Genomic DNA, 1153433 nt, shown 5'->3' with positions numbered 1-1153433 from the left:
CCTACACTACTTGGTTTTAAACCTAAACGAGCTTAAACTCTGGACCTTTACAGAAGTCTGCCAGGCAGCCAGGGCACTCAGCCGGGCAGACGGTGCAGCTCTGAGGTGCTGGGTACACACCCGCTGGAGTTATTGCCGTTGTTCACTTGCTCAATCGTGTCTGACTCTTTGCAACCCCATGGACTGCAGCATGCCAGGCCTCCCTGTCCATCACCATCTCCTGGAGTTTGCTCAGACTCATGTCCATTGAGTCGGTGATGCCATCCAACCATCTCATCCTGTCTCCCTGCCTTCAACCTTTCCCAGCATCAGACATCCCCTAGTGTGGGCACAGACACCCACACACTCTTCCTGGGCACATTTCAGCCCACCCACCAGTGACCTCAGCCCAGATCTTCAGCAGGATTTTCCCTCACCTGATTCCCCCAAGGTGACCCCTCTCTCACGAGGCCACAGGAATAGCAAAGCTGTCTGGTCCGTTCCTCCTTCTCTCCCTGCATCCTTCCTGGACTCTGAGTGGTTCTCTGACCAGGAAGACATGCCTTTCTTTCTGATCAACTTGGTTCATCAAATTCTCTTTCAGTTAAGTGCATTTCCTCCTACAAAGGGGAAAAGAAAAACCCCACACACACCACCAAACATGCCTGACCACACACAGAGCTCTTATGAGATATATTTCCCATGAATATTGCTTAATCTAATAATTTTCCCCATCTTAATACCATCAATTTCCCTCCTGATCAGTGCTACCCATCAGGAAGTATCTTCAGGTAATTAACATTTTTACATTTTTAATTATGAAATCTTTGCTGAGCTGGCAGGGTGTCAGAGATTAGACGCATCAGGCATCGGGGGTGCTGGGATCCAAGGGTTCCTTCAGCCCTGGAAAATCAACACAGACCTGAACGGGGGCGGTGGGCTGTGGCCGACACCTCCTTCTAAAACGGGGCTGGGCGTCAGCTCTGAAGGTGGAGCTCAGTGTGGGCCAGTGGTCAAGAAAGCAGTGCTAGGTGGCCAGCTTTGCTCTAAAGCGGGTTCCCAAAGCGAATGTGGCTTCTGTCGGGGGGCGCTGGCCCTGGGACTTTAAGGGGACTGAGCGAGCCAGCATCCTGCACGTCCCCTCCAGCAGGGCTGCACACGGGCAGACGCCCCTCTGGCCGTCTGACCACGGTGACCACCCAGACCCCGATCTCGCCATTAAAGCTGCACTTCTAGCATGTTCCTCTCTTAGCTCTGCTTTTTCTTCCCATCACAGCCCTCTTTGTCCTGCATTTTATCTAAAACTTCTATTTAATACCCTTGCATGAATCAAGAAGTTCTGGTTGTTCCCAAGGTCATATACTCTTGTAGAAGAAGCGGGCCCGCATTGAAGTGTCACAGAGGCGGGGGAGTTAGGAGCCCCAGAAAAGCAGGGTCACCTCCTCAGGCACAGCCCTGCCTCCTGGAATCCCGTGTTTCCAGAGCAACCTGTCCAGACTTGCCTTCATCTCATCCCTCCTTGACTCAGGTCATCAAGGTTTTCCAACAGCTTTCCTCCACATCCTTGGGCTGGATATAGCCCCCTGTGGAGGAGGGAAGAAGGTGGGGGATGCTCTGAGGCCAGACTGGTTCATCCAAGACCAGATCCTGTGGATGGGGACCAGGTTCACCCCACACACTGCTGCCTTCTCCCCCCCACACCCCCAGCAAGGACAGACTCCACCCCCCACATACAGGAAGGCCTCGGTCCAGCCTCTTCTCCACCCCTCTTTTCTTCTACCAGCCAAATCACTCTGGTCCAAGACATACAAGTGCCTTCTGGTTTTCTCCTTTTTTGACTCCTACTTTTCTGCTGGTCTCTCCAGGAGTGGTGGAGATGTCCACTTTCTCTGACCCCACTCTCCAGGGATGAAGATGCTGCTAAGGGCAGCCATGGGACCAGTGCCTAAAATTGCCTGCTTAAGAGCAGCGGACAATGAAATGAGAACCACAGGCCAGTCGAAGGGAAATGGGCTTTATTTAAGCTCTCATGAAACGGGATATTTCGCCCTAGCTTCAAAGATATACAGATTGATCTCCTGGTGAGATCTGGTTACATAGGCTAACAAGTTGGTAAACTGACTTGATAATCTGATGAGAAAAAAATTTAAGTTGACTTTAGCCAGCCCTAAATACTCTCATCTGTTGAAAGGTAGAATTGCCACCCCAGGCTGCATACGAATACCAGACAAGAACTGCGTTGTGTAGCCACTTACTGAGTCCATAGCACAGAGAGTTTGAGGATCTCTGTAGGAAAAAAAAAAGCAGAACATGGAGTGTCCAGTAGGTTCTACATAATACACTGACTGAATGAAATATAAGGCACTCCATTTTTATAAATGTTTTATAAATATGTTCTCCTAAGCGAAGTATGGACACCAAGGGGAGACAGGGGGTGGGATGACTTGGGAGATTGGGGTTGATATATGTATACTGCTGACATTATACATAAAATAGATAACTAATGAGAGCTTACTGGACAGCATAGGGAACTCTCCTCAGTGACCTGTGGTGACCTAAACGGGGAGGAAATTAAAAAAAGAGGGGATATATGTACACGGACAGCTGATACACTTTGCTGTCCAGTAGAAACGAACACAACATTATAAAGTAACTACACTCCAATAAAACTCAACTTTAAAAACTGTTCTCCTAATGTCCTCATTTTTATGTCAGTGATTGAGTTTCCCCGGTTGGGTATCAAGAAATACAACTGGTCCTCAAAAAAGGAAGAATCTCCAGAAACCAGTTCATCAGTGAGAGCTGAACGTCTGTGGGAAAAGAGTGGTTTTGGCCCATAACTCCCCAGAGTCGGAATTATTGAGCCACATCTCAGGCAGTGACTGGGGGCGACCTGAGACCAAGAAAGCGGGGAGATGCTGCTCCCAGATGCACCTTTCGACCGATGCACCTTTCTGGATACGGCTTTTCAAGTAAGCAGCAAGCTCCACACCCAGAAAGTCCATAGGATCGTCAACTGCACTTTTTCAAGAAGTCTGAAAATCACCTACAACTAATTAAAGTCATGTAACTACCTTCTACATTCTGCGCTATCAAAAAGTAAGTACCAACTGACCTTTGAAGCCCTCAGGTTGAAAGGGGAGAAAAGAACTGTGTCCTCTCTCGCTCTGAACAGAGGCTGTGAGCTTGGTTTTAACTCGGATTAAAGCGTTAGGCGGGCAGATGTCACAGGAAAAAACACCAAGCTGAAAACCACAGTCACCCTGTTTCATCTCCAGGATCTACCCAGCGGGCTTGGCCTCCCTGCCTCTCCTCCTCACCAGGGTACCACCTTTTCTAAGGAGAAACAGTGCTGGAAGGTGACAGTACTTTCACAGAGATGCTCAAACGTCCCAGTGTGTGTAGGCAGATCACTCTGTGAGCACGAGCAGGCCTCAGCGGCTCCTTCACACAATGCCCGCCGACAGGTTCAGGGAAAAACCAAGAAACGAGCCCGAACCTGATTCCACCCCTTACCAAGCTCGTCTACTCAGGACCCAAATGTCAAGCGGAGAAAAATAGATGCAGTTAAGGTAAACAAGGCTTTTTGAACAATACCTTCCTTCCCAAGAAGTAACGTTTAATCTGGTGTTTTAAAAGATGATACTTGCAAATATGGCTAAGCCGTGTATTCAATTCTGTTCAACTACTGGTGTGAAATTTTAATCAAAAAACTAGAGAGCTCATTCAAAAAAGAAATTAGTGAAAAAACTTTGGCCGTCTCTCATCAGTGAAAACTGATTTAGTTATGCAAATTACTGCTATGAATATTAAACCACTGATGAAAGGTTTTTAATGAAGGGATCTTTTGTTTTGGAAATACAAGGGTATATGCTTTAATTTCTTGCTAATTTACTGTTCTTTGATAATGTTCACATTTTCCCCAAAGTGGCTTTGCTGATGGGTTTAATACTGTGAATAGAACTACAGACCAACAATACTGGTTTTGACAAGGCTTCCCTTGTGTATCTATACATCGTGATTTGCAGCCCCTTATGCACAATTCTATTAGGGTGAATTTTGTCTACAGGGCTTTCCCTGAAATGAATTCTCATTTTAATGTTAGCCTCCTGCAGTTTTTAATTTTTAATCTGTAATATGAAATTGCAAATTTTACAAACATCATTTGAAAAAGGCACCAGGACAGAACCGAATGCCAAAGTTTACATATTGCCTAATTAGACCGTTATGAGAGGCAGCTTATCAATGTCACGCCAAAGATCATCAAAAAATCCAATTACTAATTTGAAAACACATATATTTATAGGTTCATTTTGTTTAATTTGCATCCAGTTAGCTCAATAATTGTTTTAAAGTTGTATTAAGGCTAATCATTTGGGTTTAGCTGGTAACGCACCTGATCGGCAAAGGTGGTACCCTGCTGCCCACCATGAGTGGCACGTGGCAGGCATGGAGAAACCCTGGGGAGGAGATTTCCCGGCGCGGGAAGTTTTGGTCCTCGAGTACTCAAGTGGAAAACCTTTTCAGAATGGAGAGACTCGAAGCACCTTGCCGAGGTTCCAGCAAGTCCACCCCCAGAGTTCTCCAGATAACCACAAAGTGGGAAAGAGGAGGAAATGGCCAAGGAGGGCACTGGAGGGTCCTCCAGGGAAAAGGTGGGCAGAGACCTCAAGTCCGGCGAGCGGGTCCGGGTCACTCCAGAAAACAAGGGCAGCCTCTGCAGACTCCGTCATCACGGGAGATGTCGACAGGCACGCAAGTAAAGAGGGCAGTGATTGGAACGCCGGGTCCCACCCAGGTTCAATATTCAAAACTCACAGGCGGATGCTGTTTCCTGGGTCCCCACCCACCCATCTGCCTCCTTCCCTTATTACTGGGAAGCAGGTCCTGCTCAGCCTGGACAGCCAACTGGAGATATTTAGGGTCTATCTTAAAGAGTCGATCTTTTCGAACATATAAAAATCGTTATCTTAAGAGACATGGGTTCGATCCCTGGGTCAGGAAGATCCCCAGCAGGAGGAAATGGCAACCCACTCCAGTATTCCTGCCTGGAAAATCCCATGGACAAAGGAGCCTGGCCGGCTACAGTCCATGGGGTCACAGAGTTGGACATGACTGAGCACCCGAGCACATCCAAAGACCTCACACGTCACAACTAAAGATTCTGCAGGCCGCAACAAGAACAAGGTCCCAAGGGCTGCAACTGAGACCCAGAGAAGTCATAAAGAAATGAAATAAATATTTTTTCTAATTAATAAAAATCATTATCATACCTAGAAGAACATTAACAAGAATTCCTTAATAGCATGACATAGACCAAGTTTCACTTTCCAATTGTCCCGTAAATGTGCTAGATGATATTTTTTTACAGTTTGAGTTAAGATCCAAATAAGTTTCACATGCTATAATGGCTGTTGCCCTTTTTAAGCCTCCTAGAATTTCTAAATTCTCTCCTTCTCTCTCTCTCTCCCCCTCTCCTCCTAGCTTCATCTTGATCTCTGGCCAATTTCTTTATCTATTAAAGAAACCAGTCACTCACCCCTTAGCATTCTCCTCCGTTTGCATTGGGCTGATCACTCACCTGTGGGTCTCCTTGACACTCTCTTCCATCCCCTGTATTTCTTGGGAGTTGGTCATTGAAACTGCAACATCTACGGAGACTCAGGTTTGATTATTTTGGCAAGACTGACTCATAGGTGGAGCTTGTATTCCTGTCAAGAGTTACATAAAAGTAAGACTTTTTAAGTATGATTGCTTCTTATTATTGAATAAACATTCAATGTAAGCACTAAATATAATTCAAAAGATGGAAAAATTCAATAGGCTATATACTTGCAGATAGTTTACTGTCTATATATGTTGTATTTTTCTTTCTTGGATCTTTTCCATAAAATGGTATCACACTATACTTTCCTGTTTTAGAAAGTGTGTTTTCTTCATGTAACAAAATACATCTGCATTGCTTGTAAAACCACTAAACCCTCCTTAAGCTGTTATGGGTGATCTTTCTAATTCTTCATTTTATTAAATCAGTTTTTCAAGAGAATCTGGAGTTTAGGGTAGAATTTCTGTGTCAGATTCAAAATGTACACATTTTAAAGAAAAATCCCCTAATTTCCTTATTCCACATTCCAGCTTTTAAATGAATTAAGTGATTATTCCATCTAAATGTGAATAATGTTATCTTATAAGTTGGGAAAAATAGTGATCTATTTTCTCACATAAAAATTCAGAGGACTTGCAGTGGTCCAGTGGCTAAGACTGCATGCTCCCAAAGCAGGGTGCCCCAGTTCAAAACTGGTCAAGGAACTAGATCCTATATGCCACAACTAAAAGACCCCACTTTCTGCAACTAAGACCCGGCTCAGCCAACTAAATAAGTAAATAAACAAAAAATTCAGGTGCTGCCTTAATTGCTGGCAGTCAGAAGTTCCCTGGACCTTAGAACCCCGGCTGGTGACCAGGCCCTCACGTGGGATTCCCCACAGCCCAGCCACACAGGAGACTCATTCGTTTTCCTTTTTAAAAGTCTTAGTTGAATTTGTTACAACACTGCTTCGGTCTTATGCTTTTGGCTTTTGGGCCTCCAGGCATGTGGGGTCTCAGCTCCCCGACCTGGGACTGAATCTGCGCGTCTTGCACTAGAAGGCAAGGTCTGAACCGCTGGAGCCCCAGGGAAGTCCCAGCCGCATTAGCCTAAAGTCCTTCTTTCCCTTGGACTTTCTCCCTCCACCTTCTCTGTCCCCGAGGCCAGTCGCCCCTGTCCAGGCTCAGAGCCTAGGAATTTGTGGATCCCAAAGAAGAGTGCCGGGGGGGATTCTGGGCAGAGAACCAGAGGGAGATTTGGCTTAAAGGAGGCAGAAAGTGAAACTCTTGTGGATTATGAGGTTCACTTGTGTCAACCAGTTTAAGGCTTTCCCCTTTTGCAAGTGAGAAAATTGAGGTTCAGAGAGGTTCAGCAACTCACAGGAGGCCACACAGCCCTCTCTTGCACCATTCACTGTGGCTTCCCTAAGGGTCCAGATGGCACTTTGGGAACCAAAGATGGACAGTAAATACTTGCTGAAATGCGTGATCCTTCATGAGGCGACACCCCTGGCTAATATCAGCTATGTCCACTTACCACACACGTGGTGTTCCAGCATGCTGTGGGTCGGGTGGGGTAGGGGGGTGGCAGGTGTATTTAACCACATCCGTTCATTCCATCATGGTCTAGCTTCTATAGGACAGACCAAGACACACTGATATACACTTTGAGATTGTTAATAAATTATTAGTAAATCCCCATCAAGTTTCCATGGTGGCTCAGATGGTAAAGAATCTGCCTGCAATGCAGGAGACCTGAGTTCGATCTCTGGGTCAGGAAGATCCCCTGGAGAAGGGAATGGCAACCCACTGCAGTATTCTTGCCTGGAGAATTCCATGAACAGAGGAGCCTGGTGGGCTACAATCCATGGGGTCGCAAAGAGCTGGACATGACTGAGCAACTAACGCAAATCCTGATTAGCTCATTTGATCACCACAATTCTGCCATTATCCTAAGGGATTTTCTTTCTTTCTTTTTTTTTTTTTTTTTGAACCAAATCCTGAGTTCCAGAAACTCTACCACTGGTGGAAGAAATGAGTGGGGGATGGGAGCTCTCTGTCCTCCAGCAGGGAGAGTGGGTCCTGGGAGAGAGGGCCAGAGTCAAGGCAGCAGAGATTCCAACTCCTGTCCCTCCTGTTTTTACCCATGTGTCTTTCTTTCTTCCTCTGTTTCCTTCCTCCTCACAATTTGGAAGGAAGCCAGCAAGCCAGCCCAGTGCAGGTGATAGTGGTGGCTGAGCACCCTTAAGGGGCAGAACTGGGAAGATGGGTGGTAACTAGAACATTGATCAGTAGCCAAGCCGTATCCGCCTCTTCTCAATCCCATGGGACTGCAGCACGCCAGGTTTCCCTGTCCCTCACCATCTCCTGGATTTTGCCCAAGCTCATGTCCGTTGAATCAGTGATGTCATCCAACCATCTCATCCTCTCTCACCCTCTTCTCCTTCTGCCCTCAACCTTTCCCAGCATCAGGATCTTTTCCAACTGGAATGTGCTTAGCTCTAAATGCCATGCCAAGAACTGAGGCTTCATTTTATGGTTACTGGGGCATGTGGGGAAGGGGTTAAACTTTCTAAGGAGGAATGTGATGGGTGGGCAAACGTTGTTTTGCAAAGGCTCCGTCTGGCAGCTGTGTTCATGACTCGTGCAATGGAAGAGAGACAAGGGGTCAGAAGGAAAGAAAAGAGCTTGTGAGGTGTCTGGACCTGCAGCTCCGAGGGTGGGTGACCACTGGCAGGATGACAGCGAGATGAGGGGCGACCCGAGGGATGCAGAGAGGCCAGGGCGGGGCACCCTCGGCAGGATGATTGCCAACCCCTCCCCGGCCCCCCCGCAGAATCACTCACAGAATCATAGACGGCTGGCCTGGAAGAGCGGCAGCCAGGTGAGTATCGGCCCCTCAAATGAGCACAACGAGCCGGAGGAAGCAAATGGCCTGAGACAGAACTGATGGAGCAGCTGGTGGACGTAAGCCTCCAGGCCAGTGAGTGCAGAACCGCCGAGGATCTTCAGAACAACCTGGACCCCGTGGGCCTCCAAGGTGGATCAGAGCTACAGGGCTGAGGTCGTCTTCCTGACCCCTCTATCCCCTCACCCCACTCAAAACACATTCCTGCTTTTATTAGTTTGAATAAAGGACTTTACAGACAATGAAGAAAAATAATTTTAACCACATCAAGGGGAACATCCCTGTGAGTACAGTGGTTAAGACTTTGCCTTCCAATAGAGGAGGTACGGATTTGATCCCTAGTGAGGAGGCCAAGATCCCACATACCTGGAGAGCAAAAAACCCAAAACATAAAACAGAAGCACACTGGAACAAACTCAGTAAGACTTTAAAAGTGGCCACATCAAAAAAAAAATCTTTAAAATAAAAAAATTAAAAATTAAAACACACACACACACGCACACACATCAAGGTTTGAAGACAGAAAACTGAGGTCCAGAGAGAACAAAACCTGCCGTCTGCTCTGAAGCAGCTGGTTCGGAGCAGTTCTAGAATGCCAGGCGGGAGTGTCCCAAAGTCATCCAGAGATTCAGACGCCAATGTTCTTGCTCATCTAACAGTCGCAGTTATGTACCTACCAGGCACCCATCTCTGCTCAGGCTAAGAGGAAGCACGTACACTGTGTGAAACCTGAAATAGCAGCAATTAATCCAAACCTGGGGCTGCAGAAAGGAAGGAACATCACAAAGGAGAGAAGGAACATGAGAGATGGGAGGAGGCTCTGCAAGAGGAGAAAGGAGAAAGCGGGAGTGTAGACGTGAATTTCTCTCACTCATTTCAGCTGCATTTCATTTTTCTGTTCCTTCCATTTTCTATTTCTCTGCCTGTGAACTTGCAGGACCTGAAGGGGGAATAGCCTTCATAAGCTTAATGGCGTCAATCAAGGAAGCCTACTCAATGGTCCACCTTTACCTGGAGATGCGACAATTTCAGGTGATGCTAGTGGTAAAGAACCTGCCTGCCAATGCAAGAGACATGGGAGACAGGGGTTCAATCCCAGGTCAGGAATATCCCCCAGAGGAGGGCAAGGCAACCCGCTCCCGTGTTCTTGCTTGGAGAATCCCATGGACAGAGGATCCTGGCAGGCTAAAGTCCACAGGGTCGGAAAGAGTTGGACACAGCTGAAGCGACTCAGCACACACACAGGCAACCACTTCAAACCCCAGCCGGAGGGTGCCCATTCACAGGCACACCCCAGTGGTCCCCACTGGAGGGTCCGCTTACGGGTCAGCCCTGGGTCAGGGCTTCTCCTGGACCCAGGAAGCAGAGATCTCCCTTCTCGGAGCCATCCAAGTCTTCACATTGATTTACTGTCTGGCGTCGAAGCTAATGACTTTTGTTTTTAATAATGAGGGTTTGTTGAGCTCTGAAAAGCCCTGGTTGTGATTTAGCTGGTGTGAAAAGGCAGGAGGAAAACAGCCCCCCTATCAGTTGCCTGAGAGCAGATGATAAACTCAGGGTCTGTGTTTACCGAGGAGATCGCCTCGGTGGATGTGTCCTCCTGATGGAGAGACAGCCGCAGAGCAGTCACTGAGCTTCAGCTGCACTCGCCTGAGAGCTCCGGGTCTAAAACTGATGCTGCCTTCAGGTCATGAGGGGTTTCCTGTTGCAGAACAAAGGGGTTTCGACTCCAGGAGGGGAGACTCGCCTCCTTCCACGCTGGCACACAGACTGCCTTTCAGCTAATGGCCTCCTCCATCATTATCTCCTGCTTTGCTATTACACCCATCGCCCGAGCAATTAGGAGCAAGTTGAAGCCGAACACAGAGCTCGAAAAATGTAAACTTTTATGAGGGCCTTTTCTATAACAAATGCTCATTCTGCAGGCCCCTGGCCTCGGGGCTTCTAGCTTATTTTAAATTAGAGTACAGTCCGGGGTATCCCTGGTGGCTCAGTGGTAAAGAGTCTATTTCCCATTGCAAGAGACGTGGGTTCGACCCCTGGGTTGGGAAGATCACCTGGAGAAGGAAATAGCCCGCTGCAGTATTCTTGCCTGGGAAATCCCATGGTCAGAGGAGACTGGTGAGCTACAGTCCATGGGGTCGAAACCGTGGGACAGGACTTAGCAACCAAACAACAATGGCAACAGCTGATTTACAATGTTGTGTTAGTTCCAGGTGGACAGCAAAGTGATTCAGTTCTATAATCATTATTTTTCAGATTCTCAATATGCTGTAATAACCTATATGGGTAAAGAATCTGATTTCCTTCTATCTTTTTTTTTACTTCCTTCTGTTTTTAAGGCTGAATAATAATCCACTGTTTGCATATAGCAAATTTTCTTTATGCATTCATCCTTTGACGAGCCTTATACCTGTTGGGATGGTGATTTTGCATGTGTGTGTGTGTGTGTGTGTGTGTGTGTGTGTAGAGAGAGAGAGAGAGAGAATAAGTGTTGAGGAGTTTGTGAATATGGAAAATAATAAGTAGTTTCTCAAAAACCTTACACCCAGAACTCAGGTAAGATCCTTCAGTCCCGCTTCTTAGCTGGAAGAGCTGGGACCAGGATCGGCTTCCGACACACGAAATCCAGAGTCAGGCCAAGGCAGGGGTCGGCCACAAGCTGGGATGAGGACGGGGGGCAGGCCGGGCAGGAGACGGTAAACACCTACACCCGGGCTTACTTGCTCTCGTCTGGTTTCGAAGAAAAGGGAAAGGCAACGATGGGGAGGAAGCCAGGTGACTAGTGCAGAATAAAGAGGATACCCAGAGTCTGGCGGAGAGTCAAGCTTATCCCCTCCCCACCCCAGTCCCTGGAGCCCTGTCTTCAGAGCGGCGTGGTCTGCTGGCTGGGCCCCGCACGAGGGTCCCCTCACGAGTCATCCTGCTGCCCCCACCAAGCTCAAGAAGCGCCTGGACCGTCCCGACACGGCAGGCTTCTCTCCGGCAGTCTGCAGGCTGGACCCCGCAAACCCTCCACCCCGAGCAGAGCCACCCAGTCCCCCCACTGCCACCACCCCAGGGGCCCCTCAGCTGTCTCAGGTCAGTTACGGGCAGAATTGGGTCCTGTTAACGCAGCACTGAAGCCCTAACCCCAGTTCCTCGGAATGTGACTGCACTTGGAGGGAATCAGACACAGGAGGTCATTAGAGTGGTCTGCTACCCAAGAGTCCCAGTTTGCCAGTACGTCCCAGACGAAGTGTTGAGGTGAGGAAGACGACCTTATTTGGAAAGCTGGCTAACCAAGAGGGCAGGCTAGCGCCTCAAAATAGCCATCTTGTGGGGCCTGGAAGGCAGGTTCTTTTAGGGATCAGAGATGGGGGTAGGTGAGGAAACAAAATAAAAAGAACCGTTTAATTCTTGCAAATATCTCCTAAAATGGCAAGCCTCAGAGAGGGGGATGTGTTAGTTTCACTTCCTTACAAGCCTTCGCAGGTGGGCAGGGTCAGGCTATCTCCCTCCGAGCCACACCAGGGCGCCCCAGCCCAAGGGTGGGTCGAAGGGGGCGGGCGGGGCTCCCTGAGGCAGGCTGCTCTGTGTGCCTGTAATAGCAAAGGCGGGGAAATCACAGAAACGGATCTGGACTCACAATTAACCCTCACGGCTACAGGTCCTGATCCCACAGGACTGGTGTCCCTATAAGAAGAGGAAAAGAGCCAGGAACTCATGCCCAGAGGAAAGATCGTGTGAGGACACAGCGAGAAGGTGTCCGCAAGGCCAGGGGAGAGGCCCAGGGGGAGCCAGCCCCGCGGACAACTGGGCCTTGGGTTTGCAGCCTCCAGATCTGCAGGGGGCAGAGGCGCCGGGGTCTCGGGGTCTCGGGGTCTCAGGGTCTCGGGGTCTCGGGTAGGCGGTGGGGTGCCCACAAGGGACAGCTTTGCGACGAAGTCACGAAAGGCAGGAGGTAAAGGCACCTGATGTGGAAAAGAGGCGGAGCTGGGGTGGGGGACGGACGTTCTAGGACAAGAGCATCTCAGGGAGAAAGGCCTCCAGTGTTGCTCCAGGGTCAGGAATGAAGAAAACAGAGAGGACCTCAGGATGCCGTGAAGTCACTGGTGCTCCCGAATGAAGACTTTGCCAAAAAGTCACTCGGCTCACAAATCTAAGAGCAGATCCTAGAATCTGCCAGCCTGAGACAGTAAGAAATGACTGCCCACTCCAGTATTCGTGCCTGGAGATTCATGGACAGAGGAAGCGGCAGGCTGCAGTCCACGGGGTCGCAAGGAGTCTGACAGGACCAAGTAACTTGAGCAAACAAGACAGAGAAAGGTGCATATGTTTAGGCTCAAAACCAGCACAAGAGGTCTTGGTATAAAAATGAGATTCTTGAGGGGCTTCCCTGGCGGTCCAGTGGTTGCGACTCCGTCTTGCCACGCAGGAGACACCACTTCGATCCCTGGTCTGGGAAGTTCCCGCCTCCCTCGGAGCAGCTCAGCCCGGGTGCCACGGCCACGGAGCCAGCATCTGGAGCCCGCGGGCCAGAGCTGCGCAGGCCCACGTCCCGAGAGCCCGTGCTGCACGACAGGAGCCTCCGCAGTGAGAAGCCTGCACACGCCACGAAGAGGAGCCAGGATACAGCAACGAAGGCCCAGCCCAGCCGAAATAACAATCAGTTCAGTTCAGTTCAGGCGCTCAGTCGTGTCTGACTCTTTGCGACCCCATGAACCACAGCACGCCAGGCCTCCCTGTCCATCACCAACTCCTGGAGTTTACTCAAACTCATGTTCATTGAGTCGGTGATGCCATCCAACCATCTCATCCTCTGTCATCCTCTTCTCCTCCTGCCCTCAATCTTTCCCAGCATCAGGGGCTTTTCTAATGAGTCAGCTCATCGCATCAGGTGGCCATAGTAATTAACAAGTAAGTAAGATTCTTTAAAGAAAAAAAATCGCTAAGTTGGACTTGGTTAAAATTAAAAAGAATTGCAATGGTATTTCAATTACCCCTGAGATGAAGGGGCTGTTAGTGCCATTAACTCACCTGGAAACTGATCTCAGGCTTTTTGTGAAGCTGAGACGATAAAATCCACCTTGGTGACTCTCAGACTGAGAGTCTTTTGTCATGAAATCAAAGGCTCTACATTAAGCTGGTTGGGGATAGAGTTCAGACTTTCCCCTTTAAAGCTTTCCAGGGGATTCTAATGGGATCCCAGAGTTGAGAAACACTTATCTCTACGGTACTCAGCTCACATAGGAAGGGCCTCCTAAATGCTATGTCATTAACATTATTATTGTTGTCCTTATATTATCGTCCCATCCATTCACCTACTCATTCATGTGGCCCGAGGCAGAAGTCAGCAACACGCCGGGGTAAATTCTCTTCTTTCCACATCCACCCCGGAACATCTCAAGCATCAGGCACCACTGTGGGGAACAACAAATAATTGATTAAGGGGAAAAAATGTGTAGAACTTCTTAGAAGTAGCACCTGCTGTGTCTGTTTAATTCCAGCTCGAACAAGCCCTTCCTCTGAGATCCCAGTAAATGGAACAAAACCTCCAACTACCAGAGAAGCAGGCATGGGGTCTCCATCCTAAGACAGGAGCCCATCGAGAAGAGGGAGGGGTTGTTCTAATTATGGCCACAGCTCTTCCAAGCAAGCTTCCCGTGAGCTCAGCTCCAGCAGATTGAGTTAACAATGGAGATGTGGACTTTCCTGGAGTCAAGGGCTGCGTCTGGGTCCTCCTGATTCCTAGGACATTATCTGTGGACTCTTGTTCCCTGCAGAAGCCAAGAACACGCTGTAACCCTGAAATCATGAGGATATATGCATGTTAACAAGGACATGTGTACCGGGCCTCAGTGACTGTATTCTTCATTTGTTATTGCTGTTGTTTAGCCTCTCAGTCATGTATGAGTCTTTGCAACTCCATGGACTGCAGCACACCAAGCTGCCCTGTCCTTCAGTATCTCCTGGAGCTTGCTCAAACTCATGTCCATTGAGTTAGTGATGCCATCCAACCATCTCACCTTCTGTCGCACCCTTCTCCTCCAGCCCTCAATCTTTCCCAGCATCAGGGTCTTTTCAAATGAGTTGGCTCTTTGCATCAGGTAGCCAAAGTATTGGACCTTCAGCTTCAGCATCAGTCCTTCCAATGAATATCCAGGGTTTATTTCCTTTCAGATGGACTGGTTGGATCTCCTTGAAGTCCAAGGGACTCTCAAGAGTCTTCTCCAACACCGCAGCTTAAAAGCATCAATTGTCATAAAAAGTCTTCTTTATGATCCAACTCTCACATCCATACATGACTACCAGAAAGACCATAGCTTTGACTATGTAGTCGTTTGTAGGCAAAGTGATGTCTCTGCTTTTTAATATGCTGTCTATGTTTGTCATAGCTTTCTTCCAAAAAGCAAGTGTATTTTAATTTCATGGCTACAGTCACGTCTGCAGTGATTTTGGAGCCTGCAGGCTCCAAGAAAATAAAGTCTGTCACTGTTTCCAATTTTCCCCATCTATTTGCCATGAAGTGATGGGACCAGATGCTGTGATCTTCACTTAAGAATGTTGAGTTTTAAGCCAGCTTTTGCACTCTCCTCTTTCACCTTCATCAAGAGACTCTTTAGTTCCCCTTTGCTTTCTGCCATAAGGGTGGTGTCCTCTGCATATCTGAGGTTATTGATATTTCTCCCGGCAATCTTGATTCCAGCTTGTGATTCATGCAGCCCAGCATTTTGCACGATATACTCTACATATAAGTTAAATAAACAGGGTAACGATATACAGCCTTGATGTACTTCTTTCTCAATTTTGAACCAGCCCATTGTTTAATGTCCAGTTCTCACTGTTGCTTCTTGACCTGCATACAGGTTTCTCAAGAAGCCTGTAAGGTGGTCTGGTATTCCCACCTCTTTAAGAATTTTCCAGTTTGTGTGATCCACACAGTCAACAGGTTTTAACATGCTTACTGAAGCAGAAGTAGATGTTTCCTGGAATTTTCTTGCTTTTTCTGTGAACCAGTGGATGTTGGCAATTTGATCTCTGGTTCCTCTGCCTTTTCTAAATCCAGTTTGTACATCTGGAAATTCTCAGTTGACCTACTGTTGAAGTCTTGCTTGCAGGATTTTGAACATTACCTTGCTAGCATGTGAAATGAGTGCAAATATATGGTAATTTGAACATTCTTTGTCATTGCCCTTCTTTGGGATTGAAATGAAAACTGACCTTCTCCATTCCTGTGGCCACTGCTGAGTTTTCCAAATTTACTGGCATATTGAGTGCAGCACTTTAACAGAATCATCTTTTAAGGACTTGAAATAGCTCAACTGGAATTCTATCATCTCTACTAGCTTTGTTCATAGTGATGCTTCTTAAGGCCCACTTGACTTGGCATTCCAGGATGTCTGGCTTTAGGTGAGTGATCACACCGTTGCAATTATCTGGGTCATTAAGGCCTTTTTTGTATAGTTCTTCTGTGTATTCTTGCCACCTCTTCTTAATATCTTCTACTTTAGGTTCACACAATTTCTACCCTTTATTGTGCTCATTTTTGCATGAAATATTACCTTGTTGTCTCTGATTTTCTTGAAGAGATCTCTAGTCTTTCCCATTCTGTTGTTTTCCTCTATTTCTTTGCGTTGCTCACTGAAGAAGTCTTTCTTATTTCTCCTTGCTATTCTTTGGAACTCGGCATTCAGATGACTATAACTTTCCTTTTCTCCTTTGCCTTACTCTTCTCTTATTTTCTCAGCTATTTGTAAGGCCTCCTCAGACAACTATTTTGCCTTTTTTGCATTTCTTTTTCTTGGGGATGGTTTTGATCAACACCTCCTATACAATTGGAGAAGGAAATGGCACCCCATTCCAGTATTCTTGCCTGGAGAATCCTAGGGACAGAGGAGCCTGGCGGGCTACAGACCATGTTGTTGCAAGAGTCGGATACAACTTGGTGACTAAACCACCATCCTGTAAAATGTCATGAACCTCTGCCCGTAGTTCTTCAGGCACTCTGTCTACCAGAGCTAATCCCTTGAATCTACTTGTCACTTTCATTGTATAAGCACAAAGGATTTCATTTAGGTCACACCTGAATGGCTTAGTGGTTTTCCCTACGTTCTTCAATTTAAGTTTGAATTTTGCAAGAAGTAGTTCATGATCTGAGCCACAGTCCGCTCCCAGTTTTGTTTTTGCTGACTGTATAGAGCTTCTCCATCTTCAGCTACAAAGAATATAATCAATCTGATTTTGGTATTGATCATCTGGTAATGTCCATGTGTAGGGTCATCTCTTGTGTTGTTGGAAGAGAGTACTTGCTATGACCAGTGCACTCTTTTGGCAAAATTCTCTTAGCCTTTGCCCTGCTTCATTTTGTACTCAAAGAACAAACGTGCCTGTTACTCCAGGTATCTCTTAACTTCCTACTTCTGCATTCCAGTACCCTATGATGAAAAAAAAAATCTTCTTTTGGTGTTAGTTCTAGAAGTTCTTGTAAGTCTTCATAGAACTCTTCAACTTCAGCTTCTTCAGCATTAGTGGTTGGGAAATAGACTTGGATTACTGTGACATTGAATGGTTTGCCTTAGAAATGAACCGAGATCTTTCTGTCATTTTTGAGATTGCACCCAAGTACTGCATTTTGGGCTCTTTTGTTAACTATGAGGGCTATTTCATTTCTTCTAAGGGATTCTTGACCGCAGCAGTAGATAAAATGGCCATCTGAATTAAAGTCACCCATTCCTATCCACTTCTAATTTACCTTGATTCACAGACCTAACATTCTAGGTTCCTATATAATATTGTTCTTTACGGCCTCAGACTCTACTTTCACCACCAGACACACCCACAACTGGGCATCATTTGGCTCAGCCTCTTCCTCAGTGGATTAAGGCCCACCCTGATAATCTCATTTTAGCATACATGATCTCTTTAGCCTTTATCTTCAAATATAGCCACATTCTAAGGTACTGGGAGTTAAAACTTCAGCCTGTGACTCTGGGTTGGAGTGGGACACAGTTCAGTCCATAACACCCACTTAACATGTTTTATCTCATGTAAGTCTCAAAATAAACCCACAATGTCAGTATTATCATCAGTGTCTTGTGAAAATTATTAGCACTGTGTTAAGAGGAGAGGAAGGGTGGTAAGCCCTGGTCCACAGCTTCCAAAGCCCAGTTCGTCAGCCGCTAAAGCTGCTGCTAATCCACAGAGATGCATTATCATTCTAAAAGGAGATCTGCAGATATTATGCAGAATTCAATAAAAGAAAAACTGAATGTTTATCATTTTTATAACATTTATTTAGAAATGAACTTGGTCATTATTTCTCATTTGAATCAACATCCAATTATAAGCAAACTTTAATAATGAAAAAATAGTATTTCCAAAATTTTCAGAATGTGGTTAAGTCTCAAACAAGTAGAGGGGTAAAAGGTGGAAGCAATAACAGAATTCCTTTTCTTGGGCTCTAAAATCACTGTGGATGTTGATGGCAGCCATGAAATTAAAAGATACTTGCTACTTGGAAGAAAAGCTATGACAACGTTAGACAGTGTATTACAAAGCAAAGGCATCACTTTGCAGACAAAGGTCTGTATAGTCAAAGCTATGGCTTTTCCAGTAGTCATGCACAAATGTGAGAATTGGACCATAAAGAAGGCAGAGTGCCAAAGAACTGATGGCTTCAAACTGTGGTGCTAGAGAAGACTCTTGAGAGTCCCTCGGACAGCAAGATCAAACCAGTCCATCCGAAAGGAAATCAACCCTGAATACTCATTGGAAGGACTGATGCTAAAGATGAAGCTCCAATACTTTGGCCACCTGATGTGAACACCCAAGTCATGGGGAAAAAAAAAAACCCTGATGCTGGGAAAGATTGAAGGCAAAAGGAAAAGAGGGTTACAGAGGATGAGAAGGTGGATGCCATCACTGATTCAAAGGACATGAGCTTGGGCAAACTCCGGGAGATGGTGAGGGGTGGCGTGATGCAGTCCATGGGGTCGCAAAGAATCGTACACGACTTGGCGACTGAACACCACCACCAAGTGGGATGTTCTGAGCTTCTGGGTGCCTGCGTCACATCCACGAAACAGCGGGCTTCCCTGCTCCAATCGCATTTCCCTGAGTCTCCGAAGCAGGTGGACCCCAGGACGAAGAGCACAGCCCTGACTCCAGAGGCTCTGCTTCTCCTGGGTCCTCGTCTCACTCACCGGGAGCAGGGTAATCTCAGCACTTGCTGTGGGTCTCTCCACACCCTTGACTGCTTCATCACACCCTTTGACAGGCCTTAAGAGCAGCAGCATCTCCACAAAAAGCAAACGAGGCGGTGGCCGTCTCCTTCACTCGGCAACATGTGAAGACAGAGTCCTGCACACAGTGGCTGCAGAGAGGGTGTCCGGAGAGATGGAACCACAGAAAGACCCGAGCGTCTCCTGCTTTGAGGCAGATGGCCTGTGTGCCCCAAGACCAAGTCACCTCATCCTCTGAGCCTCAGATCTCCAGCTATCTAAGGGGGAGAATTTTTTAAAAATTCTTTTCCATTGTGGTTTATCATAGGACACTGAACAGAGTTCTGCGCGCTGTACGGTAGGGCCTTGATGTTCATCCATCCTGTTTACAATACTTTGCGTCTGCGGACCCCAAGCTCCTGCTCCATCTCTCCGCCAACCCCCCTCTCCCTGAGAAACCACCAGTCTGTTCCCTATGACTGTGATTCTGTTTCACAGATAAGTTCATTTGTGTCATATTTTAGATTCCACGTACTTGATTTTTGTCATGGTTGTTTAGTCGCTGAGTCATCTTCGACTTTTTTGCGACCCCATAGTCTGTAGCCCTCCAGGCTCCTCCGTCCATGGAATTTCTCAGGCAACAATACTGGGGTGGGTTGCCATTTTCTTCTCCAGGAGAGCTTCCTGACCCAGGGACCGAACACAGGCCTCCTGCAGCTCCTGCATTGCAAGTGGATTCTTTATGGCTAAGCCACCAGGGAAGACCATGTAAATGATATCACATGATATTTGCCTTTCTGTTTCTGACTTACTTCACTTGGTATGACAGTCTCCAAGTCCATCCATGTTGCTGAAAATGGCATTACTCCATTCTTTTGTTCTGGCAGAGTAATATTCCGTTGTATACATGTTCCACATCTTTCTCCCAAACAGAGATGATTCTTCTCCCACCAGATTGTCACAAAGGATATTGAGATAGCACAGGAAACCAGGGACTGTCCTGGCTGGCTTACGACAGATAGGAGACCCTGCCCTGACTTCCAACATGATCGGCATCAGTATTTGTATCAAACAATATGTGAATCAGAGCTTCAATCTGTGACAAGTGCCAAGAGGCAGTGTGGTCTCGGTGGAGGGGTGAGCAAAGGGTGAGGGCCAGTTCCCCACTGGGCAGGGCTGCTGGTCATGAGCAAGCCAGTCCCTGTCCACTGCAGAAGCCTCTGTAATGGAGCCGCATCCTAGGAGGCCTGCCCAGAATAGATGTCCACCCATGCCCTCTGCCTGCCTTTTCGTTTGTAAAAAAATCTTTAGTCAAAGAATAAATGTAATCAGAGAAGTGAGAAAATGCTGAAAGAGAGGAAAAGAGCCAAGCAAGGCAAAAGAATGACACTTTAGCCATTAAACAAAGTCAAGGTGTGCGAGCTGGACCATAAAGAAAGCTAAGCGCTGAAGAATTGATGCTTTTGAACTGTGGTGTTGGAGAAGACTCTTGAGAGTCTTGGACTTCAAGGAGATCCAACCAGTCCATCCTAAAGGAAATCAGTCCTGAATATTCACTGGAAGGACTGATGCTGAAGCTGACACTCCAATACTTTGACCACCTGATGAGAAGAACTGACTCACTGGAAAAGACCCTCATGATGGGAAAGATTGAAGGTGGGAAGAGAAGGGGACGACAGAGGATGAGATGGCTGGATGGCATCACCAACTCGATGGACATGAGTTTGAGCAAACTCTGGGAGTTGGTGATGAACAGGGAAGCCTGGCGTGCTGCAGTCCATGGGGTCGCAAAGAGTCGGACACGACTGAGCGACTGAACTGAACTGGACTGAAGGAGCTTAGCTCCTCCTCAAGGGCTATAGGTAACGTTCTGAGCCATTCATTGTCTTTGGAGCTGTTCAGCAGTACGGAAATCCCCACCATGTGGGAGAAGTTAACTGTGTGTTGCCCACAAACGTGTAGGCCCCACACTGGGTGGAACCAGAAGGTTGCTGATGCTGACTCACAGCTACCTCACCACCAGCCAATCAGAAGACTGTCCGCGAAGTGGCCACACCCTGCCCTCACCACCAGCCAATCAGAAGACTGTCCGCAAAGTGGCCACACCCTACCCTCACCACCAGCCAATCAGAAGACTGTCCGCGAAGCGGCCACACCCTGCCCTTTGAACACTCTAAGACTCCGCAGTACTTGCTCCAGGGGTGGTCATACAGTTTTTGGTCCTCTCTGCCTGGCAAAGCAATAAAGCTCTTTCTTTCTGCTGTTGTGGTTGTTGTGGAGTCCTGGGTCCAACTCTTCTGCGACCCTATGGATTGGGATTTCCCAGGCAGCAATACTGGAGTGGTTGCCATTTCCTGTCTCCAGGGAATCTTCCCAACTCAAGGATTGAACCTGCATCTTCTGTGTCTCCTACATTGCAGGCAGATTCTTTACCACTGAGCCACTGGGGAAGCCCAACTTTAACCAAAACTGTCTCCGAGATTTAATCAATCAGCAGTGTACAGAGGCTGAATTTTGGAAACATTTTCACCTGCCAGGTTGTACATTCAGGACAGGGCTTTGGGACATGAGCCGCCTGTCTCCTCGCCTAGCCCTGCAGTAAACCTTTCTCTGCTCCAAGCTCTGAGGGTTTGTTTGGCCTCACTGTACAGTGCGCACAAGAACTCGTATCGGGTAACACAAGCGCTTCCTTACATTTTGCACCCCAGGATCTCACACGGTCCTGACCCTGGCGGGAATAACCAGTTTCCAGGACACTGAGAAACCTGCAATGATGAGCAGAGGCCTGATACAGAACAGGCCCTTGATAAAAACGGCCATCATGTTAACTGACTCAGAACTCCAGGCAGTAAGCGAGGAAGACAGTCTAACATCCTGCACACTTCTCTCAATTCAGCCTCTCTGCAAAGTTACCTGGAGAACACTCTCAGCTGCACGGAAATGGAAGTTAACCAGAACTGGGTTTGTTCTTGTGCACATACCCTCGTGTTATCTTTGGGGTGGTTGCTGCTGTCTGACTGGGCCTCCTCGGTAGCTCAGCTGATGAAGAATCTGCCTGCAATGCAGGAGACCCTAATTTGATTCCTGGCTCAGGAAGATTCTCTGGAGAAGGGATAGGCTACCCACTGCAGTATTCTTGGGTTTCCTTGGTGGCTCAGTTGGTAGACCTGGGTTTGGTCCCTGGGTTGGGAAGATCCCCTGGAGGAGGGTATGATAACTCACTCCACTGTTCTTGCCTGGAGAATCCCCATGGCCAGAGAAGCCTGGCTGACTGCAATCCATGGGATAGCGAAGAGTCGGACAGGACTGAGCGACAGCACAGCGCTGCTGTCTGACTATCTAGATGGCGCACTAGTCCAGCCCTCTGAATAACACACAGGCTCCGCCATAGCGCGTTCTAGTCCATCGCACCCCATTCATGGCCTCTCGGGTAACTCCCCTGCAGGCCGGGTGCCTGTTTGCAACACAGACCGTCATATTTGCCCTTTTAACACACTGCCTGGCATTCAGTAGACACTTCATATATGCCTACAACACAGAATCGGGCAGATATGTCTCAAGTTTACAAACTGTTTTTTAAGAAATGGTTAAAATTTTCAGACAATAATGTATCATTACAGCAGTGGCAAATTATTCAAAAGAATCACTGCAATAATGATGCAAAGTCTTCGTGAGACAGCCAAAGGCATTTCTCCCTAGTATTTTGGAGCAGACTGGCACCTAACAGCGTTCAGAGTTTTTCGGTGGATAACGGTTTTTATCCGCATCAGTCCTACTCCGGCAGCACTAGGTTTGGGTTTGTTTGGGAGGAGAACCCGTGATTCCTGGAAATCCAAGGGACAGGACCCGCCGGGTCTCCCCACCTCTCCCTGCCGGGAGAGATACAGGGCAAGCCCGCACGCTGGCACAAGGCAGCCGCGTCTACAGCGCCCCCCGCCCCCGGACCAGCACAGCTCCGAGACGTGCAATGAGCTCAGGCACAAACGCCGAGACGTGGAGCTGTCCTCCCCCAGAGGGGGGAGTGAGTCCCCGTGAGTCCCCGTCCCAGGCCGCGGGGCTGCGGCTGCGCTCGCGCCCGGACCGGCGTCTCTACCCGAAGACGCAGTGGCCCCTCTTGGTCGCCAGGTGGCGCTGCAGCCCCGGCCATCGCGCTCGGGGCGCCGCGCGGGCTGGTCCTCCCCGCTTCGGGCTCCACCAGCGAAGGGGCGGCCAGGGTGCTGGGGGCCAGGGTCGCTCAGGCCACTGGCTCCAGGAGACGTCGGGAGCCGGCCGGACCTGATGCGGGTGGCCTGATTCGATTTTTCTTTTCTTCTTTTTTGCTTTCAAGAAAAACCCCAAGGCTAGATTTTTGCTTGAAATGCTAGCAGTTACTGTACTTTAAAATTTTTCATAGTATTTTTTAAGTGCAGTAACTGCTTAAGTACAGTAGTCTTTTTTACAAGTCGTGCTTTTTTTAAGTAAATAAAACTTTTTTAAGTACAGTAATTACTTAAGTACAGCAAGTAACGTATTTTAAGTAAAAAAAAAATCTTTTTTAAGTACAGTAATTGTTAACTCAAGTACAGTAGTTTTTTTTCAAGTAAAGTACTTTTTTTAAGTAAAAAAAAAAATTTTTTTAAGTACAATAGTTGCTTACTTAAGAACAGTAGTCCTGTATAGATGTGAGAGTTGGACCATAAAGAAAGCTGAGCACCGAATAAGTGCTGCTTTTAATCCCTGGTGATGGAGAAGACTCTTGACTTGGACTGCAAGGAGATCCAACCAGTCCCTCCTAAAAGAAATCAGTCTTGACTACTAATTGGAAGGACTGATGTTGAGGCTGAAATTCCAATCCTTTGGCCACCTAATGCAAAGAACTGACTCATTGGAAAAGACCCTGATGCTGGGAAAGATTAAAGGCAGGAGGAGAAGGGGACGACAGAGGATGAGATGGTTGGCATCACTGACTCGATGGACATGATTTTGGATAAACTCCAGGAGTTGATGATGGAAGGGAGGCCTGGTGTGCTACAGTTCATAGCGTCACAAAGAGTTGGACACAACTGAGCAACTGAACTGAGCTTAACTGTACTTTAAAAATTTCAGTAGAAGCTTATTTAAGGCATAGGTGGAGCAAGGCTTGTCATGTGGCCCATCTGGCTGCAGGAGGCAGCTCCAGAACCCCGCCCAGAGCCCAGTAATTACCTGGTGAGGAAGCCCTGGGTCTTAACTGGTCCCTTAAGACTTAACACACAGGGGTCCCTCTGTCTCTTTGGCATCTCCGCCTAGCCTGCTCCACCCCCATCCCCACCCCTGCCAAAGAACCCCATGCCCGCCCATGAAATGCCTCCTGATATTCTTACACTTAATTTTTAAAACTTGTTGTCCTGGAAAAGTTTAAACTTACAGAGGCAATAAGTGTAACATGATGAACCCCCATGTACCTGTCATCCTGCTTCAACAATTGATGTACACGGGCATCTGCATTCATCCATGTCCCCAGGACACTTCCACCTCTGACCTCCACTGGTTTATTTTTAAAAAATAAATAAGCTGGGTTTTTTTTTAAAAATAATTTTATTTATCTATGGTTGTGCTGGGTCTTCGTTGCTCTTCTCTAGCTGTGGCGAGTGGGGACTACTTTCTAGTTGCGATGTGCTGACTTCTCATTGCAGTGGCTTCTCTCGTTTCAGAGCACTGGTGATAAGGCACTCGAGCTTCAGTAGGTGTGGCTCCCAGACTCTAGAACACAGGCTGAATAGTTGTGGCATACAGGCTTAACTGCTCCTCGGCTTGTGGGATCTTCCCACAATAGGGATTGAACCCGTCTCCTGCATTGGAGGATTTAACACTGAGCCACCAGGGAAGCCCTCCAGTGGTTTATTTTTAAATAAATCCCACACATCCTATCTCTTCCTCCATTAACATGCAGTGTGTGTCTCTAGCAGTTAGAAGTCTTTTAACATAACAATACTATTGTCACAATAATAATACTATTATCACATCAAAAGCATTTCCTTAATACCATCACACATTCATTCAGCGACCCAGTTTCTCCAGCTGCCTTATGGATGTGTCCTTAACTGTTGATTTTTCTAAATCAACTCTAAAAAAGCCCAAGAATTGCATCCATTAAAAAAAATTTTTTTTTAATTCAGGTAAAATTTTTCACATACCAAGACATACAGATACTTGTTTTGTCTAATACAACCATTTGTGTGATGAACACATTAATCAAACTATAAAAGGTTTCCATCACCCCTGAAAGTTCTTCAGTCTGTCCTTGTGCAACCCCATTGACTGAAGCCCGCCAGGCTCCTCTGTCCAAGGGGTTTTCTCAGGCGAGAATACTGGAGTGGGTTGCCATTTGCTTCTCCAGGGGATCTTTGGGACCCAGGATCAAACCTGCATCTCCTGCATTGGCAGGCAGGTTCTTTAGCCACCAGGGAATCCCCTCTACTGTAACACTGCCTCTCAGGAAACACCCTGTTGATGGATGTTTGGATTGCTCCCAGGTTTGGATGTAGCCACTCACACCAAGCTTTTTGTGGCAGTGTTTTCATTTCTCTTTGGCAAATGCCTAGGAGTGGATTTGGCTGTTCCCGGGCTCTTTAATTTTAACCATTCTTGTGGGTGTGTAACAACAGTATCTCGTTGTGGTTTTAAAGTTGCACTTCCTGGTGTTTTGGGAATGCATGCTAGTTCTCTGGGCTTGTATTTATCTCAAAATGTCTTTATTTACACACACATACACCACTTTAAAAACAGGGTATTTTCCTTGGATATAGAAATCTCTGTGGACAAACTTCTTTCCAAGAGCTATCAGGTTTTGCAAAGTCTTGCCCTGAACGTGTGCAGTCCAGCCCCTGGCTGAGGCCCCTTAGCCAAGGAGTCTGCATGCCCACCCTTCTGCACAAGGCCCCTCCTCTTGCTCCACACCCCGCCTCCATCTTCTCAGCACCCCGATCTCTAGTCTGCTCCCTCAGGACGGTGAGACGACTCCTCTCCACTTGGTCTCACCTCCCTGCACCCCCACACAAATCGGAGTGCGGCTGGGAGGTAGCGTGACTCCAGCTCTGTCCTTCCTTTCTCAAGGATGCAACCTGAGCTGGCCATGGCCCAGTTCCTGCAGAGTGCCTCGGATATCTTGTTCCATTTTACAGCTGTTGGCAGTGGGAGTGAGCCTGAGACCCGTTTACTCTGTCATAGCTGCATCCAAGGGCTTCTCACCTGCTCCTTTAAATATACAGGTTCTTTCGGCCCCCTTGTTTTTTTTTTTTTGTTTGTTTGTTTGTTTCCTTGCGGGACATTGAAGAAACCATGTTCCTTATCTGCAGAGTTGCTCACCCCTGAATCTTACCTCTGCCTCTCACTGGTGCTGTTTAATAGGGAGCCCTCTCCCTCGAGTTTCCCGGACACTGGTAGCTCCATCCAGAGGCCAAACCTCATTCCCAGACCCCTTTGGAGATCCAGGTGTCTACTGTCCTCAGCTTGCACAGAAAGCTCAGTCTCTTTCTGAGATGTGAGTAGCCTTTCACGATCACTGCCTGGATGTAGTTTTTCATGAAGGATTTGCGGAGTTGTGAGATTCTTTTGCAATTTCCCTTCTCCGAGCATTTACTGAATGCCCAAGAGAAACGTTCCCTAATCAGCTGCGTGGTTGCCCTGAGACAAGCTCATGGAAGAAAAAACAAGTTTTCACTTGGCCTCCTCCCTTGCTTTGCCAGAATGGACTGGTTTCCTTACATCCTCTGAAGGTGTCCAGTGAGTTTCGTTCTTTTTCATTTTTTAAAGAATCATTGTAAACGTGAGGAATTTATGTTTTGTGTTTCAATTTACTGTAGCTATTTTTTTGCTAAATACAAAAGTTTCCCCACTTGGAGTAGAGGGGGCCTCTTCACCATGGCTCCCGGGTCCTTTAGACATGACCCCAGTCATCTCTGAGAAGCATCCTTGCTTATTGATGTGACAAATTAGTCTAGGGTCATCCTGCCCCATTCCTGCCCCGATATGGATTTTACTGTTATTTCCATAGGGAAACCAGGTTTCCTTCCATAGGAAACAGTACTGAGAGGAAGTAACCTAGGAGGTAATTTACCTTGAGTAAATTCAAGGTTTTTTTAAGGAGTATCTCAGGAATTATGTCTTCTCTTTTACATTTGAAAAGAAATAATACAGCCATAAATAACTCTTTAAAAGAATGAGTTCATACAGCCATTTCCAATTCAAAATTTACTTAAGAAGGAGCCTGACTCTATCATTATGATGCCTGACGCTGACGGGTTTTAAGCCTCATCCTTTGCACCCCCTGCCCTCCCGCACCGGCCCCACCTCTGAGGGAGCCGGTAATTCAGGCCAGAGGCCCCCTCCTTCAAACAGCAGGGGCCTGCCACCCCACATTCCTGCCTGCCGGCCCACCTCCCAACTCCAGTGACACCCCAAGCCAGGCTCCTTTCCTCACTCCCCCAAGCCTTTTCAGACCTGGTGAGAAGCTGCCTGCTCCCCTAGGGCCTCAGTTATCTGGGTCATGAAAGCTTCAGACTCTCCTCCTGGGAGTTGGGGGACCCAACCATCAGTCCCTACACGCAAAGCAAGTTTGAGGAGGGAGGGGTCTCTTCTTTGCAGGGAAGCACAGAACCTTCACTGTTGATTTCATATTTATATCCTTTTTCCTTAGACTGAAAAACTCTCTGGTGATGCACACGTAATTACCTATTTGCTTTTTCCCATCATAATAAAATTAGAATAATGATATCAATATTACTACCAATGCAATTATTGAAAACCGCTTGATATTATTTTTCAGTTCCTTTATATCCTTAGGGAATGGCTATCAAGGGATGTGCCATTAAGTTATTGTGTTTTAAATGACTTTAAATTATTGCTCTTTGTGTGGCTTTATTGCTGTCTCAATGTTAGTTTCACTTTCATTGCTACTTTTAGGGTTTTCTATATGTCTGATTCAGTTGGTTTTATATTTATGTAAATATTAATATGATTCAAAAGTCAAATCTATCAAAGAAGGTAGGTTCAGAGAGATCTAGCCTCTTTACCTGTGCTCCATCCTGCATTTTTGCATTATATGCATTTTACATTATAATGATATTGTACACATAGGTATATGTACATATATTTACTATATGTATATTGCTTCATTTTAATAACAGCAAATATGCATTTATATTCATAAGCCCATATTTTAGATGAACACAGCATGCTAGATGCAATGTCTCCTACTTTATCTTTTCATTTGATAATATTTGGAGGCAGTCACTTCACAGCAGTTTACAGAAATATTAAAAACCTCTTGTTTGAAAAGGCCAGTTAAAGGTATTGAATGATTGATATATTTGATATATGCTTGATACACTTGATATATATTTGTTATATTTTCAAAGGTATATGGATACAGTTATGTAGTTAGTTATTCCGTATGTTGCCTGTATTTTCTGCCTCTTCTGTATGCTTTGATGTTTGGGAGTATTTCTAGTCTTGGTCTAATGGCTACACTTATACTAACAGCTTGATATCATATCTTTGTCCCATCTTTCGGTTTCTTAATATGAGGCTTATTGAAAATTAGCTAAAACCTTCTCTGACACAGTATTTAATCTGACGTAATATTCTTTTACTCCCAGTTCGTACCTGGGAGTATGGGAATTATCACAGAAGACAATCAGCTTGTTTTGTCTTCCGTATATACTCGCCTCAACCCCACCCTAATCGCTGTTAGCTGTATTACATCTGCATGGTCAGAGCATATACCCTCTATGAAAGATACTGTTTTCCCGAAAACCATCACTTAGCCTTATTTCTGCACTTGCATTTTTATTTCATATTCAACAGTGAACCTTACTAAAGGCATCTTCAGTCTTGGATTCTCTGAAGCATGATCATTCCGAGTGAGGATGGGCAGCCCCCAACCCTGAGCTCTTCCACATTTAAGATTTTCTGCAGCCTCTATACTTGAAGGCCTCTTCAGGGTTTGCTTTTACAGTTCTCCAGGGAAATCATTTTCTCTTTTGTCATGATAAATGCCTAGGACATTCCACTGCAATTCTTGCCTTTACTTCTTAGGTGACAGAGTCTTCCTATAGTACTAAGGTAGGAGGCTAGGATTCCTAACGTTTTAGCTTTATTCTGTCTTTAGCAGCAACTGTTCCAACTTGGCCTGAGCTTTCTTCAGGGTCCTTGGTGCCCTGATCTGTGTATGGTTCCTCTCTCACCTTTGCTCCGAGGGCCCTGTCCTGCTCAACTTACAGTCTGTCACCCAGAGGAACCATCACATCCGGAAACTTGGTTGCATGTCAGTGTACTGTATTTGTGAAGCAAATAGTTAAGCCTTGCTAATTACTAACTGTCCAATTCATCACAAGCAAAACTTCTAGTAGGAGTAGACATATGTAAAGGGCATTTTTTTTTAAACCGGTGAAAGAGAGTTGATCTCAAGGAAAATTACCTTTTCTGATGTTATGATGCTTTTGAATTGTGGTGCTGGAGAAGACTCTTGGGAGTCCCTTGAACTGCAAGGAGATCAAACCATTCAGTCCTAAAAGAAATCTAGTCTAAATATTCATTGGAAGGACTGATCCCAAAGCTGAAGCTCCAAAACTTTGCCCACCTGATGTGAAAAGCCAACTCACTGAGGGCAGGAAGAGAAGGGGGGCGACAGAGGATGAGATGGTTGGATGGCGTCACCAACTCAATGAACATGAGTTTGAGTAAGCTCCGGGAAATAGTGGAGGACAGGAAAGTCTGGCGTGCTGCGGTCCACGGGGTTGCAAAGAGTCAGACACGACTTAGTGACGGGACAACAACAGCAATAAAGCTCATGGATCTTAACTTTCATTTTGCGAGAGACAGATACTAAAAATTGATTCCAGAGGAGTTTCAATAATGAGACACGCTTTACCTCTGGGAAAGAGGTTTTATGAGATTCTCTCCAGGGGCACCATCTGGCCCTGGGATTGCCAGAATTATGAAAACCATGGGATTGAATGTTTCACATTGTTTCTCAAACCTTTGACAATGCAAAGAATGATCTTTTATATTAGATTATCAATAATCTATCTAGTTCAGCTACTCATATATCATATACCTAGAGGTAATAACCTTCTCCAGTAAGATCGTTTCCTCCTCTGTCAGCTCCCCTGTGACATGGTGGTTTGTTCGGCATCTTTTGGGCATGTCGGCATGCTGGCAGGGCCCTGCACTGTCCTTTGCCTGCTGATATGCCAGCGTCCCTGTTTGAAGTGAAGCCACTCCTGGATAGAGATCAAGGAATCCAGTGTCCTTTCAAGGAATCCAGGGATCAAGGACCTGCTGTCCTTTCTGACCTTATTTTACTTTTATTTTTCCATTTTATACTCAAGAGGCATTACTTGAGTGTCTCACTGTGGGCTTTTGGGCCATCTTTGAAGACAGGTTTTTTGATCTTATCTGTCCTTGCCCCCACCATGTATGTCAGCCATGCATAGAATTTTCTCAGAGAGCTAGGGAGTTTTATTCTTTATACACATTTATCCAAGGAATCCAACAAGTGACTTTAAATATTCTTTGGCTTTATGCCTGACTTTAAAAATTCTACTAACTCTCTAGAACAAGAATTAATATATTGTTAAATAAATTGATAAAGAAAACTCAAAGACATTAATGATACTTAGGGAAATGGCACAAGAAGACTATTGTCCAAAAGTAAAAAAGATAAAAAATTTAAACAGGTAAGGAAAAGTATTCAACTTTACCAGGACTTTTTAAATTCAAAATGAAAAACAGATAACTAACAAAGACCTACTGTATAGCACAGAGAACTATACTCAATATCTTGTATTAATGTGCAATGGAAGAGAATCTGAAAAAGAATATATGTTTATGTATACAGTTGTACACCTGAAATGATGACTTTGTTGTTTACCTGAGATTAATGCAACATTGTAAATCAATTATATTTCAATAAAACATAAAAATTAAGTATAAAAAACATGAAAATTAAATATTTAAAAAAATAAAAAAATTGAAACAATATCCCATCTTTGGCTAATCAAAGTAGCAGAGAATTTAAAATGGAAATGCTCAGAACTTGTAGTAAAATATGCATTTTCAAGCATTGAGCTAAGTAGAAAAATTGTTGTAAGCCTTTTGAAAAGCATGCAATTTGATGACAAGAAGCAAATATTATTTGATCTAGAAACTAGATTTTGGGCAATATAAACTAAGAACATAATCCATTATGTCAAAACAAGGTTTTTGCTAAGATGTTCATTAGCCAATTATTTATAATAATAAATTGTTAGGGAAAACCTTAAATGTTCAAACACAGGGCATTAAGATTATCAAAGTGATATTCACCAAAAGTGAAAGAGAAAATGCTTATGTAATAATCCTAAATGAAAGTATAAGAAAAACTAATGTGTGTTTATACAGATATGCACCGCTTATCATGCAAAATAACACTATACAGATAAAAATAAGACTGGGCCATTTGCAGTGTGTGCTTGTGTGTGCATCTTGGGATAACTTTTTTTTTCTTCTACACTAGTCTGTTTTCCAAATATTCCATAACAACAACATATACTATTAGCTTTTAAATTAAAAAATGCTTCTCAAAATTCCTTTTATGTTTGTCGGTGCGATGTTCTGTCCAGTTTCTTTTTCTAAACTCAGAGGGTAGGAAGCAGCGTGCTGGTTCCGCTTGCTGTTCAGTCGCGTGTGGGCACACGGCGTAGGTGCTGGGGGCTGGAGCCACCTTTCACTGGTCAGGGGCATCCAGGGTGACTCCTCTCCAGGTGGACTCTTAAACAACCTGTCTAGTTGTGGTTCAGCCTGTCTGCAAAGCCCACCTCCCCTTCCTCCCCAGCGAAAAGTTCCCTGGGTTGGTGGCTGCAATCAACAGCCCTGCGGCTAGGAGGGATCTGGGCACCTTTGGGGAAGGAAGAAGTCAAGCGGCTGGAGCTGGAAGTGAATTGGGACCCCACAGAACAAGGAGGCAGAGGCCCGGGTCACAGTGGCCTCTAGGTCCTGGCAGGAGTTTTTATTCAATTCTGAAAGCAGTTAGCAACCTCTGAGGGGTGTGGCCCAGGAAGGCACATGATCTGGGGCCTGTTTGCAGCAGCTCCCGCAGTCTGCTGGGATCTGATCCTCTCCAGAAGGCCCTGAGCTGAGGTCCCAGGGGCAGCAGGATTGTACCACACCCCTTCAGAGCTGGGACTAAGGGAGCGGGGAGGTGATGGGGAACCTGGAGGGGGGTGTGGCCGGCCCAGATGCAGTTAGCCTCCTGGGGGGGCCAGGAGTGAAGGCCCAGGAGACCCAGTGGGGACAGAGGCTGGCAGTCAGGTAGGGGCAACCCCACAGACCCCCTGGTAACGCACCGTGGAATGCTGCCCAAGGGGAGTGGCCGAGGAGTCCAGCTTCTGACTGAGGTGAGAGGCGAATGGCATCCTGTGTAGGGAGCCCAGGAGAACCGGGATTTAGGGCCTGGGGAAGCAAGCCCAGCTTCGGGGTTGGAGGCTGGAGACAGGCAGGTGCCCGGGGCGTGGTCGGCGCCTGGGCATGGGTGCTGGAGCTGACAGCGACCAGACACCGGGGGTCCCCTGGGTCTCAGCAGGGCGGCTGACAAATGCAAAGGAAGAGCTTGCAGGAGGCGCTTCAGAAGGAACCCAGCCCCACCCTCGGCCGCCTTCCTTGTCCCAGATCCACGCTTGAGGGCTGTTTCCTCCCTTGACTGGAAGGCTGGCGGAGGAGCAGGGTGATTAAGAGGGTAGAGAGTGAAGCGGAAAGTCTAGGGCCGCTGCTGGGGGGCTCTGCAACCCCTACCTGCAGCCAGGGGTCCCGGGGCCAGGGCGCCCGGCTGGGACCCAAGGGAGCCCATGGACTGGGATGGAGCACCGGCCCCGTGTGGAGGAGACCCTGCGGGGGGACCCTGAACTTGTGTGTGAAGGTGGTGGGGGGAGGGGACGGGCCTGGAGGGCCGCCTCCCCTTCTCTGCACCCCAGCAGGACCAAGCGTCAGTATACACAGTAGACTGTTTACTGGAACAAGGATGACCAAACAACACAAACGTCTCCGAGATGGTAAATATTAAACATATTCAGTTTATTGGAAGTACACGCTCTAATCGGGCGGAGGGGCTTGGAGTTCACTGGAATTGTTGAACTGTCCCTTTATTGGGTGCGGGGTAATGCCTTTTCCAGAGTTTCTGGCAGGTGAGAGTAGGAGGGGGCAGGGCCAGGGAGACCAGCCCGCGGTAGGGACCGCCCCCCCAGCCCCCACCCCAAGACACTTTCTCAGGCTGATTGATTTCGCGCATGCGTGCCTGTAGAGTGTGAAGGTCTAGAAGTGGGTTCCCGGAAAGCTCCCCAGGTCGGCAGACTCCTGTCCATCGGGGTCTGCGGTGCTTTAACTACAGGGTCCCTATTCCGAGTCCCTTTCAAGGCTGATTGTGCAAAGGGTTACTCCTCCCAGGAGTGAGACCCGGGCTTTGATGGAACCTGGGGCTGTGGGGCAAGCCTCCCATTCATCAGAAAACACCACTGCTCCAGCTTGCCATCAACAGTTTAAAAGAGGGTGCTCCTAAGCGCCCCAACTTTGACAGCCCCTGAAGTCTTTCCTAATTCCCTGCTCTCGCTGAAGGACTGAAGGTATGGTGTGTGTGGCCGAGGGTTTGTAAGATTATTTGACAGGAAATCTGGCACCTCCTAGTTCTAACTAGGCGCTCCCACAGGGTCACAGAACAATCCTGATGACAAGCAGTGATAGAGTGACAGAGCAGTATTTTACGGGGCGGATCAGGGATGAGCTTTGATAATGTAAGGGGAAAGAAATGAAACGCATCCCCCAAGAAGGTTAATAGAATCCAGGCATTTACACTACTCAGCCCCAGCAGCTTTGTCACACAGGATCCGGAGCTGGAAATCCTATACAGGAGCGTCACGTTTCTAGGTCCTCTCCCACCTTCCTGTAGGCAATCTGAGTTGTCTTTCAGGAGCAGAAAGGCTCGGAGTCTCACGGTCCCTTTTCGCCCTTAAAAAAAAAAAAACCACTGAGGACCACTAAGCCCTTTTGTTCATATAGGCTATTAATCCCTTTTTTTTTTTTTTTTTACTTAATACTTTTTAAAAGTTTCGTTTATCAATTCATTTTAAAGCAGTGATGATCCTGTTTCATTTTCACATAGAAACACCTTTAAAAAAAAACCTCTATTATAAAAATTAGTGAAAGAGCAGCATTATTGTATGTTTTTGCAAATCTCTGTGATTTAGTAAAAAAAAAATAATAATAATAAAATAAAACAGCTGGATTCTCTCACCTGCTTCTGCAGCAGGGAAATGCCATCTTCCACGTATAAGAAATGGCAGTGAAAAGGGCAAGGACCGTCTGTTATTACAAAGGTTGGTTTCCCTTTGCAAGGACCTCTGAGATTCCCGAGGGCTCCCAGATCAAGCTGTGAGAACAGCAGTTCCCGATCGAGGAAAACCAAACTCCAAGGGTGGCCCGCGGCATCTCCTTTCGCCCTTCCGGTCACGCACATGGAGGAATCCTGTGGTTAATTATTTTACAGTTCATCCATTTTGTAGTGCATAAGGTTTACTCATTGAAAATTTTTCCTGACAGGAAAACACAGTAAACCTTAGAAAACCTAAATTAATGACAATCAATAGCAAAGATTAATTACGATTTCCAAAGCCAAATACTTTATAGCCATCAAAAAGAAAGTAAGAGGAAGACGTTCCCCACATCTTTATAAAGCAGTGAATACAAGTGCAGAAAAAAGTGTATATTACGATATTCCTCATGCCTTTTTTAAAAAAAGAATCGTGTGCATTACTGGGAAAAGACACAAGAGATGGCTTGTAACAATTGGTCATCTTTAGGAAAATAGAGGAACTTAAAAAAACTATAAACCTACCAGCAACGAGTAACATACTATGTACCATTGTTAACTGTGTTTGACCCTTAGAGAAAAGGAGGCAAGAAGGTTTTCGCGGAGGTGGGACCCTGTTCTATTTCAGCAGGGTCTGCGCTGTAAGGGTGGAGGACCCTTAACGAGCGCGCCTTCCGCGAATGCCCGCGAGCCAGCCGGGCCAAGCCTGTGCGCCCGGCCCCGCGGAGCCCGCCCCGCCCCGCGCAGCCCTAACCACGCCCCCTTGCCCCGCCCCTCCACTCCCATTGGTCTGTGTCTACGCCGGGAGCCCGCCCCGTCCCGCGCAGCCCGAACCCTCTCCCTTGCCCCGCCCCTCCACTCCCATTGGTCTGTCTCTACGCCGCTGCGCCCAATCGCAGCGCTTAGCGCCAAATTTGAATCGAAGTTATCATTTGAATCGAGAGGGCGCCGCGACGGCTTTTCGCGCCCGAGCCGCTGACGCCGGGCGCCTCCGGGACGTGGTTGGGCCGGGCCGTCCGGCCGCCGGCGAGCGCGAGGGGCGAGGGCGGGGGGTGGAGCGGGGGCCGCGGCCGCGGCGGAGGTGGGCGCGAGTCTGCGGGCCGGAGCCCGGTCGGTTCCTGCGGCGCGGGCCGGGAGGCGGACGCAGGTGGACTGGTCCCCTGCTCCTCCCGGGGCCTACGCGAGGTGCGCGCCGCGGGGCGCTGGATCGATCCCCTGGTGTCGGCGCGGGAGACTCGTCCCGGGTGAGGCGCGGCCGGGGCCCTTCGCGGGGCGGAGGCAGCTGGCGGGGCCCCGGGGGGCCGCGTGGACCACTGGGCACTCTGCGGGCACCGGCGCCCTGGGCTGGGCCCTGCTCGTTCTCAGCGCTCGCGTGGGGTCTCGGCGGGAACCCTCCCGGGAGCCGAGACCCTGGTGGGCGCCGTCCTGGCCGCAGGTCTGAGGGGGGCGCCGAGTTGCGGGGGGACAGCCCGGGGACCAGCCTGGGGCTTCCACAGTATAAAGTGTGGGTCGGGGCGGCGGAGGCATTGGTGAAGCGACCCCAGTTGGTCACTTACAAGTGCCCTCTTAGCTCTTTGCTTCAGGGTAACCTCCGGCCCGGCTCCCCGTGTGTTTTATTTTTGTTATTCCGTCCAGGGACCTGTAAGTCCGCTTCAGCAAACCTTTTGATGCCTGACCTGCCCGTCCGGGGATTATACTCAAATCATTGTTTAGAAAATGGGTCCTGCAAGACGCCTGGTTACCATCAAAAGGAGCGGGGTGGATGGCCCTCACTTTCCGCTGAGCCTCAGCACCTGCTTGTTTGGAAGGTGAGCCCTGCCCTCGCCTGGACAACTTAGACCATTGGCTTTAGAAACCCCTCGGTTATTAATCGCAGGTTAGCAGACGGGATGCACAGCTCCAGGACTAGTGGAACCCCTGGGTTTGCCCAGGACTGCCTGTGTACTGTCAATGAGACTGGTTGTTTCATATGAAACAGAATTTTGAGGATGATGTTTATATAATTGTGTGTGTGTGTTTAATCAAAGATTTAAAAGTTGGTTTGATAAAAATTTATAATTGGAGAAAAATTTAAAGGATTCTCAAATCCTGCTTGACTTCAGGCAGGCTTTCGAAGGCCACTGTGTTCATCTGAAATCTCTGAACTGAGCATTCCTTGGCTGCTGGGGATCACTAGTGATCAAACAAGGAAGGGATCTGTGTTGGTTTGTTGATCTTTTCGGGAAAAAAGTGGGGATGGGAAGAACAGTCTTTCCGGTTGTGTTTTGAGAACTTTGCTTTGGTTGCCCTTCCTGTGTTGGTGGCAGTAGCTGTGGTCCGTGTATAAACAGGAACCGTTAATCACACCCCGCTCTCATTTTCCAAAAGTGGTGGGTGAGTTACCCTCCCTGTAGAGCTCTGTGTGGTGGAACCCTGACCCCTTACTACCCACATTCCTTCCTCCTACCTTTCGTCCTGCACCCACGTTCCACCACAGGCCGAGCTCTGGCTCACCTTGCTTCCGTTAGCCAGTTGGCACTTCTGTCTTTGGAATTTTCTCTCTACCCTCCTACATGAGCGATTCCTTTCCGGTTTTCAGATATGGGATTCATGTTCCCTGAGAAGAAACCTTCACCGAGCACTGCTCTTTTCTTTCCTAACCCCCACGTGGTGATGAGGCTGCAGTTTGTGTGTTTCACTCCTAAGGTCCCGAGAACAGAAACTATCTTCTTAATAATTATGTAGCTGGTGTCTGGTGTGGGGTCTGGTGTATGAGAGGTGGTTACTGTCTAGCACGCCAACAACTGTCCCGTTGAAACATCAGCTGGAGAACTGGGTTTGGAGTCAGTATGTAGCAGTGGTTGTCAGCTGAGAGCCATATGACCCCCAGGAGATACCTGGCAAAGTTTGGAGACATTTTTTCATGTCACGATGTGGGAGCACCACATCACTGACCTCAGGGGGCAGAGGTCAGCTTTGCTGCCAATCCTACAATGTACAGGACGGCTCCGCCTACAAAGAACCGTCTGGCTGGTCACCAGTCAGTGGTGCCGAGGTGGAGAACCATTGCTCTGTAGTGATTCTCGCTGGCAGTCTCCTGCAAACAGATTCTCATTTCTAAGAAGATAGTCTTTCTTGCTGGGATGGTCTCATGCCTCAAAATCAAAATCTTTCCATTGATTTAGAGTAGCTGTCCACTTTCCATAACTTCCACTCTCTTCGAAAGGAATAAACAACAAAACATTTTGGCATCAAATCGCAGTCATTCTTTCATACTGTGGTGATTGTGTATCTTTTTATGCAAGGTTTTTTAATCTAGAAACCCATTTGTACTGTTTGATCATGTGATATGGGTAGGAAGGGCTATTCTAAGGCTCCAGAGGTTCCTGTTGAGAACGGAGGAGTCACACGGTCTGTTCAAACGTGTTAAACCCGGGATGGTACTAGGGGCACCAGAGGCCCAGGGAGCCTTGCTAAGGGCATCTTCAACCAGTTTCTCTGTGGTCTGGGGATTTCTCTCTTGTGCTGCTTGCTGCTGACGTCAGCTTCCTGTGAAAAGACAGGTTGCATCCAGACAATTGGTCGTTGTTGCTTGTGTTTAGTGTCTGTAACGAGAGGAGACTTGTGACTTTGTCAGTTAATAGTGTAGTTTTAAAACAATCAAAAGCTCACAAGTTGTGAGCGTTTAGTGTGTGCCAGGCAAGTGACGGACCTGAGTAACTCATTTAATTGTATGAAGAGCACCATGATGTGGATGCCAATGGAGTCCTCTTGGTATATGAAGAAACTGAGGCACGGACAGGTCCTAGTGTGAAATGCAGCACTTGTGGTGATGATTAAACCCTTAAACATACATAAAATTACCAACAAACATATGTAAATCTTTTTTATAACAGAAAAAAAAAACAGAGTCCAGACAATATTTATTCTCCAAACTGATGTGAAGTACTCCTTTAGCTGGGTCTCATAATTATAAGCATAAATATTTTAGCAAAAGGAAATTCAGTTTTATATTCTAATATTTTCCATTATAATTGTTTTTAAGTACCCCAACTTTTAATGATTTAAAGCAGTTGCTTCTACAATACTTGTGAAAATTGTCAGCAAAATGCAAAGATCATTTACATTGCCTAGTTTGTTTTTCCTTTATGTCATTGCATTTACAGATCAAACACAGTTAAACGCTGTTTTATTTTGAGTCAGTAATATAAAATTTTTTTTAATTGCAACAACCTAAAAATCTTTATTCTTTTGAATTAAGGAGTATTGAGTGTGACATTCGTATTCAGCTTCCTGTAGTGTCCAAACAACACTGCAAAATTGAAATCAGTGAGCAGGAGGTGAGTAGGTTTTTCTCAGTCTGTTTTTAAAAACTTTTCACTTTGTATCCACTTATTAGTTACATGTTTTCCTGTGTTTTCTATTTATAGGCAGTATTGTTTAATTTCAGTTCCACAAATCCAACACAAATAAATGGATCTACTTTTGATAAACCTGTACAGCTAAAACATGGTGATGTGATAACTATTGTTGATCGGTCTTTCAGGTAGGTAAGAACTAAGTGGGCTAAAGACAGACTTTCTGAGTCACCAAAACCCAGCCTCACAGTTCACCAGGGATCAACATGTTTGAGGTTGTCATTCCCAACACTAAGTCTTTATCTAAATTCATGAGCATCTAGAAGGAATGACAGTCGGAGTTTATTGTGCCCTGGCTCAAGGATTTGAGAGCACATATCTGTGCCAAGCGACCAGGTCCTAAAGGAAAAATCATGTTTCTGCAAGTGTTGTGAAACTGCATCTATTTTACTTCTCTGTGTTAAAGTCAAGTACACTCATAGAGAAAGACCCCAAACGAGATGCATGACCCAACTTATTGGGACAGACCAGCCTTGTGATTTCACCTGTCAGGGACTGAACTGTGCTCTCCTAAATTCACAAGTTCAAATCCTAACCCCCAGCTCCCCTGGAATGGGGCCGTTTTTGGACAGGCCTTGAAAAAGAGGGTTAAGTTAAAACGAGGCTGTTAGAGTGAGTCCTAATCCACTCCCACCCATGTCCTTATAAGAGACGAGGACCCAGAGAAGCCAGGGGAGCAGGTACTCAGAAGGACAACCCCGAGGAGGCAGCTGGAGCCTAGGAGAGAGGTCCCAGGAGGCCACCCCTGCCCACGCCCTGATCTCGGACTCCCGGCCTTGGGAACTGTGAGGAAAGACATTTCTCTTGTTTAAGGGTGTGGCGTTTGGTTAGAGAACTAATGTACCACCCAAGCCATCAGCAGCATTTCCGGAAGTTTTCCTCGTGCGCCTTCTCATCACTATCTCCCCTCACCACGTAAACCACAAGAGTGTGGCTTTTCTGATAGCCTAAGAGGCTTTAGAGTTCTCCTCTAAGCTTGCACCTCTCACCACTATGGCTTTGTCTGCCTTTATTAAACTGCATATACTTGTGAGTACGAGTTCTGATCTGGTTGTGAGATTCACAGCATGGATGGGATGCGTGGACCCATCCCAGTTGATTCCTTTTCACCACTTAAGGATTTCTTTGAATTAACCAGTTTTATACACAGATATATACTATTCATTCTGATGGACATTTGAGCAATTTTGTTTTAGAAATGAGTCAGAGCTTGCTTTTTATGATCAGATGTAGTTAACTCTACTAACCTGTCCTGTGTGTTTGAAAAGAACACGTGTTCCACAGCTGCTTGGGCAGAGTCTTCTATCTGTATAGGTCCATAAGATTCAAATTCTTATAATGCTGGTAATGTTTTCTGCCGATTCTTAGTTACTCGAACAGGTAAGTTGTAATCATGCATTTAGGATTTTTTTCTTTTCTGTTTTTAGCTCTGTAGATTTTTGCTTCCTCTATTTTCAGGCCATGCTGTGGGCTTAAATTAAGAATTATCTCCTCTGGGAGGATGAAGCTCCATCACGTATCATTCTGAAATGTCCTGTACCTTTAGTAATGCTTTTGTTGAGAGATTTCATACTATAATTCTTTCTGCTTTTTTTTTTTTTAAATCACATTGCTTTCAACTTTCATAATCCTTAAGGTTTTAGATGCTCTCTAGGAACGAGCTGCTAGATGCACTTTTGTCTGTAACTGGTTGATCTTGACAGATTGACCCTTTCATCATTGTAAAATGTGCAATGTCTCTAAATAATTTTTATCTTAAAGTTAATTTTGTCTGGTGTTGGTACAACCTCTGCACCTGTCTTCCGGTTGCTGTTTGCCTGATGTATCTTTCTCCATCATTATACTTTCATTCTATTTGTGTCTTTTTAAGAAAATATATACTTTAAAAATGTTTTTACTGAACATTAAATGATTATAAGTACTGTAAGTTAGACATTTAGCCAAAGCACACTTACTTACAGGTTAAATACAATCATAAAGATGTCTTAAATAGAAACTCATGCAGGCAAATTGAGTTCCTTGATGCTCTCTTTTGGAAAGTAGAGGATGAAGGAAAAAGGTCTTTCATCCCATATGAAAGAGAGTGAAGTCTAGAAGAATTTACATGTCTGTAAGCGATTTTCTGTGACCAAATCGATAAGGTTGCCAGACTCAGTAAAACAAAACAAAGCAAAAGAGCCCAGGATGTTCAGTTAAGCTTGAGTTTCAGATAAATGAATTTTTCTTTTTTTGCAGTACCATTTTTGTCTGATTCTCAACTGTATCTGTTGTAGGAAGCAATATATTAATAGTTGGATCTTTTTTGTCATCATTCTGCTAAATGGATCTCTGTTTTCATTATTGCCTTCATTTGTATTCAATAGATATTTCCTAATTTCAATATCCTGATCATTTCTTTTTCTGTGCTTTTTGTGCATTTGCCTTCATTTTTAAAGGGTATTTTTATTGGATAGAGACTTCTAGACAGGAAATATCTGATGTGGAATGGAGAACCAGAACTATTTCCCCCAAATGAGATGCTGCTCAGATTAAGATTGAGATGATTAAATACCTCTAGCAACAAATAGAAAGTGGGTTTGAGGAAGAAGGGCTTGATTCAGAACTCTGGTACCGTGAGAAACAATTCCAGATGCTTGACGCCTTCAGTCTTACTTGGTGGTGGTGTTCAGTCACTAAGCTGTGTCTGACTCTTTGTGCATGGACTACAGCACGCCAGGCTTTCCTGTCCTTCACTATCTCCTTAAATTTGCTCAAACTTATGTCCACTGAGTCAGTGATGCCATCCAACCATCTCATCCTATGTTATCCCCTTCTCCTCCTGCCTTCAATCTTTCCTAGCATCAGGATCTTTTCCAAGGAGTCAGTTCTTCACATCAGATGGCCACAGTATTGGGGTTTCAGCTAGAGCATAAGTCCTTCCAGTGAATATCCGGGACTGATTTCCTTTAGGATGGACTGGTTTGATCTGCTTGCTGTCCAAGGGACTCTCTCAAGAGTCTTCTCCAACACCACAGTTCAAAAGCATCAATTCTTCGATGCTCAGCCTTTACATCTTACTTAGGTGGCATCTAAATTCTTTTCATCCTCTCTTACCTGGGTACTTAAGTTCAGTATGTGTTATAAAATGTTGTTCTGTGAATTGATACCCGAAGTCTGTTAGAACAACTATGTCTCTTCCTAAACATCTTTACATCTTCCTAAGACATGCCTTTGTTCAGACACAGATGGAGTAGCTGGGAAGCTTGAAGAGCTCATAGTGATCTGAAGTTACAGTAGAGCTCTGTAATTATTGCAGTGAATGACATCACAAAGTGATAAAAGGTGATAGATACCACCCAGCTTCTTGGTTAACCTTCCGTGCCACCAAACGATTTCCATGAGCAAAAACTAGGAGACACTCAGTTTTGTTCTATTACACAGTCAGTTCCAACAGAGTAGATACTCAGCGATATTGATGAATCATAAAGGCTAGTTAGGGTTCAGAAATTAATCTGGTCCCAATCTCTGATGATGGTGTTCTGAAAGAAACAAGGCAATTTACCTAAATTTTTCATGCAAAAACACTTCTCTAACTCTAAATGTCTTTCTTTGAATAAAGTAATGTCTTGAATAAAACCGAAGTTTGTTCCTTGCCGCTTGGACATTAGTCAGATATAGAAGTTTTATTTTCAGTCACAAATCTTTAATCTGAATATGTGTCTGTGATTCTGTGCACTTCAGGTATGAAAATGAAAGTCATCAGGATGCAAGCAAGTCACCTGGATTTCCAGGACAAAGACGGGACCAGGTGATGGGGGATGTTATCCAGCTTTGGGCTCTGAGTCTTTTTTGCATGATGATATGAAAGCATTTGTCTTCACTGACACTGTGTTTTCTTACACAGGAGAACAGTTTACCAGTTATAGTAGGAAAGTGTCACTAAGATGTTAAAACAAGTTAAACTTATATTTTTTAAGCTATTATTCTTCTTTTATTCAACATGGGAGTACTGAGTATTACACTTTGGGCCCCAAAGTCTCCTCAAGTGTCTCACAATCTGATTTTGCAAACCTTTGGTTAAGACAGCCCTAACACAGAATTCAGATTCCAGAAACATAGGATCCAGTGGTTCATTTTGTGTCCCATTTATTCATCCATTTTTATTTTTCTGAGATAATCACATCAGAGTTGTGGGTGCCAGAGATGCTTTCTGGGTTTGATGGACAGATGACCCATGACACTGAAAGACAGTCACTGCCTTTTGTTTATCAGTGGAGAAAACACATTCCACATGGTCCATCTTCCTAAAATGCAGTTCTGGGAGATTTAGTAGGACTTGGAAGGTTCTACGTAAATCCTGAGACTTCCTGGCTGTCCTCCTTTTTACGAAGCTACTCAAGCTAGTCTCGTCTGACCAGGTTGGAACACCCTGGCTGAGAGTCTTATCACAGGGACTCCTGAGATTAGCCGGAGGCTCTGCCTTTGAGGTTGCTCCTCCTTCCTGAGAGAAGTAACTAACGTCAACCTGCTCATCAGCTTTGGGGGAAGGCTAGTTTCTGAGGGCTTCCCAGGTGGTAAAGAATCCGCCTGCCGGTGCAGATGTGGGTTCAGTCCCTGGGTCGGGAAGATACCCTGGAGGAGGTAATGGCAACCCACTCCAGTATTCTTTCCTGGAAAAATCCATGGACAGAGGAGCCTGGTGGGCTACAGTCCATGGGGTCACAAAGATTTGGACATGACTGAGCAACTAAACACTCACGCACAGCTTCTGAGGAATCTCGCCTACCACCCCCTGCCCCAGCTTGTTATTCGGTTGCTCAGTCATGTCCAACTCTGTGGCCCCATGGACTGCAGTATGCCAGGCTTCCCTGTCCTTCATTATCTCCCGGAATTTGTGAGCCTGTTTCCCTAACTTGTGAGTAGGTACAAAGAAACTAATCAAAAAGCTGAACTAAGGTTAGATAGGAGGTCCCAAGGGTCTGTGACCTGAGTGTTATCTGGGTTGTGATAATGGAAATATCGAAATTGAATACTTAGAACATGTTATCTGACTTTGATCTTTATGACTGTTGGATATTATCATGCAGAAAAATACAGGCTTATATTTTCTATAGATTTCAAAATTTTAATTCATTTTTATTGTTCAGAAACTGTGCCCTCACACAGGGAGTTTGAGAAGCAGTGCATTTTAGCCAATTTTTGCTAAAACTGAGTGTGAAGTTGATGACTGCCTTTGGTAGGTTCCCAGACCCTGAGGGTAGATGATGTTGACTTTCAGCTTTGATTTCTTCTTTCACAGAAGTTCAGTGGAGTTAGAAGAAGTCACTGAGGTTTAATTTAAGCACTTTTAAGTTTCTGTTCCTTATTCTACTATATTTTTAAAAAATCATCTGAGAAATGCTTGTGTTATGAGCACCAGCACCCCGAGGTCTGGGCTCATTTCCCAAAGTCTCTTCAAGTCCTAAAGAACAGTAGGGTAGAGAAGGCCATCCACCGGAAGAGTATCTTAGTAAATATGATTTACTGTCAGTATCTGAAAAGGCTTCTAAATCGATCTTCATATTTTGCCCATTCACAGGAGACTTCGCGTCGGGTCTCAAGATCCAGCTTATCTTCCAACCCAGGTTAGTAGTTTTTTGTTTTCGTTTGTTTTCCTGAGATCCTGTAAGATCGGTTCTTTATGTAGATTTGTGGTGAGGAAGGGACAGACAGGCAGGCACCCGAGTTAACCTTTTCCCCAAGTGATGTTTGGGCGCCATGCTTGTCGGAGGGTGCACGTGGAGACAGATTGTCTGGCTCAGCTGTCCCCTTAATTCTGAGCAGATTGATAGCACTGGATGCCTGATACTGGCTATCATCCATTAAAGTGATTTATTTATTTGGTTTGTAATACTAGTATCAGAATACTGTCACCATACATTTTGGACATTAAGAAAGTTTTAGGCCAAGTGAAAAACAGGTTTTTAAGACAATTTGAAATAGTTTAAAAAATGTGCATATTGCATGTGTTAAAATCATTGAGAAAATCTCGAACTTCTTATTTCATAATTCATTGTCAAGAAGGGAAAGCTCAAGATTCCAGTGCCTGTTCAGAAGTCAGGGAAGAAGCTGTCTCGGGAAGGCCTGTGGTCCACGGAGAGGACATCACGGCCGCCCGCGCCATCTCAGGGCGCGGGGAAGACCATGTTGCCAGGAGAACAGCCAGTTGCGTTCCTTCCTCAGAACTTCCTGGAGATAACTGCAGAGGTGCGACAGCTCCCACCGCTGGGGACTTGACAGAAGACCCCAGGGTGGCATCAGGGGCCTGTCGTGAAGACCCAAAGGCTCCTTCCTCCATTCAGTGTCTTAAGAGGCGTGACCAAAGTGCGTCTCCCTTTAGGAAGCTTTACGAGTCAATGAAAGTGGAGTTAGATGTGAACCCAGGAAAAGGCAGTGTTCCGCAGAATCGCCGAAAATCAGGACCGCAGCGTCACTGCACAACAGGCAGAGAAAGCGCTGATGGGTTACAGGACGAGACTCTGGTCTCCCCCAAATCCAGATGGAAGTCGGGCCTAAGCCCCCACATGAAGGCAGACCCCGGTCTGGGAGAGCAAGGAAGTAGCCAGGCTGAGGGAGAGGGGAATGGGGAGCCGGTTCAGACGCCCAAGGAGCCCAGGAGTCCTGGCATCGCCCGCGCGGAGACAGAGACAAGGAAAACCAGGACCCCTGTGCGGTGTTCACCGCAAACCACGACCCCCCTGCGGTGTTCACCACACAGTCCCTCCCGGAGGCGGCGGAGTGAAGACCCGAGTGTCATCGGTGGCCATGTATCTCAGAGTCTAGACCAAAGTGAAGGCTCCGGGGCAGATGATAAGACGCTCACTCCCCAGAAGTTCTTGCCTAGAAATCAAACACCCGTTAAAGTTGGGAGTTTTGGAAATACACCAGAAAAGTTTTTCTCCAGAAAGAGGAAGAGTATGCCTGCAAATGTTGACCATCTGACTGCAGAAACAGAGATTCCACATCCGACGATTTCAGCTCCACTGGTCCTTCAAGTTGAAAGGAAGATTCAAAGCGATTTTCTCAACAAGCCTGAGAAGCTGGGCCCGGCAGCTGGACAGGTGGGCCCTGGGTTATCCAGTCTCGGTGCAGCTGACGTCTGCAGCTTCGGTGATTCCACAAGTAAGTCTGTTTAACTGTCCATTTATTTCCCCCCTGAAGTTTACACCTGCCTTGTGTCTAGATGTGAATTAGCAGTCCCTTCCTTCATTCACTAATGATTCGCTCTGTGAGCCACTAAGGGACCATGATGAAGAGCCATTTTCGTCATTTGCTCATAGATTTATCTGAAAACCCACCAACCAGAGGAAGTGCTGGTTACTAGGAGAATTAGCAGCGGTCTAAGGAGATTAGGGTGGCCCCAAAATATATTTGATTCTTGGGAAAATAAGCTTAAGCATAGTTACTTTTCATAGGAGTTCAGTTCTGAACTGTAAGCTCTTATATCCTATAAGTTGAGCCTTTAGAATAAGCAGTGGAAACCCCTTGGAAATCTTTTACATGGCGGGGGGGTCTTGGAACACCCCTGGACCACCTCCCTGGGTTTATGTGCCAGGTGCCGCTGTGAGTGCCCTTCAGACACTCGCTTCCCATCCTCCATGCTGGCAGCAGGTGGGCCTGTGGGACAGGTGTCGTATTCTCTTCCTTTTGCAAGTGGGGAAAACAGTCACCTGATGGCACACCGCAGGCGGCCAAGATGTGACCCGTGGCGCGGGCGTGGCAGCTCGGAGGCCTCCCACACTCCCTCGGGGACCCCCGGCTGCTCTGAGGCTGTGCCCGGCTGTCAGCTCTGCATCTGCAGGGAGCCCGTGGGGTGGGGTGTTTGGTTCTGAGATCAGACTCCGTGCATGACTTCACGGTGTCCCCATGAGTGTCACAAATGGGGCATGTCGCTTAGACAAGGGTTCGTGTTGATAAGCAATTCACAAAGGTGTGTAGCTGGGCCTGTCTGTCCAGATCTCCGGGAGAAGCTTCCAGTCCCTGGTTCCACTCACATGCAGGTCTGCGTGAGGCCTGCGTGTGAGTTCCTTGGGAAAGCCTACTCAGGCCACTGCTGGAGCTCACTGCTGGCATCCCCCCAGTCCACAGTGGGAACCACTGATCAGGGAGCTCACCACTGGCATCCCCCCAGTCCACAGTGGGAACCACTGATCGGGGAGCTCACCGCTGGCATCCCCCCAGTCCACAGTGGGAACCACTGATCGGGGAGCTCACCGCTGGCATCCCCCCGGTCCACAGTGGGAACCACTGATCGGGGAGCTCACCGCTGGCATCCCCCCGGTCCACAGTGGGAACCACTGATCGGGGAGCTCACCGCTGGCATCCCCCGGTCCACAGTGGGAGCCACTGATCGGGGAGCTCACCGCTGGCATCCCCCCGGTCCACAGTGGGAGCCACTGATCGGGGAGCTCACCGCTGGCATCCCCCCGGTCCACAGTGGGAGCCACTGATCGGGGAGCTCACCGCTGGCATCCCCCCGGTCCACAGTGGGAGCCACTGATCGGGGAGCTCACCGCTGGCATCCCCCCGGTCCACAGTGGGAGCCACTGATCGGGGAGCTCACCGCTGGCATCCCCCCAGTCCACAGTGGGAACCACTGATCGGGGAGCTCACTGCTGGCATCCCCCCAGTCCACAGTGGGAACCACTGATCAGGGAGCTCACCGCTGGCATCCCCCCAGTCCACAGTGGGAACCATTGATCAGAGAGCTCACCGCTGGCATCCCCCCGGTCCACAGTGGGAACCATTGATCAGAGAGCTCACTGCTGACATCCCCCTGGTCCACAGTGGGAACCATTGATCCAGGGAGCTCACCGCTGGCATCCCCCCAGTCCACAGTGGGAACCACTGATCAGGGAGCTCATTGCTGGCATCCCCCCGGTCCACAGTGGGAGCCACTGATCAGGGAGCTCACCACTGGCATCCCCCCGGTCCACAGTGGGAGCCACTGATCGGGGAGCTCACCGCTGGCATCCCCCCGGTCCACAGTGGGAACCATTGATCAGAGAGCTCACTGCTGACATCCCCCTGGTCCACAGTGGGAACCATTGATCCAGGGAGCTCACCGCTGGCATCCCCCCGGTCCATAGGGGGATCCATTGACCAGGGAGCTCATTGCTGGCATCCCCCCGGTCCACAGTGGGAGCCACTGATCGGGGAGCTCACCGCTGGCATCCCCCCGGTCCACAGGGGGAACCATTGATCAGGGAGCTCATTGCTGGCATCCCCCTGGTCCACAGTGGGAGCCACTGATCGGGGAGCTCACCGCTGGCATCCCCCCGGTCCACAGTGGGAACCACTGATCAGCCACGCCCTTCATTAGGCTCCGTCCACACAGGACTTGTCAGCATTATAAAGAGAGGCCTTGCACTGTCGCGTTGGGCCTTGGCATTTCGTGGTTTGTCCTGGATCTTCTGTTAGCTTTGTCAGCATCAGGAGAGGATGAAGGAGGAGGAGAGGTGCCAGGAGTCTGAACTCGCGTAGGTTTGTCTCTAATGGTGAGTGGAAGCAGGTCGCACCTGCGGCGCAGTTTCCTTTGCAGTCTGACGTCTGTGCCCATTCCTCTAGATAAGATGGAGGGCGTGGCTGCGAAGAGGAGGCGCGTCTCCTTTGGGGGTCGCCTGAGACCCGAATTATTCGATGAAAACTTACCTCCCAACACACCTCTCAAAAAAGGAGAGACGCCAAAGCAAAGACGGTCGCTGGCCGCCCACACGCCCACTGCCCTGAAGAAAATCATCAAGGTGAGGTTCCCCGCGGGTCTCCCCCTGGGGTCTGATGATGGCATACATCCTTGGTCCACACTCTTTCCAAGGGGCTCCCCTGGCGACTCAGTGGTGAAGAATCCGCCTGCAGTGCAGGAGACCCGGATTCAATTCCTGGGTCAGGAAGATCCCCGGAGAAGGGAATGGTGACCCACTCCAGTACTCTTGCCTGGGAAATCCCATGGACAGAGGAGCCTGGTGGGCTACAGTCCATGAGGTTGCCAAGAGTTGGACACGACTGAAGTGACGAACACTTTTTTTTTCACTCTTTCCAAACCCCTCACACTAGCATAATGACAGTGAAGACTTTTTTACCTAATAAAATAGTAAAAAGCATCAACATCTCTGTGAGAACGCATTCCCAGGGGTGTTGGCAAATGGACCCCTGATCCGAACCACAACCCAAGGGGGGCTGAGCACAGGTGGGTCCTCGGGACTTCCCTTCTCTGCAGAGGCCTCCTGCCGACCACGCTTCTGGGCCAGGTGGTCACGCTCGGGTTATAGTTAATACCATTTGGAAAGACAGAACCATGAGATTTTCATTTTTTTCCCTTTTAGAATGACAAGGTGAAAAGACAGCTTAGATGGCAAGTACACCATGGTTTTGACCATCAGGTCTTTAGAATTTTTCATCACTGACCCTTTAGGGGCATGATCTTACATCTCAAGAGAGGTGTGTCCCCCCCACCGCCCCCATAGCTCCCTGTCCTTCACAGGGCCTGGGCAGTCTTTAATTTCTTTTCATTTCAGTTAATTTTCTTTTCCTGTTGGTATAGGAGCATGAGGTATGTCTCCTTCCCATCTCTTTTATATGAGCCCCAGAAATGTGCAGAACCCATGCTGACCCAAGGTGGTTAGACTCCCACGGAGGGTGTTTCCTTGGATATAGATCAGAGCCCCACTCATCAGAAAGTTCCTTCCACCTTTCCACTGGAAATGCCTCAGTTAAGACTTATTCAGTGCTCTCTCTTCCCCCTTCTTTTTAAATGAGAGACACAGACTCCTGTTTCCACTGTATGTTTGACAGACATACATATATGTTTGTCAAAGCAATCAGTGCTTCGAGATTTACACAACTAAAATTGTTGAGCGGGTAGGGTTTTCACATTCATTCATTACACAGATGTTATATTTGTGGTAAGGTTTCCTACATACATTCCAATCTTGCCAGGAGCAGCCTCAGCCATCAGGGAAAGAAGATTCTTCAGAAGTCCGTCTGAAAGTGACCTCACCGGACACCCTCATGAACTCTCCAGCTCCTCACGCAGTCCACGCTTCTGCAGCCGCACCCGACCGATGCCGCAGGCTGTCCAAGGTGTCTTGCGTGTCCGGGGTCGGCGGGTCCCCACGTCAGACAGATGTCCCCAAGCGAGGGGGGAGACGGAGCAGCGGCCTCCCTGCCCAGAAAGCGTCCCTGGAGCGGAGCCAGCACGGGATCCTCCAGACCATCTTCTCCAGGAGAAGGAGCGGCGCCTCGGAGGCCAACTTGATTGGTGAGTGCGTGGCATTTGCAGGTGGGGTTCCAGGTAGACTCTCCCGCGGGTGCTGGTTTGGGAATGTCTCTGCATCTCTTCCCCGTGACAGTGGCAAGATCGTGGGCAGACGTGGTGAAGCTCGGTGCCAAGCAGGCCCAGCACAAAGCTGCGAAGCGTGGCCCTCCCAGGCAGCCGGCCAGACGGCAGAGGAGAGCCAACACTCCGAAGGTGCGTGTTCTGACGTGGCGTGTGCTCTTGACGCGTCAGGGGGACTTGAAGGGAGGCTTTCAGGCTTTGATGTGTTGTCGATCTCCCGATTGTTTTCCAGAAGCCGCCCAGCACCGTTCATAGTCAGTTTAGCACTGGCCACGCAAACTCTCCCTGCACCATCGTCATAGGGAAGGCTCAGCTCGAGAAAGTGACCGGGCCGGCTCGGCCCTACAGGGTGATAAACAACTTCGTGGTCAGCAAACCAAGGGACTTCAATGAAGACCTTTCAGGTAAGAGCGCAGCCCTGGCTCTTAGAAACCAGAGCCCTGTCCTCCTCCTGCGGGTCCCACGTGGCTGGGCGTCTCGTTTGTTTATCTGCTGTGCCTGGGACGGGAAAAATAATTCAGACAACCCGGGGGCAGGGGGCGGGGTATGGCAGGGTGTTCAAAGGAGAGGGAGCGGGATTGGAGAACAAGGCCCGGTCCCCGACAGTGTGGGGTCACATGTCCTACAGGAAGTGGATGGGAAATGCACACCTGTTTTCCCTTTGGATTGGAGAGTAGTTGGTTTACAGTGTTGCGTTAGTTTTTGGTATACAGCACAGAGATTCAAATATATATGTATATAGTTATTAAAAAAAGATATTTCCTTAGCTGTTTTACTCATTTGGCTGTGTCAGGCCGTCTTTGTGGCACGCAGGCCTCTCTCTAGTCGTGACGCAGGCTCAGTAGTTGAGACACACAGGCTTAGTTGTCCCTCTGATATACGGGATCTTAGTTCCTTGACCAGGGGTCAAACCCATGTCCACTACATTGGAAGGCAAATTCTTAACCACTGGACCACCGGGTGACAGCTATATTCTTTTTAAAATTCTTTTCCATCATGGGTTACTACGAGATATGGAGGATAGCTCAGTGTCTGCTCAGTAGACCCTTGGTGGGCACCTGAGGAAACGCACACCGCTACCTGGGAGAGCGGCACAGGCACAGGAAAGCTGGCCGCGCCTTGTGGTGAGGAAACCAGGCTGGCATTTGTACCAGCAGGTTACCCCAGAGTTGGAGTATTTGGTTTAAGCGGTATTTTGCTTCTTGAAGACGCCCTCCCCTTGTTCTGTGGAACAAAGTCCTGTGGCAGGGCTTCCTTGGACCTTTCAGAGCTGGACCAGTGTTGCCGTTTTTAAAGTGTGATGTGCCCTGCTTACGCTTGGACCAGACGCAGGACCCTGGCTCTGAGATTTTATGCCCTCAGGGCATAGTCTGCCAGTGGTCTCCATTCTGAGCTCCCACTTCCGGTGGGAGGTGACTCTTGAATCCATTAGGTGGCATCCTGTTTTTATCTCCTGGCAGATTTTCAGATGGGAAAATCACTGTACCACTTACATAAGGATGCAAGATACCCTCTAATGAAAGTCACATCTGGAGCAACACATTTAGCTTTTAAAAGCAAACTACAAAAATGTAGAGCAGTGGTAACCAGCATTCTGACAGGATGCTCCCTGAGGGAGGAAAAACTCTGAGCTCAGGCTTCCCTGGTGGCTCAGCGGATAAGAATGCGCCTGCCAATGCAGGGGACACGGGTTCGAGCCCTGGTCTGGGAAGATCCCATGCGCTGCGGAGTAACTACGTGCATGCGCCGCAAGTACTGCGCCTGCGCCTCAAGTACTGCGCCTGCGCTCCAGAGCCCGCGCTCCGCAACTGGAGAAGCCGCCGTAACTCGAGAGCAGCCCCCAGTTGCCACAACCGGAGAAAAGCCCACTCAGCAGTGAAGACCCAGCAGAGCCAAACATTAAATAAAAATTTTAAAAAAAGTACTGAGCTTATCCCACCCTGTATGCCGCTCCATGGGTATCTGTGTATCCCTGTAAATTATGCACAGACAGTGTATTGATGTGTATGTCGTGAAACAATGAAGACAAAGATGAAGACAAGTTTAAATACTCAGTACTTGGGATATGGATGTTCTCAGTCTTCCTTCAAAACATTTTGTAGACATGCAACAATGGTCACCCTCAGTGTGAGTAATTTTAAGACAAAACATTAACACTTGATGAAGCCTGAATATCCTGGATATTTTGAGAGTGAGGCCTGAGCAGTAGTGGAGGGATGAGGTTTTAAGGGGCTTGGCTGGCTTGGGCACCTTCAGAACAGACTCCCAGACACACTTTGCAGATGCTGCCAGCCTGAGAGCATCTTTTGATCCACTGTTGTTAGAATGAGAACAATAAGGAAAATGGGGGATAATGAATGTTTGAGAAACTTAAATCTTCCCTTTGAGAACTGTATTTTTTTTTCCCCTTGAAGTTTTGTTAGTATTGCCTTTTGGTGTTCAAATGAAAAGAAGGTGATATTATTACTTGAGAGTACTAAAAAATGGGCGGTCCTATGTCACTTTTAAAATCTGGAGACATTTTATTTGTACATGAACTTCAGAACTGCATCCCTGAGGACTTTTTCAAGGAGCTTGAGGGCCCTAGGTTTCGGCAGGCATGGTAGGGAGATCCCACGGGGCAATCTCTGCCCTCTCAGCAGCGCTCACATCTGGAGAACACTCTAAAAGACTGCAGATGTCGACCTTCTTCATTCGATCCTTCTAAGAAGAAGGGCAGAGGAGATGTGATATATTATCTAACTCCCCAGTGCCCGCTTCTAAAAATGGGTTCACAACTAATGCATCACCCTCTCCTGAGACCCTGTCTCCCAGGAATTCTAGGGGGTGATCTGTTATTTGCCTTCTGCCATCCCCTCTTTTGTGCTCGAGGACGGGCATGCTTGTTTGCAGGTATATGCAGTCTACTAACTGCTTTTCCTCTGTTGTGATGTTACAGGGCTGCCTGAAATGTTCAAGACACCAGTGAAAGAGAAGCCGCAAAGGATGAGCATGTGTCCCCCTACTTTCCCAAATTCAGAGGATTTGCTTGGAAAAGAGCTTCCAGGACCTCATTCAGGAGAAAAACCTCTGCTGTGCACTTTGGAAAATTTTGGTTGGTTTCCTTTTTTTACCCCAGCACTTTGATCTTTTCAGTCAGAACTGTAGACAGTTTTCTTTTACTACAACAGTTATGGTATTATCTCTCTACGACAGATCCTCCTGATACTTATGCTGTCCAGCTTTGTCCCATTGTTTATAGGGAGGAGTTTCTATCGGCAGTGGAACCAGCACTGGCTTTCAGAGACTTGCATAAAAAGGCAAACCCGTTTACTAACCATAAGCTCCCTGTGTGCACATGGCCTTCTTCATCTTCATAAGTGAAGAGGTTGACAAGCAGCCACGTGTAATCATCTCTCATTGTGTGTGTGTGTGTGCTAGGTCGCTTGTTGTGTTTGACTCTTTGCGATCCCATGGACTGTATGTAGCCCACCAGACTCCTCTGTCCATGGGCTTCTCCAGGCAACAATACTGGAATGGGTTGCCATGCCCTCCAGGGGATCTTCCCGACCCAGAGATCGAACCTGTGTCTCTTACATCTCCTGCATTGACAGGCGGGTTCTTTACCACTAGCTCCACCTGGGAAGCTCTCCCTCATCATGGTGGTGGTTTAGTCACTAAGTCATATCCGACTCTTGCGACCCCATGTCTGTAGCCTGCCAGGCTCCTCTGTCCATGGGATTCTCCAGGCAAGAATACTGGAGTGGGTTGCCATTGGCTTCTCCAGGGAGTTTTTCTGACCCGTGGATCAAACCTGGGTCTCCTGCATTGCAGGCAGATTGTTTACCAACTGAGCTACAAGGGAAGCTCTCATCTTACTTGTGTGTAAATTACTCAGATGTGAAAGTGCTGTCAGCAAAGAGAAGGGCGGCAGGTGGGCGCCGCGCGGGTGCCGCTGCATCTCCTGCGTGGACGCCTGCCAGAGGATGCGTGTGAGATGGACACACGATGTCTGTCTTCTCTGCCATTCACACTGATCACCACCTGCCTGTCGTAGAGAGAATGGCGTGCTATGCTTGAGGTGCTTCCTGTCGCTAAAAAAATAGATGTTTCCTGTGGACCCTGAGTGCGCTAAGTATAATCCCCATTTTCGCATCGGTGGTGCAGCAGATTGAACAGCTGTTTCTCTGGCTTGATGAAAAAAATGTCTGTCACTGAGACCTGAGTGGCAGCCTTCAGAGGACCCTTCTTTCTTCTTTTTTAAGGTTATTTTTGTAATGTGGACTATTTTTCAGGTCTATTGAATTCATTACAATACTGCTCTGTGTCATATTTTCTTTTTCTTTTTAGTCAAGAGGCATGTGGGATCTTCGCTCCCCGACCAGGGATCGAACCCATACCTCTTGCATTGGAAGGTGACGGTTTAACCACTGGACCACCAGGGAAGTCCCAGGGAACCCCTGCTAAGGAATTTTTTTCCTTTTACCTAACTCCTGTAGCTCCTTGCTACCACCTATGATGACCCCACTCTTTGTCACCCATAACATTATTCATATGTGGGTGTGGTTCATGTCAGGCAGATTTATCTCTGTCTGATAGAGACAGCCTCATATCCTGGGGTGGATGGGAGCCAATACTAGCTTTTAAGTAATATTTTATGAGAATCAGATAGCAATTTGGTACAACATAGCGAACAGAATCTGTTGATCATGTGTGTTTTAATATCTTATAGGCGAGAATGTGTTTCCTAAGACTCAAGATACAGCAAAAGGGCCATCTGATCAGAGTTCTGCAAGCCCTGCTTTGAGACGCCCCAGTATTAAAATGAGCGAAGATACTGTGAAAACACCGAGGAGCATGAATAAAACCATAGCTGCTGAGAAGAAAACTCCAGTGTCCACGGCAGCGACTCCAAAGGCAACATCAAGTGCAAACAGGTCTAGAAGGTCTGCGGAGCTCAGCGGTGTGCAGACGCCGGGTACAGGGCCAGAGAACCAAGACGCAAAACCTGACCCCGTGGAGGACATCTTGGGAAAACGTCTGGGGAAAACACCACAACCAGAGCCGAAGCTGGAGAGAGACACAAAGGAAAGTGAAAAGTCTTTTGAAAAATGTAAGCAAAACATCGAATCAAAAGAAAATTCTGAAAAGACGATAGCTGTGAGGAGATCAAGAAGAACCTCAGAGCTGAAGTGTGAACCAGCGGCAGACCTGACCACTGGAGGTCAGGAGGTCAGGAGGTCTGGAGGCAGACCTCCTCTCCAGAGGTCGCAGGACACAGAGGCCGAGGAGAACCAGGTGGACATCCTAAGTCTCCTACAGACCCCCGGTCATGCCAAGGAAGTGATGGATGCCGAGAACAGAGCCACAAAGATGAGCTGTAAGTCTCCCAAGCCAGGAGCAGTCAGGACGCCCACCAGGGTGAGCACGCAGCTCAAGACACCTTCCCAGAAGGTGGATGTAGGAGGTTCCTCGGACCTTAGGAAGCCCTCGGAAACGCCAGGGAAAGCCACGCCCACTCAAAGAGAACCAAGAGATGCTAAAAGCATCCAACTGTTTAAGGAAACTCCAAAGCAGAAACTGGACCCTGCAGAGAATTCTGCTGGAAGTAAGAGGCGACCAAGGACACCCAAGGGAAAGGCCCCACCTCTGGAAGACCTGACTGGCTTCAGCGAGCTCTTCCAAACCCCAGATCAAGCCAAGGAACCAATGACTGATGACAAAACCACCAAAACACCCTGCAAATCACAGCCGGAGCCAGTCAACCCACCAAGTAGAAGGGGACATCTCAGGACACCTTCCCAGAAAGTGAATGTGCAGGAAGGCCTCTCAGCTCTCAGGAAACCTCAGCAAACACCAGGAAAAGCCACATGGTCACCCGGAGAACCAGAGGGTGGTGACAGTGGCATTTCAGTGTCTCAGGAAGCCCCAGAAGAGAAGCTAGACCTTGCAGGAAAGGTACCTTCAGGCAAGAGGCGACCAAGGACACCCAAGGGAAAGGCCCAGTCCCTGGAAGACCTGACTGGCTTCAAGGAGCTCTTCCAAACCCCAGATCAAGCCAAGGAACCAATGACAGATGACAAAACCACCAAAACACCCTGCAAATCTCCACAGCTGGAGCCAGTCAACACACCAAGTAGAAGGGGAGGTCTCAGGACACCTTCCCAGAAAGTGGATGTTGAGGAGGAGCTCTCATCTCTCAGGAAACCTCAGCAAACACCAAGGGGAACCAGGCACTCAGACAGAGAACCAGCAGATGGTGATGAAGACATCAACGTGTCCAGTGAAACGCTAAGGCAGGAAATGGACCCTGCAGATTATGTGACTGGAATTAAGAGGCAGTCAAGGACACCTATAGAAGATGTCCAATCTCTCGAAGACCTGACTGGGTTCAGAGAGCTCTTCCAAAGCCCAGTCCACACCAAGGTGCCAAGGGCTATTGTCAAAAATCCAAAAATGCTCGGCCAGTCTCCACAACTGAAACCAGTCAACATAACACCAACTAGAAGGGGACATCTCAGAACACCTTCCCAGAAAATGGACTTGCAAGAAGACCTCTCAGCTCTCAGGAAACCTCAACAAATACCAGGAAAAACCACATGGTCACCGAGAGAACCAGAGGGTGGTGACAGAGACATTGCAGTGGCCCAGGAAGCTCCAGAAGAGAAGCTCGACCTTGCAGAAAATGTGCCTGCAACCAAGAGGAGGTCAAGGACACCCAGGGGGAAGACCCCACTCCTGGAAGACCTGGCTGGCTTCAAGGAGCTCTTCCAAACTCCACATCAAGCCAAGGAAACAATGGCAAATGACAAACCCACCACAATACCCTGTAAATCACCAGCACAACCAGTCAACACGCCGACACATAAGAAGAGACGACTCAAGTCACCTCCCCGGAAAGTGGGCATAGAGGGGGAGCTCTCAGTGCTCAGGAGGCCCGCACAGACTCCAGGGGGAGCCAGGCACTCAGAAGGAGAAGCAGCAGGTGATGGTGAAGACATCAAAGCGTTCACAGGAACACCAAGGCAGAAATCAGACCCTGCAGAAAATGTGACTGGAATTAAGAGGCAGCTAAGAACACCTAAGGAAAAGGTCCAATCTCTTGAAGACCTGACTGGGTTCAGAGAGCTCTTCCAGACCCCAGATCACACCACAGAACCAAGGGCTATTCTCAAAACACCCCAAATGCTCTGCACATCTTCTCAACCAGAGTTGATTGTCACACCAACCAGTAGAAAGAGACAGCCTAGGACACCTCTTGGGAAGATGGATACAGAGAAAGAATTGTCAGTGCTCAGGAGACCCACACGAGCATCAGGGCAAACCATGCATACATGGTGCAGAGAACCAGGTGATGATTATAAAAGCAGTGAATTGTTTAAGGAAACTCCAAAGCAGAAACTGGACCCTGCAGAGAATTCTGCTGGAAGTAAGAGGCGGCCAAGGACACCCAAGGGAAAGGCCCCACCTCTGGAAGACCTGACTGGCTTCAAGGAACTCTTCCAAACCCCAGATCAAGCCAAGGAACCAATGACTGATGACAAAACCACCAAAACACCCTGCAAATCTCCACAACCAGAGCTAGTCAACACACCAAGTAGAAGGGGACATCTCAGGACACCTTCCCAGAAAGTAAACGTGCAGGAAGGCCTCTCAGCTCTCAGGAAACCTCAACAAACACCAGGAAAAGCCACACGGTCACCCAGAGAACCAGAGGGTGGTGACAGTGGCATTTCAGTGTCTCAGGAAGCCCCAGAAGAGAAGCTAGACCTTGCAGGAAAGGTACCTTCAGGCAAGAGGCGACCAAGGACACCCAAGGGAAAGGCCCAGCCCCTGGAAGACCTGACTGGCTTCAAGGAGCTCTTCCAAACCCCAGATCAAGCCAAGGAACCAATGACAGATGACAAAACCACCAAAACACCCTATAAATCACCAGCAGAAACAATCAACACTCCGGTCAGTAAGAAGAGACGACTCAAGTCACCTCCCCGGAAAGTGGGCATAGAGGAGGAGCTCTCAGTGCTCAGGAGGCCCGCACACACTCTGGGGGGAACCAGGCACTCAGAAGGAGAAGCAGCAGGTGATGGTGAAGACATCAAAGCGTTCACAGGAACACCAAGGCAGAAATCGGACCCTGCAGAAAATGTGACTGGAATTAAGAGGCAGCTAAGAACACCCAAGGAAAAGGTCCAATCTCTAGAAGACTTGACTGGCTTCAGAGAGCTCTTCCAGACACCAGATCACACCAAGGAGCCAAGGGCTGTTCTCAAAACCCCCAAGATGTTCTGTCAGTCTCCATCACTGGAACCAGTCAACATACCACCTGGTAGAAGGGGAAGTCTCAGGACACCTTCCCAAAAAGTGGACATGCAAGAAGACCGCTCAGCTCTCAGGAAGCCTACACAGACACCAGGGATGACCACACACTTACCCAAAGAACCAAAGGGTGGTGACAGAAGCCCTGCAGTGTCTCAGGAAACTCCAGAAGAGAAACCAGACCCTGCAGAAAATTTAATTGCAAGCAAGTGGCAGCCAAGGACACCCCAGGAAAAGGCCCAACTCTTGGAAGACCTGGATGGCTTTAAAGAGCTATTCCAAACCCCAGATCGTGCAAATGGACCAATGACTGATGACAAACCCACCACAATGCCCTGTAAATCTCCACCAGTGGGACCAGTCAACACGCCAACAAGTAAGAAGAGACGACTCAAGTCACCTCCCCAGAAAGTGGACGTAAAGGAGGAGCTCTCAGCACTCAGGGGGCCCGCACACACTCCAGGGGGAGCCAGGCACTCAGAGGGAGAAGCAGCAGGAGACAGTGAAGACAAAGCACTTGAGAAAACTCCAAAGCAGAAACTGGACTCAGCAGAAAATTTAACTGGAAGCAAGAGGCGGCCAAGAGCATCACTTAAGGAAAAGGCCCAACCCCTGGAAGATCTGACTGGCTTTAAAGAGCTCTTCCAAACCCCACATCAATCCAAGCAACCAGTGACTGATAACAGTATCCCTAAAATGCTCTGCCAGTCTCCACAACCAGAACCAGTCACCATAACACCAGGTAGAAGACATCTCGGGACACCTTCCCAGACGCTGGACAGGCAGGAAGACTGCTCGGCTCTCAGGAAGCCTCAGCAAACACTGGGGGAAGCCACGTACTCACACAGAGAACCAGAAGGTGGTGACAGAGGCACTGCACTGTCTCAGGAAGCTCTAGAAGAGAAACCGGACCCTGCAGAACACGTAACTGCACGCAAGAGGCAGCCAAGGACACCTAAGGAGAAAGCCCAGCCCCTGGAAGACCTGAGTGGCTTCAAAGAGCTCTTCCAAACCCCAGATCATGCAAAGAAACCCATAATGATCGATGACCAGCCCCCCACCATACCCTGTAAATCACCAGCAGAATCAGTCTCCAGAACAGGCAGAAAGAAACAACTCAGGTCATCGCCAGAGGAAGTGGGTGTAGAAGAGCCCTCAGCACTCAGGAGGCCCTCCCAGACTCCAGGGGAAGCCACATGCATGCAGAGAGAAGCTGTAAAGGATGAAAAAGACACCAAAGTGTGTAAGAAAACTTCAAGGCAGAAACTGGTCTCAGCAGAAAATGTAACTGGTGTCAAGAGTCGGCTAAGAAACGTTAAAGAAAAGGCCCAACCCATGGAAGACCCAGCTAGGGTCAAAGAGCCCTTCCAAAAGCCCAACCAGACTGAGGAACCAGGGAATGATGTAAAAATTGCTCCAGCGTCCCACCAGTCTCCACCAGCAAAACCAATCACTAGGAGAATGACCAGACAGAGACGGCTCAGGTCACCACCAGGAAAAGTGGCCGTAGAAGAGCCCTCAGCATCCATAGGGCCCACACAGACACCAGGGGATACACACACAGAGCCTGTAGGCAAAGGAAAAGACATCGAGGTGTTGAAGGAAACTTCAGGGCAGAAACTCAGTCCTGCAGAGAATGTAACAGGCATCAGGATTCGGCTAAGGACACTAAAGAAAAAGACCCAACCCCTGGAAGACTCAGCCAGTGTCAAAGAGCTCTTCCAAAAGCCAGATCAGGCCAAAGAAGCAGAGAGTGATGTTACAATAGCTCCAGGACCCCGCCCATCCCCACCAGCAGAACTAGTCACCAGGCCAACAAGCAGAAAGAGGCGGCCCAAGTCATCACCAGAGAAAGTGGACAAAGAAGAGCCCACACCAACACCAGGGGAAAGCACGTGGAGCCAGCCTGCACATGATGAAAAAGACAGCAGAGTATGGAAGGAAAATCCAAGGCAGAAACTCAATCCTGCAGAAAATGTAACTGGAGTCCGGAGTCGGCTAAGAACACTGAGGGAAAAGACCCAACCCCTGGAAGACCCGGCCAGTGTCAAAGAGCTCTTCCAAGACCCAGATCAGGCCAAAGACCCAGCGTGTGATGTTACAACCATTCCAATGCCCCGCCAGTCTCCACCAACAAAACCCGTCACCAGACCAACAAGCAGAAAGAGGCGAATTAAGTCGTCGCCAGAGAAAGTGGACGTAGAAAGGCCCTCAGCGCGCAGAGATCCCACACGAACACCACGGGAAGCCACACACAGTGCGCCTGTACGTGATGAAAAAGACAACAGAGTATTGAAGGAAGATTCAAAGCAGAAACTCAATCCAGCAGAAAATGTAATTGGGGTCAGGAGCCAGCTAAGAACCCTGAGGGAAAAGACCCAACCCCTGGAAGACCCGGCCGGTGTCAAAGAGCCCTTCCAAAGGCGAGATGGGGCCAAGGAACCAGTGAGTGATGTTACGATGGCTCCAGCGCCCCGCCAGTCTCCACCAGCACAGCCAGTCACCAGGAGAACAGGTAGACAGAGACAGCTCAGGTCACCACCAGGAAAAGCAGCTGTAGATGAACCCTCGGCGCTCAGCAGGCCCGCACAGACTCCAGGGGAAGCCACGCACACAGAACCTGTGGGCAATGAGAACAAGATCGAGATGGCCAAGGAAACGTCAAGGAGGAGCCCAGACTCGGCAGAAAATGTCATTGGCGTCAGGAGTCGGCGAAAAGCATTTAAGGAGACGACCGTGGAAGACCCGGCCCGTTTCCAGGAGCCCTTCCAAAAGCCCGATCAGGCCAAGGAACTGGAAAGCGATGCTGCTGCCGTCAAGAGAGCCCCAAAGCAAACAGCGGACAGAAGACCTGTGGAAACATCCCGAAGAGCCCTCAGGGCCCGTAAAGTAAGATTCCCAGAAGACCTTGTGGGCAGCAGAGAGCCGGCAAAACTCCCAGGTGAAAGTTGCGTTTCCCCGTCCCCCGAGAGGGGCCAGGGAGAAGACGGGAAGGTCACAGGCAAGAAGAGGCTGCGCCCCGTGACAGCTGCCCAGGACCCCGAGGACGAGAGGCCACTCCAAAAGAAGCAGAGGACAGCCCCCGGGGAGACACGGGAGTCCCCCTCACCCTCGGGAGTGAAGAAGAGAAGCCTGCGGACTTTGGCACAAAGGACTGAACCTGTGGGAAACCTGCCGTACGATGACCTGAAAACTAAAGCTGCGGATCCACAAGGAGAAGTCGCACAGGCTCCGAATAAGGTGATGGGAGGAGTGATGTGATTGTGCCCTGTGGGCTTCCCAGGTGCCAGTGCAGGAGATGTGAGAGATGCGGATTTGATCCCTGGGTCGGAAAGATCCCCTGGAGGAGGGAATGGCAACCCACTACAGTATTCTTGCCTGGAAAGTCCCATGGACAGAGGAACTTGGCAGGCTACAGTCCGTGGGGGTTGCAAAGAATCAGACATGATTGAATGACTTGGCACAGCATGGCAACTTGGGTGGATGCTCTCATTCTGGCGTAAATTTGTGATCAGCTGTATGTAACCCCATTGTAAGTGTGGGTCCCCTTTCCCTCGGGGTCCACAGTCAACACTGAGTAGCTGCAGACCACTGGAAAGCATCCCCTTAGGACTTAGAGAGCTGTTTAGTTGCCCAGTCATGTCCGACTCTGACCCCATAGACTGTAGCTCTCCAGGTTCCTGTATCCATGGGATTCTCCAGGCAAGAATACTGGAGTGGGTTGCTGTTTCACCCTCCAGGGGATCTTCCTATGTTCATCTTCAAAGGTATGGAGCTTCGTGCCAAGAAAAAGTGGGCGACTCAGTCCTACCTTGTTCTAGACACTGAGACCCCGAATGCTGAGTACAAGTAGTATCTACATCAGTACTTGAACAATTAGGACAATTTACCCAGGGTGTGTGTCCTGGGAAGACCATAACTGTCAGGGTTGTTAGTGAAAGTGTTTGACGCCTAGTCGTGTACCAGCTCTTCACTTCCCCATGGACTGTAGCCCGCCAGGCTCCTCTGTCCATGGAATTCTCCAGGCAGAATACTGGAGTAGGTTGCCATTTCCTTCTCCAGGGGATGTTCCCGACTCAGGGATTGAACCCAGGCCCCCTGCATGGCAAGCAGATTCTTTACCATCTAAGCCACTAGGGAAGCTATAAGTGTTAGAGAAGTTTGTACATTGGATTCCAGAAATTGAAATTTTCCTGTCCTGCTCTAGCAATGACTTGAAGGATTAGGAATTCATTTACTGTCTGAATAATGGGGTGTTTTCCTGGAATACCCTTTTAGCACTTGTTATAATCACATCGACATCTATGACAGACATTTTGGTTGGAGTTCATACTGAATCCCTTACTTAGGGCTTATTGGTGGAAATGGTGATTTCTCTGCAGGAGCAAACTGACAGGTACACCCTGACTTGCTTAGACTTACTTGCCATGTTAGGACACGAATCAGTGGAAAATGTTGCAATTGATTCTCCTTTGAGTTCACTTTCAAATGATGTTTTCCATGTTGAGATTTGTAATTGGTATTCTTCATTCTTGACATTTTGTGGATGTCTTTTGAATTTTTTTAGGGAGTGTCCCTGCGTTCCAGGCGTCCTGCTAAAACTTCTGTAGAGGAGCAAAGACCTGAGGTTCTTATATCAGCAGAAAAGGTAAAAATAAAGAGAAGTCAAAAGAAGTCTGTGCAGACCTCCCAGGAGATGAAGCTCCAAAGCCCTGAAGATGGAGCCGAGAAGTCTGCCTCTGGGGGCAAAGTTGAAGAGAGGAGGACGCGCTCGAGACCTGGGAGGCAGAACCAGACGCCTTTGCCTGAGGCTGCAGAGGAGAAAGCAAGGGAGGGAAGGGTGGACATCCCGGTGAAGAAGCAGGAAGAGAAAGAAGGGACAGGACATTCAGACTCCAAGGGTTCGAGATCCAGAAAGGTTAGCGTCCGCCCTCCAGGAAACCCTTCGGAGAGTGCATCCGAGCAGAGAGCAACCCGGAGTGCCAAGAGATGTGACCACAGTCTTCAAAAGGCTAGTAATCTCCTGTTGCCCTTTTTCTAAGCACAGAGACTGTCAGTAGAGTTTTTAGCCCATGTTGCGAGAGCAGACACTGCACGTGGAATAACGCGCTGCCAACTCCCGGTGAGACTAGCGTGCAGGACTCTAAACCATGTTCTGTGGCTCAGTGTTCAGGTGGATGTGGCTTGGGAATTCTACCCTGAATAGGAACTTCACCTGATGAAGTTCAGGGGATTTACCCAGTTAGTACTTTCTGAGTGCTCACTACACCCCCTGTACTAAGATTCCAGGCACTGCCTTGGTCTCTGGTTAGAGACTGAACGAAACTTGCAGAAAGGTGACGCTTGCTTTCAAAGGCGTCCCCTCGGAAAAGCTGGGACACAGAGCTGGTGGGGTGTCCGTAGGCAAACAGTCCCATGAGCAGCTCCCATCGGGAGCAGCTCCGTTCCCAGACAAGGCAGCCCAAGTGGTCTCCGCTCACACCCAGATAGCACTGAGTGATGTCCCCTTTGGACACGCCAGTTGTTTAGAAGGCTGCCTGACTACACATTTGAATTCACTTTTTCTGAGTGGTATTTATAAAAATTAGTAAAAAAAAAGTATGTGGAATTTTTTTTTCTTTTTTATGATGTATTTATACCTTAAAAATAGCTTACCAACCTTTCTGTCAAGACACAATATTTAGCTTTAAAAATTTAAATAGTAAAAAGAGTTTAAGGCAGCTTTTACAGCCTCTATATTAAAGCTCATTTCTAAACTCAAGATTAATTTTCTAGAACTAAAGGCCTGCATCACACCCTGTAAGGATTTGGGTTTTTGCAGAGTAGTGTTGGTTACACAAACTGTTCTTTCAAATGATGAGGTATTTTTTCTTCCCAAACAGGAAAGTGACAGTGTATGTGTCAAGAAAATAAGAACCAGAAGTCGTCGAGACCCTGAAGATATATAGCTAAGAAGTTTAACAGGGGGGAGAAATGAATTTAGTGATAAGTTGTAGTTCAATATTTGCCAGAAGTTTTAAAGTGAATTCTGTGAATAATGCTCTTGGGGATGGGGTGGGTGGGCCGGGGGTTTAGGGGAAGAAGGCTTAGAATTTTCTAACTCGAGTTTATTCAAAAGCCCCCACATGGAAACTATGAAGGAGACTGCTAGTCTCCTAAATTAGTAAAAACTTTAAAACCTGAGTTGGGGGTGGTGATGGGAGTTTGCATCTCGGCCAGTGAAGCCCTGAGGTCTGTGACTGGCGCGGTCAGTCCCGGTCGTCCGAGGGCTCCATCACTCGCCACGCCGCTGTAAATGCGTCTGTGTGTGTCTGTCCTGCGTGTACGTTTGTCCTCCATATGCAAATGTGAAAGGCAGGGGCTTCTCGCCAGCACTGGCAGGCACTCAGGACGCAGGGAGTCCTGAGGCAGAGGACTAGAAAAACGAGAGTTAGGGTGTCCGCCTTCACCGTGGGGAGACACTCCCCAGGCGCTCGGCTCCGGGTCATCTGCTTGAGGCCCTGGCCTCGAAGGGAAGAGGCGTGTGATCCGGAGGCTGGTCTGTGACGCCACCTGCAGGGTAGCGTGACGCTGTGTTTGAGGACGGCCTGACCGCTTGCCTTTTTCACCGGAGGTGTGTGTCTGAACTAGGACTGCTCTCATCTGAGAGGGCTCTCATCTCCCCACCCGGCTGAGGGTCGTTGCCCACGTGCCCCTCGACCCCGCGCTGGGACGCCCCCTGCGCGCTCGGGCCACGTTTTCCGAGTTTCCTCTGCTCTGGCCTCTGCTTTCTCTGCCCACACGTGTTGGCCTGACCGCGCGCCATCCCCTCGGCCGGGAGGCGCCACCAGCCCAGACGCTCCGCCCCCAGAAACAGCGGCTGTTTCTGACGCTCGGAGCTGGAGGCCGTTGCATCTGGTTTTACGCCTGGAGTCCGCCCTTCTTCGGTGTCGGAGCCGCCCGTCTCACTGCCGTTTCGCTCTGTCCTCCGGCTCCTCCGTGTTCCCGGGTCAGACGCGAGCGCCCCGTCCCTCCAGGCACCCATGTGGAGGCCTCCCCGTCCGCCCGCCCCGCCTGGTGGGGGCGAGGCTGGAGGAGGGGAGGGTCCCTGCCCGAGCGCGTGGGCTGTCACCCCTGCCTCTGTCGACTCTTGTGTCCCCCCCCCAGGTCTGGCGTGGAGCGAGGTCCACATCGCAATAAATGCTTTTGAACAAATGCATGAATCCAGGCACGTCTGTCTGAGTCAGGGGCTTGTTTTTGCTATTTTGGCTGCCTTATTAATACAGTTTTAGATGGCGTTGCCTGAAACCGGGAGTCGTCAAGTGGGGCCAGAACGAAAGTGGGATTCGGAGGCGCAGAAGGGATGGTATTTTAGAAAGTGTAAGCCTCTTTAGAAAAGGCCTTCTGAACGTGTGAGTCATCGGTGTATCACTTAGGCAAAGTTCTAGGAAACATAAAATGGGAATTTTCTATGATTAAGTTGTTCTGCCAACACTTCAGATTTAGCAATAATTATGAACCTCACATACAGAAAATTTTCAATTAGCTGTGTTCCTGGGGAATGGGGTAAAAAATTAAGAAGCTATTAGGGTTCATTTCTAACCCAAAATCTCACTGAAATGTATCAGCATATTTTCTCACCTTCTTAAGCAGAGTTTCAAGAGCACAAGAAGGGTGGTTTTATTTTATATGGTTGTAGATGCTGAATTAGAGAAGGTCATTCAAACGTGTTAAAAAATGCACCTCCACAGGACACATCCTTTATTTAGCATTTTTGGGGGGAGGAAGCATCAGATAGAAATATTAACCATTACTATTTAGCAGGGCTAATTGTGTGCTTGAGAACGGGGTACAAGAAATAAACATCCACTCGCTGTGTGATTTGGTAACTTCTCTGAGCCTCAGATTCCAAGGAAGTAGCATCTCTCTGATGGAAAGCTCTCCTTAAATGGAAGCTAGTTTTACTGTGATGCGATTTTTTTGCTTTAATTTTCTAACAGTCATCTCTTGCCTTCCTTAGTTAAGACTCTACCCCCCACATGTAGTATTCACGCATGCATACATGAACACATAGACACATATACCCCCGTTCATTCACACACATGCATACATATGCATGAACACGCAAGGTTTCTTACATATACTCATACACATGCATGTAGTACACATGCATATATGTACAGGCACACCCATTCATTCACATACATATGCATGGATACATAGTATCACACATGCACGTGCACACATATATTCACATGCATACGTGTACACGCACAGGCACACACCCATTCATTCACACACATACCCTGCTCTCTTCCCCACTCCTGCTTCCCTTCAGCCCTGAGCTCAGCTCCAGCGAGACTCCCTCCAAGAAGCCTCTTTCACCCCTAACCTGGTTTCCCAGGCCAGGTTGGCCCCCCGTCTCATGGCCCAGAGTCATGCTGTACCTCCTGGTGGAATAGAGCACAGTGGAAACTAGGTGCCCCCTTCTAGGATGAAGCTTTGTCCATCCAGGGTCAGACCGCCAGGGTGACAAGTCTACACCCTGATGATCAGGTGCAGGAAGTATCAGACGAAATGATACTAAAACTCAGTATTTGTATTAAAGGGAGGAAGGGGGAAAGAAAATCATACCAAACGGAGACAGTGAGTGGCAGAAAGGGGTGGGGCAGAGGGCTGGCTCCCAGCCTCCTGCCTGCATTTCCACAACTGCCATAGCCAGCCAGGAACTCCCACTTGCCCCGCCCAGCCAGGAGGCCTGCTGGGTCCTGCAGGAGCAGCCCTGGTATTTGGGGGAGCGGACTCCCCGCCACCACCCAGGCCTTGTCCTACTTGTCTGGCCTCCAGGGAGTCACGCGGGGACTCCAGGACGGGTTTGGTCCAGGCTGCAGAATCAGCAAATGACAGTGCTTGCTGCCCAGAGGCTGGCCGCCCTGATGTGACCAGATTCTGGGAGTGAACTTGCGGGCAAGTCCCAGGGCTAGAAGCCTGTGGTGGGTTGGCTATAACGTGAATAACAAAGGGTCAGTATCCATGTTTTAAACAGAATTATTATAAGTGAATTTGGAGAAGGGAATGTCAGCCCACTCCAGTATTCTTGGGTGGAGAATCCCATGGACAGAGGAGCCTGGCAGGCTACATACAGTCCATGGGGTCGCAAAGAGTTGGATGTGACTGAACGACTAACACAATAAATGAATAAGGCAAAGTCAGATGATTCAATTAGGAAAATGGATAAAAAATACAAATTGATGATTCAGAGATGGAATACATCTCTGTATGTGAAAAGATGCTCAACCCACTAGAAGTTAGGGAAACGCAAATTGACAGGCATGTGGTTTTTTTTTTTCTTTTTTTTTGCCTCTCAGCTTGGCAAGAGCTCAAAGGCTTGCCATTATCCATAGTTAGTGATGGGGAGGGAAACGGGGACCATCCACATCATAGATGGTCTTCACTTATTGAAAAAGCCACAGAGCCTGCTAAAAGTCTTGCCCCTAACCTGCACCATCCAATCCCAGCCAGGTGCTGACCTCCCCTGGCCATCAGCTCTCCTGCTGGCCCATCCCGAGATCTGTTATCACAGGGGGTGCGTCGGTGTGTTTCTGTTTGACAACAGGCCCCTCTGGGGCAGACCTGGGGTTTGTTCCCTTTCAGCCCCTCCCGCCCTCCTGAATGTGCACCCCAACAGGTGGTCAGGTCCTTTGGCCCCTGGTTGGCTGGGGCTGCTGGTTCCTGTCCTCATGGACCCTCCTCCAAGCCTCCTCCTCCTTCCCCGCTGTCGCCTGCCTCAGGCTGCGTCTGCACCTTCCATTCTCCTGCTCTGTTATACTTGTGAGGGAAAGAGCCCCTACCACACCAAGAGCAGGAGTGAGGCCCCCCTTATTTAACAGACATGCGGACAGACCCACATGTGTGTGCTCAGTCGTGTCCGACTCTGCGACCCCACGCACCGCAGCCTGCCAGGCTCGTCTGTCCATAGAATTCTCCAGGCAAGAATACTAGAGTGGGGTGCCATTTCCTTCTCCAGGGGATCTTCCCAACCCAGGGATCGAACCAGCTTCTCATGTCTCCTGCATTGGCAGGCGGGTTCATTTTATCACTAGCACCACCTGGGAAGCCCACAGACCCATAGGGCAAACCCAATAGCTAGAGGGTCCATAGGAGCAAACAGCATTCATTGCAGGTGAGTGTTATCAAGTGAAGGGGATTAAAGGTTTTCAGATGATCCATTTTAACAAATATAACACGGCTTATAAAATTTATTAAATAAATGCAACCAATAATAAAGAGCATATGCTTCAATTTCCACATTAGGCCCAGAATATCTGAAAGAGGAAGGTGGTGTGTGAGTTAGGGAAGGTGTGAAACGGAAAAAGAGTGAGCTGGGGTCCCTAGACACAGATGTAAGGAAGGCCTAACAGGAGTCGAGTTTTTAGGAGGAGAAGCAGTGTTGGAAAGACTTTCTGAGCCCACCTGGAAATGGACTGGGAGCATTCGGTCACCTTCCTTGTATATTCTGAGAAACCACTGTTCAGAGCTCAGAGCTTCTGTTTGGACTCTAGGAGGGTCGCCCTCTGTAAGGCGGTTATAATCCAGGCTTCACGCACCACTCCCACACATGGGGGCTGTGTCTGTGCCCTGTCTGAGTTAAATTTTACAAGTCCTAAAACTACATAAATCCATGCTTACCTACTAATGAATGTCTTGTCTAGAAGGATTTAAGGCATAGGAATAAGATTAGGAGACTTCAACGAAGAAAGAGACACAGGCTGGAAGTCAAAGTAAAGATTTATCCTTGCAACAGAATGTTTGGATCTTGCAATTTGCATATACAAATTCAGCAACATTCACTGGCATTGGAATCAGAGCAAGATCAAGTGATAAATGGAATAAAACAACAAAAAATGATAGTTGAAACCAGAATACATACATATAAAGATTGCACATAAATTAAACACAACAGAAATATCAGTAATCATACATTAAAAAAAAAAAAAGGCATGTCTCCAAACGCTGAAACAGAGGCATCAGGCTCATTTTAAAAAGTTTTAAAAAACACATAAAAATACCTTTTAAAACACTGGTATGCATTCTTCATTCGTAGAGCACATGGAGAGAAACAGTAAGAGTCACACAGTGACCAATAGAACAAGGAGATCAGAACGGTCGTCTTCTAATCACTATTTGGCATTTGAATGCAACCGCATGCAACAGAGAAAAACGTCAAAGGAAAAATGATTTTACTGGTGTGGCGCTGTTCAGTTATGTACAACGGACTTTCTTTGACCCAAGGGGAGGAGGTGCCAACTTTCAGGGCAAGACAGACAGGATGCAGAGTCCTGGGGCGCCCCCCGAGGCTGGAATCAGAGCTGCAGGGTGGTGGCGGGGGCCTGGAGGCTGGTGACCGAGGCTTCTGGGGAGGCAAGTGATGCCGTGATTGTGGAGGGAGCAGGGTGCTGCACCCAAAGGCCAGTGGCCTTTGCTGTGTTCTCAGAACCACCAGGGTGGAGCCTCAGCAGATGTGGGCGATGGCCCAAGGCACAGGACATACACACAAACGGGGTGCTTTCCCAAGGGCACCCCTGAAAAGGCCTCCTTAATCCAAGACACGAGATGTCAGCCAGACCACGACAGGGCCTGCAGGATGCTCAGTAAAGGCTCCTGAAGCTGGACCCCCATCCGGGCCCTTGGATGCTATGATCCCTGTGTCGCCATCACTGCAAACAGCAGCTCTGCTTCTAGGCTTTGGTGCTCAGTTTTCTCTCTTCCCCTTTAGTCAAAGAAGGACTTCGGGCTCGGGACTCTAACAGTGAAAACAAATGGGCCACCTGGTGCATCTCGCAAAGCCCCCTCCGTGTTGCTCTTTGGCCCAAAAGCAGCATCAGTGTGCCCAGAAGGGGGAGGGAGGCGGTTGGCTGTGTGAGGAGCGCAGGGCTGCTGCTGGTGGCGTGGCAGCGCTCACAAAGCTGTGCTTTTGTCCGTCCAGCTGGGCGCCTCCTCTGACCCTCGGGTGGGGCGTGGAGGAGTGGAAGAATCTTAATTACCTGTGGGCCTGTTGTTAGGACATCACCTATCCTGGGTTGTAATTGTGCAATCAGTTACCAGTGGAAATATCAAATTAGGTCTTTAGATTCATATCTCTTTTAGAAAGAAAAAAAAATGTACCCCAAAATGCACATGTTCAATGAGTTCAGAAAGGTAGACCAGATGTCTTTTTTTACATTGTGCTCATCTGTTCAGGCACCTGATGGTCATAGACAGGTCATCGCCATTAAACCTTTTCATGTTCACCTCTTTTTTCTGGCCCCACAAGCCAATCCTGTCTGGCAATGAGATCTCTATTATCCAGTGTCAGAAGTCTCAATAGGAACCATTCAAAAATAAGTTAGTCTTTACAGTAAGGATTTCTCTTTCTTTCCTTTTATTAAATATTAAGGAGTGGGACTTAAAAAAAACTGTATAAATCTAGATTTTAAGATTTTTCTTCTTACAAACAGTCTTAACTTTTATAAGAGATTTTTTTTAAAATACCAGAACACTTCTCAGAAAGTTTAAAGCATAATTGTTTGTGGTTGCCCGACTGTTTCTCCCAGGCAGGAGCTCCTGGCTTCTCTGTGCATGTCAGATGCGCTATCTGACCTTTTGGAATGGGAAGCGATTTTTTTATTGTGCCTCGAGGTATAGCTCATGACTAGCAGGGCAGAATGGTGGGGTGCGGGCTGGGGGCAGAGGAGTGAGAAGGGCAGTGGGTGTGATTCTCAGGGGGCCATCTGAGTCCACCACCCAGACAGATGGACAGCAAGCAGCGCCAGGGAAGTGAAGCTCTGAGAACGGGTTTGCTGGACCCGAGGCCACACGGCCACTGACCCCTGGCCTTCACATCTCTTTTTGTCTCAACAAGATGGCACAATGCAGTCTTGAATAAATGCATTTCTAAGTATCACCCATAGCCACCGACTACTCCAGTGTGTTTCAGACCTGGACTCAGGTTGTAAAGTCTTCTCTGAGCTTTAAAAGGTAAAGGTAAAACCACAGGGGCCGAGACTGAAGACTGCAAGACTCCTTGTTTACACCATGTCTTCACGAACAGTTTGCCTTCAAAAAACTGCCACTGCTCAGGGCTGTGAATCAACATCAGGAAATTTTCCACTGATTTCTGAGTCCTCGACTGTTTCCTAATGAAGTCGTGGTTAGTACCTTACATAAATAAACACACTCGGCATATTAAGATTTTTAGCATTTACCGGTGTTGACTGCGTGAAGTTAAATGATATGAATCTAATGAAAAATTAAAATATTTTTTACTGATATTAGCAGAAATATATATTTTATGGGATATTATTTGGCCTTAATACATTATTCCAGTTTTTAAAGGGCATATTTAAGATTCAATAACTTTACAGCAGGTGGCCTTTAAAGCATAACAAAATATATACAAAGAAATTAGGAAGGATATTAATGTCAACTATGAAATAAATTAACATGATTTTTACAAAATATACTGACCATTAAATTAAAAAATATTTTAAGGCAGGAATTTTCATTTGAAATTAGCATAATCAGAAAATATATCAATAAAATCTTGTACCACTTTGTAGCAGAATTCATACTGTTCCTGAAAAAGAAAACCAAGAACATATTAAAATAATATTAAAGATATATTTAATTAATTTAATTAGAAGAAACACTAAAGAGAAGACATAAAAAAGTCTGACCAGTTATTAAAATACTGTCTATCCTGATGCATATAAACTTTTGCTACATAATTTAGTTTTTAGGCACACAATGTTTCCAAATAAAGCTATTTTTCTACATAGAAATGTCAATGTTTCAACTCAGTGTATTTTGGACTCACTCTCTGAGTGAAAGATCTCTAGTGTTCATATTTAAACTAAAAACCACTACTTTGGAAGGAAAAAATAATAGCAAACCTAACCTCAAACTTCATAATGCAATGAAAATAATCTATAAAAGTTAAATAAGATGGAAATATAGGTTATTTTTAAGCCTAAATTTACACTACAAAAGGGCATTGCTTTATATCAATTTTACTAAAATTTAAAAGAATGATGCCTTGCATCTGTGGGTGTGTGCACGCTCAGCTGTGTCCGATTCTTAGTGAATGCACAGACTGCAGCCCGTCAGGCTCCTCTTTTCCAGGCAAGAATACTGGAGTGGGTCACCACTGCCTACTCCAGGGGGTCTTCCCGACCCAAGGCTTGAACCCCCGTCTCTTGTGTCTCCTGCACTCTCAGGCAGGTTCTTGGCCGCTGGGCCACTGGGAAGGCCCCACCGCACATCTGCGTGAGGCTCTTAACTTATCCGCACACGTGGACATCGCCTGACTTCTGACCTCCCAGCAGCTCTTTGAGGTTGCGAGACTAGAGGCCGGTGATGGGTTAACGGGGGACCAGTGGGCAGGGCGTGTGACGCCACCAGTAAGGAGCACTGAAAAGAAGAAATGAGGACTTGGCTGGTGCTCCAGTGGGTAAGCCTTGGAGCTTCCAAGGCAGGCTGTGCGTGTTCAATCCCTGGTTGGGGAACTGAGATCCCGCATGCTGGGCAGTGTGGCCAAAGTAGGGGGAAAAAAAGAAGAGATGAAAGAGAAGGGGAAAATGGAACACCTGAACTTTCTTGGCGAGCCTACCATGCAAGCAGAAAAACCATGTGAGCACAACAGTAAGCAGGCAGGAGAGTGGACCCCAGAGGTTTGAGGAACAACAGACGGCAGCTACCCTTGCAGACCCTTGTAGCTTGCTGGCCCAGTGAATATAGGAGCTTGGGAAGCAGGGGGCCCAAGGGAGGCTCCTGGCCCCCTCCTCCTCTTTCCCAGGACCCTGGGTTCAGCCTCTTACCTGAATTCACACTGAATAAGAATCTACCAGCCTTTGGGTTGGAAGAGGCCAAACATTAGCCCAACTAGCCCTTCTGGGGTCTCGGTCCAGCCAGCATGGGACAGAGCTGTGCTTTCCAGGGAAAGAAAGATGGAGCCGAAAGCTGCTGTCCTGTGGTTGCAGAGGCTTTGGGAGAGTCAAGGGTCACTACAGGGTCCTCCCTTCCAGCTACTAAGATCCCATCCGGTCACCCAGCTCTTGGAAGGCAGGAGAAAGTGCCTGCATCAGGACTGAGTGAGCGTAGAGAACCAGTGGGCTGTGCCAGGGGGCCTGGGAGGGCAAGTCCTAAAACGGGAAGCCCTGGGGAAAACTCCAATCCTTTGGCCACCTGATACGAAGAACTGACTCGTTGGAAAAGGCCCTGATGCTGGGAAAGATGGAAGGTGGGAGGAGAAGGGGACGACAGAGGATGAGATGGCTGGATGGCATCACCAACTCAATGGACATGGGTTTGAGCAAACTCTGGGAGTTGGTGATGGACAGGGAGGCCTGGTGTGCTGCAGTCCATGGGCTTGCAAAGAGTCAGACACAACTGAGCGATTGAACTGAACTGGAACTGAACTGAGGAAAATGTGTCCCTGGAGAAGGCAACCCGCCCCACTGTTCTTGCCTCGAGGATCCCATGGACAGAGGAGCCTGGTGAGCTACAGTCCATGGGGGTCTCAAAGAGTCGGACATGACAAACATTTTCACTTTTCGTGGGAAAAGCAAGGGGTTATAACAGTCTTGAAAACTGAACTTGCTGTTGCAGGACAATCACCGAATTTGGTAGGGAGGCATCTCTTCTGAAAACCAGAGAGGGTGGGTTTTCACCACGGGATGAAGGAAAACCTATGGGCAACTGCGCTCTGCATGGATTCCTTAAGCCCCCTGGGCGGCATCTGGAGGCTGAGTGAGACCCAGCCAAGGACAAGCGTCACATGCCCCGTGGAAGGCAGAAGATGACAAGAATCAGGACCGTAAATGTCACGGCTGCTTGTGAACCTCTATGTCTGTAAACGTAGACTGGAATCTGCAGGAACAGTTCCCTGACACGCAGCTGGGCCTCTGTCCAACGGGTCTTATCATCCAAAGTCAGGGCTGTGCCCGTCCTCACGTGTCTGCCCAGGGGACAGACCCCACCCCGACGCAAGGGAGGAAGGGAGTCGGTGACGCTTGACTGTATGCTGTCTGGGACTTTCAGCTCTCTGTCCTGGAAACATAACCTCCCTCCTTCCTTCCTGGTGGACTAGAGCTCCTTCAGTGCAACATACATCAAATGCAACATGAGACAATTCTCAACCCCTCTGGAAGCCGTTTCTTACCAGGGTTTGCACCATGTGTGGCCTCTGAAGTCGTAAACTCTTCACAGCTTGGAATACGTCTAAAAGCCCCTCAGCCTTGACCCGTTCCAGAATGTTGCTGAGTGCTATGAAAGTCCCCGTCCGCCCCGCTCCAGCACTGCAGAGAGAACACGGGGTGAGACATCGAAAGTCGCGCATGGGGATGAGAAACCCACAGCCTCCACCCGGCCCTGCACGCCAGCGCGGGAATGACCGGAGCTCAGATCCTTAACGACCGTTTTATATGTAGCTTGGCTTTGGACCGAGAGTCAGCCAACACAGACATCCTCAAGAACGTGCCTAAATGTAACATGAGTCAGATCAGAATCAGGGACGAGTTTCCAAGCTGGTGGACCCATTTCCCTTCCTCCTTGTGGAGGAACGGCCATCTCAGAGGATGGCCCCTGGACTGGCAGCAGCTACATCACCTGGAAACTTCTTAGGAGTGAAACCCCACCCCACTCCCGGTTCAGGCGTAGGGAGCTGCAGTCCTGGCCCAGACTCCCCGTGTGTGCAGGGACCACCTTCTGAGACGGGAGGCGTGCAGGTGGGTGGGAGGGGTGGCTGGGACAAAGGACAGCCCCTGCCAGGAAGGGTCTGATAACTGACCCTTCCCGGCAGTGAAGGTCTGCATCTCCTCTACTTAACGGGGTCATTCGGATAAACCCTGCGGGAGCAGACCCTCTTGGAAGAGAGAGAGCAGGCCTAACAGGGGCAGGCTTGGCTGGCCTCTTCCACGGAGCCCTCGGTGGACGCGGAGTTCTCATGGGGCCTCAAATCCCGACTGTGGGTTCCGCTCACCTTTGTTTGCATCCTTGGTGCCCGACACCCATAACGTTCAGTCTGGGTTTGTGGAGGCGGAAGAAGGAACTCAGCTCTCCTTTATTCTAAAGGACATCTACAAAGGCACCAGGGACTGAAAACCTAGGTGTGTGCACCCCCTGCTGGCCATGCTGGAAGGGCATCTCTCTGGGTCCAAGGTCAGGAAAGAGGCCAGACCAATCCTCCAGGTTAAGCTGGGCTTTGTTGACATGAGGGGTAAATGGGTGGGGGCCAATGGCAGTCAGAAAAATGGGAGCCACATGTAGACAGAGGCACAGAAGTGCAGTTTTAGAAGCAAATCAGACCCCACCCCAAGATCAGACAGCCCAAGCTCCCGCAGGAAGAGTTTTGCAAGGGTGGTCAAGGTCCCTGCCAGCCCAGAAGGAAGGGGGGCCTAGCCCAGAAGGAAGGAGAGCTGGCATGTCTCCATAGGATTGACCCTCTGCCTCATAAAGCTGTTTATCAAGGTTCTTGCTGGGGGGTGTCCTGCTGTGTCCAGGTGCCCCCCCGGGTGGGCCCCTCTGCCCATGGTGGGGGGTGGGGGCTGGGAGCCAGGCTGAGTGGTGTCAGGATGGGCTGGGGCTGCGGACCCTCTGTTACGGACCCCGGCCTGGACATCCCTGAGTAGTTCCAGAAAAGCTTCCTGCTGTGCTGGTTGGGCATGCCAGCCAGAGCCCTGCAGGTCTTTCAAAATGAAGATAACTCAAGTTCAGGGTTTGTCTGAGCTGTGCTTGGAAATGTGTGTGTGTGGTTTTTTGTTTTTTTTCTTGACGACTTAAAAAGCACACAGACATGTGTCTGAGTTGCTTCCTGACTCCTTTTCACCAACTGCTTATGCAAGTCCAGGAAGATATTTATGCATTTGTGTTAAGTCTGGGAGCGGGGGAAGGTGAAGAAGACAGTCCAGGGAAGCGGTGCTGCTGGGAGCAGTGGGCTGGGCGTGGGGCCCGCGCGGGGCCCACCGGGAGCGGGGCGCCGGCCCCGGGGCCCCCTTACCTGCAGTGCACGGTGATGGGATGGTTGCCGCTCTGCTGCTGCTGCTTCTGCACGGCCGCGATGAGGTCGATCATGCCCTTGCCCTCGGCTGGGATCCCGATCTCGGGCCAGCCGTGGAAGTGGAATTGTCGCACCATCCGCGTCTGCTCCTCCGGCCGGGCCAGGGGCTGCTGGGCGGGAAGAGCGTCTCAGGGCTGCGTGGTCACAGCTGCCCAACTGCCCTCCCAACCCTGTCCGGAGGGCATTCGGGCCACAGGCTCGAGCAGCCCACGGAGTTCTCATCTGGCTGGCCTCCCAGATGCTGGCTGCTCATAGGCTGTGGTCACCCTAAAGCAGAGGGCCAGCCGTGCCTCCTCCTGAGTGGGGGTCACGACCATCAGAGGATATTTCCCGGAGTCCCTAGGACCTGCCAGACCCCATTACGGAATCCTGGGCAGTTTTGCTTGAGATGACAGGGATCATCCCTTTTTTGTGAGAAGCCAGGACCCATTTCCCTGATAGCTCAGCTGGTAAAGAATCCACCTGCAATGCAGGAGACCCCGGTTAGATTCCTGGGTTGGGAAGATCCGCTGGAGAAGGGATAGGCTACCCACTCCAGTATTCAGTATTTTTTTTTCCCATTTATTTTTATTAGTTGGAGGCTAATTACTTTACAATATTGTAGTGGTTTTTGCCATACATTGACATGAATCAGTCATGGATTTACATGTGTTCCCCATCCCAATCCCCCCTCCCACCTTCCTCCCCATCCCATCCCTCTGGGTCTTCCCAGTGCACCAGCTATGACCCACCTCCCAGAATATTGGAAATAAAAGCAAAAATAAACAAATGGGACCTAATTAAACTGAAAAGCTTTTGCACAACAAAGGAAACTATAAGCAAGGTGAAAAGAAAGCCTTCAGATTGGGAGAAAATAATAGCAAATGAAGAAACAGACAAAGGATTAACCTCAAAAATATACAAGCAACTCCTGCAACTCAATTCCAGAAAAATAAATGATCCAATCAAAAAATGGGCCAAAGATCTAAACAGACATTTCTCCAAAGAAGACATACAGATGGCTAAGAAACACATGAAAAGATGCTCAACATCACTCATTATCAGAGAAATGCAAATCAAAACCCCACTCCAGTATTCTTGGGCTTCCCTGGTGGTTCAGTTGATAAAGAATCCACCTGCAACGCGGAAGACCTGGGTTTGATCCCTGGGTTGGGAAGATCCCCTGGAGAAGGGAATAGGCTACCCACTCCAGTATTCTGGCCTGGAGAATTCCATGCTGTATAGACCATGGGGTTGCAAAGAGTCGGACACAACTGAGTGACTTTCTCTTTCAGGACCCACCATGTCCCTTCAACGCTGGGGATGAGTGGTTTCGGAGCCTAGGGGCCCTGGGTCTTTCTGCGACCCACACGGAAAAGACCAAGTCTTTGGGCAAAGCTGGGTTTCACTGTACCGACCGTCTTGAGCTCAGAATCAGAACCCACAGGTGGGTCATTTTACCCATGGTTGACACACAGGAAGAGTTCCCAAGACCTGGCTGGTGAGGGGGTGGTGGGAGGCTCTGAGAAGGGGTCTGGCAGAGAACCCCAGGAGGCCTCTGTGGCTTCACCTCCTGCTTTCTGACCCACGGCTGTTCCTCCCCGGGAGTGGGCAGCAGTAGGATGCCTCTTAGGGTCGGCTGCTTGGCCCCATCATCTCCAGGCTCCAGCAAGGAGCTCGGGGAACGATCACGGAGGCGAAATCTTACGGGAGGTCAGCCACCCGGTAACACAGCTGCCTGCTGCCCACACTGACCACTGACACGAGCGCGGGGATCTGGAACAGTGTGGAGGACAGGACGTCCTGGCACAAAAAGCCCGCACAACCGCCGCAGGGCGTTCTGTCCATGAGAGACTGAGGTCTCTGGCAACAATACCTGATTGAAGGTGACCAAGAAGTCTCGTATACTGATGGCTTCAGAAAGGGTATCGCTCTTTATTTCGATCGTTATTTCTCCGTGAGTCACTGAGCCCTCTGTTGGCCAATACTGGTAGCATTTATCCTGGAGGATAAAATAAAAATGTTTTAAGTCTCGAAATAAAGAATTTGCTGCCAGCAGTTTTAACAATAGGATGCAGACGTGCTGTCAGACCATTTAATGTATTTCACCTGAACAAGAAAATGGCACGTGAACATAAATATGAATGCCGCTAGTGCCTGCTGACCAAGGGAACAAAGCATGCGTGTGTCTGCAACTTTGATACAGAACAGAAATGACATGACACAGAGGAGGGGCCAGCACTGGAGCTGAAGAATCAGCTATCTGTACGGAAAAGTGAACTGGATCCCTAACTCACCTACTGCCTGGGCTGATATGAATGCCCTCCTGCAGTTGGGCAGTGTACAACCTACACTACTGTATATGGCAGCCTTGAAGTTTAATAAAAACAAACCAAGGGTAAGACTTGAAGTCAAAAATAAAACTGTGAAAGCCTTAGAAAAAATATCTTTTCATTTTGGGGTACAGATTTACCAAACAAGAACCCCAGAGAGCTAACCAACCATGACAAAGAAGATCTCAACATCAGATTATATTAAAATTAACTCTGTGTCATCAATAAACATTATTTTGTTGTTTAGTCACTAAGTCGTATCTGACTCTTTTGTGACCCCCATGGCCTGTACCCCACCAGGCTCTTGTGTCCATAGGATTTTCCAGGCAAGAACACTGGAGTGGGTTGCCATTTCCTCCTCCAGGGCAATCTTCCCCACCCAGGGATGGAGCCAGCATCTTCTGCATTGGCAGGCAGATTCTTTACCACTGAACCAGTTGGGGAATTCCAACAAACATTGAGACAGTAAAAAGACAGGCCATCAACTGAGATGAGATACTTGCCATACATAAAAGCAACAAGGAATCAGTATGAAGAATATATAAAGAAATCCTCCAAATTCACTGATTCATGAATGAACCTTGTAAACATGCTAAGTGAAAGTGCTCAATCACAAAAGACAGGTGGTATGATTCCATTTATATGAAATGTCCAGATGAGGCAAATTCATAGTCAGAATTTAACTAATCTGTGGGTGCAGGGATTGTGGGGAGGGAGTAGGTAGTGGCCATTCATGGGCATGGGGTGTCTTTTCAGGTGATGACAATGATCTGGCACTAGTAATGTTGTACAACTCTGTGAATATACTAAAAACCACGGAACCACACACTTCAGAAAGATGAACTGCATGATGTGTAATGATCCCAACAAAACTGTTTTAAAAAAGCAAAGAAGTCAAACCCCACAAATTCGGGGTAGTGGATACCTCTTGGGAGAACACCTAGGTAAGTGTATGCTATCGGCAAAAGTTTGGTTTTTCAATTGGATGATGGGTTCACAAGTGTTTATGATGTTATTAAATAAAAACAAGAAGACTCTGTGCCTCTGGATGGATCGCTGGGAGAAAAGAAATATTTAACCCATTCACTTCTACCAGGACTATATTAATTAGGCACACATTTCAATACCTCTGTCTTTTCATCCCAAGAAAAGTGAATAAGGGTCTTTTTCTTCAACAGGTTGTGATCAAACATGTATTTGTGGCAAACACAAAATGGTAGAAATTCAAGGCAGGTTAAAGGTGGTTCGGATGGTAAAGCGTCTGCCTACAACACGGAAGACCCGGGTTCTGTCCCTGGGTCAGGAAGATCCCCTGGAAAAGGAAATGGCAACCCACTCCAGTACTCTTGCCTGGAAAATCCCATGGATGGAGGAACCTGGTGGGCTATACGTCCATGGGGTTGCAAAGAGCCAGACATGACTGAGCGACTTCACTGTAAATAAAACGCAGGCTGAGAACAACAGCCAGTGGGGAGTTACAGTGAACTGGAGTGGGGAAGGGGGAGTTGAAATAAAACTTTTTTCATTTGCAGCCTCTCTCCCTCCTCCAGTCGTGGCCTGGCCTCACAGCTGATGGCAGATGAGATCTTCCCAAGGGAGGTAGTCCAGCAGGTGGGCTGCAGCTGGTGCGTGTGAGTGGCCTGGGAGGGGGAGGGGGGCGGGGCCGGGGGCGAGCTGACCTGCTCTCTCTCCTGGACTTCGGTCAGCATCACGATCGTGTGGCACTTCCACTCCCAGACCATCCTCCAGAAGTCCTCCACCGTGTGCGCCAGGGGCCCCTGGGTAGCAATGAAGTAGTCCTTCTGCCGGTAGCCCTTCAAATGGATGGGAGCAGAGGTTCAAGCCTGGCTTCCTCCCACCGCTCACCCACGTGGGGACATGTGGGTTTAGGACAGCCCAGGGCCTCACGAGGGATAGTATTCTCCAGACTTCCAAGGCCTGAGCCGAGCCCCAGATGGCACAAGCTAGGAAAACAGGTCAAGTTGCCCCTTCACCTCTGTGCGGATGTAACGCGGCCCTTGCTTGGACTGGCTTTGATTCTGTTAAGAATGCGCCTGTACATGTCACAGCTAACTTAGCATCAAGGCAGGGCAGAGAGGGTGCAGAGCTGGAGGAGGTGAGTTAATTCCCCGGTTCCTGGCTTGGGGCCCGCATGACCCGACTCTGGCACAGCGTTCTCTCGTCTGTAAACCGGAATCCGTGCACAGACTTGACTGCAATGCTGTCTCCCGCCCATTCAGCTCTGCCGTGTGCAAGGCAGCCTGTGCCCGGGCCTGAACGAAACTGTGCTGTCCACGCAGAGGTCACAGCACAGAAAGCGCGTGCAAGCAGGGACAGAGGGCTGGAGCGTAACAGCGAAGCAAAAGAGAAGTTACGATGTATTAATGGAAAAGCAGCCAATTATTTAGTAGTGCACGTACATCCTCTATTTCAGTGTTCCTTATTCTTTTTTTTTTTTCCAGCCAATGTTTGCTAATGAACTGGTTTGGCTTTCTGGGGGCATATCCACCCTTTCTGATTGCGCAAACAAGTAGAGGAAGAGACTGTGATCACAGGTGAAGGGAGCTGCCATCCTCACCAGGCACGCAGGCTCGGCGGGGACCCAGCACTTACGTCTATAAAGGACGCGTTGATATAGTCCGTGTACTCCTGGCCCCTCTTCATGGACAGAATCACGCGGTTGAAGTCGTCTGCAAAGCAGTGTGTCCCCTGGGTCAGAAGCGACCCCATCCTGCCTGGCAAACCTGAGCTCACTGTTAGGAGCTTCCGAGACACAAAGCTTATGGATAAAATCACTAAATACAGTCAACTACTTGGAAGGTTTCCTTTCTAAACTAGGTTCTTTCAAGTGGCCGGGGGAAGCTGTGTTTTGTGAGGAAAGTTCTCAAATAACTGACTCAATGTCTTCATCGGTCATAAACCGAGGTGCTGGGCTGTGCCTAGTCGCTCAGTCGTGTCTGACTCTTTGCAACTTCATGGACTGTAGCCCACCAGGCTCCATTGTCCTTGGGGATTCTCCAGGCAAGAATACTGGAGTGGGTAGCCTATCCCATCTCCAGGGGATCTTCCTGATCCAGGAATCGAACCCGGGTCTCCTGCATGGCAGGCAGATTATTTACCAGCTGAGCTCCCAGGGAAGCCCCAAATTGAGGTCATTCATACCAAAACGTAAGCATTAAAGTAAACTTAAGGAATCAAAGGAGGGTGGCCAGGCAAGCAACGTGGGGTAGCCTGCCGGAGGCATCACGGCCATATAGACCCTGGGGTCTGAGGCTGCAGAGGGCTTGCCCAGCCCCACACACTGCCGGCCTGGGCAGGTCCACGTGAGGTCCTCCTGCTGCGGGAGCTTGGGGTCCAGCAGGGGATGCGGAGCGGAGGTCCAGGTGAGCCCTCCCGCCTCCCCTCCCCCTGGGGTTCCTCCGATGCCTCTGCTCCTACCAGGTTTACAGGCTTCTCGTCCCCCCAGACCCCAGGCTGCCCAGCGCCCAATGCCTCCCTTCCCCACGGTTTGCGGGCCCCAAGGCCTCTCCCTAGAAGGCCTCAGCTGAGAGCCCTTCGGGTCCGGCTGCCCAGTGAGGGCCAGGACCCCACTCTGTGTACAGGGGGGTGTCGTGCCTCTGCCCAGGTTTGGGGGAGGACGGGATGACGTCTCATAGAATCAGGAGGCACCACATCAGGCCCGAAGCTCAACCCTCCGCTCCCAGGAAGTCCCCCTCCCTCTCCCGCTTCCAAGCCCAGGTCACAAGCTGCCTGCCTGACACCCTACGGGACAACCTAGGTCACTCATGTCTTCACAGGTGGGCATTCTCTTCCCCACACTTGACAGAGCTCCCCGAGGGCACCCTGCCCCGGACCCCTGGTTTATAGGAGCGGGTGGTCAACGACCTTCCAGCGACTGAAGCCCCAGGGTACCCGCCCGATGGCGCCTGCCCCGAGGGCCTACCCTCCACAGATGGCCCCTTACATGGAATGATCTGGATGACCCTGGCCTTCTTCATGTTCGCGGGCAGGTTGCCTGTCCTCATGTTCTCCTTCATGATGCGGACATTTGTCAGTTTCTGCAGCCAAGAGAGACACAGCTGTGCAGTTAAAACCTTGATGTTCCCAAGAGACTGCTCAGCCTTCTAACCCCACTGCCATCAAGGACACCCACTCAGAGGAAACGCCTGTCTCCATCTCCAGACACGACCCGAGTCTTGGGAGACAAAAGGTGCATGTACGATATTCCCCCCACCCCCCGACCGACATGACTGCAGAGCTCTAAAAGTTCCCGTGGTTCTTCCCTTGAAAGTCACGGGCGGGATAGACCCCCTTGCTTTTCCGGGGGTTCCTAGGGGAGGAAGCAGCTGCAACCAGCTCTGTGTGAACGAGGCCGGTCCTCCTTGAGAGCAGGTCGGCGCTTACCCTGAACTCCTCCTCCAGCCCGATCTTGTCGAAGTGGGCGGTGGGGCCGTGCAGGGCCTGCAGGTGCTTCTCCAGAGAGGACACGTCTAGCTCAGTGTCCCCATAGAGGTAGTACTCCAGTAAGGCTTGGTAGATGAACGTGTACTGCATCTGCGGGGAGACCCAGACAAGCTCCAAGAGGGGGGCCTCGGAGTAGGGGGCCCTTCTCTTTGTGCAAAGGGGAGGGGGTCGGGGGGAACGTCAGATTAAGGGCTCTCTGTGGTGACCATCTGCGGCCTTGACGAGGGCCGGGGTGATGTGGTCCCGGCCAGGCGCTGCTCTGTGTGCATCTGACACGCGTCCCAGGGCACTGGGGTTTGCTGAGCCAAGCTCACATCAGCACAGGCGGCTGGGTCAGAGGAGGGCATGACTCACGTCCGTCTGAACCATCTGAGGCCGCTGATTGCGGATTCTGGACACGAAGTCAAAGACGTCCACCTTCTGCTCTGCGTGCATCATGTCCATCATGGCATCGATCACTATGAAGGTGCCCGTCCGGCCCACGCCCGCGCTTGGGGAGAGAGGAAGAGGCCACGCTATGAATTGCCTGTCCCCAGTGCAATGATGGGACCTTGGAACACGCCGGCAGTCCAGACCGGAGGACACGCCACCCTCAGCGAAGACGGACCTCTTCACGGCGCAGAAACTTCCCTCCGTTAATAAAGACAAATCCAGGTGAGGCCACCGGAGGGCACCAGAATCTCAGGGACAAGATCTCAAATCTCCTTCTGGGGTCATGTCTGACTCTGCAACCCCAGAGACTGTAGCCCGCCAGATTCCTCTGTCCATGGCATTCTCCAGACAGGAATCCTGGAGAGGGCTGCCATTTCCTCTTTTCTCTTCCAGGGGATCTTCCCAACCCAGGGATCAAACCCGCGTCTCCTGCAGGTCCTGCAATTGGAGGTGAATTGGAGACTACTAACAGGCTTACTTTGGGCTTTCCTGGTAACTCAGACGGTAAAGCGTCTGCCTACAATGCGGGAGACCCAGGTGCGATCCCTGGGGCGGGAAGATCCCCTGGAGAAGGAAATGGCAACCCACTCCAGTATTCTTGCCTGGAAAATCCCGTGGACTGAGGATCCTGGTAGGCTACAGTCCATGGAGTCACAAAGAGTCGGACAAGACTGAACGACTTCACTTTCACTTTCAACAGGCTTACGGAAAAGGGCCACTGTCTAAGCTTTGTGTGAACTGTACTGGTAATTTTTCTTCTATTACCGAATGTCATCTCCTCATTATCACTTGTGCAAGTGGATTTTTTTTTAAATTGTCACGCTTGATGTGCGTTTCCAGGTTCTTCATAAGAAAGAAGGCCCCCAGGCCAGGTCTGTTGGCCCTGGAGCCAAGGTCATGTAAATGTGGGCCCCAGCTGGCTCTGTCTAGGACCCCGGCCCTGAACCCTGGGCTGGCTGGGGCCAGCTGGTGCTCAGGGGCTCCACTGAGAGGTTTCCTTCCTCGGGAAGCTGCCCGATTCCACTCCTGGGCTGGGGTTCCTTTCCCCTCAATGGCCTCCCCACGGAGGTCTCTGCACATCCTGCCCACCTCCCCCCTCGCTGTCCATCTAGATCCCCTTCAAGCAATGCAGGCCATTCATGTGTGTCTCCCAACACCCAGGACTCAGCAGGTACACAAACTCAGCCAACATCCACGGGACGAAAAAACCCCTAACGGTCCAGACCAGAACTGCGCGTAGCAGCCAGGGGTCAGGGTCACCAGGTTGGACTGGGCTTGCCCCCAGCACCCCAACCCACTGCAACCTTAGCCTCTTTTTAAAAAAGAAAGTCAGCTTCTAAATGGAAGGTTCACAACTTAAGGAATGAAGCCCCCCTCCCATGTTCCTCTTTGGGGAGGGGGGGGTGAGGATGGTACCACTCTTTCCAGCTAGTCTCCAAATGTCTCCACTAGACAGGCAGTAAAGACCTGCCCTCTTGGAGACTCCCTGCTCATCACGGGGAGGGAAGAGCGGAGGAGACACAAGGGGCTCCTTCAGGAGTCTTAGTTCTTTACAAATAAAGAAGGAGACGGTCATCAGGTGCAGAGCCAGGTCAAGACAGCCCACCCAACAGGTGCGTGGAAGGGGCCAGGACATAGCTGAGTGCAGGCTGCGAGAGGCTCCTGCCCGGGGGAGCGGGGAGCGGGGGACTTCAGCAGAGGAAGGGGCCAGGCTGGTTCTACCAGGAGAAGCCCCGGGCCAGACGTTCTTCCTCTTCTGGACTCTGGATGCTGGAGTGGAGCTCAGAGCTGCAGCGAGAGACCTCTCCCTGTGGTTTCATCAGGGACCGAGTGGCAGTTCTTTTAAGGGATTGGGGGGTTGCTGAAGGTGAAGAGTGAGTGCCAGAGCACAGAAAGAAATGGCTAAGCCCCCAGCCCCAAGCAGCACACCCTCTGGAGCCCAAGGAGGCCCAAGCGAAGGGACATTTGGAGGGATGAGGCTGTCAAGTCCGCTGCATCCTGAGGACCTGGGTCTGCCAGCCCATGGGAGTCTCTTCCGGGATGCTGGAGGGCTCTGGCGGGCTTGAACTCCTGGTGGTAACCTCTGCTCCCGGGCCTCACCTGGACCACCCATCTGCCCGCATGGGACTCAGCTCAACGGGGATGCAGAGACCAGAGAGAAGGGCATCCCTTCCCCGCAGGCAAAGCAGAACACAGAGAAGTCAGGAGCTGCGGTAGCAGCACTGAATTAACACACTCCCCTGAGAAGAGAACTTCTGTGCCATGGCAGAGGCCGGGATTCTCGGCCACAGACGGCGGCAGAGGGTGGAAACCAAGGTGAAGGGTAAATGACCTGCCTCAGCACCGTGGCGAGGGGGGAGGCGGGCAGGGGAGGAGCCAGGCGCTGAGGTTCCACTAGCACCAGGGAATCTGGAGGCATCAGAACAAAACAGAGCTGAGCCGCTCCCTGCAGCCAGCCCTGACCCCACGCAGAGGCGGCTCCTTCATCCCCCACCGTCTGGAGCCCAGCCGGCTGACTGTCAGCTGATGGGAACAGGAGTGTGCCTGCCTGCCCGCCTGCCGTGGGCCTTTCAAACTCTCCACCCTGAGGACGCGCTGCTGACCGGTGTCCCCTCTAGCTGGGGCCACCGCGGGCCCGTGCCTCGGAGGGACTTCCCTGCGCAGGGACTCAGGCCGGTGGCCCTGCCCTCCCGGCTGAAGGACAGACAGTCCTGCTCAGCGGGTGTCACTCTCCACTGGACACAGGGTTTCCCAACTGTTACAGGCGGGGTCGTTCCGAGTATCACGGCCCGGCCGGGGACAAGAGGTGCCTGACCCCAGGGACACAGGGGTTCTGAATCTGCCACACAGGTGTTCAGCGGAAGCAACACACCGACTCTGGCTTTCAGGAAGCCTAAGCAAGAAGCCAGGGCGCCTGCCCCCTTGAGAGGGCCAGGCCAGGCTGGACCACGCCCCAGACTCTCCAAAGCCAGTGGTTCAGAGGCGTGTGCAGTGCTGGGTCACAGGGCACTTGTCTGCTTTCGATACTAAGGTCCCCCGACAGGTGGTACTGATGAAGGGCTCTGCCCCCCGGGTTGGAGAGCATCCCTCCAGCTCTTGCCCTGACGGATGCTCTGAGCTGCGTCCAGTATCCAGGAGGTATTTTCAGGTCACCCCAGCGGCCCCTCTGCCCACCCAGATGTCCACCCACTGGTCATTTTCCCACTGGAGGCTGGCTCCTTCCTGGAGGCCGCCCAGCTGCGCCCGGCACGCACCTGCAGTGGACCACGATGGGCCCGGCGTGTGCGGGGTTGAGCGTCCTCACTTTCTTCAGGAACTTGAGCATGCCGATGGGGGTGAAAGGCACCCCGAAGTCGGGCCAGCTGGTGAAGTGCAGCTGGCAGACCAGCCGAGGCGCTTTGCAGCCGTCGGGGAGCTGCTGTGGGGAACGCGGAGACGTGAGCGGGCGGGACGGCCCCGTCCCCCTCCCCACCCGCAGCGTCACGGCTCCAGGTCCCCCTCTGTCCAGGCGTGAGCAGCCGTGGGGACCCGTGCAGAGAGGGGCCCGTCAGTGAAAACCGCACGCCCGGGAGTGAGACCCTGATGCGTACCGGACACCATAGCAGCGGGGGCAGCAGAGCAGGGCCCACGGTCACCGGCCAGGACCAGCCAGGCAATGCCCTGCAGCCGGCCCCAGGGCTCACGGGCCCGTCGGCCAGCAGGCTGGCTGCGTCCGAGTTGGCTGCGACTTTATGTTGCCGTGTAGCTGCCAACAGCATGAGCTTTCACTCTCAAAAGTGGCTTGATTTGTGGGGAAAAAATATGGTTGGTCTACCCTTGGAAGACCCCACCCCCCCCAACCCTTCCCTCAAAACCGCTCTCCACTCTTCTTACCCAGAACCAAGGAGTTCGGTTCTCTGCCCCAAGCCATGGAAAGTTATATAGTGTATTTGGAAGCGTGTGGGCATGTGTGTGCGTGTGTGTGTACGTGTGTGTTTCTGGGAGGAAGTAGGCCAAAGTCGGGGACAGTTCATCTTTTCTCCTCTTTTGCTGTGGCTTCTAGGAAGCTCAGACTCATATTCTGCAATCTAACCACACCCATCACTCTACCTTTGATTCTTGATAACACCACCTTCTGCTTTTTTCTAATTTTTTTTAAGTCTCTGAAATCTCTTATTTCATCTGCCTCGCCTACAGTTGTCTTTATTGAAGACTGCCTTAAATCATCTCGGGTGAGGAGTGACTAGCAGGAAAACAGTTTGAAAAATAATGAAATGTTTCAGATATAATTTTGAAAGTGTTAAAAAAAAAAAAAAAGAAAAACCTCACGTCTCCATGCCAGCGTGTGAAACGGCCCTGTGTAACTGACTGGGGGACCCCTTCCCACCACCCCCAGGATGCTCCAACTGACTCAACTTCCCCCATCCAGGTGGTCTCTGGGAGCTAGGAGTATGGACCCTGACTCAAGGTCACGTGCACCTGCCCGCCAGCTGCCCCGTAGACTCAGATCTGTGGCCCGCAAGGGACCATCCCGCCTCCCTGCCCCGCACTGCCCCCAGCCTCCTCTGCCCTTGTGAGAGCCGCTGGGGCGGGGGTGTCGGGGTGAGGCAAGTGCTTCCTGTGATAAACGCGCACGTGTGCGTCTCCTCGCAAGCCTGCCTCTGCGGGAAGCCGCGTGCTTACAGACTGAATGCAGAACTTCCGGATGGTGTAATCCACCAGCACCACGCAGTCCTCCACACACACCCGGACGTTCCCGTACGTCCAGCAGCCCTGGTCCGGCCAGTACTGATAGCACTTCTCCTGCGTGGGCAAGTGGACAGAAACAGGAGGTCTGAGAGGGGGCCTTTCATCACCTCGTCGCCCCCGCCCCGGCCATGGACACAGGCCTCGCACACCGCCGGCTCCAGGGACACAGCCCTCAGAGGCCGGGACGGTGTGCCTCCGTCTCATCGATGCTGGTTAACGGCCGGACTGAGACCGGAATCGGACCCCTCTGACGCTTCGGTTACTCATCCCCTTACTAACCATATGTACTGCCTGGCCTATCGGGCTGAGCTGCTCCACAGGGCCGGGGACCCACGTGGAAGCGGCCTCACCTGCGTGGGGCTTCCTCAAGCCCCAGAGGACAAACGTGCTCCCCAAACACTGCCCATCGGATTCGGTGGGTTATTATTCGAACTTAACTTGCATCCCACCCACCCTCTGTGGAAGAGTCATGGACTTGTCGTCAGCTGAACGCTCCTGACTTTTCTCCAAGGATAAGACGGATGCATGAATTTGTAGAGCTGGATGGGTGGCTGGTCACAGAGAGGTCTTCCTTTGCTTTGCCTCCCCCAGAACTACAAATGGACCACACACCAGAGGGTGGGGACGGGTCCTCCAGTTCCTGACCCCAGGGCGTCCTCCTGCAAGGAGGGCCTGAAGGCGTGAGGTCCCCCTAATGGGGGGATCCCCGCTCCACGGCTGCAGAGGTCAGCGAGCCATTGGCCCTGGACACTACCCACTGGACATAGCTCACAGGCCGGGCCACGAGGGCTAATCATCCTATAAAGTAGGCGTCAGCTGGTATTTACGAGAGCCCAGTGCTCATGTGATGACACCCACCAGCCAACTTCCCCTCCCGCGGCCTGGCCCTGGGCAGCTCTGAAGGGACCCCGCGGAGAAGTCCACCCTGAAGGTCATGGTTTGGGGCAGTCTTGACCTCCCGGGGGCCCTCCAGAGACTCCCGCCTTGACAGACTCTCATGCGAGGACCCGAGGGCTGCTTCTTACACCCCCACAGGGCTCAGCGTGTGTTGTTTTCACGCCCTTGGCACTGCTGTCTACACAGTGGTCACCACCACCTGCCACCCCCCACCCTGCTCCGCCCCGATCAGATCATGAGATACCAGCTTTCACAACACTGAGCCAGGATGCTGAAGCCAAGGAGACCACAACAGAAGTGTAAGCAATTAAGAAAAGGGGAACACTCTATTGAGAAACGATTTCATCTGAGACACTGAAAATCGAGGCCCAAAGGCAGGCTGAGTCTGAGTCATAGAGATGGAAAAATGCAGAAGGAGGCTGCAGAGAAAGAGCCAGGGGCGCCTTCCGAGCCCCACCGTCCCTGCACTGGTCTCCTCTGTCTCTTGTTTGCAAACAAGCCCCAGAAAGCCTGGCCCAGAAATCAGCTGGTCCCAGGGGACGTCAGGCTCCAGGTCAGCCTCCTCGTCCGAGGCCTGTGTGGCCACAGCATCCGCTCAGAGCGCGGGGACACCTCCCCCACAGCGCCCCCGCTCCCCCCCCGCCGGGACGTGTGCCTGCCTGGGAACCCCCTGCTTCCGCCCATCACTCTTTCCGGTGAGAGAGCACGGGGCCTGGGCAGGACTCACACGGAGGAGGCTGGCCCTCCCCAGCCCCGTCCCAGCTCCCGTGGAAACAAAAGAAAACCCCTCTCCACTCCCCGAGTGAGCGGAAACGGGGTGGGGCTGGAGGCTTTTCCGTTGCTTTTCTGGGTGGAATAAATTAGTGGTTGGGGAGGGCAGCTGAGGGCCACCTCGTGGCTGCCCTCCCTGCCGGCCGGCCTCCCCTCTCCTGCCCGGCTAAGTTCCCCAGGGTCTGTCACTTCCATCCCGAAGGGCAGCCCTGGACCCCTTTAGCCCGAGCCCTAGCCAAGCAGCCTGGGCTTCCCTGGGGACGGGCCAGCCAGCCCCCGGCCAGTGAGTGACGATGGAGGTCACCTAGGTCCGGCTGTAGCCAGGACCACACAGACCCTGGGACAGACGTCTCCTGCCAAGCAGGGTCTCCCTCTTGACCCGCTTGCCACCACCCCTGTTCAGGCCCTCGCGCTGGAACGTGCCGCTAGCGTCCCATCTGCCTCCCTGTTCTGCTTTCAACTCTGGAGCATGAGCTCACTTCCAAAAGCGCAGGCCTCTGCTTACTGCCGGGAAAGCCCTCGAGCGCCCATCCACGTCAGCCCGATATCCAGGCTTCAAGCCCCGGTTGCTTCCTCGATGCACTTCTAGCCGTTCGGTCCCTGGCGTGGGCATCCTGGTTCTGGGTCCAGCAGATTGCGCCCCGCCTCACAAACACGCCCCAATGCGTCCCTCCTGCTTGCGTCTGGCATAGCTGCCCCCACCCCACACCCCAGTCTCTAAGACCCAGCAGCACCGTCATCCTCTACACGAGCCCTCCCGCCTGGCCCGGCCCAGGACCCGGGGTGGGGGGCTGTCCCCCTCTCCATCACACCAACAGAGCCCCAGTCATGCTGTGTACGGGTTTATTCTACAGGCGGCTCTGTCCTTTGAGTTGAAAAGTGAATGCCTCCCAGGCACAAGGATGCCTCAGCATCTCTGAGCCGGACATGGAGCCCAGCAGGGCCTCAGCCTGGCCTTGCGTCTTGGTCTGTCCCTCCTGGGCCTCCACTGTCCCTGCTGTATTTTATTTTCTGTCTCCATTATGTTTTCTGTCACCTCCTGACATGACCTACAGCCCCTCACATTGCAACAGGAATTGCATGAGGGGTCTGCTCGGTGGCTCACTGCCTGCACCCCACCCGGGGCAGTCCTGACCAGGAGGCACACTTAGGAAATGAATCGGCTTAGCTCTTAACTCTTTATAGAGGTTTCAGGTTCTTATAATGTACGTGCAATACTTTGAAGTTGAAACAGCTAATTGAACACATTTGAAATACCAAATCAACACGACTTCAATACACCTTGTGTTTTCCCAACGTTTTTCTCTGGTCTGAAAAATAAGGGGGAAATCACTTTTTTTTTTTTATGGTCTGAGGCCCAACATGTTATGTTCCAAGATGCTAAAAAATCTCTATATTAAAATTAATTGCTCCCACCATGGTGTAAGAGCTGGCAGGCCACCCAGGGATGACTCTCAAAAGAAGAAAATCCCTGCATCATTTTTATATCATAGTCTAGGATGTGAGAGTTGGACTATAAAGAAAGTTGAGCACCGTAGTATTGATGTTTTTGAACTGTGGTGTTGGAGAAGACTCCTGAGAGTCCCTTGGACTGCAAGGAGATCCAACCAGTCCATCCTAAAGGAAATCAGTCCTGAATATTCACTGGAAGGACTGATGCTGAAGCTGAAACTCCAATACTTTGGCCACCTGATGCAAAGAGCTGACTCATGTGAAAAGACCCTAATGCTGGGAAAGATTGAAGGCAGGAGGAGAAGGGGATGACAGAGGACGAGATGGTTGGATGGCATCATCAGCTCAATGGACATGAGTTTGAGTAAACTCCGGGAGTTGGTGATAGACAGGGAGGCCTGGGGTGCTGCAGTCCATGGGGTCGCAAAGAGTTGGACACGACTGAGGAACTGAACTGACTGACTGACTAGGACAGTGAGATCCTGGGAACACAGACAACGTATTTCAAAATAAAAGTGCTGTGAGCCCCGAGGTGTTTTTTTGTCTGCCGTGATAAGCAGGAGGAGAAGGGAAAAGGAAGTGGTGAGCATACCCCCAGCCAAGCAGCAGCAGTTGAGAAGAACACCCTGGGGACCCGAGGCTGGGCTTACCTCTTTTCTTTCTTTCAGATTCGTCAGCATGACGATGGTTGCACATTTCTGCTCCCAGATCATTCTCCAGAAGTCATTCACTGTCTCCTGTTTGGGGCCTGAGAGGAGAGGATGGCCCGAGTCAGACAGAACGGTCCCTGGAGCCCCAGGCTGGTCATGCTGGCTTTTGGGCCTCAGGACGGCTGCCCCCTCCCCACCTGCCCTGAGGAAGGGGGTGATGGGCCTGTTCACTCCCTGCAGAGACGCAGGACTGGAGTAGGGGGCAACCTCCCTGTCTGGCCCTGCCTCTCTCTCCCTGATACCCCCCCCCCCCCCAGGGGCTGGGAAATCCTTGGGGGCTAAGCGAGTGCACACAGTTGGGTGATGATCGTTGGCCACAAACACTATTAAAATGGGAGCTGGTTTGCAAGCTGCCTGTCAAAGTGGTTTGTGGCCACCGAGGGGCTTGTCGAAGCCTCAGAATAAGACCTCCCGTCCCAAACCGCTGAATTAGACTGCGTGTGGGGGTGGGGGAAGGGGGAGACACTGCCGGCTGCCTGGCCCACCTGCCATGTCTAACAGTCTTTCCTCTAAAAAAAAAGAAAAACATTGCATCTCCCAGCTGGCCTCACAGCTACTGAGGCTGTCTGGTGAGACGTGGGCTGAAGCCCCTGGGGAGGGGGTCTGAGCAAAAGATAAAGAGTCCCTGGAAGAAAGTCCTCTGCCTATTGCTCTCCTTCCTGCCTGACTAGGGACAACAGTGCCTGGAGGTGTGGCAGCCGTTTTGTGACCCTGAGGACGACGCTGCGGAGGGCAGACGGGGAATTAAAGAGGCCCCTCTCCCTCATGCTGCTGTCCCGGCCCGGCGCTACTTCCTCTGGACGTCTGCTTATAAGAATAAAAAGACATTTCTATTGGTGTCAGCGAGTGTTTGCCCGGTTTTCTGACGTTTCTGACGTTAAAATCTGGGCAGGTTCCTCATGGACCGTGGGCTTATGTGTATAGCTCCCTACTTTTCAGGGCAAATGAAAGTGCTAGTCGCTCGGTTGTGTCCGACTCCTTGCGATCCCAGGGACTGTAGCCCACCAGGCTCCTCCGTCCATTCTCCAGACAAGAATACTGGAGAGGGTAGCCATTCTCTTCTCCAGGGGATCGTCCTGACCCAGGGACTGAACCTGGCTCTGCAGCACTGCAGGCAGATTCTTTTATCGTCTGAGCCACCAGGGAAGCCCATTTTTTGTGTGTGCATTTAAATGTGCACTTAAGATTGTTATCTACAATGAACATTGGCACCCACTGCTCTAAAGACTCTTGCCGAGGAATGAGGACGTGCAGGAAACCTACGTTTAGCTCCGTGACCCCCAGCTTCATCAGCCCTGGCTCCCGGGGATGACAGCCCCAAGCAGATGCTGATAAGCTGTATTGAAAGCGCTTTAAAACACAGAGGGTCCTGTGTGAGGTTTAAGGGCATCCTTTCACAGGAAGGTCCGCCGGAGGAGGGCGTGGCAACCCATTCCGGTGTTCTTTTTTTTATTTTTACTTTTTTTTCCCATTCCGGTATTCTTGCCTGGAGAATGCCATGGACAGGGGAGCCTGACGGGCTACAGTTCATGGGGTCACAAAGAGTTGAACATGATTGAGCGACTAATCCACTTTCATGGCTAAAAGCATCTTCAAGGTTATGGGCTTGAACCAGAAAGCTACTTTACTCCCCTCCCTGCAGCTCTTCCAACAACTTGGAAGTCACGTAGAGTTCAGCCAGCCGAGAGAAATTCAAGATTTTCTAATGCAACTATCAACACGCTGAGACAGCAAGCACAGGACTGTTGGGCGTCTGGGCTTAAATCACAGGCACAGAACAGATCGTGTGTCTGTCTCTCTGCACACCCAACATGGCTGTGTATGACAGACGCCCCCACATGCTCCCTGTCTGTCTGCCCTGACCACCGGTGGGGGCTCTTGCACTCGTTTGAAGCCCTGTGCCCTGGAGGAATTTCATCACCTCACAGTTTAATGCTCCTCAAACTCTACTGCGCAGAATGACCTGGGAATGCTGGCTAAGATGCAAACTCAGGGACAGCAGCCGTCAGGGGTGGGGCCCGCATTCCTGCCCACCTCCCTGGGGAGGGGGCGCCCCTGGCCCATGGAGCAGACACGCAAGGCTGTGAGATTCGTGACACCTTTCACTTCTGCGCTTGGGGAGAGGCTGGACGACGCTGATCAGCTGTGTAAACGTAACACTGCACACACACAAAAAGCCTGTATAACCCCCAGGATGGCTGGCATCGGGTCAGCGAGCAGTCGCCTTCCCTGTCATTTTACCAAAGTCACGTTCAGACCATCACTTAATGAAAAGCTTACCTTGAGCTGCTATGAATTTATTCTTCTCTTTATAACCCTAGAGAAATAAAATCAGATTTATGAGTTTTCAGAATTGTCATTGTGGAAGGACTTTATTGTTAGGAAAGTAACATGTACTTGTCGCGGAGAATTTGGAAAACACAGAAAACTAAGAAGAAACCTTGCAGGAGTTTCAGAAATAACGCTATTTTTGTGTATCATTCGCCAGTATTTTTCTATGAATATCTTTCCAGATATGCAAGCAGACACACAGGCACAGATATATATATATATATATATATATATTTTTTTTTTTTTAATCAGTTAATAGATAACACATTCTCTTACACTGAACTTTTATAATAATTCATAACATATTAAATGATGTTTTAAGGCTCAACTAACAGGGATTCTTAATAATTCATTCTAAATGATTTTACTGTAAATCATTTAACTGGTCCCCTCTGTTCTGTTTGGTCAGTAATATAAATGAATATGGGCTTGCCAGGTGACTCAGTGGTAAAGAATCTGCCTGCCAAGCAGGAGACCTGGGTTCGATCCCTGGAGCAGAAAAATCCCCTGGAGCAGGAAATGGCAACCCACTCCAGTACTCTTGCCTGGAGAATCCACGGACAGAGGAGCCTGGTGGGCTACAGTCCACGGGGTCACAAAGGGTGGGGCATGACTGAGTGACCAAGCCGCAGCAGCAAAAACAAGCCTCCTTCGGGCTTCTCTGCAACTTAGGAACGAGTCCCCGGCACAGACGCTAATTCAGAAGGCCCAGCGCCTTCACGCTCTCTGTGTAGTGGCCGCTGTGGCCCCCGTGTCCAGGAAAGTGGGGACGAGTTATCTTCCTGGCTCCGGGAAGAAGGGGTCCAGGGGTCACCATCCACACTCAACCCCCAGTGGTCCAGGTGTGAGTGCCGTGCTGGGTTGGGGGGTACTTACATCTATGTAGGAAGCATTGATGTAGTCTGAACATGGGGTTCCATCCACTTGGCTTAAAATCACCCTGGAATGGTCATCTGCAGCAAAAAACAACACAAAAACCGTGACATTAGGCCTGGGAATCACACGGACAGGATTAAACACTGTGAAGGACGTAACCGTGGCGACCGCGGGACAGAAGGGAAGCTCTTCTTAACCGTTCCAGGAGACGATGAGTGTCTGGGGGGCAGGGACGCACCTGCTCCATCCAGCACGGGACCCCCGCACCCAGGCCAGGCCCGGCCCCAGAAGGGGCAGAACACACCCGGGGGATGAGGACAGGAAAGAACTTCAGCGCCCGGGAGCCGGTGTGCCGGCCTCAGGAGCGCTTCGGGGGCCTCGCTCCCAGGCTTGCAAAGGGGAGCCTGTCCGCCTCTGGACAGGCGGGCGTCAGGCCTGAGCGCTTGGGACTCCGGACCCCAGAGCTCATGCTCAGGTCTGCCGCGGAGCGGGCAGGCAGCTGGACTCACACGGATGGACTGTGCAGGACGGGCCACCGCCTGGGTCATCCCGGCCTGTGGTTCCAGTTTTCCAGCGTGCGAGGGCCGACCAGGCAGGGCTGTGTGTGTGTGAGTGTGTGTGTGTGTGTCTGTGAGTGATGTGTGTGTGTGTGTGTGTGTGTGTGTGTGAGTGTGGGGGGTGTGTGTGTGTGAGTGTGTGAGTGTGGGGGGTGTGTGTGTGAGTATATGTGTGGGGTGTGTGTGTGACTGTGAGTGTGGGGTGTGTGTGAGTGTGTGTGAGTGGTGTGAGTGGTGTGTGTGTGTGTGTGAGTGTGGTGTGTGTGTGTGAGTGTGAGTGTGTGAGTGTGAGTGTGGGGTGTGTGTGTATGAGAGTATGTGTGTGTGAGTGTGAGTGAGTGTGGGGTGTGTGTGAGTGTGGGGTGTGTGTGAGTGTGTGTGTGTGTGTGTGTGTGGTGTGTGTGTGAGTGGTATATGTGTGTGTGTGCGGTGTGTGTGTGTGTGTGTGTGAGCTGTGTGTGTGTGAGTGTGTGTGTGTCTGTGTGGTGTGTGTGTGTGAGTGTGTGTGTGTGTGAGCTGTGTGTGTGTGAGTGTGTGTGTGTTTGTGTGGTGTGTGTGTGTGAGTGTGTGTGTGTGTGAGTTGTGTGTGTGTGAGTGGTGTGTGTGTGTGAGTGAGTGGGGTGTGTGTGAGTGGTGTGTGTGTGTGTGAGTGTGTGAGTGTGGGGGGTGTGTGTGAGTGGTGTGAGTGGTGTGTGTGTGTGTGTGTGAGTGAATGTGTGTGTGTGTGAGTAGTGTGTGTGTGTGTGTGAGTGGTGTGTGTGTGAGCTGTGTGTGAGTGGTGTGTGTGTGTGAGTGGTGTGTGTGTGTGTGAGTGGTGTGTGTGTGAGCTGTGTGTGTGTGAGCTGTGTGTGTGTGTGAGTGATGTGTGTGTGTGTGTGTGTGTGAGTGTGGGGTGTGTGTGTGAGTGTGGGGTGTGTGTGTGTGTGTGAGTGTGTGAGTGTGGGGGGGTGTGTGTGTGTATGAGTGGTGTGTGTGTGAGTGTATGTGTGGGGCGTGTGTGTGAGTGTGGGGTGTGTGTGAGTGGTGTGTGTGTGAATGTGGTATGTGTGTGAGTGTGTGTGAGTGTGTGAGTGTGGTGTGTGAGTGTGGGGTGTGTGTGTGTGTATGAGAGTATGTGTGTGTGAGTGTGAGTGAGTGTGGGGTGTGTGTGAGTGTGGGGTGTGTGTGTGAGTGTGTGTGTGTGGGGTGTGCGTGTGTGAGTGAGGGTGTGTGCGTGTGAGTGAGTGTGTGTGTGAGTGAGTATGGAGGTTTGTGTGAGCAGTGTGTGTGTGTGTGTGTGGTGTGTGTGTGTGTGACTGTGTGAGTGTGGGGTGTGTGTATGTGAGTGGTGTGTGTGGTGTGTGTGTGTGTGTGAGTGGTGTGTATGTGTGTGTGTGTGAGTGAGTGGTGTGTGAGTGAGTGAATGTGTGTGTGTGAGTGGTGTGAGTGGTGTGTGTGTGTGTGTGTGAGTGGTGTGTGTGTGTGTGTGTGTGTGTGTGTGAGTGGTGTGTGTGTGTGAGTGGTGTGTGTGTGAGCTGTGTGTGTTTGTGTGGTGTCTGTGAGTGGTGTGTGTGTGTGTGTGAGTGTGTGTGTGTGTGTGTGTGTGAGTTTGTGTGGTGTGTGTGAGTGTGTGAGTGTGGGGGATGTGTGTGTGTGTGTGTGTGTGAGTGTGTGAGTGTGGGGGGTGTGTGTGAGTGTGGGGTGTATGAGTGTGGGGGCATGTGTGTGTGTGTGTGTGTGGTGTGTGTGTGTGTGAGTGTGAGTGTGGAGGTGTGTGTGTGAGTGAGTGTGTGAGTGTGGGGTGTGTGAGTGTGGGGTCATGTGTGTGAGTGTGTGTGTGTGGTGTGTGTGTGTGAGTGTGAGTGTGGAGGTGTGTGTGTGAGTGAGTGTGTGAGTGTGGGGGGTGTATGTGTGAGTATGTGTGTGTGAGTGGTGTGAGTGGGGTGTGTGTGTGTGAGTGGTGTGTATGTGTGTGTGTGTGAGTGAGTGGTGTGTGTGTGAGTGAATGTGTGTGTGTGAGTGGTGTGTGTGGTGTGTGTGTGTGTGTGTGTGTGTGAGTGGTGTGTGTGGTGTGTGTGTGTGTGAGTGGTGTGTGTGTGTGTGTGAGTGGTGTGTGTGTGGTGTGTGTGTGTGAGTGGTGTGAGTGGTGTGTGTGTGTGTGTGAGTAGTGTGTGTGGTGTGTGTGTGTGAGTGGTGTGTGTGTGTGAGTGGTGTGTGTGTGTGTGTGAGTGGTGTGTGTGGTGTGTGTGTGTGTGTGAGTGGTGTGTGTGTGTGAGTGGTGTGTGTGTTTGTGTGTGAGTGGTGTGTGTGTGTGTGTGAGTGGTGTGTGTGTTTGTGTGTGTGTGTGTGTGTGAGTGGTATATGTGTGTGTGCGGTGTGTGTGTGTATTTGTGGGGTGTGCAGTGGTGTGTGTGGTGTGTGTGTGTGTGTATGTGGTTTGTATATGTGGTGTGTGTGTGTGTGAGTGGTGTGTGTGAGCGGTGTGTGAGTGTGTGTGTGTGTGAGTGGGGTGTGTGTGAGTGGTGTGTGTGTGTGGGGGGGGGTGTTTGTGTGTGTGTGTGTGTGTGTGTGAGTGGTGTGTGTGTGTGTGTGAGTGGGGTGTTTGTGTGTGAGTGTGTGTGTGTGTGAGTGGGGTGTGTGTGAGTGGTGTGTGTGTGTGTGTGTGTGAGTGGGGTGTTTGTGTGTGTGTGTGTGTGTGAGTGGTGTGTGTGTGTGTGTGAGTGGGGTGTTTGTGTGTGAGTGTGTGTGTGTGTGAGTGGGGTGTGTGTGAGTGGTGTGTGTGTGTGTGTGTGAGTGGGGTGTTTGTGTGTGTGTGTGTGTGTGAGTGGTATATGTGTGTGTGCGGTGTGTGTGTATGTGTGGGGTGTGCAGTGGTGTGTGTGTGTGAGTGGTGTGTGTGGTGTGTGTGTGTGTGTGAGTGGTGTGTGTGTGTGTGTGTGAGTGGGGTGTTTGTGTGTGTGTGTGTGTGTGAGTGGGGTGTTTGTGTGTGTGTGTGTGTGTGAGTGGTATATGTGTGTGTGCGGTGTGTGTGTGTATTTGTGGGGTGTGCAGTGGTGTGTGTGTGTGTGAGTGGTGTGTGTGGTGTGTGTGTGTGTGTATGTGGTTTGTATATGTGGTATGTGTGTGTGTGTGAGTGGTGTGTGTGAGCGGTGTGTGAGTGTGTGTGTGTGTGAGTGGGGTGTGTGTGAGTGGTGTGTGTGTGTGTGTGAGTGGGGTGTTTGTGTGTGTGTGTGTGTGTGTGTGTGTGTGTGTGGTGTGTGTGTGTGTGTGAGTGGGGTGTTTGTGTGTGAGTGTGTGTGTGTGTGAGTGGGGTGTATGTGAGTGGTGTGTGTGTGTGAGTGGGGTGTTTGTGTGTGTGTGTGAGTGGTATATGTGTGTGTGCGGTGTGTGTGTATTTGTGGGATGTGCAGTGGTGTGTGTGTGTGAGTGGTGTGTGTGTTTGTGTGTGAGTGGTGTGTGTGTGTGAGTGGTGTGTGTGTGTGTGTGGTGTGTGTGTGTATTTGTGGGGTGTGCAGTGGTGTGTCTTGTATGCAGTGTGTGTAGTTGCGTGTTGTATGGACGTCAGTATGGTGTGTCTGTTTGTGGTATGTATGTGCACATCCATGTGGGGAGGCTTTAACCAGGCCCCATATGACTTACATGGCGCATGTCACTTCTGCCCTCACAGGCCCCTCTCTCCTTTAGAGAAAAACATCACACATTGCTCTATTTTATGACTGCATTGCGTGCACGCACGCTGAGTCACTTCAGTCATGTCGACTCTGTGACGTCAGCCTGACTCTGAGCCCGCCAGGCTCCTCTGTCCAGGGGATTCTCCAGGCAAGAATACTGGAGTGGGTTGCCATTTCCTTCTCCAGGGGATCTTCCCCACTCAGGGATCGAACCCGAGTCGCTTACATCTCCTGCATTGGTAGTTGCTATAAGGATAAGTATGAGCCAGACTGGGTTAGGTATATATTTTCTTCTGATTCTCAAAGAAGTTAGACCATTTCATGGGTCCCCCCAGGGGGAGCAGCTCCGGCTCTGGGTCTCCACACTGGTGTGGAAGTGGCTGACCACTCCCAGGAGCAGAAACGTATGAAGGATGCCCAGACCTGGCCCAGGGCTCTAGGATCAAGCTGCTTCGGGTTATTATTCTGTGCCGGGCAGTACACGGAGGGTACTCTGTACGTATTTACTGCATTAATTATTGGATAGTTCTGTGTCCTGATCCCTGCTTTATCCCCTCCGAGTGGCCAGAGGACTGAAACTAATCGAGGAAGGTGTGTGTGTGTGTGTGTGTGTGGTGTGGGTCTGGGGCAAAATCCCGGGTCACAGACCGGATGTCTCCCCCCTACACGGAGGGCTGCTGGCTTGGCCACAAGTGGATGGGCTCGGACACCTGCTGTCTGGACTCCATATCCTGCTCCTAGCGGAGGACAGGTCAGCGCAGGTCTGGGGCAGTCACGGCCCGCGGAAGGTGGTCAGGGTGTCAGACCCCAAAGTCACAGTTCGCAAAGGCTGGGCCTGAGACCCTCGGCCCTGAGGCAGAAATAGCACGAATGGAACACGTATCAAGCTAGTTAAACATGATTTGGAACAATTTACCCTTCTGAGGACAGCTATAGAAAGCAGGGGTTAAAAATAGCCTTCTAGTTAGATTTAGCTCTTGCAGTTCTAAGAGCTTCCTGTCTTTTCATTCTAAAAAGTCACACTTCTCTCTCAAAACATCATTTCCTAAAATTATCCCTGGTTGGCGTCTTTTTCCAGAAAAGAGGAAGACGTTCGCTCGCCACCGGCCGTGGGGCCCTTCCCACACGCAGCCCCTCGACACCCAGGCGCCCTGACCTCTGTCCTCAGAGCTCCCAGGGTTCACACCAGGACTGGCTCCTGCCCCATCTTGTAAATAGGATGCACTTACAGGGCTTCCCAGGCGGTGCCCGTGGTGAAGAATCCACCTGCCAGTGCAGGAGACTCGGGAGAGGGGGGCTGGATCGCTCAGTCCAGAAGACCCCCTGGAGAAGGCAATGGCAACCCACTGCAGTATTCTTGCCTGAGAAAAACCCCAGGGACGCAGGATCCTGGCGGGTGCAGTCCAGGGAGGTGGACACGCCTGAGGAACTACATTTCCCCTTTCTTTCTCTGCGTGGGGAAGGGGGCGGGAAAGGGAAGGTATGCGGGCCTGAGGGACTTGGGCCCCTGCCCGTCTCTCTGCCTGTTGACCCGACCCCACCCCGAGTACGAGTAGGGTCTCCCAGGCTTGGGGTTGGGGGAGCAGGCCTGGGAGCCCCCTGCACAGTCCTCCCGTGATCCAACTGCCCCAGGGCACCTCTGACCAACCACCCAGGTAAACCAGATTGGCTTCTGGGTCTCACTGATGCCAAAGCCAGATGCCCCCACCTGGCCTCGTCCAGGGCACACCCCAGTGCTTCTAGGACATTGTTCCGTAAACGTGTCCTTGCACCAACGCTTACATCGGACAGGGTCCCTGGGCCCGTGGTGACCGCCAGCACCTCAATTTCCTCTGGCCTGGCACTCCTGGGCCGGGAGGGGGTGGGGCAGGACCCACACTTTCACACTTGCAGAGAATGCCAGCTCCCTTCCGTAATACAAGCCGGAGCATGCGGCTTAGATGTGACGGGCACGAAGCAGGCCCTGCTGGGCCCCGCTGGCGACCCTCGGGGGCAGGGTTTGCCCCACCCCGGGCCACCAGAGGCAATTCCCACAACTGGCTGCTAATTCTGCTCCATGGAGCTCAGGCTGAAAGCGCTCTTGATCAGCCACGCAAACGTTCCCTTTAGAAAGTAAACGGTTCAGTGATTAGGAGAGAAACGTAGGCCAGGAACCTCGGAAAGGGCTTGGCAGTGAACAGGTCCTCCACACACACGTCATGCAGTCAACGCGCAAACTAAGCTAGTTAATTCAACTAAGAACAGACGCTAACTTCCAAATACCCTAATTTTCATTCAGCGCAAATTATGCCAAAGATCCCCAACATGGCATTTCTTTCCCTTGAGCTGTTCAAGCTATGGAACTCGCCTCTGATAAGCCTCACCCAATTCAACAGCAAGTCCTCCCAGCGTGGCCTTTGCCCTGAGTCTAGAACCTGACCCTGGTCTCCGCCAGCCTCTCCGCTTGGCTGCGTGACCTGCCATCTCCCTGATGCTCCTTTGGCTTCCTCCACAAATATGCGTGGGATAGAAAACGACTTGGTTAATTCCTCTGGTTTTAGTTGACCCAAGCTCATGGTGGACTCTCACACACACACACACACCCCCAAACCAAAAGCACAAATAAATCCTATGCATCCAAAATGGGAATGAATTGCTTCTATCAGGCGCTGAAAATCCAGAGACCACACAGATCCGGTGGACCTCAGCTTCTCTTACCCACAGGGCAGATGGACTCGATTCTGATCCTAAAATTTCAGCCAAGAGCCACCCCACTGAGGGCCAGCGCAGGCCGGCTTGCTCCATCCCACAGAGGCTCTGCCCGAGAAGGGAGGTCCCCCCTTTGTCGGGCCTCCAATGTGAACTCACTGGGGTCTTCAGAGGCCGCCTTTCTGCTAGCCCGATGGCGAAGCGGACAGGTGGGTCTAGGCTGGAGAAATGACGCCACAACCCCCCCCCCACCCCCACCCCGCCAGGCCAGCTTCTACAGAGGCAGCTTGGAACTCTGGGGTTCTGTCTGGGCACCGAGGCCCCCCAAGGCCCAGCCCATCCAGCAACGCCCCTGGACAGGTGTGTCCACTCTCTGGCCCCGCCAACCCCTAGAGGCCACACCCCCGACCCACGAGCCCCATCAGCTGCGGTGGTAAAGACTGGGATGCTTCCAAGCCTTCCCATAGAGCTGCCAAAGCCCAACAGCTCTCTGAGCTCTTGTCACTTCTGTCCTTGTACAGGAGCTTTGACTCTGGTGGCCCAGGGCACCATGCCCAAGATGGGGAGATGCTCCGGACCCCTGGCTGCCCGAGACCAGGGCTCAAGGCTGGGTCCACAGCAGGACCCCTGCCAGCCGGGGCAGGTGGCATCCTCCTGCCCCCATCCCCTCCCCCGCAGGCAGCCCAGGTCTCAATAGTGATCACAGGCTTGGCAGCCAGACCACGAACGACTCAGGCTCTCAGAGCCCCAGGTGGGAGACGTGCAAAGGCTGAGCAGGTGTCCTGACTCGGGCCCTGGCCTCTGAGTACCTGGGCGTCTGCTGCCTGGACAGGCAGAACCACCAGAAGCTGTAAAGCAAGGCTGAGTGTCGTCAGAATGACAACGATCATTTAAAAAAAAAAAAAAAGTAAAATCTTACTGGGAAGGATGTTGGGGTATCGGTTTTTTTCTCTGTTTTCTTCTTTATTGGCCAGTTCAAAAGTTCCTTGCACGTGTCCAGACGGCAGAGACTAGAAGAAAATGCAGAGTCAGCACTAAACATGAGGAATCCAGCCCCTCATCTACGCAGCCTCCCTACCAAGTGCAGGAATCAAGAAAACGGGTCTCTGAGCAAACTACCTCCCGCGCGTTGCCCGTCCCTCTTCTCCTGCCTAGAGCAGCCTCTGCCTCGGGCACTGGGCCGGCCTTGGGCGGGGCCGTGATGGGGACACAGGCCCACCTTCCCTGAGGACTCCCGTCCAGTGGGGCTGACGGGGATGCGGACAAAGTGATGACCTGTAGCTGGACCCTGAGCTGCATCCAGGCCGCCACTGGGCCCTGCATGGCCAACCAACCCCCGGGACCCAGAAGCCCTGGTCCAGAGCAGGCCCAGCTCAGGGAGGTAGGAGGTGGCCGTGGCAGAGCTCTGATCCAGGGCTGAGGACACAGACGCAGGGGCTGAAGGACGAGGTGGGTGATGGTGAAGGACCGTCCTCCCCTAAAGATGTGGTGTGGACCAGCGAGCGGGACAGACACCGCTGCGGGCTCCTTGAAAACGCAGACCCGGGCCCACCCCCGTCAGCATCGCAGTTACCCACATCCCAGGGGGCCTGCACGCTCTGCTCTAACCCCCCTTTTGTCTTGAGGGGAAATCGGATCAGGGGCTCAGCTAGGGCCCTACAGCTGATGGGCAGCATAGCAGGAATGAGCCTGGCATCCTGACTTCTAGTTCTTTCTACCACTCAGAGTCCCTCGGCTCTTGTTGGAGCCAAACCTCCTCCCACAGTTCCTCGCTACTGGAGAGGGTCCATGCTCGGGGTTGGGGGGCGGCGGTGCTCCTCCAAGAGCACATGGGAAAGAGCCTTCTGAACCTCTTTCATCATCCAACCTGACCGTCGGGTGAACCAGGGGCCACTGGGACTCGAGTCAGTAGTGTTAAGATCTTTCGAGTATTTTCAATAGGCTGGGCACTGGGGAAGGGCTGAGTCAGCGGCCTTTACTACTCACCCAGCGTCAGGTGATACGAGGGCCATCCCTCCCGTTCTGTAGATGAGGAAACAGAAGCCCAGGGTGGTTGCGGAACTGCCCAGAGTCACCTGGCTGGTAAGCAGCAGGCAATGGAGGGTCGGGGGGGGCTTGGAGCTGGCACCTGGACCACGAGAAGGACACTATCTTCCTTGAAGTGTGGGGACAAGCAGGGGCTACCGGGGTCCGGTGGTCCGTGCCCAGGAGACTGGGGCCCAGCCTGGGGTCAAAGGCCTGAGTCAGGACCCCCTTCTCCCAGGGCGCGGGGTTTCTCCGTCACAGACTCAGCCCTTGCCAGCCCGTGCCGTCTCCCTGCTCCACGCCCAGTGGCCGCAGGCAGAGGCTCTGCGCAGGTCGGTGTGGAGGCCAGCCCAGTGGGCGCCTGGGCAAGGCCGGTGGGCAAGATCTCCGCCAGGCCAGGACCTCCACGGCCGCGGAGAGCTCTTGGCTCCGCATCAAAGCTCTCAACACTGAGCTTCCTGACCAAACCGCAACATGAAATGTGTGACCACGTTCTAGAGCCTTCTCTTTTTCACCTCAAAGCTATTTTTGACCCCAGCCCTGAAAAGAAAAGAGGCATGAGACCATCTTGGCAGGGTTGGGGGCAGGGGGTAGCGCGTGATGTGATGGGTTAGTTAAAACCCATAGAATGTGCAGCTCTGGAACCCTGATTTGGCCTTTAACTGTGATCATGAGTCGATATTGATTCATCAGTTGTGACAAATGTAACACACTTGGGCAAGATGTCAATCATTGGGGAAGCTGTGCAAGGAAAGAATGAATGTATGGGAACTTGGTACTTGTTGCACAATTTTTCTGTAAACCTAAATCTGCTCTAAGAATGCTCTATTACAATTAATTAAAAAAAAAAAAAAGAAGAAGCAGCAGCCTCCCTTTTCCTCGGAAGGTGAGGGGAGTGCAGGGTGGGGCTGAAGGACTGGCTTGGAGACGTCCGAGTGGTGAGGATGAACTGGCTCTGACACCCCCAGCCATGACCCAAGCACAGAGCTGGGACACGGGGTGACGTTCCGACTCCATGGGCGGGCGTCACAAGGGCCACATGGGCAGCAGAGGCAAAGCGCCCTGGGCCCCGCACCCCGTTTCCAAGCACACGGAAAGAGCAGGCCAGCGTTTCTCCTGCTGTCAGCCACCCGGGAAACCATGCCTCTGAGCTCTGATGCTCAGGACAAATAACGGAGGTTCCTGGGGTGGGGGGCGGGGCTCTGCCATTCCTGGGCCACTGCCGTTGTGCCCAGAGCGAGTGCCATGCCCGTGGCCACTGACGGATAAATAACTTGTGGTCGATTGTCCTATTATGTACGTTGGCTGAAAAGGGTTGTGGGTTTGTTTGAGGTGAGGTTTCACAGTAGCTCAGTTGGTAGAAAAATCCGCCTGCAATGCAGGAGATCCAGGTTCGATCCCTGGGTCGGGAAGGTCTCCTGGAGAAGGGAATGGCAACCCACTCCAGTATTCTGGCCTGGAGAATCCCATGGACAGAGGACCTGCCGGGCTACAGTCCATGGGGTCACAAAGAGTCGGACACGACTGTACCACTAACTTTCCTTTCCTTTGTTTCATCTCAAGGAACGTGCATGTCGCACACAGAGACACACATTCCTTTCCCTCACCCTGGAGGGCACAGTGCCGGGCCCTCCCCGGGCCTTCCTGCAGCACGAAGGCTTAGGTCAATTCCAGGCACTGGGCTTGGAACAACCCGCAGGGGAGGGACAGAGGCTCCTGGGAGGAGCTGTCTGGAGAGGGACGCCTGCAGGACTCAACCATGGGCCTGGAAAAGCCTTTGCGAGCTCAGCATTCTACCACGGCGAGTGGACTGCCGACTGGACCGTCACAGAAGTCGTCCCGAGCAGGATGGCGCTCGGCCTCCGCTCCTGCAGACACGGGACACATGCCTTAGCTCTTTCTCGGGCTGAGACACTCCTGCGGGGGCTGGGAGGGCCTCGTTTCACAGACGAGGAGACCGAGGCAGAGGCGCAGCACGTTGCCCAAGCCCTCCAGGCTGGCGGGGAGCAGACCCGGGCCAGGCACGTGGGCAACCGGCCTCCTGCGTCGGCACCTCCATCACCCCACCAAACGGCTCCCAGCGCCAGGTCCTTGTTAATTTCAAATTCATGTCAGTTTCGCTTGGCCAAGATGCATGAGTCCAAACTCCTCTGGATCGACTACTCTGGGACCCATCTGTCTCCCTACATAGACTCTGGGCGGGGAGCTCAGGACAGAGGGCGAGAAAAGGAACAAAAAGAGAAGTGTGGGCCCGCAGCAAGCGTGGGCACCTCCGGAGCCACGTGTGGGCTGGGCATGGTGGTCACGATGCTCTTAGCAGGGCCTGCCCACTCACTTGAGAGGAGCGGACTGGGGTCCAGAGGGGGGCGGGCAGTCGCTCAGTCCCTGGAGCCAGGACCAGACTCCACGTCCTCGCTGGACTCCGACCTCTTGACCCTCGCTCTTGGCCCTTCCCTGAGTGGAGGCAGTGGGCAGGGGGTGGCCGGGAAGGCCACTTAGTGGCAGCGGGGGTCGGTGGGGGGTGAGCAGGGCAAGGAGCTTGCTTTGGTTGCAAAACGGAAAGGAGTATTCTAAAACACCCAGGGGTTAAGAAAAATCACATTTGATTTCAACATCTAAAAAACCCCTAAATCAACACACACACACACAAATCCATGATGACCAAAATGTCAAACTTTTCAATAAAGGCAGGATCAGTTAACAGAGGGGTCATAAGCCCCAACGGAGCCTGGGTCACAAGAGACACCAGAGGAACCCTGTCTTTATTTACAATTATTAATTGCTATTTTGTTCACCATGGATGGCTTCGATCTATTTTTAAAAGCTGCATGAAAATAGCGTTTATCCAGACGATGAGGTGTTTTGGTGTCCCCTAACACACTGCGTCTGGGGCAAGGGCCTTACCTGACCCTATTCTCGGGCCCTAACTTCTGAGATATGTGGCTCAGCCGGTGAGTTCTGACTCAGCCCTCCCTCAGCAAGGCCAGTCACCAGCCTCCACGTGGAGAAACACAAATACCAGATGAAACGGGACAAGAAAGAAGGTGGGGAAGCGGTCCTGCAGCCGCCAACTTGGATAGTCATTTTGAAAACTGGAGAATTAACTTCTGCTGTCAGGCTGAGAGGCTGCAAAACAATACTGCCTGGAGCTGTCTTTCACTGTGGCCTAATTTCCCCCCGAAGGGACACATTTGGAAACAATTAAAAGGAAGCATGATAAAGGCAAAAGAGGACTTGTGTCAAAAAATAAGTGAAAAATACGGTCTAAATGTGCCATCAGCCTGCTGTTCCTTCCAGGGCTGCTTCTGGGTGAAAAGTCACTTGTCTGCAGCCGGAGTCACCCTGCCTTCGGAGACCACAATTGTACCATCTTTGCTTTTCACAAAGTCCGAACCTCACATTTGACTTGGGAGGTCGTGAAAGCATCTTCCCACCCGGCTCGTTCAAGATGAAGGAAACTGGCTTCCAGGAGGCGAACTGACGTGTTGGGGCAGGGTGGCACAGTCAGGGTCAGGACCAGGCGGCCCTCCTGCTGGAAAGCTGCCTTCTTTCAGGCTCGACACCAGCACATGGGCATTTATGAAATGAGGAAGATGCATAAACGGAGGCTCAAAACACGATCAGGGATAAACACTGAGCAGCCAAATCCGAGACAACCTTTCCCAGTGTCTGTCTGTCTGCTTGAGCATCCAAGCATCTATCAGTCCATCTGTCCATCCATCCCTCTGTTGTTATTTATATGTCTATCTACCTATCCACCTAACTGCTTATCCACCTACCTACCTATCTATCTCTCCACCTGTCTGTCTCTCTACCTATCTACCTATCTGTCCACCTATCTATCTATCTAGCAGCTTCACAATTCATGGGACCTTAAATATTAGTAACTCAAGGGGATGTGTCATTATTGTACACTTGTATTTTTGTTGAGAGTTAGGAGGATCTGTTTGCTATCAGCAGGCTGGACCAGTTGGTTAAAATTCATCTTAGTTAGCTTTGCCATTGTCAAGTTCATCCAAAACAGCGGGAGCAGGACCAACACCCTGACTTGGGCAGAACCAAAGGGTTGTGGAGACAGAGAAATATCCCCTCACGGCCGTCCCCTAGACCGTCTAACTGAGGTTGTGCAGGGTAATCCGAGGGCTCCTTTGCTCTCAGCATCAAACTATCCCACGGTCTGCTCGCTCTGGTCATGCACATCATTGGGGTAATGGTGCTACCTTCTTACTTGATTCAGAACTCAGAGCTCAGAGTGTGTGACTTGGAAGGAGGCTCTGAAGCTCCCCCTCAACCATCTCATCTTATCAATGGGGATGAGGGTCAGCGGAGGGCATTGCAGCAGAAACCGTTTCCCCGGAACTCCGTTTTGGGGGCTGCGTCATGGCAGATGTGAGCGTTCTGCACCTTTGGGGTAATTTATCATGTAACACAACACCCCACATCCCAGTGCCCTTCCACACGATGAGACAGAGGGCTCAGACTCACGTTGAACTCCTCTCGAAACCGCTTGCAGTCGTCCGCCGAGCGGGCGCGGATCTCGTCCTCCAGGTGCGCCACGGGGATGGGGAAGAACTTCTTCGGCCCCGACGGGGACCTGCTGAGAAGCATCACCCTCTGCTGCTCTGTGGGGTCAACAGAAACACGGGGCCGTTGAGCCGTGCTCCCAGATGGGCGGGTGACCTACTGACCAGACGGACGGACAACCTCCTGGAGGAATGATGCAGCTGGAGGGGGATGTTCCTCTCAGACCATGAGCAGCGGAAGGCAAACTCTGTCTCCTACAATATACCCTCATCACTCTTCGTGACGGCTGGACAGACCCCTCTGGCTGGTGTTACTTGCTCTTGCCAACCAGAGATGCCTCATCCTCCCAGCTTACGTGCCCACCCACCCACCTGTCCTTCCGTCTGTCCCCTGCTCCTTCTATGAAGGACTTAGGCACCTTCACACTCCAGGTTTGGAACAGAGTTGAGTAACGACAGGTTTCTGGGCACAGACTGGTAACGAACTGGGACCTTGTCCAGTTAGGAGACCCCCTTAGCCTTGTCTTTGTAACAGATAGTCCTGGTTAACAAAGGTAACGACAGTAGACTTCGCAGCAGTTACTCAAATCCCATCAGCTCCAGGAGAAATAAGAGATAGCACCCTTAGGTTTTTGAGGGGGAGGGGCTAGAGGCATCGAAAAGGAGAAGGGCCAAACTGCAAGGGGGCCCCCGGACAAGCTGCTTCCACAGACTCAGAGGAGACAGACAGCGACTCCCGGGGGCATGTGCTTCCCGTCCTGGGGAACGAGCCGCTGTCCTCCACGAGGCTACATCGCTCTGCTGTCACAGGCGGCAGGGCCAGTCCCCACCTGCAGAGCTGTTCCGACGCCCCAGGGCTCACCCCTCCCGGAGACGGACACTCCAGGATGAGCCAGGCGGCCTCGCCAGCCTCACCCTCCTTGCCCCATCCGGGCTGTTGGGATGGGCGGGGCAGGAGCAGGAGGCAGGAAGGAGGGGCTGGAGGCCACGTGCTATCATCTAAGCGGGGTCGCGGGTCCCCCCCAGCCCCGCAAAACTGCCCCCCTGGGTCTGGCCGAGGTCCCTCGCTGCTGATGACTCTCTGCGGAGTCTTGGGTCAGTTGTGCAATTCAGGTGAAGTCTGACAGCACCCCTGCTCCCCCAAACCACGGAACAAGTCGGCAGCAAGCTGACTGAGGAAGTTGTAGTCACTGGTGTGAACTGGTATTTTTAAACGCTTCTGCCTCACGTACCTCTCTCGGACATCTCAACGCGTGGGAAGAAAACCAATGCGCCTTTGTAAAGCGGCATGTACAAGTTAGTAGCTGAATTTTGAACCTAAAAAAAGAATGGGAGGGAATGGCCCTGGCCCCCTCTGAGCCTCCACATTGGTCCATCCAGCACCCCGCTTTACAGGGTGCAAGTCCCTTCTTTCATCTGATCTGAAAAACAGTGTGGATTCAGGGGCGAGGGGGACCCTTCTGAGAAGGTTGGTGATGAGCCTGCCTGTCTATCGAAGGCTGATCTAAGACTCCCTGATAAATGTTAGATGTTTCAAAATCCTGTAAAAACAACAGGATGTGAAACACCATCTCCCTCCAAAGCCACAAACTGAAATGCCTCAAAGGTCTGTTTTACACTGGAGAGAAAATGACGAACGCTCTGAAACGGGCAAGCGCTGATTATAAAAGACAGCATGATGCCAGGTAACGCCAGATGGGAGTCGCAAGGCTGGAGGGGCTTCTCGTTGAAACGTTCGGCTGCGAGGAAGGCACGCCTCCGCCCAGCCCCGTCCGGGTCCCCCCTTACCTTGCTCTTCGAGGATCCCGTTGGGCATCTTCTTGTCGTTGGCGCTGACCACCGCCTTCCTCTGCTTCCGGAACCTTAGAGACACAGACCATTAGGGGGTCAGCCCAGGGAGCCTGCCCAGAGCCCAGGTCCCCGGGGTGACCCGCCAGGGGATACCCAGCAGGGGATACCCACCAGGTGAGCCGGGAGAAGCTGTTTCTGCTGCTCATGGCTGAGCCGCTGCCCGCCCGGGTCCCGGGTCCCTGCCCGCCGCCCTGCCCTCAGCCGCCCGGCCCCGCCCGCCCGCCCCCAGTCACGGCCTCCCTCTCCGCATCATTTCCTCCCCAGCAGGTCGGGGCGAGTCGGCGGCCCGGACACTCCTACCTGAAGAAGTAGGCGGCGAGCAGCAGAAAGAGCAGGAAGGCGAGCAGGGGCAGCAGCAGCCAGGCCAGCAGGGGCTGCGGCGCGCCGGGGGCTGGAGGGCCTGGGGGGCGAAGCGGGCCCCCCGTCAGGACTCCCACGCGAGGGCAGTGGGGGTCTGGGCAGGGGGCACCCCCAGCACCAGGCTCACAGTGGGCAGAGCAACCCCCAATCCGACCAGCCCCTCTTCTCTGATGCCAGACCTCGCTTCACAGGCCACCGATTGGCCTCCATCCCGTCAGCGCTTCTTCTTGGACACCAGAGCCCTGCTTCAGTTTGGAAGCAATCACTCCCTGTGGACCCTTCTTCCCTGAGACCAGAACCCTCCTTAACAGTTTGTAAACCCTCTCCTTCAACAGCCCTTCACCCTGGACCCAGCGCCCCACTTTACACAGCTTGCAAACTCACTGCTCCCGGAGCCCCTCATCTTGGACGCCGGCTCCCCACTTTACAGGTTTGCCACCGCCCTGGCCCCCGGGGCCCACCCAGGCGCCTCCACTTAGATGCACAGCGGTGTCGCCGAGAAGAACCCGATCTGGGGATCCGGTGACCTGACTGGCCCAAGGCCCCCTGCTGCAGGCAGGGAAGGCCCAGACCCCCGGGTAGCCTGCTTCCCCAGGCCCTGGGCGCCTGGCCCTCCGCATAACAGGAGATGGGAGAGAGTGGGGGTGCAGACACCACCCCTGCCCTGTCCCAGGACGGGTGGGGAGCCCCCCAGGCCTCCACACGAACTCAGAGCACAGGCCAGCAGCCCGGCCCTTGGCTGGCAGAGACCTGCCATGTGGTGAGCCGGCCCCTCAGAGCTGCGAGCTTCTGACCCGCCTCTGGTCCCGTCTCTGATCCCGCCTCTGATCCCGCCTCTGATCCCATCTCTGATCCCGTCTCTGATCCCGCCTGCCCAGACACACCCTTGCTCCCCCTTCGCGGCTTTCCTCCACCAGCAGGTCCCCCCATCCCTGGACACAACGCGGCTGCCTGCGACCTGCCCTCCAAGCCCGAATTCCAGCGGGCTCTGGTGGCCTGGCTGCCACCCTCAGACCCCACCTCCTCCCCTGACAGTCACTCAGCTCCTGCCTTCTCAGGATGCCCCCTCCTCACCAAAATGCCCTCACTCCCCAAGGAGCACACCCGCAAGGACCGGGGCTGAATGGCCCAAGCCCCCAGAGAGGGGCTGTGCACGTGGACAGAAGCGACCGATCACAGTGGCAGACGGGTTTCCCTGCTCTGGCTTTCTGTCAGATGTCGCAGCTGCCTGTCTTCTGGAAGGCGGAGGTCAGGTGGGGACCCCCGGAGACCAGTGGGCTTGGGGAGGGTCTCGGGGAGCTGGGGGTGTGCGTGTCTGTCCTGCTGGACTGGCCACATCTCAACCCCAGCCTGCTGGGACCAAGGAAAGGGGCAGCTTGAGAGCTTAATTCTCCAATTCACCAAAAGGAGCAATCTCTATTTTTATGTAAAAATGATCAGATTTTTAAATATCGGTGAGCAATTCAACCGAAATACAATTTTGAAAGCCAACCTGGGCCCCCGTGGGCTGGGTTGGGTTCCAGGGCCACCAATGGGCTCTGCATGAGAAGTCGGTGTGGTGACTAAGAGGAAATTTGAGTCACGTTCTGTTTTCATTTCACACTGAGGTAGCTCAGAGTGGATGGGGCTGAGGGTCCGAGCGGGGGTAGCAGAGGGGGGCTTTCCCAGAGGTAAGTAGGCTGGTGGTCTACTCAGAGCAGCCTTCCCCCCCAAATCTCCTCCAACTCTATGCAGCCAGTGCTCCAAGTTAGGTGTGGACAGATGTTCGTGTAAACAAACATGCCCACATACCTGAGAGGTGTTCACGTGTGTGCACTGGCGTGCATGGAACCTGGTCCTGGAAATTAAAAGTCGGGGGCGGTCCTGGGAGTTCTGGCCTTAGCAGTGCATCTGCACACTTAAACTTGTGCAGACCACCCCCTGGGATGGACGGCCCTGCGAAGCAGGGGTGGGCAGTGGTGGGTGGGGAAGCCCCTCGGTTCTGCCTCAGACCTGTGTGTGCCTGCTAAGCCACTTCAGTTGTGTCCGACTCTGTGCAACCCTATGGACTGGAGCCCGCCAGGCTCCTCTGTGCATGGGATTCTCCAGGCAGGATACTGGAGTGGGTTGCCATGCCCTCCTCCAGGGGATCTTCCCAACCCAGGGATCGAACCTGCATCTCTTACATCTCCTGAATTGGCAGGCAGGATCTTTACCACTAGCGCCACCTGGGAAGCCTCAGCCCTAAAGAGCTGAATTATCAATCATTTTATTTTTAGGTGAACCTCGGACTGGGGAACCAGTCACCCTGATGGTCCCCTGGTGCCTCCTGCAGGTACATCAACACAACTGCAACATTTCTTCTCGACTTCTGCGCAAAGTGTGCTCCGCCGGGCTGAATGTTTGGCTACATGATCTGCAGGTGCAGAGCCCAGGGTGAGCAGAGGCCAGCTCCTCTCCGCCTGGCCCAGGGAAGCACTGTCCGGAGGGTCCCAGGCTGCAGTGCTCACCAGTGACCCGGTACCCAGGGGGCCGGCTTGGAACAAGGCAGCGTGATGAATGCAGTTTCTACTTGCTGGCATTTCTGGTCTTTCTTTTCTGTGGTTTTGGATTTCTCTGGGGTTTGAATATGAAGATGGGGCTGCTAGTTGCCAAAGATGGTCAGGCACCTGGAACTGCTCTCCTGGCTGGAGACTCAGGTCAGCAGGGAACCTCAATTCTCCTGCTCTCAGGGGCCTCTGAAGGATGTTTGTTCAAAGTCAGGAAATCATGTGAAGGCTGGATGGGGCTTGAACTCTTGACCCCTGACTGAATGGTACCAACTGTAATCACCTTGGTGTACCTCTTCCTGGAGGGAAGTTGATCATTTTTGTTTTCCTGAAGGCTCGCCATGACCAAGTTGTGATGCTTAATCTCATGGGTCAACTTGACTGGCCACAAAGTGCTCAGATAATTGGTCAATATATCTGAGTAATCTGGGTGTTTCTAGAGGGATGCTGTTTGGATCAGAATCAACGTCTGAGTTATTCTGAGAAAAGCAGACTGCCCTCCTCACAGTGGGTGGGCCACATCTGATCAGTTGAAGGTCTGAACAGAACAAAAAGCCAGAGCCTCCCCATGAGTAAGAGGGAATTCTTCCTGCCTGACTGCCTTCCAACTGGGGCATCACGCCTTCTGCTTCTAGAGCAGCCTGCCAGTTTCTGGACTGAAACTAGGACACCGGTCTGCAGATTTTGGACTTACCAGCCTCCACAATCAAGCGAGCCAGTTCCTTGTGATAAGTGTAGGTATAGATACAGGCACACATCTTGTGGACTCCATTTTTCTGAAGAACCCTGACCCACATTCCAAGTGATGCCCTATCACAGAAATCTTGGAGTGTTATGTCTGGGAGTCTCGGGGGAAGGAGGGGTGGGGCTGGAGCAGCAGGGTGGGACTGACAACAGCCCCAGGGGCAGGGGGAGGGGTCCAGGCCCTGTTGGTTACAGGCTCCTGCTGACCCCGCCACGGGTAGGAGCCAGCAGACACAGACAGGCCTCCAAGTCTACCTGGGAGGCGTGGGGTGCCAGGGAAGTTCCCATCAGCTCCTCGGGGGCTCAGAACTCACCCAGTGGGACCTCCCTCTGTGTCAGGCACACGACCAAGAAGGAGGTACCAAAAGATGCTGGACAGCCAGCTCTCTGTGCAGTGAGAGTCTGGCCAGGGAACAGGCTGCCTACAACATACTCTTCTGCTACAAACAGCCAACACCGGGGAGTCCTCTATACCCAGCACGGCTGTCTCTCCTAATCCTCGCAGCACTGGCAGAAGTGGGTACTGTTGCTACATCTTGCAAATGGGGACACTGAGGCACGAGGCAGGCAGCAACTCGCTCAAGGCGCTGAGCGGCAGAGCTAGGTGTGAGCACAGGCGGGCGAGTCAGCAGTGCTCGTTCTTGTTTCTCTTCTCTCCTTCCCTCCTCTTCTTTTAACTTTGCGTGGCATTTGCTTTGTTTTACGGAGGTGAAATTTACCAGCTATAAAACACACCCATTCTGAGCACGCAATTCAACGTGTTTTAGTAAATTCACAGTCGTGCAGCCATCACCCCCATCCAGCTTTAGACCTTCACCAACCCGCTGAGATCCCCCAGCCCATCTGTGGTCAATCCCCGTCCCCCCCAGCACCCCCCCCCCCCCGAGTCAACCACTCACACACGGCTTCCCGCAGAGACCGGCCTGTGCCGGGCATTTCGCTCACGTGGAACCATACGCTGTGGGGTCTTCCCTCCCAGTCTGGGCACCCAGCATGTTTCTCTTGTCACATGTGTCCACTTCTTTTTCCTTTCCTCCTTTCTAACTTCCGACATATGAAATCAGTGAGAAACTACAGTGAGAAACCCCCGTGTATCTGCCCCCAGACTTTCTTGGATCAACCCTGTGGGTCCGCAGCCCTGCCCACCTCCTGCCCGGCCACTCACTCTTTTCCAGGTCACCCTAGATGTCCCTCTGATTTCCTCTGCATACTCAAGTATGGATCTCTAAGACGCCCAGATGCCTTGTTGCTCAATTGCTATGTCGTTTTTGACTCTTTGTGACTCTATGAACTGCAGCACCCCAGGCTTCCCTGTCCTGCACCATCTCCTGGAGTTTGCTCAGATTCACGTCTATTGAGTCGGTGAGGCCATACAACCATTTCATCCTCTGTCACCCCTGTCCTTCTCCTGCCTTCTGCCTTTCCCAGCATCAGGGTCTTTTCCAATGAGTTGGCTTTTTGTATCAGGTGGCCAAAGGATTGGAGCTTCATCATCAGTCCTTCCAATGACTCTTCAGGACTGATTTCCTCTAGGATTGACTGGTTGGATCTCCTTGCTGTCCAAGGGACTCTCAAGAGTCTTCTCCAGCACTACAGTTGGAAAGCATCAATTCTTCGGCACTCAGCCTTCTTTACGGTCCAGCTCTCACATCAGTACATGATCACTGGAAAAACTACGGCTTTGACTATTCGGAACTTTGTCTCTTATTTTCTTTTAAATAAACCTAACTACTCTATACCAATATCTCATCATCCAAAACACTATTTTCTTAGTGAATGTCATCACTGTCATGCCAGCGTTTAAATACCTGTTATGGACCCATCAGTGTTTGTTCAGGATTGGTCTGAATTGGGTCCCGCACAGTGGACTGTTTCTCCTGCCCTCACCGGAGCTGATCCGACTCTCAGCCCGGGGTTATGCCTGCTGCCTTCTGAGTGCCCAGCTTTGCTCCGGTCACATCCTGGGCACCTGTTCCTAGCCAGCCTGACTTACAGACTCGCAGCATCAGAAGCAGGCGAGGAAGCCGCTTCTCTGCCCATCACCCCGCGAGCTCATCGGGAGGACAGGCAGGGGCCGAGGGGCGGGCGGCAGCGGGGTCTTACCTGTGGTCGTGGAGGTCCAGTTGCTCTGCGCGGCGGTGGTGGTGGTGGTCTCGTTGCCCTTGAGAGCCTTGGCGAGGGGCAGGCTAACACCAGCCAGCAGGAACGGACAGAAGGGCTCCATGGTGACCCTGGAAGAGGCAGGCGGGGCTCAGAGGACTCGCTACTGCCCGTCTGGGGCTGGCCAGCCTCCACGAGGCGGGAAACTCAAGGAAGACACAGAGGGATCCAGGGAAAAAAAGAAGAACCAGGGTGGGCCGGGATCAGGGTGGCGCTGGGGGTGCTTCGGGAGAGGTCTGTCTAGCAGGAGAGGTCTGTGTACCAGCACGATTTCCACCTGCACTTGGGGATTAATTTCACTTAGAACAAGTCGGGTTAGGAACTCCATAACTACCCTCAGGTTATAGACGCTCCTGCTGTTCAGGTTAATTTCCTCTTTTGTTTGTCTGTTTTCAGGGGGAGACGGGAGGCAAACAAGAACTTGGACGTGCCTGGGGAGAATAGACTCTGAGAACAACACGCGATCTGGGATTCTGAGCGGCAGCTTCACAGCCCTTCAAAGAGGCGCTCACCCTGGCTTCTGGATTGCCGCCGCCGTAACTTGCTGAACATGTAGCAGCAGCTCGCGGCCCGCCGGGACGCAGCGGAGCGTTCCTGTGCCGCCTCTCAGCGGCATCACTGCCCCGGGAAGGATCGCGGGCTCAGCGAGGAGCGATCAGGGTTGACCAGCCTGTGGTCACGGGACCGGGGGATGGGGCGTGGGGCTCCGACCACCTGCGCAGGGTCCACGTCTGCTGTCCCCCGCGGTCACAACCACAGCCACACACACCCTGGCCCTTATTCCCTGGTGCTGGCCCGGACTGCCTCCCACCCGAGCTATAGGAAAAGGTTCCCGAATACTTCCAGCCCCTGGACATCCACCGGTCCCCACTCCAGAGCCTCACTAACTGTCATAAAGCCCAGCTCTGTCCCCTCACTGGTGAGGTGTGAACGGTGACACAGGGATGAGGTTCAGGCGTCCTGTCGCTGCTCCTCTCGGTCAAGCACTTGGCCTGTGGTATTCATGCATCATCTCATCTAAGTTTCTCGACTCTGGGCTGGTGGGCTTGCATCTGGCTCTGCTCGGGCCTGAGCTCTCAGGGGAAGCAGAGGGAAGCCCCTGCTTGGGGGAGGGGATGGTCAGCTCGTCTGGCAGAGCCACTTGGGCATCTTGGGGCAGAGGAAATTATCTGCTGGGTGGATGGATGGATGCATGGATGTGGTCCAAGCCTGGACCGCGACGTGGCTCAACAGAGAAAAAGGCTCTTTAGCCCACGAGACCTGCAGGATGTCGCCTGGGACCCCCACTTGGCGCTCCGGTTTGCCAGGACACCACAGACCCTTGGGAATCCTGACGTGACCTCTGAGTGGTGGAGAAAGCCCTCCTAAGCCCCGTCTGCTCCCTGCAGGTGAAGGCGGGCAGTGGCACATGCTGAGTGGGATCTGATGCTGCCAGGGCCGGCGTGTCCTTTCTCCTGGACAGCCCCTCCGTTTCATCCATAAACCCATCCATGGTCAGCCTGGGTGCCCAGGCCCACAGGCAGCGCTTTCCTGCAAGAAGCCTCTCTGAGAAATATGAATGGACCAAAGCCAAGAAACACTGGTTCCTCACAATTAGACGAAGCTTCTGAGTGAGCTCAAAACAGGCCCAGTCATCTCCCAGCAATCACCACTATTAGAATGAGACCATTCTGAGCGCATCTACGGCAATTATCCCCGAGCAACTGCCATCACCCCAATCAACACTTCCAGTTCCTCCTTCTCCTTTGTTTCCAAAACATATTTCAGATTTACAAGGCGAGCCATACACACAAAATAGCTGTCATTCTGTGAGCACCTAGTGTGTGCTAGACCTTTTCTATGGGCACCGCCCTCACAATAATTCCTCCAGGACTGAGAAACTGAGGCTCTATGGGGGAACCGGCCCAAAGTCTGTTCAGAGGAAATGCAAGAGCCCCGAACGGAACCCAGAACCACTGGAGACAAAAGCTCTCAACCCCCGACAGGCAGCTGTGGGTACGGAGTATTAAATAAATTGTTACTGAGTTCTGTCATGATGCTCTTAATATATGGATAAAGAAGATGTGGTACAGATATAGAATGGAATGGTGCTCATTTCTTTTACAATGAAATAAGGCCATTTACAGCACCATGGATGGGCCTAGAGGTTATTATACTAAGTGAAGTAAGTCAGAGAGAGACAGATATCATATGACATCACTTATGTGGAATCTAAAAAAATGATGCAAATGAACTTATTTACAAAACAGAAACAGACTCACAGACATAGAAAGAAAACCTACGGCGACCAAAGGGGAGCAAGGGGGGAAGGAGATGAATTAGCCGCTTGGGAGTCACATACACACACTGTTATACATAAAATAGTAAACAACAGGGGCCGACTACAGAGCACAAGGAACTATGTTCAATGTCTAGTAACAAACTGTAGTGGACAGGAATCTGAAAAAAGACCCTGATACCGGGAAAGATTGAAGGCGGGCGGAGAAGGGGATGACAGAGGATGAGATGGCTGGATGGCATCACCGACTCCATGGACATGAGTTTGAGTAAACTCCAGGAGTTGGTGATGGACAGGGAGGCCTGGCGTGCTTCAGTCCACGGGGTCGCAAAGAGTCGGACATGACTGAGCAACTGAACTGAACTGAGCTGAAACTGAGTCTTATATATATAAGAATATATATAAAACTGAAACAAGGGCTGTGCACTTGAAACTGACAATATTTTAAATCAATGATACTTCAATAAAGAAATGAAAAAAAAAGAAATGAGATCACTAAAAAATATTTGAGTCAACTAATTAATCAGAAAGTATTAATTGGTTTAATACAACACAGAGAGGCAGAACTCTGAGCGGAACATTTTTCTCACCAATAGGTCAATTAAAAAACCCTCTCTTTCAAATGTTCCACGGTCTAAGGGGAGACTGGGAAAGACCAGCTTATCAGGTATCAGACACCAGGAGGTCTGAAGTGTCTCCCAGAGCAGCAGGTGATTTGCCCAGTATGACCAGCAGAGGGCACTAAACATTCAGTTCAGTTCAGTCCAGTCGCTCAGTCGTGTCTGACTCTGCGACCCTCCCTGTCCATCACCAACTCCCGGAGTTTACTCAGACTCATGTCCATCGTGTCGGTGATGCCATCCAACCATCTCATCCTCTGTCGTCCCCTTCTCCTCCCGCCTTCAATCCTTCCCAGCATCAGGGTCTTTTCCAGTGAGTCAGTTCTTTGCATCAGGTGGCCAAAGGATTGGAGTTCCAGCTTCAACATCAGTCCTTCCAGAGTTCAAATCGACCCCACCACCCAGAGTCCGGAAACCGTAGCACTTACACTGTGTGGCCAGTGACAACTTGCCAGACCCCGGCCATTCACCTCAAACGGTTTACACAAGCTAGTCGATAAACGCGAATCAGTGCAAAAACAATGCTTCAAAGAGTAATCAAACCCACGCTGAATCTTAACAATCTGCATTTAATCTGTGCTTGTGTGCCCACCAAATGCTAAGTACTGAGGCGCGTGAGGCACACCACTCCGTGGAACTGAGATCTTCGAAACGGTTTATTTCCAACAAAGCAGACTTTATTTTTACACCCATCAAGAGTCAGCCAGCTAAACAGTGGATTAAAATTGCCCCTTTTAACTCCATCTGATGCCTTTTTAATACTCCTCTGTGGGAAACGGGGCAGGTAGATGCTGGTCCTGGAAGCGGGGAGATGAATACAGTCCCACCCCTGCCCTAGAGCTGCTCCAGGGAAGCGGGAGCAGGAAACAGGGCCCCCCTTCCAGACCCCGCCCCCAGCTCCGGACGTGTGGCCGCAGCCCCAAGGAAGGAAGGTGAGGGCGGGGCTGCACCTGGGAGGTGGCAGAGGCCGCGTGCAGAGGGGTCCGACCAGGACACAGCGGGGTGGGGCAGAGGCTTGGGGGATGCGGAGGCTGACCTGCTGTCCAGAGAGGGGACGGCTTGGTCTGCTGGAGCTCCAGGACGGGAAGGAAGCAGAAAAGAGCAAAGGTAGCAAGACGGGGCTGTGTCTAGAAGGCCCTCAAGTGCCAGGTTAAAGGGGCCGCCTGGTGTCAGAATCTTGTTTTCCATCAACAACCTGCATTATTAGGGTTCCCTGCGGTCCAGTGATTAGGACTCAGCCCTTTCACTGTCGGGGCCCAGGTTCAATCCCTGGTTGGGGAACTAACAGGTCCCCCCCACCCAAGCCGTGTGGTGTAGCCAAACAAATCAGCCCCCTCCCAAAACCTATATTAATAGAACCACTGGGGGCATTGAACAAAGATGCCAGTTCCCGGGGCCTAACTCCAGATTCCCGGTGTTTGAAATCCAAATATACGCAGAGTGATGGGCTCACACAGACTGAACTGAGAAACTTGACCCTGAGCAAGGAGCTGCCAGGAAGGTTTCCAGAGTGACTGAGCACCAGAAGCCTTCATGAGCCACCCGAGATGGGGCTGGGGCTGTGGGGGTGTGGGGGGAAGCCTCCCGGGTGGGCCTGACCTCTCGCCCTTCGGAAGATCCCGAGGTGGTTTCTACGCCAGGTGGCGCTGGCGGTAAAGAACCCGCCTGCCAATGCAGGAGACCCAAGAGACTTGGGTTTAATCCCTGGGTCGGGCAGGTCCCCTGGAGAAGGAAATGGCAACCCACTCCAGTATTCTTGCCTGGAGAATCCTCATGGACAGAGGAGCCTGGCGGGCTACAGTCCATGGGGTCGCAGAGAGTCGGACACGACTGAAGTAAGTTAGAACAGCACGAACATTACGACTAGAGATGTGCTGGTCTAGGCGATGGACTGAGTAGGTCTGGACTAAACCAGGACATGGGAAGGGAGGGGAGGCGGGATGTGAGGTGGAATCCAGGTGGGCGGCAATCAGGCGATGTGTGAGGAGTGGGCCTCAGAGGGACCAGGAGGTGGGTGGGAGGGGACTTCATCCATTAGCTGAGACAGGGAGTGGGGGTAGAGTATAGAGGTCTGAGGATACAGGTCACTTTAGCTTGGAGCATGAAACAGGAACACGGGCTACCAATTCCTGCGCTCCCGTGACGTGTGATGGGCCAGCTGAGGTTCTGAGATAAAGCACCCCACCGATGCTCACCGAAACCCCACGGAGAGTGTCCGGCTGTCCTGCGGGGAGTGACAAGTTGGTTTTCAAGGGGCTGTGGGCCATTCCAGTGGAGACTGCCAACTGGAGCAGGATCTGGGGCTTGGCTGGAAGGGAGGGGGGCTTGAGTTCTTTCTGGGGGCATAGGGGAGGGACAGAGGTGAGGTTGGGGTGCTCAACTTAGGAATGGGGAGGGGAGCTGGTGGGAGACCAGGGCATTTAGGGCTGGAGTCCTTGATGAGCTGGTGTCTTTGAGGAGAGGCTGGTTGGCTGATCCCTCCTGCCCAGAGGGGCCTGGAAGTAAGTGTCCTTCCTAGCTGGCCCTGGGTGTCCTGACGGACTGAATCAGACTGCCCCGCACAGTCCCAAGAGGGTAGTGTTTTCTTTCTTCTGCTCCAGCCCCTCACACATGGTTAAAGCACCAGGTTCTATTGTTCTCAAGTATAAAAACAGAGGGATTCCTTCAGAAAGGAGCAGAGGAGGATTTAAAGCCACTGCACTCACAGCCCTCAGGATAGATGTTCTGTAATTTCTCATCTAAACCAGGACTCTTTGGAGAGTGAAGGAGGGGCTAAAACAATGACAGCTATGTGCTTTCTATGCAAATCTGGAAAACTCAGCAGTGGCCAGAGGACTGGAAAAGGTCAGTTTTCATTTCAACCTAAAGAAGGGCAAGGCCAAGGAATGCTCACACTACCACACAATTGCACTCATCTCACATGCTAGCAAAGTAAAGCTCAAAATTCTCCAAGCCAGGTTTCAATAGTACATGAACCAAGAACTTCCAGATGTTCAAGCTGGATTTAGAAAAGGCAGAGAAACCAGAGATCCAATTGCCAACATCCATAGGATCATCGAAAAAGCAAGAAAATTAAAAAAAAGATCTACTTCTGCTTTATTGACTATGCCAAAGCCTTTGACTATGTGGATCACAACAAACTGGAAAATTCTTAAAGAGATGGGAATACCAGACCACCTGACCTGCCTCCTGAGAAACCAGTATGCAGGTAAAGAAGCAACAGTTAGAACAGGACATGGAACAATGGACTGGTTCCAAGTCGGGAAAACAGTACGTCAAGGCTGTATATTGTTACCCTGCTTATTTAACTTATATGCAGAGTACATCATGTGAAATTCCAGACTGGATGAAGCACAAGCTAGAATCAAGATTGCTGGGAGAAATATCAACAACCTCAGATATGCAGATGACATCCCTCTTACGTAGAAAGCAAAAGGGGATTAAAGAGCCCCTTGATGAAGATAAAAGAGGAGAGTGAAAAAGCCGGCTTAAAACTCAACATTCAAAAAACAAAGATCATGGCATCCAATTCCATTACTTCATGGCAAATAGATGGGAAAACAATGGAAACAGTGTCAGATTTCATTTTTTTGGGCTCCAAAATCACTGCAGATGGTGATTGCAGCCATGAAATTAAAAGATGCTTACTCCTTGGAAGGAAAGCTATGACCAGCCTAGGTAACATATTAAAAAGCAGAGACATTACTTTGCCAACAAAGGTCCGTCTAGTCAAGGCTATGGTTTTTCCAGTGGTCATGTATGGATGTGAGAGTTGGACTGTGAAGAAAGCTGAGTGCCGAAGAATTGAGGCTTTTGAACTGAGGTGTTGGAGAAGACTCTTGAGAGTCCCTTGGATTGCAAGGAGATCCAACCAGTCAATCCTAAAGGAAATCAATCCTGAATATTCATTGGAAGGACTGATGCTGAAGCTGAAACTCCAATACTTTGGCCACCTGAAGTGCAGAGCTGACTCATTAGAAAAGACCCTGACGCTGGGAAAGACTGAAGGCAGGAGGAGAAGGGGACGACAGAGGATGAGATGGTCGGATGGCATCACTGACTCAATGGACATGAGTTTGAGCAAGCTCCAGGAGATGGTGATGGACAGGGAGGCCTGGCATCCTGTGGTCCACAGGGTCACAAAGAGTTGCTCAGTCATGACTGAGCAACTGAAAACAGCAACATGGTTTCTAAAACATTTAATTACTGATGAGCATTTTGGTGGTATTAAATGGTATTAAAATAGAAATCTATTAATAGCTATGTTCGAAACTTTTTTTTTTAATTTTGAAAAATTCTAGAAAACAAAATTAACATATCTAAACACAGGTTCAGATGGTAAAGAATCTGCCTTCAGTACAGGAGACCTGGGTTCAATCCCTGGGTCAGGAAGATCCCCTGGAGAAGGGAATGGCTACCCACTCCAGTATTCTTGCCTGGAAAAATTCAAGGGACAGAGGAGCCTGGTGAGCTGAAGTCCATGGGGGCGCAAAGAGTTGGACACGACTGAGTGACTGACCCACTCACTTTCACACTTCTCACACATTACAGCCATATTTTTTGGACAAAAAACAACTTTTTATATTGACTATGTGAAAATAAAGTGAGAATATGAACGTTTATTATCAGCACATATTCACCAGCTCTAATCAGTTTCTTAGCTCTGTCTGTTCTTAATATGTTTCACTTTGAATATATTTTTTAATATCCTTAATGTGTACCCTTCTTCATAAAATTGTAATTTTTTCGAATTAGCCTCTTGTGGGCTGTCATCACTAAAGTGTTTTCTTCCTTCCTTGCTTTTGTAGGAATAGATTTTAATGTTTTCCTATTCATAACCTAGGTTTTCAATAACTGCAATTCACAAAAGCTTCAAAAGCTGAGAGCTTTTGGTTTTGCTTTGTGGTTGTGTTTTTTGGTGCTCTATTTGTTGACGACTTATATTAAATTCTAATAAACTACTTCTGTTTCCAAAGCATTTAGAAGAGAATAAAACCAAGACAGCCTTGTTTAGGGGACAAGTTTACCATCTTTGGATATGTAGGTTGATTAACAAACCATTCATTGAATGAAATCTGATGATGAGTAGAGAAGAGAAAATTCATGTTACAAGCCAAAGTATTCAAAAAAATTCAACATCAACTTCAATCACTTGCGGCTATCAGCATTTATAAAGTCTAACAACTACAGCTTCTGTTTTAACTGATGGGACAGTTGGTTTGGACACAATTATAAATTTTTGTACACTGCAATTAATTCCCTGGGCGATACATTTACCACAAACACTAAGATTCATCAACATTGATATGATCCCACAAAGATAATAACTGCATGATAGATGTTGAACTCTTTTATCCCTTTTGCAGTAACATCGCCCATTATGTCAAGGGCTTACCTTTGATGGAGTGAATTTTCAAGTTGTGGCTGGATTCCATGAAATGGAGAAACAGCAGAACCACCATTAAAATTAACTGACTTTCTGTTTGAAAATGACTCTGATCTCCAACTGGCCTCATCTGATGGTTTGTGAAGTTCGTCTTCTATGAGAGCATTAACACCTAACACCTATTCACCTATCACGGTGAAACTTGCAGCTGAAAATGAGTGAAATTAACGAAGAAGAAGAGCTATTTGATCTAAATGAAAAGTTCAGCGCTTCCTGCATCTTCTATCCATCATCCTTGGGCACAGAGTTCCTAAAAAAGCCACTAACTGAATATGCTAATACAGAAGTGCCCTGCAAAAGTACTCAGCAAAACGACAGTGACAAACGGCGGCGACCACACGGTCCTCCCAGCATCTCCCACTAAGGAGAAGGAGGCCCATTGGTCTCCGCTCAGGAGTATGGATGACAGAGAAGAAGGGAGCCAACTTCAAGGGCCGGGTGATCCCCGCTGGGTGAACCTTGGGCCACACTGCATTCACCTCCCTGGGGCGGGCCGTGGAGACACCCAAAGATGAGAGGAGGTGGACTGGAGCTCAGCGGCCAGGTTTACACATACGTTTGATTTCCCAGACCTGAGTTCACTGGCTGCCTGAGTGAGCTCCGTAGACCTGCAGCTCTGTTGGTTTGACTCTTGGTTCATTCATTCTTTCCTCTCTCAGTGATATCCACCTAGTTGACTGCTCGCCAAAGTCTGGAGAGACAACCAGAGGAATCGAGCGCCGCCCTGCCTCCTTCAGAGCCCGTGTTTCGGCGCGGGAAATGAACCAATGGAATAATTACCATGCAGAGCGGCTCCGACGTGCCTGGGGGGTGGACACATGAGCTGGCAGCACCTGGCGGGGATGCCTGCCCCCCACTCCAGGGAGGTCTGAGAGGCTGCCTGGGGAGAGGGGTGTCTTCTCAGTGAGGAGTCGAGCGGTCCAGGCTGGGAGTGGGACGAGGAGCAGAGGGCATCACGAGGGAAGGGAGGGGCCACGTGCAGAGAACGTGGTCCCTGGGAAGCCCCGGGATCTCCCTGGGATAAGGAGGACCAAGGGTCTTCCCTGGCAACGGTGTGGACGGTTCCCTTAAAGACGTCCAGAAAAAGCTTCCTAGCAGGACTATGGTAAAGTTCATTATGCCGGACAGAATGACCCCTGCCCCAGGGGCATCCTGAGGGCGGAGTGGCTCTCACGCGTGTGTCCATCTGGCTGGCACAGGGGGTGATGCTCAGTGAACAAGGTGGAAGGAAATAAAACCCTTGGGAAAATTAGAGCAGATTCCATCTTCCCCGAGGCTGGAAGCCCGGCTGTGTTGAGTGTCTCTCTTTCTCTCTGTCTCTCCCCTCCTTTTTCTTTCTCTCCAGGGGTGACGGCCTTTGCCAGAACACTTTGCCTTTCTGATCTTCCTTCCCAATTAGTAAATTAGGAGGATCCAATGAGATAACAAATGTGACTGAGTCTTGTCAACTGTAACCGTCAACCTGAGCCGGTTGTTATAACTACTGACATCACGGTTAGCCAGGGTACCACACGTGTGGCCAGGAACCTTAAACTCAGCCAAGTGACCGCTGGTGTTTTGAGAAGACCTGCTCCCCATCACCCCTCCCTGCCCCCCAGGAAGCAGCCAGAACTGTGGACACAGCCCGTGGTGGGGGAAGGGAGAAGGGAAGCTGCTACTGTTTCCACGACTGAGCCCCCGGCCTGCAGCCTGGACCCCCACTCCCTCTGTGGTCCTCGTGGAGAACGTCTATGCCTTGTCTGCTCTGTCTGCATCTGTGTGAACGCTGTGCCCTCCTGGGATGGTCCTTGTCAGGGTAGATAAACTCCCTGTTGCCCCACCAGAGAACAGTTTCTCTGCAAAGAAGCTTCAGAAGCAGCTCAGACCGATCCGGTTATTCCCACGCTGATGCCCTGGAGCCGCCGCCGAATCACGTGGGGCCAGGATGCCAGCAGCCCCCGAGCCCCAGATGTGTGCGCCCAGAGGGGCTGGGCAGGGAGCTTAGGCCCGCCCATCATCAGAGCCCCAGTCAGCCCCAACCCGGACACACGTCCTCTCCCTTGTCCCCCTCTGCTTCAATGACGGGGCACTCAGCTGTGCTGGGAGCCGGGATCCAGGAGCGGAATGGGGCTGAGCTTCCTCCAAGCCCTTGTCCTCTGACACCTGCCCCGGGAGGTGGATCCGGGGTCAAGGGCACTGTGTGCCCTGCTCCTCAATCTTTCCAGAGGAGCAGGGGTCACAGTGACCTTCAGGGGCAGCTGGAGGAAGAGAAGGTGGAAGAGCTTGGGGGTGGGCACTCAGCCTGGGCAGGCAGGGGGCTCAGGGCCCCGGGTGGCTGTGTGGAGGCCTCCCAGGGAGAGGCCTTGGCCTCCCCAGAAACTGCTGGCCCGGAGGCAGCAGAGCCATGCAGACCCCTGTTCAACTGCAGACAAAGACGGCTCCTCGATTCCTCTGAGCCTGAACACCAAGGCTAAGAGTGTCTGCCCACACCCCCCACCTCCCTTTCTGGAAGGTTCCGAGGATCACGGATGAGACAGGCTGGGGAAGCTCGGTGTTTTCTGGGATCCCAGTCCATTCTCCTGTGATCTGCAGAGCTGAGGGAAGCTCCCGAGCCCCCAGCTGAAGTCAGAACCACCCGAGGCCACCCCGGGCCTGCCCGGCTCTGCCTGCAGAGGGGGCGGGGCGGGCAGCACTGGGTGCACCCACTCCCTCCGTCTTGGGGGGCCAGGCTCCCTGCTGGCCGCCCGCAGCCAGCACCCGGCTGTGGTCCCAGCCAGGTCAGCCTGACCGGAGGGACCCCCGGGGCAGGCGAGGGGTCTCCATGCGGCTGCCTATCCGGCCCTTCAGTGCAGGGTGAGCAGAAAGAGAAAGGCCAGCCATTGCCCCCTCTCAGGGGACCCCAGACAGCTTAGGGACCCTTCAAGGCCCACCTGTGCGCAAGGCATGGTGTGCGTGCACAGATGGAGACCATCACTGCCCCTAGAACCGCGGCCCCACGCTCCTGGGACAGAGGCACAGTGAAGACCCTGAGGGGCAGACCCTCAGGACGGACCCCGAGGGCAGAAAGGCAGCTTCGCTCCCAGAAAACCAGCAAGCACTGGAGTTCACCTACAGTCGGGGACCCCCCTCCTCACCCCTGCAGATGAACCTGGGGTGTGGGCCGGCCTCCCCGCATCCCGCAGGCCACCAAGAGAGGATGCTGCTGCGGAAAGCACAGCCACCCAGGGAGCATCCTAAACCACCTGCCCGGAAAATACCCTGGGCAGCGCAGCCCCGACTTTCTGAAATCACCCCTTAGAAGACAGGTGAAGCCCGTTCTGCCTGCCGGGCACCAGACTGGGCCCCTTTCTGCCTGCCGGGCACGGGGCTGGACCCCCCAGCCTCCCCACCCACCCTCTGGGAAACCAGGACGACAGCGAGCCTCGGGTCCTCGACTATCTAGCCTGATCCCAACCATGCCTGTGTTCCAGAAAATCACCCCAGGGCCGAGATTATTATTATTTTATGCATTAAGGAAGAACAAAATGAAAAAGAAAGAAATATTTTCACAGTAAAAGAGAAACAAATCCAGACCTTTCCCAAACTTCAGGTGTGAATATGCTTACTTGGATGAGAGGTTTCAGTAACAATCATAAAAACCCCTTAAGCAGGACAATAAGCAGACTTAGCAAGTTCCTCCTGTCTCCAGAGTGATCCTGCCTTTCAGAGGAGGCTTCACTTGTTAAAAAGGAAAAGACACAAAAGGGGGTGCTTTTTATCAGAGCCGGAGAAGGTTGGGACTTAATTGCTTTCGTGCAGAAGCAATAGGACGTGTCTAAGTGCAAAACCAGGAAAACACCATTAAAAGGAGACCAGAAAGAAGTCCATGGACACGAACGTGAGCAAACTCCAGGAGATCGTGGAGGACAGGTAAGCCTGGCATGCTGCAGTCCATGGGGTTGCAAAAGTTGGACACAACTTAGCGACTGAACAACAACATCAAAGAAGTCCATGTGTCAGGAGCAGAAAAAGGAAAAGATAAGGTGAGGGAAACGGAGGAGGCAAGGCTGAGCAGGGTGACCCGTCTGAGCCCCCCCACCCAACAGTCACCCAGGGAGGCGGGCGCCGCCTCTGCCTTGTTCAGAGGACAAAGAGGCGGGGGTGAGCTGTTGGGCCCCGCCCAGGCGGTCAGTGCAGAGAGTGCCAGGAAAGTGAGGGTGCCCTGCAGCCGGAAGCCCGTCCTGAGCTCTGGAGGGTCGGACTTCACGCTGCCTGCGGCGTGCACACACCCTCCACACATGCCGAGCCCAGTCGGGGTTCCTGGGAGATGCAGAAGTCTGGGGGTTCAGGAGGTTGAATTCTGAGCACGCCCTGGGCAGGTGGAGGTACCAGGGCGTGGGGAGGCCGTGGAAGGCAGCTGGGGCAGGGGAATGGTGACGGGTGCCTCCACCTCCAGCCCCTTGCCCACTGCCCACCAGCCCCTGGACACACAGGCCAGGTGCGTGCACAGATGTCCAGGGTCCCTGGGGGAGGCACAGAATGCCTGGAGAGGGGCCGGCCTGCCCTCAGCTCTGCAAAGGGAGGCGGTCTTGGGCTCGGCTGGGCAGAGTGGAGCTCGGTGGACCCACCTGCCCGGGGGACCCTGCCGTGACTGGCATGTCAGCTTTCGCCCTGTGGTTCCTCAGGCAGCAGCCCAGCCGCGGCAAGGAAGGCATCTCGGCTCGGGTGGGAGGTGAGGGGCTCAGGAGAGTCGTCCCTGACCGGCGCGGGTGAGAAGCGGAGGGTGGCTCCTCGAGGCAGCTTCCACCTCCCGAGGCCTCAGCGGCAAGCCCGGAGAACAGCTTACGACATCTGCACAAGGCCAGTTCTAACTCACAAACAGCGCATGCGTGGAGACGCTCGGTGCATGGCCAACAGCGGGCCGGAGCTCAAAAGGGACTCCCTCCCCACTGTGAACACCAAGAGCAGGGGACCAAGCCGGCCGCCCCAGCTCCTGGCACTCCGCACGCCGGGAGCTGGACTCGGGCTCAGCTCCTCCCACGGGGCACACGCTAGGTGTATACCCGGTGTGAGCGGCTCAGCTTTCCAGCGCGCAGGCCTCCTCCCGGTTCTCTGTCTCCCGAAGGGCCTTGAGAATCTGCCCCGCGAGGTGGAGGGCAGCCGGGAAGGTGAGAGGCTTGGAGCAGGTGCGGGGAGGCGGCACCTGGGATGCTGGTGTGCAAAAGGCACATGCAGAGCTGCAGGCTCCCCCCGTGGGGTGGCAGGCGGGGTGCTCCCTGTCACTACCGGCTCCCGAAGGCAGTCTGCCAGCCTTTCCACCCCTGGGAGCTTTGCTGGGACCCCCCGATCCCCAGCCCTCTCTGTAAACACACACCCACCTACAGCCCACTCACGCACAGCCCAGGCCCCCTCTTCTGACTTTCTATCCATCCTTCTATCCACAGTCTCCATGGAGCAGATGTTAGGACGACTCCTCATTTTACAAATGGAGGGGACGCTCAGAGAACTCAGGGACATACAGCGGCTAGGAGGCGTCCCCTGCAGCCCGCACACCCCAAATTCTCTGCTTCTTTCTAAGGACAGGCCCCCATGTCCAGTTTGCCCAGGGTGCAGGGTGGGGTGACCAGCTTGTCCCAGTGAGTCCGGGAGTGTCCAGCTTTCAATCCAAAAACCCCTCCATGGGGACCTCCCGCTCAGATGTCTCCCCAGCATGGAGTCCGCTGGGGTGGGGTGGGGGGCTGGAGGAGGGCGCGAGGCTGCTGCGACTCCTGTTTCTGGAGGAGCGGGCTGCTCCACCGAGCTCAGTCGGGGCTGACACACCCTCTCCCCCGGAGAGTTCCGGGCTGATGGGGTGGGGCCCCGAAGTGCCAGGAAGAGCGCGACTGTGGCTGGGAACTAGACCCTCCCGCTGCGATCGAGACCCTCCCGCCGTGATCGAGACCGCCCCTCCCGCTGAGATTGAGACCTTCCCTCTGAGATTGAGACCTTCCCGCTGAGATTGAGTCCTTCCCGCTGAGATCGAGACCCTCCCGCCGTGATTGAGACCCTCAGAGCGAGATCGAGACCCTCCCGCAGTGATCGAGACCCTCCCGGGGAGATCGAGACCCTCCCGGCGAGATCGACACCCGCCTGCCTGATGGAGACAGTCCGTGGCAGAGGGGCAGCAGGCTGGCCGCAGCACAGCTATCTACTGGTAACATATTTTATCAGCAGGGCACTCTGGCTAAAGGCCGGGCCAGGTATGATGCCTCCTTCTGGGCCACTGGGACAGGGAGTAATACGGCCAGGTTGGGTGGCCTCCAGCTTTAAAAGCCAGACCAGGCAGCGGATGGGGTTCTGAGGTCTCTCTGGAGCTCTGTGTATCTAGGAGATCACAGCACCCAGGCAAGAAAGAGGAAGGATGGGAATGCACCTACAGACTGGAGGCATGCTTGGGAAGCAGGAATCCATACAAAACACAGCACCCAAATAGCAGCATGGCCCCAGTATTCACTGGGGTGCTTACACTAAGACTTATCCACTGTTTACCAGGAACTCAAACGTCACCCGGCTTCCTTGGCCGGGTTTCAGTTTACTATATCGAGCTGTCTATGCGCTTCCCAGGTGGCGCTAGTGGTAGAGAACTCACTCGCCAATGCAGGAGACACAAGAGACATGGGTTCGATCCCTGGGTCACGAAGATCCCCAGGAGTAGGAAATGGCAACCCACTCCAGTATTCTGGTCTGGAAAATTCCAAGGACAGAGGAGCCTGGCAGGCTACATTCCATGGGGTCACAAAGAGTCAGACTCGACTGAAGCGACTTAGAACATACACACGCTGTCCTCTTAGACGGTGCCAGGGTCATGGTCTGTAGCTCGCCGGAAGGAAGGGAGCACAGCCCAGAGAACACGGTGACCTTGGGGAGGAGCTGATTTGGGGGAGAGGTGAGACCATGCCTTCAAGGTCAAGTTTGCAGCTCTGTGAGGTGATGTCCCTCATGCACGCGTGGAGCTCCAAGGGAGTTCTGGTTGGAGGCAGAGTTTGGGGGCTGCCAGCAGGCAGGCGACCTTGGCAAAGGACGAAGGACCTGAGAGAAGCAAAGGGGAAAGAAGATACGGGGCACGGGGTCAACGCTGGGACTACGGACGCCTGGAGGCTCCTGGAGGGAAGTGGACAAGGAGGAGAGGCAGGCAGGCGGGGAGAGCCAGGGGGCAGGCAGAAGAGGTCCCCGTGGGGCCTGGGGAAAGCCAGCTGGACTCAGGCCTCCAGGCCTGCAAGTCCTTCCTCCGCGGTGGCTGTGACCTGCAGGCCGGCGACATCCTTTCTCCTGCAGTGACCACAGCTACGGTGACTGCCGCGCCCAGCCTGGAGCTAGCTTGTCGTGACACTGACGCTCCCTCCCCTTCAGAAGACTACAGCATGAGCTCAGTTCATCCACCCGACGGGACAGATTGTCCAGAATCTGGGCCTTCCTGACGCCCTGTCCGCAAAGAGCAGGCAGGACGCTCCACTACACTAGGGATGACCACGGTCACTAGTAAGTGGCCGATCCTTGGCCCCAATCTCACATGGCCCAGCCCAGGCAGACGCAGACACAGGCCATCCTGACCCTCAGCTGAGATTTCCTGGGAAACTGGGATTGCTCTTAGCAGAACTGGGAGTTTTATTCCAAACATCACAGACTTGGTTTGAGGGTTGTCTAAAGTCAAGTCTCATCGCAAAATTCTTTCTGCTTAATAAAGTCAATAGAGTTTGATATTATGATTGGACATAGAGCTTTCGCCACTCAACTTTTTCCCTAAAAGGTAGGTAATTTGTCTTCCATGATGGGGCAGAGGGTACCTGACATTTCTCTGTTGCCCTGTGTTCATGAGGCTAGGGGCTCAAAGGAGACCAGGTGTTCGGGAGCCAGGTGTAAATGGGCACGGATCGCCCAGGTACCCGGGCGCGGCTGCGTGGAGGGGCTCAGGTCTGCAGAGCGAGTGCAGAAACAGGGCTTCCACACCCAGGTCAGCTCTTATAAACTGAGCTTTACATGATTCAAGAACAAGATTCGATCTGGTGGATGAATGGCTACATTCTGGAAGAAAGAGGGCATAAGATACGAGCCCTGGAAGTTCAACCTCTGCCCACATTTGACTGGTCTCTTGGAAACTGAAGTTATTAGACTCACGGGAAAATGCAGGTGGCTGTGGATGGACGTCTCAGCTTCCTCATCTAGAGAGTGGGGCAAAGACTTCCTGTCACTCCATGCTCAGCTGGCCATGTGCTGAGCTCACCTCTTAGTGCGAGGCTTAGAATCTGGAGAAGGTGTTTCCCCAAGCAAAGCGGGGACACCATCAAAGGAGAGGACATGGAATCCCAAGCAAAGCGTCCTTGCTGGGAGCTCCTGACCCTACTACCCCTGATGCAGACAGAGCAGCAGAGATCGGCATCTGCTCTTCAAAGAACTCGGGAAATCCATTATGTCCAAGAGTGAAATGTCCTTTATGATCCATCTCAGTGCTTTGTTACAGACACTGCTGAAGACCTATGTGCATACTTGTGGATGATACAGAAACTGGTTTCATCAAAGAATTTTGAAACATCACAAGGACAGTGCCAAGCTCCCGTGTATCTGAATCTCTGATGTACCGGTCCACACAGCTCCCTGCTGGCCAGGTACTCGGGGCAGGCCGGCTCCATCGAGGGGCTGAGGACACAGAAGCTTTCTGCCCGAACCACAAGGAAGGACCTGTGAGAACGCTGGCCTGTAGCAAGTCTCTTAGGGGATACTTTTACTTTTCTATGGACTGTGCACTAATTTGCATAATTCCAATTACTCCTCTTACCCTCTTGAAGATGAAGAAAAAGGGAAGAGCTCATTCTTTAAGAATTAAGTTTTTCTCCATTGCAACAGAGATGACAGAGCCACAGATAATTAAAGATCCAAGGACCATTTTCTCCAAAGCCCATTTTCACTGACCCCCAAAGCCATAGTTTAATGTGTTTAGACACCAAAGAAGCCACTGACCTATCACCTGTTGGAGAACATGAAACATGCTATGTTTCCATGTTGTTGTTGGTTAGTCACTAAGTCATGTCTGACTCTTTTAAGGCCCCCGTGGACAACTAAACAGCAATAATATTTCCATAGCTGGGGCCAACAGGTATGAACTACCGCTAGACTTTTACTGGATAAACTTTTCCCTATTGAAGATCATCCTTTTTATTATCATAAAAGAACAAAGGGGAAAACCGCTGAAAACCTATAAGCATCATTTTTCACTCCTGAGCGGAAGTTACGAGATAACAGAGGAAGGCCCCCTCATCTCAAATATTGCAAACAATGTCTCACAATCAGTTGTTTGTAAGCTTCACAGATCATTAATAATTCATTGTTCTTACACTGGCAGTAAATGTCATTTTACAGAAGATGTAACAATCCTTGAATCCTTTACCCATTAAAAATTACCGCTTCAGCAGGGACAAGACAGTTCTGTTGGGACACTGTGTGCTCAGTCATGTCCGACTCTCGGCGACTCTATAGACTGTAGCCCGCCAGGCTCCTCTGTCCATGGGATTTCCCAGGAAAGAATACTGGAGCAGGCTGCCATTCCCCACTCCAGGGACTCTTCCTGACCCGGGGATCGAACCTGAATCTCTCACCTCTTGCCGTTGCAGGTGGATTCTTTCCCACAGTGACACCTGGGACGCCCCTGAACGGTCTTTGGATCTTACCCAAACCAAGTTATTATTGCAGAGTAACTATTTACGATCCAGGGGAAGATGCCCAGAAAGTTAATCTCTACTGATTGTTGTAAGTAAACAACAATTAACCGACACCAAGCTTCCTGTCCCAGTACTTCCTCAGCTCCTGTTGCTTTTCCAATCAGAAATCACCGTGGCCCTAGGGGAGGGCGCTGCCAATTTACATGTAGCAAATCTGAACGGTGATCCTCTCTCCCTGGGAGAGACACTCGGATTATTTTTCCTTCCCATGATATTGTACTTGAATATTCATGGGGATGTGCCGGTGCTGTGGCCCAAAGCATGACAATCCCACTGAGGGTGACGTGAGTGGTGGTGGATTCTCTGTCTGAGCCAGCATCTCAGGACTACGTGGACGGCTCACCCACCTCCAGGGCCCTGCCCCCACCCTGGCAAACCCTGCTCTCCCCACCTCAGCCCCTCCCCGGCTCTGGGGGGTCCCCGCCGGCACCTACAGCTGGTGGGCTTTGATCCGTGTGCCTTTGTGTCTGCTCCTTCTTTTGAACTTGGACGTGAGCTCCTGGGAGTCAGGCCATCTCACGGTCTTGCATTTCTGCAGTGTGGGGCGGTGGGGGGGAGTCTGCAACAGCGCCCAGGGACACTGGAGGGGTGTTTTCAGGAGAGACGGGGGGAGCCTGGGCCTCTGCCTGGGGAGGCAGCCAGGGGAAGGACAGGCCCCCTCCACTCTGCCTCACTGAAAGCCCGGGGAACACCTATCAGGGCCGTGGGGCTCCACCTGCTGCTGCGGGAAGGTTGTCAGAGGCACAGACACAATTTTCAAAAACCCTGGGAGCCCTGACCTGCCCTGCGGCCTCACTCGGGCCCCATTGGGGGTCCTGCCTGGGAAGCACAAGCAGGTGTGCTGGGTGCTCCTGGGGAGCCAGATGCTCCTGATGGAGGAGAGGCGTGTGAGCAGTTCTCCAGGGCTTCAGATGCCGTCAGGACACCTTCTGGGGGGCCAGCAGGTAGAGACCACTTCCTCCACCTTATGACTTTCATCTGACTTTTATCCCGGCTGCGTCAGTAAATCAATCTGTGACATCCTTCAAACAGCGTCCATAAATAAACCAACACTTCCCTCCCTCCCCGCCTCCAGGGACCATAAACCAACATCCTCCTTCTAATTGCCTGCATACCCCTGCTGCAGCCTTGGCTTAATTTAACTCAGCAGATATGCCAATTGCCTGGGCACAGAACTCTGCCCATGATCAATAATAAATGCATACGCTCGAATCGTTCCTGAAAATTGAGGTTGATTACACTGGAAATCAAAGACCTTGGGGGGAAAAATGTAGACTAGACAAAAAAGTCAAATAAAAATGGTGAACCTTCACCTAAAACATCCTCGGAAGAAGCAAAAGGGAAGGGACCCAGCAAGAAACCTGGAATTCCATTGTGTTTCCCTTTCTTTGTTTATCCCCACGGGCATTTTTAAAGTCTTCAGACCTTTCCCTTCCTGCTAAATAAACTGTAGCAGGCAGTTCAGGTCCTGTAATGAGTGACGGGAATACTCCCGGGCACAGTGCAACCAGAGATCTCGGCGGGGCCCTGGGTACTGACGGGAGCAGGCGATGGAGCCGTGGAACGATGGACACTTGGCTTGGAGGACGCTGCGTGCCTGCGGAGGGGGACAGCGCTAGTTGTACTTTCTTCTGAGGGCTCTGTTGCGCTAATTCGGGAAACTGTGTGCATTCCGGAGCCCCTGCTCCGGGGGAAGGGTGGAGAAGGCGCCCTGAGGCTGCACGTGACCACAGAACGAGGCACCAGCCCTGCCCCGGGAGGCCACAGTCTCTTCCACGCCCGCGCAGCACGTGGGGGTGGACGCGGGATGGACACTGTACACCCGAGCCACGGGATCCCAGCGCTGGCGTCAAAGGCACTCGTTTGCACAGATGCTCTCCTTGAGTTGAGCGGGGCTGAGATACGGTTTAATCATGCCTCTTCAGCCACAGGACTCCCAACAAAGTCCGTCCGTCCGGGGGCTCCAGGCTGGACAACGCCCACCACCACCACCCCCCACCCCATGACCCCTTGGGATGGCCCAGTAGCCTCAGCGCTGTGATCTTGTCCAGGGCTTTGCTCTTGGTTGTTCGACCCACGTGAAACCTGAGGGAAAGGCACCGCTGGGAGGTCCCAGGAAAGGACAGGTTGGGTGTGAGAGGGCAGACAGACAGGGCTTTCCAGGGCCGGGCCAACCGGTCTGCACATCCGCAGAAGCGACTGGCCATTTCGTCACTCCAAAACCAAGAGTGTCATTTTGTCTTCCCATATAAACTGAAGCGAGGATAGATCCAGATTTATCTAGTTATCCAAGCTCTAAAACCCAAATAGCAGCCCACGGTCTGACTGAGGCAGTTTCTTTTAGTCCATTTGAACTGACCTTAAGTAGGTTTCTGCTGTTGGCAACCAGATGGCAGAAATTGAGTGGAAAAAAATTGCTTATACTTGTGGCCTGATTATATATCTGAACTTGAGGTCAAGAGATGCATCAGCAAAATCAAAGTCGAGTAAAATCTGTGCTGCTTAAATCCAGACACTTCAAGGTGAAGGTCTACCATCAACTACCAACCATCCATCACTTTGACTGTGAGCATAAAATCTCCACCTCTCAACCCCACAGTGATCCCTGCAAAGCCCAGGTGTGCACATGTGTGTGTGTGAGTGTGGATGAACACACATACACAGCCTCCACTTCCCACCAAAGCCTTTGGGGAGCCAGGGAGAGAATTCTGATCTCCCTGCAGAGACTCCTGGCGCTTCATTGTAACAAAAGTGCCTGCTCAGGGACCATCACTCCTAAGTCTGGGCAAAGGCAGACAGCCCATGCTCACAGCTACATGCAGAGGGGCAGGGGTCTCGGGGGGCACAGTGGGTGCTGTTACCCCGCACCTCCTGAAGGACCCGAGCCTCACGCCCCTTCCCACATCCTCTCCATTCACCACCTGGCTTTGGTCTGAGACCCCAATCCAAGCAGGGCCTTGGGGACAACCCCAGGGCAGGATGCTCCGGGATGTTTGCCAAGCAACGACTAGATGAGTGAGTGAGTGAATGAGTGGACAGGCTTAATCAGGACACGCCATCAAAGAGCCACAGAACGGCAGACCCGTGCTGCAGGCGGACGTTCTGGCTACGGTAGAAGGCAGATCCCACAGAGGGCGCTACACGTGCGGCATTTACAGAAACAAGAGCAACCTGGAGTGGAGTCTGGCCTTGCGGCTCGCTCCCCGGAGCGGCTCGCTCCCCGGAACTCTGGGCCTAGCAAAGGCCTGGGACAAGCCTGGGGGAACAGAAGCTGGAAACACAATTACTGCACCGTCGAGGGGCTCAGCAACTCCGCCCTGCCCCACTCAGCTTCTGGGAACAGAAGAAACGTGTGCGTCGCCACGGCCACACACATGTAGACTGGGCTGTGTGAATGAGACCCGTTTTGATTGGACCACAAGATGGGAGGTTTAAGAGGCAGGACACAGGGAGCTGGAAGATGAAGATTCCATGTCCGACGTGCGGCTGGGTGGATCTCTTTGCCTGGTCCGTTTACCCGGCCTCTGAGTCCCCTCTGCACCGCAGTCTGATGAGCACACAGTAGGTGCTCAATGCACGTGCCCGAATACGTCTGCCTTCTGTTTTCTCGGCTGCGTACCCTCCCTGTCCACGCTCCCCACACCCTTGCAGTCAGAGAGGAACAGGACGGACTCCACCAGCTGTCTGGCTGCCTGGTCCGGGGTCAAGGGGGGCTTTCTGCCCTCTGTCCCTACGCCCCCAGACCCCGGCCAGCACAGGTCCCGGCGGCAGGGCCACAGGGATGGGCCACTGTCACCTGCTCTGAACAAGGTGAACACGTTTCTCTACACTGCGTTTGAAGGAAAGTCAAAGTCACAGCGATACACTCAACCCGGCTGCACTGCACGGGGCGGGCGCCCTCCTGCCCGTCCTGCCGCGCCCCACACCTGCTTGGGAGGGACATGCTTCTCCACCTGGAGGCAAATTGAGAGGCTAAAAGTCACTGAAGCACGGAAGTCATATACCCAAGCCTGTCGGTGCAAGGTGACCCACAGACAGTCCAGGTTAGATGTGTGTTGTGTTCTGAACAAAAAAATGTTTTAAGATAAAATTTTATGCGGTCAAGGGCATAGATGATGATTTGATGGGTCTCAATAAATGCATACTCCCATGCGATCAAAATGAAGAGCCTCTGCCATTTTCTAGAAACTTCCTTCTTGTCCACTCTTCCCACACCCCAAGAAGCACGCACTATTTTGGTTTCTGTTTACAGAGATGATTAGCTCCGTTCTTGAGCTTCCGATAAACGGAAAAACAATACTGTTTTGGGTCCGGCTTCTTAAACTCAACAGGTTTCTGAGGCTCGTCTGCATTGCTGTAGGCGTCGGAAGGCCGCCCCGCTCACCACTGAAGAGCTTTCCGCTGCCCGACTACCCATTCTCCTCTCGATACACATTTGGGTTGTTGCCCAGTCTTTTTGCTATTATGAGCAAAGCTACTACGGACTTCAGTACAAGTCTTTTTGCGGACAAGTGTTTTTCATTCATTTGCAGTGAATGCCTACAAGTGGAATTGCTGTGTTCAAGGACCAGGTGTACGCTGATGACTTAAAAGGATTTAAATTAGCTTGAAATACTTCAAAAGGGGGAAGAATCTACATAACGTCTGGAGATCTGGCTTCTCCTGGGAAAACCAGGTGTGGCCTGAATTCCTGTGAGGCTGTGTAGGTTGGTCCCTCCCTGGAACCTGGACGGGCCCCTACTCCGCCTCCTTCCTCACACAGCCTGTGGCTGCCACTCCACAAAGGGATACTTGGTCCCCGAGTCATGTCCGGATTTATAGTGCTTCTCTGTCGCCAGCACTTTTGCTCAGAACACCAACGACTGATGCTGCAATCGGGGGCGGGGGGGGGGGGGGAGGGGGGGAGGTGAGCCTGAATTTCCTCTGACTCAAAGCAAGAAGTTTTTAGGAATGCCAAATGAAACACTTCCTTTTCAGACCATGACTCTCCACCGCTGTGGGAGGATTTTCATTTGGTTCCATCTTCTTTAATATGCTGCAGATGCACGGTTTTCTAATCTTCTTTTATTAAAAGTAAATCCACCCTCCTTGCCCAGGTCTCCTGGGTAACTGTCTAATTAGGGCAGAAGGCTGGCCCAGCCCACCAGGGCGGGTCACTGTCCCTTAAGAGGGAAAGACTTCAAAGAAGTGCCGACATCTTCTGAAAAATGTTAATTGGGAACAATGTGCATGAATTATTTATAACCGCACCTCTGGTTATTTGGAAGAAAAATTTGCCTGCAGATTGCAACTTGGGAAAGAACTCTCCATGTCTCATAACCCCAAAAACCTCTGTTTCAGAGCCTCCCTGGACACCCCAACCACGGTGGACATGCAATGCTATTGGTGTGCGGGGGGCTGTGGGGACCAGGGTCCCTTCTGAAGGCCTGGCCCACTTCACGCCTGAGGCAAGGTCATTTGGGTCTCATCTAAGCAAGTCCACTGTCACTTCATTTATTCATTCCTTCACTCCTTCATTCATTCAACCATCTACTGGCACCTACTGTACAAGAGTGAACAAAATTAACAAGACCTCCATCAGGGGCCTCTCTTCAAACACCTCCTCTTTCTACTGTGGGACTGTTTATAGGATTACTTTTCTCAACAGGCTCTACTCCCGAAAGCTGACTTCTACCAAGATATTTGCCACCACCAGCCCCAGGGGCACTCAGGAATAAGACTCCCCCTCCATTTCTAAATTATCCCCACAGGTTTCTAGTAGATCCTACCTGGTATCTGTCTAGACCACAAAGGTTCAGATCCACAGGACAACTCTATGTTTCCTCTCCTCAGAGTTTTTTGGGGAGTCTATTTTCTCTGCCACCCTCCACTCCGCTAATTGATTCATTTCCCTCTGCTAAGGCTAAACACTTTAAGTAAAATAGTTCCAGGGTTCCATTTTTCGTTATTGATGCTCTGTCGGTAAACTACAATCAACACCATATAATTATGGAAAATTATAACAGCAACACAGCAGTAAACCAAAAAAAGGTACCCTTTGGGAATATTAATAAAGAGATACTCTTCTCTTTAATAGAAACTTCATGCCTATTTCATGAAACGGTTTGCTCCCACACTGGGAAACATTATGGCACTTATGAATTTTTAAAGGAACACCAATTTGGGTACGGCCAGGAACCAGTAATAGAGATTTGTTTATGTGTTCATTCATTCAACAAATATTTACTGAGTGTCTCCTGGACACAGAGCATAGAAGGAGGCCTTATTTAATCAACCCGATCAGACAGCGATGTTGCCTTCAGGGGATTTCTACTCTGACCAGGGACCAGCCTTACTCTGAAAAGAACTTGCGAGGGTCAGAGTGGGGTGTGGGGAGTGATGGCACCAGCCCCCTTGGAAGCCTGATCCCCTCTTGCATTCAACATCCTGGTTGAGATGGATGCCTCAGGAAGCAACAGCCCATTCCTGCCTTTGGGAAGTTGCTATGGGCAGGGAACTCTGCCTCTCCCACGCCTAACAGATAGTCTGCGCACCCTCAGGACCCCAGAATTGAGCAGAAGCCCAGGCCGTCAGAGGCATGGCTGCTGGGAGAAGCTGATGTGTGGGCTCCCTCCTGAGGCTGGGGTCGCTTGCTGTTCCCACCTTGGCCAGGAGCTTCACCAGGGTCTTCAGCAAAGCCAGGGTAGAAGGTAGCAGTGGGTATTCCAGCCGTTGGGTCCTAGGGATACTGTGTCTATTCTTATGGGCAAAGGGCAAGGAGAAGTTGGGTTTACTGGTCGGGAATCTGCTGGACTCCAGAATGACCGGACAACAGCTATCCTCAGGGTCATCTTGCTGTCTCCAAATAGCCCTCGACGTTTGCTGGGAGGCTCCATCAGGCAGCCAGCCGGGAGACAGGTGGACCCGGGTCACACCTGGGGTCGTCTCGGGTCACCCTGCCCTCCTCTCTCACCCCTGGAAACTTGCTTCTCCTCTGTGATCTGGGGCACAGTGCCTGCCTGTTAGGATCCGGGGGGTCCTGCTCTGAGCAGAGGGGCACGGCCACACCCATCGTGATCAGGGTGCCGCCTCTGCGCTAGCACGTTCCAGGCACTCACAGTTGGGTGGTATCCTACGCGGGTACAGGGCGCCCCTAAGATGCTCACAGCCTAACGGGAACACACACACAGTAATGAGTGTGCGATTGGAAAGCGGAAGCCTAGAGGGGTAGCAGTGTCCAAGAACAAGCTTTCAAGCGATTCAGGTATTATAATTTTATATTTCTATTTTACAGACTCAACTCGCACCGGAATTTGGAAGCATCAAGAACGCAGGCGGGGCGGGCCCCTGTGTCCACACAGGCGCGGTCCCTGGAATCCCGAAGGCAACGGCGCAGATGACCAGCAGATGGCGCAGGCGGGGAGGCCAAGGAAGCGTCCACCTGCACCTGCGGGGCGTCCCGGGCCTCGACTCAGAAGGTCCCCACCTCCTTAAGGTCAGCATCCTTCCAGGATCACCCCGGAAACGAGGTTTCTGGTACCTGCGCTGTCCCGCAGGGCAACCCCACCAACGCCAGTGAGATTATTTGTTCTCTAATCAGCTTTCCTGCCGTGCGGTTACACTGAGTGACTGGTAACTAGCGCTGTGAGATGCGTCTGAGTTCCCCGCAATGGGTCCCTCACACTCATTTCCCAGCCTGGAATTCTATTTTACAATCTGTGGATACTCTCTCTCTACCTCGGTGAAGAAATCTAACACGTAAACGGACTTCCCTCGCCTGGAGTGCGAGAAACTATAAATCAGAGAGCATGCCACGCTCAGGAAATTGGCTTGGTTCCCGTCATCGCGATTCTTCCATACACGTTAAAATTAATTACCCTGGGACCTACAACTCAAACTACATGCAAGCAAAGTGGCGGCCAGGGGCAGAAGCAGCAGCCAATTAAGACGGAAGGCTTCCAGGACATGCTGGCCCATCACCTTCCTCTGACTGGGACCAGTCATCAGTTATTTAATAAACCCATTGAGGACAACTGCTATGACATTTGCATTTGGGGGGAAAAGAGACTGAGAGAGAAAAAGAGGCTGGGTGGGCAGGAGGAGAGGAGAGGGGGTCTGTGCAAGGGGGGGGACTGGACAGGGTGGGGGTCCCTGTCCCCGGCGGGGTGACACACCCTGGGGGCAGCTCTTTATTCCTCAGCCAAAGGGAAAACGTCGGTTCCAGAACCAAGCTGCTCTGCTGGCTCCTGCCTCCCGGGCTGGCCTCAGGGGCCCCCGGCCCTGCCACTTTCTGGAAGAGATCACCCATCGAGGGTGCAGTCATCTCTGTGTGAGGCTCTGGCCAGGCCGTGAGTGAACAAGTGCTCCGAACCCACTGGGTCCCCGCGCTGGGACATCGGCCCGGCTCATGACCATCACAGAACCTGGGCCCCGGGGGGTGCCCAGGAGGACTGGCCAAATGAATGCCCCTCCTCACCGTGAGCAGAGGGGCCACACGCCCTGCTTGTCCTGGACAGTCTCAGTCATGCCTGTCTCCAGCCTACTAATCAAGCATCCTCTTTCTCTCCCAAAGCATCAGAGCTTGGATGATCCCTGTGTGTCCACTTGACTAGGAGGGATGGAGAGAGGTGAGGTCATCACCAGGATGGCACAAGGGAGAAATTTGAGTCTTTGTTTGAGAACTGACTCAGCAGATACGGGCTAAATAAATCCCCCTCAATCTAATTAGTGGTATTACACAATTAGGGAGATGGAGAATCCCCAGTTTTAAAATCCCCAATTATTTCATTTCTTCCAGCATCCTTTCGACCACAGCCACTCTCCCAGCAGCATGGCAGGCACTGGAGGGGGCCTGGACCACCAGTTCAGGGCAACCCGCGCTCCAGCCCATGGGCTGTGTGCCCCGAGGCCAGCTCGCGCCCTCTCTGAGTTTGTAAAATGACAAAACAATGACCTCAGGAGACCAGGGGGAGAGTCTGTAAGATGAGAGAGCCTTTCCACCCTTTCTGGAATGTGGATAAACACTTAAAATGTGCTCAGCTCAAAGGCAGCCAAACAGAAGCAACAGAATCCATTTCGTTTAGAATCCATCCATTTAGACTTAAGCTCTGAGTGGGGGAAGGAAATCTAAGAGAGGCCTCAGCTTTCAGCCCCAGAGGATAAAGCCCCAGGAGGGCCCTGCGGGTCTGGGACAGTGAGCTGCCTGGGGTTCATCCACCCGCCAGCAGGGTCTGGCAAGCATGGCTGTGCCCAGGCTCCCAAGGGTGCCCTAGACCAACCCAGACAGCTCGCGTCCTGGACGCCACGGGTCTTCACACATCCCTGTCGTGCAGTGTTCCCGGGGCAGGTGCTCACAGCACAGAGCCAGCTGTGCTGTCCCCAGGGCGGGGCTGAGGGCAGCCCCCTTTCCCCGAGGGGAGCTGTCTGCCATCCCCCAGCACCAGCCCTGCGAACAGCGAGGAGGTCCCCGAGCTCTGAGTTCCACCCCAAGTCAGCACTGGGAGCAGGAAGTTCATCCATGCAGCACGTGGGTACCTGAGACAGAACATGAGCCCGTATTTCAGAGACGGCCATTCCCAGAAGCACAGTGAGCCATGCAGGTGAGGGTCAGGTAAGGATGCTGAGGCTGACCGTGGCACTGACGTCACAGAGCACCTTCTCTGGCTCAAGACACGGGCCTAAGCACTTTACACATGAACACACATGATGCTCACAGCAGCTCTCTGAGATGGTACAGGCTCTCACATGCCTGTCCTGCAGCAGAGGACTTTGAGGACCAGAGAGGTTAAGTAACCTGCCCAAGGCCACACAGCCATAGAATGGCAGAGCCTGAATCAAGTCCAGTTACTCTCCAACAACCAGACCTTGGAGAACCACATCTCTGAGGTCAAAATGAGCTCATCAGGCCTGGGAAGTATTCCGAAACACTGTAAGATTTTATCAGGACAGGCAGAGGGAGCACAAGACTCCATCTAAACTGACAAGCATTTCCTTTCAAGATAAATGGACAACACATTCTGTAAATTCCAAAAATTCAATGAAAATATTTACTTTAACTCTCCTACCACCAATATGACCAAAAATAAAGGAAAAAACCCATGAATTGTTTTGGCACTAATGGATGTTAACATGTTGTGGGTTTGAGATCCCAAACAGGTCTACTCGGATACTTCTTATCTACTATACCTGGGAAATGATCCTGCATCATTAAATAAGTACTTAATAAATATTTGTTCATTGAGGGAATGAAACGGCCCAAAGGTTTACCCAAAAAAAGCCCGAGCTGAATTTTCTTCGATCGGTTATCTCTATAAACACCAGCTTATTGTTGGTGTTCAGTCGCTTAGTCATGCCTGACTCTTTGTGACCCCATGGACTGCAGCACGCCAGGCTTCCCAGATGCATCTCCTCAAATATTTATCAACATAGAATCGCAGGACTTTACGTCCTTTGAGAGAGACTCCTTGTTCTGTTACCCCCAGAAAGGAACAAAAGAAACCTCAAAGAAAATGAATGTCGCAATCTGCTAGGCAGTCAGGTAATAGGAAAATAGGAAATGGGCCCTGAGAGTTGAGTTTATTCAACTGTGTTTAGAAACACTGAGGTCAAGCAAAGGCTGACCGCCTCAAGCATGATGACACTGGTCGTGGCTGTCTCAGACCGAGTCTCTTTTAAGCAAGGAGCATAGAACTGATGCTTTTGAACCGTGGTGTTGGAGAAGACTCTTGAGAGTCCCTTGAACTGCAAGGAGATCCAACCAGCCCACCCTCAAGGAAATCAGTCTTGAGTGTTCATTGGAAGGACTGATGCTGAAGCTGAAACTCCAATACTTTGGCCACCTGATGCAAAGAACTGACTCATTGGAAAAGACCCTGATGCTGGGAAAGAGTGAAGACAGGAGGAGAAGGGGATGACAGAGGATGAGATGATTGGATGGCATCACCAACTCAATGGACATGAGTTTGAGTAAACTCTGGGAATTGGTGATGGACAAGGAGGCCTGGCGTGCTGCAGTCCATGGGGTCACAAAGAGTTGGACACGACTGAGTGACCTGAACTGAACTGATGAGGAGAAGGAGGGAAGGAGCAGACAGCAGAATGCTTTAAGGCAGAGCTATCACAGAAAGAAGAGTCTTTTCTGGTGAAAGAGTCATTCATGGGACTTGGCACAGTCTTGGGGGACCAGGGGGCTCCATTTTCCTAATTCTCCACCATCCTCCAATGAGGCTTCCTCCATTGTTTCATCCATGGAAAGGCCTGCTGATTGCCTTCCTGCTGTATCCCAGGTCTGGCAAAGTCACCCAAATGGAAAGTGAGGACAGGAGCCCTGATCAGGTGTCTCCCAACTCTATGCAGGGAAGCTTTCAATAAAGATGCAATTCTGTATCGACATAGCATCAGTATTGCTCCATCGCATCTGTATCTAAAAGCTACATAAAAATTCAGCAAGCTTGAAAGACTATGATCCTCCTGATTTCTACTTGGCTCAGACAGGAGGAAACAGAGTTAAATTCAGTAGTGATTTTTCAAGTCAACGTTAGTTAAGTACCTAAGGGACACCTAGAAGTTGATTGTGTGTAAAATGCTTGTGCTTGGATTTACCCTTGCCTGTGAGTGTCTGCTTTCTCCTTGTCTGTGAAATTGTACGCAGGGATTCCCAGGTGCCAACCCCAGCTGAGGTCAGAGCTCCAGGGAGAAGGGCCAGGGACTCACTTTGGTCTCGCTGTTCAGTTGCTCAGTCGTGTCCAAGTCTTTGTGACCCCATGGACTGCAGTACTCCAGGCTCCTCTTTCCTCCACTGTCTCCCAGAGTTTGCTCAGATTCATGTCCACTGAGTCGGTGATGCCATCCAACCATCTCATCCTCTGTTGCCCCTCCTCCTCCTGCCCTCAATCTTTCCCAGCATCAGAGTGTTTTCCAAGGAGTCAGTTTGCATCAGGTGGCCAAAGTATTGGAGCTTCAACTTCAGCACCAGTCCTTCTAAGGAATAATCAGGGTTGATTTCTTTTAAGATTGACTGGTGTGATCTCCTTGTTGTCCAATGGACTCTCAAGAGTCTTCTCCAGCACCACAGTTCAAAAAAATCAATTCTTTGGCGCTCAGCTTTCTTTATGGTCCAAGTCTCACATCCGTACATGACTACTGGAAAAACCATGAAGTGATTTGGTGCTAACGGATGTTAACATTAGCTTTGACTATAGGGACGTTTGTCAGCAGTGATGTCTCTGCTTCTTAATACACTGTCTAGGTTTGCCATAGCTTACTGTGGTCTTAAGAAACCCAATAATATCATTACTGCCCCCAAGCCCAGAAGTAGAAAAGGACAGACAGCCAACCTGTAACAGATGCCATAATGGATTGAACTATGATCCCCCCAAATTCTTGTCTGCCCGGAACCTCAGAATGTGGCCTCTTGGGAAATAGGGTCTTTGCAGATGAAAACAGATCTTCTCATTTGAAGATGAGGCCATAATTGACTAGGGTGGGCCCTAACCTAACGGGTGGTGGCCTTATAGGAAGAGGAGCGATGCACACAGAGAAGAATATGTATGATTGATAACATGTAATAACATGTTTGATCTTCATCCCGGCTCCTGGCATAAGTGTGTTAGTCCATCAATCAGTCATGTCTGACTCTTTTGACCCCTCAAACTGTAGCCCTCCAGGCTTCTCTGTCAATGGGATTCTCCAAGCAAGAATACTGGAGTGGGTTGCCATTCCCTTCTCCAGAGGATCTTCCCAACCTAGGGATTGAACCTGGGTCTCCCGCATTGCACACAGAGTCTTTAATGTTTGAGTTACAGGGAAGTCCTATAATTTCCCTTAAAGTCTTTGGAATGTCCTAAGTGATAAGAACAGTAGAAGCATCTTTGATTCTATTATTTGATCTCTGACCCTGGTTTCTGACACAGGGCTCTTAAAACGCTTTCAAAGGCCTGGCTGATGGGAGTGTCTTTTGCTCTAATGAGGCAACTCTGCGTGGGCTCCTGAATGGGACCAGTCCCTAGAAAGACCAGTCTGTGATTAGCAGCTTGATGTTCTTACCCTCTCTCCCCCCATTCTCTTGAGAAGGGAGAGAGTGCTGGGAACATAGCTAAAGACCTTGATGCTGGGAAAGACTGAAGGCAAAAGAAGAAGAGGGAGGCAGAGGATGAGATGGTTGGATGGCATTGCTGACTTAAGTGATCTGAGTTTGAACAAGCGCTGGGAGATAGTGGAGGACAGGGAGGACTAGTGTGCTGCAGTCCATGGGGTCGCAACGAGTCGGCCATGACTTGGCAACTGGACAACAACAATGCCTGGTGATGAAGCCTCCATAAATAAGTCCCAATAGGGTAGGGTTTGGAGAGCTCCCAGGCGGGGTGAACTCATCGGTACATGAGTTGGGGACACCCCCCAGCTCCCTGGGGACAGAAGCTCCTACACTTGGGATGCCCCCAGACCTGGTCCTGTGCCTCTCTCCATCTAGCTATTCATCTGTATCCTTTATCACATCCTCTAAATAAGCTGGGAAATGTGCTGAGTTCTGTGAGCTGAGCTGGCAAATTAATCAAGCTCAAGGAAGGGCTTGTGGGAAACTTTGCTTTCGAGCCCATCAGTCTGAAGCCCAGAAGACAACCTGGACTTGTGATTGGCATCTGGAGGGGGAGTGGTCTCCAGGGACTAAGCCCTTCGCCCGTGGAATCTGCTGCTGTTTGCGGGTGATGTCAGAATCCAGTTCCACTGCAGGAGGCCCAGCTGGTGTCACAGAGAACTGCTCGGTGGAGGGGAACCGCCACCCATTAGAGAACCTCCACACATCCTGGGGCCAGGAGCGTCAGAAGTGACTTGTCCTATGCAGACGTGAAGGAGATGTACTGGAGGAAATAAAGGCTGTTGTTTTTTTTTTTCTAAAACACCCTGTGAAGATGGAGGCAGAGACTGAGGCGATACAGCCACAAGCCAAGAACTGCCAGGGGCCAAACGAGCTGGAGGAGGCCGGGAGGGACCCTCCCCTGGCGCTTTCAAAGTAAGCTGGGCCCCACTGACAGCTGTATTTCCGAGGTCCAGCCTCCAGATCTGTGACAGAAGCATTTATGCCGTAAGCCACTGCGTCTGTGTTCACGTCCTACAGCAGGCCTGGGAAATGGATACAGACACCAAGCTAAGAAAGTTGTGACGGTGTTTCTAAAATACCTCTAGCTCCCTGTCGGTCCGTCTCTCCCTTCACTGGCTGTGGGATCCTTTCTGGTCCTTCTTCCTTCTCCCCCACGCCCATCGGTCATCAACCTTTCATGTTCTTCTTGCAGGTAACTTCCCACCTTTCACTCGCTCTGTCTGCTCACCCTGAAGGTCAAGGCCTCCTTCATCCCGTCGGACAATCATGAGAATTAGGTGAGGAGCCATGACAAGCAGTGTTGGGTACAACCCCTGGGCACACGGGAGGCAGTGGGGGCAGCCAGGCTGCTCTCCCAGCGCTGGTCAGCCTGGTGCCTGCCGTCCACCCTGCGCCCCTTCCCCAGATGGACCAGCCCACAGCCTCCACTCTCTGCCCAGGGACCTTCAGCAGCAGTTCTCACACGCCTGCATCCTCCCAGCAGCATCACAAGATCTGTCTCATCATTCACTCATTACTGTTAGTCGCTCAGTCGTGTCCAATTCTTTGCGACGCCATGGACTGCAGCCCACCAGGCTCCTATGTCCATGAAATTTTCCAGGCAATGATGCTGGAGTGGGTTGCCATTTCTTTCCCCAGGGGAGAAGGGACCCAGGGATTGAACCTTCCTGACCCAGGGATCAAACCCAGGTCTTCTGCATTGCAGACAGATTCTTTACTTACTGAGCTACAAGGGAAGCCCAAAAGAAACCAAATACATGTATCTAAAAGGAAATCCTGTCATTAGCATAAACAAGAAAACCAGTCTCACTAGCGTATATAAAGATGACCTTTGCAACCAGCTCAGTGGGGAAGGGGAAGACATTCACACTAAACACTGGCCCCGTGGAAGGCTCCTGGGCCAAAGCCTGTTCTGTTTCTGTTAAAAAGATGAGTAAAGGTGGTGAAGACACAGTGACATCAAACCAGGCCTCTCCGTCTGAGCAAGAGGAAGCCTGGAAGGGAGCAAAGAAGCAAAGGGCTTTTTCCCTTTCTGATTCAGCTGTTTGCTGCTGTGTTCTGTTGCTACCGAAAACCATCTCAGGACGAGCGTGCATCAAAGGGCCCGAGCAACAGAGTGAAAAGACACCTTGCAGAATGGGAAGAAGTATTTGCAAATCACACATCTGATAGGGAACTAGCCTCCAGAATATACGCAGGGCCCTCAACACTCAACAACAGAAAAACAAATAACCCAGTTAAAAACTAGATAAAGGATTGAACAGACATTTCTCCAAAGAAGGCCAACAAGCACATGAAGAGATGCTCAGCATCACGAACCGTGAGGGACATTTAAACCAAACGTGAAACTGAAAGTGTCGGTCGGTCAGTCGTGTCCGGCTCTTTGCAACCCCAGGGACTGTAGCCCGCCAGGCTCCTCTGTCCATGGGATTTCCCAGGCAGGAATACTAGAGCGGGTTGCCATTTCCTTCTCTAGGGCATCTTTCCTGATTCAGGATGGAACCTGGGTCTCCTGCCTTGTAGGAAGATTCTTTACTGTCTGAGCCACCAGGAAAGAGAAATGTAAACCAAAACAAAACCACAGTAACATACCACTCACAGCCACTAACATGACTGGACTTAAAAAATTAATAGAAAATAACAAGTGTTGGTGAAAATATGGAGGCACAGGAACCCTTACACTTTGCTGGTGGGAATGCAAAATGGCGCAGCTGCTGTGGAAACAGTCTGGAGGATTCCTCCAACAGTTAAACCACTCTGTCCCCAGTAATTCCACTCTTAGGTACACATCCAAGAGAACTTAAAACAGGAGCACAAGAACCTGTACACCAATATCCATAGCAACACTCTCTGCTACAGCCAAAAGGCAAAAAACAACCCAAATGTCCATCAACCGGTGAGCGGATGAGCTAAATGGAACTGCGGCAAGTCCATACAATGAGATACTAGGCAGCCACGCAAAGGAATGGAGCATGAACACCGGCTACAGCGTGCGCGACCCTCAAAAACACAAAGGTAAGTGAAACAGACCAGCTCACCTAATGTCTGATTTCATTTGTATGAAAGAGCAGAATCCATCAATCTACAGCAATCAACAGACACAGAAGTCGGATACATGATCACCAGGGGCTTGGTCGAGGGGGAAATGGGGACTGTCTGCTTAATGAGTACAGAGGGTCCTTCGGGGTGATGAAAATGTGCTGAACTAGGTAGACACAATAGCTGTACAACATTATGAAGGTAATAAATGCCACTGAACTGCACTCTTTAACATGGCTAGCTTTTGGCTATGTGAATTCTACCTCAATAAAGACAGCATCCCAGGATCACCATGTACTGTACGCACCCTTGCCAGTCTGGCTTCCAAGATCCCCATGAATAAAAACATTTGAAAAGGCCCTGATGCTGGGAACGATTGAAGGCGGGAGGAGAAGGGGACGACAGAGGATGAGATGGCATGGATGGCATCACTGACTCAATGGACATGAGTCTGAGCAAACTCTGGGAGATAGTGAAGGACAGGGGAGCCTGGCATGCTGCAGTCCATGGGGTCGCAAAGAGTCAGATACGACTGAGTGACCGAACAACGACAGAGAACATCCAGAGAAGTGAGTGTAGATGACATTGGTTGAGTGCTGTGTACCCAAGGCTTTCCACTGTTCACTCATTTGATCCTTACAACAATAAGCGATCAGGACCACTGCTGTCCCCACTTCACAGGTGAGGAAACTGAGGCACGTGACTATTGAGTAATGCAGCTCAGTAGCTGACACAACATCCCCTGGGTGGGGGCGGGAGGGGTGTTGGAAATGGGGCTGTAGACGGAACATCCCAGTGGGCACGTGGGGCTTCTATACAGGATCCCAGTCTCCACACTCCCCGCCCTTTCTGCATTAATCATTTCTCTTGATTAAATACTAGTCCTACATTCTGCGGGTCCCATTGTGCTAAATTACATGGTGAGCATGCTTTGCAAATTACAGTCATGATTAGAAGTTACATGGGAACATTATACTAATTAAGCTGGGTCTCATTCCTTTTGCTCTAATTTTCAAGCCCCAGCAGAACCCCAGTGCCTTATGTCCTCGTGTGAACGACCACAAATGGATGGAGTAAAACACACTTTCAATTCCCAGCTCTGCAAGGTGATTTCAGACTTAAAACTGCTTACAGCATTGTGCTGCCTTCTTTTTTGTTTAACCCTGTTAACAGGATGAATGTAACCGAGTACAGTTCTGAAATGGAAACCACACAGGCTGCTCTTAAAATCGACAGTGCTACTATTTGTTTTTAATGCCTTAGGAAACATTTTCAAATGTTTTCCCTGAGCATGACTGACTTTTTAGATGTGTTTTCCCAAGAAATACAAATGACTGCTACCCAGCGCACTTAGGAGAACATGAAGAAAGAAATAACAAAAATAGGGACGTTCTACGGAGCCCACTCAGGGCCAGGAGGCTTGCTGAGCACTTTGTAAGAATTTTCTCATCTTGGTCCCTCGGCCACTAAAGAGGAAACTACGCCCTTACAGGGGTCAAGTCACCCCCGAAGTCTCAAAGCAAGGAAGTGTTGGCTCAGGATTTGGGCTCCGCATCTGATTCAAAGCCTGCAGCGGTTGCCCGTGCTTCAAAAAGAAGTAACTACGCATGCGTGTTTGTAGGAAGACAAAGCACATCACACGTGAGCCGTGATTGCCCCCAAACATCGCAGAGCCAACGGATGATGCTTCGTTCACCAGCTCGTGTTCATTTATGCGGAGAGGGCTGCATGAACACCTGTCCGCACCATGGGCTCCAGCGCGGGTAAGCAAACGGGGTGCAGTCCGCTAAGGGGGGGATCATACTCTGCTATGGCTCAGCTCTCTGCTCTGCAGACCCTGGGCTCTGGATCTGGGAGGCAATGAGGGCTGGAGGGTGGCTGCCCAGGAGCACAGTCTGGAAATGAAGTCCCAAGGCAGAGGTCAGTCCCGCAGCCTGCAGACATCAGACAGGAGGGCCAAAGGGGTAAGGGAGTTTGTTTACAGGGAAACCAGGTGAGACCATAAGCTCTTTGGCCCTGACACTCCTTATTACAGGTGAGCATCAAGCCGCCGCAGGTCTGCCCTGCCCTCCGGGGGCTGACAGGTACAGGTTCCGTGGTCCCTCGTGCTGAGAACGTCTCCATTCATTATCTCCCCAGAGCCCGGGAGCCCCTGGGAGGTCCCGGGGGCAGGAAGCAGAAGGCACAGGTCTGAATTTGCTTGTGTTGTGAAGGTGGTTCCTCAGGGGCAGTGGGGGTCCCGAGCCGGCCCAGGATCTGGGGGACAGAACGGGAGCACCTCTAGGCCACCTTACGGGCCCCAAAGCCACACTGAGGCGGGTGGGATTTAAATCGCATCCGAAGGAGTAAAATCTCATAAAATCTCACCGTGTGCCTAATTGGGACAAAGTACTATGCGAAAGGGCTTCCCTGGTAGTATCCAGCGGTTAACGATCCACCTCGCAACGCAAGGGACACAGGTTCAACCCCTGGTCCAGGAAAGACCCCACGTGCTGCAGGGCAACTAAGCCCACCAGCTGCAGCGACTGAGCCTGAGCTCCGGAGCCTGGGAGCCGCGGTGACTGAGCCCGCGCCCGAGGACCTGCGCGCGCGAGGAGCGGCACCCCTGCAGGGAGAAGCCCAGGCGCTAAAGCCAGAGAGCCGCCCGCCTCGCTGCAGCCGGGGAGAAGGCCGCCCAGCAAGGAGGACCCAGCACAGCCAAAAACAAATGACTTTTTAAAAAGTGCTATGCCAAAAACAAGTCAGCTTTTCCTTATTCTGAGCCTTTTTCCAGGACATCACAGCCATTTGGTGAGAAAGAGCAGGAATTTGTAACTGGATGCTCTTTGCTGCCACCTCCCATAGACGTGGCCCCTTGCTCTTTTATGCGCGCTGTCCCATACACAACACACACCCCACACACACACAACACGCACACACACACAACACGCACACACACACAACACGCACACACACACACACACACGCTCCTCTGACACAAAGCGCAGCCTGGCAGCACCAGCGTTGCTGGGAGGGTAACAGACGCCTTTTCTTATAAGAGGTAAATACCATGAAGCTTCTCACTCTGGCCTTCCTAACGTGAATTAGCCCCATGTGCTCTCATAGTGCAAACAGCAGTGACAAGGCCAAGTTCATGGTGAGCTGTCGATCCCACACGTGATGCTGCCTGGGGGCTCCCTTCTGACAGGCGGGAAGGGGGTGCTTCCAGGCAGGAGGCCAGCCCTGGTCCAGCAGCGTCCGGCCTCTGGGCGTGACCCCCAGTGACCAGGTGGAGTCGTTACGGTAATGCTGAGAGCACCTGAGGTCCCTCGAGGAGCGTGCAGGAGCCTGGAGGGGCCCCCTGTACTTTGCGGGGAAAGACTGACATCCCGGGACAAACTGATTTAAATGAAACACTTCATAGGATGCAACCTAGTATTTTTTCCCCTCATCAGTGAGCCTGTCCTCATCATATGTATTCAAAATCATTCCAGGGTGAGTAGCTTGAGCAGTTGAAAAGTAATCTGAGTATCCATCAAAGATACAGTCTCTGTGAGAACAGATGCAATTAGAAACTGGTGCAGTCTCAATAGAAGCTGCAGGAGAAAGAAAAGGAAAGAGAGAGAAAGAAAGAAGGAAGGAAAGAAGGAAAGGAAGGAGAAAAAGAACAGTGGGAGAAGGAAAGAAGAGAAGGAAGGGAAAAAAAAACTGAAAAGAAAATCTCCCATTTTTTTAACTGGTTAGTCAGTTTTCATGTCAAATATTTCCTAAAATATCTTTACAATTTCCACATTAGCTGAAAGATACATATCCAAAATTTTAAGCACATTCTCTTTGCTTAAAGAACACTTAGATATTACATTTTAAGCAAGGAGAAAGGATTTTCAGGTTAAACAGCAATTTAACGCACGTGAAGACATAAAATCTGCACAAATCATTTGGACAAAACTGTTCACTCACCACCTACACGGATGTTACATTTTACAAACTGGTAGCATAAGCTCACAGACAAACTTGACCGAGAATAGAATTGCTATGACATTCCTAAATTAACAGTGAGAGGCAACATTAGATATTGCATTTTAAAAGCTGTTGGAAAATGCATTTTTTCTCCCAACCTAAGCCAGAGACATAAAGAAGCTTCCGGAAATCCCTTTTCCCATCTGTGTTCTGCATCCCCTGATACTTACAGAGCAAGGCTTTCTGAACAGCCCCGAGGTGATCAGCTCATTCAAACCCATGTCCACGGCACCGGAGTCTCACTGGCTGACAATCTGAATGTTTCCAGGCAGGATACTGATGCGAAAGGCAATACATAATTTACGTGGGCATTCCCTCTGTAGTTCTGCTCGTGAAGCTAGCAGCTGCCAGTGCCCAGACTATGTCATCAGAAATCAGAGCCCAAACTCCAGCAGGAGAAAAAAAGTGTCAGGAGAGATTGCTCATCTCTAGTGGAAATCGACACTCACAAATAAATCTATAATTTGCACTGGCGTCGTATCTTTTTTTTTTTTTTAAGTTTAAAATAAATCAGGAAGAAAGGTGGCAGAGAAATAGTCTGGCTGAAAGAAAGGCATCTTGATTGCTGGCTGCTGCAGTCAGCGGTCCAAGCTGGGTCATCAAAACCCGTGCACTGCGCTTGGAAAGCAGAAGCAGAGAAGACGGTGGGCGTCCAGAAGAAGCAGGGTTCACAGCCCGCAGAGAGCAAGAAAGGACATAGCAAGACCCATCTTGAGTTGCTTCAGATTTTGTTTCCAAATAAAAGTTACCACCAGTGTTATCCTTCCCCTTGAATTCCTTCAAGGTGGAACAAAATTGAAATACAACAGAAAGTGAAGAAAATGTGAAGGAAAACTCTAGCACATGTATGGTGTGTGCCTTTCCCCAAACAGGCTTCCAAGGTAGAAATCTTTTATTCTAGAGTTTCCCACTCAGCTTGGAGGAAATTCTATTTCAGGCACGATGCTGCTTTGGAGACAGGACTTCTTATAACAGAAAGATCTGTTTTCTCTCTACAGCACTTCCCAAAATAAAAGGAGAAATGGACCCCCAGTTTTTACTCGTCAGTCTGTTATCTGAAAATCTGAAGCTCCTGCAGCAGCTGCCTGTTCTGTCCAAGTTCTTCTTTTGCACTAAAGTGGAAGTTTTTTTTTTTTTTTTTAAACAAAGCTTCTTTCTTTCACATTCTGTGGGTTGAGCTGTATGTCCGGAAATGTGGCCGCTTCATAAAGGAAGTGCCTTCCCCCTGGACGGGTTTATGAGAGCCAGGAGTCACAAAGTTGTGCAGACAGGTCTAACCAGTTGCACATCTTTCAGAAGGAACCTGGACACAACCAAGGTGCCAAGCAGCACAGTGTCCAGAGGATGGATTGCTACAACGTCTTGCTCCGTCACCACTGTGATCAGTACTGTTAACTTCCTACCATCAGCCCCAAGCACTGACTTCCTTGTCCTGAGAATTTGATCTGAGGTTCTGTTCACTGAGTACTTCCTATATGTCAAGGACTGTGCTGGGTAGTTATATACTCTTTCATTGAAGTCCCAATTATTTCTGCCTCCAATAAAGCAAAAATGCAGAGGTGGAAAGGCCAGGAAAGACGGCAGCACAGGTCGACAACAGTCCTGCTCTATGTGGCGGGACCAGTGACCAGGCTTCCAGCAGCTCCTGGAAGAGCAGCGTGCACCAAATGCCCTGGGTACCTTCTCATCGGCTAGTCACATCGTCACCCTGCCTTCCTGGGCGTCCTAGATGATCACGTTACTTGTCTGTAAATCCATTCATTTTCTGAAAGTGCCGCTTCTCATTCATTTTCTGTTGATAAGGAATTTCTGAAACAATCATTGGAAACCATCTCTGCTGCAGACAACCAGTGCTACTTGCTTGCAACAGGATTTGAGATCTCTTTTATTCCCGAAGGGGGCCATTATTTCCACCGGTTGCCATGGTGATGTGATGCTGCAGTGTCGCTGCCGTGGTTTCACTGCTTTCCGATGCAGTCACACCACACACTTAAGTCGAACCATTTGTCTCACCTCTCGCAGGTTTTTTTGGAAACAAACACCAGACTGTAAAACTTAGACCAGTGCTTCGTCTCACGCAATGACAAATGGGGACAACTGAGAGGGTCCTTGCATGCCAGCACCCAGGTCGGCAACGCGATTTCAAACAAGGAGAGCGAGCATCCAGAAATACCTTAGTTTTTTCCCCTTTGATAATTTAAGGAGAGATTTCTTACTGTGTTCAATGACTTAAGAAATGCTTTTCAAAACACAAAAGTAAGGAGTTTGGGATGAACAGATACACACTAGTTCATATAAAATAAACAACAAGGCCCTACCGTATAGCACAGGGAGTTGTGCTCAATACCTTGTAATAGCTTATTATGGGAAAATCTGAAAAATATGTATATATATATTATATATATATACACATTATATATACATATACACATGGAGAAGGCAATGGCACCCCACTCCAGTACTCTTGCCTGGAAAATCCCATGGACGGGGGAGCCTGGTAGGCTGCAGACCATGGGGTTGCGTAGAGTCGGACACGACTGAGCGACTTCACTTTCACTTTTCACTTTCATGCACTGGAGAAGGAAATGGCAACCCACTCCAGTGTTCTTGCCTGGAGAATCCCAGGGACGGGGGAGCCTAGTGGGCTGCCGTCTCTGGGGTCGCACAGAGTCGGACACAACTAAAGCGACTTAGCAGCAGCAGCAGCATATATACACACATCTTAATCACCTTTCTGTATGCCTGAAACTAACACACGTTGTAAATAAACTTTACTTCAATTAAAAAATGGGGAAAAGATGCAGAGCAATAAGTTGCCTGAATCTATTTACTTTGGTACGAAACAAAAGTTTATCGAATGCCAGAAAAAAAAAAAAAACAATTCAACTAGAAATGCGAGACTATACATTTTTCATTTTGGGAAGTTCACATTAACTGAACCTCTGCCATATTCTTTTTTAAAGCAGCAACTTAACACTCCTATTTGTACCTCTGTTTTCTTGCTTTTATTTGTAACTAGTAGACACACAGGACTTCCCAGGTGGCGCTAGCGGTAAGAATCTGCCTACCAATGCAGGAGATGCATGAGACAAAGTTTCAGTTCCTGGATCAGGGAGATCCCCCGGAAAAGGAAATGGCAACCCACTCCAGCATTCTTGCCTGGAGAATCCCATGGCCAGAGGAGCCTGGTGGGCTACAGTCCATGGGGTGGCAAAGAGTCGCACACAACCGAAGTGACAGCGTGCATGCCGCAGACACACGCATTCACACACAAGTACATATTCGTGTACTTACTTATGAACTCCTGAGGTCTCTAACCTGTGAAGTTTGGCTCAAATAAGAAATGCAGAATACGAGCTTCTCTGCTGGCACAGTGGTAAAGAATCCGCCTGCCAGTGCAGGAGACACAGGTTGGATCCCTGGTCCGGGAAGATTCCACATGCCGAGAAGCAGCTAAGCCCGTGAGCCACGACTACTGAGTCTGTGGTCAGGAGTCCGGGAGTCACAGCTACTGAGCACACGTGCCGAGAGCCCATGCTCCGCAACAGGAGAAGCCCGTCCGCTGCAGCTGGAGAGGAGCCTCCACTCACTGCAACCAGAGAAAGGCCCACGCGGCAACAAAGACCCAGCACAATCAGAAATAAATAAGTAAAATATTATGTTTCTTTAAACAAAAGTGACTGTTACTGATAGGACTTGTCCATCTGTAAGCCCTGATTTCCAAAAGGCTGAACCGTTCAAGTTGGGAACTCACTTTGAACTCAAGGATGCTGGTTCTCTGCAGCCCTGGCCCTGAATCCAGGTTGGAGGATGGTGTCTCCCCACCCTCCAGGACAGCCCCCCAGCAGAGGAGGGGGGTGGGGGGTCGCCAGGGAGATGGCAGGTGGTAGCCTTCCTCTGGAGCACATGGACTCCCCAGCTTCTTTCTCAGCAAACAAGGATGGATCTGAACACAGGGTGAGCAGTCAGCTGTCTGAACTCCTACTGTGAATGGTCTTGAGTGCCAGCTTGGACTCCTGACAAGACAGCGTTAACCGAAAGGGGAGACATCAAAGCACCTGGATTAGGTTTCAGAGACCACTTCTTGGAAAAGGCAGTCATTTACTAAAGCCCAGCTTCCAGGAAAATGCCAAATCTGAGTCTGGCCCCAATTCATTAAGTTAATCTGAGTTGAACTCAGGTTATCTGTGCACTCTGGTCTTTTTTTCTTCTGTCACTAGATTTGCTTCTTTGGTATTTGCTTTCTTTTGCCGTTTTCAATTTTCTTTCTTTTTTTTTTTGCCATGACACTAATATTGGCCAGGCTTGAAGCTGAGAAGCCTTGTTGTGTTGGGAACAGAAAGAAAACTCTTCTCCACATAGGAAGGAATGCTGCGGGGGCCTCAGAAACCCAGGCTTCGACAAAGAATAGACACACTTCTCACAACGCCCACTTTACCGAGAAATGAGGGGGTGTGGGAGGTTGGGGTTAGCAGATGTAAGCTATCATCTGTTAAAAGGATAAACAACAAGGTCCTACTGTGTAGCATAGGGAACTGTGTTCAATACCCATATCCTATGGTAAACCATAATGGGGAAGAATATTATAAAAGAATGTGTGTGTGTATATATATATATGTATATGTATATACACATGCATATATACCTATGTATGTATGACTGAAACTGAATGGCAGAAATTAGTACACTGTAAATTATGCCTCAATGAAAAAATTAATAAAAAATAGCAAATAACACCATGGCAAGTTGAGACAGACCATGGAAGAAAGGAACAAGCTTTTTACTTTGGGATCTTTAGCATTTTTTCCTGCTTTGTGCGCCTTTTCATTGTGAACTAGGTCCAAAACAAAAACAGAAAGGGAAAAAAAAAGAAGAAGAAATGAGGATTGCAACATTTACAGTGACTCCCAACAGCCAGGAGGGCTACCCAGGTGGTTCAGTGGTAAAGAAGTCGCCTGCCAACGCAGGAAACACAGGAGATGTGTGTTCAGCCTCTGGCTCGGGAAGATCCCCTGGAGGAGGAAATGGCAACCCACTCCAGTATCCATGCCTGGAGAATCCCATGGACAGAGGAGCCTGGAGGGCTACAGTCTACGGGGTCGCAAAGAGTCGGACAGGGCTGAAAACAAGCACACGTGCCAACAGCCAGGATGCATCAGCTGGGGTTGTGTGAGTTCACGGCCCGAGTGTGTGTGTGGTCTGAGCCATCCCTGCCCCTCTCTGCCTCTTCTTTTCGGGGAAAGAAGAGCCTCCCTGAGCTCAGCTCGGACAGGAAATGAGGCGCAGGGCAGCCGCTGAGTGCTGGGAGGTGCGCTGGATGTGTGAGGATCCATTGACCTGGCTTCCGGACTGAGGCACCACGGTTAGAAAACCTGGGGAATGACCTGAGAAGAAAGTGCATTCTGCTGCTTTCGGACGGGATGTCCAACAAATGTCAATCAAGTCTATCTGGTCTAACGTGTCATTTAAGGCCTGTGTTTCCTTATTAATTTTGCCTGGATGAGCTGTCCATTGGTATAAGCGGGGTATTAGAGTCCCCCACTGTTACTCTGTTACTGTCGATTTCCCCTTTGTTGGGGGCATAAATAAGCAAGAGGGAAGTGATGTATGTACACAAATGGCTGATTCATCTTGTCGTATGGCAGAAACTATTACAACATTGTAAAGCAATTATACTCCAATAAAAAGGCTTCTCTGGTGGCTCAGACGGTAAAGAATCCACCTGCAACGCAGGAGACCCAGGTTCAATCCCTGGGTCAGGAAGATCCCCTGGAGAAGGGAGTGGCTATCCACTCCTGTATCCTTGCCTGTTGAATTCCATGGACAGAAGAGCCTGGTGGACTACAGCCCATGGGGTTGCAAAGACTCAGACATGACTGGGCGACTAACACTTTCACCTTTCAAAATTAAGCAAACAAAGTTCATAAATAAAATCGTAAAATTAAAAACAAAACAACAACAACAAAAAAACGTGGGGAAGCTTCCAGTGCTGGTCTCCTGGGGAAAAAAATCCTTTAAGGCAGTTTGTATGGTTAGAATCCTGAGTGGTTTGAGTAGACTTTGTCTGAAGTTAGTATCAGAAATGGGGGCGCCACTGTCTCTCTCCACACTGCCCCCTGATATGTGACATGCAGCCCCCCACCCCCAATCCTCTCCTCAGAGGTTATTTTCTACTGTGGAAGCCATGATTTTAGCAGAGCAGGCTGGAGACAGCCCCCCCTCTCTAGTGTCACATGCGTGAGTGTCTTCAGCGCAGTTAACTGCCTTTGGTGAAACAGAGGTAAAGTTGTCCATTTCAGAGCGACGGAAGCATCTGACAGCGTAGGTCCTTCTTGGAGGCGCTCTCTCCCTTCCAGACATTTAGACGTCATTTGCTCGCTGCTCCACATCCACGCTAGGAATAACACAGCCTTTTTAGGCTTCCCTCGTAGCGCAGTCGGTAAAGAATCTGCCTGCAATACAGGAGACGCAGGTTCGATCCCTGGGTCAGGAAGATCCCCTGGAGAAAGAAACAACAGCCCACTCCAGTATTCTTGCCTGGAGAATCCCATGCACGGAGGAGCCTGGCAGGCTATCGTCCATGGGGGTCTCAAGAACAGGACATGACTGAGCAACTAAACCACCACTTTCCATCATCTTGAAATGAGAGGTGAAGGGTGCCACTCCCTGGCAACATGTCCCTGATGTGAATTTCCCGAAAGAAATCCGACTCTCTGACACCAAGGTTGGCAGCTGGGACAGTGGCAGGTGGAGTAGGCAGTTTGCAGAACTGAGAAAGCTCCCTATTCACACTAACGCACGTTTTAAAAATAGAGGTCAAAACCATTTCATTCAAGGTGGCCTGGGTTTTTGTTTTTTTTTCCCCAGTGCATGTGCAAGCGTAGCCCGAGCTACGGACAGAATGCCAAATGAGCCAGGTTAAGAATGATCAGGTTCCTGACCTGACAATTTTCCTCTGACGCTCAGCAAATTTGCCGCAACGCCAAGAGGGCTTGCTCTAGCCTTTCTGTGATGCCATACAGAAGCATTAATCAGACACTGCAGCATCACTGGAAACAGCCTTTCCACATAGGTGTTTGTAACAATCTATTGCCTGGAGCTATTTCTGAAACCACAGAAGCCTTGGGTACGGTCCAGTTCCACACCCTGCCTGCGGGCTCTGGGCCATCAGCAGAGCACCTGCTGGTAATTCTGCGGTGCTACTCTGGATGCACAGGCCCCGAGAATTTAGGGGCCTCTGGGACCCAAGTCCCTGGCGTGGAGGCCCTACAAAGCTCAGGACTCACTGGCTGGTGGGCAGCCCCTTGGGGGCGGCGCTGGAGGCTGAACCTGGCCTCTTGGATGTGACAGTCACATTGTGGCAAGCCCCTGGGCTGCACCCTCTCTTCCTGCAGGAGGTGGCCACCGTGGATTAACCTCCTCTGCTTCAGAAGGGAAAACAACGGCTCCATCCAGCTGAGACGGATCTCTGAGAGCTAAGAGATATGCCCACCACGCAAAGCCACCTGTCAGCCTTAAATTTCCGTGTCTTGAAATGGGACATGTTTGCAGTCTTTTATTTTTTCTTGTTTTTCTTCCTTTCTTTCTTTTTTTTTTTTTTACTGTACCATGCAGCATTCAGGATCTTAGTTCCCCCAAGCGGGGCTCAAGTCTGTGTCCGCTGCAGTGGAAGCTTAGAGCCCTAACCACTGGACCACCAGAGAAATCCAGAAAAGGAGTGTGTCTTCAATCAAGCAACTGAGGATGCATTCTAAGAGGACTTATTTTCCGCCACAGGCTTTACACACCAGGAAGAATGAAGCTGTCCTCAGGACCAATTCCGTGCTGCCGCCTCCCATCGGAGCAGAGTGACACCGTCCCCCTCCCAGGAGTCAGCAGGCCATGGTGTTCAGCCTCCAGCCGCGCAGATCTGAAGTCTTTCTTCTCAGGGAGGAGAGCCGCAAGCACAGCTCCTGGCTGAAGGTGCTCCGAAGTTCTGAGGATAAGGAGATGGTGAGAGGCGCCAAGTCCATTCTTGACATAAACTGATGCCCCGGCTGCAGCCAGGCTCCCTGGTTTTTGTTTTCCGGGATTTGCTCCATCCATCTCCTAGCGGAGACGGCAGGCTTGGCCTTTTACTCAATGTGCCTGAAGCTCAGGCAGTGAGGCGGTTTCTGCAGCGGGAGCTCCCAGCATGTGACAGAGCCAGGTCAGACGTCCGAGCTGCAGGGCTCACCAGGGCTCTGAGTCGTGAGGTGATGCTGCTCTCGCGCTTGTAAAAATAACAGTGAAGTGGTGAGACCCAGCTTCCAAGTGGAGCGCCTTCCATGAGAATAGGCCGAAAAAATGCCAACAGCTCACCTGCTTGAAATTCAGGGGGGTTGGACCAAACTGAGGGATAACACAACACCCAGTGTTAATTCTGAGGTCCTATCCTTCCCCATGCGGCAGGGCCAGTTTGGGCTAGCATGACTTATTTTGCACATTCAGGTCTTTGTCATCCTATTTCCTTGTATTTTCTTCAGTCAGCCAATCACCCACTCCCCCAGGACTGGGAGGGTAAGGCGATGACACCAGCGCTTGGCACAGGAAGGTGGTAATCAGGGCTCCTGGGCGCTGAGAGCTCTGGGTGTCCAGGTGCCCAGCCCTGCCCGCCTCTCTCCCAGGGCCCTGGGGCTGCCCTGAGAGCTGGTCTAGCCATCTCTCCCCACCCTCCATCCTGCACGGTGCCCGAGAGGCCCAGCTCCCGTGGGGACTTGAACTTGGTCACTCTTCTCAGCGTGCAAACTCACAGTTGATAACAGGTCCTCCTCTTAGCGTGCATGCTCCAGCTGCTCAGTCATATCCAACTCTTTTGAGACCCCATGGCCTGTAGCCCACCAGGCTCCTCTGTCCATGGCAACAAAACTGGAGCGGGTTGCCATGTCCTCCTCCAGGGGATCTTCCCTGGCCCAGGAATCGAACCCTCATCTCCTGAGTCTCCTGCACTGGCAAGCAGATTCTTTACCACTTGAGCCACTGGGGAAGCCCCTTCATCTATGACTATACACCTTTAATTGATTGACCTAAAATGTACCCCTTTCAAGGCAGGGAACTTCAAGGCTTGTAGGTGGCTTTGACTGGACAGCCTACTCCTTCGTTCTTAGGAATCCACATGAAATGAACTAGGGGACTGGGAAGAGAACTGCCATTAATAACCCAAATGGGGCTGAAATGTGTAGTTCTGGCCCGGTTTGGGGACCACGGCAGACCCAAACACGGCTCTCCCCTGAGTTCAGGTAGAATGGGGCCAGAAGTACCAGCAGGCCCACCTGACATCTAGCACACAGCCACAAAGTCAAACAAAAGCAGCTCAGCCTCATTTGTGAAAGAACTTTACTGGGATGCTTGGGGGTGTTGCGTGTGTGCGCAGTTGTGTCTCATTCTTTGTGACCCCATGGACTGTAGCCCATCACGCTCCTCTATCCATGAAATTTTCCAGGCAAGAGTACTGGAGCGGGTTGCCATTTCCTCCTCCAGGGGATCTTCCTGACCCAGGGATCGAACCCACATCTCCTGTGTCTCCTGCATTGGTAGGCGGGTTCTTTACCACTGAGCCACATTAGTTGCCTTCAATCATTTATTTATATGTGTCTTGCTCCCCAAAGGAGGCAAAGCAGCATAGGGAGTATTAAATCACAATCACTCACTCACACACCAGCACTTGTGTGCAGGCCCAGAGGGACAGGGACCCTGCTAGAAGGCCTCCATGCTAGAAGGGGAGGGAGTGGGTGAATATGGCTTTTCTGAAGAGTAGTGAGTGGGAGAAAGTCCCCGAGGACCAGAAGTCTCATAGCAAGGACTGGCAGTCCTAGGGGAAATGGGGGAGACCTTCCCAGAAACTAATGATAAAAGCCGGGAGAATTGTAAAGATCTAGCTGGAAGTATATCATGTTCCCAGAAGGAAAAAAAAGAAAAAGTCCTTTATTGCAAAACACCCCGGGGGAACATTCCAGTGCCCAGACCGTCACTGCTCACACCAGAGCTGGCCTCAGAGTCTGAGAAGAGACGCTCAGAAGGGGCTCAGGGCTTGGGGCTGACCGCCGCAGGCCTTGTCCTGAAATTTGGAAGAATTCTGTCTCTGAATCTGTGTTTGGCAAAGAGAAGCCTGTCAGGACAGCTCTGCACTGTGCTGGGGCTCGGGGGCCTTGACTCACGCCTTCTGCCGCCGTCCCCAGGCGGGATCCTGCAGATCCATTCCTGCCCCCATACGCACACGCCTCCTGCTGAGTTCCAGGGCAGGCGCTGGGCGTCCCTGAGGGTGTTTGCGCCCTGAAAGAATCCCCCTGCCCCAGGGAGCGTGCGTTAAATGGGAGCTATGAAACACTCTGGCAGGTCTGCAGAGAACCCACTGAAGAAAGGAAAAAGCTCTTTTCCTGCCTTTTGAACAAGCAATCGGGCCTCTTGTGTAGCCGACCCTGGTCTTGCTAAGTGCCGCCCCAGGCACTGCGGAGAATGCAAAATGCGGTTTTCTTTCTGCTATCCGGTCTTCTCCCGAGTCTCCCTCAGACATTCATTCATTTGTTCATCCATCCACGGTACACAGAGGCCTGCCTGGTGCCAGGCCACCTCGGGAGATTCAGATTGGGACATTCTGGGTCCTCCAGAAGGTGACACGTCCCCACGTGGCCCAGGCAGCCCTGGGGCCAGATCCATTGTTTTCTGTGCCTCTGGAAGGGTCCAGCCAAGCGTTAACTTCCTGCTTTGTGTCCCGCATTACATAAATCATGGGAAAAAATGGAAAACAGTCATTTTTAAAAATACGCATTTTTCTCTAGCTGAAGAGGCTGCTCTATACCATCCGACCATTCTCTGAATTTGGCTTTTCATTCTTCAAGATTAGCATTTCATTCTCTTTAGACCCTGCTCCTGAAGAAAAAACCCTTTCCTGTGATTTTTGGAGCGCACCAGCCAGGACTGCTGAGACACCGCTAACACGGTTCTTTGTCTTTCCCAGAATCTGGTGGAGAAATTTCAGTGAATCATTGTCTCAGGCATCTTGGTCAAGCCCACTGGGTTCTGTGATTAGGTGCAATTTCAACTCTTTTTTTTTTTTCCCTCAAATTCCCCAGGGATACTGTGATATATACAACAGACACATTTTTATGAATTACAACCCAGCTGAAGTAAAAGTTATTATTTCTTTAACCTCTAAAGTGTGGCTCAGATGGTCAAGAATCTGCCCACAATGCAGGAGAATCGGGTTCGATCCCTGGGTCAGGAAGATCCCCTGGAGAAGAGCATGGCAACCCACTGCAGTATTCTTGCCTGGAGAATCCCACGGACAGAGGAGCCTGGCGGGCTACAGTCCATGGGGTCGCAAAGAGTCAGACACGACTGAGTGACTAACACGTTGACTTTCAAATTGAGTTTCAGAAAGGGCTCGAGCACAACCACAGTGTGATGAAGAATGAAGACTCCCATCTGTTTACAGATGCGCAGATGCGGTGCTTGGCATCCTGGCGAGGTTCTGGATTTCCGTGATGTCTGACAGCGGTGCATCTGCTCAGGGACAGAGGGAGGGAGGCTCCCACCCCAGGCCTGCAGTTTGGCCCTCGGGGCAGCTGGTTCTTCCTGAGCTTTACCAGGCCTGGGAGCGCCCGCCCTGATGAAGCTGTGTCTCCTGGGCAGGGAAACAGCTGGGGGAAGCCCTCAGCCTGGGCCGAGGATGCTGGTTAGAAGCAGATTGTCCCCAAAGAAAAGCAACAGTCTCGTGCACTTTGCAGCATCCTCACTAGGAACACAGAGGACTTTTTGTCTATTCACATTGTATTAGAACTTTTCTAGGATATTCCCTGGTGGCTCAGTAGTAAAGAATCCGCCTGCCAATGCAGGAGCCGTGGGTTCGATCCCTGGGTCGGGAAGATCCCCTGGAGAAGGAAATGGCAACCCACTCCAGGATTCTTGCCTGGGAAATCCCATGGACGGAGGAGCCTGGCGGGCTGCAGTCTATGGGGTCAGAAAAGGCATGACTTAGTGACTGAACAACAATAGAACTACTGCATTGCTTCCGCAGGCCCATCTTGGAGGGACAGGATCCTGAGCTTTGCAGAGGTGGGTGGTTAAGGAGGTGGGCCGCTGACTAAAGCCACCAGCCAGTTGGGAGAAACAGTGAGCCTCCTGACCCCCTAGGTGGGTCCCTCCTCTGCTTCTTTGCCAGTAGAGCTCTCTGATCGGACCCACTTCACAGGGCTGCCCAGCTGCCCCCCCATGGCACCCCATCATCTCCCTCTGTTGTTCTTCTCTGATTGGCACCATCTCCCGCTGCCTCCGGACCTTCCTGGCTCCCGCATGTGCCAGCCCGGTGCTCACCCTCCTTCTCAGGCAGCGCCGTGGAAATCAACGCGGGGTGCCCTGGGTGCGGGGCCGGCACCTGGACTGCTTCCCTGGAGGCTCCCTGCTCTCTGCTTGGCCCGAGCAGCAGTGTGTCACGGCAAAGACAGATGGTCTTCACTCGCCATTCATCTCAAGGAGCCAGGCTGAGCTGCCTCTGAGTGGAAGCAGGCTGGCAGGGAGCCCGAGATGGGAACAGAACAGCTCCGCCCCCAAGATGACCCTGGAGCTCCTGTCACTTAAGGTGATGGACACCGGGGTCACCAGACCCCAGCTGGGTGGACAGAGGCCACTTGGGGGAGGCCGTGTGAACCTGCACGGACACTGACCCTCTTACTGGGCTTTCTGTTAGGGAAACCTGAAGCGAAGTGAAAGTCGCTCGGTTGTGTCTGACTCTTCTGGACTGTAGCCCGCCAGGCTCCTCTGTCCATGGGATTCTCCAGGCAAGAAAACTGGAGTGGGCTGCCATTCCCTTCTCCAGGAGATCATCCCAACCCAGGGTTCAAATCCAGGTCTCCCGCATTGTAAGTGGATTCTTTGCCATCTGAGCCATCAGGGAAGTCCTACCATGTGACATTGCAAGTGGACTGGATTTGCTGCAACATGTTTAAACAAAAAGTTTTAAAAAATTACACAACTTACAAAAACATTGTTACAGAGAGAGATCTTATCGGCTGTTCGACAAAGCGCCGTCCCCTCCGGTGGAAAACGTCACAGGGTGACATCACTGCCATTTCGTAAGAGCCAGCGGAGGTTTAGCGCCTTGTCTTAGTGATACGAATGTGTCCCCTTGTCCCAAACCCACATTAGTCAGATTCTATCAAAAATCATTTTTAAAAGGAAACATGACTTAATTCTCAGCTGCACAGGAGGAAAACATACAGCCATGGGTAGTGAATCACTCATGAAAAATTAAATAAATCCACCCACGGCGGGAAACAGCACAACAAAATGCCGGTGTTGGCTTCACGTTGGAAGGAAGCCAAAAGCAGGTCCTGGAAATGATGATGCCTCTGAATCTGATCTCGCTCACGTTGTGTGCACTTGAGATCTCCAACTTCATCTCAGCAGCACACGCTTCAAGCCTGGTTTTATTTATTTTTCTGGAGAGCCGTCACAAGAGGGGAGCAGAGTGGCACTGACGTTTCCATGGTATCCAGACTGAGCAACTCGCCCTCCTTGTCCATCACTTCTGGTGAAAGAGACCCCCCCACAGGCCCCCAGAACCCTTTGCCAGGATGGATTATGAAACAGTGGGAAAGGGACACTTGTTTCATTAACTAATGCTTCTGCTTAAGTTTTGAAATTTTCAATGTATGTGAGCAACATCACAGAAAGAAGAAGATTGCTTTTCCAAAATTGTTTTCTGGGAGCCAAACGCTCCTTTATCGGTTCCCACTTCTTCTGGGGGACAGTGGGAGAGCTAATACAAATAAGAGGGCAGGGATGAGACAGCACCAAAATAGATGTTTTTCAAAGTGAAGATTATAAAACACTGACATCACGACGTACAAATTTCATCCTGGAAGGGGAGGCGATGGACCCTGGATATGGAGGATACACACCAGTGGTTACTTGAAGGGCATTTCTGCTATTAACGCAAAATCCAGAGAGGAACCACCCCTGAGCACAGACCTTTATGTCATGAGGGGACGTTTAAAAAAATCCTCAGGAGGCTCTCTACTTTTTAGACGAAGAAGGTGTGACTCAGACATGAAGGGACACGTCTAATTCATTCAGCTTTCTCCAGTTAAACTCTATTTCTGTTCACTCCTTGTCTGGGCTACTGCACAGAACACACAATCAGACTTGCTAAAGAAAGGACTCTAATAGAGACCTTACAGGCAGTATTTCCTGAAATCAGAATGAGGATCTACCACTGTGTTTTTTCAAGGTCTGGCACAGTCATGAACCTGCAGGAGACACCTGATAAACGCCGGGCGAGTGGATGGACAGGCTATTGGCCACAGAGAAAGGAAGCCTGGCAAGAGTGTTGGAAGAGATTAGAAAACGGGATTCAGTCAGCAGATAACATGTGGAAACATTTTGGAATCCTGGCCAAGATCAACTTAGGCGATCATAAAACTGTTCCCAAATAGAATTATCAACCAGAAAACTGCAGAATCCATGGGACACACTCTTAGTTAGTAATGAGTTCTATTACTTTCATGACAGTAAAATCACATTTTCCATAAAAATGTGATTTCCATTTTTGACAGGTCTGCCCCTCACTTTTGGAGACGATGTTGAGTGCTGACTGGTTTCCAGGTTTGAGAGGAGCCTGGCCTCCGTGCAGGGGACACGGGGACCTGTGAGCCCCCTCCCCCCTGTCCACTCACTTCTCCACAGCCCCCCAAGTCTGCTTCCTCATCTTTATGGCAAAAGGGAGAATGCACACCCAGACTGACTCCAGGTGTCGGTGAGGCTCAAGGAGCCAAAGAAAGTGAGCTTGCTTTGCGAACCGTTACCTGCCCCACATGCATGTGAGTTGTCAGTGCCACTTAGTTTTCAGGATAAGGCATTTACGACATTATCTGGCAAAACAGGAAATAGACCAAGTCCTGTTTTGGGGAATGATAATTTCCACCAACATGACGTTTAAAAAAAAATTAACTTCTCAACAGCAACACGGTAGCTTTAAAAATATTTATATATATCTAACACCTGAACATAAAATCGGTACCATTTCTGAGAGCAGGTCTATCTTGGGAGAGTCATCTGAAATCAGTTAAATACCGTCAACACGTATTTTTAAAACGTTGTTAGAATGCCATCAGCCCCCATCATGAAATAACACAAATCCAAGTTCTGGCTTTGGTTTATGCCAGGAGCCAACACACGAGACCCTACTCCTAAAAAGGCCATAAGGGAGAAAACCTGAATTTCAGCTGTTATACCCCCCTGTGAAATTTGTCTTTTCGAAAAGGCCAGCTCACGAGATCCCACCCATGACAAGGTCACGAGGAGAAAGCCTGGCAGGCAAGGCAGATCAGGTTTTCAGGGATTTTGAAAAGCTGCCCCCGGCGCTCACCTTAAAGATGATATCTGTCTTTCTGATGCCTGCCTCAGTGGACTACTCCCTAATTTCTCTGACACAGGCAGGAAGGCCTTCCCCAATCTCTTCTCAGATAAGAATCAATTTAGAAATTTAATCAATAAGTTTCCCAGGTGGTGGTATGCATCATCAAAATGCAACTGCCCTTCGAAATCAATTCCATATTCCTAGGGAATCTGCACGAAAAATTGTTAGGACGTGTCAACTTTGCCCTACTTCAGTTCCCACTTTGCCTTTTGGGGTAAATCCCCGTGGCTTACTACCTAATGTGCTTTGGCAGATGGATGTAACACATGTTCCTTCTTTTGGAAAACTATCCTTTGTGCATGTTACTGTAGATACCTTCTCCCATGTCATTGTGGCTACTGCCAGAACGGGAGAAGCCTATAAAGATGTAGTTCAACATCTTTTTGCCTGTTTTTCCTATTTAGGAATGCCAAAATCAATTAAGACAGACAATGCTCCAGCTTATACATCTAAGTCCTTTAAAAATTTCTGGGCTCAATTCGGTATATCCCACTCTACAGGAATTCCTTACAATCCCCAGGGACAAGCAATTGTAGAAAGGGCACATCAGACACTTAAAACACAAATTTCTAAATTACAGGAAGAGCAGTTCAAATAGTTCTCTACTCCACATTTTGCAGCATGCCCTCTTTGTGCTCAATAACCTTAATGCTGATCAAGCCGGTTTAACAACTATGCTCCATCCCTGGAACCCAGAACAAAAAGATATGAAACCTTTAGTAGAGTGGAAAGACCTCCTTTCCAGACTATGGAAGGGACCTGATCCCTTGCTAACCAGTGGGCGAGGGTATGCTTATATTTTCCCACAGGGTGCTGACTCGCCAATTTAGATCCCAGACAGACTGATTCGCCATGTCGCAGTCCCCCAGACCTCTGGTTCCCTCGCAGCCTCAACCATAAAGAAGGAAGAGCACTCCTCTGCCCTTACCTTGGCCTAGAAGGTCCAGCAGACTCTGAAACAACCGGCAGTGGAGATCCCAGAAGAACACTTGGAAATCACCAGGACGTCCTGCGCAGGCAACTCAACAAGCCTCCATACCCACATGGGGGCAAATTAAGTCACTCTGTCATCAAGCACAGAGAAGAGCTTCCCTGCAGGGATCTTCAGCCTCTCCCGAAAGGGTTTTTATTGCCATGCTTGCTTTACTGTCTTGTCAGGCAAGTGCTACCTCCTCTACTTCAAAAAAATACTGGACATATTTCCCTGATCCCCTGACCTTCCAAGTAGTTACTTGGAACAGCGACCCTATACGGGTCAACACAGACCAACCTCATCTCTTGGGAGGATCCTATACTTCTTATGATAAAGATCATTATCCAATCAATTTTAACTATACTTTTAGGGGATTAACGGATGATCTTCCCCTTTGCTTTAACTTCCCCCATAGTCAGAGAAGTGATCTCATCACTCCCTCTAAGGAGGGGTGTGTTGGAGCCTCCAAGAAAGCAATTCTGACAGATTCTCCAGCATCAAAATTTTCAGACAAAACAGGAGATCGGCTGGTTTGGATATTACAGGCCCATATGCCCGGGGTCCTGGACCGTTATAAATCCTTGTTCCTTAATGCTGCACCAAAATATCCAAATTGTATTGATGTTGCTCCGTCAGATGTCATATGGAAAACTATAGACAACTGCTTTGGATACCCAGTATGGAAATCTTGTACTTATAATTCAAAAATAGATTATAGAATACCGGGAGGTGGAAACTATTCTGTACAGGACTGGAGCAATCCAAATCCAAGTCAGAATCTGGGAGCTGTTTCTGACCATGTCAGTAGGTTTAGCAATTGGAAAAATGATTCCCTCCCTTGGCCACTGGTGCCCAGTAGACGGCATTATAATCAATTTGTTCCCCCCATGTTGTCCTATACTACTAAGGGCAAAACCTTTTGGCAAAACCAGAAATTTGGAGAGCCCTTGCTGCCACCTCCATTGTTACTTTAACTCGGCCAGAAAACAATTCCACCTATTCTGTGCTGGCTTGTTTACCCTCCTCTTATGTTTATTTGTTTACTAATGATTCAAAAAGACTTCACATACAAATGAATTATTCAGGTGGACCAAATATAGTCTATTGTGAACAATGCATGCTTTCATCCTGTTTAACCCCTCAATATAATATTTGTTCTTTTGTGGTGCTTCAACGTCCGCCCTACCTTATGATGCCTGTCAGAGTGAACGCCTATTGGTATGACAATTACGGTTTAGCTGTTCTGCAACAACTACAAGATTTAATGCGTTCCCAACGGTTTGTAGGACTACTTATTCTAGGGATTTCAGCTTTGATAATAGCAATTACCTCTGTCACTGTGGCAGCGATATCCTTGACTCAACAAGTACATACTGCTCAATATGTCAATGATATGTCAAAAAATGTTTCTTTAACTCTAGCTATGCAAGAGCTTATAGATAGAAAATTTGAAGTAAAAATAGATGCCCTGGAAGAAGCAGTCATGCATATTGGAACTGAGTTGCAGGCTTTAAGGGTAAAGTTAGCGTTATCCTGTCACGCCGACTATCGGTGGATCTGTGTAACGCCCCTAAAAGTAAATGATATGGATCACAATTGGGAAAAGATTAAAAATCATATTTCAGGTGTATGGAATAGCTCCAGCATTAGTTTGGATCTTGGAAAGCTTCACGGTCAGATAAAAACCTTAGAACATTCCCGCCTGGACTTTACTGCTGCAGGAGCTGCTAATGATTTTTTTCATACCTTTTCTAACTTTATTACTGGAAAAAATATCCTATCAGCTATTTTCAGTTACGCTGCTGTAGCAGCCCTTGTTTTACTTTTCATTATAATCCTTCCTTGCATTGGCAGAACTCTCCAACAGAGCACTCAGAAGCTTGCGACTGAGATCCATCTGGCTGTCTTAAAAAGTAATAAAAGGGAGAGATGCCGGGAGCCAACACAGGAGACCCTACCCCTAAAAAGGCCATAAGGGAGAAAACCTGACGGGCAAGGCGGATCAGGTTTTCAGGGGTTTCGAAAAGCTGCCCCCGGCGCTCACCTTAAAGATGATATCTGTCTTTCTGATGCCTGCCTCAATGAACTACTCCCTAATTTCTCTGACACAGGCAGGAAGGCCTTCCCCGATCTCTTCCCAAATAAGAATCAATTTAGAACTTTAATCAATAAGTTTCCCAGGTGGTGGTATATTATGAGATTATTCAGGGTGAAAGGAGTGTTTTAATTTAAACTCCTTTGCTGGTAGTATGTTAGCCAAACGCATTTATGCGCTTGATACTAATATGCATGATTGCTTATAATATCCTAATCATAAAATAGCATAAAGAACCTGATTATATAAAAGCCCTAATAGATATAGAGCCCTTTTAAGGGGTAAAGGAGTCCTATTAGAAAACATAAGAAAAATTATTCTATAGGTGGTTATTGGGTTGTGATTTGCTTGCTGTGTTTATGCTTGCTGTATTTTTGCTTTTAATGTGCTAAGGTTGTGTTATAGAAACCATTGTAAATATAGTTAAAGATCTAGAGAAATAAGAACTTAGCCCTAGTGTGGTAACAATGAGATGGTTGATAATTGTCAGCCAGGAGTGCTAGGCAGAAGCTGCCTCACTGAAGCCGCAGAGTCTGTATGGGGTAAACTTATTAGATAAAAGCAACTGACAACTTCTGCAGAAGGACTAATTCTTGTATTAACAAGGTTATACTTCCACTCTGTACTGTTGCCCTATGAGACTGCTACCTTTCAGTTAAGGTCACCATAGAAACAGAAAATAGGTTTACATTCACCTGACTTGCATAAAATGTTAATAGGTCCCCAGGCCAGAAGATAATGTACAAGACCCTCATAAACAAAGAAGTATGCAGAAAACACCCTGGTTTTGTGAAGGACAAGCTGACGTAATGTTAAACTATCTTCCCCTTAGAAATGTACTAACTTAGGGTATAAAAGCTATGGTAAAAAATAAAGCATTGCCAGACTCTGCCAGACTCTCTGCACCCCCGTCTGGTCATTCTCTCTCTCTCTCTCTCTCTCTCTCTCTTTCTCTCTCTCTCACTCGCAGACTTGGCCCTATCAAGGCTGGTCTCACGTGTCTTCTCTCTCTCTCTCCCCGACGCAGTTCATCCTGAGAGTACCCCTTGGATCCTGCCAAGGCTGGACCCCGGCAGGTTTATGTTCATTTCAGTTCAAAACAAGGAGAAAAGCTACTCAGAGAATCCATTATGAGACACATTTTGATTCAGCAATTCCACAGGAATCTTTCTTTTTCCAACATTTTAAATAGTTGATAGCAAACTCTGCATCGTAATAAGCAGCCTTTTAAAAAGTCACTTCCAATTGGCAATTTTGGGAAGAATGCACAGACGCTCACGCTGCCTGCATGTCCCAGTTCACACAGGGACGCCCCCCTCATCCCCGCCGCCCAGGATGGGGCTGCAGCTGGCAGTGAGGCCCCGTGTCCAGTGGGGACTGGTCCATGGTCCTTCCATGGGACCCCAGGACTCCTTCCCGGCTCCGCGGCTCAACGGGTCCGAGAACGTTCTCTGTAAGTCATGCCCCCAACAGTTTTATAAATGTCTTATCTTCCTTCCCCCCGCGTCAACGCCGCCTCTCGCCAGGCAGTGGGCACAGATCGGCAGCTGACTACGCCATCTGTCCCTGCAACGTCCGCCACGGACGGGACAAGCTTGTCCCCAGACGGTCAGCCCCGCCTCGTGAGCCCAGACGCCAGCTCCCGGGAGACCTGCTTGCTGCCCGAGCACCCGGCATGGCCCGCTTTCTCAGCGTGCCACCGGTAACTAAAATGCCACTTCACAAATCGAGTTGCTAAGGGAAATGAAGAGGGTGGTTTTGACTGTAAAAATAGAAAATGTCTGACTTAAAACGGATAGGATTTTGATGTGTCATCCAGGCAGCTCAGGGCCCCAGCGATGGTTGGGAATTGTTTTCCTAAAAAGTGAGCCTCACGTGACTTCCTGTCAGCCCCCAAGCAGACCGTTCTCTGGACCATCCCCATGCACCACTTGGCCCGGCTGTGGCCAAGAATCCAACAGGGCGCGTTAAAACAGTTTCCTGAAGCATCGGCTCCAGATTTCCTGCCCGGGGCGGCACAGAGTTAACCAAAGGGCTTGCTAATGTTTCATTTAATGGAGGCTTCCTGACAATATTCTTTAACCCAGTTTCTAAATACCTTAGGAATGATTGAGGTGGCCAAAAACTTCGCTTGAGTCTTTCCATCAGATGTTACAGAAAAACCCGAACAAAGGTTTTGATCAACCCAAAATATCACATAAATATAAAACACGGCATAATTCCCCGGGGATAAGAAAGGCTGCCCTTTAGCTTCTCTTTACCTCGTGTCCTACGGGGACGATGCTGGGCACCCATCCTGGCCTGAGAGAATCCATGTCTTCCTGCCAGCTGGAAAAGGATTTCTAGAAGAATTCCAGCTCTGAGCTGGGTCTGCTGGGAGCTCAGAGGTGAGAAGTGCGTTTATATAGGAGATCTGTGTTCCTATTTTCCCTAAGCGGAAACTCTGACAGCTCAACATCCCTGCCTTTGCTATATGACAAATGAATACCTAGTAGACGCTTTCAGGAGGCACTTCTTGGAAGAATGTTGAAACTTTCCGGGGGGTGGAAAATGGAAATGGAAATAAGCAAGGGATTAATGTGTTTGTCACCATCAGATCCAAAGGCATTGTTCCAACTGGCTGTCAGCTCCTACTCTCTGTCTGCGGGAAAGGAACTGCTTCATTGTCGGGAGAAACACATCTTGCTTGGACGGGACAGTCCACACGTGCTAATAAAACCCCCAGGACGTGGCAAATGAAGGAAATAGGAATCGGATCTCTTAGAAAGTTTTCAAGTCTCCTGTGCTTTGCACATGAGGCTTCTCTCGTCTTCCTGTAGACTCGGAAGCCAGCTCAGGCCGCAGAGCACCTGTTCTGCCAGCAGGACTGCAAGCTGAGACAGGCGGAAAGCACGCTTGAGGCGGTCCCCCTGCCCTGGGAGAGCAAGGCCCCTGCCCTTGATTTGAAAACCTTCAGATTCTTCATTCCTTTCCTTTCTGCCATGATGGCTCTTTAAACCAACAGCCAGGAAGAAAAAATGACTTGGCAGAGGACAGTCGCGTGTACTGAAACTGATGAGGTAGAAGCACAGAGCCTCACAGAGGACCAGGCTAGTGAATGGATATCCTAAGTGAATTTTAAAATTCAATTCACCATTACTTAATATTAACACTTCAAGTGTTCTTTTATTCCTGGGGTATTTCCATGAACCACAGTGAAATCACCAAACTGCAGTACCATTTAGTTTTACTTACTGGTGGATACCGTTTGGTATAATAATGTATTTAACAAGACCTCAAAGAGCCTGGAGAAAATATTTAAACCTTAATTGTGTATCTTTCATATATTCTTAATTCTGAGATTCCACTACGTTTTTTTTTTTTTCATTTGTTTTTATTAGTTGGAGGCTAATTACTTTACAATATTGGGTTTTGTCATACATTGACATGAATCAGCCATGGAGTTACACTACAGTTTTAAAACACTAAGCAACCGAGATCCTCAGAGTTGCAAGTATTCCCCAGTTGAGGGAACTTTGGTCATTTTTGACCAATATGAACTACAGTATTACTTCCCAAATCTATTTTTAAATATTGAAAAAAGAAGAAAATATGAGAATGGGTGGTTGTACTAAAAAGACTCCTCTTAATCCAGTTTAAAATTGACCTTTTAAAAAGAAATTCAAATATTAAGCCAGTGTCTTTTTTCAAATGAAAAAATCATGTTATTGCTAGACAAGGAAATGATTTTCAATATCCATTATAGTGCAGCAAATATATCACTACCTTGTTACATGCCTTCATTATTTTTAAAAATAATTTTATTTATGCATTGGTTTTGGCTGTGCTGGGTTTTCGTGGCTGAGCACGGGCTTTCTCTAGCTGCAGGGTACGAGCTTCTCATTGGAGTGGCTTCTCTTGTTGCAGAATACAGGCTTCAGGGCAAGCTCATAAGTGTGGTACACACGCTTGCCTGCTCCTTGACATGTGGGATCTTCCCGGACCAGGGATCAAACCCAAGTCTCCTGCACTGGCAGGTGGATTCTTTACCACTGAGCCACCAAGAACAAAAGCAATTTTATTAAGCGCTTATTCTTGGGGTCATTTCACTTAAACGTCACAAGAATCCTGGGAACTGCTAGCATAAGAGGCTGGCAAGTTCACTCCTCTGGGGCCGCTGGCCCGAGTGTGGACAGTGACGTCGGACAGGCTCCGACCTCAGGGCATGTCCTGTCCCCTGCTCTGCCCAGGGCGACCTATTTGTTTAGCTCTAAATGACTAAAAAAGCAAGTGTCCAACCTCACAAACTAGAAATAAATTCCTTCCCATTAGTTGAAACCCTGAAGCTCTAGAATAGAAGTTCTCAACAGCTGAGCAATGAATTTGCCGTAGGCTAAGAGACCTATGATTCCAAACAAAGGCAGCAACAGGGTAGCTGAGGTAGGTAGGCAAGTTCATGCTTCCAACAGACTTCCCTCACACTGACGAGGAAGATTCTGGAAACCAGAAGCACTCTTATCGAGGACTCACAGCGCCCTAAGCACAGCTCTAGCTTCCTGCTGAAAAGGAGGCAGAGGTTGGGACCAGGTGGAGGAGATGCTGCCCGAAGCTTTGGCTGCCAAGCGCCCCTGGCGGAGACCGAGGTCAGAAGTCGGGCTCCTACACAGACACCCAGCGGCTTTCGGCGTAGGGACTTCCGAATCTGCGGCTGGTTTGAGACGGTGGGGGCCAGGGGCCCCCTGGAAGCACAAGTCATGGGCTCACTCAACTGAGAGCCAGGCTGACCCAGGCACGCCTGGCAGCGGGTCGACTAGCTGAAAGGGCAGGAAACCCCTGGGCAAGCGGATGTGGCAACTGATGTGGAAGGACTGGTGCTGAGCCAAGAGCCAAGGGAGGCAAAGGCTGGCCACTTCTAACACATCATAATCCGCACAGACTTTCAGAAGGAGATGAGTCTGGGGGCCTGCCCTCCAGTATTTCATTGCAGCATGGTCAGGACCCGAAGCTTTTCCCTGGCAGCGGGTTTAACATCCTCGCCAACCCATTTGAATGAGCAGTACCTCTCGCTTGGGATCCTAAGACAAGAAGGGATGGCGGACTTCCTATAATTAAGTCTCCAACCCATTAATATTGTTCCAGTAATGACCCTTCTCTTTGATTCTCACCATGGACATTTGCCCAAGGAAAGCGTGCCACTCAGAACCATCCACATCCAATAATTACAGGATAAAGAACATGGACAACGGAATGAGTTGAGTAAGTAGGAAATGGGAGTTTTCCTCTTCTTTGTCTTCATAAATCATTGACTATATTTAGCATTTTTCGAGATAGGGAGAAACAGTCCATACGACCAGAATGTCCTTGATCATACCAGGAATAATCATAAGCATGGATGCCCAGATGAAAAGCACAGCCTTGAACAAAGGGGCCAAAGAATTGACCCACTGGCCTTAGAATAATTCTGAACAGAGTCAAGGTTTTTCAAACAAGGTGATACATTTGAGAAAGGCAACTGCCCAGCATCCCCCATCCCGATTCACTTACAAAAGGCAGGCACACAGGAGGGCAGAACAAATGTTACCTGCCCACAGGCTGCAGCTGCTTCAAAAACTCTTAGATGGCCTTCCCTCAATCTCCTTAGGAAACTTGACCACATAAGTTGATTAAGTAAACACATAAAAGGTGATGGTATTTCTTTTCCTAAGTACCAGGACCTGGAGGCTGTAGAATATTGCCTCAAAAGGCAAAAACTGATGGAATGCCAACACCGTTTGCTTTTTTTTTTTTTTTTTTTACTAAAAGTGCAATCCAGAAAAGCTCCTTTTCAGCAGTTTTCCCCACAGCAGATCAATTTAAGAAGCCATTAGCATCAGAGCAATTATGTACCCTGTGCTCCCAACAGTCCCCGAATGTGTGCCGCTGAGATAAGACGAGGCCCTTTTCTGAATGAGGACAAGTCAGTGAGGGAAAGCGTGTGGACACTGTGTTCTCAACAATGCGTTTCAGGGTTCTGAGCAGCGGAGCCAGATTCAAAACACCAAAAAAAAAAAAAAAAAAAAAAAAAAAAATATATATATATATATATATATATATAAAACCAAAAGTGTGATGTGGGCCTGCTCAAGCCAGTTAAGGCATAAAATTCAAATATAACATGCTGACCACATGGCCTCCTTTCTCTAGAAGATAATGCTTCTCTAACAATGAAAGCCAACACATTTTTTTCCCCACTAGTTAACTACACACCAGAGATAATTTTTGAAAAGTTTTGTACTCACCAAGGGAAAACGAGGGCTATAGTCTGAAAAAGAAAGAGAAAAAAAGAGAGGGTCAGTTTTCTGATTTTAAAAAGTGCTCTTTTTTGCCACTGCTTTCTCTACAGCACTAGTTGAATGTGCTCATTTTCTCCTCATGGTTTGGGACCTTCAGGAGACCCGGTTCAATTCCTGGGACAGGAAGATTCCCCTGGAGAAGGAAATGGCAAGCCACTCCAGTATTCTTGCCTGCAGAATCCCATGGGCGGAGGAGCCTGGCGGGCCACAGTGCACTGGGTCGCAGAGTCGGACACGACTGATGAACTAACACACACACACTGACACCTTTTAATCCCGATAATAATAACACTTTCCCCCACAAATATCAGCCTTCAAGAGCATCCTGCCCTGAGCGCTCCTGTGGTCTCTGGTTGCCCACTGATGGTTGACCAGGGGGCGGGGGTACCCTGGATCTGAAGTGCTGGCCTCTGGCCCCCGAGGGCTCCATCTGTCAGGGGCTCCTTCTGTGACCCGAGCCACCCCATCAGCCTGTCTCTCCACGGACAACCTCTTCAAAGCCGCAGGGGACACCTCCCTGCACCCAGTTTTCCAGCTCAGTCAGTATCCAGCTTACTCACCATCCATCTAGCTCTCATGCACTTTTGGCATTCAACAACTCTACTGAGACATCATTTACATCCCATAAAGTCTACCTGATTAAAATATACAATTCAGTGGCATTTAGCACAATCACAGGCTTCCCAGATGGCGCAGTGGTGAAGAATCCACCTGCCAATGCAGGAGATGCACAAGATGCAGGTTTGATCCCTGGGTTGGGAAGATCTCCTGGAGGAGAAAGTGGCAACCCACTCCAGTATTCTTGCCTAGAGAATCCCATGGACAGAGGAGCCTGGTGAACTACCGTCCATGGGGTCGCAAAGAGTCGGACACGGCTGGGCAACTGCGTACGCACACAACACCCGAGAAGTCCCAGTAAATCCCCGCACGCACCCACGTAGCACGGTCACAGTCTCACCACCACCCTCACCATCTACTCGGAGCCCACCTCACCATCGCAAAGGAAACCCCCTACCCATTAGCTCCTAATTCCCCCAGCCCACCCTCTCCCCACCCATTGGCCCCAGGCAACCACTCATCTATTTTCTGATATGGATTTGCCAATTCTGGAAAATTCATATAAACAGGGTCCAAGAGCAACTGGCTGCTTTCATCCATGCCATGGCCTGTCCTGTTCTGACTCCTTTCTATGGAAGGATACCATTCCATTATGTGGACGGACCACCTTCTGTTTATCCATTCTGCTCAGCCTAACAACATGACCATGTTCTAGGATCTTGTGTGAGTGGCCAGTCAGGCAGCCTCATGCCAGGGCTGGGAGCCTGAATCTCCCAATGGCTGGAGACCTCACCCTGTTCTCATCACCTTTCTGCTCTGATGGATGGTGGAATCAAGCTTTGATGTCACTACTTTTTACAGCAAATGCAGTACGCGGTGTTTTCCACCAAAATAGACTACTTTTCGTAGTCACGGCCAGGCTAGATATGTTAAACCAACTACATTGATAACAAGTAGTTGCACTAATTGAAAAGTTGACCTGGGAAGTAGGTTTGAAGCCAAAGCATTAGAAGAAATAATTCTAATATTGAGGAATCTTGCATCTGTGTATGCATATGTGTGTGTGTAATGAGTTGCTCAATTGAGTCCGACTCTTCTGCGACCCCAAGGACTATAGCCCATCAGGCCCCTCTGTCCATGGAACTTTCCTGGCAAGAATACCGGAGCGGACTGGTATTGCTATTTCCCACTCCAGGGGCTATCTGACCCAAGGATCGAACCTGCGTCTCTTGCATCTCCTGCATTGGCAGGCAGATTCTTCACCACTGTGCCACCTGGGAAGCCCGATCTTACATCTACTTATCCGTAATGATGGAAGACTGAATGCCCCCCCGCCCCAACACTGAGACAGAGGCAAGGGTGTCCACTCTCTCACTCACATTTAATATTGTCTTGGAATTCCCAATCAGTGTGATAAGGCAAGAAAAAAAAAATACATAGAAATTGGAAAGGAAAAATAGGAGTTTATGCTCAGATGACAAGATCACATACATAGAAAATTCTACAAATCTACAAAGAAGCAAAGGAGACCCAATCTGTTGTGTAGCCAACAGACTGTGTAACCCAATCTTTTTAAAGTCACAGAGTTCCCAGAGTGCAAAGGAGCCCAGGATCACACAAGTACACCGGGGGGAAGACAAGTGGGCACTGAGTGTTGGGTGAGGGGGAATCACTGGGGCTACAGAAGTCATTTTTTAATAGAAATAACTTATTACAAGAGTCCACTTCTTCCAATCCCTCAAAAGAGCTTGGGAAGATGCAGGAAAGAGTGACTTCTGGTCTCTGTCTGGGGCCAAGTTTGGGGAGAGGCCAGGGATCCCAGGTACCCTTAATATATCAGGAGGATTCGTAGAAATGCTCACAACTCTCTTCCAATACGACGCTGAATCATCTTAGCGTAAAACGAAACCCCAAGATGTGCAGAAGCAGGCCCGCAGTCTCGAATCAAACCAGACTAACAACCACAAGACCAAAAGACCAGTTGGGCGTAGAACCAGGTGGGCATGTTGTCAACGGATGTTGAAGTAAATGAGAAAGTACGATGGACTACATCCTAAACGAGCCCGATTATTAATCATTTTGAATTAAACTTTGAAGTGATTTTTTTTTTTTAACAAAGCAAGAATACACGAGACAGTGGGCTCTACAGAGAGATCACACATTACATTGGCTCAGGGCTCAAACATGCTCGCTTGAAACCACAACTACCAGCTTCTCTGAAGGACAGAATTAGAGCAAAAAACCCCAGCAACCAGAATATCCTCTGAAGTCAGCTTTCATCACACAAACACTTCCTTTAGCCCAAGACCCTTGTGCAGATGGCTACTGTCAGTGGGCCAAGACCTGAAAAGGTGAAGTAAGCTTGTTATAAAGTGAGGGAAGGGGAAGCTGGCCCCCATGGACAAACCCACTCCTCTCGGAAGGGGGCTTACAGGGCACAGGGCCGCGGCTGGCTCCTGGTCCTCCCGGAACAGCATGGTTCTCCAAAACAGGAAAGGAGAGACGCTGCCGCTTCACTGGGTCCATTGAGCGCCTTGCTGCGTCTGTGGTGTCTCACCCAGAGCCAACGGCCCATCACAAGAGGCAAGAGGAGTCCCATTTTAAGGATGGGAAGACTGAGGCTCGGCGAGCTCTCTGACCCATGTCACCCAGAACAGGGAAGCAAGGGCTGCTAACCCAGAGGCGCTGGGGCCACTCTTGGCTGGCCGCCCAGGGGAAGGCAGCCTACATCATGGCTTCCTCTGGTTTGCTTGTGTTTTCCTTTCTCATCACCCTCCCACCCTCCGGGGAAGTTGTCACTTCCCCAGGGACCACCTTTCTTTTCCTTACATTCCTAGTGTCTGGGGCGCTGCCTGCCAGGAGGAGGGCCCACAGGAGACTTTTTGTCCAGGGTGACATGGATACTGGAGAATTCCTTAAAGCCTCTTCTAACTCTAGAAGGGACTTCACTGTGGTCTAAGGGCCGGAAAGATCTAGAAACGCCCAGGCTGGCCACATACTTCCTGTGGGGAAAGGCAGTTCTATGGGAGAGGCTGGGCTCACAGAAACCTGGGCTTCTGGCCACAGATGTGTGGAAGTCTGTCCCCAGGATGGACAGGGCCAGTCGCTCAGCTTCAGAGAGCAGAGGCAGGGGGATGGGGCCAGCTAGAAGCCTGGGAAAGAGGCTGCGCTGAGCGAGGCTGTGGAACAGGGGAAGTCCACCAAGGGAGGCGGGAGGGCAGCCAAGGGCAGGCGGGAGGAACTCCTCTGGGAGGTGACCCAGCCACAGGGCTGGTCCCGATCGCTCACAAGATACGGAAAGACCCAGTGATGTCACTGTGCACCCAGACCCTGCTCAGAAGAAAGGAAAAGGGCACCATGAAGAATCAATCCATCGGGACTGCTCCATTTAAGGCAAACATTAAGATTATTTTGAGTTGTCAAGCTCTGAGCTGGGCAGCCTTTCCAAGCTCGGACAGAAGTGAGAGGTCCTTTCCCTGGGCTTGAAGCATCGTACACATTCCAGTGGTTAGACTGCATGTTGCCGAGGGTGTATTTTTTTCTTTTAAATCGGCGGTGGCATTCTAAAAAAATTTTGGATGCACATTCGCATTTTATGTTTAAGTATGTATATACGTATTTCTATATGTACAGGGCATCTAAGATGTGAACTCTTAGTGATGGGTTAAAATTTTATGAAACAAGGGCACACAAATAAAAATCTAACACAGGCGATTCGATAGCGTAAACTCTGGCCTTAGGGTCACCTTTCAGGAATGATCAGACCTTAGAGTGGCGTGCCTCCATCCTGGTGCGTTCTCTCGGGCTCTGTGTCCCCCAGAACACCACCTTGCCCTGAAGCGTTGCTCACAGCCCCTGGAAGATCACCAAGTGGCATTCACTTCCAGTCACGGGACACTCCAGCACCACCACCAGGACTGTTAACGTGGATGTGGTCCCACGGGAAGATCCCTACAGCTGGGAGAGCAACTGAGACCCCATCGCATCCATCAAGGGCTGTGGAAATGGAGGAAATCCCCCGAAATGACCCATCGCTGCTTCAGCATCGTGTCCAAGGCAGAGCTCACGCTGCTTCCTGGTGCTGATTCGAAGGACGGGAGAGTAGAGAGCCGCCTCTGAATCATCCGCCTCAGATCCTCGCTGACCTCATAACTCTGCCGAGTCTCACAGTTTCCTTGTTTACCTTCCCGGCATCAGCAAAGCTGTGAGTTTCTGTATTTTCTAATGCACGAAAGGAAGGCTGGAAGTTGCGGCTGAACAGGGGAGGTAACCTCCCTGAACGATGAGCAGTTTGGCAGACTCTTCTTCTGCCCATCCTGCAGAAGGGGGAGGGTCCCTAAACCAACGCTGCCAAGGCTGAAAAAAAATCCATCTTCTCAAGCTCCGTTCTGTCACTCTATGACGGACAAGCTGGCCTTCTAAATATTTGGCAACTTTTAACAATTATCCATGGGCAGCTGCTCAGAAGAAGATCCATGCCTGCTTTCCAAGAGTGTCTTCTGAAACACAATCCCTTGCCCCCCAAACGCACATATCTCTAATTACCACACAGTTGGGGGTCCCCTCTTTGGATGAGGAAACTATGCAAATTAGTAAGCCCAAGACTCCACTTTCGGAAGTACAAACAGCTTCCGGTTTCCACTCTTTCATGTCTGTCTAGGCCATGATCAAAGAGATGTTTCTCTTGGTCTAACGAACGTTCAACGAAGCTCAGAGAAAATGATTTCTCTCTAATATTTAAAGAGGGAATCCGCGTTTGGAGGTGTTATTTCTTGGAGAGTCAGTTTGAAACGCCCTTACTTCTCACCAGGTGGCTCGAGGCCTGTGAGCCGGCCGCTGACTGTGTGTGATCACCCTACCCTCCACGGTAAACGGCGGCAAGGTGCAGACGCCCGGGCAGAGCCGTGTTCTCCAAGGGCTGGGCCACCGCATTAAGTCACTGCTCAGGAGGATCATTATTCCTGCGGACCCAGGATGAAAGGAAACTTACCATGCACTGCTTAACTTAAAAATATCAATCGTTGCTGTTATTTAAAATGTCAGTTACCAGCAATCATATACAACTGGCAAAGGGGCAAGGAAAATGTGCCACCTGGTTCGTAGTAAGAGATGTGTCTGGGGGAGAATAGATGCATATATATGCATGGCTGAGTCCCTTCACTGCTCACCTGAAACTCACATCATTGTTAACTGGCTATATCCCAATACAAAAGTAAAAGTTTTTTTTCAAAAAAGAAAGAAATACATCAACGGAACATAATGGACTCTGAAAATAGATCCCAATACATACAGTGGTTTAGAACAAAAAAAGAGATGCGATTTTATTATTACAAAGTAATAAGTATTGTTAATGATAACGGCAACAGCGCTTCTGCCCGTCAGGTTGGCATCACTAAGAAGAGCCAAATGTGTTGGGAAATATTCACCTTGGATTGCTTCACAGAGCCTGAAGTTCCCGGGGAAGAATCTCAGGACATGGAGAGGCCACAGAAGTGGTACCCGGACACTCTCCAACTTGGGAGGTCTATGTCCTCCTCCTAAAGCCTCCTTCTTCTGACGCCAAGCTCCCCTTTTGGCATCCTCCTCCAAAAGCCACAACGTGCTTCTCTCAACATTGTCCAGGGTGGAAATTTCTAGAGGCATCTTCCCCAGACAAACTGTGTTTTACGGCCCTCCAGACATACCAAGTTCTCCCCACACCACCCCTTTCCTCACGCTGCTCCCCGACCCAGAAAGCTCCCATCTCCCCTACACTGGCCAGGGGGTGCTGAAGCCCTGGCCTCTCATCCAGGCCATCAGGCCACCTCGGTCTCCTTCCTCCTGCCCCAGGGACACGAAGCTGTTCTCTGCTTCACCCTCTGTCCGTTTTCTTCTTTCTCCAGCCCCACCTTCACAGCAATGTGATGGACGAGACGCTGGATGGAGAGACGGCCACCCTGGCTGCCGTCTCGGCTGCCCTGTGACGTGGGTGGGTACAGTCTACAGTTCACAGCTGACAAAAGCAGGATGCAGACACTCACCCCAAATCCACAGTCTGTGGCGAGTTCGCTGCTTTCTGAACAGAAAACCTTTATCTCTAACTCGAACTTCTTTGTTACAAACACAGTTCTATGCACATACCAGAAATTCAGAAAACACTGGTTGGAAGAATGAGTAAGTGCTTTAAACCAGACGTGACTGTTCATTAAGGGTTTACTTATATGCTAGGGTTATGCCAAGCATGGAGGATTTAGAGATTTAAAGAAGTACGTGGATGGAAGCTCCAGGTGTTTACTCTAAAGGAGTCCAGAGACAGGCTGATCAACAGGTCACTGAAACGCTGGGGTGAGCAGGGTCTGATCTGGGGGGTCCAAGAGTTCTGAGATGACAGTAGCAGCCATAAGCCATGTAGGCTGAAGTCAGGTATCTTTCTCGAGGATGAGATTCGCAGGCAGATGACACAAACAGAGGCTAGGAAGCTGGGCAGCTCGCGGAACATTCTAAAAGTAGCAAATCATTTGAATCCTGGCTTTGACCTCGGAACAAGTCACTTCCCCTATTTAAGCCTTAGCTTCCTCCCCTGCAAAATAAGGATACACATCCCTACTGTGCTGGGCTGATAACTGAGAGATGAACCCCATACAGGACCCAGGACTGAACTCCGCAGACACCCGAGTCACTGAGAAGGATCTGGAACATGAGGCAGACAGGGCCTGGGAAGCCGCAGGCTGAAGCCACAGGTGGACTGCAGAAGTCTGCCAGCCTGGAGTTCCTTTCTGCTCTTCTCCAAGGTCACTGTGGTGGCTGCAGGGAGGACAAAGGTGGGGGTGAGCTGAGCGTGGACGGCGGGTCCCTAATGTCCAGGTGAGGGGTGGAGAGGTCCTCCTGACAGTGGCAGTGGGGATGGAGCTGGGGGAAGGTGACTAGTTACAGACCCGGGGGCAGAGCCCGCCAGCCTTGGGGAATGTATGTGAAGAGGAAAGCAAGCGAGGAAGAAATCAAGGTGACCTTGGACTCAGGCACCCGTGTAGACGGTTCGCCACTCCTGGAGGTGGGGTGCTCGTCTCAGAGTCGCCAGGGAGTGATGTGTGTGCAAATCCTGTAGACACACAGAGAATGTCCCCGAGAGGCTGAAAACAGACATCCACATCAAAAGAAGGAGAGAACACCTCTTAGGAAAAGGCACAATCCCCTTTCAGGAACATGGTACCCAGAGCAGAGTAGTTCGTTAGGTATTTTCAAGAAAGGCTTTGAAAATCTGTAAACCAGACAACTGAAAGGTCTACGAATCAACCAGTTATTTTTCCCCAGACCCCTGAAACAGTTCCCCTCTCTTTAACTGACTGATCTGAACCATCTAAACTAGCTAAATTTGTGGACAATGCACAGAGAAGAGGCTAGCTTTAAAATAACACGGGGAAAGGGAAGATCTCCCATATTCACTGTGTTGTCTTAAAGAGGAAAATCTCAATGTCTTCATCTGACAGCGAGTTCATGATGAAAGGTGAGCTTTGAGGGAATTCATCTATCGCTGAGCTTTTCACAAAAATGTCTCCAGGCTCGATGTGCATTGTCGCTGAGGACAAGCCTCGATTTTCCCCCCGGCCCACCACAGAAGAAGTCCTGTGAACTTGTGATGAATCCCTCCTCCACACGTTAAGAACACTGTGGCATTCATCTGCAAACAAAAACGGCATTATGACACAAATATGCAGCCTCGCATCCAGCAACAATATACTGCCACAGACGTGTCATGTTTGACAGGCATTCTGTTTTGTCTACCTAGAAAGGTCAGCCCTCCTCTTCCTCGGGGAGGCAGCGCACCCATCATCCTCCAGGAAAATGGTTTTCTTTGTTTACAGCTCAGGGAATCATCTTCCAACGAATGGATCCGAGCTGCTTCCACAGGCAATCTGTATCATCCTGGGCACCGGGGTAAACGTCGTGATGTCAGAAGCAGGAAGTGGAATGCGGACCCCAAGGTCCTCCCTGCCTCCCACATGGCCGGTGGTCTGCCCTGTGGTCCGAGTCCGAGGGAGGAAGGGAGAAGCAGCGCCTTTGCGCCCCAAGTCAGGCCCTGCCCCCGTGGCCACCGGAGGTGGGGTGACCTTCCCGGCTAGGCGACCTCAGGCAGGCCTCTCATCCTCCCTGTCCTTCCACGGCAGGAGGTCACGGACGGCCTCAGGGGAAGACCTGAGGTCTACAGCATTGTGAGAAGGAGCTTGTAAACTGTGCAAGTGAGCGGGGAGGTCCAGGTAAGGGGCAGCGCAGGACAGGGGGAGGGTCCCTGCTGGCCCCCTGGGGGGTGGCGGCGGGCTGGGGCCACGTGCACGGTGGTCAGAGGGGCACTGATGTCCCTTCAGCCTCAGGGCTGGACACACTCACCGCAGGGGCCCCTCTAATCCGCACAATGACCTGGAAGCCAGCTGGGCGAGGTGACAAGGTCAGAAAGAAGTCAAGTCTGAGACCTACCCAGCCGGATTCACACTCCCCAGCCTGGGGCAGTAAGACCCCCGAATGTTCGGGAATCCTGGTGCTTCGATTCCCCGGGGCCAAGATTCACTTCCTGGGAGATGGGCCGTGTGTGAGGAGTGGCCCCCAGGGCCACGGCTGAGGAAGAGCTTCTGACCCAGCTGTCCAGAGACGCCTCCTCAGCCACAAGCCACTCGATTCCTAAAAAACCACCGTCAACCCAATGCACTGCAGCCAAGGAGCCCAATGCCCACCTACCCTCGGGTTAGGAACTCAGGTCAGTGATTTGGGAGCAAATTCAGCTCCGCAAGATCAACACAGAGCTGGTCTCTGAAAAGGCAAAGGCTCTGGGAGTGGAATTTGCAGAAGCTGTGCAGAGTTCAAGGCCAGGCCTGAGCACGGCAGGACTTAAGGGAGTCAAGCAGACCCTCTCTCCATCCCCTGGCCACCCCAGGAGGTGTCCCTGACTGGCCTCAGCAAGTGCCCACCCTCCTGCCCACATCTTTGGCCAACAGAAAGCTGTGGGTCTCACTCTAGGGCTGCCAAGTTGCTAACAAATCTCCTTGCATTTTTAAACGGGAAACCACAGGCTCCCAGGAGCCTCTGAGAACCACCTCGCGAGACAGACGCACTCAGGTCAGGACAGGACGGGACCTGCCTTCCCAGGGGGTCTTTTCCGTCCAAGAAACTGAAATCGCTGTGACGGTGAGCCAGCAAGGCTGGGGCCACCACGCATGGGCCGGTGTACATGCAGCACCGCTGTGTGTCCAGCCCCGGGCAGGCAGCTTCTCCCTGAAGCCTCCCCTTAGACTGAAGACCTCGGCCAGCCTACCGCGTGACCAAGGAGGAAATGATGCCCTGGGACTGGGTGACATCCCTCAGTGTCGGGACAAACCTCACTCTCCACCCAAGTCTGTCACCGTAAGAGCCGTGTTCCCAAAGTTGCCTCATCCCTCGCCTGGCGCCGGACCCCGCCTGTGCAGCGGACTCAGCGGGCTGTGCACGTGTGGGTGACCCTCTGTGCAAACGTGCCAGCCTCTGCGACCGCCATGTGCATCGGGGTGCGGTGCTCACGAGGAACGGAGCTCACATCACAGGTCACATTAAGACCCTCCCTAACGACAACAACAACAAAGACCCTCCCTAACTCTTCAGTTCCATGTGACACAGAGGCAGGGCCTCTGCGTGTGACAAAGGACACAGGTGACTGTGCCGCCGTGTGTTAGGATAGGACACACGATTCAGGGTAACGACCCCAGGTGACTTTGCTGTGTCACCTACTTTTATTTTATGTACATTAAAAGTTTATTTATTTGGCTGCTCTGGGTCTTAGTTGCAGCGTGTGGGATTTAGTTCCCTGACCAGCGGTTGAACCTGCCCCCCCGCATTAGAAGCATGGAATCTTAGCCACTGGACCACCAGGTAAGTCCCCGTGTTAACTAACTTTAACGACATAGAAGCCAATCTATCCAACTACTGGCCCTGGATAAATTTCACCTGGGGAATGGGTTATTTTTAAAATGACTAACCGTTCATAACTAAAATGAAATGATCTTTCTCCCATGGGGCTTCCCAGGTTAGCTCAAATGTTTAAGAATCTGCCTGCAATGCCAGAGACATGGGTTCGATCGCTGGGTCAGGAAGATCCCCTGGAGGAGGGCATGGCAACCCACTCCAGTATTCCTGCCTGGAGAATCCCATGGACAGAGGAGCCGGGAGGGCTACAGTCCATGGAGTCTCAAAGAGTCGGACACGACTGGCAAATGACTTGAGTAGGAATACTATCCACCTAAAATCTCCATTGGGGAGGGAAGTATCAAGTTATTTCATTTATGAATGCAGCTGTAATGGAAAATTTAAAATCCATTTGTGAATTTTGTATGCCGTAGCATTACTGAATAAAACTGTCAACATTTTCAAGCTTCAGAGTTTAGAATAATAATTTAAAAAAAAATAGGAGATTATAGAATATTTCCATCTGTGGCTATAACATGTAATCAGTTGACCAGTAGATTATTTCTTGAATGCCTACCATGCTGTTCTGGAGTAGGAAATGGCAACCTACTCCAGTATTCTTGCCTGGAAAATCCCTTGGACATAGGAGCCTAGCGGCCTATAGTCCACGGGGTCCCAATGAATCAGACATGACTGAGCACACACGCACGCAAGCACTCTACTATGTTGACGCATTTGATGACGTGCTTTGGGCTACACAGAAAAGTGCACAGATGAGCTGTCAATAGCGGTGAGGGAAGATCCCCCCATCCTTCCCCCACCCTCCACCCGACTCCAGGCAGCAACGAGGGAGGACGGGTCAGCTGCTCCTGAGCGGGTGGAGGGCGCCCCAGTCCCGTAGCTCTGGTTCCAGCCAATTCTGCGAATGCAGACCTTTCACCTGCAAAGCTGCAGTTACAGTGAGAGGCTCCACCCCGCCCCCTCCCGCCGCTGCCCTTCCCTGGCTTGGCGGGCTTTGAGATCTAGGGTGCGCTCTGTGCCAGGCAGCAGCTTGGCTCCGGAAGGCCCTGGGAGGACAGAGCCCCCAGGATCCTCACAGTGCAATGGCCCCGACCTGTCCCAGCCCCTCACCTCTGATTCTCCAGGTCCAGAGTCTCCCAGACCACTGTGGGCCAGGGAAACCCCTTGGTTACCCACCATCCCGTGTGTGTGTTGTGTGCGTAAGTTGCTCTAGGGAAAAGAAATAAAACAAAGAACTCAAGCGCAATGATTTGGGCAAATGAATTCTCGTGTTTGCAGGCAGGGGAGGGGAGACACGCATGCTTCCTTCTGCAAGGCTCCTGACCCTGGATCCGGTGCCCTCGAGCCTGGGCAGCAGAGCCCCCTGTAGGCACCAGCATGTCCATGAACGCTGAGGACCGTAGAAGCCACTCACCCTGGACCTGACCAACCAGATTCTACAGATCCCAGAGCAATCTCTTCAGCATCTCTACAGATGCCGAAGTCAAGAGACCACTGGGCGTGGGTATGGATGTCACTCCCTTCACCCACACAGCGACCCTGGAAGGCTCGAGAGCAGCGGGTAAACCCCGGGCTCCTCTGGTTCCTCCAGACTATATAAGCTTTCATTTATGCTATCCTTATAAGATTCCACTAGAAAGAGAAAGCGAAAGAAATGAAAAAAAACAAAAACAGAATTTACTGAATCCTATGCCAAGGTATTAGCTTTCCATCCTCAATTCCGTACGACATCCTCAGGTCAGTATTTTTGAAATTAAGGGATTAATCCATGCTGCAGAGATAGAAAAAAGATTTCTCCAGCTTCTGGAAGGGGGAAGGGCGGGCAGGGGGAATCATTGTTGCAAACACCATCAACTGAATGACTCAGGCTTTCAAAATAAAGTCCTCACAGAATCCAGCACCAGGAAAGTGTCGATGTTTCCTGAAAAACTAGGACGTTCTTTTAATCGTACTGGAACAATACCATCCATTGTGTTTTCCTTTTTGCCATGTCAGCCAGGAAGCTTGGGACTGAATTTAAGGCACAATTACAATCACATCTTATCTCCAGGGAAAGGGAGCTGGCATTTGTGGAATGCCTACTTGTACAGGGCGCTTCCAACCAAATATTTTTAATTGAACGCTCGCAATCGCCGGGTTATTATTCCAGCTCATGGAGTAGAACAGCGGAGTTAAAGAGGCAGACTCACCAGACCCAAACCTGCCCAAATCATGAACCACCTGGCACATGCAGCATCTTGTCCCTCCAGCATCCCAGAAACTTCTCGGAGGTAAAGAGCACAGGTCATCAAGACGCCCCTATGGTAACTCCATCTGAGGATGGGAATGATGGGTGCTTCCGGCCCCGGGTTGTGACTCACAGTTCCCTGGTCCTAAGAGGTGGACTCGAGGAGGCCAGCATGAGTGAGCACTTTATTGGGTAGACCCAGGGCCAGGCAGGGTCCGCCCAGACGGCCATGCCTTCGCTGGACGTCAGGCCCTGGGTGGTGACTCCGTAGGACAATGCCCCTCCGCTTCCCCGTCCATCTCTCACTAGCGGCTGCCACTCTCCGTCATCCCCACTGGCCTTCTCCAGCCCAGAGCACAGATGACTTCAGTGTCCTGGAGATTTCCCAGCAACACAGAACCCAAAGCACTCTGCTGGATTCGTAGTTATGCTGAACGGTAAAGGGTCAGTTCCCATAGCGGTGACGCCTTCCCTCAACACACAGAGCTGGTCATCCGGTGAGAACTGGCCGCTAAGACGACAACCCCGTGACCTACAAAGGGACATCAGCCTCCGTAAGGACCAACTGGGATGCAGTTGAAGCCAAGCTGCAGAGATTCACTGAAAATCTGCACAATGCCTGCGCATCATGGGTGCTCACAAAACATGGGGGGGAAAGGTGGTACATGCTCTCTGATTCCGTTTATATAAACTTCAAAAGCAGATTGAACGAAGGCGAGGAGCAGAAGTGGGGAGAGGGGTTTCCCTGGAAGGTGAGGTGTGGGGGAAGTGGGAGGGAGGCTTTCGTGGGGCAGGGCCTGTCCTGTCCCCTGGCCAGGCTGGTTACTCGGGGGCTCACTCTGAAAATGCAAGGTTCCGTGCATTCCTCCCAGCTTGTGTGTTCAGTTCTGTAGGTATGATTTAATTTGATCTGCTATTTCAGATCACCGCTAGTATTACTTTTTGCCCTGTATAAACAAACAAATTAACGAGTGTGGCTCAAAACACCAACTTGCAAATACGGTCAACTGAAAAATGTTCTCGCTCTGTCTGCTCCTCACTCAACAGGGGGACAGATGGCCCTCAGCACTGAGACACTTAAAGTGTCGAACGGACAGGACCCCTGGCCTGACTGTGCCCCAGGCGTTTGCTTGTTCGACACCAGAAGCCTGATTTCTTAGAGAACAAGCTTGTTTACCTTTAGTCATGAACTTTATTTGAAATGACTTTTGATCTTATTGTATTTGTTTTTACCTTGTTTTTATTTTCATTTCTAACTTTAACCTTTTTATTTTGCATTGGGGTTGTTGTTCAGTCCCCCAGTCGTGTCTGACTCTTTGCAACCTCATGGACTGCAGCATGCCAGGCCTCTCTGTCCCTCACCATCTCCCAGAGTTTGCCCAAGTTCATGTCCATTGCATCAGTGATGCCATCCAGCCATCTCATCCTCTGAAGCCCTCTTCTCCTTCTGACCTCAGTCTTTCCCAGCATCAGAGAGTCGCTTCTCCAGTGAGTCGCTCTAGGCAGCAGATAAGCACAGTACTGGAGTTTCAGCTTCAGCATCAGTCCCCCCAACAAATATTCAGAGTTGATTTCCCTCAGGATGGACTGGTTTCATCTCCTTGCTGTCCAAGGGACTCTCAAGAGTCTTCTCCAGCACCAGTTTGCAGGCATCAATTCTTTGGCATTCTGCCTTCTTTATGGTTCAGCTCTCACAGTCTTACATGACCACTGGCAAGACCATAGCCTTGACTATATGGACCTTTGTTGGTAGAGTAATAGCTCTGCTTTTCAACACACTCTCTAGGTTTGTCATAGCTTTCTTGCCAAGAAGCAAACGCCTTCTGATTTCAGGGCTGCAGTCACCATCTGCAGTGATTTTAGAGCCCAAGGAGAGGAAATCTGTCACTACTTCCACCTTTTCCCCTTCTATTTGCCATGAAGTGATAGGGCTAGATGCCATATCTTAGTTTTGTTTAATATTCAGTTTTAAGCCAGCTCTTTATTTGAAATAACTTTTTGATTTTTATTGCATTTGTTTTTACCTTGTTTTAATTTTTTTTCTAGCTTTAAACTTTTCGTTTTGCACTGGGGTACAGCCCATTAACAACACTGCGATACTTCAGGTGAACAGTGAAGGGACTCAGCCACACATATACATGTATCCCTTCTCCTCCAAACTCCCCTCCCACCCAGGCTGCTCCATACGATTGAGCAGAGTTCCATGTGCTCTACAGTAATTCCTTGCTGGTGATCCACTTTGAATATAGCAGCGTAGTGTGTACATGACCTTTCCAAACTCCCTGACTATGCCTTCTTCCCGGCAAACATTAAGTTTGTTTTCTAAGTCTGTGAGTCTCTTTCTGTTTGGTAAGTAAGTTTACTTGTAGGGATAGGAATCTCCAACTTGCATGCAAATCTTTATGATGTTGATCTTGACCTTGACCTAGACCCTTCAGTGATGGGAGAGATTGCCTCTTAGGGGCTGGCTGGGTGCTCTGGTCAAAGCACCTGGATTCGGATGCCTCCTCCTGCCAGGGGAGGAGCCAGGACAGCTAGCCTCCCCTTTCTGAGGGTTTCCATTTACAAAATGAGGGGAGTCCCCTTTGCTCTGGGGAGGCGGGTCGGGGGACCGACTAGCTCAGCTTTGCCTGGGAGTTTCTGGTTCTACACTGAAAGTCCCATGTGCTTAGTCGCTTGATCGTGTCCAACTTTTTGCAACCCCAAGGACTGTAGCCCATCAGGCTTCTCTGTCCATGGGATTTCCCAGACAAGACTGTTGGAGGGGGTTGCCATTTCCTCCTCTAGGGGATCTTCCTGACACAGGGATTGAACCCACGTCTCATGTCTCCTGCAATGCAGGCAGATTCTTTACCACTAGAACCACCTGGGAAGCCCACACTGAAAACCCTAGGGGCCTGTAAACCCCTCAGTTCAGTTCAGTTCAGTTCAGTCACTCAGTCGTGTCTGACTCTTGGCGTCCCTGTGGACTGCAGCACACCAGGCCTCCCTGTCCATCACCAACTCCTGGAGTTTCTTCAAACTCATGTCCATCGAGTCGGTGATGCCATCCAACCATCTCATCCTCTGTCATCCCCTTCTCCTGCCCTCAATCTTTCCCCGCATCAGGGTCTTTTCCAGTGAGTCAGTTCTTTGTACCAGGTGGCCAAAGTAGTGGAGTTCAGCTTCAGCATCAGTCTTTCCAATGAATATTCAGGATTGACTTCCTTTAGGATGGACTGGTTGGATCTCCCTGCAGTCCAAGGGACTATCAAGAGTCTTCCCCAACACCATAGTTCAAAAGCATCAATTCTTCAGTGCTCACCTTTCTTTATAGACCAATTCTCACATCCATACATGACTACTGCAAAATCCCTCACTCCCTGGGAAACTGAGTGGTCACTGGGTGGGAACGTGGAATGTGCCCGGGAACATTTGTGTTGAATCCTCTGTGTATGGGGTCTGGCATAGGCCGTGAGCTCAGTAAGTACAGACTATCATTAGCAGGACCACAACCTTCTCCCGAAAGTCGCCCTGTGTGTGTGCTTCGACTGTCATGTCTATTGATGCATTATACCCAAGACATCTCCCCTAGACCTCCCTCTCCTTCAGTTTCCTGACCCACTTTAAAACAGAAACACACACACCCCTTTGCGTGAACTAGAAGGTTCATTCGAGTGAACTCACACTAACTCAGAATGTGAGTGTCCAGAGGGGAGTGGATGCTGGCCAGAGACAGTGAACCCCGCTGACCAGGAGGCAGCGCCTGGCCTGCTGAACTCCACTCCTCGTGTTAAAATGAGGACGAAAGCCCGTCCACATGCTCAGGTGCCTGGATGCCGAGTGAAGACCCGGCGCGCCTGCTCATTGCCCTGTTCAGTGAGTGTGGGAGCTGGTACTGCACGCAGCGTGGGGGCCAGCATGGAGGCCAGCGCACGCTGCCAGCATGGAGGCCAGCGACCATCAGAGGCATCTTGGGGCTGAGGACCTCGGCGCTGAGGTCAGGAGGAGGGCAGTGCAGGCAAAGGAGCCAGTGAGACACAGAGGAGACCTCAGTGATCAGGGTCAGACACAGTCCTGACCCTGAGCTGGCCAAGGTCTGAACAGCGGGAACCAGACAGAGATAAGGTTTCTGGGCTCTCTGAGCCTCACTGTATCTGATGGAGAGTTCCGCTGCTCAGCTCAAATTATGCTTGTTTTTTCATCTAATGTCTGGCCACTAAAATACATGGATACTTGTGTTTTAATATAAACTGTAAGAGGAATACAAAAGGAAACTGGTTATATGTTTACATTTACAAAGAGCAAAAGAAAAGAAATCATAGCTTCTTCCTAATGTAAGGAAATGGAAACATTTTTGATTGGGGTCTGTCCCTTACCTTCTACTGCAAATACCTGGGGAAGAAAGGAAAGGAGATGGTTTATAACAGAAAAACTCCCAGCGGAGTGGACGAACTCAATCCATGCTTTTTTTTCACATTTCCACGGGGATGCAAATCAATTTAAGTACTTAAAATAGCCACAGAAAGGGGGAAAAAAGATCAACCTCTATTAGTTACCATGGGAATTACTAATTGAAGCACTTCTTTTGTCTTTTTGAGATCCTTGCCATTCCTATGACATTTAGAATGATAAAATTAAGCGAGCCAGCATCTATTTCCTGCCATTTGATGATTATAAAAATATCATTATGGAAGTTCAAATTGAAGAAGCTTCTTCGGAAGTAAAACTCACTTATTGTAGTGACATACTTATTAAGGAAATCCACCTTGGATGGAATTTTGCGAGTCTAGAATCTTCATAGGGTTATGAGATTTGGGAAAAGAGTCATTTAAAGCCCAATGCTTCAGGGCATTTCAGTGGGAGAATACATGAAACGCTGGCTGGCTGGTCCCTGTCACTCTCCCAGATCACAGCTTCCTGCCAGAGAACCTTTCTGAAAAATGCCAACATCTACAAGATTGCTGCTGAGCCCGGGGTTCTGAAAATCAGACATCTGACCATGAGTGCTTCTTGAAAATGAAGCTCTTGATGGCATTCATTAGGACAGGGCTTTGGGGGTGTGTTTTTTAAATCATTACTTGCACAGAGTCTGCAGTCCCCAAAATAATATTCCCGGATGTTACCAACTTGAGTCTTCACGTGATGGACAGCCATGTAACGTGAGCGCCCTTGGAATACGAGATTGGTTGCTGAGGCACTTGGGTTTAGCAATAAAGAAGTAAATCTTTCCCTTAAAATTGAGAACTGTTTACTGTTAGACTTGGGTTGAAAAAACAGAATGAAGAACTTCGCTAATCCTTATAGGTGGCTAGACTTACCATCTATGAAAATAGATTCTTAAAAGTTTAAATTTAATAAAGGGAAAGGATACCCTGGCAGCCAGGAGTAGGCAATGAACTGCAATTACACTGGGTTCAACTTCAAATGCAATTAGCTTTGCAAGGAGTGGTCTGGACAGGAAAGAGGTTGGACAACATAAGGAGGAAGGCTTAAAACCTGGGCCCGATGCTAAGCCTGGTTCTTGCTTTAAGAAAATAAGACTGATCCCCTCAACCAAAGGATGAGCAGTAAGAGAGATGGAAGGTAGGGGAACTGGTTTCTCCTCCAAGAGGGAGAAAACACCGTTCCGCCTCGGCACAGAGGGCAAGGCAGCTTGGGCACGGCGGTCAAAGACCCTCGGCTGGGAGCAGATGCCCCTTCCTTCCTCTCGCAGAGAAGCCAGGGCCCAGGACCCAGGCTTTCCCAGAAGGTGACCGCGCGCTGTGGTCTCAGGCTGCTGGAGAGCACCCCAGTCCAGCGGCTTCTGCACACACACACTCCGACATGCACACACAGAGACACACACACACACACACACACAAACACAGACGCACACAGACACACAGTTACACAGATACACAGACCCCTCCCCACACAGACACACAGACACACACACACACACACATACACAGAGCCCCACACGCACATACACACACAGACGCACACATACACACACAGAGACACACCCACATACACACAAACACACAGACATACATACACACACAGTCACACACATACACAGACCCACAGACACATACATACACACACAGATATGCGCGCGCGCACACACACACACACACAGACACACACAGCCATACTCACACATACACAGACACACACAGACACACACACAGACACACACATACACAGAGCCCCACACGCACATACACACACAGACGCACACACACACAGACACACAGTTACACACATACACAGACTCCTCCCCACACGGACACACAGACACACAGACACACACACACATACACAGACCCCTCCCCACACGGACACACAGACACACACAGACACACACACACACACATACTGATGCACACACACACACATACAGACACACACAGCCATGCACATACACACACAGACATAGACATGCATACACAGATACACACACACACAGAGTCACACACATACACAGACCCACACACAGAGACACCTGTACAGACACAGACACAGACATACATACACACACAGTCACACACATACACACACAGACACACCTGTAGACAGACACACAAACACACACACACACACAGACACACACAGACACACTTATACAGACACACAGACACACCCACACAGACACACACATATACACAGACCAACACACATACATATACACACACACATATATAGACACACAGTCACACCACACAGACACACCCACACATACAAACACAGACACATACACAGACACACACACAGACACACACAGTCACACACATGCACAGACCTCCCCACACACAGACACACACAGGCACACACACTGCTCCTCCCAGAGAGGCAGGAGGAGACCCCTCCAGGGTTGGAAACACTTCTGGACTTGTCAACTCCACTTTGTCACACAAGCGACGCCAAGAAGACTCTTCCTTAGTCATCAAAGACAAAGTGCTCTCATGGACGAAAGCTCTTCTACGTGCTGGGCTCTTTGCCAACAATGGTGCGTACAGCCACAGCTATGGTTTCTCCAGTAGTCATGTGCACATGCGAGAGCTGGACCAAAAAGAAGGCTGAGCACCGAAGAACTGATGCTTTCCAACTGCGGTGCTGGAGAAGACGCTTGAGGGTCCCAAGGACTGCAAGGAGATCCAACCAGTCAGTCCTAAAGGAGATCAGTCCTGAATATGCATTGGAAGGACTGATGGTGAAGCTGAAGCTCCAATACTTTGCCACCTGATGGGAAGAGCTGACTCATCAGAAAAGACCGTGATGCTGGGAAAGATTGAAGGCAGGAGAAGGGAGCAACAGAGGATGAGATGGTTGGACGGCATCACTGACTCGACGGACATGAGTTTGAGTAAACTCCGGGAGATGGTGAAGAACAGGGGAGCTTGGCGTGCTGCAGACCATGGAGTCACAAAGAGTTGGGCATGACTGGTCCACTGAACAACAACTGAAGATACCAACACAGCATCAGTGGGCCAACACAGAGGCACCTCTGGCTCTCAGGCAGTTCACAGGGTGGTGGGGAAGACAGACAGGAATCATGTGTTTACATCAGCAAACAGTTCTTTGAGAGGATGCAACCTGACCCAGACTAGTAGTCAGGGAAGCCTTCCTGTAGGAAGCGACTTTGGCTGAGAGCTAAAAGGAGGCATGGGAGTTAATCAGATGGGAGGGTGGTGGGAGAGAGCATTCCAGACATCTCATGCAACCATCGTGTGGAGAAAGGGCCCACACCTCCGGCCTTGGCTGCATCTGCTGGCCCCAGCCCTCCTGGGGCAGGAGGTGGACCCGGGTATCTGGGTTATCTGCACTTTGACATGCCTGGGGCCGGATGGGGCCTAACTGCCATCTCAGTGGCTGCCTGCCACGGACCCCCTTCCTCCAGTGCGTGCCTCCTCCAGCCTCAGCCAAGCTTTCTCGGCCCATGCCTGCCCAGTCGGGGTCTCTGGACCCATGTTTCTACTTCCACAGAGGAATCCACAGGTGCCCTGACTAGGCAGCACAGAGATCCCGGCCCTGGTTTCCATGGGTAGTACATCCCTTCCTGTCCACCTGGCCACTACCTCAGCCTGCAGGTTCTCCGCTTTGGCAAGATGACATATTGGACCAGACAGCGCTGCATCCTACGGTCTCTGTCTGGGTGTCACCAGATGTTTAGCAGTGTCCCTGCTCTCTACCCAGTAAATGCCAGCGAAGTCCCTTCCCCCACCTTCCCCGTCACGACAATCAAACGCGTCTCCAGCAAATGACAGGGGTGGGGGGTGCAAAATCCCCCGCAGTGAGAACCACCGCTGTGGGCCACTCTCCTGACCCCACAGGGCATCCTCGGCCTCACCCACCGCCCGTGAGGATGCCAGCCACCTCCGGTCTCAGTTCAGCTCTGGCTGCTTGTGTCCGGATTCGATCAGAGACATCACCATTTCCAATTCACTCTCCCAGCTCTCGACACAAACCCTGGTATGTCTTTCACATTTAACACACGTCTGTCTGTGTGATGAATGTACTCCTGTAACAGAGTCCCAAACACTCTCACAAGCCTCATCTCCTCTTGCCCATCTGCTATCGTCTAAAGTGCAGAGCTGACCACACCATGACCTTGCTCTAAAACAGTCTCTGGCTTCCCACAGACTGGTTAATGACTTTTCCAAACCATCTCCAATTCATCTCCATGTTTACTATGGACTGCAGCACACCAGGCTTCCCTGTCCTTCACTGTCTCCTGGAGTTTGCTCAAACTCATGTCCATGAGTTGGTGATGCCATCCAACCGTCTCATCCTCTGCCACCCCTTCTCCTTTGGCCTTCAATCTTTCCCAGCATCAGGGTCTTTTTCAGTGAGTCGGCTCCTTGCATCAGGAGGTCAACCTGGAGGAGGGTTGACCTCCAACCAGGGTTCTTGCCATGAGGACCCCATGAACACTGTGTTTTCCTTGAACTGATCTTAAACCAAATGACTGCTTTTTCACACATACCCCTTGCCTCATCTTCAATGGTAAATGCTTGAGATCGCAGAGAGCTTGGGCGTTGCCCTGGAACGCACCGATGGAGAGGACCGACGGGAGAATGGGACAGGGTGTGGACACTCTCCGGGGTAAAGCTTTGATGTCCGTTTGAGGCCAGGAAGATAAGCCTTCATCTGTGGCACTGATCGCAGTGATGAAAGCGTCACCCATCCTAACCAGCCAGGGAAGGGAAACACTTACCAACAACTCTCTCTGTCTGGACCTATTTATTAAGTGGTCTAGGATAGGCTATCCCAGAGGCTTGACCCAGAGAGCAGACTGTAGGAAAAAAAATCAACCTTCTTGATAGCAAGCATCTTCAGTCTCTCGGGGCCAGTGGCATGAGCCGTCAGAGGCTCATGGGGACCAGATTCATTCCTCCTTCCCCCGCAGAATGTGCGGGGCCCTAACCCCGAGCACATACCCTCCCGGGCACAGGGGGTGGGCCGCTCCAGGGCACCCAGTGCTGCGCTCTGAACAGGCCGTGCATCCCATGAACACTGGATGTTGTCATCTGACTGCGGCTGATTAAAGATGCAGGGGGCTCGTCCCGACAGCAAGCTGATGGGCAGGGGACGTGGTGGTGCCCGGGAGAACCCGGAGGGGCGTCTGCAGGCCCGGCCAGTCTCCAGCCCTGCATCTGCTACGCATCAGGGGACCACCCCTGCCCTCCACATCAGAGTGGCCTCTGTTCACCAGGGCAGAGCAGCTGCGGGAGGGGACCCGCTCTGTCCTGGACTCACTGTTGGGTGAGCAAAGCCAACCCACCTGACCCTTGGGACCAGGCTCCCTGGCTGGCCTCTCGGTGCCCTGAGAGTTCTGAGAAAGAACCTGGGACCAGGGGAAGTACCCGGGGCATCCCTCCCCTGGTGGGGGCAGAGCCTTGTGCCCCAAGTGGCCAGACTTCTCTCGACCCCTGGGGTGGGGCGGGGAGGATAGACAGGTCGTTTACTGCGCTTCCCTGTCATTACCCTAAACTTAAAGGAAGGAAAAATGATGCAGGTTTATTGTCCAGTGAAATTAAAACAACCCAGGGGTACATGAAGGAAAGTTCGGGTCTCTCTCCCAGCCCCCAGTGCGAGCATCTCCTGGGTGGTCATTATATGCTAGGCATCATGCAGGGCGTGTTTCCTGCTTTCTTCACTCATCCAGTCATTCATTCCTGCCAAGTACTTGCACTCAACGATCGACCTGCCCTGCCCAGGCACAGCGTGGGAGCAAGAGGGTCCTGGTCCTGCTCAGCGCGGTTCACCATCACGTGTGTCCGTGTGTGTAAGGGGACGGATGATGGCATTAACACACAAGGACATACATGACAGTGATGAAGGGTTGAAGCTGGTGGGGGCAGTCACACGGCTGTAAAGGGCGGCCTCCTGATGAAGGGGTGCCCGCCGTAGTAGAGATGCCTCCACCCCGGGCGTCCGCTCTGGTCACTCCCAGGTGCCAGGCCCCGCCCCCGCAGCCTCCTGGGAGAGCCCCCATCTCTGCCCCCATCTCTACTGGGTCAGTGTCCTGTCCCACCGTCCTCAGTCCTGGGCAGAAAAAGAGGCGTCTTCCCACAGGGAAGTGCCACGGCTGCCATTGGCCTTTACCAGGACCCCCTTCCAAACACCGCCTCCCCGCACCCTGGCCCCGAAGAGAGGGCTCTAAGGAAGCATTTTCAATTCTCCACCGCCGGGCGCCTTACGGACGGCTCCCCAACAAGCCCACACTGTTCTCGCTCCCCTCCTGCCAACCCAGCTCCCAAAAGAGGAGGCTGTCACCGCTCACGGTATGAAATAATTAGGCTGCAGCTGGGATATCTTGCTGAATGTCTAATCGTTTTCATTTGTGGAAGCTTGAAAATGAGCACTTATATGCCCCGGAGAAGGCCATATGCATGCGGGACACGTGGGGAGGAGCAAAGGCCGCCTGAGACCCAGGGCTCGGCCTGGACCGGGGAGTCGCTGGCATCAAGTGAATGAGCACTCACAGCCGACGGGGGGCGGTGGGGACCACCTGCTTCCGGGTAAGAAAAAGCCTCACATTTGGGGTTCATAAATTCCAGCAAGGCCTGGGTGATGGCAGATTCACACTGAGTGAGTTAGGGGTCCGAACGGGACTCGGGTCCCCTCCTGGCTCCAGGGACACAGCTATGTGGTGAAAAGGTGTGTGTGTGTCCCCAGGAGCTCAAGGTCAGAGGAGACCAGATGAGACGAGACCCCAGGGAGACTGGAGCTGGATGCAGATGAGCAAGAACGGATCCTGAGAGGCCCAAGTCACAGCAGAGATGTCATCCTAGGGCCCAAGGCCACCAGAAGGTGCTATCACTGACTCAATGGACATGAGTCTTTGCAAACTCCAGGAGATAGTGAAGGACAGGGAAGCCCGGCATGCTGCAATCCACGGGGTCGCAAAGAGTCAGACATGACATAGTGACCTAACACCACCACCAAGGTAGCACCAGTGGTAAAGAACCTGCCTGCCGATGCAGGAGACATGAGACTCGGGTTCAACCCCTGATTTGGGAAGATCCCCTGGAGCAGGAGATTGCAATCCACTCCAGTATTCTTGCCAGGAGAATCCCATGGACAGAGGAGCCTGGAAGGCTACAGTCTGTGGGATTGCAAACAGTCAGACACGACTGAGTGACTGAGCAGACAAGACATTAGCGAGGTGGACAGACCGTCCTAGGTCTCCCTGCTGGCAAGTGGCTGAGCCAGGGTCACTCCCAGAGGGTCTGGCTCCGGCCATGTCCAAACCCACTATGAAGAATGTGCTTAAAGCGATTTGAACAGCCTGCTGTTTCCCAACAACGGACTTACACTTCTGACTAGCCTGCTAATCCTTTCTTTGCCTTCAGGAAGATTGCCTTCTATCAAGCTAATTTCAGTGGTTATTATAAAAAGTAGACTAATTAAATCTAAATTATTGAAGATGTGCATTTACAATTTAGAAACATAAAAAGGTAAGGAATTCAAGAAAAAGAGCAGAAGAACCCAAGAAATGCATATGCTGGCATCTTGATGCAGGGGTCATCACTGTTAAACAGGTTCATTAGGTGACTGCTGAGTGAATGAATGTGAAAATGAGCGGTGAATGAGAGGAATGAGTGAACCGGGTGCGCATGTGCTGTACTTCTCCACTTCCCTCAAGTCCTAACCTGCAATTAACCTGGATTTTTCTTTTCTAAAAAAAGTTAAGAAATAAAGACAAGTTGAATAGAACTGTACCTATTTAAAGAAATTTGAAGCAATAATTAATAACCTCCGAAATAAGAAAGCACCATGAATAATATACCAGGTCACTGGTATATTCTATTAAAACCAAACATTTAAGGAAGAAATTATATTATACCATCTGTCTATAATCTCTTCTAGAAAGAAGCAAACGAAATACTTCCTAACTCATTCTATGAAGCCTGCATTACCCTAATATCAAAACCAGATATAGATATTATAAGAAAAGAAAACTATAGACAAATATCCCTCATGAACATAGACTCAAAACCTTCCATAAAATATCAGCAAACAGAATTCAACAACACATAAAAAAAATTGTATACCACAACTAAGTAGGATTTATCCTAGGTATGTAAGGCTGGTTCTACATCTGAAAATCAATGAATGTAATCCATCACATTAATAGGCTAAAAAAGAAACATCCTGTGATCATATCAATAAAAACGGAAAAACCATTTGACAAAACGTAGCACACATAAATGATAAAAACTCTCAGCAAACTTAGAAGGGAACTTCCTTAACTAGAGAACAGCTACTAAAAAAAACCTACAGCTAGTAATACTTGATGGTGAGAAACTAGAAGATTTCCCATAAAAATCAGGAACAAGGCAAGCATGTCCTCTTTCATGGCTCCTTTTCAACATCATACTGGAAGCCCTAGCTAACGCAATAGGACCAAAAAAAAAAAAAAAAAAGGAAACATAAGGTGTATTGAATGGTAAGTAAGAAATGAAACTTTTTTTGTTCACAGATGACAGTAACTCTTTCTGGAAAAAGTCTGAAAGAATTGACAGGGGGAAAAGCAACCCCTGGAACTAGCAAGCAATTACAGCAAAGTTGCAAGACACAAAGTTAGGAGCAAAAGTCGCTGCTCTTCCATATGCCGGCAATGAACAAATGAAATGTGAAATTAAAAACACAATACCATTCGTACCAGCACGCCCCCAAAATGAAATACTTAGGTATAAATCAAACAAGATAAATTTCAAAATCTATGTGAGGAGAACTATAAAACTATAATGAATGAATGAAAAGAATAACTAGATAATATATATTTCATGTTCATGGGTAGGAAAACATAATACTGTGAAGGTGTTAGTTCTTCCCAACTTGAGCTATTGATTCGGTGCAGTCCCAATCAAGATACCAGCAAATTATCTGTGGATATTAACAAACTGATACTACATTTATATGGAGAAGCAAAGGACCCACAATACTAAAAGAGAAGAAAGCTGGAAGACTGACATTACCTGGATTTTATGATTTACCATAAAATTATGGCAATCAAGACAGTGTAATATTGGCAGAAGGACAGAAATATGAAAGACATCAGAGAGCCTACAAAGAAATCCCCATCACTATAATCAACGGATCTCTGACAGAGGAACAAAGGCAATATGGAAGAGTAAAGACAGCCATTTTCAACAAATGGAGCTTGAACAACTGGACATCCACAAGCAAAGAAATGAATGCAGACCCAGAGCTTACACCCTTCACAAAAAGTCACTTCAAAGGGATCAATCTTAAACGTAAAACTTAAAGCTATAAAACTCCTAGAAGATAACATAGGAGAAAGTCTAGACAATCTTAGATATGATGGTGACTTTTCAGATGCAATACCAGAGACATGATTCATGAGAGAAAAAAATGATAATCTGGACGTCATTAAAATTAAAAACTTCTGCTTTGTGGAAGACAATGTCAAGAGAAGAGGAGGCAAGCCACACAGTGGGGAAACGTATTTGCAAACAGCATATCTGATAAAGGACTTATCAATAATATACAAAGAATTCTCAAAACTCAACAACAAGAAAACAAATGGCCTGATTTAAAAATAGGCAAAATGCCAAACACATACCTAAGGGAAGAAACATACATATGACAAGCATATTTTTAAAAAAGTCTCTACACACATGCCATCAAGGAAATACAAATGAAAGAAACAAGAGATTCTACCACACACCTACTGGAATGGCCAAAATCCAAAACACTGACAGCGCAAAAGGCTGGCAAGGACATGAAGAGCGGAAACTCGTTCACTCCTGGGAATGCAGAATGGCACAGCCACTCTGAAAGACAGTCTGGCATTTTCTACAAAATCATAAACATACTTTTATCGTGTGATCCCGCAATCATGCTTCTTGGCATTTACCCAAATGAGTGGAAAACTTATGTTCACACAAAAACCTGCATATAGACGTTTACTCACAACTGCCAAAACTTAAAAGCAACTGAGATGTCCTTCCATAGGTGAATGAATAAATAAACTGCAATCCATTCAATGAAACACTGCTTGGCATTAAAAAGAAGTGAGCTGTCAAGCCAGGAAAAATCATGGAGGAATCTTAAATGCACATCAGTAAGTGAAAGAGGCCAATATGAAATGACCACATGTAGGTATGATTCCAACCATCTGACGTTCTAGAAAAGGCAAAATGATGGACAGTGAATAAAGATTAGCGGTTGCCAGGGGTTAGGAAGGAAGGAGGGATGAAGAAACAGAGCAAAGAGGGTTGTTAGGGCAATGGAACAATTATATAGGACAATGTGGACACATGCCATATGCATTTGTCAAAACCCATAGAGTATAACATCAAGAGGGAACCCCAACGTAAACATGGACTTTGGATGACAGTATGTCAGCATAAGTTCCCTGAGTGTAACACATGTACAGCTGTGAAAGTAAAGGACGCTTGCTCCTTGGAAGGAAAGTTATGACCAACCTAGACAGCATATTACTAAAGAGTCTCTTGATGAAAGTGAAAGAGGAGAGTGAAAAAGATGGCTTAAAGCTCAACATCCAGAAGACTAAGATCATGGCATCCAGTTCCATTACTTCATGGCAAATAGATGGGGAAACAGTGGAAACAGTGGCTGACTTTGTTTTTTGGGCTCCAAAATCACTGCAGATGGTGATTGCAGCCATGAAATAAAAAGACTCTTACTTCATGGAAGGAAAGTTATGACCAACCCAGACAGCATATTAAAAAGCAGAGACAATACTTTGCCAACAAAGATCCGTCTAGTCAAGGCTATGGTTTTTCCAGTAGTCATGTATGGATGTGAGAGTTGGACTATAAAGAAAGATGAGTGCCAAAGAATTGATGCTTTTGAACTGTGGTGTTGAAGAAGAGTCTTGAGAGTTCCTTGGACTGCAAGGAGATCCAACCAGTCCATCCTAAAGGAGATCAGTCCTGAATATTCATTGGAAGGACTGATGTTGAAGCTGAAACTCCAATACTTTGGCCACCTGATGCGAAGCGCTGACTCATTAGAAAAGACCCTGATGCTGAGAAAGATTGAAGGCAGGAGGAGAAGGGGATGACAGAGGATGAGATGGTTGGATGGCATCACCGACTCAATGGACAAGAGTTTGAGTAAGCTCCGGGAGTTGGTGATGGACAGGGAGGCCTGGCGTGCTGCAGTCCATGGGGTGGCAAAGAGTCAGACACGACTGAGCAACTGAACTGAACATAGGTACTGCTCTGGTGGGGAACCACATGTGGAGGCAATGGCTAAATGAGTCATTCTTCACTTTCCGCTCAGTTTTGCTGTGAACCTGAAGTTGTTCTAAAAAATGAAGTTTATTTAAAAAAAAAAAACAAAAACAAGAGGCCACGGGGTGGGCGTGGCCCCAGCTCAGGGTCTGTGCTCATCTCTGGAGCCCAGGCCTGCCCTCCTCAACCTGCCTGCTCTTCTCTAGAGCTCTCCATGCCTTCCCAGGATAAAACCTAAACACTTAGCCTGAGAGCCCCTTGATCATGAGGTCCCCACTAACCTGAGGACTCCACCTCCCCGCCCCCTCATCATTCCCCTGAAGTCCAAGAACACGGAGCTCCAGCGATCCGCCACCAACCGTGTTCTTCCCACTCCTGGTTCCAGGGTAATGCCATTTTCGTTTGCATACTAAATTTTAAAGCACATGCGATCCAGTACAGACACATGATAACCCGCAGTGTGTGCCTGAATATCTTTGTCCTTGTCCACAAGTACAGAAGGACAAGTGCTAACGGGTGCAGACTTTGAGATGACGATGCATTTGTATATCTTGTTCTTCTCACTTATGAAGCATCACAGACCCCCCTGACCCTGCCAGCTTCTAGAGATCTGACAGATGCCTCCAAAGGGCTGCATAGTGGTCCGTGATGCAGAAGTCAAAACAGTCTTTTATCAACCTTTCTATACTGACGGACCTTCACATTTTTAATAAAATTTTTATCTTTTGCCACAGTAAACATCTTTGTGCACATGTTCCCACCTGTTGCTATTCAGTCGCTCAGTTGTGTCTGCCCTTCGTGACCCTATGAACTGCAGCACATCAGGCTCCCCTGTCCTTCACCATCTCCCAGAGTTTGCTCCAATTCATGTCCATTGAATTAGTGATGCTGTCTAACCATCTCATCGTCTGTCACCCCCTCTCCTCCTGTCCTCAATCTTTGCCAACACAAGGGTCTTTCCCAGTGAGTCAGTTCTTCGCATCAGGTAGCCAAAATATTGGAGCTTCAGCTTCTGCACCAGTCCTTCCAATGAATATTCAGGGTTAATTTCCTTTAGGATTGACTGGTTTGATCTCCTTGCTGTCCAAGGGACTTGGCCCTGAAATGAAGGCAGGGAGTCTGACTTCTCATCTCTTTCTTCCTATAGCCTTGAGCAGGACTGGCCACTGAGGAGGTGATCAATACTCTTTTGTAATGGCACAAATGGCCATCACACTCTCACCAGCCATGTATTTCAATGCGATTTTTGCTTTGTGTTTAGGCCCTGTGGCAGAATCTCCCAGCAAATACCTAAGTTATTTAATTTGTTACTGAAGCTAAATTGACACACATTTATTTTTAATCACTTGAGGCTTTCAAAACATTCTATGTGTTTATCCTTTAATATAAACATGGAAACTTTTAGAAGCATCATTTCATTCACACCACTACAATCTGTCCCAAGGACAACTTTCCCAACATTAAGCGCCAACAATGTTAGATAGCATCACTGACTCACTGAACATGAATCTGACAAACTCTGGGAGATAGTGAAGGACAGAGGAGCCTGGCGTGCTATGGTCCCAGGAGTTGCAAAGAGTCAGACATGACTTAGCAACTGAACAACAATGTTACCATGTTTTGGGGACAGTAAATAGAGAAAATTGAAATTCATTTGAAGCAAGATAAGGGAAGTTCAAGAACTAAAGTTTAATGGTGTGGGTTTTCTCAGAATGTGCTGAGCTTATGGGATCTTTCCTTTTTAGCTTTTTGCTTTGGAGTATAACTGATTTATCACATTGTGTTAGCTTCAGGTATATAGCAAAGTGATTCAGTTACACATATACATATATTGATACTTTTTCAGGTTTTTTTTCCCACATAGGTTATTATAGAATATTGAGTAATTGAGTATAGAGTTCTCTGTGCTGTACATAAATAGGTACTTGTTGCTTATTTGTCTTATGTATAGTAGTGTCTGTCTGCTGATCCCAAACTTCTAATTTATCTCTGTCCCACTCCTTTCCAGTTGGGTAACCATAAGCTTGTTTTCCGTATCTGTGAGTCTGTTTTATACATAAGTTCACTTGTACTGTTTCTTTTAGATTGCATATATGAGAGGTACCATCTGTATCTTTACCTTTCTCTGTCTGACCTACTTCACTCAGTGTGATGATTTCTCGGTCCATCCACGTTGCTGTAAATGGCAGGAGTTCACTCTTTTTCACGACTCAGTAACATTCCACTGTCTGTACGTGCCACACCTTTATCCAGTCACCCGTCCGCGACATTTAGGTTGCTTTCACACATCCTCTCCCAGCTGGCTAATCTTTCCAGCTGGGCTCTGACAAGAGGCGCCCAATGAGTGCAGCTCAACCACTTTGGAGGGTCGGCGGGGGCCTGTAAGTCAGCTCTGACGCCCTGGGAAGGCTGAGGGCAGCAGATGCTTCCGGAACAGCCGTGAGAAACAAGGAGGCCCCTCTTTCTTCTGTCACAGCAGCGGATTATCAGCTTGACCCAGGCGGGTGGAGGAGCCCCACCGCCTCCTGACGCGCCTGGCCTGTCAGCCCTCACCTTCCCACAGGACCGGAAGTCCTTCTCCTGCTCCTGGCCCATCCCCCTCCCTCTGGGGCTGCCCTCACCTCAAGCCGCGGCCTCCACACAGCAGGCCCCTCTCAGGGTCCCTCGGAGACGCCTCAGGGTCACGGAGTCACTCAGATCAAATGGCCCCCGGAGGTGACCCACCACCCTCTCCTCAGCGGTGGCACAGGACCATTAGAAAGCCCAGGGTCGGGAGGGATGGGGACGGATAAACACAGAGCGCACGCCGCGTGTCCGTCCACCTCAGAGCGGGCAGACGGGGCCGGGGGGAGAGGCGGTGACGCGCCGGGGAAGGAAGTGCATCACCACAGGAAAACGGAGTGGCTCCGGCCCCACCGTCGGGACTCCGGAGGGAGCCACGCTCAGCTCCTCGTCTTCCCGCCGGCTTGGCCGGCCCTGGGGACACCTGACCCACTTCCCCTTGGCCGCGTTGCGGCGGAGCGCCTTTGGTGAACGGCTCAGCCCGGGTCGTGCGGAGGGCGGCTCCTTCACCGTCGGAGCTGGCGACGTGTCTGGCTGGCGTCCGGTTCGGGGCCTGAGGCCCGGGGCCAGACGCAGCCACTGGGTCTGGAGGCTCCTCCACGTGGACCCGCCGGCCGGCTCCTCGCGTGAGCGCACTGCCCCCGCGTCCGGGTCACGGCGGTGGCCCGGCCCACGGGGGAAGGCTGCTGCTGGAGGGGCAGACCGGTGAGTCCATCTTCAGGCCCCCTGAGCTGAGCTCGGGGGCGCAGGGACGTGAGCGAGGGCAGGGTGGGCCCTCAGCGCCCAGAGGAGGCGCTGGCCGCCAGACGGACGCCATCACGCCCGCAGGCACTGTGACCCTGCCGACGACCCTCCGTCTCCCCAGCCTGACCCCCTCCCTCCCGCGGCCCACCCCGTGCAAGGTGGTGCGCCCCCCGAGCTGTCTAGTCGACCGGGGGCTGTCCTGGTGCTTCCCGCTGTTACCCCAGTCACCTAGCTAGTCATCTGACTAACTCAGTCATCTAGCTAATACACTGCGTCCTGAGAGCTCTGCTTCCTGAACTCGTGGGACCGGCCCGCCGACAGCATCCTCTTGTCCCTGAACCTGACTGCAGGGCGCCGAGGCTCTCCCCGCAACGACCTTCCCACTGGTCTTTGCTTCCACCAGCCTCTTGCCCACACGGAGCCAGAAGGGCTGCTCGGACACAGAGATCCCCCACTTAAACGCCGCACGTGGCTTTCCGCACTGTCCCCAAGCCCCTTCGTGATCTGATCTCGGCTACTTTTCTAGCTTCATCAACCTTCACATCCAGGGGTAATTCATGCACCTACCTATCCATGCACCTCTCCACCCTCCTGCATCCAGCCACCCATCCAATCAACGTCTGCATCCCAGAGCTGCTCACCTGGGCCTCACGGCACTGTCATTACGACGACAGTGGCTAAAATCTTCCTCTTAGTCCTAAGTCCTGCTTTATCCCAGGCTGCTCTCCTAGATCCCCAGGGCACGCTCTTCGCACTTGGATCTCAGCCCTGCCATCATCTGCAGGGCAGGAGGGGGGCCTGCCCCACTGTGGGGTCTCAGTGGGGCCCTCATCTGCGGCCTCCCTCCGCCCTGTCCACTGGTTGATGTATGTCCCTGATGGGAACCCCTTCACCTTCTCCTGAGCTCCCCCCACCCCCTGACTTGCAGGAACAGCCCCAGCACTCCTCACCAGGCTCCACAGCCCCGGTACCCCACGGGGACTCCTCCTCCTCCTTCCCCAAAGTCTGCAACCCGAGCGGCAGTCTCCCCTCCACATGCCTTCCCCACCCCGGCCCACGCTGCCCACCCCAGCGGGCAGGCCCAGCTCCGGGCAGGACCACTGCCAGTCCAGTCTGCCTGTCCAGCTGCTTGGGAGCAGGGCCTCCCCAGCTCTGACCTGGGGACGTCTGGAATTAGGAGTCAAGGAGGACAGAAAAACCCCAGGGGAAGTGCTGGCCACAGGACAGAGTAAAGTCGTGCAAGTCTCTTCCCCAGTTCCATCTGACTCGGAAATGAGGTCGGGGGCGCCTGTCCAGCTGGGGAGACCTCCAGACCTCTCCAGGCAGCAAGACTCCCGGCGGGCTGGGTGGGGGTGGGGGTCCTCAGGTGCCTGCAGCCTGGCCTGGGTGGGGAGGGGCCTGCACTGTGCTCCCTCCCAACAAGGACTCAGAGTGAGGTGCTCCCAAGCCCCGCCCCTCCTTCCCTGCCCTTCCTTCTGTGTGGGAGGACACAGGGTAGGGAATTCCAAGAATCAACAGAACCGGAACCAGAACTGGAGGGATCCCGGTGGAGTGGGAGGCAGCAGCCAGGTGGGGACCAGCTGGGCTGGGCGCTGTTCCTCCACACAGACGTTACAGACACGCCGAGATTGGCCAGGGGAAGAATGAGAGCCTCTTGAGATGGTCCTGATTTTTAGAGATGAGCATCCTTTTTTCCAAAGCTGATGCAGACAGGACCACATTTTGCTCGGAACCACAAATGCAGAGAGGGTTTCCTTAAAAGGCCTCTTATCAAGTTTAAAGACTCTTACTGCTTTCGTTAGGACAGGATGTGGTGGTACCTGGTCGAGCAACAAGAGACGGATAAAACGGATAAAAAAGATCACTGAGGTTTCTGCTAGACTGAAGAGGGAAGAAGACAATTCTCAAGAACCGGGTCTGTGTGATAGAAAAAGAGTCTGGACTCTCCCAGATGCTGTCCTCAGATTCTGGCACCGGTAGGAATTTTTAAATTGTGGTGGAGGCTGCTTCCCCTGTGGCTCAGTTGGTAAAGAACCAGCCTACTCTGTGGGAGACCGGGGTTGATCCCTGGGTTGGGAAGATCCCCTGGAGAAGGGAAAGGCTAGCCACTCCAGTATTCTGGCCTGGAGAATTTCATGGACTGTAGGGTCCGTGGGGTCACAAAGAGCCAGACAGGACTGAGCAACTTTCACTTTCAACATAGACTGAACATAAAATTTACCATTTTAAGCTCTTCACATTAAGGTGAAGGTGGCATTAAGTCCCTTCACAGGGCCACCTTCACCACCAGCATCTCCAGAACTTTTTCATCTTCCCAAATGGAAACCCCACACCCATTGAACATTTCCCATCCCCTCCTCCTCCAGCCTTGGGGACTTCTTCTCTGCTTTCTGTCTCTGTGAATGTGACCATCCTGGGACCTCCTCTGAGTGGAGTCACACAAGGTTCATCCTTTGTGTCCGGCTAATCTCACTGAGACCTCAAGGTTCATCCATTACTACAGCTGTGTCCACATTCCCTTTCCAAGGCTGAATAATACCCCATTGCGTGGACAGACCCCATTTCCTTTATCCATTCTTCTGTTGATGGACTCTTTGCACGGCTTGGCTTTCAGGTCTAAAGACAAAGGGTCAAACTGAACTTGATCCAGTTGACCTTTCAAAGACATGGGCCTGTTAGTTAATTGAATTGTCAAAATCAAGGCTATCATACAATTGAATGAAAATTTTTTATTTCATAAAATTTTGCTAGAGACAGGCAGATGCCCAGCACTCACCCCCATAACTTCCTCATTTCCTCAGTCCTCTTCCAGTCCTAATGGTTTTTACAGCCTCTGATCACAAGCAGAGGGAATGAGATTCCTGGATTCCCTTTCCTTAAAATGCCTTCCTAGAACGTGAGGGTCTCCTCTCATTGCTTCCGGCCGGGCGGTCTCCGGCTCCCTGGCAGGTCGAGCGGAGCGTCTGCACAGTTGACGGGACGGCAGGAGAACCAGGCTGCACCGGGCGATGCTGACCTACTTTCTCCCCGTGAGAAATTATAAGAAGGCGCTAGGCTTGGCAGCTAAGTGTCAACATTTTGCCTGTCTCCTTTGCCTTTTTTTTCTCCCCCTAGTGACACAGTCTATAGCCTCGCAGCAGCTCTGCACTTGACCTGGGGGAAGGCTGGGCTGCCTTGCCGCCTTCTCTGTTTCCTGCTCTTCAATCACCTGGCTGCAGGTAAGGGCACCCGGGGCCTGAGTCCATGAGTCAAAGGAGCCTGGATATAGAGACAGAGCCTTCAAGAATGCCCGTGGGGACTCAGGGAGATGGAGGAGGCAAAGGCGCACTGTGGAAAGGACAGAGGGACGGATTTCTGGAGGCGAAGAAATGAACCAGGAATGAATCAATTGTGGGAGGAGAAGGTGACGGCCCAGAGACCACATGCAGCCAGGAGACAGCCTGTTTACCTCACCTGGTGTAAAGAATATCCTACTCAGTTGTCCACATTTTAAAATTATATCATCTACATACACAAAGGAGATGGCCAGCTGATCTTGAAAAATCAGATGTTCCCTGCCCCCACCCCGCCGGGCGTACCCTGAGCAGGGCGCCCCCTGTGGTCGGGCGGTGCTGCTCCTCCCAGCCCTGGTCCCCTGGTCCCCAAACACACCTGCCTGCCAGGCCTGTGCCCGTGACCCCACCCGGGGCTAGGGGGCTGGGCACGGGACAGAATGGGCATGCAGGAAATTGTTCCCCTGAGTACTGGCTGTCCAGGGATCCCAGGGCGAGGAAGAAGGCAGTTCTAGCTGGAAAGAAAGTTTAATCTGACGTTCTCGACTTTTAACATTTGGAGACATTCAGAATCAGTGCACTTTCTGCAGCCCTGGCACAAGTCCAACCTTTTAAATGGTCTTGACCTTGACCTTGACGCCTGCGGACACTGCAGGGCCTCCTGCTTCCACCAGCCCTGCCCCTGCTTCCATCTGGTCCAGCCCTGTTCCTGGAGCTCCAGCAGACAAATGCCTGCCTCTGCCAGCTCCTTGCCTCCTCCCGGCCGATGTCCTGCCCTGCATGGGCCCCTGGGGGGGGCCCTTCATTGTTGGTTCCCAAGCTCGTGCTGGGCCCCTTCTGAGTGCCAGGGGCCGCCAACGAGGAGGGCATGAGCCAGAGAGCACTCAGAGGATGGCGGGAAGGGGGCTCAGAGGTCAGGAGGGGCCTGGCTGAGACTTGACCCTGGGGCTGAGAAGATAGGATCCTTGCATGACGATGACAAGGGGCCTCTAGGGTGTTTAATCAAGGAAGCACTCAAGTCAGAGCAGAGTTTTCAGAAAGATGTTCCGGGAATGGACGTACGGGGTGGACCAGAAGTATGGGTGGGCTGCCCCCACCTGCCTCTCCTCTTGACAGGGACAGAGTAAAGGGACAAAGTAGGTGATTAAATAGTGAATCCCACTCGGGGACTGTAGATAGAAAAATATGGGAGACCCCTGTAAATTAGTGATTACTCAAGAAAGCAGGTTGGCTTAACCACAAAACCAAGCAGGCTTGCTCAGCAACAAAACCATGCAACAGAAGTACGAGACGAGCCCCCCAAACAATAAAACCACCGTGGCAAGAGACCCACAAGCTGCCTAGTGAGCTCTGAAGGTTAGTGATCCCTAGGACACGCCCTCCCACGTGTGAAAAACAGCAATTTGTGGACCTCGCTTGGCCACGCAGAGACAAGAAAATCCCCCTGCTCAGCCTGGAGGAGGAAGTGATGGTAGAAGCATGACGTCTCCTCGAGAAAGACAAAGAAGCTCTTCGGCCTCTCCCCACTTTTCTTTGGATTATAAAACCATAGCCCACTAAGTTCTCGGGCGTGGCATTTCTTGCCTCCTCCGCTGTAAGCCTCACAAGCGTCCTATTCTAATAAATCACTTCTCACCTACCACCTCGCCTCTCCCTGAATCCTCCTCTGCCCCGAGACATACAAGACTATGGTTCCAGAGCTCTTGAGAGTCCCCGAAATGCCTCCCCTTCAGTGCCCATCTCTTTCCTCTGCTCCTCCAGGTACCGTCACCCTGCCCATGCAGAAAAGTCTCTGAGGTTGTTTTGCAATTCTCACGTATTGGAGCTGCCTGCCCACCTGGACTCGAACCCCAGTGAGGGCTGGGCCACGCTCCCCGCCCCTCAAGTCCCCTGCATGGAGACACAGTGACCTGGGCTCCACGGACCCTTCGAAGCATGTGCGCACAGTGGGGCGCAGACAGAGAACAGACACAGCAGGAGGAATTGAGAGGCTAGCATGGGAACACACACATCACCACACGTAAAACAGACAGCCAGTGGGCTTTGCCGTAGAGAGCTCAGACTGGGGCTCTGTAACAACTTGTGTGGTGGTGGAATGGGGTGGGAGGCGGCAGGCAGGTTCAGGAGGGAGGAAGCATATGTATCTCTGTGTGTGATTCATGTCGATGTATGGCAGAAACCAACGCAACGCTGTAAAGTGATTATCCTCCAATTAAAAATACATAATTTAAAAAAATGTGCACTGCATGGCTAGTGATCACAAACAACCCTCTGCGTGGGCCTCTTCTTGGTTTTGTTTTTTAAGAATAACTAGATCTAAAGTGTGAGGTTCCTTTCTGCAAAACTGCACACGGCAGCCATCTCCCACAGTTTAACATGTCCTGCCTGTTTTTGCTACAGAGACTAGAATGTTCAAAAAATAAAGAAGGGTGAAAGAATTAAAAGAAAAAAAGTCTCCCAAAGAATTCTGCAGTTGAAGGATTGATTCCCTTTCATTTATAGGAGGGAAAAGTTCTAAGCTTTTTACTAAAAAAGCTGTACTGTGAAGCGCAAACAAGGGATTGCACTTGTCGAAATACCTGGAAAAGTGTTTCACTGGAATGTTGTGCTATTTAAAGATAACGAACAGTGGGGATTAGTTCACAGCTTTTGTTCAGAAAGGCATTTAAAATTTTGTTCGGAGAAGGAAGCAACTGTCTGGGGTAGCAGGCCTTGCATGTCAGGTTCCTCGAGTTTTTCACAAAAGGTCTGACATCAGGACATCCTAACTCACACCAGCACGGAGCACCCTGGGATTTTCAGGTCCATGCGGGGTTAAGTACACAGATTTGGGGCCTGAGGGTGGAGCTATTACCTTAACAGAGGCGGTTGGCTCTGTTTCTGTTTTTCCAGTTTGAAATGCAGAAGCAAGGATGCTAATTTCATCAATTTACATACTTCCCATCCATAGCAAAAAAGAATACTAAGAGGTAATAGCATGTGAAAGGTACCATAATGCTGCTTTAAAAAAGGTAAAAACACATTGCTGAATCTCAAGCACTTAGAACATCCCCTGGCACGTTGTGCTAGGATGATAAAAATTGCATAAATTAAAAAAAAAAAAAAGGTAAAAACAAAAGTAATATCGATCCACCAATCTCAGTTCTGGGGAAATATCCAAAGGAAATGAAATCATTAACTCAAAGAGGTATCTGCAACCCCATGTTCATTGCATTTATATATAAACCAAGACAAAGATGATGGAATATTACTCAGCCTTGAAGAAAGAGAGAAATCTTGCCATTTGCAACAACATGGGTAAACCTGGAGGACATTACCTGAGTGAAATAAGTCAGACACAGAAAACAAACACTGAATTATCTCACTTACATGTGGAACCTCACTTACATGTGAAACCTCACTTACATGTGGAATCTAAAAATGTTGAACCCAGAAGCAAAGAGTCAACTGGTGGTTGCCAGGGGCTGCGGGTAGAGGAGATGGAGAGAGATCATTTGTAGACACTTTCAGTTACAAGATAAATAAGTTCTAGGGATCTAATGCACAGCATGGTGACTACAGTTAATAGCACTGTATTGTATACTTACAATTTGCTAAGAGAGTAGAGCTCAAGTGTTCTCACCACACAAACACTAAAAGGTAACCACTTAAGGTGAAGAGTAAAAGTGTTCATCGCTCAGTCGTGTCCGACACTTTGCAACCCCATGGACTGTAGTCTGCTAGGCTCCTCTGTCCATGGGATTCTCCAGGCAAGAATACTGGAGTGGGTAGTCATTCCCTTCTCCGGGGATCTTTCCGATTCAGGTGTATATTAATTAGCTGGATTGCGGCAATCCTTTCATAATGTATACATATCAAATCATGTCCTACACCTTAAACATATACAACAAAAAAGCAATGTCAATTCTAAAAATATTCTGGATCAAAGAAAACATAAGATTACTTTAAAAATGTCCATTTAACCAACAATTAGTCACGACTGAGCTGTGCTCCATGATTAGAGCTTAGAGGATCCCAGCTCCATGCACACTCCTAATTAAGGGGCTGCCAGGCTGGCTCATTCACCACTATTATTTCATTGAGAAATTTTGTCAACTCCCTTCACAACGAAGAAATTGGGTCCCAACACGAAAGCAATTTTACACACGTTACAGCAAGATTCAACAAGTACCCCAGGGCGCTTGACTTTTAACCAGCTTCAGACCTACTGGCTGCTAGTCTGAGACAAAGGGAAATGAAAGCTTTTCTTAAAAAAGTACAAGGACTTCTCTGGCGGTACACAGGATAAGAATCTGCCTGCCAACACAGAGGACACGGGTTTGATCCCTGGTCCGGGAAGATCCCGCACGCCTCCGAGCAACGAAGCCTGTGCACGGTAACTATTGAGGCCTCACTCTAGAGCCCAGGAGCCACAGCTGAGCCCACGCGCCCCAGAGCCGGGGCTCTGCAAAAGAGAAGGTGCCGAAACGAGAAGCCCCCGCACCACCGCAAAGACATCCCTCACTCACCACAGCTAGAGAAAGCCCGTGTGTGGCAGTGAAGACCCAGCGCAACCAAAGATACGTGAATAAAATAAACAAAGAAAAGTAAATGTTTAGAAATATGAGACAGTGTTATCAAACTGAATATTAGCTATACATCTTTATTAACGCCTCTAGGTAAGAGCCATGGCGTCTACACACACAGGCACACACACAAACTTATAGGCACATTATTAAAGGCGTACACCAAACTAGTATACATGGAATGGATAAACAACAAGGTCCTACTGTCAAGCACCGGGTGTAGCATCCTCAATGTTCTGGGATAAACCAAAATGGAAAAGAATATGAAAAAGAATATATACATGCATAGCTGAGACACCCTGCTGTACAGAAGAAATTAACACAACACTATAAACTGACTATACTTCAATTAAAAAAAAAAAGATATGCTCAAGAAATTCCCTTTCTTTTCCCCCAGCTGAGATATTGATTCTACTTGGGTGAGAAATGATCCTTGGGATTTCTGTCTCCTTATGAGCAAAATGTCATCCCTGGTTGGGCAATTACTAGAACCTCCATTCAGCTTAGAAAGTCTAGGTTTCTAACTACAAATTATGCTCATAATTTGATTTGGGCAGGTGCAGATTTGCAAATCACCTGATTTTCACCAATTCCAACATGAGTGAACTGTACAGGATGGTGGAAAGGCATTTTAGTCAAATGATTCATGACAAAGTGCAATGCAGATTTTTTAAAAGAGCATTGTCACCTGAAAAAAAATATAGTTTAAGGGATTTCTTTGGTGGCTCAGTGAGAAAAGAACCTGCCTGCAATGCAGGAAATATAGGAGACTCAGGTTCAATCCCTAGGTCAGGAAGATCCTCTGGAGAAGGGAATGGCAACCCACTCCAGTATTCTTGCCTACAAAATCCCGTGGACAGAGGAGCCTGGCGGGTTACAGTCCACAGGGTTGAAAAAGGGCTGGACATGAATTTCAATCACATGTTTAAGACCTCAATCCCATTCATAAAGACTCTGCAGCCAGAGCACCGGAATCAGGCTTCTCGGGTGGCACCAGTGGTGAAGAACCTGCCTGCTAATGCTGGAGATATAAGAGACACAGGCTCAATCCCTGGGTGGGAAGGTCCCCTGGAGGAGGGCATGGCAACCCACTGCAGTACGCTAGCCTGGAGAACCCCATGGACAGAGGAGCCTGGCAGGCTACAGTCCATGGGGCTGCAAAGAGCTGGACATGACTGAGGTGACTGAGCACGCACACTGGAATCAGCACCTGTACTTCTGTGCTGTGTTTGTTTTCCAAGCCTTTTCAGGCGTAAAAACATCAGAGTTCTGTCTGCAGGAGGATGGGATTGCCTGCGAAAGGAAAAGCATATAGACGTAGGGATTATGAGTCTCAGCTCTCAATAACCCTGTCAGTTCCTACACAGCCCACATCCACTGTACCGAGAATCATCACTGATGGCTTTTACAGGACAACAACAACAAACACTTGGCCATCTTTAAACTGGATTGGAATTAGAAATTCTCAGCTAACAGCCGCCAGAATATCAGAGAATGATTCTGAACAGTCACTGAGTCTGGTAAGCAGTTCTGGGAGTTACAACACCACAAGCCTCGGAGTCAGAATCAGCTCTCTCTTCAAAAGGATGGATGATCCAGATAAACTCAGGTACATGTCTGTGTGCACTGCGCATGTATATACACACACACTGGCCACTCTTAATTAAACACCATCAATGTCGAATAAACAGCTCAAATAATGTCAAGTTTCAAATTACATTTTACTTAAAAGACAAGCCCCCAATTCACAGGCATTTACAAAACAGTCTTGACGTGAACTTCATTACAGGCTCACCTCTACCGTGCTGTGATTGCTTGGAACGCTGTCTTCGAGTATCACATAGGATACGGTCCAGTCACCATTTAAAAGGTGACATCAGATCTCCTGGGATGTTGTACAAACAGAAAGTCATTTTCAAATGTATGTAAGAGATAAGAGGTGGGTGGTGTTCAGTGAAACGTGATGGGCTGGGCTGCACTCTGGGGGGCCAAGGAAAGAACACCCCAACTCCCCCCACCCACACAGTGCTCTGTGGCACCAGAAGAGTGAGCCCCAGAAGCTGCACGTCTGAGGCTCAGAGGCCGCTGTCACTGGCCCATCACGAGTCTATCTTTACTGCCTCTGTATGAAATCACGTGGTTTCAGGGCTTAGTTTAAATGACTGACACCAGAGCTCCTTCCAGGAGCTTCTGCCTTGGTGAGGACCCTAAGCGAGGTCCCTGGGACGGTCCGGCCTCTCAGAAGACCCTGTCCTGGGCACCAGCGGGAGACACGCCTGCCCTGAGGCCCACAGTGTGACCCTGTGGGTGGTTGGACCCTCTCCAAGCCAGGGGGCCCAAGGGGGCCCTGCGAAATGGGTCCGAGAAGGTGCCCCTTGGTGGAGATGAGTTGAGTCCTGAGGGAGAAGGGCGTCCCCTGGGACAGAACTGGGAGCAAAGGATGGAGCTGCAGGGTCCAGACGCCGGCTATCAGGGGGAAGGGCTGGTGTCATAATCCTTTCTGGGGGCGGGGGGCGGGGGGATGGGGAGCCCCGGCCCCCACAGCACCAGGGGGCTGCTCAGGGGGAGGACCGCATGGAGACTCATGTGTCCCCACTGCCAGCCCCTCCAAGAAAACCGGAGGAGAGAAGGGCAGACGCATGGGGGCACCCTCTAAGTAGTGGAGGCTGGGGTGGGATGGGGCGGGCAGGAAATCCCCTCTCAGGAAGGATGCTCACTGTGCGGCCCCAGCCGCCAGCCCCACGTTCAGCGCCGCGGTGAAGGACAAAGCAGGTGGAAAGAAGGAGGCCGCCCAACGGGTGCTGGGGGACAGCAGAGACGGCCTCAGAGACACCCAGCTCCCTCCCAACCTCGTGTCCCTAGGGGACAAGCATCTCGTTCCCCATGAAAGGGAACACGGGATAGAGGGAGTCATGCAAGCTGCGTGGCGTCAGCTTCTGAGCTTCCTAAACCAGAGGGCTTCCCTGAGAGCTCCGTTGGTAAAGAATCTGTCTGCAATGCAGGAGACCCCGGCTCGATTCCTGGGTTGGGAAGATCCTTTGGAGAAGGGATAGGCTACCCACTCCAGTATTCTTGGGCTTCCCTGGTGGCTCAGCTGGTAAAGAATCCACTTGCAATGTGGGAGACCTGGGTTCAATCCCTGGGTTGGGAAGATCCCCTGGAGAAGGGAAAGGCTACCCACTCCAGTATTCTGGCCTGGAAAACTCCATGGACTACAGTCCATGGGGTGGCAAAGAGTTAAAACCCTAACTTTCACTTTTCCTAAACCAGGGCTGAACTAGGGGGATGAGGAGGGCCATCCTAAAGATGCTCTTATCCCTGGGGAAGGAAGCAGAACTCAGGGAACCAGAGACACGGAGCAGATGAGGGTTCCCAGTTTGGAGAGACAGCCAAGCTCAGTCTGCAAGCAGCATCGTATTTCTTGAGGGTGGATTTCACAGATAAGTCTCAAAGGGCAAATGTGTGTGACTCTCTCACCAAAGCAAAGAAACAGGAGCATCCTCTTAATATAAGAGCTTCACCCTCAGGCTCTTGATGGGGAAGCAGTGGCACAGTCTGGGGAGCCCACACCCTGCCTCAATGAAGCTGCTCCAGGGCTGAAGAAATGGGGAGGCGAACTCCACCTTTTTTGCTTTTGCTTCCAAGATTATCCCCTGCAGAGAACCTTCATGTGAGAAATTCCATCTCCTCTATACTGGTTCCAGAATTTGTCAGAACAAGAGCGGATTCTCTCTCTGGTTGCTTAATTTGTTCAGTTGCTAAGTCAAGTCTGACTCTTTTCCACCCCATGTCTGTAGCCTGCCAGGCTCCTCTGTCCATGGGATTCTCTAGGCAAGAATACTGGAGTGAGCTGCCATTTCCTTCTCCAGGGGATCTTCGCCACCCAGTGATCGAACCCACCCCACCCTGGGGCTCCTGAATTGGCGGGCAGAGTCTTTACCACTGAGCCACCTGGAAAGCCCTTCACTAGCAGGTGTCTAACTCTTCGTGATTCACAAATTATCTTCTCAGATGCTACTTCATTAAAGCCTAGTCGGAATTAATCCCAGATAGTAAGACTGAGGCTTGAGAATACAGAACTTGCCCCACATGGCCCAGCCAGAAGGGGAGGGGGACTGGAGGGAGAAAATAGGATCCATTCCCTCTGGGGACATCCCTGGAGGTACAGAGGATAAGAACCCTTGCCAGTGCAGGGGACACAGGATTGATCCCTAGTCCAGGAAGATATACATGCTGCAGAGCAACCAAGCACGCATGCCAACTCCTAAGCCCTGCACCCTAGCTGTGCTCTGCAACAAGACAAGCCCACGCAACTCAACTGGAGAGGAGCCCCTGCTCTCCGCAACTAGAGAAGGTTCAGGTACAGCAATGAAGACCCAGTGCAGCCAAAAATAAATAAATTCTTAAAAAAAAAAAAGAACCCATGCCCTCTGACCCCAGCGCCAGACCTCCACCACATGGGGGTGATCCATCTTCCCAGGCGATAGAGGTGGTCCTGGGCAAGCCCACCGAGGAAGATAATATGTGTTTAGGATTCCTTTCTCGGTTAAATGCCAGAGAACCTCAGATACATATTAGGATACTAGATGATCTCATAATTAACTAGTTTTGCAATATTAATTCGCGGTTATACTGACAAGGAGCTTCCTAGGAAACCTAAAATATGCCATACATTTGAGCACATTTCCATCTATCCTACTTCGGAATTCTTCCAGAGTTTAATTTGGTCCATGATGTAAACAATCCCTCATTTTCATCTAGAATGTGTGGCATGTTGCTGTTTTCAGGAAAGAGACAAATCATCTTAATTTATGTAAAGAGTATTCCTAAAGATATGTATAATGGAGTCTGCAAGGCGTAAACACCAAATGTGTAAATATCACAGAATTATCTCTGCACATATTGTCTCAGAAATGGAAACAAATCCCTTTGCTGCAAACAGTCACTCAAGAGAACCTTAAATTTTGTCATTTTGATGTTAACGTGGGTGTGGAGGGAGCTGGGAGGCAGAATTTTAAAAATATCCCCCAGGAGTCTCACCCAGCGTGTGGTGATCCAGGTGCTGCTGGGAAGGGGCTTAGCAGGGGAGCTGAGATTCCTAATCTGCCGACTTTAACGTAGGGAGAGGATCCTGAATTCTTGGGGTGGGTCCAGGGTGGTCACAGGAGCCCTTTTAAAGCAGGAAAGGAGCAGAAGAGAGATGTGACGGTGGGGTGGGGCAGGGGTGGGGGGCACAGATGGTGGAAACAGGAGAGGGACTGCTGACTCTGACGATGGAGGAAGCAGGCCTGGAGCCGGGGAGTGGGGCAGCCTCTAGAACCTGGAGACCACCCTCCACCTTCAGCCACCATGGACACGGACCTCACCTGCGTGACCTGAATGCAGGCTCCTTCATCCCAGGGTCTCCAGCTGGGACCACAGCCCTGCCGACACACCAATCTCATCCTATGAGACTCCGGGCAGAGCCCTCCAGAGAGAAGCCGTGGAGTCAGGACTGGGTGTTGCTTCAAGCTGCCAGACTGGTGGGAAGTTACATGGAAACTGACTAAGAGCCGGAAACTGGCCACGGGCACACACGGGTGTGCAAATGAGCAAAAGAGCCTTTCCCTACCCTCCCTTCTCTAAGGAAGACAGACGGGGCACCAAACACGCTGCAGCCACGTGAGACCCACGAGCCGGGCCACGGTTCCGCGTGGCGCTGCCTCACAGCTGTCCCAGGCACCTCACCTATGTGGCTCTTCCCCAGAGGCACAGCTGGGAGGTACTTTCCACGTCTCTGATTTCCCAAATTATAAGCACTCAACATATATTTGCATATGCTAATGTGCCAAATGTAAAATGTAGGGCATCTATTTATCACTAAAATTCACTCTAAAGCAATAACTAACACATGGAAGAATTCTTCATCATGGCATCATTTTGGGTATGTGTGCGCCAAGCATTCATTTTCAGTACATACACTGCATTTACTTTTCCAACTTTTTTCTTTCCAATGGGGAAGAAGAGAATCCTACGTAAGTCACTTGATTGTAATATAATAAAATATTGTGGCACAAATATCTGTACCTTATATCTTCTTTATGTTCCTTAACAGAAGAACCACAAAACAAGACTAATCTGTGGATCATAAATAAGGATATGATTCCTAAAAATGTCAGCCACTCAAGATTATATTGAAACTTGACTCATAGATTCAGATATGACTGAGTCAATATTTAGCTACCCACTTAAAGAGTCTGCAGAGCCTTTAAAAAATAGCTCCAGTAGTTTAAAAAAAAAAAATGCTGGGAGATGAGCTCTGCTCGGGAGCTGGATGAAAAAGACAGATCAAGGCAGAAAAATAAGTCAGTCCTCTGTGTCGTGGAGATAATCACAAACAGCGATCAAACACACAGTCAAACTTGTCTCCTGCCTGAAGAAAGAGCTCTTAATTTTGAAGGTGGAACAGGACTATTCTCTTGGTTTCCTACAACTTAGGATTTCTTCCATTTGGGTTAAGAATCAAAGAGGGCCAAGGGATTTCATAAATAAAAATAGAAAAATGCTTTATGGTTCACCAAAGAGGAGGGAGGCACAAGGGATCCTGCTTACAGCTGAGAGTGATGCTGTGAAATCCTATTTTATGTATACAGAAGAGAAAAAAGAATGATGATATGCTCTATCATGGGCAAGCTACCTACCGCTTGGGACTCCATGGATGGACTGCAGCAAGCCAGGCTTCCCTGTCCTTCACTATCTCCCAGAGTTTGCTCAAACTCATGTCCATTGAGTTGGTGATGCCATCCAACCATCTCATTCTCTGTTGCTCCTTTCTTGAAGGGAGCTAAAAATGTAAATTTCAAAGATATTTCAAAGATTGTGTGTCTCCCAAGGGTTCTTAATCTTTTTGGTGACTTGGATCCTTTTGGTCGGTGAGTGAAGAATATCTTTGGAATAATGTTTTTAATTGCATAAAATAAACTATATAGGACTAACAACTCAATATTTGTAATGGGCAAAATATTTAAACAGACACTATCAAGGAAGATGTACAGTTAGCAAATAAACCCAGGAAAAGATGCTCTAAGACACTGGTCATTATGCAAACTAAAACTGCAACTAGATACCATGACTCACCTATAAGAATGGCAAAATTAGAAAAGTAAACAGCTCTTCAAGAAAACTGGAGACATCAAGGGCACACTTCATCGAAGGAGAGAAATGGTATGGACCTAATAGAAGCAGGAAAGAGTAAGAAGAGGTGGCAAGAATACACAGCACTATAAAAAAAGGTCTTGACCCAGATAACCACAAGGGTGCGGTCACTCACTTAGAGCCAGACACCTGCAGTGTGAAGTCAAGTGGGCCTTAGGAAGCATTACTAAAAACAAAGCTAGTAGAGGTGACAGAATGACAGCTGAGCTATTTAAAATCCTAAAAGATGATGCTGTTCAAGTGCTGAGCTCAATATGTCAGCAAATTTGGAAAACCTAGCAGTAGCCACAGGACTGGAAAAGGTAAGTTTTCATTCCAATCCCAAAGAAAGGCAACGCCAAAGAATGTTCAAACTACAGCACAGCTGTGCTCATTTCACATGCTAGCAAGGAGATGCTCAAAATCCTTCAACAGTATGTAAACCAAGAACTTCCATATTTACAAACTGGGTTTAAAAAGGCAGAGGAACCAGAGATTAAACTGTCAGCATTCACTGGATCATATAGCAAACGAGGGAATTCCAGAAAAACATCTCCTTCTGCTTCATTGGCTACTCAAAAGCCTAGACTGTGTGGAGCACAACAAACTGTGGAAAATTCTTAAAGAGATGGGAATACCAGACCACCCAGCTTCCTCCTGCGAAATCTGTATGCGGGTCAAGAAGCAACAGTTAGAACCGGACGTGGAACAACGAACTGGTTCACAATCAGGAAAGGAGTAAGACAAGACTGTACCTTGTCACCCAGTTTCTTTAACTCCTATGCAGAGTACATCATGTGAAATGTTGGGCTGGATGAATCACCAGTTGGAACCAAGATTGCCGGGAGAAATATCAACAACCTCAGATAAGGAGATAACACCACTCTAGTGGCAGAAAGTGAAAAACCTCCTGATGAGGGTGAACCAGGAGAGTGAAAAAGCTGGCTTGAAACTCAATATTCAAAAAACTAAGATCATGGCATCTGATCCCATCACTTCATGACAAATAGAAGGGGGAAAAGGGGAAACAGTGACATATTTTCTTTCTTGGGCTCCAAAATCACTGCAGACTGTGACTGCAGCCATGAAATTAAAAGACACTTGCCCCATGGAAGGAAAGCTATGACAAACCTAGGCAGTTTGTCAAAAAGCAAAGCATCAAGGTGCAGACAAAGGTCCATATAGTCAAAGCCCTAGTTTTTCCAGTAGCCATCTACAGATGTGAGAGCTGGACCACAAAGAAGGCTGAGCACTGAAAAATTGATGCTTTCAAATTATGGTGTTGGAGAAGACTCTTGAGAGTCCCTTGGACTGCAAGGAGATCAAACCAGTCAATCCTAAAGGAAATTAATCCTGAATACTCATAAGGAAGGACTGATGCTGAAGCTGAAGCTCCAATACTTTGGCCACCTGGTGCAAAGAGCTGACTCACTGGAAAAGACTGATGCTGGGAAAGACTGAAGGCAAAAGAAGTGAGTGGTGGAGAATGAGATGGTTAGATAGTATCACTGGACACAAATCTGAGCAAACTCCAGGAGACAGTGAAGGACAGGGATCCTCGGGGCAGGACTTGGCAACTGAACAACAAAACAACAGACAATAGCAAATGTTGGCAAAGATGCAGCGCAACTGAAATCCTCTCCCGCTGCCGGTAGGAAAGCAAACAGTACATCACTATGGAGAACAGCTTGCTTTTTTTTAAAAATAATGTCACACACATGTGTTCAGCAATCCCACCCTGCTTACTTATCCAAGTGAAACAAATCTAGATTCACAGAGAAACTTAGATGCACATGTTAGAGCCATATTATTAATGTGTGTGTGTTAGTCACTCAGTCATGTCTGACTCTTTGTGACCCCATGGATTGTAGCCCGCCAGGCTTCTATGTCCATAGAATTCTCCAGATAAGAATACTGGAGTGAGTTGCCATTCCTTCTCTAGGGGACTTCCGAACCCAGGGATGGAACCTGGGTCTCCTGTATTGCAGGTGGTTTCTTTATTGTCTGAGCCACCAGGGAAGCCTGATTTTATTTATAAGTGCCCCCAACTGGAGACAGCCCAAATACAGCCCCATGTGGAGAATGGGTAACCAGAAGTGAGTATATCCATACACAGAATACTACCCGGCAATACTGATATACGCAACAGCAAGAGTGACTCCTAAACCCATATGCTAGGTGAAAGAAGCCAGACTTGAAAGGCCACGTAGTGTCTGATTCTATTTATAGACCATTCTAGGAAAAGCAAACACTCTAGGAAGGGAGGACAGATCAATGGTTGCCAGGAGTCAGGGGTGGAGTTAGAGAGTCTACTGTAAACTCACAGCCCGAGAGACTGTTTAGTTGGGGGACACGCCTGGATTCGTGAAGGTGGTGGTGGTTACGTATCTCTATGCATTTGCGAAGGCTCCTGCAGCTGTACACCAACAAGGGTGACTTTTAAATTTTGGAAAAAAAAATTTTATTGTTCCTAAGTAAGCCAGGCAAAGGAAGATGAGTATCATATGATACCACTTTTATGTGGAATCTGAAAAAATGATACAAATGAACTTACATACAATACAGACATAACAAATTGATGGTTAGCCAACAGGAAGGGGGGAGGAATAAATTAGGAGTTTGGGATTAACATTAACACACTCCTATATATAAAATAGATAATCAGCAAGGACTTGCTATATAGCACAGATATATAAAATAATCAGCAAGGACCTTCTATACAGCACCAGGAACTCTTAGTATCTTGTAATAATCTCTAAGGGAAAAAAAATCTTAAAAAAAATATGTGTAACTGAATCACTTTACTATACACCTAAAATTAACACAATATTGTAAATCAACTATACTTCAATAACAAATAGAAATTAACCATAAACTAAAAAATATATATATACATATACATTCTTCCGACCATGAAAAAAAAATGTTTAAAGATGTGAGGAATGACAAAGGAAGCCAATTATATGGAAATAAAGGTGTAACTTTTTCCCCTAATCTAAATTTCCAGACCCTCTGAATTCTATCCGTGGACTCCCAGGAGACCCCAGGTTAAGAATCCCAGAGTGCGGACCAACACACTCAGGGATGTTACCACAACAGTCCCCGTGGCCAAAACTGTTTGGAAATGCATGCTGCGTCGCTTCAGTCGTGTCTGACTCTTTGCGACCCTATGGCCGTAGCCCGCCGGGTTCCTCTGTCCATGGGAATCCTACAGGCAAGAATACAGGAGCGGGTCGCCATGCCCTCCTCCAGGGGATCTTCCCAACCCAGGGATCGAATCCACATCTCTTATGCCTCTTGCATCGGCAGGCGGCGTCTTTACCGCTAGAGCCAGCTGGGAAACCTGCTGGTGTCCTCACCCCCCCTCAAGGGGTACCTGCCGCACCTACAGCTCTCAGCGCACCTGACCACACTGGGCAGAGACGCGTGGGGCGGGGACACGGTCACCAGAGAACCCTTCGGAGATGCCACGCCGGACCAGCCCTCTCGGGCGCAGTGCCCATGACTTCCTGCTCTTGCGGTCCCCAGCACCTGGCCCAGGTATAGACTTGATAAACACCTATATTTGTTAAACACGTGAAATATCCATCTTTGTTGATTTTTTACAAAAATCAATTTTACCTATTTACCATACAGCTCATATTTCCAAGTAATTTACTTAAAATACCTTATTGCTTTAACACTAAGTATTTATATAATAATTTTAATTGAATCAGGATCGGTAACTTTATTATTTGGGCTTCCCTGGTATCTCAGCTGGTAAAGAATCCATCTGCGATGCAGGAGACCCCAGTTCGACTCCTGGGTTGGGAAGATATCTTGGAGAAGGGATAGACTACTTACTCCAGTATTCTTGGACTTCCCCGGTGGCTCAGATGGTAAAGAATCTGCCTGCAATGTGGGAGACCTAGGTTTGATCCCTGGGCTGGGAAGATATCTTGGAGAAGGAAATGACAACCCATTCCAGCATTCTTGCCTGGAGAATCCCCATGGATAGAGGTGCCTGGCGGGTTACAGTCCATGGGGTTGCAAAGAATCAGATGCAATTAAGTACAGCACAGCATCTTATGACTTTAATACTAAGGATTTATATAATAACTTTAACATGAAACAAGATTGATAACTTTATTATTTACATGACATATATCATGGAAGTAATTAACCTGAAAAATTACAGTTGACAGAATCTAATTACATAAATCACCATGAATGCAAAGCATCTCCTAATTTTTATTTTACAGTGCATATTCAACTCCTTCCCCCCAAATACAATGGCTTACAGTTGTAAGTTGAAATGTATACCAATCCAAGGTTTAATTTTGCTTTTAAGATTAAGTAGCACATGTGTAATTTAAAAGTGATTTGAAACAGCAAACAATGTCATTGGGCTTACAATTAATGAGGTTTTGACAACTGCAAACAAATTGAATGCATAAATCTATTCGCAGCAATCTCTGTATTTAACAGACATGTCACTGTGCGTGACTACACAGTTAATTTTCATTCTCCAGTGTGAAAGCTGATTTATGGTGACCTTGACCTCTAATACTGCTCTCAGCATTTGGTTCAGTTATGAAAGTCAGGCTGGACAAGGAACATTATGAAATCAAATGCCACGACTTCTTTCTTTCTTTTTAACTTTTTTGGCCGCACCACATGGCATGTGGGATCTTAATTCCCTGACCAGGAACGGAATCTGGCCCCCTGCTCTGGAAGCAGGAAGTCTTAACCACTGGACCACCAGGGAAGTCCCATGATCTATTTTTTTTTTTCCTGTGACTTCAGTACAGTCCTTATCTACCAAATACTGTGCTTTCCAAAATGTTATTTCAAAGATGGATACACATTTCCAGGCCACACCTCTGAGTCTGTACTCAGGGTAGGATGTTTCCTAGTTACTCAGCCTTGTAGACAGATTCAGCATAAACACGCATGTTGAGCTAACCCAGCACACAAACCTCTCACACTCCCAGAACAATCGGTTCTAGGTACACAGAGAAAAACCAGTAAAGACATGAAATAGGGGAATGGATTGGCACTGGAACGCTTCCGAAAGAAGGCCACACAGAATCAATACGAACCAATGATAATATGCGCATTTAAAAACGGTTAAAGAACTGCTGTATCTGCACTTAGGTTTCACCTATTTCCTTCCCACTCAGAAGTTCCAAGCTCTAAGGAAACAAAATAGTCTTGTCAATAACAAACACGATTTACTGAAAGGGGAAGAAGGCCAGGAAGTCGGCACACAGATGAGAACTGGATAAACAAAACAGGAGCAACTGAGAGGCTGCTTTCTCTGTTAAATGAAAGGAATTTTAAGGTTTGCTCAGATGGTTGCGTGAGAATGGCTGGAAAATGAGTGAAGAACAGCAATAAATCTTCTTTTGAAGTTTTTCTCTAAGTATAAATCTGAAGGCTACCACTAACGTAATTTGCGAATCTTGGGCGGGGGCGGGGAGGGGAAGCAATTCAGGGTTATTGTATTAGGAGGTCAATATTCCCTCTAATAGTTTTTGCAGAGTGCATTAATTTTCTTGGCCAAAAAAATGATGGTGCTTTTTCTGTTTTATACCAAAATATAAGACAAAAATATGGGGAAATCCAGTTAAATAACAATAGCAAAATAATAATCATAATAAATAACACACTAAAGGCACCCAGATTAATGGAAATTACTATCCGCTCTTAAAAGTAATGGCTTTCCAAGTGGCACAAGAGGTAAAGAACCTGCCTGCCAATGCAGGAAACATAAGATACGCGGGTTAGATCCCTGGGTCGGGGAGATCCCCTGGAGAAGGAAATGGCAACCCACTCCAGTATTCCTGCCTGGCAGGTTACAGTCCATAGGGTCACAGAGTCGAACATGACTGAAGCAACTTAGCACGCACTTAAATGTAAAATTAAATCAGGAAAGTAATTCACTCTATGTCCCACCATGGAATCAGAATCATTTGTATTCTGACATACAGAGTAAAATAAGCCACTGAAAAATGTTATTTACTGTATGTTCTCTAGCCACATATTTTATTCAAAGCAGTGGCCGATGTCCATCCGGAATTGCAGCAGGCTCAACTCAAGCTGCCTCGGTTCCCAGGCGCGTCTCCTCCAAGCTGCTCTGCTCATCACCACCCCGCCTGCCGGGGTGACGACCGGCCCTGCTCGGACAGCCGACAGACCCGGGACGGAAGCCCATCTCTGCCACCTTCTAGGAGACAGGGCTCCGCACAACCTGTGTCCCGTGTCCAAGGCTTACTTGTGCTAACCATAAGATGGGCTGACATCTTACACACATTCAGCGTTAAGAGAATTCAGTGACACGAGGTGAGTCCACTCCATCCTGCTGTGCCTTCTTAGAGGGGCATCTTGCTACAAGGAGTATGACTCCAGGGTCTGATTTTTTTGTTGCTGTTGTTTTTTTAAAAATTATTTAAAAAAGAATCTATGTTTTAATAACACAATCTCTGAAAATAGAAGTCAGTGCCTCCTCGAGTGTCCACCTATGACACTGATGGGTTCCAACGCTGGAGGAGAAAGGGGCTGAATCAGTCTTACTGATGTAGTAACGTTCTTACCTTCCTACAGGTATGAGAGACCCGCCCTGGGGTGGAGGCCGCCCCAGCTTTCCTGTCCCCCTTACTCTGTGGGGATGGAGACTTCAGCTATGCACACACACAGCATGCGGAGGCACCTGAATGGCAGCTGTCTCCTGTGTCTCCCCCGTCTCTGCATCTCTCCTCTCTCGAGCAGATTCCGACACCAGCTGCCCGACTGCCCCCCACCCCGCTCCTCATCCGATGGTTCTGCTCGCTCCTGTTCCACCTGGATTCCTCTGCACACACAGAACCTGTCACGGCCCCCGCGGAGCTGGGCCCATGCCTCTGCCCTGCTCCCCACGCCCCTCCCGTCCAGGCCCCTGCCCCCAGTTAACCAGGAAACCTGAACACAACTCTTGGAAATGGAATCAAATTTTCCTGCTGTGATGTGGAAGCCTCCCACAGAAGGAAAAAAAAAAAACTAACATTAAAGGTGAATTTTCCAAATCTAATTTCCCAGGCAGAACAACTAAAAATGCTTGCTTCTCCCCTTGTTCACCACTAAACACGCTCATGTTAAAACAGCCTTGTGGGGAAGAACAAAATAAAAACAAGCTCTTTAAAAATTTTAATAGCCTGTGCTTCCTTCCAGAAGACAATCAATTACAGCAGAGAAGGAAAAATGAAGAAAACAAACAAACCCTCAGTGTTTTTTTTCTTCCACACAGCATGAGACACTGCAAACAGTTATACATAAAGCCGTCATGGTCCCTCACTATGAGCAAAAGAGGAAACCTGAAAGTTGGATCCTCTGCCTTGAGAAAACACAATACGCAGAGTCTTGACCTTAAAAAAAAATCATTAAGAAGTGATTATTTGTTCCCTAAAAGGATTAGCTGCTTTACAAAAGGATTATCTACAGACTTCTAGAAGGTATTAAGCTTAGCCAGTGTGTATAAACCATGATTCAAATTAACATAACTTTTCAGGAATATATTAAAATGTAATACAGAGTGTACTTGGAGACAAAAATAACCCTTGGGCTCAGTACAAATCAGGCAGCATGAATGCCGGTGTTTGGGGGATGCCCTTAGCAGCCTCAACTCTCCCTCCTACTTTTGAGCATCCCTCTTAGGTGCATCATCAGTGGTTCAAAGCGCTCCCCCTCCCAGGCAGGATCCCACCTACACCCCCGCCTCCGCATGCCTGCAGCCCAGGTTTTGACAGGGAGGTGACCGGGCTGCAACCATCAGCCTTACCAGGACTGACTCTTCGGGGTGAGTCGTGGATCCAGGGATGTCCTGAAACCGCGGGCAGCGGGTGCAGCTGCGAGGGTCCAGTAGCAGCAACATCCACAGCCCCAGCAGCCATGAACCACAGCCCACATCCTCGCTGAAAGCTTCCGGTGGCCCAGCCGTGACTGCAGCTCACTGGGAGCCTTGGCCCTGCCCCTTTCCAGACCGTTTAACCAGCCTTCCAGTTGATTCCAAGGACCACTCCATAACTTTCTGCCAGCTCCTTTTCTCAATTCTGAGCTGTTACTGCTAAAAGCCACAACTAACACACCCAGGATAGTAAAGAATAAAGGTTCCTCACCAACATCTTCCTCATTAGCAGGACTGATACTAAAGCTGAAGCTCTAATCCTCTGGCCACCTGAAGCAAAGAGCTGACTTATTGGAAAAGACCCTGATGATGGGAAAGACTGAAGGCAGGAAGAGAAGGGGACGACAAAGGATGAGATGGTTGGATGGCATCACCGACTCAATGGATACGAGTTTGAGCAAACTCAGGGAGATAGTGAAGGGCAGGGAAGCCTGGTTTGCCTTGGTCCATGGGGTCGCAAAGAGTTGGACATGACCTCACTACTGAACAACACCACCACCTACTCTTTGGAAAGGACCGGTCATTCTTCTCTGCGTAAGTGGAGCTAACCTGTACAACCAATGGAATACTGCAGGAAAGACCTTGTGACTTCTGATGCTAGGTCTTAAAAGATGTTTCAGCTTCTGCCTCACTTTCTCTGGGACCACTGTCTCTGGGGGAAATCAGCTGCTCCTCATAAGGATGCTCAAGTGGTCCTTTGTATGTCTCCACATGGGAAGGAACTGTGGCCTGCAACTCAGAGCAGACATCAGTTTGCCAGGCAAGGAAGTGGGTCTTCCAGCTCCAGCCAAGTCTCAGATATGCTAGCTTCAGACAGTTGTGTGTGTTCAGTCGCTCAGTCATGTCCAACTCTCTGTGGCCTCCCAGGCTCCTCTGTCCACGGGATTTTTCCAGCAAAAATACTGGAGTGAGTTGCCATTTCCTCCTCCAGGGGATCTTCTCAACCCAAGGATTGAACCCGTGTCTCCTGCACTGAAGGCAGAGTCTTTACTGCTGAGCCACCAGGGAAGCCCCTCAGACAGGCGACACGAGACAAAACTGCCAACTCTGTTCCGGAGCTTGGAAAACTGAGGTCTGTGTCAAAGGCTGCATTTGGCACAGACCTTATTTCACAGAACCACCTCTTCAGTGCCCGGAAGTGTGCATTGCAAAATATCCCAGGGACTCCTCTGAAGGCCTCTGCTTAAAACAGCAAGAATACTGAGGGCAGAGGTTTTCTGGCTTTGCTCATTCATTAGAGCAGCTACTTTCTAGCAAAGCTCAGCTACAGTTGTACCAATGCTCCATTACTTCTAGATGTAAAAATGATACATTGTCAATAGTTTTTCAGTTCATTTCAGTTCAGTTGCTCAATGGTGTCCAACTCTTTGAGACCCCATGGACTGCAGCACGCCAGGCCTCCCTGTCCATCACCAACTCCCGGAGTTTACTCAAACTCATGTCCATTGAGTCGGTGGTGCCATCCAGACATCTCATCCTCTGTCGTCCCCTTCTCCTCCTGCCCCCAGTCCCTCCCAGCATCAGGGTCTTTTCCAATAGTTTTTAGGGAAGATGAAAGCACCAAGATGTGTGGGTCAGAGCCAATGCTTCCATGTTCTGCAACCAGATGGGACCCTATTGAACATCTCACCCACACTGTCCTGGTTAATCTTGCAGTTTTTGTTGTGTAGGTCATGAAATAGCCCCTGAACCCACAGAGAAAGGGAAGTTGGTCAGAGGGGAACAGGCTGGCTGTAAGCTGAGGGTGAAATCCTACTGACAATAATTGTTTAGTCACTCAGTCCTGTCCAACTCTTTTCAACCCAATGGACTGTATCTGGCCAGAATCCTCTGCCCATGGGATTTCCCAGGCAAGAATGCTGGAGTGGGTTGCTAAATCCTTCTCCAGGAGGTTTTCCTGACCCAGGGATCAAACCCACATCTCCTGCATTGGCAGGCTGAGCCACCAAAAACTATCCACGTGCCAAATCACGCATCTCAGAAACACCTCGTCTGCCTTCCCTTGTCCTTCCTTATGAAGAACGAGGTCTGTGACCCTATAAAAGTGAGTTGCACAGTCACGTCTGACTCTTTGCGACCCCATGGACTGTAGCCTGCCAGGCTCCTCTGTCCACGGAATTCTGCAGGCAAGAATACTGGAGTGGGTTGCCATTTCCTTCTCCAGTGACCCTATCACTCAGCCCCATTTCCAGCCCAAACTCTTTCTTGATAAAAATGCTTAGGAGTTCGTTCCCACATGTTCCTTTGATTTGTTCAGACACGCAGTTTCCCAGAGACATGACCTGCCTCACACCATGGTTAATTGTAATTTTTATGCATCTTGACACAGTATTTAAACCTCCACCCAAAGGCTCCTTGTATTCGTCATGGATATTTTCCAGCTTAAGCCTCCTGCAGGGAAACGTTCCCCTCCAGCCAGACCAGACAGCACAGCGTTTACACGGACTTTATCCGGATCTGTGCTGCTCGATTAACGGGCTGAGCTCCTACTGACCAGAAATCAGGCAGGGTCGGGTGAGGGCAAGAGAGTGGGTGCCCCACCTGAAGGTCAGCTCCAATCCCAGGTTCATCCAGACCCTGCCAGAGGCAACAGGAAGTAAAATATGTATTGTTTGAACTTTGCATTAAAGACTGTGACTCCAATACTAGGGTATCTTGATAGAATTTTTCCCAACGTGGAAACTCTCCATGGAGCCGTTAGGACTAAATCAAAATGATTCTCCAACCAGGAGCAATTGGGCAAATTGTTCTGGTATGCGGTCCTCCTGGGCTTGTAGCGCTCAGCCCTGGATATCTGCAGTCTCGTGGGCAGGGTCTATCCCACGGCCCCTGGGGGGGTCCCATTCCCGGAAGCCTGTCCCCCTGGCCTCCTCACGTGATGAGGCAATCGGGTCTTTTTATTTTTTGGAGACTGGACAACAGCAGGCAGGAAACAATGGGCATTTCTTGGACCAGCTTGGCTGTTACTCATTTCAAAAGAATGGCATGCCGGCGGTGAAGTGCCAGCTCCCAGGGCCGGCGGCCCGGGCAGGCATGCAGCGGGCAGAAAAGCAGCCCGAGGCACGATCCACAGCTGCTGCCACCCGTGGGCCCTCATTCCACAGCGTGAGTGTCCCCGACACAGGAGGGTGAGCTCAGGAGGGCTTGGGGTTCTGGAAAAAAGAAGTCCCAGGGGTGGAAGAGAGCTGAGTGGGGAGGAAAGGACAGGCCAATGGGTGACCCTGCCACCCTCCCCATCTGGCCTTAAGAGTCCAGCTCCTTTAGATGTTAAGGTCAGGAATAGAGTCTCAGGAATCTGGGTTCACTACCAGACGGATGGGCTCTTGAAAGAGAGCCTGGCAGAACTGCAGTTCTGGGGGTGGGGTGGGGAGGGACAGCCACTCAGCCATCACCACCCAGTGGAAGTGCCCTCCCACCCCTGTGAACACACACTGCTCCGAATCAACGGGAAGGGAAGCAGGCACGGGAGGCCCTCTCGGTCCCGCAGGGGTGACTCCAGGATCTCCGAGCAGTCCCCTTGCCACACACGGTCCCCCGAGCGAGGCAGAGCTGTGCCACTGGCCTCTGAGGGGAATCCTGGGGGCAGACAGACAGACAGACAGACACGGAAGCCCAGGCCCCAGGTAAAGGCTGCAAAGGCAGGATCCGTACATTATATTCAGCACTAGAGCCCCAGCACCCAGTAGGTCTCCTGTTCATGTTTACTGAATGGATGAGTGGATGGATATATGTACATGGCTATGAGTCTCCTGGGGCTTACGGCTGCGGGAAGGAACGCTCCCCCCCCACCAGCCATCACCACCACCATCACCACCACCACCATCACCACCACAATCACCACCATCATCACCACCACCATCATCACAACCACCATCACCATCATCATCACCACCATCACCATCATCACCACCATCATCACCACCACCATCACCACCATCATCACCACAATCACCATCATCACAACCACCACCATCACCATCACCATCACCACCATCACCACCACCATCATCATCACCACCACCATCACCATCATCATCAGCACCATCATCACCACCATCACCACCATCATCACCATCATCACCACCACCATCACCACCACAATCACCACCATCATCACCACCACCATCATCACAACCACCATTACTATCATCACCACCACCATCACCACTATCACCATCACCACCACCATCACGACCATCATCACCACAATCAGCACCATCACCATCACCATCATCACCATCATCACCATCACCACCACCATCATCATCACCATCACCACCATCACCACCACCATCATCATCACCACCACCATCACCATCATCACCACCACCATCATCACCACCACCACCACCACCATCACCATCATCAACACCATCATAACCATCATCATCATCACCACGATCCTCACCATCATCACAACCACCATCACCACTATCACCACCACCATCCCCTCACACTGTCAGGAACCAACCCTCCAATGTTTACTTGGTTTAGTCCTCCTCGTTCCAAAACTGTCATCTTTTAAAAAGCAACACTTGAAACTGGCCCCCAGTGCATCCCCAACACCTCATCATGGGTCAGTCTGTCCAAGAGCTCTCATTTAGGATGGAAGTGGCTGCAGCGGGACTGAAAGGGGAGCAGAATGCAAACAAAAGAGATTCCTGAAGATTCCAGCCACCCTCAGGGCAGCCCATGATGGTTCCATTTTGGTCCTATGAGCCACGGGTACCAGGTACCACCTCAACCCCACTGTTAGCCCTGCAAGGCACTGGTGCCTCCTCCACCTGCCCAGGCAGCCGCGGTGCCACCCACTGCCCACTACCACCATGGAAAGTCCTGACCTCATTCCTGGGCCCCTGAAAAAAGCCCCTGACTTTTTCTACCCAGCCACAGGTTGGGATTTCCTGGGGAACTTTGTAAGAAATGCAGCTCCTGACCTCACGATATGCAGGGGGCTCTGGGACCTGCCCTGTGGCTCAGAGGCATGTCCTCACTGGAGAAGACCACCCAGAGACTCTCCTTCCCCCTGCCCACCCCTCATCAACCGCCCCCAGCACACATACATCATCAGCGCTTCCCTTCCTCAGAACTCTTCTTTGCCTCCTCCAGCCCAAGACGGAGCCCAAGTCCACCCATTAATTCTAAGGCCATTCCTGGGCAGGCCCAGGGGTCCTCCCATCCTCTCCTTGAGTGGTCCACCCTCTTCCCGTCCCCTGAAGGCCCCAGCCACTCTCCCCTGAAGGGTACAGTGGTTTGAGGGGAGTTGCTCCACCCCCGACCCCTGGCAGGACACAGGGCCCCAGCCTGGACAATCAGAATAGGGCGAACCCTGGCCACACTGCCAACTTTGGGCGCAGTGAGTGACCGAGGCCTGGTGCATCAGAGCCAAGGAGACGCACTCCGGAGTCCACAGCCTCACCTGCTTGGGGCGGGGGCGGGGGCGGCTCTCTCCTGCGGAGAGGATGGATAGGAGACTGCTGGAGACACCGAAGGAAGAGCCTGTCCTGAGAAGGAGGAAGGGGTGGGGTGTTGACGGCGATGGTGAACCACTGGATCCCGCTCTTTCCCAACCTTCAGTTACGTAAGTAGGTGAGGCCCCTCGTGAGATGAACTGTGTTCCCGTCTCTGACACTCCAAGATCCCTGATCATGTGGAGCCTGTCTCTCCCAGCCTGTGGGGCGACATCACACTTTCCTCTGCACTGGGGCCCCCAGAAGTCCGGGCGGAGGGTGGGGTTGGGTGGAAGAAAGGGGGAGCTCCACCCTGAGGTCCAGACTCTCTAGCAGACCCTCCCATAGATGGCCCTGGAGGCCACGGCCGCATCGGTCACGGAAGTCGTTTCCTCTGCCCCACCACCAGGACCCCACTTCTGGAGAGGGTGTTGACTGCAGGGTGGTGGCACGCCCACCAGCATCCTGGGGACAGACACCCTGGCTGGGGGCGGGGAGCGCAGTGAACCCTCAACCAGACTCGGAGTGGAGGCTGCAAGGAGTTCATTGCGGAAGGCACAGCCCGCTCAGGCTCCGGGGGCTGCCCGCTTCCAGGGGGACCCAGGGACTCGTCTCACGGGAGTCTAACCAATGTCTCGTATCAGAGGCGACAGGGGGTGAGCCTCAGGTGACCAGACACCAGTCACTCCACGGGTCTCCATGCACACTGCTGCCATCAATTACGCAACAACGACACACACACAGCCCAGCCATTCCCACTCTGTCGTTCAGGCCATCAGCTCAGGATTCACCCCGGGAAGCACGGCCACGCTCCCCGCCTGGTGGGCCTGCACACAGACACAACACAGCCCATCGAGCCTGGCTGCACCGGCCTCCAAAATATCGGTCACGAAAGAAAAGTGCCATCTCTGTACAGGACTTACAGATCAATGCCATACTGAAACAAACAAAAAAACGAAAAAGAAAGAAAATCCTCTGCACAGTAAAGTAACTAGGATTGATGTCATTGATTTCTGCCCAGCACTGCCCATTCATTCAGGATGTGCATTTTAATACAACAAATAATAAATCATTTGCTAAACAAAAGCATGCCAGGCACCAGAAGCACCCGCGTGGCTGACCGCCTTCTGAAATACCGCGTGGATGCAGCTGGCCAGGCAGAAACCACACCCAGAGGGCCGAGCCGGCGAGACTCAGGCCAGGCAGGCAGAAGAGGCAGGCCTGGGCGTGAGGCGGGAGTCCCTCTCCTCCAGGCTCTGCTGGGGGCCTGCACGTTCGCCTCCTGTGGAAACAGACAGATAGGCTGGGCTTTCAGGTGATGGAAGTAGATGAGGAGCCTCCATTTCCCGAGACCCCAAAGCGTGACCAGGGGGTCAGATACGGGAGGGAGGTGAGGGGTCAGCCTGCCCCTTCTCTCATGAGAACATCAGAAGAAGGCTCGGTCCGAGTCGGGATATGCTCCCGGGAATGGGCATCGTGACCCCAGCAAGTCTTAGGATGCTCCCCGGGGGGCAGGCATCACCCTCGGGCTCTAAACGAGGGGATCACGTGGGTCCCCAACCATCTCAGACAGATAAAGCCTAAAACAAAAAGGGCAGAACTGGCGTTGTCTTTCAGTTACTTCTTTATGGAGTTTTTCTTTTCCATTATGATTTATCACAGGCTATTGAATACGGTTCTCTGTGCTGTGCAGTAGGACTTTGCTGATTATCCATCCTATAAATAACACTTTGCATCTGAGAACCCCAAACTCCTACCCCATCTCCCCCTCAACCCCTTTCTCCCTGAGAAACCACCAGTCTGTTTTCTGTCTGATTCTGTTTCATGGATCAGTTCACTTGTGGCATAGTTTAGATTCCACATCAGACAGAGCCCAGATGCTGATAAGGGTCTGGAGAAGGCCAAGCTCTTCCATCTGTTTGGTTCCAGCCTCCTCATTCCTGGGCTCCACGTCCCCTGAGTCACCCGCCGTTCCCAGAGAGGTCATGCCACTTCTCATTGCTGGGCAACCACAGGGAAGTCTGGCTGGAATGTTCTAGGCCTGTTGGCCACCAAGAAAACATTCTTGAACATGACGCCAGCTCTTTGGCGAAGCTCTTCCAGGCCCCACTTCACAAGCCCGTGGTGGCAACTCTGCTCCACCTCTGCATCCACGTTTACATTATATATGCCCTGGAAACGACCAATTTTGCCCTCCTATGGGTGTAGGGCAGGGGACTCCAACCTCCAGGATCTAATGTCTGATGATCTGAGGTGGAGCTGATGTAATAATTAGAGAAATAAAGTGCACAGTAAATGTAATGCCCTTGAATCATGCCCAAACCATTCCCCACTTCCCACTTAGCGGAAAAACTGTCTTCCATGAAACCTGGTGCCAAAAAGTTTGGGGACCGCTGGACTGGAGGGCGCCCCCAGGACAGGGGCCGTGACGGCTTCGTAACGCCAGGGTTAAGCTCGATCTGAGTACACCACCAATACTCAGCAAACGCTTAAGTCCCCATCGTCCCTTCCACACCACCTTACAGGCTGCTTCCCCATACTACCCACATTCGATGAAAACCAAGGAAGATCCTTTGAAAGAATATTGTTGGCTGGCTAAGAATAGGCCTCGCTTGGCACAATTCTGTGCAAAATTATTAAATTTCTGGCTCTTGCCTCTTTATATTATGTTGAGCCAAAATCAGGACTTTGCTCCAAGGAATTTAAATGAGCAGACTGATACCATCTCCAATACATGACTGAGCTTTAGCTGATGCTCGCAACACGGCTGAAAAGTAATTTATTGAATTACTGATGCACTTAATAAAGTGCTGCCAAAAGCTCAGAAGGAGAGGGTGCTGAGCCAACTGCACTTGAACTTGAAGGACAGGGTGACTGTTTCAAAGCATTTTTATGTCCAGGACTTAAATGTTCAGCTGTTTATAAAACTAAGGCCACTTTCAGAGCCAGGAAAACCACCTCCTGAAGAAAAGGAATGATTTTACAAGTGAATGATTTTACTAGTGACAGGCAGTTTTGAGAAGTTTTGAAATAACATGGTTGCAAAGGAGAGTTTCTTTTGATTAGCCAACTAAGATGGGTTTATTTGTACATGGTTAAGAAGTTAAAATATTTTAATCTCCTTGGAAGAGCACTTAGGTGTCTAGTAGTCATTAAAGCAAGTACCTTAAGGCAATAGTTTCGGAGCCCAAACTGAGTTACTGCAAACCCTTGAAAGTCATATAAGGACACACATATTCTGGCTTCTGGTTAATTCACACTGATTTCCCACCCCTGTCCCCCTGGAATTGTGAGAGAGTTTCTCCTTCTGTGATTCAGTGAGTGTGGTCTAACTGGTAGCCCCATGCTTAAAAGGAGTGACAGGTCACCCTTTTGCTCTCTGAAACCATCTGAGACTACACTCTGGAATTTAATTCCTGCCTACAGGTACCTAGATCCAGGGCTCCCATTCTGGACTGAAAGGGAGTTTGGAGGCCTCCTTAGATGACAACGACTGGAAGATAAAACCTCAGTATCTGAGTCTCTCTGTCTCCGCTTTGTACCAAGCGCATTAGTGTAAAATGGCTATGAGCAGGCCAGCCCTGGGAAAATTGTAAGAAAAACTGACCCCTGGTATCCTCAGAGCCCCTCCTGAGCCATATTTCAAATGACAAAAGAAAAGCTTTATTCCATGACAAGCATCCAGACAGACTGGTGAGTGAGGTGGGGCGGGGGAGTGAGTGAGCAGGGGAGGATGGCCTGTGACATCAAGTCACGGAAGTGGGTGCCCCCCTTCGAGGCCAGCCTGTGGAACAGGAGCAGAAAGTAAGGCTGGGGCTCCCACAGTTTAATGGGGGGGCCTGCCGGCCCAGGAGCTGGCACTGACCAGACTCTGCTCCCCCCAACTCCCAGGGCCCTCATGCACATTGACCAAACAGTCAGGGCCAAGTCTGCTGCAAGCCAACTGAACTCGGCCGAGCCGACCCGTGGGAGCCCCAGGCCAGGGACGCTGCCTGACAACACCACGGCCCTTTGGGGTGAGGGACAAAATAAAAAGGCTGAGTCCAAAGGTCCCTCAGAACAACACATTGTAACCAAGCAGCTAGGCGATGGGACAGTCACAAATCCCGGCCGAGAAGAAACATGGAACTTGTTGGCTCTTGGGTGCAAATATCGGTGACTAATGTTTGGCTGGAAATGACCAAATCTCAGGACATTAATAACCAAAAATGATGCCTGCGTCTTAGACAGTGGTCGTGGTGTGACTTGCTTTGAGGACAAAGCAGATGCGTCCGAGCAGAGATCAGAGCTCAGGTCACCTTGAGTCTGGACACGAGGCTGTGCCATCACCCGCTGGCAAGCTCACTCAGGTGACGGCAACCCTTCCACACGACAGCTCTGTTGGGGACGTGCAATCATGGGGACGTCCCCACATTGGGGACGTGTAGGCCCATCGCGCCTACAGACAGGGAGGACCGCACCGGGAGGCGTGTGAAGTCACTCGCCCCTAACCTCAGCGCCCAGAGCCCAGCCTTGACTCCATCCCTCTGGTCCAGTCTGCACTCTGAGCCCTGGACTGGGCGCCTCGCAGTGATGAGCGGAGCCCGGGGCTTAGATTCACTGCTGGTTCTCAGACAGAGTGAAATGACTGCAATCAGGGGAGAGACCTCAGCATGAAGCCTCCTCCCCTGGTGCACTCTAGGGTCTGTCCACTTCCCTTGGAAGCCGGGCTATTCTGGGAGCTCCGGGCACCTGGCGAGCATCCTTCATCCCTGGGGAGGATGAGGCAGCCACGCAGCCGCCGGGGGAGGGGGGATGCTCAACACTCATTCCGCACGAGCCCCTCTCCCACGCCACACTTACTGCTGCTGGAGCCCCGCCCCAGGGTCCAGACTAGCTTTCCCATCAGTTCCTCACTCCCCACCCAATAAACGTAACAGCAAACGCTTGTCCAAAATGCTTCAGGATTTTAGCACGCGAAAAGTGAAAGTGAAAACGTTAGTTGCTCAGTCATGTCCAGCTCTTTGCATGACCCCAAGGACTGTAGCCCGCCAGGTTTCTCTGTCCATGGAATTCTCTAACCAAGGATAATTTTTTCCCCTTCTGTCCTCAAATGAAGTTTATATTTGTTTCAGGGGGAAAGAAAACATTGCCCCCTTTTGGGTTATCTCGTCCAGGTTACATTCACTGGCTACACTGACACATCAAGGACTGGGGGATTTTTGCAGAAGCTAATGCCTATGGTCAATGATGTGTTAATTGGGATTCTTGATTATACTTGAAACATATTTTAAAACACACATTGAAAAAATGTATTTATTTGGTTCTTATTTTCTGGAGATCAATATAAAAGGATATGCTGCTTCTCTGAAAGATAATGTTAAAAATTTTTTTTTTTAATTTCATAAGCTTTGACAACTCCTTTGAAGTGTCTGAGGAGTTGAAAGAAAGACATCAGGCTCGTATTTCTGCCTCTGAGCCGGGAGCTGTGTGAGTTCAAAGAGGCTGCGAACCACATCAAAACTCCTGGGTTCGAACACCTGGGTGGGGTGGCCCTTGATGGACGAGGTTTGGGGAACAGCAGCCAGACGGAGAGAAGCAAAGGAAGCCAGTGTGGTAATCCCCAAACGAGGGCTCTCCTAGCCTGAACCCCGCAGACGCTGCCCCCCCACAACTGTGCGCCCGCCATCTGTGAAATTCACCGAAACCCCTTTACCTCTGTTGCAGCTGATCTAACACCCCATCCATCCAGAAGGTCATCCAGCACTCTACTATCGGAGAAAAATGTAAGTGACGTGCAACAGTGAGAAGTTAGCTCTCCAGAGGAGCCTTCTGGTGTGTCTGGGGTCAGCATGTAAAACTAACAGCACGCTAAAAGTGCCCATGAGCCGAATCATACTCTGTGTAGGCCCGGCACCCAGAGCCAACAGACACGTGGCCCCTGTGATGACCCAGCAATGGGAGGCAGCCCAGCTGTGGACGGGGTCCGGGGATGGGGGGGTGTGGGGGAAGCTGCATCACCTGGACCAAGTGAACGGCGTGAAATCGGCCAGCACCCTGGGGTTAAGAGGGGCTCAGAGATGGCCCAGTGCCCACATGTCTCTCTCTGGAGACAAGAAGTGTGAAGTTCTGAGGGTTTGGGGGGAAGTCCGTGGCTTCACAGCCTTTATTTCCTAGAATAAAGAAGCCCTTCTCTTGACTCTGGGGCCACCCTAGCTCTAGACCATACTGCTTCTTGACCCCGGATTTGGCTGGCTTGCATCTTGCACACAGCCTGGTTTAATCCAGCCTGTGGATGCAGGCTAATGCACATAAAAGACTGCATCTCTGCCTCCCAGATCACTCTAACACTCAAGAGTCAACGATGTGTGTTAAAGAACGGGTTGGTTCAAGGCGCACAGTTCATGTTATGAGATTAGAATACTAAATCACACAGATCTTACATCCTTGTTCAAATTATCACGAAAAAAACAAAGTTAACTGGCATATCGCACTGCATTGACTTTAACGAGCACTTCAGATGGCATACAAAGGATATGTTATGTATCCGTTAGTGTGGATTCTGCAAATACTAATGACCTTAGGTAGAGGGGTTAGGAAGGCTTTGTGGAGACCCAGGCATTTGGAGTGGGCCTTGAGGTTTGGGTAGGAGTCCCAAAGATGGAGATAAGGGGAAAGGAGGTTCAGATTAGGAGGCTGAGCAGGCTCCACCTTAGAGGATCTAGGAAGCCTGGGGGTGCGTTCAGGGAGCATGGACCCGTGAGTTCACTAGAAGGCAGCATGCTTGGAATATGCAGTTTTTTCCTAGTGATCACCAAATATTAAGAAGGCCAGTCTTTATCTTAATGGATATATTTGTTCCTGTTTTAACAGCAGAACCTCTATCAGGGTAACTCAAACATTATGAATGGAAAAGAGGTGTCAAATAAAGGAATGGAAAGTTACTTTCATGGTGTCCCGACTGCTCTGCAACTTGCCTCCTGGGGAGGTCATCTGAGGTCGCTTTGTTCCAGGTCAGACAGTCATTTTAGCAAGTATGTTCAGCATCTTTAGAAGCACTGGCTGTGTGGTCCCTAGGCAGGCGTCTCTTCTCTCTCCATCAATGTTTAAAAAAAAAGGGGTGGCTGCCTATCAACCACAACAAACATCCCCTAAAGACACACAAAGGCCTCTACATTCTCAGACCAGTTCCTAAAAATGTTTCCATTTGTCCACTGATGAGTTACCAGAGCCTCCTGTCAGGTACCTGGCTGGGTGCTGAGAACACAGCATTTTCCTCAGGGAAATAACAATCCAGCCCGTCTTTTCCACAGCAGGATGGAGGCTGGTGAGATTAGAAGGATAAAGGAAACATTGGCGGTGTTGGGCTGGGTGGGAGGTCACAGGTGTGACGGGACGTGTTGAGTCGGGGGCATTTGCCATCCCAGAAGAAATGTCAAGTGGGTGCCTGAGCCTGGGACTCGCAGAGGACAGGCCTAGGACAGGCTGTGCTTCTGACCTGTTAAAAGCGAGCAGCTTGGCCTGGGGTGATGCCGCCGGAGAGAAAAGCGTAGTGTAGAGGAGACCCTTATCCACGTTCCAGCTCCACGACTAACCAGCCCTCAACTGTGGTCAACTCCTCATGCATCTGCCTTCAACACGCCCTCTCTGAAGGACCCTGGGCCCCCACCCCACGGCCACTGCAGCCCCTCTCCGGGTGGACGATTTGCACACACACACACGCACCCCCAGATGGATGGGAGGGATAAAGCATGAGGACACGGAGCTCCAGAAGGCGTCCGCTGGCTTCCGTGGGGCACCGGCCAGGGGAGGCCCCTCCACAGAGCTGAGAAGTGGCCCTGCGCAGGGCTGCGGGCCTGCCAGCAGCTTCACACCCTCTGCGCCTCCACAAGAGGCCTCCCAGCGACAGTCACGGGACTTCCTCATTCAGTGCCCACCACCTACGTGGCTGGGGGCGCTGAGTGGCTACGGTTTTACATCTAAAACCATCTGGATTCAGCCAACGACCCACCTTCTATAGAAACAAATCTAGATCTTAGCTCTTGCTGATACGCGGAAAGTTTCCAGGGTGGGTGGGGGGCAGTGGTTGGTTCACGAGCATCGCTGACACCAGTGAACAAAGGCCAGAGGTCATGGTCAGAGGCAGTGCCACATCTGAGAAGAGCCTGTCTCATGTCACCACCTGGCCTTTTGCTCCCGGAAGGCTTCGAGGCTATCCTCAGAAAGCCTGGACCTCCAACGCTCTTTGCACACAGAGCGCTGCCCCAGGCCACAAAGGCTGAGTGACCGCGGCGGTCAGGACACCCACAGCCACCCCTTTGCACCCTCCTTCGGCTGAGAGCTCTGGTTCTGCAAAGGCTCAGCCCTCCCTTCACCCCCCAGCCCACCCCACCCACAGTTGAAATAGGCATAGGTCTTTATTTTGCAGAATCAGGACTTCACGGACCTTTGAGACAAAAAGCCCTCCAAGCACCCCAGGTCAAGGGGCACCCGGGGTCAGGAGCTGGCTGGACAGGGGCAGAGGAACTTCTGAAACACGTGACCAGCCTTTGCTGGTTGTCATCCCAACCCACCACCTTCCGCTCTAGAGCACAACTGAGCCGCAATCCTCTTTCCTGGAGTTTCCTGGGTGGGAACTCTGGTAGAGTGGTCCTCATCCGAGATCAGTGGCATGATTCTGCAAGTATAACTGTTTCACCTTTCTAGAAAGGGTTGCCAAGCCAGGAAGGAATTTAGGTCAAGTCCAGCACAATCACTCCGGGCTTGGCTCTGCCTCTCCATCCGAGGGGCTGTCCAGCCCTTCCCAGATGGTCCCGGGGAGCTGGCAGGCTTGGCTTTGTGCTGCGCTCCGGAGCAGGAGCTCTGACAGGTCACCCCGGGGACACCGTGGGCCAGCCTGGGCCAGGGGGGAGTGCCCATTTGCCCCAGCGCTCCCTGCCGCATCTCTGAAGCCCCACAGCGCACCCCACTCCCCTGCCCTCCCTGGGAAGGCCAGGGGCGGCCGGACAGCAGCCCACGCAGCTCGCGGAGTTGCGGCAACTCGGAGTCACTTTCTCCGAAGGCTCGGGTCTGACCCCTGCGCGCTGCAGCCCCCAACACACGCGCCGGCACCCCCTTTGGGTCTCGCCTGCCTGCACACACGTCGCCCTGTCGCCATCGCCACCTGCAGGCACACTCGCTCTGCTGGTCCGTTTACCCAGAGGGAGCCCGAGAGAGCTGCCTACCTGGTCGCCAAGTTGGGCTGGAGGGGGACGGGGGGGCGGGTGGTACCCCACCTCGGGGGGCCCGATGGCGGGGGTCGCTCGCTCCCCCAGACGCCGGCACCGGGCGCGCTCCCGGGCCGGCAGCGACCCGGCTCGGGGACCCGGCACCCGGGTGCGGCCCCTCCTTCCCGCGGCGTCGGCCGAGGCGGGGTGTCCCCGGCCTGCTCAGGCCGCCCCGGGCGCACGGCCACCCGCAGGAGCTCGCGGGGGCCCCCGGTCCGCGAACCCTCGCGCGCGCACTCACCTCCCGGGAGCCCGGGCGCTCGCGCCGATCCCGCCGCCGCCGCCGCGGCGACTCCGCATCTCCCGGGGCGCCCGCCCGCCGCCCTCCGGGGCGCCCCGCCGTCCCCGCCGTCTCCGCCGGGCGCGCAGGAGGCTCGTGGGGACGCGCGGAGGCCGCGGGGTCCGGGCGCCGCCTGCGCCGCCGCCGCCGAGCAGGAAGTTTGTGGGGCCGGGTCCCCGCGGCCGCCGCCGCCTCCTCCGCGCCGCTGGCTCCGACTCCGCGGCGGGGGCGGGGGCCGGCGCAGCGAGGAGCGGAGGCGACGCCTGGTGCCCGGCGCGGGGAGCGCACCCGGTCCGCCCCGCAGGGACCGGCCGCCCGCCCCGGACCTTGACCCACGCGGCCGCCCCGCGCGCGGGGACCCTGGCCGCGCGGCCCCACTGCCCGGAGCCGGGCGAACTGTCGGTACCAGGGTGTGACGCTCTTACAAGCGAAAAGGGCCCTTCCTTCTCAGCCTTGGTCCTGGACACCAGGGACTGGAGTGGCTGGACGCCCGCCCTGGGTCATGCCCTTGGTTCAGGAGGGCGGAGGGCAGGCGCCCAGAACGTAGGAGAGCCCAGAAATCTTTTGAGCTGCTGTCTCCCTCCCTGTGAAGAGGGAAGGGGGTACCGCTGGGTGGATGTTGTTCTGTGCTTAATCTGCCTGCAATGCAGGAGACGCGAGTTCGATCCCTGGATGGGGACGATCTCCTGAGATGGGCATGGCCACCCACTCCAGTATTCTGGGCTGGACAAGAAGGGACAGAGGAACCTGGCTACAGTCCATGGGGCCGCACAGAGTGGAACAGGACTTAGCAGGCAGGCGTGCACTTGTCATTAAGGCAGCAACCTGCAGGCACTGGAGGAGAAGAGCCTGCCAGGAAGGGTCTGAACCGGGTCTTCTCAGGGGCTGCTTTCCGGAAGACTTCCTGAGAGCTCCCTGGAGAAGTTTCAGAGTGAAGGGAATCCCGTGGGGAAGGGCAGAAAGGACACCGGTTGTGTTAACTTGGTTCTGAGCCTTGGTGCTGTGCCCTCCAGGTTAGGCCCCGGCTCCCGCCCTCATGTGGGAGATGCATCCTCCTGGCAGGGACCTCACTCAGGAGGGCTTGTGAACGACAGGACCGATGGTGAGCAGGTGGCACTTAGCGTATGGTACCCTGCCTGCATCAGTAGCCAGCAGACACCTCCTGGGACTCCTGGCACCTGTTCTGGACACAGCTGTAGTCTCCAAAGGCCGGGGAGGGTGGCCACCTATCGGCTGGGACCATCTGCAAATCTGCAATGCTATATATCCCTTACACGTGGTGTAAAGAGAGATGAAAGAGTGCAGAATTTGAACTCGGCGCTTTGCCCACGCTGTCCCTGGGGACAGGTGTCCCTGGGCACCTGTCTGGTGCCAGGGCTTTAAATACCATCTCCACACAGGGAGCTCCAAAACAGCGTAGCCTATGTGGCCCTCTCCTCCACGCTCTGGCCTCCTGGTTGTCTGCCAGGCAGACTCAGCCCTTGCTCTGACTCTCCTTCTCCGCAGGTTTCCTGTCTCCCCTCGTCCCACATTTAACGCAGCCCGACGTCCACGTCCTGTCTAGCTCCTAGCGCCTCTTGACTGTGTCCCCTCCTTTCTGCTCCACCGCCTGCATCTGATGACTGCAGGATCCCCCAACTTCAGACTCATTCTTTTTTTAGGCAGTCCATTCTAAGCACACCATCAAGGGAGACCCCTCCAAATGAAACCAGTTCCTGCCAATTTTCTGCTTAAAAGCTTCCATTCGGAATAAAAGCCATATTGCTGGGAGGCTCTGCCTGACGTCTCAGCGGCTCCCGGGCCCTGGGCTCCAGCCCTCTGACCCTCTCTCAGGGTCAGAGTCCAGCTCTTCCCCACCTGGGACTCCCCGCCTTGGTACCTGGCCGGCACCTTCCTCCTGCCCGCCTCTGGGAAACGAGCCCGCACCGCTCCCTTCTGCTCCGCATGTGGATGCACACACAAGGTGTATCCCCTCGTTGGGAACACTGATTCCCTTGTTGGGTGTCCGTCTTTCCTCCCTCCTGCCCCTCCCCCTCTTCAGGGCAGTGAGCTCTGAGACAGTCCACGCCGCGCCTGCTCCATCACCTCCCCATTTCCAGCTCCTGACACAACACTATAGCTGGGAGGGCCCCAATAAAAGCCTGTGGACTGACAGATCAGAGGCGGAAGGGCCCTGGCTGCAGGCCAGGCAGCCCGGTCACCGAGGAGCCCAGCAGGGCGGTCGGCTGCCTCTGGAGCACGCCCTGGGGGGAACGGCCCAGGTCAGGTGGGGCCAGGTAGGCCGGTGGCTCCACCCAGCAGTCAGTTCCCGGCCTCGGTGGCCTCCGGAGCCAGACTGCCGCACAGGAGGCGATCGTTTCAAACCCTGATGAGCGCAGTTTTGCTTGTTAACACTGCAGGGCTGCAGAGGCGGAGCCTGTGATGCAAGGCGGGAGGACAAGTTGCCTTTGTCAGACATCTGCTGCTGGAAAGTCCACAGCCGGGGGACATGGCGTGGGCAGAGGGCCCCGCTCTCCCAGAAATGTCCTCTCTGCGGGACCCCAGGGATGCTTCCTGGAACTAAGCAATCTCCCTCAACCTCTGAAGTCTAAAGACATTCATCGCTGTCACACAAGAGCGTGTTGTCAGAGGCATGCCTCCAGGGTCACGTTGATTTCCCTTCGGAAGCCCTTTGACCCTCCATATCCATCGTCCTTCCGCCCCTCCTGACTTCAGAGTCAGCTCCCTTATTCCTGAGGCTCTGAGGACCACCCGCAGCCTCTTGCCATCCTGAACACCTATGCACTCTCATCTTTATGACCCCAGAACACCGCCCTTCTTACCAACCCAGCTTCCTCTTTAAGCACTTCCTGTTTAAACTGTCTTCCTCCCCACATAGGCTCTCCTCCTGCCTGTCTCTCCCCTCCTCCTCTTCCCCAAGCCCCGCATCCCCTTTCCTTTAAAACACAGCTGGATGCTAGAACAGCATCGAAATATGTATATTATCTAGGGTGAAACAGATCACCAGCCCAGGCTGGATGCATGAGACAAGTGCTCGGGCCTGGTGCACTGGGAAGACCCAGAGGGATCGGGTGGAGAGGGAGGTGGGAGGGGGGATCGGGATGGGGAACACATGTAAATCCATGGCTGATTCATGTCAATGTATGACAAAAACCACTACAATATTGTAAAGTAATTAGCCTCCAACTAATAAAAATAAATGAAAAAATAAAAAATAAAATAAAATAAAACACAGCTGGAGGCAGTCTGCCTGGGGCTGGTGAGGCGACCTGTTGTGTCTCTCCCATTTTACTGGAGGACGGGGCCTCTGGATTTCTCTGCAGCAACCCAGATAATGCTCATCACGCTTTAAGGGCTCAACAGATGCCAATTAATGTTAAGATGTTGAGGCCAGAAATGGTCTCTAGAAGAAGAAGCAAAAAAAAGGCAAACTTGGTTCTGTAGAGAGAAATGAGCTTTCATTTAAACATCATCCAGAAACATGAACAGAAATCATTCAGCAGTCGGAGATAAAAGCAGAAGGACTTGGTGACTGCTGACTGCAGAGCAGGGGCAGGACGGAGGGCTAGTTTCAGGACCTGTTTCCACACAGAAGCAGTTCAGGTTGGTTACTCCAGTCTCTACAATGTGCCAGAGTGAGTAACTCTAGGGGATCCAGAACCTTCCATTTTCACATTGCCCATCTATCCTTATCCCTCTTCTTTTCCCAAATTATGCCCAAGTGTTAACATTGACTAACCAGTGAACTCACAAGGCCAGGCCCTTTGTTGGAAATTTCCTCTATTATCACAGAAAAACCAATAATTCTCTCCTCTAGGTCCTCACAGCATTCTAACCCCCTTTTCCCACCTTGGATTACTTTTTGTTGGTGAATTATTGTGTATTATAGAGATCATTCAACATTCAAAAAACTAATATTATGGTGTCTGGTCTCATTGCTGTCATGCAGTTGCTAAGCCATATCTGACTCTGTGACCCCGTGAACTGCAGCCCGCCAGGCTTCCCTGTCCTTCACTATCTCCTGGAGCTTGCTCAAACTCAAGTCCATCGAGTCAGTGATGCCATCCAACCATCTCATCCTCTGTCTCCCCCTTCTCCTCCTGCCTTCAATCCTTCCCATCATCAAGGTCTTTTCCAATGAGCTGGCTCTTTCCATCATCGGGTGGCCAATGTGTTGGAGTTTCAATTCAAGGCAAATAGGTGGGGGAAAAGTGGAAATGGTGACAAATTTTATATTTTTGAGTTCCCAAATCACTGTGGATGGTGACTATAGCCACGAAATTAAAAGACATTTGCTCCTTGGAAGGAAAGCTATGACAGACCTTGACAGCGTATTAAAAACCAAAGACATCACTTTGCCGACAGAGGTCTGTAAGGTCACAGCTATGGTTTTTCCAGTAGTCATGTACAGATGTGAGAGGCGGACCATAAAGAAGGCCGAGTGCTGAAGAATGGAAGCCTTCAAACTGTGCTGGAGAAGACTCTTGAGAGTCCCTTGGGCAGCAAGGAGATCAAACCAGTCAGTCCTAAAGGAAATCAACCTTTGAATATTCGTTGAAAGGACTGATGCTGAAGCTGAAGCTCCAGTACTTCGGCCACCTGATGCAAGGAGCTGATTCGTTGGAAAAACCCTGATGAACAGCCAGAACAAGTGTACAATTTAATGAATGAAGACAAACGCTTCTATCAAGATACTGAACATATCACTCTAGAAAGGTCTCTTGTGTCTTTTCCTGGAAAATTCTCCACTTCTCCTAAAGGTAGCTCCTGTTTTGATGTCTGTTACCATAAATAGCTTAACCTGATCTAGATCTTCAGATAAATGGAATCATAGAGTGTATACTCTTCCATTTCTGGTTTCTTTCACCCAGCAAAATCTCTTGCAAGTTTTACGGTATATTATCCATATCAATATTTAGGCAATTTATCTAGTAATTTAGGCAATATATCTTTTTTATATATCAATTATATATCAGTTTTTTAATATATGAATTTATCTAGTAATTTGGGCAATATATCTTTTTTCTCACTGTGATTGTTTTAGAAATTTTATTAAATTACATCTTAGTGCAGTTTTCTTTGTCTCTTTCACACTTGGGATTAGTTCTGCTTCTTAGTTCATAAAGTATATCTTACAGGTTATAATTATCAGTTTGCAGTTTTCATCAAATTTGGAAACTTTTCAGCCATTATTTCTTCAAAAATGTTTTCTGCCTGTTCCCTTTGCGGGGATTTCATTTATGTGTATGTAATATCTCCTAACATTGTCCCAGAGGTCCCTGAAGCTCTTTAAATTTTAAGCCTTTTTCCTTCTGTCTGTTTCAGTTTGTCCAGTTTTTACTGCTCTGTATTTAAGCCTGACAATCATTTCTTTTACAGTGCTTAATCTTCTCCTAAGTCCTTCTGGAGAAATTTTCATTTCAGATATTGTGTCTTTAGGTCTTAGAATTTTTATTTGATTATTTTAAAACTAATTTTTATTTCTTTGCTAAGGTTCTTCATATTGTATTCAGCTTTTCCTTTAAACCCTTTAATATATTCATTATAACACTTCTAAATTCTTGGCTAATTTTGGCATCTGTGTCATCTTTGAGTGTGCATCTATTGAGTTTTTTGGTCCTTATAGATTTTCCTGCTTCTTTGTTGGTCTATTTTTTTTTAATCATTTGCTGGATGCAGTACTGGTTAAATCTTCTGTTAGCACAGGTCTGTAGAAATCCTTACTGTAAGGCTAGAATACGTGCACGCATGGGAAGTCACCTTAGTCGTGTCCGACTCTTTGCAACCCCATGGACTGCAGCACACCAGGCTCCTCCATCCTTGGACTTTTCCAGCAAGAGTACTGGAGTGGGTTGCCATTTCCTTCTCCAGGGGATCTTCCTGACCCAGGGATGGAACCTTGGTGTCCCGAATTGCAGACAGACGCTTTACTACCTGAGCCACCAGGGAAGCCCTTAAATGGCAGTTAACTTTATACTTAAAAAATCAGGAACACACATGCATGGCTCAAAATGAAAAAGGTTCAACAAGTATAGCCATGAAGAATGTAAGTCTGCTTGCTTCCTTATTCCCCAGGCAAGCAGTTCGACTTTTTTGAGACAAACTTAGTTACCGGTTCCTCGTCTGTCCTTCCAGAGTAAACATATACACATATGGATTTTCTGTTACCTAAGTTGCATGATGTGGGTATTTTTCCACACCGGTACTTCTAGACTTGCTTTGTTCATTTAGCCACCAGAGCCAAGATGTGGTGCCCCAGAATGTACTTAACTCTGCTTCTGTTGTAGACCACACAGGTTATTCCCAGTCATTTTCTAACGCAATGTGGAGTATATGTGTTTATATGCCATTTCAGGTATACGACAGTATGTATAAATATAGAATTCTCAGTCACCATATAGGTTTTTTTTTTTATTGGAGTATAATTGATTTACAATGTTGTGTTAGTTTCCGCTGTACAACGAAGTGACTCAGCCACATGTAGACATGTACCCGCTCCCTCTGGAACCTCCCTCCCACTTCCCCTCCCACCCATTGAGGTTATCACAGAGCGCTACACACAGGTTATCACTCTGTGCACTATATACAGGTTGTTTCTTAAAAGCAGATGAGCAGTATGTCTCTCTCTCTCATGATTCTCTGGAGATAAGTTTTCACATACATGAGTATGAGTGCTGTGGCCAGTCCACCTGTAATGACAAATCACTTGATTACTTCTTATATGATTAAAACAGTTGGAATCAATCCCTTAAGTAAATGGACATCTAGGCCAACCAATAAAGCAATTCAACACTTTCCATGACCTGCTTCAAGTGATGCATGGAACTCCCACCTAGCCCTCATTCAAAAAATCATAGAGCTTTCTGCTTTGGAAAAAGTGTATTTTCCCATCAACTTCTTTGAGAAACTTGAAGACCTTCAACAGGTTCCTAGCAGAAAGAAATGAGTTAACTTTTTTCCACCATGAAGTTAATATCTGTAATCCACAGAAAGTTTTCACTCATGGAATGATTTAGTATTCTCCTGGTTTTTGCCTTACTTTTAGTTTGCTTCAGGAACCAAGGAAAATGTTAGTAATGTAATATAATACAGAGTTGAGATACCAAGTAAAATTTCTTAAGAAACAGGAGATAGAGAACCATTTCTTATCAGCTATTAAAGCAGGATAAAAATTTGGTTTTTAAATATTTAGTTGTATGAAACATCACAATGCTAAAAAGACTTTTATGTATTAAAAAATGCCTCTGAAAAACAAATGCCGTATGATATCACTTACCTGTGAAATCTAAAATATGACACAAATAAACTTATCTAAGATATAGAAACAGACAGATATGAAGATTAGACCTGTGTTTGCCAAGGGAGAGGATGGAGAAGGGTAAAGTGGGAGTTTGGGGCTAGCAGATGCAAAGTATTACATATATAAACATATATGTATACATACATATATATATATAGAGAGAGAGAGACTGGATAAACAAGGTCCTACTGCATGGCAGTGGGAGCTGTATTTGATATCCTGTGATAAATCGTAATGAAAAAGAATATGAAAAAGAACATGTATGTATAACCGAATCACTTTGCTGTACAGATGAAATTAACACAACTTTATAAATCAACTATGCTTTAATTAAAAAAATAAAAATTTTAAAATTGCCTTTCCAATAGAAAATTACGATCATATCTAGGTAGTTTCTCTATTAAAACAATCACAAAATACACACACAAACTACATAAGTTTAGAACAAAAGTGAAAATGTACATGAATCAATTAAAAATAGTAAAATAAATCCTGTCACATTCTTCAGAGCTCTAGGTGCTGTAAGGTGCATATCTGTGAATTTACCAAACACCAACATTTAAAATCCCACATGACAAACAGAAGAAAAGTCAGCAGCCTCAAACTGTAGTAAAAAAAACAAGACTAACAGCTTGTCCTGGTGTTTTATCAGCTAGACCCGCACTTTTCAAAGTGAGAATCCTTTAACAGTGATGTGCATGGAGGAAGGTGGAGATGATTGTAAATGGCAGATAGTACAAAACGGCCATTTTAAAATTTCATATATGAATGTTAGAATTTCATCTAGGAACTGCATTTTTACTCCCAGGAATTTGTTTTCACACTGGTACAGTATCTGATATTTTATTCCAACTAGGCTTATGGAGATAATATCAGAGTTAATTCATAAAATCATGAATATAGAAAAAAAAATAAGGATTTCGAGATGGGAATTCACAGATGTCAAGAACTGACCCAGCGGAGCCGGGATGATGGGCTGGCGGGCCGTCTGGAGTCAGGGCCGCCTCCCAGGTCTGGCGCGACCTTCACCCCTGAGCGTGGTCTTGCTCTCCAGCCCGTGGCTGGTGTTCCAGACTGTGCTCTGCTTGCACCGGCCTCTTTGTCACCGGCTCGGACACCACCTTCCTTTTGTCCCCACACCCAACTATGTCTGCCCCAGGCTAGGTTCATGCAGCCCCGGCCCCTGGAAGAGACCCAGGCCTCCTTCCTGTCTTAGCAGAGGTGGAGGCAGTCTCCAATGTCCTGTCCTCTGAGTTTTCCCATCCTGGCTGGAAAAGGTTCTTGGCTTGTAGCAGCATCACAGATCCTACCTCCCCAAACTCAAGATGAACTAAAAACAATTCCAGTAGCAAGACTCCCTCCCCCCAACTCTGGGATGTAGGTGTGCAACAGCATTAAAGCTAATAAAATGCCAGGAGACTTCTGGAGCAGAGGCATTTATTTTACTTATGTTTTTGCAATAGCTTAAAGCTGAGAGGATAAAAGTTCTGGACAAGGATGAAAGTTCATGAAGTCAGGAGCAGAGCTTAAAGAAACACAGCCGGGAAAGAGAACAAGACAGGTGAGCTGGTTTGTGGCCCTGTACCAGATTTGCATGGGACTTCCATTACCTGAGATGTATGTGAGCTTAAGCCAACTTGATTTACGTATTTTGTCATAGCTCTGTACATTATTTCTTCCTGGATACAGTCAGGGAGAAAAAAATGTGAGAAAGTCATCCAACTGAATGTTGAAGCTTGGGAAAGATGAGACAAAGTGACCCCAGATTAAGGTAAGAAAATTATCAGGGGAATCACTTGCAACATATGAGAACACAGCAATGGTTGGACAGAACTGCCCAGGTTAAAAATAAGGAAGATTTAAAAAAAAAAAAAAAAGCCTAGGCAACTGTGTAGACATACAGCGAAAGGAAACAAAGACAGAGTAAGCTTCTGGGTTGGGAAGCATACAATCCACTGAATTGTTTTTTCTGCGTGTATTATGCTATGTAGGGCTTCCCTGGTGGCTCAGACAGTAAAGAATTCTCTCTGTCGCTCGAACAGTAAGGAATCTGCCTGCAATGCAGGAGACCCAGGTTCTATCCCTGGGTCTGGACGATCCCCTGGAGGAGGGCATGACCACTCACGCCAGTATTCTTGCCTGGAGAATCCCATGGACAGAGGAGCCCGGCGGGCTACAGTCCATGGGGTCACAAAGAGTCAGACATGACCGACTGACTAATACGACCACTACTATGCTATGTAAGGACTTATAATGAGAGTTTATTAAAATAAGGAATGAATGATGAGATGGCAAAAGAAGAAAACCCAAATGAAAGGAAAACTTTAGAGCGAGGGAGACAGACTGAAACTCCAAGCCGCACAAATTTGGATTAAATACATAAACTAGACTAAGACTTGATTGAAAGATGAGTTAGCCTCACAGAAGAAGGTAACAGTGGGGCCAGGGGAAGAAGACAAAGAGACCAAAGCTATTAGGAGAGATGGTGGACGTGGAGTTCAGAGGTAACCCAACGCATTAGTGACTGGTGTGCCTCAAGGTAGGATTTCAATGAATACAGACATAGGATACCAAAAAAAAAAACTGTATCTGCAATGAACCGAATGAGATGTTGAAAAGACAATCCCAGAATAAGAAGCAAAAAGAAATACAGAACAATCTATACAAAATATATTCAGGTCAAGTCACTGCATTTCATGAATAGAGACTTTTGCAACTATGCCATCAGAATAAGACAGTTGTAATCAGAGAGAAGAAATAGAGCTGACCCCAGACTCTTGCGTGGCAGCATTCATTGTTAAAAGACAACAGAGTAATACGTACAAAATTTTGAGGGGAAGAAAATGGGGCAACCATGCTGACATTCAAGAATCAACACTGACTGCCTCTTCTGACCCTGATGGAAGAATAGGGACCAGATTGGTCCTTGGCAATAAAGCAGAAAATTACATGTAAAAGGATGGTTTTTAGACACTGGACATCTGGCCACATATGGGCTTTCATTCCTGAGAGAAAAGAAACGAAGGAGGTCGACGGACCCCTGCATCACGGAGTTTCCAAGGAGGAATCCGCAGGACATGGTGCAGGAGAGGAAGCTGTGGAAAACCAACAGTGGCTAAAATTGGTGTGAGACCCTGGAGAGAGAAAGAAGCAAAAGCAAGCTCTCGAGATCTGTAGAGGGCATCCCTCGAATCTTCGGTTGAGGGCTGGTCATACAGGTGGGAGGAAGGTATCTGAGGTCACAGATAAGAGCGTCTGGAAAGCAGTGTGACCAACAGTGCTTGGAGTTGACACAGAGCTGGGAAGATAGACTTTGTGATGGAGAATCCAGAAAGAGACCCACACAAGTGTGGTCATCTGATGTCCAACAGAGACGCCAAGACAATCCACCAGAGAAAGGATACTCTTTTTGAGAAATCAGGCTTAAACAATTGCATACCCACAGGTATAAGAATGAACCTCAGCCCTTACTTCATACTATTTTGAAAAAATCTCAAAATAAGAAAATAATCTTACGTGTAAGAACTAAATTCATGAATATTCTAAAACAAAACAGGGGGAAAATACCTTTGCGATCTTGGGTTAGGCAAAGCCCACATTGCAGGCGGATTCTTTCCCAGCTGAGCCACAAGGGAAGCCCAAACATTTAAAGCACAATCCACAAAATGAAAACAATTGGTACTTAGTGTGTGTGTGTGTGCTCACTCACCAAGTCATGTTCAACTTTTTGCAACCCCGTGGTCTGTAACCCACCCGCTCCTCTGTCCTACTGGTACTTAGACTTCATCCAAATTAGAAAATGTTTCTCTTTGAAAGATACTGTAAAGAAAATAAAAATGCAAGCCAGAGATTGGGAGAAAATGTTTGCAAAACATAAACCTAGTAAAGGGCTTATATGCAGAATATACATATAAAAAGCTCTTAAAACTGAACAAAAAGGAGTCAAACCAATTTAAGAAAAGAGCAAAAGATTCAAATAGATACTTCTCCAAAGAAAGGATATAGGTAAAAAATAAGCTCATAAAAAGATGTCCAACACCATTAATATTTGTGAAACCATCAAAACCATAGTGAGATACTACTAAGCACTCGTTACAAGGCCATTTTTAAAAAACACTGGTAATAGCAAATGTTGGTGAGGACCTGAAGCAACTGGAAATACCACACATTGCTTGTGGGAATGCATATGGGTACAGACATTTAGGGAAACACTTCTGAAGTTTTTTCAGCAGTTAAGTACATTTACTGGATGTCTGAGTTGGGAAGATCCTCTGGAGAAGGAAATGGCAACCCACTCCAGTACTCCTGCCTGGAAAATCCCATGGATGGAGGAGCCTGGTGGGCTACAGTCCATGGGGTCACAAAGAGTCGGACATGACTGAGCAACTTCACTTTCACTGTGTGTCCCGGCAATTTTTCTCCTGTACTTTTAAGTAAAAGAAAGGAAACCGCATATTCACAGAAAGACTAGTACTTAAATGTTCAGAACAACTTTATTCAAAATAGCCAATAACTTTCAGTTCAGTTCAGTTCAGTAGTTCAGTCATGTCCGACTCTTTGCGACCCCGTGGACTGCAGCACACCAGGCCTCCCTGTCCATCACCAGCTCCCAGAGTTTACTCACACTCATGTCCATTGAGTTGGTGATGCCATCCAACCATCTCATCCTCTAACATCCCCCTTTCCTCTGCCTTCAATCTTTCCCAGCATTAGGGTCTTTTCAAATGAGTCAGTTCTTCATATCAGGTGGCCAAAGTATTGGAGTTTTCAGCCAATAATTTGAACCTACGCAAATATCCATCAACTGCTGAACAGATAAACAAATTTAGAGGTAGTCGGGTGAATCTCAAACTGGGAAAGGAAGACTACATACTGTAAGGAAACATTTCTATGAAATTCTAGAAAAGGCAAAACTGTAGGGCCAGAAAATCATAGAATTGCAACATAATGCAATATTTCCTATAAAAATTGCCACAATTTATGAACTTAATAGCCAGCATTTTCTAGTCCTGTAGGAAAGAGCACTCTCTTCCATTGCTGGCGGGCTTATCAGTGAGAGGCCAATTTGGCTTTGGTATTGAAATGTCCGTTTGAACCAGCAACTCTTAATCTGTTCTCAAGCAAATTTATATGAACAAAAAAACTAACAATACGCAAAATGGCCAGAAGAGAACATTGTTAAATGAGTGATGGCGTGGTTATTCTACTAGGAAAAATAAACTTTATCAACTTATTCTACAAACAAGTTAGGTACTTTCTAAGAAAAGCACAGGATGAAAATGTACATATACAATATGGCTTTAAATTTAGAGCCAGAGATAAAGTGTTAGTCACTCAGTTGTGTCCAACTCTTTGTGACCTTATGGACTGTAGCCCGCCAGGCTCTTCTGTCCATGGGGATTCTCCAGGCAAGAATACTGGAGTGGGTTGCCATTCCCTGCTCCAGGGGATCTTCCGACCCAGGGATTGAACCCAGGTCTCCTGTATTGCAGGCAGATTCTTTAGTCCCTGAGTCACCAGGGAAGTTCAATATAAAGAGTATAATAAAAAGAAGTGTACCTAATATGCTGTGAACATCTATTTGGTAACTCAGGAAATGATCTTCTTGACAAATGGAGGACTTCCTCTGAAGGCCAGAAATGGTCGTTTACAAACTATTCACCACCCAACAGAGAGAAGGGAGTTGCAAAGACAAGGCAGGATTGTTCAGGATCGCTTCCATCAGAGAACTAACGAGAGAGATGAGACCTCTCAAGTTACAATTTAAATAACAGACGAGTGTGATCCAGCTTGAAAGAGGAAATTTGAAAGGTGCACTTCTTTATCAAAGTCTAAAAATAAGGTGTCAGCTTTCCTCTTTCCAATCCCTAGGACCTGTAGCAAGAGCTTCCTCTCCTTAGGATTTCCTTTGGAACATTTGTTAGGGTCAAATCATTAACCCTCGGCTGTTGGGACTCTGTGTTGTTGGCTGCTAGAATCAGTAACATTTGAGGGGTACAGGGCGTATTATTTAGGAATTCTAGTTCTGTCCTGATGTGGTAGGCTGATTTTGTTTTCAAGGCACTTGAAAGAAAAGAGTTATAAGTGAATTGCCTGATTGGTGATGTCTCTGGAAGACTGTTTATCCCTTGTTCCTCCCAGTTGGCGGTAACCATAGCAACCTCTTACTCCAGATCAAAGTTCAGCACCGTAAATCTTTATGACCCTAGTCACAGTCCAATGTTCATCAGTGTTACCCTTCCTCCTGAAGAGTGAGGTTTTATATTTCACAAGAAAAGTGTGAGACTCCATTTCTAAACACTGGGCTCCAAATGAGAAGGCTCAAAAATAGTATAAAAAGATCTTTGCGTTTTTACCCTAGGACCCTTCTTGCCCTGAGAAAATGCCGACAGTAAAGAAAACACTGACGTTCTTATTCAGCTCCGTCACCAGCCTGGGGGCTTTCATCGTCCTTTGCTCTGTTCTGGCGACTCAACAATGGCTCCGCAGTACCATCGCCATCAGCGACTCTTCTTCGAATGGTAGTGTGATCATCACCTACGGACTCCTTCGTGGGAAGAGTATTCAAGAACTGAATCACGGACTTGCAGAATCGGACAAAAATTTTGAAGGTAATTACAGCTTATTTGAATGCGCACAGTGAGGCTGAATTAACTGGGTTAGAGTCACGTCGTCCTGTATTTGGGTCAAATAGCCCTTCAGAAATGATTTCCTGGTAAATTTTAGTTGGGCTGTAGATATGATCGCATATTTTTAATTTTGAAAATTCATCGAATCACTATTTCAGCTTCCTCAGGTCTGGTTAGGTCTATTAGCAGAACAGTCTAAATCTTTCTAGTAGAGTTGGGTTTAAACAGTGTGTGTGTGTGTGTGTTAGTTGCTCAGTCATCTCTGACTCTTTGCGACCCCATGGATCTTAACCCACCAGGTTCCTCTGTCTTTGGGATTTCCCAGACAAGAATACTGGAGTGGGTTGCCATTCCCTTCTCCAGAACAATCTTCATGACCCAGGGATTGAACCTGAGTCTCCTGCATTGCAGGCAAATTCTTTACCATCTGAGCCACTAGGGAAGCCTTAAACAGCACCAGAGTTTATTGACAAGATAAAATGAATTAGAAAATATGGGCAATTTCTTATCCCTGTATCTCAGGTTCATTTCTTTCACTGATTTAAATTTTCATTCTTACTTCTAAACTATCTCATTGCTGTTGGAATTGATATTAAATTTCCATCACTTATATTAATTGAATATTTTACATAAATTCCTATTTTTTTCTGATTTCGTATACACTAATGCTGTACTCTCAATGCACAGAAAACAAAAAGTCATTGAGAATAAGCAGAATTTAGCTACTTACTTGGCATTCGAAGTTTCAATACATACCATTGCTTTCTAAATTTAAAAACAAAATTTATAAACTATTTAGCACCTTAAATAGATTTTGTTCTGAATGATGTTTCATGTAGCTTACTATATAGGCTTTATCAGGTATTATGTAGTCATCACCTCTTTTCTTATAAACATACATCATTTTTTAAAAAATATACTGTTTCCAATAAGTTTACCAATACGATGGTAGGTTTATAAGACAGTAAAGCTCTCAGCTATATTACAGAAGTCTAATTCTGTTCAAGTTCTGACTTGCCTTTTTTTTAGTATTTATTTTTATTCATTTGCTTATTTTCAGCACAAGATCTTAGTTGTGGGACTAAGTTGTGAGACTCCCACTTAATTGGGAGACCTTTTATTTACAGCATGTGGCTCTTTAGTTGCTGCATGTGGGATCCAGTTTCCTGACCAGGGACCCAACTTGGGCCCCCTGCGTTGGGACCTTGGAGTCTTATCCCCTCGACCACCAGGGAAGCCCTAAACTTACATCATTTTCTATCTTACGCAAATGTAATGTTTAGTCCTCACGCCATGCGTAAAGTTGGGAGTTTGAGCCTTTGACCTTAACTCCAAGTTCTAGCTCTAATTTGTGACTTTGTTAATGAAATGATTTCCTTAATTCGAGCAGCAAAATTATATTTCCAAATTATGAATCTGCCTTTTATACCTTAGCAAAAGCAAAGTCTCTGCCAGTATTTTAGTGGCATTACACATCTTCTCTTGTACTGACCTCAGCTCCCCAGGAAAATGAGGAGAATTCACTTCGTGGCAACAAAAGACGAAGACTTTCAGAGATTCAGTCCCACTTTCAGTTCTGTGAATACCATTTGCAAAACCAAAACTTCCTCTAGCTCCTGAATTTCCAGATACATGTCCCATTTTTAAAATATGAGACAACAGTCTGGAAATTTTTAAATTTTCATACAGTGTCTGTTTTCCACCAGTTAGTTCCCATTGGAGGTAAATGGCTTCAATGAGCTCCCTGGCTCCCTGCCTCCTGGGGAGCTCAGAGGAGACCTGGGTGGGCCAGCCCGTCTCTAGAGCCCTGTGGGGGTGACGTGAGCACGGTGACTGTCGGAGGCGGGGGCAGCCGTGGGCAAGGATGACCCTGCAGGCGGCGGGGCCGGTGGGCGCTGCGGGGCAGTGTGTGCCCACAAAGGAGGCAGAGTATCTGCATTTGCCTTGCCTGGCTCTCTTCTTTTATTCTTGGTCCCCAGAGAGACATGCCAGCTTCAGGTCCCTGCCTCCAGCCACACAGATGTTTAGGCGGCACTCCACCTCCCAGACACTGAGGTGCTGCTCAATTTCAGGGGGTAACGTTCTGCTGGGGACCCCTCGGAACCCAGGGGGCCTTCAGTGCTGGTAGCTTTAGCAGTCGTTGAAGTGGGAACACTTGCCAACTTTCCTTGCAGAGAGGGTGAAAGCCACGTAGCCACAAGGTAGATGGTGCCTTGGCTGGTGTAGGTCCCCAGGGAGCAGAATGACAAGCCTGCAGTGAGATGGCTTCCTCAGGACCACACAGGCTCATTTCCAATCAGAAACCAGCCATTGGCAGCACAGCAAAGTCATTGATATGAATGCCACTTTTCTGCTCTGCAGTGATGGATTGCCTTTTCAAATAAGAAGTTAACCAGGTCAGTTTCTTAGCCAGGAAGAGGTCAGACTGAAACCGCCAAAGCGCGATAAATATTGCTAAAACCCTGTTCTGTTCCAGCCTAGGATTGATCACATGGTGCCAATCTGGGGCTGTTAATTTCTGAAATGAAACAGCAGCATGAAGCGACGGTGGCTGAGCTCAACGTGCAAAAATAATTCAGCCAACCGCGTGTCACTTAGGGAAAATAATCAGTCCAGCCTGGGGAGGAACCTCTCCATGGCGTAACTAGACTGTTTGGGCAGCTCAGGTTCTCCAGGAGCTCCACCAGCCTTGAGAGGATGCCAGCTTGTCCAACACCCAGATGAAAAGGGCTGTGTGTCACGAGGGAGCATGTTGCTTGGCTACGCCAAAAGTTCTAGCTATTTAATTTCAGTTCAAAAAAAAAATCCTCCCTGGGCAGCTGTTACATAAGAGAAGGGCTTGGATCCTGAGTGGAATTGCACGGAGTCCCTGTGTGGACTCACCACTTAGTCTTCCTAGAGAAAGGCACCCCCACCGGTTAAATCCAGCAGCCTGCCCTACCTGTTGGGCTAAGGTGTGTGCAGGGGGCTGTGAGAACACGGGGGCGTTTCACCCCAAACGTGCCTCCCTTCCTCCAAGCCTCTTTCCTTTTTGTCCCCAGGGAATGCAGAGCTGTACTACTAGCTCACATTTAAAATGATGAGAGAGGTGAATCTGCTGCAGAAAAATCAAGTAACTGCAAGAACAGAGAGAGGTTTATTTCTCCAGAATGTACAGAAAGCCCCTTCTTACCTCTCCTACCCGCCCAGTCCTACCCCACAGACATCCCGTACTTTCCCTCGGGTAGGAGTGACTTATTACTTGCCACTAGAGACGCGGCCCCGCTGGGAGGTGGCGGATAAAGGGGCAGAAGAGGCTCTCCCCTGCTCTTCTCGCTGAGATGTGTGTGCACGCGTGCTCAGCCGCTCAGTCGTGTGAGACTCTTTGTGACCCCCATGGACTGTAGCCCACCAGGATCTTCTGCCCATGGACTTTCCCAGACAAGATAACTGGAACTCTCCTCTTCAGCCCACCAGAGTGGGTTGCCATTTCCTCCTCCAAGGGATCTTCCTGACCCAGGGATCGAACCTTTGTCTCTTGCCTTGTCAGGTGGATTCTAAACCACTGCACTGAGCCTCCTTGGAAGCCACCTCCACACCTCCGCAGACTGAGATAACCCTGGTCAATTTCCCAGGGTCGAGGCCAGCAGCTGGGACATCCAGGGGGAGCTCCCAGGCCACACTCTGGTGTCTGTGGAGTCAACGAGCCCTTCCAGGGGTACACTGGGGTCCAGAGATCCAGGAGTTCCGTTGGGTCAGGCCCCCTGGTGTCCAGATGCTTGAGTGGGTCATGGAGGCTGCTCCTCCCCACATAAAAGCCAGCAGCTCTGCCTCAATTTCCCGGGACTTCTTGAAAAGCAGACTAGAAGGGCCAGGTGGCCGGTGGGGCTTGAATATAAATCTTTAGGCCCAGGAAGCCCGGATGTTCAGATGACCGTTCACGTCTGCACTGCCCACCGCCCAGTACATTTTGACCTCGTTGCTAGAGCTGCCAGAATCCGGACAATTGGTTCCAATTGTAAGATGGCTTTCTCGATTCTGACGCTCAGCCCCTCAAAACAGGAAAAAAAGAACTGAATGTATTTGCTAATTTTGTAGGCAGAGAGCAGCTGTCAGATGCTGTGGAGGCTGATTGTGATTTCATTCTTGCTCAACTTTCACCGAATTTCTAGCTTTCACTGTCTGAGTTCTGAGCGGGCTTGGGGGGAAGGTTGGGAGGCTGGAGGGTGCAGGAGATACGGCCGTCATACCTATGGGGCAGGGGTCTCAGAAGGCTGAAATACAATTTTGAAATGTGGCAGTTAAACTTAAGCCAGATTGTCACGTTAATTCATAGAAAAGTATGAGTCACATTGACTCCCCTTTGATGTCCGTGTGTGCTCAGTTGCTCGGTCATGTCTGACCCTTGTGGCCCCATGGACTGCAGCCCACCAGGCTTCCCTGTCCGTGGTATTCTCCAGGCAAGAATAGTGGAGTGGGTTGCCATTTCCTACTCCTGGGGATGTTCCCAACCCAGGGACTGAACCCAGGACTCCTGCATCTCCTGTATTGGCAAGTGGATTCTTTACCACTGAGTTTCCTGGGAAGTCCCCTAGTGAATCTTACCAACGGTCAAACAGAAAGCCACACCAGATTGTTCCTTTCTAATTTACTCTAAAATGTGGAATGTTCACCATTCACAAATGACCCTCCATTTACAGATTTAATAAGAAAGTTTTGGGACTTCAGGCACTTAGACACATGACATTTTTCCCATGCTGAAATTTTTATTTTCTAGTTGTGCTCTGTTGCTCAGTCGTATCTGACTCATTGCAACCCCATAGACTGTTGCCCACCAGGCGGCTCTGTCCATGGAATTTTCCAGGCAAGAATACTGGAGTGGGTTGCCAATTCCTCCTCTAGGGGACCCAGGGACTGAATCTGCATCTTTTGTGTCTCCTGTATTGATAGACGGGTTCTTTACCACTAGTGCCATCTGGGAAGCCCTATTTTTTAGTTAAATATCCAAATTGTGTCTCATTGGCTAAGGACAGAGTTCCCTTAGTCCCCAGGAGACTTCTGATCTGGTGCTGGAGCTTCCTCCTTGATGCTCAGGCAGAGCCAGGGGGTCGTGGAACGCAGAAGTAGTTCTTCCCGGGGGGTGGCCAAGTTTGGAAGGTTCCACAGCATTTGACCTTGCATCTTGAAGCATGTGTGTCCTGCTTCTTGGTTTTTCTACTCTGGCGTCATCTTCCACAAGTCGCTAAATAGTTGTGTGCGGCCTCACAGCCTGGCAAAGCACCTCACTCATCTCCGGGGTGAGACAGACCAAGAAGCCAGAACCCCGGGCTTGAGGGCCGGACCTTGGAACCGTCTCAGTGCAGATGGTCCCTCCCCCAGGAGGGCAGGGCTCCCCACCTGGGCAGCAGCAGGTGACGAAGAGGACCATGTTCTCAGTTAAGACAAGGCCTGTCAGAGTTCTTACCGAGCGCATCACCAAGAGGACCTAACCAGAGTGCATAAACAAATGAGCTGTGTGGAGAGCTTAGCCCTGCCCGTGGGTCATTAGCAGAAACGGTGGCAGGGGCAGACAGCACTGGGGAGGACTGGACTGGCCGTGTATGCACTGGACTTTGCCCCAGGGCCCGGCTCCCTGGACAGTGAGCTCATGGTCTGCGTGTTGCTGAGCTGGTGTTTCCCTCTCCCTTCCTCCCTGGTCTCCTGTGTGGTTGGCAGGGCTGTGGCTGCGCTCACAGGAGCCCACACCCGTGTCTCCTCCCTCCTGGCCGTTTCCTTTCCTGCCTCTGTCCTCCTCTGCTCGGCCCCCGCGCGCCTGGCATTGCGCCCCTGCTCCGTCCAGCTGGGGACGCTTCCAGCCCAGGCCGGGCCACGTGACCTGGCCATCAGGATGAACTCTCTCATGCACGAGGGTCTTTACGACCACATCCCCACTGCTGGGATGTCTGAAGGCAGACTTGCTGGCTCCCATGTCTTCCACGTCTACCCTCTGTCCGTTGATGACAAATTTACTTCCTTCACAGACTACTGCTGATTTAAAACAAAAATGTCTGAGCGACTAACACGTAGGTGTTAGAGATAGACAGAGGATGACACAGGGAGGATCACATCTTATCAGGAGAGCTGAGCCTGTCTGGTCATCACGAATGGGAGGGACAGTCAGACTAGAGTGTGTGTGGATTCAGGGCCAGGATGACAGGAGCTTTGGAATCACATCTTATGACTAACTCACTGGGTTTACATCCTCTTTTCAAATATTGGGAAAAGCTCCAGGCAGGAGAGCATGGAGTGGATTCTGCATTGGTCCCAAAGGAGCCCAGGGTTAATATCATAGAAATGCAGGATGAAGAACCTTTCAATGGCTACGATACCACAGGGATGAAAAGGGCCACCTTGCAGATGGAGGGCTCCTTGTTCCCAGGACACGGTCTGGCATGACACTCTGCAGCTCCTGCCTGCACAACATCCGGGGGTCCCCTCTGGCTTCTAGGGCCCTGGTTCCTTAAAACTCACCACCCACAGCAGAACAAGAAAGCTTCTGTGGCTGTTTTGGTTTCTGTTCTTTTAAGCTGCTCTGGGTGAAGATGTGAGAAACTCTGGCTGTCTCCTAGGGGCCCTGAGAAACAGGAATGAAAAGAAGGAAGCTCGAACTCTTTCTCTCCCGCCCCTGCCATGGTTCCTCAGTTCAGTTCAGTCACTCAGCCGTGTCTGACCCTTTGAGACCCCATGGACTGCAGGCCTCCCTGTCCATCACCAACTCCCAGAGTTTGCTCAAACTCAAGTCCATTGAGTCAGTGATGCCATCCAACCGTCTTATCCTCTGTTCTCCCCTTCTCCTCCTGCCCTCAATCTTTCCCAGAATCAGGGACTTTTCCAGTGAGTCAGTTCTTCACATCAGGTGGCCAAAGTATTGTAATTTCAGCTTCAACATCAGTCCTTCCAATGAACACTCAGGACTGATCTCCTTTAGGATGGACTGGTTGGATCTCCTTGCAGTCCAAGGGACTCGCAAGAGTCTTCTCTAACACCACACTTCAAAAGCATCAATTCTTCAGTGCTCAGCTTTCTTTATGGTCCAGCTCTTGCATCCATACATGACCACTGGAAAAACCATAGCCTTGACTAGATGGACCTTTGTTGGCAAAGTAGTATCTCTGCTTGTTAATATGCTGTCTAGGTTGCTCATAGCTTTTCTTCCAAGGAGCAAGCGTCTTTTAATTTCATGGCTGCAGTCACCACCTGCAGTGATTTTGGAGCCCCCCAAAACAAAGTCTCTCACTCTTTCCTTTGTTTCCCCCATCTATTTGCAATGAAGTGATGGGACCGGATGCCATTATCTTTGTTTTTTGAACGTTGAGCTTTAAGCCAGCTTTTTCATGCTCCTCTTTCACTTTCATCAAGAGGCTCTTTAGTTCCTCTTTGCTTTCTGCCATAAGGGTGGTGTCATTGGCATATCTGAGGTTATTGATACTTCTCCCGGCAATCCTGACTCCAGCTTGTGCTTCATCTTGCTTGACATTTCCCATGATATACTCAACATATAAGTTAAATAAGCAGGGTGACAATATGCAGCCTAGATGTACTCCTTTCCCAATTTGGAACCAGTCCGTTGTTCCATGTCCGGTTCTAACTTGCTTCTTTCCTGCATTCAGATTTATTGGGAGGCAGGTAAGGTGATCTGGTATTCCCTTTTCTTTAAGAATTTTCCACAATTTGTTGTGATCCACACAGTCAACAGCTTTAGCATAATCACTGATGCATAAGTAGATGTTTTCTGGAGTTCTCTTGCTTTTTCAATGATCCCACGGATGTTGGCAATTTGATTTCCGGTTCCTCTGCCTTTTCTAAATCCAGCTCAAACATCTGGAAGTTCTTGGTTCACTTAGTATTGAAGGATTTTGAGCATTACTTTGCTAGCATGTGAGATGATGATAGTTCTTCTGTGTATTCTTGCCACCTCTTCTTAATCTCTTCTGCTTCTGTTAGGTCCATACCATTTCTGATCTTTAATGTGCTCATCTTTGCCTGAAATATTCTGTTGGCATCTCCAATTTTCTTGAAGAGATCTCTAGTCTTTCCCATTCTGTTGTTTCCCTCTATTTCTTTGCATTCATCGCTGAGGAAGGCTTTCTTATCTCACCTTGCTATTCTTTGGAACTCTGCCTTCAGATGGGTATATCTTTCCTTTTCTCCTTTGCCTTTCGCTTCTCCTCTTTTCTCAGCTGTTTGTAAGGCCTCCTCCAACTACCATTTTGCCTTTTCCATATCTTTTTCTTGGGGATGGTTGATCACTGAGGAAGGCCTTCTTATCTCTGCTAGCATGGTTCCTACACCTTGCCATTCCAGTGATGTTGTTAGTGTATTACTGAGGACTCTGAAATCTTATTCCCAGTTTAGTTTTTCCTTCTTTCACGGAACGTCCTGGTAAACACTTTACTGACTGTAGTGGCAGTCTCCTAAGGGGCTCAATGCACAGACAGCTCTTGGAGATGTTCTATAAACGCAAGGCTGGGCGTCCAGGTAAGAGTGGGGCCAAGGTGCCTCTGGGGTCTGACCATCTTGTATTGTAAACAGCAGAGGGAGCCGGGAAAGCAGACGCCAGGGGAGGCTGGCTGGTGGTCAGAGAGAGGAGGGTGACAGAAGCAGGAACTGATGGCAGAGGACGCAGGACATCTGTGTTTCATTTTACACGTGTGCAGATCCATGTCTGGCGCTCTGCACTCCAGAAATATGGAACTGTTATGGAAAGGCTGAGGGTGTCTAGCCCCAGCGTCTAAGCAGGCGGAATGGGAAGGAGCCCCGGGTGCAGGAGGGTGGATCAGCTCCCGGGCCCAGAGCTGGTCTTTGTGTCAGGGCACCGCGTACTCACCAGGTCTTGTTTCAGTTTTAGGGACGTTGAATAATTCTTCCGCGAAGACTCTGCACTCTGTGGTCCTCGTGTTCCTGGCCCTTGGCTTGTTCAGTTCGCTGCTGAGCGCCGGCTTCACCTTCTACAACAGCGTCAGCAACCCCTACCAGACGTTCCTGGGGCCGATGGGGGTGTACACCTGGAGCGGCCTCAGCGGTCAGTACCGGCCCGCCCCGGCCTCTGTCCCCTGGCTCCCTCACACGAGGACACGCACGGTCACGGTCGGACCCTGGGCATTAAGAGTGTGCTGAGTTGAGTGTGGGGGCTGCGGTTTACTTTTGCAAGCCTACAGCATGTATTCAGCATCTTCAGATGTGTTTCGGGTGCCCTGGGGAAGGGCAGACTGTGGGTAAGGAGGGCGTGTTAGGTGTCAAAAATGTGTGATATACCCAGTCCTTGCCTTAGGGTAAGGCGTTAACCAGAAACACTCACATCAACAAAGCCTTCAATGGGCTCCTGCTGCGTACTTGACTGCAAAGTAGGCTCCATGTGACGTGGAGAAGCACACACGTGCGCACACACGCACACACGTGCACATTTATTTCGTCCCCTTCTTGCCCCCATAGAACAGCAGTCGACTTGGCCTAACATCTAAGCATGATGGTGCAGAGAGCCTCCAAGAATGTCGTTGTGGCGCATCTGGGCCGACGCCCTTGCTGTGGGCGACCTGTGAACCCCGGGCGTCGGCTGGGTGGCGCTGTGAGGTAGTGTTGTCTGTTTGGGGGGAAAGGTGTTGGGGTGGGGAGTGGGAAGTGGGGTCCAGGTGGGGTCACAGTGTTTTGGACTCTCTGAGGGTCTCGCGGGTTCTGGGGCCACTGTGTTTGCCCAGGGGCTTGGTCCAGTGGGAGCCTTGTTGCCGCTGCCTGACAGTGGGGTTGCTCCTGCTCCGTCCCTCTCTCCACCATGAGAACCTGATCTCGAGAGTGATCAGAAATGGCCCATCCTACTAATGGGCTGCTGGCCTGGACGAGGCACAAGCTGGAGTCAGGATTGCCAGGAGAAGTATCAATAACCTCAGATGTGCAGATGACACCACCCTTATGGCAGAGAGTGAAGAGGAACTAAAGAGCCTCTTGATGAAAATGAAAGAGGAGCGTGAAAAAGCTGGCTTAAAGCTCAACATTCAAAAAACAAAGATAATGGCATCCGGTCCCATCACTTCATGACAAATAGATGGGGAAACAATGGAAACAGTGAGAGACTTTATTTTGGGGGGCTCAAATTACTGCAGATGGTGACTGCAGCCATTAAATTAAAAGACACTTGCTCCTTGGAAGAAAAGCCATGAGCAACCTAGACAGCATATTAAAAAGCAGAGACATTACTTTGCCAACAAAGGTCCATCTAGTCAAGGCTATGGTTTTTCCAGTGGTCATGCATGAATGTGAGAGTTGGACCATAAAGAAAGCTGAGCACCAAAGAATTGATGCTTTTGAACTGTGGTGTTGGAAAAGACTCTTGAGAATCCCTTGGACTGCAAGGAGATCCAACCAGTCCACCCTAAAGGAAATCAGTCCTGAATATTCATTGGAAGGACTGATGTTGAAGCTGAAACTCCAATACTTTGGGCACCTGATGTGACGAACTGACTTATTGGAAAAGACCCTGATGCTGGGAAAGATTGAGGGCAGGAGGAGAAGGGAATGACAGAGGATGAGATGGTTGGATGGCACCACCGACTCAATGGACATGGGTTTGAGCAAACTCCGGGAGCTGGTGATGGACAGGGAGGCCTGGTGTGTAGCAGTCCATGGGGTCGCAAAGAGTCGGACATGACTGAGCGGCTGAACTGAACTGAACTGGACTAATGGGATGGCCCTGGCAGTGGCCGTGTGTGTGTGGCAGGTGGTGTATGTAAACACAGACCAGGGGCTTTCAGGGACAAGATAGGTGCTCTGGATAGTGGGGTATCAGGAAGCCTCAGATGACGGGCTCTGGGCGGCTTCCTGTCCTTCTGTGAGGCCATCGTGACACCGGCCAGTGTAGGCGGCTGGAGGCCGCTGTGCTGTGGATCCCAGCAGCGCTGTGCTGAGACCGTGAACCCTGGCTCTCTGGGGAGGGAAGCCCTGAGCACAGGCCGGGCTGGTGTGAGTGCATGCGCACTTCCTCTGTGGCCTTTTCCAAGCTCATGTTTGAGGAGCCAGCCCCATTCTGGCATGGATACAAGGAAGAGCCTCTCAACACTCTGACCAAACAAGCTGGGATTCCTAAACATCGTGCAGGACAACAGGTGGAAATCCGGGCTGCGTCAGGCAAGCTCGCACACCCGCCTCTCAGCTCCGAGAGTCCGGGATCAAGCTACTGTAGCCACATCCGCACATGACCAGCCCTTTCCTTTGTTTCTGCGCATTTGTGATCAAAACAAGCAGGTGCCCAAACCTAAAGGGCATCAGCTGCCGGCCAGGAAGGAGCGTTTGTGCTTCCCATCTCACGGTGGACCTGGAGGAGTTGGTTCCAAACTCAGAGACCCTCACGTGGACACCAGAGTTCTGCGTCCCAAGCTGTTTCTCTGACCATAGTTCACCTCTATCAACCAAACCAAAGGCAAGACTCGTCGGCACTCATTGTCAGGGTGGAAAAAATAGATTCTTTTAATTTTTGCTCATGCGATGAAGACGCTAAGGGAAGTGGTGTCTTCAGGTACAGCTGGATCCAGGATCTCAGCCTGAGCCATCAGATCTGTTTCCTCCGGTGTTCCCTCCATCAGTAAGTAGCTAGGCTGGTCCTCTTAAAGGCAAGACATCTGCTAGCTCTTTCTGGCCCATCACAGATGTAGCAACCCCAAGAGAAAAGATGACTTCCCCCCCCCCGCCCCGAAACCTGACTCTTGCTGAAGTTGGCCTCCTCCATTTCTGGAGCAGTCTCCATAGCTGGCAGTGTTGAATTCACTGACCGGCCCACCTTGGCTGAGGATACTGACCCCCTGGAGCTGGAGCTGAGGGAGAGGATCTCAGAGGAACACTGATCAGAGGGATGGGTCAGGTGTGGGGCCAGCTGGACAAAATCCACCCGCGTTGCTCCGTCTACACCCACAGGGTCCAGAACCCATCCCCTGGTCTTCTGCAGGAGAAAGCCCCTGGCTTCAGCGTCTTCCTCCACAGTTGAGTATGAGATGGCTTTGTCCAGGGCAGAGGCCTAATGCATGTTTGTGGAGGAAGACACGGGAAGCAAGGCCAGCAGCCTCCCCACCCCCCCAGGCCCCACCTGGTTCTGACAACAAAGAATTGCTTGGCGGGCAGCAAGCTCACGCCGCATTCCTTCGCAGGCTCGGGGCAAGTTCTGACACAGAGAGTGGCTGTGAGGTGGGCTGAAGCTCAGTTGGAGACTTTGATGTGGAAGGCAGAGGTGAGCAGCCTCCAGCTCTCAAAGGGAGGACTTGGGGCCCTTTTGGTTGAAGAACTTTCTAAAAACTCGGGTTCCCCCGAGGCTCAGCCTGCAGCAGGCTTTGTGCACAAATACACCATCTCCGGGTCCCTGCCTTGGGTCACCATGGCACCGGCGGCCAGGGTCAGGCTGCCCTCAGGCGCCCTGGAGGCTGAGGGAAGGGCTGCCCATGCTTCTCCAGGCTGGGCTTGGACACAGGCTCCTTGACTACAGGAAGAAGGGGTGCAGTTTGCTGGCTTGTCTCTGAAGCAACAGAAGGAGATGCTGCTTTGAGGGCAAAAACGTGAAGCGCAGCCTCCCCTCCCGGGCCCCTGTGCCCTCTGAGCCCAGCCTGGCCTGGTGACCCTGACCCCAGGGGTAAGAACTGTAGTCTGAGAGGTGCTGGAGATGACGGCGGAGCCAGAGAGAGCGCTGCAAACAGTCTGCTCCGACACACTTGGTCCTCAGCCTGGGAACCCGAGAGCAGAGGAATTTGCGTGCAGAACCATTTCCTGTGCTTCTTCCTCACACCTCCGTCTCGTGTCTGTCGGCTGATCTGCAGGCTGGAGCCCTAGGTCTGGAGCAAGTTCATGGCAGTACTGTTGAACTTTATGCAAAACTTTGTTTAGGTCCTTGTTCAGTTGTTCAAGTTCTAAAACCATCGTTGCATATCTCCGTTGAAATTCAATGCCAATGGGCATAGAATATGATTTCACTTGAATAAGGAATTCTACTGGAAAACCACCTAACGTTTCAGTGTCAGAGACAGGAATTTTAAGGGCTTCCCTGGTGGCTCAGATGGTAAAGCGTCTGCCTGCAGTGAGGGAGACCTGTGTTCGATCCCTGGGTCGGGAAGATCCCCTGGAGAAGGAACTGACAACCCACTCCAGTTTTCTTGCCTGGAAAGTTCCATGGACAGAGGAGCCCGGTAGGCTACAGTCCATGGGGTTGCAAAGAGTCGGACATGACTGAGCGACTTCACTTTCACTTTCAAGATGACTGCCCACATGGACAGGCCCGGGGGTGGAAGGCCAGCGCCCTGAGCCCTCAGGGGCTCCTCCGTCGGCCACAGGGCTCCCTCTAGGCCCTGTAAACCTTCTGTCCCAGAAACCACAGAAGCAGGCAGTGAGCAGCGTTCCCTTCCTCTGGGGGCTCAGCTCAGCGCCCATGTCCGTGGGTGGGCGCCCCTCGCGGTTCAAGTCAAAGTCATGAGCATCCACTTCAGAGAACAGCGTGCAGCCCACTTCTGGGTTTTGCTCCCTTCTGACTAAAGCTTTTAGAAGAAACTTCCCAAGAGCAGAAGGAGGGATAATTACGGGGTGTGAGAGGCATAGCTCAGAGGGGAGGGGCTTCGTGCACGCCCACTCCTGTTGTTATTAAGAAATAAAAGCATTAGGTTGAAGATGAAAGACCGTCATCATGGGGAATGAAAACTCCTCGCCCAGAAGCCCTCTAATTAGGGCCTCTGGAGGGCCGTTCCCTGGGTGTGGGTTATGACCGGGGCACGTTGGGTGCAAATGTCCTCCTAGTGTTGGGTAAACGTCAGCAGAGGAAGAGTCAGAGAGCGTGTGTCCATCTGGACCTCCATCCTGGGGACTCCTGGATGGCCGCCCGGCACGGTCAAGCCTGACCCACTGGACGGCTCCTGACAAATGCAGCACGGCCGCCTTCTGGCCCTCCTTCCTCTGCCCTTTGAACGATCTATTGAGACATGACTCACTTACTGTACAGCCCACCCATTTAAGAGTGCCAGTCAGCGGTTTCTGGTGTATTCACAGACCTGTGCAACCATCACCACGGTTGATTTGAGGATATTCTCCTGACCGTGAAAGGAAATCCCTCCCCCAGTGCCCCCCACAGCCCGAAGCAGCCTCGAAGCTCCTTGGGGTTTGTAGCTCACCCCCTTGGGAAGGTGAGGATCGAGGTTCAGGGCAGTTGAACGCATCTCCCAAGACCTGTGACTGGAGACCTTGAGCGTGCTGTCTCTGACTCCAGAACCACGTTCTAAGCCAAGGGGGCTTTCCAAAGCCAAGACTGAGGAGGCTTCTCTAATGGAGGACATTGTGAAGAATAAAGGATGAGTTATTATAAGGAGCGCCTTCCTGGTTGCACGCTGCCCCCCTTTGTGGGTGGAATGAGACCCCCATTGCCAGGCTGGTGTTCAGAGCTCCCCAGGTGGGCCCGACCTCTGTATCCAGGGCTCAGGACCCTCCGGACCCCTCTCCATCAGCTGGATGTGTGTCTCCCAGACCCGGACGTACTGCACTGCCTGTCCATGATGGATGGATGTTTGGGCTGCCTCTCCTCCTCGTCCTGCCTCAGCCTCCCCACCACTGTGGTCCTCTCTAGACAGTTGTCCTGTGGACCCCCGTGTTCAGTCACTTGTCCCGTTGCTCATGCAGCTCACAGGCTCAGTCATCACTCTGGGAAGCAGGCAGAGTTCAACTCATTTTGAAAGGGCTTGAGCTGAACGTTTGCACCTGGTCACAGTCGCCCTGCATTATCGTTAGCATCTGGGGTCTAGAATCTAGTGTGCATCTTTCATTTCTTTTATCTTCTCCCTAATGCCAAGAAGAGAGTAAACCCCAGGGTAGAAGTTCAGTGAGTGTCCATAAGAGTACATGGTTGATAAAGGAAAAAAAGTGACCTTAAAAATGTACATTAGCTCATATATATGGAATCTAGGAAAACGGTACAGATGAAATTATTTCCAAGGCAGAAATAGAGACGCAGACGTGCAACAGACATGTGGACGCAGCGGGGGAAGGGGAGGGTGGGAGGAATTGGGAGATCAGGATGGACGTACACACACCACCGTGTGTAAAGCAGATAGCTGGTGGAAGCATGCTCTATAGCACAGGGAGTCAGCTCAAGGCCTTGCAGTGACCTAGAGGGGTGGAGTTGGGGTAGGCGGGCGGGAGGTCCAAGAGGGACAGGACATATGTATGCGTGGGGCTGATTCACTTCATTGTACAGCGGAAAGTAACACAATGTTGTAAAGCAAGTACCCTCCAATAAAAAAAAAAAACTTAAAGATAAAAATATTCATTAAAATATACCACCACGTTATTTATGAACTCTTTCTTCCCTTCAGCATCCTTCACATTCATAACCATGGTGCTCTTTGTGGGGAACACGCAGTCCAATCATCTCTCGGAAGAGCTGGCCCAGAGGCTGTACCCGCTGTATCCAGCGTCCACTCAGCAAGGGACGTCCCACGCTTACGGATACTCCTTCTGGCTCACGCTGCTGGTCATCCTCCTAAACGCGGTCACCGCGGTCATCGTCATCTTCTACCAGAAGGCCAGATACCGGCGGAAGCAGGAGCGGAGGAAGCCCATGGAGTCTGCGCCGAAGGACGGGATTTTATTCTGAAGTCCGTGTCCTCGTTGGGGGCTAGATCTCCTCTGTCGTACGCCAGCTCTCAGAGCAGAAACTGGCGGCGCGGCTGAGTCAATCAGCAGGTAAAACTGTGGCCCTGTCCGACCGAAACTCGGGGACAGTTTTCGCATCTCATAACACTACGTTCTTCATCAATGATGCACCCTTGACAGAGGACACTCCCCGTGAGGGTGGGGAAGGTGAAGAAAAAGCTCTGCGGTCCGTGTCATGTTCAAAGCAGCGCACATGATTGCGAGCCTGTCGCCCTTCTGACCCGGCCTCACTCTCTTAAGTAATAAAGGCTTGTGTTACACGCCTCCCCTTTGAGTTGCTCAAAGCACTTTGCTACCTGTGACCTCATTCCCCACAGGAGGGACCACGCACTTTGATTTCACTCTGTGAATGGAGACCTGCAGACACAGAAGGATCCAGAAATTGTTTTTCCTAGACCGGGTGTTAGAAGGGAAAGGAGAGACTCAGGGGTGTGTGACCTGGACTTCTGGACCCTCCGCCTCTGATATAACTCAAACCCAGTGGTGGGTAGAGAGGCTGACACTCAGTTTTGAGTTTCCAAGGTGGATTTTTGGCAGGGAAAAAGATGAGGAAGGAAGAAGATCAAGGAAAGATGAAAATTATAGCCCCTCTAGCCTCATGCTAAGAAGGTTAAATATATTTTTGCTCTAAAAAGATTGCTGTTAGTTCAGTCAAAATAGAAATGTCATATACTGTGGTAAGTTCTAAAAACCCCGTCAACCGACGCTCTGCTGTGGTGTCCCCGACACGGGTGAGCGAGCATCACCCATCAGCAGACTCCTAGCGGCCGGAGGCTGAGTAAGACGTGGGGTCCCGCTCTGAGGCTTGCAGGTATATCCTGGGTCAGAGCCAGGGCAGGGGTACAGTGCATTGACGGATTGCCTTCCAAGCACAGGTGGGTGGAACTAATTCACGGCTCACGAGAGGACAGTGGGTGACCTGGAGTATTTAAAAAAAAAACACCAGATGAATTTGGCCTACTTTGCCTGTAGGATATTCTCTCGGAAAATCACTTTGAGAATCTTTTAGGCTTGAATATCCTACAAGTTAGCCGGGGTCAAATATTGTCAGGATTCTGAAGAATCACCTTTCACATTGAGAGAGAACCAGAGCCTAAGGGAACAGAATCCCCGTGCTGTAATTTACAAAGCAGCAGCTCTTTGGACAGAAGGATGCATCCTTTAGGAAAGTAGCAGAGAGGAACAGTCTGTCCTAGCAACAAAATTTTTTTCCTTTGAGAAGCACTGCGTACCTGCAATGTGGTGAACACCATGCTCAGCCAGGTTCCCACCCCCAGGGAGATCACTCTTGAACAGTCAAGACAGATATTCAAAAAGCAGCCACTAATTCCCTGTGAAATGTGGACTTAGTCACAAACTTGTGCTCACTCTTTGAAAAGTCAGTACTCCGTAACCTCCCACCCCCAAGTCCCACAAAGTCAAAATTATTCTAATAAGTTAATGTATTGTGAAACTGAATGTATTAAAAATATGATTAACCACGGTGAGAATGTTCTCAATTCTTTGAGGCTAAAAGCATCTATGTTCTTTGGAGGCTTGAACTTTATATCAGATTTTAATAATGGGGACGAGTAACAAAGAAGGAAGCTAAGGGTAATAATTGCGTCTCATTTCATGTATAACATTCGTGCAAAGGTCATGGCAAGAGGTGAAGCCTGCGTTTACTCATCTCAGCGTTTGAGCAGAGCTTGGTGTCTTTAGAGGACAAACTATCCCACTCCTGAGATCATACATGGATTTGAGGAAACGTTTAAGACATAGGAAAATCAGGTAAGTGGAACTACAGCTCACAGTTAGGGCGATGAAGCGACAGGCTCCCCTGTCACATCTGAAGGTAGAAGGTAAAGAAGCCACGTGTGTATTCAGTGAAAACCTTCTGAAAGAACAAATGGCCGGCTGACTCTTCACAGACGCAGCCACTCTTGAAAGGCCGGGTCCTGGTCTCCTGTCTGTGGGGCGGTGAGGGCTGAGTGACTTTTCTCAGGGAGAGAAGTGCCTCTGAGCAGCGCTCTGCTGCTCTTTCAGCTGTTGTTCACTGCTAACGTGTCCGACTCTCTTGCGACTCCAGGGGCTGCACCCCACCAGGCTCCTCTGCTGATGGAACTTCCCAGGCAAGAATACTGGAGCGGGTTGCCGTTTCCTTCTTCATCTTCCCGACCCAGAGATCACACCTTTGTCTCCTGCATTGCAGGTGGACTCTTTACCCCCGAGCCACCAGGAAAGCCTTGCTGTTTTAAACCTACTTAGCAAACGTGCATTCTCTGACTTCTGCTTTAATGGAACCAGCGGAAACATTACTTGGCAGGAGTCCAAACTGTTCTATGAAACTTGGATGTTTCAGGGATTGTCGTAGGACCTCCAGTCAACCCATGTGGCCCTGTTATGATGAACTAGGTTACTATGTAGAATACCATGCTCTTCAATTTTGTAAGAACATAGAAGCTATGATAATAATACTAGAGAAAGTTACTAAAGTCAAAGGGATGGGGTTTCTCTAATGAGCTGATGCTTGCAAAGCATGCTGGGAGAAAGGAGTACCCTGCAAGTAATCCAGGTTAGCTTGACCATCAGCATTACAATTTCGTTGGATCATCTCACCAAAGCCTGTGGATTGGACTGGGCGGGGGGAGTTGTCTCCTTGGGTCTGACACTTCCCTGGGTCTGAATGACCATCCTGCCGCTAGCCCCAGGTGCTGTATTGGCGCCCCTGTGTGCGGCTCGTAGCCACACAGGTAGACATCGGCAGCCTTCTGCTTCCTGGTTGGCCTCTTGGAAGCCCTGGAAACTGGCTATTCTGCAAAGTGTAGGCAGACGCTTACCAATTTCCAGAACAGGCTCTCCTTCTTCCTGCCCTCATCCACCCTGAGTCCATCTTCTTCATCCCTGAAACCAGCGCCCGAGTGCAAACCTGAAGCCAGGTTCTTAGTGGTCGAATCTGATGGCTTTCTACAGCCTGCACCAGGATGCAGGCCCGGCGTGGTGGGAGGGGATGTGTGGGAGAGGATGTCTAGAGTCAGTCCGGAATCGGAAGCTCCAGCTTGGAGAGGAGCCAGGCTCCTTGGTTCCCGAGCCCCTCCAGGCTCTCCCAACCACAGCACCTGGGTCCCCCGCCCCCAGAGGGCATTGCATGCATAGGTCCCCCAGTCGAGGGTGCGGAGGGCCGGTGCCTCCCGAGCAGCTGGGGCTGTGATCTGCTGCCTGGTTGTCAACCTCTGTCCTCACCCCAAGCCCCTTTTCCCCCAGGACACGGGGACACAGTTGGAGACTCCATTTGTAGACTGCTCTGACATCTCATCTTTCCTTTTCTCCTTTGCCTTATGCGTCTCTTCTTTTCATAGCAATTTGTAAGGCCTCCTCAGACAGCCATTTTGCCTTTTTGTGTTTCTTTTTCTTGGGGATAGTCTTGATCCCTGCCTCTTATACAGTGTCACGAACCTCCGTCCATAGTTCATCAGGCACTCTGTCTATAAGATCTAGTCCCTTAAACCTATTTCTCACTTCGAGTGTATAATCATAAGGGATTTCATTTAGGTCATGACTGAATGGTCTAGTGGTTTCCCCTACTTTCTTCAATTTAAGTCTGAATTTGGCAATAAGGAGTTCATGATTTGAGCCACAGTTAGCTCCTGGTCTTGTTTTTGCTGACTGTATAGAGCTTCTTCATCTTTGGCTGCAAAGAATATAATCAATCTGATTTCAGTGTTGACCATCTGGTGATGTCCATGTGTAGAGTCTTCTCTTGTGTTGTTGGAAGAGGGTGTTTGCTATGACCAGTGTGTTCTCTTGGCAAAACTCTATTAGATAGGGAGGCCTGGTGTGCTGCAGTCCATGGGGTCGCAAAGGGTCGGACACGACTGAGCGACTGAACTGAACTGATATCTCATAGCTAGCCATGAGAAGCCAGCAAAGCCATCCACTTCTCTGAGCTTCTGTTTTCTCATGATGGAAAAATAATAAGTAATTAATAACAGAAATGACAACCAGTGTGGGATTGAGCAGGGGAAGTCTGCAGTCAGGGTGCCTTGACGGGAGAAGTTAATCTCACCAGGCCTCATTCTACTTATCTGTGAAATGGGATTGCAGTAGGAGTAGCTTTGCTCTTAGAGATGTGAGAGTGAACTGCAATGAGGGATGTAAAGAGGTCCTGATAACTGAGAGCCAGGCTTCCCCCCACCGAACCAGGAGCTGGCAGAGAGTGGTGGCAATTGCAAAAGCTAGAGCCTGTTGCCCCTTTAGCAACCACGTTAATAATTCTTTCGTTCTGTCAACGAGCAACAAACAACTTAAACCCAGGGAGGTTAGTAAACTTGCCCAGGCATCCGAAGCTGGCAAGTGGCAAAGAGACAAGAAACAGGTCTCCAGGGCCTTGTTCTTTTTTTTTCCTTAACCAATATTTGATTCTGTTCCACAAACATGTGTCTGCATCTGAATGAGGGTAGAGGCTGAGGGTGGGGGGGTGTGGAGTGCAGGGACCAAAGAAGGGGTCCCCGCCCCTGAGCCCTGCCCAGCAGGACCCATAGCCTTCCTGGCATTGCCCGTGGGGCTCAGCCCTTCATTTCCACATCTGTGTGCCTCACAGGGGACCTGGATCTGGTTCATTCAGAACAAAAAGGAGCAGCTTGCTCAGGGGAAACAGATCCAACTTGCTTCAAGTACATCCTCTGTCTGACAGGAGAGGGTGGGGTCTCCCTGACGTGACCCTCCCAGGCACGCCCAAATGAAGCCGCAGCCGGTGACCTCAGGACTTTGTGCTTTCTTAAAATAGAAAGCGAGGCCGACTTAGTCATGCTGACCTGGGTCGCTGGATTATTAAAGCTGAACCCAAGGAGGAACCGAGACCTGGGAAGTCTGGAGCATTCAACGCCCTGAACACGATTTTGGACGGAAGGAAGGTCAGAACAGGACAGGCTGCTCCCTGCCTTTCCTGCTCTGGGGGCTCACGCCACCCACAGACTGATCATCCTTAGAGCATCACTTAGAATTCCAGACCATTTCCTAGTTACCAAAAAAGATAAATGAACTTGTCCTTGTGACAGGCTTCAGACCACAGAAGTTTCATTTTCAAAGTGCTTAAATGTTTAGCAGAAACATTACTTTGCCAATGAAGGTCTGTCTAGTCACAGCTATGTTTTTTCCAGGAGTCACGTACGGATGTGAGCGTTGGACCATAAAGAAGGCTAAGTAAGTGTCAGTGGCTCAGTCACGTCCGACTCTCTGCAATCCCATGGACTGCAGCCCGCCAGGCTCCTCCATCCATGGGATTCTCCAGGCAAGAATACTGGAGTGGCTTGCCATTCCCTTCTCCAGGAGATCTTCCCAACCCAGGGACTGAACCCAGGTCTCCCACATTGCGGGCAGATTCTTTACCATCTGAGCTACATACAGGGAGGAATCAGAAGGTTAAGCGCCAAAGAATCGATGCTTTCCAATTGTGGTGCTGGAGAAGACTCTTGAGAGTCCCTTGGATAGCAAGGAGATCAAATCATTTCATCCTAAAGGAAATCAACCCTGAATATTCATTGGAAAGACTGATGCTGAAGCTGAGGCTCCAATACTTTGGCCACCTGATGGGAAGAGCTGACTTCATTAGAAAAAGGCCCTGATGCTGGGGAAGACTGAGGGCAGGAAGAGAAGCGGGCGACAGAGGATGAGATGGTTGGATGGCATCACCGACTCAATGGACATGAGTTTGAGCAGAGATAATGAAGGACAAGGAAACCTGGCATGCTGCAGTCCATGAGGCTGCAAAGAGTCAGACACGACTGAGCAACTGAACAACAACAAAAATAAAGATGCAGCTAGAAATACGTTGTCTTTTCTGACTACTCACTTAAAGGAACTTTAAAAACAGACACCTCTCCTGCCTCCACCTCCCACTTCTCACTACTCTGCTCACCAATTTTTCACCTTGACCCTTTCCTCTGCCCCTCTGGCTGGCCTGAAGCAGGACACTTCCCCGAAATGGTCAGCTCGGGAATCTCTCTTCTGGAAGGGAGTGTTCTGCTTTTCTAATTTAGCGCACGAATGGCGGGGCTTCCAGAAAAGTGTGGCCCCACAGACATCTCTGTCTGTCGGTGTGTGCTTCCCCTAAACACCCTACAGGAGAGAGTTCAGTGAATCCTGCTGAAACCAGATACCTCAGATTGGGACTCTAACCCATGTGGCTGGGACTCGAACCCAGCAAAAAGCCATGGTCTTCTGAGATCACAGGCCTGGTTTCAGGATCGAATGAAGCTCAGGTTCTTGAGCTTTCTCATTGCAGAAGGAATTCAGTGAGAGACAGAGTGACTGGTAAGAGGTGGATTTATTCAGACAGAAACACACTCCACAGACAGAGTGCAGGCCATCGCAGAGAGTGAGTGAGGCCTCGAAATGTGGTGTGGCTAGCTTTTAAGAGCTGGGTAATTTCATAGGCTAATGAGTAGGAGGATTATTTCAACTATTTTGGAGGGGTGGAGATTTCCAGGAATTGGGGCATGGCCCATCTTTTGGAAACCCAGGAAAATTGGGTACCGGTTTAGAATTAACGCATTTCATAGATGAGGACCGAGGCTTACGTTGGTGAAACGCTGTGTCCGCCTTCCCCCAGCAAGGGGGAGATTGAGCAGAGGGAGGTTCCAGCGCAGACCGTCCGCCGTGTCTCAGGTGAGACAGGCAGCCTGGGGGCCGATCCCCTAAAGGTGGCCCCTTGTGTGCTATCAAAGCGCTGCATAGAGTCCCAAGTGCACGTCTAAGAACTGGGCCCTGGCCACCATTAGGTGGCCTCCTGGTGTGTGACCCTTGGGGTCAAATGAGTGGTCTGGATTCTTGACATGCTTAATCACCTTCCTGTAACTTAAAAAGCTGACTGTTTTCACCAGTGTTATCTCTATGATCTTTATCTTAAGACAGACAAGCTTCTTGATGGCTCCATCACCCCGCTAAGCAGGGGTTACGTGTTCTGTTGATGGCAGATGGTGACGTGCAGAAAGCACACGCTTGTGTGTTGAGACTTGGGTCTTAGTGAGGCCTCGGTTACTGAGTGCTTGGTCAATTCAGGGGCTTCCCAGGAGGCACAGTGGCAAAGAACCCACCTGCCAATGCAGAAGACAGAAGAGACGCAGGTTCGATTCCTGGGTCAGGAAGATCCCTTGAAAAGGGAAATGGTAATCCACTCCAGTGTTCTTGCCGGGGAGGATCCCATGGACAGAGAAGCCTGGTGGGCTACAGTCCATAGCGTTGTAAAGAGTCAGACACAACTGAGCATGCACACATTTAGTCTATTGAAGACAGGAGACAGGAGCTGGGAACCTAGCTGGATGGACGTGGAGTCCGACCTGATGAGGCTTTCAAGCAGAAACTCTTTGGCAGCATCTTGAAGGGGAACCTGAACTAACTGGGAATGTTCCCCTGAGAAAGACCTGGCCTTCACCCCGAATTCTGGACCTTAGAGAAGATCTAATCTAATCTGCTGGTCACATAGGAAGGCAGGGAAGCTCTGATCTAGGAACTCGAGAGATTCTCATCTCTGTTTCCTCATTTGAAAAGAAATAAAAAGGTAGAAGGAAATTTAAGATCTTTAAAGTTGGTTTTTTTCTCTTAATTTTTTTAAGTTTATTGTTTAAAGAAACATTTGCATAAACAAATAGAAAATGTCAACATGTCAAGGTTCCAAGTACAGGACACATGATAAGTGTTTCTGAGAGAACGTTTCTATCAGTAGTTTTTGTAAATTTTGCTGCTATTATATTCCATGAGGATACGATCAGCCTTTTCTGCGGGGGTCTTACTTTGCTGTACGATGTTGTTGAAACGCTCCCTTCAGCATTTGCTTAACAAAAGTCAAATAATGCCATCTGCAGCAATATGGATGGACCTAGAGATTAGCATAATAAATCAGATGGAGAAAGACAAATATCACATGATATCACTCACATCACTTACTATAATATGACACAAATTAACACATTCATTGGAGAAGGAAATGACACCCCACTCCAGTATCCTTGCCTGGAAAATCTCATGGACAGAGGAGCCTGGTGGGCTGCAGTCCATGGGGTCGCAAAGAGACGGGCACGGCTGAGCGACTCACACTGACTTACACTTAACCTATCCACGACACAGAAAGAGACCCACAGACGTAGAGAACAGACTTGTGTTTGCCAAGGGGGAGGAGAGCGGGGGAGGGATGGATGGGAGTTTGAGATTAGCTGATGCAAAGTAGTATAGACAGGATGGATATACTACAAGGTCCAACTGTAGAGCACAAGGAAATGTATTCAATATCCTGTGATAAACCATGACGGAAAAGAATATGAAAAAGAATATATAAAATACATATATATCTGAATCACTTGCAGCAACAGTGATACATAGTGTACGGCAGAAATTAACACATTATAAATCAACTACACATCAATAACACAAATTAAAAAAAGGAAAAGCACGCCCAAGAACCTCGAAAAAGGTACAATGAGTGAATGATGATGACAATCATCAATATTTAACAGAAAATGAAAAGTTATTCTTTTGAAAAAAGATGAGGATTCTTTGAAACAGATTCCTAATTTCCAGAGTCCTCCATTTTTTATTGACAAATAAGTGCCCAGGAGCTGGTGGTGCACTGTTGAGGCGACCCCAAGGTCATGTGTCTGGGAGCTCCGGTGTTTTACTGAGCGTCCCAGCCCACGTTTGTCTCATGCCCTGCTCTGAGTGCAACGCCTTTGGAAGGTTTTTTTGGCTATAATATGACCCAAGTCAGTTAACTGGTAAACCACCACTCCCAACACTGACCAACGAATGTAAACATCTAGCTTAATACCTTTATGAAAATTTGGCCATCATGGGCACCTTCAATTAAATAAAATCTTGTAGAGAATTTTGATCTATCTACCAGATAGATGATGCATCACTTTTTCAGAGGATAGTAGAGATCAGTGGCAATCAAGATGCTCATGGCTGAAGAGCAAACCTGGGCTCAGGAGGACCCCTTTGAAGGTGTCCACAGACTACTTGAGAACCCGAGAGCTTTTCTTCATGTGGGCTGATGCTATCGATAACATATTAGAAATGAAAACTGCTGAGTGTTCATCTTTTATTTATTGAAGAAGAAATCAATTACATGTTAATGTAAACAACATGTTTTAAAGAAGAATAGCTATTTCTAAAAACAAAAAATAATTTAGAGAGAAGAGTGGTATTCTTTTGCATTTTTGTGGATCTCTGCAATGTCTGACTTAACAGAAAATGGCTAGATCCTTCTGTCTGCTCTGCCTACCATCTGTCAACAGTTGTCATGGTTGAAGAAAATTTAGCCTTGCATGGAGAGTGGGGTGTTTTATGGGCCTTTATGGGTCTTTGCTTTAAGGTCAGTTGCAATGTGGAATCTAAAACCATATGAGTGAATTTTCCCTTCTTTATTACGTTAACACATTGCATTCTTTGCACTGGTCTCTTGTGTATTGTGCCTGGATCATTTAACCATGTATGCTTTTCTAACATCATATATTGGTGACTTAAAAAGTACTGGTTCACTGACTTACACAGATCTTCCAAATGTTGACACATTCATTATAAATACTGAAAACTCACATTTGTTAATTTTACCATCTATCTCATCAGAAAGACCTTTAAATATTGGGAAGCTGGTAAGCTCAGGATGGCAGATACAAGTTTTTCAGAATTCTAATCTTTGCTTGAAAGCTCAGATTTTATCATTGGCAACAAATACTGTCATTTGTTTTCCGTGAAGTGACAGACGCACTTTATTCATTTTTGAGAAAATGTTGCCAAATACCCCACACTAAATAACCATAGTTTGTCAGTCATTCTTTCGAATTGAATGGAGTTGCATGAAAAAGGCAATAAGTTTAGTTCACAATTCAACTGAGTTCACAAGTGCTTTTCCTGGAGATAATCACCGTGCTTTGATATGTAGCAAACACACTGTGTGCAGATTTCCGTTTTAATCAAAAGTGTCCCTAGCTATAACTGACCCCCCCAACCCCCCACTGTCTGGTGGTTTGATGAGTTTGTCTTGATTTGTGCCAAAGTGAAAGTGGTAGTCATTCAGTCATGTCCAACACCTTTCTACCCTGTGGACCCCGCCAGGCTCCTCTGTCCATGGAATTTTCCAGGCAGGAATACTGAAGTGGGTGGACATTCCCTTCTCCAGGGGATCTTCCTGACCCAGGGATCGAACCCTGGTCTCCCGCATTGCAGGCAGATTCTTTACCATCTGAGCCACGAGGGAAGCCCCTGATTTGTGACAAGGTGCAAGCAATTTTACCCACCAGTGCAAGTATCAACCTAGTTCAAAAGGCAGACATCTTCCTTTGTTGTTGTTCAGGCCCTCAGTCATGTCTGACTCTTTGCAACCACATGGACTGCAGCACTCCAGGCTTCCCTGTCCTTTACCATCTCCTGGAGCTTGCTCAAACCCATGTCCATTGAGTCAGTGATGCCATCCAACCATCTCATCCTTTGTCACCCCCTTCTCCTCCCACCTTCAATCTTTCCCGGCATCAGGGTCTTTCCTAATGAGTCAGTTCTTTACATCAGGTGGCCAAAGTATTGGGGCTTCAGCTTCAGTATCAGTCCTCCCAATGAATATTCCAGGTTGATTTCCTTTAGGATGGACTGGTTTGATCTCCTTGCAGTTCAAGGGACTCTCAAGAGTCTTCTCCAAAACCACAGTTCAAAAGCATTAGTTCTTCGGCGCTCAGCTTTCTTCAGAGTTCAGCTCTCACATCCATACATGACTACTGGAAAAACCGTAGCTTTGACTAGACCTTTGTCCGCAAAGTAATGTCTCTGTAACATCTTACTACTGTGATGAAAATAGTTTTGACCAAAACACAGAACTCTATGGGAACAATATTTGAAAAGGAAGGTTAGACAGTTTCCAAGATGTAAGTGAGAGTCCATGTCTTTAAAAAGCCTCAGAAATGGACAGCCATGTCTTTCTCTGTTTCTCCAGAAACTGACAATTCTGGGGGATGGAGACATGTAAAATGTAACTATATCCACATCATGGGATATAACGAAGCCACTGAAAGTGATGATTGAGAAGAAAAAATGTGCAAATAATGTTGTGTGGAAAAGGCAGGAGTTCTCCTATCGACCGGGATATCTCTCCAGATGGGGGGACGCACTGGGTTTTATTTTTTCTTACATTCTCCTGTGGTTCCTACAGCCGGCATGCATTACTTTCATATTTGGAAATGATGACCAACATGCTTTCATTCTTTTTAAAAAGGCCGAGGACTTCTCAGGTGGTCCAGTGGTTTAGACTCCACCTGCCAATGCAGGAGACACAGGTTTGACCCCTGGTCCGGGAAAATTCCGCCTGCCACAGGGCAGCTAAGTATGTGCCCCACGACTACTGAGCCCGCGTTCTAGAACCTATGAGCCACAACTACCGAAGCCCAAGGGCCCGAAGCCCACGCTCTGAAACAAGGGAAACCACTGATCAATGAGAGGCTTGCTTGCTGCAGCTAGAGAAACGTGTGGACAGCAACAAAGATCCAGTGCAGCCAAAAATAAAAAAAAATTTTAATGTTAAAAAGATGAAACAAATAAATAAAAAAGGCAGAGAAAAGGAAACGAGGAAAATCAGTCCACTGATCACAGGGTCTGTAGGTCTAAGTGTCATAACCAGAATCATAGAAAAAAGTTAAAATTTGAGTTGTTCAGCTTGTTGAGTCTGAGTCCCGTGGCAAAGCTGAAAGGACAAAAAGATGAGGTTCACCCCCACCGTGGAGGGGGTTCACCAGGATGACAGCCTGGTCATTGCCAGCTAGATGCCGGCAGTGGCCACTTTGGATGTTTACCAGTAGTGTTTGTATCTGTAAACAGTCTCCTAGGTTTATCTGCTACAATCCCCAGTGGCAAGAGGTATCTCCCAGGATGACCTTGAAAGCTTCCCACATTCTTTTGGTAAAGTTCTGTTCGGGCCTAAACCTTTACATCTCTCCAAGTTCTTATGGCGAATCCCTAAACCCAACAGGATGGTACTTGGACGTGGGCTTTGAGGCAGAGCAGACTCAGTGGATATAAATTTGAGCAAACTCCGGGAGACAGTGGAAGACAGAGGAGCCTGGAGTGCTGCGGTCCATAGGAACACAAAGAGTCGGACAGGCCTTAGCGACCAAACAACAACAGACAATAGCAAATGTTGGCAAAGATGCAGAGCAAGTGGAATGCTCCTCCACTGCTTGTGTGAAAGCAAATAGTACACCACTATGGAGAACAAAGTTGCTTTTTAAAAATACTGTCACACACATGTGATTCAGCAATCCCATCCTGCGTACTTATCCGAGGGATCTAGCTGCGGTCCTGAGGCCGGGCCCTCCTGATGGATCAGGATCCTTATGGCAAACGAGGAGGACCCAGCTCTGTCTGTCCCTCTGTGAGCATGCACTGAGGAAAGGCCAGGATGTCAGCAAGCTGCTGTCTGGAAACCAGAAAGCGAGTCCCCACCAGGAGCTGAGTCCACAGGGACCTTGACCTTGGACTTTCCAGCCTCCGGAACTGGGACAATTCCATATCTGCTGTTTGAGCCCCCAGAAGATGGTACTTTGTTAGCAGCCTAAGCTGATGAACATGGGCTCTTTGGACTCATTCATTAGTGGAATGCATGGCGAACTTGAGCAGACTGGAGACGCAGAGGTAACTGTGTTTTCTGATAAGCCCCGGGAATCGGGGCTTATTAAACAAAATGCGTAACTATGCAATGGAATAGTATTCATCCATAGACAGGTCGGAAGTACTCACATTTGTTGCAACATGAACAGGGCTTGAAGGCATGATGTTCAGTGAAGACTGCAGACACAAGAGTCCACGTGCTGTAGAATTCCATCCATATGCGATGTTCACACCACAGAGAGATCAAGAAAAACAGAAAGAAGACCAGTGTCACTTAGAGTTGGGAGTGGGGACAGGAGGATCCAGGAGTGATCCATCAAGGGAATAAGGTTTCTTTGTGAGATTGTGAAAATTTTCTAAAATTGTGGTGATAGTTTCACCTCTGTGTGAATATACTAAAAACCACTGAAGTGTACATTTTCAGTGGGTGAATTGTATGGCATGTGACTTGTATCTCCATAAAGTATCTCTTCCAACAACACAAGAGAAGACTCTACACATGGACATCACCAGATGGTCAATACCAAAATCAGATTGTTTATATTCTTTGTAGCCAAAGATGGAGAAGCTCTATATAGTCAGCAAAAATAAGACCAGGAGCTGACTGTGGCTCAGGTCATGAACTCAGATCATGAACTTACTGCCAAATTCAGACTTCAATTGAAGAAAGTAGGGAAAACCACCAGACCATTCAGGTATGACCTAAATCAAATCCCTTACAACTATACAGTGGAAGTGACAAATAGATGCAAGGGTTTAGGTCTGATAGACAGAGAGTCTGAAGAACTATAGACAGGTTCGTGACATTGTGCAGGAGTCAGGGATCAAGATCATCCCCAAGAAAAAGAAAAGCAAAAAGGCAAAATAGTTGTCTGAGGAGGTCTTACAAATAGCTAAGAAAAGAAGTGAAAGGCAAAGGAGAAAAGAAAAGATATAGCCATTTGAATGCAGAGTTCCAAAGAATAGCAAGGAGAGATAAGAAAGCCTTCCTCAGTGATCAATGCAAATAGAGGAAAACAATAGAATGGGAAAGACCAGAGATCTCTTCAAGAAAATTAGAGATACCAAGGGAATATTTCATGCAAAGATGGGCACAATAAAGGACAGAAATGGCATGGACCTAACAGAAGCAGAAGATATTAAGACAAGAGGTGGCAAGAATACACAGAAGAACTGTACAAAAAAGATCTTCATGACCCAGATAACCACGATGGTGTGATCACTCACCTAGAGCCAGACATCCTAGACTGTGAAGTCAAGTGGGCCTTAGAAAGCATCACTACAAACAAAGCTAGTGGAGGTGATGGAATTCCAGCCAAGCTATATCAAATCCTTAAAAATGATGCTGTGAAAGTGCTGCACTCAATATGCCAGCAAATTTGGAAAACTCAGCAGTGGCCACAGGACTGGAAAAGGTCAGTTTTCATTCCAATCCCAAAGAAAGGCAATGCCAAAGAAAGTTCAAACTACTGTACAATTGCACCATCTCACATGCTAGCAAAGTAATGCTCAAATTCTCCAAGCCAGGCTTCAACAGTACATGAACTGTGAACTTCCAGATGTTCAAGCTGGAATTAGAAAAGGTAAAGGAACCAGAGATCAAATTGCCAACATCTGTTGGATCATTGAAAATGCAAGAGAGTTCCAGAAAAATATCTACTTCTGCTTTATTGACTATGCCAAAACCTTTGACCATGTGGATCACAACAAACTGTGGAAAATTCTTAAAAAGATGGGAATACCAGACTACCTGACCTACCTCCTGAGAAAGCTGTGTGTGTGCAGGTTAAGAAGCAACATTTAGAACTGGACATGGAACAACATGGATCCAAATAGGGAAAGAAGTATGTCAAGGTTGTATATTGTCACCCTGCTTATTTAACTTATACACGGAGTACATCATGCGAAATGCCAGGCTGGATGAAGCACAAGCTGGTATCAAGATTGCTGGGAGAAATATCAATAACCTCAGATATGTAGATGACACCACCCTTATGGCAGAAAGTGAAGAAGAACTAAAGAGCCTCTTGATGAAAGTGAAAGAGCAGAGTGAAAAAAATTGGCTTAAAAACTCAGCATTCAGAAAACTAAGATCATGGCATCTGGTCCCATCACTTCATGGCAGATAGATGGGGAAACAGTGGAAGCAGTGGCTGACTTTATTTTCTTAGGCTCCAAAATCACAGCAGATGGTGACTGCAGCCATGAAATTAAAAGATGCTTGTTCCTTGGAAGAAAAGCTATGACTAACCTAGACAGCATATTAAAAAGCAGGGGCATTTTTTGCCAACAAAGGTCCGTCTAGTCAAAGCTATGGTTTTTCCAGTAGTCATGTATGGATGTGAGAGTTGGACTATAAAGAAAGATGAGTGCCAAAGAATTGATGCTTTTGAACTGTGGTGTTGGAGAAGACTCTCGAGAGTCCCCTAGACAGCAAGATGTTCCAACCAGTCCATCCTAAAGAAAATCGACCCTGAGCATTCATTGGAAGGACTGATGTTGAAGTTGAAACTCCAATACTTTGGCTACCTGATGCAAAGAACTGACTCATTGGAAAAGACCTTGATGCTGAGAAAGATTGAAGGCAGGAAGAGAAGGGGATGACAGAGGATGAGATGGTTGGATGGCATCACCGACTCAATGGACATGAGTTTGAGTAAGCTCTGGGAGTTGGTGATGGACAGGGAGGCCTGGCGTGCTGCAGTCCATGGGGTTGCAAAGGGTTGGACACAACTGAGCGACTGAACTCACCTGAACTGAAAGTTATTTTAAAAGTCTCTTACATTCTCTTTTAGAATTTTTGCATAAAATAAACAAATAATTGCTAAAAATGTGGGTAGAAGCCTCCTTTCTACCAAATTTCCAGATCTGTTCCCTTTCCTTCTTCACCAAGGCAACCACGGTCACGGATTCTGTCCTTCTGTCTATGGTTTTGGTCATTGTTCCGTAACTTCAAAGCATCCTTTATTTCCACCACAAGAGTTCTGGGAGATAGAATCATTATTTGCTCATCTCCATTTGACAGATGAGCAAACTGATGTCCAAAAGGTCACAATTGAGCTGCCCAAGCTCAAAACTCCAAGCCAACTCCCACAAGACACTATTGTGCCAACTGTGTTACCAACCTGTTTTTTGTTCCCTATTGTTCCAAGCCTCTTTGGCAAAATCGCACAAGTAATCCCATTAATCTGTTTCCATGAGAAGAACGTTATGCATAACATTAGCAGTGAATATGTTACACACAGAAATCTCAAAACATCTCCGGTATTTTTCAGGAAACATTTTTACAGTCTTAAGGTGATTTTACAAATCCTTCTCTAAAAGGTGAAAATTGCTATTCTGAACAGCTCGAGCAGACGATCCCGGTTTCTTAAGGAGAACTCGATTAATTCACACCTGCTGGACCTGCAAATGTCACAAATCTCCCAACAAGCCTTGAACATTTTACAGCTTTTGTCTGCAAAGGGTGAGGAACAAGAGGAGCTGAGAGGCTTTGCATTTCACATATTTCATCACGGAGGAAATGGACATGCTATGAGCCATGAAATACGTGCTCAGAGAGGGATGAATAAAACCCGTAAACTCTGCTAGAATCCCAATTTGGGCAGCCCCTGACCACTTCCACCCCAGCGCCCCTCTGTGACTCACCCTAAATCCAGCCACTGTGCCTCGGACAAGCCACTGTGGCTGCTGACTTTGGTGGAATCCCCAGGATCTGTAAGGCATTCTGGGTAGACACAGAGATAGACAAGACTTGGCCCTTGCCTTCAGCGCAGTGTTATGCGTTAATTGAGGTTGATTTGCTTCTTTTCAAACTGTGGCCCATAATAGTGAGAAAGAATGTTTTTTAAGAGGCCCTTTATATCCAGGAATGGAGACACACACATTGGCTGGGGTCTCAGTGCAGATGAGCCAGAGGCCCCGGAACCCCAGCTCCACGTGGACAATCCAGGTGCATGTGACCTTATATGACCTTATATGGAAACAGCATCCTTGCAGATGGAATTAGTGAAGTTGAGGTCTCCCTGGATTCGGGTGGGCCCTTAATCCAGCTTTCCCTGGTAGCTCAGTGGGTAAAGAGTCCGCCTGCAGTGTGGCAGAGCCGTGTTCGATCCCTGGCTTGGGAAGATCCCATGGAGAAGGAAATGGCAACCCACTCCAGTATTCTTGCCTGGAGAATCTCATGGACAGAGGAGCCTGGCGGGCTACCGTCCATGGGGTCACAAAGAGGCGGACACGACTGAGCGACTAAGACTTTCACTTTCACACTTAATCCAGCACGGTGTCCGTTTAAGACCCAGGGAATTTGGACAGGGAGGCACCCACGGGGGAGACGAGATGCGGGGAGGAGAAGCCGCGGGGGACGAGGCAGAGACTGCAGAGATGCAGCCGCGGCCGGGGGAAGCCTGGGACCAGCGGGAGCTGGAAGAGGCAGGAAGGTCGCCGGGTCTCGGAGGGAATGTGACCCTTCCGTCACCTGGATCGTGCATTCCTGGCGTCCAGGACTGTGAGCGCCGCAGCCCCGGCCAAGCAGCACTCATCCGTCTGAAGTCCCGAGGACCCTCCCCCGGGACCGTGGTCCTCACCTTGCTGAGCGTGGCGACCCGGACTGGGTTTTCTCCCTGCTCCCCGCGGTCCTAGGTGGTCAGCCCCACTCCTGAGCCCTGGACCCTAACCCGCCTCCCTGCCCTCGATGACTGGGGGTCCTAGGCTGGCCTCCTCCATCCCAGGGCCCCCGCAGGAGCCGTAGAGCCACGCTTGTGGGTTTCAGGAGCACAGACCTTGCCGTCCCTCCCCGAGAGGCTGTGACAGCGACAGGACACAGAGCCGAATCGGCCGAGCCCCCTGGCTAGCCAAGGGTCTCAATCGGGGGTCCAGACAAGTACCCCCAGGGCTGGACGCGCCGGCCTGCTCCTTCCAGGAGCCCGGGGGCCCAGGCCCTGCAGGATCGCCTCAGGTTTCCAGTCCCCCGCAGCCTTTGCCCTCCGCTTCTGGAGCCTCCGGCCTCCCTGCCCCTCCCGGAGGTGTGGCTCTCCCCCGCGGGGGGCGCGCATCTGGTAGGAGGCCCCCCATCCTGGACCTGGCTCCTTGCGCCCCCTAGTGGCGCATCTGTGGCTGTGCTGAGAGCTCCGGCCGGGCGGGGGGTCCCGCTGAGCCAGGGCCACTCCCGAGGGGACACTCGTCACCTGTGCAGCCGCCAGTGACCGCGATCGCAGGCGCAGGCGCAGCCGCGGCACTTCAACCAGAGCACCAGGCCCTGGGTCCCACGGTGCCTCCTGAGAGTGACGATCCCCAGCCCTCAGGAGCCCCCTGCCGTCCCCGGCCGACTTGGCGGACCCGAGCTAAGGCTGCAGACCGCTTTGCAGAGGAGCCAGAGGGCCCTTTCCAGACTCGGGGCCGCAGGCCTTTTGCTCTCTGCCCATCGGGAGGCAAGGCGAGGGGCTGAGGGCTCAGAAGCTCTAACAGACGGGCAGCGGAGTGAATTGACGCCCGTTTAATCTAATTATACATCCGATAGGTTTTCTTTCTTTTTACATTTTCCAGCTTTCATATTTAATGATTTTTTTTTTTCCCAGAAATATCAGTCCAAAAGGAACTGAAGAAAAGAAACCAGACCTGTCCTTAACCCCGGAGGGTTTGGGATGCACTGGTCTGCATCCCCGCCCAGAAGCAAGTAGCTCCTGGCAGGGGCGGGGGACTGGTGGTGTGGCTGGGGGAGGTTGGTGTCACCAGGCTGTATGCCCAGGTCACGATGCTGAGCACCTACCTCAGGACCAGATGCCCTGGGAGACACGGAGGCAAACAGGAAAAGCCCAGAGCTGCCCGCGTGGCTGCTGGGGGACTCTAACGCAACGGCTGTGCCCTGAGGGAGCTGGCTCGGCTGGGAAGGCAGGCTGGATGCGGGAGTGAGCAGCTTCACCAAAGGCCTGAGTGAATGAATGAATGAACGAGTGTTGGAGTGGGACAGAGGGTGACAGGAGGGACTCCCCGGGGTCAGAGCTGAGCCCACTCCTCATCACCCCTCGCCCCCTGACCCCCACCACACCCAGTTGAGTGATACACTGGGGGCTCCAGGCAAGGAGGGGTGTCAAGGAGCTTGGCTCTGCTCTCACTGGGTCGGGACCTCATTTCTCAGCCTTGCCTCTGTCTGCCTGCCCGTCCCAACCCTGCACCCAGGAGCTCCCCCCTCAAGTTTTCCTTCCTTGGAAGCTGAAGCACTAGACCAGGGGTCATGGGTCACATCCAGCCAGGCCCCTGCTTTTGCAGACATTTTCCTGGAGCACAGGGAGCCGGGTGGAGGCCCCGTAGGGAGAAGGCTCGTGGTGACAACCCACAGACCCGCCAAGCCCTTGTCTACACCTGAAAGGCGCTCAGTCGTGTCCGACTCTTTGTAACAGTCCATGGGATTCTCCAGGCAAGAATAATGGAGGGGGCAGCCTTTCCCTTCTCCAGGGGATCTTCCCAACGCAGGGATCGAACCCAGGTCTCCAGCACTGCAGGTGGATTCTGTACCAGCTGAGCCACCGGGGAAGCCCGAGAATACTGCACTGGGTAGCCTTTCCCTTCTCCAGGGGATCGTCCCGACCCAAGAATCAAACCGGGGTCTCCTGCATGGCAGGCGGATTCTTAACTGAGCTATCAGGGAAGCCCAGTTAAGGCAAAGCCCTTAACTATTTTCATTTGCATATTTACTCAGCCTCCCGCGCTAGATGCAGCTTTCCCGGTCGGAGCAGCAGCGTCTCCTAGCGGGCAATCTGGAAACTGTTTCTGGTAAGGCACGGAAATACTCTTTCTAATATATTTAACTTATTTTCCTTTCCGTTCTGTTACCTCCGCTGTCTACTAGAGTCAAGGAAATATGTTTTTCTTTTTGAAATTCGGAGCATGAGTAGGGGAGCGTCTCTATGGGTTCGCGGGGGAGGCCTTAGAGACGGCTTTTCACAACAGCGGGACCACCGCACCCGCACGGCCCCCGGCATCGGCTTCCCGCTGCCCTTCCGAGGCGCAGCCACGAGAGGGCGGTACAAGCCCGCGAGAGCGCGGCGGGAGCCTGGCCCGCGGCCCGCGGCTGAGCACGCGCTCAGGTCTGGCAGGCGGTCCTGAGTTCTCAGCGGGAGTCGCTGAAAGGTCTGCGTCCGAACCAGAGGAGGGACCGTTCTAGCATGTGAGACACGCTGGAGCAGATGCCCATCTGGATGCTCCCGCCCCTAGTGACTCGAGATGGCTTGTCCTCAGAGAGTCCGTTGGACTGCTAGGAGATCCAACCAGTCCATCCTCAAGGAAATCAGTCGTTAATGTTCATTGGAAGGACTGATGCTGAAGCTGAAACTCTGATACTTTGGCCACCTGATGTGAAGAGCAGACTCATTGGAAAAGACCCTGATGCTGGGAAAGATTGAAGGCGGGAGGAGAAGGGGATGACATGAGATGACTGAATGGCATCACCAACTCGATGGACATGAGTTTGAGTAAATTCCGGGAGTTGGTGATGAACAGGGAGGCCTGGTGTGCTGCAGTCCATGGGGTCACAAAGAGTTGGACACGGCTGAGCGACTGAACTGAACTGCCCTATCTTCAGAGATACTCCTCCTAGCAGGGTTCTGCGTGGTCCTCACCTGCAGAGTCACATTTATACTCTCACGCTCCCACAGGTCAGGCAGCAAAGGCACCACCCCTTCAGCTAAGCGGAGTCTTTCTCCGGTGTATTTGATGTAAGGGTCTTGTGTGTGTGTGTGTGTGTGTGTGTGTGTGTGTGACACCCACACCCTGAAACATACATTGGTAAATGCTCGCTGGGGCTTGTTTTGTCTTTCAAGTTGGATTTCTTATTCATTTTCCAACCATCTTTACCCAGGGCTGGGAGGTGGTGACTAATAAAAGCAGTGGATAACTAACAAGAGAAAGTTCCGCAGGGAATGAGGAAGGACCGCAAACCCCCAGCATCATGGTCCTGCTCTTCCCCTCAGTCTGAGGGTCGGTGAGCTGCTGGATCTCCTTCCTCGGACCAGGGCTCCTGGGATGGGCGATGGGAGGGCTGGGGGCTGTGTGGTCCTCCTCTCCACCTCCCCAGCCTGGGAACACGGACGGGGCCGTGGATGAGGTCACGGGGTAATGCAGCCAGGGGACACGTGGACCTCTGCACCCCAAGACTGACGGCCCCCAGGCTGGTGGCCGCCCCTGAGCAGCTGGACTAACATCCCCCGTCCCTGATGTGGAAGGTCACCTGCCAGACAGCGGCCCAGGGATGCCTCCATCACCTTTAATGGGTGTCTCCGTGTGGCTGATTTTTGCTGAAATCCTTTTGAAATTCCATGCCTGTTACACCTTGTAGATTGGGAGTCTTGGAAACCCCCCTTCTCCCCCGACCTCAAGCGCTGACCTCATCACCCCACAGGGGGCCTCCTCAGCCCCGCCTCTCATGACCGTGAGAACCTAGGCCTCTTCCTTCTTCCAGGCTGTGTTGCTCCAGGCCGTGAGAGTATGCCACTTCCTCCGAGAAGCCCTCCGGGACCTCCTTTGCGTTGTGCACCCTGTGTTTTATTTGCATCTCCCGGGAGCCCACTATGACAGACTGGGGGAAGGTATCTTTCTTGCGTGGAGTAAGCTGATTGGATTAAGCAAGCAGCAATGAAATAATTGGCTTCTCCTGAAACTGTCGCTTCTGAACAGAGACGCGTTCCCCACAGTGAGCGGGAATTTTGGTCCCTAACAAGAGAGTGTTGTTAGAGGCACCGTGAACAAGGTCTGCAGCTCTATCAGGACTTAGCAGCGATGCTGTGGGCTCTGTTTGGGGGGTTTTGTCCCCTTCCCACTGACCGGCCCGCCTTGGGGTCCCCCCCTCTGCATCCAGAGGAGCAGATCCCTGGGCACCCCACTTCCTTGGGCCGCCCAGACCTTTCCTCACGGTGGGTGCTGCCCTCTTCCACCTGGGGTCCGTCTTCTCCCAGCAGAAGAGACGGGAGTGTGACCAGGGTGTCCTTCCACTGTGGCCTGCCCTGCTGGACACCGCCTCCTCCTCTCCCGGGATGCTCTCAGACATCCCCACCGAGGCGGGGCCTCGTCACCTCCCGTTCCTCCAGGAAAGCTCTCAGCTCGGAGTGGAGACTTCGGATAGCTCTGCAGAAAGCCGGAGAAGTCTTTGCACCCCAGACAGACGCCCCCCGTCTCTCTGACCTGCCTCCCCCTTCCTGAACCCCTACCTCACCATCTGCAGCTCCACACAGCACCTGTGAGCGTCCTCCGGGCCCTGTGTTCAAGGCAGGCCTCTCAGGGAGCCTCACGCTTGCCCTCGCCTCCCCAGCCCTCTTGCAGGGCTCCTGCCGCGGCCCAGCCTTCCCCTGCCTGCCCGCTGCCCTGCCCCGGCCCGTGGGCCTAGGTGGCCTCATCACCCCACGTGGGGCTCTCCCAGCCTCACCTCCTGTGACCTCAGCCCCTGCTTCCTCCGGGGCATCTGGGCTCCCCCAGCACTGCATCCCAGCCAGGACCCCGTACCCCCATCTCTCTGCGCCCCACTCTGGCTGCAGCCCTCAGGGTGCTTCTGGGGTTGGGAGGCGATGTCTGATCCCAGCTTGCCTTTGACATGGGCTGGTGGGACCTGCCCAGAACTCTGCTCACCTCCCCCAAAGCTCAGACCTTCACCCCTACACCCAGCCCAGCCGAGGTGCATCCTCTGCCTGACCAAGTCCCCTGGCGTCTGTGGACGGAAGGACCGCCCCAGAGCAGTGGTCGGGGTTGACAGACCCCGCTGGGAATTTACCTGAAAACCGAGTGCTCTGACCACCTGATGGCATACGCATGCTCAGATTTGAGTGTTCACTTCGTCCATCTCAGAGAGTGACCTTTATGAGAACCTCTTTCTTCTCTGCCTGCAAGATGGATGCTGGCCACCGCTGGCCCCTGACCGTCTGTCCTCCCGTGAAGAGCAGTCGCCACCAGCAAAGCCCCAGGAGTCCCCGATGCAGAAAGCAAACCACCACGGCCTGCACCCCTGGGCCCCTGACCACCTCCCCGCCTCCACGCAGGCCTCCTTTCTTTCTGACAGAGGCTTCCACCAGCCAGGGCGCTGCTTGGAGAGACCAGCTCTCCAGTGTGGAAATTGAGCTGTAAAAGTTAATTGTTTTATTGGGCTTTAAAGAGCAGCAGCAGAACAACCACCCACAGAAGTGCTTGGGAGTTGTTTTCTCATTTATTTTCGTAATGAGTTTTCACTTGGTATTGATTGTCGCGGGCTCTGGGGGTGCGGGGTGGGAACCTGCGCCTTGGCCCCTCTGGAGGGCTCAAGGAGTGGAAGGGCAATGTGGTTCCTGGTTTATAATTAATTCCTATCTTTTTTAAGGAAAGTAATCAGGAGGGCCCTCATGAAGTTGAGTATTTTCCCCGAGTGAAATAGTCTCGGAGGCATCATCCTGGGCTTTCTGGAACAGAGCAGAGCAAGTCCCGGAGGCCAGCGGAGCAGAACAGCCGCTGAGGGGGACAGTGATCGGGAGCTTCGAGTTCCTGTGAGTCTTGCTAATCCTTCCTGGAGTGGAAATCTGCTTGCTTTTGGAGCAAAGGACTTCCTTCCCGGACCGTGGTGGGGTGACCACACTGGCTCCCTCCCACCCTCTCTCCCCTCTTTGATGGGATTAAGCAGCTGGGGAGATTCATTTCAGCTAATAGGCTCTGACTGACGGCCTCTGGCGGGGTCAGCTCGGAAACATCCCCCCGGCCCCAGGGAGAAACTCACATTTCCTCTTCTTGAAAAATTACTCCTAGCAGGCTCCGTTTAAATTCTTTCTCGATAGAAATTTCCCATAAATTTACAGCTCTTAGAGTGTCTCATTTTCTCCAATGGAACCCGAGGAAGGAAAATAGATTCTTCTTTTTTGGGGGAGGTGTCTTTCCTTTCAGGTGTCAAATGTCCATGTGTGATTTATTTGAATGAACACGGGTGGGTTAATTCTATAAGCACGGACCCCAGAGGGGCCCGCTTTGCTGTAAACGCAGCAGAACTGTTTTGAGACACAGGCCGTGGGACGGCGTTGACGGGCTCAGGGGACGTGTCTGCATCACCTCCGCCAGCTGTCAGCCCAGAGGCTACTGAGGGGGTCCTGGGGAGGGTGAGGACCCAGCGACCCTCAGGGGCTGCAACTGGCTCTTCTCTGTGCTGGTCAGTCTTCCACAGCCCCTCCTTCTCACCTGCCAGGCCTCTGAGCAGGGGCCACCCCCCGAACCCCTCCGCTCACCCCCTCACCCCTGACTCCCACTCTGCCCCATACCCCCTGCATCCCATCGCCAGCACTTTATCTTCCGCTTGGTCTGATTTTCCATCTCCACCTTCCAGCTCTAAAACCCGAGTTCCTGGAGGGCAGGTTCAGGGCTGGCTGTGCCAGAAACGGCCCCAGACCATAGTCGCGCCCCAGACGGTGGCTGATGGGTGAGCGGAGGACGAGGAAGACCTGGGTGGGGGGCATCTGGTTAAGGCAGCCCTGTCTGGCTCTCAGGGGAGCTCTTTGAAGTCCAGACATCAGAGCCCCACCTGCTCTCTGTAGCTGCTTGGGGAGGGCTGCAAGGGGGCTCCGGAGCTCACCTCCTGGCCCTGAGGACTGAAGGGAGAAGGGCAGACCCCTTCTCTCCAGGCCCTCATCATGGCATGGGGCAGGGAGCACCAAGGTGAGCGGAGAAGCCTGAGCACGTTCCCTGATGGGAAGCGTAAGAGGGAGGCAGCGGCCATGGCAATTGGATGGAAGAGACCATGCTTCTCGGATGCAGACGCAGTGGCCAGGCTGTGGACGGGTCTCCCGAGGAGCGTCCAGCGGGGATGGGGCGTCGTCTCCTGGGAACCGCTGCCCGTGGATTCCCAGGGCGCCAGGCACTTCTGGGCGCTTTGTTACACAACAGTGTCGTCGTTCAGGTGCCTGTAGCCCCCAGCCCCCGCCCCGACCTGCAAGCTTGTGAGACAGGGATGCGTCTTGTTGGTCTCGGCATCCCGTGTCCAGCAGAGCGGGTCCCACGCAGGAGGACCCCCTCCACCAGTGACGAGTCAGTACGGATTTGAGAGTGGGCCCCTCGGTGCCAGGGTAGGGTGCCTGTGTGTCCCCATGCGCCCGGCCTCTGCTGGGTAGGGCGACGGGTGAGGACGGAGCTGGAAAAGTGGCCCAAGGCAGGGGTCGAGCGTCCTTTCAAAACTGCTGAGCGGCCCTGGGGTCACTCGCCGAGTTCTGTCTTTTCAGGATCTGCCCTGCGGGGCTGCTGGCTGCCCCGGCCCGCCGCTGGCTCCAGGTGACAGGCAGCCCATCCTACCTGATTTGCCTGGGACAGGACACCCCGGTTTTCTTCTTCCAGATAGATTCTAAATGAAAACTATTCGAGAAAAGAAAGACAGGCAGAGTACCTCTTGTGGAGTGAAATGCAATCCTACAACTGCTGAGGGATTGCTGTCCAAACACCCGGCACTTCGGGGGTTTGAGGAGAGTACGTGGAAATGTAAGAAGATGAATCTACACATCATGTCGCTGAAAACCACGGGGAGGAGATGCTCTGCAAAGGAACATGGGTGTTAGGTTATGTGAAGCAAAGCCGGGGAGCTGTGGTTTCCCAAACCAGAGCTTCTGGAAACCCATCTTATTATGGGCATTATGTAACTTCATAGATGCAATATGAATGTGAACATAATTTCATAGATGCAAAGCTGTGTGTTCTGTATGTGTGTATATATGTAATAAAGATAGGCTATAAAATGTGTTATCTTGTATATACGTAAAGGCAGGAGGAGAAGGGGACGACAGAGGATGAGACGATTGGATGGCATCACTGACTCAGTGGACATGAGTTTGAGCAAGCTCTGGGAGTTGGTGATGGACAGGGAGGCCTGGTGTGCTGCAGTCCGCAAAGAGTCAGAGCTGATTGAGTAACTGAACTGAATGCTTATAAATATAATCAAATATATGACACACATATGTACTACACCAGTGTGCCTGCTAGGTCACTTCAGGCGTGTCTGAATCTTTATGACTCCCTGGACTGCAGCCCGCCAGGCTCCTCTGTCCATGGGATTCTCCAGGCAAGGATGCTGGAGTGGGTTGCCATGCCCTCCTCCAGGGGATCTTCCTTCTTGAGAAGGAGGCCCTTGTGGCTCCTGGGGGTGGAGGAGGGTGTAGGAGGTGGGCCTTCTCTTCGGGAAGGGTGGCTGAAGGAGGAGCAGGTCCTGGCTGGTGGGGCAGAGTTCACTGTTGGAGATGCTGAATTCAGGTGCACGGGAGATGTGGGAGGGAGGCAGGCCATCCAGGAGGCAGATAGACGGTCGTGCCAGCCGGCAGCCCGAGGATGATTGGCGGATGCTTCTGGAGTCATCATTCTGGGGACGGTGGCGGAGGAAGACACATGGGAACACGTTCCTTGGCCAGAACACGAGGCTGAGAGCTGAGCCCGGCAGATGTGAGGTCCCCGCCGCAGAGCACACTCTCTCCAAGGCCCCAGGAGGCAGTCCCCCTGACACTGCATCCCTGAGTGTGGGGCAGAGAGTGGGAGGCCCCCTGCCACCCCCCAGGACCCTCCTCCCAGCGCTGGGAGCAGCTCTCAGTCCAGCAGACTGTGTCCGAGGATAAGGTGAACCTGCAGAGGCTCTGATCAGTTTCAGAGCCGTGGGCCGCTGAAGAAGGGGCAGCTGACAGCCCACCCTAGAGATCTCTCCCTGTTTACCTGGAAGCAGAAACCTGCTAACCTCTTCCCCCCCAATTCTTTCATTAAGCAGAAGGTGACGGGGATGGAAAGGTCCCCAGAGAGGGGAGAAGTGTGGGGCTTTGTCCTTTTCTGAGGGAGATGGGGGCCTGAAACTGTCTCCCCCATCCAGGGACTCCTTTCCCTCTTCTGCCCACCATAGTTCCACGCCGAGCAGGTTTAAACAAACTGAGCACATGGACTGTCGAATAATAAAGGAAATGCTGAGTCAGGCTTCTGTAGGAAAACTTGCTTTTGAACTGTGGTGTCAGAGAAGACTCTTGAGAGCCCCTTGGACTGCAGGGAGATCCAACCAGTCCATGATCAAGGAGATCAGTCCTGGGTGTTCATTGGAAGGACTGATGCTGAAGCTGAAACTCCAATCCTTTGGCCACCTGATGCGAAGAGCTGACTCACTGGAAAAGACCTTGATGCTGGGAAAGATTGAAGACAGGAGGAGAAGGGGATGACAGTATGAGATGGTTGGATGGCATCACTGCCTCCATGGACATGACCCCATGGACTGCAGCATGCCAGGCTTCCCTGTCCATCACCAACTCCCTGAGCTTGCTCAAACTCATGTCCATCGAGTCGGTGATGCCATCCAACCATCTCATCCTCTGTTGTCTCCTTCTCTTCCTGCCTTCAATCTTTCCCAACATCAGGGTCTTTTCTAATGAGTCTGCTTTTTGCATCAGATGGCCAAAGGATTGGAGTTTCAGCTTCAGCATCAGTCCTTCCCATGGATATTCAGGGCTGATCTCCTTGAGGATGGACTGGTTGGATCTCCTTGCTGTCCAAGGGGCTCTCAAGAGTCTTCTCCAACACCACAGTTCAAAAGCATCAATTCTTTGGTGCTCAGCTTTCTTTGTGGTCCAACTCTCACATCCATACATGCCTATTGGATCAGGTCACCCAGCAGCAGGTGACCTGCTTTCGAAACAGTGGCACCTGCTGATGACCTTGGTGGAGGAGGAGGCCATGCTGGGGGGTCCAGGCCTGTGACTGGCTTGAGTCTGGCCTTGCTTTGTTGCTCATCAGCCCTGGAACCTTGACACGTCGGTCGTGTGGCTCCTGCCTGTGTCTCCCTGGATCTGAAGGGTCAGTTTCCTGCAGTTCAGAGACAAATGGCTCCAGGATGCAGAGCCTGGGGACCCGTCCTGTATCCTTACTGACCTGTGCTTTTGGATTCACCTGGCCCCTGGTGAAAGCCACTTCAAGATCCCGTAAATCACGCTGACGGGGCACCTGCCAAACCCGTCTCATCCATCTTTATTCATCTTTCACCAGCTCGGGAAGAGGACTCAGCCAGTGGGGCTTCCAGCCCACCCTGAGCTCGTAGGAGGGGATTTTAGAAGCCCTCAAAACAAACAGAATGAACCTTCTGATGGCAATTCCTCATGGAATTTCTTAGCTTGCCTTCTCTTTCTGAGCAGAAGCATATCTACCTGAACATATTTACCGGGCGTTGTTGACGGAATGAGATGAACACTCTCCCTATTGCCCTAGTAACTCCTTGCCGCTTCTTGCTTTAATCTTTAGGAAAGGAATAACCATTCCTATTGCAAATTAAGTGACTAGAGAAATTTTAAAAGCACTGTAATTTACTTTTAAGAATATCGTGGCTTATATACCCCATGAGGAAGGGATGGGAAGCACACAGTGAAATTTCCATTCTCTCCAGAGTAAAGGTTTTGCTCAGATATTGTTTTAATAAGCTTGTTTAGTAAAATGCAGGGACAACCTTCTCCAATCAGAACAATTAGGGTTTTCAGCTTCATATGAGTGCATGCGTGCTTAGTCGCTCTGTCGTGTCTGATTCTTTGTGACCCCATGGACTGTAGACCACCAGGCTCCTCTGTCCGTTGGATTTTCCAGGCAAGAATACTGGAGAAGGTGGCCGTTTCCTCCTCCAGGGGATCTTCCCCACCCAGGGATCAAACCCAGGTCTCCTGCACTGCAGGCGAGTTCTTTACCATCTGAGCCACCAGGGAAGCCCTTTCAGCATTATGGAAGGTTTAGTTTTGGCCACACTTGGTCTTTTTTGCAGCGAGCAGGCTTTCTCTAGTTTTGGCCCACTGACTTACTTGCCCTGTGGCATGTGGGATCTTAGTTCCCCTACCAGGGAGCGAACCCACGTCTCCTGCATTGGAAGGGGGATTCTTCATCGCTGGACCACCAGGGAAGTCCCAGCACTATGAAATCAATACAAATACCTGAGAGCTAAGGACCTGTGGGATGAGTGATGCTTTGAAACTGAAGCAGAAGCCAGCATCTGCTGGGAAGGAGGCAGCCTGGGAAATAGGTGTTGGGAGTGGTCCAGAGGGAGCCCCAGGAGGTGATGATCTCCTGCAGACCCCCTGTAACTGGACTGAGTGGTTCTTTTCCTACTGGACTTTCGGCAAGTCCAGTGGATTACTTGAGTCCTTGTTCAGTCGCTCAGTTGTGTCTGACTCTTTGCAAGCTCATGGACTACAGCACACCAGGCTTCCCTGTCCCTCACTATCTCCCAGAGTTTGCCCAAGTTCATGTCCACTGAATCATGTCCATTGCATCCTTGAGTTCTATATTTTCCTAAACTGAGGTCTAGGCTGCAGCTCTGGGACTGGAGTCCGTGTCTCCCCTGGAGCTGAAGTCCTTCTTCTTCCCCCCGATCCCACTTGCCCAGTCTTGGCTGCTTCACCTCTTGCCGTCACAGAAGGTACCAGAAGAAGCATTTCCACGGAGTTTGCTTTGCTGTGCCTGTTCTCCAAGAAGAGTATCTAGTGAAGGGGCCCGTTTCTTCCCTAAAGAAACTATATCAGGCAAGTGTCCAAGGATCTATCTGTTGTATATTTTTGGTAGTAAAAATTCATCAGGATTTCTTAAACTGGTGTTCTGAGAATTTGGAAAGCTTGCTAGCACATACACACACACACAAAAAAAGAAAAATGAGAATGCTTGAGGTTTCCTTTTTGTTGTGTCACTTTAAACAGAAAACCAGTTGAGACCAACGCAGTTAAGTTCAAGCGTCCCATCCTTAGTACAGTCAGTCCCCTACATACAAACACACAAGCTGGGACCTTTCAAAGATGAGAGTGAGCGTTCCGTCAGCGTCAGGTGTGAGTGAGGTGGCAGCTGGCCCCCCGCCTCCTGCTGCTGACGACACTTCAGCTGCACCGTCTCCCACCTCCTCTCCCTCCTCCAGTCCTGAGTCTTCCTGCCTGTTCCCTCGATGCCAGCCCCTGCGTGCCAGCTCTTGCACTGCATTTCTGCACTTTTCAAGGTACGCTACTGTAAGATTGAAAATGTTTTCTGTATTCTTTGTGCTTGTTTTTATGCATCATTTGTGTGAAAAGTATGATAAACCTATAACAGTATGACATTACTATATAGCCAGTTGTGTTAGTTGGGTACCTAGGCTAACTTTGTTGAACTTGCGAACAAGCTGGACTTACAAACACACTCCAGGGATGAAATGTGTTTGTATGTGGGGGACTGGCAGTGATTCACACCCCCAACCAGCAGAAATGAAGGAGAATTGAATTTCTCCTCCAAACTCTTTCAAACTGAATGAAGAGTTTCTAGGATTTCTAAAGCATGAGTGTCACCGCTGTGAGAAAGCTGGTCACTCCCTCCATCTGGCTTTTCCTCAGGCTTTCAGAGGAGGACGAGGAAGCAAAGTCCCTGAGTGAAGCAGGCAGAGAGCTTTCCCCTGCACGAAATGTGCTCGGTGGCCTTCATTTGTCCTGAAAGCGAGGTGACCCTGTTGAGAATCTCCATGGCAGTGGAGTGTAATTGCAGTGAAAAATGAATCTAAATTAGTAAAAAGACCAATGCGGCCATCTGTCAAGTGACATTTCAATTGTCCTTACACCATCATCCGTCTTTTAAAGTTTGAGCCTTTCAACGCAAAGAAGCTTTTCAACACCAGAGAGAAGATGTACTCTCGATCCGTGTTCCCGCTCTGCGTGTGAGGGGGCGAGGAATTACACCCTCACACGGAGTACACCATCCTGAGAATTTTTCTACCTTCCTTAGGGACTGGCAATTTTTTAGGGCTCTGAATGTGTCTCTGTCACCACTCTCAGCATTGCCAAAGGGACTGGACTTAGGGTTTCCACTAGGAGAGAGAAATAGACTGTGTGTTCTCAAGGAGTGTGTTTGGTGTACGTGTGTGTCTGTGTCCATGCGTATCTTTGTGCACCTACAGAAACTTACGAAGTGGTTGAGAAAGAGGGCTGACTTTATCAAAAGCAGACATCTACATGGACTGATGTGGCACACGTGTGTGGGACTGGTCGAGTCTTGGCGTGGTCCCTTCAGGGAAACTGACCAGAAATCCCAAGGTCTTTTTAGCAGCAACTTGCAGGCTGTTTCATCATTTAGAGCAGGGATTCTCACCCCCAGCACGACTGACATACTGGGCCCGGTGATTCCCTGTCTCAAGGACTGTCTGCAACATGATGGGATGTCCAGCAGCACCCCTGACCACTATTCATTGGGTGCCGGTAGCATCCTTCCCCACCCTCAGCTGTGACAAGCGAAGATGTGTCTAGACATGACTGCATGTCCCTGGGGACATAGTTGCCTGAGTGAGGTCCACCAGTGTACAGACATGTGTGTGGGGGGCAGTGTGTGTGTTTCTGGTGATGGGACGTTAAAAGGCCCCACATATCCCAGAGAGCCCCCATGGGACTGTCTGTCTACAAGCCATCTGACACGTCTCTAGGGACAGTGATCGCTTTCGTCCTGTTTACCTTACCGCCAGGTGGCTGGCCGGCGTCTTTGGAAAGATCAATCAGATGCCTCTCTGAGAAGCTGCCCTGACTTTGCCTTCGGGCTCTGCCTTCTGCCCCGCTAAGCCCCTCTCCTCCACCCCCACCTGGTCCTCAGGATTCTTTGGGACGATGGTGACAGGGAGTGTTGATTTCAGAAGATGCATGAGCTTAGGGAGCGCCTGGCGGTTCCCAGGACCCGCGTCTCTGCCCTCAGCCCTGCCCTTACCCGCCTGGCCAGTCTCCATGGCCCCTGACACCACTCTCCTGATCAGTGAGGGACAGCTTGCCCCAGGACATGGCTCCTTCTTCACATTCTTGGAGGCCTAGGGACCGTCCTACGTCCCCGGGGATGTGGCAGCCTGGCCTCTGTGCAGCCACGTTCTGCCATCCCCTGACCCTGGGAACCACCTGTGCTCTGGCTCCTGGCGGTGATGCCGTTTATTACAAAGCTGTAAAAAGTTAGCATCAAACAGACCATCCTGGAAGATGGGGGAAACTGAGTCGGGGATTCACTCAGGGCCACACGGCTAACGTGGACAGAGCTCCCACTCAGGATGCCTGTTCTGAGTCTCTCTTGGCCACACAGAGCGCTCCATCAGCTGTCCCTTCGGGACGCATCACCACTCTGAGGACCAGACCCCAGGGATTCGGAGAGGAAGGACCCACCAATCCTGCCCTTGAGGATAGAACTTCACGGTGTACAGATGGGGATGGGGTGAGGGGAGGTGATGAGGGACAAAGATCTATCTCCAAAGACTTTTCTCAGTGACCTGCCCACCAGCCAGTCACAGATCGCAGACCACCTGCTCTGCCAAGCATTGTGCATGCGTGCTAATTCTCTTCAGTTGTGTTCGACTCTTTGCTACCCCACAGACTGTAGTCCACCAGGCTCCTCTGTCCATGGGCTTCTCCAGGCAAGAATGCTGGAGTAGATTGCGTGCCCTTCTGCCAGAGATCTTCCCCACCCAGGGACTGAACCTGCATCTCTAATGTCTCCTGCATTGGTAGGCGGGTTCTTTACCCCCAGCGCCACCTGGGAAGCCTGCCAAGCATTGTGCTAGGACTCAAAATGCAAAAGAGATGGCTCCTTCTCTCCAGGGGCGCAAGGTCAAGTGGACCATCAGCGCCGCTGTGGTCAGACGTGGGGCCCCCTGCAGAAGTGGGCAGGCAGCTGGCACCTGGTGCCAGTCCCTGGAAGGTGACTCAGGGCCATGATCCCTGAGAGGTCAGCCCCCTGTCCCTGCCGGGATGGGCTTGGCAGAGCTCTGAGCCTGGTGGGCAGAGACGTGGCCCGTTCTGCACCCCCGGGGGAGCCTCCTTCAGAGGACCTTGGGTGTTGCTGAGGAATCTAAGTGGTTGTTTAGAGAAAGAATTTAACGACCACCTTTGTGTAAAGGGGGCTTCCCTTATAGCTCAGTTGGTAAGGAATCCGCCTGCAATGCAGGAGACCCCAGTTCGATCCCTGGGTAGGGAAGATCCTCTGGAGAAGGGCTTGGCTACCCACTCCTGTATTCTTGGGCTTCCCTTGTGGTTCAGCTGGTAAAGAATCCGCCTGCAATGTGGGAGACCTGGGTAAGATCCCTGGGTTGGGAAGATCCTCTAGAGAAGGGAAAGGCTACCCAGGATACTCCAGTGTACTCCAGTATTCTGGCCTGGAGAATTCCATGGATGGTACAGTCCATGGGATCACAAAGAGTCAGACACAACTAAATGACTTTCACTTTTCCTTTCTTTTGTTTAAAGACAAATATCATATGATATCACCTATATGTAGAATTTTTTTAAAATGATACAAATGAACTTATTTGCAAAGCAGAAATAGACTCACAGATGTAGAAAATAAGCATATAGTTACCAAAGGGGAAAGGGGAAGAGGGATAAATTAGAAGTTTGGGATTAACATATATACATCATTATATGCAAAACAGATAACCAATGAGGACCCGCAGTATAGCACAGGGAACTACACTCAATGTTCTGTAAGAACCTATAATGAAACAGAATCCAAAAAAGGATAGATGTATATAAATGGATAACTGAATCACTTTGCTGTATTCCTGAAACTAACATAACTTTGTAAATCAACTAAATTTCAGTGAATTTCTTTCTTTTCTTTTCTTTTTTTAGAGAAGAAAGAATTACTTGGCTGAGGACCAGAGGGAGTGGGCTTGAGGAGAGAGGCTACAAATCTTCTTAAGCAGTTGCATGAAGATGTTTTTCCTTGCCTCTGCTCCCTGGGGACCAATGTCTGGGTCTTGTCTGTGCCTCGTTCAGGGGACAGAGGATGCTGGAAAGCTGACAACACGAGAAGCTCAAATGGGGAGGCATTTGCCCCTGGAGGCCTCGGCCAGCCCAGGGCCCAGGCAGCAGAGTTGCCCCACCAAGCAAATAAAAATATAGGAAAAAAAAATCAAATTTGAATTTTGAATAAATAACAAATGGGACATATTTATACTAAAATTATTTGCTGTTTCTCAAAAATTCAAACTTAACCTGGCATCCTGCATTTACCTGGCACTCCCACCAGGCGCAGGAGAAGGAAATGGCAGCCACTCCAGTATTCCTGCCTGGAGAACCCCAGGAACAGGGGAGACTGGGGCGCTCCGTCTATGGGGCCGCGCGGAGTCGGACACGACTGAAGCGACTTAGCATGCATGCATGCATTGGAAAAGGAAATGACAACCCACTCCAGTGTTCTTGCCTAGAGACTCCCAGGGACAGGGGAGCCTGGGGCGCTCCGTCTATGGGGCCGCACAGAATCAGACACGACTGAAGCGACTTAGCAGAGGCAGCAGCCCACCAGGTGACCTGGGTCAGCTGACTCTCGGGAACTCCCCACCCCCAGGGCTCACCCCAGGGGCACCCAAGAGGTGGGCATCCATCTCAGCCCCACGCTCACTGCCATCGAGTGGCCTGGGTCAGCTGACTCTCGGGAACTCCCCACGCCCAGGGCTCATCCCTGGGGCACCCAAGAGATGGCTGTCCATCTCAACCCCAGGCTCACTGCCATCGAGTGGCCTGAAGTGATTCATTCATGTCTCAGCTTCCCCTTTTGGACAAGATAAGCTTACCCAAGCCATCTCCAAATTACCAGTTCACAATTTCATCTCCCTTTGCTTTTTAAGTGTACCATCCATTACACTGGGCGAGCCCGGTGGCTCAGTTATCTGCAATGCAGGAGATATAAGAGATGTGGGTTCAATCCCTGAGTCAGGAAGATCCCCTGGAGAAGGGAATGGCAACCACTCCAGTATTCATGCCTGGAGAATCCCATGGACAGAGGAGCCTAGCGGGGTATACAGTCCATAGGGTCAGAGAGTCAGTCACGGCTGAAGCCACCGAGCATGCATGCACCCATTGCGTTAAAGCCTATACAAGCTGGTAAAAAGAAAAACACCTTCCATGAAGCTGCCTGGTTTATAGATCCAATGCCATTATTTTCCAAACCGTATTCTTCAGGACAGCTGTAGTTTAGACAAAAATGAAATTTGTTTTCTCTACCCAAAAGTACATTAAGAATGGCCAAAAGGAAACTGAAAATATTCTACAACACTCTTTTCAAAGAAAAGCTACCTGTCAACATGAAGTAAGGCATGCAAATTGCCAAGCCCAGTATTCAATGAAGTTGAAAATACATTTTAAAATGAAATTCGAGTAGTCTCTAGCAAGTCCTTAATTTATGCAACTTACATGGGCTCAGTCAGAAGACATTCTAAGAGAGAAACAGCATGTGATTAATGTGCATCCAGGTCTTCCCAAATGCATGCTCCAGAGTGGGTGTGGGCAGTGGTACAGGGTCTTGAGGGTCTGCAGGTCTCTGCTGGAGGCGGAGGAGTAGGATTCTAGCCCCTAAGGATGTGGATGCAAAGTTGGCCCATGTGGCACCTTGAGATACAAGCTGTTTCAACCAGCACACATAATGGACCCCCCCCCCCCAGGACCTCCCTCCTGCCACCACACACACACGCCAATCTCCAGTAGGACCTTGGTAATTCCAGCCTAATGGAATGTCATGTTAGTTTCCAGGGAGGCATCCCCTTAAAGAATGTTCAAAGTAATGTTCTAGGCTAATTTTGATAAAACTCTCTCTCTCTTTCAAAGATATTTATTCATTAATTTGGCTGTGCCAGGTCTTTCTTGTGGCAGGCAGAATCTTTAGTTGCAGCACTCAAAATCTTGGTTGTCATATGTGGGATCTAGTTCCCTGACCAGGGATCTAACCTGGGTTCCCTGCAGTGAGAGTGGTGAGTCTTAGCCGCTGGATCACCAGGAAAGTCCTGATGGTCTCTTTAAACTTAGCAGTCAATTATTGACCTCCAACTCAGCAACTCAAAACTTCAAAAAATTAGTTTTTACCTCATATTCTCTATTATTATTACTATCTCATATTGTCTCATGTTGTTTCTTTGGGTCAGGAATTTGGCCATTACTTGCTGGATGATTGTATCTTGGGGTCTCTTTTGAGGTTGCAGTCAGGATTTCAGGAGGCTGTGCAAGGATTCACAGGCATTTCAGGGACTGACAGTGGGCTAAAGTCAGCTGTCTGCAGGCTGGACTTGGGCTCGAAGAACCATGTCCAAAATGATGCCTTCATGTAGCCACTGGCAGGAAGCCTCAGCTTCCGGCCGCGTGGAACTCCCCAAAAGACTGCTTGAGCATCCTTACAACAAGGCGGCTGCCCTTCCCCATCTCAAAGGAACCCAAACAGAAAACAAAGGACGTGCTAGCCCAGGGACCATGCTAACCTCCTCTGTATCGTTCCCATTCTAGTATAGGTGCTGCTCCACACCTGAAGCCATGAAGGGCTTCCCTGGTGGCTCAGATGGTGAAGAATTTGCCTGCAATGCAGGAAACCTGGGTGCTATCCCTGGGTCAGGAAGATCCCCTGGAGAAGGAAATGGTAACCCACTCCGTTTTCTTGCTTGGAGAATTCCACGGGCAGAGGAGCCTGGTGGGCTGCAGTCCATGGGGTGGCAGAGTCAGACATGACTGAGGGATTCATACTGGACTACTGAACACCTGAAATGAATACAACATTGTTCATCACCTATACTCCAACTAAAAAACATTTTTTTTAAGTTCTTGAAGCCTTTTATAACTTGGTCATACCCTCCATGGTCTATTCATTGGCATTGAATGGCAAAACCCAGCCCATGCCCACAGGGAAAGGAATTGGGCTCCACTTGTTGAAGAGAACAGTGTTGGCAAACGTGTGTAAATAGTTTAGAACCACCGCAAGGATGACAAATTCTAAAGCTACATGCCTAAACCTCAGACAGGCGGGGTTTCAGGCTTTAGCCGGAGGGAAGGCAAGGGTTGGATTTGGGCTCCTGGATCCTCAGCTCCCAGGCTCTGCCTCTGCTTGGCGACCTAGAGGTTGCCTCTCAGGGTCCCTTGGGGGCATCCCTGGAAGTCCTGGGCGGGGGGAGTCTCCCCTGTGGCCTGGGAATCTGAGTGTGAACACATCTCCCCCAGGGCACTCCCCTCGGAGCCCACAGGGCTGAAGGCGGTGGTGGGGAGGGCTGATGGGGAAGGACAGGCCGCATGGGCTCAGGGGCTCCCCTCCCTTCTAGAATCTGAACAGACCGTGCTGGGTTGGGGCTCCCAGAGCCCCTGATGAGTCTGGGAAAAGACATTTTGAGACCAGCGAGGGCGAGAGAAGGGAAAAGGAAGCGGGAAATGACAACACACAGGCTGGGCCTGAGGGACCCGTTTCTGGAGAGGCTGTCGTGGGCGGGGACAGACAGAAGCAGGCTCAGCCCCCAGGTCTCAGCGAGTCTGTCTCCGGGGACAGGAGGTCGTCCGGCCGATCTACTATTCAAGACTAGGGCTCCCTCTGGAAGCCCCAGAGCCTCTTCTGGGTCACGGAGCCTGGGCCTCAGTGGTACCTGGGGTTGTAGGCTGTACTGAGCAATTCTGGGATGGTCCGTGCGAGTATGCAGGGTCCTTGCACCCTCTGGCTGCAGAGTCCTTGTCACCCACAGCAGCTTGCTGAGAGAGGAGGGTGCCTGCTGGGCTGAGCGGCTGGTGGGGACGGGGCCCAGGTGGGCAGGGAAGCCCTGCTTTGTCCGGACAGATGCTCAGCTCTGCTGGGAGCACAGAATCAAGACCCTCGACCTCGAAAAAGCAGGGGAGGGTCAAGTGCTGGGGCCTCACAGCTTGGAGTCCCAGCGTGGCCCCCACGAGGTCCGGCCTCCTTTGGGGTCTTCTGTGGAGTCCCCTTTGGGGCCTGAGCACCGATGACCCTTTCTCCCCAGCCGACTCCCTCAGACCCACGGAAAACCCTGCATGGACGGACACACAGCCTGCACTCACCCCTTCAAGCAACGTAAAGGCCTGTGAAAGACGCATCAAGCAATGAGTCCTGGGGAGGTTAACTTTTCCACTTAAGCACACAGACTGACGCTCTCTTATTACACAACCATTTGTGGACAATGCAAGCCAGGGGCTTAGGCAACAGAGTCGAGCCTGTTAGCCTCAAGCAGTCGGAAAAACCCAGATTTACTACTCTTTTTTAATGAAATGGGGATCAGGGTGAGGAAAAGACTAATTTGAGCTAAATTGGCAAATGCTTATAATTTACAAAATTATGCAAAAGTCAAAGACTTCAATTTCCTTTCCATCAAGGCATATCCTGTGAAAAGACAAATCGCCTCATACCTCTGCATTTGTGCTGTTACGTACTGGGACTAATTTGGGGGAATTATTTTGTAGAACTCTGAGCAGTTCACCCCAGGAAGCCTATGAACACTCTCAGGGGCTGCTCTGGGGTGCTGCAAATGCAATGAACTTCTATCAGCAATGGTTCCCCTTCATTTCCTGGGGGCTGTTACCCTGGCAACCCTCCCGTGGTACCTCACTGCTCCTCCCTAGGTGTTCTAGAATGAAGAGCTTCTCTTCAGAGCTGGGACACGCTCAGGTGCTGGATCCTCTGCAGGAAATTGCTTTACTTTCCTGAGAGTAAAATCCCAGTCTTACACTGTCCTAAACTGAGAAAGACAGAACTTAGTTTTGTGGTCAGAGGACCCTAACGAAGCCAGCGATGAGCACTACGGGATTGTTGTTCCCTGTTTGTCCCCAACTCCCCGCTCCCCCAATCCATTTCCAGCCTGTCTGACCTGCTCTGTGCCCAGGACACCCACCTCCCCACTGTGGGAACAGAGGACTGTCTGCCCACCTCGAGTCCCAACGCTGCCCTGGAGGTGGCGAGTCCCTCGGCGACTCTGTTCCTTTGAAATGGGCCCTGTACACACAAGGGTGTGTCGAAGGACCCCTCATGTCACAAACATACACACACATCAGTGTACTGTGGGACAAGAGATCACCTCCGTCACTTGAGAAGGGGACTGTAACATCCACCCAAAGTGGGCCTCTCTGTCATAGCAATTATCTTGGGCTAAAGGCAACAGAGAAAAGGCAGATGCGGGAAAAAGCTCTTTACTTCCTTAACTGCCTGAAAATAGAGCTTAAATTTCTCTGCTGCAAAGAGAATTTCCATTTATAAAGATTTCTCCCACCAGGAAGAGAGCAACTCCTGGAGACAAAGTCCATCACCTGAGAAAACGTATGTCTGCTCAAGAGGACCCGTATTTAATGCACATGTCCTCCCCTCCCAAGACTCCCCTCCCAACCCAGAGGCCTGATCCTGTTTTCTATTTTTTTAAAAATACAGTTTGAACCATTAGTGCTCACGTTATTTACCTACTCCTGCATTTCTGGCTGTGTGGGCTCTTCTCTAGCTGCAGTGAGCGGGCTTCTCCTTGCGTGGCGTCTCTTATTGCAGAGCACGGGCTCTAGACGCACCGGCTTCAGTAGCTGCAGCAGGGGGCTCACGAGTTGCGGTTCTCGGACTCTAGAGCACAACCCAATAAGCCTGTTGTGACTACAGGCTTAGCTGCTTCACAGCATGCGGGATCTTCCCGGACCAGGGATTGAACCCGTGTCTCCTGCTGTGGCTCACAGGCTTAGCTGCTCCGCAGCATGCGGGATCTTCCCGGACCAGGGATCGAACCCGTGTCTCCTGCACTGGCAGCTGGATTCATTACCACTGAACCACCAGGGAAGCCTCTGACTACTTTTTCTCTGTTTAGTCTAAGATGGTATATAAGCCTCAATCTCCCGGCTACCTCCAAGAGCCACATTTTTTCATTGTAATCTCCCTTAAAACTGGGTTCTTTTTCTTGTCTGGGTTTCGGGTCTGTACCACCTCCAAGAAAAGTCAGAGGAGAGTCAGATTAATTCCTCATCGAATCCTTCCTCTCAAGGGCAGCTAGGTGGAGACTCTCGCATGTTGGAGCATCAGTTCTCGGTGGTGCCCAGGAAACACTTCCTGACTTCTCCTCTCCGATGTTCGGTTCTGGTGGGCCTCACATGGCAGCCACTGACACATTTGTCACTAGGAGACATGACCTCAGCTTAGCCAAAGCCGCGCCATTCTTTGGCACCATTCTAAGGTCATATTTGTTGTTTTCTGCATCTGGCCACAATGGGACATTTGGATAAAACACATAAAAAATTTGACTTTGCAACCACTTTATGCACACAATGGAATGTCAAAGAAATGCTGTTAAAACACTTAGGTTCGATTTAGATGAGATAAGAGACACACTGGAGGATTAGGGGATAAGAACAGAAGATTCTCAAAGAATCTGGTCTGTCGTGAAAAATCAGGTTAATTTTGAATCTGTGATGCCCACAGTTATTTATTATAAACTGTTGCTCACTGTTACTCATATTAATAAAATCAAGCCACCCCCCCAAAGTCGAGTAGATTGTAATTTGGTTATTTTCACTTTTTAAACTCTTAAAAAATGATTTAAAATGTTAAACAATTTTTAGGAAAAAAAGTAAGTAGAAACTACTTGTAAAGTATCAACTAAAGTGACATTCCACAAAGCATATCAGAAAATTAGAACAAAAATGAAAATTTTTGCATGACTATGAAGGAGAAATTTCTGTAAAATATTCCTGAAATTAGCATCTGTAAATAGAACGGTTATGTCAAATAGAGAATTGAACATGTGTACTATACCATACTACTATTTCAGTTTTCTTTCTAGAATTCCAGCACCAAAAAATTTGAAGGAGGAAGGAGAAAATTACACTGAGTACATCTCTATGTTGTTTTAAGAGAAATGAAATTACTTAATAAGTAAGAATAATTTGCATGATACTCTTAACATATTGTGAGTTTTTTTCAGTACGGGTAATTTGTCATGGGAGATCCCATTATAATGTATTAGTATGGTACATAAAATTTGTGGTTTCTTTGTGAATTTAATCATTGCTTAAAATTTTATTGCCAGTTCCAATTGCTACTGCCTCAACAAGGCAAACACCCCCCAAATTGAGCTTAAGAAAATACATAATGAAGAACTACATTAACTCTAGAAATGTTGTCTAACTTGGCATTATTGCCTATGCTGCTGCTGCTAACTCGCTTCAGTTGTGTCTGACTCTGTGTGACCCCATAGACGACAGCCCACCAGGCTCCCCCATCCCTGGGATTCTCCAGCCGAGAACACTGGAGTGGGTTGCCTTTTCCTTCTCCAATGCATGAAAGTGAAAAGTGAAAGTGAAGTCGCTCAGTCATGTCCAACTCTTCACGACCCCATGGACTGCAGCCCACCAGGTTCCTCCGTCCATGAGATTTTCCAGGCAAGAGTACTGGAGTGGGGTGCCATTGCCTTCATTGCTTATATATATATATATATATAAAGTACAACTTTTCTTTTGTAAAATTTTCTTTGTAAAACTCTTGAATATTAAACATAATTTGTGATTTTCCTAAAACAGAGCCAAGGGAAATAGATCTTGTGGGTTAAGTATATAAAAATGTATGGATTACATAGGCATTTTGCTATTCATCTGTATATTGCTAGCCTATCAGAATCCTCAGAAAGGCATAATAGTAATTAAATTTAGTTAAATTTGTTGGTATTTTGTTGGCTTTATAGCTTTATCTGTACTTTTCTATTTTGTCATCATTTGGATCCATTTATCATGGTAGGAGGATAAAACAAGCTTTACATAGCAATTTGTTAGCTGGACACATCACATGAAGATGTTTAGATCTGCGGCACTCGGGCCTGCATCTCTGTGCTTGCTGGGGTCTCAGGACTCCCTTTTCTATCCCCATGTTCTCTGTGACGCAGTTCCATCCTCTCCCAGCCTCTTCAGGCCCAGAAGATTCTGCCTGCCCCTTGTTACTAGCTGCTGGGGCTTCAGCCTCCTTGGGGGTCCCTGAAGCCAGCCCACACCTCCACAAGGGCCCTTTCCTCCAGCAGTTTTCAGATCATCTTCTTAACGCCCTGCCAGCCTCTCTCCAGAACCCTGACTGATACCCCTGGTGTGTTAGAACATTTAACAACACACCCCATCGTCACGCAGCTTGCGTCCTTCCAAAACGCTGCGTTTTCTTCACACCACTGATCTCTTCTTGACATTACAGGATGTCTTGGCGGATGCTGGTTGCTTGTCTCCACCCTGGGCTGGGAGCTCCCCAAGGGCAGGGCTCTGCCTGGTCCTCTGCCGGAGACCCAGAGCCGGAAACAGTGCCTGTCACATACGTGCTCGATAAAGATTTACTAGGCGACTTCGATGGAAGAAGAGAGCATATAAGGAAGGTCTCTAAGAACATCCAAAATTCTAAACAATGCCCAAAATTCTCCAAGAACTGGCCCAGGGTATGATTTTATATATGTCAGGGAAATGTGAGTGAAAGTGGGAAATGTCTCCAAAGGACCTAGACACCCACCAAGCATGGAGTGTCTGACCACAGCCATCTCAACAGCAGAATATGGAAATAAACATTTCCCACTTTCACTCACATTTCCCTGACTTATATATAAAATCACACCCTGGGCCAGTTCTGGCTTATGGCAGGCATTCAATCTGCACAGTTTTCCAAACGTTCTTGTCTTAGTTAAAAAACAGGAAGGAGGACTTCCCTGATGGTCAGTGGTGAAGACTCCACCTTCCAGCGTAGTGGGTACGGGTTCCATCGCCGGCTATGACCAACATGCTTGTTGGCCAAAGAAACAGAAGCAATATTGTAACAAATTTTATAAAGACTCAAAATGGTTCACACTAAAAAAAATCTTAAAAGAAAGAAATGGGAGGGATTTCTTAAGGTCGGTCCCCACCTCGATTACTTTCTTAGGTCACCTACTTTAAAAGTGGGGTACAGGATGCTAAAATCAACGAGGCTAAAATCGGCTGAGTGGAGAATTATAATCTTAAATGGAAACGAAGAGCATGTGGATCAGAAATGCTCCATGTGTCCATTTAAATAGGACTTTTATTAAAACAAGAGTTGCCTGGTGTTCGCCTCACCTAGATCTTTTTTTTCTTTCTCCTGTAACGAGCTGCCAAGGGCTGTGATGTGTAATCACACAGCAATTATTCAGAGCCTGTGACCTGATGAACAGTGTTTATGCGTTGCAGAGATTCCTGCAAAGAGTGGATGGGATTGTGCCAGGGCTGGGCGGCCTGATGAGGCCCACCCTGATCCCTGCCACTCACAGGAGAGCGGGTCAACAGCTCCAACTAGGGAAATTGCTACTTGGCAGCGCAGGGTGACGAGCAGGCGCGGCAGGACTGTCAGAGCGGCATGGGAAATAAACGGGTGTCATGGCGAGGTGTCAGGAGGTAATTAGTAGCCCCTCGACTGTCTGTAAACAAACATTTCTGATGCGTGCCATGAAGAGCTGGAGCTATTTTGGTGATCAATTTTGCACTCCCAGGAAGCAGAATTTAATTACTTGTCTGATCTCCAGAGCCCTTCGTCAAGCCTGCACTAACGGCGGGAAACAGACCCCCCACCTGCAGAGGTGGCAGCTCTTTGGGTCTTTATTGTGTCATTCCCCTCGTTTACGACAGATCATCTGTCTCCACCAGTTCTTATTTAAGAATAAATAAGATTTTTAAGTTTTCATTTCTAAAGTCAATCAAGAAGGCTCAAAGCATCATCGAAAGGCAACAGGAGATAAATATAACAGTTAAACAAAATTTCACTGAATGTCTCCTATGAACTGCATTCCTGGCTCTCTGTAGGGGCTGCAAAGACAAAGCAGAGAAGGTCCAGTGTCCAGGCTCCAGGAGCTTATAGTGAAAGGGGAGAGCTGGCCACATTAAACACGAAATGTGAGACAGTTTAGAACAGAGTTCCATTTCCCATCTCATGTGTTTTAGCCCCAACTAACTCCAATACTTTGGCCACCTGATGTGAAGAGCTGACTCATTGGAAAAGACCCTGATGCTGGGAAAAACTGAAGGCGGGAGGAGAAGGGGATGACAGAGGATGAGATGGTTGGATGGCATCACCGACTCAATAGACATGAGTTTGAGTAACCTCTGGGAGCTGGTGATGGACAGGGAGGCCTGGCGTGCTGCAGTCCATGGGGTCTCAGAGAGTCGGACACGACTGAGTGACAGAACTGAACTGAAGTTTGTTTATTCATTTTTAATTTTATTTATTTTTTGGCTGTGCTGGATCTTCGTCGCTGTGCAGAATTTTCGCTCGTGGCGTGTGGGGGCTACTCTCATGTGGAGCGTGGGCTTCTCTTGCCGGTGACTTCTCTCCTTGCGAGAGGGCGAGAGGGCTTCAGGAGTTGCATCACGAGGGCTCAGTAGTTGCAGCTTCCGGGCTCTAGAGCACGAGCTCAGTAGTTGAGGCTCACCAGCCTAGTTGCTCTGCAGCATGTAGGATCTTCCTAGATCAGGGATGGAACCCGTGTCACTTGAATTGGCACATGGATTCCTTATCACTGAGCCACCGGGGAATCCCAGCACATTTTTTTTTTCTTCTTTTTAATCTCTGCTTCTGTCTGGGCCTCTGCTGCACCATCTTGAGTCAAAGGGTGAAAAATAACTAGGCTGCACATCACCTTCCAGTTAAGAACTCTTCTCAGACTAACTTGGCCTGGGTATCTTTGAGTTTTCTAGAGTGAACGAATCAGAAAGGTTCAGACCAGCTACTGGCTTCTTTTCTGTGGGGTCAGCGGTGGCCTTTCATCCCATCATTCAGTACAAACAGAGCACCCGAGACAGTGGGACACAGATTCTCCCAGAAGACTGTGGGCCAGAGAAGGCAACGACAGGCCTCCTGAGGATGGGGATATCTGAAACAGGAAGCCTGGGAGTGCAGATCAGATGAGAACAGTCACTGGGTACAGATTTGCCAAAGTCCGGGGGACGTGGGCTTAACGGTGAACACCCTCTCATTTTCAAATCATTCTCTCCAACCTTCGAGAAGTTTTACCAGGAGAGAGATGATTTTTTCAGCCATATGGGTTCAACCTTTTTAGTTTAATACCTGTCTGAAAATTAGGGAGCCTTAAATCTCTCAGTTAATGACCCTGGTCCCTCCTTTTATCTAAGCAATTAAATATCTGCTAATAGTGTACATCTCCCAAAACTAAGAGGACTTCACCTGTAAATGTATTTTCAGTCAAGCAGCTGCCACAACTTTTTGCCAGCCGCTATTCAAATTGTGCTTTTAATGATCCACAGTGACAATTTTCCTCTTTCTTCTTTGCCCACTTTCTCTGTCGGTCAAAATGAGGCAATAAGACAACCCCAGACTTGACATGTGTTTCAGAAAGCAAAGAGGACAGCTGTGCAGACTCCAACGATCCCGAAGCCATGTGAAGTCCATGGACGGTCCACGGGTTTTTTTTTTTTTAAAGATACATGTGGGCATCTTCCCGTATCTTGGTCTCTGCAGTCGGAGGTGGAAGAGAACTGATCCTAAGATTCACGGGCTCTTGGCTGATGAATGCCTGAGATATTCTGACATCTCACTGATCAAGGGAGTGAGACGTGTGCCTAAGAATGCAGGTTTTCTGTAATGCATGTGACCTTTTAATCAATTGGCCACTCTATGAAGCTGGAACACATGGGAAGGCGTGTTTGAAAGATTATATTTCTGGGACTTCCCTGGTAGTCCAGTGGTTAAGACTCACTTCCAATGCAGGGGGCTCAGGTTCAATCCCTGGTCAGAGAACTAAGACCCCCACATGCCATGCACCCTCCAAAATGATTATATTATTTAAAGCAAAACAACCCCAACTTTCTCCCTGCCCACCACCCTCAGAGATTTGGTGACAAGGGGCTTCAAAATGTTGGCACAATTTTTAGAACAGAAGGGCTAACTGCCCGAACTGCATGCCAAGCCTCCAAAATGCAGTAATAGAGCACATTTCTTCAGAACCTTATTTGAAAACAGGTTTAACACTAGTAAGTAGAGAGTGGTTAAGATGAGCTTACAGAAGCTCTGTGCCCTAGGGGAGAGGGAAGGCTGGCTTCACCCTTGAGAGGCACACACAGCAGGGGGCAACATGAAAGAAACACAGCGGCAGTGAAACCAAAGGTCAGTGATTCAGGCTTTGTCAGCCTGGCCTCCCACAGAAGGAATGAGCTCTGGGTTGGCACCAGGGGCCTGCCTGCCTTCATCTTCTTACAAACTCAGGTTCAGTGCTCAATACTTGAAAGTCAATACTCAAAGAGTAAGTGTCAATAGGAAGGGAAAGTTTGCTTTATTCTGGAGGCCGGCAACCTGGGGGGAAGACAGACTCGTGTCCAAAAGCCAACTCCCAACAGCTGGTCAGGGAGTAGGAGCTTCTCACGGAGAATTTCAGGGGTGCACAGGTGGAAGGGGGCTGCGTACATGAACGCACAGTCAGCTCCAAAAATCATCTTGAGATTGGTCCTGGTCGGCATCATCTGGATTGTCTTAAGTACAATCAGTGTTGAGCTCCAGGGTGGGATTGTTCCTATTCTCTTAAAACCACTTCTCGGAACCGTGCCAGATGGAGTAGCTTATGCTGTAGCTACAGTCTGGTCATCAAGTAGCTAACTTCTTCCACTTGGTGGGGGTTTCAGTGTCTGCAAAACAGCTCAAAGGTTATGGCTCAGAGTATCATCCACAGCCCCCGAGGGGGAACTCAAGGTGCTCGACTTTATTTAATGACTAAACCACGGGTTCACGAAGAGTCGGATGCAACTCAGCGACTGAGCACGAGCAAGAATCTGTTGTATTTTGTCTTGCTTGACTGTTTTCATTTGCTTCTGCATTTTGTCACTTCTCTGATTAAACCTGTTCTTTGGCTAAAGTTTTTCTACAGATGAAAGGCAGGTGGAGGACCCTGGTGGCGGGTGGGGGCGGGTCTGTTCTGAGAAGGCCCCACAGGGTCCAGCTCTGCTACTTTCTCTCTCTCTCACTCTTTCCTTCCCTCCATCCATCCTTCCCTTTTTCTCCCTCTCTCCCTCATTCCTTTCCTCCTCTTCTCCAGCCGGTTCACATCGTCTTTCCCTTCCTTCCTGGTCTTGGTGAATCCCAAACATCTTCCAGCAGAGGTCACACTTTCCTTTGAAATGAAGCAAGGCATTTTCACTTTGAGAATAACTTAGCTGCTTACTCTGGGCTGGAAATTTCCACACTACTCGGAGAGATTCCACAGTGACCCAAGGTCATTGGAGAGGCAGGGGGCATAATCTCAGAAATACAAGATCAGCTGCGCATCACACATCATGATCAAGGTGATAACACCCATGCTGACCATGTCCAGATGCCCAGCACTGGCCTTTCATGAGACCTTTGTGTTTATTCCCTCTTGATGTGTTGGCTGAGATAGTGACGGGGAACCCTGGACATTAGCCTTCCCTTCAGGGGTGTAAGTATCACTGGGGCTTCCTTATCCAACCTACCTTGTCCACAGATGGGCGGGGTCCCATGAATTCCTTAAGACGACTGCTGCGGGGATGAGTCCTACGGAAGCGTCTGACCTTAGTAATAGCTGTCCAGGTGCTTCTGGTTTGGTGAGTTGTGAATTCATCATTTATGAGTTTAGAGAGGGCTTCATGGGGGGAAGTGAGAAGAGAGCACAGCTTTAGGAGATGTGTCAAAACTTAGATGGGCAGAGGGAAAGAAGTAAGACATGACTCGGGAAAAGTCTGAGCAATTTGCTTGGGAAGTCACATGGGGCATGTTTCTGGGTGACAAGCCCATTTGCCTTCTAACCCTAAAAGTTAAGAGCTAAGACTTACTGAGCACTTCCTAAATCCACTCCTCTGAGCTAAGTACCTTCCATTCATTAGCTCGATTGGGTTCTACAGTTAGGAAAACCGAGGTTAAGTAGTCTGCCTGAGATTGTGCAGCTTCTAAGCAGCAGAGTCTACAGTCAGACCCAGCAACCTAATTGAGGAGACTGAGCTTTTAACCTTCATTCTAGTCTGCCTTCTTATCACAGCTCAGCTCACAACACGATCACTCGGCATTGCTTGGACTGGGGAACTGGTGTTTAATACATTTAAAATATGACCATCTTTTGTCAGGGTCAGCTTCCCAGTACTACCCAACTCCCTTCAACTTCTTTACACTCAATTTACAAACAATTCACACACACATGCACACACCCACCTACCAACTTTAATACTTTAAAATAAGCTGTATATAAGTTTCCTAGAGTTTGGCCCTCGAGTACTTGACTGATGTAAATTTGACATCACATATCTACAAAAAGACCATGATGCTGGGAAAGATGGAAGGCAGGAGGAGAAGGGGATAACAGAGGATGAGGTGGTTGGACGGCATCACCGACTCAATGGACATGAGTTTGAGCAAACTCCGGGAGATGGTGATAGACAGGGAAGCCTGGAGTGCTATAGTCCATGGAGTTGCAAAGAGTTGGACACGACTTAGTGACTGAACAGCAACAACAAATCTACAAACTGAAGATCCTAGGGCCCCAAAGAGAGATAAGGGCTGGGGATGCCCTGATGCTTCTTCCTCTAAGCTTCCTCGTTCCTTGCAAACTATAGTAGTTCCCGCCAGGGATTTATGACCTCCTTGCACTGCTGGTACATGGATTACAAAGTAGAAATAGTCTTCAGTGGCTGATTTTGGAGACAGGAGGAGCTTAACGGTGTCACACCGGAGGTGCCATGAACTTCCTCAACAGAGGCCCTGTTTTTCACTTGGACCCCATACAAATTTCTAAGGGATTTCACCATCTCTCTCCTATCAGCACCGCCCACGGAACCCTGCCCATGGCAGCAGATCTGGGACAAGGTCTGCGCTGCTGGAGTGATCATGGAGCAGAGGCCAAGTCTGTCCCAGGACGTGGTGAATAAAGCATGGTTTCAAGGCTGCTCCCAGAAAGGTGTGAAAATGTTAGTCGTTCAGTCGGGTCCGACTCTTTACGTCCCCATGGACTGTAGCCCACCAGGCTTCTCCATTCAGGGGATTCTCCAGGCAACAATACTGGACTGGGTAGTCATTCCCTTCTACAGGGGATCTTCCCAACCCAGGGATCGAACCTGGGTCTCCAGCATGGCAGGCAGATTCTTTGCTGTTTGAGCCTCCAGGTACCCAAACGCTAAGATGCACAGATGGAACCCACAGAAGAAAACCCACCCAGAGCTGTGCATACAGGCCCTGACAAGGGTTATCACCAGTCCTCCAGAGAGAAGAAACTAAGATCCCACCTCAGGGCCTGCTACGAGTACCCTTCACACAACCTTGCATAAAGATACTCAGAAGAAAAAAAAAAGATACACAGAAGAAACGCACAGAATTGTCATTAAGAACCGCCTAGACCCCCCCAGTCGTTGGCTACTAATGTTTCTGGCTCATCTTGGAGTCTTTAAATAAGAACTCCTTGAAACAGTTTTATATTTTTACCTAAGGGGTCTCAGTGTAACCATAAAAGTATAGATTCTGGAATGCTGAGTGGGCAAACTAGAAAGAAACAAACAAAGCACCCCCAAAAAACCCTCTCTCCTACCCTGAGCTTATCCTAATTGCGGCCATGTGATCTGACTCTAGGTAGACTTCATGCACACAATTGAACAGGTATTTCCTTTTATTTTTTTTTTAAATTATTTATTTATTTCTGGTTGTGCTGGGTCTTCGTTGCTGTGGGCAGGCTTCCTCTCGCTGCGGTGGGCAGGGCCTCCTCTCTAGCTGGGACGCGAGTGCATCTCACTGCTACGGCTCCTCGTGTTGCCGAGCACAGGCTCTAGAGCCTGGCTCAGGAGCTGAGCATGGGCTAGCTGCCCCTGGGCACGTGGAACCTTCCAGACCAGGAATGGAGCCTGTGTCCCCTGCACAGGCAGTGTATTCTTATCCACTGGACCACCAGGGAAGTCCTTGAATGGGTGTTTCTAACTTAGGTCTCTTTTGCCTTGCACACATTTGATGGTCCAATTCACCGTCTAGCTTAGGGGAAGGAGCACAGATGGGGAAAGCCCTTACCCGGGGTGAGCAGGTAGGCATGCTGGAAAATCAGGATGCTGGCCCATCAAGATCAGAGATCAGATCAAGATCAGACGGCAATCATTCTCACCCACAACGAACTCTCCATGTGAATGAATAAAAATTACACGTTGCACAGATCCTATCTATATGAGTTCTATACTTTATACAGAAACCCAAAGTCTGGAATGCTGAGCAGAAGAAAAGGCTGGAACATCAAATAGTCTGAATATAGAGACTCTGAAGGAGCTTCCCAGGTGGTGCTAGTGATAAAGAACTCACATGCCAATATAGGAGACATTAGAGACGTGGGTTCGATCCCTGGGTCAGGAAGATCACTCCAGGATTCCTGCCTGGAGAATCCCATGGACATGTGAAGGCTACAGTCCATGGACGCCCCGAAGTGACTGAGCATATATGAAGAAACTCTAAAGCAACTAAAGAAACTCTAAAGCAACTCTAAAGAAACTCTCCCTGCGTGGAGAGCATCCGGTGAACTAAGTGTCAGATCCAGAGGGCTCAAACGCTTTGGAATTATTCCTTAAAATCTCTGTGACACAGAGCTTTCTTCTAGAACAGCCCAGGACCCAGGTCCACTTGGAGGAGATGGAGGAAGCTAAGTCTTCTGTGTCATCAACTTGGGGACACCCGGTCACTTTTCAGAGAGAGTTGCTTGCCCTGGAGTCCTGACCACATCTGTGAATTTTCAGTGAAAACTCACGGAAGCCTCAAACTAACTACTCTTTTGTTAGTTCGTAGGGACTGCCTTTTGACTTGACGGTTTGTCATCTCCTCCCATTTTTCCCATTTTGCGGTGATTAACACCTCCAATATTTTTTGGTTAAGTGATGATTTGTTGATTTCCTGTCCTCCCCTTCAGTCTCAGGAATGTTGACACGCGGTTAATTTCAGCTTCTGTTAAATCGCCCTTAGGGCTCAGGTCCCATGGTCCCCGGCCCCTGCTAAGACATTTGAGAGCCAAGGTCTGGGGCAGGGGAGGTGAAACTGGAGAAGCCTGGGGTTTAAACTTACATTATCTGTCACACTGCTAGCAGGAGGTCATGGCTGCACCATTCCGAGATTTTTGGTCTCCACAGCGGGGTGCTTATCACAGAAAATGTTAAAGGAATTATGCTGTGGGCTTCCAGAGTTACTACATGGATCTCAGGAGAACCAAGAACTGGACTTTTATCTCCTTCCTTGGCCTTCTCTCATCTGTGCAAACCCGAGGTTAAAGTGCAGGTGGGTGGAACTCACCCCACGAAGAGTAGAAGCCCCAGGAAGCAGAGATCCGGCTGTTCTCTGAAGGGCTTGAGTCAGTGTTATCCATCGGCTCAGAAATTGACTGCAGCAGCAAAGGATTCCCTTTTCAATTACTTATAATAGTCCAATCACACACTAGCTTACTCTACACCTTTTTATTTCTCCCTTGTACAGACTCTCCCAGATTTTTCAGGCTCTTTAGGAAATAATTGCCATTCACTCCCTAAGTTAACAACTCCTGAAGCTTTTACCCAGTACCAGGTATCATTGGGAGAAGTCAATGGCACCCCACTCCAGTACTCTTGCCTGGAGAATCCCAGGGACAGAGGAGTCTGGTGGGCTGCAGTCCATGGGGTCGCGAAGAGTCAGCCACGACTGAGCGACTTCACTTTCACTTTTCACTTTCATGCATTGGAGAGGGAAATGGCAACCCACTCCAGTGTTCTTGCCTGGAGAATCCCAGGGACAGGGGAGCCTGGTGGGCTGCCGTCTATGGGGTCGCACAGAGTTGGACACGACTGAAGCGACTTAGCAGCAGCAGCAGGAGCGGCAGGTATCATTGAAGTAAAAAGTATGCTTTTCGTCCTCATTTGCTCCTGAGATAATAGAGGTTTTTTCCAAAACAAAGGAGCATTCCTTCATTCAGCAAGTTCTTATTATGCACCGGAAGCTCAGCTTGGTGCAGACAAGCCCTTCCCGCCATCCATCCTATATGATATTAGTTAAGCAAACTGACATGATATGTGAGCAAAACACAGTGTGGTGGGAAGTGCTGTGGAGACAGCGAAGCAGAGAAGGGGGGCCGGGAGAGCCAGGGGCCTCGCTGAGAAGGCGGCATGTGAGTTTCATTGCCAGGTGCTCCATCAACAGGTCAAGGCTTCTCATGGTGGAGTCTGGGCCGCTCGAAGTCTGGATTGGACTAAACGTGCCTAAAAGCAGTAAGAGGCCATGACTGGAAGTGAACCTGCTCTGCAGCCCTGTCCACTCCACTTGCAGAGACACCAGCCCCTGAGATGCTAACTGACCAGCCGTGTCCCCACTCAGCCACGGGCCCTGCGCACAGTGCCTCTCGTATGGACCCTTAGGTCTGATTCCCTTTCCTCTCCCTGAGAATCTGCAGTCCGCTTGCCCTACTCCCCCATGGTTTTCTAGGTTGCTTATGGAGCGACCTCTAATCTTCGTCAGGAACCAAAAGGCAAGCAACACCCCGAAACCATGTCCCTTGTCTTGGACTCAGAATTGGCTGCAGTCCCCCATCGGGGTTCATCAGGTCATCTTCTTCCTGGAATTGAATTCCAGGGGCCACTAGGCAACGCACATTACCTTTTAGAACAGGTATAGTGCATGCTCCCTGGTGCGCCTATAATATAAACTCCTACCTGCACTGATCTCCAAGCAGGAAGTGAATTACACACGGAAGACTATGCACACTCTGCTATCGTTACACACCTGCACATGTATTTGGCTAACGTGTGTTATGATGCTGAAAGTGCTGGCTTTTCTCTCCGTGGTTTTATAATGTCTGTCAAACATCCATCCGTGCCTTCTTTCTACCTGCTTTGGAAAGAGCAGGTGCAGAATTTGACATGTGTAAGTAATTGGGATTCTTCTGCTGTCCTCATGGGCTACAGGGTGGCAGGTCTGCAGTGTTCTATCAGGCAAATCTATGCAGAGCAGGGGCTGTCATAGCTTTGAGCAAAGTGAGAGTGAGGCTTCTGCTCAACCACCCAGACAAGTCAGGGGACAAAAGAAGACACTCATACTTTGGATGACCTGTCTCCTGAGAACTCTGTATTCAGGTCAAGAAGCAACAGTTCGAACTGGACATGGAACAACAGATTGGTTCCAAATAGGAAAGGAATATGTCAAGGCTGTATATTGTCATCCTGCTTATTTAACTTATGTGCAGAGTTCATCATGAGAAACGCTGGACTGGATGAAGCACAAGCTGGAACCAAGATTGCCGGGAGAAATATCAATAACCTCAGATATGCAGATGACACCATACTTAGGACAGAAAGTGAAGAAGAACTAAAGAGCCTCTTGATGAAAGTGAAAGAGGAGAGTGAAAAAGTTGGCTTAAAACTCAACATTCAGAAAACTAAGATCATGGCATCTGGTCCCATCACTTCAGGGCAAAGATGGGGAAGCAATAGAAACAATGACAGACTTAATTTTTGGGGGCTCCAAAATCAGTGCAGATGGTGACTGCAGCCATGAAATTAAAAGATGCTTGCTCCTTGGAAGAAAAGTTATGACCAACCTAGACAGCATATTAAAAAGCAGAGACATTACTTTGCCAACAAAGGTCTGTCTAGTCAAAGCTATGGTTTTTCCAGTAGTCATGTATGGATTTGACAGTTGGACTATAAGGAAAGCTGAGCACTGAAGAATTGATGCTTTTGAACTGTGGTGTTGGAGAAGACTCTTGAGAGTCCCTTGGACAGCAAGGAGATCCAACTAGTCCATCCTAAAGGAAATCAGTCCTGAATGTTCATCAGAAGGACTGATGTTGAAGCTGAAACTCCAATACTTTGGCCATCTGATGCAAAGAGCTGACTCATTTGAAAATGCCCCGATGCTGGGAAAGATTGAGGGCAGGAGGAGAAGGGGATGACAGAGGATGAGATGGTTGGATGGCATCGTCGACTCAATGGAAATGAGTTTGAGTAAACTCCAGGAGCTGGTGATGGACAGGGAGGCCTGGTGTGCTGCAGTCCATGGGGTGGCAAAGAGTTGGACACGACAGAGACTGAACTGAACTGAGCTGATACCTTGGATGAAAAGCTTGTAAGATGCTAGTATTACTGGGATATTAAAGTTAACATATCATCCTGATCCAGTCATCCTTTAATTCCCCGAGTGGGAGGAAAGCAGCCCTGTGAATAAATAGTCCAGCTTGGTAAGTGTTATAAATTTGATAGGATACCAAATCCCATAGGGTTACAGAGAAGAGAAACACAAGCCCTGCTTGGGTTGGAGTCAGGGAAAGCTTTTTACAGGAGGTGAAATTCAAGCTGGGTCTTGACGGATGGGAACTCATTATTGGAGAAAAGAAAAGGCACTGGGGGAAGCGGGCACACCAAGCATGAAGGCATGGAATTCTGCAAGAATAGACGTGGGTCCAGGAACCAGGAGTCATTCCAGGTTCATTCAGTCATTCAGGAGTCTGAAGTGTGGACGGGACAGTGCAGTGAGCACCAAGCCCACAAGCCAACAGGACCCTGGGAAAAGGGTCTGTGTGTCCCCCTGTTCTTTGCTGGGTGGATCGTTACCTGTGCAAATCCCCATCTTCAAATGTGAAGACTATCTCAATCACATGCCCTCCAGAATCATGAACCTACACTTCTCACCAGGCGCCTACGGATGTCCAGAAGTGCCCACTGCTTCCGAGGGTCGTCATCTTTCATGGGTCCATGGCAGAGCAGCAGATTTTCAGCTGTTCTGGAATTGGTGATCTTTAGCTCTTTTCCAAAGACTGTCTTCACACAGTAGCTCTTCCCGGCACCACTGGGTGGTCTGAGCTCTCTCAGGGGCTGTGATCGCTATCATCCTGATAATGAGACGGGGCTCCATCATGGAGCCAGTCCCCGTTATGCAAAGTCTGCTCAGCTCAGCCCTGGGGTCTCCACGTCACTGTCGGATGCGGCACGGGCAGACAGCTCACTGGGAGCTGGCAGCTTCACCAGCCCTGAGACAGGCCTGCGCCGCTGCAGTAACTTCACACGAGAGCGAAGGGCAGCTCGGGGTGGTTTCCATCTTTCTCTGTGAAGCGATAGAGCTGTTTGAATGTATCTCGGGGTAGGAACAGAGGGTGGGTGAAGCTGCAGCAGATGTGACATACGGACCTCCACGTGGAATCCTACATGCGGAATCCTCCACGTGCTCCTGATGGCTGCCTGGACTGAAGATGGGGACGGACGGAGGCATATTTTCTTTCTCCCTCTGCCTCTGTGTTCCTCCTTCCCGACCGCATCTTTCATGTGAGGAGACAATCAATTAGACCACAGCCAAAAAGCACCCACGTGCTAATCCCTTCTTAAGAAAACCAAAGGCACATTCAGAATCCCTTAGAGTAAACCTCAGTGTAAGGAACAAACCTCATTTAAAAAAAAAAAAATGCCTATTCACATTCTTCCTAGAGTATAGGTTTCATGGCTGTAATTAAAAAACAAGGATCTTATTAAAAACTTAGGTTCCATTAAAAAGCACACACAGGATGAACAATCCCCCACACACAGGCTCAAAAATAGAGGGCCATGGATGATGGAGGTTGCATTTTAAAAGTACAGATGGAGAGAACCAAATGGTTGTTGTGGTAGAAGTGCCCCCAATCTGTCAATCAACTCTAGAAGATTTACTGAGGGCAGAATAGGGCATTATTGATTAGGATGAAAATAAACTGAGAAGACAGTATCCCTACCCAGTAGGAGAAAAGGCTTTTTTTGAGCAATATTTGCAATAAGTCCAAACAATAGATGTGGTCCAAATAATGGAGTGCACCATGGACTGATGCAGTGGACAGCACCCAGAGCGGGGCTCTGACTGTGAACTTGTGCCCCAGAAGAGTCGTTTCTGGAGACCCAGCATTCTGTGGTTGCCCGGAGACTGGCAGAGACTGGGAGGCAGAAAAGACTCAGAGGCTGAGCAGTAAGGTTCCAAGACCTCGCTTAGGAGTTTGCAGAGGGAAAGGGGAGCCTGGTCAAGGGGGAGGTGCGGCACGTGGCCGGTGCTGGGCAGAAGTCGTCACAGAGAGAGGTGGGAAGTCTTCCCAGGAGCCTCAGATGAACCCCCTCAGGCCCCCGTGGAGGCCCAGGCCTCTGACTGGGCTGCTTGCTTTGCACATCTTCCCATCTGCCGCATCCAGAGTCAATGGAATCCCACCACCCTCCTCTCTCAGCGGAGCCACAGAGCAGCCACAATTATGATCCCGTCTGTTTCTCTCCCTCCCCCACCCCAGCCCACTTCCGGGCTTATTCCCCCAAATCTTCAGGAAGGAATGCTGTGGGAGTTTCGAGAACGAAACAAAACAAAACAAAACAAAAAGCCCCCCCAAACCAAACCCTCTTTTGGGCTTTTTCACTAGCCCGGTGGTCTGAGCACCGCCTTTGGAAGCGGAGGTCCCAGTGACGCCCACTGGAGGTGACCTTGGAAGTCACCCCTGTCTTTGTCCACTGTGTTGACAGTCAACAAGGAAGGAGATGCCCAGCTGTTTAGAATGCCAGCGAAGGCAGGTGTGGTGGTGTTATTCTCACCAGCATAAAAATAATATTTACTGTAAATCCTTCGAGTTGCTTCCTATCTGCCAAAGACAATCAAAAAGGAAATTAGCTTCTCTGTTCAATCACAGGTAAGTGACTGGGTGGTCAATTCACTTTCATCCGGGAGCTCTGGGCCTTGAGGTGGAAGGAGAAAAACTACAGAGCTTCAGCATCAGCTCCAACGTCATTGAAGGAAAGCTCTGGTGTTGGACAGCCTAATATTTCAGTCCCCAGAGAGACACTCTGATGAAGAAATTAAGCCAGACTGATTTGCCTCACATCAGAGCTCTGAACACAGATTTAGGAATGCTGTTTCGTTTTTTCACTGGAAATGAGACAACACATTGGTGTTTACCAGGCTGTAGGCTGTGTCAGAAGCTCAATGCTGTTACTATGGCAACCAGATGCGCTCACACATCTCTGCAATACAGCCTTGGCTTTGCTCGGGCCATTCCCCAAAGTGTCCGGAGGGTTATTTCCAAGTGGTTATTCTGACCTGACATTGCACTTACAAAATCCACCACAGAACTCATGCAGGGTATTCATCTTAGATTCAGAAAAGCTCAGAAATTTTGCCAAAGGAAAAAAAAAAAAAGCGATGGTCACTCAGAAGTCTATGTAAAGTCTAGCTTAGCAGTTGGGCCAAGGTAAAAGGTCAGCACATTCTTTACTGAAGAGGCATGAATTTGGTCCAAGAGAAAACAAACAAACCATTTGTCATACATCGTAGATGAAATCAATCTTAAGAAAAAGCCAAGACCCAACACAAGGTCCCAAAGCCTCTGCCTGAGCTTGCAGAAACCCCGGAGGAAAAAAAGAAACAGGAGCAGCTGGAAGGAAGAAGAGAGAGGATTTAGGAAAATAGATACACAGATGTAATCTTGAGAGACTGTTCAGCTCTGCATAAGAGGCTGTGGTCTTTAGCATGACATGGGCTACACTTGCTATAGGTCCTGCTGCTGCTGCTGCTAAGTCATTTCAGTCATGTCCGACTCTGTGCGACCCCATAGACGGCAGCCCACCAGGCTCCCCCGTCCCTGGGATTCTCCAGGCAAGAACACTGGAGTGGGTTGCCATTTCCTTCTCCAACGCATGAAAGTGAAAAGGCAAGTCACTCAGTCGTGCCTGACTCTTAGTGACCCCATGGTCTGCAGTCTACCAGGCTCGTCCGTTCATGAGATTTTCCAGGCAAGAGTTCTGGAGTGGTGTGCCATTGCCTTTTCTGCTATAGGTTCTACTAAGTATTAATTCTGTGACTTTGAGAAGGTTGCTTGACCCTTCTGAGCCTCAGTTTCCTTATTGGAAAAGTGTGGTTTATAATTTCCACCTCTGCAGGCTTTGGGGAGAAGCTAGCACCGTACCACAAGCAGTGTGTCGTGGAGTCTCACATGCAGGAAGTGCTCAGTGACCCCCTGGCTTTCTCATCCACTGTCTGTCGGGAGTTGTCAGGTGAGGCAGACATGCAGATAAACATGTTTCAATTCCTACCATCAAGGAGCTGAACATTTAACTGGGGTGGGAGGAGGGGGATAGGTATTCATCGAATGGTCATGCACCGTGACCAGTCTGAGAGCGGAGGAACAGACCGAGGGGCCAATCATATCAGCGGAGTCGGGAAAGGCCCCCGAAGAAGTGGCCCCGAACCCCACCTTGCAAGAAGCTCTGGAATGTACCAATAGAGATGTAGCTGAAAGGGGATTTTTGGCCAGTATGGCCCTGGTGCAGAGAGCGGGACTTCCTGGTGCATGGAGGAGGCTCGAGTGCCCAGATGAGGTCGCACACTGGGCGGTCACCCAATGCCCTTCAGCACCAGGGTTTCTTAGACAGTTCTCTGGTCCCTGTGTGTGTTTGGGGGTGGTGGGGGTGCTGAGGGACCATGGTCCACCTTGTCAAAAAATAATCAACATACACTAACCACCAACAGGAAGAAAGACTTCTCTTCGGGCCTAACAAGGACTCAGCCAATGAAAAGTCCAGGTTCCTTGTTCACTCCTGACTTCCCTGTCCCCTCTATAAAAGTATCTCCTTTCTTTGCTGTTCAGTGACTTGCACGTGGCTCACCATGGTTGCAGATCCAGAACTGCAGTTCTCTGCTGACCCTGAATAAACCCATCTTTGCTGAAGACTATCTGGCAGTCTATTCGCTTCAGGTCAACACACCCAAGGTCACACAGTGAATTGTGAAGTAGAGTGGATTTGAACCCAGAAGGTACTGGCCCCAATACCAGTTCTTTTTCTACCTTGAGGGTATCACACCTTCATAATGCATAAAAAGTCTTGAGGATAATTTTGTTAAAACCCTATTTTACTAAGAGCACTCACAGAGTGTCAAGTGGTTTGGTGGAAACTCAGAGTAAAAGCATCAATGATATTTCCTGAAAGTGTGAGGTTATGAGGTTTTCTTTCTGTTCTTTGCAAGTTAAAACTTGACTGGATGCCATTTGATTAATGACATAAAATCTCACTTACGAGTTAAATTCCAGAAAAGAGCAGTCTCGAGCAAGAGGGGAAGTCAGCCAAGGTGATGAAGAGGGTGTGGGGAGGTTGATGCGAGAATCGCATAATATCAGAGGTGAAAACCACCCCCGTCGGATGAATGACCCTTCTGGCACCTCATTTTTCAGAAGGCCTGGTTGGAGGGGTGGTGGCTTGGTGGGAGCTCCTTGCAGGGCTCCTTTGTCCTTGGCATCAACTTGGCAATGCCACCTCAAGCAATTCATCCTGAGAAGCCATTGGATCAGAAACTGATTCTTTTGATGTGGACCATTTTTCGAGTCTTTACTGAATTTGTTACAATGTTGCTTCTTCTTTTTCTTTTTTTAATGCTTTGGGTTTTCTTGACCTGGAGGCATGTGGAATCTTAGCTCCCCATCCAGCGATTGAACCCACACTCCCTACATTGGAAGCTGAAGTCTTAACCACGGGCTCACCAGGGAAGTCCCATGAAAGTGATTATTTTGAAGCGCTGGTTAAAATGCACTTTGGCAGGAATGGAATGCTACAAGATGGTGAGTTTAAGAGCAGGACCATGAGTTTAATTGATTGCAAGAGGTGGTTTTTTCTTGAAATGACAAGCCTCCATGCGCATTCGTTTTCTGCCGGCACATGTCAGGCAGGCAAGATCTGAGAGCGGGAAGTCTTTGCTCCCTGCGAGTGGGAAGAACATTCATTAAGGTCACCCATCCCCTCTCTGGTCCCGGGGCACTTCCTGTCCTGATTGATAAGGAAGTATTTAAGGCCCCAACAGCCTCCTTGAAAAGGCTCTCAGCCAGGACTAAACCAGCATCCCTCCCCCAATGCCCTGGGCTTTGGCCGCCCTGCCCCACCACTGTGCAAGTCCAGGCTGCCTGCTCGCCCTTCCCCAAGCCAGAGCAGGCACCAGAGTTGGCCCCGGGTCTGCCAGGACAGGGGTCACCATCACCCCCCTGCTGTTTCTGTACCCGGAGGGTGGAGGTGTGCTGGGCTGGGCTCCGCCCGTGGACCCAGGTGGAGTGATGCCTGGGGTAGAAGCCCTCGGTCTGAAGTGCCTCTCCCCATGGCACCATCTACCTGGCAGGAGCGAGCTGCAGAGTTTTGCTTTTCACGTTTAGTTTCCTGTTGAGTTCATAAACGTTTCTCTGTTTCTGGGGAAACTGCCAATTCCTCTAGTGGGGGAAAAAAAAAACCCTTTCAGCAATTTCAAGTGTGATTTGGCCTTTGGACAAAATCCCTAAGAAGAAAAATTTCCCAAGGCTGCTTTTTTTTCTTCTGATGAACAGCACCAGTTTCTGGGCAAAATGAACTTTGGGGAAAACAAAAAGAAACAAAAATGACAACAGAAATTCCCTCTGTTGCTTTAGACTAAATGAATGCTTGTCCCAATCCTCCAGCTTTCCAAAGATCACATTCGAGGTATCACCGAAGAACACCAGGCGATTCCCTGGCAGGCACACAGATTTTGGCCTGGAGGGATGCTCATAGGTGGGTCTGGTCTGCTGCCAACTTGCAGGCAAGGAGACTCTGACCCTGAGCCCTCCTTCCACTGCAGGGAGGACGGCGACTGTGTAGCATCCTTGGACACAATTTCCATGGGAAGTCCTGCTCTGCTCCAGGGAGATGAGGTTCCCTGGTCCCCAAAGGGACCCCACCCCACCCCTACTGCTTCATCTCTTCCCAGTTCTCTTTTTAAAGAAGACCCATCTGGTGCCATAATTCAGAGATGTTTCTCAATCATGGATAATTTATTTTATCCACCAGGTGACATCCTTCATAGGTGAAGGGAATGTGCAAATAACATTACCCTGGCCTCTCGGTTTTATAAATAAACCCGAGAAGTCAACTTTTGATTCCAGTCATGGATGGCAGACCTAGAACTAGACCACGGTCTCCTGACCCCCATCCAGGGCTTGCTTGGCCAAGACAGTCTCCATATTATATTTTAAATGGTGGCCAGGTTGGGTTCGGGATTGAGGGAGTTGGAGAGTGGAGGAATAACATGGTTTTGACCAAATGGAATTGGGAAGTTCAGACCAACTGGTCCTCTGGTCTTCTCTCCCAGACCAAGAGGCCAGTATCTCCAGCTTCAGGCAGGGGTGAAGGGGAAGGCACAGAAGGAAGGACTTAGCTTATGTTGAAGAGTGGCTTAGCTGACTTTCTTCACATGTTTGATTCTCAAGATCACTAAAATGACCAAAGCCTAGTGCGGGGTGGGATCTGTGAATTTTAAGTCGCAAAATGAACCTGTGTCCTCGAGAAAGTGGATGCCATGTCATTGCTTCTGCCATCTTTATCCTATCTGGACACAAACTGTTCGTGTGCAATTTTCCTCATGTTCTGACCTTCTCTATCACAAGGATGGAGATTGCGAATGTTCGTCCAACCTTCTGTCACCTTTTCATACTGTTGACTTGACATGAAATTTTAAGGAAGAGCAGGTGTCTGATACTAAAGACTGAAATGTTCTTTGAAATGCTCTCACAAACAAGAATGCCCAATATCACTGACTTTCAGAGAGACTGGAGAACTGTTTTCATGAAAGAAATCTCCTTGACCCCTGGTGCCTAAAGGTGTCTGGGCCTGAGAAAAAAAGCCAATAAAGGTATTTGCAAAATGAAAGCTGGAACCCTTCAAAGACAAGTCTGCTCCAGCCTTAGCACGCATTCCTGCGGGCATTGGGTTTCAGTTGAAAAGTATCAGTAAATAATATTTGCTTTGTAGGTAAATAGTGGGTTAGGAGGCCAAGGAGCAACAACTAGTTTGCTCTGGCTGTATGCAAATTGCCAGCTAAGGCACAAGGCAAGGGCTCTAAGTGGTTAGACCCATACAGCACTGCTGGGCTGAGCCACCCCGGATGGTGTGTGAGCATGCGTGTGTGTGTATGTGTGTGTGTGTGTGTGTGTGTGTGTGTGTGTCTGTGAGTGTGTAGTTGGAGTGGGAGGATGGTGGTGGTTTAGTCCCTAAGTCGTGTCTGACTCTTGTGACCCCATAGACTGTAGCCTGCCAGGCTCCTCTGTCCATGGGATTCTCCAGGCAAAAATACTGGAGTGGGTTTGCCATTTCCTTCTCCGGGGATCTTCCCGACCCAGGAACTGCACCCAGGCCTCCTGTATTGCAGGCAGATTCTTTACTGAGTGAGCTATGAGGGAAGCCAGAATTCAGAAGTTACTGTCTCCAGGTAGATGAGTAGAACCTTCCTTCCCGGCCCACCCCTGTTTTGTGTCTCTTCTTTCTTCCTTCCCTCCTCGATGAATCCAGCCTATGAAGCATCTCTCCAACCCAGGCATAAAATGATGCTTTCAATGTCTTCTCTTTGCCAACACAAGTTGGGCTCCAAGCCCGAGTGACATGACAGGACTGGCATGCTGCTGCTTATCCCTGAATCTCTAGACTCCACGCGCAGAGCTGCATAGACTAGACACTCGACAAACACTCGAGGCAGGGTTGGGAGAATCGGCAACCCCATCGTCATTTTCTTGACGGCGCAATGCAGGTGCGAACTGGCAATTTTCCTTCGGTCCAGTCTGACAGACTGAGTGAGGCAGAGCTTGGGTATGCCTTCATCACCTGCTCCCACCCCCACATGCCACTTCCCAGGCTACAAGAACTTTTTTTCACGTCTCATACATTTATTTTGAATTTTGACTACTTTTCCTTGGAAAGTCATGTTGAGGATGAGCTGAGAGTTTGCACACTCTGGCAGACGAAATAGAACTCTTGTTTTGCTTTGATGTAAAAATCATCTGCAAGAGGCCAGTCAGGCCTGGTAAGGTAGTTTTTCCATAAAATCATCCAGGCTTCAGACATCTTCCACCTTCCTTCTTTGCCATTCTCGGGGATCCTGCTCATTCTTGTGCTCTCAAAATGGCTTCTAGGACTCCAGCCATCATGACTGTATTCCAGGCAGGGCAAAGAGGCAGTACACAACCTGAAAATGCCCCTCCACCTCCAATTTTAAGATTTTTCCAGAACTTCACCAAACGCATTATCATATTTTACTTATCAGAACTTAGTCCCAAGGCTACCGTATTTCCACAGGATAATGAGAAATGCAGATTTTTTTTTTTTAAACCAGGTATGTCTCCACCTTCCCCAATAGCAATGAGATCTTGTAGATAAAAAAGAGGAGATTAGCTATTAGGAATGATTATCTCTATTTTCAACTGAAGCACTTAATTGTTGAACTTTGAGGATGAAGTCCTATCTCCCATCTACCTAAAATATATATAACCCACTAAATTAAAACACACATGACAATAAAACTTTGGGGATTTTTGTCATGACTCAGTTATATATGCAGTTTAAAAGCAATTGGGTGACATTGCTGGGTATTTTTTTAAAAAGATATTGGCTTAGAAAACAATGTTAGAATTGCAAAAGTTTTAACAATGCATTGTGCTTCATGTCTAAAATTTATTACATTTCACATGACTCCTTTAGAAATGTTTTAAAGAATGTTATTAGTTAAAGGGTCATTAACATGTTAAATTCAGAATTTCATCCCAAAGGTGGAATGACATGATGATGAGATTTCTCGTAACTATTTGAAGAAGGCGGGCTCTTTATGTTTGTGTGTTGACAGCTCCATTTTTATTTTAAGAGCTGCACTTACTGGAATTCATCCATATACAGCATTTTAAAAGCCCTGGGATATGCTCTCCATTTAGCCATCAGCTATTATTTAGACTTAGAATGTACAAAATAGCACAAGGCTCTAGAATGCAGCGTTGTAAAGAGTTCTCACTTGCTTCTCTCTGTTGTGTATCGCTGTCCTTAGGGTAACCACTGAAAATCCTGCCAAGAGTTATCTACAGGAACTTCCTGGTGGTCCAGTGGCTAAGACCCCATGCTCCCAATGAGGGGGGCCATGGCCGGGGAACTAGATCCTGCATGCCACAGCTAAAGATCCCGAGTGCTACAGTGAAGACCCAGTGCAGTGAAATAAAAAAATAAAAGAGATAGCTACAAATCCACTAGATAAATTACAAATGAAATGCAAAAATGTCTGATGAACACATGCACATATGCATACAGGGGAATAAAGAAGAGATGAAACATAAACTGACAATAAATAGCAGAACGACAATCCTGAGTCAAATGTCAATAATTAAATTAAAGGCAAATGGACTGAACGCTTGACCAAATCACGGGATAAATTCAAGAACTAACTGTATAATGTTGCAAGATATTTACTGTGAATACAAAACAAATAGACTGAAATAGACGATAAAGACATACTATGAAAATTTGAAACAGAAGTGTCTACATTAGCATCACACAAATACACTTAAATGTATTGGCCACCTGGTGCGAAAAACGGACTCATTTGAAAAGACCCTGTAAACCCATGGTGGATTCAAGTCAATGTATGGCAAAACAAATACAATGTTGTAAAGTAAAATAAATACATTAATTAAAGAAAGAAACAAACTACAACAACACCAAAAAAATGAAAAGACCCTGATGCAGGGAAAGATTGAAGGCAGGAGGAGAAGGGGACGGCAGAGGATGAGATGGCTGGATGGCATCACCAACTCAATGGATATGTGTTTGGATAAACTCCGGGAGATGGTGATGGACAGGGAGGTCTGGTGTGCTGCAGCCCATGGGGTTGCAGAGCCGGACAGAACTGAGCGACTGAACTGAACAGAACTGAACACTTAAATGAACCTGTTTGCAGGGCAACAATGGAGACACAGACATAGAGAACAGACGTGTGGACACAGTGGGGGAAGGAGAGGGAAGGATGAATCGAAACAGTGACACTGAAACATACACATCCCCAAAGCAGATCACCAGTGGGAATTTGCTGTATGGTGCAGGGAGCTCAAACCCAGTCCTCTGTGACAACCTAGAGGGGTGGGATGGGGTGGGAGGTGGGAGGTGGGAGGTGGAGGGAAGTTCAAGGGGAAGGGGACATATGTATACCTACGACTGATTCATGTTGATGTATGGCAGGAACTAACACAATATTGTAAAGCAATTATCCTCCAATTAGAATTTTTAAAAAATTATTTTAAAAAAGACAAGAAATATTACTACAAAGGAGAACCCTTTTTATATCAAGGCAGTATAAATTTACTGTTTTTGCAATGCAGAACTCTTCTTGTGAAATCAAACTCATCCTTTTCCTTATTGACTGTGGATTTTGAGTTTTCCCCATTTAACCTGTATCAACTTAAATAGAGAAATTTATTTTGATTTTCATCCAGTATTTAAAATTTTTTATTTTTAAAATGTTTACATCTCTGACCCGTTTTTATAGGGATTTAAACTGTAGAATTGTCATTAGAAAGTCTTGCCTCAAAATAAACAAAAGTTCTTGATTCAGTGCAACTGAATTAAGTTGACATCTGTTAGTTAAGAACGATTGTATTTTTACTTGCATTTTCCTGTGCATTTAATTGATGAATAACCAGCACTTTATTGGATATGAAAGCAAAGTTCTGCAAATACAGTCCCTTTTCACGATCAAAGGGTGGGAAATTTTACAAGCTTGAACTAGCTCAGGTTTCTTACTGCTTTCTGTTAGCTTACTTTCAAGTCAGCTGGCAGTTGCTCAGGTGTGGTTTGGCAAGGATCATTTCTAGAAAAGACTGGGCTGTGACTTTGGTTTCCCAGCGTGATCACAGTCCTTGAGTCCCTCTTTGGAATAAATCACTTGCGGCATCTCCCATAACTGTCTAGCAGGTGATGCGTGGCTCCATGCTAAGCCAGCCCTAAAGCATGAAGACGGGTCAGGTTATGCAGTAGCAATGAGCCAGGCAGACACCCGTGGAGGAACGGATGAGGCTTTCTTAATTCCAAGGGGTTTCCCTGTCTGACTTTTCACAGCTATAATTTCTTAAAGGCTTTAGTGAAGTCCTGGCTCAGTTTCTCACTTTACAGAGGACTCAGAAAGTACATAATTCTGTCTTTTTAGAAAACTACTTTCAGGATTAGACTACACATATACTTGTACACAGTTTATCTTCTATCTCATCTGTCTCTTAGATCAAGATTTACTGCTCTGTTGTTTGCTTTGAAAGCCAAGTTGATTTGGATATTTATAATTATTATCAAATAACATGTGTAAATAGTATATGCAGTTTATGTATAAATTTCATATGATATTATATATATATATATATGGCTTCTCTGTTAGCTCATCTGGTAAAGAAGTCACCTGCAATGCAGAAGACCCAGGTTCAGTCCCTGGGTCAGGAAGATCCCCTGCAGAAGGAAATGACAACCCACTCCAGTATTCTTTTTTTTTCTCCCAGTATTCTTGCCCAGGAAACCCTATGGACAGAGGAGCCTGGTGGGCTACAGTCCACGAGGTTGCAAAAACTCAAATATGACTTAGCGACTAAACCACCACCAGCACCACATATATGTGTATATATATACTGAGTTAGCTAAAAAGTTTGTTCAGGTTTTTTAGTAAGATGGTACAGAACAAACCCAAACAAACCCAATAAATCATCAGTATAAATCACAGTTCCTGTGGCATGCAAATGTTGGAGCATGTGAGACCTCACAGTCAAAGGCACCAACTCAAACACTTTTCATGTCATACAGGCGCCAAGCCTGGGGTAGGAGGGAGAGAGATGCTCTTGGAATATCCCTCGGGTACTAGATGCTTTAAGAGACTCGAGAACAGATGTGTACTCCAGTGGTGAGACTGGAGCCTGCTCTCCCTTATCTCTGGAGGTAGGCTTCCCAGAGAATACGGTAGAAGGGTCCAGAAATCAGTCTTCTGGCTGAGTCCTGATGTGGGTTCCTCAAGGTTAACCGCTCAGGCAGAGACCAGCCACTCAGAGTGTCAGCCTCGACTTCTGCGTGTGGAAGGTCTGATGGGAAGAGCCCACCTTAGCGCTTGTCTGGTACGCTCCTTTATACGTAACAGTCCAACTGTGCTCATGATGGACGCGAGCCACACCTTGCGGGTTCACTTCCCAGCCCTACACTTAGTAGCTGCGTCATTGGGCCAGTCTCCCAGACCTCTCTGTGCCTCGGGCTCCTGGTCTGTAAAGATGAGCGAAAATTCCTACTGCACAGGGTGGGAGGGTTACACAAATCCATTGACAAAAACCAGCTGGAATAAAGTCTGGCACATAGTATGTTAGCTGTTATGATTACAAATAAAGACAATTTTAGAAAAGTACTGGAACCGCAGAATAAGCAATTAGCAGGTATTGTGCCCCTACCGAGTACCGGGCACATTCCAAGTACTTTATGTACATCTCTCCATTCGATTCTCCCAGAACTGCTGTGAGGTGTCTTTTACCGCGGGGGAAAGAGAGACCCAGGGGGCTTATGAATTAAATGAGTTCCTCCAAATAATCCTGATGGTAAATGGAGAGCCAGCGTGTGAAGCCAATGTCCAGGGACTATGCCCTACACCAAAGCTGCTTCTGAAAGAGACCACTGTGTCTAATCACATCTTCGTCAGGCCAGTCCTTCTAGGCACCGTCAGGACCCACCCGTTTCCCCTGGGGGGTCGAGTCCTCGAGTCCTAACTGCTCCAAGGACTCAGCCCATGTTTAGCCTTTCAGCCTTTTCTTTTATCTACCTATCTACATCTATATTATATCTCTCTATATGTATATATGTAGATGTGTGTGTGTGTATGTGTGTTATTTACTCAGTCGTGTCTGACTCTTTGCAACCCCATGCACTGTAGCCCATCAGCCTCTTGCGTTCAAAGGATTTCCCCAGCAAGAATGCTAGAGTAGGTTGCCATCTCTTTCTCCAGGGGATCTTCCCAATCCAGGGGTCAAACCTGGGTCTCCGACCTTGCAGGTGAATTTTTTACCTTGTGAGCCACCAGGGACGCCCGTGTGTGTGTGTGTGTGCATGCACGCGCGTGCACACACACTAAGTCACTTCAGTCACGTTCGACTCTTTGCAACCCCGTGGACTGTAGCCCACCAGGCTCCTCTGTCCTTGGGATTCTCCAGGCAAGAATAGTGGAGTGGGTTACCATGCCCTCCCCCAGGGGATCTTCCTGACCCAGGGATAGAAACCGAGTCTCTTATGTCTCCTGCTTTGGCAGGCAGGTTCTTTACCACTAGCGTCACCAGGGAAGTCCGCGTGTGTGTGTGTGTGTGTGTGTGTGTGTGTGTGTCTGTGTGCATATACTTGGCGGTGCAGGATGTTTAGTTGCAGCGTGTGGGATTTAGTTCCCTGGCCAGGGGTCGAAGTTGGGCCGCTTGCACTGGGAGCTCCGAGTCTTAGCCACTGGACCACCAGGGAATTCTCCAGTCTCCTCCAATAGTGCCTCTATGCCGGGCACTATACTGATCTTTCACGTCCCTGGAACATGCTGGCTACTTTCTTGCTTCCAAGTCTTCACACTGTCCTGATGTCAGGAGTTCTGTTGCATTCTTGTTCAGCATTTTATTTATACAAAAGTATAAGTCACCATGAAACACAGGCAAAAGGCTTGGAAAACAACCTCAAGGACCTAACACGCCTTCTCTTTGTGAGTGGGCTGTGCTGAAAATTGTCTTACTCTGCGAGAGAAAATAGAAAAGGACACAGAATATTTATTACTCGGTGGGCTAAACGCAGAAAGCTGTTTATCTGACTAATCAGGATGAAGCCGTGGACTTAAGGAAGAATCAACTTGACTGTCCTTTTTTCTCTGTCATTAATTAGAGATTCTCTTCTGTGTTCCTTGACATTCAATGTACGGAAGGAATGACTCCCTGAAATGTCAAACTATTTTACTACAGAGCCTGTTTTAATTTCTTAGGAATATAACCTTTCAAGGAAAGGCTTATGTGAACTCTGAAGTTGGTAAAATATGTTTTAGAAAAGTAGTATGAAATCATTAAAAGGTTGATTCCAGGGTAACAGGATATACAGCAGTACTTCATAAAAGATGTCTGTGATTATTGGATTTCATTGGACGAAAACACACTCGACTTTTAGCTTTTCTTCTTTTGTTCCTCCAAAAATGGAGCCATACCCTGGGAACTTACTGGTGAGGAAAAAAATATACCCACGTCCAGCTACTTGTTTTTATTTTTTTTATTTTTTTATCTTTTATTTTTTTTTTCAGCTACTTGTTTTTAAAAGGCCTCTGGAAGTTTCTGATGCAAAGATACCAGAAAGATGTCTTTCTTCCATCCCCTAAATCCTGTGTCAGAGACAATTTTCTGATGCTTCCAACTGTCACTCACAGAAGGTGCAGCTCTGTCTGTGCCTGCTTGCTCATGGGTCCTAAAGAGCACTTCTCCAAGACAGCACAGCCCGTGTGCACACAACTATGAGTGCTCAGACCGCAAGAAAATGTTTATAGTTGTCGTTCAGTTGCCAAGTTGTGTCTGACTCTTTGTGACCCCGTGGACTGCAGCATGCCCGGCTCCTCTCTCTTTCACTGTCTCCTGGAGTTTTTCTCAAACTCATGTCCATTGACTCGGTGATGCCTTTCAACCATCTCATTCTCTGTCGCCCTCTTCTCCTCCTGCCCTCAGTCTTTCCCAGCATCAGTGTCTTTTCCAATGTGTTGGCTCTCTGCATCAGGTGGCCAAAGTACTGGAGCTTCAGCTTCAGCATCAGTCCTTCCAGTGAACATTCAGGGTTGATATCCTTTATGATTGACTGGTTTGATCTCCTTGCTGCCCAAGGGACTTTCAAGAGTCTTCTCCAACACCACAGGTCAAAAGCATCAGTTCTTCAGCACTCAGCCTTCTTTTTAGTCCAGGTCTCACATCTGTACTTGACCGCTGGAAAAACGATAGCTTTGGCTATATGGACATTTGTCAGAAAAGTGATGTCTCTACTTTTTAATATACTGTCTAGGTTCATCGTAGCTTTTCTTCCAAGGAGCACGCATCTTTTAATTTCATGGCTGCAGTCACCATTCACAAGCATTTCAGCAAGGACAAGGAAATGTTTACTGAGCACTTACTAAGGGCCAGGCTGCATTCCTACCAGAGCTCCAGGCTTTGCAAGTCACACAGAGTCTCCATCAGATGTTCTTCTTTGTTCTTTCTTTCTTTGACTTTGTTTCCGATCCTCTAGAAACTTAAATTGTGTAGTAGTTTGAGCATTCTTTGACATTGCCTTTCTTTGGGATTGGAATGAAAACTGACCTTTTCCAGTCCTGTGGCCACTGCTGAGTTTTCCAAATTTGCTGGCATATTGAGTGCAGCACTTTCACAGCATCATCTTTCAGGATTTGAAATAGCTCAATTGGAATTCCATCACCTCCACTAGATTTGTTTGTAGTGATGCTTCCTAAGGCCCACTTGACTTCACATTCCAGGATGTCTGGCTATAGGTGAGTGATCACACCATTGTGATTATCTGGGTCATGAAGATCTTTTTTGTACAGTTCTTCTGTGTATTCTTGCCACCTCTTCTTATTATCTTCTGCTTCTGTTAGGTCCATACCATTTTTGTTCTTTATTGAACCCATCTTTGCAGGAAATGTTCCCTTGGTATCTCTAATTTTCTTGAAGAGATCTCTAGTCTTTCCCATTCTGTTGTTTTCCTCTATTTCTTTGTATTGATTGCTGAGGAAAGCTTTCATATCTCTCCTTGCTATTCTTTGGAACTCTGCATTCAAATAGGAATATCTTTCCTTTTCTCCTTTGCTTTTCACTTCTCTTCTTTTCACAGTTATTTGTAAAGCCTCCTCAGACAACCATTTTGCCTTTTTGCATTTCTTTTCCATGGGGATGGTCTTGATCCCTGTCTTCTGTACAATGTCACGAACCTCCGTCCATAAACTCCATCACAATAAACTGTGGAAAATTTTGAAAGAGATGGGAATACTAGACCACCTGACCTGCCTCTTGAGAAATCTGTATGCAGGTCAGGAAGCAACAGTTAGAACTGGACATGGAACAACAGACTGGTCCCAAATAGAAAAAGGAGTACATCAAGGCTGTATATTGTCACCCTGCTTATTTAACTTATATGCAGAGTACATCATGAGAAACGCTGGGCTGGAAGAAGCACAAGCTGGAATCAAGATTGCTGGGAGAAATATCAATAACCTTAGATATGCAGATGACACCACCCTTATGGCAGAGAGTGAAGAGGAACTAAAAAGCCTCCTGATGAAAGTGAAAGAGGAGAGTGAAAAAGTTGGTTTAAAGCTCAACATTCAGAAAACTAAGATCATGGCATCTGGTCCCATCACTTCATGGGAAATAGATGGGGAGACAGTGGAAACAGGTTCAGACTTTATTTTTGGGGGCTCCAAAATCATTGCAGATGGTGACTGCAGCCATGAAATTAAAAGACGCTTACTCCTTGGAAGGAATGTTATGACCAACTTAGATAACATATTAAAAAGCAGAGACATTACTTTGCCAACAAAGGTCCGTCTAGTCAAGGCTATGGTTTTTCCAGTAGTCATGTATGGATGTGAGAGTTGGACTGTGAGGAAGACTGAGTGCTGAAAAATTGATGCTTTTGAACTATGGTGTTGGCAAAGACTCTTGAGAGCCCCTTGGACTGCAAGGAGATCCAATCAGTCCATCCTAAAGGAGATCAGTCCTGGGTGTTCATTGGAAGGACTGATGCTGAAGCTGAAACTCTAATACTTTGGCCACCTTATGTGAGAGTTGACTCACTGGAAAAGACCCTGATGCTAGGAGGGATTGGGGGCAGGAGGAGAAGGGGACGACAGAGGATGAGATGGCTGGATGGCATCACCAACTCGATGGACATGGGTTTGAGTAAACTCCGGGAGTTGGTGATGGACAGGGAGGCCTGGTGTGCTGTGATTCATGGGGTCACAAAGAGTTGGACATGACTGAGCGACTGAACTGAACTAAACTGAAGAAACTTAAAAGCCATTCTTAGTTCTGGGCTATACAAAAACAGGAAGTGGACTGCATTTGGCTCCTGGTAACATTTCAAGCTGTTTCGGCAATGATAAATCTAAACACAGCCCCACCCTCCAAAGGTGATGGAGAGTGATGAGTCATCTATGAGAGGAAGTAAGGGGTTATGAAAACAAAGACCCAAAGGCCAAACCCATGGAGGCTTCCTGGAGGAGGGACACTGCCTGTAGCAGGTGAATCGGGAATGTGAGGATGACTGCAGTGGGCACCCTGGCGGGGGGGACTGAGGCTGAAAAAGCTGAGTGTACAAAGTCAGTGAGGCAGGAGAGAAAAAGAGTAAGGCCCTGGATGGCTGCACGCGGTAGACTGGGAGTGTCGTTGTGGCCTGAGGAAAGAGCCTTTCAATATGGATTTAAGAGGAAGAATGAGTGACTGCAAGGTGGGGAGCCAGGAGGCCAGGAGTCATCAGCCTGGGGCTGCAGCAGTGGGCAGGCAGAGGGGGCCACAGGGCCAGACGGCGTCCACGGGAGGCAGTGGGGGGAGCAGGGGTGAGACGATGGGGTGTGGACTGACTTTGAGGCCTGCCAGCCCCTCTTAGGCTAATAAGATGCCAGAGAGAATGACTGGAGTGTGAGCCTAAACCCTCTCCTTGGAGAAGGGGAGATGGGTTTTGAGATCAGCCTGGGATCTTTCCCACAGCCCTTTGGACCTTCCAGAGATGAATCAAGCCCCCACACTTCCCCAGTTGCTTAGTGATGGGAAGCGAGAGTCCGCTGACAGACCAAAACTTGCACAAACTTTTGTCCTGTGTTTACTGAGTGTGCCCCAAACCTGGGCCTTGGGGGTCTTGAAGAATAACTAGCCTACTTTTTCTACAGAGTTGACAGTCTGGTTAGGGTGACAGGTAGGCAACGTAGCCACAACACAAAGAATAAAATGAGGTTAATCATTAGCTTTGGGAAGAAGTGCTGTGGGAGGAGATGGGATGATCGTCTGATGGGAAGACAGCTTCCCAAAAGCTGGTGCCCGATGCTGGAAGAACTATTACTGCCTCTTCTAATGGAACGTGAGTCCAGAAAAAAGTCACAGCTTTCTGGACACCCCGGATATTTCCAGAGGTGAATCCAGTGACGTCTGTTTTGATCTGAATCACATGTTGGAAAGAGGAGTGACTAGTGGGACAGTTGTCTTTGTTGTTTAGTCGCTAAGCTGTATCTAACTCTTGGCGACCTCATGGGCTGTAGTCCACCAGACTCCTCTGTCCATGAGAGTTTCCAGGCAAGGATACTGGAGTGGGTTGCCATTTGCTTCTTCATTGGTGGGGCAGAGGGCCTACCTAAATGCCGCTGGTATCTTAGCCACCTTGATGAACTTGGCTACTTGTCCATCAGTTCGTGCCTAAAAAGTAAAGCAATGATGAGAATGAATCTTCCCTTTCTTGTGTTATTTCAAGCCAAGAGCAGCCCCTCTCCTGAGTTCTGGAAGGAGTTGCTAACAGTCTCAGGCCAGAAAGATGGGAGCTGCTTGATGATAACGACTCACATCCCTTATTGAGTGCCAGTGATGATTCAGGGGAGACCAATGACAAATTTTCTTTCCCTCAAAAAAGGAACTTTGTGAAAACTGGTTTTTGATGAAGCTTGAAAGATACTAAGAGGTCATTAAAGCTCTTTTCCCAGTTTTAAAACTTTTAAAGAATCAGGTAGATTTACAACAGATAAAAACCTGTAGATTTCTAGATCTGATTTTTTTTTTTTTTTGCTTATGTATTTGTTGACGAAATGTACAGAAATATGCATGTGATTTAGCCAGACTTCTGATCATGCTTCTCGCTAATATATTTTCTCCATAATTTTGGTATCTTCAGTTTGATGCTGAACTGGGGCAGAGAAGTACAAACGGGATGCCCTTTCATAGTCTACACTGACTAGAGGGCCATCTGTCACCCTCCTGGGAAAACAAAGACCCAAAATAGAGACCCATTTAATGCCCCGTGGGGACAACCAGATGAAGAGGGGCCGTCTTGTAATTTCACATAGTTCCTGTAGGTGGAGGACTTGGGTTCTTAGAGAGGAACCTCAGTTCCATCCTTAGGATGAATTACTCCTATTTATAAACTCAGAGAAAGTGAAAGCATGGGCTTACCTGGTGGCTCAGATGATAAAGAATCTGCCTGTAGTGCAGGAGACCTGGGTTTGATCCCTGGGTCAGGAAGATCCCCTGGAGAAAGATATGGCTACCCACTCCAATATTCTTGCCTGGAGAATTCCATGGACAGAGGAGCCTGGTGGGCTATAGTCCGTGGTGTTGCAAAGAATCAGACACGACTGAGCAACTAACACTTTCACTTTCTTTTCATAAACTTCGGTGAGGTTGAAACAATGAACCTGTGACCAACAGAGCCTTTAGCTAGCAAGAGAAATGAAATACAGACATTCTTTTTTAAGAACTTTTTCTTTTGTATTGGAGTAGGCCTTCCCTGGTGGCTCAGAGGTTAAAACGTCTGCCTCCAATTCAGGAGACCTGGGTTTGATCCCTCGGTTGGGAAGATCCCCTGGAGAAGGGAATGGTAACCCACTCCAGTATTCTTGCCTAGAGAATCCCATGGACGGAGGAGCCTGGTAGGCTACAGTCCATGGGGTTGCAAAGAGTCAGACACGACTGAGCGACTTCACTTTCACTTATAGTCTATTAACTGACTCATTGGAAAAGATCCTGATGCTGGGAAAGATTGAAGGCAGGAGGAGAAGGGGACGACAGAGGATGAGATGGTTGGATGGCATCACCAAGTCAATGGACGTGAGTTTGAGTAAGCTTCAGTAATTGGTGATGGACAGGGAGGCCTGGTGTGCCGCAGTCCATGGGGTTGCAAAGAGTTGGACACGACTGAGCGACTGAGCTGAACTGAACTGAGAATCTATTAACAAGGCTGTGATAATTCCAGGTGGAGAGCAGAGGGCCCCTGCCATACACATCCATGTATCCCTTCTCCCCCAAACTCCCCTCCCATCCAGGCTGCCACATGACGTTGAGCAGACTTCCCTGTGCTCCATAGTTGGTCCTTGTTGGTGACCCATTTAAATACAGCAGCATGTACACGTCCACCCCCGACTCTCTAACCATCCCTCCCACCTCATTTCTCCCCTGGTAATCCTAAGTCCGTGAAAGAGAGACATTCTGACACAAGCTTTTTGGAGGCTTGTCTGATGGAGGAAAGTAGGGTTAGAGGAAAGAGAGAAGCAAATGTCAACCTCCCGCTCCAACTCATGCCCTGTCACCAGCATGTGACACTGTCATCAGACTGGGCATCTGCGTGTCTGCACCACTGCTGAGGCGAGCAAGAAGCCTGGTTTGCAGCCAGTATCGCCAAATCGAGCTACATTAAGTATTTCATATAAAATTCATTTTAAAGAGATTTTCCTAGTTATATTTTCCTAGTTTATTTCCAATGTTTATCAACTGATCTGTAAGTCTAAGTGGAAAATATTATTCAGAGAAACAACATCAGGAGAAATAGTCTTAAAAGCTATTTTATTGTGTTTTATCCCTTTTGACTTCAAGAGAATAATACAACTTGATCATGTTTGTAATCCATGCAAATTTTTCACAGCAAACTTATAGAAGCTGTAAGTTCACTATCATGATTATTGTCAGTTAAATATCTGAAGTCAATAGGGAGGATTTAGGAAAGAATTTTGCCTGTCAGATATCACCTTCAGAAGCTGTGTTGCACCATCAGCTCTGAATTACTTCTACTGATATTCAATGCTTAAGCTTGACTAAATCTGGGTCATGGTAATAATGCCCCCTATGGCCCCTATCTCACCAAGTGGTGAGATGTCTCACTTGCAAAGAAGAGACAGAGCAAGATTTACCCCATGTCTGGCTGCTGGCTCATCATTCATAAAGAATCTGAGTGTCAGTGTCGGGACAGAGTAAGCACACCCGTGAAAATTGCCTAGACTCATTGAAATTGGAGTAAAACAAAAATATGAATAGTAGCGGTTGGAGACCCTCTTCACCTGAAACATTATTATGTTGCTGGGAACAGTCTTCCTCAGTGGAAGCACCTACTTCTGGGCCTGGAATGAACAGATGCTCAATATTGGGGAAAGTCAGAAAAAGAAGAGAAGATTCAATGATGATTAAGTGAAAACAGTTGAACTAAGTTTCTCTAAAAAGAGAAAAAAAATTCTAGCTCCATTAAGCCCTTTCTGTGGGAAGGTCTCCTGAGAAGTTAATCTGGATTCATCTGCCAGCATCTGTGCCCTTGGACTTATTTCTGGTTCTTTTTCATATCAGTTCTGTGACCAGAGCCATCTCAGGTTTTACTGCCTCAATCCCATATGCAACTGATGGAACCTCAGGAATATGGGTCACACGTTCACCCCCACATTCCTCGCACATCTAGCTGCTGTTTCAAGACTCTCAAGCCATAGCCCGCCTGCTTGAGCTCCACCGGGGTGCCTGCTCCTCAGCTCGCGTGGTGAGTCTCCACTTAATCTTCTAGAGCTCACCACGTGAAGTGAAAGTCGCTGTCATGTCCGGCTCTTTGCCACCCCATGGCCTATACAGTCCATGGAATTCTCCAGGCCAGAATACTGGGGTGGGTAGCCTTTCCCTTCTCCAGGGCATCTTCCCAACCCAGGCATTGAACCCAGGACCGAGGTTGCCCACATTGCAAGTGGATTCTTTACCAGCTTAGCCACCAGGGAAACCCAGGAATACTGGAATGGGCAGCCTATCCCTTCTCCAGCGGATCTTCCTGACCCAGGAATCAAACCAGGGTCTCCTGCATTGCAGGCAGATTCTTTACCAGCTGAGATATCAGGGGAGGGCTCACCATGAGGCTCCCTCACACTGAGGTCTTTGCTGGGCCAGACGTTTCCCTGGGGATGACAATACCCTTTCCCGGTTACACTGACCCGCCTGATTTAGTTACCCCCTTTTCTGATGCTCCTTCAGGCTGTTTGCGTAGAGTCCCAAATATATATCAAGCACTCAGTCGAGGATGTTTTAGTTTTTTAAATTTATTTATTTTTAACTGAAGGATAATTGCTTTATGGCACCGTGTTGGTTTCTACCAAACATGGGCGTGAATCAGCCTTAGGTTTACCCACATCCCCTCCCTCCTGAACTTCCCTCCCACCTTCCCCCATCCCACCTCTCTAGGTTGCTACGGAGCCCCGTATGAGCTCCCTGAGTCATCCAGCAAATTCCCATCGGCTCTCCAGTCTACATACGGTCATGTATGTTTCCATGTTACTCGCTCCATACATCCCAGCCTCTCCCTCTTCCTCCCCCACCAGCCCCGTCCGTAAGACTGTTCTCTACGTCTGAAGCACTCAGCCAAGGTTTGCCGAGAAAATGATTACATAGGTTTGTTCATCATTTTATCCAAGTCCCCAAGTAATTAATCTGCCTGGTATTTCCCCCTTCTCAACTATTTAAAATATAGCTTGACTCCAGCTTAATTAACCAGAAGCTGCTGTCGATTGTCTTATGAGGCGAGTTTGCCTAGATTTTAAAACACATTAGTGGAGAGTTTGTTTATCTCTTCTCTTCCTCAGTGAACACACATCAGTCCTTCCTGTTGGGGCTTCTACATTTATGTCCCATGATGTCCCCAAGAAATAAAAACATGCCAAATGAGACAAACAAATGTTTAAAGATGCATGGGATCCTGCTTACTTTTCCCAAGTTGTGATATTGGTTAATGCAAAGTTTCACTGTTTTCTCAGGGTCTTTCTCTGAGGCCGTGATAATAAGTGTTGAGTGGGAGAAGGCAGACCTAGAAATCAGCCAGGTGACCTTCAGGCCGGGAAGAAGATGAAGTCAGTGGGAAGTGCAGATCCTTCCATTTTATAATAGCAAGCGTGGTTTCTGTGCAATAAAATCCCATTTTCAATGAAAAATTTCAATTTTCACGTTGGGGCTTAGTGCGAGAGCTAATGTTTTTTGCTTGCGGTTTTCTGCCAGCTTCTCAGATAGCAAGAGGTAAGTGGCAGATGCATGTTCTCAAAAAAAAAAAAAAATCACTTTTTTTTTGTATAGGAAGAGAAAAAATAGGACAAGTCATGCCTTAGGGTGTTCTGCGGTCTGAATGTCTGCGTCTCCCCCGTTATTCATATGCTGAAATCCTAAAGTCCAAAGTAATGGTCGGAGAGGTGGGGCCTTTGGGAGGGGCTTAGGTCACTGAGGGTAGAATCCTCAGTGAATGGGGTCAGTGCTCTTAGAAGAGACCCCACAGGGCTCCCTTGCCCACCCCTGCGTGGGAGGTTAGAGAGAAGAGACAGCCACCTATCAAGAAAGAGGCCCTCCCCAGATACCGAATCTGCTGGCACCCTGGGCTGCAGGCTTCCAGAACGGTGAGAAAGGCACTTCTGTTGTCTATAAGTCACCTCGGGCGTGGTATTTTGTGATAGCAGCTGAAAGGGACTGAGGCAGGGTGTCAGGTGTCACAGAGAGTGTGCGTGGGGAGCGGAGACATGGACAGGGAGCTGATGCATTCCCTCTGGGGGCTGAAGGAAGATCTTTGAGGATTATTCGGGGTGCAGTGGAAGATGATGAAAGAGCAGACATCAGCAGAGGGCCTGGCCCTGGTGGGAGTGGTGGGAGGAGGATGGGAACCCAAGCAATGCAGGGTCAGATGGCAAAGGACCTCGTGGCCAGGTCCAAACGATAAGGAATTTGAACTTTATTTGGTATTTTAAGTATGGTGGTCAAAAGACTGGAGGCCACTGAAGTCAGCACACCATTGGAACACCCTAGTCAGAGACGGAAGAAACCTAAACCAACCTTGGGGCGGTCAGGATGGAGAGAAAGCCTGCGAGTTAAGAGTTCTCTAAGAATTAGGCTTGTTCCCGTGGCTGATTCACTCTGATGCTTGGTAGAAACCAATGCACTATTGTAAAGTAATTATCCTTCAGTTAAAAATAAATAAATACAATCCTGCTGGAAATAAAATAAGAAGCAGAAAGGAGTGGATACATATATGTATAACTGATTCACTTTCCTATACATCTGAAAGTAACACAATATTGCAAATCAACTATACACCAATAAAAAATGTTTAAAGTTAAAAAAAAAATAAAGAATTAGGTTTGTTGACGAAATAGAGGGACGAGGAGGAGGGAGTGGTCCAGAGTGTCGGTGGACTGTGGTGAATACAAGGCTAGCAGTCAGCTTGGTGGAGGGCGCACCCAGGTCCAGATGGCAAGGCGGAATTTGAAAGGCTGATGTGACATCTCCTAGTAGCTGGAGACGCAGGTCAGAAGGAAAAGGACAGCCTTTCCCAGGGACTGTTGTTTCTTGTGTTCACCACCTCACGGCCAGGCACATCATGGGCATCTGATAAACTCTGAAAAAGATAGGACAAGGGCTTCCAATGTCAGCTCTGTATGTAAAGAGCTTATAAATCGTCCTTCCCCTTCTCACCACAAGAAACAGTTGAACCCACTGAAGACCAATGAACTTTCTTCGAGCCCGCGGAGAGCGGAGGTCACGGAGCAAACTGCCACCCTAGGATTTAGAGAGAAAGGCAAACCTAGCGTCCCAGCCAAGGTCTGCTTACCTGGAGTAGAAGCCCCTGGAGCCATGAACTGTTAGACATCCTTAACCGGGGGATTCGACAAAGTGCTCAAGGCTGAATGCAGATGAGGATGAGTGAAAAGCCTTCAGGAGGTCACAGTCAGAGGGCTCCTCTACTTTCCAGGAACCCCTCCAAGTTATCACGACAAGGAGCCAAGACACCCCCTTGAAAGTCAAAAGGAAAAGGACAACTGCTGAGAAACACACCCAGCGTCCTCCCTGATGATTGCCTACTTTCCAGGCAGGATGAGCTTCACCGGAGCCTTGCCTCCCTTGTGTGTGTTTGTTAGTCCCTCAGTTGTGTCCGACTCATGGACCATAGCCCACCAGGCTCCTCTGTCCATGAACTTCTCCAGGCAAGAACACTGGAGGGGTGGCCTTTTCCCTTCTCCAGGGGACCTTTGTGACCCATGCATCAGACTCTGCATTGCAGGCCGATTCTTTACCTCGTGAGCCGCCAGGGGGCCCATGGTGGGAAAGCATCTCCCTGCCTCTAGCGCCCTCTGGTATTTGTACCTAAGAAAAGTGGGGTGGGTTAGTACGCCACGTCTGTGAAGTAAGTTCACAGTGCAAGGACACAGACACACTCAGAGACTAAGGCGGAAACCCAAAGTAACAGATGATGGATTAGAGCCTAAACAACTGCAAGATGCAGGTTTCTGAGGAAGAGGACTTCTAAAAACCCGAGGGCAACAGGGGAGACAAAAACAGAGAAACCTGAAGCTTCGGGCACCTCCAGCAAATATCACATGCAGCCCAGCCTCTAGCCAGATTTAACCATACAATCTCACCATGAAGGCCAGTTTATCCAATCTATCACATTTGGCTTTTGGCAAAAAACGACCAGGCCTGCTAAAAGGCAAGAAAAAAGTACAGTCTGAGGAGACAAAGCAACATCAGAACAAGTCTCCAATATGACATAGACGTTGGAATTATCAGATAGGTGGTTTAAAATAATTATAATTAATATCTTTATATGAAAGACTTTAATGAAAAATATAGACAACATGCAAAAACACATGGGTTATGGAAGCAAAGAGATGGAACCTAAGAAAAAATTCAAAGGAAGTGCTGGAAATCAAAGAAATGAAGAATGTCTTTGATTGGCTCGTCAGTAGACTGGCCAAGGAAAGACTCAGTCATCCTCTGAAAAATGTTGGCAAATTTTTTCTGCAAAAGGCAGATGGTAGACATTTTAAGCTTAGTGGACCAAGGGGCAAAATCAAGGATACTTTGTGATACACAGCAAGAGGGAAAAGAGATTTCCACTAAATTTTGTTGATGACATTCGACTTCTAGTACCTAATTACAATAGAACAAAACTGAGGATGAAAGCTAATAGTCTTAAGTAAGTTGATTTTTTTCTGAACATTTTCTGGGCACATTTCTGCAGTTGCTGCTCTCAAACCTGATTTAATGAACTCATCATGAGTACAAGCAGCTTTTCTTGCCCAGAAACTTGCTTCAGTCACAGCTTCATTTTCATTGTTTGAGTTTTTGTGAGGAAATCCTGCTGTGGTGAGATGGGATACACTTTCTAATTTTTCTGACCATAACCCTGAATGAGGAAATGCTTAGTCTGGTAATGCTGACGTAGAGGGCGTCCTTCCACACAGGTCTGGAGTCATTGTCTGATAAACTTGGTCCCTGGCCATAGCAACACAATCCACCCTCTCTTGTGTCTTAAAATTGCAACCCATGAAGTCCACTTTTTACTTCTTTTCCTTTCTTGATATGGGCTTCCCTGATGGCTCGAGGATAAGGAACCCACCTGCAGTGCAGGGGCAATAGGAGACACAGTTTTGATTCCTTGCTTGGGAAGATGCCCTGGAGTAGGAAATGGCAAGCCACTCCAGTATTCTCGCCCGGGAAATCCCATGGTCTGAGGAGCCTAGTGGGTTATAGTCCATGGAGTCCCAAGAGTCTGACCTGACTGAGCACACTTGCAGCTGTTTTGATATAATGGGTAGGCACCAGTTTGGGGGTTCCCTGAGAGCTCCATTGGTAAAGAATCTGCCTGCAATGCAGGAGACCCCAGTTCTATTCCTGGGCTTGGGAAGATCCCCTGGAGAAGGGATAGGCTACCTACTCCAGTATTCTTAGGCTTCCCTGGCTGCTCAGCTGGTAAAGAATCCGCCTGCGATGTGGGAGACCTGGGTTTGATCCCTGGGTTGGGAAGATGCCCTGGAGAGGGGAATAGCTTCCCATTCCAGTGTTCTGGCCTGGAGAATTCCATGGATTGTATAGTCCATGGGTTGCAAAGAGTCAGACATGACTGAGCCAATTTCACTTTCACTGGTAGTAAAAAAAAAAGTCTTGGAACATCAGCATACATGATCCTTAAGATGCAGGCTACAGCTATTGATTCTGTATCTGCCGCTGCGATCTGCAGGGTGTAGCCAGGAGAGCCACCGGGGTCTCAGGAGCAGTTCTGGTCTCTGAAGCATCACCAGTGCAGCCGTGGACGGCGCATAACCGAATGGGCAGGGTGTGTTCAGTAAATCTGTATTTAGTAGTGCCAAAAAAATTTAATTTCATGTAACTTTCACATGTCATGAAATATTTTTCTCTTTTGTTCTTTTTAAGTCATTAAACAGTGTAAAAGAACTCTTAGTTCATGGGTCATACAGAAACAGGTGGTAGGCCAGATACAATCATTTGGAATTCCTGGCTATAATTTTCTGCTCTTTCTTTCCCATTTGAAACTTATAGATTGTATTTCTACTCATTCCATGACATCCCTTAATTTTAAAATTATGCTACTAAATTTTATTTTATAATAAAGAACAGTCGTGTTTCTAGTTTTTTAATCATACCTAGAGAATTATGCCCTTTAATACAATGAAGTCCAAAGATAGTGATGTGTCCTTCTTGCGCCTGAGCTTTCTTGGAAATGGGACTCAATGGATCAACATCTCTGGAACTGAATTTGAGGACAGAGAAGGTGGCTTTTCTCTGCCACTCCATCCCCTGCTCTTTGTTACAAGAAAGGCAGTGTGGATGGTGGGAAAACCAGGGAGTTTGGGAGTCTGGGTAGTTTAGCTTTAAACCTTGGTCTGGAGCACTCTGCCTCCCTTGGGTGAGTCACTTGACCTCTCTAAGCCTCGCTTTCGCATCTGTAAAGCTGAGTTAGTACCATCTTCCTTGTCCATTGGCATTTAGTAGAAGTCATGTCTTTAAGGCCCTTGCTGGCTGTGGGCACTCAGTCCCAGGGCACCATCCCTCATGACCCAGGCCTGCCTGGTGCATCTTAGAGGATTTCGTTTCCATGGCAGGGTTCTGTGTTCCTACATTCAAAACCCCAGCTCTGCAGGTTTGCTTTCTCTTGACGCTGTCACCTATTTTGCAGCATGTATGAATGAAGCCTCTAAACTGAACATCTTGACTTTACAACATCCCCAGCACCCGGTCTGGATTTATCAGAACCCTTTCCAGTGGATGGTGCACAGGGCAGGCGTCACAAAAGCAGCTCTTGTCATTCTACACCCAGTTATGCTAAAAGTCTTTTCTTTTTTAAAGTGTAGATGCCCCAAAGGGAGCCATGGGGTTGCTGTATGAAAGAGCTCAGGTGAAATCTGAGCCAGAGAAGGGTCCCTCCTGAGAGGTCAGAGGAATTCAAAAACATCCATCTTACTAGATACTGGAAAATGTGTGACTTTTTCCTGTTATAAATCTCATTTTAATTTTGTGCCTGCAATGAATGCATAAATATGATATGTGTACTAACAGACCGACACATTCAAACCCTGAAAATGAAGAAGCATTCCTGCCAGGAATGACAAAAAATTCTTGCTAATGAAGAAATATTATTACTGTAGATTCTTATACGTCTTACATTTCTTATATATTGTTCACATATTGTATATCCTAGCCAGGACGCTGTAGAAAAAATTAAAGCAATCGAATGAAAAAAAAGGTTAAGGACAATGCATTTCTTAAGAATCACATTACAAATGATTCTTTAAAAGTTTTCTTCTTTCCTTCCCTTATAATTTCTTTCTTACATTGCATTGTTTAAGTAACGTGCCAAATTGTCTTTAATTTCACCCAACTAAAATGCATGATGAAAAATATACAATGTGATTTATTCTTCTTGACAAAAATTTAAAAGCAGTAAGTCAAACAAAAGAAAGTAAGTAAAACAGGAAGGCCATTCTGTTGCACTCAGGATTCCAAAAAGAGCAGAAAGAATTAAGCTCCAGCTTTTCAAGAATCCTGAAACAGAAACCATTCATTAAAGTATTAATTCTGTTGCCTTGAGAAGTCTAGCTTCCCTTAAACCAACCTGCCCTTAGGCTGCAAGGACTGACGAGTTCCCAGCTCAGCAGAGCGCGGTCCAGTCAAAGGGTGTCCTTTGGCTCAGGTGGAGAAGTTAATGTTCGCCTTAGGCAGAGGCAAACCACCCGTGCATGCAGAGGTGAGGGCTGCCTGCAGGTGATGAATTGCTGGGACAGATTGGGGCCCTGGGAGCCAGGCAGACACCTGAACACTTCTAGAAGATGCAGTTGAAATTATGAGTCATACACACACTCAGATATGGTATGGACCTAACAGAAGCAGAAGATATTAAGAAGAGATGGCAAGAATACACAGAACAAAAAAGATCTTCACGATCCAGATAATCACAGGGGTGTGATCACTCACCTAGAGCCAGACATCCTGGAATGCGAAGTCAAGTGGGCCTTAGGAAGCATTACTACAAACAAAGCTAGTGGAGGTGATGGAATTCCAGCTGAGCTATTTCAAATCTTTAAAGATGATGCTGTGAAAGTGCTGCACTCAATATGCCAGCAAATTTGGAAAACTCAGCAGTGGCCACAGGACTGAAAAGGTCAGTTTTCATTCCAATCCCAAAGAAAGGCAATGCCAAAGAATGTTCAAACTACCGCACAATTGCACTTATCTCACACGCTAGTGAAGTAATGTTTAAAATTCTCCACCTACGTGAACCATGAACTTCCAAATGTTCAAGCTGGATTTAGAAAAGGCAGAGGAACCAGAGATCAAATTGCCAACATCCGCTGGATCATCGAGAAAGCAAGAGAGTTCTAGAAAAATATCTATTTCTGCTTTATTGACTATGCCAAAGCCTTTGTCTGTGTGGATCACAACAAACTGTGGAAAATTCTGAAAGAGATGGGAATAACAGATCACCTAATCTGCCTCTTGAGAAATCTGTGTGTAGGTCAGGATGCAACAGTTAGAACTGGACATGGAACAACAGACTGGTTCCAAATAGGGAAAGGAGTACATCAAGGCTGTATACTGTCACCCTGCTACTTTAACTTATATGCAGAGTGCATCATGAGAAACACTGGGATGGATGAAGCACAAGCTGAAATCAAGGTTGCTGGGAGAAATTGATTGATATTATTGATATAATTATTGATATAACCTCAGATATGCAGATGACACCACCCTTATGGCAGAAAGTGAAGAAGAATTAAAGAGCCTCTTGATGAAAGTGAAAGAGGAGAGTGAAAAAGTTGGCTTAAAGCTCAACATTCAGAAAACTAAGATCATGGCATCTGGTCCCATCATTTCATGGCACATAGATGGGGAAATAGTGGAAACAGTGACAAACTTCATTTTTGGGGGCTTCAAAATCATTGCAGATGGTGACTGCAGCCATGAAATTAAAAGATGCTTGCTCCTTGGAAGAGAAGTTATGACCAACCTAGACAGCATATTAAAAAGCAGAGATATTACTTTGCCAACAAAGCTCTGTCTGCTCAAAGCTATGGTTTTTCCAATAGTTATGTGTGGATGTGAGAGTTGGGCTATAAAGAAAGCTTAGCACTGAAGAATTGATGCTTTTAAACTGTGGTGTTGGAGAAGACTCTTGAGAGTCCCTTGGACTGCAAGGAGATCCAACCAGTCCATCCTAAAGGAGATCAGTCCTGAATATTCATTGGAAGGACTGATACTGAATCTGAAATTCCAATACTTTGGGGACCTGATATGAAGAACTGACTCACTGGAAAAGACCCTGATGCTGGGAAAGATTGAAGGCAGGAGGAGAAGCAGATGACAGAGGATGATTTGGTTGGATGGCATCACTGACTCAGTGGATATGAGTTTGAGTAAACTCCAGGAGTTGGTGATGGACAGGGAGGCCTGGTGTGCTGCAGTCCATGAGGTCGCAAAGAGTCAGACACGACTGAACTGAACTGAACACACACTCTTTGCCTCTCTCCATCTTTAAGTCTCATTAAACCCAGGCCCTGTGTGAGGAACACAGAGCATGAACCCATTTGTGTCTTTAAATTCTTCCTGCCTTCTTGGAATCCGAGCCTTATTCTGATAATGGGATTAAGGTCTGGGGAGAGCAGAGGTAATAGGAAAAGGTAGCCTGGAAAAGGCCTTGACATCTTTGTCAAATAAGAACTTGTGTGGCCTTGGAGGTGTCAGCCTGGATTCTCTGGGACATTGTTTGTATGATTACGATTGCTCTCATGTTCAAGGGGAGAAATCAATCAGCCCTTACTGGCCTCGGCATCTCCCCTCACATCTCTGGCTCTTCCTACCTGCAGCTCCTTACCCCTTGGTACCCAGGCTCTCAGCGCACTCGGCACAGCAGTGGTCTCCAGGGCTGTGTCTCCTCCTGGGTTGTACCTGCAGAGTCCAGCTGAAGGTCTGGCTCTATGTAAGGAGCAATCAGGCCTGTTATAGGACAGTGGAGGGCCCACGAAGGGAAGGAGTGTGTACAGAAAGCTTAGGGTCCAACTCTGCTGACTCACGTACTTTTTCACTCACTCAACTCTACCCCCTAGGTGTTTGATTAAATACAGCACGTGACTCCTGCCCACATCGACCCAGGAGAGGACCTAGGCAAGAACAGGGTCTTCTGGAGGTGCGATACAGTCCATCCAGGGGCCGCAGATGAAGAGCAGAGAGACACTTAACTTCGACGCCAGGGAAGGATCCTGAAAAGTGAGATATCTCTCAGACCTGAAGGATAGAGTGGGGAGGAGGGAGTGAGGCAGGTGGTAGATAGGTTCTTGCTATCACAACTCAGTGTAGCTGTGAACCCTGGAAAACCACCACTTAACCTTCCTGAGCCTCAGTTTCTGCATCAGTGAAATGGGGATAATAATACTTGCCTCCCTGGGAAGTCATGAGGGCTTAATGAGATGATGTCCAATAAGCAGGTAACAGAGTCCTTGTCACCTTGATGTTCAGCGTTGAATGGATGTGCAGGTGATTCTTGGGAGTTCAGAAAGCCTCCAAGACTCATCAATTCAATTAGCTCCATATTAAAGAACAGATATAACTCTGATTTTTGTAATGAAAATCTAATTTAATATTCTATTCATTTACCCTCCGCAAACTGATTGAGATCATTCACATTCTTCGTGTTCAGTCCCTGATGAGCTTACCAGAGAGAGCAGTCAGCTTATGGCAGGTGCCAGGAAATTAGCCTTGAGGAACGTTTTTTAGCAAATTTTACATTAGATTAAAAGAGAGAGAGTTGTCCAAGCTTCAACGAAAGGATGTAGGGATGCACCAAAAGAATCCATACCCAGGGGCCTTGGGGAATAACCAGCTCCAGTCACATGAGCGGCCGTCCCCTGTGACCCTCAGCTGACAGATCTTCTTCTAAGAGTACAGGATTTATGTTAAAGTTCCTGAATAACCCCGTGGAGAAGGAAGCAGACCACACTGGCTCCAGCCCAGGGCAGTGCTCAACTCCTAGCCTAAGTCACAACTAAGTTATGAACCCGAGAAGGCAAGCAAGCACTTCCAAGCTTTCAGGGTATAGGAAACATAGCAATGCAGTAATTCGGTATTTACAAATGAGATGGCTTATGGGCTTGATCATAAAGTCGTTGTTTTGGAGCCAAATAGCTGCAGTCCAGCCTGTAACTGCTCCCTGATCTCTCCCTCTCCCACAGGAAGGAGGCCTTGGGAAGGGTATTCATTGCAGGGCTGAATGCAAAGCCAGACGCAGAGCGGACACTCAGAAGATTACTGAACGCATCAGATTTTACTAGGATGTGTGGCCAGGCCCCTGCTGCATTCTGTGATCGTTGCATGTGTTCCTCTCCACCTGAAATCAAACCCTGAGTGTGAATGAGATATTCTCACAGTCCCGTTTGAAAATACTGTGCCTTTGAGTATCATGGGTTGATGATGTCAAGGCTTTTATCTTGAGGATCCTGGCCAAGGCCTGGCTCTATGATGTGGTGTGGGTGTGTGTGTGTGTGTGCTCACGCGCATGTGGGTAGGCTCAGCTATGTACATATGAAAGTGAGTATGGAGGTTGTGTCTATCAAGAGACCTTTTTAGTTCTCATTAGATAAGTTTCTAGAGATCATTTAACCCTTTCCCCCCCTTTGTTCATTGTTTAATTTTTGCAATATTGTGTTGGTTTCTGCCACACAACAACATGAATCGTATCCCCTCTGTCTTGAGCCTACCTCCCTTGCCCTCATCCCACACCTCTCCATCATCACAGAGCACCAGACTGGGCTCCCTGTGTTATAGAGCAACTTCTCACCAGCTGCCCACTTTACCCATGATAGTGTATCTATGCCGATGCTGCTTCCTCCATTCATCTCATCCTCTCCTTCCCCTACGGTGCCCACAAGTCCACTCTCTGCATCTGCCTCTCTGTTCCTTTCCTGCAAATAGGTGCATCAGTACCGTTTTTCTTGATTCCATATATAGGCATTAATACACTATATGTGTTTTTCTCTTTCTGACTTCACTCAGTATAGGGCTTTCTGGGTAGCTTCAGTGGTAAGAATCTGCCTGCAGTGTGGGAGACCTGGGTTTGATCCCATGGTCAGGAAGATCCCCTGCAGAAGGGAATGGCAACCCACTACAGTTTTCTTGCCTGGAGAATCCCATGGACAGAGGAGCCTGGCAGGCTACAGTCCATGGAGTTGCAAAGAGTCAGACACGACTGAGTGACTAACATTTTAACTTTTCTTTTGCTTTGTATAACAAGCTCTAGGTTCAACCACCTCACTAGAACTGACTCAAATCCAATCTTTTTGTGGCTGAGTGATATTCCATTGCATACATGTACTGCATCTTCTTTATGCACTCATCTCTCTGTGGACATCTGGGTTGCCTCCATATTCTGGCCATTGTAAATAGTGTTGCAATGAACATTGTGGGTGCAAGTGTCTTTTTCAATTATGGTTTTCTCAGGGTATATGGGAGAAGGAAATGGCAACGCACTCCAGTGTTTTTGCCTGGGGAATCCCAGGGACGGAGGAGCCTGGTGGGCTGCCGTCTATGGGGTCACACAGGGTCGGACACGACTGAAGTGACTTAGCAGCAGCAGGGTATATGACCAGCAGTCGGGTTGCTGGGTCATATGGGAGATTTATTCCTAGTTTTTTTTAAAGGAATTTCCATATTGTTCTCCATAATGGCTATATAAGTTTACATTCTCACACCAGTCAGAATGGCCGTCATCAAAAAATCTTCACTTAATCCTTTGACTCAGCTTTTCTATTGACAGAATCACAATGAACTTCAGACTCTTGTTTCAGTGAAGAGTTACAATAATTACTATAAGGTTATTTCATTGACTAGAACAAAGGCACTTGATTACACTGGATGTACTTAGGAAATTAAAGATTAGAATTTGCAGATGAATATGGCAAGGCAGCATCACTAAAGTGCAAAATTGTTTTCATCATAGATGGACACACTCAATATTTAATCCATATGGGAACCCTTATCTTGAAATCCAGTGCCCACTTCTGAAAATTCTAGTTACTAAGTTTTAAAAAATACTTTTTAACACATATTTGAGTCTTCATCACAAATGGTTCTTTTCTGCCTGAGGACTTCTTGCCACCCCACTGACAATTTCCATTGGAGGTAATATCACAATTTACTTTATCACTATGCTGTTTGGTTTTCAACCACCTGAAGATTTCCACTACAGTTCGGCAAAATGAAAAGAATTCCTAACAACCCAGTATCTTCCCCCTCTGAAGTTGGAAACATGTCATTTCTTTATTTGAAACTATTCAGTGCCACAGAAATGCTGATTCAGACGAAGAACTGAGTGTCTCAATGACGCTTGTCGTGTGCCAATACCATCATACCAAGGCACTCTTTCTGTAAAGGTTTACAGTTAGTTTTAAAACAACTTGAAATTTTCCTCAAGAGAAAAGTCATATCTTACAGCTCCTACCCTTGATATGCAAAAGCACAGTATTTTGCTACTTGGAAGACCAAAGAGACAAACAGGTGTAGATGGGGTCTGGGTACCACCACGGGCTCCCAGGCCCAGGGAGAGGATTCTCCTGGCGCAGTCCCTCCATCTGCCCAACAGCAGCTGGTCCTGCAGCTGCCCACATGCAGCTTGCTTGGGAACTAAGGTTAAATTCACCAGACCTGGCCCAAAGAAGATATTTAGTTATAAACTGGTGACAAGCTGCTTTGCTTTTCTTACTTATTGTGATTTCAGCAATTTCTTTCCTCTGAGAAAATCTATCTTTGGGATCATGTGAAATGGTTCCCAAGTTGATTGCCCCAGGGCCCAGGAACTGCATTTTGTCTCCCGGCACCCCTCCCCCGACGCTGACCCCCTTCGTTGTGAAAATACATCCAGACAAATAAAGTGTCACAGAAATGAGATGGTTTCTGATTCCCAAATATCTTGCACTGCTAGAATTAAACTATGCACTTCTCAGGAAGAGTCATCTATTTGGTTATACCATTACCAATTAATGGTATAAAGCAGGAATGGAAGAACCATTTTTCAATATCAAAAATTGACTTTTAGTCAAACAAACTAAAAGTTGAAAGATCTTTGTGAAGCCCGTTTCCCTCCACTTTAACCAAAATGCCATTGTTGGAAGAACGAAACTGGCAGCTTCATACCCGTTTCTAACAGCCATGCAGCTTTCATGTGTGATGTTTACATATACATTTATCAGCCAATTTTCTGAAAGCTCCATTAATTGTAAACGTGTGCATTGTACTTTCCCAGTGCTGTCAAGCTTATTTTTAAAAATTCCTTTACTCCAAGTTTCCTGCAGAAATCTGGAATACAGAATCTAGACTGAAAATGCTGAAAACCCTGGTGAATCCTTCAAATGTACAGAACAGCAGGTACATTCAAGTTACAGTCTGTTGGTGTTTATTTTTAGCGTTTTTGTTAATTAAATAGGCCTGAGAGAAAGAAAATTATTTCCTTTTGTAACGTGAGGATTTTCTTTTTCTTTGCTGGTTTTCTTAAATTGTATTACCTTGGGGGGCGCACTTAGGGTTGATTGTCAGTTTGGCAACAAAGTAAGACAACAGAGCTAGGACCCAGCTCGCCCTCCCCAGCCTGGCGGCAGAGAGGAGATGCGAAGCGAGCCACTGTGCTTCCAGAGAGTCTCAAAGGAACATCGCCGGGGCCTCCAAACTCACCCCAACACCTGGCTTATTCTATTCACACCCAAGGCCTTCCCTTCCTCTCCCCCCACCCCTGCCTTACACACACACACACACACACACACACACACACACACACATCAAGATCACAGCTGGCTCAGCCTGAAGAAGTCGACAAACCGCGGGCCTCCCTTCCAGCGGCAGCGGCTGCGCTGGGCTGCGCGGTCAGTTTTGGCGTTCACCGGGGAAACTGTTGCAGCTCCCTGGAGGCAGCGGCTCCGCTCGGGCTCGCCAAATCCTCTGCCCTCCCCCAAGTTCACGGGGTCCTCCCGCTCAGCCTCCTCGGGAAGACACCTCTCCTGCGCCCCCAGGGCACAGAGGGTGGTGTGCCCCGCCAAGAGCCCTCTGCTCCAGGACAAACCAAATGCGCCACTTTCCACACCCCACCCCCCACCCCCGACCTCGAGCAAATACAAATGGGGGGAGCCGCTTACATTTGCACCGAAGGCTCAGGGGTGGGAGAGCTGTGGCCCAAACTGCGGGGTGAGGGGTGGGCGCAGAGAGGAAAACAGGAGTGACTTCTCAGGGTGTGAGCGTGGCACTGCCCCCGCCGGCACCCCCCTCTAGGTGATTACCTGGTCCTCAAACCGGGGAGGGAGGTGGGCGCTGAGTGGCAGGGAGGGAGCCGGGGTTCGCAGGACCGCCCGCTGCCCTCCTTCCCCGAGCGCAACTTCAGCCATCAGAAGTCCTTCTTACCCCCTTCAGCTCCAGACACCCCTCGCTTGCTGAGGGCACATGCCGCTAAGGGTGAGGGGACCCACCCGGTCCCCCGGGGGGTGCTCCTGAACCACTCGGGCTTCCCTGGAACACCGAGGAAAGGGCCTGGGCTCCGGGTGGGCCAGGCTGGAAGGGTGGGAAAAAATCCCACCCAGAGCGGTCCCGGGGTCCCCAGTAGCACCTATCTAAGACACCAAAGTATCTTTGGGATTGGGTCAGGCTCCCCTCGGAAAATCTGGGGTGGGCGCCAGCCTGTCGCCCCTTTCAGATGGAACCCTCTGGGAGCGTGGGTTCCAGGGCCAGGCCAACTGGAAGGACGGGGCGGGGGTCGCCCACTCGCCCCACCTGGACGGTCGCTGGGTGAGGAGTGCACGGCGGGCTGGGTTCCCTGCAGCGGGGCCCTGGGCCCTGCACCCCCAGCCCTGCCTTGACCCCTGCGGGGGGAGCTCGCGGTGCCTTGGGCTCAGCGCCTGTGGACACTCGGGACAGTCCCTGGCCTCCCATCAAACCTCGGTCCCCTCCCGGCTGTAGATGAAGTGACCGACGCGGAAGCCGGTGGCCGCCGTCTGCTGGCCAGCGGCGAAGCCGGGCGCCGGGCCGGGGACCTGGGGGCTGTGAGTGGCGGTCGTCGTGGGTCTCCCGAAGGAAAAGTCTCCCGCCAGGCCCCCGGGAAAGGGGCTGAAGCCGCCAGCCAGGGCGCCCACGGCCGAGGCCAAACTGGAGAAGCAGGCCGCGGCCTCGGGCGCGGGCGGGGACGCCGAGGCTCGCAGGTCAGGGGAGGCGGCGCCCCGGGGCTCCAGCTCCGGCGTCCTGGCTCCAGCCAGGCTCTGGGGCCCCGACGGTGCGACCCCGCTCGCCTCCGCCCTCCGCTTCCTCTTCCTTCGGAAGTTCCCGTTATCAAACATCTTCTCGCAGTTTGGATCCAGGGTCCAGTAATTGCCTTTCCCTGCGGAAGAAGAAAGGGCCCGGCTCAGAGAAAACGGGGTCTGGCCGAGGTGATGGGTGAGAAGGGGAGAAATGGAGGCCCACTTCTGAGGGAGTCCCACCGGCCCCTCCATGGACCCTCACCCCCACCCCAAACCTTGAGGGGACGCTGTGTGCCGGGCCGGGCGTCCAGGGAAGGAGACGCCGGGGAAATGCAGAGCCTCGCCGCGGGCAAGGCCAGGGAGAAGGCCTGCGAAGTGAAGAGCGGAACCCGCCCTCCTCCGGCCATCGCTTCGCCAGTGGGGCGGAGGATACTTCGCCTGGTCTCTCTGCAGCCTCCCAAAGCGGCATCACCTTTGTCTTAAGCTTCGGGGGAGGCAGGGAGCCGCCGTCTTCCCCACTTTAGGCAGAGGACACGCGCCCCAGAGAGAACCAATTCCCAAGGTCAATTCCTTCTCGAGAGCGGGCAGAGAATTAGACTCACTTGTCCTGGACATGAATTCAGGGCTGCGGGGGTCGGCCGGCTTCCTGCAGCCGGTGGGCGGCCCAATCGGGTCTCCTCCCCACCCTCTTCCCGCCTCGGCTCCCCCAGCTGGGAAGCCTGGACGGTCCGGGGCCGCCGGGTCCCTCGAGTGCCCGCAGCCCGGAGTCCTGGACTCGCGAGGGGGCGCGCCTCTGTTACCTGGGTCGTCCTCGTCGCGGGGCACCTTCTTGAAGCAGTCGTTGAGGGACAGGTTGTGGCGGATGGAGTTCTGCCAGCCCGCCTTGCTGCGCTTGTAGAAGGGGAAGTTGCCGGCCACGTACTGGTAGATCTGGCTGAGCGTCAGCTTGCGCCGCGGCGCGCTCTGGATGGCCATGGCGATGAGCGCCGAGTACGAGTAGGGCGGCCGCACCAGCCTCAGCAGCTCCTGCTGGCCCGGCAGGCTCAGCCACGCCAGGTCGGCGCCTGCCAGGCCCCCGGGGGCCGCGAGGAGCGGGCCGGAGGCCCCGTAGGGGGCCGCGGGCACGGGGCCCGGCGCGTAGGGCGCGGAGCTGAGAGCGGGCGCGTTCAGCCACAGGCGCGGGCCGGCGCCCGCTGCGCCCAGATCTCCGCGCGCGAAGCCGGAGGGGCGCGCGGCCGCCCGGGCCTGGCCGTGCGGGGCCGCAGAGGGCCCCGAGCCGTCGCCGTATTCAGCCATGTCCTACCGCTCCCGGGCCGGGGCGATGGCTCCGCGCCCAAGCTCACGGGCGCACCGGCCAGTGCGGCCCCCCGCAGAAGCTCCGGGTGTGGCGGCCGGACCTCGCCCTCCGCCCTTTAAATGCCGTCGGGGGCCCGAGCCCCAGGTGAGTGTCGGCGCGCCGAGCCTCCGCCCGCGACAGCTTTGGAGGAATGTTGTCCGCATCCCCGCCCCCGGGGTCAGCTTTCCGCCCCGCCCAGGTCCAGATGCTCTCGGGCCGAGTCGCTCTGGTGATTCCCAGACCCTGCATCTCCTGCGCCGCCGGACTCCCGCACCCCGGGCTCCGGGCGATGCCAGCCCCGTCAGGCCTTTAGGGCCCCGCGGCCCTGGTTGTCCGCACCCGCCAGCAGCCACCGCGCGTCCTCCTTCAGGCCCCAAGGGTGCAGCGTGCGATTCCCTTCCAACGCGGTGCCCCCTTGCTTGCCCGCCAGAGACTCCCTTCCGGCGTCTTGGGGACACCCGCAAGGAGCTAAGGCCCGCCGTGCGAGGCCCAGAGTCGAGTCGTCGAGGCGGCGCGGCGGCGGAGGACGTGGCTGGAAGCGGACCGTGGCGCTGGAGTCGTCTGATGTCCCCGCGCGATCTGCTCCGAGGTGGACCAGACCCCCGTAAAGGGTGGAGATGCTGGAAGCTCACTCGCTTATCCAGGGAGCCCGAGATGCGGCCCGGCTAGTCTGCGCGCTGAACTTCGGCACAGGGTGCCCCGTGGATCGCAAAATCCTCCGCTGGGTTTCCCAGGATGCAGGGAAAACAGGGACGTCCGGGTGGTGGGCCCTGATGCGCGGCGCGGGGAAGACCAGGAGGCCCTGGACCCCAAGTGCCCTCGCTCGGAGGAGCGATAATCCAGGTTCAGAGATAATTAGGGCGGGGGGCGACCTTCAGCGCCCGCGGTGTTAGTACCCGTGTTGGAGAAATCGGTCTCCCCTGGGACTCCCCCAATGTCCCCGCACTTTCCGAGATGAGGAGGAAGCAGGAGGCGGCCCGCGTGTGGGGCTAAAGATTAGACGGAGTGAAAAGACTGGAGCTCTGGGGGAAAGGGGAGCCACGTTGGAGTCTCCTGTTTCTCTCCGTGTGGTCTTAGGCCGGTCAGGTTGTAATTTAGAATTTCATGTCAAACAACCAGTTTGTGGAACTGTTTCATAAGTAGTAGAGGGGAGGGTTCCTCCATTGGCACATGGGACTCTTCTCTAAGAAGTAACAGCCCCTGGGGAAGTGGTTGGCGAACTCCACCGATTTCTGGGGGATTGTCTGCTCTTGGAGAGAGTAGAGACCAGAAATCCAGGTCTTTCGGCCAAGGACAGGAAAGCAACAGACCCAACCAGTTCATTGAAGTCAGCTTCTCATCCCTCCCTGCGCCCCCTTCTGGAAGATTTCTAATTGATGTCAAAGGCTTAGGAGATGGAAGACCCCAATGCCTTTCAGAGCACCACCCCCATCGCTGCAGGGATGGTTTAGGAGGGAGGAGGACTGTAGTACTTTGTTTGAGAAGCATGCCCCTGATTTTTGTTGTTTCTGTCAAGAAACAGTAGCCAGAACCATCTGCCTGCCAGTTAAGAGATCTTCAGAATGTCCTCACAATTTTAAACACACAGTCTCTGTAGACATGACAAGTTTTCTGGTCACTGCCTACCTAGGAGTCCTAAACAGAACTGGTTCTCTCCCTCCCATCTTTAGCCTATCCACCTTTCCTTTATTCTCAAAGGTGACCCCATCCCTCCTCTGTCAGATTTTTGGGTGCACCTGTTTTCCTTCCTCTGGTCCCCAAGGGAGAGGTGTCCCTGCTTGGTCATGTCTAACTCGCTCCTTGCTTCTCTTCAAAGGTTTGTCTCTGTCGGCTGTTGATGTCCCTTCTGTCTGGAGGACACTCTAGTGCCACCCAGACGGGCATCCACCAACAGGACTCCACTGAAACTGCTCAGACAAAATCTCCAGTGGCCTCTGTCCGCCCCCGCCCCTTCCACCCCCGAGTCCAACAGTAGCTCTTACTCATTTTGCTCAACTCTCAGCAGCTCCTGATACTTTCCACAATCAACACCCTCTTCCCACCGGCTTCTAAACTCTGTCCTCTTGTTTACCTCCTCTTCTCCAGCTCTTTCTCAGGCTCAGAGCTCTATTCCAGGCCCTTCTCTCACTCTTTTTGCTTTAATTACTGGCCCTTAACTCATGGTTTCTCAGCCTCGTCACTATTGGCATATTGGGCTGGATAATTCTGTGCCATCCTGTGCACTGTAGGATGTTTAGAAGCATCTCTGACCTCAGCCCACTAGATGTTGGCAATACGCCTCTGCTGTGACAACCGAAGATGTCTTAAAACATTGTCAACCATTGCTCGTGGGGCCAAGTCACTGCTGATTGAAAATGTCTGCATTAACTCGTGATTCTGTCATCTTTATCATCCATTTGGATGTCTTCCTCTCCAATGCCTTGTGTCCCATGCTAATTTATTATCTTCTACATGATAGCAACCTCCAGCAGATGAGAGCTCCTCTAGTCCCCACAGCCGTTGAGGAAGTAGGAACTTCGGTCCTACAGCCACAAGGAACCGAATTCTTTCAATAGCAGGAATGACCTCGGAGGAGGACTGAGATCCAAAGGCAACAACCAACACTTTATTTTAGCCTGAGCAGAGGACCTGCCATGTTTTGCTTGCTGTTTGACCTAAAGAATGTGAGATAGTGAATGGGTATTGTTTTAAGTTAAGTTTGTTAACTTTATGTAAGTGTGTTAACTTTGGGTATTGTTAAGTTTGTGGTAATTTGTCACAGAGCAAAAAATAAAATAAGAAAATTTTAAAAGCCTTTAAAAATACAACTCCAAAAGCAAAAGGGGCCATGCCATCCCAGTTCAGTTCCCGACCTTTGTGGTCAGAAGGAGGTTCTCACTTCTCATGGGGTCTATGCATCCCCTGAGAGAAGCCCTGCTCTATGCCCAGACTTCTCACCGTCTCCTGTGTAGAACTCCACACAGCCATTGATGTTCAAGGCTGATTAGTGGGGTCTATGTAACTTTTTTAAACATTCAAGATTGGAGAGAACTCAAGGGTTTTTTCTGTCATTGAATAGATCATTTGCAACATCAACAAAAGCTGTCTTTGACTTCTGCAATTCTGTCTACAAAATAATGTCCCAAGTTCTGAAATTAGCTATGGATTTCCAGTTCTTCCCTCTGGAAGAGGTCAGGTCAGGGGTCACTGTGGCCAAGAGCCTAGACCCAGGTCAACTGGACTTTGGCTTGAGCCTTGCCTCCATCAGTGGAACTTAACTTAATGATTCCACCTCTGAGTTCCACTTTTTCTACCGCCTGTGAAGTGCTTTGAGGTGTTAGGTTCCTCAATGAATATACGTATCCTATTTCCTTGCCACCCCCGGTAGTTCATAACCAGAATTTACCTCAAACTCTTATCACTTGGAGAAAAACTGAAGCAACATTCGGACTGTGCAGACTTCCAACCTTTTTTCAGCACATTCGGACTGTGCAGACTTCCAACCTTTTCTCAGCTGACAAATGAAGGTGAGAGCTTTAGTTGCAGATAGACTTGGATTCAAATCCTAGCTCTGGTCCCAAACGCCTGAAGGGGTAGGCTGCTTGACCTTTCCGAGTCTTAAGTTTTCCATCTGCAGAGTGGGGTAGTGCTGCCCAGTTAATAGGTTATCATAAAGACTAAGTGAACCACGCATGCCAACCATGTACACATAAGCATTACGTGCTTGCAGTATAGGATCTACTGGTATTTCCTCTCTGTCATTCAATCATTCACTGGTTTGGAGATCTGATCCTGAGTTCATGGTTCGTCTCCCTACACGTTAAATACACTTTCATACCTAAAGGTGTTATCCACATTCTTAACATGAAACTGAGGAAAGGTTTTATTATAATATGTTTTCTCCAATTTTCCCTGAATGACTTTTTAGCTTTTTTCTTTTCAGATCAGAATCCAGTGTGCTCGTAAAAGCGGACTTGTACTTGTCAGGTCCCTTTAGTTTCTTTTATTCTAGAACAGCCCCTTGGGCGGTAACTGCAGCCATGAAATTAAATGACACTTGCTTCTTGGAAGGAAAGCTAGGACCAAACTAGGCAGAGTGTTAAAAAGCAGAGACATTACCTTGTCAACAAAGGTCTGTTGAATCAAAACTATGGTTTTTCCAGTGGTCCTGTACAGATGCGAGATTTGGACCACAAAGAAGGCTGAGTACTGAAGAATTGGTTCTTTGAACTGTGGTGCTGGGGAAGACTCTTGAGACTCCCTTGGACTGCAGGGAGATCAAACCAGTCCATCCTAAAGGAAATTTACCCCGAGTATTCACTGGAAGGACTGATGCTTAAGCTGAAGCACCAATACTTTGGCCACTGATGTGAAGAGCCCGTCATTCTGGGAAAGACTGAGGGCATGAGGAGAAGGGGACAACAGAGGATGGGATAGTTGGATGGCATCATTGACACAACGGACATGAGTTTGAGCAAACTCCAGGAGATGGTGGAGGACAGGGAAGCCTGTTGTGCTGCAGTCCATGGGATCACAAAGAATCAGACACGACTGAGCAACTGAACAACAATAAGAACAGCCCCTACCTCGCTCTGCTCTCAAATTGTTTATTTTTAAATGCCTTCAGGTGTTGACTCTTTGAAAAGATCAGTCCCACCATCTGGATATGTCTGTTTTCTCCTGCTAATGTTTAACTTATTACCATATTCCCTCCATTTCCTTTATATAGAAGTTAGATCTCAAAATTGGTGCAGATTCAGGTTACATGGATTTTCCACATCTCATCAGGAAGCACACGATGCCAGGTAGGTCCTCTCTCACTGACTCTGAGTTTCTGTGCACATTCAGTTGCTCAGTTGTGTCCGATTCTTTGCAGCCCCATGCACTGTAGCCCACCAGGCTCTTCTGTCCATGGAATTTTCCAGGCAAGAATTCTGGAGAGTGTTTCCATTTCCTACTCCAGGGCATCTTCGGGACCCAGGGATCCAATCTGTGTCTCCCGAGTCTCCTGCATTGGCAGATGGATTCTTTACCATGGAGCGAACTCTGAGTTTGATCGCTGGGCTAAAGGAGTGACTCTGGGAAGGCAATTGGGAGCTAACCCATGGGGTGGTGCTTGGAGATGATAAACGTTCCCTGGTGGTCCAGTGGTTAGGGCTCTGCTTTCACTGCTGGAGCCTGAGTTCATTCCCTGGAGGGAGAACTAAGGTCCTACAAACCACACAGCACGCCTCCCCCATACCAAAACAACAACATCAAAAACCTAACTCTTTGTGCAAAGTTATCCTTCCCAGGTGAGAACTGCTATTGATTTTATTTTCCATTAATGGTTGCTAGCTAAATCAACTCTGTTGGAAGTTGCAAAATATAAATTTTCTCATTCTGTCATTCTTTTACATTCATTGTATCATTTTTTCTGTAAAACAGGCCTTTCTGTCATCAACTCAGTTTATCTGGTTTCCCTGAACTGTATATTAAAAAGACCAGAAAATTGCATGATTTTTTCTGTTTATTGATCTATTTTAAAACTAAGGTGTTGCTAAAACAGTCATCTTAATTGGAAACAGTATTTTCATTTTGCTTCATTGGATTTCCCCATGAGTATCATTATGGACTCATAAATGTGTATATATTTAATATTTTAATAAATTATCATTATTTTTGTGACAATTATATTGTCCAAAAGTGAGGCTTTGGAAGTCTCTTGGAGCCAGCCACTGTATCCTTTTGACATGGCCCCAGCAGGCTTTGAACTTTTTTTGCTGTTTGATATAAGCAGATCTGGGATGATTTTTTACTTTCCTGACCCAGATCTGTAATCAGCTATTTCTCCAGTGGGCCCTGGTTCCTTTTTAGAAGGAATAGTATTAAGAAACTAAAATACATGGCATAGGATATTTTGGTGGAGCAGGGATAACATTGCTCATAGAGATTTCAATGGACAAATCTAGGAAATGCATTTAAAAAAATCATGGTTGATATACTTCTTATGAAAGTTTAACCCTTACAAGATTTTTTCTCTTTTAAAAACTTTTACTCTATACCTGTATCTTCTTTCTCTTACACTGGAGATCTGATTCCTAGTAACTTTAGCTCAAGTAATTCTTGCTTGATCTCACAGCCTACCTCTGTGGTTTCTGATAACCATATCTGTATCATCATTAGTAGAGAAACTATTGAATGATTTCTTTGCAGCTCTTTTTATCCTTAAAATACATCCCACTAAGGAAGTATAGTGAAAGGAATATTTTATAAAGTCCCTTGAACATTTTCTTTTCTCTGTGATGTCTGTTGCTGTTTTGGCAGATTGTTGAATTCATTGTAATTTATTCCATGTATGTTTAGAGCCTGGAATTTGCTAAGAAGTTGGGAAGCACCTTGGTCATTGAACGACACAATGATTGTTTTCTTTCCTGTGTGTATTTAGTAAATAGACGTGGTAGAATTCATAAGGGGGTTTCTTGAATGTTAAAAGTTATGGGAACACACTGTCAGTGGGAATGTAAACTGGTGCAGCCACTATGGAGAGCAGTATGGAGGTTATGGAGGTTCCTTAAGAAACTAAACATAGAGCTTCCATGTGACTGCAGTCCCACTCCTGACCATGTATCTGGAGAAAACCATGGTCTGAAAGGATACATGCACCCCAGTTTTCACTGAAGCACTGTTTACAATAGCCAAGATATGGGAGCAACCTGAATGTCCATTGTCAGAGGAATGGACAAAGACAATGTGGTACATACTTACAATGGAATATTACTCAGTCATGAAAAAGAATGAAATAATGCCACTTGCAGTAACTTGGATGGACCTAGAGATTGTCATACTGAGTGAAGTAAGTCAGACAAAGGAGAAATAGCGTATGACATCCCTTATATGTGAAATCTAAAAAGAAATGACACAAATGAACTTATTTACAAAACAGGAAGAGATTCACAGACTTAGAAAACAAATTTACAGTTGCTGGTGGGGAAGAGATAGTTAGGGAGTTGGGGATGGTCATGTACACAATGCTATATTTAAAACTGATAACCAACAAAGACCTATTGTTTAGCACACGGAACTCTATTTGATGCTATGTACTGGATGAGGGGGGAGGTTTGGGGTAGAATGGATAAATGTATATGTACGGCTGAGTCCCTTGGCCATTCACCTGAAGCTATCAGAGCATTGTTAGTTGACTGTGTTGTTGTTTAGTCACTAAGTTATGCCCGACTCTTTGCAGCCCCATAATTGGCTATACCTCAATATCAAATTAAAAGGTCAAAAGAAAAAAAAAGTAATGGCAACCTCTGGGATCATGTAAGGATGTTCTAATTTTTCAAAGTAATATTTATTATCTTGTATCTCTGCAGAGAGGCAGATACCATCAGACTGAGTGGGACCATGCTAACAGTGGTTGATTTTGATGTCAAGGAGCTGTTAGTTGGATTCAGGTTTGTTATTTTTAGCTATTTGATTCTGGATGAGTTAACTTGGGCCTTTATTTTCTTCATCAGTAATGGAGTAATAGTAACCATCTCCCCGGTCCTTCCATCTCCACCGGGACAGAATGATATCATGCATATAAAGCACTGTGCACGTGTCCTGGCATAAAATACATGTCAGTGAATGTTACTAGGGTATCAAATAACAGTGCTTTTTCTCTCTTCACTAGTCTGTTTTTTTTAAATTTTTTAAAATAATGAATATTCTCTTCCTTAATTGTAGCAAACAAACAAAAAACTCCAATATGCTTGGTGGGACAATGATTTTGTTCTCTTTAGAATCATGTAATGACTTTGTTTATTCATCTTTCCTCTTCCCTCTGTAATTATGTGACTGTACTGCCATCTAGTGAAAAGTTCTAGAGTCTATTTCCTCAAGTAGCCCCATTTCATAGAGAAAAATCCCATATTTATGTTGCAAAATGGCTTCAGGTCCATTGCTTCCTTGTTACAAAGGTAGTGAAATGAACAAGAGAAAATAATGTTAATAAGATTCAGAATGCACTGTCATCACTAAAGATGTTTTCAAATGAAAAAAGTAAGGATATAACCTACCCTTCTCAAGGTTTTTTAAACATATTTTTTATGTTTGTATTAATTGTAATGTCAATTTTCATGATCATTCTCTTGAATATTTTTAACATAATAGATACTCAGGACTTTTTAGCAGGTGAAGACATTTTATTGACAAGGGAGACCTATTTAAGTATATTCCTTTGATTTTTTAAAAAAATGAATAATATACTTGGAATGAGTGCAACGTCACACCGACTGTGAAGCTAAGCCCATCCGGTGTGCTGGTGACAGCACGAGCGCCGGGGAGCCAGAGAAGCAGAGTTCCCCTCTGGGTTGCGCGTCTCCCATCCCGAGTGAGGTTTGATGGGCAGAGTCCCCATCTGAGCTTCATCTGTAGATGCAGGTTGGAAGAGAGGGTCTCTCATTGTCCATCTGTTGCATCCTTTAACCCTTGGCTACTGGTTTGTGAAAGTGTGGCCCGCTCTTTACGGCTACTACCAGTGGAGTGAACATCTAAGTCATGCTTTCCTGTGAAACGTGTGTGGCCACACACACAGAATAAATAGATCAGGTTGGACACTAAGATGCTCCCGACTAATGGATGGGGCGTTTCTGCTCCTTCTTTGCTTCCTGCCCAGCTGTACCTCTGAGCTGCCATCTCGTAATGACTCAAGGTCAGAAAATCATTTTCTTTTCGATGTCTCATCTAGTTTATTTCTTCAACTTAATTGATGTCCCCTGATCCCTGTCCACTCTGGCTCAGGACTGAAGTGCTAATGTTAGCCTCTCAGTTGTGTCCAACTCTTTGTGACCCCATAGCCTGCCAGGCTCCTCTGTCCGTGGGATTCTCAGGCAAGAATACTGGAGTGGGTTGCCATGCCCTTCTCCAGCGGATCTTCCTGACCTGGGGATTGAACCCTGGTCTCCCGCATTGCAGGCAGATTCTGTACTGTCCGAGCTGAATCGGGCCAGCAAATGCAGAAGGACAAAGGGGCTGGGCTCCCGTTTTCTTCTCCCTGAGATGCAGATGGAGATGATGTGAAATGTTGAAAGGAATAGTGCCGTTTGTCCATCACCAGCACTTGGTCTGTTTAGGGGCCACAAAGGGAAGGTCCAGCTGTCATTTCTGGAGATTACTGCCTCCTGAAGAAGAGAGGTCTTCCAGTCCTGGCTGATACTCAGACTGCTTTTGACTGTTCTCCCGTCCTAACCCAGAGTGTAAACCAAGGATGCTTGTACCAGGAATCAGAAGGACACAAGAGCTCACAGCTTGCCGAAGCAGCAGGAAAATCAGCATTTAAGAGCACGGGCTCTGAAGCTAGGAAGTCCTGGCTTTGACTCTGGGTCCCTGCTCTGTGCCTTTGCTTAAGATCCTAAACCTCTCTGAGTCTCATTATACTCGTGTGTAACAGGCATGTCACAATACTGCCTGCTTCGCTGGGTCACGGGAGGACAAGTCAGGTACTGCCAGCACCTGGTTAGTGCTTAACACACCGTGATTAAAGTCACTAATATACATATATATTATTAAATCAAACATGTTAATATGGATAATGCAGTAATTACATCTTTATATTTCATCACATATTTTGTTATATGTTGTACAATATATACCTATTGTATGAATACACTATTAATATATTAATTATTTTGTGCTGTATCAATTTGGACTTCTTATGTGGCTCAGTGGGAAAGAATCTGCTTGCTGAGCAGATGACACAGGTTCGATCTCTGGGTCAGGAAGATTCCCCTGGAGGAGGAAATGGCAACCCACTCCAGTATTCTTGCCTGGGAAGTACCATGGACAGAGGAGCCTGTTGGGATACAGTCTATAGGGTCGTGAATGAATCAGACGTGATGGGGCAACTGAGCACATTATATACATTATTATACACAGTGTTATTAAGTGATATATGAAATTAGATTAAAATGTTGAATTAAATCTTTATGATAATATATAGCATAATACTAAGTTGTGAAAATTTATTGATGATTTATTTATTGAGTTGGTTTCCTGGGATTCCTGGCTGAAGGAGACGATGTTCCTATTTCCACGAATGATTCTTTGTAACTTGGTCCTAAGCATCTGCCATTTCCATATGCATGTCAATCAGATCAGTCTGATTCTTCTTTCCTTTGTTGCCCTTTCCAAAACTGCAGCATTTCTCAGGGGTTACACCCCTGGAGTTTGCTTGCCAGTATTTTTAAAACCTTTGGATTTCTGCACTTTTGTCAATTTTGCCTGTAGACTCTAGAGATTCTCTCCGGAATGGACTGGTTTTCTCAGCTCATACCCTCTGACTTCTTGGACTTCATTTGAAGGTCCCCTGTGCCCACATCAGCTCAAGCAGATTATCTACGAGGATCTGGAATTGAACAAAAACGCTGAGTCCAGAGGGTTTCCAACCAGAACCCTTTCCCGTGCCACGCACTGCTTTCTCTCTAGTCATTGGCCGAGCATTGCTCTATGTTCATCAGATTCTCCCAGGGGCCGGTGGGAAAGAAGTCATTTTCTTTGGCATTTGAGGAAGTCCCCTGGGTCTATGGTTACCATTAGCTGCTTCTCACAGAATGGCAACTCTGCAGACATCTGTCCAGTGAGGTTGCACATCTGTACAGAATTGCATTTTAGAAAAAGGAAAGCGGTCTAATTACAAGACGATAATTAGCTGTGTGTCTCTCCAGGAGCAGTGTAGAGGGCGGGGCATGGTTTGAGGTTGGCCCATTTACCCTGAGGCATCACTGGATGGGAGGGACCCACCTACCCTACATTGGTTATGAGGAACCGGGCTGGTGATCCAGCCTCCTGTCACACCCAGCCTGGACTTTTCTGTTTTACTGACACTTCTCTTACTTTAAAGATGCTCCTGAGGGACAGATAGCCTGGTCAGGGAGGAGGATGGGCTGCCCCCAATGCCCGGTTAGGCCACCAACCTTCCCAGTGCCATTGGGCACATCCCTTCAACTTTCCCCAGCCTTGGTTTCTCTATCTGTGAAACATGCCCTATTTCAGAGGGGTTTTGCAAAGGACAAAAAAAGCAGTTGTAAAAGCACTTGTAATATGCTGTCCAAGACTGTGTATTTTTCCCCCACCAGAGAAAGAAATTGGTCTTCCTCGCTAAGTCGTGTCTGACTCTTTGTGACCCCATGAAATGTAACCCACCAGACTTCTGTTCATGGAATTCTCCAGGCAGGAATACTGCAGTGGATTGCCATTCCCTTCTGCAAGGGATCTTCCCAACCCAGGGATTGAACCTGGGTCTCCTGCATTGCAGGCAAATTCTTTACTCCCTGAGCCACCAGGGAAGCCCTGAAAAGTAAATATGCACACTTTTAAAAAATAAATCATATTCAATGAAACTTTTACAAAACCAGTAGCATTTTAAAGGTCTACACTTCTTACCACTTATTTATAAAAGAAGAAAATTTAAAACTAACTTCAGTGTGATGGGTCTCATTTCTCCTTAGAAATCAATGTGGTTGCAGTGATCAGGGCTGGTTACTTTTAAAAACTAACGAATATTTGCTATTTAGAATTGTTTTTAGTACTCATTTATACTTCTTCCCCTTTAGGTTTTTCTGTCTGTTCTTTCCTTCTTCCAGGAGACAAGCCTTCAGAAGCAGCTTTCCCATTGAAACAGTGTTTCAGTTGTTATTGTTCAATTACTAAGTCGTATCTGACTCTTTGCAACCCCATGGACTGCAGCATGCCAGGCTTCCGTGTCCTTCACCATCTCTCAGAGTTTGCTCAAACTCATGTCCATTGAGTCAGTGATGCCATCCGACCATCTCATGCTCTGTCGTTCCCTTCTCCTCCTGCCCTCAATCATTCCCAGCATCAAGGTCTTTCTAATGAGTCAATTGTTTACATCAGATGGCCAAAGTATTGGAGTTCAGCTTCAGTATCAGTCCTTCCAATGAATCTTCAGGGTTGATTCAGTGTTTCAGGGAGCTTCTGCAAATGGGAGGTTGAACAGGCGGAGGAAGGTAAGAGCTGCTGTATTTCAAATGGTGCCTCCAGCCAAGACAGGGGGCTGGGGCAGCTGCGAGCTCCACCAGGAGCACCTGTGGCCATGGTGGGTGGGCTTGGGCTGAGTCCTTTCCGTGGAGTTGGGGGCCAGTGGAACATGACTCTTGGAACCCTGCTCAAGAGAGCAGAGACACTGAACCGTGGGCTCAGATGAGCACTGCTCCAGCAGGAGGGCAACAGCTTTCTGCAGCTCCGGATATATTGTAGCACCACCTTTCTGCAATTAGCTTGTTATCTAATTATCTGTGTTAATCCTCTCTGTTTGTAGTACCTGGAGTAGTGTCTGTCTCCTAATTAAACACTGATACTGAAAGTTCAGTTCAGTCACTCGATCGTGTCCTACTCTTTGCGACCCCATGGACTGCAGCACGCCAGGCCTCCCTGTCCATCACCAACTCCAGGAGCTTACTCAGACTCATGTCCAGTCGGTGATGCCATCCAACCATCTCATCCTCTGTCGTCCCCTTCTCCTCCTGCCATCAATCTTTCCCAGCATCAGGGTCTTTTCCAGAGTCGGCTCTTCGCATGAGGTGGCCAAAGTATTGCAGTTTCATTTTCAAAATCGGCCCTTCCAATGAACACCCAGGACTGATCTCCTTTAGGATGGGCTGGTTGGCTCTCCTTGCAGTCCAGGGGACTCTCAGGAGTCTTCTCCAACACCACAGTTCAATTTGGGGCTGACTGCTTGTTTTGCTATTGCTGTGTTACTTTTAATGGTATGATTCTGAATCGGTGTGTGTGTGTGTGTGTGTTTGTGTGTGTGTGTGCACGCGCGTACGTGCTCACTCAGTCATGTCTGACTCTTCGTGACTGTAAGGACTGCAGTCCATGAGGCTCCTCTGTCCATGGATTCTCCAGGCAAGAATACTGGAGAGGGTTGCCATGTCCTCCTTCAGGGGATCTTCCCAACCCAGGAATCGAACCTGAGTCTCCTGTGTCTCCTGCATTAGCAGGCATATTCTGAATCAGTGCTACCAGCAAAAGTGATAATTCTTCTCATCTGTGTGTCCTTTGGAACATACCAAACAACCTTACAGATGTCTCATCATAGCCCATGAGACAGGAAAAGTGGGTGATCTTATCACATTTATACAAGTAAGGCAACAGAAACCAGGGGTGGTTCAGTCAAGCCCCTGAGCTGTCAACCTCCTGCTTCAGGTTTGGTTCACCTCTCTGCGGCTGAGGTGTGGTACCCAGAGGCTGATGTGCTCATGTGCGTTCACAGTCCTCGAGAAAGCAGTCCCAGGGGGAGAAGGTGACTTCTCCACTATAAACTTCACAGTCTTCTCCACCCTTGAGTCACAACACCCTCCGGATGGTTTCTTTTTCCTCAAGGCTTGCCCGTGGTCATCACTAACAGGGTAGCAGCGGCATGGAATGTGCAAGGCTGTGCCAGGTTCTGTGATTTTTTTTCTCCTTATCCATACATCCTCATTCTCGTCAATTACCACAAGACCATGTGTTAATTACCACAAGATCATGTGTCAATTACCACAAGACCATGTGTTAATTCTCAGTCACCAAGAATGTACTCAATACCTACTATAGGCCGAGATCTGCCAAGTTCTGGCAGGCATGATGCTGTCGAGAAGCCTGCAAGCCCGTGAGGAAGATCTGAGGCAAGCGTCTAACTGCAGTGCAGGGCTGCAAAGGACTGGAGGGTGCAAGGGTGTCATATTAACTCACTCTGGGGACACGGTGTTGGTGGGGTCAGGAGGGCAAGAGCAAGGAAGCGGGGAGAGAGAGAGAGCGCAAGTACCAAGACAGAAAACCTAGGACAGAAATTTGGGGCGGATGAGGACAGCTCAGCTTGTTGTGGTAAGATGTATACGCATTGATGTTCTACTTTTGCCTCTAACCCAGGAATTTTAGAAGGTCCTCAAGTTGAGCTGGAGGTGGACATGCCTAAGAAGATATCAAGACTTCTCTGATTCAATTTGTGAGTTTTTTTCTTTTTTTGGTAAAGATTATTGTTATCTGTACAGAAAAGTCCACAAATCAAGTGTACAGGTTGACAGACTTTCAGAGTGGATTCATGGGCACCCAGAATGTTACAGCATGATGGAGAATTCCGGAAGGAACTCCTGCCCCCAGTCAAGGCTGCCCCACTTGGGGAATAACCAAGACTTCTAATTTTGATAAGCTGTACCTGGTTGTGAACTTTACATAAATGCTAGCATCAGCATGTGCTGTTTTGTCTAGTTCCTTCACTGAACAATAATTTTTATTGGTGAAATTCAGCTATATTGTTGCAAGGACTTATAGGTCATTCATTCTTCCTTTTTTTCTGTGCTATATTCCACTGTGTGACCATACCAAAATTCATTTACCTATCCCCCCTCTTGGTAGATAGTTACATTATTTCCAGTATTTTGGCTATTAGATATAGTGCTCCTGTGAACACCTTAGACAAATCTCTGGGTGAAAATGTGTATGAATTTCTAGAGTAAAATTACAGACTCAAGAGGTATGTGTATGTTCAGATTTATTATCTATTGACAGTTTTCCAAAGTGGTTGTGAAAATTTATATACCAGCCCCATCTGAAATTTCTAATTGCCCTGGTCCTCACCAACCCTTGATATGTCCAACTTTTCATTGTATTGACTCAATACCCTTGGGTGGATGGAAGATGTAGGATGGGGGGAGATGTCTTTAAGATTCATAATGGTTAGATTCCATAAATGAAGTATCTTGCCCTGAATCCCAGTAATTTAGATTGGCATTGGACTTTCTCTGGATCACGTCACTGAATTTTCAAACCTCTGACATTTTCTTCCCTGATCGCTCATATTTCTAGAGTGAGAGCTTCTTATAGCCTGATGTAGCTAAATACCGTAACACAGACCCCCAAACCCAGGTTCTGGAGGAATACTTTTTTTTCCACATAGATGCTTTTATGTGAAGAAGAAGTTTAGCAAAAGTGAAATGTAAGACGTGAAAATCTAGTCAGAAATGTCTTCAGACCGTTTTTCATTTCTGTTGCCATTTTGACAGAGAAAGACCATGAATCCTTTTAGTATCTGTCTGCCTGTGGAGGAGTAACATGGTGGTGATAAATGGCATCACTTTCTGGTTTGGGATTCAATTCAGTTTAGTTCAGTTCAGTCACTCAGTTGTGTCCGACTCTTTGCGACCCCATGAACTTCAGCACGCCAGGCTTTCCTGTCCATCACCAATTCCCGGAGTTTACTCAAACTCATGTCCATCGAGTTGGTGATGCCATCCAACCATCTCATCCTCTGTTGTCCCCTTCTCCTCCTGCCTTCAATCTTTCCCAGCATCAAGGTCTTTTTCAATGAGTCAGCTCTTCGAATCAGGTGGCCAAAGTATAGGAGTTTCAGCTTCAGCATCAGTCCTTGAAATGAATATTCAGGGCTGATTTCCTTTAAGATGGACTGGTTGGATCTCCTTGCAGTCTAAGTGTCTCTCAAGAGTCTTCTCCAACGCCACAGTTCAAAGGCATCAATTCTTCAGCACCCAACTTTCTTTATAGTCCAACTCTCACATCCATACATGACCACTGGAAAAACCATAACTTTGACTAGACGGACCTTTGTTGGCAAGTAATGTTTCTGCTTTTTAATATGTTGTCTAGGTTGGTCATAACTTTTCTTCCAGGGAGCAAGTGTCTTTTAATTTCGTGGCTGCAGTCACCATCTGCTATGATTTTGGAGCCCAAAAAGTCTGTCACTGTTTCTATTGTTTCCCCCTCTATTTGCCATGAATGATGGGACTGGATGCCATGATCTTAGTTTTCTGAATGTTGAGTTTTAAGCCAATGTTTTCACTCTCCTCTTTCACTTTCATCAAGAGGCTCTTTAGTTCTTATTTACTTTCTTCCATAAGGGTGATATCATCTGTGTATCTGAGGTTATTGATATTTCTCCCAGCAATCTTGATTCCAGCTTGTACTTCATCCAGCCCAGCGTTTCACATGATGTACTCTGCATTTAAGTTAAATAAGCAGGGTGACAACATACAGCCTTGACGTACTCCTTTCCCAATTTGGAACCAGTCTGTTTTGAATCCTCCTCCACCATGACTCGTAACTAATTGTTACCTAACCTAAACTTTAACTTCCTTATGAGTTAAATTGGGAATAAGTCAGCAGCGAACCCATGGCATTTTATTTAAACATCAAACATGGTAACTCACATAAGAGCATTTAGCATTTAGGACCAGTTTCAGTAACTGGCCCTCAGTAAGCATTCAATATTTGTTAGTTTATGTTCAAACTCACTTTTTGGTGGATTCCTGGATATTTTGGTATCTATTTTTTAAACTACTATAATAAACTTAAATATATTAATTTTAATCCTGCAGTAATTTTGCTTTTATTTGTTATTAAAGTAATATGTGCATAATGCTAAAGATTTAAAGTGAAACTTTAAAATCTCCTCCCCCTCCAATTTTTTTTTAAAAGAAAACATTAAAAATAAAAAGATAAAAAAGAAGAATACAAACAAAATCTCCTTACCTATCACCTATCTCATTCCCCGAGGCAATCACTTTTTAAAATTAAATGTGTCTTTTATTTTTTAAAGAAGTTTTTATCTTATATTAGAGTATAATTGATTAACAATGTTGTGTTAGTTTCAGATGTACAACAGAGTGGTTCAGTTATACACACACATGTATCTATTCTTTTTCAGATTCTTTTCCTGGTTAGGTTGTTACTGGATATTGAACAGAGTTCCCTGTACTACACAGTAGGTCCTTGTTGGTTACAGCTAAACACTTTTCCTTCTTTCTGTGTTAGATATTCTGAAGTTTCCTCTCTAAACTACATGCTTGTACCAGTTTCCTTTTTAAATTTTTTTTTTATCAAAGTAATGTCATATTATAACAAAAACTTATCTCCTGTCCCACTCACATACTGCATTCTGCTTCACAGAAATAATAGCTTTTAAGCACTCTTACCTGATTTTTAAAAATTGACCTCCACATTTCAAATAATATGCAGATATTGTTACTGCCCAATTCATCAATTTTCTGCGTCGCCCATTGGCTTTAAGAGAGATGAAATTTTGGTTCACGTATAACTAATCCTCCAACTCATTGCCCCAGTGTGGTTTCTTCATTTTGATTTAAATCATTTTCAGTGCTTTAGCTAATTTAATTATATAAATATTACTCACTCTGACAAAACAGAATGGTGTGATTATATTTTATTTAATGTACATTTTTACTTTTCCAAGTTAACAATTGCCTCAGTTTTTAAAATTACATTGTTTTTCTTGAACAGCTGACTGAGTTTTCTAAACCTTCAATACTTCCTCCAAGGCTTATCGGTACAATTCTTTACATAGTCTAACTCGTGAGATAGTAAATTACCTAGCTTGTAGTCTTTCTGGAATCCTTTTAATTAATTTCTCTAAACCAGGCTGTCTGCTATTTTCATGGGAAATTTTCTGTCATTATCCTGGAAAATTTTTTCCCTTCTTTCCTTTTTGAATCTCCTGCTTTCTGTATCTCATATCTTTCTCTTTCTTGGATTATTCACTTCTTTTAATGTAGAACACTTCTTCTTGTTGCTTCTCAAAAATGGTGGTTGGAAAGTACTTGTTTTTCAGAACTTGACCCTTTGAAATTTCTACCTTCACTTTGATTAGTAGTCTATTGGAGTATAGATTTATATGTTGGAAATTATTTTTGCGTAGAATTTTGAAGATATTTTCCTGTTATAATCCAGCTTCCAAAACTGCTGAATTTCTTGATCCTTGGGCTGTGGTGTACATTTCCCCTTCAAAATATACAAGCTCTTCATTCTGTTCTCGGGATTCTGAAGATTCATGATTATGGGCTTCTACTTCTCTGACTACCTTGCTTTCCAGTGGCTCATGTCTTTTGATTATGACAATAATCATATTTACATTGTTTTTAGATCATTTTACTCCATTCTTCTCTCCTCACTCTTTCTTTAATGCCTACTGGTCAGATGTTGGACATCCTAGATTGCTCCACTATTTTCTTGTCTTTTCTGTCTTATTCTCCCTTTTCTTATTATTATTCTATTTCTTGGGAGATTTCCTTGACTTTACATTTCAATTCTTCTATTAATTTAAAACATTTTTCATGGATATCTTTAATAACATTTTTAACCAGAGAACTTTCTTATTTTCTGGCTGTTCCTTTTTGCAGTTTCTTGTTCTTGTTTCATGGATGCAAAATTCTCTTACCTCTTTTAGAATATTAGCTATAACTGTTTCGAAACTATCTTCTTCATCCTGCATTGCCTCTGCTTCCTTCAAATTCATTTAAACTTTTTAATGTTTTATTCATCTCCATCTTTATCTTTCATATTGGAACCTGTCATTAAAGCTTTAGATATCCTTGGCTGACCAATCATATTTGGGAGTAAGGTAATAAAATTTTTGGTCGATAGTTACATGTGTATATATCTGTCTGTGTGTATGTGTATTCAGAAATCAGAGCATCTTTTGATTTGAACTCTGATGTCAACTCAGAAAAAAAATATGTTATAGAGCTGGGGAGGGAAGAGGACTTACGTCTCACTGTTCATTTTGTGGACTCCTACTTAATTTTCCCCATGTGAGTACGACATTTTTCTCCCATCTTTCTGTGTGTCTGATGCCCTTGGCCTGAGATCCTCTGGTTTAGTGTTTTTTCTTTTTTCTTTTACATCCCACTTATTTAATTATCTTTAAAAGAAAATACTAGCATTATTTCTTCTATGAATAAAGGTGCTCACAAGCATTGGATGAAATACTTGGTCTCTCATATGGGTTTTTAAACAAACCATCCCTCTGTCTTTAGCTGCTTAGCCATCCCGGCATTTCTCTGTTGTAAGTAGTTTCTGTTAACATGCATTAGCTCGTTCCCAACATGTTGAATCTAAAGTTTTCCAAGGACTAATACTTGGGGACCATATTCTCAGCATTTCCTGCATCCCAATCCCTGCCTTAATCAGCCATCCTTCTATCCTTGCTTATCTAAATTTCAAAACCTGTGAAAAGCTACAGAATTCCTAAAGCAATGGTTGAAACCAGAGCTTCTGACCTCTTCCCTTTAAAACAGTTAGTCTATTTCAGATCTGGTTTCCTCAGTGTGTATGCCCAGAAGTGGCATTGCTGGGTCATATGGCAGTTCTATTTCCAGTTTTTTAAGAAATCTCCACACTGTTTTCCAGAGTGGCTGTACTAGTTTGCATTCCCACCAACAGTGTAAGAGGGTTCCCTTTTCTCCACACCCTCTCCAGCATTTATTGCTTGTAGACTTTTGGATAGCAGCCATCCTGACTGGCGTGTAATGGTACCTCATTGTGGTTTTGATTTGCATTTCTCTAGTAATGAGTGATGTTGAGCATCTTTTCATGTGTTTGTTAGCCATCTATATGTCTTCTTTGGAGAAATGTCAGTTTAGTTCTTTGGCCCATTTTTTGATTGGGTCATTTATTTTTCTGGAATTGAGCTTCAGGAGTTGCTTGTATATTTTTGAGATTAATCCTTTGTCTGTTTCTTCATTTGCTATTATTTTCTCCCAATCTGAGGGCTGTCTTTTCACCTTACTTATAGTTTCCTTTGTAGTGCAGAAGCTTTTAAGTTTCATTAGGTCCCATTTGTTTAGTTTTGCTTTTATTTCCAGATCTGAAAGAGACACGTGCACCCCAATGTTCATCGCAGCACTATTTATAATAGCCAGGACATGGAAGCAACCTAGATGCCCATCGGCAGACGAATGGATAATTAAGTTGTGGTACATATACACCATGGAATATTACTCAGCTGTTAAAAAGAATTCATTTGAATCAGTTCTAATGAGATGGATGAAACTGGAGCCCATTATACAGAGTGAAGTAAGCCAGAAAGATAAAGAGCATTACAGCATACTAACACATATATATGGAATTTAGAAAGATGGTAACGATAACCCTATATGCAAAACAGAAAAAGAGACACAGAAGTACAGAACAGACTTTTGAACTCTGTGGGAGAAGGTGAGGGTGGGATGTTTCGAAAGAACAGCATGTATATTATCTATGGTGAAACAGATCACCAGCCCAGGTAGGATGCATGAGACAAGTGCTTGGGCCTGGTGGGCTGGGAAGACCCAGAGGAGTCGGGTGGAGAGGGAGGTGGGAGGGGGGATCGGGATGGGGAATACGTATAACTCTATGGCTGATTCATGTCAATGTATGACAAAACCCACTGAAATGTTGTTAAGTAATTAGCCTCCAACTAATAAAAAATAAATAAAATAAATAAATAAAACAGCTAGTCTAGGCATTAGATCGAAACCTCTCTGAGTCAAGACTCAAAGCTTATTTTACCATATTAAGTAACAGGCAAATAATTATGTATGGGAACCAAAAGTGTATTGGCTGAGTGTCTGGGATCTTAGGTTAGGGCGAAGTGTAGTTTCCCAGACACTTGAGTGTTGCGGAGGAGGAAATGAATGGAAAGATGATCCTCCTTGTGCTTTAGGGAAAGATTCTCCATCTGATTCTCTGCAGGGCACTGCAGGGGTGCAGGTTAGAGAACACCCTCTGGTTCTAAGGAAGCGGCAGACACTGCCTCCCCAGCACTAAACAGACCCATTGGATACCTCTGGGGGTCATTACAGCATTTCCCTAATGAGCAGCCTCCCGCCTCCCCCAGCAAAGAGCCAGCCCCAGGTAACTTAATCCTCAGGACACCTTCCCTGATGACACAGAAAACCTGAGAACAGGAGGCTTGAACAAGGACACAGTTTAATCGTTCACAGTGAGCACTGCTCTTGGTTGGTGAGCCGACACCCCAGATGGCAGGACTCCACCTGTCAGCAGCTAATCACTCAGAGGGCAAAAGAACCAGGACTTCCCATCAAGTCAAAGCAGGATGGATGAACATGCTTTCAAGAAGTTAACCTCGGGCCTAGAATCTGCGTTGAAGGAATCATCGTTTTATTTTCCAAGTCCCTTCCTTTAAGTGCAGAAGTGATCAGGTTACTAATTACAAGGGATAGTTCCAGTTCGGAATGAACAGCCCAAACCACCTTTGAACCTTTGTGGTATTAACTTCCTATAGTTGTGCTGGAGTGTAATTTTGCCAGAAGCTACAGCAGATTGAATCTCCAGGAAGGCTCTCCAGCTCTGTAACAAGCACTGACGATGCTTTAGGTGATAACAGAGGTGTTTCTAAAAGAGAAGGTCATGGACTCAGTCTTTGCCTAAGCAAGGTGGATATGCATTGTTTGGCCCCTTACAAAGCTGCTGCTTTCAGGAAAAAAAAAAATCAACAGCTGCATCATATGTCCTGTATAGTAACTGATGAAACAGCTGTCAAAAACCAGACTGTATCCTTCTGGTTCTGATTTTACCGGAGGCATAACTGGAAAGCACACAGGCTGTCGGGTTTTGGGCAGCGTCCCTGAAGCCCTGGGTGGTGACCCCACCTTTCCTGTCCCTCACTGCCTTGTAGAAGACGTGGCAGAACAAAGTGACTTTTTAGAAAGCTTTTTATTTATTCACCAAGTGTTATTTCTGTACATTGCATTTCAAAGAAGGGTTCGTACATATTGTATAGCTCCTTTAAATACCGAGTTATTTTTTGTAAACAGAGAAAGAGATTTTAAAAAGTGTGTCTTATAGTAATTTTCCTGGTGAGTAAATGGATGTGAAATTACTGTGAAGGATGATGTTGTCAGAATGCATTTTATGGGTTTAAAGGCAAGTGTTAAAATATGTTTTTTCGCAGATGAGTCATATCCTTAATGTAAGAGATTGTTTCTATCTTTTTCTTAGACTGAGGTCATTGGAGGGGGATTTGTGTCGGTAGAAATTTACTCTTCTCTTAAACTATGTTTTAAAATGTGTCCTGTACACCTGTGAAGAGCAGACTCTTTGGAAAAGACCCTGATTCTGGGAAAGATTGAGGTCAGGAGGAGAAGGGGCGACAGAGGACGAGATGGTCGGATGGCATCGTCAACTCAATGGATAAGAGTTTAAGCAAGATCCAGGAGATGGTAAAAGACAGGGAAGCCTAGCTTGTTGCAGTTCATGGAGTTGCAAAGAGTCAAACAGAACTTAGTGACTGAACAATATCACCACCTTATAAAGTGAAGTGGTTTTTCATTGTTGTTTGATTAAAGTGTTGTTAACGATTCTTTCTGAAAACATATTTTTTTAAGAAATAAAATGTCCCAAATCGTTGATATACACTTTCATCTCTTCATTGAAGTTTCAGGAAAAAAAAAATAGGAAGCAGAGACATCTATTTGAGAGTGTACATTCAAAATGAATAGGCAAGCCTAATTTTAGGCCTATCCACCTTGACAGTTCCTTTTTAATCATTTGGTTTTGAACAGATATGCAAATAGAGGAGTCAGAAGTAAAGAATTCACAGTTTAGAAGTCACATCAGGGCTGAAGTCGCTTGAGAGGTGCATAGATTTGTAATTCATTCATTACGGGCTGATTCCAGAAATCTATGGTTCTATTAAAAATGGAAACCAGAAACCATGTATAATGGTCAAATCCATATGAATGACGTGCTTGTTTGTAAATGTCAAATGTGAGGAGCCACAGGCGTGCTCTCCACAGAAAAGCCTAGCCTTGCCTGTGAGTGGAGTGTCCACCCACCCCTTGGCACTGGGAAAATGAAGACTTAAATAAATGAAACCTTTAGCATCCTCCTACACAAGTCTTTAGGGGATAAGATGGCCTTTTTAAAAACACCATAACAGAGTTTTTTAAACTTGAGCTTCTCCCAGTCCTCTTATTCCTAAGTCAGAATCGGTCATGTACTTTATACCAGCTGAGTAATGCTATGGTTTGACCTTGATACAAATGGAGGATGTAAGAATCAAAAAGGTTTATCTTCTAGGGATCGAATGTACCTCGGGATTCTATAGTTGTGTATAACATGAAAGTGGAAAGCACTTAGCCAGGTGAGCTCTGTGTTTTATCTTCTAGATGGAGCAGGACGCTGCGTGGCTGGCTGTTGTCCAGAGGCACTTTCATTAAATCACGGGTTCTCTGAGCCCTCGATGCTCAAGATATGGTGCCACGCAAGCCATTCATCTTCCAGGCTAGTAAACCACCGTATGATCAATTCCTCTGCAAAGGATGGTCATAAACATTTTTCAGAGGTAACTGCAGAATTCCCATTTCATGAAACATCATGAAGTGATGCATTATGATCAATGTTTAATCAAAGACAAGGATTAAAATATACAGCCCAGGCGTGTCATGGCCGAGGAGGTGCCTCTGAAATGCGGGTGCTAAGCAGACATGAAGCAGGTCCAGCCGAGTTGCCAATGAGCCTGGCCATCTCCATCATGTGGCTTCTGTGAAATGACTTCAGGCTTCATTTGGCACGTCCTCCTCCTCACTCCTCCCACCCCACTCTGCCCAGCTGGCCCTTGTCCCGTGAAAACTTCACACTTGCACTAACTCATATCCCTGCTGGAATTCTCTGGCCATCAGGTTTGAACTCACTGGCAGGGGGACTGAGCCACCCACATAGAAACAGGACAGAAAGGATGCTGGATCCCTCAGAGACAGTGGTCTGAGAGGGTGCTCTGGGCTGGCCGCAAGCTCCAGGGCTAAGGAGTGGAATTTCTTTCTCTCTCTCTCTCTCTCAAGTCTCTCCCAACTCTTTGTGACCCCATGGACTATAGGCTGCCAGCTCCTCTGTCCATAGAGTGCCCCTGGCAAGAATATTGGGAGCAGAGAGCCATTCCCTTCTCTAGGGAAGCTTCCCAACCCAGAGATGAAACCTGGGTCTCTGGCACTGCAGCCTGATTCTTTACGATCTGAGCCACCAGGAAGAAGCCCAAATCTTTCTCTGTGACTTTTGAAAATAGGAGAGGTGGAGGAGTGGATGTTCTAGAAGCCTTTTCAAGTTCTAGGGTGTTGATGTCTCATTGCTATTCAGCTTCATCATAGAGAACCCTGGACAGAATGTGCATACTTCTTTATTCACATAGCCCTGGTCAGTGGCACTCATATCACCCTGTTGGGTGCCAGTCTTTCTTGATGCTTTATGAATAACCCTATAATATGGGGGAAGGGCATCCCAGGAGGCTCAGAGGTAAAGAAGCCACCTGCAATGCAGGAGACTCAGGTTCTATCCCTGGGTCGTGAAGATCCCCTGGAGGAGGGCACAGCAACAGACTCCAGAATTCTTGCCTGGAGAATCCCATGGACAGAGGAGCCTGGCGGGATACAGTCCACAGGGTTGCAAAGAGCAGGACACGACTGAGCAACTAAACAGTAACAACAAATGGGGAAAGAAGAAAACAGTAGTGCACAGTAAAGCCCTCTGATTGCAGAGGGAATTCGGGGAGGAGGGAGACTTGCCTTAACAGACAGGACTTGAACATACACAGGAGCTGATGAATGTTGCCAATTTCAGAATTCCGAGCTCCTATGGAGTGAACAGCCCTCTCTGCTCCCACATTCCAAAATCAGCCAGTGGAAGTGATTGTCTTTTGATGGCAGCCAGGATGCCCTTAACTCACCTCTCACTGTCAGCTAACACTCATTTTCTTTTTTTCTTTTCCTGTTCTTTCTTCTTCCCTCCAAGTGATACAAACACGGAGCTGCCCTTGAGATGGGCATTTCCTTTGTGCAGCATTCCCTTTATGACACGCAATCTAAAGGCTTCAGCTAGCGTTTCCTCCATGGGTAATTCTCAGCATCTTGAGCAGCGTACTTTATGTGGGTGAGTGGGTTGTCATTGCTGCCTGGCACCTTCAGGGGCATTGATTTCCTTTTTGTGGACTTTCACAGACACTTGTCTAAATTACCATTTACAGGTGACTTGTGACCTATTGTATAAGAAAAAGATGCAAACATTTTTCTGTATTTCAAAGTTTATGAGTCAGTAATTAGGCTTCCATTCTTGACATAAGCTTTTTTTTTTTTTAAAGTAAAGAAAATCTATACCTAGGTATCATCTTGTTGTTGTTCAGTCGCTAAATCATGCCCAACTCTGCGATCCCATGAACTTCAGCATGCCAGGCTTCCCTGTCCCTCACTGTCTGCTGGAGCTTTTAATCAAACTCATGTCCATTGAGTTGATGATGCCATCAAGTCTCTACTATTGTTAAATATTTTCTGTTTTTGAGTTGTATTCTGTTAGCATCAGCAGGCTGATAAAATTATGGTGAATGGTATTTTAAGAAGCTAGATAATATACCTTTCAGTGAAAATATAAAGTGCCAAGTACCATTTTAAAAAGCAGTAGTAGGTCAAACTAAAAGTATATGCATAAACACATGTCTTTATAAACACATATATATGTATGTAAAAACAGACATATGCATAGACACACATTTGCATATGCATAAATGTATGTGCACACACGTAGTTTAAAAAAATTATGTCTGTTGCTTGGCATTTTGATCCCTTAATTTCACAGAGTCTCAGTTGCTTATCGCCTTTGCAAGAGTGGATTGGTTTCTTAATATTTTCCTATGGGTTTATTGCGTTTTATTTGCTGCTATTGAAACCCTGCCTCACTTTCTCTTGGGGTGGGTTGGAATGTCAATGAAACATATTAAACAGCAATAGGAAAAATGACTCGTAACCTTCTCAGTTTTCAGTATGTACTTTTATTTATTTTGTTTGATCTCCAATTTCTTTTAACTTTTGTATTTTCACTCATCCTACCAAGAAGTAGATTTCATTGAAAAGTAAAATTTCTGTGGATGTTTAAAACTAATTGAGCTGTGCTTCCCACCCTCTCCGTTATCCTCTGTAGCAGGAATGCTTTTGTATCTGAATAAATAAATGTCAGCAAACAAACATCTTGTGTTGGAATGAAATAAAGTTTCCTAAATACATATACAATTCAGTATTGTTTTTAAGTTTGCAATCTTTAAAAGATATTTTTCACTCTATGATTCTAATTTTCAGCATACTGTAGTTTGGTTTATAGGCTTGTAGGTCATCTGCGTATTCATTTACTCAGTGAATGAGTTTATTATTATAATTTCAAATTATTTTCGATTGAACTTTGGTGAGGATCACTTGTTACAGCTGAATAGATCTAATTTTTTTAGTATATGAATTTACCTTCGGCACACTTTTAAAAATGGACTTGGTAAATGTGATTGATGTTATTTCTGTGCTTCGTCGCTCAGTTGGGTCCTGCTCTTTGCGACCCCGTGGACTGTAGCCCACCAGGCTCCTCAGTCCCTGGCATTTCCCAGGCAAGAACACTGGAGTGGATTGCCGTTTCCTCCTCCAGGGCATCTTCGCTGTTGCCATGTGAACACTGTCAGCAGGAAGCTGGCACGTGCTGCAGCCAGATCACCTTAGTGGCCATAATTAGTAAATAGGTGGAGAAAAATGTTCACAAAAGTGGACTATTAGAGCAGAATACATTTAAAGCAATTGCTCTTTAAGATGAGTCCTAATAGACGTTAATGTGTTAAGTGAAGTCCCGTTATTGAATCTAGTTCTGCCCTGAAAAAAGATGGACAATACAGTGGAACAGAGCAGCAGATGAACAAGAGAAACAAACTCAAAAGGTAATTTATAATATAATATAGGTAAGCACTTCAACTAAATAGGGGAAGAAAAGATGACTTATTCAAAAGTATAACCAAACTATAGACTGGCCTATAGAAAGACAGTAAGAAAGAGATTTCTATTTACTTCTTATATCATAATCAGTCCTAAATTGGTTAGAGAGTAAAGCATAAATACAATAAAATGAAATAAAGCCATAAACGACAAAACCTCTCTACACATGAATTTTTACATAATCTCACAGTGTGGGAACCCTTCTTAAGCAAGGCATGGAACTCAAAGACATAAAAGAATATTGAAAAGTTCCATCACTTTCAAAATTAAAATTTCAGTGTGACAAGATACGGCAAGTAATGTCAAAAGGTAAATGACAAGCTGGGAAGAGATATTTGTGACACATACGGCAAATTTAGGGCCAATTTCCTTAATTTACAAAAAGCTCATAAAATAAATGCAAGAAAGGTAACCCAATAGAAAATGAAACAAAGGTAGTAAACATAAAGTTCATGGCAAAGAAAGTCTCTGACTAATTAATCTAAGAAAGTCTTATGCATAATTAAATAAATGTGACATAGCATTTAAAAATCCGGGGGCTTTCTTGGTGGTCTGGTGGTTTCCAGTGGTTAAGAATCTGCCTGCCAAAGCGGAGGACACGGGTTTGATTCCACATGCCGTGTAGTAAACAAGTCTCTGCAGCGATGCCCAGGAGCCTAAAGCCCGCGTTCTGCAAGGAGAAAGCACCGCAGTGAGAAGCCCACACACAACAGCCAGAGTAGCCCCCACCCTCTGCAGCTAGAGAAAGCCTGCACACAGCGAGGAAGACCCGCCGCAGCCAAAGAGAAACACCTCATTTAGAAAACCTACCTGATGGTTAAAAATCTGACACTAGTCAGTGCTTATTTAAGTGTGAAACCTGAAACCCCAGTTACTATTGCTCAGAATATCTATTATGACAGCAATTTTTAGAGGGCTTTGCTCCAATATCTTACAATTTAAGGAACCATGAACTAAGATTTCTGCTTACACTAATGATGGAGTAGCTTACTTTAGGGGCTTGCCTGGTGGCTCAGATGGTTAGGAAACTGCCTGCAATGCAGATGTGGTTTCCATCCCTGGGTCAGGAAGATCCCCTGCAGGAGGAAATGGCTCCACTCCAGTATTCTTACCTGGGAAATCCCATGGACAGAGGAGCCTGGCAGGTTACAGCCCGTGGTGTTGCCAAGAGTCAGATACGCCTGGGCTTCTAACACTACTGCTGCTAGCTTAGTTTATAGACTAATCCACATAAAAGAATCATCAGATATTTTTAAAATAATTGTTCAAGTGTACTAGAAAGTGACCCCAAAATGTATGAGTGCTGAATGTTTACAGGAAGGGGATGCATTGGGTGATATTTGCATCTCTGGAGCCTTTCTCTTGAAGGTGCTCACCAGTCTTTACTGGGTAAGGTAACTAGGAATAAAACAGAAAGCTTTTACCGCCCTGTGAGCAAATGAGACCCGAAGCAAGGGCAGAAAGCCCTTCTTCTGCCGGCACATCAGGGCTCGGGGGGCAGAGTTTGGGAGGGGACTTAGACTTCACTGGATCCCTCGGCTGGGCAGAATCGTCCCCTGTACAAACTGCCCAACTGTACACACCCCTGGAAGAAGCCATAATACCCTGGAAGGTGGGTGTGACTCTAGCCGAGGGCTCCAGTTTTGACCTTGGACAGCTGTGATCTTTGTGTCCAACCGCGGCCCCCCTAACTCCATATCACTTGGTAGATGTGAGATTTAGAGCAAAATATTTAAAGGCTCCTTAACAAGAGAAGAGAAAGTCTAAATATGACTTTTGCTCATTTATCATTTCTGAGTTTCCCATTGTTTTTCTCTTCAAATGAAAATGTCTGGAGGCGTTTAGGCCTTAATGTTCTTTTTCAAAAAGTAGCAACATTATTGAGATATTATTCACATGGAATTCACTCATTTAAACAACTTGATTGTTTACTAAAAAGGCAGTTCTGCAACCATTGCCACAATTTTAGAACAGTTTTATCATTCCAAAAAAGAAAACCCCTAATGTTTTAAGAAAACCCAACTGCACGCCCTGACCTAGATACATATTCCGGACACAATAGAAATGAAATCATAAGATATGTGAGCTTTTGTGACTGGCTTCTTACACTTAGCATATTATTTTCAAGGTTCCCCCATCCTGTAGCATGAGTCGCTATTTTATTCCTTTTTATTGCCAGACAATATTTCATTGTTGGACTTCCCTGGGGGCTCAATGGTAAAGAATCTGCCTGCCAAGCAGAAGACGCAGGTTTGATCCCTGCATCTGGAAGATCTCCTGAAGCAAAAAAAGGCAACCCCTTCGGTATTCTTGCCAGGGAAATCCCAAGGACAGAGGAGCCTGGCAGGCCATGGTCCGCGGGGACGCGAAAGAGTTGGAGATGACTTAGTGACTAAACAACAGTAGCTTGTTGTATGAATAGACTGCATTGACATCCGTTGGTCATTTGCTGAATCTCAGGTTTGTTGCCATCTTTCAGCTCTTCTGAATATTGTTGCTCTCAACATTCATGGACAAGTTTTTGTGTGAACACATGTTTTCATTTCTATTTATACTTCAGATAAAACCACAAACCCGTGTTTTTATTGTTTAGTCCGCTAAGCCATGTCTGACTCTTTTGAGACCCCATGGACTATACCCACCAAACTCCTCTGTCCATGGGATTCTCCAGGCGAGAATACTGACGTGGGAAGCTGTTCCCTTCTCCAGGGGGTCTTCCTGACCCAGGGATGGAACCTGAGTGTCCTTCGTTGGCAGGCAGATTCTTTACCACGGAGTCACCGGCAAAGCCCAAAGTCAAAACCCATGTCCTGTTCTAAAGGCCCCACCTGGTTATCTTCAGACATTCTTGCTCCTTTCCTAAGCCCCAGACATATTGACGACTTCCATCTGCTCGAAGAAACCCCAGCAGGCTCTCTGCCTGGGAAGTTTATCTGCCTAGAATGATCCTCCTGCAGGATTTTCCTGCCCAGACCTACTCTTTCTTCAGGTTTCAAGTTCAGAGTCACTCCTCAGAGTAGCCTTCTCTGATCCCCTTCAGAATCCAGTCCCCTTGGAATCCTCATAGTACTGGTGTTTTTTCCTGGATAATCTTTATTGCAATCTGTAACTCGGTTTTCATCTATGTGATTTTTATTTGTAATGTCAGTCTTCTGAAGGGATAAGTTCTCCTATAGGACAGGGGTCAAGTATGCTCTGATTTTCATTGTTTTCCAAGGACCGAGTATAAGGCCTGACGTGTGGCTAGAGGGTTGGTAAGTACTGAGTAAAGAGGGAACAAATGAGTGAATGATGCCTGGGTGGAGGGATGAATGTATGAGACAGAGGGAGCTCTCTCAGAAAAATCCAAAGCCCAGACATCTAGGTCTTAAGAATGGACCAAGACTCAATGTCACAAAAGGGCAGTCTAAGGGTAGACAGAAGTGGGTCTCTTGGCATCACTCTCCCTGTGGATTCCAAACATTCATCCCCATGCGCTTCATCCTCTTAGCAATTTAGTGGTTTCTGGTGCTTGATGCCAACCAAGTTAATGCAAATCACATCACAGCCTTGATGTGTCCTTTCTGAGAGCACTAGCAATCAGTTTCCTTCCTGATTACCTCTACCACCATGAATAATTATTAATGTTATTATTAGACTTAAGATGTGACTAACAAACAGCCCTCTCAAAAGGCCTCTTACATTATATATTAAGATCCTCAAGATGTTATTGACATTAGGTCCGTAAGACTGGGAGCTCTCCCTGGACTTTCTTTAAAGGTCGGAGAAGAAAATGGGCTCTTTAAAGGAGGTTTCTAAGACCTTGCTCCTCCAAGGTTAGTTAGTGATAGATTCTGAAATTCTGCTCCCTGCATGCAGAGCACCAACTCAAGGACTTTGCATATGATTCCTCGCTGAAGCTGCACACTACCCCAAAAAGAGGCGGGTGATATTGTTATGGTCATCTTGTGACTGAAGGAGCAAGCCAAGTGGTGTGAGATAACTTTTCCAGGACACCCAGGGAACCAGTGGCCGAGCTGGCGGGATCAAACATAGGCCAAGACCCACTCTCTCAAGAGCAATCTTACTTGTTGGACTTGAGAGAGAATTCTACTCCTTAACACTATGAAAAATTCCAGCCATGATCTTAAAAAGGTTCAGCAAATTCATATCTACCGTCTTTCCTTAATCACCATTCATAGTGTGGGTTATTGAAGAAGAGTCTGGACTACCCTATTTCCCTCATAGGCACCCCCTGTGTTTCCCAAGAGATTCACACACAAGACCCTTTTCGCCCAAGAGGATAAACAATCATTGTATCCTTACTATTCTTTACAAGGCTTCCCTGGTGGCTCAGTGGTAAAGAATCTGCCTGCCAATGCAGGAGATGCAAGGGACATGGGTTCGATCCCTGGGTCAGGAAGATGCCCTGGAGTAGGAAATGGCAACCCTTCCAGTATTCTTGCCTGGAAAATCCCATGGACAGAGGAGCCTGTAAGGCTACAGTCATGGGGTCGCAAAAGTATTGGACATGAGTTAGCCACTAAACACAAACAAAAACAAATTCTTCACAAAGTGGTTAAAATAAAAATTTAATATCATATTAAAAATACAATTCTTCTAGATTTATGCAGTTTTATTATCTACTCCTACAAGAAACCATGAAACTTCACACAAAAATAGATCTTTGCTTAAAAGGGAAGAAATGTGAGGATTTCCCTGCTAGTCCAGTGTTATGACTTCACCTTGCAAGACAAGGAGTGCAAGGTCAATTCCTGGTTGGGGAGCTTGGATCCCACGTGTCTCATGGCCAAAAAACCAAAACATGAAACAGAAGCAGTGAGTAACAAATTCAATAAAGGCTTTAAAAGTGGTCAGCATTAAAAAAAAAAAAAAAAAAAAAAGAAAACTTCATAGAAAAATGAGAGAAATGGGAAAATTGGGTGTATTAAAGATAAGATTTCTTAATTTAGAGAAGCACAACTACTGTTGATGGGAAGATTAGTGAAATGCTCAGGAGACTAATTTCAGTAGCAGGGAAGGTGGATTAATTCTTTCCAGATTGTGAGGATGTTAGGGAAATTGCCAGAGTGAAGGAACCTCCGGGCTTGAGGTGACATTAGAGATAATCTCACTCAATATGTTCGTTTCACTGATGAAGATCCAAGTGGGATCACTCCCCGCCTGCACGCCTGACTGTCTCTCTAACACAGGGCTCGTCTGCTGAGAGCGGACTCTAATCTCCGCCACGTGACAATGGTGTTAAATTGGCAAAACAGGAGAGAATTGTCTTGTCTTGAGTTCAGTGTGAGTTGGCTCCTGCCTTGTGTTCAACTCGACTTTCTCTTAAAGTCAAAGGACCCTGGGATAGTTATTCTTTTATGATGTGACTCAAATGTCAAGCTAGATTTTTGTACTGTCTTTTTTTTTCCTCTCCAGAAGCAACCATGCATCCCTTAGCCTGACGATCCAGTGATTTGTTGAAGGAAAATATATAACAGAGAAGCTCAAGCAAGCAGATCTGAAGAGGCATAAGAGAAATAAATCATTTTTAGCCCAAATGTTACGGATAACTTTGGCAGATAAAATTTATACTGCAAGCATTTTTATTTGCAAGAGAGTCACAAAATAGTTTATACATTTTTTTTTCAAGAAAAGATAACTTGAGGAAAGAAAAAATTTGATCTAATATATTCCATGAGTTGAAGTCAATATTTAGAAGCTTTTAATTTTCTGTACTTGATAGCAATTGCCTCACTCACTCTTATTTAGAGTGATTCCTGGATACAGGAAACAAATTGCTTCCGTTTTGTTGTTTCTTTTTTACTGTATATTGTGATCATCACTCTACATTACAACACTTAGTATACAGAAATTCAAAAGCTCAATTTCCAACCTTCTCATTAGACTTTGTGTCTGTGTGTGTTGAAAGTAAGAATGTTCTCATTCCAAACCACATTTAATTGAAAGCATTTTGGCTTCATTTTGAATTCCTAGTCAGAACCATGTGTTACAGAGTCATTTAAAACAGACTTGAGCTGGGTGATGACCAAATAAATTCATTCCACAAAAAGGAGATCTGTTCTGTTGTGTGTTTGGGAATTATACCTTTTAGCTCATATTTACCACATGCAGCAAAACTGGTAGCAAGCTGCAGGCTGTGCTGTACTCTTGGGGATTTGGGGAAGGGAGAGAAGTCAAGGACATCTTGCCAGAAAAACGTTTCTACATGAGGCAAAACACATATGTGCTGTTCCATGGAAACTTCCTTCCCCCTCGCAGCCTCTCTAAAAGCACTGCAAGACAGGTGATTCAACCTTCTTTCTTTATTTCTCGTTACTCATTTATTTTACTTTTGGTTGTGCTGGGTCTTCGTCGCTTTGTGTGGGCTTGCTCAGTAGCAGCAAGCCGAGTGATGGCTACTTTTCTCATTCCAGTGGCTTCTCTTGGGGCAGAACACTGACTCTAGGGTCCTCAGGCTTCAGTAGTTGCAGCCATGGGCTCAGCAGTTGTGGTACACGAGTTTAGTTGCTCTCTGTTCTTACGAGATCTTCCCGGACCAGGGATCAAACCCAGGTCTCCTACATTGGCAGGCAGATTTTCATCTACTGGGCCACGAGGGAAGTTCCGACATTGTCTTTCTGCCTCTCCCCAGTGACTTGAATGAGAGCCAGGGCCCTGGGTTTCATGTCAGAGCTCTGGGCGGACTGACTGCCTTAGTGAAGGATGGGAGTTATTGGAATTCATATGAAAGGGCTTTCAGACTCCATTTCTCCAGGTCAAGCTGTCTCTGACCTGAGCACAGAAAATGAATTTCAAGGAAGAGAAGAAAGCTGTTTTCAGGTCCATCAGATCCCTGGCCTCTTCATAAGACCCACTGGGCCTGCAGGAGAGCTTCTTGGTAGGTTGAGGAATCTTTTCGTGCCTATGGCAGCCTCCTCTCCAGTGGGTGGTGAGGGGGTTCAAGAAGGTTCCTGGTTCAAGGTGGGTTCCTGGTTGTCTACATGAGCAGTGTGCTGCCACTGACAATTCAGGTCTCCTTTCAAGTAATTAAGATTTCAACTAATGCTGAACACAGGAGAAAGGGGAGGAAATCCAGTGTTAATGCTCTGGAATTTTAGCAGAGTAGATGGGTAAGCATGCGGGAACTATGAAGTGGGTAATCCCTAGAATGCTGGAATCAGGAAGGGTTTCAGAAAGTGATGGTGCTAGTGGTAAAGAACCTGCCTGCCAGTGCAAGAGACACAAGAGACATGGGTTCAAACTCTGGGTGGGGAAGATGCCCTGGAGGACGGCATGGCAACCCATTCCAGTATTCTTGCCTGGAGAATCCCATGGACAGAGAAGCCTGGTGGGTTACATACAGTCATAGGATTGCAAAGAGTTGGACACAACTGATGCGAAACATTCTCATTCATTCTTTGGAAAGTAAGTATCTGGAACATCTACTCCATTTCATGGATGAGAAAATTGAGACTGTACGGGAAAGAACTTCAAGGTTAGGAAGGAAGTTTGCCCTTTTGATCGTATACTTTGTTCAACACTGAATATAAAGACTGGACCTTTTCACAAGATGTGGGGACTAGATGCAGCAAGAAATTCTGGAGACATAGGAATAGAGAGGTTGCAAACTTCAAGGCTTAATGGGATCTGGCACATAAAGTAACGGAATGGCTATGAGGCCAGTGTTAATCTCAGCATTGGGGCAGGTGACAGGGAATGGTGGGGTTTCCTATCCAAAGAGCACAGCTCCTATCCAGATCCAGCTGTCATTGTCTTTTAGGAGAGAGAACTAGGGTACCACTTCTTTCTCCTTTCCACAAGAAGCCAGGAAATGAAATGTTCGTGTGGAATCCTCAATTTTAAAATGTCAATAATCAATCTGATTGTGAGCCTTGGTTTAGTTGAACAAAGCACATCTGCATGGGACTTCCCTGGTGGTCCAGTGGCTTAGATTCCGCACTCCCAATGCAGGGGACTCAGGCTTGATCCCTGGTCAGGGATCTAGATCCCACATGCTGCAATGAAAGACCCTGCATGCCATAACTGAGACCCAGTGCTGAGCGCTGCTGAGTCGCTTCAGTTGTGTCCAACTCTTTGTGACCCCATGCACTCTGTCCTCGGGATTCTCCCGACAAGAATCCTGGAGTGAGTTGCCTCGCCCTCCTCCAGGGGACCTTCCTAACTCAGGGATTGAACCCGGGTCTCTGATGTCTCCTGCGTTGGCGGGTGGGCTCTCTACTGCGAGCACTACTGGAAAGCCCAAGACCCAGTGCAGGCAAATAACTAAATATCAAAAAGAAGAAAACAAAGCAAAATACCCGCAGGAGAAGTTTAGCTAGTGACCTATAGTTTGAGACTTCTGGTTTAGAGGGTAAAGAGACCTTGCAGTCCAGAAGTCCTGTCTCCTAGCGGCCTGCCAGCCTACGGACCAAGGACCTTTACAGACACAGAGATCTTTGCGTTCTTGGTTCATGGGCAGCTGTGAGTCGAGGCTTGAGAGATGAGGTGTAGCCTCTTGGCACAAAGAACTTGGTTCAGCTGTTCCTTTTTCCAGTCCCAGCTACAGCACAGGCTTCTAAGGAAACTTGCCCATCCTTTGGCATTGCTCAGGCCAAAGAGGTTCCATTCATTCGTGCTGCTTTTAGGGGCTGGATTGGCACCCAGTGTTGGATACAGAGCATGGATGTAATAGGAGCTATTGTTTGGTTGACCAGCTGTTTCTTGTAACTCTGGGGTCCTTATAATTTTGCATTAAAATGCTTCTGCATTATGTCGAGGAAACATGTAGTGTGTTAACCTGCTTCCAAGGAGAGAAGAAATATTCTGTCCTTTCCCTTGAACTTCCAAGTAAGGAAATGCTATAGGGATTTTTAAATGATAAAATGTGATTGCTTGTACAAATTTGCAATTATTTCCCTACCCTCCAGATAAAAAGAAACAAAACAATAAATGCTAAATTAATACATGTAGCTATTATCAATGCATGAGACTCAATTTTTTTCATTCTTGCTTCTTCTCTTAAAATTTTCTCTTTCCCTTCATGTGTTTTTCCTTGTGAGCCACTTTATTTTCTAGTAATTCCACCCTGCATGACTTGAAATGTGTTCAATAGCCTTTGCCAATGGAAAGTTTTCTTTATTTCTAACCTACGAGCTCCCTGTTATGGATTAAACCTTTATTTATTTTTCCTATAAGGGTTGAGAATGTGATGAGAACTCCGAGATTTAACTCCACATGTGCCACTAACGAATTGCATGCCTTTAGGAAATTCCTTAGACTCCCTGGGATCTGCTTTCTTTGTATAAAATCTGGGTGGGAATATTTTGGACTGTGTGTTGCTATTAGAATATAGGCTGGTTAGTGCAACTGGGAAGGCAAGGAAGGAATTTGCTTTGCCCAGTACTATGCACTTGCTGGATTAGTGCATGAAACATATATTTACTCATGAATAAATTGGAAAAGCAATTCAATAGGTGCATATGCTGATTGTCGAGAAGCAGTTTTATATATGAAAGGTATAATAGTGTATCAAACATTTCATTAATATAACTCTAAAATTAAATTGCAGCCTGACTCCTCTGCCTTATTGTCCAGTTCATTTCATCACCTTTATGAGATTCTTATGGAGCCTGCCACAAATTCCCTGTATTTCTTATATTTTTTTACCAAAATAATTTCCATCATCTTTAAATGAAACATCCAGAGGTTAAAAACTTCACTTATATTTACACAATTCAAAACCAATTATTTTATTTTTCTGATTACTAATAATATTTACACATGTATCAAACTTAGTATAGGTATATAATCATGATAAATATTTTATGTTTTGATTTATTGAACCATTATTTAGCAATCAAAATACATTATGTGCTTCTTCTTCACTTTTATAAATTTTAGTGTCATTAAACTACCTCATGGGTTTCCCAGGTGGCCCAGTGGTAAAGATTCCACCTGAGAAGCAGGAGATGTGGGTTCAATCCACATCTGGGAGGATTCTCTAGAGAAGGAAATGGCAACCCACTCCAGTATTCTTGCCTGGGAAATCCCATGGACAAAGGGGCCTAGAGGGCTACAGTTCATGGGCTTGCAAAAGAATAGGACACAATTTAGGGACTGAACAACAACAGACTACCTCATAAGTTATTTCAATAGTGTTAACATACCATCACTCCTAAAACACTCCTATTGGTGTATGCTTAGGTAGGTATTTTCCATGTATTAACTTCTTATGCCTGACTACAAATTCTGAGATCCTGAAACCAAGTTTTGTTTACCATTTGTAATGGTCAATGTTCCATGCAAGAGACCAAAAGCAAGATATCTCAAGCAGATAGAGATTTAGTACAGGGAAATAGTGGTTACACAACTGTGTTGTGAAGGCTAAAGGCTAACAAATGAGGAATTAGAAACTGTCATAGGGACCACTCTTTTAAGGAAAACAGCACCTCAAGAAGCCAAGAAGACTGCCACTGCCTCACCTCTGAAGATTCATGTCTCCACACCTGGTCTCAGTACAGGACTGGCCAAGAAGCAGAATCAACAATGGCCTCCACTCACCTCCTCCTTCCTTTGACTCACGCATACATCGAACTTGTGGGCCATAATTTGCATCTGGGTTCCCAGCTGCCAGAGAGTCTATAAGATGTGAGTTCTCACCTCTCCAGCCTCTGCAGTGAAGCCTTTCCAGTTTCTTCCCACGCTGGAAAGAAATGGGTAAGGATGTTGAAAGGCCACTTTCATATCACACTCCACCCATCACATTCCCACTACCAAGAATGATGCTGGGCACGAGGAGGTGCTCAGTTATTCTGTTCTGAGTGATTGTGTTAGTAGCTAGGTCTCCTTTTTGAAGGTGTTTGTGGCCCATCTGGCAAAAGATATGATTCCACCTACAATACAAAGCCCGTCAAATGATTTCTCAAGGAAGGAAGTAACCATTCGCTGATTAGAAAGACAGAGATGGACTTTTATAAAGGATTATTATTAATTACATGTGATACTAAAAGATACTTAAAAGTGAGCTCAAACATCATTCTTTTGCACGTGGGTATTCGGTTTTTTTAATGGCTTCCATAGTGGCTCAATGATAAAGAACCTGCTTGCGATACAGAAGACTCAGCAGGAGATGCGGGTTGGATCCCTGGGTCGGGAAGATCCCCTGGAGAAGGAAATGGCAACCCCCTCCAGTATTCTTGCCTAAAAAATCCCATAGGCAGTCCCTGGGGTCACAAAAGAGTCAGACATGACTTAGCAACCAAACAACAACAATCTGGTTTTTTCAGCATCATCTGTTGAGGATAGTATCCTTTCCCCATTGTGTAGATTTGGTTCAACAAAATTTTAAAATAAACATTGCTTGAGAAGGTGTTGTTGGTTTAAGCTCTGTTAATTTCTGTTGTTTAAACTCCTCAGTTGTGGTCTTTGTTACAGCAGCCCCAATAAAATAACACAAGAGGGATGTTGTGGGGAAAGTGGTTGAAAAAGGCAATTAGGGGCCACATCAAGGAATCTGGGTATTTTGTACAGAACTTACATGAAGAGAGAAGTGAGAGTGATCGTTTGGAGTAGAAAAGGGAAGAACACGCTGTGTGCGTCAGGAGAACGTCAAGTGGAGACCTGGCTGCGGGGGTCGGCAGGGAGCTCGGGGACTCTCCCGCGGTCCTGGTAGGTGGAGGGGGACCCGGCAGAGGCAGGGCTGTGGGACTTCAAAGGTACCGCAGGGGAGGCGGCCAACCAGTGCTGAGGTTGCAACCTGGTCAGAGCAAGGGGGAAGGGCTGTCAGGGATTCCTTTTGGAAAAAACTGGTCTTGTGAAAAAAATCCATCCACATGGAAACTGCTCAGTCAGTCATCAGTTTGGGACTGGACCTGAGGGCAAAGGCAGAGTTGTCTGTTCCGGAGCTGGCAGCTTTGAGGTGAAGCTGAAGCGACCACCGTGGACAGAAGCACCAAAAGCGTCATAAGGGACGATGGGTAGAGGGAAGAGAGTGCAGTGTTTGCCTGTAAATGAGTCCCTTAGCTGAAATTCTCAGCCCATGAATATTTTTATGCCTCTTAAGATGTGTTGCTAAGTTGCTCTTGAGAAGGACTGTACCAATTTATGATGTCACAAACCAGCATTGCACAAGTAGATCATTTACTATTACATTTTACAGTCTATTTGTGGTCTGTGCCTTGAGCCATCATTGACTCCCTGTGGTAGCTATTGCTTCTTTAAGATGACCTATTCTCTGAGTTCATGACTTGATTTCCTCTGTTAGAGTTACACTGTGGTTCACTTCCTTTGTTGCTATGTTTTCCATGATCTCCATCCCCGTCGCCATCATTACCAAAGCCTGGGCTCACCCAGTGTTCTAGGGATGCTTGCCCGGGAAGTCCTAAATCCATGGATGCAGTGGTTGTTGCTATTCAGTCGCTGTGTTGTGTCCCCATGAACTCTGCGATGCCATGGACTGCAGCACTCCAGGCTTCCCTGTCCTTCACTCTCTCCCGGAGTTTGCTCAAACTCATGTCCATTGAGTTGGTGATGCCATCCAACCATCTCATCCTTTGTTGCCCCCTTCTGCTCCTGCCCTCAATCTTTCCCAGCATCAGTGGCTTTTCCAATGAGTCAATTCTTCACATTGGGTGGCTAAACTATTGGAACTTCAGCTTCAACATCAGTCCTTCCAATGAATATTCAGGGTTGATTTCCTTTAGGATTTGGAAATGCTGGTTTGATCTCCTTTCCGTCCAAAGGACTGTCAAGAGTCTTTTCCAGCACCACAATTTAAAGGCATCAGTTCTTTAGTGTTCAGCTTTCTTAAAGGCCCAGCTCTCACATCCATACATGACTACTAGAAAAACCATAGCTTTGACTATATGGACCTTTGTCAGCAAAGTGAGGTCTCTGCTTTAAATATGCTGCCATAACTTTCCCTCCAAGGAGCAAGCATCTTTTAATTTCATGACTACAGTCACTGTCTGCAGTAATTTTGGAACCCAAGAAAATAAAATCTGTCACTGTTTCCACTTTTTCTCCTTCTATTTGTCATGAAGTGATGAGACTGGATACCATGATCCTAGTTTTTTGAATGTTGAGTTTCAAGCCAGCTTTTTCACTGTCCTCTTCACTCTTGTAAAGAGGATCTTTAATTCCTCTTCTCTTTCAGCCATTAAAGTGGTATTATCTGCATATCTGAGGTTGTTGATATTTCTTTTGGCAATCTTGATTCCAACTTGTGATTCATCTAGCCCAGCATTTTATACAATGCCAATAATATTCAAACTACTGCAAAATTGTACTCATTTCACATTCTAGCAAGGTAATGCCCCAAATCCTTCAAGCTAGTGATCAGAAGTATATGCACCAAGGATTTTCAGGTGTACAAGCTGGGTTTAGAAAAGCTAGAAAAGGCAGAGGAGCCAGAGATCATATTGCCAACATTTGTGGGATCTAGACAAAGCAATGATCCAACAAAAGGGCTTGCATATGGGCTTCCCTGATGGCTCAGATGATAAAGAATCTGCCTGCAATGCAGGAGAGCTTGAGTTCAATCACTGGGTTGGGAAGATTCCCTGGAGGAGGAAATGCCAACTCATTCCAGTATTCTTGCCTGGAAAATTCCATGGACAGAAGAGCCTGGCGGGCTACAGTTCTTGGGGTTGCAAACAGTCAGACATGACTGACTGGCTAACACTTCCACTTCCACTCTGCATAGAAGTTTAATAAGCAGGGTGACAATATACAGTCTTGACGTGCTCCTTTCCCAGGTTTGAACCGTCCATTGTTCCACGTCTGGTTCTAACTGTTGCTTCTTGATCTGCACACAGGTTTCTCAGGAGTCAGGTAAGGTGATCTGGTATTCCCATCTCTTTAAGAATTTTCCACAATTCGTTGTGATACACAAAGCCAAAGGTGTTCATGTAGTCAATAAAGCAGAAGTAAATGTTTTTCTGGAATTCCCTTGCTTTCTCTATGATCCAGTGATGGTGATATGATCTCTGGCTCCTCTGCCTTTTCTAAACCCAGATTGTACATCTGGAAGTTCTTGGTTCACAAACTTCTGAAGTCTAGCTTCCAGGATTTGGGGCATTACCTTGCTAGCATGTGAATGAGCACAATTTTTTGGTAGTTTGAACATTCTTTGGCCACCTGATGCAAAAAACTGACTCATTGGAAAAGATCCTGAAGCTGGGAAAGATTGAAGGTGGGAGGAGAAGGGGATGACAGAGGATGAGATGGTTGTATGGCATCACCGACTCAATGGACATGAGTTTGAGTAAGCTCCGGGAGTTGGTGATGAACAGGGAAGCCTGGCATGCTGCAGTCATGGGGTCACAAAGAGTCGGACATGACTGAGCGACTGAACTGAACTGAACTGAACTGAACATTCTTTGGCATTGCCCTTGTTTGAGTTTGGAATGAACACTGACCCTTATAAGCAGTCTTGTGGCCGCTGCTGAGTTTTCCAACTTTGTTGACATATTGAGTGCAACACTTTGACAGCAGTGGACCTTCATGCATCTATTCCCTTCTTTTACAATCTCTGTCTTTTCAGACACTGAATATAACAAGGAATGTGGCGTGAGACCAGCCATGCCCCATACCGGAGTGAGTCCAGTTGGGAACTGAGAAGAGAAGAAATGGAAGCTGAGGCAGCCAAGGAAAAGGAGGCTGGATAGGAAGGAGTATGTTCTACTGATGATCCAGTAGCCTGATACCACCATTCTGTTCAACTAGGGTGGCCCTAGCAGACAAACTGAAGCATGGAAGGATAGATCCGCTTACCTAAGTAGACTCGTGTAGAGCATCCTTTGTGGTCACCAACATAAAGCACCATTCTGAAGGTCAGACATTCTGGCTTGTTTTCCTTAGAACCCAGCCCACAGCTTCAGGATCCGCTGGGTTCAAGTGCGGTCAAGGGAGTTTGTTTCATGTGCACTTGGAGGCAGAGACTGAGGCTTGGAGAGAGACCGTGAGGCCAACCCCACCCATGGGAGCGCTCTGAGATCTACTAGACTGCCGCATTGCTCTCCTCTACCTCCCGACCTTCGCGATGTGCTTCCTTTATGACAGTTACGTGCCTAATTCAATGCCCAATGCACACGAACACCTCCACCATTGCAAATATTGCCTAAAGAATGCATCTCCGCCACAAGACCAATTATGTCCATGGAGCACACTTTGTAGGGAGGACTTTTCCACTTAAGGTCTGTGATCCTCCTATGATTCTTTTACTAGGGGCAGTTGTTGTGATGTAAATGCTATGTTTTGATTAGCTTTTGTACATCTGTTAATCCAGTTAGCTTGCTTTCCACGCCCATGATGAGTGGAGTTTAGTTAATGCAGTGTACATGCGCACCGGGAGCGGGAAGAGATGATCGATGGCCCCACACACGTGGCAAATAAAACGTTTGACAAGCAATCTTCCGTTTTTAATAACATGAAACATTTTGAGGGAAGGGAAACCGGGAGGAAAATAAATCTATTTTTATAGAAGAAGCAACGAAATACCATAGGAGAAGGCCAAGTATGTGTTCAATAAGATTATCATTATAGGTGATTTCAATTATTCCAAACTAATTAAAAAATCTCTTAAGATATTCCACACCACAACCCCCCTGGAAGAAAGAGACATGCAGCAGGCAACTTGGGTATCTTCTGATTCAGAAACTCCCCAGAGCAAAATTCCACATTCCTCGCCCCTGACCAAGATGGTGCCTGCAAATTAGAATTAGCCAAAGACACCAAGGTCAGATCGAGCTGCAGATTTATTACAAAGATGACAGGAGATTTAATTTAAAAACAGTATTTCTCTCCGCTCCTTGGAAAGCACCTTCCATCTTGTGGTGCTTGCTGGCTGGTTGTAGATGGGATGGAAGCCTTCCAGTCGCCTTCTAGGGTACCCAGGCTCTTCTCAAAGCCTTACTTCCTGAAGTAGGGCCATCTTTTGAGTAATACATCATCGGTGTGTCCTGTGCAGATTATTGCACTAATATATCATTAGACCAACAACTTGCTTTGGTGATGGATGGTATAATAGACCCTGGGAGGTGCAATTCACTCGGTGATGGAATGCCCCCTTGTTCTAATATATACTCACAATACTGCCCTTTGGGTCCTCGGCGAAGGCGAGAGGACAGACTTCAGAGTGGGTTTTGTTTAAAGAAGCACAGATGAAGCACTTTACAGTGGAGTGTTCCTTGTAGATCATCCCAGAACATGATTTGTATTCTGATTGTCAGGCGATAAAAGGACAAAAGCATATAAATCCAGCCTTCAGCTACATTCTAAAAAATCTTTTCTTGGGTAAGCTCTGTTGAAAGTTTCAAAGGGAGTGACCTCTTTAGGACTTGTGTGCCTCAACTATTGGGGCAACACTGGTCCCTCTTTAGTGCTCAATGAATGTGTTACCCTTGGTGTCCTGTATGTAAGCTTTGAGTAGAGAGCTACCGCAGTCCTATTTTCTAATAGATTAGGTCCACTCGTAGGTAAGGGGGACATTTTTAAAAGTCAAGCTCTATCAATTATAAGAGGGTTTGATTTCTGCTTTCTTTAGCTATGGATTTTAGGTGGGACCACCTGAGCACAAGAAGCCGGACACCACAGTCATACACGGGTGTCGCTCACACCGTCTCTGCTATTCATAATCCTTTGGGTTGTCATTCAGCCAATCAACTAATGAGATTTCCCAAATGTCTGAATGATTCTTCTGTAAGAAGCTCGTAACACCAGGGCCAACCTTGGGGTATCTTTTAACCTTTAGGCTTCTTCCAGTTTAAGATTATTTCAGTGAATAGGTACAGTGAAAGATATGAGTATAATATACTGACTTATATGTTTTTGATTGTTGTGGAAATGATTAAGAACAACAGTAATCTCATATTGTGTGACTTCCCTGATGGCTCAGATGGTAAAGAATCTATCTGCAATGCCAGAGACCTGGATTTGATCCCTGGATCAGGAAGATGTCCTGGAGAAGGGAATGGCAACCCACTGCAGTGTTCCTGTCTGGAGAAATCCATAGACAGAGGGGACTGGTGAGCCACGGTCCATGAGGTTGCAAGGGGGTAGGATACAACTGAGTGACGAACACTTTCTTCTTAGAGGGGCTTTATAAATGAGGGTTTCTAAATGAAGGTTTCTTGGGTTTCTGTCACCCATGAGAACAGTGATGTGGGATACTTCCAAGAGCATGCTCTTCTTATGTATAATACAGTTTCTTCAATGGGCTACTTTTTTCTGGAGAGGTGCGCACACTTTGACTTTATTTTTATCTTATTCTGTCTTACAGAACTTTAAATTTCCTCCTCTTGCTCCATTCATTACCAGTCTCCAAAGTCTCCTCTTTGTTATTCTTTTTCCTTCAGAAGCATAACTTTTCAAACTCTCTGTATGGGTCCCAGGTTCACCTTTACGTTTATTCCTGTTAGCGCTCTTGTCTACAAGGACTCTTCGGCAATATTTTTACACTCACAGTGAAATTTCTATTTCTGAGGGTAATGTATCTCAGCTCCTTTTATTCTTTCCTGTGCAACTTTTTCAGAGTCTTTACCAGTTCTCCTGGCAAAGTTTTGTGGTAGATGTTTGAAAAGAAGTTCTGCTGGATCTTGACCTATATGGGTAAAGAATCCAGCTGCAAAACAGAAGAGACAGGAGAAGTGGGTTCGATCCCATGGTTGGGAAGATCCCCTGGAGGAGGAAAATGGAAACTCATTCGAGTATTTTTGCCTGAAAAATCTCATGGACAGGAAAGCCTGTCTGGTTAGCATCCAAAGGGTCGCAAAGAGTTGGACACAGCTGAGCAACTAAGCACCCATCCAGACAGGAGTCCTGTAGTGATCACAGCCTGCTTGGAGAGAGAGAGAACGGAGTTCAGTGTTCTCTGGTTTGTATAGTTTGCAGAAAACATAGACTTTATGTCGCTTTAGTTGTTCTTGTTGATTGGTAATGTTTGTGGCAGATGTGTGGGGATAATTTGTTAAGTGTTCAGTCTCTGTTGCTTTGGCTACCAGGAAATTCCTTTGATGCAGTTTTAATTTATTCCTTACACAAGACCATTATAGAAGGGAATAAAAGATAGCTACAGAATAAATGGAATTACTTCTCTTGAAAATTTATTTTTTGTAAAACAAATACTAAAGAGTAAGATACATTTGTTTAGTAGACCTTCATTAACATATGATATAAATTTAATTGCTAATAAAGTTGGAATATCATTTAACATTGTGTATCCTATTGAAAACCTCATGGTTTCTAGAGACAGGTATCAGCAATGGAACCAAGGAGAATTAAGTAGGATTAAGCTGAACAATCCACAGGATTTAACCTTGTTGAAAACTTTTCAGTATTACATGTTCATAAATAATTTCTTAACAGTGATTAGAAGTTCATTTATACAGTATAATTGTGTTCCATAACGAGTCTTTCTGTTACACAGATAATAAAGACAACTGGGATGTACTTTGGAGGAAATGCTGAAGTTTATTAAAGATATAAATTATGGATTCAACAAATGCAAAATAATAAGTTTGAACCATATTGTTTACATACTCAAGTAATTATTCTCCTATTTTCTTCTAATATCCTGTTGTTATTAAAAATGTTATACCCTATTAATCTTCCTCGACTTTTTCCCAGAGGTAACATTACTATTAAACACACACACATTTCTATATACTCAGATGTTCACAGACAACTAGGCACCTCGTGAGTATAATTACTAACACTGGTAATGAGGAACAACACCACTGAAATACAAAAGAGATAACAAACATATCTTCCTAGGCTGTAACAGACTGTTTTCTAGTTTTATCTTACAATGTGTGAATTAGGAGAATTTGAACTTGGAGAAAGATAGATGAATAGAAGTTGGAGGGATATTTCCTGTATGCATCTTCGAGCTTGGCAGGAATTCAGGTTAAAGTGGTTTCAAACAACATCTGGCAGCCCGAAGACTTCTGAGGTGTTTCTTTCATAGCCACGGAGAAATCTTGATTAAATGAATCTTTCTTGTGGATCTTTGTAATTCCTCGTGAGAGGCATGATCCAAATTAATTTAATGACACCTGGGGAAAAAGATTAAACCTATTGGCTGAACATCCCTATCTGTGGATAACATCTATTCTCTAAGCATGAATAATCAAGTGTTGATTACAGGATCAATTAAGCTTATTTTAAATCACACCTTTTTCTGAAATTTCTACATACTTTTCAGAGTATGTAGAAAAGGTGGGGGTGATGAAAAGGAAATGATTAATTGCAAAAATGTTCTGTGATGCTTTGTATTTTTAAAAATGCATTTGTGACCCCCTAAAACTTAACCTAACACTAACAGATGACAGAATAGGTACTGACAACCCATGTTTGATACATGGGGAACCCACAGCCACAGTAAGTTGCAAAAATCACTTGGCTACACTAATGTAACTGGGGTTGGGGCAGAAGTTTTCTGTCTCCTCCTTCAGTAGCTTCTCAGTCATATCCTTCTGCTTAAGGAAATGGCCACCCACTCCAGGATTCTTGCCTGGAAAATCCCATGGATGGAGGAGCCTGGCGGGCTACAGTCCCTGGGGTCACAATGAGTCAGTCACAGCTGAGCAACTTCACTTTCTTTCACTTCGCTTTAACTGCTTGCAAATTGATCCAGGATTCTCTAGTTAGAGTTCATTTTGGAAGCTGGCACTAAAGCTTTACTCAACAACCAAGGCATCTTTATCGACTTAGCTCTTGAGTTGTTTTTTACTTCACAGAGAAGTTTGGAGGATGGATGCAGAGAAGGACACATGGAGTGAAAGAGTGAAGACAGTTGTTGATCAGTCAATTATAGACGAGCCATTTGGTCCCCACACACTCAGAATGGCACGTTAGACTGTCCTGTTTTCTGATGACCTGGATACTCCATCAGAGAAACAGAAGTCCTGGATACACCGGGCCTCTAAAGCCATGTGTGCCTAACCATTTTTCAGTTGATAGAGGGACAGCAATTTCTGATGAAGCCTTCAGCATCTCAAGTCATTGGGTGAATTTCCTTTCAAACTATTTTCTGGGCCAAATTTCACCTCTGCTCATAAGTCTTGATCAGATCAATATGAACCCAATGCCCACACTTTCTGACACATTCATCTAAATCATTTTTTTTTCTTTTCCCACTATGGAAAAATCCATCTTTAAGACAAGGGTGAAACATAATTTTTCCATGTCAAAACAGTGCACGCAGAAAGTCATATTGTTTTTCTTCCTTTTTTGTCATATGTAATAGACACATTATTTTTACCCAAGGAAGAGTCAGATTTCAATCATGCGAAAGAAGGGTCAGTAATAAGAACCTGATGAGTTTCAAATTTCTAGTCAGACTTCTTTTTTTTTTTTTTTAATTTTATTTTATTAGTTGGAGGCCAATTACTTCACAACATTTCAGTGGGTTTTGTCTTACATTGACACGAATCAGCCATAGAGTTACACGTATTCCCCATCCCGATTCCCCCTCCCACCTCCCTCTCCACCCGACTCCTCTGGAGTCAGACTTCTTTAAGAAAGGTCAGTGCTTAAATATCTGGCCCTGTGGTCTGAAACCCAATGTGGAAAACACAGACACACATGAAAACACATATTACTAAGGACTCTCAGCACAGGAGAGTAAATTACTCATTGCATTTTTATATTGGTTTGCACTGTAATTTGGGCTGTGAAGTCAGTATTTGAGGGAAAGTATTCAGGGAGGTAAATTCCTTTTGCACTGGAAATTAAGACCCAGTTTTCAGATTCATAGCTTACCCATAGGAATATATCTCAGATAGATATTTGACACATAATATAGCACTTGATTTATTAGAAGCCACTGTGTGCATTTTGGAGGGATAGCAACTTGGTATCTGCAAAATTCACAGCCAAATATGGTAGGTCATATTATTGCTTGCTATGTTATAATGGCAACTATAATTGCTATTGTAATTGAGTCTCCTCAGGGTGTTTTTAAACAATATTTTGATCTAAGTCTGTAAGTATAAAAAATTCTGTTTTCCTCTAGTCTAAAAGTGAGGATAATTCAGGAAGACGTGCTTCTTGCTTCTGTAGGCAGCACACTCGTCACACGGAAGATAAATATACTTGAAATGCATTAAGTTTACTTTTCTGGAATAAGATAACTTTCAATTTACACATAGGTCATAAAATAGCTTTGCCAGCATTCTAAGTAGTTAGTCAGGCTAAAACTGAATCTCTAAAAGTTTGGGATTGTGACTGAAATTCTTCTAATCAAGAAAATTCATTTCCTGGGTGTTGGACCTTGGCATTCTGATGTATGTGATATACTGAAAATGGTTAGAAAAAAGTAAGTAGATAGAAATATACCTTTGTGTTTCAGCAGGTTGGAGAATTTAGACATTTTATGATGACTTTTTCTACAACTTGATAAAGTGTTGCATGTGTGTGATTAATTTGGATAAATATGCTACTTTGTTATTTTAATTCTCTTCTTAAATATAAGGTCTAGATATGACTTTCCTTCATCCTCCTTTAAGTACTATTCTAAATTCTGTTGAAATATTTCTAACTTTAAAATTTTATATTTGATATAACTCGATTTATATCACAGCTCTCTAAGTTAGGAACTTCAAACTTTCATTTTTCTGAAATCATTTTTCATCTTTCCTGAATTCATCATCCAGCTGGATTTAGAGACCTGGACTCCAGGGTAAATCCATCTTCTCAAGACTGAAAGACTTGCCTTCAGGTCTCATGGGTACATTTCACACCTCCCACTTTTATTTCCCATACTCCATCCCTATACACTCATAGTTATTCTAGCAATTTGAGTTCCACTGGCTGAAAAATGCTTGATACACGAAGGCAGTGATCACCAGTTAATTTGGTTCATTCACCCAAAGAGAAGAACTTTGAGAAACAACCTATTCCCTAAAATATTTTAATATTTATATCCAACTGCTTTCATCATATGTGTGAAGTATGTAAACAGGCATCATTTCCAGAATATTGTTATTATTTACATTTAAGAATAAAATAGCCTGTCATTCTTTTTCATGGAATCTGATATCTTAGTGATTCAATAGCCAATATCACCCATTTGAGAAATACACAAGTTATTATTTAACAGTTAGAAATTATTTATAATGTATACACACATAGGCATAAATGTATATTTTTTCTGTTTGAACTTGTATTTTCATGCCACTTCTGGAACAGAATTTTCTGAGTCTAGTATATTTTTTGATTTAATATCTTCTCTCAATCAGTCTTTGATACTTCTTTATAAAAAACAAATATGACAAATACTTAAATTTCAATCTTTAAAAAATATATTGTGATCACAAGCTGATATTATAAAATTTATTTCTGCTTTAGCTATTATTAAAAGTACTATTAATATTAACACACAATTGATCAACATAGTGCAAATTTTATAAGCAATTATTAAACATATCAAATGTGTTTGGAAATACATCTTTTGGTAAAATGAAGATTTTTATAGTTGACTTAAAATGCATAATGAATATGGCTATATATGACATTGTTGGAGAGGTAGCAGAGCCTGCCTCTATTTTAAAATAGATGTAAATGCTGAGGGGACTTGTCGACATCAATGAACAGGTAGATGCTTCATGATAGAAATTCCCTGAAATGCTCTGAGTTATATGTCAAAAATCTTAGTGACCTAAAACTTCAGGAAATTAATTATGTCAACTGCCAGCTTCTATTAATTCCTCCTCTAGTTTTGCTGAAAGCAAAGATTTGCGAAATACATGAACCGAAAAGGGGGTTGGTACCTATTCATTAGAGTGATTCCTGTTCTCAAAATGACCTGGATATTTCCAATCACCCTTTGTGCAGGGCTGGGCTTCGCACCCCAGAGCAATATACCAAGTAAGATATAGTCTTTTTTTCTTTCTACTAAAGGGAGAAGGTGATTGTGATAGGAAAGAAAAGAAAGGAGAACTTGCATTCTCCGGGACATTTTTAAGAAAAAATAAACATAGATGGGCAATCCTTTAAAATCATGGTTGGTTGCATATCCTTTGGAAAACTCAGGGACCTGTGTGCCCCACCTAAAGGCAGCTGAGCCAAGGCAACACGGTGGGGTGTTGTGGTCCATGACCTGCACTGTGTAAGCAGAAGTCCTGGATTTGGAGTAAGGAGAGACTGACGAGACAAGTCTCATCAGGTCCCCTTTGCTTCTTATTTCTCGCTCCTCATTAAAATTTAGCATGCCTGGGAGGTAGCCCAGGAATATGCATTTTAGATCAGACTCCTGAAGCTTTTGTTGCAAGAGTCACAGACCAGTCATCCTTTGAGAAATACTGAATCTCAGGAAAGTGGATGGACTATGACCTTAGCCAAGATTATTAACTCTGCTACCTACTAGCTATGCAGATCCTGGGCCAACAGGTGAGCCTCTCTAAGCCTCAGTGGCTCCGGGCAGCTTTTGGAGGGAAGTGATCCCGTGAGGCAGGAGTAAGAGCCGAGAGAGAGGGAATAAAGATGCTTCGCTGGGTTGGCCACTGTGGATGGCCAGTGTTCCATGCTGTTGGGACTTTCTGAGGAGCCCTATGAAAGCTGTTTTACGACCATCCACCTGAGGCCAAACCAAAGAATCATTCCGTCCTCCTTGACTGTTAATTGTCAACACTTTCAGGGTGCACGGTGAGAGTACCTGGCAGGTTCTCAGCCATGGGGAAGGATGGAGAAGCCCAAGAGGCAAGAAGTAAGAAGTACAATTGCTCAGTAATGGCTCTCCACCCAACATACTAGTACGTAAGTTGTCTGGGTAGGCGATTTGGCATTTTTTAGAGTACTTTTTAGTGTTCTCTTTTTAAAAACAGTCTCTATTCCCATCTTGACTTTCAGTTCCCCCTGACAGATTCTCATTCTACAATTTTCAACCAGAAGACCTGCTCCTTACAAACTAGAAGAGTAACTTGGCGCCTGAATGGTCCCCCATCACATCATTAGCGCCGATGGCTGGTCACTTCATTTCCTGCTTATCGCTTTGTCTTCTTTGTAACTCTCAAAGCTCTTAGTTCATCCTTCATTGGGATTCGTGTTTCCTTCAATTCTTGCTGCTCCTTCTGGTCTAAGAGGTCAAGCATCACCTTCTCATTTAAACAACGCTGACTGTCCATTTAAAATTATAACCCACAGCCCCCTTCACTCCCGATCCTTCTTCTCTTCTACTTCAAAAACAGCACTTACACCTGATAACGTGCTGAGATTCACTCATTATTTCTGGTTGTGTTTAAGTTCCACAGGCCAGGGGACTTCAACTTTTGGGTTCACTAGTGTATCCCCAACAGTCAGAACACTGCTCACTGGCACTTGGTACGTGCTCAATAGACATGTATCGATTGAATGAATAAATGGCAAAGATTTCTGGCACGTTGCTTAGTAGATAAAAGCAGGGTTTGACTTTCAACAAGCATGGAGGAACTTAGTATGGATTGAAGTTTAATGAATGCAGTGTGTGTGTAATCAATGCCTGGGCCTTAGTTGAATTAATAACTTGCCTTGAGAAGAAACGTTTAGAGAGATGCACAGCAAATAGTATTTTTGGCTGTTTACCACCAGGAAGAGATGGAGAGCTAGCGTGGGTGGCTGGCTCCCTTCCCGGTACAAACTTGAAAGTACTAAATAGGGAAAAGGAAACTGTCGCTTTGGAGAAGGAGAATAAGGCCCAGGAGGACCCCTGGGGACTCAGATGGGGGGGTGGTGGCCGGTTTTCAGGGGGACATAGCAGTGAAGGAGCAGTTGGAGGCTGCACTGGGGGAGGAACAGGTCGGCAGGAGAGGTCGTGGCCCTCTCGTCTTGGCTGCGCTGCTCTGGGCTGGCCGTCGCTCTCTGCGTCACCCACGTGGCACAGAACAAAGCAGCGTGGGGATGCACGCGGACCCGACCGCGGACCACGGAGAGCCCCGGGGGCAGGCGTGGGATCTCTGGCTCAGCCCTCCACCTTCTGCAGGCTGGGTGATCAGCGTGCAAGGAGAGCTCTCTCCAAAGAGTCCTCGTGGGACTTTGGTGTAGACACTGCATACGGACCACGGGCCACAGTGAGTCGGGCTGAGATGAGGGGAACCCAGCCGTCCCTGTGTGGGGTGCTCTGTGAGCTCGATGAACAGTAGCTGTCATTTTCTGAGCACTTACCCTGTACCCGCGCTGACTGCTCACCACTCAACTTAATGCCAACAGTGACTTTGCAAAATAGGGGGCGCGCTCCCATTTTTCAAAGGGGAAGCCTGAGGTTTTGAATGGTTGAAGGCATTGTGAGTGTACCCAGCGATACTTTAAAATGGCTAAGAGGGTACATTCTTGTTGTGTATCATTTTGCCACAATTTAAAAAAAAATCATGCCTCAGATTAAATTAACCATTTAATTACATTTTTGTTTAGATGGTGATATGTGTCAGAAGAAAGGACTTGGCCCCAGGCCAATGAGAAAGACCCTGCTTTTCCTCCTGTGGGTGAGTTGCATCTTTCCCTGTCTGACATAAGCTGCCTTGTACCATGTTTAAAAATATCCCCTCAAAATTCTGGGGCTTATTATCTTTTCCAAAGGATTTACCAAAATTACCTTTCTCTCTCTTTACATATATATATATAAAATATATATGTATAATACATATTCTACATTATAATATAATAATATATACTATATATCATATATCATATTATATTATATGTATCATATATAATATATATATTATATATATATGTATATGTCCTGGGTGTTCATTGGAAGGACTGATGTTGAAGCTGAAACTCCAATACTTTGGCCATCTCATGCGAACAGTTGACTCATTGGAAAAGACCCTGATGCTGGGAAGGATTGGGGGCAGGAGGAGAAGGGGACCACAGAGGATGAGATGGCTGGATGGCATCACCGACCTGATGGACATGAGTTTGGGTGAACTCCGGGAGTTGGTGATGGACAGGGAGGCCTGGCGTGTTGCGGTTCATGGGGTGGCAAAGAGTCGGACACGACTGGCAACTGAACTGAACTGAAACCCAAAATAGCTATATAAAATTTGTAACTATGTATATAAATGTTGTTTATACTATTTATTATGCCTATTTTGAGTTTATAGTTTTAGCTTCATAATTTCATAATCTAGATATTTTTTAATTCAATTGGAGAGTAGAGTTTATCAAAGTTGAAATTTGCATTTAAACATAAATTAAGTTTTATTTAGTAAAATTTCAGATATGCTTAATTCCATATATTTGTAACGGACATACAGTGTCAGTAAGAATAACTATAACAAAAGTAAGCAGTCCAGATATTCTTTAGATGCACATTTGATTAAATTGTTGGAATCAACTCCAGCATATTCACACAGTCACATACATGGACACTCACCTCATGAGGAATAAAGCACCTTCTCCAGGTCTTACAGTTTACAATAAACTGGAGATTTAGAGCATCTCACCCAGTAGCCCATGATGTTAACAATCCCAAGGAAACTGGTGGGATTTAGGTTTAATAGGAGCCTGCTGAAGGCTGCTTCTGCTTCTAGAATAAGAGTGACTAAGTGCTATTGTCATAATTTCTTAGGCACAGAGTCCCCAACCTCATATTTCAAATGTATTCAAAAAAGACATTCAAAAAGGAAAGGAAATAAACAAGGGGATTAAGCCTCTTTGAGTGATACTAAAATATAATCCCTCAAGCCTTTAGCACAGCAAGCAATTGATGTGTAATGAATAGAACATCCTGAACAAGAAACGGGACATCTTTTGACAGGGTGAGCATTCCGAGGCCCCAAAGAGAGGTTAGAAAACAATAGTTTCTAAAAGTGTGAAGTACAGGCAATTCACTGGGGCCATGCTTTCTCTTACTTGGCCTTGTCCTATAAGAGTCTTAAAAATTAGAGAAAAGGATGGATTTGGATTTGCTATTGGACAGCTTTCTCTCCTCTTTCCCTCTCTTCCTTTCTTTCCTCACTGTTTTATATATATTTGTAATAAACATATTCTGCATGCTTGTGTGCTAAGTCACTTCAGTCGTGTCTGACTCTTTGCAATCCTATGGACTGTAGCCGACCAGGCTCCTCTACCCGTGAGATTCTCCAGGCAAGAGTACTGTGACGGTTTCCATGCCCTCTTCCAACGGATCTTCCTAACCCAGGGATTGAACTTGCATCTCTTATGTCTCCTGCATTGGCAGGCAGTTTCTTTACCACTACCGCCACCTAGGAACCCCAAAACGTATTCTGATCACTCTGAATTAAGAAGTGAAAACACAGAAAACTGTACAAGTCCTATGATGCTAACAGAATTAATTTAATTCCACTTGGAATATTTGTCTCACTTGATTCTGTTGTTGCCTCAATTAAGGCACACACAGAGACAATTAACTATAAATTTTCCAGATCACATAAGAGTTTATTCAACTCTTCCTACATTGTTCAGCATTTCAATTATTTTTAGTTTTTCTAAATTATAAATAATGCTAAAGTATAATGCATCCTTATGAATATATCCCTCCACCCATATTTAGAATTGCTACCTTCAAGAAGTAGAATTATTGGATCAAAGAGTATAAACTTTTAAAAAATGCAGTATACCTATTGCAGAATTACACTCAAAGGAATTGTATCATTTTTTGCTGTCCACGTTACCTCACCCTTGCTGGCAGATTAAAATTAAGAGTTCTCCTTACTTTAGTGGAGTGAAATGAAGCCCATTCATTGAGCACACTCTAATTAATCACCTGATGGGGATAATGATGAAAGATCCACCATCTTGGTCCTTGACAGTCTCCCTGTCTAGTGGTGTGAAGGCTGCAGGTAACTCTTGTTCCCTTCATCCTTGCAAGGGCAGCCTGCCTGAGCCTCATGGACCAGGCAGAAGGCTCTGGCTTGCTGTCTCCGTCAAGACTGCCCGTTGCTGGAAATTTGGTTCGTTTGAGGGATTTTTCCACTGTTTCCAAATCTTTGGGGAAGCAGCGGGCAAGGGTCACCAAGCCCTGCAGTCCAAGGTGGACATGGATTCTCCTGGTTGGGTTCCTTTGTGATGTTTTCACCACCACAGCTGCCTAGGCACACTGGGGCCTTACCTGGAACACACCTGTGGCCATGAGCAGCCCTCTCCAAACCAGCCACTCACTGTTGAGAATAACCCAGTTTGGATTCAAACTGAGAGGAGCTGGTTTCTTTTCCATGGTCCCGTTGTTCTACAGAGGGATGGCTGTTTCTTTCCTACTTCTCCTGGATCCTGTTGTTGCTGCTGTTGCTCAGTCATTAAGTCATGTCTGACTCTTTGCGACCCCATGGACTGCAGCAAGCCAGGCTTCCCTGGATACTGCTCAAACTCATGTCCATTGTGTCAATGATGCCATCCAATCATCTCATCTTCTTCTGTCCCCTTCTCCTCCCACCTTCAATCTTTCCCAGCATCAGGATCTTTTCCAATGAGTTGGCTCTTCGCATGAGGTGGCCAAACTATTGGAGTTTCAGCTTCAGCATCAGTCCTTCCAATGAATATTCAGTGCTGATTTCCTTTAGGATGGACTGGTTGGATCTCCTTGCAGTCCAAGGGACTCTCAAAAGTCTTTTCCAGCACAATTCAAAAACATCAGTTCTTTGATTCTCAGCTTTCTTTTTGGTCCAACTCTCACATCCACACAGGACTACTGGAAAACCTGATCAGGATTCTACCTGATCAGGAAAGGTGAGGAGTGGGTCATGGGCTTCTCTGTGCCTTGGGTGTTGTATCTGTAAGTGGGCGTAGCAATCATGGATCACTCTACCTGACTAGTGCAGAGTAAGAAATAAATGAGGTAAGATATAGACAACCTGGAGTCCAGCATTGTTTCAGCTATACTTTTCAGCACTTCCTTTACATGTTATTTTGGAACAAATCCTAACCATAGCATTTTATCTACAAAAGCATCAGTATGTATCACTAAAAGCTGAAATATCTTTGTGAAGAAATCTTTGTAGTACCATCCTAAAGGAAATCAGTCCTGAATATTCATTGGAAGGACTGATGTTGAAGCTGAAACTCCAATACTTTGGCCAACTGATGTGAAGAGCTGACTCATTTGAAAAGACCCCGATGCTGGGAAAGATTGAAGACAGGAGAAGCGGATGACAGAGGATGAGATGGTTGGATGGCATCACTGACACAATGGACATGAGTTTGAGTAGTCTCCAGGATTTGGTGATGGACAGGGAGACCTGGCGTGCTGCAGTCCATGGGGTCGCAAAGAGTCAGACACAACTGAGTGACTGAACTGGCATACCATCATCAGACTTTAAAAATGAGCAATGATTTCTTCATATCAAATATTCAGAGTGTGAATTCTGTATTTTCCCATCATTGTTTTAAGGTTTTATTGTTTTAAGGTTCATATATGAAGCCAATACACAACAATTGATTTATCTCTTAAATCTTTTAAAATTCTGTCTCTGTCTCTCTTCATTGCTATTTATTTGTTGAAGAAATATATTTTGAACATAAGGCCTTTTGACATAAATATAGATGTGCATTATGTAATATATAATATATTCTTCCATTGTGTGACTTGCCTCATTGTCTTCTTAGCAGTGCTTTCTTTTAATTGGGGGTTTTTCTTTTACCTTTTTTAAGTTTATTTATTTATTTTTGGCCACATCATGCAGCATATGGGATCTTAGTTCCCCAGCCAATGATCAAACCCATGTGCTCGCAGTGGAAACCTGAAGTCTTAACCATTGGACCACCAGGGAAGTCCCAGAAGTGCTTTTCAAATATTAAAAATTTTGAATTTTGATAAAGACCAGTTTACAATATCTTTCTTCATGGTTCAGATTTTTATGTCCTAAGAAATATTTTCCTAAACCAAGGCCATGATATTTCCGCTATGTTTTCTTCTAAAAGTTTCACAGTTTTAGACTTTACATTTAAGTCTATCATTTATGATAAGTTTTCTTATCATATAATATATAATATTATATAAATAATATATAATTTAAATATATAAATATTATATATATAATATAAATATACATAAAGGGTCAATGCTTGCTGTTTTATATGTAAAGATCCAGATGTTTCAGCACCACTTGTTGAAAAGAATGTTTCCCTCCAGAACTGCCTTTGGCAAACATCTGTTGATTTTGTATATGAGGGTTTACTTCCGGATCAAATTTTGTTTATGTCTATTTATCTTTCAGTATTCAGTATTATTCTTATTACTGTAGCTTTATAGTAAGTCTTCCATCATGTAACATAGGTTTATTATTTTAAGAATTACTTTCATTACTCTAGCTTACTTGCAATTCTATATAAATTTTATAAATAGCTTTTCAATTTCTATCAAAAAAAAAAACCTACTGGAATTTTGATTGAAATTAGATTGAATCTATATTCTAGGTCTTAGAGAAGTAACATCTTAATAATATAAAATCTACCAATCCTAGCTGAGTATATCTCTCCTTTTATTTGACTCTTTTTAGATTTATTTTGGCAGTGTTCTGCAGTTTTCAGTGAAGAGGTCTTGTGTGTCTGTGTTAAATTTGTTCCTGGGTATGTTATGCTTTTGATTCTATCACAGTTGGGATGATGTCTTAGTTTTCTATCTCTGGTTCTCTTTCGCGTCCTTTTGACATGCTCTCTCCCCCAGAGTGTCTGAGTCCAATCTTGCTTTCTCAACAGTGAGATGTACTTTTCTTGCCTCAGGCTTAGAATGAAAAAGTTTCTCAGATAATTCTAGTTTCCCCTTTAGTGGAGAATGAGATGTACAATCAATGTATTGAGTCAAAAGACATTTAAAATACGTCTTATATTACTTAGTTAATATACTGTTGGGTTTATTTGATCCCATTTAATTTCAGTTTTAGGTTTGCTTTCTCCTATTGATTCAATTTCAGTTTTTGAATATGTATAATACTGACTTGGTTCAAAAAAGTCCAAACTGTATGGTATCAAAGAAATATTACATCTTCATCTCCTCCATTATTTCCCATGCGATAATCATCTATTGTATCCTGTGCATGAATTATCCTTCTGTAGGCTTTGGTTTTTGCTACTGTGGGTTCTTTTTTCTCCCTATTCTTTTACAAATTTGCCATGATATAGAAACTTAATCTTTTTCCATCATATTCCTTTAGGCAGATGTTGTTGTCAACTAGCCTTCTTCTAAGGGAAATCTGGGTTGTTCCACATCTGGAGCTATTGTAATGCCATTATTATTAACCTAGGTATGTGTTGTTCATTTGTGAAGGTGTATTTTCTAGGCAGGTTTCCAAAAAGATTGCTGGGTCAAAGGTAAATGCATATGTAATTTTGTTAGATACTGCCTAGGTTAGAGTTTCTACTATTTTGTACCCCATTAACAATAGTTAAGAATAGCTTCCCTAACAAAAATGTTGATTCTCTTGCTTATAACTAGAATACATTCTGAAACTACCACATTTTCCAAAGATTGTGTGATAAAACTCACAAATAAAACTTGTGATGGTAAGAATCTGTGATGGTAAGAATCCAATAAGGTAGTTAGTGTGTGTGTGTTAGTCATTCAGTCAGGTCTGACTCTTTAAGACCCCAGGGATCAAACCAGGTCTCCCGCATTGCAGGCCGACTCCTTACCGTCTGAGCCACCAGGGAAGTCCCTAATGTAGCTAAGTTCTATTCAAATCATACAATCAGTGTTGGTTATTTTTAAATAACTTCTCACTGCAACCCAAAATATGTCTCATATTTCTTGGCAATCAAAAGTATACTAGATTGGCCAAAAAGTTTGTTTGGGTTTTCTCAAAGATGGCATGGAAAATCCAAACAAATTTTTGGCCAACCCAGTAATAAGTTAGCTCCTGAACAGATTTAATTTTGGTGGTAGAATAATTTTCTTTTTAATTAACCATGTAGGAAAAGCTTAGTTTTGATGTATATTGAAATTAATGGCATTATTCTGATTTTATACCTATTTTATTTATTTTCAATAGCCAGACACCAGTGTTTGATACATGAACATACAAACACACTTACTGAAGATTGTCACATAACATTCATTCTTCACTTTAATTTTAGTTACACATTAGTTAACTATTATGTCTAATCATGCATAATCTCAGCTCCACATTAGTGTATGAATACTAATTAAGTGATGAGACATAACTTGTTGATTTATCTCATCTTCAAAATTAATACAGTTCCTCTGCCCATTTTTTAAATCAAGTTATTTGTGTTTTGCTACTGAACTGTGTGAGTCCCTTACATGCTTTGGATATTAACCCCTAATTGGATATATAGTCTGGAAATATTTTCTTCCATTCACAGGTTGCCTTTTCATTTTGTTGGTTGTTTTTCAGATTCATTGTTCAGGATGCTGACTTTCCTTCTCACTGTGGGGGCTCCCTGTTGTACACTGATATTGGGAATAACAGGCCGGGAGATGATTTGGGAACTGCAGGCTTCTTCTGCAGTATTAGCCAGGAGCTGGGGATGGGGATCTTGAAAGCCTAACGGACAATTGTGGTAAGTTCACTGTTTCTACTAAAAAACTTTGCATTATGTGAGCAGGAGTGAAGCAACCCTAAGACTTAGTGATGTACCTAATGAAGAAATAAAAATTCTTGGTAGACAATTATGATTAGATATAAGCATAATTAGAGAAACATTCCCTCAGTTTTAAAAAGAAGCCTGATTATATGCAGATTGAAAATGGTCACCATGTTCCAGACAGAATTAATTAGAAAATAATTACATTTCTGAACAAGATAATTAAAAGGCAGATCCTAGAAACACCTGAGATAGATGAGGTACAGTGCTCATAAGGACAGAAAACTCAGTGGATCTCAGACGTCTTTGAAAAACCAGAGTCCAGAAAACAGAGAATCGGGGCTTACATGCTCCTGGGGAAGAAGTGTTTCGAGGTCAGATTTTATATCCAGCCAAATTTTGATCATGTGCGAAAGTAATGCAATGATACCTCCAACTGTGCAAGGTTTGGGATACAGTCTTTTAAAAGCTCATGTTGACGTATACACCCCAGCTAACAGGGAAACATATTCTCATTAAATGCTCCAGGTCGGGGTACTTATTAAAGCACACTTGTGAGAGGTAAGCCAGTTAAACAGACAGCTAAATGTGAATACTCTCCACTAGAGTTCTAGAAAGAATGTACATATAAATAAATCTTTTTGAAACCAGAGAACCACACACCATAAGAAATGCATACCATGAGGAATGCATGCTACATGACTGAAATGTGAAAAAAATGAAGATAACAATAATTATAGCTTCAAACCAAGAATATGTGGAATTCTTCCTTTCACTTGGGGGCAAGATGAAACAAGAAGAAATAAATTAATTCTTGACTTTGTAATTCAAGAAATGCAGATTTACCTGTTTCTAAGAATGCTTAAATTTATACTCCATTACTATTAAAAAAAAAAAAAAACAGAAACTACCCAAATATAGTTAAGCCCATGGAGAAAAACTAAACAAAGAAAATAAGCATAAAATGAAACTAGGTGTAAGATAGGATGAGAGGAAATGAATTGAATATTATCCATTGTGGCAAGAAGTGAAATGCTTTAATGAAATTTATTAAACATGTTCTATGATTTGGATATTTCAAAAAACTGATTTTCACCGTTAAAATGCAGACTCCTGGGCTCTACAGGAGTCAGTTTTCTGAAGTAAGTTTACCAGAAGTGAAAACTTATAGTTGAATTAATTTCTCTGGAAGCTCTGTTTGAGAATCGTGACTTAAATATTTGTAAAAGTTTGGATAATACTTAAGAAAATCCAGCTGCATGTGGCTTAAAGATGTATAACCAAAAAATAAGATTATAGTTGAATGTTACAATCAAAGGATGAATAAACATTGAATAGGCAAATATAAAGCTCAACATTCAAAAAACTAAGATTATGGCACCCGATCCCATCAGTTCATGGCAAATAGATGGGGAAACAATGGAAATAGTGACAGACTTTATTCTCTTGGGCTCCAAAATCACTGCAGATGGTGACTGCAGCCATGAAATTAAAAGACACTTGCTCCTTGAAAGAAAAGTTATGACCAACCTAGACAACATATTAAAAAGCAGAGACATTACTTTGCCAACAAAGGTCCATCTAGTCAAGGCTATGATCTTTCCAGTAGTCATGTATGGATGTGAACTGGACCATAAAGAAGACTGAGGGCCAAAGAATTGATGATTTTCAGCTGTGGTGTTAGAGAAGACTCTTGAGAGTCCGATGGACTGCAAGGAGATCAAACCAGTCAATCCTAAAGGAAATCAATCCTGATTATTCATTGGAAGGACTGATGCTGAAGCTGAAGCTCCAATACTTTGGCTACCTGATGCAAAGGGCCGACTCATTAGAAAAGACCCTGATGCTGGGAAAGATTGCAGGCAGGAGGAGAAGGGGACGACAGAGGATGAGATGGTTGGATGGCATCACCAACTTGATGGAATTGAGTTTGTGCAAGCTCTGAAAGATGGTGAAGGACAGGGAAGTCTGGTGAGCTGCAGTTCACGGTGTCACAAAGAGTTGGACATGACTGAGCAATTGATTTCAAACACAGCAAAATTTAATGCCAAAACCATTAAGTAGGAAAAGAGTAATTTGATATTGATGAAAGATGTCATTCACAAGGAATATAATAAATAGTGGATGATGTTGAAATAAAGAAAAAAAAATAAAGCAAAATATAAAGAAGTTATGAGAGCACTTAACTTTTCTCTCTTTCTTTCCCTCCCCTCTTTGTATCCTAAAACAAGAAACATTCACAAAAATTAGGAGCATATAATACACAATGTGCTGTGCTATCTTTAGTCTCTCGGTTGTGGCTGACTCTTGCAATCCCAAGGACTGCAGCCCGCCAGGCTCCTCTGTCCATGGGATTCTCCAGGCAAGAACACTAGAGTGGGTTGCCATGCCCACTTCAGGGGATCTTCCCAACCCACGGATCAAACCCAGGTCTCCCGCATTGCAGGTGGATTCTTTACCATCAGAGCTACCAAGGAGGCCCGTGAATACTGGAGTGGGTAGCCTATCCCTTCTCTAGGGCGTCTTCCTGATCCAGGAATTGAACTGAGGTCTCCTGCGTTACAGGTGGATTCTTTACCAGCTGAGCTACCAGGGAAAACCTATAATACCTAGTAAAAATGACCAAATGAACAATTCAATAAATTCTGAAAAGCAAAAATTATGGTCCAGATCATCAGACTATACTGTTAAAAAATATGGTTTTAGCTAGCATCTCTTGAATTTCTACAATGTAGCCACATGTTGGGCTATCTGTATTATATTTACTATTTCCATCCTCACCCTACACCTTTCAGGAAAGAGTATTATATTTACTCAGTGCATTAAGAAACTGTGAATCAGAAATATCACAAAGTTTTCCCAAGGTCACTAAGAGTGAGAACTTAAAGCTGTGTTGGCCTGAACTTTTTGTCTTATTATTACAGCTCATTCATCTATGAATTCAACACATTTTTTTTTCTGAGCACCTGTAAGGTGCCAGGCACAGTACTAGATGCTGGAGTCCAGTGATAAATAAAACTCACATGACTTTACCTAATGCTCTTATAGGATGTAAAACAGATATAAAAGCAGATATGCATAATTAAAATTTGTGGCACAGGCTAAGGGCACAACCAACTAGAGGCAGCAATTTTAGACCTGGAGAACAAGGAGACCTCTGTGGAGGTGACTTCAAAAAGGAAACTTGAAGGATGAGAAGAAATCAGCCCTGTAAAAAGCTGGGGAGAGAGCATTCCTCTCAGGGGAACAGTATGTGAAAGGGCTCCAGGATGAGAGGAGCTTGCTATAGGAGCCAGAAGACCAGAATAGTAGGTCGCAGGGATTGAGAGGAAGGGCAGTGACAACTGAGCTTTGAGAGTGGACAGGCTGTTTGTCTTGAAAGGATTAAGTTGTTAGGATTTCACTTCAAGCAATCAGCAAGGTGGGAGGATCTTCAGAAGGGTTGAAATCATCCAGTTCCCTCTCTTGCTACTCCCTGGAGAATTGATTGCAAAGGAAGCAGGCAGAATGATTAGAAATCTACTAAAGTAGTCTCACTAAAGTGTAATGATTAATTAGATGGGGTTATAGGAGTAGAAATGGAGAATAAAAAATCAATGCATTCAAGATATGTGTTAGGGATGGAATCCACAGGAATAGGTGATGAATTGAATGTGAGGAAGGATGAAGAAGATGCTAGAATGGCTCTCAGTTTTCTGGTTTGACCAATTAGATGGATGGCAGTACCATATTTTAAGATAAGAAGATATTATTTATCATTTTCTGGTACATGCACATGTATCTGTGCAGAGAAACTAATAAATACTTGAGCTTTAAAGATAGCACAGAGCAATAAAGAGAAATGAGTTGATACACCATAAATAGGCAAGGATGAATCCTAAGTGTATCTTGCTTAGTGAAAGAAGTCAGTCTGAAACGGCTACATAGTCTATGATATCAACTATGTGATAGTCAGGAAAAGGCAGAATCACTATTTTAAAGAAATAAAATTTAGGGCTCCCTGGTGGTCCAGTGGTTAAGGTCCGTGGCCTTGATCTGGTGCAGGGAACACCAGCGAGATCCCTGGTTCGGAAAGATCCCATGTCTTGGAGCAACTAAGCTCGTGTACCACGACCACTCATACTGAGCTCCAGAGCCTGAGAGCTACGATTACAGAAGCCCACGCGCCCAGAGCTGCTGCTCCAGGAGAGAGGCTGCCACGCCCTGCAGCTGTCAGCAGCCCCGCTGGCCACAGCTCCAGAGGACCCCGCCTGCAGCGTCAAAGACCCACCACAGCCAATAAAAGTAAATAAATCTTTGAAAAAAGTAAAATTTACTTTTCTTCAAGTAAATTTATTTTATCAGGCTAGTGTGCAATAGGTGAATTTGTTAATTAGAAGCCATTTTAATTAGTCTATCAATTTTGTATGCAAATGAATTCATGAAAACACTTTGTTCTCTTGAGTAGTTTAAGCATTCCCTCTCTATCCTTATTTACATTCTTAATTTGCTTTGCAAATTCTTCATTACAAAGGTAAAATTCAAGTGGCCACAAATGAAGACTAGAAATATCTGAATTAATGAGGTTTTCTCATAACTCACTTTTAGACTGCGTTCTTCCTGGTTTCTTCAAAGAGAGGAATTTGGTTCCGATTCCAGTGTCCCCTTGGCGCCTGGCAGACCTCACTGGACTTCCTTCCAGCTCTGCGCTGATGTCTTCGCCAGATACGTGTCAATGGCGTCACCTGCAGAAAACATCGATTTGACTGTTTTTCCCTTAGAGATGAAATTGTACATTATGAAGAGTAAAGAAAAGCAGAAAGCAATATTTTGGAGAGCTTATCACGATTGTTTTTTGCAAATCAAGAGCTTGAAGATTAAATTGTGTTTAAATGTTTATCAACTTTCATCAGAATGTTGACTTCTCTTCAAAAGTATTCATTTGGTTTGTACTCCTGGATTCCTTTCCAACATCTCCAAGTCATCTGCAACCCCTGACGTGGTGGGGGTAGGGTTGTCTCATTGGTTTAAAGCACCTCAGTTTACTTTCTCTCCGCATCCCTGCCCTGGGTCTTAAGTGTGGACCACCATGCCTGTCTTCCACCAGGGTCTCCTACAATCCCCTCTCCTCCATTGCCAAGAGATTCCCTTCCCCCAATGTTAATTCTGTCTGCAATGCTTTTTAATGTGCTCACTCATCAGGGGATCCTTGAGAGCAGAGTCTGGGCTTAATAGAAGCTATGGACTGAAAAGAAATGCATGACCTAAAACTTGGGAGTTCTGTTTTATTTGCTGGACTTGCAGAGGACTTAAGCCCAGGAGGAAGCCTCCTAGCTCTGAGAGACTGTTCCAAAGAGGCAAGGTAAGGGGCCACGATATATAGAAGCTTTTGCAACAAAAACCAGGTAGTCGGAGCATCAAAATATCAGTGTTAAAGAAAACCAGGTATCTCAAGTTAAGGAATTTAGCACTTTGGGGTGTCCGGGAAGATGAGAGGGTCCAGACTTAGTGAAATCATTGCTTTGATCTGCACCTCAGCTCTCTGGGGCCAACATCCCATGCTTTCTCATCCTGAGTCTTCCCAGGAGCACCATCTGGGGTGGCTGCAGGGGGCTGACTGCCAGACGATGGGCATCCTGTTTCTATCCTGAGTTCCCTCAGGACTCTCTGTTGGGGCGTCTGTAGTGTGATGGCTTGACGGCTGAAGCATCTCTGTTTACTGATGCAACAAGCAGTTTTTCTTTTAATCGACCTGGGCAGTAGTGGTGAGGGTGCTTTCGCCTTTGCAGCAACCTCAACTCACACCTTAGGTCCAAAGTCCTCATGTAAACCTGACATATCCAGCTCTCTGCCAGCCATCCTTTATGGCTAGTTGTTCCACCCAAGTGTGGTAAGCACCTGCTTTGGCTGTAAGAGGTATTGTGGGACCTCAGAGAGACAGTGAGGACAGCATATAAATTTCCTGATTTCATGGCGCTCCTGCTCTACGAGGGGGCAAAAAAAAAAAAAAAAACAAAAAAACAAAAAACCAGGAATCAAATAATAAACAAAGTGATTTCAGAGGCAAGTGATGGAGGTCCAATTCGATCAGACTAAAGCTAAAAGAGAATTGTTTGGGTCACGTGATTGGAAAATCCAAGAGCTAAACCAGCTTTAGGCGTTAGATCAACGATGTCATGGAGGTTTTGCCTTTTTCTGTTTGCCGTGTCCTATCGTGCTGGGTTTATTCCCAGTTGTTTCTCTGCTCACAGGGCAGATGGCTTCTGGCCAGGCCTACCATCCCCTTCAGCCTTTTCCTCCAGGAGGGCTCTGACTGGCCTGGTTGAATCTCGGGCCCATCTCCCAGCCAATCACTGTGGCGAAAAGGGTTTTGGTTTGCCAGCTTGGGTCATGTGCTCACTCTTGGTACCAAGGAGGTGAGTCCAGGCTCTCTCAAATCAAAGGGATTAAATGGGATTACAATGAGGTAGGGAGCTCGGCTTCCCATGGAGGTGTGCTGGCAGATGCACATCTGTTCACCCCATGGTTCTTTCTTTCACAACACTCTGCATCTTAACAATGATAATCTACTATCACGTGTCCCCTCAAAGCCCCCCAAAGAGGAAAGCAGTCAAAAGAGGAGAAGGGACAGACAGCCTGGCTGCAGCTTGCTTGATAGATGAGTTTTTATCTTTGCTTTGGGGAAAGAGTGATATCACAGGCTTGGAATTCATTCATTGTAAATGTCCCATTCACTTGCTAGGCAGGATGGGGGCTCCAGGGTCTCTGCCCCAGGACAGTTTCACCCAATCAGAGGATGAATGCTAAGGACACATTGCAACTCAAAGACAATCCTTCTTTCAGGTTGCAGATGTTATGGACTCTCATACTAAGCCCTGTTTAAAAAGGAACAGATTGTTTATATCTTTAAAAAACAAAACTCACAGCTGCCCATGTACTGCATGGGGTCATCTCAGAGGGTTTTGCCAGGGAACGCCAGCAGGCTGGCATTCATTTCTCCGAGTTAGCCACCGAGAGGCTGTGTTTGCCTGCTCGCTGACCTCAAATTCACACGAGGCAGCTGTTCATCAAACAGCTGTCATATCACTATGCTGGGAAAAACGTCCTTGATGCATTTGCTGCCAGCCTCACCAGGTCTTAGGAGAGCAGATTAGAGCCTGCAAAGGGGGGCAGAATGCAAAGCTGTAATTTCAGCCAGGATCTTGTCACACTTACATGCAGCTGTTACATTCAGAAATACTATATATATATTTATATATATATTTTTTCGCCTTCTAAACTGGCTCTGTTCATTTCAACTCCTTCATTTACTGCCTTTTCCTACCACTTTGGCAGTTGGGTATAATAATATTAACTGTTGACCTATCTGCTGTTAACAACCTTTTTTCATGGGATTCTTTGAGTGTTTGAGGCACTTTTGTAGAGAGAAATGTTTCCCTTTCTGTTGTTTTGTCAACCTTGATTTTCTTTTTAGTGGTATTTCATTTTTCCCTGCATGGTTTAAAATCCCCAGTACAAGCAGAGTCAAGCTATCTGCTGATACAAAAAGCCCTAGTTGACTTTATAACATGGCCAGCTCGTTTTGTTATGATGGCATTTGAAAGAAATGAAGATACTTCTGTCTTGAAGTGCTACCGTCTGAGATACTGAGTCTGCTCTGGTGCTGTGGGGTTTTTTTGTATGTGTTTGCAGCTATGAATTATTTTTAAAAAATTGTTTCTTGTCATAAAAAAGGAGAAGATTTCCAGTCTCTGAACTCTGGAGTGATGGTGACGTCCCATTTACCTCCAGCAAGCTGACCCATACAATGGAATGTGTCTATTAAGCACCTACTATGGCTTAAGCCTTTGTGTCTCCTGCAAGCGGGGAGGGGATTCAGTGATGAATTGCTCACCCTCTGCCCTGGGGGAGCCTGCGTCCCAGTGAGAGGGTCAGACAGAGCCACAGCCCTCAGAAAGCAAAGCAGAACCTGGATATATTATACAATACAGAGAATATAGCCATTGTTTATGGTAAGTTTAAATAGAGTATATTCTATAAAAATATTGTATCACTGTGGTGGTGTGCACCTGAAACAAATAGAATATTATGAATCAACTATGCTTTAATATTTGTTGATTTATTTTATTTTTGACTGTGTCAGTTCTTCATTGTGGCATGTGGGGTCTTCCCTGCAGCAGACAAGCTTAGTTGCTCCCCAGGATGTGGGACCATTGTTCCTCAACCAGGTATTAAACTTGCGTCCCCCGCATTGGAAGACTTAATCATTGGATCACCAGGGAACTCCCAATCAACTATACTTAAATAAAAAATGGATAAGGAACACAGAACACTTGGAGGGTTATTGAGTAGAGAGATGCCTACTGCCTCACAGACCACGACACTGGGGGAAGCATTCACTGGGCTTTAGAGAATGAGTGGAATAGATGTCAGTGCATGAAATGGGCAGTCAGAGGCTCAGCAGCATCAAGCTGCTGGTGTTGAGTGGTCAGGAACATGCAGCTAGCAGTGGTGGTAAGATGTGACTACTGGCATCAGACTTTGGGAGAACCATGCACTAGCTCAGGAGGATGAAAAGCTTTCCAAAAGAGAGGGATTCCCTGGGCTCGCCTGAACTTCAATTTTCTTTTTGGAAGAAGGTGGTCCAGAATATCCTTCGCTTGATGTCCTCATTCTCAGGAGGTGCTTGTCAAGGAATCTGAGAGTGACTTTCATGGTGTTTGCAATTTATTCTCAAACTGTCCAGCCAAAAAGGTCACACACACCTACACACAGAGAGAAAGAAGCAAAACACTCACAAATGTCAAGCCTAGAAGAAGAATGCATGAATGTTCACTGTACTGTTCTTTTAACTTTTCTGAAAATGTGTAAGTTCTCATGACAAAGCTTGTGAATAGAAAAGAAGGCCCCTGGTCTACCAGGCAGGGTAGACCAGTTGGTTATATCTGGATCTTGGAACTCAGTGCTGCCAGCAACACTCTAATGAACAGTCCCAGCTTCGCCATCCGTGAGCTATGGGGCTATGGTGAAGACAGCGAAACCTCTTGAACATCAGCTTTGGCATCCGTCCAAAGGATGCAGTGATGAGACCTGCTGCCCTCCAGGGCTGTGGGAAGATTAAGGCAGCGAGCTTGCAGTGTGGGGCCTGACACATCCAGCAGCTCAGGAAATGGAGCTGACTACTGTTATTATTACAACTACTGTTACTAAGCTTTATGCTGAAATCGTCTAAGCCCTATTTCTGCTCAGCATCCATGATGAGTGTTATAGCTCAGAGCAGCATCCCAATGGCTCTGCCGATGCCACATCATCCAGTAAGTGCTGAGTTACAGCACTCACAGCATCTTGCAGTGAAAAACATGTTCTGTCTGTCCAGCCTGATATATGGAAAGGGCCTCCCAAATGACACTGGTGAGCAGCTTGTGAATATTCAGATCAAAAGTGTGTGTCATTTGGTTTAAATTTTAAAAATATTCAAATCAGGTGAGAAAATGGCACTACTCTTTCAACTTCATCAGCAGCCCCGCTGTCCTTTTTACAATTTACTGTTTCTAAACAAATCAAACATTTCAGCGTGACAATAAATTGTCATAAACATGACATGATGGATTTGAAGATGGCCAGAAAAATCTCAAGGCTCATCTTTTTCCTGGGGCATTCTGGCCTCTTCCTCATCCCACTTGTCCCTGTGAATGGCTTTACATTGAACCAGGAGGCATTATGCACAAAAAATGAAAGATTTAAGAGCATTTGCTCAACAAATCAAAAGTAAGCTCAAAAATTCTGCATTAAAGCCGTGTGTGTCTTTGTTTTATGTCTGCAAGTGTGCCTAAACATATGTGTGCACAGGTACCTGAAATACTAAGGAAAATAAAATGAGTGATTTAGTACATATATCAATACCTGTATAGCTGCAATTTCCCAGATGGTGCTGGTGGTAAAGAACCCCCCTGCCAATGCAGGAGACATAAGAGACATGGGTTCAACCCCTGGGTCAGGAAGATCCCCTGGAAGAGGGCATGGCAACCCACTCCAGTATTCTTTTCTGGAGAATCCCATGGACAGAGGAGCCTGGTGGGCTACAGTCCATAGGATTGCAAAGAGTCAGACACGACTGAAGAGACTTGGCGTGCTCGCATGACTGCAGAGCTCCAAGAAAACGGAACTCCAGCTCTGGAGGTAACTAAGTACTATAACTAGCTAAGCAAAACTTCTTCGGCGCAGCTCCACAGGAATTCTAGGCCACCACAACTCCTTTCCCATTATCTCTGTACTTTTAAGCAGATTTATTTTTTTAGAACATTTTTAGATTTATAGGAAAATTGGGGAGATGGGACTGACAGTTGCCAGGTACCTCATACCAATTTCCCCTTTTATTGCATCTCACATTGTTACGATTTCTTTGTTACAACTCACAAACTAATATTGATGTATTTTTAACTAGTCCATGTTTTACTCAGCTATCCTTTGTTTTGTTTTGTTTTTTAATCTAATGTCTTTTTCTGTTCCAGGGTTCCATTCAGCGTTGCACTGAGTTATCAGGTTCCCTTAGTTTCTTCTTGGCTGTGGCAGTTCCTCAGATGTCCCTTGTTTTTGGCGACCTTGACATTTTTTAGGCCTGCTCATCGTGTCCTTGGCCTCACTTCTCAGTCTTATTTCTAATCACTTTCTCTTGTAAGACAATAAGGCTTCAACATTGCTCACATGCTTTCGATGGCCTCACATCATCATGTCAGAGCAACCGTGACTGACTCGTAGTTATGCTCCAAAAATGTGCTCATGTTTAATAATAGGTTAGGGCATTTACATTCAAAACTGCTCTCTGGTAATTAGATGTTTTGAGAGGTGTCGTAGACCCCCAATTTTCATTTTATTTAAAATTACAGTTTACTGTAATTATAAACGTAATCTATTTACATCGGATCATTCTGGTAGCGATTATGCATTATGGGTGTAATTACAACTATCCTGTACTCACGCTCCCCTCATGCTGTAAAAATGTAAAAATTGCCAGAAAACTAAAGTTTGAGGAAATTGTAAGAGGGAAGAGCTGATGAGTGGCTTCCCATCCTTCTATCTCCTTGCTTCCGGGTCATAAATTCTTAAATCAGAAAAGCCTGTGTCAAGAGTCTTTTGCTCTAAACACAGCTGTCAGGCTCTTGACAGTCCATGGGCCTGCTTCTTCCACTTACTTAGAAAGATACCCAAGAGCTCTGTATTAAGCACCTGGCATGAATAGACAAATGCCTGGCCTGTGAAACCCTGGATAGTATTCATGGCAGTTTAGACATTGCAGAAGAAAAGAGTGGTTGAAGACATAGGAACCACAACAGCCCATAATAAAATACAGAGAGAAAAAGACTGAAAACAATTTGTAGAGAATTAGTGAGCTGTAAGAAAAACTCAAGTGGCCTACTGTATGTGTAACTGAAGTCTATAAAGATTAACAGAAGGGGGAAAGACAGAAAAAAATATTTTTTAAAAAATAGCCTAAATTTTCTAAGCCTTCAAACAAAGTAGATTCTAGGGCAAAGACTATTACCAGAGATGAAGTCATTTCATCATGATATATGGGTCAATTCATCTAGAATACACAACAATCCTAAACAGTTATGTATTTATTAAGAAAGTTTCCAAATAGGTGAAGCAAAAGCCTAATATAATTGAAAAGAGAAACAGACAAGTTCAAAGCTGTCAGAGATTGCACTCCACTGTTCCAGTAACTGCCAGAGCAAGTAGACAAAAACTGGAGTAAGGAGATCTGAAATTCACTTTGATATTAATATAGCCAATTCAGCTTTCTTTTGATCAGTGTAATCATGTCTTTTACTGTCTTGTTACTTTTAACCTATTTCTGTCTTTTCGTTTCAAGTGCATATCTCATATGCAGCATAGAGTTGAATAGAACCTCATCATAGTCTAATCAATCACATTGCCATAATCAACAATTTTAGGGCACTCCATCAAACATAGCAGAATATACATTTTTTTCAAGTGCACACAGATTGTTTACCCAAATTAACCAAATTCTGAGCTTTAAAATATATCTTAACACATTTAAAAGGATTTGATTTATGCAAAGTATATTATTTAGCCACAGTAGTATTAAATTAGAAATCTATCATACAGAGATAGCAGGTAATTCCCAAATATTTGGAAACTAAATAATATATTTTTAAATAATCAGTGGGTTAAAGAAGAAATCAAAAGGGAAACAGAAAGTATTTTAAAACAGTAGTTTCAAGCAAAAACACAGTATTTTTTAAATATGTTAATATATCTGAAGAACAATATGCCAGATTTGCATGATGCAATTAATGTAATACTTGAGGGAAATTTATAGCACTAAAAATCACAATTTATGAGCTCAGGCTCTCCCTTAAGAAAATTTAAAAAGTAGGGAGCCACTCAAACCCTAAGTAAGCAGAAGAAAATAGATAATAAAGATCAGAGTGGAAAACAGTGAAATGCAAAATAGGAAGTCAGATGAGAAAAATCAATGAAACCTAAAGCTGTTTATTCAAGAAAATAAAAAAGGTCAAAAAGCTTCTAGCTGGGCTGAAAGAAAAAAAGAGAGGAGGCAAAAATGATCTATATCAGGACTGAAGTACATGACAACACAACAGATTTTATAGGTATTAAAAATAAAGGAAAAAATAAAAATAAAGGAATATTATGAACAATTGTATGCCAATACATTCAATAACTTGGATAAAATGGATAAATACACTGAAAGACATAAAACTACCAAAGTTCACTTAAAAAAGAGGTTAAATTTGCAGATTACAACATCTTCCAGGGAGAAAACTCCAAATGACATCATTAATGATTTCAGGAAGAAATAATACTAATTTTACAAATCCTTCACTGAAGACCTTTTCCCTCACCTCCTTTCACCCAGTACCTCATGCCTGCCTTTCAATAAAAGGACTGAAAGATAACTAAAGAACAGACAAAGCCAAGAAGAAGTACATGGGGAAAAAATAGACACACACATCATCAGAACCGCATACCTTACCATTTCCATGGCCCTTACCCTGGTTCCTCAGAGAAGGAAATGGCAACCCACTCCAGTAATCTTGCCTGGAAAATCCCATGGATGGAGGAGCCTGACAGGCTCCTGGTAGGTCCATGGGGTTGCAAAGAGTCGGGCACGACTAAGCAACTTCACTCTCTACTCTGGTCCCTGGTCTCTGGTCCCAGCCACCATCAATTCTTTGATTTTTGGTCCTCTTCAATTCTGGCCCCAGTTCCCCTTCACAGTTTAGTGTCTCCTCTCTCACCCCCTGGTCCTGGAAGTCAGGACATCCAAATATGACTTTATTCCCTGAACACTTATCCCTAAACCTGACTTTTGTGAGGAGCAACAAAGGCTCGGCTCATACAACCTCCTGTTGGGGGGAGGCGGACCTGCTGCATCCGCTGTTGAAAATTCAGCTTCCTCTCCGACCTGTACATCCTCTTCTGTCCCCTGCCCCATTCCTAGTCTTTCTGGGGAAGGTCGTTTTGGACACTTTCCCACTCTGCACAAGTGCGATTCAGCGCGAGGCACCCTGAGGGATGGTAACCCAGCTCCTGTCTGGGATTAAGCCCTGGGCAAAAGCCACCGGTGTCTGAGTCCCACTCACTTCAGAACCAAAGGACTGCCTCTCCTGTATCACTACCTCCGGAACTGCTGGGTGAGATCTTCTGTGAAGGATTTGTGAAATAATTTGTTGTTTTAGTCACCAGGTCGTGTCCCACTCCTTTGCAACACCATGAACTCTAGTTGGCCAGGCTCCTCTGTCCATGGGATTTCCCAAGCAAGAATACTGGAGTGGGTTGCCATTCCCTTCTCCAGAGGATCTTCCTAACTCAAGGATTGAATCTGCGTCTCCTGCATTGGCAGGCGGATTCTTTACAGCTGAGCCCACCAGGGAAGCCCTTATGAACTAATAGAGTGGGGTTAGTAAGAAATACATGCACAATTATTTTATTTTTCATGCATCTGTCTTTTCTCCCTATGAATTTGCAGGCTCTTTCTGGGCAGGATCTCTGCATCCTCCTTGGTATGCACCGAGCGCTTTCTGCATGTAGCAAACCCTCAGTGAGTGCTTTTCTGAACCAGTCACAGCTTCGGTGGCTCAGAGGTGATCTTTCTGCAGCCCGAGACCACTGGCATCTTATCCCTTCCCCATCTTTAGCAGCAATATTTGTCATTGCCTGTTACAGATGGAAATCTCTGCAAACAAAACTCGCCTCTATAATTGAGTTAACATTTCATTATTGCTTTTGATGGTGTTTTATTTTACAAGCAAAGCAACATGAAGTGGCTTCTCCAAATTTTTAAAGCAAAATATGAAATGAAGAGTCTTTTTGGGCCAGTAGTTGCATCACATTTTCCTTATTTATCATTTTATAGCAGGCATATTTCTGCTAAAATGATAGTGATCCTGTGGTCACTTCTGAGAGCTTGAGTAAAGCAGATTTCACACAGCCTTCTAGCTCTCAGTTAATCAGAATTTCAAAAGGTGTGGATATCCATGGGCACCTAAAAGGCTTTTCCTAAAATTACTGTATTTGAGGAAGGTAAATAGTATGTTTCATATTAACCTATTAACAAAATATATGAAACTGCTCTGATTGTTCTTTTCAATCTTTCCCTTTATAACTTATGTATTCGTGGTCTTGCCAGCCTAAATTTTGTCTCCTGTCCCTCAGCTTGTTGGTATCAAATTACCCTTTAAGACCCCCTTTTAAAAAGGACAGATTAACTGTGGTGTATTAACTGCTATTCAGTAAAAAGCAAGAGTTTTCAAAATAATATGGGTAAATCTCAATTATATTATGCTACAGAATAAAAGAAGCAAAGAACAAAATGAAACATATGACATTTTACTAGGAATTCCAAAAATTGGCAAAACTAATCTGTGGTAGTAAAAGTCAGACTAGTGATTATCTGAAAGATGATGAATTGGAAACGTTCGATATCTTAAATGGGGTGGTGGTCACCAGGGGTGCCTACAAGTCTAAAACATTAATTAGCTGCTCACTGGAAATGTGGGGATTTTTCTGCATGTAAACTATATGTCAGTAAGTTATATTGAAAAGGAATCAAGTATGGAGTTCCTTTTACTTCTAGAAAGATGAAATAGACATAATTTCCCCTCCTTTTCCAACTAAGTACAGCTAAATACCCCTGACATTGCACATGCAAAATAAACATGAGAGAACTCTAAAATATGGGGAGAGGAAGGCAAGCTAGTTAGGGACCTCAGGACCCAAGGAAAAACAGAGTGAAGGTTCTTTGGGATTTCTTTTTGCCTCATACATCCCAAGCCTGAAGCAAAAGAAGCCGCAACCTGGATCACACATTCATCACTGGTAAGAATACAAAACGGTCCAGTCAGCATGGAAGACAGCCTGGCAGTTTCTTAAAAAAATAGACCTGCAAATACCTCTTGACTCAGCAATGCACAAAGAAATGAAACCTACTATTCACACAAAGACCGGTACACAAACGTGGATAGCAGCTCCATTTACAATAAGCCAAAACAGGAAGCCACCCAGGTGTCCTCCAATTATGAAGCGATTAAACAGACTGGTGCATCCACACCATGAAAGAGTACTCAGCAATAAAAAGAGAAACGACTGGCTTATGCAGCAACCTGCATGAATCTCCAGAGAATGGCAAAGGGTGGGGCTGGCCAGGGGCTGGTGAGGAAAGCCAATCTGGAAACTCTACATACTGCATGATACTATTTACAGACTTTTCTTGAACTGAGAAAAGTGTAAAAATGGAGAACAGGTAAATGGTGGCTGGAGGTTAAGAGGTTGTGAGCAGGGGAGAAGTGTGGTTATAGAGGGGCAACGTGAGGGATCCCTGTGGAGGTGGAGATGCTCTGTGTCTTGACTGTACCAGTGTCAGTGTCTGGTGTGAAATCATGCTTCAGCTTTAAAAGATATTTCCCTTGGGGAAAACTGCGGAAAAGGCACACAGGGTCTTTATATGTTATTTCTTACAACTGCATGTGAAGCTACAATGATCTCAAAATTAAAAGTTTAATGGAAATTTTTTGAATGTCATAGCACAGTGTGGTTTGACTGGGGAAGGGCAGAAGGGAAATTTATGGAGTTATGATAATGCTTCTTACCTTGTGTGGACTCAAAAAATGATTCACAACCTAAAAGTTGAGAGCTGTGTTTTATTAGGTGGGAATTTTAGGCCTTCAAGCCCAAGAGGTAGCATTTCAAGTAATCCTGAGAGAACTGCTCTGAGGAGGTGAGGGGGGAGCCAGGTTATACAGAAGTTTTGCAACAAGAAGCAGATAGTTAGAACATCAACAGATGCTTATTAAGTAAAGAAAACCAGATATCCTGAGTTAGGAAATTTAGTACTTTTCTATGTATGGGAAGATGCAGGAGCCTGGACTCATTGAAATAATTTCTTTGATATGCACCTCGGCTATCTGGGGCCAGCATCCTGTGTTTTCATATCCTGAGTTTCCTCAGGGCTCACCATAGGGAGTGGCTGCAGTCTGATGGCTGAGAGATGGTAGGTCTTCTTTTCCTTCCTGAGTTTCCTCAGGCTCACAGGCACACCATCCATGGTGGCTGCAATCGCTGATGACTGTTACAGCCTTGTTTACTGATACGGCAGGAAAAATCCCATTTCTCACTTGATAGGGATCAGAGTCATATAGATGTATGTGCTTGTCAAAACTCAGCAAATGTGTGAGTTTTTATTGTGCACACATGTGCATATTATTGCATAGTCATTTTACATTTTAAAAAAGAATTCAGCCAAAGTGTCTGGAGCACCCAGTCCCTGCTCTAAGAGTGCTGAGAAAGTCCCCAACCCTTCACGGATAAACTGGCCAAAGCAGATTTGGAAACAGACACCCTGACAGAAAACTCAGCTGGTGGAGAAAGAATGTGCTTGGAGCATCTCACTGGGAGGTGGGATTTGAGGAGACCACCATCCACAAGTTAAGAATTTAACTCAGGACTTTCCTGGAGGTCCAGTGGTGAAGACTCTGTGTTTCTGACGCAAGGGGCACAGGTTAGAGCCCTAGTCAGGGAACTAAGATCTTACATGCCATGTAGCATGGCCAAAAAAATAAATAAATAAAACTTTAAAAATGCATATCTCCTTTAATAAAATGAATTTATCCCATGTGCCAGAGACCCATTCAGGCCATGTGTACTGTGTGTGTGTGTGCTCAGTCATGTCCAACTCTGTGACCCCATGAACTGCAGTCTGCCAGACTCCTCTGCCCATGGGATTTTCCAGGCAACAATACTGGAGTGGGTTGTCATTTCCTTCTCCAGGGAATCTTCTTGACCCAGATCGAATCTGTGTCTACTGCACTGCAGGTGGATTCTTTAATACGAGTGCCACCTTGGAAGCCTCTCAGCCCATGGGAAGGCTATCGGAATGAATGTGTTCACAGAGTTGTGAAATTTACCAAAGTGAAATATTTTAACTCCAGTCAGCTTTGACTACTGCCTGTTTCTACTGCAATTTCCCCTCATTTCGGGTGGTGTACAATGGTCACAAGCATTTGGGGGTTGGTTCTAGGACACTGATTGAGGATGCATTTTGTTTGGGTTTCGTGGCAGACGTGATTCTCAGTTGCCTTTATGTGGAAAGTTAGTGCAGACAGTTTCAAGCCTGCAAAACAAAGAGTTGGAGTCATACTCGGACTTTCAGTTCAGTTCAGTTCAATCACTCAGTTGTGTCTGAATCTTTGATACCCCATGGACTGCAGCATGCCAGGCAACCCTGTCCATCACCAATCTCATCCTCTGTCATCCCCTTCTCCTCCTTCAATCATTCCCAGCATCAGGGTCTTTTCCAATGAGTCAGTTCTTCATGTCAGGTGGCCAAAATATATCTGGTATACCAAAAACAAAGTTTAGTACATGGAAGGGCTCATAAAGGCTTTAAAAATGAAGTGACTCTTCTTTAAGTCAGGAAAGAGATTGATTAGCAATAAGTATTGGACTTTCAGCTTCAGCTCAGTCATTCCAATGAATATTCAGGACTGATTTCCTTTAGGATGGACTGGTTGCAGCCCAAGGGACTCTCAAGAGTCTTCTCCAACACCACAGTTCAAAAGCATCAATTCTTCAGCACTCAGCTTCTTTATAGTCCAACTCTCACATCCATATATGACTACTGGAAAAACCATAGCCTTGATTAGATGGACCTTTGTTGGCAAAGTAATGTCTCTGCTTTTTAATATGCTGTCTAGCTAGGTCATAGCTTTTCTTCCAAGGAGCAAACGTCTTTTAACTTCATGGTCACAGTCACCATCTGCAGTAATTTTGAAGCCCCCCCAAATAAAGTTTCTCACTGTTTCCATTGTTTCCCCATCTATTTGCCATGAAGTGATGGGACCGGATGCCACGATATGAGTTTTCTGAATGTTGAGCTTTAAGCCAACATTTTCACTCTCCTCTTTCATTTTCATCAAGAAGCTCTTTAGTTCTTCTTCACTTTCTGCCATAAAGGTGGTGTCATCTGCATATCTGAGGTTATTTATCTTTTCCCCAGAAATCTTGATTCCATCTAGTGCTTCATCCAGCCCAGTGTCTCATGATGTACTCTGCATATAAGTTAAATAATCAGGGTGACAACATACAGCCTTGATGTACTCTTTTCCCAATTTGCAACCAGTCTGTTGCTCCTTTTCCAGTTCTAACTGTTGCTTCTTGACCTGCATGCAGATTTCTCAGGAGGCAGGCCAGGTGGTTTGGCATTCCCATTTCTTTAAGAATTTTCCAGTTTGTTGTGATCCACACAGTCAAAGGCTTTGGCATAGTCAGTAAAGCAGAAGTAGATATTTTTCTGGAACTCTCTTGCTTTTTTGATGATCCAACAGATGTTGGCAATTTGATCTGTGGTTCCTCTGCCTTTTCTAAATCCAGCTTAACCATCTGGAAGTTCATGGTTCACATACTGTTGAAGCCTGGCTTGGAGAATTTTGAGCATTACTTTGCTAGCGTGTAAGATGAGTGCAATTGTGTGGTAGTTTGAGCATTCTTTGGCATTGCTTTTCTTTGGGATTAGAATGAAAACTGACCTTTTCCAGTCCTGTGGCTACTGCTGAGTTTTCCAAATTGTCTGGCACAATGAGTGCAACTCTTTCACAGTGTCATTTTTTAGGATTTGAAACAGCTCAAGTGGAATTCCATCACCTCCACTAGCTTTGTTTGTAGTGAAGCTTCCCAAGGCCCACTTGACTTCACATTCCAGGATGTCTGACTCTAGGTGAGTGATCACACCATTGTGCTTATCTGAGTTATGAAGATCTTTTTTGTATAATCTTCTGTGTATTCTTGCCACCTCTTCTTAATATCTTTGCTTCTGTTAGGTCCATACCATTCTGTCCTTTATTGTGCCCATCTTTGCATGAATTGGTATCTCTAATTTTCTTGAAGAGATCTCTGGTCTTTCCCATTCTATATGATTTCCTCTATTTCTTTGCACTGAATACTGAGGAAGGCTTTTTCATCTCTCCTTGCTATTCTTGGGGACTCTGTATTCAAATGGGTGTATCTTCCCTTTTCTCCTTTGCCTTTCAACTCTCTTCTTTTCACAGCTGTTTGTAAGGCTTCCTCAGACAGGCATTTTGCCTTTTTGCATTTCTTTTTCTTGGGGATGGTCTCAATCACTGCCTCCAGTACAATGGCACAAACCTCCACAAATACCTCTTCAGGCATTCAGTTGATCAGATCTAATCCCTTGAATCTATTGTCACTTACGCTGTATAGTTGTAAAGGGTTTGGTATGGTCATATGAATGGTCTAGTGGTTTTCCCTACTTTCCTCTATTTAAGTCTGAAGTTGGCAGTAAGGAGTTCATGATCTGAGCCACAGCCAGCTCCGGGTCTTGCTTTTGCTGGCTGTGTAGAGCTTCTCCGTCTTTGGGTGCAGAGAATGTGAGCAGTCTGATTTCGGGGTTGGCCGTCTGGTGATGCCCACGTGCAGGCTCCTCTCCTGTGCTGCTGGACGAGGGTGTTGCTGTGACCAGTGCGTCCTCTCGGCGGAGCTCCGTCAGCCCTTTGCCCCGCTTCACTCTGTCCTCCAAGAGCAAGCTTGCCCATCACTCCGGGGGTCTCCTGACCTCCTGCTTTTGCATTGCAGTGCCCTATAACGAAAAGGAAATATTTTGGGGTGTTAGTTCAGAGCCTTGTGTGCACCAGGACCCAGGAGAACTGAGCAGTGAGCCCACAAGAGACTGACCCAGGCTTGCCCGCGAGTGTCCGGGAGCCTCCAGCGGAGGCGTGGGTCAGCAGGGGCCTGCTGCAGGGTCCGGGGCTCTGAGCGCAGCGGTGCCTGCGTGGGGCCTTCGGGAGGAGGCTGCCATTGTCTTGGCTACTTCCACCATAGCTTGGCTGCAGATCAAATAACAGGGAGGGAACACAGAACCCCCCCTTCAACAGAAAAAGGATTAAAGATTTACTGAGCACGGCCCCATCCATCAGAACAAGACCCAGTTTCCCCTTGGTCAGTCTTCCCTGTCAGGAAGCTTCCATAAGCCGCTTATCCTTCTCCATCAGAGGGCAGACAGGCTGAAAACCACAACCACAGAAAACTAACCAGTCTCTGATCACATGGACCACAGCCTTGTCTAACTCAATGAAACTATGAGCCATGCCGTGTAGGGCCACCCAAGACAGATGGGTCATGGTGGAGAGTTCTGACAAGACGTGGTCCACTGGAGAAGGGATTGGCAAACCACTTCAGTATTCTTGCCTTGAGAACCCATGAACAGTATGAAAAGGCAAAAAGATAGGACACTGAAAGATGAACTCCCCAGGTCGGTAGGTGCCCAATGTGCTACTGGAGATCAGAGGAAAAATAACTCCAGAAGAATGAAGAGATGGAGCCAAAGCAAAAACAACACCCAGTTGTGTATGTGACTGCTGATAGAAGCAAGGTGTGATGCTGTAAAGAGCAATATTGCATAGGAACCTGGAATGTTAGGTCCATGAATCAAGGCAAATTGGAAGTGGTCAAACAGGAGATGGCAAGAGTGAACATCAACATTCTAGGAATCAGCAAACTAAGATGGAAATGGGTGAATTTAACTCAGATGACCATTATATCTGCTACTGTGGGCAAGAATCCCTTAGAAGAAATGGAATAGCCATCATAGTCAACAAAAGAGTCTGAAATGCTGTACTTAGATGCAATCTCAAAAACGACAGAATGATCTCTGTTCATTTCCAAGGCAAACCATTCAATATCACAGTAATTCAAGTCTACGCCCTGACCAATAATGCTGAAGAAGCTGAATTTGAACAGTTTTGTGAAGACCTACAAGACTTTCTAGAACTAACACCCAGGCTTTAGAGGTCTTGAATTCTAATGATCTTAACCCCACAGACGTTCATATGCTCCCAGGGTGTCAGGAATTACAGAGAGCCTAAGATCCTAAGCCCCTTGCATGCCAACAAGTGAGTCTGCCACTGTTTCATGAGATGCTGGTGGAAGACACAAGAGCCCCAGGTTAGAGATGAGGAATACAGCACACAACTCAGATCTTCACTTCCATGGGAAGACTTTATTATCCTGGTCAGGAAACAAATTGGCCCTTTGCCACAAGGGACTCTCTCTGTTTTTCAAGGTCACTTGGAAACATTCTTGGAAAGCTTGCTGTTTAGCTGCTAAGTCGTGTCTGACTCTTTGTGACCCCATGGACTGCAGCACACCAGACTCCCTTGTCCTTCACTATCTGCTGGAGTTTGCTCAAACTCACATCCATTGAGTCAATGAAGCCATCCAATCATCTTGTCTTCTGTCACCCCCTTCTCCTCCTACCCTCAATCTTTCCTAGCATCAGGGTCTTTTCTAATGAGTCAGCTCTTCTCATCAGGTGGCCAAAGTATTGGAGCTTCAGCTTCAGCATCAGTCCTTCCAATAAATATTCAGGGTTGATTTCCTTTAGGATTGGCTGGTTAGATCTCCTTGCTGTCCAAGGGGCTCTCAATTGTCTTCTCTAGCACCACAGTTCGAAAATATCAATTCTTTGGTGTTCAGCCTTGGAAAGCTAGCCCTGAGAAAAAGCCATCAGTCACCCTACTGAGAAGATGTACAGAAATACTAGAGACCTTGAGGAATTGTTTCTCCAACAACATAGATGTTCACACACTGGCCTTGCACCTTGACCTTGAGGCAGAGAGTCTGCTCCCAGCCTTTCACAAGCAGTAGACAGCTTCCTATTTCCCTCCTTGAGTCTCACCCACTTTTCCCATCTTATTCCTTCATCCTCCATCTAACGGGTCCTTCCCAAGCACATTTATACAGGTTCTTTTTCAAGTTCATGATTTGACATGAAATTCTGACATAAAAGGTAAAACAATAAGCCACTACAATGTGAGTACTGACAACAAGCTGGTTAGTGAGGTGTCATCATTTCAAAGAAGAGTTAAGATTAATCCCTACAGAAGAAAACTTGAAAAGCCCTGAAACTTTGCAGCTCCTATTTCAGAAACCTGATAGAGTTTTTCTAAACATGATACCCATTCTAGTTAGTTCATCACACTACCAAAAATGAGCTTGGGAAAGTTAAAAATAAACTTTCTCAACTAGCAATAACAGAAAATAAAGATTGCTCCTTCATGACAGAATGAGGACTGGGTTACCTTCCTAGTCTTGATAAAGCCATTCAGTTCACACCACGGCCACTAGCCACAGGCCTGCAGAGCACTTGAGACATGGCTGGTGTGATTGACAAGTGATGTATGTGTAAAACACGCATCAGAGTTTGAAGACTTACTAAGGGAAAAGATGTAAAGTATATCATTAGTATTTTATTAATAATATGACTAAATAGTCATTGGAAGGACTGATGCTGAAGTTCCAATACTTTGGCCACCTGGTGTGAAAAGCAGACTCATTGGAAAAGACCCTGATGCTGGGAAAGACTGAAGGCAGGAGGAGAGGGGGGCAACAGAGGATGAGGTGGTTGGGTGACATCAGACTCAATGGACACGAGTTTGAGCGAGTTCTGGGAGGTGGTGAAGGACAGGGAGGCCTGGTATGCTGCAGCCCAGAGAGTTGCAAAGAGCCAGACGCGACTGAGTTCCCGAAGAAGAACAGTGTTGACGTCATAGTGTAACCAGAAGTGGGGTCCGGCTCCTTGGTGCTCAACAGACATCAAAGAGTCCAGGTTGGTGGAGAGGAAAGTTTGGTTTATTTTGGATGCCAGCCATCAGGGATGGGAGAAGAGCAGACACCTGTCCCAAGGCTGACTCCCTCACCACCCCCACTGACCAATCAGGCAATAAGAGCTTTTACAGATAGAGGAAAACAGCCTGTGGCAACAACACAATCAGTTCTGACAGTCATCTTCACATTGGCCATCAGTGGTCTGACCAGCATCAGAGATACAGTTAACCTTCAGTTCCAGGGTCGGTTTGTTTCCGTTTCTTTGAGGCCAGTTCTCAGAGTTGTGGCAGCTTACGTCATGGCTATAGTCCGGTCATCGTGCGGTGAACCTCTCCACCTGGTGAGCGTTTCAATATCTGTAAGACAGCTCATGGGATACGGCTCAGAACATTATCTCCAGCCTTGAGGAGGAACTAAAGCTCCTTGACTATGATTAATGACTAACCTATTATTATTTGATCTCCTTTAACTGTTTTCCTTTGTTTCTGCATTTTCTCTGATGAAACTTATTTTTTGGCTAAAGTTTTTGCACAGGCTAACAGGCAAGACGAGGACATGGTGGGGTGGGATGGGGGCAAGGCAAAGGGTGACAGAGTTCAGCTCCATTTCAACAACACTTGGGCTACATGGACATAAATGAAACCTATGATTAAAATACTCCCACCTCTTCCTTTTTCCCCATTTTCCCCTTTTAAATATGACCACTACAAAATTGACACCATACATGTGACACATTGGAGATTGGCATGATATTTCTAACGGACAACATTGTTTTACAGAAAGTGATGGCCAAATTGTTTCAGATAAAAAGATAATCAGAGTATGCAGCCAAATACACAGGTGGAAGTTTGTGTGATCTTTCTATCATACAGCATTGTTTTACAGAAAGTGATGGCCAAATTGTTTCAAGTAGAAAGATAATCAGAGTATGCGGCCAAATACACAGGAAAAAGTATTACCTTTTTTTCTGGATTTTGTAATGTTTGTGGATTTTCCTGGCTCTTAACATTTTTTAATTTGTTGTGATTTGTCATTTTACATAAACATTGAATATCTATTTATGTGCTTTTTCTGCAGTCTTCTTCTTAAAGAAGTACCCTCAAATTGCCTAAGCTTTACGTCCCACAAAACATGGATCTTCCCTGGGATTCAGGTCCCACGCTGTGCAGAGGGGCTGGAGAACACTAACCCGTCCAAAGGTGGGCGTCCTGGAAGTCGATTCAGGGATCTTTCACTGTGTTATTTTCCGTTTGTCTCCCATGTGGTTCAAAGAAGCTGTGGGGTGAGAGAATAGGTGAGAGAGGGGAGGTGGGGCAGACTGGTGGATGGATGGAGACGGGAGGGCAGGAAAGATGGGAACAGAGAGAAGCAGACCGCCACTGAGGGAAACACCGCTCTTTATTCTGCAGTCAGCCCAAGGTGCGTAAAAGTCCTTCCTTTTCATCAGCACTGATGCTAAAGAACAGGGAAGAGTGAGTTAATGGAATTCAGTTGATATAAACAGAGCAAGAGCGGAGCACCTCTGGAAGGAAAGAAAAATGTTACCATAAAAAAAGGCCGAGCAAATTTGCAGGAGTAGTGATGGGGGAGGTCACCCTCAGCTCACTGAGCAGTCTGCGTTTACACTGCGGAAGGACAGTCTTGGGAGTTTTCCAGGAAGTGAATTTAAGGACAGTGCAGAAAGGGAGGAATTAAAACAGAGCAAGGTTAACACTGAATCAGAGACTTCCTTAAACTTCAAGTTTGAGCCCCCTGGAGGCAGGGCTGTGCTTTAGCCACCTAGAATAATAGGAAGTGAGAAAAGAGCAGATGCAGAAAGGGAAGTTGGGCATCACTGGGATATTAGTCAATCCAGAGATGTAGTGTATAGCACGCTGCATACTACCCACTACTCTAGTGGTGGATAGTATGTTGCACATAGGGTATATGTGTACACAGCATAGTAGGTAGTGTATGCATACAGCACAGGGCGTATATGGTACATATATGTAGCATGAGCATCTATGGTATGGTGCATGGTATGTGTGTGCACAGTCCAGTGTGCAGTGTGGGCAAGCAGTGGAAGTGGGCTCAGCTTTGGGACGAGCAATCATCATCCCTGCTGCTTAAGCTTCTTTTTTTTTTAATATATTGAGCTCAAAATGTACAGATGAACTTATTTGCAAAGCAGAAATGGAGACACAGATATAAAGAACAAATATGTGGACCCAGAGGGCAAAGGGAGGGTGGGGTGAATTGGGAGATTGGAACTGACCTGTATATACTACTCTACTATACTAAAACATGCTCTACTAAAATAGGTGGCTGATGAGAACCGACCGTACAGCACAGGGGATCCCCCGTGATGCTCTGGGGACCTAGAGGAGAGGGAATTCGCAGAAGACGGGATGTGTGTATCTGTACGGCTGACTCACTTTGCCATACAGCAGGAAATAACACAACACTGTAAAGAAACAATACTGCAATAAAAATTAATTTAAAAAGTGTGCTCCCTGAATTTAAACACTTAACCCATTCAGTAGACTTCCGCTATGATGAAAGTGAAAGTTGCTCAGTCATGTCTGACTCTTTGCGACCCCATGGACTATGCAGTCCATGGAATCCTCCAGGCCAGAATTCTGGTGTGAGTAGCCTTTCCCTTCTCCAGGGGGTCTTCCCAACCCAGGGATGGAACCCAGGTCTCCCGCACTGCAGGCGGATTCTTTACCATCTGAGCCACCAGATGGCGTGTCATTAAATCCTCTCAGATCTTCTCCAGAGGCTGCCTAGTATCACTTAATTTAACTTTGGTTTCTTGAATTTTGATCTACAGAAATGTCTTCTTTTTTTTTCTTGTTCCTGGGGGATAACCAAAGTCCTGCTCTCGCATCCCTACCTGCCCGCTCCCGCTCTCGGGATTGCTGCTGCTTTTCCATTTCAGTAAAAGGGCTTTGCTCTGCATCTTCATTGCTTCATGGTGATGCACCTTTCTCTGAAACTGTCTCTGAACCTTGAAAGACCTCGAATCCCACAGATTCCCTTCTTTTCAGCTCCAACAGAAGCTGGTGAAGGAATAGAGCAGGTGAGCCTAGATAAAGAAGGCCCTGGGAAGACCTCTGTCCCTTCTTCCAGCTGGAGCAGTTATGGGGTAAACCCTTTCCAGGGTAAGATTCACAGAACTCTCTCCCAATCCAGCTTCACAATGATGTCTTAGCAAAGCCCTCTCCAGTTTCACCAGCTAAGCTTCTTAAAGGAATGGTGTCAGTATTTGAAAAATCTCCTTTCTTAGAGTTATTTGCAACTTAGTTTGAGCCTAAGGCTGGTTTCTCAAAGCAGTGTTTCCACAATGAATATCATCAGCCACACAACGTAACAACCTTTGCTGTTTAGTTGCTAAGATGTGTCCCACTCTTTTGCAACCTTGTAGACTGTCACTCACCAAGCTCCTCTGTCCATGGGATTTTCCAGGCAAGAATGGAAATGGGTTGCCATTTCCTTCTCCAGAGGATCTTTCCAACTCAGAGATCGAACCCAGGACTCCTGGTTTGGCAGGCAGGTTCTTTACCACTGAGCCATCAGGGAAACCCAACTTAACAGTTAACCTCCAGTCTATTTCCTGGCTCCCAATGAAAGTGGACATGATGATGTAGCTAGATTCTCACTCCTTTGTTTTTTTGCATTTTCCCTTGTATAAAAAAATGTATCTGAATCACAGAATTTTATCCTTTCGTAAAGAGGGAACTCTCTCACCAACAGGTTAGGGAATTACATGCATCCTTGGGGATCACTTAAATTCACATTTAAGTGCGTTTCAAGGTTATCCAGGGAAAGCACAACAAATTGGCATTTTCGGAATCCATTTATGGTCTTGACTTACAGGGGAGACCCAGGAAACCTGTTTACAACTTGGCTTTCTGTAATTTGAACACTCTCTGATTGCTTGAATATTTTTTATCAATAGAACTATCACTTATTGAATGCCTGTTATGGGAATGGGTCCATGCTAAACAATATTTAGCATTTAATATCACTGCAGTGTAATATATCTGGAGAAAAGCATGATCTGAAATATGCACTCTAATGTTCACTGAAGCACTGTTTACAATAGCCAAGACATGGAAGCAATCAAAATGTCCCAAAACAGAGGAATGGATAAAAAAAAAGTTGTGGTATGTATCTTCAATGGAATATTAGTCATTAAAAAGAATGAAATAATGCCATTTGCAGCAACATGAATAGTCTTAGAAATCCTCACACTGAGAGAAATGTCAGAGAAGGAGATATATGGTATAACATCCCTTATATTTGGAATCTAAAATGAAATGATACAAATAAACTTACTTACAAAGCAAAAAGAGACCCACTGACTTAAAAAATGAACTTATGGTTGGTAGAGGGGGAAGGATGGGGAGAAGGAATAGTTACGGGGTTTGGGATGAATACGTACACACTGCTATATTTAAAATGGATAGCCAACAAGGACCCAGAGCACAGGGAACTCTGCTCAACGTTCTGTGGCAGCCTGATGGGAGAGGGGTTTGGGGGAGAATGGAGACATTTATATGTGTGGCTGAGTCCCTTTGCTGTTTACCTGAAACTCTCAACATTGTTAATCTGCTGTACCTGAATACAAGATAAAAAGTTTAAAAAAATATTGCAGTCTGGGTACAAGCAGAGCCTTATTTAGAAAAGTTTTGTTTTTAATCCTCTTCAATTCATTTCAAAATGATCTTTCAGTCTCCAAAATGTCGTTCAATCTTCATTTTACTGATAAATCAGTCTCTTCAACTAGAGGCAAAAAGGGGTCCTTGAAAAAAGACCCATGTAAGCATTCTAATTCTGAACTGTAACTGGAACCAAAGCTTTGTTTTCTGATGCTATAATTCAGCGGGATCCACAGGAGTGGAAGTCAGCTTGACTACCACTGAGGACATGCAGACTTTGCACTGAGTGCGGTGAGGAAGTCCCACGGTTCCTTGGACCAAAGATTTCAGGAGCCTCCAGTCTTGCAGCTGAAAATCACACACACAGGCATATGCGCATAACAACAATAGCTCCTTTTAACTGTTTATGTATATTTATAACCAGCTGTGTGATAGATTTTCATTTAGAAAATTCACTTTCAGCAGGGCAGCAAGAGAAAGGAAAACCTTTGATACCTTAAAAATTGTTAATGAAGAGTAATAAACAGAAGCACAAATGAGGTTATTTTGCAAGTCCTGTATAAACAGGGCTTTGTTGCCTCTGAAAGAATAATAAATGGATATTGGACTCATTTGTCACCGCTGAGGAGATCTTACAGTTGAAGCAGTTTATTAATTTTGGATTGTTTCTCCTCACACAATTCGGAGTGTCACACAACGGGGGTGGGTCGTTTTCGTAAACAGCAGTCCTGAGCTGGCAGCTACCATTATTTTCAGTTCAGCTCAGTTGTATCTGACTCTTGGCAACCCCATGGACTGCAGCACGCCAGGCCTCCCTGTCCATCACCAACTCCCAGAGTTTACTCAAACTCATGTCCATTGAGTCGGTGATGCCATCCAACCATCTCATCCTCTGTCATCCCCTTCTCCTCCTGCCTTCAATCTTTCCCAGAATCAGGGTCTTTTCAAATGAGTTAGTTCTTCACATCAGGCGGCCAAAGTGTATCTGGTATAGCAAAAACAAAATTTAGGACATGGAAGGGCTCATAAAAAGCAAAGTGATTCTTCTTTAAGTCAGTAAAGAGATTGATTAGCAATATGTATTTTTTGACCTAAGAAATGAAAATATTACTCACTCAGTCGTGTCTGACTCTGTGACTCCGTGGACTGTAGCCCATCAGGCTCCTCTGTCCATGGGATTCTCCAGGCAGGAATACTGGAGTGGGTAACCATTCCCTTCTCCAGGGGATCTTCCCGACCCAGGGATCAAACTGGGGCTCCCACACTGCAGGCAGATTCTTTACCAGCTGAGCCACCAGGGAAGCCCCCTTTTGAACCTAGGTTAAAAGATAAACAATTTATTTTCCCCAAAGTTTTGTTTCCAAACAGCAGCTATTGAAAAAATGCCCTGGGTTATAAAGTACCTGATATCTTTAATCACCTGTGGCACTTCTGAGTTTAGTTGAGCAGACTGGAGGGCAGCGGTAGCGGGTGACACAGAAGAGTGGAACGGAGGCTTAGATGAGTCTGGACTGGAGAAACCCTCCACGTGACATGATACTCAGCCTGGAACAGCTGCATTCTCACCAGTTTTCACTCACTGATCTCATTCTCAAGAACATATAATCTCTTGTAAGTTGGTGCAGCCACTATGGAGAGCATGGAGGTTCCTTATGAAAAATAGAGCTACCGTATGGTCCAGAAATCCCACTCCTGAGCATCTATCTGGAGAAAATCAGAATTCAAAAGACACCTATACCCCGATGTTCATTGCAGCACTATTGGCAATAGCTAGGACATGAAAGCAACCTAAGTGTCTATTGACAGAGGAGATGGATAAAGGAGGTGTGGTACATATATGCAAGGGAATATTACTCAGCTATGAAAAGGGATGGAATTGAGTCATGTGTAGAGATGCAGATGGACCTAGATTCTGTTACACAGAGTGAAGTAAGTCAGAGAGAGAAAAAAATATATCATATATTGATGAATATGTGTGGAATCGTTAAAAAAAACGGTTCAGATGAGCCTGTTTGTAGGGCTGGAATAGAGACGTCAACATAGAGAATGGACGTGTGAACAGAGGAGAGGAAAGGGAGGGTGGGATGAACTGAGAGATTATGATTGACGTATGTACATGACCATTTGCAGAACAGACAGCTGGTGGGAGGCCGCTGGATAGCACGGGAAGTTCAGCTCAGCACTCTGCGATGACCCACGGGGTGGGTGATGGGGTGAGCGAGAAGGAGGTCCAGGCGGGAGGGGACACACATGTACACACAGCCGATTCACTTATTCACACGGCAGAAACTAATATAATGTTATAAAGCAATTATATTCCAATAAAGAGAGGGAACAAAAAGAGTATATAATCTCCTGAAACCCCTGAGGGGCTGTAATTCTGTAATGGATTTTTAGAAGTATATTACTTTAAAAATATATTTCATGTGTAGAACATTTCATTTCTGATCAGTGTACTAATAATGGTTTTATTCAAATTAATTTTACTATAATTGAGGATGTTATTTTATAAAAACACCTGGCTTTTTTTTTTTTCATTAAAATGCATGCTTTCAATTAATTTTAAAAGCCAAGGCATAATTTGACAAAGATAAAAATTTAAATGGCATCTGGTGTCACCTTTGGGTTAGAGACCAAAAATGTACATTGAAACTTGGGCTGATAGTTAAATACATGTGGCGGCTATATTCCTTGGATATGGCCAGCTGTTTTGACCTTCCCACCTGGAAGGGGGAGACTGGGAAAAGGAGTCCTCCCTTCATCTTTGGCTGCAGAAATTCTGCTTCCAGCCCCAGCCTTCAACCTCACACCCCCACCTGAAAACCTTGACAGTAGATATTTCCAAACTCATCCTACTGACATTTTAGCTTGGATGACCTTTCATTGTGTGCAGCCATCCTGTACTTTATAGGATGTACTATATTTGGGGGGCACCTCTGGTCTGTACCCACTAGATGCCAGGATCCCTTCCCACAACCATGTTGGGACAACCACAAAAGTCTGTAGGCATTGCCAGCGCCCCATGGGGAACAGGCTCTCTCAGAACTGAGGACAATGTTTTATACCATCATCTCATCTGCTCTCCAGGTGTCCCCCAAGCTATGGCCCATGTTCATCCCTAAGGTGAAGAGAGGAAATTTCATTTCCTAAAAGCATAAACATGTTATAATTTTGTTTGAAAAACACTTTGTTTAAAAGGTTTTCCCCCAAATATGCTCAAATCTAAAAAGCAAGTATTTACTTTACACCCATTTTTGCGAAGCATTGAGTTGGTCCATTTTTCTTTATAATTTGTTTCCCAAGCTCTTTTGTTGTTGTTTTTGTTGAGTCACTAAGTTGTATTCAACTCTTTGTACCCCAAGACTGCAGCATGCCAGGCTTCCCTGTCCTTCACTATTTCCTGGAATTTGCTCAAATTCATGTCCACCAAGTCAGTGATGTTATCCAACCATCCTATCTTCTGCTGTCCCCTTATCCTCCTGCCCTCAATCTTTCCCAGCATCAGTGGGTTTTCCAATGAGTCACCTCTCTGCATCAGATGGCCAAAGTATTGGAGCTTCAACTTCAGCATCAGTCTTTTCAATGAATATTCAGGGTTGATTTCCTTTAAGATTGACTGTCCAAGCTCTTTTCATGTTTCTTTATCAAACAAATAATTTCCGAATACAGAAACAGCCTACATGAAGAATATCTTATTTTACCTTTAATACTTCAAATTTTCCTTTGCAAAAACTGCTCTTTTTGTAAGAGGAGAGAAGGACCTGAGGCTGCCAGTTAATTTAAACTTGTTTCTTTGTATTCACATTAACATTGTAAAGATTTGATTTTGCAAAATTTGGTGAGATTTTGCTCCACAATTTTTCCGTTGAAAGTGCAGAGTTATTAATCTCAGAGAAGTGAGATGTATACAGAGATCTCATTTTATATGTTCCCTGCAGTGTCACCATGGACTGTGAATAAAGGATAAGTGCCTTGTGATGCAGACAGCATCTCCAAACAGCCCTTACATGGAATTTGCCACATGCAGAAAGAACACTAGACACATCACTTAACTAATAAGACCAAGAAAGAAATGTCATTTGCTTCTAAATAACCTATTCATTCTCCTTGTTTTCCTTTATAAAATCCTACGAATTAAAAGGCTTTGCTAACATTTTTCTGAAAATAAGTTACAAACCTGGGACATCAAGATGGAATCTTTTTGTTTCACACAGCTATTTAAAAATAAGAAAGTGTATCTTCATAATTAAATCTGCAGAGTCAGGAAACAGCCAGTTCATAGAAATGCTGCCAATGCAAGGAAAGGAAAAAATAGTTTTAGCTTTCTCAATAAACAAATGGCCCTGAGGGTGTCTTCTTTTAACTGGCTGCCTCTCCAGGTCTTTTCCACTAGCACGCGTCCTCTAAGACGTCTTTGTGGTCATGTTTCTCTTTGAGTTGTTTACAGCCAACTTTTTTATGTAGAGAAAACTCAGTTTTACTCTGGGTTGGTAAATTTTTGTCCATCTACCCACCCATCTTCTCCAGCTATCCATCCCTCTATTCAATTATTTAGCAGACATCAGTCCAATGGCTTCTCTTGGCCTCTGTGGGATTTCTTTAGGCCAGGGGCCATAGTAGGTAGGTGCAGAGGTTGAGAGATCGGCTAGATGCTTTCATTATCACAGACTGTACAGTCTTAGTGGGGGGCGGTGTCTACATACCCTGGGCTTTTTAAGACTACCAGAGCCGTGTCTCTGATAGAAGAATTAAGTATGTATGTAGTAAATGTGGTTTACGTAGAACTGGGTAACTCAGAATCTTTTTGTGTTTGAAAGGGGCTGTCTGTATGTTACAAGCATTAGCCATTCCCCATCCTCTTGTTCGAGTCTGCCAGCAATGCAGGAGACCTGGGATCGATGCCTGAGTTGGCAAGATCCCTGGAGAAGGGAAAAGCTACCCACTCCAGTATTCTTCCCTGGAGAATTTCATGGACAGAGGAGCCTGGCGGGCTAGAGTCCATGGGGTCGCAAAGAGTCGGACACGACTGAGCGAATTTCACTCACTCACCCTCTTGTCTTAAATTTGCAGCAGTGACAGCAACAGGAAGCAATTTCTTCCCAACTTAACCTCTAACTCTCATTTGCTTCTGCACCCACTTGCCCACTTGCCAAGCCCTTTCGAACAATTGTGCAAGGTTTGCGAATCCGTCACTTCAGGATATGGTAATAAACATTATCAACCCCAGCACCTTTCTTGCCACAGAATTTCTCTGACATACCAATGGCTTTATTCAGTGGAATCAAATTTGGCAAAGGGTTTGTTTTCAAAATTCAATTCAATTTTCTAGTCTAAACATAGCCTTCATCTTACAGAACAATCAACTGAAAGAAAATCTTTCCTTCTCAAAATGTTAGCTCACCAGAATTCAGTAAAACCTGAAAAGTCAGGTCAACAAGAAGACAATTTATCCCATGAAATGTTCTAATATTAGGCAGTTTCTAAAGCATTTTTCCTGGATATCTACCAATTAAAATTTCCTTGACTATTGCATGAAATTGCCCAATTAACCACATCATCACTAGCACTTGATGTTCTCATTTTGGACTGTCTGTTTGGGAAAGAGAAACTCAGCCCGCTCATCGTTTATGCAGATTTTCCTGATTACGAAGGTACGTTTTCATTCATTGCCCATTTACATCTCTTTATTAATTGCCTGTTAGAATTCTTTTCCTATGTTTATTTTGAGTTGTTTGGCTCTTTTAACACAGCAGGGTTTGCGTGTTGTTTTACATTTTCTAGATTTAAATGAACTGAATTTAAATTTAGATTTTAAAACCTGATCTTGCAACTGAATTCCTGGTCTTCCCCCTCCCTCCAAAGCTTTGCCCACACTGGTATTTGCTGACAACCGCATCCTTCCCCTTACTTATTGACAAGCACCCACTTTCAGCCACCTGTAGTGTTCTTAGTTGCTTTTGTAAGTTTACCCTAACGAAAACTTTATTTTGTTGTTTAGTCACTCAGTCATGTCTGACTCTTTTGTGACCCCATGGACTGTAGCCTACCAGGGTCCTCTGTCCATGGGATTTCCCGGGCAAGAATACTGGAGTGGGTTGCCATTTCCTCCTCCAGAAGATCTTCCTGACCCAGGGATCAAACCCACATCTCCTGCATAGCAGGCGAATTCTTTACCACTCAGTCCCTGGGGAAGCCCAGTGAAAATTTAATCTCATTATAAATAAAAAGCAAAAGCAGAGTTGTATTCCAGTTGCAGTGCCTCTCTGCCTCCCTCTGCACTTTAAATGCAAATTTGGAAGAGTCTTTACACCCCTTTAGAACACACATATAGACATAAAAAGGACAACCAGAGATTGGCGGTTTGAGGTCAGGAAGAAATGTGGCATTCACCAAGACTGCTCGAGAACCATCTTCTGTGCTGTGGTTTAAATTCTGTATTTGAACTCACTGTGTCTGGAGGACCACTCACTGGTCCTTCCTCTTGCTATCACAGAGCAACCACCCATCTCCTTGTCTGAGGCTAAGCTCCCACGTGTGCACTGCAGACCTTCCTCACCCAAGCGCCCAAGAGTACGCTCCAGCAAGATTATCCCCTCTCTGCTCATCACTGTCTCTCCCCAGTCCTGGGGTCACTTCATAAATACACACACATCAAACACACTGGACTTTCACTAAGAAAATTCACAAACAAAGCAACGCAAAGAACAGCAACAACACAACATTTTCTAGCGGTATCAGACTTATTCTTTGGGCACTTTAGAAGCCTGCCAGCCCTCGGAATAGTACCAAGGAGGATAAAAAGAAGGATAAGTTACAGGCCATTTTGAAACCAACCTCAGTAGGGGAGGTTAAGATGCAGGGGAATTGCCTTGGGAACTGGGCCAAGGGGGAAACAGACAACCAAGTTTTTGTGTTTGCCATAGCTTTAGAAATGGGAGTGTTATCGTCTCCTTGTGGCTCAGTGGTAAAGAACCACCTACCAATGCAGGAGACATGGGTTCGATCCCTGGGTTGGGATGATTCGCTGGAGGAGGGCATGGCAACCCTTTGCAGTATTCTTGCCTGGAAAACTCCATGGACATAAAAGCCTGGTGGACTACAGTCCAAGGGGTTGCAAAAGACTAGGGACATCGCAACAGCAGCAACACATAAAAAGACATCTTACTAAGGAAGCATAGCTTTTCTTTTAGCCTGGATTTGCCCTGGACACCTCAACCCCAAGCAGACTAGGGTTTGAGTCTCAGCAGCTGGGGAACACGCTGACTGCCCCGCTGAGCTCTGGGTGAGGAGTGTGGGACAGAACCACAGGCTGGAGTGTGAGGAATTCCAAATATGGGAAATGAAAATGGACCCTAATGGTGGAATTAACTGTAAGGTCCTGGCTCGTCATTATTTGTGTCAAGGGAGTTTTAAGTCCCTCTAAAACAGATGGGTGAGCATAGACTTCTTTTTCGAGAGTCCTTCAGTTTGCTAAAGTAAGCTCATTGCTGATTGGCATGGCCCAGTAGCCCTTGACTGCATATAAATTTGAACAGAGAGCCTCTTGGCACATTGACAGTAATTAAAAGAGTACCTGACAGATGGCCTGATTGGTTCAAGTTAGAAATAAACGGGTTCTGGAGAAGTGCTTACTGCACCCGAGCGTCTCACCCATCTGAACTCCAGGAGGGCGGAGGTGACTCCTAGTTGCTAAAACTGCTCCACCAGCTCTGCAGGGAACCCCGGGGGAGGGGGTATCTAGCTGCCCGCACAGGGTGAAGCAGGAACTGTCAGAACCAGCTTCTCTTGTCTGCTGGGGCTTGGTATGTGGTTGACACACAGTAGGTGCTCAATAAATGTTCAAAGTCAGACTTATCTTCTGCTGGTGACCCAGTCTCATTAAGGCGGAGAGTCTTTGTCTTGCACTCTGGGAGGTACTCGCATGGCTCATGGGGGACTTGGGGTCAGTGTCAGGCACAGAGCGTCCTCATCTAAGTCCCGCACATTTGTACCCCAATTCCTACTCATTCCAGTAATTTTGACCTTTGACCTAGATGCTATCCATTGGGAAATTGTGTAGCTGCTCAATGCCAGTTCCGTGGGTGAGTGTTCTAAGGTAGAAATCCCCTGGCTTGGGTCATCTAGAGCAGGAGTCTCCAACCTCTGGGATATAATGGCTGATGATCTGAAGTGGAGCTGATGTAATAAAAGAAATAAAGGGTTCAATAAGTGTAGCGCACTTGAATCATCCCCAAACCTTACCTACTCCCAACCCATCCATGAAAAAATTGTCTTCCATGAAACTTGTCCCTGCTGCCAAAAATTTTGGGGACTGCTGATCTAGAGTCTAGATTCTAGATGGGCATCGGTCTTGGACCCATTGAATATTTCCGTTGAGGGTAACCCCCTGAAGTCCTTCCCTATGAGCTTAGAGTGTTTCCCACTGGAGGGAGTATAACGTGTGACTCACGGTTCACCTTCAACTGAGGGCTGAGATTTCGGGAGCAATGTGATTATCACCAGGTGAACTGGTGTTGAATTCAAATACTGCCCTTGATTCTTGCCAATCAGTTGAAGAAATTGTGCTCCATCAAGACTTTGTTTATAAGAAATATGACTTAGCTAAGGGTCAGGCACACAACGTTCCCTGATAGCACAGACACGCTGAAGAGTAGAAGGTTTTATGAGTCCCCATCATTCTTCATTTGCCATTTTAAGGTATAATAATTTTTTTTATGAATTGATTCCCTTTTGTGCTTTTTTAAAAGCTGTCATTGGAAGTTTATTTGGAGGAAGTAAAAACTTGTCCTCGGTGCAAAATCTTGAACTGGAAGCCATTTTTCAAAGGAATATATCATTTCCTGGGCCAGTGTTTGATTACAGAAAATAAAATTGGCCCACACAAGTCAGTTTAACTTCCTGCCATTGTTGTGTTGGCTCAAATGTTCTGTTTATCAAAATGCAACTTTTGCCTGGTTCCAGCTGCAATGAATTCTCATGACAGAAAGGACTACAAATTTAGCTCTTGCTGAGTTAGTTCCATTCTTCATTTGACCTGTTAAAGCATTGTAATTTAAAAATTATATTTTAGATTGGGAACTTGAAACGTGTTGCTTTTAAAAGGGAAGTTAGAAGTCTAACCTTGAAACAAATGAAAATAAACCAGATAATGAAGACACGCGGGGCTTCCCTCATAGCTCAGTCCATAAAGAATCTGCCTGCAGTACAGCAGACCCAGGTTTGATCCCTGGCCTGGGAAGATCCCCTGGAGAAGGAAATGGCAACCCACTCCAGTATCCTTACCTGGAAAATCCCAAGGACAGAGGAGCCTGGTGGGCTGCAGTTCATGGGGTCGCAAAGAGTCGGGCATGACTATTGCTGAAGAGGAGAATTAAAATTTTACACAACCGCCTGCTACTTCTGCCTTTGTAACTGAGCTTGCCCCTTGAAAGGTCTAGATCACGTAGGTCGCGTAGTCTCAGAAAGTGGGGATTTGCAATACTAGGAACTGGAGTTTATCTCACTCACTCTTGTCCTGCTCTTTGCAATTGCCCACCCCCTGCAAACCTGCCTAATCATGCCTGCCCAGGTCAGGCATCCCGCTCTCCATCTTGACTGCTGTTCCCGTCCGCAAGTGAAACCCCTTAGTTTAAACCAGCCTATTAACAGCTAGTGCTGCCCACTACAGTCTGTCTATAAAATTCTGCAACCCTTTTGTTCGGGGCTCAGAGCTTGGAGTGTTACCTCCTCTGGGAGTTATAAACCTGAGCGTAATAAACCTGAGTTCTCCAACTCTCCGAGCATGGGGCTTGGTTTCTGCAACATTTCTGGAGGCCCCAGTGAGATTCCAACCATGCTGGCCGCTTGAGCCGCTGGAGTCGGGGCTCAGCCTAGCTGAAGTGAAGGAACCCCAAGATGAACAAGGAGGCACACCACTTGATGGTGTTCCGGGTTCTCTTTTGGACCAGTGTTCCGACTCTCTGGAAGGCCGAGCCCCAACTGGACTCACTGAGAGACGGACCAACTCACCAGGAATGGCCGCAGGTTAAGGTAAGGCCCCGGGGCCAGTCCCCAGGCAGAACCTAGCCCAATGGGTAGAAGAAGAGACAGATCACCTCATGAAGCTCCCAGGAAGGGAGCATCAGTTAAGGAAACCTGGGGACTGCAGAGAAGGGGGGCATTGAACGATTGTGAGTGTGTGATTGCTGATTGAGATGAGTGAAATTTTTCTTTTTGGAAACTGCAAAACCAATTCTTTTTACATATGCAATTAAAAACAACTAACTTGTTAAAAGGCCTGCCCAGGAAAAGCTTGAAATTAAGCCTTTCCATGTCCTTGAAAGACACAGCCAGCTTTGCCTGAGACATCAGCCCAGGGCAAGCTAGAACTTCAGGTGAAGAGAAAAAAAGGGCAGGGGGTGCTCAAAGAGATATTTTAAGTCTCAAACAGAAAGCTATAAGATCTCTGTCAGTCTGTCTGTCTGGATTTATATAGGTCTCAGTGTATGTCTTTCTTTTCTGAAAATATTGTTGAAGTTGTAAATGAGTTCTAATTTATTTGACCTAAAGAAAAGTAAGTGCTTATGAATCAAACAATTCTAAATACAAGAAAAATTAAACTAAATAAATTTCAGGTTCTTGTGAACTGGGAAATATTCAATATTAAATATCTAGCATTAATGTTTGTTTGCTAATCTAATAAGAAAATAGGATGTATGTTTTTAATAAAGAAGATATAAAAAAATAAAATTGCATTTTATAAAGGGAAAAGAAAGTAGGTCTGACTTACAGGTGGCTGTTACAGAAAGTGATAAAAAGATTTGTGGAAAGTGGACCCTGAAAAAAAGTTTTGTGCATGGTTAGGACTGACTAAGTTTAAGATAAATTTAATTAAGTTTATTTACCTAAATGAGTGTAAAGTAAGCTGGTGCAAAAACTTAAATTCGGCCTTTCTCTCTGTTAAGAGGACATACTTTCTTCAGATGTTGAACTGCTTTTAATACTAGCTTTAAGTTTCTTTACCTCTTAATTGATCTGTTTTATATTTACCTTTGAAATCTTTTATTAACTTTGGCTAAGTAAATAACTTATTTCACAGTAACTTATATGATCCTACCTGACTGAGTGTTATAAACACTCTTGATATTTATCAGCAAAACTTCCTAAATAACTTGACTTCTAGCTAACTTTGAAATGCTTCAGAGGGTCCCGAGACATCCCAAAGAGCTATTAAGCTACCTGGGTTCACTGGACATGTTAAATTACATAGGAAGTACTGTTAAGGGGGTGAAAAATCTTTCCAGGTTATAGTGTATGGTTGATGTTACTAATATAGATACCCTAAAATTATGTGAAGTTCATATAGATCTGATATGCCCTGATAAAATATGGTCAATTATAATTCTAGTTATCACATTGAAGTGTTATGACCAGGTTTCTTTGTCAATTGCAATAGAATCAGATTTTAAACACATTTTCTATGGTTTTACTCTCAGGCCTTTAGAAGAATACTGCTGGTTCTTAAAGATTTATGGAAAAGACTTTCTAAGATTAAACAGATAAACAAATTTTGTTATTAACAGTAAGCTGGTACCAGACAGGGATTTGGTCTTCTTTCTGTTTAGAGAACAAGGTTTTCTTAAAATTCAGCTTTTGATAGCAGATTATGAATTTACTTGCCTTTAAGTGGTTTATATTTGTTTTTAAAATCTTTTCGTTACTTTGGTAAAGTAAATAAATATTATGGTACATGTAGAAAAAGCTCATTCTGCTTCTACAAAAAATAACCCCTCATGGTTAGACTTTTGCTATCTTGATGCCCTTAAAACATGGCGATAGTCTGCTCCTAAATCAGGAAATTAAAAATGAATAGAATAGCTGAAAATCAAAGAGCCAGGGCTACGGGAAATCCAAGACGGCTGCTTGGCTTTTCCCAGCTCCCTGACAGACTCATTTTTATTTGATGGGTTAAAGCCTTACCTGGCTACAGTGTTAATTCCCTCACAATGAGTTCTCAAAAAAAAGAAAAGAAAGAAAGAAAAAATTATGTTTCACTAAATATTAAACTCTAGTTTTGTTAATTAAGGCCTGTGCTTACTAAGACTCACTTCTGAGATAGTTCTTTGTTATGTTATATTGCTAAAAGTTTTAATTATTAAAAAGGACACTTTAATATTGCTTCTAAAGCTTATCTCAGTAACCAGTCTTTGCATAAAGGTCAGATGCTCCATGATGTACACCAGGAGATTAACACTTGGCTATAATCATTAAACTGAGACAGATGACCTGGGGTACACTGGGCTATACCCAATGAAAGTTCTTGACTTAAATTCTTGCTTGTGACCTTACTAGTAAATGCTAGCAATATTATTTTCTATGTAGCTTGTTTCAGAAGACTATTTCTTACGTTACCAAATGGTGACTGAGCCTGTGATAAAATGCTGATATGCAGTTCCATATGAGATCGATAATTGTAATAGTGTAATTCCAGATATGGGAAGAAGCAACAAGAGGAAATATTTTCCTGGACCAAGAGGCTAGTAAGACAGGTATGGTCCAGAGACTTTTGCTACTTACAAGGCCCGGTCTAGCGACAACACATTGAGTGGCCTGTCAATGGAATCTTTGTTGGACCTGGAAATGGGCTTTCCCAGCACCACGGGCCACAATGACCGTGAAATGCCCCCCAAACATGGTCAAATATGACTATGAAGGGGCCCTGCTGACTGGAAGTTGGCCCTTGCCAGCTTCCTCTACAAAGATTAAATCATGACCACTACAAGATGCTGACTTTCAACACCCCCTTGAAAGGATCTCAGGGTGGAGACAAAAAATAAGTCACTCTGTGCTCTGGGGAAAACCCAGGAAAAACAGGCCATTGGGTAGTCAGATATTTTCAGGTAAAGATACTTATGAGTCCAAATTCTTGCATCTTCTCCTACCTAGAGAAGCACTAATGTCACGAACCAGTGTCTGGACCTGGTTCTCCTAGCGAGCGCCTCAGCAGCTTTCTTAATTCTATTAACTTTTGCACCATATATCTCCCACTTTCTGGTTAAATTCATTTCTCCAAGTAGCAGTACAAGAATATCCCCGGCCAACACCCAGACAGTGCTGGAACAAGCTGTCTTATTCTGTGAACTCTCACCTCCCTCTGTGAATGCACCCCAAGGTCCTCAGGCTACTCCCCCTTTGAGATCTCATATGGGAGACCACCCCCAGTGATAGGAAAGCTCAAGGGAGACCCCCAACAACTAGCTGACCTGGAGATGTCCCGACACCTCCAGGCCCAAGGAAAAGTCTTCAGCCATACTGCCCAAGAAACCTGAGCAAGGACACCCATTCCACTGGGAAACTGGGTTCATTCCCATCAACCAGGAGATGAGGTATGGGTTAAAGATTGCAAAAAGGAGCCACTTCAGCCAGTTTGGACAGGACCTCATGCGGTTGTCCTGGCAACCCGTACTGCTGATAAAGTTATAGATGATCCAAAGTCATCCCTTGGATCCACCATACCAGAGTCAAGAAGGCAAGGATTTCCTGTGATGAGGACACTTGGAAAGCAGTTCAGGACCCCCAAAACCTCCTCAAGGTCCGGTTCCAAAAACAACGACCTTCATCCTCGAAGGATGCTGAGCCCGGCTCTAGTCACCCCTGAAACTGACCTGTCCACGCGCGGCAAAAGCTTGAGGATTCCTCAGCCTTGCTCCAGCCACACAGCAGCTGACTGGTCCACACACGGTGGAAGCTCGAGGATCTGGCTATCAGAGCATCAGTGGAGTTTCACTGTCAGCCCTGGCCTCTATCCCTGACTGCTATTATTTCTGTGTTCTTCGCTACAGGACTAGCTTCAGTTGCATCCAGGACTGGGATTTGGGTCAGAAGCTGCGGTTAGCTGTCTGTTATCTCACTGTGGTGGGACGCCTCATTCTTATTAGATGTCTCTTACGATCGATTCTCTCTACTAACTAAACTGCTCCGCAGTATGGCTGACCCCCTTTCATGATAGGCTCAGCTGCTACGGCCATGACAAAGATCCCCAAAGATGGGGAGGAAGCCTATGGGTGGTGCTCAGTATGTGTTACGTGCAGGCTGTTTGCAGCCCTTGGGTGTCCCTTGCTGTGACAGGTGGGGCCGCCCCCATCAAGGCCTTTTCTTTGTGGGACAGATGCTTACTTATGTCCACCAGTCAATTAGATGGGTATCTGCGCCTTAGCTTTCCTCACTCCCCAGGTGAATATTGTCTCTAACAATCAGACTCTCACCGTATCTCTGGCAGCTCACATGTGGTCAGAAAGAGCCATCCAGTTTATACCCCTACTCGTTGGTCTGGGAATCGTGGCTGGGATAGGTACGGGAATACGAGGAATTGCTTCATCAACCATCTTTTACCATACACTATCCAAGGACTTCACAGACAACATTGAGAGAGTGGCCAAACCTTTAGTGGCCTCACAGGACCAACTCAACTCCCTGGCATAGGTGGTTTTACAGAATAGGAGAGGGCTAGGCCTGCTGACAGCCGAAAAGGGAAGACTCTGCTTCTTCTTGAAGAAAGAGTGCTGCTTTTATGTAAACCAGTCAGGAATAGTCAGGGACATGGCCCAACAGCCAAGGGAACAAATCACAAAAAGGAGAGAGGAACCAGCTAATTCCTGGGGTAACCGGAACAATATCTGGAGCTGGGCATCGTGACTTCCCCCTTTAACAGGTCCTCTCCACGATCTTTGCAGCATTCTGGTTTGGCCCTTGTATTCTCAATGCTGTTACCCAGTTCATAATTTCTTGGATTGTATCCATAAAGTTACAAATGGTAATAGTTCAATATAACCTCCTAAATAATGGGGAGCTCTGAATGTCCCACCAAAAACATGAGATGATGCTTTCTGCAACGAGTGATAGAAGCGTCAAGAGGGGGGAATGAAAAGGAAAAGTTAAAATTTTACATAACCTGCTCCTTCTGCCTCTGTAACTCAGCTTGCCCCTTGCAAAGTCTGGATCACGTAGGTCACGTAGTCTCAGAAAGTGGGGACTTGCAATACTAGGATCTGGAGTTGATCTCACTCACTCTTGTCCTGCTCTTTGCAATTGCCCAGCCCTTGCACACCTGCCTAATCATGCCTGTCCAGGCCAGGCATCCCTCTCCCCATCTTGACTGCTGTTCCCGTCCACAAGCGAAACCCCTTAGTTTAAACCGGCCTATTAACAGCTAGTGCTGCCCACTACAGTCTGTAAAAACTCTGTAATCCCTTTGTTCGGGGCTCAGAGCTTGGAGTTAACTCCTCTGGGCCCACCGGCCTGATAAACCTGAGTTCTCCAGCTCTCCGAGTGCAGTGTTTGGTTTCTCGAGTACTGGTTTCTGCAACACTGCTACTACTAATGAAGACATTCGGAGCCTTCCGAATGAGGACCAGAGCCATCACTGAGGACTGAGGCAGACTGCCCTTTGACTCTGAAGCTTCAGACACTGAACTTGCTGTACCAGAACATGCTTCCAGCACAGTCAAGACGCCAGAAGCCAGCAGCATCAGTCAGTAAAGAAGATATGGATGTTCTTAGAAAGTTATCTGAAAGATGAATTTTGTCTTTGTGGCAAAGCAAATATGCTGAAATCTTACTGTCTCTTGTTCAACAAAACTGAACAATAAATTATATCAAACCAAGATCATGATGGGATATGTGAAAACAAGACTGTAAGCTGTAAAGAAATCTGAGAATACATTTGTAGCTAGAAAGGGGGAGTCTTGACTAGAAACAATGAATGAAAAGTACAAGCAAATAGAACAAAATAAGAAGTTGCTTGTCTTTTCCATCAGGTTTGGTTTCAGAAATCACTTGAACAGTGGAATTTATATTTTAGGAGAAAAACTGCTGAAGCTAGGCCCTATCAGTCTGACTGATTCTAGTTTGGGACCAAATACAAGCCGCCTTGCTGCAAACATACCCTTCTCAAACCACATGAGAAGAATGCATTTTATTCTGATTAAAACTCACGTTTGCTCAAATAAACAGCTAAAAGATGGAGTTTAACTCAATACTTTCTTTTGCAGTTGGCTGATCCCTTTATATCGATCTATGTTCACAGCAGTGCTTATGATGATGATACCTATAAACATTAATTTTGCCACAAAACACCTGATGGTTAGATGTGGCGCAGAAAATTTCAATAATCGGTGACCATTTTGCTAGTAATTGCAGAACTGGAGGGAAAATGATGTGCATTTAGATGCACTGATCAGGCTATAAAAATGACAGCTGATGTTTTGGTTTGGGTTCCTGAGAAGCAACCTAGGAAATTAAAATAGTTTATGAAGAAGTTGTCCCAGGAGAACTGATACAGGAATAAGGAGGCTGGACCAGAAAGGCAAGGATGTCAAGTGAGATGAGCATTGGATGAGTCCCCAGAAGTACAACTTGGTTCAGTCCCTAGGGGAAACTGTGGAGGTAAGTATAGTCAACCCGTGAAGATGCAGAGGTTAAGGGTGCCCACCCTCGGTGTAGTTGACAATCTGAGTATAGCTTATCATTGGTCTTCCACACAAGTGGTTTCTCTATATGCCCAGTTTTGCATCCTCAGATTCAACCAACCTGCAGATCCCTTAGTCTTGTAGTATTTACTACTGAAAAAAGTCTGCATGCAAGTGACCCCCCAAAGCTCAAAATCCTGATGTTCAAGGGTCAACTGTAGTTCACATCTTGAGTCATTCCTGTGAGTGTAAAGAGAGCTGAAGCACTTATGCTGCTGTTTAAGGGCTGACCCTGGGGGATGTAAATTCCCAAGCACTTCCCTTCTTTTTCTGTGTGTAAATAAAGTAGCTGCCACCACAGCCCTCCAACAAATAAACAAAGACAATACCTAACAGGATAGAAAGGGAGGGCTTCCCACTGGCTTAGCAGGTAATCCATTGGAAGAATCCACTTGCAGTGAAGGAGACACAGGAGTTACAGGTTCGATCCTTGGTCCAGGAAGATTCCCCTGGAAAAGGAGAGGGCAACCCACTCCAGTGTTCTTGCCTGGGAAATCCCATGGACAGGAGCCTGGTGCGCTACAGCCCCTGGGGTCACAAAGAGTCAGACATGTCTGAGCGGCTAAGAGAGAGAGGTTAGGCGTGGAACAGGTGTGCATGAAAATGCTGAGGAATCAGAGGAAATGGGCATTATTGATACATCTTCTAAGGCCCATTGCACTATCTAAATCGCACATCTCCCCTCAAGTAACCTGTGCTTTGATTTCTGTGTGTTTATGGCAGGGACTCTCCTACTTGCCTGGTCAGTATCCATTCCCGTTCCTGCCTTCCCTGCCCCCTGCTTTTCCTCATTAATGGGGCCTTGATTACGTTTCAGGCACCAGGTCTCCTGCTAAAACAGTCACATTTCCAGACTCCCTTGCAGTTAAAAGTGGCTGAGGTGGTGCTTCTTCACCTCCCTTCCTTCACTGAGGTCAGCCTGCAGGGACATTTTGTAACAGGAGAAGACAAGTGTTCTGGTGAGGACCGCCACAAAGGCAGGGCAGTGTAAAGATGGAAATGTGGAATTGCCTAGAGCCTGGAGGCATCTGACCAGCCTTATTTGGTGGCCTCCTAAATTTTTATGTTGTGGGTGGAATAAATCCCAAGCTAAGCTATTGCAGATCATCATTTTCAGAGTGTTATTTGAAACTGGAAGTATTCTTAACCAAGGCAGCACTAAACACAGAGGTAAACGCAAAATATTGAATAAAATAGACAGTGCTTTGTGGCTTATTTTTGGTCCAATTTTAATAAAATGGGAAGCAGCCTTGAATTTTTCTCCTGATCCATGAATATACTAGCTGATTGTGATGGGAAAAGGCACTGGTCAGGGTTTTCCTCTTCATGGCCGAATTGTTTTTCTTCAAGGAGAAAAAAATAACACCCATCACTTGGATAAAGGGAACGAATTCATTGTTCATCCGAATGCTAAAGAGTAGCTCGTGGAGATGGTTTATTTTAGCAGATGTTTAACACTCTTAATCAACAATTTCGAGGGAAATTGGAATACATTTATTGCAGATGACAAGATTGTTGAAGATGAGCTTGGGAATTGGATGAAGACAATTGATCATGAAGGGGATTAATCATTGGAGACTGTTGGCTCATTTACATGTGATGAGGCCCTGCATTTGCAGCAAAATAAAGCTCATCATCAGCTGCCTTTCCTCACTCAGAAACAGTTGTGATGAGCGCGTGGACTGACCACAGCGCACCCCCTGTGCACAGCCCCCAAGCCCCTCATCGTGGACCTTGCAATGGGAGAAATTGCCAGCTTCTGCCACCAGGTTCTGTGCTCCAGAGAAGTTAAGATGCGTCCCTTGTTTTATTCCTTTGGCCACATGACAAACTTGCAAATATGGAATGAATAATCACAGAGCGGATCGTAGACCCCTTCAGTCGGCCATTTGTGCAAGCAAATTGGCCTCCAATCAAAATAAGGTGTTTTTTGAGATCCTCACTAGAGGCAGCTTAGACATTGCACAGTACAATACCCTGGGCAGCTTTGAGGGTGTCTTTCATCAGAATTACTCTAACACTATGGGTAGAAAACTGATTAAAAAAAAAAAAAACTGACGCCATTGATATTCAGGCATTTATGCTGGCCTGGATTCTTTTTTTTTTTTTTTTCATTTATTTTTATTAGTTAGAGGCTAATTACTTTACAATATTGTAGTGGTTTTTGTCATACATTGACATGAATCAGCCATGGATTTACATGTATTCCCCATCCCGATCCCCCCTCCCACCTCCCTCTCCACCCGAATCCTCTGGGTCTTCCCAGTGCACCAGGCTCGAGCACTTGTCTCATGCATCCAACCTGGGCTGGTGATCTGTTTCACCCTAGATAATACAATATATGGCCTGGATTCTTGAGATACTGAGCTAACAAGTCAGGAGGTAAAAGGACCTGGACATGGAACTTAATATGCAGAGACAGCTTTTTTGCAGTTCAGTCCAGTTTGGGGAAATCGGCAGAATCACTGCACTAACATTTCATCTGTTAAACAATGAAGCAAAAAGAAAATATTTTGTTCCTTTGTGATATATTTAAGCTATTATTTTTCATGGTAAAGCATGCATAAATACTGAACTGGGATACAGAATTTACTTGTAATTGAGTGGCAGCAAGAAATTCCCAATGGGAAAAAAACAACTGAAAAAAACAAAAGATGTTAAAGTTTTTTTCCACCTAATTATTCTTTACAGTAGAAGGAATCACTGGTATGCCGAGGGTTGTACAGTGAAAGGCAAATCGGCCCCATGAATATAAAATTTTCCTGAAAGTCTAATAGTTATGAAAAACTAGCATTTTATATATTAAATTTCTTTTAATCTATGAAAATCAGACTAACAGCACAAATATTTTGAAGAAATAAGAGTTATATAAAGGCTTTTAAGTTTTTGTTATGCAGCATTAAATTCTAGTACCAAAGAATTGGCAGTTACATGCCTTTCATCCTTTTGTTTATAAAAGAGAACAATTCAAGGGAAAAAGAATACTATTCAAAAATCATGCTGAAATAACTGGACGTCTATACCCAAAACAATAAACATTGACTTACATTATACTACATACCAAAATTAATTCAGGTGGATGGTTCTAAATGTAAAACCTAAAATCTTAAAACCACTAGAAGAAAACATATGAGGAAACCTTAATGATCTTGAGTCAGGCAAGATTTTGGATATAAGCAAAAACAAGAGCCATAAAAGAAAATAAAAAGATATTTGAACTGCTGTTTGAAATACATCATTTAAAAAATGAGAAAACAAGCCATGGACTGGGAAAATGTATTTTCAAAACACAAAACTGACAGACTACTTGTACCCAGACTATATGAAGAACTCACAAGACTCAAAAGTATTAAGAAAAGAAACAACACCCATGGCTGAAAGTTTGGAAAAACAGGCACTTTACAAGATAGATGGATAGAAAATAAGAATATGAAAAAATGGCCAACATCATCACTCATTAGGAAAATGCCAATTAAAACTACTATAAGATCCATGGCATACCTTGCTTAACAACTTAAAAAAAAAGAAACCAGACGACATCAGTGCTGGCAGGGATACAGAGGAAGTGAAGCACTTACATACCACAGAGGGGAATTCAACCCTTGAAAAGCAGCTTAGTAGTCTTTTATAATATTAAACAGATACTCAGTTTTAGTCCCAGGAACCCCAAACCTATCAGTCAGTTCAGTCGCTCAGTCACGTCCGACTCTTAGCGACCCCGTGAATCGCAGCACGACAGGCCGCCCAAACCTGTAGATTTACCTAAAAGAAATTAAGTGCACAAAAGTCTGCACGCGTATGTTCACAGGAGCTTTATAAATGTCCACCCACTGGTAAATGTACAAACAGACTGTATTCCTTTCATGTGACCGAATGCTGCTCAGTGATAAAAAGGAACAAACTGCTGATAAATACAAGGACATGGGTGATTCCCAAAAGCAATGCTAATTTTAAGATGTTAACCTCAACAGACTGCTTACTGGATTATTCCATATTTATATGACATTCTGGAAAAGGCAAAACCTTAGAAATACAAATTAGCTCAGTAGCTTCCAGGGGTGAAAAGGATTAAAGGACCAGTCATCCAAGGGCTATAGGGGATTTGTGGTATGATGGGAGCATCCTGTTTCTTGAAACTACCACCAAGGTAGTTTCCTTATTATATAAGCTTGTCAAATTCCTAGAGCCACACACCTAAACAGAATGACTTTTACTCAAAATAAATCCTCCCACAATAAATCCGTGGGGTGAAGGAGGAAAAAGACTTGATAACCAAGTGCAACATGTGACCTCAATTGGATCCTGAGCCAAAATGAGAAGCACATAAACAACATTAAAAAAAGGTGGGGGGGAAACAGCTATAATGACATTATTGGGGCAGTTGGGGGAAAAAAATCAATGAACTGTATGTTTGTTAATATCATTGTATAGCCTCAGCAGTGAATTTCTTGGACATGATAAAGTTAACATGATCGTGTAAGAGAGTTGTTTTTTTGTTTTTTTTTGGAGTTGCAGGCTGCAATTTTGAGGAGTGAGCAAATATCATTGTGCATGCAAGTTACTTTGCAAAGTTTTAAATTGTTCAGGAAAAAGACTGTGTGTGTGTGTGTGTGTGTGTGTGTGTGTGTGTGTGTGTGTTTGGGAGGAGGGCAAGGGAAGAAAGAATATGAGCAAGATATTCACAATTGGTCAAATTAAGTGATGTTCATTATGCTCTTCTTTCTATTTTGGGGAAAGGTTTGAAATTTTTTCAAATAAAGACTTGGCAAAAAATATCTGTTAATCCTTTCTCATCCAACCAGTACCCTTGAAAAAATTTATCCTAAGAGATTAATTAAAGTTATACACAAAGATGCATGAAAAAATATATTTACCACTACAAGATTCACAAAGCTAAAATTTAAAATATCTGAGATGTCTAACAACACATGGCCCCTGACACAAAGTGGCACTCGATACATTTTATCGAAAAAAAAATGAGTATTGCTCTAAAAAATAATGGATAAATAAATTACAGCATAATAACATAATGGAATAACATGCAAACATTAACTGTGTTTTGATAAATATTTAATGAAATGGCAAATGCTTATGGTATGTTAAATGAAAAAAGAAAATCAGAACGCAAAACCTGTATATATTAAGCTATAGTCTCAAAAACTCTTAAAAAAGGAAAAAAATACATGGAGTGAAATTAAACTAAAAATTTAAAGGTTGACTCTGGTTATAGGGTTTATCTTTCCTTTATAGTTCATTCTATGTCCAGTTTTCTACACTGAGTATATTCTTTTCTTTTCTTAACCTCTGAAAAAAGTGAATTTAGCAACAAATGTATCCAGAATAATGTCTTAAAACAAGTATTGTGGGTAATGAGACAACAAGGATGAGAGGATAGCAAGTTTGTATGAGTTCAATACATGCACGGAATTAGCAGATTCACAATAATCTACCCCATTATAGCAAAACTTCTGGACTTAAATTGAGTTGCTACCTTCACTGAGAAAATATTTTCAAAAGGCTTTAATACAATAATAGTTGGCTTAAAGCTCAACATTCAGAAAACTAAGATCATGGAATGTGGTCCCATCACTTCATGGCAAATGGATGGGGAAAGAGTGGAAACAGTGGCTGACTTTATTTTTGGGGGCTCCAAAATCACTGCAGATGTTGACTGCAGCCATGAAGTTAAAAGAGGCTTATTCCTTGGAAGGAAAGTTATGACCAACCTAGACAGCATATTAAAAAGCAGAGACATTACTTTGCCTACAAAGGTCCATCTAGTCAAGGCTATGGTTTTTCCAGTGGTCATGTATGCATGTGAGAGTTGGACTATAAAGAAAGCTGAGTGCCAAAGAATTGATGCTTTTGAACTGTGGTGTTGGAGAAGACTCTTGAGAGTCCCTTGGACTGCAAGGAGATCCAACCAGTCCATCCTAAAGGAGATCAGTCCTGGGTGTTCATTGGAAGGACTGATGTTGAAGCTGAAACTCCAATACTTTGGCCACCTGATGGGAAGAGCTGACTCATTGGAAAAGACCCTGATGCTGGGAAAGATTGAAGGCAGGAGGAGAAGGGGACGACAGAGGATGAGATGGTTGGATGGCATCACCAACTCAACGGACATGAGTTTGAGTTAACTCCGGGAGTTAGTGATGGACAGGGAGGCCTGGCGTGCTGCAGTCCACGGGGTCGCAAAGAGTCGGACATGACTGGGAGACTGAACTGAACTGAGCTGAACAATAATAGCTCTTTCTAGTTGTGTATTACTCCTATGATGTAAAAACAGCATAAATAAAACCTTCCATCAAATGAATCAGAAAGCAATCCACCTCTGTTTTCCCAGACTTTTCTTGGGGAACCCCTTGACCCTGGCCACGCTCTGCTCTAACCTGGGTGGCAGTGCAGAGGAAGATCCTCCTTCCAATTTTTTTCCACCTCCAGACTGTTCCTGTGACAGCTGAGTCACTTCAAAGAGGGGCAAAACTTTTTTTTTTTTAAAGAAATATGGCTCAAAGGAGTATGTACAAATTTTCAAAGTGGAAAATATGTAAAAGTGCAGAGTTGTTTGTCAAGATCTTCCAGCCAGAGCCAGTCCTAGCACCTGAAACCTGTCCCCTCAAATCAAGTTCGGGTCACTGAGTGGAAGCCTGAGGGTCCTGGATTTCAGAAAAAGGTCCTTTTATGCAGCCAAGGTTGTTGCATCTCCTGGAAGGGGAGGGCTGTACATGGGTCCCGGGTAGTGTGGGGGAAGGAGCTCGGCAGACCTGAAGCACAGTACGGTGTGCTCAAGGTGTGAGTCTGGAAGTCACAGTCCCTGGGTGATGAAGTGGAGGCAAGAGCATCTAATTTGGGAAAACTAGTCTTCAGGAAGGACTTCCCTGGTGGCTCAGATGGTACAGCATCTGCCTACAATGTGGGAGACCTGGGTTCCATCCCTGGGTTGGGAAGTTCCCCTGGAGAAGGAAGAGGCCATCCACTCCAGTACTCTTGACTGGAAAACCCTGGACAGAGGAGCCTGGTAGGCTATAGTCTTCAGGAAATTGTTGGGGGTGTGTTTGCTTTGGGGATTTGATCACTACAGTGGAGGAGAAGCTCCAGCTGCCCAGACTCAGGACAAGCAGAGCCACGGGAGCCAAGTGCATCCTTCTATGTCTTGGAATCTGCTGGGAGGACCAGATGCCTGTGGCAGCGAGGACCTGGGATGCCTGTGAAAGAGCTGGAACCATTTAATAATTGATCACCATCTCTTGCTAAAACTAATACCATGAATTCCTTTAGGTCTTGGTATTATTAAAGTGTCAGGCTGCTTGGGTGTTAGAGGAAAGGTTGGCAGTACCCCAGCAAAGTTTTTTAAGCAAATTATCCTTTTAAAACATTGCAAGACTTTTTTTTTGAGATAAAATTTTTTTAGTAAAAAATGTTTTTAAAATTTTTTCTGGGGGTTCATTATGAAAGCCTGAGAGACACTCAAATTGTTTGCTTTGCACCCTATTTTAGAATTAATTCTACCATGAAATTCAAGTCCCATCAGTCATTTATAATACCTTGAAATGAACACTTGCCCTTAAATAATGTAATAGTGTTGCAAAAGTACTTTTCAAACCTGTGAGCTCAATTGAGTTAAGTATTAAGTGTAGAGAGTTCTACAAATCCATGCAGTTAATAAATGATGTTACAGCTTAATGTGGGTGCTTTGGAATCTTTGAGAGTTTTTATCTTTGTATTTTAAATTCTTAATGATTCCTCTCTCCTTCTTATTAAAGCCTTGTGGAGAAATGAATCCCTTTATTCCAGGAAGTTCTGGACATTTTCCTCTTTAGTTGGAAGGAAAAGGATCCCAATGAATGGCATTTCTCTTCCTCTCTCTCTCTCTCTCTCTGACTTCTATCTGAGTTCAATTGAAACAACTGGAATTAGGTTTTAGTGTGGAAATTTGGTTGATATGATGGTGGTGTAAGAGTGGAGCATCTACACACTTCTCCTGCCCCACCTCACTCTACTGAGCGTCCGGAGGCACGCACACACACACGCACACACACACACACACACACTCGTGGTTGTGGGAAACCTTGAATCATGAGGGCAGCTAAAGTCTTCAAGTGATCATCGGAGTCCAACTCTTTAAATTTAGACATCAGAAAACAGAGGTTCAGAGAGGCCAAGTAAAGTGTTCAGGCTCCCCAGCAGGTTCTAGAAGCCCCGAGGTCAGAGCCCAGTCTCCTTGTCCTTCTGTCTGGCCATGTGGTGTGGAAGGGGCAGGAACTTATGAGTCTGAATATCAGCTGTCCTGCTTGCCCACTCAGTGGGCTTATCTGAGCCCATTTCCCACCCCTAAAGTGGGGCAGGCGTCATCAACCCCACAGGCTGGGAGGTGAGAAGGGTCCTGCATCGCAAAGCTTTCTAACGTGCCTCCTGGAAGCAGACTCCGAGAAACGCTGGCCAATCCCTGGCCCCTGTTTTCAGTCCCCCTGTGCTGATGCAGTCTTGCATGGATATGGAGGAGATGCAGCAGGCATGGCCAGTCTCCCAGTGGGCACCCTCTGGACACAAGTCCTGACCGACCCACACACACAAAAAGGGACTTTGTAAAGGGATACATTTGGGGAAGACCACGCATTGTTCAGCTTTGGTTAATTCTGCATTTTCTTGAACGATCAGATCCCATCCACCAGGACCCTATTGAACTAGTGTGGTCAGGAACACCCCAGGCTTTGTGACTCCTGCTGGAGGCAGGTGAAATCAAACCAAACCTCACAAAAACAAAGCAAAAGCCATTTCCGGGGCTGAGAGCCTCCAACATGGCCAACGCTCAGTCATCCCTCCCCACTTTATGGGGACTGAAGGGCTGTCGCCTCTTGCTCCCACCTGCCCACCCCGGCCCCATGAATGATCCATAATTTATCCCTAGCCCTCCTTCACTGCTCACATGAACTTGGCTTCACTCCCTTCCCTGGAGCCCAGCATTTCCTACCTGCTGAGGAAGAGCTTAGAATGTGCATGGTACACGGAGCATGTTCAGGGCGTCCTTCATGAAACATGAGCTCTCTCAAAGGCTCTCCACCCTCCTAATGGGGATGTCTTCCTAATAAAGGACGTTTCTGAACCAAGGGAGGAGCTCCTGCTCCTGGTGTCATGTGTGACCCAGATGGATGCATGCAAGTATTGAGATGGTGGCTCCAATTTTATAAAGCTTTGTCAGGTCTTGAGTTCTATTTCATACTTGTCAGATGTAGCTGTTTAGGATTCTCTCCTTCCCCGCTTTTCTGTTGTTCTGTGTCTTAATACCTAAAGAAATCTTAGGTCATTTAAACATGTTCTATGGCCGAAATAACTTCTTTGGGGGTACACCACGCACCAAGGCAGAGAGAAGGCTGGGTTCCATTTCAGTGGAGGAGGAAGGACCACGCCCAGGACAGGAGGCATTGGAAGCCTCCAGAGGACACTTGCTGCGTTGGTCAGGCCCCTAAACCAGCGCCCTTCCTTTCACGGGAGTGAGGATAACTGTCCCCTGAACTGGAGGACGGGCCCTGGGCGATTTACAACTGAAATCAAGAAATTCAATGATTCTGGCTATAAACCATCAGTGTCCTTGAACATGTTTATACTTTTGCCCAGGGGTGGCCAGCATAGGCCTTCTCCAGATCATTTTTTCTCTTCAAAGGACTGAATAGTAACAGGCATTATGAGATGCAAATAATTTTTATGAAAAGAAGAAAAATACCTAAAACTAGACATCGCGCTCCCTTTTTAAATGAAGGGAAAATGACTCATTCATCTCACTTAAAAAAAAAAAAAAAAGTTGTCAAAATCATTTATTAACCAGCTGGTGGCAGTGTTTTCACGAAGAAAAGATAAAGTGATATTATGCACACTTCACTTCTGATCCATTTTATCCAGTGTTTAAGAGGAGTGATTTTAGGTCCTTCTCGCTAAAATGCTCAAAATGCTAACTAAACAATGGAAATCAGAGTTCTGGGTAGTTCTTGAATAAGCTTCTACTACCAGGAAGTAACATAAGTTGTATGGGGCAAGGGTATATATACTATTTGGCATCTTTTCCATTGCTGATCCCTTTGTTAAGGTTTATATGAATGGACAGTAGTACCGATTGACTGGGATTATACTGACTGACTATACTGATTATACTGATTATATTGACTGACTAGTTTACCAGTTGAGTAAGATGCTCTTTTTAAAGTTGAAGCATAGTTAATTTACAATGCTGCATTAGTTTCAAGTGTACACTGAAGAGTTTCAGTTATACATACATATATATTTTCCTTTTCAGATTCTTTTCCATAACAGCTTATTACAAGATATTGAGTATTTACTTCCCCATGCTATGCAATGGCTGAAGATGTCTTAAATATAACTCTTTCCTATCTTCTAACAAAAAGAAGAGTTGTATCCAGCTTTCTTCTCTAAAATTATCCAATGAATCCTTTTCTCACGCATTTCCTGCAGACAGAACCACTGAGTCATACGTCACAGACAAGCAGAGCGCCCTGTTTTATTTCTGTAAGGCAATCAGGTGACCAGCAAGCTAGCATCCTTGCCAACGTTGTAAGTTCCATTATGCCAGAAAGGACTGCCAATCAGGTCTGGGAACAAGACTGTCCTCCTACTGAAAGGCACCAAAAATATCCACAGTCTTGACCTCTCCATCTGGGAATAGGATTTCACTTCTTCTCCAAGGGACTGAATCCTCCCACCCGCATGTGCTACCAGCGCCATCTGCACTGTCTCCGTGTGAGAACTGGATCCCAATCCCACACAGACACACTCAAAGCCGGTGTCTCCACCCAGCAGACTCGCTGACCCCTGGGCTCAGCAGGAAATGCTGAGGTACAGAGCAACGTGTCCTTCCGTATTATCCCTCCTCAGCTAGAATCTGTGTCTTCCTACTCTCCCTGGGATCCGAATGGAGCTATTTTGTGTTCAGAGTTTTATTTCTAAAGATATGTTGGTGCAACTGGCTTTGCATTTAGGATCATCTTTACTAACTGTTGTAAAGTTCCCTTGCCCTCCTTGGCTGCCTGTAAGATGCAAGGCCCTGCATTTGAATGGAAGATTGTGGTTAACCTACCCAGAGTTGCATAGAAAATTACAGAAGGGTGAAACTGACAGCCTTGAAGTTGCAGCTTTCAGCCCATGAGCACTAGTGTGTGTGAGTGAAGGGCACTTTGTTGATTTAAATTTGTAGGAATACAAAACCTGCTCCAGGAACAGGAGCGGCACAACCAAGAAAAAATGGGCCTTGAACACATTTCTATCGAGTGGTTACTCCAATCTTCACACTGTTTAATCTCACATAAACTTGCAAAGATGACTAAGTAAGCATAATGTTTGGAACAAAAGCTGTCACAAAGAGCTTATAGCAAGGCCATCTGAGGACCAGGAGAACCCAATATTCTGCAGAATGCATGAAATGGTCATCAGAGAGGAGAGAGCTTCTAAATGCCCTTGAAAGACACCTTGGCTGATGGTCCCGGACACTCGTATGCTCGTGAGTACTGGGGCCTGGGGGACACATGGCACTGACCCAGAAATGGTGGTAATTGAGTCTGAGCTTCAGATGGTTGCCTGGGAGCTCAGGACGGCGTGGAGAGCACAGTAGTTTCTCCTAAGGGTCATCAGATCAAGAAAGAGTTGACTTCATTAAGTGGCTGATTCCAGCTCAGTGTTTGAAAGGGCTTTCTAACAATACAAACCACCCTTTAGACTCTACACAAGTGAGACCATTTCTGCATGAGGTAGTAGAAAGATCCAAGTGGCTGGGTTCTACTCTTTACCAGCTAGATGACCCGTTGGATGTTATTTAACTCTTCTGACCCTGATGGCTCATTGGTAAAGAATCTGTCTGCAATGCAGGAGCCACAGGAGGCTCAGGTTCAATCTCTGGGTCAGGAAGATCCCCTGGAGGAGGAAATGACAACCCACTCCCATATTATTGCCAGGAGAATCGCACGGACAGAGGATCCTGGTCGGTTACAGTCCATGGGGTCACAAAGAGTCAGATATGACTGAAGTGACTTAGCAGGCATGCATGACCCTCTGTGTTACCTGCTCATCCTACTTTTTAGGATTGCTGTCTCTGGTGGCTCAGCCAGTAAAGAAACTGCCTGCAATACAGGAGACCCGGGTTCAGTCCCAGGGTCATGAAGATCCCCTGGAGAAAGGCATGGCAACCCACTCTAGTATTCTTGCCTGGAGAATTCCATGGACAGAGGCGCCTAATGGGCTACACTCATGGAGTTGCAAAGAGTCAGACACGACTGAGCGACTAACACTTTCACTGTTACTGTCATACTGGCAACATAAGAATGTGTGTCATGCATCCCAGTTTGAATTGTCAATGGCATTGCTTTGAAGTGGTCACCTTTTTTAAGGTTCTAGATGAGGCAATTCATCAGGTAATAATAGTTTCATTCGCCGAATGACAAGTATACTAGACACTGTACTGTGCTTGTTTACGTGATCTCAGAGGATCCTCTCAGGATCTTTGAAAGAATGTTGGAGTCTTTATCTCATACGCAAGGAAAGCGGGGCTTGGAGATATGACATCATTTGCCCAAATGAAGGTTGCGAGGTGCTTAGTTGCTCAGTCTTGTCTGACCCTTTGCAACCCCGCGGACTGGGGCCTGCCAGGCTCCTCTGTCCATGAAATTTTCCAGGCAGGAATACTGGACTGGGTTGCCATTCTCTTCTCCTGGGGATCCTCCTGACCCAGGTCTCCTACATTGCAGGCAGATTCTTTACGGCCTGAGCCACCCAGTAATGCTGAAATTTAAACCCAAATCCAGGGGACCACTTAGCTCCCCTCCCACTCATCTGTTCTCTGCCGCTCCCACAGCCCTTTCAGTGGAGAAAGAGGGTTGATATCCAGTGATTCTGACAGCAAAACAGAAGGAGGGTGGTACATAGATGTGTGCACCTGATTACAAATCTCCTTCCACTGAAGTCCAATAACGTGCAAGAGACCAGCGTCAATCTGAAGACGGCTTGCCTCTTACTATTCCACAGAGCCGGACTGCTCCTCTCTCCACACGGCAGCCGAACCTGCAAGTGTACAAGGCTTGAGAAGATCAAAGGGCTGGCTTCAAAAATCTGTTCTAAAGAGCTGTAAAATTTTCCTTTAATCTGAATTGTAAATTCTGCAAACACAGCCGTGGTCTCCCACGTGTACCACAAATGTGTGAACAGCTGGGCAAAGGCAGCACTGGTGTCAACTGACTCACCTCAGACAAGTCCGTCTGAGCCCAGCCTAAATGGGGAGAACTCGCCTGTGATCTCATTTGGTTTGTTAATGAATGATTATAGTCAGTTCAAGAGTGAGCTAAACCCCACAATCAGTGTCGCGAGGAAAGCAGGGGAACGGTGCCGAGGCACACACGGCACCAAGTCGTGCATCCTGAAGGTTGCAGCCTGAGCCCCGGAGCCTGGCCCGCCATCAGGACCGCGCACCAGTCAACCCAAGGTCAACCCAACCTCGGTTCTCAGCGGTGAGTGAAGTCGCTCAGTCGTGTCCGACCCTTAGCGGCCCCAGAGACTGTAGCCCACCAGGCTCCTCCATCCATGGGATTTTCTAGGCAAGATTACTGGAGTGGGGTGCCATTTCCTTCTCCAGGAGTTCTTCCCAACCCAGGGATTGAACCCAGGTCTCCCACATTGTAGGCAGACACTTTACCGTCTGAGCCACCAGGGAAGTCGTCTCAGTAGAGGACCCCTTTATTTAATCATGCCTAATTCCTCTGATCCAAAGACTCCTTTTTATTCCTGCCAAGGAATAAACTTGCCGTTTTGGACCGTGCCAGAGGGGAAAAGGTGAGAGGTGGTCACAGAGAATGGGGATGGAATCTGGAGGTCTAACTGCCTTTTCGACGGACTTCTAAAATTCTTCCTTGTTTTAGCCACCCTGCTTTAACCTACTTCCAGTGGCATCCAGTGCCACTTATTACCGGGTCATCTGAGGATTATGTATTAATAGTAGAAATTGACTTAATTCTACAAGCTTCCCATGCCAGTTTAGAATGAAGTTTTCAGGGTCCACTAGGTCATTTGTCCTTTTCTGTCTTCTCGCCAACTCCCTGTTATTTCCTGTCTCATTCTCTTTAGCCTCGTGGATTTAAAAGTTACCTTGTGGGCTTCCCTGGTGGCTCAGTGGTGAAGAACCCGCCTGCCGATGCAGGAGACGTGGGTTCAATCCCTGATCCAGGAAGGTCCCTATGGGCGGCGAAGCAGCTAAGCCTGCACCGCACAACTCCTGAGCCAGCGCTCTGAGCGAGAGCTGCAACTGCTAAGCCCGGGTAGGTGGAACTCCGAGTTTTGCAACAAGAGAAGACATCACAATGGGAAGCCCTCACATGGCATCTAGACAGCCAAAAGTAAAATAAACAAACTAAAAAGAAAACAAAGAAACTGATTTCTTTAAATTGTGATTTTAGTGCAACTGATGGAATATGTTAGCAGACACGTGTTTCTCCTTCCGCTTTTATTATAACTGGAAGGCCAGTCAACAGCTCCCTGATAAACTTATTGAAAATCAAAGTCATCGGCAATCATCTTCTTATGTCTACCTCAAATACAATGTATTAATGTTTGACTCAGTTTCTCTTGTGGTATTTTCCATAAAGATGAAAGACAGCTAATCAATGTCTTCCGTGTTCATGTTGTCAGGTATGCTATGAAATCACTATCAAATGTAAGTGGAAGTGACTCCTCTCTTTCATTAGCAATCATCTTAATTTTTAATTTGTGCTTAAGTGTAATTTATGATCTATTGTGTTTCCTTAGGTCCTTTTTTTTTTTAGCCCTACTTATTTCTAGCTAGTCAGTTCTTAAAAATAAAGCGAGGTATAAATAAATAATTTGTTCATTTAGTCAATAAGTATTTACTATGGTCCAGTCACTGTATTAAGTACAGGAGTTGCAAGAGTAAATGAGAAAAATATATTTTGTCCACAAGGACTTTAAAACCTATCTTAGTGGAGCATAGGTTCTAGTGTTTACTTTCTAAACTGCTCATTGAGATTGAACACTAGAGTGACCTGTGTTCTTCGAAATGGCTGTTTCTCAAAAGTGTCTGTGGTCCCTTTGAATTCTCTTTTGAGGTTCTCTTCTGCAGCGTGATGATACCATTGATGTTTCAAAAATTTCACTGAAGAATAATTAACATAGATGCTAGGGGAGCAGAGAAGAACGTAGATGTCAGATTCCATCAATTCGCAATAGGAACATCATTGCTCTTGGGACTTCCCTGGTGGTCCAGTGGTGAAAAAACTGTCATCCAAGGCAGGAGATGACCCCCGATCATCTCTGACCCCCGATCGGGAAGCTGAGATCCACACACGTCTCTACTGAGGCAACCACTGAGCCTGCACACCAGAGCTAGAGAAGCCTGCACACGGCAAAGAAGACCCAGCACAACCAAAAAAGAAAATTTTTAATGGGTCATCATTGCTCTTCTTGGAATATCAGCTTTTAAATGCATATTGAAGTGCCGCTGCATTAATTTTCTTTCCCAAATTCTAATGGATGTATAAAAAAGAAAGTAACATCTTATATTCTTCTGTGAGCTGTTATTGTTGTTCAGTTGGGCTCTTCTGTGACACATAATTATAATTTTTAATCTTAAAAATTTTACATAATGCATTTAGATTTGCTTGCCACTAAAAGCTGTTAAAATCTTCAAGTGTTTATAATAACCATGTTTGGGACATAGTTATTATTAAAGACATAAAATAAAAAGAGCCAGACGTCCAGGAGTGTGAAATCAAGTGGGCTTTAGGAAACCTGACTATGAATAAAGCTAGTGGAGGTGATGGAATTCCCACTGAGGTATTTAAAATCCTAAAAGACGATGCTGTTAAAGTGCTGCACTCAATATGTCAGCAAATTTGGAAAACTCAGCAGTGGCTACAGTTTGGAAAAGATCAGTTTTCATTCCATTCCCAAAGAAGGGCAATGCCAAAGAACACTCAAACTACCAAACAATTGTCCTCATTTCACATACTAGCAAGATTATGCTCAAAATCCTTCAAGCCAGGCTTCAGCAGTAAGCGAACTGAGAATTTCTAATGTACAAGTTGGGTTTTGAAGAGGCAGAGAAACCAGAGATCAAACTGCCAACATTCATTGGATCATAGAGAAAGCAAGGGAGTTCCAGAAAAACATCTACTTCCGCTTCACTGACTACTCTAAAGCCTGTTATTGTCTGGGTTACAATAAACTGTGGAAATTTCTTAAAAAGATGGGAGTACCAGACCACTTTACCTGTCTCCTGAGAAATCTGTGTGCAGGTCAAGAAACAACAGTTAGAACAAGACATGAAACGACTGACTGGTTCAAAACTGGGAAAGGAGTACGTCAAGGCTGTGTATTGTCACCCTGCTTATTTAACTTCGATGCAGAGCACATCATGCAAAATACCGGGCTGGAGGAATCACAGGCTGGAATAAAGATAGCTGAGAGAAATGTCAACAACCTCAGATGTGCAGATGATACCACTCTAATGAGAGAAACTGAAGAGGAACTAAAGAGCCTCTTGATGAAGGTGAAAGAGGAGAGTGAAAAAGCTAGCTTGAAACTCAGCATTCAAAAAATTAAGATTGTGGCATCCCATCACATCACTTCACGGCAAATGGAGAAAAAGTGGAAGCAGTGACCAATTTTATTTTCTTGGACTCCAAAATCACTGTAGACGGTGACTGTAACCATGAAATTAAAAGACCCTTGCTCCTTGGAAGGATAACTATGACACATGTAGATAGTATATTAAAAAGCAGAGACATCACTTTGCCAACAGAAGTCCATATTATCAAAGTTATGGCTTTTCCAGTAGTTATGTTCTGATGTGAGATTTGAACCATAAAGAAGGCTAAATGCTGAAGAATTGATGCTTTTGAATTGTGGTGCAATAGAAGACTCTTGAGAGTCCCTTGGACTGCAGAGAGATCAAGCCAGTCAGTCCTAAAGGAAATCAACCCTGAATATTCATTGGAAGGACTGATGCTGAAGCTGAAGCGCCAATACTCTGGCCACCTGAAACGAAGAGCCAAGTCATTGGAAAAGATTAAAGGCAAGAGAAGAAGAGGGCAGCAGAGGATGAGGTGGCTAGACAGCATCACCAACTCAATGGGCATGAATTTGAGCAAGCTCAGGGAGATTCTGGAGGACAGAGGAGCCTGGCGTGCTGCAGTCTATGAAGTTGCAAACGGTTGGACAGGACCTAGGGACTGAACAGCAACACGTACGGCATAAAGCAGACAGCTGCAACTGGTGTGCTTTTGTATCAGGCTGGAAAACTGGCATTGAACTTGTCCCCCGCAAGAAACGAACCTTGGACATCAGTGTGCTCTGCGGATATACAGAGTTGTGAAATTACCTAAGGATTTCCTAATTACCCAATGGAAGTGGCTAGTCAGGCCAAATGCGCCCGTAGCTGTACATGGCCAGGAATCCAGGGAAGGCTGTGTGCCCTGAGGCAAGCACTCCCGATGGCTTCCTCTTCCATGAGAAATTGGTTGCAGTGGTTGTGGAGGCTGGGAAGACTTACAGTTTGCTGTCTACATGTTGGAGACCCAGGAAAGCCAGTGGTATAATCCAACCCGAGTCTGAAAGCCTGAGAGTCAGGGGCTTGATGTCTGACAGCAGGAAAGATGGATATCCCAGCTCAAGAAGAGAGGGAAAGAATTTGCCTTTCCTTCACCCTGGGCCATAAACAGATTGAATGATACCCACCCACATTGGTGAGGAGAGAGTTTCACCCAGTCTACTGATTCAAATCCTTATCTTTTCCAGCATCACCCTCATAGATGCACCCAGAAATAAGGTTTTACCAGTTACCTGGGCATTGCTGAACCCAGTTCCGTTGACACACATAATTAACCAGCATTCATCTTTCTCCAATGCTCAGGCCACTGTCCCATTCCAAACACCCGGGGGGAAGTGTGTAGATACCAAGAATGAGAAGCCCTGATGACCAAGTCCAATACACGGGGCAGCAAAGCACCTCGCCGCTTAATTGCTCTTCCTGACTGGTTTGCCCTGGCATTTGGATGTTTTGTGACCCTGCGGGAGACCAGGTGAAACGAAAGACCAGCGCACAGGCCAGCATGTAATGCACCTCCATGGGGTTGTCTGCTGTGAATGGCTCCCTTCTGAGAATCACCCTCCACATCGGGTTTCACCCATAAACGAGATTTGTCCGTACATCTCTGTGGTTCATGGGGCTTCCCAGGTGGCTCAGTGGTGAAGAATCCACCAGCTCTGCAGGAACCACAGGTTCGATCCCTGGGTTGAGAAGATCCCCTGGAGAAAGAAATGGCAACCCACTCCAGTACTCTTGCCTGGGAAATTCCATGGACAGAGGAGCCTGGCAGGCTACAGTCCATGAGGTCACAAAGAGTCAGACACGACTTAGTGACTAAACACAACAACAATGTTTGCTTCCTACATGAGATCCAGCCTGTTACACACCATGTTTATTCAGAAGAGTCTTCATTCCTGGCCCCAGCCAACTGATCCAGGGGAGGGAACCTCCTTCTCAGTGGTTGAAACTGTTAGGTGAGGTCAAGATGGCCCCATACCTAGCTCCATGAGGGAAGCTCTTGTGTAGAATTTAAAAAGGATGAAGCCAACACAGAGGGGAATGGAAGCGAGCTATCCAGACAGAGAGGGTCTGGCTGAGACTACGCCCTGGTTCCAGTGGCTTCAGAGGGTCAGCCAGTCCTTACTCCATATTGTTGTAACACATTTATTCTAAAACCTGTTTGAGTTGGGTCCTTGTTACCTGCCACCAGAGGAGTCTTAACCAATGCCCTCCCTCCCTCTGCAAGCATCCTTCGGTTTTCCTCGAGAGTAGCGTTATGATTTCATGTGGTTCTTCTTCCTCCAACACATGAAGCCAAAACATCTCGCGAGGCCAGTGTGCCTCTTCCATTGGTATTGTTCTTTTCCCAGAGCTCACCTGGAGCAGTGATTCAAGTGAGAGTGAGGAAGGGGAGGGACTTCCTTGGCAGTCCAGTGGTTAAGACTCCATCGAACTTGCACTGTTGGGGACGCAGGTTCAATCCCTGGTCAGGGAACTAAGAAACCACAGGCCGTGGGGTACAGCCAGAAAAACAATAATAGTAAAATAAAGTAATAAGGGTCTTAAAAAGAAGGGGAGTAAAAAGGAAAGGAGAGTCTGCTTGCATTAAAATTGTCTTGGAATACCCAGGACATACCTCTGTGAGCCAGCAGGATGAGGGAGGCTGACCACCATGAGAGATCTTCCTTAGAAAGGAAGCTTCTTCCTCTGCTTATGAAAAAGGTCTTTTGTGAAACATGGAGCCAACCAAGGGTGATTCATCACATTGCTTTCTGCACTGGTTTACCTGCTCATCCAATGTTTCAACAAGCCTTTCTACTTGGTGGTAACTGCTTGAGGACGGGTTCATCTTCTCTTTCTCCATCTCTTCCTCTTTCTTCTTTGAATCCTATTATATAGAGTAGAAGTTCACTGCAGATTCTAGTATATTAGCAGATAATGATGTGTCTTCCTTCACCAAGGATCTGATTGTCACGCAATAAGCCAAATGTTTTTCCTGGTCCCCAATAATATGAAAATCTTGTTATACGATTATGCCTATATCCCAAGAAACCAGAATTATTATGTTTCAGTGTTTGTATTAGTGGCTTCTCTTGCTTCAAATCCCAAAACCAATTACAGAACAACCAAAAACAAAAACCACCGCCTTCCTCAGAGGGTTGTGTCTGCATTTTCACAGGAGTTAGAATTTGGACTTTATACTCACAACGAATTGCTGTAAGTGTCAGCAGGATTTTGCATTAACTATTGTGTAATATATACTTCTTTTTCCAGTTGTAAACATTTTCTGCAAACTAGAGTACCATCCTACAACTAAATGTGGAAAAAGAATACTGTGCATATAACTTAAGCATAGAAAATTTGTAGCCCAAAGTAAATAGAAATCCCACACAGCCATACCACTATAAGAATTCTAAGAGCTTATGAGTTTTCAAAATATGTAGTCTAACTTTTATAATTACTTTTCTTCTTTCGAGCAGCTTACTATGGAGAAGAGGAGGGGGAGAAGAACAAAATAGATTTTTTAAATCTGTTATTCTTGATTTTTAACCTGTTTTGTTCCATCTGTCTCAGATCATTCCACCGTGGGGGGAAGCCTTTCTTTTCTTTCACTAAGTCATGTATCTTGGAGATTGAAAACTTTTCAGTAGCACTTTGCACCAGTATTTTCTTAGTGAAAATACCCAGATGGAGGGGTTCTCCTAATCCAAAGGGATTTTCTAAGCCATAGCTGTTTTTCTTTGAAAAATACATTTGATCACGACACAGAGGCATGAGTCAGCATATCCAAGGAAAAAGGAAGACTTTGGATTTAGCTCCGAGCAAAATGCAGAGTCCTGAAGTTTCCCCTGGGCTGTGCAGTGTTAGAGCCCCGTGAGGAGCAGAATGAAAGAAAAACAGAGCCGTCACTACAGATCACCATGGAGGCCGATTTCAGGCCACTTAGAATTAGGCTATAAAATGGAAAACACCCACATGACCCACAAATGTGTAAGTCGAGTGTTTGTAGAACAATTGAGTCATTTGGCTTGCAATGACATGAGACAAAACATCAGTGTAAAAATGTATGTCTCTTATGAAGATGTATGGAGAGAGGAACATGGAGACGTACCTCACCATATGTAAAATAGCCAATAGGAATTTACTGTCTGGCTCAGGAAACTCAAACAGGGGCTCTGTATCAACCGAGAAGGGAGAGATGGGAGGTTCAAAAGGAAGGGGATATGTGTACACTGATGGCTGTCTCATGTTGAGGTTGGACAGAAAACAACAAAATTCTGTAAAGCAATTATCCTTCAATAGAAAATAAGTTTAAAAATGTATATCTCTTAGGATATTTTATTCTGACTCTTGTGTGCGAGGCTTGAGATATGTGCATCATGGGCAGACAAGCAAAGCCAAGAACGCTTTGATCTACCAAGTGTGGTAGATCACAGGAAGATAGCCAGCTAGATTTCCCAAAAGACAGACCCAACTAGCCTGATGACAAGGACTACAGCATTGATGCTGACGTCAGTGGTGCTGGGCTAAGATGATGCCAAAAGTCACAGCAACATTTGTTGAGTACTGACTGGGTCTCCGGCCTCATACTGAGCTTTTTATATGTCTTGCCTCCATGGGAGGTTGGGATTAGCAGATGTAAGGTTTTCACATAGAATGGATAAAAAGCAAAATTTTACTGCATAGCACAGAGAACTATACTCAACATCCTATGACAAACCATAACAGAAAAGCGTATTATAAAGTATGTATATAAGTATAACTGAGTCACTGTGCTGTACCGCAGAAATTAACATAATTAACAGAAATTAGCAGCAACGTAAATCAGCTGTACTTCAGTAAATGCCCAAAGTGAAAGTGAAAGCCACTCAATCGTGTTTGACTCTTTGCGATCCCACGGACTGTATAGTCCATGGAGTTCTCCAGGCCAGAAAACTGGAGTGGGTAGCCTTTCCCTTCTCCAGGGGATCTTCCCAACCCAGGGATGGAACCCAGGTCTCCCGCATCTCAGGCAGATTCTTTACCAGCCCAGTGCCCAAGAGGCACATGGAAAGATGCTCAGCATCACTAATTATTAAAGAAATCCAAATCAAAACTATAATGAGACATCACCTCAAACCAGTCAGAAAGGCCATCATAAAAAAATCTATGAACAATAAATGCTGGGGAGGGTGTGAAGAAAAGGCAACCCTCCTACATGGTTGGTGGGAATGCAAATTGGTGCACCCACTGTTAGAACAGTATGGAGGTTCCTTAAAAAACAAAAATAGAACTACTATATGATCCAGAAATCCTACTCCTGGGCATATATCTGGAGAAAAATATAATTCCAAAAGATACACATACCCAATATACATTGTAGCACTATTCCAAATAGCCACGACACAGAAGCAACAGAAATGTCCATCAACAGAGGAATGGATAAAGAATATGGGGGTACATATACACAATGGAATATTTCTCAGTCATGAAAAAACCAAAATAACGCCAATTGCAATGACATGAGGGGACAAAGAGATTGTTATACTGAGTAAAGTAAGTCAGATAGAGAAAGACACATATCACTTACATATGGAATCTAATAAAATAGTTTAAACGCACTTGTTCACAAAACAGAAATAGAGTCACAGATGTAGACAACAAATTTATGTTTACCAAAGTAGAAAATGGTGAAGGATAAATTGGGAAATTGGGATTGACTAGTACTAGTACATTACTGAGCTTCCTTGATGGGACAGTGGTATAGAATCCGCCCGCAATGCAGGAGAGGCAGGAGGTGCAGGTTCGATCCCTGGGTCAGGAAGATCCCCTGGAGGGGGGCATGGCAACCTTCTCCAGTATTCTTGCCTGGAGAATCCCATGGACAGAGGAGCCTGGTGGGCTACAGACCATAGGGTCGCAAAGAATCAGACACGACTGAAGGGACTTAGCAAGCAATATATAAAATAGATAACCAACAGAACCTATGTATAGCATAGGGAACTCTTCTCAATACTCTGTGATGACCTTTACAGAAATAGAGTCTACAAAAGAGTGGGCGGTGATTCAGTGGAAAAGAATCTGCCTGCCATTGCAGGAGACTCAGGTTCAATTGCTGGGTGGGAAAGGTCCCCTGGGGAAGGAAATGGCCACCCACTCCAGTATTCTTGCCTGGGAAATCCTATGGACGGAAGAGCCTGGTGGGCTACAATCCATGGGGTCGCCAAAGAGTTGAACACGACTTAGCCATTAAACCAGAAAATAACTGATTAACTTTACTGTATAGTAGAAACCAACACAGCATTGTAAGTTAAGTATACTCCAATGAAAATTAATTGAAAAGATTATATAGCTCAACAAAATAAATATTGAAAAAACCTGCAAAATAGTTGCTGTTGCCAAGGACATTTTGCCAAATAGGAAACTAAAGGCTAAAGAAAACAGCAGTGTGCCCGAGGCTGCCAGCGAGTTCATGGTGAGCTCTGACTGCCCCTAGGTCTACAACACGAGCCCAGGATGCTGACAGAGAAGAGATGGAATCCAGGGCGCCTCCATCCCAATCCCACGTAAGTTGCTCATTGATCTGAGGCCAGGAGCACAAGGAGATCCGCCCACCTCCACTCTCTTTGAAAAGTCATAGCTGTTTCTATTTGTCAATTAAAGTACTGTTGTACTTCACCTGTCATTTTGCAAATATCTGTCCCTCCTACCTGATATAACATGCTGCCTCTGAAATGATAGCCTTAAACAGGCATGAAATACCTTAAAGAGGTATGGATAACGATTTAAACCTTCCTAAAGTTCTCTTAAAATGTTGAATGTAGCTTTTGAAATTAGCTAATTTTAGGAGATACCAATGAAAGCATAGTAGTGACTATAATTCTGGCCCTTTATAGAAAGTCCTTCTATAACTTAGAAATTTCTGGGATCCTGAATAAGAGAGTCCGTGTTCTCGGTGGCAAGTTCGTGTGTGCTCTGCTTGAAATATAAAAAGCTAATATCATCTGCAAATTCAGAAACAGACAGTGCTTATGCTGAGAACTCGCAGAGTTGACTGCTCAAAAAATACAGATTTCTTGATACAGTTGATCTTACAAAACACACTCACAGACCTAGAGAAGGAACTTGTGGTTGCGAAGGTGGGGGAAGGGACGGTTAGGGAATTCGGGATGGACGTGTTCACACTGCTCGGTGTATTAGTAAAACCAACAAGGACCTCCTGCACAGTACAGGGAACTCTGCTAGGTGTCATGTGCCAGCCTGGATGGGAGGGGAGCTTGGAGGAGAATGGATGCAGGCACGTGCATGGCTGAGTCTCTTTGCTGTTTACCTGAAACTAACACAGCATGGTTAATCAGCTACATCCCAATACAAAATAAAAAGCTTAAAACATCAAGAGGGAGGGGACATATGCATGCCTATGGCTGATTCATGTTGACGTAAGGCAGAAACCAACATAATACTTGTAAAGCAATTATCCTCCCATTAAAAAAATAAATTAAAAAAAATTACCCAGGCTAGGAGAGCTGATGGAAAAGGGTCGTCAAGGAAAGAGTGAAAAGAGCCAAGAGAATTTTGTTGAATACTTAAAGGTCTATATCTTAATTGGGGTGGAGTTAACACAGATGTATGTTTGTCAGATAACGGTAGAGTTAATGAATCCAGTTTATTATACATAAATTATACCTCAGTAAGTTGATGACTAATGAAAAATAAATAAAATTTTTGAAAGGTTAAAACAAACAAAAAGTACAGATTTCTAATTAGCTATATGTCCTTGGCTTATCCGTAAGGATCTCAGTTTCATCAACTGCAAAATGGAAATTGCAATATCCTTTCTACCCATGTCAATTCAGATATTGTAAGTGAACTCTCCTCGAGAAACAAAACGATAATAGCCTGATCCAAATGGAAGACATTATTTTTTTATGGTTATACCCACAAAATAAAACAAAAAATGGTAAACGTCTCCTCCTCCTCCTCCTTCTCCTGCTCCTCTGTTATGTCACCGTTTTTCATGCTCTTTGGCAGGAGTTTATCACAGAAGATGCCACTGCCTTTATTATTCCTCACTGCTCCCAATTTATACTAGACAGAGGTTGAGTGCACATTGGAGATGAAGGGTAATTCAGAGCCTTCTTAGACCCAGTCTCGCCCTTGGAGTTTATTAGCCTTCACTTTGCAGCCAAGGGACGGAAGTCTCCCACCTAAGAGGAGGATTTGTTATCGTTTAGTCGCTCTGCCGTGCCCGACTCTTGTGACCCCATGCTCTGTAGCCCACCCGGCTCCTCTCTCCATGGGATTTTTCAGACAAGAACGCCGGAGTGGGTCGACATTTCCTTCTCCAGGGGATCTTCCCAACCTAGGGATCGAACCCAAGCCTCTGCGTCTCCTGCACTGCAAGCGGACTCTACCACTGAGCCACTGGAGAAGCCCAAGAAGAGAATGTATTAATTTTGGTTGTTGAAAGCTTTATGTAATATTTGTAGTCAAACAGCACCCCAAGGCAGGTTCCTTGGGCAAATGAAATACTGTGGCCAAGTTATTGGAGAACATCAAAGTTATTTAGTAGAAACCAAGACCTTGGAGGGAGGGCTGACATCTGACTTCAGCAGAAATAGAGAACAATGAAGCTCTCCCTCGGGTCCAAGCTGCAGGGGTGCCCAGGGTACGGTAGAAAATGTGCCAGCAGCAGGAAGCTAAGCTAAAGCTGTTGAAGTGAAAGGGAATTTTCCTGGCTTGCATCAAGAAGAGTGTTGGGTGGATATGACTTCAGGCATTACAAACTCAGGCTTCTCAGGTGGCGCTAGTAGTAAAGACCCTGCCTGTCAGTGCAGGAGATGTAAGGGACATGGGTTTGATTCCTGGGTCAGGAAGGTCCCCTGGAGGAGGAATGGCAACTCAGTCCAGTATTCTTGCCTGGAGAGTCCAATGGACAGAGGAGCTTGGTGGGCTATAGTGCATGGGGTCACGCAGAGTCAGACATGACTAAAGCAACTTATCATGCACCCACATGCTAACTTTGGGGCCTCCTCCTTTCCTCTGGGGTTTGTCCCCATGTCCCTGTATCACCCACTACCATTTTAAGTCCCCTCCTGGGACTTTCCTGGTGGTCCAGTGATTATGACTCCATGCTTCCAATGCAAAGGGTGTGGATGTGATCACTGTGTTGGGAAGCTAAGATTCCACATGTCTCATAGTGTGTCCAAAAAAAAAATTTTTTTTTAGTTAAAAAAATTTTTTTTAAAGTCAACTCCCAACATGGAAAACTGGCTGCCAACAGGGCCTGTTCTCACAGTCCCAGACCGTGGAAGAAAGGGGATTTTCCTTCCAGGCAAGTTTAGCTAAAGTCTGGGCTTCAGGTGCTCATCCTCACAGCCCATCCTGTGGAGGGGGACTTTGTATGCTGACTGGTCCAGGAGGAAGCGGGGCAGAGCCCCAGGGGACCACAGGTGGTAAAGAGTGTGGGTCTCCGAAGTTAAGTCTTCCCGTTCGGTTCCCAGAAGAAGAGGTGGGTGAGGAAGAGCTCAACAGTTCTCTGGGTCACTACCCAAACCCAGAGAAAGTATAAGAACATCATGACCAAGTCACTTCATAACATCCCCTTGCTTTCTGAAAACAAAGTCCAGATACTGGGCTTGGTGGTTAAAAATCAGGCATCTTGTGGTCCCTAATGGAGAACCCATTTCACCAGCTCTGTCCCTACTCACATGCCTAGCATCCTCAGATTTCATCTCTGGAAAACCCAAGGAAGCTGCCAATGAAAAGAATTTTGCATTTTTTATTTTAATCTGCAGAGCTGTAAACACATTCCCTGCCCATACCCCCACAACAGGACAGTGTTTTAGGTTATTAAGAGAGCCCGCCTCACCCTGGTCTCACCCAGGGTTTGCATTTTTGACGGAGTTTGGAGCTACGCTGAGGATACAGAGTAAGTACTTGACCTACATGTGGTGGTCAAGAGGGTTTCCTGAAGTGGCTCTTCCTAGAACAAAGAAACCATCTACCCCAAAGTGTTCCACCCTTCAATCTCAGGAAGGCAAAATTCTAGTATTTTTGTTTTCTTTCCCTGCTTCTAGTAATTGGTGGTTCATTATACTCCCCTGCCCAATTGAGAAAATGTTATGGGGACAATGCGGGCATTGGAGCCCAGTTTTCAAGAGTTCTTTTTAGCAGAAGAGGAGCTAAGAGTGCAGCCTCGCTCTTTCGATCCTGGATGAGTAGCAACCCAAATTCAAAGTCCATATTAGGGACTGCAGTGCAGAGTATGGCGAAAGAGAGGCAGGTCGCTCTGAGCTGGAGAGAACGCAACCTAAGCGGTATCACAGAGGAGGAAACTGAGCCCAAGCAGTGCAATCGCCCGACTGAGGTTCTGCAGCTAATTTGACAAATAGAACAAGGTTAAAAAGGCAATACATGGCCTGTTTGGGAGTGTGTAGCCAACATCACACGTAGAAAGCACTCAATAAAGGAAAACAGGGTTTGGAGTCAGGCACAGCGGGCTTCAGCCTCGGCTTCTCGAGGCTTTTGCTCTGTCACCTTGGGCAGCTTAATTAATCTCACTATGCCTCTTTGAGATAATATTATGGATGTTACCTTGCAGTTGTGCGGATTACAAGGTAACTTATGCTAAGTGCTCAACAAAATATTTGCCATGGTAAGCACTCAAAATGTATGATTATTTTGTTTAAAATTATTATCTTAAGTATTATTTGAATTTTTTAAATATTTAAAGTTCAAATATTTTAAAATTATTATTTTGTTCATTTATTGTAAAGTCTTCTTTTTTTTTTTAGTCTTTATTGAATTTTCTACAACTTTGTTTCCACTCCATGCCTTGGCCTTTTGGTCACAAGGTATGTGGGATCCCAGCTCTCTGACCAGGGGATGACTCAGCACCTCTTGCCTTGGAAGGTGAAGTCCCAACCACTAGACCACCAGGGAAGTCCAAAATTTTGTTTTTTTAACAAGAGAAAGGAAAGAGAACGAGAGTAAATATCCCAAAGCAATCATTTTTGGAAATCAAACAAATTAGAAAATTCTGTCTACCTTCTTAAAGAGTAAAAAAGGACAAAAGATGAAAAGTGAAAGGAGAGAAAAGAAAGAGGTTAACATAGATCTGTTGGCCTGAAGATAAATAGAGTCTCACTGCAGAAATTAAAAGTATTTTCGATGCTGCAGTTATCAGAATCGACGCTACAGAAACCAAGCTAATGACACTCAGGAGAGAAATGGAAAGTTGCAGGAAAACATGGAGGCAAAGCAACAGAAGGGCAGAGACCATGGTCGCGTTGGACCCAACAGCTGAGCTCCCCAGTGTCTGGGCTGCACATGTGGGGTCCCCTGGCGAGCCCCAGCCAGGGCCGCTGCCCTCGGCGGCTCAGACTCCCTGACGAGGGGCTGCAGGCGTGGCTCTCGGTGCAGCCGACACCCCCCACGCCCGGGTCCCAGGCCCACCCTTGGCCGTTTTTCCTCATGTCACTGGCTGTCTGCATCTGCATCCAACCCCTCCAGGATTTGGGGGGCTCCGCTCTCCCTGCTTACAGGCTTAGGTGAAGTGTCCACGCTGGGGCAGGGCGCCTGGTTTCCCTAGCAGCCGCCTTGGCAGGGTTGGGGGCAGGGGCTGGACAACACAGACCGGAAGTGCAGAAAAGGGAGCATCCCTGGGGGAAAGCTTTGATGGGAAGGAGCAAGCAGACCAGTGGGACACAGACTCGGCGGACGAGGGCCGTGCACCCCCACCCCTTCTCCAGTGACGTGTCCTAAGGCCGGGGGTGCCTGGAGCCACAGAATGCCAGCGGTGCTTTGTGATGATGGCACAATCTTGAGTTTGCTATTCCTCACTCTTTGCTTCGCTTGCATTCTTCTGTCATCCCTGCTGTCCTGGGATTCCACTCCAAACAGAAGGCAGCTGTGAGGTTTTGCCCGTGTTGGGTGTTCCAGGGAATTCAGACTAAGGTAGTGATTCAAATGTGATAGACACTGGATTTTCGATATGGATATTGGGTTCCATGAATTAGAAAATAAGCAAATAGAATTAAATGATAATGAAAATGTAAAAGAAGAAAGCATTCAAGGAAATACCATGACCTAGACAATGAATAGAGAATGATAAATACTGAAATTTCTGTATTCTGGTAAGATTACTGAACTTTAAACTTTCAAACCAAACTGTTAAAGAAACTGAAAGAATTCTACAAATATGCAATAAGAAAAAACAGGTGACTCACAAGCAAAAATAAAAAACAAATTAAAGACAGATTTCTCAATAACATAAGATTCCAATAGAAAATGAAACAATTGAATGTCTACAAAATTTTGACAGAAAAAGAAATGCTAACCTCAAAATGGTATACTCAATAAGCTATTATTTACATTAGAAGTCAGCTGAAGGACATTCTAAATATGCAAAGAGGGCTGATGTACCTTTATGTAAATACACTTGAGGATATAATCTAACTCAGCAAGAGATGATGTCCTGGATCAAAGACTTAAATAAAATCTTAAAACCTTTTATTATCTTGGAACGGAAACACTTTCTTTCCCGTGACCTAGTAGCCAGAAAAATTGAAGGAGAAAAACTAAAGATATTTGCAAGCTAATACGTACAAATAAAACAAAAATATAATTACAAAATATAACAGAAATGCTTAATAGCCTGTTACATAAGTAAAAATCAATAAGAAATGACATCGAATTGAAAAATGGGCCAAGTACATAAAAGGGCAATTCATTAAAAAAAAAATTCCAAACGTGTATATGTGTGTGTAGGTAGGTAGGCTGACAGGCAGATGAAAGATAAATGTTTATCCTTGCCCATAATGAAAACTGAAAAAGTGCAAATTTAAACAATATGATATTGCTTTTCATCTACCATCTTCCCAAAATTGAAAAGGATAAGCAATATCCAGTGTTCCAGAAGGGATGTGACTTTTTCAGAGGCCACTTCAGCAGCAGATGTTGACATTTTAAATATCTACCTGTTCATCAGTTTTACCACTTCTAGTGCTTCATCATTATAAGCAATTGGCCAAATGTACAAAAGTACATATTGCAGCATTTTTCCTATCAACACAATACTGAATGATCAAAATGCCCATTAGCAGAGGATGATTTAAGCTGTGATACACTTGTGCAGTTGTATACAAGGCAGACCTTAAACACAGTGGTATATTTCAACATTGACAGAAATAGAAAGCTATCCATGCCTGTTGTGAATTGATTAAACAGATTCCAGAATCTGAGTTGTGTAACCACATTTATGGACTTCCCAGGTGGTAGAGAATTCACCTGCCAGTGCACAGGTGACATAAGAGACAAGGGTTTGATCCCTGGGTTGGAAAGATCCCCTGGAGGACAGCATAGCAACCCTCTCCAGTTTTCTTGCCTGGAGAACCCCATGGACAGAGGCACCCTGAGGGTTACAGTTCATAGGGTCGCAAAGAGATGGACACAACTGAAGCAACTTAGCATCCTCTTATCACATTTATATAAAAATATTCATGCATGCATGTGTGTCTGTGCTCCCATCCGCATCACAGAGATGTCTGAAAATGCTGAGAGATTACTGATGGGTGGTAAGTTCAGGGTTATATATATATATATATATTTTGCTTTTTGGAGGGTTTTTTTGGCATACATTTTCTAAATGTCTGATTTTTAAATTTACAGTAAGTGAATAATAGTGTCTTTTTAAAAAAAAAAAAAAAGACATTGAAAAAATCTTAAGCCAATGGATATTTACTTTCAACCAATATTGTAGAGTTCCTGGGAAGATTTTCTATTAAGTAAAGCTTAACTATTAAGTATAGCTTTGTATTAAGTCAGCCACCTCAGTCATACCTATTTATGGAGACAAACAGATGACACAATTTGGAACGAACCTGCTGTCCCTTCACAGCTTGCCCTAGCAAGAGGGTCAGTCCCCATCAGTCGACTCTGGCAGAGGCTTAAAGACAGAAGAGCCCAAAGCTGTCGAGTTGAAAGGGGGAGGCTTCAGAAGTGCCCCGATGGGGTCTGTTGGTCTGCAAAAGCCGGAGGGAGGCTGATTAGAACAGGAGCATCTTATCTGATTGGTTTGAGAGCATATTTGACTTTTTCTGTTGGTTACGAGCTGGATGTGGAGGTAAAAAAAAAAAGAAAAAAAATAGAGATTGGCAGTCATTGACCAAGTCCTGGCCGTTCTGCACCAATTGCTGCAGAAACTGGCTTCCTGGGCTGGTTGCTGCAGAGGCACCGGTCTGCATTGTCCTATTTGGTCTGGTTCTTGCTGGTCTGTATCTTTCATCTCTCAATGGATTTCAATTAGTCTACGTTATTGACCACACTATTTCAAAAGGACATAGAAAATTTCCCTCGCAGTCAGCCCTACTAACATCTATAATAGCTTAGTGATATACTTGGGATAACATCGAATCTCTATATCTCTCATCAACAGACAATCTCTCTGTTCATTGTTCAGTTATACCTGACCCTTTGCGACCCATGGACTATAGGCTCCTCTGTCCATGGGATTCTCCAGACAAGAATATTAGAGTGGGTTGCCATGCCCTTCTCCAGGGGATCTTCCTGACCCAGGGATCAAACCCATGTCTCCTGGGTCTCCTGCATTATAGGCAGATTCTTTACCATCTGAGTCAGCAACCAAGACTCAACAAACGATAATTGCCTCCAAATCTTCCCCAACTTAATTTGTAAGTGTGAGTTATATACCCCATTTCCTATGTGACGTGAGACTGGAATGCTTGGTGCATTCTGCAGCAGCTGGCTGCCGTTTACCAAGGAGGAAGAGATGGAGCCCTGTGCTAGGTGCTGAACGTATATTATCTCACTTCCCTCTCACTACAACTTTACTGTCCTGTCACTGTGAGTTCCATTTGACAGATGAGGACACTGAGGCTGGGAGAAGCCCAGGGTCGTGCCCACAGCCATGGAGCTCATCAAGGGGAATGCTGTTTGAGTGCATATAGGTCTAAGTCAAAGGCTGTGCTTCTGAATCTCACCCAACAGGAGACCTCTCGGCATTGACTTGGCCGTGCACAACCTGAGTCACCAAAGTCCAGGGCAGCCTGGGCAGAGAACACAGTGCGCTGATTCTGAGCTGCAGATTTTGTTTCTTAAAGGCTATAAAAGCACCTTCATCCATAATTCTTTGATGTACCTGGAGGGTTTCCATCATGGTGGCAGGAAGCAGGATTCTAGCTAATGTCATCCTTTGGCAGTGACCATAATTCACTCCGGTAATCACTGACCCGCTTGCCCAAGGATGTTAGAAGGCCCATCATGGACAGGAAGACAAGAGTTACACACCTCCTGCAGGCTGTCTTCGCCAGTAAAACTTTTAGCAGTTTTACTACTGTAGAAGGAAATACTCTCTCTCTTGCTTATTTGCAGATAAGTTACTTTCCGATAGCAGGTCGGTGTTAAGTGCAAAGGCAGCTTCTTCATAATTTCTGAATTTTCTGATTGAATTGGAAACAGTCATTTTCTAACTGCTTCTTTGCGCTCTCCCATCAGAACACATTTCATCACAGGAAACCTGTCTTGGAAATTCCAAGTATATCTTCATTCCTTTCACTGTGCCCTCTTTGCCCAACTATCTACCCCATTTCTCATCTACTCCAGCTGGAGCCAGCTCTTCTTCCCCAGCCTGTGCCTTTCAAACACGGCTGCACACTCCAGGGAGAAGGAGGCTTTCTTAACCTAAAGGTTTCAGCAGCTGAGTTGAGGAGGCCCCTCCATTGCTGGAGTCAGACCACTGGGTCCCCATCTTGCCTCTAGTGCTCACGACCTATGTGACCCTCGGCAGGTTACTTAACCTCTCTGCCCCTGATGCCTTATGTGTAAAACAAGTCAGTAAGAAACCCTGCCTTAGAAGTATTTTACTGCATTTTTAAAGGAGTTATGGGAATTGGATGAGCTCATACATGTAAATTTTCAACCAGTGCCTGGCATATAGTAGGACTCCAATAACTGAATTTTCACTCTACATTTAAGCCTTAAAATCAATCTGTCTTCCTCGCAGACTGCCAGTCACCTTTGGTCTGTATCGTACTCCTTGTCAGAGCCCCAGCCTGGAGACAAATGGCTATCTCCCACCACAAAGGCAGTCATCCAGAACTTCTGTATTGACAGTGGTCCCTGTTCTTCTCACCTCCTGGTGTTCCCACCCTTGTGCAAACCTTCCTCTTGAGTGTAGACAGGACCTGTAACTTGCTTTTAATCACTATAATAAGCAAAGGTGAGGGATGTCACTTTCATGATGGTGGGACCTAAGACTATCGTGTCCATCTGCTGCAGAATTCTCCGCCTTGCTGGTTTGGATGAAGCTGGCAGTCATGAATAGCCCAGTGGTAAAGAACCTACCTGCCAGTGCAGGAGATGTACATGGACTTGGTTTCCATCCCTTGGTCAGGAAGATCCCCTGGAGGAGGGCATGACAACCCACTCGAGTATTCTTGCCTGGAGAATCCCATGGACAGAGGAACCTGGTGGACCACCGTCCTTGGGGTCACATAGAGATGGATATGACTCAAGAGATTTTGCATGCACATGCACACATGTAGCAAAGACTGATGGTAGCCTCTAGAAGCTTAGAATAATCTCTTGCCAACAGCCAGAATGAAATTGAGGCACTTGGGTCCCCAGCCACAGACAGCTGAATTCTGCCAACAAATTACATGAGTTTGGAGGTGAATCCTTCCCCTCTTGAACCTTAGATGTGACCATGGCCTTAGTGACACCTGTATTGCCATCTTCTGAGGCCCTCAGTTAGAGGAAACAGTTCTGTCTGGACACCTGACTGTCACAAGTTGGCAAGTATGTGTTGTTTCAACCACTAAGTTTCTGGTAATCTTTTCATGTGGCAACAGAAAACCAATGCACTGTTGGGTTCGTCAGGGTTCCCCAGAGAAACAGAAAGTACAGGATGTATATGGAGAGAGAGGGGAAGAAGAGGGAAGGGAGAGAAGTGAGAGGTTGCACGCAGCTGGCTCATGCAGTGGAGAAGGTGAGACGTTCAGACACAGGAAAGCTGACAGTCCAGGTCCATGCTGAGTGGTGAGTAGAGAAGACCGATGTCCCGGCTCAAAGACAGTGAGGCAGAGAGAGCCTTGCACGGTACTCAGGCCTTCGGTAGACTGGCTGACCCTCACCCACACCTGGAAGGCCACCCTGCTTTACTCAGGCTGCAGATTCAAATGCTCATCTCACCCAGAAACTTGGACACACCTAGAAAAATGTTTAACCAAATATTGAGGCTCCCCAAGGGCTGGACAAAGTGACACATAAAATTTGCTGTCACAAAAGTCAGACAGAGAAAGACAAATATCCTATGATAACACTTACTTGTAGAATCTAAGAAGAATGATACAAATGAACTTATTTACAGAACAGATCAAGAACGAACTAGTGGTTACCAAGAAGGAGGGTTGGGGAGAGGGACAGACTGGGAGTTTAGGACTGACAAGTCCACATTGCTATATTTGAAACAGTTAACCAACAAGGCCCTACTGTATAGCACAGAAGACTCTGCTCAGTATTCAGTAATAATCTAAATGGGAAAAGAATATGAAAAGAATAGATACTCTTATACATATAAGCGAATCACTTGGCTGTAAACTCGAAACTAACAGAACACTATACTTGAACCATACTCCAAGGTAAAATAAAATTTCTTTTTCAAAATTAACCATCATATACACCTTCTCTGGTTTCTGATTTCCTTTTCTTCTATTCATGCCGGACATCATTTGTTGTTCAGTCACTACATCATGTCCGACTCTTTGCAACTCCATGAAGAGCAGCAACCCAGGGTTCCCTATCCTCCACTATCTCCCAGAGTTTGCTCAAACTGATTTCCATTGAGTCAGTGTTGCCATCCAACCACCTCATCTTCTTTGCCCCTTTCTTCTGCCCTCGATCTTTCCCGGAATCAGGGTCTTTTCCAATGAGTCAGTTCTTCACATCAGGTGGCCAAAGTATCGGAGCTTCAGCTTCAGCATCAGTCCTTCTAATGAATATTCAGGGTTGATTTCCTTTAGGATTGACTGGTTTAAACTCCTTGCAGTCCAAGGGACACTCAAGAGCCTTCTCCAGCACCACAGTTTGGAAGCATCAGCTCTCCAAGGCTCAGACTCCTTTATGGTCCAACTGACCCCATAACTGCGGGCAGTTGGACATCAGAGACCACGTGGCACCTTCAAGCCAACCTGCCATTTGCAGATATCTGATCTTGATCCCACATGAGAACACCGCTTCAGTTTCCTTGTCTATCCATGGAGACAAGAGCAATCCTGTGTCCTCTTCCAGGGCCGTGGGGAGCACAGACGGGGCAGTGCAGAGAAAGCACTGGGAGCAAAGCCCCAAACCCAGTATGCGGGCATTTGAATATCATGGCAGAGAAGACTGTAACCACATGCTGAATCCCACTGACAACCACTTAGCAAAGATGGCTTTAGGTTTTTTTTTTTCTTTTTTACAAATTTTCTCCATCGTGGGCATTAATGTCGATAGGTAGAGGTTAGCCAAGAGGGCATCAGCCAAAGGCCCAGCCTAGACCTCAACACCACACCATGGAAGGGAGAGGTCAGAGGCAGAAAGCCCAGCAGCTGGACAATGCCTGCAGGGCCTGATCTGGGTCCCTCAAAGAGGTGTGCTTCCGCCCGCGTGACTGGATTCATCACAGTTTGTGCAGCAGGAAAGAGGTCCTGCCAGCCTTCTCACTTTTTGTAGGGAAGCAGGAGAATGGATTTGTTAGCTGGGGAAAAATAGTCTGAGCTGAGCTGTCAGCTGCTGCAGACAGTGTCTGTAGCTGTGGAATTAAAAGATGCTTGCTCCTTGGAAGGAAAGCTATGACAAACTTAGGTGTGGTTGCATGCTTAGCTGCTCAATCATGTTCAACCCTTCATGACCCCATGGACTGTATCCTGCCAGGCCTCTGTCCATAAGATTTTCCAAACAACAATACTAGAGTGGGTAGCTATTCCCTTCTCCAGGGGATCTTCCCAATCCAGGGATCAAATCTGCATTGCAGGTGGATTCTTTACCATCTGAGCCACTGGGAAAACCCATAACAAACTAGACAACATATTAAAAAGCAGAACCATCAGTTTGCTGACAAATGTCCATATAGTCAAAACTGTGGTTGCTCCAGTAGTCATGTCCAGATGTGAGAACTGAACCATAAGGAAGGTTGAGTGCTGAAGAATCGATGTTTTGAATTGTGATGCCAGAGAAGACTCTTGAGAGTCCCTTAGTCAGCAAAGAGATCAAACCAGGCAATCCTAAAGGAAATCAGCCCTGAAAATATTCTTTGGAAGGACTGTTGCTGAAGTTGAAGCACCAATCCTTTGGCCACCTGATGTAAAGAGCCAACTCATTGGAAAAGACCCTGATACTGGGAAAGATTGAAGGCAGGAAGAGAAGGGGACGACAGAGAATGAGATGGTTAGATAGGATGACCAACTCAAAGGAGATGAACTCGAGCAAACCCCAGGAGAGAGTAGAGGAGAGAGGCGTGTGTCATGCTACATGGGGTCACAGAGGATCAGACGTGACTGAACAGCAACAAGCAGCAACAGGAAAGTTGCATGTCCTGGCTTGGCTGTGGGGACTGTTGAGAGGATGTTCAAATCTCAAGAAATGGAAGAAACACAGGCCTCAGAGTCACGCCAGGCAGCCCATGGGGAGCTGTCCAGTACTGAGGCGATGGTCTGTCCTCCATAGAAAAGAATTAAAGCATTCGTCTTCCCTCAACAAGGGAACCTGCCTCTGCACTTAGCATGTGAGCCTCTATGAATATTAGCAGACAGAAAAGCACCTGGAGGGGGAGATGGAGAAAAACCCCCAGATATTTCCTTTTCCTGTTACTGTCTGAGGACCAGAGGAGATGAGAATATTGAGTGTAGAAATGGGACTTTGATGTCAAACTGCTATATTCTGGGTCTTACTGCATGAGGGAAATGAAATTCAATTGTTTTCAGATTTTCCTTCCCTAAATTGTTGCTTCTTCTGTGACAGTTCGAAATGAATGAGTCTGAGTGTTTGGAGTGGAAATTTTGTAGCAGACATCCTTGTTTGTTCTTTAATGCTTCTGCATTAGAAATAAATCACCACCAGAAGAAAAATGAGAAGAGCATCTCGAAAATTCAAGTGTGTGTGTGCGTCAAAAGCTTAATTCTTGTATTTTTTTTTTTTTTTACTTGAGTTTCTAACCAAAAATTTACACACTCATGCATCCTTCCCTCAAAATTTGGGATATTTCCATGGGAATCCCAATGAATGTTTCACATTCCTGCATGAGAGAAAATGCAGTGAAATAGAATCTCATCTTTAAGGCGAGTTTTAGTTAATGGGACCCTTTCCCTGATCACTTGCTTCTCAGAATTTGGGGGTTTTACTAATCATTCTGAATGATGCCTTTCCTGATGATGGTATCTGATATTGTGGCCCCCCTCCTAGTAGAGGAGGAGACAACAAAGGACAAGATGGTTGGATGGCATCACTGACTCAAAGGATGTGAGCTGGAGTGACCTCTGGGAGCTGGTGATGGACAGGGAAGCCTGGTGTGCTGTAGTCCATGGGGTCGCAAAGAGTCAGACATGACTTATGGAGTGAACAACAAAGACAGCCTATGCCTCTGCCCTCCCTCTCTCACTTCCTCGCTGTTTCTCCTTATCTCTTAACCCTCATCTTTCTGTAACATAATAATCTTTTCTCCAACTCCCTTCCCACTCCTGTGAAAGATCAGTGAGAGCAAGACTTTGGTCAGTTTTCTTAGCTATTGCATTCCCACTGCCTAAAACACTCCTTGGAATATAGCAGGTGTCCAATAAATGTTTGTCAAGTGAGTAAATTGGCAAATGAATGGACAATCCATTCATGGATTGTATGGACTAAGTAAATGGACTAAGTAAAATTAGTCCTATTTCACAGGTGTTGAAACTTGGGCTTGAAAGGATCCTAGAAGCTTGAGCAAGGTCGTGCAGCTGAGTAGTCAGGGACGCTGAATCCGGGCACAGGGTGTGTGTGGCCTGGGGGTCTTCGGGATCCTGCCTCCCCAGGCTCTGCTCTGCGGTCAGCTTCTCACCAGCGCTCCCCCCTCAGGTGCTCATGGCACTCAGTGTTGCAGTAAAGGGGACCCCTTCCAGGGCTCGAGAGAGGGCGCCTGTCTAACACCCAGAAATGAATTGTCCAAGGAGACACACATGCAGACAGAGCAAGAGACTATCGGGAAAGGGCGCTGGGTGGAGAGCAGCAGGGTGAAGGACCCGGGAAGACTGTTCTGCCACGTGGCCCGCAGCCTCAGGTTTTATGGTGATGCAATTAGTGTCTGGGTTGTCTTTGGTCAATCACTCTGACTCAGGGTCCTTCCCAGTTGCAAACACATCGTTCAGCCAAGGTTGATGCCAGCAAGAAGGATTCTGGGGAGTGGTAGGACACATGGCATCTCCTTTTGAACTTTCCCAAACTCTTCCGGTTGGTGGAGGCTTATTAGTTCCGTGTTTCTTACCAGGACCTCTTGTTGTAAAATAATTCATGCAAATGGTTACTATGGTGCCTGGCCAGCGTGGGGGGTTTCAGTCAGTGTGCTTCCCCTAACATCAGGGTTCTTTTCCCGCCCCTTCAATAAACTCTTTCTAGGTAAGAAATGACATTTAAGTGACTCGCTGTGGAGTGGATCAAGATGAAGTCACAGTTACTCCTGCCTTGGAATGTTTGCATTCGGTGGGCCTTTATCACCTTGCCTGGGGCAGCTGGCTCTAAAGGTGCAATTCAGGCTTTCATCAACACTTCAGTTCAGTTCAAGTCTGTTGCTCAGGGGTGTCTGACTTTTTGTGACCCCATGGACTGCAGCACGCCAGGCCTCCCTGTCCATCACCAACTCCCGGAGTTTACTCAAACTCATATCCGTTGAGTCGGTGATGCCATCCAACCATCTCATCCTCTGTCATCCCCTTCTCTTCCTGCCTTCAATCTTTTCCAGCATCAGGGTCTTTTCAATTGAGTCAGTGTTTTGCATCAAGTGGCCGAAGTATTGGAGTTTCAGCTTCAACATCAGTCCTTCCAATGAACACTCAGGACTGATCTCCTTTAGGATGAACTGGTTGGACCTCCTTGCAGTCCAAGGGACCCTCAAGAGTCTTCTCCTACACCACAGTTCAAAAGCACCTATTCTTCAGTGCTCAGCTTTCTTCACAGTCCAACTCTCACATCCATACTTGACTACTGGAAAAATTATAGCTTTAACTAGATGGACCTTTGCAGGCAAAGTAATGTCTCTGCTTTTTAACATGCTGTCTAGGTTGGTCATAACTGTTCCTCCAAGGAGTAAGCATCTATTAATTTCATGGCTGCAGTCACCATCTGCAGTGATTTTGGAGCCCCCCAAAATAAAGTCTGCCACTGTTTTCACTGTTTCCCCATCTATTTGTCATGAAGTGATGGGACCGGATGCCATGATCTTAGTTTTCTGAATGTTGAGCTTTAAGCCAACTTTTTCACTCTCCTCTTTCACTTTCATCAGGAGGCTCTTTAGTTCTTTGCTTTCTGTCATAAGGGTGGTGTCATCTGCATATCTAAGGTTTTGGTATTTCTCCCGGCAGTCTTGATTGCAGTTTGTGCTTCATCCAGCCCAGCGTTTCTCATGATGTACTCTGCATATAAATTAAATAAGCAGGGTGACAATATATAGCCTTGACATACTCCTTTCTCTATTTGGAATCAGTCTGTTGTTCCATGTCCAGTTCTAACTGTTGCTTCCTGACCTGCATACAGATTCTTCAGGAGGCAGGTCAGGTGGTCTGGTATACCCATCTCTTTCAGAAATTTCCAGTTTATTGTGATCCACACACAGTCAAAGGCTTTGGCATAGTTAATAAAGCAGAAATAGATGTTTTTCTGGAACTCTCTTGCTTTTTTGATGACCCAACGGATGTTGGCAATTTGATCTCTGGTTCCTCTGCCTTTTCTAAAACCAGCTTGAACATCTGGAAGTTCATGGTTCACATATTGCTGAAGCCTGGCTTGGAGAATTTTGAGTATTACTTTACTAGAGAGTGAGAAGAGTGCAACTGTGTGGTAGTTTGAACATTTACACTGTCTGGTGACAAAGGGAAAGTCAAAGAGTCAAAAATCTGGTCAATACCCCCTTTGACCCCAGGCCACTCTGCAGGCAGCCTCGCTCCAAACCCTGCATGAAGCTGGTACCGAGGACTGGATGTGACCTGGGGCCATTCAGGTGCTACCCTCTTGGGGTTCCAAAGATTTCCATGGAAAACCTTCTGTCATCTCTCTAATGACACTATCTAAACATGACTTGGAAGTCTTTTTTATCTTATACACTTTATTCCTAAAACCTTAGCACGAGGTACACTTTCTCCTCCGAAAGCAAGCTGTCTTGCCTGCCAGGTTTCCTCTGCTACAATTTTTAGAGTGCAAATACTTTCTCACAGGCCTTTTGTCCTGCACCACCCCCCTGCCCCGAGGTTAGAATGATATTTCAGATCCAGAAATGGGAAGAGAATTTTTCCAATTATGTTTTTGGTGCTTTATTATTCCAACCAATCCATATAAATGCAAATAGGGAATTAGGAAGATTCCTCTGCAATAAAACCTTCTCTCATCCCTACACGATGGACATCATGATTGCCATGAGCTTACTAATGCAGTCACTGTTTTTCAACTTTGCAGAAGGAAGTGATGTCTATTGGCCTATCTAATTAGCTTCCCCACCAACTATGCTAGGAAGATTTTTTAAAAAGCCAAAAATCAAAAAAACACTGTTTTCCCTGACAATCACCTGTCAGATTTTCCACCATTTCTTGGGAGCACTTTACATCTCCTCCAGGAAGCCTCCTGGGGCTGTGGAGCCTGTCTGCAAGCAGGCAGTGGATGGATTCCCTCCTGGCATTTCCAGATGCTCCAAGGAGAGTCTGGGCTTGCAGTGGAGGATAAGGACAGTGGAGGGGCCAGTAGGACTGCCAGGGCAGTTCTAAAGCTGCCTTCATAGGGGTATTGTGAACAGTAAACAGGATAATACACGTCAGATGTCTGGTACCTAATATGTGGGCTTCCCAGGTGGCACTGGGGGTAAAGAATCCACTTGTCAATGCAGGAGACCCGAGAGCCGGGATCGATCCCGGGTCGGGAAGATCTGCTAGAGTAGGAAATGGTAACCAGCTCCAGTATTCCTGCCTGGGAAATCTCATGGACAGAGGAGCCTGGAGACTACAATCCACAGGGTTGCAAACTGTCAGACGTGACGGAGCACACACACATACTCACTAAGGGCTAGCTATTGCTCTCATATGCACTTTAAATTAAATTTTAAATATATATACAAGTGTATATTGAATGTCCCATCAAATTTATAACTGTAAATTTTTTTCTGTTCCCCATAAATATATTTTTCTTAAATCCATGTCTCTCTTTAGAAATTAGATAGTTTCAAGAATAATAATAATAAAGCAACATCGCCCTCATAGACACAAAGGCCGGGACCTTAGGGACAGAAAGCAAAAGGACACAAAGATCTTAAGTCCTAAAATACTTTAGGACTTGTTCATCTCATCTGTGTCTGTACTGACAGAGTGAAATGGAAAATGTAACGGTTTTCTTGGTTAGAACGTCCTTAGTGTTTTTTACAGAATTAAACGTGCACATACATATTTATTAAGGTTATGCATTTGAGGTAATAACTCATCAACCGATGTTGCATTATCCTTTTTTTTTTTTTAAAGTAAAGTCAAGAGTTTCTATGGAAGGGATGCCTGGCCTTCTCTAGAGCAGGAGGGGGTGGGGCTTTAAGAAGCACAGATTAGGAGAACTGATTCACAAAGGACTCCCCCCCGTCCCCATAGCAACGATGGGTCATCAGTAGTTTTTTGGTTGTCTTGATCTTTACCAGCGATATTTCTGTGTTTTAAGATTTAAAAAGAAGATAAATTTCCGAGACAAAACCATGATCCATGTCTAAGTTTATTTGATGGGAAAGGGTGGCAAGAGTTAGATCCAGAGGGCTCTGCTCATGTTTGTTTCTGGTATCAATCGACTGAGGAAAATACACTTGTGTCATGAGCCTTAACTTTGCTTACTCTCCCAAGACTTTTTTAGAAGCTGAAATAACACATCCCCAAAGCATTGGCCTTGCTAAACCATTTCAGAAAACCATATTGAAAGGAAAAAAAAAATCAGTATTTTATTACAGGCCCAGGAAAAAAATCATACCATTGTCATCATAGTAAAAACACTCATACTTTTTGGTCAATTTAAGATCAAAGCAAATGTGTCTATCCCTACTCAGGCAAGTTGCTAATTGATCACATAAATATTTTATTCTCCCACAGTGAAGGTTTGACATGGGCTTACATTTTTTAAAACTTACTCTGTACCAATAAGGAGAGTGAAGATATTTAAGAACTGAGAGCGTACCAATACTTAACGATAAAGATATAACTGACTTTTAGCACATTAGTCACACTGTACAAAATTTGAGATTAATTCCCAGAGTCCTTTGCACATTTATTCACGTTTTTGCTCTTCGAAAGGAAGTTTTTTTCACCCCTGTGCCGACACCATTGCGAAAGGACCTTTTCATAAGTGTCTTCTCCAAAATTGGCTTTAGAAAATCTAGTGCCTCTCTCCTGTCCATCCTGGTTGAGCAGCTGTTCAGCAGAAGGACGAAGTAATCAGATTTTCCAGACACCTGGCAATTAAGATGGGGGAGAGGGAGAGAAGACAGCTTTAGGGTTCAAAGCTTATTTCAATCGTAACAATTTTCAGAATCTTATGGTGATAAATCCAATATAGCCAATATTCAAAGAGGGTTTTGCTAAAACACTTTTTAAATACAGACTTTATCAAAATACAAAATACTGTTTGAAGCTGTCTACCCTCTTCTCTAAATTTTGTACTACTTATGTGATTGCAGCTATTCAGTATTTGCATCGTACACCCTATAGTTATCTTGTTGCTATTACTTTATAAAGAACCTTTCAAGTGGCACTAATTAGTCTTGGGAATATTTTTTTTAATTCACTGAGAAAAACAACCCACGATAACCAAACTCCAGGCTTCAGTTGCAGTCACTTTCCTTCTGAGGCCTGTCCCGAGTCATTTTCCAAGTCTCTCTCTCCACAACGATGCCTTTGAACTTGAGAGCCAACATCTTTGCCTCTTGACTTTGGCTCAGTTCCACCAGGGGCTCAAAGGCCTGACTGATGTAAGATGGTATAGGGGGCACTCAGCTGTGAGAGAAGCAAGTCTGACATCTCAGAGCTCAAGTTGGCCGTCGAGAACACGCAATTCAATCCCATACTTTGTAGATGGAGAAGCTAAATAAAGACCTGAGGGGCATGATGGATAGTCTTTGTGCTATGTGCTTATTTATATCACCTGATTTTAACCCCTCAAAAAGCTTTATGAAGTTGTACTATTATTTCCTTGCTTATAATTTCCCTTAAATAAGGAAATTAATTACATGGCATATAGGTGAAGCAGGACTTGATTGAGGCATCAGACTCCAAGCCCATGTTTTTCAACTGTGTGAGAGCTACAAGAGGAAAGGGGGCTAAATGCTTTTATTACAGATAAAGAACATTCTGCAGTGCCAAAAGCACACATTTCCTCTCCCGGTACAGGAAAACAAGTTTGGTTTGGGGTGACTTTGAAAGTAAAGATGGGACCAGAGTGCGTCTCAAGATTCTCCACCCTCCACTAGGGTGGAGGTTCCCTAAGGGATCCAGCAATCAGAGCCCCTAGAAAAACCATTCCCACCGGTCTCTGTGGGAATGCATGGGCATTTAGGAGTTTTAGATCTGGGAATAATGAGAGAATTTCAGAGGTATTGGTCATATTTGTCATGGGAAAACCAATCAAAAACTCTTACACTCTATGTCTCACCCTGTATTAGTAGAGAAGATCTAAGCATGATATAATGCCATCTATTTTAAATTTCCAACAACAAGGGCCTATGAGTCATTTCAGGAAGGGGAACACTCCAGTTCTTTCCAGAAACTGTCATAATTCCACATTTATATTGCAAACATACATATATATGTGTGTGTGTGTATATATATATATGCATCAATCCTAGTTACAACAGCCCCCAAACATCAATGTGTGTGCGCTCAGTCTTTTGGTTGTGTCCAACTCTTCTTAACCCCATGTACTATATATAGCCCACCAGACTCCTGTCCATGAGACTTTCCAGGCAAGAATACTGGAGTGGGTAGCCACGCCCTACTCCAAGGGATCTTCCTGACCCAGGGATCGAAACTGTCTTCTGCACTGGCAGGTAGATTCTTTACCACTGAGCCACCTGGGAAGCCCAAAACATCAGTAAACAGCCCTAAAAAGATACTTTGCTGATCAATGAAGGGAGTCAGACAGACTCATTAACTGCATAATATTGTATATTTGCCTGCTTGATAAACTTTATGAAGTTTACAACAAATATTATAAAAGTCTCTATGTTCTTTGCATAATCACTCACCCTAAGCAGTCAAATTGGCACCATTACTATGTGATGCAGTTATAATGAGAACAAAATTGTCACATGAAAAAACAGAAATATGGAAACTTCAGTGAAGGAAGAAACATTTCATTTATGGACAAGACGGTCTCATAAGAACAATAGAAGAAAGAACAGTCTTAATTTTAAAAAAATGCACATGTGCCTTTGTTCAACAGAAATGTCATGAACAAACCTTCAGGGAAAGAATAGAAAGTAATTAGGAAGGCATTTGAGAAAATATACCAATTTGTGGATTGTTACTCATCTATTTGATCAATGTGTTGTCTTACAGAATCAATGACTAAATTAGTGTAGAATGCTCATAGGAATAAACCAGGAAAAAAGAAACTAGATTAAGTAAATAAGAAATAGAAAAATGACATGCAAAGATTGGTGAGAAGACTCATAATGTAAATAGCTAGATCATTATGTTGGGACATATAGTTATTGTTCAGAAATCATGTGGCACCTCATTATCTTAAAAGTGGCTTCATAAATTACACTGATTTCAGTAATTACTGTGTGCCATGTTAAGTTTTACTGAAGCAGAGTTAAAGTATAAAAATCTTTCAATGACAAAAGATATTTTAAATTTTTAAGCAAAGTATTGACATAACACAACTGAAATATCATGTAGAAACAACATTAAAAATTCCAAAGAAAGAAAATGCCATTTTCTGAATGTCTTGATGAGTTCAATGAATACAGTTAAGAGTTCAACCAGAATTCTTCAATAAACATATGAATTAATATTTATATTATGTTTCATTGAGAACTGACATATTATCTATATCCTGTATCTGAAAAAGTTACCATTTTTGTAAAATTAAGAAATTTGCTGCTTTTGAAAAATAATCCATTGTATCTTTAATATAGTTTTGAGTATTAAATGTTCACTTTGATTATGAGTTGATGCTTGTGAAACAAACAATTTATCATGAGCAAAGTAACTTACATTTTATGTTGAAGTTATTTTCTTATGCAAGGCCAACTCTTAAATAATTCAAAGCAAAGTTTAATATAACCTGTATTACTATTGTAAAAATCTTCCTTTTTACCTAATTTTATGGTTCCTCATATGTCTTTCATTGTAAGCTCTAATAATAAAGGAAATAACTTTTGTTACATATTTCTAGAAATTATTTTTAATTTACATACTCTACAATTTTAGTTATTTAGTCAAGCATCAAAAGTAGAGGCAAAACTCTTACCTTAGAAGATGAAATTGGATGACACCAGAATACATCCATTGTAGAAATCAACAGAAACAGAATAAGACTGAATTTTAATGAACTGCAGAGTAGGGAAAAAAATTCAGAGAAGTCTTATTCAGGCAAGCATAAATTAAAAAGCGTATACAAATTCAACATTTTTCTTTGTTGAAAAATGCAATCTCTTACCTAATCATTCTGGACTTCCTGAGACCTCTACGGATGGGTGATTTTATTCCCAGATTCCTCACTCTTACTGTCAGATCCTCCCTGGGTGATCCTTTTATACCAGAAAAGTTCAAGAGTGAAAATGTCATCATGTCCCGTCATAAGTGACTAATTGATTCTGGCTGAGGCCTTTTGTTCCTCTTGCATTGGAAAAGGACAATAACATATAGGCGTTGTCATTGACCTACCAACTGCTGACTTTATTTAAAGTTTGCCATTAAAAATGTCCTTCAAAAGCCTTGTCTTCTAGACCAGAGATCTCAAAAGGAACCAAAAGTTTGTTTAACTCAGAGTTTAAACACTTAAGAAGGATGACATTATTTCCTTAATATCCAGACGTCTATTTTCAGAGAATGCAAAAAGAATCCTTACAGGAATGAAGAGCGTCAACCCAAACAATGTGCATACATTGAGTTTTCCACAGCAGATGTCCTTTTTTAGGACTTCTGAGATTAGAGGAGAGAAACAAATGTCTCCTACTCCCTACTTGCCACTCATCCTCCAGATAAAGGGAAGGCACAATCTCTCCTCCCTTTCCATTGTTACTGTTCAGTCGCTAAGTCATGTCCAACTCTTTTTGACCCCATGGACTGCAAAACACCGGACTCCCCTGTCCTTCACTGTCTCCCAGAGTTTCTTCAAATCCAAGTCCATTTGAGTCTGTGATGCTATGTAACCATCTCATCCTCTGCCACCCCTTACTCCTTTTGTCTACAATGTTTCCCAGCATCAAAGTCTTTTCCAATGAGTCAACTCTTCATATCAGGTGGCCAAAGTACTGGAGCTTCCGCTTCAACATCAGTCCTTCCTATGAATATTCAGCATTGATATCCTTTAGAATTGACTGGCTTGATTCCCTTGCAGGCCAAGGGACTCTCAAGAGTCTTCTCCAGTACCGAAACTCCAGAGCATGAATTCTTCAAGAGCACCCAGTCTTCTTTATGGTCCAACTCTTACATCCATCCATGGCTACTGGAAAAACCATAGTTTTGCATCCCCAAAGTCCGGGGGCCAGAGTTCTGGGAGAGCCTGCCTGCCACGGCCACTTTTTTCTCTCCAGGGCATGAAATTCTCCAGAAAGCCTCTCCTGTCCTTGTGTACCACATTAATACAGGGCATCCACATTAATGATGGGTGTCCACATTAATAAATGGATCCAGAAGCACTAAGGGTGAACAGATGTTACTGAGGTTCACAGTGGAGGGAAACACCAAGCCAGGTGCTGCTTCTTGTTTGGGTAACCAGTACTTCTGAGACAGAGCCAATATTTTTGGAATACAAAGCAGTGGAGGAAAATCCTTGCCTTCTCAAGATCAGCATCTTTTGGAGGACAAAGCTGTCCTATGTCTGGGATCTTGGCTGCCCATTTGCCAGTGCTGTATCCCTTTCTTTTGGAAACTACCCTGCAATATGATTCTCATGTGATTGTCAATCACACAGTCACACTCCACCTTCCACAAGGAAAAGTAGTCCACCTGATTCTCAAGAGAATCCAGAAATTAGTGCCAAGTTGGGAGCTGGGGCATCTGATCCAAAATCTTTGATAGCCCTTTTGGAGACATTCTACAGAGACTTAAGACATCAAGCGACTCAACACCCATGTTTACTTTTGGTCTCTCCTTAAACCCAGCTAAAAATTTTAAAAAGCAATGGAGAAAATCAATGAAACCGGAAGCCTATGCTTTGTAAAGATTTGTTCAGCTAGATAGGCCAAAAAATAAAATAGAGAGAAAATACTTAAATTGTTAGCATCAGAGATTAAAGAAGCAGGATTGCTACTGACAGTTTAAAAAATTAGAACTATGAAGAAATACATGGGTACTCAGTATCTTGTAATAATTTATAATGGAAAAGAACCTGAAACTAAATAAACAGAAAGGGAGAGAAGATGACGCAGATAGCATTTTGCTGAGTAGTGAGGAGAAATCGCTGAAGCAGGCCTGAGAAAGGTGTCTATTGAAATGGAGTTCGCTAATAGACCCTCAACAGACTTGAGTGTTCATGGAATGTGTTACTGTCAGATGTGATGAAGGTGGTGCTAATGAAGGAGGATCCACTGGAATGTTAAGAATCAGGTCAATCTCACCTCCCCGCCCCAGTTCCCATGTACAGACTCCTGCTTTGGTAGAAGACCATAGATGTATCCTGAAAAGAGGGTAAATCAGAGGACCTCCTGATGGAGCGACTCAGGTCCAGTGGCATTACGGAGTCCTCTCCCACCAAAAGGAAGGTTCAACAAGGGTTTTGCTCAAAGCCGAGATGCATGAGTCAGTTCTCTGACACAGGTCCAAGCACAGGTCCATTAGCTCTTTACCCTGGAGACAAGTGAAAGGAAGACTCGTCTCTGAGGTCCACGCTATGCTGTGAGTGTCTGGCGCAAGGTTTTTCTTTCAACTAGGATTCGATGGTGGGGAGAAGACAGACATTTGAGCACTGAGTGAGTGAAATGAAAGTCGCTCAGTCGTGTCCGACTCTTTGTGACCCCATTGACTATACAGTCCTTGGAATTCTCCAGGTTAGAACACTGGAGTGGGTAGCCTTTCCCTTCTCCAGGGGATCTTCCCAAACCAGGGACTGAACCCAGGACTACGACCTTGCAGCCAGATTCTTTATCAGCTGAGCCACAAGGGAAGCCTGGATGCCTGAAAATGTGGGGTGGAATCCAGGTGTATCTTGGGGCAGGGAGACGAGACTGGAGTCAGGGGTATCTAGAAAATTCTGCCAGACACTGGTTCACAGGGCTTTGCTTGGGACCACCACCTCCTTTGGTAACTGTGCCTGTCATGTGATGTTCATCACAGGCATTTCTGGCTCAATTGGAACCTGCAGAGACCCATCGTCAACACGGAAAGGGCAGGTTAGTGCTCCACTCAGCCTTGGAATTTAATAGACTTTTCATTGAAAGTTTATCCTCTTATTTGTCACGACGCAACCATCTTTGAGTCACCCAAGCCCTTTTCACATATTTCCTTATGGCATCAGTGTGAACACCAGAGGGAGAAGGGACACGTTCTCTTTGACTTTTTCTTCTCATTGGTCAAACCTGAAGTCGAGACACGCATTCAGAACCGTGTTTCAGAAGTTCAAGCACATCATGTATTTTGGACAGAAAAGATCAACAGGAACCCTTTCTTTTCTAATTTCCAGAGCTTCCTTCCTGTTATGACCCCAAGAAATGTCCCCCAAGTGCCACCTTGATCGCTACTGCATTTGGCTCCTTGCTGAAAGCAGGACTTGGAAATGTGTTAAAATGATTTTAAGGGAATAAGTGACAAGCTGAAAAAGATCATCAGCTGAAATTAATTTAGGGTTTTGGTGTCTTAAAAATAATTCTACGATTGATTCCATTGTCCCTAATCATAACACATATTAAGCCCTGCATCTTTCAGCATATATGGAAAAATCAATTTTATCTTAACAGCTTCTTAATTCACACAACTGTTCTATCCTCTGAAAGTATAATTAAAATGCAGAAAGTGGCTGAGTGCATTTTCTGGTTTTATACCAGAGTAGGGGAAATCAAGGCTTAGGCAGAGCTTAGGTTAATTTATTGAAATAAATCATCTCTCTGGCGCCTGGTTGCTCCTAAAATGCTCTGTTAGAGTTTTCACTTGGACGTTCACAACAGGCCCAGTGTTGGAGATGGAAGTTCTATGGAAAGGCAAAGACAATCCAGAAGGTGCTGGTGGAACATAAAAGTGCAAGCAAGTCTCCTTGCTTCAGACCATCGTTTCTCAGTGTCGGCGTTGTTGATACTTGTAGCTGATGGTTTTTGGCGGTTGGTTCCTGTGTGCTGGAGGAGGTGGGAGCAGCCTCTGTTGAGTAGAGATCAGAAGCGCTCTACCCCGTACCCCGAGCCGGGACAATGGAAAATGTCTCTGGACACTATCAAATGTCCCCAGGTAGGGGCCAAACCACCTCCACGGAGAACCACTGTTTAGAGGTAAGTTCTCTGCTCGCTCTCTCCCCACGGTCGTGGAGCCTGGGGGCAGACATACACTTCACAAGCGTGGCATCACTGTTGGTTGACGGTATGTTTTTCTTTCTTGGTGATGCATAAAATAGTGGTGTATCTTCTAATGGATAAAATCTTAGGTTCAAAGGAATAGTACTTACTTTTATAAAGGAACTATCAATGGCAGTATTTGAGGCATGTTACTTAATATTACATGTTCATTTAAATAATAACAAAAGTGAAATGAAGCAAAAATGCTGGTCGCTCAGTTGTGCCTGATTGTTTGCAACCCCATAGATCAAGAACGCCAGGCTCCTCTGTTCATGGAATTTTTCAGGCAAGTATATTGGAGCAGGTAGACATTCCCTTCGCCAGGGGATCTTTCTGACCTGGGAATCAAACCCAGGTCTCCTGCACTGCAGGCAGATTCCTACTGTCTGAACCACAAGGGAAGCCCAATTAATAACGAAGTATGCTCTTAATTGTTTTCACTGACATACACTCTTAGTTACACACTTCTGCACCTTGTCCTACTCTTCTTACACTTTGGTTTTGTTTTAATAATACCCTGAAGTTGTTTTTAAGAAGGCAGATGTCCTATTAGACATAGTGTCATCATATCATAAGTGGCGTTTTGATAAATAAATTCCATTAATCACTGATGTGATGTCTACGGTATACTACTGATGCACCTGGTGAATAGCAGCCAGCAGTGGCCTTTATAAGGAAGCATCGTGAGGAGAGGAAAACCTGCTATAAAGCACCTTGTTCTGCCAGAGACTGGACGCCTCGGAAAGCATTTTCCGGAATGATCTTCGCAGCAGCCAACACTTCATTTGTGAATTCATCCAAGAATCAATGAAGGCCCACTCTCTTCCAGGAACTGCTTGAGTTTCTGGGGACGCAGCCATAAAGAAACCCCACGAAGGATAAACACAGGGCGGAAGGACAGCTCCAAGGTCAGGGTGGGGGTGGGCGCAGCACCTAATGGAACTTGGCCTTGACTGTGAGGAAGGGCAGAGCGGCACGCGCCCCCAGGGACGGGGAAGAAGCACGCGGTCATCTGAGGACCGGAAGGTGACTCAGTCTGGTGACCACAAGGATTCACTTGGGATGGCCCAGGGGTTCCCCACGGGACAGGGTGCACTTGAATCTGAGGCTCATAAATGCTGTCAAGCTGGGGAGGAGACCTAATCGGATCTGTGCTTTAGAAGCATGGTCCGGCTGCCAGGAGCAGGCGGCATGGGAAGACTGGGCATCGGGGCAAAGAGGCCCCCACCCCAAGGGCTGCGTGGTCAAGGTATAGACGGGATGGTGGGGTGTGCACCAGGGTGGCAGCCCTGGAGCTGGAGAGAAGTAGATACAGCTGAGATGTTTGGGGGACAGACATGAATGGACACCGTTAGTGACGAGATGTGTGGGGCGACGGGTTGATTCAGAGCGATCTTTTTCACCAGCTCATCATAGCCACTCAGAAGTGCAGCACCTCCAAAGGCAACAGTGCCCAAGTCCTGACCACATCCTCCCATCCTCCCCACCCCTCCTCCACCCCACTCCTTCTTCTCCAGTCTCTAACCGCACAAGCGTCCAGCCGCTGTTCTAGCCGCATCCTCACCATCCTTCACCCCCATCAGGGCCTCTCCTTCTCCGTCACCCAGCTCAGAGCCCACAGTCCATCACTACAATGAAGCCCCCCTGCCCCCAAAGCACCCCCCCTCACTACTGGCAAAACTCCAACCTTGAGTGAATCCATGTGACCCCATCTCTGAGCCTCACTCAGGTTATAACTGTAGAAAAACCTTACAACAATGGTTCCCGGTCTCACGTAAAGCTTCATGACCCTAGCTCTCCCATGAGCCCCAACCCTGCCCAACCAGCATGATGTACCTGCTAAACAGGCCCCTCCTCTCAGCATGTAAAAAGGAGGTTTCATAGCTTCTCTCCTCTTGCTCCTATGGCCCACGGTCCTCTTTTATACCACCCCCCCCTCACACACACACATGCATACAAATCTGTACGTGGGTGTGCGCTCAGTCATGTCTGACTCTTTGTGGCCCCATGGACTGTACCCATGAAGCTCCTCTGTCCATGGAATTTTCCAGGCAGGAATACTAGAGTGGGCTGCCATTTCCTACTCCAGGGGGATCTTCCCAACCCAGGGATCAAACCCAAGTCTCTTGGGTCTCCTGCATTGGCAGGTAGATTCTTTACCACTAGCACCACCTGGGAAGCCCAGACAGAATTTTGAGTTCATGGTTTTTTGCTGAGAAAGCAGAGGCAGAGTCAGGCTCTCTTTGATCTTTTCGCTACAAAAACCACCGACTCCCTCATGTCAGTACCCATGTTCTGACTCCTGCCTTGCTGTGATGGAGTAAAGTCCTTCTCCTGTTGGGGGCCAACCCCCCTAATTTCTCAGGAATTTTGTGCCCGTGGTTCTCTGTCCTCGCTCCCCTGCATTCTCTCTGGCTCATAGATTACTATCACTGAGCCCTGAGTCCCTTCATGCCCCCTACAGAGGCCATTTCCCAGGTGATCTGAGTATCGTAAAGAGGGAAGCAGATGGGAGGAAAAGGAGCAGGCTTTGCCTGACCGCTGGTGCTGCACCCACCCCCACTGTGGTGCTCTGGGCCGGGGTGGGGTGCACATCCCCAACAGAACTTCACCTGGGATCCCCAGCTTAACAGCTCAGAGTGGAAAAACCCTCAGCCCTTCAGGGCTGCTGAGCAGAAAACCAAGGACTTGATTTGCTGAGTGAAGGCTCTTGTCTGTGGACAGCCCTCCAGGACTCGTAATTCCCGTAAATCCTATCTCTCAGGATGACCCTGCTGACTATATTCTCCCTCTTAACCTCCTCTTCATCCTTTTCCCCCAAGGTTTAGACATCACATCCATAGATCCTACCATCTAGTTTTTACGAGCACCATAGTTATTTTCCAACTATGTACCCATTTAAACTTTACAGTCTTTTATTAGGGTTGTATTCATGGGCAAATAAATACAAGACTCTTGAAACTTTATCTACTGGAAGCTTCTGCCTCTGCCTACGAAACGATGCCAATCTCCCAGCTCAACGAATTTCATGTCATTATCTCTGAGAGGGAGAGTTGTCTAAACTTCAGGTCCCTAAACAGGATGAAGATAAATGTCGATCTGATCCTCTTGTGATTTTGTGGATTTTTCTTTTAGCATTTTGAAAATTATTTCATTGAGAATTCTAAAGCTATCAATGAATATTAAGTACATATAACATCCTGCAAAAAGGAGCATTAACTTGATTATAAGTATGAAATCTACACTACATACATTTTGGGTTTGGGATGGATGACTTACGATCCATATGCCACAGCAGTTGCATTGCCATATTACATATTTAGGCTAGCTACTTACAGTCACCTGTGAACATTTCAAAGGTATCTAACTAATATCTTAGCCATACAATTAGGAACAGACACTGTAATCCACTCTTGAACAAATGAGAGGTTTTGGAGCCCAATGGATGCATCTCATTTGCTTTAAATATGTGCGTCATTTTTCTTGACTGATGTTTAGTTGAGAAAGATTTGTAATACAGGTCAGATGCTGGCCAGAAGGAAAAGGTAAATACCTGAGAAGAGTGGGGAGGAAGGAAGAGAGGCAGGAAATTTCGGGCTTGGAGTTGCTTCATCCAGCTGCTAATCCAGCTCGGTAGGAAAGCCAGAGGGCACGATCTCTCCCCCCAGGACAGAAGTGCCCCCACCCCATGGGTGTGACAGGTGACTTAGCACTTTTTCCACATCCTCACCAACACTGGTTATTTGTGGTCTTTCTGCTGACAGTCACTCTGGATGGTGTGAGGTGATATTTCGTCAGGGCTTTGATTTGCACTTTTCTGGGGATCAGTGATCAGCATCTTTTTGTGTGATCATCAGCCATCCATATGTCTTCTTTGAAAAAAATATTGAAGTCTTCTGTCCACTTTTTTTTAAAAATACAGATTCTATTTTATTACATTGCCTTTTCAGTTAACTTACTATAAAATGATTTGGTCTTTTCTTGAGGTACAGTTGACACATAATATTAATTAGTTTCAGGTGTTCAATTTAGTTATTCAACATTTGTATGCGTTGTGAAATGGTCAGCCCAATATGTCTGGTAACCATATGTCACCTTTTTAAATTAACACAATATTACTCATTACATTTCCCATGCTGTACATTATATCCTCATGATGCATTTATTTTATAACTGGAAGTTTGTACTTCTTTCACTTACTCCACCCTTTTCCCCTCTGGCAACCACCAGACTATTTTCTGTATCTATGAGTCTGTTTCTGGTTTTTTTGTTTGTTTGTTTTTTGGATTCCACACATTAGTGGAGTCATGTGGCCTTTGTCTTTCTCTGACTTTTTTCAATTAGCATGATAACCTCAGGGTCCATTAATGTTGTCACAATGACAAGATTTCATTCTTCTTTTTGGCTGGTATTCCACTTTTAAATCCTATCTCTTGCCTCCTTTTTTTTCCCCTTCAAGAACGGGAATGGCTTCTTTTTTGCTTTTGCTTTCTGAATTGCAAGGGATTCACAGAATGATACCATGGTCCTTCTTAAGAAGGGCCGTCTCACTGCCCTCCCCCAGTGGAGGGTGAAAGAGAAACATGAGCGATGGCTTATACAGGCTACAGTTTTGGTTTCCCTTATTTAACATTCTCAAAATATACCCCAGCTGTATGAGGCTGGAAGACCAGGGAACGCCCCTATGAGTGGGGACCTGACGTTATTTCATGTACATGTGAAGAGACAATGATGATGGGAAAATGTACTGAAATGGGCTAAACTGGCAAAGTCCTTTACAACTGGCTTCCATTGATGAGACACCTAGTTTAGGTGGAGGAAAAAAGTATTAGGAAGTATCGGGACTCTTTGATTGGCAACAAGGAATTCTGGAATGTCCTCTTGATCAAGTGACCTCAAAGATTTAATGATTATAAGACAACTCCCGAGGGTCAGAGCTAATGGGGTTTAGGATTCTTGACTTTGTCTGTCTGCCTCCATGCTCTGTCCCAGAGCCTCGCCCTTCTGTTTCCACAGCCCCGTTTCTCCTATTGCCCAGTGGGACCCTGAGGGGATGTGTTGCAAATCAATCGTTGAGCCTCCATTTGCTCTTTTCCTGAGACAGGCTGGGACCTGGGACCCTTTGCTGCAAAGCTTGCCCCTGGATGCACCTCTCCTTGAGCAACGGAATAGAGAAACTGTACGGGGCTGAAAAATAACTGTGTGTCCGCGCAGTTGGGGGAAACTCGGGACTGAAATATGCAAAGGCCAGAAAAACCCAATGCCATGTCTGAAGAGCCAGGAGCAAAACACTGGGTGTTGGCAGCAAAAAGAAGGGTACTGTGCATGCCTCCTGCGCTGGACACCAAAAGAGTGTGCAAACCACCTAAGCCAGCCCTCCAGCCTGAGCCCTGGACACACTCCTACCCTCACCGCACATGAGAAACAATCTGGGCTCGCTTTAGGGAGCAAGCAAGAGCAGCTGTTGTCTGTTCTTGCTTGCTCTGCTGCAGCAGGGGTCCCAGTAAAGCCTTGCCTGAATTTCTTGTCTGGCCTGCGATCAACTTCTGTTTATTGCAGAAGACCAAGAATCCTAGTCAGCAGTCAGTCTTCCTCCAAAACTTCTCCTCAAGTCTCTGCTGGACTCTGCTTTGTCAGGCCACTTTATCTCCCAGTGGCTGTCCCAGCAGCCCCCTGGAGCACGCTGGGGGTGGGAGGGGGTGCCCTCTCCCTGATGGACTCCACTGCCCCCCCTAAAGCCCCACCAATCCCTCCATTTCTTCGATGGAGAGAGCTCTGCTGGTCTACCTCAAACTCTGCCTGCTCAAGAAATCGGCAATAAAACCCACTGTGGGAAACCTTGCCAGTGACAGGGGGAAGGCTCAAGCCTGCAGAAAGGAACCCGTTAGGGACCCACTGTTCTGCTTCTCCTGCTGTGCCCCGAAGCCAGGAGGCACCCCAGGAGCTGACTCGGCCTGCCTGGGTCCCACCACAGCCCTTCTTGCTGCATCCATCCTTGTAGGACCCCTCTTACAGTGTCGGAAGCTATCCTGGCTTCTTGGTGCTGCTTCCACCTTCTCTGAATGTGTATGTTTCAATCAGAAGATTTGGTAAATCAGGGAGGTTTATCAGCCCTTCCTAGGCGGCAAAGTGTAAGAACCCACCTGCCAATGCAGGAGACACAGGTTCGACCCTTGGGTTTGGACGATCCCCTGGAAGAGGAAATGGCAACCCACTCCAGTTTTCTTGCCTGGGAAATCCCATGGACAGAGGAACTTGGTGGGTGACAGTCCAAGGGGTTGCAAAGGGTCGGACACAGCTGAGCACACGCGTGCACACACACACACACACACACACACACACACACACACACACAGTCCTTTTAATAGTTGCATATCTTTTTTTCTTTTAAATTCAGGTTTATGGGTGAATCCTCAGCATGGAGCAAGGGTGGCCTATGATTGGGGAGTTTCCAAATACAGGATTGAGGTAATCCACAAGCGAGGGGCCCAGGGGAAGCACCTCCAGGCCCACTGGGCAGCGAGAGCTGCGAGGACCGTGGAGCCCCCAACTTCAACCCCAGGCTCGAATAGCACAAACCATGTGGTTTTGAAAGATCTGTGAGGACTATTGAATTCTACTCTTCTTGGGATTATTTTACTTATTTTCCATGAATGCCCATTGAAGACTTGGCCCATTCAGCCTAAAGCATCAACGCATCTACGTGGCAGGTCATTCGTCTCCTTTGCATTCATATGTGTGCTCCTGGAGGAGGGCAAGGGATACAGGCAGGAAACAGGACAGCCTCACAGTGTTCCGAACGTGACATCGGGCGCCCGGGCCTGTACCACCTCTTCTTGGCAGCAGCTAGAGTACCTGAGGGTCTGTCCCTGTTTGCCAACACAGCTGGTGATTTCACAGACTGCCCTGAGAGATTCTAAAGGAAGTCGCTGCTTGAGAAAGATGTCAGCATTACGAAAAAGACACCTGTCAAAGATGAAACCTCGTTACCCTCTGGAATGAAGAGCTCCTTTGGAATCTCAGCTGAGTGTATGATAAACATGTAATTTCCCAGTGCAGCCGCAAGAATGAATTTCCAGTAGCACTGTGAAAAAGCAAAGTTGCAGGAACGTGAAGAACATATTATCTAACTTTTAACTTAAATGGCTAACACTCCTTTTTTCTGAATCCCTGCTGTGTCAGTCCATGCCAGGCAGGATGCAAGCATCATTCTGCCCCCAGACCTCGGTGTGACAGTCCTTGTCACCTCAGGTATCACAGGGGAGCACCCAAGGCCCTGTATAGTGAGGGTGCTATGGTTGCAAGAGACACATGTGGGCCCCAGCTTCATCAAACCTGGAGAGATTGTGGGAGGCTCGGAAATTAATGGAGGATTTGAACATCTATGCCTGGGACATGACTGGGATGACCCAGCATCTCAGCAGCAGGAATACATGGGTCAGCAAGGCAGGACTCAGCAATGCTGCCCTGGGGGAAAATGGCCAAAAGAGAAAGCCAGACTGGCCTGGCTGGGTGACAAGACCATACTAGGCGGGTTCAGAGAAAGCAAGAACAGCTGCATCAGTTGCTCACTCCCTAAATCATATCTGACCCATAGCACCTGTCCTCCACTGTCTCCTGGAGTTTGCTCAAATTCACGTCCACTGAGTCATTGATGCCATCCAACCATCTCACCCTCTGTCGTCCCCTTCTCCTCCTGCCCTCAATCTTTCCCAGCATCAGGGTCTTTCCAAATGAGTCAGTTCTTCGCATCAGGTGGCCAAAGTATTGGAACTTCAGCTTCAGCATCCATCCTTCCAATGAATATTCAGAATTGATCTCCTTTAGGATGGACTGGATGGATCTCCTTGCAGTCCAAGAGACTCTCAAGAGTCTTCTCCAGCACCACAGTTCAAAAGCATCAATTCTTTGGCCCTCAGCCTTCATGGTCCAACTCTCACTTCTGTACGTGACTACTGGAAAAACCATAACTGTGACTATACGGATGTTTGTTGGCAAAATGCTGTCTCTGTTTTTCAATACACTGTCTAGATTTGTCATGGTTCTCCTTCCAAACTCAACATTGCATCAGAACCACCTAGGGAAGGGGCGGAGCCTTCCCCAGAAGCCAAGCCAAGTGCTATTCCCACAGAAAGCCTAGGGACCCGTGGTTGCCAGCAGCACAGACTCAGAGAAAGCAAGCTCCAGCCTGAGATGCAGCAGAATACAAGACCATGAGGACTGACTTTGGGGCCGGGTGGACCAGAAGGACCCCTGTCCTGCCAGGTCCTAGCTCTGTGACCCTTGACAAGTGGCCTCACCTCTCTGTGCCTCGGGGTCCTCATCTCTAAAATGCAGCTGATACAAAGTCCAGCAACTGTCGTGTAAGCTTGTGGTGGTGGGGGGAGCTTTAGTACAAGTAGAGTGCTTAGAACAGGGCCTGGGGCCCCGTGGCAGGTTGCTATTATTCTCACAGTCCTGCCCAAGATGCAGGAATCGCATCATTTGTGGAGTCCAGTGCAAAATGAAAATGTAGGGGTCCTTGTTCAAAAATAGTGGGTATTTCCAGACGGCAACAATAAATAGGGGCTTCCCAGGCGGCTCAGTGGTAGAGAATCTGCCTGCCAATGCAGGGACCGCAGGAGATGCAGGTTTGATAGCCAGGTGGGGAACATACCCCAGAGAAAAAAATGGTAATCCACTCCGGTACTTTTGCCTGGAGAATTCCGTGGACAGAGGAGCCTGGTGGACCCCAGTCCAAGAGGTAGCAAAGAGTCGAACGCAACTGTGCACACACTCACACACACACAAACATATATATGCACACAATGGACTACTACTGAGTCATAAAAAGAAAGAAGTTTTGCAATTGTACCAAATAAATGGACTGGGGTGGTACTTGCTAAGTGATAACTCAGACAGAGGACAAATCCAGTATGATATCACTTACTTGAAGAATCTAAAAATACAACTCTTGAATATAACAAAAAATGAAACAGACTCAAATATATAGAAAACAAACTGGCGGTTACCAGTTGGGTGGGGAAGGACACTATAGAGGTGGGCAGAGGAGTCCAGGGGCCTGAAAACAGGCCCAGCTGAAGTGACTGGGCATGCACACAGCAGTAGATGGCTACACCAGCCCCAGGGACCCAGGGAGCAGGGGCCCCGCGGGACTCTCGGGACCACACACACGTGAAAACAGCCCCGCCTGGGTCACACGATGGGCAAAGCTCTAATTTCAACCCTGGACCGTCTCCTACCAAACCTGTGCATCTTCTGCTTCCCTGCATCACCTCTCTGTATGGTTTATCCTTTTCTAAAGGACTACCTCTGGAAAATAACTGGGTCCTCATGGGAGCCCAGGAAACAAACATCAGAGGTAGAGCATGATGTGGACAACAGACCCTGGATCTTTGGAAGGAAGATGAGCAGCCCAACCCTGAAAACTGTGGACAGGCTAAGATGTGGGCTTAGGGCCAAAAGCAGCCAGACCACCTTGAAATCCCTTATGCTTGTGGTTCTGTGGGGAAATCTGTGGGCAGAGTCAGGTATGACGTGATGGGAAGAATGTCAGATGAAAGGTAGAAAAGCCAGCAGGAGTTTGGCCCCCAGCATCTCATGGTGACACTCTTTATGAAGAAGCGACTGGCAGGAGGAAGAAGCCACCGAGACTGTAAATGTCAGTGGGAGTCCGGAATTGACGCCTGTCTTCGTTTGCAAAAGGGTCCCTCTGAAAGAAAACGGCGATGTCACAGCCACACACTCCCAGCCAGCATGATGAGCCTTGTCTGAGTCTGAGCCCCCGGCCCGGTCTCTGCTCTCGTGTGGACCCTCGGCCAAGGCTCCCAGGCGTTCTTGGGGAGGAGGCATTCCGTTCTCACCCACTTTGTACCAAGTCCGAAACTTCTGCCTCGCAGGCATTGTTTTCTGGATGCTTGATGGTCAGGCCACAAGTAGTGATCTGAGACAACTTGTTGGAAGGCTGGGAAGAACCAGCGCTTTTCTTTCTTCTCCTAAGCCCCTAAGTTCACCGTTTTCTAAGAGAAAAAAAAGCAGGTTGTCCCCTTCTGAGTCCCAGCACTGACTGTCACTGGCTAAAGTCCCCGGTGACCATGTGGTCCCCTTCCCACGCCATCCTCCCAGCTCCCCCCCTAACTTCAGGGCTTGCTCTCCTTTCACCTGTGAACGAGGAGTCAGTCTCCTGCTGAGCAGCTCTCCTGTCTCTGTTCTCAGGTTCTGTGTCTGGGTCCCTGGGATGGACTTTCCACAGCTCCGGAAGCAGAGGGCAGAGTGTGGGGAGTGGCCTTCCCCCCGACTGTCATTAACCAGGGGTGGTCCCTGCTCATGGGGGAAGCCTGGCTGTCCTCTCCCTATTTGGGACGATGCTGAGCCATCACTTAAGAGGCTCAGCCTGAAGCAGGGCCACATGATGCTTTTCATGGTACCCTTTCTCCAAATAGAAATATAAAACTTCTTTGGAGAGAAATATTTAAAATTAGATTTTAGGATAGCATTAGTAGAAAGGCAAATAGAATCCAGGCCTGATTGTGAAAGAAATTGAAACATTTTTTTGTGAGCCCTGAAAGCAGCGTGGTCTCCGCTGTACCTTATGGAGAGGCCAGCGGGGCTGGAGGGACCCTCTGGGTGGGAAGCAAGCGCTCGCGTCCGTCCTCCCCCACCCCTCACCTGGATTCTCCCGGGAGCTGGTCCAGCCGACCCCGTCTGCCACTGGCCTCCATGTCCAGCGGTGCATTTCCCACCCTGCTTGTCCATGTGAGGGTCTGTCTCCCCAAATCTCAGAACCACAGCTTCTCTCATAATACCTCGCCCATGTTGGACCCGTAAGGGAGAGTACCCAACAAACACTAGCAAAATATTGTTGAATTCATCCATTCATTCCTCAACAGGCCTTTGTGAAAAACTGAAGTCTGTAGATACTTTTTACCCCAAAAACCATCACTTGGAAAAAAAAATACTGAATCTTAATTCCAAGTTTGAGAAAATAAGGAAGACTATTCCTTTGCATTCCCTCGCTGTTCAACCATTTAGCCTTGGACGGTGTTGACTTTCAGGAAGAGGAAAAAGTCATTCAGAAACAGGGCTGGGAATTCAGTGGGGGATCAAATAGAGCACTATTATTAGGCTAAAACATGAGGCATGGCTAGGAGTCACGAGAATGATTCTCTGGAGTTTCAAATAATGTGGCTCTGAAGAGCAGACCAGACAATTGTTTGAGCAATCCCAGACATGCTGGAAAACAAGAGTCGACTCAAAAAGTGATGATTTTGAAAGGGTGTGGCACTCTCCTGTAGGCATTGGGTCAGGGTTATATTAACAAGCACATTCTTACCCCACTGTAATCATATTTCATTCAATGTCTGAAATACGGCCTGAGGAGATGATCTGTTAGTTCTTTAAAAATGTGATGTACTTTTCAGAGTTTAAAAACCAACAAAATAGCAGCTTATTCAAGCACATTGGTAATCACCAGTAACAACCTGGGGCGTCGCTAACTCCTTATTGCTATGATAAAGTAGAAATTGGATCACACACACACTCTTCATAATGCTTCATTATCACAGCACTGATACTGCTAGGAGGCAGGAACTTCTGTTGATGTGGCATGCAAAGCATTTTTGATCCAGCAAAGACTAAATCTGTATTCAAGTTGGCAACAACCAAGAATTTTCACTCTTTTCTCTATATTGTAGGTCTTTGACACTCTCAAGTCTGATTTTCACATTGGAGCGCTAATCTGTGATTTCAGATAACTGCCTTATTATTGATATTTTCTTCTTACAGTAACACTTCGCAGCTCACAGTCAGGACCACATTTCCAGAGCATCTTCATAAGGTAGGTGTTTTGGGCTTCCCTAAGCAGTGCTGCTCTTGTGACTCTGCCCACACTGGGGACTCCGCCCACGATGGGACTCCACCTACAACGAGGACCCAGTCCAGATGGCCTGGGACACCCTGACCCACAGCTGCACTTAACTTTCTTTCGGGAACACAGCGACAGCTTGAGACAGGAAGTGGCTTTTCAAAACATGCCGAAAAGATGGAAAGAAAGAAGACAACTTCTCCTGCATTTTATTTGTCTCTTCTCCTGATGGGGATTCTCTGACAGTCATTTCATCTGACACCCGTGAACCAGGAGAAAATATTAAAGCCGGTTTGTCCTCTCAGAGGGACCCTTTGCCTGACACAGAAACCCGCTCCCTGTCTGCCTCTGAAGCTTCTTTTTTTTTTTTTTTTTCTGCCTAAGGAAGAGGTGTTCTATCCCACCCCGAGGAAAAACTTGACCAGTGGAGTTCTATTGCTCATTTGATGGGACAGCGTGTCTCACTCCTAGATTCTCTGAATTCAGTTTCTTTCCTTTCCCTGAGGCATGGTTTGCCAACCAGAGCTTTTAGGTTTTTGCATCATGTTGCAGAGGTGGAAAGAGGTGGGGTGTGTCCACCAAGCAGGTGTGGAGAGGCATCTAAGGAGAGAGAAGCCAGGAGCCAAGGAGTACGTGAGACAGGCAAATGGAAGAAGAGGGAAGCTCCTCAGGCACTGTGTAAGCTATTCACACTAGTGAACGCACAAATGAAGACCTGAGTTGGTTTGAAATGAATTTCTGGTGACTGAGTGGGTACTTGATCTTCTGAGATCAAGCTCTGAGTGTTACAGCTTCAACAGTGATCCATCTCCAACCCAGTCCCCCTTCCCTCCTTCAATCTTAATCAGCCTCGAGGTCTGTCTGAACTCGGGCTCTGTCTGCTGAATCTCAGTACCCACTTGATCTTGTGTCTTCTTGGATATTGTCCTACTGGGGCTTCCCAGGGGGCTCCGTGGTGAAGAATCCCCCTGCTAGTTCAGGAGAGGCAGGAGACAAGAGTTCAATCCCTGGGTTTGGAAGGTCCTGGAGGAGGAAGTGGCAACCCACTCCAGTATTCTTGCCTGGGAAATCCCATGGACAGAGGGGCCTGGCTACAGTTCATGGGGTCACAAAGAGTCGGACACGACTGAGCAACTGAGCATGCACACACACACACTGCAAATGACCGTCATCTTCCATCTGGATGAAGAGAGCGGCCTTCTAGTTGTTGCCCCTGCTGCCACGTCTAGGCCAGCAGGTACCACGGATCAAATGCACAGGCCTTGCCCAGGCATCATCCACAGGCTGCTCCTGGTCAGTGGGTGGCTCTCCACCCTCCCTGGAGATGAAGGGCCGACGTTCCTTCCGTGCCAGGACTCCAGCTTCATCTGTGTCCTGTCGCTGCTCCGAAGTCCTGGTCCTGAGACAGCACCCAGCATGCGTTCACTAGATCTCAATCAGATGGCTGCAAGGGGGACCAGGAAGGAGCCCAGGAGAGGAAGTGGATTTGGATGAAGAACAACCATCTCTGCCTTCGTGAAAACAGTGACATTCCCTGGTCGAGGAGAAGGGTTCACAAGCCAACTTCAGCTCAGTCACTACCCACCTGAAAGGCCCAGAGCACTTCACTTTGAGGGTTTAGTTTATCCGTCACATGGGAGTTTGATGAGGCAATGCCTAGGTTCTAAGAAATCATGGTCAATGTTCACTGTGCTTCAGAACCATCCAGAAATGTTGAGGCAGTGCTTTTTAAAGTGGGGCCTTTTGTCTCTGCTGTCATGAGATTCCTCTCTCTGGTTGTCCCTTAAAAAAAAAAAAAAAATCCATGATGGAAATTGCTAAAAAGTAGCATTAATTATAAAGTTCTTCTTTGCTCCTAAATCCTTAAGCTTTCACTTGTTGTCACTTTCCCTTATTTTTATACCCATATAACCATTCCAGGTTGGAATTTTAAACACAGGTAATTGAAAGTGTATCTTGTAGCTGGGTAATAAGTGGAGAGCTTGTCCATCTGTTGGCAGAGAAGGTAGGTACTGTTTACCTCTCCATTGAATCTGCCTTCTTCAATTTGGTTTGCAGATGGCACCATCTGTTTCCAAAATCCACTTATCTGCAGTTGAGCAAGAGGGTAATAACCTTCCTGGGCTGAATTCAACCGGCCCTCACTTCTGCCCAGCCGCCATCCTCCTGTCTCATCTGCAAGAAAGATGGACCATGGACAGCTGGGATCTCAGGTCAGCTTGGCCAGGAAAGCACGCTTTCCTCCAACAAAGGGAATGTGTCTGGCTCCCCACACAAACCTCAATCCAGGGAGGAAATAGGCTGGGAGAGCACCCTGAACTGGCGAATCCCAACACATTTCTGTTGCCTGGGAAACAACTCTCTTGGGGAGTGTGTCCTGGGATCAACACAGACACACTCTGTGTATTTTCCTCTCAATGATATTCTCGTCTTGCTGACGTGCAACATATTGAGAAAACCCTGACATTTGATAAAACTTGGATGGCAATCCACTAAATCTGATTAACCCTTTTTAGCATTAACTGTCACTTCCTGCCACCCACTGTGATGCTGAAAGCTTTAAGCAGGAGTACAACTCATTTCAAGTGATAATAAAACATCTCGGTTCAGAGCATCTCACTTTCTAGTGTGTATGGAGAGTGGGGGGAGGTGGCGGGAATAGGGTTGAAACCATCTGGTGTCTTAGCAAACCAGAAAGAACTCCGTAAGATAAGACAGCTGGTTACAAGTCAAGCCAAAGAAAGGTTTGGGGAGAATTAAACACTTATCGATTCATTTAGCTGAGTCATCTGTGAACAATGGTTAAATATGGGAAGATCATTAAGAGGAGAATTACTTCATTGAAATCTGTATTATAGTCAATTCATTCTTAAACACAATTGGTTAAGAATTTGGGATCATTAGCGCTGCTAAGCAGGAGGAGAAGGGGATGACAGAAGGCGAGATAGCTCAATGGCATCCCTAACTGAAAGGACATGAGTTTGAGCAAGCTCTGGGAGATGGTGAAGGACAGGGAAGCCTGACGTACTGCAGTCCATGAGACTGCAGAGAGTTGGACATAACTGAGTGACTAAATAACAATAGTAACAGCCAGAGTCACAATTGCCACTTTATCAACAACCTATGCTACATGCTCATTTCAAAAATATACAATAAAAAACATTATTGGGGTGCACATAAATTTTCAGTTTTATGTACATAAATTTCAGGTATTTTCCCCCAAATTGCTGACCACCAGTCTCTCTATCCCACTGGGCTTTCCAGATGGCACTAGTGGTAAAGAACTTGCCTGCCAATGCGGGAGACATAAGAGGCGTGGGTCAGGAAGATCCCCTGGAAGAGGGCATGGCGATCTACCCCAGTATTGTTGCTTGGAGAATCCCATGGACAGAGAAGCTTGGTGGGCCAAGGGTTGGACGTGACTGAAGCAACTTGACACACACACATGCATACATCCTGCCTAAAAAGTTAGCCTGTACACTTTAGTGCCAGAGTCAGATCATTGTCATTTGTACGTCTCCAACCTTAACAGGAGAGGCTTCAAAATTTTGGAGGCTAGAATAAAAAGTAGGTCCTTTCCCAGTTCACGTGGAACTGGGAAAATCCAGCAGAAGGACATAAACAATGATGAGGTTCATTTGAATGAACAGGGAACAAGGCAGGTTCACTGCTGGCCCCGGGGCTCCCTGCTGTGAAAAGAGGAGAGAAACCAGACAAGCCTGTTCTCCGAGGGGATTGACAACATGCATAAGAAATTTTGGTTCTACTTAAGTCTGTGTTTCTATTGCCATACTCTGAGAACAATAAAACAACACATCTCTAAAAGGTATACTCTGTGCCAAGCACCAGGTGCTAGGGAACCAAAGAATCTTTGTCCTGGTTTCTGTTCTCAGAAGATTTGTAATCGAGCTGGAGAGAGGTACTCAGAAGGAAGATGGGTGGTCCAAAGCCCATGAAAATGCCAAAGGGACGGGAACTTTGCGATGTCTCTTCTACCCCTTGTGCCCAATCAGACAGCACTAATTGATCATGGCACTCATTTTGTCTGAAATGAGTTGTAGTTGTTGGGCTTTTTTTTTTTTTTGGCGGGGAGTGGTGCAACTAACATTTATAAAAAAATACACGTGTCTCCTTGGGGGGAACCGCGGTAAACCAACTAGTGTCCTGCTTGCATTGCTTCTTTGCTCTTCTTCTCTGGGAAAGGTAGAGAGCTGAGCATTGTTCAAACTGCATCTCTTACTTGACATCAGAGAAACTGACACCCCCTGCTCACTCCCTCCTTACCTGTGGCCTCACCAGAGTGAACGAAAGTGAAAATCTTAGTCACTCAGTCAGGTCTGACTATTTGCAACCCCATGACTCGCCAGGCTCCTCTGTCCATGGAATTCTCCAAGCAAGAATACTGGCGTGGGTAGCCATGCTTTTCTCCAGCGGATCTTCCCTACCCAGGGATCAAACCTGGGTCTCCCGCATTGTAGGGTCACCATCTGAGCCACAGGGGAAGCCCATCTTTGCCTTCAACTCAGTGTCCTGCTCAGGTAAAACTGTTCCCCTTTCTTTACCCACATTCTGGGCCCCGGTCTTTACAGTTAGCCTCATGATGCTGGTAGGAGAACGAATCTGGCTGGCAGCGCTCATGGTGTTCTCCACACATGTTGTTTGCACTGGTCATAACACAGCAGGCTAGGACTTTTCCCAGCGTGGGCCCCCACCCAAGAAGCCATCGATCAGCTGCAGCTGTCACGTACAAGAACACCCGTGTGCCATCCCTGGCATGGACCGTCTGCTGGGAGGAGGAGCTCATGCCTCTGCGGGTTTGTGTTCACTGATATCTCAGTGGTCAGTCTGCCCACCTCTTTAGAGCTGAACCAGAGGTGACAGAAAGGTTAAAGCTCTTGGGAACAAAGCAGCTGAGAGTGGAAGAGTCACCGTAACTCCTCCGGGCGAGTTCAGATTCCCTGATGGCGGGCTGGTGAGGGCTGGGATGTCGTTGCATTTCGGGTGAGAGATGAAGCCACTTGTTCTTTTTTTTCCCCAACAAAATTCATTTCATTTTTTTAATAGAAATGTAGCTGGTTTATAGTGTCTCAGGTATACAGCAAAATGATTCAGTTACTCATACATACATAAGCTTCTTCATATTCTTTTCCCTTATAGATTATTGCAAGATATTGAATCCCTGTGCTATGGGCAGTAGGTCCTTGTTGTTTACCTATTTTAGACATCGTAATGTGCATCCTTTGAAACCAAATTCCTGGTTTAATCCTTCCACCCCCACCGCCACCTTCTCCCTTTGGGAACCGTAAGTTTGTTTTCTATGTCAATGGGTCTATTTTTGTTTTGTAAATAAATTCATTTGAACCAATTTTTGAGATTCCATATATAAGTGATATATGATATTTCTCTGTCTGTGTTTAACTTAGTATCATTATCTTCAGGTCCATCCATTTTTCTGCTAATGGCATCATTTTGCTCTGTTTAATGGCTGTATAATATTCCTCTGTGTGTGTGTGTGTGTGTGTGTGTGTGTGTGTGTGTACACCACATCTTCTTTACCCATTCATCACCTATTCTAAGTCATTTGAGAGGAGATAGGATGAGGGAGTAAGAACTGAGTCGCCATAAACAAATTTAAAGATGAGCAGAGAGTGTAGTCTTGTCTGAAAGGGGTAATGTCAATGTCTCATGAAGCATCTCAGTCCTACCCCTTGTCAGGGCTAAAGCATGATCCTTGGGACAGAAATGAGGGCTGAGATGGCTGTGTTTTGACCTTGAAAAACAGATATCATAGCAGGAAGTAAGACACTCACATTTTGCATAGACCAGAGGCCAGAAACCCCCAGACTGGAAAGATCAAGGGTCCCTGAGATTAGCAGATGCTTATCTTAGGAGCAGAAGCTATCTTTGAGAAATGTCCTGAAGAAATTCATTCATTCAACAAATATCTCCACAGGCAGGCCACAGTAGCAAGCAAAATGGGCCTGGATTCTATACTTGGTGGGGTTTATAGCCTACTGCAAGAGATGGCATTCTTCACTCACACCCACAAATTGTGACATGCCACTGGGTAATATTCTGATACATTTCTGTACTACTCTTCTATAGCTGCTGTAATAAATTACCACAAATGTGGTGTCTTAAAAAGCAATTCAAATTAATTTTCTTAGAGGTCAGAAGTCCAGAATGAGTCATATGGGACTAAAACCAAGATGTCAGCAGAATAAGAAAGAAGAAAACCCGGCCATTTGCCACAACATGGCTGGACCTAGAAAGCATTAGGCTGGGTAAGGTAAGTCAGAAAGAGAATGACAAATACCTTATTTCACTTATATATGAAATCTAAAAAAGCTGGACTCATAAAAGCAGAGTAGACTGGTCACTACCAGGGCTGGGGAAATGAGGGCACTGGGGAGATGGTATTTGAGGGAAAGAAATTTGCAACCAGCTGATAAATAAGTTTTGGAGATCTAACACACAGCACAGTGATTCAGACAACAACCCTGAAAGTGAACTACACAGCTGCTAAGAGACTGGATCTTAACTGTTCCTGCCACAAAAGAGAAATGGCAGTTATGAGATATGACGGACGTGTTCGTTAACTCTACAGCAGCGATCATACTGCAATATACAAAGTGTTGAATCAGTGCCTGGTACCCCTGAAGCTAACACAGCGCTGTGTGTCAATGGGGCGTGCCTGCGTGCTCAGTCACTTCAGTCTTGTCTGACTCTTTGCGACACTGTGGACCGTAGCCCACCGGGCTCCGCTGCCCATGGGACTCTCCAGGCAAGATTCTCCAGGCAGTTCTCCAGCAGTGGGTCGCCATGCCCTCCTCCAGGGGATCTTCCCATCCTGGGGACTGAGCCGAGTCTCATGCAGCTCCTGCATTGGCAGGCAGTTTCTTTACCAGTAGCACCACCTGGGAAGCCCCTGAATGTCAATTATATAATGCATTTGATTTTAAAAAGGTATCAGCAGGGCTGTGTTCCTTCTTGAGGATCCTGGAGAGGATTTCCTTCCTTTGCTTTTTCCAGTTTATAGAGGCTGCCCCAATTTCTTGGCCCGTGGTCCTTTCCTCCATCTTCAAAGCTTATCCCTCCAAACATTGTTTCTGTTGCCTCGTCTCTTTTTTCTGACTCTTACACTCCTATCTCACTTTGTAGGGACTTTTGTGATTACATTGGACCCACTCAGACAATCCAGGAAAACCTCCCATCTCAAAGTATACACCATAGTCACCTCTGCAAAGTCCCTTTTGCACTTAGGGTAACGTCACTGGTTACAGAGATTAGGTTGCAGAGATGGTCATCTTTGGGCAGCCATTATTTACCTATAATAATAACTATCTGTTTTCCCTTTTAATTCGTTTTACTTTTTCTGTCTTCTCCATCACTCAAGCAGCAAGAAGGGCTCTCTGTATGACAGCCCCCAACAAAAGAAAAAAAAAAATAGCAGTGAGAAGATAAGAGGAAACTGAAGCATATGATGGTCTTGAAAGCTGCAGTGTTCAATTCCAAGAGCCAAGCCCTTGAGAGAGAAAAGCTGATTTGAATTCCAAAACGCTTCGTTTGGAGAACCAAAAGCTCAGGTCTTGAGGATGAGGGTGCAATGTTAATCCATATATAATAGATGGGGAGGAGAACTCACTTGTTTCTGTCCAAAAGTGGGTAAAGTCTTGCCCAGCTGGTCACAAGAGAGAGACCAGAGATGACTGGCATGAATTTAGGGCCCTGAGAAGGTCACAGCCCTGACCCCTGCTAAGGTCAAAACCCCAGAAGATGAGATGCGCCATCAGCCACCAGGTCCCTGTGGAGTCAGTTGCCCTCAAGTCTCTCTGATGTTCGGAGCATCCAGGGGTGGGCATCTCTCCAGGCTCTTATCCTGTGCACCCCACATTTCTGTGCACCCCACGTGAGGCAGGAGGGCACCTGAGGCATTGTTTCCCTTCAAATGTGAGTGTAAGGACCTGGAAAGGAGCTGATGGGCCCCCTGGTTGAGGAAGAGGTGGGGTCAACCTTCAGAGGCAGCTGTTGACACACTAGGAAAGGATAGGAAGGATGAGCCTCAACCCAGGAGAAGTTAGCAAGGAGCAAGGCCGCCCACACCCCGGGCCATCCCTGGTTCCCGCAGACACCGGAGTGGCTCCTGCCGGATGGCATCTGGACCACCACCAGAGAGTGGGCGCAGGGGTGAAGGGAGGGGACCCCAAGTGCTTATGCTCGGACCCCGTTCTGATCATAATCAAAGCAGAAGGCAACTGCATTACCTTTAACAGGACTAAGGGGAAATGGGCAGGTGATTTAGGTTACAGAGAACTCCTAAAACTTAGACCTTAAAACCAAGGGTGACTCTGGTCTCGACGGGTTGAGAGAGGGTCACTAAAGAGGAAAGGGTGAGAGGGGTCCACTCACGGGGAACGATGCTGAGAGCCTGAGATGGGCAGGTTTGCGTCGTTTCATCATCACCAGCTCTCTGATCCCATTTAACACTTTTTGAGGCATCAACCCTGCATCTCGTCAGCACCAGGGGGAGAGCGATAGTAACTCTAAGTAACTGATGGAGACTTGGCCGTGGGACGTTCACTCGGCTCAGAGCTCTGAGTGCATCACCTCATAGGCTCATCACTTAGGTCTAGGAAGTAGACTCCATCACATGTCTGTTCTACATATAAGGACACTGAGGCTCCGAGAAATTGTCACTTGCCCACAGTTCCACAGGGAGACATTCTCTATCTGGCCAGAGTTCGTGGCTGGAGTCCACAACAAAAGAGGTCTGTGTTCACACCATTCTGAAGAGGGCAGCTGGCCAGGTCCATGCAGAAAGCCCACGGGGAGGAGGGATTAATTCCCTCAGTGCTGGTTATGCAGAACCACATTTGGATCTCAGCATCTTGCCAGCCATTTCCTGCTTATGACACTGGTGTGCCTGCCTTGGGGTGGGGGGCAGTTCTTAAAGTTTCTGAATAAACATTGTACAATTTTCTACAGTGCCAATATTCCTACAGGATTTAGGAGAGAGCAATGAAGTATTTAATTAGAAAACAATTGTAATACTTTCTTAATATGATCAAGCATACAAGAAGTTTTAGTATAATCAACATATAAACAAGCTGAAGGAAAAAGAGCATGTCCAAATAAAAGTTGTCGTTGTTCAGTCCTAAATTGTGTCTGACTCTGCAACCCCATGGACTACAGCATGCCAGGCTTCCCTGCCCTTCACTATTTCCTGGAGTTTGCCCAAACTCATGTCCACTGAGACAGTGATTATTATTTGAGTCCAAATAAATATCCATCATCTAAATGCACACTTGTCAATAATTCCTTACCTGTCCAGGTAAGTTGTTGAACCATTAAAATGTGAGTTGCAAACATCCTGACACTTTAATACTAAATATTTCAATTTGTAGCTCTTCAAAATGTGAACTTTGAAAATAGGGACCTTGATCACAGCTAAGAGTATGATTTGTAGGTTCCCAATCTTGTCTAATGTTGGCTCATGTTCATATTTCATCTGTGGTCTCCAAATGTGTTTTATAGCTCATCTGCTTTCTCACCAGGAGCCCATCAAGTTTCATGTACTGCATTTATTTAGTTACGTTTTCAAATTCTAATAAATTCTAAGTCTGCCACTTATTTTTATCAGCAGTGGCTCTTTGAAAAGACAAGCCCAGTTGCCTCGAATCAATGTCCCATGTTCTATATTTGCTCGATTGTTTCCTTGAAGTGAAGCTTAATTTGTCCTTAATTCATAGGACAAGTTTTTACAATTCACATTTTTAATGTCTATATTTTTATAATTTATATTTAATCACAACAAGAGGATGAGAATTTGCTTTGATCCAGGTAACTGTGTATCACATGCATTGTCTCATGAAATCTTAACAACTTGTGAGAAAGACATCCTGACACTTTTATTATGTCCACTTGCAATGACTTTTATTAGAGGTCAGAATTCCTTGATGCCCTTCACATCCACAAAATTTGCAATGACTTGTCTTTGAAGTGTTCAATCATTTTCACTTTACCATCTCAGTCACCTGGGAAGACATCCATATATGTGCATCAAATAGTGTGCATTTTCTGGAGGTATTACAATATTTTATGTGCTTACTTTCTCCTGAGAATACCAAAAAGGAAAGTATGCAGAAATGCTCTCATTGTTCTTTGATCACTATTTCCCTAGCAGGATGCCAAGAGGAAAAGGCCATGTCGGATTCATCAGTATTTTCACCAGCAAGAACCTGCAAGGTGTCTGCCCAGCATAGGTCTCATTGCTTGATAAAGCCAAGTTGAATACGTAAAGGTTCTTGGGAGGAATTGAGATATAAAAGAATGATTTCTCATGGACTCAAATAGCACACTCCATTTCCTCTGCCTTGTTTGGTTTTTCAAAGGAGAACTCTAGACCCCGTGTTCATTGCTTCTCCTGACAGGCGATCCCTTCAAGAGTAACTAAAGAGGCCTGCTGGCATTCAGATAACCACTTAAAGCTGGGGAGCTATAAAAGACTCTGATTTCGGGTCTTTGCTCCTAAAGCTTCTGATTCAGCAGACCTGGGATTTTGCTCAGAAATCTCCACTTTTAAATACCTATTGGGATGATTCTGAGCAGGCCTATTGTGGGAGCCACACATTTATTATTATTCAAAGCCAACTGCAGGGTCAGCACACTTGGAGGGATTCATTCATTGCAAGATAAAAGTTCGATCATCTCAGGCTGTAGCTGAGCAGCTGAGGCGACTCAGTCCTGGCTGCACATCTGAGTTACTTGGAGGAGCTTTTTAAAAACAGGATGCTCTGCTCTCTTTCCAAACCACTGGGGTCAGAATTCTCATGGCAGAGTTTGGGTGTTGTTTATGTTGTAGAGCTTCCCCAGAAGATTCTAGAGCAGCCAAGATTGAGGACAATGGAATTAAACAAATCTGTCTAAATCAGTTTGGACATCAGTTTGATTGTCTTGTGTTGACTTTCCAGGTCATTCAGATAAAAAAAGTGAAAAAAAGTGAAGAGAAAGTGAAAGTCGCTCAGTCCTGTCTGACTCACTGTGACCCCATGGACTATAGCCCACCAGGCACCTCTGGCCATGGAATTCTCCAGGCAAGAACACTAGAGTGGGTAGCCATTCCCTTCCCCAGGAGATCTTCCTGACTTAGGGATCAAACCAGAGTCTTCTGCATTGCAGGCAGATTCTTTACCATCTTGAGCCACCAGGGAAGCCCTTATCTTCATAATAGTCTTTACAAAGTACAGCCTGTAACATTTTGAACTAGGTAGGGCTAATATTACCAACTTCATTTTTTACAGACAAAGAAAGTGATGGTACAAAAAGTAAAAGAAGTGCATAAGATAGCACAGCTCCAAGTGATGGAATCAGCATGAAGTCTTTCAGCCCCCTGCCCAGAGATTTTGCTCCCGCACCGCACAGTCTGCAAGTTATTCAAGGTTTACTGCTGAGTTTGGTCTCCCTCCAGTTAGAGATTATTTGATAATTGCTTGTTAAAGGTCCCTGTGATTCTTTAAGGTTGACTTTGAGTGGTAGGTAAATGTCTGGGGCAGAGGGGAGAATCCACGTGATCATGTACTCTCATAGAAGACAGTCAGACAGTCAGCCAAGGAAGGACTGAATTTTCTGTGATGTCCATAACATACATCTGATTAAAACATGATTCAAAGAGAAAATATCTTCAAAGACAAGCAACTAAGGAAATCAAAAGTTTGCAGGGAAAGGAATAAATCACTTAGGGAAAGAGAGAGCAAAAACAAGATAACATAATGTATATATTTAGGATCAAGTTTTCTAATTTACTGCAATCTGTAGTACTCTGAATCTGACTACACTGGGTATAATTATTTCTGTCTAAATAATTTTGCAGGCTTGCAGCATAATAACTCAGGATCACAAATAGGAATCAACTCCGCTGTGCTCACAACACAGCAATAATTACGTTCTTGAGTTGGTACAGCTCCTCACAGCTCACTGCAAAGTAATTATGTTTTTTTTTTTTTCCCTTGGTGCAAAGCATATTAACCTGTGGAAATTACAAACCATGAAGTGTAAAAAGAAGTCTGTTTCTAATAGGAAAATACTGAATTTGGCCCACTAAAAATTCCCACCTAAGTGAATTAGCTGGTTCTGTAAGAGCTCGCTGAAAGAAACCAGAGGTAAGTTCATCAGCTTCCCACTGATGGAGAAGACTTTTCAGTGGACAAGATATGGAAACAGCTACCTCCATGGAAGATCCCCTGGAGAAGGAAATGGCAACCCACTCCAGTATTCTCACCTGGGAAATCCCATGGACAGAGAAGCCTGACAGGCTACAGTCTATGGCGTTGCAAAGAGTAGGATACATCTGATTGACTGAGTGTGCATACGTGCCCAATAAAGATAAAAAATGTGCATTTTCTTGTGTAGTATTTCAGATCTATCCAGGTTGATGATACCTATGGTCTTAGTGATTCACTTTCATGGCTGTATTCTCTAGTTTATGAATATACTACAAGTTGTGTATCTACTAGTGGTGGCCTCCAGGGAGTTTGCTAAGATCTGGTGCGGAATTGAGTGAAATCTGACTGAGAAGCACCCCAGTGAGTTTCTGCCGCAGCTGTGATGCTCTACTTCTTAAGCTGGATGGTGATCATGCTAGTTGTGCTAGTTTCCATATCCTTGGTTCATCTGACATAATTTATAATTTCTGTGATGGTTAATTTTATGTGTCAGTTTGGGCTAAAGGATACCCAGGCATCTGATGAAACACCGTTCCTGGGATGTTTCTGGAAGAGACCAGCATTTAATTGGTAAACTGAGTAGTGGCCAGCCCTCCCCAAGGTCATGAGCATCATCCAGTCCACTGAGCACTCAAACAGAATGAAAAGGAGGGGTGGAGTCAGCGCTCGCTGCTTGGGCTGAGACGTCCATCTCCTCCGGCCTCCTCTGAGCTCCTGGTTCTTGGCCTTTCGGCCTCAGACCACAGCTCACTCCACCAGCCCCGCTTCTCAGGCCTTGGACTCTTTGGATGTAATTGTACTACCAGCTTTCCTGGTTCTTCAGCCTGCAGACGGCAGATGGCAGGACTTATTGGCCTCTGTAAACACATGAGCCAATTCCTATAATAAATCTCCATTTTTTCTGAAGAACCCCAATAGTATTTCTTTTTACAAAATTAAAAATACAATTTAGGGAAGATGGCAGGGAGTATATTTTGGGAATTATCCAGAATCTCTGCATAAAAACAGCAGCTGCATTGCAAATAAAAACCCATGGACAAAATTTACAACAAAACTAGGCAGTGAAATACTCCTGAAGACTCCAAAATCCAAGGTGAAGGAGCTGTATGAAGTTAGGAAAGCTATATTTGAACCAAAGTGAAAGTCACTCTCTCATGTCCAACTCTTTGTGACCCCATGGACTGTGTAGCCTGCCAGTCTCCTCTGTCCGTAGAATTCTCCAGGCCAGTATTGGAATGGGTAGCTATTCCCTTCTCCAGGGGATCTTCTGGACCCAGGAATCAAACCAGGGTCTCCTGCATTACAGGCGAGTTCTTTACCAGCTGAGCTAGGCTTCTTGTAAAAGCTAAGAAAAACTGATTTTTCATTAAAAAAAAAACAAAAAAAAAAACCCTAGATTGCAATCAGGATCAAATCCAATACAGAGGTACATAAGAAAAAATAGATTATGGAACAGAATAACATCTTTACAGACAATGAAAACACTTTAAAAATTCATACTAAGAAAAAAGAAGCCTATTTTAAAATGAACTGAAGATATGAAGCAAACAGCATAAGACACAAAAGAACAATGTAAATCAGAATTAGAAAAACTCAGAATGAGACCACAGAACTCAGAAAACACTTGAAAATAATTTTTTACATGTAATTGGAAATGAGGATTAAACTAGAAGGGATGCAAACATCAATAAGCAAATAATTTCTTAGTAAAAATAGGTTAAAATTAAAAAGAAATAAAATAGTGTTTAAACATTCATGATAATATGATGAATATTAAAGACAGGCAAAGAAGATCCAAAATAAAGACAGTAGTACCTAAAGAAAAATCTAAAGGAAGGATGCAGAATAAATTATGTACACTCTAATGCAAGGAAGCATTCTTGAAATAAAGACAAAGATCTGAAACTACACACTGAAACAGCACACCATTTATCTGAGAATATTGCTACAGAACCAATAAGAAGATATTTTCTAGTAAAATTACTAGATTCACTTTAAGAAAAAAAATCCTTCCGATAACTAAGCACAAATAAAATGTGATTTATAAGGAAAATAAAATTATTTTATTATCAGATGATTTCTCCAGTGCTTGTTTGCCTGCCAGAAGAAAATGAAGTAGCATATTTAAGATATTTAAGGAAATAAAATGTAAGCCAGGATTTTATATACAGCAAAACTGATATTCAAGTAGAAAGAGCTCAGACAAATGGTTACCAAGATAAAACAGCTCAGAGATTGCTGTTTATGTGAGATCTTCCCAAGGATCTGACTAAGGAAAAAGCTTCAGACAACAAAATGATCAGAGTCATGCACAGAAGGACTGTCAGTGAGCATAAAACATATAGTCACTTAAAGAAAAGAAGAAAGATTAAATAAGAGCTAAAAGGGAAATATGTAATGGCTCTATGATCTGAAATATAGCTAGAGGATAGGAATAATGACAAAATTAAATTTTTTCAAAATACAGTCAGCAGTAGTATTGGAATTGTCATCATATAACTCTAGTGTGTATAAGTGGAATGAGGCCATTTTGGAGTATTCTACCTTTATCATCCCCGGTGTCCTTTATAATCAAGACTCGGTGTAAAAGAATAGAAACTTCCAGATGAAATTGTTGTTGTTGTTTAGTCGCTAAGTTATATTCAACTCTTTGCGACTATATCCCACAAGGCTTCTCTGTCCATGGGATTTCCCAGGCAAGAATATTGGAGTGGGTTGCCATTTTCTCCTCCAGAGGATCTTCCCAACTCAGGTATCAAACCCAAGTCTCTTGCATCTCCTGCCTTGGCAGGTGGATCCTTTATCACTGCGCCACCAAGGAAGCATGTCATATAGTCAAGGTCAAGTTAAATTCTCTTGTAGCCTTGAAGATAATTTGGAAATATCAGTATGAACTCACAGATTATTATATCTTTATTTGGGGGTGAAATGCATAGATCTTCTGATTCTGTACGCTATAGCTATGTACATCATTTAGCACTGATCATTCCAAGAACCCAAACTCTGCACCTGAAATATCATTTCCCAGGAAAGACAACTAGGACTTAGAGAATTTATTGATACCAGGTCTGGAGCAGGAGATGTGTAAGATGAATTTGCAACATCTCGTAACAAGCAGATAGCAAGGGAACTACTACAACTACCTCCGCTGATCAAATATGGGATGATTAAAGTGAGCTTCAATAAGAAAATGAGTTGCAGTGAACTGAACTCTAACAAATGCTAAATCCTGGAACAAATGACAGGAATCAATTCACCATCTTGGAAGCTGGGAAAATAGCTTCCAAAAAAAGAATCAAAATTTATCCCAATTTGACTATTAAACTATGCCAGTGGATGACCAAATAGCAGGTGGAGGAAATATTCCTTAGAAAATTATTCCATAAATCCATTGAAATGAAATGGTAGAGTCATGTTTCTATAATACAACCTCCAGTGAATTAAAGGATCAAAGTGTTGAGCACCGTGACTGCTAACATTTTAAAGAGCATAAACCAGCTCCTCTTTCCTCCTAATGAACAAACACAACTTGTGGTCTTTGCCAAAGGTGTCTAACCTGAGTCTGATTCATCTGTCAAGTTCCAGGACGTGCAGAGAACTGGGGCATATTGAAGCACACTGTGATGATGCATTCAGCAAAGTCCGATCTATGAGAAGCCATAGGTCAATGATTACACAGATCTTAAGGAAAAGAAAAGGATGCTGATTACACAAAACTTCAGAAAATGTATTGCTTCAGTATATGGGCGGGACTTTCCTGGTGGTCTCCATGGTTAAGACTCCAATGCTGCCAATGCAGGAATACAGGTTCGATTTCTGGTTGGGAAAGTAAGATCTAGCATACCTCGAGGTGCAAGCAAGATGGGGTGCGTGTGTGTGTGTGTGTGTGTGTGTGTGTGTGTGTGTGTGTGTGTATGCTGCTGCTACTGATGCTAAGTCTCTTCAGTGGTGTCCGACTTTTTTCGACCCCACAGATGACAGCCCACCAGGCTCCCCCGTCCCTGGGATTCTCCAGGCAAGAATACTGGAGTGGGTCTCCAGTTCCTTCTCCAATGCATGCATGCATTCTAAGTCGCTTCAGTCGTGTCCAACTGTGCGACCCCACAGACAGCAGCCCACCAGGCTCCTCTGCCCACAGAATTCTCTAGGCAAGAGTACCGGAGTGGGCTGCCATTTCCTTCTCCATATGTGTGTGTGTATATATATACACACACACACACACACACACATATATATATGTATATATATAGGCAAGATTAAACTATAATATCTAAAGATGACTTGAGTGACCAAAAAAAGACTCCCAAGTGGAGTAGTAACTCAAAGTCAGATAGTAGTAACTTTGGGGAAGAGAGAGGTCTATAATTGGAATGGGGCACTGGAGGAATTTATAAGGTGGTTGGAAAGCTTCTATTTCTCGATTAATGACTGCAGGATTATTTACCTTCTAACAATTTACTAAGCTACTTCATAAATAAATAAATGGCTAGATGGTAAAAAGAAGGAAAGATTACTAAATTAGAGATTAGAAGTCCAGGGATTAAAAGCACAGCCCCTCTTTTACCAGCTATTTCACTTGGGCAAGTCACTGAGCTTTGCTGAGACTTAGTTTTTCTCTTCATCAAAACGGAGTTGAACTTGCAGAGTAATGGTGAAAAAAAAAAAAAAAAAAAAAGCTCTTACCTCCATATTTTTGTCAAGATGGAATGAAATATGATAACGTCAGTAAATTTCTCTGAGCCTCGCTAGCACTGAAAAGATTTTGGGAAATGATCTTGGAACATGAATATGGATCCTAGAGGCAGCTTTGGTTTGGAAATAGGAGTTCTGGATTTGCCAGTCATGGCCTTAGTGACAAGGGAAAATCGTTGCTAAAATGAGGATAAAAGTCATACTTGCTTCCCTGGGTGACTGACAAAGCGAGAAGATGCGCAGGGACACCCGGCGAACTGCCCACTCACTGCCACAGGGACACGGCTTGCCTTTAAGCCATGTTTCCGGCCGCCCAGGGAGGGCCCCTTTGTCGTCTTTTTGCTTGTTTCTCTCCACCACGATGCTTCAACACGCCTGCCGCTGTGTTGGAGCACAGATCGACTCTGCAAATGTTCTCATTGGAACACAGACATTCTCATCCCCTACCTCCTTCTTAAAGTGGGAGATAAATAGCCCAGAGGGCAAGGGTGTAGATTTGGGGCTTCCATTAACCGAGGTTCAAATCTTACCTCTATCTCACACCAGACAGATGGCCTTGGGCCTGCTCCCTGACTTCTGCAGGTGGCTCAGTTTCCTCCTGGGCAAAAAGAGAACAATATGGACTATTCCACGGAGCTGGTGTTTGGCACAGCCACAGGCTTGGAGTAAGTGTTCAGTGACCAAAGGCAGCTCTCATTATTGCAACAAGGTCCACATTACAAGCAGTCTCTGAAGTATCGCAAGGGAAGGTGTGTCCCTTACTTCGCATTGACCCTAACAGAGAAAGCTATTTAAGTCTCACATTTTGTGTTCAAAATTCACGTGGTTTCTTAAATTATTTTTTAGAAGATTTGATTTTTTAGAGCAACTATACGTTGACAGCCAACTTGAGGGCACATCCAGAGATTTCTCATTTACCCCCAGGTCCCCCACATGTACAGCCTCCCCCACGACCAACACTCTGCACTGAAGCAGTAGATTTGTTACAACTGATGAACCTACACTGATGTGTGGTGATCACCCAGAGTCCATGGTTTACGTTAGAGATCCCTCTGGGTGTCGCTTCCTCTGTGGGTTTGAACAAACGCGTAATGACACATATACATCACTGTGGTATCATAACGAGTAGTTTCATGACCCTAAAAATCCTCTCTGCTCCACCTATTCTTCCCTCCACCCCTTCCTGCCTATTCATATGCTTTTTACATTCTCCTTCTTTGTTTTCTGGGAGAAAATACTTACATATTAAATCTAAGACAAATCGTTAACCTCCTAAGACATAAAAAGTGATTTAAAAAGGAAACATAAAAGGGTCATAAACCAGTTTTAAAAAATAAGCACAAATGCAAAAAGTTTCCAATGAAATAAAGATAAGCAGGGCTTCCCAGGTGGTGCTAGTGGTAAAGAATCCCCCATAACAAGGCAGGAGACATGAGAGAGGCCTGTTTGATCCCTGGGCTGGGAAGATCCCCTGGAGCAGGAAGTAGTAACCTGGTCCAGTATTCTTTCCTGGGAGATCCCATGGACAGAGGAGGCTGGTGGGCTACAGTGTATGGGGCCGCAGAGAGTGAGACATGACTGAGCACGTGTGCGTGCATGCAAAGACAAATGACTGTTCCGTATATGAAAACACACGCAATCTCAATCATAAAAACAGATAGGCAAATTAAAGCTAACTGAAATATTATTTATTACCTATTTTTTGAAAAAAAAACCACCAATACAGTATACTAATGCATATATATGGAATTTAGAAAGATGGTAATGATAACCCTGTATGCGAGACAGCAGAAGAGACACAGATGTATAGAACAGTCTTTTGGACTCTGTGGGAGAGGGCGAGGGCGGGATGATATGGAGAACGGCATCGAAACGTGTAAATTATCATACGTGAAACGGATCACCAGCCCAGGTTCAATGCATGATACAGGGTGCTCGGGCTGGAGCACTGGGATGACCCAGAGGGACGGGGTGGGGAGGGAGGTGGGGGGGGGTTCAGGATGGGGGACACGTGTACACCATGGCCGATTCAAGTCAATGTATGGCAAAACCAATAAATGTTATAAAGTAAAACAAATAAATTAATTAATTAAAAAAATGCAGATATGGAAGAACACACTCTGTTCATAAGACTGTGGAGAAAGACTCTCTGGATGTTGCTGGCAGAAACACACAATTATATGAACTCCAGAAGAATGTGGAATTATCTAGCAAAACTGCTGTTTTTGCCCTTGACCAAATTATTTCTTTTCTAAAAAGCTGTTTTGAAGACACACTTCCACAAATACAAGAACAGTTGTGGTCAAGTTTATTCATTGTGGCCGCTTTCTGTAATTGTAGATTATTGGAACCAATCCAAATGTCATTAAAAATAAACTAGTTGAACAAATGATGGCATGTCCATGTGATAGAATACTATGCAGTCATGGAAAAGGTAGGAAAGTCTCTATGTATTGCTTTGTGGTGTTACATGAAGAAAGGTAAAGTGCAGAACAATATACATACAATGATACTTTGGGGGTAAAAAGGACAAGGAAATACAGAGAAATGTATTATTTTCTTATTTTTGACAAACAAAAAGAAACTCTGCAAAGATAGCTAGAAATGAATGAAATGATTGTCTAGAAGAGTTAGGGGAGCAGGAACAAAATGAGAAGAAACACTGATGAAAGCGTGATTTCTCAGAGGGTCCCTTTTTTATACAATTTCGACTTTTGAATCCTGAAAGTCTTTTTATATATTCAAAAAGGAAAATTATATATAAAAGAACAAAACAAAAAGAAAATCAAAGATAAAAATCAAATGGAATCTATAAAACTAAACACATATCAAGTTGGTAAAATAATTACACAGAAATGAGTTATTCTGAGTGACATTTGAACATAATATTCTGTGAGATCTATCACCTCAACAAATTGAACAGCAAATAAATTTAAACTTCCCTTAGTTATTTCCTTGATAGAAATTATATTGGTATAGTAATTTTGATATATTTTAATGTATGTTGTAAGGTAAAGAAAATAAGTTAATATGTATCAGGAACCAAGATATTCACTGTAAGAGAAAAGAGGAGCTAGAATTATAAAATCTAAAACATTTGTATACATTAAATTTAAGTATCAAGTCATATATTTTTTAAAAATCCTGGCTTTGCTTACTGAAAGGGTCTATAGGCAATGAACCTACCTAGCACCAAGATCTTGGTCTCTACAAACCATTTTTCCCTGTAAGGAGATAAGGTTTCTCAAGGCAGGAAATAATGATTCCAGGTAAGAAAAATAGATGGTGATTCTGGGGTAGAATTTTAAGCCGGAAAACACAGAAATACTCCAAGACTAAATGGATCTTGTCAGTACATCCTAGAAATCATCATGGAACCTCACTGGCTAAATGGGAGATGGGTGGCAATCTGAACTTCAAAAAAAAAGACCAATTCATAGAATAATAAATATCCATGGCTTCCCAGGCGGCGCTAGTGGTAAAGAACCTGCCTGCCAGTGCAGGAGACACAAGAAACTTGGGTTCGATCCAAGGGTCAGGAAGATCCCCTAGAGGAGGGCATGGCAACCCCTCCTCCTGGAATACAGGAGATTCCAGTATTCTTGTCTGGAGAATCCCAGGGACAGAGGAGCCTGGTGGGCTACAGTCCGTAGGGTCGCAAGGAGTCGGACACAACTGAGTGACTTGGCAGGCACAAACGAGCCCATAGGGATACACTGCAGGTGGCAGGGTGGGGGCAATCACTTCCCAGTATTGGAGGTGGCTTTACACCAACTTCTTACTCTGAATATTGGTAAATGAAGCAGGGGGAAAAAAGGATTAACTTTGTGTTTTTTGAGAAACTATAGTTTTACTTCCTGTTTATACCGTCAAGCTCTTCTTTCATAAAATTAATGCTTCCAAATATATATTTGTATATTCTTGTAAAATCACCATTCTGCAGTTCTGAAGGAAATAACTGGTACAAGCAAGAAGAGTCAAATGATTCTAAAGCCATTCTGAAATGTTTGGAACAGAATATACTGCCTGGTGCTAGAATATCCCTTCACAGATTTCTGACTTCCCACAAGGGGAAAGCCTACCTTTACAAGGTGAGATCCCACGGACACCCCTCAACAACGTGGTCAGTCTGAGCATCACTAAGAGAGACATGGGCCAACATCACAGTCCTCCAAGTGATGGTATGGCCTGAACATCACCTAGAAAACTTTCTTTCCAAAATGTTTAACCTGAATATAATCAGGCCATTGAATGAACTGCGAGTTGACAACAAATTTAGGGAACATATAAAATGGTGTCACAGGAGAGAAGTGTGACTTGGAGACGAGCCATACAATTTAGTACTTAAATTTAGAATTTAGCAGCTTTTCTTCACTCAGTGGGCTTCCCTGGTGGCTCAGTGGTGAAAAATCTGCCTGCAATGCAGGAGACATTAGAGATGCAGGTTTGATCCCTGGGTCAGGAAGATCTCCTGGAGGAGGCCGTGGCAACCCATTCCAGTGTTCTTGGCTGGAGAATCCCGTGGGCAGAGGCTACAGTCCACCGGGTCACAAGGAGTCAGACAAGACTGAAGGGACTTAGCACATTTGTATTCACTCAGTATGCACATTTCCGTCCTGGGGCCAGGGCAGAGGTTAAATCACCAGCTCACCCCCAGAGGGCATGTGTTCTGGTGGGAGGTGCAGGCCTGGTCCTTAGAGCTTTCTCTGGCTTTGGAGACAAAAGAGGATAAAATTCTGGTGCAATCACTTACGCTGTAGGACTGAGAAAGTAACTGGATACCTTAAGGACCATCTCCTCATTGTAAAGTGGACCTGATGAAAATGTCAGGATGACTTTTTCTGAAAGAGCCTGTGAGGAACCGTGGGACAATGCATGAAAAGCACTTAGCAGGATGATTTGGCTCAAGGCAAATGTCCAATGCATTTAGCTTCCTTTTTCCGAGGTCCATTCTTCTTTTCATAAAAGCCTGAAAGCCAAAAGTGTTGGAGAGTGGCCCTTATCCCCTGGTGATCACAGCTGGGGGGACAAGTCTCATCACGGTCGCCAACTCCACTGACTGAGGGGAGAGTCCAGGAGCCCTGGGTGGGGAAATTTTTTCTTTTTTTTTTTGAGAAAAACACTGGATCTTTCAAAACAGGAATTACTTAACCTGAGCCTGGTGGACCAGAAGGATTGTTTCTCAGAGTTTCTTCAGAGACTTTCTGATTTTCATAGGAGATTTGACACAGAAACAGGTGTCAGCTTCTAGAAACTTCTGGCATCAAGGGGAAAATGCTGCTTCTTTTTTCCTCCCAATTGTAATTCTCCCTTCCTAGGTAGCTGATTTGATGACGATACGGTTGGGCAAATAGAATCAATAACAAGCTGCATGTGTTGAGGTCTCCCGTGTCTTAGCTGATGTGGGACTTTGATGCAGAGCTGGTGTAGGAACCACACGGCCCACAACTCCTGCTCCCTCTCTATCCTCCAGGGAGCCCGTCTTGATTTGGTTGTGGGTGCAAGTGATGACAGCAGTAGGGAGGTGAGTTCAGCCTTCCAAGGCCTGCCTGTGGTTCTCTCTCTGAATCACTCTGAACTGGAATCCCATGAAGGCAGGGGACCTGAGTACCAAGTACCTCCTCCTGGTACCCACCCCCCCACAGTTCAGTTCAGTTGCTCAGTCGTGTCTGACACTGGGACTCCATGGAATGTGGCACACCAGGCCTCCCTGTCCATCACCAATTCCCAGAGCTTACTTAAACTCACGTCCATCGAGTCAACGATGCCATCCAACCATTTCATCCTCTGTCGTCCCCTTCTCCTCCCGCCTTCAATCTTTCCCAGCATCAGGGTCTTTTCCAGTGAGTCAGTTCCTTGCATCAGGTGGCCAGAGTATTGGAGTTTCAGCTTCAGCATCAGTCCTTCCAATGAATATTCAGGACTGATTTCCTTTAGGATGGACTGGTTGGATCTCCTTGGAGAAGACTCTCAAGAGTCTTTTCCAACACCACAGTTCAAAAGCATCAATTCTTCAGCACTCAGCTTTCTTTATAGTCCAACTTTCACATCCATACATGATCAATGGAAAACTATACATACATGACTACTGGAAGGCTACTGGGTCTGTGTGGGACTCCTCCTCCCGCCCACAGAATTAACCAAACACAGCCTACTCTATGACCAAGGTTTACAGATTTCAGCTTATTCACTGTGTCAGTGATGTAAAAGCATTGCAAAGTCAGAGAATCCAAAGTTACACATTTTAAGGATACATTCAAAGGGTACAATGGTGCAAAAATTGCACAATAACATAGCATCTTCCTACCCCAGAGTCCAGGGTTTATCCAATGGCTCAGTGGGTAAAGAAGCTGCCTCCAACGCAGGAGAAACAGGAGACACAGGTTTGATCCCTGGGTCAAGAAGATCCCCTCGAGGAGGAAACGGCAATCTGCTCTGGTATTCCGGCCTGAACAGTCCCATGGACAGAGGAGCCTGGCAGGCTACAGTCTACAGGGTCTCAACGAGTCGGGCACGACTGAGCATCTAAGCATGCATAAATAAATACCCCAGACTCCTAGTCTTAGAAGAAGCCATTGTTCACACTCTCTTTGGTATTCTTTCGGATATTCTCTCTCTATATATATATATGTACTATATATGTAATAAATACATATTTTATATATATAAAATAAACTTACACTGAGCTTCTTTATATATTGGAAATATTTATAGTGTCTCACCCACTAGCTGTATGCTAGCTTTAAATCTTACATTGTGGAAAGACTTCTATCACTTCCTATTTCATTAAGAAAAAGGTTTTATCTTTCAAGATTGGATGTTAACTTTTTTAACATATATATTTTGCCACCTATGGAGAAAGCCATTTGATCATTGTTTTTTGTTCAATTGATGTCTTGAATTATATTGACCAAATACATATTTGCCTTATGTCAAATTAACCGTGCATTCCCAGGAAAAAAAAATATGGTAGTAGTAGATTTAGGTTTTGTGATATATTGCTAGAATCCATTGCTATTATTTTATTTTAAATTACTGCATCAATATTCATTGCCTTAGTCTTTTCTGTTGCTTCATGTTGTGTTTGTCAAGTTTTATTTTCTATGTGATTCTGGTTTCAGTAAATAATTCAGATTATGTATATTTTGATGTGTTGACAAAATTTACCTCTGAAACTGACAATTCTTTTTTCATAGAAATTATGTATGTTAATGCTCTGTGGCTTTGTATTAGTTTTCTGTTGCTGCTGTAACAAATAATCGCAAATGTAGCAGCTTAAAACAGCATTCATTTATTATCGCACAGTTCTGTAGGCCAAAATTCCATGCAGGCTCAGCTACGTCTCCTGCTTAGGGGTCTGCAAAGCAGAAATCAAGGTGTCTTCTGGCCTGGGCTCTTTTTTTTTTTTTTTTTTTAAATATTATTTTATTAGTTGGAGGCCAATCACTTCACAACATTTCAGTGGGTTTTGTCATACATTGACATGAATCAGCCATATAGTTATACGTATTCCCCATCCCGATCCCCCCTCCCACCTCCCTCTCCACCCGACTCCTCAGGGTCCTCCCAGTGCACCAGGCCCGAGCACTTGACTCATGCATCCCACCTGGGCTGGTGGTCTGTTTCACCATAGATAATATACATGCTGTTCTTTCAAAACATCCCACCCTCACGTTCTCCCCCAGAGTTCAAAAGTCTGTTCTGTACTTCTGTGTCTCTTTTTCTGTTTTGCATATAGGGTTATCGCTACCATCTATCTAAATTCCATATATATGTGTTAGTATACTGTAATGTTCTTTATCTTTCTGGCTTATTTCACTCTGTATAATGGGCTCCAGTTTCATCCATCTCATTAGAACTGATTCAAATGAATTCTTTTTAACGGCTGAGTAATATTCCATGGTGTATATGTACCACAGCTTCCTTATCCATTCATCTGCTGATGGGCATCTGGGTTGCTTCCATGTCCTGGCTATTATAAACAGTGCTGCGATGAACATTGGGGTGCACGTGTCTCTTTCAGATCTGGATTCCTCAGTGTGTATGCCCAGAAGTGGTATTGCTGGGTCATATGGCAGTTCTATTTCCAGTTTTTAAAGAAATCTCCACACTATTTTCCATAGTGGCTGTACTAGTTTGCATTCCCACCAACAGTGTAAGAGGGTTCCCTTTTCTCCACACCCTCTCCAGAATTTATTGCTTGTAGACTTTTGGATAGCAGCCATCCTGACTGGTGTGTAATGGTACCTCATTGTGGTTTTGATTTGCATTTCTCTGATGATGAGTGATGTTGAGCATCTTTTCATGTGTTTGTTAGCCATCTGTATGTCTTCTTTGGAGAAATGTCTGTTTAGTTCTTTGGCCCATTTTTTGATTGGGTCATTTATTTTTCTGGAATTGAGCTTCAGGAGTTGCTTGTATATTTTTGAGATTAATCCTTTGTCTGTTTCCTCATTTGTTATTATTTTCTCCCAATCTGAGGGCTGTCTTTTCACCTTACTTACAGTTTCCTTTGTTGTGCAAAAGCTTTTAATTTTCATTAGGTCCCATTTGTTTATTTTTGCTTTTATTTCCAATATTCTGGGAGGTGGGTCATAGAAGATCTTGCTGTGATTTATGTCGGAGAGTGTTTTGCCTACGTTCTCCTCTAGGAGTTTTATAGTTACTGGTCTTACATTTAGATCTTTAATCCATTTTGAGTTTATTTTTGTGTATGGTGTTAGGAAGTGTTCTAGTTTCATTCTTTTACAAGTGGTTGACCAGTTTTCCCAGCACCACTTGTTAAAGAGATTGTCTTTTTTCCATTGTATATCCTTGCCTCCTTTGTCAAAGATGAGGTGTCCATAGGTTCGTGGATTTATCTCTGGGCTTTCTATTCTGTTCCATTGATCTATATTTCTGTCTTTGTGCCAGTACCATACTGTCTTGATGACTGTGGCTTTGTAGTAGAGTCTGAAGTCAGGTTCATAGCATTACAGGCGCACATCAAGAAACAAGAAAAAAGCCAAATAAATAACCTAACTCTACACCTAAAGCAATTAGAGAAGGAAGAAATGAAGAACCCCAGGGTTAGCAGAAGGAAAGAAATCTTAAAAATTAGGGCAGAAATAAATGCAAAAGAAACTAAAGAGACCATAGCAAAAATCAACAAAGTTAAAAGCTGGTTTTTTTTAAAAAATAAACAAAATTGACAAACCATTAGCAAGACTCATTAAGAAACAAAGAGAGAAGAACCAAATTAACAAAATAAGAAATGAAAAGGGTGAGATCACAACAGACAACACTGAAATACAAAGGATCATAAGAGACTACTACCAGCAGCTCTATGCCAATAAAATGGACAACTTGGATGAAATGGACAAATTCTTAGAAAAGTATAACTTCCCAAAACTGAACCAGGAAGAAATAGAAGATCTTAACAGAGCCATCACAAGCAAGGAAATCGAAACTGTAATCAGAAATCTTCCAGCAAACAAAAGCCCAGGACCAGATGGCTTCACAGCTGAATTCTACCAAAAATTTAGAGAAGAGCTAACACCTATCTTACTCAAACTCTTCCAGAAAATTGCAGAAGAAGGTAAACTTCCAAACTCATTCTATGAGGCCACCATCCAGACAAAGATGCCACAAAAAAAGAAAACTACAGGCCAATATCACTGATGAACATAGATGCAAAAATCCTTAACAAAATTCTAGCAAACAGAATCCAACAACATATTAAAAAAATCATACACCATGACCAAGTGGGCTTTATCCCAGGAATGCAAGGATTCTTTAATATCCGCAAATCAATCAACATAATACACCACATTAACAAATTGAAAGATAAAAACCATATGATTATCTCAATAGATGCAGAGAAAGCCTTTGACAAAATTCAACACTCATTTATGATTAAAACTCTCCAGAAAGCAGGAATAGAAGGAACATACCTCAACATAATAAAAGCTATATATGACAAACCCACAGCAAGCATCACCCTCAATGGTGAAAAATTGAAAGCATTTCCTCTGAAATCAGGAACAAGACAAGGATGCCCACTCTCACCACTACTATTCAACATAGTGTTGGAAGTTTTGGCCACAGCAATCAGAGCAGAAAAAGACATAAAAGGAATCCAGATAGGAAAAGAAGAAGTGAAACTCTCGCTGTTTGCAGATGACATGATCCTCTACATAGAAAACCCTAAAGACTCTTCCAGAAAATTACTAGAGCTAATTAATGAATATAGTAAAGTTGCAGGATATAAAATTAACACACAGAAATCCCTGGCATTCCTATACACTAACAATGAAAAAACAGAAAGAGAAATTAAGGAAACAATACCATTCACCATTGTAACAAAAAGAACAAAATACTTAGGAGTATATCTACCTAAAGAAACAAAAGTCCTATACATAGAAAACTATAAAACACTGATGAAAGAAATCAAAGAGGACACAAACAGATGGAGAAACATACCGTGTTCATGGATTGGAAGAATCAATATTGTCAAAATGGCTATTCTACCTAAAGCAATCTATAGATTCAATGCAATCCCTATCAAGCTACCAATGGTATTTTTCACAGAACTAGAACAAATAATTTCACAATTTGTATGGAAATACAAAAAACCTCGAATAGCCAAAGTAATCTTGAGAAAGAAGAATGGAACTGGAGGAATCAACCTGCCTGACTTCAGACTCTACTACATGGCCTGGGCTCTTAAGTGGACACTCTAGAGGAGAATCTGCCTCCAGTGGCATTCAGGTTGTCAGAATAATTCAGTTCCTGTGGCTGTAGAACTGATGCTCACATTTCCTTGCTGGCTGTCAGTCCAGGTCCACTCTGTTTCTAAGGCCACTGGCATCCCTTGTCATGTGACCTTCCATCTCTGCTCCAGGAGGGGAACTAGGAGTTCTGCTTACACTTTGAATCTCTCTGACTTTCTTTTTTACTACCAGCTGGACAAACTGCTCTGCTTTAAGGGCTCATGTGACAAGAAAAAAGTGCGTCTACATAATCTCTGTACCTTAAGATCAACTGTGCCATATCACAGAACACAGTCATGGGAGTGATATCTCACCATATTCACAGATTGCAGGGATCAGAGTGGACTATCTTTGGGAGACTATTTTAGATATTCTACTTCAATATTGTAGGACCAAAGACTGATTATTAATGTTTTCCAATAAAGCATTCATTCCATCAATGGTATGGGATTCCCCATGGCTCAGATGGTAAAGAATCTCCCTGCAATGCAGGAGACCCAGGTTCAATCCCTGGGTCAGGAAGATCCCCTGGAAAAGGAAATGGCAACCCACTCCAGTATTCATGCCTGGAGAATTCCATGGACGTAAAAGCCTGGAAGGCTACAGTCCCTGGGGTTGCAAAGAGTCAGACACAACTAAGCAACTAACACTTTCACTTCCACTTTCTTGCACTTTCCATCAATGGTATTTATGCATAGCATTAATGAAATATACTCTTATTCCAGGGTTTCCCCCATGGCTCAGCAATAAAGAGCCCACCTACAATGCAGGAGATGCAAGTTCAGACCTTGAGTGGGGAAGATACCCCAGAGGAGGGCAAGGCAACCCACTTTAGTGTTTTTGCCTGGAGAATCCCATGGACACAGGAGTCTGGTGGGCTACAGTCCTTGGGGTTTCAGAGTCAGATATGACTAGAGCATCAGAGCACACGTGCACACACTTTTACTATAACAATTATTTTAATTCTATTTATATCTACTCTAAACTTTCAATTTCTTTGGTGATGTTTTCTATTTATGCTTCTCTGGAGTGGGTTTGCCATGCACTCCTCTAGGGGATATTCCCAACCCAGGGATCAAATCCAGGTTTCCCTCACTGCAGGCAGCTTCTCTTTATTATTTTAGTTAGAATTTATCTACCCCACTGCAAAGAACCATCTCTTGAAGTAATATATCCAGCCTACTGGGTTTCTATGTTTTACACATTAATTTCTACTTTTATCTATATTATTTCATTATGGGTTTGTTTGTCTTAAATATGGTTTGTTTTTATACTCATTATTTAAATGGCAATTCATTTATTTTCAACCTTTCTTGTTTCATAACATAGGTATTTAAAGCTATGGAAAAATTTTTAATCCTTTTGCTAATCAGAAGTGCTGACATATAAAATTTCTACTTTTTTTGAATTTTAATAATTTTCAATTTTTAGGGTTTTTTTTTAAACTTTTTAATTATTTTAGGAGTTATTGTCTTTACTTCACTTATCATCTTTGAAAGCACTTATTAAAAAATTAAGAATCTGGAACTTCTCTAAGGGTTCAGTGGCTAAGACTTCACACTCCTAAAGCAGGGGACCCAGGTTTGATCCCTGGTCAGGGAACGAGGTCCCACGTGCTGCAACCAAGTGTCTGCATGCTTCAACTAAAGATCCCATGTGCTGCGACTAAGATCTGGAGCAGCCAAATAAATTATTTTTTTAAGAATCTTTTAAATGAAAAATCCATGCATTTGCAATTTTTCTACCTCCTCAACACTCTCCATCTCCTGATAGTTATACTTAGCTTATTCTACATTTCAAGGGTTGCAATATATGTTCTGTTCTGTTCTGTAGACATAATTATCATATTTAAATAAATTCAGTGCTCACCAGCAATCATTGCACCCTGATTTTTCCATTTTGCTGAATTTTGTTGTCATGGACTATTTCAAAGAAGGGCTCGAATACTCTGTATGTACTTATATTACCAAAGAAGTTCTTTGAGTTTCTTTTGTCTGATACCCATACAATTTATTCTTTGTCTTTAAATTTCAGACCATCTCTCCAGTTTTTCTTCTGTACCAGCTCTTCTTGTTGTTCTTTCCAAGTTCATATTCCATTATCACAGGAGTTTTCTTCTGTCATATCTTTGAAAATGCTTTTAGTTCCATTTCGTCTTTTTTTCCCCCAAGAACACCAATTTTCTATACTGTGCATCTCTTTGGTCTGTAATCTATATATAACATTTTTCCCTATAATCTTTTAAATGTTCCCTTTTTTTCCATTTTATTTCTTCAGATTTCTTCTTCATATCCTTAACTAGAATTTTAGCAACATCAGTCTCCTTTTTTTCACTGATTTCAATTTGGCATTTATTTCTGAACTTTTTCTGGTTTTTTTCTTCCATTTATTTCTTAACCTCCCTCAGTTGACTTGTCTCTAGCTTCTGTGTCTTATCATCTGCTTTGGGGTTTTTATAGCTCATTAATGTGTGGTTATTTCAGGGTAACCATACTGTGTTCTGTTTGCTAACCTAGAGAACTGCTTGTCCATGAATATCTGCTGTCTCAGGGCATAATTCTTCAGTGGTGTAATTTGGATCTACATGTGGCTTCAGTTCAGCTGCACAAAATGAAGCAGATCAAAGGCTAATAGAATTTTGCCAAGAGAATGCACTGGTCACAGCAAACGCCCTCTTCCAACGGCACAAGAGAAGACTCTACACATGACCTGATGGTCAACACCGAAATCAGATTGATTATATTCTTTGTAGCCAAAGATGGAGAAGCTCTATACAGTCAGCAAAAACAAGACCGGGAGCTGACTGTGGTTCAGATCATGAAGTTCTTATTGCCAAATTCAGACCTAAATTGAAGAAAGTAGGGAAAACCTCTAGACCATTCAGGCATGACCTAAATCACATCCCTCACAATTATACAGTGGAAGTGGCATTTGGCTTAGTAAGTTCTTTTTATTTTGCAATATCATTTTATTTTGCAGTTTTACTTCTGAGATTCATGTAGATTCTTTTTTTTTTTTTCTTTTTTGGTTGCTACTTATCTTTAAATGAGTTCTTTTGAAGCCAGTCATTTGCTCAAGAATAGCATGGGAGATGGGCCAGGAGAGCAAACTGGAAGAGAACTGGAAAACACTGTCCTACCCAGCGGGAGTTTTCCCTGGTTTACTGAGAAGCAAGTATTTACCAGGTTCTTCTGCTGGTGACAATGTTTACATCTTTTTCTGTTGATGGAGATCCACGTCTACAGAGATGCTCACATCCAACTGGCTTTCCTACAACATAACACTCAGACGATCATCTTGCACACACACTCTGTCTGCGTAAGTCCTGCTCCTGCTCTGCCTTAACCAGAATTCTGCGATGTCACAACCTGCTCAGGGACACTCCACCAGAACCCAGGGTTCTGAGTGGTTTCGTCACTTGGTCCTGCAGATCTTGGTTTCCTGCCTAACATCTGCAGAGCTTGTTCCCTTGCTTGGCACCCACACTGCATCCTCCTGCTGCTAAATTAGCAGGCTCACAGGTGTGTATCCTCTAGAAGCAATGTTTGCATCCTGGCAAAAAAGAGAGACTCCTCACTGGAAACCCACTCATTTTACAGTAAGCCAAGACAACACTTCCAAAAATGTTTCTTTGAAGCCCAAAATTAACAGGTGGGGCTCTGAATACAGAAACATTAAATGGCATCTGAGTCTTTGCCGATGTTTATCGTTGATGATATACTGAGTAGGAGTATTAGCATTTTATGTTCTTCCTGAGGTTTTCCACTGCTTGACTTCTGTGAGTCAAGAAAATCAGGCCATACTTCGTAATAGAAAAAAAAAATCTGCCATCTACATGTCTTCCTGGGCATTTACACCCTGATCGGACAACTCAGCTGTGATGACAGTATGTCTGATTTCAACCTTCCTGGTGTTAATTGGGAAACTTTGCTGACACATAGCATAATAAAGGTGGAAGTGATGGATGCAGTAAATGATTACATGTCAGAGACATTATCAGGAGTGCTTAATGTCTAGATCCATTTCCAGCTAATGACCAAGATGGTATTAGGAAATCAGTGAGAGCTAGACACTGGGGTCAGGCCACTCTATACTGATGAAACTGATGTAGTGTGGAAATAAAAGTAATAGCTATTGGCAAAAATTAAACTGTGTGACTTCAGCAGGCAGGAAGGAAGCTGGGGGGAGCACACACAATTCAGGGGAGCTCAGATCCTGTGAACAACTTTCATCTACAGAAACTGAACAGAGAAGCGCGGGCTTCCTCGAGAGGCCGTGATTTGTTTACACAAGTAGCAATACAAACACAGTTGCATGAAAGTGAAAGGCTGATAATAGAAAAGCTTTTGCAAGAAATCACATAAATATGGTGCAACCTGAGGAAACGGTCATCTGCACTCTGGAATAGGATTGGGCTTCTGGAGTAATAGGGAATCCGCTTTTATTAGGGACCGTGGTTGCTGCAGAGTGGATTCCTGACCCTACTCCTTCACTCCTGTTAGAGGGTTATATACTGATACAAACACAGGCATGGCCGTGTTACTTTGCAGGCCCTCCCACTGCTGGAAGAACATTCTTCCCCTGCCCATTGTTTGGGTCTTGACTATACGACTGGTTTTGGTCAATGAATGTCAGTGGATGTGACCTGAGCCCAGGACTTAACCCAGGCCTTAACTGCTGGCATGGATGATAACGGTTCCATCCCCAGGCACCTCCCCTGTGGGAGTGCAGGCCTTTGCCCCTCCATCTTGCTGCTTCCAGTCAGTCCTGCTCACTGCTGCCCAGGTGGAATTTCTGGAACACCAAACCCCTGCTCTAAGTACCTACTCGCCTTGGACCCTTAAAGCGCCAACAGACTCCCGAGCTCTTTTTGACCCTGACGCATCACCCCTTCTTTGCCTCCTGAGACCCCGGCCAGTGCTGGAAAGAAACTGGAGAGAGTAAGTCCTGGTTCCAGTCTTAAATGTCACTGGGGAGAGAGCAGAGACACACCCGAGACACAGCCTCAGCTTTAAAATGTGTCGCTCTCTTCTGGTTTAAAGAGAAGTGAGATCTCAAATGTCCCATCTATGCCCAGACTGGGGTCATCATCCCTCCCCCGTTAGGTCCCGGGTAGGGTTCCTCTTGCCTCCCAAGTCTCCCTGACAAGCTGCTTCTGGCCTGGGTTTGGCACACAGTTTCCTCCCAGGAGCGATGAGATGGCAAGCCTCCCATCCTCCGATTCCTCTTTATGCTGCCGCCAAGGTTTCCACCTGCACTTGAGGTGCAGACATGGGCCGGGTCAGGGTCTTCATCTTGGACCCCTGACCGTTGAACCAGCCGCTAAACACCATTCTGCATGCTGTTCATCCCCGCCCCCACCTCAGGCATCACGGAAGGATCACAGGAAGAAACCAGTGCCTGGGGCCACCAGGATTAGTGAACAGACAGATGGTCTCCTGCCTGGAAACCCTAACAATGTGCTCGGGCTCAGCTGTGTGTGTGGGTGGAAGGGTGGAGTGGGGTGGAGTGTTCTGGACTCGGCTAAGTCCACTCTGGACCCCCACCCAACCTTCGGGGTACTACCAGCTGAGGCCTGAGAAGATGCCGGGAGCACAGCACGCCTTAAGCAGTTGTGATCACCAAGTCTGTGCAGGGAAATAGAGCAGCTCTCTGAATGCACCAATTAGGAGAGGTGCTGCCGGTGGGACTCACACGCTGCTTCAATCAGACAAGATTAATTTTCAAGACGCAAAGATCACTAGGGAAGAGAGGACACGGCCCAAGGGTGGTAGATCTCAGAAGAGTGGAGATCCATTACAGACACAGATCCTTACCGGTGCCAGGACCGCTTCCAGGAGCCCCAGTCTGGACTCCCAGGCCCAGAGCTGGAGAGGGGTGGATCTAAACTCTAACGGGCAGAGTCGGCTGGCTAAGGGGGAACCACACCCAGAGATGGTCCAGATGTGCACTGCATGAGTAAATTCAGGCCCAGCCCCTTCCTTCCTCTCATCATTAAAAAAAAAAATTAAAAATTAAATCCCCTCTGCTCTAGAGAACAGATGGTGCACATCCTTCTATTGCCCAGAAGGGCACGGTGGGCTTGGGAATGCCCCTGAATCTCTGAAGCGGGCTTAAGACACTGTCAGTGACGTGTGCATTGTATGACTGATGCATGCTACAACAGCTATCTGGGTTCTTCAGAGGAGACGCTGAGAGACTGCTCCCTGTAGAGGCTCCTGCCTAGGAAATGAGCCCGGAGGACACAGCCAGGAGGTGAATATGGAGAAAATGTCAGCTCATTACATAGAGCAGACGCTTCTAACCTATTCAGGAGCCGAAGGGAGGCTTTCCCGCAACCCGGGAGGGAAGCTCTGGCAAGGCAAGAACAAGGTATCCAGTTCAAAGGCTGTCACAGAAGTCATCTAGGGCAATTCACCCAGAGGAGGCTGGTGGGGAGTGCCGGGAGGTGAGCAGAGGGCAATGTCATCAGGGTCCTGCCGGACAGGGAAAGTGGCTCCAAGAAGAATTTGGGGGCAGTGAGCCATGGTGGGACGGGCAAGAGACCAAAGAGGGACTGGAATGAAGCCAGAGCCTTTAGGATCTTGAGAAAGCAAAGAATCTGAGATGGCTAGTCCTTAGAAGATGAGGCAGAACACATACGGACTCTTGCCGCCAGGGTCCTAAAAAGGCAGTCCACACGGGACTTTTCGGGCAGTGAAACTAACCTGTGTTCAGTTAATTCACTAGAGCAGCTCACAGAACTCAAGTAAACTATTCGCTGATAGATGACCTGTTGATTACTAAAGGATATAACTCAGGACTTGCCAGAGAAAAGAGATGCTCGGAGTAGGGGAGGGCTGTGGAGCTATGCTGCCCTCCTGAGAGGCAACTCTCCCAGGACTTCCACGTGTTCGCCAGCCTGGAGACCTGCACTCCGGGGTGTCCATGACGGCTTCATCATGGGGCCGTGACTAATCCACAAGTCAGTATCCAGGCCCTTCCTCTTCTTGGAGACAGGAAGGGGAACGAGACTTCCAAGCTGCTAACCGTGGCTTGGTCTTTCTGGTGACCAACCTGCATTCTGAAACCATCCATCAAGTCACTGCGTTAGAACTAAGTCACTCCCACCATCCAGGGAGCCCACGAGCGCCACATTGGAGTTGGAGACAAAGACCAAATATTAGAGCAAAAGATGCTCCTAGTGCCCTGATTACTAAGGAAGGGACAAAGGTTTTAGGGGCCCTTGGCAGGAGCAGGAAGTAGAGACCCACGCATGCATCTGCTATTATTTCACTGAGACAAGTGATCAGGGAAATCCTTTGTGACGGTCCTTGACCTGTTGCTGGCTTTGAAGAGTGAGGAAGGGGCCACACACCAAGGAAAGCAGGCACCTCTAGAAGCTGAGAAAGATGAAAGAAATGGATTTTCCTCTAGAGCGTCCAGGAGGAACCAGCCTTGCCCACACCTGAAGTTCATTTCAGTGAAACTTGTATCACACGTCTAACCTACTGGACCGTTAGCTAATACATTCATGTTGCTTTAAGCCAATAAGGTTGCAGTAACTTGATCCTTCCACCCGAGAAAACTAATCTGTAAAGAAATAACACTGACTCAACCAGTGTTGGTGGAGCACTGTCCATGTGTCAAGTACTGTACTTAGGTGTTTTCTTGTTCTATCCTGATAACAATTGTAGAAGGAGAGCACCTTATTTACTCTACTTTAGAGGTGAAGCAACTAAGTCATAAGATTACTGCTTCAAATATAAAAGGTGTCAGGACACGAGTTGGAAGGTGGGCGTGTAGAGTCCAGCTGCTTCCCAGCAAGGGTTTGCAGTTAGAAAAGGAAGGAGGTGGGAAGGCCCGCAGACCACCCCAGAGGCTCTGATGCCTCTAGGCAAAGCCCCTAATGCATGGGGGAAGAAGCCAGAATACGCCACATATGCCCAGGATCCCTCCAGCTGGAGGTCTCGGACCCTGGACCTTGGCTCCCAAGGCTGTCTCAGCACGTTTCTTCTCTGATTGTCTGACTCTCTGGAAGGCCGATTGGCATTCCATCTACACCTCCTGGCTCAGCGGAAGTTCACCAGCGTGCGGTGGTGACATCAGCATGCTGGGGCTCCAGTCCTCCTCTGCCTGCCTGGGTGACCATAACCAGCGTGCGTGCAGTACCTGTCCGAGCAGCCAGCAGAGGTGCATGAAGCCCAGGTCACACCCTTCCAGAAAGCTTTGCATCAGCTGATGCAGTGATGCACGTTGATGGGGCAACATTCTGTCCTTTTGATGAAGTTACTCCACTGATTAAACTGCCAAAGAGAGTGAGACAGTTTGAAGTTTGTTTGTTTGTTATGACTTCTGCTCAGTCGTGTCCAACTCTTTTGTGACCCCACGGACTGTAGCCCCTCAGGCTCCTCTGTCCAGGGGATTCTCCAGGCAAGAATACTGGAATGGGTTGCCATTTTCTTTCCCCAGGGGATCTTACCAACCCAGGGATCAAACCCACGTCTCCTGTGTCCCCTGCCTTTGCAGGCAGATTCGTTACCACTGAGCCACCAGGGAAGCCCTGAAATTGAATTATTTTGAACCTCATTTTTTTTCCTGTGAAATTCTGGAAAAAGTGAAATGGGAAAAATAGAACCCTGGCAATTAAAATTCCTAATAAAGCCTACCTAGATGTCCCTTCCTTGTGAAGGCTGGATAGCTCTAGAGAATTACTGGTTACGTAAAACTAATAGCGGGAAGGCAGATTCACCTCTAGATGAGAATGAGTGACCTTTAGAGATACATCAGTGCACCGCCTTTTGTTGGATAATGGGGAAGAGGAGCCCCCATTTTGTCTTTGCAGGATGTTAAGTTACCACCTTGGGGAAGAGGAGCCAGGAGAGGGGGTGGGGAGAGGAAGGGAGAGTGACAGGGAGTGAAGGGAGATGCTCACGAGACGCCTGGGAATAAGCTGAGCTGAAAACGGGGAAAGGGCACCATCTGACTTACCTGAGAGAACACGGCCTTGCATTTAAACGCCAATCTATACAGCCCACTGCAACAGATACTAATTATGAGTCCACTGTGAGCCAGCAAGGACAAACAGGGGAGTCCCCCCCGAAGGAGCTCACACGTCGCTGGAGACAGAAGGTGAGCCATCTACAAGCAGAAGCGGAGCGTCAGTAACCCCATTGCTGTAATTTCTTGTATCAAGAGGTTAAAAGGGAAGACCATATGGCCATCTGTATGGATGCCACAAAGGCCTTTACCACGATTGCACACCAGCTTCTGAGAAACATCCTCAGTCCCTGGGGAGTAAAAATAAATTCTCAAAAATTAAGAGCATCTATTAGAAACATCAGGCAGGCACCATCCTTAATAATCAGTCATCAGATGTTCCCATTGGACTCAGAGTGGCAAGCTGCCAGAGATGGGCGCATCTGCCTGCCCATGTGTGAGCCCCGCCGTTGCGGTGTTGCTTTTCCACTCGTCCTGTAAGTGGCGCTGGGTCTGCTTCGATCGCTTGAATGTGAGCTGGCCTTGTGACACAGTTGAACTGTGGCACATGAAAGAGTGACGTCGTGTTAGTCCAAGCCGAGGGCCCTGGAGGACTTGGGTTCCTGTCCGTGCCCCTGGGGAGCATGGTCTGAGAACAGCCCGGGGTGGGGGGAGTCTAGCCTCACCGGCAGGGGATGGATGACCACGTGGAGCTGACGAGGACGGTCCCAGGTGACTGCCAGAACCGACTGGCAGACTTGTGAGCGAGGCCGTCTTGGGCCGCTCTGCCCTGGTCAAGCTGCAGACGACCACTGCGGAACGAGGAATCCGGGTGAGACCAGCGAAGGAGAGATGAGCCCAGACCAGGCGGCTAACCTACCAAGTGATGAACAAGTGAAGTGGTGGCTATTCTGCTTTTCTTTTGCAATGAATTTTTATTTGGTAGAGTTGCTTTGCAATGTTGTGTTAGTTCCCGCTGGACAACAAGGCGAATCAGGTGTGTGATACATACATGTATATGTGTGCATCCCCCTGTTTGGCATGTTCTTCTCATCCAGGTGACCGCAGAGCACTGAGGGTCCCCGAGCCGCATGGTGGGCTCTCATTAGGAACCTGTTTGATGCATAGTATCGGTGGTGTGTGTACACACGCCAACCCCAGCCTCCCAGCTCATCCTGCCACCTCCCTTCACCCTGGCTGTCCGGGTGCCTGTTCTTTATGTAACAGTGGCTGTTGCAAGCCACTCACTGCAGGGTGATTTGTTGTATGTATTGGTTTGTTAGGGCTGCGGGAACTAAGTGCCCAACCTGAGTGGCTTCACTATAAAGAGCAGAAAGTATTCTCTCATTGTTCTGGAGGCCAGAAGTCTGGACTCAAGGTGCAGACAGTTCTGAGGACCAGGAGGGAAGGGTTTGTTCAGTCTGTCTCCCTGACCTGGTGATGGCCATCCTTAGTGTCCCCACGGCATTTGCCCCATGTGACCTGTCTCCCCCTTTTTATAAGGACACTGGTCATACCGGATTAGTGTCCACCCTTATGACCTCATTCTGATTTGATTACTTCTGTAAGGATTCTGGATTTCCCAGGTGGTGCTAGTGGTAAAGAACCCACCTGCCAGTGCAGGTGATGTAGAAGACACGGGTTCGATCCCTGGGTTGGGAAGATTCCCTGGAGGAGGATATGGCAACCCACTCCAGTATTCTTGCCTGGAGAATCCCATGGACAGGGGAGCCTGGCAGACTACAGTCCGCGGGGTTGCAAGAGTCAGACACGGCTTAGTGACTCGGGCACGACTGAGCAACTAAACCGTGTGTAAAATGGACAGTGAGCGGGAAGTTGTCACAGCTCCGGGAGCTCGGATCAGTGCTCTGCAATGAAGCAGAAGGGTGGAGCGGGCACGTGGAAGGGAGGCTTAAGAGGGAGGCCGTGTGTATATACCTACGGCTGATTCACATTGTCGCGTAGCAGAAAGTAACGCAGCATTGTAAAGCAGTTACCCTCCAAGAAAAGAACAAAACACTCTCTCTTCAAATAAGGTCAGATTCTGACATGCTGGTGGCTATATCAACATATAAATTGGGATTGGGAGGCAAATAATTCAAGCCCTAACATTATGTGGCAATTTGTGACTTATGTAGTAAGGAGCAAGAATATTGCTATCACTCAACTTTTGTTCTGAAAGTTTAACTAATGTAATAAGGAAAGAGAAAAAAGCCACATGCTTAAATATTGAAAGGAAAAGACAAGATTATCATTTCTGGAAGATTATCTTACCATATAACTGAACACTATTGAAACTAAAAAGAGCATTTCCTAAGATTCATATTTTAAAATATGTTTCAAAACCCTTTCCTTTATATCAGTAATAACCAGCTTGAATATATAATTTTAAAGAGTATATTTATAAAGAGTTGTAAATAAATGTTCAGATCAGCTTTATTAATAATAGCCCCCGAAGAGAAAAAAACTCAAGCATCCATCAGTAGTCAAATGTCTAAACAGCAGCGTATTCATGCAGAAATGATTATTCTATGAGGATTATTATTATCCATACTTTTGATGATTATACATATGTGGTATACATATTTTTACATAAAAATGTATTGAAAGTATAAAACTCATCAGCTTAATATGGATGCATTCATTTTATTGTATGTAAATTATGCCTCAATGATATAACTTTCAAAAATTCTAACTTTGTTAAAGGGATAAATCTGAAAATATTAGAAGACATTAAATGCCAAAAGAAAATTTAGAAGAATATTTTTATAACCATATGATAAAAAAATTAATTATCATGACAGCAAAGAAAAAGCCACAAATTAAAATTTTATGTTATATGAAACATTTCCAATGATTTGTATATCAAAAGGCATCATCAAAAAAGCTTGAAAATGAGCCACAAGCTTGGAAAATTTGCAACATAATCGGCAAACAGTGGAGCCTCATGAAAAACCCTGGTTTAGGGTGTGAAGTAAGAAAAGAAAAAACCATTGGAACTATTGGAAATTAGGAGACGCAGGAACGGAGCAGATGGGGATATTGGATCCAAGTGAGTCTTCCAGGAAGGAAAACAGGAGGGGCTGGCAGATAGGTCCACCCCGGGTTGGGGGGAGCAGTAGGGACACCCACTCCCGATGTGTCTAGCTCGATGCGTGGTGACCTGTCTTAGCAGCTAAGGTGGTAAATCAGTAACCTACCTCCTTCCCTTGGTGTAAGAGTGAGGACTTGTTACGAGCCGCATCTTCTACCCCAGCCATTCCCAAACCTTTTGGTCTCAGAAACTCCTGACATGCTAAAAAAACTATTGAGGATCCCCAGCAGGATATAGACTATATCTGTCAATATTTACTCTAGGGAAATTAGAACTAAGAATGCTTCCACATGTTGTGGCATCCCTGGCAGTCCAAGTGGTTAAGAATTTGAGCTTCCAAGGCCGGGGACAAGGGTTCAATCCTTTATCAGGGAACTAAGACCCCACATGCTGCTTGAGTGGTGTGGTCAAATAAAACAAAAATAATAAAATAAAAGGCAATTATAAAATAGAATGCGTCTAAATTCTTATTAATGCATTTTAGAAGAATAAAGTCATTATGTGTTAACATAAATCATTTTATAAAAATTAGCTATGTTTTTCAAGAGAGAATATGTGATAAGAAGAGTAGCATTCTGCACATCTCTTCAATTCTGGCTTAGTAGAAGACAGTTAAACTGTATCATCTGTTTCTATGTGCAATGTGTTGTGATATGTTGCTTTGGTTAAAGTATATGAAGCTAATAAGACCTCACACAGATGAGCAGTTGGAAAAGAGAGCAATGTTCTAATAGCTTCTCAGGTCACTGTGGATATTCTTTTTGCATGCTATACCAAAACTCACCAAGTTATAGGTTCTAAACGTTTAGTTGCCATGTGGAACCCAAAACCCCATCAGTCAACTGCTTCTGCTTCAGTCTATTACATGCCATTGGTCCATCTTGTATTTGGAATGGATTTTTTTTTCTCTCACAAAACTTTGTCCCATTGTGCATTGGTCATTTGGAAAAATTTTGGTTCACTGAGTTTGCAGGTCTTCTGAAGGCTGACACATTTCATTATACAATATTAAAAAAAAAAAAATCATGCTTGTTAAAATCAGCACCCATCCCCCTAAGTAAAGTTCTGAAGTACCAGGAAGCTGTCAAGCTCCTGGTGGCTGATACAAGGGTTCCAAAATTCCAATTTTCACTTGAAAGCTCGAATTTTATCACCAGCAGAAAAATACTGTCAGTTGCTTTCCTTGAAGTGACAGGCTCTCTTCGTTTCTTTTTGAGAAAATGTCTAGTGAATACCCCAGTCTGAAGAGCCCTGGCGTGTCTGTCAGTCATTCTTTGAAGGCAAAATGGTGTGCCCAGGAAGAAGCGGCCTGTTTAGCTCTGAACAGAAACGATGGCACGAAGAAACGAAACGAAGTCTTTTCCTTGAGACAATGCTCATTCCAGAGTGGACAGTGAAAATGGTTTATACACATGGCCCAGGGTAGGAAAGAAATGTGTGCACGAGGGTCAAGATTAATAAAATTAATAGTTTTTGTTGCTTCATTAAGAGCATTTTGAAGTGAACTTGTTATTGTTCAGTTGCTAAGTCGTGTCCAACTCTTGGCGACCTCCTGGACTGCAGCACGCCAGACGCCCCTGTCCTTCACTATCTCTCAGATAGTCCAATGAGTCGGTGATGCTATCCAGCTATCTCTTCCTCTGCCATCCCCTTCTCTTTTGCCTTCCATCTTTCCCCACATCTTTTCCAGGGGGTCAGCTCTTTGCATGAGGTGGCCAAAGTACTGGAGCTTCAGTTTTGCCTTTTTAAATCGTTAAGGACATGAAATGGCCATGAGGGCAGTTTGCTGTCACTGCTTTGATTCCTGCTAAGTCATCGACTACTTTACTTACCACGGTTTTGCACTCTAGCTGGAAGTGTCAACACAGAGAAATGGCATCTTAGTATAATTATGAAAAAAGTTTTGACTTCACAGGCTCCCTGTAAGAGTCCCAGACACCTTTAGGGTCTACATTTTAAACACATTTTACTATGACACACCAAAGAAATAATGAGAAGCTTGTTTGCAGATGTATAGTCAAGCAATTCCACTCCTGGATTCTTATCTGGAAACAAAAAAATGAGAACACTAATTCCAAAAGACACCTGCACCCCAGTGTTCATAGGAGTGTTATTTACAGTTGTCAAGGCATGGAGGCAACCGAAGTGTCTATCAGCCGATGAATAGACAGAAAAGATGGGAGATATATATATAAGCTACTCAGCTTAAAAAAATGAAATTTGACAATTACAACAACATGGATGAACTTGGAGGATATTATGCTTGGTGAAGTAAGTTAGACAGAAAAAAGACAAATACCATATGGCATCATGAATGTATGTAATCTGAAAAACAAGCTAGTGAATATAATGAAAAGAAACAGACGGACAGATGTAGAAAGCAAACTAGCAGTTACCAGAGGGCAGAGGAAGGGGAGAGACGCAAAATAGGGGTAGTAGATCAAGAAGTACAAACACTACTATGTATAAAATAAATGTTACAGTGGTATATTAAACAGCATAAGGAATACAGCCAATGTGTTATAGTAACTATAATAAATGGCCTATAACCTTCAAAAATTGTGAGTTACTATGTTGCATGACTGAATGAAAGTCGCTCAGTCGTGTCCGACTCTTTGCAGCTCCATGGACTATAGAGTCCATGGAATTCTCCAGGCCAGAATACCGGAGTGGGCAGCCTTTCCCTTCTCCAGGGGATCTTTCCAATCCAGGGATCGAACCCTCATCTCCTGCATTGCAGGCGGATTCTTTACCAGCTGAGCCACCAGGGAAGCCCAACTATGCTGCAGACGTATATAAAATTGCACATCTAACAACAATATTTTTAAAAAAGATGTATGGTCAGGGATGTCAGTTTCAACTTTGCTTGAAACTGTGAGGAATTGAAAATAATCTGAATGCCCTTAGGTGAACAGTGTTTAACTAAATGTTGGTACATCTAAGCAAGAAAAAAAGCAGGTTGGATGTCAGGGGAATCAGACAAAAGCAGAGATCTGTACCCTGGACTTTTGTTGGGAAGCGCATCCAGGAGCATCTCTAAGGACAGAGAGGAAGTGGGGTTGAGCTGATGCCATTAAGAAAAAGGCCTCAGCTCATCACACCTTTCAGTGGTACCCAAAGGGCGAGGGTAGCATGCCTCTGCACCCTCCCATCAGGCAGCTGTGGAGGTGGCTGGAACACAGATGCTCCCTCCCTGTGTCAGCATCTCTCAGGCTTGCTGTGAGCCCCCAGCAGAGCACGCTGTCTCTCTCTGTCTCTCTCTCGGCCTCTGGGACAAAGAGCGCCCTCTTGCTGGAGTACCGAATCCACTGCAAGCTACTGAGATGAGGCGATCCTGTAACTTTTGATGTGAAAAGATGTTTTCAAGTGGAATAGAAGTTTGCAGCATAAGTCCACCTTCTGTACTAAAAAGCAAGGTCTCAAGAGTTTGTTATAGAAAGGCCTTGAAGGATGAACCACAAGCCGTTCATGAAATTACCTCTGGTGGTAGCATGTAAGAGGAACGTCTTTTTTAAAAACTCCTGGATTCTTCTAAAATTTTAGTTACATCTATACTGTTTTTTAGATCCAGGTGGTACTAGCGATAAAGAATACATCTGCCAAAGCAGGAGACACAGGAGATGCGGGTTCAACTCCCGAGTTGGGAAGCTCCCCTGGAGGAGGAAACGGCAACCCACTCCGGTGTTCTTGCCTGGGAAATTCCATGGGCAGAGGAGCCTGGTGGGCTACAGTCCATGGGGTCGCAGAGTCGGACACGATGGAAGCAACTTAGCAAAAAAATATAGCACTTTTATAACCATAAAGATATTTCCAGCTGAAGCAAAAGCGTCATGAAAGAAGTGGTCCCTTGGCCACACAAGCGGGAACACAGGAGAAACCCCGCACAGGGTCTGTCTAACCCAGATTCCTCCCAGGTAAGCAGATCTCACCCAGAGAGGCAGAGGGGTGCATCCGTACTGTGCATAAAGCCGCTGAGTGAAACCAGATCTGAAAGAGACACGTGCACCCCAATGTTCATCGCAGCACTGTTTATAATAGCCAGGACGTGGAAGCAACCTAGATGCCCATCAGCAGACGAATGGATAAGGAAGCTGTGGTACATATACACTATGGAATATTACTCAGCCATTAAAAAGAATTCATTTGAATCAGTTCTAATGAGATGGATGAAACTGGAGCCCATTATGCAGAGTGAAGTAAGCCAGAAAGATAAAGACCAATACAGTATACTAAAACATATATATGGAATTTAGAAAGATGGTAACAATAACCCTATATGCAAAACAGAAAAAGAGACACAGATGTACAGAACAGAATTTTGGACTCTGTGGGAGGAGGCGAGGGTGGGATGTTTCGAGAGAACAGCATCGAAACATGTATATTACCTCGGGTGAAACAGATCACCAGCCCAGGCTGGATGCATGAGACAAGTGCTCGGGCCTGGTGCACTGGGAAGACCCAGAGGATTCGGGTGGAGAGGGAGGTGGGAGGGGGATTGGGATGGGGAATACATGTAACTCCATGGCTGATTCATGTCAATGTATGACAAAAACCACTACAATATTGTAAAGTAATTAGCCTCCAACTAATAAAAATAAATGAAAAAAAATAATAAAGCAGCTGGATCTAGACTCCTGCCCTCCTGAGTCCCTGTTCAGGTCCCTAAAGTGACAGAAGCAAGTTGCTGACGGGGACATGGCAGAAGCGCCCTGTGGAGCCCCGGCGCTCTCAGAACTGCGGGAGACGGTGGGAAGGGCCTTCTGAGCAGGAGGAGGCACCCAAGCGGAGGCTCAGCGGCAGTGAAAAGGGAGACGATCCTGAGGGTAGGAAGGGCAGCCGCTAGGCCTGCCGATGAATGAGAAGCCGGCCGTCAGGCTGGCCCGGTGGCCTGGGCAAAACTGCGGAGCCTTCAGTACTCATTGCAGGGGACTGCCCAAGCAGCAAGGCTGAGGGGCCCTGGGAAGCGTTTCTGTGGGCCAGCTTCTCATTCTGGGAAAGGATGCGTGCTCCAAGAAAAGGAATCTGGCAGCTCCAGGGTGCAAAGAGACGAGAAAAGCAGAAAACACCAGCATGGAAAACTGTGCTGTGAAATTGCCATTTCCTCCTCCAGGGGAATCTTCCCAACCTAGGGGTTGAACCCGCATCTCCTGTGTCTCCTGAAATGGCCAAGTGTCTTCTTTACCTCTGCAAAGTGGACTCGTTAGTTGCTGGACTTGGAGAAAAACAGAGCCCTTAGAATGAGGGCTCTTGGAACCATTTAAGTGACCTTGTGGTGCCATTCCGTGTCTGATCCCGGCCGTGGCGCCGGGGGCCATCACCAGAAAGCATCATCAGTCAGCGGGCGGCCTCATTCTTCCCGCTCCAGTTTCCTGAGGGTGTCCTCCGTGCTGGCAAGTGTTTGATTGTGTTCGAAATGCACTGAAGCTTCCCATTGCAAGCACGTCTAACCTTCCCACGGAGGTGATCCCAGAAATTTCAAGCCACGTTTGAGGAGACGGAAAAGCGCAGTCAGGAACTTTGAGAAGCTGCCGTAATTGTGTTATTTAATCCTAGCAACACAAAGGAGTCACCTTTGTAAAATTACCTCTCCAAGAGATTCCTGCCAGGAAGTCTAGGACTTAAGTTGATGGTTCAGTGAGAACAAGCACAGTGGTGTAGATGGAGCGGGTGGGTGCCACGGCCTTGGGGGACACACACGGCCTGGCTCAGGATGAAGACGGATCAGCAGGGCACCTGGGGTGGCCGGGCCAAGCCGGGGGCCCTGGACACGGAGGCAGAGGTTCTGCTGGAGGCATGAGTCCGCGCTGCTCCAGGAGGACGCCCAGGGTCAGCTCCCAGGCCACCTTCTGCCGGTGGTGCCAACCACAGGCCGTCGCATCTTCTGTCACTGGCTGGTGAGCCCTTTCAGGTCCAGGACTCTGCGTAGGACCCCGCTTTGGACTGGGCCAGGTGGCAGGGACTGAGAACAGCCTCCATCCTTCAGGAACTCAGTGGGACTGATACAGAAGCCACACGTGGAGGAAGCTCCAGCCCGGGTCAGGTGCTATATGATGGGGAAAGCAAAGAAGGACAAGGAAGGCTGGTGCTGACAACTGGCCTGCTGGAAGCCTTGGCATTTCTGCTGATGAAGGTGGTTTTAAGGGAAAGGAAGTGCTGCCATGAGGCTTTCTGAAATATGAGATGCTTTTCCTGTTTTTGAGCATGATATTGTTTGAACACCACTCTAGGAGTGTGTGAGCCTGCATTTAGACAGCTCCTCTGCCCTCATTTACCCTGGAAATGATCTCCCTTGAGCTTCAGAGCTGGCCAAAAGAATGTTGCTATTTACAATGTCACCCCACAGCCTAGATCAAAATCCTGCCATGACTCTGCTTTTAAACGCTTTCAAAGTCAAAGGAGTTGAGAAATACTCTTAGAAAAACATGAGGGAGCCCTGCTTTTGAAGCAGCTCTCCTAAGAGAGGGCTGGGAATTGCAGAGACTGACTCTACTAGAACCCGGGAGGTGGCCCACTAGAGTCCAGGCAAGGCCTCTTGGAGCCCAGGAGAGGCGGGACTCCATGGGTGGGCTGGCACCCCATGAGTCTGGAGGGCTTGGTTTCCCTGTTTCCAGAGAGAGAGAGAGAGAAGGCCATTTAAGGGGGACATTGGCAAATGGGGAGTCTGCAGAGGGGACAGAGAGGATGAGGGAGTCTGATCACCATTGAGATGGGAAATGATGGGAAAAGTGAAGTCGCTCAGTCGTGTCCAACTGTTTGCAACCCCGTGCACTGTAGCCCACCAGGCTCCTCCATCCATGGAATTTTCCAGGCAAGAATACTGGAGTGGGTTGCTATTTCCTTCTCCAGGGGATCTTCCCAACCCAGGGATCGAACCCAGGTCTCCCGCATTGCAGGCAGATACTTTACCATCTGAGCATAAACGATGGGGAAGCGGGGAGGTTTTACCTGGAGAGGAACCTGTGGGAGCTGGAAGCCTAAAGGTTTCCCACCAGCTGGAGTTGCCTCTCTGTCTGCACCTCCTGAGAGCAGATGGAGGACCAGTAGTGAAGAGTCATGTGGCATCGTGTGGACTTGGGCTTGGATATCGTGAGGGGGCATTTCTGGGTGGATCATGGTAGACCAAGCAGAGAAATCATTTCTCAGCAATCACAAGTGCCCCAGCTCTTCCTCATCACTTGTCCTTCCCCACATCTCCCCCTGGAAACAGTGGCACAGCATCACCATTTGTCCTCAAGCAGGGGACACAGTGGTGACCAGTGGAGACACAGGTCCTGTCCTCATGAAGCACATGGTCTAGTCTAGAACAGGGCTTAGCAAATGACAGCCCTCAGCAGGTTAAGTTCAGCCCACTACCTGCTTTGTGAAATATTTTGTTGACACCCAGCCATACTCGTTTATTTCAGCAAGATTTGGGATTGCTTTCAGGCTAATAGCAGAGTTGAGTCCTTGAAGCTACAATGGAGACCGTATGGTCCACAAAGCCTACAATATTGATGTTAACGAAGTTTGCCATTCCCAACTCCAGATGAGTAAATGGGCTGTTACAGTTTAGTGTGTAGGCTGGAGAAGACTCTTGAGAGTCCCTTGGACAGCAAGGAGATCAAACCAGACAGCCCTAAAGGAAATCAAACCTGAATATTCACTGGAAGGACTGATGCTAAAGCTGAAGCTCCAATATTTTGGCCACCTGATGCGAAGAGCTGACTCATTGGAAAAGACCCTGGTGCTGGGGCAGGAGGAGAAGGGGGCACAGAGGATTAGAGGGTGAGATAATATCACCGACTCAGTGGACATGAGTCTGAGCAAATTCTGGGAGACAGTGAAGGGTGGAGAAGCCTGGAGTGCTGCAGTCCATGGGGTCACAGAGTCGGACACAGCTTAGTGACTAAACAATAGCAACAACAGTAACCATACCACCTATCAGGGATTCTGTGTGTATTAATGGAAACAATTTATGTTGAGTGCTTAGCACAACTCTTGTTACATAGTGAGTGCTCAATAAACCAGAACTACTGATAAGGAGGAGGAGGATATCCAGAATGCTACGGGAGCACAGCAATAGCAGCAGTAGGGGACACCAGGGAAGGCTGCCTGGAAGCAGTGATGTCTGAGATGATATTTGGATTCATCAGCATTACTAGGTGAATTCTAGTTCCCAGGCAGGGGAAGCACATGTAAGAGCCAGGAGTGGAAGGTATGATACATTTGTAACAGATTCAGGTTGGCTGGAGTGATGGACAGGAGACAGGATGCTGGGTAAGTCTGAGCTGGGAGAGCCAAGACACGTGGGATTTACCTTGAGGCTATGGGAGTCCAGTAAAGGCTTAACAGGGGTTGGTGTCGCCAGGCTTGCATTTAAGAAGAATTGCTCTGTCCGCAGCACAGAGAATGCGTTAAAGGGGCAGCACAGAAGCTGGGAGGCCCCGTGGCGGGCAGTTAGGGTGTCGGGCTGGACGACGGGGGCGGTGGACACAAGCGTGCGCCAGTGGGGATGGAAGGACACAGGGTCTGGAAGAACTTGAATGGAATGGACGTGGGACCGAGGGAGAAGAAGAAGAAGCCAGGGAGGTATCCCGGTATCCCAGTGTCCCAGCCGGCAAACCTGGGCAGCGATACGACATTCTGTGAACTAGGGGGTGGGAATGCAGGTTGGTGGACAAGGGGCAAGGGGGCAAGGAAAGATACAGAGGCAGCAGGCACATCGTATCAGGTCGGCAAGGAGCGGAAGGCACACCCATCACGGTAACTCAGGGAGCATGGCGAACACACCCGTGATGATGGTGGGGGCAGGACTGAAGGGGCAGAAGGATGTGAAGCTGCCAGAAAATGGGCTGGGAAGGTCACCACCACCTCAGGGTCGGAAGGAGAGGGGGAACCAGTCAGAGATGGGAGTGATGTGGAAGGAGAGGCGGAGGCAGTCTCCAGCTCCCTAGGGAGGGACCTCGGGAGAAAATCCCTGACCTCAGCCTCTCAATCTCCCACAGTCTCCTGAAGAAGAGGGTGAGGGAGCCAGACACCAGCTGGGCACCAAGTGGGGGGCGGTACCTCTGAAGGGCCCAGGCGGCATCCAAGTGGACCTGTGCCCAGGTAGCTGAGTACGGACATGCGAAACCCAGGGGACCTGAGCTCAAGACACAGAGGCACCGTCAGCCTGGGTCTGGGGCCGGCAGACGAAGACCACAGGGAGGGTCTCCCGGGGGGCCATCAGGGAGGTGGGAATCAGGAGGGTGTGGCTTCCTGAAGACCTGGGGAAGGGGGTGTTTCTCCAAGGGAAAGGTGTGCTAGGTGGAGGGCTGGTCAAAGGGTAGGACCCTGACTGTGTAAACACCCAAGACTTTCCAGGCAGTGCTGAAAGCCAACTGATGCTAGCCACCTTGAGAAAATTCCTGGGCCCCCTCGATCCCCCACTGACTTCATGCACTAACTGAAGCTCATGACATCCCCTCCACAGTGTTAGGGTGACAAATGAGATGACGACCGTCACGTGCTGGAGAGGGACTGGCACATAGTAAGTGAACAATATGTTAATTGCTTCTCCAGACCCTGCGTGTTTCTGGAAACGTTCATCTTGCCTCTTCCATCAGCAAAGAAGGCTTAAAACGTATAAAGTCAGAGGAAGTAACTTGAGCACCGCAATAGAAGAACAAGACAGATAATAACTCACCCTTCTTCTAAAATAATAACTCACCCTTCTTCCAAGACACTCAAGTGTCTCTTTTAGAGGAACATTTTAATCTGCAGACGTTCTGACAATGGAAATCCTTAATGACTTAGAGCAATGAAAGACACATGCTCTATCAGATAGCATTTCACCTGGTATTTAAAATAAAAACAGAATAAACCTTTTTGTCAGGTTATTCAATCCTTATTTGATGTTGGTTTTAATTAGTTCAAGCTGTAGCTACCTAAATTATCAGAGGAAAAATTAAACCAAGCCTGCTTTAAAAAAAAAATTGTTTGGCTACTAGCAAACAATCAAAGAGGTCAGGGAGAGGGCATTCTATTTTTTTTTCAGCATCTCTGAACTGTTCTTGTTCAATAGGAAATATTTTATTGTCAACAGATTTGTTACAAATTTACGAACCATTTTAACCTTTTTCTGTTGCACAGAGAAGGTTCTCTGGTAAAAGGATTTGAAGAAATTGTTCAGAGCAGACTCTCCACCAGCGGTTCTCCCACCCTCCCCACCCTCCCCAGAGGGCTCCTGGGAGGGTGACGAACTCTGTGGAACAATCACTCGAGTCTGTCGAGGGGAGTGTAATATTTAGGACGTTTAGAAGTCATCTTCGTAATACAATAAATAGAATGAAGCACCAAGAGATTATTCATGCCTATTGACCTATGAAAGTGAAAGAAATGATGTGACCACATTAAAAAAAAAAAAGAGGAGGAAATAAAATCCCCTTTATGGAAACATTTTACAAACACTTTACATTTCATCATTGGTCAAAATGCCCCCCAAATTATTATTGGTTAATCTACTTTTCCTAAGTAAAACTCGCCTCTGGTAATCAGCAGAGGGCAGAGCCATGACCAAGATTTGCTGCTAGAAACAGAAACACGAGTGTTCATTGAACTGATTGCATTGTCCTCTTTAGGCAGTAATCTTTGTCAGAGAGCTCTAAAATAAGAGAAAAGGATTACAAATCGCACCATCACTTTTTTTGCACAATGAGGTAAATGGAAACATTTTCTTTTGTGTAGAAATGTCATTATCTCACTAATGAGTTTTGAGGATGAACACGAGGATATGATCACTTAGCCAGAGCTACCCCTTCTCGCCTGCAGAACGAAGGCTCTCCAGTCATTTTCAAGCACTGATTAGACTCTGGCTGTGTGCAGTGCCCTCATTAAGCCGTTCAATCTATGACAGGGTTGAGCCAACAAGTATTCGGGGCGTCAGCAGGACGGCAGCAGGCCTTCCATGTTTGGACACGTTTGCGAATTAAAACAGTCTCCAAAAGGGAATTCTGCATTTAAAAAATCCTTGAGGACGTCTCTGGTGGCCCAGTGGATAAGAATCCACTGGCCAATGCAGGGGACGAGGATTCAATCCCTGATCCAAGAAGATCCCACTTGCTTCGGAGGAGCTAACCCTGTGCAGGCAACTGCTGAGTCCATGAGACCCAACTACAGAAGCCCCGGCAACTGGAGCCTGCACTCCGCAACTAGAGAAAGACGGAGGGCAGAAGTGAAGACCCAGCGCAGCCAAAAATAAACAAACTTAATTAATTAATTAAAAAAATAAAAAATCCTTGAAAGTGAGCATCATAATGAAGAAAGGTTAGAAAGCTTGAAGAAAGCTTGAATGAAGAAAGCTTAGGTTACAACCTAAGCTCCCTATAATAAAATAAATAGAAAAGGAATTGCGCTCATATAACATACAAGCTAGTGGTAAATATTCTTTCTTAAAAATACCTTTATATAATACCATATGGTATCTTATATTTGCCACAAGGAACAGCAGTTAATGCAGCTAGGTAAGCATTGGGTAAAAGTTAGAAACAGCATCCCAAGGATCTTAAAGTTACCCGGTACATTAGACCTTTACAGTTCAGTTCAGTAGCTCAGTTGTGTCCAACTCTGCAACCCCATGGACTGCAGCATGCCAGGCCTCCCTGTCCATCACAAACTCCCGGAGTTTATCCAAACTCAGGTCCGTTGAGTTGGTGATGCCATCCAACCATCTCATCCTCTGTCATCTCCTTCTCCTCCTGCCCTCAATTTTTCCCAGCTTCAGGGTCTTCTCCAATGAGTCAGCTCTTTGCATGAGGTGGCCAAAGTATTGGAGTTTCACCTTCAGCATCAGTCCTTCCAAAGAACACCCAGGACTGATCTCCTTAAGGATGGACTGGCTGGATCTCCTTGCAGTCCAAGGGACTCTCAAGAGTCTTCTCCAACACCACAGTTCAAAAGCATCAATTCTTTGGCACTCAGCTTTCTTTATAGTTCAACTCTTCCATCCACACCCGACTACTGGAAAAACCACAGCTTTGACTAGATGGACCTTTGCGGACCTTCACCGACAGTGGCAATTCACCTAGTTGGCTACCTGTAGGAACCAGGTAATGTGAGCAAGGCAGTGGATGTCTTTTTAACCTCCAGCTGTCAGACTAGATTGAGAATAATGAAGCTTGACAAGACTCAGGTTGAAAAAGGGTTCATTCATCATGACGGATCGGCTACAAGGTCTGAATTTTAACACAAAGGTAATACTGTGCTGGGGTTGAAAAGTTAGCTAATCTGTGTGTTTTTCTATAAAACACAGCACTTCACGGAGGAATATGCACCCAACTGACACTAGAGCTATTGGCTTTGGAAATATATTATTCAATAAACATTTACAGGTGTATATATTTGAATAGCATGTTATTTTTTTTAAAAAAAGAATTTGCTGCTCTGTGTCACGTACAATGCCTACCCCTGGGGATGCAAAGAGGAGGGAGCCCCAGTCTGTCCTCAGGAAGGAAGGAAGGAAGACCTTGACTCAGACTGGCTGGGACCACTCCAGTCAAAGTGCTGTGAGGAGCCAGGGGTGGTTTGGGAAACACTCTCCTGAGCCTGAGGGTCAGGGAAAGCTTACCGAGGAGAGCATGTCTGTTTTCTCTCTTAAGGAAGACTGGGGGTATGACAGAGTGGGGAGGAAAAATAGTTCAGGCAGACGGAACAAAGCAATCATATGTATTTTTAACTGTACTAATATTTTCATATATGTATATGTACATATACACAACTAAATAAGCAAAATAATGTATAAATATATAGACCTTTATACACTTTAGGTAGTACACCTTATTCCAAAATATACATGGGCCAGGTACAAAAATTGTAAATATTCTAAAAAGTAAAGAATGTTTCAGTCACTTTCTCAGATCACAATGCAATCAGATGACAAATCTATGATTTGAAAGAAATCTTCAAATAGTTTGGAAGTAAAACTTTTCAGTCCTGTAGTTAACATTTGAGACAAGAGGAGATCAGAATTGCAATCATAGAATATTTATTTAATAATGACAGTGGGAACTTCAAAGGTAAAATCCTCAGTTATACTCTCATATGTTCTTTATTATTAAATCAAAAAATTTTAAACATGCTTATCATTCAACTAAAGAAGTGAAAGAGAAAAATAACCTGAGAAAAACATGATGAATAAATTAATCAAGAGAAAAAGAGAAAATAATGAAACTGGAATGTATTTTAAAAACTCAAGGCACAGGCAGACCCAAGCACTGTTTCTATAAAAAAACAAACAGTGAAACAGACAAACCTCTCGAAAATCTAATCAGGAAAAATGACTGACAATGAAAACACACCATTACGGGTAAGAAAAGGATATGAGTCAATGCAATCACTTCGAAGATGAAGAATAAGCAACTCTGAAAAAGCAAGGCGTTTTAAAATTTGAATGAAACAGGTGATTGTTTTAGGGAAGCACAACTAAACCAAAATCAATTTCAAAAGAAGGTGAAAACAAATAAGCCAAAAATAACTTTTAAATCTATAAAGAAGGTATCACGACAATCAAAACCCCAAGCTCTGATGCTATTGAACACGTCTGTCCATCACATTTAACTCCGTCACCGTTTGCCGTGAATACCGGTGTCCCCACTTACACAGCGACCCCGTCTTTGTTTCCCTCTGCCTCTCTCCATCTCTGCCTCTCTCTCTCCATCTCTGCCTCTCTCTCTCCACCTCTGCCTCTCTTCTCTATGACCCTCTCCCTCCCATTCCCCTTCTCCTCTCATAACTCTTCTCTGCCGCAGTCTCCTCTCTGCCCTATTGGTCCAGCCCCACATACTTACACAAATGAGTGACTTTGAGGATGTGCATCTTCATTTCTTACTTGACAGAAATTAGTCTTTGTCCTTCTTAGATTCTAACTCCCGGTTTACTTTGCAGTGAATGGACCACGGCATGGAAACAAAGTAGGAAGCTATATGCAGCCACGTGTGAGTCGGAGGGACGCCCTGAGTGCCTCACTTACTATTGATTCTTATGATGAGATTTGCTTTGATTCACCCAGAGTTGCTTTCCATGTGAATTTCCAAAAACACATTTGTGGCCAAAAGTTGCTCCTCTCTAAAGCCAGTTGTTCAATAAGGACTCACTACCCTTCAACCACTTGATCACTGCAGATGGTGACTGCAGCCATGAAATTAAAAGATGCTTATTCCTTGGAAGGAAAGTGATGACCAACCTAGACAGCATATTAAAAAGAAGAGACATTACTTTGCCAACAAAGGTCCATCTGGTCAAGGATATGGTTTTTCCAGTGGTCATGTATGGGTGTGAGAGTTGGACTGTGAAGAAAGCTGAGCGCCGAAAAATTGATGCTTTTGAACTGTGGTGTTGGAGAAGACTCTTGAGAGTCCCTTGGACTGCAAGGAGATCCAACCAGTCCATCCTAAAGGAGATCAGCCCTGGGTGTTCATTGGAAGGACTGATGCTGAAGGTGAAACTCCAATACTTTGGCCACCTCATGCAAAGAGTTGACTCATTGGAAAAGACCCTGATGCTGGGAGGGATTGGGGGCAGGAGGAGAAGGGGACGACAGAGGATGAGATGGCTGGATGGCATCACCGATTCGACGGGCATGAGTTTGAGTAAACTCCGGGAGATGGTGATGGACAGGGAGGCCTGGCGTGCTGTGATTCATGGGGTCTCAAAGAGTCGGACATGACTGAGCAACTGAACTGAACTGAACCCTTCAACCAGGTGCTTTCCAGGTGGCATTCATGGTAAAGAATCTGCCTGCTAATGCAGGAGACGCAAGAGATGTGGGTTCGATCCCTGGGTCGGGAAGATGCTCTAGAGAAGGCAATGGCAACCCACTCCAGTATTCCTACCTGGGAAATCCCAGGGACAAAGGAGCCTGGCGGGCTCTAGTCCATACAGTGGCAAAGAGTCATGGCTGAGTGACTTAGCTTGCATGTGCGAATCCTTCAGCCAAACTTGCTATGATTTGATGACTTCTCCTTGGCATGTGAGGGGTGGGTGAGACCTGGGAGCTGGCACCGGTTGGGTATCCAGTGGCCCACAGACCCAGGATGGAGTCCCTGAAGCAGGGAGCTGCCTGGGTTGTTTGCCCTGTGGAGTTTTGAGTCCAGGTTGAATTAATTCCCAGGGCAGACACAGGCAGCAGGAAACTCTGCCAAAGTGGTCTTCCATGTGGTCCCGTAAGTCAAGCCTGCATTTCTGCCCTGCTTGTTATTTCTATTTCCCAGGGAAGAATTCCTCCTCTCTGACATATTCCACTTTGCAGGGGAAGGGATGTTGTTCAAGCCATCCATCCATCTGCCTCCCATCCATCATTCTGGCCAAGCACCCAGTCGGGGCAGAGATCCAGGTGCTGAGGGGCTGGGAAGCTAGACTAGCTCCCAGCCCACCCTGACGGGTGGGCCATGCCCTGGAGGCTAAAACCAGGCACTCTTCACTCTCTCCTCTCATAACAGGGTGGTCTGCACCCTGGAGTAATGAAACCCTTTTCTCACTGACGGATATCACCCTTAGTATCGTGTTCAGCTCCTCTGGAGATGAGGTCTATGATACCATCTCAGGACACAGCCGGCAGACTTCCTGGGAGCACTGCCTTCACGATGGGTGGACAGCACGCTTAACAATCAGGCAAGTCTCAGGGGCTGCGGCGGAAGGAGCCAGGTTGAGATCAGAGAGCAGGGAATGCTGGGAAACTTCTCTGCCAGTTGTGTGGCCCAGCTGGGGAATCAACATTTACACAACCCGGTAATGAAGTGAGTTCTTCCTCTCTGCTGAGCCCGCAGGGATGGCTCTCCTCGCATGATCCCAGACCAAGCTTCTGAGGAGCTTCCTGACTCAGGGGCCGCATCTCCTAAAAGCTTGCCATGTGACCGGACAAAACTGGGCCTGCGGGGGTGCCTGCGGAAGACCTTCAGAGGGAAAGCGGGCTCAGGACTCAGAGGCTCAACAGCGGTGGTGTGAATGGACCCGGCTGGCACTGACCAGACAGCTGTCATCGTCAGAACCCGGGAGGCACCACTGTATTCAGCCTGCTCTGGGGGTCCAGCTGTCGTTTTGAAACAAGACCCCCTCCAGCAAGCAGATTCTAGGGTGGACAGAGAGAAGGAGCTAGAGGCTGGACCTGGACTTGTTTCGTAAAGGTGAAAGGCTCTAGACCGTGAAGTCCAGAGTGTTTTCCTGGACTCATGGAGCTGACCGTGGATCTTTGCAAAATCTGAAATGGAAGACTCTCTGTGAAATTAACACGCCTTGGTAAGGCTCACTTTGGCTGTCATGGCCAGGCAGGGCTCCATATAGACCTATCTTAGATTCTGGAATTCATTACTGAGGAGCTTAATGTTTTATCATACAAAGTAGTTCAGCCAGATAGGCACTTGGATGTTTTCAAAGTCGATATGCTCAGGAGAGAGTCATATATTAAAGATTATGCGTTTTTAGGGTTTTTTTTCTTGTTATTATTGTTCCTGACCTTGGTTTCTGCTGACTTCTTTTTTCATTCTCAAAAGTTTCTTATAACTTAGTGTGGTGGTTTAACTCATGCAGCAATTATTAGTTGTGTGTTTAATGTAGACAGCCCAGAATGAGGGGCTAATGCGAGAACAAAAAAGCCAAGGTTATTGAAAGTCAAGTCCACTTTCTTTGGGAGTGGAGTGGGGTGAGCTCGGCAGCAGGGGGCAGCTTGGACCCAGGCACCAGGCTCAGCTCGAACTGGGATTGGAAGGAAATGATGGGCGAGGCCCTAAGGACACGAGAAAGGAAGGCGTGCCAGGTAAGACGGGACAGCGTGAGTCCAGGTGCGGATTAGGGATGTGAGAGCTGAACTATAAAAAGAGCTGAGCGCCGAAGAATTGATGCTTTTGAGCTGTGGTGTTGGAGAAATATCAATAACCTCAGATATGCGGATGACACCACCCTTATGGCAGAAAGCGAAGAGGAACTAAAGAGCCTCTTGATGAAAGTGAAAGAGGAGAGTGAAAAACTGGCTTAAAATTCAACATTAAGAAAACCAAGATCATGACATCCAGTCCTATCACATCATGGCAAATAGATGGGGAAACAATGGAAACAGTGAGAGACTTTATTTTGGGGGACTCCAAAATCACTGCAGATGGTGATTGCAACCATAAAATTAAAAGACGCTTACTCCTTGGAAGGAAAGTTATGACCAACCTAGACAGCATATTAAAAAGCAGAGATGTTACTTTGCCAACAAAGGTCCGTCTAGTCAAGGCTATGCTTTTTCCAGTGGTCATGTATGGATGTGAGTGTTGGACTATGAAGAAAACTGCCTGCCGAAGAATTGATGCTTTTGAATTGTGGTGTCGGAGAAGACTCTTGAGAGTCCCTTGGACTGCAAGGAGATCCAACCAGTCCATCCTAAAGGAGATCAGTCCTGGGTGTTCATTGGAAGGACTGATGCTGAAGCTGAAACTCCAATACTTTGGCCACCTGATGCGAAAAGCTAACTCACTGGAAAAGACCCTGATGCCGGGAAGGATTGAAGTCTGAAGGAGAAGGGGACGACAGAGGATGAGATGGCTGAATGGCATCACCGACTCAATGGACATAGGTTTGAGTAAACTCCGGGAGTTGGTGATGGACAGGGGGGCCTGGCCAGTCCATGGGGTCGCAAAGAGTCGGACACGACTTGTCGTAAAGAGTCGGACACGACCGAGCGACTGAACTGCGTCATGCAGACAATAGAGGGACGTGGGGGAGGCCCTGAGTCCTGCGTCTTCCCATCCACTGGTGACCTCCATCGCCCTCTGCCGGCGGACTGTGTGCACTGCAGTTTGACCTGGGCAGTTCTGGTTTCTGAAGGCAGGCTGTCTCTGCCCTTCCTAAAAAAAACCCAAGGCCTTCCCCGAGCAGGTCCAGCACACAGGTGGAGGGTGTCCGAAGTATTTCCTCTGGCTTGCTGTCCCGTCCTGGTCACTGACGCCTCCTGCCCCTGCACTGGCGTGGCTGGCCTGGGCTTCCAATACTTTACGCCTCCCGTGGGGCAGGGGCTTCTCCCCTGGGACCACCTTCCTCGTTGACCCTCTGATTCACTGTCCCACAGCCTCTGCTGGAGCCCAGGTTTTTTCCAAAGTGTGGAACCTGAGAGGTGGTTTGCGTGGGGAAGTGAAACGTGCACACGGAGGAGATGATGACGCAGGACTCACCTGCCTGTTTCAGCCCCGAGGATCTGTAAGACAGTCACAGACCACAGTCTGCGGAGATCGGCCCCCATCAGTGCGATTCCCGGGCTGGGTCACACGCCGTGAGGATGTTGTGCCTTTTCCACACGTGGAGCTGCTGCTGGAGGCCTCCTCCCGTGACCCTGTGTGTGGAGGGCTGTGCTTGGGAGGAAGGGGAGGGAGGCTGAAACCCTCACTGGCCCCGGGAGGATGAGCACACCCTTCTCACCTCCTGCAGACATCCGGGGGCAGGGTGGAGTGCAGGGTCCTACTCGAAACCAGTTAGATCCGGGCCGAAGTGCTGGGTGCCTGCTCAGTTTGCTCTCCTGTGAGGTGGATGTGATCCTGTCTATTAACACAGAGAGAGTGTCTGGTGCATCGAGAAAGACAAAAACAGGTGCTCCACAAATGACCTTTCGGTTTCAACAGCTATTTGTTAGCAGCTGCTTCTAAAGCACCTCGCGTGTGCTTGTGCACCAACATACACGCACACACGCACACGCTCAGACACCGGAGGTCACAGGAGACGGGCCCCTGCAGCATTTCCCTGGAGCTAAGCAGGGCTCCGCTGAGTCTTCAGCGGCTGCTCAAAGCACCTGCCTGGCCCCATCACCTTCACTGACGCGGGGAGAGGAGCGGAGATGGCCAAGCATTCCAGAAATGCTCGCCTGCTCTGTGCAAGCCTCCACCGGCCACTCCGCAGGGCGGAGGTGTCCCAGGAGGAGCTGGGGCAAGGGGGTCCCTCTGGAGCTCAGGAACATTCACTCATTTTGCCACATGCCTTGTGCTCTTTTTTTAAAAAAAAATATTTTGTTGAAGTATCATTGATTTACACTGTTGTGCTAATTTCTTCTGTGCAGCAGAGATTCAGTTATATATATACATTCTTTTTCATATGTTTATCAAAGGATGTCAAATATAATACTGGGGGCTATACAGTGGGATCCGGCTTTTCATCCTTTCTATACATAATCAATTGTGTCTGCTAATCCCAAACTCCCACTCCATTCCCCAGTCTGCCCTCTTTCCCCTCTGCTCCTCTGAGGCATCACGGGGAACACGTGTGCTGAGTGAAACACTATCTGGCATGTTGGCTTGGAAATGGGGACCTTCCTTTGATGGGAAAGAGTCGGCCACATCCTAAGTGAAAATTATGATTAATGGAGAGAACCCCACCCCCAGCGTGTCCCTACTCTTTCATCCATGTGCAAATACCAATGAGGTGGGGCTGGAGTTATCAGAAGAGTCCGGGAAATTCACTGATGCGAGAGTCAGTGCTTTCAGGGCGCGTGGGTCTGGACTCCAACAGCCCCCAGAGAATCCCTTCGTTTACCAGCCCGGGGCCAGCTCAGGGTGACGGTGGTCCTGAAAGAGCCTCGTGCCATCTCAAACAACAGAAGACCTGCACAGCCCGCCCCCACCAGGTCCTGCAACGAGTGTTCTTCGCATCCACGCGTCTTCTTCCCCGAGAAAGAACACCCACCCACCAACCCATCCACGGCTGCGTGACGACAAGTCACTTTCAGTCCCGCTGCCCCGTCGCTTCATGCTCCTTGTCCGGCAGAAAGGACAGCAGTGGAGGCAGGGCAGTGGAAAGAGGAAAACTGCTTCTTTCGTGCAACTGTGACCTGAAGAACAGGCAGTGCTCCCAGGGAAGCGACTTAACGATGGGTGAGGAGGCACTATCGCCACTTGGCAGCGGTGGGCACTGTGGTCATCAACAGCTCACGGAAACATCAACAGCTCACGGACGCGCCAACAGTTCACGGATGCGCCAACAGCTCACGGATGCGTCAATAACTTACGGACACGTCAGCAGCTCATAGACACAGCTCACAGGCACACCAACAGCTCACAAACACACCAACAGCTCACAAACACACCAACAGCTCACGGACACATCAACAGCTCACAAACACACCTCCCCTGACAAAGGCGAGTGAGTCGTGGGAACGTGGTCTACGCCCAGATAGCCTAACTGAGGAATTCGATTGAGGCTGGAATCCCAGCTTTTCTCCAGTGAGCTTGGGGACTTTGGCAAAGAGTCTTGACAGACACGCCGCCTCCACTGCAAATAGAGTCAGTCACAGTACCCGCTCCCCTCGATGCTGATTTCCAAAGTGAGCGAGTCCAAGGTCGTGTCTGGCACTGAGTACACATCTTCTCGGCCAGACCAGGGAGGTGGCCGGGGCACGCTTGCAGCTGCAAGTGACCCACGCCTGAGAGGAGAGCAAGCTAAACTCAGCAAGAGGCAGAGAAGCACTGAAGGTGAGCGAAGAAACAAGGAAATAGAGTAGAAACCAGCTGAGAAAAATCACCAGGACTGAAGGCTGGCTCTTTGAGACCAAAGATCAAGATTTTTCTATGACTCAAGATGGCATTTCCTGTCCTGTCAAGAGATATCTGGAGCCAGATATGCCAAAGGGGGAGATTTAGCCTTGCCGGAGAGAGGCAAGCCTGGGCATCACATGGGCCTTGATTGAGACTTGCTGATCTGGGGTTTTTTGGCTCTTTCTAGGAGGCTGTGAAATTAATGGCAGGTTCTCCAGTGAGTGCAAATTAGGCAGAGGTGCAGGGCAGTTGATCCCCTGTTCAGTTCACTTCAGTTCAGTTCAGTCGCTCAGTTGTGTCTGATTCTTTGCGACCCCATGAATCGCAGCATGCCAGGCCTCCCTGTCCATCACCAACTCCCAAAGTCTACTTAAACTCATGTCCATCGAGTCGGTGATGCCATCCAGCCATCTCATCCTCTGTCGTCCTCTTTTCCTCCTTCCCTCAATCTCTCCCAGCATCAGGGTCTTTTCCAATGAGTCAAGTCTTCACATGAGATTCCCTGGTGCCTCCCTAAATCAGTGGGAATCCAAGTCTAAATGCCCCCACTGCACACTCACTGTCAGGTCAGGGGGACCTGAGGGCTGGGGATAAGAATAAGGGAAATCGTTGGCCACCAAAGGGTCAAGATGACTGTGTCTACTGGTCTTACACAGGTCAGAATGGGGACAAGGAGGACTCACTGATGTGGTGAACATTCAGAGTTCACCCAAGCTCTGGTTCTGGAGAAAACGGACGGCTTCTCTCTGCATCCAGCCTGCCCCTTCCCCACTGGAAAGAGCGAATGGTGCCTGAAGACACAATGCCAGGGACAAAGGCACACGCAGACCCCGGGCACCCAGCCGCTCTTCACCTGCAGCAGGAGCTAAGCGTGTGCAGAGGGTCCGTGGGGGCGGCCCCAAGTGGGCAGGAGGGATGCCCAGGAGGAGAAGGGGCAGCAGCTGGCACAAGGGAGGCAGGGGTCTTCGAAGCAGGAAGACGCCCAAGTCCTTTCTCAGAGGCATGACCCTTCTTTGCCTCACACATGCCGTAATCACAGAGCAGGAACCCGTGGGGGGCGCACAGCCCTTCCGGGCTCCTCCTTGCCCGCCCAGAAAGAGTCTCCAGTTGCCAGATGGCTTCTGTGGTCTTCAGGGAGGCTGACAGGACCCTGGGAACAAAGAGCAGATAACTGGACGGAGGAGAGGCTTCCAACAGAGGGGAGAATGACCCGTGGAAATGTGTAGACACACAAACATTTGGGGGTAGGAAGGTGTGAGCTCTCCCAGAGGTTCTAGAGGGATCAGGGAAAGGGGAAGAGTGTGCGGGGACTCAGGTGCATTTGGGTGGAGGCTGAAGGGTGACAGGGATGGGCAGAGGGTGTTTGTTTGTTTTTTTTTTTTTGAGGGGGAGAGGGTATTTTTAAGTTACTCTGCAGGGCTTTCAAAAAACATGCCCCATGCCCGCTGCTCCTCCCCTTCCATTGGACTCAGTGGATTTCTGCAAGACCATTGACTTCAATTCTCATGCTTTTTTGAACCAATTTTTCTCGAAGATGGAGTCACCCAAGGTCTGGGCTACAGTATGAAGATGGACTTGGCCCCTTCTGTCAGTGAAGGTATGCATTGGCCAGGCTGGGGAAGACCTGCCCACCCCTGCCCTTAACCATCTTCTTTTTCTTTAATCATAGATATCTGTGAGAGTTAATGTGAAATGGTCACTACCAAATTATTGGCAGGATAATAACTTTGAGTTATTAATACACACATGATTTGGTAAGGTACTGTAGCATAAACAGCCATCTTCGGGAACTGCAGCTCTGGCTCATAACAGCATCGTTGTCAGAAAACTAACTGCAGCCCCATGGGCTCCTTTGTCACACTTGTAGAGAGAAAAATAAAGTGGCCCAGTAAAGCAGCCCAATCTGTTGCTGGATTTTAGTATTGAGTGATGCTTAACACCAGTCGGGGAGGCTTGGAGCCTTAAGAAAAATGAGACTCGCCTACTAAACCACCCATTTCTGATCTGAAGTGAGCTCTAAAATTGTCACCACTGGGACTTCCCTGGTATTCCAGTGGCTAAGACTCCACGCTTCTAATGAAGGGATCCAGGCTCGATCCCAGGTCAGGGAACAAGATCCCACATTCTGCAACTAAGATTCAGTGCAGCCAACTACAACTAAGATTCAGTGCAGCCAAATAAATACATAAAAGTGTCACCATACAGAAAACCAGCTATAGGAGGCTGGACGTGTGCCCAGTGCCTTGTGTCTGTCAGATTCAAATTACACATCCTGATGAGTGAAGAATCTCATAATTGAGGGTTTTGAGCCATGTGAGCTCTAAGGGTCTCTGCGGGACAAAGTTCTGGGTCTGTTTTCCACTTTTCTAAAGCAAGTGTCTTTTACAATTGTGGACCCCACATCACTACTGATGGCAAAGCAGTCAGAAGGATGACGGTGGTGAATGCATGCTCCCTGGTACGGCAAGGTTTGAAAGTTCAAATTTGCCTCGCAGAGGAAGTGGGCCTCTCATTTACTCTCTGTTGGTACATCACTGACCCTGAAGTGCTGGGACCTGGGCCTGGAATGACTCTCATATCGTTGAACGTTCTCTGTAATTTATTTCATGTAAACCTTCTCTTCACTCAAAAAGGGGGACTGAGGTCCCTGCTCTGCTCAGTTCAGTCGCTCAGTCCTGTCCGACTCTTTGCGACCCCATGGATGGCAGCACGCCAGGCCTCCCTGTCCATCACCAACTCCCAGAGCTTACTCAAACTCATGCCCATCAAGTTGGTGATGCCATCTGACTATCTCATCCTCTGTCATCTCCTTCTCCTCCTGCCTTCAATCTTTCCCAGCATCAGGGTCTTTTCCAGTGAATCAGTTCTTCATATCAGGTGGCCAAAATAATGGAGTTTCAGCTTCAACATCAGTCCTTCCAATGAATATTAAGGACTGATTTCCTTGAGGATCAATTGGTTGGATCTCCTTGCAGTTCAAGGGACTCTCAAGAGTCTTCTCCAACACTACAGTTCAAAAGGATCATTTTTTCAGTGCTCATCTTTCTTCATAGTCCAACTCTCACATCCATACATGACCACTGGAAAAATCATAGCCTTGACTAGACGGACCTTTGTTGGCAAAGTAATGTCTCTGCTATTTAATATGCTGTCTAGGCTGGTCATAGCTTTTCTTCCAAGCAACAGGTGTCTTTTAATTTCACAGCTGCAGACACCATCTGCAGTGATTTTGGAGCCCCCCAAAATAAAATCTCTCACTGTTTCCATTGTTTCCCCATCTATTTGCCATGAAGTGATGGGACTGGATGCCATGATCTTAGTTTTCTGAATGTTGAGCTTTAAGCCAGTTTTTCACTCTCCTCAGTCACTTTGATCAAGAGGCTCTTTAGTTCCTCTTCACTTTCTGCCATAAGAGTGGTGTGATCTGCGTATCTGAGGTTATTGCTATTTCTCCTGGCAATCTTGATTCCAGCTTGTGCTTCATCCAGCTCAGCATTTTTCATGATGTACTCTGCATATAAGTTAAATAAGCATGGTGACAACATACAACCTTGATGTACTCTGTTCCCAATTTGGAACCAGTCTGTTGTTCCAAGTCTGGTTTTAACTGTTGCTTTTGACCTGCATACAGATTTCACAGGGAGCAGGTCAGGTGGTCTGGTATTCCCATCTCTTGAAGAATTGTCCAGTTTGTTGTGGTCCATACAGTCAAAGGCTTTGGCATAGTCAATAAAGTGGAAATAGAAGTTTTTCTGGAACTCTCTGGCATTTTTGATGATCCAGTGGATGTTGGCAATTTGATTTTTGGTTCTTCTGCCTTTTCTAAATCCCTGAACATCTGGAAGTTGATGTACTGTTGAAGCCTGGCTTGGAGAATTTTGAGCATTACTTTGCTAGCGTGTGCAATTGTGCAGTAGTTTGAATATTCTTTGGCATTGCCTTTTTTGGGGATTGGAATGAAAACTGACCTTTTCCAGTCCTGTGGCCACTGCAGAGTTTTCCAAATTTGCTGGCATATTGAGCGCAGCACTTTCACAGCATCATCTTTTAGGATTTGAAATAGCTCAACTGGAATTCCATCACCTTCACTAGCTTTGTTTGTGGAGATGCTTCCTAAGGTCCATTTGACTTCGCATTCCAGGATGTCAGGCTCTAAGTCAGTGATCACACCATTGTGGTTATCTGGGTCATGAAGATCTTTTTGGTATAGTTCTTCTGAATATACTTTCTTCCTCTTCTTAACATCTTCTGCTTATGTTAGGTCCATACCATTTCTGTCCTTTATTGTGCCCATCTTCACGTGGAATTTTCCCTTGGTATCTCTAATTTTCTTGAAGAAATCTCTAGTCTTTCCCATTCTGTTTTTTTCCTCTATTTCTTTGCATTGATCCCTGAGGAAGGCATTCTTATCTCTCCTTGCTCTTCTTTGGAACTCTGCATTCAAATGGGTGTATCTTTCCTTTTCTACTTTGCCTTTAGTTTCTCGTATTTTCTCAGCTATTTGTGAGGCCTCCTCAGACAACCATTTTGCCTTTTTGCATTTCCTTTTCTTGGGGCAATTCCATCCTTCCATCTTTGCATTTAATTCCCAGTGGTCCTCCCTCAGGGAGGCATTACTTTCCCCAAGGGGTGATCAAGGGAGGAGAAACTGCAGCCACAGGCCCCATCTCTGCCCACTCTGTCTCCAGGGCAATGATCGAACCTCCTTTGGAGTTTGTCAAACCAAAGGAAGCAGGGTCTCTTTACTCCAAGACTAAAATAACAGGAAGAACCCTCATGTCACTAATATTTCTGAAGCACTGAGAGATGAGTCTGATGTTCCTTCTCAATGATGATAGCTTTGCCTTCCAAAGTTTACTTTTCAGGGGAAAAAACTTCAGCAAGGCATTAAAAACCCACAGACGTCGTCTGTGTTCCCTGCAGAGAAATCAAAAATATGTAGAAGCTTAAAAATAACCCTGCCTTTTCCAGGTAGCTCCTCACTCGATATTAAGTGCCCTCCTCTCCAACGCAAGTGTTCATGATGCTAAATTAACTGTTAACAAGCACTTTAAAATAGTATAATTTATGCTAATTCAGAAATATTCCCGCTCCCAAACTGATTATTTTTAACCTCCCAAATTGCTGTGCTTTTGCATCAGCAGCTGAGGAGTCGGGGCGCTGTGAGCAGGCATCTTTCTGAGTGACTTCTGAGTTCCTGGTCCTTTCCACACAGGGTTTCCAGGGATGCACACGGCTCGTGCGCTGTGCCCTCTGGCTCTGCTCCGCTGTGATTCTGGGAGAAGGAAGGACGCGTGCAGCACCGACGACCTGTGCTGTGTCGGCCCTTAAGGTCAGGGCCACGTGGGAAAAGTCATCTGCTCCTGCCAGAGCCGGCGTCATGGGATGGAGGGCTCAGGCTGGCTTGCTGACCCCGGCTGGGGGTGCACATTTCTCCCCACTCACGCCTCCCCGCTAAATGCATCACAGGCTCTGAAGGTGAGTGGCAGGGGAGTATGTAATTTCCTCAGCTCCGTCTCATCACAACAAAAATTTGAAGTGACGGACCAGCTTTACATCTCTTGGGTGGACCAGTGTTACAGCTACATGTTACAGCTCAGTTTTATTTGGAAAATAAAGGAAAATACCTCCTTGAGGCATGAGGGCATGAAGACCCAAAAGGCGTGAAGAGAAGAGAGAGAGAGACCCCCAGCCCTATGTTTTTTCTTCTCCCCCTGGGCCTGCCCGATGTAAATTGGGCCAGGAGTGCTGTTTGTCTTATCTGAGGTCCTCACTCCAGCCCTCGGGCCTTCCTTTGTTCTGTTTTTGCTTGCTTTCCCATTCCTTGTCTTTTAGCCACGGCCATTCTGGACTCCTTTTCCCTATTCTATGCTATGCACCTAATGGTGAGGACAGCCCCAAAGTCTGTGAAAGGCCCTTCTGCTCTTCCCTGCTTGGTCCCCACCACATGTCCTTCCAAAACCTGAGCGCTTGTTGGGTGGCCTTCAAACACGCAAGGCCCGCTGCTGCTGCGGGGGCATGCTGCTTTCACTTGGGTGCAGCCATGATGAGGCTTCATCTAATGCAGTGAAGTCTAGCAGGCCCCGTGGCCATACCTGCTTCCTTTGAGGGAGAGTCCCACCTGCCCCTCTCTTGCCCTCACCTCCCCCTCCTAGGGCCCCCCACCCTCTTCCCCAGCGTGGATGCCCCACCTTGCTCTTGTCCCAGTCGTGGCCCAAAGGCGGAATTGTTTAGGAAAGAAGGGAAGGAAAGAAAAGAAGCTAGATTTTTCACAGCATGCAGTCTCTGAAAAAGTCCTCACAGAGGGAATCAAATGCACCTGGAGTCACCCACAATGAGAAGCAAGTCCACTTGGGGAGATTTGGAGGGGACCCCACAACTGGACCACCCAGCTCCCCAGCCTCCCTCAGCCGCTTCCTCCCTGCTGGTCTTTGGGCCGTTCCCTCACACTGGGGGCTCCCCCTCATGTCTGGGAGGTAGCAATTTCTGCTCCTTCCCATTCCTGATTCTCCTGCAAGTCTGTCCAGTCTACCCATTCTCTGGGCATCCCCCAATGTCTGTGTGAAAGGCCTCTCTGCTCTGCCCTGTCCTGCCGAGTGCTCACCACTCGTCCTTCAACAAACTGAGTCCTGCTTGGCTGTGGTCTCATCCATCCCCTCACCAGACTCTGAGATCCGTGAGGACAGGACTGGGTGTCTCCTAGAGCATTGTGCAAAGTACCTGCCATGGAGCTATAGACGTCCTCAAAATGTTTTATAAAATGGGACAGCCAGTTACAAGAAATTACAAAGAACAGATGAAATCCAGCCCTCCCCAATACTAAAAATATGCCGTGCTCAGTCATTCCATCCTGTCTGATTCTTTGTGACACTACGGACTATAGTCCACCAGGCTCCTCTATCCATGATATTCTCCAGGCAAGAATATTGGAGTGGGTTGCCACTTCCTCCTCCAGGGGATCTTCCGCACCCAGAGACTGAAGCGGCATCTCCTGCATTTGCAGGCGGATTCTTTTTACCACTGAGCCACCTGGGAAGCCCTATATGGAGAACAACCGTTGAGTATGAGGAACAGCTAAACAGGTGGCCCCAGGTATACAGACCCAAAGGAGACCAGGGAGGTGAAGAAGCATTGCTATGAAGCCAGAAGGAATGAGATCACTTCCCACGGTGGGAAGGGCTCCATGACTGCTGGAGGGTGGCAGAATGAATTTTGGACTCTTCGAATCTTGCAAAGGAGTCAAGAGAAGAGAAGGGCAAGAGAGTAGGGCTGCTACCCGAGGCTGTCTCCAGGACTGGCCAGAGCCAGAGCCGGTCTTAGAGGAGAAAGCAGGGCCTCCTGCCACTTGGTGAGAGGCTGCAACTCACCCGGGGTGGGGGGGAGCCCAGACCACAACAGGGCGGACTGAGGTGAAAGGCACCCTGAACCCCTGCTGGGTCACATGGGACGATCACGGCAACAGACTCACAATAATTTTGCAGAGAAAATAGTTCTGAGTATTTAAAGTCTTGGTCATGCAAAGTAGCCTCCTATACATGAAACAGTAATGGCGGGTAAAAGACAGCCAAAGGGGAGAGGAGGAAGACAGACACAGAGACAGGGCCAGAGACAGGCACTGGGGACAGGGAGATTAAAAACAGAGAGAGTGAAAGGAATATATCACTGCATTGAGAGGGGCAAGCTGTGCCCTGGAAACTCCTTCTAGAAGGAATGCCTCCAGAAGACACTTGAGGACAAAGAGGTCAGTTTTTCCTTGACTAGTTCTGTAGCCCAACCTTAACTGAAAAGGCAAAAAAAAAAAAAAAAAAATTGTGTCTGCCTAGTTTGAGAAGTTCATTTTTCTTGTAAACACACTTACATATTCATATTAGGAAACTTCTGTAATATGCATAAAATGTGTCCACCTTTCCTTTCCTGTTAGATTTGCCATGCACCCAGCCCTCTGGAGCCCAGTGTGGAATTCCTGGCGACTGGGGGGATGCGGACGTGGGGGAGGGCCCTGGGTGGGGTGTGCAGTCCAGGGATTGTCCAGGGAGACTTTGTGGGGGAATTTATGGTGCAGGGCAAGAACTAGAACCCAGGTGCTGTTCTAGAATAAAAACAACCATTTCCATAGGGCCAGGAACTGGATCTATAAATTTCAGGTATAGCTTCTGCTACATGTAACGCACTTTCCAAAAACTCCCTGAGGCTGGGGGCTGGCCCCTCCTAGGTGAGTGGGTCTTTGTCATCATTTTATGGTGGTGAATAGCCAGTTTCTAACATACTCAGTGGAGGATGAATATTCATGTTGGTCAAAGAGTGAAAATTCAAGAAGAAAAATAATCCATGTTCACGTGTATCTAAAATGTCCCAGGGTGGACTGAGTATTGATGACAAGTTCGAATAAACTGGGACACCAGCCGTTGAGCCAGAGGAGGCTCCTCTGAGGCTCCTGGGTTCTGTCGCAGCCTCCTGGGAGGCCTGGCTGGAAGGGACAAAGTCACGCCCTAGTGTTTAAGCCAGGACATATCCGGAGAGCATACAGGACCCCAGTGCCTTCCTTGTTTCTTACCACCTAAGCTTCAGAGAAACCTGGGAAGTCTGATGCCTCTCAGGTGGAATGGCACATCCCAGCAGATGAAGCCCTCTCTCACATCAGACACTGAAGAGGCTAAAAGGAGAGGCTAATGAGGCTTAGCCAGGGGGTCCTGGGGTTGGGTTGAGGAAGCTCCAGCCTGAGCCAGACTCAGCTCTGCTCTGTCTCTAAGGATGCACAGACAGAGGGGACTGGGGTGTGAGTGCTATCTGAGCTCCGGGTCAGAGACAATTGAACAGGGATGATGAAGAGCGACGTTTGAGGAAGACACACACGTGTATAAACATGGGTTACAAGGCTCTTTAGGAAGGCAGTGTCAACTACAGATTGGCACTTGCCATCTACCTCTACAAGGATTAAATCAGGTCGGTGCTGCCGCAGCTGCTGACCTTCAACACTTCCTGAAAAGAGTTCAGGGTGGAGAGCAGAAATGAGGCTGTCTGTGCTCTGGGGAAAAACGGCAGAACAGCTCTTCCGAGAGTTAAGATGTTTTCAGGAGCCGATTTTATGAGCCCAGTTCTTGTATCTTCTCATTTCTAGAAAAGCACTAAAATCCTTCGTGGTGATCACTGCTCCTCGTGACTAGCAGAAACCTCCTGCAAAAAAGACGTGCTTGATCGCAGGTGCTCCATTGACCTCGCCCCGCCGTCGCTTTGGAGCGGTCTCTGAAGTGCTATCTGAAGCCCAGTCTCCCAGGCTATAGTTCTCACTCTGCCCCAAATAAAACTTAACTCGCAATTCCAACTCTCACGATGGGCATTTTCTTTCTTTAAGTCAGCAGCAGAATATAAGCAGTGGCTTTTATATTAGACATCAGGGGATAATAACATAGTATGTCAGACACTGAGACTTTTTAAACAACATTTTATTTTTTGTTGTCAATGATTAACTTTTGAGCCTACTAGAAGAATATCATGATTATAGTCAATAAAAAAATATAGATGATAGAATAAAATATTAGGTTATACAAAGTTAGTTTTTTTTTTTTTTTTTAAATCATTGTCCAGGAACACTTTTAGGGCTTGCGCTTTGGGGGAAATAAAAAAAAAAAAAAACAGGAAAATTTAATTTGTGTTTCTTTTTTACACTTCCCTCAGTTACAAGTTAAGAACACATATTGAGAATCATTTGTGGGTGCCTAGGACAATAAACAGAAGGACCACAAAAATTAAAACAAGTTCTAAAGACCCTCATATATACAAACTTCTGTACAGAATGAGCACAAGAAGAATTCACCCAATTAAAACCACTGCCTGTGGTCTACATATCCTTCTTTTAAGAAGAGAGAAAATGGATCTTCCTACACTCATACTTATTTTTTCCACTTGATCCAGTATTTTTAATGGTGTCTCCACTCCATAAATTAGTAACTGTTCAGTAGTAGAGAAGCATCCTACCTTAAATTACACCAAGGGAAAGCAGGAACTTCCCGGAAAGGGCTGACCGTGGTTGTCTGATGGAGACGGAAGGAGCGCCCAGCCCACAGGAAGCCACACCACCAGATGCAGCCAGGAGCGTTCCAAGAGACAGCCTGGGAGGGTCACCTGGGGTCTGGCGGGGAGCTGAGGACTTGTCCACTGTTAGTATGCGGTTCTAACCTCTCCCTCCTGTGCTCAGCTCAGGTCAACTGGGCTCTTTGCTAATGTGTCATCTGGCCCAGAAAGTAAGGGCTTTTGGGCAAGACTTAGGCTCTTTCAAGATGGACACACTCAGACGCTGATAAACACAACCGCATGTCCTGGGCCCGTACCCGCCTCCTTACTCCGTGATGCTAAAGCCCGCTTACCCTGTGGCTGGAGACGAAATCCTGTTAGGGAAAAGCAATTGCACTAAAGGTCAGATCACAGGCCCCATGAGGTAAATGCCAGATGTGGGAGGAGATGCGAGGGAGGGGAAGGATGCCAGCTCGCCCTTTGGGGGATGCTGTGGCTTCACTGCACGATCCCCGAGTCCACTGAGGTCTGCTTGCGCGTCGTCTTGGGAGGGGGCGGTGGCGGGGTCTTGCTGGGCAGAGGAGGAGGCAGATGCTGGAAGACAGAAAACGAGGGGATGGCTTACTGCTGATGCTCTGGCAGGAGAGATGTGGTCTCCGGGAGGTTCTGACCTGGTAGGGGGCTGGCGGGTGGGGGCAAGGGACGCTTGACCTGCAGCCCTGCGTGGGAACGTCCTCTCCCCGTGACTCGGGGCTGGCAGGTCATCACTCTTAGGACTGGGCTGCTGGTGGCCACAGGCCTTTCCAGGGCCTCTGAGGAAGCACTTCTCACAAAGCACACACATCAGACATCTGAAGAGCCTCTGAGAAGTGCAGCCACTGCTCTTTGGGTGGTGGTTTTAATCCTGCGTGCTTGCACGTTCTGTTGTGTCTGACTCTTTGCGACCCCATGGACTGTAGCCCGCCAGGCTCCACTGTCCATGGGATTTCCCAGGCAAGGATACTGGAGTGGGTTGCCATTTCCTCCTCCAGGGGATCTTCCCCACCCAGGGATCGAACCCGTGTCTCTAGCATCTCCTGTTAGATCTTCAGTTGTGGCATGCGAACTCTTAGTTGCAGGATGTGGGAAATCCCAGGACAGAGGAGCCTGGCAGGCTACAGTCCATGGGGTCGCAAAAGGGTTGGTCATGACTTAGTGGTTAAACAAAAACAACACAATGCAGAAACTGAGATCACCAAATGTTTCCCCTGAATTGATCTGTAACAAAAATGGATTTGTTCTCACTTTTAAGTTCAGAGTTTTCAGTATAGGGAGACCCGGAGGGCATTCTTGTTTTTCCAGTAAAATACAGGTATGAAAAGCGAGGGAATCAGTTATCTCCGCTGCTAGGAAAACAACACCCCAACCAATCAACGTTCTCACTCGGCTCCCTGGGTTTCCTTTTATTCTAGCCTGTAGTTAAAACCTGCGGGAAGGGTCAGGCTTACGCTGCCTCACTTGCTACCAACCATTCCAGCTGCCTGACCCCTTCTCCAGGGCTGGTCCCCCATCATGGAATCTCGAGGGACAGAGAGCTGATCCGAAAGTCCCTTGGAAGGACAATCCATTCCTTCAGCACTGAACACGAAGCCCCACGGCTTATCTGGTTTTCTCGCACAAAAGCAATAATCAAATAAATGCAGTGTTGTGAGGTTGTGGCGAGCTCAGTCGCTCAGTCCTATCTGACTCTTCCCGACACCATGGATTGGAGCCCGTCAGGCTCCTCTGTCCATGGGATTTCCCAGGCAAGAATACTGGAGTGCGTTGCCTTTTCCTGCTCCAGGGGACCTTCCGAACCCAGGGGTTGAACCCGAGTCTGCGTCTCCTGCACTGGCAAGCGGCTTCTTTACCACGGGGTGCCACCTGGGAAGCCCAGTCAAATAAATACGCTGTTAATAAATCCCCTGCTCTTTCACTCCTCTCACAAGAAGAGAGAGTAAACTTGCAAGAAACTCGGTGAGAAAGTTTCCATTAAAAAAAAAAGGATATAGGATTTATATTGTTTTAGAAGGGGATAAGAAAGCCCACACCTGCTGTTACGTAAAGAATCTTGGCCACACATAACCAGCTCGCGTCTCCGACGTCCACAGGAGCCTGCTGCTGTGTAACTTACTTTATGGAGACTGACCGACTGCAGGGGTCATCGAGGATGCTTTACCCGTCAGCCCGCGAGGCTTTCATTTCATCAGGCTGTGAACAGAGTGGCCGGGGGACGGAAGAACCTGGACACGGATCTCCCGGCACTGTGGGGTCATTTCAGAGGCACACGCTGACCTCTGCATGTGGCCAGGCCAGTCAACAACAGAGTTGCCCCAGTGACCACGGCCTTGAGAAGCAGGGGAGAAGGTGGGGGACCTCAAAAGAATGTTTCTAGAGCTGCCAGCGGGTGAAAGTGGCTTTTTCAGAGTTTTAGCTGATATTTGCATCAACAGGCAGGCCCAGAGGCCCGAGCAGGGAGCACACATCAGACCAGATGAATGACAGCTTCCATGAGGGGACCAGCCTCAGGACGGATGCTTAGGAGGGCCCAAGTTGGCTGATCATGCTGGTGACAGCCAGCACCCCGAAGCTAAACAGGGTGGGAAGAGGTTTCAGGGCTAGAGGTGGAGCTAGGAATGGGCGACCTCGAGGAGCTGGGGTGTGCTCCAGCTGGAGCCAAATCTCGAGCTCTCTACAGTTGCTTCCTGTGGTGAGCAACCATCCCCACCCACAAACGGCCAGCGGGAGAGCGAGGCTGCCTGCAAGAACAGCTGGGACCAGGGCTTCTCCAGGGCAGGGGCAGTGTCCAGGAGCACGACGTGTTCCTCTTGTGTGGCATCAGCCAGCCTCTTACAATGACAAACGTCTTCACACAAAAAGCTACTTTTCAAAACCAAACTTTCATAAGAATTGCACCTCAAGGGCAACGACCTCCAAGGTCACAAGACTGGCCCTTGGACCCACTGGCTGGAATTCTACCCCCTCTGCATGGTCCCCCTGGGAATGTACGTCCCCATGGTGATGTCACAGGACTCCCCCCCCCCACCCCCGGGAATGTACGTTCCCATGGTGATGACACAGGACCCCAGACCACACACATTCGCGTTCTAACCACCGCCACCTTTTTCCTGGAAATCAAGCCTTGGCTTGCCCGATGTAAGCACGCCAAGATCAGGAAGGAAAGAAGGAAGAGCTCCTGTCTTGTGGAGGGAAAGAGAGGACGGCTCCACATTCCCGAGCCCTGACTTACCCTCTGATGAGGAGGAGGGGGCGGGGGCGTTGGCAAGCCCGTCAAGTCCAGGTTCTCGGTCAAGGTCCCGTAGTCCGTGCTGGTGCCTTTGAGAGGCAGAGGGGGCGGAACTTCAGCCACTTCTAGCCCGGTCACGGTCATGCCGTTCAGCTCCAAACCTGGAAAAGGGGAGGATGAGAACCACGTCCCCGTTCCCCCTGGGCATGATGCTCAAGCTGCTTCGTGCCCTCTCGGGAGCGGCAGGGCAATGGGAACCCTTTACCCCTGAGAAATGCCCGTCAACGGGCAGTGAAGAGAGCGGGAGTGGGCAGAAGAGGCTGGGGCTGCGTCCCCTCCAAGGGCACGTTCCAGAAGAACAAGCATGGGATGCCTGAACCCTGAGCTTAAAGGGTGGACCAGACCACTGGAGAAACAGCCATGTCCACCTGGGACCCCTCTGGTCCCTCCTGGACTGCCACGCCTGGAGACGTCTATATAGCTCGAGGGTGACAAGGACCACCTCCGCCTGGAGTGTTCAGCCTCCGCCAGGTCGCTGCCCCAGCCTCCTGCAGGGAGCCGCACTCAGCTGAGTCCAACAACACAGCTCACAACCAGCCCACCTGCCTGTCAAAACTCACAACAGGAAAAGCCACGATCCTACGAAAGGCCAGTATTAGCAGCAGCTGCCGCTGTGACTGCTGCTTTAAATAAGCCGAAGGGAAGCAGCATCGATTTTTTTAAAGTAAACCAAAAAGGAGTCGTTTTCAAAGGAAGGAGTGATCATTAGGACAATCTATTTTCTCAGCCTTTGCTGAGACTCTTAAGAAATCATTGCCTTTTATGTTAAAGAGAGAAATGGGCATTTTTGTTGTTGGGTGTCCTACCCGATGATGCATCTGACGGAAAATCATTCATTAGGAACGTGCTCCCTGGGACGAGGGGTGTCACTAATAAGGAGGCCTCGCGGTTGAATCGAGGCGCGAGAAGGTGGCCTCTGATGGAATGACCGCTCTCCTGACTGGCTGGCTGCTAGCTTTTACTTGGCCTTTATTTAAAATTTGCCACTTTAATCATTTTTAAGGGTATAAATCGCACTCAGGTATCTGTTTGAGCCCGTGTGTCCAGGTCTCTGGAGTGAATGTCTAGGGGCGGGCTTGCTGGAGGTTATGGTGAATCTATGTTTAATTTCAAGGGACCACCAAAGTGTCCTCCACTGCAGCGGCAATGTGCCTACTTTTAACTATTTATTAAAAAAAAAATCAGTAAAATATTTTGGAAGATCTCTGGTTACAGCATAAGGATGTATGAACTGAAGCTAGGATACCCGTCCGGAGACTGTCTCCCTTCCAACTCTCAGAAAGGCCTGGCTCCCTGAGGCTCAGATGAGTGTCAGCCCTGACTCCCAACCAGACAGTCTGTCTCGGGAATGGCTGCAGCAAGAACGCAGGAGCTGGGGACAATTGTTGGCGGCCGGCACAAACCACTGCGCAGGGCCGGGCCCCCCGCCCCGTCTCCGGCCACGGGGAGGGTGGTGGGTGCTCCTGGCTCTCTCGCCTGCTGCCACCCGCAGTCCCTGCCACCTCCTTCCTGCCAGGACGTCACCTCTCGGGCTGGCCTGACTTCAGGGGTGAAAACGCGGGCACCACTTGCATCCCTCCACGATTCACATGCACTCAGAACGTCAGGGGCCTCTGCAGGTGGGTGGGCAGTAAAGAACCCGCCTGCGATGGAGGAGACACAGGGGGCTGCAGGCTCGACCCCTGGGTCGGGAAGACCCCCGTGGAGGAGGAAAGGGCAACCCGCTTCAGGATTCTTGCTCAGAAAATCCCACGGACAGAGGAGCCCGGTGGGGTCACAAAGAGTTGGACATGACTGAGCGCACACTCAGAACCTTAGACCTTCTTTGAAAAGAGGGTCTTTGCAGAAGATCTGGAGATGAGATCATCCTGGATTTATGGGGAGCCCTGAACCTCCTCTGCAGTCTCCCATAAGAGGAGGAGAAAATAACTTGTGAAGAGAGGCAGGGGGACTGGAGAAGAGAGAATGCAAGCCAAGGCGCTCCGACGACTGTGGGAATCCACCAGAACGCTAGTCCCCAACCTTTGTGGCACCAGGGAACAGGTCGTGGAAGACGTTTCTTTTCCGTGGACCTGGGGGTGGGGCCAGGGGTGGTTTGGGGATGACTCAAGGGCATTACACTTACTGTGCACTTTATTTCTATTATTACTGCATCAGCTCCACCTCAGATCATCAGGCATTAGATCCTGAAGGCTGAGGACCCCTGCACTAGATGCAAGAGGACAATCGATAACTTGATTTCAGACTCCTGGCCTCCAGACTATGAGCGAATAACCTTTTGATATTTGGGGCCACCAAGTCTGTAGGAATTATGCCGAGCAGCCCTAGAAATCGGGCAGAACTGGAAGGTAAGTTCTACCCTGAGCCCCTCAGCACGGCCTGGAAGGGCTCATTCCTTCCCATTCCTCCTGCACACACACACATCCCCCCCGTGGGCTGCATTATCTCATGACACAAAATGGGGGACACACCACCTGCTCTCGAGTCGCCCCCAGCACGCAGGAGGTCCGGGGCGCCAGCCAGGTCCTGCACTGTCCACCCAGGGAGCACAGGAACCGGGACTCAGCTGTGGCCTGACCTGCTCCAGTCCCGGGGGGACACTCCCCAAAGTCCAGGGCTCATCAACACTCTCTGCGGCTGTTGGACCGAGAAGAAGCCGGCCTGAAGTGAGAGCCTTCAGCAGACGGGGGGAGGTCACAGTGCAACGTCACGAACTCGCATGGGATGACGTCTCACTTACTGGACTGCAGGCTGAAGCTGAGCTTGGCCCTCGGCATGACGGGGGGCGGCGTGGACTGGGAGGACGGGGAGGATGGGGACACGGAGAAGCGCCGCTCGCCCCCCATGGCGTTGATCACCTGGCTCTTCGGTCTCTGGGGCCGCAGGGGGCTGATCTGCGTGGGAGGGACAGAGAGCATGTGGTTAGGGTCCGTCCTGGGTGGCTCTGTTGGAAAGAGTCACCAGCCAATGCAGGAGATGCTGGAGACGTGGGTGCAGGAGATGCTGGAGACGTGGGTTCGATCCCTGGGTCAGGAAGATCTCCGGGTGAAGGGCACGGCAACCCACTCCAATATTCTTGCCCGGAGAATTCCATGGACAGAGGAGCCTCGTGGGCTACAGTCCATGGGGTCAGGAAGAATCGGAGATGACTGAGTTGCTGAGCCCTGAGCAGACACCTGGGCTGACTTAATGCCACTTCAACAATTCCTCTGTGGAAGTCCTGACCTGCAGTACAGGCGCAGATGACCACATCTGGAAATGCGGTCTTGCCGACAGTCAAGGTCAGGTGACGCTGTTACAGCAGACCCTGATCTAGTGTGACTGGTGTCCTTAGAAAGTGGGGAGATTCAGACCCAGACAGAAGCGCATGGGACAGGACCGTGTGAAGATGAAGGCAGAGATGCTGGCAGAGGGGAATGCTGGGCAAGAGGCTGGAGCAGACTCCCCCGCACAGCCTCAGAGGAAGCCAGCCCTGTTGGCCCTTGGCCTTGGACATCCAGCCTCCAGACTGTGAGACCATCAGCTTCTGCTGAAGCTGCCCAGCCTGTGGGGTGCCGTTCTATGGTCCCGGCAAACTAACCCAGGCCTCATCGCAGTCTCCGTACACAGTTGGTGGCGGGGATGTGACATCCAGGTCTCCTGAACAGGAATGTGATGTGGGCACTCGGTGTGGGGGAGTCCCACTGGGTCAGGAGTGGACTCGATGACCTGCGCAGTGACCAGAACGCCCCAGGGGACTAACGTCTTGGTCCTTCTTGGCAGGCATGTGAAAGTCTAGAAACTTGCTAAAGGATTTCCTTTATTCACCTTCTCTTTCTTCTCTCACGCTATGTTGTGACTGAATAGGAATTCTTTCTACTTCTCATTGCATTTGTCTTCCCCACCTCTGACTTTCAGATGCACCTGACTTTAACCAGCTAAGCCTTTTCCCGTGTCTCTAACAATGGGAATTTTAATTTCTCTACGTCTTACAACTTGGTCTCAGATTGTTAGGTCTGGGGCAACACAAGCAGTTCAAAACACTCTCAAGTAGGAGTAACGAGGACAGTTATTAACCCAGTTGACAAAGAAGAATCAAGATTTCGGCCCCAGGATGGGCAGGACAGGAGGGCAGGGCTTCGGGCTTGGTGTTGGGGCTTGATTCCCCAGGCTAGCTGCAGAGCGGGTGGGTGGCAGCGTGCTCCTCTGAGTGGTCTGCAAAGGCAGGGCCTCCCTGGAGGCTGGAAGGAGGTGAGGAAGGCTTAAGTCCTTTTGTCAGCAGGGTGGTTGAGGGGATGCTGGCCAACAGGCTGGCTTTTGGAACTGTCCTAAGCCAACAAAGCAGATCATGGAGTCCAGGTGGCACCTCTCACCTGCAGAAAGAGCCCACTTGCTGTGTGAGGCCTGGGATAGCCCGGCTGAGCTCGGGGTTCGCCTTGGGCGCATGTGTGTGGGGACTGAAGATGGACTCAGGGTGCTCTCCCCACCCTTCCCATCAGGGCACATCCTGACAGTTTAGGGGGCAGGGGATGGTTTACTGGTGAGATGCAAATGGCACATGGAGCCCCCGCCCCCCCCGCCCCCCGCCCAGCTCCAGGTCCCGAGAGGCCCAGCTAGAGGTCATGACATTGCTGATGACTTGAATTCAGGTAGGAAGCTGAACTCAGCCCCAAAGAAGAAGTAGAGAAAACCTCTCCAGAAGTGTGGGGAGGGCGCAGGTGGGTGCCAAGAGCGCAGCAACCCCCGGGGCCCAGGGCACCACCCTGGGGATGGGGCTGTGGCTGCCCCCCAGTCACCCTCCCTCCCTGAGACCCCTGCCCCCGGCGGACCCGCCCTGTCCTGCAGCACCTGGCCCGTCAGGGGCACACGGAGGCTTGAACAGGAAACTCCAGGTGCCCAGCTGGACCCACAGACTTGCCAGCACCTGTCACCCAGAGGACAGACTGGGACCTGGGCTGGGCCAAGAACAGCCAGCCTGCCTCCGGCAAGAAGCCAGGATGCCTGGCCCCCAGCAGCTGTGGCTATTCCGAGACGCCTCAGAGGCTGACAGCAGGGGTCAAGGTCCTATGCTCTGGCCTTGGTGGGTTCCAGTGTGTTTTCTGAGGGTCCCCAGGACTGCTGGGATTGGGGGGGTGGGGGTAGCGCTTTGGGCTGAACTCAGCCTGTCTCTGCAGGAAAGCAGGACCACCGTGGCGAGGGACAGAACTTATACTGTGACGACGGCCAAAGCCGGCACATCCTTTGTCTTCTTGTCTCAGAACTTAATTCAGATCCACTCTGCCACTTGGCTCAAATTCTCTGAGGCCCCCCGCTTTACCATCTTAAAGTAGAGCCTAAGGAGAAATGTATGACAGACTCGCACAAGGTCTCCACTTAGTAAATGTTCCAAACTGCTGCTGTTAGTCTGCCCATCCAGAGAGGGCGTCTGGACACTCGGGAGAAGGAAGTGGGTGCGGGCCCGCTCCGGCAGCATTGCTGGCCTCCCAGCTTCCCAGAGGAGGGGACAGAGCCCACGGGGGGTGGGGGGAAGGGGCGTCATGAGAAACCTCTGGACCGCACCAAAGCCCCTTTGGGACTCTAGCTGAGCAGATTATAACACTCCCGCAGAACACTGGCTTAGCGATTTCTGGTCACATCTGAGTGCTGGCCGGTGACCAGTCCCTGCCCGAGCCCCACACCCTGGGCCGCCTGCTTCTGCCATGAAACACCACAGCCCAGATGCGGTCAGAGCTCTGTCCAGAGGCCTCGCCAGAGCATCCGCCTGCAGGAGGACCACGTGTGGGCTGGGGGCTCCCTTCTCCTCTAGACGCCCAGGCCGCACGTGACTGCTGGTCTCCACGACACAGGGTCTGGATGAAACATGCCTTCTGGGGCTGAAGATAGAAGCAAGCAGTGACGTATGTCTTATTAAACACTGGTCCCACCTGAGCCCTTTGATAAGCAACGCTCAGTAACCGCCAGGGCGGGTCAGGGGTCGGGGGCTTCCGCCCAGCGCGGGCACATGCTTGGGCACTGTAGAGGCAAATGGCCTTCCACTGCGAGGAGGTGGTAGCTCCAAGCCCAACCTAACCTTTGAAGCTGATGGCCTGCGAGAGCCTCCTCTTTGCTTTGCCTCCAGTCTACTAATAGCACGTTCTGAATAAAGTTCACCCCAGAAGCTGCCCCCAGACTCCAGACACTGCGACACTCTGCCGGGAGCATCCGCTGGCATCTCCCTGCCCCCCGCCCCCTCGGCCCAGGCGTGGGAGGAGAGTGTGCCCCTTGGGTTTCCCTGTTGCCACACAGCCTGGTCTCTGGAATGAACGAGAGTCCCTGGGATCCGTTTTTAATGTCAGCTCACCAGCACGAGTTAAGTCCCCCCAAATCCTTGTGAAAGATGGCCAAGGGATTTAAGCATGGAACAGATGAGGCCAGGAGGATAACACGGAACCGCGTATGGCTGGCAGAACCTGCGGGAAGGGGCTTTGGGACTCTAGCTGAGCAGATTATAACACTCCCGCAGAACACTGGTTTAGCGGTTTCTGGTCAGGAGGGGGTGGGGGAACGGCGTTAGCTGGCCTGGAATTACTGTTTCCTGACAACACAAGCACCCTGTTCATCTCCTGAGATGTCTGGGTGTCTGATGAGCGAGTCCCACTTTGCTGCAGAGCCCGGAATCCTGTGGGTCTCGCTGACGGCTGGCCCCCCTCCCCCGACCCCTGGGGGATGGGGGGATGGAGAGAAAGACCAGCATTCTCCAGGGAGACGCTGGTCTGCTGGAGCATCGGTTACACAAGGGCAGGGATGCGAGAGACCCTGGATTCTCAAATGACTATTCACAGCCCATTCAGTGAAATCTGATGGACAGACCCCTCGGCAAAATGTGGAGCAAAGACAGGCCCCCCGCGGCAGCTACCGAGAGCTCCCTGTGAAATTACCGTTTCTGAAAGGATGACAGCCTCAGATTGCTGCAGGGGAATGTCGGTGGGTTTAAATTCTTTATCGAATATCTCTTGATGCTTGCTGTTCCTTTTTTCCTTCTTCTTGTCCTTCTTCTCTTTGTCAGGGTCGTCCTTGTCCAGCTTGTCCTGGGACCGGGAGTGCATTTTCTTTGGCAGGAGGGGTTCCAGAGCGAACCTAAAGAAAACGTTGTGATTGTTTTTTTTTTTCAATCAATGATGTCTTTCTAGGAGAAACTGCTGCTTTCTGCCCTGCGGATCCATGTAAAGTCACTCACAATGAATCAGGTGCTGTCTGGGAACCGCCCAACTTTACAAGGAAAGAAATAATTTTGAAAGGGAGCTCAAGGGACACCTAAGATACTTATTATTGATTGCCATGGTGATGGTCTTGCTTCTCGATAAAAACAAACTGGGGGAAAAAAACAGAACACTTAAACGAAAAGCCTGATTGGATTATGGGATGGTGATACTCAGGGATTATTGTTGATTTATGGCCAGAGGATGGTATTTGAGGTCTATTTCCAAAAGGAAGTTCTCACTTTTTAGAGATTCACCCTGAAATATTTATGAAAGTGAAGAGGAGAAATAGGCAGGTGCTGATGCAAAGAGACGTCTGCATTGGTACACAGGGAGCTTCCACTCGAAAGCCTTTAATGGCTCAGTGAGAAAGAAGCCAACTCCAGCTCCTAAGGATGTGGAGTTGCCCTGAGATTTTCAGCCAAGAACTGAGCTTGAGAAGGAGGATTTGGGTCTCAGCTCTGCCACCTACTGGTGAGGGTCCGCAGCCTCTGAGCACCGTGGACTGGACGTCCTCATTCACAGAATGAAATGAAAATGGTATTTAAAAAGAGATGTGACCTCTTCAAAGAAGCGAGTCATACAGTCCTATAGGAGAAACGGCACATACTGTGATTTCTGATTTGAGTGTGGTCCACATCTCATTCCTATATGGTTAAAAAGAAGCAAAATGATCAGCTGAGAGGGTTCATGGAAGCTCCCTGTCTTCGAGCTGCTCAGGCAGTCCCCCAGCCCCTTGGGAGGGCAAACACCAGCCCCTGTAATGTGGGATAAGAGGCCAGGTTCCCAAGCCAGCCTATGAGAGCCCCCAGTCCTCACTGCGACCTTCCAAGCCTGACTTCCCCAAACAGCCGGAGAGTAAATCGGTTTCCTCAAGGAGAGAATGATTGTAAGAGAAGGCAACTCAGAAAGCTGGTTGCATTTCCATCCTAGCTGTGGTTTCTTTCAAATTTACTTGTGAACAGGACACGCAGAACTAAAGCACTGCTCTAATCAAAAGACCATTCCAGCAGCTTGGCTCCCTAACATGAGATCTGTACCATGGGCGTCCAGGCTGAGCTGGATCATTCAGGGAAGCACATTTCAAATCCAGGGAAGATGCTGACTGCTGAGGGCAAAAATCACATCTCCTTCTTTTTGTTAAAAAAAGGGAGAAAACTGGATGGGCAGCGGGATTTGAACTGTAATGGTATTGAATGCAGGCATTGATTATCAATAGTTGCTAACATCACTGCAAGAGAGAGAGTCAGGCACAATGTCCTTATGGATGGAAGAACCTGTGAAGTCATCCTGCCCCCAAATCAAGCCTGAGTCTGCACAAGTGTCTAGATGGGACCACCAACCTGCAGGAAATAGGAGGGACAGGGAGACACAGTCAATAACACTGCCGGGGATGCAGTCAGAAAGATCCGGATTGCACCGGCAGCAACCTGGAGTTTTCAACAAATAAATTACAAGGAAGAGAAACGAAAAGAAGAGAGTGGAAGGAGGAAATCTACTGATTAAAAGAGAACTAAAGAGATATGGCTGGGCTTCCCAGGTGGTGCTGGTGGTAAAGAACCCGCCTGGAAATGTAGGAGATGTGAGAGACTCGGGTTTGATCCCTGGGTCGGGAAGATCCCCTGGAGGAGGGCACGGCAACCCACTCCAGTATTCCTGCCTAGACAATCCCAAGGGCAGAGGAGCCTGGTGAACTACAGTCCACAGACACAGCTACAGACACAGCTGAAGCGATTTAGCATGTATGCAAAGAGGTATGGCAGCCCACTCCAAAGTGGGAGTCTTATTTGGATCAGTTTCAAATAAACTTAAAAAAAAAAGGCATTAATGACCCAGCTGGAAATTAAAACCAATATCTGATGATGGTATGGAATGACTGTTCATTTTTCACCTGTGCTAAAGGGAGTTTCTTTTTTTCTTTTTCCAAGTTCCTACCATTTAGAAATCCACACTGAAATGTTTACAGATGAAATCATATGATGCCTGAGACTTGCTTCATATATAATATGGAGGAGGGAGAGGGTGGAATACAGACTGAAAGAAGATGGGCTGGGAGGTGATCACTGTTGAAGTTGGCTCACAGGCGATGGGCACAGGGCCTCATTATGCTATTTTGTTCCCCGTGAAACTTTTTCATAATAAAAACTTGAAGATGATTGATGAAATACACCAGTGTTGACTTTGATTATGAAGGCATTTCGGGACATCTGGATATGCAATTAGCAATAAATCAACATCCATTAGGTGTTAAATATTACATTTCTTATAAACAACAATAAAAAAAAACCTTCATGATTTTATTCTAGGTTTTACAGAACTTGGGACAATTAATGTAGGGAAATAAAGGATTAATGGACATCTTTTAGCTCGAGGTGAAACCTGTGCTATGAAATCCAGACAAGTACACAAACAGCCAAAGAAGAGGCTGAGCTGTAAATGCTTCACACGATGAGAGGCGGCTGCCAACAGGATGGACTTTATTCTGCACATCACCAATGCCATCTGAGACCAAGTCTCACTTCTTCCACATTAGTTAGGTAGCTAAGGGTGATAACCCTGCAAATGAACAAAAATCTGGGCTCTAATAAAGATGCCTTCTAGTTTAAGGTTAAACAAATATGGCTCCAGGGGAGAAGACAATGATTTCCCCTCATGTAGCCACATGTGCAGGATGGAACTCTTCCATCTAAAACCTGTAGCTCACTCTTTGCTCTCACCCCTACATTCCTGGAAATATAAAACCCTTTTCATAACTAGCCTGGGGATTTACTTGGGGAGAAGTTGAATTAAGTTTCTTTAGCAATCTTGCTCTAAGTGACAAGCACACTTGATTTAAATACCTCTAAATTGAGAATTTCCATATGGATTTGCCCTTAAGTAGCAGACACTGACAAAAACTACTGTTAGGAAAAAAAAACCATGGGAACAGTTTTCTCTCCTCCATTGGGCATGCGAGCTGTTGGCTGCAAAGGGCACTGGGGTTGGAGCTGTCTCTTGGTGCGCTCTGGGAGTCTGTGTCTGCGGGTCGCAGGGGCCAGGAGCCTGCGGGTTTGATAAGATGATGGATTGTAAACCCAATGGGTTTGGACAAACACACAGCTGTGCAGACTCAACAGTAAAACAATTAGAAGTTCTCGGATATTTAAACTGCATGTGATGTTTTTTCTTTCTGTATAATCAGAACAAGCTTTACATGTAGGCTACTCACTCAATACACAAAAACGTCAACATCGAGGCTGTCGTTGCAGAAGACGCAGTGGAAGTGCAACAAAACGTTTACTTGTCTGTTCCATTCTTGTTCCCTTCTTAGGGGCTTGTGCCATCCAGTGCTCAAGAGCAACACTGGGTCTCAAAAAAGATCCTGCAGCAAGAAAATGGCCCTGCCAGCTTTCAGGGAAGTTTGACAGGCCTGCCCTGGTGTGACACCTGGGAAGTGAGAAAGGGCTGAAAGCATAAGCACCCCGCCGGCAAGGAAGGCAGTTCACCGTTCCGGGACTTGTTGACAAGGACTGGACGCCCACTGAGGTTTTATAGTTTGATGGAAGTGGAGCCCAAAGAGAGAGATTGTTCTCGAAAGTTCCTAAGACCCTACAAGTCTTAGTGGCACCATGGTTGTAAAACTCTTGGATGATCTCCATTTCAAAGGGAGTTCTGAGTTTCAGAAATCCTCTCAACTGTGATGAAAGAAACCCGGGACCCTCGAGAGCTCCTCGCCACCCCTCCAGCCCTCCCCTCCCCTCCCCACTGCTGAGCCAGACTCACCCATCTGAGCCAGGCCTGGAAGGGGTGCTGTCAGACGAGAGGGAGGAGACAGAAGCCACGGACAGAGGCCGGGACGAGGAAGGCATGGTGAAGGATCGGACCATGGACCGGGGGCGGCTGCCTCTTCTGTCGTCCAGACTTGAGGGCTGGGTTGGGGCGGAGGGGAGACAAAGAGAGAGACTTGCTTGATGTCCATGCCAAAAGATGTCCAGGTGGCATGGTCAGACACCTCGGACTGAGCGGTCTTAACAGCCTGGAGTCTATACCAAAGTTAACCACACTTTCATGAAGAGTTCATGTTCTTGTCTAGAGCTGAAGGTGAGAACCATAGTTATCTGGAGATTTTTTGAAATATGATTTGATACTGTGAAAAATACCAGAAAGAACTTTCTTATTGGTTTTCTTTTTTTTAAATTTAAAATGCAGTTTTCTTTACCAAGGCCACAATGCCTCACCCTGCTCCAAAGTCAGTACAATGCACTGATCGACCAGGAATTGTAATTTACAGAAAACATCTAGAATGTGACTTAAGGACTTTGCAAGATGTTTAGATGAACTGTGTATATCTCTGCATGCAAAGAAACCGAGCAGATCACCGAAATACAGGGAGACACAGGGACTGAACTTCTCTAGACTAAAATGAGATGCTCCTGCTGCTTAATTAAAGGCGTGTTTCCTTCCCCGCCAGTGACTGGTACAGTAGGTTTGCTGGATCCATGGCTGGAGATGCTAAAGCTCCTCCTTCTCACCAGGAAGTGGACCAGTGATGCATTCTAGAGAAAAACAGTCTCTGGATAGAGTTTTCCACCCTCTGTTTATCATACGACTGTATATTAACAAATAAGTGTCACTGAAATTCAGCGCATGTCAACACCTAATTAGCTACAGAATGCCTGTGTACCTGCCCCTCAAGCCAGATGTTGGCACAGCTGGGACAGCAGCTGGTGCAGAAACTTTCTTTTTTTTTAGCCCTCAGGATGTGGAAATCGGATTTCTGTAGGGCATTCCCTCACTGTGTGGCTCAACCTCCCTCAACCCCAACCCCACGCTACCAAAGCTGGCGTTCGTTCAGCCCAACTCCAATAGAAGAACTGCTTGGGACCAGGGTTGATTACCGATTATATACCACCCCTGATAAGAGGACCTGTTTCTTAACTATGTTTTGCCCATGAAATACTATTTGACCTGTACACTATCTCTTCAATAGTAAAAGGCTCAGCAGACTTGTGGTTGCCAAGGCGGGCAGGGGTTCGGGGGGGGGATGGGACTGGGAGCCTGGGATTAGCAGATGCAGACTATTACACACGAAATGGATAAACTGTACAGTACAGGGAACTGTATTCAACACCCTGTGATAAATCCTAACGGAAAAGAATATGGAAAATATATATGTGTAACTGAATCACTGTGTTGTCCAGAGGCATTCAACACGACACAGTAAATCAACTATCCTTCAATGAAATAAGCTTGTAAAAAATAGTAACAAGTTCAAAATCGCAACAGAACACTTTAAAGCAGGAGCTGGTAAACGTTTTCTGCAAAGAGGAAAATGACAAATACTTTAGACTGTGGGCCATAAGGTCTCTGTCCCAAGCATGAAAACAGCTATACACAATACAGAAATAAATAAGTACAGCTGTGTTCCAATAAAACTTTATTTACAAAACAGATGTCAGGCTGATCAGTGGTTCAACATGCAGCTGCAATCTGCCAGCACCGAGGTTCTGGTCAGCCTTAACTTTAGCACCGATGACGATGCCATTGCCCAACTCCAGGGAGGCAGCCTTTGCCCTGAACTGGCTTTTACAAGGCAACTTAAAAGGAAATGGTGACTTGCAGGTTTGCCTAAGTTGTAAAAACGCTTCTAGAGACTCAAAGTCTACAGTATCTTATTCTCAGCCTTTAAGGTTATGTTCCATTTCTGGTGATTACAAAACACTGGCTATATCCCTCCTGTTGTACAAAGTGTCTTTGTCGCTTAGTTGTACAATGTATCCACTTCTCTGATGGGATGATCTTCACAGCTGCCAGGGTCAAGGGAGTGGGCACACCAGAGGAGCCGGCCGTGGGCCAGGAGGCGCAGATGGCCACAGGCTGCCCTCGTCCAGCTCTCGGGAAGGCCGAAGCAGCTGCGAACGTCCTGCCCCCAACCACACAGGGCTGGCGATGCGCCCCAAGAGGCAGCCCTGAGTCTCGGTCAGGATGCAGAACATGGATGGGAGGACTGGGAAGGATGAAGCAACGGGGATGGCAGGAGGGGGCTCTTGGCGGGGAGGGCCAGGAGTCACTGGTGGTCTTGTGTCAGCAGAGCACGCACTGGGAGTGGCCCTGGGCCCTCCTCCTGGGCCATTCACCTCGCAGGCCCTTCTGGACCCGGCAGAGCCTCTAGGCATCGAGCGGCCAGGACTTCTGGTTTTTCATCTGAAGCCATCAGGGCCTCCCCGTCCCTACCGCGTAGCTCCAGTGCTAGGACACTGTGAGAGAGGGCACATCTGTGTCCCTGCAGCAGGACAGGCAACGAGCTGGGGGGAGCCCACCAGGTGGGAATGCTGGTCCTGGCACGGACTGCGTGACCTCGCATAAAACAAGGAACCGCTCGGGCACCTAGCTTCCTCCTGAGCACACAGGGGATAGTCATGTCACCTGGAGAGGCTGGCGAGGACGCCCTGCAAAGACGCAGGTGACAGGCAGGGCGGCTGCACGAATGGCAGCCTCCAGCACCCGGCTCACGTTGCAGACACGAAGCACAGCCGCGCTCCAGCCCCTCACGGGAGGACGCCCGCTTGTCCCAGGACGCACGCGGTCACCATCCTCATCTCCAGGCTGGTCCAGAAGGCCCCACCTACGCCCACCACGGATGAGAACTGCCCATGCGTCCTGGGGATGGCTGGTTTCACTGAGTCTAACCATGGTGATGGGGCTTCATGGGGGTATGGTGAGACGCATTCCCGTTTCACAATCTTCTAGAAACGTCCCTTTCGAAATGCTGCACAAAGGGCAGCTGTGGGCTGGAAACCCACTGGGATGACAGGCTGGCCCCTGGGAGGCGGGTCTGGGGTGGGTTAGGAGGGGGAGAGATGGGGTACTCTAGGACATGCAGCCTCAGGCTCACCGCCCAGAGCCCGGCACCTTGACTGCCCTCCAAGCCTTATCAGCCACTCTTCTCTTGGTTGGAACATTCTGTTGAACTCCAGAATATAGAAGAGGGCAAGGGAACTTCTCTCTGGAGGTGGGGGTTATCAGCTTACCCTTGCAATGAACACCCCACTTAGCGGCCTCTGAGGAACCCTAGGGTTCCACGGATCCTAGCAAGAAAACCACTGGAACAAGTCTCCCTGGCAATGGTGGAGGGGGCCCTCTTGGTTTTTAGTCGTTTAGTGGTGTTTAGTCGTTCAGATGTGTCCGGCTCTTTTTGGCCCCCTGGACTATTATAGCCCGCCAGGCTCCTCTGTCCATGGAATTTTCCAGGCAAGATGATTGGAGGGGGTTGTCATTTGCTCCTCCAGGGGATCTTCCCAACCCAGGGATCGAACCCGTGTCTCTTCCATCTCCCGCACTGGCAGACTCTTTCCTGCCGAGCCACCTGGGAAGCCCCGACGGAGGGCTGGAGGGGGAAAGTCCGGGAGGCAGGGGTGACGGGTGGGCCGCAGCCCCGTCTGTGGACACCACGGCGAGGACTCGAGAAGGACGAACAGTGGCTCCTGGCGTCTTATCTGCTGATGGTGGTGGAGCAGGACCAGCCCGGGGAGCAGAGGGGTGGACAGCATGGGTTCCTCTGGGTACAGGGGTGGAGGGGCCCAGAGGCAGGTGGACGGGTGGGTCTGAGCTCAGGGCCGCAACCAGGTGATGCAGAAAGTGATAGAGGATGACCGTGGAGAAAGGGCAGGGCCACGGGAGGCTCCCTGTTCTCATCAGACTTGAACGAACCAGAGAAGGAAGGACTGGAGGACAAACTCGGAACCCTCTTTCAGGAGCCTGTGGACAGATACCCCTCGTACGGCCAAGGGCCAGTGAAGGCACGGGGCCAACGCTGAACGTGACTGAGGCTCGTGGCCTCCACCCTGGGGGTCCTGGGCTCTGAACCCCTCCTCAAGCGACAGGAGGAGCTGGGGGTCCCGTGCTTTCCTTTGGGAAGTGGCGGCTCCTCAGAGCCCAGGGCTGGCAGGATGAAGTCAAAACTGAGCGGGCTGGACTGGGGTCTGATGGAGCCGTTCAGTCAGAGGGCATCCTCGTCTTCCCTTTCTACAGCTTAGGCTGGCTCAGAAAAATTGACAAAATGGTTTATGTCCTTTCTATGGGGCTTTTATTTTTAAATCCATCTTTTTTTTAAACTGGATGATAGTATATTGCTTTTTAAAGTATTCTGAGATGCTTGAAAGTTCTCAAAGTAGATAAGAAGGGAAAGCTTCATTCCAGACTGCATTTTATCACCACATTTTTCAGAGAATGACAGGGTATCAGGCTTCTTGTCTGCTCAAGGGAGGCTGGCTGTAGAACCTGCCTTTGGGGGGGTCCCAGGATGAAGGGGGGACTCAGGAAGGCAGCTCCGGGGGACAAGGCACCACGGGTGGGAAATGCACCCTGACTTAATTCTGTTCCTGACGGCATTCCCAAGATGCTCTGGCTGCCCTACGAAGCAGTAGGACTTTGGTGGAGAAGATGCCGTCTCAGGGTGTGGTGCAAATGGCTTATTGCCAGCTAAGGATGGCAGACCGTCGCCCACATGACAGCCCGCCTTCCTGCCCACCCCCCGCCCCTGTGCTCAAGAGCAAGCCTGCACCGAAATAATGAATCACAGCAGAAGACAGGGATATGAAGGATGTTCTGATGAGCCAGACAGATTTCTGTCATTTTGAAATATACAGGAAATGATTGATCAAAGAGGAAGCATTTCACTTAGAAAGAGAACACGGAGCTTGCACAAGTGTTTATTTCTTAGAAAGAATTAAAAGTGGCATCAGACTTTGAAAGAGGTGCAACGTGATGCACTCTGAGACTCTTCCGGCCACTCAATGCTGATTGTAAAGAGTTGCAAGCTCCAAAGTGATCAAGCACGGCTAGAGGACTCTGACTTGCATGAGGGGTCCTCCAGGGCGGCTGGGCAGGAGAGCACCCTGATTCCTAAGCCTGTTCATCTGGAGCTGCTCCTACAGGACGGATAGTCTCGGATTCCCGCCTGCTGGGTCTTTGGACCACAGCCTGGCAGCTGAGTTACTCTCAGCTCATGCTCTGCTCTGGCCAAGGCCACAGACACCTCATTTGATGGGCACTAGGTCCCAGGCTTGGAGGCACTGGGCCCGGGGATGGCCAGCAGGGCTTGGCGCAGTGTTGGGGGAGTGCAACCCATCTCGGAGGAGTCCTGCTCCCGGCTTGTCTCCAACCACAAGGGCAAGAGGAGAAGAGCTTTGCCACTGACGAGCGTGAAGCCTCAGGCTAGGGGACCTTCTCAGGTTCCTTGCCTCTAAAAGAGGTGGGTTCCCCCACCTCGAAATGTCCACAGCACCTCCTTCCTCAGGCTGCAGTTCCTACTTGCAAAACGAAAAACTCAGAAAGGTCCCAGGCTCATGGTAAGCACGGTAAGTTAGCCTTTGCTAAGTGAGACAGATATGTGGAAAAAGAAAGTCAGTTCAACAGAGAGCAGCAGAGAACTTTTGAGAATGGCAGACAGATGGAGCTGGGCTAAACATGAAGCCAGAATGGCGTGCCTGGTTGGACACGTGGTTCTTTAGAGGGTAGAGGGCCCTGGGTCCTGAGCAGTGGGGTAACCACTTCAGTCTGCCTTCCCTTTGCAGAATAACCTGTTAGACCTGCTTGCAGACACCCCATCCATGCCAGCGGGCATGGGATTCCAGGAGACCAGAAGAGGTCTCCTCTTTTTGCCTCTTTTTGCCACACTGATGCTCACCTCTGAACAGTGGAGAAAGGGGACCATCTGCTCAGCCAGACACCTCCCCAGCCCACAGTCAAGGCTAGGACGCACCAAGATTCCCAGAGACCCTGAGTAAGGATGGAAGTGATGCTGTGAACTGCACACCATGGGAGCACTCTGAGGTGTGGTGCCTGGCCCTGCCCCCAGAGATGCTAAGACCTAGCTCACGAAGACTGTCTCAAGCCCACCACAAGCCTTAAACCAGCAGGTACTCTGCATCAATAAGGATGGAAACTCTGCTTAATGTTATGTGGCAGCCTGGATGGGAGCGGAGTTTGGGGCAGAATGGACACATGTATGTGTATGTCTGCTGTGCATATGAAACTGGGCTTTCCTGGTGACTCAGCTGGTAAAGAACCTGCCTGCCAATGCAGGAGACATAAGAGACGAGGGTTCGATCCCTGGGTGGGGAAGATTCCCTTGAGAAGGAAATGACAACCAGCTCTAGTATTCTTGCCTGGAAAACTCCATGGACAGAGGAGCCTGGAGGGCTACAGTCCATGGGGTTGCAAAGAGTCAGATACTTGAAACAATCACAACATTGATAATCAGTCATTCTCCAACATTAAAAAAAAAAAAAACAACACAACAAAAACCCAAAACCAAAAAAGACTCATACAGTATATAAAAAAATTACCAGCCACTCTTTTATGACGCTCTTGATGTTAGCCCTGGCTCAGAAACCTTACACAAACTCTTAGTTAAAGCCCAGGTCTGCCCTTCACCCCAGAACAGAGTCTCCCAGCAGTCCAGGCTCTGTGAGGCCGGGTATCTTTCTGAGTCTGCCCTACGAATTGTCTCCTGCCCAAGGCATGGCTGTGTCTGCACCAGCCCCTGGCTTGCCATTCAGATTCCTGCCACCAGCCTTTGCTGAGTGAGTCCTCTCTCTGGGTAGCGTCCTGCCCACCTCCTGCAGCCTATCCTTGACCTAGATGGATGGCCACTTCCTCCAGGAGGTAAGTTTCCGACCTCAGCAAACTGCTCCTCCAGCAACGACTCTGAGCTTGGTGTGCGCACAGGCTCCATCTCAGCCACGGGACATCACGAGCGCTGCTATCCTGGGTGCGGTTTAACCCTCTGCCTGTGCTGTGGGATTGGAAGTAGGGTTTCCATGAACCAGCCCGAGGCCCACGGATCGATGAGATTTTTCTGTGGCTCCATGACTCTAAGGGGGATTGCGTTCACAGCCGTGGGCAGGGTATTTGGTGATCAAGCACATTTACTCAAGCTTGCTCACCCAGACATTCCCAGTTACTGAAAGGAGGTGACTAGATTCGCTGGCAGAGGACCTGAGGAAGGGGCAGAGGTGCCTCGGCCCACTTCCTAAGCGGGCATCACGGGCAGGACCCGGGTACTCTGCCCTGGGGGGCTGTCCCGGTCAGACGGCCTGATGAAGAGGCGTGCCCCCGACCCCGGCCGCTCACCATGGTGCGGACGCCGTATTGCTTCTCCACTTTCTCCTTTAGCTGTCTGAAACAGGCCTCCATCCTCTCGTGAAACGGCCTCAGTGCTTCTGTGACTTTGTCTCCGTGAATCCTGATCCCTTCGGCCAAAAACGGAATCTGAAAAACAGACCGGTTGACATTCCTTATCTCCTGCTTGATGGTCTCGAGGCAGCAATGCACACCCGGCAGAAAGTGGCAAGCCACGTGTAAAATGCGTCTGTTTTGGTTTTCCAATCAAATCAGCTGATTAAATTCAGCAGCCAGGCATGCTACTCTCCCAAACCAAAATGTGTAAATGAAACGCATTTGTGTCTTAAATCGGACACGTCTAGTGCGGTGTGCAGTGCATGGCTGTGTCGTTGCTTTGCCTGACTTGCATTTGACCATCAACCCCAGAAGAGACGGGCCTGTGCTTTCCACTTGAATTTGAGAAGAACCACATTTTGGATTTGTTTGGCTGTAACTTGATGTACTCACAAAGGGCCATGTCACAGTGCCAAGATTCCTCTGTTAAGAATATTGCCTCCATAACCCACTCCAGTATTCTTGCCTGGAGAATCCCCATGGACAGAGGAGCTTGGCGGGCTACAGTCCACGGGGTCGCAGAGAATCGGACACGACCGCAGTGACTTAGCATGCATGCACAGCCATAACTTGATCTACGTGCAAAGGGCCATGTCACAGTGCAAAGATTCTTTCGCTAAGAATATTGCCTCTACAGGCAATTGAGAGCTCTATTCCAAAATGTAAAAACCGAATTATATGTGATCTATAGTCCTGGAGGGTATTCTTATTTGGAAAGGAAAACCAAATTTATCCCTCCTTAAAACTAAAAATAATCACCTCTCTGCCAACACTGCTGTCACAAATATCCACGCCAACGCTTCACATCGGATCATGGAGATGTAGTTGACCTTTAAATGTGTCGTAGAGACATTTTTATTCCCCGGCCCCAGAGACCCTCCAGAGTCCCTGCTATTGGGGGTGGGTGTCAGGAAGGCTCTTTTCTTCCCCCAGCTTCTGCGTCCCCGAGGCTCCGACTGGGAGGTACACGCTCTCCAGTGCAATCAGGCTAAGAGGCTGCCTCTTAGTTATTTATAATTAAATCAAAATACTGATTAAAAACAGATTTTCTTAATATGACAGAACACGAACATAGATGAGCAGATTTATTAGTAAGAAGGATAATAAGTCCACAATTGAATTTCATGTGAACAAATTCAAGAAATCTTATCAGGATGAATCAACGCACAAAATGTATTTGGCTGCCATTTATAGCAAGCAGCTGGAGCCTCTTGTGGTGCTCGGGGAGAGGACGGGGTAAGTGAGCCCCCCCCGGGTGTGAACCCCTCAGCCTCCTCTCGGGCTGCACTGGCACAAAGCGTGTTCGGCTGACAGCCGAGTCTACACCCAAGGTAAACTCCAGGCATCCCCTCCCGGCCGTTATCACCAGGAGGGCAGTGTGCAGCTAAGATTTCAAACGAGATGGGACCTTTTACTTTCCCATGCATATTACTCTCGCAGATGGCAGCCTCCAGGGGCTAGCTGCAGCTTGTTCAGGTTCAACAGGAGAAGACGCTCACAGAAATCTTTTTGATTCCTGGGGGTTGGCAACAGCAGGATGGGGACAACCTATGGTGGGACGGGGAATGTGTCCTGTCTACCCTGGACATGGAAAGGGGTGCAACAAGGATGGGGTGCAGTCTCAAGGTGACAGCCCAGCCACTGCAGACACTGAAGGCGTCTGCTGCAGAATGGACCTTTCTCAAACGTGCAAAATGAAGCTGAGTCATTTCTGTGATTTTTTTTGTTGGTTTGCCAAAACTCTTAATCAGCCAGATGCTTGACATCAAAGAAGCTACTTGATGGACTAAAGTGAGGACCTTTTGGTTCAGGGCTTGGGACTGAATGAAGGGCGAGTTGGCAGGTGAAACTGACCCTTCCACCTGATCCCCGACATTGGTCAGTTACACCTTTCTACAAGCAGGGCCGGATGGGGTGGGATGGGGCCCTTGTTCTACATCCGCTTGGGGCTGGACTGATGCTATGAATAAAGAGATGCTCTGTGCAAACACTCCAACATACGTGGTGCTTAGCACACAAACGGCAGCCATGGACTGAGGCCTGGAAGGGCCTTCGGACTCCAGCATGCTGAGCATCAACATCTCTCAGGCAGATTCCTGAACCCACAGTCCTGATCTGGTGTAGAGCGGGTCCCAGGAATCGGAGCATCTAAAGAGCTTCCCAGAGCCCAGAGGGGGAGGAGGACGTCCCCAAAGCCACTCGTGTCCTCAGGTGCATGCTCAGTCGTGTCCGAATCTGTGCGACCCCACAGACTAGACTTCCAGGCTCCTCGGTCCAAAGCCTTTCCCAGGCAAGACTACTGCAGTGGGTAGCCCTCTCCTTCTCCAGGGGATCTTCCCCAACCAGGGATCGAACCTGTGTCTTATGCGTTGGCAGGTAGATTCTTTACCACTGAGCCACCGGGAAAGCCCAGCAAAGTCACATGTTGAGTTGTTCAAAGTGAGCACACGGCCGGCTCTCAAAGTATGTAGGGAGCTATATGTGAAATCTGCTCCTGTGTATCTCCCACACGGATTCACGGCCTGCTGGTGGCACAGAGCATTTAGAAGCAGCGCGAAGTGCTCCAGGAGCACCACCCAGTGACCTCAGAAAGGCCTGTCATTGGCTGGGGATGGTGAGAGGGTCTAGGCTTTCCTGTCTGTGCATTTCAGAAGAGGCATATGCAGGCACCTCAGCGGGCTCGTCTGAGCCTACACGGACTCATCCTCAGACCCCCAGCAGGGAGGCTCACTGAGACAGCTGTGTCTGCGGAAAGATGGAACTGTGCCTTTGAGGCAGGGGCTGGTGCTCGCGGCCGACCTGGTGTCAGCTGCAAACCTGAAGAGCCTCACGCACGCAACCGGCCCCTGACGGACCCCAACTCCCACCTGCAAGGGGCTCAGCACCCTCTGCTCCAGCAGAGGCAACAGCAGAGCTGGGAGCTGCCTGGAACTTAATAACCAGCCTTCGCAAACGATTTTAGGCGCTGAGATAAGCTGACTGTATGCCAGGGATGGAAACTCTGCCCAGGAATCCTTGGGATTCTCAGGAGGAAAACCCCGCTTTGCCCTAATGGAGCTTCAGGGAAGAAAAACAAATCAAACAAATTAACAAAACCAGAAGAAAGCATCCCAGTAACCCCAAACTTCTCTCTGTTACTGACCATATGACTCAATTACTGACATTAAAATATGGATTTTCAAAACATCAGCAAGTGAAAGCAAGATCACAGGTAATGTTTTGAATATGTATTTTTCATCACTCTTTGATTTAATGAAGTGGCAGAAAACAGATTTTTTTTTTTCAACTTTCCTGTGAACTGCTTTAAAATTCATCCTTTAATATAGTTATTAGGGGTGATGACATAGTGCTGACATAAAGTTCTCTCTGGGGAACAAATTACTTTCCTCTGTAGGGCCTGAAACTCTTAAAATCCAATTTGCTGTAAAAGCTTATAGGAAAAAAAAAATCAATATAACTTTTTGTAGACCAAACTAGTTTTTGTGTAGCAATGGTTTTACAGCCTTCAGAAGAGTTTTGAATTTTGTACCTTTTGGTTCCCTCAACATCTAAAATGGAATCATTCAGACCTGTAAATCCTCTCCATCTTTTTCTTAGTTAGAGATGGAGACTGCCTACACAAAGCTTGTATCCTGTCCAAAGAAACCATTGTGTAAAAAGTTCCCTTAAATTCAGCTCTCAAGGTGTCTTACCAGAGAAGAATTGCAAGGCCAAATTGATATCAAATGCCTAGGTCACACCCATTAGGATGGTTGTTATAAAACAAACAAAAAGAAAACCAGAAGATAAATGTTGATGAGGATGTGGGGAAATTGGAACCATAGTGCCTGACAGGCAGTGGGAATGGAAAACGGTGCAGCTGCTGTGGAAAAGAATATGGTGCTTCCTCAAAAATTTAAAAATAGACTCATCACCTGATCCAACAATCCCATTGCTCGGTACATACCCAAAGGAAGTGAAAGCTGGAAACTGAGCAGGTCTTTGTAAAGCTGTGCTCATAAAAACACTGTTCACAACAGCAAAAGATGGGAGCAACCCAAGCACCCATCAATGAATGAACAGATAAATAACACATGGTCTATACAGACAGTGGAATATTATTCAGCCTTAAAAAGGAACGAGCTTCTGACATGTTACAGTATGGGTGAACCTGGAAGACCTATGCCAAGTGGAATAAGCCAGTCACAAAGGGACAAACAATATAAGATTCTACTTACATGAAGTCTCTAGAATAATCAAAATAAGAGTTGAGGATTTGATCCCTGGTTGGGAAGATCCCCTGGAAGATGAAATGGCAACCCACTCCAGTATTCCTGCCTGGAGAATCCCATGGACAGAGGAGCCTGGCAGGCTACAGCCCATGGGGTTGCAAAGGGTCGAACACAACTGAACTGACTTAGCAGGAGTGCACAGAATACCCAAATGCATAGAGACAGAAAGCAGGGTGGTGGTTTCAGGGGTGGGGAGCAAGGGGAATTATTGTTCATTGGATGCTGAGCAGTTCTGCAAGATGAGAAAGTTCTGGAGACGATGGTGGTAATGGTTGCACAATGAAGTGAATGGACTTGATGACACAGAACTGTACACTTAGAAATGACTAAGGTGGTCAATTGTATGTTACACATACTTTATCACAACAATATACATACATATATATGTAAAATAAGTACTTGCAACTTGGCTTGAAACCGAAACCCAGGCCCGCTCTGCCCTAACAGGTCCCGTAACCCACGTGCTGATGGTGGACAAGCCAGGACAGTGCGGCTCCGGGGAGGCCAGGAGCTGGTGCCCACAGAGGGCATCAGGAGGAAGAGCTGGGATGCCCGGGCTGTGGTGGGATGGTGCAACCCAGGCACAGGGTAACCCTGATCTCCACCTCCCTCAGCCCCCTGCCCTTAGCCTGGCACACGGGGCACAGATCAGCAGTGTCCTCCCTGGCTCCCATGGGGGAAAAGGAAGCCTAAAGAGCCAGCTGACGCTGGGCAAGGTGGAAGGCGGGAGGAGAAGGGGACAGAGGGTGAGATGGCAGGATGGCATCACCGACTCGATGGACATGAGTCTGAGTAAGCTCCGGGAGTTTGTGATGGACAGGGAGGCCTGGCGTGCTGCAGTCCATGGGGTTGCAAAGAATCAGACATGACTAAGTGACTGAACTGAACTGAACTGAAAGGAGTCAGCTGCCTGAAGTCCAGAGCAGGTGGGCAGAGCTCCCACAGGAGCTGGGTCTGGACATTCCCACTACACTGGGCTCACAAAGACTCCAAAAGCACAGACTCAGGAGCCAGGAATGTCCCATGGAGCCCAGGACACCCTCTAGAGATTCCCAGCCTTTCCAGACCACGTCCCTTGAAGGAAGCACCAAGAGCCCTCAGGAGCACAAGGAGAAAAGCCCAAGAATATGCAGAATTACATCTGGGACACTCCCTGCAACCCTGACCACTGGCGGAGGGGATAGGAGGGTGGGCATTTAGCGGTTCCCCACCCCCAGCTGCCATACCACCCGCCTGAGACAGGCTGGGGCCATGACCTCTGGGAGTCATCCCCCGACCTCGCCCCCAACATTCTGTTCTGTTGATACCAAAGATTTTCCAGTGGGCAATACACCGACCGAGGGGAGGAAACAGACCCGGCTCATTTGCAAAAGCGAACGTTCTAGGTGTTCATATTCATGACAACGGCCAGGAGTCCAGTCAATCGCAGCGGCGGCAGGTGGGTTTGTCCGGTACAAACACGGTCGTGTGCACTCCGTGGCGGCTGGCAGGGGTGCTAAGCAGGCCCAAGAGGATCTGGTGCCAGGCTCAGCTTCCCCCACCCCGACCCTGCAGCTGCCGCGAGACGTTTACCTGCCAAGCAATCAGGTCCTTGAGCTTCTCGATCTTTTCATGGGCCTCGGGGTGTTCCTGCAGGTACCGCTCTGTGAAGAAGGCCTGGTGGGGACAGAGAGAGGGGCTGAGCCCACCAACACGCCCCGGCAGCAGGCAGTCTGGCACATCTGGAGTTCCCCAGGCCCAGCGAGAGAGCCGTGTGGAACGCAGAACCACAGCCTGGCCGTCACCAGGCTCACGGCCCCCAGGTGGGGTCTTCTCTACCAAAACATCCGGGAAGGTCAATACAGCCGAAGGACTCTGTTCACTCACTGTGGAAATCCCATCCACAGAGCCCAGCAAGGCTGCAGCTGACCCCCCAGCTCAGGTCATGGGTGGCATCCCCAGCTGCTCCTGGGCCGTGACCATCACCCGGGCCTGCTCTGCACCTGAGGATGGCTGGGACGCAGCATCACCTCTCTGTCCCCTCACGGCCCACCTTTGGGCAGTGCCCTTCCTGCCTCGGTTTCCCCTTCATCTAGACCAGAGGGGCTAGCAAACTCTGTGAAGAGCCTCAACTCTGCTGCTGTTGTATCCGGACAGCCTCGGACACCGAGAAGCAGATGGCCACGGCCACATCACGGCTGCAAACTCCATGCACAAAATCAGGCGGACCCCTGTGTCTAGACCCCCAGCCCATGACCTTCAACTTCGGCTCCCTCTTACTGAGATATTTTTCCGGGGAGATCAGCTGGCTGTCCCCACCGCACCAGTCCCCCAGCTATTCTAAGTATTCTAATGCCGCTGTCTTCCACTACAACTGTATATCTTTGTCTTTGATAATCCCAGGTCTCTGGACAGTCAGGAGGGTCACTGTCCATCAGCACAGCCCAGGTGGGGAGCGGGGACAACGTCCAGGCCAGCCTGCCCCCGGGGAGCGGGCGGGCTTTGGCCCACTTCGGAGGCTTGGAGGCGGGGTTTGGAGCCAGCCTGTCCCCGGGGGCGGGGCTGCGGCGAGGGAGCCGGCGAGTCACGTGCCTTCTCGTAATTGGCAAAGCCTCCCATGACGGCGGGGTCCACGATGCCGTTCAGGAGCATGGAGAGCGGGTTGATGGGGAGGCTGGGGTCGTCCAGGTGCTGCTGCACCATGCTGTTGATCTTGTCATTGGTCAGCTGCATGGTCTCGATGGCGTTCTCCAGGGGGCTGATCTCCACCTGCGGAGGGGGGAGGAAGGGGATGACTCGGGCTGGCGGCCACACCGCGCTGCGCCCTGCCCAGCCCTGCCGCGCCCCGCCCCGCGGGGGCCCTTGCCCACGCCCCCAGCTGCTCGCCAGAGGACCGGCATCCCGACTGTGGCCGGGCCTCCTACTCCCTGTGTACGTTTCCTTCCAGTGGATCTTCAGCACAAGGTCTCTGGTCACCCAACAAGAGGAGCCTGGCGTGTGAGCGTCTTTATTCGGTTCCACTGACCCGGTCCCCATGTGCAGAGTCCAAAGGCACAATGCAAGGCCGCCTCCTCCTGGGGTGCTCATCTGTATACATGTGTGTGCGTGCATGCATGTGCGTACACGTATGGTCATCCCAGGAAAACACAGCCCCGAGTGGTGCTTGAATACAATTGATCTGCTTCACAGATGAGGGCTTTTAGCCATGGTTTTGTCTGCTGCTTGTTTTGAGGAATTTGGGGCAATCTGTCCTGTCCCTGAGGCAGGAGGTCTGGGCGCTTTGCAAGCCCCCTGGACCTGCTTGGTCAGAGAAGTGGGGGGGTGGGGTGGAGAGGTCCCACCATGGTCTCCACCTGAGATCACTTGCTCTCCAGGAACAAAAGATCTCCCCCGGCCCAAGGCTCCACTTCAGTTGGACCTCACAGGCCTCCCTTGCAAAACCTGCCGCCGACCAGCAGGACCTTCAGGGCGGGAGGCAGGGCAGTCCACCTCTTCCCACATTGCCAAGGCCCTTCTTTCTCTGGGGGCCCCGCGGGGCTCCATGAGGCCCAGCCCCACCCTCCGCTCTGGCTCAGCTGTAACTGCCAGGAGGATGTGATTGGGTTTAAAACAATAACACCACCTTCACGCCTTGTCTCCCTCCAACGGACCCAAGGTTAGGCCCCAGAGCCACGTCCAGGGGTGACCTCAACACAAGATAAAGTGGTCCTTGCCCTCCCCAAGGCCAGTGTGCTGGGTCCTCCCGCCTGTGCCAGGGACCCGAGGGTGTCTTTAGCAAATGGCAAAGCAGAGCCGCCTGTTTTCTTCTTGCTCCAGCCCCTGGGGGCTGTCTGACAGGCAGAGTGGGAGATGGAGGTGCAGAGATGCTCAGAGAACAGACAGTTCTGCTTGCGGCCAGCTCCCGGAACGACTCCCTCAGCTGCTGGGCAGGAAGCCCCGGCTTGTCAAGGAGCCTGCCCATGACCTGATGGAGAGGCCGTGACATTCAGAGAGGAGGCCGACCCTGTGCCAGCCGGTGAGGGTGGGTGCCCCTGGTCCCTCGTGCTCCCTAGACAACACGTATCCCAGGACTGGTGTCATAGCCTGACACCTGGCCCAGTCGCACCCTGGAACACACCCTCCTGTGCACATAACTCAGCCACATGGACTCTCCAGGGCAGAATTCCCTCCTCCCGACTGCTGACTCCCTGTGGCGGACTCCGCTGGCCTCAAGAAAGAAAGGTGTCCTAGATTCATCAAACCAAGAGGGTCAGCCGCTGCCCACATGCTGGTCTGTGCTGGGAGGCAGAGACACGGCAAGAGGGGCCCGTGGTATTGACAGCAGGATTATCTCAGTCATACCATCCGGGGATTATTCAGCTTCCAGCCCTCTAAGATCACTAAAAAAAGGGCCAACACAGCCCGCAGCAGAACCACATCCTGAAAATCAGGGATTGCCCCTCTCCACCTCGAGCTGTTAAGCGCCTTCCTCGCACACCCTGGCTGGCTCCCAGAATCCCCGATTACAAACAGCTCAGGGGCAGAGGCTCATTAGGAAGATAGGATTGTGCCTGTTTACGGAAAGTCCTCCTGGTCCATCTCCCACCCACGTACATCACCAACTCCAAACAGTGCCAGCGAAGGCTTGCATTTTTGCCACCTGCCACGCGTCTCCTGAGCCTTCCCCAGCTCAGGGCCCGTCAGGCGGCTATGGGGGCACATAGCCCTTAGGTGGGCTTCAGAGCAGGGGGAGAGGGCGCTGGGGTTTGGGGAAGGGGAAGTGGCTGACCACAGGCACACTCAGCCAGAGGCCCAGAGCTCAGCTGGTGAGGACGAAGGTCAAGAGTGGAAAAAAGGCTGGGAAGAGAGGGTGCAGCCATAATGTCTTAGGATGAATCAGGAGCATCCAAGGGGCCTCATGGTAAACAGAATGGTGAGAACCACCCCTCTGGATAAGATCCTGCCAGGTAAATACCCAAGGCATTGAGACACGGGACGAAGCATACTTATTCTAACTGGATCTTTTTATACCGGCAGTTGTCACTATGGCACTGCTGCTGCTATACATTCAACAAGAATCTTTGGCCCAACTCGGGTTCCTGTCATTAAAACTGTCCAATAGCAACGTTTAGCTAATGAGATGCAAGTCATTCTTTCTTTAAAAAGTGTGGGCGGGGGGGGGGTATATTCTCAAGCCATTTTTATTTGAAATGAGCAAGTACTATTAATCAACTTGTTTGTCATGTAAATCAATAAAACCATCAGGAAGAAAGATCTTAAAACGTGTATATGAACTGGAATTTGTCTTAAACTTTTCCTTTTGTGAGCAGAAAGAACTGTCAAAACAGCACAGTGAGGGTTGTGTTTAAATATTTTGTAAGAAGAGATGAAATCCTAATTCTTTGGTTTTCTTCTACATTAGAGGTGGCTGTGATTACAGCATTTCCACTGCAGTATTTGTGGGCAGGGAGAGAGATTCTGGGTTAAGCCTGACGGGGTCTGCAGGGTGTGTGCTGGCCCGGTGAGCAGGTGACAGGCCCGGGGAACAGGCTGGGTCAGACCGTAGCAGAGGGGTGACGGGCAGTCCTTCTGCAGGGGGTGCTTACCATGAAAACAGACTTGACCTCAAACCACCTCAGAATGCCAGGAAGTTTATACGCAGTGGTATATATGGTCCTCTCGATCCACATATTCTGCAAAGCGAACACAGACCCAAGGCGGTTAGAAGAAGGATGCTGCAGGTGGCTGACAGCTTCTGCCCTCAGGGGGATCTGCTAGGCTCTGGGAGGCAAGGTCACCAGCCACCCAGGGTACACCTCACGCTCTGCTGAAGCCAGACCATCACACACGACACCTGTTACCTGGCCAGTGGCGCCCACTTCCCTGGTATTTGAAAAAGAAAAATATAACAGATGAGTCAGGAAGAATTATCTGCATCCAAACAGGGGAGGTTCCCTCTGAGTGAGCAGGTTTTTGGAAAGGCTCTGATGAGTTTAACATTAGCCTTATTTAGTGTTCAAAAGAAACTTGAGGATGCAAATCCATTGAGAAAGACTGGGCTTCGTAAACGTGACCTTGCACATTCTAATAAAATCAGTCAGCATTTTAATGTGGTTTTTTTTTTTTTTTTTGTATAACATATGCTTACATCAGAAAATAAAGATATGGAAATAGAAGGCAGAAAAATCACCCAGTACCCAGAGATGATGGAGGAGGAAATGGTAACCCAGTCTAGTATTCCTGCCTGGGAAATCCCATGGCAGAGGAGCCTGGAGGGTATAGTTCATGGGGTTGCAACAGTTGGACATGACAGCAACCAAAACCACCACCACCACCAACCACCCAGAGATGACAACCTAAACTTTTACTATCTATTGCTTAAGGCTACTTATTAAGCATTCATAAGTGTGCATACATGTATTTTCAGTGAAAACACCATTTATTAATCTGTATTCTTCCTAAAGAGGCTTTCCAGTTGGAGCAGTGGTAAAGACTCTGCCTGCCAATGCAGGAGACGCAGGTTCGATACCTGGGTCAGAAAGATCCCCTGGAGTAGGAAATGACAGCCCAGTCCAGCATTCTTGCCAGGAAAATCCCATGGACAGAGGAGCCTGGAGGGTTACAGTCCACGGGATCACAGAGTCGGCTACAAGGGAGCATACACACACACAAACTTGCACACACTTCCTGAAATGGTACATCTCAGGTTGAGGGAAACTGTATAAGCTGATACACATAATTTCACCTCTGTCCCATGCTTGCCCTGAACTCCACTGCGGCAGGATGTTGTGCTGGTAGCAGCCTTTACCGGCAAAACCGGTAATAGAGAATCACTGAGTCTGTCCATAGGGGTCCAGATACACAGAGATGGCATAAAGGAATGGCAGCCTTTCCAGAAAACTGGGCTGGAACTTGAAAAGCGTTCTCCCCAAACCTCAGACTGCAGAGGAGGGAAAAGGGTAGGCCCCGGCGGGGGGCCCAGGGACACAGGCTCCTACAGCCCCCAGGGGCTGGCGGTCAGGCACCGGTCTGGAGACAGCAGTCTGTAGGTTCGGAGCTGCCTGCAGCCACAGCTCACTATTCTCCTCCCTAACGCCCGAAGCCTCCTAGCACCCTCCTAGGGGCCTTCAGGCTCCACACTGACTCCTTCCTCCTCTCCTTCCCTGGCTCTGGGTTCCAGAACGTCACCCCCTGGCCAGATTTGGAGGCGCTGAGCCGCTCTGAGCCCCCGGGCTGGCCTGGCAGGGCAGTACATAGGCTTCCCCGCCTCGGGCCCCAGCCTGGCTTCCTGTGGCCCCCAAACCCCAGTGCTTATCTGGAAGCCGGGAGCTTTGTCAGGCCCGTGAAGGACTAAACCCCGTGGCTTCTGAAAGTCTCATCTGCGTGTGAGAGAACCTAATGGGGCCATTACAGGATTCCAGGGCCATTTAGAAAAAGCCTGGCTCTAAGGCTTAGCGCAGCTCCAGCGTCAGGAGCCGCAGTTATTCTTAGCTCTGCCCCAACGGCTGCACGCTCGTCGGCAATTTGCCTGACCTCCTTGTGTCTCTTCCTTCACAGTATGAAAAACCTACATGGCTGTGAGATGTGAGAGGCGTGAGGGAAATTCAAGGAGGGCCTGTACATTCTGCCTGGAGGATGCTACATCACGGATCGAGTTACTGCCGAGATGATCAGAGCAGAGATTTCCCTAAAGCCTGGCCCTGGCCTGGGGGAACGGGAGCGGGCCTGTCCTTCTCCCCATCACAGATGATACCACAGTGAAACCCGTCACCAAACAGGAGCAGGAAGCCACAGCAATCAAGAAGAGGGGACTGACTGGGTTTGAAACAACCAGTGTTGACACTGGGGGGTGCCTTAGAATTTCCTGACTCCAAGCTCCTGGTTGACACATAGGAGGCTGGGCTGGGGAAGGAAAGGGCCTTTCAGGAGCTGTGGCTGGAGGCCCACAGGTGTGGCCCTGAGGATGGAAAGACCATGGGAAACGGGGAACGTGGCAGAAGCTTTACTGACAGTGCTCTGAGCTGCCCTTTGGGTCAGCAGCAAGGCGCTAGTTCAGCTTTGCCCTCCTGCATCCCCAGATACCTGCAGGCAAGGTGCCTGCCAGGGGTCCTCAAAGCTAAGGCTGCCTTGAAATGTCGGCCAATCTGGGGATCTCCGGAGGAGGTTTTTCAGGGCAGGAGAGAGAAATAATAACATTTAAAACAAACAAATAATGTTTTATTTCATGCCTTTTCAAAATGGAATCCGTTAAACTGGCTGTGCATATATTTTATTTGTATTTATTTATTTTTGGTTTGTTTGTTTTTTAGGCTGCATTGGGTAGCAAGCAGGATCTTAGTCTGCTGATCAGGGATGGATCCCCGTGTCTCCTGCATTGGGGGGTGTCCAGAGTTTTAACCACTGGACTTCTAGAGCGGTCCCTGTGCCTATATTTTTTTAAAAGGCTGCAAGAACCTGTATTAATATTTCCAGGTCTCTAATGCAGTGTTTTTAACAAGGCACAGGCGTTCAGCAACGTGTGGAAACATTTGTGATGGACTGTCACACCTGGGAGACTGTACCCGGCATCCCGTGGGTGGAAGCTGAGGATGCTGCGAAACGTCCCTCGAGGCTCAGGACGGCCCATGCCGTGAGAACTGCCCGGGCCTTTGCTCAGTGGCCTGGGGGCACCCTGCTCCGGCGTGTAGCGCCAGAGTGAAGTCAGGCTGGCACTGCTGAGTGAGCACAAGCCTCCTCCAGGCTGCATGCCCGAACAGCGGAAAGCCACATAAGCATACAGCGCCTCCGTGAACTTCTTCATGACAGAGACGCCAGCACCTGCTCCAGGACACAGAGCCGAAAGGGAGGCTCAGGTACAGCGGGAGGGAGGCGAGTGTGCTCTGAGCACAGAGAGACTCTCAAAGCGCTGTCACCTTCTTACAGCATCACAGGGACCTTGGTGACATCATCAGTGCAATGGTCATCATTTCACTGAACCTGGAGGGGTCGTATGTCAGGATCCCTGCGCATAACGCACATGGGCATCAAACCCTGCACTGTGGCATCTCTGAGGACATGGTTTTTTGACGGGCAGTTTTGTGAGTGGTGGCATGAGGTTGGGGGGAGGGAGGCAGTTCTTATTGTTTTACCGCAAATTCGTTGTCTGGGTTTTTCTCTCCCTTGCGGATTGGACGAGAATATTCAAATCGCTGGACCTCATTGACTCTGTAGAAACTGTGCAGAGACAGAGAAATCATTAGCTATTTCACCGGAGAAGCAGCCGATTTGCTTTTAGCCCCAGGATCTGGTCTCCCTACATGTCATTGCATCCCTTAAACACCTCCAACCTTGACCTAGAGCAGTTGCTCCCCACCAGCCTCACAGGAGAGACGTTGGCAGGTGGAAAAATTACCTTGGATTCTTTGCCTCATCTCTGTCCCTGCCAACGCTCAGGGGAAAGGAGATGCTGAGTAAGAGTGAAACGGGCAAAAACCGAGAAAAGGTGAGGCAAAGGAGAGAGGGGAAAAAAGCCTTTGTTCTTCATTCATGTGTTTGTTATTTGCAAGTTTTAATTCATGCGTCAATAATTAATGTATTAAATAATTTAACAAGTTTATTAAACTTCTAAGAATGCATCTTGATTATGTTTTAAAGGTTTTGTATATTTTAACTGCAAATCTATAAAAGGCACCTTCTGCAACCACCAAGGGTGGCAGACATGGATGGACAGTTTGCCTTTCTCCCTTGGGAGGGGGTGGATTTCACACACACCCCAGAAGCAGGCTGGGAGGCTTACTCATTTGCCTGCTCTGAAACACAGGTAGGCATTCTCATCAAAGGGAAATACAGGAGTGTGTCCACGGTTCACTATCACTTAATGCCTCTCTCTGAGAAAAAAAAAAATGTCACAAAACTTAAAAATCTAAGCCTTATGAAAGATATCATTCCTCAATAAACCAAGTCCTGGGTTTTTTCCCATGCTTGCTGAGGAATGGTTAAAGAAATGGTAGTGAATTTTGCAGAAGAACCCAACCTGCCAAACTGTAGGATGTAAAACAGCATATCCTGTGCATTATTTGGCCATCAAAGAGGTTACTTTTTTTCAGTGAACAAGGATCAAGTGGAAAAAGAAACTCTTCACATCAAAGAGACGTCTAGCGTATGTTTCTACACCACTGCTAAGTTAGGGGCGGTTCAGTGCAGACACATACAACCTCACTCAGATTCGGACACCTGGCCTGTGAGTTTGAAAACCCACCTCTGAGTCCCATATTGTGGAATCACCCTGCGGTAGAGGTGAAGAGTCTCTTCACCCCCGGCACCTGGTTCTCCATCGGGAGCATATGTCTGAATCCCTTTGGATCCTTCTGGGATCCAGTCAGGCCACCAGGCAGGCACACAGACTCAGGTCTCGGACTGTGGGGCGGGGCCTGTGCCCTGGAGAAAAAGTCTAAGGGGGTCGCTCACCTGGTGGGCCAGAGGGAGACCGGAGTACCCCTCCTCCCCGACTCTCCTTGTCTCAGTCCCAGGTAAGGGACGGCTTCCCACCCTCCCAGCCACACTTGTTCACATCTTCCTTCCCCGCTTTGATGCTGAAGAAAATTAGCTTCCCCTGCTTTTCAAAGCAAACACAGCATCTGAAAAGTTCACCAAAGGCTGACATGCATCCTTCGACAGGTGAAGTTATGAAGAAGAGATCTGTGTATGCCTCTCACCACCCTCCTGGTGGGTCGGGGAAATGGGCTGATTACCTTACAATCTGCTCTGACACGGGCCGGTGAAATTTAGGAGGCAGATCAAGTTTGGGCTTTACTGTGAAGCACTGAATATCTGAAAGTCAAAGGTTAAGGTCATCAACCCCACGTACACTCAACCATCCGAACCAACGGCTTGGCCATCACTTTCTATCCCACGTGGTTGCCTGAAAGGATACATTGGCCGGGAGAGTTTTTAATATCGTCGCCCGGTGGGGACGTTGTCTTCATCTTCTCAGCGTTTGGAAACTGAGTCAGTAGCCGAGCTTCAAAATCCTCTCGGCGTTCATACTCTTTCCCTCGATAAATGAACACTTTCCCCTGCAAACAATGACAGGCATTAAACAACACCCCAGGGCAAGGGCCAGGAAAAGTGCGCACATAAATGCTTTGGTCTTCAGAATGGGCTGGACAGTGTTTTAAGTGTCACTGAATCAAAGAACAGCTTGTAACTGCAGTGGTCTTACTAATCAAGAACTCAGGAACAGAAGACAGGGAAGTTGATACTGTTGAAGAAGCACTAAACACGACATTATTGAAGTCTAGTCACACATTTCAGCCTTAACAGCAGTGATCAATTGACAAAATCATGAAAAACCAAGTGAGCAATTAGCATCCACATGCTAGTGGGCAGGAAACGGTCAGACAGGGTGAAGGCACTAGGGCAAATGGACAATGGTGTCATATCTTCTTCTTCTTTTTGTTTCCAGGTTGTTGTTATTGTTGTTGTTCAGTCGCTAAGTACCGTCCGAATGTTTGTGATCCGTGGACTGCAGCAGGCCAGGCTTCTGTCCTTCATCATCTCCTGGAGGTGGCTCAAACTCATGTCCACTGTGTTGATGATGTCATCCAACCATCTCATCCTCTGTCGTCCCCTTCTCCCCCTGCCCTCAATCTTTCCCAGCATCAGGGTCTTTTCAAATGAGTCAGCTCTTTGCATTTGGTGGCCAAACTATTGGAATTTCAGCTTCAACATCAGTCCTTCCCATGAATATTCAGGACTGATTTCCTTTAGGATGGACTGGTTGGATCTCCTTGCAGTCCAAGGGACTCTCAATAGTCTTCTCTAGCACTACAATTTGAAAGCATCGATTCTTTGGCGCTCAACCTTCTTTATGGTCCAGCTCTCACATCCATACATGACTACTGGAAAAACCATAGTTTTGACTATATGGACCTCTGTCGGCAAGGCCATGTCTCTGCTGTCATAAGTAGTTTTCATGTTTCCAGAAAGAATTCAAGAGAGCATGAAGTTAAGGTGGGGCCCTGGAGCCTGGGTATGACTTTCCAAGTTGACTCCTACAGGTCACCGCCAGGAGATGAGCAGAACCCAAGGGGCAGGGGTCCACACAAAGCGGAGAGACCCAAGGCTCCTGGGCCCTCTCCTGGAGCTAAGAGGCTCTCATATGAGCAGCTCTGAGTAGTTTCCCAGTTTGGGGGCTCAAATGGCACCCAACACCCTCCTGTGGCATCCCAAACGATAATGAACAAGGAGCAGAACCCTCTCTCCAGTCTGCTGACCGGAACCCACCATGCGGGGGCTTGTCTCAGTCTGACCCAGCAGCGGACCCTCCATGAACTGTGGATGCGCTTCCTCCCCGAGGTCTGTCAGCGAAGCTGGCTGGTCCCGGGCCCGGCGGCAGCCAGCCCAGCACTGCAGCTGCGCCCGGCCTTGGTCTTGGGCTCTCCGCTGTTGTGAACAGTAAGGGGGTCACGGGTCGGGGTCACCCAGCTGGTCGGCAAGGTTCCTGCCTCCGCCCGGAGAGCCCGCAGCTGGGCCGAGTCTAATAAATGCCCTTGACTTAATAAAAGCCAAAAAAAAAAAAGAAAAAAAAAGTCCGGTGGGTGGTGGCTGGACTCCCCTCACTGAATGTTTGGAGTTGTCGTGTGGACAATATTCCATCAACGAAAGACTGAGCAGAATATAGAGTTCTCCTCCCAAAGACTGAGTTTTGTCCCTCTCCAAGGCCATATCTGTGACCTCTGTAAAATCTGAAGAGTCCTCCGAGGGGCTGTTTTGGGTGATGACCCTGTGGGGGTGATCGGGAAACCCTCCTCTCTGCTCAGGCTACCTCGTGAGACCTGCCTGGAGACACGGTCACTCTGTAAGTACGTCGGTGAGGAAAGTTCTGGGTCCAAGAAAAAACAGGTCTCCATACCTTCATGGATTCAACAGGTCTCCATACCTTCATGGATTCAACGTGGGTGTTCTGAGCAGTAACTGAGTCACCAAAAAAGGTGTCGACCGGTAGCGTGATGCTACAGCTTCAGGGGGTTCCTGAGTCTCCCCTCCCCACCCATCTTGCCCCGTCTGAGGGCGCTCTCAACATCGCGAACCGCGGCAAGGAAGGGACCAGGAGCAGAAGCCACAGGGCCCGAGGAACCAGAGGCTGTGGGCTCTGGGTTCTCCTCCCTGGTCCTGGTTGTTGCTTCCATCAGAGACTGGGCAAGAGGCTCCAGGCCGGCTGGTCATCAGTTAGGGGCAGCCTTGTTATCAGCCCTGACCCTGCATGGATGCCAGTGTGGAGTGGGGGAGGAGGGACAGGGCAGGGAGGGGAGGGAGGGGGAGGGGCAGGAGAGGAGGGAGGGGGATGAGGGGGAAAAGAAGACAGACAGGCCAACAGTTGGATCCTGCAGATTCAGCTCAAAGTCAAAATAAAATCTGAATAATAAATTAAAAAAAAAATAGAGCTTCAATGAGGCTCCATGTCTCCCTTCCCTAGTCCAAAGTTATTCTGAGTCCTTTTAAATCACAAAAGAGGGAACAATTTAAAAATTGAATGCTTTTTTCCCCACTTTGTGCTTAGGTATGTCTTAACATGCCCATTACAAGAGAAAAATGTTCTCTTTTCTCTAAAAAAATAATTTCAAGCAGAAACCAAAGTAATATGTAGTCTTAATTAGAAATATAAATACACAGCATGGGCAACTTTTAAGGCTATAAAAAGGCAAACATTTCAGAAATTCAGGATGATTTAATGTATAACAGGCTACAACAAAACTAGCATGCATTTATTAGGCTTTACACTCGAAGAGAGACATAATAATAAAAGTGTATATAAAGGCTTTAATAGAAAAACACTAGTGAGTTATAGATGGAAACACTAATAACATTTTCTAGAAACATCAATTACTTTGCATTCTGAAGTGGTCCCTTCAAGCCTGAAAACAGGAGGGCAGTGTACATATAGTCAACGATATTTATTCCTTGTTAGAACCATAAATATTAATATAAATGCAAAAACTTCCACATGTGATCAGTTCTGAAAGAAACACAAAGGGGAGGGCCAGCGAGTCCGTCCTCAGAGGCTGTGCCCCCAGCGCCACCTGAAGCGGACAAATACCCTGCCCCTTTCTGGGAATTGCCAATGTCATTGTCAGGTCGACCCCTGACAGGTAGCCTGTGAAGTATAATAAATACGCTGCTATAGCCCCACAAAACCAGCCAGGTGTGGCGGGAAAGTCAGTTCAATATTAATCAAGCCCTCTAAGCTAGCTATTCCTGCCTTGCACTGTCCTTTCGACGGGCAGGTGACCCAGCGCGGTCCCTGGAGCGTGCGTCTCGCGTGCCCTCCCGGGAAATCCCTGGCATCAGCTGGCTCGGGGACTGAGAGCTGCTCAGCCCACAGGGTCGCCAGGTCAGGACGCCGGGACAGAGCGTGGTGTCCTTAAATCCTAGCAGTGGCCGCAGAGGGTGACACCCCCCACACCCAGCAGCGCTCAGCTCAGCGGGAGGCGGGGCTTGTCCCTCCCTCTCGATCTTTCTTAGACACGCACACGGAGGCGTTTGTACAGATTCACACGCCTGAGTTAAAGCCTGATTAATTAAATTAATTAATTAAAGATTGGCTTTTAACTTAATGTCAAAATCTTCCTTAGTTCAGGGCTATAACAAAACATCCTTTATTCATTCTTTGGAAGGGAGGACTTTCTCCAGAATCTGAGTTCCTGATCAACCACTCTCTTAGGTGTCCACGGCCAGAGCTGCATGACCCAGACTGCGGGGTCAAGGAGAGACTGACCAGCAGCGACAGGGATGGGCCAGATGCCCCAGGCACCCAGCCAGGACCCTGTGTGTGTGGGCCAACCGACAGGTCACCTCCTGGGGCAGGCCAGCCCTGCAAGGGTCACCTGTTGACATCTCTATAAAGAATGACAGGTCTTCAGCAAGTAAGTCCCTTTTACTCGTGCCAGTGTGAAGGGATGTCTTATACCCTCAGGGACTCATGGGGGTTTGGAAATACTGGGGCCAAAGAAACATACCTCTGAGGCTGGGAGAGTCTCCCAGCTGGATCTACTGGCCCCAGACACCTGGGAGATCTACTTGCCTGAGACAGGTGTGCCCTGGACACAGTGCCTGCTTCCCTAAAACCAGAAGGATCATGCATGGGCTCCCAGGAGAACAGAAAACCATGTGCCGTTAAATAAAAAAGATCGTAAGAAATGACAGGCAGACTTGGTCAATGGCATCCAAGAAAGAGTTTTTGAGAAACTCTAAACAATTTTTGGGCTCCAAAATCACTGCAGATGGTGATTGCAGCCATGAAATTAAAAGATGCTTACTTCTTGGAAGGAAAGTTATGACCAACCTAGATAGCATGTTAAAAAGCAGAGATATTCCTTTGCCAACAAAGGTCCATCTAGTCAAGGCTATGGTTTTTCCAGTGGTCATGTATGGATGTGAGAGTTGTACTATAAAGAAAGCTGAGTGCAGAAGAATTGATGCTTTTGAACTGTGGTGTTGGAGAAGACTCTTAAGAGTCCCTTGAACTGCGAGGAGATCCAACCAGTTCATCCTAAAGTAAATCAGTCCTGGGTGTTCATTGGAAGGACTGATACTGAAGCTTAAGCTCCAATACTTTGGCCACCTCATGCGAAGAACTGACTCTTTGGAAAAGACCCTGATGCTGGGAGGGATCGGGGGCAGGAGGAGAAGGGGACGATAGAGGATGAGATGGCTGGATGGCATCTCCGACTTGATGGACATGAGCTTGAGTAAACTCCGGGAGTTGGTGATGGACAAGGAGGCCTGGTGTGCTGCGATTTATGGGGTTGCAAAGAGTTGGACATGACTGAGGGACTGAACTGAATTGAAACAGTTCTACTGTTTTCTTTTTTCTTCCTTTTTTCTATTTGAGACACTGTTTCCATCCCTAGGTTGCAAAGATCCCCTGGAGAAGGAAATGGCAATCCTCTCCAGTATTCTTGCCTGGGAAATCCCATGGACAGAGGCCCCTGGGGGCAGTGGAGGCGGGGGTGGGGGGGGCTACCATCCATGGGGTCACAGAGAGTCATACACAGCTCAGTGACTAAACCAGCACCACCAAACAATCGTATTAGTAGGCTAGGCAGCGTTTATTTACAAGATTTCTGGCCTAAAGGTTATTGGGTGATTTGACTGATGATCACACTATTTCTTCAATCGTGTCAAAGAGAACATGCTTGTTTCAGGGATGGAGTGTGATTCCGAGTTCCCAGCACTGGAAATTCATTGCCAGTTTCTCATATAATTTAAAATAAACATGCTCGGAAATTCCCTGGCGATCCAAGGGCTAGGGCTCTGTACTCTCACTGCCAAGGACCCAGGTTCGATTCCTGGTCGAGGACCCAAGATCCCACAAGCCACACAGCCGAAAGAAGAAACAAAAACACGCACATGTTCATAGCAGCATTACTCATATTAGCCCAGACAACGTCCGTCAAGGATGAACAGATGAACAGACTGTGGTGCATCGCCATGAGGGGATATTACTCTTCCAGAAGAAGGAATGAAGCTCTGATACACACTAGCATGTGGATCAGCCTTGAAGAGATTATGCTAAGGGAAGTGAGCCAAACACAAAAGCACACATTTTATACGATCCCACTTGAATGGGGTCCGTAGAATCAAGTAAATTCTGAGGCAGAAAGTAAGCTCTGGGAGGGGAGGAGAGACGGTAAAATTATTATTTACTGGGATTGGAGTTCCAATTTCGGAATATGAAAATAATCTGGAGATGGGTGGTGGGAACAGCTGCACAACACGGTAAATATACTTAACGCCACTGAACTGCAGACTGAAAGATAGTGACGATGGTAACTTCTGCATTATGCATGGCTGTTCTTGAGCTGCTCAGTCATGTCTGACTCTTTGTGACCCCATGGACTATAGCTCACCAGGTTCCTCTGTCCATGGGATTCTCCAAGCAAGAATACTGGAGTGGGTTGTCATTTCCTTCTCCAGGGGATCTTCCTAACCCAGGGATTGAATCTGCATCTCCTGCATTGGCAGGTAGATTTCTTGACCACTGAGCCACCAGGGAAGCCCTATGTTATGCATTTCTTACTATAATTTTTAAAATACACATAAATCTCTGAAGAAGAGTTCTCTTTAGGAAAAGAGAGATGGAATGCTTATATGCAATCAAAAAAAAAAAAAAAACAAAAAACCATTATCAGCCCCTTCCTAGCAACTTGAGCCAAGCACAGAGGTAAGAAAATAATATAGACAGTCACTTAGCTGGTGGCTCAGTTGGTAAAAAATCTGCCTGCAGTGCAGGAGACCCAGGTTCGATCCTTGGGTCAGGAAGATCCTCTGGAGGAGGAAATGACAAACCACTCCAGTATCCTTGCCTGGAAAATCCCATAGACAGAGGAGCCTGGTGAGTTGCAGTCCGTGGGTTGCAAAGAGTGGGACACAACTGAGCGATTTGAGACGCACTTGAGATGGAAAGCAAATCCTTCCTCGGAAAGAGGAGACACTGGCTGCCCAGGGAGCAACGGTGACCCAATCCAAACAGAACCCAAAGTTACCCGAAGGAAGGTGGGGAATCCTTGTCCGTAGTAACCGACGGCAAAATAGTCAGGCTTCGGACGTATCACCTTGACGATGTTTTCATAAAACTGAGCCTGTTTTTTCTGAAAAGAAGAGAAGAAACACATTTCAGGTTTGAATGGAGTATCTGAGCATCCGTGGGTCTGGATTCTTCCAGCTTTGGCAATTCTAGGGGGTGGGAGGGGTAGAGGGTGGGGGAACGCTGATGCAGGCGTGGAATTTAATCTCACTGCGAAGCTTTTGACAGTACTTTTCATTCATCGCCCGGCATTCAGCAGGCGAATCTGACCAGAAAGCCAAATTCAGCAACCGGTTGTGATTTACAGGTGTTTTCATCACCAAAGAGGTGCCAGAGAGATGGCTTTTATTCTGATTCAATGTCTGGTCTTCAGTATTTTTAAAACATGGTATCGGTCAGATAATGGGATACATTAAAAAAAGGATTTAAGAGCAGAATTCTGTTCCACATTCATGATACACATTACAACATCATTAAGTCGATCTTCTGAATACAAAAATGATTCAGCAGAGAAAGCGGTAATTAGAAAGTGATAGCTTTATGAAAGGACAAAGGGTTGGGCCACCCTCCATCAGTCCTTCATGGAGACGGGCTCAGAGCTGAAACCACGGGAGTCTCCTGGAGACCTCCGAGCATCCAGACCACTAGACACTGGGGCTCAGCGGTTGCTGACATGCACGTCCTGCAGAGGCATCTTCGAGTTTGATGACGAAAGCTCAGTGGGGAATGCTGCTGAGCCAGAATCAACCAGCAAAGAAATCAAAACTGTCCTCCTGGACAAAATGAAGGAGAATCCCAATGTTAAAAGGAAAAGAGGGACTTCCCTGGCGGTCCAGTGGTTAGGACATGCCCATGCTTCCACTGCCGAGGGCACGAGTTCCAACCCTGGTCGGTGAGCTAAGATCTCGCATGTCGCTCAGGGAGGCCAAAGAAATGAATATAAAATAAATGGCTGTTGCACTAAAAAGAAAAAAAAAAAAAAAAAAGGAAGGAAAAATTCCAGAAGAACAAGTTGAGACTGCTTGTTTTTTTTTTTTTTCAAAGAGGAGGAAAGGAAGACCTACCAGCAGTTCGCTGAGCTGTTCATAATCAAACATCTCGTTCTCATACTGTTCTGCCAGCTCCTTGCCCAGGGCGATGGCCTCCTCCCACATCTGCGAGGGAAGAGAGAGAAACAAGGGCAAGAGAAATGCAAACCTGAATCAGGAGCTCAGAGAGGGAAACAGTGACACCGCCGTTCACGATGAAACAAGCTGGAAACACGCCTGCTTCACCTGAAGACGCTGGAAAAATACGGATCTTCTCTACAGGCTCATGGCCTTTGGCTTGGGCCTCGGTTGACCACACTGGTCAGCCACTGGCTCATCGATCACGCTGACTGCTGTCCCCGGTCAGAGCAGCCAGCCGGCCAGTCCTGCCCCTCCACAGGCTGGCCTCTGAAGCCCATCTGTCAGGGCAGCCATGCAGCCCAGCAGGGAAACCGCAGGGCGAAGTTGAGAGCAGCGTTTCTGCAGAAACCAAGGACCAGATTTTGGTACTTTCCCAAATCATCCCACTTAAAAGAACTATGTGTCTGTGGTCAAAAAGACAAGGACCTATTTCAACTCTGATTTAAGGCTTACAAGAAGATCATGGCATCCAGTCCCATCACTTCATGGCAAATAGATGGGGAAACAATGGAAACAGTGAGAGACTTTATTTTTTTGGGCTCCAAAATCACTGCAGATGGTGACTGCAGTCATGAAATTAAAAGACGCTTGCTCCTTGGAAGAAAAGCTATGGCAAACCTAGACAGCATATTAAAAAGCAGAGACATTACTTTGCCAACAAAGGTCCATCTAGTCAAAGCTATGGTTTTTCTGGTAGTCAGGTATGGATGTGAGAGTTGGACTATAAAGAAAGCTGAGTACTGAAGAATTGATGTTTTTGAACTGTGGTGTTGGAAAAGACTCTTGAGAGTCCCTTGGACTGCAAGAAGATCCAACCAGTTCATCCTAAAGGAAATCAGTCTTGAATATTCATTGGAAGGACTAATGTTGAAGCTGAAACTCTAATACTCTGGCCACCTGATGAGAAGAACTGACCCATTTGAAAAGACCCTGATGCTGGGAAAGATTGAAGGTGGGAGGAGAAGGGGATGACAGAGGATGAGATGGTTGGATGGCATCACCGACTTGATGGACATGAGTTTGAGTAAACTCTAGGAATTGATGATGGACAGGGTAGCCTGGCGTGCTGCAGTCCATGGGGTTACAAAGAGTTGGACAAGACTGAGTGAGTGAACTGAACCAGGGGGATGTAAAACCTGCCATCATTTTGAAAGGGAGAATTTTGAATGGTAATAGTTTAAAAGTGGGTTTCCTAATCAGGCAACATTTATTAAAATGCTGATAAACTTCTGACACATGTAGACTAATTTATTGACACATGTGGTAGGCCTGAATTTCCCTTATTTGGGAAGGAAATAAAATACAGTGGTCTACCTGGGAACATGGAAAATTCGGAGGGACTGTCTCCTCCTGGAAGCCTTCCTGGATGCTACCCACCCTCCTCTGTACTATCACAAGGACCCAGGATTCCCCTCTTTCAAACCTTTGAGTATTAAAAGTGACAACTACGGACTTAGAATTAGCAAAGTGTCAGACCACCTCACATACTGGGTCCCCAGACATGAACTGCCCAGTTCACTGGAAGTATCCCCATAAGTTAGGAGCACCAGTCATGAGGGCAAGTGATTTCCAGCTTACTCTTTGCCCAACAAGAAGCCACCTGCATCGTCTCATTACAGTGTCACGTCAGGTGGGTGCTATTATTACACCTGTTTTGCAGATAAGGAAGCTGGGGGTCGGACAGGCAAGCTACCTGCCCAAGGGCAGACAGTGGGTTAGACTCATTGTTTTCCAAAGTTCCTGCTCTCGATGACCGTCTTAGTTGGAGCTGCTGTAACAAAATCCCACAAAACAGACACTTCCCTCTCACAGTTCTGTAGGCTAGGAAGTCCAAGCTCAAGGTGCAGGCAGATTCGGGTCTTGGTGAGGGTTCTCCCGACTCGCAGACAGTCGCCTTCTCACCCTATGCTTGTATGGCCTTAAGCAAGATCTCCTTCCTCTCCTCAAAAGGGTACTAATCCCATCTTGGGGGTCCCACCCTCATTATGACCCAATCTAAATATAATGAACCCCCCAAAGTTCCACCTCCAAACACCATCACATGGGGATACCATCACATGGGTGGGGGGCGGGGGGGGGAGGGTCAAGGTTGTTCAACATATGACTTTTGCAGGAATGCAAGCATTCAGCCCATAACAATGACCTTCTGCCGGCCCTTCCAGCTGCCTTCCACCCCCTCCTCCTGGAATAGGTTTTCAAGGATGCTAAGCTAGCCCCTAACTCCAGGCTCTCACTTGGAACACGGGGAGCCGGTCCCACACCTGGCATACCCTTGGCACTGAATCCTCACCTGCCTGCCAGTCTTTGCCTTTTCTTAGCGGAACCACCCGGTGGAGGGCCTTACTTATTACTGAATCACCCAACAGACTTAAAATACTCTTTACACAGCTGCTGCTTAAAGACACCATCTGCTATTTTTGATGAGAAGAAAGCTATTCCGAAATTGTATTTAATACTTTGAAAGACATCATAAAGATAAGCTCAGAGGAGAGAGAGACTTCAGAGATAGGACCACCAGCCAGGAGAGAGAGGAAGTGGCTGAGATGCTTTTTGGAGGACCACCCGCTTCTCTTCCCAGGAACCCTCTCCTGGCTCCTCCATCCTGCCGAAGCTCTCACCCTCCAAACGTATGCACCCTCTGAATGTCTCCAGCTGCTGCTCCAGCGAGCTCAGGTCCTTTGCCAGAGTCCCAGCCTCCATCTCTCAGAAGAGGGAGCTTCTCCACTTTTTATGTTTCTTTTAAGCTCCAGTGACCAATTCCTCCCTCAGTACATTTCCATTTCAAAGAAATCATTACCTCTAGTTGTAGCTCTTACTCACTGGCGTTTTCTGCAAGCGAACACACCACTCTCTTAGCTGCCTACAATCTTAGGGCTTCTAATTCACTGCTTCATCTGTTTCTAGACAGAGGAGCTGCTTTAGATACCTAGCAAAAGTAATTGTTTCCTTAAAGAGATACAAGTGGAAAAAGAGAACGTTGCTTAGTCGTGTCCAGCTCTTTGCGACCCCATGGACGGTAGCCCGCCAGGCTCCTCTGTCCATGGAATTTTCCAGGCAGGAGTACTGGAGTGGGTTGCCATTCCCTTCTCCAGGGGATCTTCTCAACCCAGGGATCAAACCCATGTCTCCTGCATTGCAGATGGAATTCTTTCCCATCTGAGCCATGAAGCACAGACACAAGTCTTGAGTAAATAGTTTATCCAACTCACTCAGGGGTTACATGGCTGAGCTCTTGGTCAGATTTTCTATAAGCACACATGCCTCTCCCCCACCCCTGCATGTTTTAAAGTCTCCTGCATTAAGGAGATATGCTTCTACTTTTTCTTGGCTAGGGTTCTGCGGAGCGTGGGTCACTCATATTACCCATGTGAATACTTTGGAAAGTATTTCCGTGCCAGAGAGAAAACAGATTCCATATAAGAGATTTAGATTATCTTGGTAGAAGAGTCGCTTTAACCTGTGTGATTGAACATCCTGCCCTGGCCCTGTTCTTAGTCGTGCCATAGGCCGATGAGGGTCACCACGGCCGCAAATGAAAAAAGCACCCTATCAATGCTCAGCTTCGTGTTCTGAGTTGAAGTCCGGAATCCATTTCATAGCATCCTTGGCCTGGCAACGTGAAGCACACCCTCCCCACTTCCCGTTTTCATCAGATGATCTTCGGCTACATTCTCTTGAGACAATCACCTTTTATTTGGGAACCTCTGCAAGTTTCATGAACAGAAAATCCTTTTTCCCTCTGATGAAACTTCTTCATTAGAAGCAGCCGCAGAGAGTGTATCGGCAACTGCTTTCTTAGACAAAACTGTGAGGTTGATGAGTGACCAGCTGGGCAGGGAGACAACACTGATCTCACTGGGTCAGGGAATAAGAGCAGGTGCAAGGCGAGAGGGCAGCCTGGACAACAGCCCCTCAAGAAAAATACAGCCCTGCCACGACCCACCAGGATACTGATGGGGATCTCGGAGCGGAATCACTAACTAGCTATAAGCCAATCACCAGTCAAGATGTTTCGATGCTTGAATTTCAGTCACTCCAAAACTTTTCTGGTTTTCTGGGTGGTTGTTGGGAAACGAGTCATATTCTATCACCTTCTAAATTTCCAGGGTCCTGCACAGGTCTCTGACATGTAAATGGATATAGATTCAATGCTGTGGAAGATTCCAGAGAACTGGTTTAGGGCCATCAGCAGCGAGGGGGCCAGGGTGGCCCAGAAGTAGCCTTCCATCCCGGCAAGCGAGGGCTTCACTACAGGAGTGATGAGAGTGAGCATCTCTTCCCAGTCCCCTGAAGATGAGGGGCTGGAGTCCTCAGGAAAGATGTGTCTCCATGGCGTCTCCGAGGGGTGTGGTCCAGCTGGGAGAGGATCCAGCAAGTCCTCTCCTCTACAGAATGGACACTCCGTGTGGGCACCTCTTGTCTCTCTCAGCCTCTCCTTCTCTCCCTGAGCTGAGCCCCATCCTGGGTCCTCCTGCTGTTCTACCTTGGTTTCCCCTGACCTGAGCAAAGGCTGGACACTTTCTGAAGATATTTCTGAGGTCCAGCATCACCACCCCCACCCCTGCCATGAGCCTTCTCACTGTGGTCTGCTCCAAAGCTGCCTGGTTTCACTTAATGATGCCACCCTCTCTGAGAGCACACACATCACTGCACCCGCTGCCTGAGAAAGGTGGTTGGATGGGCTGCTTGCCCTCCAGAAGGACAGGAAACACAGCGGGATCTGGGACTTGGGCCAGACTTAGAAGCCTTGATGGGAGGCTTCTCACACTGACTTGAAGATGAATCCTGCCTTCTGGGGCTGTCAGATGCTCAGGAATTATTGCCCCTCGAAAGCATGCTCCTCTTTACCCCACAGCAATTCTTTATTAGTCTAAATGGAAAATGATCTGCTCAGTTTTAATGCCCCTGGGAGGAAAATAGGAAACGAATAATTTTTTTTTTTAAAAACAAAGAGATTTTTTGCCTTTTTCTTTAATAAATGACCTTTGTAGTTCTGCAATCCCTTAGAAAGCCTAAACCAGGCATTGAAAGAGACAGCTGCCTTTTGCTTGGTGGTTTGATCAGAAGGAGAATGGACCCACTCTGCCACTCACCCCTCACTCTGCAGTAATTACTGGACACCTGTGATGGGGGTGGGTTCAGAGAGCATAAGGAGGGGTACACACAGTTCTTGGAGGAGGATTTGAGGAAGAAAAGAAACAGGCAATAGCTGGAGAGGGGAGTTAGAATGGGAGAGAACTTTTTTAAAAGATGGGAGAAATAATAGCATGGTTGTAGGCGAGGATGTGGGCTTCCCAGGTGGTGCTAGTGGTAAAGAACCTGCTGCCAATGCAGGAGACTTGGGTTCGATCCCTGGGTCAGGAAGATCCCCTGGAGGAGGGCATGGCAAACCACTCCAGTATTCTTGCTGGAGAATCTCATGGACAGGGACTCTGGTGGGCTACAGTCCATAGGGTTGCAAAGAGTCAGACACGACTGAAGCATCTTAGCAGGCCAGTATGTATTATCCAGTAGAGAGGAAAATAGTGCGGCCAGTGGGAAGAAGAGAGATGGGCCAGAGTGATGTTCTGGATGGGCCTGGGGTCTGGGGGGTGGGAGCAACCTTGGACGGGAGCATGAACAGCTGTCCTTGGACCAGAGGGACCGATACAGACTCACGGCTGAGAGTGCGACTCGCCGAGTGGAGGCCAGAGATGTCCCACACAGCCTGGGGACTGCCAGCTAGAAAATCAATGACTTTGACCAAGAAGTCCCACATGAAGGAGAGAAGCCGAAACACTCAAGAGCTGCCGGGCCGCCTGGAAGGGAGTCAAATGTGGCTGGGCTGATTGGAAGTCGCACCCCTGTCAGCTCTGCAGCCACGGGAGGCTCGTGCTCGGGCCGCTGAGCCGTGCTGGGTTCCTGGCTCCTCCAGGCATGCACACATCTGACACTGACCCCATATGAGACTGTGCAATCAGCTGATTTCAAGCCTCTGGAGCTGTCCCCTGCCTCTCCTAGTCCCCACTGCCCCCACATCCCGGGCCTGGACCCCTGCCCCAGCCCCCCACCCACAGGGCTTCTGCCACCGTGAGCCCAAATCACTCCCTGAAAGGGGGACAGTAAAGGCAACCTCGCTTACGTTCATAAAATCTCACTGGCTCCGTGGGTCAGTAGCTTCAGTCATGTCTGACTCTCTGTGACCCCATGGACTGTAGCCTGCCAGGCTCCTCTGTTCATGGGATTCTCCAGGCAAGAAAACTGGAGTGGGTTGCCATGCCCTCCTCTAGGGGATCTTCCCAGCCCAGGGATCAAACCCATGTCTTTTACATCTCCTGCATTGGCGGGCAGGTTCTTTACCACTGGCGCCACCTGGGAAGCCCCATTTGTGACTGTGGAGAAAGTCAAATCTTTAGGAGACGCAAGGCCACGGACAGACTGGCTCCCAAATTCTCTGCATCTGTGTCTCCCAGGACCCCCTCCTCACCCCCTTGATAGATAGACTGTCTTCAGAAGCCCTCGCCTTGATCAATAGGGTTCCCACATTTTGGAATCCCTGCTCTTCCCCGACTCTTCAGGATCCCAGGCCCTCTCCGCTATCATCCTGCAAGCTTCCTCTCTTTCTTCAAGACCTAATTTGTGATGCACGCTAAGTAGCTCCAGATGTGTCCAACAGAGCGCGCCAGGCTCCTCTGTCCATGGGATTCTCCAGGCAAGAATACTGGAGTGGGTTGCCATACCCTCCTCCAGGAGGTCTTCCCAACCCAGGGATCGATCCTGCGTCTCCTGTGACTCTTGCACTGCAGGTGGGTTATTTACCACTGGGCCGCCAGGGAAGCCCAAGACACAGTTTACAAGTCAGCTTCTGATGAAGTCTGCCCTTTCTCAGGAGGGGGAAGCATTCCCATACCTGTTAGGCTGGTAGACTCTGAACCCACCAGTGAGACACTCGGGCGGGTTTTGCTATTTGTCTGCTCATCCATTAGCCCTGGTGCTAGACTTCTCAGCTCGAGGCAGGCCTTTGTAATCCCCTGTAATTCATGCAGGCAGGTGACTGGGTTGTGGAAACACGTGTGAGGGGTCTTGCAGGGTGGGGAGATGAGGGGAGCAGGGTTGATACCAACTCCAAACCTCGATTTTCTCTGCTCTGACCACAAACGGTTCTTTTCTGGGAGCCCAGTCATAATTAACACAAGATCTCTATGCTCACTCCAGCCAAATTCTTGCTAATTGAACAGATTCTGGCAAGTATCAGGATTTTCAAAAATTCTGGAAATGCTGGGACTATACCAAGAAAGAGGGTGATGGGATGCTCGTACCTGTATCTCCTCTGACTGACAACTGTGCTTTTAAAAAGGAAACTCAGGGGATGAGAAAATGTCAGCCCCAATACTCAGAAAAGCAATCCAGCCATTTCACTAAAAGTGGAAACTTGCTCCCAAATTCCTATTTTTAGTTCACGGGATGATGTAGGACGCCTCCTTTTTTTTTTTGACTTGGGCACAAGGCAAAGTGCAAACTTCGTCAAGGCGAGGTTATTTTAAGGGAAGAGAAGACAGAATTCCAGTCGAAAATAGTCCCAGAGCTTCAGACACCACGTGGGCCGTCAGCCACGGGCCCTCTTTGCCAGCGCCAGGCTGGTTCCTGGTTTCTGAGGTGGTGAACATCAGGTTCACCGCCTCCCTCACTCCGACTCCCTTTCCCTGAGAGCAGGGCTTCTATTTTCAACGCGCCCTCCATAGAGAAGCCTGGTAATTTTCAGTGAAGCACTTGGATTAAGAGCTTTATTGAAAATTACTAGGCCTCAACCAAACACAATGAGACAGACAACTCGGAGCATCTTCGGAACAGAACGCTCGACTGCCACGATAAGACCTGAGGGCGGGCTTTCCGGAGGTGCTCCAGCGGGTGGTAAAACGGGAACAGAAAAGGAGTGAGGGCTAATTATTAGCCCGGAAAGGAATAAGAATGAAACGGAAAACAGATGGAAATGACATTTTTCTTTTTTTTTTTTTGGAGAGAAAGAAAAAGATGAAAAGACCAAGAGCTGGGCTGAAAGACATTCAAAACTTCTAAACGGTGGAAAAGCAAAAATAAAAGAGTGATTTTTGTGCAGAAGAAATACAGAAAGATAACAGGGCCTAATTCAAAAGCTGGAGTGTCCAATATAATGGAGCAGAAAATCCATTCAGCAGTTGCCGCTTTCTGAGCACAGAGGTGGAGAGACTTTGAATATAATCCGACCCCAGTCCCACGCTGGTGCCCTGGGCAGTCCCCGCAGATGCTGCTGTCCAAGGTCTGAGAGATGCGAAGGACACCGGCTCCTTTAAAGGCCTGTGAGCAGTTTCCAGGGCACAAATCTGCACTGGATTCTGTAAGAACATACTTCCCCTAGGAAGCTGCACACATTTAAAACATTGAAAATGAGCTCTAGGATGAGTAAGGTTCCCACCTATTAAGGATAGAGTGAAGGTTTCCTTAACCACCTAAGGGGACAGCCTGTATCAATGGAACTATACCTGAGTCACAGCTTTGCCAGGTTCAGATGCCATTTATTTTATAATCGTGCGGTCTCCAGCCATCGCTGGTCTTCAAGTTCAACGGTAGTATGAAGGCCTCTTACCTCGACTGTTTTTGTGCAGTTGCTAAGGCATGTCTAACTCTTTGCAACCCCATGGACTGTAGCCTGCCAGGCTCCTCTGTCCGTGGGATTTTCCAGGCAGGAATACTGGAGTGGGTTGCCATTTCCTCCTCCAGGGGATCTTCCTGACCCAGGGATCGAACCTACGTCTCCTGAATTGGCAGGTGGATTCTTTAACCACTGAGCTGAATATATGGTTTTAAACCAGAATTGCAATTTTTTCCCCTAATATAAAACAGGTGTAAAATCAAATCAAAGAAAATTCTTGTGATTTCAATACAATGCAGGAGAGAATTCAAATGTGGGTCTTGAATCAGCAGTGAACTCAGAGTCTATTTCTTTTAGATTTATTTCAGTTTTTCAAATATTCATTTGGGGTAAGGAATACACCCCAACAGGCACATAACAATGATGCCACCAAATAAATGACCCAATCAAAAAATGGGCCAAAGAACTAAACAGACATTTCTCCAAAGAAGACATACAGATGGCTAACAAACACATGAAAAGATGCTCAGCATCACTCATTATCAGAGAAATGCAAATCAAAACCACAATGAGGTACCATTACACGCCAGTCAGGATGGCTGCTATCCAAAAGTCTACAAGCAACAAATGCTGGAGAGGGTGTGGAGAAAAGGGAACCCTCTTACACTGTTGGTGGGAATGCAAACTAGTACAGCCACTATGGAAAACAGTGTGGAGATTCCTTAAAAAACTGGAAATAGAACTGCCATATGACCCAGCAATACCACTTCTGGGCATACACACTGAGGAAACCAGATCTGAAAGAGACACGTGCACCCCAGTGTTCATCGCAGCACTGTTTATAATAGCCAGGACATGGAAGCAACCTATATGTCCATCGGCAGATGAATGGATAAGGAAGCTGTGGTACATATACACCATGGAATATTACCCAGCCGTTAAAAAGAATTCATTTGAATCAGTTCTAATGAGATGGATGAAACTGGAGCCCATTATACACAGTGAAGTAAGCCAGAAAGATGAAGACCATTACAGTATACTAATACATATATATGGAATATAGAAAGATGGTAACAATAACCCTATATGCAAAACAGAAAAAGAGACACAGAAGTACAGAACAGACTTTGGGACTCTGTGGGAGAAGGCGAGGGTGGGATGTTTCGAGAGAACAGCATCGAAATATGTATATTATCTAGGGTGAAACAGATCACCAGCCCAGCTTGGATGCATGAGACAAGTGCTCAGGCCTGGTGCACTGGGAAGACCCAGAGGGATCGGGTGGAGAGGGAGGTGGGAGTGGGGATCGGGATGGGGAATACATGTAAATCCATGGCTGATTCATGTCAATGTATGACAAAAACCACTACAATATTGTAAAGTAATTAGCCTCTAACTAATAAAAATAAATGGAAAAAAAAAAAAGATTGAACAAAATGCTGGAGTTTTGATAATAAAAGGACAATCTAGCTTGCAGCTTTAAAATATGATTAAACAATGAACACATTAAAATGTAAAAAAAACAAAACAAAACAATGACGCCTCCAGTGAGGACCCCAAATGGAGGGGCAGGCAAGCATCAATTTCCCAAGTGCGTGGATGAATGCACTAGCAGAAACTGTCTTCAACAGTAGCAAAGTCTGGCTCAGAGCAGCACCATCCAATGGAACATCGGCCAAGACACGCATGCAACTTTACATTTTCTAGTAGCCACATTTTAAAAAGCAGCCTTCATTTTAGTAATATCCCCTATATCTGGAATATTGTCATTTCAACACATAATCAAAAACATAAAATTCGTGAGATATTTGACAGGCTGCCATAACAAAGTACTCAGGTGGTGTGTATGGTAAAGAACCCGCCTACCAATACAGGAGATATAAGAGATGTGGATTCGATCCCTGGGTCGGAAAGATCCCTTGCAGGAGGGGATGGCAACCCACTCTAGTATTCTTGCCTGGAAAATTCCATGGACAGTGCCTGGTAGGTTACAGTCTATAGGTTTGCAACGAAGAGTAGGATACGACTTACCACACACTCATACACACACACACACCAAAGATCGGGTGCCTTAAACACATTTATTTCCTTACTATTCTGGAGCCTAGAAACCGAAATCAAGTTGCCAGAAGGATGGTTTCCTCTGAGGCCTCTCTCCTTGGCTTGTAAGGCAAATCCTCAGCCGTGTCCTCAGAGTCCTTGCGTGGTGTATCTCTGTCCAGATCCCCTCTTCTAGAAGGAGACTGGCCACCTGGATCAGAACCCATCTCCAACACAGTCACATTCGGAGGTAGTAAGGTCCGGGCTCCCACACGTGAATTTCCAGGGGACACAGTTCAGCTCCCAACAGCATCCTTTTCTCAAGCTGAGCCTCAGAATCCAGGGCATGTCGTACACTGACCGTACTTCTCAGTTCAGACGAGCCATATTTCAAGTGCCGATGGCGGCCTGGGGCCCGTGACTCTCATAGTTGACAGCTCAGGTTCCCCATCGTAAGAGAGCTGGCTCCCTGGGGGCGCCCCTGCCAGGAGCATCCCTTCCTTCCAGTTTCCCTGGGTTGAGTCACTTGCCACTTATCACCCATTTTGAGATATTTCCCCCCCTCCCTAAGAATCAGCAGATAAAATGGATAAGGAAGATGTGGTATATGAACTCAATGGAATAGTGCTCAGCCATAAAAAAGAATGAAATAATGCCATCTGCAGCAACATGGATGGTCCCAGAGATGATCATATTAAGTAAGTCAGATAAAGACAAATGTCATATGATATCACTTATATGTGGAATCTAAAATATGTTACAAATGAACTTCTTTACACAACAGAAACAGACTCACAGACATAGAAAACAAACTTATGTTTACCAAAGGGGACAGAGGGCGTTGAGAAGAGGTAAATTAGGAGTTTGGATTGACATACACACAGTATTATATATCATATAGATAACCAACAAAGACCTACTATATAGCACAGGAAGCTCTACGAAGTATTTTGCAATAGCCTAAAATGTAGATGGTTGGAAGGCATCACCGACTCAATGGACATGGGTTTGGGTGAACTCTGGGAGTTGGTGATGGACAGGGAGGCCTGGCGTGCTGTGGTTCATTGGGTCGCAAAGAGTCGGACACAAATGAGTGACTGAACTGAACTGAAAATGTAAGAGAATCTAAAAAAGAATGTGTGTGTGTGTGTGTGTGTAACTGAATCGCTTTGCTGTACAACTGAAACTAACTCAACATTGCAAATTATCTGTATTTCAATAAAAATGTTAAGAAAAAAAAAGAATTTCAGTCTGGATGTGCAGAACAGAAATGTGGGCATCCAGTCCTTCCCGATGTCAAGTTCTTCATCTGTAGCAATGACTTCAGCCACTGTCTTATTCCAGAAAAGTCACGAAGGATGTTATTTCTCAAATCACCACATATACCCACACCTGGCAGGTATAATAAGACCATGTCTTGCTCCTGTTTCTTAAATGAATGTGTCTGGCAGGAAATGCTGAACTTTATCTTCTGCTGTGACCTCCCGTTGACCTCCCTTCTCGCCTGCCAGGATTTCGGGCATCGTGGCCACCCGTTCTCTGGTGCTCCTTCTTCCGCACCGCCTGGCCAGGTCATGTCCTTCCCAACCCCTTCCTAACCCAAGAAAGAAATTCCATTACAGAGGAACTGGGATCAAGGCCCAGTGCCAAGTTCCGGAGATTGCTGTTTTCACATGACCAGTGGCGTGAAGCATGCAGCTGAGGGGTTAGAGTGAATGCTGCCTTTTCTAGAACATACACATACTTAGGTAATTTCCATGTGCCTTGAGAGCCCTTGGTTAGAACCCCAGCTTATCCGCCTGATTAAATGTCCTGGCAGTCCACCCGCTTTACCTGCTACAGGTAGGTGCTGCGAGATGGCCCTCCCCTCTGGGCACTCCCCCACCCACCGAGGCTCACGGTGGCTGCCTGATCTGCTTTAGTCAGTGGCATGAGCACTAGGGCTTCCCTGCTGGCCCAGGGGCTAAGACTCTGTGCTCCCAAGGCAGGGGGCCCAGGTTGGATCTCTGTTCAGGGGAGGAGATCCGTCCCGGTGCAACTAAGTTCACAAACTGCAACTGGAGATCCCACGTGCTGCACCTAAGACCCGGCACAGCCAAACAAACACACACACACAAGAGCACAGTGCGCGGGTCTTTTCTGAGCTACGCATGCAGGGGCCAGGCAGGCCTCATTGCCCCTTCGAGGCTGCGCTCACCTGGGTCCCCAGAAGCGAGGACAGACAGGCAGCAGGAGTGAACCACCTGGCTTGTGTAGCATCACTGAGACGTCAAGAGGTTGAGATCCCAGCTGATTCCAGCCCATCCCAACTGGGATGGATGATTACTACTTCCTCCTGTTCTTTTGTTCCCAGGAAACTGAATGCTTGTTGATGCTAAAATGACTTTATTTTTTTTGCTTCGGAGCTCATCACCCAGGTACTTCAAATTTTGTTTGATGAAATCTTCCTCACCTGCACTTACCCTCATGTCAGCTTCACATGGATGAGTAAACTTTTTTTTTTTTTTTAAACTTCCTGGAGAAGTTATGAGTATTCAAACACGACTTTTCAATCTTTTTTGCCAACACAACCCTAACAGCTGCTGGGAAGACAATTCTCCTAAACTTTGATGAACAAGTTGAATCAAGTTAACCTTCCTGACTCCAGGTAAGCCAAATGCTCACTTTATCAGAACCATCTTTCTGTCTCCTCCAACACACAGGAGCGTGTGAGGACATTCCTTCAGCCCTATTTTGGCTGAGAATGCTTTATCACTTGAACTGGCTTTTTCCAAAACCAGGATTTCTCAGCCTGGGCGCTATGGACATTCTGGGCTGGATGATCCTGCACCCTGGGAGCTGCCTGCCTTCCAGGATGTTGAGCAGCGTCCCTGACCTTGACCCACGTGATGTCAGTCTCATCCACTCCCCCAAGCGTGTCAACCTGGAAGGTCTCCTGAGGGTCCGGGCCCAGAGCCACTGCTCTCAACTGAACGCGTTCATTTTTTCCCTCCACATGAAGCTGGGCTGTGCTGTGCTTAGCCGTGTCAAAATTTTTCTGACCCACGGACTGTAGCCCACCCTTTCCCTTTTGATAGCCCACAAGTCTGCTTCTATGGTTGTGGGTCTATTACATTATTTTATTGATACTGTTATTAACAATAATGTTAAGCATCATATTCGATTGGAAGTACAGTGGTACCTTCCTTCCTGAGTTGCCATGGAGACTCATAACACCCGGGCAGCATCCAGCACAGTGCTTGGCACGGGGTGACTGCCTGCTGTGCTGGGCTGGGCTGAGTCCGTCAGTCGTGTCCGACTCTGCAGCCCTGTGGACTGTAGCCCACCAGGCTCCTCTGTCCATGGGGATTGTCCAGGCAAGAATAATGGAGCAGGTAGCCTATCTCTCCTCCAGAGGATCTTTCCGACCCAGGAATTGAACCAGGGTCTCCTGCGTTGCAGGCAGATTCTTTACCAGCTGAGCTACCAGGGAAGCCCCCATAAAAGGTGACCCTGGCTTAAAAAAAAAGCAAACTCACTTGGTTCCTCAATGTATTATTTACTGAAGACCAACTGTCTTACTGTCCACGACCATCCCGCATCTGCCAGAAATGATCCTTAAATGCTGAGTATTCACTCATTTGTTCGTTCATTCATTCTCTCATTGATTTCTTTGTCCATCTAACAAATGCCCTGTGCATTATGTGCCCAGCTTGATCTCAGAGTTAGATCAATGTGCAGGATTAATATGTGTGGTCTCTGTCTTCATAGAGCTCACAGTCTATTGGGAGACTTGCTAAAGAAATATATGTGCAAATTATTGATGTTCAGCTGCTAGGTCCTGTCAAGACTCTTTATGACCCCACGGACTGTAGCATGCCAGGCTTCCCTGTAATTCATTGTCTCCCATAGTTTGCTCAGATTCGTATCCACTAAGTTAGTGATGCCATCCAACCATCTCATCCTCTGTCACCCCCTTCTCCTCCCGCCTTCAATCCTTCCCAGCATCAGAGTCTTTTCCAATGAGTTGCCTCTTCACATCAGGTGGCCAAAGTATCGGAGCTTCAGCTTCAGCAGCAGTCCTTCTAATGAACATTCAGGGTTGCTTTCCCTTAGGACTGACTGGTATTCAACCTATCATTGCAAATCGTGGTGAATGCCGCACAGGAAAAGAAGGGGGCATTATGGGCGTTGGAGCAGAGGTGACATTAAGCCGAGAAGGGACGAGATGACCAAAGGCAGGGGCAGCAGAGGCCTGCTGGGCAGAGGCAGGAAAGGCCGCAGCGGACGAGGCCTCGGAAGCGGTGGTGTGGGCAGAAGATGAAGACTGAGGGAAGGAGGAGAGCTGAGATGTGATCGGAGATGTCAGTGCTCTCAGAGGATGTGAGAGCCCCGAGTGAGCGTCAGCAAAGTCGCACAGCCAGGCTTTCTGGGCCTCTCCAGGGTCTCGCCTCCTGTTCTGCCCGTTCCATAGCACCCAATCACCCCTCTCTAGGACACTGTAAGCCAGAAAGCCACTGGGGAAATGAACGGATCAATGTTTTTTAGCAGTTTGTTGAAAAACCAAATTCCTCTGGCTAAGCTAATAAAATTTTAATAATTGGCTTTAACTGTGAAACCATCTCATTTCTACAAAGAAATATATTCTGCTCCTCTATGGGACCAAGTATAATTCACTGACCATTTCCAAGTGGCCTCTGGTCAATCCCCATGCTATTCTGAATATTTTTATTTCCATCCCGTATCAAAGACAGAGGGGAACAAGTAAAACACATGTGATTGTTTTAAAAGGGTTTGGTTTATGTTATGGGTTTTGGTTTTTATTTGGTTTATGTTAGGGTTTGGTTATGACAGCCCCAGAAAGAGCATCCGTCATCCATCCCTGATACAGGTGCTGCCGGGGGGTAGAACTGTGTCCCCTCAAAGGACACGCTGAATCTCACCCATTGGGATCTGTGAACCTGACCTTACATGGAAACAGGGCCTCTGGATGTAATCGCAGTCATACTGGATCGCCTGGGTCTTAGATCCAAACTGATGTTTTTAGAAGAACACAGACACACACAGGGAAAACTCTCCCCGTGAAAGAGGAGCCAGTAGTTGAGTGATACATGTACTAGCCAAGGACTGCCAGCGTCACCAGAAGCCAAGGGCTAGGCAGGGAGCAGAGTCACCCTCACACCGCTCACCACAGCCTCCAGAACAGCGAGAGAACAGAGTCTTGACGTTTAAAGGCGCCCAGAGGGTAGGACTATGTTACGGCAGTCCTAAGAAATGAATACAAGTGCCTTCATGGGATTCCCTGTTAGCTTGTCTCAAAGTGTTTAAAAAAAAAAAAAAAAAGCAGGTATCTAAGATGAGTTAAAGGAGTTTCCCCGGTGGCTCAGCTGGTAGAGAATCTGCCCACAGTGCAGGAGACCTGGGTTGGTAAGACCCTCTGGAAAGGAAATGGCAATCCATCCGTATTGTTGCCTGGGAAATTCCACGGATGGAGGAGCCTGGCAGGTTACAGTCCATGGGGCCACAGAGTCGGACACGACTGAGCCACTAAGATGAGTTAAGAGTCCTGATGAAGGTCCAGAATGAACTTAGAAGTCAGTATGGGGAAGGTTTTATACCCCGAGGAAACCAAAATTGAAAAAAGACACATGTATCCCACTGTTCATCACAGCACTATTTACAACAGCTAGAACATGGAGGCAACCTAGGTGCCCATTGACAGATGAATGGATAAAGAAGCTGTGGCACATATACACAGTGGAAAATTACTCGGCCACAAAAAGGAACACATTTGAGTCAGTTCTGATAAGGTGGATGAACCTAGAATCTATTATACAGAGTGAAGTGAGTCAGGAAGAGAAAGATAAAAATCATATTCTAATGCACATATATGGAATCTAGAAAAATGGTACTGAAGTTATTTACAGGGCAGCAATGGAGAAATAGACATGGGGAGAACATGGGGAGAGGGGAGGAGAGGGTGAGATGTATGAGAGAGTAATGTGGAAATTGACATTACCATGTGTAAAATAGATAGTCAACGGGAATCTGCTATACGGCTCAGGAAACTCAATCAGGGGCTCTGTATCAATCGAGAGGGGTGGGATGGGGTGGGAGATGGGAGGGAACTTCATAAGGGAGGGGATGTATGTATACCTATGACTGATTCATGTTGAGGTCTGACAGAAAACAACAGAATTCTATAAAGCAATTATCATTCAATTAAAAAAAAAAAACATCTGAACTCAAGGAACCCCCCACCCCCAGCCTTTTTTTTCCTCCTTAAAGTGTCTGCTAATTAACTAATTATTTTCTTGGCTGCAGCACATGGGATCTTAGTTCCCCAACCAGGACTTGAACCTACAGTCCCTGCATTGAAAGTGTCAGGAAGACCTACAGAGACCCCCCACCTTTTAAAAATAGTTACTAGTCATCTGAATCACATGAACTACCGTGATGAGCTCTATTGCTGGCTGATTAAAATGATGGCAGGTTTCCTTTTAGTAGAGGTCAACAGTTAAATAATTTTGTGTGAGCCGATTAATGGAGAAGCCATCAACAAGAGCAGCGTTGGTCTTGCATGGGGTTAATGTTTCAGTGACAACAGAAAAACTCAACCTGTCAAAGGAATGCATTAGCTCTAACACAGCCAGCGCGCGTGTGCTCACACGCACTGTGCTCACAGCCAGTCGTGTCCGACGCTTTGTGACCCTGTGTATCATTAGCCCGCCAGGCTCCTCTGTCCATGGGATTCTCCAGGCAAGAATGCAGAAGTGAGTTGCCATGTGCCCTGGGTTCTTCACCCAGTAGCACCACCTGGGAAGCCCAAATTTCCCCAAATCAGCGTCCTCTGCAAGGACTATAAAAATCCTTATGCTCAGTCGTGACTTTCAGCAGAGCATCTACAAAAGGGTGATTAATTTTTTTTTGGTAGGATTTCTACTTAGAAACACCAGCTGGAAGGCCATGCACAAAGCCTTCCGATATACAATCTGCAACAAATTTCTGGTTCCACAAACACCATGTGTGAAAAAAAATGTGTTTACAACATGGCAGGAAGGTGCACACACAGAAAGAAAACAACAGAAAAGCTGCTTTTTGGTTTTTTTTTACCTTGCCTTTGTCGAAGTAGTGGATGATTTCCTGGTAGAGCCGCTCCTTCAGCTGACCCTGGGTGGTCGCCTGGTACCCATCCCGCTGGGTGAGGTGGGCCGCGCACACGTCCTCCGACCACTGGGGGAAGAGCAAACGTGAGTGGTGGCTGCGGTGGGGGCCCGGCCCCTGTGACCTTTCCCTCCCCGGGGCTCAGAAAGCACAGGAAGCCCTGAATTCAGCGCAGCGTTCCAGCCGTGACTCCGGGGACCGCTGGAGCTGCTGTCACCAGGCTTTCAGGCCTGGAGTTGCGGACAGAACCTCTGTGCAGAGGCTCCAAGATGAGAAAACCCACGAGGAAGGCAAAGCTGGTCGAGATTCACACAGAAGAGAAACCCAGCAGGTTCTGGGACGCTCAGCTTGCCGATGAAACCTGGGAACCTTCCAGGTGACTGAGGCGCCGGGTGACTTGCGGCTGCCTCCAGTGGGGCTTCCCCAGGCGCTGGCCCGGCGCCTGTGCGGCCGAGTGTCCTAATCAAGGGCAGGAGGCACGTGGATCCCACGCGAGTCAGGGCTCAGCTGGTGTTCGTAGATGTGACAGAGGACTTACGGTACCAAGGAAGGATGCACAGAGGTCTCAGTAAGGAGGGGAGACACCCCAGGTGAAGGCGAGATCATTTAACACCTAAACTCCTGAACTTATGCTCAACAAATCCATGGCACTGAATGTAAAGTTCAATAAGCTTCACCGTTTGGTGGGGACCTACTATGAGCAAGGCATGGGCTTCCCAGGTGGCTCAGCAGTAAAAACCCTCCTGCCAATGCAGGGGACACAAGTTTGATCCCTGGGTTGGAAAGATCCCCTGGAGGAGGAAATGGCAACCCACTCCAGTATTCTTGCCTTGAACATCCCATGGACAGAGGAACCTGGTGGGATACAGTCCATGGGGTTGCAAAGAGTCAGACATGACTGAGCGACTAAACAACAATGTGCAAGGCACTACGTCAAGGATGAGTGTGATTACAGACTACAGCAGTGAAACACAATGAAAGTGCAAGTGAAAGTGTTAGTAGCTCAGTCATGTCCAACTCTGTGCGAGTCCATGGACTATAGCCTGCCAGGCCCCTCTGTCCACAGGATTCTCCAGGCCAGAATACTGGAGTGGGTTGCCTTTCCCTTCTCCAGGGGATCTTCCCAACCCAGGGATTGAACCTGTGTCTCCCGTATCTCCTGCATTGCAGGCAGATTCTTTACCATCTGAGCCACCAGGAGTAAGTCTGCAGAAACCATGTCATGGTCATCATGGGCTTCCCTGATAGGTCAGGTGGTAAAGAACCTGCCTGCAATGCAGGAGATCCCAGTTTGATCCCTGGGTTGGGAAGATGCCCTGAAGAAGAGAAAGGCTACCCACTCCAGTATTCGGGCCTAGAGAATTCCATGGACTGTGTAGTCCATGGGGCCACAAAGAGTCGGACAAAACTGAGTGACTTTCACTTTTACTTTCTAAGGGCAGGAGGCAGGACAAGAGGTCTGGGGAGGCTCCCTGGAGTAGAGAATTGGGATGGGCTTGCTCATTGGTTCGACTCTGGAGGTGACGTCTGACCCAGTTTTATGAGAAGACGGGGGGTATTCTGCCAAGAAAGCAGCAGCTTGCAGGCTGCCTGGACCGCAGTTGTGGGGCACCCGATCCAGGGTTGGTAAGGCCACATATGGAGCAATGGACCAGCCATGGGGCCACATTTCAGGGGGCACGGCAAATGGACAGGAAGCACTGGGGCAGGGGGAAAGGCCCAAGGGACAGGCCTGCAAAAACGGGGAGGAGAGGCCTGGGGAACACGCAGGGCTCCCTAAGAGGCTGGCTTTCAGAGCACACACTCCCCCCACCTTCCGGAAGCCAGAGGGGCTCTGGGCACCCCAGGAGCGCCCCAGGCTGGAACCCAGGGCTCCAAGGGACAGGATGCAGAGCACGGGGCCAGAAGGGCTCCCCAGGTCCCAGGTGTCAAGTAAGAATCAGAAAGCTTTAGACTACTGCAAAGTTTTCCACCTTCAAACGAGACGTGTTTAGCCCAACCACAGCCTGGAGTTACAAACTCGATTGACTGTGGCATTTTTACCACGTGGCCGGATTTCGACTTCAGAGGGGTAGAAGAATTGCACATGATTCTGAACTGTAACTACAATAAGATAACTAAGAAAGTTCAGAGGTCATATAACCTCCTTGGAGTTTAAAATCACCTAAAAAATTCTAAACACCAAAAGGAGTTATGGTTTATACCTTCCGCTTAAACATTAAGATGAAATAACTTCATTGCTAAAGGCTAAAGGCTGATGTTTTTATTGCCTTTTTTTTTAAATAGCCTTAACCAAAATAGAAGATCCTACTTGAGGATTTTTACTTCACGAACAAGACTATATCAATCATGGTGAAGAATTTTCATAAAGACACAAGTAAATCCTTTAGTGTGCTGATTAACCAGCATGAATTCACATTTACTGCAATATCAAAACATATTTAGGAAAAATTGCAAAATGTAATGATGTAAAAGATATGGAGAGCGATTATGTGTATTTAACTGGAAAATTCAAAACCCCAGTGAAAAAAATAATGGAAATGGGCCGACTGATTTGGTTTGTGAAACATCCTTGTACCATTTGTGAAAAACCTGACGATGCTCAATAAATGCAATTATTAAATAAATGATACTTTACACACACATATACAGTCACATACACAAACGGAAAAGTTTATGTACGATGAGAGACAGCAAGCGTGGCCCAGCAGCTTGCCAACCCCGTTTTAATTTCCCTTGTGTAAAAGAAATATTTCTGTAGTTTCAAAATGGCCTTGTTACTAAAATTTGGGTTTCTAACAAATGAAAGCCGTTAGAATTCGAAGTGGGACAGCTGGTGTGCAGTGACCCAGCTGGAATTCCTAGCTTCAGAAATGACGTTCCTTGGCAGAGTTTTATGTGGAGCAAAACCAAAGGGCTACCACGGATGACTAGAGAGGAGGTTCAGATTGAACCGAGTCTTTACTGTGCTTGGTTTGGAACGGACTCTCGTTTTCAGGCAGAGGTAAATCTCCACACTCCCGCTTTTTTTTATATGTGTCATGCAAGCTACTGGAGAGTTCAGGGCTGGGCCAGGGGCTGGGAGATTCTGGCTGGAGGTTCGCTGACTGACGTGGCCTCTGCCTTAGTCCTCTCATCGTTCAACAGACACTGCACATCTTTAGCATAATCTCACGTGGTTTTCTTTCATTCAGGCTTCTCTGGCGGCTCAGACACTAAGAGGGGGAACTGGCTTGAGTTTAGACACAGGATTTCTTGAATGAGTAGTCTTTACATAGAGACACAACTTAGTTCTAATTCTTATAGCTGTTCCTCTTTATCTAGTTCATAATTTTTCGATTTTTCATGAGGATATAATGGAAAAGATGATCTAGTGACTTGCTAAAGTAGTTGCAAAGAAATTTCCTCATTTATCCAACTACTCACTTGGAGAGCCTTCCACCCACACACCCATCCATCCACCCACTCATCCAACCATCATTCATCCATACATCCATCTGTCTATCCATCCATACATCCATCCATCCACCCATCCACAGAGCCATCCATCCATCCACCCACACATCCCTCCATCCACCCACACATCCATCCATCCACCCATCCACAACGTCATCCATCCATCCACCCACACATCCCTCCATCCACCCACACATCCATCCATCCACCCATACTTCCATCCATCCACCCATCCACAAAGCCATCCATCCATCTACCCACACATCCCTCCATCCACCCACACATCCCTCCATCCACCCACACATCCCTCCATCCATCCACACATCCATCCATCTATCCATCCACAAAGCCATCCATCCACCCATCCACAACGCCATCTATCCGTCTACCCACACATCCCTCCATCCACCCACACATCCATCCATCCACCCATACTTCCATCTTTCCATCCATCGATACAAACATTCACCCAGCTGTTTACTGTGAGTTCACTCTGTAAGACTAACTGGGCTGAAACTGGACATGGGGAAGAACATGAATATATTATGGCAACACACACACACACCCCAAAGTCCACAGCCATCTACGTAACAAAATGATCACTGAGAACTGAAAGCTGTCAGCCCAGACCCAAGCTCAGGAGCAACACCCCAAGCACTGATGCACCAACAGGAGAGCTCATGGACGCCCTCAGAACACGGAGGGAGAGAAGTCAAGATCTGGTCCCTACACCGTTCTCCAAGATTACGAGCAGTGGGCTCATCCTCTTAGCTGTTCTAACAGAAATTCCTTCTTACTGATGTTGCTCTCCAGCATTACTGGGTCCTGTTGATAGGAATAAAGAAACAGAGGGTCCCTAACTCACTGCAAGCTGACAGACTAATGATGGGTGTTTAAGATGCTCAGTGATAACTTGTTCTGACACCTTGTTAAATTTGCATTCAGTGGAGTCAAATCTATAATCAAAGTACTTCCTAACTCTCTTTGTTAATGTCACTGCATTGAGTCAATATCCATAAAATCTTAAGCTACAGGTTTACTAAAAATTTGTCATGGGAAAATCAAATATTAAATGATCTTATAATTTATAACAACAGGATCATAAAAGGATACGGTAACTTTTACTACCTTCAGAAGCTTTGCATGGAGGAGCAAGGTATAGGCGGCTTCAGTATAGTTATCACATTCCTTGTGCAGGTCGCAGAGCTTGTACAAATACCTGAGATGATAAAACACAGGCATATTCTGAAAGCGTCACAAAATAATCTGTGTTGAGAACTGCAACAGCAAAATTCTACCTTCAACAGTAAATCATCTCTATACTTTTGTTTTTACAAAGTTCACAACACATATTGCCTTGGAAGCTTCTGGTACACAGAGCATTAAGAAAAATCAACCAGAGTAAAAAACAATAGATACATTTTTAAAAATTTAAGTATTCTCTTTTCAGGACAAAACTGAAGATGGCCCAAGAAGGCACAATTGTGCTTCAAGCTTTCTCATTCTATCTCATCTTTTCCAGACTTTTCTCCACACATTTGAAATGAGCTGACACAATGTTTCATTGCAATTTTTCACATGTCTTTTGAGTCTGAATGCACACACACAAAATCCATAAAAATACAAATCCATAAGAATAAACAGCTCCAGTGATCACAGTGAATGTGATCAAAATAATTCTTCAGTCATTAAAAAAAAAGGAGGCTTTTTAATACGAACTAACCTACATTTGGATAAAAGAAACTGATTGTTTTCCCCAAAGTTTATTATATTCACATGTACTGCTTTTAAAGGAGAAAGTTAAAAAGTCTTAGAAATCAAAAGTTAGAAAACCATGCCTTTGTTTATTTTTTATACAAATAAATAGACTAGAGACTTAAAAAAAAAAAAAAGAGAAAGAAAACCATGCTGAATGTAATGAATCCATCATTAAACACTAATGCCATGTGGATCATGTAATTATTCTGGTCTTCTAAGTGGTAATCTTGCTAAAATTGACACGGCCACTAAAAGAGACAAATATGAAGAGGGTATCAATCATAGTTCAACATCCTAGAGAAAAAGGCAAGTGAAGCAGAAAAATCCAGCAGAAAATACAAAACTTGAAAATTTTGGTATCCAGGTAAGAATAGACTGAAAAGGCATAATATTGCCTTATTTCTGATGAAGTTAAAACTAGACTTCTCATTTGATCATATGGCTTTCTGTGAAACACTAAAATTTGTAGTGGTGCCTTTTGCTATAAGGGTCAGTGAAGATGACCACAAACCCTTTGCAATAATTTGCTTCTGAGCTGACTAAGTATGATCCCCTCCACCCCCAGATCTCCACATCAGCCTGGATACACTGCCCTAGGCTTGGCAATACTTTCAGGATCTCCACCAAATTCAAACTCCAGCCTTCACGATTTCCTACAAGATAAACCCCCATGATTATAAAATACTTTTTAGCATGGATTTGACAGACAGAAGTTATCATCAGCAGGTCAAGGGTGTGGAGAAGACTGATGCTCACGTACCGTATATACATTTCTTCTCTTTCAATCTCTTTGTAGAAATTCTGAAAGAAATCAAATCACAACACTATCTTAAGAAACCAGTTCTATAAAAGGTATCACATGCACATTAAAAATTCACAATTCTCCAACTCGTGTTAAAGACAAACAAACCCAACTCTTTGGATCTGAACCATAAATTCACATAAAATGCAGAAACCACTTACATTGCTTTTCATGTTTTTTTTTGGGTGGGGGGAAGAAATTCTAATGAATAATTTTCTGTACTCGAAATACTGCAGGATGTATATGTTAATTTCAAATTCCTAATTTATCTTCTCCCACCATGTTTCTCCCTTTGGTAACCTTAGGTTTGTTTTCTAAGTCTGTGAATCTATTTCTGTTTTGGAAATAAGTTCATTTCTATCATTTTTCCCCCCGATTCCACATATAAATGGTATTATATGATATTTATCTTTCTCAATCTGATTTATTTCATTTAGTATAATCTCTAGGTCCATCCATGTTGTTGCAAATGGCAAAATTTCATTTTTTATGACTGAGTAATAGTCCCTTGTGTATCTATACCACATCTGAATAGATAACCAACGAGGACCTACTGTATAGCATAGGGAACTATACTCAAAATCTTGTAATAACTTACAATGGAAAAGAATCTATGCTATACACCTGAAGTGAACACAACATTGTACATCAACTACATTTCAATAAAATAAAAAGAAAAAAATGCCTGGCAAAACATTTTTAAAAATTAAAAAATAAGAGCCATGATGCCGTAAATCTACTTCTGTCATTTGAAAGTCACCCATTTTCAGTTAAAACAAAGCATTACCCAAAGACGTGATATCTTAACCATTCATAACCACTACAATTTCATTAGAAGTGGGAGAAAATTCATTTGGGAATAAGCATCATCAACATGATTTAAAGCACGCTGGGTCTAGCCTCACTCACCAAGAACCTTAAGAAGGCAACATGGTGTTGTAACTTGATTGGACACAATAGCCACGGGTCACATGTACTCGAAGAGAAAGTCAACCTGCACTTGCCACACACTCCGAGGGCTCAGTAGCCATATGGAGCCAGCCACTGTGTGGAATAGTGAGTGCACATAAGAGCATCTCCATCATCAGGAAATTTCTACTGGAAAGTGCTGTTCTAGACAGACCTTCCAAAACACAGTATGAAAACCGCTCACTGCTCAATAAAACACCTTGTGTAAGCACTGACAGAGGAAGGCTAGTCAGCCGATTATCAACAACGGGCTAATCCTACATGTGTGCTCAGTCACGTCCAATTCTTTGCCACCCTGTGGACGCTAGCCTGCCAGGCTCCTCTGTCCAGGGTATTTTCCAGGCAAGAATACTGGAGCAGGTCGCCGTGCGCTCCTCCAGGGGATTGTCCCCACCCAGGGATTGAACCCGCGTCTCCTGAGACTCCTGCATTGCAGGCGGATTCTTCACCCATTGAGCCACCAAGAAAGCCCTAATTCTACATATTGTAGACTATTTTCAGATAAGCATAAATATTGCTAATACAGTTACATTTCTTTATGAGAAATCTCTACACTTAAAAATCTTTATTGTACATGAGGCACCAGAAAGGTATAGAATAGTCACCTAACAAGGTCTAAGGTATGGAGACATCACTGCCACTTTCAGTGTGAAATTCGGCACCTGCACACGAAATGAGAACTCTAGAATGGGGGCCTGAGATAACTAGTGAATATCACTATCATGAACGCATGCAATTATCCAAGAAGATGAAATAGTCTGTTTTATTTCATTAGCCAAAAAAAGACATTGCTTCCACAATCGATCTGTCTGAAAAGAAATGTTAAATACATGCAGAGAGTAAGAGGGGGTGAGTTTAGAGAGACGCACCAAGATTTCCGCGTTTTGCAGCCTTTCAGCTGTGAGTGTCCCCTGGTTTCGGGTAATGAGGATATTTTTGGCTGACAACTCGGAGCCACGTAACAAAGGCAAGCTACATCAAAGGCGAAGGATGAGCTGTTCACTTCCAGCTCTGACTCGCCAGTGTTTACAAGCTACAATTTCACACCACTCTCTTTTGCCCTCCTATTTTTAATCCTTTCTGAAGCTTTTGATCATTCTCCTCTACAATTTCACAACAGGGATATCATGCGACTCTCATTCCTCTCCGAGATATGGAAATGTCTTTATTTCCTGCCTGCGCTGAGTTCTGTTCCCTGCCTAGGACTTCAAAACCTCCCTAGAACCAAAGGACGTTCATCTCAAATCCCAATTTCTATGTAAAACTTTTGAGTTCCTTGTATGAAAGTTCACACTGCTTAGCAGGAGCCCCACTCCTGGGCGCCCCCGCCCCCGTGGCCCTCTCTCTATCCCAGCGCTGCCAGCTGTGTTTCCCCAAGCAACCGCATTGGGACCAGGCCCCCAACTCCAAAAGCGCGATGCACTAATCTTTCAGAGCACATGCATTTCACTGCGCTTCAGTTTTGTACTCCTTCATAACTAAGACACATCCTATTGATAAGATTATTTTAGAGTTCTAGTTGCAACCACCTTAATTAACCTTATAAAGGGGCCACAAAGTACCTGATTTATGTTTGTAAATTAACAATGATTCTGCTGCTCTCAAGCACAGATATGATAATTGGGTAGACGAGCCAAGGGACATACAACAAAATCACCTACCAGTAACTGAAAATTGTGTGATTATAAGGGGACAGTGAAATTCTACTTCATTGCAAATCCGCATTTTGTCCAGTGGGAACTGTGATCCACTGCGTATACAGACTTGCTTGCAGAGGGTGGTCTACTTATACTGAGCTCGGTCACTTAGTCGTGTCCGACTCTTCTCAACCCCGTGGACTGGAGCCCACCAGGTTCTTCTGTCCATGGGATTTTTTCAGGCAAGAATACTGGAGTGAGTTGCCACTTCCTTCTCCAGGGAATCTTCCCGATCCAGAGATTGAACCTATGTTTCTTGCATCTCCTGCATTGGCAGGTGGATTCTTTACCACGAGCACCTCCCGGGAAGCCCCAAGAAACAGACTCAGAGAATGAACCTCCGGTTGCCAGTGGGGAGGGGCAGGGGGAATGGATAGGAGGGAGTTTGGGATAAACATGTACACATTGCTATATTTAAAAGGGATCACCAGCAAGGCCCTGCTGTAGAACACAGGGGCCCTGCCCAACACCATGCGGCAGCCTGGATGGGAGAAGCCTGGGCGAGAATGGATATGTGGATGCGTACGGCTAAGTCCCCTTGCCGTCCACAGAAACTACCACAGCATTGGTAATCAGTTATACTCCAACACAAAATAAAATGCTTAATTACAAAAAATTAAAGGACTCAGGCTACTGGCCAGGATAACAGCCTCTGTCTCTTATCTTTATTTTTTTTAAGTGATAGGAAGAATACAATGTTAATGAGCCCACACAACTTAGCATGTTCCACTAACTCCATAAAAAAAGGATAATACCACTGGTTCTAAAGGAGATTTGGCAATGGACTTACGTTTCTTTATTGATGAATATATTTTATGTTCTTTGGTTTTAACCTTAGGATTTCAAGGGAATTTCTGCTTAGTAATCAGTTGAGTACATTTTATATCTTTCTAAACATATGTTTATATCTCCATATTCATCTAAAGATAGAAAGACTCTTGAGAGCCCCTTGGACTGCAACGAAATCAAACCATTCAATGCTAAAGGAAATTAGTCCTGAATAGTCATTGGAAGGACTGATGTTGAAGTTGAAGCTCTAATATTCTGTTTCTGGCCACCTGATGCGAAGAACTGAGTCATTGGAAAAGACCCTGATGCTGGGAAAAGACTGAAGGCAGGAGGAGAAGGGGACAACAGAGGACGAGATGGCTGGATAGCATTACTGACCCAATGGACATGAGTTTGAGTAAGCTCCTGGAGTTGGTGATGGACAGAGAAGCCTGACGTGCTGCAGTCCATGGGGTCACAAAGAGTCGGACATGCCTAAGTGACTGAACTGAACTGAACTGAAGTGAGAAAGACATATTCATTTCTATGAAACTCTATTTGTTTCATAAGTACCAAGATAAAGGTAAAAATGGACCAGGAGGATAAAAATATATTTATAAGATTAAATGTAATCTTAGCAGTGGATATTATGAGATAGAACATCTACCTGTAAGAATCTAGTTACGTTTCTCCGAAATCCAGAGATCTATTATATTTTTTAAATGAAAGAATCATGATAGGTTGGAATCCATCCTCCCCAGGAAATGGTTAAGAACAGAACACGTGACTCTTCATGGGATGATTCAGGATGTTTCAAGCTGAAGGAAGTGAACGATGTAAGATAGTCTCAGGATGAGACAGGAACGCAGGGTACAACGTCAGGCTCCATGAGCTCAGATGTCCTCACAAATGCTTACTGTTCTGACCCTGATTCTGATTCTGGTAAAAGGCCCTGTTCAGAGTTCATCACCATATCTCCACTAGGTTTTGCATCCTGGGGCACTCAAAAAGATTGTGCTTGAAACAAAGATTAATAGTAGTCAATCATCAAAGCTGGAAACTTCATCAACATAATAATAGTTCTTCCTTCAGGACACAAATGGGCCTCTGGGATCCCCTTAAAGATCAGAGGGAGCACTAGAAAAGGATGTCCATGGTAGGGAAGGATTTTGAAAAGGTTTCTGCTTCTCTTGTGCAGAAAAATACTGATTTCTATTTTGTGTTAACCACATTGGCATCATCAAAGTAAATTCTTTTGGACCGAAGAAAGAAGGCAGGAAGATAAGAGCTGGGCTCATTTTTGAACAAATGATCGAGGCCTTAATTGGGGCAGAGCTCACTGCCACCCCAGTGCATAGTCAGGCTACAGATGCGTGGAGAGGCAAACAGCCAGTGGGCCAGATCTCAAGGATGGGAGCCGGTACTGCCGACAGTGGTCCAAGACCCTTATGAAGCACATGCAAATGTAGTTAGATGTTTCAAGCTCACTGATCTTTCCTCGACCATGTCCAGTCTACTGATGAGACCAAAGGCATTCTTCATGCTGCAAGTGTTCTGGACTTCTAGCATTTTTCTCTTTGATTCTTTCTGAGAGCTCCCATCTTTCTGCTTATGTTATCTGTTCTTCCCTGTTCAACAACTGTTGCTGTTGTTCCCTCAGTCATGTTCTACTCTTGGTGACCCCATGGACTGCAGCATGCCAGACTTCCCTGTCCTTCACCATCTCCTGGAGTTTACTCAAACTCATGTCCATTGAGTTAGTGATGCCATCCAACCATCTTGTCCTCTGTCCACTCGGCCATTCTGACATGCTGGTCTTCCATAATGTCTACTTTTTCTATTAGTGCCCTTAACATGTTAATCATGGCATGCTAATTCCCAGTCTGATAATTCTAAAATCTTATGTCCAAGTCCAGATCTGATGTGATTCTTCGAACTGTGTCTTTTGCCTCTAAGACACCTTGTAATTTTATGTTGAAAGTGCTAGTTAAAAGGAGTCAGGTAGTGGCTACAGCGGCAGTTTCTGCTCCAGGGAACTGCGATTCTCTGTATCCTCCTGTCTCTCCAATTTGGGGAGCAGGTGTTTTCCCAGGGGATCTAAGACGACGACTCTGAGAAGGGTTGTTGATTTTCAGTTTGCTAGCTTTTCATCTTGTAGTGAGGATGGGAGTAACCACTTCCGAGCTCCCTTACGTACTGGACCAGAAACCTTAAGTCCCCCATGTTTAGATTTTCAAGGAAAAGAAAACTTGCTCTCAAAATGTGTATCACCGGCCAAAACAGGTTGGCCAGCCGCAGAGCGCGGGGCTAAGACTGCACAAGCTTCCCGCGGCCGGCTCCTGGTGCCAAAGTTCAGATTCAGTGCTGACACTCAAGTAGAAGGAAGGTAGAAAGTATTCCCTTTTGCTTAGATTTTTAATCCAAACCCCTCTGGTGATTTTCAAGAATGAATGATGTGTCCTGCTCCTCTTGGCACAAAAGTTCATTCCCATGAGCTCAGAGGGCCCACAAGTCCATACAAACGGGGGAAGTCAGGGCAGGGCTTCCACCTGCTGTTTGACGATCAGGTGGTGATGAGGACAATCCAGGGAAGTAAACAGAAGAAACCAGGAGCAGTGTTTCCTGGCATTCTTGCGTCGGGACAGGCAGGGGACACTGATGAAAAGGCTACCAGGGCCAGCAATCTGTCTGGCTCCTTAAGGGAGCAACAGAGAAGGAAGATGCAGAGAGAGCCAGAGAACTCTGGAGCCAGACATGGGGTCACCTGGCTCCTTAGGGCCATGAGGTTTGCCAACCACTCCCGGCAACTGAGCTTGCCGTAAAGCTTCCTAAAACCTCCTTGCCCTGCAGCCTCGCCCGAGGCACCACGACTGCGTGAGGGATGGGGTGTCCTCAGAAGCCGGCCAAGTCCAGTGACCGCAGCTGTGCCAGAGGCTGGTGGACGCGGGTGGCCAAGTTCACCCGGCCTTCCTGTGGCCACGCACGGGCTTCTGGTGGCTGTGCCGCAGATCACCACCATCTCGGTGGCTGATACAATCGCTCTGCGCTCTCTCACGGTTTTGGAGGCTCCAGCGTGAAATCCGCGTGTCAGCAGGGCCACGGAGCCTCCAGGAAGAGAGCCGCCCCTTTCAGCTGTGCTGGCTCCGGGCGCTCCTTGGCTGTGGCAGCATTCTCGGCATCTGTGCTCCCGCTTCACCCAGTCTTCTCCTCAGGGTCTCTGTCATTTCCTTTTCTCTCCCTTAAAGAATACCTGTCACTGGACTTACCCCCATCTGGGTAACCCAGGTCGGTCTCATCTCAAGATCTTGAGTCACAACTGATAGGAGTCTTTTTTCCAAATAGGGTCATGTTCACGTTTCTGAGGATCAGGACCTGGGCGTCTCTTCTGGAGGCCACCATTCCCTCCACCACAGCTTACAAGGCTCCTAGTAACGAACACCCTTAGGGGGACTTCCCTGGTGGTCCAGGGGTTCAGAATCCACCTTGTAATGCAGGGGACACAGGTTGGATGCCTGGTCTGGGAACTAATATCCCACACACCGCTGGGGCAACTAAACCCATGGGCCATAATGACTGAAGACCTCCCGTCCTGGAGCCCGTGCTCCGCAACAATAGAGGCCCTCACACTGGAACTAGAGCAAGTTCACGCCCGGCGATGAAGAGCCCATGTACTGTAGCAAAGACCCAGCACAGCCATCAATAAGTATTTAAAACAAAACACACCCAAACTCCCCACTTAGGATTTGTAATCACTGAGGGCGCTCCCTGGTTACAAGACAAGACGGATCTTCTTATCTTCTGAACCAGGAGACGAACAACTGTGCAGACATCCAGAGCAAAGACGGTTGCACAGACACGCTTATTGTGCAGACATGCTGAAACAGCAGATCTGCAAACAGTCCTGCCTTCCTCGTTCCCTGCAACAGACGAGGAAACAAGCGGAGGAAGCCACACACGGCCCTGCAAGGCTCTGGGGCCAGCTGTCCCGAAGCTCCGAAATTCTTGGTTCATCTCCCAGCTTCCTGGACAGATGGGACATTTAAGCTCTCACTCACCAGCACGTTGACCGTGCAGCTCATGCGGTTTTCTTTGTTCTCATCGTGCATGATGGTTCTGTAGTCCAGAAGTCTCTCCATCAGGCGCACGACGAGCTTTACGAAAGTCTCTCCCGTTTTGGCGAGGTATTTGTGTTTTCTGCAGTGCTCCAAGAGGCTGAAAAATAATTACGCACACCTTGTTAATCACACTCAGAAAAAGAAACTGGACTGAGGTGCAGTTTAAAATATTTTCCATCATTAACACTTTTTAATTATTTCTGGGCTACAAAGTTCATTGTCGTCTAATTACAGTCTCTCTGTCTCCATTCTGACATAAATCCCACTGTTAATCAACACTTACATTTTATCAAATAACACTTTGTACTGCTCATCGCCTCTGCCTCCTTCCACTTCATGATCCAGCTTGGTGATGATCTCATTTTCAAACTATAATTAAACAGAGGAAGCGTAAATAACAAGCACGGTGGCTATTTCATTTCATGACTTGAGTGTCAATAATACATAAATCGCTGACAGATCGTCACTGGAGAGTGGCCCTGTACTGGAGAGTGGCTTGATTTCATCTAAGAGGTGCCCTTCTTGAACCCCTGGGGGTTTCTGATGGGCCCTTGTCACAGGGGGAATCTTTCATTTCCCTCCCTGGTTGATGAAGCCTCAATGCATCTTCTGATCCCAGGAGCAAGCGCCAGAGAGAGAAAGACAAGGCAATCGTAAGGGGAAAAAAATCAAGGAGCAATACAGAAAAAAGTCCCAAACTTCATCTTTATGAACAAGTAACAACTAAAATAGCTCCTCGGTTCCTGGAAAAGAACAGACGCTGTGTCACTTGGCAGCAGAGTTCTCTGCAATCTGAAAACAGGCAAAGGGCCACTTCCCTGCCATGCCTTAATGGACCTCAGTGATACAGCTCATCCTGGATGACAAACAGGGTAAAAATAAGAGGGGCAATGCCTTTAAGTCAGACCAGCAGACACCTCGAGAAGGTCCCTCCAGGCCTTTCCTTGAATCCTCCAAAGCCTCTGATTGGATTTCCAGAGTATTACGGTGGAAAAGGACCCTCAGGATTGATGGTCTGTCTGTCTTATGCTTTTAGAACAACTCTACATCCTGGGGAGGTGCGAATCTCCAAAACGTTTTCACAGAGGTCACGGACTCCATGGCTGATCAGAATGGAAATAAGTCCTGTAATAATGATGGATGTGCACCCCACCCCCCCAACCTCGTGGCCCCATCCCCACTCCTGGCACAATTCAGAGCCACCTGAATATGGGGATTCCGGCCAGGGGAGGGTCCCTGCAGTTACTCACGGATGTGGGACAGGTAGGAACGAGGGGCTGCGAGAGCTTTAGTTCCTGAGAAATGAGGTACCCACACTGAACCCAAAGAAGATGAGCAAAGGGGGAACTTCAGGAAACGAGGGCTGAATTCAGCGTTCACACAGCGAGCAGACATGGCATGTATGCGAGGGTCTCTGGGATCCTCCTTTTGAAAAACTGTATTGAAGTAGAGCTGATTTTCAACGTTGTGCAAATTTCTGCTGACAGCAAGGGGACTTAGTTATACATGTACATATTCCTTTTCACCTTCTCTTCCACTATGGTTTATTTTAGAAGACTGAACACAGTTCCCCATGCTTGTTGTGTAGCCATTCTATATATACTAGTTTGCATCTGCTAACCCCAGACTCCCATCCATCTCTCCCCATTCCCCTCCCGCTCAGCAACCACAAGACTGTTCTCTTGGTTTGTGAGTGTGTTTCTGTTTTGGAGGTAAGTTTATCCGTGTCATATTTTAGATTCCACATATCAGTGATGTCCTATGACATTATCTCTCTTTCTGACTTACTCCACTTAGTAGGATCATCTCTAGTGGGATCCCCTTAAAATATATGCTCAGACATTGCTTCCCCAGGCAACTAGTCCCCTGCTGTTATTGGGATTCCATAAGAATTTAAGCTGCATGGGAGGAAGAATTTTCTTCTCTGTTGGTCTCTGCTATATTCCCAGTCCCTAGGATAGCCCCTGGCATTGATGAGGTGATTAGTGAATTCACCCCATTCACTAATGGGGTGAATATGCTATGTACACAGAAATTACTGCATAGAGTTGGTGTTAAATTGGAGCTGGGGAGGACTTAATAGGGTCCCCAAGCAGCGGGCCAGTAGGTTACTAAGATACAACCTTGGCCACACAAGCCAAGTGCTGAACACACTCATTGCAGTGCTTGTAACTGGTCCATCTGACACGGTCTACTGCACTGCGGACCTGGGGCCCCACTGCTGCCGTGATACCGGCAGTGACATCCCTGTTAAACAGAAGGCAAGGGGGCTGAGAGACCCAAGGAGCAGCCTCAAAGCACGACCTTGATCGGGACATGCTGCCTGAAGTCACAGTTTTATCATGCTATGGATGAAACAAAGGCTTAAAACAGGACTGGAGAGAAGTAGTGATTCGTGCTTGACATCAAGGACTTAGCAACATCACAAAAACTGGGACTTCAGTAAATCCCTGCAATTCTCTTCTTGATCTGTTCCATTGTCTCCTCCCCCCAGTAAACATCCTCTTTGATTCTTCTGGGCTTAAGAAGTTCAGGGATTTTAGGAACAGAGAAAAAAAGATGGTTCTTTCTACTGAAGAAGAATGAGTTGCATTTTTTTTTTTTTTGGTTCACCTGAGGTCTCAGGAGAATGACTTTTACTATATAATAAGAACTGTTGGATGCTAACCCACTATTACTCTTCTCTTTACAGAAAAAAGCTCTGCAAAAGTTGGTTCTGTCTGGAGACTAGCACAAGAGAAATGGCTTGCTACTGGACCAAAAGTTGGCATTTCAAGGCAGCCCCATCTTCCGTGATGGCACCATGATGGGGATGCCAGCAATTAAGTGGTGAGTGCTGATTCTTCAGAAGAAACCATCGCGAGGTAAAATAAGACTAAATTTAATTGAAACACACAATTCAATTTCACACATGTTTAAGGAGCATACAACAAAGAAGGCTTAGAGAGTGAAGAAAAACATACCTCATCCTAACACAGGCAGACACACATCGGCACTTCAAATTGCTCATCGCTAGTTAATCAGAAGGTATTTGAATTTAGAGTCTGCTTTCTGGAAATGGCATGTTTTCTCTGCTTCTCCACAAGCCTCGCTGCCACAAAACAAGGGCAATAAAGGAGGCTCCAGCTCCCTAAGTAGGCTGCTTATCAAATTTTGACTGATGAATTTAATGTTTTCTAAAAAGAGTGGATGAATGATAAGTAAATCAGAAGAACACAGCTGATCCTAATTTCACTAACCTCAAGTCTAAACTCTGTAATTTGCACAAGCGCTTGGCAACCCTATCCCGTTTATCAGTGAGATTCAATTCCACAGATCTGCAGCTTAGCCTCAAATGCCAGGGCCTTCATCAATTCTCACCGAATATACTAGCATCAGTTCGCTCCTGTGCTATGAACTGTTATCACAATCAGGATGAAATGATCCTGTCCAAATAAACTGGAGAAAGTACGTTTGCTGAAAGAGCAGGGTTGGTTTTCTAAAAATCATGTTTATTATCTTACTTGTAAAGGCATGCTGTCTGGTAATTTGAAACAGGATTCTCTACGCTTGGGATAAAATTAGCAAGGGTTTACTGTGCTGCTCGGAAGGTAACAGAGGCTCACTCATGTGATAAGCAAAATCATTATATTATCCCCTCTTTTCTGAAACACTAATATCGCTACAGAAATATCCACAGGGTGTCCAACTTAAAATATTGAACAGAGCGTCTCTAAGCACCCGATACCAGCGACCCTATGAGAAAATGAAACCTAAAAGGCCACGTATAAACTCAGGGCTTTTCAGAAGGTTGCTGTCAAGCTGAACACAGTGGAGGCTGAACGGAGCTATGCTCGCAGGAGTAATGTATGACATTAACATCATCTTCAACTCAATTAACTTAGGAAGAACCATCACTTTCACCTCTCAATGCCAACGTGAACCATGAGTTATCGGCTCTAACTTAAGAGATCGTGGAATGAAAGGTCTCAGTATAGGATAATCTAAAAGCCATTTCTCCTTGGTTTGGAATGCATCATTACTGTTGGGGGTTAGACTTAACATTCTTGCTATACTGCATTCATAAATGCATAAAACCAGGCTTGCATTCTCCAGGTATCCGGGGACATGTTTAGATAAGATATCTGGGGTTATGTCAGAGCAAGGCAGGACCAGGATGGAAGGTTGGAACCGGTAACTCACCACACGGGTCAACAGCCGAGAGAAAGCTGAATGCTAGGACTGTGGGAAGCGAAGGACATTAGCAAAAGTTTCTTTGACCCTTCAAGAAAACCTGAGCGCAGGCAAGCTGCTTCTCACTGCACGCTGCCTTACTGCGCTTCGCAGAGACTGCATTTTTACTGACTGAAGGTCTGCGCCTTGAGCATGTCTCTCCACGCCATTGATCGAACAGCATTTGCTCAGTTCTCTGTATCACGTTTTGGTAATTCTAGCATATTCCAAACTCTCTACCAGCCTTTAAGACTCACTGAAGGTTCAGATGATGGTTAGCATTTTTTAGCAATAAAATATCTTTTTCCTTTTTAGCAATAAAGTATTTTTAATTAAGGTATGAACATTGCTTTTTTAGATAAGATGCCATTACACATTTAAGAGACTGCCGTATAGTGCAAACACAACTTTCACACGAACTGTGAAACCAAAAAATTCACGCGATTCGCTTTGTTGAGATTTCCCTTCATCGTGGTGGTCTGGAACCAAACCCACAATATCTCCTGGGCCTGCTGTCGGGCTACACTTTGTCCTAATTTGTGTTTTTTAGAGAAAAGCATCTCACAAGATGCTGGAGGTCTGACCAAGGTTTTAGACCATCCCCTGGTATTAGAGAGCTCCAGAAATTAGATTCTCTTTCGTTCTGTGCCCCCAGATGGGACTGTCTAAGCCAACAGCATTGCAGGAGCACGCCCTTCTCTTTAGCATGACTAGAAGGCTGGGGTAGGGTGGGTGGAAGTCAGTTAACTGTCTGTGTGGATCACATGGCCAAGAGGAAGGCACAGGCTTAGCAGAGAGCATCCTGGTCTCCCACACCCTTGGGGCTCTGTGCTCCCAGGTTGACACCTGAAGAGTAGCTGACGCCCCCCACATCTATCACTCAGCCTTTAATCCTTGTGCTCAGACACACCACGATTTTGAGGTATATTGCATTCCCCTGGCCTAAGCGCTCTGTAAACTTAATTACACACTTAATTAGTCCCTGGCAATCCATAGCCCATGTCCTATTGATAAAGTCCCCACATCCCTCTGGGTCTAACAAGTAGGCAGCTCAGTGACCTTGAAGCTTCTGTGAAACACCCAGGAGCCAATAGTCAAGTCCCAGACCTGCAGCATCCTGGCAGGGGACTGTCTGCTGCGTGGCGACTCCTGGCGACACCTCGGACAGGTGCAGCTGAGCCCCTCTGCCTGGGCTGTCTTCATTGACAGTGAACTCCAGGAGCAAGCCTGCACAGAAGTCCTGTGGGTTAAAGGGGATTATGGGAGTCTAGGCAGATCTTTGGGCTTCCCTGGTGGTGCCAGTGGTAAAGAACCCGCCTGCCAATGCAGGAGATGTAAGAGATGTGGGTTCAATCCCTGGGTCGGGAAGATCCCCTGGAGCCGGAAATACTAACCCGCCCCAGTATTCTTGCCTGGAGAATCCAATGGACAGAAAAGCCTGGTGGGCTATGGTCCAGGGGTCACAAAGAGTCAGACACAACTAAAGCGACTTTGCATGCACACACTCAGGCACCTCTTTGCTGGAAAGCTTTTATAATAGTAATAGGATAGGATTCAGTGTCATCAGAACTCTGAGTCCAGGGTGTTAGTTTCCATGACCTCTTGGACCACTTCTGAGTCTGGGGTTCAGTGAAATGAAAGCCTAATTTGGGGGCCATATTTCCTCTCTAAGCATCCAAAACAACAGAATCAAGTATTATTTTTTAAATGAAAGCAAGAATAAAGCAAACAAAATCCCAACGCCCTGAAGAATAAACAAAAAATCACCACCGAACATATTCACATTCATATTACAGTGCAAACTACATTGGCTTTGCCACCAAGAGGCAGAAGCTGCCAACACCCACTGGGCTTATTCAATTATTTGCTTAAGGTAACCAGCCTGGGCAGCAGGAAGAGATTATTCAAACAGGAATTCGCAAACATTTAGGACACAAAGATTACTCATGTTATAATTTTTTACAACTAAATAGGAATTTCTGGAAGTCTTGGGGCATTTTGCTCACCCTCAGGAAGAGGACAGAAAATGGCTCTGTGACCAAAAACACTATATTGTTGTGGAGTCTTTTCCACCCCATTTTTATTAACGGTCTAGAGCCCACACAGCCATTTGCTGCAATTCTTAGCTGTTAGTTCTGTATTTTCCAAAGATAGAAGGAATGGAATTCTTCAAAAAACAGGTGCCAAGGGAGAATTTAAAAGGTATTCTTTTCTTCTGAATCAAAATCTAGTGAGGCTGAGGCTCAGAATGTACTCATTTGGGGGGCAGGGTCTGGTGGCTCAGACAGTAAAGAATCCATCTGCAATGTGACAGATTTGGGTTCAATTCCTGGGTTGGGAAGATCCCCTGGAGAGAGAAATGGCAACCCACTCCTGAATTCTTTCCTGGAAAATCCCATGGACAGAAGAGCCTGGTGGGCTACAGTCCATGGGGTCGCAAAGAGTTGGACACGACTGAGCAACGAACTCTTTCAGTTTCACACTTTCTCGGTGAGACGGGGGAGAGGTTAGTCAAGGCTCATCTTGTCGTTACAAGGCTCAGCTGAGCTATGTGATGTGTGCATGCTCAGTCGTTCAGTTATATCCCACTCTTTGCAACCCCACAGACTGTAGCTCACCAGGCTCCTCTGTCCATGGGATTTTCCAGGCAAGAATATTGGAGTGGGTTGCCATTTCCTCCTTCAGGGAATCTTCCTGACCCAGGGGTTGAACCTGTGTCTCTGACATCTCCTGCATTAGCAGGCGGGTTCTTTACCACTAGCATCACCTGGGAAGTCAGTTGCATGCCCTCCTCCAGGGGATCTTCCTGACCCAGGGATCAAACCCATGTCCCCCACGTCTCCTGCACTGCTGAGCCATCGGGAAAGCCTGCCTGCCGACATGAAGCAGATTACTTTCTGGGTGGGAAGGATTTCTAGAACGCAAGGTCACTTGGTACACACGTGAGCCTCCTAGTTCAGACACTCCTGTCTCATCCAAGCTCTTCCACAACAGATCAGATCACGTGGACCTGGTAGGACCTGCCCAGAGCCAAGGGTATCAAGGTCAGGAATTGCCTTCAGCCATCGTAAGAGGGTCCCAGGGTATCAGGAGGCTACCATAACTCCAGGCCACCCTATCCCACCTCCATGTCATCCTATCCTACCTCCATGCCAGACCCCCTGGTGCACACACCTTGGGGAGACAGGACGAGCAACACCCAGGACACAGAAAAGGGGACACTTACTTTGAAAGAAGATTCCTGCTCCTTCTTGCAGAAATGGAGACAAGGAAGAAGCAGACTCTTGGGGAATTGTATGTATTAGAACATTCTAATGAAATGCCCTCCACTGCCGCTGGAGACCCTAGGAGCAGCAGCCCTGGGGAGCTTTTAAAAAAAGCCAATGTGTAAGACATGGTTTTGAAATTCCAATGGCGGCGTGAGGCAGTTTAAACTTGAGTGAAATGGTGGGTAGTTCTGAACCCAGCAGGTCACTTCTCCACTGTAACTGTTAAGAGTGTGAACAACTGCTCACGGTACATAGTTCATAGGAGGGTCTGAACAGCCCCATTCTGAAAGCTACAGCAACCTCTCAAAAAAGAGGCTCCGTCACATGTTCCAAACACTGAAGTTTTGTTAAAATGAAAAACCTTCATGCCTTCCCCTCCCTCCGTTTGATCTGCACATCTGCTGTGAACGCAGAGCGAATCTAAGCCTTGTGGACGTGACTAACGAGGTTAGGTAATTGAATTGGAGGCAGATTAAACAGCAGTCAGCCAGCCCCGTCCTAGAAGCCCCCTGGATGCGGGGGCGGGCAGGGCGGCCGTGCCTGCCGTTCCGTGCACGTGTCAGCCACACATACTCCCCAACGCCGCCGACAAGGCAGAGCGGGCACGCCCTGTGCTTCAGGAGGGGGGCCCCTGCAGGACGAGAGCTGAACAGAGAACAGAAACGAGTCTGAAAAGATACGGCGAGTGGACACACAAACGCTGTGGCCCAGGAGAGCCTGGAATGGGGGCGGGGGGAGCAGATGGACCCTGGGGCTGAGACAGGAAGAACCACAAGTCATCGCAACCCACCAGCGAGGCCAGGAGAGCAAGCCAAGGCCGGGCCGGCGGAACGGGACCCGTGACCCGAGGACAAGAAGCCTGGCAGGAACGAGGGCCCTGGGCAAGCAGGAGATTTGGGAAGGATGGCACGCCCTGCGGCATCCACATGCCTTCCCCCCAGGGAGGCTAAGATAGGTCAGTAGAAAATCTGAGCTGTCCCAAAGGAAAAGGAAATTGATCATTTCCCAATTCATAAGACCAGATTACTTTAGCAAAGAGATTTTTTTTTCACTAGTTTTTTTTTTTTGCCCTGATTTTACTTTCAGGGTGTCTTTTCACCTGTCATGAATGTACAAACAGAAGATAATATAAATGAACAAATGGCCAAGGATCCTCAACTGAAAATTCAAGGCTGTGGGTATGCAGGCTCTTAGTTCCCTGACAGGGATCGAACCTGCACCCGCTGCAGTGGAGGCATGAAGTCTTAACCACTGGACCAGCAGGAAAGTCCCTACATATACCTTAAGGAATTTCATCTGTCTCATTGCACAGGTAAGAACACCAAGGCGCACACTTAGAAGAAGAAAGGCAAAGACTTTAGACTTAAAAATAAGGTAACTCAGCAAGAAGCAGCCAGTCAGAAAATAACAGTAAGGTCTGATCAAACCCTCTACTGCACCTATGAAGGAGGGTGAAAGAGTTTTACCCAGTTTTAATGTGTAAGTAAATCCAGATAAAAGTAACTGAAAGCTAAAAACAAAGAACAGTGCTCCATAAAGCTGAGCGCAGTCCTCTTTAAGAACGATAGGGTTCCTCCACAAGGAAAGCCTTGGACTCTTCTCTCTTAAGATGTAGGGAAGTGTTTTCCACATACAGCACGTGTAACTGCAGAACTCTCTATGAGGCCTTTCAAGAGGACACGCCATAACACCTTGAGAAAGTGGCTTGTCTCCAAGCCACTTACTGCACACCCACATCCTTACCATCTGGAAGCTTCGGGTGGAGTGGAATTCACACTGCATCATGTCGAAGAAGATGGGGATGGTGGCTTTGCGAAGCTCTGTTTCTGGAATCAGCGTCATTTCTAATATGGGACCGACCATCTCTGGAATGAACTTGATCTTGTGTTGACCTTGAATAAAGAAATGCATTATTCAACAATTTTTTTAAAAAAGGATTCTGAAATGGGCTTCAGTGGGCAAAACAAAACTACACAGGTCACTATGATTTGAAGGCTAGGATCCGGAGAATATATATCCATTTCTCATCCACAGGCAACAGTTTTGAATGTGTTCAGCCTGTAGTATAAGAAGTGGACAGTACCACAAATTTAAGTAAAGCTATTAAAAAAATCCTTCTAGGACAGGGCCTGCAGTCATGGTTTGTCTGTTACAGACAATAAATGCCATTTAACAAATAGACAATTACAGCACACACGTAAGAGGTGTGAGCGGCCAGTGGGTACTCAGATTTGGAAAGAGCAGGGCTGGGAGGTGGGACACTGGGCATCTCCCTTTACAGATAAAGAACAAGAGTTGAAGTGAAGGCAGGTAGGGTAGATGGTCTCTTGGGCTCTCTCTGTCTGTCACATCATTTGAAAAACAGTTTACTATTTGGAACCTCTGTAAATAATGTTGAGTGATTTCTGTAACCTTCCCAATGACTGCAATCAAAGAAAACAATGCCAGACCTCAGAATATGAAGCTGTGAAAACAGAAAGGACTTCTTTTTTTTGACTAACGATGTGATTGGAAAATGCTTGTTTATTTATTTTTAATATTTATTTATTTATTTGGGTCTTAGTTGAGGCAGGTGGGGTCTTCATCGTGTCATGAGGGATCTTTCGTTGCACCTGCGGTGCCCGGGTTCAGTAGCTGAGCATGCAGGCTTAATTGTCCCATGGCATGTGGGATCTTAGCTTCCTGACCAGGGATCAAACTTGTGACCCCTGCATTGGAAGGCGGATTCTTAACCGCTGGACTGTGAGGGAAGTCCCCGAAAATGCTTAGTTAAATAACTACTTTATCTTATATCTCACCTGTCTTGTCCAGATATAATTTTTTTAAGCATCAGATTATAATATTCATTATGATTCACAGGGCAATAGTATTAGCTTAAAAACCACTTTAGAAAGACCTTCTCAAATACTATTGCCCCATGACTAATAACGGATATTATAGTATTAGCTGACATTTACTAAGTATGACTACAAGACAAGCCTCATGGAAAGAGCCTCACTGATTCTCAACATCATTTTGTGAGATGGTGACCACACCTCCTTCAATTTTAAAAACTGAACTTTAAAAAAAAATGTAATAGACTTTATATTTTATAGCAAAACTGAGCAGAAGGTACAAAGATTTCTCCTACACTCCCACCTCATTAGCACCACCCTCTCCCAGAGTGGGGGCCATTCTAAACTCTGTTTTACAGAGGAAAAGACTGCAGACTTCCCAAAACCAGCAGGCTGTCCACTGGAAACAGTGGGGCAGGATGGGAACCCGGGTCTGGGATTCTGAAGCCTCAGCCTGTCCCCCATTCCCCGCCTGCTTGTCACGGGATGGCTCCAGGGAGTGGCACTCGCCGACCCTCCGGAATAGAAAGGACGCTGGCTGTCCACAGCGCCCCCTCATCTGTCTGTTCTTACAATCACCCAGGGGCAGGCAGCTCCCTAGCAACGCAGTGGTTACAACGGCTTGTACTGCTGAGGTCCTGGGTTCAATCCCTGGTCCGGGAACTAAGACTTGGCTTCACAGCCAAACAAAACAGACACGCAAACACAGATGCAGGGGACAGGGGCCTGTCATTTTCTCTAGCAGTACTGGGGTAACACGCTTCTAAAATGTGTCCCTCAGAAAGTAGAAACTGGCTTCTTTCAGGGTCCAAACCTGTTTATTTTTCTTTTCTATTTCAATTATGGTTTTGGAAATGTTGGTATCACACCTTTTGAGGCCTCCGCTTTTGACTGCTAACTCAAAAATCTGTTTGTTTGTTTTTTCATTTTTTTGCTGCCAGTTTGCCTCCCCCAGGTAGTGACTCCCAAACCTTGCTGGACCTAAACTCCTGAGGGCTGAGAGTGATGAGGGTGAGCTTCCAGAGAACATGAAGTGATAAGAGGCCAGCAGAGGGAAAAAGCTGGGAGACCCCCTCTATCCCCACCCATGCCTGGAAAGAAGATGCTGGAAACCTCATTTCCAAAAAAAGGGGGTGTTGGTTTTATGTGAGATGACATGACATAATTAAATTTAGAGGCAGGACCTATCCAGAAAGTGGTCTTTTAAAATTCCTGCCTTCTTATCTTTAATTTCAGAATTTCTGATTTATTTTTATTTCACTCCATTATAATTCATATCATTTCTTTCCAACATATAATAGAAGAATGCATAAGAGTTAAATGCTTGAATGAATTATTTGCAACATTCTGTTATTAAGACTTGTGATTTACCCAGAGTTAATCAATATTACTAATATTTTTACATAATCTGGAAATAGAATGGATACAATAAATAATTTAGCTTTCCTTAGAACTCAGCAAATAGAGATTTCAGAAAAGAGAACCATTAAATGAATTTGGTTATTATAAATGAAGACCCTTAACAAAATATATAATCCTCATAAGTGGCCTAAATGAAATGTATTCTGAGATTTGTACCAAGTGCACATATACACAAAATGTGACATTCAACAAGGAATCTGAATATTACTAAAATCTTACTTAAAAAAATCTTATTAACCTTTACTAAATAAATAATACTTTGACTAAAGCTCTAATGTAATGTGATTTTCATCACTTCCCCCAAAGGTTATTGTTTCTGAAAGGCATGTAACTGAGGCAAAGCATTCTCTCATAAATGCTATTATATTCTGTCTCTCAGGTGTCACTTCTCTTGTATTATGTCTAAAAAAATGCCAGAGCCAGTGTTTCAGAAAACAGATGCTGGTGACAGAGAGGTGTTCATCAAGCATAACCGCAGTATCACAGAGGACTCTGTCACCAAGAGTCTTTGCTGTTCCAGGCTGGGAGGGGAGTACAGGATAGTAACAAGCGGCTGTGAACGCAGGGATTGGAAAGGTATGTTCCAAAAACAGCGGTGTCTCCAACTTCACTGTAATTGTTACAGTGATAATCTCTGATTATTACTCCTCCCATTAACGCAGGACACACTGACTGGGCGCCAGTGATCAGCCTCAGCCACAGTGAGGTCCCCAGATTTTGGCCTTGGAGAACCAATGGTCCTCAAGATGAGAGAGGGCTGGATGCAATTCTCCAGTATTCATCCTTTTTTTTTTTTTTTTCCCTTGTTCTGGCATTTGCATTATGGATTTCCCCTGGAGCATCTCTTGTTCAAATTTAATGATGAAATCAGGCTTGGAATCAATGGGGATCAAGGTGACTCTTGAACTGTAGACTTTGAGAAAAAGAAGACTTATTTTTCTGTTTGTATCCTTTTGAGACAAAGGAAGAACATGGTAATGATTGGATCACAATGGGACACTTTCACCTCTGGTCACCTCTGCCAAACTCCTGGTTTGTTGTTTGTTGTTTGGTCACTAAGTCATGTCTGACTCTTTGCATCCCCCATGGGCTGTAGCCCTCCAGGCTCTTCTGTCCCTCACTATCTCCCAGAGTTTGTTCAAATTTGGGTCCAAAATTCCTGGTTGCTGCTACTGCTAAGTCACTTCAGTCGTGTCCAACTCTGTGCGACCCCATCCCTGGGATTCTCCAGGCAAAAACACTGGAGTGGGTTGCCATTTCCTTCTCCAATGCATAAAAGTGCAAAGTGAAAGTGAAGTTGCTCATTCATGTCCGACTCTTCGTGACCCCATGGACTGCAGCCTACCAGGCTCCTTCATCCTCGGATTTTCCAGGCAAGAGTACTGGAGTGGGGTGCCATTGCCTTCTCTGAAAATTCCTGGTTACCACTCCCCAATTCTTAAAACCCCACTGGGAGTCTTTCTTCTCATGACAAAACATGGAGCTTATTCTTTGGGAACCAGACCGCTCTGTCTCAGGGAGGGGCTGGCTTCTGTCTTCTGAGCAACCTCCCCCTGGGGTGTCTGGAAGATCTCTTGATGATCACGAGTGTTCAGAAATCTGGGACGTTAAACGTTAAACATCGTCTAATCCTGGGAAAATCTTCATATACACAAGAGCCAAAATTTCCATCACCCCGTCAAATAGATTCGGCCCCACTGTATATGGGTTTTAATGGGAAACACACAATTTTTCCAAGTCTCCAAAAATACCCCCGAAGGGAATCTCTGCATGACAAATACCCCTGACCAGCCTGGCAGATAAAGATCTTGCTGCAGGCACATTTGTTCTGGCCAGATCCGAGCCAGTGCGGCTCCCGGGTGCTGTATGTAATAAACAAAATGTAAATCGAGGTGAGAAAGGCGAAAGGGAGATGGGGGCTCCGTGGGCTGCTGCAGAGCGTGCTTTGATAAATAACTGAAGAGCTGGGTAAATAAGCACATTTCTCCCCCTTTTTTGGGAGAGAGTCTGCCTTTGATTTCTCCTTTTGCACTCACAATATGACAGGTATGGGAGGAAAAAAAAGAACCAGGACATGCTGCTCAGCCCCATGGGGCAGCGCTGTGTCTGTACTTGCATGAAATTCAGGAACAGAGACCCCAGATCCTTGCTCTGACGCTTGCTCTGTACGGAGGCGGGTTCTGAGTCGTGCACACGGCACACAAGACTCAAGGAAAAAGTCTTCTCAGAGTGTATTTGGCTCCGGGTGATAGGTAAGTAATTGTAAGTGAAAGAATATATCTGACTTGTATTTTTTTAAATTTTCTCCGTGGAGCTGGCTAGATCAGAATGCCTACGTGATCTAGTGGTCCCAAACGTGAACCATTTGGCGAAAAAAAAAAAAAAAAAAATTCTATAAAAAAACTGTGTAGAAAATAGGTTGTGTACATCTTGGGAAACTGAAACGTGCTGTTGTAAATATCCAGAGCAGGGGCCTCAGCAGTGATACTTGGCAGGCAGGCTCCAACACGTGAGATTCACAACAGCAGAGAAAGAGTCAGGTGGCCAGAGGTGACCCCACAGAGTGACCTCACGGTGTGACCCCCAGAGCTGGCCTTAGCCATTTTGAGGGGCTGCTTGGGCCCGATCTTGTGAGCAGCCAATATGTTTATTATTCTTTTAACTTTCAAAAATAATTGTTATTTTATAAACAAGGAACCCAATCACGTGGGTTGATCATTCTTTCTTTCTGTTACCATATTCCTGCTCTTCATGGATCACGATCACGGTTTAGGTTTACACTTGATCTCCTGGCCGCTTCTTTTGCAGAGTCAAAGGACCCAGGTGCTGCTGCTGCTGCTGCTGCTGCTGCTAAGTCGCTTCAGTCGTGTCCGACTCTGTGTGACCCCATAGACGGCAGCCCACTAGGCTCCTCTGGCCCTGGGATTCTCCAGGCAAGAACACTGGAGTGGTTGCCATTTCCTTCTCCAATGCATGAAAGGAAATGTTAAAGTGAAGTCGCTCAGTCGTGTTCGACTCTTAGCGACCCCATGGACTGCAGCCCACCAGGCTCCTCGGTCCATGGGATTTTCCAGGCAAGAGCACTGGAGTGGGTGCCATTGCCTTCTCCAGGTCCCAGGTGAGAAGCTGCCAAACACAGCTCTGATGTGTGAGTCACCGTATTCCAATCAGCAATGGACAGGGAGGAATTGGACACATTCTCTCTTAATGGCTTCCTTTACATTGCAAACCAAAAGTCTCCATCACTCACTCGACTCAGCCTACTTGGAGCAAAATGACAGGTGATGTTAAGAGAGCCCGCCGTGCTGACCGGTGGAGCCTTCATGAAGACCCAGAGATGGCTTCTCAGAGAAGCTCAGACTTCCCGGGGCCATCTCACCTTGCTTCACTGAAATCGCACAGAGCACGTGAGCAGTCAGTTTCAAACAGGGATTTCAGAGATGACCTCTAAAATACTTCGAATATAAAAAAAAAATAAAGAGAGAAAGACAACCCGAGTGTCAGGAGTGCCCATCGGCCTTCTCAGCAGAGGCTCGAGCTGGCTCTTGGAGGCTCCCTCTATGCCAGGAAGGGGTCCTTCAGTTGAAGGTCAGAAAGGAGGAGACAGTCTTGGGTGAGCTGAGCTGAGACAGCAACTACTAGTTAAACAAGAAGGAAGCATTTCAGCGTGTTAATAACCTGTCTGAGCATCTACCAGGATGGCCGTCTCTTCTTATGTTAAATGATAAAAAAGACTTCGAAGGCATTTTGGAAGGAAGCATTTGAAAACACACCTGGAACTGTCCTTTTAGGGAAAACAGGCTAGCTCCCAGTTTGGACTTTAGAATTGACACTGGATAATTCAGAAGAAGGTGCTGCCATTCTCTCAGGAAGGGCCAGGGTGAAAGGTGAGTTCAGAGAGGGCCCCTGGTGCAAGAAGCATGTTGGGTGCCTGCTGTTGGCCCAGCCACAGATGGTGGAGCCCATAGCATACTTGGACCCTGGCATCTAGAAAACCCCCTGGCTCCCACTGTCCAGCCAGGAACAACTCCCTCCATCTCTGCCTGCCCTACCCTGCCCCTCCCTCGAATGGGGCTATCCATGGAACTTTCCTGGCAGGGGGCCCGAAGTGTCTGACCTGCCAGGAAGCATGACAGATGCACCCTTCAGAGCCGGACCAATTAAAATGAATCACGAGAAGTCCTCCTCCCTATTCTAGAAGCATGAGCTTTTCCCTACTGAGATTATCATCATCATCATGAGATATATATATATATATATATATATATATATATAAAGCAAGAATTATTGAACTTCAGGCTTGGGAGGCTCTCGGAAGCTTCCATCCAACCTCTTTATCTTACAGCCGAGGAAGCTAAGTGAGGAAAGCCCTGTGAGTCCCGTGACAGAGGCCACGCAGCCAGGCAGGGTCAAGGCAGGAGCGGGGCTGGGGAGGGACTCACTCGGTCTCTTCCCTGGGAACCCAGGGCGCCTGCATTCTCCTCAGGGATGGCAGGAAGATGGAGGACAGGACGGAGCCTGGAGGGCTCTGTGTTGGGGATGTAGCCAAGATCTTTCACACTGAGAGCCACTATTTTGATTCTGGACATTTAGGCTGCTTACTGGGTCCCCTAGCAACTCCAGGACTCACACCCATACATGCACCGTACTGGCTAACATTTTAATAGAGAATTTCTTTGTTATATTAATTCTCTTATTAATAAAATTGCTTTCATTGTGCTAATATCTTATCATTTTACTTCTCTTTTTTATTGTAGAGTACACAAGATGAGATCTACCTTCTTCAATTTTTACATATACAATACAGCATCGTTAATTGTACGTTAATATGTACAACAGCGGATCTCCAGAATGCATGCATCATGCAAAAATGGACACATTTCAGCTTCTGATCAGCACCTCCATGGCTCCCCCGGCTTACCCCCACCCCTGGGAACCACCCCTCTGCTCTCTGTTCCAAGGGGTTTGACTCCTTTAGAGACCTCATGTAAGAAGACTCACGGGGTGTTTGTCCATCTATGACTGGCTTATTTCACATCTAACAACAGTCTTCGGGGTCTTCCTTTTGCACATGATAGGATTTCTCTCTCTTTCAAGATTGATTAGTATCTCAATGTGCATATACACACACCACATTTCCACGGGGTGTTTGTCCATCTATGACTGGCTTATTTCACATCTAACAACAGTCTTCGGGGTCTTCCTTTTGCACATGACAGGATTTCTCTCTCTTTCAAGATTGATTAGTATCTCAATGTGCATATACACACACCACATTTCCTTCACCCGTTCTTCCGTCAGTGGACATACAGGTTCCCTCCATACCTGACTATTGTGAATAGGGTTGCAGTGGACATGGGAGTACATATTTTATCCAGATTCTGATTCCAGTTCATCAGGATAAGGAACCTGGAGTAAGGCTGCTGGATCATGGGACAGTTCTATTTTTAATTTATTGAGGAATCTCCATGCTGTTTTCCATAGTGGATGCACCATTTTACAATCCCACCAGCTGTGTACAATAGTCTCAATTTCTCTACCTCCTTGCAAACCTATGTTTATCTTTTTTTTTTTTTAATAACAGCCATCCAACTAGTGTAAGGCGATGACTCACTGTGGTTTTGATTTGCATTTCCTCGATGACTCTTGATGTTGAGCATCTTCTCATTTACCTGTTGGCCATATGTCTCTCTTCTTGGGAGAAATGTCTATGTAAGTCATTGGATCATTTTTTAATTGGTTTATTTGCATTTGTTTGTATTTTTGCTATAGAATTGTAGGAGTGTCTCAAATATTGTTGATATCAATCCCGTATCAGACCTGGGGTTGGGAAATTTATTCTCCCACTTCATAGGCTATCTTTTCATTCTATTTTTCCCTTCCTCTGTTGTGTAAATGCTTTTTAGTTTGATGTAGTCTACTTGACTTTTTGGTGTCGTTTCCAAGAAATCATTGCCAAGGTCAATGTTAAAAAGTTCTTCTCCTATGGTCTCCTTTAGGAGTTTTGGGTTTCAGGCCTTATATTTAAGTCTTTAGCATAATATGAGTTGATTTTGGTGTATTTTATTCCTAAATATTTTATTTCTTTTCTTTTTTTTTTCTTTTTATGCTATTATAAATGTGATTATTTTCTTAATTTCTTTCACAGATAGTATGTATAGAAATGCAACTTTTTTTTCTATGTTGTATTCTGCAACTTTCCTGAATTTATTAGTTCTAATACTTTTTGGTGGAGTGTTTAGGGTTTTCTACATATACGATCATATCATCTGCAAACAGATAATTTTACTTCTTCCTTTCTGATCTGGGTCCTTCTTACTGCTTTTTCTTACCTAACTGGTCTGGCCAGGACTTCCAGTATTAGATTGAATAGAAGGGGTGAGAGTAAGCATCTTGTCTTATTTCCAACCTTAGAGAAAAGTTTTCAGTTCCTCATCATTGAGTATGACATTAGTTGACAATATATGACCTTTATTATGTTTAAGTTACATTCCTTCTATACCAAGTTTGTTGAGTTTTTAGCACAAAAGAGTTTTGAATTTTTTCAAATGCTTTCTCTGCATCTATTGAGATAATCTTACTTATTATCCTTCATCCAATCAATGTAGTGTATCACTTTAACTAATTTGCATGTGTTGAATCATTCTTGCTTCCCAGAGATAAACCCTACTTGATCCTGGGGTATGACTCTTTCAGTGTGCTGTTGAATTTGGTTTGCTAGCATTTGATTTAGGATTTTTGCATCTGTTTTCATCAGAGATGGTGACCTATAGTTTTCTTTCTAGTGTGTTTGACTCTGGCATCAGGGTAATGCTCATGTCATGAAATGAGCTTGGAAGTATTCTCTCCTCTTCAATGTTTGGGAAAAGTTTGATAAGGATTGGCATTCATTCTTTTTAAAATGTTGGGTAATATTCACCAGTGAAGGTATCTGGTCCTGGACTTCTCTTTGTTGTAAGATGATTCTCTTTACTCATTATTGGTCTGTTCAGACTTTCTATTTCTCCATAATTCAGTCTTGGTAGGTTGTATGTTTCTAGGAATTTATCCATTTCTTCTCGATTATTCAGCTTGTTGGCATATAATTGTTCATAGTGTCTCATATGCTCCCTTTTATTTCTGTGGCATCAGTTTTAATGTTTTCTTTTTCGCTTATGATTTTATTTATTTGTGTCTCCTTTCCTTTTTTTCTTAGTAATCCAGCTAAAGGTTTATCAAGTTTATCTGTTCAAAAGTCCAACTCTTAATTTTAATGAATTTTCCTGTCCTCTATTTTGTTTACTTCTGCCCTAAGCCTTATTATTTCCTTCCTTCTGCAGACTCTAAGCTTTTGTTTGTTTGTTTTCTAAGGTCCTTGAAGCGCAACGCTGGCTTGTTTAGTGGAGATCTTTCTTGCCAGCACTACAGATCATGGACCTAACTGACATAGACAGAACATTTCATCTAGCAGATGCAGCAGAATGCACATTTCTCTCAAGTGCACAAGGAGCCCCTGAGGATATATCACGCCAGGTCACAAAACCACTAACAAATTTAAGAATATTGAAATCATACCAAGCAACTTTTCCTACCACAATAAAGCTAGAAATCAGTAACAGAAGGAAAACTGGAAAGCTCACAAACACATGGAAGTTTAAAACCACACTCCTGAACAACCAATGGGTCAAAGAAGAAATCAAAGAGGAAATCAAAAATTATCTTGAGACAAATGAAAAATGAAAACACAGCATACCAACACTTGGCGAGGCAGCAAAAGCAACAGGTAGAGGGAATTTATAGTGATAAAAGGCCTATGTTCATTTCTTATCTTAAACACACATAGCCCTGATTGCTTTGACTGCACAGGTACTCATCCTACCACCACCTAAAGACAAGAGCCCAGTTTTGAGCTGGCAAATAAACCCCTTTGAAGGTAGATTATGTGAAACTGAATACAGTAGGTGATGGCATGCATGCCAGTAGGATGAGCTACATGGTTTGATTCATGGAAAATGGAGGAAACGGTAGTGACACCCAGAAGCAAGCATTCCAAGGCAGAGCTGTGCTTGCCTGACATGAGAGAGGGCGTGCTACTGACTTTTCTGTTTCCTCCACAATCAGATTTCCTTCCCCTTACTGTGGTCTCCCACCTCTTATTCCCTGAAAGCACTAGCTGCAAAAGGTAGCCAGCAGTTGTTTGGATTTTTAATATACCACAAAGCTGACAGATGGGGCTAGCGTCACTGCCCACCACTGACTCATGATGTTCACTTACGATGCCCTGAAATCCCAGTTACTCACCGAGGTTGTACCACATGTCTCTGATCTCGAAGCCGATCTGTCTCCGCATATCTCCATACCTGAAAACCAGTGACAGGAAAAGCACTGAGTCACTCCATGGAGCATTTGAACATCAGACTTGGATTATTTTTATTTAGTTTTAGTTTTGGCGGCACCATGTGGTATGAAGGATCTTAGGTCCCTGATCAGGTTTTTGAACCTGCAACCCCTGCCCTGGAAGCATAGAGTCCTAACCTACTGGACCACCAGGAAGTCCAGACTTGGATTATTTTTACATGCAACGAAAGTCCCCCATCCCTGAGGCCGATAAAGAGGGTGTTGAAGCATCAACTTCTTCTGCCCCTGAAAGGAATTGCAGGAGGAGGAATTCAGCCAAAAACCTTGCTTTCCCATCACCACGGATTACATAAGGTCCTCTCCTCTCTGGAAACATGGGGGAGACGGTGCAGAGAAATTACTCTCCTTTCTTCAATCGCTCATGGCAGGAGAAAGAGAACCTGGTCCCTGGGCCTGAGGGGGAGTTTGCTTTGCATGCATATCATTAGCATCTAGGCACCAGACACCAGATGACACTGCACAGCCCGGCACACAATAAACAGGTCTCACATGTTAAATTAAACCCTGGAGTCTTAGGCAATCAGACCCGGGAAGGCCTCTTCCGTGGAGCTCCCAGTTCCCATCCTTCTTCATCATTTTCAATGTAAGGAAGGACTTAACACCAAGAGATGTCAACAAATGTTCCTCCCCGCCTCCGCCTGTTTTTGTTTACCCTGGGAAAATAAATGCTAATTTTCTTCCCAGTGGGTCAGCAGAGGGGGTGTGTGTTTCATGAGTAAACAGAATTTGATGCTTCAGAAGATAAACCTTTATTAGTTTGTGAGCAATTTAACGTTTCCCTTTATTGCCTAAGGAAAAGGCTGATTATATTAAAAATAATAATTTGCAAAATTATCCCACAGAGTTGCAGCGTCGCAGCTGTGGATCGGCGCCTGCCCCATGCATCCCCGTGTCAGCTGACGTGGGAAGGAAAGCTCTGATAACGGATGACCGAGTTGTGACTCCAGAGGCAGAGATTGGGCTGGTACCTCAACAGCCCCAGCTGGTGCCACCTTTCATCAGAGTCCCGTGTGACCTAAGCACCTGTCTGCCACTTCCAGCAGGAAAGGACTATAGACCCTGTGATCATCACAGCCAAGAAAGATGAACACACTCCGCAGCTCGCCTTGGAGAAGTCAACCCTGGGAACATCGCAGTCGGACAGGTGCCAGGAGGCTGCACACGTGGAGAAACCGATCAGAGTGGGCAGAGTTACCACCCTTCCTCCGAGGACAAGCCGGTCCTCCGAGGTGAATGCAGTACTGCCCAGCGCTGGGGCAGGTAAATTTGGTGATAGAGAGGGGCTCTCTGCCCAGGTCTGCGCCCACCACCAAGATACAGTGAGCAGGGACCCGGCCACCCTTCGGTATCTAGCTGGCACCCCAAAATACCCCAGGGGCACATGATCTGAGCACCAGTAAAGTGTGCTTCCTTTTGAGGCTTGAAGAGCTGTCTTTCATCCCCATTTTGCTCCCCTAGGAATGACAGAGGGGTCCCAGCAGCCCAGGCCAGGTGAGGAGGCGGTTGGCTGCGTGATGACTGGGAAGGCCATCCTCCCAGCATTTGCCAGGAGAGGAGGATTGGGGAGGGAAAACCGAGCTCCATCCAGTGCAGATGCTTCCTCCCCAAGCCGAGGGGATGCTCGCTGTCCAGGGGGATGAGCTGCCTCTTGGCAGAGCGCATGTCTGGGGTATCGGGGAGCACAGCATCGCAGGGAGGACCCCAAGAATGCCAGTACCCGAGCCCCTGCCTCCAGGTGTTCAGACTGCGGCACAGCGAAGTGGGAAGCCAGAGGCCCAGGGGAGGTGACAGCCGGTCCCGGGGCGGGCGCTGTCAGCTACTAACACGAGCTCTGAAGACCCTTGCAACTGCCAAGCCATTCCTTCCCAGTCTGGAACTGTAGCTCTTGGAAAACACGAGTGGGGAAATCCAGGCTGATCTCCACCAGTGTCCGAGCCTCCCTGGCCCTGATCAAAGTCCCTCTCTCAGGTCTTACACTGATTCAGGTTAAACCCCGAGGTTCAGAAAGGTAACCCAGCTGTAGCGATGTCACCATTTTGGTCTGGATCACCAGGAGGGACCCGATGGATGTCTCTAGCCCTCATCCAGCGATGGAGTTGACGCAGGGACCACCAGAGAGGGGAGCCAGCCCCGCACCCTGCTTCTCCACACAGCATCCCTGCTCCCAGTGTTGGCTGAGTGCTGGGGGCGGTGTGGGCTCAAGGCTGCTTGCGTTACACTGATCAGTTCCGCTTCACCATCTTCTCTGTGCAAAGTAGGCGTCTTCACAAGTATTTGAGAACAGGGAGGATGAGCAAAGATCTGAGCATATATCCCTCATGGGAGTTAGGCCTCCTGGATAAGGATGCTAAAAATGCCGTTTTAATAGTCAAGTAAGACACAGGAGTGCGAGGCTGGTACAGGAGGTGAAAGAGCTCGAAGGTGAAGGACAGGACCGCATCTCCCCGGCAGCAAGACTGATCTTTTCTCCAGCTTTAATAAAGCAGGTGGCTTTGACGAATCCATACACATTTCAGCCTAATCCACAAATGGAGTCACAGCTGTCACCAGAACTTAGGAGGGATTCCTGAACCGCTCGGATATCATCTCCCAAGGAGGAGAGACAGCTGCAGTGTAGGGGACCTGGGATCCAGAGCTGGCGGGCTTCAGGTTCATAAGAGTCCATCCTGAAGACTGATGGTTGAGGGAACAGAGCTAGTCCTCGGGGCGGAGGAGCAAGATGACTTGGCCAAGGTCACAGGGCAAGAGGAGAAGAGACTGCAAGTCTGCAGACTCCCACAGATCCCTGTTCCTCCGCCCGGCCCACACCTTGAGGACCAGAGAGGTCACAGCACAGCACCGTCCCATCCCTTAAGGAGTGTGTGTTTCATTTAATTCTTGCGGTAAAGCCCACCAGGTGAGGAGAGAGAGGTCCCCACAGCCACCTGCCCACTGAGGAAGCAGAGATTCCTGTTGGTGACACGACATGCCCGTCTCTGCAAAGCTGGGGTCAGCAGGCACTCCGACCACACCCAGATGCCCTGTGCCCACCCGCACGGTGCGTGGGCACCTCGAAAAGTCCAGTCCGAGGGGCCCCCCAGGAGGCATCCTTTAGATATGAGCCTGGGTAGATCTCAGATCCCACATCCAGGCCTATAGCTCTGACCCAAAATAGCATGACTCTGGTCTCCATGGCCTCGTTTCAGCACGTGCTATCCTGAATCTTCACCCCAAGAAGCAGAAACAGCATGTCCACCAGAGACAGTCCGAGCTGAGAGGTCAGCAAACCGAGCCCCGGTCTGAGCACACTGGGAAAGTGACCTGACCACTCTGATCTGCGGTCTCTTCATCTACAATATCGGGGTATTGATGGCACAATGCATGTCTCCCAGGCTTCGGGGAGAATGAGATGTTGCCCTTGTTTGTCTGAGCAAACAATGAAGTCAGGCTGGTCCTTCCTTTAGAAGCTTAGACTGGGCCTCCTCACAGCATCCTCCCCATGGTTTCCAAGGTCACTGACATTAATGTGTTCAGCAAGCATCACTCATTGCTTCATGATTTACTGAATATGTCCTGGAGGCCAGCATAGGGCTAATATGGGAACAGTACTATAATGTAGAGAAGAGACACAATCCACAGCTGTGTGGGACCCATTAGCATGGTAGCAGAGATGGACATTAAACAGTCATCCAAGACATGCACGTATGTGTATGTAGTTTTTCTCAAAGGGCCATGATCATGGTTCATTACGAAAAAGAGGAGTGGGTCCAGGTTGGCTGCAGGTGAGGCTCACTCTGAGAGTAACGTCAACTCTAAGATTTGAAAAAGGAAAGCTGTAATTCAGACAGAGGTGGGACGCGACCAGCAGGTGCAAAGGCCCTGTGGCAGGTGGCGGGGGGCAGGTGGGTATATGGACCAGAGAAGGCAGGGAGGCTGGAGGACAGGGAGCTTGCCTTACTCCTTCCCCTTAAGAGGAGGGCTGTGCTGTGAACCAAGGCTTCAGAGGCAGATCAATACGTTTCAAAAATTTTCTTGAAATGAGAAATATACTAAGCGGCACACACATAAATATATGTGCACAAAAGTTTCATGAAATAACGCTTAACTTTACTACCTGCCATGAACTCTAATGCTTTCTTATACTCTATTTCAGTGGGGAAAAAAAAAAAGAAAAGAAAGAGGCATGTTGGTCTTGGCTGGTGTGGGTTGAATTGTGTCCTCCATAAAAATCTGTTAAGACCCTAACCTCTGCTGTCCATGAATGAGAGTGTGTCTGGAAGAGCGTCTTTGCAGAAGTAATCCTGTTAGCATGAGGTCATGCAGGACAGGGCAGGCCTTAAATCCAGTGACTGGCACCCTTATCAGGAAAAGGAGACCTTTAAGGACTCAGATACAGGAAGGAAGGCCGTGTGAAGACGAAGGCACAGCTGAGGGGCACGAAGGATGCAGTTAGGAGCCCCAACCACGGCGAAGGACGGGGCCACCCCCAGAAGGGAGGAGAGAGGCAGGGACGAAGCGCTCCCTTTGAGCTTCCAGGAGGAACCAACTCTGTCGATGCCTGGATTTCAACCTCTGGTCTCTGCAACTGGAAGACAATACATTGCTGTTACTTCAAGCCACTTAGTTTGTGTTCATGGTTACATTATGGCAGATGGCTCTAAAAAAAAATTAATACAACAGCCCGTTAAGTAGCCTGGCCCAACAAAGGGCTGAGATGCACAAGAGCTGATACTGAAAAATGCTGTCTTAAGGGGAGACAACAGAATCATCAAGACTCGAGGAGCTCCATCACTCAATGGCTGGATGGAGGAGTCTGACAACAGTGCAGAGAGGCTAAGATGGGAGAAGGAAAACCTATGACGGGGTTGAGGGAGCTCAGACAGGAGCTGGCCGGCAGCCAGAGTCAGGAGCGGGTGGAGGATGGGGAGAGATGGGAGGCATGGAGGGAGCTTGGGGGAGATGATGGGTGGGTTAAGACATTTTTGTTTTTATGGGAAAGACTGGTAACTTCTGGGGAGGTAGGAGGAGGAGGGACCCCAGACTGATGGGAATAAGCCTTACTAGACACAGGGTCAGATGTGTCCTCCACTGCATAAAGTTTTATCATGGTCAATAAAATACCACATCACTAGAAGAAGATACAGTGTATATTTACAATGGAATATTACTCCGCCATAAAAATAAAGGAACGATGCCATTTGCAGCAGTTTGGATGGATCTAGAGATGGTCACACTAAGTGAGGGAAGTCGGGCAGAGGAAGACAAGTATCGTAGGATATTGCTAACATGTGGAATCTAAAATGTAATACAAATGAAATTATTTACAAAATAGGAAGAGACACAGAAAATAAACTTGGGGCTACCAAAGGGGAAAAGGACAGGGTGGGGGCATAAATGAGGAGTATGGAATTAACAGATACACAGTGCTTTGTATAAAATAGATAAACAACACTGATTTACTATACAGTAGAGCAAAATATATTCAATATCTTACAATAACCTATAATGGAAAGAAAAATCTGAAAAAAAAAATTAGCTGAGCCACTTTGCTATATCAGTTCAGTTCAGTCGCTCAGTCATGTCTGACTCTTTGTGAACCCATGGACCATAGCACGCCAGGCCTTCCTGTCCATCACCAACTCCCGGAGCTTGCTCGAACTCATATCCATTGAGTTGGTGATGCCATCCAACCATCTCATCCTCTGCTGTCCCCTTTTCCTCCTACCTTCAGTCTTTCCCAGCATGAGGGTCTTTTCCAATGAGTCAGTTCTTCGCATCAGGTGGCCAAAGTATTGGAGTTTCAGCTTCAACATCAGTCCTTCCAATGAATATTCAGGAATGATTTCCTTTAGGACGGACTGGTTGGATCTCCTTGCAGTCCAAGGGACTCTCAAGAGTCTTCTCCAACACCACAGTTCAAAAGCATCAATTCTTCAGTACTCAGCTTTCTTTATAGTCCAACTCTAACATCCATACATGACCACTGGAAAAACCGTAGCTTTGACTAGATGGACCTTTGTTGGCAAAGTAATGTCTCTGCTTTTTAATATGCTGTTTAGGTTTGCCATAGCTTTTCTTCCAAGGAGCAAGCATCTTTTAATTTCATGGCTGCAGTCACTATCTGCAGTGACTTGGGAGCCCCCCAAAATAAAATCTCTCACTTTTTCCATTGTTTCCCCATCTATTTGCCATGAAGTGATCAGATGTTATAATCTTACTTCTCTGAATGTTGAGCTTTAAGTCAACTTTTTCACTCTCCTCTTTCACTTTCATCAAGAGGCTCTTTAGTTCTTCTTCGCTTTCTGCTATAAGGTTGGTGTCATCTGCATATCTGAGGTTATTGATATTTCTCCCAAAAATCTTGATTCCAGCTTGTGATTCATCCAGCTTGGCATTTCGCATGATGTACTTTGCATATAAGTTAAATAAGCAGAGTGACAATATACAAGCTTGGTGTACTCTTTTCCCAATTTGGAACCAGTCTGTTGTCCCATGTCCAGTTCTAACTGTTGCTTCCTGACCTGCAAACAGATTTCTTAGGAGGCAGGTCAGGGGGTCTTGTATTCCCATCTCTTTTTAAGAATTTTCCAGTTTGTTGTGATCCACACAGTCAAAGGCTTTGGTGTAGTCAATAAAGCAGAAATAGATTTTTTTTTTTGAAACTCTCTTGCTTTTTCAATGATCCAACAGATGTTGGCAATTTGATCTCTGGTTCCCCTGCCTTTTCTAAATCCACCTTGAACATCTGGAAGTTCATGGTTCATGTACTGTTGAAGCCTGGCTTGGAGAATTTTGCATATTATTTTGCTAGCATCAGAGATGAGTGTAATTGTGCTGTAGCTTGAACAATCTGTGATATTGCCCTCCTTTGGGACTGGAATGAAAACTGACCTTTCCATTCCTGTCGCCACTGCTGAGTTTTCCAAATTTGCTGGCATATGGAGTGCAGCACTTTCACAGCATCATCTTTTAGGATTTGAAATAGCTCAGCTGGAATTCCATCACCTCCACTAGATTTGTTCATAGTGATGCTGCCTGAGGCCCATTTGACTTCACATTCCAGGATGTCTGGCTCTAGGTGAGTGATCACACCATCATGGTTAGCTGGGTCATGGAGATCTTTTTTGTACAGTTCTTCTGTGTATTCTTGCCACCTCTTCTTAATCTCTTCTGCTTCTGTTAAGTCCAAACCATATCTGTCCTTTGTTGTGCCCATCTTTGCATGAACTGTTCCCTTGGTATCTCTAATTTTCTTGAAGAGATCTCTAGTCTTTCCCATTCTATTGTTTTCCTCTATTTCTTTGCATTGATCACTGAGGAGGCTTTCTTATCTCTCCTGCCTATTCTTTGAAACTCTGCATTCAAATGGGTATATCTTTCCTTTTCTCCTTTGCCTTTAGTTTCTCTTTTTTTCTCAGCTATTTGTAAGGCCTCTCAAACAAACATTTTGCCTTTTTGCATTTCTTTCTCTTGGTGATGGTCTTGATCACTGGCTCTTGTACAATGTCATGAACCTCTGTCCATAGTTCTTCAGGCACTCGGTCTATCCTATCTAATCCCTTGAATCTATTTGTCACTTCTACTGTATAATCAAAAGGAATTTGATTTAGGTCATACCTGAATGGTCTAGTGGTTTTCCCTACTGTCTTCAATTTAAGTCTTAATTTGGAAATAAGGAGTTCATGATCTGGGCCACAGTCAGCTCCCAGTCTTGTTTTTGCTGACTGTATAGAGCTTCTTCATCTTTCGCTTAGAGCATTCATCTTCTCCTGCGAGAACTCCAAAATTACAACTCGCTGCTGAATAAGGGTCTATAGCAGAATGTTGGATTCCACCAAGAAAAGATATCCCACATCCAAGGGCAAAGGAGAAGTCCCAGCAAGTCTTTGTAATACACCAGAAACTATTGTAAATCAACTATACCTCAAATAAAAGGAATCTAGTATCACTAATGTACGCAAGCCAAAAGCAGTTCACGTAACAAAAGGACCTTGGCACAGGTTACAGCTTGTTGAGTCTATCTCCTCTGGTTCCCTTCTAATTCTTATTATATAGTGAATTTATCTGCAATAATTTGAGCCTCTTGGGGGAAAAAAAATAGCACAAACACAAATTAAACATCATATTTTCTTTTATAATTTGGAACACTCTACCACAGCTTCCAGAGAAGGCAATGGCACCCCACTCCAGTACTCTTGCCTGGGAAATCCCATGGAGGGAGGAGCCTGGTAGGCTGCAGTCCATGAGGTCCCTATGAGTCAGACACGACTGAGCAACTTCACTTTCACTTTTCACTTTCATGCACTGGAGAAGGAAATGGCAACCCACTCCAGTATTCTTGCCTGGAAAATCCCAGGGACGGTGGGCTGCCATCCATGGGGTGGCACAGAGTCGGACACAACTCAAGTGACAGCAGCAGCAGCAACCACAGCTTCTGACTAGGTCACATGCAAAGCAAGGCTTGTCACCGTGTAATTCTTCCTTTTGGTTTCCCGAAAAAGTAGTGTGTACAGCAGTGTGTATAAGCTTAACTCCTCACTAATGTTTTAGAACCCAGTGTTTGGAAAGATGATTTTTTTTTTTTAATATGGTATTTGGTCCAGTAGTGAAACCTGTCCTCTAAGAACAGGCAGGTGTCTGAGGATAGACTTCTATAGTTAAAACAAAACGAACCAAAAAAGAATGAGAAACACTCCGGGACCAAGTGAGGAAGAGGGTAATGGGAATAACACACATTAGTCACACGAGTTCACATGCACCAACCCGGGGTTGCCCATCAAGCATTACCCTCTCAGCGGACAGTTTTAAATGAGCATTTTATGCTTAGATCTGCTGGAGGCCCATTCACGAACCCCTTCCTCTCTCAGAAAGAAGTCTGGTTCTGAACACAGAAGCCCATTTGCAGTCACAGCACCCCATGGTCCGCACCAGGACACATGATGTCTTACAGACTAAAATGTCCACACTGGCTGCTAATTCTAAGCCAGCTCTTTCACATTGGACTCAAAATATCCTGACCCACTGAATGTACAAAGTGCATGGGAGGATGGAGGTGGGAGAATTAATGATGGTCAGGTTTAGCATTCTGTCGACTTCTCTGTCCTCTGTTAGGAGTCACTAGCGCCAAGGATATCTGAAGGTGAGTCAGTTAAATGTTCTTATTATGGACTTTGATTCCTAAGGGTTATTTATTTCGTGGTTCATTGCCAAATCTTGTACTCAATTTGGGTTGGACATAATCAGTGCTCTGCACGGTATGGCCCGTTCTTCTATGTTACTCCTGTGCGCTTCGGGGAACGCCTCTGGAATAAATAACCTAATTATCTCCCTAACCTAGGTTATCAGGAGGACACGCAGCTTAACAGGAGGGAACGAACAGGCAGATCTTCTGATCCTGGCATTTTCCGTTGTTCTGGGCCACAGTGCTGTCGACCAGGAAGATGAGAGAAGCTGAGGGGCCTGCAGAGAGGAAGAGCAGCCGGGGGCGTGTGGGTTCCACAGTGAAGCCCTTGGCTGGATTCACAAACCCAGCAGCAGCATACAGGCTGATGGGGAGACAGTCAGAGGCGATAAAGCGGGTTGGCACAATTCCACTTTCAGACCTCCTGGCCTTCTCTTCTAGAAAAAGTAGCCACCTGCATTACAGTGTCTGCTGTTCTGGACATCAGCACCCAGTCATCTGCCCAGACCACGGGGGTTAATCCCTGTGACACTTGGTCCCCCGTGCCCTGCTCCAAGTCCAAGTGCTCCAGGCCCGGACACTCCCTCCTGCTGCAACAACGCAGAGCATCTCTGCTTGGAGAGGGGGCCACACCCCTGAGGACCCATGGCCCCTGTTGGGGCTGGCTGTACGCTGGCACGACGCTTTCTGGTAAACAACTCAGCCACCTTTACCACTGAGGCTGAGCACCACCACATGCCAACTCCAGGTTCTACTTCAATCACGATTTAAAAAAAAAAACAAAAACCTTTTTATCTTGTATTGGGGCATAGCCACTTAACAATGTGGAAGCTCTCCTAATATTTCTTATGCAGGTTTTGCTATTTAGAAATTAAAATTGTGAATGGATGGTAAAGTGTAAGGTGCAGCAAGAGGCAGGGAAAATGCAACACACATAGATGAACCTGCCTCGCATCTAGCCTTGTAGGCCAAGAGTGCTCATCACAGACGCTGGAAATGTCTCCTCGGAGGCCCGTCATGGCTACACACTGCACTGGCAGCCCTGGAAGGGGACCCCTCAGGCTGCACCCGAGCTGAGACACTCCTGCAAAGACACCTTTTGGAATGCTGAGGCCTTTTTCCCGCGGGGGATCCCTGAGACAATGTCAAAGGGGAAATTCGGCATTTCTCCTCTGATGGTTGTGAGACAGAGAATTCTAAAAGCCCGGTCAGAGGCCCTGCCGGCTCAGGGAGGGTAGACACCAGCTGGCCGTGTTTAATTTTCCGTGGCTCTGAAGCTCAGAAGGTACAGCACGATGGGGAAGCAAACGTCTCCTTCGGCGGCCAAAGCCCACTTCCTGGCGTTGCTTTAGCTTGAACGTTAAGCCTCTTGCAGGAGCAAGGAAGGGGCCCAGGAAGAGAGGGGCTGCACCCTGAGCTGGAGAATGCTCAGAATCAAACTATTTTATTCTCCAAAATGTGAAGGGGACGTCAGCTCTTTTCAGGCAGATTTCCAGTTTAAACATAGGTTTTCCCCACAGGCATCTCTAAGGGGAGGCTGTGCCGGGAGCTTGCTAAAGACTGGGCCCCACTGTTGCCTGGAGCTGTGTGGATTCCAACCTCACCTCCATGAGGGAGACACACGCTCCCAGGATACAAGGACGGCTGAGCAGCTTGCCCCTTCGGAGACACCTTGGAATCTCTAACCTCCAGACGGCGGGCCGGCAACACCTTGGAACAGTCAGCATGGCACAGAAGGATCACAAAACGATGAACAGGGATGGCTGACTCAGCACCGCGATGTGCTACTGAAACACTCATGTACCGATGAACAGAACCCCCGTGAGGGTTCACTGTCTTCCCTCTGAGCAGCCATAGAACTGAGAAGATGGTGAAACTGAGGCAGAAGGAAGATAAAGGTCCTGAGAGTGCCCAAGGGTTGCAAAGAACCCCATGCAAGGGTTCTTTTCCTGACCCTGGACCAGGAGATGTTCAGGACGTAGTGCTGAAAAGAGCCAGGTAGGAATCTTGTCTTTCCTGGGGCTCCTGAGAGGCTCTTAGGATAATAAAAGGGTGAGTTAAGCCCTTCAGATCTCCTGCTTGGAAGAGGCCCAGGGTCATCGCTGGCAAAGAAGGAACCCCAGACCACTCAGCACTGCACGATGGGCTATCACACAATGCCAACGTGCAATAGCTTCCATCAGAAGCTTCCTGGTTCAAAGCAACATTGGAGAATTGAGCCACACAGCAAACCACATGTGGCGTGGCATCATCACAGCACACAGCAAAAGCAGTTATGTCTCCAAACTCCCATCCTGTGCGGCCCTAATAGTCTTGAACGGCAGGGACCGGCAACCCACCAGAAGGAATCCGGCAATTTTCAATCCGGACTCCAGGGTTAGAAAAGGCAATACCCAATTCATGATTTGAAACCACCCTCTCATTACACCATGACTACATCTAAGTTGGTACCAAGTTGGCTTAGAGGCCGTGAGAAGACGATGCAAATAGACTTGCAGGCTCCTGCCCGTGAATCTGGGGCTGCATGGACTTACTTGTTAAGGATTTTCGCTCTCTTAGCACTTGAAAAATTCTCCAGCTGCAGGGACTCTTGAGTGAGGAAAGCGACGGCCAGGTGAAAATAGTTGTTCCATAGCTGAAAACCAAAAAGGGGAGATGCTAAGGTGTCGAACTGACTCATACAGGATCTCAAAAATGCTCCGAGACATTTAGCGCTTGCCCAGCGCAAGCCTGTGAGATGTTTACAAGCTGTGTCCTCTACGTGCACACGGCTGACCAGCCACCCACATTGTGGTTCAGGGCTGACTGTGGACTCTGACAGTGCATGCACTCAAATCCCGCCAGCACGGCCACTTACTGAGGCAAACAGCCCAATCTCTCTGTGCCTTGGTTTCCACAGATAAAGCGGGAACATCATCAGTACCTATCTGACAGGGCTGCTGGAGGATCAAAAGAGTAAAGATACCTAGGGCGCCCCTAGCAGTCCTAAGCGGGTGGTGATGATCATGTAACACAGGTTAGCTCTTATTAACATATTACCCACAGGGGGACTTTTGCAGAAACTAATGCCTGTGCCTATAATACATCTCAAGTCAATCATGTATTAATATTGTATTATGGAGCCCCTTACCTAAAAGTATGTAGGTTTCCATAATTTATCATTTTCATGATACTGAAAATATAAATAAACACTAGACGATTGAGAGCAATGTAAAAAGACCCAGTAGTTCATAGTTCAAGGACAGTTGTTGTTCAGTTGCTAATTTACAGACAGAGGTGAAAGTCAAATTGTTAGTCACTCAGTCGTGTCCGATTCTTTGAAACCCCATGGACTGTAGCCCGCCAGGCTCCTCTGTCCATGGGATTCTCCAGGCAAGAATACTGGAGCAGGTTGCCATTTCCTTCTCCAGGGGAATCTTCCCGACCCAGGAATCAAACCTGGGTCTCCTGCATTGTAGGCAGACTCTTTACCATCTAAGCCACCAGGGAATCATAAACAAAGGTAATAATGATTGCATCAAATGAGATGATTATAAAGAGTTACATAAAAATAAGGTGTTAACAATAGTTGACATCTTCAGTTACCAGAGAAATAAGTGGAAAGTTTTAAGCGTGGATGCAGCTAAAGGCTTCATGTATCTGCTACTCTTCAGAAGTGGCATTTCTTCAGGACTAGAGCATCTCACCTGGCTGCTAGGGAACCAGGTAAGTGCTGGTCCCTTTAGCTCACAGATGAGGTTCAGAGACTTGCCCCCAAACACAAACACAGAACAGAAAAAGGTGAAGCAGAACCAGGGTCTCCAGTGGCCCACCCCAGACCTCACAAGCCACAGCCTTTCCTGCCCACCAAGGAACTTTCTCTTTTATTTAGGCCCTTTTATTGGGTTGCCAAAAGGTTTAGTGAAGTTTTTCCATAAGATGTCACGGAAGAAACCTGAAGAAACTTTTTGACCAATGCAATACAATAAACAAGGTGGTTCAAATCAGTAAAGTACAAGCTTCACCTTTTGTTTTCAGAATGAACACCTACCCTGACGCCCACCCATCCCCTTTCAATGCCCTTCTCTCACAGCTCTAGCAGGGGTCTCTGGCCATGTTGGGGTCAGGGTCACCATAAGAGCAGGATCCAGAACGTATTTTAATGCATACCTGCTGCTCATAGAAACAGCATCAACAGAAATACGAATGTGTCTTTTTAAATGTCAGCTTCACTACCTCTCTCTTCCTTCCCTTCATTCACATGTGGCCAGGAAGACAGCTGAGCTACAGGTAACCTAAAACCCCACCCTAGGAGATGTTCAGGGGAGCAGTGTAGTTGAACACCCTGAAGAAGGAGGTTCCCTTGTGGACTGCGTGCCTGGACACTCAGCATGTCCACCGGTAAAGCAAGACTGGAACCCACAGGAGACTTTTGTACCCTGAGGAACTAAAAGGCTGACTGCTGTTCACCTCAAAAACTCCCCTGGCCACTGAAGAGCCGGAGCAGGGCTGGGGGCCCCCAGGAGCTAGGAGCATCTGGCCTGCGGAAGGTGGGGTGAGGACCTCTGTGACGTCTCTCTCCCAGGGTCAGCCTGCGTCTATGCACGGGGAACGTGAGGCGGCCCAAGTGTGGGGCGGTCCGCAAAGCCAGGCCCATGCTCTACGGATGCGTGGGGGACAGGACGGCCTGGAAAGAGTGAGGAGCTGTTCAAGCCTGGAGCAGACTAAAGCAACACGGAAACTTAACACAGGGGGAGGGCAGGTATGTAGGAGGAGCACAGGGGGTTTTCAGGCCAATGGAACTGGAGGCACCTCATTATACATGTGTCCAAACCCACAGAAATGGACACCGCATCTCCAGGGAACCCTAATGCAAAGCAAGCACTCAGGGATTATGATGGGTAAGCGTGGGTCCAGCAGTTGCATCAAATGTACCATCTGGTGGGGGATGTTGAGGGTGCTGGAGGCAGGGCGTCTCAGGGAAATCTCTGTACCTTCCTCTTAATTTTGCTGTGAACTTAAAACTACCCATTAATAAAATACAAAAATTTAAAAAATCACATAAAAACACAAACATTAAAAAAAACCTGTAAGGCTTTCCCTGGCAGTCCAGTGGTTAAGAATCTGGGCTTGCACTGCAGGGGGCATTGGTTTGATCCCTGGTCGGGGAAGTAAGATTTCACATGCCGTGCAGTGCAGCCAAAAAAACAAAACAACAAAAAACAAATCAACAAACCAAACAAACAAAAAACGCCTGTAAGCTATTCATGATTTGAGCTGTGACAACTAACAGCATTCACGATGCTGACCTGAGAAGCAACAAGTTCCGTGACTGGGTCAACGGGACTTGAACGTGGTCTGGGGGCTGGTGAGCGCTGATAATGATGTGAGCGTCTTGACTGTGGTGGTCTTACTCTAGTTATGAAGGGGAAGGCCACTGTTTGCATGAAATATACACTATAGACTGGGGGAGGTGACAGGGCGTCAAGCTGGCAGCTCAGTAGGAGAATGTTGAGAATAAGAGATCTTGGCGCTGTACTTGCTGGAAATGAGAGAAGCAGCCTGGGGAGGGGCAGAGGGACGCAGAGGGCGGAGCAGCAGTCCAGAGGGAGGGGTAGTTAAAAGGAGAAGGCAGTGTCTGGGAACACCAGGGCCTCAAAACATGGAAACGTGCCTTGTGGGAGGAGCACACGCGGAAGCCAGTCTGGGCCGTGCAGCACCCAGGCCTCCCCCTGGGTATGGGAGGATGAGAACCTCCTAGAGTGGAACAATCAAACCACGCCTTTCAAGGGATAAGGGCCAAAAGAGCTCATCGCAGCCAAGGCGTTGGGCATGAGGGGGGCGTCCAGAGGACCAAATGCGTGAAAACAGCACACAGGAGTAGCAGTAACCTGTAAGACAGACTCTCGGCAGCCACGCCTGAGATACACAGCCATCTGCGTGCTTGACTCAGCACTTGATGGGCAAGGCCTACAAAGATACAAGGAGGAAACCTAACGAAGGACACGAGAAAAGGCATAAATATTCCTGTGTGGGATGGGAAAAAATAAATACTGCCAAGTATTCTCCCAAATGCTGTTACAGTTCTACTGCAATCTTTTACAAACTCAACAGAACCCAATTAAAATGTAAACAGCATGTTTAAAAAGCTTAACAAGGTGGTTTGGAATTTCACTTGGAAGAGGAAATGCACAAAAAGTCAAAATAATTCTGCAATAACATCCTAACCAGGAAGACCTGGCTCTACTAGCTGGGTATAAAACCCATAGTTTATAACACAAAAAACAGAACGGATACACACATGCATCTGTAATTGTGGGTTTTCTTGGTGGCATTTCAAATCACTGGGAAAGAATAATTTATTCCTAAAATCATGTAGGGAAAAGTAAACTTAAACTTTACCTCCAGCAGATGTAGATAAACAAGGACAGGAAACTATATTCAATGTCTTGTAATAACATACAATGGAAAAGTATGAAAAGGAACGTATATATATAGATATATGAATATATAAATCTATACAGAGATATATAAAATTGAATCACTTTGCTGCATACCTGAAACTAATGCAATGTTGTAAAATAATTATACTTTTATTTTTAAAAAATGATTAAGGAAAAGAAATCACAGATAGATTCAATGTTAGAAAGTTTTTTTTTTTTAAAGCAGAAATACAAAGCATTATCAGATACCAACTACAAACAAAACAGTTAAATTTATAATCAAAGAAGGATTTGCCAAGCAAAAAATAAAATCCAAAAAGCCATTTAAAAGAACTGACAAATTTGGCTACAGAAAAATTAAATATTTCTATATGATAAACCTAAACCCGTGACTAGACTACATCAAGAATTTCAACTTACAAAAAATATGACATATAGCACAATAGAAAAATGAGCAGAGAAAATGGACAGTTCATACTAGAACTTCTCACAGCCAGTGAGTACTCTCAACCCAACTAGCAATCAGAGAAATATCAACAAAAATAAGAATCAACAATTTTAAAGAAATTGGTATTGGAGAAGATTTGGACAATGATGCCTCGCAGAGAAGGCTGGTGAGACTACAAATTGCTAGAGCATTTTATCACGGTAATTTATCAGTGTCCATCAAACTTAAAACATCGTACCATCCAGTCTGGCAATTATGCTTCCTTCCAGCAGCCAGCAGCGCTGCCCTGAGATGCCTGTCTCACTGTTCACAGAAGCATTGTCTGGACAGGGGAAAAACTGGAAACAGTCTGCAGGTCATCGGTACAGGAAGGCCTGCACCGATGTCGATGCATTTACACTGTGGAATATGACAGAACTGAAAACCACAGAGGGCATGACCCCGTTCATGCTTAAAGCCAAAAGAATGCAGGTCTTGGTCCAGATATAGCCGACTCTTGGGTGTGAACTACTCGAGGCCACTTACAGGCAGACATTCTTCAGTAGCAAAGACCACAGCACTGCACAGTCTGTTGTTGGCTGAGTTATACTCAGATAAACCACCTTCCCCCACCCTCCTGCACTGTTCAAGGGTCAACTGTATATGCTTAAAGAAGCCTCAGAGATAACACACAACAATTATTCTAAAAGTTAGCAAGCAATTGAAAGGAAATCCAAAAAAGAGGGGATATATGTATACATATGGCTTCATTGGTGGCTCAGAGTGTAAGGAATTGGCCTGCAATGTAAGAGACCTGGGTTTGATCCCTGGGTCAGTAAGATCCCCTAGTGAAGGGAATAACTACTCACTCCAGTATTCCTGCCTGGAGAATCCCATGGACAGATGAGCCTGGCGGGCTACAGTCCCAAGGGGTCACAAAACGCTGGACACAAAAGTGACACTTTCACTTTCTTTTCACATGTGATTACAGAGCTAACATTCACTGGAAGGGTTGATGCTGATGTTGGAGCTCCAACACTCTAGCCAACTGATGCGAAGAGATGACTTATTGAAAAAGACCCTGATGCCGAGAAAGATTGAAAACAGGAGAAGGAGACAACAGAGGATGAGATGGCTGGATGGCAGCACCGACACAACGGACATGAGTTTGAGCAAGCTCATTCAGGAGACGGTGATGGACAGCGGAGCCTGGCATGCTGCAGCCCATGGGGTCATAAAGAGCTGGACATGACTTAGCAGCTGAACAACAACAGCATACAGCTGGGCTTCCCAGGTGGCGCTAGTGGGAAAGAACCCCCTTGCCAAAGCAGGAGACATAAGAGACATGGGTTCAATCCCTGGGTTAGGAAGATCCCTGGAGGAGGGCATGGCAACCACTCCAGGATTCTTGCCTGGAGAACCCCACGAAAAGAGGAACCTGGTGGGCTGCAGTCCACGGGGCCATAAAGTGTCGGGCACGACTGAAGTGACAGCTCATAGCACATAGCCGAGTCACTTCACTGCGCAGCAGAAACGTACATGACATTGCAAAGCAACTGTGCCCCACGTCTAAACAAATACTCTTTGGTATATACTAAGCAATGAATAGATATTTGGTGACATCAAAAAAAAAAAAGTTTCCCAGCAGAGGGAGAAAAAGGTGAAAAAATGGGAAGGCGGCTTTCCTATTTTATTCAATATGCTGATTTACATTGCGCAAATATTTCACAAGAATGTATCTGTGCATCGGGACATGGTAACAAACCTTAAGCAGAGAAAATAATAAAAAACTTTAAACTGAAAATTAGTAACGTTTCCAGATACATAGTACCTGATATATTACTACATACTTATATTCCATAATGCCGATAAAACATTTTTAATTTAATAAAATGATACAAATGAACTTACTGAGGAAACAGAAGCAGACTCAAGCTTTTGAGAATGAGCTTATGGTTGCTGAGCAGAGGATGGGGGAGAGGGAGAGTCTGGGATGAATAGGTACACACTGCTGTATTTAACATGGATAACCAACAAGGACCTACTATACAGCACAGGGAACCCTACTCAGGGTCACGTGGCAGCCAGGAGGGAAGGGGGCTTTGGGAGAGGATGGTACATTAGTCTGTAAAGCTGAGTCCCTTTGCTATTCACCTGAAATCATCACAGTACTGTTTGCTAACTGGCTATACCCCAGTACAAAATAAAAAGTTAAAAAAATTAAAATAAAAAATGATATAAGAAATAAGGGCATAGGCACAACTTAATCTAATAACCGAGTATCACATTTAGCTCCAAGTTTTCAGAAGACGATGCAAACAGGAAAGCAGATGGGTGTCTAATTTTTGTTATCTGTTAACCCAGGTTTGAGTAGGACCACTCTCTGGGCGTACCTAAAGTGGTTCAGCTTCTTTCTCTGTGAACAGTCCTATCCAGGAAGCTAAAAACCTGTTTGTACCTGGATGCTTTGATTTGCAAACTTTAGTAAATGAAACTAAATAATAACAAAACCATGATTAGCAGAAATATATCTGAAGTTCAGTGGGAAATAGCGAGAGTCCCAAATAGCAGATGCATAGTAAGAAATCATGCCAGGCAAAAATCAATCGATCATTTAAACCATACACACACACAGACACACGCAATCCACAAGCACTGGGGAAGTAGGGCCTGGATGGGAGGGTCAGCTGACCACAGCCAAGGGCTGTTGAGGGGCTGGGACCTTTTGCCTGGTAAAGGCCACTTCAGGCAGCACAGAGCCGGCAGGGAATATATCAGGGGAAAATCGAGCTCTACGCGCAAGCTGGGCTCAGCGATGCAGACCCATGGTGCCTCCCGGGCTGATTCTCATCACATTAGGACGGCCTGAGACAATCTTGGCAGCCACGCCGACTGAGACGCGGCCGCCTCCCTGCTCAGAGAGTCCCTACTTGTCACTCTGATTCAAGACTTTCTCTCTCAAACAGCTCCATCTCCTTCCTCGCTAAATTGAGCAAATACCCCAAAGGCATCATTTTCAATCCTCAGGTTCCAATAGCACGTATTGTAAGTTCCATTTCCACACTTTAAATGGGAAACCGATTAAGTTCAAGGATTAGAAATATAAGATACGGGCTCAGGCCAGCAATTTGTTTTAACAGGATTTCCCAACAAAGGTCGCGTCTACCCCTTCTCTCACCTGCAGCTCAAAGTTGGCTTGATCCAGAAATTTTTTGTTCAGCATATCCGCATACTGATTAATCGCTCGCAGGAAGACTCTGAAAGATCAAGAGAAAATTACATAATTACACACTTCTGCTCTGGCACATTTGGAGGTTTGGCATTTCAATTAGCTACAATCGGAGACTGTCTGGCAAGTGAACTCTCTAAGTCCTGTGAAAAGCTGCGAAGTTTTGCCAGTGCAAAGCCCAGAGAATTATATGCAGATGTTCTCCAAATTAATCAAGGAAACTAGCACACGCAGAAGAAAAGAAACAGACCGAAATAGCAGAGTCTGAAAGTAACACCTGAAAAGTATCAGTAAAAAAACCCTTTTTTTTTTTTTAAAAAGAAGAGGTGCAAATTAAATCCTCCTCTTGAGTCACAGTGTATTAGCGTTATATTATAAAATTGGCCTTTGATTAGCTGGCTTTTTAAAGTTAAGCATCCAAAAGTGCTGTGACACACACTCTGGCTTGGATTCATTTGGTATGTAGACCGGAAAAAAAATGCAGAGCAATCTGAAAAAGGTGAGAATCATGTTCCATTGTCAGAAAAAAACCGAGGACTTAAGCCTGGGACACAGCGTCTCATGTTGCTCTGAAAGGCCGCTCAGAAGATGCAAAGCGGGAGCGAGGATGCACAGTAGTTGTGCAACAAAGATCGGGCAGTCAGAACTGCAGAAGATTACTGTTAATTAAAGGAAACCTGATTATCCCAAGTTAGGGAATTTATCGGGTTTTCTACAGATTAGGAAGATGTGAGTCTGGGATCAAGGAAATCGTTCCTTTGACCTGCACCTCGGCTCTCTGGGGCCCAGAGGGCTTTCTCATCCTGGGTTCCCTCAGGGCTCACCACCCTGGACAGCTGCCACATGATGGCTTGATGGCTGCAGCATTTCCTTTATTCACTGATGCAGCAGCAACACGTCTTTTTTATCAATAGCTGAAAAATCATGGAAGCTCGGAAGTGTGGTTGACCTCAGTATCATGTGTCTGCCAAATGCTAATTTTAGTCACTGTTTACTTGTTTAAATAAAAAAAAAAGCTTTAGTAGATATGAGAGTCATTTGACAAGAGTTTCAGCAGGAATTTGAATTCATCCATCATCGATGCGGTACCATTGTGAGCACGCAGAACAAAATATCACATCCTTCCATACCCTGACTTTTACTTTTCTGTGATGAAATATGCAACTCATGGATGTCCTAAGTGACTCCAGTGCTCAGCCTTTCGCAAGCTTGTTCATTCAGTAGATTTGTCTCATTGCTCTGGAGAGTGTTTACCACAAAGCTTTGTCCAGATCCTTCTTTTTAAGTGACCCTTCTCTCTCTGCACAAAGACAGGATGCAAGAGCAGCTAGCATCAGGTCACAGATAATAAACTTCATTATCCTTCTATTTAGACAGCAGGAAGCAGCCACAGAGTGTAAGGGAAATCTAGGTTACTTACTAGGAACTGATGCTGACAATAGGATCTCTTTAGCTCTGCATGCCTGGAGAAGGTCCCCAGCCTGGACAGTCCCAGAGCCACTAAAGGTCAGTTAGCCCGGGAGGACAGGGAGAAGACAGGTCCACCCAGGGCTTTAAGGAGGTCTCCATCACCACCTCCCACAGCCACCTCCTGCCCAACACTAGCTGTTATGCAGGTTTCTCTGGTACAAGCTCCAAGAAAGAGGATGTGCAGACACCATTTCATTAAGAGACCTATCGGTGGGATTCACGACCAAACGAGTGTGACAAAGGGCCTGTACTGGAGCTTGCTATCTTCGTGGCTGAAGAAAAACGTAGCCGGAGTTACTTGAATCCTCCCCTGAGGATGTTAAGACAAAACCAAGAAAGTCAGATCTGGTGTTTTAAGTGCCTACTCACAGAGGGGCATGGAGATGCTGGCTTGTCCGGGACCAGGAGCATGGCCTAGTCCATCAGCCACAGGGTGGCCGGATTTTGCCATTACAGGATGCCCAGGTAAACTGGAAAAATAGCTCTCCTGGATGAATGCTATAATTTACTGGGGCAGGGGTGGGGGTGGGGGGGGGGAAAGCTGAATACAGGGTATTGAAGGATCCTGATAAACTAATCGAGGAGCAGGACAAAATCACTAGATTCAGGATTGAAAAAAACAAGTGAAACTGTTAGTTGCTCAGTCATGTCCAGCTCTTTGCGACCACATGGACTACATTATATTAGCCTGCCAGTCTCCTCTATCTGTGGAATCCTCCAGGCAAGAATACCGGGGTGGGTTGCCACTCCCTTCTCCAGGGGATCCTCCCCACCCAGGGATGGATCCCTGGTCTCTCGCGTTGCAGGCAAACTTTGCCGTCGGAGCCAAGAAGGAAGCCCTGTATCCACAGGTCACCTAGCGACCCTAACCAGCCCCCAGGCTTGGGCTGAGGTTGCCCGTGGCATGTTCAGTCCTCAGTACAAGTTGCCTGGTTCAAGCGAAGACACTCTCCCTGGCCCAGCTGACCCCTGGCAACTGGGTGCAGATAGCATCGTGGGTGTGTCCTGCACCGATCCCAGCAACCTGAGGAGTGCCCCCCACCCAGTGTCAGCGGAGTAATACGACGTCCTGTCACGGGGGAGGGGGGGGTCACACAATACAAAAACACTAGGCTTGTGGCCTTGGACATTTTTTTCTGCTCAACTTTTCCTTCAGCTTCAGAACTTGGCTGTTCACTGAAGTATCCCAGGGCCTTTACAAGGTTCCCGGAAGTCCCCCTCTCCAGCCCTCCATGACAATAACAAGTTCACTTAGACATGCATTATTATTACAGGGCTAATTATTGTGCCTCAAGATAGCACCCAAAGAGTTGCAATATGCTACTTCTAATTAAGCCCTGGAACAATTTCAGCTAGTTAAATAAAGATATTGCTCAAAATGACTGGGGAAGAAAAAAAAAGATGCCACACTGAAATAATACGAAGGCTGAACAAAAACTTTTTAATGAACTGACAGCTGAGAAAGAGTGGTGCTGAGACAGATTCTATAATTTAGATTCTCTATAAATTTTTCAAAAAGCCAGGACAAAGAAACAAATAACACGGAATATCAGGGCAAAACTGAAGGGTTGATCAAACAAAAGCATCATCAAGGCTGTCAACAAAGGTGAGCCACCCAGGCTATAGGTATCAAAGCCCACATCACCTTTACAGAAGCATCATTAAATCCTATGCTTAATACTTGATGGGATTCAAACCTTAGCGACGCCCCAAGTCCACTTGAAGATAAGTCAACTAAGCAGGCAAAAAGAAACATACACAGAGGCTAACTTTTAGGTAAGAATATTTCCTATCTTCTGTAATTCATGAGTTATTTCTAATACATATCAAGCTAAGGGAGATAAATACGAAAATCACATTAGAAGCTTCTGCAGAACAATCTGCTTTCAGTCAATGATTATGAAAGATACCGCAGCTAAGCCAGGCGATCGGACAGCAGGACGCCTACCAGCCTGGAGTGAAGGGCTTCAGCCTGGCTCAAGGGAACTGACAAGCAAGCCCTGTCTGTCGGGAGGGGGGTCACGGGACGGGAAGGGGTTGCAAGTGGGCTCCGCTCTGCGTCCCTGGTGACCCCATCCACAATGGGCGCCGCTGGCATTGCACTCAGGGACAGAAAAGCCCTCCAGCCTGTTCCCGAACGGACCCGCTTATTCACCACTGGCTGCAACGCCTGACATCTGGCACATCACAGCTGTTCACTAGGTATTAGCCACAGGAAAAGAAGGAAATGATGAGTACGGGTGGGCGGATGGACGGATGGGTGGATGGGTGGACGGATGATGAATAGATAAGCTGGCTGACCCACATCAGAGTGACACTGTTTACTTCAGACTGGGACGCAAACATAGCCAAAACCCACGGGCTTCCAACTGAGATCACAGACCTGGTTTCAGGACCTAATGAAGCTCAGGTCCCTGATGTCTCATCACAGAAAGAATTCAGTGAGAGACAAAGAGTGATAGGTAAGAGTGGATTGGTTCAGAGAGAAACACGCCCCACAGACAAGACTGTGGGCGTTCGCAGAGGGGAGTGTGGCAGGCTTGAAACGTGGCAAGGTTAGTTTTTATGGGTTGGGTAATTTCATAGGCTAATAGTGGGAGGATTATTCCAACTATTTTGGGGAAGGGGTGGAAAATGTCAGGAATTGGGCCACCGCCCAATTTTTGGATTTTTGACAGTGCCTTAGAATTGTCAAGGCGCCCCTGCGTATGTCCTTCAGCTTGCTGATTGAGGAACAAGGTCTGGTTGAAGTTTAACTTGTCTGCCATCTTGGACCAATTTGATTCTAATCAATTTATGCTATGTCCTTGGGCTATGTCATTTTTTTAAAAATTGTGCACTGCCCGCTTCCCTCTTATTTCAAGAAGGCCCAGGGAGGCCAAAATATCTGGTAGCTCCTGGCTCTCCCTGCATTCTGAGATTTTCCTCTGTGGGTTCAGCTCTTAGAGTTTCTTGAAAACCAAATTCTGCAGTAGACATTGGCATTTAACGGCTGGGCGTTGTTCCCCCACGCGCCTCTCCACTTGTGGAGTGAGCTCCTGGGCGGAGGTAACCTTGCCTCGTAAAAGGTAGACATCAGGATGCCCCAAGGCATCTGAGAGGACTGCTGGCCTCCGTGTGTACTCAGAGGCGTTCTGGGCTAAGGATGCATTCATTTATGACTGCACAAGAGACGCCTCAGTCAGCGATGCGTCCAGGAACTCCTAGCAGGCAAACAACATGCGTGCACACACAGCCTGCTCTCAGGGGGAGAGAGAAGCCGCCTTGTGGCAACCTGTTTTTGCTTTTTCACTCTGTCGTGCCCAACTCTTTGCGACCCTATGGACCGTAGCCCACCAGGCTCCTCTGTCCATGGGATTTCTAGGCAAGAAGGGGGAATGGATGGCTGTTTCCTTTTCCTGGAGATCTTGCCGACCCAGGGATCGAAACTGCTTCTCCTCGATTGGCAGGTGGATTCTTTACCACTGAGCCACAGGGAAGCCTAGGAAGGGAACACTGAGCCCTGAATCACAACAAGCATAACGTGGGGTCATCTGGGTTGGTGTTTATGCCCCCCATCCATCAACACTGTACATGAGCATCAGGACCCAGTGAACAGAGGTCATGTCTGCTCTTTATAATGTTCCGAGCTTTCAGGAACAGGAGAGTGAGATGCTTGCAGGAGACAGAGAACATGGCGAGCGGAAGGCAGGGAGCAGGGCAGACACATGTTGCTGCTCCCCTGCCGGAAAAGAGAGGTCGGGGTGGGGGAATGTGAACCAAGCAAGTCCTGTCTCATGCCAAGCCACGAACATGAAGTAATTTCTAAAAAACGAAGTTAATGGCGTGAGAACTAAATGCTTTCATGGATACTGTCCCACAGGATCAAAATGATTAAGAAAAAGGGCAAGCCCATCTTTCACAGAGCTCTTTCCAATCATTTTTAACCTACAAAAGGTTTTATTTAAAATCTAAAAAATTTAAAGGTAAAAAACCAAACACAAGAAATAAATAATGTAGGGAGAGCCAGGGGCAAATCTTACAAAGATTCAGAAGCCCTAAGTTCTAGGTGTACAGTCTCTAGACAGTCAAATTATTCAAGGCAATGACTGCAGATTGTCTTGTTAATGGCCCCAAGGAAAGAACTTTATCTCACTCTGCTTGGTAAGTGACTCCTGTCCCCAGAAAGTCAGAGTCACAGCCTTCACCAGCCCACAACGTTACTCATTTTAAACAATCCAGAAACCCTGAGAGGTGGAGACCGTTCATTCCCAAAGCTCGTACAACTGAAAACAAAGAAACAAAAAAACCCAGGAAGTTTTCCTTGACTTCTTTTTCTTCTACCTGGATATTTAACTACAGTGAGTATTCATTTGCTGGATACAAAGCACTGTGCTGTAATTCCTAGTGGTGTCAAATGCGAGATTAATTGTCATCTACACACACACACACCCAATCACAGTTTTAATCTAATTCTGTTAACTATCATATATACCTATCTATCCACCCATCCATCCACCCACCTATCTATCTATATATCCATCTATCTACCTAGCTCTCTCTCTCTTTTACACCCATGTAAACATTTGGCTACCATGCCTTCAAGAGTTGCTCAGGTTTTTGAGATTTTCCTATTTTCAACCAACACATAAAAGTACTAAAGTATGTGCCTTTAGGTTTCCTTGAACTTTGAATCTAAGTGTTTGGGTTTGTTTGTTTGTTGTTTTTCTAACTTTGAGATTCAAGGTAAGGACGATGTGTGCCACATGATTCAAAATCATTTGAGCACTGTGACCTCCGCTGACACTCTACAAAACATTAAGTAGCATTTGCTAAAAAGAGGAGGCACGTGTTGGGGAGAAGGCTGGGTGAGGCGGGGAGAGGCTCTGAGAAGGAGGCAGCTGCTGAGGTCCAAGCCTCCCAACCAGAGGCGTTTCCTAGAGGATGCCCCACTGGCCCTGCCTCTCCCCCACGTCCCCTCTGTATCCCGGCACAGAAGGGTCCTGATGCATCCTGAGCTCCATGGGAGACCATCCCCGAAAACTGCCTATCAGAAAGCAGTGTGTCCTGGGCCATCACAGTAGCACAGTCCTAAACAACTGTGTGTTAATTGAGAAGAAGGGAACTCAGAAAGCAGAACATAATCAGACACGAATTGAACTACTGGAAGCCCCTGGCACAGTCACAGCCCCTAAAATGACTTTATTATGACAGGGCTGCAGGCGTTTCTGTGTTTCTGTTACCCAGTGTTTGCTGCCAATAAAACAGGAAGAAGAGGGACCTCATTACTGCCGAGGGAGACGCATCTATGGCGAGACGCCCCAAGCATCCCGGGCACAAGGCGAAGCCCCACGTCTCAAAGGCTGAAGCTGCGGGGCTTCTCTTGTTCCTCCTCTGAACTGACTGTAAGTTATATAATGAGATTGTACAGTTCAATCCGAGGGCACTTAAATACCTCTGGCACCCTCCCAACAGTCGCTCTGGGGGGAAAAAACTGCATCTTTTAACAAAATGTTTTGCCCAAAGTGGTTGGAATACAAGGCAACAAATGTAAAGTGACAGAGTCTATCCCTGCAGAACACTGAGTCAAGGAATCGTAGCTGGAAAACTGCCTGAATGTGGTTTCTGCATGGCGCAGGAATGCTGGGAAGGAAAGGTGACTTAGGGTCAAGTGAGGGAAGACATACAGAGGCTGTGGCTTCAGTCCCACGGGATGGGTGCCTGCCCCCAGACGACGAGTCTCCTGGCACCTCCCACAAGCAGCTGGGTGTCAGGTCGGTGTCTAAACAGCATCAGTTGCTACCTCTGGTGGGATCTTGGGTGAAGAATGAAGACCACATGAGCACAGAGAACTGACTTCTAAGAAAGACCCTGGTGTGTCCTGATGGGGAGGCTTGGGTGTGACGCGCCTGCAGTCTTTGTGCCTTGGGAAACAGTGGAGAGACTGGTGTCATGAGAACTTTCTGGGAAGGAGGCTGGAAGTGTTGACGAGGGCCATGAGAGGTTGTAGACGCCAGGGTACAGAGTTTGCACCTTGAGTGGCGGGCGATGGGGCACCTGAAGACTTTACAGCGGGGACCAGGCCAGAAAAGCAGAAGGGTTAACCACCCTTGAATGCATGAGATTTGCTTTATTTCTTTTCCTAATCAATAAGCCTATAGTATCCATTAGACTCTTAACTAAAATGCAAATCGCTCTGCACCTTTCTGCTTGGCTGGCCCTGGGAGATGCGGGCTCTGTCTATGAGGCCCAGGCATCATAGTATCCCCAGGGAGCATCCGCACCAAATTAAGGTCTCATCCCTGCTGGGGGAGAGGGGGTGTCCTGGAGCAGAGATCAGTGGGCCCAGGTCTGCTTGTCCAACATGCTCAATGCACTGGTGCTCTGGATGTGTGTTCTTTAAGTCCCCACCAAAACTGTGCCTGTTGCCCATGAACCACAGCTGGCTGAGGGCCAGATGTCCTAAAAGTGGCTGCACCCACCACAGCCCTCCGCTTCCTCTCCCACAGGACCACCCCCCTCACTTTCTGCTGCTTGAGCATCTTCTGAACACCTTGCATGTTCCATACAGTGTTGCTACTTCACAGACATCACGGTGTTTGATGCCACAAGTCTTGTGGGGTATGAATTACCTGATATTTTATAAACCAGGAAATAAAAGCTCAGAGAGGCAGAAAGCATGCTCCCAGTAGGCTTAGAACAAGGTCACGATCGGTCACAATCATGTAATGCCTTCCTTAGGAAGGTTAATCACCATGGTCAGCATGATACACGTACAACCCTGCAACTAACTGTGTTCCTTTTACACTGCATGAAGGAAAATTTACAGCAGAAACAAAAGTAGACAGCAAAGGACTTCTCTGATGGTCCAATGGCTAAGAATCTAAACTCCTAATACAGGTGGCCCAGGTTTGATCCCCGGTCAGAGTACTAGATCCCACGTGCTGAAACTAAAAAAGGTACCTACTGCACGCTGCAATGAAGATCAAAGATCCCGTGTGCTGCAACTAGACAACTGTGAAAGCCGCTCAGTTGCGTCCAACTCTGCGATCCCATGGACTCTACAGTCCATGGAATTCTCCAGGCCAGAATACTGGAGTGGGTAGCCTTTCCCTTCTCCAACAAAGACAAATACATAAACAAATAAATATTTTTTTAAAAGTAGACAGCAAAAGAGACCCATGCACTCTTCACTCAGGTTCATCAATTATTACCATCTGCGCATGGTTGATTCATTTCTCCCCAACTTCGTAACCCCTCCCACATTATTATTACTGTTGTTGTTATTTTTAGACAGATTTTATTTCTAAGGGCAGCTTTAGGTTCACAGAAAAACTGAATGAAATCTACAGGGAGTTCCCCACTCCACTGGATCCCCCATGACCAACATCCCGCACCAGGGCGGTACCCACGTTATAATGGTTGGACTTACAATAATTCATCGTCGTCACCCAAAGTGCAGAGCACATTCTAGGGCTCTGGACGAACACGCAGAGGCACGGGGCCCCCATGACAGAACCACACTGAACAGCCACTGCCCTGAAGCCCCTCCGTGCTTGGCCAGCTCACCCCTCCCTCCTGCTGAGCCCCTGGCAGCCCCTGATCTTTACCGCTCCATCCTGGCTTTTCCAGGATGGCACACCGTTGACTCCTAGAGGATGTAACCTTTTCATATTGGCCCCTATTATTCCTAGAATGTTTTCTAAGTTAATTTTCCCCAGGTTTAAAACCCTTAACATTTAAGGCACTTTACAGCAAGGGCTTGAAACACATTCTCTTGTCAAACTCTTTTTCTAACTTGTCTGAGCAACATTAAGTGCCTGCCTGAGAGAGTCCAGGGGTCATCATGGCCTCAGAGCTCACCCTGCTCCAAAGCACCCACTAACGCTCAGGAAGCACCTCCTTCCTGATGGTCTGGATGCTTGGGGTGGGTCGCTCCGGGGAAGAGGGGATATTAACACAGATCTCATGAGCTTTTTTATAAACATATATATGTATATATATATTTATTTTCTATATTTAAAAACTGTTAACCTCTGATATTTATTTATTTGGGCTTCCCCTGATGAATCAGTGGTAAAGAATCAACCTGCTAATGCAGGTAATGTGCATTCAATCCCTGAGTCGGGAAGATCCCCTGGAGAAGGGAATGGCAACCCACTCCAGTATTCTTGCCTGCAGAATCTCACGAACAGAGGAGCCTGGTGGGCTACAGTCCATGGGGTTGCAAAGAGTCGGTATGACTTAGGGACTAAACAACAACAATAATTTATTTTTTATTTATTTATTTTTGGCCATACCGTGAGGCATGTGGGATCTTCGTCTCCCAGTCAGGGTTGAACTCTCGCCCCCTGCCTTGGAAGGGCAGAGTTTTAACCACTGGACTGCCAGGAAAATCCATCACAAGGCGTCTCTGAGGGCTTGGTGTCTGTGATGCGGCGGCAGCTGTCTCGTGAATGGCGTCGATTACTGTTCTGACTAACACACACACACACACACACACACGTCTCTCCATGGACAGGGTGACCGGGACAGGCAGCCTCGTCCAGCTACTCCTCACCAAGCTCACTTGGTTTCTCCCCACGCTGTCTACAACCATCTCCCCATCCTTCACAGTACAGTCCCCAAACCACAGCCCCTGGCTTAATTTTGTAAAGCGTTTTGATTTCTTATCTTAATAAAGGCTTCTGAAAACAATTTGTGGTGAAGATCACGTGACACAGAACTTACTGCCTCACCCATTCCTAAGTGTACGTGTAGTTCAGGGGCACTAGCCACATTCACAGGGTTGTAGGACCATCGCGGCCATCCACCCGCAGAACTCGTCATGAAACGGGGGCTGTCCCCGTCAGACAGCAACTCCACTCCCTCGGGCGCCCGGCCGCTGGCAGCCACCCTTCTGCTCTGTCTCTATGAACGGGATTGCTCCAGGGACCTCACACAAGTGGAATCACACAGTGTTGGTCATTTCGCGTCTGGCTTACTTCACTCAGCATCACATCCTCAGGTCCATCCATGTTGCAGCATGTGTCGGAATGCCCTTCCTATTAGAGGCTGGACAATATTCACTTGTATGGATAATGATGCATTGTATTTATTGTATTTATCCATCATCCATGGATGGACATGTGGGTTGCTTCCCCCTTTGGGCCACCTGGAATAGTGATGCTATAAACACAGTTGAACAAATATCCTTTCAAGTCCCTGCTTTCAATTCTTTTGGGTCTATACCCAGAAATGGAATTGCTGGGTCATGTGGCAATTCTATTTTTAACTTTTTGAGCAACTGCGAAACTGTTTTTCCACAGCAGTTGTACCATCTTACATGCCGGCCAACAGCGCAAGGTTCCAATTTCTATACGCCTTTGCCAACACTTGAGGGCTTTCTTGTTGTTGTTTGTTTGTTTGCTTGTTTTGGATAGCAGCCAGTCTAATGGGAGTGAGGTGGTATAAATAAAGTTTTATTAGGACACAGCCACATCCATTCATCGAGAAATTGTCCACGGCTGTCTTCCCATGACAAACGCAGTGTTGAGCAGTGGTGTCTGCAGAGGTACCTGGCCCTTAGCGGTAAGTTTTGCCAATTCCTGAAAAGCTGTGCTCCAATTTTGACCTGTTCTTCATGCAGGGTTTTGGAGAGTTCTTCACTTATTTCAGGAGGGAGCCAGGGCTCATGTCTATTTCTTGACATCAGAAAATAAAACTTGTTGATAAAAAGGTGTTAAAAAGCCCCCTCCAAAATTTAAGAGTAAACAGCTTCCCTCTTTAAACCAGGAAGTGGTGTTACCAAGAGTTGGGAGAAAAGTGATTTGGAAACCAAGGTCAGCAGGCTCCCTCCATTTGTATCTCGGGGAAACCAAGCAGGTCAACTAACAAACTCACAACAGGGCCCAGTTTTCAGGATGTACAGGATCCCTCTCCCTCTGCCCTCCAGGATCCCCTTCATCCTGCCGTCCTCTTCATCGCCAGTCCTGCCTGCCTTGCCCATTAATCACACCACATCACACAACGGGTGCTGAGTGATTTACGGGCATCCTGGGTAAAGAGGGAAAATCCCCAACACAGACACATCCGGGAAGCCTGCCAGCGAACACTAGGAAAGAGACATCTCTATGGGTGGAGGGGCCGCGCAAGGGACAGTCACATCCTCACTCTAGAATCAGCCATGGTGAATAAGCAAGGGTCCCGGTTGGCCCCAGAGAGCCCCGCCACGAGCACCCCAGCATCCATCCGGGAGGCCTCCTGCCTCCCCTCCCAGGGTCCCCCCGTTGTTCCTGGCATTACTAGCTGGAGGCTTCAGGACAGCCCTGGTGGGGAGGCTGGGGGCAGAGGAGGCAGGAGGGAAGGGTGACCGCTGGCCTGTCCCTTGGGCATGGGTGCTGAATGCCCTGGAAGATTGGCTTCCCAGGGTGTAAGAGTGTGTGTAACTGTCACTGAAGTATTTTCTGAGTTCCTAGTATGTGGGAGCAGGGAGTGAGGGGTAGAAATGAGGACTCAAGAGTCTCTCCTTAGTGAGGAAACACTTTGGAAATAAATAGTGGTGATGGCTGCACAACATGGTGAATGGAATTAATGTGACTGAATTGTACATGTCTGCACGATTAAAATGGCAAATTTTATGTTATGTATATTTTAAAGTGGAAGTCGCTCAGTTATGTACGACTTTGTGACCCCACGGACTATACAGTCCATGGAACTCTCCAGGCCAGAATACTGGAGTGGGTTGACATGCCCTTCTCCAGGGACCTTCTCAACCCAGGGATCAAACCCAGGTCTCCCACATTGCAGGCAGATTCTTTACCATCTGAGCCACCAGGGAAGCCCAATATACATTTTACCTCAGTTTAAAAAAAAAAAAAAAAACACTGGGAGAAGGAAAGAGAACAGGAAACTGCAGCATCGGAAATCATGGCTTCTCTGTCCACAACCCCAACATCCATATGACTCAGGGCCATGATTTAAAACCAAAACCAACCAGCACAAATAAACAAACGGATGAACAAAAACACTTGGGAATAAAAACTCCTGACCTTTACTCCCCAAAGAACCAGGTGGGACATTTAGAAAAAGCATGAATATAAAGAAATAGAAAAGACCACAATGACCTGATGATGACCACAATCATCCATCAGAGCTGTTTAAGACCTAGCAAATCCTTTCTCACTTAACCTGACACGTGAAGTGGTCACTTAACAGGATAACCACTCAGATACACTGAGAGTCCCTCGAAGCTTTGCTACCTATGGCAGTCAGCCAAGTATCTTGTATAAAACCCAGTATGACTGAATCCATGTAGGAAGCCCAGGAAAACAGGAGGCGGTCAGAGGCTGTGAGCCAACTGCAGGGTTCAGGGCAAAAATTCTCAAGAGAAACTAAGATAGTTACCCAAAGAAGGTAATTCTGTTCAGCTATTTCATGCTCAGAATCACTAGCTATGCCTAGAATTTATTCTGATTCATTTTTAAGACTTGCTAACGGACACTGTTGTCATTTAACAAACGAGTGTAATTTGTTTTAGGCTCATTTGCCAAAGGCTAAAAACTGGGACGAGGTTTTCTGTCCATTCAAGGGGCTGGGTACTCACACGAGTGCCCAGAAGCGCCATCTGGCAGCTGGCGATGTTTCTGCATTTCCACATCCTCACTGCTGTCCAGCTCCTTCTACTCACGGCTTGTCTAGTTTCCCTCCCACTGGGCGGGGGGCCTCTGTACATGGGGTACCCCTGGGAGTGCTCTGTGCCGAATCGCGTCCCATCACTCAGGCTGTGCAACCTTGGGCAAGTGAACAAACATCTCTGAACCTGTTTTCTTCATGGAGGTCTGTGGATGGGGGACTTGGAGGGCTCAGTGTTTGCAGATGGCCCAGGTCCTACTGGGTGCGTGCATGCTCCTTCGCACAGCCATGTCCAACTCTTCACAGCCCCATGAACTGTAACCTGCCGGACTCCTCTGTCCAGGGGATCTTCCAGGCAGGTATACTGGAGTGCTTTCCATTTCCTTCTCCGGGGATCTTTCCAACCCATGGGTTGAACCCCCGTCTCCTGCGGTGGCAGGTGGATTCCTCACCGCTGCACCGCCTGGGAAGCCTCTGGGTCCTACTACCTGCTCCATAGTTGGTAGGTGTTATCCAGAGTGTGATAAAGATACAAAAGATGGGGTTTCCCTGGTGGTCCAGTGATTAAGAATCTGCCTGCCAATGCAGGAGACACGGGTCCTATCCCTGGTCTGGGAACTGAGTTCATACAGGCTGCAGAATAACTAAGCCCTGTACCACAACTACTGAAGCCTGCCCGCCTCGAGACTTCACTCCACACCAAGAGAGACCATCGCAACGAGAAGCCCGTGTATGGCAAGTAGAGTGTGGCCCCTGCTCGCCTCAACTAGAGAGCGCCCACGCGCAGCGACGGAGAACCAGCGCAGCCAAAATTAATTAATGAATACAAACAGACACAAAAGGTGATGGCCTCTGCCCTCTTCTCTGCTATTTATTTCCAAGGAGATTCTGAAGGATCTCCTTAGCATGCACTGAGCAAAGGAGAGTTCAGAAGACCAGTGTTCATGAAAGCTCAGCTGGTGTTGAAGCGCTGAGAAAAGCAGAATTCCTATAATTTCACTCTTTGATTTTACCGGGGCTCAGAATCCCCACCACTCAAACGCGGAGTGGAGGGAAATTTCTAACTTCCCAAGACGGGAACAGTGGCCTGGTGAGGCTCACCCTCTGGTTTTGAGGCCAACAGTGCCGCAGGGCAGTGCACCAGCCCAGGGCCGCAGCCCACCACTGCTCCCATCCAGGCGGGCATCACGTGAAGGTCACGTGCCCTGGGGAGGGCTGCCCTCTTCGAAGGTTGTGTGCTGGTGTGGAACAAATTACCGCGGACGCAGTGGCTTCAACAGCCATTATCTCACAGTGCCAGGGGTCAGAACTCCCTGTGGGCTAAGTCGGGTCTTCTGTTTAAGGTCTCAGCAGGTCGTGGTCCAGGAGTTGGCCAAGGTGGGTTTTGATATGGAGGTTCTGGACTTCCAGGCTCATTCGGGCAAAAGCCATTTCTTGGCAGTTGTAGGTCTGAGGTCCCCCTTTCCTGCTGCCAGTTGGGGTCCCCTCTTTGATCTTATGGGCCACCCGCATTCATTCTCATCAAATCCATCATCAAGTCCTTCTGATGCTTCACACCCTCCCTTCCTTCTGCCATGCTGCTGCTGCTAAGGCACTTTAGTCGTGTCTGACTCTATGCGACCCCATAGACAGCAGCCCACCAGGCTCCCCGATCCCTGGGATTCTCCAGGCAAGAACACTAGAGTGGGTTGCCATTTTCTTTTCCAATCCTTCTGCCATGAGCCAGAGAAAATCCTCCCCTTTCACTGGGCTCCGGGGATGACATAAGGCCTGCCTGGATAATCTCCCGATTTTAAGATCAATTAATTATTATATTTGCAAAAAATCCCTCCCTTTCCAGGTGATGCAACACAATCATGCAATGATTATGTATCAGTTTATATGCCCATCCACACTCCAGCAGAGGAGCTTCTCCAAGGACCCTCACTGATAACCACAAACCTCTGCCCCAAACTGGTTTTTCTGGATCCCACTTCCACTTTTATTCTTCTGTAAGCCCCAGAGAGACAGAAAGAGAGGGGTGGGGGGAGGCGGTCATCTTAAAACTCTTTCTTTTGTTGGCACGCCTGCTGTTCTGAGTATTTGTGACAAGAAGAAAGACTCAGCTTAGTGAAGACCCAGCTTAGGGCAGTTGGAAGCTCGAAAGCGCGAAAACCAACCTGAACCAGATCTTGCAAGAATGAAGTGACTTTTTCAGGATTCCCTTCTCTGCAATCCACCGAGTGACATTTCCTATTAACAGGCGCGACCTTATTCTAGGCCCAGGATGTCCTCTGATTCCAAGCTCATTTGTTCACTGGATTCAGTGTAGCAACCCAGAACACAAGAGTTCAAGAACTGAATGATGATTTTCCTCCCCCAAACAGTCCATAAAATCACCTAAACAGCCGTTCATATTAACATAATTCCTCTGGTTTATCCTAAAGAGGTGAGGATTTCTTTCTGGCAGAAATAGCATGGCCCTGCGCATCAAGTATAGGACTGGAATTTCCCACACCCGTGTCACAACCCTAAGCAAGGAAATATGAAATCACTCAATATCCAATCTCAGAGGTCAGCAAGCTACAGCTCAGGGGCCAAGTCCACCCCTCTGTCTGTGTATGTAAATAAAGTTCTACTGGCCGACAGCCAGGCCCGTTCAATTACAAGTTGCAAACAAGGAAGACAACGCTCACAAAGCTGAAAATATGGCCTGTTATGTAAACAAACGATATTCAAGGAGAAAAGATATAATTACCTTCTCTGATCTCTAACAACAGTTTCCACTCCATTCCCTCTGTAAACTAATTAATCCTTCCCTACTTTTTAGTTGAAATCTGTTTACCTTTTACTGAGAAGACCATTAGATCTTGTTTATTCTTTCCTGGACAGAACAGTGAGCACCTCCACACCCTCAACTACAGTCATCAAGCAACCTGAGCCTCCTTCTCATCAAAAGCCTTGACACGAGATGGGAAGACTGAGAGTCAAGCCTCAGTTGGTGCTGGGAGGTAGGTGAGCACAGGGCTTAGAGCAGAGACTCCAGGGATAAATGGTCTGGGATGAAATCCAGACTATGCAAACCTTGAGCTGATTCCTCGTCCATGAAATGGATACAAGAGAACATCAACCTGCTACGTGGTAAGGTGTAAAGATCTAAAATGTGGACAGTGCCTAGAACGGAGTGAGGAGGTCTGAAAGTTACTCTCAAGTACTTCAACAGAGAGCTCTAGTTGAAGGGATATAGTCCAAGTGCTACTGTAGACAGTTGGTTACCAACCTTTAATCAGAAAACCCATTCCAGAAGGCAGCACAGGCTAAGCCTCACCTTGATCCAAAGCAGAAATTCTAGCATAACGTACGTGCTCAGTAGCTCAGTCATGTCTGACTCTTTGCAGCCCCATGGACTGTAACCCTCCCAGCTCCTCTGCCCATAGGATTCTCCAGGCAAGAGTACTGGAGTGGGTTGCCATTTCCTCCTCCAGGGGATCTTCCCCACCCAGGGATCAAACCCGTGTATCCTGTGTCTCCTGCGTCTCCGGCACTGGCAGGGTGAATCTTTACCACTGAGCCACTTGGGAAACCCCATGAGCATAATAATTATTCATAATAGTTTTCTTTTGTGAACTGTGTGCCGGCTTCATGAATAGTGAACAGAAATGGCCAGTCCTGGTGGAACCCAAGGCTATGCAAGGTAAGTGGATGAGCTACAGTCCTGTAGGGACTCTGCCCGCTCCTGTGTGAATACGGTGCCTGGTTCTGAGACATGAGACCCAAACCTCGCTTCTGCTCTGGTCTCAGGTCACTGGGTTGGAGGACTCTGGCTCCTGATGGTGACGATAAGCTTGTATGAATCTTGCCTCCAGATGATTCTCTCAACCCCGGAAGTGACAGACAAGTGGTGATTCCTGCCGTCTCAGAGCAGACTGTGTGCACTGGCTGTTGGAGAAAGTGTTTCTTAATGAACATCTGTGTGCGGAAGACTTGGACCTGACACTTTCTCTCACTATAACCTGGTAGTCAAGTGGTGAGTAACTACCTTTAATCCAATTTTAATGATGAAAAATTGATGGTATCTATTAAAAAAAAAAAAAAAAAAAAAGAACCTAGAACTTGCCTTTGGTCAGTTCCCAGTTGTAGAGCTCTCTCCCATCCTTACAGAATGCTTGCTTGTAAGGCATGACTATCTGCTTGGGCTCCCCTGGTGGTCCAGACAGTAGAGAATCTGCCTGCAATACAGGAGACCCAGGTTTGATCCCTGGGTCAGGAAGATCCCCTGGAGAAGGGAATGGCAACCCACTCCAGTATTCCTGCCTGGAGAATCCCATGGACAGAGGAGCCTGGCGGGCTGCAGTCCATGGGGTGGCACAGAGTCGGACACGGCTGAGCGACTAAAGCTTGCTTGCTCCCTTACAGAGTCTGGGACTGGACTTCAGCTTCCACATCTGCAAAACGGGCTTAGAGAGGATGCTGACGGAGAGGTGACACATGGGGTCCCCAGTCCTGCCCTGGAGCCTCAGTGCGGGCTACGCAGAGCTGTCTTCTCCGGCTGCCCGCTAGGAAATCAACCTTCTAGTTGCTTCTGAATCCTAATATTGACACACTATGGTAACAAATGCCCAATTACTGCCACGCCTGAGATGACAAAGAATGACAGCGAAGGCTGCTTCCTGTCTCCCAGGAGATGCGCCGGTGCTAGGTTGTCAACTGAATCTGGATGGGTTATTTCCGCTCAGCCCACCTCTGTCATTTCGGGTCCAGGGTTGAAGGCACCAGAAGCAGACTCCTCTTCCCACACCATGCTCTGAGTCAGCACCTACAACACACTTCTTCCCGAGGGCCTGGGGAACGTCTCTGTTGACCCCTGACCCAGGGACAGCACACAGCGAAGCTGGGGAGAGCCGAAGGACCTGGGCACCTCCTCAACAACCTACAACCAGCATCAGGGACTTGCCTGGGGAAGCAGTGGCCAAGACTCCGCACTCCCAATGCAGGGGTCCCAGGTTCGATCCCCGGTTAGGGAACTAGATCCCACGTGCCCCAACTAAAGATCTTGTGTGCCAGAGCTAAGACCCAGTGCAGCCAAATAAATAAATAAAAACAAATGAATATATATATATATATATATATACATATTTTTTTTTTTTTTTAATAAAGAAGAAACAGCATCCTCCCTGCAGCAGTTCTTTTAACCTCTGCTGTGGCCCCTCACCCTGGAGTGATGGCACAAGACTCAGAGGCACAGGGGATGATTGCATGTTGACGTGACACCAAGGAGCAGTGAGACAAACCAGACATCGGCGAAGACGCCGACGCATCGTCGGAGGAAAGCGGGAGCGCGCTCGGCCCCTGCAGGGATAGGAGCGCTGACGCTGACAAGCGCCTCTCACTAGCACCCGCTGGGCAGGGCTCACCTGTACACTCAGGTGCGCTCTTCAGGGCGCAGGTGGGAACCAGGAGATCAGCCCTCGCCCAGGTCCCTGGAGAGTAGGTGCGGAGCTGCCCGGCCTTACCACGGAGGCGCCCTCTATAGAGAGCTTATCGTTGACCTTTAGAAGATACACGAGGGAAACGACAGTTTCTACAGCCTGCCTTCCTTTTCTACAGCTGGCTAAAAGGAAATCCATGCACTTGGCTCAAGCCCCAGAAGCATCCACGGGTGAGGCAGCCCTGATGGAAGGGGCCGTCCTAAGAGGCTGGGGAAGGAGGGCGCGAAGCAAGAAGGCACACTTGGGTAGAGCCTTGAGAACAACATCCAACCCGCCTAGAGGAGCGGGTGGGGACAGTCACGTCTCCAGCTTTCCTGGGAAACGTTAGTTTAAACGCTGCATCGTGAGGCAGCCATGCGGCGTGGTACTGGGCGCAGCTGGGGGCGCCACGCTTCGTGGGGGGCTGGAGTAAACTGGAGGAGCCACAGAACTCCAGGTTACGGAGAATCAGGTGCAGACGTCATCATTTTGCACTTTACAGGAGAGCGTGGACAAGCCGAGGGAGGAAGGACGGGGAGAGGAGGTGGGACGCTGTACCCATGGGGGTGACTGAATGCACCCTCTATATGTGCATGTATTGGGCTGGATTATTCTTAAGATTCCTGGGGCTATGATGGGAGTGATGACATCTGGGCATCTAGAATGTGATGCGATGACACTCAGGCACCCATGTGAAGGACCTAAGGGGAAGCCCTCATTCAGGGTCCCATCTCCTCCCAGCCTTCTGCTCCCCATCCAGCCTTCTGCATCCCACCCCAGGGGATGGGCAGGATACTCTAAAAGGCAGATGAGGGAGGAAGGGAACTGGGAAAGGTCCTCAGAGAAGGGGGCGGAGCCTTTTGAGGAGGTCAGAGTAGGAGGGAGGAGAAACACTGTCTCTCTCCTCCAGGCTGAGCCATCCCACTTGCCTGCTGTGTGAAGCAGTATCGCAAATTCAAGACTGTAACGCATCTAATTGCTTTTTTACGTTGAGATTAAAAAACATCTTTACAAAACTGCCATTTAGAACAAAATCTACGAACATCAGATTAAAACAGGAGGAGGGGACAGCCGTCCTGCTTGATGCTGACTTACTCTCAAACACAAGCAGACCTCACTTTCCATACTAGACAGGTATTTTATTCCAGAGAGGGGCAAACGTTTTCTATAAAAGGCCGATAGCAAATAAGTTAGGCTTTGCTGGCCGTCTGGTCTCTGTTGTAACTGGCTGTTGACTCTACTGTTGGGGCAAAAACCAAATGATTGTTTGTGACTACGTGCTGATAAAACTTGATTTATGAACACCGGGACACTCAGGATTCATATAATATTTGTGTATCGTGAAATGTTACTTTGACTTTTTGCTTTCAACCCTTTAAAAATGTAAAATCTGGGGCTTCCGTGGTGGTCCAGCGGGTAAGAATCCATCATGCAATGCAGGCAATACAGGTTTGATCCCTGGTCAGGGAACTAAGATCCTATATGCCGAGGGACAACTAAAGCCACAAGCCACAACTAAGATCCAAGGCAGCCAAATAAATAACAAAATAAAGCCTAAAAATATACACTAACATACATTAAATAAATAGCTAATGGAAGTCGCTGTGTAACACAGGAAGCTCAACCCAGTGCTGTGACAACCTAGAGGGGTGGATGGGGGGTAGGGGGAGGTTCAGCTGGGAGGGACATACACATACTTGGGGCCTGATTCCCATTGCTGTATGGAAGAAGCCAACACAATACTGTAAAACAACTATCCTCCACTTAAAAATACATTTAAAGAAGAAAAGAAAATTATAAAGTGCTTAGAATCTTGCCCACTTCAGTTCCAGACCAGTGCAGACTACTTACCAGAGAAGTGTTAGCTAAAAAAAAAAAGAAAAAGCATTTTGTAGCTTGTAGGTCATCAGTTCAGTTAAGTTGAGTCACTCAGCTGTGTCCGACTCTTTGTAACCCCACGGACTGCAGCACGCCAGGCCTCCCTGTCCATCGCCAACTCCCGGAGTTTACCCAAACTCATGTCCATTGAGTCGGTGGTGCCATCCAACCACCTCATCCTCTGTCGTCCCCTTCTCCTCCTGCCCTCAATCCTTCCCTTTCTTTGTAGGCCATAAAAACAAACAAAATTGACCCCTGCCCCCCAAAAGGTGGTGAGCAGATCTCGCTGGTGGGTTGCGATTCGCCACCTTCTGGTTTAAACACTTAGGTCTATCCGCCATTCTCCGAGCACCACCATGGGACGGGCCTGTGATGATCAGGGAGGGGTGATGGACGGAGCTGGGGTGTGGGAGGAGCAGGCGGTTTCTAAGGCGACCAGGCCTGTGCAGGGCGCAAGGGTGGGGTGCCCAGAAGGCGCCTCTAAGGGGCTGGGATCTTGGCTTCCAGTTCGGGGTCGCTGCTGTCACTCAGGTCACAGGTGGGAGCTACCTTTGAAACTAGATCTGAGTCCACGAGCAGATCCTTGGGAATGGATGGAGAACATGAAGAGGAGATTTCAGAATAAGGAGGAGAGGGGAGGGCGTGCGGAGGCCAAGCAGAGAGTCTAAGGGAAATGCAGCCTTTCTGGGCAGAGGATGATGAACCCAGGAGGGCAGGGAGGAGGAGAGGAGGGGTGGGGAGAGGTGGGGTCGGCCCCTGGGGGCTGGGCGGACTCTTCTTGCTGCCCCAGCTGTGCTGACTGCTCCATAAATATTTCTGCAGCAGACCGAAGCCCAGAGGAACGACGAGGCCGAACTTTAAACAGGGGTCTGCCGCCGGTCACCACGGCTGCTCCAGCTCCTCCAGTGCCCTCCCCACGTCCAGGCTTCGGGCCCATCGCCCTCCCCTGGCCTGCTGCTCAGCCCATCTGCCCTGAGCCCACTTCTCAGCTTGCTCTCCAGGGGACAGCCCTGCTGCCCGGCCCTGACCTCAGTCTGGACTTCCATCGGGTCCACGGTGTTGGATTTGATGCTATCAGCCCTGACGTGCTCCCAGCCATACGGCCACACGCATGGGAGGGAGCTCTGGGTGTCCTGTTCTTACCCAGCCGCTCGCTGGCCGCACGGGCCCCTGAGTGTCCACAGCCACTGTCTGCCTAGCCAGCCTTCTGGAAAGGCTAGAAATAGATTGAAAGTAAAAAAAAAGACTCCACATCTGTCTCTGCTTTGCCTGCCAGATTCCTTCTGTTTTTGTTTTTTTTCCAAATGACCCCTTTATCTCTTCCAGGCTCTCACACTAATCATAGCTGTCTGTGCTAAAGAGGGAGGGGGGCGAGGCCGAGCTTGAGAGCCTGCAAGGTTAGGCCCCAGAATCTTGTCCTCTGCAGACAGACACTGGGACGAAGAGAGGGAAGGAATCGTGAGCACAGACTAGGTGCAGAAGTGCTCTGGGCCCTACCTTATTTACCCCCGAGTAAGAGGCCCAACAGGCAGAGTCCACTGCCTGTGAAATAAAAAGGATCAGGGCTCCATCACACAGGCTGATTTAAGATTGGAGAATTGGGGCATCCCTGGCAGTTCAGCGGTTAAGACTTCACTTTCCAATGCAGGCCGTGCAGGTTCAAGGCGGGTTCAATTCCTGGTAGGGCAGCTAAGATCCCACACGCCTTGGGGTCAAAGAACCCAAACATAAAACAGAAAACGATATTGTAACAAACACAATAAAGACTTTAAAAATGGTCCACATCAAAAGAAAATTTTAAAAAAAGAAAAGATGCAAGATGAGTGGATAAGGGCAAGCATTTTTTTGTTTAAACATTAAATTGCTTTTAAATTGCAACCTAGTTGATTTACAATGTTGAGTTAGGGCCAGCATCTGCCTTCCCCTTTACCTAGGCGCCCATGAGGCTCCCATGCAGGAAGCAAGCTGTGGAGTGAAGACCGAATTCTGCCTGCTTCCATGCCCACGCTCCTCAGACATGATTCATAAAACAACACAGTTCAGACACACGTGCTAATGGTGAGCTCTGCGTCCAAAAGGCCCGGCAGGTCATGGGAGGGCCACCTTCTCACATGACCACGATGGGCTGGAGGAGGTAGAACTCAGGATTTTCTTGTTCTGAGTCTGTGTATGTGTGTGTGTGCACTCAGTCATGTCAGACTCTTTGGGATCTCAAGAACTGTAGGCCACCAGGTTCCCCTGTCCGTGGGGTTTTCCAGAATCCTGGAGCAGGTTGCCTTTTCCTCCTCCAGGGGATCTTCCTCACCCAGGGAATGAACTCGCGTCTCTTGTGTCTCCTGCATTGGCAGCAGATCCTTTACCACCGAGCCACCTCGGGTGCCTCGACGCGTGTCGTCTGGTCAGCTGCCCTCACCCACACCGCAGCTCCATTTTCTGTGTCTCCACTTTTCACCACCTGAAGGCCATGGCCATGGCAGGCACTGACTTGGATGTTAACGGGAGGCCACTGGGTAATCACAGGCTAATGATCACCCACCTTCCTAATGTTAAGCGACTTATTACTCATAAACACATGCGGAAAGGGCCCTAGGAAGCCCCCGCCGGCTGAACACATGCAAGTTAAGCTTCTTAATTGAAAATATAATCTGTATTGCAGAGATTAAAATATATTGGATTCATTTTGGCTCAATTCTTCCCCATTGTCCCACATACATTTTCTTTATGCTACACAATCAAATTAGTTCCCCTGCTACGGAAATTATTTCCACACAATAAATCAATTTTACGGTGAAGCTACGTCTGAATGTCCTATTTAAAGGGAAAGCAAATCAGGGCTGGAAACAATTTTCTTACTGATGCGATCAGTGTTTGCACCATGTGATTTTGGTGATCTCTGCCGGTTTTATCTCTTTTTGAATTCTTAGCTTTCTTGTCTTCCCCTTCGTTGTCCTTGGGAAGGTTTGGTTCGGTGTGGTGGGAGGAAGCAGGTAGGAGCAAGTGGAGAGGGAAAACCTTGGTATTCTGGCTCTGATCCAGGGATGGCCCATTCCCACCCTCCCCAGAAGTTTTCCCAGACCCCCTTCCAGGAGTAACACAGCTCTCTAGGTCCTCCCTAGTCCCTCATCACATACATTTATTTTTTTCACAGCACTTATTAGTTGCTGACGTTATATAATCTAGTTGTATATTTGTTGGATTAACGGCTGAGCCCTTATCAAAGAGAAGGCAAACCCCATGAAGGCAGGGGCTTGATTCATTCTATTAGGTGTTAGATCCCTCATATCTACAGCAAAGCCTGGCACAAACCTAGACCAACAGTCATGATCTTACAAAATGAGGCTGACATCGAGGCCAACGTGCAGTGAGCTTCGTTCCTGCTGGAAGGGGGTAAGGGAGGGCAAGTGCTTATCAAAGGTGTCCTTGGGGCCCTACCACGTTGTGGGATGTGTGAACTTGTAGGATGACCCTAGGCCCCATGGCCCTTTCAGCGCCTCCCATGAGCAGGGCCTGTGCACATGCTCTTCCCATCTCCTAGGGGGTGCCTCTTCCTGCCTGGACACACCTGGTCAATTCCTTCCAATTACTCAGCTCCCAGCCTTCCCAGGCCCACTGAATCTTCACTCACAACCTGCTCTTATAGAACCATGAGCTTCTCCATCAGGGTGCTCAGGTCCTATTTATCATTAGATGCTCACTTCTTTGGTGGTCCAAGCTATGCCCAGCTTGTTTCTATGGGCTCTCAGCTCCCTGACAGCAGGCTCTGCACTTGCCTTTGCTCACATTACCCCAGCATCAAGCATTCTATGCAACCCTAGTAGGCACTCAATAAACACTTGAATGGAGAAAGAATGAACCAAGGCTGCCACAAAAATGATCCCCAAGCTCATTTTTCATTTCAAAAATGAGGCTGAATTTGCTAGATTGCCAATTTAGCAAATTGCAAATCAGGATCCATTCGATTCCCCATGTGCATCTCCACGTTAGGATGGGAAAAGAGAAGGTTACTAACTCCTGGGCACAGACTGTACCCCTGATAGGCTGTGAGCTGCACAACAGACCGCCTACCTGCCTTTAGCATAGGGGCTGATCATGACCCAAAGGCCCCCAACTTCCTGGTCCTTCAGCATTGCTCAGGGAGAGCCTACAGGTGCTAGAGTGGCAGCACATCGCCCTGGTGGGGACCACAGTGTTTCTCACAGCACAACAGCTGCCAGGGGCTCAAACACCCCGAGGTGCCCAAGCAAGAACTCAGGTGACCGCCATGAACACAGGCGTAGGAAGGTCACAAGCGTTAGTGGCTCGCACAGAATACAGGCGTGTCCAGAAGTCTGAAAGATTGCATGTTGTAAGATGCTCACTATCTCAACCACCCGAACCCCATGAGATGGCTCTAGGACTTGTCACTGTCTTGAACTGCCAAGCCAGGATGCTGCAGCCCAAGCTAAGCTTTCAGAAAATGACCTTCTCAATGCTGCATGTGTGTGTGCTAAATCATTTCAGTCATGTTCAACTCTTTGCGACCCTATGGACTACAGCCCGCCGGGTTCTCCTGTCTAAGAGATTCTCCAGGCAAGAATACTGGAGTGGGTTGCCATGTCCTCCTCCAGGGGATCTTCCCAACCCAGGGATTGAACCCGTGTCTCTTACATCTCCTGCACTGGCCCACGGGTTCCTTACCAGCAGCACCTGCCGGGAAGCCCCTTCTCAGTGTTACCACTGAATAAACTGGAACTAGAATCCAGAGTGCCTAACTCCGGACGTCAGACATGGTGCGTGTTCTCACCAGCTGACTGTGACTTCTGTGATTATAAATGAATTTAGGTGATCAGAGCTGCAGTGGTCTGCATGAGCAGCAAGACGCCCGGACTCTGGGTGAGATGTTTGAGAATGACCTGTATGAACAGGGCAGGCAGAAGAAGATAGAACAATCTGTGCTATTTCAACAAAGCAACAGATTCCACATTATATATCAAGTTTGAGGAAAACAACAACAGCAACACTGTTTTAATGCTGTTTTGTAAAAGCTGTAGTGGATTCAGCCTTTCTCTAAGTCTAATCAAACTCTGATGCACAGGATGAGCTGAAAGAGCAGGGCAACTCGGGATCCTGGAATCGGAACAGAGCGCGTGTCATTGCACCCGGGCCCACAGGCTTCTACAAAAATACACCCTTAACGAGGTCACAGAGTTAAGATGGAAATGGCTGAAATGCATAGTGTGGGCCCAGAAAAACTGTCAGCAAAGTCTAAAAACAGCTTTACTAAGGTCTGTCAAATTGGGGGCAATAATTCAGGAAAATGATACAAGCGCATATTCAGATGTAGCAGCTCATCTGAACTCGAGGCGGCTTGAGGACCAGGTTTGGGGGTGAAATGTTTGATCATCTAAGGGGAGTTGCTTTATTCCATGCTGACATTTTTCATGGCCTTAGGATTCGGCGGGCCAGGGGGGTCTGTTCTCTGTGGGGGTGGCTATTTCCAAGTTCACCGACACAGATGCCTGCACATGCCTTGGGGGTGGTGAGGGGTCGGGAAGTGGGGCTGCCCCAGAGCTGGCAGCTGCCTGGGGAAGGAGGGGGATCCCTGTCTTGAACCCTAGTCTGTGGCTGCCCCACCCTTGGCGTCTGCTTTTTCTGCAGGAAAACGCTGTTTTTCATAGACTCACCCTCAGTTGTTGTCTTGTCAACACTGTCCTTTTGGGTTAAAGTCATACGTCTTTGCTAAAATAACCCATGGTCTGAAAAAACACACCCAAGAAATCACAAAAATAACAGTCCCAACACAGCACTTTAAAATGCAAAAAAGAGAGAAGAAGCAGTGCTTTTTGTTTTTAATGCTCTGCTCAAAATGAATCCAGATAAAAGCAAAACAGAATATGCATGGCTTTTTATACTATCTTCTAAACATGACTTCTGACTTCCAAAAAAAATTAATATTCCCTTCTATTTTTCGCCAACGCTGAGGAATTTTAGTAGTGAATAAATAAAGAGTCCGTCCAGCTCTTTCCCCTGAAATTCTAAATAAAATAAGTATTCAAATGCTTGTTGGCTGAGAGGATGCATAAAACCTTGAAATTCAGCTGGTGACTTCAGGGGCTGCTCTTATAAGGTATAAAGAAAATAAGGAAAACAGGGTTCAGTATTCACTTGGTAGGCTTGCCATTACAAAGTAAAACATCACAGCCTGGGCGGCTTACAACAGAAATGTACTTCCGCACAATTCTGGAGGCTGGGAATCCAAGGTCACAGTGGCGGCAGGGCTGGTTTCTGGCGAGGCCTCTGTCCTTGGCTTGCAGACGGCCGCCTTCTCCCTGTATCCACAGAAGGTCCTCACTCTGTGTGTGTCTGTGTTCTGATCCCCTCTTCTTACAAGGACACTAGTCATATTGGATTAGTGAAGTGAAGTCACTTAGTTGAGTCCAACTCTTTGTGATCCCATGGACTGGTAGCCTACCAGGCTCCTCTGTTCATGGGATTTTCCAGGCAAGAGTTTGGGTTGCCATTTCCTTCTTCCTTAATGATCTCATTTTAACCTTAATTCTCTCTTTAAAGGCCGTGTCTCCAATATAGTCACATCCTGAGATTCTTGAGTGAGGACTTCAACACGTGAATTCTGGCAGAGACACAACTCAGCCCCAAACAGGTTCACTCCTGTGGGATTTTTGTTATCTTTTTAACAGTCCACAGAACGTGGTTGCTATGATGCCCGTACGGGTTTGGTGGTGCTCTTCCCCCTTGCCAACACTCGATGCCACCAAACTCCAGTCCCGGATCCTGGGGGAGGCGGACAGGTCTGCACTGTGCCTGCTGGACGGCGCCCTGGGCACAAGGAAGGAAGAGCTGCCTGGTCCAACTCCAAGACCAGGAGGCACCGCGGGCTCAGCACCAGCTCCCGGGTTCTCTGCGTTGCTGGCACTTCCCGGGAGCTACAGTCACCACCTCATCCCTGCCACCAGGGTATTCGCCCGTCCCTCTGCCCGTCTCCTTGAAACCAGAGCCTAACTTCTTCATCTCCGAATCCCCAACACACAGAGTGGAGACCCAACACACCTTCTGAGCACCAAGTGCTGCATTGTGTGGGCTCCTGCAAGCGTACATGCAGCACCTGTGCTGGTCCTCAGCGAGGCAAGCCAGGTCAGGGCTCCCCCATCAGCGAGTATCCAGGTGAGACAGACAAGGCTCCTTCCCCCACAGCCATGTTCTAGAAGAATCTGGGGAGACTCAGACCCCAGCTTCCCTCGGAGGCACTTCCTGAGCCCTTGGGGCCCTTCCCAATTTGCTCACATCATGATTCCTAGTTTTCAACAGAAACCTAACACCAGAGACAAGAAGCCTGTGGCTTTGCCTATCTATGCACATAGATTCAAAATTGCTCAGAGAAGCAGCAGGTCTGGTGCCAGAGAGCACGCAGAATAACTTACAGCATAAAGGAACCCACTCATGATGGAAATTGCTAGACTTGTTTCGGACTGTCCCCAACTCCAGTGTGATGCTCATCTCAGAAACCAGCAGGTGCAGCTTTCCGTGGTTCATCCAGAATACACCCCAGGAGAATCATCGTTCATTTCCAGGTGACCTTGGCCGTTCTTATTCCTTTTCCCTTCCCTCAGTTTAAAGTTGAAAATAAAAAATGATCTCCCAAATCATACTTAAACACACACAAACACACAGTGCAAACCGACTCTAAATACCACCCCCTCCCAAGAAAAGCATTTCTATGTCCTGCCCTTCCTTGTTTTCAAGATGCACTAAAAATAGACATCATTGCGATAACCCAGGTCCCTGGAGGAATTTCATGTCATGAGCAGGCTCATCAGCCAAAGTGTAAAAACAGGTGCAAGCGAGATGCTCCAAGTCAAGAGGAATATTTCCAGTTTCAATATTCCTGGGCATGAAAAGTCATTTTCTCTGAAGGGGTGCAAAGCTCTAAAAAACACCACATAAAATCTGTTTCACACAAAACCTCTTAAGAGAACAAATCAATTCCGTACATCAGAGAGTGGCTATACAAAAACACCACACACAGAGAGCCAGCTCAAATGCAAACATGCACACGCTCAGAGCCGAGCCAGGTGGGAGGCCCTGTGAGAGGGGAGTCTTTCTGATCACAGAGTGGGGCTCTGGTTCTAGATCAAGTCCCTCTGCCCTTGGGCAAATCCATCCCAAGAAAATGCACTTGGCAATACAGCTCCAAAGGGAGGTTCCAAGCAAACCCACAACAGTATCAGAAAATTAGAAATGAACTCACGGACTTGAGGAGGAAATATTCCCTCCGACAAAGTCTCTGATAAAGTATGGGGATTTTGGAAACATCATTGACTATTTTGTTGACTTCAAAAAACTCAACTTTGAGCTGTCAGTAGACTACTGCCTTTCTAGTCCCCTTTGAAGTCTCCAAGTCCACTTGTTAGAGGACTTTGGAGAGCGTGGCTGCCAGCAGGTTACAGAGAGAGGGGAAAGGGCAAGAGGCCTGGGGTCACCCTCCCTGCCAGCAGCCTGACAAGCACCTTGGCTCCTCATTGAGAACTCCTGTCTATAGAATGAGGACAGAGAGAGGAGCTGTGTGAGAATCAGAAGCAGAAACCAATGTATTTCAGTGAAAATGAAGCAAAACACACCTCATATTCATTAGGATGGGAATTATCAGGAAGGAAGGAAGGGGGAGAGAGAGAGAAAAATAAAGAAAGGGAGAAAGAAAAAAAGGAAAGAAGAAAGAAAAAGAATTGTTGCTGAGGATTTGAAGAAATTAGTCTCTGTCTGCCATAGTGGGAATATAAAATGGGACACCTACTGCCGAAAATCACATGGAAGTTCCTAAAAAAAAAAAAACACTAAAAACAAAATTATTCTCTGATCTAGCAATCCTGCTTCTGGTATATACATAAAAGAACCAAAGACAAGAATATGGATTCCTCGAGTCCATGAGTTCATTTCTAATTTTCCGATACTGCTGCGGGTTTGTTTGGAACCTCCCTTTGGCGCTGTATTGCCAAGTGCGTCTTCTTGGGTTCTTTAGTTCTTTACTTTTATATACATAAAAGAACTGAAGACACTTATGCACTCATATTCACAGTAGCATTATCCACAAGAGCCAAGACTGGGAACAACCCAAGACAATCAACAGATGAGCAGATAAGCAAAATGCATCCATACAATGGGATATTTCTCAATCTCAAACAGGAAGCAAATTCTCACCTGCTTTAACATGAGTGATCCTTGAGGACACTGTGCTTAGTGAAACAAGCCAATCACACAAGAACAAACCCTGTATCATTTTATTCATATGAGGTATCAAGAGAAGTCAAACTCATAGAAAGCGGGAAGGTGGGTGTCAGGGGCTAGAGGGGGAAGAAAATGTAGAGTTTGTGTTTAAGGGGTGCAGAATGTTAGTTTTGCAAGATGAAAAAAATTTCTTACACAGTCATATGAATATACTTGATACTAGTGAATTCTGTATTTTAAATAGTTTAAGATGGTAAATTTCATATTATGGATATTTTGCCACATTAAATCTTTTAAAGTTTTAACTGAGGAAAAAACAAAAACAAAAACAACACCACCACCATCAGCACGCCTATGACACAGGAAGTGCTCCAAACATGATTCTGTCACTATCAGTCCTTTCTGGTTCTGTACCGAAGAATCCATTACCGCTGATCAGCACGGGCTACTCTTTTGAGTGAACAAACCACAAGTTAATTGTTCTCTTTTCATATTGCAAGATGAGGAAAACCTTATCTCTCTGGGTGCCAGGAGCACTGGGCAAAGATTAAAGAAGATTCCCAGATGATCGCTGGCTGCAGAATTGGAGACCAACTCGGATACCCAGAGAGAACGTCTGGGGCCAGTATCAAGATCACGGCTCACAGACTGATCACAACGAGCTCCGGACTCCTGAGGAAGGGAGCAAGGCTGACTCGGGCCTGAGAAAAGATGGAAAGAAAACAAGAACTGAAGGAGTTTAAGCAAATCCTAGACCCCTCACCTCAAAGGGAGGGACACCTGACTTCTCTTCACTGGGGTTGAAGCGAGAAGGGAATGAGTCTCAGAGAATAGACGGGGGGAACCTTTCCTCCAGGGAGGAGCAGGGGAACAGGGAGGCGGGGGGAGCATCAGGTTGGGTGGGGGCTCATTCTCCGTCAGCCGTGGACAGAACACTCCCTAAAGAAGGAGTTGGTGCTGGTTTGCCTGCAATCAACAAGGATGATGAGAACCTTGCTCCTCAACGTGCATGCCTCCTGGAAGAGCTGCCTCAGAAGTACCTGAGAACTAACTAGAAAATGCAGAGCTGCAGGCTCCTTCCCAGATCTTCTGGATTTGAAGGTGTATTTTGATAACCTCTCCGGGAGATCTGTGCACAAAAAAGCTTGGGAAGGACTGGGGTAAAAGGCCCCCTGGTTCACTCTTCCTCAGCATATCCAAATATATGTGCGTGAAAAAAGTAAAATCCACTGGAGTAATATGAGGTCCAAACTCAACTGGAACTTAAGAACAACACAACTTAAGGACCTCCCTGATGGTCCAGTAGTCCAGTAGTTAGGACTCAGCTCCTCCACTGCAGGAGACATGGGCTCGATCCCCCGTCAGGAAACTAAGAGCCTATGAGCTACACAGCCAGAAAAGAAAAAGAACAACACGTGTCTGCCTGCATCACACTCATTTCAGATTAATTTTCTGCCATCAGCTTTGGTTGGCCTTTTTCTTTTCTTCTTATCATCATCTAATAAGACAAAACGGGAGATAAATCAGCATCCTAGTTTGGGGCGTTAAGAGATTGTAGTAACGTGTTCTAGCAGCCAACTGGAGTTTATTTCCTTCTATTCCATGACAGCCGAGGCATTAAATAGTCTTATATCATCGGGCTGTCCCTTGCCTTCTCCGTGACCACTGCTGTGGCTTTGAAAATCCAATATGAGACATCATTCTTTATGGCAACCTCCATAGCTGCAAGCAAAGCAATTTTAGAGAACACTTTTCCGAGAACAGTTTCTACATACTCGGCTTCTGTTACAAATTACTCCCTGGTTTTGACAACACTTATAAAATACGGAGTTTAAGTAATACAAATGAGTTGTCAAATTTCCACGATGTAAACAGTCAGAAAAGTTGTTTCCTATCAACAAATCCATAATAAGCAGCCATAAAGCTCAACGACTGGACTTCCCAGGCAGTCCAGTGGTTAAGACTCCACGCTTCCAATGTAGAGGCTGTGAGTTTGTTCCTTGGTCTAGGAACTAAGATCCTACATGTCTCACAGCACGGCCAAAGAAAAAAAAATTATTTAAAAATTATATATTTAAAAAAGACTCAACTACTTACTTGCTACCCAGCCATTCCCGCTACCTGAGCAGTGGGAGAGACTTTGGTTGGCTGGAGAGACCTCGAGGCCATTTCCTTCACTTCCCAGAGTAAATCCCCAGGGGCGGTGCTGTCTGGACCACAACAGACCCCACCCACAGGAAACCCCAGGTCCTAGCTCTCAGAGTTGATTATCATCGGAACTCTACTAAAAAAAAATGCAGAACACAGAATTCCCTTGACCTTGAACATAAGATGTGCAGGGAATTTTTTAACGTTGTGAGTCATCTCATTGATTCCAAAACATTAACCTTGAAAATGAAGAAGGTCCTCCATAGAGGAACCCCAGTAAGCCTTGGAAACAGTTAAGGAAACAGAGAAATATTCTTGGAGCTGTCTCATTTCCTAGTTACATGGTGTAGATAATCCCAAACTGAGATCAGAGAGTGGGCCCCCTGACTCGGGTCCCCTCCACCATGAATGAAGAGCAGGATGCAGGGTCACGTGTCAGAGAGGCAGCTGGCCAGATGCCCAGGAGGCAGACCATGTCCCAGCCAGGTGCTCTTGAGATCAGCAAAAGAAAGGGTGAGCTCAGGTGCAGCTATTGCGCCAGGGACGGCCTCGTGGCAAATCAAGTGGTTCCTGAATTTCTCCAAATCATGAAACCAGCAGGATGGGATTCAGAAACACAGTCTGAGACTCACTCTTTGAAACAGAGCAAGCCCACCCACCACCAAACAGACAGAACAATGCCAGCCAGGTCCCCACCGACCTTCTCCTGCTTCCAAATGCAGCCTTAAATACAGCCAGTCCACCAGGGGTCCATCCTATTACCAAGCCAGATGGAGGGCTACCTGCCACCCCTGTCCACACAGAGCCTCTAGGGAAAGCCCAGACAAGGAGCTCCCAGGAGAAGGCTGGACCTACAAGGCAAGGCAAACAAGAGACCTGGACGGGGGCTGTCCCAGAGAGGGCAGCCTTGTCTGACACTCAGAAGACGGCGGGGAAGCAGCGGGTTAAATACAAGACCCAGGAAGCGAGCCAGGAGGTCTACAGCAGAAGGCGTCCAAACAGCACCCAATTAGAGCAGAGCCGCCCTGGGGGAGAACCCAGGGCCGCAGAGGTAGCTGGCTGCCACGCTGCCGAAGGGTCACCACCCCCCACCCCCCACCCAGGATCAGGCAAGGATGCAGACGGCAGACTGAGAACTGTTCACGAGGACAGACAGTGCCTCAGACGGGGGGATTTCTTTTGAGGATCTGGTGTCCAGTTCAGAGACCACTGGGATTGAAATCATTACAGTGGAGATGAGGGTGGGTGGGAAGGAGTCATAGTTCCCAGAGAAAGTGCAGACCCTGAAAAGGGAAAGTGTCAGAACATGACGGCGTTGCATTGTCTTCCCACGCGGCCTGGTGCAAAGCGCCTCTCTGCCCAAGAGTGGAGAAGAAGGAAGGATTCTCGGAGGTCTCTCATAAAGTGACAAAGCTGTCAATCAAAGCGCTGAAAGGCCAGAAAAATAAGAAGTGCCTTCAACCTCATGTGGATGGCTCCAGTGAGCTGTTTCCACCTCTTTCTACCCACTTTATATTTGTTATCAAATTAACATTAAAAACTAAAATGAAAACACTTTCTTACAAATGAATCTTACTTTTATCCTAAAATGGATCCCAAATTATTGTCAGTATATTGCATCTTTTCAATTATGGCTAACTTAATGGTTACACTTTGCATATAACACATGTAAATATTTTTCTTAATTCTTATCCAGAGAGACATTACTGTAAAATTCTTTTTAGGAAATCAAGACGTTCTGACTCTCAAACTTCAATTTTAATGTCCCCCACGGCTTTACTTTTGGTTTAATTTTATAATAGCTAAAAACCTAACACACAGAGATAAATTTAAAAGCCCCCCAAACAGTGATCCAAGCTTCTCATAATGTAGTCATTATAAACAAAACATATTTCCCTGATAAATTCCTAAGACCATAAAATGCCAAAGTCTGAAAAGTAGGCCCAGTGCTGAACTCAGGACAAACTTCTTAGTGATAGAGAATACATTTTCACTCGTGACAACACAAATAGATTTTCAGTTGTCGACCTCCTGAAAGATGCGAAGCTCTCCTATGATACCTCAATTTTGGCTTCTACATGTGAACCAGGTTTTAAGATGACTGCTCACATTCCCTGCTCTTGATTATGCGGGCCCGAGGCACTGCAATAGCACATAACACCAAGAATTCATTGTGATCAAAAAAATAAACATAGAAACTTGTCCCTAAGAAGAGCAGAGTTTCTAACAATCCACGTTTGAGGTTTTCAAAATTCAATCCAACTCAAAATCAAGTATACATCTAAAATATACTGGAGCTAACCACATAAAACATTCAATCTCAGATTACCTCATTTAGGTACAAAGATCCTACAATCCTGGGTTCAAGCCATCTAGTCAACCCAGTAAAGGCCAGGGGCCTGGACTATGAAACAAGCATGTGAAAAGAACCTGGCCCTGAAAAACACTACCTCTGAAACCAACCAGAGGAAGCAAATCAATAAACTCCTACCTCAGTATAGACATGGCACAGCCAATGGACATCTCGATTTTATAACCTAAAGGCACTCAATCTGGATTCTTTTCTGAATGCAAATAGATGGCCAACCTAACATAAGATTCTGTTCTAGAGGATACATTTTTTTTTTTTTTTTTGTAGAGGGTACATTTTTGAGGCTGGAGAGCATGTTCAGCTACTTTTTGTCTCAGATCCTTGAGGGCACATCAGGGTTTTTGCATGGGGTTACCAGATTACCATCCTCTGTCCTAAACTGCATGCCCGTAGGGTGGGGCCAGGTCACGCACATCACGGCTATTCCCCTCGCGACCTAGCCCAGGGCTAGGCATGTTTAGGCACTCTTGTACCTGAAAAATCTCCTGAAATCATTTTCAGGAAAACCAAGCTCTCCAGGTCACCCACACCCTCTGCAGAGCCTTGGGAAAGCATGTGGACCAGTGTCCAGGGCATGAAGACCACTGTAGCCACAGGCTTCTTTCTAGACTCCTGGGCTCTTCTGGCCATTCCTCAGGGCACACAATCCCAAGGTCAGCTGGGCAATTAAATAAGATATGAAGCAACAAATTATGAATGCCCAAAAGGAAGAACTGTCTTTTGAAAACTAAATTGAATGCTTTGGTGGTGGTGGTGGTTTAGTCGTTAAGTCCTGTTCGACTCCTGCGGCCTCAGGGACTGCAGCCTGCTAGGCTCCTTTGTCCATAGGATTCTCCAGGCAAGAATACTGGAGTGGATTGCCATTTCCTTCTCCAAATTGAATGCTTTAGAAATACTATAAAGGTAAATAGCATAGAAAATTCTGCAAAACTAGGCACAGGCGAGACAACTGGAAAAACTAGAAAATGTGAAACTCGCCTAACTCCACTTTAAAGAAATCTGAGACAGAACGGACGGACCCTGCATTACAAAAGTGGATCAGAGGACCCTCATTCACTGACTCTACATCTTGTTGTTGCTCAGTCACTTAGTCATGTCCGACTCTTTGCCACCCCATGGACTGTAGCCTGCCAGGCTCCCCTGTCCTTCACCTTTTCCCCAAGTTTGCTCAAGTTCATGTCCATTGAGTTGGTGATGCCATCTAACCATCTCATTCTCTGCCACCCCTTCTCCTTTTGCTCTACATAAAAAGATCTGCATAAAAAGAGGGTAAATTTCTGTGTTTTATGTAAAAACAAAATAATTAAGAAGTGTGATGATCAAAAGAAGACCTTCCACTTTTTCAATTAATCACCTCACTTCTGGTTTAACCACACTGCAGAAGACACCTTCTACTCTGGAAGACCTTAACATTTAACTGGAAGTCACAAGTGCATAAAAGAAACTTCAGGAAAAGAGCTGACATTTTCCTCTGTGGTATGACTTCTGAAAAGTCAAAAATACACTTGAATTTTGCTCATCATAAAAGAGAAAATTATTTTCTGAAGCACATGAAGGCCCCCGAAGACAATCTCACATCCCAGAGAGCAGAATAACAAGCTGCTACTGTACTTTGTGGTTGTGTGGTCACTAAGTCATGTCTGACTCTTTGCGACCCCATGGACTGCAGCCCTCCAGGCTCCTCTGTCCATGGGATTTCCCCGGCAAGGATGCTGGAGTGGGTTGGCATTTCCTTCTCCAGGGGATCTTCCCGACCCAGTGATTGAACCTAAATCTCCTGCATTGGCAGGCAGATTCTTTACCACTGAGCCAGGTAAAGGCACAGGGAAGCCCTCTTGGGGTACTACCTCGTGGAACAGCATTTTTTTAATCATTTGATAACAGTTTTAACTCCGGTCCCTCTGGGCCCCTTGACCCACGTGGAACTCCACATCCTGAGGGGCAAGGACACTCTTGTGTTCTTCGCACTGCTTCGCACATGCAGTTCCTTCACTCCCAGGCCCCTTCCACTCTCAAATACTCTTATCCTGTTCAAACTCTTGTAAGTACAACCCCCAAATAGCTTCTCCCCTGAACTCCCCCAGAGCCAGGCTGGCCCGGCTCAGTCCTTCCAATTGATAAACCTACACTGTTTTGTGTGTGCTCCATCCATGCACATCTCACGCGCCGTGATTGCATAACACTCTCTCATCCTCCACTAAAAAAAAAAACAAAACAGTAAACAAATCCCAGTACCTAACCCAGAAGAAGTCAGTAACTGTTGGGTAATAAGACGAAGTGAAGTGTTGACAAAGACACTCTTTGACAAAACTTGAGTTAGGCTCCTCTAAGCCCTCTTCTTGATCAGGCTTTGACTTTAGTCCCTGTTGTTGCAGCCTTCAACAACCCGGCTGTAGCAAGTCAGGTCAGACAGAATCCCTCCTCCTCAATATCTAATCAAAGCCTTCATCCCTCACTTTCCGTGTGCAATCAGTCCTCTATATCCACAAGTTCCTCATCCATGGATTCAAACAAGCATGGATCAAAACATTATTTTATATAAGGTATGTGAGTATCCTTGGGTTTTAGTATCCACAGGGGATCCTGGATCCAATTACCTATCTATATCAAGGGACAGGAGCAAGTCACTGGGCTGCCTTCAGCAAGAATCCTGGTAAGTTGCTCTAGAGAGATTTTTCCCATAATCTTGCATCAGAATAATTCAAGACCGCACACTTCCCTGATGACCAGGCAAAAACTGTCACAGCTTGGCTGGTAAGCTCTAATTCATTCACTGTATATACCAGGCATTTCAACTTCAGATGTCCATTTATTTTGGTCTTTACAAAATTTTCTTAATAGAAAAAATTTCAGTTCCCTGGAAGACTGTAAAAGGCACCTGGAACAGTTCTTTGTTCAAAATGATAAAAAGTTTTGGGAAGAAACTATGAAGAATTATGAATAATTTCATAATTGTGAAATTATGAAGTTGCCCGAAAAATGGCAAAAGGTATTGGAACAGACCAATGAATCTGCTGCTCAATAAAATTCTTGGTGAGAAAAAAAAAAAGAATTCCCCAACCCTTTTATTCTCTTAGTAATCCTCCATCCACTCACCCTCCCAACCTGCTCCTTGGCTTCAATCTCCACCTGTTCTTTTTGTGTTTGGAGTGGAGCCTGATCATTCTCTCCTACTACAATTCTCTCCAACTACTAGACACCTACCACAGCAGCTCTGAACGGAGGCTTCCTCACCATTTTAACAAGTGTCATAATGATTATCTTAACAGTGCAAAGTGTTTTTGTATTTTATTGCAAACTTAAACACAATATTTCATTGAGCAACTTTATAACAAAAAAAATTAATATCACACTAATATTTAAAGAAACTCCCCGATGGCTCAGCAGTAAAGAATTCACTTGCAGGAGACATCAGCTCGATCCCTGGGTTGGGCAAACCTGCTGAAGAAGGAAACAGCAACCCGCTCCAGTATTCTTGCCTGGGAAATCCCATGGACACAGGAGCCTGGTGGGCCACAGTCTACGGGGTCGCAAAAGACAACTTAGCAACTAAACAACAACATTTAAAGAAAAAGGCAGCTTTTCTAGTGACCTCACACCTGCGTTTTTATTGCACGTGGAGCTGATATCCCACCTCGAAGCTGGCATGACGAGACTTACTTGCAAATGTTTCTTTTCCGTCTGTTTGAAAACTCACGCCCCCGGGACTCCCCTGGTGGTCTAGTGGTTAAGAAAACCCACACCCCTACCTCCTTCAGGTACGAACTATACCGAAGTATAAGACAGACACTTACAGATTATCCAATTAAGCACGAAGACTTCAACAGAGCAGTAAAGTTAAAAAGCCAGTCTGGATTGTGGCCCTGGGCACTCCACTTCTCAAACCACAACGGCCTAGACTTTTGGCACGGCAGCAGGTGAGAATGGATGCTGGGCGAGGTATCCCTGTCATCCTCAAAATGCCTCTAACTATGGAAACAGCTACAGCTTTGATTCAAAGACAGGCAGAGAATTTTTTTTTTTTTAAAGCCCCAGGATTCCCTGGGAGAGGAGCGCCAGCCCCACAGGAACTTCCCCCTGGCTCCCGCCTCCAGCTCAGAGCCCACCGTGTCCATCCAGTGATGCCTGAACACAGGGGTGCCCTCAGCACCTCCCTCACCCGCCTGCCTGCCTGCCTGCCTCTCACAGGTGCGTGTGGAGGGCAGGCACTTGGGGTTTCAGGTGGGCCAAGGTGGGCCTGCACTCCTCTAGTGCAGACTGAGGCTGAGAAACAGGCTGTGGGAAGAGCTGGGCCTGCAAGGGACCTGGACGAGCGTGGAAGATTCTCAGCACAGGCAGAAGGGTCCCTGGGCTCCGAGACCCGCCTACTACCCCGGGGCCACCAGAAGGAAACAGGTCCCTGAGACCATCCTCACAGGAAAACTCAGAGGCCTGGAGAAACACGCTTGCAGCATGCCTTCATGGACCCTTAAGTGCTGACTTGATAGAATGTTGCCCACAACATTCAATTTTTTTTTTTCAAATACTGAAATCTGGATGCTACGTGTTCACAGGGGAGCACACAGTGTTGAGAAATTATTAGCCCACACAATGAGAGGGAAGCTGCTTGGCAAACACTCCTCATTCCTCCTACCCATCCCTCGACAAAAAGGAAAAAAAAAGCCCTTAGTACAGTATTCATTAAAGTTAGTTTGACAAACTCATGTTCGCTAAATCAACCAAATATTTGGGTCATTTTTTTAGGGTCAATACACATGCTAGATGTTTTAAAAAGGAAGCAAAATCTACTTTTCAAAGCCCTTGTTGAATCACATTGGTGTAAAACGGGCTCAGAGAAACTCAACCGTTAACCTGCAGATCTAGATAAAACCTTCACTTCAACCCCTGCATCCAAGTGCTTTGCAAGCTGGGCCCAGCACGCACTCAGAAATGGATGTCAGCCTCTCAACTGGAAAAAGCTTCCAAAACACTCCTCTGTGTTGATCCTGGCTTCTTTTATAAAGACTCAATCACACAGATGCGCGTTGACATCTTTCTGCAAAGACAGAAACCTCAGCTGCTCTTCCCAAGGGAGGTGTGAGTCTAACCTCTCAGCTCCAGTGTTTGAAGGAGGCTAGAAGGTTAGGAAAAGCTGGGGTCCGTTCTGGGGACTGTAAGGAGGGGTGCTCCTGGCTCTCACATCAGCCTGGCCACACGGCAGACCTGAAGTGTCTGCCATCAGCTTCAAATCGGTCAGGAAGAAGCTCCGATAGAACAAGCTCTGCTGCTGCTACTGCCAAGCCACTGCAGTCATATCCGACTCCGTGCGACTCCATAGACGGCAGCCCACCAGGTTCCTCTGTCCCTAGGAGTCTCCATGCAAGAACACTGGAGTGGGTTGCCATTTCCTTCTCCAAGAACAACCTCTACCACAAACAAAAAGCAAAGAATGTCAGGTGGTGTGGGGGGAGCATGGGGTGGCTAGGCGGGGTGGAAGAAGGAAAAGGGCTGGCACAGCCATCCTAGGTGACCAGGGTACAGTCCACAGGTCCCCCCAAGTGAAAAACCAGAAAGAATGCAAAGGCAGGTATACAAGCAGTCCCAGAGCCCGCATAAGAAAAAGAAAATACACTGGCCCATAATCCCCAACACCAGCATGACTGTGAACTCCATGACCTAATGTGGAGGGGCACCCCTCTTCTTTTTTCCCCAAAGTATCACCCCCAAGATACTCATTAATTACAGAGGGAAACCTTACAACTTTACAGCAGAGAAACCCACCAGGCACAGCCTTGACCAAGTGACCAGGTCAACCATCACCAGTAATAAGACTTGTGGACATCGTGCAGGCCCTGATAAGACACCATGAGGATTCAGCGTCACTTCTGCACTGTTCTTGACAAAGATTCACAACCTCAAACTAATCCTGAGAAAATTCCAGGCTAACCCAAAAGAAAAGACAGGACTGACTGTTACTCGTCAACCAAAGGCCACGAAAAAAACAAGGAAGGTGGAGAAATTGCCACAGGTTCAGTTCACTTCAGTTGCTCAGTCGTGTTCAACTCTTTGTGACCCCGTGGACTGCAGCACGCCAGACCTGTCTGTCCCATCACCAACTCCCAGAGCTTGCTCAAACTCACATCCATCAAGTGGGTGATGCCATCCAACCATCTCATTCTCTGCCGTCCCCTTCTCCTCCTGCCTTTAGTCTTTCCCAGCATCAGGGTCTTTTCCAATCAGGGTACAGATTGGAGAAGACTAAGAAATGGACTCCTAAACACTGGACCGCCTGCTTCTGTTTTGTGACCTGACACAATTTTCCTGGAGGGCAGTCCCAGATGGACGTGGTCTACCTGTTTGCATAAGACCCTCCTATGGTCCCTGGGTCCTTCATCCTAGAATATAATGACCTTTGCTACTCTGGCTGTCTCTATCTATACCCAGCCTCTCGGGGGCTCTTTTCCTGTTTGGCTTTTTCTGAGGAGCTCAGGAAAGACTCAGAATGATCAGGAAAGCCCCAGGAAGGAGGGATGGGTGGTGGGGAGGAGGGCAGAGGGGAGCAGATGTAGGAGGGAGGTCTTCCAGTTCAATGTGTCCCTCCACATCGTGATCTCTACCTGGCAACTCCCAGGAGTTCAGGTGGGCACGCCCACTCCTTGACTGCTGCCCACCCACATCTGCCTTTGGGCACTGTTGCCAGCTCAAGTCCGACGCTGCCACCAGCCTGTGGAACGTATCCGAGAGAAAAGTCCAGAACTCGCTGGACCCATTGAGGCCAGTGGTTACCTTCCCTTCTGAGGTCCTGCTGGCCTGCCTGCTTCATCACCTCCTCCTAGCACACACTTAAAGTGCGTGCATGGGGTGGGGGGTGCTGGCTTTGCAGAACCAAAGTCAGCTCACAAAGGCAAGGATGCTCCAAGGAAAGACATGGATACTGGCAGGAGTAACACTGCACAGATACCTCTCTATTTTAAAACCATATCACCGGAAAGGCAGGGGACATGGGATGGGGTGCAAGGCTTGCTCTCACCAGTGGAGACTAGTATGTGGTACAAGGACTTAGTTGAACTGACCAAGTCCTATCCACCCTCAACCACAGCACAGTGACCTTCCAAAGTGGTCCCAGTGGAACTAGGAGGTCACATTAAAACTCAACCAGAACGGCTAAGGTGATGGCCTAGGTGTCCTAGGACTGTGGTAACAAACGACCACAAAGGGCTGGCCTAAAAGAGCAGAATTATTATCTCTCACACCCCTGGAGGCCAGAAATCCAAGGACAGGGTGTCGGGAGGCCGAGCTCCCTAAGAAGCCAGCCTGGGAGACTCTACACCATGCCTGTGTCTTAATGTGTGGTGACCCTGGCCTCCCCTAGAGACATCACTCCAATCACTGTCTTCACTGTCACATACTCTCCCTGTGAGCTGGCGTCTGAGCCTGTTTTCGCATCTCATAAGGATACCAGTCACAGGATGAGGGCCCACCCTAATTCAGTGTGACATTTGAACTCGATCACATCTTCAAAGATGCTATTTCCAAATGATGCTACATTCACAGGCCCCAAGGGATAGGAAGTCAAGGTACCATGCCAGGGACATAATTCATCCCAACAGGTGCCGAGGCAGACTGCACCCCGCCTCCCCCAAGCTCCTCCGTATCATGTGATGCTTTGTGAATGAAACTTTACGAGTGAAACAATCACCAGACTTCTGTCACCGTCAGGTCCATTTTCTTGTCTCTCGTGAGTAGGACTTTGCATTCCTTCCCCAGGCCAAAAAAGGCAGGAAATTGCTGACAAATGTGCCCAAAGGATTTCCAAAATGATGCTCTGCTCACTGCAGGCCCTGGATCTTGCGATATCAACCCAGAGACGGCCGTGAGCTGTTTCTCTTGAAATCAACCAACAGCGGTTTTATGCGTCTTCATCAGATTGAATGGAACCCGGCTCTGAGCAGATCATCAGCTTCTGTGCTCCCTGGGGCAGGAGGCGATCTTGCTTGCGAGACAGTTGATGGCCCAGTTGGGGAGAGAGGAATGCTGAGGGGAAATGCTTTCCGATTGACAGTGGTCAAAGCAATTGCTTGGCTCCCTCAAGGAGAGCGGAAGGATATGCCAGTAAATTTAAAAAGAAAGGAAAACTCCCGATTAACTCAACCATGAGAGATAATTTAATGAAGAGATTTCATTTCAGTTAATGAATGATTTATTGAAAATGCAAGCAAATTCACCCTCAGCTACAATTATCACTAGATAATTTCAAAAGAGGGAATGCACTCTCTAATTAGTCACAGTCCTAAACTAACCTTAAACAAAGGTATTTCATCTCTGAAACACTTTATTAGCTGACCTGTGATTTTTGATACTAATTATCATGCAGGTATTATTTGTATGGCTATTAGGTTTTCAGGTCACAGAACATGGTGTCATTACGTATACATAAGCAAAGACTAAAATGATGGTGTTCATAACTAGGCATAAATGTGATCTGAATAACAGTTTTTAAATTCACACTGATTCACACTTAATGGACTATTTCCCTTACAGATAGGTTATCAGACAGGGTGGGAATAATTACTTTTCCAATATGAGGTTTGGTGAGATAATTAAGTAGTATTTGTCTCCCCTCAAGATACAATAAACAAAACCTTGAAATGAATAATCTTCAGATCAGTAAGCAGAGAAGGCATCTTAACAGGTCATGATGGTGGAATTGGAATCTTGCTGCAAAAGGATGCTCAGAACTGTCATCACTTTCTTCTAAAAATGCTTTCTGCCTTTCCTGTCTCAAGGGACTGACTTTCATTGCAAGGGTTTCTTAAACTAATGGTAGAAGAGTTTGGTTTTTCAGTATTCCAAGATGCTAAATTCTTACTACAGAGAGTTACTAACATTTATTACTATAAAAGTGATAGGAGAGGCACTTCCTTTCTCTGAGAAACATCATTCTGTTGTTTAATTTGAAGAACTCGATGAGAACACACCCCATCTGAAGCCTCCTTCTTCAGCATCAGTTACACAGGCTGATCCTTCTCTTCTCTCTCCTTCCCTGCTCAATGCCCCTCCCTCTCTCATCTGCCCCTTTCATGAGGATGGTCCTCAAGACAGTGTGCCCCACATCTAACCACTCCCCTGTTCCCCAATCAGGGCTCATTATTCTCGTGACCTATTGCCTCTCTATCCTCCACCAGGATAACCTACTCCTTGGTTCTCGACTCCAGGGCTATACTTGAATGATCTTACTGGTCAGAGCATCCTACCTGTAGGCATCTCAAACTATGTGATCATGCTTGCATGCTCAGGCCCTTCAGTCATGTCTGACTCTTTGCGACTGCGTGGATGATAGCCCTCCAGTCTCCTCTTTCCGTGGATTCTCCAGGCAAGAATACTGGAGTGGGTTGCCATGCCCTCCTCCAGGGGATCTTCCCGACCTAGGGATCAAACCCACATCTCTTATGTCTCCTGCACTGGCAGGCAGCGCCACCTGGGAAGCACTTCCCAGACCCAACTTACAATGACTTTCTTCCCCAACAAGCCAACATCTAGAATGACAGCGCCCTGCCTTGCCATACACCTGCTCCTTCCTCATAAGGACGTCACCCAAAGGCCACCACTGCCAGCTTCGCTCTCTTCACCCTCATCACCTGGTCCTGAAATTGGTTGTGCACAGGCCGGCCTTTCCTGGGAACCAAGGTCTGCAGAAGGTCAGCAGTGAGGGAGATGAGCAGAGAACACGCTATGTAGCAGCCACGTTCCAGCCGCAGTGAGCGTGGGCTAAGATCAAGGTCACGCAGGGGCAGGGAAGACTCCACCTCCCCTTGAAGGGGCCAGGAGGCAACTTGCAAGGCGATGGCAGGTTTCTGGTGTGCTTACCTGGCATATGGGCAAGGACGGAAAAGCAAACTCAACTGCTGGATAATCCTGGGTTGCCAATTACGCCACAACTAGTCAAATGTTGAGCACTGACATGGGATGGACAGGGGGCCTTGCTGGGGCCCCGGGGGGAACACGGGACTTCCCAGGAGAGGCAGCTGCCGCCCGCACCGCAGAGGCGAGGGGCTGGCTCCAGGTCCCTCACCCTCTTCTTCTGCCTTCTCTCATGAGGAACTGTGACATTCCGGTGTTTTGTAAGAACCTTCATGAAAACCAATTGGATCCTCTGCTTCATTAGTGGAATCGGGTGATACCGGGCATGTGATCAGGCAGGTGTAGGGAGGATGAGATGGCTAGATAGCATCACCGACTCAATGGACATAAGTTTGAGCAAACTCTGGGAGACAGTGAAGGACAGGGAAGCCTGGAGTGCGGCAGTCCATGGAGTCACCAAGAGTCGGACATGACTCAGCGACCGAACAAGAGAGGAAATCCCACACTGATTAAGCACAAAGGCAGACTTTTTGAGTGAGAAGGGACCTCAAAAATCATACATCAACAATAACACTCATTCATTTCATAGATAAGGAAGAGAAATCCCAGAGATGTTAAGAAACTTGCCCTAAACTACACAGCATGCTCTAAGAAAGCCAGAGTCTGTCTACCCAAGATAGAACCTTCCTGTATTTAATTTTACATAAAAGCACAATTATAAGTGTCCCATGGGAAGATTTAAATACCACAATCTGACTTTAAGTTTTTCACGTTGTCAAGACTTTAATTACACCTCTACAACTGTTTTTAAGAATGAAGACAATGTAATATATTCTGTTACCCAAATGGGTGATCTAGAGGTGAGGCAGGAATCCAGAGCCTTCATCAGCAGCTCTGGGCCACGTTTGTTAAAGGGGCTCCTCTCTGGTCACAAAGCCTTCCCATCATGGTTCTGTCATCATGATTTAAAAATAAGAAAATTCCCCCACCCCTTCTACCTCCCTAGAAAAAAAAAAAAAAAAAAAAAGAAAATTCACATTAAATGAAGGCCTGCATTTCATTAAATGGTACAAACACAGCTCTTTAAAGAAAAGGTTCAGCTTGTACATAAAATCTGTGCAAATCCAAGTCTAACTGCGAGAGGCCTTAATTAACATAAGCAGGTAAGGTCCACCCGAAGGAACATGAGAATGGGGGCAGGAGAGGTGACATAATTTGAGTTCGGGGGACAGGTGGGTTGCGGGGGCAGGCACCCAAAGCTGCCGTGGAGGCCGAGGGTAGGTGAGCAAGCACCGCACACCCATCATGCGGTTCCTGTAGCTTCCCTGAGAAGCCGAGAGGCTCCATGAACAGGAATGTAGGGGGTAGACCAGATGGTCGGAAAGCATCTATCACTATACCAGACATGGAGTCTAGGGATTCAACAGGTTTTTCAAAACTGAAGAGAGACCCCTCATTTTTGCTGCTTTCTTTTCATCTTGTGTTGCTATTCCACAAGTATCTACTGGGTGCCACCTACATGCTAGGTCCTGTGCTGTATCTAAGGGTGATCTGGTCAGAAGTCACTGAACAGGTTCAGAGGGGCTGACCGTGTGGCTCCCTGGGCAGACAAGTGCCCCCATCCCCACCACGCCACAACTCCACACCCACCCCTCTCAGGCTCACCCAGCAGGTAGAGAGAAGGGTCTGACCTGCCCATGAGGGGAACGGGGACAGGAGGGAAGGAGAGGGATGTGCCTTGGTCAAGGACACATGTCATGTCAAACTCAGCTGCAAAGCCAGTGCTCTGTCCCCTGAGAAAGGACCATGAAGGCAGTCTGGGCGGGATGCATCCAAGGAGGATGCCAGTGACCCGGTCCGGGCCCTGCAGGGTCCAGACAAGGGGGCAGCATTCCTCCAGGACCTGAGCCTCAGGGATGGGAGAGACACAGCTGCCTGAAAGCTGCCACGGAGGGCTTGCTCCGCAGAGCCGGGCCTTTGCTTCTCTTCCACCTAGATCACTGTCCCCCCGGAGACAACATGAAATGCCAGCCAACAGGGTGCCACATCCCCAGGAAGACCACTCCACCAAGTCTAGGCTTCTTCTGAAGATCCAGAGCAGGGGGAGCCCCATGTCTGTGAAGACTCCAGACCCCAGTACCATCCAGCAGCGCCACACAGTAGGCACCCTAGTGGGATGTTGGGACATCCCCGCCTCTAACACCCTGCCACCTCCTCTCTGCATCCTGCCGAGTTCCTGGCCGTCAGGTCGGGCAGGGCACTGCTGGGCATCTGGGTGCTTTTTAACCCTCAGAGCCTTTCACATTACAAATTGAACCTGTCAAGTCGGGATGTTCCCGGCCCTGTTTCTAATGCCCCTAACAACTGCGGGGCAGTAAGCGGGTGGCCGGGAGACAGGGCATGAAGTCCGTCTGCCAGTATCAGCTCTCAGGGGGTCGAGAGTCACTTCACATCATCGTCAGGTTTCCTCGGCCAGAGCAACGCGTAAAGCGCATGGCTGCCATTGAGCCGTGAGAACCGCCTTCATGTCTTCCTAAATGAATATGGTCGACGGCCTGACATGTGGGCAGGCTGCAGCTTTCAGCAGTCAACAGGAAGGAAAAAGCATCCAAAGAACTTACTTACAAAACAGACACAGACACACAGACATAAAAAGCAAACCTGGGTACCAAAAGGGGGAGGTGGGGAACACGTTTGGAGTTTGGGATTAATAGATGCACGCCAGTATACTGTATGTAAGACAGACCTACTGGATAGACCAGGGAACTACATTCAGTATCTAGTAATAACCTCTGATGGAAAAGAACCTGAAAAAGAATACATATGCAAATATATATCCTAAAGGAAACCAACCCTGAATATTCATTGGAAGGACTGAAGCTAAAGCTCCAATACTCTGGCCACCTGATGGGAAGAGCCGACTCAACCGAAAAGACCCTGATGCTGGGCAACATTGAAGGTGGGAGGAGAAGGGGAAGACAGAGGATGAGATGGTTGGATGGCATCACCGACTCAATGGACATGCGTTTGAGTAAACTCCGGGAGTTGGTGATGGACAGGGAGGCCTGGCGTGCTGCAGTCCCTGGGGTCGCAAAGAGTCAGACACAATTTAGTGACTGAACAACAACAAATATATGTAAAATCAACCAAATCATTTTGCTGAACACATGACATGAACCCAACATTGTAAACCAACTATACTTCAATTAAAGAAAAAACAAAAAAAAGGTATTCAAAGATGCATGCAATGATGCATGTGAAAATAAGGACTTCACAGGCAGGAACACCACCCCTGGGATTTGTCAGTTACCAAGGTCCTTTTCTCCACAGTGTTGGGAACGGGATGGTGCCCATTGGTCCCTGGCCTTGGTTCAGTGTTATTCGAGGCAAGTGACCCCGAGGCCCTGGGACAAACATGGGGGGCCCATCTCTCCTGTAAAGACACACACAGGCCCGGAAGCACTGTTTCACACTTCGGAATCTATGAGGCAGAGTAAGGGAACTCTGCAGCCAGGCGGTCCGTGGACATCAACCCCAGTGGGTGTCCCAACCCGTGGAGAGTGGCCAAGCCCCTCTGTGTCCAGGGAGGACCCGCAGCTTCCTTCCCCGGGGCTGGCACGCAGGGTTGACAGAACCCACAGGTTCTGGAAAGATCCCATCTTGGACAGATGTGGAGGCGCCAGCAAACATTTACAAAGGGTTTAAAACGAGAAGGAAAAAAAAAAATCAGAGAGCCCAGAAACGGTCTTACTGGGAATGCATATGACGAGAACTGTGAAAGTCAGTGTCCGCTAGAGAGGGGTCAGAGGCCAATGGCGGCTCAGCTCCGCCCAGCACAGGAAACTGACCCACAGGCACTTGGACACGCAGACCCTCCAGGGATTGGCGGCCGCTCCATCCTGGTCAAGACACACAGCCTCGCCCCAGAGCGGCACCGGCCAGGGCCTGCTGCAGCCAAGGGTTGGTGAGAACACCACACAGGAATGGAGGCGGCCCGGGGGGGGGGGGGTGCCCAGAGAAATCCCTGTCCTCACCGACCCCCGGCCCTCTTGTTTAACACCATGAACATGTGCTGTTTATTACAAGCCTCAGAAGATAGCTCACAGAGGAACAGACAGCATCTCGAGGTGCAAGTCAAGTGGCAAGGAATGCAGGCCGGAAATCATGTGTTAAAACTGGACATGGAACAACAGACTGGCTCCAAATCAGGAAAGGAGTACGTCAAGGTTTTTTATTGTCACCCTATTTATTTAACTCATATGCAGAGTACATTATGCAAAATGCTGGGCTGGATGAAGCACAAGCTGGAATCAAGATTGCTGGGAGAAATATCAATAACCTCAGATATGCACATGACACCACCCTTATGGTAGAAAGTGAAGAACTAAAGAGCCTCTTGATGAAAGTGAAAGAGGAGTGAAAAAGTTGGCTTAAAACTCAACATTCAGAAAACTAAGATCATGACACCTGGTCCTATTACTTCATGGCAAACAGATGGGGAAACAATGGAAACAGTGACAGACTTTATTTTGGGGGCCTCCAAAATCACTGTAGATGGTGACTATAGCTATGAAATTAAAAGATGCTTGCTTCTTGGAAGAAAAGCTATGACCATATATACTAGACAGCTTATTCAAAAGCAGAGACATTACTTTGCCACTAAAGGTCCATCTAGTCAAAGCTATGATTTTTCCAGTAGTCATGTATGGATGTGAGAGTTGGACTATAAAGAAAGCTGAGCACTGAAGAATTGATGCTTTTAAACTGTGGTGTTAGAGAAGACTCTTGAAAGTCCCTTGGACTGCAAGGAGATCCAACCAGTCAATCCTGAAGGAAATCAGTCCTGAATATTCAATGGAAGGACTGATGCTGAAGCTGAAACTCCAGTACTTTGGCCACCTGATGCGAAGAGCTGACTCATTGGAAAAAACCCTGATCCTGGAAAAGACTAAAGGCAGGAGGAGAAGAGGACGACAGAGGATGAGATGGTTGGATGGCATAACTGACTCAATGGACATGAGTTTGAACAAGCTTTGGGAGTTGGTGATGGACATGGAAACCTGGTATACTGCAGTTCCTGGGGTCCCAAGGAGTCGGACACGACTGAGTGACAGAACTGAACTGAACTGATATATTTTATATGGTGGTATTTTATATGGTGGTATTTTAAAAACTCTTATTTTAAGAGGGACAACTAAAATATTTATATATGAACTGATATAATGCCTGGAATTTGCTCCAAATAATGGTAAGAGAGAAAAAGTTCAGGTGATACCTAGAACCAGCTTAGCGATGGTTTGTAACAGTTAATGCTGAATGGTGGTTATAACAGAGACACTATACTTCTCTAATTTACCATATAATGTATAAGAAGCTTCCATAATAAAAAGTTAAAAAAGCAAAATACATCGGCACTGAAATAACACCGAAGAAAAAGACACATCATCTGCAGACAAACAACAAGACTCTGTAGAATAAATAAAAGCCTAAGGATAGTGGAATAATTGTCTTTAAGAAAATATTTTTTTCAAACAGAAAAAAGTCACTACCAGCCTAAATATCTTTTCCTAAAATATGTTTCAAAAATGAAATAAAAACAAAGACATTACATGGTAAAGAGAGAATTCAAAATCAGCAGACCCAGGTATTCCTCAAGCAGGAAAAAAAAAAGAAAGGATCCCAGATGGAAAGTAAGGGATACATGAAGGTCATGATTTAATCATCATGGAAGGAAAGAAGGTGGAGGCCTGCATCAGAGGCGACCCGGAGGAAAGGCAGGGAGGGGAAAGGCAGAGAGGAGGGCTGGCAGCTGGCATGCTGGGGGCCGAGTCAGTCAGAAAGCCCACCGGGGCACTGGGGCCTCCTGTGAGGACCACAGGAGAACGTCTGCTCTGGCTTCCGCAGGATGCTGTGGGAGGGAGGCGCTGCCCCCAGGCTCACCGGAGCCCGAGTCTAGCACACCAGCTCATTGAATAATCCGCTTAGACAGCTCCGCCAAGTCCAGAGTGAGGTCTTTCAGGTAATTGCTTGCTCTAAAGCTGCATTGGCACAGAGAGCATATTGTCAGGCACTGAGGCAGGGATACGAAGAGTGTTCTCCAGTCTAAAGGGCATCCTCAGATCCCCCAAGGCACCGCCACCCCGCCCAGCAGCAGCTGATGGGGATCCCCGTGAGCAGAGGACAGCGTGACCTTGGAGGTCCGACTGCACCTGCACTCCTGGTTGCCTGGGCTGGTCCCCTGCAGCCGGGACAGACGGCGCCTGGAGTCCACAGCGTGGAGTCCATCTCTGACCTCCAAGCTGGAGGCTGAGCTGTGAGGCTACCCCCCACCCACTGCCCACGCCAGGAAAGGGGGGGATGTGTGCCCATGAAAGACAGCAGGGCCCGCTGATCCCTCCCCCCATGTCCTCTGCCTGCCTTTTGTCTCTGGAAAACTTTAGTCAAAGAACAAGCTTCATCAGAGAAGTCAAAGAGTAAGTTTAAGCAGAAACAAAGGAAAACAGTCAAAGGAGACCAAATAATAATAATAGAGCCATTAAGCAGAGTCAAGGACCTTCAGTTCCTCCTCAAGGCTGGAGATAATATTCTGAGCCGTATCCTGTGAGCTGTCCTACAGATTCTGAAACCCTCACCAGGTGGAGAGGTTCACTGCATGATGACCGGACTGCAGCCGTGACATAAGCTGGCACAACTCTGAGAACCGGCCTCAAAGAAACGGAAACCAACCAACCCCGGATCTGAAGGTTAACTGCATCTCTGATGCTGGATGGACCGCCGATGGCCACGGTGAAGATGACTGTCAGGCTGGCTGTGCTGTTTCTGCATGTAGCCCCTCCCTCAGTCTGTAAAAGCGCTTGCCCCCTGCTTGTCAGGGAGGGGTTACGCCTTTGGACAGCTGTCTGCGCCCCCCCACCAACAGCTGCCAGCATCTGAAATAAAGCAAACTTTCCTTTCCACCACTGCTTATTAGCTTTTGGGTGGTGAGCAGCCAGACCCCACCTTTCAGTAACACATACACCAGAAGGTCTCTATTACATCAAGGTCAGCAAGGTCATTTGTGGGCCATGAGCCACTTCACTTTTTATCTTCCAATATCTTCCATAATAAACATGGATTTCTTTCATGAAATTAAGAAACAAATATATTATGCATAAAATTCAGCACCATAAAATGTGCCTGATTCACACTCAGATCTAATGCAAGTCCAATCAGAACTTGAAAAAAATTATTTTGGATAGATTTAACAAAGCGATTTGAAATTTCACTTGGTAGAATAATAAATTAGAATATTAAAGAAGAATCAGAGGAAGAGTAATAAGAGGGAACTAGTTGATATTAAAACATACCACAAAGCAGTAGCAATTGAAACAATGTGTTCCTGACCCAAGAATAAAAGACTATATCATAGAAGCAACAGATTGCCTAAAAATGACCAATAATATTACCTATAACATTTTTAAAGACTCACTTTTAAATTACATAGGATTATTTAATAAATGATATAATAACCAGCTGCAATTTAAAAATCGATTCAGAAACTTTCAGCTCAAAAACTCAAATTCAGACAAAACTAAAATCTTAAGTATAAAATAGCAAAACAAAAATAAGACCTAGGATTTCCCTGATGGTGCAGTGCATAAGAATCCACCCTCCAATGCAGGGGACACAGGTTCGACCCCTGGTCTGGGAAGATTCCACGTGCTGGGGAGCAACTAAGTCCATGCGTCACAACTCCTGAAGCCTGAGAGCCTGGAGCCTCTGGGCTCTACAACAAGAAAAGCTTGACAGTGAGAAGACCACTCTCTGCAATAAAGAGCAGGTGCCACTCGCCGCAACTAGAGAAAGCCCTCATGCAGAAACAAGACCCAGGGCAATCAAAAGCAAGTAAGTCAATAAAGCCCAGAACTGAATACCAAATTTGAAAATAGAGGATGCCATAAAGAAAAAGATGCAGAGACTTGACAAGTTAAAAATTTGGATAAAAAATAGCAAAAGCAAATTTTAAAAAAATAGTCAAAAGAGGTAGCAAAAAAAAAAAATAGGAAAACCAGCTGTAGAAATATCAAGTAGGTTTATATAATAACCGCCCAAAAACGCTAATAAAATTCTTAACGAAAAACATTAAACCTCAATAAATAACTAGGCAAAGGATATGAACAGTTTGCAGAACAGAAACTGCAGTTAGAAAATGAATGCAAACTATTTTCTCTTGCAAATTACTGAAAGAGTGGAAATGTAAACAAAACATGGCCACTTTTTGCCAATTAAGAAAACTTTTTTTTTTAAAGATAATACTAAACGTTGGCAAGCGTGTAATAAAATTGGTAAAAATCCTTTTGGAAAGTAATTCAACAATATGTATCAAATTCCAGTAATCCCATTTCTGGGAATGTGTCCTAGGAAGTAATCCAAAATACAGAAGCCATATGCATGAAGACACTCATCACAATGTTATCTATAACAGAAAAACCTCAAGAGCAACCTAAGTACGAGAAACGAGAGAACCTCCTGGCAAGACACCAGGTGGATTAACTCAGCCAATGAGAACGCTGTGATAACTCTGCAGTGACATGGAAAACTGCCTGTGATAGACCAGTAAGAAAATCTGTAGTACACAGATGATGCTTATGCCAGGGATGGGCTTCCCAGGTGGCACCAGTGCTAAAGAACCCTCCCGCCAACATAGGAGACATAAGAGATGCGGGTTCGATCCCTGGGTCGGGAAGATGGCCTGGAGGAGGGCATGGCAACCCACTTCAGTGTTCTCACCTGGGGAGTCCCCATGGACAGAGGAGCCTGGTGGGCTCCAGTCCACGAAGTTACAAAGAGTTCGACACGATTGATGTGACTTCGCACGCACGCATAAGAAAGTAAAATATACATGTAAAATGATCTGCCTGAAACCAATGAGAGAGGAGAATTATATGTACTTTTTTTTTCCACTCCTCTCAGGCTAGATATAGGATGGCTTCATTCCTTGAATAATTACTGAATATACCGTATTGAAAGCAAACACTGCAATTCTCCTGTGCCCTGGGAGGTTGGGAGCAGGCAGCATGCCTTCTGGAGACTTCTAAAACCTCCACGGTGAGAAATCAGGTCAGGACCACAGAACGGGGCTCAGCCCCTGCTCTGGGCTTTGCTTGGACCTCACTGGCTTGCTAGGCTGCAAGTCTACTCTTTCCGTCCACACCCTGACCGGCTCTTTCCAATAGTGACTGCCCGTGGCAGACCAGGAACCCAGCAGCTCCATCCAAGAGCAGGGCCGTGAAGGCACAGCTGGGGAAGGAAAACCAGTGATTGATTATTCAGTGCAGCCGAGCAAAATCCCAGCGCAGGGCTCCGTGAATAGAACTTGCAACTGGCATTCAGGCCATGTTGCAGAGCTTGGCCAAGGGCACCCTAGCCCAGCACAACCCCAGCGAGGCTCCAGTCTCAGCCAGACACGAGTGCTCACAGGAGCACTGAGCTTCCAGCACGTTTTCAACTCACAGGACACGTGGCCCTTGGGTGGAGAACTTTTCATATTTATCTGTTCTCACCTGGTAGGAGGAAAAAGGGTGGGGAAATAGTTGGTAAACTCGAGTTACCCGGGCCCCCTCTGGCAGACACCCAGCATCACTCCGCAGAACCTTTCTTTCTTTTTCTTCTGCAAAGTCTGCCACTAAAAAATGACAAATGATTGTCACCCAAACAGAGCCTGCTCTCAGGACACCGGGTGATGTTGCAACAAGTTGAGAGGAGAATATATAGCCAGGAGAATCTTGTTGCTGCTAAAGAAGCAAAGAAAGGAATGATGAAGAGAGGGGAGAGACAGTGAGGCACAGGGAAGCCTGGTGTGCTGCGGTGCATGGGGTTGCGGAGAGTGGGATACTACTCAGAGGTGGAACAGCAACAAGATGCCAGAGACGGGGGTGGGGGGAAGGAGAGCTGCCTGGAGACACGGGGGGTGTGCTGTTGCTTCCCTCGGGTGACCCCCCCAGGCCTACATGGTTTGTTATTTTTCCCTCCTGGTTATGCTGCCCTCTGAGATTCCAAAACTCCCCACAGACCCACCGGTGAGAGGGTTTCCTGGTGTTTGGAAAGTTCTCCTCCTTCATGACTCCCTTTCTGGGATGGGTCTCCATCCCTAACTCTTTTGCCTCTCTTCTTGTCTTTTATATTTTGTTCTACCTCCTTTCCAAGAGAATGTACTGCCTTTCTGGGTGCCTGGCGTCCTCTGCCAGCATTCAGAAGTTGTTTTGTGGAGGTTGCTCAGCATTCAAATGATCTTTTGATGAATTTGTGGGGGAGAAAGTGATCTCCCCGTCCTCTTACTCTGCCATCTTAGGACCACACCCTGTTTTTTGTTTTTAAATCAATCTCTGCAGGATTCTGACCGCTGCTCTTGGGCAGATCACTAGCTGGTGGTGGCTGAAGCCTCAAGGTTTCTGAGCCCAGGTCCACCAGAACCCAGCTGACGCGTGCTTCCTTGCCCAGCCCCAGGAGCAGGAAGGCGGCCTGCACGTCTCAGGTTCACGGAGCCCACCGGCCACGTCCACAGGCCACAGAGCTCCGTGCCAGTCACATCCACTGGTGCCTTTGTCCTTCCTGTCCTCCAGAAAAAGGAAAAAAAAAAAAAAAAAAACTCAGCAGGGGGAAAAGGCCCCGAGGTCACCTGTACTAAACTCAAAGGCCCAGAAGCTTGGAACCTTTTGGAAGATCTCTGTCTCTGTGCCTGGCATCCTGAGGAACACGATATCATCACAACAGCAGACTTTGCAGGCATGTGGGTTTTTGCCACGCAAAGGAATCCGGATCGCAGCTAATAAAGATGTTTCTCCAGATTGCAAACACCAAACACCTCCACTTATTCTCCCAACAGGATCTTAGAAACAAGTAAGCTTTGAAAACCATCTACACACTTAAAATGGGTGAATTTTATCGAGTAGGCATTATACCACAATGATGTTGATTGAATTAAAAAGTCACTGAAAGAGGGACTGATCTAACTTCTCTAAGACAGCGGCACGGCTGTACAGCAGCAATTGACTATTTCCTCCTCGCACGAGGCGTAAGTTTTTGGTTCCTCAAAGAAACTTGTAAACCTCCCCTGCCCCCTAAAATAAAAAAAAAGAAGGTTTAACCACATCAAAACATGAATCATGCTTATTTATACACACAAAACTCCACATACTCTAACCAACTCTCAAGATAACATTGTCTTTGCTGAGTAAAAATCTTGTAACAGCCAAAACAAATGAGTCTTTCCTGGCATTTTGGGAGGCTGGGGTGAATGTCATGATTTATAAAGAGTTCATAGGTGCAGAAAAGGGTTAAGCTGATTAAGAAGTTAGCTGACTGGAGACTAATTCAGCTGAGCCAGAGTCAGCTCACCTTGCCCCCAGCAGGAGACTCAGAGGAAGGGAAAACATCTCTACTGAGGATGCAACTGGCATGTAACTTGCATGAAAGGAACATTTTTGCTCAGTGCCCCCATAAACCTTGCACCAGAGCCTCCTAGACTAGAACAGGTGTATAAATGCATAGACATGTCTCCGAGGGGCAGGAAGGAAAAAGAAGGAAGAAAAGCGGACACTCATGTTGCCCTACTGTGCGCGGCAGGATTTGGGGGCACCTACTGGGGATCGCGCTCTGTTACAGACCTTCGCACACTGGAACCAACACGACAAGCCTCGCCTGTTTCGCTAGGTGCAGTGATAGCCTTCTCCTGCCGCAGTCAGAACTGTCTCTGTTCTCTGCAGGAGCTGGGAATGTGTGTTCGGTGGGGTGGCAAGGGAAGAACAAGGGTGCAGAGGACATTCAGGGTGCTAGTCAGCTGACCTCAGGACCCGAGCTTGTCATCCAGGACTCCTGCAACGCGACCTGAGCACAGGTCTCCAAGGCCCCGTCCTGCTGAACCCTGCAGGTCCCTCTGCTCAGCCACGCCGGGTCACCCACAGATCCCCTGACCCAGGCCCTGCAGGGCTGCGTTCCCTCAAGTCACAAGACTCTTCCCCCGCTTCCTGGCGGGTCCCTCTGCTTGACGTTCTTCCTTAGCCCCTGTGAGAGGAGCCTGCATGGACCCCACAGTACACAGCATGCACCTCCATCCTGAGACCATTTCTTCCCCATCCCAACAGTTTAGCCTTGGCAGTTTCCTCGTCCGCCCTAGACTTCCCAGACAGAAGGAGGGAAGCGTGGGGAAGGGTGAGGGCCAGCTGAGCTGGGAGCTGCAACGTCTTCCCCAGTCTCTTCCCGGACGTGGCGCACCACCTCTGGTCAGAGGGCAGTCAGGGTCCTCATCCCTGTCGCTCTAGCATCAGGGGTGGGGCCAGGGCCCCTTGAGGGTTAAGGCAGCTCTGCTCACCTGAATCAACTTGGTCCATCTGGTTGTCAAAGCATCCTGCTCAAACAGGTACCCGATTCTCGAGATGAGGCTGTGTGAGCACAGGGCTGGCCCCGGGAGCCCTCTGCAGGCCTCTGACTCCCTCAGGCCCCCGGAGCCTCCTCCCCAGCAATGCCAGTGGGGCCCAGAGTTCAGGAGGAGCCCCGCCCCGACTGGGCTCCTGTCAGGGACGTCACACACCCCTAGCACCTGCCACCTGTCCCCAGGGACAGCACTGATCCCCAGCGTGTAAAGAGGCACATGCTCCCTAAGCCCTTCTGGAATAATCCGTCCTTTTATGTGGCTCCCGCAGGGTCTAGCGCTGTCCTATAGCAAACTCTCCTGGCAAAGGCCGTCTTTGTGTCGCTACCCGGGGGCTCACGCACCCTAAATTCTGTGTCGTTCTCTCAAACAAGCCACAACACTCCCTGAGACCATGACAGCTTGTTGTGCCACGGCTCAACAAGCTAATCCCCAGTTCTTGGTAACTTTCTACCAATTATGACTTTGGCAACACCTCTCAGGAAAGCTGCAGCTCTATGAGTCTGCTCCTTGAAGGACATTAAACAAATCCACTTTTCAATTTAAAAATGAGACTGTATCTGTGCAGCAAAGCCCAGGGGCCTCCACACTGGAAACACAGACAGAGTCTCCTGCACAAACCAAACAAGGAAGCCAGGGAAGTTATTTAAAACAAACACGCCCTCGACGGAAATACATTAAAGTAAGGCCTTACTGCAAATTCCAACAGAGTGACTGGCTAAACCAAACAGTATCAGTGCTTCACCAACCCAAGGAATAAAATAAAAATAAAATAAAACCCAAGGACCATGGGGCTGACCTGACCTTCATTTCCTCTGGACTGTTTTATAAACGGAAAAGCTGAAAATATTCCTGAATTTTCCCAGCGTGGAGTGAAATAAATGTAAGGGAGGGGAAAAAGACATACGTCTTCCATTTCAAACCAATACAGATTATCAATGACCATGTTAAGCCTCTCAGTAGATGCTGAAAAACCAGGACATTTTGCATTAGTACTGTAAGCTGCTAGCTTGCTTACCTGCACATAAATCTGCCTCTGCAGTCACTGATCTATGCCCTGAATTCTCTGATGTCGAAGTGCCTGGCAAGAGGCTAAGTTTCTGCAAAAATGGTGAACAAATCAACAAATCGCCAACTTTGTCCCCAGCAGTTGTCAAGCGCCTTAAAGCTGTCTGACTGCGAGGTGATGGGAAAGGGTGGTGATGATGCTGTGTGAAGTGTCTGGTATTTTTCTCTGTGTTTTTAGGGGGGGAAAAAAAATCCTCTTTAAAACAAACAAAAAAACAAAAAACAGAGCTTCACTGCCAGAGCAGAACATTTTACTCAAAGCACAAAAGTTTCTTGCTTTTATAAAAATACAACATAAAAAATAGATGTTTTAACCCACAAACACATTTCTTTCAACAAATGAATGTGCTCTCAGAGTATGACGTCTGACTCAACATTCAGGTCATGTTCCCGCAACTCCACCGATACGGACAGACTATGGAAAAGCCCCTGCCGTGATGAATGAGAGGATGGAGTGAAATGCACAACTCTGCGTGTGATGGTCCTTCCGGGGCGGCCCTGCTCTCAAGTGTAAGCACGTGAGCCGCTCTCCTAACACAGCTGCCGCCTGGGGAAAGGGCATCAGTCTGGGAGGACCGTCCTTCTTTCTGTGCTGGCTTCCACAGCGCGTTGCAAAAAGGCTCTGCAAGTGAGCACCGGCATATTTCTTGACTTGAATTCCAGCCACAGTTCTGTCCCCAACAAAGATCTTCTCCTTGACCAGACTCAGGCTCTTCTGAACTCTCTTCTCGACTAAACCCTGACCTGTGGGCTTCCATATGCATCCCAGCATTTCCGAGTTTTAGCAAGAACTGCCCCCCACCACCCCCCTGCCAATAGCTGACCACCCTGGTCTGCCTTCAACAAGAAGCCTGTGCGGTCAGTTTAGGCAGGATCTCCCCTTTGTTGTTGATTAGTTGCTCAGTTGATCAGTTGCTCAGTCATGTCTAGCTCTTTTGCAATCCTATGGACTGTACCCCACCAGGCTCCTCTGTTCATGGGGTTTCCCAGGCAAGGATAGCCATTCGCTTCTTCAGGGGCTCATTCTGACCCCAGAGATTGAACTCATGTCTCCTGCAGTGGCAGGCGGTTCTTTACCACTGAGCCACCAGGGAAGTCCAGAATCTCCCCTTACATCTGATGTTTCTTTTCAGTGATTTAACATCCACCGATTCCACTTTACACCTCTGCTAAAGGGTCCACTTTTTTTTTGTTGTGTTCAGAGTGAGTTGAATCCAATTTCTCTCTGCCACTGAAAAAGCCCATGGCGGTGGTCCCTACACCCATTAGGATGGGCCTGAATAAAGTTTGCCATACCAGTCTCTAACAAGTGAAAGTGAGTGTTGTTCAGTCATGTCCAACTCTTTGCAACCCCGTGGACTATACAGTCCATGGAATTCTCCAGGGCAGAATACTGGAGTGGGTAGCCATTCCCTTCCCCAGGGGATCTTCCCAACCCAGGGATCCAACCCAGGTCTCCTGAGCCATAAGGGCAGACCAATGTCTAACAAGGGTGGTGGGTAATTTTTCAATACCCCAAACATTTATTTCACTGACAATGGGGCTGGAAGTTCTGTATCAAAACAATAAGGGGAAAAAATGTTTATTTAAGCAATTACATTACTGGATAATCTCATGCCTTTCTCCCACTCACACCCCAAAGGGTAAAGAAGGTACAAAGGATGTGAACAATATAACAGGAGGTTAAACAATTAGAAAGTGAACTGTGGTGTTGGGCAAACGTCAGCCTGAATCTGGTCCCCTCTGACTTGTTGGCCATATAACCTGCTGTGAACTGCTAAAGTCAGTGTCAACATCAGCTCTCTCTCCTGCAAAATAAGGACCACATGACGGCCTTCTGTGGCTGCTGAGAGGACTGCAGAGGGTGTGAGGAAAGTGCAGCCCAGGCTAAAGGCTTGATAAATATCAAATGCTTTTGCTACGATCTTTATTATCCTGGATGGTAATTCCTGTACAATACACTTATGAGTCTAAGGTTACAGTTGGGGCTTCTGAAGCTATTTCAGAGCATCATGAGCGCTATTTTATTGTGGAAAATTCAACCATATTGATTTATACCCCTTCGGAGAGGACACTACATTGCAAAAGCACTAATTAAGTATACGGCGGGAACAGCAGACTCATCACACGCTTTCGGGAGCCCAGGGTGTGCAGCGCACCTGGCAGACGCCCTGCGGGCATCGAGAGGTGGGTCTCACGTCGGGGTCAGCTGGCTCACACCTTAATCATCCGATCAGGCACTTATTTTTGTTCCCATCATCTTGTAAGCAGCACATCTAGCCACTTGATCTGATCTCTTGCCTGTCATACGGAAGGAAACTTTTTATTTGGTAAACAATGCTCAGAGCATCTCATCAGTTTGCTAACATCAGTGATTACATTTTGACAAGAAACACATCCCTTGAAAGGGAAACAAAACAACATTCTCTCCTCTCCTGTCTTCGCCTCCCCCTGCCCTGCCCCTCCCCTGCTGGTCCCGCAGTCTGGGTGCGCTTTACCAGGGGGACGGTTAGCATGTGACTGGGTACCACGAGAACTCTTCTGTTCTCATACGACCGGCGGTGCTTGACCACGTCAGCAGGTTCAGTACTCGGGGTTAGGAAAGAACATAAACCAACCTTCTTTTACAATTCTTTGAACTTACTTTCCTGGTACGCCCTAAACCTCACGCAATCTTCCCGCAGACTGGATAAGAGATATTCAGAAGAAAAGCCAGAACCCAAAACCCTCTGGTCCGCTGAACTCCAGTTCTGCTTCATTTACTATTTTCCCTCAGAATATAAAAAAAAATTTAGTCTCATTTTCTAAAGATCTGAGAGCTTACCTGCCTGCCATCTTTTAGAGGTTGGCAAAGAGGTAATCAGAAATGGTAAAGGCCAGTGATCGCATAATTGCCAAGACTGTGCTCAAAGTTTGATGATGTCTCTCTTTTGGGGAAGGACCACCACTATCTAGTTAGGTCTGTTTCTCCTAATGTACTCAGGCTTAAGAAACATCTATATGCACAATCCTTTATACCCTATACCAAATGAGAAGGATGTAATTTTCACTTTTTAAAGATTTTATTTGATGTGAACCATTTTTAAAGTCCTTATTGAATTTTATTACAATATTGCTTCCATTCTACATTCTGTTTTTTCAGCCATGAGGCATCTGGGATCGTGATTCCCTCACCAGGGATTGAACCTGCAGCCCCTGCATTGGAAAGCCAGGTCTTAATCACTGAACCACCAGGCAAGCCCCCTAATTTTCACTTTAATAGAGATTTTCCCCTCTCAAACCTAGACAGCAGTGACACGACAGGCAACATCAAATAGCTCTCCTGCACTGTGATCACGCAGACTTCTACAGCCAAGAGCAAAGCGCACACACAGTTCTGGTTTGCACACCTAGGCATGTGTGCTCCCTGCCTGGCTTATATCCACAAAGCCTGCGATCATAACTGCTTGAATTACTTAAAATTTATAAGAAATGAGAAAAATGTGACTGCGAAAAGAAAGTTGACTTTTATGTGACAATGAAGTCAAAGCTTTGAAAGGACCAGAGTCTGACTTGCTTTAAAAACTGCTGTCAAATCAGATGGGCGTGAGAAAGCCTTGGAAATCCAGGAGAATTCTAATCACCGTGCCTCTGGTCTTGGATTTTTCACTGTTAAGGGCATGAAAATGTGCTTATTGGAGATGCTTCATGCCAGAAAGACAATGAGAAGTGTTAATCAGTAGACCCATCTCAAAGTGGGCTTCCCTGGTAGCTCAGACAGTGAAGAATCCACCAGCAATGTGGAAGACCTGGGTTTGACCCCTGGGTTGGGAAGACTCCCTGGAGGAGGGCATAGCAACTCATGCCAGTATTCCTGCCTGGAGAATCCCCATGGACAGAGGAGCCTGGTGGGCTGCAGTCGGTGGGGTCGTCAAGAGTAGGACACAACTGAGCAACGACCCACAGTATCTTAATGTAAATAAAGTAAAAAAATAAAAACATGGCAAATACTTCTGGATATTTCAAGATTAACCTTCTTTTCTCAAAGGGAACAGGATCATGTTCCAGTTGAGGTCCACTCCCGACTCTCAACATCAAGGCAGCTGAGACGGGAACCCTTGCATCAGAGCTGCCCCAGCTAGCATTAGCATTTCAAGCTGGACCAGAAAGGGGAGACACGTCTATACGGTCACCATCAGTGAGAAGCATCGAGGCCATCAGCTCTCCGGACTCCACGCACCCCGACCTGCTGCTCGCCAGCAGCCGAAACACGCATCTCACGTGACTGAGGAGCTAGGACGGTGAAGTCGGCAACAGGAAAAGGCCCATCACACTCAGCACGTGATTTCTAAAATCCCTCCATGCGTTCTGCAACCGAGCAGTCGAAACATCCAACGGCCTCACACAGACTCAAGAACAACTGGGATGAGGCAGGAAGAATGTGGTTCTCAAAATTCTTGATGCCCCGAGATTTCTTCGGACTGATCAGGAAGCGCCAAGCAGGGCTGTATACTCTGTGCCTCTAAACAAAACAGAGAAAGGATAACAAGCCTCCAGCCTGGGGAGCATCACCATTGGGACCGGAAATGTCCACTGCACCAGAGAGCATCCTGGGTCCCTGGTTTTTCATCCTTGAAGCCTGGGGGAGGTGATCATAGTCTTCAAAGAGAGACGATGAAACACAGAGATGCTCAAACCCAGACATCAGAAAGCCCTTGAGTGCAGAACAGTTGCCGAAGGGAAGGGGGCCCTGGAAACAAGTCCTCTCCAGGGGGCTCTGGTCCCCACTGATACAGCCGACACCCGGTCCCAGCCTCTCCAGGGACCACGCAGCCATGAAGCAAAGATGCGGGAGGAAGCTGGGAGAGGCCTATTTTGAGAGACTAGAGGGTTTTGAGGGCTAATAGGGTTTGCTGAAGCTTAAAAGACAAGATCCATCTAGAAATGTTCACAGAAGGGTGATTTTACATGAGTTATTTAAAGCAGTGTATCGTGTTAGACTCATCTGCTTGTGAGGCCTCTCCTGGGCTTTACGTAAGAGGGCGGCGTGGACCACAAGGAGTCATCCGTCTGCCCCCGTGAGTGTGGATTAGCAGGAAAAAGGGCCAGAGGGGAAAGCTTCACACGGACAGCACATAGATACAGGTGCACCATAACCACTACTCTGAAAACCCTCTGATAATGTTGTCTTATTTTTAGTGAGAAAAAAACCATGCTGAAATTTTCTCATCGCCCAACCGTCGCGTCTATGCTTCTGTTGACATCTGTCCTCAGTCTGTCCTCTCTCGTTACAGCGGATCTGCGTCTGGTTCCAATCAAAGGCCAGCCCCTGCCCTTCCAACCACCCTCTACCCTGGACCCCACAGTTCTTACTGACTTCCTCCATCAAGCCCAGCATCACCCCACACCTGTTTTTCTCTCCACTGGACGATTCCTGGGTCAACAACAAACACTACATCCAACCCAGCTGGCATCGCCGTCTCCCCCAGACAGCAGTGCCTCGCTGCATCCTGACAGAGGTGCCGGTCAGCAGGTCCACTCTCTCCATGACCCCGCCCCCTGCCCCTTGCAGGTTGGTTTCCTCCTGAAAATTACGGGGATACTGCTCCGGCCAGCAGCAGCAGCAGTTACCCCTGCATGGCCGATCGCTCCGGTCACGTCTCTGTGATCTTACACATCCTCTCACCAGAATTCAACCTCGCCTTCCCGCTCCTGGATCCTCTCCTTTAATGATATCCCTTCCACTGCTAATCCTCTATGAGTGTCCTGAGGTTGCAGCCCGGCCTGCATCTCTTCTTCAGCCACACTCGCTCCCCTGGTGGCCCTGATTTTACCCTGGATGCGGGGGCCACCCCACTGTATCTCCTAACCAACCCTTCCTTGGGAGTTCCAGCCTGCATTTTGACCCCTAATTGCAACTTCTCTCCCTGGCCATCTCCCAGACATCTCATCACTAACCAGGCCATGCATTCTCCACGGGGCACTGTCTCCCCTTGGGGGTGAAAATTGGTTCTCGGGGCAGATGTAGAACATTTTAAACATTACATTGGCCCACAGCCCTCCAGGCAAGTCCCACCCTCCTTCTTAGCACTTAATGTCTCTTATTAACTAAACTTAAATCTAATTTAATCCTTCTCCTTAGGAGGGTGATAACGGAAAAAAAAAAAAAAAGGCTGAGAAACACTGAAGGGGGCCAAAACAGAGCTCCCCCCAAACCTGATTTTCCTTCTTGTTAAGATCTCCGCCTATCCTTTTCAGTTCAAGCCAAACACCTAAGACTTTCCTTGATTCTCCACTTTCATTCCTTCCCTGCACACAGCTCACCACAGGCCCACAGGACCCCGCCTCCAAATCATGTCCGAACCCCCCATCCCTCTTTCTCTCCCTGGAGACCATCTGAGCTGGGTCACAGCATCTCTTGCCTAGATTCTTCCGGAGGCACCTAATGGGCTCTCCAACTGGCCCAGCTCCCTCTTTCTCTAGACTTTCAGCAAAGCAACCCAAACGGCCTTGTAAAAACAAACATCAGTGATACCATTTGTCTGATTTAACGTTTCCAGCATCTTTCCATCTCAAAATAAATCTCTGACAGGACAGCACGACCAGCCTTCTTTCTGCTCCTCCTCTCCTGCATCCGTACCCACCCCCAAGGACGGTGGGAGAGCTGAGCTGCTCTGTAGCCCGTGGGATCTTCCCGGACCAGGGATGGAACTCACATCTCCTGCATTGGCAGGTGGATTCTTTACCACTGAGCGACCAGGGAAGACCTGGGTCACGGTTTTTAACTAGACTTCATGTGACTCAGATTTCACTACTTTTCTCCCCATGTCCGTTTGCTTCATCCAGGTTCCCAGCCAGGGTACGATATCATTTATAGTCTTCCTGTCTCTCTGGGTCCTTCTTGGCTGTGACAGTTTCCCAGACTTTTCTTGATTCTTGATGACCTTGACAGGAGCATTTGTCAAGTATTTTGTAGAAAGTCCCTCAGTTGGAGACAGCCTGAAGCTTTTCTCATGGGGAGATTTAGCTGTATTCATGTGCTTGCCCATTTGCTTCCTGCCTATCTCTCCCCAAAACCCTGGACCCCAGATGCCCTTGAACGGTGATGCATGAAACGCCTCAGCTCTTGGAGGCTGAATCAACTCTGCCTCGCTCATCATGTGCCCCCAGAGCCAGAACAATGCCCGTCCCACAGCAAACAATCAATACCTCTGCGCTGACACGTGGGCAAGGAGACACACACAGCACAATTGAAGCCACGTGAAATCTTCTCATGCTTTTACAGGATCGAGCAAAATCCTACATCTGTGCCTGAGGATTTCATGCTGGGTTACGGATGTCCACATGTAGTTAAGATAAAACTCCATCTTCTGTCTATTTGCAACATTTTTCTCCTTATCTCAGTGGGAACAGTGCACTTCTTAGAAAAGTCTTCATTTTTAGAGGTGCTCAGTTCTCCCCCTATTTCCTGCCTTTGCTTCTTGTTTTTTCTTATGTTGAAAGATGGGCTTCCCAGGTGGCACTAGTGGTAAAGAACCCCCCTGCCAATACAGGAGTCATAAGAGACCTGGGTTCGATCCCTGGGTCGGTAAGATCCCCTGCAGAAGGAAATGGCAACCCACTCCAGTATTCTTGCCTGGAGAATCCCATGGACAGAGAAGCCTGGCGGGCTTCAGTCCATAGGATCACAAAGAGTCAGACAAGATTGAAGTGACTTAGCATTCTGCATGTGTATTAAAAGATCCTGTGTCTCTATTGCAGACCTGTTCTTGGCTTTACGGTATCTTCTAGAATGCTCCTGGCAAGTCAATATTGTGTCCAGTTCCGGAATGAGGAAGCTGCAACTCCATGAATTAATGAAGTCCCCCAAGGCTGTTTTTTCTTTTTCTTTTTAATTAATTTTTACTTTGGCTGTGCCGGTCTTCACTGCGGCACACAGGCTTTCTCTAGTTGCAGCGTGTGGGGCTTCTCTTGATGCAGCTCACGGGCTCTAAAGCGCATGGGCTCGGAAGTTGAGGCGCCTGGGCTCACTGGCCCTGCAGCATGTGGGGTGTCAGGTCCCTGACCAGAGACTGAACCCGAGTCCTGGGCATTGAAAGGTGGATTCTTAAGCACTAGATTGTGCAGCTTCATGTGAAGGATCTCAGGCTTGAAGCTACAGGCTGAGCCCTGGGCCATCCCTGCACAGCCTTGGGGCTCATCCATGCCTCCTGGCTTCGCCTGCTGCAGCAGGCGCATCGCGGGGAGGAGCTGCAGCCTTCACTAGGACGGACGTCCATCCACGCCTCTGATGGAAAAGACTGCCAAAACGCGAATGAAAAGGCCACGTGGGCAGCCAGGGGAGGGATGAAGGCAGTGAGAGCTGGGACCTCAGCAAGTGCGGGTGTGAGAACGCAAGGGATGTCAGGACTACGCGGGCAGAACTGCGGTGAGAGAGGCGAGCAGTGGCAAGGACGAAGGCGACACAGGTCAGGAGGAGGGCGACCCGACGCCCGTCGTTCATGGGATGAAAAACAGAGACGGCTCAGGTCGCTTACAGAAGGCGCCCCTTTTGTAAATACAGATTGCCAAGCTGTAAAGTCTGGGAAAGGGCAAGCTTGAAAGCCCTGTTCTGGCTTCATCCCTTTGTCAAGGACTTCCAGAAGACCAGAGGCATCCTTAAATATCCGCCCCTTCATCTCCATGTCCATCGAATCACAGTTCTTTAAATCCCAAATTTGTGTGCAGCTCTGAGCTAGGGGGCTGGGCTGAAGGTGGGAGAGGACCTGTCCTTGAATAGCTCAGCTTTGAAGCTGAGACGGGTATTTCAAGACGATGAACCTGGAAATTCAAAGGGAATCACTTGAAAGAAATAAGGCCCAGAATAGAGCGCCACGCAGCCGTGAGGCAGAATAGGATCCCCTCATCTAAGCCAGACACAGTCATGTCCACACGGCCCCATAAAAGGACCTGAAGATGGGCTCTGCTGCCCACGGGGGTGCAGCAAGCCCCCACGCGCTCCCCAAAGCTTCCATACACAATCAAGAGTGGGAATAAACTATTCCCTCTTGGGAGCGGCAGATTCACAAAGGAACTAACGGACAGCGTGGTGCTTGCTCAGGCTCCTGTTGTCACAGCGATGCCTCCTGAGTGTGGATGCAGAACCTGTCCTGGGTTCCCAAGCCTCATCCCCCCTCGGGCGGGCCCTAGCCCTTGGAGTATGTGCTCTTGAACTGTCTCTCAGAGAACAAATCCGAAATCCCGTCAAATAAAAATAGCTCCCCTTGAATTTGAACTCAAGAATGTTCACTAACGTCAAGGCAATCGCTAGGAAATCAGCCTCTAACTTGGTCGTCGCAGTCACGGCCAGTAATCCTTCATGGTCAGTCCCGGATGTAGCTGACTGTAGGCTGCTGTGAGGCTACCAGATCCCTCTTCCTCTTCCTCAAGCCCAGAGCTCTGAGATCCACCCTGGCCCACAGCCCTGGCAGGCTCGCCAGGCTCCGACCTTGGGCACATCGCTCACAGGGTGGGTGTCTACTGGACCTGAGCACTTTGACGTGGACAATCACAGCTTCTCTGCTAAGGAGCCCTTCCATGGCCCCAGGAGACCCTGTCACTTTCCTCCAAGAGAGGTTTGTGGATCCAACACCTCACAGATCTTTCAAGGGTGAACAGGAGTCAACCTGGAGGGCGATTTTCTTTTCAAAGCTGAGCAGGAAGACAAAGGGTGCTGCCCAGTGACAAGCCCCAGGCTTGCAACACAGACAGCAAACTCTCTTCAGAGGGCGGGAGCTTAGCATCTTTGCAACTTTCATTGTCTGGGGTGGCAGAGAACTCAGGTTTAAGGGCACCCACACCGCCAGGCCAAAAGAGCTTTGAGGGGTCAGAGGAGATGGGCTTCATTCCACAGAAAGCCCACACACCTCAAGCAAGAAGAGAACAGCATCCTGGAATCTCAAGGGGACACAGAGCAGGGATGGACGAGCCCCTGGCCCTGGCTGCCAGGACCAGAGTCTAGGCCAAAGGGAAGGCCGATTCCCCTCTGAGGTCAGGGAAGTGGGTGGGTGTGCGCTGCACTTCACGTGCGAGGTTATCCCAGCCACCCAGCAGGGTGGGGTCGGGGCTCTCTCAGGACGGGACGCACTGAACCACAAAACCCTGCCTCCCGCAGCCCCCGCTGTGACTTACCTCCATCCCCTGAGCGGGAGGCGTGGCAGAGGGCCCGATGCAGACAGCTTGGCTGCTGCCCCACCCGACAGGGAGAGAGGGGGGCCCGAGCCCTCGCAGCTGCTGGATCTCCAAGGTCCCAAAGCCCCCCCCTCGCATGTCGCTAATTTAGTGATGATCATCCAATCACACTCATCATGCGATGGTGAGGACATGCCCTCTGGCACTGGTGGAGGGGGACTCTTTGCTGGGCACTGGCACAGCCATCGTGAATCCTTCCAGGAGGCGGTTCGTCTACAGAGGCCCAGGGAGAGCCAACCACCGGCCCCAGGCTCCCGTCCGACCGGCAGACGTGTGTGTGAACCAGGGTCTGTCTAACCCTGCAGTCATCATACTTCTCCCTCTGTAAAGGGACCTCCTACCTGACACGACCCTAGTGACCTTGACAACAACATTCCAGAACTGGCATTCATTTTTCCATCCTTTCGAAATTCCTGGTGGCTCAGATGGGAAAGCGTCTGCTCGCAGTGCGGGAGACCTGGGTTCAATCCCTGAATCAGGAAGATCCCCTGGAGAAGGAAACGGCAACCCACTCCAGTACTCTTGCCAGGAAAATCCCATGGATGGGTGAGCCTGGTGGGCTGCAGTCCATGGGGTCACAAAGAGTCGGACACGACTGAGCGAATTCACTTTCACTTTCTTTTCCATCCTTTCACCTAGGTGATCGTGAGTAACACAGACAGAAGGCTTGTGCCACCTTTAGCATGTGACCTTGAGAACACGTTCTGCAATGGAAAACAGAACAAAACAACCGCAGCCTCACCGCTAAGGACAGCGATAAGAAACGTCCTTAGAAATTAACATCAGGGAGACATGGGCTTCCCGCTGGAGAAAGCAGGAGTTCCGTTCAGATCAGACTCCAAGGATGGTGACATCCATGCTGCCCCTCAGTTGTCTGGGTACCTGGTAGCTCAGACGGTAAAGAATCTGCCTTCAGTGCAGGAGACCTGCGTTTGATTCCTGGGTCGGGAAGATTCATGGAGAAGGGAAGGGCTACCCACTCCAATAATCTTGCCTAGAGAATTCAGGCTACAATACACGGGTTGAAAACAGTTGGACAAAACTAAGTGACTAACACACACATGCATACATAAATAGACACATACATATACATATGAGCATACATATATGTGTTTATGTATATGACATATATATTCATACATATTTTTTTTCAAGCGTTATATTATATATATGGTTTCTTTAAACTGAAAAACCATTCCAATTCACCGTATAGGCAGACTCTCAGTAATAAGCAGGATGTTTGCCTTCTTTCCCCTTTTTCTCGGTATGAGAGAATCACTTCCTAATGCACAGGATATTGGGGAGCTTAGATCCCGGAGAAAACACCCAACCACTTGACGAACACTGCTCAGAAATGCCAGGCCCTCATACATCACAGCAGGCCAACCACGGTTACCTCCAAAAGTGTCTCACCAAAAAGGGTTACTCTATTCCCTCTAAATCAAGCTTAATTCATGGGTTTAATATCAAAAATAAAGAAATCTCTCCAACATGCAGCTTGCTTCACATACTTCACTTCCAAATCGACTGCAGGTTAATAGCTAATTGGCAAACACCTTGCACACAATACATTGCAGGATCAGACGGGAATGAGATGGCCGTTTGCTTTAGTGGAGCAATAACATTCAGCCTGAAGAATCAAATCAGACTCCTGACCCTTAACCCCCGGGATGCTGGGGAAATCAGAAAGGCGGCCCGCTCCAGCATGGCAGAGAAGCGGGAACTTCTGAGGGAGGGTGAAGCTGTCCCCTGCCTCCCAGCTGCCTAGCCCTGCACAGCCAGGACAGAGGAGGAATCATGGAAAAGGTGTGCAGGACAAAGGGGCAGAAAGGTCCCCGGGGTGAAGCCACCACGAGGGGCATCGATGATTCCTGCATGCACGCCCAGTCTGTCAGTCATGTCTGACTCTGAGACTCCATGAACTGCAGCCCACTAGGCTCCTTTGTCCATGGAATTTTCTAGGCAAGAATATTGGAGTGAGTTGCCATTTCATCCTCCAGGGTACCTTCCTGACCCAGGGATCGAGTCCATGCCTTCTGAGCTTCCTGCATTGGCAGCTTTGACCAGCTAAGCAGTCAGGGAAGCCTACGGATGGCTCAGCCTTCATCACAGGAGCCAAGCCCCTCCAAACCTCCCCCCACCAATGCTTTCAACACATACAACCTACCACCACATTGCAGGTGAGGAATTCAACCAGAGAACTTCAGATTTTCTGGCTCTTGCATGAAACCTCACTCTGTGTTTTCCCCCGAACATAATGAATCAAGAGAGAATACAGGCTGCCGTGTATAATCACAGGAAAAGAGAGGAGGGGGAATCCCCTGACCACTTCCAAACCTCTGCATCCCAAGCAGCCCCATGGTAGCGATGCGATGGCCACAGGTCAGAAAATGGGGGAAAGATCATTTCTGCCTATGAAAAATGGATTAATACTGAGAAAAGCAGCAAGTGCTAAAAAGCTACCCGTTGATCAGATGGCTGGAGTGCTCCAGGGATGGTAAATGTTTGTAGTCACAAATTTTAACACTTAGTGCTTTCTATCCCTTCCTAAGACCCTGTGTACCCAAGACACGGAGTCAATGGCCACTGGGTCTTGAGCAGCGAGCAGGGCGTCTCTGATACAGCAATGGGGAAAGGCTGTGGAGTGCGGGGGCTTCTGTTTTGGAGCCATTAAAATCCACTGAACTGAAAAGAGCAGGGCTGTCAGAGTTCATTCTCTTCCTAAATCACCCACACTGTAGAATCACACAAAATATTTCACTTTACAATATAATTTGTATTTTCAATTTTCTTGCAGCTCTGGGAATTTGACAGGTACAGTATTAAGTAAAAACCCTCCTCTCAAGTCTGGCTGGAAAGGTTAAGAAGAAACAGCAAGCTCCAGCAGGCAGCAAGCAACCCCCTGCAGCTGCCTGACCTGCAGTCAGCGGCTGGCTTAGTACAAACACAGGTCTCCCATGCGCAGTTTTATGATACACTGAGAACAAATTTCAATTAAGGAAATTCACTAGCTAATAGAGCCTCAAAAGAATAAGAGGTTTCATTTGTTTATTGCATACCTGCATCTGGAGTTATTTATTTTGTGGACCTAAAAATAACAAGGGTAACTGCGTTTCATTCCTGGAAAAGAACCACTATGGAGTATGTCATGTGTTTTATCAGCCAACCTTGAAATAACATTTCCTATTGACATTCATTCTTTTCAGTCAGGCAGGCAGTCACTGTTCGTTCAGCACCTACTGTGTGTTGGACAGTGACACAGAACTCCACATCTCTGGGATGATAAGTGATTTCCCCAACATAGCATCCAAGAGGCCTGTAGAAATGCACACGATTTCACGAAAACATCACATGACACATGGAAGCATCTTATACAAACAAAAATGCAGAGAAGCCGTCATAGTCCCAACATTTCAAGTCTAAGAAGAAATCATATTAACAATATTATCATTTCTTTATAGACCTACAGATGTACTATATATGTGATTTTTTTTTTTAAAGTATTCCACTGTCAAGCTGAAGATGGAGACAAAATATTACTCAACTTTATTTCCAATCTTGTGTCGGGAAAAGAAGAGGAGCTTGACAAATAATGATGTCATTCCATGTTCAATCTTCAAGATGATCTCATGTCAAAAACTGCATTTCACGGAGCTTCAATATAGGAAAAACACTAAGCCTCACTATCTGTATGGTCCCCATGCTTGTTACGACAAATTGACCAGCAGGAAGTCCAGTGAGTTTCTTTCTGCAAGAATCCTCAGAGATTTTAAATTTCATGTATTCATTCATTTCTGGTGGCTATTCTGGCTCTTTGGTTGCAATGTGCAGGCTTTTCTAGCTGTGGCTTGAGGGCCTAGTGGCCCTGAAGCATCTGGGATCTTAGTTCCCTGACCAGGGATTGAACCTGTGTGCCCTGCATTGGAAGGAGGATGCTTAACCACTGGACCACCAGGGAAGTCACCTCAATGATTTTTTAAGAAATTTTATCAGACAAAAAATTTTAATGCCAACCAACAAAAGCTACTATTCAGTTGGGTGGGGGGATAAGTCACTAAGAAAAAAATAACTGCAACGCACATCCCTGAAACTAGGTTCAAGGATGCAAGGATAAAGAAGATGTGATGTATATTACAAAAGAATGTTGCTCAGCCGTGAGACAGAAGGAAATCCTGTCATTTGTGACAATATGGGTGGACCTTGAGGGCATTATGCTAAATGGAATAAGTCAGACAGAGAAAAACAAACACTGGATGATCTCCTATGTATGTAGAATCTAAAACAAAAACCGTAACTCCCCCGTAAGAGGTGCTCACTAATATCTCACACTATGTCTTACCTGCCAGGCATCAGGGGGATCTATGTTCTTATCAGTGTGATTCCAACACCCGCCTCACTCTCCTCATCACGTGGGCCACGCCCACAGGGATCTGCTGTGAGGCTGGAGCATCTTGCAGGGCATCTCTGGGAAAACTGCCTTCAATCCTTACCCTATAGAGGAAAGTTCAGCCCTGACAACATTAGCAGACAGCTGCTATTATTTATGTTAATGACTCCTGTCTTCACTGGGGTCATGACACAGGGAAGGGGTGCTGAGAGAAGTAGCAATAAGAAGAGGGTCACTGAAATGGATCACACATTTCTATTCACTATTTAACATTGCTGAGACTCAGTTTGTTCATCCATAAAATGGGGATAAAACTGACATTTGCAGGGGATGATTCTTTGCAGTAGGTGACTCCAATGTACATGGAAGGATATTTAGCAGCATCACTGGATTCTACTTACAAGGTGTCAACAGTCCCCATTGTGATAACAAAACTGTTGTCGAATATCCTCTAGGGGACAAAATCGCCCCTGGCTGAGAACCACAAACAGATATCTAACTCAATGTTGGCCACAGGCAAGCATTCAATTACCATGGGTTTCCTCCTCCACATGTTCCAGAGTTAAAACGATGACCGGAGAGGGTCTCACATTGCATGCAGACTTTCTTCTAAGTCCCAGAACATTGGAGGTAAAAGCTGAGGACGGAAAGATCTGGGATGCGACCTTAATAAAATGTATTTCCTCCATGAGAACTGGACCATAAAGATGGCTGAGCACTGGAGAATGGATGCTTTCAAATTGTGGTGCTGAAGAAGACTCTTCAGAGTTCCTTGGACTGCAAGGAGACCAAACAAGTCAGTCTTAAAGGAAGTCAGTCCTGATTATTTATTGGAAGGACTGATGCTAAAGCTGAAGCTCCAGTACTTTGGCCACTTGATGTGAAGAGCCGACTCACTGGAAAAGACCCTGATGCTGGCAAAGATTGAAGGCAGGAGGAGAAGCGGGCAGCAGAGGATGAGATGGTTGGATGGCATCAACGACTCAGTGGACATGGATGTGAGCAAATTCCAGGAGATGGTGGAGGACAGAAGCCTGGTGTGCTGCAGACCGTGGGGTCACAGAGAGTCCGACACAACTCAGGGACTGAACAACAGCATTTCCTGCTTTTCGTTTTGCATGGAGAGCAGTCTCATGCATCAGATAAAGAGGGTGTCTGGCTTCATTCCTGCTAAAGAGAAGTGCATCCTCCAGCATGAAGTGTCTGCAGGGCGGCCTTGTCGACACTGGCCAAGAGCTCACCGCAAGGTGTGCACCGTCTCAGAGAATCCTCACACCGATTTTGCCCTTTTAAAACTTTCCTCTAACGCAAGCTTCCCTAAATAAGAGTCCTGGCTAAGAGTGCTTCATCACTGCCATTCCTTGGAGAGTACTCTGATTTTTCATCTCAGGATTAAATAAAGAGGCAGTTTGAAAAGCTGGTATAAAATATCTATGCTGTGTGAAATAAATTGGTTATCAACAACCAGGTAAAATCTGGAATTATCTGTTTTAATTTTAGGCCAAGTTTATTAAGCAAAAGCAGGCATGCCAGGGAGTAACTATATGGAAAATAATAAAATAATTTATGAAAATGTCATGAAGGATAAACAGAACTCCAGAGCACCCTGCACGTGGGCACCTCTTCCTGCCAGGGGACGCGGAGCACCGTTCCCAGACCCAAGTAAAGAGTTGTCCCTGAAGCCTGGTGCGTCACCATGGCCACCTCTGCCCCAAAAGAAGATCTCATATGCTTCTCAGTGAGACCAGCCAGAAAGGTGCTCAGCCACAGTTCAGGTGAGCCCAGCTCCAGATGCAGGCCTGGGTCTCAGTGCCTGCAAACTGGGATCTGAGCTGCAAAACATCTCTGCTTTAGGCCAATTTTCTGGGAAAGGACCAGGCATCCCAAGGGGCACCAGACGAAAAGAACCCGCCTGCCAACGCAGGAGATGTAAGAGATGTATGTTCAACCCCTGGGTTGGGAAGAACCCCTGGAGGAGGAAATGGCAACCCACTCCAGTATTCTTGCCTGGAGAATCCCATGGACAGAGGAACCTGGCGGGCTGCTGTCGGACGTGACTGAAATGACTTAGCACCTCTACACATTTTGGGAGAGGATTAAGGATGCCAGAGTGATATTATGAAGTGTGTGAGCTAAATAAAATGCCGGCATGCTGAGCTCTTGGGAAATTTTCATTCCAGAATGCTTTCATTATACTGACTTTAAATTCCCGTTTCTTCACTCAAAAACAATACATATATTCTTCCTTTCGGTCCTTAGCTAGTGGTATTGTGACAGAGTTTCTGTCAGCTACTGTAAACTGTTTCCAAGGGAGAAATGATACTTAGGTGTGCTTAAAATCTTCAAGGCACCAGATACACTAAACCTCAAAAGGAACCCCAGTCATTTTCAAATAATAAATTACAAGCATCAACTAAAAGCCCCCGGCAAAGAAAGGGAAAAAGATACTGAGAAGAAACGATTCAAGAATCTCTTGAGCCCCAGTGCTTGATACCCTCGCTTTGAATTTGCACGAAGACTTCATCTGCATGCCTTTTCACGGGAGGAGCATTTCCCGGAAGGGGACTGAGCTGGAAACCCACTGCCCTCCCAGACTGGCCCGGCTTCTGGCTGGGGCTAGGGCTCTGGCCCTTGAGGCTGGCCCCCAGAAAGCGGGAACCCCCACCTTCCTCCCTCCTGGAGGCAAATGGTACATCTTCTCCTATCCAAGCCCAAGGTACAGAGCTGGCAAGGACCAAACATGTTCCACAGCAATGAAATCAAATAATACAATACCTGCAACCAATCTACCCTGCGAATTTGCCTTCTGAGCATTTTCATGACTTATCCCTAAGAAACCTGGCATCTCAGAGGTGGAATCCCAAAGTCTTACTGCTCTTTCCTGCCCCAGCTATACGCCAAATTAATTTTGGCAGACGCATCCATGAGCTTGCCTTCCTGGATATAGACACATCTGATGAAGACCATTTATCAGTGGGGAAAAATGCATGTTTGCAAGGAGGGAAATAGCTAGATTACAAGAACATGTATGGAGGGCTTCTTTGGTGGCTCAGAGGTAAAGAGTCCGTCTGCCAGTGCAAGAGAGATGAGTTCAGTCCCTGATCCGGGAAGACCCCGCAGGCCTCGGAACCACTAAGCCCGTGCGCACAGCTGCTGAGCCTGTGGGCTAGAGCCCGGGCGTTGTGACGACAGCCCACGCCCCCAGAGCTGGTGGGCCACAAGGAGAGAAGCCACCACAATGAGCAGCCCGCGTGCCGGATCAAAGGGAAGCCCCCTCACCGCAGCCAGAGAAAAGCCCGCAGAGTGATGAAGACCAAGCACAGCCACAAATACATGTATAAAGTGACATAAACAAGCGTCCGTGGAAAACTGACCCAAGGAGAGGAGCCATACACGACTCTAAGTGTATCAATATGTATTGCATACATTAGGTTGGTGGAGACATAAAGCAGTGTGTTGATGGGATGAGCAAAACACTTCTTAGTGCAACAATGCTGGACTCACAGATGAGGGAGGGAGGAGTCGAAATGAGCCAACACAGTCAAATGGAGGTAGTCTAGAACCCAACCGTGGGCCCACTGTGCTAGACTGCCCTGCCTCCATGCTGCCACGACCCCAAAACAAGTGAAACCCAGACAAGTGACATCCATAGCAACGCGATCTCATAAATTCCAAGTGGGGAAGAAATTACAGTGCTTCGTTTTTAAAGTCTTTATTGAATTTGTTACAATATTGTTTCTGTTTTATGCTTTGGCTTGTTGACCCCAAGGCATGTGGACTCAGTTCCCCAACCAGGGATCGAACCAGCACCCCTTGCACTAGAAAGGTGAACCCCCTGGACCACCAGAGAAGCCTCGAAATTTCAGTGTTTGAAAGTACAAATTTAAGATGAAAACCTGACTTCCGATAAAGTCAAACTAGCCAATAATTCTGATTGGTTGGTCTCCAGCATCTGCCTGGTCAACAACTTGCAAAGACTAAATCGGGTAGCTCAGAAAATCCACTACATTCAAGAAGCTTTAGGACTGGTCCAGTGATGACCGACTGCTCGTAAGGGTCAGCGTGCTGAGCCGTAACATCTCAGGCGTATCAAAACTGAAATACTAATGCCCTCCATTTCCTGTGGGCACAATTTTGAGTTCTCAACTGATTCCTTTATGGCGATATTCTCTTGCTCAATATGTTATACATAAGGATCTTCACCATAAATTGCCAGTCTTCCCTGACAAACTGCAAGGATCTTTTTTATCACCCAGTGAGAATTTTGCAACCCATTATATTTTCCTTCGTGCTTCATCTCCCAGGCAGCTTCAAGCATTTTGGCTTCTCAGAAGTTTCCAGTTTTCTCTATCATTTTACCTGGTCTACTTTATATCCACACTCTATGAATCCCTACTTGCAAAAATATACCAAGTTCTTTAGGAAGGTACATAGGATATTAAATCACAAATTATAAACATAAGCTCCTTTAGGCCCCAGCTGAACATGGACAAAATCAAGAAGAATGAAACACAAAATATACACCAACAGAGAAGGACCCCAGAAAACACTGATAATCACAGCTACAAACAATGAGAGTTCTGAGGAAGTAAAAGTGATTGTTTAATTTATTTTTCACCCTAAAAGAAGAGGACCTGGGGAGAAGTTGAATCAAGGTAGCTGAATTTTAAAAAGTCTGCTGCAAGTTTGAATGGTGGACAGATGTAAGAAAGGTTTTGTTTCCATATGAATATGAAAGTCTAATGCTAAAAATCTGAAAATTACACCCAATCCTGCCCCCCTTTTCACTCCGTGGTAAACAACAGAGATGCCTATCACAGGTAAATAAAAGCAGCTGATAACAAATGCTCCTTCAAGGCGAAAAAGGAACTCAGTCAAACCAACACACTCATTTCCTACCAGGTCACTCCTCTGCCTTAGAAATCTAGTCTGGGGACTTCCCTGGCGGTACAGTGGCTAAAATCTGTGCTTCCATTGCAAGGGGCAGGGGTTTGATCCCCGGTCAGGGAACTAAGACCCTACAGTGCAGCCAGAAAAAAAAACAAAATTGTAAACAATCTACTCAGGATTATTGGTCCACAAACACTACTGGGATGATGTCAAGCTCTGAGACCAAAAGGAAGCCAGAGAAACTCAACCAAGAGGTTGTATTCATGTTAACAACCAGAGAGAAGTCTAACAGAGCCACAGTATAATTCTTCACCAAGAGACCAGGCTACACACTCCGCAAAGCGTAAACCTGAAAATTCCAGCTGATCCAAGTTCAAGAGTGGCGGACAGCACTTACATGCCAACAGCAAATGTCTAGGCTTCCAATACCACCTGAGATCCTAAATGAAAACTTAGCGTCTGTTTCCCTCTGGGCAGATTAACTAGCACTTCTGCATGCTAACACACAAGCACACATCTACTGTATCTGAACTGTGCTTATCTTAAATGTCATCTCACCATCTGGCTCCCATACATTCTAGAACAGAGTTATAATGTCAGGCCATCACCAATCACTTGCCATCTTGAACACAGCAGTTGAGTGACTACTGTCCTTTGGGATATTCATTATATCCTATAAATTTGATTCTTGATTTACAAGCTGTGGCCCCAAAACTAATGGACGCTGTTTTTAATTACATTTTACAAGCCCCATGGACTGAAGAACAGTCTATTTGCAAAGGCAGAGCTGAACAAGCACACGAATATTTAAGGGACCAGAGAGGCTGGTTCTGTCAGTTTCTGAGCTGTAGGTGGTAAAGCTGCATGTCCAGCTGTGCTGTTAAAACTTAAATACAGACTCCGGAAGCTGCTGGGAATCACTGTTTATCCCAGGGAGGCAAGGAAGTCTGTGATGCCTGCTAGGAAGAGAGGAGCAGGCGAGTCTGGCAACATGTAAGATAACAAGCTCTTACATTACAGGAATTTGTTGTTTAGTCACGAAGTCGTGTCCGACTCTGCAGCCTCAGGGACTGCAGCACGCCAGGCTTCCCTGTCCTTCACTGTCTATCGGAGTTTGCTCAAACGCATGTCCACTGAGTCAGTGATGCTATCTAATCATCTCACTCTCTACTGCCCACTTTTCCTCTTGCCCTCAACCTTTCCCAGCCTCAGTATCTTTTCCAAAGAGCAGGTGGCCAAAGTATTGGAGCTTCAGCATCATTCCTTCCAATAAGTCTTCAGATCATGAACTCCTCAATATAGGAATAAAAAGGGACAAATAGATAATGCCATAGAAGCAATCCTCTATGGTATCTATGTAATTTCTACAGGAAATTATTTTATTATGATATCTAGTCCTAAAAGTCCACAGTAGGACTCCACAGAGCTCAGGAATGGATGTGATCCTCTGTAACACACACACACACGTTTAATGGCACCAAAAAGCTTAGTAGGAACTCCGTGACTTCTATGCTTAAAAGTCATTCAGGTTAAGTAGTAAATCTTAGAGAAAAATTGTGTTTCAGAGACTATAGGATTAAAAGCAAAGGCATACTTAAGGGGTGTGTGTGCTAAGTCACTTCAGTCGTGCCCGACTGAACTGGGACACGGCCAGTCTGCAGGGGACATGTAGTGTAAGCCAAGTCCACATGCCGCTGGTACCCATCCACCGCCTCCTGACGGCACCCAGAGCTGCCTCTAGTTCTGTGGTTTCACTACTGATGCGGCAGGGCTATCTCCCAGGTCTGGTTAAATGCAGACTGCGCACCGTGTGTGCTAAATTGCTTCAGGCGTGTCCGACTCTATGCGACCCTATGGACTGTAGGCCACTGGGCTCCTCTGTCCGTGGGATTCTCCAGACAAGAACACTGGAGTGGGTTGCCATGAGCCCCCCAGGGGACCTTCCTGACCCAGGGATCGAATCTGAGTCTCTTATATCCCCTGGGTTGGCAGGTGGGTTCTTTACCACTAGCGCCACCTGGGAAGCCCCTAAAGGCAGAGGCCCCTACTTATTTCACTGTTAGATGGGAAAGACAGGACAGTCGTTTTCAGCTACAGCATCCAGCAGAGTAAGGAGAACCCAAGTTTTCATGGGGATCCAAGACAGCGGGCTTTGTTTGTCAATGTGTTTGTTTTATGTGGAAAATAGGCCACTAAAAACATGAAAACTGCAGCTCTCGAGCCTCATGCTAAGCCGTCACTCAAAAAAGTTAATCCCAACAGAGAAAAAGGAAGAGAAGCCTCGTGCTTTAAGTTCCTCACGTTCTGGGTAACGATGCAGATCCCAAAAGACAGCAAGGGGAAACCCAGGAAGCCGAGGTCAGGACCCCTGCTCTGAGCCGCAGGCCGCCCCTATCTCTGCAGCTGTGGGAGGCAGCCTGGGCCTCCCCACTTCTCCTCGGGTGTCTTCAGATGCACGGAAAGAGGTTTCAGCCACAGCAACATATGACTTCAGAGGGACGACACTCACTGAGGCTCAGCCTTGGCAAGAGACCTGCTTAGAACAGCAGTTGCTGGTTCCCAGGGCCCATTTCATCCCCGTTGTCCCAGAAAGTGGGACTTCCCTGGTGGTTCAGCAGGTAAAGAATCTGCCTGCCAGTGCAGGAGACATGGGTTCAATCCCTGGGTTGGGAAGATCCCCTGGAGGAGGAAATAGAAAACCAATCCAATATTCTTGCCTGAAAAATCCTATGGACAGAGGAGCCTGGTGGCCCTCAGTCCATGTCCATGAGGTCACAAAGAGTTGGACAGGACTGAACTAAGCGTGCTCATTACAGAAAATATTATATCATCACCCAAAAAAGGCAAAGGGAAAGATCCTTGCCACTATGAATCTGCTCATGGGGTGGACAAAATCATTAAAAAGAGGCAAAGTCATCAGGGAAAATGCAAATGAAAACCACAGTGAGACATCGTACACATCTGCCAGAAGGGCCAATAGAAAAACATCAACGACAGCAAATGCCGGTAAGGAGGCAGAGAAGATGGACATCTCTTCCAGGGCTAATGGGGATGGAGAATGATGCAGCCAGAGTCTGGCAGTTCCTGATAAAACTAAACATGCAATTACCATGCAATCAGCATTTAAAGGCCACACTAGTGTAAAGAACCTGCCTGCTAAGGCAGGAGATGCAAGAAGTGCAGGTTCGATCCAGGGTCGGGAAGGTTCCCTGGAGGAGGGAATGGCTACTCACTCCAGTATTCTTGCCTGGAGAGTCCCAGGGACAGAGGAGCCTGGGGAGCTGCAGTCCCTGGGGCCGCACAGAGTCTGACACGACGGAAGTAAATCATCGCAAGCACAGTATTCACACCCCCGGGACGCTTGTGCCAGAGAAACGAAGACTGAAGTCCACACAGAAACCTGTACGGGGACGTTCATAACACGTCTATTTGTAATAGACCTATCTGTAACAGCCCCAGACTGAGGATACACCAGACGGCCTTCAGTGGTTAAAAAAAAAAAAAAAAAAAGCTAAACCATTGTGGTGCATCCATACTGTGGACCCCTCTGCAGCAATGAAAAGGAACAAACCACTGACGCAACAGCTTAAGTGAGTTCCAGAGGGATCCTCATGGTGAAAGGAATGTTCGGTGTCCTCACCGTGGGGGCGGATTTGAGAACACACACCACGTGAAAAACAAATTGTAAGAAAGGAAACAATATTGTAAAGTAATTAGCCTCCAATGAACAAAAATAAATGGAAAAAAAAAATAAAACCCTAAAAGATGAAAAAAGAAAAAAAAAGGAAGGAAACACAAGCATTAAGGCCTATAAGTCCAGCTGGGAAAATGTAAGATAGCTAAATTGTATCAATGTCCGTTCCCTGGTTGTAGTTCAGGGCTACAGTTTCGCAAAATGTTATTGTCAACATTTTACCAGGGTAAAGGGCACCCAAACTCTCCTGTCTTACTTCTTACCACTGTACTGACTATAAACCGACAATCATCTCCACAGAACCCTCAGTAAGAAAGAAGGGGCAAAAAGAAATCAACCGAAATTCCTTCCAGAAACCTCCTGTGATTGAGAGCCCCATGATCTTTGACGGCACTTACAGAAATTGCAAAACCCACGTGCTAGAAAACTAACCAGCAGCCCTCACAGGGAGATGATGAACAAGGCACACACTTAATATTTAATAAGTATAATGAAAATGCTCATGATTTTTTTAAGCTGAAATATGTGAAACGCAAACACCTTTCAAAAACCTCCCGTGGAACTGAGAATCACTTTGGCTAATAAACACATATGGTTAAAATTGGATGGCGAACAGAAGCCCTGGACAAAGGCAGAGTGAAGGATGGATCGCAGTTATGTTTGTTTTCTGCGGGGGGCAGAGCCCAAGCTCTCGACCCCAGAGCCCTGCACTGACATAGGAAAAGCACTCAATCTCCAAGCCCACTTTCCCAAAGAACCATTTGCATCGCAGAAGCGGGGCCACCCTCTAGTACGCAGGCAACACATCCATTCCCACCAGCCGTGAATCGGGCACCTCCTCAGGGAGACCCTCCCCCGTACTCACTTATTTTGCATCATGTTCATGATCACCCAGTCGAACGGGTAGACATTCTTTCCAATGAGGTTCTTAAACATGATGAATGTCTCCATCAGGAAATCCTGAAATAAGAGCAGAACGTTCAAACAGCCCACCGAGAAAAAGGTAAAAACCAATACCCACCTCTACCCCCAGAATAACTGCATTATAAATGACCTTATTATTATTACCTTTTTTTTAGCTGAATGAAAACATAGCAGAAGGTAATGAAGATATATTTCACAGAGCTGTATATGACACTTTCTGCCTTTCTGTGTACCGGAGCACCTCATGTCCTGGAGAACTTTTTCAAGGATATATTAAAAGAAAGTCTCTGGTCATGTCCCTCTAAGAGTTAGAAGGAATAAATCCCTGAAAGTTACACATATTTACACTCTTTCTGCTTAAGGAAACACTTTCAATCAAATATAGCATGCAGGTTATAACTATGTCTTGTATTTACTCCGAGTGAGTGAAAGTCGCTCAGTTGTGTCCGACTCTTTGCGACCCCATGGACTATACAGTCCATGGAACTCTCCAGGCCAGAATACTAGAGTGGGTAGCCTTTCCCGTCTCCAGGGGATCTTGCCAACACAGGAAATGAACCCAGGTCTCCTGCATTGCAGGCGGATTCTTTACTAAATGAGCTATCAGGGAACATTTTAATTATAAACAGGGTCCATCAAGTTCAACCTGCAGTATTATTATCCTTCCCTTTTTCTTACATAATTTAACAAATGAAAGGTTCAGACAGAACTCCTGACCATCTGCACCTAGTCAGCACTCTGTAAACCAATCGAGCACATGGTCAAGTTGCCAGTCTTTTATGTGGCATCATCAACTCCATAAGCTACTCAGTGACGGCTCTGTTGTCTCCTAGATGGTCCCCTGCATTTCAGAGCGGAGCCCTGCTTCTGATTAGACTGCTCCTGGCATCAGGAGCGGCTTCCCTACTCCTAGTGGGTCCATTCTGTGCCTGTCAGAATTAGGAGATTTTCTTGAATCTGACAGTTCAGTGCTTATTCTGAGCTCACCTGAACAAAACAAGCAGGTGTCCTAAAAGCACATGCCCCAGTGATATAGGGCACTTGGTCCCTCAAGATCTGGGTGGAAAGGGAACAAGCGACTGAGAAGTCACATTAGGAAAACGAGGCCACGGTCATAGATGAGCAAATGAATGGATGTTTCCCATTTATTTCATCTACTGATTCATAATTAGGTGCAATGGCTGTGAAGACCGAGGTGGTGAGCAGAATTTAAGCAGCCCAGAAAGCAATTCCCAGCACAGAGATCTACCCAAGACCTTCTTGCAAAAAGACACAAGTTCTATTTGACGGTAGGAATAAGCCAAGGATCAAAGACACCTACTCTGCCACCTTACCAACAATGGCCAGCTTACAGAGTTATAGCGTGTCATTTCTGCTGCGGGAGGGCTTTGTGGAGCCCCTCCCGTGAATAAAAACACCAGGAGCCACCATGATCACACCTGTCACAACAGAGGCCTCCAGTGCAGGAGTGCAGGAGAGGTCAGGCAGAAGGCAGAGTCAAGAGGGAAAAGTGAGTCCTGTGTCCTTCCAACTCTGCCCCCAGGAGTCCCGACCATCAGGGCTTGCGAGCAAGGGGCATTCTTGATGCCCCCCCGACACAAGGAACACTTCTCCCCAGTTTAATTCCTGAAACTCATACTTCACTACTTAAGTTTCCCTACTTTGTCAAGAGTTTCCCATTTTAATGACCAGGTTGCCCCCTTTGCGGGCTGAGTGTCGTAATTTAGTCACATCTCTATTTGCATGAAATTGCTGGCTTTCTTGCTGATTACTCCTCAAAGCCTAATAATTGAGATACCGGGTCTGGTTTTTATTATTCTGGAAAAGAAGCATATTTTCCCAACACCAACTCCTTTTTTTTTTTTTTTTCTCTAGGAAACACAGTCCCATACTTCATTAGTATGGCTCAGCTATTAAATGTTGGTACTTTGCTGATCAAACAAAATGCTGCAGATTGTGGGAGATGAGGTTTTTCAAGGCTTTCCCTGTTGGTCTGCATAAATTACCAGCCATGGCGGTGGTCCCCACCACTGCATTTGCCGGAGTGGCTGATGAGGCTGAACAGGCTATCACAACTGCCATCTCCAAGTTGACAAGAGGAGGTGGAGGATTTCATACACGTTTTGTGAAAATTTCATCATTTTATATCAACCCATTCCTACTGCATTTTTAGTTAGATTGTACACAGGATGTTCCATATAATAAGGGAACAGCTCTAATAAGAGCCATCAATGCATTCCATAGGCAAAGTCTTCTTGTTATAAAACCATCTGCTTCTGTCCATCTCTGGCCCCACCCACTTGGAAAACTGGTCATCATTTTTCACCAGGACTCCCAGAGGGGAAGCCTAGCCCATCTATCTATGACCATTCTAGTCTGTCTTGATCCCGATACTTCATTCAGAGTGACCTCTTCAAACGTGATCAAGGCAACAACACTTTCCCAATCTTCCACTGAACCTACATCCTCAGTGGCTTCCAGATGTTCTTAGGTAAAAGCCAAAGGGTCTTAATCCTCAGAAGGAGGAAGATATGCTTCTCTTAAGTTAAAGAAATAACTATTTGAGACAAGGACCATCAATAGATGCTAAACTCAACTGATGAAAAACTGCTAGAGGATAAGATCTCTGGCAATTTCCTGTGGACACCAGAGTATTATCCAAAGTTTCACGATGACCTTTAAGGGCCACCTATCTCACAACAGAGAGATCCAGATGTCATTCCCTTTTGACCAAGTGATCAAACCTATTATCATCAGTAGTGGTCAGCCTGGAATTCTTAGCCTCCTGACAGACATAACAGGGCATGCTTAACCACAACTTCTCTTCCGCTTGCCAAAAGGTGAACTTGAATTTCAGATCAAGCTTCCAGTTTGTGAAGGGCTTCCCTGGTGGCTCAGATGCTAAAGAGTTCACCTGCAACGTGGGAGACTTGGCTTTAATCCCTAGGTCGGGACAATCCCCTAGGGAAAGGAAGGGCTACCCAATTCAGTCTTCTTGCCTAGAGAATTCCATGGACAGAGGAGACTGGCAGGCTACAGTCCATGGGGTCAAAAAGAGTAGGACGTGACTGAGTGACCAACACTTTCACTTTCCAGTCCATGGGACATATGATTGTGAAGAAACGAATCTTCACACAAGGCAGCAATCGAAAATTACAGAATCGGGGCGGGGCAGGGGGAGAGGGGGAAGGTGCAGCCGAAGTCTGCAAAGCTAATGGCTCTATCTGTTCAAAAGAAAAAAAATATAAAAATGAAATTGAATTTTAAAAAGTGATGCCATGAAAGGGAAGGAAAAACAAGGCGGTGAACTTATTTTAGAAAAAAAAAAAAGAGATTAATGAGAAATAAGCAAATACAATGAGCGAATCTGGACTAGATGCAGATTTGAGAAAGCCTGCAATGAAAGACAACAGAGATTGGGAGAATCGAGGGAGAATCTGAACATAGATCGTATGAAGAGATGACAGTAATGTTCTGGAAGAACAATGAAGCCACTGGACATTGTATTCATCCTTGAGAGCTGTCTGCTGAACCACTTACATTGTTTCTCACATTCAGACAGGATTTCGCTACATATTAATAGAAAAAGATATCTAGAGGTACACAAGTAAGTAACTAAGTGGTTAGTCGCTCCGTCTTGTCAGACTCATCGTAGCCCCGTGGACTTTAGCCCGCCTGACTCCTCTGTCCATGGAATTCTCCAGGCAAGAATACTGAAGTGGGTTGCCGTTCCCTTCTCTAGGTAATCTTCCTGAGCCAGGGATCGAACCTGGGACTCCCTGCTTTGCAGGTGGGTTCTTTACCATCTGAGCAGCCAGGGAAGCCCACTAGAGGTAGATAGTAGAGGCCAATATGGCAGAATGCTTGCAACCAATGAAGTCAAATGATAGGAATAATGGTTTTCATTGTACAATCCTTTCAGCTTTTCTGTATGCTTGACATTTTAAATGATAAATAGAGGGAAGCTTGCAAGCCAAATGGGGACACTCAATATGAGATTAGTGGACTGTATCACCATCAACAGTCTGTTTTTGATACACTTCTATTGATCGGCAAGAGGCTACCATGGGGAGAAACTGAGTAAAGCATACAAAAATGCTCTGTATTATTTCTTTACAGCTGCGTGTGCCTCTACAATTCTCTCAAAACAAAATTTTACTCAAAAAATATATGCTTTAAAATAATTAGTGGAAAAATAGTAAACCAATGACATAGACAGAGGTTCATAACCCTGTACAGGAGGCCATGATCAAAACCATCCCCAAGAAAAAGAAATGCAAAAAGGCAAAGTGTTATCTGAGGAGGCCATACAAAGATCTGCGAAAAGCAGAGAAGCAAGAGGCAAAGGAGAAAAGGAAAGATATACCCACTTGAATGCACAGTTCCAAAGGATAGCAAGAAGAGATAAGAACATCTTCCTAAGTGATCAATGCAAAGAAACAGAGGAAAACAATAGAATGGGAAAGACTAGAGATATCTTCAAGAAAATTAGAGATACCAAGGGAAAATTTCATGCCAAGATGGGCTCAATAAAGGCCAGAAATGGTATGGATCTAACAGAAGGAAAAGATATTAAGAAGAGGTGGCAAGAATACACAGAAGAACTGTACAAAAAAAGATCTTAATGACGCAGATAACAACAATGGTATGATCACTGACCTAGAAGCAGACATCCTGGAGTGTTAGGTAAAATGGGTCTTAGGAAGCGTCACTATGAAAAAGCTAGTGGAGGTGATGGAATTCCAGCTGAGTTATTTCAAGTCCTAAGAGATGATGCTATGAAAGTGCTACACTCAATATGCCAACAAATTTGGAAAACTCAGCAGTGGCCACAGGAATGGAAAGGTCAGTTTTCATTCCAATCCCAAAGAAAGGCAATGTCAAAAAATGTTCCAACTCCCACACAATCACACTCATCTCACATGCTAGCAAAGTAATGCTCAAAATTCTCTAAGCTAAGTTTCAACGGTATCTGAACAGAGAACTTCCAGATGTTCAAGCTAGAAAAGGCAGAGGAACCAGAGATTAAATTGCCAACATCTGGTGGATCATAGAAAAAGCAAGAGAATTCCAGGAAAACATCTACTTCTGCTTCACTGACTACTCTAAAGCCTTTGACTGTGTGGATCACAACAAACTGGAAAATTCTTAAGGAGATGGGAATACCAGGCCACCTGACCTGCCTCCTGAGAAACCTGTATGCAGATCAAGAAGCAACAGTTAGAGACAGTTATGGAACAACAGACTGGTTCCAAACTGGGAAAGGAATATGTCAAGGCTGTATACTGTCACCCTGCTTATTTAATGATATGCAGAGTACATCATGCAAAATGCTCGGCTGGATGAAGCACAAGCTGAAATCAATATTGCCAGGAGATACACCAATAACCTCAGATACGCAGATGACACCACACTTACGGCAGAAAGTGAAAAGGATATAAAGAGCCTCTTGATGAAAGTGAAAGAGGAGAGCGAAAAAGCTTAAAACTCAACATTCAAAGAATGAAGATCATGGCATCTGATCCCATTACTTCATGGCAAATAGATGGGGAAGCAATGGAAACAGTGATAGAATTTACCTTCTTGGGCTCCAAAATCACTGCAGATGGTGACTGCAGCCATGAAACTAAAAGACGCCTGTTTCTTGGAAGAAAAGCTATGACCAACCTAGACAGCATATTAAAAAGCAGAGACATTACTTTGCCAACAAAGGTCCATCTAGTCAAGGCTATGGTTTTTCCAGTAGTCATGTAAGGATGCGAGTGATGGATCATAAAGAAAGCTGAGCACCAAAGAATATTTTTGAACTATGGTGTTGGAGAAGACTCTTGAGAGTCCCTTGGACTGCAAGATCAAACCAGTCAATCCAAAAGGAAATCAGTCCTGAATACTCTTTGGAAGAACTGATGCTGAAGCTGAAGCTCCAATACTCTGGGCACCTGACGCAAAGAGCTGACTCATTGGAAAAGACCCTGATGCTGGGAAAGATTGAAGGCAGGAGGAGAAGGCGATGACAGAGGATGAGATGTTTGGATGGCCTCACCGACTCGATAGACATCAGTTTGAGCAAAATCCAGGAGTTGGTGATGGACAGGGAAGCCTGGCATGGTGCAGTCTATGGGGTTGCAGAGTTGGACACAACTCGGTGACTCAACTGAACTGAACTGAATGGCACAGAAACGGAGATCAGAGAAACAGAAAGACACAAAACCTCTTTGCATGACCTCTGGGGCCCTGTGCTGTTAGACACCCCAGTGCCTCTCAAGGCCCACCACCCTCATTCTCCCCTACCTACAGCACTCTTTCTCCTCTTCCCACACATTCCACAATCCTCTCTTTTGCAAAAAAGCCTTCTGAAGGCTTCCCCGGTGGTCCAGTAGGAAGGGGACTGGACCATGCAATGCAGGGCACACTGATTCATCCTGGCCAGGGAACTATGATCCCATGTGCTGGAGAGGGACTCAGCCCAGGAGCCTCAGCTGCTGAGCCTGGGCAGCATAACTAGAGTCTTTGGGCCATGAGGGAAAACCCTGGCAGCTAAGACCAGACACAGCCAAACGAATAATTTTTTTTTTTCTTAAAGCCTTTTCTAGGACTTCCCTGGTGGTTCAGCGTTTAAGAATCTGCCTTCCAATGCAGGGGACGTGGGTTCGATTCCTCAAGTCGAGGAGCAAAGACCCCACATACCAAGGGGCAAACAAGTCCGTGCACCGCCATTAATTACTAAGCTTGTAACCATTGAGCTCATGTGCCACAACTAAGCCTCGACACAGCCAAATATAAAGAAAAAAATATCTGTAAATTTTTTTATTTAAAGACTTCCCGTCCACCTGACTCAGCCCAGTGTGTCTGATTGACAATGACCATTCTTTTGGAGCATGGATAACCTGGGTTGTCTGACGGACTCCCTGCTAAACTGTGATGCTCTCCACTACACCGGGGGCCTCAAAGCAAGACATGTCTGCACTGCGGCTGTCATTACCTCCACTGTGTTAACACAGTTGCTCTTCACTAAGCAGCTTGTGAGTGAACTCACTGTAAAAGGATTTCGCACCCTTGGACTCAGCATCCAGGGTAGAAAGTCATCGATAGACTTCATCTCTGAAGAATGGTCATAGGGATAAAGAAACAGATGCCTACCGCCAGGCTCCTCTGCCCACTCATGACAGTATCTACACAGGCTTGCAAATCACTCTTTGGTGAATATTTTCACATGGAACTCAGGGCCTTTAAGACCAGGCCTGCCCAAGAGCAGAAGGCTTCCTAGGCAAGGACAGTCACACAGCGAACATCCTTGCTTTCAAAATCCCTGTGAGCATCATCACCACTTTCCATCAGTTGAGAAGTCACCCTGGACCACGGCGACACAGGCTGGTGGTTGATGGGGACGGACAAGAAACAAAGAAAGGGCAACAGGCGCTATTCTACCAGGTGAGACCAAGGCAGGCGTCAGGAGGGGTTCTCAGAAGAGGTTGGACAGATGGAGACAGGAGGCATTTCAGGAAGAGGGCCCTGAGATCTCAGAGGGCTGCCAGGTCGGGCATCCCTAGGTAACCTACGAGAGGACAGAACTGGGAGAGGCCACGGGAAGGAGGAGGAGCACGTGGCAGACTGTGGCTGCCCCTGGGTCCTCCTCAGAGATGAGAAGGTCCCTGCAGGCTGGTTCTCTGAACCTTCACGGTCCTGTATCTTGGATTCTCTCAACCTGTAACTGACAAGCATCACGTCTACCCGCAACGTCTGGGGATAAGTCCTTACTCAGTCCCACCACAGACATTCCTTAGGGCCACTTAGCGGGAATCTGGGACACGTGTCAAGAGAACAGTCTGCCCCGGAAGGTCCAGAGTACTCCTCATCACCTCGATCTTACCATGGACACTGAGCAGGTTCTCCACTTGTGGTCCTGACTCTGCCTTGGACCCAGGACCGCCAGCAGCCGCATCTTCAGACCAGCATCTCCAATGCAGAAGAAGAACTTAAAGACCCCTCATGGCTGCCCATCCTAAAGGGACTGCCTCTACTGTGACAATTTTGAGCTGAAATGTCCATCCTCTTTCTTTACTGGCTTAGCCTTTCCATTTCGTGCTATGTTCCACCCTCTCACGGTCTGGGGGCCCAAGGGGCCATCTGATAGGCCATAAAAGTAACAGTTCTGAGGCTCACGACTTTGATGTTGATCAAAACTGCAATTTTGTCTGAGAATAACTCATTCATCCAAAAAAGGGCTAAATTTGAAAACCTAAGGTAACACTTTTAACAAGGAAGTGGTCTTAAGAAAAGAGTTGAGGCTCTTTGCACATTGCAATGCTGATTAACTTCCGATTATTTAACACAAAATACTCTTTTGATTTTGTGAGCAGTTGTCCAAGTAGAAAAATACTCAAATCCTCTCTACGGATAGTTAACAGACAGGAACCCATTTTACAAAGGTTCTGACAGGTTAACAACAATAAAAAAGGTTTACAATCCTTGCAGTATGAATTCGTGATATCCAAACCACAAATGGCATTTCACAATGGAAATCAAATTGTTCGCAAATAATTGATGCTCTGAACCACTGTGTCTATAGAAATAAACTCCTTTGGGAAATCAGGGCCACAACACATAACAAGTATCTGATGATCTGCTTCCTGCAAGGAGAGAGGGTACATGCTTGGAATTCAGGAAGTTACAGTCATTTTTAAACACCATTTTGTAAAATCACTTTTTCATGATATCCTGAAGCTTCCCTATCCACAGCACACTTGAATAATTTGGATTAAATATTTTTAACAGTTTGCATGAATCAAATGATTTTGATAACGTGACTAATCTGTAAAGGACAAATGATCTATTGGAGCCCTGAGTTTTCAGCATGGGTAATGCTTCTCCTTCTGAAAAGTTTATCCTTCAGCCTGAACCACTGTCTAGGAAATTGCTCATGTAGATTTAGCTACAACTGCCTTGAAGCTCACATTCAGAAAACTAAGATCATGGCATACAGTCCCATCAGTTTATGGCAAATAGATGGGGAAACAGTGGAAACAGTGGTTGACTTTATTTTGGGGGGCTCCAAAATCACTGCAGATGGTGACTGCAGCCATGAAATTAATAGATGCTTACTCCACGGAAGGAAAGTTATGACCAATCTAGATAGCATATTAAAAAGCAGAGACATTACTTTGCCAACAAAGGTCTGTCTAGTCAAGGCTATGGTTTTTCCAGTGGTCATGTATGGATGTGAGATTTGGACGGTGAAGAAAGCTGAGCACTGAAGAATTGATGCTTTTGAACTGTTGTGTTGGAGAAGACTCTTGAGAGTCCCTTGGACTGCAAGGAGATTCAACCAGTCCATCCTAAAGGAGATCAGTCCTGGGTGTTCATTGGAAGGACTGATGTTGAAGCTGAAACTCCAATACTTTGGCCACCTGATGTGATGAGCTGACTCATTTCAAAAGACCCTGATGCTGGGAAAGACTGAAGGTGGGAGGAGAAGGGGATGACAGAGGATGAGATGGTTGGATGGCATCACCAACTCAATGGACATGAGTTTGGGTGAACTCCGGGAGTTGGTGATAGACAGGGAAGCCTGGAGTGCTGCAGTCCATGGGGTCACAAGGGTCGGACACAACTGAGTGACTGAACTGAACTGAGCTGATCCTTCCGATGGTCAAACAGGAGGCATGAAATGTTTCACATGGCAAACTGGACTTCACTATGACATGCCTGCTGAAGAATCCCAAGATAACATCACATGTGATATGTTACATGCGTGAGAAGAGTCCTAAATTACACTGCTCCTTAATATTACACAAAAACTAAACATATAACACCTGAGAATAGCCCTACATTAAACTGCTCATTAATATTACACAAAAACTAAACACATAGACACACCATCACATACACATTCTTGCTCCTTGACTCCTTTGTAAGATTTTTTTTTCTGATGTGGATCATTTTTAAAGTGTTTATTGAATTTGTTAATAATATTGTTTCTGTTTTGTGTTTCAGTTTTTTTGGCCATGTGACATGTGGGACCTCAGGTTCCCGACCAGGGGTCAAACCCACACCCCCTGCATTGGAAGGCGAAGTCTTAACCACTGGACCACAGGGAAGTCCCCCTTGACTTTGACGGAAGGAAAATTGCTATGATTTTAAGGTATAAATCCATTTGTGTATCTTTAGAAATTTAAATCCATGTGTTACTTATTATCTATTATATTATTAAGTATTACATATACAAACTTAAATATACATATGCATACACACATATGCATAAACATACCCATATATAATGTCAGCAATTAGTGAGGTAGCTTTTTTTTTAATTAGAATTAATCCTTTGAAAAAATTCTTAAATGCCTTGTCTTCTGACCATCCCTTAATAAGACTGATGTCAAGTGCAATCAATATTGTTTTGGAAATACTAGAAGAGCTTCCTGTGGTCTGTAGGAATCTAGGGACCTCAGAAATGGAATCGGTGTTGCGAGACACGGGAGCGGAGGGTGGCCATCTACTTGGCAACTCTGCAGACGCACTGGCGGTGGCTTCGCTGAGGACATCTGCCATATGGCCCTGCAACGTCAGCTTGTCAGGGACGGTGCCTCTAAGGATCCGTTCCTCTCGATTGTACTTCTCCTAATTAAGTTGTATCACAGTCTCACTAAAGATGACTAGAGAATTATTTCCAGAAATGCTAATGAGTCTCCATGATGAGAGCTAATTAATAACGGAGCACAATTTAAGGCTGAAAATTCTCCTTGGCTTCTGCTATCGAGCATCAATCGATAAATAAACAGGAGCTAATGGTAGACTCTCCGTGGTAACATCTCCAAATTTATCATGACCCCAAAGTATGGGAGAGGGAAGAACAGAAAAAGGATTTTTCTGGGCTGACACCCTGGGTCACTCTCCAGGTCAGTACAAGGAGTGAGACTATCTCGGGAAGCTTATCTTCTCGCTCTCTCTTTTTAATTTTAAACTTTGTATTTTGTATTGGGGTATAGCTGATTAACAATGTTGCGGTAGTTTCAGAAGGGATTCAGCGTTATATATATACGTGCGTTATCCATTCTCCAAACTCCCCTCCCATCCAGGCTGCCACACAGCGCTGAGCAGAGATCCAAGTGCTATGCAGTAGGTCCTTGTTGGTTATCCATTTTAAATAGGACCTTCATCTTCTTACAAACACACCTTTACCTAGACCATCCCTGGGCTTCTGAAGTCAAGTGGAGGCAAATCTAAAATCATATTGAAAGTGGAAATGTTGATATCAGCTTTTTGCCTAAAATGCTGACCTTAAAACAAGGTTATATGAAAAGGTAGAGTCACACTCACCACCACATCGGTCCTCATCTTTCCAAAAGTCTTGATCAAATGGGCATAATGATAGTCTTCCATCTGTCGTAGAATAGCTGTCATACAGGCCACGAAGTTTCCCTGCAAACAAATCATAAGTTACAGTTAGATAAGCAGAGAACAACACCCAAAAGTTGCTATAAACTAACAGGGCCTTCTCTTGTTTTTCCTCTTCTGTAACAGCAGAGAAGGCAATGGCACCCACTCCGGTCCTCTTGCCTGGAAAGTCCCATGGACGGAGCAGCCTGGGGGGCTACAGTCCATGGGGTCGCTAAGAGTCGGACACGACCAAGTGACCTCACTTTCACTTTTCACTTTCATGCACTGGAGAAGGAAATGGCAACCCACTCCAGTGTTCTTGCCTGGAGAATCCCAGGGGTGGGGGAGCCTGGTGGGCTGCTGTCTGTGGGGTCGCACAGAGTCGGACACAATGGAAGCTTCGCAGCAGCAGCAGCTGCTATGACACTAGGTTCTCATTAGTTATCTGTTTTATACATGTGAGAGTAAAAGCCGCTCAGTGGGGTCTGACTCCTTGTGACCCCATGGGCTACACAGTCCACGGAATTCTCCAGGCCAGAATGCTGGAGTGGGTAGCCCATCCCTTCTCCAGGGGATCTTCCCCACCCAGGAATCTAACCGGGGTCTCCCGTACTGCAGGGGGATTCTTTTCCAGCTGAGCCACCAGGGAAGCCAGTTTACACATAACGGTGTGTGCATGTTAATCCCAATCCTTAAAAATGCATTCAAATATACATTAGGTGCAGACAAATACTGTCTGATTCCACTTATACGATTCTACTTAATCTAGAATAGTCTGATTCATAGTCAGAAAGTACATTGGTAGATGTACCAGGGGCTGGGGGTTTTGGGGGTGCAGAGTGGGGAGGGGGAGTTAGTGTATAACGGGGACAGTTTCAGTTTAGGAAGGTGAAAAATTCGAGAAGTGGAGGAGGATGGCGAGAGCTGCTTAGGGCCACTGAACTGTACAGTTAACTATAGTTAAAACAGTACGTGACCTCTACCACGATAAAAAAATAAAAACTCTGGTTGGGGGTGGGGAGGAGAATTGACGTGAACCAAGAGTCTGGGGTCACAGCCCATCAAGGAGACACCACGAGTGAGGCTGGCCAGCTAGGTGACCAGTCACTGCAGCCTCAGCATCTTCTCTTTTGCTACAGTTCTGCCTCTCTGACTCCATTAAATGCTTGCTGATACACGACTGTCCAGTCTGGAAAAAACAAGCTTGAAAGGTTTTCTGCATTAAATCTGTGCAAATGGGAGACAGGACTGAGATCACTGCCACTTCTGTTTTGTGCTCTCCGGACAGTCGCTGCCCTGATTATCAGGCCAAGTATGCGTGCAGCACCTCCTCCTGGGCTGTGGCAAAGAACGGCCTTTTATTTCTCAAATCTGCCTGTATCCCCCTTGGCCAATTTGGAGGCAATCACCAGTGACTCCACAATGAGTTATGGTCCAATTCTCCTCCAGGAGAAGCATGTGGGGAGGAATGCAGCCTCATCAGAATGAAAAGTGGGAGAGGCAGGAATTTCTCATAACAGACAGAGCTGGCAGGAAAGCGAAAGAAGGGAAAAAAAGAAACCACCAAAGGAAATCAAGACACGGAGAAAGGGCAGGACCAGAGCACTGACCAGCGGAAGTGTGGACGTGTTTGCACGTGCGGGTCCGTGCACCTCTGTGTGTGTGCAGACACACCAAGGCACATTTGGTCTAGTGACTAGGCAGGGGGTTAAACTGTCTTGTTGCCATTAATTGCAATATATCATTTCTGAGGTTCATGGCTAACAGCATCCTAACAACCTTCTTTGCTTTGAAATATTTTCCCCTAAAGTAATGACATTGCAAGAAATATAGGACCTATGTTTTCTCCCATTAAAGCAGTATGAGTCTGGTAAAATTATAGGATGAGACATACTCTGAGACATGCCCTAATTTTGCCTTGTTAAATGAGTTCACAGATTGTATTCTTTCACTAATTCTACTTTTACAAGCAATATATTTGAATGCCTGGATATCTCTTGTATGAATTTGGAATGCATGCTCTGTAGTGAAATATCAAAGTCCACTATTTTTTTCTGAGCCATTTTATATCTGTAATATACATATATGCTTCCACATGAGTCCTCAGGGAATGCATTATGTAAGTTGGACAAATAAAATAATGATAAGATGGTATCTTCCATTTGCCCAGAACTGTAAATTATTTGTGAATGATGATAATTGCTGAAATTTAGATTCCAAGTTGGTGTTCAGGAAAAGAGCTTAAATAATGCTTGTTTTCCACTGGAGGAATGATCTGTAAAATGGCAAGACATCCATTTATGAAGATGAACTTTTGAAATATGTAGGTAGTTAGCATCTTGTTGAGCACAAGAGAAGCTGTCTTTGTATCTTCTTTACTCTTGATGAAAGTCATCTTTTGGATAACAGTCTTCATCATCATATTACATGTTAATTGATTACCATGTGTCAAGCACCATGCCGAGACCATTAGAAACAAGGCCTCATTCAATCACACCACAGATTCTCTTCTTGTTCCCATATTATAGGCAGTAAAACTGAGGCAGAAAAGTGTTCCCCTCTCAATGAAAATATGGAAACCCAGCTGTGAACCCAGAATACCACCTATGAGGAAGGTGCTGAGGAGCTGGGCTAATTTTCCAGTTACCCAGAGATGCATTCTAATTATTTTTCTGAGAAATTTGAAGTCACTGCTAATGGCCAACCTGAAACAGAGTTTCACTTTCTCATACTTCTGCAGTCATTAGAGAAAGTTGGGAAGATCATGCGGAAATGGAAAAGGTGGCCATAGACAGTGTCCCCAGGTCTGCCCTGACCCAGCTGGCTATGACCTGGACACCTCCCGCCCAGACAAGGAGCTTGTCTAGAACAAGAAGGGTCACCTGCCAGGGGTTTAAATTAACTTTCTGCAGGTCAGAGGGTTAAAGATTCGGGACTCCACAGTACAGTCACTGAAATCACGAAGCCAGCCGTGTATAATTCAGAGCAATGGACTCACATATTGCACTTTAAATGTAAAGTTCAAAGTAGAAAGAAGACCCCAGAGCAGTCTTGAAAAGGCAAAGAACATGTGTAGGAAGTAATATCCATGAAAAAACAACACACACATACAGAACATCCAGAGTCTAGCCAGATACTCAAACGGGTGACGTGGACACACTCAGTTTAGGTAGCAGACTGCCACGTAATGCTGAAAAATTCATGCAAGGCAAAGGCTGGGGGAACCGACGTGATGCAGAAAATGTAAACCTGAAGAGAACAAGGCAATTTCCATTAAGCGAATCCTGGGAAGGCTTCAGGGGCTGATCAGGAGGTTTGTACATGCATGAGAACGTCACAGAGACAGCAACCAAACGGCCTCTTGTCTAAGCGACGGGGACTGATGGGAGGACAGGGGCAGGTCATCAGCTTGAGTCAGAGGTCAAAAGGCCAGCAGACACAGTGCACTCCCTACTTACCTTACGGAAACGTTACGGAAGCAACTGGTACTGTTCAGTCTTGCTTAGAGGAAGCAAATCTTTCTATTTCAGTCCTATCTAAGCAGAAATGCTGGACCCCACCGAGAAAGAGGTGATATATCTGTCAAGTTTCACAGAAAGGCTCCCTCTTTCCTTGGGAATGGAGTCCCGTGCGAGGGGGCCAGCATCCTTAGAGAAGAAACATGGCGGACACCATGGGGCAATGCCGCCTATGTGAACTCAGGGGAAGAGCGGTGGGTTTCCAAGGGTAGACGCAAAGCAGGCATTTATGGAACCTGTGACTGAAACCAATCGATCTTCTATGACCCACCTCCCAGAATATTGGAAATAAAAGCAAAAATAAACAAATGGGACCTAATGAAAATTAAAAGCTTCTGCATTACAAAGGAAACTATAAGTAAGGTGAAAAGACAGCCCTCAGATTGGGAGAAAATAATAGCAAATGAAGAAACAGACAAAGGATTAATCTCAAAAATATACAAGCAACTCCTGAAGCTCAATTCCAGAAAAATAAATGACCCAATCAAAAAATGGGCCAAAGAACTAAACAGACATTTCTCCAAAGAAGACATACAGATGGCTAACAAACACATGAAAAGATGCTCCACATCCCTCATTATCAGAGAAATGCAAATCAAAACCACAATGAGGTACCATTACACGCCAGTCAGGATGGCTGCTATCCAAAAGTCTACAAGCAATAAATGCTGGAGAGGGTGTGGAGAAAAGGGAACCCTCTTACACTGTTGGTGGGAATGCAAACTAGTATAGCCACTATGGAAAACAGTGTGGAGATTTCTTAAAAAACTGGAAATAGAACTGCCATATGACCCAGCAATCCCACTCCTGGGCATACACACTGAGGAATCCAGATCTGAAAGAGACACGTGCACCCCAATGTTCATCGCAGCACTGTTTATAATAACCAGGACATGGAAGCAACCTAGATGCCCATCAGCAGACGAATGGATAAGGAAGCTGTGGTACATATACACCATGGAATATTACTCAGCCATTAAAAAGAAATTCATTTGAATCAGTTCTAATGAGATGGATGAAACTGGAGCCCATTATACAGAGTGAAGTAAGCCAGAAAGATAAAGAACATTACAGCATACTAACACATATATATGGGATTTAGAAAGATGGTAACGATGGCCTTATATGCAAAACAGAAAAAGAGACACAGAAGTACAGAACAGACTTTTGGACTCTGTGGGAGAAGGTGAGGGTGGGATGTTTCAAAAGAACAGCATGTATATTACCTATGGTGAAACAGATCACCAGCCCAGGTGGGATGCATGAGTCAAGTGCTCGGGCCTGGTGGGCTGGGAAGACTCAGAGGAATTGGGTGGAGAGGGAGGTGGGAGGGGGGATCGGGATGGGGAATACGTGTAACTCTATGGCTGATTCATATCAATGTATGACAAAACCCACTGAAAAAAAAAAAAAAAAGAAACCAATCACACACCAGAAACAGAAATGGGGCGAGCTGTGACACAAAACTTACTCTGCAGGCTCAGAAGAAAACTACTGTCTAATGCCTGGCCACTGATTTACTGGAAATGCATTTAGAAGTCATAGGACGCTTTTAGTTTAGACAATGGGTGGGTGGGCAGGTAGGCTGGGGGTGATGGTACAGAATTCTTCCTGGAAGCTGAGCCTGGGGGTCGGGTTCTAGTCCCAGTGGCTGAGTAAAAATGAGCAAATAAATAAAAGTAAGACATATTCCGTATGACTTCAAAGCAATGCAAAATAGGGACAGAGAAGTCAGGAGGCGGTGGCAGAACTTTTAAAAATCAGGACATGGAAGCCTCATAAACAAAAAAATGTGAACTTCATTAGCAATCAGAGATGAAAATGGTATATCATTATTTGCCTGCCAAAATAGCAGAGGAGTATTTAAGTGATGATAATGTTAGCAAGGGCGCAGGGGATGAGCACTCTTAGACACCACTGGTGGGAGCATAAATTGCTATAACCTTTTAAAAAAGCGATTTGGCAATAGGTTTAAAAAGTCTTGGAAAAAAATATTCATCTCCTCAGGGTAATTCTAACTCTCACAAGCCACCTAAGGAAGTAATTCAGAATCAGAAACTTTATGCCCAAAGATGGCCATTGCATCTCTGAAAACATCTCAGTGTTCAACAGCTAGGAACTGTAGAAGTAATATGATAGTTTGTAAGATTGCAAGGTAAAATACAGGATGCCCAGCTCAATTTGAATCTCAGAAAAATACGTCCCAAAGATTGCATTGGAAATTTTGCACGTGACATTCATATACTAAGGAAATGATTTGTTGTTTACCTGAAGTTCATTTTTTATTTGCTAATTCACATAAACATACCATAGTTTTTTGATGAAATATTATGCAACCATCAAACAATAATCATGAAAATATGAACTGTTTTAAATAGCACAAGAAAATGCTCAAAGATGAAAATCAGACGTAATCATGGTACTGATAGTTTTCAGCAAAACAAAAAAATATAGCACAGAAAAAATAAAAAGAGGAAACAATTCAAAGAAAAGACACCACATAGTCATGAGGGCGCGAGGATGAGTCCAGATTACTTTTAAAACTGGAAAATATATTAGCATTTTAAAAGGTGGGACAGGAACTGAGAGAGTGGCACTGACATATACACACCACCAAATGTAAAACAGATAGCGGGTGGGAATTTGCTGTATAAGGAAGGGAGCGCAACCCAGGGCTCTGTGACAACCTCCAGTGGTGGGATGGGGTGGAGGGTGAGAAGGGGCTCAAGACGGAGGGGACATAGGTGCACTTATGGCCAATTCGCATTGTGTATGGCAGAGACCAACACAGCACGGTAAAGCGATGATCCTCCAAGTAAAAAATAAATTCTGAAAACAGGGAGGCGTTAGATGGACAGTTGAGATCTCCACTTTCTCCCCCTGACCATTAGTGTCCTTAGGGATTACCTTATTCTCAAAAAGATCTTTCCTGGGGCTCCCTCTGCCCACGTGGACTAGGTCACTGCTTCTCAAGCCTTGGACTGAACTTGCTCCTGTGCCCTCCTAGAAAGAACTCTTTCCTGGCCCTCCTCCAGTTTCAATCTGGAACACCCGTGCTCTAAGCAGGTGGCCAGGTAGGCTGGAGAACAGGAGAACGCAGCACCGCTGGTGGAGGGGGGCAAGGTGGGGCAGGCGAGCGAGTGCATGAAGCCCCAGTGGGATAGAGAGACAAAAGGCTTCTAACAAAGGTCAAAGTTTGAAGAATGATGACTTAGGGTGAGTTCTTGTCGATGGTATCTTTCCCATCTTTGCCTAGTCTAGGGTCCAACACTGTGTACATGAATTAGAAGGAAAAATCCCAAGGATGTGTATTCACAGTCCTGAGCTGTGAAGGGGCTCCTCTTTCATGTAAAGACATCAGGACTGAGTCATGAGGCTCAGAGACTGAAGTTTGACATTGCTCTTCACAATGCCATCCACAGTCCAGAATGCTTCATACACCCCTGGATCTCCAATATTCTGGGAGGTGGGTCATAGAGGATCTTGCTGAGATTTATGTCGGAGAGTGTTTTGCCTATGTTCTCCTCTAGGAGTTGTATAGTTTCTGGTCTTACATTTAGATCTTTAATCCATTTTGAGTTTATTTTTGTGTATGGTGTTAGAAAGTGTTCTAGTTTCATTCTTTTACAAGTGGTTGACCAGTTTCCCCAGCACCACTTGTTCAAGAGGTTGTCTTTTATCCATTGTATATCCTTGCCTCCTTTGTCAAAGATAAGGTGTCCATAGGTTCGTGGATTTATCTCTGGGCTTTCTATTCTGTTCCATTGATCTATATTTCTGTCTTTGTGCCAGTACCATACTGTCTTGATAACTGTGCCACCCACTTCTTTTGACTTCAATCTTTCCCAGCATCAGGGTCTTTTCCAAAGAGATGGCTCTTTGCATCAGGGGGTCAAAGTATTGGAGCTTCAGCTTCAGCATCAGTCCTTCCAGTGAATATACAGGTTGATTTCCTTTCAAAGGCAGGGGTGATATGAAATAAATCCCCATACAGGTAAGTTCCTGAACAGATAAGGAGAAGCCCTAGAGAACGCAAGGATTTCTGTTTTCAAGAGGGAAAGCCAATGGTGAAATGTTTAAAGGTTCTATTTGTTATAAGGAAACTTAAGAGAGAAAAACAGGGAGTCCAGACAGATAACACAAAGAATATCTCAATATGTCATTCACTGGCCCAAAGCATCCTCCAAAACCTCTGTAGAGATGATATTTGTGAAAAATACACATAGGGGGCATCCACATAACAAATTAAAAACAACCGTAAACACAAACTCATCTGTTTCCTCACATTAAACTGACAATAATGTTTCTAAAATTCACAAATGCACAAAGACCAAGAGAATAAGAGAGACAGAACCACAGAGGAGAGAATTCTGGAAGCTGACAAGCGGATGCAGGAATGGTTACTGGCTGTGCTGGAAGCAGGAAGGGAGTGAATATCTATCAGGAATCCTGTTGATTCTGGGCAGAGAGTCCTGGAAAGTCTCAGAAACTGGAGCTGCCAGTTACTCAGAGAGCGAGGCTACATGTCAACTGGAAATGAAAAGCCCTGACGTCTTTAAAACCTGGCCAATATGTCCACTCCAGTAGGTCCCCTAAGGGAACCAGCTCGCTCCCAGCAGGGAAGCATGTGTTTACCGTCCTGGCAAAACAGAAGAGACAGTGGGGCAGGAGCACTTGGCTGAGACTGTCCAGTGATGGGAAGCTGATCATTCTAAATGCCCATGCTGCTCTGCTCAGCTCGGCTCCCTGCAAAGCAGCAAGGATAAGCAGCCCGCACTTAAGCCCCATAACAAACTGGACCAGGCAACTAGAAGAATCCTCTCTGGAGAAACTGACCAGCCCAAGAGAATACCCACTAACTTCCCATCGAGGTTCTGACAACATGAGGCCCTGTCCACATGGGTTCCTCATGCAGTGAAGCCCAGAGCCTTCAAGGTCTGCGCATGCAGGGGAAACAGAGGGTCTGATCACGACTGCAGTCCTCAGGAGAAAAATTGACCAGACATTAATAAAGGAGGCCAGAGTAAGCAAAAACAGAAGCCAGAGGAATGAAAGAATATTGAGAAAACATAAGAAAATTCAAAGAACTATCATTACTATCTTCAAGTAGATAAGAGATGATATCCATAAAACAAGAATATAACATGATAAAAAGAAAAAAAAAGGGACAGATACAATGAAATGATTACAGAATGCTTCAGTTATATTAGCAGAAATAAACATCTTAATAGAAGTTTTGAAATATACAATTAATGAAATCCTTCAGTAGAACAAGACACACACAGAGAATAAAATCATCAGAGAATCCATTCAGGAGTCAATATTGAATAAACAGACATTGCAGAAAGAACACAGAAAATAGAGAGACAAAAGTATTTTTACAAAATGATAGAAGACTCATTAAAGGATTATTAGAACTAATAATGACTTCACAGATTTCAGGACACAGGACAAATTACAAAACTCAATTGTTTTTCTATATGCTAGCAATGAATAATTCGAAAATAAAATTTAGGGGAAAAATTCCTTTTACTAAAGCATCAAAACAAACTTAAGAATAACTTAAAAAAATTATATAACACTTGGACCCCCAAAACCAGAAGGTACTCTAAAAGAAATTAAAGAGGACTGAAATAAATAGAAAGATACCCCATTTTCATGGATTAGAAGACTTAATATTGTCAAAATGGCTATACTCCCCAAATTGAGGTACAGATTCACCTCGATTCCTATCAAAATTCCAGCTGGCTGCTTTGCAGAAATTGACAGGTTAGTCACAGATGACTGTATTTTGACTGATTTCATTTCTAGAAAGTGTCCAGGACAGGCAAGCCCATAAAAACATAAAGTGAGACTTGGGATTGCCAAGAGCTGGAAGTTTAAGGGGAGAATGGAGAGCAGCTGTCATTGGGTATGGGTTTCCTTTGTGAGTGACAACAATATTCTAAAATGGATCACGTGCCTATAGTTAAAAACTTATATTCTTACATTAAATAGATGAATTTTATGGTATAAAAATTAGATCTCAACAAAGCTGTCAAAAATCCTTAAATACAAATTAATTAACTAAACAATGTAAGATAATTATTCTAAAATGACAAGCATATCCAAAATGAAAGGGCCCACTGAGGATCAAACACAATCAAGACTCACATGTGTGAGATTTTGGAATATTACAGATAGAACAATAATTCTCAAACATTCGCGAACAAAAGAAGAGGTCCAGGGGTTAATACTCCAAGCTCCCAATGCTGGGAGCCTGGGTTCATTCCCGAGTCAGGGAACCAGATCCCACATGCTGCAATTAAAGGTCCTGCATGCCGAAATTAAGACACAGCAAAATAAATAAAAATTATGAAAAAAGAAATGCACAAATAGTTGCAAGAATGGACTAGGAATTGATCACGGAGAGGACAGTGAAGGAGGCACCTAATTCTCAGGACAAGTCAAGCCCTTGTAAACCCTCAGATTTAAAATGATAATAACCTACTTGGAAAACTCCTTCCAAATTCTATGATCCTTGTGAAATTATTCTTTCTCTGTAGATTCGTGAAACAGATACCAGGAAGATTTTCTCACCTTTGCTTTGGTCTCTCCATTCATGTATTTTGACATCATGTGAAATCACTCAACCCTTTTAGGATGGGGTTGGGGGTTATGAGGGAGAAAGGATAATGCAGACAGAGTGATGGTGTAAGACGAAGAGAAGACAGTGTCCACGGGAGATGCAGCAGAAGACACAGGTCACGGCAGTGCTTTGCAGAGTATTCAACATCTTGTTAACTAAATATGTGCTTAGGCATAATACACAATAAAAAGGCTGACTCAGGTACTGTTGCTAACACCGAGGTTACTGGAAAAATAAATATTCACTCATACCATGTGAACTTACTACATCTTTCCCCAAAATACACTCCAAGGTGAAACTGAGGGTAGTCTTTTGCTTCTTCCTCACTTCAAGAAAAAGTCAGTCCCATGAATCATCTGTCCAAAGTACAGTTAATTTTTACTCATTTAGTTTCCAAACTATTGTGATCCTTTGTTTTATAAAGGACCACAGAGTGAGGAAAGTTTGTAAAAAGACACTATACCAAATTAAAAATAGTATGGTTGAGAAACAAAACTAATGTCATCTATTAGCTCCTTTCAACTACTAGCACCAAATTAAACCTACATCTTAAATTTAAAGTGAATGCTATAGCTCATATTATTGCAGACACAATAAAGAAAAAAGTTTAATTTTTAAAACAAAATCAATTTCAACTTTACAGTGGCAGTAATTGTAGGAAGATGCTTATAGGAAAAATATACCAAAAGGAACTCTGGATCTTGCATTACCCATAACAATTATTTGCTGCTTATTCAACATAATAAATCAAACACATATTCACATTTCTTATGAAGAATAAAAATAAATTACAATCAAATGTTATATATATACAATTATACTTTCTGGTATAAAGAGGAATATACACATATTGTATATAATTTATTGATATAATTCATTTGTTGCTAACACAAGTCAGATTACTACAGAAAATTTTTTATTTATTTTCATAAACTCAGTAAATCAGATAATATTAGAACCTTAGAGAGCTTAGTATTTTTCAGATCTTCTCCCATGATATATAGTAACTGTAAATACACTGTAGTAAAAACAAGAGTAATTCAGTCTTAATAAAATTTTGCCTTTGAAGGGGGATCAATAAACTACATATTTTTAAGCTCTCTTTTGTTCATAAAGGACACTCTTGTCATCATGGTTATAGATTAAAATTGAAACTCCTTATTGGATGAAATGAAATTCCTCTCTGTGAATCATAAACCGATGCTGTGCTCAATAGTATTTATATTGGTTAGATGAGGGGATGTGGAGAAAACTGTCACATACAAAATGCTAAAAAAAAAACCAAAAACTAATGAGTCATAAGCAGAACAAAATACATTTTGGAATATAAGATTATTTTAAACTAGAAGCAATGATAATCTGATTTATAAGATGTTATTTCTTAGGAAATAGTCATTTATACATAAATATATACATCTACACTGTACAGATAAAGGCTCAAATGCTACCTATCACAATACATCACTAATAACTTGTCTGCTCAGGACTACAAGAGCCCCCAAAATTCTTTTAGCACTAAGTGCCTTGAGGTTTACTTTTTCCTACTATGGGGAAGTGGAACTCAGTCTGGGGGAGGGGGTGGTACCCAAGAGAAATTCTGCAGAGCAATGCACCTGCTGAGCAGGTGTGAAAGAAAAGACACGTGGCATGAAAACCCCCCATAAGGGCTGCATGCCCACCCCATCTCCCCTTCCCCGCAGCCCTGAGGAAATCAAAGGGTCCTCAGATTCTGAGGCGATGGGGCCATCTGGAACATGCCAGAAAAAATTGGAGAGATAAGGCAGAAATGATGAGAAGATTGAAAATGTTGCCGAGTATTAATAAGTGCAACACTCTGCAGACCCTCAAAGAGGGCGCTGTGCTGACAACACGGAGTTTTGGGGGCTTGGCCAGGCGGATACACACGGTGCCCCCAGGATGAGCACACACGGGGGCCTGGGGTCAAAGCACTAAGTCAGGGCCCAGAAGGGTGCTGGAGGAGACTGTCCTGGCAGAAGTGAGAACACGCGATGAACAAGAGGAGCAACGGATCGCGACACAGTGGAAGGTCCGTGAGTCTACACTGGTACTCAGACAAGGGGTCTCGGCAAGGCAGGCAGTGTTGGAAAGGGAGACAAAGGTAAGACCCCGACCTTACAGATCAAAATGTGTAGACGGAACCAGAAAATAAGGAAACCGACCGTTCCAATCCCTAAAGCAACGGTTGATTCCAGAATGGATTCTCAATGGGGACTGAAAAGATTCGGATCAATGTCCTTGGGGATGAAGACCCTCGATCTGAAACTATCACCCCTACATTCTTCCTCATTACAGACTCTGCCCCAGGGTGTGACGGAACACAAAGGACGCATCATCCCCGAGATGGTATTCTGTGCCAAAAATGTGAGATAACAAGGAATAATTCTTTGAGGAAAACACCCTCACCCTAGTTGGGGGAAGGAAGGAAGGAAGATAATTAACTCCTTTTTATATGTAAGAGTTAGAGAGAGTTGGCCAACACACACTTAGAAGAGGAGAAGAGCAAGAGACAGTGGTCAGACCCCAAGTGAAAGCAGAAGAAGGGGACGGGGGAGGGGTGAAGAGGGGAAAAGGCATGCGGAGGCTGCAGACAAATCCAGGGTACGCGACATCGGATAAGACCACTGGCCTGAGCCACTGGACTCACTGGCCTGAGTCCATGAGGAAACTTCATCTGGGGTAGATATTATGTTAGAGACGTGTTGGCTTTTGTAGATGCCATATTGTTACTGACTATGCAGCAGAATTACTTTCTCAGGAGATGCAAGAAACAATGAGGGACGACGCACCATCATGTCCGTGACAAACTTTTCCTCTGGTGAAAAAATGAATTTACATTTGATATATGCAAATACACAATGAAGAGAGGGCAGAGTTAATGCAAACCTGACAAACTGTTAATAAAGAATGGATCTAGCTGACGGGTATTCATGTTTTACTCTAATATTTTTTCAACATTTCCATACCTATGCAAACTCCAAAATAAAAAGCTAAGGGAAACAACTTCTACTCACAGACTGCTGGAGAAGACACACATGACAACAGTTCATTAAGACACAATGCTACAAATGTTATAAAATTCCAATCATAGGAATTACTACTGAATATAATAACAGGAAAACAAGCAACGAGTTAGCTATTTTAAGACATTTAGGGAAGGGAGAGAGGAGGAGTGAAGCTTCCCAACTCAGAAATATTCACTCAGGAAACTGAGGAGCAAAAATGCAAGCGAATGGAGAGTTTTGATGCTTTTGTATATAAAGCTCCGACACATGCATTCTTCAACACAAGAACAATTATTTGGACCGCTCACTGTAGAAGTGTTTGCTGGCCTTGACAAAATACTCTTCAGTGACAGTAGTAAGACTAAAAACATCCCGTCTCCATATGAAACACAGATCTTAATATCACACACATTCCTTTCATTATTTTACAATGCTTTTCTTTTTAGGCTAAAGGTTTACAGGTAGATGATAGAAAATTCGCTTACGAGACAAGACTAAAAGGCTTGAGGTAGGCAGTTTATAATAATCACTTGACCCAGATCAAGAATGCTATATAAAGTAGAACAGGCAATTTAAGCTCTCTGAGCCTCAGTTTCCTCATCTGTAAAGTGGGGACCGTAACTTTAAACTCCAGAATTGTTGAAAGATTTAAATTGGTTATTGATGTAAGGATATTAGTTCAGTGTCTGGCTACATACACAAATGCTGGTTATAGTGGTGGTGATCATGATGACAGATAATACAAGAATACCTTAAAGTCACAAAATACGTATATAAAGTCAGGAGACATTCATAACAGAGTCCAAGAATGCTTAAAAAAAAATGGAGATATATTTATGTTCAGGGTCTGGAAGAACCAATATCGTTAAGGTGCCAAGTGATCTACAGTCAGCAGGAAGGTATTGTAGAAATTAACAATCTAATTCTAAACTTTACGTGGAAAAGCAAATAATGTGAAATAGCCAAAGAAACTTTGAACGACGTTAAAGGACACACACTGCCTGATTTTAAGATTTATTACAAAACTACAGATATTAAGACGGTGGTACTGGTGAAAGGAAAGACTGATAGATGAAAAATCCTGACCACACACACAGGGTTAATGAATTTTCAACAAAAGTGTCAAGAAAATTTAATGAAAAGTATACTGTTTTTAACAAATGGTGTTTTCAAATGATACAATTAGACACATATGAAAAGTCCGAAAGAAAAAGGAGGGAGTCATGGAGGAAAATAGAGTTGACCTATATCCTACACCATATACAAAAGTCAACATAAAATGTATCATAAACGCAAAACCTCCAAAACAGCAGAAATTCTAGAAGAAAAGGCAAGGAAAAACTTTTCCAGCCTTGGTTTAGGTATATATTTCTTGGGATACAAAACGCATGAAACATACAAGAACAACTGACACCCTCCTGTATTGTTGGTCTGAAGGCAAAAGGGTACGGACATTTTTGGCGAACTCTGGCAGTTTCTTGTACATTCAATCATATACTGACCATAGGGCCCAATCATCCTGCTTCTAAGTATTCATGCAAGAGAAAGGGAAACATACATCCACACAAAGACCTCTACACAAAAGTTTACAGATAGTCTTAGTCTTAAATGCCAAACATCACCCTATATGTCTATAACCTTGTAAACGGGTCAATAAACGCTGGGAGAGCCATATGATGGAATAGGGCTCAGCAATAAAATGGACATTTTGCTTATCTACTGATAAACAAATGGAGAGCCTTCTCAGATACCAAAGCTTTCTTTTGTTAAAACAAACAACAACAACAAAAAACTGTGCTAACTGAAAGATGCCGATACAAAAGGTGACACGGTATATAAATTCATCTAGAAACACAGACTACGGAGACCGAAGGGAGAAGGCTGACTCCAGAAGGGCATATGAAAATATTCTGAACCCTGTATTTGGTGGGGCTTACACCACTGTACATATCAATCACAATTCCGAACTAAAAGGGCGAATTTTACTATATGATCTTATGTATGTATATATATGTATGTATACATATGTGCATATATATACACACAAAAAAAATCATAAAAATAAAAAAACACAAATTGAAAACCATAAAATACCCTGTAAGTGATATGCAGCTAATATTGATATTTAGTGGATTCCTTCTTGCTCTCACATATAGAAACAACCTAGTTAATGAACGTAGGATCATAGTTCAGTTACTGTAGCTTTCAAATGGTTCATTATTTTCAGTACAAGCCCTACATCATTACCCTTGGTTTTCACATTTTCCATGGGTATCCATGACAATTTATTCTTCCACATGAACTTTAGAACCACATTATTGAGTTTGAAAGAAGTCCCCCTGGAACTGACATTGAGATTGCAAAGAATTTTTAAATTAATGGAGAAGGCTTATAGATAAACCAGCCTTCTCATTTATACAGACATGGTGTCTCCCCACTGGTTAGTCTATTTTGATGTCATTCAGGAATGTTCTGTGGTTTTCATCACGTGAATCTTAAATAGCGCATGCATTGTTGATTCCTATAGGGAAGAGAGGGAGAAGGCAATGGCAACCCACTCCAGTGTTCTTGCCTGGAGAACCTCAGGGACGGGGGAGCCTGGTGGGCTGCCGTCTATGGGGTCGCACAGAGTTGGACACGACTGAAGCGACTTAGCAGCAGCAGCATAGGAAAGAGAAATTTTTTTTTCCCCAAAAAAACTTTTAAAATTTTCACTACATTTTTATTCATATATTTGGGAAAACCACTGAATTGGATAAGTAAATTCTATTATTGAACTTGTCATTACTTCCTATAGTTTGAGCGGGGGAGGATGTTGAAACAAACCGAACCAACATCTGTCAGTAATTTTGTGTTGTCCTTTCCACACCATACAGGCTATGTTTCTGTTTCTGGACCTACTACACAGGTTCTTACCACCAAGTCAATGTTAAATTGTAATAATGAGAATGAATGTCTTTGTTTTCTTAAAGATTTTAATGGGCAGGCACACCTTTAAGGTCTAATATTTTATATTTGTTTTTAATACTTGAAATAAATTAATTCAACAAATATTTATTGAACGCCTGTGCTAAGTTCTGAGGACAAGCTGATGGACAAGACAGATATACTCCCTACTTGTCCTACAGAAGAGTAAAGTGAAGTGAAATGAAGTGAAGTGAAGTCACTCAGTGGTACCTGACTCTTTGCGACCCCATGGACTGTAGCCTGCCAGGCTTCTCCGTCAATGGGATTTTCCAGGCAAGAATCTTGGAGTGGGTTGCCATTTCCTTCTCCAATATTTGTTTTTAAATTGAGATTTAACTGACATAGATTAAGGTGTATAATGGAATTCTCTGGTGACTCAGAAGGTAAAGAATATGTCTGCATTGTGGGAGAACCGTGCTATCCCTAGGTCAATTAGATCCCCTGGAGAAGGGAATAGCAACCTACTCCAGTATTCTTGCCTGGAGAATTTCATGGACAGAGGATCCACGAGAGTTGGACCATAAAGAAGGCTGAGTGATAAAGAATTGATGCTTTCAAACTTGGATGCGCAGAAGGCTCTTGAGATTCCCTCAGAGAGCAAGGAGATCAAACCGGTCAGTCCTAAAGGAAACCAACCCTGAATATTCATTAGAAGCACTAATGCTGAAGCTGACATTCCAACACTTTGGCCACCTGATGCAAACAGCAGACAATGGAAAAGATCTGATACTGGGAAAGACTGAAGTCAAAAAGAGAAGAGGGCGGCAGAGGATGAGATGGTTGGACAGCATCACTGACTCAATAGACATGAGTTTGAGCAAACTCTGGGAGATAGTGAGGGACAGGGGGGCCTGGCGTGCTGCCGTTCATGGGGTCACAAAGCGTCGGACATGACTGAGTGATGGAACAACAAAAAGGTCTACGATGTGTTGATCTGACAAATTTACATATTGCAGTACGATCACCACCGAAAGGTTAGCTAACACCTCGAACAAGTCCCATAATTGCCATTTCTTTTTGGTTGTGAGAACACTTGATATCTAGTCTCTTGGATATTGGTTTAAGATAGAATTTATATATGATGTTAAGGAAAACTCCTAAACTAGACATTATCTCTCAGAAAATATGTGAAGCTAAACAAATAGAATTACGGATATTATTAAAATATAAGAGTTTTATCATTGAAGAACAATGATAAGCAATAAAACTATGCATCAAAAGAGCACATAGGGATGCTGTTAAATTTTTACTAATGGAGCAAGAAAGGCACCACTCGCCTCCAAGCTACAATAAAACCAAACTTAGAAGGGGGACGATTTATTATAATTCCTATTTCCTAGCAGAAGTATCACGTAACAAACATTTGCAGAGGCACACTCTGTGTCAGGAGTTATTCTTGAAACCCTCATGAAGCTCATATTCCACTGGCCAGAGTGTGTTGATAGGGAGCTTATTGTCAGCTGTACTTAAACCTGAGTTTCCCTTGGCAGGGCTGAGGTCAATTAGTATCTTAAGGAGACCCTCCGGGCCATGGGTGAAGGCGCCATCATACACGTGGCAAGTACACACTGCAGGTACTGTCATAACACATTTTGCCAAAACAAGACAAAACCTTCCAAGATGTTGGGAAAACATTTAAGGGGTATTTCAATCAAAATACACAGCAAGTACCCAGAGTTGGATATACATTATTCACACCCATCTATTTCTACACAGACGTAATGAGAACATGAGAAGAAGCCAAAAATGTAGAGCTATATTTTGTAATTACCAATTACAATAGTGACCATAATAATTTTAATTAGGAAATACAAGACATTGGTTTTTTGAGATTAATCTTCTTGAACCAAATTCATATATGTTGAAGATTAATTTTTAACATGACAATCATAGACATATTGGTCATTTGACTCAGGCATAAAAATAAAAAGGAGGCATCACTAATCACACTGGTTTCCCTTCACGTGAACCCCAAACTCTAATCACAAGTCATATTGAGAAGATGCAAATTGGAGGCCAGTTTTCAACAGATGTTCAGCCAAGAATTTTTTAATTTTTTTTTTTTTATTAATCTTCCCTAGATGAGATCTTAACAGCATGCAGTGGAAGATAAATCCACAAAGTCATACTATAATGACTAATTTTAATTACTTTCCAGAATCACCACTTATTTGCAAAATTGGGTATGTTTTTCACAAGCTAATTATCTGGATACACAGTTAAAAGCTTGCAAGCTGTAATGCTCCTAGTTCCTATCTCAACAAAAATCGCTCTACATGGCATAAGGAAGCCCACTAGTTTTGAATGTAAGTTGGCAGTTTGGCGTCATGAAGGGGCAAAAAGCTGAACTCTAGGCTGATCAGTTAAAGGGAAGCATGATTAATAGGAGGTATTTGAAAGAATCGGAAACTGCACACAACTCCCTGAGAATTCTGGAAGGGAAATCACCATTATTTGGGATAAAACAATCATCACAAATAAAAATGGCTAATGTGGACCAATGACTGGGTCTACAAGGCCATCCATAAGCTGCTCCAGCCCTCCCCAATACCTCGCTGACTCCATCTCTGGTATGATGTGAATTTTATCCCCACTCCAGATGTGTATGGTGAGGTCCTAAGGCCCACCAGAATGTAAATGTATTTGAAGACAGGGTCTTGAAAGTGACAGTTAAGGTTAAATAAGGTCATTAAGATGGGCCCTCATTCACTCTGACTGGCGTCCCTTACAGAAGAAGAGATTGGGACACAGACACACACAGACACTCCACAGTGGGAGGACCACGTGGAGATGGAGTAAGAAGGTAGAAAAGGGAGAGACGTCAGGAGCAAACTCAGCAGGACACCTGGATCTTGGACATCTGGCCTGCAGAACCATGAGCGATCAATTTCGGCTGTTTAAGCCACCCACTCTGTGGCTTTTGTTATGGCAGCCCAAGAACCTAATATAACCTCATGGCCTCTGTCACACTCTCCATGGGGTCCTAGAACTTGCCCAGCTTCTCCCCTTAGAAGGCCTCCTGTGTCCTTTGATAAAGGGCCCTCCCCATGAAGACTGCCTGACTTCCACTCTCTTCTCCTGCAGAGCCTGGCTCTGAGACTGCTCCCCCAGTGCTGAGCCTGCTCCATCCCATTTAAAGTTGGAACCTTTCCCAGGCCCCAGCACACCCCGTCGTCTTAACCCCACTCTCTTGCACAAGCCACCTTCATATACATTCCCATAATCTCCTACTTAATAAAAACATTTCTCATCAACTCTCCCCACTGGAACATAAACCCCACAGGGCAGGGATCACTGCTTCACTCACCTACTGAGCCCTAATCACAAGAAAAGAGCAAGAAACATTTTGACAAGGTGGATTGAATGCCCTTTCTGCTTTCATTTTAAAAATATATAGTAAAGTAAAAGAAAAGAAGGACAAATATAAACAAGTAAAAGGGAAATTAGATCAGCAAAGACCGTAATGTGAAATAAGGAAAGATTGATTTTATCAATTAAAGAGAATGTACTCCTGATGAAGTGATCGATTTCTTTCTAGTCTTCTCAAATATCCCTAAACCTACTGCTAAATGATACTTCTCTAAAGGAATTCATGAACCAAAGTATTTTTGACAATCCACTTGAAATTCATGTCCTAATTTGTTGACAATACTACCAGAGTTTTTTGGTACCTAGTAGAACTGTGGGGCTGGAGAAGACTCTTGAGAGTCCCTTGGACAGCAAGGAGATCAAACCAGTCCATCCTAATGGAAATCAATCCGAATATTCATTGGAAGGACTGATGCTGAAGCTGACGCTCCAATACTTTGGTCACCTGATTCAAAGAGCTGACTGATTGGAAAAATATCCTGATACTGGGAAAGACTGAAGGCAAAAGGAGAAGGGGGTAACAGAGGATGAGGTGGTTGGATGGCATCACCAATTCAATTGACATGAGTTTGGCCAAACTCCAGGAGATAGTGAAGGACAGGGAAGCCTGACTTGCTGCAGTCCATGAGATGGCAAAGCGTTGGACATGACTTAGGGACTGAACCACAGCAAAGTACCACATTCCTGTTTGCGAAATGTGTCTGCAGTGAAGTTTGCTGTGCGGACATTTGAATGTGAGACCTTGGGATTCATGGTCTACCTGTTCCCTAAAGAGAGCTTGTCTCCAAGTCAGCACATTCAAAGCAGATGTAAACGTTGCCCTGGAGGGGAAAAAAAAATACCCGATAAGTCTTAAAGCAAAGCTGCCTGGTCCTTTAAATGGACACTGCATTAATAATGAGAGCCTGATACGCCGGAAAACTTGTGCACTTTTGTACGTGCAGTAAAAGCCCAGGGCCCTGTTGTAAGACATGGTGTGGGAGTCTATTTTGTTATTGTTGTTCAGTCACTAAGTCATATCCGACTCTTTGCTCATGGACTGCAGCACGCCAGGCTTCCCTGATTTCACTATCACCTGGAGTGTGTAAAGCTCCTGTCCGTTGAGTTGGTGACGCCACCCAACCACCTCATCCTCTGTCGCCCTCTTCTCCTGCCCATTGGGCCGTAACAAGTGCATACAGGTGCAGCCCATGGCTTCCACCCTGCATGAGCCATGTCGGATCATTAGAAGCTTCGATCAAAACACAGGGCTAAGACCAAAACCAAACATGAATGCCCTGGCAGCCAGCAGCGATCACAAGGCAGCCACATAATCCAGCAAAAATGGGGAAGCAGACAACCTCGTTTTGCTAACAGACTTTGTAGAGCGTTGGAGAGACCACTCTGCAGAGGGCACTCTGATGCTCCCTGCCCCGCAGACAAGAGGTCTTTCCGTCACCCTGGGACCTGTGACTCAGACAGACCTCTGCAGGGCTCCCCGGACACCCTTCCTCAGGACATAGGGGTATCTTGCAGTCACATGTCTCCCGTCCCCTCGCTCTATAACCTGCGAGCATAATCTGCTTGTATGAAAAACGGGCCAGGGAAAATGTGGCTCTTTTTGAAATATTAAAATTATCTTCATAGAACACAGAATACAGAGAAGAATGTGTTGAAGCCCTGAGGACATGCAACCAGGTTGTGTATGTCACTACAGTAAAAAAGAAAAAAAAAAAAGTTTGCTTCGAAAGAACAGAGAAGTTCAATACCATACAAAGAAATATGTGTGATAAACTCTAAAATCAGACAGAGAAAAGAACATATTTATTTATTATTTTGAGATGCTAATGGCTTCAGTAAAATTCTGAGAAAATTTTGATATAATTAGAGTCTTGCTAGGTATTTATATGGTTAACATTTCTTGCATATTTGATAAGTCCTTATGTTGCCATAATTGCTATGAAATAATTCTCTTCCCCATTGGCTCAGCAGTAAAGAATCCATCTACTAGGCAAGAGATGCAGGAGACACCGGTTTGATCCCTGAATTGAGACGATCCCCTGGAGAAGGAAATGGCATCCCACTCCAGTACTCTTGCCTGGAAAATCCCATGGACAGAGGAGCCTGGTGGGCTACAGTCCATGGGGTCACAAGAGTTGGGCATGACTAAGCATGAAAGCTAAATTTCTGTTAATCTAAACAAATAAAATAAAATCATCTTCAAACTTCTAGTATTTTCATGATTTTATCAGGTAGCAAATCTACTTGATTATTAAAAAAAATATCAGCTATATGGCAAGCACTAAAATTCAAGCTAAGCGTTCTGAAGGGAACCAGGATGAACTGGTCAGAGCTCAGGAACATCTAGGCTTCCCTTGTGGCTCAGCTGGTAAAGAATCTGCCTGCAGGTGGGAGAACTGGGTTCTATCCCTGGGTTGGGGAGATCCCCTGGAGAAGGGAAAAGCCACCCACTCCAGTATTCTGGCCTGGAGACTTTCATGGACTATTCAGTCCACGAGGGCTGCAAAGATTCAGACGTGACTGAGCGAGTCTCACTTTCACTTTTCACTTTCAGAACATCCAACACAGCAGGTTTTTGCGATACTCGAAAGTCCCACCTTGTCACATGCTACTCGGAGGAGCTCTAAGGCTTGGCTTCCAGATCTGAGTGTGTCTGAGCCACACCCGGATGGGAGAGTCATGGATTAAAGGAGGCTCATTCCAATTCTGCCAGCATGGAAGGAAGTGTGAGATTCTCACGACCTGGAACCCTGCGCACAGGGGTGAGGCTTGGACATCACTGCGGACCCACCCCTTTGTACGTACCACCTGCCCTTTATAACTGCTAGGAAGGAAGTCTTTTCTAACCAGAGGGTGGCATTTCCAGTCCAAGAAGAGTAGGGTCATCTCTGTGAGGACCAGAGTCAGGGTAAAGTGTCCAGACCATCCAATGCAGTCAAACATTTCAGATCATGCGTTGCAGGCAGACGGCTCAGAACGAAGCCAGCAGAGGACATGCAAGCCCATCTCACACCTGTTTTGTGTCTGCTTCCTGCCCGTCAGATGGGTGCTTGGAGCAAGTTTGAGGATACAAAACAGAGGCTTAGGAACACTATCTGTAAAATGTGTTGGTTAGGGCCTTCCCTGGTGGTCCAGTGGTTAAGAATCTGCCTTACAAAGCAGGGGATGTGGGTTCGATGCCTGGTCTGGGACCTAGGTTCCCACACATCACAGAGCACCTAAGCCCATGGAACTAGAGAATCTATGGGCCATAACGTAAGACCTGGCAGGCCTAAGACCTATCGCAGCCAAATAAATAGCTAAATGCTTTTTACTTTTTAACACATGTTGATTAGTCTCAATCACCTTCCCCTAGTGCTCAGGGATCCTTGCAATGGCCAGGAGTCTCCACCTAGCATTCATGCTACCCTGACCCTGAAGAGAGGTATCCAGGGCAGAAGCTCTGGAGCAATGGGGTCAAAGATTAAGCCAAGTGCAACAGATAAAGGAGAGGCTAGACAGGGCCATCTTTACAAGTGTGTTGTTCCGAGAGTGCTGGAGAGCTGACTGGTGAGGAAGGAGTCAAGAAGAGCCGCACAAGGCTAGCTGGCTGCATCCATTCACTCATCAACAGGCGCACACAGCATCACTTGCTGCAGGCCAGGGCCTTTGCTGGGGTTCGGAATAAGAATGGAAATAAGTCACGGGTACCCACCCCTGTGTCTGGGGAGAAAAGACCCCTTAGAGAGAGCTGTGTATGAGCGTGGCAGGGTCAGGATGGGGTGACAGCAGTGTTGGCGGGGAACGGGACAGGGTCCCCCAGCCCAGTGGACATGGAGAGAGAAACAGAGGAAACTCATTCCAGTCAGATCTGTGCTCCCTGATCACCGTGGGGAAGGTCCCAGGAGCCTGGGAGCTGGGCGCCCTCGGGCCCTTTAATGGAGCTGATCAGAGGGGGCAGAAAGTAAGACAGAAGCAAAGATAGGCGGGGACCTCAACGCTCAGCTTTATTTGCCTCCAAGTTTCCTGTGTCTGAGGATCTAGTCTCTAAGTCGTATCTGACTCTTGTGACCCCATGGACGGTAGACCACCAGGCTCCTCTGTCCGTGGGATTCTCCAGGCAAGAATACTGGAGTGGGTTCCCATTTCCTTCTCCATTCCTGTGTCTAAGACATAGCTATTCAAATTAGATCCTACCTCACTCCACGAGTACCATCAGTATGATGGGGAAAGCTAGTTTCCTATTAGGAAAACTTCAAAACACTTAACAGTTTTGGTGTTCACATGGGAAGGAGCATATTGTGTTAACTACTTCTTACGGATGACAGGTTTTATCTGGCTTTCTCTTTGCACTCTCGTGTGCAGGAATGCCATTCCTTCTGTGGCAATTACAGAGAGAAATAGTGAAAAAAGCACTTTTGCAGCAACTTATTATTGTCTAAGCTACATATCGAACAGCTAGAACTCAAAAGGGTAACGTCTCCTAATTCTTCCAAAGCAACCCTCACTCCTTGGAGAGAAATTCTTCAGTCTAATTGTAGTTAATTAGACAAAACTGATTAAGCCCTGCATTTGGTTGCTGGTGGTCTGGATCAACAGAAGATGGTGAACAGAATAAACAGAGAAAAGGACAAGCTTGGCTGCATCCTGTGTTGGATCCTTTCTCTGGGATCTAAAAGGAAAGAATGGTGATCAGAGAAAATGTCGCGATTCCTAGCAGAGGGCTCCCCGTGTGTGCACCTGTCCTCTTCAGGGACGTCTCTGATACAGCCCTATCTTTGCCTGTACCACTGATGGAGAACGGAGGTGCAACTCTACTTGATTGACTAAAACTCACTCCTTTCCTGTCATTATCAATAAAATATTCTATTATTTAAAAAAAGTCAGTTTAGTACTTAGAAAATTCAATTATGAGGAGTCTGCTAACAAATTACAATTCTTGTTCCCATCAATTACTTTGTATATTTTTGACACAACATATGACTCCCAAACCTCTCTACTTCAGATTTGCTGGCAGAGAGAGAATAGAGTTAATTGGTGGAAAATGTGAATTTCAGGAAATATTTTGTAAACATAGATTTTACGTATCTAAAGTATGTGTGTGCTAAGTCGATTCAGTTCTGTCCAACTCTTTGCAACCCTATGGACTGTAGCCCACCAGGCTCCTCTGTCCATGGGATTCTCCAGGCAAGAATACTGGACTGGGTTGCCATTCCCTTCTCCAGGGGATCTTCCTGACTCAGGGATCGAACCCAGGTCTCCTGCAATTCCTGTATTGCAGGCAGGTTTCTTACTTAACTGAGCCACTGAGGAAGCCCCTTATGTAAAGTAACTTACTCATAAATAGATTACAAAAGTACCTAAAGTAATCTTTCTGATACTTCTCGTCTAATGGCCACATATAACTTTTTTTCAGTTGGAATACCAACAGCCCAGCTAACATATTCAGGTTCAGTAAAATATATCTGAACTTTCTATTTTGAGTTTTAGTGATTTTTTTATATCATATAGCGATGGTTTTTCCAGTAGTCATGTATGGATGTGAGAATTGGACACTGAAGAAAGCTGAGCGCTGAAGAATTGATGCTTTTGAACTGTGGTGTTGGAGAAGACTCTTGAGAGTCCCTGGGACTGCAAGGAGATCCAACCTAAAGATCCAATCCTAAAGGAGATCAGTCCTGGGTGTTCATTGGAAGGACTGATGTTGAAGTTTAAACTCCAATACTTTGGCCACCTCATGTGAAGAGTTGACTCATTGGAAAAGATCCTAATGCTGGCAAGGATTGGGGGCAGGAGAAGGGGATGACAGAGGATGAGATAGCTGGATGGCATCACCAACTCGATGCACATGGGCTTGGGTAGACTTTGGGAGTTGGTGATGGACAGGGAGGCCTGGCATGCTGCGATTCATGGGGTCGCAAAGAGTTGGACACAACTGAACAACTGAACTGAACTGATACACTTCTTGCTCTTCCCCAAAAATCCTGCATCAAATTCTCATCTATTTTTCCTTGAAATTCTTCATTACAAATAACTTAAGCCATAGTTTTTTTTTAATTACATGCATTTTAAAACATTAGTGTTTTTTAATAGTCATTCTCTATCCTAAAAAACATGGTAAAAAGTTGTTGTTTGGATAGAATTAAAATAGGACATTTTTTATTAAATAATTAATGGCTTATCAAAAAACCTGATTTTTCAGGGACAGAAAGTAAATACATAAATTTTTAGGAAGGCACATGTGAGCCTAAAGCATAGCCCAAACACATAACCAAGAAAACATTACTATCTTATTTTAGTTTGAGACTCCAAGCCATTTTGATAAGATAAGTAGCAGAAAGCAAATCTCAGGTGGTGGAATTCTCAGAAGACTACGGTAACTCACTTATCACTCAATAGCGGTTCTTAGCATCACTGAACTTTATCCTTTCACCCTTGGGGCAGCCAAGAAACATGGTTGCCACCTTGATTTTCACTGTCAGTTAATATTCCCTGGCTTCTCTGAGTACAAAACAAGAAGGGTGGGCTAAGGAAAATGGACCAGGGTCATTAAAAATCCAGTGCTCTATAGAGACACACATAACTCTCCCACCAGCTCAGAGCTTCCCGGGAGCTTGTATATGATGCTTGGTCCTTTCTACCAGTTCCTTGCTGAAGAATAATAGGAATTAAATAAGTGGAGAAGAATAATAGGTATTAAATATGTGGGAATTAAAGTACATTAGCAAACTGTAATTATCAGGCTCAAAAAATTGTGGGTTAAAAATAGCATGTTATTCAAGGGCATCAAAAGGTGATTTTGATAAGACTAATTGATTTTTAGTTTCCATACAATAAGCATCCAAAATCTAATGTTTAACTTTTGTAAACAGTCCTAAGCCACTTTCTTTCAAAATATCCTCACAAGATGCAGGTTTCCATTGTTTCAGTTTTTGTTCTAATCATTAAAATGAAATAATGTAACAACTTCATAACTTCATAGTGGTTTTCAGGTATGACTGCTTAGTCACAACTACCATAACAACACGTACCATAGTATGTAAGATGCTGACATTGGGGGAGATTGGGTGACAGCTGCAGGTGAACACGCTGTAGGATCTTCACGGCTTTTCTGTGAGTCGTCTACTTTAAGTTACCAAGGTATCTTTTTAAAATCGGAGAAAAGGCAATACCAAAAAGGGTGGATCTCCACCTAGAGAAACTATAAGATTCACCGACCAAGAAAACATGTTTATTATGTGAAGATTTATCATCAAAAAGGTTAGCAAAACGAACCGTGCGTGAGTTACCAATCAAACCCAATGAGGTTGATTCTGAGGTCATTCAGACACACTCTCACTTAAACGGTCTTTAAAACTTGGGTACAGTAAAGGAAGAAATGCTTGAAAAGAGCTACTGAATAACTACAAAGAAGCCGGTTCACAGATACAGAGAACAAATCAGCGGTTTCCAGAGGGGAGAGGGAAGGGGGAAGGGCAATACAGAGGCTGAGGACTAAGAAGTACGAGCTGTGAGGTCTCAAATCAGCAACAAAGAACATACCGTACAACACGGGGAACATATTAGTAGCCAGTATTTTATAATGACTGCAAATGCAGTATAATTTTTTAAACTGTGAATCACTATAGCATGTATCTATAACTTAGATAATATTGTATATCAACTATCATTCAACTTAAAAAAAGAAGGAAAAAAGATATTTAAATTTCACAACCCCAGCATTTGTGGGTATGCGGAATACATCGGTAGATACTAAAAGCTTATTGTGAGAAAAAGGCAAACTGTGCTGATTCAGGGCATGTGTGTCTTTTTCAGGGATGTGGGGAGACCAGTGACAGAAAGGTGATTTATTAAGCTAATTACACAATTACTTTCAACAGGCTGTTTGTAAGCACAAATCTTGATTAAAAATAAAGGCTGGAAACAGCAGCATGTATAAAATTCGACATCTGTAGCTCTCTGTGCTGCTCCTGGAAGCTCAGAGACAGCGACTTCCCTCCCTACACTCGTGGCTCAAGACGGCAAAGACAAAAACACTGCCTAACGCTACTTGAATAGCGTCCCCCTGGCAGAACGTCACTGAAATCAAGAGAGCATCATGCATCCTCCGCCTAATGGCTGCTCAGAGGCCAGGGGCCACACAGCTCAGCTTTTCACTCTCCTCTGATGGAGGCCTTGCAACAGAAAAGCCAAACATTCCAAGATGTAGACTGTCCTTCCAAAGGTTTATTTACTTCAAGAGCTTTTAATTGAAAAAGCACCCAGCTCTGCATCAAACTAAGGAAATAACTGAAGGAAACCAGTAAAGGAAAGATAAGCCATGAGGCTCACACGAGAGACCATCATTCTGAGACACTGTGGCTCCGAGCACTGCCCACTTCCCGCGGACAGCTTCCCTGCCCCTCACTCGCTCCGGACGGGCTTTAAACTACTGTACCTTTAAATGTCACATCAGCGGAGAAAGGCAACTGCTCATTACCCAGGGAGATAGCACATGGATCAATCCAGGACACGGGAGAGGAAGGAACTCGAACCAGACGGCATCTTTGAACACTTGTGTTTGCTTCTGTCATTTATCCCGAAAGCTCTTAGCATTTATTCTGACCCTGTACTCCGTGTCAGGGGCTGGGGGAGAGGCTGAGGATACAGAAACATGAAGAGACAGTCTCAAAGACGCTCCATCCATAAGGGAGAGGACAGTGTGAGGCATGAACAGGGCTGCAGGACAGCCAGAGGGGTAAGAGCGGTCTTCACCTGCCACAGGTGTAGTAACCTGCCTGGTTAGTATCAGAGAGCAGGCTGGGCTGGGGGCAGAGATGGGACAGAATGTAAGAAAGATGGGGTCTCACTCGGCACTGGAATCCAGTGTGCTGAGCAGAAGACCAGCAGATTCCACACCAAGAACTGCTTTCACAGCCAGCCCTCATCATTTGAGTCATCAAATTCACAGACACAGAAAGTAGAAGGGTGCCGGGGTGCCAGGGCTGAAGGAGGGGAAGATGGAGAGTTATTGATTAATGGGTATAAAAGATTTAGTTTGGAAGGATGAAAAGAGTTCTGCTGATGCTTGCTGATGACAGTTGCATAACCGTGTGAATGTACTTAGAGTCACTGAACTGTACACTTAAAAAGGTTAGGTGATCACTTTTGTGTTTGTATATTTTGTCACAATTAAATTTTAAAAATTAATCATCTCTAGAGGACCTAGTACTCCATCCCTTCTATAGACAAAATGGCCAAGATGTGAGTGAGTGGAATGAAATGGGAGATGAGGGAGATAGAGAAAGGCTAAGTAAGTAACCCCAAAATAGCAGTTAGGTAAACCAAAACTTTTACTTCTTTGGGGCTGCAATGAACAGAAAAGGAATCCACAAGTTCACACTTTTTATGACCTGTAGGACCAGAGAAGGCAATGGCACCCCACTCCAGTATTCTTGCCCGGAAAATCCCATGGACGGAGGAGCCTGGTGGGCTGCACTCCATGGGGTCACTAAGAGTTGGACATGACTGAGTGACTTCACTTTCACTTTTCACTTTCATGCATTGGAGAAGGAAATGGCAACCTACTCCAGTGTTCTTGCCTGGAGAATCCCAGGGATAGGGGAGCCTGGTGGGCTGCCGTCTATGGGGTCACACAGACATGTGTGACATGACTGAAGCGACTTAGCAGCAGCAGGACTTGTAGGAATGTATTTCAGAAAGTCCTGTTCAACCACAATGAACTGACAGTTTCTTCTTTGACTCCCAGTATATTTTCACCTAAAAGGAAAACCTGAGGGCAAACCCACAGACCCAACTCAATTTGGAGAACTAAATAAACAAGATCTAGAAATTCAACCCTAATAACACTGATGACCCTTGGTTTGTAAATAAAAGCACAAAATAGGAGGGAAAAAATGGGGAAACGACCCTGAATTTCAATGCGGCAGAGAAAATAAGCATCAGCTGTGCGGAGCAGAGAGAACTGGCTTTGTCTTGGTTAAGTGCAAACTGGAGGGGGTCCTTGCCAAGGGCTTCCTTAGCCAAGGGAGTGAGAAAAGTCTGATAAAAGTCCAGTCTCCTGCCCCTACCTGCGGCAGGTAGGGAGAGTATGGGGGTCAGAAGCCACCTGTCCTAGTCTTTGACAACAAGCTACATGTTACCAATTTTTCTCATTTAAAGAAGACTCCCCCACCTCCACCTCCAGCTGAAAAGTAAAAAGTAAAGATGCCTCCAGTTCAAAATTTTATGACTTGATAATCCCATTTTGCATCAAAGTCATCTGGCTCTACTGTTAGTGATATAAAAAAAAATAGCATATTCTATGTTGACACAACAATATTTTCAATCATGCAGCCTCCCATATACTACTGCATATTAACTCAAACTATGCTCATATTGCTATAAAGGAAATCCTTATTCAAATATTATGATATTCTCTTAGATTAATGAAAGTAATTACATTGTAACATTTTTATATTTTCCATGTGATTTTCCCCTCTGATAGACGGTGCCAACATATAATAAAAAAAACCTTGTTCTTCAATATGCAAAAGCATAAATGATCATGCTCACCTTGGCGGTATGCTGGCATTACCTGTCCAAAGCAGGACTTTACCATGGTTTCCACGAGGGTCTCCAACAGGTAAAATACTGGTTAAGTGAACTTAACATATATCAACTGGAAAGCTTTCCAAGATACCTCTTGGCTGTTTTTTGTTTGTTTGTTTTTAAGAATAGGACGAGAGATCCCTAGGAGCTGAGAACCTCCTGTCAAACCATAGTAGACTCAACAGACACACAGGAGGTCCCTCATCCTTTTGGCTTGCCGAAAATTAACATACCATCAGTTTATGAGAATTATAATCCAAACACAGTATCACTAATGAAATAAAACCCAGCGTGAAACTGCTTAAACCGCTTACACTAGGCAGTTCCAAGGAAGTAATGTGCAGAATCCAATTAAAAAACCAGTCTTCATCTCGAAGCCAGAAATCAGGGACAAAGTCAAGTTACACGGAAAGGAGAGGGTCGTAGCAGTTGTCCCAGGAGCGGGTTCTGGGTACAGTGGCACCAGACGCCTGACTGTGGTACATTTCTTGCTTTTCCCTGCCCATGCCTTTTCTCTCCTCCCCGCTCCCTCTGTTATAACAGAACTTCAGTGAGGACAGGGAACAAGGCTGGTGGGTGTAGCACTAAACGTCCGCCACTTAGAACATGGGCATGTGGTAATCACCTAATAAATACGGTGGCAAGTGAATGAATGAGGATCTCCTCCAATCCTCCCCCTCTCTACCCTCCTGGCCAGACAACAGCTGGAAGGAAGAGGAGAAATGAAAGTCAGTGCACAGTCTCTTTGGACTTGCCTGGATCAGAGCTATAAGATAAATGGTCAAGAACACCAGACCCTGCCCCTGACACAGACCCGAGGATGGAGGCTACAACCTGGAGACCACTTCCCCAGCCAATGATTCCTTCTCTGAAGACTGTGCTCAAAAAAAAAAAAAAAAAAAAGACTGTGCTCAAATCCTCAGCTGACTCCATCCATTCCTAGCAGAGCTCACCCATCTGACAACCAAAGGCTTCTGTGAATTCCTCTATCTGGTTACAGTTGTGAACACTTTTTGTTCTGAAGGCAAAAGAATTTCCCAGCAGGCAAGAGCATCTAGGAAATTAACGAACCAGAATCCAATTACCAGTGAAATCTCACTTTAGTATAAGGACCAACCTGGGTCCCCACTGTTGGGTTGGGTATCTCAATGGTTGACAAAGCGAAATATGGGATGTTACCAAGAAGGAAAGTGATGGAATTCAAGCAGAGTTGTAGAAATGTGAGTTCCTGACCATGCACTGAAATCCATAATTGGCTTAGAATCAAGGCAACTTGTTGTTTACATGTGAACAATAATACATAAATAAGCATTTAAATCTTTCCTGATTTGTAGGTAGTATTTCATTCTTAGCTTTTAAGCTTGCGCTTTAAATATGATTTTCTGTTTTGTTCATCCAATCTCCAAATTGACACCTCCAAATTAAATCCTCTTTTAAAATGCCTTGGACTCAGCAACATTGCTTGTGGGAGTTAATCCCAAGGAAATAAACCTAAATAGAAAGATGTTTTGGCAGAAAGATGGTTCACGAAACATTCCTTATCCATAAAAATAACTTAAATATTTCAAAGTTATAAAATAATAAAGAAAAAGAATACTCATCTGGTTGATAAAGTTTATAATTAAAAGTGGATGTTAGGAAGACAAAGCAACAACATGGGAAAAGTGCCCGCTGGAGATTAGAGATGAACCACTAGTGAGGAAAAAGGAAAGAAAGGCTTCTAGCCAATGGTGGGACACACAGGTGCAGGACAAGCTTATAGAGAAGCCAAGACTTGTTCAGGGAGATAAGAAGCAGAAACAAAGGAAGTTGAAGGAAAAATATTAAAAAGACAACATTATAAGGATAGTTATGTGAAAAGATGCCACAAAAAGACAGTGATGAAAAGTGCTGAAAGATGTAAAATAAATAAAAGTTAGGGTCATAAATAAGGGATTACAGTGTATTGGAAAAAAAACAACAACCACCATGTTGTGAAAGAATTCCAATTTTTTCAGATATAATGTAAACCAGGGAGATTACTTAATCTTTCTGAGGATCAATTTATTCATGCATAAATTTAGGGTGATTATTTCTATCCTCAAATGTTTTCTACCCAAAAATAATGGTTAGACAATGTGTCCTAGCAACAAGAAAAAGGTAATCTGATGCCCGGGAAACATCCAGAAAGATGATGGGCTGTCTGATGGGCATGGGATGTAGTTATCAGAGGATGCTAGGGATGCCAGGACAGAACAGTTCTGGAAGGGAGGGATGAGGAGGTAGTGAGGGGGGTGATAGTTAGAAGTGGCGGCAACAGCTGCGTATTCGTTAGGAATTACCAAATGGTAAACAGAACAAGCTGGAATCAAAACTGCTGGGAGAAATATCAATAACCTCAGATACGCAGCTACCACCACCATTATGACAGAAAGTGAAGAAGAACTAAAGAGCCTCTTGATGAAAGTGAAAGAGGAGAGTGAAAAAGTTGGCTTAAAGCTCAACATTCAGAAAACTAAGATCATGGCGTCTGGTCCCATCACTTCATAGGAAATAGATGGGGAAACAATGGAAACAGTGACAGACTTTATTTTGGGGGGCTCCAAAATCACTGCAAATGGTGACTGCAGCCATGAACTTTCCTCCTCGGAAGGAAAGTTATGACCAACCTAGACAGCATATTATAAAGCAGAGACATTACTTTGCTAACAAAGGTCCATCTAGTCAAGGTTATGGTTTTTCCAGTAGTCATGTATGGATATGAGAGTTGGACTGTGAAGAAAGGTGAGTGTCGAAGAATTGATGCTTTTGAACTGTGGTGTTGGCAAAGACTCTTGAGAGTCCCTTGGACTGCAAGGAGATCCAACCAGTCCAACCTAAAGGATATCAGTCCTGGGTGTTCATTGGAAGGACTGATGCTGAAGCTGAAACTCCAATACTTTGGCCACCTGATGCAAAGAGCTGACTCATTGGAAAAGACCCTGATGCTGGGGAAGATTGAAGGCGCCGTAGAGATGGGAGATCCAAGAAGACACGGAAGAGCAAACGCAGCAAGTGCTAAAAAGGTGAGGGGGAGAAATGAGACACAGGTAGAACCGGCTTAGAAAAGGAGACAGCACACCGGCCTCCAATTCAGGAGAGAACTGTAAGCGGGACAGACAAAAACAGGTAGTTTGAAATGAGTGAAGGTAAAGGAAACCGACACCACTCGCATCTGCTGACTTGAACGGACATGAGCTCCGTACAAGCCGATCACAGTGGACGGTCATGTCACCTGCAAGGGAGTACCTGGGGACGCAAGCAGATGCTGAGAACAGTAATAGGAAAAAAACAAAAAAGGTTTATCCTGCAAATATCTATAACCTGCAGTGCCACCTAGCAAAGCAGAGCTGACAGAGTAACAGACACACGCCAACTTCCGAAAGGCCAGGGGCACGGGCAGGTCCCAGGGAAGGACCACAAGGCTGGGATTTCGGCCCTGATGAAAACAGTGCCAGTCCCCGCAGGACACCTGCAGAGGACGTGAATCCTCCCGGAAGGGAGAGCGGGGGTCACGGGCACGGTGCGACTACCTTCCACTCAGATCTGAATCTTCCGCCCAGTGAGCAAGTTGGCAAACTTCATTCACATTGAAAAGTAAGGAGAAAAAGCAACACCTCTGAAACAATAGGATGGAGACTTCAGTGTTTCCTGCACAGTAAAACCCGGGAGCATGTGAGGGCATGGTGCATTATTATTAATGCACTGGAGAAAGTTCTGATGTTATCGACAGCAGCCTTTCCCTAAAGGATGAGAGTAGGTTTGAGCCCCTTCATTTTCCAGCAGATGGAACAGTGAGGTGGTCCAGCCCAGAGGCTGAAAGGCAAGGTTGCCAAGAACATGTACACGGATAACTGAATCACTGCACTGTACAGCAAAAATTAACACAACACTGTAAATCAGCTACACTTCAACTAAAAAAGAAAAACTTTTTTGAAGACAACCTGCCAACCTCTAAATAAAGGGAATATTTTTAGTGAATAAAGAAGGAAATAACTTTTATGTCACAAACATTAATATGTGCAGGCATTTGATACTTTTCAAAATCATACAGTTGCTGGAATTTAAGAAAGCATAAAAGTAAAATGTTTTCTCTTATTAAAATATTTACTTTAATCCCCATGGAAATAGTCGTTTGTCGCAGGCAGATTCTCTTCTTTAAAAAAAAGAAAAGATTAAAGAAGAAATGCCAACATTATGCACCAAGATATTTTAAAAATAGATACATTTGGGGACAGACTCTGACTAATTACCAGTACCACCTAAATACTCCAGAACAATTTATCCTATTTAGGTCAAGGAACCTAAAAAACAAAAAGTTTGGATGAAAGGAAAATGTAATCCGAACCTTTTGACCTGACAACATGTGAAAAGTCTCAGCCCAGGACTCCCTTTATTCTTGACATAATCTCTGAAAGCATAAACCCTCAAGGAATCCAAATATACATCTTAAGAAGGTAGCCTGCGTAAGCTTTGTTTGGATTTCCAGCGCCTTGTCCTCCACACTTTCAACAATTAGGAAGTATTTTCCTCTTAGGATTACAGTTTATGTGTCTGTATTTGGTTGCACTTGGACTTCGCTGCCGCATGCAGACTGTCTCCAGTTGCAGCGAGCGGGGGCTCCTCTCTGGCTGCCCACAGTGAGGGCTTCTCTGGCTGCAGAGCAGCGGCTCTAGGTGGGCACCTAAGCTCAGTAGTTGTTGACGTGCAGGCCTAGTTGCCCATGGCGTGCAGGATCTTCCCAGACCAGGGGCTGAACTCATGTGTCCTGCATTGGCAGGTGGATTCTTCACCACTGAACCACCAGTGAAGGCTCAATAAATACTATCATGAACAGATGAAATGACTTCCAGATGGCACCTCCTGGGCACCATACTCTTTCTGAATGAGAGCACACATTTCCTCTAAGTAGCAAGAGGTCTTCCCTAAAAGCTGGGGACGCTTCTGAAGCCAGGCGCTAAGCTCCCTTCTGCTTGCCCGTGCTATGGTGTCTGTTCCATTCACTTTCAGATTGGCTCCAACGACTTCTTAAATGTTCTGACCAAATATTTCCTTCTGTGTGGAGTTCGGTAGAAGAGCTCACAGAAGCTCCTTTCAAACGTGGTCTTTAAAGAGTCAACGCAACAAGTGACACAAGTGACACAAACAGGTCCCAGTAGCTCAGGAGGGACTCCAATGGGGGTTCCTGGGTTCTGAGTCCCCTGAGGCGGCCAGGATCTGGTCTACCACATGCCTTCTAGATGACAAGGGCATTCATGAACTGGGCAGCTGGCCCCCAGGTACCTGGGGTCCCTCAGGGCCATCCCGAGAGCTCGTCTTATTGTCACAGCTGAGATTCAGTTCACAGGAAGCTGAGTCTCCAAGAGTTTACATTTCAGATGCAAAGGTGCAGTCAGATAACTCAGCAGCAGAAACACCGATGAATATTCAGAGCCACATTTGAATGGAAGAGGTGCAGTTCCTGGAAGCTGAAGGTACAGGGTAATAAAAGGGAAATCTTGATCCACTGCTCAGGTTATTTAGATGTTTTTGCAATTGTCTTCTGGGGAGGGGGGTTGTTTGTTTGTGTTTGCAAAGAAAAAAAAATAAAAACTGGATTTTGACTACCTTGAAAATGTCTGTAAATCATCTTATGTGTAGGTAAGGTTTTTCTGACTTTATATTCTTTAGCTCAGTATAATTTATCTTGAAATCAACCTTGTGGAAGCATATTTTAAGCCTCTGAATGAGATCTGGATACGAAAAATGCCCATCAGTCAAAGAGGATTATCAAAGCCATCCTGTCTATTTCAGGGTCTAAAAAAACAAGGCAGAGCTATTTGTTCACAATCCATCATTATTCGTACCTGCTAGCAGGAACTGAAGATAAACAGGGTACAGAATTGAGTTGAAAATTCTGTTCTAAATTGCCTTGGTTTGATGCTCTGGGCGCCCAGGAGAGCTGGAAGCTCAAGAGAGACAGAGGAGAGTGCCACGGCTCAGGTCCCAGGATGTCTCCATCATATAGAAGGGGTGTTTGTACATTAAATGACCCTGTAAATTTAAGTCTGGATTGGGAAAAGAGAAGGAAGATGAGTCTAAGGAGGGATCACAGGGGCTGTGTCTATGTTTCATGATTACTTTGCGGACTTTTAGAGCTTAAGAAGAATGGGGAAGTCTCCATGCCTAAGGATGAATATGCCTAAAAGAAACGTTGACCCAGCATTCTAACCACAGGTGCATAACCTGGAGAATCTTTCAAACAGATGTGCCTGGAGATGGTGAGATGGATAATCTTTTTTTTTTTTTTTTTGAAATTTATTTATTTGTTTGACTGTGCTGGGTCTTCATTGTAGCACACAGGATCTCAGGTATGTGGGATCTAGTTTCCTGACCAGGGATCGAACCTGAGCCCCTTGCATTGGGAGTTCAGAGTCTTAACCATAAGTATCCAAGTGTGAAGAAGGGATAACTCAGTTGTAGCTATTCCCACAGTGGGAATAGTATGCAGTGAAGAAAGGGAATGAACCAGAGATGCACCCATCAACACGGATAGATTACAAAACCATAATGTGGAAAGTAAAAAGCTTGTCACAGAAAAATATGTACTGAATGATTCAAGGACTAACGCAAGCCAAACATAAGAAAATACTTTTAAGGGATACATAAATGTGTGATGAAATTATACAGAAGAACAAAAGGATAACCCAAAAGTCTGGCTAAAGATTACACCAGAAAATGGTAGAGGGACAGACTTGAGGGCCAAGGGAACATCTAAGCACCCTGAGCTGGAAACGGCATCGAAGCTCACATTAATATTTTTTAAGCTCTGCACACTTACTGCATTGACTCACTTGAAAGCATGCATCTGTCATGTTCTTTATCTAGAATCCAGCTAGTTGTTTACAATGCTTTTTCCCAAACACCTAACTTCCAAGTGCTGTCTTAAAATAATTCTTCCAGGACTTCCCTGGTAGTACAGAAGGTAGGAATTCGCCTGCCAATGACGGGATCAATCCTTGGTCCAGGAGAATGCCACATGCCACGGAGCATCTAAAGCCCATGCACCACAACTACTGACCTGCACTCTAGAGCCCTCAAGCTGCAACCACTGGAGCCTCTGGGCTCCAGGGCCTGCAAGCCACACCACTGAGTCAGCATGCTGCAACTCTCAAAGCCCATGCTCCTAGAGGCTGTGCTCCACAATAAGAGATGCCACTGCAATGAGAATCCCGTGTACCAGTGAATAGTCCCTGCTCAGTGCAAGCCCTCATGCAACAGCAAAGACCCAGCACAACCAAAGATAAACACTAATAAGGTAATTGATTAGAGAAACTCTTCCATCAGGAAGAGCAAACACAAATGTATTTGCAGCAAAGATAATTAGTATTAATAAATTTGTTCTAAAAAAAATTTGGGAGACATTATATAGCCTTCAGTTTAAAGCAGATGAGGAACATATAAAGACTATTCTAATAAAACAAAACACTTAGATCTGCATCTGCGGGCTGAAGGAACACCCATGTTACATTGTCAGATGAAAAAAGGCAATTTGACAAAACAACATGGTCTTAACTTAAGATTCTGGGGAAATTTTGCTCCTTGGTCTTTACCCAAAGAAGTTGAAAACCTGGCTTCCCAGGTGGTGCTAGTGGTAAAGAATCTGCCTGCCAATGCTGGAGATGCAAGAGATGTGGGTTCGATCCCTGGGTCAGAAAGATCCCCCTGGAGTAGGAAATGGCACCCCACTCCAGTATTCTTGCCTGGAAAATTCCACGGGCCGAGGAACCCAGCAGGCTACAGCCACGGGGCCACAGTGAGTTGGACGCAGCTAAGCACACACACGGTTGAAAACTGAGGTCCACAGCAAAGCCTGCACACAGACGTGGAGGAGCTTCACTCACAAAAGCCAGAACACTGATGCAGCCAGGACGCGTTCAGCAGGTGAGTGCTTTAGAAGCTGTGGTGCCTCCAGACAATAGAATGTAATTCAGCAGTTTGGAGAAAAAAAAAAGAGCTATCACACCATGAAAAGACGTCAAGGAGCCCTGAATGCGTATGACTAAGTGAAAGAAGCCTCATAATTATGATTCCAACTATCTGACCCTCATGCGTCCCTGGCGGCTCAGCTGGCAGAGAATCTGTCTGCAATGTGGGAGAGACCTGGGTTCGATCCCTGGGTTGGCAAGATCCCCTGGAGAAGGGAAAGGCTACCCACTCCAGTATTCTGATCTGTGTAGTCCATGGGGTCACAAAGAGTCAGACACAACCGACCGACTTTCACTTTCACTTTCACCTGACCCTCTGGAAAAGGCAAAATTATGGGGCCAGTAAAAAGATTGGTAGTTGTTAGGGGTTCAAATCTCAGGCAGGGGTGAATAGCCAAGGCACACCAGACTTTTAGGGCAGCGAAATAATTCTATACGATGCTATAACGGTGCGTATGTGTCATTACACATTTGTGCAAACTCACAGAGTGGAAAATACGTGGGCATGTTGTCAGTGGAGGTTCTGTGCATGTGTAAGACCTGGGAGTATTCTGGAAACCTCTGTACTTTTCCCTCAGTGTTAATGCGAACCTAAAGCTATTCTTAAAAAAAATCAATGAAGGGTACAGATATGATCATTCTACTTCATAAAAACACACACAAACAAATAAAACATCCCCCTGTACTGCTCCCGATAATGACCTGAGCTTACATGTGTAAAGAAAATATGTACGTATATTTAAAAACTGACTAGATACTTATGAACCAGAAGAAAACTATGCAAAGATACACACTGGGCTGTCAACATTTCAAGTGACAGTGGAAGATGGGAAGGGGGACCCAGAAGAGAAGATTAGATTTGACTTTGTACATTCTTTCATTGTATTTTTCACTCATTACCAAAAAAAACATTACTTATCACTAAAAATGAAAAAAAAAAAAAAATAAGGAGGTTGGGATTTCTTCTCCAAGCAAAAAGACTTCTCCAAAGTTAAACTTCAGAAGCAGGAAATCATCATGGAAGTCAGGTATGGGAAATCAGCCTCAAAGTAAATGCGATATATGTTCTCCATCCTTTGGTGCACAGGGTGGAGTGTGGGGAATTAAAGTACTGACAAAACAAGTCACCTAGCTAGCAAGGACTCTCAAGGTCCTTCACAGAGAAACCTCCATCACAGAGGGCACATAATAGGGAAAAAAAAAAAAATGTAAAGTCATCCTTCATTGAGAGAAAAAAAGTCCACACAAATACTAGAAACACACATAAACGGAATGAGAGCTTCTGAATTACTGGGCAACAAGGTACGTCCACAGGGAAAGGCTTAACTTACCTGGGGAAATCTGAAAGCACAAAGAGAAAATGAAGTAAGGATTCTGGAAGGAAGAAGTCCAGTCCTCAATAGCCAGCAAGTGCCTGGCTTAGAACCTTAAACCCTTTTCACCTTTTCCTGGAAACCCATTTTCAAATTCTGTATGGATTATATCACAGGCTCATATATATTTCTTCAAGCACACCTGTGTACAAAGTAACTTATCAAAATAAAGTCTCACTTTTCTTGAAATACAGCCAGTGTTATCAGAAGAGTGGCCACGTGTACGTTTGCTTCAGAAAACATTTCTCATGAGTGCAAAGAACAAAAGAGCTCTTAAAATCACCTCACACTCAGTCTTAAGCAGATACATTTTTGGAGGCCAGGAAGTAGACAACTGAGAAATCGGTGGACTGGAGTTAAATAATCCTTCTTCTATTAGGATATTATCTTCCAAGTCCTTGAAAAAATGCACACACAAAGAAATGAGCCACTCACTAGAGGTGAGTATTTTCAAACATATAAAACAGATAAGATAGAGCTTTACAAATCGCCAAGATGAAACCAGTTTTAAACAATTTTGCAGTATGTGCTTATTCTCCAAATAGATGACTCCTTAAAGGAAAAATATTCTCAAAAGTAACTTATGGACTTCCCTGGTGGTCCAGTGGTTAAGACTCTGTGCTCCCAGTGCAGAGGGCCTGGGTTTGATCCCTAGGCCGGGAACTAGATCCCACGTGCAGCAACCAGGAGCTCACACGCCCCAGCTGAAGTTCCCAAATGCCACAACAAAGATCTAAGATCCCCAGGCGCCCCAGTGAAGACCCAGTGCAGCCTAACAAAATAGGTCTTTTTTAAAAGTAAATTTAATATGGTTTGCAGGTTCAAATCTCTTTACTTTTTCTTTCTTACTTTTTAAATTATGAAAATATGCTAACAAATTTATAGGAAGCTTGGAAAATACAAAGTTACATATAGTGCCACTATATATTACAATTATTTGTTTTAAGAAGAGAAATTAAGATTTTTAGTTGGCATTTCAGATGTGTTTCAAATGAGCAGCCATGTTTAAAAACAACTGGACTATATGTGATCTTTTACTTTAATATCTAGTTCATTTCACATTTTCTGTTTCATATTCAGGGCTCCCATTTCATTTAGTTTATGTTTTCCAATTTCTCTGCCTCTTTTTTTTATGTTCTTTCTCAAGACTTTATCAAGCATAGTAGAAAAGCTTTTGTATGCATATAAATACATAAATAGTATGTACAATATAATATACACACACACACACATACACACTAGAAAACTTAAGTCTTTTTAAATGATGCTATTTCCAAACTTTAGAATCACGGCACACCTACAGTGCTTTGGAATATGCAGCGGACTTGATAACAAGGACAGGAAATGACCTGCAAGATTTACATCCACATAAAAGAGGCAAAGTTTCCGAGTCAGGAAAGGGCAAGTGTTCATAAGAATAGCCCGTACCTGGAGGCACATCCCCATTAGGCTTCCTGGCCTTACTCAGGGGATGGCTGCAGGTGAACCCCCTGAGATGCCATCTTCCTTTTTACCAACTACATGTATTATTTCTGAATATCTTTTTATAAAAATGATGGTGCCTGAATTTTTCTTATTTGACCAATCATCTAACCTATCATTTCAACCAGAAAAAAATAAAACTCACAGTATAAAAACCCATTAAGAAAAGCTGTTAAATGTCAGAAGCAAATATGACAATCATAAAAAGCACAGAGGATTTTTAGGGCAGTAAAAGTATTCGGTAGGACCCTATCATGATGGATATGTGTCATTACACTGGTGTCCAAACCCACAGAACATACAATGCGGAGCTCTGACTGAGGTATCTATGGACTCTGGGTGATCGTGGTGTGCCAGATAAGTGATCAACTGTAACGAATGCCCCCTCCAGTGGGGGTGTTGATAGTGGGAGGGAAGAGGGTTCTGTATGTGAGAGGGCAGGGGGTGAATGAGAAATCTCTGTATTCCCCTTGATTGTAATGAATCAAAACTGCTCTTAAAAAAAAAATTGGGGAAAAAAATATTCAGTACTGAATGCTGTTATGTGTCAGAAACAAATTTGCCAATAATAAAAAGCTCACAGACAACGATGCTTCTAAGGAGTACCTGACGCTGGTCAGATCATATCTCAAGACCCCAGATTCACAAACAGGGTCAATTCACCCTCCCTCGTAAAGGCAGAGGCTGGCTTGCTGCTCGGTTGCTCAGTCATGTGCGGTCCTTTATCACCGCATGGACTGCAGCGCACCAGGCTCCCCTGTCCTTCACCATCTCCCGGAGTTTGCTCAAACTCATGTTCACTGAGTCAGTGATACCATCCAACCATCTCACCCTCTGTCATCCCCTTCTGCCTTCAATCTTTCCCAGCATCAGGGTCTGGCTTGGCGAAGGTCAATAAATAAGTTTTGGGGGTTGCCTGAGCAGGAGCGTTTCTCCCCCAGAGGTGTCTGACAGTATCAGCCTGGCACCCGAAACTATTAACCCGCTGAGTCAATTAAGAGAAATGCCCTTTCTCACAGAGGAGACAGACAAACCCCATCTGCCCGGTACCTGCACTTGGCGTTCCCTGGCTACGCTGCCTGCGACGGGTGTGCAGGACTGAACAGTCCAGCTGGAGCTCAGAAAAGGATGCCAAGAGCCGCTGGTTGTAATGCATTAAGTCATTAAGCCCTTGTCACATTTAGCAACCAGCCCCAAGAATATTCTGAGCTTTTATTTCCCTCTTTGAAAGAAACGTCGTCCTGCCTACAAGAATGCAGCAGAGGGAGAGCATTTGCCTTGCGCTTTCAGCTCCATGTGCTGAGGAATCCTTCGGGAAGGGAAACAAAGAGAGAGACCAGCAGAGGTCATCCTGCTCCCAACCTGGACCCACAGCTGACTCCTGCAAGGGAGGGGCAGGGCAGAGAGCACGGCCGGGCACCCACATGTGACAGCCTGTGCCAATCACATCGAGAGGGGCAACGTGGGCCAGACCAGAGAATTCATGGCCAAGAAAGCCGAAGACGAGGGCCCGAGAAACTGCCTGAATTAGCTCCTGGTGGATTGGCATTTCTGGATCCTGGGCTCAACCTGGGAGACCTTCCCAGGAATCCCAGGAAGTTCCCTTCTGACTTGAGCAGCTGATGGTGCTCGGTCCCCCATTCTTCAGGATCAATTCTCCGGGAGCCGCCCACTTTACAGGCGGCTCTAATGCCTCACTCCGCCTCCTTGGCGCTCCAAGGCTTGCATGGGAGTTGTTTGCAGAGGGGAGGAGCGGCCCTTTTTCCCCGGGACGAGCACGGGGACCATGTTACGGGCGCCCAGAGCACGTGTTGATGGGAGCAGAATGCAGTCTTTACGGCAGTTTCTATAGGTAATGGGACAATAACCACCAAATTTAAGACTTCATAAAAATTTTCATTCTCACTGTGAGGGAACCAAGGAACTGAGATAGAAATCTTCTTTCTTTTTTTCCCCTGATTGGGGGAAAAAAAAAAAAAAAAGCCCTGGCAGAGCCTGGTAGTCTGAGTGACTATAAAGCAGAAATGATGACTTACGCCAGCGGCACAGAGGCCAAGCTGAGGATTTCCTTAAGCCAAGTTTCCACGTCCTTGGAAAATAGCGCAGAGGACGCTGAAACCCTTGCGGCCCCGCTGGGGTGAACGAACATGAAAGGGAGAGGTCAGAGAAACCGGAGCCTAGCTGAATTCGAGGGTTAAGGGGCTCTGCGAATCTGGGTGCCCTGCTCACGGGAGGCTTCCCAGATGGCCTTAGTCGGAAACACAGGAGACCTGGGTTTGATCCCTGTGTCGGGAAGATTCCCCTGGAGGAGGAAATGGCCACCCACTCCAGCATTCTTGCCTGGAGAATCCCAGGGGCAGAGGAGCCTGGCGGGCTACAGTTCGTGGGGTCACAGCAAGTCAAACACGACTGAGCGGCTACGCAGACCTTGAACTGGAGCCACCCCACTACTGAAGGTGGCTTCAGGCGCAAGTGCGAAGAGCAGAAGGGGCATTTCCGTATTTAACTGCAGTCACGATCCCTAGGTCTCTCTGAAGTTCTTTCGGTAAATTCTACTCGTAACACTTAGTTGCCGTGGTCGTGGGATGTGTTTATTTTTACAACTTATTGGATGAAATGCTTCTTGGTGTGAATCAACCTCTTGTACCTTGACTACTTTTCTATTTTCCAAATCCATCATTTTATTTTTTTTAAATATTCATTTATATGTTTTTATTATTTATTTGGCTGCATTGGGTCTTAGTTGCCACATGCAGGGATCTTTCATTGCGGCACGCAGGCTCTTTGTTGCTACAGCCCAGAGTCGGCTCTCTAGCTGTGGCAAGCAGGCTTAGTTGCCCCGGGACATGTGGGCAATTCCCCGACCAGGGATCAAACCCAGATCCCCTGCATTGGAAGGGGGATTCTTACCTGCCGGATCACCAGGAAAGTCCCTCAAATCCATCATTTTAAAAGGCAGCTCCAACTAAGGGAAAGGGAAGAATGGGTTGAGGACTCCTTGTAAGCATCCCCTCTCTCCGGTGATGTATGACATGAGGTGCTAGATTCTCAGTTCTGACAACAAGGATGCGAGTGACCCTCCCCTCAGGTCCAGGCGAGTCATGGACAGCACCCAGTCACCAAAGACTCCATGGGCTCAAAGCCATCCCAAGCCTCCGCTGTCCCCAGAGCTCCAACTCATCCCTGCTCCTTTCTTCAACCTTCAAGAAGCTCTTGAATGTGATTTTCCCACAAAGAATGACCTCAGATTTTGCCTTCTTTTACGAACACCCAGATCAGGCCCTGGGACACACACACACAACACACACTTGCTTGCACTTTTCTTCTTCAGTTCCAAAGGCAAGGTCGACCTTCTCCTGACCTCTATGTGTTAAACATTCTGATTCATCAAGTGAAACCTTAGTATAAAAATGAAAACTGGTTCTCAAAGCTGCCACTCTTTGTCAGCTGAAGGAGAGTATAAAACCAAAGAATTGCCTCTGGATATTCACAGAAATTTCAGCGCTTCCACGAGTTATGCAGTTAGAAAATAATTCAAAGTTGTTTCCTTCGGTTAAACACACTTGAGAGAAATGCTGTGTACATAGGTTAAGATCCTCACTGCTAGGAAAACACATGGCTGTTGACAAAGAGAGATTATGTTACCTTCAACTTGCTAAATTACAGTACAATGCACAATGATCTAATTTTAATTAATAAAGGAGCACCATAGTTCTACGCAAAACAGTTGCTATACAAAATTAAATTTTAAAAGTTTACCAAATGTCTTTAGAGATTATCACAAAGTACTAACAGATGATATAATACTGACAAATCTTAAAGTGAGGTGACAATACACAATGAAGTGTACTGAATTCAATGATAACTATGTCACATTTTTGACATATTAAAAAAATGATCAGAGAACAGGAAATCTCTGCTCCCTGGAATATTCAAATCTAAAGAATTAAGGATAACATTAGTAAGGATATTTGACTGATTATTAACCCTTACTTTTACTAAAAAATTCATGTGAAACTAATACTTAATCATTTTTCATATGGTTACAAAGACCAATTACAGAAGCTTAACCATTTATCTCCATCCTAAAGGAAATCAACCCTGAATATTCGCTGGAAGGACTGATGCTTAAGCGGAAGCTCCAATACCAAAGCCTCCTTATGCAAAAAGCCAACTCATTGGAAAAGACCCCTGATGCTGGGAAAAACTGAAGACAAAAGGAGAATGGAGTGGCAGAGGATGAGATGGTCAGGTAGCGTCAGCAACTCAGTGGGCATGAATTTGAGCAAACTCTGGGAGATAACAGAGGAGAGGGGAGCCTGGCGAGCTGCAGTCCGTGGGTCGCAAAGAGTCAGGCACGACAGAGTGGCTGAGCAACGACAACCACTGCTTATCTCAACGCTTTGGGAACTACTGAAAAAAGGACATCTCACGCAGCCACCACTGTAGCCCCAGGACTAAAAGCCTGTGACAAACATATTCCATTTAGTCTCCTGAAGCGCCTAGATAAATCAGCCACAGATGAAAATCCGATAGTATCTGTCCAGCATTGTCCTGAGTTACAGTGTTCCCTCCAGGGGTGTGGAAGTTCAAAGGCAGCAGACTCACACACACGCTTTCCCATGGAAGAGATTACTGAAAATCATTCCAAAATCTACAGTATGCTCAGAGACGACAAAGCAAAATCCTTCTGGAACACAAAGATGAAAATGTTGCCATTCCCAGTTTTGTGTGTTTAGTCTTTGTTTTTTTTCCGAGAATGTGAATCTTGAGGCATGCAACTATTGTCTGTTGCTCAAACGCTAACAGATAAACTGCTCCATCATCAAGGATAGGACACACTGACTTAATTCTGCACAAATCTCAGAGGAAGCAGTATTACCTAGAATCTAGCACAAGAGAGAAGTAAAAAGAAAAAAAAACACTGCTTCATGTGATGAGTCTAATGCTTTATTAACTCATCTTTAAAACGTGGGCCTAAATAAGGCATCAAAGTTCTTCAGAATTACTTATGCTATGTATCAGAGGTCAGAAAACTATAGCCTGTGGACCAAATCTGGCCCACTTCCTGCTTTTATAAATAAAGTTTTATTGGAACTCAGTCATGTCTATTTGTCTACCTATTATCTGCATCTACCTTTCTACTTCACCAGCAGAGATGAGTTTTTACAACACAGATTGAATGACCCCCAAAGTCAAAACTATGTATCATGTAACTCTAAGAAAAACTCTACTCCCCTCTGCTCTAAACTATTCTTTCCCTTAACAATTAGGTACTAAAGTCACTTGCCTGCTAAGGGAAACCCCAAATGTGATAATCATCCATATTCTCAACATGTACAAGAACAAATGATGTTGTGTTTTCCTGGGGAGAAGGGGACAGTACTTCCAAGTCTACATAACGTTTATTGGTTATTCAGGTACAAGTCGAAAACAAATACTAATATCTATATTTTGTCTCACTGGAAGTTGTTCCCTGATATTTCTGGAGAAGATTCCTGATCATCCACAACTTCCTGGTTGTGGTTTTCATGTAAGATTCCAGACCTAGCGAGTCACCTGTGTTCACCCCTCTGTGCTCCCCCCTCACCCGACACGGTGCTGATAACCATGACCTATGTCCATGGAGCCTCTAGGAAGCTTAGAGTTCTAATTCATGAAAGTTCTAGAACTATGAGCCAAGGGGCACACAGTGAGTTAACTCAACGAAGATGAGAGAATGAGAGCGGTGGTGTTTTCTCTCTTCCCAGGAAGGCCCAGAATGCAGTAACAGTTAGTGAAGGAAAGATGTCGCCCGAAGCTGACTACCCTTTACGGAGAACAGAACCTGATACGCCAAGACCTGTCACTCATCCAGAGTAAATTAGAATATACTTAAGTGAAACATTAATAGCCAATTCACCTATTTATATTAGGGAGAGGAGAGTGTTGGCTATCTCAAAAACAGCAATAAACTCAGCTGGTCAAGGCCGGGGAAGCGCTAGGAGCACCTTGCTGTACTGTGTTAAGTCGCTTCAGTCGAGTCCGACTCTGTGTGACTGCAGGCCGCCAGGCTCCTCTGTCCGTGGGATTCTCCAGGCAAGAATACCGGAGCGGACTGCCATTTCCTCCTCCAGGGGATCTTCCCGACCCAGGGATCGAAACCACGTCTCTTGCATCCCCTGCATTGCAGGCGGATTCTTTACCGCTGAGCCATTGGGAAAGCCCCGAAGAACCCCTTAGTGCATGCCAATTTACTCTAACTCTGAAAAGTGGTGTAGGTGAAAAGAAAAATCTTCCAAGGTGCGTCACAAGTAGCCCTTCAATTTACATTTCACTTGCTAGTACTTCGTAACACTGTGGAAAAGATAAGAAAAAACATGGAAAGCACCCAGCAAAACACAGGGTCCTCTGGGAGACAAGTCTGCCTATTGTTTTAGCTCTGGTTTCTACTGAGTTCATGTCATCTTTTACTATGGTAAAGACAGGGTCAAGGGGAATTTTAGCGAACCAAGAACACTCATGTTTTGCTCTGATAACCCAAATCTATCCACTATCCTACTCTGGGAACAGGTACAGACACCCACCACAAGCAATTTCAGAAGTTTCCAGGGTATATACGTGCATTCATATGTGTATATAAACAAGAATGCATGGTAGATGATACTTGAGACAAAAGGTGGAGTCCTGCAAAGTCACATATTAAGAAATTTTTGACAACCTGAATCCAAGTGCATAAGAGACAGTGGCTATTTGAAGGCAGGCTTCATCAAAACGAGCCTTTGATAAAGTGAAAGCTATCAGTTTACCTGTTGCCAAGACACCCTTTCATATAAGGAGTTTGCTTAAAGTGGGCTACACCCACGGATGAATAACTCTTTTAAAATATTGATTCTGTTCTGTATTCAAAGGTGGAGATTATGCATGCTTGTCAAGAAATAGAAAGTAAAGAAATCTATGGGAGATCTTTGCATTTTACAGGGTATACAGATATTATACTGTTCTTTACTGGAGCTTATTTAAATTTCATGGCAAACATCAGCCACGTTCCAACACTTACCATGTGTATGCATCACACCTTAAGCTGATTTCAGTACAGCGATGCTTTTAAAATGTCCTTTGAGGACTAAAAAAGTATTCTTGGCCATCAGAAAAGCCAAGAATTCAACAAAGAACTCTAAACATGCCTAATGTACAAAAGGAACACATTATTTGTAAATCCACACACTCTGGGCCATGGGCATCTGTCTCAGTCCACTTATTCGATCAGGAAGAGATGGTGACCACACTGTGATGTGGTTTTAATCTGCTTATTTTCTTATGAGAGATTGTCTAAAATATCAAATCAAATTCACACAATTCGCCCACAACTGCAGAGCCCGAACACAGAATCCCCAGGGCCGAGACCCAAAGTTTGACATCAGAACCCTCATTCCTAGTCCACAATGGAGCTGGGAGCAGAGAAACCTCCAGAAGTGAAAATGCTAATTAACACCCAGAGACCAAAAAGGAAAGAGCCAATAGATGATGAACCTGAAGGTGAAGATGTCGACTCTACTATTTTCATGGTGTGAATGAATCACAATGCTTATTTTAAGGGACTCAGAAGTATCATCAGCATTTTCATGTGACAATATTTACTCCACTGGAGAGAGGAGGCAGAAGATACCATTAAAACAAATTTCTTCATTTTCATGTTCGGATTCAGTAAACAAAATAAATCATCAATGAATTTCATCTTCCACTAGAAATTTAGGGCACAATGCTCATAACCCAGGACAGTCTCATGAAAGGATAATTTTACATTTGCTCCTGCTGATCAAATGGAGCAAGGTGAGCCACATTCAGATGGGGAGAGATCTGGAGCATGAGATGGGCCAGAAGGGGACAAATCACAACTGATGAGGACACGCTGAACTGAGGCCAAGAGAGGGCATCTGCGGTCTCAGCTATCAGTGTGGAGAAGCCTCACCCACTGCTGAAATGCCAAGCTTCAGTAAACATTTCCAACATTTAACAAACTCCGAGACATTAGATGTTGGGGGGAGTGGGTCCATGATGGGAACACACATAGAAATGAGTTCAGATTTCCTTAAAACTTGACACCGAGTAACAGATCTCTCTACTAATGGTCTTCCATCTTTTTGGTGAAACTTCGGTGAATTTCCAAATTCACGTCTCAGTTTTATTTTTTTAAAAACAAGCTGACTTTCAAGTTGTTTTCTTTAAGCCTCTGAAACAGCCAATGGACACCAGTAAGAAAGAGCTTTGTACAATTTGCCTCCCTGCCTTTCCAGATGGTTGAGTGGTAAAGAATCTGCCTGTCAAGCAGGAGACATGGGTTCAGTCCCTGGGTCAGCAATATCCCCTGAAGAAGGAAATAACAACCCACTCCTGTGTTCTTACCTGTGAAATCCCATGGACAGGGGAGCCTGGTGGGCTACAGTCCATGGGGTCGCAAAAGAGTCAGACAACTGAGCGACAGCAACAGCAGCAGCTGGAAGGAAATGCATGCTCTGGCAAATTCACAGTCACCAGTGGGAAGGGGGAAGGGATAGCTAGAGATTCGGGGAGGGACATGTACACACTGCTATATTTTAAGTGGGTAACCAACAAGGACCTACTGCATAGCACAGGGAACTCTGCTCAACGTTACACGGCAGCCTGGATGGGAGGGGACTTCGGGGGAGAACGGATACATGTATGTACATGCGTGGCTGAGTCCCTTTGCCCTCCACCTGAAACCAGCACGACCTTGTTAAGCAGCTGTGTTGTTTAGCCGCTAAGTCCTGTCTGACTTTTCTTCATCCCATGGACTGCAGCCCTCGAGCCCCCTCTGTCTATGGGATTTCCCAGGCAAGAATACTGGAGTAGGTTGCCATTTCCTTCTCCAAAGAATCTTCCAGACCCACAGGTCAAACCCACATCTCCTGCATTGGCAGGTGGACTCTTTACTACTAAACCACTTGGGAAGCCTAATAATCAGCTATACTCCAATATAAAAGAAAAAGTTTAAAAAAAAGAAGAAATGCGTGAGCTAGGCTATGAAGAGCCCTCCCCTCTTCTGAGCTCAGAGGCCTGGGGGCAGGAAGAGTACCCACCAGGGAGCCGTGGTCAGTGGTGCAGGGACTGCTCTCAGCCTTAATCTTCTGCACGGCATCCTCACCACACGCTCTTTAACCTACCACACTGGGTTCTGTATCAGTATGCCAAAAAAAAAAAAAAAAAAAAATTAGAAAAAAGAGAACCCTAAACAACATGTATAAGTAAAATGTCTTTCTTCTGTTTAAATCCTGCAGGAAGTTTAATTTGTATAAGAAATATGTCCAGGTTATGTTTTCAGGTATTGCTTTAACGTTAGTTAAAGGTGCACTAGTATTAACAGATGTGAACCTTAGAAGCCTTAGAAGGGCTTCCAAGGCCAGCGCATGTCTAGAGTCTTACCGCCGCTCCAGAATGTGCCAAAACCCAAATTAGGCAAATTGGAAACGGGGAGCTCTGCAATCCGGCAGCACAGTGGAATTAAAGTAATGGACTATTTAATTCTCCAAGGATTCGGCAAAATGAAACAGAGAAACGTTGGTGAAAAACACGGGACTGAAAGTCTGTGTGTGACCTTAGAGGTCACCCAACAGAAACAGACAGGCTTTTAAAAATTCTTCCTCTTCCCACTTGGAGTTTGGCATGAAGGAACAAAATGCTTGCTTTCCCACGGATGGCAGCTGGCTACCACATCACCCGTGATCCACCTTACTAAGCAAATAGATCCGGAAGACGATCACAATGCAGCATCAGGACGCTTAGCCTCAGAAGAGTCTGAGATGGTCTTTAGTGATATATACAGAAAATGCATGCTGTGAAGGATCCTTCTAACAACCGGTATCCAACGAGGAAAACATGGGTTAAGATCATCGAAGTTACATTGGACAAGCATAATGTACCATCCAAATTTGAGATGGTTATGGTGTATTGCTGTTTCAGAGGCTGTTTTTACTCCAAAGTATAACTGATACGGTGATCAGATGAGTTTAGAAGTAAAGAGGAAATGATGCCTGGTCAAAAGCACGCCTCAGTCAGCCTACACAAGTGATGTGCTGAATGACAGCATGCCATTAGCAGGTGACATTTCTGGTCAGAATGTTCCATGATGGAGCCAAGCCAAGCCTACCCCATGAGAGCCTGGAAGGGTACAGCCTGCTCTGGACATGGGTAGCTGGAGTGGCCAGGAATGGATTCCTCTGGTTAAGGCCACTCCTCAAGAAGGACTATGATGCCTGACCAGCGCACGGTACAAACAAGATAACACTCAATGTGACCCCGCGTGCTAGTACTCAGTCCCTTTAGTCATGTCTGATTGTTTGCAATCCTAAGAACTGTAGCCCCTCCAGGCTCCTCTGTCCATGGGATTCTCCAGGCAAGAATACTGGAGTGGGTTGCTATTTCCTCCTCCAGGGGATCTTCCGTCCCAGGGGTTGAACCCCTGTCTCTTAAGTCTCCTGCATTGGCGGGTGGGTTCTTTATCATCAGCACCACCTGGGAAGCCCCTGAGCAAAGCTCAAATTGATTTCAAAAGAATAAGTCTGAGTGGGGCAGGGTAGCACGGTGGCAGCAGGCAGTACTGGATTTGAATCTAGACTCTGTCACTTCCTAGCTGTGTGACCTTGGAGAAATGACCTGTCTGTTCTTCCTCTGGGAGAAGACGGAAAGAGGATCTGTTTCCTGGCTGTCTTCTGAAGATAAGAGGGGACGCTGTGCAGCGCATCAGGTGTGTGGCCTTATGCGGGCACGTGACTAAGGAGAACCACCTTTGCTGTCACACAGGGTTTTGTGGAGGGAAAAGAGTGACAGAGAATTCTGTGCTCTCCTTGCCCCCTTCCTTCCTCCATCTCTGTGAATCCTCAGGTGGGCACAGAAGGCAAACAAGGCAATACCCGGACTGGGTACCCCAGGGGAGGTGCTCCCGGGGGCACTGAGCACAGGCCTCATGCCCGCCGGGCAGACGGCTCAAGGAAGGGTCATCCCCAGTCTGGACACCAGTGAAGTGGATTAGCAGAGCAGACGCTGGAGCAGGAAAGCCATTTTTATCCCTTCTTGACCTAATTCTGGTCAGAGGTGTCATTCCTCGGCCTGGGCATATTACCTGGTTTATGAGGGGTTGCCTTCAGCGGCTCAAAGAGCAACCAGCATTACCAGCAAGGATTGAGAAAAGCCCTTTAGCTTCTCCCTCATCCGGAAGGGATCTGCTCCCAGCAGATTAGATGTGGATAATGAGAAATCCCCACAGACCCCATCACCTAGACCACCCAATGAAGGTCAGCCACATGAGGTCCAGGGTATTTATTTCTCAGCACAGCCACCTAAAGGAGAGGGGGTAGTGATGGAATTGGGGGAGGAGAAAGCCTCTGGGTTTGCAGACCTTGCACATAAGGGGTCTTGAGTGGGGAGAGGGGAGTCAGAAGCCCATGCCCACCCTTCACCTCTTCTCACTGGCATGGTGTGTTCAAGAAAACCTCCAACCACTTTTGTTCTCTTTACAAATAAAACCATTCCATTTCCTACAGATAAATGAGATACACAATGATGCGTTAGAGAAAACCAAGAATTGCAACTCGTCTGCCTGATGTTCAGTTTCTCGGAACCAAATTGTGATCCAGGCCAATACACCATCCCCAGCTGCTCATTGTGGAAGGAGAGGGAACCAGGAGTGGGGAGAGCTCCGGGACATGGACCAGGACTCGAGAAACACAGCTCTGATTCCCACCAGAAGGAAATGCAGCTTTCCTACCAGGACACTGGAAGAGTCATGCACAGGGGCGTTCACACAGAGGGATACACTTATGATCAGGACGTGAGTCCTGAAAGCGGGTGGTAAATGCTTGAGCAGAATACGAAAAGGGATTCATTCAGAGGGCTTCTCACTAGTCTCTGAAGCTAAAGATGAGGTCCAGCTGCAGCCCCTTTGAGCACTAGGTCTCGTTCTTGAAAGAGAAAAGAAAAACGCCCTGATGTGACTGATCTCTTCACTACAGGCTTAGGTCATGCTGAGTTACCTCCCCTCTGTGGGAGCTGAGCACAGCTGAAATGTACCCACATCTTCAGACCTGAAGGATAGAGCCTGCCATCACAGACTCAGGCTCACCCAGTAGGCACAGTACAACACCAAAGGACCAGATAGGGAAGCCATCTCCAACGAGAACTCTGCTGCGGATGCATCTGAGAGCCAAGCAGACGTCCAGGAGAATGCTAGAAAAACATGCTCCCAAAGAAGGATGCTCCAACATGAGTCTAATCAGAGCCTTACCTACAGCACCTGACTTTTCTCTTGGCTTGAGTTGTGGAGAGAAGGAGGCTTCAGAAGATGCAAGTTAATTTCACTGACAGGCTGGTTCAATGAAAGGGACAGATCACTGGGGAACTTGTGTGCAGATACTGGAATGACATGGGGATAATGCCTAGACAGAAAGGAGGCATTCTTGATGAATTTTTCCATAAGTACACAACCAAGCGACCACCTGGGTCAAGATGCACGAAGGCAGTGTGGCTCTGTGTGATTAGTGTGCTCAAAGATAACCACCCTTCTGACATCCACCACCACTGGGAAATTTCTCACCTCTTGGACCTAGTTTCAGTGGAATCATGAGACATTGACTGCTGTGCCTGGCTTCGGCTGCACAAGGTTTGTGAAGGTCATTCATGCTGCATGCATAAGCAGTAACTCCTTTCCCCCTGCTGTATAGTATTCCACTGTCTTGAATAAAGCCCCCAAATTTTAAGCGTTTGGGTTATTTCCAGTTCAGAATTCAGATGAACAAAACTAAGGAACATCCTTTTATGTCTTTGACTGCTATATTCTTGTCTTTTTTTTTTTAACACGGAAATGGAGATCTCAGAATTTACTAAACTGTAGAGCTGAAAAGCCAGCATTTCTCTGTATAGCATCTACACACATCTAAGAAGGAAGCAAAAGAAAAGAGATGCAAATATTTTCCTATCATCTGTCTTGTACTTTCTTATAGTTTTATTCTTAGGAGCTTCTGCTTTTGGAAAATCCCACATTAAATGGTTAGCTATTTGGGGGACTTCCTTGGTGGTCCAGTGGCTAAAACTCTTGGTGTTCCCACTAGAGGGGCTTCGGATTTGATCCCTGATCAAGGAACTAATCTGTGCAGCACAGCCAAAAAAAGTAGCTATTTTTCCCTTTGCCAGGGAAAGGGTTAGTTCCTTGACCAGGGATCGAACCCATGTCCCCTGCTATGGAAGCGTGGATTCTCAATCACTAGACTGCCAGGGAAGTCCCCAGATAATTTTAATAGACTCAGAAAAACAACTATGTCTACTTCAGCCATGAACAACTAAAAGCAGTCTTGGTGATATGAAAAACCTCAATTACATCCTCTGTTCACATTAAGTGGGTTTTCTCACCTGCCAATTACAGCTTTCCATTTTCTTCCTAGAATTCCACATCGTGTGGATCTCAACACCACTGCCCCCAGAGCTGCATGCTGGCCAGCTCATGCTGCCACCTGTAGCTTTGTTCTGTCCTGCATTTAAGCATTTATGCGTTTGTCTTTATCTGTTTTCGCTCATGGTCCCTAAAACTTCAGTTTTCCATTACCAACAGCACAATTTCAGGATTTCCTGGCAGCTTTATTTACAGTGACATGTGTAAGAGATGGAAGACAGACTTCTGTTTTCTGAGTTAGCAATAAAGCAAAATTTACAGGAAGTTGTCCAAAATCCTTAGAGAGATTATTGCATCCACAGTGGCTACAGCCCACCCCCAGAGGATTATGTTGAAGGCATCCATGGCGACACTCCCTCCCACCTGGCATTAAATGTCCCTAAGTCCCACACATCCCCAATAACTGTTCCCTTCTAGGAAGAACAGCCAGCTACAGGTTCCCCGCTTTGCACACATCACCTGGCAAATCTCTCCAGCCAGCACGACCAGCACAATACCAGCCAGAGAAGTAAACAAGCTGAAAATTAGACTGGAGGACTCTAGGTTAAGAGAGGATAATAAAGAGCCCGGTGACAGAGTTTGGATCCACAGGTTCAGGATTCCCTTCTCGGGCATATCTGGATGCCAAGAATTATACAGTTGTGTGCTAATGTAGGAGGGAAAAGCAAGTTTCAGGATGTTTTCCGTGTGTGCGGTATCTGTATGCATCACCCGAAGCATCCAGGTATAGACGAGGCATTTCCTATAAAGGGGTTTCTAAAGAATGGTCACTACATAAAGCACCGACCTAGGCTCAATTCAACTCAACGAGCCAGGACCCAGCAGAGCCTGAATCGCAGCACAGAGCTGGTGCTCAGGAAGGAACAGGCAGCAGTGTGTGCAGAGCAGCTGAGACCGAAGGGCTGAGTGAGTGAAGAGACGTCACTGATTGTCCTCCCAATTCTCCCCCCACCCCGCCCCCCAGCCTGGCACTGCCCTCCCGTTTACCATTTCTCTGACCTTTCTTGGGAAACATCAAATCTAATGAACGTGGCTACTTTCAGGTATGCTCAAAGAGACTGAACTTCATGCCCCCGGCCTGAGAAAATTTAGGGAGCCGGGTGGTCCGCGGCTAGCTGGCTGCCTAATGCCAGGCCTGGGCACCAGGTCCCACAGGGATCCGCGAGGCCCCTGGGCCAGCGGCTCTGAGCTCCGAAGACCTCCTCGTTGGTGGATCTGGGGGGAACGGGGTAGCTCCTTTTGCCTCCCCAAGTGAGCTCAACTCTGGCCTGAAACAAACGCAGCAAGTGCCCTGGCCTGGCAGGTGGGCGGGGAGCGCCACTTGGGGGGCGGGGGGAGGGTGGCGGTCTTGGTGCGGAGGCGCTGGTTCCTGAATGTCAGCGGGCAGCAGACGCCGCGGGCGGACTGCCTTTGGTACTCGAGCCAGTTACAACCAGCCTGTCGGGCAGTCCCCGCTTAGAGGGGCTGACCCCAGGTTGGACCCAAGGCAGGCAGCAAATCCGCAGATGAAGGGGGCAGCCGCCTAAGCCCCCCACGCGCTCCTGATTTCAAAACCGCGGTCGGTTCGGTCGGCCGCCACCGCTGGCAGCCTGGGCGCGGGGTCCCCAGCGACCCCCTCCCTGGAAAAACCGCTGGGTCCCCGCCCTCCAGCTGCAGCTCGGAGGCGGCTCCAGCTCCAGGGCAGGCTCAACAAGTTCCCGGGCCGCGGAGCGCCGCCTGCAGCCCAGAAACCCCGAGGACGCGCCGCGGTGGAGCCCCGCGAGCAGGCGGCGGCCGCCGGCGGCTCCTTCCACCTTCTCCTCGGCTGGGGCTCGGGCGTCGGCGGGCGGGGGGGCCCTGCACTCCCGCCCGCTCGGCTCCCTCTGGGGCCCCCCCGCCCCACGCCCGCGGCCCCGGCCCGGCCCCGCGCCGCCCCCGCCCCCGCCCCGCGGGGCCCGGGGCTCCGCCCGCCTCTGTGCCAGGCGGGCGTACAGGCGGCAGGCGAGCGGCTCCGGCGCCCCGTCCTCCGGCCGCCCGGCTCGGCGGAGTGGCTGGGACCCGGGGGGCGGCGGCGGCGGCGGCGGCGGCGGCGGCAAGGACTTCCCTCCCGCTCCCTCCGCCTCTCCGCCCCCGCCTCCCGGCCCCGGCGCCCAGATCTCGCCGAAGACGATCGCAGTCAATGAGGACATCGGAGGAGCACGGCGCCGGGTGGCTGTGGCTGGCTCCGCCGCGCCGCGAGCGAGCGAGCGCGCGGGCGTCCCCGGAGCCGGCCGAGCCGCTGCCTCGCCGCGCGCATCGCTGAGCCGGGCCGGAGGGACGCGAGCTGCGGCGCAGGGGGCCGGCCGGGCCGGGCCGGCGGCGGCGGTGGTGGAGGGGGGGCGCGGGCGGCGGGCCAAGCCCCCGAAGCCGAGCCTTCCTCCGCGCGAGCCCGGCGAGCCTCGCCGCTGATGCCCTGCCCGGAGTGCTCCGTGCCGCGCCAGGCTTGCCGGGGTCCGCGGCGAGACATGCCCGAGCCAGGCGCTGCACCGACCTCGACTTATCTGTAAGCCGCCGAAGGTAAGCGGAGCCCCGCGCGCCCTGCTCCCGCTCTCCGGCGCCCGCTGTGCTTGGCCGCGGCCAGAGCACCGCCCGGACGGGCGCCGACCCCGGGGTTCTCGCCCCGCGCCCCCGACCGGGCTGCGCGGAGGATTCGGCAGGCGGCCGGGGGCCGGGGCCGCCGGGAGCCGACCGGGCGGCGGGCGGGGGCGAGGGGCGAGGTTACGCAACTGCCTTTGGCCCGGGCCGGGTGGCCGAGGGGCGTCCAGCAACTTTGGCGACGGCCGGCGAGGAGCGGGTCCGTCTGTCTGCGATGTCGGTTCTAGGCAAACGCCACAGCCTCCTATAGCACCCAACAGCCCTCGCCAGGCAGAACCGGAGGTGGTGGAGGGGGCGGGGGGCGCTGGGGGCGGCCCTGGCCCGCGCCGATCTCGAGATTTTGAAGTCTTTCCCAAACTAAAGCGAGCTGGCAAGTACGGCTGATTAACTTTGGGGGGATGAGTCCGGGCGGAGGGGCCCTGCACCGGCTGCGGAGGAGAGGCGTGAGCACCGCGAAGGCACGATGCCCACGTGAAATGCCCGTCTCCTCCCGAGGCGCCCGGGCTCGCCCGGGGTTGGCACCTTCCAGGGGCTGCGGGCCGGGGTCGGCGCCCGCGGGGTTTCCGGGGGTGCAGCATCCCGAGTCAGACCCAGTACGGGCATGAGAAACCAACGCAGGCTGCAGACCGAACGAGCGGGCCAGCCGGCTGGAGAGCCAGGGCAGGAGGGAGGAGGGAGCCCGCGGGCCGGCCCGCGGCCCGGGGCAGCGCCGGGAGCCCCAAGTCAAGAACTAGAGTCTGCGTCTTGCTGGTTCATGCTCAGGGTTCCCAGCTGGCATCTCCACTGCCAGGATAAAGAGCCTGTTCCTGTGACCTCAGCACAAGGCATGCCACAGGGGGATGGAGCTCGCAATAAGGGGATGCCAGGAGTGGGGGTGCCTCTGGAGTACACCGGGGCTAGAAGCAGGGCGTTTGGCTCATGTACAGAGAAGGGCCCTGACCCCTCTCCCGCTGCGGGTCTGTGCAGGACGGCTGGACCCTGAACCAGAATCAGCAGTGAAGCAGTTTTAATTTGACCTTGTCTGCTTAGGCGCTTAAATTCTGCGGAGGCATCCCAGGGTGAACTGGACAAGATGGGGATGGAACTTTGGGCCAGCCCTGCCTTGCCTGGGAACGCAGGAGGTGTTTTCACAAGACTACAGCTCAGAGGGGGAGGGTCCAGCCAGCACACCGGGAGGTTTTCCTTGGATAAGCACTAACAAGGGGGTGGGGTCGGGGTGGTGGTCCCTTTCCATCTGCCAGAGAGAGGGGGGATGTCAAGGTTATCAGACTGCGGACTTGATTGAAGACTACCACCCACATCACCTGACCCGGGCCATTCTCAATGAGGAGTACACGTATGAAATCACTTTAACCTCATTAAGCTTATGCTACAGACCCAGCACAAAGTATAACCATCATTTCAACTTTGTGGAGGCGGAAAGTGCTGGGGTTTTACTATTCACATTTTGTGCTATTTATTACATTCATGTTCCTGTTGAATGTGTCTTTTCAAAGAAAAGTTCATATTTATCTTTGCCTTTTTTTTTTTTTTGCTTTAGCGAACGTGTTGTTAGCTCAAAGGAAAAATGGAAGTCCTGCCATTTGCATGCCTCACCAGATAGTAATAATTCACTATCCATGTTTACTACTTACATTAGATGGCACTGCTACTCATGATGGTTTTATTACAGGCGCATTTGCAGAAAAAAAAAATGTCTAGCACAGCCATCACTAATTGCATGATTTTGCATAAATTATGTTAGCTACAGAGAGTTTGAGCTTTTCTTCACTAAATTCATCATTTCCTTAAGGATAAGGTGATCCCGTTTAATTTCTTTAAAGCCCTCCTTAAAGACAGGTGCCCTTGAAAAGCAGAGGTTACCTTTCGATTTACTGGAGTTTATTAGTGTGATTAAGACATTAGCTTTTACTTAAATCAGTCCCATTGTCCTACTGAAACACAGCCACTGCTGGCCACACAGGTTAGTCAGGCCTCAGCTGGAAAGTTGGCACTTTTACTCTGGACTTTGGGGGCTTCTCTGTTCTGCCATAATTGTTTTCCCCATGTGCAGGGTAGGGATTTTCTGTTTTTTATTTCTCCCTCTGTAGAGGGGAAGAAAAACTTTGTAAGTAAATAAGGTAATTAATCGAAGACTTGTGTATGAAAGGCATCGGAGTACCAAGAAGATTCCTGCACAATGAAATAAGCAGTCAGAAAATAAAAATGATTCTCAGACTGTAGAGCTGAACCCAGCAGAGCAGTTGGACAGATGTGTTCGCTTAGCTCCACATTTGTATTCTCTTGTCTGTTCTCACCCATGGCTGTCTCATTTAGAGCTACAACTACTGAACTCTCTTGTATGAGAAGCAGATTACTTATGTGGGGACAGGCTGCTTCTCGGGGAATAATAATAAAGAAATCACAGCTACACTGCAAAGCGGCAGTGCTGTGGCCCAGCATCAGTGGAGGGAGGCAGGGATCGGGTCGTCTGGAACTGCGAACTGTGAAGCCCTGGGCCAGCCCACCAGGTACCTGAGTAGGTGCACTGCAAGGCTGCTGCTTAATCAATCCGACGCTCAGGAAACCACACCAGTCGTGCCTATTTAAGGCAAACCACAGTCATCTGGGGACTGTGGTCATGATGGTGACTCCCCCAGACAAAACTGGCAATTCCCTGACAAATTCCTCCAAGCCCTTCATTCCCCCACCACCAAAATGAGCTGACATAATTTATGAAGCAGTTTCTTTTTAGTCTCCTCACATATTTGATTTTAATATTTCATAACATGACTTCAATATTTTAAAGCAAAATTTAGTATGATTGATATGACATGACAACACTTTTATTACCAGGGAATTTGCATACAAACATTTGGATAAGTCTTTATCTAATATTTGGGCTGACCTATAACATAAATGTCATAAAGACGTTACACATTTTCATCAGTGTATTTTTAAAGTATATTTTTCTTATATATTAAGGACAACACAGAGATATGGTGTCACGTTGTGGAGATCCTGCTGGGATTCATATAAAGACGCTACTTAGATGTCAATTCATATTAAACAGTGAGCCATACAAATTACAGGTTTGAACCTTTGGACTATGTGTGATAATGTGTCTGTTTCAGGTTCAGGGGTCCTGAAGTGTCTCCAACCACCCAAGTATCTTACCTGTCAGGTTTACAAAAAACATACCTAGGGAGACATTTCTGGATTCGAAATTCAATTCTTGATATAAACTCTCTCAAACACCCCCTCTACCATAAGCCACTGTAATATTCAGTATGGGTCTGAGTCATACATACTATAGACATAATTCACACCACAATGAATGAATGAGTTGAGGGACTTTGAGTTAGCTAAAGATGTTATCAAGTGACAAACCAATAATGTAAATAAAAACAAAAACACTCTAGCCTGATAGCTCTGTGTCTTTCTACTGGACACATATTCTCAGCTCTAATTGGGAGAGAAAGAAAATGAACTTGACTACAGAAAAGCAGATAATAGGGACAAGGACTTCTGTTTCTAAACTATAAACCTTTCGCCCAACGCTGTGTTTCTAAGGGATTTGTGAAGAACAGTCTTCAAATTCATCATTTGCAGATATTGCTTCTATAGAGTACTGAACTGATTATTCCAAGTACTGTACATTCACAGACAAGCTCTCTGTGCCGTGTTATCTTGCTTTTAGGAACTGACACCAAAGACGAGCAGAGAGAGGTTCACGTCTACACACTGACCCTTCACCTGAGTTATGCTATTACGGCCATGGCTCGGGTAGAGAAGAAAACTTCTTGAAAAATCACAACAGTATGGCAAAAAGCTGGTCAGAGTTTATATTGCAGTTACTATGGAAAATTCCAATTCAATCCTTAATAATCTAGCCTTAGGCATAAAATGAAATGCAGTAAACTATAGCATATGAGAGACATAAGAAAGAGGTTTTGTGAAGCCAGAAATACTACGGGCAGGCAGTCCTGCAAATCTGATACTCGCCTCATCAAGGCTGCAGAGAGAAAACGCAGGGAGGGGAAGCTGATGGTCTGAGAGCTTCGTTTCGGCTGCTCGGTGAAGAAACTGCCAAGGAGGTATAGCATTATCTACTATCAACAGAAATGAAACTGATCAATCTTTGTTTGTGTTTCCAGGTCATCATTCCACTGGTGATGTGGGCCCCTCCATACTGGTTGTTCTCTGGGAAGTATCCTATGTTTGTCAACTGTCCAATTCTTTATCTTTTTCGTGTGTATTAAAACTTTAGTAGTCAGACTCAGAACACCCCGTATTATCTGCATTTTGTTCCCTGGAAGCTGCTTGCTTTTGTAGTAAGCGATTTTAGCATCCTTGGAAAGGTAATGGAACTATAAAACCTGGGCTCCGGTAATGGGCAAGCACTGGGAAGTAGATTGATATGCAGATGGCTTGGTCCAGAAAGGAAGGCTGATCTGTGGAAATGTACCCAGTCGTAGCGGCAGTGGCCATAGCAGGGTGTGAGATATTGCAAGATGAGTGAGCGGTTCTCAAGGCCAGGAGGGCGAGAGGAGGTGGGAGATAGGATCAGGAGAGGAGCAGCCGTGTGCTTCGGGGGTTCCCAGGCAGACAGGGTGATGACCTCACTGAGAAAAGGGGATAAGATGCACACACAAATCCTGCAGCTACGCACGGCTGCTGGGTGCTCAGAGCGAGAGGCCTGTGTGGGAAGGTAAGAAGTGACCCTGGGCACAGGTCTCAGGGTGGAGGTCAGACAGTGAAGAGCAGTTTAAAGCCAGTTTACGGAGGAACCAGCAGGGCAGAAAGGTCCTGTGTTCATTGGTGATAGGTAACCGCTGAATGTTTTGAATGATTGCACACATTTCTGGAAGACGAAGCCTTGACAGCTAGAGACCACCAAAGAGGAGTCAGAGATCAGTTGAGAGGGTCTGACAGGTGCTACTAACTGGTACAAAAGTGACTGGTGACCATGGAGATCTATACAAGGGGGCATTTGAGAGAGAGACATCCTGGGTGGTGAGTCTGTAACATGGCAACATGGAGAAGGGACTAAAGATGCTACTAACCCAGGCGGACACGGGGCTTGGGAATCAAGAGAAGCAGAGAAGCCATGGAGCCAGCAGGTCTGGAGGAAAAAGATAGGATTACTATCAGAAATCGGAATGTGAGTTTCCAACTGGAAACATTATTTTAAAAGATAAGTTCTTCATCATTTCTTGCTTCTTAGAACTTCCATGAGACATACTCTGAAAGAGGAAAAAAACTAAAGGATTCACACCACAAAGAAATTCTTAAAGGACTAAGAATAGTCCTATGAAATAACAGGTGCTTAATGAATATTTAATGAAGCTATTAACAATAAACCTAGTCAGTGATTTTGCTAGAAATTCACAGACTCCAGATTGGACAATAATTTTTTTTTTCCTTCCATTTCAAGTTTTACTTGTTTTGAAGTAGGAATTAAAAGGAAGAATCATGAGATGTTGCTAACAACGAAGACAACTTCTAGAGATGCACAATCTTCAAATCTGGGCCACATGGTGATTAAGGAAGAAAAAAGTATCAAAGGTTTGGAGTTTTCCTTCCCCAAACTCAACCTTATATAGAGCTTCCTTTGGTGAAAATTCACATGGGTAGAAGTTGAGTTTTTAAAGAAAGAATGTAAGTTTAATGACCTAGTAATAGAATTAAGAGTAAAAGAAACAAGGGAGGTAAAGTAAGCCTCAATCCAGTAGATTAAATGCTCTTTTATCCCAAATGCTGACAGTTTTTGGCTGAAAGGAATTTTCACCTTACCAAAATACAAGTCTGTTCAGAACAGTCCAGAGTCTGTTCAAGACAACTAGAAAACATCTATCTCTTAGCCTTGACCCCACCTCTCAATTTTATATCATGACATATCAATTTCATTGGTTTTTGTGCCAGACCCACCAATGTATCTCTTCTTTATTCAAGCAATACCAGAGTGGTTCATAAAGATGTGGCTTTTTGCTTTTCTCTTTTTCCCATGTTGAAATCGCATGGCACAAACAACTAGACAACTAGTTTTCCATTAATCATGCACTTACAACTCACATACCTTGGAGAAGTGTGGCAGGGAGTCACTCTCCAGAAAAGTCCATACACATGCAAGTGTAGAGAGTCTGAACATCTAACAATGCTAGGGACTTCCCTGGCGGTCCAGTGGCTAAGACTCCGAGCTCCAAAACGGAGGGCCTGGGTTTAGTCCCCGGTCAGGGCACCAGATCCCGCACAGCACAAATAAGGATCGCACAAGCTGCAACTAAGACCAGCCGCAGCCAAGTACATGGGTATTTTTTAATGAAAACATTTACTAAAATATTTTAATAAAAATGCTAAGAAAGATAAGTTTCTCACTTTTAAACCATATTTTTCATCTAATTTCTCACGGCATTGAAAAATCCCATGATAACAGCTTTTCTCAAATATTTATTGTCTGTTTGTTTTAAAAGTAGTTGTTAGTTCAGAGGGCTTCACAGAAGGACTTTCCCTCCTGGTTTAATTTTTGTTGTTGTTGCTATTTCTAGTCATCTCCATGTACATTATTCACTCACCTCTAAGTATGTCTCTGCTTTATTTATTGTTTCTATCAGATTTACTAGTGGGGCTAAAATTCCTAGGGTTAGGCTAAAGGATGGAACTGATCACAGGGTTGTAGAACCTGACCCTCTGAACACACCAGCTGGTCTTCTTGGGCAGGGCAAGCCAAGGGAGGCATCCTTTCTCCAGGAGCGAGGGGTAGAGGATGGACTGGAATCTAGGGCCCCTGGCTCTCATTTCATTCCTCGTGACCATTCAGTTCCACATCAAAGCCTCAGTCCTAACTCTGGATCTAAAGCGTCTGTGAAAATGACCACTGGCATGCCCAGTTTTCAAATAAAAACCTACAACTGTATACTTTATATAATCAGCCATTCAAAGTGGCGTACCAACCTTACAACAACCTCAAATCTATTTCTCTCAAATAATGTATGCAGTGTCATCCACAGATGTAACCTATTCTTAAGTGCACTGTCCTTATCAACATCACTTCATCACCAGCAGCAGCATCACCAAGACCACATACTGGGGGCTACAGATACTAGCCACCTGGGCCCGCATCACAGATCAGAGTGCTTACAGGTGCATTCACGGGACACTGTCCACATCTGTACCCCCAGTTCTGCCAATTACTATCGGGGTGATGTGGACACAGGTTTACCTTGCAGTGCCTCAGTTTCTCCACCTTTTAAAAAACAATAACTGGTCCATCAGAGATATTTGGTAGAACTTCCCTAGTGGCCCAGTGATTAAAACTCCAAGCTTTCACTGTAGGAGGTTCAGGTTAGATCCTCTATTAGGGAACTACAATCCCACATGCCATGTGGCATGGCCAAAAATATAGAAGAAAAAACCAGTATTTGGAGAATGCAGTATTAGAACATGGACAAAGTGAGGCTTCCCTGGTGGCTCAGTGGTAAGGGATCCCAGGTTTGATCCCTGGCTTGGGAAGATCCCCTCGAGAAGGGAACAGCTCCCCACTCCAGTATTCTGGCCTGGGGAAGTCCATGAACAGAGGTGCCGGCAAAGAGTTGGAGACGACTGAACAACTTTCACTTTCATTTTTTTACTCACCCAGGTTATATAATCCGAGCAGTATTCTGAGCTCATTTGTGGAAGGTACAGAACTCAAAAGCAGGCAGGCAGTCTCTACACCTCAGTTCTGAAGCATCCTGTGATATGACAGGGCCAGGAATGATCATGACAAGAAAAGACAAGAATGACAGAATGCCAAAGGGATGACCTTGCGTACCCCCTCGCCGACTTATAAAATCCTACACGTAAACCATTCACTAATAATCAATCTCCAACCCCAGATCCCTGCTGAGAAGAGCTGTCTCCACCCCCAGAATTTGTAGGAATGGACCGAATTCTAGATGCATTGCATCCCCAGTCAGAATCATCAAGAGAAAAAAAGGTGTGAATATACCTTATTCTGGCTATGGACCTGCCAGGTGACAATTTACTTGGCATTCACCATGTGATAATTAAGCCACATTGCAGAAGACCCGTGTTTTGAATGGTGACAGTCACAGGTCACTCATTGCCCTCCTCTGGGAGGAGAATCCATGTCCACTCTTGATCCAAAGTGGGGCCACGGGAAACTCAGCATGCTGGCCTCAACCCGGGCTCTGTTTGGTAACCAGCAACTTGTGGCTAAGTTCATTCTAGAAAAAACATTATAGAAAAGGACGGCTCTCCTTGCTCCCCTGGGACATCACTCATTCATCCTTTCATTCAGTAAATATTTGTGGGTACTTTCTATGTGTCACATGTTGCTCTAAGCTTTAGGAATGCCGCAGGAAATACAAGAGAATGAGGAGAACAAAACAAAACCTGGAGACCAGTGGGTCTTCATCTTGCGTGCGTTATCACAGCGATCTCAACTCCCCCGTGACCGCTATCCCTGGACTGGGGTGGGACCAGTAAATGTCTTCTAGAGAGTCAGGTTCAAGGATGGAGACCCTGAGGAAGATGCATGTTTTCCTACTTCTGAGAGAAGAACAGTCTCCCTTAGGATTCTTTTAAAGGCTATCTTTAAAAACACAACAACAAACCTTGTAAAAGCTTCCACTTCTTCAACGCTTATGTTCTCCTCCAAAGTTTCAAAAAGGCCAAGTGTAGAGGGGTCATTTAAGGTTTTGGAAAGACATATGTTTTCCTTTTAAAAAATTATTTTTAGGATTCTGAGGGGTGCAGAATCATTTCAAGATCAGCAGCAGTACTGCTTACGTGCGGCAACGCCACCTTCCCTTCTGAACCTACACAACATTTCCCTTCTGTTCTCTCTCCCTTTCCCACAATCCCCACGAAGGAAGAGGTGCCCGAGAGAGCAAAAGACAGAAGCCAAGCACAGAAGCATTGACTTAAAATGGGATCATGCGTCCAGTCGAACACTCGCACTCATTGCGTGCTGGATGCTTCATAAAACGTGAAACTGTGACAGTCTGGCCTCAGTTTCCTGCCCTTGGCTGGAGGGTTTTTTCCCTAAGAGGAACCGTCCAGCTCAGTTCTGGAAGGGAGGAGGAGGGTCGCTGCAGCCACCTGCTCTGGAGCAGTGCAAAGCTGACGGTAGTGGCTCTCGTCCGCAGGAACGCTCCGTGCCTCTGCCCCGCTGAACAGCACCTGGGATGTAATTCCCCAAACACCACTCCATGCTCTCTGTGCCTGCCTGTCTGTCTGGGCAGTTCCAGGCCTCCCTGTTTCCCTCACATTCTCCCTCTCATTTCATTTCTCCACCTCCCCTTTCCTTCCTCCCCATGTTCATCACAGAGTGGAGTGTAGAATTATTTCTGAGTATCGATTTTATTGAGTGCAGTTTATTGAGTGCAACTTTAGTTATGTATACTCAAAGTCAGAAAAAGTAAAAAACTATTTACTTCATGCAACACTGTTAGGCCAAAGAACACACACTTGGAAGTGACCCAGTGCAGAGGTGTGATCCTGAGCTCTACTGATTCCCCCCCAAAACGTCAGGGGTTCCTCCTCTACAGCAAACTCCAGGATTCAGTTAGAAGGCTAGGCTACAATGATTCCACCCTAACATGTTCATGTTATCCCACATGATTGAGATTTTCTAATTGAATTCTTATTTTGCCACAGCCACATCTCACTCCCAAGAAGAAAGCCAGGCAATATAAGGACAAGCCTACTGGTGACATTTACAGTAGCAAGTCTGTGGTTAAGGGCCCTGATGTGCTTTAGGACTAAATAGAAAATACACATCACTGCTGAACCATCTGCTCATTTTTGTGCGTGTATGGGTCATCTCTTGTTCCTGCATCTGCACAGGAAAAAAAAAATTTAAAGTAATACTTTGTAACAACCAAATTCCAGAGAGTTACACCAAGTTTCAGAAGATAAAAATCTGTGGAACATGGTTTTTCTTAAACTAATGGAGCTCTGTCCCTTTACCCTTCCATTCATCTGATCCCTACCCAGGATCCAGGCTCCATCTGATTGAGGATCCAGGTGATACAGAAAGAATCCATGGAAACCAATAATATTGAGTACCCACCCTAAACCTTCTTAAAATGTCCTGGGTAAGGCCCCTCCTATGAGGATACTGGGATGCATATCATTATATTAATTACCAAGGATCAAAGGCTGACTGAGTTCGAGAGAAAGAGGAGATGCTTAGCAGAATCTAGTCTGCAAACACTTACGTAAGTGTAAGCAGAGAGAACGGACACATCAGAGCAACTGAGGCTTGAGGCCCATCTTTCCATGTCTCCCAGGGGACGCCTGCCCTGACTCCCCAGGGAACACTGGGTCCTTTCTTCTTCCTGCTCCCAGGATGGTCCTCAGCACAGTGGGCTGCTGCTATCCATGGAAGAATGTCTTTTCCACGCTGAGCTGCACACCGCTGAGGACTGGGCCTCGTTTTGCTGGGTGCCCAGCGCATGCTGTGGTGCCCGCATCACCCTTCACAGGCAGGCGCCATTCACCGCGTCTGTGAAAGGGCCATGAAGACAGGTGTAGCTGGGGGGGAGGAGGGGGCAGGCAAGACTAGACTTGAACCATGAAAGAGGAAGATGGGGCAAAGCCCAGAACATGAACCGCTGGGAGCAAAGACATGGAGGAGGGAGTGACCGAGGTGTGTTCTAGAGACACTGCAGGAAGTGGCTTAACTTGAGCAGACAGGCAGCTTGTGAGTAGGTATGAGACATCTAGGGGGATGAGCAGGATGGGAGGACCCTTACAAAAACTGCTGTTTGGAAGTGCTACCCAACTGAGACTAGGCAGGTACCCACAGAGAAGAGAGATGTTTGTGGTTGGAGGTGGGACCGTGAGGATGCACAGCGTGGAGGGATGGAGAGCTGAGAGCAAGGGACGTCAAAACACCAAGGTCGAGCTTGGGACGGTGAGGATATAAGGAAGACATCAGTAGTGAAGCAATGGGAAGGTAAAGCAGAGATGAGTGGGACTGAGTGATGGCATGGTTTACGGGGATGAAACCAGGGAGTCTGGCAGGTAAAGCACCGTCAGAATAAAAGGACTCAGAGACACACAGCATCCTGTGATGGATGGGCTGGGATCTCTCGCAAGCCGAGTTCAGTCCTACATTTAACACTGGGTGCCTTTGCTCCACGCTCAGCTGGGGTGAGCACAGTAGCTTTGTTGCTGGGTTGAGTGCAGACCCTTAGGGTCTCAGGCCATTCGCCCTGTGTAAGCCCTCCCCCCAGAAGGGCAGAGTCCTCCAGGCTGCCAGAGACACTGCTGAGCTTCTCATGCACAAGGAGGCAGACTTCTAAAGACATTAGAACAGAATGCTGTGGCTGGGGAGGGAGGAAGCATGGCTTCTTATTTTTTATGAGGCCACATAACGTCATGTACAGAAAAGAGAGCAGTTCACAATAGCTGTTGGTCAAGGAAAAAAGTTAAAGAACCAACTGACCCGGGAGAGTAAAAAACCCCATGGGGACTAATGAGAAGTCGAATTCATGTGAAGAAGTAAAATGTGAAAGCCATCTGGACATCAAAGGATGTGACACATAGACATTTTTTATTTTTTTTTTCACCTCCCACCCCTAAGAATATTTTGGGCGCTAAATGCAGAAAGTGCACCCTAAATGCACCTGCAGTTGCAACTATTAGCTACTACTAGGAATATTCCCTCTGTTTCCATGTCCCCAGTGACTGTACACTATCTCCCTGACAAGCCTAAGTCTGGTCTACACTGACAGCATCTCTCTTCAGGGTGACGAGTCATTTCTGAGGTCCCTCTCATTCATCAGCTGCAGTGGAAGGAAAGGGGTCTTAATTCATTTTCTTAATTCATGTCCTTGGTCCGCTCAGATTAAATAATTCCTGCATCATTTTGTGTGATAGCACAAGTATCACAGAAAAGGAGAGAGAGTTCAGACCAGGCAACTATCCCACACTGGACCATGGCTGACAAAACGTGAGCCATATATGGGAAGACCATACATGCTGACTCTGACTATGGCTTTCTGTTATGATTCTGACCGAACAGGCATCTCTCTACTGATAAATAGAAGCTGATTACAGAAAATACTCATTTCTCCCTTTCTTTCGTGGCTTGCCACCTCAGCAGTACACCCAAGACCTTGCCGAGTCTACAGTTTGACCAGGCCAAGGCAACAGGGGAGACACGATGCAATGAAAAACGCACAGGGGATCCGCTTTGATGGTAATAGATGGACACTCCCATGGCCGTGCCAGAGAGACGGATAGCATCTTTAACTCTAATTGATTTCCATTGTGGTGAATGGTCACCTCCAAGCAGAAACCCTGCAGGGGTATTCCTATGTGATCTGAGATTGAGCGGGGAGAAGCAGCAGAGAAAACACACTCTTTTGACAGTTATATTTTGGGGAAATCACTGTTCTAATTTTAGCTTCAGATATATCATGAGTCAAAACATGTCATTTAGTGAAAAAAAAATATATATATAGGTATATATATATATGGATTCATCATAGTTCATCAGTACGGCAAAAAAAGCCCAAAACTCATTCCAGTGTGCACACATTCTCAAAGGAATGAGATTTTCATAAATAATCTAAGGAAGGGAAGCCGCCTCTTTTGCATCCTACTAATTCCAGCTCTTGCGGTCAGGCCCCACACCATCAACTGATTGTTGCTTAATAACCAGGAACCTTTGGGGAATAAAGTAGGTGGGCTATTTGCTGCATTCATCTAAATGCACTCAAGAGCTATGCTCAAAACAAAAGCCCTTATTTCTAACATTTTCTGTAACTGTCATACTGAAGGGGGAGCGAAGAGGAATAGGGAAATCAGTTCCTCTTTCGAGTCTTACAGATGACTTTGGTGAGTGGCTGTTACCAGTTTTACTGAAATCTTTCTGGACACAGTTAATTACCAAAGCTAACTGCTGCACATAAAGTTTCCTACACTGACATAACATCTCAATTGGAGGAGGTTTTTTTTTCCAGTTGATTTTGGCCACCATCATAAAAGGTTGCTAATCCATTTCTACAAATTTAGATTCCATCTGGACAGAGGATAAAGAAAGGTTAATGTCCGGATAAGCTGAACATAGAAAAACTAAGTAAACAGACAAAAAATGAAGAGGAAAGTCTGGTCCAATGAAGACAGCATCTTCTGGCCCTTCTAAAACCTCAACACCAAACCCAAACATCCACGTAGAAAACGGATGGTTTACTTCCTCTGCCCCAATAATAAGAAACAGGCCAATGAGAATCAGTTTATGCTTTGTGGCTGAAGTAATGGAGTCAAGGTTTTTCTGAAGGTAAAAATGAGTTGTTGTTTTTCTTCTTTTAAGTCAAGAACTTGCCTTTATTACATTAGAAGGGGAAAGAAGCTCATGTATTTAATTTGAGGATCAATCATGATTTTGACATTGTTGAGAGTAAAAAAAAAATACAGAACCTCCTCATAACAACTGATACTAAAGCTTGAAACTCCAATACATGGGTCACCAGATTCACTGGAGAAGACCCTGATGCTGGGAAAGATTAAAGGCACATGGAGAAGGAGGTGGCAGAGGATGAGACAGTTAGATAGCATCACTGACTTAATGGACATGAATCTGAGCAGCTCCAGGAGATAGTGGAGGACAAAGGGGCCTGGCATGCTGCAGTCCGTGGGGTTGCAGAGTCAGACACAACTTAGTGAGTAAGTTACAACATAACAACTAATATTCTTATTACATGAGCATAGAATGCTGCTCAATAGATGCATTGCATAAGACAGCAGATACTAAAGCTCCCACTTAAATATTTGCTATTGCCGAAAAGGAACTGTAGACTAGAAACAATGAGTGGTGTCAGCAGTTGGAAGGACATAAAGCTAACTTGGTCAGAGAGCCCAGGGTCCCCAGGTCACTCTTTGCTCATTCCATCAAACCTTTAAAAAACATCTGCCCATTGCCATCAAGTGGAGTCCAGCTTCTTCATCCCAGAACCAAAGCATATTCAGAATTAGATCCATAAAAGGGGTTTTCTGAAATCAGTGATATGCACGAGCTGCATGTCTCCATGGAGCAGTGGTTTCTTCTGCCCAGGACCCTTTGTCCTGCTTCCCAATGGATGGCCCTCAGGTCTTAATGATGGAGACCTCACGGCAAGCATCCACCCACCCAGGGATGGGGCACGGCTTGGGCATTTCTCACGAAGGGCCACAGCTATGGGGGCTGAGACAGGAGCAGCCCCCCTGCCTAGGGCTCAGTCTCAGAGGCGTGTCAGCATTCTTTTTTTTTTTTAACCCCATTTCAGCCTCCATAGGCAATGACCTCTGAAGAAGGGAATACTTGTCTGGAAAAATATCATTTCAGTGTATTAAACAAAATTAAACTGGATAATGAATCTCACTAAGACACCGTCCAAAATCTATGGCAGTTAGCTTTGCCCTGAGGAGAGGAGGACTTCTGCTTTGGAAGAATCAATCAGTACAATAACCCAGGTCTTAACATTAACTATTTCAGAAGGTGGACGAATTCACAAACAGGCGAGGGGGTTCCTGTCTCACTTCCCTTTCTTGCCTGGGATGCAGGGCATTAAAAGATGGGATATTCTTTTTCATCACTCCCCTGCTCCCAGGAGCCTAACGTTCAGGCATTCCCTCCGCATATAGAATAAAATGCTGACCCAATTAATCCTGAATCCTGGCCAGCATCTTCGACGCCAAGGTGTCTCAACAGCGGGAAAGCCACAAGGAAAACCAATAATATCATGCAGTCCCTTTCCAAACTCATCGAGTTGCTGGCCTTGCTGTTCTGCCGTATCCACTGACTGAGGGGACCCTGGGAGGTGTCCTGGCAGGGCTGGCCCGCTCCCCGGCCCCCACTGTCAGTGACTGCATTATGCCATTGATATCACAGCTCGAGCCCAGACTGGAAAGCTCCAGGTCCCTGCAGACAGCAAGAACTGAACTCACCCAGTGGAGATTCTCTCTCATCAGCTGCTGAAACCCACAAAGTTTGCCTCAGATGCTCGCTGTAGATTATACGGCAAAACCGTTTGATTTCTAATTAAAACAGATGGCAAATTCCACCCAACCGTGAGTCTTCTCACATATTGATATATCTTCAACTAAATACTCCCTGGCTCTCCCGGCCAATCCACATACATACAGAGGGATGCCTGTAGATGTCGACACCTGGGCAGACGAGAGGCAGGAGGCAGGTGCCCTCCAGCCTCAGGGTGAAGCGATTGGAGGTTCATTCCCTATGGACTGCAGTCGTGCCCGACTCTTTGCAACCCCAGGAGCTGCAGCCCGCCAAGCTCCTCTGTCCATGGGATTCTCCAGGCAAGAATACTGGAATGGGTTACTATTTCCTCCCCTCGGGGTTCTTCCCAACGCAGGGATAGAACTGGAGTCTCCTGCATTGCAGGCAGACTCTTTACAATCTGAGCCACCAGGGAACCAGGAAGAGATTAGCAGGACAATTAAGGGAGGAGGAGAAAAGCACAATAATTAAACTCCAGACCACATAGTTCTCATTCCCAAAGTCAGGAGACCTCCCTGATCACATGTGTGCAGAAAGGCTCCTTGGAAGTCAACGGGGAGTGATGCTCTACCCAGAGGCCTTTGCAGCAGAATCCATCTTGGCTAAGAAATGTGTGCTCACACATGGGAAGATACTGAGATATGCCTCATGTGGACTGTGAACCGGGCAAATCAGAATGACTGACCATGAGAAACCCGGAAGAAATACCCCATAACAGTAATTCAAAGTGCCATTAGGGTGCGACAGCAATTCAGGGACTTTCCCTCTGGGAGAGTCTGTCTACACACACTGCACTCTCTTTCCTCTCAACAAATACTTTACCTGCACCACTCCTTTCCGGCTTTGTGGGAATCATTTTCTGCAAAGCCAAAGGGCCAGGGCCCTTGCCGCTGACCGCTGGTCTAGTGGTTAGGATCTGGCCTCCATCTCTGCCTGGGAGCCCAAGTCAGGGCAGGCTGAGCCTACCCGAGATCCAATACACACACACACACACACATACACATGAACACCATCAGGATTTTGAAATTCATTTTCTTTCTTTATCCAAGGCTTCCTCAAAACAATAAAAGATGGCCTTTGGGAGACTGCTTGTACCCAAATCTAATCATTTCTTGGTTTTCCTTATTCGATCCAAGTGTTTCTAGTTTGCAGAGGCCTGATCCCCTCACGATGCCTAAGGTGTGGACCGAGTTTGCTCCTTTTTTTTTTTAATTGGCAAACAATATCAGGACAGTATAGGTCCTGCACCCAAACCAACAGGAAGAAGGGGAAAAAAAAAAAAATAAAACCTCCCCAAACGCACCATCTCAGTGCCACAGTGACGACCATTTTGGTCAGTTTCCTCCAGTACAATTTTGTAGATGGCTTTCTTTCACTTGACATTACTTCACAAGCATTTTCCTCCAATACTAAATAATCTTTATAATTATCACTTTAATGGCCGCACTGAGTGAATGTACACCATAATTTACTTAACCGTTTACCTATTGTTAGGCATTTAGTTGCTTCCATCTTTCACTCCTTTAAGCTGGAATGAACATTTTTATATAAGCTATTAATTTAAAGCGGCAGGCAGAGATGACTCTCCATCACTAATCTAAAAATACAGGGTTTATATATTTACAACTCACATTTGATTATGAAATTTAATTTGAGGGTAATTAAGACATTTATATTCCAAGCAGCTCCTCGACATCGCGCACTCCCCGAGCCAGCCAGGCACAACCATGACTTGCCGTTTTTACCTCAAGACAGCACAGTCCAGTGAATTCTAAAACACAATTTTCTTATGAAAAATAAACTTTCCGAACTCCTTCAGCTTTAGAGCCAGTAGTTTAACTCTGACAGTCCACCATTGAAAATGGCATTTTGGCATCACGATCAATTCAGAACTCATGGCAACCCGGGTTGAGTCTGCTCCAGGACCACCGATGCTGCTGGGGCCTTCGTGGCGGAGTTCCGAGCCACCCGCACCCGATCCTTTGTGCAAACAGGCCAAGGAAAGGGCCCGCCCCGAGTTCCAGCTGTTTGATGCTTTCTCTGGTTTCCCGTGGGTCATTTCGGGTTACAGAGTTCCCCAGTGGGGAACTTAAAGGGATGGACTGGCTACATGATTCTGAGCAAGATCTGGAAAAAAATCTAGTGCCTCGGTTTCTCTATGTGCAGCTTGAGGATAACAATAGTGCCATCGCTGTGAGGATGTCATGAGATCAGGGAGGAAATGAAAGTCAAGTGCATAGGGCAGGACTGGCCTTGGTTTAGGACCCAGACACCAGGAACGCACAGGCTGAATGGGGAGGCTACGCTATAAGGCGTATGTGAACAAACACATGAAGGAAGAATGGAAAACAAGTGTGCCAGGAAGTTCCACTGGTCGCCTGGACTCTTATCTAGAGAGCAACCAGTTTTCTTGCATGACACAATCATTTTCTTTTTCTTTAAAATTCTATCGAAATATAGATGATTTAGAATACTGTGTTAATTTCAGTTGTACAATGACTCAGTTATACACATGTGTTTTTTCATATGCTTTTTCAGTTCAGTTCAGTCGCTCAATCGTGTCCGACTCTTTGCGACCCCATGAACCACAGCACACCAAGCCTCCCTGTCCATCACCAACTCCCAGAGTTTATCCAAACCCATGTCCATTGAGTCAGTGATGCCATCCAACCATCTTATCCTCTGTCATCCCCTTCTCCTCCTGCCCTCAATCCCTCCCAGCATCAGGGTCTTTTCCAATGAGTCAGCTCTTCCCATCAGGTGGCCAAAGTATTGGAGTTTCAGCTTCAGCATCAGTCCTTCCAATGAACACCCAGGACTGATCTCCTTTAGGATGGACTGGCTGGATCTCCTTGCAGTCCAAGGGACTCTCAAGAGTCTTCAACACCACAGTTCAAAAGTATCAATTCTTCTGCACTCAGCTTTCTTTATAGTCCAACTCTCACATCCATACATAACTACTGGAAAAACGATAGCCTTGACTATGCTTTTTAATTATGCTTTATCACAGGATATTGAAGATACTGGGCTTCCTAGGTGGCACAGTGGTGAAGAATCTGCCTGCCAATTCAGGAGCACAAGAGATGCAGGTTCGACCCCTAGGTCAGGAAGATCCCCAGGAGTAGGAAATGGCAACCCACTCTGGTATTCTTGCCTGGAAAATTCCATGGACGAGAAGCCTGGTGGGCTGCAGTCCACGGGTCACAAAGAGTTGGACACGACTGAGTGAGCACACACACTGCATACAGTTCTCTGTGCCGTACAGTGTGACCTTGTTGTTTATCCATCCTATATATGATAGTTGGCCTCTATTATCCCCAAACTCCCAGACAAAATCGTAATGGTAATCACTATAAGCCTGATCCCCCCAGCAAGAAACAGTAAATGAACACCCTAGAAAGCTGTGCGCAACTTGGTATGAAAGTGATTCTTAATATCCAGGAAAATTCCTTTGTAAAGCTTTAGAAAATACCATCAGTAGAACTTATAAACTCATGTGAAGGTAAAATAAGTCACCTACAAAACTCCTTGGTGTCATTACTACTAGCAAGATTAGGAGGACTCTTTTAATATTACCTAAAAAAAAAAAAGAAAAGAAAAGAAAAACCAACAACAAACTAAACTGATAAAAAAAAAAATCTTATTTATCACCATCATTTCTACTAATAAGGAAATTATTTTTATATATTTTGCAACTCTGTAAAACAGAAAGGCGCTTAGGAATTTATTATTATTATTATTTTGCCACTGGCAATTAATTCTTCTGATTTGTTTTATTAGTTTGATGGTTGGGTCCAAGACCAGAATATCTTTCCAAACCAGCAGACTGATGTAAAAAAATTATTTCAGTGCAGTTCTTGGCAAATCGTGATGATGAATAGCATGGTAGGACAAACTTATTCAGACACACATTTTTTAGTCGTGGCAGGGAAAAGGCTGAAAAATTACTAGTAAATTGCTTTTTGTAAAAATGCTCTCTCTTTCAAATTCTCCCTAGTATGAAGGTCTTCTGCAGGATGACGGCACAATACATTCTGACACACCTGGACAACTGAGGCTTTAGAGAGGGAATACGAGCTAAGAGTGAGGGTTAAGGTTCCATTTCCTTATTATCTCCACGGCCCCCATCCTCTACCTCACAGAAGGCCTCTGCGTGCATCTTTTCAGCCTTAGGGAATAAGTGTCTCTCAACTATATATATATAACCTACCCTCATCAGGCATGCTCTGTCCCCGTCACCTGTGATCTTCTTCAGTCTGTATCTCTGCCTTTTCCGTCTTTCCAAAACTGCCTCATTTTTCAAGTTTCAAATGACAGACATCTCCAAATACCCCCAGTGCCCAGTAGGGCGCCAAGGACGAAAGAAGGCTTGTTGTCTGTCTTACTCCAGACTCCCCCCGGATGTGACTGTTTCAGATCAATTCTTTTGTCAGAGGACGCACAGTTGCCGTGGGTTGAGGACTCACCTCCGTGTTGGCTGAGCTCTGAGCTACATCTTCTGCAGACTAGAGCCTCAGAGCTGGCACGCTGCATACCTCCTAGGGAGGTGGGACATTGGGATGCCTTCCTGGTCTCTCACGTGGCATCCCACCCTTGCCTTAGCTTCAGGACACACTCTAGCCACCCAAGGTTAAAGGTCTGATGCAGTGGTTTTCGATAGGAGTCAGCTAGGTACCCCCAGGGCTACTCGCCTGGAGACCATTCTGGCTGTCACTTTAGAGTGGGGGTGCTACTGATATCGAGAGGAAAGAAGGCAAGATGCTAACACATATTTTACAAGGCACAGGAGAACCCCCCGACAAAGACTCACCTGGCCCATAACACCAAGAGTGCTAAGGCCGGGAAACCTGATGTGATTGGAACCAGGCTCTGCAGGGATTACTTCTAATGTCCTCTAACGTGATTACTGGCTCACTGCTCAAGGCATAATTGATGAAGTACTTGCACTTTTTCTCTAAGGCTTTCATTCAGTAACACCAGTGAAGTTTTGGACCATGCTAGTGCCATGCTGGCCTGCAAAGTCAACTTACCTGAGTCCTCAGACTCTGAGTCAGGGGGCAGGGGGAGGCAGATCTGTAACTCCCTCTTGGCCAAGGGCTCCGGGCTCCTCCCTGAAACACCACCCCTGCTGGCCTGCAGTTGTAACTCAGGGACATAGGGAAGTGGCCTGGCTCTCTGTTCACTGGACTCCTGAGGTATGAGAAGCAACATGGACTCGGGGCAGGGGGGGGGTTGGGGGGGGGGGGGGCGCAGGTAGATCAGGATCCTGCCTATGTGTCTTACTTGCTATGTGACTATGAAGAAGTGACATGCCCGCTCTGAACTTTTCTGAGTTTTCGGCTTGCAGTGGGATGAGTGGCACTGAAGGTATTAAGCACAGCTCTCCCCGACCAGCAGGGCACGTGGAGACTGCACCCCCCTGACTCCCAGCGCGGCTTCACCTGATCACAGGGCCCATGGCACTTCTCAGGAAGTGCTGTGGGAGGTCCGTGAGGGTCCCTGGGTGGTGACTGGGACATGCAGCCCGAGCCTGTTCCTGAATCACTCTCACCGGCTCCTGTCAACGACCCTGCCTCTCTGGGCACTTCGCTTGGACACCAGGGCCCTGCACACCCCAGATTCCTCCCGTCTGCTTTCTTCTTGAACACAGGGAGGGGAAAAAAAGCAACGCTAACTCACAAACGGCATACTTAACTGTATTTTCTTGCTTTCAGTTCAGCCCGCAAGAAAGTCCTTCCATGTGTGATAAACAGCTGTGAATCTGCCTAATAAAGTGAAGGCATTTTACCCACTGGTATTCCCCTAGAGCAATCACTGGCCACCTGCATCTTTTTAGTTGCATTTAATAATTCAGCCCAAGATGAATCTGCATGATTAACATAAAGCCTTGTGATTTTATTTTCTTTCAGAATTTAAATCCTGAAACAACCACCATTGTGTTCATTTGCAGAGGTTGTGATCAAAACACAAAACTTGATTCTAGAATGAATAATTTATTTTTTTTTTTTTAAGTATTTTCAAATACTCCTCTCCACAGAATCAAAGAAAAGAGTTGCTAACACAGACTTTGTAGAAACCGGGAAACCCATGCCCTCACTATGGCTGATGTTAACCCATGAGAAGCAAGCCATACTGCCGAGATTGTTCCCTTTGCGGTTTTCCCATAAATCAGCCTGGCCCCCTGTCACATAGCATCCAGAATGGCTAACATAAATAGAGGTAGTTCAGTTCCTCATCGGAGGACTCTCCACATTTATCTGATCAGGAGCCAGAATCCCCATGAAGTCTTTAAGAGAAAACAGCAATTCTCTCCAATAATAGATTAATCAGTAGCCCTCAAAAAAGTAATAAAAGCCCACACCAAGTAAGTTGCATTTTGAAAAACCATCTGCCTGTGAAGTGGAGATGTGTGTGCAAAATGGCAATCTGCAAAAAAAAAAAAAAAAAAAATCGGAAGAGGCAGAGTCGTTGGGCTTCTTGATGAATATAGTAAAACAGGTTTGTCTAATGGGGAAACATGCCTTACTATCAAAGGAAAAACGAGTGTATCCCACACGGAGAGGGAGGCAAGCTTTAACATCTGAGAAGCATTTCAAACTGTGCCTGCCAGGGATTCTCTGCCTGTCTGATTTTCCTTAACATAAAGGCCGACCTCACCTGTTTAAAAATAATTAGGGAGCAGGCATCCGTCATTCTGGCCCAAGCCTGCGCTGCCTGTGGTTTCGCGCGGGTCTCTGCCCCACTGACAAGGTCTGTTGTGTCCGCCTGCAGGAACCATGGTCAGTAAGGAACCCAGCAAATGCGCACTCACCACCTCCGCCAGTGAAGTGGAGCCTGCCGCCTGTCTGGCCCTGGAGATGAGATATGCCCTGGATCCCAACCGGCAGATTAAGAAGCGGAATAAAGCCCTGCAGGTGCGCTTTAAGGACATCTGCGAGGCGCAGAACGAGCAGAGGGACGCTCAGCTCGCCTCGGGCCCGCAGGGTGACAAGCGCGAGGCCAGGCCCGCGTCCTGCAGGGCCGCCTACCGCAAGTACATGACCGTGCCCGCCCGGCGCTCCATCCCCAACGTCACCAAGAGCACGGGTGTGCAGACCTCGCCCGACCTCAAGAAGTGTTACCAGACTTTCCCTCTGGACCGCAAGAAGGGGACTCTCAAAAGCATCCCAGGCACGGAGGCCTTTAAAAGTCAGAACAACGGGTTGGTAATTGACGCGAGAGAGAAGAGCCAGGAAGGGCCCGGCGAGGAGGCCCGGCCGTGGGGAGCCGGCCGGGTGCAGAAGACCACAGCCTTGGTTTTCCACTCCGACGAGCACGTGAACGCGCTGGGGCCGCCCGCCGGAGTCAACTGCGCCGAGCCCTGCAAAACCCCCGACCGGCACAGCTGCCGCGATGCCCGGGTGCAGAACTCCACTCGGTCGTCCTCCCAGGAGCTGGAGTACCAGCTGCCCGGGAAAGCCAGGCAGGGCAGGGCGACCCCGGACACTGAGGAGCCGGCTCCATCGGCCCACCGGAGGGTGTTTAAGACCGAGGTGGCCACCGTGTATGCACCCGCCCCAGGCACCAGGGCCCCCGCGCCGGCCTTGTCAAACTCCGCCCCCTCGAGCGAGTGGTCTCTCTGCCCCGCGGTGGACCTGGAGCGGAGAACCGCCGCGCAGGCCAGCGGGCCCCCGGCCCCTCCGGGCGCCGCGCCCGCCTGCTCGCCCCCGACGCAGTGCCTGTCCCCAGAATGTAGCGAAGAAGACGCCTCCCTGCAGACTCAGGCCCCCTCGGGGCAGGAGCGCCAGCCTTGTCCCCCGGCGCTCGCTGTGGATGAAGAATGCCAACAAATCGTGCCTCACACGGAAGTGGTCGACCTGAAAGCGCAGCTTCAGATGATGGAGAACTTGATCAGTTCAAGCCAGGAAACCATCAAAGTGCTCTTGGGGGTCATCCAGGAGCTGGAGAAGGGAGAAGCCCACCGGGAAGGGTATGTATGTATGTTCCCGCCGCTCTTAAGGTGCCCCCTGCAGGCTCGCCACCCTGGGGGCGGGTGGGAGGGACTGCCAGCCCCCAAAGCCCAGGTCCCTAAATGAGACCAGAGCCAGCATTTCTGAGCACAGATTCAGGTCTGAGGAAGGGTGCGGGGGCAAGTTCAAAGGGGTCCCAGGTTATTCTCTGATCCTAAAACTCATTCATCCTCACCAGCAAGGTTGACTTCTTGGCTAGCATTCATGGGCCTGGTCTGAACTTGAGTACATTTCAAATGAATGGATGGATCGTCCCTTTTTAGCTCTGAGGGTTAAAGGTTTATTATACTGGTGAAGTACAATAGGTATGCCAGTTCAGAAGATCTCATCTTAATAAGAAGCAACTTGCCTCTTAGTAATGGAAGAGAAATTTGGATGGCATTTTGAAAAGTAAATGCTGACTCGCTTATGCTAAATAATTGGAACAACATTGATATTCAGGACTATACCAGGTTTTACATTTTATACAACAGACAATATGGTCCCCCCCCCACCCCCTTACTTGGAGCTTACAGAAGCGATGTCCATTCTGAGACAGATGCTATCTGTATATGATTAGGAGAGAGACGCCTTTCTCCACGAGATGCCCTGTGTATCCAGATGGGCAGGAGAGAGAATGTTAACAGCCAGGACTGTCTGCCGCTGATAACAGATTGCTGAACTTTGTTTCCCATCTTTTGAACTTGAAATTGTGCAGCAGCGAATTTAACAACAAATGACCTAAAGATAGGACGTTAGTCTTGAGCCTCTTAGCTAGGAAGGCCAGGCCGTGTGCTAGGCTGATACGAAACAGCCAGCGCTGCTCTGGTTCTGTGCTTCTTGAAATAATGCTGTGGTTCACTGGCTTTGTCGAGATGGCCGATCAGCTCTTTCCCACTCCCCTGTGATGCTGTCTGGATTCTTCCAGCCCGTGTTTTGAAGGTGGCAACTGAGACAGTGGCCTCTGGCCTCATGTGATTAGCACCCTTCACCCTGTGGGCCCCAGCCCCTGGTTAAGTGAGCTGGCAGCCAGGCCGGCATGATGCTAAGCTCAGAAATGCACTGTCAGGACAGCAAGCCACCCACTGCACGGGATGGCTGTGACTGAGTTACATCGTGTTTGCATCTTGCAAACCAAGGGGAGGAAACAACCTCTGTGTTCCAAGGTAGCAGAGGAGGCTTAAGGCCTGGCCCCAGAGCCAAGCTGCCTGATGCAGACAGTGCCCTTGGCATCTGGCTTCTCCAGCTTCGTGCAGGTGGTCCATATACAAAAGGGGTTGATGGTCAGTAGCCTACCCCCCGCCCCCGCCACCCCCTGCCTGGCACATCCCATGACCTAGCATTGTTTGCAGCTGACAGTACGAAGCAAACTGAGTTGCTAGCCAATTGTAAACTAATCTAACAGGAGATTAGTAGTAACCTACCATGACAGAAGGCTTTCAAAAGTCTTTGTTGAATTTTGGGTTTACATCTCCATTCTCATCCCATTTCAATCATTTAGACTTGAATAAATACACAGCCAAAAGCAATACGGTGTGGTGGGTCTATAAGGGATTTGTTGATCAGCAGAGCACATTCCCATAGAAACATTAAAAGCCCAGACAGGACCGATCACAGACCTCAATACAGCTGCTAGTGATTTAAACCAGACAGCAAAACAGAAAGACACCAGCATCACCAAACGGGAAATAAAATTCAGCAAATGGTGTAAAACGAAATGTGTCTCTAAATAGCCTGCATCTCACGGGTGTGTATGCCAAAATAAAGCCCTGCACGGGTTGATCATCGACAAACACCCATGCAAGGGCAACCGTGTTCTAGATCGAGGTTCCTTCTATTAGAACAAGGGCGGAGAGTTGTTTGAAATCTGAGTTTTCTGAGGCTGCATCAGTCTACCAAGTGGTATTGAGTTTATTATTCCCATCTTCTAGATGGGAATTCTGACTCTGAGGACTTGGGGCAAGGGCTTCACCTCTCTGTGCCTCATTTCTTCGTCTGTCCCTTGGAGTTCATCACCTGTGTTGTAGCTGGGAAGGGGAGCAGGACAGGGGGTGCTTAACCCAGGGCCAGGGGCCTCTGCATGGGTTCGATTCTCATGGTGGCATGAGGGCTGCCTTACTGGTTAGCAGGGTTGGGTTCTGAAAGCTCAGAAGGGAGGTACAATCCACGTTTCCCCTATACCTATGCATTCACTATGATGAATGCACCTTTACAAGCTTCATACACAGGCTGATCCCCAGCGAGGTGACTGCAAGCACTGGGCCACTCTGTCCACTACAGGTGCCATGGGTGGCTATTGAAATTCAGTCTCAAATTAATTACAATTGAAAATTCTTTAATCACATCAGCAACCTCACAGGTGCCCAAGAACTACAGGTGGCAACCAACTCCTACACAAGACAGAGAATATTTTCATCATCATGAAAAGGGCTTGGCCCCAGTATCCCCTAAACAAGGTCCAGTGTCCGGCTCCTAACCTTTTGAGGAGTGGGCACCTTAGATCAAGGCAAAGGATGATCTGACTTAGAAATCAACCTCTAGTTCAGCTGTTGTCTGCACGGGTCAAGTTACTGGTAGAAAGGCAGGACCATATCGAGGTGAATTCCCACATCCATTCCTAATACAGTAAGTCCTTACGTAGGAAACCTACAAGCTGCAAGCTTTCAAAGAAGTGAAGGGGCCCCTGTATGCCAGCTGTGGTGCTGTACTGTAAGATTAATGTTTTATTTTTTGTGTTTGGTTTTTATGTCTTATTTGTTGGGAAAGTATGATAAACCCATCACACTCCAGTACTCTATAGCCGATTGTGCTAGTTGGGTACCTAGGCTAACTCCGTTGTACTTAGAAACAACTTGGACTTATGGACATGCTCTCAGAACAGAACTCATTCTCATGTAGGGGACTTACTCTAATCTTCATTTCCACCTCCCTCTCGAGCTCTCTGGATAACATTGAGACAAGTGGTTTCACATTCCAAGGCCCATGTTGAAGGTGACCCCTCTAGTTCAATGCCCAGGGTCATTCATTCGCCCAGAATTTGAATTTCTGCCACTCTTTTCTGTGTCAGAATACAGTAGGAGACAACAGCCTCAAAGGCGGGCACATAAGAGGCAAACTCCTTCTCCATATCCTTCTCAGGGGTCTGGGTGCAGGACAGAGGTGCTAGGGGATACTGATACATTTTTAACCACTGACTCTCCAGGGAGGGGGAGTCAGCCGCATTTGCTGATTTCCATGGTGTGAATTCTTTGGTGGCCAGAGTCAACCAGCTCACAGAAGCCTGGAAATTTAACCTGCTGCTGCCCTGAGCCCCAGACCAGTTCTCCGAAGGGTATGCCCTGGACAGTCGCTTTAAAGGAGGAATTCACAGGACTCATTTTATGTACTCAATCTGAGCTGGAGAAAAGGAGTTTTAGTAGAATGAGGAATTCACGCGACTTCCTTTATGTACTCAATCTAAGCCAAGAAATGGTATCTTATCATTGCATCTCATGACGGAAAATAGGACAACTCACTCTACTGTATGGAGATTATTACATAGTCATTACGTAACCTGACAAGGAATCTCATGACCAAGTTAATATACTGGGAAACACTCCAAGTCATCACCCGAGGAGGATGATGAGAATCCGGGTTCATTCCACTTCTCCCCCTACCTCCCACCCCCAAAGCGACGAGAAAGGACCTGCTTTGTATAAAACTGTACCCACAGCCGGAGGAGTCTGTCAGGGCAGGAATGCTGTGTGCATTTTTAAAGCTTGCTGCTTTAAAACCAAGTGACACATTTTGCCCCCAAGTTCCCACTATAACATAGGCTTGAGCCAGGCCCAGTGAGGCCTCAGGCTTGCTCTAGTGGGTGAAGTTAGGACCCAGCGAACGAAGACAGCACATGTTGAACTTGGCTTAGTGTGGCTGTGTGCAAATTATATTGAATATCTAACTTGAATAGAACTTCTTTGCACTGTGGAGCTTGTTTATGCAAACTCACTATAGAGTTTAAACTGCATTACCAAGTTTGCCAGGCAAGTCGTGTGTAACAGTTCTTCCTCTGTGCATAGAAATGTCTGTATCACAAACCAAGACCATTTTCAGTAGCTTCCAAATTACTTTTCAGAAGGGACTCTTTCATGACTCTCGTTTGCTTATACAGATTTCTGAAAGGCCTCAGCAGAGAAAGTTTTCAGTGTAGGCAAGTTAATCTCCGCGAGCTTCAATTTCACCTTCTATTAAACAGGGATGCTGGAAGCTTAAAGACGCTGTCCACAAAGACCTAGCAATAACGAACACACAGAGGGCTCTGAGAAAGGGGTCTATCCTGAGACACGCCTTTCTGCAAGTGGGTGGATGTGCAAAACGTGTTTGAAACCCTGCCTTTTAGTCCCTTGTAGAACGTCTGGGCAATTCACTAAAACGGCTCCCTTTATGCAGTGCAGGCAGCCTTTGATCCCTCTATTTGCGTGAATGCCAAGAATGATCCTGCTTATTTCAAAGCTCTCTGCATTATTCTTGTCTCTCCCCGGGAAGTTCGGGGTCACACAGACTAAATGAGCCAAAATGTAGTCGTTGAAAGCTGAGAAGCCGGCAGACGGGACACTGAGTTTAGACACCCAGCTGATGCTTGCAACAGTCTTAACTCCCCAGGGCAGCTGCGGGCTGCTGGGCAGGTGACCCCTGACCCAGGACTGTGGGGCCGTCGCCCTTGGCTCAGGTGGTGCACCCTCACCAGGCACTCGGGCAGAGATGGCTGCTCACTGCATGATGGTACCCCACACATTTCATGGCTTGAGGGACTTACTGGCTGGTGACAACCCCCTGGTATTCTGGTCTTTGGAGAAGACCTGTAAACAAGATGGGAAGCTTGATCCCAGCCATCCAGCAAGAAGGCAGGACCTGCCGTTGCCCAGGGTGTAACAGGCCCTTCCGTTGGTCGCATCTCTCCTAGCATCGGGCTCCCCTGGTGGTTCAGCGGCAAAGAATCCACCTGCAATGCAGGAGACCGGGGTTCGATCCCTGGAGGAGGGCAATGACAACCCATTCCAGCATTCTTGCCTGGAGAATCCCATGGACAGAGGAGCCTGGTGGGCGACAGTCCATAGGGTTGCAAAGAGTCAGACACGACTGAGTGAGCATTCCAGCATCAGCCAGGGTCCCCTGCCGGCTTAGGTGTGTGTGGAAGAGGGAGGAGCAGCTGAACTGGGTCACAGGGGCCCCTGAGATGTGAGCGACGGGCAGACAGGAAACCCTGAAGCTCCAGCAGCTCTGTACTGACTCAAAGCAAGTGTGAGGCCATCACATAAGAGGAGGAAATCGTAAATAACCAAGGAGCCCGAGGAGCCTGCAGTGGTGGTGGTCTAGTTGCTCAGTTGTGTCCGACTATTGCGACCCCAGGAACTGGATCCCGGCAGGCTCCTCTGTCCATGGGATTCTCCAGGCCAGAACACTGGAGTGGGTTGCCACTTCCTTTTCCAGGGAATCTTCGCAACCCAGGGGTCGAACTTGGGTCTCCTGCTTTGGCAGGCAGATTCTTCATGCAAGCTGCAGCAAGGCTTCTACATCTAGTGCGTCAGTCTCCCTGCCGTGGGCTCCTATTCAGCTTCCCTGGGAAGGGGGTTTCTTCATGGCAGGGGTCCAGGGCACGCAGTGATAGGAAAACACAAGCCAAGGGAGTTGTCCTGCGATCAGGGGGCTTTGAGGACATAGTAGCTCTCGGTGGGTTTGCAGGCATAGGAGACAGGAATAAAGATCTGAGGGACGGCAGACCCAATGTGGAACCCTGCAGTCATGTTTGCTGAACATTGTTTTTCATTTTAATCACTGAAAAGGTAGCCACAGAATGGGGCGGGTGTGTGCATGTAGAGATAAGGACCTAAGCCTACAGGATCTGTGTTTTTTGAGAGATTTCAGGGTCAGTTTCCAATGTAACAGATGTCAGCAAAGTTTTTCTGCAAAGGGCCAGATAGTATCTATGTCAGGCTTTGCGGGCCATGTGGCCTCTGTTCCAGTGATTCAGATCCACCCCTGCATCGTGAGCACAGCCACTCACAGCACATGTATGAACGAATACGCCCATGGTCACATGAAACATCTCAAAAACAGGCGCGAGCGGACGTGCGCCATGGGCCAGGTTGCCAGCTCCTGCGACATGGTCTTGTAAATGCAGGGACCACAGCTCCTCAGCTAGAAACCAGGTTACCATAATGGGCGCAGCGCAGTCTCAGAGGTGACTGTCCTACAGACGGTGTATCATTCATTCACACGTGCAGAAGGCTTCTGTTAATAGCAAGCGTCTCCAAGTGTTGTCACCGTGCCAGCCGAGGGCCGGGGGCCAGGGGTGTGGGGAGGTATAGCCAAAGAACTCAGGCCCTCCTCTGAAGAGCCCACAGGTCACTGACACTCTGTACCAGCCTACACTTCACTGTTCCCCAGCCCATAAAACCGTCAGGATTCTGCTGGGGAACTCTGTGTGTGTGTGTGTGTGTGTGTGTGTGTATGTGTGTGTGCGCACGCACATGTATTATACACATACCTGTAATTTCTGTGTATATACATACATGACATAAAAAAGGCCTTTCTCTCCCACCAGCAGCAATGAGAGGTCATCCCAACTCCTGGTCATACGATGTGACCTGCCTTCACCTACATATTGATGCTAGATGGAGGGAAATTACATCCTGGCTTCACCTTATGTCCTTCTATTGACAAATCCCTCAGCATCAGGCAGTCTTCAGAGAGCCCTGTCGGGGGATGAGAAATCTCTCCAAATTTCCTCTCATTATCCATGTCCAAACAGAATAAATACTGCATCGCAATTACACAGGAAGCATAAGGGGGCAATTTAATTTCAGTCACAGCACAGAACGAACCCACAGGAAAACCCAGCATCACCGCCGCAGCTAGGGAGCTGCCTGGGGTCACCAAGGTCCCGGCAGGAGGCGTGGGGGCCCCCAGCTCAGAGCCCAGGGAAGCCGAGCACCTGAGGTGACCCTGCCTCAGGTTGGCTGTCCACCCTTCTAGGAGGGGGCTGGGCTGCCCTTGTCCACATGCACCCAGGTAGCTGAGACGGAGGTCTTCCACCTGGTTAGCTGGAATGGCCACGGTTTCCAAGAGGGGCGGGGGCGAGTGCCCTTGCGGTCCTGCCGAGGATCCTGGCAGAGAGATGTCTCTGGACTGTCAAGCACTGTCTCCCCAGGCTCTGGCCAGGCAGTGCATCACAGAACAGAGTGCTGTGAGCCGCGGAGGGAGGCGGTGCTCAGCTCCGAGCTCAGAAGCAGAAAGGTTCTCCCCCAGCCACCGCACTCCCTTCCTGCTTCAATGGGATGGGCATGTCAGCGCTTCATTTGCTAATGTTCTTGCTACATCAGTTTTGGTGTTTCTGCCCATCTCTTGCAACCCCCAACATTTTAAAACACGCCAGCCAGCAGACGGAGTTTCCCTCCTCTGATGTTTTTTGGCCGAGGTTCTGCAGTCAGCCAGTCCTGAGCTGGAGACTTTGCGCCCATCCTCCCTGCGGTACCTGTGCTCGGGGATGGTTACTACCCTCTCCAGCCTCAGCTTCTGACTCTGAAAGAAGGCTATGAACACCAGCCTCCTGGGCTTCCTGGAGACATTAAGTACCATACGGAGGACCGGGCCCTCAGCCCAGGGTTGTGTGTGCAAAGTCGCATCTTTCCAAGTTGTTCTGTTGCTGAGACACAGCCTTCCAGCTGCAAAAATGCAGGCGAGTGATGCAAGGGCACAGGCAGGACACTTTCAGGAGAGATTCTCGCTTTCCTCTACGGGTGGGTTTACTTCCAAGGATTAGCGGGGGGCTGAGGATTACAGAGGGAAGAGATCGGGCTTTGTACTTGCTTTCAGAGAACTGTGCAGGCCAGCGTTACGTGGTGTCACGGACAAGACAGCTGACGTGGAGTCAGGCACGTGGGCTTGTTCCCAGCTCAGCCCTGCCCCTCTGAGCCCCTCCACACGAGGGCAGGACGGTCCACACAAGACGAGGGACCTCAAGGGTCCTTTCTGATCTAAGAACGAATTCTCCAGAGCTGTGCAAGAACTTCATAATTTCAGCCAGTGCCGTAAAAGAACATACAAGTTGAGAGAGAGAGAGAAAGCAACACAGTCCTCTCTGTGGACACTGGTTAGCAAACATGCATATGGTGGTCCCTCTGTTAGGTTTTCTTTCTTCCTGTCATTTCATTCATCGCTTATCTCTTCCACTGCCACACATGTTGCAACTGGCCTCTGTCCTCCTAGCTTACAAGCCTTTGAATAGCTTTCAGGGAAACACCCCTTTTTTTCTTTTATAACTAACGGCTTTTATATATTTGTGATAAAATATTCAAGTTCCAGAGTCCAAGTATAAGTTATCGTGTTTTATGATTTTGAAATAGAAGCACACATCGTATTCTCTTCCACCATTTTCTTTATTTGATACACAGGGCTGTGCCGAGTCTTTTCTGTGGCTTAAATTTATATAACATTGGAAATACTGCTTTTAAGTTCTTGAACAATAATAATCCTTTCCATCCTTAATATGAAAAATGGAGCATATATATTTGTGAGGCTATAAAACAGTTTCCAAACTCTTGCTTTGCACTTCATGTAGGTATCACACACACTTGAAAATGTAATTTAAATAATCTTCCTGTGCAGAATCCCAAAAGAGATTTCAAATACCTCCCTAGCCTTTTAAGTTGGTAGGTGAATAAAAGCCTTGCCACTGAGGCACTAGGCAATTCAGACACCCCATTTGTAGGTAAAATGAGCAATTCAAGGCATGACATGAACGTTTATGGAATTTATGGATTTGTGTCCCAGAATTTGGATTAAAAGAGAGAGAGAGAAATGAAATGCAAGTTCTACTTTTCAAATACTTTTTTTTTTTCCTCCCTAAATCCCATGCAATTTCTGCTAAGCTTTGCAAAAATGGTTTGAGCTCTATTTCCCACTGTGCTCTGGGGGCCAGTTCCACTGAAATGAGTGTCTCTGGGCAGAGCACCAACAAAGCTCATCCATTTAGAGCAGCTACAATATGGTGGCCATTCTGCATTTTCTCATTCAATCCCCAAAATAAAACTGTAAGGTAGGAATTGTTTTGACCAGGAAACTAAAGTTTGGATATGCCAGTAATATCCCCAAGGTCAAAAGACTGGAGGGAAACAGTACAGCCAGAACTCACCTTTAGACCCATCATGCCCCAGTAGCATCCTCTCCCTCTTCTGAAAATGGGAAACATGCGTGTCTGCAGAGACTTGAAGGCACTTTTGTGGTCTTGCATTCTGGGTTCTTCCTTATCCTTGAAAGGGCCAAGAGATCCCTGCACTCAGACCTGGTAAGGACCTTGTGAATTTATGTCCTGGAGAAAGCATGCTTCTAACTCTGGAGGCAGCACAGAGCACCCTGCAAAGGATCCCAGTGATAAAGTATGGTTTTCAGGGTTCCTAATCAGTAAGAGGCATCCCCTCTGTGAGGTAGTTTCAGAAAAATCAAAGCCATTGATCTAGAAGCCCAGGTGCTGATCCATCCATGAGCAGTCTTCCCTGGGGAAGCCACTTCAAGGCTTTCACATACCGCCTGTCAGCTCAGCGGCTTGGTGAGTGACCACCACGTGCCACCCAGACTCTGCTTTAACCAAATTTATGTCCAAATACATGTGAATAAACACTGAAGGAAAGTTCTCAATAAACCATAAAAGCAAGCAAACGTGTTTTGAAAGCCATATCTGAACAGACAATTATGAAAAATGAGTTCCTCTAGGTAAAGAAAGTCTAAAAACAGGCATATTCTGACCAAACATGGAGTCAGATTCTTTTGCCAGTATCTCACTGGTTATAGCACTAGACTATCTCCCCAGATAAAAGTCTCATAATTGGATATCAAGAATTTTATAAATGATGACACCAAAAATTTAAAGATTTTTATCTTCAGCTACAAGAGCTCTGAACCATTTGTTCAAAAAACAAGCACAATGTCAAGCCTCTGAAACAAAACACAAAAGCTTCACAAAGAGGAAGTTCTGATTTAAGATTGTTAACTAATGTGCTCTAAAAAATACATCAAAAGAAAGTACGGATCAAAGATAAAAGCTCTGTGGTTATTTACCATCAGAGCCACTGCCCCATACACATCATTAATGCTTTCAAATTAAAACCTCTGAAAGGGAGATAAGTGACAATACTAGAGCTGGAGAAAGATGGCATTCCAGAAGGAAAATTTGTTTTCATACAGTATACTCACATTCCTATTTTCATTCAAGTTTGGTAGCCAGTGCCACCAAAATTCATTTTCATTAATTTTCAATAAATTATAGCTTTAGCTTTATCTCTCCTCCAGGAAATAAGTTAATCAACTCAGCTTCAGCTCAACCCTAAAAAAGTTTTTTTCCTTTATTAACAGTTACTCCTGATGCCCTCTAGGGCCAGTGACATTTCTGTCATTATTGTCATCATTTTGCAACTAGCATCTCCTTGATTTCAGAACTATATGAAACTGTAAGCTTTGCCCTCCCTACTAGCATCTCCTTGATTTCAGAAATACATGAAAGAAACTGTAAGCTTTGCCCTATTTGTAATATAACCAGGCAGTTCTACATGCAAAATAATAATTACCAGCTGCCCCAATTTTTACATATTATGCTTTTTATTGCATGGCAACAAGGTTAGAAAACACTAAAGAAAAAAGACCTGCCCTAATGAGCATGTTCATCTCTGAGTTTGTCTCTGTCCAAACTGGCACACACTTCTGATCGGAGTAAGGATGACTATGCAATAATAAGGATATATCCCCTGTCTTCGTCATGAGGAAGCAGAGAGCTGGGGCAGGGCCTGGGGGGAAGCACCGCTGGAGGAGAGGCAGGCGGCTGAGGGAGACAGCAACAGGGACCGCCTGGCTCCCGCCGACCCCCAGGGGAGGAGGGACCACATGGCCTAGACCTCCTCAGGCCTGCAGCCACGCTGCACCACTCACCACCATTCCTATTTCCCTTTCATTCTTTGTAATGAGCACAAGCATTAAACGCTTCCCAAACAGTCAGAGCCTCCCAGAAATATAGTGTTACCACATCTGGGGAGCTGCTGGGCCAATAAAAGTTAATTTGACAACAGCTTTTCTAAAGAAAAGCCACTGCATTCATTATGAATAGTGTTTCTCACTGAAACTCGTTCACCTGGATTGTTTCTGGGATAAAGAAATGACGTTTCCCCGGGGTCAGCAGGGGAGCTGGTTTAGGTGCAGACTAAGCCATTTATTTTAATAACTAAGTGTGGGAAGCAGGAGATGACTGACCTTTTCCATTTGGTTGGGGGATATTTAAGATCGGATCATGGTAATACATTAAGACAGATGTTTTCACCTGATCCAGCCAGGAACATCGCAGAACTGACCCTACTGTGGGTGGGTATCAGTTAATCCTGGAGAACACTCAGGCAGATTCTTCATTCATTCATTCACTCGTCCATTATTCAGAGTATTTCTTGAGTACTCACTACACTTCAGATCCCAGTGTGAGCATTAAATATCCATCAGGGAACCGACAGACAAAACTCCCTGCCCTCGGAGTGCTGATGTCATGGAAGGGGAAACAGATTAGAAAACAAAGCCATAATTTTCTGGTATGTCCCATGGTGAGAAGTTTAAAGCAGAGAAAGGAGTAGGGTACTCACTTTCTATTAGTCAGGAAAGAAGCTGCATTTTTGAAGCACACCTCCAGCCCTGCTCTCTGGAAGGCACCAAACTACATGTTGGGTGGGACTAGGGAGACAGAAGAAGTCATGTCTGAGGCCACCGAGATGCTCTCAGTCATATGGGAGCAAGACGTCTCTGCCAGACATGGTCAGCATCCACTGTGGAATGCTCTGGAAGAGAGTCACAAAAGGGTGCTGGAGATTGGCCAGAAGCCATCCAAGCTGCTGATGAGCGGCCAGAGGAGCTGGTCCACACCATGGATGCTGGCGTGAACGAGCACAGACACTGCCCCGTGGAAGGAGCGCTTCTTGTGGTGGTTATACAGCTTACTCCCTTAACGTGGAAGCAAATCCTTTACCTCGGAAATATATGTGCTCTAGATTTGAAGTGTCTTGTGGGCGAGATCTGTGTTTTATTCATCCAAGCAACCGCTCCCCAGCAAAGGGCAGTGCACAAAGCTGAGAACAGGAAGCATCCCGTGAACTAAGCACGCAAACCTAGTGAAAGCCATTTGGTTATTCTGACTAGTTTACAGGACGTGCTTGGAAGTCTGTAATCAGAACACCGCATGATGCGCAATCATGTCTGACTCTTTGTGACCCCATGGACTATACAGCCACCGGGCTCCTCTGTCCATGGTATTATCCAGGCAAGAATACTGGAGTGGGTTGCCATTTCCTCCTCCAGGGGATCTTCCTGACGCAGGGATCAAACCTGCGCCTCCTGCCTTGGCAGGTGGATTCTTTACCCCTGGACCACCTGCGAAAGCCCAAGCAGAACACTACATAGAAATGACCATGATTACTGAAAACTACCCCGATGTGTTTAATAAGCTCACATGGGGTTTACATAAAGAGCTAGTTCATCAAGAGTCCACATCTCAGTTCCTGACTGGGAGAATGGTGCAGCATTATTCTCAGAACTTCACTGTCCAGTGGAAAATAATTAAGTAAGAGTAAGATGATGAAGGATTAGAAGGGGAAGCGGAAGGTGAAAGATCCAGCTCAAGCTGTGATTGGGCTATGTTCCAAAAACATGATTTCTAAGTAATTTCTTTGGACCACAGAGCAACTTGCAAAAATCCAAAATCATACATGCTGTTGGGGTTCCCAGGCCAGCCCTGAAATTTTTTCTGGCTGTATCGAGACTCAACACAGAATGCTGTAAAATCTAAGAATCTAGTTCGTAGAGTATTCCTTCTAACATGGATTCCAAAAATAGATCTCCCTTAATGGTTTCAACCAGAGAAACTCTTATTTTATACAAATGGCCTCTGGAACATACATATTCAAACTCAGGGGGATCACATGAGTATGTTTGGAAAGAAGTATTTGATATCCTTAAATCTCAATGAGAACCTTTTTCTACAAAAAAGAAGTCCAGAGCAGAAAAAAGAGGAAGCCAGGGGTTAATGGCGCTGGCCTAACTCCCTGACCTCACGCCTACAGGCAGCGGAGAAGGGGAAGAGGGAAACCAGGGTCCTAGAATAAGTGACTGCTGGCTGAAACTCTTTAAATACAAATAATGCAGCCATTATAATCAAGAAACGCTAATGCAGTCACTGCTCTACCATACTCATCGCACTGAACAGAAAACACGGAAGTGAGTCTTTTAAAATTTTCTGTAAATGTCAAAGAAGATCTGCCAAACTCCGCTGAAACAGACAGAGATCAACCCTCATAGACTGACTTTGACAAAGGTAACTTCCCCATTCCTTTCGTCTTTCATCGGCTCTGTCATCCATCGCTCCGTGTATCCTAAACCTGACTGCCACCTCCCCTGCGACCGGCAAGCCAGGTTTTGGCTGAGCAAACGAGAGAAAGACAAGGCATGCCATGGCAGTACCAAACGCTAGGAATTCCGGTGGAAGGAAGTCATCGGGAGCTGGCTGAAAGGGACCTGAAGAGCGGATGATGGCAAAGAATTCTCAGAAGGGTTCAGAACAACGGACCCACTCAGACATGGCTAAAGGCAGCGGAAAGCAGAGGGTGGAGAAAAGATTTGAGGGGGTCACTGCTAGTCTGTGTTTCTCAAAACACAACCTCGGTTTTTAAAACAAACACACTGCTTTGTCAGCTTGGGGATTCTAGGCCACTAATGAACAAAGAATTGCTCAGCCTAACACAGCAAACCTGCCACTGGCTAGAAAAAGGCTCCTCTCAGCTACTGGGGGAAAAGGGGACCTAGTCAGACCATCACCAGTGAAAGCCAGTACTGCCTTCTATTGACCAGTGGATGTTCTTGGTGTTTGTTAGGAAAATCGACTTCATATTTTTTCAACAAATTTAAATTGGATGTTCCCCAAATCCTTGCACTTAGTAGCTCAAGTGAATAAAATAGATATAATTGAGTTTCCATAGATAAATGAGGAAATTCCAAACTCACTTGAACCACTCAGCTGATATAGGAACTAACTACAATTTCAGGGCATAATCTGGCAAATTCCTAGTAAGAACTCAAGACTTAAAAAAACAGCCAACACTACTGGCAGAGGTGGGCTTAAAATGCAGGAGACGGTCTCTGAAAACAGCTGAGCCTGACTCTCTTTGAAATTTAATTTCCCCCAACAAAAACAGAGGTATCACTTAATGCCTCTAATTCATGTCACTTTGAGACTATTAAGCAGAAAAGCCCTTTAAGACGCTGATATAAATGATGGCTCAGTTATCAATAAAGCACAGCTGGAGCACAAACCTGGCCTAGAATAAGGAAAGGAAAAAAAAAAGTTTTTGGCACACAGTGAGGAAGGACAAGAAAGATCAAAATTAGGAGAATAAATTAAACAGGGGCATAAAATGATGACTGAGAGCAGTGCCCACTGTGTAAGCAGAGAGCCTAGCACACAGCTTTGAGTTAATTCAAAGTGACAGCTCCAATACCCTATGTAACCAGTGTTTTGAAGACCCCAATTAAAGGATCACATCCTGATTTTAGCATCACCCGACATGTCTTTGGCTTACATGCTAGGAGATCTAAACTTACTGAAAATCACCACATCATTTCAAAGACTAACAGCTTGGCATGGGGTCACGTGCACTTGCGTCGTCTGCCCCACAGCCGAGGTGGAGGAGGGCCCCCTCCGGGTCATGCTTATACACTAGTGATGCTGGTTGAGAGGAGGATGCTTTTCTGAAATCTAAATCCAAACACTCCATCCACAAGTCCCCGGGGAAACGCAAGAAGAGAATTTTCCTTAGGGAATTTAAGATCTTCTGGAGAAAACAGGGCTGTGGGATGTAACAGGAGAAACACCTCATGAAAGTCAATCCAGTACCAGTGATTACAATTCACAACCACAGAATTACTTCCACTTGCCAGCCATGCTTCTCCCGAGATGCTTTTAACTTTGTTGGAACTTTGCTTCTGATAGCAGGCACAGTCAGAGACATCTTTTTTCCTTTTCCTGACCTTTCCACCAAACAGTTTTCCTGGGGGGTGGGGGACGGTAGAAACACAGAGTTGTCAGTCTCGTCTCAGGCCCCATCTTCAAGGTCTTAGAGACACTGAGCCACTTGGATATGGGGCCAGGAAGAAAGCTTTCCGTGACCTTTCTCTGACATTTCGCAGCACCCTCTCCTACCCCCCAGGGCTCTGGTATCTTAGATCTCCCCGTGAGGCCTTCATGAAAAGGAAGATGCTGGCTGTCACTCTAGTCTCCAGCTCCTCATGCCCCTCCCAGGACACAGCCGTGGTTCAGCACAGGCTGACATCTTTCTGCCTTGATCATTCCTATGGCTTTGTTATGAAACTTGCCACCCCAGCTCTGCCCTTTGCCGCCCCTTCTCCATTTTTGTTTTTTTTTTAATCCCAGTCCTCATTGTCTCTTTTGTTGTTGATCTGCAACAAAGATAACTGAAGACTTGCAGACCCTAAATTGTTACCAGTGCTGTCTATTTTATATAAATGGGCAAAAGTATATTTTTACATTCAGGAATTTTTTATAATGACATCTAATGAACTGGAGGGGGAAAAAAAGAATTGGAGCAGATGTCTGCAGAAGCCAAAGGTAGCTATAGAAACTGGTGAAATGCATTCTGAGTTAAACCTATATATTCTAGACCATTAAAGAAAGGAAGACCCTATGTTTTCTCTGAAAGGGGCTGCCCTAACTGGAGTTCCGTGCTGTCTTCTGTAACGGACACTTGTTATACTTTCTTTAAAGTACAGCAAGGTCTTCTGAAGAAATCTGTTTCACTACAAAGCAGAAGTGGAAATGACTCTCAAACTGGACTCCACCGAAACTGCTTTGTAAAATTAGCTTGAGCAAAGCCTTCTGCTCTAAGAAATCAAGAACGATAATTCCTCTTCCATGAGCTATGAACCAAGTCCATGCTCTTTACATCCCTATTAATTTCCTAACTTGGGTCTGGTGTCCTTTACCTTTCAATAAAGCCCACCCTGACCAGTGAGTGTCCAAAGGGCATCAAGGAAGGAGGAGGCCAGGGTTCCAGAAATGTCCCTGGGTTAGAACCGTGACCTGGAAGAATGGGCGTCAGGAGGTCAGAGAAACAGAAAACACAGCATCTTGGACTCTTGGTGCTGTCCTTGGTGCTGAACGTCATGCTCTCTGCACCCTCCTCTCCCCGTACCCCCCCCCCCACCCGGGGTACTATACGTGGCTACATGTACAGGAAATACTGACAAATGGTAACTAACTGTGATGGGACAATAAACAGCAAGTGCTGCAAAGATCAGTGTGCTAAAAAAAACCTACATGTGTACAATGAACGTGCTTATCACTGGGATCCAAAGAGGCTCACACTAGGAAGAAAGTGAGGACCAGAAGTGTTCATAATTTATACATTTCACTTGCTTTTCTGCACTCAGTTGGATTTTTTCCCATAGATTTTTCTGTTACTAGACTTCAATATAGGAACACTGAGACTGACAGCCTTATTTGGTTAATAAAATAATACTGACCAAACACCGAGAGTGTACCAGGCATCATGGCAGACGTGGGATATAAACCCACCTAAGGTATAAGCTCTTCAAAATAAAAGAGAAGAGAGCTTTATAAAGGTAGCCATTAATGTGCAAGACAGAAAATGTGTCATTTTTGATCAAGATGTTCCTCCATCTGCAGCTTTGATACCAATGATCTGAGCTCTCTCTTCTTCAAACTTCTAACCACAAAAGACCTCTAGTCACACCGTCTCTGGAGAAGGATCTTCCCCAGCAGCTCAGTCTCTGGACAGCCTCTCTTCATGGCAAAGGCCATCCACAAAGATAATCATTCCAAGTGTTGCTTTTATGACTTGCTTCCAAGTGAGAAGGAAAAACACAGGGACATTCCACAACGGCACTCTGTGTTCCCTGTCCTGCAGAAAGAGCTTATCTGTTTGGTCTGCATTGGGAGAACACGTCCATTCAGATGCTGCAGCACAATCATTCTTGTGACCATAAAATTATCAGCGAAGCCAAGCCCTACATCTTGGAAGCCCCAAGGACAATTAGATGAATTATCAAAGCAATAAGCACACTAGATTACACAAATTCAGTCCTCTGTAAAGAACACTGCCATGTTTAATAAAACTGCAGTGGACACACCTTGACTGACAACAGCTACTGAAGGCAGCCTGTGACTTAGCCACAGGACACAAGATCAACACTTTAACTTTTTTTTTTTTTTTTAACACTTTAACTTTCATCCACAAACTAATCTCTCACTGATAGCCATTTTTATGAACTACCTTTCTGGACTCTGAACATCTGAACCCCTTAAAACAAAAGGTCCCAAACAAACATCTTGAAGGGTTTTCCCAAGGAAAGTTCAATGAGATCCTGAAAATACTTCTCATGTATGGTGGAAATCTGATGGACCACCAATTTTTCATTTAAATTAGGTTTAAAAAAAATAGTGACCACAGACATGTTTCCCTATAAAATAGATATTATGACTCACTTGCTTCTAATCAACAAACATCAGCAAACCATGCTGTATTTCAGGAATGAATGAATTAGGATGGGTTGTAAAGAAAAGAAGGAAGAAAAAGGAAATTGAATGAAAATGATATTTTAGAAGGAGAAGAGTAAGAAAGTTAAGAGGAAGTAGGTTCTGTGTCATCTTGGGCTCTGTGTATAAGAAAACAGTGGCTTCCCATTAAATGTAAAACAGATGTCCAAAGAGTTGCCCGTTTTACATGATCTGATCTCACCTCCCTCTTCTCTCATGTGCTCCTGATGTTCCAGCCATACTAGCTTTTTTTCTGTTCTGCAGACATGCCAACATCATTCCCATCATGATGTTTACAAGTGATGGTCCTTTTGTTTGCAAAACTCAACTCTAGATCTGGAGATGACTACCTGCTCTTTTATCATCATCCAGTTCTCTTTCCAGATGCAAGGTCCTCGGTGTGTTAGCCAAAGCCACTCCCCACCCCCCACACAACATGTCCTGAACAGAGCAGTATCCAAACTCTTTCATTCATTCATTCATCTGTTTATGCATCACCCATCTGGTTCTCCCATTCTGTTTTAAGCTTCATGAGGACAAGGGCTCGATCTTATTCCAAAATGTCTCCTTGGTAGGCAGAGTAAGGTCTGACACCTAATAGGCACTTAATAACTATTTGCCTATTGACTATAACAGCACAAAAGTGTGTGCTTTTTACAAAGTGATAAGAACAGTCTGTTCAGAAAGGTCTTTAAAAAGAGCAATTTATCACTGAAGAGCCCCAAGGTCCTGGAAGACAGTTCTCTTGTGCATTTCAGGTGCCGGAAGCCTCTGTCCTGTCACTGTTGGATTCATTGACTATCCCAAGCTGCCAATTATACATAGGGCAGGACACAGGCCCCAAGGTTGGAGCAGGGCATCACAGAGCATCCGAAGCCTGGGGTCTAGGAATAATGAGATCCCAGACCTGAAGTGCTGCTGTATTCTCCTCTGTAAAATGAGCTAGCATAATTAACTACAGGACTCGAGGCTCTAATGTAAGTGAGACACTTGGGAACTCCATGATCCTGGGTGAGGAAGGGGTGCAGTGCTGATGAAAACTGATGAAGATTTGAGATCTGTCCTGAGGTCTTGAGCAGGAAGGTTCTGTAAGCATGGAAGTCGGACTTTCCGCAGAGCCGAGTAAGAGTGCCCCTCTAATAATGGTTAGGAAATGCCCCTGATTTCCCCTGTTTTCTTTTAAAAGCCTAACCTTTAGAATGTGACTAGTGCACACAGACAACTATTTTGCATCCTCTTCCCAGCTGGTGGTCAGTATACACTAGTGCAATACACAGAGGTGCAGTCCCTCGTCTGCAGCCCGGCCTCACAGCTGGACCGCACATCCTGCAGCAGACATGTCACTGCTAGGACGTGTGCTCAAGTCCTATGCTTATTACCCTGCACACAGCCACTGTGGAGAGACTTGAGCTTAGGACCAAGCTGCAGAAAAACGAGTGGGATGGAGAAAGGCCTTTTACATATGATAAGGCATGGGAGAATGGAGTTCAGTGTCAGACGGGGAGGAGCCTGGTGTGAGTTTGACAAATCTATAGTCAGAGAGAAAAGCTCAGGAAGAATGTACCCTTGGGGTTTGTTGTCAGGAGGGAAGGGGAAGGTATGAGGCACAAGCCCTTTCCTGTTCCCCTCCTGACAGATCCCATGGGGCAGGTGAAGACCTCAGGGGGGCATTCAAAGGCGCCCACTATGGGGAACGGAGGTCAACACAAACGCAGCCACAGGACGTCTCCAATTCTGGCTCAAATATCATGGATCGCAGAGAATGGCGCCCCTATAGGACAGAATGTGGTCACTTGGTTAATAAACACAACGCACAGAACTCAAAGGTCAAGATCAAGTTTAGCAAAGTTCACTGTGACGACACTGCATGGAGGGGAAAAATCCTTTTGTCAAATGTTTATGTAACACCAAACATAATGAGGAAAACAAAAGTGAGTTTCAATTCAAAATCCATGATGCATGGACAGAGACGTTTGCACAGGGAAGGTGATAAAAATATCCACTCTCCCTGTTGACAGAAAACCTTCTGGGCACTATTATTATGTTGAGTCGCTCTCCAAATGTAAATGTGCCCCCAAAGTGTGTGTCTAAGCCAATTCAGATGGAAGCCCTGCTTCTGCTACTAATTTAAACAGGTTCTGGTTATCCTGTCTGTGCCTTGATACAAAGCAATATTCAGAATAAAATAGGCCTGCACGTTAAAAGTATGAGAGAGGAAAGGTCAGTCAAAGTGGCAGAAAAAACATTATGAAAGCTCCCCCAAACTAGCTTTTTGGGGTGACTGGGCTGAGGAAGCCTCAAGAAAATCCTCTCATTAACTTTTTAAGGCTAGGGATGGCAGGGAATGTGGAGGAAGAATGGATATCTGTATATGTACGGCTGAGTCCCTTCACTGTCCACAATCCCAACATGGTTCATTGGCTATACCTCAAAACAAAATAAAAAGTTCACTAAAGAAAATCTTAAAGGCTGTACAACCTTCCACAATAGACTCCCCCCCAAAATAAGGTTCCATCGTTTTAATGAGCGGACGGGGAACACCGCTCTACCCCGCCTCCTACATGTCTAGTCTCAGAGGTCTGACAGGCTCAGCAGAGAACACAGCAGAGAGGGTGGCGGAAGGCTTGACAAGGCAGCCCGATATGCCGCCACACGGGTCAGCACATTTTTCACTCTAAAGAGCCAGAGAGGGAGTATTCTGGAATTTGCAGACCAAGAATATTGTAGCTACTTATGTAAGAATTTTCACCATTTTTTACTATCAAAATTAAAAACTTTATGGACACTGAAATTTTAACTTCACTAGTTTTCACATGTTCCAGATACTCTTCTTTTCATTTTTTTTAAACCATCTACGAACGTAAAATCCAATCTTAGCATGCTGGATAAAATCAGGCCGAGAGCAGGATTCACCTGAGGGCCACAGTCTGCAGACCCCTCCTCTCGAGGGCAAAGAGATTGCGGGGCAGAAACAAGCCATCAGGTCAAGAAGATCTGGGACTGGTGACCCTTCCAGGTTTCTTTAAAACGCCATGAATATCGCTGTCCTGAAACATACCCAACTCCCCTTGCTTATAACAAAATCAGATTCTTTGCCTTATCCGCTAGGTTATGTTCACATCCTAGATTTTAATGTAAACAGCAGCCACAGTGGTTGCCCTGGTCGCATACAGTACACGCAGAGACGGGAGCGGAGCGGGAAGCGCTTGGCTCAGCCTGCATTCCCGTGAGGGTCGATGGCAGTGGGGACACACCTGATGGGAGCTGCGTGCTCTAGAGAGGCCGGGGCCACCAGCCGCCACGAGTAATGCTCTCCTGTTCTTATCTTGTAGGCTTTCATATCGGACTGGGCAAGACACAGCTAACTGTGACACATGCAGGAACAGTGCATGTATTATCTATAGGTATGTCAACGTTCTCCTCTTCCCGCTTTGTTATCATGAGTGGCAAGTGATGTGTACCCACGGATGCGAGAATCGTCTGGGGCCCCGCTGGGATGATGACATCAGACAAAAAACAGTCAAGAGCCTTTCCTGACCTTAACTCTAGGTAGCTTCTAAATAAGCAACCTCAGGCAGAGAGTCATGGGGTGAGGGAGAACACGAACCCATGTATCTTGCAAATGCATCTTAGCGGCGTTTCTGAAATTGGTGTAAGTTTGATGGCGTGTTCCCTCAGAATCGATAGTCATGAATACTGTATTGTGTGCCCCGGCATGGCTGTGAAATATAAGCCCTTCAGACGGTATAGATCAAAGGCTGCAAGCCACACTGTGTGTGCTAGGAGAACCACAGAAAACCCCGTGTGCAGTTTGTTTCCTGTGAACGCACCAGGGCTGTGGCACTTGGGTTCCTTGGGAAATAATCCCGTCTAGGGCTTCTCTGCAGCGCAGCTGGTAAAGAATCTGTCTGCAATGTGGGAGACCCCGGTTTGATTCCTGGGTTGGGAAGATCCCCTGGAGGCAGGCGTGGCAACCCACTCCAGTATTCTTGCCTGGAGAACCCCCATGGACAGAGGAGCCTGGTGGGGTCGCAAAGTCCACAGGGTCGCAAAGAGTCACACACGCCTGACGGACTGACCACAGGGCTCTGTGTCTGGTCTCACTGTTTCTCAGTTCTAAGTATATTTAGATTATTCACAGTGAGCTTTCAACAAGCAAAAAGCATGTTAGGCTTTTGGCAATAATTTGGGATTTTAAGATGCAATCATGACCTCCAGAGAGCTTACTACGGGGGTTGTTTTTTATTTTTTTTTTCTTTTTGGAAATGTAATTTTCATAAGCAAAATATGAGAGCAATAAGAGATGTTATGATTTTGTTCATTTTTTAAAAATTAACCCTGAAGAACAATTTTAGTTGATTTGCCAAATTATCAAGAATAAAAAGAAGCTGTATAGTTATATCTCTAAGAATGTGTTAAGGAACCCCTGCTGCTGCTGCTGCTGCTGCTAAGTCGCTTCAGTCGTGTCCGACTCTGTGCGACCCCATAGACGGCAGCCCACTAGGCTCCTCTGGCCCTGGGATTCTCCAGGCAAGAACAGTGGAGTGGGTTGCCATTTCCTTCTCTAATACATGAAAGTGAAAAGTGAAAGTGAATTCGCTCAGTTGTGCGCAACTCTTAGCGACCCCATGGACTGCAGCCTACCAGGCTCCTCCGTCCAGGGGATTTTCCAGGCAAGAGTATTGGAGTGTGGTGCCATTGCCTTCTCCGAAAGGAACCCCAATCTCAACCAAAAGAAACAGAAACCCTTCTAAAGAGATCTTCACAGTGACCACCCTCTTATCAAGTAAGCGGAGACAGGGAAAGGGCATAAATGTCTTAACAATGGCAGAAAGCGCGCGTCCACCCAGTTGTGGCCCCACCGAGTCTCCAGTCCAGACAAGCGCATCCCAGACGGGGCCCCAGGCTCTTCACACGTTAGCTGGATCACCTGGTGACTGCTGTGGTTGCGGCAGAAGAAACCAGGGCAGACAGGAGCTCCGGCACCATTGTAGAGGTTCTCGACTCAGGGAGATTCTGCCTCTCAGAGGGTTTTTGGCAAGGATGGAGGGAGATGCTTTCAGCTGTCACAACTGGGAAATGCTACCACATCGACTAGCTAGAGGTCAGGGCTTGGTGACATCCCTGTAACACATGGGCAGCCCCCACGACAAGGAGTCAGCCCACCCAGAATGTCAACTGTGCCACGCCTAAGAAAGCCTGCCTTGCAGGAACCACGGCCTGGTTACAGCCTGGCAAAAGGCACACACTGCCTGCTAAGGCCTCAGGGCCCCCTGCAAGGAGCCGGGCCCCCAGCAGCAGCCCTGGCCCAGCCTCTCAGATGCCTGATGGCTCCCCACCATGAGCAAGCAGGTGAAAATGAAGCCCCCGCGCAGGAGAAGTCAAGCACCCTGAGTATAAACCTGCGGAGAAGTTTGGTTGTTGGGAGTGTTTTCACTGCATTCATATCATGGGAGAGAACTTCGAGTCCAACAGTGAAGGGATGTAAGGGACATAAAATGAAACGCCTTCACTCAGCCAGTCAATTAGGCAAAGAAACGAAGACTCGAGAGCCCCTGGCAGAAATATCCTCACCAGTTAGCTTTTGCCACTCGGGAGCTGAAACGCCTCCAGTCTCCACGGAACAGAGCAGAAGTGAACACAGATTTGGAAAGTGGGCTTGATGACATAAACCCATTGAACATGTTGTGGGTGATTGAAAGAAGAATGTATCTGGACACTCTTCAATGTGACTGAGGTAATTTAGATAAATTTAGCTATCTATCCAGAAGTAGCTTACTTTTTTTTTTTAAAAAGTGATATTAAAAATGATTCAACAATCAAGGGCAGGAATTAGCCTTGAGGTGTAACTGTTCAGATGTGGCTCACCCAGCAAGCTCTATGAACCCCAGCATACAGGCCAATGACAAATTTTTCCTAAGAACTGAGAGTTCCGGGACCACAAGATTCTGACAAAATGTGGTAAGGCTCACTCACCCAGTAGAGGGGTTGCTATCACTGGGCTCATCCCCTGCACGCTGGGGAGACATGTACTACTCACAGAGGCCTCGTCGTCAAAGACGCGATGGTAGAAGGCGGTCTGCAGCCTCAGGAACAGGGCAGGATGGGAGCCCTCGCCAGCCACGCCACCCACCCATCAGCTCCCTAAGCATCCCAGGAGACATGGGACTAGAGAAAAACTGGACGTTTAGATCTCTCTTTGGGGAAAGTATTTTAAAATGCCCCGTTAGCACGTGTGCATGCATGCTCTGTTGCTCAGTCGTGTCTGACTCTCCGGGACCCCATGGACGGTAGACCGTCCAGCTCCCCTGTCCATGGAATTCTCCAGGCAAGGATACGAGAGTGGGTTGTCGTTTCCTACTCCAGGGAATCTTCCCAACCCAGAAAGTGAACCCGCGTCTCTTGAGTCTCCAGCACTGGCAGGCAGATTCTTTACCACTGAACCAGCAGGGAGGCCCAACAGAGTGATCAGCAAAAACAAAATTTTCCGACACCCAAACTTCTGCTGCAAAGGGAAGTTACTCTGAAGGTTGGCTCTGAAGGCTAGTAACATTTCAGCTGGACTCCCACTGCCCCACAAAAGCAGTCTTCCTGCTGCAAATTCAAACAGGAATCTCCATATTATTACTAAGTTGAACACAGATACTCATCAAACTGTTTCCCAATTTTCCTATCACATTATAGAGGATATAACTTAAAATTATAACCCTAAAATTGAACAGTTACTCTTGACATGGGTTATTGATATCAGCAAGAGTCTTCTGAGTGCTAGAAATGATAAGAGGAGAAAGCTTACTTCTGGTCCACTAATTGGAACACCCGTCAAAAAGGAAATCATAAGCATGTTGTTTGAATTTGAATCATAAAAATTGGGGTCTCACATTTAAAGTTATGCCGGTCTTTTGAGGTGAGGACCAGATGTCTTCTGTGCCTGTGGTCACCCCAGCTAGACTTCCATCACCCCGGCTAGACTTCCATCACCCGGGCTAGACTTCCGAGGTATCCGCCATGAACCACACCCACTCCCCTGCAGTGGAACACGGTCTTGAGACAGCATCTGAGTTCAGGAGCCTTCTGGATGTCGATCCGCCCCTCCATTTGTCACACTCAGTATTTTGTAGCAGCCTCCTCTTTCCGGAGCATCTCACCCACAGAAATAATTCCCTCTTGCCTCCAGTGTATTTCAATGGTTTATGTAACACTCAGATAAATCACATCATTTCGATGGTGAGAACAAACAGCATACGCAGATCCAAGCCCAGCATCCTCTTGGTGAGCGCACAGCTGGAGAAGTGAGGACAGAGGGTCGGGGATCAAAGACAGAGAAGCCTCTTTGCCAGAAGCATCCAGCCCCAGGTGGGCGGCAACACTGTCCCGGGAGGCACATTGGTGGCGGCTCATCCAGTTCTTGTATTGCCATCAGAGCACCAAAGACGGATACAAGAGTGGTAACCGGCAGCTGCTGACACACCCAGATAGACAGGAACCTTCCCTCACGGTTCTCTTTTGCCAAAAAAAGGCATGGTGATTGTGGAACAAGGGGGGATTCAGCCAGATGATATCTTCGTGTTCGTCAGCCCTGTGACTCAATCCTCAAATGTCAAGTGCTTCCTGAAGAATAGAGGTTTCTTTGACAGAAAGGCATCCAGAACTCAATGGGGCAGAAGGACTCACCTGCCCAGGTGACCCTGCTGCACTGCAGTTGGGCAGGCAACCATCTCAGAGGTGAGCCAGAGGAACTGTCCACGTTGCAAAGTCTTTAAGAAAAAAGTGCCTCTTTTCTCATGGAAGAAACTGCAACGGCCCCTCCATCAATTCCGGCAAGTACCTCTGTGGAGACAAGGTCGTCGGGAGGGAACAGATTCCAGCTCAGAGTCTCTGCAGCTGGCTCCATGCCTGCCTCCAGCTGCCAGGTCCTCAGCTTCCAGGGCCTAGACTTCAGGAATGCTCTAGGAGCCCCCGGACCACCATCTCTGCTGCTCTTCCGGGTCCTTCCCATAGGATGCCTGCAGCATCTCAAGGCTGAATAGGTGAAAGGAGTTTCAAAATGAAGACCTCCTTAGACGCCAGAGCCTGTGGTTGTCCCAGAGCCCGGGTGAACAGGCCCTCACGGCTGCCAGTCTCCCCGTGTTGCAATTTGTCATACCTGCGTGCTGGCAGGCCCAGGGCCCTGGGGGTCAATGAATTTGACCCCGCCTGTCTTGCATTTACACATTGCTTTTCACCCGAAAACCAATTACTCTCTCCGAGCCGTGTAAGAATCCAGTGTGTTGCCAGTAACACTTGGCCCAGAGACACGCAAAGGGGGTCGTGTCCAAGACGCGGCCGCCTGCCTGCATATTCAGCAACACAGCCCTTGAATAAATGTGTGCCTCTGTCAGGGATACATATTTCTCTGTAAAACAGCAAGTCTGCCATGGAAATATACCGGACATGGAGGGGAAAAAAAACCAAAGCGACAAAAGATCTTGAAGCAATTTCAGGGGAAGGGGGCCACCAGGACCACAAGCAGAAGGTTGGAGACATCAGCCTTCCTGGGAGGAGAGTTTAGATAGGGGGCCCCCAAGAGGTTGGGGCTCAGGTGCCATCCCCGGCCTTTGGAGGGTGTCCATGAGAGCTCTAAGTCCTGTAGGATTTCGGGAAGGGGTCAGGTAGGTCCTTCCCAGCTCTGAAATCCCATGAATCGGTGATCTACAATGATGACATGGATGGATCTGAGAGCCTCAACAGAAAGCATGCTGCTTCCTCGCTCAGCCGTGTCTGACTCTTTGACACCCCCATGGAATATAGCCCACCAGGCTCCTCTGTCCATGGGATTTCCCAGGCAAGAATACCGGAGTGGGGTGCCATTTCCTTCTCCAGGGGATCTTCCCCTGGAAGATCCAGGGATCAAACCGGCATCTCCTACATTGCAGGCAGATTCTTTACCATGAGCCACCTGGGAAATCCAACAGAAAGTCTACTTGGAGATAAAAGTCTGGGCATTCACAGGCATTTCTCAACTGAAAACATCCATTCCTATACTGGCAAATCAATTTACATAGAGCCAAACCTCCATCCTTGGGCAATGGGTTTGTTCCGCTTTCTAGATGCTGAAACCCAAGCCTCCAAAGTGACATCTTCCATCCAGGGGAATTTGGAGGTGGTTAGCAAGACAACATTTTTTTTTCCCCCTAAAATGACATTTCTTCCATTGTGATCTGGACCAATTGTGAAATTCTAATTGAAGACCATCTCAGCATGAAACAAGATAGATAACAAGAGATACAAGTTTTAGTTTTCTGTAGTAAAACTTTTTCTGACTTATCATCCATATTCCCTGTCAAAATAGGCTGTAATTATTTCAGAAAATGTTTGAAGGATAAATTACTAATATAATCTTTGCTCATAAGCAGGAGAAATGCTTTGTACCCACCGTATCTTGGTTAAGTCTCCTGTCAGACTAATCTGATGAGTCATGCTAACTGATGACTCATCCTTTGTTCAGATTTTGTTTCAAAAAGGAACAATGCAACATACCATTTTCCCTGCTTAACTGAAGTGGTAAATTCGTAAAATAACACCACAACAAAATGGCCTGAATTCAAATGTATGCATTGTGATGAGGAGAGCCGCTGCTAGCCTCAATTCAAAGGCTTTGGGGGAATGAAAGCGAGATTTAAAAGATAATGATGATGATGATTCAGATTAATTAAGTAGAAGCTTTACCAGAATTTCAAATCTTCCTGTAAAGTGTTAGAATTCCTACCATCAATACCTTCTGGAGGAGGCTGCCCACACCTGCTTCCTCTCTGTATCCTCAGGGCCACTGCACAGCTGACCTCGAGTGACACTATTAATTATGCAGTGAATTCCCGGGCCTACTCAGCACCCAAAGGGAAGGGAACGCTGCTGGTCTGCGGATCACTTTGTTTTCAGCACCCCAGAGGGAGACTGCTTGCAGGATGCTCTGATGTCTATATCATATTTTCATCTTTTGATATGAGCCATTGATGGTCAAGCATAGACAAAATTTCAAACAACCATTTTGATAAAATACTTGAGTCCCTTCCATTCAATGTTTGTATGCATTTCTTCAGCAAGCATTTTTCATGGAACTCCCAGGAAATGACGGGCTTGGCCCCGGACAATAGGAGACTGGAGGAATTGGTGAGCTAGCTGAAGCCAACCCCACAGAACCCCTACCATAAGATCCCTATAACAATAGAGCGGTGACAGTACGGAACCTTGTGTTCCAAAGGTGAGGGCCACGGACATAGTGACGAAAGGCAGAGGATGGGGCGCCGAAGGAAACCAGGATGCTCCAGCGGGGGGTGGCGGACTCACAGGAGACAGGACCATCTTGGAGCGGTACCACATTAGAGCAGGTCAAATGCTAGAACACCTGCCCCATCTCCCAGGCTAGAGGGTTGGAAACAACCAGAAAGATCCAGAGCGATAAACAGCCAGAGCATTTCCAAGGATGGAAGGGGAGGGCTTGCAGCTAGCACACAGCACTCGTCCCGACAGCAGCTGGGGACTTTGCGGTGCACTGCAATCTTTAATTGCTTATCAGAGAGGCTCCCAGATTCTGCAAGGTCTTTTCCAAAGAGATTGGAGGATTGCAGGAAAGACGAGAAAAATACTCTCATTTTATGAGACTGAAACAAGGATTTCACAGAATTAACGGTTTGCATTTTCTCAAATCATCAATGGAAATTCATTGCATCATCTATAAGAACATAAAACAGAAGGCTGCAAAGATTCCACATAAAACGTGCCTGGAAATGTCACTGATCCCAGAGTGCTGCAAAAAGGGAGCTGGTGAGGGTGGCCCGCCATCAGGGCAGTCAGCAGGACTGGACGTCTGGAGACTAATGAAGTCTTATTGTTAAGAGAGGTAATTGCATTTGTATGCAGAACTGGGGCCAGTGCTGGCCTGTCCAGAGCCCACTTGGAGTGGAATCTTTGCCGTCTTTGTCATTTAGTGATTATCTCTTAGTGAAAGTGGCTTCCCAGGCCTGCTTCAATTACCACCACTTGTGCATATTAAGTTCTTAAACAACATGAACTGATGTGGAGGAAATTAGCCTTTTGTCTAATACTTAGTGCTCTTGCCTAGAATTTACAGTGAGTGATGGGGCGGGAAGAGATGACAGAAAAGATATCCCTGGATAATATAATACCTTAGGTGATGTTGCTCTGATGTAAGGAAATATGTTTTAATAAAGTAAATTAAAAGTGAGAGAGAAAAAAAAAAAAAAGAATGATTTAATAGACCTCAAAATTCTCCCTGAAAATTCCCCAAACCAGTAACCCAAGCTTCGTCTGTTCTGTTAGAATTCTATTTCTTTTTCCCCAGTATGTAAGGATTAGTTTTGAGTATCTTTAGTGACATTTTACTAACCTTTAGTATCAAAAATTCTAATGTGTAACTGATTACAGCTGTAAAATTGAAAACTGATTACTCATCTCAACATATTATTTGTAAAGCAATTAGTTAAAATGTATTCAGCAGGGAAAGGCTAATTATACTGACAGCCCTCCTCTTAAGACCCTCAAAAGTCAAAATTAATGAGGTAGTCATCTATGTCCAAAACAGTGTGAAGGGGTTACACTGTTAGTGTCATGAGCAAATCAGTGTAATTCATTTTTTAGATGACCATGGAAATTTTCCTTCGGGGTAGATATAGCATCCAGTCCTTAAAGCAATGAACGTGTAAAGTTCCTGGGTGACTCAATGACAAGAGAAACCATCTAGAGTTTGCAGGGGTCCCTCAGTGGATACTTCTCCCCCATCAGCCTCCCTGAAGGTACTGGTCCCATAGACATCACATCTCTGGAGAGGCAGTGGGGAGCCCGGGGCTTCAGGCTGGTCACTGGTGACACCATAGGACATGCAGCAGAAGCTAATGTTCTTCTGGTTTATCTGCTGAGAGCTGTCACTGGTCCATATCTTGGCTCTCTCTGCTCGTGTCAGAATATGGGGAGCTCCTGAGAGCATCTTCAACTCGGGAGGCTTAGAGGAACTGGGTTGCTTTGCACATTAGATCAGGCACTATGACCCCAAGAAGGCATTCTTCTCTGGGCAGCAGACTGTCCATCCTCAGGATCAGAACAGAAGACAAGGTGATGGCCAAGATCTCGGCCGACCCGACTCAGGTCACCTGGCTGGGTGCGTCAGCCCTGGCACCTGCAGGACTCACTGCAAATGATTTTGAAGAGTCCTGTGTTCTCTCCTTTTAACTGCTGTTACAATCCATGTCCTGCCTAAAGATGTTTGTTCCTTTTTCTTTTTTTAATTAAAAATGTGTGCTCTTTGTTGAGGCCAGAACAGCAGCAAATTGGCAGTCCACATTTAATAATTATCCACCCCTTCTAAATATAATATCTGATCTTGATGACTTGCTAGGAGTGTGGCCTCAGTTACGCTCGATCCCACTCTTGTTAGTGATCTGGCCCCTTTCTTACCCAGGAAATGATGATGGGTGGAGGTTACAAACAGGATTTAGCCTTTCAGCTTTGACTTCTCTGTGGCTCGAAATTATGGGAGGCTCAAACACAGTTTCGTCATCCCTGTGCGCCTGGCCAGTCCTCAGATTTGAGCACTCAGATGCAGCATGGGTGTAGATCAGTCTTTCTACTCCAGAGGAAGTCACAGATAAGATACCAACGGTGGAGCCTCAGTCAAGCCTAAAAGAAGTGACGGTTCTCCTGCGTGGGCAGGACACAGAGCAAGATGTATTCAGAAAGCTCACTGTCCAACTATAATTTTAGCTATTTCAGAGTATAATGTATAGTTAGAATAACTGGCTAATGTTTTGCTTTTTATGACCATAATTTCTTTGCCATAGGATATCACAAAAAGGGCATAGATCTTATAGTTCGGGTATGAATATTATTGAATACCCATTTATTTCTGGTATTTTAAACCTTACAGTGATTCTGCAAACTTTTATCATGCACCTACTGTGTGCAAGAGTGGTGGCAGAAGGTTCGTTATAATGAATCATGTCTACGTTCATAGTCTTAATACTGGAAACGATCAGAATGAGATCCATATACATGTAACAGGTATATAGCATATGGGAACATTCTGTGTACATATGTTCACTTTTTAAAGATTATTTTTTGACGTAGACCATTTTAAAGTATTGAATTTGTTACAATATTGCTTCCGTTTTATGTTTTGCTGTTTTTGACCCAAGAGGAACGTGGGATGGATCCTAGCTCCCCGACCAGGGATCAAACCCGCATCACCTGCATTGGAAGGTGAAATGCTCACCACTGAACTGGCAGGGAAGTCCCCGTATATCCATTTTTAATGGATATTATAACTAGGAAACAAAGCAGAGCATTCTGCCGAGAATGGAAGTGATGGGATGTGGGTTTAGGTCATCAGTCTACTTCAGTAAACCAAGATTCTGTGCTGAGCCTGTCATAGCATTAAAGGCACCACAGAGGATGCTGAAGTCAACATGGCCTATCCCTCGATGAATTCATGGAACTGAGAAAAGGCGCTACGATCAACATGAGCCAGAAGTGCTCTGGCGAACATGTGTAGAGACCCCCAGAAGTTGGTCCAGAGGGGTCTGGACAGGACAGGGAGGGGGCAGGTCTATGTGATGGGTCCAGAACATCCATGGAAGGAAGCGGCAACAGTGACCCAGGTGGACAGGATGAACAGAGTCATCCTGTCACGGAGTTTCAGGTCTCCCTAAGGTGGCTCAGGCACTTGGAAATCGGGCTAGGCTGGGGGAGAGGTGGAGAGAACACACACCGGATGGCTGTTTCTGCGGCCAAAGTGAAAACAGCTGAAGGTCTGCGGGGGCAGAGGAAGTCCCTGGAGCTTGCTGAGAGGCAGCTGCCCCAGACCCAGCAGATGGGAGCGGGCGGGAAGGGCACGTCCAGTCAGACCCCAAGGTGCCCAGCTTGCCAGCTGAGTCTGGGAAGGACGGAGCAGCAGGCCGGGGAAACAATGTGATTCTGGACATGCTGGCTGGATGGGACCCGCCCAGAGTCACGTGGAGATGTGTCCTGGGAGGATGGTGGTCTTGGGTCCTGAAGGCACAGGCGGGGTCGTGTATGTAAACCAGTGCCCAGAAGTGAAAAGTGACCTGCCTGCTCCACCTGGCCTGCAAGGGCGAGCGCCTGACCTTCAGCTTCCTCTGAACAACGCTGTGTCCTCCATGGTGCTATCAGACTTGATGTATCATGTTCTGGGGACACTGACTGTCCCACCCAGACCCACTGATTACAGCCTTCCCTCCCCCAGCGAGCTGGCTGCCCTGGGCTTGCCCCAGTTTCCATGCACATTCGGTGGCTCCAAGGAGCCCCCTGGCGGTAGGGGCACCTCCACCATCACTTCTCAGCCCCGGAGCTCCAGTCCCCGAGGGTGGGACCAAGTATCCACAGTGGCAGAGTGTGAGTCAGTCAGAGCCACATGGAGCCCCAGCGACTCCGTGATGTGATGCAAAGAGAAAGAAAAACGGAGGCCTCTGCTCCGCAGCCCACCGAGCCCTGCTGACACTGTCAAGGTTGGAGAAGTCAGAGATCTCGGATTTTTTTCCAGCCCAGGATACACACACACAAGTGCCTGGGAGCCAAACTCGCCTGCTCTTGACTCTTCATGGCTACCCCCAGGGGGGCTGGAGAAAAGGATGCTCTATGCCCATTTCCCCTTAAATTAACTTGAGGAGCAGGCAGCAGCTTGCTCAGGCAACTGTGCAGGGCTCGGGTATTTATAGGAGTAGCAGACACCAGAGCCTCTGCGGAGACGCCAGGACCGCGTTCCACTGCAGAACCGCGTGACCTCGTGGGGAGAAGCGTTACTACAAGCCTGGCAGAGACGCCGGGAGGACAACAAAACCCAGGCCAGCAGTCAGAGCAGCCGGAAGTCCGGAGCAGACTTTTGTTTCCTTGGAAATGGACAGAGTAATAATTCTGTAAGTGAAGTTCCTATACGTAAAACTTCCCTTTTCAAGAGAAAACGACTAACCAAAGACATGAGGTGTGTGTCCCGCGGCTTTAATCACACATCACAGGGGGTCCTGGAGACACGGCCGTCGGCTTTCGTGGGCGCGTTGGACAGCACGGCTTCATTGCCCACTCAGCTCTCAGCATGCGCATTCGGCTGGGTGGATGCAGGCAAGGAAGAGATATAAAAGGTAAACACTAACAGACCCCAGGGGTTCATATCCTGTAGACAGTCCAGGGTCTGCTCCTGGGTCACCCAGCACCATCTGCAGGCTGCCTTTGAACTCGGGACCAAAGGAGAGAACACCCAGGTTAGGAGCGGCTGGCCTGGCTCCAGCCCCTTCACACTCTGGCTCAGAAAGTCCCGAGTCAGCACTTCTTCTAGACTGCTTATCCTCTGGAGGCGTGAGGGTTCAGCCTGCTGTGCGCATCCATGCAACAGCCCATCACAGACCCCAGATCTCGCCTGCGGGGGTCGGGTGGCACCACCAGCAACTTCCTGCCTCATGTGTGGCTGGACCCCGAGACCCCGGAGCTGTGTAACCCCCCACGGAGTCCTAAGAGATGGGGAGAGCCCCAGAGGTCAGACTTGGAACACCAGCACCCTCGTCTGCCTGGTCATCCGGGGGATGCGTGATGGGGCGGCATGTCCCACCCCATAGTGGACGCACATCAGCCTTGATGGAGCTTAGACGCAACATCCTGCAGAAATCCCAGGGCCTATAGCCCACAGGGCAAGTGGGAAGGGACTCAATAGACACTTCCGGGATCTCCTTTGCAGAGCACAGCTGACCACTGGTCTGCGTACCCTCAGACCCCACTCATCCTAAGATCTTACTGCAGACCCTTCCAGAAAAGAGAACTTCTGGAGTGGAAGTGGAGGTGGCAGGCTCTGAACAGATCCTGGTGTGCGATTTGCAACAGAAGTTTCAGAATCTTTTTCAATTAGGTTCTGATGGAAGGGAGCCTGGCCACAGATTCCACTGGGAGAGGACTCCAGCACCACTGCCTGGGGGAGAAGCCCTGGTTATCTTGCACCTCCAATATCATCGATCAAGACAGAGCAGCCCAGGGCAACTGGGATGAAAGCTGCTATGGGATTTGTCTTTTAAGGCTCATGTGTTAATTCAGTAAACATCACACAGGCGACTGTTGAGGTTCAGGCCCTGCTGTAGGTGCGGGGGGCAGAGACGGGCGGCATTCACCCGGGCACAGCAGCTCCGTTCAGGGGATGGAGACTAAAGGATATGGAGCCAAATTCATAATCATGCGTCATCGGTAGAGGGAGCAGAGGGAGAAGAAAGGACGGCTCTGGGGGACCTTTCAGAAGGTGCTAGAAGGTCAGAAGGCCCTGTGTGTCTGGGGACAGAGGGGTGAGGAGTGGCAGCCACCCCCGAGCCAGGACACGTGCCCCAGGCCGGGGAGAAAGTAACACGGTGACGGCGCCCCCACACACTGGCTCCTGGACAGTCTCAGACTCCACCGCCACCACTCACACAGGCGGCGTCCCTCTGATCAGCGTCCAGAGCCAAAGCGAGGGCCGCTGCCCCTCCAGCAGGCGATGCCCCCGTCCCCACCCCCAGGCCCCACCGGCCCGCTCACCACGTTAAACAGGGGGGCATGCGCACAGAAGGAGGCGTCCCGGGCACAGAGTCCAAGTGCCCTAGGATGCCCACCGCTGGCTCTCGTCCAACTCCTCTGAGCGAACCGGAGCAGCAGGTGCGGCTTTATCCTGTCCATTTGGCCGCTAAGACCGAAGGGACCTTTTGCTCTGTGTCAGCTAGAGTCAGCCAGACGATTAACCTCGGCCACCGCCCTGTCCAGCCAGCTGTCTGCTCCCGACTGAGGCCGGTGACTCGGTGAGCTCCCTCCTAAACGAGAGGAGCCCCCCCGGACTGAGCCCTGCACATCGTCCCAACTCGACAGCAGGGCGTGGCGCTCCGCGGTCTGCCGGGCGGGTGCCGAGCACCGCCTGACAAGCAGGTGCCGCCTCCTGGGGACACAGACGGGAGGGAGGTGCCGGCTCAAGGTCACGTCGCTGCAGGGCACTCAAGGTCACTCCCTCTGCAAGGAAACCTGCTCTGGGCGGCAGCTTCTCCGTCACCGGGGACCACAGATAGGAATCAACTGACAGATGAGGTCGAGTCGTCTTGTTAACAAGAACTCAGATTAGATTATGCTGTGATTACGTGGTTCCGCGGTGTGATAAATTGGTTAATAACAGGATTCCCACTGTAGATGCTTAATGGGAATTCAATAATTACAGGTACCAGAATGGTACCGTTGGCCCAGGAAATGCTAGCGCCCGCCCTCTGATCTAATAACACAAAACCTATCTGGACCTATTGAGATGGTTATGATCTGGAGAACATGCCTTCAGCACTAAACCTTGACAAATACAAGCCTTGACAAAACGACTCTTTTGTGCCTACGCTACCATATTGGATACCATAATAGCTTACAGACTCAATAGCAAGGATCTTGTTTTCTTTGTTAAATGTCCAAGTTGAAGAATACTTTCATAGGTTGTTGCCATTATACAATTAGTGACCAAACAGGTGATAAGGAGAAAATATTTGAATCGCATCTAATAGTTTACACAACTTTTATTTTTCAAGGGAGATGGTGCAGGGGGGATCCTTATCCTTTTTCAGTGAGATATCAGGGCAGTCATTATTATACCCCTTCAAGTGAACAGAACTGAACCTTAAAGAGGTGAAGGCGTTTACCTGAGCTCCCCTGCAGCATCAAACAGGAAGGCCATGATGGAAATCCTTGTTCTTCCTACTGAAACGATAGCCAAGGCTCTTGTTTCACAAAGGCAGCACGTCCTGAGGTTTGCACTTTCACAACTGTCCCCAAGAGGAACCAAACCTCCATCAACCCCTGTTCTAGACTAGCAGGTCATGAGTTCACAGGGTTTTATTCTCTTTCCTATTAACTGCAGTATAATGCAAAGAGGCCATCTGAAATGAAGGGGAAAAAAATCATTGTTTTGGGAGCAGAGAGAAAACTAGTAATAAACTTCTCTGATGGTATTTTTAATTTTTCACTAATACAGTCTTTGATGCTAAGAAAAATGGAACAGTGGATTTAAAGCATAAAACGGTCCATTAGATGGGTCTTGAACTTGTTTTTAAAGCTCCAGATAATACAGCTTTGCTGTTTTGTCTTTCCAAAATGTCAAAATGTGGCTAGGATTAATGGTTCTCTAAATCAACAGAATATCATGTTTATAAATGGTTTACGGTTCCAGTGGATATAAAATGTTATGAGCTCATGTATTATCATCACTGCTGGGCCTGTACTGAAATCTACTGACATTTCGACGGGCACCCCAGATCAGACACAGAAGGGGCACAGAGGGGAGGTCTCGGAGGCCTGGCTGACACAGCGCCCAGGCTCAAGTTATGAGGCTTCAGGCGAGGGAAGCAGAAGGGGGCCGGGCCCTTCACCCCCTGCCTGACCACGGAAGAGTGACACTCGAGTGGGAGGTCCCACCCAAAGTTAGGGGGTCCACAGTGGTCCCTTCCAAAGCCACGGAGAGATGGGAGGACTCCAGGCAAGCTGCGGTGTTATCAGGAGAAATGTCGTAACAAACAGGATACACTTATAAACCCGCTTTACTCCCGTCCCTCTAACACAAACACTGTCACCAGTGGTGAAGGCCCTTCCCCGTGGCTGCATGTTTGCACATTATGGCTTCAGCCGTGTCATTGTGATTCTACGCTATTTTCACCAAATACTATGGATTTGCCCAAAAAAACTATCCTTGAGAACGACTGAGTGACATTCAATGGTGTTCACTTGATAAAACACACATTTTTGTATATTTGGGTTCTTGCCACTTTTTCAAGCAGATGAGATTTTGCAAAGCAGCCTAGAAGCCAAGGTCATGTCACTTATCAACAGTTTCAGGTGAGATGAATGGGTTACTCTGACCTTGTGAGAAGTTGCACAGAGCTTCCAAGCACGTGGTGCAAATGTACTAAAATGACCCCTAAACGCTCTGTATCTTTGCCTAACTATTTATGCCATGAAGCACATGTATGCAGTCCATCGATAAGCAGAAAGGTTACTCACATGTCACATTTCGGGTTTCAACAGTCTATGCTTTCACACCAACTGTGTACACCAATAAAGCATCAGAGGTTTGCAATGAATGCTAAGTAAATTACTGTCAGAAGAAAGTGAACTTTTTGGAGATAGTTCATAATGACTGAGAGCTCAAACATATTCTCACCAATTGCTTAACGTTGAGTCATAAAATGACATCATGAGCATCATCCAAATGATCATTCCACGGGTAGGATGGCACCAAGTCTGCTGTCACTAAGGGAGCTCTTCAGACAGGAAAGACCAAGCCACTAAATCCTTCCCTCTCTTTGTTTCTAGTGTGGAGCTAGATTTCAAGCAGCAGGAAGACAAACTCCAGCCAGTTCTGCGGAAACTTCATCCGTTCGAGGAAACTCAGGTCGCACCTTCGCCTTACACTCAGGAGACGTACTCCTCAACTCCCAAGCAAAAATCCAAAACTGAATCTAAAAAGCACGGACGGTGGAAACTCTGGTTCCTTTAACACTCACGGTGTTTGGAGTCTGAAGGCCGTCTTGAAAACCCACTGGAGTTCAAAGTAAACCCTTTTCCAAAACAAATAGGATGGAGTGAAGGGCGGCTGGGCCAGGCGCCACCCAGTTCTCCCCCTGCTTACCAAAAAGGCCTTTGTGACAGATCAGCTCACAGAGGCAAGGGAGTGCAGGTCATACCTTGCCGGCTGTCTCTGCAGTTCGGGGATGTGGGATGTAAAATCGGAAACGAAACCTGACACAGTCAAAGGTGACACCTTAAATTTCTATGCCCCCACCCCCAGATCGGCAAGGATTAGGTTATCAACCTGCAGAACGGCAGGCTGTCACTCTGTAACACAGCGAAAACTCATAATTATTTTCAAGCCTTTATTTTTTTTAACTACTGAGAAGAAAAAGTAGCCCTTATGTTTGCAAAGGACTTCATTTTTACGTTTAATTTTGCAAATAAGCGGGGGGTGGGAGGGTGGGGAGGGGGTGTGCGAGTGCAATTTTCAGCACATCAAATTCCAGAGAAAGCACAATTTTTTTCAAGTGGTCAGAGACCATGAATAATCTCTAAAGTGTGACTATATGTACATTTGCCTTCTTGTGCTGTAGCGCTAAGCCAAGTGACATCTCAGTGTCACAGTGACACCTCAGATTCAGCATCTCCTTCATCTCCAGACCGGCAACATGCTTTCTGCTCCTTCTCCAAATGGCCAGCAGCAGCCAGGAGTCCCCCAAAGTCAGGACATGCTTTTAATCACTGCAAGTTGACAGGGTCAGCGCTATCAGACACTAAGCTTTCATAGATCTCATTTTTTAATCTTTTGGTACCCAAAGGCCAAATGATAAATCCTGGCAAGAATTTGAAAACACACATAGAAATACACAATGGATTATACAGTCACCGATAAATCACAGGCATTCTCTGCCACCGGAAAGTGTTTCTGTGGATCAATCTTTTGAGACACTGTTCATCACGAAAGCCTAGCCAGATGTTTGATACCATTCGTTATGCTTCGTAACAGCTGGGGAAGATCTGACCATCTCAAAGCGAAACCGTGTGCTTAGTTTAGCTGCTACCCACAAACCACCTTAATGTCACCAACATTTAACCTGTTAGTGAGCTGTACTAAATGACATTACCTAGGGGAAAGCTGTGAATCAAATGTTTTTAGGTCTTTTTTAAATAAATCGTGACACTTCGAGTTCTCTTTTGATTACACATTGCAATATAAATCTCAGTTCCTTTATTTTTTCACTCATTCCTTTGCACCTTTGCAGGTACATTTTTATAGAAATAAAAAGCCCTACTCTATTCATGACTCTGTCTATCAAGTTTTGGCTTTTCACAATAGGAAGTAAGCTTCTTCTTTTGCCTTTTTTTTTTGTTTGGTTTTGGGGGGTACAACTTCAATTTTGAGTCGTTTGTGAACTTACAAGGAAACCGAGTCTCCTAGTCTCTGTCCAACCATTTCTTATCTAATCTCATGCTCACACGCACACCTTATTGATTAGATGCCAATAGAGTGGTCAACCTTGGTAAAAGGATCCACCTGCATTTCTCAGATTGGAGCTATTTCTTGCCATGCATTTTCCTTCTGACTCAATAGCAAATCTATTTTCTGTTCTAAGTGTTCTGATTCTACAAGGACCTTAGTGGGCTTGAAAAAAAAAAAAGAATGACAGGAGTATCTCATGTAAGCTTTCTTTGGGGGTTACTCCAGCTATCTCGCAGATGTACGCTTTAATTAAAAGAAAAAAACATGCATCTTTTGTGGAATCGATATACGAGGATATGAATCCTTGAATATCACTTAATAGAATTGAGAAATATTTTTGTGCAAGGAGGAGACTGAGTTAAGTTGATCAAATACCATGAAGGAAGTGCAATTGTTTCGTGTAGAGATAAAATTTGAAAAAAAAATGTGTTTCATGTATTTTATACTGTTTTTAACTAAAGTTATAAAAACATGTTTGCAACAAGTTATCTCTCCTTGTGTTTTCAGAATCCCGAGTGTCTCAGTGAATTGAAATAAGGGTGTTAGCAGCTTTCTGCTTAGTGCCATAATTCTGTCTAAACAAGAGGACATCCTCGTAAACAAAGTAATATCACTGTCTGAAGCAGTCTAGACCAAAAAAAAAAAAAAAAGAAAAAAAAACATTTTCAGAATCTAAAAGGAAACCGAAGATAAATGAATTCCTATCTAAAAATGAAACTATCTTCAGAATAGGAAAAAATTACTTTCAATCTCATTTCATGACTGCAACCTGTCACTCACAGGTGATGACTCTTCTCTTAGAAAGATTTAAGTAAAATCTTTGATACAAAACCAAGGTAAAAAGTACCGTGTTCCCTCATATGTAGATGTACACATGGCATTACGTATAGAGATTAAATTATTATACTTGTCACTAAGTTCTTTATTAATTTTTAAATAAAAAAAATCAAAGGTCATGTTTTGTGCGGCTATTAGACTTATTTCATAGTCTCAATAGTTTGGGGAAAGAGAAGCCATTCATCTAAGGAAATAATAATGAAGGAAGGGTATTCAGGCTGAAGCGAACGTCGCAGAGCCTTCAAAAGAGAAGATTCGCAGGGTGCGGGCACTGCTGACAGCCTGGCCTGGCGGGGGCGGGGGCGGGGCTGGAGTCCAGCTCAGACTCTGCAGACCAGGTCACACCCGCTGGCACAGGCCTCGGCTGCCAGGAGGACGTGATGGCTTTTAAGATCAACGGGCCCCATACACAGTAGGTCTAATTTTTGGAGAACCTCAGGGGCAAGGACCTCACTGATATTTCCAGGGCAAATCCTACCATCCCCCGCCCTCCCCCAAGGCAGATTCTAGATCATCCATCCAGCAAGTCCCCAGCCCCAGAAACTGACCACCTCCTTCCTTTCTTCCTCCCTCCCCGGAATGGGAGACCAGCGCCTCCATTGGGCTGAGCACCCCGCCTCTCCCATGAGACCAGCCCCAGCCAACCTCCTCTCCCAAGGGAAAAGGCCCCCCTGGCAACCTAGGAGAGGAGAACCACCACCCGCTCTCATGGGCTCTGCAATAACAAAGTCCGCTGGCAAGGATGGGGCTGAGACAGAAGGCCCCCACTGCCCTCACAAGTCCCTCTGGGCAAAGAAGAGGTCAGGAGTCAGGATGGAGTCAGGATGCGGAGGAAGACTCCATGTCTGGAGCGCCCGGGGAAATTCCAATCACAGCCGACAGTCATCTGTGCGCCACACACCGCTCACACATGTGCTCACCCCGTGTGCCTCACAGGTCCTCTCTTATAGATAACCAGATTCAAGGCATCTGCACACAGGTGCCCACCTGTCACGCGGCAAGTGTGTGACTAGCCTCCACGGGGCAGGCCAGGCCTCTGCATCTGGTCCTTCAGTCTCAGACGATCCCCCAAGCGGAGTATGATCAGGGAAATCAAGACGTGGGAAAACCTTGCTCTCCTGGAAAGGGCACAAGAAGTTGGCAGAAGTTTCCCCATTCCACGAGGTTGCCGAGATGTCCATTGCCATGGAGACCTGAGGTGTGGCAGTCACAAGCGTCGCTGTTCATGGACCCACACCAGGCTGACTCCAATCTCAGATGGTAACAGTGAGCATGCCTCGCAAAGCTGTTCTCCTTGGGGTACCACCATCGGCAAGGCGGATCTGAGATACACCACGCTCAGTTCCAACAAAGACGCACCATGCAATTCAAGTGCTTCCTTTGTGCTTCTCATTGAAGACAGCGAGAACAAATAATAAGAGACGGGTCATGAACCTCTCCATTCCATGCTGTCTGTGAGGACACAATGTGTTTACAAATCCCACCACAGCTGGAATGGTTCTTCGGGAGCATTTTTATCAGCGAGTAAAATCTGACATGATTACATGTCACCTAAAGGTCACAGAAGCTGCCTTCCACACTGATATGTCTCCTTTTATCTAGAAAATCTCTATCATTGGCACACTTGGCATGGGATAAGCATGCAACCCATTTACTGGGCGGAAGAGAAGAGCTACCCGATTCAGAAACTGGAGGTAACTCCTCGTGCTATTGTGTGCAGCGTACGTTCGACAGCTGAGAAGCTCAGGTGCAAGCAGTACCCTGCCTTTTAAGTAACTCAATAATTAACTTAAGATACGGTTTGGGATGAATATGCAAGAATCGCACAGCATATTTTACCCAGGGGATGACGTGGTCTTCATTTCCTCGGCAACAAATCCACAGTCAGAAACCAAGCTTGAGAAAATGAGGGCCACAGAAATATGAGAAAGGCAGGTACTAAATGGGAATGAACTGATAAAGTCATCACAACTCATAGTTGTGTGTACCCACATCAGGATGACTTTCTGTGAGTCAGATGTCTTCCGAGTAGATTCATTAACACACACACACGTTAGAGACACTTTTTGTAATACTCATATAGAAAAAGCAGATACTGTCCACTTGAAACTTTGTAATGTATTGTTTTCTTCTGCGAAGCGAGGTTAAGATCAGCACTTTGTTAAAAGCACAATCATACGTAAAGTCCATTAGAACAGGTATTGCGAAATAAACGCATGTGCGTGGGGACAGAACATCTCTGTGAAAAGTCTTGGTGATGTGCGTGGGGACAGAACGTCTCTGTGAAAAGTCTTGGTGATGATCTCGGTAAAGGGGCTGCATGCATGGGGAGACCACGCCTCTTACAGCATTTTTTAAATGCAGAAGCATGTCAGGTCCTTGTAAATCACGCAGATGCAAAGAAAGCAGTGGGTTTTCACTAACAGCACCTTCCCTATCATTGGTGCTACCGTCGTAAGGAAACACCGCACCCATCAACCACCCCTACAGCTGGCTCTTAGAGTGGAAACAAAAGAGCTTCCATCACTCGAGTCTAGGGAATGAGGAGGTCTGGTGGTCACAAGAGCAAGTGGTGAACGCAGGCAGAATTTTTCCCGTTGCTAAGTCTACTTCTGTCCATTTTCCAGGGGAATCTTTCTTTTGAAGAAGCCCACATTCTCATGTTAGTGAATTACTAATTTCAGTCTTCTGGTGTGTATACAGGCCACAGAAAAAGTCTTGAAAAGTCCTCACTCAATTACATTTTTAAAGGACCCATTAATGGAATGTAAACCTGATCATTTGAAAGCAGCAGCGGCAGCTAACGTCACAGGAGAAGGAACAGCCCCCATGACCCCCGCTCGGAACCGAATACAGTGACACTGTCAGCCTAGAAACCTCTTCAAAGAGGAAGAGAAAAATCAAATCTGAAATCAGACAATGTAAAACTCAGCATTTCAACCCTCTGTTCTACAGCATCAGACAATCCTGGAATAAAGATAAAATGGCATCTTAATTCTGTGGTCAGATACTGCAAGTCGTCTGTGTTAGGGCCCGTGGTCAACAACCAAGCCATCCACAAGCCTAAACTTGCCAAATAGAGTTCCCTTTGTCAAAAAGGCTTCCACTTAGTAAAATCATGGCGTATTTTTATCCTCTGCCTGAGATTCGTTCCAACAGCCCATTTCAAATATGAAGTTGAAAGGTATAAAATGAACTAAAACAAGTGATATATAACCAACTGCATGGTGTTTATAAGATACCAGATACAGATAAAAGAAAAGGCTTACACTGTACACCACAGCTTAGCCAATAGCGTGTGAAGTCCCCCAGTTCTCAGCCCCATATATGAATGGATGGAGAAACTGCCAGGCCACAACACCATCCCCAGCTGATGATAATTCTGATTGAAACAGAGGTCAGACGTCTACTCCTACTGTTTACAATATCATGAAATAAATCATTAAGTGAAGCACGGGTTTTTAAAACTTTTTAAATCACTTTAATTTTTTAGGTCCATCTTCAGCAATCATGCACAATAGGTGAGCTGATTCACGGTTATAACACTTCCATTCCAACATGAAAAAAAGCGGAGCAGACACGTAAGTCCAGGAATCTCTGTGTCACACTGGGGATGTCAAGCGGACCCCAGGCATGCCGCTCATTTCCCACTCTAGAGGGGCCCCTGATGAAGTCTTTTTGGTTCATCTTGTCAGGGTTATTTTCCCCCCAGCCCCGGATCCTCCTCTCATCTAAATTCCCAGAGCAACAACAGTGACATTAAGAAGCCGCTGCACAAATCTGCACGGGAGCCAATGGGCAGAGCAAGGTCCAGCTTGCCGAGCAGGGCAGCCTTTCAGTCTCACCGCTCTGCGGCCGTCACCAAGCGGACTCATGGCCCTGACTCCCAAAAGAGCTTCCTGAGCATCTCCAGTCGGAAATGGTCAATGTCCTTTCTGCAAACATCGTGACGTTGTCATCACTCATCAAATAACTATAGGATATTCCGACTTTGGTGGGTTTTTTTTTTTGTTTGAGAGTCCTTCCCTGACAGCTTAATTCATTTTGCTAACTGCTACTGCTAACTATAGTCATGTCTGACTCTGTGCGACCCTATCCCTGGGATTCTCCAGGCAAGAACACTGGAGTGGGTTGCCATTTTCTTCTCCAATGCATGAAAGTGAAAAGTGAAAGTGAAGTCGCTCAGTCATGCCTAACTCTTCGCGATCCCATGGACTGCAGCCTACCAGGCTCCTCCATCCATGGGATTTTCCAGGCAAGAGTACTGGAGTGGGGTGCCATTGCCTTTCTGGGCTCCTCATACACACATTAGAGATGTGGGAATTGGGAAGAGTCAGGTTAGGACCTAAGTCCTGTTCCTGCTTCTGGAAACTTCTGCTGGAGATGGGCTGGGTGGGGGTGATGAGCCTCTGTGTGGGAAACGTGCTCTACTCCATTCCCACCGTCCTCCCGACCGTGCCCTGAACCCCCCGCCAACCCGTGCCATAGGAGCAAGGCTGCAGCTAGGTCAGACAGAGCCTGGTCCTTGCTTCCTGGCCCCCCGGGTTGACACTGCAAGGGCTCTTCCCAGGAACCCCCAAGGATTCCGCAGACCACAGGCCTCCCTCCAAGTTTTCAGGAGAGCAGCTGCTGATCCGTGGTCTGGCCCCTTCTGCCTCCAGGACATCCTGGCATCTGGTCCACGGACACAACAGAAGGCAGCAAACAGCCAAGTGTTCACTTCCGGGGCAGCTCCCCGCCGAATAAGGATGTGGGTCCAGGAGGAGCACAGAGTCCTCCTGGGGACCTTCTGGTCCACCGCTGAGACGAGGACCACAGGTCTCAGTCCTCTAGGAGAGACCAGAGAAAGCTAGCTCTGGCGCCAAACCAGGGCTCCCCACGAGCCCTGCTGTGCCAGCTGTGGGTCTGGGTCCATTTCCCACCTCCCCGCAGGACATTTCTGCAGGGGTCTCTGCACAAGGAACGGGAGGGTTAAGCCAGGCTCTTCTGTGCATTAACGAGTGCCCAGCACACACGGATGCGAAGAGCTGACTCACTGGAAAAGACCCTGATGCTGGGAAAGGTTGAAGGCGGGAGGAGAAGGGGCCGACAGAGGATGAGACGGTTGGACGGCATCACCGACTCAATGGACATGAGTTTGAGTAAACTCCGGGAGCTGGTGATGGACAGGGAGGCCTGGCATGCTGCAGTCCATGGGGTCGCAAAGAGTCAGACCCGACTGAGCGACTGAACTGGACTGAGCTGAGCACCACAGAAGTGCTCGAGGAGGGGCAGCTATTACATCATCACTGTTATCACCATGCCTGAGACATGGGACATTTCCCAAAGGCCCCCTGGACCACATGGTCTGAGAAAAGTCACCATGCTCTGCCCGCAAGGTCCAGTCTAGATGCTCAGCTCGAGCTGTGAGCGCATCCTACCGTCTCACCACCTCCCAAGGTCCCACCAGCCTGCTCTGAGTGTCCTCCCCGCCCTCCTCTCCCCAGCGTAACTGCTGGCCAGTGGGCTTTGATCCGAGGGGACAGGCTGCCAACCAGAGATAGGACCATCTCACCCGCTCACTAGCCACCACGCCAGCCACCTCCCCCGTCTGCCCACCAAGACTGCCTATCACTCACTGGGACTCCACGACCGGTGTCCAGAGTGTCCTTCCCACAGAGGTCTCGGCACAGTGACACCAAACTCAGGTCAGCTTCTAGCCACACACCCTTCATTCTACTGAAAGCCCTCTGGAGTTCCACTATGACGGAGTATCCCAGGAGCAGCCAGGGCACAGCAGACAGGAGACAGGAGCACCGGGACCCTGGGCGCCTCTGCAGCCACCCCACGTCTTCCTCCGCGGGGCTCCCTCTCCCCCGACCCATACAAAAGCACTTCCAGTTTACAGAGAAGAAGAGTAACAGTTAGGAGCATGAAGAAGCCTGGGAGAGTCCATGGTAAATAACATCAATTTACAAGGAAAAATCCTTAATTTAAACATGTTAAAGCATAAACGGAAAAGAGATGTACCTCAGAAAGGAAAACCTGCACACAACATGTGCTAAAACTCAGAAACATAAACTAGACAATTTTACCACATGGAAACATGCAAAGGCAGCGATTACTCTCTGTGATGCACCCAAAACCACACGCCACATCCTTCACTGTGACGCAGCCCCAGGAACCAACACCAGCCCAGTGCCCCATCCCTGCTTTATGTCCAAAGGAAGCCAGCGGGTCAGCACGCTTGATCCACGCCCCGGCTACGCAGACAGAACCAAGCTCCCCCAAGGGAGACCAGTGTGCCTAGTCTGACTGCCAGCGAAAACTCTAACTGGATTTTTCCTGTTCCTTGATTAGGAAAGTGACTTTTTTGAAATAGGATCCACCAAACTTAGTTAAATGGTAATACATACCAGAAATGAAAGGAATTAAATGAGACCTACAAGGAAAAATCCTTAATTTAAACATGTTTAAACACATCTTTTGCCCATGAAACCAAATTTAAATATCATGATGGTGGCAAACTCTGGGAAAAAGCGCCATAATATGAAACTTGAAAGACTGCCAACATTGCTGGTAAAAACCTTGAGAAAAAGAATAGATCCCATGCTTTGTATCCGTATAAGAGGAACATCTACAATACATTAGAGGAGACATAAAATAGCTAACTCGGAGTGCCTCAATTACTTTTTAAGGCCCTTCATAAAATTTTATTAATGGGATCTTAAGTGTAAATACGTAGAAAGCAACTGCCTGGCGTATGGGAACTTAGAAGAAAACAAACACCCTTTGCTAGAAGGTAGCGACGACAAAACCGGGACCAAATCCTCTGTCTACAAAACGTGGCCGTGCTTGCTCTTCACCTTCAACACCTGCTTCTAGAATCATGGAAAATGAGCCCACTTAACCTACTAGGCTGTAAATAAATGCGTCGCAACTGCTTGCTATATTGTAGTAAGAGATGGCTTCAAAAGGCAGGTGCAAGAGGACCATGTGGATTTTCAAGCTTGAAAGTGAATGAATGACTTTCCCAGGAAAGATGCTGTCAGGAGCACAACGAGACCCCCACGCGTGTGTCATCGAGCACTTACGATGAGTTCAGAGTCCCGCCCCATGGAAATGACGGTTCGGTTCACTGTCCGGAGAAGCTTCTCCATGATGATCTGCACGTGCCTCTGCGTCGGCCCCTGCAGGAGACACATGAGTGTAAACCAACAGCTAAGACAGTCATTAACATGCCAGCCCTGCGGCTGTCACGGAATCCATTTACCCTGTAAAGAGTAACTCAATTATAACCCTTAACGAGATGAAAAATGGCCCTTGTCACAGGCAAAAGCCTTCACAAAGAAAACTGAAGGCATTTTATTAATTATAGCCCATTAATGGTAATGTTATATAATCGCAGTAATTTAATTGAAGCAAACCTTAAAAATAAAAGCAAATCTGTTTAAACAATATCATGTTTATGATCCCTGATTAGCTCACCAATTAGCTTTCGAAAGACACTTGCCCACTTGCACACAGAGGGCCGGCGGCTAACAACCACATTGCCCGCGCCGCATGTCAGACCCCAGTAACGTGGGTCTGCCTGCATAGAATCGAGTGTTTACATATCACCCTACACAACACCTAGAATTCAGCATGCCGGAGCACCTCCGATCCGTAAAAGTGAGCTCCTTCATCTCGTGTGTGATGGGACTGTTGATTCTTCTTCATGAATTCTGAAAGCGTTTAGACTGGTTTTCTAGGCGCTCCGCACAGGCCAGGCAGGCCCTGCCTCCTCTACAAGGCTTGGCCTTACAACTTTTCACTGCCAATCTTTTTTTCCCACTCTTTCCCGTGTTTAATTGGAGGCTAATTGCTTTACAACCTTGTGTTGGGTTTCACCACACAACAACGCGAATCAGGCATGGATACACACGTGCCCCCTCGTGAACCTCCCCCCACCCCCATCCCACCCCACCCCCCTGGGTTGTCACAGAGCCCCGGTGTGGGTTCCCCGGGTCATGTAGCAAGCCCCCCCGGCCGTCTACTTCACACGTGCTAATGTATGTGTTTCCACGCTCCCCTCTCCATGTGTCCCACTCCCCCCCTCCCCCGCCGTGTCCACAAACCTGCGCTCTATGTCTGTGTCTCTGTTCTTGCCCTGCAAGTAGCTTCATCGGCACCATTCTTTCTAGATTCCATCCTTATGCATTAAGATACGATATTTGTTTTTCCCATTTCCAACTAACTTCACTCTGTGTAACAGGTTCCAACTTCATCCACCTCACTAGAACGGACTCAAATGTGTTCCTTTCTATGGCTGAACAACATTACATTGTATATATATATAACACAGCTTCTTCATCCATTCATCTGTCAATGGACATCTAGGTTATTTCTGTGTTCAAGCTATTGTAAATAGTGCTGCAATGAACTTTGGGGTACATGTGTCTTTTTAAATTATGGTTTCCTCAGAGTATATGCCCAGGAGTGGGGCTGTTGGGTCATATGGTGGTTTTTTTCTTAGTTTTTAAAGGACTCTCCACACTGTTCTCCATAGTGGCTGTATCAATTTATATTCCCACCAACCGTGTAAGAGGGTTCCCTTTTCTCCACATCCTCCCCAGCATTTGCTGTTTGTAGATTTCTTGACGATGGCCATTCTGATGATTGAAGTGAAGCAATAACTTCATTGCAGTTTTGATTTGCATTTCTCTAATAATGAGCGATGTTGAGCATTTTTCAAAAGGCCTGGACTGGGATGATTGAAGGCTGGCCTTTGGGTTGAGGCTTGCAAGACCTTTCAAAGGCAAAGCCTGGGAAGAGTGGACATAGCCACAGTCGCAGTGAACTAATTTACCGTAATTCTCTTTTCAAGCACACCACCCAGACTCTGAGAAGATAAGCAGGTGCAGCAAAGAAGTGGGCAGGACAGGCGTTTGTGTGTGTGTGTGTGTGTGTGTGCGCGCGCACGCGCACGCACACCCACGTATGTTTGGGCTGGGGAGCTGTCCGGAGGTCAAATGAGGGAGAGCTAAGAACAAGCCCTACTACCTTAAAAACCTTGATTCATCTGGCCACTGCTAGAGGCAGAGACAGACGCAGCCCTGTACACCCGTCCAGACACACCTAGAGAACCAGTGACTTTACATGTGCGCGCACACGTGCACAAATGCTGACGGTAGGTAAATGGGGTCAGGAGGCAGAGAGTCAGATGTTTCCACATGTGCTTGCACCAGCTTTTTATTAGACAAAAAGGTCAGAGGAGTAAGCATACAATTGAGAAATGCAGAAGAAAATACCATTTGAAAAAAAGAAACAGCAAAGAAAGAACAGGAAAAAACTCCCGGTACAGAAAGGAACCTGCGAAAAGGGGCAGAGACCTGCTCTCAGAATTCTCAGAAGCACCACTGACTTAAAGCAACAACAATTATGCTCATATATAAAATAAACTAAGTATTATTTATTAAAAATAATGATTGAAAGAAAGTAGGCAATTAGCCTCCCTCTGTTTATTTCTAATTTTTAACATTAAAGCCTCTGACCTTAAATAACAAATCTCAGTCTTGGGAGTCACTGAGCTGAGAAGTCACAGGAAACAAAACAGTATCTTTAATGTAGAAAGACACACATGATAATACAATCATCATGCTTTGCTTGCTCAGTCGCTCAGTCGTGTCTGAATCTGTGCGACCCCATGGACTGTACCCTGCCAGGCTCCTCTGTCCATAGCATTTCCCAGGCAAGAACACTGGAGTGGGCTGCTATTTCCTCCTCCAGGTGATCCACCCCACCCAGGGATCAAACACATGTTCCTGCACCTCCTGCATTGGCAGGAGGATTCTTTACCACTAGGGAAGCCCCATCAAGCTTTATACATAAATAAAAAATAATTTGAGGATGCAACTCTACAGAGAAAATGAGAAAGGTGTTAGTCGCTCAGTCGTGTCTGACTCTTTGTGACCCCATGGACTGTAGCCCGCCACGCTTGCTTCTCTGTCCATGGGATTCTCCAGGCAAGAATACTGGAGTGGGTTGCAAGGCCCTCCTCCAGGAGATCTTCTTGACCAAGGACTGAACCAGGGTCTCCTGTATTGCAGGCAGATACTTACCATTAGGGCCACCAGGGAAGGTCCAAAGAGAAAGAAAGGGTAACCCTTACAATTCAGGCCGTTCAATGAATCGAACGTGACTCAGTCCGCCGAGGCCGGGTCTCAGGAGGATCCCAGGCCCACGCATGCCATGGGGTCCACGGAGGCAGTCCCACGGTTACTCACCACGTCCTTCCGGTACAGAACCTCAAGGATGTTGCTGAGCAGTTGGCAGCAGGCCTCCAGATCTTCCTGTCTCTCCAGGTGGTACTTGAGCTGATCCGTCATCATGGGAAGCAGGATCTCTCTGCAGTCTGCAGGGGACACCGGGTTACAAGTCAGCAGGAGACCCACCAAGAGGCAACTCTGTTTGGTAGAAGCTTGTTTTCCTAGCTCGAGACAGGGCACGTTGCACTTACACTCTCTGCAGTGTGAAACTGACATCTGGAGGGGGTCAGGCCAGCTGACTGGGAGGAAATCACTTCTTAACAAATAATTCACACACACACATACTCACATCTGCACATGTGTCTGTGTTGTCATCATATAAATATAAGATGACAATTAACAAACACGTGCATACAGATACATATTCACATATATCCCATGGTGTGCACATCAACACAAATGCAAACAAGCATGTGGCAATTTTAACTAATTTTCTGTGCCAATTATGAATTTACTGATTGGTCACTTTAAAAGAAATACTTGGTAAAACACAAATGATTTGAATTGCAATTATTCTTGTTGTTTCCTAGGAGGACCAGAGCATGGTTCCCTTCTGCTTCCATACACCTCCCAAATGTTCCTGAGCTTGGCCAGCTCACAACTCACTAACTTCCACATTTAATGTTTACGTGCTCAGGGACACCTTTCTGCTGGGCTCACACCTGCAGAGGACAGTCTGCAGAGGGCTGAGAGCTCAGGCTCTGGAGTGAGCTTGTGTGGGTTTAAATTCTGCTGTTTTCCATGCAGGGTAATCTTGGGCTAAGCTAGTTACCTCTCCCAGCCTACGTTTCCTCATCTCTAACATGGACACACTGGCACTAGTTACTCATAGGTTTTAGGCACAATGTCCTCCTGAAAGGTTAGGCGTGAAGGCCTGGGCCTGGCACAGGTGAGATGCTCTGGACAGGTATTTGCTCTCATGATGCGACATAGATACCGGTGAAAAGCACCCCCCCACCCCGGCCTCCTAGACCCCTGGGCGAATGAGGGAGGGAGCAGTGGGGAGCAGGTATTGACCTTGGAGGTGAAAGTTAGGAAGCCCTCCTTCAGGACGCAATACATTCACCTGCTGGGAAGAAGCATTAGAATTTCCCGTGTGGGGTGGGCAATCTTAGGCACAAATTCAGGGAGACGGGAGGAGATGACATATTCACAGAGCCACAGGCAAAGTTCAGGAGGGTGGGGAGAGGAGAAGCAGAATAAAAGACCAGACAGGCATTCAGGTTTCATTCTGAATATGATGGGTGAGATGGAAATGGATGAAGAATTGGGAGAAGCTGATGGGGAAGGGATGTGATAATACAAAAGGCCAGAGAGAGTCTCTGCGATGGCAGCCAGGTAGGGCAGTGCAGATGGGAGGCATGGAACTGGCTAGTTAGCTGCTGCAATGATCCATGCAAAAACTAGGAAAAGCCTGACCTCCTGCTGATGACAGAGGACGAGATGGCTGGATGGCATCACCAACTCGACGGACATGAGTTTGAGCAAGCTCCAGGAGTTGGTGACGGACAGGGAAGCCTGGGGTGTTGCAGTCCATGGGGGTCACAAAGAGTTGGACACGACTGAGCAAGTGAACTGAACTGACCTCCTGCTACAGTGGTATGTTTGAAATAAGAGGCCCTGAACAAAAGCATACTGGAGGCAGGCTGAACACAGTGGCTGGTGATAAACTGGAGAGGAGGCCAGGGGCTAAATGAGAGTTAAATAAGACACCCAGTCCAACATGACCCCTTGATGAGTTACCCGAGGCAGGATATGACACCATCCAAGGAGAGGAACCTGGGAACAGAAGGGTATCTAAGGGAGGAGAAAAGGGCCAGGGTGTAGTTTTGGATGAGTTGCGTTTGAGTTGCCTGTTGGATATTTAAGTAGCTCCACCTAGTAGGCACATAGAGAGAGCCTTCTAGACCTTAGAGATCTCCAGTCTCACCGACCAAAGAAGCAACAGCTCTTAGACTGTAATGAATGCCAAGTGTGTGGGTAAGACTATTAAAGAGGAGTATGGAGAATGAGAAGGAAGTACTATGAGTGGCAGTCAGGAGGTTGGTATCAGAACAGGAGATGGAGCGAGCAGCGACGTGGGATGAGGCAGAGATGAGTGACGTCACCCAAATCGAGGGAGGGCAGGTGGCCCGTGTGTGGCAAGAATGGATCCAAAAGAACAGCCCTGGGATGTGGCAACTGAAAGCACCCAGAGTCCTGCTCAAGACGGCTTCCTGGAGTGGGATGAGAAGACAAAACTAGGAGTGCAGGCAAGGCTCCGGAAGCACAGCTCTGAAAGGAAGGGATTCTGGCGCCTAAGGATCAAAGGTAGTTTGGGTTTTCATTTGTTTTTTAGATAGGACCATGGAAAGGATGCTCAGAAAAATCAAAGAAAACTAACGAACTAGACACAAGTAAGACTAGAGATGAAATGTTGATTACTAATTGTCTCTTCCTGTTGGGGAATCCCATTGAACTCCAGCACATCCACCCTCCAACGTGAGCGATCTGCTGACAACACCAGTTCTGATGGTGAAACAAGCTCAGCCACTGTCATTCCCTTAGGAATGCGGAGCACGAGAGAAAAGACAGCAGAGCTTGGAAACATTAAATATCTCACGCCTGTTTTTAGAATTTTACATTTTAGGACTTCCAGTGTTAATGAGACATAAAGGCATTTTTTGCATTAATGTTTTCTGAGTTTTTTTAAATATAAAGTAAAATGAGCCTGCAAACATTGGAAACGTTCCTGAAAGTATGTAGAGAGATTTTGCCAAGAAGTAGGGGCTTCCCTGGTGGCTCAGATGGTAAAGAATCTGCCTGCAGTGCAGGAGACTTGGATTTGATCCCTGGGTCGGGAAGATGCCCTGGAGAAGGGAATGGCTACCCACTCCAGTATTCTTGCCTGGGAAATTCCATGGACAAAGGAGCCTGGTGGGCTGCAGTCCATGGGGTCGCAAAGAGTCGGACACAACTGAGTGACTAACACACACGTGTGGTAAAGAAGACCTAGGGATGGAGGAGGGAGGTAGGTCAGACAGGGAGATGCAGAAACAGCCCACATCCTTCTGCTCCTCCACTTCCAGGGGGCTGCATGTAGGAAGCTCATGCTAATGCTTTTTCAAGCTCCATTTTGATTTAATCCACAGAAAAGGAACTAATAACAACTCCATTTTTCCAGACGGAGTTTCCTCCAAAGAATATGTGAATATATGCATTTGCTTGCTGATGTCACCATAACAGGACTCCACACTTGGTGTGCGTGCTCAGTCGCTAAGCTGTGTCCAGCTCTTGGGGCCCCCATGGACGGCAGCCCACCAGGCTCCTATCTTCACGGGATCTCCCAGGCAAGAATACTGGAGCGGGCTGCCATTTCTTCCTCCAGGGCATCTTCCCAGGACAGGGATCACACCTGGCTCTCCTGCCCTGCCAGGTGGGATCTTGACCACTGAGCCACCAGGGAACCCAACAAACACTTAGGCAGAGGTAAGTCAGAGATGCTAAAGGGCTGAGCATCTTCCGGGCAGAGGCCGGGCGGGCCTGGCTATGATGTCAGGAATCGCAGGCGGGCAGGGCGCGAGAGCACAGTGCAAGGAGAAGGCGCTCTCGCAGGGGGACCACGAGAGTCTCTCCTCATCGTGGCTCCTGGACGTCAGGGGCCACCACACGATTCCTTCCCCTTCCCACCCAGCCCTTCCTACAACGTCAGTGGTGAACACCCGGCCCCACAGAGAGCATCTCCCCCAAATGCCACCACCCCTTGAACTCATGACAGCTCCAAAGCTGAGAGGGGCCTCCAGCGTAGGAGAGGGCACGGGCATCAGAGAGCTGCCCCAGGACAAAGCCAGTCCAAGGGACAGGCCACAAGATGACCTCATGGCAGTGAATCCAGTCTGAACATGCAGCTGCCCAAAATGCTGACCCACTGCACGCACGAACTCCTCAGGCATCCCAGCTCCAACGTCTTACTACAAAAAAAGTTCACAAGTCGCACCAGCCTGCAGTAGCTCTGCTGACCTTAACTGCAACACAACATCCAGTGAGGGGCTACACTCCAGCTCCCAGAACCCAAGGGGCAGGGCAGGGCCCCCAGCCAAGCCGTCTGAATCCAGCCCTGCCAGCGTTCATCCTCAAGGTCCAAGTGGAACATCTCCAGCCGGAGTCCCCCTTCCCTCCCACCTGAAACACATCTCCAGCATGATGACCACCCTCAGGAGATGAGCCCTCGGCCACCCCAGCCACTTGGTCATCCCCAACAACGCTGCCACCACCGCTCCGGAGGTAAGTCTAATTTCCACATAGGTGGAGAAGGAACAGCCACGAGAAGCTGAGCAGGCAGAGACCGCTGCTGAATACACGACCAAGGAAAGCATGACCTTGGAGGCTGAGCAAAGCCGAGCTTGGGAGGGATCCCACAGCAGTAGAAGGCCAGGTGGACTTGCCAGGCCAAAGGGTCAGCAGGGCTGTGTCCACAAAGGACCCTAGAAAATCAGGGGAACACAGCCCTGGACTCAGAGATGGCTGAAATGGCTCCTTGGGCTCTGGCAACCCAGAAGCCTTGGCCACAGTCCATGTCTAAGGCCTCATGTATCTGTGACGCCGGACAGGCAGGGGTGGACTTCACCTTCCTCCAAATAATCGAGTGTGTTGGTGTCATCTGTCAGAATCACTCCAGGGTGAGGGAAGGGATGGCCGCCCTGTCCATCTTCTGCTGGGAGAGATGCCGTCAACCATTCCTGGCTCTCGGCTCAAACACCCACCGGCCACCCAGCCCAGAGCTCTGTGACAGCTTTGCTCGTTTATTACCCAGCCTCTTTTGAGGAAAAAGGACCAAATTTTGGACACTTTGCTGCCATTTTGACATGTTTAAAGGCTTTCATTCAGGTTAGTTTCTGAGAACATAAAAATCCATTTGTTTATAACCCTTCATGGGTCCATAGTATCGAGGGATATTAAGGAATACACATGGGATGTTTTCAAGATCCACTGGATAACTGCAGTCCTAACCTTATCATTGCCTCCCACCTCTGGCTGGTCAAGATAAAGGGGGCCATGGGGATAAAACTACCTCAGAGAGAATGGAACAAGACCACACGAGCAGGACTCTGGGAGGGTCCAACACTCCTGTCCAGAGGACCGCTACCGACCCCTGACCACATGCCCGTCACAGGACCAGATCACCGGGAGGGAGCGGCCGCATGCCTGGGGCTTCCGTACAGGCGCATCTCCTGCAGGCCTCCAAGGGCGCAGGGTCACAGGGCGGCAGTGCCTACGGAAACACGGCCAGGCCTCCCCAGGAAGAAGAGCAACGTCCCAGGTCCTGCAGTGGCTGCGAGGACCACAGCTGGAAGCATCCAGGCTCAACTGATCCATCTTCCTGGTGACCTGTGACTGGCAGGCCCCAGCCCAGGCCCTCGACAGACCTGGGGACAAGTGGGTCTCCGGTGCCAGGTCTCAAGACTGCTGGGATGTAAGGCTGGCTCTGTGACCTGCCTGCCCCTCCTGGAACAGTCTCTGTTAGAGGAGCGGTCTGGCTCTCATCCACGGGAGGAGCCCCTGCACACGCACTAAGACCTCACAGTGGACGTGCGTGTTTGTGTGCGTGCGGGTGACTTCCTGCATGTGCGTGGGCACGTGTGAGCAGCATGCATGTGCCCATGTGGAGACGCGCTCTCTTCCCAACAAGACAGCTGCACAGGACTTTGGTCCACAGTCCTTTCCATGGTTGAAGACAGTGTTTTGCTTGTTTTAGGTGGCGAGCAAGGACTTGCAGCCAAGGGCCACCCTGTCCCAACCTCAGAAGACATCGGGGCAAAGCCATCATAGCCATCATCCCACCTGCCTCTCTGGGGACTCAGCTGCACTGGAGAGTGTCCAAGCCAATCGCAACAGCAGCGCTCAGGCGCACGTGCACACGAACGCACACACAGGAGGGTTGATCTCGGTCCCCGTGACTACAGGTGCAGAGGAACACAGCAGAGGGTCTGCAGTGAGAAGCGGGTCTGCCTCCTGGTGCCGCCCCAGCCACCTAGCAGGCCGCCCCAGCCACCTAGCAGCCCTCCCAACCCAGAGCAAAATGAACCTCATTTGACAAGGGACACCCCTGACTCTGCATTTATGCTCTTTGCAGCTTTCTCAAGAAGTGGTAGGACCAAGTTTGCAATAACAGTAAAGGTCCTGAAATTTTTCTAAGCGAGAACAAAACATCAGGAGCATAGAGGAACGTTCCCCCCCCACACACAACCACTCACACTCCCACCCACACTCACACACACACACACACACACATACACACCCACACCCACACTCACACACACACACACCCATACACACACACACACCCACACCCCTCCACACACTCACACACACACACTCACACACACACACACACCCCCATACACACACACACCTCACCCACACGCACACACACTCACACTCACACCCACACACCCTCACACACACTCACACCCACACACACACACTCACACACACACCCACACACACACTCACACCACCACACACTCACACACACTCACACCACCACACACTCACACCCACACACACACTCACACACACACACACTCACACACACACACTCACACACACACACCTACCCCCCCACACACACACCCACACACACTCACACTCACACACCTATCCACACACCCACACAACCACTCATGCTCCCACACACCCACACACACACCCACACCTACACACACACACACACACCCCCATCCACCCCCCCACACACTCACACATCTACCTCCCCCCACACATACACACCCCCATCCACCCCCACACACACTCACACACCTACCCCCCCCCCACACACACAAACCTATCCACCCCCCCACACACACTCACACCCCCATCCACCCCCCCACACACTCACACACCCACACACACACACCTATCCACACACCCACACAACCACTCACGCTCCCACACACCCACACACCCACACCCACACACACACACACACACACACACACACCCATCCACCCCCCCACACACTCACACACCTACCCACCCACCCACACACACACACACAAACCTACCCACCCGCCCAACCCCCCCCACACACACAGCTACCCAGCCACTCACACCTTCAATGAGCTGTTTTAAAGCATTAGACTTGTATCTGGAACTTAAGGAAGAAGAATCCCCTTCACATTCTGAGTGTCTCAAATCGGTGACCCCAGTATGGAGAAGAGAATACCCATGGAGAATAGAATACATTTCTACAGCATGACCGGGGCCTATAGTCCCGCTTGGTTCAGAATGGATGTCCTGGAAAGCTGACAATCTCCCCACTCAAAGGAAGAAAAGAAAAACAATCAACCAAACAAATACTGAAATCAAGAAAACACATTTTAAACCAACTACCCACAGATCATCACATGGAGAAAGGCTGTGACCGCCAATATGTGACTGGAGCCTGGGAACCTGGCTCAGTCTGTTTGATTTTGCTTGTTCGCTTTTTCACTAAAGTAGGGTCAAGTCCCCTGTGATGAAAGGACATCTTTTTTGGTGTTAGTTCTAGGAGGTCTTGCAGATCTTCATAGAATTGTTCAACTCCAGCTTCTTCGGCATGAGTGATTGGGGCATAGACTTGGATTACTGTCATACCAAGTGGCTTGCCTTGGAAACGAACAGAGATCATTCTGTCACTTTTGAGATTGCACCCAATTACTGCATTCTGGACTCTTTTGTTGACTGTGATGGCTAATCCATTTCTTCTAAGGGATTCTTGCCCACAATAGTAGATATAATGGTCATCTGAATTAAATTCGCCCATTCCAGTTCATTTTAGTTCATTGATTCCTAAAATGTCAATGTTCACTCTGACTATTTCCTGTTGGCCCACATCCAATTTACTTTAATTCATGGACATAATATTACAGGTTCCTATACAATACTGTTCTTTACAGCATCAGACTTTACTTCCATTACCAGTTTATTTATTTAACATATAAACAGAGTACATCATGCAAAATGCCATGCTGTATGAACCACAAGCTGGAATCAAGATTGCCAGAAGAAATATCAATAACTTCAGATATGCAGATGATAGCAGTCCTATAGCAGAAAGCAAAGAGGAACTAAAGAGCCTCTTGATGAAGGTGAAAGAGAAGAGTGAAAAAGCTGGCTTAAAACTCAACATTCAAAAAACTAAGATCATGGCATCCAGTCACATCAATTCATGGCAAATAAATGGGGAAACAATGGAAACAGTGACAGATTTTATTTTCTTGGGCTCCAAAATCACTGCAGATGGTGACTGCAAACATAAAATCAAAACACACTTGCTCCTTGTAAGAAAAGCTATGACAAACCTAGACAGCATATTAGAAAGCAGAGACATTACTTTACCAACAAAGGTCTGTTTAGTCAAAGCTATGGTTTTTCCAGTAGTCATGTATGGATGTGAGAGTTGGACAATAAAGAAAGCTGAGTGCTGAAGAATTGATGCTTTTGAACTGTGGTGTTGGAAAAGACTCTTGAGAGTCTGTTGGACTACAAAGAGATCAAACCAGTCAATCCTAAAGGAAATCAGTCCTGAATATTCATTGGAAGGACTGATGCTGAAGCTCTAATACTTTGGCCACCTGATGCAAAAGAACTGACTTCTTAGAAAAGACCCTGATGCTGGAAAGCACTGAAGGCAGGAGGAGAAGGGGACAACACAGGATGAGATGGTTGCACAGCATCACCAACTCAATGGACACGAGTCTGAGCAGGCTCTGGGAGTTGGTGATGGACGGGTCAGCCTGGTCTTCTGCAGTCCATGGGGTCACAGAGGGTCGGACACGACTGAGCGGCTGAACTCAACGAGAGCTGGTTTACTTTACAACGATGTGTTAGTTTTAGGTGTCCAGCAAAGTGACCCAGTACATGTATATCTATAAACATCTTCAGATTCTCTTCCATTATAGGCTATTAGAAAATCTTGACTATAGTTCCTTGTGTTATACAGTAGGTTCTTGCTGTTTATCTATTTTATGTATGAAAGTGTGCTTCTGTTAATCCCGAGACTCACAGACATAAAAAAACAAATTTATAGTTGACAAAGGGAAGGAAGAGGGGAGGGATAAACTGGGAGTTTGGGACTAACAGTCTAATCGATTTTGGAAAAGCCTTTTGGGCTGATTAAAGTTCTGTTTACCCATGCACATAAGAAAATAATAATATCTACCTGTCCCACTCTTTACCTTGAATCTCGGGCAAGTTTTGAAGGCTTAATTGTCTTAAAAGACTCTTGAAGGCTTAATTGTCCTTCTCTGCAAATGGGCATGCTACTGTTAGCCCTTCAGACTTACTGTGAGAATCAAACGATGTAGAGTGTGTATCTGGCAAGTAGTCAGCGCTCAGTCAAGGGCAGCTGTCAGTAACAGTGACGGAAATAATACTATCCTGCAAAGTCAGCTTTTCCAACAAAGTAAACAGCAAAAACTCCTGCCTTAGGGTTTGTTAGTAAATAGGGTAGCCAGTGAGCCCTTAAAATACAGCTAGTTCCACTGACGAGTGGAATTTTCAACTTTAGTTAATTTCATGTAATTTTTAAATTTAACTTTTTAACTTAAATGTAAAAAATGGACACCTGATTCAGTTCTTGCAAACAACTATTTGGAATGACTGAACAGCATGTATAGATGAATCTCCCTTCCTGTGGTGAATTTTATTAAATGTGAAAAATACAGATCGAGAGTCTGTGATGAAAATTCAGCATTCAAACTGAGATATGATACACATGTAAAAACCACACTGGATTTTAGACAGTTCCTATGGAAAAAAAAAACAAAAAAAGAGTGTGAAACATGCTATTTGTAATAATTAGGTCAAGGTCATGTTGACATATTTCAGATGAAATATATTATTAAAATTAATTTCACCAACTGTCTTGTATTTTTTTTTTTTTTACTGTGGACTGTATAAAATTATAAATTGTGTATGTAGCTGGCATTCTATCTCTGTTGGACAGCGCAGTCTGGGAGTGTGCTAGGAAGCAGATGTTGGAGGCCTCCTGTGCGATTTCTCATTTTAATGAACTAGTGTTCAGCTCTGGAAGGAGAGTCAAGGCCACAGCTTTCTCCTGGCAGATCATCTTCACACGGACGTGACTGCAGGCCTCATCAAGGGCTGTTAGTCTGCGTCAAGGCACAGAGCTGACCTACAAGCAAGCCAAAACCAAGCAGCACAGTTGTCCTGGCTTTTCCTGCCATGCACAGAGTGAATGCTGACAGCCCCGCCCAGATGCCAGGAAGGCGCAGGCAGCCCTGGGCCCAGACCCCTCGCAAATCAGCCATGGGGATCAGAGGCCCTGCAACACACCAGCCAGCCTTCCACACCCCCTTCCCCAGTGCGATCCACTCTGATTACAGACAGCAATAATGTGACATCTGCTCATTCTCAGCTGTGGAGGCTGAAGCCATGATGATTAATGCTCTGGTAATGGGCACAGAGCAAAAAATATTAATCTTTATAAAAGGTATTCAACAGGCATCATCAGCTTATAAATGTCCAAGGAGAATATCCGTCTATAACTCCATTACAGCTCTACATCAAAGTAGGATGCAAATACGAGAATGAATCTGTCTGTTTAAAACATTCATTTTATGAACACTGAATAATGTGCTTCTTAATTTTTAGTTTGGTCACATTAAACAAATGATCCATAAAGTGCGTTTAATAACCTTGAGCCTGTTACACAGAACTAAAATCCAGACGAATACTTTTAATGAGAATTAAACAGCAAGAGTCATATAAACGGGGGATGCTTTGCTATCCATCTTTTTCAGACAATCATCCGATTTTTCAACAATCTAAGAACTCTGTACCCACATGATTCAATTTGTTCAAATAACTCTCTCCCGCTATACAAATCTTCCAGTGCCAGAAATGTGGAACACAGAGCCAGCAATAGAGAGGATCACAGGAGCAATCTATTCATGTCCCAGTTGTACAGACGTGGGGACAGCAGCCAGCGTAGGGACCAGGCAGCAGCTGAACTAGAATGAGATGTCTGATCCCGAAGCCAGATGACTGTGCCTGTACACATGTGTGTAAACATGCATGATGCAGGTAACTTTACATGTCTAATGCAGATTAAATTTTCCCAAGAGTCATTTTAATTTGCTTTAACTAAGTTGTGAGCATTTAGCAGTAACCAGGAGGGTAAATTCGCATCAAGTAACCCTAAGCGTATCAGTTTCCCTTTCTGAACTTCAGATCTTGGTCTGTGGAATGGAGTAAACACAACTGCCCTGCTCCGGGTTTCTATTCCTACCAACAAGCAGTCCCTTTGTAAGCATTCTGGTCAGAGGATTCTCAGCACCACTTGGCCAAGTGCTGAAATATTCGGAAATAAGATAATCTGCCTGTCAGCTCTGAGGTACCCAATGTCACAAAACTTTAACTGAGAGAGTGACAGAGCAATTAAAATATCTTGAAAACTGGAAGGGAACAGGGCAAGATACAGACTGTAGAACAAGAGAAAAAGAAGTTGGTCAAAGATATGTCTTCTGGCTGAAGCCAAAGGGCCTCCTAAAAAGTGTGTTATCCTCTAAAGAAGGGAGAGGTGTAGCAGTTATTTCATATCCTTCAGTTTGGAGAAGTGTAATCATAGCGAGTAACCATTCATTCGTATCACGTTGCTGTTGTTCAGTCATTAAGTCATGCCTGACTCTACGATCCTGTGGACCGCAGCAAAGTAGGCTTCCCTGTCTTCCAACGTCTCCCGGAGCTGCCCAAGTTCATGTCCATCGACTCGGTGATACTATCTAACCATCTTGTCCTCTGCGGCTCCCTTCTCCTTCTGCCTTAAATCTTCCCCAGCATCAGGCTCTATTCCAATGAGTCAGCTCTTCACATCAGGTAGGCAACATATTGGAGCTTCAGCAACAAATCTTCCAATGAATATTCAGACTTGATTTCCTTTAGGATCCACTGGTTTGATCTCCTTGCAGTCCAGGAGACTTCCAAGAGTCTTCTCCAGAACCACAATTTAAAAGTATCAATGCTTCAGCAAATTCATATTATAATAATAGATACTTTGTCAGATGAAAGAAGAATCACTGCAGAAAAACCTCAAATGAGTCCCATTTAAAAGCAGTTGAAAATACTAGTTAAGACTCAAAAATATGCCAAGAAAGATAGTGTGCAAAGTACTGGTCAGACCAAGAATTTGTTCTCTAGATAGAAATGCATCAAGGAGGTGTCTCGGGACATTTGAGAGGACTTCGGCAGGCTTGCCAGTCCTTGGGCAGAACCTTACTGTGTGGAAGACAAGGAATCAAAGACAGGAAGATGGGGCTGGGGGTTGTGTGCCTTCATTCACCCAAGTGTGTAAAGGGGACCGAGAATACAGGCCTTGGCCTGTGACGCCCAGCGCACACTCTCCTATCAGCTGCACTAATGATGTGCTACATGGTTAGAAAACAATGGCCACACCTTATGGTCTGCCCCTTCCATCTTGAGGGAAGGACTAGGCCCTCAGGAAGGACTTTATGCAACAGAAAAAAAAAAACAGCAGCTCAAAAGAGAACCCAGCAGACTGCAGGCTGAGCTGAGGATCCTCCAACTGTCCCGGGCAAGTTTCTGTAGGCAACATGAGGGAGCATGAACCAGGGAGACTCAGAGTCCTAGCGCCAGTGTGAGCATGACTGGATGAGGGGCAATCAAGCCGGCCTCTTCTAAGATTGCTCCTTGTGCCAATAATATCAAGCAACAGGGACAGAAGTTCACTCAGAGGTGAGTGCAGAACAGAGAACCAATAGACTATAAAGGTCAGACCAACTACACCCTGAGGAACTTGACACCACCAATTTCATCACACAGAAAGAGAGAAAGCTAAGAAAACTCCATAAGCACACGAGCACAACGCCAGGCAGCTTATGTTTCATCTATGCACGTGCTTATTTATTCACATACTTGTATTTTATTTTGTTCCATAAGGCATTTGAAGTGAATTCAGTTTTCAGAATGCATTACTCCTACCGTGGATGTGAATCAGCTTAAGAGCAGGTAATGGATTTGTAACAAGCAAAGTCCTTAATCAGCACCATGGTGGTGGACAGCTCCCTGCCTGGGACGCTGCTTACAGACCACAACTTGCCTGTTAACTCCTGGGTGGTTATCGGTAAATTAAGAAAATTACTCTTCTCCAATTAAATATTTTTAAATGGCTCTGGAGCCTCTCAGAGGACTCAAATTTGCTCACCAACAGTCCTGAGCACATGGAAGGTGCTCAACAAAGTATAATGGAATTTAAATGGATATAATTAAGAAACTGAAATTGAGTTCACCCTCCCAGATTCATTAAACCACTTCTTAAAAAGGCTGCCCTGTTTTAACAAGTGATGTTTTCAAAAATACATACAATGAAAGCTATAGAATAACATATTGAATTAGGGATGAAAAAAAGTACACTATGTTACAGATAAAGATTAGAATCTTCTCAGGGCATGAAAAAATGGAGAAAATTATATTTATATTCCATCATTATGTAAGAAATTAGTCTTTGGGTTTCACAGCTGGTAATGTTCATTAGAAGTCTTCAGCACAACTATCTAATTAAAGTATTCCAGAAAGTTACACACGTGGTACATTAAGTAACTGTCACATACAATGCTACCAAGCCCAATTTTTCTTTCTGTGCAACATCCGTCAAGTTAACAAAGCTACGACAGAGTGGTTCTGGTTTTAAGATCCCTTTCAAGGAAGAGAAATCTCTTTTGAGATTTCTTTATGGATCCAAAGCATCAAGAAGGTACATTTTACTAAAGGTCTGTATTAAACACACAGTTTCCCTTTCTACAATTTAAAGCATGACAAACTGATTAGCAGGGTAATTCTTTAGAGATATAAATTTTCCATTTTGGATGGAATGACAATGAAAACAGCCTAGAAGTCTGAACTCAATAATTCCTACTAGTAGTCCCACTAGGCATCTGAGTCTTTGCCCTCAGATTTTCAAGGGTTGCTGTAACTAATGTTCTCATCTCTGCTTCATAACCGGAAGACTCAATTACCTGAAAATAAGAATGAGGAAAATAGTTTTTAAGCGCTCTAGGCCTACATTTTAAAGAAGCTCTATATTGTTCAAAAATGGAAGACAAATGAAGTTTGATGAGGCTGGTGAACACTGTCTAAAAGGAGCCTGTTCGTTATGTTGAAGGACAGAGCCACAGGAATGGCCAGGGAATGAGGGAATGACACATTTTCCATCCCCCTCACTGCAGGATTCCAAACATCAGAGAAAAGCATAGAAAGAAACAAAGGGGCCCCAGAGAACAGTAAGCTAAAACCAAAGTTAATTCGCCAAGAGGACTAAACCAAACTACTATCAGGCCTAGAGAGAGAGTCTTGCCACTAAGTCTCCAAATCTTTATTCTCCAGACCTTGCTACCCTGCGAAAACAACTTACGACACAAGGCAAGTGTATGTAAGCTCTAAAGGAAATACTGTTCATAGGGTTCTCAAGGCAAGAATACTGAAGTGGGTTACCGATCCCTTCTCCAGTGGACCATATTGTCTCAGCGGGCCTTACAAACAGCTAAGAAAAGAAGAGAAGCAAAAGGCAAAGGAGAAAAGGAACGATATTCCCATCTGAATGCAGAGTTTCAAAGAATGACAAGAGATAAGAAAGGCATTCTAAGGGCTCAATGCAAAGAGATAGAGGAAGACAATACAATGGAAAAGATCTCTTCAAGAAAATCAGAGACGCCAAGGGAACATTTCATGCCAAGTTGAAAGGGCACGATGGGGGGAAAAAAAAAAAAAAGGCACGATGAAGCAGAGAAATGGCAGGGACCTAACAGAAGCAGGAGATGTCAAAAAGAGGGGGCAAGAGTACACAGAAGAGCTGTACATAAAAGACCTTCGTGATCCAGATAACCGCGATGGTGTGATCACTCACCTAGAGCCAGACATCCTGGAATGTGAAGTCAAGCTGGTGTTACAAAGCATCACTATGAACAAAGCTAGTAGAGGTGACGGAATTCCATCTGAGCTATCTCAAATCCTGAAAGATGATGCTGTGAAAGTGCTGCACTCAATATGCCATTAAATTTGGAAAACTCAGCAGTGGCCACAGGACTGGAAAAGGTCACTTTCCATTCCAATCCCAAAGAAAGGCCATGCCAAGGAATGTTCAAACTACTGCACAATTGCACTCATCTCACATGATAGCAAAGTAATGCTCAAAATTCTCCAAGCCAGGCTTCAACAGTATGTGAACCGACAACTTCCAGATATTCAAGCTGGATTTAGAAAAGGCAGGGGAGCCAGAGATCAAATTGCCAACATCCACTGGATCATAGAAAAAGCAAGAGAATTTCAGAAAAACATCCACTTCTGCTTTCTTGATTACACCAAAGCCTTTGACTCTATGGACCACAACAAACTGTAGAAAATTTTTAAAGAGATAGGAATACCAGACTACTTTACCTGCCTTCTGAGAAATATGTATGTAGGTCAAGTATCAACAGTTAGAACCAGACATGGAACAACAGACTGATTCCAAACTGGGGGAGGAGTACGTCAAGGCTGTACATTGTCACCTTGCTGATTTAACTTATATGCAGAGTACATCATGAGAAATGCCAGACTGGATGAAGCACAAACTAGAATCAAGACTGCTGGGAGAAATATCAATAACCTCAGATATTCATATGATACCACCCTTAGAGCAGAAAGCAAAGAGGAACTAAAGAGCCTCTTGATGAAAGTGAAAGAGGAGAGTGAAAAAGCCGGCTTAAAACTCAACATTCAAAAAACGAAGATCATGGCATCCAGTCCCAATTACTTTATGGTAAATAGATGGGTGAACATTGAAAACAGTGAGAGACTTTACTTTCTTGGGCTCCAAAATCACTGCAGACTGTAACTGTGGCCCTGAAATTAAAAGACACTTGCTCCTTGGAAGAAAAGCCATGACAAACCTAGACAGTATACTTAAAAGCAGAGACATTACTTTGCCAACAAAGGTCTAGTCTAGTCAAAGAAGATCTCAGTGATCCTGCTGCAGAAACACGATAGCAGATGGTTCTATGGACTCAGTTGTGATATTTTAAAGACAATAAAAACTCTTGATTTGAAAAAAAAAAAAAAAAGCTACGGTTTTTCCTGTAGTCATGTATGAATGTGAGAGCTGGACCATAAAGAAAGCTGAGCACCGAAGAATGGATGCTTTTGAACTGTGGTGTTGAAGAAGGCTCTTGAGAGTCCCTGGGACTGCAAGGAGATCAAACCAGTCAATCCTAAAGGAAATCAATCCTGAGTATTTATTGGAAGGACTGATGCTGAAGTTGAAGCTCTAATACTTTGGCCACCTGATGTGAAGAACTGACTTTTTGGAAAAGACCCTGATGCTGGGAAAGACTGAAGGCAGGAGGAGAAGAGGACGACAGAGGATGAGGTGGTTGGATGGCATCACCAACTCAATGAATGTGAGTTTGAGCAAGCTCCAGGAGTTGGTGATGGACAGGGAAGCCTGGTGTGCTGCAGTCCATGCAGTCCCAAAGAGTCGAACATGATTGAGAGACTGAACTGAACTGAACTGAAAGGAAATCTGTCAGTTACTTCTGTCACTTTCAATATGAGAATATAGAAAAATTAGATCCTGAAAGGCAAGGCAATTCAGTGTTACTGGAATGAGCTTTCCTCAGGTCTCAGGTGCAGAAGCGCAGCAGAAAGGAGCCCATGTGGGTAATAGAATGTCTCCCACTTCAGGTTTTTGCAAGTATGCCCAATGTGCTTGACAAATTTAAGTCAATGCTATCTCAGCTTGATTTCTTTTATTCCAGTTTCTATAACATCAATGTGAAATATTTTTGTCAGCATAAATCCCACACCATGGTGTCCTCCTGTTTATGTTAATTTAATTACACTGAAACCTTTCATTTCTATAATAGGATCGAAGCTTTAATCTTCATAGCTTTGGTCAGATAGGTGGGCAACTATGTAATCACATGGGAACAAAGCTACAAATATACAAAGGATGAAACTTTGACCTTTCCTTCTATTTTAACTTGATTTAAAAGTTGCTCACTCCATGCCACAGGCTATTTGGAAGAGTTACCTTTTTGTGAAGCACATAATCTATTTAACCAGCTTTCAAATAGTCAGATCACATCTCTAGACAATGCTTGGAGCCATTTCTGCCCATACCCCGGCTGTCTACACAGGGCAGGATAAAGAGCCCGAGCCCTTCCCCTCAGCCGGGGAACAGGAGTGGGAACAGCCCAGGTGGGTTCCGGACATCAGCGTAGGGACCAGCCCCTCCGCACATGCCATCTACTCTGACTACAAGCTCACATCTGAAAAGACACCCTCCCAAAATGCTGTGAAGGCTAGGGGAGGGGAAGGAATGGATTGGAATTCAGTCAGTTCAGTTCAGTTCAGTGGCTCAGTCATGTCTGACTCTTTGTGACCCCATGAACCACAGCACACCAGGCCTCCCTGTCCATCACAAACTCCCGGAGTTTACCCAAACTCATGTCCATTGAGTCAGCAATGCCATCCAACCATCTCATCTTCTGTCATCCCCTTTTCCTCCTGCCCTCAATCTTTCCCGGCATCAGGGTCTTTTCAAATGAATCAGTTCTTTGCATCAGGTGGCCAAAGTATTGGAGTTTCAGCTTCATCATCAGTCCTCCAATGAATATTCAGGACTGATTTCCTTTAGGATGAACTGGTTGGATCTCCCTGCAGTCCAAGGGACTCTCAAGAGTCTTCTCCAACACCACAGTTCAAAAGCATCAATTCTTCGATGCTTAGCTTTCTTTATGGTCCAGCTCTCACATCCAGACATGACTACTGGAAAAACCATAGCCTTGATTCGATGGACCTTTGTTGGCAAAGTAATGTCTCTGCTTTTTAACATGCTGTCTATGATTGGGATTAGTTGGGATTAATTTGGGATGACCGGATGCAAGCTATTAGACGTAGAATGGATCAACTACAACGTCCTACTGTATAGCACAGGGAACTATATGCAATATCCTGGGAATAAATCATAATGGAAAAGAACATGAAAAAGACAGTGAAGGACAGAGGACCCTGGCGTGCTGTAGTCCTTGGGTCACAAAGAGTCAAACATGACTGAGCAACTGAACAAGAAGTGTGTGTGTGTGTGTGTGTGTGTGTGTGTGTGTGTATGTAACTGAATCAATCGGCTGTGTAGTAGTAATGAACAACATTGTAAATCAACTATATCTCAATAAAATATATTTAAAAATAAAAATATCTAGGGGAGAAGCACTGAGATAAAAACAGGACTATGACTTAATAGCATCTGAAGCCCAGTGAGGGGTACATAGGCATTCATTACTATACTCTTCTTATTTTCCTGTATGTTCAAGTTTTTCTGTAATTTTAACAAAGAGCCATCTTGAACTGTCCCTTGTTGAACTTCTTCTTTCCACAAAACAGGGAAATAATAAAATCAGAAGCAAAAAGACCATGACCTTAGTTTTACACAACTGCTCACAGGTGACCCTCTGTATCTCAAGTCTCTCACCATCTTCCTTCTCTCCTTCTGTTACTTCTCCTTAAAGATAAGTCCTCCCTACTCCATGATCAACCCACTCAGAGCCCAGACAGGGAGAGAAGGCCACCTTCCCCATGCAAACACAGGACTTCCCCTCCCTTAGAGCAAGGGAACCCTACATGCATGCTATGCTTTCTTCTCTGCACTGCTCCCCAGAAAAAGATGTGCTGGACGTGAACATTCAACAAATATGTATCATGAGCCAACCCCTGTTTTGTGGTTGTTATTCACTTCCAAATCCTTGCAACTCCATGGACTAGCACACCAGGCACCTTGGTCCTCCACTATCTCACAGAGTTTGCTCAAATTCATGTCCACTGGGCCAATGATGCCACCCAACCATTTCATCCTCTACCACCACCTTCTCCTTTTGACCTCAACCTTTCCCCGCATCAGGGTCTTTTCCAATGAGTCGACTCTTCCTATCAGGTAACCAAAGTACTAGAGCTTCAGCTTCAGCATCAGTCCTTCCAGTAAATATTCAGGATTGATTTCCTTTAGTATTGACTGCTTTGATATCCTTACAGTCCATAGGATTCTCAAGAGTCTTCTCCAGCACCACAATTAGGAAGTATCAATTCTTTGATTGTCAGCCTTCTTTATGGTCCAACTCTCAAATCTGTACATGACTACTGGAAAAACCACAGCTTTGACTTAAAATTGAAGTTGCTGGCAATTTGCTCTTTGGCTCCTCTGCTTTTTCTAAACCCAGCTTGTACATTTGGAAGTTCTCAGCTCATATATGAATTGACTTAAAGGCCTGGCCTGCAGGCCCTGTTCTAGAAGCAGGAATAGAGGAATAACAAGGCCATGCTCAAAGACCTCTCATTTTAAGGAAGGACCACAGAAAACAAGCAAGCCAATAAAGAAAACCAGGCAATGACCACACACTGTGGATAGTGCCAGAGGAGCCACGGGGCAGCATGTCTGGAGTATTTTCTGCACGGTGATCGGAGCACCTCTCAGGGGAAGCTCCCTATTCAACCCCGCTCAGTATCTGATCTGAATCTAATTTCTTTCACCAATTTTCTTTCGTCATGTATTTGACATGATAATACCTTCCTCAATGAGGACAAGGTCTCATCTGCTATTTTTCTACGAAATCTTCAACAAAAATGAAGGGACATGCCTAACATTTATTGAATGTGCTTTAAATGCTGAGTGCAAATCTTGGTATCACACATGTATCACTCTTCAGGTAATGTAATCTTGGCAAGAGGAAAAGGGCCGCTGGAGAAACTGAAGCCTGGAGGGTAACTTCACAGAGGTCAGTGAGTTAGCAGGTCACAGAGGCAGGATGTGAATGAAGGCAATCTGATCACAGAGTCCACACATGCTCGCAATCCCCTTACAGGCTGCCTGCCCTCGTTACAGAAAAGAGCTCAGAAACATGTAGCTCTTTATTAACGAGGAACCAAAATCACCACCCTGGTGGCTCAGCCAGTAAAGAATCTGCCTGCAATGCGGGAGACCCATGTTCGATCCCTGGGTTGGGAAGATGCCCTGGAGAAGGGAATAGCAGGTCACTCCAGTATTCTTGCCTGGAGAATCCCATGGACAGAGGAGCTTGGCTGGCTGCAGTCTGTGGGGTCACAAAAGAGTCGGATACGACTGAGTGAATAACACACACACAAAATCATTTATAGAGGAAATGATGCAAGCCAGTCAGTCATTTTCTTTTGTAAACAAAGCAAAGGGAGACAGGCAGAACATAGAGCAAAGGCGGATGTGGCCGGCAGCCAACCCTGAGCCCCGAGTTCTCTAGAGGTCTCCAGAGGGGCTAAGACACTGCTGTCGTCAATCATCAACTGCAGCCAACACTAAGGATGACCAGGTCCACGCTCTCCAGCTTCTGAACAGCCTTCTTATACTAGGGGGAGATATCTACATTATGACCTCTGTTTCCCGAATACAGACACCAGAACTCAAGTCCACAGCCACCCTTGCGCCTACAATGCAGAATACAGCCTCTGTTCTGCCAAGGAGGTATAGGCTTCTAGGGATGGCAACTGTTAAGGAGCAGCAGGAAGGACAGCTCTGTAAAGAACTCCAGTTTCCTGTGGATCAGGGCAGAGGATACGGAGGTAACAGGAGCTGCCAGGACCTGACCCCAAAGGAGCAGTGCAACCGGCACAGCTGTGAACAGATGGCAGCGACAATGCCCGTGATGTCCAGACCAGCTCGGGCCAAACACAGCCGTCTTTGCCAAAAGACACCTCTCCTGCTGTAGCCTAACAAACTCAGCTGGATCCTCTGGTTCCTGGTCCTTTAGGAGGACAGAAGGGGAGCAGGCTGAGCCAACCTGCACCCTATAAGCCTTGGCCTGCTGGGACCCAAACCTGGCAAGGGGCGATGCCAATCTCAGAATTCACTGCCAGTCTTACTGCACCCAAATCAGCTGGCCATTCCCGTCAAAGTGAGACTGGAATAACTTTGATATTGGAGGGTGAGGGAAAAAAGCGTTTTGGAGCAAAGCAACAGAGTCTGTGCTACAAGAGAAGCAACACACATGCTGATGAGCAAAGACTCACCCCCGCAACCCAACAGGGGAGCCAGCGGAGCCAGACAGGGAGCCGCTCCAACCACACCCCCAGAGAATGCGGACCATCCAGTGCCATCAGCAGCTCGCGCTGCTAAAGCTGGTCAGAACGCATTCTAAAATTCCAGACACAAAGAGACATAGTTTGAGTGATTCACTCGGATCAGGAAAGAGGACATGGACAACTATATTTTTTACACATTAACAAGAAACGGAACAAGGGGAGACACTCATAGCCATCATATCTCATCAGAAAATGGTTTGCCTTTAAATATTTATACCATATGTGGCACAGAATATTTTGCACAAGTAATGACATTGTAAGAACAGGCCAACCAGAAGATTTCCAGTGTTATATCTTTCCTGACAAGGAGGTAAGATGGCTCTTGGTAACTCTGAAGATGCAAGGAGCCTGAGGTGAGAAAAATCAAAGTTGTCTTTGTTGTCTTTACCCAGAAAGAATCTGAAAACTCAAAGCCTATACACGGGGTCATTTTCACATTGGACAGCACATTCTGAAATGCTTCCAGGCAGCCAACGAGTGTCTGGAAGTACATTTGGGAGCCAATTATGGCTCAGACATCATCTAATAATGGGATAGTTCTAGAGTTGCTTGTAAGACATGAAGCTTCAGGCTAATTTTGGCTCATTCATCATTGCCCATAGTAATTCTGGATCCATTTATTTCCTACAATCTCATTGACTACCTTGGGTACATCTGGCTATTGAGATTAAATTCCAACCTTTGTAATATCGAGAAAGATACTAAGTTGATCATTCTAAAATATGATATATCCTGGTAATTCCCTGTCAAACAAAGCTAAATATTTATTTTTATGCTGCATATTTCTAAAACAAGACTTAAGGCAGTTTAAGATTAAAAAAAAAAAGACATAAAACAAGAATGAAAACCAAAATTGAGGACAGTAAAGAGAACAACTGCCAAACACATAGACTGACATAATTCTCAAAAACAAATACCAAGTTTGCCTTCAAGCTATCTACTAGCTAAAATAACATGTGTAAGTTTCCACAGAAGAAAACACTTCCCTGAAATACATTCTTAAAAGAAGATCTATTTTAGTATGTTTAACTGAACCGTTTATGCCTGAGGTCTTTATTCAAAGGACCTCATTCATTTGGCATGTGGGTCAAGAGTTTTCAACAGAAATTTTGAAATAGTTGTCATTTGTCTTCAAGAAGGTCTTCCCTATAACAACAGTCAGTAAAAGCCAACTGTGAAAAGAAGTAAAGTAGCTCAGTCGTGTCCAGCTCTTTGCGACCCCATGGACAAAGGAGCCTACCAGGATTTTCCAGGCAAGAGTACTGGAGTGGATGGCCATTTCCTTCTCCGGGGAATCTTTCCGACCCAGGGATCGAACCCTCGTCTCCCGCATTGCAAGCAGACGCTTTACCGTCTGAGCCACCAGGGAAGCCAAGTACAGTTGCTGCTGCTGCTGCTAAGTCGCTTCAGTCGTGTCCGACTCCACGCGACCCCATAGACAGCAGCCCACCAGGCTCCGTCGTCCCTGGGATTCTCCAGGCAAGAACACTGGAGTGGGTTGCCATTTCCTTCCCCAATACAAGTACAGTTAATCCTTAATAATTGTTACTTTTTGACAATTGTTAACTCAGTAAAGGTGATGGTAATAGCAGTGGAGGTGTGTGTGTTTTTGTGTCTTAGGATTGGATGAGTGGAAGAAGAGATATTAGTAATCTACGTCATAAGATCCAGATATAAAAACTCAGGGGATTTTACCTGCTGTGGGATCAAGTTTACTTGATATGGAAAGAAACAATGAGGCTGCGTCTTCACAGATCACCTCTACCACCGTGCCCTGCCAAGGGCCCCAAAGAGTCCCCAAGCCTTAGTAACACCTGAAGAATGAGCAATTCAATATCCAGCCTTCCAAGGAGAGCTTGAAATATGGACAGTCGGATTACTGGCTTAAGGAGATGTGTGAGCTTTGAGTCACAAGCAATGGTGAGAGCTGACTTTCTTTTATGCAAGTGACAAATAGAAAGAGAACGATGTTCGGAAGGGCTGCAGAAAGCCACTCACTTCTTGGTTTCATGTGCTTTCTTCAGAAAAACACTCCCACTCAGATGAAGTCTTTAACATTTCCTCTTAACCTAGGCCTTAGCCATAAGTATAAACTACAGGGAATTGTGTAAAGTTAAATCAAGAAATAAGATTAAAGCACAGGGTCCAGTAGTGCAGGTGGTACAGAGGATTAACCAGACACTCACTGAGTTCTCCACAGGGAACTGAGCTGCTCCATCTCGGAAACAATGCCACACATGAGGACAGGAGAAAATGAAAGAGAAAGCCAAACAGCTGGACAGAAATGGAACAGAAAAAATGTATGCCGTTCCATCAGAATGTCATGCAACAGTCTTCCCATCTCCCTCCAATAAATGAGGAAGGCCGTGGGATTATGCAAAGGTCTTAAGCTTTCAATAAAACTTCTTGACAAGTGTAAAATATTAATTCAATCTGTCCAAACAGAAAGAAAGTGATTAATAAAAAAGGGTAGGGAGATAACATGTGGAAACATAAAGTGTCCTCAGGATAAATGAGTTGAGGAATCATTCAAATTCTTTCTCCTTTGCACAGTGTTTGAGGAAGCCCTGTCACAAAATGATAAGTTCAGGCTAAGACAGAACCACTACTTTGAAGCTGAAAGAAAATCTGAAACTTTTCATTACAATCATCTCAATGGAAGTCAGTGATTGCCTCCCCAGGATAGATAATCACACATCTTAAAGGCTACAATGTATGCTGATTATCCGAGGGCCTTGGTATACACCTAAATTCCAAACTACGAGGATTGGCCTTCATTTCTCAATGATCTGTTACCTACAGTAGATGCCAATTACCATTCTCTGGCAAGGGCTAAATCTTCCTTTCTTGTAACGGAGCTGATTTAATTGGGGGCAACCTCCCCACTCCTTTTGACAAAGAGAGAATTCAGAAGGGTCAAGGTCTCCCGACAGTGATTAATATGACAATTTAGTGATTCTCAGGGTTTCACTCACCATGCTGTGTGAAGAGGTCACTGTGAATTATTTCAATCAAGCAATACAGCTTCTGAATGGTCAGCAAACCCACGGGAACATTTAGGATGAAATCAGTAAACATTTTGCTGTAAAAGGAAAAACCCAAGAGAGAGTTGAAGGCTATACTACAAAATGACCCAACAGAATACAAGATCGTACTGAGACGTGAGCTCACTGAATGATCATTAAATGCCACCAGAATGTTGAATGGGGCCCATTATATAATATGGACCAAAGTCTCACCCAAAAGAATGATGCTTTATGATGTTATTTTTCATTTCACACCCACTAAAATGGCCATAATTCAAAAGACCACCAATACCAAGTGTTGGCTAGGATGTGAAGGAAACGGGACCCTCATACCATGCTGGTGGGAATGCAATGTAGTGCAGCCACTTTGGAATACTGCCTAGCAGTTCCTGAAAATGTCACCATAGTTACCATCGGACCCGGCATTTCCATCTCTAGGTGTATACGCAAAAGAAATGAAAATATATTTCCACACAGAGTCCTGTGCATGAATCAAACTAACGTTATCCATTACATGTGAAAAATGGAAAACCCCAGATGTCCATCAACTGATGAATGGATAAACATTTCACCCATTAAAAAAAAAGGAATTTCTGACATTCACAGACCTTGAACACATTACGCTAAGTGAAAGAAGCCTGTCACAAAAGGCCATGTATTGTATGACTTTATTTATCTGAAATGCCCAGATAAGGCAAACCTATACATACAGAAAGCTTAGCGGTTGCCGAGCACTGGAGTGGGAGTGGGCAGTGACTCTTCACGGGCATGAGGAATCTTACTGGGGTGAAACTGTTCTGACATGAGATTACGGTGATGGTATAGAAGTCTCCTTCCTGATGTGGGAAAACAAGACGTCTTCAGTGCAGGAAGTCTGTTGTAAACTACAAAATGTAACGTTGAATGCATTTAGAGTATATGGGTATGCGTGTGTGTTTGTGTGTGCGCACGTGCATGCACAAAAGATAACCGGAAGGATCCAGATCATCATGGAATCATTATAACTTTGAGCTATTCTCCTCTATGATTTCTTCTGTATCATCACAACATGACTCAATCTTCTAAAGAGGGAAAAACACATCCATGATTTTCAAAGTCATTGAAGAGGAACCCACGCGAGCAGAAAGAGTCAAGGGCCCAGGAGCAGATGGCACTGGTCCTGGGCAAGGGTGGGGGTGGTCTCCAGGCACGAGGCACACGCACCAGCTGTGAACACGGACGTCACCCCTGCAATGAGTGAAGGCCTGGCCCTTGAGCCCCAGAAAGACAGGCCCAGAGTGAGGCCACAGCCCACCCAACCTCAGCTCCCCGTTCATCTTGTTTCCACACACCTGAGGTTCTCAAACAGGAGCATTCATTGGAAGCACCTGGAGGGGTCTTCGAAGCCAAATGGCTGGACCCCACCACAATTTCTAATTCAGAAGACCTGGGAAGGAACCCGACGTTCAGCAAGTCCCCGGGACCCGCCGGGGCTGCTGCTGCCTGAACCACTGTCTGACAGCCGGGCGCGCAGAGACCCGGGCGGCAGACACAGTGCCCAACGGCCTGTTTGTTCCTGCTTTTCTCATGGAGCACCTGGTAAGCTAGAACTGGCACTGTCAACGCCCGGGGGCCGCAAACAAATGTGTCCACGCAGGACACTAAATCCTCGGCCACATCAGACACGAGGTGATTCACAAGGCGAGCAGCTCCCAGGAGCCCCTCGCCCCTCACTCCCAGGGCAGGAGTGACCTACGGTAGACATAAAATACAGGAGGGATGGCTGCTTTTCATTCCATTTAACCACCCAGGGGACACATGGCCCTTTATCAACAGTTAGGTGGGCTTTTCTGGCTGGTCAAATGGTGCCATCACCTAGGGATAAGTTTACTGTATCAAATGCTAAATCAAATCGCCAGTCCAGGTTCGATGCATGAGACAGGGTGCTCAGGGCTGGTGCACTGGGATGACCCTGAGGGATGGGATGCGGTGGGAGGTGGGAGGGGGGCTCAGGATGGGGGACACATGTACACCCATGGCTGATTCATGTCAATGTATGGCAAAAACCACCACAATATGGTAAAGTAATTAGCCTCAAATTAAAATAAATAAATAAATTTTTTTTAAAAATTCAATCAAGGATCAGACAAGGACTGTGGTGTGATGTCTGGGGTCACAGACCCATGTACCCACTTGCTCACGACACCTGTTTTCCAAATGCAGTGACGTCTGCACGGTATACCCCTGAGACTGGGCTTAGACAGTGATGACGGCAACACTGAAAGGGGAAGGAAGGATTCCATCCCCAGCCTGACTCTGAGGTCTGACAGCCAATGCCCAGCTTGCCTGCAGTTTGGTTTGATTTGGTTTTGGTTTTAGTATAACCTGAACTGACAACCTCTGGCTCCTCTGTCTGAGGTTCACTGCTCTCGGTCAGGAACCCCCTGGAGAGAAGCTGTGCAGAGGAGGTGAGACACGAACATTAAATCTCCTGTGTCAAAATGTTTACGTGCTGAAAACAAAACCCAAACCCAAGAACCCCGTATTGAATTTTCAGCTCTAAAGGGTGCAAAATGCCAAATCTGTATTATTTATGCATGAAGCTAAAATTAATCCTCTAAAGAAAATATTGTGACTGTTGACAGATGATTCCTTTTTCACATAAAGACATAATGAGTTAGAACATGTTCCAGAAGGATCCAGGGCACTGACCTATGTGGACATGAGCCAGAGCCCTGGGCGTCCCATGAACTAAAGGAGGCCAAGCATGGTATGTAGGAAGCCTTCGCCCTGGGTGCTTCCTTGCTTCCTTACCTGAGCTCTTTGGGATCAAATACCAATTTCACATCGTTGACAATAGTTGGCAAGTATTTCAGCGCTGCCCCCTGCAAACCAAGAACAGAGAAGAACGTTGGGCATCATGCAGTTTGGCAAATGTAAATACAGCGTTATGATCACTATGGAGAACCAGAGGCACATCAAGAAGGCAACACTTTCCAGATGAGAAGCTGATGGCTGAGCACAACAAAAATAGAGGGGGTAACAAAAAGCCTCTGATCCACAAACAAGGGAGATGTTATATGTTTATCCTGACACATAATAATAACAGCAGCATTAGCTAAAGCCGATACTCTTTGCTTGCTTACTGAATGCCTGAGAAGTGGAAGTTGAAAGTTAGTCGCTCAGTTGTGTCCGATTTTTTGCGACCCCCATGGACTGCAGCCGGTCAGGCTCCTCTGTCCACAGAATTCTCCAAGCAAGAGTACTGGAGTGGGTTGCCAATGAATGCCTATACTGCGCTAATAAGCTTTTATGTGATTTTTCTCCTTAACTCTAAGGAAGTTATAGCAAAAGAATACCTGTGCCCTCAAGCCATCAGATTCACTGCAGCCCTCACCCTGTCAACAATTACAGTGATTGCCTTTGTTCCATTTCAAAAATGACTGCCTGTACATCTAGGTCTCTTAACTTGGAATCATTTTCTTCTTTAGTAACTGTATCTCCCATATTTATATTCCGTATCTTCTAGGAAACCCATACTTTCAAAAACCAAACTGACGGTAATAACAATGCATCCTAATACACGCCCTGCACTATGCTGCTGCTCTTGTTTTAGTCATTAAGTAGTATCTGACTCTATGCAACCACACGGACTGCAGCCCGCCAGGTTCCTCTGTCCGTGGGATTTTCCAGGCAGGTTGCCATTTCCTCCTCCAGGGGAGCTTCTTGGCCCAGGGATTGAACCCATCTCTTCTGCACTGGCAGGTGGATTCTTTGCTACTGAGACACCTGGGAAGCCCCTGCACTGTGTTAAATCCTTATATATTTTATCTTTAATTTCAACATAAATCCTACAGGGAGTTAGCTGTATTGGAAGGCAAGGTAACTGACAATAGGGATGTTAATGACTTTGCCCCTGATCTCACAGTTAGTACTGAGCTGAGCTAGAATTAAAATTCAGTTTGGTGGGGGACAAAATATTTCCAGTTTGGTGGGAAGCTAGAGCCTCAGTGCCCAACATTTATAGCTGGTTGGGGAAAAGTCCTGGAATTTTAGAGTCCTGACCCTGGCTGGGATTGCCCCCCACCCCTGCCTGTCACTCTAAAGGACTCCTTCTATCAGGCTGGGCCCCCCCTTCCCAACGAAATGGAGGGAAACAATTTTCATCCAAATATCTCCAGGGGCTGCAATAAAGCTCAGAATCTAATTGAAATGAGCACTGGATGAACAGACAGTGCCACACTTATTACCAAAAACAGTTGTCAGCATTGTTGTCCAAAAGCAAGTAGGCAGAAACCCATTTTAAAAAGAATACCCTGAGTATATGTGGTCAGCTGATTTGCAGCAAAAGGACAAAGGTGCTCCGTCCGCCAGCACCAAATGAAACTCCTTCCATACCTCTCTCCCTATATAAAAATTCACTTTCAATCGAACTTAGATCCATAGATCTTCTATTCTAAAAACTATAAAATGGAAGAAGATACTTGTGAATTTGGGCTAAGCAAAGATTTCTTTCACATGACAACAAAAGCATAATCCATAAAAGAAAAAAGTTAGCCAATTATATGTCATCAAAATAAAGAATTTCTGCTCTTCAAAAGAACTTCTGCTGAGATAACAACAGATGAACCACACACTAGGAGAAAATAACTGCAAATCACACATCTGATAAAGATTTATATCCACCATATACAAAGAATTCTTAAAACTCAATAATAAGAAAGCAATCTTCCACCCAAAATAGGCCAATGATTTGAAGAGACACTGTTTACAAAGAAGACCCATGGATGACAAATAGGTATGTGACAAGCTACTCAGTCACTAGTCACCAAGGAAATGCAAATGAAAACCACAAAGAGACACCACCAACATCTCCTAGAATTGCTAAGCCAAAATAGAACAAAAACGTCTGGCCATACCCTGTGCTTTCTGCAGATGCTGCGGGTCTGAAAGCAAACTGGATGAGCAAGTGTGAGAACGCACTCCCCACGTAGCCCAGCGATCGCACCCCTGAGAGTGACCCCACGGAAATGCAAACTCGGGTTCACACAAAACCTTCTACTGGAATGTTTACAGTTACTTGAAATTGTCAAAAACTAGAAATAGCCTAAATGTTCTCAAGAGGTGAGTCCCTACAACGGAACACTACTCAGTCATGAAATATACCAAGATGCTGTTACATATGATGTGGATGAACCTCACATGCATTCTGAGACGTAAGACAAACTCAAAGCTTCAAACTGATTTCATTTCTAGAACGTTCTAGAAAAGGCACAACCAGAGGGAGGGAGCACACCTCAGGGGCTTCCCCAGGGATGGAGTCCGGGGGAGAGCTTACCTCCAGGGAAGGACAGAAGAAGGCAGGGGTGGGGGGAGCTCTCCTGTGTGGCCATGCACAAACTATACCTTACATTTTCAAATGAACAGTCACTGGAGGCAGAGCCATGAAAAATGCCTGAGAGACTCCTGGACCTTTTAACACTGGTGTCCAAGAGTTAAGCTGTTAGATTCAAGCAACTTCGAGGATGAGTTCAGGTTTCCTCTGGTGTCACCTGTGAATTTTCTGTAACTGCCAGACACTTCTCTAGGAGCTTGCCTCTTCTGAGAATAAGCCCTCAGCACGGCCAAACGAGAGAGGTCTACCGCCAACGCCTTTCACAGATGAGAAGGTGAAGCCATTTGCCAGGTTGCAGAGCCAGTGTGTCCACCTCCAGGGTCAGAGTGAAACCACCCGCGAAAGCCTCCGTGCTCCACAGTCGAGATGCTCAAGGACAGGGAAGCCGAGTTTACCTGTCAGTCTGCACTCCAGGGCTTCCCTGGCGGCTCAGTGGACAAGAGTCCACCGGCCAGTGCAGGAGACACCGGCTCAAGCTTTGCTCTGCAAAGATCCTGCACGTCTCAGGGCAACTAAGCCTGTGCACCTCAGCTGCTGAGTCTGTGTTCTAGAGCCTGGGAGTTGCAACTACTGAAGCCCATGTGCCCTCGATCCTCTGCTCTGCAACAAGAGAAGCCACTGCAATGAGAAGCCTGCGCACCGCAATTAAAGAGAAGCCCCACGAGCAGCAATCAGAGAAAGCCCCGCACAGCAACGCACACCCAGCACAGCCAAAAATGAAATACAAATACATAAATAATTTGTAAAAAAAAAAAAAAAGTCTGCACAGCAGACTTATTGGTGTCTTTTCCCCCGGGGCTAACCCCGTCCTTCAATGCGGACCAGGTCAAGGAATCCCAAACGCTCCGCTTCGAGAGGCAACTTCTGAAAAGAACCTTAAATGGAAACAATTTCATTCCTGTTTCCGAAGTTCTGCTTCAACTACCTCGGAGTTGCTTTGAAAAACTGAAAGATATTTATTGTGACATTTAATAATAAACGTTTGCACAGCTGACCGCTCAGGCCTGAAACTGCCTTGTCTAGTTTGTGAGGGCCCCTGGGGGGCAAGGACCCATCGGCATCATGCGTTTCATACTGAACCCCACGAAGCAGCCTCTGCCTGCAGCAGGTGATAAATACCAGGTCACAAGGACCGACAGCAACAAACCAGACGGGCTTCGTGGTCCACCCTCGGCTGCCCAGGGCTGCCGAGCGCCATGTTAACCAGGCTCCCGAGGGCTCCGCTACCTGACGTCACAGCGACGCCCACAGAGGGAGGGCCATACCCACTGTGACCCCCAAAGCCTGGTTAACAGGGCAGCCTGCCGAGTGACCTGGATCCTAGGGACGTCCCGTCTCACAGCTCGTGAGGATTAGAGATCAGAGAGGGACACAAACCCACATCGGTCCTGGAGAACGCAACAAGGACGGGCAGGCGGAACGATGTGAAGGCGGGGGCGTCTCCTCTGCATCCCATCTCGAGCTCCCCATCTCCGGTGGTCCCGGGCTCCACGCCACCCTGCGCTTTGCCGTGGTGACCACTTCAGCCTCTCTCCTCTCTCCTCCAGCCCAGGATCCCAGCCCCTCCCCGCTCAGCTCACCTCCACCTTCAGGGGAAACCAAAACCCTAGGGAGAAAATGGGACGGGCGGCCCTGCCCACCACTCAAGCCAAAACAAGTCTGCCCGGATGCCCACCTCTGCCCATGCCTCCAGGTGAAGGGAGGCAGCACCCGGCCCCACGGAGGGGCCCCCCACCCCACCGTCTGCTCAAGGGCCGCCTGCGTTTCCCGCCCTGCACTCACCAGGGGGCCCGATTCTCACCCCAGTGGCCCCTTCCTGGCACACGTGTGCCCACCCTGAAACCACCCAGAGCCCCATGCCCTGCACCTCCCTGCCCTGCCCTCCATTCCTGCCCAGGCCCCAGGGATGCCAGGCCCGCCTGCCCCCAAGTGACCTTCCCGTGACACTGCTGTGACCCCTCACCTCCCGGAGCAGCCACTTTTCTCTGTCCCCTGCCCCTGGTGTCCTAGCTGTCCTGTTCTAGAGTTTTCACCTCTGTCCACATACCCCCCAGGAGGACTCCCTCCATCCAGCTTGACTCCTAGTGTCCATCTCTGGGGTCACCTCTCTCCTGAGCATCTCACACACACACACACCCAGTGGCCACTGGTTTCAGGGCAGCCTCACAGATGCTGCAGACCCCCTGCCTCAGATGAGAGCCCACCCTATGCCCTGCTGCTCCAGGCTCAGGGCGCTGCGCTCTGAAACCCCCAGGTCACAGCCTCCTGCTCCGTCTTCCCCACAACAGACCAATCACAGGGCCTGGCGGATCCTCCTGATCCCACACCTGCCTTTACTGCTTTCTCCCTTCTTACAGCTCTCACCCTGGCCCAGGCCACTTCCATCTCCCTCTGTCAGGAAGCCACCCCCTGCTAGGGGAGCTCCTGCCTGCACTCTGAGCCCCTCAGGGTCACGGCCCACCCACAGCCGGAGCCGCTTTCCTAAGAGGCAAGTCTAACTGACATCCGTGGGCGGTACTGCCCTGCTCCTGAACGCCCGGCAGCCCCCAAGGCCCTGGCCCCACCTCCTCCCCAGCTGCCCTGGTCGGCGGCCTCCAACTCCACCTGCAGGACCCTCCCAACCACGTGGAGCCTCTCCCAGTCTCCCCCCTGCCCCGGGCCCCTCTGCTAGGTCTGAGGCTGCGTCCATGCTGTTCCCTCTTTCTGGGTCACTGTTTCCATCACTCCTGTCCCTGCCCCCAAACAGTTACCTTGGTGACGTCTCGGTACTTAGCTTAGCCATTGTTTTCTCCAAGGTGCACAGATTCCAGGTTAGGCATCCAGAAACATTACTCAATGGGCCGTGTGTCTGTCTCCCCCAGACCAGGGCCCCATGTCCGCCAGAGGGCCTTGGACACAGTAGGACCCCCAGGACTCACTGGCTGGCAGCTGTTTAGTTGCTCAGCCATGTCTGACTCTTTGTGACCCCACAGACTGTAGCCCCCCAGGCTCCGCTGTCCATGGGATTCTCTAGGAGAGAATACTGGCGTGGGCTGCCATTTCCTTCTCCAAGGCATCTTCCTGACCCAGGGGTCGAACCCGCGTCTCTTGGGTCTCCTGCTTTGGCAGGCAGATCCTTTACCACTGAGCCACAAGCCGCTGACTGACAGAGGTTTGCACAAAAGCACCTTCATCTTCGACTCTCTAGCTCTCTACTTTCTACCCACAGAAATGGGCCATGTCAGCTGATACCCACAATGTATCTCCTCCAGGCTAACCAGCTGCTAGAAGCAGGGCGAACCCTGAGGTCCCCCCGCCACCCCAGGCAGCCTAGGTCTCCTGAAGATGCACATGCCATCACCCACTCTAGCTAAGGGCCCAGCCAGCTTTGCTTTGGCCAGTTCTAATATTGGTTCTTTGACGAGATCTCTAAGTGTTTGGGTTTCTGCTCGCGCCTGCAGAAAAAGACTCTGGGCTCCTTGGTGGAGTCCGGCTGCTCCACTGAATTCAGGTCTCTTTCAAGTGCACAGGGCTGCAGCTTCAAGAGCCCCTTGAGATGTGAGCTCCGGGCAGACAAGGCGGGGCTCCTGTCTGTGATGGAGGCAGCTGGGAGGAATCTCACATGCAGAAGATGGCTCCAGAAACAGAAGTCCCCAGTGCAGACAGGACAGGGAGGCAGGCGGCCGACACCCAGGAGCCGGGGCCCCACCCTGGACGAGAACTCCGGGCCAAGCTGTTGCCTACGCCATGTACTGTGTGGACTCGGGAAGAGGGCTTTCCGGATACCTCCCAATGGGAAAGGAGCAGGTTAATAGTGGTTAACGGGGTGGCCTCCAAAGACAGTCAGGAGACTGGAGGGTCCCCGCAGAGATGATGGGACCTAATTCATCAACACTGCTCACAGACGACAGCCAGGGCCACCGCTGGGTGTGAAGACCAGAAAGCGTGTGGCTGTGTGCAAATGTGAACACACAAACCTTCTCAGGGCCTTCCCTGGCCGCCCAGTGGTTAAGACTTCACCTTCCAAGGCAGGGCGTGTGAGTTCACTCCCTAGTTGGGGGAGCTAAGACCCACACATGCATCGGGACCTAAAAAACCAAGACATAAAACAGAAGCAACAGTCTAACAAACTCAATAAAGACCTTTATAAAGTGGTGCACATCAAAAAAAAATGACGACAACTTCTTCAATGTGCAAAACTCTCCTTTCAGTGAAAACTTGCCTTCATAAAGTCCTGATTAAAGTGGTAAATAATGTATAGAATCATTTGCCAAGTCTCAGAGACAGTCAGGATAACAGGAATACAGAGCACTGGGGAGGTCTCTTTACTGCTGCTGTTTTCTTTGTATCACGTTTGGTAAATCGGTTTCTTCTTTAAACAAAGTCTTGCTCAGAATGGGCAAGGCTGTTTTGAACAGAAGAGGAGAGGCCAGGACCCCACCCAGGCCCTGGCGAGGTTCCCTGTGGGCCACCAGAGCGGCAACCTCAGTTCCCTGAGGGTGAGGGGCAGGGAGGGGACGGGGCCTCTGGGACGTGCCCGAGACACAGGGCTGAGCTCGGAGGAGGGTCTCTTCCTCCATGTCCTCTGAGGGCATGAGCCAGGGACCACATAACCTGGGCGAACACACCCCTGGGATGGGGTCTAAGCAGGCACAGAGGCCAGACAAGAGAGGAATGGAGAGGAGTTCACTGTCTTCAGCTTTGCAAACTCATCTCCTGCTTTTTAAGTCATCAGTGGACTTATCCATGTTTGCTTTCTAAGGAAGTTTATTCCTTCAGATTTGACTTTAAATGTACCTAAATTAAGGAAATGACAGCTTAAGCCCTGGCTGGCATTTCTCTTTGAACTTGGTAAGGCTTGACCTGGCCACACGAGGAGGGACTCTAATTCTAAATGTATTTGGGCCTCAAACACAGGGGGAAAAAAATGACCCACTGACACGCTGAGAGCACACATTTGAATCGCCTGCACACTTGGGCACGTGAAGGCTTTAGGTAAAACTGTTAATTACCACCGAAACCTAGAATAGGGCCCCTGCACCGCTGAGCAGGGACTGAAAGGCCGCAAGGCTCAGAGAGAGACAAGGAACAAAACGGGCCAGTGGCAATGCCATTTCTACCTCTGTTCGGGGAAGCACGCTGAGTGAAACGCCCACCCTGGCCAGGCACCACAGTCACCATTTACATGAGGTGTTTCACGACAGGAGGTCCTGGTAAGGCACACGGAACAAATAAGCCACCACCAACCGGAAGAGTTCAGGAAAGGTTAAAAGGAGACACCACCTGTCCGACCACCTCCCAGAATCCTTCTCTCTGGCATCCATCTTGGCTGGACAAGGCAGGCGCCACCAGGAAGGACTCTGAGTCAGAATGACTGGCTAAAGATGACCCGGAAACAAATCCCATCACCATAAAACCCGAGACTGTGAGCCACGTGGCGGAGCAGTCCTCCTGGATTCCCTCACCCTCCTGCTCTCCTCCCAGGAGCCCCTTCCCAGTAAAATCTCTTGCTTTATCAGCACATGTGTCTCCTCAGACAATTCATTTCCGAGTGATAGACAAGAGCCCAGTTTCAGGCCCTAGAAGGGGTCCCTCTTCATGCAACCCTTACATTAAAAGACAAGCAAGTTGCTGAGTGTCCCTCTTAATATTAGCTTCCTCACGTAGCATCCAGGCAGTCAAGAAGTTACGGTATCCACAGACTTACCCTATGATCCAGGAATCCCACTCCTGGGCATCTATACAGATAAAAAACTCTAACCTGAAAGATACATGCACACTACTGTTCACTGAAGCACCACTCACAATAGCCAAGACGTGAAGCAACCTAGATGTCCATCACCAGATGAAGGCGTGAAGAGGACATGGTGCCTAGACACAATGGAACATTACTCATCTGCAAGGAAATGAAGCAATGCCATCCGCAGCAACATGAATGGGCCTGGACACGGTCACATCAAATGAAGTCACTCAGTCACGGAAGGTCAAGCATCACATGCTATCATCTATGTGTGCAATCTAAACCAAAATGATGCAAAAGGAAGTGAAAGTGTTAGTCACTCAGTCGCGTCCGACTCTTTGTGACCCCACAGACTGTAGCCCACCGGGCTCCTCTGACTAGGGGATTCTCTGGGCAAGGATCCTAGAGTGGGTTGTCATTCCCTTCTCCAGGGGCTCTTTCTGACCCAGGGACTGAAGCCAGGTCTCCCACCTTGCAGGCAGACTCTTTACCACTTGAGCCACTAGGGAAGCCTGACACCGAAGAACTTACTTACGAAACAAAAACAGACTGATAGAAAGCAAAAGCGTAATTACCAAAAAGGCTGAGGGAGGGGTAATTTAGGAGCTCCGGACTAGCACACTACTCTGTACAAAACAGGTCAACAAGGGCTTTATAGCACAAGGCACTATACTCAGGGTCTTATGATAACCTACATGGAAAAGAATCTGAAAAAGAATATACATACACATATATGCATGTGTGTGTGTGTGTAACTGAATCCCTATGCTGTACACTTAAAACTAACACAACACTGTAAATTAATTACACGATTTAAAAGAGAGAGTCAATCTCTGAGAAGGGTAACAATAAAGTATAATTTAAAGTTAAAAAAAAAGAACTCATGGTATCACAACTCTGAGGAAGCAAAGTACAGTCAGAATTGAATCAAACAGATGGAAAACACAGTGAAACCGAAGTCCTAGAGAGAAAGAAATGAAACACGTAAAAGAACTATGACATGGCGGGAAATGCGTAAAGTCTGCTAACTGCCGAAATACCTCAGGTTAAGGAAACTACATTTTACACTCTTCTCTAAGCAAATTTAATTGCCATGCATCTCATGAGAATGCCAACTTAATCCAAACTGTAAAACAAAACAAAAAAAATGTATTTTCCATCTAGTATTGGTTTAACGTTTTAAGTGTCTGTCTAAAAATATTACTACTGATGATGATTAATAGACACTATTTTCGGGTAAAGTTCAGGCTACATTATTCAGTATAATTATTTTAATTAAACCCATTAGCATATCTTTATATAAGATTACAAGAGCTATCGGTGATACAAAATAAGTTTTTATTGAATAATGTATGAAGCAATTATTAATTTACATATTTCTCCAGAATATGCATAAAAATGATTCCATTTGGAGGTTTTAAGTTAAAATATATATGGTCCACAAATTCTCCTTTCAGACTTCAACGTTCCATCTTTGGAAAATGTGGGACATAGCCAAAGAGGCTCAGAAGAATCAGGCTTAGAAGCAATTAGCAAACTTTAAGCATTTCCTGTCGTTTAATAGTTCTTTTACGCGTTTCATTTCTTTCTCTCTAGGACTTTGGTTTCAGTGTGTTTTCTGTCCATTTGATTCCGTTCTGACCACACTTTCCTTCCTCAGGGTTGTGAAACCATGAGTTCTTTTTTTTTAATTTAACTTTCCTGATACAGATAAGTGTAGTGAGACCAGTTCGGCCAAGAGGTGCCCTTGGACCAGAGCTTGCATCTTTCATAGGGAATAAATTAAACAGAGCAGATGACTGGACATGGTTTCATGTAGTTAAATGATGGAAATACGTTGGAGAGATTCAAGAATGTGACACTCTGAGCCACAGCTAGACACATGAGAATCCAGAACAGAAAGACATCAGTGACTGCTTCTGTTCCTTACACAGCATTCAATCAAGACTACCTAAGTCTTCTGTGTCTTAAAGCTAGAAATACCTCTTCTCTTTGTAACCACGCTTCCTTGAAGCTGACTCTGGTCTTTCAAATAGCATTCCCCATCTCGAACGCCAACGCGTCGGTTCATGCGATCCTGAATGACAAGTGAGGAGTCAGAGGAAATCACTAGAGGACTGATTCACGGAGCAGTTTCAGGTTTAACCATCACACAGTCCAAACCAAAAAGTCATCAAGGAAAGCATTCTGCAGTGAACAAGCTCCTACTCCTAAAAATCTATTTGCTATGGCCAATAGTCATGAAATGATGGTCAACACCAGTAACCATTAGTGCAAATTAGCCTCAATGAGATGTTACCTCACATCCATCAAAATAGCTACTATCAAAAAACTGAAAATAGCAGGTATCGGCAAACACACTGAAACCCTTGTGCACAGTTGATAGGAATGGTAATGGTACAGCCATTAAGGAAAACAGTATGGAAAAATTAGAACTAGAGCTACCACATTGTTTTTGTTCAGATGCTAAGTCATGTTCAATTCTTTGAGACCCCATGGACTGCAGCATACCAGGCTTCCCTGTCCTTCATTATCTCCCAGAGTTTGCTCAAACTAATGTCTATTGAGTTGATGATGCCATCCAATCATCTAATGCTCTGTTGCCCCCTTCTCCTCCTGCCCTCCATATTCCCCAGCATCACGGTTTTTTCCAATGAGTCAGCTCTTGGTATCAGGTGGCCAAAGTATTGGGAGTTTCAGCTTCAGCATTAGCCCTTCCCAGTGAATGTTTGGGGTTGATTTCCTTTAGAGTTGACTGGTTTGATCTCCTTACACATCTTTAGAGACATCACTTTGCCAACAAAGGTCCATATAGTCAAAGCTATGGTTTTTCCAGTAATCGTGTACAGATGTGAGAGCTGGACCATAAAGAAGACTGAGCACCTAAGAACTGATGCTTTCAAATTGTGGTGTTGGAGAAGACTCTTGAGAACTACGATATGATCCAACAATCTCATCCTGGGTATTTATTCAAAAGAAATGGAAGCAGAGTATGGAAGATACAAAGACACATCTCTACTCACTGCAGCCTTATGGACAACTGCCAAGAGGTGGAAGCAACGCAAACATCCATCAACAGGTGAGTGAATAAAGAAAATGTGCCGACACACACCATGAAACGTAAGTCAGCCTCAAAAACAAAGGCGATTCTGATGCACGTTACTACATAGATGAACTTGAGGGACATTATGCTAAGTGAAATAAGCCAGTACAAAAAGTCAAGGGCTGTATGATTCCACTTATATCTAAAGCAAACTCACGGGAACTAAAAGCAGGACTGTGGTGGCCAGGGGCGGGGGCTGGGGAGTAGGGGGTGGTTTCTAATGGGGACAGAGTTTTAGGTACTGCGAGGTGAAAACCTAGAGATCTAGTGAATGTAGTTGCACCATTTAACTGTACACTTAAAAACTGCTTGGATGGTAAATTGCATGTTACCTTGCCTTTATTAGAATTAAAAGGAAGCAGATAAAGAACTTGTTATGCCTCCCCTGGAGAATACCCACAGTGAGGAAAGGTCTCACCACGCTTCCGGGAGGTCATTTTCACTGGGCAGGACCACTTTTACGACCCTTGGCTCCTGCCCATCAAATGTCAGGTAACCCCTACACAGCACACGTCCACTCATACACGAAGAGACTCACTGTCACAATCAAACAATGTCCCTGACTTTCCCAAACAGCCCCTGGTTAAGAACCACTGGGTTAAACAGGCGCCTCCCTCCTGTGTGACTGCATCACAAATGGTCCCCAGCGGGCAGAAGCCCTCAGTCCTTCAGTCAGTCTGCCCAGACCCGGACTGACCCGTTCGGTCTCTGGAGGGAGGAGCTAGACCCCTCTGTGCTACTCGAGGATGTGCCTGTGGATGGAGACCGTGGGGAAGCCGGGCTCACGTGCAGCACTGCTCCGTCCTGTCTCCCTCCTGTCAGGGGTTAAGACTCACTCCTGGAAAGAGCTCCTGCACCTGTTTCATCCTGAGCACTCGGGACCCCAGAAGAGTTTGGTCAAGGATGGAAGGGACTAGAAGACAACAAAGGGCCAGGGGAGCCACCCTGACTCAGGAAGGCAGGCCAGGCTGAGATGCTCAGCAGAGCACGGGGGCCCCAGAGCTGGGACCCAGTGGCAGGACCACGCGGCACGAAGTACAAGGCAAGAGAAGGAGAAGCGGGCCTATCAGACCCTCCAGAACAAAGCCTGCTTCTCTGGAGCCACTGTGCTCTCCTCAGCCTTCTAAAACCCACTTACTAGGAACTGACTCATGCAAAACAGAGGAGTCTTACCGGAATCTCAGCAAGAACAAATCTGAATTAAATTACGAACTTTTTTTTTCACTTTTTACCAGCACAGCCATATAGCGAGGAGGCCCAGCAAGAAGGGGGCGATCCTTTAAACAGGCCTCTACTGCCTCCAAATTGGTGAAAATTGGTTACCTGTCTAGACAGTTTCCAGGAAGCAAAGCATGCCTTTCAAATGACGGCAATTCTCTGAAACCCACTTGAAATTCAGAGAGGAAAATGGTCCGTTCAGAGCATCTTAAGGGTTGGCACCCCAGTGAGGCAGTGTGGAAAACGGCGACTGAAGGACACGACACGTCACCCTGTGTTCCACTCACGCACTGGAGACTCTCACGACTGAGACTTGGAGGAACATGGGCGGGTGGGCCAAAGGGCCCAGCAGAGAAGGCAAGATGCAGGAGGGAGCCTGACTCCCTCCGCCCTCCCAGCACCCCCACTGCTCCCGAGCCCCAGTCGACCCCAACGACCCCCAGAAAAACCACGAGAGGTGATGGTCAAGGCTGTGCAGACACTCAGCATCAGACGCAGCCAAAGAGATGAAAAAGTCCTCTTGTAGAAAGAGAGGAAACCCTGAAACAAACAAGGGTCCGACACTCAGAGCCAGGCCCTCTCTTCCACTCCCACCCTAAGCCCACGCCCTGCACATACTGGCTGCCCTGTACCCAGGGCACAAACCAGCCTGTGGTGGGTGGAACTATGGCCCCTCCTCAACAAAACATGCATGTCCCACTGCTAACCTCTGTGACCACAGAAACAAACTTACTTGGAAACAGGGACTCGGCAGATGAAACCAAATTAAGATGAGAGCACGTTAGATCAGGGTTGTTTGTTTATTCATTGGGCTTCCCAGGTGGCTCAGCAGTAAAGAACCCTCTTGCCAATGCAGGAGACAGAGCTTTGATCCCTGGGTCAGGAAGATCCCCTGAAGAAGGATATAGCAACCACTCTAGTATTCTTGCCTGGAGAATCCCACAGACAGAGGGGCCTGGTGGGCTACAGTCTATGGGGCCACAGAGAGTCAGACATGACTTAGCGACTACACCACCACAAGCTGGAGGAGAAGAGAGAAGACCCTCAAAGTCTTCAGAGAGAAGGTGGCCCTGCAGATGCCTCCAGAAGCACAAAAGAACACATTTCTGAACCTTTAAGCCATCCAGACTGTGCTCATTTCTTAAGGCAATGCTGGGAAACAAATGCACTTCCCATCCCAGAACCAAAGGAAAAGATTCTCCTGCTCCCTGTAGTGAAAGATGAAAGTGGACTTTTATTTTCCATCTATCTCCAACCAACAGTTTTGCAAAATGAAATTAAGATGATTTTCCAGTAAACCAAAATGCCGCTCGGATGACACAGCAGCATCCATTACTGAAGACATCTGTCAGCATTTACCGTCAATGCTCCTACTGATCACACCTGGAGAAATAAACTGTGCACGGGCAAGGGTCTGAGACCGCCTGCTTTGAGTGACACAAAGAGCAGCAGGTCCAAGCCCCCACCTCCCGCCAGCGGAGGGAGAGACAGGCCTTGACCAGGGATGACAGAGCCAGGATTCCACCTTTCCAGGCTCAAAAACTGACACATCCTTCCCCACCCACCTCTCCAGCACACCAGAATCACCGCTGTGGTCACGTCAGTGTTTACGGTCTCACCAGCCCTGTCCAAGAGAACCTCCTGCAATGATGGACACAACCTAAGCTGCTCTGGTCAATGTAAGAGTCACTCGGTACACGTGTCTAGAGTACCTGAAATATGCCTAGGGTGACCAAGGAGGAGAAACTCTAGCTTTATTTAAGTTGAAAGGATTTACTTTTAAATAGGGCAATCCAGAGCCGAGCGACACACAGCTGCATCCCGCAATCTGCTCCTTTTATCCCAAAGTTGACCCCTGAACCCCGGGGTAGGGCAGTATCAATGTCTCTCGGTTTCTCCCAGAGGACGAATCTTATGAGAATTAAAATAGGAACCTGCAGGGAAGAGGTCTGATGCGTGGCCAGTGCTCAATCATTTCCTGGAAGACAGGGTTCAAATCTTCTTGGCCCAGGAGCCCTCCCATGTCACAGGTTCCACGATTTAGGAGGTTGTAAATAATACTGATGTTGCCATCTTTGATTAGGAATGCTGGGTTTTGACAGGAAGCCCTCCTGGAAAAATATATCTGTTGTGATTTCTAACTTCTCCAGATTGATTTGCTGTCCCATGCCTCTGACCTCAGGTGTCTTCCTTCTCTTTGTTCTGGACACCCCGTCTCCTGCTCAGGGAAAAATGCTGCATGAATTTGAACCCCTTGGGCCTTGAATCTCAGGGAAGATCCTAGATGTCCAAAAACCTCAAAGCTAGCCCTGCATTTGCCCTAGAGAGAAAGGTTTTACATAAAGAAGGAGGGGGCACCTTTCCACATCAACTTGCATGTGTAATTCAGGAGCTCATACAAGAAAAAGAAATGTCCATTCCTCAAGGAATTAAACAGAATTACCATATAACCCAGCACTCCACTCTCAACTCGCTTTCTGAAGAACAAAAACAGGTGTTCCAAGAAAACCCTGTAGCAGAACGTTCATAGTAGGAGGATTCACAATAGTCAGAAAGTGAGAACTAATGTCCATCAAGTGGTGAGTGGATACACAAAAAGCAGTCTATTCATAAAATGGAATATGATTCTGCCATAAAACTGAAGGAAGTACTGACACAGGTTACAACATGGATGGAACTTGAAAATATACTAAGAAGCCAAGAGACAAACAGATGTAAAAAACAAACATATGGACCCCAAGGTCAGGGGAAGAGGGCTGGGATGAACTGGGAGATTGTGACGGACATGTATACGCTATTGATATTACTACTATGGATAAAATAGGCCCATACAGTAAAGGCTATGGTCTTTCCAGTAGTCACATACAGTTGTGAGAGTTGGACCATAAAGAAGGCAGAGCGCTGATGAACTGATGCTTTCAAACTGTGGTGCTGGAGAAGACATTTGAGAGTCCCTTGGACTGCAAGGAGATTAAACCAGTCAATCTTAAAGGAAACCAACCCTGAATACTCATTGGAAGGACTGATGCTGAAGCTAAAGCTTCAGCAGTTTGGCCACCTGATGCGAATTGTCAACTCAATGGAAAAGACCCTGATGCTGGGAAAGATTGAAGGCAGAAGGAGGAGAGGGCAACAGAGGATGAGATGGTTGGATGGCATGATGAATGCAATGTCATGAACTTGGGCAAAACTCGAGGAGATGGTGAGGGACAGGGAGGCCTGGCGTGCTGCAGTCCATGGGGTGGTGAAGAGTCGGGCATGACTGGGTGACTGAACAACCGTAACAATAACATAGTTAACTAAAGAGAACCAATGGCAGAGCACAGTGAACCCTACCCAGTGCTCTGCATGACCTCCACTGGAAGGAAATCCAAAAAGGGGGGATAGATGTACATGCACAGCTGATTCACTCTGCTCTACAGCAGAGACTCACACAACATGCAGTTCAGTCGCTCAGTCATGTCCGACTCTTCGCCACCCCATGCATCTCTTGATGAAAGTGAAAGAGGAGAGTGAAAAAGCTGGCTTAAAGCTCAACATTCAGAAAACTAAGATCATGGCATCTGGTCCCATCACTTCATGGCAAATAGATGGGGAAACAGTGGAAACAGTGACAGACTTTATTTTTGGGGCTCCAAAATCACTGCAGATGGTGACTGCAGCCATGAAATTAAAAGACACTTACTCCTCAGAAGGAAAGTTATGACCAACCTACACAGTATATTTAAAAGCAGAAACATTCCTTTGCCAACAAAGGTCTGTCTAGTCAAAGCTATGGTTTTTCCAGTGGTCATGTATGGATGTGAAAGTTGGACTGTGAAGAAAGCTGAGCATAGAAAAATTGATGCTTTTGAACTGTGGTGTTGGAGAAGACTCTTGAGAGTCCCTTGGACTGCAAGGAGATTCAACCAGTCCATCCTAAAGGAGATCAGTCCTGGGTATTCACTGGAAGGACTGATACTGAAGCTGAAACTCCAGTACTTTGGCCACTTCATGCGAAGAGTTGACTCATTGGAAAAGACCCTGATGCTGGGAGGGATTGGGGGCAGGAGGAGAAGGGGATGACAGAGGATGAGATGGCTGGATGGCATCACTGACTCAATGGGCATGAGTTTGAGTAAACTCCGGGAGCTGGTGATGGACAGGGAGGCCTGGCAAACTGCAATTCATGGGGTCACAAAGAATTGGACAATACAACATTACTCCAGTAAAAATCATAACCCAATACTAACCAAAATCCAATAAAATTTTTAAAAAATGAAGCCAGACCTAAGAGGCCACCTACTTCACTGTGTCACCTACACAACATATCCAAAATAGGCACAATCTTAGAGACAGAAAACAGATGAGAGATGGCCAAGGGCCAAGAAAGGGGGTAACAGGGAGTGACCCTAATGGGTTTCCTTCTAGATGGTGAAAATGCACAGGAACCAGGTAGTGGTGACGGTTTCCCAGTATCATGAATGTGCTAAATGATCGCCTTTAAATGCCAAAGATGGTAAATTTTATGTAGGTACATTTCACCACCAGAAAACTAATTAAAAATAAAGCAGAACATGCTGTGCCCCACGCCACCCCCACCAATTATAAATGGCACACAGGACCGCTCTTTACTCAGTGATTCAGAGGCACTGTCTGGCCCTCGAGCTGTGACACAGGGGACTGACCCTCACAATGGTTTCCAGCCGAGATAGACCAGCACCCTGGAAACAGCAGGGTGCCTCAAACTTCCTCTAAAATGAGGCATGAAATTAGTCACCGCAATGATGATTCCAATGTCACTGCCTGGTTCACCGGGAAAGCCACCATCAGCGCTTTAATTAAAGCAAAATGTGAGACAATCCGCCAAAGCAGAAGTCCATGGAAACCAGAAAGGAGAGGCACGCAGACATCCCAACACCGACCATTGTCCTGAAATGTCACCCCGGAGACCCCTTCTATAGACTCTTCCATAGCTGCGTCTCCGCAAACAGTGACGACGCAGATCAGAGGATTTAAACCACGTGCGTCCAAATTAAGAACTCTGTAAAAATGTACTCAGAGGCAGAGAAGGGGGGATTTTTATCAATGCTGCCCAAATAAAGAAAAGCTCGGGGTGAGGTAATTAAAAATATTTCTGCAGGTCAGTCTCTTCTTCTCCAAAGGAAAAGTTGGTCGGGAATACTAATTATGGCTATACCAGACACCAGCTCGGGGCGACGTCTCTCCTGGAGACCCGAGTGTCCAGTCCCCTGCTCGCCCACTCGCCCGCCCCTTACCCCCACGGCCGCCCTGGCCTCTCAGCCAACCATCCCCGTGGCCTGGAAAGGCAGGGCTGGCCCGGAGCCGAGACGCAGGCGGCGGGTTCCCCTGGCCGGGGTATACTCTCCTAGAATCTTCGATGCGGGGCGCCTGACTCCTCAGTTATCCTGAGGCTCCCCAGAACCGGAAGAGGTTTCCCAGAACCGGAAGCATGCGGGCATGGGACCGGAAAAGGTTCCCCAGAACCGGAAGCATGCTGGCATGGGGCAAAGGCAGAGAAACAGCAGGAAATACAGTGGGTGCACAGAGGACGTGAAAGCAGAAAAGGAGGCGGGGGCTGCGACTAGCCAGCAACGAGGGGGATGGCTGAGGAAGCCGCGGGTCCATCTGTCCTTCTGTCTGCATGGAAGACGAGGACGGAGAGGAACTCGTGGGCCTGCTCCAGGAACACAGGGGCTCAGAAGGGACGGGGCCCCAGGACGGGGCTCCGTGGGCCCAGAGGAACAGGCACGGGAGGAAGTCACAGAGAGACCAAAGCGGGTGGAGCCCGGAGGACAAAGGAACCCTCAGCAGGGTTGTTTCCAGGAGAAGAGGGTCAAGGGCCTGGATCACACTCTGCGCACCTCGGCAAGATCCCTTTCCCTGGGCGGCAGGTGAATCGGTGTGTGGAGGCGGCTAGGAGGTCAAAACCAAGCTCAGGAAACTCATGGGGACCTGTGGTTACAGGGGTGAGTCAACAAGGGGTGTTATAGCACCCATGGACCAGGTGACTTCCAGAAGCCCCAGACCGAGGTGTCAGCAGGTGGGCACCCCCTTGGCTTGTAGACAACTTCCTCCCTCTCCTGGTTTTCCTATGTGTCCATGACTTTTTTTTTTTTTTTTTAATGTGGACCGCTTGTAAAGTCTACAAAGAGTCAGAAACGACTGAGTGACTGGACTGAACTGAATTTGTTACAGTACTGCTTCTGTTTTACGTTTCTTTTTCTGGCCCAGAGGAATGTGGGATCTTCACTCCCCAACCCGCACACCCCAACATTGGAAGGCGAAGTCTCAACCACTGGACCACCAGGGAAGCCCCTGTCCATGTCTCCATTCCCTCCTCTCACAAGGACATCTGGGAACAGGGCCACCCTAACTACCTCACTTCCCCTTAATTGCCTCCCTAAAAGTTTTGTCTCCAAATACAGTCATACTCAGAAGGACTCAGAACAGAGCTTCCAATATGAATTTGCTGGCTACACAATTCAGCCCAAACATACTGTTACCTCTTCTCCCTTCTTTGTGCAAATGTACTTGTTTATTCATAAAAAGATGTTTTTTCCTCTACTTAATGGCATTCTCATTGTTATAAGTTGTTCAGCCTAGAGCAAAGACAAAACCTCTTTTGAAAGAAAGTGGTGAAAGCTCAAAATCTGCCAACAAATGTGTTCTTTCAAAGAACCTTCTCCAACCATCCCCACCCCAGCCACAGAGCATACAAGCTCCCATCAGGACCACACACAGACCCCTGGCACCCTGGCCTCTGACAACGGCACCTCGGAGGTCCCTGGAGAATCAGTCCTGGCGATTAGAGTCCAAGGGTTATGAAACATCAGAGTCGGCATCCTGAGGCCAGAGACTGTGCTTCTGTTCATGACTGAATTCACCACAAGGTGTCCAGCATCTGGCACGCGGAAGAGGTCACGGCACACTGGTGGAAGAAAGTGGAAAAGGTGATCACGGCAGGGTGGGGTGGGGTGGCGGGGTTCTGTCTAGTTCCTGCTGGTTGCTGGACAAGACAGAGAACGAAATCCAGAGCAGGCTGATGTTCTGGAGAGCAACGCCATCCCCACCGAGGAGCAGACGTCATCTGGATGCCAGGACCTGAAGAGCTGGCCCGGGGGCTGTGATGGCACACAGAGCAGGCGCACAAGGATGCCCTGAGGACGACAGAAGTGCAGACCAGGAAAGACGGCCCCACTGCACACAGGGCCCTTCCGCCCACTGGGTCTGCTCACCAGCCCTCCGCTGCCCTCCATGCCAGCTCAGGAGCCGCCACGAACTGGGACTAGTGAAGTTGCTCAGTTGTGTCCAACTCTTTGCAACCTCATGAACCTACCAGACTCCTCCATCCATGGGATTGTCTAGGCAAGACTACTGGAGTGGGCTGCCATTTTTCCTTCTCCAGGAAATCTTCCCAACCCAGGGATCAAACTCAGGTCTCCCACATTGCAGGTAGATTCTTTACCCTCTGAGTCACCTGCCTTGTCCACTTCTACCTCCTGCTGTGCCCAGGCCACCTCGCAACAAGTGGGCTGGAAGGTTCTCCCTCCTGCCTGCTCTGCCTTCTGTACCCGCTTTCCTCAGGGCCTCCTCCACCAGGTCAAGGCACCCACAGCCCCACACGGCTCCCCAAAAGATGCCAATTGGGGACTTTTCCTGGCAGGGCAGGGAGATGGCGCCCGAGTCCTTTAGAGCCCAGCAGAGTCTGCAGAGCACTCTGTAGATACAGCTTCCGCCACTGCAGACACCCACCAGGTGGGCCAGCCTGGCTCAGTCCCTTCTCGGCTGAGCACCTTCAGGGACCTGGAACCCCAAGACACCCAAGCCCCGACTTCTTTCCTGAACACACAAGGAAGCCATAGCCTGGCCACTCCTGGGTGACTTATCTGTCCCCCAGCCACATTCCAGCCATATTTCTCTCTTTCCGGATTCCAGAGAAAGCCAGGTGGTCCCCCATCCTCCCCTTGGCATCTACCAGCCCCTGCTCCCTGACTCCCTCACTGAGCCCCTGACTGGGCAGCTGAGATGGGCCAGCACTGGAATCCAGCCTTTCTTCAGCTACACACACAGACGCGACCCAACACCAAGACTGGGGCGAGAGGGACTGTGACCTGCTGTGGATCCCACCGATTTGTCCACCTGGCCAGGTTATATAGCACCGGGCTGTCAATCAATCCAGGTGTCCCGTGAAGGAAACTGGCAGACATGATGATTAACTCCAATCAGCTGACTTTATTCAAAGGAGACCATTCTGGGTAAGCTGGGTGAGCTGGATCCAAAAAGTTGAAAGATGTGAAGAACAGAACTGGGGCTTCCCAGAGGAAGGGAGATGTCTCCCTGAGGACCACAGTGTCAGCTCATATCGCAGAGTGTCCAGCCCACCCCGCAGGCTGCAGACTTGCCTAGGCGACCCCAGGGTCAATGTAAGCCAATTCCTTGCAATTCTCGAATATATTAATATACCCCACCAGGACTTCCCTGTGGTCCAGTGGTTAGCAGTTGGCTTGCCAATGCAGGGGACACAGGTTGGATCCCTGGTCTGGGAAGATCCCACATACAGCAGGGCAACTCAGCCCATGAGCCCCAGAGCCCATGCCCCCCAAGAGAAGCCACTGCAATGAGATGCCCGTGCACCACAACCAGAGAAGAGGCCCACTCACTGCAACTAGAGAACAGCCCACGCAGCAACGAAGACCCAGCACAGCCAGAACTAAATCAAAAATTTTAGAAATATACATACACCCTACCAATTCTGTTTTTCAGTGGACACGGGACTGACATACGTCTGGCACATCTCCATCAGAGCCCTGCGTGGACATGCCTGGACCACTTGGACCAAGGTCAACTGGATGGGAAGGGTCTTGCCTAGTTCTGCTGGTCATCCTGGCCCCTGCTCTTCTCCTCACCCGAAAGGACACTTGGGAAAGAATGGTGGACCAGAAGAGACTGGTGCTCAGGAATCACACACTAAATTAATAAAATTAATTAATTAATAATAAAATTAATAAAATAAATTAATAAAAGTCACTCACTGACTCACTCATCCAGCCAGAATGTGCTGATGAGCAAAGATGAGTTAAAATTCCAAAGGGGATGCTCGGCAAAGCTCTTGAACCCTTGGGAAGAAACCTTTCAAGCACAGGGCTTTCCTTTTTAATAGCTTTGACTCTGGAGGAAGGTGCCGTCTTTGACCACTCAGTGGACAGTCTGTTTCAGGCCTGAAGACCTCCAAAGGGGATGCAATTAAACATGAGAGTCACGGGAAAAGGCAACACAAATTCACTTCACCTGACTACCCTCAAACCTGGCTTCAAATCCATTTTTCCAGGTAACGCTAATAGAAATGAGATGTCCCTCCAGTGTTTTCTTTCCTAGGTACAGTTTAAATAAATTGTAAGCACCATAATTGTTGTTACTTTCAGGTGCAATAACAGGAATGATAGATTCATTTGAACCAAAACAAGAATTCATAGAAAGACATAAAGCCAGGGCAAAATCAAAAAAGCAATGTTGAGACATTTACTATAAACATAAACAGTAGTAAAGTTAACAGCTTTTAATGCTTGTTGAGGGGTATGTTTAACAGACGTGGGAGGGACATCCTCATTTGCAATCATGAAAAAAATGGCATTTTGCTCCAGAAGAAGACCGTGCCGGCTTGCAAAATGGACTGAAGGGTAAAGAAAATAGCAGAGAAAACAGTAAACAGTGCGGTAATGAGTGAAAAGGACAAAAGCACCAACCTTCAATTTGTATAAGGCTTGTTATTTGAAGATTCCACAGCATGCCTGCACAGATGATAAATGAAATCTGAGGCACTTGATGGCAGCTAACTGGTTATCAAGTTAAATAAAATCTGGAATGAATTTTACAATTACACTTATAATTGCTGCCATCAAAACAAAAAACCTGCTAGCTTTCACTTGGCATTTGTAAAGGATGGTTTAGAGTGAACCAGAGAAAACTTTGGAATTAAATACGAAAGCAACTGCAAGAAAATAATGACATTTATTGGAAAATAAAATGACATGATCATCAGAGAAAATGAAATAATTTCGGCTCTGGATCTTCAAAGGTCTGGAATTTGACAAACACAAGAGTGTATAAAAATAAAGCTGTGAAGAAGAAAGCTCAAGATGAGACTCTCTGTTTTGTCCAACATTTGTATTGATAACCAGAAGTCATTTATCTCTTTTAATGACCAATGAATACCAAAATTATTTTGGATCTACTTAACACAGATGGCCCTAAATGATGCAAATTTTTAGCTCTCTAGTGCCACTTGATTCCATCAGATGAACCTCTCAACAGCTTGGCTGTGATTCCAAACCCCACAGAACCCTTGAGAAAAAGGGGGAGCCAGCAATGTTTCTTGGGAATGACGTCTGCAAACTAATGTTCCTTCACCGTCTTCACGTTCAAGAAGCGCCCCCACGCCCACCCCAGTCAACCTTTGATGGTTTCTGGAAGAGTAAGCACCCGTGAAAAAATCTGAGGCACTTGATGGTGGCTAATTGGTTATCAAGTTAAACAAAATTTGGAATGAATTTTACAACTACACTTATAATTGCCACCATCAAAATATTAATAGAAAACCTGCCAGCTTTCACTTGGCATTTGTAAAAGATGGTTTAGAGTGAACTAGAGAAAACTTTGAAATGAAATACAAAAGCGTGTGTGTGCGCATGCGTGCTAAGTTGCTTCAGTAGTGTCCGACTCTGTGCGACCCCATGGACTGTAACCCACCAGGCTCCTCTGTCCATGGGATCTTCCAGGCAAAACACTGGAGTGGGTTGCTATGCTCTCCTCCAAGGATTGAACCCACGTCTCTTATGTCTCCTGCGTTGGCAGCAGGTTCTTTACTACTAGCACCACCTGGGAAGCCCAAATACAAAAGCAAGTGCAAGAAAAGAATTACACTCCCACCCCTCAACTGCAATCCAGCCTAACATCTCCAGGGACCAGCCTCACGTCTCCCCAGTATGGGTCTACAGAGCAATTCCCTTTCCTCCCCCATCCCCATGAGTACCATGAACTGAATCCCAGCATGAATTCCGGGGACTTGATCAACACCAGGATAAATGTGACAAAGCAATGATCCGCCTTATTTGATGCTGTAAATACCACAGAGCTTCTCAGCATCCACTGGAGAAAGTGTTTCCGTGTGCTGCTGGGGAAATGACAAGCCCATCTTCGGAAAACTCTGACAACTTTGGCAAGCATCCTGTGAATCTAACATATGTATCAGATAAAGTCCCTGTCCAGTGGCCAGTGCTCTAAGGGTGGTTGTCCTTTCACCCAAACCACATTCCTTCACTTTCTGGAGGCTTCTGGAGTCCACCATGTACATCTCCTGCTGTACCCACTCCCACCTACCCGGCTGTGTGGAACTTCCTATGAGTCAGCTGACCTGCATGTAATACAGTCCCTCATTTTCAAATGAGAGAATTTCAAATTTTGGCCAGTACAAACACATATACTTTTATAGACAGAGATAAAAGTCAAGTGTCTAGTTATAATACTTCATTAATTTAACTATGCACTCCTATATGTAAGAATATCATGACATATGAAAATTACTTTAGAAATATTTTTTGTCCACTCTTAGATTTCAAGAAATTATTTTATATTAACTTTTTACTTACCTCTTTGATATCTGTGTCTTAATCATCACCAGTTTTGGTCATCATTTTACATCAATCTAAAATGCTTACAATATGGGACTCTTTATGAACCACAGTAAATTTGTTCCCAAGCCACACGTCCCCATTTATATAAAATCAGCAGTTTTATTTTAAATTTACATGTTATGTACATATTCATGAGCTTTCATGATCTCTGCAACGCAACCAATTACTCTATTTTTTAAACGGCCCTTAAAAGGCTTTATCATGATGACAACATTTGAGTTCACGTTAGCAGAAAACGGCAAATGTGCTAAACTCCTTGGCTTCTCTCCTACCCATTCTACCAGGTAACTCGTAAAACTATGGCAAACTAGCATCAAGCTTTCTGGCTAATGTAGTTTAGTATTTTACTTAAACAAAATAATAAGAAAGATGTTACGGTTCTTAGAAAGAATATTATTTAACTTCAAGGGTTGGGAGGCAGTTGTGGGGTGCAGAGAGAGAGGCTGTGACATTGAGGAGAACAGACTGGGCTCCTCTTCTTGAATGTGGGGACCTCTCAAGATCCGGTTCGTAGGACCGCATAGCAATTTCCTCCAACTTCCCCATGTCCCAGGACTGCAGGGGCCCTGGTCCTTCTCACTGGGGTCCCCTTACACTCCCTCACTCAGGGCCTCTTGAGCTGACACCCTCTTATTTTTCTGCATCCTCAGCATCTTCATATTATCTGGCCTTGAGCTGGTGCTGACAAGTATTTGTTGGATAGATACATGAGTGAATAACATCACCAGAATGCTTTTTTTAAAAAACAAAAGAGGGACATAGTAGCCTGGGGTAAGAGATGGCGAACAGAAAGGAAGACTTTGGTAGAAAGAGATCTGAATTCAAAAGTCCTAAAGACCTCTGGGCACCCTAAAGTGACCCACCACTGTGCCCCCACTTTCTTCCTTTCTGAAAGTCGCTCAGTGGTGTCTTGACTCTTTCAGACCCCATAGACTATACAGTCCATGGAATTCTCTAGGCCAGAATACTGGAGTGACCTTTCCCTTCTCCAGGGGATCTTCCCAACCCAGGAATCGAACCCAGGTCTCCTGTACTGCAGGCAGATTCTTTACCAGCTGAGCCACAAGGAAAGCCCCCACTAGGCTATGACAAAAGAAGGAAAATGGACATAAAGAAAGGGCTTTAAAATAGTCAAATATTTTAAAAATTTAGACCTGTTTCCTATTATGAGATTGGGCCCTCCTTCTCTAGGAAAGTCAGGAGGTCCTAACTTAGGCAGAAGCAGGTACAGAACAGTTGATTTTTATTGTTGTTTATCACTAAGCCAGTTCTATAAGCCAGTTTTATTTTTGTTTATCACTAACTCAGTTCTCTGCCCCTGATTATAATGTAACGCAGCTTTGTATGCACCCCCTCCTCTACGTCTTGACCACTGACACAGATCTCCATGCCTAGAATATGGCCTGGCACATACAGGAGCTCAAAAATCTGGTGAATATAATTTTTTTGATCAGTGGCAATTTTTTATAACTGGCTCATCAAACTCTGCTATTGTATAAAACCATCCTGGAAGCCACATAGTAAAAAAAAAAAGGTCAAGGGTAACAAGGGTTCTTAACCTCCCTCTTTTCCACCAAACCTTCCCCAAATTTCAGACTGCTCTAAGGCTACCCACTCCATTATTCTGGCCTGGAGAATTCCCCGGACTACAGCCCATGGGGTTGCAAAGAGTCGGACATCACTGAGCATCTTTCACTTCCACCTTCATTTCCTATACACTTAGAGTCTAGGGCTTGGTGGGACGGGTTAAGAATCATAGCTGATTCTTAACAACTATGTTGTTAAGAAAAGACAGGGTAGACAGGAGTTAATATGCAGAGGGTGGATCAGAGGATGATGAACAATCCAGGAATCAAAAGGCAGAGCCTTTCTAGTTTCCATCCCAACTTGGGCTAAAGTGGTCTCAGTGCCCTGGGAGCTGCCCCAGGCTCCCACCTCCCCACGCTTTCATGAGGTCAGATGCCTCTGGTCAATGTTCTTTTGCAGAATCCTCTAACTACATTTTCTTCACTATTTCAAGATTGTGTGTCCCCCTGATGGGTATGGCAGCACCAGGAAGTAGCCTGGGGATGGTGTACTTTCCACAGAAAATCTACTGGAGCATGTGAGGTCTATCCCTTGAACATAGAAATCCTCGCGGAAGCCCACTGAAATCCAGGGCAAACCAACATCCTGGGAGACGGTAACTTGCATTCTGGTCTCTGGCGTATGGTACAGTTACTAAGCGGTCTCCCCGCCCTCCCGTCTCAGGAAGGCAGCTCCGCTGTGCTGAACAGAAGACTGCACCCACAGGGCCATTAGCAGCGTGTGCAGTTTCCCATTTAGGTTTCCAAAGGAAAGCTGTTGGACATTGTGAGGATAACAGCCCCGACCCCATTACGCTCCCAGGTCCCTCTAGGGAGAGGGTCTCCTACACAGTGACCAAATTTAACATTTCAACATGCCACTCAGAGAGGGGCTTTGGATCAGAGGTCTTTCCTTAACAACAAAAAAAATGAAGACATTATTAATGGTAAGAAGGTAACCAGAAGCCTCCCCAACCCAAGGGATACAGCAGAGAACATACACATTTAGCTGAAAGTGGCTTTATACAGGGCTTCCCTGGCGGTCCAGGGGTTAAGAATGGGCCTGCCTGTGCAGGGCTCAGGGGTTCCGGCCCTGGTCCACGGAGGTTCCACGTGCAGAACAGCTGAGCCTGCGCACCACGACTGAGCCAGCGCTCCAGAGCCCGGGAGCCAGATTTCTGAAGCCCATGAGCCTAAAGCCCGTGCTCAGCAACAGGAGAAGCCACCGCCACAAGAAGCCTGCGCGCTGCAACTGAAGAGGAGCCACAACTAGAGGACGCCCAGGCAGCAACGAAGACCCAGCACGGCCACAAATAAACACATTTCTTAATTATTTAAAAAATGGCTTTATACATTATCTTCCTAGCTGCAATGTGTTACGTTCACATGCCAGTGAAGAATTACTTATCTATAAGTGATGAAACACCCACAACATGGCCAGGGGATGGCTGGGTGAAGAATTTAAGGACAAAGAGGATAAAGGAGGTTTAAAAGAACAGCATTATTTAGTCATCAGACAACAGGACAAAAAGGGAGATCCCCTGAAGGAGCGCATGGCAACTTGCCACTCCAGTATTCTTGCCTGGAGAACCCCTTGGATAGAAGAGCTTGGCGGGCTACAGTCCATGGGGTCACAAAGAGTCGGGCACGACTGAAGTGACTTAGTACACACACACACAAAAATGCAGAAAGCTCCAAAAAGCAAAACTTGAACGTGCTGCACCCTAACAAGTATTGACATAGCATTTACATTGTATTTACAACTATTTACATCTCATTTACATTGTATTCATAACTATTTACATAGCATTTACATTGTATTAGGTATTACAAGTAATCTAGAGATGATTTAAATTATACAGGAGGATCTGCTTAGGTTATATGCAAATACTACACCATTTTGCACAAGGAAGGAACTTTTAGCAGCTACAGAATTTTAATACCTGAGGGGGTTTCTGGAGCTAATTCTCTGCAGATACCCAGGGGTAGACTATGAATGGGATTTGGAAAGATTTAGATTCATTAAGAATACTGATTTTTTTTTGGTGGCGATATAGCAAAAGAGGAAAAATATTTGTTACATCTAGACTCACCATTCTGCTTATGACAAGTGCCAGTAACTGGATATTGTGATCAGTAAAACATCTAAGAACACTGTCCCAGGTTAACAAAGTACAGAGGAATGGATGTCTATACTTTATTTTCTCCTATGTCATAACATAATAAAGGGACAGAAAAATTACTCAGTTCTAAAGCTTTAAACAGCTTCGTAAAAATTTTAAGTAACTTTTAATGGGCTTATTCCTTTTCTTTGCTGTATCACAGGAATCTCTTTGGAAGATTAAGAAATCACCTTAGGAAAAACGGAAAACAGGATTCACTAATTATCTTCCATTTAGCCTTTTATATGAGTAAATAGGGATATCATTTATAATCATATCCATTATAAAGAATTCAGATTATTCCACTCTGCTTTACTGAGTAGCAACAGGAAGCGTACTTCCTCACTATGAAGTTCAGTCAGTGTGTTGATCGTGTCATTAACTCCTACTGTAACAGCCAAAGGGTTTGTCAAGTCCAAGGGGTGAGGTCAGGAGTCAACACAAAGCAGGCAGTGAGGGGCGGGATGCAGGCACGGGGCCGGCTGGAGAAAGAGGGACTGGGCCTGGAGGAAGCAGGGATGCCCAGCGCGTCTGGAGGTGTCCCCGAAAGCCGCAGCTCCAGGCGTTTCACACCTCCGTGGACACCAGCAGCAGGAGTGCTTTCTGAGAAACTCTCTAGCCTCCAGTTTATGTGTTTGTAAGGTGCCAGGCCAGAGCTCAGTGGAAGTCTTGATCTGCAGGACAAGCAGGATATGCGAGCAATGATCCCCAACACATCGGATGGCCAAGGTTTAATAAAAATGTCTTGCAGAGGACTCTGGCAGGAAGCACAGGAGGCCGGGACAAGCTGGTACAAGTGGCTGCGGCACCAGCTTCCAGAGACGGACTGTGGGGTCCCCAGGGAGAGACGAGGGGTGCATGCATCCCAGGGAGAGAGCTCTGTGTGCGAAGACTCAGAGACAAGCAGAAGTAGGGCCAGGCAGTGAGGGGTCCTGTCTGAGGCCGCACGGCGCGGGGGAGGCGGAGTGGCGGGGCTCAGAGCCGTGACGGCTGCTGCCGCTGCTGCTTCTCCCACAGAAGCCTCTACTGTCCTGCTTGCTGCACGCCAGGCCTGGGCAGACACGGACACGGACATGCTGAGCCAGCACACAGGCATGTCCTCCGGGTCTTGGATTCAGGCCAGGAGGGTCACCAGGCTCTTGAAGCCGTTCTCCCTGACATGGTAGCGACCAGCGCGAGCTCCACGGACCAGCACAGAGAGCCCCGGAAAAGAGATGGAAGCAGTCAAAAGACGGGTGAAGAGAGGCAAGACCCACGCTGACTCTTGGGTTTGGTCTATTGAGGGGAGAGCTTCCAGGGACACACTCTGTCTCAGCCCTGGGGCCCTGGAAGCAGTGTGCAAAGTCAGTAACTGCCTATCAAGGCAAGAAGTCTCAAGTGAACAAAAAGGGTCCACGCAAGTGCAAACCTGCAGGCAGGGACTGTCACGCACACAGACTGCAAACCTGCAGGCAGCCACTTCTTCCCAGGTGAACAATGCTCATGGCTCACGCATCATCAGATCATCCTACTCACGCCTCATCAGATCATTATATCTCCTAATAAAAGGAAATATAAACAGATGGATTGCAAATTCTCTGAAAATAGTATTTACTTTGCCAAAATATAGCACTGTGGGTTCAGGAACATTTCAAATAGAGATGACATGTTTAATTCACAGAAAGAGCAAAACCCCATTTAACTTCCTTGGGGAGGGGCGGGGGCGGTGGGTCACAGAGGGCCGAAAGTAAGATCACACCAGACTCCGAGGAGGTTATAAAAACAATTATGAGCTAATGAGTAGATGCTGGGAGGGTGAAAGGGGAGAGCAGCAAATTGCAGGCTGGCTAACACTATCCTTGCTCACGACAAATCAGAGACCAACGGTGTCATTTTAAAAATATTAAATTATTGGGTAGGGAACTCCAAATTCAAACACAGAATAAATAAAACTGATTTGTAACAGCCTAGCTTGGAAGACAGGCTGGTAGAGACAGACTCCGCGTGAACAATGATGTAGAATCCTAAGGACCTACTCAGGGTTCCTTCCAGCAAGAATATGCATGCTCAACTCAGTGAGATGCAAGAGTCAGTGGGGCCAGATAACCCAGAGGGCCATGAATACCCAAGCCAACACTCCAGATGATGCAACATTTTCGAATCTGTGGAATAGAGCTGCAGGGAAGAACTTCTTGGGATGATGAGACATTAGCTAGCAATTATAATACAAAAGCAAGTATCAATCAAACTCTTGAGTGGGGACAGGAAGCAGGGGGTTAAGAGACAGTCTGAGGGAAGAAGGGCAACTTTCCCCAAAATGAAATTGCTATCACTTTCAAGTTTTCAAAGGAAACTAACATCCCAGTTTCTTGCCAGCAAGATACTGGCAAGAACTCAGAACTTCTAAGCTGGAGGAGGACCTAGAGTTTATCACTTCTGAAGTCCTGGGTAGAAATCAGGTGGAAAGAAGAGTTGAGGACTAATGTACACTGCCGTACCTAAAAAAGATGCTATTCTCTGGGGAGGTATAGGCCCACCATCAGGGACTTAGTCCCACTGACAGATTCGTCTGGTAAAGCTTCATTTTCCTGCTGGAAGAGGTGAATGGCAGCACAGCACTGCCTTAACTATCCCAAATTATGCATGAGTAGGGTGTGAATGAGCCTTTGCTCCACTGAACTCACCACAGTGTCAAAACCATGAGCTAGGCAAAAGATTTAATTATTGCACAACTGGTATGGTAATTTTACAGCTATGATTAGTTTAAAATGCAAACACAAACCACTTCTAAAGGACTGACTACTGCATTACGCACTCAACTAACTTCTTTTAAACACCCATGTCCATATACACTTAAAAAAATATGCCCCAATACAAGCTGATGATGATATTTGACCTTTCAGCCTATGCAAAGTTTGCTTTGGTGTTCATGGTCCAATTTAAGGAAGTGGTCATTTCTGGAGAGAAGATCACAGGCTGGAAATGCAGACAGAACAAGAGAGTACAGGCTAAACCCTTTCCTTTATTTCACAGATGGAACAAGAAAGCTCAGAGGATCGAAGAGAAATAAACTCACAATATAGAAAACATACAATTACCAAAGGGACTTAGAAGACTGGGATTTACATATCCACACCTCTATACATAACAGATAGATAAGAAGGATCTAATTATAACACAGGGAACTACATTCAGTATCTTGTAACAATCTATAATGGAAAAGAATCTGAAAAAGAATACATATAGGCTTCCCAGGTAGTGCTAGTGGTAAAGAAACCACCTGCCAATGCAGGAGATTTAAGAGACATGGGCTGGGTCCCTGGGTCGGGAAGATCGCCTAGGAGGAGAGCGTGGCAACCCAGTCCAGTATTCTGGGCTGGAGAATCCCGTGGACAGAGGAGCCTGGCGGGCTACAGTCCAAAGGGTTGTAAAGAGTCAGATACTACTAAAGCGATTTAGCACGCACGCATACATGTATAACTGAACCACCGTGCTGTACATCTGAAACATGTAGAACACTGCAAATTAACTACACTTTAAGTTTTAAACCAGAGCTGCTGAGGCAAATGGGATTGAGAGGTTCAGACTGCAGAGGGAAAAACAGAAATGCACCCAAGACCATCAGTCAACACACCCAATGTACAAAACCAGTGGTGGGAAAGTTCTTTATTTTGATGGAGATGTGGGTTACATGACTCAATCATTTCTCAAAACTGGAATAAGCTGGACACATCACATTTGTGCATTTCAACATATATGAATTATACCTCAATTTAAAATTCAGCTTTTGATTAAAGGATTGTAAACAAAACGAAAACAACAAAAAAAGTAAGTAGATTGAATACTCCAAATAAAAGACAAAGGTTTTGGGCTGGGAAAAACTACATAAATAAAAGAATAAAGAAAGGCTGAAAATAAAAGGATGAAGAAGCTATTCTACACAAATGGTTCATACACAGAAAGTGGGTGGAGTCTAATACATGAGAAACAGTCTAAATCTTCATGCCTCAATAACACAGCTTCCACCATTTTCTGGGTGTCTCCTCCTAACGCAGTGTTCTCTCCACTCCACCAAGAAAGGAAAGGCTTGGCGGTGTGGAAGTTGTTGGCAGAAAAGGAGAGGAAAAAGCCTGCAGGGCAGGCTGATAGGCTGCAAAGGTCCCGGACAGGGAGGGGAACCAAGAAGCAATGAAGATGGAGCACAAAGTCATCTTTACGTCACATGATGAATCACGACATGTCATGCTTTTTCATGTGTATTGTCCTGACATGTTTTTTTGAAACAAACAAACAAACAAAAACAATCAGGACAGGACATGTCACATCCTCTAGCAAAGATGGCACACCTGGGAAATGGTCGTGATTTTCTATAAATACATCTCACATTGACGCTGTTCACTCACTAAGTTGTGCCTGACTCTTCATGACCCCAAGAACTGCAGCACGCCAGGCTTCCCTGTCCTTCACCACCTCCTGGAGTTTGCTCAAACTCATGTCCATTGAGTCGATGATGCCATCCCACCATCTCAATCTCTGTCACCCCCTTCTCCTCCTGCCCTCAATCTTGTCCAGCATCAGAGTCTTTTCCAATGAGTCAGCTCTTCACATCAGGTGGGCAAAGTATTGGAGCTTCAGCTTCAGCATCAGTCCTGCAATGAATATTCAAGACTGATCTCCTTCAGGGTGGACTGGTTGGATCTCCTTCTCCAGCACTGAAGTTTGAAGGATCGGTTCTCAGCGCTCAGTCTTCTTTATCGTCCACCTCTCACATCTGTACCTGACTACTGGAAAAAATCATAGTTTTGGCTATACGGACCTTTGTCAGCAAAGTGATGTCTCTGCTTTTTAATACACGTCTAGTTTGGTCATAGCTTTTCTTCCGAGGAGAAGTGTCTTTTAATTTTATGGCTGCAGTCCCATCTGCAGGGATTTTGGAGCCACTGTTTCAATGTTTTTCCCATCTATTTGCCATGAAGTGATAGGAGTGGATGCCATGATCTTAGTTTTTTGAATGTTGAGGTTTAAGCCAGCTTTTCCACTTCCCCTCTTTCACCTTCATCAAGAGGCTCATGTCACACACACAGGACATAACCTCTCCAATGAAGGGAGCACCCTGGGTGAAAAACAGGAGTCTTGCCTATACACCCCAGTGGCTTCCCTGGACAGATGGTCACCAGTCCCTGTAGGGCTCTCAGTGAGACTCACAGACTCTGAAAGGCGACTTACAAGATTCCAGGGAAACTTCTTTTTTTTCCAATTAAAAACATATATTAAAAAAAAAAAAACAAAAACATATATTACTTAAAAATGCAAATGAAAAAAAAATATCCCATGACACAACTGAAAGAAAGAACAAAGAATTCTCTGAGGTAAAATTTCTAAGAACTTCTGTAATGTTCATATTGAGAGACCCTTGTGGGGGAAAGTCCTTTTTTTTTTTCTTTACCTCTATTGCTTCCTTGGGAAATCCTGGTCTTTTCTAAAAGTGCAATTTTAGATTAAAAAATAAATCTATGTGGCAGTCCTAAAGGAGTCAGTTCAGAACCTCAGAGATAACGGTCTGGTTATCAGAACAGGACCACATTCTTCTTCTCAGCTCTGAGGCCCTGGGATGGGACCATGGCTGCCTAACCCTCTGCTCCCGAGGCGGCTCAGCACTCGGCTCCTAGGATGCTGTATTCCCTAAACACCATCATCCCTGCCATTTCCACCTTCTCCTCCTTTTCCTTCTCCCTCCCATCATTACCCTCTGCCCCCTCTCTGAAATATTCACCAATCTCTACTCCCTCCAACGCTTAGAGCTCTAAGCCAGCCCTGCCTGCTCTGACCATGCCTTATCTGGTGATCTCAGGCCACCTCCACTATTTGTCTGGCCTGCAGGCTCCTATCTGGATACCCAATGTTGCAGTAACACACCACCTCATCTGTTACCTATTCTGGGGTACCAAAATACCTGCTTTCTTCGGGCTTCCCTGGCAACTCAGCTAGTAAAGAACCCACCTGCCAATGGAGGAGATGCTAGAGATGCAGGTTTGATTGCTGGGACGGGAAGATCCCTTGGAGAAGGAAATGGCACCCACTCCAGTATTCTTGCCTAGAGAATCTCATGGACAGAGGAGGCTGTTGAGGCTATAGTCCACGGGGTTGCAGAGTCAGACACGATTAAGCTCGCATGCATACATGAACTGCTTCCTTAAACTGCAGACAGCAAGCTACACCTTTCCGTGTTTATTCCTCATGGCCTTGGACCAGTACAAATCCACAACTGGCACCAAAAGAGCATTTAATAAACTATTAATATCAATAATCTCAGATATGCAGATGACAACACCCTTATGGCAGAAAGCGAAGAGGAACCAAAGAACTTCCTGATGAAAGTGAAAGAGAAGACTGAAAAACCTGACCTAAAACTCAACATTCAAAAAACAAAGATCGTGGCATCTGGTCCCATCATTTCATGGCAAACAGATGAGGAAACAATGTAAACAGTGCCAAAATTTATTTTCTTGGTCTCCAAAATCACTGCAGAATATGACTGCAGCCATGAAATTAAAAGACGCTTGCTCCTTGGAAGAAAAGCTATGACCAACCTAGACAGCATATTAAAAAGCAGAGACATTAATTTGACAACAAAGGTCTGTCTAGTCAAAGCTATGATTTTTCCAGTAGTCAGGTATATATGTGAGAATTGAACCATAAAGAATACAGAGTGCCAAAGAATCAATGCTTTTGAACTGTGGTGCTGGAGAAGACTCTTGAGAGTTCCTTGGACTGCAAGATCAAACCAGTCAATCTGAAAGAAAATCAGCCCTGAATATTCATTGGAAGGACTGATCCTGAAGTTGAAGCTCCAAAACTTTGGGCACCTGATGCAAAAAGCGGACTCATTAGAAAAGACCCTGATGCTGGGAAAGACTGAAGGCAGGAGGAGAAGGGGATGACAGAGGATGAGACGGTTGGATGGCATCACCAACTCAATGGACATGAGTTTGAGCAAGCTCCAGGAGTTGGTGATGAACAAGAAAGCCTGGTGTGCTGCAGTCCATGGGGTTGCAAAGAGTCGGACAAGACTGAGAGACTGAACAACGGACAATATAAAGTCAAGCAATCCAATCCACACCATCTTTGCATTCGTGTTAAAAGCACATGTATATTAAAATACTAAATCTGACAATATCATAAAGACCACAACATGTAAAGCAGACCCAGAGAATCACTCACGGTTGTTTTCTCAGTAAGAACTTAATAAACATCAAGCAAACACTACACAGATGTTTAAGTTACCAAAACATTTTCTTCCCCAAGATTAATCCTCCTGTCCACTCCTAAAAGAGGCATCAGGTCTATCCATACAGGCTACAGGCACCAATCCGACTCCAAACTAAGACTCCAGGCAAGAAGGCAGAGAGGAAAGTACTGGAGTCTTTGAAGAAGTTCTGTGCCCAAAGAGAAACAAGCAGGAGCAATCTCTACCTGGAATGCCCCCAAGAAGAACAAAGAAAGCCCACAGGACAAGGAGGAAGATGAGGAAGCCAGCTATGGGGCAGTGGGCGGGGCTGGGGCAGTGGGCGGGGCTGTGAGCAGTGGGCGGGGCTGAGGGCAGAGGCGGGGTTGAGGGGCAGTGGGTGGGGCTGGGAACAGTGGGCGGGACTGGACTGCAGTGGGCGGGGGCGGGGCCCATTTGGAGAGGCGGGGCCCAGGTGGAGCAGGCACCAGAGGCATCCCCAGGACCAAGAAGAGGGCCGGGGGGAAATGGAAGGGCCTCAGGGGCCTGGAGGTTGTTCGGGAGGACCAGGGCTGCTGCAGAGCTTCAGAAACACACCTGCACAGCCTCCCCACACCAGCAGCAGGGACACTGCCGTAGGCCTTAAATTCCAAGGTCCCTGTTGAAGTTTACCCCGAAACCCCTGCTTTCTGGTTCTTTGGCATTTCCTTAATGATCACTGCGGATTATTTTGAATGAGCTTTTTGGTGTCATGTAACATCAATTCTTTTTTTTTTTAAGATTATTTTTTGACGTGAACTACTTTTAAGGTCTTTATTGAATTTGTTACAGTATTGCTTCTGTCATTTTATGTTCTGGTCTTTTCTGGTACCAAGGCATACAGGATCTTAGCTGCTCGATCAGGAATTGAACTTGCACCCCCTGCATTAGAAGGCAGAGTCTTAACCACTGGACAACCAGGGAAGTCTCAGTAGTTCTGAATTTGTCAGCATCTCTTGGATACTGGTTTGGTCCAACCAGCAAGTCTCTCTGTCAACAGGATGGTATCGCCTACTCTGTGAAAAGAGAGCTCCTTTTCTGTGTTCCTCAAACTGTGTTCCTCAAACACACCGTGTGAGGAAACCAAGCAGGGAACGGCACTGGCCAGGTATTTATCACTGGCTTATTGGAAATCACATGCATAATCCTTATAGAAACAGAAAGAATTCAGACAAGATCATGACCAAGGGGCTGACAGTGAGTAATCTCACAGCAGTAGACTTAGGCATATTATTTTAGAGGACTTTATTTTTTTGTTACATGTCTTTGAGAAGCAATCAAAATAAAGAAATTAAATTTTCATTTAAAAATAGTCCTGTAATTTCTGTTGACTCAAGATTGTCTGCTAGGCAAAGTTTTAACAATGAAGCACAAAAAACACTCAGCTCCCACCCCAGCTCACTGCAACACAGCGCTGCTGGCTGCCCTGGGGGTACCTCTGATTGCAGAGGAAATCGTAGGAACATGGGAAACGAGAAGGGGTAAGTACCTGACACACATCTGAGACACACCTGAAGGGGAAATTGCAGTAAATAAATCTTATAACATGGAACTCTGCTGAACCAGTGGTATGTCTTCATGTCCCAGAAAAATATGGCAGGAAAAAGAAGGGGCCAACTGGTAGACCACATAAATCAGCAAAGTGATTGTCAAGGGGGATGGAGCCACAATGCTGCTCTCCTGAAGGACACATTGATGGGAACACATCACGAGACTCATGACCCACCAGGAACTAACCAGATGATCCGCCTGACAAATAGCAGCAAGAATAGTATTTTTTTTTTTAACTTTAAAATGAATCATTTAAAAGTAAAATAATGAAAGGACTTGGCGGTCACCTAATTTCTCAGTCATAGCACCTCTGTACTAAATCTTGAGTGGTGACCCTATAAAATGTGTAATGCCACAATGCGTATTTCCCGGAATTCTATGAAAATCTCATTTTCAAAAATTAATTGCACTTTAGTTACATTTTATTTAATCAGATGATGAGAAGTGCTGCTCTTCCTTAATCACATTGGAGAGAAGACAATTTATGCTTCAAAAAAAATTAGCAAGTCTAACTAAGAATCAATCACTGTATCTAAAGGTTACACAGGCAAGAATGAAACCTGCTTTATTTTAATAAGATATGCCTTTTATAGCCTTTTCTTTCCTTTACCGCGCCCCTAATTCAATGTACCATATTGGATGTGTAGGATTTCCCAAGGGAAAAATAATTCTCCTTGAATTATAAAACCGTCACATTCACAGTTCATAGAGAATAATACTGCTCAGCTTCTCATCAAAATTGTTCTGCCTGGCACAGGATTCTAAAGTTTACAGTTTAATTTATAAGCTGATTTGGGGATATTGCAAATACCCATGGGCTGAAGAAGGGAAAATCAAGGATTGACCCTCCCTCCCAGGACAACTCTGGTTATAGTTTAGTCGCTAAGTCGTGTCTGACTCGTGTGACCCCATGGATTGTTGCCTCCCAGGCTCCACTGTCCATGGGGTTCTCCAGACAAGAATACTGGAGTGGGTTGCCATTCCCTTCTCCACAGGACAACTCCATCCCTGCGTAAATTCCTGAAAAAACTCAGACGTGACTTTGCGTGTATGCTAAGTCACTTCAGTCATGTCCGACTTTTAATGACCCTACAGATCGTAGCCCACCAGGCTCCTCTGTCCATGGGATTCTCCAGGCACTGATGTGAACTTCCCACTCCCCAGCTCCCGTATTAACTACATCCCAATGTTAACTACTTGAGCACTTTTAAAATTCAACATCTAATCCAAGATTTCATCCATACACACACGAAAGTAATTTATTCCATCATAAAGTTCTGAAAAACAGCTTTAATGAAACTTTGAAATTACTTGATATAATGGAGCTGATGATTTTTTAAGCTCAATTATGAATTTATTTTTTCATACTTTCTAATGCTCTAGCACTAGCCAACTCGTTTCTCAGTAAAATTCTTCCTGGGCATATTTAAGGGCTGGTCTCCTCTCAGGTCTCAGCTTGGGCTACTTAGCATGCAGGTTGAAACACCAAACCTAAATGAAGGCTTTAAGTACCCTTTCCATCAGCCCAGTAGACAAGTCTGGAGAATAGCTACAGAAACCATTTCACAAAGTCACAAATTAGCATTGGCTTCAGCTACACTCACCAATGTCAGGTCAACCCTCCCACGCTGGCTGCTTTATCCCTCTCTCTCCACTCTTTGCAGCAGCAAGTCTCTACTTCTCTTTCAACCTCCTCGAGTGTTTTCCTTCCAGGGATGGTCCCTCCTTTATAGGAGGAAGGTTAATGAGGGGGTCTTTCTGAAGATAATTTTAGCCTTGAAAAGCTAGACAGTCAATCTGGGTCCTCTAGGATTATAAATAGTGATAAAACAAATACAAGCCTCAGACTAGTGGTGGCCATTCTTCCCTCAAATAGAGAGAAAAGAGTACTGAGCCTGTGTGCATGTGTGCTCAGTAGCTAAGTTGTGTCTGACTCTTTTGCGACCCCATGAACAATAGCCCACCAGACTCCTCTGTCCGTGGGATTTCCCAGGCAAGAATACTGGAGTGAGTTGCCATTTCCTACTCCAGGGGATCTTCCCAACCCAGGGATCAAACCTGTGTCTCCTTCATGGGCAGGTGGGGTCTATACCACTGAGCCGCCTGGAAAGCCACTGAGCCAAGAGCAAGGATTTCTTTTCTTCTGGGTGGCGGGGGGCGGGGGGGAGGTACTCTACATGGCATGTGGAATCTTAGTTCCCTAACCAGAGATTGAACTCACACCCTCTGCAGTGGAAGCATGGAGACAACCACGGAACCACCAAGGAAGTCTAAAAGCGAGGATGGCTTTCAGTCCCTCCCTGAGCACAGTCATGGCCAAAGCCTTGACCTGTCCAACGACATGAATCAGTTACTGTCCTTCTTTCTGAAGTGAGTATGAATTGAGTTTATACATTTAGACTCCTGCAGCTTTCCAGTAAGACCTGAAGTCACAGAGTGTCAGTCCTCTGATGCTGTCCTTCAGTATGGAGTGGAATGTTCTGGATCTTCTGCTTCTGGTGTCCCTTTGGAGTCAACAGCGACATGGTAACTTGCAGGAATTTTTGACTTGGGATGACATGGAGTCTATAGATCAAGGTGGAAAAACCCAACACCTTAATGATATTCAAGCTTCTTACTCAAGAACTGGAATATTTAGCTCTTGTTTGAGGTTTACATTATTTGCAATTAAAAGGGGCTACCATCCACAGAAACTCAGTAAGAACCGACAAACATGTTCAAGTGGAAGAAGCAGTCCACGAGCAAAGAACACAGCAGACCCTGAGCCTTCAGTTTCCTGGGAGACCCAGGTTTACATGGGTCAGACTGCTTTAGACTCTATTTAAAACTCCCTCATTTTTCCTAGAACAAAAATCTCAGAAGGGGTCCCATGGGGCAGCAGCAATGTGAAGATCCCAGAGAAGAGTCAGTGGACCTGGGCTCTAAATGTTTCCATCAATGACTGCTTTTAAAACGCAGTGACTTTACATGATCATGTTTTCTCCCCTCCCTTTCTGATGCCTTTTCGTTATCACTTTCTTTGGGCACCATGGCGGTGCTGGGAGCATCACAGGCGAGGACATGCACCGAAAGGCTCTGATGAGAGAGAGTGCTCCCCAAATGGAAGGCATTAGGATTATCTCTTGGTTCCTAATCTACCTGAACAGAAGCATCAGATAAGATCTCTCCAAAGCCTATGGGAGTCTGGGTTTGGTACTTCCCTATATTATGTTAGGGAACCAAGCATCTAACAGCAACAGTTCTGTCTTTACATAAACACCTCCAGCCACCCAGCCAGCAGCACCCCAAAGAGACAGGAGAAAAGGGGTGGAAACTGGACTCTGCCTAAAGAGAATCAGAAAACGAGGCCAATCCTAAACAATGGCCGTGCAGTTAGAAACGGCAGGGGGATACCCATGCAAAAGCATGTAAATAAGTTATCAGCACACGAGAGCTGCCCAGGAACCCCTTTTCCCACGATGGAGTCAGGAAGAGTTACTAACACAGCAGCTCTCAGAAAGAGAGGACTTTTAAGCAGGGTCTCAGCAGAAGCCCACCCTCAACGGCTATGTATTGTAGAATCTTCACCCGTTTCTTAACATGTCTCTCCATTGTACCTGCACACTCAGTCGTGTCCGACTCTTCGAGACCTCATGGACTGCAGCCCACCAGGCTCCTCTGTCCATGAGCTTTTCTAGGCAAAAATACTGGAGTGGGTCGCCATTTCCTCCTCCAGGGGATCTTTCTGACCCAGGGATCAAACCTGCGTCTCCTGCATCTCCTGCATCAGCAGGCAGATTCTTGACCACTGCACCACTGAGGAAGCCCTGTCTCTCCATCACACAGTGGCTTAAGCCAAAGATTTGGGAGAGGATGCCACCTTCCCCGCTTTTTCTCACCTCCCACATCACAGCCACCACCACAGTCTGTAAACGACACCAGCAAGTCTCAACCGCCCTCTCAATACTCGTCACCAATCCAAGAGCCCAATGTCTCAGCCATAGGCCATTCTGCCCCCAACCCCAACCCCAGGAGACACTTAGCAATGTGCAGACACATCTCTGGTCATCATTCGAGGGACTGCATGAGGTGTGTAGAGGCCAGAGATTCTGCTAAACATCTCCGGTGCACAAGACAGCCCCATAGCCAAGAAGGATGGGCCCCGGGTGTCAAGACTGCCAAAGGAGAGGACCTCACTGTAGTCCAGCCTCATGCAGGACCGATCACCCAGACGTGATGTCAGCCTCTCACCGTATCACTGCTGCCCCCTTCCATTCTGTAGACAGCAGTCAAACGGCTCTTTGAGAAGCCAAGTCTGGCCTGAGCATGACCTCTCCTGTGGCGTCCACGGATCCTGAGCGGGACCACAGGGCTCTGCCCCGACATGCCCCCACCCGCTTCTCTACGCTCTCCCAACATCCCGCCCAGCCTCACTACCCATCTTTCCGCCAACATCTGCTGTTCATATGGCCAGTTCCCTGAGAGCAGCACAGACCTTCCAGTATGCTCTTCTACCCGGAACTTCTTCCCCCACCTAGTGCTTTTTTCATTCTTGAAACCTTCCTTTAAACAACCTCCCACCCCAACCAACTCTTCCCATCCCCTGATACGCCTTGTCATCCTATCCCTTACTTCCCTCAAAAGGACTCATTACAATCTCAAATTAGAGATTCATGTCTATGCTGTGCATAAAATCATTCAACTGCACACGTATGGATAGGGTGATTTAATTTATATCTGTCTCACTGACGTAAATGTAAGCAGCATGAGGACACAGCCCACATCTGTGTCATATATGCTGTGTATCCAGTGCCTGCCACACAGAACAAACATATGAGTAAATGAAGTTTCGAAACAAATTACTAAATAAATGAGATGTGCTACACATAAAGCCACCCATGAGACCCGCTCAGCTTCACAGAGCACTGAATAAACCCTGACTGCAATGGTGGAAGGAGAAGAGGGTGGGGTTGTGTCTCGTCTGATGGCAGGGGGACACACAGGAGGCAGAGAGTGCAGGTGAAGGCAGCTAGGGGAGAGACCCCTGAAAGCCAAGGGCAACGGCAAGGAGAAGGTAATCACTTCAAGGGCCTGAGCACTGAAGCCAAGAACGAAAAAGGAGCACTTTTCCACCAGTGAGCATCACCCAGCGGACAGGACAGGTGGCTGGGAAGGGCCTGGAGTCCTGCAATCTCAAATCAGAGGCTGGTCCTCTGACAGAGGTAGGAACATGTGGTAATCAACACGGAGGAAATTCATCACAAAATTAAAGGAAAGTTCAATGCCACCAACTACTTCTCAATATAATCATTCACTACAGGTTTAAAGTGCTAAAAGCAAAAATCCCAGTATTCAACAATGGAAAAATTAGGATGATGAAAAATCATTTGATTAAGCAAACGAACGCACATCAATTCAGGCATCTGTTCTGAACTGGTATGGAGCCATTGTAACTACTCATTAATATGGAAAAATGCTCATGATACAATGATAAAAATGGAGTAAAGCAAACTGTATCTAGGTTGTAACAACTGATATAAAAACTCTCACACATGTGCACCATAACTTGGGTAGAAAGTCAACACAAAAAGGAGATCATGAAGTCATGATAAAAGGGGGTAAGGTGAACCTTAACTGGGCTGTAATTGTAACAACTCTCTCATGACTTAGGTAGAAAAGCAATACAAACTGTTGGCTTGCTGAGAGCGGAGAGCAGAAATCATCTTGCCTTCCTCTAAGGCTGCATTTCTGCTATTGCTGCAAAGTCTTATCCACTTCAAATGGGGGTGGGGAGGCAGAGGGCTAGGAAAAAGTGTCTCCATCCAGACAGCTCCAGACAAAGTCTGCCCACGTGGGTGGTCTCTCAAGTGTCCTAGGACAGGAGCCAAGAAGACTGTGGAACTCCCCACCAGGAACTCTGGCCAGGAGGGAGATCCCAGAAATCCAACACTGGGCAAGTGCTTTCCAAATTATAAACTGGAGGGAGCTGGAAGCCCCCGTGTCAGCTGACTTCAAATCACTTAGCCAGACTCTGGAACTCTGAGGCGTCTGGAAACCAGAGACTGGAAAGCAGCATGGAAATGAACAACTGGAAGCATTCTGAGCCAAAGGTTTACCAAGCAAATGACCTGGAATATTTTCTTCCCTTTATTTGTTCTTGCTGCTGCTGCTGCTTTTTTGATGTGAGTCATGACTCCACTTCTAAGTGTCTTATCGTGTGTATACAAGGAAAACCTGTGAAATCAGAATAATCTAGAACACTGGGCAGTGGAGGGCTAGTACACAGGTGAAGACAACCTGGAGGGGAATATCAGCACCTGCCCAAACTCCCACCACCCCCCCACTCCGGGGCAGCCAGGATGGTCCTATGCACGTGAGTCCTGGCCACGCCCACCTCAAAGAGTGGCCAAGGATCAACACCAGCATCACACCTGAGAATGACTGAGAGGGAATCTGCATTTTCCCAAGACCTCCAGGTGATGTGTGCACACACACTGGGAGCTGAGAAGCTCTAGCCCCTCTGGGGCCCAGACAGTTATGGTCCCAGGGTCAGTGTGGCTCTGATGTTCCTCATTTATTTAGAATACATTCTGATCTCTGATGGTTGCCCCTTGGAAGGAAAGCTATGACAAGCCTAGACAGCATAATAAAAAGCAGAGACATCATTTTGCCAACAAAGGTCCATATATTAAAAGCTATGGTCTTTCCAGTAATCATGTACAGATGTGAGAGCTGGACGATACAGAAGGCTGAGCACCAAAGAATTCATGTTTTTTAATTGTGGTGCTGGAGAAGACTCCTGAGAGTTCCTTGGACAGCAAGGAGATCACGCCAGTCAATTCTAAAGGAAATCAACCCTGAATATTCATTGGAAGAACTAATCCTGAAGCTGAAACTCCAATACTTTGGTTACCTGATGCAAAGAGCCAACTCATTAGAAAAGACCCTGATGCTGGGAAAGATTGAAGGCAAAAGGAGAAGGGGGTGGTAGAAGATGAGATGGTTAGATAGCATCACTGACTCAATGAACATGAATCTGACCAAACTCCAGGAGATAGTAAAGGACAGGGAAGCTCGGTGTCCGGTAGTCCATGGGGTCACAAAGACTCGGACACAAATTAGTGACTGAACAATAATTATGACGGTTCCCATATCCTTCTGGCTGGCTTCCTCGGGGTCCAGAATCATCTGAGCTAAAGGAACTGGACTCAGCAGAACTCTCATCTCCTAACCTGATTCGGCCACCAATCCTGCACTGAGACACCAAGGTTACGAAAGTAGGTGACTCCTTAGGATCAAATAGCTCCCGGGGTCCAGTAGCTCACTACAGTCCAGTCCTTAGTCCCACAAAGCAGCAGAGGAGTGGAATCCCAAACAGAACCAGCGTTCTAGCGTGAAGGGCAGGCAATCACACGGAACACAACGGCCCAGGTGGGAAGGGCGCAGATTCACCGGGTGGGCAGCAAGTTCTGACAGCTCTGTTCCTGACCTCACAGACCTTCAGAGCATTTGGAAATCTGCATGGGCCCAGCTAACCAGACAGAACAAGCTCTTTGCCACAGAAAAAGGGCCTTCCAGGGAGGCTACCGAGGCAGTGTTCATGGAGAGGAAAGCTAGAAACAATCTAAGTGCCCAACTGTAGCAGAACACTAGTAAAATAATCTATGACACAACCATGAAGCAATATAACCTTAAAAAAGATGCTTATGGTGAGCACAGTGGGGGAAAGGGAAGACGGGGCAAATTGAGAGAGTTGCAAATTGGCATATGTACATGACCATGTATAAAACAGCTTGCTAGTGCAAAGTTCCAGCATAGCAGAGGAAGCTCAGCTCCACGCTCTGTACTGACCCAGGGCAGGAGGGTAGGGAGGCGCTCCAGAGGGAGGGAAGATATGTATGCCTGTGGCTCCTTCATGCTGCTGTGCAACGGAAACTTACACAACATTGCAAAGCTGCTACCCTCCAATTAAATCAATAAATGAACAGATGTTCTTCAAAAATACTAAAGGATATACGTAAATGGATGTGGATAAAAGGCAAGTTGTAGAAGCATGTATATATAAATATTCACAGTATATGTAAATATCTGTACACATACATATGTAATCTCATACATCATCATAGACACATGATGATGCTAAGTAAGGAGGAAAAACCCACAATTAACAAGAAAAACATGCTAACACTGTAATTTACGGCAGTGAGAAGACAAGTGAGTCTTATTTTTCTTAATTGACTTTTTGGCATTCTCCACTTTTCTAACAAGATCACATTTCACATTTATCCTGAGCTCAAGGACACAACAAATCCCTGATTTGTTTAGGGGAACTGGCAAGACTTCACATCCTTAGAGAAATCTTGAATTCAGCACATGAAGTGGAAGACAGAGGGGCTCGGGAAATAGGGGCCAAGGGGGAACTGCTATTACTAGAGCAGAGGCCCTGAACAGGTCAGCGGCTAGCTGTGAAACCTGAGTTTCTCATCTGCAAGGAAATCGTATTGTTTGTTTGTCATCATTCCTGGCCTTCCCAGCTGGCTCTAGTGGTAAAGAGCCCATCTGCCAATGCAGGAGACTCAAGAAATGTGGGTTCAATCCCTGGGTCTGGAAGATACCCTGGAGGAGGAAATGTCAACCCACTCCAGTATTCTTGCCTGGAAAATCCCATGGACAGAAGAGCCTGGCAGGCTACAGTCCATGGGGTCACAAAGAGTCAGACACAACTGAGCAAGCACAATCATGATCTAAGACACTCAGAGAGATTTTCAGAGGGCAAAAATATTTGAAACTTACACATCTGTGAGAAGCAGTCATGAACCCCAGATGTCCGTTTAGAAATGGACATAAAGCAGCCAAAACTCCTGATAAGGAAAATTTTTAGATAGAAGACAAGTATGTGTAGTTCAAGTCCAGATATTAATTTTCAGGGAAATGAAAACCATACTGATTGGAGGGCAAAGATCAACCCACAACTGCATTTGCTACTATGACAGTAGAGCTTATTTCCAATGCGCTTCCTTCTAGAGAAGGCCAGGCAGACCACCAGCGGTGAGAAAGGCAAGAGGCAGGGAAGCCAGTACCCCGGGAACAAGCCGCTGGGAGGCAGGCAAAGTCTCACGTGTCTGTGCCCAGCTCAGCTCAGCGGCCTCAAATTCAGCCCATCCTCGCCACAGTCCAGACTACATGCTGGGAGGGCAATTCACTGAGCACCAGGAACCTGTGCCTTTGCTTGACGATGGAAGACACACAGAAAACTAATAATATTTCATACTAAACCAAACAGGAAAGACAGCGCAAGAAATAGAATGGTAAAGAACGGTGTTTTTCAAATGTGGGTTGAGATACACTTGCTCTTTAGGAAATAAATTTAGCGCCTGTCAACCAGCAATTTTTTTTTAGTGAAATACATTAGTTCAGAATAGACTAAAGGATACCAGAATAGAATAGAAAATGCCAGAATACATCTCATGGGATAAGGAGTAAGAACTGCTTCATGAAAGACTTTCCAGCTTCACACACATACCACACACACAGCAATGCATTTTTTATTGTGGATGAGGGTCACTGTCGCCCTCGACAGAAGATTCTAGAATCCTCTGGGCAGACTGTGTCCAGTTTGCGGGGTAGTCTTTTCTAGGATAATCCCACAGAGCTCTAAGATTTGTGGACTGGAGTTAAAATGTCAGTGCTTATGTTAATCCTGATGGCTACACCCCAAACGCCCCAAATCTAGCGCTGAGATCCATGTATGGTAAAGAAACAGAAGCCCCTGAAGCAAACACGGGTGGGGGGCCATCACCAAGACCCCAAACTCCAAGAAGCCTCAGGACCAGCCCCACTGAACTGCCTTTATCCTCCTTTGGACAAACCCAACTTCTGGGGCACAATGTCAAAGTTTTTTAATTGCTTTACGCCAAAAAAAAAAAGGAGGGGGGACATATCCATTTCAGTGAAAAGCTCCATGGGGAATGAAGCTGATGTCTTTACAGCCCTAGAGAATAGGATCCAGACCTGCTGTCTGTCGATGTGGACGATCGGTCACGGGTCCTGTTTCTGATCCATGGAATCACGGGTGCCCAGGGACACTCTCTAGGGGAATGGAATGTGGCTCTGGAACCAAGCAATCTGGGCCTCCGTCATCCCTACACCCAGTCTCATGACCTCTTGCAAGTTCATTAATAACTCTAGGTATCTTCCTGTAAAATCCATGACTACCCATGGAACAGGGTTACTCTTATTAAGGATCACAGAAGATGCTAAAGATGAGAAAGCACTCAGAATAGCAAGTGACCAGCGAACATCAGCCGTGGCTGTTCCGGCCATCATGCTTCTTTCTAGCCACTGTTGGAATCCATCCTTCCAGAGGCTCCTGGACATCCAGAGGGATGCTCTACCTGTGTCTCTAAGAACCAAAGGCTAGGAGAGTTGGCTGGGTTGACTGTGAAGGTTTCTCAACGGCAGAAACTGGAATCTGACCCATTTCTCCAGGCAGCTGGAGAACATCACGACTTCCTGAGACAAAGAAGGCCATCGCCAGATGTGAGTTTTGGGGGAACGCTGAAATACAGTCGGGGAACCAGATGGCCAGGCACAGCGCTGAGGGCGTAGAGGGTACAGGGAGGGGCAGCCATAACGTCATCCGGAGCCCCTGAGCCCCTCACACCCAGTGGCTCAGCGCAGTCACGGTCGCGGTGAGCAGAGGAAGAGAAAGCAACGGGAGGGGATGACCACGCCTGGCTTGGCGAGGCCGCAGGTGAAGGGTCACTGTGTCACACCTGGAGGAGAGGCTGTGACCACGTGCGGGTGGAGCAGAGAGCCGAAGCAGGAGGCACTGGCCGCAGGTCCAAGGGTCGGCTCCCGGGGAGGAGGACACGGGAAGTGTGACGGCCAGGAGCGTTCCCCGGAGCGCCTGCTGAGAGTGCCTGGGGATGGCTGTGGGCAGGTGAAAGGGGCAAGCTGACGTGCAGACAGACGCTTCTAGACTAAATGTATGCTGAAACTTCCACGCGGATTCCGTGTGTTTCCTGAAGTTAACTATGATCTGAATCTCCTCTTGCCTCCCCCTTTATTGAGATGTAAAACGCTAACCTGAATCCAGAAGACGGGTGTCAGTGGTGGCTTCAGGGTGCTCAGAGCGGTCACATCAAGTCACCCTGAACGACACCAGGAAGGCACAGCCGTGCTGACCTCCTAACTCACAAATGGGTGCCTTCAGGTCACCCCCAAGATCAAGACAGCCACCAGGGCCACCCCGGGAAACAAAGCTTCACCCCCAAGGAAGTCTTTTTTCATAATTCCTCTACGTAAGATGACTCACAACTGTATTTCCATTTCCACAGAGCAAAACTTAGAAAGTCAAAAACTACAGAAAAACAGGATCCCATGATGGGAATTCTTAACTTTGAGAAGCTGAGAAAGCACCTACTGTGAAAGAACAAAATACAAAATTAGCAGAAGGGTGGCAGCGTTTCACGTAACACTCAGTCATCCGTCTTGCAGATGCAAGGTTGCATCAATGCACAAACGTCATTGAACTCACTGTGCCTCATAATAGAACACCCACCAAAGGAAGGACTTCCAAGTCTACAGTTACTAAATGTCTTGACATTCACGGAGGTGGGCAGACACAAGTCAAGCCTGATCAAAGTTAATAATCTAACAGTATATTTAGAAATCTAAAAGAATTTCTGGGCTCAAAACTTCCTGTCATTTGTATCTATTCTTAGACTCCCAGGCTCTGTTTTTTCCGAAATGTCACAGGATTTAGGAGTTAATGTACCAAACACACTGTTAATTTTAACCTCAGAACAATAAGGCAGCTTTAAGCAATAAGTTGGACTTCCCTGATGGCTCAGATGGTACAGAATCTGTCCGCAATGTAGGAGACCTGGGTTTAGTCCCTGGGTTGGGAAGATTCTGTGAAGAAGGGAATGGCAAACCACTCCAGTATTCCTGCCTGGAGAATTCCATGGACAGAGGAGCCTGGAGGGCTACTGTGCATGGGGTCGCCAAAAACTCAGAGACCACTGAGCAACTTTCACTTTCAGGAAGTAAGCTGCCAAAATAATTAAACCACAACTTGAAAATAGGCATGACACAGCTTTCTCTGTGGACCACCAGCTCTACATCACGGCAGAAATGATACTGAGGGACCACCGCTCCTCCAGACAGCAGCATCAGCTCTGGGGTCAAAGGATCACTGTGACTCTCCACGTTGAGTGATGCTGGTTCCCCTGGTCACAGCAACGTGACACACACCTGAGCACACGACATAAAAGCTGGGAAATCACTTTCCCACAACAGTTTTAAGACGGTAGCCAGAAAGATGCGTTCTGAAATGACGCGTTAAAAGCACATTCAAAGAGGAAAGTGAGAACACAGCCGGCTACAGGAGCAGTGGAATGAAAGCTACGAGTTAATCATTGGGAAGAGTCTTGTCCTCGGAAAGAATCATCACGGGCAGCACACACAGACTACATGGCTTCTTCTGCAGTAAGTCAGCCACGTGGAAATTTCCGGAAAGCGGGATGCTAGGGAGTGTGGGGGTTCTGGCGTGCTCCGTGGGCTTTTCCACACGCCCTGCCACCTGGCACCTCCACCCCTAGCGTGTCCTGAAGACCACCCAGACCCCACCTTTGGTATAAGGCATCTTGGTCCCACCAAGGATCACAGGGCAAGAACAGATAATGAGGTGATAAGAAGAGCAGGGCCATGGGAAGACTGGACCCCGACTCCATGGAGGATGAAGATGCATCACTATGGGCACAGCTTCGCCTGAGGTCTGGCGGATGCCTGGGGCACCTAGAGCCTCAGCCTCCCACTCCTGCTCAGATACTGAGACGCCCTGACAACTGACACAAAAACATTGTTCTCATCCTCTTCCCCACCCTTCCATGCAGGAAACTGGGACCCTCTCCCCACCAAGGAACAAAGAGCAACGGGAGGGACTTCCCTGGCAGTCCAGTGGTTAAGAGTCCACGCTTCCACTGCAGGGGGTCAATGCGTTTGATCTCTGGTTGGGGAACTAAGATCCCACATGCTGAGCGGCGCAGCCAAATTTTAAACAATCAAATTTAATTAAAGAAAAAAAAGAGAGAGCAATGGTAGCAAAATTTAAGAGCAGCTATAGAGGAAGCAAAGAGGATCCCATTACAGGAACCACGATTACGGTCAAGGCAAAGCCACTCCTGGGCCTTCTGCTCAAGTCCAGGTTTCGCAGCACACACAGTCCCTGGTTTTCTGGGCCCGCGGGGAGCCCCACGTCTAAGAGCAGTCCGGACGCAGTCGATGCTGCCATACCCGAGGGCCTACCTTCACCCGGACGGTCTGGTCCGACACGCTGCTCATCATATCGCTGATGGACCGGAAGAGCTGCACCAGGGACTCCACAAAATCGGCCTCTCCTTTGTTCTCATAGAGCCTGCAAAGGAACACACGGATCTGAGGAACACACGACCGCCTTCTGCTCCCGCGTCCACGGACGTTAAAGGTGCGGCTTGGCCAGCCAGTCAGAACGTGACAGAACGTCCTCAGCATCCATGGAACATGGGGAGGACTTGGCAGCGAGGGTATAATCTGGACCACTCAGCTAGGACGGTCTGCCTCCGTGCTGAAGAAGCTAATCTTCAATCGCTCTATTTATTGCCTTTTGTCTTGTGACAGAATACATTCTACAAGGCCGAAAACCAGAGAAATGTAACAAAAAGGGAGGGAAGGAGAGAAAGGGGAAGGAAGAGAGAAAGGAAGAGACAAGGGAGAAATCCAGCTTTAATGTTGCCCCACAGATTTCTCATTATTAAAATTTGAGTGTATATACTGCCCGTGTGTCTCAAACCCATAATGTCACATAATAGACAAACACAACTAAGTTTAACATGATTTCAGAACCATTTGAAAATGACACTGTAAAAATAAATGCAAAATTACTTGATTTCAGAGTAAGATACTATATATTATCATTGAATGATATTCTTTCATCATAGAATTGGCGGTTCTAATTTGAAACATTCTAAAGGTAGAACATATTCAATAAATGGATAATAAAGAAGTTGTACATTGGTTCCATGCATGCAAATACGTGTTGCTAATTGTAAATAAGTTTCATCTATAAATAATTTATTAGCAGATACTTCAAGCTGCCGTGTTACTAAAAACCAACACATTTGCATTTTAAAATGCTGCAACGCAGATGTTTTATTAATATAGACTAGTTTTCTGCCTAATTAAAAGTATACCATACCTGAAAACTTGTGTACAATGGAAAATTTTGTAAACTAAATGATAATTAATTACCCTAGAGGTAATCTTATATTTAAATGAGTTCCATTGTAAGGAAACAAAGTCTGTCTAAAATGGGGAATTGCAACCTAGTGTATCTGTTTTGCAAAAGGCTTTCAAAGAGGGGCTTGTATAAACAGTACCCAACAGTGACACTGACGAAGTCATGAACTTCTGCCTGCTGGTAAAATTAAGCACAGTTCGGCAGGCTGGTGCAAATGCTTGGGGAGGTTTCTAGCATGTACTCAGCCATTCTCCTCCACTCCGTCTGCCCCAGTATATCTGCCAATTCCTAAGGCTTAATGGCTCAGGGGACTGAAAATCAAACTGAAAACATCTGTAAAGGAAAGTAGAGTTTTTATCAGTCTCCAGAGATAAAGAACTAATGGCACCCCACTCCAGTACTCGTGCCCAGAAAATCCCATGGACGGAGGAACCTGGTAGGCTACAGTCCACGGGGTCGCAAATAGTCGGACACGACTGAGCAACTTCACTTTCGAAAAATGCCAGGGAGAAGGGCCCAGATAACACAGCAGACTCTCAGTTGAAAGCCCTGGAAAACCGCATAAGATTGAGGCTTACAAAGGCTACACACAGCCTCTGTAGCCTAAAGGTTCAGTCCCACTTTCCCTGCCTAGAAGAGAAAAGATCAGTCCTCTCTAGAAGAAGATCACATCACCTGGGGCTTTGACAGTTGTATATATTCACAGTCCCATATTCAAACAAGTTACTAAACACAGCAAAATACCTGACCATGTGGCCAAATAGAAGAAAAAGACAACAGAAACAGATCCACAGGTGATCAAGATATTGTAGTTAATAAGTAGTTACATCCTGTCACAAGAATATCAAAATAAATATAAGCATTATAGAATTATACTGTAAAACAGAAAAGATGGAAAACATAGAAAACTGGAAATATGAAAAATAGATGGAGAAAACAGAAGGCAAGATAAAAAAAATTCTTGTAGAAAAATGAATGCATAAAAAAAGATGAAAATTCTGAAATGAAAATACAATATCTAAAATAAAGAATTCATTATATGGGTAAAATTGAGATTAGACAGTGTTATAAACAGAATCAGTGAAATGGAAGACAATCAACAGGAATATAAACAGAAGAGACAGAAAACAGAAATGTGTGCTAAGATATGTAGGACATATTGAAGAGAGCTAAGATACATGTAATTGAAGTTACAGAAGAAAATTTCAGGTACACTGTGACAAATGCAACATTAGAAGGGATAATGGTCACGAATTTGTTGAAACGAATACAATCCAAAATTCAAGAAACTCTCAGAATCCAACGCAGGGTAGATAAAAAGCAAACCATTCCTATGCAATCCATAGTAAAACTGCTAATAACTACAGAAAAAAGGAGAAAAATTGCAAACATAGCTAGAAAAAAGTTTTTAAAGACACCATTAGTTTCAAAGATGTAGCAGTAACTCTGAAAGCTGACTTTTCACCAGAAATGATGGAAACCAAAAGAGAAAATAACACCTAGAAGGAGAAAATAGCTGTCAATCTATAATTCTATATTAAATGAAAACACCCTTCAAAAACAAAGATGAAACCAACAATTTTCATAAAACAAAACCTGCATCAGACTTATACCAAAAGAAATGCTATATGATTTCTCTGCACTGAAGGAAAATAATTCTATAGAGAAACATAAAATTAAAAGAAAGATGGAAAAACAATAAGTATAAAACATATCAAATGAATGTCAACTATACAAAACAATAATAACAATGTTTTATGAAGTTTAAGATATTTGTAGACTTGAAATGCATGACAATAATAACACAAGAGAGAGAAAATGGGACAATGAAAAGAAAATTTTGACTGGTACAAAAGAAGGCAGAATAAAGCATAATACAGGTGAGCAAAACAGAAAATTAATAGAAAGACAGTTAATATAAACTCAATATGTCACTTAAGTGTATTATGTATAAATGAACTAAATAGTAAATTAAAATGATTTTTACACTGGATAAAATAAAAAAACAGCTCTATGTTGTGTATAAGACACACCTGAAATATAAGAACACAGAAAGGTTGAAAGTAAAAGAATGGGAAATGGTATTCCGCAAAAATACTAACCAAAAGATAAAGAACTTACTGCTTTTCACATTAAGCAGTAAGTTCACAACAAAGAGACCACAGTTCTAAATCTGCATGCCCCCAATAATACAGCTTCAAAATCTACAAGGTACAATTAATGAGTCTTTCTTATATTTAATATTCCACTAGGAATCCCTCAAGAATGAAAATTTAATTATTAATTTCCCTGCTGCCAACCACCATTTAAAAGATATATATGGCAGTATTTTACAGCAAGCACTTTGGAGCCCCTTTCTGTAATGAAGGCGAGGTCTTAGAGACGAATAAACCGAGAGTCACTTGTTCGACCCACATTGAGGTGGGTAAGGGGAAAGGACTCAGATGGCGACTGGTAAATAAGCAGACAAAACCTAGTCATCATACCTTGCTCTATTTAAATGCTGTTAAGTATCCATTAACAAGGAACAGCTTGACCTTTGTTTATTAACTACATCCTACAATTGTGGCCGAGGAAATGATAGCAAAATGACGATCTTCAACTTATTCATGATCAATGACTACCTATTCAGGAAGCTAACACCCGGTGAGACAGGCATACACTCAAGAAGCAGCAGAAAGACAGAAGTCGGCAATAACTAGCTTCATTGATGGATTCAGACAGTCTGGTGCAGGCTGTGTCTGTTTTCCGGTTTTCTCACTAATGTGATCCACCCACACAGAAAACAGACAAGCAAAACCGGCAGAGAAGTGCCCCTGGCTGTCAGGAATCTCTCCGTGGGCTCCCCAAGAACCAGATGTCTTTGGACCAGAGTTTTAAAAATGCCGTTCTCATTTCTAAGCAAACAAACAAGTATGGATTTGTATAGTGAGAAAGCAAGTGGGGTGACACGGATTAGTTTCAATATCTTCATCTCCAACGTTTCACCCCTTCCTTCTTCAGAAGAATAATTACTGTCAGTTAACGTGGAATTTTACAAAGCCACTACATTACGTGAAAACACAGCATACCTGTTTGAAAGGAGAAGAAAAACAAAAGACCTCCAAAGTTCATTTCAACTGCAAATAGAAAAACACACTTGATTCCAGCTGTGAGCACAATTGTTTTTCTCCCAAGGTAACAGATGCTTTGCAGGTAAGAAAACGGGAACCTGAGTTTGCTTTCTGCCTCACCTCTGAAAAAACCATGCGTCAGAGTTGCTCAGAACTTGTTACGAATCAAACATCCCGGAAAACTGGGCGGGACACAGGACGGCTTTTTCCCTAAGCAGTATATACACAATAGGAATATTATTTCATACCAACTTAATGATTTGAAAAGACAATGAAGACGACCAAAATGGGTCTCAGGGTGGAGGGTATTTGAGGACAAGAAACAATTAAGAGACTTAAGCCCCAAGTCTGTGATTTCAAGACATCCTGGTTTGTTTGTTTTTTTCATATCATAGATTCTTCTCAGAAATCTCAGACTACAGATTGAAGTTTAAGTACTATCATATCTATACAATGCAACTACAACTATGTTCTAGGTTCCAAGAGGAACATACGTCCTTGTCCGCCCTCAAGAATCATAAAGGCGGCCAAGATACACATTTAAGAAACTATAGAGAAACTAAGGTCAATGTACTTTAACTCTGGGACAGTCAGAGATCCAAAGCCCATTAGGCTCTTGGAAAGGAAGGATTCTGGTGGGACAGTGTCTGGTGAGATGAGGTCAGGGAATGAGGTCAGAGATGAGATCAGGACAAGGATCCTGGAAGGTTCATGAAGTCTTCTGGCAACTGCTCTACTGGCCTTCTCACCCTTTGGACGTTTTGCTCGGAACAGCCTCAGCTCTTGACAAACACGTAAGCCCAGCAGACAGACTCCGCTGGGGATCAGGCCTGGCTCCCCCCACTCCAAGAAAAAGGCTGGCACCAGAACCAAGGTCTCTGCCAACACTGTGCGGCCAAGGGCCAAAACAAAGGCATTCCTAAGGATGTCCAAACAGAAAACACTGCCGAGGTCACGGGCAGGGATCTGTTCAGTATTCTACTCCATTTCCGTTTGACACACAGGACTGAATCACCCTTGTGCAACATCTAGGGCTCAAGGGCTTAAAGTCAACGAGAGAGTGGAGACAGGAGTCCCACAGACTGACCCCAAAAGGCTCTCGGGGGCCTAACTACATGGGATTTACAAAGCTGGGACTTGGGCTCCCAGCTGGCACAGTGGTAAAGAATCCCTGGGCCAATGCAGATTTGATCCCTGCGTCAGGAAGATCCTCTGGAACAGAAAATGCAACCCACTCCAGTATTCTTGCCTGGAAAATTCCAAGGACAGAGGACCCTGCTGGGCTACAGTCTGGGGGGTCACAAAGAGTTGGACAGGACTGAGCCTGCACCCACCGCACTGCATTACTGACCTGAGATAAGTTAGGGATACGACGCTGGCAGCTAAGAGGAACTCCTGGTTAAAGGCATGAGAAAGAGTGTCAATGCACATTCAATATATACTTCTCCTTCAGTACTTTACTAAAGGAAATCTGAGTTTGTGGAAAGCATCAATAAATTCTTTCCCATCTCCCTTGCATCTAGGATGGTCATGTGAAACAGTCTGGCCAATGAGAGGGAAGCACAGGACCCGCTGCAGGCACTGGGGACAATGGTCTTTAAGGAAAGTAACTGAAAGAGCTGTTGACACCCACCTTCCCTTCTCTGCTGCCTGGAGTGAGGTCCTGACACCAGGAGGAGAGGAAGCCACTCTGGGGCCATGAGACAGACAGAGATTCCTGAGCACGGGTGGGACAGAGAGATAGAAGGAGCCAAGGGCCTGAAATAAGTGACCAGAGACCAAGTGTACAAGCTCCAGACTCTCCCTCTGGGTTCCACACCATGTGGGGGAAAACAGTGAACCTCATCTCCTTCTGTAACATGTAGCCAGTCATACTGCTAGCCTCAAGATCAATCAAACTCAGTGCTATTTACAAGACCATGGTCGTAAGATCTCATGCCATTTGTATTTTCAGGCTGAAAGAGATTAAGGAGAGACAAACAATTTGTCACTGGTCCACTTGGGTGACCCCAATCTTTTCTAAGCAGCATTATTTTGTAAAAGATTATAGCATTTACAACAATAGCAGGAACACACTGACCTTGAACACACCTTTCTTTTCATTATTAATCTCTGAATGAGAAGGAAAATCAGCAATGTGTTTGAAAAGGAGATGGCGGGCATCAATAAATCCCTGACCCGGGGCCATACTGATCACAAATTGTACGTGATGAAAATTTTTTCACATAAAACATGACATAATCCATACCACCTGATTGTTCTGCTCTTTCAAATTCATCTTGTCACCTTAGTGTCGATGTTATTTTAGAGTAATCAAAGACTTAAAATTAGTGGGGACACATATAAAAGCAACATTTTGTCCAACTCTGCAACCCTATGGACTGTAGCCCACCAGGCTCCTCTGTCCATGGAATTCTCCAGGCAAGAATACTGGAATGGGTAGCCATTCTCTTCTCTAGGGAATCTTCCTGACCCAGGGACTGAACCCGGGGATCCCACATTTCAGGCAGATTATTTACCATCTGAGCCATCAGACAAGCCCCTAAAAGCAAGATAGAGGCTTCCAAAAAGTTCATTTTTGTAGAAGCAATGTTCCTGAAAATTATGGTAAAATACGGGGGGAGGGGGGACCTACACTCTTGGTCTTTCACACCTTGACAGCGAGAAAATCATCAACAGGGTTGACCCTGACAAAAACAGAAAGCATCATGACCCTCATCAAGATTCGCACCTATCCACAGTAAGCAAAGTAAAAGCATGTGTTCTTCAGTCAGGGAGCAGAGCACGATGGCCTCAGACCACGGGTCTGAAATCCCAGGGACCGTGGAGTGAGCCCAGCACAGGCACCCCTGTCCAGTAACACGGGGGCTGTGACCACTGACCTGTGGCGGGGACCACCCTGTTTGTGACTCTTAGAGCTCTACACACAGTCGCCCGCTCCTCTGCCCCCTGTGCCCCACAGGGTACACAAGACTGGACTGTGAAAACCTCCCCTCTCTTGCTGGTCCTTCTGGAAAGCCAGCTTCGGGCCAACAAAGTGAAGAGTCAGTAAGGAGGCACAGACCTGGGTCCACGCTCCCTCAATGCCCCATATTCACTGATACGTTTCAAGAGGGCTGGGCTTTTAAAGGTGACATGTATTCTGTGAATCAGAGGGACACTGATTCTTAAACTTCATCTCTGTGTTTAGGACTCACACAAGAGCATCGCCCTCCAATAATCGACAAGAACCAGTATCACCCACTGTAGGGCACCCAAAGCAGTTGCCTCCACAAACAGCAGCAGCGGGACTCAGCTTCAACATCCCAACACCCCGTCTACCCCTGCTTCTCCTCTCTTCATTCAGAGCTAAACACTGTGGGCCAACTGAAAGCTCATTTATTTTAGCCCCACTCTTTCCTCTAGGAAAAAACACTAACGTTCTCTATAAAATGATGAAGCCATTATTTTAAAGTGGATCAGAAATACCCCAACCCACTTTAAAGTTCAAAAACAACTCATAAATTTGCCCAGATAATCCATGAAACACATCCCAAAGTTAAAACACTGAATGTCCATGCACATGGCCATTTCATGTGTAGGAATCTCTCTCTAGAAACAAAACATGATTCTAGCTGAAGGAAAGAGGGCGGAACCCCACCGTCTTCCCCAGTGAGTTAATTTACCTTGCTGTTTGTTACTGTTGATGTGGCCTGTTTTAATTCTGTGTGTTCTCCAAGGGGCTTTTTTCCTCTATAAAGTGACACTGAAAAGAGCTGCAGAACTCTGGGTGTTCAGTCTGTACTGCCTCGGATAAAATGCCAACGCTTTCAGGAGACAGTGACTCACAGGCACAGAGTTCAGGCTCACAGCTCAAGACTCAAACTCAGAGCCTGCCTTTCACTCCACTGGGGAGCAGTTAGGGTGACCGTGGACAACGCCAGCCCAGAACTGCTGTCTGTTCACTGCTGTTTCTGCTAGACCACAGGCAAAGGAAGGGGAGGAGGAGAGAAAGGCAAAGAAGAATGAGGCAGGGGAAGGGAGAAGACGAAGGAAGGCAGGCAGGAAGGAAGGAAGGAAGAAAAGAGTCTCCTCCCAGCCCTCTGGAGAGCCGGCACGGGGACACGTACTGGTTGAACAGGATCCGGGAGCGCACGATGAACTTGAAGATGTACTCTAGAGCCTTCATGGCTTTATACAGCTGGTCACTTATTCCCGGCTTCTCGGCATTGTCCACGTAGTTCCGCAAAACCTTCGTCAGCTTCCTGTTCAGAACGGAAACACACATCAACAACTTCAGACGACTACAGTATCTCGTTTCCTAACTGGGGCAGAAATACACAAGTGGGTATTTGGGTTCTTTTTAGCTGGGTTCACAATTTATCAGTATGCACATATTTGTGAAATGTGTTCGTAACAGATTAAAAGTGACCCATAAAACAACTCTCAGAGGAGCGAGATCAGAGCATTTAACAAGTACTTTCCAAGTTTTAGATGTCTTCCTAAGCATTTAGGAGTATTATATAATTTATTCTCCATAGCAACATTGTAGAACAAGTGTTCAGTTTTACCCCTAATTTGCAGATGGAGAAGCCCAGGACTAGTAGGTGATCTAGCGTTCCCAATGCTCAACGACCAAATCAAAGGGGTTTTCTGGACAGCCATATCTATTTTCATAATGCTCTCTTGCTTTTAACTGAGTGGTATTTTCAAATAATAGAGGCAGTAAGAGTAATAATCAGTTTTTAATTCTGTCCAAATGTCTACATTTTCTACCACTATGCATGTGTGCTCAGTCATATCTGACTCTTTACGACCCTGTGGACTGTAGTACGCCAGGTTCCTCTGTCCCTGGGATTTCCCAGGCAAGAATACTGGAGTAGATTGCCATTTCCTCCTCCAGGCGATCTTCCCAACCCAGAGGCTGAACTCACGTCTCCTGCACCGGCAGGCAGGTTCTCTATCATGAAATCAACTATGGGCCCATAAACTAATAATCTTCAAGTTAAGCCTTTTAAATCATAAAGGAATAATTAAATAACTTCAGGATATTTTCAGCTTTTGACGTGCTTGGCTACACTGTAACTTCAAAAACTAGCAACGTGTGTAAAACCTATATGACAACAACCAACAAGATTACCCCTAAACCAAACTTCTCCACCCCCTAACTTTTTCAGTAATCAACAAGAATTCCTTCTGACTTTTAAATATTCATTAAAAAAAAAAAACAAAAAACCAGCCTGCCAGGGTACTGACAGCATTTCCCATTAAGTTGAGAGCCAGTGTGCACCAGCTTGTTATCTGAGATTATCACGAGTCACTCATAAGAGCAACTGAAACTTGGCTTGTGACCTCGGAAGAACCTAAGAGTAACGATTTTACTGATAAATCACAATAAAGAGGCTTTTGGGCGACCGAGAGGATGTGAAATCATTTCTAACACTGATCAAGCTGCAGAACTCAAGAACCCTCAAGATGCTATCACAGGAGCCTTCCTGGCAGTGCGTCCTGAAAAAGCGAGGCCAGAAAGATCCCCTCCCCATAGCCTCCCCTGGCCCCAGTCCTGGGAAGGTATCTATCTATGCTTACATGTCTTGTGATGGTTCTCGAGGCCTGGCAGAGCCTCCCAAGTCCTGGCATAACCTCTGTTTCACCCAGTTTAACATGCTTTCCCAAACTGACAGGCCCACACACCCTGTTCTCTAAACCCTAGTGATACCCCAAGGAATAGACATTCCATCTGGAGAAGAGAATGACTACCCACTCCAGTACTCTCGTCCAGAGAATCCCATGGACAGAGGAGCCTGGTGGGCTACAGTCCATGGGGTCGCAAAGAATCAAGACACAACTGACCGACCAACGCTTTCACGTTTCACATTCATTCCATAGAAATAGATTTTGGAAATCCTTCCAACAGTGCAGTCAAAGGAAAGAACAAAAAGAAGGAATGATTTGCAAAAAAGTATGACCCAGAATCAGAAAATAAGTCAGGAAGTCACAGGACCCGAATCCACACCCGTCACACCACTTGTAACTGTAGAAAGACCAAACTGCTCGGCCCTAGGTGAGAGGAGCAAATGGAAACATCGGTTCAGTGGGGAGGAGGCCCGAACCAGCTCCGGGAAAGGGAGATCTGTGCACAGAATGAGCACGTCCTGCTGGTTTTCGGGAAGAACCGTGCCCAAAGCTGACGCCTCCCTCCCTCCTCACTTGGACCAGCCCAGGTCACTCTGCCCCATGAACCACCCATGCAGGGAGCACTTGCTCTGTGACTTAGAAGGCTAAGAAGTAACACCCATTGCCTCTAGTCGTTGTTAATTTCTTCTCTCAGAGTTGTTTGCAATGAAAGGCTCCAGATCTCAACATTTATCAAAGGACAGAGGTAAAGAAACTGCCAGGATGTGAGTCTAACCTAAGCCCCTGCCCGCCTCCCCTACAGGCGGGGGAGAGGAGAGACTGTCTGTGATGATGCTTGGTACTAGAGGTCCCCTGGGCTGGAGAAGGCCACAAACACTTCATTAGGGCAGAGGCAGCCTTGCTGATTGCGTTAGAACCGCGTGAACCTCAATTATCTCCTCTGGCATTTCAAGGCGAAAATACTCACCATCCAACAGCTCAAGAACCACTTGGGGTTGCTAGTTTGTCAAAACAAGATAAGAACACTTATTTTCCAAAATTAAAATTGCCTTTTCTGCAGATGACAGACTGGACGAGGGGATACGGATTCTCGGCTCCATCCCGTCGTAATTAAACAGTTAAGATGGCACTTTTTGTGTCTTCCGTGGAGTAACCTGCCCAGCGCTCCCCAGGTTTGCTTCCCCCTTTGAGAATAAGGGCAAGGGGACGCCCGAAAGAGGACCTGGACTGACCCTGCCACCGTTCTGACTTTCTAAAATGAAAGTAAAAAAATCTCATCTGAGAAGAGCTGTTTGGCCCAGTTTCAGTAAAGGAGGATGGAGAAGGTGACAGGAGGAGGCCACACGGGACCCAGAGCAGCGCAGAGGCCGCCCCCATGAACCCTGCACTGGCTCCTCTGGTTGCTATAGCGAGATGAGGCCACCCAACCAGCAGTCTGCAGGGAACCCTCTGAAGTGCGGGCCAGGGGGGCCTTTCCACCCAGAGAACAGAATGTCTTAGACAAAGGTTGATTAGCCAGCAAGCACCAAGCCTGTCACAGCTTGCCCTGTGTGCCCAAGGACACCCCTACTTCCTGCCCACGTCGGGCCCCACCAGCAGCCCTGCAATAAACAAGCACTCGAGCAGATACAGAATCCGAGACTCCGGGAGAGGACCTTGAGTTCCCGCAGCCAGGGACAACAGGTTCTGACCCAAGTAGGGGCAAGACACAGATGGGAACTTCAGTTCAAGCTCCTGGCCCTAAAAGAGAATCACTTCTAAGGAATCTAAGTGAAATATTCTTTAAAATATTAAACCTTTCCTTTTCACTGCAGCGCACACAGAAAAAGTCTGAATCAGTGCCAATAAATCCCACTGTGAGAGAACGAGGAACTCACCCTAATAATTCTAATAATAACAAAATCTAACTACTGCTTGGTGCTAAGTGCCACGGATTATTCCAAACACTTGACATGTTAAGAACTCATTAAAATTCTCAAGAAAACCTACAACCGTGCTGTTGTGCAGATGAGAAGGCTGAGGCTCAGAGATGCTAAGCAACCTAAGCTTGCCAAGTGACAGAGTGGTAACATAAGCCAAGGCAGCAAGTCCCCGGGTTGTGACATTGACACCAGGCTTCACACCGTCCCCTGGGAGCCCTCCTAGACCCGACAGGGGCCCAGGGAGGGAGCAGCTGGGTGAACGGAGAGCAGCTGGGTGGGGAGTAAGAATCCCAGTCAGCTAGAGCTGAAGTTTCTCGAACAAAGGAGAGGAACTCTTTAAAGAGCAAGAAGAATCTGAAAAGGAATATATGTATATATTATACACACACACACACACACACAAACACACATAAAACTGAATCACTCTGGTGTAAACCTGAAACTAACACCACCTTGCAAATCAATGCCACTTCAATAAAAGCAACTAAATGTAAAGAAAAAATTTTAAAAAAAGAAAGAAATGAAGGAGTATTAAAAGCCAAAATCCAGATGGAGTTTAAAAACAATTGCCAAACCTGCAGATGTTTTATCTGAACAACATTAATATTCTGGCTCTTTAAACATCACTGAGTAACTAAACCAATTAAAAAGAAAAAATTATTTTATCCAGCTTGATCCAGCAAAACAAAAATAAACAAATCACCTGCAACCTTAAAAAATAGAGTGAAAAAATAGATTGAAAAGTACAAGACTGAATTTTATTAATATTCACACTAAATAAACAATAATCTCAAGACAAGACCACATCCATTTATTCATTCATCAAATAGCTCTGAGGAAGCTGCAGTGTGGCAAGCTCTCTGGATCCATATATCCATTTTATCAAACACAGAGGGAACAACTCAAAGACAAACCAAACGTGTAGAGAAGAACAAGAATTTATTCCAGAATCCTATAATGCATCCCCTATATTTTCCAACAAAATTTTTAGGTCTGTTAAGAGGGAAACAGTAATAAAAATGATCCCAGTAAACTCACCATTGGTGAAAGGAAATGTAGAAAGAACCATAGGCAAAAGTATATGGAAAAGAGTCTTAACAAAAATACAAAAAGAAGAACTGGTTTTAAAACAACAAAAAAGAACTTACGTGTAGGCTAAGGTTGCGCTAAAGTGTTTCTTAATGTAGGTTTCCAAAACAGGATTAAAATGCTGAAATTTTCTATCAGCAATTAGTCCAATGATAAATACCTGTTAAATTAACATTTTCATTAGCAAAAGAAATGCAAACCATTTTGGAATCTTCAACTGAATCACCTGCACCTCTGTGCGAGTCAACTGCGCGCTAACATTTTCGGACACAGGCTGGTCAGCCAGCTTACCTCTTCTTCCGCTACCAATTACATTTACCTAACTACAGTGCTCCATTGCAAAAAACTTTCTAACTCTCAATTCATTTCCTTTGATTGGGTTTACAACTGAAAATGCTTTCAAGCTTACTGTGATGGCTCCCGCCCCAGCTTCAAAGGTTGCAACATGAAAGCCCCATAATTTCTGAGCAGATGCAAAGTCAAGGTCTCTTACCAGAGCATCAAACACTAATGTATCAAAGGTCTCGCTCTCCGAGTTCTCCATCATGATGTTGAAGAGGGCATCCAAGGTGTCCTGGAGGAACTGGAGGGACACAAAAGGTCAACAGACGATCTAAAGTCACCCACTCTCCCCAGCCGATTACTCCTGGCAGAACTCCCAACACCCAGCTTTCCCTAACAGCACCTACTACATGCACATGACAAAAATCTGAGATGAGTGAATTCAGAACAAAGACATGCCACCCTAAGTTAAGCAGAGGATGAGCAGCAAGGAAATGCACAGAGCTCATCCCCCACCCCCCATGGGACCGCTCCAACCCTTCTGCTGGTTTCCACCAAGACCAGGAGCTCAACAGCAACCCTGGGAAGGCTGAATCTGACTTATCCCATTCACCCTGAGTGGGACCTGAGCTAACGAGTGGGCAGAAGCCACAAAGGGGCAAATTTCTAGTTTAATAAAGGATCCTCTGCAAATACAGGTGCAAGGACAGAAGAGCTATGTGATTCTGAAACAGGAGTACAGAACAGAGGGCCAGGAAGTGCTTAATTTATTTAACAGTAATTTAGAAATCCTTTTATAGCCTACTATGTCACCAAATAAATATTACAGAATAGAATGACAAAATATTATGAATATAATTTTGAAAAAATTAGGAGACTTCAAAGTTATGTCACACTAGAAATTATCTTTGAATCCTTCCCTATTCTCCCTAGAAAGAAGTATAAGATGAACTAAAAAGACTACATTGGAAGTAATGAGTTCCTTGTCAGTGGGGTAGGGCAAAATGCCATACAGGGGACTACTGACCATACAGTGGACTCGTGGCCATACAAGGAAATGAAGTGTGTGTATATTCACCGTTAAATCACTATGGATCGGCAGATTGAAACCAGGGTGAGATATCGCTTCATCCCGAGTGTGGTGACTATCATCAAATAGATGGACAGCAGTTAAGCATGAGAAAGGCAGAGAGAAACTGGAGCCCTGATATATATGCTGGTAGAAATGTAGAATGAGGCAATGGCTTTGGAAAACCAACTGACAATCCACCAAAGGGTTAAATGTAGATTTACCATGCAACTCAATAATCTCATTCCTGGGTATAAAACCAAAAGAATGGAAAACATGTATCTACACAAAAATGTGTACACAAATATTCAGAGTAGCTTTATTCACCATGGTCAAAACGTGGAAACAACCCAAGTGTGCGTCACCTAATGAATGGATAAACTGATGAATGGAATGCCTGCACACTAAGTCACCTCAGTCGTGTCTGACTCTTTGGATCCCATGAACTGCAGCCTGCCAGGCTTGCTGTCCATGGGATTCTCCAGGCAAGAATACTGGAGTGGGTAGCCATTTCCTCCTCCAGGGGATTTTCCTGACCCAAGGATTGAACCCTTGTCTTATGTCACCTGCATTGGCAGGCAGGTTCTTTACCACTAATGCCACCTGGGAAAGCCCATGAACTGTGGCATATCCATACAGTGCAGCATTTATTATTTAAACATAAAAAGGAATAAAGTTCTGACACATGCCACCACCTGCCTTGAAAGTACTGTACTCAGGAAAAGAAGTCAATAAGAAAAAATGTTATATATTGTCACTCGATTTACATAAAGTAGCTGGAATAGTCAAATCTATAAAGACAGCTGGTTGCAGGCAGAGTGGAGTGATGGCCAACAGGTATAGGATTTCTTTTTCTGGTGATGGAAATGTTCTGGAATGAGATTGTTCAGCAGTTGCACAACTCTGTGGATATACTGAAAACCAGTGAATTGTATGAATTAAAAAGGGTGTTTTCTGGAATGTGAATTACATCTCAAACACGTGGTTATTAAGAACACAAGGAGGAAGTGAGACAGTCCCACAGCTAGGACAGAGGATGGCTATGTGAGATCCCTGGACCAGGGCTCCCTTGGCTGCTCGGCCCACACACAGAAATCCAGGGGCTCTCGAGTCCCCAGACGATCTTGAGACTGAGAAACCAAACACAAGGATCTGCCCTTCCACCAGAGCTCACCCCCTAGCCTCCGTAAAGCTGTGGAAGCTTGCACATTCAGGGTCCCACAGCTCTTTCCTGCTGGCTCAGATGGTAAAGAATCCACCTGCAATGCAGAAGACCTGGGATGGCTCCCTGGGTCCAGAAGATCCCTTGAAGAAAGGAATGGCTACCCACTCCAGTATTCTTGCCTGGAGAAGTCCATGGACAGAGTAGCTTAGTGGGTTGCAGTCCATGGGGTCGCAAAGTGTCAGACACGACTAAGCGACTACCAAAGCTCTTCTTCCCAAGAGAGGACAAGCTCCCAGACCTAGTAAGCAATCTAAGACCCGTCAGACATAAAATCCTCATTCTGTTCTACTGTGCCTCCGACCCCCTATTCCATGCCAGGAAGTGTCACATACAAATGGGCAGAGGAATGAAACCAGCCGAACCAGAAGGCATTCTGGTCTAGACATCCACCGTTCTGTCAACTCCGTAATTATTTAAGCCTGTACCACCTTCATTACTTTTGTATAATTTCCCATCATTTTCAGATTGCAAAAGCTTCACAAAGGTCAAAACTTGACGCCATCTGCTAATAGCCCAGTGTTCCTGCCAAGAGACTCCCCAGGTGCCAAGCCCTGGCTTGGCACAGTTCAAGGAAGTAGGTCCACCCGCCCCACCCAGATGAATGACACAGAAACAGGGGGCAGGACCTGGAGAGCTGCAGCAGAGTGTCCTGAGGGTGGGCCCTCACTCAAGGCCACGAAAGGGCTGCTTTTGACTCCCACCCTCTCTCCAAGACCATCCACTGAAGACCACGATCACCATCTTCATATCAGCAAATACTTTCTCCAAGCAGTGTCACTTTTTCCAAATGAGCAAATACTTCGAACTGTCAATCAGGCAATGTCATCTTTCCGGTAAAAGTTAAAATACACAAGGACTTCTCCAGTGGCCCAGTGGTTAAGACCTCATCTTCCAACACAGGGGGTGCAGGTTCAACCCCTGATCAGGGAACTTAGTGGATTACACATGCCTTAAGGCCAAAAAACCAAAACACAAAACAGAAGCAATAGTGTAATAAATTCAATAAAGACTCTAAAAAATGTTGCTGTTGTTCAGTTGCTAAGCTATGTCCAACTCTGCGACCACATGGACTACAGCACACCAGTCTTCCCTGTCCTCCACTATCTCCCAGAGTTTGCACAAATTCATGGCCATTGAATCAGTGATGCCATCTAATCATCTCATCTTCTGCCACTCCCTTCTCCTCCTGCCCTCAATCTTGTCCAGCATCAGGGTCTTGTCCAATGAGTTGACTCTCTGCATCAGGTGGCCAAAGTACTGGAGCTTCAGCTTCAGCATCAGTCTTTCCAATGAATTGGAATCAGAGTTGATTTCCTTTAGGATGATTGACTGCTTTGATCTCCTTGCCGTCCAATGGACTCTCAAGAGTCTTCTCCAGCACCCCAATTCAAAAAAACCAATTGTTTGGCGCTCAGTCTTCTTTATGGCCCAACTCTCACATCTGTCCATGACTACTGGAAGAACCATAGTTTTGACTATACAGACCTTTGTCGGCAAAGTGATGTCTCTGCTTTCTAATACACTGTCTAGATTTGTCATAGCTATTCTTCCAAGAAGCAAGTGCCTTTTAATTTCATGGCTGCAGTCACTGTCCTCATTGATTTTGGAGCCCAAGAAAAGAAAATCTGTCACTGCTTCAACTTTCTCCCATTCTACTTGCCATGAAGTTATGGGACTGAATGCCATGGTCTTAGTTTTTTTAATGTTGAGTTTCAAGCCAGCTTTTTCACTCTCCTCTTTTACCCTAATCAAGAAGTTCTTTAATTCCTCTAAAGAGTTCCTTAAAAAATGGTACACATCAAAAAAAACAAAAATCTTAAGAAAAAAGTTACAAATACACAAAAGGGAGGTCTTAAATAAGTGGAATAAGACCCACAGCCTATAAGTGTTCTTCTGTATAATGGAAAGCAGCCCCATGCAGGTTGGGATCCCGTGTGGTCCTTAGATGAGACTGTTCTCCACTCTAGGCCTAAGGATGTTAAGACACACTGGTGATGGGAAAGAATAAAACTCAGGCAAAGCAGGTAAGGGCCAGACAGGTCCTCCAGGCCTGGGCAGTTCCAGTGAACACAGGAAGGGTCACGAGAGGTGAAAAATCATCTCCAGGGATGAACAATAGGAGATGATAATAGACCAGCTAAAAGGGAGAGAGGAAGCCAATAAAACCAGATGGCTCCAGATTTTCCCTGGTCAGTGTAACAAAAGTTCAACAGGAATACAAGTAATCCCTGACGTGATACAGGGGCCGAGAAATGAAAGAGGACACAATTTCATTAACTGTGGGTCTTTTAAAGAAGTGCTGTGAAGTCATTCAGCCAATTTTCATCTGAATTAGGGAATTCATAGAACCCGGGGAAGTTTAAAACACAATTAACATTGTCCAAGTCAGGACAAGAAGACAGGGGCCGGGAAAAGATGATTAAACTTCGAAGATTAGCAAGGATATGTTTGAATGGCTATACAATGAATTTAGGAGAGCGACGCCACCGAATTAATTTATACTGAAGCTAACCACACTGCTGTTTAATTGAGACCATTTTAAGTAATTAATTTTTAGAGAGATAAGGGTGTCTCCCTCTGCGAGCATCTCTCACGGAGGGGACGGGATGGAGGCAGCAGCACAGACCTGGCGGGGGGGAGCCTGCTCAGGAGCAACCACGAGGTGGGGGGCCAGCCCGCTGCCACCAGCCCGGGTGGAGCCCCGTGGCCAGGGACGGGCACTGCCTTCCGTACAAGGAGGCGTCACCGGGCAGACGGGAGACGGGAGAGGCTGAAGAAAATACCAAAAGCGCCAACAAGGACCACACTTGAGCATTCCAAGGGACCTCCGATCACACCCGCCTGACTGTCCAATCTCAGGTGAAGATTCAGGAGGGCACCAGCATTGCTCCACAGCCTGCTCTGTGCGAGGCTAAGAAATAAACCAAGACTGCAGGGAAGGAAAGCAGCTAAGCCCGAGGACTGCGACTTCACAGACACACCACGCAGTTCTCCAGGTCGATGACAGGGCTTCTGGGTAAGTAGAGAGCCAGGGTTCAGGATCACAAGGACGGCAGGACAGTGATGAGGATAAATCATGACACTCTTAGACCACCTCCCAGGGCCAGAACCTTCTGCAACCTCCACAAGGATCATCTGAACAAGGCACTCTGGCTCTGTCCATTTTACCGCAGGGAAAGTGTGTGTGTTAGTCACTTAGTTGTGTCCAACTCTTTGTGACCCCATGGACTATAGTCTGCCAGGCTCCTCTCCTCTATCCATAGAATTCTCCAGGAAAGAACACTAGAGTGGGTGGCCATTCCCTTCTCCAGGGGATCTTCCCAGCCCAGAAATTGAACCCAGGTCTCCTGCATTGCAGGCAGATTATTTACTGTCTGAGCCACCCGAGAAGCCCAGCAAAGGCACAGACTACAGCGGGGAAAGCGAGGCTTAAGCGAGGTTATTTAACCTATGGCAGCCCCACAGCGAGGGCCCACTGGAGGGGAGCCCAGGGCCCTAGACTCGGATGATTCCAAAGACCATTTCCATCACAGTGAAGCCAGGCGGCCCTGCCTGACCAGGGTCCAAGAAGGACTCTGTCCTCCTAGCGGCGTGTGTCAACATCCCGAAGACGCTGGGGGTTTAAGGGGTCACAGCCAGAGCCCCACACCAGCAGGCTGTGCTTCATCGCACTTGGCAGGTACTCTGGCTTTTACCAATCCAAGGTTTGTGACAATCCTGGGTCCAGCAAGTTTATCAGCCCAAATTTTCCAAGAGCACTAGCTCACTCGGTGTCTCTGGGTCACATTTTGATAATTCTCACAATATTTCCAGCTTCTTCACTGATATATTTGTGGTGATGATGTGATCAGCGATCTCTGATACGACTACTGCAAAAGGGTTATCAATCACCAAAGATTCGAGTGACAGCATTTCTCGCAACAAGGTATTTTTTAATTAAGGTGTGGGCATGGTTTTTTCTAATTTTGGAAGGTATAGTTTATTTACAATGTGTTAGTTTCAAATGTACAGCACAGTGGTTCAGTCATACATATATATCCATGTACATATAAATATACATATAAATTATATGCATTATATACACGTGTGTATTATAATATATATATTATACATTGTAGATACTGTAATACAGTATATATTATATATTGCTTTTTAGGTTCTTTTCCATTACAGGTTTTTATAAAATAATGAGCTTATCCCCTCTGCTATCCACGAGGTCCCTGTTGGTTACCCATTTTATATCACACCTAGCTTCTCTGACACGAGGTTACCACACACGCAAAAGACTACAGCAAGGTGTGGGCGTCCCTTTGATTTGCATCGGGGAACCAAATAATTCATGTGACCTGCTTTCCCACCACAATGTGAAACCGAACCCCCCGTATCTTGGAGGCGTGGCTCTACGGTCTTGGGAGGCCGCACCTACACCGGTTCACACACTTTAGGACAAGCGAACAGCGTGGCGGCCACGTTACCTTCACCACCTCTCCACCGTCCACCTTCATCAGCTGCCTCAGGTTCTGCTGCAGCAGGTTGGTGTTTGATCGCCACTTCAGGAGCCCCAGCAGATCCACTGGAAACAGGAAACGACAATCAGTTCCTCCCAGCAAGGACTGGTCTCCCTCACGCACCCGTCACATCAGGTCTCCAACATCACTTTTTGAACAGAAAAACCAAGTCTCTTTGGAAATGTTCACCAGCTAAATATTTCAATACTTTTCTAGAGGCATCCTTGATGCCCAGTGCAGCTGAATTCATTACTTTCAATTACATTTACCATGAAATTATTCACAAACAAGAGCTTCAGAAAGGCAGCAGGGAGTCCCTGAAAGGAAGACCTTTCCACCTACAAGAAGGCAAATCAGAGCAGCAGCAGGCCTGCAAGGCCGCTCCTGGCAGCTTCTCCCCCGCAGTTATTTCCTGCCTGAGAACAAGACTCTTACTTTTTAAGATAAAATAATATAAAATAAGGGCCTCCCCAACAGCTCAGCAGTAAAGAAACCACCTGCAATGTGGGAGACGCAGGAGATACGGGTTCGATCCCTAGGTTGGTAAGATCCCCTGGAGAAGAAACTGGCAACCCACTCCAGTATTCTTGCCTGGGAAATCCCGTGGACAGAGGAGCCTGGCGAGCCACAGTCCAAGGGGTCGCAAAGAGTCGGACATGACTGAGTGCCTGGGCATGTGATATAAAATAACCAACTCAAATGCAGTACTGAGAATGCAAGGGGACAGTCCCCGAAGGAGACAAGAATGCTGGCCACTGCTCTACTGAGCCTGCCGCCCTCACCAAGGCTGGGCCTTTCTGTGAGTCTTTATGTTTGTTTCCTAACAGAAAGACCACAAGTTGAATGCAATGGTTTTTGCAGACTAAATGTGGAAGACATGGTTGAGAAATGACTTTGTTTAAGGCATGAAGACAGACTCCAAAACATCTCTAGGAAAAGACATGGGCCTACACAACTCTCACTTGAAGTCATATTAATATCCCATTATGTGAAAAAAACACAATTAGCAAAACACATCTAATGTACTGTTTATGCTCATCAGGAATGAACTTCTGCTACAGACACTGTCTCTTTAAGAAAAACCCTAGTCAATACTGAAAAGAAAAACAATTTTGGCAATAAAGTAGAATTTCAGTGAATACAAGACAACAATTATAATTTAAGGATGTGAAAGTGTTAGTTGCTCAGTCATGTTAGACTCTTTGCAACACTATGAACTGTAGCCCGCCAGGCTCCTCTGTCCCTGGGGTTTCCCAGACAAGAATACTGGAGTGGGAAGCCATGCCCTCAACCAGGGGATCTTCCCAACCCAGAGATCGAACCCACATTTCCTGCATACTGTCAGACAAGAATATTGGAGTGGGAAGCCATGCCCTCTTCCAGGGGATATTCCCAACCCAGGGTTCGAACCCAGGTCTCCTGCATTACCATCTGAGCGATCAGGGAAAGCCCATAAAGATCAAACCACATAAAAGGCATACAGGTGATGAGCAATAAACACACATCCTCATTGATATGACCTCATCCAAGCAGAGATGTTGAAGGCAAGAGTTACAAACAGGAAAACGCAGAGGGACATCCTAGTGTATTTGGAACATGAACAGCACAGATTCAAGCGTCAGCTGGGCCATGCTGAGAGTTGGACCATAAAGAGCGCTGAGCGCCAAAGAATTGATGCTTTTGAACTGTGGTGTTGAAGACTCTTGAGAATCCCTTGGACTGCAAGGAGATCAAACCAGCTATTCTTAAAGGAAATCAATCCTGAATATTCACTGGAGAGACTGATGCTGAAGCTCCAATACTTTGGCCATCTGATGCAAAGAACTGACTCATCTGAGAAGACCCTGATGCTGGGAAAGATTAAGGGCAGGAGGAGAAGGGGATGACAGGATGAGATGGTTGGATGGCATCACCGAGTCGATGGACATGAGTTTCAGTAAGCTCTGGGAGATGTTGAAGGACAGGGAGGCCTGGCGTGCTGCAGTCCATGGGGTCACAAAGAGTCAGACATGACTGCACAACTCAACAGCAACAACAACCGCTATATGACCTTGGACAGGTACCTTCACCTCAGTTTTCCTATCTGAACAATGGGTGCATGGTTCCCTGAGTCACAGGGTTGGTGCAAGAATTAAATAGTAAGACGTGGAAAAAGCACTTAGCATGATGCCCAGCAGGAAGACCTGCATCCATCAAAGAGATAAACATTTTAGTCATTCAACAAGAAAGCTGACATAGTTTAATTTCTAATCAAAAGGGAAGTCATGAGAAAGGCTACATCCTGCTCAGTCGTGCTCTCAGTCCTGGGGTTAAGGGAGCTTTCTACCTCATGAGAATTACCAGCAATTTTTTTTTTCTTAAACAGAGGCTAGTTAATAATCTGAATCCATTCAAGTAAAGTTAGTGGCACTTTGGATTAGAAGGAGGCTGAGGTTCCCCTCTATGCTGTACTTTTGAGAAAAGATCATCATGTTAGTCACACAGTCATGTCCAACTCTTTGCAACCCTATGAACTGTAGACACCCAGGCTCCTCTGTCTATGGAATTCTCCAGGCAAGAATACCAGAGTGAGTTGCTATTCCCTTCTCCAGGGGATCTTCCAGACCCAGGGATCAAACCCAGGTCTCTTGCATTGCAGGCAGATTCTTTACCATCTGAGCCACAAGGGAAGCCCTTGAGATATTGCGAAATGAGAGAGGTCAGAGAAGGCAGGGACCTAGGAGGCTGGCCAAGCTCCCCCTCCTCAAAGTTGTCTGTCCACTGCTAACGGGCCCAGCCGTACCTTTCTGAGACACCTTTGAGGAGGGGGAGCTCGACCAGCCCCTAGGTCCCTGCCCTCTCTGCCCCCTCTCAATCTCCAGCAGCCACTGGAGTCTGGCCCGTAATAACTCTCCGGGTCAGGATTTCTCTCCTTCTCATTCAGCAGCAAGCTGATTCAGGAGAGGAACCACATCTCCTGCGTTGTTGCCTCTCCCCCGTAGCATCCAGCATAATGCTGAGAACAGAGACGTTTCACACAAATCTCGATGAGTAATGAAGCCACCCCTTTTCCCTAAGTATTGGACCTTCGCAGGAACAAATCACAGTCTCGGAAAAATGACTCCCTCAAATGAGAATCTGGGACTCAATGCCAACTGGGGCAACTCCATCTCGCACACGCCTGACATGCCACCATCCCGAAAAGAGGCATCGCTGGCTGGTGTGAAATGAACAACAAAAGACGGGTCCCCCTGGCTCTCAGTAAGCTGCATCGCTGAGAGCTGCTATTTCCTGGTTGCCCAGCAACAGCCGCTGCAGGAAACCAGGGGGCCCTGCCCTCAGTCCCAGGCAGGGGACTGCCCTGAGACTGGCGGGACCCGAAGAGTCAGGAGGTCAGAGACAGGGAGATGCATCTCCCTGGGAAATTACTGTGACTTAATACCTTGGGAATGCCCTGGTTCGCAGCCCTCTTCTCCAGGGACATGCGGGTTAAGGGGGATTCTGTGGGTGGGCCGCACCTACCTGCTATTCATAGCACTGTTTAATGGGGAAACATATTCAAATTGCAAACAACAGCTTCCAAACATGCTTCTGGAATATGACCCATAGGTAAGAGGGTGGCTTATGACGCAGCAGGGATGAAGTACTCGTGAGAGAGGCTGCCCTGAATTCAATGAGACCCTAGAAGAGGGGTCCCCAACCTCTGAAATCTAAGGCCTGATGGTCTGAGGTGGAGCTGAGGTAGCAATCACAGAAATAAAGTGCACGATAAATGCTATGTGCTTGATTCACCCCAAAACTATCCCACCCAGTCCTCTACCCCCCAGTCCATGGAAAAACTGTCTTTCACGAAACTGGTCCCTGCTGCCAATAAGGTTGGGGACCGCCATCTAGAAGGAGTAGCCGGTCGTCAGGCGAGTGGCCTGTGAAGGCTGTATCCAGGGTGACATCTGAGTGACATCTGGGTCATCCTTGCTATAACCCAGTCTCAAATCAGTGCTCATCCAGCCGATGGCATCTTCCCTGGGGAATTAAACTTGCAAACGCCCTGCACATGACCTACCTTTCCCCATGCATGCAGGGGACCCAACGCCCCCGGGTAGGGTTTTCACCTGTTCAGAGCAGGACCCCAGGCTGGGAGAATTCAAAATGCGCCAGGCAAACCATGTATCAAACCACGTATTGGTAGAAAGATGTATCCAAGTGGCCTTCAAGCATCTGAGTGACATGCTACTCTCCGCCACACAGTCTCCCCCAACCACTCCCCCACCCTCCAGCCGGTCCCAATTTACTCCTAGGACAAATGGTGAGAAACGTAGCTTGCAGAGCCCAGCACAGCCAGGCAGAGACAGCAGGCGGGGAAAGTCTGAACGGGTCCCACACACCCCACGCCAGTGCACCCTCTGCTACCAAGCAGGGGCTTCCAGGAGATGGGGCTACTTTTGGCCCCTGATTATCCTGTTAAAGTCCAAATGATGACTGTCCGTTGGGCCCCAGCTTTAAGGACAACCCCCCGGGACACAATTCATGACAACAGACATTAATAACCAAAATCCACATCGGGTGGCTAAGAGAGAAAAATTGGATTTTCAAGCTGACTTTCAAGAGAGCGTGAACCTACTCAGCACAGCCGTGAGACGGTCACATTCGGGAAGCTGGATTTTTCAGTGTAGGATCTGTGCAGAGGGGCCTCTGCCTCGACCAGACAGTGCGCTCGGAATCAGAAGTGGCCCCTGGCCGGGCGGCCACGCTGCAAAGAGGCTGCGAGTAGTGGAGACAAGGCCGAGGAGCCTCGCCGCCCGAGCAGGGACGCCGGGCACCATCTGATGCTGCCTTAAGACCGTGCTTTGGTGTGAGTGCGTCAGCAAGGGGCGCCGTATCTCCCCATCGAGGGGACTAGAAATGTCATCAACAGCAACTTTTAAAACTAAAGGTGACTGGTAATTATTTCAATGAGTAGAGGGGAGAGGGGAAGACCCAAGAGGGTGGAGTCTCACACCCTACAGGTCCCGTAGCCCTCAGAGAGCCCTAGGAGACAGGCGTTATAACCAGGACATACACAGGAACACGAGCTTGGGGGCCCTGGTTCAAGGTCCTTCCCAGGGTTCCCAATTCCCTGGGGCATTGGTCTGACTCCCAATTATGCACTTTCCTTTATGCCATGCCACTTTCCCATGGCCAAAATTGTTTTTCAAAAAGTATATTCAGGGACGTCCCCGGTGGCTCAGGGGCTGAGACCCGGCACTCCCAATGCAGGGGACCTGGGTTCAATTCCTGGTCAGGGAACTAGATCCCACGTGCGGCAACTAAGATCCGGGGCAGCCAAACAAATAGATACCTAGATACACAGACTTAGCAGCAGCAGATACACAGATGGATAATTTTTTAAGAAAAAGCAATCCATCACTTTAAGGTTCATCCTTAGGGTGAAATCAGGATGTGTGTTTCAAAGCAGAAGGGATGTCAGCCCCACCCCCTTTCCCCGGTCATCAGCATCCCCACAGGCCATCACAGTGCGAGGGCGTGAAGGGCTCACAGGTGGGATTCAGGCACCTAGGGAAACCTCCTGCATCCAGCAGGGAGCATGAGAAAGAGGGGATGATAGGAGAAAACGTGCAGAGAGGCGTCCCCGTTTCCAGGCAGCACACCCACCATTCTGGGTCAGCTTGGTGGAACACACGAGCGTGGAGATCTGGAAGGAGTCCTTGCTGATGGTGCAGCTCCCGAGGCTCTGCATGCTCTTGCCAGTGGCCGAGTGGCCCTTCTCCTCCAGCTCGGCCTTGGTGGAGGGCAGGCTCAGGTACGTGCCTGCGTCCTCCAGCTTCTTCGCTTCCGCCTGCGGGTTTAAGGCCACAACAGGTCACACACGGCTCATGGCACCAGGCAATTTTTTTTTCATACCCTCTTAAGATCCTTAATCCTTTGAACCCTCGTGATATTTGTTTTCTATTATTTCCTAAACAGTTTATTTTATTTTTTAATGTTTTATATTGGGGTATAGTTGACTGACAATGTTGTGCTTACTTACAGATACACAACAAAGTGATCCAGGTATACACATTGTTGTTTAGCTGCTAAGCTGTGTTCGACTCTTTTGCGACCTCATAGACTGTACCTCACCAGGCTCCTCTGTCCATGGGATTTTCCAAGAAGAATACTGGAGTGGGGAGGCATTTTCTTCTCTAGGGGACCTTCCCAACCCAGGGATTGAACCTGCATCTCCTGCATTGCAAGTAGATTCTTTACCACTGAGCCACCAGGGAAACCTACAGTTATACATCTACATGTGTCTATTCTTGTATAAATTATTTTCCCAACTAATTTGCTATATAATATTGAGCAGGGGACTTCCCCAGTGACCCAGTGGTTAAGACACCTCGCTTCCACTGCAGGGGGCATGTGTTTGATGTCTGGTCAGAGAAATAAGATCCTACATGCTGCACAGCCAATAACAATAATAGGAAAAAACAGCCATAATATTGAACAGAGACCCTGTGCTAAACTGCTTATTTTTAATATTTCCCTGTTCCTCTAGATGAATTCACATTCACAGAGCATTTCTTTAAACAGAATCTAATGTGTTTTTATGGCCTGCCCAAGTGATTCTAGTGGTAAAGAACCCGCCTGCCAATGCAGGAGACCTAAGAGGTGCAGGAGACATAAGAGATGCAGGTTCAATCCCTGGGTCAGAAAGATCCCCTGGAGAAGGAAATGGTAACCCATCCAGTATTCTTGCCTGGAGAATCCCATGGACAGAGGAGTCTGGTGTCCATCGTGTCGCTAAGAGTCAGACATGACTTAGCAACTAAAACAAACATCTCCCCTTAGGAACAGCTTGCTGGTCATCTGAAATGCTCATTTTCAGAATTAATCATTGTTAGACAGCATTGTTGCCACAAAGATGGGAGACGTCCACTCAGGCTAGGAAGCCCAAAGAGGCTTAAAGCAGTCAACATCAACAGCATCACACCAACAGAAAAACGAACGCACCTTGTAGACGATAAGATCATGCTCCCCATCCCTCAGGGTGGTTCCATCGTAGCGCATGAGCTTTACAAAAGCCAGGGCGAAAATCTTCTCAGACTTGTCCTTAGCTGCAACAGAGATCAATCATCATTTTCAACGGCCGCCATGACAAAAATAACATCATAAAATGCCACGAGAGTTGCCTTTCTGAAAAAATGACAAAACTGTTTTGACAGATGTTAAAAGTAAACATAAATACACGGAGATGGAGACAACGTCCACACATCACAAAGGGATCCTTGGACTCAAACTAATCTGTAAACTTGGAGCAGTGTTAGAGTTTCCTCGTGGAAGTTCAAGACGGAACCTGGAGTGAAGGACCGAGAGTAGGAGGATGCTTTTGAAGGGGAACGGGGAGGGAAGTCTGCAATACTGAAAGCCAAGAGTAACTGGAAAGAGCTAACAGTGAAGACGGTGTTTGCAGCCTAGGGATTCACAGATAAACAGGGCAGAACATACGGGCCATCACAAGTGACCACTCTAAGGGGCAAATCCTCCCTGAGAAAACAGACGGTCAACAGGGAAAATCAAGACAGAGAGATGCCCACCTCGGACCCTCCACTAATGTAAGTCACAGGTGGACTAAGCACCTGAGCATGAAATTTCATTCTCTTTGGTGAGGAAGTTTTTCCGCCAAAATCAGCATGGGAGACACAGTTCATTTCATTCAAGTTTCCGCCAAGGAATCACCTGCTTTGAAGTGACCAGCTGCCCAGGAGAGCAAACGCAGACTCTGGTCATACCTGGCACTCAACTGATCGGTCTTCACAATGGCCAGGAGCTGAACTGTTAATAATAATCCCCGTATGGTTGTACTGGAGAAAAGGCCTAAAAGGAAGGTCTTAAGGTTGCATGGTCACAAGGGTGAGGCTCTGACCCTATAGAATGGGGGCCCTTATAAGAAACAGAACAGACACCAGTTCTATCCTCCTCCATGTGAGCTCACAGCAAGAAGGTGGCCGTCTGTAACATTCAAGAGGGTTCTCATCAGACCTGACCACACTGGTACCCTGAGCTCAGACTAGCAGCCTGCAGAACTGTGAGAAATCTCCACTCTTAAGTCACCCAGTCTAAGGTATCTAGATGTGGCTGCCCCAGCAGATTAAGACAAGTCCCTATCATTACCAGATAACCCAGGCTGTACTGTGTGTGTGCACGTGTGTGTGTGTGTGTGCATGTGTGCCGAGTGTGTGCGCGCACGTGTGTGTGCACACGTGTGCACGCATGTGCCAAGTGTGTGTGTGTGCACGCGTGTGCCGAGTGTGTGTGTGCACATGTGTGTGCGTGCATGTGCTGTGTGTGTGTGTGTGTGTGTGTGCGTGAAAATTTATCATTCGCTTCATCCACTGGGTTTTTCCATGAAAGAGACGTTATGTATTTTCTCACTGCTATTTCCCCAGTGTGTAACGTAGTGCCTGCTATATATCAGATACTCAATAAACATTTCTTTTAGTTGGGGAGACGCCAACAAACAAGTTCTTAAAAACAAAGAAAAGTTGGGAGCTTGTTAAGGCGTTATGATGGGAATAGGGACGACCCAGCTGGATGGTCAGAAAGGTCTCTCTGCCAAGATGGACTACGTCTGACCCAAAATGTCAACCCTCCAGGAAAGGAGATAGCCAAATACAGAGGCCCTAATAGGAGTGGACTGGCTTGATTGGGGGCTGACAGCCAGTGAGGCTGGTGAGCAGAGGGGAGCGCAGGCTCCAGGGTGGGCAGGTGCCCAATGAGCTAGACATGGATGAGGACTCTGGGCTGAAGAAATGGATGTGTAATGAATTTTCAGAGATACAAGCACACAGCATGGAACCATTGAGTTCAAGGCTACAAAATACCTTTAAAATTATACATCCCAGATTCTATTTTTAGAGATGAAACAATAGAGGTCCAAGAACAATACATCTGCCCACCCTGAGTCAGAGGCCCAAAATACTTACTCTAAGACATCACTGCATGAGATACTATATCTCATTGATCTTTGCATTCCTGGAATATAATAGGTGCTGAATAAATGCTAGCTAATTAGATGGGTGAATGATTGACTAACCAAAGATAAAAGGGCAGATAAAAGCAAAATATATGTACCTTAGGAATCAAAAAGTAACTTTGTGAAAGGGTTCTTGAAAACATAAAACTTCTCAGTGTTCAAGAGAGAAGGAAGAGATCCTTCCAAGTTTGTGCTGTGCTGAGTCACTCAGTCGTGTCCAACCCTTTGCGACCCCATGGACTGTAGCCCACCAGGCTCCTTTGTCCACGGGATTCTCCAGGCAAGAATACTGGAGTGGGTTGCCATGCCCTCCTCCCGGGGATCTTCCCAACCCAGGGATCAAACCCAGGCCTCCCGCATGGCAGGTGGACTCTTTTCCATCCAAGCCATCAGGTTCTAAGCTTGGGCAGACATGAAAAACATTAAACATTTTCCCATCTCTGTGAAATCAGCTGTGGTTTGAGACACGTGACCACGCCTGCCAGCAGACAGCTTCCCCCCCGCCCTACTATTAAGCAGGACAGAATTTTTAAATTATTAATACTCTGCCTCTTCACATCAGGAACGGACTGCATTTATCGCATGTTCGTTAGCAGCCGTGATGAGGCAGACGACACATTTACACGTCAGGAGTCACAGGAGAAGACCTCATGCCCCAGAGGGCAGGCAGGGCAGCCCACCCAGCCAGCCCCCCTACAAAGAAGGGAAACTCCCGGGAGGTCGGCCTCAGAAGGCACACATCTGCCCGCATCCACAGAAAACATCATTTGATCCATCTGGAATTGCTAACGCGTTGCAGAACGGTGTTAGACCGCTCACATACCAGCACCAAACTTTCCCAGCAACCCCAAGGGCAGATCCCAGCGTGAGATACCCCGTCACCTGCTTCCAGAAGGGGTAAAGCAACACGTTTTGCTGGGGACAGTAGGGAGGGGGTGCACTGTGGCCTCAGCTCGCCCCATTTTTGCCCCAGAGTCCACAAACAAGGCGGCAGTCGAGGCCCCCCGTGGCCCCCATCGCTAGGGTGGCCCACCCACTTCACCATCATCACACTTGCGATGCTCCGCACGTTCCTCCAACCCCGCCAGCTGTGGCCGGGGAGGCTTCATTAATTATGCAAATGTGTCGTGACAGCGTCGTGTCTGTAATGAGTACTTAAAACTGACAAGGAAAACAAGGATTTGGGAAATTAAAATGCTACCGAAGAGATCCCTCTGCCCTAGTCAAATCTATCAATTAGGGGGAACGACGGTGTTCTAAAGGGGGAGCGTGCTTCTGCGAGAAGTCCTCCATGCATTGGAGAACTCTGCCTGCCCTGCAGCCGGGCTCCCCACCCTCGCCTCCCCTGCAGCCCCTGCCCCCCACCACCACGACTTCCACTGTGCTGGGTGCAGAGCCCACCACAGCCTCCAGGACTTGGCTGAGGTCCATCTATTCCAGGCTGTGGTGGTAGTCATGTATGGATGTGAGAGCTGGACTATAAAGAAAGCTGAGCTTTATAGTTGGACTATAAAAAAAGCTAAGAAAGTTGCTGGGAAAGTTTGGTGCTGGTATGTGAACGGTCTAAGACCATTCTGCAACTTGTTAGCAACTCCAAATGCATCAGCTGATGTTTTCTGTGGATGCGGGCAGATGTGTGCCTTCTGAGGCCGACCTCCCAGTAATCATGTATGGATGTGAGAGTTGGACTATAAAAAAAGCTGAGCACTGAAGAATTGATGCTTTTGAACTGCGGTGTTAGAGAAGACTCTTGAGAGTCCCTCGGACTGCAAGGAGAACAAATCAGTCCATCCTGAAGGAACTGAGTCCCTCCTAAAGGAAATCAGTCCTGAATGTTCATTGGAAGGACTGATGCTGAAGCTGAAGCTCCAATACTTTGGCCACCTGATTCAAAGAACTGACTCATTGGAAAAGACTCTGATGCTGGGAAAGATTAAGGGCAGGAGGAAAAGGAGGCGACAGAGGATGAGATGGTTGGATGGCATCACCAACTAAATGGACATGAGTTTGAGTAAACTCCAGGAGTTGGTGACGGACAGGGAGGCCTAGAGTGCTGCAGTCCATGGGGTTGCAAAGAGTCGGACATGACTGAGTGACTGAACTGAACTGAACTGATTCTGTGCTCAGCATTGTGCCAAGGGGAGGGCAGCTTCCACTTCACCTGGTCATCAACCCCCCTGGGCATTCGCTCCTCAGGCTGAGATATTTGGAAACACACACAGAGTCAAGGCTGAGGACCCCCCACCCCTGTGGCTCTGGGCCCCACAGGGTCATGGGTGATAAACACACCCGCTGAGGCCACCCTTCCCGTGATGCCACTATATATACAACTGTGGCATCACTCCTGTTCCCAAATCTGAGCCGACAGCCGGATGGATACAGCCCACAAAGGGCAGCAGAGCGTCTCTCCCTTGTGACTTTGTATCGGTGGCTAACAGAGGGCTACATCCTTAGCAGACAATGAATTCAACACAGCCTATGAGACAAACCTCATCTTCGATGCTAAATCCTTCTGGAAGGTGAGTGATGCAAACAGCTGTTCCTTCCTCCCAAAGTCTTGGCATCATGTCCAACACCGGCGAGAAAAGGTCAGCCTGAGTTCCCGATGCCAGTGGCCACCAGCAAAGCCAGAGAGGGCTCAAGGTTTTCCGTACAAATAGCATTAAAAGCAATTTGTGAAATCTGTCTGTTACAGCTCAGCGATTTTCTGACGGATGGGACAGACCCACAAAACAAATGGGAAAGATGAACCCAAGGATAGAGTAGGAAGGGCACCTCATTGGACCAATTAGAGAAGAAAAATGAAGAGCTCCAGGGAGCAGCTCAACCAGAGTGGACAGCACACACGGGACTGGGTTCACCTGGACATGGAGCTGGCGTGCCAAGACCTCCCTATGTTACGGTAACGGCCGTCTAGAACAATCTGGAATAAATGCACAATACACACGGGCTAACGAAGCATGTGGCTACTCACAGTCCTGGGACGATCTGTGCCGGAAGGTAAACCGAAGGTGACTGCGGTTCACATCCTCGATGGGGATGGCCACCTGCGGGATAAACAGGGAAAGTCAGTACCTTTATGCATCTTCCCCGTGATCGGCTTCATTCCGCTGAGACTTCGGGGAACACTCCACACACTTCTACCCCACAGGGTGACGATCCTGCACACTTCATCCCCTCTGTGATCTTCCCAAAGGCAAACGCCCTTTGAAAACTTACACCAGATAATCCTGTCCGGAATGCCACACAGTCTGGAAGAGGCAGTTCAATTTTTTTTTTTTAATGTACTGATCCTCACAGTGAAGAGTCTATTTTTTAAAGTTGCCATTTACGTTTTTAGCCCCAATTTGGAGGTACCTATGTTTCCTCCTAACTGTGGAGACCTGCCCTTGGCTGCAGCAAGAAGGCTGTTCTTTCAGGACTTAGAGCAAAAGGAAAAAAACCCAGTACATGCTGCCTTTAAGACAAGAGTGTCCGTAATCTCATAGCTAATATTTGTATCCCAGAGCCAACCACTGGCCTGGTGTCCCAATACCCAAGCCCGTGGAGTATGGGCTGGTTCACGGTGGGCTAGGCGGGGGTGTCAGGGGGTGCAATAGGAATCTCGGAGCATCACAGCTGAGGGAACAGGATCCAGTTCCCCAGTGATATCCTCCATGTACTATCACCTCTATTTTTTTTTCCATTTGCTGTAAAGACAGCACGCCTTACATAAAACAGACCCGAGAAGAGACAGACAATAGCAGTCTGTAAAGGACTCTGTCATTTGTCTCCAGGAAAGTCTTGCTTTTACATCCAAAAGGAGATGAGAGTAAATGTAAATTCCAAGAAACACCAGCGAGGTTCCTTAGCAACCTTCTTGAACGACTTTGTTGAAAGCGCTCCGGGGCTGGCGGAGGGCACCCACTGGCAGGCAGCCCCAGGGCGGGGGAGTGTGCAAGGGGGCGACATCCTCGGGATACAAATGCGCATCTCATAACCCACCCCGTGGGAGAACAGGGCCATGGAGATGATACCTTAACCGTCTCAAACCAGCGCGGCTGTTTCACTTGGTAGTAAATCACCGACTTGTACTCTGAAATCGCTTCATCACCAGCGCCCAGGAAAATCACATGCTTTAAAAGAAGCATAAAGAGTTCGCATCAGCCCTCGTAGAGCCTGACACAGCATCCATCTCCCTCCTCCCACCCGTTAGATGAGCCAGGAAAAGACACAAGGGCGCCCCGGGACCGCCAACAACCCCAGGGCCCACAGAACACGCCCCCCGAGTGACGGAAGGATGGGTTGGGCTGGGGCCGGCAGCCAGCAGAAAACCCTGCTCGCAGACATCTAAGATCCTGATGGCCACACGATCTGGAGATGCTACTGTCCTCCATCCTCCATACCCCTAGTAACGTTCACCCTGACCTGCAGGAAACCACCTGCCTCTTGGTGGCCGGAAAAAAGCTCTACAGATCAAAAAGGAGCTGACCATTCTCCATTCGCTTCCTCCAGCCACAGACACTGACCACTCGACTCTAAGGAGACACCATTAAGCCCAGGGGCAGCACAGCCTGTTTCCAGAGAGATGGCAGGGCAGAGCTACTGGATATTGGCCACCCAGAGAGAAAGGACACACCCCCCTCCAGGCAGAGCCGAGCCTCAGGGGTACCCACAGGACACTGCTCTGGACCACGTGGGCCCCGGGAAGCCCATGATGCAGCATGGTCCAGAGAGGCAGCTGGCAGGGACTCCTGCTTGGGCTCAGCCTCCAGTCCTCAGAGGCGGTCACGGTCTCCAAGTCCCGCCCAGGACACCTGCAGGCAGCCGCGACCACCGTGGAGGAGGTCTCCATGACGACCACCCAGTAAAGCACAAGGTCAGAGGCCCCGATTCCAGCCCGAGTTCCGCCTCTCATGGGTTCTCTAACCTCAGTCAAGTTGATTGATTTCTCTGGACCTCAGTTTCCTCCAGTCTCAAAAGATGCTAACAACAGTATCTGAACATCTAGTGTGGCTGCTCGCCCTCCAAGCCTTGGGTTTACGCTGGCAAGCGGGGGCCCAGGAGGGATTTGGCAAAGGTGGTCAGAACCCCAGGGACATCCAGAGACCGTCCAGTTGCGGGACCCGGTGGAAACCAGCCCTTTTGGGTAAGGGAAAAGGAAGAAACGGCAAAAAAATGTTCTTCCCGAGAAACAAGACTGGTTTTTCACATTCTGAAGCAGAGGCAAGGCACACATGAGGGAGGTAAGACTCCAACACCACAGGTTCAGCTTTGCAACAACAAGTACCTCCAGCCGTTTTCCGTCTTCATCGTAAACAGACACCGTAACTTCGACATTCTTAGCTGTCGTCTTGCTGCCTTTATCAAAATCTCCTTGAACTAATGTTACATAGATATCATTTCGAACATCACCTGGGGGGGCAAAATTATACCTTTGAAACCAATCCATTATTCATCGTGTAACTGTGAATTTTGCCAAACTAACTCCCTGTCTCTCTGAGCAGAGTATCATAAATACTGTATTAGGTGATTATGAAGTATTTTCTACAAAATAGTCTCTACATTTAATAGCATGACAAAGGCAATTTGCATCATCACTGTAAGACTTGCAGGAAAGAGGAAAGTGTCTCAGCCTCCAATTATCAGCTCGGGGCTTCTCGTGGGCAGGGGGCTCCTATGCTCCGTGGGCAGCCTCTGCCCAGAGCAGCTCAGATGCGGTCAGTGGGTCTGCACTGACCCTACCCTCACCCCAGCCCTCAGCATCCATGGCCCACTGCGACCCACATCACCAGCCCTTGTCATCTGCAGCTCAGCAGTCAGCACCCCGAGGATCACCAGCAACTCTGGCCTCCTTTCCATTCCACTAAGGAGCTGAACAAAGAGCAGCATTTGAACCACAAGCCAATGTCCTGAGTTGTGACACCCAGGATCGGGCACTAGGGATGGGTCAAGAAACTTTCTGCAAAGGATCGTCTCTCCTCCTGGCAGGCAGCTGTCCGGATCCTGAACGAGGCCACAGGGAGCAGAAGAAAAGGCTCAGGAGTTTGAAAGTGAGGTGGGCCTTAAACCATGCAAAAAAGAAGAAAAAAATACGACCACACACACCAACAGATGAGCTCAAGACGCTTCCTGCAGCTGAGAACACACGAAGCCCCTAGTAAGGGTCCGATTGGGAAAACTCTGCAAGCTTCATTAGCGGCGTGATTTACAGGAAGCAACGCGACCCTGTGAAGGCTGCTATGCCGTCTGTCTGGCCGCCTCCCACGTCTGACACAACTTCCCTCCCCCGGGGGACACGAGCAAGGGTTCTGTCAAGAGCGGCAAACGACCTGCTCTGAGCAAAGAACAAGGATCCCAGAAGGAAAAAAAAAATCCTGCTGGTTTGTTTTTCTTTTGCTTTTTAGATGGCTCTATTCTGGCTTTTAATGTCTCTGACTATTAAATTAAGCTTTCATTTAAAAGTCATCATTGCAATAATCCCTGTGGGTGGCTACCGCTGCCACAGCAGCTGCTGGAAGGAAGCGGGGCTGCGATCGCTGAACGGACCACGGAGAAGTTCAGAAGGATGACTCGCGGGGCCAGGGAAGGAGGCGAGGCTGCAGGTCCAGGTTGCTGCTGTTCAGTTGCCAAGTCATGTCCGACTCCTTGCGACCCCATGAACCGCCAGGCTTCCCTGTCCATCACCAACTCCCGGAGCCTACGCAAACTCATGTCCATCGAGTCGGTGATGCCAACCAACCATCTCATCCTCTGTCACCCTCTTCTTCTGCCCTCAATCATTCCCAGCATCAGGGTCTTTTCCTGTGAGTCTGCTTTTCACATCAGGTGGCCAAAGTATTGAATCTTCAGCATCAGTCCTTCCAATGAATATTCAGAGTTGATTTCCTTGCTGTGTGACCTCAGACACGTCGCTTAACCTTCGGGACCACTGACCACTAAACCACCTTATCAATCAGGCAGGTGGTCTGCACAATCTCTCCACTTGAAAATTCTATCAGAGCACCAAGGCCGTCATCAAAAGTGGCTACAACAGCTTCACAGGGGGTTTCAGCAGCCAGAGGAGCGGCACATACTGGGGAGCGGGGTGGCTGAACCTCAGAGTCTCCTCCTCCGACTGGCCTAGAGATTCTGGCTCCAGTCCAGAAGTAAGATCCCATAAGGAAGTCAGCATACCCAGCGAGCACTCATGAGAGGGTCTTAGCAAATGCCTCTCGGGCTCTCATTCTGGGGAGGAAGGAGCTGGAAGCAGACCCGGGAGGCCCATCCACACTTGCAGCCACCTTCTTAGCTCAGCTCCTGTGCTCCCCACCAGGATCCTTCGGAAGGACCCCAGAATTTCCAGCGGGCCACGAGAAGGTGTGAGAAGCAGGGACAACGGTGGCACGGCCAGCTCTCCCACCGTGCAAAGGAGACGCGCGTCTCCATAAACACGCATGTGGCTGCGTGGCACAGGTTCTACCAGGCTAGACGTAGGGATCTGAATGAACGTGCCCTCCAAGGGAGAAATGCTCCCAGCCTCTCGGCATCCCTCAGCCCCAGAGGACATGCGTGAGTCCCTCAAACCGGGCTTGCTCACTGCAGGAGCGCCAAGCGCCGACTCAGAACACACACAGGACAAGCCAGAACAATGGTCAGCTGTACAGTTTCCCCACAAACCCATTAGGAGATTATCTTAGAGGTTTAGACTTACTCTTTAAGTCTGTCAATCGTAAGGGAGACACAACCAGTGTGAACTAGAAGTTTCCCAGGTTTCCCAATCACATGGAGAGAGAGAGGGAGTAGAAGGAACATGCCCCTGAAATGCCCTTAAAATAAACAAAGCGGTAACTCTGAAGCACCTTGGTGCACACAGGGCTCCTGACGTCACTGATGCTGTCCTCACGTATAAATCTGCATCTCAAATCCACATGTAAGTGATATGGCCACGAGAAGACCAAATTCGTTAGCTGTGCTTAGAGCAGACGACTTTTACAAGCAATAGATGTCCCATCGTTTCTAAACGTGCAGTGTCTCACACTTTCCTCCTATACAGGTGAGACTGGCTAACAGTCCATCTAGCCGATGTTAGATGTCTTTTCCTATCAGTGTAACAGCGCTGGCAATGAGCCACAGTCGCCTGGAGGGACGGAGGTAACATGTCCCGGACATGCCCTAAAATAAACAAAGTAATAACTCTGAAGCACCTGAGTGACCAGCTCTTCCCTGTGAACCGACAGCAAAGCCCTGCACCAGGGCCGCAGGCAAGCACTGACCACAGGCTGGTTTGGCCTCATTTCCACTGCTCATTAGCCATGTGACTTGAGGCTGTGGCTTAATCATGATGGGAATTAGTTCAACACCCATGTGGAGGCTTCCAAGATCCTTTTGAGGATCAAGCTAGGTAATTAATGGCAGCATTATCTGCAAACCAAAAAGTGTCCCATGGATATCAGGGATAAAGATTCATAGGCTTCCCAAGATCTCATGATATCAAATCTGATGACTAATGTGAACGTTATTTGGAAACGGAAGTCATATTGTAAATATCACAGATTAACCTTAATATGGGATGTCACTATCAGTTTAATAAGCTTAACCCCGGTTGGATGGGGGCGGTACTGGTGTGATAACTAACACACACTGAGTGGGAATCAGGTGTAAACATCATGGGCTTCTTCACGGAACCTGTGTGTTCACCCGATGGAACCTGCAAGTTCACTCATGCCAGCTGTCCCTTCCTGCTCCTCCTTCCTCCTTTTGATCAGCTCTCCATCCAGACTGTGTCCCTGTCTCCCTCATCCAACCCTTGTCTTTGGGAGGAGCTGCCCCCTCCTGGAAGTCCCAGTGGCCAACAGGCACCTGTCCCCACCCCAGCCTGTCACTGTCCAGGGCGCCCAGGGGACCTGAGTGGGCCGGGTCGGATGGTGATCAGTCTCCCTGTTGGGAAACACTGGGTGGAAGGCATGTCATCTGCTTCAGGACACTGGGATTTGGGAAGAAGATGGGCGCCAACAGGACCTGTCCCCAGAGGATACATTCAAGCTGCAAAGGAGACGGTGCAGAGAACCACAGCTGGTGGTCCAGGCTGACCCAGCAGCAGGCTCTGTCTCTCTTCCTCAGCCACACGACTGACAAACATCCCCAGGGTGAGGCTGTTTGAGTAGGTCTCATGCTTTCTGATACTTAAGCTCTAAAGCATCCTAACTCCAACCAGATCTCCAGGTAGGAATCATTATTGTTCTCATGCCCGAGAGCAGGAAACACAGCTCAGAGAGATGGGGTAACTGCCCAGGGCCACGGAGGGGCAGAGGTGAGACATGCAGCAAGGGGTGTGACACCAGCCTGCACACTCAGCTGAGGCCAGTGGCTGGGGTTTCAGGGGGGTGGACCACTCTGGCGAAGAGTCATTTAACCTGTAACCGACCCAGAGGGCTATTTTCTAAACTTGGAACACCTAGGGTGCATTTACCCAAACTGGACTCCCTCCATCATGAACATATTCTGGACAATTCAAACGCTGTTAGGGATTACAGGACAGACCAGGGGCCATCACTGTAAGCCTGCCCCACTGTCGTCATCAGTCCATTCCTTGGAGCCAAAAAGTGAATCCAAACACTCTCTGTGCTTTCAGCCAGGGTAAGTGGGATGTCAGACACCCATGCTTCCCTTCCAGACAAGGCGGGCAGAAGACAAATGGCAGGCATCTTGACTGAGGCGGCAACAGAGCACAGAGCAGCAGTGGGTTCACTTGAGATCGTGATGGCGTTTTCCCCAGCCGGCGACGGAAACCACCTGGAGGTCTCAGGGTTGGGTCTTTGGCCGATGCTCATTCCATCCTCTTTTCCCTGTTACTTTATCAGGAGTCACTCCACACCAGTGCTCCCAGATTATTATTAATATAGCCAAGAGAGACCGCCTCCCCTGGGCCTGATCCCTCGTTAGCTGTCACTCCGACTGCAGTCCTGTCTGCGGGATAACCCACCACCATGCTGGGCTTTACACGCTCCACTCTGTCTCTGCTCGCCTGAGTTCCCAGGTACACGTCTCTCTGTGGCAAGCTACACAAGCACTCCCAATGCGGCTGCATCCAGCACATGCGCAAGGATTTGTCCGTTCTTACCTGGCATGATGATCTCCGGGAAGCCCGTCTTCCGAGCCACCGCGGTGGTCCTGTCCACCAAATGAGGAAACTCTTTCCTAATCTGATGGATATCTCCAGGAAGTAATTTCAGCGTTACCCACAAACCTAGAAAAGCAACAGATGCGTGAGTCATGTTATATCTCATACATCTTCACATCTTGTACGTTTGCAGAAGTCTTCACGAAATCCATTTCAATGAATGAGCAGTTTTTAATTCATAAGGCAATGCCTTAAGAGAAAACATAGGTGGATGAGGAAAAGGAGAACGGCCAGGGAAGAGGAGCCTGGCACAGGGGAGGTACCAGCGTCTGACCAGCTGGGACACGAATCCCCCATCAGAGCACCCTAGGACCTGACAGCACTTACGTGCTACCCTCGCCCAGGTCTGATGACTCTTGAGAGTTGATAATATGCTGAAGATAGATCAGAAGGTAGCATTTTGCTGGGAGGGGACCGAGAAGGCTATCATTTACCATTCTCCCAAGGAGGATGATAGCAGAGGAGGCTTCGGGAGGGACACAGGCAGCTTCACGAACCCACGAAAACACGCAGTCGGCTTGTGCCCTCGAGAAGGGAAGCCACGAACACGGTGGAGCACCGGGCTGTGGGCCACCCGAGGACCACCCACATGACAGACGGCAGCGGTCAGGACGGTCCTCCCTCTGTTTCACAAAGTCACAGCGAAGCGGGGACTCATGCCACCCAACCCCCTTCTCCAACGGGGAAACAAGGACTTCCAATCCCTCGAAACAAGACGCGAGGATGCCCAGGGGAGAGCACGGTGACCCTGTGAGCCCTGCCCGCCCGCGCGCCCTCCTTCCGCAAAGCTAACTCATTTTGTATAAAATACTCCTGGAGCAGCGATCAAACAATAAGAGGGGAGAAAGCCCACACGAGACAAAGTCAAAGGCAGGAAACAAAGCAGGGGCTCTGTCAGCTGTTTCCAAGGACACGCCGTCCTGGCGGGGGTGGAGGGGTCACTCTCAGGAGGCAGGTCAGGGTCTCCCCATCCTTGAGCCTCGGGGGCCTGGCCTGCTTGCTCAGCTCTGCGGGACACCACCCCCCGCCCCCCGCCCATCGGAAGATAACATCAGTACCAGCTGGCTCAACTCACTGATAAACTGATAACTAGGTGACACAGCTTGTTATAATTTAAACACAGAGATTAATTTTTCCTGGTTATGCTAGGCTTAAAACCCTTTCCTCAGAGGAGGAAATGAGACCAATTTTCAAAGGAAAAGTATATTTTAGGTTGACTTTTGCTTAACCAGAGTAACTAAACACAAAGGGAACTAGCATATGCTGTATTTCAAAGGGAGTCGATCCCTGGGCTGGGAAGATCCCCTGCAGAAGGGCACAGCAACCCACTCCGCTATTCTTGCCTGGAGAATCCCGTGGTCAGAGGAGCCTGGCAGGCTACAGTCCATGGGGTCACAGAGTTGGACCCAAGTGAAGCAACTTAGCAGGCAGGCATGCACGTATTTCAAACAATAGGAGTAGATGGCTGGACGTAGGTGAGGATTCAATGTCCAGGTAAAATACCAGGACCTCTGGGTCCAGAATTTAGAATAACTTGGGCTAAATAGAAAAGACGTTGTCTACTGTGAAAAGGAAAGATGTAGAATACAAACCTAAAGTAGGCCAAAGCCTGGAGGCCAGTACGAAAGAGACAGGTCATGTTTCTCCAAGTCCCTTCCATGGCTCCATGCACTTGACTGTGACTCGAGGGGTCACCATTGATGGGAATAGGAGCTCCACTGGGCAAAACCCCAGAGACCCTGCAGCTTGCTCTGTGCTGCATTTACTGGGCCCTGCCCAGCTCTCCCTGGAAAGCACTGAAATAGGCCTGCAAGTGAGCCCCGGAAAAATGTCACTCCATCACTTCTGTTTCAAGGCCAACATGAGCTAGTGACATGGCCCAAGGTCAGGTTGGTTCAGGAAGCCACAATGGTCCATGAGAAAGCAGTCAATGCCCTTGTCACTTAGCTCTTACCATGACCTAAAAGCACCCCTCCTCCCCGAGAAGTCCAAGGAACGGGGACCCTGGCCTCTGCCCATCTCTGTGACACAGATCTCGGCCACAGTAACAGTAAGACTGACAGAGGTGGGGCTTGGTCCTCTTTTTAAGCAAGTTCCAGCTGGCCTGCCACCAGTCTCCACTTTTCCCAGGTGACCCTGTAATAAAAGTGGATCAGAACTCTGATGACACTGCAAGAGGAGCCAGAGGCCTGGGGACCCCGCCCCAGAGTGACTCAAATCAAACAGCTTTAATTGGACCTCTCCGTGGTTTTCAATTAAAGTGCAAATTGGGAGGGCTGGTAATTGATGAGAAGACGGGTCCTGGGTCAGCTGAAAACTGCTCTGTCTACAGAGGCCACGGTTCATTAATGTTTTGGGCTGAGGTGTTGGTTTTGCTGTTTTCCGGGGGTGGATGGTGGTTCAAACCAAAAGGAAATCCCCCAGAGGGACAGGAGTGGCTAATTCCTGCAGAACAGTTTTCAGACTTGATTCACACTCTCCCTCAGAACAATGGGAAAAGAATCCAGATAATTGTCTGTTAAAAGTCTAGTGATGTGAGGTAACCAGACAATGAAGCAGGTCCGTTCACCCGAGCCCCACTGAGTTCATGACAAGCCTGCCTCTAATCAAGGACTAACAAGTGGATCGTCCCACCAGTCTCAGGCCTGGGCGACTCTGAAGGTGACTTCCCCTCCGGCTGGAGGCGGGGCCTCAGCAAACACTTGTTTTCCAGCAGCCCTCCCGGCCAGGTGCCACCTGCCACCAGCCCAAGGTGATTGATTCATAGCCTCTGCCAACAGAAGGTCAGCCACTGGGAAACTTGTCAGCGTGGGATTAAAAACGATGACTGCAGGCCAGGCGAGCAAGGGAGGAGAAATCCCCTCGATTGCAAAGCTGAAGGGGAACTGGTCTGCAAAACGGAACCACTTTCTCAGGGGTATGGAGTGGGGAAGCCCCGCCAAACATCTTGGCAGTGCTTAGCTCACAACACGAGGAGGAAAAAGCAGCGAGGACAGCGCATACGGGGAGCTGGGTTGTGTTGAATGTCTGTGTGTCTCTAAACAGCAAGGTGAAACCACAGGCAGCGGGTAGCTATTTCATTCTCTGCTGAAGTCACTCAAGCGTTCTAACAGCGGAGATGGCTGGAGACGTCTGAGGAAGACAAAGGAGTTGCTTCCAGGCCCATCAACTCTGGGCTCTTTCCGAACGTCTAATCCTAGGATCCTAGTATTTGTATCCTAGTCAATGTTCTCTCATCCAGGACATTGGTTCTCGGCAGTGCTTACGAAGATGACCAGTGAGGGAAGCCTCACAGGCTGTATGTACATTATCAGGGACAATGAGTAAACACCATTACCCTACACCACCACCATCATCAGCGTCAGCAGCATCACCATCATCAGTATCTTTGTAAAATCATCATTGTCATCTTTGTTATCAGCATCAATATCAGCATCATCGGTATCATCATCACCATCATCAGTATCACTGTTATCACCATTACCATCATCAATATTATCAATATCATTGTCATCATCATGACCGTCATCACCAGCACCATCATCGTGATCATCACCACCATTATCACTGCCGTTACCATGATCATTGTTGTCATCATCACCATCACGGTTTTCATCTGCCACCATCATTATCATCAATATCACGATTCTCACCATCATCCCCAACGTCATGATCATCATCAGACTAAAGTTCAAACCACACACTATATTCCCAGGCTCATGCAAATGGACACTTAGAGGAACAAAACCATAGGATACGTACCCTGGCCCTTGTGGTTGACTTCTTTGGCAGCAATGACTTTGTTTATAACAGTCTGAAGGAAGTCATTCTCCCCTGCCACCCTGGGTGAAAAACGGGATGACATGTTCAGCGGCTTGTGTCGAATGGCGTCGTCCAACGCGAGCCTGGAGGGCACGGGACGAGCAAGACCACAGGAAACAGAGGGGTACAGGGACCCATGGGTGACGGTAACAAGGGAACAGAGAGCATCATCACCAAGTGTGGGAGAGAGGCGTCATGAGTCAACGCACGACAAAGGACAGGATAGGTGACAAGAGAGACAGGGAAGAGCATCGATCAGGAAAATGCTGAACCACGCAAGAGAAGTAAAGCAAACAAAGTCGACTCCATCCCCAGGAAATGAGGGTGCACCAGAGCTACACTCCATGCCTACCAGACAATTTACAAAAAGGGAACTGATCTGAACGTAACACGACTGAACAGCATTTAATCCCAAGGGATGTTTATGACCATTTCTTCTATTTCAGTAATTCCTGACCATATCGCATAGGTCAAGCGGTGGGTGCTTTGAAGGGAAAAGCAAAATTAAAATGAAAAAAAAAAAAGATCCCTTGGACCCAATTGCTTGGGAAGCTTGAGTACATACCCTGCTCCATCAGACTATGTACTCAACATAGCCTAAAATAATTAAATGTGAAAACAATGGCATAGTCTTCCGAGAACACAACAACCATCTCTGAGGAGTTAAAACTCTGACACAATTATGAATATAAATCATCAGTGTTTGGGAGACTCAGGAGCTTTTGACAGAAAATGTACCAGGACTGAGAAAATAAATACAAACAGGCGACATGGGCAAAGAGAAATACCATGTAGCACAGTCAAACACAACATGCAGTGAGCAAGGAGATAAGTGTGTAAAGTTTAAAATGATTTCCAGAAACAAGGACAAGTGTTAGTTATCCCGTGAGCCCACATGACTCAAGGGAGCTAAGGGCTGTTTTCATTTACTTCCCCAAGTTAAAAAAGACAGAGAGAGAGAGAGAAATGTACACTATGATTCCTCCCCTAGAACTTACCCTGTGATATAATCAATCAGTTTTAATGGAGCAAAAAATGGGTTTCATTAGCATGGCATTTCCCAAAGAACTACTTTCACTGCTTATTTTGCTATTAAAATCATGCTTCTCTTTTGTTTCTAACACTGAACATATGAATCTGGATATCAGTCTTCCTTTAATGGAGCAAGTCACAAACTACAATGCGAGTTGAACATGTAGTTTTTTTAAAGTGGACATTTCACTACAAGGCAGAAAAAGATGGCAGCAACCTGCCATCTCAAGGAGGTCATAACATGTCCCAGTAAAATTTAGATTAGTGAGTCTAAAACTGATAACCCCCTCACTTTTCAAACCATAACTCAAAACAAAATTTTTCTTTGACTTTTCCCATAAGACACTAATAGGGAACAGGTAATTTTAACACAGTGGTTCATTTGGACGTGAAGAAACTCTGAGGTCTAATATCTAAACAGGATTCTAAACAGTACTGGGCTGCACTTTTTTTCTCATGGGCAACTTATTATCATTTCATACTGGTGTGCTTTATTTATTACCACGATATCAACTCATATTCCAGGATGATGTTCCCCTTGTTTACTAAACCAACTTCCAGATTCTGTAGAACCAAGCTCCCTCTGTAACTCTCATCACTGGCTGTGATTCCAAAGTATTAATATCACCACCCAACAGAACATTCCATGATGAGAGGAACGTTCTCCATCGGCACTGACCAATCTGGCAGCCACTAGCCACTTATGGTCCTGAAGGTTTTAGATGGGACCACTGTGATGGAGGCAGGAAATAAGTGATTTCAGTTAATTTTCATGAATTCACACGGCTACATGTAGCTAGTGGTTAGTGTTGCATAGAAGAATAGCTCCAAACCAATGAAGCCACAACAAACCTTTGCCTCCAGTTGTGGGGGTGAAATACACAAATGTGAACCCCAATTTAGAGCACATTGATGGTTTTCTGTTATTCTAAATTTCTACTGAGCCATGCCTGGGGATGCTGTCTAAACAGATCACCTGCCTGCATGTGCTTCTCCAGCCTGGGACTAAGAGCATGGTCCGTCGTGCAAAGACAGGAAGCAAAGGGAAACCACCTCCTGCCTCCTGCCCTCCCACCCCACCTCCCAGGACAGGATTCCTCCCACCACCCACCAGCGTCACGGGCCTCCAAACTCCCTTGGTCACACCTGAAAACAACCCAAACTGCCTAAAATAAAATTTCTCTCAAGCCCGGAATCAGGTAGAAACCAGGAATGAGGAGAAAAGACAAGAACGCAGGGCACCATGACAGGTCACTCTAACTCGATTTATCATTTGCTCCTCTAAGGTTTCACACCGCCAGGAGGAAGCCGCCTCTTGCAATTAACCTAAACCGCTCTAATTCCTCCTCCTCTCTCCCCACCTCGTGTGAGGCGGAGAAGTGCCCTTGAAGGGACTACAGACCATTATCCAAGTGCCCTCTCTGGCTTTAATCTCCCGGGAAATAACACCAATTCTTTCAACCTTTTCCACGGAAACTGCCTTCAAATCGGAGAGTCAATTTAATGAAGCTCCCCGGAGTGCTTTCCAAGCTCACCACACCTCTCGACAGACTTCGGGTTAGAACTACATAAACTCTAAACACGGCAAGCACAGGCAGCATCCACTTGAAGCAACCCAGGGACAGAAAAATTACAAGGATTCTTTCTCGCTTTACAAAAGAATTCAGTCTTATTTTGTTTGGTTTTTTATTTGGAAGACAGCAACTTATGGTGATGACTTTGAAGTACTGTATTTTGAAAATGTGAATACTTTCAGTTCATCCGTATGTAAGGAGATGTTCACGTCCAGAGAGGAACTGTAACTCTGCATGTCCTACGTGATAAGCCAAGTCTGGGATCACACGTAAAACCTTCTACTTCAAGACCATGACCTTTGACCCAGGTTTCTCATGGCTGCAAAAATGCCCTGCACTAAAAGACTAAGACGTCTCGTTATTATAAAATAATCAATTCCTATTCGTGCTGAATTTATAAACTGAATTGTAAAAATAACTATTACAAACATACATTTTCCATATTCTATGGGGTTAAGCACTTGGTTTGTCCCATACTTACGGCTGAAAGGGAATGAAGTGCTGTTTGTCTTCATCATCTACTTTTCCATTTATTATGTCCGTTACATCCATCACTGGAGACAAGAAAAAAAGAGATGGTTGTGCTTAAAGGTTGCCATTACAGAAAACAAACAAAAGAACTTCAGAATGTCTCCTGACCAAAAAGCATGAACTGACCAGTGGAATTTTTTTTCTATATTCAAGTTTAAAGCATTTCCACATTTGAAAGACCAATTAAGTCACCCAACCTGCCCAAATAGGGTTGGGGCTTAAAGAGCAAAGCTCCATTTAACAAATTCCTCTATTAACCAACTGGCACCAATTAAGCTTCTTTCCTGCAACAGAACTTCGTGAGATGAGGAAATACTCTATTTTTCTTTACTTATTGATTTCTTTATTTTATTTTCGGCTGTGCTGGGTCGTCACCGATGCCTGCAGGCCTTCGCCAGTTGCAGTAAGCGAGGCTGCTCTCTAGCTGCGGTGCTCTGGCTTCTCACTGCGTCGGCTCCCCTTATGGTGAAGCAGGGGCTCAGTACTTGTGGCTCATGGGCTTAGCTGCTCCACAGCATGTGGGATCTTCCCAGACCAGGGATCAAATCTGCGTCCCCTGCACTGACAGGCAGATTCTTAACCACTGGACCACCAGGGAAGTCCAAATTGAAATGTTCTATCACAAGCGGCATGTGAAACATGACAAGTGTGATGGAGGGACTGAATTTTTACTTTGATTTCATGCATTTATGCCCAAAGAGCCACCTAGGGCAGGGTGACCACTCTGGGCAGCACCGTTCTGCAGCCTCATGTCAGTCTCCCGGCCCCCGAATAAGGAAGCAGTCATAACGTGGCGACGGTTTAGCCACCTTGTGCTGGCATCTGTGGACAGTGTTTCAAGAACACTTGACATCTAATCCTCACACTTACCTCCTCTACAGTTGAAGAACCTAGACTCAAAGACGAATTCGCCCAAAATCTGGTGGCTAGAATATCTCCAAAGCCCCAGCTCAGACCAACACAGTGAAGAACCCCATGAACAGCCCAGGGTGCTGGACACAGGCTCCGTCTCTGCTCAGCCTCCTTACCTGACTGCAGGTAAGTGAGCAACAAGTCCCAGGTATCTCACTGTGCAAAATCCCTTCCCTAATGACATACAACTAAATACTAAAAATGGGCAATTTTCATCCCTACCACTCCCCTTCCACCCAAAAATGGGAAAAGTGCTCTGCAGGGGGAACAGAAGCATCCCATCTAATGTTAAGATGCTCCTATGCCCAAGACCACATCTTGACCGCCAGGTCCGAACCATCACATACAGCGATTGTCTGAGCCCAAGTCCGATCAGTCTTTTGGCATCTGCAGCAGCAGCTCAGACAACCAGCTCTATATGGGCCAAAACGAGTGAGTCTGTACCCAGGAGGTCGTCTCCCACAGCCCAGTCTGCAGTAAGCTACCTTCCTGCATCCACAGACCTCTCTCTGCTACCATGGGGCTCATCTCACCAGCCAACTAGGAGGCCCCCCGATGGTCCAGCTTTCTCCTCAAAGCTCCCTAGTCTCTAGCCTTGGACATGTCTAGGGGCCCAGCAACTACTGGCAAGAAGGCAGCATGTTAGCAAGAAACACACCCTTGGTCTGAGCACCCGTAAATTGAAAGCATCCTTAGTTCTGCTACTTTCTAGGACTGACAGTCCCTTTGGGGCTCTCCCAGCCCAGAACCCAGCAGAGAAGGCATTGAAATTGCCCATCACCATGTCCTTCCCTCACTGGTCTTGCTGTGGTTGGGACTTTGAGCATTCAAGGTTCCTGCTGTCAAAAGAAGAAGTAAAGGACTTGGGGGCATCACCCCCAATCCGAGAGCCCAAGTATTTCTATTTTCAGGTATGAGGGTCCGCCATAAGGAAGCCAAGCGTCCAGCCATATCTAGTCACCATAGGTGTGTGATGGAGGAGAACCTGAACAGCCCAGAAATATGACATCCCAGGATGCAGGGGCAGAAGGAGGGGGACGTCAGGATGCTGCTGATGGAGGAGGGACAGCAAAGGCAGGAAGCCGGGCAGGCACGATGAGAAGTGATGAGAAGCACGAGGCTGGGGCAAAGGGCCGGGTCGGCTCAGAGTGACGCCTCCCCACAGACTGCTCACGGCAACCTGGCACTGAGCATCCAGGTGGCCAAGATGCACAGCAACTGTCTGCAGGGGCTCATCCTCTGCAAACAGTCAGAAGAGACACAAAGATCCAAGTTCAAGGACAGGCACAGGGTACTTAGGCAAGAATATGTTTTAACAGCTCCCTGGACTGTGTATATGAGTGTCTAAGTGTACATGAGAAATACACTTAGGACTGAGAATCACTGCCTTAAAATATGTACCTCTTGTGCCCAAAATGTACCATGACCACACTGCACGATGACATTTACTCCCTTCCTCTCGGAGTGGAGATACGAGCAGCAAGTTGGGAAATACATAAGCAGAATGCTCAGGTCCTTACGTAGCATCTATAGAAACACAGCAGCCCACAGCTCAGGAGAGCCACCCCTCTGGGCTGAAGGTGGGAGGTAAGAGATCACTTGCCCGCTCCCCACCTCATCCCACTGGGCACTTAGGCTCTGAACCTAAAACTGCTCTAAAAAATCTGTTTAAAGGGAGCCGCGCATGTGTGCTCAAGTCGCTTCAGTCCTGTCCAATTCTTTGCGACCCTACAGGCTGTAGCCTGCCAGGCTCCTCAGTCCATGAGATTCTCCAGGCGAGGATGCTTGAGTGGGCTACCATTACCACCTCCAGGGGGTCTTCCCGACCCAGGGATTGAACCCGAGTCTCCTGGTCCCCTGCATTGCAGGTGGATTCTTTACTGCTGAGCCACTGGGGAAGCCCTTAAAAGAGGCCAAAACAAAACTCATCATAATAATGAAAGCCCTGAGCTTCCTGGTGATGCAGGTAAAGAACCCCTCCATTGCCGCTGAAACAAGAAATCCAGCGATGTATCAGAAAGGAAGAGTTTTTCTCACGTATGTATATAAACCCCAAGAATCACAAAAAGGACGAGAAATAGAAGGCCGTGCAGTGAACGGCAGCCACCTAATCGTGCGGGAACATCGTTTCCCAAATTGTGAAAAATGAGAGTGACACTGAGAGGTCAGCTAACAAGGACGTCCCAGGGACACTTCCCTGTCCTTCCACAGAGACGACCCATTTCTCCCTTTTCCTGCATCATCACCAGAGAAAAAGAGCCCCTACGTGAAGAGAGCTCTGTTCTCTGCGCTTCTCCTTCAGCCTCTTCATCACTTGGACCATTCTGTGCAGTTGCTGCTGCTGCTGCTAAGTCGCGTCAGTCGTGTCCGACTCTGGGCGACCCCAAAGACGGCAGCCCACCAGGCTCCTCCGTCCCTGGGATTCTCCAGGCAAGAACACTGGAGTGGGTTGCCATTTTCTTGTCCAATTCTGTGCAGACTCATTCCTAAATCAATCCATCACCAAGTCAGAAACACCGCAACCCTCCTCAACTAGCTTCCCTCCAGGACGAGTATGTGGGGCATGTGGGTCAGGGTCTCCGCCAGGAAGCGGGGTCCACTGTCCTATCAAAGACAGGATTTGCACCCGAAGCTGGTGGGACAAAGACCCCAAGCCGCGTGTTGACGTGAACCCACACAGAGAAGAACAAACAGATGCTTCTTCTCTCCAACAGTCAAGCTTATACATCAAGCAGCCCGCGGCCCACACGGCCCCGTATTCAACAGCAGCTCGTATTCAGAGCGGAGGTGCTGATCTCGAGAGCCTTCGGGAAGAGGAAGGAAATGGATTACCGGCCACCCCGAAAGGCCGTCGCAGGCCCGAGGTCAGCTTCCGTGTGTTGTTATCCCTCAGCTCCATGCGGCCCACGCGAACGATCTGGCACACAAAACTGATCTTCTCCCTTTTCAGGTCTTTGCTTCCCAGGTCCTGGAAATATTAATTTCCATAAATTACTGTGGAGAAGCACTATTCAAGGCAGGTTCAATTGCAACAGACAGTAGAGAGATAGATTGCCACTCTTCTCTTCCAACCAGTTTTTAGCATTTTAATAAGTGATTCACAAGACAAAGAGCAGCTGAATCACAAAAGTCAATCAGCATTAAATGAATTTAAGATCCAAGTTTAAGAGACATACTCAACATCATGGAGTAATACATCTCTGTCGTGGGGACTCAAAGGGTGACTAGAGACCCAGAAGGTTTCTGGGCAGCTAAGTTATTACAGGAAATTAACAAGTAGGCCCGGCATCCCAAGGACCCAGGCTCCAAGGCGGTGAGAAGTCAGACAGGGGTCATTAAAAATAGTCATTAGAATGGTGAGCAATTCAAATGAACATCTCTGGATGCACTTACAGTGAAAACAGCTCGCAAATTATGTAATCTGTCTATGTCTTTAGGCAATCCTGAACTTGACCAGCGAACCAGGTAGTTTTCACTTGGGAAAAAAAAGGAAATAAAAGCAAATTAATTTTCCAAACAGAACAGGGAACCAAATGTACATCCTCAGTGACTTTTAATTAACATCATGGAGGTCCATTATGCAGACAACAGTATGGGTTCAGAAATAGCAATCACATCAGATAGAGCAGCTCTGCCATTGACATACATGTAATTTCCATACAGCATAGCACTCAAGGTCTGCCAGTACAAAATCCCTGAGGTTTTCAGTTCGGATGTCCAGGATTATAACCCGAAAGGACCTATCTGCAAATGGCATTTCAGAGTTCTTATTATATTTTTAACAATTTTTTTAAAATTAATTTACAATGCTGTGTTCGTTTCAGGTGTAAAGCACAGCGATTCAGTTATATGTATATAAATTCTTTTTCAGATTCTCTTCCATTATAGTTTATTATAAGACACGGAATATAGTTCCCTGTGCAATACAGTAGGTCCAAGTACATGTACTTTATACAGAGTAGTGTGTATACGTTAAAAGTTTTTTTATTAAAAGCATACTTGTTCATTTGGAATGACTACAGTCTCAAATTCACCATTTATTCAAAGTAAAACTTCATGATGATTTTCAAGCCTGTCATAAGCCAAACATGACCTAAAAATATATGTTAAATCCTATGACAAGAAGAAATAAAGTCTTTATCAGAAGTGACAATGAAATTTGTTCTGTTTTCTGCCATATACTAAGTTCTTAAATTTTCAATAATATGAGTGAAGATTCTGGAGCTTTATACACACACACACACACACACACACACTTACTTCACACACAGTCCAAACCATACTTTTTCCATCTGGACAAAGAGAAAATTATACCAAGGAACAAAAACAAGAACTAGGAAAGACAGAACATGAGACATGAGAAATGACAGAGACTGGATTCACAATATTTTATTCAACACATAGTCACTGACAGACAGCCTTTATGCAGCAGGCACCAATCTAGACACTGTGTCCCATCCAATCACCTTGGAGAAATAATAGTAGGTCAAAAGTCCAGAAATGACATTCACAGAGAACCAAAGCTCGAAAAGGCACCATTAGGATGAGAGCAATACGGAGCGGGGAGGGGGTCTCACAAACAAAGCATCCCATAAAGACAGCACAGGAAGCAGGACTTCAGTCCTCAGTCATGCAGTTGCCAGGTTTTGAAAACATTACAGGACTCCAACTCTACAATCAAATATCCACGTCCTTGCCAGAAAGCTGATTCTGGCCCAGACTCCAGGTGCTTGGGGGAAGTCTGGCCAGCTGATCGCCCCAAGGACTCCCCATGAAAACAAGACTTTGGGGTGATTCTGAGGCCACGTTCCCAGCAGTGACAATGGACAGGGGCCTGTCACTGACCTGATGAACTTGGACTCCACAGGGTCGTAGAGAGACATGAGCACCTCGGCATCTTCTCCTATTTTACAGACCACGTTTTTGAGGTTAACAAACAAGGCCAGAGAAGGGGTGGCGGCAAACTTGGCTTGTCTGTTAATGTCTATGTTTTGCTTCTGAGACTGTCAGTGGAAACAAAACAAGAGAACAGAAAGGTGACATGAGCAACACTCATGGCTGACGCTTGCTCTGTTCATCCCCTGCAGAACAGAAAACCATGCGAACCAGTTGCAATAACACAGCAAAGCCCTTCATGCAGCGTCTTCCTTGATGTTGTCAACAAGTGCACGAGCCCCGATGAAAAGCATATGCCTGGGGCGATGATCCCAGTACCGTGAGAAGTTGTACCGAGTATTTACTTCAGATACAAAACATTTAGGGGCCCAATCAATCAATCAAAATGGAGATTACACGTGCAGTCAGAATGGAGATTACACGTGCAGTTGCTTATTCAATTTTTGATTCTCCCATCAGGTCAAACTCTCTGAGGGCATCTCTGTGTTATTCGTCATTATGGCCTCAGGACCTGGCGCACCATAGACGTTCCGCAGTTGCTGAATAAATGGATGACTCAATCAGCCGACTGTGTTCTGAGTATTGACTACATACAAGTTGCCATTAACGGCCATGGGAGACGAAAAAGATCAGTAAGATGCATGTTCCCTGCCTTCATCAAGCTTAGACACACACCTCTCCTACTCTTATCAAAGACGAAATGCAGAATGGGGTACTGTTGCCCATGGGTTAAGACCACAAAGTCAGTGTCATTAAAATCCTGTCCCCGCTCAGGGGATGAAAAGCCTTCAGGTCATCCGCAGCATGTTTTGGCGCTGGGCTCCCTTCCATCCATCACTGCCTGAAATACATGCTGAAGCTGGGCCTTTTCATGGTGTAGCTAATGTAATCCTGAGCTTCCCTGGTGATGTTTCACTAATGTTGTAAATTGTTACTGAGAAAACGTACCCTGGGTGTAAATGGCATGTTACAGAGAGCTGAACTTACTTTTTCTTCTTGCAATCTTTCCTCCACTTGTTTGGAAGCTACTTCGTGAGCTCTGAAAAGACTAATCGTGCTAGTTAGTTCTGGATCCAGAATGTTCCCATCTTCATCTCTCACCACCAAGTCCAAATCAAGGATTCTAGAACAAGAAGAATTCAGAACTTCACCAAGAAACTTCAGTCCTAGCAACTGAGCAAGATGAAATCAAAAGTCAGGTTCACTCTCACAGTATCAGGAAACAGTTCTGAGAGGTCACTGTCATTTTAACTCAAAGTGTATGCCCTTGGGATTAAAAAAAAAAATTACTCAAATGTGACTTCCATTCCTGTAGTGACATATTCACAGATCTAGAAAGCCCAAATGAAACGTCTGCTGCTAATTACTACATGAACAACATGGACAGTTAAGCGCACACACGCTGTGCACATACTGGGGGTGTGTGTGTATATACATTTGTGGTATGTACACACAGCCACATGCACACCCATATGCCCAAATATATATACAGTTGGAGGTTGGGGAGAGGTGGGAGGGAGGAAAAGCTGAAGCAGAGAAACACTCACCACTTTCTCTGGTAAGTTCCATTGCACTACTTTCCTTCCACCTACAGTCAGTTCTAATCCCTTAATTAGCCTATCAGAAGATTTTCAACAAAGACGTTCTACTGTTTCAACATGGAACATATGGAAGTCATCCACAGCAGTGTTAAGAAAACTTTCTGGCCAGATGGCTAAATGTAGTGGCCAACTTAATACACAGGCAGCATCTGGCTAATAAATCTGTCCATCCTATATCTGGAAATGTTTTTTGGCAACAGTCTCTCCATTTCCTGTTAGGTGGTTTTTATCACAATTTTATTTAAAGAATATGCAAAGGTGACTATATAAAGTAAGAAACCAAGAGTTTTACTAACAGTGGTGTGTTCTGGTTTTCTTTTAATAAGACACGAGGATCTTAACCACAGATGCCTGTTACTTTGCCTTTGGGATTTTTCTTTTTATTGAAAGTCTATTGTTGTTCATTCACTAAGTTGTGTCTGACTCTTTGTGACCCCATGGACTGCAGTGCGCCAGGCTTCCCTGTCCTTCACTATCTCCCAGAGTTTGCTCAAACTCATGTCCATCGAGTTGGTGATCCCATCCAACCATCTCATCCTCCGTCACTCCCTTCTCCTCCTGCCTTCAATCTCTTCCAGCATCAGGGTCTTTTCCTGATGTGAGTCGGCTCTTCACATCAGGTGGCCAAAGTACTGGAACTTCAGCTTCAGCATCAGTCCTTGCAGTAAACATTCAGGGTTGATTTCCTTTAGGATTGACCTGTTTGATCTTCTTGCAGTCCAGGGGACTCAAGCGTCTTCTCCAGAGCCACAGTTCAAAGGCAGCAACTCTTCAATGCTCAGTCTTCTTTATGGTCCAACTCTCGGCAGCAAATTTTTTATTTTTTTAACCATAAGACAAAAGAAAACATCTTTTGAAATAGAGATAAATTCAATTAGACAATGTCTTTTAACAGTTACAAGTCGAAGAGTTGACAAACTGACTTTGCAAAAAAGCCTCCACTTAGACGAACTAACCCCCTGCTTCTCTGCTCTGAAGGTCACACACCTGAACGCTCTGTGTGGATGGGTCTGATAACACGTCAGCAGGTTTAGTTTCGTGAGTCGTGCTGAACCACTGCACTATACTTGTGTACGGTGGATATGAGTTTCTTGGACAAAAATCTGTCTTGGTAAGGACCTGCATTTCCTATCCAAGTAGTAAATCACGTTTGGAAATACTTCCTTTCCTAACTAGATTATTCCATGACATAATGTATTTTGGTGGCTTCCCACAGCCAAATTAAGCAGGTGGTTTCTGGACATAAGTTCAAAACATGATACTCCAACAGGAAATAAAATCAAAGCTCCAGAAGTTTAGTTTTCAAGCAGGTGGTCCTGAAATGAGTTTCACTGCAACAGCATCTAATACCCTATACCCAGAAGTCTCTGGCTTTCTGGGGGAAAAAAAAACAAAAAACTTCTCCTGTAGTTAATCCAAACACTACATCTTACTGATAAAGTAGCCTTTAGAAACTTTTCACACTTGAAAGTCTGAATTACCAGAAAGCAGAATTGTTATAATTCTGATTATACAAAATGCTTCTTTCCTTTCTCCAGGACTTCCCTGCGCTGAGTGGCTCGGAGCGAAGCTGTCCTATTTTCTGAGCTTTATATTCTAACATGTAAAATGAGGGGGTTGGACTGAACCACTAGTTCCCCAATCTGCTGGCCATCACGGTCCAAGTCTATTTTTACAGACAGGGATTTCCAGTCAGCATTCCAGACGTGAGAATTCAGGATCTTAAGAAGTGGGTCCCAGCATTTTGAAAGTTTTCCAAGTGAGTCTGATATAGACCAGCATCTGGGGATCGTGTGACCACATACTTTTTAAGGCTTCTTGCAGCTCTGGCATTATATGAACAAATAGTCGTCCAGTAGAAAAGGGCGTAGCCTCCTTCTGGTTACAGAACCTGGAAGGCCTGAGATGGCTGTGCAGCAGAAGAGCGTGCCAACACTGGAACGCGCGCCTCGATGAGTAAGCCCACCACTGCTAAGGGCACTCAAGCAGAGCTGGGCGATGCCCTGCGATAAGAGGGAACTTTTGCATGAAACCTACTCCGGTAGAACACTTATATGATCTTTATATCAGAAGTATAAATTTAGGGGGCTGGATTTTTTTTTTCCCTAAAGGCCTCACAAAACTACTAAGCCAAAGCACTGGTGCAGAAAACCTCTTAGACATGGAGAAAAATCAGCTTCCCGATAAAACATACTCGGCTGTTCAGACAGCAGTGATGTCCTCAGGGTGATAAGGTAAGAAGCCAGTGACCCGGACACAGCATAAACGTGTCTGCCACCTCAAACGGGAGGCTCCTTAGAAACTCAGCTTGCGTCTCCACCAAGGTCTTCTTTTGGAGTTCTACCTGATTTTATTACCAGTTTTCATTCGAATGCACTGGGGAGTGAGACCATTCTGCTTTTGTGTATTGGCCACGCGTCACCCGATCCTGAAAGTCTTGTGAGAAGACATGGTGAGGAGCAACTTCAACAGCACACAGGATGGCAGAGAAAAGAAAGAAAAGACTTGCTGGCTTTATTTTTGTTTGCCAAACCCGGTGGCCCTGCACTGGTGAGAAGTTTTAAGGTGGCCTTTGAGGTCTCCCCCAACTTTCAGAACACAGGATTCCACAGAAAGAAGGCCGATGCCTGTTACTACACAAAGGACCCTCACGTCTGGACTCAGCGTCGAATGCTGTCAGCAGAAAGGAAAGTTTCCTGTTGCGGGAATCACTGTGATGGGGACAGGTTACCCCATCTTCTTGAAGAGAGTATGTTTCAACAATGACTCAGAAAACTCCGGATGCAATAGAAAACACCTCATCCTTTTAAGAAAGAAAACTGTGCCATTATATTGATGTTAGAAATTTTGTTTGTCGTAAGATAGGGTTTTAGTCTCTTAAAGGTTTACGGTGATGCCATAATATCGGTTAATGTAAGCATGAAATCATCTTTTGAACAAACAAACCTGTTTCCATAATCAATTTTGGCAGTGACCTTCTTCTTCAATTCCTTGAGCTCATCCTGCGGCAGAGTTCCAGAAAGAATCTGCGACCGCCACTCGATAAGGTCGTAGATCATGTGTCGAACGCTGCGGAACATCTCCCTGTTATCTTGCTAGACGAGGGGGGAAAACCAACTGTTAAGTTCTTGACTTAAAAGAGTGGTTGTTGTTTATGTTGGATTAATGGTGTTTTTAGCATGGAACTGAACACATTAGATGGAATTTAGTTCCCATGACACATGAAAAGATTACAAGGTACAAAAACAATGGACAATCTTCCATATTCAGGCCAGCGTTCCAGAGAATGCAACCCTGCATCCAAAGTGGGCCAGGGCAGGATCTGCACTTGGAGCCCCAAAACCAGCCTGTGAACTTCCAGTCTCAGGAATGGGCAACCCTTGAAGCTCCCTGAGGAAGGGCCCAGTCTACAGGTCTTGCTCAAGGAATCTTCAGAACGCCCTTCGCCCCGATGATTCTCAGCACTGAGAAACTCAACCCCGAGCCCCGGCTGTCAGCTGACTGCACGAGGATCTGGCCCCAGGCTGCGGTGCATTCTGAACGTGCAGAGAGGCTTCTGCAAGAGGCAATATCTGGATCTACAAGCTCCTGGTGCATTTACACCAAAAGGGAAACACACATGAGATTCAAGCTTCACACCTACTTCTCACTTTCTACATATTTCGAGGGATTTGATGGTACAAAGAAAAGCAAGTTTTGCAACAGCATGAGAACAATTCATCAAGAAAATGAAGGATTAACCAAAGGAAAACGAACCCAGTGGTTCTTTCCAAGAACAGAAATCTAGGTGAAATCCAACTATTCAGACTTATAAATAGTTTTAGATTTATAAATCTAAATTTAAAAAACTAAATCTATAAATAGATTTAGATTTATGTAAATCTGACATTTAGATAAAATTCTAAATGTCAGGGTGCCAAAAAAAAATGTAAATGTGGTCACTGCTATCTTTTAAAATAATGTCTTCTCTGCAGAGCTGAGCTTCACACCTCCACTCTTTATAGCATTTGACCTTCTTTCTAGGAATTTCTAGGATCCCCTCCACTCATTCATCCCATCACACCCTAAAAGATTATTTTCCATCCTATGAGTTCTCCGTGTTAGTATCATCCTAATCTTAAATTCTTCTTTATTTATTATTTATTGGCCATGCCATGTGGCTTGTAACATCTTCATTCCCTGACCAGGGATTGAACCTGGGCCCTAGCAGTGAACGCACCAAACCCTAATTACTGAAACACCAAGGGAATCCAGTAATCTTGACTTCTTAAATGAAAACTAAATAATCAAAATTAATGGTTTATTCTAAAATTATGTTTGTTTCCCTCATCAATTCTCCTTGTCTATTTTCATAAAGCATTATCAAATAACTAAAATCCTTAATAATTTCCTAAACTTGTCTATTGCCACAGAGCAGAGGGAAACATATAAAAATATTATAAGCAACAAAAACACATGTGCATATGTATAATAAGCATATTTCTTTGGCTTTGCACAAACCTAACAGTGTAAACCCCTAAGAGGCAAGGGTAGACTTTTTTTTAAAAAAAGGAAACCACGTGATGGTTAGGAGTGTCTGTTAAGGAGCTGTATGACTAAAACCGTGTCCACCAACATATTAGTCAGCATCAACTCCTGTTTGTTTTGCCATATTTTTGCCTAAAAATTGGTAACATGAAATATCGACTCCAAAATTGCTCAGATTTACACAAAATATTCATGGTTAACTTTACGCCTCTAGGTTTTTGAGAACATTTGATGAACAATTACTGTAACTGCTTATTACTGTGTATTTATAGGAAACCACTGTATAATCAAAAGCAATGAGGCTGCCCAGAGAGCAGCTGTGGGCCTGAGAAGTCTTCTATGTTCCCCAGAAACTGACGCACAACCTTCCCTCCAGCGTCCAAGCTTTGCGCTGACAACAGATGAGGAATCAACACCCTTAAGAGGAATACAGACCTAACAAAAGGTAATCTGTAAATATGAATTTATGTGCAAAGAAAATGCCCCGGGGGGATACGAAATGGAAGGTGTCAGGGCCCCAACCCTGTTGCATTAATAAGACTTCTTTCACAATCCGGAGAACTGGGTGTCTCACATGAAGCCAAAATGGAAACCATCTGCCTCAGTCTAAACAGACACGCTGAGATCTCGAAGACCATGTCACTTTCTTCAAATGGAAAGAGGCATTATCTACAGGCAAACAATGGCTGATAGCAGCCATCACCCTCTACTGAATCCGTGAAGATGCACCTGCGACAGGTTAAAAGCAGATTTTCATTTTCACGATCGACATATAAACTTAGAGGGAACGCCAGCTCTGGTGGCCTCAGTCGGTGTTCCAAAGTCTAAAAGCAGCCCAGTTCCCTTTTCAGTACAAGGAAAGGTGAAACCCACGGCCCCTTCCTCGACAGCCACGTCACTGCAATCAGCACGGCTGCATGTGACACAGAGCTGGTGGGAGGGTCGCGGTCCCCGAGGGTGGTCAGGCTACGGGGGGCAAGGCTGCCGAGCAAGACTCGCTCCCACACGTTCTGCTTCTGAGGGTCCCAGAAGAAGGAAAACTAAACCTTTGGCTCAGCAGGGTTCAAAAAAGACCATTCTCTATTGCTAAACTCTGATTCAAAATCCCATCTTCAAACCTAGAGTCTATTATACAGAGTGAAGTAAGTCAGAAAGACAAATATCATATATTAACGCATGCATATGGAATCTAGGGGCTTCCCAGGTTGGTGCTAGTGGTTAAAGAACCCGTCTGCCGATTCTGGAGACTTAAGAGACACGGTATCGATCCCTGGGTTGGGAAGATCCCCAGAAGAAGGGCACGGCAACCCACTCCAGTAATCTTGCCTGGAGAATCCCATGGACAGAGGAGCCTGGCAGGCTACAGTCCATAGGGTCACATAAACTCAGACACAGAAGCAACAGCACGCATGGAATCTAGAAAGACGATACTGATGAATCTATCCGCAGGACAACAATGAAGACACAGTCATAGAAAACTGAACTGTGGACACAGGAGAGGAGAGGGAAGGGGAGAGGGGGACAAATTAAGAGAACAGCACGGAAACATATACATTACCACATATGAAATAGATAGCCAGTGGGAATGTGTTGTGGGACGCAAGAAACTCAACTCAGTGTTCTGGGACAATCTAGTGGAGTAGGGTGGGGTGGGAGATGGGAGGGGGCGTTTCAGGAGCCAGGGCACATAGATACTGAATCACCTGTGGCTGATTCATGCAGATGTATGGTAGAGGCCAACAAAATATTGTAAAGCAATTACCCTCCCATTAAAAAAAAACCCACAAGAGTCCCGTCTTCTCACCACGTAGAGCTGCCTCCAGATGGCAGACCACTCTCGCAGGGTCGTGGTGACCTCCTGAATGAGGGGCAGGTCGCCTGGGATGACCGTTTCATGTTGCCTGGAGGAAAGGAAGGGCAGAGACAGCCGTGGCTTCATTAAACAGAAGGGCACCTTGCCAATTTCACACGCAGGCCACAGCGCGCAACATGGAAGCCAACAGAGAGAAAACATACAAACAGGACCGAGCCCACGGAGGTCTTCATCCGTCTCTAAGAGTGACAATATTTCTGTACAGAGCCCGAGAATGCTCATACATTACCCTCGTGGAAGCCGTCTACCTCACACGCCAAGGTAAGATGAAGGAGGCACATAATATCCCATCAGGACGTCAAGGTCTGACAAGTGGAAAGTGTGTTCATAATATGTGTACCCATCTATTTTACAGATGCCATAAATTACCACCAATCTGCGTGGCATTAAAATGCAGGCTTGGGATAAGATAAATTTTTTTTTATATTTTCATCCTGCCTAAAACTCACTCTGTGATAATACATGAAGCGGTTATCCTTGGCAAAATATGGGCAAGGTTACAGCTTTCCAATGTCCACAGGTGCCCTGGTCCCCAATTCTGATTATCCTCTTTCCCTTGTCTCTCCACCCCAGAAGGTTAACTCTTGCCTTATTCTTGACTCCTTAACTATTTGTGCATTGCTTTTTATCCAATGAACTGCTGTTTTCCAGTTACCTGCTCTGGGTCAGGCATTGCACTAAGCAGGAGTCCTAATATTTGGGTCTGATTCAGAGACCGAATTTGGTGGCCTGGGAAGGAAGACCACCTGGGCCCAGAGGTCCTGAACAGACAAGGCTCCCACCAACATGCAACGTCCAGGGGGCACTGAAATAGGTCCCCGAGGCCCAGACCTGTGGGCAGGACCCTGACTGTAGCTCACAACTGGGATTCAGGGCTGCAAGGACTCAATGATGGTGGGGCCGGGGGGGGTCTCCAAGGAAGAAACACAGGAGTTCGTGAGAGAGGGCCAGTCCCTCTGGAGAGGTCTGACCACGTGCACCAGCGGGAGCAGCAGGGACCAGGGAGGGATGCATGGGAGACCGCCCCTCACAGGAGCGCTTTTAAGAACAAGCCTTTGATGGGACATCTTCAGTTTCTCTCACAGGCCATGACTGGTTCCCATTGAGGATGTTGATGGAAGTGTGGCTCACTTCGCTCTGTGATGTCATCCTTACAAAGCCCCTCCACTCAAAGCGTGAAGACATCTGTCAGCGGCTGGGCTGCCTTCATCTCACAGAGCTTGAGTTCCATGTGAGGTCCACTGGGCTCTCCCCGCTGGCCAGGAGGGACCTGGGGCTCAATGAGGCTTCAGTTTCCCACGTGGAGAGGACCTCACTTCACCCACTGAGTCCTGATCTCCACTCTGGATCCTTCTTACCTTCCTTCCTTAACTGGTCTGATCCATTCTTGGACTAACTGCCAACTGGTTCTCAGTCTTAACCCAATGTCTGCCTGTCCATCTGTCTGGCGGGGCGTGACTGTACTTATCAAGAAATCAACACAGTCCCTTATCCCCTTTTCTATTACTCTTCCTAATTACATTTCACATACACTCATCTGTGTACATCAACGGGCATTGAAAAAAAATGATTCCTATACAGCCCAACATCCATACTGATCCTGATACAAACTGATGTAAAATACATCAAGAAAATATTTTATTCAATGTTGTTCACAGATTAGGGTAAAAAGTTTCAAAACTTTCCTTGTTTTACTTCCCCCTGAAATTTCACCTGCAAAACAATCTCTCAGTAGAAAAAAAGACCCTCTTACAGGTCATCACATTGATGCCTCTAAATTATTTTCCTTGTTTTAATGATGCACCATGGAACCTCAGAGCCCAACCCAGTCCTTCTCATATGTTAAAAGTACGTTGCCTGGAAAAGCAATTTCGCAATCAGCCGCAGAGATGTGATTATGCAGTAATCATATGATTAGTAATTTTATCATTTACATACTTAATGGAGTGCAAAGATGTAGCAGAGACAAAAAAGGAAAACATTTTACTCTTCCTTCCTGCAAGTTCACACCTGGCTATTCATTTGCCATTCCCGCCTAATGGGTTCCTGTTCTACAAATGTCCTTTTAATGATCTTATACATCAGTTTTATGACCTCTAAGAAACATACATCACAATTAGGCAAACGTAAATTCACACACACCCCAACCAAGCAACTGTTGCTTCTCTCTCCACGGAATTTGTATCACATCCTGCAAAGTCTTCCAGAAACATGGATTCAGGGCCGGGGGCTGTGCAGCCTTTGCTAGATGGGTGGCTCGCAGAGGAAGAAGCAGGGACCCACATGGGGTTCTAGAAGGCTGACTGTGGTTCCAGTGCTGACTGAAGACTCCCTAAAGGCTCAAAGCCATGTTGTAGACAGCTCTAGATCAGAAGTTCCCCCCCCTTCCCTAAATTCCTGTCACCCTGGATCAAAGGCACCCACTGTCCAACCCCCAAAGTCGCCCTGCGAAAAGCAGCAAGGTCAAATGCAATCACTGCACGACTTCATTTAAACATCAAGACCAGACTCACCCTTTTCCTTCAACTATGGCTTCTTTAAGATGGATGTACGAAGCAGGAAATATACCCTTTGGGAGAAAAAGAGACAGGAGGTTATAGTATTGATATATGAGTACTGACTGCCAATCAAACAGCTGCCCACCCCCCCCACCCCCCCGCCAAAAAGGTGGAGGTGGGGATGACTGGATCACTATTAAATCTGTAAGCCTTTATGCTAAGTCACAGCACGTCACAGAAAACAAAGTGTGAAAGATGGCAACTGAATTCGCATGTGTTTCAAAGAGGCTGCAAAAGTCTTAGAAGAAAACAGATGCACTCTGCTTGCAAAGGAAAAATCCCACGGGGCCTTCCAGTGTCTCTGTAGGTCACACCTTGTTTTTACTTCAGACACAGGCAGATCAAAAGTCAACTGATGCCTAAAAACAATTTCTGATGACGACCTCTGACAGCTCTTTCCTTTTGAAATACTAAAATTGTCAACAGAAAGCGAGTTTACATGGTCGATCATCACATATGTACTGACTACTTACCTGACCCGCAGAGACTTTCTCATCAATCTCCAAACAGAGGGGGCCGTCCGATAAAATACAAAAATAAGGTACATTTCACCCAACCTGCCTGGCTCCGGTGGGGGGACATCAGTTGATGTGAAGATGGTTCTCAGCAACCCCCAAGAGAACAGCACACAAGGCCCAACAGACAATTCTCAGGGGACGGCTCCTGAGGACTGTCAGTCCCGGGCACTCTACGTGAAGGGCCAGGAGCTTCCCCAAGAGTTTTGGACCTGCTTCCTGAGCAAGCACACCTCCCCTCCTGGAAGGAAGTGAGGTGAGCACCTGGAGGGCAGGCGTGGGGCCCCGGGCGCGGGGGTCTCAGGCGGCGCGGGGGTCTCGAGCAGCAGAAGACAAATAGGGTGTGGCTCCCTGAGATGCCAGGCACGCAGCAGGAAGGGTCACCTGCTATGAAACAGGAGCTTCTGACTGGGCTTCCCAGGCTTCTGGCCCCAAAGAATTGACACAGGAGATCCAGAAACCACGCGACTCATCCTGCTTGGAAAGGGAGTGGGCACCGCTGGTACCCGCTCCTCCTGTCTACCAGGAAAGAGGCTGCACTTCACGTAAACAAGAATTATCACAGAGGGCAGGAGTCAGACAGAAAGACGGAGGCTGGGCAACAAAGAGGACCAGGCGGACCAGCTGCGGGGACACCTCCAGACGCCAGGATGGGCGCCGGGTGCGCATTTAATGTCAGTAGGTGAGCACAGGTTGGGGGGTGGGGTACCTAAAGAAACGAGTCTCGTCCATGCCACGTCCACAGCTAGAGACATCCCTCAGTCTCAGTAAAGCTGCTCTCGACAATCATGGGGTCACAAAAGGGACAGTGGAAAAATGAGGCTGGATGCACCTGGAGGCTTGAAATGAGCAACTTCTTCAGCTGGGGTGATCAGGGCTGGCCAGATCTAGAGCTCATTTGTGAACAATGAGGATGTTGTTACCTTCATGGTAAGAGGATGCTTCCAGAACCCAGGGTCAGGGTGAGCGGGAGTCAAGTCCCTTCTCTGCCGCTGCCTGAACTGGGTGGGTCAATGCAAAATCACAGCGTCTCTAATCTGTCAGTTTCCTCAACTGCTAACGAAGGTTTCAGACGGAACAATAAACAGCCCCTGCCCAGCTCAATAAAGTCCTCAACTGTGGCTTTCTCAGATGAAACTGAGGTTTTCATCTGCAGGAAAGCATTCTTTTTTTTTTTTTAATTAAAGTATAGTTGATTTACAATGCTGGGCTTATTTCTGCTACACAGCAAAGTGCCTCAGTTAGACATATATATTGTTCTTCCTATTCTTGTCCATTATGATTTATCATAGGATATTGAATACAGTTCCCCATGCTATACAGTAGGACCTTGAAGTTTATCCACCCTATATGGACTAGTTCGCATCTGCTAACCCCAAATTATGGAAGAGACAATCAGAGTAAGAACAGAACTTTCTCTGGAGAGAGCTATTCCTCCAGCCACCATGCTGGCATCTCCCTCGTTCAGACCTCAAGACTCCAGGTCATCGGACATGAGAGACGCACAGCCCAGTCTGAGCTCGGCAGCGTCAGGATGGAGGTCCTGGCTCCCATCTGCAGAGCTGGCTCAGCAGGTTACCCTGACAGCATCTCTCCCATCAGGACAGAGCTCCAGAGAGCTCAGCCTGGACACCTCTGAAGTGACAGTGAACAGAGGACGGACACCTCTCGCCTGTCCAGCAGGGCCTGGTTGCAGAGAGTCTGGGGAAACACCAGAGCAAGAAGGCCCTGCGCTTGGAGAGCTGGCCTTCAGCAGCCAGGAGGAGCCCAGCCCAATAAGGAGATAATGAGAGGCCAAGTGAAGAAACAAAGGCAAAAGGAACCATCTGTCAAGCATAATTAGATTTTATAAGGTAACGTGGACAGCCTAACCACAGCTTAGAGTGAAACGGAACAGCCATCATTAGGTTTTGTGAAGCTAAGAATGGAAAAGCCACAACAGAACCACGTACGGGAGTGTCCGCGGCAATTGCACGTCTTCGCCCCAGAAATTCAAACAACCACACATGCAAACTGTCCAGGAGGCAGAACCTCTTTCTTTGGCCAGCTGACGTCAGTGGTATAAAAATAATTACAAGCAAGAAGGGAAGAAGCCGGCATGAGCGCTGCAGATCTGCGAATTTATCAAGGATAACGCAAGGCTGAAAACCATGAGCAGCAGTCAGTCTACCCAGATCACTCTCTTACACAACCTGTTCTTCAACAGGCGGCAGAATTCTACCAGTAAAAGACGGTCCCAGCTCTCAGGACAACAGGTCAACATCACCCCACACAGCCTAGCCATTCGCTCACAGGCACAAAAGAACAACTTCTGCATACATGTGCTGTTCAGAAAACCATTTGGGGGCGAGAGGGATGAACTAGGAGTTTGAGATTAACATATATACACTACTTATATAAAACAGATAGCCAACAGCAATACTTGTTCCAACCAAGCACAGTATGGAACTCTGATCCAGAGGAATCGGGTGGAGAGGGAGGTGGGATGAGAGACCGGGATGGGGAATTCGTGTAACTCTATGGCTGATTCATATCAATGTATGACAAAACCCACTGAAAAATTTAAAAAAAGAGGACACCTAGAAAAAAAAAAAAATGGAAAAGAATCTATAAAAGAATAGAAATATATATACGTCTGTGTAACTGAATCACGTTGCTATATGCCTGAAATGAACACGACATTGGAAACCAACTATACTTCAATTAAAAAATAAAGTTTTTAAAAAAAATTTTAATAAAGAAAACAATTCAGGGTAGCCCACATTTCACGTATTTTCTTAATTCAGATAAAGAGATGTATAAGGACAATGCTTAGGCTCCATGAGACAGAACTGATTTCTTCTCCTAGGGTGATTTATGAAGGAATATGTACTGTGGTTAATAATAGAGACTTACCTTCTTAGACTTTTTTCTTAAGGTGTAACCTCTGTACCACCCTAAACAAACACAAAGGTGAAATAGTTAGTGAAAGGGACATTACAGAGTCCTAACAGCATCTTCCCATTGCCAAGAACCCAATCTGCAGAACCACGGTCAGCCTGTCATAGAATTCAGTCATCTTAAGGTTTACAGAGATGCTTTGGGTGTTTGTGGAGATCATCTCAAAACCAGGCATGACGCCTGGGCAGGTGCTTCACACAAAGAGCTCCAGCTCCTTCGTCTCCATTGGCCGCAGGGGTCCTGAGGGTAGCAACCAGTTCTCGGAGCCCTGGGCAGGATCCGGGGTGCGCATTTTCCTGTCTGTCCTTCCGCCGGATGGAGCAGGGTCACTGCCAAGCGCACATACCAACACCCTCAGATCATCAACAGCGGCAACACAACAGAAATCCTATTGAGAGCTGACTTCCTCCCCCTTCGAGATGCAGAGGGGCCTGGGGGGTTACCCTGGAACAGTCACATCGCACAAAGTGCTTCTGTGGCGAAGAATCGACCCCCACCAGGAAGCACCAGGCCCAGGAACACAGGCCCACCTACCCCCTCAGGGGCTGGCCTAGATTCAAGTTCCCATTCTCTCCACGTGGGAGGGCAAGCAAACAGCAGAAGACAGAGGCAAATGCCCAGTGGAAGAGACATTCAATGCCAGGCAGGATCTGACCACACCCTCGGCCCTCCGCTCATGCTGAGGGCAGAAATCGTCCCTGCCAGTGCTCAGGGGTCCACGGCTGGTCACTCACCCCCCACCGACTCTGCCACACACCGAATGTCTCCCAAAACACTCGAGGGTGCTTCAGGCCACCTCGCTCTAGGAAAGGCAATCAAAAGCCTAGACAAGTTCCACTATGCTCCCCGGGAGCAGAAGGACACCCCCCCCAGCAGAATGACAGACTTGGGAAGCACCAGCTGGGTCAGCTCCCAGAGACTGACTAAATACTAGGGTTTTAAAGAAGGCTGAGTGCTGAAGAATCAAGGCTTTCGAATTGTGGTGCTGGAGAAGATTCTTGAGAGTCCCTTGGTCTGCAAGGAGATCAAACTAGTTCATCCTAAAGGAGATCAGTTCTGAATATTCATTGGAAGGACTGATGCTGAAGTTGAAACTCCAATACTTTGGCCACCTGATGTGAGGAACTGACTCTGAAAAGACCCTGATGCTGGGAAAGATTGAAGGCAGGAGGATAAGGGGACGACAGAGGATGAGATGGTTGGATGGCATCACTGACTCAATGCCCATGAGTTTGAGCAAGCTCCAGGGGATGGTGGAGGACATCACATGTCAGAGGAGCCTGGTGTGCTGTAGTCCATAGGCTCGGAAAGAGTCAGACATGATTTAGCGACTCAACAAAGTCACCAATCATAAAGTAACAAACCGTCAAATGCTGGAAATCATGGACGCGTGAACAAACTGCAAATTGACCTGTATTCCACCAATGACCAGACACCTCTTCCACAGCAATGATTTAACAACCAGAGGAGGAGTGGAAGCAGGAAGTGATGGAGTTAAAATCCTCCAGGGATTATGAACAGATGCTTTCCTCGCATTTCAGAAACAAAGCTGCAAATCGCCAGGAGTCTTGCGAAGGATTTGCTAAGACTGAGATTCGACCAGTGAACCCACTTCACTCCTGACAAGGCAACTACACGGTGATAAGGGGACACGGGAGACAGCATGTCGGGGTCTTGCTGCGTATTTGGAGGATTATCTCCTGATAGCCTCCCACCATCTCCCTGGGAGGTTTCCATCTGCCCAGCCACAATCAGTGTCCACCTGGGACGTGTTCATGGACAGAGAAACGGAAAAAGAGACAGGGTCGATGCAGTAAGCTGTTCAAAAGGCCGTAGTTAACGTAGAGGACTGCCCGCTTTCCTGTGATTTTATCCCTCCCGTATTTTCAGTATTACCATGCCCTTTCTTTCCTGAAACTGACATGGGATGAATGTCCCAGAACATGTAAGGAAATACTTCTAAGGAAAGAGAAAAAGATAGAGCCCAGGACAAAAATAAGCAAAGTTTATAAACACTGTAGAGAAGAAACCCAAAAGACTTATATATGAATGAAGAGATGGTCAAACTTACTAATAATCAGATTGAAACACATATCAAATCGACAGTTTAGAACACAATTCGCTAGAGTGAGGAAAGTTCTAACACCGCAGGATTCAAGCAGCCCCGGGCACAGAGAGTGAGGCAGACAGCATAACCAGTGTGGGCAGGACCCTTCTTCCCCAGAGTATATATCCCCGCGCCCCGGAGCTGCCACGTACCCAGACACTCGCACACCTACCGCGCTCCGCGGGGCGGACACAGGAGGCCCACAGCTGCATGACCGAGGGGGCAGGCGAGGGGCAGGACGAGTGCCCATCCCTGGGGGGGGGTGGTCAGTGAAACGTGAGGGTCACACACAGGGGTGAGGGCCAGAAAGAACGCTTGCAAACAGGGCTGCGTCTTAGAACAGAGCAGTGATAAAAAAAGTAAAAACAGAATGAGCGCTTGCATGTGTTAGTGGCTCAGTCGTGTCTGACTCTTGTGACCCCATGAACTGTAACCCCTCCAGGCTCCTCTGTCCGTGGCATTCTCCAGGCAAGAATACTGGAGCGGGTTGCCATTTCCTCCTCCAGGGGATCTTCCCGACCCAGGGATTGAACCCAGGTCCCGTGCATTGCACAGGCAGATTCTTTACCATCTGAGCCAAATGAGCACTACAACCACATTTATATACACAGAAATATATGCATGCCAGCCAGCACAGACAACACAAAAATTCACTTCAAACACAGCAGAAGGGTTTCCCAGGAGGGATTAAAAAAAGATGAGGAGACTTTTTCTTTTCCTTTGTGATAATAGACGATGGTTTCTCTTATAACGGCTTTCCCAAGCAAAAAAGAAAACCTAGGGTTTCCCTTCTCAAGAATCTTTGCATGTTATTCCTTCCAGCAACTGAGCCCCCAGACTGTGTGCAAGAGGCCTCACCAGAGATAGCAAATGCAGAAATAGATTAGACGCAATTATTTCTAACCTCCAAGAGTAGATTCCCCTAGGACAAGCAAGGCTCAAACCAAAAGCAAGGGCAGAGACCGGGGATCAAGGAGAGAGGACAACCCCTCAAAGGCTTCATGGAGGGCAGCAGGGGGACATGAGAGGATGATGATCTGGCTGCTGCTCTGAGGGTGGACAGGCCAGGCAGAATGGAGCCAGGAGCAGGGCGATGCATGGCTCGTCGAATTAACAGGCTGACTCCCTTCTGCCAGGCAGGGTTCAACCAACCAGCTCCAAACAAGAGACACCCACCCAACGGCAAGAACAGGTCAGACGTGGTCCTCAAGGTCAGGGAGGGCCCCATCCCGCCCAGGAAGACGGCGGCCACATCGGTGTGCACAGCAGAGCGTTTCCTGCAGAAGGACCAGCGCATGCACACGCAAGCGCAGGGCGGGTAGCAATGAAGACGGGACCAGACAGAATGGAGGAGGGGGCGGGTGTCAGCGAAGAGCCCAGGGAGGAGTGCTCGGACAGAGTCTCCAAGGATGGCTCCAGGTTATAGTCGGTGGGGGGGAGGTGGGTGGCGGGTGGGCAGGGCAGCCTCTGCAGAGATCCCCTCACACAGCATCTGAGAAGCCCCCAGCAGCAAGGCTAGGACACACCTAAGGAAAAGCTTGGGGCTCAGGTGAGACAGGGGCTTCCCAGATGGCACAGTGGTAAAGAATCCATCTCTCAATGCAAGAGACACACGAGATCCCGGTTCGATCCCTGGGTGGAGAAGATCCCCTGGAGGAAGAAATGGCAACCCACTCCAGCATTCTCACCTGGGAAATCCCATGGACAGAAGAGCCTGGCAGGCTACAGTCCATGGGGCCGCGAAGAGGTGGACATGACGTAGCGACCAAACAGCAGCAACCGGGGTGGGGAATCCGGCTGCCCATGCAGGGGACACGGATGCACTTCCTGGTCCCGCAAGATGCGCCATGCCACAGGGCAACTAAGCCCAAGCACCACACCTACTGAGCCCACGCGCTCTAGAGTCTGGGGATCCCAACAAGAGAACCACCACAGCGAAGAGCAGCCGCCACTCGCTGCAACCAAAGCAAAGTCCACGCAGCAAGGACGACCCAGCACAGCCAAAACTAAATAAAAACAGAAGCATTTGAAGTAGTTTAGGAATTGCCCTTTAAAAAAACAAAAGGACCTAATCCGATACATCACCTTATTAAAAAGGAGAAATAGACACAGTCAAGCAGCGGGAGATCGCCGCATGATCCTGAAGACAGAAACCAGGGCACCGCAGCTGCGGGCAAGGAACGCCAACGAGGACAGCAAACGAGCAGAAGGCTGGAGACCCGTGGGGCAGCCTCGCGTCCTCAGCCCTGAGAAGCTACCAACCCTGCCGACACCCTGACCTTGAACCCTTAGCCCCAGAGCTGTGAGAGAACCCATTCCTATTGTTTAAACGTCCCCCCGAGCGACCCCTTGTTACATCCGCCCCAGGACACCCAGAGGCGGGCTTCACAAGACCTTCCGCTGACGGATGCTCGTGGAAGGAAAAGGGATGAAGGTGTGTCATGGAAGAAAACAGATCATGATCGCTTTGAAAAATCTGAACCAAGTTAGAGCGCTGTGTTTTTATCACAAGAGCACCTTCCTAATCTGGGGGAAATGCTGCCGTCCCCCTCAGCACAGCATACACCCCTTGGAGATCCTTCTGGAAATAAGCAGGTGGAAGGACCCGCACCTGCTTGAGCACTGGAGAGTCACTTTATCAACACCGGCGATCTGGGTTCACTTCTCCTGTCTGACCTGGGCACTGCTTATAGGCAGGGACATACCCAAAAGGACCCCTCAAAGTTCCGCCCACCTCCACAGTGACCTGGAAAGTTTTCTTTGCTCTCTGCTCCAAGCCCTCATGAGCCTGAGACAGACAAATTAACCATAACTTGCAGGTAAACTTGTTCTCTGACCCTGAATATGAGGAGTGATCATTTAGAAATCATATTCTCTGGAGCAATCTCAGCAGCATCCTACCCTAAACAAGATCACAGAGAAAAAGAAAACGAAATTTGACAAACGGAAATAAATTTTCTTAGGGGGAAAATGTGGAAGGGGTTGAGAAGAAGAGAATGCCACAGGCTAACACAATCCACAAAATTTAAACAGAACGAGAGCAAAGAGCAGGAAAACAATTATTCCATTGTAATCCAATGACAATCAAGCCACCAAGTTTCCCAAAAGCAAAACTGTGTTCCCCACACACATTTCTCTGATCGGATTGTGACTAAAACCAAAAAGGGTGCTGTCAAAGAAGGGGAATTGGTTTTCCGTTACAGGGTCTTTGCAAAGACTGGAATATTGTAATCAGCACTTGGAAGATGGATGAGCCCAGAAACCAGATCCTCACTAAAGACTCCTTTATCATGATGTTGGCCAAAACATCAATGCCTGCCACCATTTTTGTTTAAGTTAAATGTACAAAGGATCATCGACAAGTCAAAGGATTCTCCTGTTTAAAGAGTGCATTCTTCCTACGAAGCAAAGAACGAGAAGTCACGGCCCCCACTGCCCAGGCTGCACAGGAAACTGCTATCTATTCAGGAATGACATCACTGTCCACTGTTTATTAACCAGGATTTCAAATGCAGCTGACCCGGGGCAGAAATTTAAAAAATATATTAGAGCGTTCTTCCCTCGAGATCAGACAAGTGTCTGAAATGAGAGGTGTGATTCTTAACCTCTAGCTAATTTCTCTGTTTCCTCCCAGCCACTGGCCATGTAAACTGGGGGCACACAAGGCAACCCAACTGTCAGCTATAAAAACTGAAAATAAGCAGAGGGCACCCATGAGCAGCTACTCGTTCACATGGCAAGGAGCATGTCTATTTCTGCATCACATCCGCTACCAGGCATACGCCACGGAAGCCGATTTCCACCCCCAGTGGGACGTTTTTTAGGGTAAAAGGTGCAAATGAAATGGAATTCTAAGCCAGATGGGGAAGGAAGGGACATGGACATAGGTGTTTTAATGGGTTTGTGCTTCTCCAGGAACATGGGAGCAAGCTGCAGCCTGCCTGATGCAGAAGCCGAATGAGGCGTCACTTGTGTGCAAAGAGGATTCTGAAGACTGAGTGTGAAGTTCAATCTGTGATTACTACGGGATGTCTGCAATTTTCTCTCCCCGCTCCTCAAGCCCACCTCCTCCTGGGAGGGGTGTGGCTAAACCCGATTTGAAAGCAATTTTGCTGTTGGAATTACCAATTTTAATCAGTTCTCTTTTTTCCTTTGTTACATGGGAGTCACCCTTCCAACAGGAAATAGAGCCACCAGTGCTACCACACAATCTCACAAAAGATCCAGATGTGAAGAATCTAACATTCAAGTCCATCATTGCTTCTATTCTGTGCAGCGATAAACCACAGCATAAAATGAAAGGGGTCCCGTTTTAATGATTTGCGAAACACTAATATGAAAACCAACTGCCTGAAAAACCAAGGACACTGGAAAACCACTGTCACCTACCAGGGTATTTATCGGATAATTACAACAACTGCTTCACTGGACCACATCGCACGTAGCGGAAACAATCTCTGCTCACCCCTCAGAAAATGGGGTCACAGATTTTTTTAAAAAGGATTTAAGACATGATAATTTTGGTTCCTCTCAGCAAGTTGTTAACAAGTCTAAGTGAGAACATAAAAAGTCTTACCATTCACATCAGACACCTCAAAACACTGAGCCAAACGCGAAAATACCTTAAGTTTATTTTTTTAAAAAAAACTTTTTTCAAGCATTCAGTTATTAACAGTCAAGATATATATACATTCATTTGCAAAGAAAGGAAACAATGGTGTTTTAAAATAATGAAAACGACCATTTCAACAGAAAACTCTGGAAGTTAACAATTTAGGAGTTTAATTTTAAGTTCATCTTAATTTTGTCTAAAAATGACTTCAATAACAGAAAACCTCACCGCTGCCCGCTCCTGACACAGCATCCATTGTGCAAGAAAAGCAGCAGTTAAGTCCTTTCCTAACAAGGTAGCGATTGGCCCATGAGGTTCTGAAAGTGTCCTAACCACACCAGCTGTGAAAGGAAACACCAAAATAAATACGCACCTTCGTATGTCTCCAGGATGTGCACGGCGTCTCCTATTTGTAAAGAAAGTTCATCCGCTCCCCGAGCATCATAGTTATAAAAAGCTGTTCAGAGAGAAAACAGCAAAGAAGCTATTAGTAAAGATGAGATTAAGCTGTCTTGTTTCTGCCTCTTTTTAAGACTGAAATAGTCTGCCTTTGCCAGGCTCATCCTCTCTGATATCCACAAAAGGAGCCTTTCCTTTCAAGGGTCCTCCGTTTAAAGTAGAAGAAATTCATAACCACTCATGACACCAGGCAAGTACAAGTGGTTTACTGTGGCAAAACGATGTGAAATTTGCCTTTTTAATCATTTTTGAGTGTATACGTCGGTGACATGAGCTACATTCATAATGCTGAGCTCCGTTATCACGATCAATTTCCAGAACTTTTCCATCACTCCAAACAGAAACCCCATAACCATGAAGCAGTAATGCCTCACCCCTCCCTCTGCCAGCCCCGATAACCTGCAGCCTACTTTCTGTCTCTGTGAATCTGATTGCTCCAGCCACTCTAGCAGTGAATCACAGAATATTATCCTTTTGTGTCTGACTTCTGTGCTGGGCTGTGCCGAGTCGCTCAGTCGTGTCCGACTCCTTGCGACCCCATGGACTATAGCCCGCCAGGCTCCTCTGTCCACAGGGATTCAGGCCAGAATACTGGAGTGGGTTGCCATGCCCTTCTCCAGGGGATCTTCCCAACCCAGGGATCGAACCCAGGTCTCCTGCATTGCAGGCAGATTCTTCACCAGCTGAGCCACCAGGGAAGCCTGTGGCTTCTTCTACTTAGCGCAGTGTTTTCAAGGTGCATGCACATTGTTCCACGGATGAGAACCTCATTTCTTGTCACGGCAGAGTAACGTTTATAATAGGAAGAAAACTGAAGCTATTGTCAACAACATTTCAATTATCACTTCATAAACTATATTTCCACTTACAGACTTTCCTACTAGATGACTTTTTCCTGTCTATAAGTCAATGACACATGGACTGAGTATTCCTTGAAAATCAAATTGATTTTAAAAGTATCATAGAGCCAAAGATGCTATTAAGTCCAAAATAAATACATTACAATCAAATAGGCAAAAATATGTCTTATGTTAAGAAGAAATCCTTCAAACTGACAATACACAACACATGTCTGAAATCCCAAACATTTATCTGACATAAAGCAGTTCTGTTCCTCCTAGCTGAGCATGCAAAAGTCATTCCATTAAATTCAGGCTATGCTTTTGCTCAAGAATGTTGATAAAGGGAAATACCACAGTGAAAACTCCCAAATATTCAGTTAGCCCACTCTCACTTTAAAAAATTACAGTGATGTTATTCCTTCCCAATGGATTCTACCTTAAAAGATTTTTCAGACTTGAAGTAAATAAAACTCATCAAAACATTTCCTCGAGCAGGATCAAACTCTCACCCATCCATCCCGAACACCCTGCTGGACGAGACTGTCCTTCACAGGCACTGTTAACAGGCCCATCGCTGTAACTCTCCCTGATCACGTGGCGTGCAAACTTCTCCTGCAAGCATGGGGGGCCCTCCACCACCTGACCGGCCACCTGGCCTTCCTTCCAGCCACACGCTCCTGGTCCCCATCCCCACTTCTCCCTGAATCTGCCATCCCTGTGTGTCCCTCCTTAGTCCTCCCCACAAACGGGGTCTTCCCAGCAATGCCCCCTCTTTCAGAGGGCCAGCTCCAAGTATGTGTTGGCTCTTTCAACCCCTTTCTGCAAAAATACCCAGCACCACGGCACACTTCCTGTTGCAGCCCCATGACCAAGCTACTCAATGTGCCTGTGGTCTCTGGAAGCAGAGAGGATAGGCAGGGTACCACCTCTATCCCTGTAGACCCGAGTGGCCTCCAGCAAAGGATCTACCTCCCTCATCAGCTTCCCGGCTGTAAAATAAGGAGACTGATTTCTACCTCATAGGAGCGCACGAGTACTCTGTGTCTTAAAGAAAACAATGCTGCCGACGGCTCTGTTGATTTGATGCAATGTGTTGGCCCCCAATAAACAATCATGCTCAGTCGCTCAGTCGTGTCTGACTCTTTGCAACCTCACAGACTGTAGCCCATGAGGCTTCCCCTGTCCATGGGATTCACCAAGCAAAAATACTAGAGTGCGGTACCATTTCCTTTTCCAGGGAATCTTCCCAACCCAGGCATCAAACCTGTATCCCCTGCATTGCAGGCAGATTCTTCACCATCTGAGCTGTAAACACTCAGTAAATTGTAAATCTTTTTATTGTGTTTGGGGGTATTTTGTTTTTACTGCTATGACTTCTCTTACTACCAGAATCCTTTTTAAAAAATCCAAAATGAGCAGGTTATCACATGAACACAAAAATTATAAAACATCAGTAACCATACATACGTAGAAAATTCTATTTTCCCAGGTATTTTCCTATATTTTCACCCAAATTCGTAAAACTTAAATGGTCTCAACTGACATTAATGGTTATTAGAAGTTATTAAGTTTATTTAGCATTTTATGGTGAATCTTTAACAAGAAATAACTGCATTAGAGAAAGGAAGCTCAGAACATATGCCAGACTCTCCCAGCCCCGAAAAACCACTTCCAAAGCCTTTAGAAACCATAAATGCATTTATCACCATTCTTAACAGCATCCCTGCCAGTATGCCTATTCTATTACCGATGCAGAAAAAAAATAAACATGTCAAAAACAATACAAATAAAAGAAAATGAACACGTCCACTGTAAATACATTCAGGTCCACGTGAATTTGTAAGGCCCACACGCAATAACCTTTAAGTAGTGGCCTCTCCATCTCTGAAGTAGGCAGAAAGGCAGTTGTGAAAAGCTCATACACGAATAGAAACAATTCTGAGACTCCCCTGGTGATCCAGTGGCTAAGATTCTGCGTTCCCAATGCAGGGGTCCCAGGTTCAATCCCTGGTCAGGGAACTAGATCCCACATGCTGCAACTAAGACCTGGTGCATGCGAATAAATAAATATTAAATAAATAAATAAATAAAAGTAGTGGAGGAACCTGGTGGGCTACAGTCCATAGGGTCACAAAGAGTTTTAAAGAAATAAACTCAATTGATTAACAACCTTAAAAACAAAGGTTAGAGACATTCCACAATTAACTATGAAAGTGTGAGTCACTCAGTCGTGTCCAACTCTTTGTGAGCCCATGAATTGCAGCCCACCAGGCTCCTCTGTCCATGGGATTTTCCAGGCAAGAATACTGGAGAGGGTTGCCATTTCCTCCTCCAGGGGATCTTCCTGATAATGAAATGAGCATTAAAGACGCACAATTTCACAGATGAAGGGGAAGGGGGCCTCAGAGGGTTTATGCCATGTGGCCTCAAATGACACAGCAGAGCCTGAACCACAACACTGGCTGCCCTGCCCACAGCCTCAACAATCCCACGTTTAAAGGCAAATCAAAAGACTTGACTATATATTGATACGGTGTTGAACAAGGAAGCAGGAGGGCGGGGAAAATGTGACAGACAGAATAATGGCCCCAGAGACGTTCACAGAATCCAGAACCCTGTAAGGCAACTGGGCCCGTGGCCGATGAGATGCACTTAGAGATCTAGAGATGGGGGTGCTGGTCCGAGGTTATCCGGGGGGTCCCAGGGTAATCCTAAGGTTCCATGAGAGGGAGACCGGAGAGTCACACGAGACGTGACCACGGAAGCACAGGTCCAAGTAGAACAAGGCAGGGGCCACGAGGCAAGGAATGCTGGCGCCTCGAGACACGGGAGAAGGCGAGGCAACGACCCTCCCCAGAGCCGCCGGCAGGAACACGGGTTTGCCTGCCGCAACCTTGATCCTTTTCACCGTACGGAACTGTAGGGTTATACATCTGCATTGTTTTAGACCCCTTATATTGTAATTTGCTACAGCAGCAAAAGGAAACCCATACAAGGAGACACGCGGAAAACGATCTAAAGGTGGTCTTTTGTGCATGATTCATTCACCGCTGAGCAGGGCCCCCAAGTGCAAGCATCTGAAACGGACGAGTCTGAGGGCTGAGGGTCCCCAATTCCTGGGTGATACAAAAATGAGAACAATGCAGTGAATTTTTTCGTAAACAAACCCAAAGGTATTCAGTGTAAAAGAATGTGCCCTACTCTGATCACTTGACCCTTCAAATCTGCCCCTCTTTCGGAAGTGGCGGGTAACAGCCGAGACAAGAAGGACCAGAGGCATCTTCTCCTTTACGAAAGACACTGATGATGGATGGCATCTGGGTTTTCAAATGTCTTTACACGACACAAGGCACAAAGACGGCGGCCTTCCTGACGTTTGTCTTCTTTATCTCTCTGGTCTGTTAAGAGGCGGGAACACCCCCGCAAGAGAACAGGGTCATCACGCTTCCATTCACAGCTTCGGAGAGAGCGGCCATCACCTCCCTCTGGCTGGTGGGCGTATGCTTAATCGATTCCCCCTCCTCAAAGCCATTTGCCTTTTTTAATAGCCTGACTTGAGACGGGTGTCGCTGGGTATAAATGGACCTTCACGTGAACTTCTCAATCCTGGACCGCAGAGTCCAGCATAGCAGCTTAACTTGTTATTTGTGTGAAAAGTGAAATGGGAAACGGAGGGGGAGATGGACCCAACTCGAAGCTCCTTTCTCAGGACACAGGTTTGTTTTCTTTTGGGGAAGGGGAGGGATTTTGGTTTTTTTTTGTCTTTTTCTCTCAAAAGAGGCAGCAGCAGCCCAGAGTGAGGAAGCACATGGATCTTTTCTTCCAAAATAAAAAATGAGCACCATGGTCCATGCTCCACACAGCTTATATGCATCAGAGATGCTGAAAAGCCAAAGTCATCTCCTCTGCTCAGTCTCCTGATCAACCTAAAAAAAGGCTGCCTGGGAACAGAAGGAAAGAACTGTGGTTCATAAATCAGAGATGAGGGCTTCTATTCACATCAAGACTTTTAATAACACTGATGGTGATGATACGGCAGATGAAGATGGTGATGACGGTGATGGTTGTGATGATGATGAAGCTGATGGTGATGGTGGTGAGGGTGATGATGACAGTAATGACAGTGAGAATATTCTCTGGGCTAGCCAGTGGGCTAAGAGCTTCCCTGAGCCACCTGGGAAGCCCAAGTCACATATTCAGCTAATTCAACCCTCCCAACAGTCCTAGGAGATGGAGCTAGAATTTTCCCCATTTCCCTCATCAGGGTCTATAGCAGCTCAGAATCGGCCGATACATGAGCAGCCAGAGGCCCACCTGGATGAGGGGCCAGAATGCCAACCCCCTGCAGGGTCTCTTCCTCAACCCCACCCCTCTCTGAGCCTCATGCTGCCCTCCTGATGGCTCCCTGAAAATTCGAACATCCAGCTGCATCCATGACAGACAAACATGTCCAGGCATTCCTCAAGTCCACCAGAGTCTAAAACATCAGGCTAGTGGATTTCACATTTCTTACACAGAATAACCCAAGCTGGGGGTAATTCCGGAAATGCAAGACTGGTTTAACATCCAAAAACCAATCAGTTAATTCACCACATTAACAAGAGGAAATAGTAAACAATCACATGATCACCTCATTTGGCACAGAAAAAGAATTCAGTGAAATTTAAATCCTATTCAGGGAAAAACAACAACAAAAGAATTATTTGACTATTCTGACATTTGTTATTGTGGTTCAGTCATTCAGTCATGTCCAACTCTGGGAGACTCCATGGACTGCAGCACACCAGGATTCCATCCTTCCTTATCTCCTGGAGTTGCTCAAAATCATGTCTATTGAGTCAGTGATGCCATCCAACCATCTCATCCTCTATCACCCCATTCTCTTCCTGCCTTCCATCTTTCCCAGCATCAGGGTCTTTTCCAATGAGTCAGCTCTTTGCATCAGGTAGCTCCAGATATTGGAGCTTTAGCTTCAGCATCAGTCCTTCCAATGAATATTCAGGGTTGTTTTCCTTTAGGATTGACTGGTTTGATCTCACTGTCCAAGGAACTCTCAAGAGTCTTCTCCACCACCACAACTGAAAAGCATCAATTCTCTGGCACTCAGCTTTCTTTATGGTCCAACTCTCACATCCATACATGACTGGAATGTATATATACATACATACATGAAAAACCATAGCTTTGACTAGGTAGACCTTTGTCAGCAAAGTGACGCCTCTGCTTTTTAATATGGTATCTAGGTTTGTCAGAGCTTTCCTTCCAAGGAGTAAGCGTCTTTTAATCTCAAGGCTTCAGTCACCATCCACAGTGATTTTGGAGCCCAAGAAAATAAAATCTGCCACTGTTTCCACTTTTCCCCCATGTATTTATGATGAAGTGATAGGACCAGATGCCATGATCTTAGTTAGGGTGGGGGAGAAAAAAAAATAACACTACAGTCCATCTGCCCATTTAACAGATGAGAACACAGAGCCATCCAGAGGAGTCACGACTTGCTCAAGGAGACCCAGTGATGGACAGCAGCCCTGAGACCCTAGGGTGTCCCCACCACCCCATTCTTCCTGACCCAAGCCTTCAACATCTCTTACTGAGATGAAAAATAACATTTGCGCAGATTTCTTATATAAAATCTTTTCTTCTCTCCATCACCAAAGTTACCTTCCTTAAATGTTATTCCAAAACACTACACGATTTATCTTGGCTTCCTGAATCATGACTAATCCTCCAGCACAGCATCCAAAGCCCAGTGGGACATGATTTCAGTCCATCTTTCCAATCCCCTTCTCCCCTACTCACCCTCCTCCAGCTCTACCTCCTCCCACCCCAGGCCTGCTCCTCCCACTGGGAATGCCACGTCCCGCTCCGCCTCTGAAGACCTCACTTGTCTACAAGCGCCGCCCTTGCTGGATTCTGACTGTTCCCCCTGAACCACACACACACACGCACAGAAAAAAGAAAGGTACATGCACACCTGAATTAATTGCTTGCTTCCCAACTGCTCTATAAACTCTGTGACAGCCCACACATTTGGAGGGTTACTTATCTATCTATCTGTCTTCTCCTCCAGACCGAACTCCTTGGGGACGTAAACATTTGCTCATCATTGGATTTCCCACAGTAGCTAACACCACCATGCCTTGGAGGCACTCAATAAAAATTCACTGAATTTAACCAGACCACAAAGTATTCTTTCTTGTGAGGTTTGCAACAAGAGAGAAAGCAAACACTGTATCATGTGTTCCTCTTCAAAATGATCTTGACCTCTACAGACAGATCCAGGAGCCCTAGACAGATTCAATCAATAAGAAAGAGAGACACAATATTAGCTTTCCGGGCTCTGCTTTGGGTCTCTTCCATCTAATGAGATAATCAACCATCAGTGCTCGGGTTCAAAGCCGCCTTAATGCACCAAAGACATGGGCTTGACCACACATCACTTTTCAAAATCTGCTCAGCTCTGAGCTTCTCTCTTTCTTTCACACACTGTCCCCTTGAAACATGACTTCAGCATTTCAAGGAGCAATTTAAAAGTTAATTAATTCTTTCAGAAAGTCAATTTGTGAAAATTAATTGCTCTGTTTGTGATCTCATTCCCTTTGTCCTGCCATCAGTGGTTAAAAAAAAAATTTTTTTTCAACAGCATGCATCTTTTCGGTTCTCAGGGCTGGGGAAAATTCAGACCGTGTCCTTAAGGATCCGGGGCCAAGGTCCTGGCTGTGGCCCCTGCAGAGCTTCCTTCTAAAAGGCTGGCTGCTCGCTGCCCTTTGGTTTCACAGCTCATCACATGGTCATCTAGTCCCTGCCAACCACAGCCATACTGTGTTTCCCAGACTCTGCCCAGCTCCTGCTGTGATCCAGCAGTGGGCCGGGGCTGATGCTGCAGCGATGGGCAGAACACGATGCTGCCCCAGGAAGTCCATGCAGCCTGGTCTCTAAGGAACATGCTGGACCCATTCAGGAAGAGCAGTGCAGAAAGAATCAAATCATTTATGTACATCCTCTGAACTTGACTCTGGGCAGAGAACAGCTCCCCACCCCCACCCTATATCAGAGCTGGGGGCTGGGTTGCCTAAATTTTACTGTCACAAAAGAGACTGGCACCCACTCAGTTGCCAGTTTCTATGACCCAGAGCCCAGTCCTTCCACTTCTCTGATTTGGGGGCAGACGACTCAGGCCGGGTTAGAGCCTCCCAGAGCCCTGATCCATGATGACTCAGAGCAGTGTCTTCAGCATCGCCTTTACTTGTGCCCGGCACCTACCCACTTGGCACACAGCAGAAACTCTAAAGTGGACGGGAGGAGCAGAGGGGAGCCCAGACAGAAAAGAGGAAAGGAGGAAGGAAGAATATTAGAGCCTGTTCCGAAGGATGCTGCTACAACTGTTGTCTCTTTAAAGATATAAAATAAAATAAAATACTTAGGAACAAACTTCACAGAGAAGGCAACACGCTCGCACACTGAAAACTACAGAACGTGCTGAAAGAAATTAAAAGACGTAAATACACGGAAAGTCATCTCACGTTCATGGACTGGAAGACTTCATACTGTTAAGATAGCAGCTCAACCCAAAGAGGTCTACAGATTCAGTGCAATTCTCATTAAAATTGCAATGACATTTTTGCAGAAATAGAAAAATCCATCCCACAGGAGTCCTAATAGTCAAGACAATATTTAAAAAGCATACAGTTGGAAGCTTCACACTTCCTGATTTCAACACTTACTATAAAGCTCTGATAATCAAAACAGTGTGGTCACAGACATATAGACTAATGCAATATTAACAGAGAGGCCATAAATAAACTCTCATATACATGGCTGAATTGTTTCGATGGGAATGTCTAAACCATTCAAGGGAGAAGACTATCTTTTCAACAAAGATGTTGGGAAAACTGGGTACCTGCATGCGAAAAGATGAGGAAACAATCATAAAAAGTAACTAAAAGTGGATAGAAAACCTAAACATGAAAGCTAAAACTACAAAGCTCCTAGAAGAAAACAAAGGAGCAAAACTTCATGGCACTGGATCAGGCAAATATTTCTTGGATATGACACCAAAAGCACCAGCAACAACAATGACAGAAAAACAGATATAGCCTTCATCAAAATTAAAACCTCCTGTTCACCCAAAGGAAACTATCGAAAGAGTGAAAAGGCAACCCACAGAAGGGGAGAAAAATATTTACAAATCCTGTACCTGATAAGGAATTGATAACCAAAATATATAAGGAATTCCTATAATTCAATAATAAAAAGCAAACAACAGAATCTAAAAGTGGTCAAAGTACTCGAATAAACATTTCTCTGAAGGTACACAAAGGGCCAATATGCACATGAAAAGATGCTCAACATCGCTAGTCAAACCAAAACCTACAATGAGCCATCACTTTGCATGCACCAGGATGGCTATTTCTTTTAATAGAAAATAAAAAGTGTTGGTAAGGACATGGAAAAATTATAATATTGCTTGTGGGAATGTAAAATGGTTCAGCCACTGTGTAAAACAGTTTAATGATTCTTTAAAAGGTTAAACTTAGAATTACCATGTGATCCAACAATTATACCTCTGGGTATAAAAAAAAAAAAAAAAAGTGAAAGCAGGGCCTTGAACAGATATGTGTGCAGCCATTATTCACAGTATCTAAAATGTGGAAGCAAAACCGAAGACCCCAGCAACAGAAGAATGGATAAGCAAAGTGTGGCCTATGCATACAGTGGAATATCATGCAGCCTTAAAAAAGGAGAGGCATGCTGACATGATACCTTGAAGACATTATTCTAAGGGAAGTAAGCCAGACACAAAAGTTCAGATATGCTATAATTCTTCTCCCGTGATGTCCCTAGAATGGCTAAAATTCATAGAGACAGAAAGAAGAATGATGATCGCCAAGAACCGAGGGGGAGGGGAAAGGAAGTGAGTGCTTGATGGGTGGAAGGGTTTCAGCTGAGGAAGATGAATGCCTTCTGGAGATGGGCAGGGTGATGCCTGCCAACCTGTGACTGTGCTTAATGCCACGCACTGTACAACTAAAGATGGTAAACTTATGTCTGTTTTACCATAATAATAAAAAATGAGGTGAATAGAAACAAAGAATGATCAAGTGAATGAGGACCCAGCATCTCTCATTTCTGTGAGCTATGAAGCAAACTCCCCGTGGGTGTAGCAGCTTCCCTGACCTGGTTCAAAAACACAAGGTTCAAACCAGAAAGAGAAATAAAGGAAAACGAGGGGTGATGAGCTCAAGGTTCAAAAATACTTCCAACTGCATTTGTGAGTGTGGGTCTGATAGAACCCATGTTTCTAAAACACATACCACTTTCAAAGTCATGAACTTACTTCTTTGGGGTTGGTATATTTCTTTTATAGGAATGGATCCTGTTTCCCTGCCAATAAAGTTCCCTGTAGCAAGACTTCATGCAATGTTTGAATATCAGACTCAAGGAACTCATCTAAATAATTAAAGTAGTGGGCAGGGGCCTAGTGAGATAAAGGGAATTGTCTTTGGTTATTCATTATTTCTTTCTGCCTTTTGGATGGAAACAGGTGTGCAGGGTGGTCAAGATAAGACTGTGAAAAGAAATACATAAAGGAGTCTTCTATCACATTCTCACTGAAGTGATAGACACAATTCAAAGATATTTTAATATCTTCCTTTAGAATAAAGTATCCTTGTACGCCTTATCCACAACTAGGCAGCCACTATCTCATTTCCATCTCATTCAGAGGGCTGCAGTGGCCCAAACATGCTGGCTGTCTTAGGAAATACGCTGGGTTGTGCATGGGTCTGGCTTTATTGCTCCTCTGTGACAGGAAAAATGAGTCCACTTTTCAACACTTTTGTCTCTCATAAAGTCAGTGCCAGGAGAGAAAACCACTGACTTCATTATGGATGGTCTTTGCAAATCCACCCACAAATCAGAAGAGACTGAGCTGACCTGAAAATTATCTGTTTCTGCATTCAATTTTGCTCCGCGAGAAAGAGATGCAGAGAAGAGATACGGGGAGAGATCTAATCTCTTTAATCATCCTGCTTCAGGCAGAAAAGTGATTACAATTTGGGGAAATACATGCCAGTGAAACAACCTGGTGCCTACTCCCTCCCCAAGCCCCACCCTGCCACGGACACTTTACAGTGACCTCGCCCCAGAGGACTGGGCAAACCCCAGCACGGCCAGTCCCCTGAGGTTCCCCACAGATGGCACCCACCCGCCACGTGGGACATGCACCCAGGGCACGGATACCCAGGGGTGGGCAGGTCCAGTGAGAACCCTCCTGAGGAAGACCGGCCACTGGGAACCCTCTAAGGCTCACCATCTCTGCTACGGGCCTGGTCAGGACTCACAACTCCCCATCAGCGGTCAGACTGGTTCCACCTAAAGTAGGCTCTGAAAACACCCACAGGCCTGAGGACTTGAGGCAGAAATGAGCCAGCGCCCCACCAATGAGGACACCTCTGAAGGAAAGGAGAGAGGTGAGAGAATTGGGCTTGAGCCTATTTGTGATTCTCAACAGTAACACCTCTTTGTCACAAGCCCCAGTTCCTCTTACTAGGCTTAAACTTTGACCTGTTCTATAGAATGGGGTCATGCTTTCTACTCTCTTCTTTTCAAATCAGTCAATCTGATATTAATGGTGATGAATAAAGGGAAAGACCATGGGAACACTGCAGAATGATGCTAATTTGTTTTTCTTCATGGCAAAAAACAAATATACATATATATATATAGCTGTTGCTTAGTCGCTAAGTCATGTCCAACTCTTTACAACTCCATGGATTGCAGCATACTAGGCTCCTCTGTCCTCCACTATCTACCGGAGTTTGTTCAAACTCATGTCCACTGAGTCTGTGATGCTATCTAACCATCTCATCCTCTGCCGCCTGCTTCTCCTGCACTCAATCTTTCCCAGCATCAGGGTCTTTTCCAATGAGTCACCTCTTCGCATGAGGTGGCCAAAGTCTTGGAGCTTCAGCTTCAGCATCAGCCCTTCCAATGATTATTCAGGGTCAATTTCCTTCAGGATTTACTCTATGTAGGGTAGGGTAGTCCCCACCCCACTTCAGCACTATGTCCCAAAGCCTAATTCTGTCTGGAACGCTCTTTATTCCCCTTCTTCACTTCTAGCCTTGCTCCTCCAGGTCCTCTAACACCTGTAAGGAACACTTCCCCATCACTTCCCACCCAATGAAGGGGTAAGGGACCCTCACTGGAGCACAACATCACCCTCTGCCCACACTGATAAAGTGTCATCAGAAAACTGCCCATCTGCCTCCCACTGGACGACACGCTCCTCATAAAACAGGTACCCAATAAATGGTACCCAATAACTGCCCATCACGTGGGGCCTGCAGAATGGCCCCTCCGGCTCCCAGTCCATGAGCAGCTCTTCTTCAAGACCCTGCGGTATTTCATCCTTTACCTCTCCACTCCCAGACTCCTGCCACACATGCCCAGCATCTTTCCATCCGCGCATCCTTGCTTCACGATGCCTGGCATCGTGTGACACCAGTGTGGACTGGATGAATCGTGTAACAAATCAATACAGATTTTCAAGACAGCAAAACTATTACTTGAATCCTAAATCTGTTGGAAAACACTGCAGTTTTATTTGCATCTATTTCCCACTAGAAAACTCAAGACCAGACCGGGGTCTTAAATAGCAGAGACAAACTCTAACATCTCAGTTCTGACAGCATCAGCAGGGAGGCACGTCCCGGACAGCTGACCATAGGCCCAGAATAAGCACAGTTTCACTTGGACAAATGGTGCCAGTGAGCCCGCCCAGGGCACCTGCACACACTCAGCCCTGTTAGCAAACCACCCACCTGGATAGGTTCTGAGGGGCGGCAAGACTGCAGGTCTCGCCTGGCTCTGGGTGTGGAGAAGATGCAGCGCTGGAGACCCAGCCCACCTTTCCAGGACCCTCGTCGAGAAGAAGAGGCTTGAGCGGAATGTGTCCGAGCCCTGCCTCAGAGGAGGGAGCCCAGGGTCCTGAGATGGCCAGACCCAGGCCACCAGCCTGTCATGTCTGTTTTCTTGGGCACGTGGGAGAGTCTGATCCAAAGGCCTTCCTCCCGCCAAAGTCATCAAGCGTGAGAGCAAAGTCCCTCAAGGACCCAAGACAAATGTTTCCTTAGTTAATCACTTGATAAATCTGCCTTCCACGGACAGTGTGCAGACAGGGAGCGGGCAGCCTGATCACGGAGCGGGTGCCTGCAGCTGGGCTACCCTTCCCAAAGCAGACCCCAGGAAGCGATCGCATATCTCATGTGACGGGGACATGCGGGCAGGAATGCAGATCCAAGACGAGGCAGTAAACAGACCTGCGCAAGCTGGGAGGGTCTCCCCTGCCCGCCTATTCACTGCTCCAAGTGCTTCGCTCTGGCCGGCCAGGGGCTGCCTTTAGGCCCAGACAGTAACAACCTCCATCCCTCCCACCAGGCTGCTAAGCCCGGGCCTGGTCGGACCCTCTCTCGGGACCATGATTGTGAGTTCACAGAACACCCTGCAAGGATGAAGCAGTGTGCCCTCCCAGTAGAACCAGCTACACACTTCTCAGGGCCCAATGCAAATAAAAGTGTGAAATCCCTTGTTCAAAAATGATTAAAAATTTCAAGAAAATTAGAACGGCTTTAGCATCTTTTTTTTTTCCTGGCCTCATCTCGTAGCATGTGGAATCTTAGTCTCCTGACCAGGCATCGAACCTGTGCCCCCTGCAGTAGAAGCTCAGATTATTAACCACTGGATCACCAGGGAAGTCCTGGCTATCAGCTTTTTTAAGAAGGCAAGTGTTGGTGAGGATGTGGAGAAACTGGACCCCCTGAGCACTGCCGTTGGGAATGTAAAATGGTGCAGCTGCCATGGAAAGGTTTGGTGGTTCCTCAAAAAACCAAATATATGATTAATATCTGATCCTGATGCTGGGAAAAATTGAAGGCAGGAGGAGAAGGGGACAACAGAGGATGAGATGGTTTAATGGCATCACCAGCTCAATGGACGTGAGTTTGAGGAAACTCCAGGTATTGGTGATGGACAGGGAGGCCTGGCATGCTACAGTCCATGGGGTCACAAAGAGCCAGACACGACTGAGGGACTGAACTGAACTGAATATCTGACCCAGGAATTCCATTTCTGGGCATATATCCAAAAAAACTGAAACAAGGACTTGAACAGGTGTTTGCATAGCTGCGTTCATAGCAGTTATCCACAATAGACAAAAGAGGTCGAAGCAACTCAACTGTCCATCAATGGATGACTAGATAAGCAAAATGTGGTCCATCCATACAGTGGAATATGATTCAGCCTTAAAAAGTAAGGGAATTCTGATACAGGAGACAGCATGAATGAACCTTGAGGACATCATGCTAAGCGCAATAAACGTGCGTGCATGCTCAGTCATGTCCAACTCTTTGTGACTCCATGGACTGTAGCCTGCCAGGCTCCTCTGTCCATGGGATTCTCCAGATAAGAATACTGGAGAATTCCCTCCTCCAGGGGATCTTCCTGACCCAGGGATGGAACCTGGGTATCTTGCATTGCAGGCAGATTCTTTACCATCTGAGCCACCAGGGAAGCCCAGGAAGTGAAATAAGTCAGTCACAAAAGGATAGATATTCTGTGATCCCCTTTATATGCCGTACCAGAGTAGACACACTCAGAGAGACAGCAGAATGCTGGTTTCCAGGGGCTGGGGGTGGAGGTGAGCCACGGCTTCACGGATACAAAATTTCAATTTGGGAAGACCCAGAAGGTTCTGGAGATGGACGGAGGTGATGGTTGCACAACAATGTGAATGGACCTAAGGCCACTAAACTGGACACCCAGAGATGGCTAAGATCATCAGTTTAGTGACATGCATCTTTTATCATAATTTAAAAAATAAGTAAGTAAAAGTGAAGTGCAGGGTACATGTCTCAGGACGGTGAGTCTGGCTCCAGCTCCCAAGCAGGGTTCCCTTTCCAGGACGAGGCTGCCCCATTTTGCAAGGACAGTGCTTCTCCAGCGGAGCGCCTGCGAGCCTGACTGCAGTGTTATATTTTAATAGTCATTTCAATTGACTATAAAAATACAGCCTCACATAATAAAATTGCTTTTGCACCGTGGTAGAAATACTTAGCAAGAGATGAGAAATACTTAGCAAGAGGCTATAAAAACCTATTTGCTTGCTTATAGAGCTGCTGCTGAACAGGACAAAAGCAGAAGGGGATAAGGGCAGCGGCTCCGTCCCGGAACATGCACGCAGCAGCGGGTCCACCACCAGGCTCAACACACAGGATCCGCTCAGTGGTTTTCTTTAAAACCCTGAACCGAAAATTGACCACCTCTCCATTGTTTGTTTCATTTTTAACTTGTATAGCTCCGTCACATTTGACATCAGCAAACACTCATTTCCCTGCAATTCCCCGTCGTTGCCTCTCATTCACCACAGCAGGCTCTAGATAACACCGCAGCTGACCACTGGAGCCACAACACCCACCTCCACCAAAATAGTTCCTCCACCACAGCAGTTTCCCAGGAGAAATCCCAACCACACATGAGGGGCAGGCTACTCAGAGTTCCCATGAGGCCTTTGCCCCAAAGGCATCCAGTGAGAAAGATGGGGGCTCACCAGCACCACCATGAACCATCGTCATCAGCAACCATTCCTACTTCAACAGCCCATCACCACCAGCACCACCAGGACCACCATCAACCACCATCACCAACAATGTCAACATCAACACAGGGGAGGTTCTACCATTCCCATTTCACAGGTAAAGAAACTGAGGCACAGATGTGAGAAACTGCCTGCTTGAAGGCACAGGTGTGTTGGATTGGCCAAAACGTTCATTTAAGTTTTCCGTAACATCTACGTAAAGACCCAAATGAACCTCTTGGTCAACCCAACAGAAGCACGGGAACAGGGCAGTTTGGAGTCAGGCATCAGACCCTGGCACATGTGCTGTTACAAAACATCCAGGCGACGTTCTAACCGTGCGCCACCCCCGCTCCCCCCGGGCAGCTGGACACTGCTCTTCCTCCTTGGTCACCCTCCGCCCGCTGCTCCCTGGATAGCTCTCATAAAACCAGACAGAAAGATGTCAAAACAAAAGTCACACAAAATAGCATCCAATATCACACAAGGACTGTCATAAGCAAACCTTGTCACCAAGTCCTTTTTAGGTGAAATATTCCCTAGTAATACGTTTCCCCTCCAGATCCTTCCCACATCCGTCAAGTTGCTACACTCTCCTGTCTACCACGGATTTATAGTTATTACACAAAAAGGACACTCGATACCCCACACTCTCATCACGCAGAGACATCTATCCATGTCCCAGCTCTGCCCTGCTCCTCTGGAACAAAACAGGGGCGCACTGATGGCCTGGGGAGAGGGGGGTTTGCAAGAACAGAGCCCATCACGTGAGCATTCCTCACCCTCCTACACATTCAGGACCGTCATGGGCGGTTGGGTAGGTTGCTGACTGCAGAAAGGCTCAGGGCATCGACAGGCATTTGTGGGAGGCAGGCCTGGGTGAGGGTCAGGGTTCTGGCGAGCACATCAGCTGGGCCTGCCTTCTCACCAGCTCCAGCCACACCTTGGTCACTCTGAGGACCAGGCGAGGTGACACAAGCCACGCTGGCACACAGCCTCCACTTCGGGCAGGCGGACAGGGGCAAACGTCTCTTGCGAGAGAGCAGAGAGAAAAATCAAAGCACCAGAAGAGCTAATATACTTGCAGGGGCAGAAAGTTTGGGGCTAATCGTAGCTGAATAGCTGGACTCAAGAATCACGGGTTTCTTAAGAGGTTGAGACCCTGGGGAATCTTAGTGGCTCAGCTGATAAAGAATCTGCTTGCCAATGCAGGAGATGAAAGAGACACGAGTTTGATCCCTGTTGGGAAGATGCCCTGGAGAAGGACATGGCAACCCACTCCAGTATTCTTGCCTGGAGAATCCCACGGACAGAGGAGCCTGGAGGGCTACAGTCTATGAGGTCACAAAGAGACAGACATGACTGATATACACAAGACTCCAGAGAGATACAGCCTCTGGTCCAGGGTGCTGGCCATCAGACACTGGACCTGGGATCTTCCTGCTGCATCTCGGGCACTGGAGGACCTCTCCCATGCTCCAGCATGCCATCCCTGATCCTGCAGCAAGGAGCAAAGGTTTAACATGTATATATAGTTTTTATATATATATATATTTTTTTTTTTTAGTTTTTAGTATAATTGCAGGAGACATAAGAGACACGGGTTTGATCCCTGGGTCAGGAGGATCCCATGGAGGAGGCCATGGCAACCCACTCCTGTATTCTTGCCTGGAGAATCCCACGGACAGAGGAGCCTGGTGGGCTACAGTCCATAGGGTGGCGAAGAGTCGGACACGACAGAAATGACTAAGCATACTAAATCAATGGGCTTCCCAACGGAGCAACTTTCATACTCTCACACATACTTAATCTATACGAGATACGTAATGGTTTTTTTTTTTTTTTTTTTAGTTTTTAAGCTAGGGAAGGTTGACAATCCTTTCATCTTTAATAAGAAGCAGTGCTACCCTAGATAGATAGACTTAGATTTCTCATCTTTGTTTAAGAGTTTTAATTGCTCTAAAGAAGGGAGCACAACTGCGGCAAACTGTTTTCCACACAAATCTGGAGTCAACGCTGGATGCTTTCATTTCTCCCCCTCTTCCAATATCATGAAACTCTTAGAGTCAATGCTTGCAACGTCTCTTTGGACATTTGTACTTTTCAACAGACAGCATCACCACTAAGAAACAATGGAGGACAGGATTGCAAATGAATGTCACGTCTAATGTTCCACTGTCAGCTCTTCTGCACTTGTCACTCTTTTAAATCTAACTTTGCACACGAAAACGCATGCAAAAACTGTTACATTGTTCAAAATTTGCAAATAAAAATACCTCTGTGTGTAGGGACCTGACTCTGCCTCACCTTCCCCTGAAGCACGGTGTGCAAGAATAAAGGGTCTTCCTGTGGGCAGGTGGCCCCCACCCTGCAAGCTGGCGGGATGTGCAGCGGGCAGAGGTGCAGGGTCAGGGAGGGGAGGTCACGGAGCCCTGCCCCTCGAAGCACCCCATCCCTGGCCAAGCAGGCGGGGGCTGCCAGCACTCAGGATGTGGGCGCCCCTCCCAAAGGCTGCCTCCTACACTGGGGGGTCACCTTGCCAGAAAATGCCTATGAGGTTCCACTTAGGGTGACCCCCAGCCAGCGACAGGCTGATGCCAGAACACGGAAGGCCAGGCCTATGCCTCAGTGGGGGATCCGATCCTGGTGCTTTTCAAGCTGGGAGCTTCTTCTCCTGTCCTGCCTGCATCCCTGTGGCCCTTCAGGACTCTCCAGGGAGCCAGCCCCGCCCCCGCAGCCAGCTCCTGTCAATCACTTGACCAGAATCCCATCCTCAGGCTCTGCTTCTAAAGTTCCAGCTTAGAAATGCGGGTACTCTTGACAAAGACAGAAGTACAACCTCACCAAGGAAATTCGAAGTTCCACAGATTCCCAAAACGAGAAAGTTCAAACCATGGGCCAAGAGGAAGTAAGAGAGGGGGAGGAGAGGAGACGGGGCGTGGGGAGAGAGAACAGCTCGACTTTTAACACAAACACAGAGAGCTTAAGCAACTTGTCTGTGGTCCCACAGCTCAGAAGTGGCCATGTCAGGGAAGCACAGCCCTAACCACCTGTCCCCAGAGCCTCGCAAGAGGGTCCAGACGATCTCCGCCAACCCTGTGTGCGAATGTTAAGAGGGCTGATAAAACGCAGCGTAAAACTCTACATGTGTGTCCATGACCATCAGCCAAAAGCATCTGAGGCATTTTATTTCCTCATTCCATAGATCAGGAGTCAGCAGCCACAGCCCCAAGGCCGGTCTGGCCTGCTGCCTGTTTGTGCAAAATAAAGTTTTATTATCCACAGTATAATGGGAGAGTTGAGTATTTGCCCCAAAGCGCCCAAACCCCTGGTTTGGAGAATTGAGGTGGGAGGACTCCAGGCCCAGGGAGCATCTCACCCTGTCATCCTCGTGCGGCGAGCAGCCTGGGAACACCACCTTCCTCCCGCCACGCCCTGCAGATTCCTTCCTGGGACCAGACAGGCAACCTGCTCGGATCCAGACACCCGACGACAAGGACAGATCCCACCCGCCCCTCGGGAAGGAAAGCGGAACCCCTCCCCTCGCCCTGAAATGTGAGCACACTCAACGCAGGATGTGTTAAACGAGATTTTTCTCCATGATGTAATCTCTGCCTCCCAGGGGCACCTCCCTTTCAATCTCAGTGTCTGTACGTTCACGTCCTTCCTACAGGGACCCCGACTGGGAATCGTACTTCCTACACAATCATCGAGGCGTGTGCAGGGAGTGTGCAGAGAATGTGTCACCTCAGGGAGGTGACGTCCCTGGGACCCCCCCAAAGGGGAGTCACAAAACTCAAGAGACTGGGACACACAGACCACCGCGGCCCCCACAATCCCACCCACTGCGGGCCACCCGCGTGGTCCCCTCCCTGTCGGCGTCAGCTGGACCTCAGGATGGGCTTCCAAGCCAATAAAACACAGCAGGCGTGGATGTCGTGCCTGTGATGAGGTTACTAAAGGCCTCTGCCTTTCTTTCGGTGTGTACATACGTATGTCTCTCTCTCTCTTTCACTTTGATAAAACCATCTGCCCTGTTTGAGCGGCCCCACGGAGAGATGCACGTGGCAAGGTCCCCAGCTGAGAGCCACCGAGGGACCTGCCATCAGCCACTGCACACGCATGGAAGCGGGTCCCCCCCAACGGCTGGGCCAGGAGGTGCCTGAGCCCGACTCACAGCAGCCTCGGGAGGGTGCCCGAGCTGGAGGACCTTGCAAAGCCGCATTCCTGACCCACAGAAACTGAGATAACAAGCAGGGTGTTAGGCCACCAGGTTTTGATGTGATTCGTCACGCAATGGCTGGTAACTGACACACAGGAACCCGGGCAGAGCCGGCTCGGCCCCTCTGCTTTCAGCAGCCGGCCGCCCCCAAGCGCCCCAGGCAGGCACACTCCTCTGCGGTCGTGTCCTCAGCTCTCCTGCCCACTCAGGCTCCGGCCACCACGCCGCTGGAGCGCGCTCCTCAAGCTCACAGACATCCCGGCCAGAGAGCCTCCATCGGCTCTTCTGGATCACTTCCTCCCGGGCCCGCCCTCTGCAGGCCTCCCCTCTTCAGTCCCGACCCCTGATGCTCCTCGGGGTCCAGCGGCCTGAACGGTTTCATCTGCCTCAATCTGCCACCATCTCACCATCCACGTGGTAACGTCCAACGCTATCGACGGTGCCCGGTGACTCCGCAGCCTACGAGTGGCCCAGGAATGCCTGGCACTCAGCTCTCCCACACGGAGCGGATGCCCATCATCGGAGGCGGCAAAGAAGTCCTGAACGTCCACCCCTGAGTCCGTGCTTCTCTAGGACCACCCACCCGCACACCAGCTGAACCGCCCACCCTGCCCCTGCCCCCCACAACCGTGCATCCCTTCTCCTCCTCCTATTTCTCAAATGAAGCCCTTCTCCCAGCTCCTCCTGCACTGCCCCTGCCCAGGCCACCGTCCAGTCTCACCCGGATGGCCGCCACAGCCTCATCCCCCCGCCCTTCAAACCACTGCTTACAGGATCCTCCTAGAACCAAACCTGATGACCTTACTCTCCGGCTTCAAACCCCTTGATAACTGCTCACCGGTCTGAGGATAAAGTCAGATTCCTCAGTGAGGCTTGCAAAGACCCAGCTTAGCTACTGAACCTCAACTTGGACATCCATCCACCTCCACCCACCCTCAGAAGCATCCAGGCTGAATGTCAATGGGCCAGGCACTCCCATGCCTCTGGGCCATCAGATATATTTATGCTACTCCTACCTGCCCATCTTCATCTCATTAATTCATACCTGTTCTTCAAATATCCCACTAAGGTGACACCTCCTCCAGAAAGCCTTCCCTGATAGCCCTTTCTCCCTCTTACCATTCCACCACTCTGTCCTGTAGTTGCCTCCTTACTAGCCATCCTTCCACATCTATCCAGGTCTACGCTGTCTCCTCAGGCCCAGCCAACTGACTGACATTTTATTAGTACTTGGTAATTATTTGCTGAATATAACTTTTTACAGAAAAACAAACCAAGGCATGCAGGACAGAGGTCATCTGGCCTGAGGTCACCCAGTGGCAGACCTGTGATTTGACCCCAGGCAGTCTGGCTCCAGAGTCTGTGTTCCCAACCACAGAAATATTAGTGCTTTAAAGAAAGTGAAGCAGTCAGATTCAAAGAAGGCCTTAAACCCTTTGTTTGTTCACTTTTAATGACCATTTCTAGATGAAAAAGAAAAGAAATCAATATTTTTTAGGATACTAATTAAAATCACAAGTGCTCATGAAAACTGGGAAAAAAAATCCATAACGAGGCTGTGAAACACATAATCTATTTTCTGAAAAGAAATGCCTTGTAAATAAATACCCAGCCAGAGGAATCATCATAGAAAACCATCCTCTGCTTTCTATTACAAGCTTCCCAAAAGAACAGATCATGGTTATCTTTTAATGAATTTTTGTAATGTTAAGTGTCTTTACAGGAAAAATAAGCAGGATGATATGTCTCTGCTTCATCACAGGTCCCAGGTTCCCAGAGACGGTGGATCCCTGGAGGCCAGCTCATTCCATTAAAGCCAACTTCCTGCAAATCAGAAATAAGGAGCAGATTCATCCATTACTTTCCAATTCCCATGCTTGTAGGTCTTTCAAGATTTATTTCCACTGTAACAGCAGGCACCCCACACACCGCTTTAACCGGATATGAAAAGTGAGTTTCACTCCCCTGGCAACAAACCAAAAGAGAGGCTGAGCTCCCCAATCCTTGTGTCCATGACCCGGACTCAGTGCATCCGGACAAGAAGCAGACATCCCAGAGTGCCTGCACACAGCCTGCACCCTCCAGACCCTGGGCTCCTCACCACCGGAGCTCAGCACCCACATCTGAAGAGTCCAAACAAAGCAGGTTCAAAGACACGCACGGAACCACCGCAGAATCTTCACATGGGATGTTGAACTCTTAGCATCCCACCTACAGAGGTGTTGAGAAAGTAGACTAAGTTTTCCAGGAAAGGCAATTATACTCGGACAGGTAAAAACCCACATACTCTGACTCTGACTCTGCCAGATTTTTTGTGTGTCTTGCTGTTGTTGGGTTGATTGGTTTTCTTTTCTGTTTGTGTTTTAAAGGATGACTAGAGTCCATTCTACTGGACTTCCCTGGTGACTCGGTGGTAAAGAACCCGCCTGCCGGTGCAGGAGACACAGGAGACTCTGGTTTGATCCCTGGGTCAGGAAGACCCCCCTGGAAAAGGAAATGGCAACCCACTCCAGTACTCTTGCCTGGGAAATCCCACGGACAGAGAAGCCTGGTGGGCTACAGCCCCTGGGGTCACAAAAGAGTTGGACACAACTGAGCAACTAAACAACAACGACAGCAGAGTCCACACAAGCATAAACTGAAAAATGTGATCAGGACTTAGGTACCTGAAATCTTGAGACATCTGTGTGCAGGTCAGGAAGCAACAGTTAGAATTAGACATGGAACCACAGACTGGCTCCAAATAGGGAAAGGAGTACGTCAAGGCTGCATGCTGTCACCCTGCTTATTTAACTTATATGCAGAGTACATCATGAGAAACGCTGGACTGGAGGAAGCACAAGCTGGAATCAAGACTGCCAGGAGAAATATCAGCAACTTCAGATATGCAGATGACACCACCCTTATGGCAGAAAGTGAAGAGGAACTAAAGAGCCTCTTGATGAAAGTGAAAGAGAAGAGTGAAAGAGTTGGCTTTAAACTCAACATTCAGAAAACTAAGATCATGGCATCCGGTCCCATCACTTCATGACAAATAGATGGGGAAACAGTGGAAACAGTGACAGAGTTTATTTTGGGGGGCTCCAAAATCACTGCAGATGGTGACTGCAGTCATGAAATTAAAAGACGCTTGCTCCTTGGAAGAAAAACTATGACAAACCTAGACAGCATGTTAAAAAGCAGGGACGTTACTTTACCAACAAAGGTCCGTCTAGTCAAAGCTACGGTTTTTCCAGTAGTCAGGTATGGATGTGAGAGTTGGACTATAAAGAAAGCTGAGCGCCAAAGAATTGATGCTTTTGAACTGAGGTGTTAGAGAAGACTCTTGAGAGTCCCTTGGACTGCAAGGAGATCCAACCAGTCCATCCTAAAGGAAATCAGTCCTGAATATTCACTGGAAGGACTGATGCTGAAGCTGAAACTGCAACACTTTGACCACCTGATGCGAAGAACTGACTCACTGGTAAAGACCCTGATGCTGGGAAAGATTGAAGGCAGGAGGAGAAGGGGAAGACAGAGGATGAGATGGTTGGTTGGCATCACCAACTCAATGGACATGAGTCTGAATAAACTCCAGGAGTTGGTGATGGACAGGGAGGCCTGGCATGCTGCAGTCCATGGGGTCACAAAGAGTCGGACACGACTGAGGGACTGAACTGAACCGGACTGAACTGAACTGAACTGAACTTGCAATCTCTCTACAAAATGCAATCTCTTTTGTTTGTTTCTGTTCAGGGCTTCGTTATACAGAACAGCATGCATTCATAACCTCAGAACACACGCCATCAAGCTTTCTCTTTCTCTCTGTCCACTAGATACCAATAAAAACGTGAAGCTTCGGTTCTGGAAGGTTAAACTGCTGAAATGCCTTCTGGTCGGATCTCAGGGCAGATGAACCATCAGACAATGTTAGAAGACTATCCTTCCAGACAAAGACCTGGCAGATTACTCAGGACCAGCAGGTCCTTGAAATATTGTAATAGAAAAATGTAAATGTACAGCTGATAATTACTTTGGTGGCTTATCCATCTGTTTGCTTTCTCATATATATGGTTTCATGATTACATTTAATCACCCTCAAAAGAATTATCTTGGTAAGTTCACAGAGCAACATAATAGAGTCACTATAATTCAATATACACTTTTGATTTCCCTGATAAGATAAAGAGTCAGCAATTACTGTTTGTTATCACAACTTCAGTTCTTGTCAATATGATTCAAATTTTACTTGATACACTAATTACATAAACCCTGGCCAACTACAGAAGTCCGCTCTTTGAATTATTTGCAGTGAAGAGCTTGTTTACTGAAACAGGTACTTTGAAAAATTACATTGAATATAAAATGCCCCAGATTCCCTCTGTTATCTAATTTGGAAAATCACCCTGGTTTGAAAGAAAACACAGAATGGTGGCATGGATCTCCTCCTCCTCAGGCTGGTTTCTTCCAAACCATTTTCAATCAACTCCCAACAAATTAACCCAAATTAACGAAGCAAAGCAAGCCCCTGAGTCCTCAAATGCCCCGTGGCCTGCCACCATTCCTAAAACCATGCTTAATTCACTGTATCAATTTCTTGTCAGTTACTGAAGCAACCAAAAATGTCCAAATCAGAGGTAAAAATATCAGAGATGGGAGGGCTTTCCAAGTTAGACAGGCGTTTGCATGCAAGCTCAGTTGTGTCCAACTCTGTGTGACCTCAGGGGCTGTAGCCCACCAGGCTCCTCTGTCCATGGAACTTCCCAGGCAAGAATGCTGGAGTGGGTTGCCATTTCCTTCTCCAGGGGATCTTGCCTCTCCTGCATTGTCAGATGGATTCTTGATCACTGTGCCACCTGCGAAGGCATTTGGGAGGAAGCAAAAACTTCCCACTTGCCTCTCTTTCTGGCCTCTCCTCCAAATCTGTCTTCCCCTGAACTCTCTGCCACTTGAGCCCTGACCCAGGGTGAGGGCCAGCCACCAGCTCATGGTCATGCCAGCCTCCGGCATGACCCCCAGAGGACAAAGGAACCACACTACGGCCACCAAGAGAGGGACCCAAATACAGAAAGGCCTCCTGTGTGACTTGTAGGATTATCCGTACAATACCAAAGCACCCAGGAAGAATGCCAGCAGCCACACAGACCCAGGTCTCTGAACTCATCCATCAGAGAACACTGATCTGTAACCAAGGGGAGGCTCTTACTGAATCAAGCCATTGCCAGTCATGGAAAGGGGATATGTGTATCCTTAGGGCTGATTCACGTTGCTGTAGGCACAGACCAACACAACACTGTAAAGCAATTATGCTCCAGTTAAAAACAAATACATAAAAATAAGATACATTTTAAAAAGATCAATATCTTTTTTCAAAAAATTAATTATCTGTATTTCTAAATTTTTTATTTATTTTTTACTTTGGCTGCACTGGGTCTTTGTTGCAATGTGCAGGCTTTCCCTAGTTGCAGCATGTGGGATCTTGAGTTTTCTAACCAGGCATCCAACCCACTTTCCATGCAATTGTAAGGCAGGTTCTTAACCACTGGAACACCAGCAAAGTCCCAAGATAAACACATTTAAATTTAAAAAAAGCAAAAATATTGACACCCCTTAAACTTTCACCAAAGAAATAAATCAAAAGTAAACAGGTACGTGCAAGGATAGAAAAATCTATTTAAAAATGCATAAGGACTCCCAAAATAATCCTGAATCTGAACAAAAGCTGCAAGACACACACTTCCTGGTTTCAAAATTTACTGCAAAGCTATAGCCACCAAAATGGTGTGGTACCAGCATAAGGAGTCACTTCTAAGCCAATGGGATAGAATAGCAGGCCCACCAATAAACCCTCACATGCACCCTCACAACAACGTGAGGTTCAGCTGCTGTTCAGTCAGTAAGTCACGTCCGACTCTTTGTGACCCCAAGGACTGCAGCACGCCAACCTTCCCTGTCCTTCACCATCTCCTGGAGCTTGCTCAAACTCACACTCACTGAGTCAATGATGCCATCCAACCGTCTCATCCTCTGTCACCCCCTTCTCCTCCCGCCCTCAATCTTGCCCAGCATCAGGGACTTCTCAAATGAGTCAGTTCTTTGCATCAGGTGGCCAGAGTACTGGAGCTTCAGCTTCAGTGTCAGTCCTTCCAATGAATGTTCAGAGTTGATTTCCTTTAGGATGGACAGGTTGGATCTCCTTGCAGGCCAAGGGGCTCTCAAGAGTCTTCTCCAGCACCACAGTTCAAAAGCATCAGTTCTCAGTGCTCAGCTTTCTTTATGGTCCACCTCTCATATCCGTACATGACTACTGGAAAAACCATAGCTTTGACTATATGGACCTTTGTCAGCAAAGTGATGTCTCTACATTTTACTATGCTGTCTAGGTTTGTCATAGCTTTTCTTCCAAGGAGTAAGTATCACATGTATGGACAAATGATTTCAAGCAAGAGAGCCAAAACCAGTCAATGGAGAAAGGACAGTCTTTTCAACAGTGGTGCCGGGAAGACTGATATCCACACGCCAAGGAATGAGGTTGGACCTTTACCTAACACAGTACACGGAAATCAACTCAAAAGGGATCAAAACTCCATTTCTTCAGGTAAAATACATATACCATATTTTTTAAAAAAAGAAAAAAAGCTAACAGGTACAACAGGAAAATTTGCGGAAATCCACTTCTTCTGACAGGTTCAATCATTTCTCTTTGATGTTACACTATTATTTTCTGTTCTTTTTAAGTGGGAATTCTGCCCTTTGGGGTAAAGATCTTGAATACAACCCGAAGCCTTAGCAACACTGAGACCAGAGGTCAGGAAACGGTAGCTCCCACCCAAATCAGCTCTGTCTCCAGTTTGTTTATGGCCATGAGCTCAAGAATGGTTTTCACATTTTTAAACAGCTGGGGAAAAAGAAATCAAAATAAAACTATGTCATGACACAGTTCTCCAAAGAAGACATACAGATGGCCAATAGGCACATGAAAAGATGTTCAACACTGCCAATTATTAGAGAAATGCAAATCAAAACTACAGTGAGGTATCACCTCACACCAGTCAGAGTGGCCATCATCAAGAAGTGTACAAATAACAAATGCTGGAGAGGGTGTGGAGAAGAGGGAACTCCCCCTCCTCTTATACTGTTGGAGGGAATTTAAATTGGTGCAGCCAGTATGGAAAACTATATGGCAGTTCCTCAAAAAACTAAAAACTGAGTTACCATTGATCCAGCAATCCCATTCCTAGACATAGGCCCAGACAAAGTTCAAGAAGATACATGGGGGGTTTCCCTGGTGGTTCAGTGGCTAAGAATTTGCCTCAGCACAGGGAACACAGGCTTGATCCCTGGTCAGGAAACTAAAATCCTACATGCCAGGGAGCAACTAGAGCCCTCGGGCAGCAACTCCTGAGCCCAAGAGTGCAGAGCCCATGGACCACAGCTAGAGTCCACACACCACAATGAAAGATCCCGCACGCTGCAATGAAGACTCAGCACAGCCAAACAAACAAAGACACATGTTTCTAAGAGACACAGGCACCCCTATGCTCACTGCAGCATTACTCACAATAGCCAAGACATGTAAGCATCCCAAATGTCCATCAACAGATGAACGCACAGAGACGTGGGGCATATATGCAGTGGACACTACTCTGCCACAAAAAAGAACGAAATCATGCCATTCAGAGCCCCATGGAAGGACCTAGAGATGGCCATACCAAGTGAAGTCAGTCAGAGAAAGACAAATATTGCATGACATCACTCATATGTGGAGTCTTTAAAAACGATACACATGAACTTATACACAAAACAGAAACAGACTCACAGTCATAGAAAGTAAACTTAGGATTACCAAAGGGGAAAAAGCGCGTGTGTGTTTGGGGAGAATAAATTAGAAATTTGCCATTAACATCTACACACTACTACTATTATATACATGAAAGAGATAAACAAGATCCTACCGTGTAGCACAGGGAACGACTATATTCAGTTATCTTATAACAAACCACAATGGAAAAGAATATGAAAAAGGATACTATATATGTGTGTATACACATACATACACATAACTGAATCAGTTTGCTATACACCAGAAACTAACACAACATTGTAAATCAACTACATTTCAATTTTTAAAAAAAAATTTAAAGGAATATGTCATGACATGCAAAATTCATACAGAATTCAAGTTCCAGTGTCCACAAATAAAGTTTTATTGGATAAAAACCATAAACTCAGTCAACAGAAACCAGCGAAATGTGTTAATATCACAACTCCTCTTTAAACATCATGGCATTCTCGATAGAAAATTCTCGATGAAAATCGGCAACATCTCAACGAAGGGTTTTTATGGAGTCACGTAAGAGTGCACACCTTGAAAGAAAAGTTTCCTACATTTCACGATCCTTATCCTCATTCCCTGCCTGTAAGGGCTCGCTCCACCAAGTAGACAAGACAAAAATAAAAACTAAAAGCCCATAAATTCCAAATAGGCTTGGCTAGCCGTGACACTGAGCCACATCCAAAGTCAACTCAGAGCAGGTGGGAAAACAGATAAAGTCGACACCCATCCGTTAAGCGGGAATAAAACCCTAGAAAGCAGAGTCGTGGATTTAAAGCCCCATCTTGCTACAGTGTATTTCTCCACGTCACGTAACAGCGATTTTTTTAAGATAAAGTTAAAACTCATCTTCAGGTATTTGCAGAATTTATCAGGCTTGAATCCTAAAGTGTTATGGTTAAGAAAAAGCGAACCAGTGATCCACGGCTTCCTGTAGAAAGTGTGGGTCTGCCACAGAGCCACTGGGACGGTGTGGCTGGTGGGTGACGCTGTGCATGTCACACTCAAGGTCACGACTAAGATCCTCATTCGTCACACAAAGGCACCCCTCTGGTTTCCAGCCTCAACGGTGGAAGGGCGAGTAAATGACGAGGCACATGCCCTGCTATTTGGCTGTGAGTTTGGGGGCAATGAAAATCTGAACGTGGGGAGCTTCCTGGAGGCCAGGTGGTTAGGATTCCAGGATTTCACTGCCATGGCCTGGTTCAATCCCCGCGCAGAGAACTGAGACCGCACAGCTGAGTAGCACAGCCAGAAGAAAAAAACAAAAACAAAAAATAAACTGCATCGTATTTAGACGAAAAGATCATGGATCATGGTGCATGCAAAATCTGAGCTTATAGTAATTAATGCCACCGTGTTAACAGTAAATAGTGAAAGTGAAAATCGCTCAGTCATGTCCAACTCTTTGTGACCCCGTGGACTATACAGTCCATGGAATTCTTCAGGCCAGAATACTGGCGTGGGTAACCTTTCCCTTCTCCAGGGGATCTTCCCAACCCAGGGATCAAACCACGGTCTACTGCCTTGCAGGCGGATTCTTTACCAGCTGAGCCACCACTGAAACATTTAACTTAAAAGAGGCAGGAAGCAACACTGCTCCCAGGTGGGGTGGCCGGGGCCCTCCCCCTTCCCTGCCCCTCTGACGGGGCAACAATGTTCAAAGAAGGCAAACACCATTACCCCTGTGGCTCAGCGCTCCTTACAGGAAAAGCCTCGTCCAGGACCATCACGTCAGCCGTGAGATGCTCCAAGTGCCAGCGTCTGTCACATCACAGGACCAGCATGGACCGCTTTTATCACCTACATGTGTTTCCCCCCAGGTAAAGTCACATTTCCACCTCAACACATCTGCGAGAGCTACAGGTCTCAACACCTGCCCTCCAAGAATCCAACCCAACTGTGGGAAGTGGACACCATCGGAGCAGTGCCTGGCATGTGGGCAGCCCCTCGGAGGTCAGCCCATCCATCAGAGGCCCCAGCCTGGGCAGTCTACTGCTCTGCGTCCAAAGCCAACATCCTCACTGCTCTCCACCAGCCACCAAAGGCCTGCAGGCTCCCTCCATGTCTATCCAGGGTGACCCCTTGGAAACGGTCTAAAGGACAAACGTTAGATACACAGGAGGAGAAAGGAGGCATCCTTGGCCCATCAGCGATGACATCACTCATCGACCTGGGTGTGACCTCCCTCCAGGGCACCAGCTGTTAAGAAAGCTCCCCAGGACCACCAGTTGAAACTGAACTGAGTCTCGGGAGGAGGGACTCAGAGATCGTCTATCAATTCCCCGGGCCTTCCTGAGGCACCGAGGTGTGCATACCCCACTGGCAGTTTGCAGTCCTCCACGGGACAGTCCGCCCCTTATTCCCACTCTGGACCCTTCAATGTGCATCACCATGCCCTGCATTTCCTGAAGCCACCAGACCAGGCCCCATCCGCTGTTCCAGGACTGACTTCCACCCTCCAAGTGTCCCCGCATCTTCCCTCCTCCAAGCCTCCAGCTGTGCTTGTCCAGAGCAGCCATGAATTCTGCTTTTCTAGCGATCCTGTCACCCCCGCCGGTTGAGACGCTTGAACAGTAACCTCCAGGTCTCCGCAGGAAGCTGGTGTGAAGGCCTCACTCCGCTCTGGTTCAGTTTGTCCACTGATTGGTGGCCCCGACCCTGACTCCTCCTGGCAGAGCTTCGTCTGGTGTCCTGAGGTCTGGGGACCGAGACAATCAAAGACCCCTCTGAACGTGGATGCTATCGTTCAGCTTTGACTTTCTTCAGCCTTCTAGGATCCAACGGGCAGGAGTTCCAGAGAACTATCTTCTACCCATCACTACTCTAGAATCATCACTCCAGCCCCTAAGAATATGTCGATACGTTCACTCCATCTTAACAGAAGACTCAATTAATTTTTTTTTTTGGCTGCACCACACAGCACATGGGATTTTAGTCCCCTGTCCAGGGATCGACCACCAGGAAAGTCCTCCTGAATGCCTTTTTAACAGCTGAGTATTTCCTGTTACCTTCCTAATACCTTTCCAGAAAGTCGCAGAGTCCACACCAGGCACCACTCCAAGTGCTCCCCACCCTCCTCTCCCTGAACCCCACTTCAGGAGGAAGGCAGGGTCCAGCTGCTCCGGCCTTGTTGCACCCTTCATGGGTGACGACACTGCAGCTCCGGCAGATGTGAGCTGTGTCCTAAGCCAGCCTGGATGCAGGCGTTCTGCACGGTACCCCAGCTGCCTCCAGACAGCTTCTGTGAAGAACCAGAGAAACCTCGGAAAGCTGACACCCCACTCAACAGGCGAGGTCCCCCGGAGACAGAAGACGCCCCCTCCAGCACATGGCAGGTCAGGGTCTTGTCCTTCCAGCGCCTTCCTTGTCTCTCCAAGTCGAAGCCCACGAGAGGCTTCCCGTGAAAACACACAGATGCCCTTCCCACCGGGGTCACCTGGGAACAGACCGCCCAGACCCTATTTTTGAGGAGCCCCAGTCCTCAGAAAGGGACTGGACTCTTCGGAGACTTTATCAGTTCCTGTCTGTCACCTCTGGGAAGCTGGTGAAACCGGATCTTTCCTAGAACCCTGGTGGGCTTCTCCTGCTGGTCTGATCTTTGAGATAAAAGAGGACAATCTCCCCACCACCCCAGACTGTTTGAAGCTCCACAGCCTCACTTTATCTTCAGTGAGATCCAAACAGTGTCCCCTCCACTGGCTCCCCAAACTTAGAGGAGTGGTAATTGTCAGCCGAGCAAGTCAAGAGTTAAGGAACTCAGCTTTAGCGGATGGAAGCTTCCAGCAGGTACCCAGAGAGATAATCACTAGGTAACCTCCAGGTCCCCGCAGGATCTCACCTGTCCCCACTCTGCCCTCTAAGACTGTCCCATAACAACATCAGGAGAGCCCAACAGGGGCGTGTCTTCCCAGGGTGTCAGCATACACCCAGGTTTGTGGTCTGTGGTCTTCTATGCCTAACTTTCCAGTAACCTTCTGGAAATGGGGTTTCTAATAACCTGGAGTCAAAGGACATGAGTTTGAGCAAACTCCTGGAGATGGTGAAGGACTGGGATGCCTGGCGTGCTGCAGTCCACACGGTCGAAAAAAGTCAGACACGACTGAGCGACAGAACTGAACTGAATAACCTGGAAATAGATCTAATCAAGATCTAATCTGTCATTGTGAAACAGTCATAATTAGTAGCAATGCTGGGTTAAATTTTGTCCCTCCCTCCCAAAAGTTATATTCAAATATCTAATCCCCAGTCCTTGTGAAAATGACCTGCTTTGGAAATTGGATCTTTGTAAATGTAATTAAACTGGGAAGGCATCATATTGAATTTGCAGTTGTTGTTCAGTCACTCAGTTGTGTCCGACACTTTGCGACCCCATGGACTGCAGCACACCAGGCCTCCTGTCCATCACCATCTCCTGGAGCCTGCTCAAACTCATGTCCATCGAGTCAGTAATGCCGTCCAACCATCTCATCCTCTGTCATCCCCTTCTCCTCCTGCCTTCAATCTTTCCCAGCATCAGGGTCTTTTCCAAGGAGTCAGTTCTTCACATCAGGTGGTCAAAGTATTGCAGTTTCAGCTACAGGATCAGTCCTTCTAGTGAATATTCAGGACAGGTTTCCTTTAGGAGGGACTGGTTGGATCTCCTTGCAGTCCAAGGGACTTAGTCTTCTCCAACAACACAGCTCAAAAGCATCAATTCTTCAGCGCTCAGCTTTCTTTATAGTCCAACTCTCACATCCATACATGACTACTGGAAAAACCATAGCTTTGACTAGATGGAGCTTTGTCAGCAAAGTAATGTCCCTGCTTTTTAACATGCTGTCTAGGTTTGTCATAGTTTTTCTTCCAAGGAGCAAGCGTCTTTTAAGTTCCTGGCTGCAGTCACCATCTGCAGTGATTTTGGAGCCCTGGGCTTCCTACTGTCCTTCTAAGAAAAGGGAATTTTGGACACAGAGACTCAGAGAGACAGAGACAAAGCATCATGTGAAGACAGGCAGAGAAAAGACAGTCACCACATCCTGCCCACTGTCCACTGCACAAAGTGGGGTGTCACTCTGGGTCCTGGCTTCAAACATATAAGCTCTCCCATCTGTTAAACTGCTGATGTCTCAAAAAACAAAAACAAAACAAACAAAAAAAAAAACAGACAGAGGTAGAGATTGAGGTAATGTTGCCATAAGCTGAGGAACGCCAAGGTCCACCAGGAGCCCCAAGAAGACACTCGAGCGAAAATCCGAACCTCCAGAATGAACCCACCGGCCACCACCTGGTCTGAGACTTCTGGCTTCCAGAACCGTGAGAAAGCACATGTGGCTGTTCTAAGCCACCCACTGTGTCACAGCGCGTTAGGACGGCGGCCCGAGGACACCAACATGAGAGCTGTGGTCCCTGGACCACGCTCACCCCCCGGCAGGCACTGTCCGTGCACTCTGCACCCCCAAGTTCACATCGTGGGGTGCGTGTGGTAACGAGTCCAAGAGAACACAGCTCACCGCAAAAGTGCCTCCCCGGTCCCTGTCCAGGAGCCTGTGGTGCTGCCATCTTTGACGCTCAGCCAGCATTTGCTGCGGCTCAGACGGTAAAGAATCCTCCTGCAATGCAGGAGACCTGGGTTCAATCCCTGGGTGGGGAAGATCCCCTGGAGAAGGGAACGGTAACCCCCTCCAGTATTCTTGCCTGGACAGTTCCATGGACCGAGGAGCCTGGTGGGCTACAGTCCATGGGGTTGCAAAGAGTTAGATACAGCTGAGAGCCTAACACACACACACACACACATATGCACACACACACACACCAAAAATCTTGCCACTAACTTAAACACAGGATTTCCATATGGTCTGGCAATTTCACTCCGTGATCTGTACCCAAAAGAACCAAAAACAAGAGTTCCAACCAACAGTTATCCCTGAATATCCATAGCAGTATTATTCACAACACCCAAAAGGTGGAAATAACCCAGATGTCCATCAACAGACACGTGGAGAAACAAACTGTGGAACAGATACATATGCAGAGATATTGGGCTTCCCTGGTGGCTCAGAGGGTAAAGAATCTGCCCGCAATGCAGGAGACCTGGATTCGAAACCTGGGTCGGGAAGATCCCCTGGAGCAGGAAATGGCAACCCACTCCAGTATTCTTGCCTGGAGAGTCCCATGGACAGAGGAGCCTGGCGGGCTGCAGTCCACGGGGTCGCAAAGAGTCGGACACGATTGAGTGACTGAGCGCAGCACACAGGGAGATATCACTCCATCACAGAAAGGAACGAAGCTTTGACACATGCTCCAGTGTGGATGAACCTTGAAAGCAATATGCCGAGACAAAAAAGCCAAACGTCACATACCATATGATCCATAGACCTAAGTCCACAGAGGCCGAACAGAAATTAGTGGTGGCCAGAGACTCGGAGGAGGAGAGAAAGGGGGGAGAAACTGCTTAACAGGTGAGGGGTTTTGTTCTGGAACGATGTAAATGTCTAAAGCGAGACAGAGGACACTATACAAGGCTCTGAGTGGAGTCACGCCACTGAACCGCGCACCCTATCACGCTTAAGAGCACGCCATGTGAATCTCGCCCCAATACCCCGCTTTTCATGTAAATCCTGCAACTGACTGATAAACCGACAAGGACGTCAGAACAAGCTCCCTTGTCAGCCTCCTCACTCCGCCCACCCCTGCAGCTTTCGGGACCGAGTTCCCACTCACCAGCCCGGCCTGCAAGCCCTTGGCCCACAAGGCCCACCGCAGCCTGGGCAGAAGCTCCCATGAACGCCTTGCCATCTGCTGCTCCCTCCCGACGTCAGCATCCGCGAGGCCCACCGGGAGTCCTTGGTGAAGCCTCCCAGGGACAGCCCACCAGCCACAACCAAGCCACAGATCCCTTCAAGACCAAGAGCCGACACCCTGAATCCCCATCACTGCAACTGACACCCTAGACTCTTCAGAGCAACTCCAATAAAAAACCCATATGACCTGGATGTCGACGTTTAATCCATGCCAACACTAGGGTAGCAACCAGTATTAATTCCCAGTTTACAGGGGAGTAAAGGAGATGCACCATCCACGGCATGGAGGGGAAGGTAAATTCTAAAAATTACTCAACCAGCAAGGTGGCCAGGATTCGCCCCCAGCTCAGTCCAGCTGTAAACAGTCCCTTAACCCTCTGGGACTCAGCCCAACACTACCCAGCCACAACAGGACCTGACAATGAGCTGCTGAATCAGTTTTGACGCAAATAAACTTGCAGGGATTTTCATCTGTGCCCGACAGACCCACACATGGCTGCAAACCCCAGTTCCTTCCGCCTCCCCAGACAACGTCGCCTTTCATGTTTAGCGCATTTTCTTCCCTGCAGTCCTTCCGGACAGAGGCGCCACCCTCGAACAAGACGTATGAAAATGCTTCTAGAGATTAAATGCCCGCAGCCAGGCTTCTGAAAGTGACCTGATTAAATACTTAGCCATAATACCAGTCTAGACTCAATAGATCAAACCTTTCTGGCTCAGGGCAACAGTGGCTGTGTGGCAATTGTGCAAAATAACGCTTATAAATGGAAGAAAGGAAGCCCATTTCTTCTGATTTTCTGGTAAATTGGGGGTTGGAGACTTAATAACGCCAGGCCAGTTTACAAGTCAGACAGCGGGCTCTGCGGAGGCCCCCTGGGGGCAGAGACCAGCCGTCAGCCCAGGACACAGCTCTGGCAATAAATGAAATGAATCACGGCCGGGGGGATCAATGCCCCCACCCCCAGCTTCCTTAAGTGCCTTCTTTCCAAGTGGGGCTTGGAGACCGTCACTTCATTCTGTTTTAAGTTTCTGAATCCAGGGAACGCCCTCACTCCGTTCATCTTTTATTCTTTCAGCGTCTCCAACAACCCATTCAACCCAGCTCCAAGCCTGATACACACAGTCCCCTCTGCTGCGATCACTCATCCTGTCTCTTCTGCTGGGTACCTGCGGGAGGCCCCCCAGGTCTCTATAAATGATACTTGCTCCTGCCAGCGCTCCTAGACTGCCTGGCCCCTGGGTAGGTGCCCTGGGGCACCGCAGATACTGTCACTCTTAGAGAACGCTCACTCCTGGCATCAGCATCGACTTTACAGCTAGACAGCAGGCAACCCCGTGCACACACTATGTCGGCCTGAATCTTCGGCGTCCCCAGCACCTCGCGGGGTGTCTGCCATGTAGACTCTGGCTCAGTGTCAGCTGATGGTGATGAAGGAAGGAAGGAAGGAACTCAGAGACGGTCTCTCTGGAGGGAAAGAGATGACCCAGACTTCCCTGGTGGTCCAGTGGTTAAGACTCTTTCCTTCTAATGCAGGGGGCATGGGTTTGATCCATGGTCAGGGAACTAAGATCTCATGTGCCATGAGGCACTGTCAAAAAATTAAAAAAAAAAATTAAAGTAAGAGATCACCTGCTCAGATGCCAACTGGAGAGCACGCTGCGTCAGAAGAAGGTCCCACACACACCTCAGGGCCTTCACCCTTGGGGGGGATGGCTGTCCTTTAAGCACTGCCTATTCGCCCCAAGAAACTGGCCAAGAAACTCTGCGTCACATCCAAATTGAAGGGAAAAAGCAAATCAAAGAGAGAGTAAAAACCTACCAGCGACACCACACACTTGCATATGAGACACCACGAGTCTCCAGACAATTCTGTAAAAATATGAAGCAAAACAGACCAGGATACACGGTCTCTGAGCATCACCGTCCTCCCTGAGTGAAGACCAGAAACACCTCTGCACCCGTTTCTCAAATGCATCTGTGCCCGACTGCTCTGAATTGCGGCCACCATAACAAGTGACCGCAAATGTGGTGGCTATGAATTCTCTCCCAGGTCAGGGAGGCCGAGGGTCCAAACCAAAGGGCGGGGGGGACCGGGGCTCCCTCCTCGCAGCCTCCAGGTCCTGGCAGCCCCAGGCGCTCCTCGGGGCCCCTTGGCTCCTGCGGCTCAACTTTGATTTCTGCCTCTGGCCTCACGTGGTGTCTCGGGGGTCTGCCGCTTCTTATAAGGACCAGCCACCTTGAATTAAAGGCCAATTCTAATCCAGAATGACCTCATCTTAACTAACTGTGTGTGTATGCATGCTAAGCCACTTCAGTCGTGTGCGACTCTTCGACCCTATGGAGCCCGCGAGGCTCCTCCATCCATGGGATTCTCCAGGCAAGAATATTGCAGCGGGTTGCCATGCCCTCCTCCAGGGGATCTTGCCAACCCAGGGATTGAACCTGCGTCTCCTGCAGCTCCTGCACTGGAGGCAGATTCTTTACTGCTGAGCCACCGGTGAAGCCCCTTAACTAATTAATTATATCTCCAGTGACCCTATTATGGATAAGACAGCTAAGGCACTAGGAATTGGGACTCTTCTTTTGGGTGGGGGAGAGGGGGAACAATTTAACCCATAACATCCTACACCTTCATCCCAGAAATTGGATTAAATGATCCAGGCAAGATCCTGCAAGCATTAGGAATTGTGTTCTCCTCGAGTTAATATGTAAATATATGCAAATACATATGCGAACTGGTAGCTTTTTGAAGTTTAATTTTTTTTCTTTTGTCTACTTTTCCTGGATATCTAAATTCAGACTGAAACTTACAAGTATTTGAGAACTGAGCACAAACATCAAGTAATTTATGTGGGAATCCAATGATTCTACTTAACGGCTCTCTAATCTTTAATCTTTTCTTTCTTCTCTTTATTTTTTAAACCAGAAGACAGAAGTACACTAAACAGAGGTGGCTTTGTCCACAGGGACCTATTTTCAGGCTTAATGCGGCGCCAACGACGGTGTTCCCAAGAACTAAGTGATCAGCGGGTGCGGAGCATCTTACACTTCGGTGAGTTCGCCTCTCCACATTTGTAGCAAGTGGGTACCATTATTATCCCCACTTTACAGATGTGCAAACTGAGGCTCAGAGGTGAAGTAACCAGCCCAAACTCAAACGGGAATCCAGGGGTCTGAATTCAAACCAAGTGGGACTTCAGGGTTGGAAGAATCTCACTGTTACCTAGTTCAATCCCCAGCCTCCACACACACACACACACACACACACACACACACACACACACACACACACACTCACTGTTACCTAGTTCAATCCCCAGCCTCCACACACACACACACACACACACACACACACACACACACACACACACACACACACAGCAGGCTCACCGCACACACACACACACACACACACACGCACGCGCACACACACACACACACACACACCCCCAGCAGGCCCACCGCGCATCACACCCCTGCCCTGAGGGAGCCCCTCGGGGAGGCGCGCCGTTCTCCACCCCTGCCTGTAGGACCCTAGCAGCTGCGGGCGCACAGCTCCCTGCAGGCTCCTCGGGAGGACGCCCACCCCGGCAGGTTACACGGCAGTCACAGCAGCTCGGCACTCAGTCACACCCAGGGCTCCTGGCGGTCACGGGGTACTTTCGATTTAAAAGTGCCACGGGGCAGGTGGGGTGGGGGGAATGTGGGAGGAAGATTGGATGAAGGCGGTCAACCTCCAGGTATGAGAGCAAACTGGAAATTCTACTACAGTGCTCGAAGTACTAAGGATGTAACATATAACCTGACAAATAGAATTAATTCTGCTGCATGTTACATATGAAAATGGCTGAAAGTGAATCCTACAAGTTCTCATCACAAGGAACATGTTTTTTTCTATTTTCTCTAATGTTGTATATAACATGATGTGTGTATGTTAGTCACTCAGTCCAACTTTTTGCAACCCCATGAGCAGAAGCCCGCCAGGCTCCTTTGTCCATGGGATACTCTAAGCAAGAATACTGGAGTGGAGAGCCATTCCCTCCTCCAGGGGATCTTCCAGATCCAGGGATCAAACCCAGGTCTCGTGCTTTGCAGGAAGTTTCTTCACTGTCTGGGCCACCAGGGAAGCCCAATATATAACATGATGGATGTTTAATAAATACTGTGAGTATCATTTCATCGTGTACATGGTTTAAATCAATATGCTGTATAGCTGAACCTTATACGGTGCTCTATTTGAGCAAACTCCGGGAGACAGTAAAGGAGAGGGAAGCCTGGCGTGCTGCAGTCCACGGAGTTGCAGAGTCAGACACAACTCAGCGACTGAACAACAACAATAGTGCCAATTATATCTCAGTGAAACTGGAAAAATAAATGGATGGACGGATAAATAGATAAAGTAGCCACAGTGTTTTATTCCACACGTGGAGCTCCCCAATGATGTCATGGGACAGACTCCTCTGATCAGGTCTGTACTCCAAGGCAAAGGCAGCCATCCCCTTCCTGCTCGTCAGGGTTCCCCCAGCTTCTGAGATGAACATGGTACTCATTCCATTGACCAAAAGCAACAGTTCAAGAAAATCTCATTCCACTGTTAAAGAGCCATCTGTACTAAGGGGAACTGGGAGGCGGCGGCACGGGGTTGGGGCGGGGGGTGCACACGGAGAGATAAATTTGGAATTAACAGATACACACTATTATATACGAAACAGGAAAACAATACGGACCTATTGTATAGCACAGGGAACTATATTTAATATCTTGTAATAACCTATAAAAGGAAAGAATCTGAAGAGGAATATATATGCATATGTGTAAGTGAATCACTTTGCTTTACACCTGAAAACTAACACAACACTGTAAATCAACTTCCATTTAAAAATGCTGTCTCCACTTGACATTTTAGGTCTTCCTCCCACTTGTCATCTTCTCAGAAAAAGCAAAGAATCAGAAGCTTTCCTACTCTGGAAGCATCCCACAAAGGTTTTCTAGTAACATTGCTTCCTTTGGTCTCAGCTGCCCCTTGAGGTTTTGGGTCATCCATACAGGTGTGACTATGACACAAACACCCTGCCACGTGTGTGTTTTAGAAAGGGGTTCATGACCTCTCTGCATGGTAAGAAAAGGTAACAAGAAGGGTGAAGTGCAGAAGCTGGGCCAGGTAATGTTGGGATTTCATTCAGCTTTGTGCATGTATGTGCCTGGGGGGTGTGTGTGTGTGTATACACAATTAAAAACATTTGCGAGCATAAGCAGAGGGCAAATTAGGCTCACCGCCCAGGCAGTCAGGCTGTAGGACACAAGATGTTGTTGTTGTTTAGTCGTTAAGTCGTGTCTTTTGAGACCCCGTGATCTGCAGTCTGCCAGGCTCCTCTGTTCATGGGATTTCCCAGGTAAGAGTATTGAGTGGGTTGCCATTTCTTTCTCCAGGGGATCTTCCCAACCCAGGGATCAAACCCACGTCTCCTGCCTTTGGCAGGCAGGTTCTTTACCACTGAGCCACCAGGGAAGCCCTGTATGACACAGGAAGCATTTATTTACCAAAAAAAATGGAAACAAGACTCAACACCACCATTCTATTTCTCCAGGCTGTGATGCAACCGCACGCACGAGATGAAACATCATTAACTGAGTGATAAAGGCGGGAAGCCCTGTGAAAATTTTATAAGCTGGTCTGAAGTTTGTGTAGGCTGACACATTTAAATCCAAGCTGCAAAGCTGCTGCCCATAGTTGCAGGTAAGCAGCAGACTTTGGCAGGTAAATAAAAGATCTTTTTTTTTTTTTAGATCAATTTTAAGAATGGAAGAATAATGCCGTACTATTGATGCCAAGATTGCTGAAACTTTGTCCTTAGGAAACAGTTCCATCCATCCTTCATTCCCAGGGCCTTAACATTATTCACTCTGAAGGCTGAGTCCACGCTAATCCCACCTTTAAGCGCCTGCCTGTAAATCACAGGCATCAAAGAGGGAAATTGTACAGACAAATGTTTTTGAGCCCTTGACCACATGTGGTCCCCACTGGTAACTACTGGTCAGGTAAAAACTGGAGATTTTATTTTCTGTTCAACTGGAGGCAACACGGTTGAAGAGGCAGGAATCCTACAGAATTGGATTTCTGTTAAATCACTTTTTTTTTTAAACTTTTACTCAAGGTTCATTTCCCCTTCCCCACACCCAGCACTTCAGAGGCCTCTTGTGTTCATTAAAGCTCTAAAGGGGGTCTGCCAGCGAGGGTCCCTGCCCAGCTCCACACTCACACCTCTGGCCCCTCAATTAGGAAACCAAGATGATATTGCCCCTTTGGCTTTAAGAGCCTGTAAATTACTACAGAGGTTCCCAACTGCACCAGGGACCAGTTTTGTGGAAGACAGTTTTTCCACGGACTGTGGGCAGCAGGGGGATGGTTTGGGGATGATTCAAGTGTTTTACATTTATTGTGCACTTTATTTCCATTATTACTACATCAGTTCCACCTCAGATCATCAGGCATACAACCCCAGAGGTTGTAGGTGCATGCTAAGTCACATCAGTCGTGTCCAACTCTTTGTGACCCTAAGAACTGTAGCCCACCAGGCTCCTCTGTCCATGGGATTCTCTAGGCATGAATGCTGGAGTGGGTAGCCATGCCCCCTCCGAGGGATCTTCCCAAACCAGGGATCAAATTCAAGTCTCTTACATCTCCTGCCTTAGCAGGTGGATTCTTTACCATTAATGCCACCTGGGAAGCAGCTGGGGACCTCTGAATTACTATATATAACATAGATAACAAACAAGGACCCCCAACTGTATAGCACAGGGAACTATACTCAGTATTTTATAATAACCCATTGAAGGAAAAACAATTTGAAGAGAATATACATGTGTACATGTGCATATGCATATATTTATACACACACATAGGCATAATGAACCACTGTGCTATACACCTAAAACAAACACAACATTGTAAAACAAGTGTGAAGAGTGAAAAAAAGGGAAAGTGTTCGTCACTCAGTCAAGTCTGACTCTGTGCGACCCTATGGATGGTAGCCTGCCAGGCTCCTCTGTCCATGGGATTCTCCAGGCAAGAATACTGGAGTGGGTTGCCATTCCCTTCTCTAGAGGACCTTCTCCACCCAGGGATCGAACCCGGGTCTCCCACGCTGCAGGCAGACACTTGACCATCTGAGCCACTAGGGACGGAATCTAAAATGTGACTCAAAGGAACTCACTGACAAAACAGGCTCAGAGACACAGAGAACAGACTTGCGTCTGCCGGGGCGGGGTGGGGCAGGGCGGATGGCCAGTTTGGGTTAGCAGTCGCTAACTATTTTATTCAGAATGGATACACAGCAAGGTCCTCCCATTTAGGTCAAGGAAATCCATTCGATATTCTGCCACAAACCATAATGGAAAAGAATCTGAAAAAAGAATGCACACAGGTATAACCGAGTCCCTTGGCTGGACAGCAGAAACTAACACAACACTGTAAATCGACTCGACGCCAATCAAATAACAGAAAGATTTATAAGCTGAGCTGAGCCCGGAAAAGCTTGACGGGGGGGCGCGGAGAGGGAGGTAAATAAAAGGCATTCCCAGGCAGACAAGGAGCATGTGCAAAGGCACTGTGGCATGCCCAGAACACTCCGCTGGACGTGCCAGCACTTGGGTGAGGACGCAGCACCAGGCGCAGTGAGGTCGGATGAACGAAGCCCGCTTCCCTTCTGTAGCTGGGCGTCATCCCCAGCCCGGTTCCCGCACCCATCTCTCCCTTCCCCCGCCTCTCCAGGCTGACCCTCAGAGCAATATCCCCCCCCCACCCCCAAGAACAATCTGAAGGAACTTGGCTGCCTGGTCACAGCGCCTGGAAGACCCAAACGCATTCCTGCCTTTGAAAAATGGGCAGTAGAACACACATGACATTAGAAGGACTTGAAAATAAATCTTGCGAAGTTAATAGAAGCACAGCAATTTGGAAGAAAAATAATCACATTTCCCTCCTGCTAAATCATTATTTGCCCCTGGTAAAGTCAATTATGCTAAAGAAAATAAGTTATTATTTTCAGGGGTGGGGCGGGCGGGAATGGGAGTCTTCTTAAGTGCCTTGACTCCAGCAAATAAAACTCCAAGAGCGAATGCTTGACTTCCTGTCTTGATGAAGGTCTGTGGGGAGCCTGGACGGTATTTCTTAGACAAGATGCTGGGGGCGGGCCATCACGCCCCTGGTAATCTGTGCATCTCTGCCAGGACCCGACCTCAAGACTGCTGCTTGTCATTCAGAAAGAAGGACAGGGCAGCCTGGCGTGCTGCAGTTCATGGGGCCACAAAGGGTCTGACCCAACTCAGCGACTGAACACCACCACGGAAGAAACACAGCTGTCCCCTGACCAACCACAGGCAGCCCAGGTGCCCAGCTGTGCGTCCCACCCCCACTCCCGCAGGCTCCCTCCTCTTAACACCCTTGCCCAGAGCACTGCCTTCGGAAACAAGTCCTGCAGGTTCCTAACTTTTCCTCCCAAAGTGAAAGTAAAGTGAAGTCGCTCAGTCGTGTCCGACTCTTAGCGACCCCATGCACCGCAGCCTACCAGGCTCCTCCATCCATGGGATTTTCCAGGCAAGAGTACTGGAGTGGGGTGCCATTTCCTCCCAAGTGTGTGGCAAAGGCTTTGCTTCTAACAACACAGGCACTACAGCAAACCACCACACTACGCTACCATAAACACACACAGGGCGCTGATGGGCAGTTGGGGTGACTCCCGCGCTCTGCTGAAGCCAGTGGGAGCCATCCGGCCCCCAGGGGGACAGTGGCAGTGTCTGGACCTATCCTGGGTTGTCAGCACTGAAGGAAGGGAATTGCTAGTGGGATCAAGTGAGTAGAAGCCAAGGGTGCTGCTAAGTACCCCACAATGTATGGGACCAAAACACAGCCAACCCAGAAAGCCACTAGGACAGAGATCACGGAAACCTGCTTGGCATGAACTCGCCCATTTAAGCCTTGAGGAACTCTGTGAGGCAGAAACTACTGTTATCCGCAGTCGACAAGAAAGGACAAAGGCACGGAGGGGCTTCAGAGCCCCCAGTGCATCGCAACCCTGCACCGCATCCTGGCTGGGACGGGGCTGCCTCCCCTCGATGGACCTTCTTTGCAGTGATGTCACTGAACACTCAGGGCTTTCCTGATAGCTCAGCTGGTGAAGAATCCGCCTGCAATGCAGGAGACCCCGGTTCGATCCCTGGGTTGGGAAGATCTCCTAGAGAAGGGAAAGGCTACCCACTCCAGTATTCTGGCCTGGAGAATTCCATGGACTGTACAGTCCTTGGGGTCGCAAAGCACTGGACACGACTCAGTGACTTTCACTTTTACTGTCACGAATACTCCATGGACAGGCTGTGGGCTTCGGGCTAGTCCGCTCCCCCACATTCAGGCCAGCTGCTCCGAGTCCCTAACCAGGCAGCAAGGACTAGGACTCATGCTCCTGGATCCATCAGCCCAAAATCTGCTGTACGGGGCTCAGGTTGATGAAATTAAGAGGGAAACCAGTGTGCTGAGATGGTTGGATGGCATCACCGACTCGATAGACATGAGTCTGAGTAAACTCCAGGAGTTGGTGATGGACAGGGAGGCCTGGCGTGCTGCAGTCCACGGGGTCGCAAAGAGCAGGACACGACTGAGCAACCGAACTGAATGGAGAATGCTGTGAGCCTGGCGGGGGAGGCCTCCGGTCTCTTCCATCCTGACTCCCTGACCCCGGGGCCCTCTCACTCCCGCCCAGGCTCTCCTCCTGCCGCCCCCTCCTCACCCCTCAAGACTCCTGGGCCCTTGGAGCTGACCACCATTCTCACTGGGGCCTCAGCCCTCACACATCCCTGCCCCCCACCCCCAGGTCGGCAACAACGGGGACAGAGGGACAGAAGGGATCAGGGGACAATGCCAGGAGGGGGGGACCCTATGAAATTAAGGTAGGAAATTGCAGACAGTGCCCCAGGGCCAGCCAGGCAGCCAGCGGCACAGAAGTGCGGCAGGAAATGCGGCCAAGGCTGGGGAGGGCGTCGTAAAGGATGCCCTTTCCACACAGGCGGCGGCCACCACAGGCTCAGAAATCCGAGAGATCCCAAGAGCTGGGGTGGACACAGCTCAGGGCTCAGAGCACACAGTCTAAGACAAACTGAACCAGTTAGTTTAGGCATGACAAAAAAAAAATAAATCAAACAGATTCACATCCTTGCAACCCCCAAAGCCCCAAAGACTGCACAGTTTTGGGTAAGTCACTTAATGGCAAGAATCCAGCGGAGATGAGACATAGGGTAACTCTGGATCCTCAATGTCTAAGAACAAAGCTGGCAAGTAAACAGGAAGGAAGGAAGAGAGGGAGGGCGGGAGGGCGGAGCTGTACCATTTTCTTCTCTGGCTAATCTCCCTGTGGCTGGCGACGGCTGTGCTCACCCCTGAAGTGGGGACACACTCCGTGACTACATCACTGCTCAGCCCTACCCGCGGGTTCAGCTGAGCAGATCATTCAGAACGCTCAGCTGCCCAGAAGGCTAATCAATTATCAGACAACCTGTCGCATGTAAAATAAAAGTTACAAAACTTGATGAAAAGTAAAAGCTCACACAGTCCTCTTTCAATTAAAAACAGATGAAAACCGTCACCAGATACTGCCCAAGTTCTCTACTGTAAGTGATGCCAACACAGCAAGCGAATCCGAGTGGTGCTTCTTCCTGGCACAGGCTCTCTGCACACACCATCTGGGCGGCTCCTCCAGGGCGGCCGAGAGGTGAGCACAGGCTCTGGGACTCTCCCAGCGCCCAGGTGCAGGGTCTGAGGTCAGGGAGGTGGCAAAGGCTGCAGGAGGTGTAGGGCCCAGACCTGAATCCCGGACCTTCTGATTCCTGGTCCAAGGTTCTTTAATATCCCACACCACCCAGCCCCCTCACGTCACTTTAAGTGACTGCAGTTCTGACCACTCCACCTGTCCAGCCCTTTTTAGCACCCACTGAATCATAAAGACAAGTGCTACTTCAGAAAATGAAGATTCATTCACTGCAGCAGCCTTCACAACAGCCAGGACAGGGAGACAATCTCAACGTCCGCTGACAGAGGAAAGGATAAATAAAGGGGGTGTGTATATATACAAATACAATGAAATGCCACTCAGTCATTGAAAGAAAGAAGGAATGAAACAATGCCATCTGCAGTAACATTCAAAAAAATGAAGATCATGGCATCCGGCCCCATGACTTCATGGCAAATGGATGGGGAAAAAATGGAAACAGGGACAGATTCTATTTCCTTCAGCTCCAAAATCACTGCAGATGGTGACTGCAGCCATGAAATTAAACGATGTTTGCTCCTTGGGAAAAAAGCTATGACCAACCTAAGCAGCATATTAAAAAGCAGAGACATTACTTTGCCAACAAAGGTCTGTCTAGTCAAGGTTATGGTTTTTCCAGCAGTCATGTATGTATGTGAGACTTGGACTGTAAAGAAAGCTGAGTGCCAAAGGATTGATGCTTTTGAACTGTGGTGTTGCAGAAGACTCTAGAGAGTCCCTTGGACTGCAAGGAGATCAAACCAGTCCATCCTAAAGGAAATCAACCCTGAATATTCATTGGAAGGACTGAAGCTGAAGCTCCAATACTTTGGCCACCTCATGTGAAGAACTGACTCGCTGGAAAAGACCCTGATGCTTAGAAAGACTGAAGGCAGGAGAAGGGGACAACAGAGGGTAAGATGGTTGGATGGCATCACCGACTAGATGGAGATGATTTGAGCAACTTCCAGGAGTTGGCGATGCAGAAGGAGGCAGTCCATGGGGTCACAAAGAGTCAGCCACGACTGAGCACCTGAACTGAGCGCGGCGCAGGATCACAGACCCACACTGTCACACTGAGTGAGTCAGACAGAGAAAGACAAATACGTGTTACCACTTCCGTGTGCAATCTTAAAAATGGTGCAAACGAACCTATGTGCAAAAGAGAAGCAGAATCACAGACATAGAAAGCAAATGTACGGTTACCAAAGGGGAGAGCTGCTGTTCAGTTGCTCAGTCGTGTCCTGCTCTTTGTGACCCCATGGACTGTAGCCCACCAGGCTCCGCTGTCCCTGGAATTTTCCAGGCAAAAATACTGGAGTGGGTTGCCATTTCTTCCTCCACGGGATCTTCCTGGACCAGGGATCAAACCCTCAACTCCTGCATTGGTAGGTAGATTCTTTACCATTGAGCTACCAAAGGGGAAAAGAGGGGTGGATAAATTAGGAGTCTGGGATTAGCAGATGCAAACTACTCTGTATAAAACAGATAAACAACAAGGACCTACTATATACACAGAGAACTATACTCAACATCTGACAATAAACTATAATGGAAAAGAATCCAAAAAAGAATATACGTATGTGTGTGCATACACACACACACACACACACACACACACACATATACATCTATGAAACGGAAGGTGTACTTTGCTATATACCTGAAACTAACACAACACTGTAAATTAACAATACTTCAATTTACCAAAAAAAAAAAAAAAAGAAAAGAAAAGAAATTATTCCATTCTTATAAAGAAACAAACGCCAACACTTTGAGGCAGAAACAGTTCTCAGCAGGCTTCAGTAAACATCTTCTGAAGCCAGAAGAATTCAACAGACCCAGGAATGGGGTCTGGAGGTGCTAAGTACATCTTAGGGTGGTGAGAATGGAACTGCCAACAAATATGAAGATGACCAATTTAGAAGGCAGCTTTCTTTATGCTCACAGGCCCACTCCCCCTGCCCCAGGACCCTGGGGTTAAGTACACAAAGAACATCCTGAAATCCTATAGGACTTAAGCAGTGGAACACACATCAAAGAAAAAGGCAGCAACTGCCCCCATTCACATCCCGTCACATCTTTGTGGGGGTCTGGCCATCTGCTCTGCCACCGGACTATCAGGGACTAAAAGGTGTGAGATCTTACAATCTGGTGTTCAAGGCCCATATTTCTAACCTGTCCACCACAGTTCATGCTGATCAATGGAAAATAAGTATTTATAGGAACAGGTAGAGGAGACCCACCTCGTCCTCCCCGTTCGGGGCACCCAGCAGGACTATATCTCTGAGTCCCACGTGCTGGCCAGGGACAGAGCTCTGAACGCAAGAATGCGAGCAGAAGTGTGGGTCCCAGTCCTGGCCAGGAAGAAATCGCCTGTGAACTGTCCTGCATGTCTGTCTTGCCCCATCCACAAGTTAAAAGGCAAGGACCTGAAGATGCCGGCCGAGGGCAGAGCCACAGAACAGAAAAAGCCTTAGTTCCTGAACGAGTAGACGGAACAGAGCCCTGGGGTCCCCTCCCCACCCCAACTTGGACTGTGATGTGAGGAAAAAGGGAATTTTCATTGTATGAAGCCAGCAAAACGCTGGGGCTGTTTGTTACAGCAGCTAGCCAACCCTAATTCAGAACAGAAATCAGAACAGTTACATGTGTACCTAAAAGTGTACTTACGGTAAACAAAATCACTCCACAAAGCGTATAAACTTTGTATCACACTCCTGAGGACAGGCAGGAGCAACTATGAACAGCAAATGGGCCAGGAAAAAAGACAGAGCAACATTTTCAATGAGAGATGTATCCCTGGAAGCTTCAGGGATCTGCCCTGGGAATCCATAGGAACTCAAGCTGCTGGCCTGACCTCAGTGTGAACATTAAAATTTCAGGGAAGCCATGAAAACATCTCTCCCCATCCTCCACCCGCAGCTCCCAACCAACAGGGGATGAGAAGCAATAGGGTCCACATTGTTTTGGTTCCCCAGTCAGACTAGGGGGCCAGGCAGAGCCTGAACTCACTAGAGCAGCCCAAGGCTTCTCACAGTCAATAACAAAAGGAACTAACCTTTGCCAAGCACAGCCCAGGGGCCAGGTTTGAGGTGGGCTATCTCTTTATACCCAGAACTGCCCAAGGAGGTTGGCATGATCACCAGTTTTTACAAAGGAGAAAGCTTAAGGCAAACAATTCAGCCAAGTCACTTGGGTAGGAGGAGTTGGAGCTGAGATTCAAAGAGGAATCTCTCCTACCACAAACCTCTGATCTCTTGGAACACACTACATGCTAAAAGAAAACATCTTTTTCTCCTTAAGGCACCCAGATGAAAATTTAACAAGCTGATAGGCATGTCTGGGGTGAAACCATCTGCCTTTTGAAGGCAGAGAGCACCTCTGTGTGCACGCGGCAGCCCACCAGCATGCAGGCAGGCGGATGACTGCAGCGTCTTGAGCTAACACGGAGCTTACACTCAATCATCCAGACGGCCTGCCACAAGCAACACCCTGCCCTGGCCCATTAGCTCCTGAGATCAAAGCTCCACACGAGCACGCCGGGGCCACTGCGGGCTGTGCCTGCGGTGACTGTTGGCAGAGCCAGCCTCCTTTCTGATCCGCAGAGTGAAGGGCAGCCCCAGGGGTTCTCTGCTGAGCCAACGTAACAGAGCAACTTGGGTACCCAGGGCCTCCTCGCCATCACAGGACGACTGGGCTTCCGGATCCAGCGTGGCCTGGCCACCCTATTCGAGCCACAAAAACACGGTTGGTAACTAGACTAGAAACAAACCTAAGGGGGAGGTCTCAGCCTCCTGGGACTCAGCCAGGTGAGCACAGACAGGTAGCATTTGATGAGTCATCCGTCTACACCCCCCCCCCCAGGCTGTGAACCACCACACTTCAAACTACACAGCTTCCTTTCAGGTTCCAAATGCCCTGACCTTAAAGTCCTGTCCAGAATTTCATAGCCAGGAATTTCCACACCTAACACAGAAACTAACTAAGTCCTGAACTAGATACTGTGAGCCTTGTGATCAAAGCGGGGGGGATTCCACCACGAGCGCCCACCTCCTACCTTTCACCTCCCAGGGGGCCACCCAGCACTGGGGACCCAGAACCTTACACAAAAAATCACCCAGATGGTGACCCCCAAAGGCAGAGTGAAACGTAAGAGGAAAAGCCTTACTGTCGTGATAACCACACTGTCGGGGGCTGTGTCTCCCAAAACTCAAAGGTTGAAGCTCAAACCCCAGTATCTCAGAATGTGGCCGGATATGGAGACGAGGTCTTTACATGAGTGATGAGGGCAAAATGAAGTCCTCAGGATGGACCCTCATCCATGGGGGGGGTCTTCGTAAGAAGAGATTAGGACAGAGACACACACGAGGGGGGACCAAAGACACAGCAAGACCTGCAAACCAACGAGAAGTCCCAGAAGGAAACAGCCCCTCCGACACCCGGATCCTGGACCCCCGGCCTCCAGAACTGAGAGATAAGAGACCCCTGCTGTTTAAGCCGCCTAACAGTGTGCACGGGGAGGCAGCAAACCAGCCGCCATCCCCCTGCCTCGTATCCACAGGGGACGGGTTCTCGGACACGGACACCACACTCCGCAGGTGCGCGAGTCCTTGTGTGAAACAGCACCCCCTCCTCACCACACCCCTCTCAGAGGACGACCCCAGGGCTCTGAGAGCCGGAAAAGTGAGCGTCTGGGGGAGCCGTCGGCCAGCGGTTCACAGCACTGTGTACCTCCACACCGCCACACTGCCTCCAGCCTCCCGCTCCAGGATCTTCCCTTCAAGCTGGACTTCTGGCCCTTCCCCGAGCAAACCTCACTACTTCACCAAATCCATCAGCAGGCTCCCCTCCGCCCAGCACCCAGCCTGCGCTCATATCCCAAATTACACCAAGATCTCCTTCAAGGTGCACTGCAGTGAGGGAAATGCAAACTCCAACCCCAACGAGACACTGCTCAGACTGCGGAAAACAGACAACACGTGTCAGTAAGGATGCGGAGAGACTGGGTCTCTCACACACACACACACACACACGCACGCTCATACGCACGCACCTGCACACCTTCACATACACATGCACACATGTGCGCACATGTGTGCACACACATACCTTCAAGTACACACGCACGCACACCTTCACATACACACGCATGCAGACACACAGGTACACACACCTTCACATACATACACAAGCACACACCCATGCACATGCACAAACGTGCACATATACACACAGCTGGTGGGAATGTAAAACGGCACAGCCGCTGGGGAAAAGTCTGGTGTTAATAGTTTCTTAAAAAGCCAAACCACCACACAGTTCAATGATTGCACTCCTGGGACTTCCCTGGCGGTCAAGTGCTTAAAGACTCCGCTCCCAATGCAGGGGGCACAGGTTCAATACCTGGTCTGGGAACTAAGATCCCACATACTGCACAGCGTGGCCAAAAAATTTTTAAAAATTAAAAACAAACAAAACACAATTGCACTCCTAGGCATTTATCCCAGGAGATGGAGATTTCCGTTCACACACACACACACACACACAAAACCTGTGCATGAGTGTTCACAGCAGCTTTAGTCATAACAGCCAAAACCAGACATCCCTCGACGAATGAATGGTTACAGCATCTGTGGCACGTCCAACCCTGCAGGACACTACTCGGCAAAGAAAAGGAACAAATCGCTGATTCACACAGCTACCTGAAGACTCTCTGGAGAATTACGCTGAGGGGAAAAAGCAATCCACAAAGGTTACATACTCAAGATCCCATTCACGTAACATTCGTGAAATTCCAAAACTGCAGAAACAGAGGTCAGATTAATGGCTGCCAGGGATTACGGGGGAGGGAAATGGGAGTGGGTGAGGACCCTAGGAGGGGTCCTGGGCGGGATGGAGACACTCCGGATCTCCAACGTCAACATCCAGGCTCTGACTCTGTCCAAGTTTTACAAGATAGAACCTCGGGGGAAATCAGCGGCGCGAACATGGGGTCTCTCTGTATTACTTCTTACAACTGCTGTGTCTGTAATTATATGAAAATCCAAAGTCTAATGAAGACAAAAGGGAAAGGAAGGAGTGGACAAAGGAAAGAAGGAAGGGGGAAGAAAGAGAGAGGAGAGGGAGGCAGAGAGAGGTCACAGGGGCCCTCGGGCACAGGCACTTGCTTCTGGGCGGCACCCAGCTCAGGACTCACCACTGACTATTTCCTCCTCTGAGTTTTCACGACCTGCATCCTCAGAGGTCACAAGAACACAAGCGAAAGAACAATTCACACACCCTCAGGCAATCCTGATAACACTCTGCTATTCTGAGCCAACCCTGGCACAACAATACATTTAAAACGTGTATAATGTTTCCAAAGTAAAATCAGATTTGCAGAAATATAATGCGCTCTTCAAGTTTCGTTTTTCTGCAACTCCAGTGAATGAAAATGTCTGCATTTCTATTTACTTACGATCAAATATAATTTTTCATCCCCCAAAGTAGCAGCTTGCTTGCTATTCCAGGCACCATGAAGGATCTCTTTGCAGCTCCCACACTCCCAAACTTATTGGAATACTACCCTATTCCTAGCAATTACCATTGCTCAGAGCTAATCTGAATACACACGTCATAATCTCTAATATCAAGCAAATGTCACACTCCCCAGTAGAAAATTAACTTTGGAAGCAGAGCCTTCCTTCAGCCACCATGACTGTCGAATCCAAAGAGGAAATCACTTGTCACCACATTTCTAAACTGCAATTCATTAAACAAAAAAAATTACTAAAAGCATTGCTCCATGGACTGCCTGGCTTATCTCAAATGCTGACCTCAGAGCTTTGTGCCCTGAGGACACTCTCTCAATGGATCCCCACTGGTCTTTGCAGAAGGCAGGCTTGAGTCCCCTTTCCAGATGAGGAAACTGAGGCTAAGGAAGCAGGAATCATTTGCTCAAGGGCCACATGACGACCAAGACCCAGGAGTTGAAGATGTCTGGGTGCCGACCCCCACATCCCATTTGAGTTTGACCTGGAGTGAAGAGTGAAGGACACACAGAGGTCAATCTGCCTCCTGGCAGAGCCAAGGCTGCAAAGAGAACCCAGTCTCACCCGGGCTGCTCGCCACACCACCTCCATTCATGCCCTGACACTGCCATAACCCATCACCACGCCCTTGGCAGCTGAAAACCACCCACGTTCGTTATCTCACTGTGCTCCAAGTCAGACGCCCAGTGTTCCTGGGTCTCTGGGCCAAGGTGCTGGCCAGCTGAGCTCTCACGGGAGGCGCTGGGATGAATTTGCTTCTGGGCTTATTGGGCGTGCTGGCAGAATCCAGCTGTGGTTGCAGGACCGAGGTCCCCGTTTACTTGCTGGCTGTCAGCTGGGCCACCCTGAGCTCCCTGTGGTCCTAGCAAGTGGGCCCCTACATCTCCGGGCCAGCAAGGGGGGCATGGAGCCCTTCCCAGGCTCGGAACCTCTGAGTTCACTCCTACCACACCTTTCTACTGTGAGCAGCCACAGAAAGCTCTCTGCTCAGGGGACCCAGCAGTGCTGCCATGTGCAGTCGCTCAGTCGTGTCCGACTCTGTGAGCCCACAGACTACAGCACCCCAGGCCTCCCTGCCCATCGCCAAGTCTCGAAGCTTGCTCAACCTCATGTCCATCGAGTCCGTGATACCATCCAACCACCTCATCCTTTGTCATCCCCTTCTCCTCCTGCCTTCCATCCTTCCCAGCATCAAGGTCTTTTCCAGTGAGTCGGCTCTTCACATCAGGTGGCCAGAGTACTGGGGATTCAGCTCCAGGTGAGTAACTCAGGAATAATCAACCCATTTCAAGGTTCGTAACTATAACCACACCTGCCAAGTCCCTTCTGTCATGTCACACATCATATTCATAAGTTTTGGGGATTAGGGAGTGGATATTCGGCAGGGGGTGGGAGGGGGCGGGTGGCACGGAATATTCTGTCCCCCACACCATCAGGGACATGTGAGCCCACCATCCTCAGAAAACTTCCCAGATCAAATACATGGCTTAGTGAATTCTTTTAAGGCAGCAAACTCCATCAGGTTGAGAATTAAGAACGCTGCATCTTTTCATCTCATCTTAGCAACTGGATCCACATGAACACAGTTTTACAGGTGTTGGGACGTTATGACTCAACTTAGTTGGGGGGTGATGGAAAAGTTCATCTGGCCCAACCCCTCAGTGTCACTGAGTTAGGTCAAAGTTCATGCCTTGTGTTAAGAAACCAGTCTGTAAACAGTGACCCACCAAACTCACGCCCAAGGGGAGAAACGAACAGGGTGGTCAATTGCACAGGTGACCACAGCCCCCCCCACACACCACCAACCCCATGAATCCCAGGGGTGCTGGGATTTCCTGCCTTTGCTGAGGAAGCAAGAGATCAGCTGTTTACTCCCTTCCCGACTTTACAGAATAAATAAATAACTGAAGTGTTTCACAAACAATGCTTCTAACAGAACCTAAGTACTTGCAGACAATGAGTTGTGATTCATGTTTGCAAATGAGATAAGAGTTTTACCATTTTCTCTCCCCGCATGATCTATTCACAGGCCAAGTCGCTGGAAGCACAGCCCGCCCACAGACCCAAGAGAGCCCATCTAGGGAGACATAGTCCCCTTATGAGGCTCCAGCCAAAAAAGTTTTCTGCTTTGTGAAAGGGTTCTCCAATAGTGTTCCCTTAGGCAGAAAGAGCCAGTTAGCTAGTGGAAATGGATTCCTACATCCAGCACTTCCATCTTCCCAGCCAGCCCAGGCCCTAAGAACCAGGGGACCCCTCCCCAGGCAACTCCCAGACAGGAGGGGAGCCTGGCTCAAGCATTCTTGGCCTCCCCCTGCCCCAAATCGGGAGTTCTAAGCCTGCATGCCCTCCTTGACAGGAGGTATTTAAAGCTCCTTCTGCTGCTTATAAGAGTTGGGTTGTCTTGTCATCTTCTCCTGGTGACACTAAGAACAGCCCCTCCCGATCCCCTGCCTGACCGCCGCTCACATCCTTCCCGGAATTGCCTCCAAAACCATCCAGGAAACTTCTCTTCTTTGAAACTCTTCAACTTGGGAGTTTTCTTCAAACCAAAGTATGAGCCCAAGGTGTGACAACAGAAGGCACTGCCAAGCATGCCTGCTAAGTCACTCAGTCGTGTCTGACTCTTTGCGACCCCATGGACTGCAGCCCAGCAGGCTCTTCTGTCCATGGGGTTTCTCAGGCAAGAGTGCTGGATTGCCATGCCCTCCTCCAGGGCATCTTCCCAACCCAGAGATCAAACCCGAGTCTCTTGCGTCTCCTGCACTGGCAGGCGGGTTCTTTACCACTAGCACCACAAAGGCGTCCAGAAGGTGTGTGCCTTACCGCAGAAAGGACACAGCCACGGTCGTGCCCAGAGCCGCCTCCCCAGTGGGCGGACCCTGCTCCCTCTGCTCGTGAATGTTCCCTTTGGCCTCGAGACACAAGCCACTACTCAGCCATCTACACCTACGGGGTGCTCACCGACACCATCCAGGTCACCCCAGGAGCAGAGAGGATCAAGGCGTCTTAAAACTTGCTGTCCTAGGATCAACATATACACCTTACTGTATTTACGGTGGATAACCAATGTGGTCCTACTGTGTAACACAGCCAACTCTGCTCAAGGCTATGTGGCAGCTTGGATGGGAGGGGAGTTTGGGGGAGAATGGATACATTTATCTGTACAGCTGAGTCGCTTTGCTATGGACCTGAAATATCACAACATTGTTAATCTGCTAGACTCCAATATAAAACACAAAGTATAAAAAAAATAAATATGGTATCCTAAAGAGAAGCCCCTTCCCCATCACCTGGTGGGGGGCTGAGGGAGCTGACCATGAGCTCTAGAGCCTCCACCAGGGTTTCAGTGGCACTCATCTGTCCTCGCCTCTGCGAAATGGGGGGACAGTAAGTAGACCCAGCACACAGGACAAGGGGCCAAGTCCCGAGCAGGACAGTGGTCTCCTGCCCCCTGCCTGCCTCTCCCCAGAGCTTCAGCGCCTCCATGTCTCAGTGCAAGGTTCCCCGGGGGTCAGCCCTCAGCCCTCAGCTTAAACACAGCATCCCAACAGGCTCCCCACAGCCCAGACCACTCCCCCCATGCTGCAGTTGCCCCAGCAGGAAACTCCACACCCCACAAGCCTCCCTCATCCAGTGCAGGTGGATGGGGTTATTTCTATGGGTCTGAAACCACCTGAATGCACACAGGATGCCACTTAGAAGTTTAGAAACAGAGCTGCCATGGGAAAGCCCAACTCTTGGGCTGTTGACATTTGTAAACAAGCCTGAGTCTCTAAAAGGCGGTGGGAAGGGAATTCAGCCACCGCGGTCCTGAAACAGGGCCGCTCCTGCACTAAGACAGCGCAGGCCCAGAAAGGAACTAGGACTGTCTGGGTGCCCACTCCACGTCTCTGGCATCTCGCAGATAAGCCACTGGCATCACAGGAAGAAAAGAGTGTGCCCTGGGGACAAGCACGACCCGGGAGGCTTCGTAGTAGCAGGAGGCCTGAACCAGACCAGCAGCCGGAGTCGGCAGGCGCTCTGGGTGACCACGCTGCAAAGGTTCAGAGCCAAGGGCAGGGAGGGCGAGGTGCCGGGAAGCCCAGGGGGCAGCCCCTGCCTCCAGAGGGAGGCCGAGGTCAGGCAGGGTCCAGCCTGGCTGAGGAGGTGGTCCAGGGTCTGCTTTGGATCCTGGAGCAGGAGGAAAGAGACTGAAACCCAACTGGGAAGCTCTGGAGCTGGGGGACCAGCGCCAGCCCAGACAGAAGCCTTGGGTGGGTAAGTCAAGAGAAGGCAGGAACCCACAGGCCCCGGCAGGCCCCGCCAGGAGGGCTGCAGGGCGCACGGGGCCCAGGGGGGCCGTTTGTTTGGCCCTCAAGGAAAGTGTCTGTCTCTGGAATGTATGTGTACTTGGGCAGAAATGTAAACTTGCAACCGGACTCCCCTCACTCCCCTAAGCAAACGACAAAGAGCCGCAGAGCCAAAACCCGTCCCGCCCTTCCCAACCCCACTCCCCGGTTCCGGGGACCCCCGGAGCGCTCGGCCGCCTTCCCCAGGGTCCCGCGCCGTCCAGGGCAGGACCACCGAGCTGCCGGGCCGCGCGATGGGCCGCCCCCGGTCGCACGGGCCACCTCCTCCCGCCCACCCTCCCGGAGGAGAGCACAGTTCTCCGCTCCGTGATCGCTGCCACTCGAAACGGTCCACCCGGGAGCCCCAGACGCTGAGCACAACTTCACCCGAAAAGCAAAAAAAAAGGCGCGGCTGAACAATGCCCCCGGGGGCCTCCCGGCCGGGCCTGGCCCAGCTGGGATCTGGGAGTCCGGGGGCAAGCCCCGGGAGGCTGGAGGGCTCGGCCGCCGCGGTGCCCGTCCCGAGAGCTGGGTGTCGGGGGGACACCCTCGGGACGTGACACAAGCCGCCGTGCCCACCCCCCCCGAAGCACACACACACCCGCGTGTCCCCGGCCCGGCTCGCGCACGCTCCGGAGCGCGCGCGGGGACGGCGTGCGTCCCGGGCGCCGAGTGCGCAGTGCCCGCCGACGGGAGCGCGACCAGACCCCTCGGGCCGGAGAGGGAGGGCTGGGGCCGCGGGGCTCCGGGCGCCGCGGTCACTCCGCGCCCCTGCCCGGGCCGCCGGCAACAGGCTGGCGGGCGCGCCCCCGGCGGCCCGGAGCCCCGCGCGCGGCGCGCGGAGGTGCTCACCCACGCCGTATTTCTCCTCGCGCTTGGTGGGCACCCAGCGCGTCATGCTGCCGCCCGCGCCCCGCGCGCCCAGGCCGCCGCCGCCGCGCCAGGAAACTCCGCGCCTAGGCCGCCATTTTCCATCCCTCTCGGGCCGCGGCAGGATGGGGTGGAAAAAGTTTGCGGCGGAGGCGGTGTCATGTGGGACGGGGCGGGCGGGGCGTCGCGGGCCGGATGGGAAAGGCCGGGAGCGCCGGCGGGAGGCGGGCCGGCGGCTGGAGGCGGCGGGCGGGGAGCCGCGCGCCCGCCTTCGCCCCGGGCGGCCCTGCCCCGCGCTCAGCGCCCAAGACCGCCGTCCCCAAACGAGCGCCCCCCGCAGGGGTTGTCGTCTGCTCCTGATCTGCGGGGCTTCTGCGAGTCGGGGTGCCCTCCCGAGGGCTGAATCTCATACACCCAGAAAGGGGGTGCACCCTGGCCGGGCAGGGGGAGTCTTGGCAATTCGTGAAACTTCTACAGCAGGGAGGTCAGACCTACTCCCAGTGATGTGAGTCCCCCCGCCCCTGGCTTGGGGGAGAGGCCTGGAGCTCAGCAGCAGGATCCCTGGGAGGAGCCTTCCCGGAGCGCCTGGCTCATTCATTCATTCATTCGTTTGCCAGAAGTTAACTGAGCACCTACGCAGTGCAGCAGTGCCGGGTGCGCGGACCACCAACTAGCCAAGCTAGGGGTGGGGAGGTGGTGGGTAGAATAACAAGGGATAGGTCGGCTCCTAGTGCTTGGTGAGGAGAGTGGGAAGAGTCGGTGCAGTGCTGGCCTGGGCGGGGGGGCGTTGCGGGAAGGTGACCTCTTGCTGGACTGTGGAGTGAGTGCATTGACCCAGAGACCTCAGCCTCCTTTGGTCCCAGAAGCCTCTGCTAGCTGAGAAAGGCTGGAGGTCCGTGAAGAGGGGAAGTGGGGAACTGGAGACAGGGTGCTAGCCTGGATAGGAAACCCCAGTCCCGGCCTGGAGCAGACACACTGGCCTCTTAGTAACTTGGTCTTCACTCTACTAAGCATCCTCAGGCTCTTGTGTTTCCCGCACCAGTAGAAGATTGGGGCTTCAGATGTTCTTCAAGTTAAAACAGCACACACACATTTATTTTTACCATCATTTCAGAAAAGAATAGCAAGATCAAAATCAAGAAAAGGAGGAAGGAGATAGCCTCAGGATGGAATACACTTGGTGTCATGGAATATTAACTGGCTACTTCCTCATGCCCCCCAATGGCAGTAGGCCGGGGAGTCTTCAAGAATTTTTTCTTTTTTTTCTGGCTGCCCCAGGTCTTAGTTGCAGCATGTGGGATCTAGTCCCCTGACCAGGGATTGACCCCCAGCCCCCTGCTTGGGGAGCTTGGAGTCTTAGCCACTAGACCCCCAGGGGAGTCCCAGCCTTCAAGTATTGGAGGAAAGACGGTAAAAAGATTGGAAGGCTCCGTGGAGTAGGGACAGTGCTGGTTGGGGGACCTGGGGGAAGGGGCTGGTAGGGCCTGAGAAAGACCGGGAAGGCCTGTCACCTGCCTTCCGGGCCACTTTGAGACGGAGAAATCTCAGCATTCCACCCAGAGTACAGACTGATTAAATGCTTGAGAATGCCTTAAGAGCTTGTCTGTTTGAGTGTCTGAGAGGCAAACTTCTGTACGCAGAGGGTAACATATGACTTGAGTTCATGGGAACAACCACAGATTCATAGAAAGTCACATACCCTGTTTTACTGATTAAGAACCCGAGTCCCACAGACGGAAGGGACTGGGCTCCAATCACACGCAGCCACATGCGGGCACTTAAAACCTCCTGTGGAAATTAGAAACCTCAGGAGCTCAGGCTCTGAACCCACAGCCGGGTCCCCCTGACCCTTGAAGGTGTGAAGGTGCTGTCCAGGAGAAGCAGGACACTCTGAGACCAGCGACATGATGGCCTGACCTACTCTAGCTCAGAACAGGCTTCCTGAGGAAACAGCAGCTGCCCAGGCTCTAAGGAAAAACAGAGACTAGTCGGGGGGAACAGCATGTGCAAAGGTACTGGGGTGGGAAGGAGCACAGATGCTTCAAGGGACTTCAACCGTCCCTGAAGCACAGGAAACCAGGGGCAAAGGCCAAGGAATGAGCCTGTAGTAGAAGGGCATTCTTGGTCTTATCAGGAATGTGGAATTCTGCAAAGAAAACCTGGGAAACGTTTTAATGACACTGATCTCTCTTGTGTCCAATGTTTTGGTTTTGCTT

The 1153433-nt window shown here is 47.2% G+C and overlaps 6 protein-coding genes and 1 long non-coding RNA gene across 14 annotated transcripts; 4 read left to right on the top strand and 3 right to left on the bottom strand.

Annotated features, from left to right (window-relative positions):
- The first annotated feature begins 35124 nt into the window (after nucleotides 1-35124).
- On the top strand, nucleotides 35125-63119 carry MKI67 (marker of proliferation Ki-67). The gene is made up of 14 exons (XM_065919231.1): nucleotides 35125-35277; nucleotides 35669-35841; nucleotides 38274-38352; nucleotides 38443-38558; nucleotides 42151-42217; nucleotides 43988-44033; nucleotides 44470-45570; nucleotides 48016-48191; nucleotides 49384-49705; nucleotides 49797-49915; nucleotides 50016-50187; nucleotides 52722-52877; nucleotides 54495-61318; nucleotides 62646-63119. The coding sequence occupies exons 2-14, from the start codon at nucleotides 35750-35752 to the stop codon at nucleotides 63117-63119; spliced, it is 9744 nt and encodes a 3247-aa protein (XP_065775303.1). The 5' UTR covers nucleotides 35125-35277; nucleotides 35669-35749.
- An 8222-nt stretch (nucleotides 63120-71341) lies between these two features.
- Nucleotides 71342-249008, bottom strand: PTPRE (protein tyrosine phosphatase receptor type E). 7 transcript variants are annotated; one of them, XM_065923536.1, is made up of 21 exons: nucleotides 248773-249008; nucleotides 179136-179158; nucleotides 116154-116281; nucleotides 110719-110818; nucleotides 110356-110429; nucleotides 108530-108666; nucleotides 102939-103029; nucleotides 95125-95201; nucleotides 94198-94234; nucleotides 91858-91955; nucleotides 88022-88141; nucleotides 86614-86777; nucleotides 83282-83417; nucleotides 82868-83017; nucleotides 82428-82521; nucleotides 81077-81153; nucleotides 80143-80277; nucleotides 78007-78132; nucleotides 76092-76261; nucleotides 74256-74391; nucleotides 71342-71672 (listed from the first exon to the last, which is right to left on the bottom strand). In XM_065923536.1, exons 3-21 carry the CDS (start codon nucleotides 116272-116274, stop codon nucleotides 71598-71600), a joined length of 2118 nt encoding a protein of 705 aa, XP_065779608.1. In that variant the 5' UTR covers nucleotides 116275-116281; nucleotides 179136-179158; nucleotides 248773-249008; the 3' UTR covers nucleotides 71342-71597. The 7 variants fall into 7 exon arrangements, with proteins under 7 accessions (XP_065779608.1, XP_065779611.1, XP_065779612.1 ...); XM_065923539.1 differs by having other exon boundaries at nucleotides 76092-76258; XM_065923540.1 differs by having other exon boundaries at nucleotides 86614-86774.
- Nucleotides 210733-214191, top strand: LOC136158984 (uncharacterized). Its single transcript, XR_010661382.1, has 3 exons — nucleotides 210733-210866; nucleotides 212708-212881; nucleotides 214020-214191. It is a non-coding gene; the product is annotated as an uncharacterized lncRNA (long non-coding RNA).
- Nucleotides 249009-262352: 13344 nt separating the features above from the next.
- CLRN3 (clarin 3) lies at nucleotides 262353-279898 on the top strand. The gene is made up of 3 exons (XM_065920160.1): nucleotides 262353-262722; nucleotides 271601-271780; nucleotides 278082-279898. Exons 1-3 carry the CDS (start codon nucleotides 262494-262496, stop codon nucleotides 278360-278362), a joined length of 690 nt encoding a protein of 229 aa, XP_065776232.1. The 5' UTR covers nucleotides 262353-262493; the 3' UTR covers nucleotides 278363-279898.
- An 89867-nt stretch (nucleotides 279899-369765) lies between these two features.
- On the bottom strand, nucleotides 369766-371364 carry FOXI2 (forkhead box I2). Its single transcript, XM_065920159.1, has 2 exons — nucleotides 370869-371364; nucleotides 369766-370208 (listed from the first exon to the last, which is right to left on the bottom strand). Exons 1-2 carry the CDS (start codon nucleotides 371362-371364, stop codon nucleotides 369766-369768), a joined length of 939 nt encoding a protein of 312 aa, XP_065776231.1.
- A 234370-nt stretch (nucleotides 371365-605734) lies between these two features.
- Nucleotides 605735-1151362, bottom strand: DOCK1 (dedicator of cytokinesis 1). Of its 2 annotated transcripts, none has more exons than XM_065923534.1 (52): nucleotides 1151200-1151362; nucleotides 1094313-1094396; nucleotides 1087176-1087216; nucleotides 1083721-1083776; nucleotides 1081139-1081235; nucleotides 1077754-1077902; nucleotides 1074194-1074329; nucleotides 1073156-1073313; nucleotides 1071704-1071785; nucleotides 1071143-1071278; nucleotides 1067349-1067421; nucleotides 1064202-1064344; nucleotides 1060380-1060505; nucleotides 1055568-1055692; nucleotides 1054315-1054413; nucleotides 1053273-1053345; nucleotides 1048276-1048379; nucleotides 1046938-1047121; nucleotides 1041274-1041371; nucleotides 1034716-1034805; nucleotides 1034282-1034382; nucleotides 1029705-1029839; nucleotides 1021513-1021621; nucleotides 971388-971458; nucleotides 968544-968650; nucleotides 944389-944516; nucleotides 941218-941313; nucleotides 814640-814741; nucleotides 803262-803356; nucleotides 721724-721802; nucleotides 714231-714331; nucleotides 702420-702478; nucleotides 691627-691775; nucleotides 682686-682771; nucleotides 682343-682499; nucleotides 674812-674852; nucleotides 673422-673512; nucleotides 668787-668906; nucleotides 650942-651031; nucleotides 649837-649941; nucleotides 643224-643365; nucleotides 643042-643120; nucleotides 641440-641524; nucleotides 637918-638004; nucleotides 634925-635101; nucleotides 633926-634009; nucleotides 627978-628115; nucleotides 620625-620770; nucleotides 616542-616740; nucleotides 612386-612539; nucleotides 609589-609746; nucleotides 605735-606914 (listed from the first exon to the last, which is right to left on the bottom strand). In XM_065923534.1, the coding sequence occupies exons 1-52, from the start codon at nucleotides 1151243-1151245 to the stop codon at nucleotides 606819-606821; spliced, it is 5667 nt and encodes a 1888-aa protein (XP_065779606.1). In that variant the 5' UTR covers nucleotides 1151246-1151362; the 3' UTR covers nucleotides 605735-606818. The 2 variants fall into 2 exon arrangements, with proteins under 2 accessions (XP_065779606.1, XP_065779607.1); XM_065923535.1 differs by having other exon boundaries at nucleotides 1064202-1064281.
- INSYN2A (inhibitory synaptic factor 2A) lies at nucleotides 893439-932104 on the top strand. The gene is made up of 3 exons (XM_065920158.1): nucleotides 893439-894631; nucleotides 915612-915683; nucleotides 931630-932104. The coding sequence occupies exons 1-3, from the start codon at nucleotides 893439-893441 to the stop codon at nucleotides 931811-931813; spliced, it is 1449 nt and encodes a 482-aa protein (XP_065776230.1). The 3' UTR covers nucleotides 931814-932104.
- Nucleotides 1151363-1153433: the final 2071 nt, after the last annotated feature.

The sequence above is a fragment of the Muntiacus reevesi genome, chromosome 2 (genome assembly GCF_963930625.1).
Source record: "Muntiacus reevesi chromosome 2, mMunRee1.1, whole genome shotgun sequence".
In the NCBI taxonomy this organism is placed as follows: Eukaryota; Metazoa; Chordata; class Mammalia; order Artiodactyla; family Cervidae; genus Muntiacus; species Muntiacus reevesi.
Note: the sequence above shows the minus strand (reverse complement) of the source record. Positions and strands in the feature narration are given on the sequence as shown.

Coding starts and splice junctions, on each gene's coding strand:
- MKI67 (XM_065919231.1), top strand. CDS start 35,750: ATGGGTCCTGCAAGACGCCTGGTTACCATCAAAAGGAGCGGGGTGGAT. Junction 44,034..44,469: donor CAGCTTATCTTCCAACCCAG/GTTAGTAGTTTT, acceptor TTCATTGTCAAG/AAGGGAAAGCTCAAGATTCC. Junction 49,706..49,796: donor CTCGGAGGCCAACTTGATTG/GTGAGTGCGTGG, acceptor TCCCCGTGACAG/TGGCAAGATCGTGGGCAGAC.
- PTPRE (XM_065923536.1), bottom strand. CDS start 116,274: ATGGAGCCCTTCTGTCCGTTCCTGCTGGCTGGTGTTAGCCTGCCCCTC. Junction 110,819..116,153: donor CTGGACCTCCACGACCACAG/GTAAGACCCCGC, acceptor TTCGCCCCCCAG/GCCCTCCAGCCCCCGGCGCG. Junction 78,133..80,142: donor AAGTCCAGGAGAGAGAGCAG/GTCAGCTCGCCC, acceptor TTTATCCTCCAG/GATAAATGCTACCAGTATTG.
- CLRN3 (XM_065920160.1), top strand. CDS start 262,494: ATGCCGACAGTAAAGAAAACACTGACGTTCTTATTCAGCTCCGTCACC. Junction 262,723..271,600: donor ATCGGACAAAAATTTTGAAG/GTAATTACAGCT, acceptor GTCTTGTTTCAG/TTTTAGGGACGTTGAATAAT. Junction 271,781..278,081: donor CACCTGGAGCGGCCTCAGCG/GTCAGTACCGGC, acceptor TCTTCCCTTCAG/CATCCTTCACATTCATAACC.
- DOCK1 (XM_065923534.1), bottom strand. CDS start 1,151,245: ATGACGCGCTGGGTGCCCACCAAGCGCGAGGAGAAATACGGCGTGG. Junction 616,741..620,624: donor TCCAGGCCTGGCTCAGATGG/GTGAGTCTGGCT, acceptor CGTTTTCTTTAG/GTTCGCTCTGGAACCCCTCC. Junction 606,915..609,588: donor CCCCTCCTCCTCATCAGAGG/GTAAGTCAGGGC, acceptor TCTGTCTTCCAG/CATCTGCCTCCTCCTCTGCC.
- INSYN2A (XM_065920158.1), top strand. CDS start 893,439: ATGGTCAGTAAGGAACCCAGCAAATGCGCACTCACCACCTCCGCCAGT. Junction 894,632..915,611: donor GGAGAAGCCCACCGGGAAGG/GTATGTATGTAT, acceptor CTTATCTTGTAG/GCTTTCATATCGGACTGGGC. Junction 915,684..931,629: donor AGTGCATGTATTATCTATAG/GTATGTCAACGT, acceptor CTTTGTTTCTAG/TGTGGAGCTAGATTTCAAGC.
- FOXI2 (XM_065920159.1), bottom strand. CDS start 371,364: ATGGCTGAATACGGCGACGGCTCGGGGCCCTCTGCGGCCCCGCACGGC. Junction 370,209..370,868: donor CCGCGACGAGGACGACCCAG/GTAACAGAGGCG, acceptor CTTCTTCCGCAG/GGAAAGGCAATTACTGGACC.